The sequence below is a fragment of the Prinia subflava genome, chromosome W (genome assembly GCF_021018805.1).
Source record: "Prinia subflava isolate CZ2003 ecotype Zambia chromosome W, Cam_Psub_1.2, whole genome shotgun sequence".
NCBI classification, from domain to species: Eukaryota; Metazoa; Chordata; class Aves; order Passeriformes; family Cisticolidae; genus Prinia; species Prinia subflava.
In genome coordinates this window covers 6,244,635-7,398,067 of record NC_086282.1, presented here as the reverse complement: position 1 = coordinate 7,398,067, position 1,153,433 = coordinate 6,244,635, and the positions used below count along the sequence as shown (strand labels likewise).

The 1,153,433-nt window shown below is 42.0% G+C and overlaps 3 protein-coding genes and 1 long non-coding RNA gene across 4 annotated transcripts; 2 read left to right on the top strand and 2 right to left on the bottom strand.

The window, feature by feature from the left end:
* Positions 1-185,932: 185,932 nt before the first annotated feature.
* Positions 185,933-1,031,700, top strand: LOC134563452 (glutamate receptor ionotropic, delta-2-like). Its single transcript, XM_063421373.1, has 16 exons — positions 185,933-186,434; positions 258,498-258,653; positions 600,992-601,276; positions 627,894-628,099; positions 707,821-707,874; positions 718,848-719,021; positions 724,199-724,360; positions 732,402-732,521; positions 815,267-815,368; positions 831,454-831,651; positions 840,031-840,343; positions 868,866-869,004; positions 884,175-884,370; positions 919,725-919,891; positions 1,024,209-1,024,449; positions 1,028,546-1,031,700. Exons 1-16 carry the CDS (start codon positions 186,311-186,313, stop codon positions 1,028,966-1,028,968), a joined length of 3,060 nt encoding a protein of 1,019 aa, XP_063277443.1. The 5' UTR covers positions 185,933-186,310; the 3' UTR covers positions 1,028,969-1,031,700.
* LOC134563453 (uncharacterized) lies at positions 617,587-1,085,604 on the bottom strand. The gene is made up of 2 exons (XR_010083381.1): positions 1,085,079-1,085,604; positions 617,587-618,401 (listed from the first exon to the last, which is right to left on the bottom strand). It is a non-coding gene; the product is annotated as an uncharacterized LOC134563453 (long non-coding RNA).
* Positions 747,078-751,279, bottom strand: LOC134563368 (uncharacterized). Its single transcript, XM_063421253.1, has 4 exons — positions 751,209-751,279; positions 748,923-749,388; positions 748,291-748,424; positions 747,078-747,635 (listed from the first exon to the last, which is right to left on the bottom strand). Exons 1-4 carry the CDS (start codon positions 751,277-751,279, stop codon positions 747,602-747,604), a joined length of 705 nt encoding a protein of 234 aa, XP_063277323.1. The 3' UTR covers positions 747,078-747,601.
* Positions 1,063,318-1,065,043, top strand: ATOH1 (atonal bHLH transcription factor 1). The gene has a single exon (XM_063421252.1). It carries the CDS (start codon positions 1,063,318-1,063,320, stop codon positions 1,064,176-1,064,178), a length of 861 nt encoding a protein of 286 aa, XP_063277322.1. The 3' UTR covers positions 1,064,179-1,065,043.
* Positions 1,085,605-1,153,433: the final 67,829 nt, after the last annotated feature.

Below are 1,153,433 nucleotides of genomic sequence, written 5' to 3'. Positions count from 1 at the left end.
AATGTTTCATGCTGACCCAAGGATATGCTTGTGTACAAATAGAATGCAAACACTTCTGTCTAAATAGGTTTCCTTGTGATTTTATAATAGCCTTTCCTTTTGTATAACCCAGATGGGAGTTTTAAAGAACCAAATGTGCCATGTTTTGGGATGGGTTTTTTTTAAATTGATTATGTTTACACATTTGCTACATTCTGTCTATTCCTCTGCAACCACACACAATACTTGACTTGTGCTGCATTTACCTGCATTCATTTCCCTGCTGTTAGTGCTGAAGATGATGTGTGTGTGTTTAGCATTATCAGAGAGCTAATCAGGGTCTACCCTTTGTTGGGTGGCAGCAAGGCTGTAAGTGGGGTAACTCTTGGAAACAGTGATTGGATTTATTTCTAGAGTCAGAAATGGTTTATGATGTTTCCAGTTTGGTGTATCTGCAATGCAGTGTTACCCCTACTCTCTTCTTATTTTCACCTCTCTCTTCAAGTTGCAATTTCTATTTTTTCTGGGAAGCTAAGTGTGATGTTTTAGTATAGTTGTTTTGATTTATAAAGCTCAGCACATGGATATTCTTTATTCATTTTTTAACAAAAATTGAAAATGTGTCCACTTTCCATCCAGTTGGTGGGACACATTAGTCTTGGGGATAGGGAAAAAAAAAAGAGGAAATGGTTTTAACATAATGATTCTTAATTTTTTTGTATCGAAATTACTCTCTGAGTTGCAGAAACATAGCTCCCTAGTTTGCCTATTCTGTCCTTCCATGGAAGTGCTATGAAAGTTGCATGTAGGCTCCTAGGAGGTTTTTTTCATTTTGTTGCAGGGAACATGGACTGAAATGAACTCACTGCTGACGCATGCAACTACTTTTTGCATGGGCAGCATTGTCTATCCATTGGATTAGATTAATCTGAGTCTGAATCAATCTGCCCAACCTCAACATACCTTTTTTTTTTCCAGAGGGTTGAAGAATTAGGGACTCTGATAATGGAGTTGGAGACAGAGCAACGCAGGTCCGACCAATATGGTTATAACATACATTCTCCCCTTTATTCACGAAATGGCTGGTTATATACAGTAAGAATAGTTTACAGTAACAGGTGCATTTCTATTGGCTGTGAGTGTGAACAAAAATGTAAGCTATTACAGTTTAAGGCAGCAACAGTATTTACATCCTAACTATCCCAGCTAAAGCATGTACACACCTTAAGTGACTTTCTAACTGCGCCACAGGTTTATCTACTAGGCAGGCCAAAATCTGAGGCCTAGTTTGGGATAGCTCAACCTTTATTCTATAAGTCATCCTGCTCTTGCTACAAATTGCCCGTTTTTCTTTTGAGCTATCCAAACTGGCCCTGTGGCATGACTGGCTACTTTTGCATACACTGTTACAAGTAAGCACTACTTGATTCACTTAGAAAAACCCCAAGATCCCAGCCATTAAAAGCAAAAAGATAAAAGCACAGTATTCAGTCCTTGCCATTCATTCATACACAGGTTCTGAATATAAAGTCTTAAAATCGTCTGCGGTCTCTTCTTCGCTGCCTGGTGATGTATCACGACTGCAGGCTTCTCTGTCTTTACTGGGATAGTCGATGTTGCTTTCTGTCAACGCAGCTGCAATGATGTGTCTGTGCTGCTCTATGGCATCTTGCATGGCTGCGGTGAATGCTACTGTCTTCTTGTCTTGTTCAGCTCTGGCAGCTTTTACTGGCATCTCATTGACTCCACAGCTTTGAAGAAGGGAAAGCTAAAACAGTCTAGGTATGTGAGTTGGTATTCTCAAAAGCAAGGGAACGAGATCGATGTTCTTGCATACTAATGAAAGTGAAATGTGATTATCAAATCATTTTTGCCATCACCTCAAGAGACTGCAAACTGCTGAAACACTTTCTTTTAGTGAAGATCTTGATACCTTTTCCTGGGCAAGGATACCAGGTTTCACTTCAAAGTTGATTCAGTTGCTATATTAATAGGATCAAATTGCTAAATCAAAATAACTTGCATATTATTTGTTGGAGCAGAAACCTCGGCTTTGTTGGCAAACAACATCCGTCCAAGTTAAAATCAGAGTCTGGCCAGGACTCAAACTTTAAGTTGGAGTGATGCTCTCTAGGATATCTTTTAAATATAACTTCTAATAACAATAAACATAAAATGCCTAAAATACAGCAAACTGTAAAATGAAACTTAAGAAAAAATTCTGAATTGCGCTTACCAATACAACTACATTTTTTAACAACAGCATTTAGGAAATGCTTAAATGGCTAAAAAACAAATAGAAAAATTCAAAATGACAAATGCTTTTTGAAAAACCTTATAAACAAATGACAAAGCATAAAAACTGAACTGTAATATCAACTTACAAGTACTATCAATTTTTTAATATATATTTTCATACTATACAATCAATATATCAATACTTAACGTCAACAAATTGTATTTCAAGACCCTCTTACACTAATGAATTCAAAATGAAACACAAAAGACTAAAACAATTCACAACTAACAATAAAATCAAAGATCTAACAAATTGTATCTTTTCTTCAAATCTTATTTATCAATGTTCTATCATCATAATTTCAAATGAAACTGTTTCATTTTTGAAGAAAAATAACTAAACTGCAAATTAACTAAACATACTTTTTATAAATTGTAGATCACTTTTTAAATCAGCTAACATTTAAATTCAACATAAACAAATCTTAGGAAAAATTTACAACTTACAATTATCTTATTAAATCTATATGCAGCAAATCAATAAAATATAAATTCAGTCCTAATTAAACTTCTTAAAACTTAAATATAAACTTAAATTTATCAGGGCCCAAATTTAAAAATAAACTTTAAAATTATATATTTAACAATATGTAACTCAAACTCAAACTAAACCACACAGAAATTAATCTTAACAACATCAAAATATAAAAACATAACCTTACACAGAATAAACAACTCTGGCTAAAAGCTCATTTTCATTTCATTTTCTATTTTATTTTCTTTCTGATAAAATGTTCCTTTCTCACAGTGTTTCTCACACAATGATTGATTGCTCCACAACAGAGGGACGAATGATTGTATTTTCTTCTTCTGGTCTTTTCTTACAATGTCTACTCGCTGTTCTTTCGCTTTGGGCTTTGAGGATCTTATCAAGCTGAAATATGTCTGCTTTGCTGTATGCTTTCATCATCTCTGCTTAATAATCTTGGAAGTACCTCGGGCATTGGCATAACATAGGGTCGAGTCACAAAGACTTGATTGCTTTCAAAGATGATACTGACAGGTTCTGCACTTATTGAGGGGACACTCATGCTGCCCACCCCCACCACGCGTGTGTAGGCAGACTGTAGAGGCCAATTAGTTGGCCAATGTAGTTGATTTATGGTAGAAGTGTTCACGCCTGTGTCGAAAAGTAGTGATAGGGTGACAAATTGCGTTGATCCAGACTGCAGGGGCGCAGGAGCTTCAGATCGAGCTGGGTCTGAATTCACAAAGGCTGACATGGGCGCAGCCATGTTTGTTTTGATCACATGTGCTGATGATGTCAGCTCTTTTTCTGGTGAGGAGAAATCTAACACCGCTCCACTCTCTGCCCTGAGGTCTGCCTCCTTGCTGCGTCACTTCTGCCCACCCCGCTCCGCCTTCAGCCCCGCCTGCCTCCTCATCTTTCACCACGCCCCCTGAGTCCAGTGACTGAGCTATTTCCTGGTTGCCTTCATTTTCTCCGGGAGCTGGAGAAGGCATTTCCTGTGCTCGGACCATGCGGTACGCTGCATCCACCATTCCACGCAGAGTGGGGCAAAGCGGAGCTGCATTCTCACTTACACAATGCATGGAAGTTATACCAAGAACCTAGCTACCTTAGATGTTTTCTTTTGTTCTTTTATCTCAGAGAGGGAGATTCCTGAGTCATAGGGACCGGGAGTCGTTTTTTCTAAGACTAAGATTGCGGCTTTGCATTTTGCAGCAACTGTTTGCAAGGTATTTATTACTTTTTTCCAAATCACGCCTAATTCTGAGCAAATCTTTGCTTCTTTCCCTTGCAAAACAACAGAGTCCCATAATAATTCACTTATTTCCTTCCATCTTGCTTCACTAAAATGAAGTGATGACTGGTTTAACTTTCTTTTCTTTCGAACCCATAGGCTTAACTGTCCCATATTAGTTTCTTTGATCTTTTTGCCCCTTTTTGAGGCAATAGTTGCTAAAAGTAGCACTGCTGCCCGAAAAACCTTCTCCATGCTTTTAAAATCCTTTGTCTCCTTTGCATCAGTTGCTTACCTCTTTCTTCCACTGCATGTCGCTGTTCCCCTCTGGGTGAAATCAGGCGACAAGCGTTCTCCATCTCCAGCCCTATGAGCTCAGGAAATATAATAGTGGATATATACCATGAAGAAGCAGGACCCCTGCTTTCAGCAAATTACATTACCAGGAAAAGGTAAAAATATTTGTTCTGCTCAATTCTTAAATTGTGGGGATTGCTAAGATTAGTGCTGGTGGAATTTTAGATTACACTTCTGTCCTCCTGGAGTTTTGTAGCCAGTAGTTTAGTATTTGTGTGCATTAAACACCAAAGTGACAGATCCATGGACACGGGCAGATCCATGCACATGGATTCTGTTGTGGGTCTCATACAGGCAATAAACAAGAGATTTTGTATCACCTCATCAACTGTTTATCCCTTACCGGTTTTCATTAGAAGACTCTAAGAGTGCTGTGAAATAAATAGGAACTGGAGAGAGCAATAAAGAAACCATCAAATTTAGTTATGAACTGATTTTCAGTGTGCATTACATATCTACATATATGTAGGACACATGTAAAGTTATAATGGTAATGAATTCTTGGATGCTTCCCTAATAGTAAACATGGAGTTAGAAGCTTTGAGAAAGCCCTGAGAGTCACACATAGGATTTTCAGTGTCAAGTCATGTCACATTACTACCTAGTGTGTCAGACCCTCATAACATCACAAATCATCTGTATTTGCATATGGTCCTGCTGTACTGAATTAATTTAGCAAAAGTGCCTTAAAAATCTGTCTAGTCTAGTAAGAATCTGTCATTGTTTAATAAAACTCCTTGGGGATGTGCTATTGAAGAGTATGTGAAGGCCCATAGAACCATGTAAAAAGTAATATAAAAACACAAATGTGACAAACTAATGTGAACTATTTTTATTACAGTTCTGTTAATTTTAGCTTTATTTTCCATAAGCATTAGCTGATTAGATGAGATGGAAATTATCATGGTAATATTAGAACCTGCAATGATAACTTGCAGTGCTGCTCCTGTCATTTCTTTGTCTTCAAAACAGAATTAAAAATAATCTATAATGTGACTCTACTCAGCAAGTTTATTTTTTGTAGAGGATCAGAAAATCCCTCTTGGAATGTAAAGCTGCCAGAGCAACATGAGAATTACATTATCTATTACTGAGAAAGCCATTGCTTGATTTTCCTGGTCTAGGAAAAAAAAAAAAAAAGACTTCTAAATGAATTTTACTTGTGTTCCCTTTCCCATGTCACATGTTTGAAACATGTTCTGAACATAAGTATTGACAGAATGTGTTGTAGATATTTACTAAAAAAACACATCAGAAGGCAGTGAGAGAGAATTTATTTACTTTTTGTATGTATATTGCATCTCTTCCCTGAAACACTTCATATCCCAAGAGCATTTTCCTCTCCATTATGAATCATTTTCATATCCACTGAACACTGAAACTGCTTTTCAGATTAATAAGAAAAATACATTTTTAAGTCAACAAATCTGGAAAACAAAAGCCTGTGCACAGTACTTACATTACTGAAAGAATTTCTATAACTATGAGGAAAAACCCCACCAAGTCAGGAATAGAAGGCTTATGAAAAGCTTATTTGTTCTTTTGTATTCACACTGATAAAGCAACCGTGAGATTTGAAATGCTGTTGTCCTAAAAGATATTAGTTTGTTGAGGCACTAAAATACACTTCAGGTTGTACTGAATGACTCTGGTAATTAATCTGAAGGCAATATACATCAGTGAAATATAGTTTGAAAATACCTCTAAAGGAATTATTTCATGCTAATACTTTGCTAACTTTTTTAATTTCAAGGAGTTTATGAGCCAGTTTCTTCTCTGAACATTATTATTGCATCCAAGTAAAAGAAATAGAATTTAGAGACACACTAAAAATTACATCTCATTATTCATTATAAGGGCTCAACCTGCTGAAAGTTGATCAGCTTTCAGCATATTTTTGTGCACCATGTAAACAGCAAAGCTACACTAAGCACATTAATCAATGACTTCATGAACATACATAGAGATGGAAAAAAGTTCTGTTGAATCTTAATTCTCAATGTACGCATTAGGTGCCTCCCTCCCTCCCTTTCTTCCTTTTCTTATTCTTCCCTCCCTCGAGGTTATTGAAGTTTGTATCGTAGACTATAGATGTGGTTTTTCCCCTCATCCTCTCCCTGCCCAGCCTTTTCTGCCCTTTCTCAAACACACTTTGCCCAAGGCATAGCCATTCTGACTGAGGGGCTCAGCTGTGCCCTTATAGTGTGTTGGTTGGAGCTTCACTGCCTTCTCCTTTGCTTCCCCCCAGGAAAGTTTCACTTTATTATTAATCTGAAAATAAAGTTAGGTCAAGCCCTGCATGCAGGGATCCAACAAGCCCTTTACACTTCACAGTGGTGCAGCCTTCTTAGCTAGAATAAAATCTGTCGCCTGGTGAAAAGCATAAAACCTGGGAATTGCTGAGTCATAGACAAATGTTCCCTAATTAAATTCCAGAATGCAGTGTAATCTTTACTATTGCTTTTCTAGTAATGCATTATTATAAGACTGAAGATGGAGAATAGTGTGCATTTTGTGAAGTGACCATTTTATTACACAGCGTAACTGAGGCTTCTGTTTCTTCTTGTGAAAGGTTCTGAACAAGATAATTACAGAATACTGATTAGTCATAAGAATTACAATGTTTCTTGTTACTCTTTGACTGTGCAAAATTAAGAAAACAGCAAAATAAATTCCTGTAGGTAATAATCTGTCTTGTTGTTCCCTTGAAAATACAGAGGTTGTTTCAATCTTTCCCCTGGCAAATTTGAACCACAGTGTTGAAGTGGAAATTTGAATTTTGCTTTTCACAGAGCTCTGTGAGCTCCAAGCTGTCATTTTTAAATGAGTTTGGATCCAGATCTGATTTTGGCTCCCACATGATGATAGGTTTGCAGCTTTACTGTTTAAAATAGAGTAAAATCGTATACAAACTCTGTCATTAGAATCCATGTTGTTTTCTTTTGAGGACTATTGACTCTGCTACTGTCCAGTAGCCTTATCAACAGAATGAGACACTTTGCATACCTGCTGAGAAAGAAATGGGCTGAAAATATTCTATGGTGGTTTCAGAAAAGAATCTTATAGTATTATCTGCAATTCAATGTATAGTATAATGCTAACTAAATTAGTATTTCATAAAGCAGTTTAATGACATTTTAATTGCATTTCAAAAAATAAGATGCCATATGGTTTTGCAGCTTGTCACAGGAGTGGTACGTTTATTAGTCTCCATTTTTTCTTTTTCCAATTTTTTTGTTACTATTATCAGCATTTTGTAGTCTGACCAGTTTCAGAGTGAAATTTCTTACATTGAATCCCTTGACAGTTTTAATGCTAATAAATTTATCGTCTTCAAGAGGGAAAAGGGTGAATTTTGATTCTTGTCTGTAAGAGAGCGTGTTGAACACAAGGAACTGGTAATAAACCACAGCAATCCAAACAACTCCCCATCCTGTGTAATGCGGGTGACAAAGAATCTCAGTGGCTAAGATTGGTATTATTCAGACACTGCATAATTGCAGTCCTAGGACAAGCAGCTCTTTTTAGCTTTAACAGAACCTCTGAGGTGGGTAGGTGTCCCTTCCTTGAGAGCACAAACAAGAGTTTTAGCATCTGAAATATCTAGACATGTATAGTTTTAAAGACATAATGATATCCCAACTCCACCTGCATTGCATCCTAAAGATTTAATGTGTTCTTTATGAAACTGTTTGTCCATATAAAACATGGTGAACTGACTGCCATGTGTGGTAAAACTAGAGAACTGTGCCAGTTTTCAGTGAACTGACAATCCCAGATTTGTATTGAGAGTACAATAGATTATTTTCTTCTAAGTTGTATACAGTCTTTTCAAGTTCATTTTCCTGTGATGAAGGAGAAGGAAAAAACAAAGACCATAGAATTACAGCAACACACTGATGTTCTCACCCAAAGAGCAGTGAAATAGAATGAAGTTTTTGCCATTTGTTTCAATGAGGACTGAATTAGCTTGAATCTGAGGAAGCAGCTTCAGGAATAAAGTTAATAAAAATGAAATAGCTTTCTGTTAAAAAATAATTAGCTTCCTTTTCTTTTTTTCTTTATCAAAACAACAGGGGAAAATAGCATAGAATACCCTCTTTGCTTAAATACTCCCTAGTATCTAGTCTTCAGACTGAATTTAAATATTACATCATTACATTTTATTGTGACTTTTCCGAAAACTAATACCGTGCTCTATCTTTCAAACAAGGTCAGACTTAACTGAAATTGCAAAAGGTTCTATATATTTCCTCCAGACATTTTAAAGGATTAGTACAAAACTTTAACAAAGCTCAAACCTCAATCATAAGGCAAATCTTTTGAGGTTTTTCTCCTTTTCTGTATTTAGTTTTAGTGGGGATTTTATTGAAATTCAACCTGGTCTTCTGCTGCATGATAATGGTACATTTTGGCTGGACTACTGCAATTAATTTGAGAGGAGGAATGTTTTGGTTATTTCCATTTGAGCACTCAGTCTTACTTGGGATATATCACTCATGATCAGAGTAGCATTATGAGGTCCTCTTTTAAAATGTCTAATATATTAATATAATATTAGGGAGCTTTCTTTCCAGCAGGGTCCTAATGTACTACCCCTGAACACTAAAACATTCAGAAGAAAATTCCAATTATTAAGGGCCTAATTCAGAGCTCTCTGAAGTTAGTGGGTTAATTTGTAAATTCTTTGGTAAGAAACCCCTGAGTTATATAATTTAAGGGCTGAACTGAAGCCCTTAAGAATTTTATATAAATGTACCTGGGAATATAAATTAGATTCTTTCTACATAATTTTTAAAGTGAATATATGTGGTGTAGTTAGCAGTCCTGGGGAGGAAGGTCAGAAGCTATCCTTTTCAGACAGGAAAGCAATCCTGAATGAATGAGGTGACAGTAAAAGAAGCAGTGAATTTATATGAATCATTAAAAGAAAGGCAGGGGGAGGAAATAAAAAAATACCAAAAAAAAAATTTTAAAAAGTGGAAAAATAAAATGAGCATAAAGAAGACCAGAAATTTGAGGTAGGATTAAAGATGTTTTCAACAAATATGTTCAGACCACTGAGGGAGGTATACACTGACTTCAGAGAGCTTTAATTTAAACCTCAAGCAAGGTTTTCAGAAAACTCATAGCCTAAACTTGTGGCATTAAAATAAATCTGTTGGGTTGTTTTGAAAACACTATGTACAACGGATGTAAGGATATATGCATGGAATACATGCACCTTACGCAGTTGTTCTTAGCCTCAGGAAACCTTTCCACCTCCCACAAACCTTTTGTGCAGAGTTCAGAGACTTGATATAAAAATGAGGAGCAAAGGATTCTTGTATTGTGGCGAATTCTCTATTGCAGTGTCTGAGCTTCCATTATAATGGAGAAAGTGAGAGGTAAAGATGGATTTCCCCTTTGCATCCTTGCTCTAAAAGCTCAAAAACTAGGACTGTGTCCTTAATGGTCTTAAAAATATACTTAAAATACGTCCTTAAAATATACTCTGATTGTGAGTGCTCCCGTGTCACGGTCATTAGAATTTGATCTTACTTTTCTTGTGTTAACTCCTCCTTTGACCCAAACCTTAAAACTCTGCCCCTACAACACCCTATAAAACCCCACGACCTGGCCCCTGTTGGTCTCTGTCTTCCCCTTTGCCTTCTTCCCCCTCCCCAGACCTGGGGGAAATAAATATGCATTCTTGTGCTTAACAAAACAGAGACTTGTCTTGTCTGTTTCCCTGCCAGCGGCTGTACCTCCCTGGACAGGATAGTCACTGTTGCCATTCGATGCAACATCTGATAGCAATATCTGCATCTAAAATCTGATCGTACACATTTCACCATATACATAACAAAGAAGAAAAGCAATTTCTTCCTTCTCAGTTATCTGGTACTCTATCTGTAAAGCCAGGGACAATAAGTACTCACTTGATACTTCTGGGAGTTAGTAGCTCTCATATTTCCAGTTACTAAGAAGATATCAGAAGGGGGAAGAAACCAAAGAACCAGCCAAAAGAGCCTTTAAAGTATATCCCTTAGAGCCCCAAACATTCTGTAAGAGTTATGTTGGTGTATGCTCAGATCCACTGAGCAAGTGCTCTTTGTAAGCAGGTGGCGCAAGTGCATACAAAAGACTTAAATCATAGTGAAGTTCTATTTTCAGCAACAAAATGTTCTGAAGACCTTACAGGGGCTCTGTATGAAAGACAGTTTCACCTGAAAGCCACATTTGTCTTCTGTACAGCTTTATGTTACCATCTGCAGTCATTTGTCTAAATTCAGGATCTCCTCTCAGAAATCTGTAAAGAAAAGAAAGGTTTAATTATGAAAAAGGCTTTGTCTGGGTCATTACATGACTTGGTTATGAGCAGTGTGGATAAGCAAAAACCCTATTACCTTCCCTCTCAGTATAGAAATACCACAGTAATTCAGAGTTGCAAAATTTTTGGGAATGCCTTTTTCAATATATGTAACAGGGCATAGAAGTGATGTTGATTTATTTATCCTATATTGAATAGCATATCTGAGAATAGCAGTAATGCTGATAAATAATAATCTGATAAAGAGTCTGTCACATTTTAAAAATAAGCAAAGGCCTGCCAGACCAGAACAGATGGACTTTGGGTGTTGCAGGATAAGAGTGCATTGAAAATTTCATTATCTCTTCTGTAAGAATAAACTATGAACCGTTTATTTGTTCTGTGTAAAAGCATGTACCTTTTACAAGCAGTGAAATTGTAAGAACCATGTTCTTCCAGACTGGAATCAAGAATGCCTGAGTCAGTCCTGGAGTTGAAAGATTCTTGTCTAAAATTAGAAAATCCTCCTCTCTTTGTCATGTGCCTGTTAGCTGATATTTCATCGTTTTCTTCCTTGACTGTAATCAGAATAATTCTATTAATACTTGTGATTTTATAGTGGAGGACAGTATTTGTATGAGTGGACATATAAAAATGAGGGAAGTGTAAAGGAAAAAGAATTATTTAAGCTGAATTTCTGAAAGATGAAACACTCAAGTACTTTATACCTGGCATCATCCTTCAACTACCACTTCCATAATACGGACAGGAATGTTTTACATCCTCCTATGACCAGTAGGCTTTCACAGCAGCATTTACTCAATCATTTTATTGCCCAAATTTAGTAATAAATTTTTTCTTTACAATTTCTTTTTTAAACCTGTAAAATATACATACATAACACTTTTGCAGATAGTTTTTAAAAAATGTGTGGAGGTTTCACATTCGCTGAACTTTGCTTCTTAAATTTAGTGTAGTGGTTTAAATATTTTCTTATTCTGAAAAGGAGAAAAGGCAAAACAGGCTCAACTTAAAGATAAAATAAAATAGATTTATTAACACGCATCAAAAGAAAGAGGGAAAGAAAAAAAAATTAAAATGAAGGCTTTAAAAGCACTCCTCCCCCCCCCCCCACTAATGGTTTACTTTCTCACATACAACATAAAGAGACAAAACTTGTAATTTTCAGTCAGTTTCACCATTCAAAATAATTCTTTCATCAGTTCTTTTAGGAAAGGAGTCTCTCTTAGAAACTTCTATGGAATTTCTCCACTGACAACATAAAAGTTGTCTTGTGGGTCTCATCTCTCACAAAGACAGCCACCCAGAAACCTGCCTCTGTGAGGTCCTTCTCAAATGCAGCTTTCCTAACACTGCATATGAGCCATGTCTGCTTATTAGGGGTACTGTTTAAGGATGCCTCTTCTAGTATAAAACAAAGATTCTCTTCTGTTATAAATGCCAATACGATATTCCATTTAAAATAATAATTTGGTTTATTAATAAAGATCGAATTACAGAATTTCGATAAACCCAACAACAGCGGAGACACTTGACAGAGTTTTTCCCGGGAAAATGCCAAGGGTGAACCGTGAGATACAGAACCTGGCAGTCTGCTATCTCCCCCAACGGTTCACAAATTTGCCAGGTTCGGGGCTTGGTTTTTATACACTTTATTCTGCCCTCAGCAATATTTCCCCATATTTCCCTTTGTTTCCCGGCTAGCTATTCAAATTCAAGGGTGTCTCCGACCAGGCTGGAAAGAGTTCTTTTCTCAGTTCATATGTTAATGTCCAATTTCTATAGATCCTTATGGCTGATGAATGGTCGAGATATGGATGATAGTGCCTGATGATCTGTGAGGGTGTCAGCCGAGGCGCGGATTGCTTGGCCACCTTATCTTGATGGGTCTCCTCCTGGTACTCAGTTTTCCAGTAAACCTTTTGTCTCTTTCTGAATGGGAGTTTCTAGGGTGGCGCCTGCTTTTTCAACATTTTTAGTTTCACCATCTGCTACAAGGTCTCCTGAAACATATACTTTATACAACACGCATTTATACAGTTTTATAGTTTTTCAATTAACCATAAGAACATGAATAATCATTTCACATTTTTCACATCTTCTTTTTCCAAAATCATCTTCATCTCAAAAGCTAAAAATCCCCTTTTCCTTAGGAGCAAAGAGCTTCATATCACTTTTAACTAGGGCTTTACATCCCCCCCAACAGCATTCATATGTTACAGGAAAAATAGTCCATTATCCATAGTTTACTAGAGATGTCCAGCCAAATTAGGCCACTCCTTCTCCTTTGTTCCAAATAGTCTTTTCACTCACTCTTCACCGACTCTAGTTTCATGCTATGTCTCTTTATAGTTCCATAACTTTGTCTGTTCTCACTTTCGGGAAGGGCCAGTGCTCTGGAAGTTCCATTTGCTGGCAGGAAAGAGTTAAAGCTTGCCCAGGCCTGCGGTGGTCATGTGGTGTCGCTGGGCAGCAGCTGCAAAGATCTCAAAGCCATGCCGGTAGAGGAGGCTGGTGGATGCTTTCTTTTCCACCCCTCGATCTGATCCAAGATAACTCAGCTCGGGGCTGCCATCAGAGTCTGCAAGTTCTCTTTCCTTGCTGCCGGATGCTACCCGGCCTGGCCATGGCCTGTCCCCCTGTGCCGTGGCCTTCAGCACGCAGCCAGCCCTGCTGAGCCAGAGCCTCCCGTCTCCCTCACCGGCAGCCAGGGAGAAAAAGGGCTCAGCTGCTCAGGCCGCTCCCCGCAGCAGCAGCTCCCTGAGACCCGGCCGCCTAAGGCGGAGCGAGCCTAAGCCAGGCCCCGCTGCTGCCCACGATGTTACCTGGTGGCTCACCGGGAGAAAAGAAGGAGGGCTCGAACAAAGCCTCAGTTTTATATGGGTATTACCAAAAGTCGTATTCTGTTTTCTCCGTGGTCAAACCACATGCCAATATCTGGGAATACAGAAAAAAGAGAGTCAAACAGACTTGATAAGCATAGCTAGTTTGATAACCAAGATGCCATGGCAGGAACAAACAGAACTGTGAAAATTACAGGAGATGGGATTACACCTGCTTCCGGGAAGAGAGAAGATTCAATCAACTTCTGCAAGCAAAGAGTTGTTGTAAAATGCATGAGTTTTCTGTGTGATTTTCAACCTGATTATTGTAGTAGAAATCATTAACCTCTTTGAAATAGTATATAAGCTTTTGGGAAACCAGAGTAAAATCGAATTCTGATCACCGAATCAGTCTTCCCGTCTCTCATCAATCGCCAATAATTGGTGCTCCGTGTGACCGGAGAAGAACCAGCTGTCTGCTGGCAATTGGGGACGACCCTGGAACTGAACGTGATGGTGAAAGAACCATGTTTGGGCCCACAATCATCTGTATGCCGGATGTGACAGGTGAGCCAGGGGAACTCAAGGTATGGGACAGGACGTGTCTGACAAGAGAGATGTTAACAAAACCATGCAATGCTTGCTGAGCAAGCATGGATCCCCCATCCTTAAGCAAGACCTTAAGTCGCTCCTACAATGGGTATCACGCATGTTCCCCGATACCACCCCTTCCTCTGTTCTTACTCTCCGCTACTGGGACAAGGTCGGTGTAAAGCTCTACGACCTGGCTACGCTGCCTGGCCACGAGCCAGAGCTACGCCTGCTTCCTGCATGGAGGGCGGTCATGGAAGCAATTAAAAAAGAGGGGGGGAGCGAGGCAGTCTGCGATACCACCGCGGAGACGGCCCCAGAGGCCATGCTAGACCAAAACCTGCCCAGGTCCCACTCCCTGTCCCCCATCTGCACCCCCTCCCCGACAAATGCCAAAGATAAAGCCCAGCTGCCAGCTGCACCCCCACCGGGATCCCACCAGAGACCCCAGAGCTGCCAAACGCTAACCGCGTATGGGGACTCTGACTCTAGCAGTGACGGGGAGCCTTTTGACCCCAGCCCCGAAAATTATCTGGACTTGCTTCAAATATGCATAACAATTGGTTACAGATAAAAAAGAAAGCCCTTAAAAACAGACTTTGCCTTTGTTTCGCGAATCAGTGCCTCTTCAAGTTTCACCAAATGGCCAGCTTTTACAGCAAATGATCTCACAGCATGGGACAGCAATGAGTGTAGACACAAGTCCTGCAGCCAACCCAGCAGCTGACACAGTAACCAGGAGCAACCTTCAGCTTCCAGCCGGCCCAGCCCCCATTCACCGGACCGTCTCTGACCTACGTGCAGCCACCCCAAGAAGTGCAATAACATTGTCTAATTGCTCAGTTTTTGTCTCCCTACAGGAAATCTGTGGACTCTTCCCAGGTCCTCTCAGGAGTGGGTGGAAACAGTCAAAAGCTTTCAAAGCCAACACCTGGTACAGATCACAGGTCCTGAGGGGAAAGTAGCTACTGTCAGTCCTTTTGTGTTGTCTGCACAGCTAGTTTTGTGGGGGGGGGGGATGTTCTATCTCAGTAGGGAATTTTTATGCAGTCAAATTTTGTATAAAGGTCATTAAAGCGCGTGACTTTAAAACTAACCTAAAAAAAAAAAAAAAAGTTTGGTAAATTAATGTCTCTTAAGTTCTTGACAGGAAAGGGGGAGCCGAGGATGGCACCCCTGCTGAGAAGACAGCAGAAAGCTCTTTTACGTTTTCAGTCTTTTTTGTTCTTGATGAACTCTAAACAAATGGTTACAGCCTTTGAGTGAGAACTTAATGCAGAACTGCTTCTGTCCTTCTCTTGTCTAGTTTGTAATCAAACCGAGGTTAAATGCAAATGTCTTGAATGTGAGATACTGTAGTACTGTGCATCTCTTAAAAGACGAGGTATTTGCTGTCAATGTGGTCCATCAAGATGCATCAGAAATAATGCACAAATTCAACTATTAATGTGTGTATATAAGTTTGATCCACCTGAACAATTAGAGCACAGTGGCTTACTGCCACTGAGAATAAGGATATGTGATGATTTCCTGACTATCATGATATTTACTGAGAATTGTTTCTAGTGCTCCAATATAGCCTGTTAAACTTAAATGTTTTTGACAAAGATTGTGAAAACCAGTTTGATATTTAGTTCAAAAGACATCTCCCTGGAAATATTTGGGCTGGCGAATAGGCATGCATTCTATTTCAGCACAACCCTTGCAAATTTCAGCTGAAATCAAAACATTACATGATGCACAAAAATTGCTGGGAACAATAAATTGGGTCCGTCCCTTGCTTGGTATTTCAAATGCAGATTTAGAGCCATTGTTTGCCCTCCTGGGAGGAGAGCCCAACCTCTTATCACCCAGAAGCTTAAACAAAGAAGCACAAGTTGCACTTCAAAAGGTAGCTGATGCTATCTCTCAGAGGCAATCAGCTAGGTGGGCTCCAGAATTGCTGTTGTGGCTAATCATTCTGAATCCTAACAAACAGCCTTATGCCTTAATATTTCAGTGGGACTCAGAAAAACCAGACCTGCTAGTTATCAAATGGGTCTTTTTGCCTAACAATATTCCCAAGACTATTTCCATGCAAGGTGAACTTATGGCCATGTTGATTGCCAAGGCTCGTCAAAGACTGACCTCTTTGGCTGGGAAAGATTTTGATCGTATCTATCTACCTCTCACAATGTTTTATTTGAATTGGTTGCTACAGATGTCTGAAAAATTGCAAATTGCTTTAACAAATTACCCAGGGCAGATATCTATCCATCAGCCTAAACACAAATTATTAAGTTTGTCTTTTAATTTAATCCCCAAGCCAAAGAGAAATGAGACTCCTTTGCAAGCTATGACAATATTCACAGATGGGTCTGGGAAAACCCATAAATCAGTGATTGTATGGAGGGACCCCGAAGCTGGAACTTGGCAATCTGATATTGCTGTTGTTGAAGGGTCTCCACAAATAGTGGAATTAGCTGCTGTGGTCAGAGTGTTTCAGAAATTCAGCACACCTTTTAATTTGATTACTGACTCCCCATATGTTTCAGGTATTGTACAGAGAGCAGAGAATTCTGTTTTGAAAAATATTAAAAATGACATTCTTTTTTCCTGGTTAAAACTGCTGGTCTCCCTGTTAGACCAAAGGACGGCTCCTTACTTTGTGATGCATATCAGGTCACATTCCAATCTACCCGGCTTTCTCACTGAAGGTAATGCCCAGGCAGACTTGTTAACCTTATCAGTGCAGCATGTTTTGCCTAACAAAATAGAGCAAGCTAAACTGAGTCACTCCTTTTTTCACCAAAATGCTGGGGCTTTGGTAAGACTTTTTAAATTAACTCAGCGCAAGCCTCTAATATCATTTCTATATGCCCTGACTGTCAGCGTTGCTCCCTTCCTAATGTGAACACAGGGGTCAACCCAAGAGGTCTACAGAGCCTGCAAATTTGGCAGACAGATGTGACACACATTCCTGAATTTGGCCGCTTGAAATTTGTGCATGCTTCTATTGATACCTTTTCAGGTGCTCTGTTTGTCTCAGCTCACACGGGAGAGACAGGGAAAGACGCCTGCCGTCATTTCGCTGCTGCCTTTGCCACCTTAGGAATTCCGCAACAGATTAAGACAGATAATGGACCCGCATACATTTCCTGTAGAGTTGCAAACTTCTTCTCCTTATGGGGTATCACTCATAAAAGAGGGATACCTCACTCACCCACAGGACAATCAATTATAGAACGTGCCCATGGCGCTCTCAAACGTCTTCTGTTACAACAAAAGGGGGGAGCTGGGGACACTCCTGCTGAAAGATTATGCAAAGCCCTGTATGTTTTTAATTTCTTGAATTGTTCAATGACAGACTTAAATCCCCTCAAATTATTGAACTTGCTACTGTTGTCAGAGCTTTTCAAAAATTTTTCTCTTCCTTTTAATCTAGTAACAGATTCAGTTTATGTTGCAAAATCGTGAAGCCTCAGCCCTAAAAGAAAGTGTAAAACCTGCACACAGATGATAGATTTGAATAGCTGAATAAACTCCTAAGAAGCTAAAGACTCCATAAATAAATTAGAAATTTAGTTAAAATAAGCTTATATGTATTAAACATTATATTATGTACTGTTATAATTATTCCTTATATTTTACAGTGTGTTTAAACTAAAGGTAGAATCTGGATCTTGGCTAGATAACCTGTTTAGTGGCTGGGGTTTGACACCTTGGCTAAAAGATTTTCTTAGGATAGGAATGCATGTAATGATTTTATTAATAATTGTTTTAGTTATGATACCTTGCTTGCTTCAGTGTGTGCAGAGATTAATTAATAAAGCCATCAAGGGGGTGTTCTTGGTTGATACAGGAGGGGGAGATCTGGGAATACACAAGACAGAGAGTCAAACAGACTTGATTAGCATAGCTAGTTTGATAACCAAGATGCCATGGCAGGAACAAACAGAACTGTGAAAATTACAGGAGATGGGATTACACCTGCTTCCGGGAAGAGAGAAGATTCAATCAACTTCTGCAAGCAAAGAGTTGTTGTAAAATGCATGAGTTTTCTGTGTGATTTTCAACCTGATTATTGTAGTAGAAATTAACCTCTTTGAAATAGTATATAAGCTTTTGGGAAACCAGAGTAAAATCGAATTCTGATCACCGAATCATCTTCCCGTCTCTCATCAGTCGCCAATACCAATAGTCAAGAACTGGCTTTTGATAGGTCCTTGGCTTTTCTAAAGAAGTCTAAGGTCCTGACAGGGCAATAGTCCATATTCTTCTTCAACTAAAACACAAACTCTGTTAACCCATAACAAAATGTCATCCTACAGAATAATACATTATGTCTGGTTTTAAACAAATCTGATCTCAGTGGAAGTCAATTGACAGGTAGTGCTTTAGGATGGTGTAGAGCCTATGCAAATCCCATGTAAATGTGTTTATTCGTATACCATTTTTATTAATGATTTACACCCCAGAAAGAATAATGAAGGGCTCTGTATATATTTTAGGCTTTTATTTGTGTTTTGTCATCATTTACTTGAAGACATGATTTTACTATTGTTATAAATATGAGCCAATTTTAATTAATAAAATAATTTTTATTAATTAAAGAATTACAGATCAAAAATTTTGTGCAAACCAGCAATCAAAAGTACAGTGTTGATGACCCGGGATCGGCACTGGGTGAACAGTAGCCACAGCCTCTCTGACCTTCCCCTGTTCACAGAAGGGAAACCCATCCTGGGGTCCCCCTTAAATATACTTTATTTCGCCTGCAGCACCCAAAGTTCTTTGTCTTATTCTCCTGCCCTGTCTTCTGAATAGGCTCTTCGGAGAAAGATGAATAATAACTGGGTTTTCAGTTGGTCCTCCCAGCTGCAAAATAGATTTTCTTGGGGAGAGATGAATAATAATTTTGGTTATTTAGGGTGTCTGAATAGGGAGTCGAATTGATGAATAGAGGTGTGTCTCCGATACTGCTGCTCGGTATCACTTGATGGCTGGGCAGTTAACAGTCCTCTTTGCCCAGAAAGAGTTGCTCCTTCTTCTTTTCTTCTAGTTAATGGCCGTACTTCTCCTTATCAACTCTACCCGGCCATAGCTTTTGTTCTTCTTGAAAAGCAACTTCTACGAGCCTGGGCTTGCTCGGTTTCCCGTTGCAAACCCCAGCTTGTTGGTTATATTTATTTTCTACTTTTACAAATATATTCTTAAAACACGAATTATCTCATGTCATTTATAACACTATGATGATGGTTTTCATTTAACGGCCTAATAGGAACTAAGATAGTTGGATGTTTATGGCTTTCTCCTACTGAAGCAGTGAATATGAAGTTCCTTAACAGCAAAGTCAAGTTAGATGGTACCGTTGGGAAATTCCAGAGTTGGTGACTCACACTGATGTCACATAGAGAAAAGTTCAGGCATTCTTTGTAGAGTATGCTAATCATAGGTGAATTCTGGTTCTTACAAGTTGTCAGGGGAAGACAAGGAAATGAGGTATGAGAATGAAATAATTTGGAGAAAGTTCAACCAGTACTTGCAGCTGCTTCCATGCCTGGACAAACCAGAACTAGGAACAAGTCTCAGAGAGGAATGTGGTAGATCCAATAGTCATAGAGGCTGGATGGAGGTGGCAGTGGCATAGGACTGGAAGTAGGAAGGTTGTAGTTATGAACAGGAAAAACTCTGGCACTGCAGATGGCTGGGATCCTTTATAATGCCCTGTGTCTACAGGAGTCTTGCTTCCCTTCAGGAGTGAAATGAACAGGGCTAATGCCTTTATTAATATTCAGCTCTTTATTAAAGTGATCAGATGGGTGGTAGAGCCCGACGGAGTTTTTCCATGCTGCTGTAGCACTCCAGAGGAACAGGAAGATGCTCCAGTTCACCACTCAGCTGCAGGCAGTAGGTGCCAAGTCCTTGCTCCCATGGGAACAGCTAGAAGCTCTCTCTGATCAACCCTGAGAAGGCAGAATGGTGCAGGTCTGTTGCTGAAGTGCAAAGCAGCAGACGTCAGCTCTTTACCCTCATGGAAAAACCTCAAGAGTTTTCTCTCCCTTTTGCCACTTGAGCTGGCCCAGCCCCATGTCAGTCCGGCTCTTTACAGACCATGGCGAGTTCTCAAACTAGGTCAGGGGGTGCATCCACCTCCTCCTCGGCTAGAGCATCGCCTGGCTCTTTCACTGTGTCCAGTCTTCCATCTTGGGGTGCCCTTCATCTCCAAAGAACTCTCTCCCAGCATTCTGTGTGTTCATCTTATTTGCATATGCGTTCCTCGAGTAGGCGGGGGGGGGGGGGGGGGAGGGCTGGGTGAGCTCCGATTTCAGTAGATACAATCAGGGCAATCAACTAGCTTTTAACATGCTAATTCAGAAATGCAGGACTGGCAAGATAGATGCCCAGCAGGGCACTACAGCCTCCATGAGGACAGCAGCTGTCTTAGTTCCGCCACGGATGGGGATCACCTGTCTCTGAGGCGCCAGGGCACCAGCGCCTCCCATTGCCCCCTCCAGAGCCCCGCAGAACCATGCTCGGCACTCCCCCCTGCCCAGCCAAGGCTCCTGCTGACAGCAACAGGGCTGGGCGGCAGGGCTGTCCCTGCCCAGAGGCGGGGGCTGCCACACCAGCTCAAGTGGCTGCCAAGGCATCCTCCCAGGGCAGGGCCCTGCCTATGGCGGCAGGGGTCTGGCAGCAGTCCCAGGAGTTCTGGAGATAAAACTCCGCCACATCTCAGGCCACGGCAGCCACACAGGGGCAGCCTTTGGAGCACTCACACTCACTGAGAATTTGTTCATAACAAGGAGCAAATGCCACTGGTGCATCACAGCACAAGAGAGGCAGAAGTGCTCTGCAGCTAGCAGCAGAGGTCAGGCAGGAAAGGAGATGGATCTCCACCAAACTTTCTTGCATAACCTACTTTCACTTTCCACATCACTGCCCTCTCATTTAAAAATAAATAAAGTAATTAATTAATTTTAACAAATCTTGGTCTCCTGTGGATGCAGACAATTGGTCTGAATTTAGGCTTCAGGCTCTGCTAGTGTCTGTGTGAAAGGCAAGCGAGCAACTTTCTCATTCTGGGCTGGGAAAATCTAAAGGAGGAATTCAAACAAACCTTGGGAAGTGAGAAACCATATGCAGCAGGTGTTTTTTCCAACATGTTTAGTGGCAAGGTTTTTGACAAAGGGTGTAGACTCTGAATAATCAATCATGTTCTTTGTACTGAACTACTCTATAAAAAGAGAATTTAGAACAATAAAGATTGCTCTCATCTTCACCATCATATCGAGAGTCATGTTGTTATTTCTCTGCCATCCAAAAATCATAACAACAGTCTCCCTCTTTCTCTTCATCTGATTGTTCTGGCTGCTTTTTTTGTGTGACTAAAAAGCATTTGATCAGTGAACTGTTTTGATTGAAAAATAACTTTCCACATAGAGATTTGAAATATGTAGTTTTCATCCACACCAGCTTCCTTATTTAATTCACTGCATAGCCACTGAAACCCTGACACTGGCACAAGGGAATTAGCAGGAATGGCTGCAGAAAGTTAAACAGTAAAGATGGCAAAGGTACAAAACTTAATACAGTGGGGTAAGTTTTGCATATAGAAGGTTCTGCCCCATATTGGCTAGCATAGCAGTGACTGTTTCAGTTGCTATAATTTTAAAAGCCGTGGTTCCCAAGAGGAATATCCTATAGAGAACCCCAAGTCCCTAGGGTAGAAGTTTAATGCTGTGTGGATGCTATACCCTGCTTGAGGTGATTCCCTACTTGGTAGACATCCTGTTACAGCCTCATATTTGAGAACAAAGCAATAACGTCCCCAGTTAAACATAGCAAATACAGCCTGAATAGAGACACAGCTGCTTTATAAATACAGGGTATTTCTGAAACAGGCTTTGGAATTCACTGCATCCGTTGGAATTCACACACAAAGATTTGGCAAGATAGGGACATTAGGGGCTTTTTTTAATACCACGCCCCTATAAATTATTTCACTCTCATACCTCATTTCCTTGTCTTCCCCTGATAATTTGTAAGAACCAGGATTCACCTCTGATTAGCATACTCTGCTAAGAATGCCTAGTTAAAGGCTTTGCTGACAGTTCAAATGGGAAGCTGCATATATTTTTTTATGTATGTTTTTCAGATCAAGCATTTTGCATGCTAAAAAGTCAAGCTGTTGTTGCTTTCTACCAGTAATAGCCATAAATGTTAAGAATAAAGTGAAAATAGCTTAGCAAATTACCATATTTTTTTTCTCAGGAGAAAGAAATAACATATATAAGGTATTGTTTATGGCACTGTAAACTAGTTAGATTTAGTGTGCTTTTTATTTCACATCTACACTGCTATATATATATAAAATATTATATTTCACATAGACACTGGTCAAATTGGTCAAATTCAGTCAGGACATCATTTCAGCATTTCTAGCAACATTATAGAAAATATTACCTGTGCAATGTGACCCGACCTGTTCTTACACTTCTTTTGGGTAAGAAATTAATCATTTTTTTTCACTAAAAGATTTTTTTTCCTTTCTTCATTTTGATATCTATGTGAGTTTTTCCTTCTTTACATTCAGGAGATTTGTTCTAGGCAACATTGTTTGAACACTATTTAATATTAAAAGCTCCAAGAAGGAAGTAAAATATTTTTATTAAGCAGAATCTTAAATAAAAATTGATAATATTTTTTCTGTGTAAATATCTACTAAACATAGTTTACTACTACATACTACATACAAGTTTGTACTGTAGGTATTATTTTGTTGTTGTTCTTCGTGTTAACATACAAGTCTGCTTGATCTTATTTTAAAGTGATTACGTGATATTTAAATTTTATTAAAATAAAGCTTAGTGACTGTTACCAGGTTTAAAACAAAAATTACATGTCCTTATTAGAGCTTTCAGGAGGATGTGTTTTAATACTAATGAAAACTTACAGCTGGTCATTTTGGTTATAGATTTTCATAAGGGTTAGTTGTTGAACTTACTGCATCAGTTTAGATAAATCCACCATTATGATTTCAAAGCAATGGTGCTCTTATCTAGAAATCAAATTTGTTGAATGCTGACTATTTTTCAAATAAATAATTTCTGAAGTGAAGGGAAAACCTACGTTTCTGCTATTTAGAAGCAGTTTCATTTTTGCATTGGCATGGAATGTATTTTTCTTCACCTATAAAGATTTGTATTCACATATACCTTCAAGCATTGCTCTTCAGGTAATAAAAGGAGAGTGCTTTTCTTTCTCCACAGCAACTGCTTATTACTTTATTTTCCTACACATGCTTTTCTGAATTAAAAGGGAAGAAGTCTGAAAAGTTAAGATCCCCATTTCAATTCAAACCCAGTTTGCAAAGGAGTCAGTCTGAGGGGGTTTTTGCAACCCAATTTACTCCATACATCACTGCATCTCATTAAAAGATTTCAAGTGTCTGTGTTTCCCGCATTTCAAGAGGAGATAGTTCATGGAAAAGAAATCATGGTGTCACGTCCTGGGTCAAGCTTTCAGAAAGAGGATGACTCCAGCTTTGATAGCCTGCTCCTCTTCTGGCAGGGTTGTTCAGATTCTTTGGAACTCAGGGCAGGAGCAGCTCTCTGCACTGCAGCCTGCCACTCAGGCACATTCAACATTTTCTGTTGTCATTACTCGACATTGTCACTGTGACTGTTGGGCAGATTGATTTTTGGCACAGAAAGCAACTGCAAGCTGCAAGTTCTTCCTTGTAGCTTTGCATTCAGAAAAATGAGGATATGGAAAAAGAGAAGGACAAGGAAGAGAAAGATGAAACAGGGATGCCTCTTGAACTTGAGTTTTCCCAAAGCAGCAATGTACTGTGCATTAGGGGATAACTGATCGGGGTGGCTGGGCTGTGTTGCAGGTTTGGGATAATCAGGCTTGGTGTAGAGCTTCTGCATTTCATTTCCTTCCCTAGAACTATGCAGGCAGATGTCAGCATGAGAATTTGTCTGCTGAGAAGTGTGTAATTATTCCTACATGGAAAGCTGTGGCGGTGCCTTTAAGAGAACTCAGTCTCTCTGCCTGCCTAGGCTAGCTCAGGCACCGCAACAGGCTAAAGGGTACAGCTAGGCAAGTCACGCAAGCCTGCTGATCCCTGTGAGTTCTTGTCCTGAGAGGCTGTGTGAGGCGGTGGAGAATGCTGACAATGACAGAGAAGAAGAAGGGAGGAGCCAGTCCAGTAAAACGACAGATTTATTTGGGGGTCCCAGGGGACCTTCTTACCACCTGCCAGATCTTCAGACTATGCCCCCTAGGCTCTTCTGACCTGCCGTTTTATACAGCAGTGTCGTGGGGCGTGGTAAGGAGGTTACAACCAATGGGCTTCAACCAAAGAGGTGGTGACATAACCGAAACCAATCAGGGACCACAGGGAGGGGTTTACACAGACCATGAGGAAAGATTGACAAATAACTGAAAAGTTATATGACTTAGGGAATTCCAGGATAATATAAACAGGGAAAAAATGGGGTACAAGGAACATACCATTGTACAATCAACCTGCACAAACCTAACAAACATTATGAACTTAATTCCACACCACCACAGAAAGCCAGGAGTCGGCTGTTACTCTGTTTGGCCTGTGGAGGTGAGCTGTTGAGACTGCTCTGACAGGGTGCCTGCGAGCTGTTTATTGCCTGTAGCAGGTACCAGTTGGTGGGTGTCCTACTGCTTGCCCAACTTCCTGAGGTTACTCAGGTTCTCCATGCAATGCTCAGCCAGTTGGAGGGGAATGTAATCTTGGGACTATCCTGGCAGCCATAAATTATATATATGTTAGGACAAATAGGCTGAGTTGGGTTCCAGTGGGCTCCAGTGCCCCAAAACTTATGATACTTACTTCTGGTTGATAGGAAAATGTTTGCGAATTGCATTTTTCAAACATTCTACTTGAGATTCCTAATAAGACAAGGATGCTTTTCTAGCACACCTAGTAGTATAGTCATCAGCATATTTGTTTTTACTTTAGGACACCCTCCTTAATCAATCTCTCTTTCCACAGCTGAGGAAGGATTTTACTTTGGGACCCAAGCAAAGAACTGTCAAACTAGTGCCTAAGCATCTTCCAGATTACAAGAGAGACTGTGTTGAAGAGACTGAAATGTAGACGACATGCACTAGCTGAATGTCTGGAAGCAGTAGAGTGGGTGTGTGCCCTGAATTAGAGAGTATTCCCTGTTTCCTGCAAGGTTTACAAAAGTGAGGGGAGCAATTTGCCAATGGATGAGAGGCAAAAATCCAGAGATGAGATAGGCAGCTTGTAAGATATCCCCTCCCAAATAATGATCACCTATGCGTGGTAAGCATAGCCTACAGAGCCTGCTTCAGGTTGGAATATTCTGGGAGTTGTTTGTGTGTACTTTATAGGCTTTCAGGAGTTGGTGGATGTCAGTCAAATGTGAGACTATCTTTTATCAATCCTCAGGGTGTGAGTGAGTGTGTGCGCTCACATTGTCCTCCTCCGTGAATTTCAAACATTGCTCTTCTTTTATCTCTCACTGTACAGTTAATTGGAGTATCTGGGATGTTGCCTTAGACAGCTTTGTTGTCTGTGTACAAAGTTTTCTTATCCAGCTTGTAGCTTTTCTGAGTGTAAGCACAGTTCTGGACATATTGGCTACATTTTTAGCTGTATTGGCTAATTTTTTAGCCAGTTTAAGTGTTGTTGGTACCTCTCAACCAGAAGGCAGGTTCATTGCTTGTGCATCACATTAAACTGATCCTTTGTAGGTAAGCAGCCATTTAAAAATGTGCTGTTTTGGCTGGCGAGGGAAAACACTGAAAATATCTGCAACAGTAATAACACTGCAAAATTGATAAATTCAGCTTCAAAGGGATTTCAGTTTGCAGCAGAAAATCTGAAGGTCAGGTCAGAGATCTCTCCTCTAGAGAGTGCTTTGAGAGCTATTTGTTGCTTGAGTGGTTTGACTGCAAACCATGCAGGTTGTGCCACTTAAGCTGGTGAAAGGACTCACTGTTTGGAAAAGTTTGTGTTCCTTACCAGATTTAGCTGTAAAGTCTTCTGGTCTTGTTTTGGACCAAGCACTACTTCAGAGCTTCAGCCCTGGTGACAGTGGTGAGCAAATAGTCTGTTTTTTTCAAGTGAGAAACTGACATTATGGACTGTAAAGAAAAGAAAGTGTAAACTTTTACAGAGAAAGGGCATGCTGTAACAGGCAGTAGGTAAGTGCCTTCCTATGTGCTTTATTACAGAAAGTTGGAGGTATAATATGAAATATAATCTTGCTAACTTTCCCTAGGCTAGACATAGGAATAGAGAAGTAGAAACTAATAGAAGTATTCTAGTATTTTTGCCAAAATTTTGATGTCAGTTCTCCTAGAAGGAAAAAATAAAATTTCAGTGGATGTTTGATTGGTTTTGTTTTCTTTTGTTAATTTTCCCTTGCTAAGTTTGTGTAATTTAGTTTTGAGGAAGGAAATAAGGAGCTTTTATGCTGAATATTTTGAAATAATTGCCTTTTTTATCTTTTTTTTCCTTTTTTTTCCTTTTTTTTTTCTTTTTTTTTCTTTTTTTTTTTTTTTCTTTCTTTCTTTCCTTCTTTTCTCCCGTCATATTTCCAGGAAAGTAAGATAGAAAGGAAAGTTAATTTTCTATGTAACATGATCTTGGTACTGTAGGTTTGGAGTTTATTGAAGTTTTGGGTTCTTTCTCATTTGAAGGCTTTACTGGGTTCCTCATGGTCATACATCCTGTGTAAGCATTTATGTAAGAGCTTTCAAATCATACATCTGACTACTTAAATGGCCAAAACTTTCTCCAGACTGGCTTAGCTCCAAATCCAACCAGCACTTTCTCCAAGAGTTGCATATTCCTAAATGTCTTAGACACTCGTCCCCTCTGCTCTGTAGGGACACTATCTCCGAGCAGCAGTTTTGTCAGCAGCAATATGCCTACTTTTTCTTGTTCAAATACTAATGTAGGCTTTGTCACCAGAATATAACAACATTTCCAATAAGGAGCTGGATAGCATTGTTCTAAAAAGATTTTAGTGGATTAAGAAGAAATAAAATACATTCTTCATAACTTCTAGTCTTCTAAATTATTCTGTAATTCCACCCCCTCCTCTGTATTACCTGATTTCACCAAGAGAAATCTATGGCTCCCACTGCAGAGAAGGGCAAACAAGATGATTTTAACAGCATTTTCTGGCCTTAAAATACATGGAATACATGAAATAGTTTTACCTTGTTAGAGTTCATTTTCCTGGATACTGAGTAGTATGTCTCATAATGAATGCTGTCCTGCACTAGCTGGGTTAAAGAGAGCTGAACTGAATGGATCCTTAGAGAGGGACAGTAAAAATGCTATGAAACTTTTTTCTTCTTTTGTGTAAGCCGCTAGTGTAGGCAGAAAGAGGGTTATTTCATGTACTTATCTGGTGGGTTTTTTTACCTCTGTGAAATTTAGTTTGTCTGAAATTACACAGTAAGGGAAATTTTCTATCACCACCAACTACTGAAAATTTCGAAATGTTAAGGAGATAAGGTTTTGGATATTTTTAGAACATAATGAATTGATGACAGCCAGCATGGTTTCAATAAGGGCAAATTGTGCCTGACAAATCTGGTGGCCTTCTGACAGGGTTGCAGGCGGTTTAGGGAAGAGCAAGTGAGATAATCTACCTGGGCTTGTGCAAAGCATCTCACACTGTCCACATGACATCCTTGTCTCTAAACTGGAGAGACATGGATGTGATGGATGGACCCCTCAGTGGATAAGCAATCAGCTGGGTGGTCACACTGAAAGAGTTGTGGTCAGTGGCTCAGTGTCCAGGTGAGGCTCAGTGACAAGTGGTGACCTCAGGGGTGAGTGTTGGGACCAGCCCTGTTTAACATCACTCTCGGGGACATGGACAGTGGGATTTGAAGAACCCTCAGCAAGTTTGGTGATGACACCAAGCTGTGTGGTGTGGCTACCATGCTGGAGGGGAGGGATGGCACCCAGAGGGACCTGGTCAGGCTGGAGGGGGGAGCCCTTGGGAACCTCAGGAAGTTCAACAAGGCCAAGTGATAGGTGCTGCATGTGGGTCAGGACAATCCCAAGCACAAACACAGGCTGGGCAGAGAATGGATTGAAAGCAGCCCTGCCCAGAAGGACTTGGGGATGCTGGTGGATGAGAGGCTGGACATGACCCAGCATGTGCGCTCCCAGCCCAGAAAGCCAATCGTGTCCTGGATCATGTCCTGCATCCAAAGCAGCATGGACAGCAGGGAGAGGGAGAGGATTCTGCCCCTCTGCTCTGGTGAGACCCCACTTTCAGTGCTGCATCAGCTCTGGGGTCCCCAACATAGGAAGGACATGGATCTCTTGGAGCATGTCCAGAGGAGGGCCACAAAGATGATTAGAGGATTGGAGCACGTCTCCTATGAAGACAGGCTGAGAGAGCTGGGACTGTTCAGCCTAGAGAAGGGAACACTCTGGGGACACCTTACAGCTCATTCCAGTACTTAAAAGGAGCTTAAAAAAAAAGAAGAGTGACTTTCTGCACAGACAGATAGTGACAGGGTGAGGGGGAATGGTTTTAAACCAAAAGAGGAGAGATTTAGACTAGATATTGGGAAGAAATTCTTTACTCAGAGGGTAGTGAGGTACTGGAACAGATGGCCCAGAGAAGCTGTGGATATCCCATCCCTGGAAGTGTTGAGGACCAGGTTGGATAGGGCTTCGAGCAAACTGGTCTACTGGAAGGTGTCTCTGGCCATGGCAGGGGGGTTGGAACAAGGTGATATTTAAGGTCCCTTCCAACCCAAATCATTCTATGGTTCTGTGATTACATCATTCAACTACAAACATTGTTTTGTTAAAGCTATTTCTCTTTCACGTAAATCAGTTGTGTGGAATCCTTATGGAGGTCACATTTCCTTTACAACTACTTATACCTCTTGTCTGGGAGTCCCTTTCCTCTCTCTAACAAGATTTTCTTACTGTAAATATATTTGATACTAACAGATGGAGATTAGAGAACAGAATGTATATGAACCAGTTGTCGCTATTGTTTTAAGGACAGCACGATAATGACTTGACTCCCAGCTTATTTAGCAAGTGGAAAACAATCTTTATTCTTCAAAACCCTCTTTTTATACAGTACTTTGGTACAATGAATATGATTGGTCATTTAGAGCCTACACCTCTTTGCAAATATCTTTGCCAGTAAACAAGTTAGAAAAACACCACCTGCTAATGGTTTTTCACCTCCCAAGGACTGTTTGGTTTCCTCCTTAGGATTTTCCCAGGACAGAATGAGAGAGTTACTCGCTTGTCTTTCACAAACTATAGCTAGCGCCTGAAGCTGTCTTGGGTTATGTAACCCCCAAAAAATGTGTACTGTATTTCATCTGTAGAAAGCAGTTGGGAGATGCTTTCTTTTTTCTTTATCTCCTGTAACTCCAGGGGGGAGGAGGGTGGATGCCTTCTGATAATAGACCAGCTGTTAAAACCAGGTGGGGCAGTGTTTCTTATATCTTTCATCAACTGTCCACCCTCCAGGGGATATCTTCTGTTAATGGGCCATTAAGGCTCACCAATGACATGACACATTACATCATCCCATTGTGAGATGCACCACCCAGTGGGGAGCAGCCAACCTTTCCCTACCCAGATAAAAATGGGGACACAGGGACCCCAGACATCCTCTTTTCCACTGGATTCTCAGAGGAAGACAGGACTCATCTCACCACCACTGAACCTGTCTACAGGATCATCTCTACTCCAACAGAACCACATCTGTCACTCCAGGAGGAATTATTTGGACTGCTTCCAACACCCTGGCCAACAAGGGGTCAGGTCATATTCCTGACTCCGTCAGGGTTTTCTAGGACTTTTGTTTGCTTGGTTGTTTTTTTTTTTGTATTACTGCATTTGTATTTTTAATATTCCTAGTAAAGAACTGTTATTCTTATTCCCATATTATTGCCTGAAAGCTCCTAATTGCAAAATTGTAATAATTTGTAGGGAGGGGGTTTTACATTCTCCATTACAAGGGAAACTCCAGTTTTCCCTGACAAATACTTGTCTTTTCAAACCAAGACAGAAGCCTAAAATCTGACCACCGTCAGTTCCCACAACCAATTCCATGCCAACAAGGCCAAAACAATCTCAGGTCATTGGTTTAACAGAAAAAGGAAAAAAAAAAAAAAAAAAGGTAGAGATATTCCCTATTTCCCTATTCCAAGAGAACCCGATTTGTTCTTTTGCTATTTCTAAGATTGCCAATGACTTAAAAAAGTAGTCTTGGAATGATTCAATCAGCATAAATTTATAACCATCATAGTTATTAAGATCTTTGAAGAAAACACTTTAAGGTAAATTTTTCTATTATGAATGAAGTCTGATTCACTGAGTATTGTCCTATGGTGCAAAGTTCATACAGGTTTTTTTCCTGACTGAATCCTACAGCAGGGAGTCAGTATCTTTCTGGAATAGTAATGCTTCATCCTCTCATAAGAGTCTATTTCTTCATCTTTTTCAACACACGAAACCAAACTAGTTAAGGCTAGGGATTGGTTATAGTTATGTCATAATTTTTTGGTCCAGCCACAAGGAAAGGCTTAAATACAGAAATTTACTTTTGGGATAAAAAAAATCTGACTACTCTATGATATTTCATTCCTAAAACAGGGGCCCTCATATATAGATATTAACATAAAAAGCGTATTTTCCCTTTCCCTTCAAGACTATCTTGATCTCAGTAATCTCATCATAAAAATAAAGACTCAAGACAATTTAAGGGCAATTAGGATTTCTTTCCTCGTCATCAGGATAAAATCTGCCCTTTGTATTAGTCTACTGATTTCTCCTTTGCAGACTGTATATTGACCTGAAAGACAGTGTTGCTGATTAATATGACAGTAGCTGATCATCCTTTGTCAATGTATGCAATTTCCTCCACTTTAGTTATAAGTTCAGCCCTTATGTCCTTCAGCAGTAAGGATGCAAATTTATGGAACTAATTTATGAAAATTTAATAGAAGAATTTTTTATTGTTGTTAAATAATGTAATGAAAAAAGATGAGTGTTGGCTAAGTACAATCCATCTGGGGTTTTGTGTGTTCTTTTATGAAAAAGCAAGCAGTGCTTATTTCAGAAGTCAGACATTCATTAGAAGTCTGGTTTGTGACATTCACTAATTGAAAGCTAGACGAGAAAGTCCTGAACTCAAAGATAAACATATATGATTATATTCTTCACAGAAGGTAAAATATAAAAAATATACAGAGACACAATTTGAGACCCTATAATATGCCCAGCTATTAAAGCAAAAGTCTAACATGGGAAAGTATTAAGATTCTTATCCTAAACATCTGTAAGCATAATATCTAGTTTTACTTTCTTTTCCTAGAAGTATTTTTCAGACATAGAGTAGTATAGGATATAAGCAACTGTACAATGCATAATCTTCTTGAGACTACCACTTCTAAGGCTGCCTTCCTGGTATATTATCTAAGAGAATACATCATCATATGAATTTCATTCTAGATATGAAATTTCTAATACTCTGGGAGATCATGCTAGGTGATATTAGATTAAGAAAATGCATAAGTGTATAACTGGAAACCTAGTAAAGACTAAGCGTGTATGTATTAGTAGTTGTCAAAGGTACTAGCCACCTACAAGTCAGTTTAATTCAGATGATCTACAGGTACAATAATCAGGTTTTGGTGACCACATGTCAGGCCTGAGGCTAGAAATGGACTTCACAGCTTTCAGACAGCTGGGCATCAATAAAATAGGTAAGTCGCAAGGCAGTGATCCTTGAACAACTTATTATGTCTACATGGCACATCAAATGCTGTACAGAAATACTGGCTTGGCTTGCAAAACCAGAGCTCCCTGTCAACATAGCAGTAAATGTCAGCTGAGTAGCACACACTTCAGAAGGGCTAATTAGCACTTGTGCAGTTTCTTGCTTGTAATTCCAGAGCAAACTCCCTTAGTGCTTCCTCAGGACCTTTGTGTCTTACTTCACTGCCCACACTGCACAAACTGTCATCTTTTGAAGTGACCCTTGTGTTCCCATGGATCCACTTCTCCTTTCCTATCAGTTTATTTTGTATCAGTTATGCTAAAGAGGACCTTGACTGTACACACCTATGGCTTTCTATATGACTGTAGCAATAAGCATGGCCTAAGTGGCCCTTATTTCTCTTGGGTTGCACAGAGACAGCGAGACCCAATGTGCAGGGTGAACATAGGGCCCATCCAGTCTCCTGGAATGCAGCTTGGGAGGTCCAAGGGCAAGTTTGACTTGAGCATCCTATTCTAGACTGCTGCCTGTAACCAAAGGTGGAGCCTGTGTATAAAAAGAGCCTAATTGTTGTAGTTTAAATTTGTGGGGGGCTCCCAGGGGTGGTCCCCCGGGAGACCCCCAGGTCCTTGGGGTCGTGGTTGTTCCCGTGCTGGCAGGCAAAGAGACTCAGATGCCGGTGGGATGCTGATGAGGTGAGGGTTTATTCACTGAGGGAGAGGGGAAGGGAAGGGGGGGAAGGGAGGAGAGGGAAAGGGAGCATCAGGAGGCCTCCAGGGGGAGAGGGGCAAAGAGGGCGAGACCCCTTGCCTTAGCATTCTTAACACTGAGGTTCAAAGGGGCGCGGTAAGATTCTCCAGCCAATGAGGTTACAGATACAGGATACTGCAGGGAGGTTACAGGCTTGGGATAAACCATACATTTTCCAGGGGTGAGCTAGAACAAACCATTTCCATAAAATGCAATCCCACACCTAATGAAGAGATTTTCCTCATTGTTGGCTGCAATATGTGTATCTGCCCAAAGAACCTGAGGGGATACAAAATCAGTAAAAAATATGCTAAAGGCTTCTGTAGAAGTAGAGGTGTTATGAGAATTGCTGGAGATAGGGGAGCTAGTATTTGCTTAAGACAGGATGTTTCCGAGATTAGGGATTTAATATCTTTTAAGATCTTTTAAATGTGTGTAAAAGTCCATTGCAACTTTGTTGCCATTTTTTTCTCCAGCTACAATAAAAGAAAAGTTCATTACTTTTCTGTTTTGACTTTCTGATCTTGGGGAATACTTATATGCAGACTGAGAATCATAAGATTTGTTATTTCACATAGAATGTCCTGCTGTTTGGTAGTTCTGTCATTGAGGGATCCACACTATTTAGAGGATTTCATTTTCATAAGTATTTTTAGAGTTATTTAAAATTTTAAACCATAGGGTATAACAAGGTATACTCAGTATCATCTAAATGAATTTTGTAGTATTTTTGAAGAATGGGATTAACAGCTCTAAAGTTCCAATTGTTTTATTTGGAAGGTGTGGCAAACAGCTGTAAAATGCAGACTCTTCTCCTTAACTTTACTAATTAGAAAAATCTTCCACTTAACTCTTGAAATGCAGTATTGAGAATGCAGAGCAGTGATTTACTGTTACTAGAAATCAATGGGAAATTCTTTGCTGTTTTCTTCCTGCTTTATAAAACAGCACTGTCTTTTACACCTTGTTGTCTTAACTGTGAATTATACTCAGATAAATGAAATTTGTCAAGGACAATTCTATGTTGTGAGAAGATGAAGATCTTTTTTAAGCAGTCAGTCTGTTACTTATCACATTGTATCATCACCACCATAAAATTCTTTTAGGACATTAACACCACTAAAGTTAATTTTTATTCAATTTACCTGTTTGTTTAAATAGCCTTATGGCAAAGAGGCAGCATTTTACTATCTCATAATTTTTGCTTTCAGTAAGGAAATGGAAGTGTTTGAAAGGTTGAAAGAAAAATGTTTGCGATTTATGTTGACTGCATTCATTTTATAAAAAGGACAAAAGTAGAGCTGACAAATTGATCAGCAGCTGGTTGTTACCTGTAACCGAATTTCTTAGAGATCGTGGGCATAATGTGCTGTGGAATGAGATTGGAGCTATCCCAAACTGGGCCTCAGATTTGGGCCTGCTAGGCCTCAGCTTTTGGCCTGTGTAGAAGTAGATAAGCTTGTGGCGCAGCTAGAAATTGGGTTAAGGTATGGGTATCAATAGAATAGGGCAATTACTGTAAAGACACGGTAGCTGCCTTAAACTGTGATTGTTTACATATTTGTCCACGCTTCACTGCCAATAGAAATGCACCTGTTACTGTAAACTGTTCTTACTGTATATAGCTGGCCATTTCGTGAATAAAGAGGAGAACGTATGTTATAACCATATTGGTCGGACCTGTGTTGCTCTGTCTTCAACCCCAAGATAGAGTCCCAGCCTTCATTCTGGTGCCTGAACAGGGACCTGTTTTTCTTTTTTATTTTTTGCTTTGATGCAGATACTTGGACGTTTTGATATGGATTTTATTTGATTTTATGTCGCTTTGATGCGGAGCTTAAATACGTAAAGCCCCTGCCGTTTTGGAGTTTGTTTTGTGTATCTGGATTCTGTCTGAACTGAATACATGGACATTCCTCAGCTTACAGGGCTGAGGGTTGGAGAACACTTGCTGCCTCGTTTCACCTGAAGGACGACAGCGACTGGCTGTGGGCAAGGTAAGCAACAAGCTCAGATTGAAACTAAAGGCTCTAAAAAGATGGAAAAAGATTATCGCGCTGCCCTGCAGCTTTTAGCTACAATTGCCTCCAAGAGGGGTGAAAAAATAAAGGACACTGATATAGACCAGTTAACCCTATGGGCTCGGAAAAAAGGAAAGTTGAATCAACCATTGCTTCTCTTTAGTGAAGCAGAATGGAAAGAGATAGGTGAATTATTATGGGACTCTGTTGTTTCACAAGGGAAAGAAGCAAAGATTTGCTCAGAATTAGGCGTGATTTGGAAAAAAGTGATAAATACCTTGCAAACATTCGCTGCAGAACGCAGAGCCGCCCAAGCTGCAATTTTAGCCTTAGAGAGAATGACTCCTTGCCCTTCTGACTTAGGGGTCTCTCTCCCCGAAATAAAAGAACCAAAAAAAACATCCAGGGTAGCCAGATTGTTCAGAATAAGTTCCACACATCCCTTCAAAGGGAACGCAGCTCCCCTTTGTTCGTCCCTCCGTGACGTGGTTGATGTAGCTGACCATGCAGTCCTAGGGCAGGAAATGCTTTTGTTGCTGCCCGGGGAAAGTGAGAGCAAAAAGGAAGTGCCTCGGCCACCAGACTCAAGGGGCAGAGTGAAAGACGAGGAGGCAGGCAGGGCCGAAGGCGGAGCGGGGCAGGCACAAGTGATGCAGCAGAGAGGCGGACCTCAGGGTGGTGCCGAGAGCGGGGCGGTGTTAGATTGCTCCTCGTCGGAAAAGGAGCTGACGCCATCAGCACATGTGATCAAAACAAACATGGCTGCGCTCATGCCGGACCCTGAGAATGCAAATTTGGTTCAATCTGAGACCCCTGCTCCCCCACAACCTGCATCAGCAAGACCTGTCACCCATCCACAAGCATCCCACAGCCCCCTGCCAGAATCCGACTCTGACGGAGAGGCTCTTGAGCCTGACGACTGTCGCACACTTCAACCACCACAAAAGATGCAGAGATCAGATGAATTACAGCAAATAATAGTTAAGCTCGCTGAGCTGTCTAATCGCCAGAGTAAATTAGAGAAACAAACAATCGAAGCATCTAAGATTTCTCCACAAAAAATGCATAACTTGCAAACCCTTTCATCTTTACACAGTAAGCAGGCACTGCCGCCTGCTGCCCAGCAGATGGCGCTGCCTGCCAACCAAACAGACCCAATCCAAAGTCGCTGTTCCGCGGCGAAGAAAAGTGCCATTCTGGACGGGGACTATGCAGCTGCAAATTTAATAGCCTGCCCAGTGTTATTTAAGCAGAACACCGCGAAATGGCAACCGCACGAATGGAAAGTTTTACAATCTGCTAAACAAACTGTAACTGAACACGGAATTAGATCGGAAGCCGCGAAAAATATCATACAATATATTTTTACAGCTGATCTCCTGTGCCCGGCAGATAGCGCCAGCATCGCGACTCTCCTGCTTAGCCCCTCGCAATTTCTTATGCTTGAAAGGGAATGGAGACGCCTTGCGACTGAAGAAGCCAACAAACACCAAACAGTAGGAGATACATTCTATGGAATACAGCCTGACATGCTCACGGGGCATGGAGCCTATGCCACGACAAATGTACAATTAACTTTTCCAATTGAAATCCACCAGCTGTCCCAGGCATTAGCCCACAAAGCCTTGCTACTGGTGCCAGATAAGAAAAAGCCTGCGTCATATGCCAATATTAGGCAAGGAGCGACAGAACCATATGGCCAGTTCATCGATCGTCTATCTACAGCTTTGAAAGATGCCCCAGATCTGCCTGCAGATGTGCAAGAGCATTTATTTTGCTCCCTTGCATTTGAAAATGCCAATGCACGCACCAAAACCATACTAGCCTCCCTTCCCCAAGGTTGTGGAGTTGATGAAATGTTAGTAAGAGCAGCCAGAGCAGAACAGAACAATCAAATGGCAGCTTTCACTGCAGCTATGCAAGATGCAATGCAACAACAAGGACATATTATCGCAGCTGCATTGACAGGAAAAGGCATCAGCTATTCCAATGGCAACAAAAAACCAGCGTCTAGCATCATTTACTTCCGCTGTGGTGATACAGGCCATTTTAAGCGAACTTGTCAAAAGACTGTGTGGTGTCACAAATGTAATGCAGACACCCATGCCACTGAAGCCTGTAGGAAGCAGGGAAACTTCAAAGCCAGCATGCTAAGGCAGCGCGCCAAGACACAAATCAATGCCTTGACCCACAAGATCCCAAAAATGGTTTCTTAAACAAGAACAGGCCTGCTACATGGGGAAGTCTCGGCATAGATATAACAACAGCAGTAGTTACCCTGCAAGACAAAGAAGTAACCCTGATTCCCACCAATGTGTATGGACCAATGTACAGCACAATTTCTCTAGTTGGAGGTTTATTATTAAGAAGATCCTCTACAGGCAAACAAGGTAGAATCATAATTCCAGGAGTCATTGATGCAGATTACACCGGAAAAGTGAAAATAATGGCTTATGCTTTGCAGCCACCTGTGACTATTCCAAAAGGGAGCAGAATTTCCCATTTGAAAACATTCTACCAAATCATCAGCTACCGAAACAGCCAACTGAGCCAGAAAGAGGAAATGGAAACTTTGGATAAACTGGCCACAATGTTTTCCTTACAGTGAGCCTGAAAGAGCGCCCACTAATCACAGTGAAATTACAACGAGGCAATGAGATCATTGATTGATCGCCACTTCTCGACAAAGGCATGGACGTTTCGATAATGAATCAACTACATTGGCCAACTAATTGGCCAATGCAGTCTCCCTACACCCATGTAGTGGGGGTAGGCAGCATGAGCGTCCCTTCAATGAGTGCAGACCCTATTCGTATTATCTTTAATGATAATCAAGTCATTGTAGCTCATTCTTATGTTATGCCAATGCCAGAAAAAATTCCAGGACTGTTGGGCAGAGATGTGCTTTCCCACATAGGGATGGTCCTAACCACTGATCAGCATTTTCCTTGATGGCCACTGCAGAGCAGCCACCCAGTTTAAAAATCACCTGGTTGACTGAAACTCATATATGGGTCGAGCAGTGGCCAATGACAGAAAAGAGGCTGCGAATTACCATGCAATTGGTACAAGAGCAACTAGAAGCAGGTCATATTCGATCCTCGGTGAGTCCATGGAACACACCAATTTTTGTGATCCCCAAAAAATCAGGAAAATGGAGATTATTACATGATCTTCGCAAAGTCAATGAGCAAATGCAAGCAATGGGTGCCTTACATCCAGGCTTGCCAGCACCAACTATGATCCCTCAAGGGTGGAACATTGTGATCATCGATTTAAAAGACTGCTTCTTCACCATCCCACTTCATCCACAGGACACTCAATGCTTTGCCTTCACTGTGCCATCCATCAACAGAGCAGCCCCAGCACAAAGATATGAATGGATTACATTACCCCAGGGGAGTCGGAGCTCACCAACAATGTGCCAGTTGTTTGTTAGTTGGGCTTTGCAACCCATTCGTCAGCATTTTTCTAGTGCAATGATCTATCATTATATCAATGACATTCTTATGGCCACCAAAACGCCATTGACAGAGGCAGAGTTAAACTGGTTGATAGTACAATTGAAACATCGTGGACTGACTGTAGCCCCAGAAAAAATACAGCAATCAGCTCCTTGGAAATACTTAGGTTGGGTGATCACAAGTGCACAGATTGGCCCATAGAAAATGACTTTACATAAAATATTTCCACCTTACATGATGATCAGAAACTCTTTGGGGACTTGCAATGGGTTCATACCATTGTAGGAATCACCAATGATGATTTGCAGCCGTTCCTACTGTGGCTTCATGGAAGTGATGCCAGCAGTCCTTGAATGTGTACCCATGAACAACACAAAGCTTTGAATCAAGGGTCAAAAAAGTTACAATGTGGTTGGAGTGCTCGTCGGATAGAGCACCATCTGCTGTCACTTTTTCTTTCCAACTCTGATGTCTGTCCATTTGCCATCGTTTTTCAATGGCAAAAGGAAAAGGGGGAACACCTGTCTAAGTCAACAGAAAGTAACAGAATGGGTGTTTTTACCTATACAACCAAGGAGTCGTGTCATGACGAGAACAGATGCTCTTGCTGCGCTCATAAAAAAGGGTAGGGACAGAATTATAGAGATAGATGGAAAGGAACCAGCAGATATCCGCGTTCCTGTTAGAAGTGAGGATTTAGAGTGGAAGCTGAGACATTCAGTCGCATTACAAGAAGCATTACTAGGTTTACAGGTGCGGTTCACAACCAGCAGCCAAAAGGCCCGATGTGGACTCTAATTACATGTTATCAATGGCTACAGAGACCTTTGTGCTCCTTGACACCAGTTAAAGGCAGAACAGTGTTTACTGATGCTGGCTGAAAAGTAAAAAGAGCTGTGTGTGAATGGCAACAGCAAGGAGAGTGGATGCAATATTTACTTCAGAGCGAAGTAGGAGACAGCCTGCAAACCCTTTAACTGAGAGCAGTGTGTTGGGCTTTACAGACCTGGAACAAAGAACCTCTCGATGTTGTTTCAGACTCTTTATATGTAGTTGGAGTTGTGCAAAGAATTGAGGATGCACTCATCAAGACTACTCAAAATCAGCGCCTTGGAGAACTGCTTCTGCAGCTGAGAAGCATACTGAGACAGCGTCAGCATGCCTTTTGTGTTATGCACATTCGTAGTCACCAGTGCAACAGTGGTTTAGAAGGCAACGCATGAGCAGACGCTGCAGTTAGTTGCGTTGCCCATATCCCTCCTGAAAACAAATTTGTAAGGGCTTGCGATAGCCATGAGAATTTTCATGAGAATGCTAAGGCCTTGCGTCGTCAATTCCAAATCTCCCTGAATGATGCACAAGGGATTGTGCGTGAATGCCCTCAGTGTAGTCATCGTGGACCTGGCCTTGGTCTAGGCACGAACCCCAGAGGAATGAAAGCTTTAGAATTGTGGCAGATGGATGTAACTCATGTTCTGGAATTTGGAAGATTGAAATATGTCCATGTCACTGTTGATACTTATTCTAAATTCATCTCGGCCACAGCGCAATCAGGAGAAAAAGCTTTGCATGCTGAAAGACACCTGACTGTTTGCTGTGCAGTAATGAGAGTACCTACAGAAATAGACCGACAATGGTCCAGCCTATGTCGGTCAGCGAGTTACTAAATTTATGCAGAAGTGGGGAGTCAAGCATACCACTGGAATTCCTCACTCTCCCACTGGTCAAGCCATCGTAGAAAGGGCTAATCAGACGCTGAAAGAATATCTAGCAAAGCAAAAACAGAGTGATGAAACTGACATAACTAGTCGATTATCCAAGGTACTGTTCACTTTAAACTATTTGTGCCTAGCAGAAGGAAGAGAAGAGCCTGCGGTCGTCATCCACCACCATGCACTGAAAGAAGGAAGACCACAAGCAATTCCAGGGCTTTATGTATATCACAAAAACATGGGAATGGGTGAATGGCAGGGACCCAGTCCTGTGTTATTTAATGGTCGCGGCTATATGTGTGTTTCCACAGGAGAAGCAGGACCTGTTTGGGTGCCGAGCCAATTTACCCGTGCGTGTCCGCAGTCAGAGATACCAACTAGCAGTGGTAACCACGGTGACAGCAGTGAATTACCTGAAGCACCTCAAGAAGACCCAGAGACTGTTGAAAATTAATCGTTATAGCAGAAATAAATAGTTATACTGTTACAGTTGTATGATTAGGGTTGTGATAAGTCATTGTTAAGATTTAAGTTTAGGTAATAGGTAATTGTTATTTGTTTGGTTTTCTATAAGACACAACTAAAACGATGAGCAGAATGTTAGGTGCTGGGATATTTGTTTTAATTAATGTTCTAATAGAGACAGGATCAGGAATGCTTGAAATTGACCCAAGACAAAATATGTGGGTCACTTGGGCCAACCAGAACAAACAAGATTCCTTTTGTTTGTCTTTAGCCACACCATCAAATCCTTTTCGGACTTGCTTGACTGGGGTCCCAGTGGACTCCATGACAGAGTTCAGAACCTGGTCTCAAATTCGAATTGATCCAAAAAGTGTTTTAGGAGCACAAGCTGCTGTCATTGCATGAAATCTTAAAGTTGCTAGTACAGAACCTCAGGAACTTGATCTTGTAGGCTCTGTGCCGGGAAATTACTGTTTAATTTTTGGGCATTTTATGATAAATTCGAGCTTGCTAATTATAGACAAACAACAACTAAAAGATGACAGCATTTTGTTATCTCCCCATTCCCCATTTTACTACAATTACACTTAATATTGTAACAAGTGGACTAAGTCTGTGACAACATTAACAGGTGCTGCTAAGAAGTTGCCACCAGGGATCTTTCTCATTTGTGGAAATAGAGCCTGGTCTGCAATGCCCCAAAAAGGTTTAGGGGGACCGTGTTATTTCGGTAAATTGACATTGTTTGCTCCTAGCATTCATCAAGTTTTAGGATTGTCTCAAAAGACCCAATGAGTCAAACAAAGTAGGTCTCAACTAGGCCCCAACTGTAAAGATCGAGTTGACTTATGGCAACCTGCAGCTGTAATTTCAGCATCATTTTTTGCCCCAGGAGTTGCTTCAGCGCAAGCTCTTATGCAAATAAAACATTTGGCCTGCTGGACAGGAAAACAGATTAATATAACATCCAATTTGCTAAGTGAGCTTGCCAAAGATGTTAATGATATTCGTCATGCCGTGCTTCAAAACAGAGCCGCTGTGGACTTCCTCCTTTTGGCACAAGGGCATGGATTTGAGGAATTTGAGGGCATGTGCTGCATGAATTTATCAGATCATTCACGATCGATTTACAAGCAGTTATCACAGTTAAAAGAGAACATGAAAAATCTTGTAGTTGTAGACACTCTGACAAACTGCTTGGATCATGGGATTTTACTGGGTGGATCAAAGATTTAATTCGTTTTAGCATAATAGTACTTATCATTATCATAGTTATTTTAATTATCGTGCCTTGTTTAATCCAATGCATGCAAATATTAGCCAGCCATGCCTTAGCATCAGTTTGGATAGCTCAAAAAGAAAAAGAGGGCACTGTAACCGAATTTCTTAGAGATCGTGGGCACAATGTGCTGTGGAATGAGATTGGAGCTATCCCAAACTGGGCCTCAGATTTGGGCCTGCTAGGTCTCAGCTTTTGGCCTGTGTAGAAGTAGATAAGCTTGTGGCACAGCTAGAAATTGGGTTAAGGTATGGGTATCAATAGAATAGGGCAATTACTGTAAAGACATGGTAGCTGCCTTAAACTGTGATTGTTTACATATTTGTCCACGCTTCACTGCCAATAGAAATGCACCTGTTACTGTAAACTGTTCTTACTGTATATAGCTGGCCATTTCGTGAATAAAGAGGAGAACGTATGTTATAACCATATTGGTCGGACCTGCGTTGCTCTGTCTTCAACCCCAAGATAGAGTCCCAGCCTTCAGTTACCCATAACCTGTTGATATAAGTCCATGCCTTATTTTGCCATGCTGGACATTATTTCTTTCATTTGCCCCATGTTGCCAGAAGGCAGCATCAGTTGTTCAATAGATGCAGGTTTGGATTGTAAAAGCTGCTCTCTCAGTCCAGGTGCTACTGGAAATCGATAGGAGTGAGTGATTTTTAAGAGACTTGTATGGAGACTTGAATTACTTTCTGCAGCTAAATTACATTTTGTGTTGGATCATCTCTAGGCTGGAAGCTGGTAAGCACAAAAGTGAGGAGGTATAGAAATTAAGCTGACATAGTGACAGATGTGGCATATCAAAGCACTGAGTTAACCTGTGTTTTGGTAAATTAGATCTGCACTTACATAAACTGTCAGAACTGCAAAAGGCATCTGAAGGTGTATAAATTCAAAAGCATCATGAAGAGCTTCATCCTTTCCATCCTTAAAAGAAATATAGAGCTAAAGCACCTTGTTTTGTGTCTGGACTTCTTTATGTTTCTTCATATTTTATGAGTTCTGGGCTAGGCTGCAAATGGAGACAGTTCTGAGGATGGTGCTGCAATCCAGCTGAGACCTGACGAGTGTCGAGGGAGCCATGCTGGGCCATGTAGTAAATATTACATTGGAGAACACATTTTGAATTCCTTGTGTATCAGCAAACACAAAATAATTAAGCAGTAGAAAACATGACGGAATCCAGAAAGTCTTCAGGTTCCTGTCAGAATAGTTGCTCTCTATAGTGAGCTTCCATTAACACCTCTGAAAGTGTAGAATCCTTTGGGGTGGTAAAAACGTGTTCTTGAACTACCCCAATGTTTAGTTGTCAGGGTGCAGCAGGTACACTGATGAGAGCTTGTTTTGTTTGGTTTTATTCTCTGTCTGCTGTCAGAATGATGTATTTAAGAAAGTCACTGTACTTGGAAGAATTACATTATAGGCATCTAAGACTCCCAAATGCCTCTAGGCACAGACATCTTAAAAATCTGCACCCTTTTGGGGTGTTTTTGTAATTCATGTCTTTTCCCATCATTTTTTATTAGTACTTTATCACCAGACAGTCAGAAACAATATTCATTTTCAAATGTCCTGCAGCAGTGTTGTCTTGTTGTTACCTCTTGTCATATTTCACTCATTTGCTTTGAGAATGGAAAGTGAGGAATGGCTGCAGTGTTTTGTTTATAATGTCTCATTCTGGAGCTTTCTATAAAATTAGTACATTTTCATTACTTAACACTGGGTCATTAAAGGAGCTTGGGTTTTTTCCTTAATGTAAGAAAAAGTTATTAGACTTATAATCACAAAAATACACCCTCAAAAATTATGGAAAAAATATTTTAAGTTCCTATTTTGGGTCAATCCTAATTTATTTAGTGCTAGTTTGGAATAATCAAACCTAAAGTATTTTGAACTTTCTCACACTTATGTACCTTAAAACAGAAGTGATCATGATACAAACTGACTAAAATTTTGCAGCCAATCAGATTTTAATAAAATATTTTTTTCCTTTTTGAGAAATAGACTCAAGCATGAAGGCGTGCACTTCTTGTGAGTGTGTTTAATATGATCAGGAAATTCAAATCCAGATGTTTGCTTAAAGGTTAAGAAATATTTGAAACAACAAAGGAGGCCTTTTCTTTCTGCTGCATGTATTTAAAATGAGCTACTTTTGAAAGAAATTTCAGAACCCTTATTTGCATCCTAATTGCAACCCATTTCCTGAGTCCACAGTTAGGCAGACTATAGAGTGGCATTGGGGATTTCTGGGGCAGAGAAATTGTTGGTTCTAGCTGAGCTACTGAAAAATAAAAGGGAAAAAGATGAATGGATTTTTTGTTTCAGCAGTCACCAGCTGGCAGATCGGCTCCTTGGAGCTCCGCCAAGCAGCAGTTTACAGCACCCCTTCAGCTGCTCTAGGCTGGGCTGGAGCATGACTGGCATGAAGCCACCTTCAGCTTTGGACAAGGACTTAGCCTTCGAATTGGCCAACAGATGCGCTGGGATTGTCGCTTTGCTCGCTCATGTCTAATGCTCAGAGAATGCAGTTGGTACCTGAAAGTTCAGCGCTGGAAAATTTGCATTTATCGCTTATAGAAAGATAAGGAGAAATAGGCTAAAAATAAATGTTTAAATTTGTCCAAAGTCGGTTTGGTTTGGGAGTTTTCTGGTATGGCATGTGTAGCTTTTACTTTTGTGCATCCCATCTGGGACATTTTTCCTTAGTTTGAAGAGTTTATGAGGATCCTAAATAACTGTAAAATGGACCAGCAAGAAAATTTGGTTGCACTGCATTCTTTCAAACTAAATTATCTGAAATCATCAAAAGAAAAATTAATTAATTTCAATTCTGTATGCTGCAATTTTTATAAAAATGTAAGAATCATAACAAAAAAGTAACTTCCATGAAAATCAAAGCAGCACTGAACTTTTTAGTTACAATAGTTTGGAGGGAGATTAATGTTATTGGCATGAGGAGAGGGGAGAGGATTTCTTGGTGATTTTGACTCCCATCTGACAGCTGTTCTCTCTTTTCCCAATTAGAAGCTATTCTTCAGTAATATATCATAGATAACAATAGTATTGGGTTTTGGCAGTGTTTCATTAAACTCTCTGCTCATTTGATGTGTAATATGCATTTGATAGAATGAGTCTGTCTTTCCTTGTAAACCATCTTATTACCTTATTGCCTAGGACAGGGCCAAACCAATTTCTTAAAATTCTGATGGCATATTCTGAATTTGTGTGGGTGTTTTAATGTAGGTAGATTAGCTCTTAATTTGTCACCACCTGGTATTTGTTTAATTATTCAATAGGAGGGGAATTTCAGCAAGTTACAGTTTCACAAAACTAAGACCTTCCCTAGCTGCATATATATTATTAAATATTTATTGATACATACAGTCACATTGCCTCCCCCATCAGCCAGCAACCAGAAGCAAATATTTTGTAGACCTACAAACCCAGCATTTATTTTCTAAATTGAAAATATTTCAAGTAATTTATAACATTGCTAAGGAAGAGGAAAGAAACACCCCAGTGCTAGATAGTCATAACGGCATTTCATCAAGTTAAAAAGCAATAGGTGACAATAATCAGCTGAACTTCGATATAATTTTGCATTAAAAATGATAAAACTATTGTGGACAACTAGATGAACACAAATAAACAATTTCATGCTGTTGCTAAATAAAATCACTAACCTCCTACTGGAGTAATTATTAAAAAGCAGATGAAGAAGTCCTTCATAGGATTAATAGTGTTTGTTCTGCTTCATAATGGTGGGGGATTACCTTGAGTACTGTACTCCTGAGCCTTCTACTCCAAGAAAAAAATAGTGGAATTAATGAAGGGGATCTGTGGAGAAGACAAGTGTGAATGACTGAGAGTCTAGCAGATGAGTCCTATGAGAAAAGATCAATCTGGTATTTTTTTTATTCTAGAGAAGAGAGGGTTAAGGGGTTGCTTGACAGAATTCTTTGAAGACATAAACAGGTATTTGAGATCAAACAGCAATTCTTTCTTCATTTTCACAGGAGAGAGAGAAGGAATGGTCTTGAAGCCAGCAAGATACAGTTCAGACATTAGGAAGACCTTTTCTCAAAGTAAAAGTAATATAGTGAAAAAAATTTAGAGGAGAAGGCTGTACAAGTTACATCAATGAAGGTCCTTAACAGATGGTTAAGGACTATAAATGTCCAGAAGGATAAACTGGAGTTAACCAGAAGTTCAGAAGGTCCAACCATGAAGTTCCTCTAAGGTTCTATATCAATCTTTAGGTTTTCAAAGATACAGGGTGGCAATACAGGGTGACATATGGTAACTCCAGAAACATTCCCTTACAATAATTGCTTGGATTTTTGACAGGGCATTAAATTTGACTCCCATCCCAGTAGGAAAATTATATTTACTGACATGGAAATAAATAATTGATAGATAAATAAATAAATAAATAAATAAATGAAAATGTTTGAACTTACAGACAGGTCGTCCCAAGAATGACTACCCTAGGAATTAAATGGAATTTCATTTCAACACCTATGTGCTGTAGGTGTGAAAACTGAAGTAGTTTTCCATAAGTGTTCTGCTGCCATTTATGAATCCGTGTGCAATCAGCACTGAATAGTGGGAAAAAAGGATGTTCCAGTCCTAATAAATTTTTAAATAACATCTCTGATGTCTCAAATGCACTGCAATCCTTATACCCAAACCTGCATATGGCTCTGCATGGACTCATGACCATTTGTCTGCACTAAAAGAAGGATTTAAGCTATGAATACTGACAATATCATTCTTCTGTGCTGCTTAAAATAGAATTGCATGTGAAGTGATACAATTCATTCTGAAGCAATATATCTGAGTTTCCTGTGGAATCATGGTAACACCCTGAAATATTTTACCCAAATAGTGTTGTAAGGCTTGGTAGTATTTTTTATTCTCTCAGTTTTGTTCTGCAACATCAAAGCCCATATGTCAATGTAAATGTCAAGAAGCTGCTCCTATGTCCTTTCAGAGTTCTGTTGCAGAAAACCTGTAAGGAGCCAAATTGGACTTTTGTTTCAAATTAACCAGTTGCTTTAACCATTCCCTGGGAAAGGGTACCATCATGTCCTCCCCTGTCAGGTGTTCTAGGGACAGTACAAAGCATCACACCAGGTACACAATGAAATTCTGCAGTGATCTGATTTGCCATGCATAGATAAATTACCATCATTTCAACAAAATCAGATGCATGCATGCTTGCACAGCATAGGAAGTTGGTAACATGCTGGAATCCTTCTTCCACTGTGTTATAAATACGTAGCAAATCCAATTAATAAAAATGAATTTTATTAATAATTTAGAAAAATAAAATTTGGAAACAAAATTTGCAAAACGAAAAAGCCACAAAGTCAGTGTTGAGCCCGGGATCGGCACTGGGTGAACCTAGCTCTGGCCTCTATCTCACCATAGCTCCTCTGTTCACAATTTCAGTCCCAGCAGGGTTAGTTTATATACAGTTTTTGGCCAGACAGGGCATTTCTTCATACTTCTTTGTCCTTTTCCCACTCTTTCTCCATATTCATGAAATTCTGTCCTCACTGCTGGAAGGTTGATTGGATTTCTGAGAAGAGATGAATACTTGATTTGATTTTGGGGAATCTTGTATTGGGATGCACACCCCTGATGATGAAGTCTAAATTCATATCGAGTGATAATTGTCTGTAGTTGGCGAGTCCATCTCCGGAGTGGGCTTATCTCTTCTCGTAGCCACCCTCCTTTCTGTTGTAAATCATGGTCCTTGCCCAAGTTTCGAGCAAGGGCATTTTTCAATTCTTAATCCTTTTTACTTTATTTTCAAGCCTGGGTGACTGCTACCGTATTCCTCCTAAAACGTGGCCAAAATTATACCACCCATACATCATATTTCATGAACAGGGATGCTTGTACATTTATATTGCATGAACACGAATTACATCATATATTACACACTGTATTTTTTCCAGGCAGCTGAAATAAAATTTGTGCTCTTCTCTAGCATGTATTTGACTTGTAAATACAACAAAATGCCTGGATTCAAGGGACAGTGAAAATTGAGCATGTTCTGACCTTAAATGAGGCATGAAGATATTTACAAAATATGTTTTTTAGATTTTTTTAAGGATTTGAGAGTATTAAGTGTTGAACTCTAAGTGATCAAAATTCTTTGTTTCATTATGTGAAATGCTTTTTAAAGTCTGCTTACAATTCATGGACACTTTTTATCCATTTATTATGTTCTGAAAAATACCCCTCTTTTGATTTAAACTATTTTTTAAGGAAAATGCCCAAATTGTTACCTGTAGTGTTGGGGGTTAGATTTGTTTTTTGCTTATTTTTTCCTTTTCTTATAGAATTTTTTCCCCATAAGTTGCTAGGAGATAAATTACTGAGTCTTTGACTGAAACAAAGAAGTGGCCAAAGGAGATTGTATCACCAGGCCAACCTATTGTTCTTGGGTCTCTGGGAGTTTTCTCTCAGGGGGGCGAGATAACACAATCTTTGGGAAAGGTAAAAGAGCTGGGGGGGGAAGTTTGGCTTTCTTGCTCTCCGCATCAGGGAGGACGGTCAGGCTGCCGCTTGCTGCAGGAAGAGTTCACGGTCATCACTCTGTCTCGTCATGGGAAATTTACCACCATCTGCTTGTGTAGCCAAGAATCCTGAGCTCGCCTTTCTCCCGCCCTGCTGGGCCGGCCCTGCCCCCACCGCAGCTGCTTCTTCAGAGCTTTGAGGCTTTTCTGCTACTCTGTAGCCTTGCACTGACCTGCCCTGCCGGGACATCCCTGCCATTCCATCTACCAGCACAGAGCATCTGATCTCATCCACCAGCCTGGGACTTTCCACCCTTCCAGCTTGGCTTCTCGGAGTCCTGCAGGGGCACCAGATCAAACTGCCCCTGGCTTTTTGTGAAAGAAAGCCCTCGAGGTTCCTGGTTCTGTTTATTATTAATGCTGTAGTTGTTGTTGTTTGTTTGTTTTGTCATATGTACTAGTAAAGAACTGTTATTCCTATCCCCATACCTCTGTCTGAAAGCCCCTTTAATTTTCTAAATTAGAATAATTTGGAGGGAGGGGATTTGAATTCTCCATCTCTAAGGAGGTCCTGCCCCTCCCTAGCAGATACCTGTCTTTCAAACCAAGACGTAGCAAGCATTTTTCAATCCTACTGCTATTAAATGTGAATGAAGTTTTAGAAGTTTTACCATCAAGTGGAGTCATCTGCCATTTTAATCTGCCAGACCCATGTGCTGTTCATGTGTAGTGAGGAGTGGTTTATCTACTCGACACCATTTCTCTGCTGTGTTCTATTACTAATACTTTTTGGTTTGTCTTGTTTTGTTTCCCCAGACTATGTATCCAATCAAAATGGTGAGCCAAAATTTCAGCACAAGGGACAGAAAGTCAGCACATACTCCCACCAAGGACCCTTTTAGACACCCACCTGGCAACCAAGCAGCAGCATGTGAAAGCAAGAGCTGTCAGCTGTCTAATTTGTGTCTGAGCAGCCTCCTGAAGAAGAAGGAGATCGTGGAAGCAATCAAGCATACCCAAGGCGCCTACGAAGCCCTGGCTTCAGAGGTCACCCAGAACAGTTCGGCTGTCACGGCCCCCAGCACAGCAAAGCCAGCATCCAAGGCCGACGGCTTCCCCGTGTTCTCGGGAGCTCCAAAAGACCAGACAGCTGTGCTTCGGCAGCACACCACCTTCACAGGGAGACTGGGACAGCCCAAGAGGGGACCCATCTCTTTACACATGTACAGCAGAAAAAACGTTTTCCTCCACCACAATTTACACACAGCAGAGCTACAGACTTTAGGTCAACAGGATGGCTTAACTAGGTGCTTATTTTCTTGCCATGGAAGGAGAGTTGATTAAAGAGAGATGTAAGCTCACCTAGAGTTTTGTTTTCAGTTCTCATCTGCTGCTACTTTCATGTGAAAAAAAAAATAACATTGTCTGCAGGTTCTATATTTTCCCACCTTGAACTGAGGCAAAAGGATGAACGAGATTGTTGAATAACTAGGCTGATTTGTCATGCAGAAGTCACCATGGGTTTAATAAATGGGACCATTTGGCTGGCACTGCTAGTTCAATATTGGCTAAATATATTTTTTCCCCTCTATAAGTCACTATCATTCCCTGAAGTTCTAGAATATGATCTTAAATAAAACCTGTATGTTTACTAATATTACTGTTAAAGTAGATGTGAGGAATGAATAGATAAGTAATTAGTAAACCCTCTTGAATTTCATAGAGATTAGGGAGTCAGAAATCTTTAATGACCTTATTTTTACACCCTTTTTTAATACAGTGAAATTTGGTCACTTACAGAGTTACCACTTCCTGCTGTATGTGTTTCATGAGTGCCTCATGCTACAAGTGGAGGAAATGATTGTTTTTGCTCTAACAGGTTCATAGAGAGTCGCCAGGTATTTGAGTCAGTAAATTGAGTCCCAAACTGAGGATGTCAGCTTGTTTCCTCAACCTTCCCTTCCCTCTTCACACTTCCATTTAACTACATTTCCTTGAGTGTTTCTGTTCTATGAGGGCATGTCAAGTTGTGGTGATCTTTGTGCTTTACAGGCACCGTAGCACTCATGATGCGATGAGACATTCTGCTGTGTAATTCATCCTATAATTTCATTTCACTTCCCAAACCAAAAATGTGTGAAAGACTAAAGTAAGAGAAGTCATCACCCAGGCCGAACAACCTCCATCAGTTATTTCTGTGGGCTGTGTCATCTGCACTTAAGGACCTGTTGGTTTACACCAGCTCAGTGGGTTTGTTAGTCTTGACGTGTTACAGACAAGTGAGATTAATTTATTGCCTGATCTCACGGGAGTATGAAATTATCTGACCACGCCACGGAACTTGGAGACCCGTCGGTAGCAAAAGAACTGGTTTTCCCCTCTGAGAGGCTTGGAAACCTCTCAGTCCAGTTACTCCAAACATGTGGCATATGTGAAACATGACAGTTTACAACCTCTCTGATGCAAGGTAGTCTGAGTTGTAATGGCACATGCAGTCAGTAGTTTAAAAATAACTTGGCACATTTAAGTAAGATTGAGGCAGATCTGAGACAAGTCACTTCTCTCTTTAACTGGTGATTAATAAGGAAAGACAAGGGGGCAGCACATTCTCACACACAGAAACAAGCCATTGTGACTTAACAGGTAGCATATAATGAAAAATAAAGCTTCTGTAGCCACTAAAAATCTGCGACTTAAAAGTTAAGTCACATTGAGTACATGAAATGAAGACAAAATTTTACCTAGTATTAAATATATCTGCTTCATTACTTAATACTTGGATTAATACAAGAAAATTGTATTAACAAGTCTTGCTTAGACTAAGAAAACAACTATGATTCTGGCAGATATTCTGTAAAGTAAGTTCAGCAGCTTGAAATTTAAGGCTTCTGTTTATTGAGGATTTTATTTTGATTAGAGCAGATTTTATTACATTATCTGATGTTGAAGAGAGCAGGTTTTGTCTGAATATTCTGTAGTGACAGTTTTGTGTATCCAGAGATGGATACATAAGAATCAAGACAAACGTTTGCCAAAATCCTTTGGGTTCATGTGTGCATTGCTACTGCCAAAACAAAATGTGCAAGAATTGCAAACACAGCTTTTCCGAATTAACTGTGGGTATTCAATGCTCCCAGTCCTGCACCGAAACTTCCGTCGGTGTGCTCACAGAGAGCCAACGGGCTCTGTCGCCGCTGGCCCAGACACAGCGACAGGTGTCGTAGGGGAGTCAGTCTGCAAGCTCACAAGCAGTACTGACTCCCGTGGGTTCTTTGCCTGGCAGAGGCTTATGCGAGCGATGGAGATTCGACGGGCAGTGGAAAGAAAGGAGGAAACAATTTCAGACGAAAAGAGGGTTTATTGCAAACACCTCCTCAGCCCGAAACTGTTCGGGGGGCGAGGGGTGCGGGGGGTTTTTGTCCGAAGGATTCGGAGGGGGGGCAAAAGGGGGTGGCCAGCCACTGCCAGCCAACCGGGGCAGGTTGCCAGGGGATACAGGTGTAATAGAACATCACTTGGACTAATCAGGGGAAAAATAGGAGGGATTTACAAAGGCGGGAGAAATGACAGGCAGCTAACCGTGTGCCTCATGACAGGTGCTGGAGTCATGTGAGTTAAACAAAGGAACAATCGAGGGGTGGGGTACAGGGAACCCAACAAGTACAAAAGTATAGAAAGCCTAACCGATTAAATTAGCACACTGCCACATCTCCCCGTTTTCTTTTTACTAAAAGAACAGAAGTGAGGGGGGTCCGGCAGATGCTCAGAGTCCAGGTAACATTTGGCGAATCGAGGTTGTTGAGCTGGCCACTAATCGTCTGCGAGGCTTTCACCGTCACTTTCTTCTTCGAGCTCCTTTTCAAGCTCCTTCAACTCGTCTTCAGGAGCCGTGGCCTTGGCGACCCGAGCAGCAGCCGGAGAGGGGGTAGATGTGGAACTTAAAACTAACTTAATTAACGATCTCCTGATTAGTCCGAAAGCAAGACAAACAATTAAAATAATAAACAAAATCAACAGACATGTTTTTAAAATGGACCCGGCCCATCCAGATAAACCCCAACCTTTAAAAATGTTGCTCATCCAATCACCTGTCTCTCTTTTGATGTCACTGATCATATTTTGCATCTGTGCAATGAGTTTTCGAGTGCTCTCAGCCCGAGTCGACAGATTAAAACAACATAGACCCTCAAACTCCTCATACGTGTGATCGTGGAGAAGTATGATGTAGTCTATGGCTGCCAGATTTTGGAGGGAAGCTTGCCTCATTATTTCCTCGTCTTGCAGGAGGTTGAATAGGGTTTTGGAGGTTAAATTTGCTTGTTTCGCCACCCAACATTTTAAATGTCCCAATTCCCCCACGGCCTTAGCAAAGGAGACCCATGGGGCAAAATTTGTGATTGCGACCTCTTTAGTTTTGTTCCAATGAATAATTTCCGAATCGCAATCCGGGTCTAATTTTCTAAGGTCTCTTTTGGAAACTGCCAATCCATGTGCACCACTTTGTTTCTTTTGTTTTTCTTTCCAATCCGTGATTTGCATCTTGTTGGGTGTGAACAGCCCTACCTTTCCTAGGGTGCACAGACCTCCAGAAAGACGAGAGGGGATACCTGCCCAAGCCCGATCTCTGCAGACCAGAAAGACTCCCTTGGCCAACTTCTTGCACCACGAGTGGGCTCTATCTAGCACTTTAGATTGAAAAGCGTGCTTGGTGCGGTTGTCTAAAGTGTCGGCCGAATTGGTAATACGAATGCAGGCGGGAGCTGTAGTTGCTCCGAGGAGCCGCAGCTCTCGTGGTTCCTCCTTCATATCTGGCAGGGAAAGCACAAAATTCTTCCAGCCAATAAAAGGATTAAATTGGGAGGTCTTACTGATGCAGTGGGCACAATGGAGAAGTCTTTCAGGCATTTCCCACTGTCTAAAGGGAATCCCCATGAGGCATGTGGACATCGGGTCTGAGGCTGATGCTTGATTGAGACAGATGTGATCCTGTCCCATAGATTCCGAGAGCAGAGCCCACACGTTGGCTCGCGACTGTGGGACGGTCCAAGCTTGGGTGAATGTTAGCAGCTTGGTCAGAAAGAGCACGGTCGGGAGGCTTAGCATCTTGGGTCCGGGTCTGAAAAACAAAACTGGGGGGCCAAAAATTATTAATTTGGGTCACAGAAATAGGTAAAGGACAGGTCATGGTCCCATTCCCACAGGATGGGAAGAGAGGGTCTGGAGGAGACTCGCCTTCGACGGCGGAATGTCGCCGAAGCCACCTGCAGGACGCTGTCGTCACGCTCCCTCTTCCTTTTAATGAATGGTTTTACCCATTTGGCAGGTATCCATTTGATCCCGGTAGGCGTGAGGACACAGGCGTACCCACGCCCCCACGTCACCAGGTCAAATGGACCCTCCACCTTCCCTGACTCAGGCGATCTCACCAGCACCGGGGGCTTGGGATCGAACTGCCACTCCTTGTTGCACCCAAAGTGTATGGTAATAGGCGGATTGGGATTTTCAAAGGAACAATTTAGAAAACTGATGACATAAAGGGCTCGGGCCAATCTGATTGCCGGCGGTTCCACCTTTAATACCTGTTGCTGTTGTTTAAGGACCCTCTTGATCTCTTGGTGGGTCCTCTCTACGATTGCTTGGCCTGTGGGGGAGTGGGGGATGCCTGTCTTGTGCTCCACTCCCCATTGCTGCAGGAAGCCAGCAAATTCCTTGGACTTGTAAGCAGGGCCGTTGTCTGTTTTGATCCCCTTGGGGATGCCCATGAATGAGAAGGCCTGAACAAAGTGTTGGATAACATGTTGGGCCCTCTCACCTGCGTGCGCAGAGGCATAGACAGCGCCAGAGAAGGTATCGACGGAGACGTGAACGTACTTCAGTCTCCCAAATGATGGAATGTGGGTGACATCCGTCTGCCAGAGTTCACAGCTCTCCAACCCGCGAGGGTTGACTCCGGCATGCGGGGTAGGCACAGCGTGGGACTGACAGGAAGGACACGAGCCAACAATCGCCTTAGCTTGTTGACGTGTGAGGTTAAAACGTCTAACTAAGCTAGGCACGTTCTGATGGAACAGCTGATGGCTGAGCTTGGCCTGCTCAAAAACGTCAGGCAATGGGGCTATCGCTACAGGGGCAGCAAGAGCGTCAGCCCTCCTGTTACCCTCAGCAATAAACCCAGGCAATTCGGTATGCGACCTGGTATGCATCACATAAAATGGTTGCTCTCGGTGGGAGACAAGTTTGACCAATTTCGAGAGCTGCTCATACAGAGCTGTGTTGGACACCTCTTGTAAAATTGCCTGATCTGCTCTAGATACCACCCCTGCTACGTATGCGGAGTCGGTTACAATACTGAGAGGTCCAGAGAATCTCTCAAGTGCTCTGACGACAGCAGCCAACTCGGCTATTTGAGGTGAACCCTCAACTACTTTAATATCTGCCTCCCACTGCCGAGTTTCAGGGTCCTCCCAAGTCATCACTGACTTGTGAGAACTCCTGGACGCGTCAGTAAAAACTGTCATCGCATCGAGAGGTCTCCTGCTCTGGACACTCTTTAAAGCCAATTTAAATGTTACGTCCGAATTAAATAGTTTGTGGGCCGGCCGATGAATTAAATTTGGCCCGTAAAGGAATCTAGAGCAAATTGAAGTGCTTCATTTTCCTGAAGCAGGTGTTCCAACATGGGTTTGGTCATTTGGCCTGTTGACAATCCAATTGGCATGTGAATACATTCAAAGTCGCACCCTGCCAAATCTTTCATCCGCGTTCTTGCTTTGCGGACGAGCTCAGCCATAAGCTCTTGTGGCTGTGTCATTCTTTTGGGCCGATGGTGGCTGAGAAAGACCCACTCTATAATAATAAGAGGGTCCTTTCTGCCTTGGCCCTTGGTGTTGTGTGCTGATGTTTTTGCACCCGTGTCCCATTGAAAAATGATCCCATGTAGATGTGGCAGCTTACCCAGAATGATGAACCGAAAGGGAAGCTCGGGATCGCATCTGTGTGCCTGTCGCGATGTCATTGCCTGCTGGACCTTCTCCAACGCTGCCCCTGCCTCTGCGGTAAGCACCCTAGGAGAACTGAGCTCCCCTCCACCTTTCAATAAATTGAAAAGAGGGGCTAGATCCTTGGTGGTCAGACCTAGCCAGGGCCTTACCCAATTCAAGGCACCGCAAAGTTGATGGGCGTCCGCAAGGGTACGGACATTTGTCCGAATTTCCAATTTTTGAGGCACAATGGTCCTCTTACCAATCTCCAGGCCCAGGTACTTCCAGGGTGGCATCCTTTGGATCTTATCTTTTTGCAGCTCGAACCCTGCAGCAACTAACGAATTGGTTACAAGGTCAAGCGCTCGCGTAAGTTCATCTTCGGTCGGCGCGCAAACGAGGATGTCATCCATATAGTGGTGGATGACAACCCCCTCCGTGGCTGCGCGCACAGGGGACAGCAAGGAAGAGACGTACTGCTGACACATCACTGGGGAGGCCTTCAGCCCTTGCGGGAGCACTCTCCAGTGGTACCTCTTCCTTGGGGCCGCTCGGTTGATGGAAGGAACCGAGAAGGCGAAACGCGGGGCATCGTTCGGGTGTAGAGGAATTTGGAAAAAGCAATCTTTTATGTCAATTACAGCCAGATTCCAATTTCGTGGCAGCATGGTTGGGGAAGGCATTCCAGGTTGGAGAGACCCCATATCTTCAATTACTTCGTTAATTTGGCGGAGGTCGTGGAGGAGGCGCCATCGTTTTTTGTCACTCTTTCGAATGACAAAAACTGGCGAGTTCCATGGAGAATTGGTCTCCACGATGTGACCTTTAGTTAATTGCTCCTCCACGAGCTCCTCAAGCGCCTGTAATTTCTCTTTTGTTAGCGGCCACTGCTCAACCCAGACTGGTTTATCTGTCGTCCAATTCAGTTTGAGGGTCGGGCGCTTCTCAGCAGCCGCTGCCTGAAAATTTTGCGAGGGGTCGGGAATTTCAATTGTGACCCCCCACTGAGCCATGAGGTCTCTTCCAAGCAGGGGTTCCTTGTAATCTAAAACAAAAGGACGGATGGCAGCCAATTGTCCTTTTGGCCCCGTAACTTTTACCACGTTTTTTGACTGTTTTGCGGATTGGAACCCTCCTACACCTTGGATCTGTCTGTCCACGTCCTCTAGGGCCCAATGCGACGGCCATTCCGCGGTCGGAATAATCGTAACATCTGCCTTTGTGTGAAAGAGAAGATCTTTATCTACCGATTCATCTCCCACAGTGAGCGTACATCGCACCAAGGGCTTACGGGTGGAAATGTGATGTACAGCATTTACAGTAAAGGTAAGATGTTCTGGGTCACCATAAGGAATTGCTTGTGCGATGACCTGGCCCTTGGGTAAAAATGTGGGCGGATGAGTGCAGCGCAGCCAGAGAATGAGGGCCCTGGGGTTGTTGTGAAGTGTCCCCGGGACTACCTCAATCTCCTGTGGAGTTTATTTGCAATCACAGACGACGATGAACTTACATTCACCGGTCATTGGCCACTGATGTAACTTCTTTGGGTCTATGGTCACAAAATGGAAGTCCCTATCCGTCAGGTACAATGGTTTGGTGAGATGCAACCTGTAGGGTTCAAAAAAGGAAGAGGTAGTGAGAATAGGTTTTGCTATATCATGTTCAGGTGTTCTTGAGTCTGGTGTAGAATGTCCATCCAATTGACCCCCTTTGGAGTTCCCTGCCCGGTCCACCCGATTGGGGTCGTCGCGCTGGGTGGACCCGCGCTCCCCTTTCAGATTTTTTGCTGTGCCTGGGAAGGCACCGGTGTTCCTGGAGGTGTATTTTGAGTCCGCTGTAGTGAAGGTTTCTTAGGGCAGTTGGCAGTCCAGTGTCCTTCGTCCTTGCAGAAGAAGCAGCGACCAGGGCAATTGCCGAAGGAGGGTCGCCGCCGAGGCGGACGATGTCGAGGCTGTTGGGATGATTCTGCAGCATGCACAGCCTTGGGCGGAAAGGTTGCCTGGGAGGGTGGTGGTGGGTTCCTCCGGGCAAGGAAGGGCACCTTCATCTGGCACACCTGGAGCATTGACTGGAGAGTGCGGGGCGGATCTAGGGGAAGACTCAAAACTGCCTGTTTACAAAGGTCGTTAGCATTAACGAAAACAAGCTCCCCTATAATACCCTCCTGTGCACTTTCTGTTTGAACTTGAACTTCCACTGCTCTGGTGAGCCGCTCTACAAAGGCAACAAACGATTCAGAAGGTCCCTGCCTAATGGTGGTATAGGGTGGTGATGGTGCGTCTGGCTGCAAACAAAAGAAAGCCTTACAGGCTATATCTTTTATAATTGAAAGGACTGCTGAGGGTATTAGGGCTGCCTGGGACTCAGGGGAAACATAGGAACCTTCACCAGCAAGCAATTCAAGAGAGAGGGGATTGCCCTCTTCATCGATGGCTGGAAAGGGCAACTGAGGCATTGCTTCTCGCAGGGCCTGTTTAAATGCTGCATCCCAGAGCTTAAACTCTGTGCCATTCATCAGGCAAGAGAAAAGCTGCCGGAGGTCTGCTGGAACAACATGGACACCTGCGAGATCAGCAGTGAGGAGGCCACGGAAGCAGGGACTCTCCCTGCCATATTCCTTGTGCGCCTTGCATAAATCCCGAATGATGCTTTGGGAAAAAGCATGCCAATTGGGTTTTGGTGTGTCACCACCACGTGTCCTGCGGTAGGTGACAGGCGCAGCAGAGAGAGTGACCTCCGGCTCACCCTCGCACATTTCTTCCGGCTCCCAACCGTGGGAACCAGAAGAGAGGGCGTGGGAAAATTGCTGGCAAGATGGCGTCCTTCCGGGGCGGGGAGAGGGACTTGGCCGCACCTCAGGGGCATGTCGAGGGGCAGGGCGAGTGGGCGGGACCTTTGGGGAGGCGGGAGGGGTCTGGGGCGGGGCTATGGGAGGGGCGGAGGGAGGAGCTGAGGGAAGGAAGGGGTTGGAGGGAAGAAAGGGGTTCAGGGGATGGGGGAAGGGTGGCGGCCACGTGGAGGAGTGGATGCCATTAGGTGGGTCACTGCTGCCATTTTGTGGCCAGTGTGACGCATTTAAATTAAACTGAACTTTGGGTTTGCAATTCAGGGAAGCAGGGGGAAGGAAAGGTCCTCGGTCAGCTTGGCCAGAGCCTTCCGAGGGGTCCCCAGCAGTCTGTCCCAGGCTACTGGGGCTCGGGGGCCGGGAATTTTTCGGAGAGTCTGGGCTGACAACTCTCTGAGTCGCCGCTTTCCTCAAAATTCCCTTTCTCGGGGCAGAGGGGCTGGGACTGGGTTGAAGGGAAACCGGGGCTAGCTGGGGTTCCTGAGAGCTTTTCTGCACTCCCTTTTTCGTCGCTGCCGTCTTTAATTGCAAAATTAAAAAGGCTAATTTCTGTGTGTTCTTTTCCCCGGCGTTACCTAATTGTAACAGTTTCTTTTCCACCAGCTCCCAAAATCGGGAGCTGTGGACCATCGGCGGGGATGCCGTCGGGTAGTGCAGGAAAAGCCATCGGACCAGCTTTTTTAAACAATCCTTAGAGAACTTTATTAGCTTCTAATAACGCAACACAACTGTAAAACACTCCTTTCTGGGAAGCAGACAGAGAAGCACCCATTCTGCCTGCATAATTTCTGGAGCCAGCAAACGAAAGAAGCAACGAAAAAAGAAATCTCGCCGCCGCGCGCTTTTTAAAACCAATGTTTCACGCGCCCGATCGCTCTGCAAAATGCCGGCGCACGCGGCAAAACCGAAACTGGCTGGCCGGCAAAAACCCGCACCTGCTGGCAGCCGCACCGCGCGAGCCTGAGCTCGCGCACAAAAATAAAAGCCTTAAATCAACCGAGGGAATGGAAAAGCGCCGGGGAGGGGTGAGCCCGGGACAGGGGCCAAAAAACCCAAATCCCGGGGGCCGCGCGACCTCAGCCCGGGGGGTGCTGTCCCCCACAGGCTGCCACAAAGGGGAACGCCGTCCCCACTGACCCGCCCCGCAGTCTAGGGGGGTCTGCTTACTTACGAACTCCTGGCGTGGTGCTCCAAAGCTGCTCCAGAAGATCCACCACCGGAGAAGGACCGTCTTTGGGACGCGGCGGAGACGGCTGCCCTCCTCTTCCCCGGGGAGCGGTCCCTCGCGGAGGGCGCTCCAACCCGGGCCGATGTGACGTCCAGGGATTATTTCAGGTGAGCTCAGCTCCTTGCTGAGACGCACCAATCCTGCCCGCGGCTCCGTAAAGGCGCTGAAAGCTCCTTTCCAGTGCCCCACGTTGGGCGCCACACCTCCGTCGGTGTGCTCACAGAGAGCCAACGGGCTCTGTCGCCGCTGGCCCAGACACAGCGACAGGTGTCGTAGGGGGGTCATTCTGCGAGCAACGCAAGCAGTACTGACTCTTGTGGGTTCTTTGCCTGGCAGAGGCTTATGCGAGCGATGGAGATTCGACAGGCAGTGGAAAGAAAGGAGGAAACAATTTCAGACGAACAGAGGGTTTATTGCAAACACCTCCTCAGCCCAAAACTGTTCGGGGGGAGAGGGGTGTGGGGGGTTTTTGTCCGAAGGATTCGGAGGGGGGGCAAAAGGGGGTGGCCAGCCACTGCCAGCCAACCGGGGCAGGTTGCCAGGGGATACAGGTGTAATAGAACATCACTTGGACTAATCAGGGGAAAAATAGGAGGGATTTACAAAGGCGGGAGAAATGACAGGCAGCTAACTGTGTGCCGCATAACAGGTGCCGGAGTCATGTGAGTTAAACAAAGGAACAATCGAGGGGTGGGGTACAGGGAACCCAACAAGTACAAAAGTATAGAAAGCCTAACTGATTAAATTAACACACTGCCACATATGGAAGCAATGCAGGTAAAGTTATCTTAATGTCAGAAGTGTTGTAAGGCTCAATGCTCTATACAGAAGTACTTTTGTTCTTTGGAAATAGATTTTCTCTTTAGGGAAACCTCAAATCTACTCTCAAATATGCAGTATCAGTACACATATAAATTTAAACTCAAACTCCATATAAATAATTACTTTGAGGTAAATGTACATGGATATTTGCTTATCAACTGTAGGCATATTTTCCTCTTTTTAAACTCTGCTCCACAATTCAATTTTGAAACATGACTTACTTGGAAAGGAAATCCTCCGTACATATGTGAATATATTTTGAGTTTTCTAATTACACAGGGGACACTCACCCAAGTAACTTACCTAGTCTTTTGCGCCCCCCTACTGTCTGTTGTGTACTGTCGTGATAAAAAGATGGTACTGTTATAAATTGCAAGGAAACTTACTTTGCAAAGTCAGTTTTAACATATAGTATACGAAACTATGAGATAGTGTGGACTAGAGATGTCCATCAGAAATCCTCAAGCACTGTGTTTACCAGAAAATTGGAGAGTTGGAGGTCTCCTGTCCGATTGTTTGGTATCAAAAATATTGCTAACCTCATGAGATGTTTTGGAAGCATGCTTCTCTCCCTTATTCGAGGCCAAGTTGCACATTTTGGAAATGTGTGTGGAAGTTCAGTTGCATGAGGATGCTTATGCAGTGTGGCAGTGTGTTAATTTAGTCAGTTATGCTTTGTATAATTTTGTACTCGTTGGGTTCTCTGTACCCCACCCCCGATTGTTCCTTTGTTTAACTCACATGACTCCTGCACCTGTTATGCGGCACACGGTTAGATGTCTGTTATTTCTCCCGCCTTTGTAAAACCCCTCCCACTCTCTCCTGATTAGCCCAAAATATGTTCTCTTACCCCCGGGTCCCTTAGCAACTTGCCCTGGTTGGCTGGCAGCGGCTGACCACCCCCCTTGCCCCCCCTCCGACTCCCTCGGACAAAAACCCCCTGCACCCTCCTCCCCCTGGACAGTCCCGGGCTGGAGAGGTGTTTTTAATAAACCCTCTGTTCGTCTGGAATTGTTTCCTCCTTTTGTTCCACTGCCTGTCGAATTACCATCGCTCACCCAAGCCCCTGATAAGACAAGAACCCACAGGAGTCAGTACTGCTTGCGTGGCTCGCAGGCTGACCCTCGCAAACTCTGTCGCGGCATCTGGGCTGGTTGTAATAGAGCCGTTGGCTCTGAGTGAGCACCCCGGCAATGCAGAATATTATTTTGGTTAAAAATCAAGCATCCAAAAATTTTCCAAGAGCTATTATGCATCGACACTTAGTTTTTATTAATAGTTTTCAACTTTTTTTTTTTTTCCTTCCCACATTATTAACTCTGCCAATGGCACCATTCTCAGGTTTTTCTCTCTAAAGATTTTTTAGACTGACTTCTACCAAGGAGTGGAAATTGTACAAACAGCCAAGAGCAGTGGGGAATGTTACTTGTTGCTAAATACTGACCCTGTTTCTCTGTCTCCCTGGCAATTTCCCACACATAAAGCATTGTTGTCTCTCCTCTAGATGTACTAAAAGGAGCTGAAACAAAGGTTAGTCACTTTGATATTAGGCTGGAGTTCAGGAAGAAATCTGTGTTATAGACTGGCTTACCTTTTAATGGTTACAGCCTGCTGGGAATGCGTCAAGTTGGGGATAGTCTCTTCTACCTGTACTGACTTTTACTGCAAGCTCTTATAAAGACCAACTGAAAATACCATTGATGCTTTCATCTATACTCTTTCATTTTTACTTTTTTTATGTCTTGTTTTGTTTGGGGTTTTTTAACAGTGGTGCACATCTTTGTCTTTTACCTTGTGTCAGTCAGCACTTTTAAAACTGAAGTTGAAAACACAGAACAATTTCAGTCCCACCGGTGTACTCTGCTGTGGTAACTTCAGTCTAACACCTTAAAAAAAATCAGGGGGCTGTTTATAATATGCATGGCTCTAGTATGTAATACAAGCAATCTCTTTCACAGATGTTTTAACTTTTTTTTTTATTATGCCTTACTGTAATTAATCTTAAATCTTACCAAGTGTATTCTTGACCACAAAAAATAAAAAAAAAAAGAAACAAAAAAGAAATCTTACTATATCTGTTGCTTTTATGGACAGGACCATTCACAACAAAAGTAGAAAATTCAAATTAAATCATATGTGAGAGTGGCCTAAGCACATAGTCAGCCTCCCTCAGCTAGAGCATTATTTATAGAAAGTGGGACAGCTCTGTCAGGAGAAGCTCAGGTGCTTGTTTAAATTGCTGTACCAAGGAGTACTGAGCTCCTAGTGCTGCATTTTCACCCTCACTGTGTCAGGCTCTAGTCCTGAGTGTGTGTGAGAGCCTCTGTCCTGCCAGTGATTGGGTTATCTAGGGAAGGCAGATGCTTCAGTTCTGGCCAGGTCCTCACACAGAGAACCACAACCTGAGAGCTCTGAGCAACATTCATCCAGACCTTATTTATATCATAATAATTCAGGTGGTCATCTGGTGTACAGAGACTCAGGTTCCAGCCATTGTGCTGCCTGGTTTTTTGAATTTTTTTCTTTTTTAACAGCAGTGTATCATGGAATATGTTGGTTTTAACTTGACATTTTGCTTTTGTTTGTTTTTTTCTTTCCAGAGAAATTAAATTGATGACAAACCTCCAACTAGCTATTCAAATTTGCACCAGTCTTGGATGAGCCCCTTTCTATTTCTTTGTACACCACTGAAAACTAACATGGGATTCCAAATTCCCATCCGTCTGTTAGTTTAGTGTTACTCCCCATAGGGGTTTATGGAAGTTCCTGCTTTGGTCCTTATCCATGGCCTTGTGTTGTTTTATACATGGGTTTGGATAAAAAAAAGTCATCCAGAGGAATGACATGTTGTGATCTGTCCCCCACATCCCCCTAATAAAAAATGTTTGTAGGATATCATATTGCTGCATAGAAAACTGGTTTTGCCTTCTCTGGATGCTTTTGCGATAAGTCCTTAGAGACTTCTTTTTCTTTCTTTCTTTCTTTAAAGGTGACTTTCCAGCAAATAGGAGAAATCATTCCCTTATTTCTGCTCCCCTGAGTAGACCCAAAATATTCAGTTCTCACTTCATTCTGCTGGAAGTATGATTTTTTTTTTTAATATAGAAATAATTCTCATTTTATACCTAACCTAATAGAAGACAACTAATTAGTCTGAAGTGCTTAATTCATTACTTGCTTTGTTTTAACTCAGTTTAGCCTGTCAAAGTTCACCTTTTGTGACACTGGTAACACATTTAATGACTATATTTAAGCTCAAATCTAAAGTTGATATATTCTTGCAAATTTATTTTCATTTACAAAGGAGGAACTGCTTGACTTCTTTTTGTAATGAGACTACTTCTGCTTCATATTGTGCCTTTGGGTAGTTTCACCCAAAGTTGGGGGTAGAAGAATCTCTCTGACAAGGTGTTTATTAAAGTTGTTTATGCTCTGTCATCTACTTAAGTACTTTTTTCCCCACCACTTGGACATTCAAAAACTAGACATGGAAGTTCCTATGGATTATTGATTTTTCTGCTTAATTTTTTTAAGAACAGAGGTAAAAAAAATGCCGTAGGGAACTGATGGACAAATCATATCCCCTTAAATTCCAGTCCTTGAAACTTGTATTTGTGTGTTCAGCTTTCTGTATATGGGAAAAGTCTCTGATTTGATTGAAACTCTCTGAAGCAGAGAGTCAAGCAGATGTGTTTACCCTCAATTTAGTTGAGACTTCAACTGATTTGAAAGGGAGTTGGGTAACCAAGTCATGATGTTCACATAAGTTTCTGGATACATCCAGAGTTTTAAACCTCTGAGGTGATTTACTGCTTTCTGCTTTGTACCAAGATTCACCTGTCAAAAATGTTTTAAACGAGATTTAATGCAATTATTGTTTCCCACTCACTGGTTCTTCATCTCTCAGTGTGGAATTTGCTTTGCAAGAGTGACAGTTTAGAGTCTGTGACTGCAGCTCATCAATTAACTTGGACAGATCAAGGGCCACAATCTCATTTGCAGGCCACTGTCACCCATCTTTCACTCCTTACACAATCCCACTGCACTTCCCTACAATTACTTGAGGGACAATTTATATTAAAGGGCCAGAACTCCATGGATCTGCATAAATGTCTCACCACGTCCATATATATATGAAAGAGAATAAAGTGGGGAAAAGCACAGAATTTACAGCAGATCTTTAGTGAAGTGGAGCTTACTGAACCTGAATAACTTTTTGATACCCAAGAGAAATATGCAATCAGGCCAGATATTCAGGCCAAATGGTTTGTTGCTTTTCAAGCAAGTAGCTCATGTGTCAGTACAAGTCCATTCAGTCTTCTGCATGTAAGGAGGATCATAAAACATGTAGTTGCTTATCTACAAGAATAATTTATATGCATTTGCACAGTTACTCTACTTGGAGGACTGTCTAACAAGTTAATTAGAAGGTGGGTGGTTTTTATAAGGTGCATAAAGTCCTCAGCTTTTTCTTTCAGACCTTGCTTAGCACTGGGATTATTTTCTTACAGTGGTTCCATTGTAGGCAAGCATTCCGTTTATTGAACACCTCCCCTTTTTCCATAGGCAAATGGCAGTGCTAAATGTTATGGAGCCATTCACTACTGGCAATATCTTATTTTCTGAAGAATAAAGTGAGGCTTTGTTGAGGAAGTGGGGCAGGATCATGGTTATATTCTTAATTCCTGGAAGAAAGATAGTATTAATTACAAATAACACTTAAAAGTCCTACATTATTGTTACTGCTTGACACTTCAAAATAGATCACAGGCTTGAAAGGTAAAGGACAGTGGAACAGGGTACTTTATCATCCTCAGTGGTGAATTTGTCCCCAGTGTTTCACCAAACTGGTAGGTGCTCAGAAACATCTTGCACTTCATTGGTCATCTGCTTATTTTTTGTGATTTAAGCCGATGAAAAAGAGACAGAGGAGTAAACATTAAAGAGGAAAAGAGAAAAGACATTACAGAACATGGAGAACAGTAATAGTTAGCAAGCTTGTGATGTAAATAGATATTGTAGAATTTTTGTCTGTGTAATGGGGATGATGCATGAACATTCATGATCTAGAATCATCCAAAACACATTTTGCAGTCATGCTAATATAAGAATTGTTTCAATTTATCAGCATGACTTCACTAATGTGAACAAAATGTTTAACCTAGTCAAAACAGAATATGCAGTTTTTGCTTTTCAAAATTCACTTGTTAGTAACTAAGCAAATGAAGTAGGCATCAATGTAAAGTAGGTCATAATAGGAAAGTAATTTTACTTTATGTTCCCTTTTTTCCATATACTGTAGGGTTTTATTAGATTTGTATGTTTTCAAAAACCTCTTTGAAATGAAGTCCTTCTGACTGGCTTTCATTGAAATAGTAGCACTTCAGAGCTCTATAGCCTTTCCAGTCCTGTTGGGATGGTTATACAGGGTAAATATTATGTGAAAAGTACTTGCAGAAGCCAGTCTAACTGAGAAAAATAGGTTGTTTATTTTAATTTTAGGTACTGTACAGACGAAGTTGAATTATCTTAAAAATCACCACAAATAATTCATGTTATTTAGGTACTTTTTCCCTTGCCATTTCATCAGATCTAATGGTTATTTCTTAATTTATGACAGAAATTCTGTGGAATAAGGTAAATGTCAACTGTAATGATGCTGTTTGTTATGATGAAAACACAGAGAGAAGGAAATTATGTTTAATGCATCAAAGAAAGAAATTTCAAATAGGTTATTTCAGTTACCTTGATTTTATATGTCTTTTGGGGAGAAGGGAAGGAAGGAAAGGTGAGGGATTAGTATCAAAAGTAACAGTGTGAAAACATGCATCATAAAGAATGGTTAGAGACTTAGATATGGAAACATATTTCTCTCATCTATGAAGGGAGAATTCTTTCAGAGACTAATAGACATAATAATATCCAATATGTGATGACCAAATGATGCCTTCTGGCCTGGAGAATTTTTTGACTCTTCACATAAAGAGTAGTGACTGATACAATTCTCAAATTTATCAGTCATTCTTTTTCTACCTGGGTCTTCATTTGATTCAGTTAATGCTTTATTTGTTGGGAAAACCCAGCACCAGTAATTGTACTGGAGAGTACATCTTAGGCAAGACATGAGATTTATTTTGTACTGAGAATTTTCTTTTTTTTAAAGTCAGCAGACAGGAAGGACTGCACACTATAGTTCAGATCTTGTGTTACAAGAACTTATCAAATGTTTCTGGAATCCTGCTACTAAAAATATGTGTAAGTTTACAGGTAAAAGTAATTTTTTGTCATGTTGCTGCTGCTTCTTGAAAGAGACCAGAGGATGTTCCAATGCACCGGGAGAGAGTGGATAGTTTTGGTAAGAACTTTCCTGTACTGCAAATTCTGCTTCAGATTTTATTACATAGGATGTTGGGAATATGTTTGCCTTTTTTCTTTCTCTTCCTGACTCTAGTTTTCCTCCTGTAATCAGAACGTACTGTATTGTGGTGAGGACTATTTTGCTATGCTTTTTCTGCTATATCTGCCATAATGAAATCTTAGTCTTGCTAGTATTCTCGATATAACAGTAATATAATACTAATGATTATTACTAAAAAAAGATGCAATAGAGAGATACGTAGAGCTTTGCAGGTTTTGGCCTAACTCCAGTGTTAAATAACCAGCAATGTCTGCACTATTTGTCTTTCACAAATAATTGAGTCCAATGCTTGTTAAACCACCAGATTTAACAGGCTTCCTGCTATCTTTTCCAAGCAGGTAAAAGAATCTAGTGTGCCAGGTTTCCCCCTGCTGCATCCATGGGCTCCCAGAGCAACAGTAATTCTGTTTTCCAATACTACGCTTTTCCAATTATCTCTTCCACCACTTGCAGTAGGAAAGACTGAGCTGATTCTGGTCTTGCATTATACAAAGCAAACAGCATGTGGCATTTCTGGTTCAGTGATGACTTCCAACTGGCCTTTCTTTTACTGTTACAGTTAAAAATGCCTCCTCTCTTCTCAGCAGCAGTGAAGGCGTGGAAAGACACCAGTTAAAATGGCTCACTCTTGGTTGGCTCTTTCACTCCATGTAGTACCCAGAATAGTCTGAGTCCTTCAGCCATGTGACACTAAAAGGCTAAATGAAGAGCTACTTGGATTTGAACTGACTTCACTGTGCTCTGCCACCACTCTGCTGTCTGTCATCAAAGCTTTCCTACAGATTTCTCTCTACAGTAAAGTGTTGTGTTCTCAAAGACAGTTTCCCAACCTTCTGACTTCTCTGTCCACACCTTCTCCAGGGACTGATGTGTTTGGCTTGTTGCTTCTCCACTGTGGTGGCCTAGTGCTCTAGCCTGTTCCTAGAACGAGCCTAAAGCCATCAATGGGTGTTGGGAGAGGAGCTAGGAGTAAGATGCAGAGACATGGAACAGAAAACACACCCATATCCTTGGCCAATTGCTAGGACTGCTCTGCACTCTCACTGCCAGTCACACCCTACCCACCCAGGTTCTCAGACCTGTCCAAGCACTTGATGAAAGTCCCTCCACTCCTGCTGTACAAACTGTACCTGTGTCTGCAGCTGTCAGCATATTCCCTGCTTCTCCTGTTTCTCTTGCTTCCCCTACAGGCTTTCTCCTCCATTTGTGACTTGCTTTTCACCCAGCATAAATGTGAGGGGGCTTTGGCAGAGAGTGCCTTGCATGTCTTTCACTCTTCTATAGCTCTGAAAGGAAAGAAAAGAAGGGGAAAAGGGATGATAGCAATGAAAGCCATGACTGTGAAATGTAGGGAATAATAGGAGGAGGAATATTAGAAGGACTGGAATGCCAGCAAGAAAGAAAAGTGAAACTGTATCTTTACTATGTAGAGGTACAGTAAAGCATCTTCAGGAGGAACCAGGAAAGACCTGGAGGACAACTGTGCAAAGTGCTGAATTAACAGGGGCTTTGAGTGAGAATCTGAGAGACTGAGGAGGACGGCTAGCTGGGCAATTACAGACACAGCAAGGATTTTGCATTGGAAAAATCTGGCTTAATATTCACTAGGCAGAAGCAGCAAGAGAAGGGAGAATTTATTCACTGTTTTTCTTTTAACATAGATAAGACTGAAAAGATGTTACATATCCATGTATCTGAGAGCATCACATTTGCTCTGTTACCAATGAAATTAACAACTTGACACCACTTCTGTTTTGCTTTCTCAACCATTTTTTGTGGGGTTTTTTGGGGGTTTTTTTGCATGTGTGTGGCTTTTTTTGTTGTTGTTGTTGTTTTTTTAATGTTCAAACCATGCCCACTAAACCTTATGGCTCTTAGGCCCCATGTCCTCCTCTCTCCAGCAGCCTAATAGTTTCTAAGCAAGGTACATCACAGGATGACTCAGGCAACACAGGCAATCTATAACATGAGTTTAAATGGAGGCAAAATAAATCTACCTCAGCAGCAGTCCCTGCTAAATCACTTCATAACACTGGTTGCTCTAAGGATTGACTTTACCTCATAACCACTTTCTGAGTTTTATGTAGTGAGGCTAAAGGATAAAACACAAGCTCACAAGTAAACTCAATCATATTGCAGTTTTTGAAAAAGCAGAAAGCTTTGAAATCCTTGCTATGTACTGCATTGATACTCTTTTTTTTCCTCAATTCTCCAGCCCAGCAGAATAACTCTCATTTCTGGTTTTGTGATGCATTCCTTTGTGATAAGATATTCAAGGCCACATCATGCACTATCTGTTGAAATGCAGTAAATATTCAATGTTCTGTTTATTTCTATAATGGCCAAATGAAATTACTTTCTATCTGTTTAACCAACCTGCATGTGTACATACACACACACACTCTTGCAGATATGCACACATTCACATATTTAAACTATGCAGAAACTGAGTGAGGGAAATTGGAAAAAGGGTATAATACTTTGCATTTTAAAAAAGTGAATGTATTTAATCCTCAAACTATTCCATTAAGTAAAGGCAAGAATATCCCCTTTATTCAGGACAGATGACAGAGGCCCAAGAGTGTATGCTTCATTCCAAGTGTGACAGGACAGATGGAGTCAATGTCTGAGCCACTACTTAGAATTGGAATGGTCCTATTAACCTGGACCTCTTTCATAATACAGAGAACAACCTAAAAGTTGGCAGTAGGCGAAAGCTTTAAATTAAAGGTTATTTGCCGGTCACTGAAGTAAGTCTATTTCCTAATGGACAGATGTCCTCTAAACTAAAGCCCTCCCAGATGACTTCTTGTTTGAAGCTATGCCAGGTAAAGCAATGACTGAGTGGATGTGTCAACTCAAGTAACCTCTTGCAGTTAGCAGTGTTCCCTGGCAGTCCGGGCACCAGCTCAGTGGCACAGTGCCGAGGCCGTTTCTACGGGTTATAGGTCTTAAAGGTCTAAGAACATTTTAAGGTCGTAAACAGAATTGCTTATTATATGAAAGCATAAGTCTGAAGGTACGAGAGTTCTAAGCGAGCGGTCTTACAATCTCACAATTGGTTATAAACATAAGTCTTAGCAAGCAAAATTCCAGTAAAACAGTAGTCTTAACATGGAATTAAACATAACATTCCAGCCTTAGGATAAAACAACCTTCAACTCCTGACCCCAAACAGGGTTTCTGGCCGTGGGGTCGCAATAACAGAAAGGGATCATGAGATCACAAATCCCAGACAGGGGTCCTGGCCACGGGGATCACAGTGACAGAAAAGGTCCCGAGATTCTGAACCCGCACAGTCCCCAGCCGCAGGGTCGCGATTCAGTGAGGGATCCCGAACCCGGCAGAGTTCCTGGCCATGGGATCGTAGTGACAGGAAGGGGGTCCCAAGGTCTCGAATCCCACGCAGAGTTCCCGGCCGCAGGGATCGCAGGGACAGGATGGGGGTTCCGGGGTCGCAGAGGCAAGAAGGGGTCCCAAACCCTCACAGAGTCCCCAGCAGCCCCGAACAGAGTTCCAGGGCAGACGTCGCAGGGGGAAAGGGAAGGGATGGGACCCCAGGGCCCAGATCCCAGGCAACAAACACTACAATAGATGGTACCTTTAGAATCCCATTCGGCTCCCTGGCAGGGCTCCTTCCTCAGGTTGCAGAAGATGGAGGTTGGATCGATGGATCAAACTGATCAATCAATACCTTCACTTTCAGCCCAGAGGCTTTTTATCCATAAGTTACAAATGCATATTCATATCTTTATCTACACACTACCCAATCTAGGTGCAATTTTCTAAGTCCGTAAAACTACGAAAAACTACGAAAAGCAGCATCAAAAACCTACGCATATAGCATATCTATCAGTGCAAAAACTCTATCTTACTAGCATAAAAGTTCTATCTTATTGTGCGTAAAAATTCTATCTTGTTATGTGAAAAACTCTATCTTAACATACATAAAAAAACTTTATCTTATTTGCACAAAATTCATACCAAAAATTATAAACAGTACTCTATTTTTGTTGTGTCTAAACTCTATCACTAGGCCTGAAGCTCTGTACTTCTACACTAACAACTAGGCACTTAGGGCATGTGAAGCTTAAAACTGAGGCTTAGATTTCTACTTTATGCATATATGGCTTTATATATTCTAATTTTTCTAAAGGTTTTAATTCAATCCCTTCACATTTCTCTCTCTGCAGAGGATCCATGGAAACATGGACTCCAACAGCACAGGAACATTTGTTTGTGGCACATGGTCTCTTGGTAGGTCTGTCAGTCAGCTGCTTTATAACAGCACATTTAGAATGCAAGTATTTTTAAAAAATACAGCACCGTAAGGTAAGGGATATTTGTCAGTTTGCATTTTAAAAATGGGGGGAAACTGTGTTATTTATATTGAAATACTATTGTCAAATGGGACATATTACCCTACATAAATTAGGGGTTGGCGGGCCATCGTTGGTTGTTTTACAGTCAAGAACTATTTATCTGTCCAGCCTTGAGTATACCAAGTTTTAAATTTAGGTAGATCTTCTCAGAGCCTACATCATAATAATTATAAAGAGAGAACTAATAATAATTTTGGGGGTTTTTGCCTCATGTAAATTAGCATATGATCTGGCAATGGTGTCTTTATGGGGAGATCCTGTGTCCATTGAAATGGCTCTCTAGAGGGAACTGCCTGTGCTGATCTAGTTGCTAAGTCTGCTTATCTTTCTAGAGTTGTAGCACTGAAGATGTTACAGGGTTCTGCATTTCATCCATAATGTGACTATTTGATGACAAATCTGCACCTTCAATATCATCTGAAGAGAAATAAAAAGCCATCAAAGAAATGTGGAGATTGGCAGAATTACTGTTTTCTCATCAGAAGTATTAATTTTAAAATGACCTACGAAGATTCCAAAGAAGCAGCAAATACAGTGAAAATGACAACAAATTATATTAAAATTCCATAAATAGAAACCAATCTTAGCAATAGTAGGTGGGTGTTTTTCAGGCCTTTCTCCCATGCATAGATGGCATCAATAACAGTTTGGAGGTGACTGTTGTGAATTTGTGATTAATGATTTTCTCCTGCCACAGATGATCTGTTCTTTTTAATCCCATCTCCTATTGCAATAATGTTGGACTATTTTATGAAAGACAATGAAATCAATAAGAAGTAAGCAAAAGAGATGATGTTTTTCATGGCCAGTTGACGCTGCTGGAATTAACAGAAGGTCACCAAGTTTAATGCTGATGAGCTGGGTTTTTTTCCCTGTTTTGTTTATTTTATTTTTAGGTTAACTCTGTGTTTGTTAGGATTCATACTATGCAGGCTAAGGTGAAAATTCTCCTATTCCCTTTCCCACTCTGAGCAGTGCAGAACAGTCAGATGGGTGCATGCTGGTTGGTTTTATTTTTTTCTCTGAATTAATAACTTATGAGCCTTCATGGAGAAAGGTGTTGGAGCAAATGGGCTGGTGGACTAATCCACAGTGTAACTTGATTTCATCTCATTCAAGATTTTTTTTTAAGTTTAGGCAATACACTTGAGCAGAAAATATCAAATTTTTATGTGCAAAAGATGTATTCATGTGTGAGAAAAGTAATACTTCCTATGGAATTTAGGACTGTAATTGTAAGGCTTAGCTGTTCTGTTTATCTCCCAAAACTGAAGGCTGTGTGTCTGTCTTATCACTATCCGAATGTCTTCAAATACCTGAAGGATCTCCTGGGACTTAGAACTAAAATGGAAAGTTGACCTCTGCATGGTCAGAGCTGCTTGTATGGCCACAGAGACGGGAAAGGAGCATTATATTATCAAAATTAAGGCTTTTGATGACTGAAAAGCAGGCAAAACTTTTGTTTTTATCTCTCTCTCCTCTGTAGACAGAAGCTCAGGTCCCAGGCTGACTTGGTTGAGGTAGCAGTGTGCTATATGTGGGTGTGAGGCAATAAAATTTAGATAGATGCATTTTCCCCCCATTGCCTCTGTTTTACAAGAACATCCTCTCCTTGCTGCTCCTCCAGGGGCTGCATTAATGTGCAGCACTGTAATAGCTGATCAGTGGAAACAAGGTACATCAACCATTAACCACACTGGGGTCAGGTTATTGGAAAGAAGACAACCACTCCCCGTTGTTAGAAACCGTGGCTGGCTGCTGGTGGCACTTCTCCCACAGAGGCCAGTGGTGGAGCTGGAGTGACGTTGATGGAACTGAGGGTGTCTGGGAGGGAAGCTGTAGTGAAGGAAGAGTGGCATGGCTGAAACCTGTGGGACTTCAGCTTCCACAGTGCCCAAGGCAGCTGTCACTGAAGCCCTGAGAATGGTACTTATGGCTTTTTAGGGGCCTGGATGTGCCCATTATTTTTTAGGATATTTTTACAGTACTGGTAACTCCTTCATTCTGAAATTCTTTCTTTTCCCTAGCTTTAACTTTTGGTAAATGTTTTGTATCTGAATAGAAAAGATAACTAATCTTTCTCAGTATTTTTAGGATACCTTGAACTAACCATGTAGCACAAGATTTTTTTTCACTCTGTTTAAATGGGTGACATCAGTTTTTGTTTTTAATGAGTATTAAAGAGAATGGAAGAGAAAATTACTTTATCTCTGGTGGATGTATATTAAGTCAATAATATGTTCATTATTTAAAGTAATTTTATTTGAATTTATTTTAAAAAATTACTTCAGCCTCTTTCGAATTTTCACATGGTATTCTTTACTACTGGAATTATTATTCCAAACTCCACAACAAAATTCTTTTTTTATTAGTTAGAGGGTATTTGTGAACTACAAACTCTTGGCTGTCTCTAATATTCTATGTGTCTACAGACTTTTGCAAAACATTCCATTTAGTGTGGCCAGTTAAGGGTACTAGATGCTTTTAAGAGTCAGTAAGGATACCTGGTTCCTAGATAAGGCCTCAAAATTCTTAGTAATATCTAAACTGAGGATTAAAAAGTTATAATTTTCCAAAGGTTTCCATTACATTTCCTATTCTGCTTACTGTTCATTGTACATTATTAAAGAGTACTGTTCTGACATGCCCCCCAAAGAAGTGAATTAACATTTCTTGTGAACTCTGTTCTTTTGTGAAGGAGTAATAATGACTCAAGCAGCTCCAAAAGTTTCTCAGATAAATTAGAATTTATTAATTGTAAAATTAATGCCTGTTACATTCACTGATACTGTGCATAAGTTGTCATTTGTAGAAAAAAAGCCCGCTCTTTTTAATGTTTGCCCTTATTGATAACAGATCTGTGATTTTTATAGACAATGGGGACAAATGCAGGAGGTGAGTGACATAATTTGTGAGACTTTGGCTTTACACTGCTTATCTATTGTACACTTTATATACCTTTTCTTTTGTCTCTAAAGCAATTTTAGTTGTCCTTTGTTTCAGCTCTTAGATGAGAGAGTCCATTCTAGCCTGTGAAAAGATGAGCCCTGACTTGTGCTTTGGATTTGGCTTGAAGCATTTTGAGCGCTACCATTTGTAGAGAAGTTCTCACCTGCCAAGGTAGACCTAAGCAAAGTCAAAATTGCTGCTGGTGCTTTTTCTTGGTGGTGTTGGTTAATTTTGTTTGGTTTCTTTTTGGTTTTGGGGTTTGTTTGTTTGATTGTTTGTTTTTTGTGGTTTTTTGTTTTTTTTAGTAGAGTCAATTATCTTGCCATTGGTTTAGTTTAGCTTTTCTTGAAAAGCTTATTTCTCCCTCTTGAACTAAATCCTTAAATTTTATAGGCATACAACTGTTTTTGCCAATCAGTCCCACAGCTGAAAGAAGACATGGTATCCCCTGAAAAATGGTTTATTCCCCCAAACCCCATCCATGGTTCAGCCCCCGTGTCTGTCAAACCCAACTGTTATCTCATCCCACGCCCACCCCATGTCCATCATCCCAGACCCACCTCCCAGTTCTGGAATGTTCTCCCCAACTCTGTTCCCCATTTGGCAATATGTTCAAATCACACCTTTGTGTTTTCCCTGATTGGTTCTCCCCCTATGGGGTGATTCCCATACCCCACCCCTGAAAGTTACTGATTGGTTCCTGATTTTTCTACCACCCCTCTTTAAAAAGGCTTGCATTTCTTTGTTCTCTGTCTTGTGGTGCCGGCTTCCTTCGGACAATAAAGGTGCACCAGAACTGCCAACCCTTAAGACCCCGCGTGGTCCTTTACCAGCCCTCTGTCGCCACCCCACTTCTTTTGGACCTTATCACAATCCACTCCACCGAGCTTGCCGGGGTTTAGGAGTCCGGGATTGTGATAAAGACATGCAAGTCAGGAGAAAGAGGAGAAATATACAACTCGGGTATGATGAACTTAGAAGTGTTATAACTAAGAATATGCCTTCAAAAGAGGTTCCTTCTGAAGAAAATGGATTGATCAACCTCTCATTTGTTGACTACCAGGACTTATCAATGGCTTGTGTGAGTTTAGGATATAACTACTATGTTACGAGCAATTCTTTGATTTCTGCTTCCTGTCTCTAGTGGGACTAGAAAAATCAGTCAGAAGAAAGTGTATTAAGACATAAAGTGGGGATTTAGACTGTTTTATAGGAACATACTTAACCTCTCTGTACAATTCTCTGTCTAATGGGGATAATGTATTTAACTACAGCATGAGAAGTCTGAGGATTAATTGGTTAAAGAATTCATAGAACCCTGAGCATGAAAAGTGTGCTTTAAATGTTTCCCGTAGGAATTTCTCCATTACCTAAAGAGAGAGGAAGAAAAAAGCTAATTCATTGCTCTAAAGAGCTGTGCAAATTCCATCAAGAACAAAGATAATTAAAATAATATGAATAGATTTTTAGGTCTTCATTTTCCCATAGAGGCCAGGTGTCCCTGATTTTTTTTTCCTTTTCCCCTTCAAGTAACATCCCTGACTCAGTTGTCAAAGACTGAGAAGCAGAAGTGCCTGTCTAGCTTCAAACTTGATCTCCACGGTGGAGTTACATGGTTAAATAAATGGGGTAGTTTTTTTGTTTGGTTGGTTTTTTGTTTTTTGTTTTTGGGGTTTTTTTAACTGAGCATAACACTTCAAAAAGATTTTCTCTCCTCCCTCCCCCAATGTATTTTTTGGCTGTATGCACTCTTGCCTATGTCTGTTCCTCAGTCCCAGTTGAAGATTTCAAGGGAGACGAGGGCTCTATATTGTTTCTCCCTTGTATTGCAGATAGGGGGAGGAGGTGGTTATTAGAGAGAAGCGCTCTCGCTCGCTCACTCTGTTTCTCCCTCTCTGGCTGATAGCACTTATCTCTCGCTCTCCTTCTCCTAGGTGATCCATTTCTAGGCGACGTGCTGGCTGGTGCTGGAGCTGCCAGCTCTCTCTGCATCCCACCAGCAAAGCAAGCTCCAAAAGCAACCTGTAGACCATCATCTGCTTTCCTCTGCCTCGCTCCGGGTTCTCCTCTCGCTTCTGCCCTGTCCAACCACCACCTTGCGCGACAGAGACAGCACGCTGGGCTCCATTGGAAATTTTTTTTTTCCTCCAGTTGTGGGAAGCGATTTTTCTAAGCGAAGGGTGGGGGAAAAGCTCTGCATTACTATCTGCATTACCTTGAAGTTCACTTTGTTTTTTGGCCTCCGGGGGGGCTTTTCCTGCAGCAATCTGGCTGCTGGGAGCGGGATCGCCTGCTCCCTCGGTCGCCTGCTCCTCCCACCTTGCTGAAGGCGAGCTATTAGCTGCGGGCTCCTGGGGCTTCTCTGGCCGAGAGGGTTTGTGCGTCTGCTTGTGTGTGCGTGTCTGTGTGTGTGTGCGTGTCTGTGTGTGTGAGCGTGTGCGTGGTGTGGGTTGGAAGTTGCTGTGCAGCAGCGGGACCGAGCGGATCCTTGGACCCGGCGGAAAGATGGGGATTGTCTGACCAGCAGAGGTGTCTGCTGCTCGTGGCGGCGCCCGGGCTGGATGGATTTGCTGCCGGCGCTCCCAGCAATTCTGGTGCTGCCCAGGAGCCCCGCGAAGTGACGCGGGGTTTCGCCGAGGAGACGCGCTCGGAGCCCCGGGCTCGCTCCCTGACCAGCCGCGGCTCTGCGCCAGCCATCGGGATTTACACGCTCCTCCGGCTGCACCTCAAACTCTTGGGCTTCCTGCGCTGCAATTGCCTCTGCGGCATCACCGTTTGGGGAAGAGATCTGTTGTTATAAAGCCTGGACCTCCGGAGGAGATGGAACTTTTCTCCCTCATTCTGGTTGTTTCTGTCTGTTGGACTCGAACCTGGAAAGCGGCGATTGCAGATTCTATCATTCACATCGGTAAGGGGGTGCTGCGCCTGCTGGTGCTGCTGGACTCTTTTCTAGCTCTCCTTTGCAACCTTCCCTCTCTTGGAAGGCTTTCCTCCCTCCGCAGCCCCCACTCTCTTTTATCGTTTGTTCGCTTTTTTTTTTTTTTTTTTTTTGGTTGTTGTTGTTGTTTAGTCTCCTCTTATAATTGCTTTCCACCAGGACCTCAGGCGTCCTCTTTTTCCCCTACTGCGCTGTGTAAAGGTTTCTTGGCGGCGGGGTACGTGCGTGCTTTAGACCTTGAGGTTTTGATGAGGCTGATGATGGGGGGCCCAGGGCTCGGGCACTTCCCCGGTTCCTCCCCGCCGCCCCTCAGCTCCAGCCTGCCGTTCGCCTGCCCCGGCTCCCTCTCGGCCGGGGGACACCCCACGCCTCCCCATGTTCCTCACACCACGGTGACAGACACGTAAAGCCCTCACCCCCCACACTTTTCCTTCCTTCCTTCGCACCCCCCATCCCGCCTTCCTCTCCCGCGGCAGAAGAGGTGGTTTGGCAACGTGAGCGCTTCCCCTGCCGCGGGCGGGAAAGGCAGGGGTGGGGGGCTCCGGCCGTCCGGCACCCGTTTCGGGCCGCCTCTCCACGGCCCCGTGTGCGCCTCCCGGAGCCGCGGCTCCCGGGAAGGGCAGCGGCCTTCCCTCCGCCCCGGGGGCAGGGGGCAGCTCGGGTGATGCCGGTGCACGGCGCTACCGCCCGCGCCCCCTCGCTCCCCGTTATCCCGAGCCATCTCCGGCACGGCAGCCCTAGCTCTCAGCGGGCGCATCCCTGGGAAGCGCCGAGCCCGCTGCCGAGCGGCGCTCGGTTCCCGCGACTGGCGAGGGCGGGTAGCCCCCCCTGCGCCAGCCGTGGATGCGCGGAGGGGGAGAGGAGCGGAGATGGGGAGAGGAGGGCGCTTCCCCCGCGGCCGCTCGCCCATCTGCAGGCACCGCACGCAGGCGGAGCAGGGGCGGGCGGGCGGGCGGGCGACCGGCGCCGCGCTGCCCCGGGGAAGATGCATTTTGGGGCAGGGTCCCGCCGGGCTTTTGGGGAGGTTCCTGGGGCGGTGCCGGCCCCGGCTGTGGGGGCAGCTGCTCCTCTCCCCGGGGTTGGCTTTATAAATAGGTCTGCCAGTGCTTGTGGGGATCCGTGGCGGGTTTCTGTGAAAGGGGAAGCGGGGAGAGCGTTTGGAAAGCCCGGCCGTCAGGAGTTTTCCTGCAGGACCGATACTGGGGCAGCGGTGCGCCAGCCCTTCGTGTAGCTGCCCCCGACCCCAGAAGCCACCGCTCCCCTTAGGTACCGCAACTTTATAGGGGTCAGTCCTTTCGGCTGTGTGCGACTGGAGCAGCAAATATTGCACAGGGGAGGTAGCGCTCTATGCCCTCCTTTTAAAGGGAGAAGGACTTTTCCAGTTCTTCCCAGTTGCAGACTGTTAAATCGACACTAGGAGACAGTTACGTCTTAGGGTTTCTTTCTTAAGAGCTTGTATCAAACGATCACATCCTAGGATTTGGGGGGAAATTTTGACTGTGTAGCATATGAGGAGTTTCTTTGCAATCCTCTGTCGCCCATCCTCCTGGCTAAAGCAGTGCTGCTGGGCAAGCTGTGTGCCTTTGCACTACCATCAGGGGAGATGATAGCTATTCTCCCCTACTGGTAATGAAAATTTGTTTTGTTTACTTGTTTTATATGATAAATGCAACACATTTTAACTCTTTTTTTTTTAAATAATGCTGTTAGTGATTAGATACATCAACACAGTAAATGCTCATTGAAAGCAAAAAAATAAAACAAACCCCCTCCCAAACTAGCAGAACCACATCAGTTGCTTCTCACAGTTTGTCTTAAGAGACAATTAGTACAGTTGACAAGGGGATTAGCTCTTTTTATAGACTCGTTTATGCTACCATGAAAATGGCAAACCATATAACTGTTACACAGAGCTTTAAATCTACGAAAATGAATACTCTGAAAATAAATTACCTGAAATCAGAACTGTTTTGACAGTAAACGAGTACGCAGCTAAATATTCCAACTTGTACAGCTCACAGATGAAAATTTGGCCCCAAGTAACACCACTGTATTTTGTGACCTGGTCTTCTGACCCCCTTTTGCCTTCCTTCACTTGTATTAAATAAATTTTTGTAAAAAATATTTAGACATAAGTAATAAACTATATTTATTTGAGTGAGAAAAAGCAGTAGCAGGGTACTCTATGAAGAATTTAACTACAGAACTCACAAAGCCAATGAAAAAAACAAAATTCTCAGTTCAGGGGAAAAGAACGACTACCAGAGGTAGTACTGATGCCTTAGGCAAAATACAGAATAAATGCATTATCTTTTTTTTTTGTTCTGCAGTGCTAAGATATTCAAGTGGAAAATATTTTCCCATGTTTGAGAGGGGCAGATGATCATAAGAAATAACATTACCTGTGCATACATACTTTTTTTTCAGTATAATGCACAAACTCTCTTGCTTGCCTATGTTTTATTTTATGTGTTTCCTGTAAAAGGATGCTTTCTGTCTCAAAGTATTTTATCAGTCATCTCTCATACAGTGCCAAAAAATGTTACAATTTAGTGAGTAGACATTAATGACTTGGTGATGTCAGTGGGAGGCATACAGTGACTAGTTATCTATCTATGATAATGCCTTTTCATTTTCCTGTCTTCTGTGTACAGATTCTGCTTTTGATCTCTAGAGAAGGTCTGTATATATGTAATTGTGCACATTAAAAAAAAAAAAAAAAAAAGGTTTTCCTGTATCATATTTTAAACATTGGTAGAGCTGCTTATAGTCTGTACATTTCTGCTGCTCTGCTATTATAAATAGGAACTGGCACTTCAGAAAGACTACATTAAGCACTCTTGTGAAAATGGTGAAATGAATCGACTCCACTATAATTTTCTTTACCCTTATATAAAAAAGAATGGGGCAGGATTACCATGTCAAAACTGTGCAATCCTGTATTATGCTGCTTCTCTCAGCCCATGCATTGATTGAGTAATTTCATCAGTCCCACATTACTTGATTGCTTAGAAGTTTCCTAATGATCTGTATGCTGTAGGAAGAATCTGAAAGTCATGAGTGGAATGGTAATGATTCTTTGTTTTATGAGGCTATTCAAAAAGTCGCTCTGATTTCTGTAGCTCGAAAGCTCCCAAGTCTTTGAGATTAGCTACGCTGCCTGATATTTCCTTCATACATCAGTTGTCCCACTCTCCTCACTCCCCAAACAGGAGTTTAGAACAGTGTTTTAATTAAGAAGGGATTAGGTGGCATTCCTTGTCAGCCACACAATTTGCATGTGCTTTGTATCTTCTACCGCTGATAGTCTCATGCTTTTATATTTTGTACTTTGTGCTCATTATTTTCCCTTGATATGTACATAGTAATACATCTCTACATGCTTATGGATTTCCTGTTGTGCCTACAGAAACATATAGGCAGATATATGTGTAATAGGTGCTGCAAAATCACCTAGGGTAGCAGGCACATAGTGTGGTACAAAAGTTTTGCTGAAAAAATACAGTATTTTTGAAAGCTAATTAATCTATTTCAGCCTCCCTGGTTACCTCAAGTTGGTTTTTATGTTTATCAGTAACTTCAGTCATACACAGTCAGCTATGTATTGCCCTTGGCTTTTTATTTTTAAAGGAAATGTCATAAATATATATAAGATATAGTTTATGCATTATATATGCTTCTACATATAATGATACATTTGTTTTTAATATATTTATAGATACCCTTTTTTCTTCCTGAGAGAGAAAGTCAGTTCTGCCCTTACCTTACTCCTCTCAGCTTTTAGAATTTGTAGGCCAGGACTGCTGCATTCTTTGTGTTGGACAAGTTCCCAGCATTGCTGGCTTCTGAGTTTTGGCTCATACCTTTAAGCTCTTCTGTACCATGGTTAATAATATCAAGGCAATTCCAACATGAAGTCAATTGCTTGTTTCTTCTCTTGATATTGGTGGTGACTAAAATGTATTTTTTTTTTCTATAAAGGAAAGGGTTTCTTGCTTGGCAGTATTCCTGTCCATGTTTCTTCTTGTAAGTTGATGTGCTACAGTGCAGCTTGGGTTGTGTTGCGAATTGGTAATAGGAATTTAATTTGCTGTGCTATTGGTGAAGCCTCATTAGGAGGTATGTAGTGTATGCCACTAACTGTTCATTACAGTACTCTCACATACATTTGTAAAGCACAGGACAAGCAAGCAAAACAGATTTATTAAAAACAAATAAATCTCTGTGTGCCTATAGTGTCCGCAGGGGAGCACTCAGGTCCCTGTTGTCCCTGCTCTAGGATGTGAGAAGGTTCCTTGCCTATTTTAAACACACCTACGAGTGAGGGCCTGGAAGCCAGTGTGCTGGGGCTGAGCAGCCAGGAGGTTTTATTAGTATGTTCTACTTCAGTGCTCGGCCTGCGTGATAAACTCTCTGCTTCTGTGTGCGTTATTTCTGAAATGCTTTCCCAGATGCTTAGATTTGTGGCAGTGCTTCAATCCCTGTGATGTGTGTTAGTTGCTCTGTAGCTGAAGAGGGATGACTTTGCATGCCATAGATTAGGGCTTGCCATTATCCAAAGGCATGTTTGCCATTAGGTGTCACTGCTTTTCTGGAGTGTTTCTTAGTCATCATCAGGGCCTGATCCAGAGTCTGTCATAATCCAGGTGAGTTGCTCAGTTGACTTCACAAGATTTTAAACTGACCCTGTGGATTGCTGACCGCAGCAGGCAGCTCCTTTTCATGTTCTTAAATAACTCTTAGTGTTATATCAGGTTCTTTGTCCTTGATAAAGGCAGAGTAAAAAAAAAAAAAAAATCAACCATCTGTTTTCAAGTGGTGCTGTAACAAATGTCCAACATGGCAATCACTGCTGCTGCTCTGTGCTTTCACATGACTACTTAGGGATGCACTGAGCCTTTATTCTCACTATGCCATCTTTGAAAAAACACACTGGAGAAAAATCTTTCAAGACTGTAACTACATAAACCTACCAACTAAGGTTCATTTAACTTAATGAACAAAGGCATTAAGTATCGTTCTCTTCCACTCCCCAGCCCTGTAAAGCAAGTGGTATTGGCAAGAGATGACTTCTGTAAGCCATTAGGTTACTCCCTAGATATAGACTTGAATTTACATAATTTTCTTCCATTTGATATATAGCTATCTATAATCTGCCATGACAGCCTGGCTTTGGCTGAAATTTATTGGAGGCTTTTGCCTTTTGAGTTGAGGTTTGTATTTTCACTCTTTGTTACTGCTACTCCACTGCTTGATAATTTTTCAGCACAGTAAAAAATGGTTTTAAAAACAAGTTTATGTGAAAGAGTAGTTCTATTTGGCTATCAGTTTCTAATTAATTTTCTTAATTACCTGGGTTATATATGAGAACATGGTAACACTTTCCATCTACACACTCCTCAAACATATTTCTGTTTGTATCTTCAGTGTTTAAAAACTTAGTAGGCACAGATAATTACCATTGATGTTTGGACTTACACATGACCAATAAGAAAAGGAAATAGTATTCTAGTATTTTGAGCAATTATAGGAAAAGGATCAAACTTTGAAAACATGTTTTGCACATATATTATGATACATGATGGTATATGCCAAAGATTGATTGCAGATGATACATTAGTAATGAGGCTAATTCAGATGCCTTTCTGCATCTGCAAATTCAGTTGTCACTTTTTTTTTTTTCTTTTTTTCAGTTAGATTTGAATCCCAGAATAAGTCAGTTACTAAGTTGGTGAAATTTTGAAGAAAAACTTGATTTCAGATTCAGGCTTGGCTTGTGTGTCAAAACTTGGACAGCTCCACACGTGTGCATCCTACAGTCCTATCACCTATAGTCCTTACAGTCCAGTTCATGGCTCTGCTTGTGTTCACACCCATCTGTGAGAGCCCCAGATAAAGTCTGTGCTACCTAGAAGTGCCAAGAGACAAGTATGACTGTCACAGCCCAAGAGCAAAGCACAACAGGCAGGTTGCTGGCACCCTGACCGAGTGGCTGGGAGCTGCTCATGGCAGCTCATGTTTCCTTGAGGTGTTTTGTACCCCAGGCTTGTGGCGTAGCCACTGGGTTCCTACAGGGCTTCCTGCACACAGATGCACTTCCTCTCCTGTGGTGTTATATTGTCTTCCTGCACTGTGTATTATGTCCTTGAGGAAGTAGTTGCTGTCCTGTTGCTTGCAGCAGTTACCAAAATGAGCTACATTGGCCTTTTTTCATAGTAATGTTGACTGTGGCTTCCTCGCTCACCTAGGCTAGCAGACTGCATTGGGAAAGGTGCAGTGCTGAGGGGGTGCAGTGTGACATGTGGCATGGAATGTGTGGTAAATGCATGTTGGATGAGTTTGGTGGAGTGCTAGTTAATTCATCCTCAACACCAGGTAAGGAAGGCCTGGGCAAAGCCTTCTGGGCACAGCTTTTAGCTGGCTTGTGCACTTGAAGCAGCATATTGAGAAGAGGAAGTGCTGTTGTCACCCACTACAGAGGCAGAATAATAATAGTGTATTCTTGTCATAGTAATTTAAACATCTAGACTGAAATGGAAGCATTTAGAGGAGGAGTGAGTGAGGAAAAGGTGTCTTTCTTGCTGTACCTTTGTGTATTTCCCAAGAGCAGGGCAGTTTGTACAGCTCTTTCTGGATTTCCCCATCAGGGCAGTTTCCTCTGCTATTCTTCTATACAAGTGTCAGGCTTTGGTTTCTGGTTATTGTTGGCCAAGCAGTTGTGAGAGCTGATGTGTGGATGCATGGCTCCCAATGTCACCATTTGTGACATGTTTGATAGGTGTTCTCATAAATGACTCCAACATAAATTTGTTGACTGAGACCCTCATAGGAGATTTTTGCAGCCATGAGGTAAATTATTATGAGAATAGATTGGTGATCAGTTTTACCATAACTGGGAAATGTATGTATGGAATCAATTCATGGATCCCTACACTACCCTTTTATCCAGGTGATCCTCAAGAGACTGAAATTCTTGGAACACTTACTGCTATTTAATGTTTTTATTTTAATGCATCAGCATATGGGTGTCCATTGGGGATAAAGGGTGACAATTGTATAAGGCCTACTTTTGTTACAGGGTCAAATGGATGGAACAATGAATTTTTATGGTGCTCGGAGCTGAGTTAGAATAAAACAACCCCAGCGTCATCGATCTACCCTAGGCAATTACCAGCTGGACTATTTTTAATATGTGGCAATCGCGCCTGGGCTGGGATACCTCCAGCACCTGTTGGTGGGCCATGTACAATTGGACAAATAAGCATGGCAATGCCACACCATCATCCTAATGCCAGTCACCCAAAGGTTAAAATACAATATGGACGAACAAAACGCACAGCCACTGTATCCCTTGGGGAAAACCGTAACAATGAGGTAAAGTTATGGAGTAAATGGCAAGTTGTTTTGTCAGCATTGTTTCTCCCTGGAGCTATTGCTGGCAATGCTTATAACAGTTTAGGAAAGTTAGCTTCTGGGTTGTTAAACAGGCTAATGCTACTATTAATGTTTTATCTTTATTAGCTAAGGACTTATTTAGTGTGCAGCATGTAGTGTTACAGAACTGCACCGCGGTTGACTTCCTGTTATTAGGGCATGGTCATAGTTGTGAAGACTTTGATAGAATGTGTTGCATGGACCTTGAGGATCATTCTGAGTCCATCCACAAGAAAATACAGAACTTACAGCAACATGTTAACAAAATTCAGCAAGATGTAGGATTCTTTGGATTTGAGTCATTATGTGATTGGTTGGACCTTGGTAGGTAGAGAAGGGGATTAGTGAAAACAGGAATTGTTGTGTTATTAGTGGTTGTCTTGGGAATGTGTTTAGTTGTTTGTTGTCATTTGTGCCTAGAGTGTTTGCAAAGGTAACAGAACAGGCATGGATTGTGCAAAAAGAAGATGGGGGAATTGTGTATGCATGGCTGGAAAAGCAGGGACATGTGCACAATCCTGCTTTTAGCCTAAAGGATGAGTAGAAGCTGAAATGTCCTTGAACCGTTCTTTAGATGGGATAAGGATGAAGTAAAGTTTGACGCAATAGCCATAACAGGATGCTAGACAGGATGCGCTGACCATGAGTTGGGGAATGCTCACAGCATCCAGCCACATGGACAGAGCTTCTAAGCCAATTATGTATACTGCAAGGACACGTGAACACTATGGTTTAACCAATGATGTTCAGAGTTAGGTGCATGATATGCTTAGCACAGTATAAATGTAAGCCAAATAGCTGCATAAATGAGCAAGATCTTTAACTCATATTGAGTGCTGTCTTGACTCTGGCTGATCTCCGGCAACACTGATGGAGTAAGGGAAAGATTCTTCTGTTTCTGCAACCACTATAATTAATGAAGGCTTATGTGACTTTGAGAGACATAAATGATCTCCCTAACAGGGAGGACACAGGCTGAAATTGAAGGTTAGTAAATGAAATGTGCTGGTGTTTGGATTACAGTTCTGAAACCTGGCAAGGGAGTCTGTTTATGTTGTGCACTGCTGTAATTTTGTAAGGTTCAGAATTTATGTCCTAGTTTCAGTGATAATATACTTTATTCAGAGAAGGATGTATTTTTTGTTCAGTATTGTACCACAGAGTGCACTTCAGCTGGAGAGACTTCTTCCTGCTTTGGTCTGGGTCTCACCACAAAAGCTCAAGGAAGGGATATTCTGAGAGCTCTAAGTGCTGCATTAAATTAAAAAAAAAAGCCCTCATAAAAAGTGACACTTAATGACAAAGGATAATACAGTAACTACAGCATTTCTGTGTAGCATTAAAGTTATGGTGGAAGAGGTGGTACGGAGACAAATACTCTAGTTTTAGTCAACTGTAAACTGATGGATTTGTAAGAGCAGGGTTAGATTTAACATAGATTTCCATTATACACATTAGTTGTGGAATGATGGGGGAGTAGGGTACAAAAGATGAAAGGGAGAAAGTTTCTTGAAAGTTGTGCTGGGTTTATCTGACAAGCTCTATACTCAAGAGGAAATTGAAAAAGAAAATGAGTAAAAATGAAAGGTGGAGAAAAAAATAAGATATCAAAGGCAAAAGCCACTAGTTCTGTCTGTTTCTATTTCTTTGGGAGCTGTATAATGTTCCTGTAAATGCTATGCTCGATGGAAAAGTCCTGAGCCAGAAAGGGAAAAAATGTGAGGATACAGAATTTATATGTGTATTTTAATGTATTAGATAACACTGTGCTGAAATGCTAATTATTCCTAATTGTTATATTTGCTTTATCCATGAATAAAATATCACATATCTAATAAAATATGCAGTGAAAATAACTGTAAAATTCCTCTTGGAGCCTTTCATGCAGTTTTAAAGGATTTAATACCTTATTTTTTCAGTGCTTTTTAAAATATTAACTTTCTGTAATCAGTTGGATTGATAAGGCAAATATCTAGTGAACCTGACAATAATTGCTTGCTTTGCAGAATAATTTTTTGTTAGTCCAATCATATCTTTCTCAGAGGCTTAAATTGAGCTGGTGATTTCATTATAGTAATTCACTTGTGATAAATCAAAATCAAATAGCACCACTCCAGTGCTGTGGAAAGGAGCTACGGATGAGAGCTCTGGAGAGAGCAGAGGGGGGCAGAACATCAGACCTGGATGCCAGGCCTGGATTTGCTGTGCCTAATTTTAATGTACACAACTATATCAATTTTGCAAATCCATTTTTAAATAAAGAAATGAAACTTTGCACAGGGCAGGCTTCCCTGCCTTGGGATGCCAACTCCAGAGCTGTGTTTGGGACCCAAACCTGGTGACAGATTTGCTTTGGTTTTAGAGCATGCAGAAACTCATCTCAGTCAAGCTCAGGCTCCTGAGCCTTTGGGATGTTTTGAAGATGTCGGTTGTATTTCTCAGGTGCCAAGACACTACTGCAGAGTTATCTCACTGATTACAGTCAGTATTAAAACATGTCTGGCTGGCTGGAAGCACACAGTGGGGGCATTCCAGACCAAACATTATTAAGCAAGGATGTTCCTTTTTGTTTATCCTTTGCCTTTTTGCAGTCTTTATAGTGTTCAACGTAAACATTTGAGAAACATTTTAAAACCATTTCGTGTACTAGAGGGTTGGCAAAGGAAAGAAAACAGTAGAAAAGACACAGTTCTTGTTCAGTGAAGCCACTTTAGAGTAGTGGCAGCGTGTGGCCAGTGTACACTGTGTGTTAAATGCAAGTGAAAGTGATAGCTATTTTATGTCATACTAAAATACATTAATTTCTCCCTTTCACTATTTCTATTAGTTTCTTTCTCTCTCATATTCCAGGCTCATGGCAAGAAATTGTGATGATCACTGTGTTCTATGCTCTTAAATATCTGCTTTTAATGTCCAGGAAGTAAAAAATCAAACATGCCATAGCACAAATAGCTATTATTTGGATAAAACTTTTTTCCCCTGGAATTCCACTTATTTGACCTCTTTTGAGACAAATATACATCAAAAAGCTGGTTATAATTCTTAAAGGTGATCTTCCTTCAGCTCTCTTCTTTGTGAAAAAATATGTTGAATCAGTATCGAAGTATATCCACTAATGTATTAGCTATAAATATCTTTTAAAAATTACATTCTGGAGCTATTCTAGCTCCATGCTACAGGTTGATAGCAAGCACTGGGGTATGTATTAATGTATGAATATACAGTATATAAATACACACTTTATCAGTAATCAGATGGACTATTCTTATTGAAAATATTTGACTGGATTTTTCTTTAATTTGAGATGGCATTAGTTTCCACCCCAAGTAACAACATGAAGATTTGGGAGGCTTTTAGCTTGCAGGCAGGAAGCCATAATGTGAATACAAGCCGTGAAATGGCACCCCACCGTGCTGGAAGCTGTACAAATATGAAACAAAAAGTTTGCTGTCAGGAGATTTGAAGCTGAAGTGAAAGAGAGGACTTGGATCTCTCTGCGACTCAGTTTGTACACCTGGAGACTTGTGTGTCTTTTGAGAGGCAGATTGACTCGTTCATGTTTGTGAGTGATTGCTTTGGATACAAAGGGATGAAAGCAGGTAGAAATGTCTACAGGGATGACCTGTCAGGGCAGATGCTGCATGGCTGATACCAAAAGTTCCTGATCTGGGTCTGTGAGGTGAAAGAGCTGACAAAAAATGAAGGGCAGCAATGTGTTTATTACCTACAGTATGTTATTGCCAGTAACATGGATTAAATTGGCAAAATAGAAGCAATCATTACCTCATCAGCTGACACCATGTTACTCTCTGGGTTCACCTAGTACAGGAAGTAATGCATGATTATGTACATGCCCTCTCTCACTCCCACTTAGACAAATATTTCATAGTACAGTTTTGGAAGACTAGGTAGGAAGAAAACACCCCTTGTTTGGAAAGTGGAACAATATATGTTGCAAAATTCCCTACTTTGTTTAAAAGAGATATTTAAGTATAGTCAGTGATTCTGAAAGTATCTGCAGCCTCCTTTGGTAGTCTCGTGAAGTTTTTGTATTGCTGTGGAAATATTATTGAAACAATCTAGAGAAATTATTTTCTAACTCCTCAAAGTAACTCTCCTGTTCTGGAATTGGATGCATCCTGGAGATACATGAGAAATGCTCATTTACGTGAAAAAGTTCTCCCATTTTTGACAGTGTTGCAAAGAGTACAGGGCCTATGTTAAATAAAATGGCTGAAGGCAGTGGGCAGGAGAAAATAATGTTCTCTGCTACAGAGCTGCTCTGGGAGCAGGTCCGCTGTGGGGAATGTTCTGGTGGTGCCTTCTATGTGGGAGCTTTGGAAAGGGATGGTGTTTAGCAGTGGTGGGAGTTAGCTGGGTGGTGAAGGGGTGCAGGAAGCATTTGGAGGGGTTAGCATGAGTGATGGGCAGTGCAGGATACCTTCAGGGAACAGCAGAAAATGTTATGTGGTTTGGAGACTGGGCTTTATATTTGGGACAGGCCTTGTAGGAGAGGTATATGTCTAAGCATATGAGAAAAGTTGGGAAATCCAGAGGAGCAAGGGACTGGAATGGCACAAATATTACTGAAAAGCTTAATAATATAATGCAACTGGTGCTTTGAGAACAATATAGCTAGAAGAGAATATTAAGTTTTAAAGAAACTAAATTACAGATTAGAAAATGGGATTTTCTCCCTGTCTAGCCTCTATGTTTTGCCATAAAGCATTTGATTTGCATGGTAGATCTTAGGTTTTTGGGGTTTTTTTTCAGCCAATAATTGTACCTGGTTACTTGGCTGAAAAGTGAGATCCATTTTACCTTTGTATTGTTTAATACCATTGTACACAGATGTAAACAATGAATATTGAAGTGCCATCTTCCACTCCTCCCAGGGTAACTCTGAGTGTATTGTACCTTATAGTGCCTTGGCACTATCTTAGCATTTTATTTCACAGGCTGGTCTGTACCATGCCTCCTTTTAAACTCAGCTTCTGTGGCTGGTGAGTAGGAGGAAGGGATGCACACAGCCACAGCTTCTGCTCCATTGACTTTTGATCTAATTTAGGAAGGAAGGAAAGTGTAAATAATGCAGCCTGCTTCTGAATGCAAAGCCTGCTATGACTTTCATGGAATGAGGGGGCGAGTGCTAGCTTTCTCCTCATCTCAAATAGCTGCATAGCTTGCTTTAAAAGTTACACCTTTCTTCAGTGAAGCTCCAGAGTGGTGAGTGTGGATCTCCTTTCACACTTATCTCCTGGCATATGTCCTTGTTTGGTCTGGTTTTCTGTCAACATCAACCTTGTCCAAAACTCATCCAAGGCAGCAAAGGCACAGCCAGTGGCTTGTGTTTCCTATAAATGAGACACATGAAGAATAGGGATAATAGTTTTTTAGAATATTTTTCGGTTTGAGATCAATGATCTCTAATAACAGGGAATGATGTATGGAAGGATGAGGTAAATACTTCCTCAGGGGAAGGTAGATAATGATACCATCTGGAAACTGCTATTGCTGAAAATCATCTTCTCAGGATTTAGTCATTAAAAAAAAAAAAAAAAAAAAAAGTCTGTTCATAAAGTACTGTGGGGTTGGAGTGTTTTCAGCATTTTTTTAATGGGATGCATTCCCCCCCCTTTTTTTTTGTAAGACTGCCAAATGTCCCTGAGCCTAGAATTAATTGGCTCTTTGAGTTCTGTCAAGTAAGGAGTACGAGTGTTTTCAGAAAATACCAGGTTTACAGACTTCCATGGAGAACAAGAAAGGGAGAGAGGGGCTAACTTTCTATAAACAAGGTCCTTGCATAATTTTGTACCACTAACTGGGAGTAACAAATAGAATATTGAAATTGCTGGTGTTGGAGCTTTGGAAGCTGTTGGAAGCATCCTCGGTGCCCTCACCCCTTCATTCTGACTAATCCTCCCTTCAGAACAAGCGTGTGCTGACTTGTTTTGCTCTCAGCTCTGGGCATCTGCAATGAATAAACAAACGTCTGCTCCTCAGAAATAACCAGCATTTGGGTTTTTTGAAAGAGGTTCAGGAGTAGGGGCCATGGAGATGTATTTTGTTGTTGGCATTGCTTTAGTAATACAGCGGAGGTTTCTTGTTGTGGTTCATTTCACAAATTCCCCCTGACCATTTTGGATTTGAAAGTATTTTATCATTTTTTAATACTACTTTTTCAAAGACCACTTCTTAAAATGGGTGGAAGCCAGTGGATGGCAGCAGTCTCAGATGTAAGCTTTGAAAAGGCCCTTTTATGGAGGGGGTTGAGAAGTATGTCTTGGAGCCATTGCATTAAAATTCCAAAGTGTTAACTTAAATGTAATAATGCTCTGACAAAGTGCTACTATCATCTGCTAGTGAGAATTAGTAATATTTTAAAATCTCCATAATTCCCAGAAAGAGCAGAGGAGTCATGGAGTGAAGAAAAGTCCAACTCTAAATTAGTATTTTAGTTCAGGAAGTCGCAAACTCTTTGTGGGGACCACTAACTACTAGAGGTTTTGTGTCACACTCAGCTCGCATAAGGGAGTAAATATTTGTGGTGTATGATTAGAATGGTGCCTCTTTCTAAGTGTTTTGACCTTAGTCCCCAGTTTTGAAGCAGAATGCTTTTTATTTACAACCACTTCTCATTCGCATCACAGCAAAAATTCAGTGGTAACTACAAATACAGTTTGCATGGTAAAATAACAAGGGAGTGTGCTCCCATGGATATATAAAAAGCATAATTGTGGGAAGACATAGTGCTGAAGGCAATCTTGCTGCTGATATATTGCAGCTGTGTTAATTACCAAAGAGTGGGAACAGCCTTGCCCTCCCAGCTATGGGTGTGATAAAAGAGTGAGTTAGCTGCTTGGAGTTAGTTGGGGGTCTGCTGGTTGTGCTGTGAGGAGGGAGGGATTGGAGGTCGTGCAAGGGACAGAAAGAGTATGATGTCATACATGGGACAGACAGGGTTAGGTGGCTGTGCTAGGGACAGGAAGGAGTGAGTTGGAACTGCAGAAGGAAGAGAGAAGAAGGAGAGAAAGAGCCAGAGCTGTGTGGAGCTGCCCATGGGAGGCTACATAGAAAAAGTATGAAAGACTTTTAGACAACAAGGAGCTGATGCTTGAAGCCTTCTGAGATTTTACCAAAGCACTCTGAGTGTCATGGCCGTCTCTACAACCATACATAATTCCTTATAATACAACTTCTGTGGACTGGGAAACAGTTCTTTGTTCAGTGTTCCTATGGGGTTTTGAACACCACCTGAACAATCAGCCCATTCTGCAATGTGGAGGTTGGTCTGCACTGAAGGGTATGATCTATAGATGGAAATGTTCTCGGTACCAGAAGATCTGTCCCTAGACTTCTCTCAGCTGAATATGCAGAAGTAATTCAGCTTCTGGTAAGAAGAGAGTCTGACTGGTTTTGAACCTATTCCAAAAGCCAGTGGAACTCAGTGGTATCTGTTGGGAAATGCTTTTTGTATCAGTAATAAAGCTACTTTACTTTAAATGAGCAAACAGACAGATCTTGCATGTTATAAATGCGTATTATTTGATTGGTTTTTCGCAGATATTAAAATGAATATCCCATGTGTTATGTTGGGAAGTTATGCTGTATTCATATAGTTTCTTTCAGTAATATGATAAATGTAGTTTTTAGGTTATGGCATATTAGTAAAATAGAAACTGTGTTATGTAAAGATGCTTTTGTAATTAGCTCAAGAAATGGAGAAGATAACCAAGGAATTTTTTTTCACAGTATCCTAGCTGGATAAGGGATGGCAGCAACGACTCTAAAAGAGGTTTGAGAAAAGATTTATGGCATCTGTTATCAAGGCCCTGTGACAGTATGGAGCCATGAGAAGGCCAGATTTATAAATGGAAGAGAGAAGGGGGGGAGGTGAGATTAAACAGAAACACCTAAGATTTGAAAGGAATGTTTAAATCATGTATGTAATGCATGAATATTCAACACGCTAGTGTTTTTAAGGGGTGACTTTTGTTAAGTGGCATACCTTCATGGTGAACTCCATGTCAGATACCCAGGCACCTGTAAAAAAAAAAATAGTTTTGTTCTTATTGTCTCCTAATTGTCTATTTGTGGTTTTTTATTAAACTTTTAAATTTTACCAAGTGAACCTCATTTTTCGTATTGCACAATATTTAAAGGTGGGAGTACAAAGAGAAATCTAGTAATGATAAACTACACATAGCTGTTGGATTGTTGAGTTTAGGAAGGATTTTGGAGATCATTGTTAAAGGATGCATTTTATAAATATTACATTTGAGGAGAAAAGGAAAAATGTGGCTAAGTAGAAGCTTTTTTTTTTGTGTCTTTCTCTTCCTCCTCTTAAAAAGGATTCACTGAGTTTGATTTATTGAGAGTCTTGCATGTACTGTAACTAAGTCTTAGCTCGCTCTGCCCATAAGTTGATCATATCTCATAAGCTTTTAGCTGAGATAATCTTTATCAGCATTTCTTGCTGAGGTACAGGTGCTGTGTGTATGTCTATAGGCCTACTGGTACAATGGCCATGTGTTCCATGTAGCTAAGACAGGATAAGTCAAATTCTCCTCAATTATAAACCAGTTCTACCCTGCATTATTATTTTGTATTATTTTTTTTTCTATCCTAGAAGTACAACTGATACTGATTTTGTGTTTGAGGAGTCAAGTCTTTCACTTGTTATTTTGGGTGTAAAAATCTTCACCTCTTCCAAAATGCCCCTCAGAAACCCACACTGCTTGTTATTCATGCAGACAGGCTGATTACCCATGAAGTTACTTGTTTGAGAAAAGCAAGTGTAAATCCAGGATGAATGAAAGATTTCTTGGCTGTCTGTTACTCAATTCAAGCAACTATTGTTGTTTTGTACTATCACTGAGTGGTATTTTGGTTTATCTGATGTGAGAGAGGGAGTACAGAGAGGTACCTTCCATTGTGTTAGCAATCATCTGTGTGAGGCAGAGGGACCAGAGACTGTTGGAACTGTGAGAATGAGGTCTTATCATAATGTATTCTTGTCATGCTCTTGCTTGTTGCTTAGACAGGTTTTTGTTTCCTTTCATATCTCGTGCATACAGAGAAATAAAACCAGATGGATTTTTCACACATTTACAGTGAATAATGGGCTGATGAAATAGAATTGGCCAGTCCACAGTTGTCAGTCGATAAAGCTGCCCCTTGAAGGGATCTCTGTTTATCATGACTGGGTGCAGAGTTATCTCTGCTGGGTCTGTCACATGGTGACCTGCATGAGAACAAAGCCAGATGCATTCCCATATCATTTTCACTGCTTGTCTCCTTGTATGTAAATGTTTATCTTGGCTCTTAAAACTGTTTCAGTACTGACAGATTCAGAGCACATATGAGCAGGAATTGAACTTTATTAAGAAGCAACTCGTGATAGGACTAAGGAGGCCAATCTCTACCTCATAAATCCATTATTTTTGAAAGGACTCAAAGCAATTTCTAGCAGCTCTTTTTACTGATCTCTCTCATTCCCAGCATCTTGATAAACAGTGAAATTGATTTCACCTGGAAGCACTTGTTCTAGCACCAAAGAGTAAGGGGGCAAAGTAGGAGGTGGTTGGTGCTTTGTCGCAGGTCTTCATGAATTCTTGCCTCCATGATTGAGTATAAAAATGGTAGAGTGCTGTGCAAGGCGCATGTTTGTTGTCTGCTTCTTCCTTTAGAATCATTGGAATTTTATTAAAACTGGGCAGAGAGGTATTTTGTGAGATTTAAAATAAAAATTTAGAAGTGCTCTGAAACATAGTCCTTACTGCAAATCCTTCTCAGTAATCTACCTCTATTTATAAATAAACAAGTGTCTTAAAAAGTGTGATGGGCAAAAGGCAGACTAGCCTGGCTAAAAGTGTTTTGGGTCTAAATGGCACAAAACTGAGAGTGAGTTCACACAGGAATATCCTGATACAGTTTGCTGAAGAGTCTCTCATGGCAGCTAAACCAGCTCATAGCTGGGCAGGTGTAAGGTTCTTCTTTCCTTATGTTCTCAACAAAACAGCTTGGATGTGCTCCTGGCCACCCCTGACTATCCTGTTTTGAGTATGCAGCTGCCTGCTTGTCTCATTCCTGTCTTGGGTTATGTAACCAAAGAAATGTGTATTCTATTTCATCTGTAGAAAGCAGTTGGGGGATAGTTTTTTTGTTGTTGTTTTTTTGGGTATTTTTAAAATTTTTTTTTCCCTTGTTATCTCTTGTAACTCCAGGGGGGAGGAGGGTAGATGCCTTCTGATAATAGACCATCTGTTAAAACCAGGTGGGCCAGTGTTTCTTATCTCTTTCATCAACTTTGTCCACCCTCTGGGGGATATCTTCTGGTAATGGGCCATTAAGGCTCACCAATGACGTGACACATTACATCATCCCATTGTGAGATGCACCACCCAGTGGGGAAGAGCCAACCATTCCCTACCCAGATAAAATGGGGACACAGGAACCCCACACATCCTCTTTTCCACTGGATTCTCAGAGGAAGACAGGACTCATCTCACCACCACTGAACCTGTCTACAGGATCATCTCTACTCCAACAGAACCACATCTGTCACTCCAGGAGGACTTATTTGGACTGCTTCCAACACCCCGGCCAACAGGGTATCAGGTCGTATTCCTGACACCATCAGGGTTTTCTAGGACTTTTTTTTGCTTGCTTGCTTTTTTTTTTTGGTTTTTGTTTTTTTGTTGTTTGTTTGTTTGTTTTGTTTTGGTTGTTTTTTGTTTGGTTGGGTTTTTTTGTATTACTGTATTTATGTTTTTTAATATTCCTAGTAAACAACTGCTATTCCTATTCCCATATTTTTGCCTGAAAGCTCCTAATGACAAAATTGTAATAATTTGGAGGGAGGGGGTTTTACATTCTCCATTCCAAGGGAAACTCCAGTTTTCCCTGACAGATACCTGTCTTTCCAAACCAAGACACACAGCCACATGCAACTACATCCTTTTACTATTTTGTTCCCCCAACAATATTCAGAGAGACAAGTTACTTGCACCATTACTGAAAATGGACTACGGCTGCTATTTCAACAAATGATTGAAAATATTTATTTGAAGTTTCATGGTTATAGAACAATGACTGATCAACATACTAATGTAAAAAATGAGGGAAGTTAAATGTAAAAAAACCCCAAATCCCCAAACTTAGTATTTTCTTTTTATTCAAGACAAAGAAATTACATTGGTATAAACTGGTTATTTTTACAGCTTGTAAAGCTTTATAGCTTAATAAAAACTTCTTTGTAGGATTTTTTTTTTTAATTTCATTTTATGCTGTAGTGTTTACCAAGGATGCCTCAAACCAGCCTGACAGTTGAGTACATTGATTATATGGATATCTGCTATCTAAATTGATAATGTTAAGGCTGCTGTTATTGTAGAAGATAAACTATTCCTTTTGATTACTAACGTTTATTTTTCTTGCTTACAAATTTTTTTTCCATCTGTTCCAGTATGCATATATAGCTCTTCTATGAGTAATTCTGTGTATGTTTGTATAATCCTACAGTGTTTTCTGAATAGATTAAGGAATTAATTTGCCTTCTAATTTTCCTTTTCCTTATTCATCATTTGTAATTATGCAGAACAATAATTAAGACAAGAGGGAAGAAGTCCTGTACATTGATTGTTCTTTAATCTATAACGGCTTATTAAAAGAGACATTCAGCTATAAACTCTGTTTATTGGTTAAACAGTTTATTTTTAGAAGGGGTATGTTGGTACACATATGTGATATTAGCAGCTAGGTGGTAATGTCAGTAGGTAATTTGGCCTCCTGTATGTGAATACTGTTGATTTTGTATACCCTACTGACTTTAGAATGTTTTGCTGATATTCTGGAACTAGACCTAAGCAATATCTTTAGGGAGCAAGTAATTTGGTTTCTGAACCACACCAGTTCTCAAAGCTTCCCACAAGCCACTGTGTCAACTTTGCCCATTGACCTTGCTCTAAATGGGGAAAAGGTGGTTTTTTTGCAACGTAAAAGGTAGGGGAAGTACATTCCCTGAATTATGAAGAGGAAGCAAATGAGTTGTCCTAACCTATATATTTTAGCATTTCAAGCCACTCTGGGGTTACATTGTGAGTTGTTAGGTTAGCTGGTCAGAGTTGTGCTGGAGGAAGATAAATTTTAGCTATTAGCACATTAGCAATGTGAAAAAGAGAAAGAAACGCAATCCTGTTAACAGGGCTGATGGGCCAAAGTAGGTGGAAACTCATTAGGTGCTGTATTTCCATCAACGTGTACATCTGTAGCAATTGAAAAACACTTAAGGAGCTAGAGACTTCAGATTATGATGCAGACACTTGTCTTCAGTAGGACATTTGTTTTTGTGCTAGCTGTTCTGCTCAGAAGCATCTCTTAAAATGCTGCAGAGAACTACTCTGCAGTTTTCCTAATCCCCCACACCACTGTGCAACTATCTGATGTCTGTGAAAGGCAAAAGAATTTAAGGATACAAAAAACATAAAAGAGAAATGCAATTTATGAAATTGTTTTCTTGATTTGGATGTTTTACCGTACATGAGATTGGTATGGGAAGTGAATTATGATTACAAGTAATACATTTATTCATTGTGTATTGTCAAAATATGAATATCATTGCATTCTAGTACTTATCTGCAGCAGTGTTTTCTGCTTATGATAGCATCTGTTCTGCTTGCAGTCAAATGTGAGCAAAATAGGCTTTCACAGTATCTAATTCAGACTCCATGGTCCCTCAACTTCCAACTGCTGGTTTGAAAAACTTCTGCCCTAAGTAATTTGTGCCTTTTTGTTTTCTTTTAGGAAAAGTTTTTTTTACTGTCTGGCAAGTGATGGCCTTCAAGAGATTTTTCTGAAGCAGGAACAAAGAAAAGCCATAAGAGCTCTGGTTATTCTCTCCCTCCTATGTATAGCCCACTGCAAAATACCACATTCTTTTTAATCACAGGTGCCAGGGCACTGTTGCCTTTTCACTCTCTTGTGATGTTTTCCAAGGAGAATTCTTGTTGTTGCAGTAAATTGTAGCCATGGACAGAAGGAGCAAGTTATCTCAGTGTGTTCTTAAGCTAAAGAAAGTCTGTAGTTCCTTCAGAATAATTTCTTGGCTCAGTTAGTTCCTTTAAGGAAAACAGCTTTGAGGTAACTTGCTAGAAAATGAGTGAAATTTGAACTTTTTGAAAATCAAGTTAAACTCCTCATGCATATTTCATGAATGCTTCTGTAAAGAAATGGCTTCAGTGTACACAGAAGGTGCCAAATTACAAGCTCTCTTTCTCTTTCTATGTACACGTACAAGCACAGTGAATCATTACCAGATTAGTCACCAAATGGTTACCGTGCTTTAAGAGGAAGACACCTGTCTTGGCTGCTCACTGTCCCATTAGCCTCCAAGTATCTGAGAAACTGGTGTGCCCTATCATCTTGTTTTCGCTTGAAACTCTTAACTACTGACCTTTATGCCAGAAGTTGTGGTGGTACCACTGGCAGATAGGGAAAAGGAATATGTGTTCATTCAGCTTGGATGACCCACTAGACGAGTCCCTCAGTCCAGCAGAGACAGAAGTAAAGACAGCTCTGGTGAATTTAAGTGACATGAAGTCAGTTGAAATACAAATAATAATACCAACTTTCTTGTTAAAAAATAACAGTAGCTATAGTAATCTATTTTCAAACCCAAGAAATTTAGGGGAACCACACAGGAAAGGTCTTGGCTGAATTTACTTGGTGGTGATGAACATTTTTGGTTAGGTTAGTCCTTTTCCACTGCTGTCTTATTGATTGAGCTGATGTTGATCTAATGGCCTAGGAAGTAAGTCAGAAGCTTGAGGCTGATTCTTTGTGATAAAAGAAAAAAATTTCTTTCATTATTCACATAAAAATAATGTGAGTTAATTAAAAGAGAATGAATGTATATTTTTAGTTATCAAAAGTGTCAGGGTTTTTGTTTCTGTTGAGCTGCAATTTTAACTGCAAATATATAGTACATATGTCAGTCTGAGTAAAAAGTGATACACCTCCATCCTGGGGAAGACAAAACATCTAGGTTCCACTTCCTCAAGCTTCTCCTAACAGTATCTTTGCATCATTTCTGATGTTCCTTAGAAAGATTTCCTATCTACGCAGATAGACAAGTCACTACAGAATAGGAAATAGAGAGATCATTCTGTATTTGTTTTTAGACACTAAGTTTTATCAGAGAGTCTCAGAAAGGCTGTGGATTGTCTCTTCTTAAACAGTCCCTTTCTGTGTAATTTTTATCAGTTTAAGAAATATGATCTTTTTGTCTCTCAATGTTCAGCTGTATTGATTTTGGAAGACCAGGGCATGCATACCTGTGCAGAACACTTCTCAGAGAACTTCAAAGATTTTCAATTTGCTGACATGCAAATTGAATTTAGTGTGATTACAAATTTAAACACAAAACTAAATTAAATACCTTTTCTGTAATTATGTATAAGTTTAGATGTTGAAAAGTTCTTTATATGCATCATGTTACTTTCATCTTTAAACTGCAGACTCTACTTTGAGGTGCATTGCAAATGTCATGGATTGATGAACTGGTTGAGAAGAAAGCAAACATTCTGCTGAATTAAACAGGAAATTAAATTTACTATGTATAAAAAGCATAAAGTGTATGAAGGCCATTGACTTTTTCAGTCAGCAAGGCTGTGATTTGCTTTGTTTCTGTACAGTGCTCTTTGTTTCCTGGTGGGAAATACACCCCATCTGAGAGGAGGAAAAGTAGAATGCAGCTGTTTATCATTTTGTGCCACATTTGCTGATGTAAAGTGAAAACTAAATAATCCCAGCAAGCTAAAATTCTTGGCAAAGGAAAGTGTTAGGTGTGAGGAAATGGTATGGAACAAGACAGACAACTTTAAATTGCTTTATGAGAATTTGGCTGGTCAAGGTTTGTATAAGAACTTCTTGCGTGTCTGAAATGATAAACGGCAGTCTGCGAATTTCAGTAAGTGGCTGGTGCAAATGAAGCTTCAGTGGTCACATTTGCTATTGTCACAGTGCTTGCTTAGCCCACAAACATGACCACTTCCCAAAGTGTGATCTCATGCTGTGGATGAAACTATCTCTTAGAGCCTTGAAAGTGCCTGAACTGTACCCTGCCACTTAAAAAGCATGCTGGACCTTACCAGTGCTGCTTAGTGTAAGAAGGACAAGGTTCCCAGTGCTCCCAGTTGCTGTCACACCACTTTTAAGGATTTGTGACTTGGGTTCATGAGTTCTTTAGTGAAAGGACCACATCTTGCACATACACTCACTTGGGATTAACAATAACCTGTAATCAGCAAGGAAGAACTGTATAATACTGAGGAGTAACAAATACTTGACCCTCTGGTCTTGATTGCTGCAGAAAGAAGTGAGTGATCCCAGCAACAGGAGGTGACACTGCTTGTTTGGGTAGTGGGAGCCCTCTGGCACAGCCACGGGCAGGCTCTTCCCATCCTGAAGGGTTGGCAGACAAGCTGGTATTTATAGCTGGATTCTCAGCAGGCAGCGCAGGTCATACCATGAGCTGGTGTTCTTTGTCTCATGAGTGGCAGTTTCTCACAGGGTTCTGTGTTTCAGCTGGTCCTGTCAATGAGAGGATCTTTGAGGATTGCTGAGTTTGGGCAGCATTCAAGGCCAGAGGTGAATGCTCAAGCGTTCACAGGATTCCAAACCAGGGATGAATGCCATGTCGCACTTGTACAGTTTTGCCTTGTTTTTTATTGTATTGCACGTATTTCTCTGTGTAACAACTTGAAAAAGTGTGATTAAAGCTTAAATATTTTGCTGAGTATCCTTTCTCTTTATAAAGGGCTTTTTTGTTCCCACTGGAATACAATAGTAAACTGCTACTTAGAATTCTCTGTGTTAACGAGGAGCTGGTAGAGGGCTAACTACATGTAATCAATTGATAGCTAAGGAAATCAAACACTATTATAAAATTTATTTGGTGCTGCTTAAAACAAGGCTTTCTATAGATTAGGAAGTATAAAGCATATAACTTTCCTGCATGACATGTCGATTTATATCAAACCAGACTAATGCATATTGATTCATATATTCAACTCAGTGTGTGACAGTCCCTCCATTAGCATCTCCTGGTTTGGTAGGATTTTCTTTTAATATTAAATGGTCCACAATAAATCCACTTTAGCTGGTCTCCAAAGCCTAGCAGCAGTGCCCCAGGACTTTGCTATAGGGCAGTTTGCAAAACACAAGGTAATGATGTTTTACTGGGTCATGTTTTGTCCTCTAAGTTGGTGACAGACTTGGGGGACAAGCACATAGTTGCAGATATTTCTAGTATTGGTACCAATACCTTTAGGTATATTGAGAAGCTCTCATGTAAATGTGTAGTTTTATTGTTTCAATTGAATAGAAATAAAATAGTCTATATTTGAACTTCAAAATTGGGAGCCATATGAGCTTGTGCAGAAATTATCAGTTACACATTACCAGAGTCAGAATCTTATGCTTTTTAGTGAGTACTCCTGTAGCATCTGCTTTAAAACATATAATTCAGCTTTATTTTAGAGCTCTAAATTTTGCTTTAATTAGAAGTAACTTGCATGTCAGTGGACAATAAAATGAATAAAGTTGTCTTTAGTAAAAGTGTTTGCAAGAACTAGACACAGTCTCTAGCTTCATCTTAACAAGAAATTTCTCTTATAGGTGCACAATTTTATTATATTCCATCTGACTTGTTTATGACAAAGTTCCCTCCTTTTGAATGGTGCACCTTTGACCTTTATGTTTGAGTTTAAAAGATGCACAAATTAACAGAAATCTTAAATTTTAGTCCTCTTTTGTTTCTTGCTTGATGATTCATTCTATAATGAAAACAAACTTTCTACTTCCCCTTCTGCAATCACTGAGTTAAGTGAACATTGCACAGATGATATCAGTTTACCCTGTTTGGATTTCACCCCCTTCTGGACAAACTCTGCCTGCCTAGCTTTTGTAACATGGATCAGAGAACTGGTATGTCTCTTTTGTTTCATTAACACTTTTACAGAGTAATTTCTTAATGAGATCAGGGACTGGGTAATTCATAATCCTACTGCTGAGGAGGTTACAGTTTGTTGCATTAATAGAGTAAGTATTTGCTGCTGAACCACTAAAATCTGTTTAATAGGTGATCTCATGAGGGAAGAAAGTTTTCCAACCCTATGGAAGAATATATTCAAAACATATTAATTCAAAGTATTGTGATTGTGGGCAGGAACCTGGGGATAGGATGCAATCTAAACACCCTTCTGTGAGCTTAAAGGAGGAGACCTAGTTGAGTTTATTGGTCTGAACTGAGACCAGAGAGGCTGCTACCTTGAGAACTGTGTTGTCTAATGCCTCCAAAGCTTTATAACCTTTATAATTTTTCTGAGCCTTATTTCCCTTCTTTTTTTAACTGTGAATGGCACACATGCTAGCACTAAATCTGACACCTCAAGCCATCAGCAGCTGTTAGGGAGGCTTTCTCTGGCTGTTTGCACAACTTCAGAGACTGGCATGCACAACTCAACCTGAGCAGAAATCATGGTACATGGGGGCATGTTGCAAGGCCTCTTTCTCCAGGCTAAACAGCTCCAACTCTCTCAACCTGTCTTCATAGGAGAGGTCATAAGGAAGTACTCTAGGAAATGACAGGGCTCACCCTTGTCTTGAATTTTGTGTAAGCAATGTATTTACAGTAGCATTTATGGGTGCTGTCAAATATGAAGTTGGGTTTGTTCTGATTTGTAACCCAGACAAATCAATTCTCCTCATGTGTTATCAGGCTATTTCAAGGGTCTCATTTGGCTCTGACTGAAATTAGTAACTGAACTTTCCTGCCGTTATAACGTAGAATGGGAAGACAACTGGATGATATACATTTTCATATTTGATTCTAAATTCTGCTTAGATATTTCTGTTACCAGTACCTTCTAAGTTGCATATTACAAATAAGAATAACATATTCACATTCTATAAAATAGAACTCCGAAATACTTGTTTCTTTCTAGTCACCAGTTGTCTTTGTCAAAGTTTCTGTAAGCTGCTTATATTGTTTAGTGGAAATGGGAGAATTTTTGCATCTCTTTTTGAAAAGTTAATTTCTGCTTGCTTGTTTGAGGTAAACCTAGCTAAAAGTTAGTCTATGAATGAAATGTTTTTCTGAATCACAGAGCCATTTTATAGTACATTGAGAGTAACCCAGATAACAGGCTTTAGGTATTGTTTTTATATAGAATGTATCTAATAATTTACTCTTGTAGTGTTACAAATCTGGGCTAAGTCTACATACCACTATTAAACCAGCAAACAGTTGTAGGTATTCGAATTAGCAATACTGTAGCACTTGGACACTGCTTCTCTTTACCAGAGACACACTGTTGCTACTAAACTGATAAAGATACCTTGATTAAGAAGAAAGATAACTTGAAATTCTAAAGCCCCTACAGTACAGGACAAGACGACAGCTGGATGTAGGTTGCATCCAGACAGATACTGAGATAGTGTGGGACTGGATTAGTCAGCTTTGTAGCCAGTCAGCAGAAACATGACTCTAAGAAGGGAGAGAAGAAGCAGGTCCCTGCTTCTCTCTGCATAAAAAAAAAAAAAAAAACCAAAAAAAACACCCCAAAACCCCAAAAAAAAACCAAACAAAAAAAAAAAAACACCCACAAAAAACCCCACACCAAACCAAAACCCAAGCTAAGATTAGTTGCTAGTATCACCTGAATTATTGGTAACAAAGAATGAGTAAGTAGGAAAGATGATAGCAACACACTGTCTTCTAATCTTACAGAGAAAATGGAAGCATGTGTTTGCCTCCAAAACACCTTGTGACCCTTTATGATCAGTAGTTGTAAATATCAATTCAGCACCACTGATGTGGGCATTGCTTCTTCCCTCTATTGCCCGGATTGTCAAAGGTGAAAGGAATGCCGTGCTGCAGCATGCTCTGAGCAGCCATCGGTGTGAACAGAGCTGTTGGCACATGGAGGACCGAACGCTTGCACTTTGAAAGATGTTTTTCCAACAACTTATCCATTAATGCTCTCAAAAGTAATTTTAAACCTTATGTTAATGCTACTCCTCAAATGAAACTGAAGCAGTTTTACAGTGGTGCTGCGCCCCTGACTTAATTGCTACAGAAGTTTATTGTGCTCTTTGGATCTCCTCCGATATGCCCACCCTCCCAAATCCATCTCCCAAGAGTGTGTACATGTTTGCTTTTTTTTCTCAAGGTAGGTTTTCCTGAATGTCAGCATCAAATAATAAAGAGATTATTTTGACAGAAGCTCAGGGAGGCTGTGACTGGAAGGGGCACATCCTTCACAGTCAAATCATGGAAACTGTATCTTCAAACTGATGTTCTCCTGCAGGCAGGGCAAGAAGAGTGCAGTGCTTTACAAGCAAGTGTGACAAATGAATAAAATAGTAGGGAAGAAGGAATTTAGGAAATAGAAGTTATGTGACTATCCAGATGTGGTTTTTTTTTTTTTTTAGATCTGAATTTACTATTTTAGTTTCTAAACCATTTGCCAGTAAAAATCTGGGAAGTAAATACTATTAAGAGTGTTGGGTTTTTTAAATTTTAATTTGATAAACCTGTATAGGATGGAGTATCTGATTTTAAAGCTTCAATGAGTCTGTTAGCTTAATGCATCTCTTTCTGGGGAAAAAAAAAAAGAAGGATGCTAATATTGCAGTCTGTGTCAATAACCTTCCTGTCAATACAGCTGCTGGAGTTCAAATGAAACACCAGCAAGGTGAATGGAGGGTGAACTTAACCTTCCATTCATGATGACTTTGTGTAGAAAGATTGAGGGACAAGCAAGGGAAGATAGCGGAGGAGTATGTTTTTTTCATGCTTTCTGGTTTGACAGTCCTTGCAGAATCTGTCAGTAAGTAGTGCTGAAGCATTCATTTGGATGTTTTGTCCTACTTGACCAAATCTGACTGCAAGTCCAAGCAAATAAAAAAGCCAGTACAGTAGGATCTTGGAGCACAGTTGCTTCTGTCCAGCAAACTGAAACACTTTTTCCTGATTTAATGCCAGTGGCATTTCCACAGGCATCTGGTTCTCTGCAGTGCATCTGGTATTTGTCAAGGCCAAATCTCCCTAGCCCTGGACAGTTCCCTGAGGCTGATGAGCCTTTCAGACCTTGTCACATGGAGACCCTGGAGTCTGTAAAGTGGAATCCTCAAACTGAATTCTCCTTCCCAGTGGCATTTGGTACCATCTTGACTTCTCTCTATTATCAGCTAGTAGCCTAACACCAATCTACAAGGCAGGATGTTACTGGCTTTGAAAAAGTTCAGAAGTTTAAAGATGAGTAAAGCTGTGTTCATACCTGTTTTAAAAGTCTGGACTATGGTGCCCACTCAGCTCAGTGGATTTCTCAGGGAATTCATATTAGTGTAGGGATACTCCCGCTGATCTATATTTTGCGTGTTCTGGTGCTGTAGAATGAACTTTTCCTTGCTACCAATAAATTTTTGCACTGTTTGGATTTGTGATATGCAAGAAAGGTCTGATTTACTTTTTAATTTTTTCTTTTTTTTTTTTTTTTTTAAATTAAAAATTCCGACCTTGATGTATTGTGGAACTGATTGAATGTGTAACTTTGAGATACCAGTTTTATTTTTGTACTTTAATTACATCCAGCTGTTATCTATAGCATTATCCTTCATAAGCTTTTTTGAGTAAAGGACATTGTTGCATATTTACACTGAAAGTAGTACAATTGGCTAACAAAGCATTGGCATAAAGATGTTGTTCAAGTAATACTTAAATAACTATGAAAAGAATAACATTTTAATCCTTTGAAATTTTTGATATTGTTTAATTAAATCACTAGGTTGAAAAAAACACAAACAATGAAGAAGCTATCTCTGTTATGAATTCACTTCTTTGTCTCCCCTTGGAGGAATAAAGAAGCATTTTGGTCACATCTCTTAAATATCCAGCAAATTAAATCAAATCATAAAGATGTGTGTAATCAGTACCTAAATCTAAGTATCTAAACAAAAACACTTTCTGTTTTAGAATAAATTAGTGTCTCAGGCTGCCTTTGTGGGCAATGAAACAAAAATGTAAGTCATCAATCTCTTTCTTCCTCTTAGTTGTTAGCTATAATTTTCTTCCTTACATTCTGGTTGTCTTCCTCCCCACAAGCTGCTGCTGCAGGTGCAGTTGAGCGATGATTTCTGTTGGAAATGTTATATAGCACTGCTCTACTTCTTTTCCGAAAAAACCAAAAGACTCCACTTGGTTTCAAATGTTTAACTCTGTGATCCTGTCTTAGCAGTGCCCTCAACTGCCACAGTGAGTTTGACACCTAAAAGAAAATATTACCAACTTCAAAGCAATCTATACCAAGGTACTTTCAGTCAGGGCTGATATAAGAGGTAGACTCTGACACCAGAGGGTTCTGGTTTGAACACTGAAGGAACAGGAATTACACGTAGCTCTCTAATCAAAAGAATTGCATGAGGAAGAGGGAAGGTTCTTTAAACTTCTTGCTGATTTATTTTATCCCAACTAAAACTTTCTAGTAGGTGTCTGAGTAAACTGGCCATCTGAACAGGATGACTAGACCTTTGCTTGGATTGTTTTCTTGCCTTTGTCCTCCCACTGACTCTAAAGGAAAATACTAATGGTAAGTTTTTGGGGTCTATGCCCATGAGACATGTTCTGTGGGATACTTGGAAGAGACAGGATGTACCTTAAAAAGCATCTCTGCTAGGAGAGATGGCCTGCCTTGTAAGGAGGGCTTAATTTAAGGCCATGGTCCTGAGCAGCCAGTTCTAAGTGGTCCTGCTCAGGCAGAGGGTTGTCTCCCAACCTCACAACTCCCTGACCTTAATTAGCCTGTATATTAAAATTGCTTCTATTAAAAATTAGCAACTTTTTAAAAACATGACTAAGATGATTAGTTTTTGTAGATCGATGGAGGACAGCTGATAATTGTGGGGTATTTTAGGACTGACTGATGTGTATGCATACAAAATATTTCCGTTCCACAGAAGATAGAGAACAGTCTGAACACCAGGGTTGGAAACTGTTGTGACTTGTTTCTCTGGAGTGCTACAGGCTTTCTAAACCATTTGGTTTCAGGGAGGGGGGGGTTGAGATATGTTGGGTTTTGGGGTTGATTTTTTTCATGTGTGTATTACTCTTATCTCTCTCTCTTTTTTTTTCCCTCTTTTGCATGTACTTCATAATGCTTCAGTATTAGAAAGAAGCTGCAAGGAGATTAAGTAGACAACCTCAGGAAACTACTTTGGTTTTAGCAAAGAGTTGTCCATGTATATGATAACCAAATTTTCTCAGAAGGCATTTAAAGAAATGTGGTAAACCTCTGTATTTTGATGAAGTCAAAATTTGAGAGAAGTGAAAATATGAAAAAATGGTACAGAGACTGAATAGACTGTTTTAGTGTAGGGAAAAAAAAGCAAATAGGCAAAGAGAATAGTGTAGGCAAGCAGGGAAGCATAATGAAGAAATTTAATCTCCACTGTACCATGGAGGGGTCAAATAAGAGCCACATCATCAGAATGAAGAAGGTGGTATCTGTCAGTGCAAGAGTTTGTGTGGAGGCAAATGATTGCTGTCATGGGTTGAAGCTGGCCAAATGCCAGTGCACCCATGAGTGTATATTTTTCCTAATGAACTACTGTGAGATGTGGTCAAGAACAGAGCAGAGCAGGCCTAAAACTTGAAATAGAAAGAAAATTTTATTAACCTACATAATAACAGACAATAGATAAGAAAAGAAAACCCAAACACCCAAAAGCAGAGAGGAAAACCTCCCAGAACACTTCTTCTCCTCCCCCCAATTCCATCCCTCGCATGCTCTAAGAGTTAACACTAGCACATTACCCTCATCTACTTGCTTAAACCTTCCACAACCCTGAGTTCCCAATCCAAGTCATCATCCCTTAAAAAAAAAAAAAATCTTCAATCCATCCAGGGAGAGAGGAGTCTCTCTCGCACCACAGACCCCCCACAGGAAACACAGGTCCATCCTCCCGTGTTCCCATGTCACCCATGGCACCACCCAGAGAATTCTACCAGGGTGACACCCTCCTTTCCATGTCCAGTGCTCTCACCACTGTCCATGGACCAAAACTGCATAAAGGGTTCTTTTAAGGATGTTTGGACAAGTACCAAAAACCAGCCATCTTCTCATATTGGGACAAGCAGTCCCCCCCACATTTACCCCTGGGGCCGAGGGTTCCAAGAACAGGCCACAAAGTCTTCGGTTTTGAGCCAAAATGCATCCACCCAAATACAGTCTTATTTATGCTCAGGAGAGTCCGGGGTCCGTCTATGGCTAACATTACGCAAGAAAAGTCCAGCCCAAAAGGTCACTCTTCTTCATCCCTAGCAATCAAGAGGGGTTCTTTTCATCGTGCTTTATCATCTTGGTTCCAGGCTGTCCTCTCTCTTCTGAAACCACCAGCCATGAGAATCAATGTCTGGGAACAGTCTTCCTCTGCCTCAGAAAGAGTTAAAAGCTTCTATCTCCCGGCAAGGCCACAGGTTCAGGTACTCGCAGGCTCCAGCAGCTCCCACACACAGCTCGCAGCTCGGCACCTTCTCCCGGGGGGGGGAGGGGGAGACGGGACAAGGGGAGGGAGGGGGGGGGATGGGGATGGGGGGAAGGAAGGCAGCTCTGCAGTTCTCCACCCCTCCATCCTGGATGGGGCTGGCTCAGCTCCAGTCCCGTTCTCTCTCTTTCCCCTCCCTTGGGGCCTCAGGCCTACCTCAGCCTGACCACCTGGCCCCCCTCCCCCACCCAGCCTGGTCAGCTGGGCAGGGGAAGGGGGAAAAATGCTCCTCTCCTGAAAGTGGAGCCAGAAAGAGGAAGTCCGTCTGGGAGTCCTTGCTTTTAACCCCTTGTGTCCTCAGAGGCGTGTCCAACTCCTCAGTGGCCACCGAAGGTGCCAACATTCAAACCTGACCACTGATTGGTTTGACCTCACCTTCCTGAAAAACTCACTTCCCCTCAAACCAGGACAATTGCACACAAAAGAATTGTTTTCTTCTTGATAAACAAAGTTAAAAGGAACTTTCTAAAGGCATCATGTAGGAAGCAGCTGGCTTTTAAAATTTCTTTTAAACTCTATCTGCATAATATGTGCCATGAACCTCTGTTCCTCCAAGCAGTAGATCTGCCTTTCCTGAAGGAGCAACAGGATTTGAACCTCAATCTGTCAAATGCAGATAGACCCTTTAGTCATTTGTTTTGTGTGGTGACTCACTAGGTGACCTTTTATGCTCATCGTGTGAAACAAAAGAAGCAAAATGAGACTGAAAGCTACTGACAGGCTTTTTTTTCAATTAAGCCTTAAGGTCTGTCAGCTGACTTCAGTCCTGGCTTTCTGAAGGCAGATTTGTAGATGATAATCTGGAATGTTTCTTCTTCAGTAGCTGTACACCAGAGCTGTAGTAAGCTTTCATGTTGAAAAATTTATGGTTTTTTTGCGTACCTGTTGAAATGCTCTGTAGCTCTGCCACAGAAATTTTTTTAGTTACTGTGCACCACACTTCACTCACTGATAACACTCTTAATTAAAATAGCCACAGTACTGGGATCTCTCTCTAAGGGCAACCTAATGATATGGAGATGCAATGACTGCTGCTTGGTCAGGGTAGAATTAGGCTATGTTCTGCTTAGTGGCACAGCAGCTCCCCGGTGCTCTATTACTGAATGTTGTTTATCAAGTGATAAATAAGTGTGAAATTCCAAATCCTGATTCCTTTTAATGCAGCAGATTAAAATGGAAAGCAAACACATTGTGGTAAATCTTGTTGGTTTTGAAATTCTAATTTGTTTTATCTTGCTTTTCCATCAGGGCTTCCTTCCTTTACCGGGAAAGAAAAAATATTAATTTATTTCTTTTCTGTTCAGTCATGTTCCTTATATGATTGGAGGGATGGCATTAGAACTTTTCAAGCCTTCCTTCGTTGCTTGCTTGTACTTTGAATTTCTTGTGGCGAGTTAAGAAAGTCTTTGGGGACATGGCTAACCATAGCATAAGAGAATGTATTTTGTGTTTCAGCTGTTCTTTCCAGCTCTCAACAGATGGGTTAAAGCTGCAGGTCAGATGCAGATAACTTGATACAGCTGTTTAAATCTACTAAATATGTTTAAAACAGTGGTCCTTTCCCCCACTCCTGTCTGTTGCTATGGTTTTCGGACGGCACAGAAATAACAACATGACTCTCCATGATGGTAAAGATGAGAGCAAACTTTATTCTTCTAAATTCTACTTTTATAGAGTAGTTCGGTACAAAGAACATGATTGGTTATTCAGCGTCTACACTCTTTTGTAAATATTTCTTTCCAGTAAACATGTTGGAAAAACACCACCTGCAGATAGTTTCTCACTTCCCAAGGTTTGTTTGAATTCCTCTTTAAGATTTCTCAGGCTAACATGAGAAAGTTGTTCGCCTGCCTTTCACACAGACAGTAGCAGAGCCTGAAGCCTAAATTCAGACAAATGTCAGGCCCACATCTCCCCCTTTTAGTTTTTGCTGAGGGCGGCGTCTGTGTCTGTGTCCTCTCCTGCAGGGCCCTTGCAAGAGAAAAAAGACAAACATGACACCAGAAGTCCCATTAGTAATCAACCAATTACTAAATAGAACTTCCATTGGGCACCAACTTAAATGGTCAGGGAAGTTCTGTGGCATTTGGTGTTGACCCTTCATAACCATGTCCATGCACCAGCGTCAAGCTTAGCTATTTACTAATTCTAATACAGAAAAAAACAAAACATCATTAGCCTGCTCAAAAATGGCAGTCTAATTTGTCAAGATCCATCACTCTAGGAATCATCCTTTCAGATAACAAGGGCTTTTTCTGCCTTTTAGCAAAGGACAGTGGTCCTTGCATTACACCTGCAACCGCAAACTGATTTAATTTTCCAGTTATTTGGACAACCTGAGTTGACCTTTTTTTTTTTTTTTTTTTTTTTTTAATGCAAAAAATGCATGCGATGTTTAAAAGGGCAGAGACCCATTGCAGGATGTGCAGTATTGGACCATCGTTCACTCAATTGGCCCATGATATCTGTAGGATATCACCTAGAAAGAAAAAAAAGAATAATAAAATTAATAAAAATATCAATAAAAAGATATCTGACTCCAAAAAAAAATCTACATGATCCCAAAGACCAGAAAGGCAAAAACCACAAAGTGAAATAACAGCCCTTAATAACTACAAAACATACACCGAAGGCACGTGAAATATTACCTAAAATACAACTACATCTATGTAGGAAACTTAAATGAAACAACATCTACTATAAAATTAAAACACATGAAAAGAAAAAGTCCATTGAGACAAGATGTTGATCCTTAGCATCACTGGATGTCTTCTTGAAGCCTGGAGCAGGGAGTGACTCGAGGATGATCGATGAAAACAGGACCATGCTGCTGACACAGGACTTCTGTTGTCTCCATAACTTCCAACCACATGGTCATCTTTGCAGTCTATGTGACAGCCACTAAGGCTATGCAATGTCCCTTTTCACTCCTCAAAGGTGATGGGTAACACGACTGCTGAACCTGCTAATGATAAAACACAGGCACATCTTCTCCTTAAGTTAACAAACTTGTCAGGCTCCATTGTCTAAATTCAACATCCAGGTTTCATAATTACTTTTTCTTCAGGTTCATAACATAAATGTTACATTGTTGCATGTTACCTTTTTGATAATAATTTTGATCAGCCCAGGAACTGCAAAAGCTGAAGTGCTTCTTTTCCAGTGACAACCTGTTCATCCTTCCCGGGCAGGAATTCCACGTTCACCTCAAAGATCAATTCAACTATTATATTTAAAGGTCAAATTGTTGAGTCAAATAACTCATGTAATTTCTTGCTAAAACATCTGGGCAAATAGGCAATTCCCATCCAGAGAGAGCCAAGGCATGGCCAGTGCCCAGCTCTAACTGCAGAGGAATCCCTTACACCAATTTTAAAAACAAGCTTCTTAAAAATCTTATAATAAAAAACTAATATAATAATTGACACCTCCTAAATTTGTCAGGGTAGAGATGCTCTGAGCTCAGCAGGCTCCTGAGATGTTCTGTGACCAGGATTAGAACTGCATCCCAAACAGTCAGGACAGAGGAAGCATTCTTACAAACTCAGATAACCTTGTCTGGAAATCTGAAAATATTTAGAAAATCATGAATGCAAAGCTAGCATAGACAGCTAGAAAACAAGGAAAAATTCTTGGGTGACACGTGTCTTACAGGCAGTTATAGACAAATAGCAAAGTACATGAGAAGAAGAAGCAGAAGCAGCAGCAGTAGCAGCCGGCTGTAGAACTGTGATAACTTTATCATATCTGTGAATTCACATCAAATATCTTAAAAACTGAGATAACACTTAAAACATAACTGATGGTTATACTGTAGAATTATTAATAATACTTGTGTTATCTGCGAAAGGCAACAAAGGTTGCTTATTTGTTTTTTGTATTTCTTGCCATTTTTCTTCTATTATGAACAGGCATTTAAAGCTCCAATTCTGTTCACAGAGACGGCTTGAGAAGAAATGTTTTGAGGGAGGGGGGGAGGGAAAAACCCAAACAAAAATCAACTGTCCCTCTAAAAGGAAAAGCTTCTGCTCACCTCAAAGGCAACAAAGCTATTTGGCCCTCCCTGAGTGGGGCTTTGGAGGCTCAAGGGCCCCAGGGCCATCCCGCGGAGCTGGGGGAAATCCAAACAAACGTGGCCCCCATTTTTCTGTAAAGGAAAAAGCTTCTGCTTGCCTTAAAGGCGGCAAAGCTATTTGGCCCTGCCCTGAGTGGGGCTTTGGGGGCTCCAAGGCCCCAGGGCCGCTCTGCAGAGCTGGGGGAAATCCAAACAAACGTGGCCCCCATTTCTATGTTAAAAAAAAAAAATTCAAGCGAAGCAACTCCTACAGCATTATCCGCTGTCTAGAGGAACGGCAAGTTCCTCGTGCCCTATTCGCAGTCAGCCGCTCGGCCCGCAGGGAAGGAGTGGGGGAGCGAACCCCGCCGCTCATGGCGAGGGGAAGGGGGAAAAGGAGCGAGGAGACCGCTCCTCGGTTCCTATGACGACTTGCTGTGCAAATTCACGCAGGAAGGAAATAGAGGGGAAACGGAGAGGGGACAACGGAGCGGTGCTCGGCGGGGCTCAGCCCGCCGCCGCCCTGCCGCCGCCTGTCTCAAGCGGAGAGCCGGTGGCCCCCCTCACCGCCCTGGGGGGAAGGGGGGGGACGAAGAGGCAAAGCTGCTCCAAGCCGCCCGTCTCAGCGGCACCGCGCGGGGAAGGGACCTGCGCGCCCGCCCGACTCGCGCGCCTGTGGGGAGGGGGGGGAAACCGAGTACGGAAAAACGAGAGAGAGAGAGATTTTGCAGCCGCTGCAGCGCCCTGGAGCAGGGCGGGAGAAAAACCGAGCGAGAGAGAGAGAAGGCAGGGAGATCGCATCCGTGCTGCCATGCCTCTGTCTCACCGCACCCCCACCCCCGCGGAAGGAAAAGAACAAAGTTAAAACACAGAGACACAAAGAAAGACAAGCCCTAAACTCACACAGGCAATCATAAAACAAGCACAGGTAACGTTAAAAGCATAAAACACTCAAAGTGAACTTTTCACCCTGAACACACAGAAGGATACAGAGGGATCAAAGGTTTTCGATTCCGGTCCCGTCCGCAGGCCAGATGCTGGGCCACGCCGAGGAGGAAAGGATCGTTGTGTCACACTCCGGGTCGGAATCTGACCAGCTGTATCTTGGACGGGCTAGCATCTTTTAAAGTCACGGTACAGACTAGTAGCAGTGGATGATAGCGCAGGAACCACTGCCAGCCATCCGTGGTATGAAGAAAGGAGAAGGAAAAGCCAAGGAAGCGCCGTCTCTGCCGGCCGGGAGAGGCTTACAGACGCTCGCTTTGATCTCGGCCAGACAGAACCGAAAGAGGTCGGGGGAGTGCTGGGCAAGCTGTCGGCAGCGAAGAATTCCAGCTGCTCTTGTCAGGAAAGGCACAAGCTGTCCTCTCTCAGGAGAGGGGTTCCCCAGGTTTTTCTGGAACCTCTGCCCGGCTGTCTTTTCTAGAAATTAAAGTCCAGCTGTGCTGGGTGCCGTCTGACCTGCTGTCTTTTGGCAGGATTGATCTTTTTCCATGGTCAGCAGGACCAGCATTCTTTAGAAAAAACGTGGAGATACTTCGCTTACCTCTCTGAGGAGGCAGGTAGAATTTTCAAGCTTTGCTGCATGAATCAGTCCCGGCTGCGCTGAACTTCTTCGAAAACGTCAGGTCACCAGATGTTGCTATGGTTTTCGGACGGCACAGAAATAACAACATGACTCTCCATGATGGTAAAGATGAGAGCAAACTTTATTCTTCTAAATTCTACTTTTATAGAGTAGTTCGGTACAAAGAACATGATTGGTTATTCAGCGTCTACACTCTTTTGTAAATATTTCTTTCCAGTAAACATGTTGGAAAAACACCACCTGCAGATAGTTTCTCACTTCCCAAGGTTTGTTTGAATTCCTCTTTAAGATTTCTCAGGCTAACATGAGAAAGTTGTTCGCCTGCTTTTCACACAGACAGTAGCAGAGCCTGAAGCCTAAATTCAGACCAATGTCAGGCCCACACCTGTCCATTCTTATCACCAATCTAAACAAGAAGAAAATCCTAAACATCTTAAAGAATGGGACTTAAGTCTCAAAAATGAGAACATCGATGTTGTATGTGTGTCAGAGCTTCCAGGCTTACTGATCTCTCTGCTTAGCTGTGTGTACATTTAAGACATGCATTGCTAGATGATGCCTGTGATAGACACTAAGATTACTGTATATTTTATTAAATGAAATTCTAAAGTTCTGAAGTAGTATTGATGTTAATTTGGGTCCTGCTCCTGATCAGGAGCCACTGATCACTGCTGCAATGCAAGTAGGAATGTTGTTGGGGAGAACCAGGAAGCACTGAAAAATGTAAATTTTAAAAAGCTTTCAGCTGGAGTTTCTTTCATATGTTATTTGAACTTATTCACACATCCAGAGTGAAATTTTCACAGAGTGAAAATTGCTGCATAGAACATTTCTGTGAGAGCCTTCAGCTTTGTTGTACAGTAAGGAAAAACCCCAAATCATTAAGTGTGGATGACTGCTTTGTTAGGGAATAACACACTTTAAAGTGTTAAAACCTTTTATCTAATAGAAGGAAATTTTGCTTCTTAGAAGTAGCAGGAAGACACTCATGTAGGCCTGATTTTGCCCCTAAGCAGATGCTATATAAGCTTTGAGGAAAATTGCATTTATCCAGATGATCACAGGAGTTCAAATTTGTAGCAAGAGCATGATGTCTTATGGAATGAAGGTTGAGCTATCCCAACTGGGCCTCAGATTTGGGCCTGCAAGGCCTCAGATTTGTGCCCATGTAGTAGTAGATAAACCTGTGGCGCAGTTAGAATTTCAATTAAGGTGTGTGCATGCTTTAGCTAGGACAGTTAGGATAGAAATATGGTAGCTGCCTTAAACTGAAATAGTTTACATATTTGTTCACGCTGAATGCCAAGAGAAATGCACCTGCAACTGTAAACTATCTGACACTGTATAAAACCAGCCATTTCGGGAATAAACAAGGAGAACGTATGATATAACCACATTGGTCGGACCTGCGTTTTGTTCCATCTCCAATCCCAATTAGAGTCCCTGATTTCACAAATTGTTTTCTAAGGTGACTTCAATATGTAAGTAAAAAATTACAATGTTGTACAAATGGCACAACTTACTGCTTTTACAGGAATATTTGATGTAAGGAGCCTGTCAAACAGATTAAAAATTATCCAATAATGTGAAAAACTAATAGGCCTTGACTGTAGCTTGAAAAAATGCTGATCCTGGTAAGGATCTAAATCGTTCATGATTCAGTTGAATCAGCAGTGAATGATTTTGTGCATCTTTGTCTCCATGCCAAATCAAAGGGGTGGATTTTTGAAAGTGAAGGAATTGAATTTACATCTGACTTGTTGTAGTTTAAATTTTTGGGGGGGGACTCCGGGGAGGGTTCCCTGGGAGCCCCCCGGGTCCTAGGGTCGTGGGTGTTCCTGTGCTGGCAGACAAAGAGACTTCAGAGGGCTGCTGAGGTGCTGATGAGATGAAGGTTTATTCAGAGTCCCACTCCAGGCATGGAGCATGGTCCTGTAGGAGAGGGGGAAGGGAAGGGGAGAGGGAAGGGGGGAGAGGGAAGGGGAGCATCCAGAGACCTCCAGGGGGAAGAAGGGCAGAAGAGACTGAGCCTTCTGCCTTTGCATTCTTAACACAGAGGTTCAAGGTGGGCGCGGTAAGATTCTCCGGCCAATGAGGTTACAGATATACGATACTGCAGGGAGGGTACAGACTTGGGATAAACCATACATTTTCCAGGGGTGAGCTAGAGCAAACCATTTCCATAAAATGCAATCCCACACTGACTTACATTCCAACTTATTTTGTATTTGAGCAGTCAGATGGAGATTTCTCCTGAGCTGATACATGTTTGTTTTGCTCAACTCAGGACATTCTGCTTTTTGGGAACACTAAACCTCTGCCTTGTTGGTTTGGGCAGAATTAGTTCCTTCCATCTGACTTTAAGCTGACTTTAATATTTGACTTTGTTCATAAGCTGAGTAAGTTTTTATTTACTGGCAAACTGTCATGAAATGGTGATTGTACCAATATTTTTTTGGAACTAATAGTGTGAACTGACTGTAATACAAAAAGAAAATAAATTTAGCAGTGAAGAAAGTCTAAATTTTATCTGCCCTATGTCCAGAAACTGCATTGAGTAGCCTCAGAAAGAGTGGATATGATGCTGGCCTTGATAGTTAGCTGAACTGACAACAGTGGAAAGAGGAATCAGGTAGTATTAAGCAGAAAAAAAAACCCTCTGGCATTGTTAAAACTATCACTTCATTGTTTTACAGAACCATAATCTTTGTTTACTTACTTCCTTTGAATGTGTATTAGGTTGTAATGGGCCAATGAATACTAACCTTTTTCAAGATATTTGCAAATCTGAAGAAAGCATTTTGTATTGCTACTTTAAGTAGAATTAATAGTGTAATTAAGGCCATGTTGGTGGAAGTCATCCCCAAACCTCCTATTGACTTTCAATGTGTGTGACCCACACTAGTAAGTCTGCAAGACAGGAACTGCAATTTAGGTGTAGCTTGTATGTAGAGGTACCACTTACTCATCTGTGTAAGTGAAATATGTAGATTAACATCAACATGCATAACACCAGCTTCAAAAGTCAGGCATTCACTGTGCTAAACAAATTTTCTCCCAGTGTACCTTTACTAATAGACTATATAATTTTTATTCTTTTGCTTTATACATCTTCTACCTCACAGTGCATTAGATAGACCAGATGGATTCCCTCTATGAGCAGCTCTGATACTTTGCTTTTACCTTGATGTTGCATGTCTGCCTCTATCTTATTTACTGCATGTTATAAATGCCAATACAGTAGTCCAATTAGAAATATAATTTTTGGTTTATTAAAAAGGATCGAATTACAGAATTTCGGCAAAACCTCCCCAGCGGAGTTATATTGATGATTGACCTGGGGAACTGTCAAGGGTAAACTGGGATGCAGTATCTGGCACTGTGCTGTCCCCCCTGTGTTCACCAATTGGCCTTGTTCAGGGCTTAGATTTTATACACTTTATTCCGCCTCTGGCAAAAATTTCCTCATAGTCCTTTTGTTTTTATGCTGGTTATTCGAATTCATAGTCGTCTCCGGCTGAGTTGAAAAGAGTTTCTTCCTCCTTTTTGAATTGTCAATTTTTGGTTTCCCGTGAGTGAATAGACACCAAAGTTTATGAATGGAAAGAATTCATCTCTGGAGATTTTCACGATGATGGTGGTGCTCGGATGCTCTAATGACAGTGTTCCGATGGCTGATGATAATGATCTGATGGCTCTGTGTTCATGGGGGAAGGACTGATAGCTTATCTTAATGTGTCCTTTCTGATGCCAAAGAGAAGGCCAGGGTTTTTCCCGTAAATCCTTTGTCTCCTTTCTAAATGGAAATTCCAGGGTGGTGCCTGCCTCAGTTTCAGTGAATTCCAAGGCAGACTGAAATTTAAGACTATATTCCCATATAATATATATACAGTGGTTTTTATAATTTCTAACATGCCATAACCCATAAGAACACGAATTAACATCCCATATTTTTCACACTGCACTCCATTTAAAACCTTTTCAAGTCATAGTTACTCATGAGCTTCACCGTGGCACTCACTGCCGTAGTATCTGAGCACATCCCAGATAGTAATGAATTTATTCTCACAAAAGTGACTTCTGTTGCCTTCACTCACTGCTGCAAGTGCTTAGCACTTCTGCAAGTCAGACCCCAGGGTCTCCAGGCAGGCGACCAGAAAATGAGAGCATGCACTTTTTGACTATCTGTGAAAGCTCACTGTGTTTTTTTCTCAGATGGGAGTCATAGGTGATTCTGACAGCAGAGTGTTGGCAAGACTGGGGATTCTTTGGTTGCATTCTAGGCTCTGGTGTAGAATATATATTTACTCAAAAAAATCCTGTGTTTGATTCCACTGCTTTCCTTTCCTTCTTCCAGGCTCTTTCTCTTTACCTAATGTTATAAATGTCCAGCCAATTCAACTTCCTGCTGCCAGTTCCCTTCTTTAGTCCCTTTTCTTACCCACCTATGAGTGCCACTCTTTTTGCCCTCCCCTGTTTCCCCTTATTCTCTCATACCCTTCCTTAAGTCTTTCTTGCCTCCCTCTTGTCTTCTTGTCGTGAAGGCCCCTTTGCTGGGCTCCTGTCAGGTCAGGTTTTGCTCTTCCTCAAAACACTTCTGGCACAATCCTGATGGCCTCCACCCCCACTTACAATGAACCACCCAAATCTCTTGACAGCATTCACACTTAAAATGGATATATGGGTTGCAGGGATACCCCGATTCTGAGCAATGAATCGAAGTTCCCTCGGTCATTTGCTGTCTCGGTGGAGCTTCATTTTCAGGTCCCCTGGGGAGGAGGTGATTTTCCACTCTGGTCTTTCCTCTTGGGCTTCTGTCTTCTTGACTCTTGAGGCATGGGTCCACCCCTTCTCAGCTGTCCTTACGGCTGTGTCTGTAGCTAAAAGAACGAGAAATGGACCCTCCCAATGACGGGTTAAGGATACCTCTTCCCATGTTTTGATTAGCACTTTGTCTCCTGGTTGTAATTTGTGAATGGCAAATCCCAGGGGAGTGCTCTGCATTATGATTCCTTTTCTTCTTAGTTCCTCTAAATTCTTGTTAATAGCTATCAAGTAAGGTTGGATCTGGGTATCTTCTAATCTAGGGTGTCCTACAGACATCCCATGCTCATACAGCATCCCATACAATAATTCAAAAGGGGATAGCCCACTCTCTGAGTTGGGCATAGTCCTTATGTTTAGTAATGCTAAAGGCAGACACTTTACCTAGGACATTTTTGTCTCCAACATTAACTTGGATAGCTGGGCTTTAAGGGTTTGGTTCATCCTTTCTACGCTCCCTGAACTTTGTGGGTGCCACGGAGTGTGGTAGTCCCAACAAATCCCTAGGGTGTCGGCTAATTGCTTGATGATTTTTGATGTAAAATCTGTCCCCTGATCCAAGTCTATATGATCTATAGTACCGTAGCAGAGGATGATTTCTTCTAATAAAATCCTCGCTACGGTTTGAGCTGTTGCTTGGGGACTCGGGAAAGCCTCGACCCAATGGGTCAGCTGGTCTACTATTACTAATAAAAACTTACATCTTCCCACCCTAGGGAGTTCAGTGTAGTCTATTTGAACCCTCCCAAATGGGCGGTATGCCAGAGGTCGCCCTCCTAAGGGGTTTTGTCTCGACCTTGCCTTGTTTATCTTTTGGCATACCATACAACCCAGCAACTCCTGTTTAGCTAATTCATAAATTCCCTTGCACCCAAAGAATTTTAAAAAATGTTCGACCAATGCCTGAGCCCCCCAGTGGGTTTGCTGGTGTAGTCTTCTTAGGATTTTCCTTGTATACCCTTTAGATATTAACTCCCTGCCATCTGGCAGTTTCCATTTTCCTTCCTCCCACCTAGCTTCTAGTTTCTTGTAATCCTCTGTCTCCTTAGGTGACAGTCGGGATGGGTATTCCTTGGCATTTTCTTCTCTAGTCTCTGGGGTACTTATTGTTAAGAGGGCCGCCCTTTTCGCTTCTTTGTCTGCGAGATTGTTTCCCTGAGTCCTTAATTGCATCCCCACCTGGTGCCCTTTCATGTGTACAACTGCAATGGCCTCGGGCCCTCTCACAGCCTCTACAATTTGTCTTATTAACTCTTGGTGGATGAGTCCCTTTCCATGGGTGCTGACTAGCCCTCGTTCCTCCCAGATTTTTCCAAAAGTATGAACTACCCCGAAGGCGTACCTGGAGTCTGTAAAACTTGTTTCTGCTTCCCCTTTAATCTCTTCAATGCTTGCAGAACTGCATAAAGCTCACAAGCCTGTGCTGACCAGCAAGCGTTCAATGGCCCTGATTCTATGACTTCCCCTGATTTTCCATCTATCACTGCGTATCCTGTCTTCCTTTTTCCTTCCATGACCCTTGCAGACCCATCTATGAACCATTTTTCACCCTCCCCCAGCTCCTCCTCTTCTAAATCGGGTCTAATTTTTGTTTGCAGTTTCAACACTTCAGAGCAATTATGGCTGCACTCCTCTGATTTTTCCCCAAACAGGAACTGGGCTGGGTTTCGAGCTGCTGCAGTTCGCAGCTCTAACTCGGGGGAATGAATTAGAATGGCTTCATATTTCAGTAGTCTCGAATCCATGAGCCATTTGTCTGCCTTCTGCTGCAGGATACTCCTAACATTATGTGGAGTATATACCACTAGAGGTGCCCCAAAAGTAACCTCTTTGGCTTCTTCAACCATTAAAGCAACTGCTACTATTGCCTGCAAGCACTTTGGCCATCCTTGGCTCACAGGGTCTAAAAGTTCTGTGACGTATCCAACAGGCTTTCTAATCCCTGCCCAGTCCTGGGTTAACACTCCATAATCTGTGTGGTTGCTGAGATCCACAAACAGCTGGAACTGCCGCTTTATGTCTGGGAGACTCAACACCGGGGCAGTTACAAGGGTCCCTTTCAGTTCTTCAAGCCTTTTCTCCTCCTGCTCGGTCCATTTCACTCTATCTGTGGTTAGTTTCTCATATAGAAACTTCACCTTCTCACTATAGCTCTCAATCCATTGTCAGCAGTAACCTAAAAGCCCTAATAGCTGCAGAACTTCCCGCTTGGAGCGTGGGGATGGTAATGCCACAATCCCCGATATCCTATCTGGGTCCAATTTCTTTTTCCCCCTTGTAAGCCAGTGTCCCAAGTACTTTACCTCCTGTTCTGCAAACTGTAGTTTAGATTTAGACACTTTTAATCCCTTCTCCCCCAGGAAATTCAGCATCTCTATGGTGCTAGTTTTCACATCCTCCTCCCTGGGTCCAGCAATTAACAAGTCGTCTACATACTGCAGGAGTTTTGTCCCCTCCATTGGGACAAACTGACTTAACAATTGCCCTAAGGCCTGACCAAACAAATTTGGGGAATCTGTGAAGCCTTGGGGCAGAGACGTCCACCAAAATTGTTGCTTTCTAGAAATGCAAAGAAATCCCGACTATCTTCGGCTAGGGGGCATGTCCAGAAAGAGTCCTTAAGATCTATTACACTGTACCAAATATCTTCAGGGGATATCTGACTCAGGAGGGTGTAAGGGTTGGCCACTACAGGGAAGCTAGTCTTCATTCTGAGATTCACAGTCCTCAAGTCCTGGACTAGCCTGAAACTCCCATCCGGTTTCCTTACTGCCAGGATGGGGGTGTTGTGTCTGGACAGACATGGCTCTAAAATCCCCCATTTCACTAGATCCTCAATTATTGGTTTCAATCCTCTTCTCCCTTCCAGGGAGATAGGGTATTGTTTTACTCTTATTGGTTCCTCGGGCCTTTGGATTTCAATGGAAATAGGACTCATCTCTATCCTCCCTCCTTCCCCGGGCTATGCCATACAGTTGGGTTTACCTTTTTCTCGTCCTCCTCTGTCAGCCTATATAGATTTACTACTATGTCTAGTCCTTTAACTATTAGGTTTATTCCTAAAGGCACTACCAGATCTCTTCCAAGCACATTATAATCCGCCTCCTCTACCAATAACACACTCCCCACACAAACCTTATTTTCTGATTCTATAATCACATTTTTAATAATTGGTACTCTGAAGGGTTCTCCCTTAGCCCCTATCACCATCATAGTGTTGTGGCTTTTAACACAGCCTCCTTTGCTGGGCTCCTGTCCTCATCCAATAAATCTGGGAAAGATACTGGAGAAACGAGCTGTCTGCCCTCTGCTCCAGTTCCTGGGCCTGATCTGCCTGAAGCTGACTAGAGCTGCATCTTCAGGAAGAGTCCTGGTCAGTCTTGGGCTTGAGCTCAACAGTACAGTATAGATAGCGAATTCATATCAGAAAGGACTTTGTAAATCAGAGGTGAGGGTACATTAGAACCTTCTTGTGTCAGAGATCTGTGAAGGTGACTGTGGCACATCACTGAAATGAACCCTGAGGGGACTGGGATACTGGAATGGCAACGTGAGGAACACTGTCTCTTCTTCAACCCTAGTGTTGGGGGTGTTAGATTTGTTTCTTTTTCACTTATAGAATTTTTTTCCCATAAGTTGCTGGGAGACTAATGACTGAGTGCTTGACTAAAACAAAGAAGTGGCCAAAGGAGATGGCAGCACCGGGCTACACCTATTGTTTTTGAGTCTCTGGGAGTTTCCCTCAGAGCGGGGAGATAACTCCAGTTTTGGGGGAGGTAAAGGACAGAGCTGGGGGCAGCTGCTCGCTCTTGCTCTCGGCATTGAAGAGAGGACAGTCAGGCTGCTGCTTGCTGTGGGGAGACTTCACTGTCATCACTCCGTCCTGTCCTGGGAAATCACCATCATCTGCTCATGTGCCCAGGAATTCTGAGTTCGCGTCCTCCTGCCCTGCTGGGCTGGCCGTCCCGCCGTTGCGGCTTCTTTGGCACTGCTTTGAGGCTTTCTGCTAATCTGTAGCCCTGCACTGCCCTGCTCTGCCGGGACATCCCTGCCGTTCCAGCTACCACCGACAGAGCTTCTGATCTCATCCACCAGCTCGGGATTTTCCACTGCTCCAGCTTGGTGCTCTCAGAGTCCCGCAGGGGCCCCGAGATCAAACTGCCCCCAGGCTTTGTGAAAGAAAGCCCTCGAGGTTCCTGGTTCTGTTTATTATTAATGCTGTAGTTGTTTGTTTGTTTTATCATATATGCTAGTAAAGAACTGTTATTCCTATCCCCACACCTCTGTCTGAAAGCCCCTTTAATTTTCTAAATTAGAATAATTTGGAGGGAGGGGATTTGAATTCTCCATCTCTAGGGAGGTCCTGCCCCTCCCTGGCAGATACCTGTCTTTCAAACCAAGACAGCTAGTTTAATTGCCTTTGTTTAGAAAAGATAAATTAGACTTAGACAGATACTCACTAGAGAAAAAAAAAGTGTTCAGGTGGTTATAACAGTGATAAGAATTTAAAATTGTCATATTGGAATACCTTTAGATGAGGAAAAAATTGACACTATTACCTACAGATTCCCTTCTGCCCCCTCCCCCCTTTTTTTTTTTTTTTTTTTTTTTTTTTTTTTTACCAACAGCTAAAGGCAAATGAGATGTATTTGAATCAGGTAATCAACTTTTAGATGAATGCTTTTGTGTCATTGCACTTCAACTTGGCATGTTGTTGTTTTGTATATGGGTAGCCACCCAGCTTCTGTGTGCACAGGGAGTTTTTAATTTGTGCTTACCCATAAAAGTGGGTTCTCAGTGTTTCAGCTGATATAAACTAGTATAAGGAAACGTGAAATGTTCTTTATTCCTTTTCTGTTGAATAGTCACAGCAATTTTATACTGGCTACTGGGAGAGGCAGAATTATTTTAAATATACATTCCATACAGAGAGAATTTTAGGGAAACAGTTTTTTGATGATGTTAGTGAGTATAAAGAAAAGTGGAAAACTAGGACTGGAATGGGCCTCAAGAGGTAATATTCTTGCCCTGAGTAATATTATGTGTATCGTTCCAAGCAGATATCTGTCTTGCCTGTTCTAATTACAGACTTTTCACATCCTTGCCAGGCAATTTGTCACAGTCTGTTACTCTTTTCCCTGTTTGAAAGTTTCCATTATGTTTAATATGCATTGTTCTTGCTGCGAGTGAAATCCATTAATGAACACAGAAAACAGACTATCCCCATCTTCTTTGTTAGCAGCCTTTTATCTACCTGTGGATTACCACCCTGCATTTCCTCTAGCTTATTTTAGCCTGTCTTCAATGCTGCTACACATTATTTTGCTAATCACTGAGATCTCAAATGAGAGAATTTTATTCTTAAGTAGTCTTTGTTGGGGCATATCTGAAATTCTGAAAAGCCAGATACTCTATCCAGGCAGACAGATGGGTATATTGAAAGGGCTGAAAAAAATCCTCCTCCTTGTTTACCTGGAAGAAAATTTCTCTACTATATTTCTTTGAGATCCCTGTGAACTATTTTCACACTCAACTTGTTATCCCTAATAGACTCTTCCTCTTTGTGGAAACATCTCATGTGTGTAGACATCTCACTCTCTTCTAGAGGGTCCACACTGAGGATCACAGTGTGCTTGTCAACATTTATTCCATGTGTTTATTGCATTAATCTGATTATATGATCAGGTGTCTTTTGATTTGTTCTTTTGTTGAGGTTTTGGGTTTTTGGTTGTTTTGTTTTGAGAGTCTATATGTGACCACTTGTGCTATGGGACAAAGCAAATTTGCATAGATTGCTCTTTTTTTTGATGCAAGGCACATGGGAAAAAATGACAACTGAATAGGAACTGAATTAGTCTAGAAAAGTTCTCTGTAGAGAACCAATATTTGCTGAATATGCACAGGGTCACAAAAATTTAATCTTTTCTGCTTGTTCTTTTCTGGCATCCCCACTTGATATACATGGTATCTTACTTGAGGAGTGGTTGTAGCATTATTCGTATCACTGGAAATTTCATAGAGATATAGAGTAGGTTCTAAGATATTGTTTTATTGTTAGCCAGGTAAATTAATTGATTCCTGGACAGTTTTACCTTTAATTGCTTCCCCTCTGTTCTTTGTACGTAATATGGAACCACCTTGTTTTACAGGACAGTTATGAAGCTAGATTAATTACATTTGTTTAAAAGAGGAGCACAGTAAGATAATAGAATAAGAGAACTATTGAAGGCCCATGAAGAAAGTGATAATTCTGTGTTCAGCGCAGAGTTTGGACCGTGTCCAGTAAATACACTGTGGGATTACAGTCTGAGTGGTGATTGGAAATAAGAGAGGAATAATGATCAATTGAGTACTCTCCATGCCCTGCTTTGAACAGAAGAGTTGTCCTGTAGAAATACAGCATTTGAATGTAAATAGAGAATATGCCATATGCATACAAGGATGTCAGGGAGAATTTGTTTAGACAAGCTTATTTCTGGAATCTTCCAACATCTGAGGTTTTGCGTTTGCAAATACTGTATACTTTAGGAGTTTTAGGGGAGTGGCTGTAAATTTCACGATACCTGGATTTTATAGGAAGCCTAGCTTTTATTTAGTCTATTGCTGTAAAAAGCATATGTGGAATTTTCTGTAAGGAAAAGAAGTACTGGGATAATAATGAGGGAATAATGAAAGGGTGGTCATGCATGTGGAGAAATAGTGCTCTATAATAAATGAAATGCACGTCTATAGCAGATAAAGTAACTATGTCACGGAGTAATTAAGAATCTCTATTAAATCTCTAGGCCTAAATTTAGTATAAGTAATAAGGCTATAAGTGCTTGATCAATGAATGGGGCATACCACGATTGGTCAGAGACACTTGTCAAGATACACAAGAGAAATTTGTTATTTCAGCTCACCATGGTTGCACCTCCCATGTCAATTGGGTAATAGCTGTCAAGTCAAACTAAGCTTTTAGACACCATAAATGGCTTTCTACTGAGGAAGCTAATTGGAGAATCAATGGAGGGGCAGTTTATTGACACAGTGTTTTCACTGAAGTACATTCTGTAACCATGTGCTTAAATTCAGCATGCTGTCAGGAACAAGAGAAGTCAGAACCACTACAGAAATACCTAATTCCACAAATGGGGAGTTTCAGAAAAATAAGGAGGCTTGTTAAAAAGAAACTGATAGAGGAAGCTAAAAAGTCATCTTACAGATGACATGGATATTGTTTCAAGCCACTGTATTGGAAGCCAAAAAATAATATTGCATTAAAGCATTGTAGGAAGATCAAGTTTGAAAACCATCATTGTTAAATACTGAGATTAGGGAAATTATCAAATATGCAAATGTTCTTCACAAAATTGAATCCCTATTCAAATCTCAAAAATAAAAAAAGAATGTAGAATCTGCTAGGTTAAATGTAAAAAAACCCAAAACTGTAAGGCAGAGCAAACACGATAGAGGAAGAACTTCTAAAGACTTTTCTCAGACTCCTGAAGTGTGGGGTGTCAGGTCGTCCATAAGGCCTGTAGAAGATCACAGTATAAGAAGATAAAACACAGCATTCATGTACAAATAAGGTTTGCTGCAGTAGCAATGCAAATGCAAAATAAACTGGGAAGATTCCCACATGGTGATTTTTTTTTCCCAGAAGCTGATTAGAGAATGTAACTCAATAGAAGAGATAGCAGACCAAATGGACAAAATAAACAGTAAATATTGGTTAAAAATATCTGAACCCAGTGCCATTTGCCCAAGAGGCCTAGAGGACCATCAAGGGTGAACTACTTAAATTGATTTGTATTTATTGTGTTGCCTAACACTTCCTTGGGACCTAAGAGTTGGAGAAAAATTAATGTAATGCCAAACTAGAGAATGATTTCTTAAGAGTATCCAGGGAACTACTAACCACTGAGCCTGCATTCACCAAATTGATAGAAACTGTGACAAGGAATAGTCGCTGGGCAGATAAATACATAGGATATCTCAGGAAAGACTCAACATGGCTTATTTAGTTGTTCCTCACAGTTAGAATTCACTTGGGGAGGTAGAGTAGTCCTGTCAATAGAGTCTTCTTTGGTTTCCAGAAAGTATTTGAAAAGAATTCTCACCAAAAAACTATAAGAAAAACTATCTAGCTGTGAGATTTTGAGAGGTACTCAATGTGGAGAAGTATCTGTAAAATGAAAAAAAAAATCCACACAAACAAAACACAACAGATCAGAGTAAGGGTTGAGTCATGGGATTTTGCACTGGTATCTGAATTTTATGGAAAAAGACATTTATAGTGGCTAATAATGAAATTCTTGTGAGATTGCCAAGCTAGGCAAGATAAAGAAGGGACAACTTCTAAGTGCAGCAAAAAAGAAGATTATTAAATTCAAAGTAAATGTGAAGAGGTACAAATGAAGGTAGAAAAAAAATCTGAACTGCAATTATACACAATGATGGCAAACCAATGAATTACTACTTTTTAAGAATGAGATGCAAGGGCTGCAATGAATATTTCTAGGCCATTAGAAATTATTGGGAAAAGAGTGGAAAAACCCTAGAACTATTTTTATGGCTTTATATACATTCACAGTATGTCCATGTATTGAAGTATGTGTTGGATGGATATATTAGTATTTGAAAAGTTAAAAAGAAGAAGAATGATAAAGTTTATTAGAAAGTTACTTTATCCTAAGTAGCAGTTGAATAATCAAGGACTCCTCAGATTAGAAAAAGAAGCTATGACCAAAGGATATATGACAGAATTAAGAAATCATTGTTAGGTTGAGGGAGGATGAACAAAGAATTATTATTTATAGTTTATTTCTGTACAAGAACAATGGCACATCAGGGGAAGTTAGCAGAAAGCAGTCTCAAAATGAGGAAGAGAAGATGCTCCTCAGAAGACACAGTTATGATAAGCAAAACTGTGCCATTGGGTATTAAGAATGCTGAGTGTTTTTTTCTGGATCTAAAAAACAAGTGCACAAAAGCAGAGAAAGAGATTTCAGAAGGCTGTTAAACATAAATATATTACCACTGATTGAGAAGGCTCCTGAGCAGCAAGTCCCCAGATGTAAGGAGCTTTAGAATGATGGCAAAAGTATGGAAAAGGAGAGACAAAGCATAGCTTCAGATGTTGAAGAACAGGAAAGTGTGAACACAGTATGTGAGAAAGAGTGAAGACAGAGAGGAAGAGGAGTGAGCAGAGCTGGTAGAAACTGCAGGTGGCTGGAAGATCAAAAAGGGGAATTTGACACCAATGCTGAATAGCACTCATGTCATTTAGGAAAGGAGTGACAAAAAACTCACAAGAGAATGATGAAGGAAGACAGCTGAAAATTGAGATATTTTGTGTGCATAGCTGTATTTCTTTGTTGGATTGCATGCTAGCCTATTTATTTGAAATGTTAGATTGAATACTTTTAGAGTACAGGAATTATATTTGCCATATGTTTGTATGCTATTGTGCTCATAGAAATTAATATAAGAAAGTTCTAGAATCAGAGCTGTGTTGAGATGTAAATTCAAGTAAAATGAAAGTTTCTTTAGTCCATAAATGTTTTCTCACATGTATGATAATAACGTAGGAATTATCAGCTAGGATAGTAGATTTGCAGAGCCCATACAATAACTTTGTTCCTGGTCTTGTCACAGACCTCCCTAAAGTCAGCAGTGTAGATACTATTTTGGTTTTATGTTGTTTTGTTCTCTTATTCATTAGTTCTTTCTGCTGTCAGACCACAGTCAGTTTAGCTTGTTAGCATAGTGAGGGTCAACTGAAACATCAAAATCTTCCAGGTATCTAAGCAAAGGGAAATAGAAATGTATGTCTATGTTCTTCACTGCTGCATGCTCTGTAAAAATAAAACACAAAATCCTCAGTGGATGAAATATTTTAATCTTTCCAAAGAGTTCATTACAGAGATGCTCAGGAAGGGCCACTGAGGTGACTATGTTTTACAGTAGGGTGAGATGTAAAATAAAGGCCAATAAACACAGTGCTTTCAAAGGAGCACTAACATTAAGCTCAGAGACATGGCTAATAAAAGAAACAGGGAAAGAAACATTTTGCTTACTAAATAACTTTTCACCCAAATCACTGGTTAATCCTTAATACAGTTATTTCCAATGTTTAGTCAATTCACACATGCAAAATTCTTCACAATTATGTATTGCATAGTAATCAGCAATTATCCAGTAAAATATCAGTCCCATGAATGCTGCTAATTCACACTGATTGCTTTCCAACATATGCTAGTGAAAGACAAAGATCTTGTGGTAGTTTTGCTAGATCTATTTATCTCTTTTAGATTTAAAAGAGAATTACCTTACCTTTCAAAGCTGATTCCTTTGATTACTAGTATGCATCGTTTAATTTCCAACCTAATACTCTATGCAGAATGCATTGCGTGTGACTCCTGAGTAGTTTTGTTGTTTATTTATGCTGCTGCAGTGGGAGTTGATTCAGAATGAAAATCCTGTATTATCTGTTGGACAGGTATTAAAGACAAAGTGTGAAACCACAAAGCCACAATGTTTACATGATGAGTGGTGCTTTTTTTTTCCCTACTGCAGTTAGCTTAGTCTCAGTCTTACTAATTGGATTACTTGTGAAAATGCAAGTCACCTTGGGGTCTCAAGGTTTGAATGAGGAATAACCATTTTGCAATAGTTTTTCACTCTAAAGGGAGTTCTGTTAGAGACTTACATCTTACCTGTCATTCAAATGGTCTGTGATAGTGATCTTGGGTGAAGCTGAAAATGTTGTCTAGTAGTTGGTAGTTATGTCTTTGTAAGTGCCTGCAGCTTTTCCAGGGCCTGGGGAAGCTCAGAATTTGTTTTCTTTAAGATATGCAAAACCATCTCTATCATCTTTTTTCACTGGTTGTCTGTTCCTTGTTTCACAGCTGGCATGTGATAAGGAGGTGATCTGCTCCTTTTTTTAGGAATAAGATCAGGAGAATTCTCCTGCTGACTTTAAGGTATCTTGGAAGTTGTCAATGAAAGCTTATACTGTGTCACTTGGTTTGCAGGTAAGTAATTTCTGTGTCATACAGAACCTTTCACAAGATCATTGGGGGACTGTTACTTCCTCAGATAGTCCTTCATAATAGTCCCAGGTTTTAGGTCTGGTTTTGTGGCCAGAGTGAGTTATTTGATTTGATTTGATTTGATTTGGGTGTACTTGCAGTGAGCTTATGTCTTGCCTGACTGGGTTTTCTTACATTAAATTTTAAATGCCTTCTGATTCAAAGCAGAATGCTGTTTTTCTACAGATGGAGCCTTTTCTGTCTGTCATATTTATTTGTAGTTTCCCCGTTTTCTGTGTATCTCTACCTCTCATTGTATTCAGAGGTTTTTCACCAGGCTTGCAGTGTTACTTTTGCTATCATTCATTTCTAGAAACCTTTTTATTTATAGTTCTATGAAATGCTCAAAGTATTTATCTGCATCACTTTTATCTGTCTGGCATAGTCTGTCTGTCTAGGAGACTTATAAGTGGTGAAAGAACATTGCCTGTCTATGAGCAGTTATCAGTGATAATGGGACTTTTGCAGAAAAGAAAGGAAAAGTATATTTTACAATACACTGTAGAGATATTCAGGAGTATGTTTGTATTTGTGACTGTGGTCTGATGCAATTTTTATTGAATTAGTGACTTCAGATGGATAGTATTTGATTTTAGTCATAAAGGATTTGTCAGGAAATAGCAAACTGAGTTGCATTTTATTTGGAATTGTAAGATTTCTCAGAGACTGATCTGCCATTTCTAGTACATGCTGAAATGCCATTTAAATCACTCTGAGTCTTGGATGCATGAAGAATAATCTGGTAGCTTCCTCCAAGTTAGACTTTATCTGTTTTATTTTAAGCAATTTGTTCTAGCGAACTGTCAGTGGGTAAAGGTAGAGGCACGTTTTACATCTCCACACCTGTTTGAAGAATGAACACCGTCTGCCCAGGATTGCTGAGAATTGACTAATGCACTGTTTTATTGCTCTGAATAATTGAGAGGAAATTCTACCAGATGTGCTCACAGGCTGCCATCTTTATTCCATGAATACTAACAAAACATTAAAAAGTGCTGATACAGGGAAATGGAGTGATTTATAGGACTCTGGATTAATAGTTTCACTTAAGGAGTAATAAGAAAAAATAGTGTTAACTATATTTCGTAATGTCTTCTGTACCTAACTATGCAGGGTTCTTTCCCCTCACCCCAGGCCCCACAGATCTGAAATGCATTTGGTTTGTCAGGAGAAAGCTCAATGAGCTCAACAAGTCACAAGTTCTTGGAGGGCAATACTATTTTACAGAACAGTTTGAAGTGATGTTACTGTTGAACAGATCTTACTGTTACCAGGTAAGATGAATATTTAATTTGAGCCCTTTAGGTGTGTGTTGAGGGGGACCTCAAAGCAGCCTTTGTTGCTGGTGCAACAAGAAAAATGCCCTTCAAGACCCATTAAGACAAGTGATAACCATATGAATGGTACTGTATGAAATAACAAAAGCAGTGGATTCTTTTATGCTGCCCCAAATTCTACTACTAGATAAGGAACTTTTAACCAGGAGGGACATGATGAGAGCCCAGAGTGATATTTATGTAGATCTGTATTTTACAAAGGAATTTGTTGTTGGGCCTTTTCCTTCTTTTCAGATTTTATGGTTCTTTTTCTTTCAGCTCTAAGTGACACAGAAATAGTTTCTTTTACATCAGTTGATAGATCTTTCTTCAAGTACATCTGATATGTAGAAGCTTCCACTTCCATTTCAGTCCACTTGATTTTTTTTCTTTTCATAAATACAAATATGCATACAAACATACACATTAAAGTGGGGTTTGTGCATGCACGTTCTGGTGTCAAGTGACAGTTTCATGAAGACTTCTGTGAAAATGCTCTTAGCCTAAATATAAGTTCCTAAATGTACCTGCCTTTTATACATGTCAAATGTTAGATTAATAATAAATATAGGTATCATTATTTACATAAGGACGGACAGAGTTTCAACAGTGAAAACAGTATTTTTATACAAGAATGTTAAAGGATGACAAGTTACAAGAAGCATTTCACTTTTAATTCCAGTGGATAGCTCAAGTTATTTGGAGATTGATAGACACCAGGCTAAAAAAAGACTAACAAAACCTAATTGCAGTTGCTTCATAGTTAAACTTTCAGCTGTGCATTGAATAATAAAAGCATTTTTACTGTGTTTTATTCATCACCCCTACTTAAGGAAGACCCAAAATTGAAAAATTCATTGATGTTTTCTATAATGAGATGTGGTTTCAATAAAAATTTGTTTTTACTTGATATAATTACCATTTGCATGTAGTTATTGAAATAAATTTGCTTATGTAAATCAGAATACTTCTTAGCATATAAGCTACTTTTAATAACCATGTAATTTTATGAAGTTCTTTATTCTTTAAACCAGATCTTATTTTCCAATTTGCATATGCCTAACATGCAAATGACTTGTGTTCTCTATATCTTGCTAATGTTTGAATTGCTAAACTTCTTTTCAAGTACTTTGAATAGGAGAGCTACACTGCCTTTCACACTTCTGGAAAACATTATTTTATTTTATTTTATTTTATTTTATTTTATTTTATTTTATTTTATTTTATTTTATTTTATTTTATTTTATTTTATTTTATGAGCCTCTACATGAGAAAGAGACTTCGATTGAGCCATGATTTGAAAAGCAGATTAAATAGCAAACCCCAGACTACTCCTCTTCTTTACTTCTAATGGCATCCATGCTGTAGTCCATGCATCTTCTCATTCTAGTGGCCCTTCAAATTGCACAAAGGAAGATCTTTCAAACAAATAAGTCGCTTTTTTATTTTCAGTGTCTTCCTTAGCCACGTGGCTGTGTGTGTGGCAGGGCACTATAACTGATGCAGTCTAATTCTTGTTGCTTTGTTTTCTTTTTGCTCATGAGTATCTAATGTTACCAACACAGTCACCTAGCACCGTTGTTTGTCGATGAAGTTTGTTGCTTACTGGTGGTGTAGAAAAAGAAACTGGGAGAAGACCTTTGCTGAAGAGGAACTTTGAATATTTCATCATTACCAGTCCTTTGTTATTGCTTTCTTTCTCAATTCAGTTTTTTGTGGTCTTGTTTGATGTTTTTGGCAGCTCTGTTAATTAAGCAGAAGTTATCCCTGATTAATGTACTGTAAGCTGCTTCTGAAGTGCTATAAATAATGTGGTGGTTAATTGCTGTATCCCAACGCAGTCAACCCTTCGCATACTTCACAGATGGATTGTTTTGGTGAAATGATGTCCCATTCTCATATATATTAAAGACATTGATTGCAGCAAAACTTATCACTCAGTTTTCTGTTTTCTTCCAAGTAATTTATGTCTTTTGATCACTAGGACAATCATTATGGAGAAGCAATTTTGAAATTACAATTGTAATATACTTGTGGATTCTGTACAAGATCATGCAATCCAATTGAAAGAGAATAACAGAATATCTGGGTTCTGGAATGTTCAACTTTTTTTCAGCTTTAAGAAAAAAATTTAGTAACCATAAGCAAAAAAAATACACTCCTTGGAGGATAAAGAAAAGATTTTAACCTCAGTTGGCAAAATGACTGTGGTTTTTTCATGTTTTTTTTTTCTTGCAAGTAAGACAGAAATGTGATTTTTGTTTAAAAGTTGGTAATATCCAATTTGTGTCAGAGCAAAGGCTGAGTGTAGTGAACCAAAAATCTTATATTAACATTTCTGAATAATCATCTTTACTTGAGATTGTGATTTTAAACTTACTAACTGAAAGGAAACTAGTAGTGCTAAAATCAGCCAAGCTTTTTAGAATATGTCCCTTTCAGAAAATTCCCTGTACTGTAGCAGCAGAACTCCTCTTTTTGCTTTTCAGATATGCCTAACTATCTGGCTTCTATTAACCTTGATGGAAAGCCAATTGCCTCTTCTCACATCTGTGAATAGAGTATTTGAAATTGTGTATGTTTACATGCATGCATGCAAAAGAAATCTGTGGGAAAGGGGTGATTCTTGGCACTATAGGCACTATAGGCAAAGCCCTGGCTTGAAATCAAAGGTCTAATGGGACAGTTGGATGTTTTCATTCAGAAACCAAATTAGAGCAACAGGGAGGGACAGTTTGATGGTGTCAGCTGTGTATTGGCCATGGAGGCCTGCCTGTCTGCTCCAAAGGCCACTGGATCACACTTTGGTTATGCTTCAAGGACTACAGCAGAGAAACAATGTGCTTCAGGAATTTTGAACTGCTCGTCTGTGTGAGAAAAGGGGTTTGATTAGGTGGGATCTCACCAAAGGGCAAGTCTATGGGTTACTATAGAGGAGGGTGTAGGGATGACTGCTATTTATAGGAAAGTTCTTGTCTCAAATGCTTTGAATATCACCTTGCAATTAATCTTATTTTAAACTTCTCAGCTAGGACTGGGTCATGAGCAGTTTGTAGTAATATATTAAAATCAAACTTGCATTATGACCCCACTCAATAAATCTTTGTTTAGGAATAATTTAGGATTATTGTATTAGTTTATTGTATAAGTGTTAGGATTATCCCATCATTTTAGAGAAGACATTTTTTGACACACTTTATCTCCTAACCTAAATTTCTACCTCAGTTTTTCTAGAAACACAGATGATAAATGTTATAAATGTTAATATGGTAGCCTAATTAAAATTATAATTTTTGGTTTATTAAAAAGGATCGAATTACAGATTTTTGGCAAAACTACCCACAGCAGAGATACATTGACGATTGACTTGGGAATCGTCAACGGTGAACTGGGACGCAGTATCTGGCTAACTGCTGTTTCCCCTGAGTTCACGAATTGGCTTTGTTCGGGACTTAGTTTTTATATACTTTATTCTGTCTCTGGCAAAAATTTCTTTATAGTCTTCTTGTTTTTAAGCTAGTTATTTGAATTCATAGTTGTCTCTGGCTTAGCTGAAAAGTCTCTCTACTGCAAGGTGTTAATTTTTAGTTTTTTGTGAGTGAATGGATACAAAAGTTTTTGAATGGTAAAAGTTCATCTCTGGAGATGTTGATAATGAGGGTTCTTTGATGACGGTGCTTCGACGCTTTTTATGAGGTGCTCTGATAGCTGATGATAGTGTTTTGATGGCTCTGTCATCTTCCGTCGGTGTGCTCACAGAGAGCCAACGGGCTCTGTCACCGCTGGCCCAGACACAGCGACAGAGTGTTAGGGGGTCAGTCTGCAAGCTCGCAAGCAGTACTGACTCCTGTGGGTTCTTCACCTGGCAGAGGCTTATGCGAGCGATGGCGATCCGACGGGCAGTGGGAAGAAAGGAGGAAACAATTTCAGACGAACAGAGGGTTTATTGCAAACACCTCCTCAGCCCGAAACTGCTCCGGGGGGAGAGGGGTGCGGGGGGTTTTTGTCCGAAGGATTTGGAGGGGGGACAAAGGGGGTGGCCAGCCAACCGGGGCAGGTTGCCAGGGGATACAGGTGTAATAGAACATCGCTTGGACTAATCAGGGGAAAAATAGGAGGGGTTTACAAAGGCGGGAGACATGACAGGCAGCTAACCGTGTGCCGCATGGCAGGTGCCGAAGTCATGTGAGTTAGACAAAGGAACAATCGAGGGGTGGGATACAGGGAACCCAACAAGTACAAAAGTATAGAAAGCCTAACCGATTAAATTAACACACTGACACATCTCCCCGTTTTCTTTTTACTAAAAGAACAGAAGTGAGGGGGGTCCGGCAGATGCTCAGAGTCCAGGTAACATTTGGCGAATCGAGGTGGTTGAGCTGGCCACTAATCGTCTGCGAGGCTTTCACCGTCACTTTCTTCTTCAAGCTCCTTTTCAAGCTCCTTCAGCTCGTCTTCAGGAGCCGTGACCTTGGCGAGCCGAGCAGCAGCCGGAGAGGGGGTAGATGTGGAACTTAAAACTAACTTAATTAACAATCTCCTGATTAGTCCGAAAGCAAGACAAATAATTAAAATAATCAACAAAATCAACAGACATGTTTTTAAAATGGACCCGGCCCATCCGGATAAACCCCAACCTTTAAAAATGTAAAGAGCACGGTCAGGAGGCTTAGCATCTTGGGTCCGGGTCTGAAAAACAAAACTGGGGGGTCAAAAATTATTAATTTGGGTCACAGAAATAGGTAAAGGACAGGTCATGGTCCCATTCCCACAGGATGGGAAGAGAGGGTCTGGAGGAGACTCGCCTTCGACGGCGGAATGCCGCCGAAGCCACCTGCGGGACGCTGTCGTCACGCTCCCTCTTCCTTTTAATGAATGGTTTTACCCATTTGGCAGGTATCCATTTGATCCCAGTAGGCGTGAGGACACAGGCGTACCCACGCCCCCACGTCACCAGGTCAAACGGACCCTCCACCTTCCCTGACTCAGGCGATCTCACCAGCACCGGGGGCTTGGGATCGAACTGCCACTCCTTGTTGCACCCAAAGTGTATGGTAATGGGCGGATTGGGATTTTCAAAGGAACAATTTAGAAAATTGATGACATAAAGGGCTCGGGCCAATCTGATTGCCGGCGGTTCCACCTTTAATACCTGTTGCTGTTGTTTAAGGACCCTCTTGATCTCTTGGTGGGTCCTCTCTACGATTGCTTGGCCTGTGGGGGAGTGGGGGATGCCTGTCTTGTGCTCCACTCCCCATTGCTGCAGGAAGCCAGCAAATTCCTTGGATTTGTACGCAGGGCCGTTGTCTGTTTTGATCCCCTTAGGGATGCCCATGAATGAGAAGGCCTGAACAAAGTGTTGGATAACATGTTGGGCCCTCTCACCTGCGTGCGCAGAGGCATAGACAGCGCCAGAGAAGGTATCAACGGAGACGTGAACGTACTTCAGTCTCCCAAATGATGGAATGTGGGTGACATCTGTCTGCCAGAGTTCACAGCTCTCCAACCCACGAGGGTTGACTCCGGCATGCAGGGTAGGCACAGCGTGGGACTGACAGGAAGGACACGAGCCAACAATCGCCTTAGCTTGTTGACGTGTGAGGTTAAAACGTCTAGCCAAGCTGGGCGCGTTCTGATGGAACAGCTGATGGCTGAGCTTGGCCTGCTCAAAAACGTCAGGCAACGGGGCTATCGCTAAAGGGGCAGCAAGAGCGTCAGCCCTCCTGTTACCCTCAGCAATAAACCCAGGCAATTCAGTGTGCGACCTGGTATGCATCACATAAAACGGTTGCTCTCGGTGGGAGACAATTTTGACCAATTTCGAGAGCTGCTCATACAGAGCTGTGTTGGACACCTCTTGTAAAATTGCCTGATCCGCTCTAGATACCACCCCCGCTACGTATGCGGAGTCGGTTACAATATTGAGGGGTCCAGAGAATCTCTCAAGTGCTCTGACGACAGCAGCCAACTCGGCTATTTGACGTGAACCCTCAACTACTTTAATATCTGCCTCCCACTGCCGAGTTTCAGGGTCCTCCCAAGTCATCACTGACTTATGAGAACTCCCGGACGCGTCAGTAAAAACTGTCATCGCATCGAGAGGTCTCCTGCTCTGGACACTCTTTAAAGCCAATTTAAATGTTACGTCCGAATTAAATAGTTTGTGGGCCGGCCGATGAATTAAATTTGGCCCGTAAAGGAATCTAGAGCGAATTGAAGTGCTTCATTTTCCTGAAGCAGGTGTTCCAACATGGGTTTGGTCATTTGGCCTGTTGACAGTCCAATTGGCATGTGAATACATTCGAAGTCGCACCCTGCCAAATCTTTCATCCGCGTTCTTGCTTTGCGGACGAGCTCAGCCATAAGCTCTTGTGGCTGTGTCATTCTTTTGGGCCGATGGTGGCTGAGAAAGACCCACTCTATAATAATAAGAGGGTCCTTTCTGCCTTGGCCCTTGGTGTTGTGTGCTGATGTTTTTGCACCCGTGTCCCATTGAAAAATGATCCCATGTAGATGTGGCAGCTTACCCAGAATGATGAACCGAAAGGGAAGCTCGGGATCGCATCTGTGTGCCTGTCGTGATGTCATTGCCTGCTGGACCTTCTCCAACGCTGCTTTTGCCTCTGCGGTAAGCACCCTAGGAGAACTGAGCTCCCCTCCCCCTTTCAATAAATTGAAAAGAGGGGCTAGATCCTCGGTGGTCAGACCTAGCCAGGGCCTTACCCAATTCAAGGCACCGCAAAGCTGATGGGCGTCCGCAAGGGTACGGACATTTGTCCGAATTTCCAATTTTTGAGGCACAATGGTCCTCTTACCAATCTCCAGGCCCAGGTACTTCCAGGGTGGCACCATTTGGATCTTATCTTTTTGCAGCTCGAACCCTGCAGCAACTAACGAATTGGTTACAAGATCAAGCGCTCGCGTAAGTTCATCTTCGGTCGGCGCGCAAACGAGGATGTCATCCATATAGTGGTAGATGACAACCCCCTCCGTGGCTGCGCGCACAGGGGACAGCAAGGAAGAGACGTACTGCTGACACATCACCGGGGAAGCTTTCAACCCTTGCGGTAGCACCCTCCAGTGGTACCTCTTCCTCGGGGCCGCCCGGTTGGTGGAAGGAACCGAGAATGCGAAACGCGGGGCATCATCCGGGTGTAGAGGAATTTGGAAAAAGCAATCTTTTATGTCAATTACAGCCAGATTCCAATTTCGTGGCAGCATGGTTGGGGAAGGCATCCCAGGCTGGAGAGACCCCATATCTTCAATTACTTCGTTAATTTGGCGGAGGTCGTGGAGGAGGCGCCATCGTTTTTTGTCACTCTTTCGAATGACAAAAACGGGCGAGTTCCATGGAGAATTGGTCTCCACGATGTGACCTTTAGCTAATTGCTCCTCCACGAGCTCCTCAAGCGCCTGTAATTTCTCTTTTGTTAGCGGCCACTGCTCAACCCAGACTGGTTTATCTGTCGTCCAATTCAGTTTGAGGGTCGGGCGCTTCTCAGCAGCCGCTGCCTGAAAATTTTGCGAGGGGTCGGGAATTTCGATTGTGACCCCCCACTGAGCCATGAGGTCTCTTCCAAGCAGGGGTTCCTTGTAATCTAAAACAAAAGGACGGATGGCAGCCAATTGTCCTTTTGGCCCCGTAATTTTTACCACGTTTTTCGACTGTTTTGCGGATTGGAACCCTCCTACACCTTGGATCTGCCCGTCCACGTCCTCCAGGGGCCAGTGCGACGGCCATTCCGCGGACGGAATGAGCGTGACATCTGCCTTCGTGTCAAAAACAAGATCTTTATCTACCGATTCATCTCCCACAGTGAGTGTACATCGCACAAAGGGCTTACGGGTGGAAATGTGATGTACAGAATTTACAGTAAAGGTAAGATGTTCTGGGTCACCATAAGGAATTGCTTGTGCGATGACCTGGCCCTCGGGTAAAAATGTGGGCGGATGAGTGCAGCGCAGCCAGAGAACGAGGGCCCTGGGGTTATTGTGAAGTGTCTCCGGGACTACCTCAATCTCCTGCGGAGTGTATTTGCAATCACCGACGACGATGAACTTACCTTCGCCGGTCATTGGCCACTGGTGTAACTTCTTTGGGTCTATGGTCACAAAATGGAAGTCCCTATCTGTCAGGTACAATGGTTTGGTGAGATGCAACCTGTAGGGTTCAAAAAAGGAAGAGGTGGTGAGAATAGGTTTTGCTATATCATGTTCAGGTGTTCTTGAGTCTGGTGTAGAATGTCCATCCAATTGACCCCCTTTGGAGTTCCCTGCCCGGTCCACCCGATTGGGGTCGTCGCGCTGGGTGGACCCGCGCTCCCCTTTCAGTTTTTTTGCTGTGCCTGGGAAGGCACCAGTGTTCCTGGAGATGTATTTTGAGTCCGCTGTAGTAAAGGTTTCTTAGGGCAGTTGGCAGTCCAGCGTCCTTCCTCATTGCAGAAGAAGCAGCGACCAGGGCAATTGCCGAAGGAGGGTCGCCGCCGAGGCGGACGATGTCGAGGCTGTTGGGATGATTCTGCAGCACGCACAGCCTTGGGCGGAAAGGTTGCCTGGGAGGGTGGTGGTGGGTTCCTCCGGGCAAGGAAGGGCACCTTCATCTGGCACACCTGGAGCATGGACTGGAGAGTGCGGGGCAGATCTGGGGGAAGACTCAAAATTGCCTGTTTACACAGGTCGTTAGCATTAACGAAAACAAGCTCCCCTATAATACCTTCCCGTGCACTTTCTGTTTGAACTTGAACTTCCACTGCTCTGGTGAGCCGCTCTACAAAGGCAACAAACGATTCAGAAGGTCCCTGCCTAATGGTGGTATAGGGTGGTGATGGTGTGTCTGGCTGCAAACAAAGGAAAGCCTTACAGGCTATATCTTTTATAATTGAAAGGACTGCTGAGGGTATTAGGGCTGCCTGGGACTCAGGGGAAACATAGGAACCTTCACCAGCAAGCAGCTCAAGAGAGAGGGGATTGCCCTGTTCATCGATGGCTGGAAAGGGCAACTGAGGCATTGCTTCTCGCAGGGCCTGTTTAAATGCTGCATCCCAGAGCTTAAACTCTGTGCCATTCATCAGGCAAGAGAAAAGCTGCCGGAGGTCTGCTGGAACAACATGGACACCTGCGAGATCAGCAGTGAGGAGGCCACGGAAGTAGGGACTCTCCCTGCCATATTCCTTGTGCGCCTTGCATAAATCCCGAATGATGCTTTGGGAAAAAGCATGCCAATTAGGTTTTGGTGTGTCACCACCACGTGTTCTGCGGTAGGTGACAGGCGCAGCAGAGAGAGTGACCCCCGGCTCACCCTCGCTCATTTCTTCCGGTTCCCAACCGTGGGAACCAGAAGAGAGGGCGTGGGAAAATTGCCGGCAAGATGGCGTCCTTCCGGGGTGGGGAGAGGGACTCGGCCCTTCCTCAGGGGCGTGTCGAGGGGCAGGGTGAGTGGGCAGGACCTTTGGGGAGGCGGGAGGGGTCTGGGGCGGGGCTATGGGAGGGGCGGAGGGAGGAGCTGAGGGAAGGAAGCGGTTGGAGGGAAGAAAGGGGTTCAGGGGATGGGGGAAGGGTGGCGGCCACGTGGAGGAGTGGACGCCATTAGGTGGGTCACTGCCGCCATTTTGTGGCCAGTGTGACGCATTTAAATTAAACTGAACTTTGGGTTTGAAATTCGGGGAAGCGGGGGGAAGGAAAGGTCCTCGGTCAGCTTGGCCAGAGCCTTCCGAGGGGTCCCCAGCAGTCTGTCCCAGGCTACTGGGGCTCAGGGGCCGGGAATTTTTCGGAGAGTCTGGGCGGACAACTCTCTGAGTTGCTGCTTTCCTCAAATTTCCCTTTCTCGGGGCAGAGGGGCTGGGATTGGGTTGAAGGGAAACCGGGGCTAGCTGGGGTTCCTGAGAGCTTTTCTGCACTCCCTTTTTCGTCGCTGCCATCTTTAATTGCAAAATTAAAAAGGCTAATTTCTGTGTGTTCTTTTCCCCGGCATTACCTAATTGTAATAGTTTTTTTTCCGCCAGCTCCCAAAACCGGGAGCTGTGTACCATCGGCGGGGACGCCGTCGGGTAGTGCAGGAAAAGCCATCGGACCAGCTTTTTTAAACAATCCTTAGAGAACTTAACCTTATTAACTTCTAATAACGCAACACAACTGTAAAACACTCCTTTCTTGGAAGCAGACAGAGAAGCACCCATTCTGCCTGCGTGATTTCTGGAGCTAGCAAACGAAAGACGCAACGAAAAAAAACCCGCCGCCCCGCTTTTTAAAACCGCTGTTTCACGCGCCCGTCCGCTCTGCAAAAAGCCAGCGCACGCGGCGAAACCGCAACTGGCTGGCCGGCGAAAACCCGCGCCTGCCGGCAGCCGCGCTGTGCGAGCTCGCGCTTGCGCACAAAAATAAAAGCTTTAAATCAACCGAGGGAACGAAAAACCGCCAGGGGGGGGTGAGCCCAGGACAGGGGCCAAAAAACCCAAATCCCGGGGGCCGCGCGACCTCAGCGAGGGGGGTGCTGTCCCCCACAGGCTGCCAGAAAGGGAAACGCCGTTCCCACTGATCCGCCCCGCGGACTAGGGGGGTCTGCTTACTTACGAACCCCTGGCGTGGTGCTTCAAAGCTGCTCTAGAAGATCCACCGCCGGAGAAGGACCGTCTTCCGGGACGCGGCGGAGACGGCTGCCCTCCTCTTCCCCGGGGAGCGGTCCCTCGCGGAGGGCGCTCAAACCCGGGCCGATGTGACGTCCAGGGATTATTTCAGGTGAGCTCAGCTCCTTGCTGAGACGCACCAATCCTGCCCGTGGGCTCCGTAAAGGCGCTGAAAGCCCCTTTTCAGTGCCCCACGTTGGGCGCCACACCTCCGTCGGTGTGCTCACAGAGAGCCAACGGGCTCTGTCACCGCTGGCCCAGACACAGCGACAGAGTGTTAGGGGGTCAGTCTGCAAGCTCGCAAGCAGTACTGACTCCTGTGGGTTCTTCACCTGGCAGAGGCTTATGCGAGCGATGGAGATCCGACGGGCAGTGGGAAGAAAGGAGGAAACAATTTCAGACGAACAGAGGGTATATTGCAAACACCTCCTCAGCCCAAAACTGCTCCGGGGGGAGAGGGGTGCGGGGGGTTTTTGTCCGAAGGATTTGGAGGGGGGACAAAGGGGGTGGCCAGCCAACCGGGGCAGGTTGCCAGGGGATACAGGTGTAATAGAACATCGCTTGGACTAATCAGGGGAAAAATAGGAGGGGTTTACAAAGGCGGGAGACATGACAGGCAGCTAACCGTGTGCCGCATGACAGGTGCCGAAGTCATGTGAGTTAGACAAAGGAACAATCGAGGGGTGGGATACAGGGAACCCAACAAGTACAAAAGTATAGAAAGCCTAACCGATTAAATTAACACACTGCCACATCATCTAGGGAGGGGAAGACTGGTAGCTTATCTTAATGTGTTCTTTTCTGATGTCAAAGAGAAGGCTAAGGTTTCTTGTAATTTTTTTGTCTTTTTTCTAAATGAAATTCTAGGGTGGTGGCTGCCTCTGTCTCAGCAAAATTTAAGGTAGACTGAAACTATATTTTCATATAACATATATAGAGTGGTTTTCATATTTTTTAACATGTTATAACCCATAAGAACATGAATTAACATCTCATATTTTTCACAATAAATCTAAGCACCATCACTGTTAAGAGCTTTGCTTATTAAGCAAGAAATAATATCATCCCTGGTCCAGACTGGGCTGCTTTATTTCTGCATGGCCTTAATGATGACAGTGGGTTTCTTTGCAGATATGAAGAAATAGCTGACAGTCTCAGCCCACTGCCTTTAAGCATCATGTTTAAGAAGTATAGCTTGTTTTAGCCCATTAATAAAGATATCTTGATTCTAACATAAAAACAGTACTGATCTTTTTCTCTTGCTCTCAAAAAGATCCCAAACAAAAAACAAACCAAAAAACAAACCAAAAAAATCTCCCTCCCCCCCCCCATTTTTATGAAAGTGAAACAATCTAAAAGGATGATTGTCTCTCAGTTTGGAGACTGTCTTCTCAGTCCAAATTTCTACCATAGTCTTCCCTTTCAGTAAGGGAAGAAACAAATATTTCTGTAGTGTCCTAAGTAATTCAAAGAGTAGAGGAAAATGGACTGCTGGCATGTCCTTTTTTATAAGTGGTGATGTTTATTTCCTTACCATATTGGTATTGTTTTTGCACTGATATGCAAAATGCACTGCTTGGAAATGGAGAAGTTACCTCTCCCTGTATTTGCAAACACAAATCAGGGAAACTTAGGAATTCTGAGTTTAATGACTTGTAGATAAATTTAGGTGCTGTGGCATTTGAAATACCTACAATTATTGATACTTCAATTTATCTTAGTCTAATTATGTTAACATGCTTTTTGTTAGACTGAAGGATAGATAAACTGATTCCCATTGAAGTCAGCATGAGCTGGGAAAGATCCCCATCCTGCAAAGACTCACATGTTATGCCTACACTGAAATATGTAAGAAGCTCAGGTATTTACAGAGAAATCTGCACATGTGTAGAAAATAATGCTCATACATGCATCTTTACAGAGTGGGAAATTAGGACAAAGATGTTTTGGATGATGTTTGTGCTGAACTCAACTTTTCACTTCTTTTTGTAGATTTGAGGAAGCATTAGTAGTACTTTTCCAAACGTTCTTCCTCTCATTTGAACAGACTTTAAAACAGATACTGTATATGCATGATTATATTGAGGAAGAATGTAAGAATAATATATTCCATTGAGTATTTCCTGAATTGATACCACCAAAGCACAGCTCTTTGTGCATTTTAGAATTTGCCCCACATTTGAAAGTACTCTCATACAATATTTATTGTACATGTTTATAGTGGACTAAAGTATTTCTGTTTGCAACGTGCAAACAGATAACCCTAAGAATGCTGTGAAGAAAATACCTAAAAAACCCCATGTAATTATTATTATTTATGTATATTTATTTATATGCTTTTGTAAGCCTTAGGGATATCTTCCCATGCTTTTTATATGCACCATTTAGATCAATAATTTATGAAAACGTCTAATAGAGCATACACTCAAACTGCAGACACAGCCTCTAATAAGAGGGGCAGTATATTTGCAAATGGGCATTGTGCTCAACCAACAAATCTTCCCATCTTCACAGATGCCCTGCTCCTTCTGATAGGAATTAAAAATCAGCTTAGTAGGAGTTAAACTGACTAGTATTTTTCCCCAGTCATCTGTTGCTATTGAATGTTTTTCCAATTAGTGCTTTCCTTGTGACCACAGGACAAAATGCCGTGGCTTTGACAGCCTGTGTGAGAAAGCAGAGAAAATCCTAAGTCTTAAGGAGAGTGCTTCCTTTCCTCTCCTCAAAAGAGATCTATTGTCAGATATATCCTAGAAGTGAGCCTTAGAAATTTAAGTCTAAAATGACTTCAGTAATTTTGCAAGCCCTCTGCCTCAAACATAATGTCATATGTTACCAATAGTTTGATAGAACTGAAATGTGAAAAACTTACTAAGAAGATGTCTTTTGGCTGAGGACAAAAGCCATGAGAGCCATTACTAAATTAAGGGTATAAAGTGTCAATTTAGTGGTGTTAAAAATGTCAAGCCAATTCTAATTAATAAAATAGAATTTCATTAATTAAAGAATTACAGAACATAAAATTTGGGCAAGCCAGCAATCTGAAGTTCAGTGTCGAGACCCAGGATCGGCACTGGGTGAACCTCAGCTACGGCCTCTATCGCACCATAACTCCCCTCATTCACGAATTGACCCTTTTTGGGGTCCCCTTTTATACAGTTTATTTGGCTGGCGGCAGAGTATTTCCCCACAGTTCTTTGTCTTTGGGTCTTTTTCTTCATATTCATTTCTGCTGTCCGGTCTGCTGAATAGGGCTTCCGAGGAAAGATGAATGTTTAGTTCGTTCCTCCGCTGTATGAATGGGAGATGGAATCATGAATGGAAGGCGTTCTCCCTAATTTGTATCTCCTTCGATGGCTGGGTGCTTCACAGTTCCACTGCCCCTGGAGGACTGATTCCAATCTTGATTTACCCTTAATTCTGGTGTTAATAGTGTGCTTCCCAATTTCCCGGCAGGGGTATTGTCTTTCCCGGATTCGCGGCCTTGGGTGTTGCCCATCCTAAAATTAGTCGGCTTCATGCCCGACCAGCTTGTGCATTTTATTTTACAAAACATATTTACATTTTATATACACAAAACCACAAATTATTCAACAGTATTTATTACAGTGGGTAGGGAGATAACTGATGAACTATGAAAAATGTCTCAGTGATTTGTAAGACTGTATCAAGGAGAACAGGGCATGTGAGGACTTGCAGTGCAAGTACACTGAAATGTACAAAAAGAAGTTATGTGAATGCAGCTGATAGCTGCTAACTGTGAAATAACATAGGCAAGGCTAAATGTCTGAATTGAGAAAAATACTTCAGAGTGAAATTCTGGCAATCCTTGAAGAAAAGATGTTGGCCCATAATGTGAGCACCATTATGAAATGCACAAAATTACACTACTGCAGGAGGCAGGCTGTGCATAGAAACAAATTTTCTTGTGGATAGTTACACCTTACCAGGAGGCATTGTTTCACTGCGCCTGTACTGGATGTTACAGGTGTTATAAATGCCAGGACAATTTATTACCAAATTCAATAATTAATAATTTGGTTTATTAAAAATTCAAATCACAAAATTTGGAATCAAATTACAGAATTTTAAGCAATAAAAAAAAAAACCTCCACAAACAGCGACACTTACTTGATAGAGTTTCTCCCGGGAAAAAGAGAGCCAAGGGTGACCCATAGACATAGACCTTGGCCGTCTGTGTCTCTAGCTGGGTACACGAATTTGCCATGTTCGAGGCTTGGTTTTTATACTCTTTATTCTGCCTCTGGCAATATTTCCCCATATTTCTCTTTGTTTCTTGGTTAGCTATTCAAACCCAAATCCATCTCCGGTCGGATTGAAAAGAGCTCCCCTCCCAAGTCCATGTGTTAATGTTCAGTTTCTATGGATCCTTATAGTTGATGAATGTTCGAGATATGGGTGATATTGCTTGATGGTCTGTGAAGGTGGCTCCCGAGGTGTGAGTTGCTGATACCGGCTCATCTCAGCAGGTCCCCTCCCAATACTTGAGAAAGCTGCAAAGTCTTTTGTTCCCTTCTGAATGGAGAAACCTCCTAAAACATAGACTTTTACCTGATATAAATTTATACAGCTTTATAATTTTCTAATTTACCATAAGAACATGAATTAATCATCTCACGTTTTTCACACAGGGTAATTAAAAATGTGATATTTTGAGGATGTTCTCTTGGAGCTGCCAGTTGACTTGTGTTCCAAGAGATGTCTGTCAACAAGAAATAGAAGAAGCTGATTTTATTTCATTTTTTTCTTTATTGTTTTTGTGCTTTTGTTTTTGTTGTGTAGGGTTGGTTTGTTTGTTTGTTACATTTGTGGGGATTTTTGTAGTAATTCAGCTAGTATTTGTGGTCTTAGCTTTGCTACTCTATGTTGATGTATACCTTATACTTCTCCTTGCAAGATCAAGGTTAAACTGCTCCTATTGAAGGGACTCAGATCCTTCCCCTTACTGGCATAATTATATGGAATAATTTGTCTTCTGCCATCTTGGGAAGCCAGAATGCAAGTCTACTAAACTTTTTGATTAACTGTTAGAAAAATCTAGTTGTTTTAAGGGAAGTGGGGTACTATATATCACACCATAACATGTACTTTCCTAAAAGCTAAGGTGCATCAAATCTTTCTTTCCCAAGTGTCCTAATTTGTGGTCTCAAATGCAGTGGATATGCTGTCAAATTTTCATATATTTTTTTTAAATAGTCATGTAGGAAGAAGTGTAGTAATCTCACCTTTCTGAAATTTAGAATTCAAGGTTAAATTAATTTGAAAGTATAGTGTGGAAATAAATTTTATTGAAACAGCTTTTATAAAGGTGACACCTTTTACGGTGTCCTTTTTAAACTGAAAGAATGTAAATTACATATTTCTGAGGGAATAAAAGTTATGGCCAAACTGCATTTCCTGGAATAGGGACAAATGGATTCTCTGTCACATGGGAATTTATATTTATATTTTGCAGCACACTGTCTGAGAGTTGTGAAACTTGATACTCAGTTTCAAGTCAAATTTAACACTTTTGTACAGTGGTTTGTACCTATCAGGCATATTGGTAGAGCCTATAGGAAAACCAAAATCCAATGACAATTGCTAATTTCCACAGTCAGCAAAGAAAATAAATATAAAACTGGAATTAAATGAGTGCTTTTAAAAATCTGGTTAGAAGAGGTAAATTCTGTATATTACTTTTACTTCTACTCCCCAAACATTCTCTTGTGTTATAAATGCCAATCCAATTCCAATTAATGAAATAGAATTTTATTAATTAAAGAATTACGGGACAAAAATTTTAGGCAAAACCAATCGGAAGCACAGTGCCAATGCCCACGATTGACACTGGGTGAACCTCAGTTACGGCCTCTATCGCACCATAACCCCCTCGTTCACGAATTGTCTCCTTTCTGGGTCCTCGTTTTATACAGTTTATTTGGCTGGCAGCAGAGGATTTCTCCACAGTTCTTTGTTTTTTGGGGTGGTTTTTTCAAATCTATCTCCGCTGTCCAGTCTGCTAAATGGGGTTTCCCCACAAAAGGATAGGTGTTAATTTCTTTTCTCTGCTGTATGAATGGGAGGCGAAGTCCTGAATGAAAGGCGTCTCCCTGATGGTATCTTCGGTGATGGTTGGGCGTTTCACAGTTCTGCTGCCCCTGGAGGACTGATTTTGATCTTGATTAGCCTTTTATTCTGATGTCAATAGTGGGCTCCCAATTCCTGTCAAGGCATTTTCCTTCTCTGAATAGCAGCCCCTGGGTGTTGCCTGTCCTGAGATTAGTTGGTTTCGTGCCCAACCTGCTTGTATTTTATTTTATAGAACATATTTACATTCTACATACACCAAAACCACGAATTAATATGCTATATTTATTACAATCTCCTCCCTTTCTAATTTTATCATTTAATTTGTGTTTTAATCCTAATTATCTTCCCATCTGGAAGTATTAAAATTTCTTTTGGTTTGTGCTTGAGCCTCGAACCTTGCCAATGCCTGTGCAGCTCTTTTTTCCTGTTTTCTTTTTAAAACTAATAATTTGAAGACTTGTACTCCGTGTGCTATCCAACATAAAGGATCCACACACTTGAGTACTAGCTGCGGGACAGTTAGGATTCTCATTATAGATCCCAGTATAAAGAGTCTGATTAGCCCCCCTTCTTTTCCCTTCTCAAGCATCTACCCTTACCATGTGTTATTTGGGAGTATACTTCTTTGGATTGGTATTCGTTCTTTTTATATTCACTTCTTTCCTCTCCCCCTGTTAGAATATTACTGACTGTGGCTATTTGTTTATTTATGAGGTCCTTGATCTCTGGCTGATTTTTGTCTATCAAGTTTTCTATAGTATAGTTTCCTATTATTTCTATGACTATCCATAGTCTTATGAGCTCTTTATGTATGTCTGTCAGGGACTCACATGTCCCTCTTTCTCTTTTGGCCCAGATGGTGGGATCATAAGAATACAGTGATTCTAATCTGTCATTCACCTGTTTTAAGAACTCTCTTTTACATACCTTATTCTGTGAATTGTCCTTTTATGGAGGGAGCAAATCTGACTGGCGATTTCTAGGCAGTGCCTGTTCGCTTGCTTGGTTCTTAGCTGACTCAAACCTTTGGCCCCGAGTGCTCTTAAAGGGACCACTTACCATTTCCCAAATAGACGGAGCTTGGGTTTTAGGCTTGTCTACGGTGGACAGCCTTAGGCTAAGCCTAGTCTTATTGAGCTGGCCCATTATCAGGCACGTGGCTTGGCTCAGGACCACTAAAATAATCCAAAGATACACCCCTCTGTCTATGCCATCACCCGTTGGGTTGCTGGCAACGGTGTGGTACACCATCTTCCCGACAGCAAGGGTTCTCCACCTGGATCCTCTGCGTGGTCCAAGCCACATATCTTATTTGAAAGCACTCCACCGAGATAGTTTCACCAGCTCCGCTACACAAGGAACCTTATTTGTCTGCTGGCACTCGGTAGCCAGAACCTGTACTTTCGAATTTAGCTTTCCCCTTAACCTGTTTTGGTACAACGAATACCACCCAGAGGAATCTGACTCTAGCAAACCCAGTCGAGTGGCGTTTTCTAAGAATCGCATGATCAGGGCTTGCTCTTCCTCAAAACACTTTTTACGTAACCCCGATGGCCTCCATCTCTATTTACAGTGAACCACCCAGATCTCTAGGCAATATTCATACTTGAAGTGGATATAAGGATTACAGGGACACCCCGATTCTGAGCAATGAATCAAAGCTCCCTCAGTCATCTGCTGCCTCGGTGTAACTTCATCTTCAGGTCCCCTGGGGAGGAGGTAACTCTCCACTCTGGCCTTTTTTCTGGTGTTTCTATCTTCTTGACTCAGGAGGTGTGGGTCCACCCCTTCTCGGATGTCCTCACTGCTCTATCTGTGGTCAGAAGAACAAGAAAAGGACCCTCCCAATGAGAGGTTAAAGATACCTCTTTCCATGTTTTTACCAGCACTTTGTCTCTGGGTTGTATCTTGTGAATGGCAAATCTCAAGGAGGTGCTCTGCATGATGATTCTCTTTTTCCTTAGTTCTTGTAGGTTTTGATTAATTCCTATTAGGTAGGGCTGAATCTGGGTATCCTCTAGTCTAGGGTGCCCCACAGGCATCACATGCTCGTGTGGCATCCCGTACAATAATTCAAAGGGGGATAGTCCACTTTCTGAATTGGGCAAGGTCCTTATGTTCAACTGTCATGGGTTAACACTGGCCAGATGTTAATGCACCCATGAGTGTATGTTTTTCCTAATGAGCTACTGTGAGATGTGGTCAAGAACAGAGCAGAGCAGGCCTAAAACTTGAAAACAGAGAACAAAACTCTATTACATTACATAAGAACAGAAGTAGAAAGGAAAACTCTAAACACACACACAAAGAGAAATGAAACCTTCCGAGAACATTTCTTCTCCTCCCCCAGTTTCCACCCCCTACACGTTACCCTCCATAGACCAAAACCTTGGGTTTTAAATCAATCACCACTCAAAAAACCTAATCTTCAATTCAGCAAGGGAGAGAGGAGCCACTCTCGCACCACAGACTGCTCCTCAGAAAACACGGGTCCACCCCTTATGTGTTTCTATGTCACCCGTGGCACTGGCCGGAGAAGTCTGCCAGGGTGACACCCTCCTTTCCATGTCCAGTGCTCTCACCACTGTCCATGGGCCAAAGCTGCATATAGGGCTCTTTTAAGGATGCTTGCATGCCGGGCTCTCCCCATCTTTCCCCTGGGGCCGAGGGTTTCTAAGAACAGAGATCTTCCCTGAGGGCAGAGGGCGCCACCACACTCTCTCCCTCTCTTCTCTGTTCGCTCCACTCTTAAAGTGCCAGTCACTGTAGCAAAAGCAGAGGCAGCTGTATCCACCCAAATGCAGTTTATGTTAAAAAAAGACTTGAGTTCAGTCTATGGCTAACATTATGCAAGAAAAGTCCAGCTCAGAAGCCACTCCTCTTCAATCTTTGCCCATCTAGGGTTCTTTTCAATCGTACTTTATCATCTCCATCCCAGGCTGTTTCTCTTCTGAAACCACTAGCCATGAGAATCAATGTCTGGGAAAAAAGTTTCCTTCTGCCAAGAAAGGGTTAACAGTTCCTGGCTCCCGGCAGGGTCCTGGACTCAGTACCTCTTTACACAGCCGGGAACTTCTCCTCTCCCTTCCCCCTGCTCTTTCTTCGTTGCTGTCAATGTTCAAAATTCTGAAGCAGCGGTCTCTCTCCTTGCGGGGGTGGGGGGCGGGGGGGGGGGGAGGGGGGGAGAGGGGGGATGGAAGGCACCTCCAAAGTTCTCCACCCCTCCATCCTGGATGGGGCTGGCCCAGCTCCACTCCCGTTCTCTCTCTTTCCCCCCCTGGGGCCCCGTCCTACCTCAGCCCGGCCACGTGGCCCCCCTCCCCCACCCAGCCTGGGTAGGGGAGGAGGGAAAAGGTGCTCCTCTCCTGAAAGAGGAGCCAGAAAGAGAGGAAGTCCCTCTGGGAGGCCTCACTTTTAACCCCTTGTGTCCTAGGACGTGTGTCCAACCCCTCAGTGGCCACTAAAAGTGCCAACATTCAAACCTGACCACTGATTGGTTTGACCACAGCCTCTTGAAAAAACTCACTTCCCCTCAAACCAGGACATCAACAAAGCTAGGGGCAGGCATTTAATCCAGGACATTTTTGTTTCTAGCATTAATTTGGATAATTGGGCTTTGAGGGTCTGCTTCATTCTTTCAACTCTCTCTGAACTTTGAGGGTGTCACGGGGTATGGTAATATCAGCAGATCCTTAGGGTGTCAGCCACTTGTTTTATGATTTTTGATGTGAAATGAGTCTCCTGATCTGAGTCAATGTGATCTATGATACCGTAGTGGGAAATAATTTCTTCTAATAAAATTCTTCCTATGGTTCGGGCTGTTGCTCAGGGAATTGGAGAAGCTTCGACCTAATGGGTTAGCTGGACTATTGTTGCTGTGAGCCTTGCTCAAAAAGACACACGGAGCCAAGAATTTGGGAGAGCAGAAGAGCAGCAGGGGAGAATCCCTGCTTTGTTTATTACTTCCTATTATATACTTTTAGGAAGGTGACCATGGATTGGAGAGTGGTATTCCCACCTCTCAACCACATTGGTCAAAGGGACTGTCACACAGTCATTCCTCTCCAAAGATAAGAATGTAAAACAATGATAATGTTTACAAAACATAACTGCTGTTTCCCTGAAATGAGCGTGAGAAGGTGAAAAACTTCTACTTAATATGAATGCTCAGCAAACTAGGAAATCTCATGGTAACAGTCTATTATTACCAATTAGTACCTGTATGTCTCCACTTTGGGGAGTTTGGTATAGTCTATCTGCTCCCTCTCAAAGGGATGATATGCCAGAGGTCACCCTCCTAAGGGGTTTTGTCTCGACCTTGTTTTGTTTATCTTTTGGCATATCATGCAACCTAGCCCTTTCTGTTTAGCCCACTCGTAAATTCTCTTACACCTAAAGAACTTTAAGAAATGCTCAGCTAATGCCTGAGCCCCCCAGTGGGTTTGTAGGTGTAGTCTCCTGAGGATCTTTCTGGTATATTCCTTAGATATTAATTCTCTCCTGTCTGGAAATTTCCATTTCCCTTCCTCCCACCTAGCTTCCAGCTTTTTGTATTCCTCTATTTTCTGAGGGGACAGCTGGGATGTATACTCCTTGGGGTTTCCCTCTCTTATCTCCGGGGTACTCATGGTTAAGAGGGCTGCCCTTTTTGCTTCTTGGTCTTCGAGATTATGCCCCCGAGTCCTGAATTGCATTCCTACCTGATGCCCTTTCACATGCACAACTGCAATGGCCTCGGGTCCTCTCACAGCTTTCAAGATCTGTTTAACTCCTGGAGAACCAGTCCCTTTCTACGGGTACTGACCAGCCCCCTCTCTTCCCAAATTTTTTTAAAGGTGTGGACTACCCCAAAGGTGTATTTGGAGTCTATGAAGACTGTCCCCTGCTTCCCTTTTAATCTTTTCAATGCTTGCAGAACAGTGTAAAGTTCACAAGCCTGTGCCGATCAGCCATCACTCAGTGGTCCTGATTCTATTACCTTCCCGGATTTTCTATCTATAATAGCATATCCTGTTTTTCTTCTACCTTCTACTACCCTTGCGGACCCATCTACAAACCACTTCTTGCCCTCTCCAAGCTCCTCTTCCCCTAAATCCGGTCTAATTCTAGTTTGTAAGTCTACCACCTCAGAGCAGTTGTGACCACATTCCTCTGATTTGTCTCCGAGCAGAAACTGGACAGGGTTCCAAGCTGCTGCAGTTTGTAATTCCAGCTTGAGGGAATGTATTAGGATTGCCTCATATTTTAACAGCTTAGAGTCTGTGAAACATTTATCAGCTTTTTGTTGTAAAATACTTCTAACATTATGGGGGATATATACTACTAGTGGGGCCCCCAAAGTAACCTTTTTGGCTTCTTCAACCATTAAAGCCACTGCTACTATTGCTTGTAGGCAGGTTGGCCACCCTTGGCTCACGGGGTCTAAAAGCTTAAAGACATATCCCACTGGTTTTCTGATCCCTGCCCAGTCCTGTGTTAATACTCCATATGCTGTGTGGTTGCTGACATCCACAAACAGCTGGAACTGCCGCTTTACATCTGGGAGACTCAACACCGGGGCTGTTACAAGGGTTCCTTTCAGCTCTTCAAACCTCTTCTCTCTTGCTCACTCCATTTCACCCTGTTTGTGGTGAGTTTCTCATAGAGGAACTTCATCTTTTCGCTATAGCCCTCCATCTACTGTCCGCAATACCCAAGAATTCCTAATAATTGCTTGACTTCCTGCTTGGAACGCGGGGGTGGGAGAGCCACAATTCCTGATATTCGATCAGGGTCCAACTTCTTTTTTCCTTTTGTCAGCCAATGTCCCAAGTACTTCACCTCCTCCTCTGCAAACTGCAACTTGGATTTCGACGCCTTTAATCCCTTCTCCCCCAGGAAATTCAACAATCTTATAGTGCTATGTGGAATTGCATTTTATGGAAATGGTTTGCTCTGGCTCACCCCTGGAAAGTGTATGGTTTATCTCAAGTCTGTAACCTCCCTGCAGTATCGTGTATCTGTAACTCTATTGGCTAAAGAATCTTACCACGCCCACTTTGAACCTCTGTGTTAAGGGTGCAAACGGACAAGGCTCGCTCTCTTTTGCCCTGGCAGTCTCTGGACACTGCTCTCTCTCCTTCCCTCTCTCCCCTTCCCTCTCTCTCCTTCCCTCTCTCTCCTTCCCTTCCCCCTCTCCCTCAGTGACCATGCTGCCTTCCCGGGGTAAGACTCCGAATAAACCCTCATCTCATCAGTACCCCACCAGCGTCTAGAGTCTCTTTACCTGCCAGCATGTGAACACCCACGACCTTAGAGCCCGGGGGGCTCCTGGGGAACCTTCCCCATGGACCCCCCTTAAATCTAAATCACAACAGTGCTATTCTTTACTTCATCTTCCCTGGGCCCGGCAAGTAACAAGTCATCTACATATTGCAAAAGCTTTGTTCCCTCCGTTCCCTCTGTTGGGACAAACTGACTAAGGAATTGCCCTAAGGCCTGGCCGAACAAGTTTGGGGAATCCGTGAAACCTTGGGGCAAAGATGTCCACCTAAACTGCTGTTTCCTATTAGTGTCGGGATCCTCCCATTGAAACGCGAAAAAGTCCCTACTATCTTCAGCTAGGGGGACGTCCAGAAAGCGTCCTTTAAATCTATCACACTGTACCATACATCCTCTGGGGAGATTTGATTTTAAAGGGTGTAAGGGTTGGCTACTACAGGAAAGCTGGTTTTTGTCCTCAGATTTACTGCCCTTAGATCCTGGACCAACCTGAAACTCCCATCTGGCTTTTTTACTGCCAGGATCGGGGTGTTGTGCCTGGACAGACATGGCTCTAGGATCCCTTGCCTTACCAAATCCTCAAAAATGGGTTTCAATCCTTTTCTCCCCTCCAGGGAGATGGGATACTGTTTCACCCTAATTGGCTCTTCGGGTCTTTGAATTTCTATGGAAATGGGACTAATTTCTATTTTTCCCTCTTCTCCCGGAGTATGCCTTACGGCTGGGTTAACCCTTTTCTCATCCTCCTCAGTCAATCAGTACAGACTCACTACAATGTCCAGCCCTTTGACAATGAGGTTAATCCCCAAAGCCACTATCATATCCCTTCCGAGCAAATTGTAATCAGCTTCTTCTACCAACAACACATTCCTCACACACACCTTATTTTCTGACTCAATAACTACATTTTTAATAACTGGTACCCAGAACAGCTCTCCCTTAGCCCCTATCACCATCATCGTATCCCTGCTTTTAAAGCAACCTCTAGGCAATTTCTGGACTGTGAAGCGTTCTGCTCCCATGTCCACCAGAAACAACAACTCTGCCTTGTGAGGTCCTATTTTTAATTTTATCTTGGGCTCATTAGATGGACGAGACTCCAGGAAAAAGAGCCTAAGACATCTCTAGTCTTCCTTAAATATGTTTTCATCTTTTATTAGCTTATAACAATCCTTTTTCATATGTCCCTTATTCCCACAGTAATTGCATCTCGGCTGCTCCTTGGGTTTTCCTGAATCTTTTCATCCAGGAGGAGACTGCTCTCTTCTGGTGTTACTCTGTCCAGCATTCCCTTGTTTGGGAGGGGGTTCCCTCCTTTGCATTTCTCTGACGGCAGCCACCAATAATCTAGCCTGTGCCCTTTGCTGTGTCTCCTCTCGCCGCATATACACCTTTTGCGCCTCTCTAAGTAATTTCTGCAGCCTCCTCCCCTGCCAATCCTCTATCTTTTCCAATTTCCTTCTTATGTCCTCCCAGGATTTAGCTACAATATGAGTCTTGAGCAATACTTCTACTGGGGAATTTGAATTCATCCTTGAGTGCATTTCTAGGCTCTTCCTCAGCCTATCCAACCATTCCGAGGGAGTTTCATCTTTCCCCTGACACTCATTCAAGGCCTTACTAATATTCTGGCCCCTGGGTACAGCTTCTCTAATACCTTGGATTACTATGTTTCTCAGATCTATCATGCTTTTTCAACCGTCCTCAGACTGTGGGTTCCATTCCGGGTTTTGGCTGGGCCACTTCACATTTCCCGGCAACCCTTAGGGATTCCTACATTCTCACTCCCTCATCCCCGCCTGCCTGATCAATTCTCTTTCCTCGTGGTTGAATAGACACCTCAAAATTGCCATGATATTATCATAAGTGTAAATGCTAGTTCCTAATAACTCATCAATTCTTTATGCCACTCCAAGCAGACTGTCCATTAACTTTCCCATTTCTCGCTTGAAGGCCCTCACATCTGCGGTGTTAATAGGCACGTTCACGTACCCAATAACACCGGGAGCCGTGGGCACTTCCCGTAAGGGGAGCAAGTTATGACCAACCTCTTTGGCTTCGCTCTCTCCCTCGCTAGCTTTCTTCCCCTTCCGTCTTGTCCTCCTAACCAGGGGCATGGGGGCAGGCTTAGATGCGTCAGCACGGGTGCGCTGACTGGGACCGGGGAGCGGAGCTGCATCCCTCTTGGGAGGTGGTGCTGCTGGGGATGGGAGAGTTTGGGGTGGTGGAGGGGGCATCAGAGTGGTCTGAGCCTCCACTTGAGAAACCTGGCTCTCTAGCGGCGGCACCGATGCCACCACCGGGGGAGCCTGGGCTGGTTGCGGGGACTGAGTTGGGTCTTGTGCAGACCCTGAGGGAGAAGCAGAGGTTTGTGCCAGTGTGGGCACAAGTATCGAGTAAGGAGGAGGGAGGTTATGTAGGGGTTCCTATTCCTCTCCACTTCCTGTTCACACTGAGTATAATCTAAGGTGCAATCTCTCCCACAGCTGTGTATACTTGTATTCATCAAATTCTCTCCTCTCCTTGTTCCTTACGTATGTGCACAAAGCCTTGCAGGTCCATTGTTCGAATGTACCAAACACTGGCCAGACTATGTGCTTCCTGATCTCCTTCCCTCCCCAAACCTCCATACAGAAGTAGATCATCCTTTCCTTAGACCTCCTTCTCCTTGCTGGACAATCCTGCCAGCATTCCAGCAGCCATCCCAAGGGGCTTCTCCATGGGATTTCAGGGACGCCCTCTCCAGAGACTCTTCCTGAGGGGTCTTCCTGAACTCTGCTAAAATACAATCCCATCCTTAGCAAAGAAAAAGTTCCTGGACCGTATCCTATTTGGTGAATCTAATCCCCAAGTCAAGACCTGGTATTGTCAGACTACTAGCCAGCGGGGGACCGTCCCGTGGGGTTTTGTCTGGCGATGGGCTCCCTATTTCCTAAGAAAATTAAACGGACCTTCCCTGGTAGCGGGCTAGAAGGTTTACCAGTTCCTGAACTCAAAAGGACATACCCTTCCCTTTTAGCCCCCTGTGAGAGATTCCTCCCCGATACACCGAGGCTCGGGGAATCACACAAATGGCACCCGCTTCCCCCGCGGCCGACCACGCTCCTCACGGAACAATGGAACTGCGACCTTGGGGTCCCCACTCGCTCCATGGTAATATCACGTCTCACTCACCCACACACTCACACCCAGTCACCCCCACTCAACCATGCAATACTTATAGTCTCCTGTTCTTGCATGGATTCTTCGTGCACGTCGAGTTTTACAAGTGAAAAAAAATTACCGCGGTTCCAGAGACCCCTTCCCTGGGTCTCCACTGAGTTCCCGAGGACCCCTTCCCAAGCTAGCTTTTATGCCTGCCCTTCCGATTGTGGCTTTAAAAATTTTGGTTGGTTCGGAGGCCAGATTGGTTCTGCAAGATCCCTATTCTGCCAAGCCGCGAAATTAGCGGGGCACCTCTCGGACGAAAAAGGGGGACTGCAGACACCCTCAAAACTGGCCCCACGTTGGGTGCCAAAATTGTTATAAATGCCAATCCAATTCCAATTAATGAAATAGAATTTTATTAATTAAAGAATTACGGGACAAAAATTTTAGGCAAAACCAACAATCGGAAGCACAGTGCCAATGCCCACGATTGACACTGGGTGAACCTCAGTTACGGCCTCTATCGCACCATAACCCCCTCGTTCACGAATTGTCTCCTTTCTGGGTCCTCGTTTTATACAGTTTATTTGGCTGGCAGCAGAGGATTTCTCCACAGTTCTTTGTTTTTTGGGGTGGTTTTTTCAAATCTATCTCCGCTGTCCGGTCTGCTTAATGGGGTTTCCCCACAAAAGGATAGGTGTTAATTTCTTTTCTCTGCTGTATGAATGGGAGGCAAGTCCTGAATGAAAGGCGTCTCCCTGATGGTATCTTCGGTGATGGTTGGGCGTTTCACAGTTCTGCTGCCCCTGGAGGACTGATTTTGATCTTGATTAGCCTTTTATTCTGATGTCAATAGTGGGCTCCCAATTCCTGTCAAGGCATTTTCCTTCTCTGAATAGCAGCCCCTGGGTGTTGCCTGTCCTGAGATTAGTTGGTTTCGTGCCCAACCTGCTTGTATTTTATTTTATTTTATAGAACATATTTACATTCTACATACACCAAAACCACGAATTAATATACCATATATACCATATTTTGTACACCTGGTATCTCTAAGAAATGAGGAATCAAATCATAGTCATCTTACTTTAAGTTCTGAGTATCTAACTGGAATCATTGAGCTTTTCCTTTGAAGTAAGTGGGATCATGTGTTTAAAATTAGCCATGTGTTTACGTACTTTGTAATGATCTTCATTTGCAAGAACACTAAAGTCTTCTGACTTCTAAAACCTAAAGTTGATATCATCATATGTCTGTTACATAATCAGGGCAAAATTTGCCACAGCTGCAAACGTGAGGTAACATTTTCTAATTTACATAGGAAATCTTTCATCTGACATCCATTTTCTTTGTGTACGGTCATCACATGGGGCAGCATATGAGGAGAAAAAGGTATCAGCAGTTCTCCTGACTTGAGTATTGCAGTCAATGAGAATTTTCCTTTCTGTACCTGCAGCACATAGCCTTGATGTCCCTGTTCTCTCTGGGGTGGGTTGGATGCTGCCAGATGCCCACTCAGGCAGTGCCTCACTCCCTTTTCTCACCAGAGCGCAGGAAGAGAACAAGATGATAAAGCTCCTGTGTCAAGAAACAGGGAGATTGTTTACCTATTGTGTCATGAACAGAACAGACATGGCCTGGAGAAAAATAATTGTAATGTTCTGCCAATTAAAAACAGAGTAGACAATAAGAAGCAAAACCAAACCCACCTTCTCCTTTCCCCTGCCTCTCCGCGCTTCTTCCTTGGCTCAACTTTACTCCTTCATCCCCAGCTTCTCTTATCAACTCCCTCAGATGAGGCCAGGGAATGGGGAGTGGGGGTTGCAGTCACTGCAAAATAGCTCCTCTCATCTGCTCTCTCCCCCTCTCACTTTTTCCCTGCTCCACTGTGGGTTCTCAGTGGGCTGCAGTCCTTTAGGATAAACCTGCCTCAGCATGGGTATCTGCCCAAGTGCCTGGTGCACTTCCAGTCTCTTCCTCCACTGACCATGGTGTTCACAGGGCTGTTTCTCACACATTTCACTATTCTCTAGCAACTGCTCTACAGTTTTTTTTAAAACCTTTTTTAAATACGCTTTCCCCAAGGCACTGCCACCTTTGCTGGGGGCCAAGCCGTGCCCGGCGGAGTTGGTTTGTGCCAGCTGGAAGTGGCTGTGTCCGGCCTGGGAGTGCCCTCACAGAACCCCCCGGGGCCTGAACCATGGACAGTGCCCAGCTCCTTCTGCCAGGAATTTATCGCCCTTTGGAGGGCTCTCTCAGGGACTTCTTTGTGAAATGTTCCTTTTTTCCAAGGATTCATGTACACTGGAAAACAAAATCAAATCTTTTAGAGCATGATTTGACAACAGTGAAGTGCTTTTCTTATTTTTGGAAGCGAAAGAATAGAATTAGATTGTGTCTCGGGTGTCACTGGCTTGTCAGAATAATGGAAGCTACAGCACAGAGGAGGCATCACCAGTGAATTGACCAAAGCAGTGATAATCATGCATGAGTGTTTGAGGTAACTATTAAGATTTCTGTGTTCAATAGATTAAATAGTTGGTGAAGCTCTACTTTTATTCTAGGGTGATGAAAAAATGGTGAAGTTTTCCTGCAACCCTTCTTGCCTGCTCAGTGCTTTGCCTAGGAAAGACTGAGGTCAGATGTTATGTTAATGTTTATTGACAGAAAAAAACCCAACAGGGCCACCACGACAAAAACTGCTTTATGGCCAGCAGATTATTAGCTGAAGGTCGATGTCAATAAAACACAAATTCTGAAACTAAATGCCTAAATTCCAGAGGCTGTGCTGGTTCTGGGAAAAAAACCTAAAACAACCAACTTTATATTTTGCTAACTTTACCTAGAATTATTAATACAACAAAATTGTTATTATTTTAAGCAACCTAACTCCTAAGTAACCAGCAGCAAATGAATTTTTAATTGTTAGCTATAGAAATTGACCTTTTCCCTTCCTCTTAAAGTACTGGTAGTGCTGACTAAAAACCATTAAGATTCAATATTTTACCTTCAATAACTGCAGTTATCAAACTAATATTATTTCTAGTATCCCAGAGTTATGGCCTGCTATTTTCTCTTTGGGTAGTCCTTAAGATGGATTTGTTAGGAGAGATAGCAAGACTCTCTCCCCAGCTTTGTACAGCTGGACTTAGAATGGACAAAAGTTTCTGTAGGCAGAGTATGGCAAGGTACAGGTCAGGATATTGCTTGAAATCCAAGTCTTAGGTGGGAGGGGCTGAAGGGTAACAGAAACCAAGATGATACTTTTGACCAGATGCACAGGGGACAATGGAAAAGCACATGCAAAAATGTGTTGACAATCCAAAATGCATGTAAAGTTGTTAACACATTTCCCGTCACTATCAGAGACCTCAAGCATGTGTACTCCTAGACAGGAGACAAAATGCTTCTGTTTTAATCCTGAAATTCATGATTCTTTAATTTTGTGTCTGATGGCAAAAAATAAGAACTGACCCCCAACCATATTAATTTGTTTGTGATATTGTGCAGTAGATTAATGCCTCCATTTTTTATACTGTGATATTAGAAAAATAATCAGTATTACTGTGGAAAATAGCCCTACATAACAAACCAGTCTGTTGGTGATCATTATTCTCTTTGATGTAAAACAGAATATAAACAACATAAATTTTATATACATACTTTTATGCACATATTCTATAATCTTTATGCTGATCAGAACTCATCTGCACTGCATGTTTAAACTTAATATGTATACTAAATGCACTTTAGTAATGTATTTATGTATTTCTACCTGTATTTGCAAACATTAGTAGAGGTGGTGACACTTTTGAGAGAATACTATCTGGAGAAGTATGGTTTTTATCAGTATACCTAACTAATATACAGCATTGGCATTTTTTTCTTCATTAACAGAAAAAATAGGTTAATAGAAAAAAATTCAAAACAATTAAAATAGTTTGTAAAAGTTAAAGGATAAATCACTAAAAGCATTTTCTGAAATATCCATGACATGAGGCTGTTTTCATAGCTAAGACTATTTAAAATGTTGGAGGCTATGTTACAATATTTTGTTTCCTATTCTAGTGAACATATAAAGTTTGTGACTGAAACTTCGAATTCTTTCCATGGGTTTCAGTCATGGCTTTCTACTCTACAATGTAGAGAGAAAAATAGGTGCAACACAACATAGCAATTTTTGAAAGTTTTTTTTTTCTCTTGAGGCAGATATTCGGCCAGGTTTTCTAGTACTTGTGACACTACTGCCAGGTAGTGTAGATTGATAAGTACAGGGTTTGCTTAAACAATTAAGGCTGTGGGATGTCTTTGGCTACAGTATCTCTTGTATCAGCAAAAATATTAAAAAAGTGAGTATTTCCCAAGGACACTATTTTCTTTATCAGAATTCAGCTGCAGTTTATAATTTCCATCACTCAGACACATCCACTCGATATATTTAATATCCATGATGTTACATAGGGTTGCCCAACTTTAATGTAGTGTTGTGTGGTTTTGATAGAGAAATGCTTCTTTGTGCCTTCTTCTCATTCACTAGAACTATTTGTATATTTTTTGTTTAAGAACTTTTTTACAAGGCATAATGAGGTAAATATGCATTAGTGGTAGAACATTCTTTGAAATTATTTTTTTTTTCACCTAGTAGAGGTGAAAAAAGAGGCTTTAAAGAAAGGTTTGGTTTTTGGCCTGGACCAAGACAACATTGCACTGTAGGTTTAATCATACTTTACAATGTTTAAACACCAATTTCAGAGGCAAAATTACCTCAGATAATATTACAATATAATTCAATTCAGGAAGCTGATCATCTGGTTAGAAAAAAGTGTTATGACTTGGGAAGGACAGAATGTACTTAGGATGTTGCAATCCTCATAAATAAGCTGTTTCTTGCATGATGCTAGCTTTATACAGAAACTAATAGAATGAGATCTGTGATGATCATGTATTAATAATGAAGATTAAACAGATGTTCCACAAAATAGATTTCATGTGAAATGTTAAATTTGTTTAAGGAAAGAAAACAGGGTTAGATCTTCATATAAATCATAGCTCCATGTAGAACAGTAATATAGATGCTGAAAAATAATTCTGTATCCATGAAGGTAATTTGGGCATACAGCAGAATAGCAGTAGCATTAGGGGATAAAAAGATAACATTATTTAATAGAACTGAATTTATTTTTACATGATGAATTTGTGAAGAAATTTAGTTACATGCCTTTTTATTCTTTTATGCGCAGTTGTCTTTTTTAAGTAATTTGTTTTGGCATGGGTGAAAAGAAGAACCAGGCAAGGTACTTCTGAAGTCAAGGCTATTTGTAATTTTGAAGTAATTGTTCAACATTGGATACTGGCTTGCTTTCTCTTACTTATTCCCTTTTAGAATTTGCCAGACTCTATAGTTCAGATATCTCCAGTTCATGTGGTGTGACCCTTACATATTGTGCTGACAAACCCTTTTCTTCCTGGTACTAAAGACAACTTGAAAGTCTTTGGTATAACCCTAGTTAATGAAAGGTTGAATTTTTTAACAGTAAATTTAGACTGAAAATGTGTATTTCCACCTCTCTTAAGTGCCTTTTGTACTTAGATCTGGAAATGGTTTTAATCTGCATAGCTTAACATCATTACCACTGTATTGTCCTGTAGCTGTATCAACTCTCATTTATTAGTTGTTGGAAACAAATGCAATTCCTGTAATAACTGAATAAAGAAAGACCTACAGCTCCTTCCAGCCTATCTAAGTATAATAATTTTGGCTGAAATACAAGATAAATTAGTGCTGATGGAATTTAATTATCTCTGTAGAAGACCCAGTCTGCAAGGGCAGAATGAATGTGCAGGGGAGCCATAGTATCACCACTGTGCCTGGCTTTATGGGGATATTTTATGAATGGTGTATAAAGCTCCAAGTATACTTAGATTAATGGAGCTGGGCACGACCTAAAATAAACTTCGATTAATTGCATTAGATGGGAAAGTGCAAATTCTGGTAAAAGTACCCCAGTGAGTCAAATCACTGCTTAATTTTTTGCCTGGTGGAATTCTACAGATGCAGAAAGTGGTATTTTTGCTGTGTCCCCACTCTGCAGCTGTATAGGATATGCATGAAATATTTACCTGCCTAGAGTATTAGGAAGATTGCTTCCATTGTATAACAAAATAAAAATACTGCTTTTCATGATAGAATGTGATAGGTTTTGTGCTCATGAAGAGAAATGGTATCACTTCTATACAAATTATTTCAGTACAGTTTATAAACTTATAGACTTTAAACATAGTCATTTAATCATGTTGGTATTACAGCAGAGAATTTTGAATGTAGTCTTCTTAAACTTGGGAGCTGGGGAGCACATAATGCATGCATTGGAGTGCATTCTTCTCTGCTCTTTTCACACAGCCTTGAATTTAGGAGTGGGATGACATTATGGCATTATGCTCTGGATAATTGTAAACATCCCAGGAGCAGAAGCAAAGCAGCAGGTTGCTGTGGTTTTATTATGAAGTACAGTATAAATTAAAACATTATTTAAATAAAGATACTTCAGATTCTGTGTGTTGTCACTGAAGTCCAGATATCCAGAGAGGCTGCCTTCAGTACAGGCACGGACTTGGAACTGGAGGAGGGTTAAAGTAGCAGGTGGAGTGTGTCTGACAGAAGTTGTGGCCAGTTGTGCTGTTTGCGACCCGTGTGCCCCAGTGTTACAAATCATGAGCTGCCTCTAGTGAGCTGCACCCTCTCTCTTGGATCTGCAGTAACATTCCCCTTTCCTGATGGCTGCCTGAGCCCTGGCTGCCCATCCATAGAGGAGTTGTTGTAAGCATCCTGTCCGACTCCGTACAATTAACAGGCAGTGTTAAACCCTTTGGCTCCATAACAGAGAATGCCTATGTCTACACTCCCTTAGCAAAGCCACTGCTAAATAAACCACACTGTCTTGACCTTCAAAATGTTGTGAATTGCCCTGTCTCACGAGTAACTGCATTGTGCCTCCAAACACGCCTTGAGTTCTTCGAAAGTACTGTAATTGGATTAGCAAAATTCAGGCTCGATTAATTAATCATTGTAATCAGGTTACTAAACAATTCACAATGATTTTGATAACTCAGCTCTGAGGAAATGATTAATGGCTTCTTAGGAAGGATTAAAGAACAGCTGACCCAGCTTTGGGCAGGAGATTGGATCAGGTGACCTGCTGAAATCCCTTTGAACTTGAATTATTCTATGATTTTATGAAAAATTATTAGCAGGGCAGATCTTCACATGGCATGGTTGAGAAGACTTCCATCAGAAACAGTAAGGCCAGGTCATTTCACCTATACTCTGAATTTTTTATGCCGCTAATGACTTTTTTTTTTAAACTAGCAAATTTTAATTGTCATACTGCTAAAAATGCCTTTCACTTGGGACTTTAAATTATGCTATAAATATTAGTTGCTTATCAGGATTCTTTGTAATATTGTAAAGTACCATAGACTCCAGTTATAGAATAATCAGTTGCACATCTTGGAAGATAATTCAAGAGTCCTAAACTTAAGGTCCAGCTATAATCAGTTAACTACACTCTCTCAACACCACCCATCATACTGATTTTCTGTGCATCAGGATATGCGTGCTGCTCACTACATTTTGTGTAAATTAACATCTTTGTTCAAAATTAGATGTATATTCATTTAAAAAAGAAAAAACAAAAGTATGTCCCAGACAGAGCAACTATTCCAAATGTGAAAATTACATAACTCTGTCACACACTATGACATTCAGTACTTCATGACATGCAACATTGGCATACATGAAAGCTCTGGGAAAAATATATATGCAGGAGAAGAGCAATGACATATTCCTTACATTCTACTAGTGCTAGTTTTGTACTTTCTGTCTCAAAATTGTCATTGCAGGGCTAAAAATGTTTTGATGTTTAAAACACACAATGTGTCACAAGAACAGCCTAAGGAAGAAGATTCAAAGACAAAGGAAGAAGGATCATTCTTTGTTTGCCCTTTGTATTTATCAGCATCTTTGTCTTGTTCTGTCTGCCAGCAAGTTATGGGTAAAATAGAGTCAAGGTGAAATGAGGTTTTTGTGAGGCCAGCTGTCATCCAAAACCAGGATCATTTTCTTTAAATTACTATGAGATTTAGATAACCTATTGTAATACCTTGTCAGGAGCAGCTGAGTGATCCAAATGTCTTTTATGTTACCTTCCAACAGCTCACAGTTCAACCTTAATTTTTGGCCCTTTGAGTCTAAAAAAGCTAACGTTTACTGACTGTAGGAAATGCAGTAGGGATTTCCTAGTCTGGTAGTAATTTGTTACCTTGATTCTTAATGAAATGCACTTTCATCTGTTACGTTCATCTTTGAATCCACACTATGGCTGACTCCCAGACCAGATGCGGAGTTGCCTTTGTTCTCATCCGTTCTACAGCACAGTGAAAACTGCAAGGGTTTTCCCCATGCACTCTGCACATCCCTTTATCATAATGTTTATTCTCAGACATCTTTGAGTGGGTTTTTTTATTTGGTTTTCTGCAGAGTAACTGACATGTAACAAAGTCTGTTTGTCAGTCCAATAAATTTTTGGTGTTGAAGCAAGAGAGCAACGGCAGGTGTTATGTGCTGTTAAGGTCTGGTTATTAAAATTATTAGAGGTGTCTCTGCCCAAATTAAGGTGAAAACATGACCATATGCTGAAGTCAATAGTATAGATTTTTATTTAACAGCCAATGTGAGAGAGAGGTAGAAAGCAATAGGAAAAGAGAGGAGGAGAGAGAAAGAGAGTGACAGAGAGATTAAGTACAAAAAAATATCACCACTCTGTGGATCCTGATGGCATTCTGTTGGTCCTCTTCTTCTGGTCTTCTCAGTGCTGAGGGCCCCATTCTTATCCAAGTGCTGGTTGCAGTCTGGACCCAGTGGAGGAAGCCGGGAAAACAGAGCCCAGTGGTGTGTTGGAGGTTTTAGCACAAATGGGACGGAGCCGCTGCTAGATGTTCCTCAAACTTTTGTCATGGCATCAGTCTCATAACAGGGTTTTAGACGACTGAAAGATGGCAACAGCTCACGCCTGCCAGCAGCAGCTGAAGATTTTTTTGTTACAGGGCATTTTAAAAACTTTCTAGCCAATAGCATATTGCTAAAGCGTACAGACAATTGTTCTAGCCAATCACTAAAAGCACACGTACACCTGCTTCAAACAATGCTTGCTTGTATGCTTTCTAATAACAATACACAATACTCATATTAAGCTTAAAACCTTCTACTATCTTGCTGGGCAAGATAGCAAGACTTCTGTTCTTTTTTGGTTTCTGGGGCCTGCTTTCACAGCTTTCTGAAAGCCTTCTTATCTTTAATATTTCCCACACAGTGGGTTTCATTTTCACTCAGGTTCAGGTGGGAATGCCCAGGTACCTCCCTGAGGCAGGGAGTTTAACACTGGATGATGTAACACTTGTCATCTGCTGTAGAAGGGCCTCAGTCCCAGCAGCTGAAGTCTCTGGTGGTGGGAGTGTGGCAGCCAGACTGGCTCCTGGATGGTCAGACAGGAGAGTTTCCTTCACACCAGGTGTGTGTGGAGAGGGTCAAATGAGGTGGAACCTTTCTCATCCTGCATGTGGGAAAAAGTGTCTGGAGTAAAACTGCCTGAGAGCAAGGGGGTTGACTTATTTGTAAAAATAGCTTGTGAGTGTGAGTAATCAGACAGAGAGATACTCTGGAGTTCAGGAGAACTCAGATTTTGAGTCATGATTTAAAATCTGAGCTTTATAATAGACTGAAACCCCAATGAGATTCCCAAGCTCAACTAAATGTGTCTTGAAAATTTACATGGGCAAATGTGTAGGAGAGAAATAGGTAGTCTTTTCTACCCAGTGTAAAAAAAATCTAAAAAATCAGGCTCTTTTCTGAAGATGTTAGAGAAAGTAACAGGACATTTTCTTACTTCCATTTTCCTATACAGCACATTATAGAGTAGGAGAAAAAACTAGGGAATAGAAAAAAAAAAATGACAGCACATTTTTCTTCCCATATAAAGCCCGAAGAATATTTTTCTGTCACACCTTATTATATAAAAAGTTAAACATGACCCTTTTTTCCTGATTTGTCCTTAAAAAACCACACACTGCAAATAATGAGATTAGCTTCTATTAAGGGAAACTTAGATTTTAATAGCTTACTTAATACACTGTATTACTCTTTAATATCCTTCTGCTATTTGAAAGAAAATCCAGTGTCCCTAGAAGCATTGCCTTGTGTTTTTCTCACAGCATCTCTAAAAGTACTGTTGCTTTAATCAATTCCATTTCACTAATTTCTTTATAGTATATTGTTGGGTCTTGCTGCTTAGAAACATTTGAGGAGAAAAATAATTTTAAAATAGTAAAAATAATTAATTTGAATGTTTTCCTTACCTCTTGCTTACTAAAGCTAAAAGCCAGGTGAGAATATGTGGCATACTTGAAAGATGCTTTTTTAAAATTTTCCTTTTCTGTTTTGTCTGGTTTTTAGTAGTTAGTACAGCCTATTTAGTAGTAATAGAAAAAGGTCTCACCTTAAAATATATTCTTTTTTAACAATAGTTACACATCTTTTCCTGTAATAACATTTTTCTTAGTCCTAAATATTGTTTCATATATCATATTTGTTGTTATTTAAGTCTTGGAAGGTTAACTTCTACATTTATTTCTGTGGTGAAAGTGCTGATATAAATCTCCTAGATGTTTTCTGGTCTGAGGGGATGGGAAAGAAGAAGTAAAAATGTGGAAAACAATTTACATTGTACATAGAAGTATGCATTTTTTTAAGTGTTTATTTTCCCTTCCTAGGGAATTGATTATGTCTGTTCCATTCAGAACACTTGTCAACTTCAAGCTCTTTAAGTTTTACAATCAAGTAATTAACAAGAGACTTGGATACTGTCATCTATGTTAACAGTTTTCTGATGGGTGTTAGTGTAAAATTACCTTGTGCCATTCCTGCTTGCTTTGTTGCTGCAGGACTTTGCCCACCTTGCAATCAAATACAGGAGCACGGCTTGCTCCTTGAACAGCAGAATAGTATTTGTGATTATGTGGACATTTTTCATAACTGGTAAAATGGCAGCAGCTGGGCTTCGTCTTCCCGGAGGGATGGCAGGTGGAAGAAAGGCCTCTCTGAGAGCATCTCTCTGCTCTAACTTATTTCAGACGCCTCTTCAAGCAGCAAGAGCTCGTTTACAAAGTGGATGCAGCTGTGTGAAGGGGGGTGATGGAGACACCTGGGGTAATTGCCCACACCAGGTTTTCATCAAGGAGGAGGAGTCTTTGGGATAAAGTTTAGGGAGTTATTATGGGGGCCTCTATGTGAGGGCACAGTTTCTGCTGGTGTAGAAGGGAGGAAGGTGTACCGTGGATACTTCTTTGAGTCAGCTTGCTTCTGAGAGCATTGTCACAACTTATTTATGGTGAGTTTTATTCCTAGATGTTTTTTATTTCACTGTCTGAGGGGCAAGTTCTTTGGTGAAGGTTACAGATGGAGGCAAGTCTTGGGGACAAAAAGGAAATAGGTATCTCTAAGCCTTGGTTTAGTATGTAATGCCCTTTTTCCCCTAGTAAAAGACTACACTATGTGCATTGTGTATGTATAAGGAAAGATGGAAGCTGCCACTACCAAAAGTGCTGGCTGTTATGTTAGCATGTGTTGCAGGGCGGATTTGGGGGATTCCCCAGGGGGCCCCCCAGGCTCTATGTTCGCTGGTATTTGCATGCAGACAGGCAAGGAGACTTCAGATGGCTGGTGAGGTGCTGTTTAGATGAGGATTTATTTGGAGTCCGACTCCAGGAAGGCAGCATGGTCACTGAGGGGGAGAGAGGGAAGGGGAGAAGAGCAGAGCCTCCAGAGGCCTCTAGAGCAAAGAGGGAGAGCCCCCTTCCTCTGCACCCTTAACAAGGAGATTCAAAGTGGGCGTGGATTGATTCTCGGGCCAATTGGTTTACAGATACACAATACTGCAGGGGAGGTTACAGACTTGGAATAAACTATACACTTTCGAGGGGTGAGCCAGAGCATACCATTTCAATAAAATGCAATTCCACAAGCACGTATCAAGCAGATGCTTGACACTATTGTATGTGTTTAGGGGAGTTATTTGGTTCAGAGTCCAAAGTGTTTCTCGAAATGCATTATTGACACACAGCTTACTGACCTCTTTGCTGCAAGATGTGAACTTAGTTCTTAGATAGATTTAATGTAGTTTGATCCCTCATTGTATTATTTTTTATGAAGTCCTCGTGGGACAGGGGCTGTTGATTTATGCCAAGGCCCTTTAAAGCACTCCAGCCATTGCTCTGTAATCTGTGTGACTAAAATACTGTGTCAATGGAATCTGAACACTTTGGTAAATGGTGCAAATGATGTTTAAGGAGTAGGGAGGTGCTTTTACAAAAGATAAATTTGCCCTTGGCAATTTTAAATGGTAATTAAGCCAAGCTTTTTTGGTTTTTCCTGCTATTACTTCCCTTGCCTTCTCTGCCTGTGCCAGAAACATTGTTTTGATGCCAGATTTGCCATTTGTGCTCATCCTCTGACTATATAGTTTACTTCAGCCGTATAATTAAAATCACTACCTAAATTACAGCAGAGTTAAGTTCTTACCCAAGGCTCTTTGTGTCTGGATTTTTGTCTTTTTTTTGAATGTGACCTGAAAAGGGACCTCTTCTATTTTGGCCTAGGCACTCCCAGAGTCCACAAATTTTGACTGCATTTTTCCAAAAAATTTTTTAAGATGAGAATGATTTCTTCATTACACTTTATATAAACCACAGTTATCTAAGTGAGCCAGTTTGGCTCTTTTTTCAGTCCAAAGTTAGTTGTCCTATAACTTGTAGGCAAGTAGGGCAATGCTAGGAATGTGCTTTGGAGTTAAAACCAGTGCCCTTTTGGTCTAGCTTTTTTGATTTATTATGTGGTGATGAGCACCTAGTCCACTAGGTGATACTTTTAAATAATCTGTTAAAATGCTTTCTTTTTTCCTGCAGGGTGTTGGAAAAGCTAAGTGTCAAATACCTGTTCCCAGAGCTGTTTAGTCACAGTAATGTTTCAGCTTAATGAAACATTTTGGTTACAAGAATTGTTGATCTAAAATTCAGTTCTGTTTTGCTGCAACCTGTCCTCAGAAAACTCTTTGCTCAAAATTCTTCCTGCATCTGCAGTTTTATATGTGGAATTTGCAAAATAAAGAAATGTGCTAGCGGAGTTCCAGGTGACTTTAGAACAGAGTTAAACTAAATTAATGTGCAGTGAGGTTGATTTTACTTGATGATACCTTAAATATAACATCTGCTATCTTCTAAGAATGAAAAACCCATTCTAACTGGGGCTTTAAAATACCACATTGAAAACTAAATTGTAGTTTCGCCTGTATTTGCTTCAGTCTCTTGGGGTTTTTTGTTAACATGTCTTTATCCTTTTTTTTCTTTTCACTGCTGTGTACAGAAGAAAGTCACAATTACATGTCTATCAGGTTTTTATTAGAATGATTTTTCTGTTTAATGAATGCAATTTTGCTTTTGGTAACAATGCTGAGCTTTTGATTGTCTTTTGATAAAGCTTACTGGAAATTATTTTGCTTCATTACTTGCCCAGCAGAAGACGAGGAAATAAATACTGTGCTTAAAAAAAAAAAAAAAGAAAAAAAAAAAGGGTGGCTCTCACAGTCACTACAAGAGATCTTTGATCTTTGGGGAAAGTTTACACCAAGTAGAGCCCCAGCTTAGAAAGCAAGTGGTCCTAACTAATATATAACCAAGCTCATTGTTCTAGAGTGAAAGTGAGACTTTTGTTCTCATTTTTATGTCTTTGCATCTAATTCAGCAGTGTTTAAGAAACTAATTGTAAGTGCATGAACAGCCCAACTGATTTTTAATCAAAGCCTTAAACTGTAGGGCAATGAGCTTGGCCTTTTATTCCTTTTGTGGAAAGGAGCACTGGTGTTTGGGGCAGAAAAAGAATTATATTTCTCTTCTAAGGAATTCAGAGTATTTCTATTTATTCCAGGAGAACATTGATAAGAATTACATTTGTTGCTTTGAAGCAAGAGTTGTTACCGGAGAGTCATTTCTGGTGTTAGAAATTGCAGCATAGTATGGAAATGATTCAAGAAAGAATGATTGTTAGTATATGATGTCTTGGTTTGAAAGACAGGTATCTGTCAGGGAGGGGCAGGACCTCCCTAGAGATGAAGAATTCAAATCATCTCCCTCCAAATTATTCTAATTTAGAAAATTAAAGGGGCTTTCAGACAGAGGTATGGGGATAGGAATAACAGTTCTTTACTAGTATATATGACAAACAACAACTACAGCATTAATAATAAACAGAACTAGGAACCTCGAGGGCTTTCTTTCACAAAGCCCGGGGCAGTTTCATCTCGGTGCCCCTGCAGGACTCCGAGAGACCAAGCTGGAACAGTGGAAAATCCTGGGCTGGTGGATGAGATCAGAAGCTCTGTCAGTGGTAGCTGGAATGGCAGGGATGTCTGGGCAGGGCAGTGCAGGGCTATAGCATAGCAGAAAGCCTCAAAGCAGCGCTGAAGAGGCTGCAACAGCAGGTCAGGAGGAGGTGAGCTCAGAATTCCTGGGCACATGAGCAGATGATGGTGGATTTCTGAGGATGAGATGGAGTGATGACAGTGAACTCTTCCCACAGCAAGCAGCAGTCTGACCATCTTCCCCAATGCAGAGAGCAAGAGAGAGAAAACTGCCCTCCAGCTGTCATTTACCTCCCCTAAACCTTGCGTTATCTCCCTCCTCTGAGAGAAAACTCCCAGAGACCCAAAAACAATAGGTTAGCCTGGTGATAGAATCTCCTTTGGCCACTTGTTTGTTTTGGTTAGGGACCTAGTAGTTAGTCTCCTAGCAACTTATGGGGGAAAATTCTATAAGTAAAAAAAAAAAAAAACCCAAAAAAAAAAAAAAAAACAAAAAAAAAACAAACAAACAAACCTAACCTCCAACATATGTTTGCTTACTTAATTCCTTTTCACCAAGCAAACTCAATATTGTTGTGACGTCTTTTGGCTACTGCACTTCAGTCTCCTTTTAATGCAAGGTTTATGCCAGGTAAATGCCATCTTTTGATTTCTGATAGGAAGTGTTCAGCAAGTGTCTGAAAGGATGCGTTTGAATTTTAGTTTTCTCTGGAAGTTGTTTTGTTGTAGTTCTGTTTGTTTTGGTGGGTTTTTTTTCCCCTTTGGAATGTGGTGATCCCTTGGATGGTTCCTTGCCAAATGAGATTTCTAGGAGAGCAGGAATAAGGGGTGTATTTCAAGTCAATAATAATATCACAATGTAAGTCAGTACTATTGTGTATTGGTGGAGAGATGTGTTTTGCTGCAGGTAAGCCAGTGTCAGGACCAGGCATTCACTTACAATTCTGTGAACTATACTGTTTTGGTGATAAATTACTGGTTGCATATAGAATATTTTTTCTTTGTTTGTCATTGTGGGAATTAATGTATATCATATATAACTAACCTTAAAGCACTGGAAAAAAGCCCATGCCAAATTATTTGTTATATTTCAGGCATAACTCATGTCAGTGATAATTAAAGTTTGAGAACAACTTTAGTATTTTTGAACTTAAATAATGTGGGTTATGTTATCTTCCTGCAGAATATCCACATATGTGCTCTGGGAAATGCTTGAATATAGCCTTGACTTCTGTGGTATAGCAAGCAGCTCTAGAAAAACCACTGCTGTAGCAGTTGGAGCTAAATGCTTAGGTGAAAAATGGTTTTAGATAAAATGAACATTTCAAAATTTACTTTCTGTCTTGTCATTCCTGTGATCCTTCTTGTGTCCCATAAGAAAGGAATGGCACCATTTGGGGTGAAATAACTCTATGTAAATGATTTTTTTTTCTTTAGATTGCGTTGTTTTATTGGCCTTTCAAGTAGGAGATGTATTGGTGTGTTAGACTGTTTATTTTCTGAGTGACCAAGTTATGGAGCATGTGAGAGTTAGCAGGACGTAACAAGTTATTTAACCTACTGCTTGTATTTGCTAGTGATTCAGATGTTTCTGTTCTTCATACAACATTAATGATGCTTTTTGCTAAATTGCCTCTCCAAACTAAATATTGCTTGAGAAATGATCAACTTTCTTCTCCCAATTTGATGATACCATAGTCAAATATGTTAGTCCTCAAATCAGTTGTTTGGACATTTGAAAAGACAGCTTTATTAGAAGTACAAGGGTTATATAAATCATCACTCAAAGGATTTTCTTGCTGTTCTGCCTAAGGAGTTTCTTTGGATCTCTTTGGGTTTATGAGTTAGAATTGCAGAATCACTCAGGTTGGAAGAGATCTCAGGCAGTATTTAGTCCAGGGTCCTGCTCAAAGCAGAGCCAGCATTAAGACCATTGCTGTCTGGAGCTGTAAAATCTCTGAGGATGGAGATTCCACAACCTCTCTGGATGCTAAAGCTTTGTTATCCTCATAGTGGATCCTTCTATGTCCATGCCCCTTAATCCAGTTGCAACCACCTATTTATGGCAGGGTGGGTGTCTGTCAGCTTTCCACTATGCACCACCACGAATAACCAGGCCCTGTTTACTCAACAGCCTCCCTGTACTACTGGGACTCTGCTGCTAAGCCCCCTGGAGCTTCTTCTTTTCTTCAAGGCTTAACAAATCCTATTTTCTCAAATCCTGTTTTCTCCAGCCCCTGACCATCCTGGCTGCCTTCCAGTGGATTCACTTGAGTTGCCCGCAGTTTTTCTTGTTAAACCCCACTAGTTTATCAGCCTTCATTTATTCCAGAGTCCCATGCTAGCTCATCTTTAGCCAAAAATCTACAAGGGCCCCTCTATCCTTGTCTACAGAGCTCCTAACCAGGAGCTCTAGGCCTAGTGGTACTGGTGGAAAGGGTCAGTCCATGCAGGATTTGATTCATCCCTGTTCAGTTTTGTGAGGTTCTTTGCAGGGGGATATGGCTTACTGAATACCGAATCAATATGATTTCACCAGAAGCTGTTTATTGTTTACATTACAATCCTAGTTATAGATTCTAAAATCTACAGCCCATGTGGGCGCACACTCCTGGTTGGCCAAGTCGCTGGTTCAAGAGGCAGGTACATCTCCTTTAGGACATCTAATTGGTCAAATGTCCATCATCATGTTGCGTCTTCTGTATCTAGGGTTTACATTCTCTGTGGACAGTTTCTCAGGCTCTCTGTTCCTATCTTAATCCTGTTATTTTCCCAATAACCTTGATGAATCCCTGAGAACCCTGAAAACAAGACTGCAGGTGGCTTGATAAGATTTCTCACAGTTTGGCTGGTGCATCAAAATGGCCTGTTACACAGATGCATTGCTACAGTTCTTCATGCTGTATTTATCTCTGTAACAATAGTGCATTGTTTAATTGATTTATACTTTGTGGTACAGTGTTACTGGCAACCCATTTTCACAAAAGAAAAACATCATAGTAAGGTGGACTAGGAGAAGTCTTAAGTTGTTATGCAACTCTTTGCTTGGTACAGGATTAGAATGCTATTGTATGATGATGATGAGACATACTACACATATATTTTCTTTAAATTTCATACAGTATTATGCATTAACTGTAAGAGTGCTCTACATTTTTTTACAATATTAAGTGTATTAAGTATTATCACTATGAGGAGAGAGAAAAATGTCTTAGTTGATAAGACATTCATTTGCAAATTAAGAGACTTGTACCTTGTCAGATTCCTTTATCTACCTTTAAAAAAGATTCTGCTTATGTTCCTCAGTTTTTTCTTTCTTCCTATCAAGATGTTAGGGCATGACATTTCTCCTGCCATCTCTAGTGAACAAATAGTAGAGCTATGGCATCTTCTTGCTTTAAAACTTACCAGAATATAGAGCCTTGATTCCAGATTTAATGTTTATTAAATTAGCTTGCAAGTTGAGGTATTAGGTAACACAGAAAAATAAACAATGGCATTGACTGAGATGAAAGAATACACCTTTATCCAAGTCAAGGCTATAGAAAATAGATAGAAAAGCAATAGAAAGAGATATAGAAAATCAACAGAAAAATGAGCAATTTCTTTTTCTAGTTGGCACTATGGGACACTATTAAGCAACATTTCGAAAATGTAATAGTCACTGGCAATAAAAGCTTCACTTTTTGTAGAGCCTTGTGCTCATAGGTCTTGTGCTCTATGATGAGTCTCTTTAAATCAGGTTCTACAAATTAGTGTTACTCAAATTTCCACTTGACTTCAGTAACCATTAGCATAACCAGTGGGGGTTTTTTTTCCATTTCAAAGAATGTCAGAGGTGCTTTTTAATAGCTATTTTGATGACTATCTCTTGAAGTGCTAGATATTTTTACAGAAACATGGCCAGGTTTCCTTGCACACTTGGAAATCTTAGTGCAGCACAGAGTGTTTAACCACTCTTTGCCTTCTGTTCCTGCTGTCTTTATTAGAGACAGTATAAACATGCAACAATATACTTGTGATGGATTCTGTCCTATTGCTAGACTTCAAGTTGCTGATCTACCTTGAAAATCATGGCCAGTGAGTCTTGTTTAGTCACTTTTTGAAGCCAGGGTCTCTATATGGGGCTGGAACAAAGCAACGTACGATCAAACCAATGTGGTTAAAACATACGTTCTCCTCTTTATTTGCGAAATGGCTGGTTTTATACAGTGTCAGATAGTTTACAGTTGCAGGTGCATTTCTATTGGCATTCAGCATGAGAAAGAATGCAAACAATCTTAGCTTAAGGCAGCGACTGTGTTTCTACCCTAACTGTCCTAGCTACAGCATGCACACACCTTAACTTAATTTCTAACTGCGCCACAGGTTTATCTACTACTACACGGGCCCAAATCTGAGGCCTTGCAGGCCCAAATCTGAGGCCCAGTTTGGGATAGCTCAACCTTCATTCCATAACACATCATGCTCTTGCTACAACTTTTTAGTGGTGGCAAAGGTTATAACAATATCCATTCAGGAATAGTTCAGTTCATGCAGAACTTGATCTGGGCGTTAGCTGCTCTTCAACTACAGGGTTGACCTACTCAGCCAAGAGTTCTGCTGTGGGACAGGAGGAGGATGTTTTGAAAGGAAGATCCATCTGCATGTTTGCTGTCATTCAAAAGGATCAGAGGGAAAAAAGAGAAGGGAGTAAGTGAGGAAAACTGAACTGAGTGGATGTTTTTTAGATGGTAGGGTATAAGTGTTCCACACAAGTGGCCATATCATCATGCCTGCATCTACGCTTGCAGAACTGCTCACTATTAACATGTAGGGCTCTCTGAAGTTGGAAGAGTCACTTAGAAAATGAGTGCAACTCTGGAAGAGAAAAATCCTACCTGTAATGGCTGTAGTGCTTGGTTTCCTTACTGCATCCTGATTCCTGATTATTTGTTCCTGTATGATATGAAATGGTTCGGTTTTTAAATCATTTTATAGGGTATTTTAAAACCCAATTAAGAGGGAAAGAGATGCTTTCAGAGAGAGGCTCAAAGGATTATGGTTTAAATCAATTTTGAGGTCAGGAGTTAATTCAGAAGCCTTAGAAAAATCTCAAAATTGCCATCACCTACCTGTAAGCCAGTATCTCTAAATTGACATTGGTTTACTGGATAGTCTTTTTCTGAGAGCTTTAAGGTGTTGAGTAAGCGAGGAGGCTGTGTTACCCACTTTGCCAACACTGTATCAGTTCAGCAGTATTTCCCTATTTACACAGTGGGCAATTTCAGTTCATTATCTATAACAAGCTTGTGTTTATGCTCTTTCTAGTTAGATATTTTTGTACATATTGGCATCTATAAATTAAAAGCTGTATTTTTGACAGATTGGAAAATGTGTGTAATTTCTCAGCACTTTTGTTCCCTGCTCCTCCTCCTCGGACTCTGCAGAATTTTATTTTTGTTTGTTTTAAAGCAAGTAGTCCTTTTTGTGTTGAAAAGAGAAACAAGTAGTAATATGCATTACAGCAATAAACCAAGTATGGTTGATTTCATTACATGGGGACTTTGGAAGGAAGAAATGGTGTATCTTTGTTCCATTCCAGGGAGGAATTCAATTCTGGGAGGATAAAACAAAAAATACTGGTGCTTGATACATTCTTTTCTGTATTGCATGATTGCCCACCCCCTGTATTCTGGGGATTATCCCTCTCATAGGATATCTAAATTATTGTGCATACCCTTGTATACATGTTATATTTAATTAACCTTATGTGTTGAAGCAATTTCTGGCTTGTAGAAGAATCAGTTGTTTCTGAGACAAAATGGCCAAGCAGTATCACTCTTGACAGTAAAAAAGCCCAAGAGCAGCCACATAAAGCCAGATTTGCCTTTTAAAGTCCAACAAAGTACTTTGTGTCAAAGGTAAAACCTGCTGATGCAGTCTTCAGTTAGCACTCACTGTTTCTCTTTAGATGGAAATGGGAGTGATTGATGAGCATAATGTATTTCCCTACCAAGATGAGAAAGGAATAGCATCTTAATTCTGCTAACATAAGGACCTTAAAATGGGATTTAGTACTTTGGGTACATGTGGAAATATGGGGGGAATTTTAAAAGGTATCCTAAGAAAATGAAGAGCATGCAAAAATTGACAAGCAAAAAAATCAAGCAAGGTTTGTAGACTATTAATCCTGTAGGCATTGATTTTGTTAAATGACTTTTCGAAGGTCTAGTCCAGGTATATGGAAATACAAGGCTGTAAAGAACAGCATCTCAAGTCTTTAAGTTTTTTTCATTATTTCAAAATATCACACACAGAATCATGGTTGGGTTTTGAAGGTGCCTCTGGAGGTCACCTAGTCCAACCTGCTCAGAGCAGGACCAGCTGGAGCTGATTGCTCAGGTTCATGGCCTGTTGTGTTTGAGTATCACCAAGGAAACTTCACTACTTCTCTGGGCAACCTGTCCCCAGAGATTTCAACCACCCTCACAGTGAATAAGTGTTTCCCTCTGTTTAAATAAGGGGGTTTATATTTCAGTTTATGCACATTGCTTGTGGTCCTCTTTCTGAGCAGAGGGGAAGGCTCTTAACTCCCTTGACCTTTTGGCAGTGTTTTGCATAATGCAGCCTAGAGCCCTTTGCTTCAAGGGCACAATGCTGGCTCGTGTTCATCTTCTCGTCCACCAGGACTCCCAAGTCTTTTTCCTTGAATTCCTATGCATTTCATATGCTCTTCTCATGCATTAGTCTTGCAGAGACTCGTATTTGTGAATCAGGCAGAGAGCAGTGCTGCAGGTAAGAGGCCCAGATCCAGACAGGAACTGGGGGTACTCAGCCCTGCAGGATGTACTTGACAATTAGTGTGATTGGGTCCTTAACAAAGGTCTGGCTTACCAAACAAAAATCCCTCAATGGGCTACTGGTAGCGGTTGCTGCCTGATTTTCTTTATTATGTTGTGTTCTGAATTATTTTTAAAATGTTATTTCATTGCATAATCCCTCTTTCAGTATTGCATGTAACTTCCATAAATGTTTCTAAATTCTGCTTACAAAATATCTATAAGTTTCATACTAACAAGGCTGTGTATATACTCTAAGCTGAATATTTTACAGGAAGTGCAGTAGACTATTAAAGCTTTCAAGTATCAGTTAGAGTTTGGGCCAGTCACTACTTTGCAGAATGCAGTTATTTTCAGAATTGGGTCTTGGAAAGAGTAATTAACCTAAATAATTTCCTCTGCACTTTTCCTCTTTTCTCAAATGATTTATGCAAGTATTGGTTAACTTAAAGTAAATTTAATGTGAAGTCAGAATATTTTTTACTCAAAGTAAGTTTGTTTTTCAGTCTAGTTGAATTTTGCTCTGGGTTACTCAAGCACTTCATGTCACAAGATATTAGGGAGTGATGGTGCAAGATGTGTGACTGTTCCAGCTCTTACCCCTGCAGAGGCAGCATTAGGCTCTGTGAGGAGTAAGAAGACACCATTTGTTCAAAGACTACTGCTTTCTGTCTTTAAACTATACTTTATTTAAAAGTTTGCATGTATTTTAGTTCTTGAATCCCAGGTATAACACATTGAGTGTCTGAGTTGATTAAAAAAAAAGGCAAGGAATCTCCTCTCCTGCAATACTATAAGTAAGCTTTCCTTCGTCTTTGGGTTAGTGTTATTTCTGAGACTAATTTTGGCATTTTACCAGAGTTGGATAAAGAGTTGAGGCATCTGACCTGCATCCTTTTAGGACAGCATATGTGATTGTGACAGTGATTGTAACTGCTGAAGTTGAACATTTTAGGGAATTTGGCAATCAGATTAAATATTCTAAACTGAAATTTTGATAAAGCTTCACATACTATGCTGCCTTCCATTCTTTAGTGTTCTCTCATTGTAGCTGGCAAGAGGGAAGAAAGGAAAACAAATGTGTTCTTATTTACGTGGCATTAATTGAAGCATATGATGTCAGAAAGGTGACATCTTGCTGGAAGTTCAGGTTTACTTCTGTAAATGAAAATACTGGTATGAAAAATAACTGTAAAACTAGAACTTCATAAATAGTTCTAGCCAGAAAAAGGGCACAGATAAAAGAGGGCTTCTGACATTCTATTTTAAAAGACTGTGTTCTGACTGTGGATGGTATATTTAGTGTTTTGATAAATGAAATTTCCATTGGTATAGTACAGAAAACACTGCAAGAACATAACACTGCCGAAATAAATCCTCCTTTAACCCCTCTGAGGGTCCAGTGCTAGCTCAGGCCTTAGAAGGCTTTGGAGGAATATTTCATGGACAGGATAAAGGACTCCAAAAGAGGCTCTGACCCCCAGCTGCAGTTCAAGACGTTTATTCCAGGTGGTGTCCGGAGGGAAAAAGGGCGTGTACAGAAGAAGAGGGTCTTTTCTTAGCTCCCGCCAGGGAGGGGCAGTTTGGGACACAGCCAATAGGGTCAGAAAGGGGAGGAAGGGTTAAACTACATGGTTATAAGCTCTAGAGGTCCCTGAGGGGGGAGAGACCATTCCCACAGGGGAATGTAACATCTCCTCCTTTTTTTTTGTTTAAAAATGTAACAAGAAAAACCATCAAGTTCATTTTGACACGGAGGGTGGATTTTCCCACCACTTATGATCGGTAGGGAAATCAGATGGCTTTAGGTTTGCCAACTCTATGTGGTTGACTTCTGAGGTAGAAGGTATGAGGCTATTGATAGCCTTGAAAATCAAACAGCGTAGGATCCCGAATGCTATTGTTACAAGGAAAAGAGTAACAAAAAGTAACAAAATTGTTTTAACTATAGAAGTCCACCACCCAGTGAATCCCCAGCCCTTGAACAGTTCCTTGATCCAATCTTCAGATTCTTGCTTCACTTGTCCGATCATGTTGTTTATGCTTTGGAGGGCAGCATGGATGTTTGGAGCTTTTGAGGACAGATTCATGCAACAGTCCTTCAAATTCCTGGCATTCATGTCCATGTAGTAATAAAAGGAAATCTATCACAGTGGGGTTTTGGATAGCCTGTCTGGTAATCTCCTCGTCTTCTAGGAGAGAGCTGATGGCGATGGATGTTAAGTTTGCCTGTTTGACCACCCAGCACTCTAGATGGCCCAATTCACCTAGAGCTTTGGCTGCTGCTACCCACAGAAGGAACAGGGATATAGCAACCCTTTTTGACTTTGCCCAATGAAAAATGTCTGAATTACAATTTGGGTTCAAATGGTCAGCACTCCTCTTTTGAATTTTGTTTGCCGATTTGTTTTTGTGAGTCCATTTGCCAATTAAAGTTTGGTTGGGTGTCAATACGGACAATCGCCCTATGGTACGTGGCCCTCCTAAAAGCCGGGATGGAATTCCTGCCCATGCCCGATCCCCACAAACCAAGAACAATCCCTTAGGGAGGCTTCTGGGACTCGAGTGAGATGGGTCGTCTGCTGCAATGTGGCTTATGACACCACCTCTTTGCAGTAAACTCTCCCCGGAACTGTCTTATGAGGTGGTGCTCATCAGTGCTAGAAGGTTTTGGGAGGACAGAAAAATGTATGCAGTGTGTTGTAGGGGAGGAACCCAATAGTTCTAACTCTTGGGGTTCCTGAGCTATCTTGGGCAAACTGCACCCATTCCTCTAAGGGGTTCATGGCCACCACAGCTTGCTTTTGGTGATCCTTGTGTAGTTGTGGGGTGTGTGACTCTGGAATTTCATTGGACCTGTATTTTTTCAAACCTGCTGGAAATTCTCCAGCCTGCAAAGGAATTCCTACCAGACAGGTAGACATAGGGTTCTTTGCTGCTGCAGTGGACAAACATATGTTTTCCTGCTGAAGTGTCTGTGCCAGGGTCACCCAGACATTTTGACGTGGCTGAGGGACGATCCATGCAGCTGCCAGACTGTTCAGCATTAGCAGGATGACAACTTGGATGGGGTTCATCACAGGGTTGAGTGGGAGGTAGGTTTTCTCTAGAAGGAAAAAATAAACATTTTTAAAACATGTTAAAAGGTTCCTGTTTCTGCCAGAAGGAATCCACATCTAGGAAGATTCTTTTTCTTCCATCCGGCGGCGTCTTCTCTTCGAAGCATCAGTCACTTGCTTCTCATCCCCTTCTGCTGGAGCTGGATTTTTGGGGACAAAAGGTTTCACCCATTTCTGGGGAATCCACCGAGGGCCTGAGGGAGCAGCCGCACATGCATAGCCACGACCCCAGGTCACAAGCTCATAGGGACCTTTGGTTTCCCAAGTTTCTGGATCCCTAATCAAGACCGGTGGACGCTGAGACAGTTTGAACTGATTGCCACTGTTAAAATGACGTACCACAGGTGGACTTATGTTTCCAAATGAATAGTTCAGAAAATTGATGGTAAACATGGCTTTGCAGAGCTTCTGCTGTGGAGACATCCACGAAGCCGTGGTGTTCTGCCTAGCCAAAACCTGCTTGAGCATCTGGTGTGCACGTTCAATCACAGCTTGACCTGTGGGGGAGTGGGGGATGCCAGTTTTATGTTCCACTCCCCACTGCTGGATAAATTCTAGGAAATTCTTGGACACATACGCTGGGCCGATATCAGTTTTGATTGGTTTTGGAATTCCCAACACTGCAAAAGCTTGCACCAGGTGCTGCTTGGCATGTACAGACTTGTTGCCCTGGTTTTTCTGAGATTTTTTAAAGCCTTCTACTTGCTTGTAAGATAGAGTCAGTTCTTTAGCTACTGTTGCGATATTAAGGGTCAGTCTTTCACTTTCTCACACTTTAGAACATAAACAACCCTTCTTGTTTTTGTTCACTGTCCTTTGCTTACATATTTCCAACCTGAAAATAATGTTAGTTGACAGCTAGTCTAGCCAGTGAGGTGAAGGGGTAGTAACCCCAAGAGCCAATGTGCTCCCAGACCCACAAAATTATAAAAGGAAAGAAATAAACAGGCTGGCCCTCTATTTCTCGGTGGAGAGCAGCTTTCACTGAAGACTCTGCCTCCGTGTTGTTGATTATTGTGTTCCAAGCAACACAGACTTTTCTCCTGTGTGGGCAGAGGCATACACTGCACTTGAATATGTGTCAATGCTCACATGAACATATTTGAGGCGACCAAAACTAGGAATGTGTGTGATGTCTGTCTGCCAGCCACACTTCACAGCTGCCAAGGCCCCTGGGGTAAACCCCCATGCCCATCGATGGCATGGCCTGGAGCTGGCAGTTGGGACAGGTGGCCACAATGGCTTGAGCCTGGCTCCACGTTAGCTGGAATTGTCGGATCAGAGCTGGCACATTTTGGTGGTAGTGTTGGTGACTCAGTTTTGCCTGTTGGAAGACGTCAGGGAGATGTGCTTTTTCAACTGGTGCAGCAAGGGAGTCTGCCTGATGATTCCCCTCTGCGATCTCACCTGGCAAATCAGTGTGTGACCTCACATGCATCACATAAAACGGATGCTCTCGATGAGAAACTAAATAAATTAGCTTTGAAAGCAACCTGAAGAGATGTTCATTCTCTATTTCTTTGAGCACGGCCTGCTCTGCTCTGGACACTACTCCTGCCACGTAGGCAGAGTCAGTTACCAAATTAATTGGTTCCGAGAACTTCTCAAAAGCTCTTACCACTGCGGCCCGTTCAGCCACTTGGGGGGATCCCTCCACAAACTCAACATCAGCTTCCCAATGCTGAGTCCGTGGGTTCCTCCAAGTCATCACCGACTTGTTGGAAGCCCCCGATGCGTCTGTGAAGACTGTGAGAGCTTTGAGTGGTCTCCGACTCCTTTTCTCATGAGGAATGAGGTGGAATTCCTCATTGAAAAATTTGTGGGACGGGACATGGACTGATATTTGTCCCCTGTAGCTGTCCAGAGGTAATTGGAGACTGGCATTGCTCTGGAGCAAATGCTCAAACATCTCTTTGGTCAGTCTCTCAGGAGAGTTCTTTCCCTCCTCTGAAAGTCTGACCGGGAGGTGAATACATGCAAAGTCATAACCCGCCAATTCACACAATCTCACCCTGGCCTTCCGAATCAGCTAAGCCATCAACTCCTGTTGCTCTGTGATGGTCTTGGATCTTTGGTGAGAGAGGAAGACCCACTCTATGATCAAGAGTGAATCCCTCTGCTCCTCGATCCATTGGAAAATCAAACCATGCAGATGTAGCAGCTTTCCTAGAACAATGAAATGGAAAGGCACCTTTGGCTCACACCGGTGAGCCTGTCTCTCTGACAAGGCTTTTTGTACCTTTTCGATTGCTGTCTTTGCCTCTGGGGTCAGCTCCCTGGGAGACATCAGCTCCTTCTCCCCCTTCAATAAATTGAAGAGGGGTTCTAGATCTTGATTTGTGAGGCCTAGCCAGGGTCTTACCCAATTCAAAGACCCACACAGGGAGTGGAGCTCCGCTAGGATTTTTGGATTGCAACCAATTTCTAGGCTCTGCGGAACAACAGTCCTTGCAGTGATTTGCAAACCCAGGTACTTCCGGGGTGGCATCCTTTGAACCTTGTCTTCCTGCAATTGAAATCCAGCAGAGGTTAAAACTTTAACCACTAGGTCAAGCATGTGTTGGAGTATAGAGTCATTGGGGCCACAGAGTAGCACATCATCCATTTAGTGACGGATGATGGCTTCTTTTCTCTTGGCGCGTACCAGAGACAGTAATGAGGTTACATATTGTTGGCATATGAAAGGAGACGGTTTCAGACCCTGTGGAAGGACTCTCCGGTGATAACGCTTCATTGGGGCCTGTCTATTAACAGTGGGAACCGAGAATGCAAACCTTGGGGCATCTTCAGGGTGCAATGGAATTTGGAAGAAACAGTCCTTGATGTCTAAGACTGCCAATTGCCAATCTCGGGGGAGCATTGTTGGAGTGGGCATCCCTGATTGGAGAGGTCCCATGTCTTCTACAATTTTGTGTATTTCTCATAGATCATGGAGCAACCTCCACTTGTCCTTCCCCGGTTTCTTTATTACAAAGACCGGGAAATTCCAGGGGCTTGTTGTCTCTACAATGTGTCCCTGAGCCAATTGCTCTTCCACGAGCTCCTCAAGTGCCTTGAGTTTTTCTTTACTCAAAGGCCACTGTGCTACCCATCTGGGGGTGTTTTCCAACCACTTTAACTTTTGGGTAGGGCGCTCCACAGTGGCTATTTGCAAAAATCCTGGGGTGTTTTAGGAATGACTAATTGGACTCCCCACGGAGACATGGTGTCTCTCCCCCACAGGGGGGGCTTATAATCTGCTATGAAAGGACGGACATTTGCCACTTTTCTGTCAGGCCCCTCAATTTGCACTATGTTTTTTGAAATCCTTGCCAACGTGATCCCTCCTATGCCCTGAAGTTTGCCAGCCACAGGTTGAAATTCCCGATTTGATGGCTGCATGATCTGCGGCAGTATCGTGATATCTACACTAGTGTCTAGAAGTGCCACTAGGAGGCGCTCTTACCCACAGGCTATGTTGCATGCCATAGAGGGTTTATTCTCTCCCACCACTTCTGCCCAGTAGACCTCTGGTGTTTTTCCGTCTGCTGTGATCTCTGCTGGAAAAGGAATGGCTTGGGCAAGGATTTGCCCCTCTACGAGATAAAAGGGTGGGTGCATGCAGAGTGCCAACAACATGAGGCCTATTATTTTTCCCTTAATGGTCATGGGAGCTATCTCAATTTCCAAGGGTGTGTGTGCTGTGTCCCCAATAACAAAATACTCACTGTCCAATCCCATGTGATAAATCGTCAGGTCCTGTGAGATGTTTGACAGGTCCACTGTTATGACCATCCACTCAGTAGATCTGAAATAAAAACCTATGGTCGTCACAAGCCTGAATTGGCTCAGTGGCTGCCAAACCTTGTTAGTCGGACATTTAACATTTACCTTTTTCTTCACCCCCACACCATGTTACCCGCCCTCCCCCTTTTTTTTTAAGAGAGAGCCTTTTGCCAATGTGAGTCCCACTATATTTATGTCTGCGCGTTGTAGTCTCAACAGCGGGTACGCGCTGTAAATTCAGGTTTTTTTGTTTGTTCAATTTCTTTTGCTTCTGATTCTGAGGGCAGGTTCTGGCAAAGTGTCCTGGTTTCTTGCAGCGGAGGCAGATGATGCGCTGCAGCTGGTCTGGTGGCATTGGTTGCATCTTTGGGTTTGGTACTGCAGGTGCTGTAGGCTGTGGGTGTGCAGGTCCTGGAGTCCTTTCAGGTGTGCAGACCATTTCTGCCTTCCTTGAACAAGCCTCTTTCTTCTGGGACAGATTAGGCGGAGGTTCTAGGAGAAGGCTAAGAATAATTCTACGACAGGTCTCATTAGCATTTCTTTGAGCCATCTCCTTAATCAGTTCTGCCTGCACCACGGGATCTGGTACTTGTTGTTCCACCTGTGTCCTCAGACTATCAACAAACTGCAAGAAATTCTCTGTAGCAAATTGTTTAATATTGACATAGCTGCCCTTCCCTTCTATTGTTGGTAGCTGATAAAACATTTTCTCTGCAACAGCATTAATCCTAAGTAAAATTGGCTTGGATAACAGTCGAGTTTGTTTTTGTGGACAATGCCAGACACCTTCACAACACAGGTGTTCAAGTATAATATCATGTCCTTCATTGTCTTTAGCTGCATTAGGGGTTTGATGAATCTCATGTAATAATGTTTTTAAAGCTCTTTTCCACATACCTTTCCAGAGATCATACTCTGAGGGAGATAAGAGACATCTAAATAAGTCTTTGATGTCACTGGGCACCATCTCATTAGAATTAAATGTGGCATGAAACATGCCTTTAAAGATTGCACTAGATCTGCCAAATTCACGTTGTATTTTGCCAAGTTTTTTCTTGTTCTGGTAGGAGAGTGGCTGGTATAGCCTGGTTCCATGCTTCTTACCGACATATGTGACAGGTGCTACAGAGAAAATGTTTTCATCCACATTTGCTAGAGGTCTTAAAATTTCTGCTGGTCTCCCAGTGTCGGAGGACATAGGAGGTACAGTGTTTGCAATCCCTTGGGGGCTGGGGAGCGGAGGCTCTCTCCCGTTGTCCTGGGTCTGTGGCAGAGGCTGCTCCCATCCCCCTGCTGTGAGGCAATCACACCCCCTGCTGTGGCTGTAAGGTGAGGCGGGCCCACCCCCCTCACTGCTGCTGCGGCAGTCAGGAGGGAGGCAGGGGGAGGAGGGGGATGTTGGGGCTGCCGAAGGGACAAAGGGATTGGGGAAAGGGTATGGAGTAGGGGCGGGGATCAGGGAGAAGAAAGGGTTATGGGAAGAAGGAATGAGCACATGGTCAGCGCCATTGTTCTCCAGCACGTGGAGTGTGGGTCCCAGGGGACCTGCAGCATGGCCAGAGCCCTGTGGAGTTATCCCACCCCTGGATGAGTCAGCCCGAGAAAAACCCGGTGTGTTAAAAGGGTACTGGGGGGATGGTACAATATCTAAACCAGGATATAAAGGAGGGTCGGGAGGGTCTGAGAGGGGGTTACATAGGGAGGTTTTCCATGGCTGGCTGTTTTTTTGTAACTCCAGAAGCTTTTTACGAGTTTGCAAAAATATGGGAATAAATAGAGAAGGAACTTTATCATTTTTCTCTGCCTTTTCTGTAAGAACACAACCAATTTCATCCCAAAATGAGACAGTATCTATTTTCTGGGGGTCCTGTTCTGGTAACTCAGTTACTAGCCAGCGCACAATTTTTTTTTTTTTTTTGCAGCTTTTTTCAAATTCTAATGTTAATTAAAAGATCTTGAAGCTGTTTTAATATACTCTTTTGGTGAACAGATAACTGAACGCCCATTTTTCGATATTTCTGAAAGCTATTTGTTCAAAATCCACCCCTCGGATGCAGTAAAGCTGGCTCTACAGTCCGGTGTCCCTGAGTTACAGAGGGTACAGGTGGGGCAAGCCCCAGGACTGGGAGCGCTTTTCATGCTGCTTTTTTCCCAGCTATGGTGGCACTGGGGGGTCCCGCTGCCTTGCCTGGCTTGTGGGGGACCTGCCCATTCTGGGGATTCCCCATAAAACACGGCTCCCTGGGGTGGGGCGGTCCCAGGGCTGACAGGGCTTTTACCGGCAGAAAAAAAAAAACACCGCCGTTTTGGCCGCAGGGTCCTAGAGCCTGTCTACCACAAACCGGATGGTAAGAAATTACTCCCTCCCAGTTAGGAAGTTATACCCAGGATAACAGCCAAACAGAGGGAATTACCGGTCCTGTGAGAATGTGGAACAGTGCCAGGAGCATCTGAGGTTCCTGTCGTACGCCCACTCGTGATTGGGCGCAAAACAGAAGCTACAGGCTTAATCCCTAAACAGTTATAGCTACAGAATGTGGCCAAAAATGCTGTAGGGAAGTTGATCTTCCCAAAAGCTTCTGACACCCTAGTTGGAGGTCTCCAGCTCACACGTGGGTTTCTAATAATTCATAAAAACCTACTTGGGCACCAACTGAAATAAATCCTCCTTTAACTCCTCTGAGGTTCCAATGCTAGCTCAGGCCTTAGAAGGCTTTGGAGGAATATTTCATGGACAGGATAAAGGACTCCAAAAGAGGCTCTGATCCCCAGCTGCAGTTCAAGACGTTTATTCCAGGTGGTGTCCGGAGGGAAAGAGGGCGTGTACAGAAGAAGAGGGTCTTTTCTTAGCTCCCACCAGGGAGGGGCAGTTTGGGACACAGCCAATAGGGTCAGAAAGGGGAGGAAGGGTTAAACTACATGGTTATAAGCTCTAGGGGTCCCTGAGGGGGGAGAAACCATTCCCACAGGGGATTGTAACACACTACCTTGATTATAAATCAAGAAAAGTGTGCGATTAAATGCAAGGGTTTAAAAATTGACATGCAGCTCTTTATTTTTTGACTATTTTATGGTTCTGTATTTGACTGATGATTAGATTATATTACTGTAATGGTAAATATTAAGTGGTTGGGGGAAATTGTCTGTTTGCATAAATCTGCGTAGCTTTTTTTTTTTTCAAACCAACCTGCTATTATTTGTGTATTTCCATTTAATTTTTATTAGTTTTATGGCTATATCTGGCTGTCTCACGCTCTGAGACTGTCCAGCTTATGAATTTTTCCATTTCCCATTTTCCTGCACGTTTATGGTGCTATTGTCAGCTCCCATTATGCTAGTCTCACAAACCACTCTTCCTCCTAAATAGCAAGTCTATAGCTTTAACTTGGGCCATAAATACATACACAGCTGTACACATTTTAGTTCAAGCTTTTGTAAAACACAACCACAGCTGCAGGAAGAGGTAAGAGTTGAAATATATACATGGAGGTAGGGGGATGAAAAAGATATTGGTGAGATTGAAAAGAAGGACTGATGGGTTGAAAGTAAGGTATTCAATGTTTTAGCTATTTCTCTTTTTTATTCCTTTAATTGATGTCTTGGAGGCATGGTGACAATATAGTAAATCAATGCTTTTGTGTAGGAAGCAGTTTTTCTCCTAACATTTTATTTTATGATTTTGTGGATCTAGTAGACTGTTAAGTGGATTTAACAGACTGTTAAGTCTGAGGATAAGAAGATATGTATGTAAATTAGACACAAGTACAAAATGAAGGTTGTTACAAATGTGCTGATGATCATAATTGTAAAATAAAGGCAAGTGACCATGACTTGGACAGTTAAAGGACAAACATAATGCAACACTCCATTTTCAGTATCACCTGTTTGTATTTTTCTTGGGTACATTATTATGCATTTTGGTTTGCTTTATTAGCTTCAGGATGTTCTTCAAAGATCTGGTATAGGTCATGACAGACTGAAAGTGATGAATGAGAGATGGAGAATGAAAGGTTGAGGTAACAGTAAAGTAATTAATGTAGATATCGGCTCAGCATCATATTAATGCAGATGTTTATTTAGAAAGTAAATAAGACCTAAAAATGATGGCAGGTGAATAATTTTTTGTGATATATGTTACTTATCAAATGGTCTTCAAATTATTTCAATAGCTGTTGGCATTTTTTTTTTAATAATTCAATAAACCATTAAGTGATGATTTTAAACCTAATGGCCAAAATAAATAGAAACCTGTAATAATTTTAGGATAATCTTTTCTATATTTATTTGCATTTATCTAATAATGTAAACAATTAAACCTATGAAGCATCAGTCATGCCTATGCTATTGTAGCCCACGGAGATGTGAAGTTCTGCATGTTCAGTTTTAGCAGATTGTTGGAATGTATCATTAGACAGTAATAGATAGTCTGCTTTCAAAGTGCTACTGGTATGTTCTTGCTGACTAACAGGCTAACAGAGTGTGTAATGATTCACTGTGAAAGGATAAACCTACATTTTAATGCAAGAAATTTTGATTTAAAAGAGCTTGCACAAGTTGTCAAAACCCCCACAATGAAGAGTTTACAGTTCCTATTCATCTGCAATGAAGTCTATTCTAAAGACTTCATTAAAGAAGGAAGCTACAGATGGCAAATTTTGGTAACTGTGAAATAAGTTCCCTCAGGGGCACTTGGAAACCTTGTAGTTTTCATTTTTTATCTGTGAAAGTGATGGTCAGTGTCAACAAAATGCAGTTGTTTTTGGTTTTTTTCTCCATGATTTCCTAGGCTTGCTTATGGAATTTTTGGGGGATATGGGCTGTTGTTTGGTGGGTTTTTTTCCCAACTGCTATGTCCAATAAAATTGGATCCTTTCCTTGATAAAATTATTATCATTGTACAGCTGTTAATGTTTCAACAGAAAAGATTTTTCCCAATGGTTTACTGAAGCTTTGCAGATCTAGAACAAAAGAAAAAGGGTTGTATATTAAAGACCTATATTTTTATTAGTTAAGAAGGATTTTGCCATTTATTCTTTCTGGAATTGGAGCACTTTTATTTCCCAAGAGTTTCTTGTTTGAGTCTGGATTTTTACCTGTACAGAAAATGTGGTATGCTAAATTAGAAGTACCGCTTCCTAGTGGAGTAGTAAGTCAACAGGATTGTCTATGGGAATAGGGTATTCAGTTAAATCTTGGAGACCTTTATTGAGACCTTAATCTGTGAATCACACACTCTCTGTATTTAATGCATAAGGCTTTTAAGATCGATCGCTACTGGTTTAACACGAAAGGGATGACTGGCTTGCTGATCTGCTACCCTGGAACAGGTTTTGCTGCTGTGGAGTGACTGTCAGGGTGTGCAACAGCCAGCTGTAAGAACTCGGGATTTGTGGAGCTCTTGCTTGGGGGTGCCTCTGGGTCTTCAGAGCAGCACTCCATATTCATAGTGATAGTGGAGGGTTAAAAAATAATTTTTGTATAAGTTAACCGTGGGTAGTTGAGGGGGGAAGGTAGAAGACGCACAATCTGAACTTGACGCAGCCTGGCCTTGGAACAAACGTCAGCTTCTGCAACCAGCTTCATACTATTGTTTTAATTGAATCAAGTGTGACTCCAGCCCAGGAGATAATTGAGAAGCATTGTTTTAACCAAATCAAGTGTGGATCAGGGTAGAAGCGTAGGTATGATTTAAGATAGTAACTAAGAAATAGGATAACCAGTATCTAGGGGTGGAGGTTAGTTAACATATGTATAATTTGAAACTATAAAAATCACAAATTGACTCTGTATTCTTGGGCACAAGATTTGGGCATTCCATGCCCCTGTGTCCCGCGCGCTCAAATAAAGAACCACATATGATCGCCTTTGTGTGGTTATATGTTTTCCTACGCTAACAATAGTTTAGAATATTTCATGTGTTATTCATACTGCTTCTCTAATTTACTGGATTCTTTCCCTTCTGAGCCCTTCTGAAGGCACTATGCTGCACACAGAAAATATTTGAGAAGGTGTGACAAGAGATCTGACTGGTCCTCCTGTGCTTGATGGAACATGGTACCTTTTCTATTGCAGGGCCTGAAGGCAACAGGACCATCTTTTTGTGATCATGCTAAATATTTCTCTTGGAGGAAAAGTAATTTTCAAATGAAATATTATCTCAAGGTATTTTAGTTCATACTGGTATTTTTCCACTTTGTAGTTATCATTTGATGCTGAAGGATTTCCTAATGTAGATTAGAAAAGGACAACTTCTGGGTTGTGTTTAAAACTTGGATGTTGCAGGAGTGTGAACATAAGTGGGCAAGCAAAGATTGAGAACATCAATGTGTAGAAATTCTTATATCTTGCAGAGCATGATGATTCAGTGACAAATACAAATAGCCCAAAGTCAACAGGACTTCATTAAAAACTTAAATGCACTTAAATGAAGCCTTATAACTCATAAAAGGCTAAACTCAGTGTTGCATCAGCAATGAAGAGATGTTTTAAATGTCTTCATCTCACGTGTTGAAGTTGTGAGGTATTTACTCTGATATTAATACAGACAGGCAACTGGTAAGTATGTGGAGTATAATAATAACAACTTGAAAAAAAGGAAAAAAATTACATTCAGATTATATTTGTATAGACAATTTTGTAATGGAGAAGAAATGAAAAATCTGAAAGGAGTGAAATAATATAATACAAATTCGCATAAGTGAAACTGACAATTTAGAAATTGTCTTCAACACATATTTGCCCTTAATTTAATACTTATTTGGAAGTATGTTGCCATGATTTTTTTTTTTTTTTTTGTTCAGTGTGCAACAGAAACAAGCAAAATTTTGGAGACTACAAGCTATTACGCACTTTGAAATCTTATATAGAAGTATTGTAATATTAGTTGTAATGGAAAGAATATTTGAGAGATTGCTGTAGGTTGCTTGGACCTACAATCCATTATTGTCTTTGGAAGTCTTAAATTTTGGAAAATATCTATATATTTCAGTTATAATTCATTAATTAGTAGGCATTTCATTTCAGTTTTCCCTGTGAATACATTAACTTCTTATAGCTTAAATCACTTCAAATTTCTCACTGCCTGAAAACTTTGTGGATTTTCAAGTCAGCTGGCAAATTACTGAGGAAAGGATTCTTGTAGCTTCTTTAGATGGCCTGTCAGAAGAAAGGGCCAAACATCATGTGGCACTGGATCTTTGTGCAGTTCCTAGAGCAGTCATGGAGTCCAAGTTTAACATCTGACAACCTTGTTTACGTGAATTCTGTGAGGCATTTTCCACAGGTGAAACTAAGATTTCAGTTTAGTTCACTAATGCTATTTAGTGTTTGCACAGTTGGGATTGTGGTATAGCCTTGCCAAAGAACAAGTCTGAAGCCTGAATGAGACTGACGACTTGTTGTTGTTTAAATTTATGGGGGGCTCCCCGGGGAGTGCCCCCCGGAGACCCCCGGGGTCTTTTGGGGTCGTGGTGTTCCCGTGCTAGCAGGCAAGGAGACTTCAGACGCCGGTGGGGTGCTGATGAGGTGAGGGTTTATTCACTGAGGGAGAGGGGAAGGGGGGAGGGGGAAGGGGGGGAGAGGAGAGAGGAGCGTCCGGACGCCTCCAGGGGAAGAGGGGCAAGAGGGGCAGAGCCTTCTGCCTTAGCATTCTTATCACAGAGGTTCAAAGGGGCGCGGTAACATTCTCCAGCCAATGAGGTTACAGATACAGGATACTGCAGGGAGGGTACAGACTGGGGATAAACCATACATTTTCCAGGGGTGAACTAGAGCAAACCATTTCCATAAAATGCAATCCCACAAGTCACCCTTTTTTTCTTTAAAATGTGAGAAGAGAAATATGACATATGACAATTAACAATTTAAAAAATGAAACAGTAATTACAGTTTTGCAGCATGAAACTAAATACAATTGCAGTAAGGATTATGTTATACTGTGAACAGTTGATCTGACCTTGTAATTGCAGTAGACCGGTTATGTGAGTTTATATTGCAAGATTTGAAACAAGTTAACAAATTTGTTTGAGCCTTTCCAGCGTGACTGGCCTAATAGTGTCTAGTCTTTTCCAACTGGCTTTTCAGACCACCACAGCCCCCAGCTTAGGCTGAGGCGCTGACCTCTGCTCCCATTCCAGGGACAGGAAAACACGTGGAGTTCCCCGGGCTCCACACACGGCTTCAGATTCTCCAGGTGGCCTGCTGCAGTTCCCCCATTGGGGCCGGGCAGGGGCAGTGAGGAATTTAAATCAACTCAAGCTGCCATTGATCTGTCACGGAATCCTGTAAGGCTTGAACAGCAAGTCACCGACACTCACAGATCTGAGCCAAACCACTCCTTTCACTTTCCAACTGGTTCAACCGAAAGGACCTACACTCTGCATGCAATTGTTTACATTCGTCCATATGTACCCATTGGGGATTTTTTTCGTCCATACTTGCACCAGAACTGTCAGAGACCTAACAAAAGACCCCCAGTTTTAGGTCATCAAAAGAAAAACAAAAGAAAAAAACTACAAAAACCGTCAAATACTTTCTCAGACACCAATTTAGGTTATCAATCACCCTCAGAACTAACTGAGGACAGCATAAACCCAAAAGCGTTACAGATTCAATAGTCTACACTACTGAATCGCGCCTTACAAGAAGACAATCCAAAAACTGCTTCCCTTGGATCCACACTTGTGACCTGAAAAGGCCTCTGCTTTCTAAATTAGAAAACAGGGGAATCTGCAATATTTACACACACAAAACTAGAAAGGCATAATTGTAAAAACTACTTCATGGGGATGGGAAGGAAATGGAGGGGTTTGGGACACCCTGCTGTTTGGCCAGAACAGCAAGGGACAGGGGCAGAAAAACAGGGAAAGGAAATCGAAGTAGCATTAACAATTATACAAGGCTGCAAAACTGGTATTACAAATTCACTTTAGCTTTGGGGTTTGGTTTCTTAGCGTTTACCTTGTGGGACTTGGAAAGCGGAAGATGGGACTGAGAGCACGTGGCCATGGTGGCCATGCGGTCACAGCGCAGCATGTGGTGTTAGCTGTGCCGTGCCGGGTTTAGCAGGAAAGGGTTAACTCTCGGGGGTTTGTTAAGGGAAAGGGGGGTTAGGGAGAAGGAGCAGCGAGGAGAGGAGGGGGTAAGGGTAAGGAAGGAGGTTACACAATTTACAAAACCGAGTTTTGGAAGGTGCGGGGCTTGGGCACAACTGAAGACTGCTTTTTCCTTCTCTGATGGCCGTCTGGCTGAGTTCCTTTCGCTGCTGTCCAGGGCTGCTTGTCCGCGCGGCTTCTCCCGGTGCTGGGGCCCGCGCGCGCTGCGGCGGGGCCGGGACCACGTGTCGGCTCCGCCGGGACTGCCCCGCGCCGCGGCCGCTGGGCTGGGGCCGCTCCGCCGCCGGGGCCGTGCCGGGCCGGGGCCACTCCGCCGCCGGTTCGCCGCCCGCGCCGCGGCTGCCGCGGGTCAGAGGGTGCCGCGCCGCTGCCGCACAGCCCGCGCCGCCGAGCTGAGGCGGGCCGGGGCCGCGCCGCAGCCACGCGCCGCAGCCACGCGCCGCTGCAGCGGTTCCGCCACGCCGGGGCTCACGCTGGAGCCTCGCCGTGGCGGAGCCGCGCCGCCCGGGCCGCGCCGTCTGGCGGGGCTGCACAGCCCACGCAGCGCCGAGGCGGGCCGGGGCCCCAAAGGGCCGGGACCCGGGCCCGCGCCGGGCTGGTCGGCGGTGGTGGGACGGCCGCGTGGTGGCTCACGAGGTCTCCGCGCGGTGGGGGAGGGGCCGCCCCGGGCCGCGATGGCCCAGAACGGCCGCTCCACCGGAGACGGCACCGAGACGGAGTTACCATGGTCCATCCTGCCCCAGGGTCGTCGATGCCGTTGCCCGACGTTGGTGCGTCATCTGTTGTTGTTTAAATTTATGGGGGGCTCCCCGGGGAGTGCCCCCCGGAGACCCCCGGGGTCTTTTGGGGTCGTGGTGTTCCCGTGCTAGCAGGCAAGGAGACTTCAGACGCCGGTGGGGTGCTGATGAGGTGAGGGTTTATTCACTGAGGGAGAGGGGAAGGGGGGAGGGGGAAGGGGGGGAGAGGAGAGAGGAGCGTCCGGACGCCTCCAGGGGAAGAGGGGCAAGAGGGGCAGAGCCTTCTGCCTTAGCATTCTTATCACAGAGGTTCAAAGGGGCGCGGTAACATTCTCCAGCCAATGAGGTTACAGATACAGGATACTGCAGGGAGGGTACAGACTGGGGATAAACCATACATTTTCCAGGGGTGAACTAGAGCAAACCATTTCCATAAAATGCAATCCCACAACGACTGAGTTGTGGCAGTGCTTCCCTAAGAGTTGCTTTAGGTACATCTTGTATGCGTCGGTATTTCAGAGTTCTATAAACAATGCCAATGGGAAAAATTCCTTTTATTTGCATGTAGAGGATAAAATGATACATTATTTTGATCTCTTAGCTCTTTACTTTTCAAACAGAGCACACAACACTGCTTATTCACGTAGAAAGCTTTCCATGTTTGCTTTGTCTATCAATAGTGTTCGTATTTTGAAGTGACTTTATGGATGTGTCTGTAAAATCCACAGATGGTTGCAGTACATGTGTCTATGTTAAAAGAAAATACCAGTCAAGGGACTGCAGTAACAGTGGTGTGTGGTGCAAAGTGTCATTAGCAAAACTCACATTTACTCATTGTCATTTTGCAGATTTCTATTTAACAAGTAAGCCATAATGGTGGTTCTGTCATGAAAGTAACATAGGATCATTTGGAGTTTAGTGACTCAGAGGACTGACCTTGCTGCTTTCCACTGTTGTGTTTTTAATATAAAATTTATTGATACAATAGCATCAGTGATGGATATGCTTTCCTAAAAGGTATTCTTAGCTAAAGTACAGAGTCCCTTAGCAGTGAGTAACCCTGAAGTCATTCTTAGTCTCTTCAACCATCTGTCCCTGGAGCTTAGAAACAGCTTGAGGTGCTCTTGTTAACCCCATGGTGGGAATTTGTCAGTGTTCATTATTTAGACTTCTTTGGAGTGGGGGAAGGGGTTTTTTTGTCCTTTTCTTTGGTAATAATATTTATTGGGAAAAAAAGTGCTCTCATCAGGAATAGACAATGTTCTGTGACTTGGTTGTTGATGGTGACTGCTTCCCCTGTTCTGCCTGTAGAAAATTCAAGAAGAGTTAACTGTTTAGTCTGTCAGCTCACCAGTTATTTCATAAAGCACACCTCAGTATTACCCATGTTTATATGAAACTACACTTTTATTGGTATGTTAAATGAGTGTAGGAAGAGTAGCTTTTAATAATTTTCAGGTTATTCTTTAGGAAGTGGGCTGGAATACAGCAACTGAAAATTATTTGAAGTTTTTTGTGGATGGCTTCATAAGATGGGTTGACTTTCACATTAAAATTGAATGAGTCTTAATATTTCCTCTTATACATTGAGTGTTTTTGATAATGAATTGAGTTTAAGAAAATCTTTTCAGTTATACCTAGCTATCCTAGTCAAAATCTTTTTTTCTTCCCTTCAAGCTAAGTGGCACTGAATAGAGACCTTGCAAATGTTTTGAATATATCAGAAAATCTTGCTGCTGTTTAGCCAACAGCTCTAATCCATCTTCTTACTTTAGTGGCTCACTTTTGGGGTGGGACACTGGAAATTTTTCTGGTGATGACTCATCCAAAAATCCCATTTGAAAACCTCCAAGGAATTTCACATTCTTCTGCTCTTGGGATGTTTGAACTCTTAAAACTGCGAAAAATAATAAAACAAACCTGTAAAGGAAGCTTTTGAAATGAAGCAGAAGGGAGCAATAGAGGGCTCTTTCCACCTATTCTATGTGTAGGCTGAGGCTGGGGTTCAACATGTGATCCAATTTACTTGTCTTTTCTGCTGCTTCTGTTTGCCACCTCATTATTTTGTGGTTGGGAGTTACAAATGGGTACATCCTGTATGGAGTCAAAGATGTTCTCTTCCAGTAGTGCAAGAAGAAACTATTGTTGGGACATAAAGTTATGATCATAGCTTAAATACATGTCCTTTTTCCACTTTGAAAATCCAGTTTGCAAATTCATTAGAATATTTCCTTCCCTCTGTCAGGAAACAAAAGTTGTGTGGAGATGGGTACTTTGTATTAAAATGCTTTAAATGCTTAGTTAATAAACTTAAATGGATCATACTTAAAATAAATGGAGTAAATTTCTGCTGTTCCTATCTAAAGAACTCATGTAGTTTAATGAAGTTTGAAATACCTATAAGTTAGGGTTTTCATGAATGTGCTTATTGTCCTTTTTTTTTTTTTTTTTAAATATTCCTTCTTTTTTCCTCTGGTTAGTCCTGATCTGAACCTGTGCTTTCTTCACCTGCTAGGCTGCTTTTTCTCTCCAGTGAAGGCCCTTGTTATGCTTGGAAGTCTACAGGGTGACACTGCTCTTCCAATCTTTGGCACTGTGTGGGTGTGGCATTGGCAGGGAGAAAATTTCCATGTTGTTTTCATAGCAAGCACCTGACACCTAGAACTGAATCACACTTTTAAACAGATTCATTTCTTTTCAGAGATAATTCAAATATAAAACCGTGAATCTAGTTTTGTCAATTTTAGGTAGGAAAAAAGAAATCCAATGAGTTTTGAAGCTGTATTTAGTGTAAAAGAAAATTTCTTTTGCTTAAACCTTTCATATTGTAATGCCAGTACATCTATAATATCCAGCCTAAAATGAAACAAAACTCTTCAAGTAAAAGTTTTAGAATGAAATCAATTGTAAGTATAGAGAAGAGACAGCAGTTTTACTTAGTGAAATATAGCATTCATATTTCAGTACACAAAAACCCCCAAAATACATTCAAAATAGATTTTAATAGGAAATCTTTTACTCAGAGACAAAACAAAGCGGTGACATGTTGGGATAGTCTATGAAAAGCACTTTTCTATCAAAGCCGTTGCTAGATTCTTGCTTCAGCCTTGCCAGTGATGGTTAGGAATAGGAGTTCATCCTATAATAAGTAGGAGGATCAGAGAGTCACTGTGAATTATTGGCCTACCCCAGTTTTAAAGGTTTTGCAAGTTGTTTTATGAGAACACCAATGACTTTTCTGGATATGTACATTACTGCAAAACCAACACACTCTCACTAAATGTGTAGTCTGGATAGCTCCTTTTTAAATTTCATGTTCTTTTAAAACCCATCAGATCTCTCAGTTCATGTTTCTCTCAAATGTAAGTTGATGTGTGAGTGAAAACCTTGGCTTCCAATAATCTCCATATTTTAAAAAAATAAAAATCACATAGCAGTCAACTGTAGCTAAAAGAAATGAAGCACCATCAAAAAGAAGTAGAATTATCTATTACTGAGAAACTGAAAATATGGCAGCAGCATCCAACTTCTAGTAGGCAGACACCTGTTAATTCACACATACTATCACAACTCTTGAAGAATTCTGCTTCTCTCAGAAAATCTATATATACAGGTTGTTATTTTTTAACATCCTAAAATGTGTGGTTATATACGAGTCAAGATACTTTTTGGTGAGTTTCTAATAGCATGACCTATTTACTTGCTCCTACTTTGCATCCAATGAAAATGGAATGATTTACTCCTTTTAAAAAATAAAAGCAAACTGAAAAATGCATTTGTTTCCATTCTATGGAGAGCAACAGTGCAATAAAGCTATGTCCTTTTCATGTAAGGCAAAAGTATCAAGGTGATAAAAGGGACTCTGGGGTTGGAGACAGAGCAAAAACGCAGGTCCAACCAATATGGTTAATAACATACGTTCTCCTCTTTATTCGCGAAATGGCTGGTTTTATACAGTGCAGAATAGTTTACAGTTGCAGGTGCATTTTTATTGGCATTCAGCATGAACAAGTATGTACGCTATTTCAGTTTAAGGCAGCGACCGTATCTTCACTCTATTTGTTCCATGCAGTCTGTGCCCACACCTTAACCCAATTTCTAACTGCGCCACAAAGCTTACCTACTTCTAAGCAGGCCAAATCTGAGGCCCAGTTTGGGATAGCTCAAATCTCATTCCACAGCACACTGTGCCCACGATCTCTAAGAAATTCGGTTACAGTTCCCTCTTTTTCTTTTTGAGCTATCCAAACTGACGCTAAGGCATGGTTGGCTAATTTTTGCATACACCGTATCAAGCAAGGCACGATAATTAAAATAACTATAATAACAATGAGTACCACTATACTAAAACGGATCAAGTCCTTGATCCACCCAGTAAAACCCCATGATCCAAGCCATTTGTCAGAGTGTCTACAGCTACAAGATTTTTCATGTTCTCTTTCAACTGTGATAACTGCTTGTAAATTGATTGTGAATGATCTGATAAATTCATGCAGCACATGCCCTCAAATTCTTCAAATCCATGCCCTTGTGCCAAAAGGAGGAAGTCCACAGGGGCTCTGTTTTGAAGCACCGCATGACGAATATCATTAACATCTTTGGCAAGCTCACTTAGTAAATTGGATGTTATATTAATTTGCTTTCCTGTCCAGCAGGCCAAATTTTTCAATTTCGTGAGGGCTTGCGCTGAAGCAACTCCTGGGGCAAATAAATGATGTTGAGATTACAGCAGCAGGTTGTCATAACTCAACTCGATCTCTACAGTTGGGGCCTAGTTGAGACATACTGCGTTTGACTCGTTGGGTCTTTTGAGACAATCCTAAAACCTGATGAATGCTAGGAGCAAACAATGTCAATTTACCAAAATAACATGGTCCCCCTAAACCTTTTTGGGGCATTGCAGACCAGGCGCTATCTCCACAAATGAGAAAGATCCCTGGTGGCAATTTCCTAGCAACACCTGTTAATGGTGTCACGGACTCAGTCCAATTGTTGCAATATTCAGTGTAGTTATAATACAGTGGGGACTGGGGAGATAACCAAGTGTGTCATTTTTCAGCTGCTATTTGTCTATAATTAGCAAACTTGAATTTATCATAAAATGTCCGAAGATTAAACAGTAATTTCCTGGCACAGAGCCTAGAAGATCAAGTTCCTGGGGCTCTGTACTGGCAACTTTAAGATTTTGTGCAATGGCAACAGCTTGTGTTCCTAAAACACTTTTTGGATTAATTTTGATTTGAGACCAGGTTCTGAACTCTGTCATGGAGTCCACTGGGACCCCAATCAAGCAAGTCCGAAAAGGATTAGATGGCGTGGCTAAAGACAAGCAAAAGGAATCTTGTTTGCTCTGATTGGCCCAAGTAACCCACATATTTTGTCTTGGGTCAATCTCAAGCATTCCTGATCCTGTTTCCATTAAAACATTAATTAAAACAAATATCCCAACACCTAACATTCTGCTCATCGTTTTAGTTGTCTTATAGAAAACCAAACACAACACTTGCCTATTACCTAAACTTAAATCTTAACAACGACTTATCACAACCCTAATCATACAACTGTAACAGTATAACTATTTATTTCTGCTGTAACGATTAATTTTCAACAGTCTCTGGGTCTTCTTGAGGTGCTTCAGGTAATTCACTGCTGTCACCGTGGTTACCACTGCTAGTTGGTATCTCTGACTGCGAACACGCACGGGTAAATCGACTCGGCACCCAAACAGGTCCTGCTTCTCCTGTGGAAGCACACATATAGCCGCGACCATTAAATAACACAGGACTCGGTCCCTGCCATTCACCCGTTCGCATATACTTGTGATATACATAAAGCCCTGGAATTGCTTGCGGTCTTCCTTCTTTCAGTGCATGGTGGTGGATGACGACCACAGGCTCTTCTCTTCCTTCTGCTAGGCACAAATAGTTTAAGGTGAACAGTACCTTGGATAATCGACTAGTTACATCAGTTTCATCACTCTGTTTTTGCTTTGCTAGATATTCTTTCAGCGTCCGATTAGCCCTTTCTACGATGGCTTGACCAGTGGGAGAGTGAGGGATTCCGGTGGTATGCTTGACTCCCCACTTCTGCATAAATCTAGCAACTCGCTGACCGACATAGGCTGGACCATTGTCGGTCTTAATTTCTGCAGGCACTTCCATCACTAAAAAACAAACAGTCGGGTGTCTTTCAACAGGCAAAGCTCTTTCGCCTGATTGCGCTGTGGCCCAGATAAATTTAGAATAGGTATCAACAGTGACATGGACATATTTCAATCTTCCAAATTCTGGACCATGAGTTACATCCATCTGCCACAATTCTAAAGTTTTCATTCCCCTTGGGTTCGTGCCCAGGCCAAGGCCAGGTCCACGATGACTACACTGAGGGCAAGCACGCAAAATCCCTTGTGCATCATTCAGGGAGATTTGGAATTGACGACGCAAGGCCCTAGCATTTTGATGAAAATTCTCATGGCTGTCGCGTGCCCTTACAAATTTGTTTTCAGGAGGGATATGGGCAACGCAACTGACTGCAGCATCTGCTCGTGTGTTGCCTTCTCCTAAAACGCTGTTGCACTGATGGCTGCGAATATGCATAACACAAAAGGCATGCTGACGCTGTTTCAGTACATTTCTTAGCTGCAAAAACAGTTCTCCAAGGCGCTGATTTTGAGTGGTCCTGATGAGTGCATCCTCAATTCTTTGCATGACTCCAACCACATATAAAGAGTCTGAAACAACATTGAGTGGTTCTTTGTTCCAGGTCTGTAAAGCCCAACACACTGCTCTCGGTTCAAGGGTTTGCAGACTGTCTCCTACTTTGCTCTGAAGTAAATGTTGCATCCATTCTCCTTGCTGTTGCCATACACACACAGCACTTTTTGCTTTTTGGCCGGCATCAGTAAACACTGTTCTGCCTTTAACTGGTTTCAAGGAGCACAAAGGTCTCTCTAGCCATTGATAACATGTAATTAGAGTCCACATCGGGCCTTTTGGCTGCTGGTTGTGAACCACACCTGTAAAACCCAGCAATGCTTCTTGCAATGCAGCAGAAAGTCTCAGCTTCCACTCTAAATCTTCACTTCTGACAGGAACACTGATGTCTGCTGGTTCCTTTCCATCTCTATAAATCTGTCCCTACCCTTTCTTATCAACGGAGCAAGAGCATCTGTTCTGGTCATGACGCGGCTCTTTGGTTGCACAGGTAAAAACACCCATTCTAACACACTTGCTGTTGACCTAATCTTAGACAGGCGTTCCCCCTTTTTCTTTTGCCATTGAAAAACAATGGCAAATGGACAGGCATCAGCGTTGGAGAGAAAAAGTGACAGTGGAAGATGCTCTATGCGACGAGCACTCCAACCACGTTGTAACTTTTCTGATACCTGACTTAAAGCTCTTTGTTGTTCAGGGGTACACTTTTGAGGACTGCTGGCATCGCTGCCATGAAGCCACGGTAGGAACGGTTGTAAATCATCATTGGTAATTCCTACGATGGTACAAACCCATTGTAAGTCTCCAAAAAGTCTCTGAGCATCATGTAAGGTGGAAATGCTGGTGTGTAAAGTGATTTTCTGTGGGCGAATTTGTGCACTTGTGATCAGCCAACCTAAGTATCTCCAAGGAGCTGATCGCTGTATTTTCTCTGAGACTACAGTCAGTCCACGATGTTTCAATTGTACAATCAGCCAGTTTAAATCTATTTCTGCCAATGGTTGTTTGGTGGCAATAAGAATGTCATTGACATAATGATAGATCATTGCACTAGAAAAATGCTGACGAATGGGTTGCAAAGCCCAACTAACAAATAATTGACACATTGTTGGTGAGTTGCGGCCCCCCTGGGGAAGTACAGTCCATTCATATCTTTGTGCTGGGGCTGCTCTGTTGATGGATGGCACAGTGAAAGCAAAGCATTGAGTGTCCTGTGGATGAAGTGGGATGGTGAAGAAGCAGTCTTTTAAATCGATGATTACGATGTTCCACCCTTGAGGTATCATGGTTGGTGCTGGCAGGCCTGGTTGTAAAGCACCCATTGCTTGCATTTGCTCATTGACTTTGCGGAGATCATGTAATAATCTCCATTTTCCTGATTTTTTAGGGATAACAAAAATTGGCGTGTTCCATGGACTCACCGAGGATCGAATATGACCTGCTTCTAGTTGCTCTTGTACCAATTGCTTAGTAATTTGCAGCCTTTCTTCTGTCATTGGCCACTGCTCGACCCATACAGGAGTTTCAGTCAACCAGGTGATTTTTAAAATGGGTGGCTGCTCTGCAGTGACCATCAAGGAAAATGCTGGTTAGTGGTTAGGACCATCCCTACCTGGGAGAGCACATCTCTGCCTAATAATCCTGGAATTTCTTCAGGCATTGGTATAATATAGGGTTGAGCTACAATGACTTGATTGTCTTCAAAGATAATACGGATGGGGTCCGCGCTCAATAAGGAGACACTCATGCCGCCCACCCCCACAACGTGGGTGTAGGGAGACTGCAGAGGCCAATTAGTTGGCCAGTGCAGTTGATTTATTATGGATATGTCCGTGCCCATGTCAAGAAGCGGTGATCGGGTGACGATTTCATCACCACATTGTAATTTCACTGTGATTCGTGGGCGATCTTTCAGGCTCACTGTAAGGAAAACATTGTGGCCAGTTGATCCAAAGTTTCCATTTCCTCTTTCTGGTTCAGTTGGCTGTTTCGGTAGCTGATGATGTGGTAGAATATTTTCAAACGGGATAATTTGAGCAATTTTGCTCCCTTTTGGGATAGTCACAGGTGGCTGCAAAGAATAAGCCATTTTTTTCCCTTGTCCGGTGAAATCAGGGACCCTGTTTTTGGGGTTGGAGACGGAGCAAAAACGCAGGTCCAACCAATATGATTAATAACATATGTTCTCCTCTTTATTCTCGAAATGGCTGGTTTTATACAGTGCAGAATAGTTTACAGGTGCAGGTGCATTTCTATTGGTATGCAGCGTGAGCAAATATGTAAACTATTTCAGTTTAAGGCAGCGACCGTGTTTCTATCCTAACTGCCCTAGCTAAAGTATGTATACACCTTAAGTGAATTTCTAACTGCGCCACAGGTTTATCTACTACTACACGGGGCCAAATCTGAGGCTTTGCAGGCCCAAATCTGAGACCCAGTTTGGGATAGCTCAACCTTCATTCCATAACACATCCTGCTCTTGCTACAAGTTCACTCTTTTTCCTTTTGAGCTATCCAAACTGGCTCTGTGGCACGGCTCACTACTTTTTGCATACACTGTTACAAGCAAAGCACAACTTAATTCACCCAGAAAAACCCCATGATCCCAGCCATTAAAAGCAAAATATAAAAGCACAGTATTCAGTCCCTGCCATTCATCCATACACAGGTTCTAAATATAAAGTCCCAAAATTGTCTGCGGTCTCTTCTTCTTCACTGCCTGGTGATGTATCATGACTGCAGACTTCTCTGTTGCTGCTGGGATGGTTGATATTGCCTCCTGTCAACGCAGCTGCAATGATGTGTCCTTGTTACTCTATAGCATCTTGCATGGCTGCTGTGAATGCTGCTGTCTCATTGTCTTGTTCACCTCTGGCAGCTTTTACTAACATCTCATCGACTCCACAGCTTTGGGGAAGGGAGGCTAAAACAGTCCTGGCATGTGAGTTGGCATTCTCAAAGGCAAGGGAATGAAATAGATGTTCTTGCACTTCTGCAGATAAATCTGGGGCATCTTTTAAAGCTACAGATAAGGAATCTATGAAGTCGACTTTACAGAAGAACTTGTCAAAAGTTTGAAACATACTAAATTTTCCTCAACATTCAGGATTCTGCTTAAATTTGCACTCAACATGCTTCCCCTCTTCGGCTATATAAAATATGACATGCATATTATATAGCATGACAAAAGACTTCAATTAAAAAAAAATGCTCAACATAAAGAAAAAATTCAGCATACCACTGAAAATGAAATGTGATTATCAAATCATTTTTGCCATCACCTCAGAGACTGCAAACTGTTGAAACACTTTCTTTCAGTGAAGATCCTGATACCTTTTCCCGGGCAAGGACATCAGGTTTCACCTCAAAGTTGATTCAGCTGTTATATTAATAGGATCAAATTGCCAAGTCAAGATAACTTGCTTATTATTTTTTGGAGCAGAAACCTATGGGCTTTGTTGGCAAACATCTGTCCAAGTTAAAATCAGAGTCTGGCCTGGACCTAAACTTAAAATAAACTTTAAAATTATATATTTAACAATATGTAACTCAAACTCGAACCAAACCACACAAAAATTAATTTCAACAACATTAAAACGTGGAAACATAACTCAAACTTACACACAGTGAATAACTCTGACTAAAAGCTCATTTCCATTTCATTTTCTTTTTTATCTTTTTTATGATAGGATGTCCCTTTGTCACATTGTGTTTCCCACACAATGATGGATTGCTCCACAACAAAGGAACGAATGATTCTATTTTCTCCTTCTGGTCTTTTCTTACAATGTCCACCTGCTGTTCTGTTGAAGCACTTGTTGAAGTGCTGTGAGAATTCCTTCATCTCGGCCTTGGAGGATCCTTTCAAGCTGCTTTCTTCAGATGTTTACCTGCACTGATGTGCGATGCTGAGGTGTGTCCGCTGCATGCCTTCATCATCTCTGCCTAACAATCCTGGAAGCTCTTCGGCCATTGGTATAACATAGGGTTGAGTCACAATGACTTGATTGTCTTCAAAAACAATACTGATAGGGTCTGCGCTCCTTGAGGGGACACTCATGCCGCCCACCCCCACAACGTGGGTGCAGGGAGATTGCAGGGGCCAACCAGGCGGCCAATGCAGTTTATTTATAGTAGAAGTGTCCACGCCCAGGTCGAGAAGTAGTGATCAGATGTCGTACTTTGCTGATGCAGGCTGCGGGGGCAAAGGGGATTCAGATCGAATTGGGTCTGAGTTCTCGGAAGCTGGCATGAGCGCTGCCATGTTTGTTTTGATCACATGTGCTGATGACGTCAGCTCCTTTTCCGGCAGGGAGACGGCTGACACCGCCCCGCTCTCGGCACCGCCCCAAACTCTGCTTCCTTGCTGCGTCACTTGTGCCCGCCCCGCCTGCCTCCTCATCTTTCACCACACCCCCTGAGCTGGGCGGCCAAGGCGTTTCCCATTCACTCTCATTCTCCCCGGGAGCTTGAGAAAACACTCCCTGCGCACGGCTCACATGGCTATTTGCTGTATCTACTATTTCACGTAGGGAAGAGCAAAGCGGAGCTGCGTTGCCTCTGATGGGATGCGTGGAATCTATACAGAAAAACCTTGCTACTTTAGATGTTTTTTTCAGCTCTTTTGGCTCAGAGAGAGACACCCCCGAGTTGAAGGGAGGGGCTGCCTTTTGTAAAGCCCAAATGGCGGCTCTGGGCTCCACAGCGAACGTTTGCAAGGTATTTATCACTTTTTTCCAAATCACGCCTAACTCTTAACAAATCTTCACTTCTTTCCCTGGTGAAATAACAAAGTCCCATGATGATTCACTTATTTCCTTCCATTCTGCTTCACAAAAATGAAGCGATGGCTGGTTTAACTTTCCTTTTTTCCGAGCCCATCGGGTTAATTGTCCTATATCAGTTTCTTTTATCTTTTCACCCCTTTTTGAGGCAATTGTTGTTAAGAGTTGCACTGCTGCGCGAAAAACCTTCTCCATGCTTTTAAAATCCTTTGTCTCACTCGCGTCAGCTGCTTACCTCTTTCTTCCACCGCGTGTCGCTCTTCCCCTTTGGGTGAATCAGACAAAACCACACTGTCCAATCCCAGCTCTGTAAGCTCAGTGCTGCTTGTGTCCCGTTCGTTCGAATGTTCAGTCCGAATCTTATACACAAAACAACCCATAAAGGCAGAGATTTTCACCGCGTCAAGGCGAGATCCATATTTAAATGAAAAGCTTAAAAATCAGAATAAAATCCGCATTGAAGCGTAATAAAATCAAAATAAAATCTGCATCTGAGCATCTGCATTTAAGCAAAAATAAAAAGCAAAAGAGAGGTCCCTGTTCAAAGGTGCCAGATGGAATCAGGAACCCTGTTTTTGGGGTTGGAGACAGAACAAACGCAGGTCCAATCAACATGATTAATAACGGTCCGGTGTAATCTGCATCGATGACTCCTGGAACTACGATTACACCTCTTTGCCTGTGGAGGATCTTCCTAATAATAAACCTCCAACTAGAGAAATCGTGCTATACATTGGTCCATATACATGGGTGGGAATCAGGGTTACTTCTTTGTCTTGCAGGGTAACTTCTTCTGCTGTTGTTATATCTATGCTGAGACTTCCCTGAAGCAGGGACTGTAAATGGTATCGGAGACCGAGCAAACGCAGGTCAGACCACTATGATCATATCATACGTTTCTCCCCTTTATTCCCGAGATGTCTGGTTAAATACAGAAAAATAGTTTACAGTGACAGGTGCTTTTCTATTGGCAGAGGAGCGTGAGCAACTATGTAAACATTCACAACTTAAGGCAGCCACGGTATTTTCTGAGTAATTGTTCTATGCTATTAACACCCATACCTTAACACAGTTCCCAGTGCAAAACAAGCTTATCTTTTTCTACGTCAGGCAAACGTTTGAGGCCTAGCAGGCCCAGGTCTAAGGCCTAGTCTGAGGCCCAGTTTGGGATAGCTCTACCTTAGGATATGAGTTATCCTGCTCCTGCTACACTTCCCCATGTAGCATGCCTGTTCTTGTTTAAGAAACCATTATTGGGATCTTGTGGGTCAAGGCATTGATTTGTGTCTTGGCACGCTGCCTTAGCGCGCTGGCCTTGAAGTTTCCTTGCTTTCTGCAAGCTTCACTGGCATGGGTGTCTGCATTACATTTGTGACACCACACAGTCTTTTGAGAGGTTCGCTTGAAATGGCCTGTATCACCACAGCGGAAGCAAATAATGCCGGATGCTGGTTTTTTGTTGCTGCTGGAGTGGCTGATGCTTTTTCCTGTCAATGCAGCTGCGATAATATGTCCCTGTTATTGCATTGCATCTTGCATAGTAGCTATGAATGCTGCCGTTTGATTGTTCTGTTCTGCTCTGGCTGCTCTTACTAACATTTCATCGACCCTACAACCTTGGGGAAGGGAGGCTAACAGTCCTGGTGCGTGCATTGGCATTTTCAAAAGCAAGGGAACGAAATAGATGCTCTTGCACATCTGTGAGTAGATCTGGGGCATCTTTTAGACCTGCAGATAGACGGTCGATGAATGGGCCATATAGTTCAGTAGCTCCTTGCTTAATATTTGCATATGACGCAGGCTCTTTCTTATCTGGCACTAGCAGCAAAGCTTTGTGGGCCAATGCCTGAGACAGCTGGTGGATTTCAATTGGAAAAGTTAGTTGCACATTGGTAGTCACGTAAGCGCCCTGTCCAGTTAACATATCTGGTTATATACCATAAAATGGATCTCCTAGTGTTTGGTGTTTGTTTGCTTCTTCAGTCGCAAGACGTCTCCATTCTCTTTTAAAAAAAAAGAAATTGCGAAGGAGTTAACAGCAAGGTCGCTATACTTGCACAATCTGTGGGGCAGAGAAGATCGGCTCTAAAAATATACTGTATGATATTCTTAGCTGCCTCCGATCTGATCCCGTTGTTGACTACAGTTTGTTTGGCAGATTGTAAAACTTTCCACTCGTGCGGTTGCCATTTGGCTGTGTTCTGCTCAATTAGCACTGGGCAGGCTATTAAATTTGCAGCTCTGTAATCCCCGTCCAAAATTGCACTTTTCTTAACTGCGGACCAGCAGTTTTGAATCGGGTCGGTTTGGCTGGTAGGCAGCGCCATCTGCTGGGCAGCAGGCAGCAATGCCTGCTTACTTTGTAGAGATGAAAAAGCTGGCAGATCATGTGTTTTTGTGGAGAAATCCTGGATGCTTCAATTGTTCATTGCTCCAATTGGCTCTGGCGATTAGAAAGCTCAGCGAGTTTAGCTATTATTTGCTGTAATTCATCTGACCACTGCATCTTTTCTGGTGGTCGAGGTGTGCAACGAACATCAGGCTCAGAAATCTCTCCCTCAGAGTCGGATTGTGGCAGGGGGCACTGAGATGCTTGTGGATGGGTGATGGGTTTTGCTGATGCAGGCTGCGGGGGTGCAGGGGCTTCAGATCGAGCCGGGTCCGCGTTTTCGGAATCCGGCATGGGCGCCGCCATGTTTGTTTTGGTCACATGTGCCGATGATGTCAGCTCCTTTTCCGGTGGGGAGAAGGCTGACACCGCCCCGCTCTCGGCACCGCCCCGAATTCTGCCTCCTTGCTGTGTCACTTGTGCCCGCCCCGCTCCGCCTTTGGCCCCGCCTGCCTCCTCATCTTTCACCACACCCCCTGAGCCTGGTGGCCGAGGCGTTTCCTGTTCGCTAATTCTGTTCCTGTTTCCTAATTCTCTCCAGGCGTTGGTGAAAGCACTTCCTGCGCTCGGTTCACGTGATTATTCACTGTATCTACAACTTACCGTAGGGAAGAGCAAAGCGGAGCTGCATTGCTTCTGATGGGATGCGTGTAATTTATACTGAAAAACCTCGCTACTTTAGATGGTTTTTTCAGCTCTTTTGGCTCAGAGAGGGACACTCCCAGATCAGAGGGAAGGGGAGTTGCTTTTTCCAAAGCCAAAATTGCGGCTTGGGCAGCTCTGCGCTCCGCAGTGAACGTTTGCAAGGTATTTATCACTTTTTTCCAAATCACGCCTAACTCTGAACAAATTTTTGCTTTTTTCCCTTGTGAAATGACAGAGTCCCATAGTAATTCACCTATTTACTTCCATTCTGCTTCACTAAAGAGAAGCAATGGCTGGTTTAACTTTCCTTTTTTCTGAGCCCATAGGGTTAACGTTTCTATATCAGTTTCTTTTATCTTTTTGCCCCTTTTTGAGGCACTTGTTGCTAAGAGTTGCACTGCTGCGCGAAAAACCTTCTCCATGCTTTTAAAATCCTTTGTCTCACTCGCGTCAGCTGCTTACCTCTTTCTTCCACCGCGTGTCGCTCTTCCCCTTTGGGTGAAGCAGGCAAAACACGCTCTCCAACTCCAGCTCTGTAAGCTCAGTGCTGCTTGTGTCCTGTTCGTTCTAATATTCAGTGCAAGTCTTATACACAAGACAACCCAAGCGGCAGAGACTTTCACTGCATCCAAACGAGATCCATATTTAAACAAAAAGCTTAAAAATCAGAATAAAATCTGCATTGAAGCATAATAAAATCAAAATAAGATCTGCATCTAATCATCTGAATTTAAGCAAAAATAAAAAGCAGAAAAGAAATCCCAGTTCCAGGGCGCCACTGATAAAAGGGACTCTCTTTGGGGTTGGAGATGGAGCAAAAGCGCAGGTCCAACCAATATGATTAATAACATACGTTCCCCTCTTTATTCGCGAAATGGCTGGTTTTATACAGTGCAGAATAGTTTACAGTTGCAGGTGCATTTCTATTGGCATTCAGCGTGAACAAGTATGTACACTATTTCAGTTTAAGGCAGCGACCGTATCTTCACTCTATTTGTTCCATGCAGTCTGTGCCCACACCTTAACCCAATTTCTAACTGCGCCACAAAGCTTATCTACTTCTACACAGGCCAAAATCTGAGGCCTAGCAGGCCCAAAACTGAGGCCCAGTTTGGGATAGCTCAAATCTCATTCCACAGCACATTGTGCCCACGATCTCTAAGAAATTCGGTTACATCAAGGAAATTCCTACTCCACTATATGGAACTTATTCTGTATTAGCAGAGTACTTTTTAGTCCAATGCCAAATGGAATTTAAAATAACATCTCAAGGGTAAAACTTCATTAAAATAGGAGGATTAAACCATCATAAGTTCTTCCAAATTATGTAAGCCTCTATGACACTTTGGTTAGCTGGATTAAATTCATGTTAGGGGCTAGCTTCCTTTCCTTCATCCTGTAGGGTATATTAAATTCACAGTGTCATATTATGGAAACATTGCGTCTGTGTCTCATTCCTGTATCTCAGAAAGGATGAACACAACATGAAAATTACTCTTCTTGGCTTTAGCCTTCATTTATTCAAGGCTTTGAAGTTGTGTTTGGACAGTGGGTTGGAGCAGGGTGGCAGAAGACAGTCAATATTACTGGCAATGTACTTGTAGAGAGAGAGGAAATTCCAGGCCTTCAAGTTTTGATGTTAGGGTTTGTTTGGTGTGGTTTTTTTAATTAAAAAAATTAACAAGGTTTGATTGTTACTTATTGGTCACTGTTCTTGGGTATGTTGAGCCATCAGCATTATGGTATGATAAATTTATTCTAAAAAGTTAAACCAACTGGCATATCACTGCTGTGATTATTTACAAAATCACGATGGAGGAGCTCTTATTTTACCAATGAGCTTGTTAGTCTCACTAGGGGAAGTGTAGGTTTATTTTTTGTTTCTTGTGAAAATCATATCAGTGCTATGTGTGCATGAGAGTATTATTGGAATTTTGATATATAGTTCTAAATGTGAGACTACAAAGGTGTAGAAGTCTCTGCTTCTTCCTTTTTTATAATAAACTCCTTGATTTACTTTTTTACAAAAATGTTTCATTTTCAGCTAGCTAAATGCAACAAAATACTTTATCACTTTTTTTTTGTTTGTGAAAATTCATGCTATGCAAATGTGGAGAAAAACTGAGGACCCCCAAGCTATTGTCTGTACAAATGCCTTTGAAAGTACTGCTAAAAACTCACCAAAAAACCACAGAAAAAGCAGATGGCGAAAGCCTGTGTGAAAATTTGGAGTACTAGAGTCTTTGCTTTGAACAGGGATGTTTGCTTCTCTCAGAATAAGGTAACATCAAGGGTGATGATGTGAACAGAGGGCATGTCCTGGTGGTCTGCCTCTGGATTTTGGCAAAAATGCCAGGACAAGTGCAAGACTAGGTTTTCCTGCACTGAGAAAGTGCTTCTTACTCTGCTTCACTACTGATGTAGCCAAAGGAAGCTGCAGAAGAGACTTTTCCAAACTTACATTCCTAGTACCTGAGATAGCTGGTAATGTGTGTGATGGTACACACATTATTAGAGTACTTTAGCAGCTTTGTACATGCGTTTTTCCAGCTGTGTATCCAGGGATTCTGGCTTATGTGCGTGTGCAGTCTCATCTGTAGATATCTCAATGATGTTTATACTTGCAGCATGAGTACAAGGCTGTTCAAATGTTTCACATTATCTACATTTGAAAAAAGGCCAGAGTACCTAGAAGTGATGTAATTATCAGTGCTGAAGAAATATCCTAGGAGATATATATATAGAGAGAGTAAAAGGTTCAGTGATGTTATCAAATATCTGTCCGACCTTTGGGGTTTATGTCATTTCAATAGAACTGAAAGTATGTGGGTAAAGAGAGAAAACATGTTTTTCTGTGTTGATTCCTATCTATATGTATAAAGGAACTTGTATTTATGAACTATCTCTATTAATAGAAGTGGACTATAATAAAATGCTGTTCTAAAAAGGCTAGTCATAAAAAGCTCTCTCTTTAGGCTCTTGACTGCTTCATTTATACGTAGGCAGAGAGAATTCCTCTTTCTTAACTGAAAGTAATGCAGCTGCCTTGTGGTGGTGGTGGGGTTTGGTTGGTTTGGGAGTTTATTTTGGTTTGAAGTTTTTGCTTAGTTCAGAAAAACCTGCATAAATACACATTCCTTGGAATGGCTTCTAAAATTATCTTTCTTTAACCTTGCAGGAGACCAGTTTGCCTTTGCATGCAAACTGTATTCTTTTTCTCCTGTCTGCAACTCTTCCCTCTTTCATGACCCAAAATGAATACCAATGCAACCATGATGACTGACAACCATTCCTCGATGGAGGATGCAGTAGTGTTTCGGTTTTAAATAGGAACTTAAATGTAAATTTTTAAAGACTGTCTGCTATTTCTATGTGTTGTTATTTGTTATTTTAAAAAGTATCTCAAATTATAAATGTAACCAGTGAAATAATGGACTGTAATCTGTGTGAAATTAGGATTAAATAAACCCAGCTGCACAGCTAAAGAAAAAAGTAGGGTTCTGTGAGAAAGTGGTGTGTCAAGGGATCTATTCCTGCTTAAAAGACGAACAATGTAATAAAGATCCAGGTAGAACATAAAAAGATAAGCTGCCAAGATCTGAAATAAAAAGGTGTTAATTTTAATGGAGTTTGGACAGAACTTCAAGTTGAAAAATGTGCTAATAGTTTACAGATGCGCAGAGATTACGGGGATTTAAAAAGCAAGATGAGCTGGTATAAAATCACAGGAAAAGATTCTTGCAAAATAGAAAGTGAGCTACTATGTCTAAGGAATATGAAATTACCATTGTTGTCTTTGTAAATTAAAAGATGCAGCCCGATAGCAAGTGTTATTTGGGAAAGAAATATCTGTATGTATTAGATTAGAGGTCAATTGGGGAAGCTGTGACTTTACTGTGTTAAGGGAAAAGCAGGTGAGTAGAGACCTATTTTTTGCTACATAAAGTGACAAGGTCTTGGTCAATTGTAGTGTCTCTTTTCCTCAAAAAAATAGTACTGGGGCTACTTAGAGAAAAATAAGTATGTGAAATATTTAAGAGAAAAAGACAAGAAAGATACCTATAAAAGGTCAAGATACTGATAATTATTTTTAGAGATGGATAATAAGAAATGTTGCCCTTGTCTAAGGATGAAACCAGGAGATAGAGAACTATTTTGGGGCAATAGTAGATCTTATATTTTCTTCTGGAATTTTGGTTAAATCTCATGAAATCTGAAAGTAAGAGAGCTATAGAATGTTTGTATGCAAAGGTCAGCATACACTTCCTTCCCACCCTCAAATTTGCATGTATTCTCCTCTCTTCTTTCTTTTTTCTGGAGGATACTTAGAGCCTAAACTCACCTAGGAAGAATTCACACATGGATAATGCAAGTGTGCTTGCACCTGCATGTATTGTGTCTGGTGAGATATTGATTGTAAATATGTGGGGGTTGTGTGTGTTTAGGTGTTTCTTGGTTTTTTTGTGGAGGGTTGTTTTTTTTTTTTAACTCGGTCTGTTTGAGTGAGACTCAACGCCTTCATTTGAAATATGGAAGCCACAGTAAAAAATGCAACCACTTCTAAAATCCCTCTTTATGTTGCTGTGGCACCACAGAAAGTGATAGGCCAAAAGAATTTTCAAATTCATGCAGTGCTGCTACACCACCAGTGTAGAAGGGAATACAGGTGACCTCGCCCCTGATAAGTAACAGCTGTGTTAATTACCCAATACAGCCTTGCCCCTGATGAGTGGCAGCTATAGCCAATAAAGACAAGTGTGATAAAAGGGAGTGGGTTAGCTGGTGAGGGGAGATTATGGAGGAGGAATCTTGAGGAAGAGGGAATGAGAGGATCATGAAGAAGAAGGGTTCTGAGGAGAGAGAATCACTGCTGTGAGGTCAGTTTGGGTCTGCAGTTATAGCCTGTTGTTGGAACCTGCAGTCACAGTCTAGCTGGTTAAAAGTCTGTGAACTATTACATGCAGTCATAGTGTAGCAGGAAATAACCAGCAGTCAGAGGCTGCAAGGGAAAACCCACAGTAGGAGCTTGCTGCAGCCAGAGTCAGTGAATGGTTGGAGTCAGGATGGCTGAGCTGTGAAGAAGAGTAAACTAGGACCTTTTTCATGCTGTGATTAACAAGAAGTCTGTCTCTTGGCTCATTTCTACCCTCTAACAAGAGGGCTGCTCCAACACACCAGAGTTCTATTTGGTCATCTCTGTTCAAAGGTTCTCTTTCCGTTTTAGGGTCAGCTGTTGTCATCTAACAATGCTTATGATGCCATTGTCTTTTTCACTAAAACTATATCCTGCTTTAAGGGGGCTGGAGGTGTGCAAAGGGATGCCTAGCCATGTGTATGGGGTCATTGTGTCTTAGGTTTGCATCAGTCTTGATAGCAATCCTCAGGCTGCAATTATGAAAGTGGACTTAGCAAACAAGCTCATGTGGTGCTTTCTGCCAGCCGAGTTTCCTGAGGTAACAATGAACTATTTTTTGAGTAAAAGTTATCCAGGAAAAAATAATTTCATGTTTCTGGTATTTTTTTTTATATTACACATTAAATCCTAAACTGCATTGTCATGCCATCTGTCAGAAGTCTTTGCAATATTGGGTTGTAAGAATAAGCTTTTTCAGTAGGTAATGGTAATTCAGTTCTTCCAGACAGGAAATATAGTTGAATATAAGTTAGAAAACAAGTGGAAAATTTTGCTCCTTGTACCAAACATCCTGACTATACACATTGGAGCTTTTACTGTTTGACTCTGTTATAGTTCTGAGAGAAGGCAACTTAACTTCTGGGGTGTCTGAAACAGACTTAGGAACATAATGATGCTCTTTTTTTGCAAAGGTTACCTTTAAGTGTAGTATTTTTTATATGGTTAAAAACGCATTATTCTGGAACACAAGACTTTTCCAGTCTCCTCAGGTTACTTATTTCTAGTACTGTAGCAAGAATGACTGGCCCCAGCATCAGTGCAACCTAACAAGGAGAGACTATGTGATTATTTTCAATGTACATTTAAAAGAAAAACCAAACAACAAAAAGCTTGGTTTACCTTTTCTGAGAATTGTTTTGGTGAGGAGAAATTGTTGATAAAAGCAGATATCTCTGTTAATATCCCAGTTATGAATAACAGATGTGTTAAGTCCAATTTCTGCATGCATCAGTGAAGTTGCCTCTGGTCATGAATGAAATAAGTGTTTAAATCCTCTCCTATCAGCAAAGGCAGAGAGATGTGGGTGTGTTCAGAGTGAAGAAGAGAAAGCTCTGGGAAGGCTTCCCAGCAGCCTTCCAGTACTTGAAGGGGGTCTATAAGAAAGATGGGAACAAATTTTTTAGCAGAGCCTGTTGTGATGGAACAAGTGGTAATGGTTTTAAACAGAGTCAATTTAGCTTGGATGTAAGAAAAGTTTTTTGCAATGAGGGTGATAAAACACCTGGAGCAGGTTGCTCGGAGAGGAGGTGCATGCCCCATGCCTGGAAAGAGTCAAGGTCAGGTTGGACAGAACTCTGAGCAGCCTGATATAGTTGAATATATTCCTGCTCCTTGCAGGGTGGTTTGACTAGTTGACCTGTAAAGGTCCCTTCCAACCCAAACTATTCTGTGATTCTATGAAATCAAATCAAAGGGAAATTATTTGCTAATATCAGCCACTGTTTTCCACGAATTCTTTATGTACACCAACAATTTCTTACAGACTTTTTCCTAATTTTTTTTCTGCTGCTTCATTTTATTTTCCTTTCCTTCAGAGATCCCTTTCTTTCTCATGTGCTTTCACATAAACTTCATGCTTTGGATCTCTAGGCAATTTCACTTTTGTCTTAAGTTTGTGGTACTGGTTGTCTAGCTCAGCAGAATTGTTAGATTTATTGGAGTCTGAGTAGTTGCTAGAGTTCTAGCATTTCCTCCCATAGTGGGTATTTCTTCATTATTAAGTCAGGTGAAAATTACACTTCTATTGTGTTACACAGTATTAGGCTTTTGGTTCTCTGAACTCTTGCAGTCTTTATTTGTGCTGGATATCTTTCCTGGTGCATTATTTGGGTGGCAGTTCAACTTTATAACTTCAGTTAAGGAATTGGAAATACAGTAGTAAGGAACAGCATTTCCCTTGCATGTTCTTTCTTTCATTCACTGATTTGAATTCTGCTCTAGTTGAAAAGGGTGCATGATGTTAACACACAAAGCTTGAACATCAATGGGTTGCTCCATCTGCACAATGTGCACTTAAGTGTGACAAGAAATGAGTCACTCGTGCAAATATGTAATTGTCCCACGTAGGTGGCAGTGCACAGTTATGCTTGCCTGCTTCCCTCCCCTTAAATGGTGAATTTCCTGGGGAAAAAACCCAAAACATTTTGTTAATTTAATGGTTATACTTACAAACCAACTGTTGTCAGTTTTTATGGAACTGTTTGCAGTGAAGGATTAGGGTATTGTGCTTATAGTTTGTCAGGTACTTAAAAACATGATGGCCACATGCATTGAGGTGTGTAAAGGATACATATATTAGCAGCAAAATGGAGAATGAGGAGTTTCATGTTTGTTGTTTTTATGTAACATGAATTTTGGCAGTAAACATCTACGCAGGATTCCCTGTAGCTGTGGTGCTCTGAGGAATAAATAAAAGCAGCATGAGAAAAATGTCTTCTTCCTCTCCACCTGGCTGTTCCTATTCTGTTTGTTTTGTTGCAGAAACAATGTTTTTTGTCACAAGATCCTAGAAGAGACTGAAATGGGTTGGGATTTTAAACTTCTGAGCTCTCTCTTATATTCTTGTTTGGTGACCCTGGTCTGTGGCAGGAACTGTTACAGCTTATGTTAGTAGAGTTCACCCTCGATACTGACTTGGTCTAAAGGACACTGAAAAATAAATGTCAAGTCAGAATTTTCATTCCTCCACCCTGCTACTACCAGCCATTTCTCTGGCAAAGGCCAAGTGACCTGTGTGATTGTGTGTTTTTTTTGTGTGGGTGGGTTTTTTTGGTGGTTTTTTAAATCAGTTTTTCCTAGAGCATCATTGGTTTATCCATTTAAGAATCTGGACTTACTAATGCTGTTTTATAAAGAAAACCACAGAACAGGGAATCCTGATTTACTGAAGTTTCTCTATAAAATAGACAATGGGATGTGTACAGAGTACAGTCTGAGAATGTATGATGATATATGTTTGTCACCATGAGATTTCCTAGTTTTCTGAGCATTCATATTAAAGTAGAAGTTCTTACTTCTCACGCTCTGCTCATGTAAACAAGAGATTGTTTTTGTAAATACTGTCACTGTTTTTGCATTCTTCTTGAGGAGCGGAGAGTGTTGGTTGACAGTCCTTTTGACCAATGTGATTGAGAGGTGGGAATTCCACCCTCCAATCCACAGTCACCTTTCTAAAAGTATATAATAGGATGAAATAAACAAATCAGGGTTTTCTGCCCCTGCTGGTCTTTCTCTCCAATTTCTGAGTGTCCGTGTGGTCATTTCAGCATGGCAAACAGCAGCATATGTTTTAAGAAATAACTGTAAAAATAGAAAGGTAGGTAGGATGTTGAAGCCTTTTATCTTCATTCAGTAATAACTGGTTGATGCCATGGAAATCATTTAAAACCTATGGGTGAGAGTGAGTTGCAGCCTGTTGGGAAAACACCTCAAAACAGATATATCTGTTATTAGAGGGGCTGCACCCCTCACATTCCTCTTCCTTTTTTTTTTGTTCACCTTTTCATGATGTGGACCCTATGTGTTCAATTCTCTACTAGGGGAGACCCCCAAAAATAAGAAAAAAATATTCCAAGCACACTTCACATGATGCTGTGTTAGTCAAGTGTCAGGTATGACAGTAAAGTTTGTAAAAATGACAAATAATAATAAGAAAACAAATTTTGCATTTGGGAAAAAAAATAACCAAGGATAAATGGGAGTAATTTTTTTGAGTCTTTTTTAAATTCTCAATTAGTTTGAATTATTTCTTTGTCAGTTTTAGACTGTTATTTCTGAGCCCTGCAGACTATAATTTCTAGTATCCTGCTGCATAAGGTTTCTGATATTTTTTTAAATTACTTTGTTTGTACTATAGAACACCTAAAATCACTTTGCTTGTATAAAAAGAGATGAATTCCAATACTGTCTTTCTGTTCCTGAATTTGATCCTACTCTACTGTTTCATAGAACTTTCAGGAGAAGTAAATTGGTTTGAAAGCTTTTTTCCATTGTGGAGGGATCTGGACACATTTATTGCCAAAGTGAAAATACTAAATGTAGCTATTTAATCTGTGGCTTTGTAACCACTGTTTCCTCTTGGATATCTTTCATCAAAGCACAAAGATCTCAAAGCCATTTTCAAGGCAGTGCAATTCCCACAAGACTCAACTTTATCACTGTTATCAATGGGCAGGACCCAAACTGGTTCAAGAGCTTGCTAGAACCCCATCCCCTGGTATTAATAATAGTACAGACAGAAAGGCATATTTACTTATTTTTATGCTGCTGGACTTCAGGAATATTAGCCATGGAGCATAAACGGCACATGGAAGTCCTGGTAAGAAGCCTCGTATTTTTTTTCTTGGCTTTGTACTTCAGACAAAAGGTTAGGAACTGAAAGGGTACATCTACCATTTTACATTAGTGTTTCTTTGCTTTGATGGAAGTGTTGCTGGTGGCATCTTTCCTGTATCATTCATTGGTGCTGGTATGTTCAGCTTCTTTTGAATGCTGGACAGGACTAATGCAAGTGTGTTGCAGTGAAAGCTGAGATCTAGGAAAAGGAAGTATGGAAGCCCGTTGTAGGGAAGAGCCTAGAAGCAGTTTGGTCTCTGAGACATGGCTAAGAAAACAGTAGTGGACCAGAAAGGGCTTGGGGGCTGATTTTCTACTGTAGGATGGATCATTCCATGTGAGAACTGAGGATTTTTCAAGCAGTGAAAAGATAGATTCTGTATATTCAGAGTTATTTAGAATCTCAGAAAGATATCAGTGTACCTTTGGTGTAAAATTGACAGTGTAATGATTGCATCTTATAATGGTAATTCCAGGTAGGAAAATTCCAGGTAGGAATCTTGGAATTTCCTTTGCATATTGCCCACATTGGAGAGGAAGATTGCAGAAAATTAACTCTACCCCAGCCCAAACCAGCACAGTTATAAATGTGGCTCAGCCAGGAGAGTTCTGACAGCCAGCTGAAAAAAGCAACTTGTGTGTTTAAGCCTAAGGGAACTTAAATCTCAGTCTTTCTGTGGATGATCTGGAAGAGCAACAGCAGCAAAACAGCTTGCCATCTTGGCAGTGAGAGAACTTGACACGAGTTGAAAAGCTCCTACTGTAGGAAGAACAGTTAAAGGTTTTTAGACATCAATATTGTACTTGACTCAGTGCTTTAAGGTGTTTTTTAGCAGTAATTGATTGTGTCATTTGCATGTAAAGGATTCCTGGCATGGGAGTCAGTACTTTTCTCACAACCAGAGGGAGGAGAAAGCTGATTTTCCTCAAATTCTAAGGTATTTACCACGAGTGTGTTCAAAGGTATGGTTTAGTCACAATTTTGAAACTTTTTAATAGAAGACTATTTTAAGCCAGCTCTAAATACTCTATTGTGTGACACCTACTAAAAGTGAGTGAAAGTCACTCAGCTTTCAGTCCTCAGGCTAGTCCTAGACCTGTGTTGGGATTTTAATTAATTGTCTAAGTCTGCAGTTATGTGGCCATTGGCTCTCATGCCTTCATTTCTCCACTCAAGTTTCTGTGGTGGAGTTTAAATGTTTATTTCTGATAGTTGTCTTCCAAAGCTGGCCTGTGTTTGATCAGACTTGCCTCTCTGATGTCAAAGTGGCCAGAAGAGGCAAGAAGGAAGTAAAGTGATTTGAAGACTTTCTGCCCAGGTGCTTTTTAGTAAGAAGAGAGTCTAGCTTTGAGCCACAGCTGAGCAAGCACCAATACTGGAGAAGTGCTAAATCTTATCAAACATTTTAATGGTTTCCAGACTGAAAGCTGTGAAAGCAATCTTCTAAGGTAATGAAGAATGCTTTCTACTAGATACGCAGCATAATTTTCTTCTTATCAACCTTCCATTGTGGGACGTGTCAGCCTTTCTCAGTGTTGCATGTAGCCTTGTCAAGCCCACAGTCACAGAACTGTAAAAATTAGGATGATCAATATTTTTATTAATATTTTTCAGCTATAGAATCTCAAGATTGAGTTGAGGTATCCAGCACAGTAAAGGCACTCCCAGAATTTTCTCTAAAGCCTAATCTCAGCAGAAAAAAATGCCATCAGCCCTGTCATCCTTGGTAATTTATTTTCAATAATGCAAGTCCTGCCAGTTTGAGGCAATCCAAAGATGAGCAAAAGGCACTTCCTGCCTATAGAAATTGGGAAGAAGTGACCAAGTAGTTGCTGCACATTAAGTGAATATATGCTAATTCTACCCAGGGGGTGTTGAGATGGCTCTGCCTCATTGCACGCGCCTAGTTTTTCTTTAGGGGCTGGCTTTTGGTGTTCTTGCTAACCTAATTCTCTAACTCTCAAGAAAAAAAATAGGAAAAGAAAGAACCCTCACAAATTTTGAAGTAGATGTTTTGGTGCAGTGCTTGTAGCTGTCACCAAAGCTTTTACGCAGTTAGACTCATTTGGCTTTTTGTTACTGCTGTTTTTCTGTACATTTTTTCATTACATGAAGTGTAAGTTTCACATTGCTTAGATGCCATTAGTTTGCATTGGCAGTGTTCAAGTACATTGCCAAGAACAGTTTATTTTCTCCTTATTTTGTAGAAAAGAAAAATTACATGGTAAATTGGTGGCAAATATTTGCTTGAATAAGCACTGGAGGTCTGTCGACCTATCAAATATAACTGAGTCTGCAATTACGGATGCAACATAGGTACACTTACTTCACAGCCTGTTTGAAGTGGTGTGGTGACAACTAAAAGGATAGGCAGTACCCTGGAATATATTTATTGCACTTGTTACAGTGTAGATCTGCAGTTCTTTAATGCATGCTGCAGAGTCCAAATTTTGGTGGCCTCAAGACTCATTCTAGATATCTGCCTGAATCTAATTCCAGGGGAAGGTGTTTGCTGTGGTTTTCTTGGTGATTCTGCTCTTGGTGTGATATTCTTTACTGTGAAAAACCTCCTATATTCTGTGACAGGAACACAATAGGTTAATTGTCAACGGAATTGGTGTGACTTAGTTTTTAAAATTAATTCTTAGGAAAATAAGAATAGAACAAAGAGGACTTAATTTGCATATTTAATTTTAGTTTTTGTTTTGGTTTCTGAGCACATTTTCTACTTTGTGACTGAAAGAGAATGGGTATATGTGAACATGTGCGCCTTTGTGTATATATCTATATTAATGAGATAAATGTCAACATAAATTGAAATATTTTTATTGCTTGATATATGCCTTTGGGCCAACCCTGCCACCTAAGGGATAGGTAAAAATGTCATTTGAATAGATGATTTGTGCTACTCCCAAGAGCTCAGAAGTGCTAAGTATAGGTGCTGTGTAGGATACCAGTTCAGAAATAATTAGTCCCTTTATCAGATAATAGATCTAATTCTTATCTTTTACTTAAGTGAGATATTTCTATTAATGCATACTGGCATCCAGGCTGTAAAGTGCAGGGAAGAACTATGAGGCTGGTAGTATCTATCTCAAATACAGTTATAGATAAATAGCTAATTCAAGTGATTCAAAGAGTGTTAAAAGGCATTATTTCCCACTAATATTATAGAAAGTAGCAAGCAGTATGGCTACCATCAAAGATCTAGGCACATTTGATATACATACGTGGGAGGCTTTTCTGAAAGTCTCATAAAACACATCATTGCTATTCCTCTTGCAATATTTGAATTCTCCTTTCAATGTGTAGATTGTTAGTAAACTGTGAAGCAATCAAGTAATCAAAGCCCAATTAAATGGCTCATTCCATTCCTGGGCTCAGAGAGGATAGTGGATGTGTGAAAGTCTGGCTGTTAAATAGAGCTTGAACTGCATAGTGAGTGAAATCTCTATGAAGAATACAAGGTAGTGAAAAAGAGAGATGTTAGCTGACCATGAAAAAAGTGCAAGCTCATTTAAGTTTGCATTTTTTATGCAAATGTCATCACAAAACAAACAGTCTGTAGTTTTAGTAGTAGATATAGGACTTTCTATTGTGTGTAAAGAGACCAAAAGAGTAATGAAATTTAGAAATATAGTCATCCATAGTTGATAAGGCTGACTTCTGCCTTGTACTTTTTTATTAGAACTGTGTCTTAGATTTCCTCCTCTGACTTGTAGACCTTTCCAGTCTACATCTGAATGTATTTGAGTATTAATCTGTGTGCTGATTAAAAATCGGGTTGAGAATGCTATGCCTCATGCTAAAAAGGAGAAAGAAATGCTGAAAGAAGTAACCATTAACTCAGGTCTTCGGGTCAAGACTGATTTTTGTACTGTGATTAGGAAGCAGTTTTTCTAAGAATGACAGACCTGAGATGTAGATGGATTGCCTTAGTTTAGGAGAGCAGAAGTGTAGTGCAGTTAGGGTTCCTGAGATCAAGAGATGATTCAAGCACAAACAATGGAAATATATCTACCTGATACCTCTGTATGTAAAAATATGACAGCAGAGCTAAAAATGAAGTAATCACCTCAAAGACTTGACTAAAAATATGAATTCTGGAGCTTAGACCTTGTCCAAGAGAAGGCAAGAGAGTTACTCTTTTATCCATGATCAACTCTCAGTGGAAGGGTTAGACTGAAATAGATAATCTTCGAAAAGAAATTTTCCCAGAACAACTTTTCTGGCATGATGGAAAATTCTATGAAACTATTTAATTTTTTATTCCAAAGAAGGGACTAGCAGTAGTAGTAATCAGTTTATTTTCTTTGATTATATTGAATTTTATATTTCTCTCTAAAGAATTAAAAATAAATCTGTCAAACATTAGCAACTCCACCTAATTTTCCAAGCAACCAGCCTAACCTCCCCTACAATTTCAGTTATTAAACCTCACCAAGTTACGTGAAGAGCTAGAAAGTTAGAAGCCAAAAGATGACTTTAGCATGTATTTGGCTTAGCAGAAGGATGTTAAGATGGTCAGAGGTGAGACATGCCAGACAGTTTTAGCAACTTCTCAGTAGTTTCTCATAATACTGGAAATCCTTTTAGCACCAGTCTGCTTTTTGCCAAGGTAATTTTGAACCTGAGTACTGAAGAGCTTTAGAATATAATTTGTGTCTCATATTAATGCCTGATTTTTTCCCTTTATTTTTTCAGTTTTTATTTTTTCTTGTTTAAGGCACATTCTTTTTATTCTTTTGAGGATAGTACTATACACCAGAAATCATATGTAATTTTTTAATTCCAACTCTTGCATTTAAACAGGATTGAATTTCCTTAACATCCTAAGTAGCCATCTAGTGCAGTTACTTACCTGGAGGACTCTGTGCCCTTCCTGATGTGACTCCTTGTGTTTCTAACTAGTAACCTTGGTGTTATGACCATCCCTGAAGCTGTATCTCTGACATGGTAGTGAATTTCTAATCAGATGATTTTTTTTCATGCACAAGTGCTGTCTCACAGTATGCATAAAACCCAATAATAGCAGCAGGGGAGAAATATTATGCTGAAAAAGAAAATCCTTGATATGAAATTGGCTCCTAGGTGTTCAGTGGTGCTTGGATAGACATCCTGCTCATTTTAAAGAGGTAGTATGAGACATTATGGTTCTGAATGGAGGTTGCTGATAAAAAAGGGCTTGTAGAAGAAGCAATGAAACTATGCAACTATGTCTTAGAATTTTTTGTAGTATGGACCTATGGTCAGTATTTTTCCTGAAATGTTGGTCTTCAAAATAGAAATGACATTACGTTGAGCCAAAGGTGGTAATGACTTCTTAAAGAGTCAACTCCTACTACAGGCTCCTACATGAAATCGCTGCTCAGCTTTTTAAAATAGTTGTCTCTAGAGTGTTTGAGATCCAGATGATACAGGAGTGTCCATCTGTTTGAGAACCTGAAAACTAACATTAGTGGATATTGATTAATCTATTTTCATCAATCATTAACTTTAAAAACAAAGTAAAATGTGGAAAATCTGATTGATCTGATTTTCTTTTTTGTAAGCATTTCATAAATTATTAAAAATCTACCTATTGAGTAATTTTTAACCAAACCGGGAGAGTGTTGGGACACAGTTTTCCAGAATCATCTGGATATGTGTGCTTTAGGCTAGGGTCAAATATGACTTTATAACTTGCTAAAATATTTTATGCCTGAGTTGGCCAATCTCTGTACCTCCTCCCTACGAATTTTTCAGTTGCAGCACATTTAAAAAAAACCTCTCCCCTTTTCACTCCTGGGTACAAGCAGCCTCACCTGAGGGAAAGCTAATCTGGAGCTGGGCAATGCTCTAAGAACTCAGAACCATTAAAGAAAAGCTCAGTGGATGGGTAAAATGGGATGTGTAGGTATTGGTGTAACATTGGAGGGGAGATTAAGGCACCCATTTCCTGAAAGAGGTGGCCAGATGACCCAGGATTTTCTGTGGCTTTGAAGTCAGAAGAGGAAATTACAGCAGTCTTGTCGCGGTGTGTGACTCTCTTCAGTCCCAGGGCACACAGCGGCCAGGGCTGCGACACCTTCCCCCCTGGGGAGCTCTCACCTCCCCACCTAGGGACTCCGATGTTCTCGGCAGTGTCTATTTCGGAAGCAGAGATGGAGTGGAGACGAGACGGGTCTTGGGGTGAACTGAAGAGGTTTATTAAGGAGATGAGCAACTAAAAGACAACACCCCAAGAAGCCCCGAGCAGGGCTCGGGCAGTGGGTTTTATACAACAGGCTTAGGGGAGGGGTAAAGGGAGCGGTAAATTTGAAGCAACCAATTAGGGTCTGTATCTAGGGTGTTGCATCCGCGGGTAAAACTAACAGAAACCAATCCAGGATGTGTGGGATGGGTTTACATAAGGCGGGAAAGATAATAGACAGATAACTGAAAGTCACATAACATAACAGGTGCACGCATAACTTAAAGTAACTGAAGGAGACAAAGGAATACTAATGAGGGGGGTAGGGGTACATAGAACTAAATTAAGGGCACATAAAGAAGGAAAATGGGGTACGCAAAACTGAGTTATTACAACAAATATGAAATCATAATAAACTAAAAATAATGCACCGCCACAGAGTCTGGTCTGTAAAAGAGGTTGTAGTGATTGTTTTGATTAAAAGAGAAGCTGGAGAATACTCTTGCCACAACCTTTTCATATAGTTGAATAGTATTTATATTATTCATCAATGATGGTGTTACAGTTAAACCACAAGGGTGTTTTCTGTACTTCTTTTCTCATAATTAGTAAATAGAATGATATTTGCCTGTCAGTATAAATCATCTCCGCACTAATTAGCACTCTGGTGTGATTTGTTAACTGAAGCTAAAGAAATAGAACTGTGTGTGACTCATCCCAAAATGCAACTCTGCTCAGAAAGCAGGTTTGCATCAGAGTTTAATCTGGTGGCAGAAGAAACAGGTTAGTTCAGAGAGAAAATGGTTTCAGTGGCTAAGACTCCAAATGTTCAGTCTAATCTATTAGAAATCAGAGGCAAAGCTCTACTGATTTTGATTGTGTAATCTTTGAAAAATCAGTGGAGTGCTTGGAAATCTTAACTTAGATTCTAGGAATTTTTTTCTTTTACCAATAATTGACTGTAGTAATGCGGTTCCAGTAGGAGTATCTACTTTGTGTGCATTATGTCAATATTAATGGGATTCCAGAGGCATGAGAAAGAGGACTGGTCTGTTTGTCTTCTGGTTTGAACCGTCCCCGAGGTACAGAAATTTTAGTGTCATTATTTTCAATTCAGTTTACAACAAGCCTGTACTGCTTCTTCTGTTGAAAACTATTTGTAACCCAGGTCTTGCCCTACTCAGAGTTTCTTTCAGAATAAACATTCTTCTTCAGGGATGACTTCTCTGATATTTGAGCTGCACATTGTTATCTTGTTGCATATGCTGCTATGTTATATGTTGCTCTGCTCTCTGGTGAGAGGGCTGAGACTACAGACTTGGTAATGAACCCTTGAAGACAGCAGGGGGAATAGCAGTGGAGATAAATGTCAAAAATTGCACTTAAACTATAAAATTTTCAACTTCTTAATTGCTGAGATCTTAGCCTCTTACCCTTTGGGAACAAGCGCTTTCACTTGTTACCCAATTGTCACAAAATGTTCTGGCTACTGATGTGTCTGAGTGTGCCAGCAAAGCCTGTGAGGCCCAGGTGCCAGACTAAAAGAAGAAGAGAGCAAGGGAGGGAGCCAACTCTCTCTGATTATCTGGTTGTGGGATCTTGTTTTTATATCTCACATCATGATCTGTGCCCATGATAGAACGTTTCCTGCTTCTGCAGAAGACAAGTGTGACTTAAAAATTTGTAAGGAATAGGCATTTCAAAACTAAAAAGCTTCTTAGCACCAACAATTAGGCTTTTTCTGCATAACTAGAAAAGTTCCACCTTGCCCATGGTGTCATAAGGCTACTGACCAGAAAAGAAATTAGTAATTGATGCTGTGTCCTTAAGGAGGGTTCTCAAAATGAGAGGTCTAATGGGATGTTGACTTGAATGTAGCAGAGTGATCAATTTTAGTTATCCTGTAGAAGTGTTGAACCCTTGTTTCTGTTCTTTCACCTAAAGCAAGGTGGGGAGAAGTTTTGCAATGCAAATAGAAAAGGTAGTGCAGCATATTGGGCACAAAGGAGTAGTTGCCTTGAACAGTGTCAAATTGCTCAGTGTACTAATGGAACTGGGTAATAAGTGAATACAAAATTACTTGTGCTGCAAAAAATGCCTTTTTTTTTAACAAAGCAGGAAATAAATTCCTATGAAATGAATTCAGTAAATTGTTCATCCCAAATGTTTTTTTTCTATTTCCATGTTGTTTATTTATGACATAGAGCTATGTGATTTCCAAATTCCATTATTTTATTTAACAAATCTTCTTGCATTTTCTGAAAGCAAAATAAAACATTAACATAAAACAATTGGTTTTGAGTTGTCAAAATGGTCATCTTTAGCTGAATGCTAAATGATTTTTATTTAGCTAACTTTTTCAAAATGGCTACTGAACACTTAAGCCTGTTTTTCTTAACAGACCAATTGGGTTTGAAACCTGGAATTTCAAGATAAGGAAAGTAAAAGCCTTTTGAACTTGTTTAGTGTCCAGGCTGTTTATGGCATCAGTAGGAATTGTCATCTACTTGTCTGAAAGATTGTGTTGAACTCTGCCTTCAAATCAAAATATTTGGGGGAGGAGGAAGAACTCTATTCTGAGGATGGAACAGGAAATTGCTGGATTAACAATATAAGGTCCCAGTGTGTTTCTTCACTTTCATAATTTTGCTCTTGATGGTAGAAGGATAGTAAAAACTAATACAAAAGTTAATACTCATGGAAAGATACCTAAAGGTAAAACAGAACATTTCTGTACAGTATGTAAAACAACATATCAGTTACTATTAGCAACTGTGCTAAAATAATTTCCCTTGTAACTCTCACATTTCACACATCTGCAGTTTTCCTTAATGTTCCCTTTCTAATATAAAATTCTCCAAAGATTTCCTTTTCGGTCATTACTCAAACAAAAGAAAATGTGGGAAATATTTTCTATTTTTTTTTTCTTTTTTCTGACCAAGTTGTTTGGGTTTTATAATAGAAACGTGAGGAAATTATCATTTGACTTGGATTATTACTAAATGAAGTTATTTGGTTTTTCCAGTATAAATCATAGATATGATAATTGGAAACTTTGAATTTAAAATACCTTTTTTCTTTGAAATAGCTTCATGCTACTGAGAACATTATTGCATGACTTTTGTGGGACCTTTTTTATCTTTCGTCAGATCAAATAATGAAATGTTAGTCTTGGATGTTTTAAGGGCTCTCTAAAGCTTTTGTAATTATGCTGTAAGTATTTGGATTGTTTGAATAAATTTATTTCTCATGGTTCTTCCCTGGGAGTGATTTCAGAGTAAGAGAGGCAGGGTACAAATTGCTCTGGTTCTGGAGTACATTGTGGTTATTGTCAGACTTATGCTCCTTGGCCATTCTGCCAGTGCCCAGCAAATGAATGTTTCTGGATCATTCTGTATCTTCAACCCTAAAAAGGTTTTATATAGTAAAATCATAGTTAGTTGGATTGGAAAGGACCTGAGGAGGTCAGGAACTCATCCTCCCTGAATTCTAACACAAAATGTGTTAACATTTTTGTGTTAGGTAGATAAAACAACATGTTAATAAATAAATACAAATGAAAAGATAATGTGAGGGGAATCCAATTTGAATTTTCTTAAAAGCCAGTGAAAAACCCTTAATGTTTTCTTCAGAAATTAGGGAAACCAAAAATGCTTTCCTTCACACAATGGCTGTTTTTCCTTCTCCAAGATTAATCTTCTTTTTAGAGAATCCATGTGCTTCAAGTGTGGTAACAGTACAAGTACAAATTAGGACAGATCTTACGTAAGCTTTATTCACTGTGGTCATGGTGAGAGAACAGTGGGACATCTGTCCCTGTGTCCCTTGCCCTCTTCTATGTGGTTGCAGAGACCCAGCCTATAGACTGTTGGAGAAAAAAAGAGACAGAGGTAGGGGGAAAACACTCATTTCAGTCCTCAAGCCAGGTGTCCATCCCTGGGAGCGATGGACTTGAGCAGTGTGCTAACTGCCACGGTTCAAGGGAAGAATCAGACAGTAAGTAATGTGATAGTGTGGAGGCCATAAGAGTGGCCCACCTTGTATTTCTCTGGCTCGTGAGTGGGAGACCATCTCAGTCTCTTAGCTTTTAGTTAAAAAGAATGTTATTGTAGTAAGTTAGCCAGACCTCTCAATTATCAAACATTAATTTTACCACCACAATGTCTTTCCTTTCAATCTCTCCTCACAGATCAGGTTTTCTAGGTCTTGTTGTCCTCACTGGTGTACTGATTTGCTGTGTGTTTGGGTTTGTTTGTTTTCTTTTTTTTTTCATTTGTTTTTTCCTTTTTTGAGCAGACTCCTGCAGCTTCCTCAAGAGCATCGCACAGATTAAAAGAATCAACTGATGTCTTTTATGGGCTAAACACCACTCTGCACATCCCAGTGTGATGTTTATCTTTCTCTGTTAAAACATAAGTGTTTACTTATGTCAAATTTGTGGCCATTATAATATGTAAATTGTGTTCTACGAGGAAAATATTACCTAACTTGTCATTTTTCATCTTCTGTTATAGAAAATATGCTGCACCCATGGGACAGTAGTATTTAAGGATTCATAAGTTTATAATTATGGTAAACAATTAAGAGCTCATATGGCACTTCTGCTTTCAAGATTAGAGGCTTGTTCTCCTGCGTGTTTTCCTCTTCTTTTATCATAGGAAATTACACTGTAACGGCTTCTATTCCAGACCTCAACATATTTTACAAACATTAATGAGGGAACCTTAGCACTGAATTTTTACACAGAGATTCTAGGTCCTTAGGGGAAATGGTTTCATTATTATGAGTACAAACAGGTCAAACAATTTTCCTGTATGTTGTCTGGCATTAGTCAGGGGTCTATAAAGTTTAGCATGATTTTTATTCCCAGTGAAGCTAATGAGATTAGTCATAGAAAACAGTATTTCTTAGCTGGAATTTTCATACCTCAGTGAGGGCTTCTCTAGCACGTGAAATCCAACTACAAAGGCTTGTGTGATTATCATCTTGGTCCTGTTAATTACATCAGTCATTTGTAATGTCTGGTTTTCAGAAGCCGCCTTCTGATTTTCTTGGATTAGTAAAGAAAACAAGGTATTAGCAATTAAAAAAATCAATTTTCTCAAAAATGGTCTTGGAAGGTCATTTTTTGGATTTTTTTTTTTTTTTTTTTTTTTTTTTTGAGCTCTGTGGAAGGAGTTTTGTTTCCATTATGCTTATTTTGGGTTTGATTTGTTGGGTGTTTTGTTTGCTTATTTTGAGGTGTTTGGTTTGGTTTTGTACTCCTGAAGTTTTTAGTTTTGAAGTATGAAATGCCACTGTGTAACAGCTAATGTACCAAATAACTTCCATAGGTTGGGCTTCATCTGGGAAAATCAAAATATTTTTCTTTCAGATATAAAATTTCTTCTAATCTTTTTCCTCTCTTATGTACTGTAATCTCTCTTAACCCCAAAAATGTTGTGGAATTGAATTGATAGCAGGTCTATTGTGTCCTTATCTGTTATTTGTATCATTAGATTTCATTCACCCAGAACTGAAGTTTCCACTGTTTGAGTAGTGCAAAAAGCAGTAGGTACTGAATTAAACCTGTAGTAATTTTTTTTTGATTGTTTTGTACATTACTTCTAGCCAAAAAAGATGCAAAAGTCTTCATTTGTGTCAGAAGTCTAACTGTAGGCTTTTCTGTAGTCAGTTGAGAATGGTCTATTTGACAGAGAGTTAAGTCTTCTAGATGTCATCTTGGGGGTCACTACTGTATTTCTTCAAATGCATTTTCTTATCAGCATAACAGTGACTTGTGCAGTGAAAGGGAGCAGTGAATTGAAACAATAGATCACATTTTAATAATGCTTGACCCAAAATGTACCAGAGATGTGTTTGTTGCTCAGTGAAGTATGACACTCTCATCACAGTCTTGAATTTAGAGAGCTGGGGCACTGACATGGCAGGACTGTAATTTGAGTACTTGGAATGAAAGTTCTGGTGATGTAAATCCAGCAAAATGTAAGTGGTAGCAAAAGCCTGCCTGTTTAGACTGCTTGCACTTACTTCTAATCAAGTTTTCCCATGAGATGTATTTTAACTTTTTCAGTTTTCTTTATGTAATGTTTAATTCAGGCCTTAATGCTAGTTCATGTTGAAAAGTTTTATTTTATTTTTGTTATTTAATGGCATAAATCCTGCATGTAGTCTGTGTTTTCCTTACACTATATCCAGTTCAAGTATCTGGGGAGGGTAATGCCCTGTGCTATTCACAGTCTAGGTGAGTTCAGGAAAAAAAATGTTGAAGACATGACTGGAAAGAAGATACTGTTCCTTAGTGCCTCAGTCCATGACTGCAGTCATATAATTCTCAAAGTTGCTTATTATTATCCAGTTACAAGGGGTTGATGAAGCAGCTGAGCGGTGAAATGCAATGCTTAGAAATATTTGACAAAGTATTATACGTTTGAATTTTGACAATGCACTTTTACTTGCAGCTCATAATTGTCATGGGTTGACATTTGACAAAATGCCAATGCACCCATGAGGATATATTTTACCTAATGAACTCCTGTGAGATGTGGTCAAGAACAGAGCAGAGCAGGCCTAATACTTGAAACAGACAGACAATTTATTACACTACATAACAATGGACAATAGAAAAGGAAAGAAAAACCCAGCCACCCAAAAGCAGAAGAGAAAACCTCCCAAAACACTGCTTCTCCTCCCCCCCAATTTCCATTCCATACATGCTCACTCAGTTGACTCCAGCACATTACCTTCATCTACTTGCTTAATCCCTCAACAACCCTGGGTTCCTAGTCCAAATCATCATCCTTTAAAATTCAGATAATCCACATTCCATCCAGGACGAGAGGAGTCTCTCTCGCACCACAGACCCCCCCCCACAGGAAACACAGGTCCACCATCCCGTGTTCCCACGTCACCCATGGCACTGCCTCGAAGAGTCTGCCAGGGTGACACCCTCCTTTCCATGTCCAGCACTCTCACTGCCGTCCATGGACCTGCACTGCAACAGGGCTCTTTTTAAGGATGTTTTGGCCAAGTACCAAAAACCAGCCATCTTCTCATTTTGGGACTCAGGTCCCCCCCATTTACCCCTGGGGCCGGGGGCTCCAAGAAGCAGGCCAGAACGTCTCTGGGTTTGAGCCAAAAACATCCACCCAAACACAGTCTTATTTATAGTCAGGAGGGTCCAGGGTCCGTCTATGGCTATCATTATGCAAGAAAAGTCCAGCCTCATAAGCCACTCCTCTTCATTCCGGCAATCGAAGGGGCTTCTTTCCATCTCACATTACCCTCTCGGTCCCAGGCTGTCCTCTCTCTTCTAAAACCACCAACTATGAGAATACAGCGTCCAGGGATAACTCTCTTCTGCCTTAGAAAGAGTTAAAAGCTTTTATCTCCCACCACCAAGGTCAGGCACAGGCGATCGCAGGCACTGCAGGTCTCACAAGCAGCTCCAACTCGGCACCTTCTCTCTGTGGGGGGAGGAGAGAGACGGGACCGGGGGGGGGGGGAAGGGGGGGGAACGGGATGGGACAGGGAGGGGGACGGAAGGCACCTCCAAAGTTCTCCCTCCACCCCTCCATTCTAGATGGAAGCTGGACCAGCTCCACTCCAGCTCCCTCTGTTCCCCACCCCGAGGCCCACCTTGCTCAGCCAGGCCCACCTTGCTCCCCTCCCCCACCCGGCCTAGCCAGGCCTCGGCGGGGGAGAGGAGAAGACGCTCCCTCTCCGAAAGCAGAGCAGGAAAGAGGGAGTCCTGCTGGGAAATCCGGCTTTTAACCCCTCGTGTCCTCAGAGGCGTGTCCCACCTCTTAGTGGCCAACAAAGGTGCCAATACTCAGATCTAAAGACTGATTGGTTTGACCACTACTTCCAAAAAAAACTCACTTCCCTTCAAACCACGACAATAATGCACAGATGAATTCTGAAAGACACAACTCTGTCCACAGTGTAATAAAAAAAGTTTGCTTCTAGTTAATTGCCTTTTTCATATACTACATGCTATGATAAAATTACTCAAATGAGGACTTATTTTTAAATCTAGAATACCAAATATCACAGATTTCCTAGTCTTCAAAATGATTTGAAAATTCCTATAGGATATACAGCCCTGAATCTTCTACAGGAGGTGGAGGTGTGGACTCCCTTACTTATGAAACACAGTGGAATGTGTTTCATAATGGCATAAGGAATAATAATAAATGGGTAAGGAGTACTCCTGATATTTCCTCTTGTATTCTAGGACAATATCAGAGAACTTGTAAAAAGTGCTTAAGATATCTGCTCAGTTTTATTCCTTCTCAGGAGTTTAAGCCATGTCCCATGAAAATGTACCAACATTCTGGTGCTTTGAGTTACTTTCTGAACAGTAAAAACCAGTGTTGTAAATACACCTGCTGCAACGTTTGATACAAAGCCCATGAAAGTGAAGGAGGTGTTATAAATGCCAATACGATATTCCAATTAAAATAATAATTTGGTTTATTAATAAAGATCAAATCACAGAATTTCGATAAACCCACCAACAGCAGAGAAACTTGACAGAGTTTTCCCGGGAAAATGCCAAGGGTGAACCGTGAGATACAGGGCCTGGCAGCCTGCTATCTCCCCCAACGGTTCACAAATTTGCCCGGTTCGGGGCTTGGTTTTTATACACTTTATTCTGCCCTCGGCAATATTTCCCCATATTTCCCATTGTTTCCCGACCAGCTATACAAATTCAGGAGTTTCCCCGACCAAGCAGAAAAGAGTTCTTTTCTTAGTTCAAATGTTAATGTCCAATTTCTATAGGTCCTTATGGTTGATGAATGAGCGAGATAAGGATGATGTTGCTTGATGGTCTGTGAAGGTGGCCACCAAGGTCTGAGTTGCTGGTGCCAGCTTATCTCGGGAGGTCCCCTCCTTATCTCGATAGGTCTCCTCCCGGTACTTGAGAAGGCTGCAGGCTCTCCCTGAAAAGTCTTTTGTTCCTTTCTGAATGGAGGTGCCTGCCTTTCAGGGTTGTTAGTTTCATCATCTGCTGCAAAGTCCGCTAAAACATAGACTTTTACCTGATATAAATTTATACAGTTTCATAATTTTCTAATTTACCATAAGAACATGAATTAATCATTTCACGTTTTTCACAGAGGGATGGGAAGAGAAATGTGGGTAGGATTATGTCTGATGTAAATTTTACCTTATGCTTCAAGAAATCATTTTTTGCCATTCTATTTCTATGATCAAAGAAGAAAAATTATGTTAGCTGTATGTGTGGAAAAAAAAAGAAAGAAAATAGCAAAGTGGAAATGCTAATGTATGAGTGGTGAGATGCTTTGCAAGGCTTATTTTTCTTCAACCTAGAAAAGGAACCGTCAGGACATGTTTCACTGGGATGATTAGAGGCTGAAAGGGTAATACTGGAAGAAAATCCTCTAAGATCCCAAAATCAGGGAAATACGTTTTGGTTGTCCTGTCAAACTGATGAATAATACTTTTTATTTGTAGAATATTAGCTGGTTTTGAGGTTTGAATTTTTTTCTTGAAAATGTGGATTGCTACCTACAATTTGATTTTAGAGCTGCATATGTGAATACAGACTTGCATTACATTTTGTCTGGAGCAGAGGATAGGCAAGAGTAGATCTGGATGTGAATGCCTGCTGTGGTCCCATTTCTTCAACTACTTTTACCCATTATTACAGGTCAATTAAGTGTACATGCTCTCTTGTTATGCAAGATGTACATAATTCTTAAATCCTGGGCAGTGCAGTTTTTTTCTTTCTAAGAAATTTTCTTACGTTAGTTGAACTTTGTTATAAAGAATAAATTATTGTACAGTGATCATCTAGAATGGAAAATCATGACCTCAGTAAAGTTGTACTTGCTTTTAAAAATGAAGGATTAGGAGTCATGCCTGCAGCTGAGATCTAATTCCTAGAAATGCCTTTTCCATTACTATTAAATACAGAATATTTAGATACCCTCTTCTTGCTTGGAAAGAGGCCCGAGAGAGAGATTTAAAAAAGAAATCTTCTAAAAAACAAGTTGTGTTTGGCATAGTCTGCTGATGAATCCCTGTATCAGTGCTTAATTTTACAGGGTTTTTACTAACCTCTGGTTAGGAATTTGAGTACCAGGAGTTATGGGTGCAAAAGCATTTATATTAGGTAAATTTCTGGTGTAGTCTTTTGGAGTAATTTGACAAATTAATTACACGTTCTGACAGATAAAATGTGCCACAATATACTCAAAGTATTCTGTACTAATTGGTAATAATACAGTAGTAACTAATTAAAATGATCCTGTGATAATTAAGCAATAGGATAATGAGATGCAAAACCTGTAGCCAAATTTTAAAGCTTTATGTCATGTGACAGACCTGTAGGCAAAGTCAATGTGAGAAGTTTCTTCATCTTTTCCCAAACCATAAAAGAACTTGATTAAGGCAGAAGTGACTGGAAATTTGAACTAAATATATCTACTGAAGTATTTAAATGCAGAGGAGAGTTTCAATTCTAGGCTTGAATGGAACATGTTCTTCTGCTTTGTAAAATAATTTCCTAATTTGCTTTAATGTTACAGTGACTACTGGGGTTGTCTTCTCAGAGTTGCAGAAGTAGATCATAAGAAATATTTTTTTTCTTAAACTAGTGAGCTGGGAGAATTGCTGATACTTAAAGAGATTACAGGAATAGTAGGAAGGTTTTTCTTCTTTCCTCGGTTTCCCTATTTATTACTTAGGTGCTTATCACTTATGACAGAAAATACGATGCACATTGTTTACAGGTACTGTTCTGCTGACTAGAGGAAAACAAAACCTTGATCTTTATTCCCAGAAAGTTGGTAGCTGGAATTATTTCAGAATATATTAATATTTTGTTAAAGAGAGAACATTATTTTTTTTAGTGGAAGTTTTCTTGTTCTCTTTTTACCACTTCTGTAAATAAATAAGAAAATTTTCTCAAAATGACCTGTTGCCTACAACTGGCTGCTGTCAAAACACTGCTCTCACTTTGGCTGGCTCCTCACAAACTTATATTGATCAGTAGAGATTGTGCAGCAACAAGAAGTAGTTTGATACCGCCACAAGTATACAAGCATTATTTCGGGAGTTTTTTTATTCATGTTCAAGTCTCTAAATTGCATTTTCTTGGGTTTTTTTTTGGTTTTTTTTCTCTGTAGATTTTAATCTTTTTTTCTTTTCCTACTTGAGGGGTTGCATTTTTTTCCTGATTTAAAATAGGTCTTAAAATTTCAAAAAAAGATTTTGCCTGAGTTACACTTTGCCTGTGGCAGACTAAATCAGAATAATCAGTTTTTTATTAGGTTCTTCTAATTTTGACAGGCAACTAATTATGGAATGTCTGAACAAGTCACTCCACATCTGCTTAATATTGCTTAATCTCTAAAATGGGTAAGTAGTTATTCACTTGCTTTTTATAAGTTGTTCTTGACAGGTGATAAGTTAAACCAAATCTTTAGTTTTAGCTCTTATTTAAAAAAAACAAAAAACAACTAATGCCACAGCTAGTTTCTCAAAAGTATTTGTGATCTTGGGGAGATTAGTTTATTCCAGCTGTGGACCTGGAAGCTAACATGTTACTTTAAAAAATTATTTCAGTGCAACATGACAGATATTAGAAAAGAATGACCAAGGCATGTAGCTAAAGTTACTACTTCCAGCTAAGCAAGGTCCAAAGTCTTGCTGTTGCTTTCAGAATTAAAAGTGTGCATACAAATGTTAGTGCTGTGCTTACCTTGATGGACTCGAGCCAACCCAAAAAAAAAGGCAAACTAAATCTCTTTTCCAGTGAAACTTTCAGATAAAGCGGGAGCTATAATAATAGCATACTTACTGTATTTTAATATGAGTATTCCAAGATTATATGTGTTAGGTGATAGAAATAAAAATAGGTACTTTGAATAAATGTTTCAGCTCTCTAAACCAAGCTGGAAGCACATTTATGTATGTTAAATTATTATCATCATAGCCCTTTCTCTAGCAGCTCAACAATGTTAAACCTTTGAGTCATCTCCAGGAAAGATATCTGTACTAACTTTAAGAAGAATATCAGGTGAATTCTCTCTGTCAGGAGCCAAAAAAAAAAAAAAAAAAAACCCAAGGAAATCAGTAAGGAAGGAAAAACAAAATATATAAGTCTGTCACATAAATAACATTACAGAGTCAATGGAAGAAATACCTGTTCTTCATTTTTCAGAGTTTCTGTCTTAAAATCAGAAATTCTGTCTTGATTTAAAAAAAAAGTACACACATTTATAGCACCCTGGGAACTATTCTTTAGCAGAACTTGGGCTTTTAATTGACTTGCAGTGAGACTTTGGGAAATGCAAATTAACAGACATTTCATATGACAGTGTATTTTCAAAGAGCTTTGTATTTCTGAAGAACTGTAGGGTTATTAAAACAAAGGGCGAAGTTAAATTGCAGCAGAGTTGAAGAAATTTAAAGCAGGACTTGTTAGTCATATTCTCATGTGTCTGCTATAGGATGACATTAACCTTTTCTTACTCTCCATTTCTTATTTTGCCTGTTTGAAAATGGAAACATCATTACAATAATTTATTGGGTGAAATGTTTGAAATAAAAATTTTGTCAGTATGTGTGAGACATATTTTCTGAAAATCTATTTTTTATGCACACATGTAAATGATGACTTGAGAAAGTAGAAAATATTCTATCAAACTTGAATAAGAAATATCAAGATGATATGGCACCATCTTCTATAGAAAGCAACAAAGAACTTAAGTATTCAACATCCTCAATCATGAAGGCACTTGGAACCCATAGTCCTGAATATTTACAAAGAAAATTTCAGAGCCACATGGGTTGTCCTTTTGCTAAAATGATGAAAATATATATATATAATCAAGGGGAGTAACACCAGTTCAGCTGGTGTTAATCAATACTGAGAAGTAAATAGGAACCATGTTTGTAGAAACAGGGTATTTTTACCATGCTTTGGAAAGTGGCTATTTCTTGGGGAAGTTTTGGATGTGGTTTTTGTGTTGAAATTGGAAACAGATTGCTGTTACTTTTCATGAAATAAGTGAAAGAAGTTACATATGTTAATTTTCAACTGGAATGTAAGTTGCCCTCTACAAGACAGTCCTGTTCTGTCTTGCAAGAAAATGGACTAATTCATTTGGTTGCTCCCATTTCCATTCTAATACCATGTTTGTGTGTAAATTTGCCGAATGTCTCTCCTCCAGCAGAATAGAAAAGCTATTTAAGAAAAGGATTATTTTCAGAGTCTGCCTTTGCATATTCAGTAGGGCTCATAAAACAGTTTCTCATTACTTCCCTGTGTTATTTAATTCTTAACCATGGCATTCATATCACTGCATAGTGTATCAGATAGATTTTTAAAAGCAATATATTTAAAGGTTATCTGTCTGTACTTCTCTGTGGTACCCAGAGAGGTTGTGCATGCTCCATCATTGGATATATTCAAGGTTGCATTGGATGGGGGTTTTAACAACATGGTCTGGTGAAAACTGTGCCTTTAAAGGTCTTTAAAGGTCCCTTTCAACCCAAATAATTCTGTGAGTCTGTGGCATGATGACTCAGCACCTCTGTCTTATTTTTTTAGAGGGAGTAGGAAGCTGAATTTCTGTTGTGTGGTACTCAAGAAATATTCTCTTATTCCTGTAATACCCTCCCAATTGCAATCTTCAGTGGCAACACCTGTATTTGTGTTGTAAGCCAGGCTTTTGTACTCCATGAAATGATTAAACTGTTTGCAGCAAAAGGCTTGTGAAATTTCGAAGTGAAATATGAAGGGCAAAAACAGGAAAATGCCCTCCAGAAAAATCTCACGCTCCAATCTTTGCACTTTCACGTCTGTGTGTGTGTGTACGCAGGCATATGGTTGTGTTTTAGCAACATCTCCAGCATATTGAGAATTTCATTCTCCACAGAGTTCAGCTGCTACAGGAGTGAGGTGCTGCAGCTGCCTCATGTCATAAAGAAATGGTTTGGCAGCAGTCTTCTCTCCATCTCTACCTCGCAGTCTGCATCATTTGATTAATTAAAGCATTAGTTTGTTTTTCAAAAATCACAAAGCAGAATTGTATACACAGGCAAAGCAACAAGTATGAGAGTGGGAGACAGTAGGCAAGGACCAATGCTAACAACTCTTCAGGAGATTTTTTTTTAGGATGTTGTCATCCTTGTTGATGCTTTGTGAGGTGTTCTTCCATTAACAGGTAGGGGCTAATAAAAATGCTGAAATAGCGCATTGAATCAGTGTTTGCTCTGGTTCCAAACCAGCATTTAAACAAGCTCTGAAAATATGTTATAGTGTTAGCGTAGGAAAACATATAACCACACGAAGGCCATCATATGCGGTTCTTTATTCAAGCACGCAGGACACAGGGGCATACAGTGCTCAAATCTTGTGCCCGAAAAATACAGAGTCGATTTGTGATTTTTATAGTTTCAAATTATACACATGTTAACTAACCTCCACCCCTAGATACTGATTATCCTATTCTTTAGTTACTATCTTAAATCATACCTACGCTTCTACCCTGATCCACACTTGATTTGGTTAAAACAATGTTTCTCAATTATCCCCTGAGTTGCAGTCACACTTGATTCAGTCATTACAATAGCATGGAGCTGGTTGCAGAAGCTGACGCTCGTTCCGAAGCTGAGCTGCGTCAAGTTCCAGTTGTACGTTCTCTACCTTCCCCCCCCACAATACCTCAACTTAACCCCGTGGTTAACGTATACAGAAATTATATTTTTTAACCCTCCACCAACATTCCCCCCTTTGAAAGTATTTTCACTCGAATATACTAAGTGTAAATGCTTTCACTTAATACAGTCTATGAGGCTTCAGAGCTTATACTGGATGTTCATCTTCAAATCTTCTGTTGTCATAGGCTTTGTCCGGGATGTTGTTGCGGATCGAAGGTGCTGGATTCTGTGCCAATGCTTTCATTATGGTCCTGTTCCGAGATGCCTTTTTCTGTATCTCTCTCTTCAGGATTCTGTAAACTAACTAAATTACTAAAAATATAATTAGTAAAATTATCAGATTTTCAAGGATAGACTTTATCTATGAACTCACATTCTATCTTAATCTTTCAAAGATTTTACTTAACAGCTGGTAGCTAAATCTTTTTGTTCCTTTGTGCTTTATGCTCTATTTGTTTTAACTGACTTATGTCATGTTCTAAACCAACATTGCCATTTTGCAAGGTCTTGGTCTTTAACTCACCACTCTATGATTTGTCTCAATTTGCTATTACTAAGAATGCACTCTGACTTTCTCATGGGTTGCATATAGGAATTCTCTGTTATCTTCTAGTATTCTCTGACCACTATCTTTGACTCTGGTACTTGTTTACAGTTAATTGTTTTGTTCTTTCTTATTTCAGGTAATTTTGACGTTATTATTCTCCAGCTTACTGGGTTTTCTGCTGCCTTTGGTATTGGCAGACAGGCTGTTATTCTGCTGGTATTGTGCATTTTGGCAAAGTCTCTGACTAATCTAATCATTACATTCTCAGCTCGAATTTCATTAGAAATTTCTATTACTTGTGTCTTTGCTTGTACCTCTCTCTTCATTCTAGAATGAAGAGTTGTTAGTTGACCTTTCTGTATTTCATATCTCAAAGTAACAGCAATCTCTACTGGTGACATTAGTATCTATGAAATTAACATTACCCACAAGAAGAGCATGAGCACAGCTACTAATACTATTTGAACAGTTACAGACGTTTCAGCTTCAGCTTTGTTGGTCTAAAAGTTTTTACAGCCCACGATTGGATTCCACGAGGGACTTTCTTCACACGCGTGTAGTGTATCCAGGGTTCTACTCTAGCTACTTTGACTGCTGTAAAGGTGGTTAGCAGTACCTGATGGGGATTAGTCTACTTCTCTTTTAGTGGTTCTTCGTTCTAGGTTTTGATGTATACTTCATCTTCTGGTTCGATGTTGTGGACAGGATTCTCCAGGACTAGTGGTCTGTTCTACATGAGAACACTTCGAAGCTGAGCTAGAGTTTTCTCGAGGGACAGAACATAATTATACACATCTTGTTTCCCTGTGACATGAACATTGGGATTGGGGTTAGGAGATTCATATGGTTTCTCATACAATATTTCATAAGGACTAACTGACATCTCACTCTTAGGCTTTATCTGAACCCTCAGCAATGCGATCGGCAAAGCTTGTGGCCACTGCAGTTTGGCTTCCTGGCATATTTTACTGATCTGCCTCTTCAGTGTCTGGTTCATTCTCTCTACTTGCCCACTTGACTGGGGTCTCCATGGTGTGTGGAAGTCTCAAGATATTTCTAATAACTTGCTTACCCCTTGTACTACTGTGGCTATGAAGTGTGGGCCTCTGTCTGATGATATTCCTAGGGGCACCCTAAACCTGGGAATGATCTCCTGTAATAACTACTTAACTGTTTCTTTTGTTTGGTTTGTGCGACAGGGAAGGGCTTCTGACCATCTAGAAAACGTGTCAACTCTTACTAACAGGTATTTGTATCCCCAAGTTCTTGGCAGTTCTGCAAAATCTACTTGCTAATAGTCTCCTGGTTTTATTCTTATCTGAATTTTGCTTAACTGTGCCTGTCGTCTAGCTACTGGATTGTTTTTCAGACAGATTTCACATTTAGACATTACTGACTTGGCTATTGTTTGCATCTGTACTGAGATTAGGTATTGTCTTTACCAATGCCTCTGCACCTCAGTGACACTCATTATGTTTTACCTGTAAAATTTTTCTCATTACCAAAGGAGGTACTACTATTTGCCCTTGTGTGGTTACATACCACCCTTTTGCGTTCTTCTGTGCCTTCAGCAGTTGTGCTAGTCTGTCATCTTTGATTGTATATTTTGGCTTAGGAGGCAAATTAAATTGAGAGATATTAAGTCTTGATGGTATCAACGCCGTTGTTTTCTGCACCTCTCGCGCTACCTGATGGGCTGCCCAATCTGCTCTTCGATTTCTTTCACAAATTTTGGAGTTGCCTGATTGATGTGCCTTGCAGTGCATGATTACTACTTGCTCAGGTTTTTGTACTGCATCTATCAATTGTAGGACTGCATCTTGATGTTTAATATTTGTCCCTTGGGAGGACAGCAGTCCTCTTTCTTTCCATAAAGCTCTGTGTACATGTACTACTCGGAAGGCATATTTGGAGTCAGTCCATGTATTTACTGTCTTCCCCTCACTCAGCTCTAGAGCTCTGGTTAATGCGATTAGTTCTGCCCTTTGTGCAGACGTGTTAGGTGGTAGGGATTTTGCTTCTATTACTACATCAATTGTAGTTACCGCATATCTCGCATATCTGGCTCTGTTCTCCATGAAGCTGCTTCTATCTGTAAAGAGTTCCTACTCTGGTTGCTCTAGGGGGACATCCTTCAGATTTGTTCTTGCTGAATAAGTGTGCTCGATGACTTCTAGACAGTCATGCTCTAATGGACTTTCTTCAGCTGTTGCACTTAGAAATAGAGCTGGATTCAAGAGGTTAGTTGTTTTTAGTGCAACGTCATCTTGCTCAGTCAGGGTTACTTGAAATTTCATCATTTGGCTTGGAGAGAGCCAATGGCCCCCCTTTTGTTCTAGGACTGTAGTTACCATGTGTGGCACATAGACATCTATGTGTCTTCCCATCGTGAGCTTCTTGGCTTCCTGTATCAGCAGCACGGTAGCTGCCACTGCCCGCAGACATGAAAGCCATCTGGCACTTACGCTGTCGAGTTGTTTGGAAAAGTAACCCACTGGCTTTTTCTAGCTTCTCAGTCGTTGGGTCAGGACTCCCAGTGCCAGTCACTGCCTTTCATGCACGTACAGCTGAAAGTCTTTAGACAGATCAGGTAACCCCAAAGCAGGAGCAGTTGTCAGTGCTTCTTTTAACTTCTGGAAGGCCTCTTTCTGTGGTTTGCTCCAGGTGAACGGCTGCGTCTTCTGAGCCTCGTACAAGGGTTTTGCAATCAGTCTATAGTCCATGATCTACAGGCGACACCACCCAGTCATTCCGAGGAAGATCCGCAGCTCGTGTAGATTCTGGGGCTCTGGAATAGCACAGATAGCTTAAATACGATTAGTACTCAGTTTTCTCTGCCCTTGTGAGATTTCACATCCCAGGTAAATCACAGTCTGTTGGGCAATTTGTGCTTTTTCTCTGGATGCCTTATACTCTTCTATTCTTAATGAATTTAAGATCTCAATGGTTACTTTTATGTAGGTTATTTCTTCTTCTGTTGCAATCAAAATGTCATCTACATACTGGAGTAATAGATATGGGTCTCTTGGTACTTGCCCTTCTCTGGTCTAGATTTCTAGTTCTTTTGCTAGTTGACTTCTAAACAAAGTGGGGGAGCCCTTGTACCCCATCGGTAATCGAGTCCAGGTGAGCTGAGTTTTTCTTCCACTTTCTGGATGTTCCCACTCAAAGGCAAATAGTTTCCTACTTTCTTGGTCAAGGGGTATACAGAAGAAAGCATCTTTTAAGTCAATTACAGTAAACCATTTATATATCTCTTTTACGGATGCTAACAACGTATAGGGATTGGCAACCACTGGATGAATGTCTTTTGTTATTTCATTTATACCTCTTAAATTCTGTACAAGTCTATACTTACTATTGGGTTTCTTCACTGGGAAAATTGGGGTGTTGTATTCCGATTTACATTCCTCTAGAATTCGATATTTTAAAAATTTATCAATGGTCTTTGCTATTCCTTGTCGTGCTTCTGGTTTTATAGGGTATTGTTTGATTCGTACAGCCTTTGCTCCTTCTTTTAACTCTACATGTACCTGTTGTGCTAATTTAGATTTTCTAGGTACATCTGTTTCCCAGACAGAGGGAATTACTGCATCTTCTACTTCTTTAGGAATATTAGAAATTGGTTTTTCTTTTATCATCAAAATCTTTCCTGTCTTAGACTCCGGAATTTTCATTACGAGTTCACCATTCTCAAAAGTAATTACTGCCTACAGTGCTGCTAGTAGATCGCGCTCTAAGAGCAGAGTTGGGCAGTCTGGCATGTATAAGAATTCATGGGTCAAGATCTTATCTTCAAAGCTCAATTCTAGGGGTTGCAAGAATGGCCGTACCGCCTCCTTCCCTGTGGCTCTAATGACTGCTGCTGACTTGTTCTCGATTTGCCCCTCAAGGTAATTTAGTACAGAATGTGTGGCCCCCGTGTCAATGAGAAAATCTACGTCTCTTCTTTTTAAATGCAAAGTCACCATGGGCTCCTTTGATCCTGGCTCTCTCTCATGTAAAACCATGACCCTGGCTACACCATCTAGCTGATGCTCACTACTTTGATTAAACATACTGTCTAACTGAGGCTGACTATTCTGGCTAAACCGGTTTGGACACTCCCTTTTCCAGTGTCCCTCTATCTGACAATACGCACACTGATTCAGACCTAATCTACTATGACCAGAACTTCTGCCAAAGCCACCTCTATTAACGCCACGACCTCCTCTACCACGTCCCCGCTCTTGTCTCTGTAAAACTGCCAAAAGGCTTTGCCCCTGTTTCTTGACAATTTCTCTGTCCCTGTTATTATAAACTTTCTAGGCAACTTCTAGGAGTTTATCTAAGTTTCTTAACTCTTTACCTTCCAGTTTCTGTAGCTTTTTCCTAATATCTTCCTGTGCCTGACCTAGAAAAATAAAGGCGAGCTGAGTTCTTCCTTGCTCACTGTCTACCTGAAGATCAGTTTATCTTCTAGCTGCTTCCTTAAGTCTTTCTAGAAAGGCAGTGGGAGATTCTTTCTTTTCCTGTCGAATTTCATACAACTTAGACCAGTTCATACACTTAGGTATTGCCTGTTGAACACCAACTGAAATCCACTCCTGATATCTCTTTAGCATTAACATATCTACTCCAGAGGGGTCATTAGCATCTCACTCTGGGTCTGCAGTGGGAAAATTATACTCTAGTGTCTCTGTCACCAAACTCTTTCGTATGTCTTCTCTAGCTCTTTCTCTCGCTGCTTGAAGAACTATATCTCTCTCTGTCTCATCTATCAGAGTGTCTAATATCACATGAATATCTTCCCAATCAGGGTTCTGAGTTTTCAGTATCATCTTAACCACACGAGCTACCTTATCTGGGTTTTCTCCATACGTTCTAGCTGATTGTTTCTATATAACTAAATCAGCAGGTGAAAAGGGTACCTTTACAAAGACGGGTCTGTTAGTTCCTACCCCCTGCCTTAGTGGTGCAATAATTGTTCTCTTTTGTTTGCCTGATTTTAATATACCTTTTCTTGCCTGAGGCCACTCTGGGGCCAGTTTTCCTCGTGTTTGGTGAGCTACTGGGGCGTCTAGTTCATCTACTTCACTGTCATTACTTTCTATTCTATCTGTCTTCTTCACATTCTCTCTTTGCTTCCGCCTCACAATCACATCCTGGACAGGTGAATCTGGCAAGGGGGGATACAGGGGGGCAGACGGGACAGGAGCTGGTGAAGGAGGTGTAGGTGGGAGCGGAGGGTACCCTTGAGCCGGTGTTGGAGGGGGGATAAATCTTTCAGCGGGCGGGGGAGCAGGATAGCTTTGAGCAGGTGTATGTGGAGAAGCGGGGGTTCTCTGAGCAGGTGGAGCAGGGGCAGGCACTTGAGCAGGCAGAGGGGGGGCAAGTACCCGAGCAGGCGGAGGAGCGGCAGGCATAGGCAGAGGAGGATAATTACCCTCAGCAGACAGAGGTGGGGGGGGGAAACATGTTGTGCTGGCTTGAGCGAGGGAGGTGTAAGAGAATCAGGTGGGGTCAGGGTGAGCGGGGTAGAACTCGGTGTTGAGGGGGCTGTGGTAGGTCCGGGAGCCATGGGGGATACCAATAATTCTGATTCCAGTTCATCTCTTTTTTCCTCTAAAATTTCACTTAAAACTGCATGTTCCATACAATGCTTATTTTGGACGCACGCTAGACACTTATTCTCAAGCTTCATTGCTTTCATTTTGTCAAGCCACAAAACCGGTTTCTCAAGCAAGCACAGAAATAAGTCAAGGTATGGGATTTGTTCTACCATTCCATCTTGTGTACAAAGTGATCTAAGTTGCATAATAACCTTCACATCAAAAGACCCGTTTTTCTGCCACCTCTGATTTTCAGGCAAAGCATATTTTGGCCAGTGAACATTACAATATTCAATCAATTTATCTTTTTGTAATTCCTGACCGAAGTTCCCCTCTTTCCCATGTGCTAACAAACAACCCAAAGGAGAAGAACTTGGTATAGAGGCAATATTGCTGCCCAAAACCTCTTTTAACCCTTTTAGTTTCTCCATATTACAGATACATAAAAACCACAGATGCCGAACCTGCAACGCTTTCGCGATGTCTGACGGACGGCTGCCTAGGCAATACCACCAGGAATTCCTTTTGCCCAACCAAGCGTAGCTTTTGCTGCGTCTTAATGGCAGGCCCCCCAGACCAGAGAATAAAGAACCTTACCTCTCACCAGGGGTCGTTGTGAGTGGCGAGGGTCGCGGCGCCGATGGCTCCCCGAGAAATCACCCGGTGCCGGCTGGAGCGTGATCGGGTCGCGGGGTCCTGGCTGCGCCCACAAGGTCCCATCTGGGTCGCCAAAAATGTTAGTGTAGGAAAACATATAACCACACGAAGGCCATCATATGTGGTTCTTTATTCAAGCGCGCGGGACACAGGGGCATACAGTGCCCAAATCTTGTGCCCGAAAAATACAGAGTCGATTTGTGATTTTTATAGTTTAAATTATACACATGTTAACTAACCTCCACCCCTAGATACTGATTATCCTATTCTTTAGTTACTATCTTAAATCATACCTACGCTTCTACCCTGATCCACACTTGATTTGGTTAAAACAGTGTTTCTCAATTATCCCCTGAGTTGCAGTCACACTTGATTCAGTCATTACAATAGCATGGAGCTGGTTGCAGAAGCCGACGCTCGTTCCGAAGCTGAGCTGCGTCAAGTTCCAGTTGTACGTTCTCTACCTTCCCCCCCCACACGTACCTCAACTTAACCCCGTGGTTAACTTATACAGAAATTATATTTTTTAACCCTCCACCAACAATAGGGTTGTTTTCTAATATTCTTTTTTCAAGAATGTGGATACTATTCAGTAAATTTATGATCATCACGTTAACTTTCTGTATGGGTTATTAATAATATGACAAGTCTATCTACCAAACCGGATGCTTTTCACAGCTAGACTCTAACTTGATAGTTATGTATCTGATAGAAAACATGAAAAGCTTCTCATTATTATCAGCTCATTTGTTACATAATTAATGTGAAGATATTATCACTGTAGATAATCACCACATCAAGTTTAGAGTGGAAAAGTGCATAGAAGAGATCTTCATTCTTATGCTGTGAAAGGTACATTGTGTATAAAATGTATTGTTTATATGATGATAATATAGTGCCGTGCTGCATTTACAAAAGTAGTTAGTGATCCCCAATGCTCCTACAGGTGCTTGTGCAGCATTTTTCAATCTGCAGGAACAAATTCTTTGTGGTTCTGCGATTTGTGCAATACATTAGTTAGCTCTTAAAAAGAAAAACAAGGTGTACGTCAATGGTTATTTCTTTCATATAGTAGTTTTTACACTCCTCTACTTGAGGACCCCTTAAGTTAATGAGAATGTTGAGCAACTGAGAAGAGACTTTATTACTTACCTGGAGGTTTTCTAGGATTGCCTATTAAGATGCCATTGATTATATGTTGCATAGGAAAAAAATGCATCAAAATAGAGGGCTCATGATGTGATTTTGGGGGCTGGCCTGTCCCAGGCCAGAAGTTGAACTTTGATCCTTGTGGATGCCTTCTAATTCATGATATCCTATGAAGTGCATTTCTTGGTAGGACCACAATGTTTTGCCTTCTGTGGGATTGCATTTTATGGAAATGGTTTGCTCTGGCTCACCCTTGGAAAATGTATGGTTTATCCCCAGTCTGTACCCTCCCTGCAGTATCCTGTATCTGTAACCTCATTGGCTGGAGAATGTTACCGCGCCCCTTTGAACCTCTGTGATAAGAATGCTAAGGCAGGAGGCTCTGCCCTCTTGCCCCTCTAGCCCTGGAGGCCTCTGGACGCTCCTCTCTCCTCTCCCCCCCTTCCCCCTCCCCCCTCCCCTTTCCCTCTCCCTCAGTGAATAAACCCTCACCTCATCAGCATCCCACCGGCATCTGAGTCTCCTTGCCTGCCAGCGCGGGAACACCACGACCCCAAAAGACCCCGGGGGTCTCCGGGGGGCACTCCCCGGGGACCCCCCATAAATTTAAACAACAACAGATGACGCACCAACGTCGGGCAACAGCATCAGCGACCCTGAGATAAGATGGACCATGGTAACTCCGTTTCTGTGCCGTCTCCGGTGGAGCGGCCGTTCTGGGCCATCGCGGCCCGGGGCGGCCCCTCCCCCACCGCGCAGAGACCTCGTGAGCCACCACGCGGCCGTCCCACCACCGCCGACCAGCCCGGCGCGGGCCCGGGTCCCGGCTCCTTGGGGCCCCGGCCCGCCTCGGCGCTGCGCGGGCTGCACAGCCCCGCTGGGCGGCGCGGCCCAGGCGGCGCGGCTCCGCCACGGCGAGGCTCCGGCGTGATCCCCGGCGCGGCGGGACCGCTGCAGCGGCGCGTGGCTGCGGCGCGTGGCGGCGGAGCGGCCCCGGCCCGCCTCGGCTCGGCGGCGCGGGCTGCGCGGCAGCGGCGCGGCACCCTCTGGCCCGCAGCAGCCGCGGCGCGGGCGGCGAACCGGCAGTTGAGCGGCCCCGGCCCGGCACGGCCCCGGCGGAAGAGCGGCCCCAGCCCAGCGGCCGCGGCGCGGGGCAGTCCCGGCAGAGCCAACACGTGGTCCCAGCCCCGCCGCAGCGCGCGCGGGCCCCAGCACCGGGACAAGCCGCGCGGACAAGCAGCCCTGGACAGCAGCGAAAGGAACTCAGCCAGACGGTCATCAGAGAAGGAAAAAGCAGTCTTCAGTTGTGCCCAAGCCCCGCACCTTCCAAAACTCGGTTTTGTAAATTGTGTAACCTCCTTCCTTACCCTTACCCCCTCCTCCCCTCGCTGCTCCTTCTCCCTAACCCCCTTTCCCTTAACAAACCCCCGAGAGTTAACCCCTTCCTGCTAAACCCGGCACGGCACAGCTAACACCACGTGCTGCTCTGTGACCGCATGGCCACCATGGCCACGTGCTCTCAGTCCCATCTTCCGCTTTCCAAGTCCCACAAGGTAAACGCTAAGAAACCAAACCCCAAAGCTAAAGTGAATTTGTAATACCAGTTTTACAGCCTTGTATAATTGTTAATGCTACTTCGATTCCCTTTCCCTGTTTTTCTGCCCCTGTCCCTGGCTGTTCTGGCCAAACAGCAGGGTGTCCCAAACCCGTCCATTTCCTTCCCATCCCCATGAAGTAGTTTTACAATTATGCCTTTCTAGCTTTTGTGTGTGTTCATATTGCAGATTCCCCTGTTTTCTAATTTAGAAAGCAGAGGCCTTTTCAGGTCACAAGTGTGGATCCAAGGGAAGCAGTTTTTGGATTGTCTTCTTGTAAGGCGCGATTCAGTAGTGTAGACTATTGAATCTGTAACGCTTTTGGGTTTATGCTGTCCTCAGTTAGTTCTGAGGGTGATTGATAACCTAAATTGGTGTCTGAGAAAGTATTTGACGGTTTTTGTAGTTTTTTTCTTTTGTTTTTCTTTTGATGACCTAAAACTGGGGGTCTTTTGTTTTGGTTGAACCAGTTGGAAAGTGAAAGGAGTAGTTTGGCTCAGATCCGTGAGTGTCGGTGACTTGCTGTTCAAGCCTTACGGGAATTCCGTGACAGATAAATGGCAGCTTGAGTTGATTTAAACTCCTCACTGCCCCTGCCCGGCCCCAATGCGGGAACTGCAGCAGGCCACCTGGAGAATCTGAGGCCGTGTGTGGAGCCCGGGGAACTCCACGTGTTTTCCTGTCCCTGGAATGGGAGCAGAGGTCAGCGCCTCAGCCTGAGCTGGGGGCTGTGGTGGTCTGAAAAGCCAGTTGGAAAAGACTAGACACTATTAGGCCAGTCACGCTGGAAAGGCTCAAACAAATTTGTTAACTTGTTTCAAATCTTGCAATATAAACTCACATAACCCGTCTACTGCAATTACAAGGTCAGATCAACTGTTCACAGTATAACATAATCCTTACAACAATTGTATTTGGTTTCATGCTGCAAAACTGTGTAATTCCTGTTTCATTTTTTAAATTGTTAATTGTCACATGTCATATTTCTCTTCTCACATTTTAAAGAAAAAAAGGGTGACTTGTGGGATTGCATTTTATGGAAATGGTTTGCTCTGGCTCACCCTTGGAAAATGTATGGTTTGTCCTAAGTCTGTACCCTCCCTGCAGTATCCTGTATCTGTAACCTCATTGGCTGGAGAATGTTACCGCGCCCCTTTGAACCTCTGTGATAAGAATGCTAAGGCAGAAGGCTCTGCCCTCTTGCCCCTCTAGCCCTGGAGGCCTCTGGACGCTCCTCTCTCCTCTCCCCCCCTTCCCCCTCCCCCCTCCCCTTCCCCTCTCCCTCAGTGAATAAACCCTCACCTCATCAGCATCCCACCGGCATCTGAGTCTCCTTGCCTGCCAGCGCGGGAACACCACGACCCCAAAAGACCCCGGGGGTCTCCGGGGGGCACTCCCCGGGGACCCCCCATAAATTTAAACAACAACAGCCTTCCTCTCCCTCTGTATTCCTCTTTCTTGTACTTGGTAGCCAACAAAAACACATCAGAAAAAGGGACTGGCAAATGACAGCTTTTTTTTTAAAATGAGATGAACAAGATTCAGCAGATGATTTTGACAAATTGTACCATGTGCTTCATTAAATATAAGTGTAAAATGATGGTTTAGGACTTGAGAACAATTTGAAATATGTCAGGATGAGCTTAAAATAATTCAGTGGTGATTGGAAGGAGTTCGTGCTTGTGCATATGTGCCTGACAGTGTAAATAAGGAGGATAAAATCTTAGAGTCTGCTCTTTCCAAATGTGAACATAATTCTCAATGACACTGATGTGTATCCACAGTGTTGTTGTACAATTAAGCAGAAAAAAATATCCAGTGTGCATTCTGGTATTGCAAACTGTCAGAGCAGCACTTTTCGAAACTTCCTGAGCTCCACAGAACTCTAGCACCTATTGTGTGCAGATGAACTGCCCCCAAACTGCCTCACACCACATTAAAATTAAGGCAGTGAAAAGACAATTGATTCTATATCTTCAAGTTTGTGTCCCACCTTACCTAGAAATTCAGTATCACCTTATAATTTGTAGGTTTGACATACAATACCTGAAGCATTGTCTCTCACTGCATTTAAATCTGTTCAGAAATGCTTAAAAAGTAGTCTTCATTTTATTTGTCAACCTGTCAAGCCACCATTCTTCCAGAGCTTGGTTGGTATACTCCAGAGATAACAAAAAGGAGGTGGTGTAAATACAGTGAATACCCTTCTGAAGTCAAATAATTTAAAACAAATAACAATTTTCAAAGCCAAACAGAACTGTATCAGTTGTTTTACTTGAGATTGGGACATTAAAAAACAACCATGTTTTGTCAGAAGAATGGAGAGACACTTCTGTATTTAGATGATAACTGCACTTTTCTGACTTTCTTTTTATTTCAAACAGACTTTGCCTCTAGCAGTTTGCCAGATTGAGACACCTGTAAAATTCCTTATTAGCCTCTGCTTCAAATATTTCAAGTTAGAAAATGAGAACAATGAAGGGAAAGAGTTGCTTTATCACTTCTGTGGTATTCCAGTCATAGCTTATCTGAGAATGGGTTAAGTGCTTATAAAAGGAACAGAAGTGGACTGTGTCTTTTTATGGTGTAGCTTCCAGAGGGAGCAGAGGTATCTTTTGCAGTGGTTTGGATAAGTGGTGCCACACAAAGTTGGATGCACTGTATAAAACTCAGCAGTCTTGTTTTCTGATGAAACTGGAGAGAGACTATTCATATACCTAAATTTAGGTTTGTACATTCAAAAAGCATTTGCTAAACTTTGGTGTGAACAGGGAAAGCTTTCACTCTCCAGTCCAGCTTTTAATCCCTGATTTAAATGTTGTGTCCAGCCAAAAGGGTAGTTTCTCTTATTAACACCAGTAACATACAATTTATATACTTACACCAGACTGCAGAACTAGATGGCAAGATTCAGAGGGAGGGTGGCTTCCCTAGAAAATAATGTGAAGGGTTTTGTTTTGGAGTGTGTTGGGTTTTTTTGTTGATTGTTTTTTATTTTTTCTCCACATATTCTGATTAGGTGTAGACCTTGTATTTAATAATTTTGCTGCTGCCTTTGGTTTTTTCCTCATTACCTTAAGAATGGACACAGTTGTTATTTAAGGAATGCATTCTGGAGATAGCAGTGATCTGTATACAGGCATACATAATGTGTGGTCACCCAGTGCCACTGATCTCAGGGAAACAGGCATTGCTCATGATCTGGGAAAATATCCACTCTTCTCTATCAGAAGCAGACCTTTACAAAAGTCCATTAAAAAATGACAGTAGGCCTGATGCTTCTCTTAGTTGATCAGTCTTGTGTCAGTGGTAATAAAGAAACTATAGGAAAGTTTATTCTGGTCTCATCCGTGCTGCTAAAAGTAACAAGTAGAACTTCCATACATATATGTAGATTTAGTGTTGGCAAATACATTCTCTTAAGCTGATTGTTTTAATTTTCTTTTATATGTCTGATTATAAATAGTGGAAGGTATGTGCTAATGTTTTGCTCAATATCTTTATTGTGCTTGTTGAAATGAGAGATATATAAAGCAGAAAGACAGTTTGGTGGGCATGGAGACATTACTTTCTCTGCACGACAGGGTGCAGGTGCTCCTCAGCCTACTCTGCTGTCTCTTAACATCATCATGGGAGCTGTGAAAGTCTTGAAAAATTAAAATGAACAAACAAGTGGTGTTTTCAAAAATTTCAGCCTGACCTAGATGCACACTGGTGCTGAGCTCCCTGTGGTGCTGGGTAGGGAGGCTCTGGGGAGGCTGACATTTCCAGAGGCACAGGATTGGCTGTGCCCTGAGCTGAAGCCCCACGCTGGCCCTGGGTGAGGCAGCCGTGGTCCCCACAGACCACGGGGCTCAGCAATCAAGCCCTGTGCTGGGCTTGGCATCCACAGCCTGACGTGAGGTGGCTCAGGACACGTCTGCTGGGAGCTCCCTCCTGATACAGGACATGGAGGAGTTCAACTGCCTTTATTCTGCAATGACAAAATTAAGCTTGCTGTGCTGTTTCTAAAACTTAGTCAACTTAAAAGACAAAGGCAAAGCATGCTGTTTTTCCTTCACTGACAAAATCAAGATGTGATTGCACATACTCAACTGCCTATTGGTCAGTAGAGAAGCTTAATAGCAGCTCTAAATGTGTCACAATGAAATTTAGGGTCCAATTGTATGAGTGCAGGCTGAATACCATGATCATGGGAGCTGCATGCACAAGGTAAGGTTTCTGTGTATGACTTTGTAAATTCCTACATGACTTCAGCCCCTGTCTAAGACTCCTGCAGTCCCTCTTGTTGTTGACAATAATACCATTATAATTGGCCTACTAAAGCTGCGTGCATATATTCAGTAAATCAGACATGACAGTATGCAATATACCCAGGCATTTGCTACTATAGTTAAAAATGAATGGATTTGATACAAATTTTCCCGACCAGACATTCACAAGGCCTGGAAATAACATGAGATTTGGTTCTACAATGTATCTGAGGATCTCAAATACTAATTTTAGGCCTCTAGAAATTAATGTTTCCTAACATTATATGATATTGGGGAGCTGGACCTGTAGCAATGAGTTCATAGATCTGAAGGACATTTCAGATGAGATCTGCCATGAAAAGTCAAAACTCAGCTTCCAGTTCTGAGCATGGCTATCCTTCTCCCAGCAGCAGTGTTAAGATTCTCATTCAGAATGATAATTCAATAGCAGCAGTTGAGAAAACAGTGGAATTTGATTCAGACATGGGAAAAAATTGGCAATATCAGTGGCACAAAGAATTGTCATAGAATCAGGAGCTGCTGAGAACATGAGGTAGTCGTTCCAAATGTTTCTATGTAGACTTTCCCATTATCTTCCTTTTCTTTCCAAACATTCCTGGAATGAACTAGGAAATTACTGGGCAAAGCATACATGGCTTTTATTGGTGAGGGGGCTGTGTGCAGTGTTAGAAGGTGAGAAGCAAACACATGCTGAAATTGAACTGTGACCTCAATTCACAATGGTATTTCATTCATGTGGTCTTTGAAATAAGGTTCTTAATTTTCTGAGGCTAATATGGGGCACTGAGGTCCAGAAATGTCATATTTTCATATGTAATAAAATTATAGCACTTAAGAACACTTCAAGCAGGGGACTTTGTCCTTTCTTAATTGATAGAAAGACGAACAATGGTTTAAATCTCTTCTCGCTTCATCCCTGTAATCGTGATGCATTTCTCTCACACTTTTGTTTTCTGGACTGATTCCACAAGACTGCTCAAATGACTCTAGAAATAGCCGATAATATCTAATTTGGATTTTTTTTTTTTTTTTTTTTTTTTTTGGTGTATATGGGTCAGTAGGACAAGGGATCTTTGAAAAGCTATTCTAATGATGTAATGATGTTATCGGTATCTGAACTTGTTGAGCATTTCTCTGATTTGGTCTATGTTAACTTAAAATGACAAATTTCTGGTGGCATGGCTGAATGCATGACATAGTTAAATGCAAAGAATTCTCTGCTAAACTACACGACATTACTGATGTGCTGAGGGTTTTTAAAAAGCCAGGAGAGAATTATGTTTGTGCTGTCCTCATCCAGATTCTGAAGTAAAGGTGGAAGTAATGAAATGCTAATAAAACAGGAGGGAGAAACTGGTGCAGAGTAGTTGCTGTGTCAGCATGTTGGCTCCTGATGCAATCATGGGAATGCTCCTTGAGCATAGTTGGAAATGATGTGTTTAGTGTGAGGCCATTTCCACCTGAGACAAGCAGTGGGACTGGAAGAGAAATGAACAGCATTACTTTTGTATTATTTTGAAGACTTTCTCCCTTTGTAGACAGTGTTGTTGCATCATTTTTCTAGAGAGAGAGTGCCTTACAATAGCTATAGAAATAATTTTCTTTTCCTCCTCAGCTGTTATTACTTTCTGCAACAATTTTTCTTACGGCCGAAAGAGTTCATTCTAGACATGTACTCAAGTAATTTTGTGGTCATCCCAGTTCTCTCATTTCCAGCTCTACATGAAGAAATTAAAGCATATAGGTCTCACTAGGGAAGTAATTTTCAAGTCTGATACCCTTTATTTGTCCATTTGTGTTGTTTGACTTGATTGAATGACAATATTTTGAAGAATACACATAAAAACCTCAGACTTCAGGCTTTGTCAAGAAAATATCATGCCTCATTCATAAGGTTTAAGTTAACCTTAAGTTAAAGGTTGCATATGGAGCTAGAGGTAAAAATTTGGCTAAACCTCTTTCACATCAGAAAAATTAATCTTGTAAACTAGAGGATAATTGCTGAAATGACAGTGAAAGGAAAATATTCCAGCAATGTTACTGTCCAAACAATCTCTTCCATCTTTTCATTGAAATGGTTTTCTTTTAGAAAACAAGCAAAAATAATCTCTCTTCCACCCCCTTCTGTAATAGAGAGAGAAATATAGACACATAAAAACCAGCTGAAACAGGGACATAAAATTATATATATAAATGGGAATAGTGATAATGTAAAAATGATTCAGGGGTTTTGTGGCTTGGCTTTCTTTTGTTTTTTGGTTTTCAATTTTATATAAAAACTGAAATTAAATTTTGAGAATCAATTATGTAATAAAATTTCTCTTATCACTGTTTGAAAGTGTAATGCATGTGCTGCTGTGCACTTCCATCTCCTGAAAGGAACAGAGCAATCTTTATCTTAAATGGCTTTTTGTATAGAGAAGTTAGATACTCTAGGTATGAATTAGGTCTGAATTTCTAAGAGAAAACAATCTAATTCCTGCTTGGATGCTCAGATAGAAACTATGTTTAGAACTTTTTTTCCAATTCACCTATATATCTATGTGTTTTACTTATGGAGATACTCCTACACTAGAACGTGTGATGTTATTCCTGTGAGGGTAGTTTCTTTGAAATGTCCAATACAGTATTGTTTATAGGAGAAATTTTGAAATTTGCGTCTGAAATATGGAGCCATAAAGCCATAAGCAGTGGTCAGAGCAAAAGTGGAGGCATTCTACTCAAGGGAGAAAAAGCAACATTTGTGAAAACAGGGTGGAGTTTGATCTAACCTAATCCCTTATGCATTTAGGTGCCAGAGGTAGGGTTTGCTTCAGGCTGAGAAAGTGGAGAAAAAGCGTAGGTGTTTATTAGGAATATCTGTGTGTGAAAGAAAGCAAGATTGTAAAGAAGGTTCATCTGTTGAGGACCTGGATGGATTCACCAGTCCAGGCAGCAGCTCTCAGTTGCCCAGTGAAAGGGCAAAAGTGCTGAAGGGGATTTTTATGATACATGCAAAAGAATCCTAGTTACCTGCGACTTTGCTGTATCTCCTACTGAATAAATGACCTGGATTATTTTGGGGACCAAGCCAGGCTTAAGATGGTATTCCCATCTGTTGAATAAGAAGCTGTACTCTGCAGCATTGGCTGGAAGGTCTTTGTTTTGCCATGCTGTTCTGCAACACAGTCAACAGCTACCCTGTGTGTGTGCATGAAATCTGTGTATATTCACTTCTTTACAGTATAGCATTTGAGGCAGAATTATGCTTCAGGGATAGAATTTGGCTAGTTACTGTAATTATTTCCCAATTCTTTTCACCCCCCTTATTTTTACCCTTGTTATTAAGTAGCCTTGTAGAATTGTTCATTCAAATGTTTGCAGGGCTTATGTCCTTATTATCAGTGTAGGTGTAACCCCCAAGTGAAGCCTGTGTGGGTTTGGTTTGAGTTCCATCAAGTAAGAAACATGTTCTAAGATATGTCTTGGACACAGTTTTTTGTGCCCTTAAATGGTACGTGTATCCACAAATAGCTCTTTTGTGAAGACGGGGTTTGTAGCATCTTGCATACCAAGCATGTTGTTGGCCACGTGCAGCTTTGCTTTATGGAGCTAAATAAAAAAAGGGAAAATGAAACAGGGGCAAGGGGAAAAATGAATGTTTTCAACTGAGATTTGCACAGAGATGACAGGTGCATGAGGTGGAGAGGTAAAGAACAGCTGTTCCAGATGGTAGGAGCTTCAGGAGGGAAAATGCTGGAGTCAAAGCAGTCAGATTGTAGGAAGAGATGATGCTCATGAAGGGACGAGTGGTGCTGGCAGGGAGATGAGTGTCGGAGGTCAGTGGGAAAAACATAGCAAACACTGTGTATGAAGTTTATGTACCTTAAAGTAGCCATTTCCTCTAAATGAATCATTTTCAGTTCTTTCCAGCACTGTTTGTGGGTGTTTACCTGCGGTCATCAGTGATCAGCATTTTCTGTCGTCTTTGCCTTGACACATTCACTGCCTTAGCTGAGTTCTGTACCGACAACAGACACACGAGAATGAATAAATAAACAAAGTTTTCAAAAGTCTGGTTTTGAAGCAGCCCTTCTGTCTCTCTAATCTATTGCCTAGAATTGAAAGCTTTAGAGGTGCTTGAAAATCTAATAGCCTTGGTTTTAAGGTTTCAAACAATCTAGCATTTGTCATAGGACTATAACACTAGTTTAAGCCATCTCTGGATAAATAGGTCATGCAAAAAGCAAGTTTTAAATGATAGGAAATTAGCGATGCTAAAAGTGATGCTATGGTGTAAAGAAAAAAGCTTAACCTCTGGATTAGTCCTGGAATTCTTTTTCAATACACCTGAAGAACTAGCTAAATGAGAGTTGGGCACTCTGATTCTGCCAGCTCCTCTTGAGTTTATTGGTTCCCTGTTTACAATGTTGTGCTTAATTGTTTTGAAGAAATAGGCAGAACATTCACTTTCTGTGAGATTTATAAAGGCAGAACTTATTTTAATTAACCATTTAATTTAACTTACTCACTTCAAGAGTCAGACAATTAGCTGAAATTGTTGCTTTGCAAATCCTAGAGGTATTACACCTGAAATAATTTATATTGGCTGCTGACCTGTCTGTTGATTGTGGGTGTCAATTCTACCTCATTTTCCCAGTACTGCTACCTTTTTAGACTTAGTCTCACATTGTTTGAACTTGATATTTTTTAATTGTCAGTAGACATGATGCTAAATGTAGATCCTAGCCCACTGTAGTCATTCAATATATTAAAAAACACCTTTGGAAGAATCTCAATTTTCATTTCATAGCCATGTTCTTATACAGATCATTTGCTTTGTGCCTAACTAGTTTTCCCCGGTATTTCTAGCTAGAATCAATGCTTCCCTTCGCTTTTTGTCTTAGATTATGTCAAAATGTAACAATTATGTATATTGTGAAACGTCTTTGGGGCTCTGTAGAGAAAGAATTACTCTTAAGGAGTGAGGAATGCCTGATGTTCTAGTAAAAATGTCTAAATGTTTATGATGCATTCTTTGGGATGCTGCAGGTGAAAGGCACAATGTGATTTTTTGTTCTTTTTCCTTTTTTCCTCCACAGGGGCGATTTTTGATGAATCTGCCAAAAAAGATGAGGAAGTTTTTCGCATGGCAGTTGCTGATCTCAATCAGAATGATGAAATCTTACAAACAGAGAAAATCACATGTTCAGTGACATTTGTGGATGGCAACAACCCTTTCCAGGCTGTTCAGGAAGGTAGGACAAATGAAGAGATTTCCTGCTGTTGTTCCTGCAGCGACATGCAAAGTATTACCCTGATAGTTTCCTAGCTTTATGGGAATTTTTCATTTTTGTTGGCTTCTTTTTATATGAAATAGCAAAAAATACATTTAGTTTTGGATTTAGCTGCTTTAGATTTTGTTGGTTCTAGTGATTTATAGTTAGAAAGTCAGCTTTTATCCATTTTCTATGTATAGGCTGTTGAAATGTGTTAAAGAAATCAGACACACTTTGCCTACATTTTTCCTCTTTTCCAGGCTGTTTTGAAGTTACTTGTCAAAATGATGACTACATCCTACTACTTTTTGGGTTGCTTTTGTGCAACTAATGGCAATTTGTTGGGAAACATAGGTTGTTGTGTGGATAACCTCTTCAGCCCACACATCTGGAAAAATTACTTATTTTAAAGGAGGGATTATAGAGAACCTGCTGACTCAGAAAGTGGCCTGTGTCCAACATGATTTTGTTCTCAGCCTTTGTGTCATTCCGCAATTACTGGACAAGGGATTGTCTAGTAATTGCGGAATGACACAACGACATTGCTTTGGGCTCTTTTGATAGTGGCAGGGTGATAACAGAAAATAATATTTGAAATCCTTCTGAGCTGGATTACTAAATCACTGGTGTGACTGAGCAGTTACCTGGAAAGACAAAGAGAAGTCTTTAGAAAATATGGATTCAAATTTGAGCTTTAAGCATTTGTTATTTCTTTGCTCTTCTGGCACACTAACTTCTGCCTGAGATGCCAAAGTTATTTATTTTCAGGTATATTAATAAACTTTTCCTAACAACAAAACTAAATTTTGATGATTTCATGTATCATTATTGGCTCTGTATTGACACTTAAGATTTAAGGGAAATATGCAATTAGTTGCTCCACTATTTGTGAAGTTGAAGGTTTGACTTCAATGGTTTATTGACAAGGTAATGCTAATGAAAAAGTCTTTAATGCCTTTTTTTTTTACCAATGACACTTTTAATTTTTGAGAATTTATTAATTTAATAATTATTTTTTAGTTAAATTTTACAGGTGGATAGATCTGTGTAATGATAGGCATCGCAGTCTTTGCTTGATAGGGCTGAAGCGGCAAAAGACGTGATTTTGAAAGTATTCCAATCAGAATCAATTCTATCTGTTTCAATCCGAGGCTAGCATAGAAACTGGAACTACCTGATACTTTTAGAATTGAGGGGGAAATGAGTAAATGAGCTCAATCTTGTTAAGATGCTTTCTATATTGTTGGTATTTAAGCTTTTTTTTTTTCTTTCTTTTTTAAATCCAGGATGGATAATGTTAGCTGATGCTCTGTGTTTAGCATTAATTAACTCTGAAACTCAGCAATTAATTTCCCATATCATTGTGGTGGAGTAGTTTCTACCTATTTCATGAAACTATGTTTTAAGTACCTTAATTGTAATTTAGAGAAACTAGGACTGCCTAGTAAAGTAGAACATTCCAAAGGAGTTAGACACAATATTTCAATATTCAATTATTATTTTAGGCAAAAGTTGTATTTGTTGTTTTTGAAAGTATAGTAAGTATAGTCACTATTTGAAATGTGAATGGAGCAGATTTGACATAAATTTCATTACCATCTGTTGGAGTGGTGGAAGGTCTGTTATGATATTGACGAGTTCAATATTTTCCAGTAAAACCTGTTTCTTTTAAATACATGGTCAAATACAGCTACATGCCTAGCAAATATCATATTCCCTATATTTTAAGGGCCCTGTGTTTTGTTTGGAATAATCCAAGTGAAGAAGAAAGGTTTTAATCTTTTGCATGTATGTATTGCTGACATTTTGCTTGTTAAAATATTTTACCACAGTTAGTCTGTTTTGTTTTAACTGAACACAGGCAGAAGCTGTGTAATAATTTGATTACTTTGCACCAGTTTCTTGCCTTTCTCTGTATCCCTATATCACTCATCCCCTGCTATTGATTGTATTTCTTATAAATGTTACTAGCAGGGAAGGGGACCATTCTAACTTTTGCCACATATTGGCAAAAGTGGCATATTGTCATGGTTTATAACTTGGACAAACGCTTAGCAAAAATGCACTGTACTAAACACCAGGAAAAAAGGGTCATTTAAACATTCAGGCCATTCTGATCTTTTATTTGTAAAAGAAATACTAGAACAAGACTAAATCTCATATTTTTCAATGTGTAAAATGTAGTATCCTCAAATTTGCCTTTTTCATGCAAGCATGACCCTTTTCTTAGAATCATAACACCACTGAGTCTGAGGTCTGTGGCCTTCCTATCAAGCAGAGCCTAAATGTTCAATATACTATTAATTTAATTTACTATTTGCTTATTTTCATTATTTTCATATAAACTGCTTGAAGTTTGCTTTGTTTTAGGCCACAATATCTGGAGTTTAAGGTTTTGACTTTTTTCGTGTTGTATAAACTACAGAAGAGCCTTTAAACCCTCCAACTTTTAATTCTTGGTAAAATGCTTATTTAAAGCATTAAATCCATAATAATAGCTTAAAATTGGTCTAAAAATGGTCTAAATTTGTCTTTCAATTATCCTTTTCAGTCAATAGAGAAGGATAAAGAATTTGCCTAGGACTGAATTTCAAAAAACCAAGAAGTCATGAGCAAAGACCTCATGAAACAAGACATTAAGTACAGAGTTCTTTTTTGTAATGATGCAGTAATGCAGAATTTCTTTTATTCCACTCTATTAGTGAAATTGGCAAGTAACTCCCAAACAATGTAAACAGAAGTACTCAGACACTTCATAATGATTTTGGGATGTAAAGATAAATAATTTGAGAGGTTTGCCAGCCATGCAGTACTGTGCTCTTCCCTCTAAATCTGTTTTTATGAATTATTATGGTGCTCTTAAATGTCTTTCACTTGTACCTTAGGGCATCTCTTTAACAGCTCTGATTGGGGAGATGATACTCTAGAAAAGTTGACTGGTTTTATCCTAGAAGACCTGTGAATGACATGCCCCATCTCATCACTGGAAGTGCCCTCAGGGACTGTTTATAGCCATGTTCTTGTGCACAGAAACAGGAGGTGAAATTCTTTAAGTCAAGAAAATTAGTCTTCCCTTCCGTTGGCCACAGAAAGGGCCAACAGCAAGTGTGTTTGATCCCATGCCCTTGTGGAAGCTGCAGCCCAGTTGCTGAGATTTGTCACAGTGACACCTGTGGAAATGTCCAACATGGCAGATTCCTTCCTCTCTCTTTCTTTCTTCAATACGAAATGCTTCACAATATTTAGAGTACTCTTCTGTGTGGTGCCTCAAAATATTTGTGTGATTGAGAGAGGAAGAATATTGTGGTTGGCTTTTTTATGCTGTGCCCATGTTGGGTACCACAAAAGAAAAGCAGAAACTTAAGTTTTCTTTGTATATAGACATTGAAAGCAGTAGGGATAGTCAGGTATTCATGGTAGCTAGGCAGTGATTTAGCACTATGAAACAAGGAATTATGATCCAGATCCATACTGGTGCTAATAATATATATTAGTATAATCTTTACTTCCTTTCCTGTGAGACTCCAATTTACAGCAGTATTTAAATAGGGGTGGGACAGGCCTTCAAAAGGGTTTGAGTTCTACATAAACTGTAATTATTGTTTTTATAAAAGACATGCTTCTCTATTTCTTTTCAGTGAACTCCTTTTTCTTTCACTGGGAAATTTGGTTGAAGTAAATACAACACTTGTTTTGTTTGTCAGAAAATCGCTCTGTTCTCTTATCTTAGTTTTATTATGCTGGTGCTTACTTCAATACACTAATAATTAAAACTTTAATTTTATGGTTCAGAGCCTGCTGTTTCCTCCAGTCCTTAAATTATCATTTATAGTACAGCCATACAGTAGCTGAATGGCTGATATAAAATGTGTGATGGCCTTTGCATTTTTGTGTCAAATGGAGGGATGGGGTGGCTTTGGTAGCTTGGACTAGAGGTAATACTTTGGCTCGTGCTAATACATGCCCTTGAGCAGCACAGTTTCCTCAGCCCCCATGCTGCCATTTCCACTTGCACACCCAGGGTTATGGAGCAAACTCTGCAGGAGTTTGCAGTGCTTGAGGCATCCACAGTATCTGGAAATCAGTCAGAGCTTGGCCAAAGATATGTGTTGTCCTTGGAGATCCATTGGCTATGTTTTAACCTCATGGCAAACATTTTATTTTCATTTAGTGCTGGTGGGTTTATTTTTTAAATCTTATTCCTTTCTCCTAACTCTTTTTTTTTTCTTCTTTTGCCAATATCACATTTTACTTATCTTGAATAATGATTCTGTAATAATCCAATGTTTTCTTCTATAGGTTACCTATAACACGTGACAAATAGATTTGACTGATGCTTTTTGAAATCAACTTTGTTGGACACATTTTCCTATTGCAATCAGATATATGTGAGGCTTATTCTTTTTTTTTCCCTAACCCAACCTTTTTGTCATTCAGGATAGTCACCAGAGTATGCTTACAGACACCAACTCAAGCCTTCGTAATGGCTTTTGAAAGCTTATTGTGATCAGTGAAGTAAATAAGGCAGTGAGTCATAACTAAATGGGATTCAGCTGTAGAGCATCAGAGGTTTGTAGGGCTGCAATATGTATGAAGGTCACATGCAGGATTTTATTCAAGTAAAGTTTTATGGTCAGAAATTACAACCTGATGGATACATGTGTTTTGGCCTTTGGGACTAGATGAGTGTAATAAGATTGTCCTTTCCTATTTCTCTGATCACTGTAGAAATCTATTTAAATCCACATTTTTCATGGACTGCTAAACTTTCTTTCACTTTGTGTCACTTATTTCTTGGTATTTCTCAGCCTTCCTTGTGCTGTTTATTAACCGGTACATGTTCAGTTTGAGATTAAACCTTTACAGGGTTGAACTTCTTCACTGCCCCTCCATTTCACTTCTGGTTTGCTTTTTTTTTTTTTCCCAGTAAAATGGATTTTGATGCAGAGAGATATACTGAGGAGGAAAAAAAAATGAACTAGAATCTGAACTATAAAATGTCAAGGAAGAAGAGGAGGAGAAACACTTCAATAATGATATAAAAGTCCTTTGTAAAATCAGAAACTGTTGGAAGTGTTTGTAATTGCTAATTGCTTCTATCATGAGCACTTCAGATAATACAACAGGAGATTCTTTACATTACCTGTCCTCTGTGCTTTCTCATAATGTACTAGCAGTTGCAGCACTTTGCTCTGTTCTCAAGGTGCTGGGGTGAGAAGCCTACTCCCTTACACAGGCTTTGTTCTCATTTAAGTCTTGCTGACAACACAAAATCAACCAGATCTCCAATGTGCATAAATGCACCATGAGAGTCCAAGTGTTGACAGCTTAAGAAAACAGATCTTGCTACACTGGTGATAATATCCTGACAGCTGGGAAAGGCAATGGTTGCATGGGAGAAGATCAGGGAGAAGGGAGGAGGGAGCACTGATGGAACTAGAAAAGGGACATATAGTAGAGGCTTAGTTTAGGATGAGCAGGATGCACATTTAACTCATTTTCAGTAACATTTCAAAGCTCTTGTGACCTTTCTTTGCCCAGAAGTAATCTACTCAGAACATACTGGAGGTTGTAAAAGGAGGTCAGATTTATTCTCAAAAAGGCTTTGGAGTGGTACAGCTGATGCAATAATGACAAGACTTCCATCACTCTCCAGCCTTTGGGTTTTGAGCCACAATGTTTTCTAGTTCCTAATTCTTTCTGTAGTAATGTTTTCTTCAACTGGAAGACAGCTTCCATTATCTTTGTTTCCAGTTGGAAAGCAAACTCTTGCAGCTGTAAACTGCACTAGACTTTCAGATACGTGAAGATTAAAATTGTTTATATTTAGCTCAAAAACAAAAAAATCCCCAAATCCACATAAAAAAAATCAGCCTATCAAGAATGACATTTTCAGGATATTTAAACGATGTGCAAAATTAGGCTATAGATATTATGGTGGTTGAAGAGCCTTCTCTGCAGTAGGCTTTCCAAATTGCTCAGCCCAAGAGGGGAGGAAAGAGCCTTACTCCAGTGCAGTGTAGGGCAAGATCCTGGCATCCTTTAGGTGCTGTTATCCACTTTGTCTCCCAGAGCACCTAAACCCCACTGAATGTACACTTCATTAATGTTGCATGTGTTTGTTGTGGTTTAAGGAAAGAATACTAGTGTTTCTATAGAAACCACTTTTCTCCAGGTGGCCAAGAGACCTGGTAACATCCCATTACACTTGGCTGCATTGCAGCATTCAAATGCAATGCTGTGACTTAAGGTGTTTGTGTCGGGCCACACATCAAACCGGGGACTTTAGTGCTTCAGAGTTTGCATTACCTACCACACTAGCTCTCTGGGGTCTTTTTCCCCCTACTCTGCTTTTTCATGACTTGAAGACAGCAGAAATGGTTTTCCTAACACTGATGCCATTTGCCATTTTGGGGTGCCAAAGTTTTGCTTGACTTAATTTTTATGGCAGGAATTTTAATAGACTTGAATGAATTTCTTTCCTAGACTGTTGCTTTGAAAAGCATGTGACTGTGAGACTATTAACCTCTAAACCCTTTTAAAAAGGTGGATCAAATAAATGAATAAATAAATGCTGGACAAGTGTGATGCCTTTTGATGGTGAGGTGCAGAGTGAATTTTATCACATTACTGTAGGAAAAGCTGGACAGGCTGCTATTCTGCAGTACTTACACTTTAAATCTAGATTGGATCATTTCTGATTTTGCAATAGACACATTTCCACTTGCAGTTCACAAGTGTCCAATATGTGTTTTCATACATTAAGCATGGAGCTTCAATCTCCTGAGTTAATGTACTCTGACACACTGCTAGGGGTTTACTTTTAAGAGAGCTATGCAGATTGTGATGTGATTAAATAATATCAGTAGTATGTTTAAACGTTTAAAGCCACTGTGCCTGGAGATTTTTGGGGTATTTTAACAAACAGAAGCATAGAGACAAAGTAAATGAGAGATGCTTCATCTTCCTAGATGCATATTATTTAATTAGCACCCTGAGCTATCAGTCCCCTGAAGTAATCTCCTTAAATAAGTAATGGACACCCTATCTGGATTTCCTTCTCATCTTTTTGTGAAGCAACGTCCACTAAAATCACTAGAGCAGTCAATCCATCACTGTCCAACCAGACATGTATATTCCCAGACAGGCCTCACAACCTGCAAGCTTGCAGCCAGGTTGTGGTTTCTGCCAAGCAATAAACACTGTATTCAGCTGTTTGCTGCTGTACAGAGTCCTCCTGAGTCCTCTCATAATTTTAATTGGAGGTTTTGCTTTTGTTTCTCCTGGCTAAATTCTATGAATTAAATGAGTCACCAGGTCCTTGTTTCACCATACTGTTCAGGTACAAACATGGATCTAACTCTTTACAGACCCATATTTGCTGCCTCTGTCTATTTCAGTGCATGTCTAAAAGTCAATAGAGTTAAATAATTTTAATTAAGGAATTTCTTAATTTAATTCTCCCTTTTGAGTCTTCCTTGCACCTTTTCATTCTCTTCTCAAAAATATTTTGTTTCATTTGCAAGCTGTTTTTGTTGTAACCTGTTAGCTCTTTGGTCACTGTATTCTTAGTAAGTAGACCAGTCTGTATTTGATGCAATTAGATATTTGTGTACTTCAAATAATTTTAAACATACTCTTCTCTCTCTCTGTATAACCAAAGTGTACTTTATATGGAGGACAGTAGTGTTTTAAAATCTAAATTTGGTAATGAGGAAATGAGCTATGACAACTTTGGAGGTGAAGCCTGAAGTGAATTATGAAGGTCAGTCTCTTAGGTGGGGAAATTAATTATATTTTAGCTTGGTTCCCTGTTACTTAGACCCTTTGTATTGTACACTACCAAGTAATTTTCACTAAATATCAATTTATGAACAATTATTTGGGCAAAAGAGTGAAGTTACAAGGACAGATTTTGAAGCTAGGAAGAGTTTTATTAAAACAATAATCATATTGGAAAACCATAACCTTTCGTGTTATCTTTTTGAAAGGATGCCTGCTGTGGGATTTTAACACTCATTCATTTTGACTATTGGTGGACCTTTAGCTCCTGTGATTACAGGCTCTTCTGAAACTGATTTTTCTCCTTAAAATCCAATCTTTTGAAATTCTTCATTATGCAGTCTGAAAGAATATTGAAGTGACCCAAGCCACTCTGAAGGATGCAGCCACTAAGTGCAGCACTTGCAGAGGGCAGATGAAACAGGTAGTGTTGATGGTAGTTAAAAAAACATTTACTCTGAGCCTGGAATAGACACAGGAGTCTCACAGAGCCTTTCATGTTCTGTTGACACACAAGTGGGAGTTTGGGCTTGGGATCTTTATGTAAGGGTATAAAGAATTAATACACGGGGCTTAACTTGATGTGGAAATTAAGCACCTGCTTAAAGGCTTTCCTGAGCAGGGATATACTTAAGCAATCCCAAATCAGTGACTTAATTTTCTTTGGCAGCTGGTATTCATTATTTTGTTTACTTTAAGGGCTTATTTTCTCCAGAAACTTGTAGATCTTTCCAGCATTTTCACATCCTGCATCTCTGCTTGTCCAAATGGTGCCAGGTGACTGTAGCTCCTCTGGTATTGCTGAAAGCAGAAAATATGTCTGCAGGTCATGGCTGTGCTTTGTGACATCTGGAAAAAAGTTGGGCATGACAATGAATCTTCCAGAGTGCCAGGCCACAAAACACAGCTAAATGAGTAAAAGCTTTCGGAGGTTTGTCTTCTGACACTGCATTTCACAACAAGAGGGTTATGATGTACAGGGCTTGGTCATCAGAGTACCAGAGAGCTGTACTCAGAAATTGCAGTTTCATGTTACAGGTAAACAATTTATGTTCCTCCCTTCATGACCTGGTGCAGGAAAGGAAGCCAGCAAGAAGCTACTTTCTTTTTCAGAAATATTATGTGTCTTTAGTAGCAAGCTGTGGCTCAATGGCAAGCCCTGTGATAGCCAGCCCTTACTATAAGAGCACGGGAAGGGAGCGTGAACTCCCTGTTCCAGGTGCAGCCAGATGTTGGAGCAGCTTGCTCTAATGTTGGATGCCAGGAGCTGAAAATAAATGATCATTAGTTGTCAAATACAGAAAAAACCAGCTGCCCTAAGAGGAGAGAGTTTTGTATTTCTGAAATGCGATTTCAGTGGCAAAGGGCATGAAAATTTTGGTTCCTGAACTGAGTTACCAGAAGTTGAAAAAAAAAAATGCCTATGTTGTAACAGTTAACATTCTTTCTAATGGGTGCCATCTGAAGAGTGAAGTGATGTAAAAATAGGGACTTGTCAAGACATTTGTAAAAAGGCTCATTAGTTCTACTTAAAACATGAAATTTGAGTTTCTTCCTACGGTTTTAGCTAATCCTAATTCTCTGATAGAAAGGAAAAGGGGGTAAATTGGTATAGAGGAAGGAAAATGCAACTTTTATTTGGCTAGCTTGCCTTTAAATGTATTTTTCATTCTTAATATGGCACTGGTGGATCAAATGTTGAGCCAAAATCATATATTCTTTTGTGTGCTTAACTGATTGAGTTCCACACATCATGGAGTAGAAACTGGTTATCATGGTGAGAGCAGGAGGGAGCCTAGAGATGCCTATACAACATAGGAGCAAGCAGCACCTAGCTTGGTTGGGTTAGCAAAACACTGTGATCTTGATTTAGAATAGAAATAACTGAGTGTAAAACAAGCCTCTGAAAACTCTAACATAAGAAAATGTTTTTTAAAGTAATGTTCTTTGCTGTCTTAGTTTACATGGCATTTGAAGATGTATTGTTCTACCTTATCTTTATGTTAAAAAAAAAAACCCAAACAAACTACCCCAAGTCAAGAAAAAAATACAGAGAAAAATATTTTGCTTTAATTGAGGAGGCAAGACTTTCCTTTGTACTCTTTTTTAGTTACGACTACTTCTTTCTTAATACAAAAAAATATATATCTTTCAATAGCAGATAACATTATATTGAGAGTTACTAAGAATTCAGCAGTTGGGATGTTTTTTCATTGAATTTTATTATTTGGAGGATTAACATTTTAAAGGTCAGCATCCAGGGAAGCTCCATGCACAATTATTGAGTGGTGATGTGAGTCCCACTCAAGTCATAATTTTTAAAGCATAAAACATACTTATTTTTCAATATTTCTCTATCTACCATGGAGAATTTCTTCAATATTGTTTAGTTTCTTTTTATCTGCGTAGTACTCAACTGTTATTAAAATTTACTGTGAAGATTTGTTGGGTTTTTTTGTCAGAAGGAAGAATAAGTGGTCATAATTTATGCAAAGTACTACTTAAACCTTCTGTCAGCTGAGCCTTTAGATCAGTAAGACTTGTTTGAATTTGGCTCTGAATCTTCACAGACAAAGTTCCATATAAACCAGCTTGACAGATTATGATGTGTTCCATAGCATCAAAATTCTCAAGGATTGGTTTCTGCATGTAAAGAGCAGTATTGGATCTAACAAATTGGGCTTGCTATGGCCTCAGTTACTCCTTCCTTCAATAAACTTAGAAAGGCAATGTGTTTTAACATATTTGTTTTTAGCAAGTTCTGTAATCCTTAGATTCCTTGGAACTTGAGCACAACTAGTTTCAAAACTCCAAAATGTACTTAGTCAATATATTTGGTCATGCCAAGATCACATCTCAAGATTTTCGAAGTTCGACTTTTGTGACAAGTCTTTAAACTAGGTTGATGTGTGTAACATATTTGCCAGTTCACATATTTCTCTTCCCTGCGTGATTTTTTTTTTTTTTTTTTTTTTTTTTTGTGTTCAGACACTCATTTCATGTGCAGTCTAACTTGACGAGAAAGTTAGAAATGTCCGTGTATCAGCAGATGTTCCTTGTGGAAGCTCCAGGGGGTATGGGTAGTGAATATACTGGATCACCTTCTATTTCTAGCCAGAACAGACTCTGGAGGAGCACATATGGTACCTGGAGCCTCCTTTGTGAACTACTGATGCTCAGGCTCTGACATGAACTGTGCCTCACAGAAGAGTTTTGGACTTTATGTAATACAGTGTCAGTTGCTGCTACAGTTGGGATGCCTTTGAAAGACATGATTCCTTGGTCAAACCTATCAACAAGTTCATGTTCTGTGATGTTTGTGAGGAGTGCGCCTTGAAAAACAACACTTTCAAAGTGGATATGGACAGCTGAAATTAGCAGCTTCCAAAAGCATGAGAAAGGTATAGTCCTTTCTACACTCTTATTATTAAGGGCATTCTTAAAACTAGTTACACATCAGTGTATTAGTTTTTAAGCTTCAAGTTATTTTCTGGAGTTTCTACCTAAATAATAAGAAAAAAGTTTTATGGTTTTGCAGTATTTTTTATTACTTTAAAATTGGTAGAGTTTTAAATTACTTTAAAAACTTGTAAGAGTTGGTCCCATGTATCTTTGGTCAGGGAGTTTTAAATTCCAGATTTTTCTTTTGTTTGTTTTTTTTTTGTTACTTGGTGTTTTGAACTCTGTTTTCCTGTGTGTTTGTGCTCTGCACCTTCAGCTTGTGCATTTTGTGCCTTTATAGACCATATTTTGGTACTGCAAAAGGCGTTCCTGAGGAAAAACTTGTTGTGAACAAACTTGGCGTAAAGTTGAACTCACCTCTTGCATTAATGGGAAGGGAATTTAAGGAGAAAGGCTCAACTTTTCTTACCAGCAGTAATAGTGATTTGGAAGTTTGTCCCCTTTTATTTTTCATATCTATTAATGTTTAATGTGGGGACCAACTCATGTACAACCCTCCTCATTGTCTATTCATTGGCTTCAGGAGTTGGATGTGATAATCCTTGTGGATCCCTTCCCACTTGAAATATTCTGCGATTCTTTATCTGAACTGGAGAAGTAATTTATTTTGAAAGATGAAAAAAAAAGTGATTTCAAAAGTATCTGTGGGTGAGTGATTTCCTTTAATAATGAAAAGCAGCATTTTGAGTAGTTTTCCTTCATGGGAATTCTTGTATGCTGAACTATAGTAAATTCCTCCACAAACAGCTTCTAAAGAAATGCTTGAGCTTTTCTTTAAGGGGTGACCTCTTCAATTCTTCTCCCCTTGCTTAGTTTATTCTTGTTGGTTATTTCTGGATGGTCATTGCTTATATCTGGAGGTGCTTGTTGTATCTGGCCATTTTTGATGACATGGTTATATAAGAATTGAGAACAAAAGTACTTGTCTTTATCCAGCTTTATGAATATGAAAAATTCTTCACTCTAAATTACGTCTGAAAATCAGTATGGTTACTAATGCTTGGAAGGATCAGGCTCAGCAAATCTTTCTGATAACTTAAGTGTGATCAGTTGTGAACAATAGCGAGCTGGAAAATACTACATCTAAAATATCCACACAACAGTGTGTCTGTTACAGTGATTTTATTCAAAGTCAAGGCTTTGAAGATGGAAACAAAATAGCATTGATAACACTAGGTTACTTCAGTATTTTCTGTGTTGCAAAATTTCCTTGTTGCTGAGATCGTGGTGGGTGTCACTTCTCAGCAGAATTAATTTCATACTTAAACTCAGATTCTTCACAATGCAAAGGGTGTGCAATGTCAGTAAAGGTAGTTGAAATATGCAAAATGTAAGAAAGGTCTGTCGAAAACCAGCAGAAACAAAGGAAATGAGACAAATGGTTATTGTATGTTTTCAGATAAGATTTCTTTCTCCCAAATTGACAAGCTGAAATCTGCCGCTGATGTGTAGGAAAATAGTGAGAGATGGTAAAAAGTGAAGAATATGGAAACAGCATTTAAAGATTTGTTTATGCATTTCCAAACATGACTGATATGCATGTTGGAATGCAGTGGTGTTAAGACTAGAGATTTTGATCAAGTGTCTAAAGGAAAAATGCAAAAAAGTTCATGATGACTTTTAATGCTTTTTCTGGAGGATGCAGAAGCCAAGTAAACAAAAATGTAGGTATTTATTGTCTGTATCACAGTAAAAATGGCTTGAAGACCACCTTCTTTGCACCCTCCTCAGATTCTGAATGGTACTGGTGATATGGAGCCACTTGGGAAGCAGTACAGGTTTCGTTGCAAGACTCACATTACTTATATCAGAGGACTTCAACATTTTTGAGGAACAAACATCCCAGCATGAAGCAAAAGATCTTTTAATGCAATTTTTCATGAGATGTCTGCATCTCAGGAGATGTCTACTTTTTACTCAGCTGCAGGATTACAGAGTGAATGCAAGTTCTCTTGTCTAGGAAATTATTACTTTCTTCAGCTTTTTAATTACTCTTTTTCTTGAGGTGAATTAGGATGGCTGTTGTGATTTCAAAAGATAAGAGTAAGTCTTTACAATCATAATACTGTTCAAACTTCACAAACTTGGAGAACTTTAGAAGTTTTTGGGGTGACTGTGTGTGGTTACTGGAGGGGTTAACAGACTTTTTGATTAAATAGTTATCTCGGGGAAAGAACTGTGTTCTATAAAGCATACAGAAAAGCTGGAGAAATGAATAAGGGTTTTTTTGTTTGGTGTTGTTTTTTTTGTTTGTTTGTTTTGTGGGGGTTTTTTTGTATGCAAGAATCTTTCTTTTTGGAGTCTGGAGAAGAAAGGCTTGCAGCCTCTGAGTGCCTCACTTGTGACGCACAGAAGAACTTATGCAAAATTAACCACACTGTTTTAACTGTAAATATTTATCAAGCAAGAGTAAATTGTATCATCCCAAGGTCTAAAAATATATTTGTTTATCTGGCTCTTTTGTAAAAGGAAATGAAAAAAACTTGTAGAGAAACATGAAATGCACCTGCTTGTCCTGAGTTGAGAAATTTTTCATCTGATGTGCCTGAATAATTCAGGTTCTCTTTTTTTTTTCTTCTTCTCTCTCAATTTCTACTGAGGACTCTTAAATTCTGTAAAAAGAGTTGAAAAGCTAACTCCCTTGGGGTTGGGTTATACTCCTTTAATTGATGTATAGGTCACAGATAAAGATATGAAGGGTTTAGGCTTAATTCTCTAGGTCCCACTTTCAAAATAGAAATTGAGTAGAAAGCCATGCTTGTAACCTCTGTTGGACTTTGCAGAAAGTCTGAAAAATGATATTTGCAAGAAGGGGACAGGTTTGAATTTTTCACCTAATACAAAGTATCTGAAGATATGTCTCCAAATCGACCGTGTCTATAAATTCCTGATATTTATAACCAGCAGCCCAGTAATAGAAAGGAATGTACCATAGTTAGAAAAAAAAAAAAAAGTAGTTTTGGGTAGAGATGTGTGTGGTTACATACAGAATATTAACTGGTGATAAAATTGCTATTGTTATCAAGTCTACAAGAGACGACATGATGTTATCTTCAAATGCATCAGTAATTTTTTTCTGTTAAAGCTATCATTGTAGCAGCAACTTAAGCATTTGAAATAGACGTTTCCCAAAACTTTACCTGGCATACGAATTGACACGGTGCCTGGGAATCACTTGGCAGATGTATCTGCCATGCAGATTCAGTACATCTGGCAGCTGGAATAGAATAGATTGCAGCTTTGGAAATATCAAACTTTGGAAAAGTAAAATATGATTCTCTGGTTTTATGTTATACTTGGATGACAATGAACTTTGAAATGTTTACCTGCTTCTGGTAGATTGTCTGTAAACTCTTTTAGAGCCCACAGTCTGCAGTCTGATTATTTCAGAAATAGTTTCTTTATCTTCGGGTTCATGTAATTTAATTTTAATAATATAATTTTGTATTTCAACTCGCTATAGAAGTACATGGACCATAAATATTTAAATGGCTTGCTTTTGAGGTTTACCTTTGCTGTTTCTAGGCTGCCTCTTGAAATAGTTGAATCAGTTTTTGTCTTTCTGATGACTGTGTTCTGGACATCACTTAATTTGGAAGGAGTACATGATCCTTGGCTGAGTCCCCTATGGCAGATTCCCTCATTACAGATCTGCAGGACTGTGGTCATATGGACTAATAACAAGGTATTTGCAATGGGCCAAAGGGGGTTAAGGTTACTTTGCACCCAGAGAAATTTGTGTTAAGCTAGGATATGAGTTAAAAGAGAAATATCTATGCCTGATCTAATTTTAAGAATTGCTATTTTGGAACAAATTCTAAGCAGGTAGAGCCGAGGCTGTTCAAATTTCAGGCTACCTGAGATGAAGTTTCACCATAATGTTAGAAGAACACAGAAAAGAATCCTTGAATGTTTAGGACATGATGTTTTCATTTTCTTGTTACTTAGTATTTTCAGGTGTGTAAACTCATGTAGTTTGGAGAAGATGGAAGAAGAGGGTTAGGAGGGAACAGAAGAAAATTTCACCATGTTCATTGACATGGAATTTTCCTTTCTTTTGGTTTAGTGTTTTGCTTGGTTCTCTACCTGTACAACATGAGGTTTTGATCAGCATTTATTTTCTGCAGAATAAGTAACTTAGATTTCATTTCAGACAAGCTGTCTTGTGAGCTTACCTGGCAGCTCTTCTATGCATAGCTGTCATTTCACGCAGTCTTGCCTCTCCAGGCTAATAGCAGTTTATATGAAGACTTATTTTGGAATTTTCCAAAATAGATCATAAAATATGTCTTTCCCCATAAGTGTACCTGCACTTAGCCTTTTACAGTTTTCAGAATCACTGGTACCAGTTATAACCTGTTCCCTGAGTCTATAATTTTTCATTATTCTCTTTATGTGATCGAAACTGCTGTGAGAGTCCTGTAGTTATCAGGTCACCCTCCTTCAGTATTGCAGAAGTAACGCTTCTAGTGTTGCAGAAAAATCACTATTTCAGTCTCTATGAAAAAAAATTAGTACCACATATTAGCAATTATTTCCCTGGCTAACTTTTAGGATTCTTGAGTTATGGACACTTAGTTTTACTGATTGGGAAACATTTGTCCTTGGTCAATGAGATTGTTTCCACAAAATGATAGAAATGTAGTCTGGAGATAGATCCTTTTAGGATTGGTAGTGCTCTTTTTTCCCCCCACTGTCTCCCTTTGTGCTAGCTAGAGCCCAGCCTTCTTCTCTTGACTTACAGCATCAGTGGTGGGGCTGTTCTGAATGGCTGTCCCCATGGTGTGATGAGGATCCCTCAGAAAAAGCAAGGCTGTGATAACAAAATGCAAAACGCACATTTCCAAGTAGAAGAGAGAAATTTTCCCCAGATTGAGTGAATACCACTTGCTGTTGCCAATTTTTGGAAGCTTCTGTGAGTGCCATTTAGATTAATACGTATTTTTGAAGGATTGTAGAATCTAGGGGATAGGGTAGAGGAGAGATTTCAGAGGATAATTGCTGTCACTAGAAGGGAGATTGTACCTAAGCAGCAAGAATTAAACATCCCTGAGCATCATGAATCTGTTTCATTGCATTCACACACTTCCTCTGGCATCATGTTCTGGTTGTTTTCAATAGCTGTATAAACAAATTAGATCTGTTTATTCCAACTAAAACTCTGAATACAGGGTAGCCAAGCCCAAGTTTATTGCCTGATTTACCTTTTGCTCCTTGCTCTGCATTATTGTAAGAGGGCAAGAGAGCTTCATGTTTTATTCAGTTAATACAATCTGTATTTAATTTGCATTTTTATTGTTTTCAAAGGTGAAAGATAACTTCAGCAGTGCTGAACGTGGAAATTTAATTTGCTGTAGGGTACTAACTGGATTCTCGGAAATGGCTTCATAGGGAAATCTTGCAAGGCCTTAAACAAGTATGCCAGTCAGGAGCTCACCTGTGCTGAACTGCTACACACCCAAGAGGTGTGCATGGAGTTACAGCTGTGTTGCCTCTTCATTTAATTTAAAAGGTTGGCAGGAGGAGAAGCAAAACCTAAAGGGATGAATGGATGCTACCAAGGCATACTAAACACTGCTGAATGCTTTCCTTAATTTCTCTGCTGCTGGAAATGGTTGGGGTTATAATTTTCCTTGTGTACCTTATAAATGGAGAAACAAAAAATGGCCTGTATTAAAAGGCAGTGTATAAAGTTTGTGACAGTGAAATTTCTGTCGTAATTTGTCACGGTGCCTCTTGGAATGCAGTCCCGACCTGCCCAGGCTAGCTCAGGCAGCACGGCAAGTGGCAGGTACGGCTGGCAAGCAGCGCAAGCCAAGGCGATCCTGTGGGTCTTGGCGCCGACTAAACGTCAAGGGCACAAGTGGCAAGGGGCAGACGACGGCAGGAGAATGAAGGGAGGAGCCAGTTGAGTAAATCCAAGGGGTTTACTGAGGGGTCAGGAGGAGCCTCCTCACCATCCAAGGACTGCTCAGACCGAGCCGATCTTGGCTTTTGGAGAGCCCCCTTTATTGGGGGGCAGTACAGAGGATGGTGAGAAGGGTACAACCAATTGGGTTCAGTATAGGAAAGGCTAAGAAGGTGACTGATACAAACAAGGACCACACATAAGGGAGAGGAGGGGATCTTCCCTGAACCTAACCTATCCCTCAAAGTCCCTCATAGAACTTTCCAGCTCTGAGGCAGGGCTCCAAGATGACAGGCAGGCTCCAGGGAGGAGAGGGGAAAGGAGTGACACCTAACAGTTACTGGGGGAGTTCTAGGGGCAACTATCAGGAAGGCAAAATAGGGGTACAAGGAACAAACCATCTTACAAAGAACTTATAAAATATAAAGAACTCATTAACACGCCACTACAGTAATTCAATGTCTGCCTGCAGGATCTGGGTTTCTAAGATGGCAGTTTTTACATGTGTGGGTTTTGTGATACAAAAGATACCACTGAAGATGAGACAGGAATACTTTAGGATTTTTGCTGGCTAGTGTACGCCTTTTGCAGCATCATTCCCAACTTAGGGGACATTCTATCAAGCAAATGGATCTGCATCCTGTTGGAGTCCATGTTTCCATGGATCCTCTGCAGAGAGTGAAATATGAAGGGATTGAATTAAAACCTTTAGAAAAATTAGAATATATAAAGCCATATATGCATAAAGTAGAAATCTAAGCCTCAGTTTTAAGCTTCACATGCCCTAAGTGCCTAGTTGTTAGTGTAGAAGTACAGAGCTTCAGGCCTAGTGATAGTTTAGACACAACAAAAATAGAGTACTGTTTATGATTTTTGGTATGAATTTTGTGCAAATAAGATAAAGTTTTTTACGTATGTTAAGATAGAGTTTTTCACATAACAAGATAGAATTTTTATGCACAATAAGATAGAATTTTTACGCTAGTAAGATAGAGTTTTTGCTCTGATAGATATGCTATATGCTTAGGTTTTTGATGCTGCTTTTCGTAGTTTTTCATAGTTTTATGAACTTAGAAAATTGCACCTAGATTGGGTAGTGTGTAGATAAAGATATGAATATGCATTTGTAACTTATGGATAAAAGCCTCTGGGTTGGAAGTGGAGGTATCGATTGATCAATCCGATCTATCGATCCAACCTCCGCCTTCTGCAGCCTGAGGAAGGAGCCCTGCCAGGGAGCCGAATGGGATTCTAAAGGTACCAACTATTGTAGTCTTTGTTGCTCGGATCAGGGCCCTGGGGTCCCGTCCCTTCCCTTTCTCCCTTGCGGCGTTTGCCCCGGATCTCTGTTCGGGGCTGCCGGGGACTCTGCGAGGGTTCGGGACCCTGGGACCCCTTCTTGCCTCTGCGACCCCGGGACCCCCTTCCTGTCCCTGCAATCCCTGCAGCCAGGAACTCTGTGTGAGTTCGGGACCTTGGGACCCCCCTTCCTGTCACTGCGATCCCGCGGTTTGGAACTCTGCCGTGTTCGGGATCCCTCACTGCCATCGCGACCCTGCGGCTGGGGATTCTGTGTGGGTTCAGAATCTCGGGACCTTTTCTGTCGCTGTGATCCCCACGGCCGGGACCCCTGTCAGGGATTTGTGATTTCGTGATCCCTTTCTGTTATTGCGACTACACGGCTGGAAACCCTGTTTGGGGTCAAGAATTGAAGGCTGTTTTACCTAGAGGCTGTGATGTTAAATTTTATGTTTTACTAGAATTTGCTTGCTAAGACTTATGTTTATAACCGATTATGAGATTGTAAGACAGCTCATTTAGGACTCATGCACCTTCAGATACATGCTTTCATATAATAAACCACTCTGTTTAGACCCTAAAATGTTCTTAGACTTTTAAGACCTATAACCTGTGAAACAGCCTCGGCAGCATCCTCCAAATTAGATGCTGAGGTGATAGTACTTTCAACCAGCTAATAAATATGCAAAATTTTCTATCTGAGTGCAAACTCAGAAAGAAACACGTATTTAATCAAATTGAAGTTGGTCCAGAGCGGTTATTTATCTGTAGTGTGTAATTGTACCATTCATGTTTTATTGAGCTATTATTGCCAAAATAGAGTTCACTTAAAAAAACATTCTAGGTACTGTTTTTACAGTGTTTCTTCAATATGTCTCAGTGTTGGGTTTTTTTATGCTACTTTGTGACATTGGTGGTAGATGTAAGACTCTTGTTTTCTTAAGCTGTCAGCAAAGCTGGTGTCCTAGTAATGAACTACACACACACAGGACCTGTACATGCTTTCCTCTTCCAAGCCTGTTTCTACATCTTCATTCCAGTTCATAGTTTGACTAGCACCTAATATACATTTTTTACTGTTTTTTGCTTATCTCTAGAGCTTCTAACTTTTTAAAAAAAATTCTAATGAAGTGTTCCTGAAATGCAAGATTTTCTTGGTGGGAAGCTACAACAAGGATATGAAAGTAGCTAAAGTGTGTAAACCATGATTTTTGACCTGAAGTGAGTTCAGTCTCCTAAGATTCCTCTCCTGCCTGTTCTTACAGTGATACACATTCTTTATTTTTTTTGTCCTTCTGCTGTACTTTTACCTTTTGGAAGCCAGAATTGTGACTATACTCATTATTACTGATCTGGAATTGATGAACATGTTATGTACAATGTGCGGGAGCTTGGCATTTTGTTCATTAACCTTCTCCTTTTTCGATTTAAGTGTCCTTAACTCTGTAATTTTCTTGACATAAGAATCACAAAAAAAGGTGGTTTTGCTGTGACTCATCAGATGAAATATCCTTGCACCTCTTACCTCCCTCTTGTAAGCCAAAATACACACATAGAATTTGCCAGGGGATGATTTCATTGAAAACACTGATTTAAAACTACATCATAATGGTTTCAACAGCATCAAGCTACTGTGTTTGTGATCAGTTCAATCCTGTATGAATTATTATTTAAAGGTTATTAATTACTAGCTGCTGTTCAGGTAATGACAACATGCAAAGAAAGCACTCAGAGGCCTCCCTGTTCACCTGTCTGATGTTGGGAGTTGAATATTTGGCTTTAGAGCAGAAAACTTCAAAGAAATTTTTCAGCCAGGCTTTTAAATTTTTTCAATTATTCTTTCTAGCAATAAAATGCAGATTCTCAGCATCATTTTAAAAGTCAAGATTAAGGTAGAGTGGGAGTGTTAGCATAGGAAAACATATAACCACACGAAGGCGATCATATGCGGTTCTTTATTTGAGCGCTCGGGACACAGGGGCATGAAATGCCCAAATCTTGTGCCCAAGAATACAGAGTCGATTTGTGATTTTTATAGTTTCAAATTATACATATGTCAACTAACTTCCACCCCTAGATACTGGTTATCCTATTTCTTAGTTACTATCTTAAATCATACCTACGCTTTACCCTGGGTTATACTTGATTTGGTTAAAACAATGCTTCTCAGTTATCTCCTGGGCTGGAGTCACACTTGACTCAATTAAAACAATAGTATGAAGCTGGTTGCAGAAGCTGACGTTTGTTCCAAAGCCAGGCTACGTCCAGTTCAGATTGTGCGTCTTCTACCTTCCCCCCCTTCAACTACCCGGGGTTAACTTATACAATTTTTTAACCCTCCACTATCAGGAGGAGATAAAATTGGGAATTCTATTAGGGCTGATGTGTCATCCCACTTCCTAGCAATTGTAAACATCATTACTGTAGGTACATTAGTAACGAACTCCAGTAAAAGCTGTCTCTTGTTCTGGCTGTTTTCTGGAGTCACGGGTCTCTTTTGAAAGTTACTTAATATTTTATTGCCTGTTTAGTTATAATTTCTGCCCATGATTTTTATTTATTTCTTCCAAGAATATTTTTCTTTGCAAGGTGTTACCAGACAGGGTAATATATTTTTTTCTACTAACAAGTTACCAAGACGTGCTGTGAATTGCGTTATTGCAGTCTATGCAGTGCAATTAGCTGTTTGAAAATAGGAAGAGAAAAATCAAGGGAGAGCAAATTTATTTTCATTACTGTTATGTGATTTGAGACTTTTAATTTTTTATGTGATGAACTAGTTCTTTCAGATGAAGAGCAGAGTCTAATTCTTTTGTGTAAATTACAATGCAAGATTCTGAAGGAATAGCAGGATGCTTCACCAAGTAATTTCAAAACACAAGTGATAACATCCTCCAGCAACTCTTGTATAGCAATGGGAACTCCATGGGCTAAATCAGCAAAATAATCAATTGTGGCAATTTTACTCGTGTCGATAGACACAGTGCTGCTGTAAATGTCCTTTTCTTTTATTTTTAATTTTACTGTACAAGAGGCCTGAAGGATACCATGCAGATATAGTTAAACCCTTGAGCAAAGGGGGTTTTGTATTTATACTTAAAGAATAATTCCAGGTCTGAAGCTTTGGTTTATCAAATGGCATTAGTGGATGTCATGATCGTGTTTAAAATAAGCAGCAGAGTCCTACATGGGGTTTTTTGGTAAAGGCAGCCACTGTTAGACTCTTTCCTTAGTGGTATGGGCTTTTTTTCTTGTGGGATTGCACTTTTCAGTTATAACCAAGAAGCTCTATGATAAATTGTCAAGATGAAAATATGGTTTTACAGGAGATTTTATCATTTGGAAACATTTTTATAAGTAAATGCTCTAAGGTCTCAAGCAAGAGCCCTTAATACAAGAAGCTTTTTTAAAAAAACCTGTAACATCTAGAGAGATTGTATCTTTGAAGCCATCCAGATAATCTTGGCATGGAATAATTTCTTGTCTTTTGGTTGCATATTTTATTTATGGGATTTTGTTCAAGATATGAGCATGTGTTTACACTCCATAATGTTTGTAAATAAAATGTGAGATAACAGCCAACAGGAGGTTTAGCAAACACTTTGCAATGTTTGATATGTATAGAAGGACATTATATAGCTATCTATTGTACATGTGTAGTGCTTTAAACCATTTTTCCAGCATTTTACTTTGCCTATGTTAATAGGCCAAATTGGAAAATGGCAATGTTGAGGTGGAGAGGAGAGGAACTGGCATTCAGCTTGTTGGCTTTGATGCATAGCAAGTGACAACAGGTTGGCTTCAAGAGGAGGGAGTTCATGGTTTCTTCCTGTGGTAGTAGGTTTTGCCCCATTGATGCTTGCAGTCCATGACAGTGTGGTTTTGTATCTGGAAAGTTACAGAAATGTCCAAAACTAGGTACATTCAAAACTATTTTGGATTAGTTCAACAAAGATTAGGAGGAATTTCCTTATTTCCATAAGGAATTGTAGGAGATGAGATGAGATCTTCCAATCTGAGGAGTAGTTCTGCTGTGCTTTAGCTGTAGATCCATATCCATATAAATGATAAGCTCCACAGCCCTGGGAAAGAACTGAACCCAAAGCTTGAGATGTATAACAACTTCCTGGGAGTGACTGACATTCAGGATATCATTAAATGTAACTGCAGGCAAATTAGTGTTACCTCACTCTCCCAATCCAACAGTTTAGACTAGAGGGACATATTTTTTGACACCTTCTCACCTCATGCTACTCCTACATGCAAAGACCTGCTGTTTCCTTTCATCTCATCACTTCATTCATTGCCCTATCTGTTGTTCAACTTGGTACACACATACATGGCAGCATATGTTGCTGGAACTTGAAAAAATCCCTAATATTCTCCCTATAGGCAGAGAGAAGGGGGGAGAAAGCCATTATGTAGGTATTTTTGCGGACAAGTGAAAGGAATTGAGAAAGACCTACTGGCATCCAAATGACCTGATTCCAGCAATAGAAGTAAAAGGAGATACAAAATTGTAACCCATAAGAAATTCTTAAGAATACTTGCTGTATTTCCACTTTCAAAATCTACAAGTAGTGTCTTTCCCCCATTAAGTGTCCAATGTCCTGACATTGGTTTATGTCATGCTGCTGCAACTGGCATTACTGGGAAGGATGTAAACTTTTTACACCATCAAACCAATGTGTTACTAAATCAAGAACTGCTTCCAAAGCATTGTGTAGATAGATGTCTGAGCTCTATAGACATTCAGGAGCAGATGTGCACACAGGAGAATTTCCAGGAAACACCCAGATTTGCAGCACATGGCTTCCTGTGCTTGCTTCCCAAGCTTTTCTTCAGGGCCGTTGAGCAGAATATTCAGTAGCAAGTCCCCATGAGCTGCTGCATGGCTCCTCCAAATTCTGTTTTTTATTGCCTGCTCTGGGCTTTTCTTATTTGTTGACTCAGTGAATTCTATTTGACCACTCTACGTTCTCCATTTCTCCCTTCCTGTCTCTTGCTCTGGAATTAAAGAGCGAAAGCCAATTTAGTTTAAAGGATAACCTGAGATCACCTTGTCCAACACCATATGTGATTAGATAGAATAAGAATTGTGCCTCCTGAAGTCTCTAAAGAATTACTGTATATTATCAAAGAGTACTTTTGATTTCATCTACAGGTGGATGGATATAGACTTAAAAAACCTGATCCCAGAGCAGTTTGGAGGGGTTGGTTGGTTGATTTTTTTTTTTCTTTTTTTGTTGTTGTTTGGTTTGGTATTTTTATCATATGAGCTTTAGATTGTGTTTGAGCTCCTGTTTGATAAGAAAAGCGATTCAGAGAAAAGTAGATCATATGGGCTTTACAGATCTATAAAAACCGTTTTCTTGCTTTTTTGCTTGCAGTATAATTATCTCAGGGGAATTTGTTAATGGTTTCAGGAGAATGATACTTCTGGGTTAGTACCAGGGATGTGAAATATTTGCCTGACTTATGGTCAGTTCTCATGTTTCGTCCACTAATATCCTGCTTCACTAATACATATTGGGAAATGCCACAAATATTTTATTAGAAGGATCGTACAATTCTACCCATCCTACCTTGACTTGTCAATGTTGATGTGCACATGCTTATTCTCATTATCTTTTTTTGTTGAGACAGTCATCCTTTTCTCTCATAATCATTATAAATGGAAACAATGAGTCTGTATCTGCACTGATAAGTTTTTGTGCTGATTTTATAAGTCTGCACCTATGCATTTTGGACTGCAGGGATTTCTTAATTAAACACAGGCTTAGGCTTATGTTTTATATTTCTTGTCAGAGACAGTATCAAGCACTGTTACAGGCATGTAGAACAATTGAGGCTTAATTGTGGAATGAAATAAACATGTATAAAATTCAATTTCTGTTGTTATCGATCTTCTGTATATTCCAGTGAGATAATTTATGTTTACATACAGATGAGTAGGTCAACTGGAGAGCAGTTTAAACCTTCTGAGGCATCAGATCTAACTGGAGGAGCTGACAGACTACAGACATAAACCATTCCACAATTTAGGATGGTAATAAGAAGACCTTTGTTAATGGGGGCCTACTGGATTTCTCCTTTATTGGCTATTGTCATCAGTCTGGAAGCATGAATACAGAAAATGCATGATGCCAGACTTCATTTAACCAAGCTTATAGCAGTACTTAAAGTAGAATGGGAAGACTTATTCACTCCCACTTTAGTGTGTGACTTAAAATCCTTTTGTGAAAAGTCTATTTTGTATATTGGGGTGGGGTTTTTTTGTTAGTTTGTCTATTGAAAAGTGGCTGTATTTCTAAAATGTAATGAGCACTCACAGCACTGCTTAAATACCATTCTGGAAGTGTTATATTTGGAGTGAAATAACGTAGGGCACAATGCTCTGATGGATATGGATTTCACAGTTACAGGAATTCTGAAGCCAAAAGCTTTTATTTTTATTCTGCTCTTATACTTGGCAGCTTTTAGCGTTATGCCTGTTAACTTTTATAGAGGTCATACATTTTTATGTTAATGATGCAGCTTTGACTATAGTGAGAGGCTCAACTTGTGCTCATCAAACTAGTGTACAAGCCAAATTATGACACTTCAAAATGGTTAAAAAGCTGCTTTTATTGCTTGATGTCAATTTATTGCTTGCATGTTTTTATGGTAAAAAGAGAAATTTTTCCCTGTGTATCAGGACTTGCAGAACTTCACACCTATTTAGTACAAGGATTTAGACTTCATTTCATTTTTGTAGGTGTTGGCACTGGCAATTTCAATATTGTTGAGGCTCATGCCAGATTCAACAGTGAAGTAGCAGAAAAGCACCTGTGTTTCTATGGAGCTTCTTTACATCACTGGGTAATGGGTACTCTGGCAGTTGAGTGCCTTTGCAAAGTTGCACACCCAAGGGATATAAAGCCTGGCTTTCTGTCACTCTCTACAGCTAGAGGCAAGTTTCAGATTTCATACAAAATCTTTTCTGATTCTTGCTAGGAAAACACCATTTGTAATATAGAGTGATGCATCACAGAAATAATTGAGAGGAAAATCTGTATTAAAAATCTTCCGACACCGTGAAGCAGCCAGTGAAGCATGCAGAGAAAGAATTGTGGAATTGTGGTTGTATTGCTCTTCTGATATGGAGGGGCTAGACACTGTGCTTTGGTTTGGGCAAGTATAGGGATTTTTAGATTTTGCTTGTTTTTTTTTTTCCCAGAGCAATAGATGATACACACAAAATTTGTTTATGATTTCTTGACCTATGTGAAAGTATGTTACCAGTGTTTGCTTCCTTTTCTTCTTTTATTTGATAAATTCCATATCCATTTTAATTGTTATGAAGATATATTTTCCTCAGATTCAGAAAACTACAGAGTGGCATCCAGTGCATTGCAAAATTTGGCTGTAAAATTATTGTAGCATTTTCTTTCAGTTTAATGGTTTGTGAGTACAAAATTACACACTCAGAGAGCCAGTGTTTGTTGTGGACTATTTCCTGATTTACTTTGCCCATTTAACTTCAGATGGAGGCAAAACAGGGAGGAAATAGTCCACCTCTCTTCCTTGTGTGACCTGGGCCCAGTCACAAAAGTGTAATTTCCTTGAGACGGAGAAAGTATAATAGTATCAGTAGAAATAGTTTCTTAGGTTTTACCAACTGTTGGTAATTGATGAATATAGTGAGGTTAATACTTAGAAGCTTATTTTCCTCTTGAATTATACAGTGAACTAATCTGTCAATAGACTGTAGACAAATTACCATTTTTCTTAGCATGTGTGTTTGAATCTGGACTAACTACAAGTTAAGCTTAGACAATTCACTATTATTTTAAATGTTGGCTTCTCATTTGATCACATAGTGTTCCTTTCTTGGAAGAATGGTATACGTTTGCTTTGTTGGGGTTTATGAAGTGTTTTCTTCCCACAAACCAGTGAAACAGTTGCTGTTGCTCCATGGTCCTTTTTTCATCAGTTTATCAAAATATTTTTGGATTTCAAAATAATAATTTACCATCATTTCATACAAACCTTTCATACCATTGTGGAAATATTTCATTTTACGAATTCTGAGTATACAGTAAATAGCAGCATTGTCTGCATGCCAGCTAGAGATGGCCCTATTCCAAGATAAGAGGTTGTGCTCATTTGAGCAGTATGCAAGTTTGGAAATTCAGATTTGTATGGCTCTGCTGTATAACCCAAATTCCAAACAAAAATCTTTTAGATGCCATGTGTGTCTGTGATTATGTGTAACCGAATTTCTTAGAGATCGTGGGCACAATGTGCTGTGGAATGAGATTTGAGCTATCCCAAACTGGGCCTCAGATTTGGGCCTGCTAGGCCTCAGAGTTTGGCCTGCTTAGAAGTAGATAAGCTTTGTGGCGCAGTTAGAAATTGGGTTAAGGTGTGGGCACAGACTGTATGGGGCAAATAGAGTGAAGATACGGTAGATGCCTTAAACTGAAATAGTGTACATACTTGTTCACGCTGAATGCCAATAGAAATGCACCTGCAACTGTAAGCTATCTGACACTGTATAAAGCCAGCCATTTAGAGAATAAAGTGGAGAACCTATGTTATAACCACATTGGTCGGACCTGCGTTTTGTTCCGTCTCCAATCCCAATTAGAGTCCCTGATTTCAATTATGCACTGACCTGCATTACCTACATGTATCTCCACATAACAAAACAAGGAAACATTAGAATTATTTACATGAGATTGCTGGGGCAAGCCAGAATAAAAAGAAATCAGTGACTCTCTGAAACCTTTCAAAGTTCAGTTATTTGCAAAAGCTGGATGGAGAACGTTACTAGATTGAAGAACAGTGTTTTCTTATCCAGTTGGCACAATTTGTGAAGGACCGTAAACAGGTGATAATTGGGAGAAAATCATCCTCTGTTCAGCCAAGGTGGAAATATTGAAGATAAGCACATCTAGTGAAAAAATATCTGCTATATCTGCTCAGTAGGATTTAATTTTTGTCTGAAGTAATTTCTTTCTGTGACTTCCAAAAGGAAAACAGTGATATTGTTATGAACACTGATGGAACATGAGAGACAGGATGTGCACTCTGAGCCCAAAGGCTAAGTCAAAATAATTCAGTAAATTCAGTTTACTTTTGGTAATACGTTCAGTAAAATTTTTGAGTGCAATTAGGCAAAAGCATAATAGAAATGATATATAAAAATGACAGTAGGAATGAACACTGTTTGGTAGAGGTAGACATAACCCTGTACCATAGATGAGAGACTCGAGGTAAAGAGTCTCTCTTTCCAGAGTATATCTGTACTGTATGGGATATGTTGGTCGGTGACTTTATCTTAGTTTTGAACCAAGGCAATGTAATTTATTCCTGGAATTACTGCAGTAATATCGATCTCAATTAAAACTAATCTCTCCTCTTTGGGATGTAATGCAAAAAGTGGCATTTTCAAGAAGGTGCTTTAAAATGTTAAGAATTTTTATATTATCTTTGCTTGACTTTATTTGCTTCTTGCTCATTTTCTTTAAGAAATAATAATGATAAAGAAAAAAATATTATTTTGAACAGGAAAATCCTTAACAGTTTTCAGCCACACTAAGAAAAGTAAGGCCTGCATTCATGATTCAGATACCTGCGTTGTAATGCAGAATATATCTGTTGTACTACAACAAATAGACATTTCCTGAGCTTAATGATAAAGTCTCAGTCCAGTAAGTCATTTAGGTTCCTAACTTCTGTTAATATTCTATGAGCATATTGGAGAGGCCTTTGAAAATCAATGCATAGCTTCTTATGAAATATGTTTGCATAATTTATACATACTCTGTATTGAAAAGAACATTTTTAATGTGATACTGATAGATCAAGAAGATATAGTTTATGTACCGTATAAAAATGGAGAACTTCAGTTTCTTTACTTGTTTTCTGTGATGTCCATATTCTTTTTGTTATAATTTCTATTAACTATGTTGTTTAGGCTGGAAGAATAAGAAAGGTATGGTATTAAAAAAATCATTGAAAGCAGCACAGATTTTGTGTAGACTGTCAGATATATTGCTGTAACATGAGCATGACGTGTTATGGAATGAAGTTTGAGCTATCCCAAACTGGGCCTCAGATTTGGGCCTGCTGGGCCTCAGTCTTAAGCCTGTGTGAAAGTAGATAAGCCTGTGGAGCAGTTAGAATTTAAGTTAAGGTGTGTGCATGCATTAGATAGGACAGTTAGAGTAGAATCACGGTAGCTACCTTAAACTAAGACTGCATTCTTTCTCATGCTCAATGTTAATTAGAAAACATCTGCAACTGTAAACTATCTGAAACTGTATAAAACCAGCCATTTCGAGAATAAAGAGGAGAACATATGTTTTGACCATATTGGTTGTACCGTGCGTTGCTCTGTTCCAGCTTCCATATAGTTAATAGAGACCCTGAGTTCATCTTGCCAACTAAGTTTTCCTAGTGAAGGAATTTACTGAATGGGAAAAGTAAAGGGTCATTAAATCCAGTTAAATGGTAATTTTGCTTTCTTCTTTCTCACTCAAAAAAATCACGGCTTCTTTAAAAGGAAAAAAACTCAATCTGGTGTGAAAGCCAGCAAGGTAAAAGCGCTGTCTTTGTCTGCTCTGTGTCTCATAGATTCTCATTACCTGTCCTGTTTGCCAGTCTGCACATAGACTTAAGATTAGTTTGCTCTGCAACCAGCAAAGCAAAAAAGACCTTTTGCTATCCGATAAATTAGTAAAGTGACTTATTTATCTATCCTGTGTAGTAGGATATTATTTGAATGTTTTTGCCACTAAAAAGATGGAAGAAGCAATTAGAGACTGCTGTAATAGCTGTGGGATGATGACCAAAGAGACAGGCAAGGTCTAAGGCTTCCTATCTGTAGTCTACCCTGTGTACCCTCTGTGTTATCTTTGCAGATGGAGATCTGCACAGCTGATGACAAGAAAAGGTGGGTTGACTGAAGGATGAGGTCCTGTGGAGATAGGATGGTCATGTTTTGGCTTTGATGAACGGCAACAGAACAGAACAGTCATATGACTGGACCTTGAAGGCAACCATGGCCAAAAAAGTAACTGTTGTCTGCTTCAGTGTAATTTATATTAAAGTACACCCTCTATGTGCTAACGAGCTTAATGAAGTACATGGTGTGTATGTATGCGTATAACTGCATTACTCAACTCTCTGCTTTGATCTTGCTATACGTTACATAGGAGGAGAAGGATAAGATTGAGCTGTATATAAGAAGGGTAGAAATTTTATCTCATTAGGAGGAAGACCCAAAAGACCTCAGAGACAGTCGGCAGGCTATTCTTCTCTTCCTCCTCCCAAACAGGGATGCTTTCTTTGTATGCTTCTTCATAGATTACTATTATTACCTTAGTTAACGCAGTGTTATTGTTATTGTTAGAGCTCTATCACAGATGGTGCATTTATCAGTGGCAGTTCCAAAACTCTTTTCCTGTTGCTTCAAGAAATTGCATTAGTCAGTCTGTGATCTCAAGGTTCTTGCTAAACGTGACTGGACCTATAAGGTTGGATTGGTTAATCTCATTGTTTGTGGATCTGTGATCACACAAGTTCTTATTGAATGCAACCAGACCTATAGTGTTGAAATAAAAATCTGCCCTATTTATGAATCTGTGGCCATGGATGCTCCTATTGAACATGACCAGACTTACAGAGCTGAAAAGCTCTCTGAACTCTGGGGACCACTTGAAATTCACAGGGTTTATTTTCTGTGAAATTTCTTAGTCTTAATACATAACAGATATATATCCTGTACATGTATATGTGAATAAGCCACGTTTATATCCCTGTCAAGTATACAATGGATGGAAATCTTAGCTCCAGGTTTTCAGATCAAAAGACAATGGGTACTGACCATTTATTTTTCTTTTTTTTAGTTCCCAGCTCCTGCAGTTCTATGTAAAACTAATCTCTTACTAAAGGGTAAATTTCAAGCTGCCTTTTCCTCCCAGCACCATGCAGCAAAACACCTTTGTTTTTAACAGATATGTTCTTTGTATAATGACCGTTCTGGTTCAAACATGCAGGATACTCTGCACATGCATATAATTGTCAAGGACGAAAGGTACAGCTTGAAGGTAGAGAGGAACTAAGAAATTTTGAATTTGGCTACTGACAGAAACGATCAATGTTAGTTCAGGATTCTTTAGACATTCTCATGCTGAACACTTGAAGATCCCTACAGTACTTTTGATTTTCCTGCAAAAGCAAACTTGACAATCACAATCGCCTGTGTGGAATGCACTTCAAGCCTTCTTTTCCAGTTGGTGAGATTGGTAATGGGGTAGGTGGTTGTGTTTTTGTTTTTGTTTTCTTTCTAAAATTGATTCTTGATTCCACTGATTGAAAACACTTTCTAAATCACTGGAAATATTTTTGTTTTAATGTAGTGTTTAATATTCTGTTTATCTCCACATACACAGGCTTTCTAGCTTCTTTAACACTGCCCAGCTCAAATGTTCCTCACAACATGAGTTGAAGCCCTATTAGGTCTAGCACGAAAACCTGTATGTTTGCAGGAGATTTGTAAATAATGTTTGTATTTGCTGCCTCTGGCATGAGGAGAAGGCAGTCAACTGCAAGCTGGTATTTTTGCATTTGTAGGTATTGAGAAGTTTACTCAGGTTTTTGGACAGAACTTCATGAGCTCTGGTCCCACTCAGTTTCTCTTAGCGCTTTGCCCAGGTTGCATTTTTGTGCATTGGCGCAGACCCTTCCCAGAGTGCAGGGTTTTGTCCTGCTGCCTTGGCACCACAACATGCCTCATTGTCCTGTCCCTCTGTATCTTACATCCTTCAGATGACAGGAGTTGATGCATTTGTTTTCCTCCCTTCTTTTCACCAAGTGGAAGTCTGTTACTCACTATGTAAAGGGCATACTGAGACTGAAAATTTTGAGAATGATGATCAACAAAACTTCTGAGAACTGCCCGGTACTGGGTAATATTGGTCACGGAATTCTGTCCCATCATGGTTATTTGAATTTGTTATGTCAAAGCTAACTGTTCTCAGAGGTTCAGCTTCCTAGTTCCTACATGCCAGTATTAAGACCTTTGACCAATATCTGCTTAAAGAGACTTTAAATAGCTTGTTTGATCAGATGCATTCAGAATGAAGGGAGAAAAATGTAACCTTTGGAAAAACCTACTGACCTGCACTTCAAGCAGAGGGTAATGCTAAGATACTTGCAGATAAGCCCTGCAAGTATGGTTCAAGATATGGTGCTAAGTAAATTAAGCAAGCTACAAGGAGGAAGAAAAAATACTCCCAGAAATGCCTTTCTGTAAGTTCTGTTAACATGAAGGACATGTCAGTCACCAGATTTAGAAACTGACAGAAATATCCTATCTCATGTCTGCTAAGCAGGATATTTCAGAAATCATTTTCTGATGGAATCGTCTTTCCTCTCCTCTGTTGCAATTTGTACAGTTAGCCAGCTTTGTATCAGGGAAGTAAACTGAGGTAGGAGTAATATTTCTACAAAATAAAGTGGATTATGTCCCCATTCATTCCAGTTTTGCACAACTTGTGTGTGGACTGTGGTGTCCACAGTGCTGAAAAATTATCTGCTCTTTGGGCAAATGCTGACTGCATCTGTCAGCAATATGGAAGTGGTGACACAAGGAGAAATGATACAAAGTGCTTGTCCAGATGCCTATCCCAGCATCCAGGCAAGTGGGTGTAAAGGGTCTCTCAGCATACTTTTGTGTGTCAGGTTAGCTTTTGCTCCTAGATAAATTACCTCTTTCACTGTTTTTGCATTTTTTCCACACTTGCATTAACAGGTTGCTTAGGAAAGTGTTTTATGATGTGAGACCCATGTTGAGTTGAGAACAAGAACCATGGACAAAGATGGTAGGCCCATAATTATAAAATAATTTGACTACATCTGGGTTGCTACTGTGTTATCACTGGCAGGAAAGGGATAGGCTGTTGTTCGTCCAATTTTAGAGCAGCAATGAACGCAGCTAATGCTGGATAATAAATCTAAATGTCCTTTGATGTTCCGGCTCCCTTAAATATGCTATTCCTGGGACTGTTGTCCCAACACAGCTAGTAGTATTATTTTGCAGGTGTGAGGAATCAAAATAGTCTTTCTCTTTAGAAAAGAAGTTATATTTTTATTCACTTTTTAGATGGACTCATGGAGAGCTCTCAGTCTAGTAGGTGAAATGGGGGGATACAATACTAATATGTTGCCATGAATTTTGCGAGTAATTCTGCTTTCAAAATTGGCCCTGTGGTGACAGGATTCTGTCAGGAAGACAGGCAACTCACTTTTTGGAATATAGTCTGAAAATTATAAAAAATTTCTGAGCACTTGCATTCTAGATGTGATGTGCCTGAAAATGAGGATGGACTGTCTATAGGAAAGCTTGAAGCAAGCATCTCCTTTTTATTGCAGTCTCTTTTGTTTTTTATTTTGGCCAATTTGTGGCCAATAGCTAGCAGTCTGAAAACAAGACTGTTATCTTAGAAACTTTATTTTACTGTATTTTGTAGTTCATGGCTTATTTCTGTGAACCACAATTCTTGGAACATTTTGGGTAACAGAATCTACAGGAGCATTTCATTTCAGTATCAATAATTACTTCTGGTGACAGATTTGAAGTGGTCCAAAAGAGGATGGGAGTAAGAATTGAGATTACGGTGAAATAGGGGAGTAAATCTGTGCTCTGTCCCCTTCCTAGATCAAGGCCAGTCAATTAACACAGCAGTGCTGAAACCTTTCTGGACAAATGTCAGCAAATCAGGCTACAGGGCTTGTTCTGCTTGTAGTCTAAATGGATAATAACTCCCAAGTGCCTTGAAGACAGACAGCTTTTCAATCCCCAATCTGAATTACTGCTGCAGTTTTAACCTTGTTATGTGAATAAATCATTCTAAAAAAATACAAGAGGATATTGAACAGCCTAAGTATTTATGGCCTGTGGTTACACTGGTCCTGGACACAGGGCAAGAAAAACAATTTCCAGTGGTGGCCTACTTCATACATCACTAGTCGAGTATGCTAAAGTGCTGATGGCTAGGAACACCTAACTATGCATGATTAGACTGAGGTGGCAGGACACATTATTTCTTTTTATGTCCCTTGGCTCAAAATTCAGAGGACACATCACTCTTCAGCTTAAAGGATCAGAGGTCAGGAAGTTTCAGTCTCATCCTTCTCACATCACAACCTTAATTTCATTTTTCTGTCCCAAACACTATTTAGATCTATGATTAGATGCCATGGTGAGAGGCACTAATATGTCTATCTCTTTGGCTTGTCATCTGTCTGTCTCAACAAACTAGATAGAAACGATGAACTAAAAGTGAGAAATAACTAAATAAGCCCCAGACATTGCACGTATGTCCTCTTTTTCTCTGATGGATGTCCAGACCAGGACTAAGGGGAGTGATTCACTAGACTATCCGTGTGTGTGTTATCTTGCAGAGGTGTGATGGTGGTACAGACCAGGAAGTCTTTAAAACATGAAAAATGTTAAAAAGTTGTTAAGATAAGATTACAACTCTATGCCTTAAGCCAGATGCTGTGAAATTGAATCTGTATTGCAATTTGATGCTCTAATGGCATCTTCCCAGGCCTTTTGTTGATGGAAGTTGCATCATTGACCTTAGGCAGATGAGGAAATTCCTCACAGAAAAAGTTTTGCCAAGACTCAACATGGCTTCTTTAATCATGGTGATTAGTTGTTAACCTGTAGGAGTAAGAATTTTAAACTATTTTGAACTGAGCACAGTGCTTAGTTGAGGTTTTTTCTCCTCTTGCAGTATCTAAGAAGGAATAAATGATAGCTTGATTATTAGCAAAGTCATCTAGGTCAGAATTTCTGTGTTCCCCATTTTTAGTATTCAAGCTTTGCAGCTTTGTCATAAAATCTATTGGTTGATTTGTTAAAAAGTTATATGTAATATTATCTTCCAGAATGGAAGAGAGCAGTGTGTTACGTGCCTGTACAGTCATTAAAATTGTGAAGAAGGAATGTAAAATACCCTTAAACTTGGTGGCAGTCGCTTTGTGCAAGTCTAGATAAATGCAGAAACTGCCAGGTAACAAATAACTAAGTCTCGCAGTCTTCATTCCTCAGGTGTATTTGAGGAGGTGATTATTAACTGAGGAAGTGATTTTCAGTTATCTCAGTCAGGCCTGGATGTACTGGGACTGAAATGATGATGTTTAATGTGCAAGAAAGGTTTCAACTTCCTCCTCCCCTCTGTCCTAACCTGGCCTGCTTTGTCTCCCCATGAATCATCTCCATCAATCACTTACTCGCTTGGCAAGCCAGTTGAGTTCACCAGTTTAGAAGAAAACAGACCCAGCCAAAAAGAAGCAAGTCACCTGCTCAGTGGAAACACAACTTGGGACTAGGCCAGGAGACTGGGCTTTGGTAACTTTCTGTTTTCATAAACAGGAGCTTCTTGTGTCAGCTCTCTTGTGAAAAATTATGCTCAGAGCAGTTTCAGGAAGCACAGCTTCAGCACTCCCTGATTAGGGTGCTCAGCAGAGGCCTTCCTGCTGGCAGGAAAGTCTAAGGGTGTATGTTATAAACGCTAGGACAATTTATTTCCAAATTCAATAATTTGGTTTATTAAAAATTCAAATCACAAAATTTGGAATCAAATCACAGAATTTTAAGCAATAAAAAAAACTTACACAAACAGCGATACTTACTTGACAGAGTTTCTCCCGGGAAAAAGAGCCAAGGGTGACCCTTAGACACAGACCCTGGCCGTCTGTGTCTCTAGCTGGGTACACGAATTTGCCATGTTCAAGGCTTGGTTTTTATACTCTTTATTCTGCTTCTGGCAATATTTCCCCATATTTCCCTTTGTTTCTTGGTTAGCTATTCAAACCCAAATTCGTCTCCGGTCGGATTGAAAAGAGCTCCCCTCCCAAATCTATGTGTTAATATTCAGTTTCTATGGATCCTTATAGTTGATGAATGTTCGAGATATGGGTGATATTGCTTGATGGTCTGTGAAGGTGGCTCCCGAGGTGTGAGTTGCTGATACCGGCTTATCTCAACAGGTCCCCTCCCAATACTTGAGAAGGCTGCAAAGTCTTTTGTTCCCTTCTGAATGGAGAAACCTCCTAAAACATAGACTTTTACCTGATATAAATTTATACAGCTTTATAATTTTCCAATTTACCATAAGAACATGAATTAATCATCTCACGTTTTTCAGTGTAGAAAAGCCATTTTTATTAGCTCTTAACTTTTAAAAAATAATTTCAGAAAATCTCCATATTATGCTGAGAGATACTAAGCTCTGCATGTGACTGCGGTCCTATGAAATATTTCTGACACAGGGAATCATATATTTAGTCAGTATTGGTTTCCTGTTTCTTGGGATAGAAAGTTAAGAGGTTTTCCTTGCACATGCATAGGGAATATCTACAGCACAGATGATTCTTAAAAATGCCTTGGACTTTAAGTCTTTATATTTGAAAAAATTAATAGCCTCAATATGTGTGAAGACTTTTTCTATAACTATCGTGGTGTGTGTTTCCCAGGATGCACACGGCGGCATTGGGGTGCGACACATTCCCCCCGGGGAGACTCTTCCTCCACGCTCAGGAACTCCGATGGTCTCAGCAGTTGCTTTTGGGGCGCAGAGATGAAGCAGAGGCGAGACGGGTCTTGGGGTAAACTAAGGAGATTTATTAAAGGTACAACTGAAGAATAAAGCCTAAAAGCTGAACCCCAAGAACCGGGAGCACGCCTCCCACCGTGGGTTTTATAGACAGGGCAATACAAAGCAAACAACCAATGAGAGTGCACTCAGGGAGGAGTCTAAGGCGGGAATACAGAACTAAATCCAATGGGAATAGCAAAAGCAGTGTAATGATACAAAATAGCAAATGATATATCGAGCTAAGGAAGATTGGCAAGGAAGGTTTTAGAAACAAGGCAGGGATACAGAGAATTGACACATAACGATATGCATAATTTAAATCATAACGCACAAATGAAATAGAAAGCTGGCTTGAAAACTCAAAGCAGAAAATCCACACCACAACATATAACAGTATGGGGGTGTACAACAGGATGTGTTACAGAACTTGTGCTTTATTTTCGATAATCTATTAAAGGTTTGGTGAAGACAGAAATTGTCATCATCCATTTAGTAGAATCTTCCTTATTCTCCTGTGCTTTGCAGTAATGGATGTAGGCAAAACAGAACCAGCCTGTAATGCAAGGAGTTATTTTTATATTCAATAATGCAGTTCCACAAACAAAGGAAAAATAAACAAAACCTATCTTTCAGGGTGCATAATAAAGATTAGAAGAAAACAGTTGCCCAGAACAATTGGTGAGATGCTTCCTGGTAGAGCTCACTAAAGCCTCAGTCACTGTCTTACTGGTTTGAGCCATTAGCCTTGTCCAGTCTGTCAAAAGACTCTTGTTTAAGACTTTAAAAATGTGGGTTTTGTATGATTTTTAAGACTCACTTAAAGAAAACCTAATTTGAATGCATTTTCGTGTAATTGTAAATTATTCATTTTAGCAAATTTGTAATCTTTTCTCTGCATGACAGTCACCTTTCTTTTCCCTTTTGGCACACAGCTGATTTATCCTTTTTTTCCCCCTCATCTCTCTTGATTTATTACTGAAAATGTAGGAGGCATAGTGGTGCTTTGCTACTGCCCTCTGAGACCTAGAGCTGTATAATGGAAAACAAGGTCATACCACAAATGAATGAATTCCATTTCAATTTGTTAATATATGTATAAATAAAAGGAATTATTTGAAATTAAATCAAGTTCTGTGAAAGAAGGGTAGAACACAATTTTTCCCAAGCAGAAGATGAATCAAAATCCTGAAGTTATTTTTGCAGTTTATTCAGTAATCCCAGACTAAATAATTATGGAGAAATACAGAGAGGTGGCCACTGGTACAACTGGATAAACATTTTTGGTTTTAGTATTCCTACATAAGAAGTTAAGCAAGCAATTCACATAGTTGTGGGCATAAATGAACTTTGCTGAACAACTTCAGACAAACTCTGTATCCTCTTTTCCTTATTCACCAGTTCTGGCGTGAGACTGCTTGCATATTAGTAGGTTTCTAATGACAGTAATGGTGTGTGAAGAGTGCAACTTTAAATTGCTATGCTTAATTATAACTATTTTTCCCTCTCTGGTCTCCTGCAAAATTATTTCCTTTTTTATTTAATAGCCAGTGATCAAATGATTTAATGAAATGATCTGTGGAGAGTTTCTACTGAAAGCAGATTTGATACCTCTGATAATTCAAGAGGTTTTGGCTCATTTCTTAGGAGAAATAGCTTTAAAGATTCCCTAGGGCTTTAATATTAACTTCTGCCTATAATTTACCTTTTGGATACTGTTTTTAAGAATGCAGTATTTTCAAAATTGCATTAGTTGCTATATAAAGCCTAGTATTCAAATGATCAAATGAAATTACCTCTGAAGGTCCACAGTGGTCTAAAGCAATGTCTCATGATACACTTGAGCTACCCTTAGATTGAGCTATAAAATGTGACATTGGTTACTAGGCTTCAGGAAATGCTGTCTTCATCCATGAGATCTTATTAAAATCTGTGGACCCTTTTAGTGTCTGGATGAGCTGCCACTGCTCTGGGTAAACATATTTGAAAGAAAAAGGATGGAAATGTCTGTTCTCTAAATACCCGTTGGCTGTCTTCTCAGTAAATTGTATATAGAAATTTGAGGTAGAAATGTGTTTTTTCTCCTGCAAACAAACATTTTATTTGACTGAAGGGCACAACATGAAGGCTACTGTCTCGTGCTCTGGGAATGTGTTGCATGATGACAATAGAAGGGGAGTATATTTGTATTCTTTTAAATTCTATCTTCATAGTATTTTAAAATATTAAATGCAGACAAGGGTGGGAAGAGGTTTGGGAAGGAGAGGAACATGGGATAGCAAGGGAATAGGAATTGCCTTGTGTGGGTTAGAATAGAGCAGCTGAAAGGCAAGAACAAAAATTGATCTGCTGATTTGTTCATCCTGTTGCCATATTATGATAGAAATAAGTTATGCAGAAGATAGAAGTGTATGCAGAAGTTATTGTAGTAGGCAACAGCATCTTTCTAGTGCACACACAAGCTTGTGAACTAGCAGAACCTCTCTGAGGGCAGAGATAGTGGCAAAAGATGTGTAAGATGCTCTCTTTATCCTTTCCACTCCATTAGTGCAACAATGTAATGAATTTTAAGTGAGGTAGTTTGTTATGATGGAAACTCAGCCCCACTGCTAACCTATAGCACAGAGAAGGTCATGCTCTGCAGTGTCAAAGGAGATCAGTACTAATGGAATAACCTAATTAAAATTAATTGGGTATGGTTCTGTCTCTTATATGTAAGATTGATGTAGGTTGTTTTCAGCTGCTTCTTTGCTTAAGGTTAAACTCAGTTTACTTAGGATATCCCATGTTTTCTTCTCCTATTCACATAGAAGTTGGAGTACAGTGAAATGGTTCAAAAATTTGGAGAACTCAGGGCTGGGAAAGACGTAGCAGACCATCCTAATCTGTTCTTCTGCTAGACCTCATTAGACTCTATAAATTCCCTCATTCCTCAGCATCTGTGTTAATTGATGTCAGAATAAGAGTTGTGTCTACGAGAGCAAGAAAGAATTGCATGTGACAGGACATGCTGCATGTTGCATGTCATCTGAACAGAAAAATCTGGCCTTTTCTCATTCAGTGACATTTTCAGCACTGCCTCAACTTTGATGTGGTAGCTGCAGACCACGCTGTAGTTTCAATCTCATTCCATGTAACTGGCAGATGTATGTCCATGCAAGATAAAAACAGGTATCCAGTCATGTCTCCTGTACATCAGTAATTTAGGTGCTTGCCTATGTTTTGTACTGTGCTTGGGTAAAGCCTATAGAATGTGCATTTTTTTTGTCTGATACCCTATTTACTATTTTTGCATGTACCAAAAGGTAACATTTAAAAGTGTAAATATTTGTGGATGGAGAAGAAAACGGGAAAGGTAGCAAATACAGTTTTCTATATTCTTGTTGTTGAAAATGGAATATAATTTTGATTCATGTTATCCTATTTTTGCTGTAACGCATTTCGGGGAAGATCAAATTACCTTTCTTCATGTCACTGTCACCACTGCTCTGGAGCAATACCTGTACATACCACAGCCTCATAATATCTAGTTTCATTGCATAGCTGACACTTTCTGAAGCAGAAAAGTAAAAAACAATGATAAAATCGTGGCATGATGCAGGGCATCTCTTGCCTATTCTTGTGCAAAGAACTTGTGCCTTGAAGGACTATAAATTAGATGGCAGAAAATTGTGTGGGTTGCAACTCAAGTTAAATGCCTCCAACTATCAAAAGCATGCCACTGCAATCAAATGTGCATTGCCTCAGAAAAAGAGAATTTAACATCTCCCCCATATGCAAAACATATGCTCAGTGTTGCTTCCCTCCACTATTTAACTAAACACTGGAAAAACTGAACTTGTACATATCTGTTTTCCTACTGCCCCCTTTCTTTCTGCTGATTTCTGGTATGGTTATGGTTTTTGTGAGATTACTGGGGGTATTGAATGAGTTCTTAATTTTTGAGAGACATCAGTGATTAAAATACCTGCTTTTCTGTCTGCATGTGGCCACTCAGGTGCTATAAACATGCTTATTTTTCAGTATGATATTTCCCTTTATAAGATAGACTACTTTTTTTGCCAGCATTTTGCAGAATAAACAAGAACTACTAAATTTTTTCTTAGACAGCTCCTGTAAGCTGCTAGAGATATCCCTTAGATTTCTGCTGAAAGACCAATGAATCATTAGCACCACAGGAGAGAATTGTAATGAGTTTTGATTAATCTGTAATACACCACCACTCCAACATCCTTTGTTAATGGAATTTTTGATTAGATTAATATTTGAATTATCAGAGGTTTCATCAGTTTCTTCTGTAAAAGCTGGACATGAAGTGATATTACCCGTTGGGAAGTACTGAGTTGGCAGAAACTGTAGGGGAGTAGTCCAATCTCAGCATCTCAGTTCAGAGCCTTCTGAAATCTGTCCCTTCTTGTTATGGTTTTCCTCAGATTCTCTTACAAATATATAAATATAGTGACCAGTTGCTACTACAGAGATGTCTTCCCTGCTTAGTCTTTTCACAGATTGGTGCTTGCGTTTTTTTCCTTTTCCGGAAGGTATTTTCAACTGCTTAGCAGGTTGACTGAAAGGGGATTAGATGGGCAGTGAGGGTTTGGACTGGGAACTCTGCAGCATAATTTCAATTTCCCTTCTGGAAGGCAGGCAGAGGTAAAAGGCCAAAGCTTCCTTCAAAAACTGCCATGGATCTGACTGGAAAATGCATGGATGGGTGAATGTGGCCAGCATCTAAATGATGCACTAGCTAATAGTCATGGTTGAAGGGGAGTGAGTTTTCCAGGAAGTTGTGGGCAAACCAATCAGTGGTCAGGTTTTATGCTGGCACCTGGAGTGGCCACTGTGAGGTTTGGACATGCCTCTGAGAACACAAGGAGTTAAAAGCAAGGACTTCAGAGGGATTGTCCCTCTTTTTGTTTCCGGTGGCAAGGTAAGCACACATCTCTCCCCTTCCCCCCCAGCTCACGGGGCTGGGTGGGGGAGAGGAGGAGAAAGGCCATGCAGGGCTTCTTCAAGATAGAAGGGTGGAGGACTGTGGAGGTGCCCTCCGTCTCTGTTCCGCCCCCCTCCCAGGAGAGAGACTGCCGCTTCGGAGCTTTGGAATTGATATTGGCAGTAGCCGGCAGCGAAGAAAGAGGGGGGGGGGGGGGAGGAGAGAGAGAAAAGTTCCCGGCTGTGTAGGGATGTGCTGAGCCCGTAACCCTGCCAGGAGCCAGAAGCTGTTAACTCTTTCTTGGCAGAAGAAAACTTTTGTAGACATTGATTCTCGTGGCTGGTGGTTTGTAAGAAGAGAGAGACAGCCTGGGACTGAGATGACAAAGGAAGATGAAAAGAATCCCAGATGGGAAGAGATGAAGAGGAGTGGCTTTTGGGCTGGACTTTTCTTGCATAATGTTAGCCATAGACTGAACTTGAGTCTCTTTGAACATAAACTGCATTTGGGTGGATGCAGCTGGCTCGACTTTGCTGCAGTGAAGAGTGGAGCGAACAGAGAAGAGAGGAAGAGGGTGGGGTGGCACCTTCTGCCCTCAGGGAAGATCTCTGTTCTTGGAAACCCTTGGCCTCAGGGGAAAGATCCCAGACAGGGGTCCCGGCCGCGGGGATCACAGTGGCAATGGAGGGGTCCCCAACTTGGCAGAGTTCCCGAAAGCAGGGCTGCAGGGACAAAGAAGGGTCCCGGGGTCCCAAACCCTTGCAGTTCCCAGTTGCAGAGACAGAAACCCTCACAGACTCCCCAGCAGCCCCGAACAGAGTCCCAGGGCAAACGCCGCAGGGGAAAAGGGAAAGGACGGGATCGCAGGGGCCAGGGAGGATCCCTGGGGTCCCGAACCCTCGCAGGAGGAAGGGACGGGACCCCAGGGCCCAGATCCCAGGCTACCTTTAGATGATACCTTTAGAATCCCATCTGGCTCCCTGGCAAGGCTCCTTCCTCAGGCTGCAGGAGGTGGAGGTTGGGTCGATAGATCGGATTGATCAATCAATCCCCCGACCAACTGACCCAGAGGCTTTTTATCCCAAATTGCAAAATGCATATTCATATTTTTTATCTACACACTAGCCAATCTAGGTACAATTCTAAAGTTCGTAAAACTACGAAAATCAGCGTCAAAACCTACGCACATAGCATATCTATTAACGTAAAACTCTGTCTTACTAGCATAAGGTTCTACCTTGTTGTACATAAAACTCATACTAAAAATTATAAACAGTACCCTACTCTATTTTTGTTATGTCTGTACTCTATCACTAAGCCTGAAGCTGTGTCCTTCTACACTGAACTAGGACTTAGGGCATGCAAAGCTTAAAGCTAAGGATTAGATTTCTACTTTATGCATTTAAAGCTTTTATATATTCTAATTTTTCTAAAGGTTTTAATTCTATCTCTGTACTTTTCACTCTCTGTGGAGGATCCATGGAAACATGGACTCCGACAGCTTCCCTTCCCAATCCTCCTTCTTCCTTCCCTCTCTTTACTCTTCTTGCATCTCAGCCCCAAGGAAATCCTTGCTTTCCCCAGAAGTGTCACCATGACCCAATGTGCAGAAGCAGGACAAAGCAATAACAAATTCCCCCCTAACATGCATCCTCACTAATGTGCTCTGTTACAGCATGACTTACACAATACACGTGCGCAGTACACAGGAAGAGACAAATGAAAGGTAAAGCAGAGGGTGGTCATTGCAGCAAGACATTGCAGGTTTGCTGAAAAGTATAAATACATTAGGAAATCAGCAGAAATCTAGAAATGCTGGATGTGCTATGAAGCCTGAATAATTTACAGAGGATAAAAAGGTACAGAACTTTTATTCACTAACCGCTGCTTCATGATTATATTAAGGTTGATGGCAAAGCTTTCCCTCATTTCATTAGAACTGGACTTGGCCTTAGTTGCTTTTATTTAAAACAATCCAAGGAATAAAAAGAATAATCAGAGTTGCAGTGGAAAAGGCAGCTCACTGGATGCAAAAGAGAAAATATCAATAAAGTAGAAATGTATTTACCATTATGATATATGGTCTTCTGAATCTCAGGCTTGGTACTATGCATGGTTTTGGCTATTTTGGTAGCCACTTGTTATATTAGCAAGTAGAAAAGCAAGACTACACATTAGCAATGATTACGTCATTGCTGGTAAAAAATAGATTTTATGAAAACAAGTGCAAAAACAAACTTTTAGTTGAGGGATAAATGACTGAGATAACAATTGATTTTTTTTTTCCTTTTTTTTCCTCTACACATATTATTATATACTGTAAAATAATATGAAATATGACTTGTTCTATTCTACTTGCAGGAAAAATCAGAAATTGTAATTCATGGTTGCTGCTGGAGGCAGTAGAGGCTTGAACCGGGTATACGATGAATTTTCTTTCCTCCTAGTTCCTAAACTGCAGAACAGTTTATTGTATAATGCTCAGGTACTCATTCACACGTGACTAGCAAAGAATGATTTTTAAAGATGCCTTCCCTCTGTTTCCTTGATGAAAAGTGGAAAGAAAAATATTCTCACTTCCTTCTGCTGTGTTTTGCTTACCTTCATCTTCATATCAGAGCTATAGTTTTGTATGGCTCTAGTTTTTCTTGGCAGTTTTATGTGTACTGTGCAGTTTCAGAGCTGACATTTGAGGGTTCATACATGTTCATATGTAATTTAGTAATGCTAAAAGAAGCAAAGACAATTTAAAGAATTTATTAAACACAACAACATTACTGTCCCAGGGGATTATTTGCTGGCAGTTGTAGTAGTGGCAGGTGATTAGGAAGAGAATAGATCAGTGCTTTGATTTGTCCTCTCACCTTCCTGCTGCAGCTGTTTCCATATGCTTTGAAGGCCCGAATGGGCTTCCATGTAGTTGACTGATCTGATTTTGGTCACACTTATGCTTCCGTATGTAATCTGAAAATAAACAAACAAACATTTTTAAAATATATATTTAATTTCTAATGTTTTTGTCATCTCATTTTTACTCCAAGGAATTTCCAAGACAGAAAAGCTCACTATTAGATGGAAGTACCAACAACTGCTCTCTACTTATCATGTCTTGTGCAAAAAACCATGTAAATGTACTTCATAATTACACGAAGGAAGAAGGATCAGAAATTCAGCTGTAAGTTTGCATCAAGTTGAAAACATTAGGGATCAGTTTGTAAGTCCACATAGATGTACTTTGGAGTTAAAAGTGAGGTCTTAGGACATGCAGGTGTACTGATTATGGGCTGAGCAGACTGATGTTATTCCAAAGATGTGGATATACAAAACAGATCTTTGGTCTTGTACAAACAGTTTTGTTTTAATTTTTTCTTATTTTGTCTCACATAAAACACAGTTGTGGAAGTGGAATGTTAGTGATACTGTAGATAGCTGCGCTCAGTTAATTAGTGCTATTCTCATATGGTGCCTGGCTTTAAAAATAGCATAGTTCGTGTAAATAATTTTCTTTCATGTATTGTGACATTACTCTTTTATAAGTTTACATGCTTTTAACTTTCAACTTCAGGTTTATTTTGCTCTTTTAATCTTCACTAGCATGGGAAGGGCAGTAAATCTTCACATCACTTTATTAAAACAACAGAGTAATGAAGCTCCTTACATGGATAGCACTGGCAATCAGATCCAATAAGAAAAGCATGGAGAAGAACTAATGGCCGGGCTAGAAATGTAATTGATTCATTCCTCTGGACTTTTAATTAGAAATATATCAGTTTTAGATGTTCAGTCTACCTCACAGAAATGAATCATCTCTCTCAAGTTGACTTTCATATGTTTTTTCTACTCTAATGGGTTGTATCATAGTTATCTTCTGTAATGCAGTCTAATTTTCCATACATTTTTTTCACACCCTGCTCTATATGCAAGGCTGTTGTCCACATTTTTATGTATTTTTGTTTGTTTGTTCCCAAACCTGTAGATGGAACTTTTTCAGGTAGAAATAGACTTCAAGCCTTTGGCTCTGTGGACATAACTTTCCACTCACTGCACCAGTGCTGGTTACCACTGTTCCCAAATGCTCAACCAACAGGATGGAATGTTTCCTGTTTTTCGCCAGTTCAGGAGACTACTGTTTCCAGGGCTCTGTCTCCTCACCAATATGCTCAGGAAAGAAATTGTATTTTGCTGTTTATTGTTTGCAGTGCAGTGTGTGCAACCATTTTACAAAAACTGAAGACCAAAACTCTTGCAAATATGCAAATTGCTTCTGGATTTTGTCATTTAGCTAAGATGGGGCATTTGGTGCTTGTCCAAGTGTCACATCCAGTCACAGACCTATGGCTTTGTCTGGCACGCAGAGACTCTGCTTTCTTTGGTATTTGCCTTAAGGTTGTGTATTGGGTTGTGTCTTAGAGGTTTGTTTTGTCTTTCTCACCATTCTAGTCTAGATTTAATTAGCAATAAATTAAATGAATCTTCCCCAAGTCATGCCTACTGATATGTCTCACAGCAAGAAAAAAAGTTAGTGAATGCTCCAGGATTCTGATGCACACTTTGTGCCCTAAACACTAATTTTGTCCTTTTATTTCCTTTCCCTACTCATCCCAACTCCCAGGTGTAATGGTCTGGGTTAAATCTTGTCTTCCTGACTGTGGAAGTACATTTGAAATGTCTGTAGTTCTGTAAGTTAAATGCCTTTGAATTTATTTCTGGATTATTTGAGTGCTTGAACAAATTAGAATAACGTCCCTCCTCCTTTTTCTGTACTGTGTTAAGTTCTTTTTTTTAGAAGCTGAGTTGCTCATGAAGGTATGTTTTTCAAATACCTTTATGCATTTTACTTTCTAATTACATGACAGAGATGGAGTTATTAATGCTGTAATAAGCTATCTGACTGAGTTTGCTGGAGGGTACTCCATTTTTTCTTAACTTTCAACATTTATCAAACCCTAAACTGCTAAAAATTAAATTGGGCCCTTAGAGATAACACTTCCTTAGCAGTGTTGTGTTGCATCTGACACCAACATCCAGGGGTTATATTGAGTATTACTTGATTGGCATAAGTAAAAATCAAACTAAAAATTACATTGCATTTCTTAAACATGAGATTTTATCTTTGCTTGTAGGTACTGCTTTTGCTTCTCATTACAGATTAAAATTACAGCCAGATGCATCAGTATTCTGTGCAAATGATGCCTAATATTATCAACTGTCAGGTCTAATAGATATTAAAGACAATTCTTGTCCCATGTTGCCTTGACAACACATGTTAGTTTTGGCCTTCTTTGTCAATTCAAATTTTTGACTTCACAGAATTTAATTAAGCTACCTTTTTCTTTTCTTTTTCTGAAAAGAAACCAGAGGATGCCACTGAAATTTGAAATATATTCAAATAAAACTATTAGGAAGTGAATGCAATAACAGGTTTTTTTTATATTACTTGTTGAAAACTGAATTAATCTTACCTTCTTGTCATCTGTTCTGCTTTGAGGTTTCAGCATGCAGAGCTGTAGAGTCATCAAGACCCATTCACTCCAGTTGTTTTTCCCCTGTAACCACCAATCATTTCTCTAGATTCAGTCCTGGAGTTTGTAAGAAGTCATTATTTCCATCTAACCAGGGACCTTTCTTTAAGAAGTTATTTCTTAACTAAAGATCAGTGCTTTTTGGAAAGCACCAAGCTTAATGTTAATTTTTCTAGTGCTGCAGAGCTGATGTCATCCCATGATAAGGTGCTCCAGTGGTTCATTGCCTCCAGTGTTAAAAATAACCTCCTTATTTTCAGACTGTATTAATCTTACTTCAGGTTTTGGCCATTCATTTGTGATTCTTCCATTATCAAATTTTTCTGCTTCATGTGTTTCTTAAAGACTGTAATCAAGTCACTCCTTCATGTTCCTTTAGATCAGCAAAACAGACTGACGCTCATTTTTATGTCATGCTTTCCTGGTTTTTTAGGCTCCCATTTGATGTTGCCTTTTGAATCATCTTCAGTCTTCCACAATTTTTCTGAAGTATGAAGAGCCAGTCAGGACCCACCGGTCCAAAGGCACTTTGATTCCATGGCAGATCAAAGACACTTGGACCCTCTTAAGCCTACTCAGTATTTGCTTATCTATGCACATCCAAGTGCTCTTTTTGACCCTACACCATTGCAATGTGTTGGTCAGGTTCTTCTAAGTAGGTGCTATGACCTATAGATCCTCATCTTCAGATACTGTTCCTTTGGAGAGAGTCACCACTCAGTAAATCTAATCTTTGCTTCACTCCTAGGAATATGAGTGTCATAGTCTACATGGAGATGTAAGAAAAATAGGGGGGGGGAGGCAGATGATTGAGTTCAGAGCTGTCATTACAAAATTTAATTACATCCCAATTTTATAACAGAAGAGGAGAAGAAAAACCTTGGTGTTTGCTTTGGCTCTTATCTATACAGATTATTTTCCTCTAATTTACTTTAAATGCTGGGTTTACTGTCATTCAAAGTCACTATTTATTGGTCTACTGTTCAGTAAAAGGGTAGCAAAAGTGACAACTCATTAATCAAGCTGGAGTATAAGTGATCTTTTAATAGGGTTTTGTTTTCAAAATAGATAGCTATTGAGTGACAAAGCAAATGACTTTTCTATGCAGCAACTTTGTTGCTGTTTATTTCTAGCAATTTCCAAGCCAAGGGAAATTCAGACTTTCTTCTCTGATGCAACTCAGCCCACTTGCTACTATTGTAGCACAGAATTGTATTTGTGACTGCATTTGTGTCTCTAAATAACTTATTTTGATAAATACCTGATAGACCATGTCCCAGTTTCTGGAGAACCTTTTAATATTTAATTTTGCCATTTTCATGAACATACATTTGAGGCGAAGATTTTTATCAAGAAGACATTTCCTCAGTTCTATTCAAAGAGCAAAAGGGAAAGTGTCATGGTGGTGGCATAATCAATTATTCCCACTTAGAATGGGAATGCATGCTCATTTTTGGCTTCAAGAACCTGATATAAAATAGTGAAAAAAATTGTTTCTTTACCTGTGTTCATCTGTGTTTTAAGAAATAAACTAGTTTTGCCATTAACCATTAACTTAAATTCAGCAGGTTGTAAGGTTTTTGTAACCATTTTGATCTGGAAGGAGGAAGGGTTTAGGATTTTTTTTTTGTTAGTTTATTTTGTTTTGGCATTTTTTTGCTTGGTTGTGTTGAGGAGGGTTGTTTTTTCCTTTATTTTGGGGAAAGAGAGGAAGGGAGCTTTTTTCTTTTTTTTTTTTTCCTTTATGTTGGTAGTCAGTATATGCATTCACAATAGTACTGAACGTCCCCAGTCAGAAATGAGCTGTCATGATCTATGCTGTTTAACTGCCTTTGCCTATGATTGGGCCATCTGCCTTATTTTTTAGCACTTTCAAGGAAAAATGCAGTACTTGGGAATAAAAACAAGGAGGAGAAGAGAGAAATGACAAAGTTGAGCATAATAAAATAAGACCATCATTTAAAATCATTTGACAGTTTCAATATGTTACTTATTGTTGTCAATAAATAAATTATATCAGTTTTCTGCAAGTGCCACTCAGCTTGGCCATAATTTCTTAACTAATAGCTGTTATGAATCATAGACAAGATTTATTCCTGAAGAGAGATTTATTGGAGAAAGAGGCAGAGTGCATAGATGAACGAGGAACAGAAATAACAAACCAACCAAACAAGCCAATAACTTGTGTATTATCAAACTGCCTTAGAAAGTTGGTTTAGTTTTTTTCCCCTCTCAGACTGCATCCTTTACTCACTGTGCCAGATTAATTTGGACAACAAGGATGAGACATCTGCCACTGCAAGCTCGTGTGTCAGCATAGGGAAAGCCGCCCTTGGCACAGCAGACAGCAGAGATTCTGCAGGATGGGACGGCTTGTTGCATTTGTGTGCAAAGAACTATTTATGTTCAAGTCTTTGTTTTAGTGCTAAAATTCTCCTTTGAAATTTTAAAAAGCAAATTACAATGAAAAAGTGCACATATCTTAGAAGAGCCTTATGCTTATACTTTAGAAATGTAAGCTTGATAATTCATCTTCTTTCTGTCATATGTATGAATTATATGCATAGCTTGGAAAGTATTGTGACAGTTTTGAAGCCATGTTTAAGATACATTTGTGAAGCACAGATCGTGTCTGAACTCTGAAAGATTTGGAGCAATTTTTGGTTTGCAAGGAATATAATCATATAAAAGCTCTACCAGTGAAATTGGAAACCAGTTCAGTTAGTCCAGTGTAGATTTAAGAGTGAGTTTGAGCTTTGAAACCTACAGGTAACACACTCTTCTGAACTGGGATTCTGAAGAAGTCTTAAAATTATGGCAGATTTTACTTGGTTTTGTATCACAGAAACATCTGGGCCTCAAATCAGCTCAAAAAGCCTGGGTTAGATCTGTGGAAAGATTCCTGTCAGATTCAGTCAAGCCTGTTTTGAATCTCATGATATCTCAAGAGGTTTTAGGCTAAAAGAATTGGTAATAAAGTTTTTCTCACTTTCTGCTCTTGTCCCTTTCTCCAAAGGTAGTATTTGCTTTTGCAGCAAAGGACTCTTCAAGTACTGGAGCTCAGCCTGTGTGTGACAACTTCTTGTTGCTGGTGACAGATTGATGACAGCCAGGTGGCAAAGGGCTAGAAAAAACATTCCAGGGTTAGTTCTTTCTCCTGGTCCTCCTCTACCTTCCAGCAGGTGTTGCACTTTTTTTGAGAGTGCATTAGCAAGTGGTTTTAAAATAATGGAGAAAAGCAGAAAGGGAAAAAGCAGTGGACCCATGCTATCCCCTTAAAGTTAGACTGAGCATATTGTACTGTTGGATTATTTATTGTTTTTAATATCTGTTTTTATAGCTGTGAACTTTTTCTTTTTTGTACTCAAATACTGAGAAAGTATTCTGTATGTCAAAAAGGGTAGCCTTCAGTTTGTGTAAAAGGGTGAAGATCTGTGCCTTTCTGCATAATTGGGATTGTGCCAAAAGTAGGCTGAATATCCTCAGGGGAGACAGCAAAACACTGATAGCACCATTAAGGAAAAATCCTAAGAGTAGTCAGAGTTTACAGCCTTTTCATCAGCAGTGAGTATTTCTGAACATGGTTCTGCATATGCCTTTTTGCTGTGTGTAGCTTGAGTAATAAATATTCACATTTATGCCACTTCTCAAAACATCATATGAGAACTTTTAGCCAAGAAAATTCATAAACAAAAGCAAAGAGGGAGTCTTGATCTGCCAGAATATAAAAAAAGGAGCAGAATATGTTTCAGTGTACATTTCTAAAGAAATGCAGTGAGTGTTATGTCAGAAAGTAAAAGACCATTGTTGCCATGAATTTTCCTGGTTTGCTGAGCGTTCATATTAAAGGAGAAACGTGCAGTTTCTCACGCTGGTGAATTGTAAACACAGGACCATGTTTTGTAAATATTGGCAATGTTATGAATACTTTCTCCAAGACAAGGGGAGGTTGAATGACAGCCTCCTGGACCAATGTGACAGGAGAGGTGGCGATACCCTTCTCCAATCCATGGTCACCTTGCCACAGATATATAATGGAAAAATAAACTAAGGGCAGGGTCTTCTGCCCTGCTGCTTTGGTTGCACCCAGATCTGTGTCCCCAGTCTGTGTTCCTGGTTGGGCCTCCACGGTGATAACTGGCGCCTATACGTGGTCAAGTTGCAAGCTAGTGAGGAAAGAAAAAAGAAGAAAGAAAAAAAAAAATCTGCCTTCTACAGCTGCAAAAAGAAGAAACCCACGATGTTCTCAGAAGAACGATTGATGATGGAACTGCTCCACTCCCTTTTGTTGTCCTGTGACGCTGACTTGACCAGGAAACACGTGAGAGAACTGTTTAGCTGGGGAAAGAAACTTGGAATTTTTTATACTGCTGAAAAGGCACTTTATATTGGCCCATGGAGAACCCTGGGAAAAAACCTTTTCTCTGCCGTCCTTGACGGAAACTCTAAGGCAGGCACTCTTTTACGGGCATGGACAACAGTCTTCCCACTTCTAAAAGAGGCTGGAGAGGACTTTGAAGTTGATTCTGGGCTTTCGACAGGAAGCAGGACTGGCTCCCCTGCGAGCTCCGTCGCTTCTGACGAGGATTGCTCTGATGCAGGGTTGGAGCCGATGCAGGAGACCCCCACCCCCATGTCGGGGGTTGGGCGCGCCCAGCGGGGTTTTTGGAAGGGCGGGGAAGCTTTTTTCGGTCCGCTCCCCGCGCGGTTTGCCGGGCGGGGAGCTGGGGTGCCGAGGGGGCGGAGCGCTCGGCCTCGGGTCCCACGCCGAGCGCGGGGGATCGCCCGCACCGCCCCAGGCCGCCGTGCCGCGGCGACCCCCCCGCTGCCCGCCACCGCTGCGGGGTCCGCCCTGCAGCTGCCGCGCGGAGCCGCGCCGCCTCGGGCCCCCTGCGGGGAGCCGGGGGGGCCGCCGTGCGCGCCACACCCGGCGCTGCCGGCGCCGCCCCCTGCCACCGCCTCCCCGGCCCGCCCCGCCCCGCCGCGACCTGCTCCGCGCAGGATTCGGCAGGCGAGAGCAGTGGGGACGGCCCCTCCTTGCCCCGTCCCCCCGCCGCGCCAAATGCTGTGCGCGGGGTCGCCGCCGCCGGCGGTCCGTGCGGTGCTCGCAGCGGAGCCGCCGCCGCCGCCCGCCGCGCCAAGCCCCGCCCCACGCGTCCGGTGCCGGTCCGGCGCCGCGGGGGGAGGGCTGGGCGCAACGCTGCCCGCTGCTGCGGGGTCACCCGCGATGGACAGCCCCCCCGCGCCGCCGCGCGGCCCCGCCGCATGCCCCCTCCGTTCAGAGGGGACGGGGCCGAGCGCTGGAGCCGCAGAGCTGCTGCCGACTCTGGCCCCGGCCACCGACCCATCGGCTGATGGGGCAGGAGCTGAAGGCTGTGGCCGATCGGCCACGCCCCCCTGCCCAGCGCGACAATTGCCCCCCCCGCTCAGAGAGGAGTCTGAGCGAGTCACTGTCTCCCGCCCACCCCCCCTACGGGGCCGGGTCGGCTGTGGGAGATGATAACGGGGTAAAAGCGTTGTCTGATGTGCACGCTTTTCCTGTCATGAAATCGGATGAGGCTTTTAGTCCGCAGGTGAACCAGGCTGCTGACCTAAGAGAGCTGCTGCCTGAAGATGCAGCTTTGCCCGAGCCAGTTCAGGGAGCTGTGGACGTGGGTCCACAGCATCATAGCCATGATGACCCATCATGGGCAGTCCCGCTTCCCTTATCAAGGGACGTGGCAGAAGATAATATAAGCTTCACTGAGGCAATTCAATGGATCAGTGCAGAATTTGAGAATCTGATCTTTCCTTATGTAATAAGAGGTCTTGCAACAATGATGCTTGAACCTCAACAGGTTTTTACCTTTGAAAGAAATTGGAAATTCCTAGCTGGACAAATGGCTGTCGAAAATAGCCACCTGCCTCGAGATGATCGCTTGTTTGGGGTCGGAGTTGACCTACTTATGGGGAGGAGTCAATATGCTTGCCCTGATGTGCAAGCTGGCCTTTCTTTCATGGTTTTAGATTCGTGCAGATACATAGGGATATCTGCATTGATAAAAACCAAGTTATCCTTCTCCCCAAAGGAAGACTTCTTAGACATAGCACAGAAGCCAGAGGAAGCTTTTAATGAATTTATATCGCGTCTGATGCATTTTTTAAAGACGAGAGTTGAGGATATAACTTTGACAATGATAATTTTGGAGCAATTAGCAAGAAGCCATGCTAATTCTGCTTGCCAGAGGCTCCTGGAAACCATTCCAGAGACTTCTACTGTCCTGGAGATGGTCCAGACCTGTGCAGTTCTAAACACCTGTGATTGTGTGGTGATTACCCCAACAGCTGCTTCACAGCCGGCAGAAAAGAGGCAGAATGATGGACATGAGACACAGGCAGATATTCAGGCTAGTGGAGAACAGGAAAAGGAGGCACAGAAAGTGACTCCCTTGTTTTTCTGCGCACAAGGTGTGGGTTCAGACCATACTGCAGAAACTTGTAAAGCAGTGGGTCATGCTGAGCCCACGCCAAGCCCGAAAACTCGGAGGCGAAGAAAAAGACGAAGACGTCAGGGGGACGAAACAGTTTCCCAAGCTCTAGAACAAGAGCAAAATTCTCTGGCTGGTGTACAGCCATCATCTCAAGTGTAGGAAGTGTTGATGTTGCCACATAGCTATGGTCAGTTTTCCTTGGACCTTGCAGTGGGTTTCTACGTCCACATCCTATGTTGCATGCATTCTTTGAGAAAAAGTCAATTGCTCAATTTGTGTTTTCTAAGTTCTCTATCCTCAGGTTCTGGGATCTTTGCCATGGAGGTGGCCGCTGAAAGTCTGCTGAGCTGCCTCAGGTGCATTGGACTGATCCTGAAACCTTGTGCACCCTGTGCCACCCTAGTGCCACCCATCACAGAAGCCTCTTCGAGATCTGATTAACATGGACACGGACTGGCATCCTCTCTTTTCCTATATGGCCTCCATAGAGACTTTGGATCCTGTGGAGCTGCTGGACAAGGACTGATGGAAGCAGTGTGATGCTGAGAGCCAGCAGACTGTTAATCATGGACTCAGAGGAATTGTTTGCTACGGCTCAGTTTTATGTATGGTAGCCATTGTGACCTCTGTGGGGAAAGTGCACGTTGTTTGGGGGTTGTGGTTTTGGGACAGAACTTTTGGGGTTCAGAATTTTGAATTGAGTGATTAATTTTTCTTGGAATGCTCCTGCCTTTTGCACCGTATATTCCCTTGTATCTTATAAAAATTTAAATATATGAGGGTGTTGGTTGAATTATGTTAGACTATGCTCGAGATATTTTGAGCAGGTTATTGCAAGGGGTTCAGGGTGAAACCCTGGGTAGCAAAGGCAGAATCAGACCAACATGTAGCCCTCACACCGTCACCTAAATGAAGGTCGGTGAACTTTATACAGGTTTTTTTTTCTTTCTTTTTTCCTGTCATAGAATTGTTCATTTTTCTTTTTTTGTTTTCTTTTTAATATACTTAAAAGGGTGAGATGTTGCCATGAATTTTCCTGGTTTGCTGAGCGTTCATATTAAAGGAGAAACGTGCAGTTTCTCACGCTGGTGAATTGTAAACACAGGACCATGTTTTGTAAATATTGGCAATGTTATGAATACTTTCTCCAAGACAAGGGGAGGTTGAATGACAGCCTCCTGGACCAATGTGACAGGAGAGGTGGCGATACCCTTCTCCAATCCATGGTCACCTTGCCACAGATATATAATGGAAAAATAAACTAAGGGCAGGGTCTTCTGCCCTGCTGCTTTGGTTGCACCCAGATCTGTGTCCCCAGTCTGTGTTCCTGGTTGGGCCTCCACGGTGATAGACCATGACACTGCACTCCATATTCACATATGCTAAAGGCAAACTGTGCCTGGTCACACAGGTCCTCACCTGAGGGCTCCTAGCTTTGCCATCAACCTGCACTACTGTTCCAGAGTCAACTTACAGGCTTGTAACAGGTTGGGAAATCCTCAGGGTCTCAATACAGGCTGATGAAAAACAATACTGTACAGGGGCAGTGCTTGCCCCGCCTCTCCACAATGTTTTTTTTCTCTTTCTGTGTAAGGCACCAACTTCTTTTTAGGGTAGGCTTAGTGGAGAGACCCATATTTTTTTGCCATTTTTATAAGGTTAACTACGTTATGAAAATAAGCTAAGTTAATGGAAACATGAATACTCAAGTTACCTACAAGTTTGGTAATTATAACAAGCATTGTTCTTGCAATGAAACAAGGCTTTAGTTTTGATATCCCCACTAAATCCTGGCAAAAATAAAAAAATACAAGTTGTTCTTTTGTGCTGTTTTAATATGAGACCTATTTCAGTAATTATTTTTGTGCTGTAGACTATATTGTAACAGAAAAAACTCCTTTCATTTTTTTCTGAGAACTCAGTCTCTCTCCTAGTATTAAGAAAACAGCCTTGCTCAGTAACTTTTTTGGCATACCAGTAGCGTGTACTTTGTCCTGGTTGGGAAATGCATCAGATTGCTGTGCAAAATCTATTTCAGAGTTTCCCCCCCCATACATAGATTGTGCAGGCTGTATGTCCTGAAGGTATTTGATTTTGCCACATTTTTTTAGCAGGGGAGCAATAACTTGCCAAAATCTTGAATTTATATGAAGTGGAATTTTGAATAATAAGTTACATAAAAAGAGAATAGAATAAATAAATAGAATAAATCTTTGAATTCTTTGAGAATAGAATAAATCTTTGATATCTTTCATGGGTCCTCTAGGTAACAGTAGTAACTGTCCTGTCAGGATGTTTGATTCTTTCTTTAAATTGTTCTGTATATTCTATGCTTCCAGTGCAGTATAATTTAGAAAGTTGCCATTTAAATCCACATATCTTACTGTGATATTAAGTGTATTTAAACCCCATAAAATGCCTTCTAATTTATTATTCATTTAGTCTATTTAATAAAATAGCAATAATGTTCTTTCAAGTGAAGGTTATGGAAGGAAAATTGCTCCTACTTTTAAAATATACTCTGTTGCAGTGCATATTTGGGGGGGTCCCCAGGGAGGGATCCCTGGGGGGCCCCCCAGGCCCTATGTTCACTGGTATTTGCATGCAGACAGCAAGGAGACTTCAGATGGCTGGTGAGGTGCTGTTTAGATGAGGATTTATTTGGAGTCCAACCTCATGAAGGCATCATGGTTACTGAGAGAGAGGGGGGAAGGAAGGGGGGAGAGGGAAGGAGAGGGGGAAGGGGAGAGGAGCAGAGCCTCCAGAGGCCTCCGGAGCAAAGAGGGAGAGCCCTCTCCCTCTGCACCCTTAACAGGGAGTTTCGAAGTGGGGGCAGATTGATCCTCAGGCCAATGGGATTACAGATACACGATACTGCAGGGGAGGTTACAGACTTGGGATAAACCCTAAACTTTCCAGGGGTGACATGGAGCATACCATTTCAATAAAATGCAATTCCACAATGCTCTTCAATTTGCTGTACCGTTTATTGCACTGCAGAAGTCATTTACCCTCTGGAACATTCACTTAGAATAAGATTATTGCCTAATTTTGTTAAAAAACACTGCAGATTGGTCATGTTCTTCATAACTTTAAATGCTGTTTTGTACATTGTTAATGCTTCATGGTTATGCTTAGCAGTAGATCCAAAATTTAATTTATCCTTGGTATTGTTTTCAATTTGCTTTCTGAAAACTTTGTCTTGTTCTGAAGTCTTTGGAGAGGCAATAAAGAATGACAAAACCTATTATAGTGATGATCCGTAAGTTATCTTACAGTGTTTTATGTGCCACTGCTGTTGCTCTCAGGTTTGTTCTTATTACAGGAGAAACCAGTTTTAATATAGCCTGTATTGTTTTTGAAGATGTATGGGGAAGGAAAACTTGTATTGGGGAAGGCACCAGTGCTGCTGGGAGGTCATTAATTTCTATGTTCCCACATATTTTGAAGACACCTAGGAAAAAACATTACAATAGCTTTAAACCTCTTGAATCTGGTCAAAGTCCAAGTATCATTTCTGTGTTGGGAACCTTCTGTTCTCTTTTCTTCTTTCACCTCTGTGTGCAAGCCTTTCCTTCAGTCAGTACTGTATTCAGAGAATGGAAGTCCAAGGCTGAGCACTGGACTTGTACCTATGACATCTTTAGTATTTAATTTCCGTATTTCATTGATTTTCATATAAAATATTCTCAATTGAGAGGTAACAATATGTGTTTTCTAAACTACCAGCCCTAAATATACACCTCTGAGAACTCTAAATCCAGTGGTGCTGCAACTTTAATGATGTTGCTGTGGTTAAATGATATTTTTTCATAGTATATTTGCTCTCCACTTGCACCTATGCAATCCTGCTATTTTCAGTCAATACAAGTATCTGCAACTGCCTGGAACTGCTGATTTGGTACACAAGAGCAGACCTAAAATCATTTTGCCTTTGTTGTCCTGAAAACTATGGCCTTAGTTTATGCATCCTTGTGGAGCAGTTTTGTTGCTGTCTGGTTGAGTGTTACACTTTGCACAGTATTTTACAGATAACCCCAAACAATCCAGCCCTTCCCCACGTTATGGAAAGAGAGACCTCCAAAAGCAGTTCAGTTTAGGGATGCAAGGGAATATGAAAATTACACTTGTTTACCTTTCAGCCTGGGTTTAAGATTTTAGTCTCAGGCCCCTTGCTATTGTCTTTGGTCAGTTCTTTTACTGAATTAGCGAGATTTATGCCTTAGACTTTTTGTTTTTTCAGATATATCAGCTTAGTCTCAAAGACTTGCATCTTGGTCCAGGAAGGTTCAGTGGTATGGAGCTTGAGTGACATCTGCACTCTCAGCTAATTTGGAACTTCTAAAGATTCTATTACAACCAAGAAGTGCCTACCTTCTTTTTCAAAATAGAAAATCAGTCCATTTGTTACACTTTCTAATCTGAAGTAAGGTCTGTTCTTTCACAGGTTTTAAATGCTAAGGATAATAGTAATTTCTATTATTTATTTATGTGTGAAAAGAACATGGCATATGCCTTTATTAATATTCAGCTCTTTATTAAAGTGATCAGCTCATTATTAAAATCATCAGCAGGATTGCAAAGTCCGATCGGAGTTTTCCACACTACTGCAGCCATCTGAAGGAGCAGGTGCTGTCCCAGTGGATGCTGAGTCCTTGTTCCCATAGAAACAGCTGGCAGTTCTCTCTGGTCAACCATCAGAAGGCAGAGCACTGGCAGTCAGCTCTTTGCCCTCAGGGAAAAGTTTCAAGAGTTTCCCATTCTCTGCATCAGTCAGCTCAGCTGGCCGGTTCCCATTCCATTCAGGCTCCTCACAGGTCATGGCCAATCTTCAAACCAGGCCAGGAGGTGCACCCACTCCTCGCTCAGCCAGGGCACTATCCAATTCTCTTCTGACGAATCCAGCTTCCTGTCCTGGGGTGCAGTTTCCCCAAAAAAACCTCCTAGGATCCAGGGGGGCGGCCCTGCCCTATCTGCATATCCAAATGCATATGCATTTGTCCTGGTCATAGCCGAGGTTACTCTTGCTAAATGAGGTAGTTACAAAGGACAATAGGGCTATCTAGGTGTGGGCAGCTTCTTTTCACATTTCAATTAGGTAGGGAAAAGTTGCCAGGCAACTTTCCTTCAGGGCAGCTCTCCCTACTCAGATTGTCTGGGGTGTGGGGGGTGTTACTCTAGCCAGGAGAGGGTCAGTTGTGGGGTGGTTGTTTTGTTGTTTTGTTGTTTTTTTTTTGTTTGTTTTTTTTTTTTTTTTTTCTTTTCTTTTCTTTCGTTCCTAACAAATCCCTCCTCTATTTCTTTGATCGGGCTGTAGCCCGCATCAACTTGCAGCTTCCTACTGTGTATCCTCTCAGTAGACACTGCTCAAAGAAATTTAGGAGTTCTCTAGGGGAATTGCCCAGCGGGAGACTGAGCAGATGTGGGAGGGGTGCCTTTAAACTTGGTTTTTTTATCAGGAATTAAGACACACTCGATAACAATTTAACTAGGGATAGGTCTCTTGGTCTCTCAATTGTTGTCTACGTAGAAGAGGTGGCAGGTGGTCCTGTTGGGTCTGGTTCGGCATCAGGGGCGGTACTGGTCCTGTGACTCCGGTAACGTGGGTCTGACTTCTCTCTGGAGTTCGCACTGCGGTATGTGTGGTGAGCAGCACCTGGAAGAGACTTTCATAATTTTCCTCTTCTTAGTTACAGAATTGCAGAATCACTAGGCTGGAAGAGACTTCTAGGATTAAGTCTAACTCTAATTACACGATGTCACTAAGTGCTACATCTACTCTCTTCTTACACACATCTAGGAATGGTGACTTTACTACTTCTCAAGGCAGAATTATTTTTTTTTTTTTTTTTTTTTTTTTTTTTTTTTTTTTTTTTGGCACCGCTGAAGACTGTGTCTTCTTGTTCTATCAGTTGCTGCTTGAAGAACAAGACTAACTCTCACTTTACTATAACTACCTTTCAGGGAGTTGTAGTGATAATGTGTTGCCCTGGTTTTTCCGAGATTTTTTTAAAGCATTCTACTTATTTGTAAGATGGAGTCAGTTCTGTAGCTACTGTTGCGATATTAAGGTTCAGTCTTTCACTTTCTCACGCTTTGGAACATAAACAACCTTTCTCGTTTTTGTTCACTGTCCTTTGCTTACATATTTCCAGCCTGAAAACAATGTTGGTTGACAGCTGGCATAGCCAGTGGGGTGAAGGGGTAGTAACCCCAAGATCCAATGTTCTTTCAGACCCACAAAATTATAAAAGGAAAGAAATAAACAAGCTGGCCCTCTTTTTCTCGGTGGGGAGCAGCTTTCACTGAAGACCTCTGCCTCTGTGTGGTTGATTATTGCGTTCTGGGCAACAATGTTACTTCTGAATCTCTTTTTCTCTAGGCTAAACAACTTCAGCTCTTCCAGCTAGTATTTATAGGGCTAGTGTTCTAAGCTTCTCACTAGCTTTGTTGCTTTCTTTTGACACGCTCAAGCATCTTAATGTCTTTTTTAAACTGAGGGGCTCAGAACTGGGCACAGTACTCAAGGAGTGGCCTCACCAATGCTATGTGTAAGGAAAGGATGACCTTTCTGCTCCTGCTGGCCACATTATTCTCAATACAGCCTACGATATTGTTAGCTTTGGCCATCAGGGCATACTGCTGGCTCATATTTAGTTGGTTATCAACTAGCACTTTCAGGTCTTTCTCTGCTTGGGTACTGTCTAGCTACACTACCTTCAACTTGTAAGGTTGCAGGGGGTTATTGTGGCTAAAATGCAACACCTGGGATTTGGACTTATTAAACGTTATCTTCTTGGATTTTGCTTATATATCTAATCATTTTAGGTTTCTCTACAGAGTCTTCTTACTCTCTAACAGATGGACACGTGCTCTCAGCTTAGTGTCGTCTGTAAATTTACTAATGAAGGACTCAATACTTTCATCTGTGTTATTAATAAATATAATAAATAGAACTGGCTTCAGCACAGACTTTTGAGGGACACCACTGGTGGCTGGTTGCCTGCTGGATGCAGCACTATTCGTTACTACTCTCTGGGCTTGGGTATCTAGCCAGTTCTTAACTTAGCAAAGAGTGTTCTTGTATAAGCTGTGGGAAACAGTGTCAAAGACTTTGCTGAAGTCTAAATAGACAACATATACAACTTTTCATGTATCCACCAGGCGGGTCACCTGGTCAGAGAAGGAGGCTAGTGGGGTCGAACACTACTTACTTCTCTTAAACTCATGCTGGCTGGGTCTGATACTCTGTTTATCTCATCAGTGCTGCACAATAGCTCTCAGTATAAACTGCTTTATCATCTTACTCGGTACTTTGGTAAGGCTAACTGGCATATAATTACTAGGCTCTTCTCTACTCTTTATGAATGGGAATTACATTGGCTAGCTCTCAGTCATCTAGAACTTCACTAGTGAGTTGAGACTGTTGGTAGATGATACAGTGGCTTTGCAAACTTATCTGTTATCTCTCTTATCTCTTTGGGATGGATTTCATGTGAGTGGGCATTCAAGCAAATTACTACTTCTCTGACTACTTTGTTTTTGATAACAGAAGGACTATTCTGTTCTTTAAAAATATCTACTGACTCAGTATGACCACTGTCTTGAAGACAAGCTGTCTTCTCACTAAAGACAGCAGCAAAACAAAGCATAAAGCACTTCTGCTTTCTCTTTGTCTGCAATTACTAAATTTCTTCTTACTTTGAATCATGTTCTAGATTGGCTAGAGGTTCTCTAGCGAGAAACTGCATAGGGTGATTAATTCTAAGTCACTTGTGTTCATTATTTTAGAGTCAGTCAACTAGTGTTAAGTCTTCTGGCTTAGCAATTTTTCTTTTGCAGGATCAACCTTTTAGACTTCTTTTATTAGGGTAGCTGTTACTGCAACTGTTTGCAGGCAAGTTGGTTATCTCTTAACTACTGGGTCTAGTAGTTTTGAGAGGTAGACCGTAGACTTTGATTCTCACTATCAGGGATCTATAGTCTCTCATGCTTTGCTTTTTTTTTTTCTTGGTCTGAATTTTAGCTGGTGTCTATTAAGGGCATCTTATGGTCTCTTGGGTGTCACAGTCTATTTTTTTTTATTTTTGCTATCTGGACTATCCGGGCTTCCTCTGGAGTGAACAGAACTATTAGAATAGAGTTTAACTCTCTCTAGAAATAACTATTTGGCCTCAGAAGCTGGTCTAGCTGGTTAGACATTCCAATGGGGTCTTCTACTAAACCCTCTCTCTTTCTTAGAGTCTTGGGCTTCAGGGGCTGTCAAAGGTGCATTTATAAATTTTAATCTTTTTAATTAATCTATAGGAACTTTTCTAAGGGGAAAGACCTCCTCTGTTCTTGGTGCTTTGGATTGGGTGTTGTAATCTGTCTCTTCCTCTAAAACACCAGGTAGAGGGAGCAGTAGTGGAGACAGGCCAAGAGAAACACTGGGCACGGGTGGTTCCCACTCGCAAGTGGGGAAGTGAGGGTATCACAATTGGTGAAGGGGAACTGTTGGAGAGGTTAAGGAAGAGACTGGAGGTACAGCTGGGGTAGGAGGGAGAGTTTGCATATTTTCACATTTTCATTACTTATAGTTTTCTAGCCAGCAGGCTGCATAAGATAGTGGTTTTACATCAGGGTCTTCTTGGGCTTAGAGATGTTGGTTTAACTGGTTACACATTTACTGAATTCAGGTCTTACACTATGGCTACTCTCTTTGTAATTTTAATCTCAGCTATATTCTTTTACTATAATATGTCATCTTAACTTTATCTGGACTCTTTGTGGTCTTTTAAGGATATTATTGGTCTGACAATTGTTCTAGGGGGATGTTAGGGAGAATCTTCTTTACTGTCCTTTTGGAAGGGTCTGCTTGTTTACTATAACATCATCTCAGTTTTTAGGCCTTAAAATAAAAGGAAAAACGAAGTACTTTAACAGTGCTTCAATCTAAACTGGAATATTCTGATTGGCAATCTAAACTTTAAGATAACTAAAGGTTGTCTGATCTCTCACAACTAAACATTCTGAATCTCTTTGCTGAACTTTAAAGGGTCAGAATCTAATTTCTTGGCAACCCACTTTTGACACTTTTTCATCTGTCTCTTTTTAAAACTCTCTCTTGGCTATGACACTTACTACTATGAATCACACCCATTGTTTTCTGCTAAGGGTATCTCTCTCTTACTTTTCGACTTAAGTCTGAACTTCTTTCTAGGCTTTCTAGGCTTGGACCCCTGCTGAGTCTTGTTTGAACTCTCTAACTTCACAAGGCTTAGGAGGCTTGAACTCCCTGCCAGGCTGAGGTCGAACGTCCTGCTGAGCCTCACACCTGAACTCCGGCCAAGCCCCCCTTGCCCCCTAGGCTTAGGAGACTCGAACTCCCTGCCGGGGTGAGGTCGAACGTCCTGCCGAGCCTCACACCCGAACTCCGGCCGAGTCCCCTTCGCCTCCCTTTCCTACAAGGCTTAGGAGGCTTGAACTCCCTGCCAGGCTGAGGTCGAACGTCCTGCCGAGCCTCACACCTGAACTCCGGCCAAGCCCCCCTTGCCCCCTAGGCTTAGGAGACTCGAACTCCCTGCCGGGGTGAGGTCGAACGTCCTGCCGAGCCTCACACCCGAACTCCGGCCGAGTCCCCTTCGCCTCCCTTTTTGTTTATCTGGCTGCTCTTTTTGTTTGCCTTTTTTTTGCTCATAAATCTTGCTTTCCTTCTTGCTTGCCTGTCTGCTTTCTTGTCTGTTTCCTCACCTTTATGCCTGCTTTCCTGCTTGCTAATGATATCTTACTTGCTTGCCCAGATATGCTTAAACTCTCTTGGGGACAGCCCACCTGCCTCCTGGGACATCATGCCCTATCCTGCCAGGGGCTTCCCACTTGCCCTATTAGGGATCTTCCTTGCCTGCCTGTCAGGGCATCCTGCCCTGCCCGAGACTTTCTACCTGCCCTGCCAGGGACTTTTTCTCACCTGCCTACTGGGGCATCTTGTTTTGCCATGCCGGGGACATTACCTTGCACCTGCTCTGCCGGGGATCTTTCCTCGTCTGCCTGATGGGGCATCTTGCCGTGCCAGGGATCCTCTTTCAATTCCCTTCTGGAGCAGCCCTGCCAGGGACCTCTCACCTGCCCTGCTGAGGATCTTCTCTCATCTGCCTTCTGGAGTAACCCTGCCAGGGGCCTCTCACTTGCCCTGCTGGGGATCTTCTCTTGCCTGCCTACTGGAGCATCTTGTCTTGTTATGCCAGGGACATTACCTTGCACCTGCTCTGCCGGGGATCATCCCTCGCCTGCCTGATGGGGCATCCTGCTGTGCCAGGGATCTTCTTTCACTTGCCTTCTGGAGCAGCCCTGCCAGAGACCTCTCACCTGCCCTGCTGGGGTCTCCTCTCACCTGCCTTCTGGGGCAGCCCTGCCAGGGACATTACCTTCCCTGTTGGGGATCTCTCATCTGCGTTCTGGGGCAGCCCTGCCAGGGACATTACCTTCCCTGTTGGGGATCTCCTCTCATCTGCCTTCTGGGGCAGCCCTGCCAGGGACCTCTCACTTGCCCTGCTGAGGTCTCCTCTCACCTGCCTTCTGGGGCAGCCCTGCCAGGGACATTACCTTCCCTGTTGGGGATCTCCTCTCATCTGCCTTCTGGGGCAGCCCTGCCAGGGACCTCTCACCTGCCCTGCCGAGGATCTTACCTCACACCTCAAGAGCCTTTGCACGCTCGATGGGGCCCTCCCCCAAGGAGGCGCCTCAGTCACTCTTCTATGCCATTCGCTTCCCGCCCGTTCTCGGCCGGCACCCTCTCGGGAGACCGGAAACGCGATACTAGGGGGTCCACTTTCGCTCTGGGGGTCCGAGCTGCCGGCCCCCATCTCACTCAAGCACTCATTCACTCGCCTCCCATTTCCGCCACGGATTTATCTCACCCATCTGGCGTTCTTCTGCTTTGCTTGGTCTCACGATGATCCCAGGGCCGATCCAGCGCTGATCCCAGGGCCGATCCTGCGTTCTTCTGTGCTGCTTGGTCCCACACTGATGCCAAGGTCCGGGGGTAGCCAGCGATTCCCAAGGATCCCTCGAAGCAGATGATCGTCTTCTTCGGGGGTGGTCCTTTGTGGGCGTGGCTATCCCGGACGAGTCCCCAATTGAAAAGAACATGGCATATGCCTTTATTAATATTCAGCTCTTTATTAAAGTGATCAGCTCATTATTAAAATCATCAGCAGGATTGCAAAGTCCGATCGGAGTTTTCCACACTACTGCAGCCATCTGAAGGAGCAGGTGCTGTCCCAGTGGATGCTGAGTCCTTGTTCCCATAGAAACAGCTGGCAGTTCTCTCTGGTCAACCATCAGAAGGCAGAGCACTGGCAGTCAGCTCTTTGCCCTCAGGGAAAAGTTTCAAGAGTTTCCCATTCTCTGCATCAGTCAGCTCAGCTGGCCGGTTCCCATTCCATTCAGGCTCCTCACAGGTCATGGCCAATCTTCAAACCAGGCCAGGAGGTGCACCCACTCCTCGCTCAGCCAGGGCACTATCCAATTCTCTTCTGACGAATCCAGCTTCCTGTCCTGGGGTGCAGTTTCCCCAAAAAAAACCTCCCAGGATCCACGGGGGCGGCCCTGCCCTATCTGCATATCCAAATGCATATGCATTTGTCCTGGTCATAGCCGAAGTTACTCTTGCTAAATGAGGTAGTTACAAAGGACAATAGGGCTATCTAGGTGTGGGCAGCTTCTTTTCACATTTCAATTAGGTAGGGAAAAGTTGCCAGGCAACTTTCCTTCAGGGCAGCTCTCCCTACTCAGATTGTCTGGGGTGTGGGGGGTGTTACTCTAGCCAGGAGAGGGTCAGTTGTGGGGTGGTTGTTTTGTTGTTTTGTTGTTGTTTTTTTTTTGTTGGTTTTTTTTTTTTTTTTTCCTTTCGTTCCTAACATGTGGATTGAAAGATTCTGTGAGCTTCAGTTAGGAAAGTTATTGATCTTCCTTATAGTTGTCCTATTATTTATCTTGCTTTTAAATTCTCTGCCATTTATTGAGTGGCTTCTAAATATTTTTTTTCAACATAATATCCTGCCAGACATTACAGCGAATAAAACTTGGAAGATACAGATAACTGGTCTAATACTGGAAATCACAATGGCCTTAACAAATTAATTTAGTTGAAATAAAAGTCTGTAAATATTCACACATCCTGCCTGTCATTAAGATGATGTGTGTAGATACTGACAATGGTGTGAATTTTAGGCATCAGGCAGCAGCAGTGTCTGTGTGAGAACATTCACATAATACTTTCACAGAGACCTGAGAAAGTGGCCTGGGAAAAATAAAATAAGAACCATAACAGTCCTTGGGAAGTGAAAAACCATCAGCAGGTGGTGTTTTTCCAACTTGTTTACTGACAAGGATGTTTACAAAGAGGTGTAGGCTCTAAGGACCAATCATATGAATTTTACCTAAGTACTATATAAAAGGAGAACTTGGAAAATAAAGATTGCTCTCATTTTTGCTCTATGCTGAGAGTCAGTGTTGTTACTCATGCCGTCCATACTCAGTAGCGACAGATGCTAATTTTCTTCTTCTGTACATAGCCAGGTGTGTTGATGGAGGTTGTGTGGTTTGTGTATGAGGGAAGGTGGTCCCATGGCCAAATGTAACTGTGAAGATTTTTGGTCAGCCTGGATAAACAAAGAACTTGCATTATTTTTATTATGAAAGGTCTTTGTGAAGTTAAGGGACAAATATCTCGTAAGAAATGGAAAAATACCAGGCCATGCATGAAGTGAAAAGGAAGAAAGAATAACTGGTAGCAAAATATAAACATGGATGAAATAAAAGTCTAGACTCTCATGTGCTGCTTGTGGTTGACCATAAACCTCTCTCTGTGTAAGGAATATTTGAAATGCAGGGCCTTTCTTCCTATTTGTATTCTGATGAAATATTTTATTAAAGTATTTTTTAGAACCCACTTGTGATTTTCAAAGTGTTTCCAAGGAATTGAGCACATTGCGAAAGTTGCTGCTTTAGTGACTCTTTTTCTCTCTGTGAAAGTTACCTTTGAAAATGTCTTTCAGTAGTGATGAAAAAAGAAGGATCCTTTCTCTTTGTGTGGGAAAATAACAGAAGTGTTGTAGCAAATGTATGTCTAATTACCTCTGATGGTAAGACAAATGCCTATATTCAAGTCTTTAGAATGCCTTCTTGCACTTAGGTACAGACAGAAACATCTACAAATCTGTTTTCAGGACAACAGTGTGGCTTCTGCTGTAGTTACTGAAGAATACAGTGGTTTAAATATTTCTTCTACTTTCAAAAATAACATTATTGCACTTTGGCAATACTGCTTATTCTGTTGTTCCTAAATTATTTATGAACTTTCCAAAATACCTTTCACTTTGTTTGTGGTGCCACTACAAGCTTCACAAATGGGTTCAGATTTAATTTAATGAGAATTTCCTGTGTGTACAGAATAGTGTGGGTGTATGTTTAGAGATGCACAAATTTGTGTGGGTTTTAAAGCATGATGATTTGTTCTTTTTGTGTTTGAAAATTAATGCCTAATTCCCAAGCTCCTAACTTTTTTACTAGGCATTAGGAGCACTTTTGGTATATATTGCATGAACATTTGATTTCATATGGCTTGCGAAAAAGCATTTCTTTTAAACTCACATAAAAGGAGTATTAGGCATTATCTGGAGTCAGAACTGTAGATAGATAAGAGTAGAATGGCACTTGCTCACTTCCCCTTGTGAATGTATTAATCCCACCTGTCTATTATTTTTTCCATCTTATCCCTCTCCCTTTCCAGTCCATTGTTACATACAATGGTGTAATCTTCACATATTTCCTGAAAGGAGGGTTGGATTAAGCTAACCTTTGCTTTACTGAACCAAAAGGTATCACAGGAAACATATCCTCTTCTCCTTCCCTCTTTTCCTTTTTTATTTTTTTTTCCTTACTGTTTTGTATAGATGAAGCCCAAAGTGTAAGAAAAACTGTCTGTGGGGATGCTATTTGTTTAATTTATTCAGATGCTAAAATCTGTTATCTAGCTGCCTCAGGTCTCCTGGATTTTAGGAGTGTTTGTGTGACTGTTTGACAAATTGTGTTTATGGTGTTCTCCTCTCAAGTTTGCTTGGATTCAGAGAATTAATGCTATTTTTTCCTGAGGATCAGAGTGGGGCAGTGCTTTTGGAGGCAATGATAACAATCCCTGTGAGTAGCTTCATATCACACAGAGGTAGTCAGTATTCTTGAGTCTCTTATCATGAAACCATGATAAGGATGCTGTATCCTGTTTTCTTCAGCTTGAGAAAGAGCTTGGGGATACTGTGGTGTTTGGAAAACGTGAAGGAAGTGTATCTAAGTTAAAGTAGGTGTGGGTAGGAACTGCTTTGCACACCTCTGGTCTCTGTAAAATAGATTTCAAGAGGAAGCTTGCCCTCCTTTGTCAGTAACAGTCCAGCTTGTGGTATCAGTAGGCTCTATAACAGCTTCCTTCTTTGAAAGGTATTTTTGTAAGAAACAGTTAACACCTTGATAGCAGTGTTGGTTGTTTCTCCTTATCCTTTTTAACAGTGGTGTTATTCTGCAGGAAATGTTTAATTTGCACCTGCCGTTGGTTGTCATTTCAAAGGGGCTAAAGCAGAGCTCTTAATCTCCCCTCCCTTACTGCCAGGTACAGCATTCCTGGTAGCTGTGGGGAGTATCATCTCTTTACTGTTTTTTGGCCTATAACCTTGATCTTATCTCAGTTTTGATTACCTTTTATATCCCAGCATCTGCTTTCTTCCTACATGATTTTGTTTTTACACAAGAGCTCTAACATGCAGCTTTTGTTAGCCACGTGGAAATCTGAAAGTCACCACATTTCACATCCCAATATTCTATTTTCTGTTCTTGGCAGATGACATATTTTTTAATGTCCATCTACTCACATCTGCTGCCCAAATATTTTTCATAACCTGTGTCTTGGAACATTTTGCCTGCTCTCAGCTAACCTCCCTTTCTCTATCACATCAGCATCAAGTGCTCATTTTTTCTGTCAGTGATGCTGGAGCCCTTTCCCAGCCTGTGCATTGTTTGTGTGATATCACAACATTGTGTCCTGTTTGAGACAGGCAGTGACACAAGGGTTTTGTCACTCACATGTTGGCATGTGAATTTTTTATTCTATACTTACTTGTATTAACTTGAGGACCACTTGCATTGACACACAAACCCATTCACTACCTTGCTTTTTATACAGATTCTTCTATAAGAATCTGTATAAAATAAAATTCTTCCTTGTTTCTCTAGGAGAAGCCTGACAGCAGTCAGGTGCCTGTCATCCTGACTACCTGGCTTCTTGCCACTCCTTGTGTCTTGTGCCTTGCATTTGGGCTGAAAGGTCTTTAGGGCAGACACTGTCCTTTTTGTTCTGTGTCTGATAGGGATTCAGGAAAGGCACTCAACTTCTACAATAGGATTTAAAAAAGCTAAAAGTGTATGAATTATGTGTATTGGAAATGATGGGTTTACAAGTTGCTAATTATATAACAGCTACTTTATGGAAGAGTTGGTTACTTGTGAAGAAGGGATAATTTTCCTTTTTGTCTTTTCCCCTTCTCACACACTACCATTGCTTTGAAATTTTTAAATCTGTATCTACTAAGTTAGTGTTTTATTTACATTATTGAAATATACTTCTACAGGCTGAACCTTTTTGTATAAAAGGAAAGAAGAATGAAAAAAAACAACCAACATGTTGTATACATTTTTATAGTTTGAGGTGAACCCAAGGAAGTGAATTCTGAAAGTGAAGGGAAAGAAGATTGCAAAGCTTAGAAATTGCTATAAAGGAATCCTCACATAATTATATTGAAGTACAAAAATCAGGATCATACTTAGATTTCTATCAAATATAACTTAAGAAAGCCATGTTTCTGTTCAAAATTTGTTTGTTTATACAAAAGAAAAATTTTGTGTAAAGCTGACTGTTCAGACTAATTTGATAAAATATTTTACTTGTGCTAATATCCACTCAGAATAGAAGATAACAGGCTATAATTCAGGCAAATTAAATTTGTCTTCCAAATGTAAATATCAACCCAATGGAGCTTCTACAGCTTTTTCCTTTCCAACCTTTCTAAGTGAGACCTCTCCTTGGCAGCCTGCAGTCTCAGGAGCCAGGCTGTGATGATACAGTTCTCTACCTTAGAGGGCTTCATCTATGACCTACTTTTTTAACCTTGCTGAGTCTTCCTGTTTTGCAGTGCTAGTTTTTTCTCATCCTTCCAGTTTTTCAAGTTCCAGTAATTTGCTGCAGCATTGCTGCTTTCCCCTTGTTGGGGGTTAGATTTGCTTCTTTTTCACTTACAGAATTTTTTCCCATAAGTTGCTAGGAAACTTAACGACTGAGTGCTTAACCAAAACAAAAAAGTGGTCGATGGAGATGGCAGCACAAAGCTACACCTATTGTTTTTAGGTCTCTGGGAGTTTCCCTCAGAGAGGGGAGTTAATGTGAGTTTTGGTGGAAGTAAAAGAGGGGTTGGGGGCAGCTTCACTCTCTCTTGCTTTTGGCATGGGGGAGGACAGTGACGCGGCTGTTTGCTGCGGGAAGAGTTCACGGTCATCACTCCATCTCGTCCTGGGAAATCTAAAATCATCTGCTCATGTACCCAGGAATTCTGAGCTCGCCTCCTGCCCTGCTGGGCCAGCCCTGCCCCACCGCTGCTGCTTCCTCAGCGCTTTGAGGCTTTCCTGCTTGCTACTCTGTAGCCCTGCACTGCCCTGCCTTGCCCTGCCGGGACAACCTTGCCACTCAAGATACCACCACAGAGCTTCTGATCTCATCCACCAACCTGAGACTTTCCACCCTTCTGTTATGAACAAGTTTCCCGGTAAAAAAAAAAAAAAAAAGAAAAAAGGCTGGGCTGTCCCTGTCCTAGGGGGTTTTTCCTGTTTAACCCCCCCACACCCCAGCCAGTCTGAGCAGGGAGAGCTGCCCTGAAGGAAAGTTGCCTGGCAACTTTTCCCTACCTAATTGAAATGTGAAAAGAAGCTGCCCACACCTAGATAGCCCTATTGTCCTTTGTAACTACCTCATCAGCAGGAGTAACCTCGGCTATGACCAGGACAAATGCATATGCATGTGTATATGCAAATAAAACCACCCTGGTGGATCCTGGGAGGATTTTTTAGGGAAACTGCACCCCAAACCAAGAAGCTAGAGGCGTCACAGGAGAATTAGATAGTGCCCTGGCCGAGCACGAAGTGGATGCACCCCCTGACCTGGTTTGAAGATTCACCATGACCTATGAGGAGTTTAGATGAAATGGGAACCAGCCAGTTGAAGCAACTTAGCCAAAGAATGGAAAACTCTTGAGGCTTTTCCCTGAGGGCAAGGAGCTGACTGCCACTGTTCTGCCGTCTGATAGTTGACCAGAGAGAACTCCCAGCTGTTGCTATGGGAACAAGGACTCAGCATCCTCTGGGACAGCACCTGCTCCTTTGAATGGCTGCAGTAGCATGGAAAGCTCCGACCAGACTCTACAAGCCTGCTGATGACTTTTATAATGAGCCGATCACTTCAATAAAGAGCTGAATATTATTAAAGGCATATGCCCTGTTTTTTCACTTCCAGCTTGGCCTCTCCGAGTTCCGCAGAGGCACCGAAATCAAACTGCCCCGGGCTTTGTGAAAGAAAGCCCTCAAGGTTCCTGGTTCTGTTTATTATTAATGCTGTAGTTGTTGTTGTATGTTTGTTTTGTCATATGTACTAGTAAAGAACTGTTATTTCTACCCACATACCTCTGCCTGAAAGCCCATTTAATTTTCTAAATTAGAATAATTTATGTTATAAATGTTCAGCCAATTCCAAATTAATAAATACTTTTATTAATTAAAGAATTAACAAGACAAAAATTTAGGACAAGCCAGCAATCGGAAGTTCAGTGTCGAGTCCTGGGGTCAGCACTGGATGAACCTTAGCTACAGCCTCTAGCACACCGTAACCCCCTGTTCACAAATCCAGTCTTTTAGGGATCTCCTTATATACAGTTTATTTTGCTGGGGGCAGAGTATTTCTCCATAGTTCTTTGTCCTCTGTCTTTTTCTTCATATTCATAGGAGTTTCGTTCTGCTGAATGGGTCTTCTGAGGGAAAATGAATATTAATTCAGCTTCTAGGAATCATGAATGGGAAGGTGGAATCGTGAATGGAGAGTCATTTTCCCGATATTGATGCGAGATCCATATCATTCTTGATAGCTGGATCCTTCACAATTCCACCGATCAAGAGGGCCCATCTGTCTCTGGGTCCACCTCCCTTTCTGTTGTTAATTTTGTATTTCCCTGTTCCCGGCAGGGGTGTTGTTCATCCTGAATTCCTGGCAGGGGCAGTTGTTCATCCTAAAATCCGTTTGTCTCAAGCCCGACCTGCTTTCTCATTTTATTATACAGAACATATCTTAAATCACATTTTATATACACAGTAACAAATTATTTCATGTCATTAATTACATTTTAGAGAGAGAACATTTGAATTCTCCATCTCTAGGGAAGTCCTGCCCCTCCCTAGCAGACACCTGAACTACAGTGATATTTACAGCCTATGAAATATAATGTCACTTTTCAGGCCTCTACACTTGGTTTTTGGTTCATGTTTTGGAGTCTGTTGTGGTTGTTTTGGAGTGGGGTTTTTTTTGCTTGTTTTTGGTTTTGTTTGTGTTTTGGTTATTTAGCCTTTTGTTGTTTTTAAATGCTCTTTTTGCTCTTCTCCACTGGAGATGTGACTTGCTCTATAACGTAAAGCAACTGGCGTGTTGTAGATGCGATCCTGCTTGCAACAATGACACTTGATGTATCAGAGGTAAACAGGGCAGGAAAACATACAACTTGTCTTGCTAAAGGTCTGAAGCTATTTCTAGAGGAAGAATTCCTTTGTGACCTCTGTGGCGAAATCCTAACATTCAAGAGTGTGACACTGCCTCTTCACTCCAGCTTTCTTGCTTTAAGTGGGGAAAAAAAAGGTTTTTATTTTTATGCATGTTGCCCATTGCAAACTGATAATACAAAATTTCCTGCAGAAAACTAATTGAAAGGGAAGTAAATCTTTCCTTGGTTTACTCATAAAGCAAATTATAGTATTGTATCTTAGTGATTCATCTTTATACTTCCTATACCAGTGACATAGACATCTTCAACTTACTAAAATGATTGTGCTACTGTGCTTGCAGTATTATTTTTGGTAGTATGAAGTAGTTGAATTTCTATTTCAGGCCTGGTAGCAGCAGTAGATAATATGAAAATCTATCTGTTGTTATCCTTGTAGTAAACAAGTGTGGCTCTGTAATTATACCCTTCTATAATACTTAAGCTTCTCTTCCACTCACACAGAAAAGAGCATTCCAGTATATAATATTTCCATTTAAACTGTGGTTGGAAAAACACATGGAAGATCTACTTACTCCGATGTGTCTTCTAAATTATTTTGCATTTTCACCCCCATTCATTCCTTCCATTACAGAGATAATGATAGTAGTATAAAAAAATTAATTAAATAGGACTTGTTTGTGCTGTTTGCTGGCATCTCTTCTTTAAAGCAACGTGTCCATAGCCATGCTCCAAGTGATGAGTGAGGAACTGCTGTATATTGAGAGCCAAACTTGGCTCACCCTGTGCAATGCAGGGGACATTGCTGTTTTCTCTTTTTCCCTCTCAGTGCTAGGGCTGAGCAGCAGAACAGACTTCACTTGAGAGCTGTGTTTGTGAGACCTAGTGCTGCCACATCACCCACATCACCTTTTTGCATCTTCCTGCTGTCTTCCTGAAATATTTCAAGTTCATATTTTGCTATTGCAGCAGTGAAAGTAAAACTTTAATAGGGAAAAATATGGCTGGCTATTTCTGAAATATTGTGAGCTCTTTATTACTTAGTGAAGGCTCAAGTGGATGTGCATGAAGCTCACTCTCTTTGAAATTTACTTTTTTATGTGTTACAGTGTTTAGGAGTTAAGTTTGAAGGAGAGACTGCAGTTCAGACTCTTTTAGCGTCCCTTTGAATGCATTTAAGAAATAGGAGACAAGGAAGTAACCAGGTTTTCCAGATGATTTGAGACTGCAGAAATGAGGATTTGGTCAAAAGCAGAACTGAGAATCAAAGGTTCTGAACTAGAAGCAAGATGCACTTGTGTATTTACTGATTTGTTCCATCAGTAGAATTTTAGCCCTTTTTGACATAGTCAAAATACTATTCCTAATGTTTCTGGGAAAGTCAATCACTTTGGCCAAGGAAGACTAGGAGAGACTAGGGCATATTTCATGTAGGTGAATACTGTTTGATAAGGCCGAGATCAATTTTGTGGACATCTCTTGACACAAAGTGTCCTTTTAGGGAAAAAAAAAAAAAAAAAAAGGCAGGAACTGTGCTGTTGGTTTTTGCAATTAAGTGCTTCAGTCACAAGCAGCTTCCCCTGTGAGGTGCAATTCTCAGATTCTCTGGGGGGGGCGGGGGGCTAGAATAATACACCCTTCCCCTTCTCTTTAGTCACTGTTAGTCCTACACACCATGTGCTGTATTTATAGCACAAAAACTTTCTTATGTGTTTTGCTGGAACAGAATGGTGGATCAAGCATAGGAGGCTGGATTTTCAGAAGTGTACAAGTAATCTGGAAGCAGGTTCTCGGAAAAATCAATGGGAGTTGTGCTCCCAGGTCATGTAGGTATTTTTTTGTAAATCCCAGTACACCATTGAAGGCTTTGTAAAAAGTAGACAGTCTTAGAGTCACTTAATGAATCTTAAGGAAGGAGGAAACAGAGACACTCTTGGACTATGCAATCTGCTTTTTCTTGCATGCAAGCAATTAGCTTCAATGTGTGACCAAATTCCCCATTACTGAGCTCATGCACTGTTTGATCCTATGATGCAGGCTGCAGTAGTTAGTTTTATCAGAATAAAGGAATGATAAACATGGAATATTCCAGGGTCTAAGACCAGCTATATGCTTTGGTCTTCTGCTCTGTTGATAACAATAAAGCAATCTATTTGTTATGAGAATCATTTAACCTTGTTGACTCTGGAAAGATAGTTGCAAAAAATCTTAATTCTTCCCCACACAGAACTTTCTGGGGATAAAATAGCTGTAAGGACGGCCAAAAACCCTCAAACAAACCACTAAATCAGGAAAAAAAATTAAATCCGATATAAAACTATGCTGTTAATGCGTTAATATTAATTTTATTTGTATCTGGAAAAGAAGGCTCATTGCCTCTGCAAAATAACATACAATTTCATCATGCTTTTTCCTGTGCTTTTGGAGAGTTGGCAAGGGATGGAGAAAGCTGCATGATTTTTAAAAACTGTGATGCAATGCAAAGCTTGACCCAAATTTTCCAGACAGTGGAAGGTTTGAGCAAAATCATGTCAAAGGGGAGAGAGTGTGGATTTGAAAGAACAGTATTGATGGAAAGAGCAAGCAGTTCTTGCTTTTGGTAGAGAAAAGACTGTGGACTTCATATCTTAAAAGAGAAGCATTACACTGACAACTCGTCAGTTTCCACCACATCCCCTGCTATCACTGCTTTCCCTGCTCTGTTCTTACCCTCACACAACCTAAAACTCTTTGAAAGAGAACTCTAAATAAGTTCTCCTCCGTTTATTTCCCTTCACCCCACTCCTGTTTTTTTCCTGTGCCATTAGATTAAAAGCCAAACAAAGAAAGAAACAAAGCAGAGAGGGATTAGAGAAATGAGTAATGAAATCGGAAATTTATAAATTAAAGGAAGCCCTGGTAATGAATAGTGCAATTGCATTTGTGTAAGAGTAAGGAAAAAAAATTCATTTTAAAAAACAATCAAAATTCTAAGGGTTTAATTTTATTTGTCCTGGATTTAACACTGATTAAGAGTTTCCTTGTAGGACCAGTTCTGCTCCTATTCACCCTAGTTATTCTTCTTTTGAGAGGCTCTTGCCATCAGTATTTGCTGTAGCTAGCAGAAACCAAAATGAGGTGGCATGTGTAGCAATCTTTCCGCAGTGCACTAACATCTAATTTGGAGATTTTCTAAATAAATATTAAAAACTGAATAAGATATACTAGTCCTGCTGTAGAAACCTTAATGGCAATTATGGGAAACCAAATACCATGGAGTTTACAGGTAGAAGCAGGATTAGATTCCTTATGGAAGGGATTCATTAATTTATTTTCAAGACTAAGCGATGCCAGATTCCTTTTGATTGGAAATAATGCTTGCAGTTCAAAGATCACCTCTGTGCCCTGGTTATAATATATTAATGACATAAAATCATCCAGATCTAAATCATTTTAGAGATTGCATTTGCTGATCTGTGGTACGCTCTGCTCGTGTCAAGTAATAAGAACATAAATCAGCTGCAGCTTTTCATCCTGCATGCATCTGTGCACAGCACATCCACTTTTTTGACAGACAGCATCAGAGAAGACCTCAGAAGAGTTTTAAATATCAACATAAATCTGATCTGGTTGGCTTTCATAGTTTGCCATTATTTTAAATGAAGGAAAATTAGGTTGTGTCATGAGCATCATATTCACAGCAAAGATCAATACGTACGCTTGGTTTGTGACATTTTGATTTGGGGAAGAGGTTTTCTTTAGCTACTGCACATCAAATCCTAAGGACAGGTATGTGGGTTTGGTGTATCACACCAAGCAGCTGCTTATGCTCTCTAGGAAGAGATGTAAAAGAGGAGCACTGGAGGATTGTAAAGAGTACCTATTAATGAAGTCATACTGTGTAAATGTTTTATAGGCTGAAATCTGGATATAGCTGTCAGTTGTGTGTTTGGCACCTTTTCCAAACAAAGTGGAAAGATGTTTATTCTCTTTATCAGGGATTCTGGGCACAATAGCTGCATCTTCTATTTGTTATGTATCCAGGCTGGTCTTACACGTCACCTTCATCAGTTGCAGCCTATTGTGAACAACCAGGTTAGATCCAGCAGCCTCAGGAAGAATGTGATTATTCATTGCTTTTTAAAATTAGGACCTGAGTGCACTTCAAGGCTGGAGCTGATGGCACACCCCCGTCTGTGTTCATATGAATAGCAGACATGCTAGGAGGATTATGAGATTGTTTCTACCATGTGCTCTCTAATTCTTTAGTATTTATTTAAAACGTGTTAAGCAGTGTTTATTTTATGGTTGAACAGTTCTAGCAGTGCACTGCAAGTTGTGTCTGTTGTTGGCTATTTAACCCCAACTGTCATGGGAAGTAGAGAGTCATACCTGTCAGAAAAGCACAACAGCAAACATGGGACTGAGCACCAAACCTTTTTTATTACTGTTGTTGTTATCAGTAAGCTCTGCGAAGTCAGTGTTGGAGGCCTTGCTTTAATGCAGGGAAAGCGATAAGCTCTTGTGAACTGATGCTGGAAAATTCAGAATAGCCTTCTCTGGCTATTGCTTATTCCACTACAGCACACTTGCTTGCCTGTTGTGTTTTTACATTGCCCATTTTCCACTGACTGATTTTTTAAATGACAGAACATATTTCTTTTATATCATAAAGAGCTTAAATGTGTGCACAGAGATTATGCATTGAAAAGAAGGTTCTCCTGTGAAAACAGTTGAATGTTGTACATGTGTGTTTTTCCCTTTGATTAGGAATCAGTTCTTGAGGAGCTGGTTATGCACATTGTACAATTCTAAGATAGATTCTTTCTCTGCACAGGGATGCTAACGTGTCAGACAGTGTGGTGGTGGGTTTCTTAAGCTGTTTTGAGTTCTATATCTCAGTGGTTTTTCCCTGTTTCCCCCCGCCCGATGGGTCAGGTGCTGTCCAAGCATGGCTCCCCCTTTGTCTCTTTGTCTACCTCTCCTACCCCTGCCCTGTCCCTAGAAGCTTTGGTCAGCTGTCCATCTTTCCCCTGACCCTGCCCTATGTTATGGAAAAACCCCTGTCCATCTGTCCTGAGACCAATCACCTGCTTGTTCCACACCCCCCACCCCTCAGTTTTAAAAGCGGGCACGGGCTTTATCTCCTACTCTTTTTTGTCCCCCCTCTTGGGGAATAAAGGTCTCTGAGAAATTATACAAAAAAGGAGTCTTCTCTAGTCCTTGCTCTGAAGTCTAGACACTGCAACACCTGTTTGCCATAGAAGAACAGCCTTGTTCTGCACCATTACCTGAATCTGATGGCAGATTTGGGAACGGCCCTTGGCACAGCCAGGAATCAGAGCTAGCTGGGGTTCTACCAGCTGTGTCAAGACAGGAGGACAAATAGTGTTTTCTAAGATAAGGTGAGCATTTATCAGCAAAAGCGATAGCTGTGAATTCTTTTCCCTCTGAGTTATTGAAAGTCTTCGTGGTATAAATTTTAATGAAGAATGGATTGCAAAATGGGGAGGAGATAAACAAGGCTGTACTTGTATTATATGGGAATGTGCAATTTCCACATGATCTATTACAAAATAGTGGAAAAAACATGTCTGAAATCTAAAAAAGAAATTACCTGTCTCATGCCATTGGCACAAGAGCCATACCACTGACCATCTTTGTACTAGACTTGATGTGGTTTTCAAAGCCTTAAATACAAAAGCTTATTGTCACCATGTATGTGTTCTTTTGTTATTATATTTTACTTTTCATGTTGTTGATACCAGTAAGACCTTGTTGTCAACTGCTGACCAAGCTACTGCTCCTGCCGGTCAAGAGCGCGCCCTCTGCTTGCTTATATACTTCTCAAACCTTTTGCATTTTCCAGGAAGATTCTCTGATTTCTCTGGTCTCCAGGCTAGACCCACTTTATTGTTTTTGTGATTTGTGCAGTGGGCTTGCTTTGTGTTCATTTGAGATGAGCGATTCATCCAAGATCAGTTCGTTTTCTGTTTAAGTATTTAAGTGTGTTGATAGTTGTTTGTGTCAATCTGAAATGTGAATCTCTTTTTTGCCAGTCAATCAGCCCAGAAAGTATCTAATTCTTGCAGTTCAAATTCCCATGGGCATTTGAAATAAGTTAGGAGAAAAATTAATTTTGCTTCTAAGAACAGGAAGGTTTGCCAAAACAAAGCTCTCTGAGTAATACCTGCAAGTTTTAGTAGTGTTAAGATTTTACATGAGATGTAAAGGCCCAAAAGTATGGACACAGAAAGCCAGAATGTCTATTTCCACTATGCCTGATTCAAACCCTCATTCCAAATATGCCACATTTCTGATTTGTCTTCTTTGAAATCCTCTCATTTGTAAGTGTGCCACGTTTTATTGGTAATTAGCTACTTATTAAGTCTGGTGTTTGAGCCTTGCTGCCCTGTGCTGTAGGTAAATGACATTATTTAACATTTCATTATTTGGGATAATGCCAGGCAGAGGGAAAAAATCCATCCCTGCAGCAATGTTGTTGTTTAAATTTTGGGGGGTCCCCGGGGAGTGCCCCCCGGAGACCCCCGGGGTCCTAGGGTCGTGGGTGTTCCCGTGCTGGCAGGCAAAAAGACTCAGACGCCGGTGGGATGCTGATGAGGTGAGGGTTTATTCACTGAGGGAGAGGGGGAGGGAAGGGAAGGGGGGAAGGGGGGATGAGGGAAGGGGAGCGTCCGGAGGCCTCCAGGGGAAGAAGGGCAAAGAGAGGCCGAACCCCCTTGCGTTAGCATTCTTATCACAGAGGTTCAAAGGGGCGCGGTAACATTCTCCAGCCAATGAGGTTACAGATAACTTGATACTGCAGGGAGGTTACAGACTTGGGATAAACCATACATTTTCCAGACGTGAGCAAGAGCAAACCATTTCCATAAAATGCAATCCCACACAGCAACACAGCACCTAGGCCACTGTCCTCTGCTGAAGGTGTAATTTCAAGTGCAGCCTAAATTGGCTGTTCAGGACCTTGGCTTGGGATTTCCCAGGTGAGCATGGGATGGTGGGTAATTCTCTTTAGTGATATGGCTTCTCTCCTTTCACTTTATTCAAGAAAAAAATCTTCATGTGTGCATGGGAACTTCTACTTGGCTTGTCATTCCAAACTGTTAGGCCTCATTCATCAGCAAAAAGGATTTACACTGAAAAACTGCTTGTCTCTCCATACAAATAGTAATAGTTGCAAAGACGAAGGTTTTGCCGTCAAATAATTCTAAGGAATAAAAAGCCTATATGATAGATGTATCACTTCTTTTATAGATCTGTATAACAGAGGTCTAAAGAAACAATTCATAACACCTCAGGAGTGGAATAGGGAATAAAACCCTTTGTAGATTTCTTGACCCTCTCACAGTGCTTAGTAGAAGGGACATAATTTCCTTTCTGACTTTGTCAGAAAATTCAGCTGCATAGCAGAGTGAGGGATTATTTTAAAAAATCTTTAATTATGTGAACAGTTCTTTGTAGCTCTCCTTTATCTCTCTAGTGCTATTATTAGTAGGAACTGCAAAATGTAATTTTCTGCTTTTAAAGGAAATAGTCTTGAAATATTATGTACAATTTCTTGGAAGAAAGCTAGAAGCCCTTCCTTTTGTTGAGATCAAATGTGCTCAAGGATGGGTGCTCCATTTCATCCCCAATCACATACAGATATACACAGGTGTGTGTATATGTCTTGTTATTAATACTGTCTAAAAAACCCATAGAGCAGCCATCACTTGGATCTAGCTAAATATTACCAGTAACTCAGTGAGTACTGGTGGTCATAGACAGAGGTCCTGAATGATACATCACTTTCCTTGAGCCAAACTGCTACTAAAAATATGGGCAATAGTAATTAGCAGTCATTGAAATCATCTCAGCAGGTTTTAAAATTTATTTTTTGTTGTGTAGGCTGGGCTTTCTCCCTCGCACAAATTGCACAGGAGAACTTGTCACACATGGAAGTGTCACTGAGGTGCAATTTGAAAAAGAAAACTGCTGATTTATATTCTATGGGATGTCAGAAAGCTGCCTCTCATTAAGCAATATTGTAATTTACCTTTCTATATGAAACAAAAGATAAGTTTCTGAAATGAGAAATGTTCTTTCCTTCTTCTGTGCCTCACTGAACTACAAGTATGCAGTCAGAACTGATTAGGGGAACTAAAGAGAATTAAGTAAATATATATACTAGTCAGTATACATTTGCAGAGAAAACAAACCGAAGGGACAAAGAGGTAATGAAAAAAAAGTAGAAGTGAGCGTGAGTTTTTCAATATCATTGGAATATTCATACATGCCATATTTTCTCCAATATTTCACTTTTCATAATTGCAATAGCTATATGGTGCTTTATTTTATTTTTATGTTCCACGTTAAAAATCTTGAACATTCAGAAAAGGGTCATACTTTCTTCCCATACTGAGAATGGAGATTCTGGAAGTGACCCAGTATCAAATGCTCATGCTGCTGTGAAAGCCTAAAATTAAGAATAGTGTGGCTTGATTTGGTTTTCCCAAGGTCACACGGGATCAGTGGAATCAAACAAGTTTTTCATGTTTCAGTCTTGCATGAAGTAGTAAATACGTCACAGCCTGAATCCTCCCATTCATTAAAAGATAATAGGACTCAAGCAAATTTGAATATCAGTTAATTGAAACATTAAAAGGGAAGGAATTATGAAATGTAAATAGCATAGTAAAGAGAAAATTGGAGCATATGTCCTCGGAATTAATAAAACCAAAAATTTTGAGAATTACTCTTTATGTACCAAGTTAAGCCTTTAAATCATATGCATTTTAATTTCTTAGCTTTGCACAAAGATGTACTAATCCCAGTAAAAAATACTCCCCGACATTATTATATTTTTATACACTTCAGCATCATTATAAACCTTTTGCACCACAGAAGGAAAACAAACAGGTAAGTATTTGAGTCACCAATTAAATGAAAGAGGATAAAAGGAATTTCTCTGAGCAACTTGGATTGAAAGAATCCTCTACATTTACTGTAGTGGTGTGTTAATGAGTTCTTTATATTTTATAAGTTTTTCTAAGTTCTTTGTAAGATGGTTTGTTCCTTGTACCCCCCGTTTTGCCTTCCTGTTAGTTGCCCCTGGAACTCTCCCAGTAACTGTTAGGTGTCAATCCTTCCCCCCCCCCTCCTCCCTGGAGCCTGCCTGTCACCTCAGAGCCCTGCCTCAGAGCTAGAAAGTTCTGTGAGGGGCTTCGAGTGATAGGCTAGGTTCGGGGAAAATTCCCTCCTCTCCCTTGTGTGTGGTCCTTGTTTGTGTCAGTCACCTTCCTAGCCCCTTCTGTATTGAACCTAATTGGTTGTACCTTCCTCACCACCCTCTGTACCGCCCCCCCATAAAAGGGGGGGGGGGGGGGGGGTCCCAAAAAGCCAGAAGCGGCTCGGTCAGAGCAAGTTCTTGGCAGGTGGGGGGAGGCTCCGTCTGACCCCTCAAGTAAACCCTCTTGGACTTACTCGGCTGGCTCCTCCCTTTATTCTCCGCCATCGTCTGCCGCTTGCCACCTGTGCCCTCGACGTTTCATCGGAACCAAGACCCACTGGATTGGCTTGGCTTGCGTTGCCTGCCAGCCGTACCTGCTGCTTGCCACGGTGCCTGAGCTAGCCTGGGCAGGGCGGGACCGCGTTCTGAAAGGCACCAGCGAATGCTTGATGCCCACCGCGGAGCCCCTCGAGGCATCGGAGGACACCCCCAGAGAGGACCAGTGAACCGGGGCGCTCCGAGCCCTGGACCTGCACTTCATCCCTGGACGGCAAGCTACGTTGGTTGTAGCAGGCTCCCGCAGGGGGGTGTGCTCCCGACGGCTGTAGGGGCTAGCTTCTTCAGCACCAGAAGTAGTCCCTCTCAGGCGGAGATTCCTCGAGACAGAGCTTTCTCCTTGATGCCGGAGCTTCGGTGAGCTCCTCCTGTTCCCTCCCGGGGACAGGAGCCTCTATTTTTCCCCGAACCGGGAGCACGGTTGTGGAATTGCATTTTATGGAAATGGTATGCTCTGGCTCACCCCTGGAAACTGTATGGTTTATCCCAAGTCTGTAACCTCCCTGCAGTATCGTGTGTCTGTAACCTGATTGGCCGGAGAATCTATCCGTGCCCACTTTGAATCCCTGTTAAGAGTGCAAACGGGGAGGGCTCGCTGTCTTTGCCCGGGAAGTCTGCGGAGGCTCTGCTGCTCCCCCCTTCCCCCTCTCCCCTTCCCTCTCTTCCCTTCCCTTCCCCCTCTCCCTCAGTGACCATGCTGCCTTCCCGAGGTCGAACTCCAAATAAATCGTCATCTCATCGGCACCTCACCAGCCGTCTAGAGTCTCACTGTCTACCAGCACGCGAATACCAATGAACCTAGGACCCGGGGGGCTCCCAGGGAACCCTCCCCGGGGACCCCCCTAAAATCTAAATTACAACACACGATGGTCTCTGAGACAGAGCTACCAAAGCTGCGCAGCCCCAGGGTTGTGGGTGTTGGCCCCCTCCTCGGCTTGTCTCGCTCCGGTGCTTTTAGTTCCTTTGGTGGTTTTTCGCGGTTTTAATTTGCGCAGTTACTTTCACTCCGCGCGGCAGGTACGCGACAGGGGCGGGGCGCGTGCGCGGTGAGCCCGCGGCGCGGCGGCGGCAGCCTCGCGCCGGTCCGTGCAGTGCGGCGGCGGCGGCAGTCTCGTGCCAGTTCGCGCAGCATCGCTGGGGTTTGCACCGCAGCGGCCGCGCGGCGGGCTCATGCTGCAGTCCGCGACCCCCGTGCCCACAGCGGTGCCGTGCGGAGGCCAGCCATTCAAAGTTTGCACAGCTGATAGCCCCCGACGGTGCGGCGCAGCGCAGCGGTTTTACGGTCGTCTTTGTTATCAGCCTAAGTTCCTGTGGCTCCCCGGGGGTCAGAGAGAAGTGCAGCTCCTCCCGGTTTTAAGATAGCAAGCGTTTGGTTTTAAGTTCGGCTTTCCTGATTTATGCTCAGTCTCGTGTGGGTGTGCTGCAGTTTATCATTGTTAAAAATGAGACACTTGACACGGCTAATATATCAAGCAGTAATTCAATTTTAATAATTAATTAATTAGCATGATAAAGTGTGAGCAAAGACAGCGCGCTGGGTACAGTGGTAGGGGTTTTCCTTTCCAACTGCACACCCATTGCTGGACTTTTTGGGATTTTGTTTGCTATATTCATACATATTTATAAGCTTTCTCAGCAGTTTCTGTTTCTAGTTTTAACGTCACAATTCAATACCTAACAGTGATAAATTCATATTTTGTCTTGTACATTTCTATAGGCTATTGTGATCTATTTCGATATTTTAATATTCTAGGATTTACATCCAGGATATGTTTTTCAGATGGTGGGGTCCGGCTTCTAGATGTGGGGGTCCCATTTCTATTTCCCAGGTCCATTAATCTCTAATAGTGATGTCCAGTTTCTTTCTTCAGAAGCTATAAATCAGTGAGCTGAAATCTTGTTTTCATGTCCAGGATGTTTTCCCACCTTCTGTGTAAGGCCTGGGCCCCCTTCTTACTTCCTTCTTTTGTCTAAAAGCCTTTTTACAATCTAAAACTACAGTTAAAATTTCTTTAATACAAAGCAAGCTTCTAAGGTTATAATTATAAGACACTTATTACAGAATAGCTTGAGACTTATAATAGGTAATTGCAAGCAAAAGATTTATTCAAAAACTTTCTTCCATGCTTTCCTCAGTTGTTTATTAGAACTCATCTTTATAACTGTCTCATGATCGTGTTCTACAACTACAATTACACAGATTTTCTTCATTTCCCTGACACGAAACACAACTTTGTATTTCACATCATCGGAGCCACAATGGGTGCAAGCTCTCCGCAGCACAAAAGGGAGTTTTTTATAGTTTAATTGATGTTTTGCATGCTGCCCAAATTAAGCCCCCCAGGGATGATTTGAAAAGGTTTGTCCACTGGCTGTTTCTCCATTTCCCCCAAACATCCCCTGCTTCCATTCACTGCGCCCAGTTTTGGCATACAGTGGAAGACAAAATCCTGAAATTAGGCGAGGCAGGAGGCGAATCACTTCCCAAAGTTGCTTATCTAGCCCTGCAGTTCAAAACTGCTGCTTTTAAAAGGAAAGGGATGGAGAAATCGCTGAGTTGTGGGCGACTCCCCCCAGTTTCTCCTCTTCCCAGTCCCAAACCCTCTCCCTGAAGCAAGGGAATTCTAAGGGGAGCGACAGGCAGCCAGCCTGTCAGCTCAGGCTTCCCGCAGGTTCCCCGACCCACCTGCACGAGCAGTCTTGGCCAGACTGCTCGGGACTTCTTGGGTTACCCCTGCCAGGCAACCCGAGAACCTTGCCCACCCCCACCTTTCCCAGTTAGAAAGCCCAAAGTTCGTTTTAGCTATGCAGAGAGTGAGCCACCTCAAAATGGTGCCTACTCCCTCTGGACACAAAATGGAGGAGACCTCAGGGTACAATCGTCCTCTGTGTCCTTCCCTTCTTCCTATAACCCCTTTCACCCATCCAACCCTTTTCTGTCCCCAACTACTCCCACTTCCCACGAGGTCTTTACCTAACCTTCTCAAAAACCCCACCAACTCACCCTGCCCACTGACATGCCCTGAGGGTGTCATCCACTGGTGCCCAAACCACACCCCCTTCCCAGAAGGTGGGCATTTTGGAGCACCGGTTCCCACGCCCCTTCCATCGGTTCCCACGCCCCCCCTTCCTGTTCACTTGATAGAAACCAGGAAGATGAGGGGCAGGAGCCTGAAACCCAGGATCCAGACCCTATTCCATCACTTGCCCCGGTTACATTTAAATGAGCCAGGAGAGGGCAAGGCGCTCATCCCAACTGGCACTCCTTCTCCCAATCTGTTATCAAGGACCTCTGTAAAGCCTACAAAGAATATGATAGGAAAAGTCCCTACTTTCAGGGACTTCTCACTGCTGATCTTGCAGGTGTGGTGGCAGTCCCAGCTGACATCAAACAGTTGTTCTCCTGCCTCATGGCATCAACAGAGTATAAACTCTGGGAAGAGGCATGGAGGCAGCTGCTCAAGGACGCCCTTCCTGATTTGCTCTTGAACCCAGACACAGCAGTGGATGAACAGGGCTATGCCCTGACCCTAGAAGATCTTTGTGGTGAAGGACAATGGGCCACTGCCCCAGCGCAGGCTGCCGCCATTCCTGTCCCAGCCCTTGAAATCCTGAAACAATTAGCAGGCAAGGCTTTTTTCAGTCTGCAGCCTCATGGTCCCCTTCCACCTTACACGCAGATTCGACAAGGGCCATTGGAATCCTTTGTAGACTTTGCAGAGAGGCTTACACGAGCCATCAAAATTCAAGTCAAAACAGAACATGCCAGGGAGGGAATACTAGAGGAGATTATTAATACAAATGATGCCTGTCGTGCCACAATCCTCAGTCTTCCTGTAGACTCCCCTCAGACCTTGAGAAGTATGTTACAGGTCTGCCAAGTGAAAGTTCCTTTCTTGCCCCCTCCGCCAAGACATCATCCGAGACACATGCCCCAGAATCATCCCCTGAAGGCTGCAGCTGCTGACGCCATCATCACAGATTCATCTGCTCGGCCTGCCAACGTTCCGTTGCCTTGCTGGAGTCGGCATTTTCCAGACAAACCCTGCACGCTATGTGGACAGTCCGGACACTGGATGTCCGATTGTCCACTCAAGAAGGAGTTCGAGGACTTTGAAAATAAAAAACAGGGGGGACAGGGGAAACTTGGGCTGAACCCAAGGGTTCAAAAAAACTAGATGGGGAGTGCGAGTCCACCCTGCGCCAGGACATAAATAGGGTGAACCAGGCATGGAACAATAGGGAGGGGAAACAGTCAATTGAAATAACAGTGCCTTCTCATGTAGAGGGAACCATGACACAGTCCAGTTCTATGGACAATCTGTCGGATGTGACAAAACCTTTTGAATGTGATCTAGCCAGACCGATTCTAACAACAACCTCTTCTTCCGAACCTTACAGGTTGTAGTTGACAAAGCCTTTGCTCCTGAATGATGATGATTGGCGTTTTCTCGCTGCTGACCCTAGCGAGCTGGAGAACTGGCCTCAGATCACATGTGAGTTCCTCATCGTTAGGGATTGCAAATACACTCCGCAGGAGGTTGAGGTTATCCCAGGAAAACTCAGAAATAATCCCGGAGGCCTCTTGCTCTGGCTGAGCTGCTCCCACCCGCCATCGTTCCTCCCAAGAGGTCAGATCATGGCGCATGCCATCCCTACCGTGGACCCCACAGAGGAAGACATCCCCTCGGCCTGCCCAGTCCAGAAGATCACCACCGACAAACCAAAAATAATATGCAAATTTAGGGTGGGAGAGGAGACCCTGGACGCCGAGTGTCTCCTGCATACCGGGGCAGATGTGATGATCATGCCTGAGCGGTATTGGCCGTCACATTGGGCCTTGCAAAACGTGGCCGGAAACATACAGGGTGTAGGAGGCATCCAATTAGCTAAACAATCGAACGATGTGGTCCGAATTGAGTGGCCGAAAGGGCAATTGGCAAGCCTCCGCCCTTTCATTTTAGATTATAAGGAACCTTTGATTGGACAAGACGTCATGGCCAAGTGGGGGGTCACAATTAATATCCCAGACCCCTCAAAGGATTTTTGGGCGGCGGTCACTGAGAAGCGCCCTACCCAGAAGCTGAATTGGTGAACAGACACACCACTGTGGGTGGAGCAGTCTCCGCTCTCGAGAGAAAAATTAAAGGCGCTTCATGAGCTCGTGGAAGAGCAACTGAGAAAAGGTCACATTGGGAAGACCACCGTGGAATTCTCCTGTTTTTGTCATCCATAAGGCTGACAAAAGCAAATGGCGGCTCCTTCACAACCTCAGGCAAATTATTAACGTCATTGAGGGTATGAGGTCACTCCAGACAGGGATGCCTTCCCTGACTTTGCTCCCCCGAGATTGGAAATTGGCAGTCATTGACATCAAGGATTGCTTTTTCCAAATTCCTCTACATCCTGGCCATGCCTCACTGTTTGTGTTCTCGGTTCCCTCCATCAACCAAGAGGCCCCAAGAAAGCGCTACCATTGGCGAGTTCGCCCACAAGGGATGAAGAACAGCCCGGTGATTTGCCAATGGTATGTCACTTCCTTGCTGTCCCCAGTCCGCGCAGCAGCGGAGAAGGTCATTATCCATCATTACATGCATGATATCATCATTTGCACCCCCAACGATGACCTACTAACCTACATGCTTGACCTCACAATCAATGCATTGGTTGTTGCAGGATTCGAGCTGCAGGGGAGGACAAGGTTCAACGGATGCCACCTTGGAGGTACCTAGGGTTGGAGATCGGTAGGCAGACCATTGTGCTGCAAAAATTGGCAATAAAGACTGATATTAGTACCCTTGTGGATGTCCATCAACTGTGTGGGACATTGAACTGGGTGCGGCCCTGGCTGGGTCTGACCACCGAAGACCTGGCCCCCCTTTTCGATTTATTGAAAGGGGGAGAGGAGCTAAGTTCTCCTAGGGTGCTTACCCCAGAGGCACGGAAGGCCCTAGAAAAGGTCCAAGACACTGTGTCTACCCAGCAGGCCAACTGGTGTGACCCAGACCTGCCTTTTAAGTTCATCATTATGGGTAGACTGCCACAGCTCCATGGGGTGATTTTTCAATGGGACAGTGCACGAAAAGTGCCAAGAACATCCAAAAAGGACCAAGGAGGAGGAGATCCTCTCTTAATCCTAGAGTGGGTCTTCCTCAGCCACTAGAGGTCCAAAAGAATGACAAGGCCACAAGAGTTAGTGGCTGAGCTGATTCGGAAGGCAAGGACCCGAATCAAGGAACTGGCCGGATGTGACTTCAAATGCATTCACATTCCAATTGGTTTACAGTCAGGCCAAATTACAAAGCCCATGTTAGAACACCTGCTTCAAGAGAACAAAGCATTGCAATTCGCTCTGGACTCTTTCACAGGCCAAATTTCAATGCATCGACCCGCCCACAAAATTTTCAATTCTGAAGCCCAATTTACATTGGTGCTGTCAAGCATTCGGAGCAGGAAACCCTTAGAAGCCCTGACAGTGTTCACTTACGCGTCTGGAAGATCCCACAAGTCAGTCTTGACTTGGAGGGATCCTCAGACTCAGCGGTGGGAGGCAGATATTGCTGAGGTGGAAGGATCACCTCAGCTCGCTTAGTTGGCTGCTGTCATCCGAGCCTTCGAAAGGTTCCCTGAACAATTCACTTTAGTTACTAACTCCACATATGTTGCAGGAGTAGTGTCCAGAGTGGAACAAGCCATCCTGCAAGAGGTGTCTAACGTGGTGCTTTTTGAGTTGCTCTCAAAACTTTTCAAGCTGGTCTCCTACCGAGAGCAACCATTTCATGTGATGCATACGAGGTCCCATACCGATTTGCCAGGGTTCATGGCTGAGGGAAACAGGAGGGCAGATGCTCTTGCTGCCCCCGCAGCAATGGCCCCTCTGCCGAATATTTTCGAGCAGGCAAAACTCAGCCATCAATTTTTCCATCAAAATGCGCCTAGCTTGGTGCGACGATTCTTCATCTATCAATTAGCCAGGGCCATGTCCCTCGTGTCAGCAACACGCCCATCCCACTTTACATGCAGGCGTAAACCCCAGAGGATTGAACAGCTGTGATCTGTGGCAAATGGATGTTACCCACATTCCAGCATTTGGTAGACAAAAATATGTTCATGTGTCTGTGGACGCCTTTTCCGGTGCAGTCTTTGCCTCTGCCCACACAGGGGAAAAAGCCCAGGATGCTATCAAGCATCTAGTACAGGCTTTCTCCTTCATGGGCATCCCAAAGGCCTTGAAAACCAACAATGGTACTGCGTATCGCTCCAAGGAGCTCCGCAGCTTCCTGCAACAATGGGGAGTGGAGCACAAAATAGGCATCCCCCATTCCCCGACGGGCCAAGCCATGGTAGAAAGGACCCACCGTGAGATCAAGCAGGTCCTTGCTCAACAACAACCAGTTTCAAAGGTGGAACCACCCCTGATCCCATTTGCCAGGGCATTATATACCATCAATTTTTTAAACTGCTCCTTTGAGGTTTTGAACCTGCCAATCATACGTCATTTTGGAGCAAACGGACAGCTGCAGATCAAGGAGAGGCCACCAGTTCTGGTAAAGGTCCCTGAGACCGGACAGACGGAACGGCCTCATGAGTTGGTTACGTGGGGACATGGGTACGCTTGCGTGTCTGCCCCCATTGGCCTGAAATGGATCCCATCCAAGTGGGTGAGGCCCTACGCCCCGAAGGTGTCAGGGAAAAACGACAACCTTCCACAGGTCGCAAAGGCAGTGTTGCAGAGAAAGCGTAAAGACGAGCCCGTGGGAAGAACTTCCCTTTCCCCCTAGTCCCTGTCCAGGTGATTAATTGTGTTTTATTTTAAGTCTTTTCCAGTTACACTGCATCTAGCCCAGACCCGAGCCTCAATCCAAAAGACCACCATGTGGATACCACTGTTCCTGGTTGCCTGCTTTGTCCCGCAAACGCAAGGGTGGATCGTGCAGCAGCCGAAGGCCAATGTGTGGGCCACACTTGCCAGAGCGATGGGCCAAGACCAGATTTGTTTGTCCTTGGCATCAGCAGCCGATCCATTGTCGACCTGTCTTGTGGGGATCCCTTTGAAGCCTGAGGAATTCCCCCCTCTGTTGAAAATTATGGCTGATATTAACAGACTGAAACCACCCCATAGAGTCACTCGGTCCTCCATTTCCCACAAAGTAGATATACCTGTCCATAACCCCTTAGTTTTGTGGAGAGATTATGTTGCCACCATGCCTCAGTTGTCCGAAGTCCCTGTTGAGTTTGAGATCCTTGGTTCCTCCAGCTCCACATGGTGTGTTCAGTTTATGTTTGATGCACCCAAAGGCCCAGAGAAGCTGTTCTGCCCAGTTCTCCAGATAAAGGAAGTATATAAAGCCGGAACGTGGTGCAACAGGATCGCCCATGTAATGATGGCCTCTACTCTAAATTATAAGGCCCTGGCCCTCCCCAAAGGTAGTTTCCTTATTTGTGGTGAACGAGTGTGGGCAGGCATCCCCCCTTGCCTGACAGGAAGTCCATGCACCCTTGGCCATTTGAGCCTGTTTACCCCAAATAAAACCCAAATTTTGAATTGGCAAAAGAAAAATACTACTGTTATTTTGGCCTTTGAAAAGATCTAAAAGAGAGATCTGGCTGATTTGGACCCAGACTGTGACTTGGAAATTTTTCATGGGTCTAGACCTAAAGGTGTTGCCATCACAGTCTTTTAGCCATGGGTCTCGGCGGCAAAAGCACTTGGAGAATTGGGCCATCTAGAGTGCTGGGTGGCTAAACAGGCAAACTTTACCTCCAACACCCTTGCTGACCTCCTGGCAGACAAGATTACAAGGCAGGCGACACTTCAGAACAGAGCCACGATCAATTATCTCTTCCTCCTCCATGGCCATCACTGTGAGGAGTTTGAAGGACTCTGTTGTTTTAATCTAACCTCGAAAGCAGAAAACATCCATAAGACCATTAATCAGATGTGGGACCTGGTACTAGAGATCAAGCAGGAAAAGAACGATTGGTTCAGTGGACTTTTCAAAGGTTTGGGGCTCTTGGGTCGAGCAAGTTCTATTATAAAAACTTGTTTATTGGTTGTGTTTATCCCTGTCATTGTTGCAACTGTCTTTGGAATTATTAACAGGATGATCAGTAAGTTGATTTTTGGGTGCTACCTCTCCCCCTTCCGTTAATCTAGTCATCCTTATGCAGAGAAGCAGCCCCTCCTTCCTTACCCTCCTTATGAGGAATGGGTTGCTGAATCATACCCACAATCAAGTATCTTCCACCACCCTTCTAATTCTCATCATTTTAAAAAGAAAAGGGGGAGATGTAGTGGTGTGTTTATGAGTTCTTTATATTTTATAAGTTTTTCTAAGTTCTTTGCAAGATGGTTTGTTCCTTGTACCCCCCGTTTTGCCTTCCTGATAGCTGCCTCTGGAACTCCCCCAGTAACTGTTAGGTGTCAATCCTTTCCCCTCCTCCTCCCTGGAGCCTGCCTGTCACCTCAGAGCCCTGCCTCAGAGCTACAAAGTTCTGTAAGGGGCTTTGAGTGATAGGCTAGGTTCGGGGAAAATTCCCTCTTCTCCCTTGTGTGTGGTCCTTGTTTGTGTCAGTCACCTTCCTAGCCCCTTCTGTATTGAACCTAATTGGTTGTACCCTCCTCACCACCCTCTGTACTGCCCCCCCATAAAAGGGGGTCCCAAAAAGCCAGAAGCGGTTCGGTCAGAGCAGTCCTTGGCAGGTGGGGAGGCTCCGCCTGACCTCTCAAGTAAACCCCCTTGGACTTACTCAGCCGGCTCCTCCCTTTATTCTCCGCCGTCATCTGCCGCTTGCCACCTGTGCCCTCGACGTTTCATCGGAACCAAGACCCACTGGATTGGCTTGGCTTGCGTTGCCTGCCAGCCGTACCTGCTGCTTGCCACGGTGCCTGAGCTAGCCTGGGCAGGGCGGGACCGCGTTCTGGAAGGCACCAGCGGCAATTTACAGCATAACTTGAAGTTCTCGTTGTGGTGGAATTATTATGCGACATTGTATATTCTAAATTATTTATAGTAAAGAAAAGTTTTTATATTTAATGGGAAAATTCCCATATTAGTTGTTCTTGGTGTTTTTGAAAGTTGAGGTAGTTCTGTATATTGTGTCACACCTAAAAATTCAGCAGATCTTAAGGTTCTAATCTGTTGAATAGAGAAATTTTAGAAGATAATGGCAGGAAAACAAAGGATGTACATGATGGTTTTGCTGAGGAGTCCTAGTGATTGACTCTTTCTGCTTTCCCGCTCTGCCCTGTGCATTGCTCTCCTGTTCTGCTCAGCTCTGGCCGCAACACCTCTTTATCTGCCCCTGTTGGAGCACAGCTCTGCTCGGAGTCACCAGCTCCCCCATCCTGCGCTCCGAGCTGCCCCCAGGCTGTGGGGATGTGGTAAGTACAGCCCTTAACCTGGGCTGGAATACCCACTCTCTTTGGACAGAGAATCTCCTTAGGCTCAGGCACTGGGAACAGCACTCTGGCTGCTTTGGCCAGCTGGGAGTGCACACAAGGGAAACGTTTGCCCGCCTGAAAAATGCTGCTTTTGCATGTGACTGTGTCACATTGATGGGTCACTCTAAATTTGTTCCCTTGTCTTTAGTTTTATACTGAGTGATTGTGGGTTCACTGGTACAGAGCCTGCCTGCACATCATGAACTCTTGCTGAAATTGTTTACAACTTGCATTAAGTGTGTGTGGGAGATATCTTTATTTGATGACTTTTGCAATTCCTAACTCTTGTAATCTGTTGGATTTTTAAACTTAACTGTACTGTTGAAAAATTATCTTATTTCTTGAGAAATATTTTTAAGTGTTGCTAGAAGGTAAATTTTCATAGTATCAGAACAATTTCACAGTATTGTGAGATATTTTAGGTCTAGCCTGAAAAGTATTGCTAAAAATTTCCAGTTTTAACTGGGGTCAGTGGGTAAACTTATTTCTTCTACAATATGTGTCTGGTACTTCACTTGTGCCAAATTTCAGGCATCTAAGAAATTAACTTTGAAACATACGTTCCCTTGATTGTGATCTGCTTGCAGATAAGCCCCATAGTCTTTTTTAGCATGATTATTTTAAACCACCATAATAAATATTTAATCTTTCAATCAGCCCTAAGAGCTATTGTGTGTGTGTTCATCTGCATCTTTCTTTTTGAAAGATTCCTTCAGTTTTCAAATGCCAAGTGAGCAAATCATTGTGGTGATTTGCAACTGTGTCATGGTGTGTTAAAGATGGAACACAGTTTCAAACTCTCTGTATATTGTGTTAGATAATTTGCCTAAGTGTTCTACAATGGGTATTTCAGCAATAAAGTTGTGAAATAAAATAGCAACTAAGTGGAACACTGTGTTAAGTAGTAATTATGTAATATCTTACAAATCTATAATCATATACTGAAGAGGTTGTAAGAGCTGCAGGTTTTGAGGAATTCTGCAGGGTGAACTGGGGAAGTTTAAATAGTCAATATTCACCCTGCTATGTAGTTATCCTGATAGGGAATCAGACTATTACAGTGAGCCAGTGAAGATTTGCTGCCTGATAACCTGATGACATTAAGGCATCACTGAATTTGTGAAGTCCCAGATCACTTCTTGTGACTGCCTGCACTTTTCCTGTGGGTTTTATGAAAAGAAGACAGAGGGATATCTTTTGCTCCAAATCATCTATTTTAACTTTTCTTTCTGGGAGATGGTTTAGGATAGGAATAAAAGAAAAAAAAAACCAACAAAACACATGGTCTTCTGCTTTCATAGTAGAGGCCAAAACCAATGGCCTGAGGTTCTAGTACTGGGAGAAAGGAGGGGCTGCTGAGCTATTTGTAACAGGTGATAACTCCTTTTGAACATCTGGACATTTATTCAGATGATTGTTTTGAAATGTTTAAGTGTTAGATCATTAACACTGAGATCAGTAATATGATCTCTGCCACTCTAGCATGACGTGTATCCCAAATGTTAATGAATGCATCCATGTAGCATGGTAGTAAAAAAAAAAAATCTCCAGTTTGCAGACACAGAATAAATGTTGAATATAACTACATTACCCAATCTGCCAAAGATAGAGAAATTATCTGTGATTCGCTTAAAATTAAAGAAATAGAAAATATTTGACAAGCCTGGGAATTGTACCCACAGCCTGTGGGTTTTGAGGAAGACCTTACCTCTGTCAGCTTCAATTAATCTTGATGATGATGAAAGCATCATGTCATCCCACAGAAGACTTGATGCTTTTCATCTAGAGGTATCAGAGGGTATTTGACATTGCTAATGTGAATTCTAATTCATGTAAATTACTTCAGGAGTGTGGCACATTTCTACCCATACACTTTTTATTTCACTGAGTACTTGGCATTTAGTTAGTCTTTGGAGGATGATGCATACTAAAACATGCCTGACATAATATGAAAACAACAGTATTTTGTGGAAGTGATCCAGGAATAATACATAGATAATAGTACTCTACTGACAGTGATACATAACAGCCACTTGCTTTTCTTCTGGTGAAGTCAGTACATGCTAAATACTTTCATTTTATACTGCTAAAAGCTTAAAAGATCCCATGATTGTTTTAGTCCCTTTTTTCTTGTTTTCCATGTACTTCTAGCTGGTAAATGGTATGTTAACATCATTCAGAGGATTCCCCAGTCCCTATCCAAAAGAGGAAGCAAGGATGTAATCAGCCCCGGCCTCATTAAAATCTTTCTAATGTAATCTGTTGTTCCCAAAAAGCTTAGCCTTAGATCTACCAAATGTATTTTAATTATGTTTTAGATGAATTGGGTCTGGAGCTATGCAGTTGCTGAAGCAAATTAATCCATTACATCAGCCTGTTCAAATTCTTTGTATATTTACAAAAGACTTACAGAGTAGCTGAGGAGATTCAATACAGATTTTTCAACAGTAGTTTCTTATATTTCATCTTTTTGTCCCCAACCTATGCATGGATTCTATTAAAAAAGGAAAAAATACAGTGTATGCTTCAGTATGATGCATGCTTTTTGCTCACAAGAAAGAGATTAAGAATGATACTAGCACAGGTGCACTCAGCAGTGAAGCTATAATAATTTATCTAATTCTATCTAAAATCCTCATCACCTGTACTGGAATTGCTACAATTAGGAATTTATTAGTGAAAGCATGCAATAAACAGTAGATACAGTAGATGATGTTAAATAGAAAAATAAATTTTCAGTTAAAGTATGCTATCCTGAAAAATTTTGTTTTCCATGGCAAATGATCCCGTTCTGTTTAATAAACAAACACTAAGCAACCTGGGAGGTTGGTGTGTTGACTAATTCATTAATCATTTTTTAAATCTTGCTGAATGCAGTTTATTGCCTTCAAAGTACAACGAATTACTTCAATTAACTTTGAAGTGTATCTTTTCTTTCTCTGACTGTGCCAGTAATTTTGAACCCAAGAGGGCTTTCTAGTCTTTAGATGTGTTTATTTCATTTCAAGATAAAATTCAAACCTCTTTAACTGCCTGTATCCTTAAAGGAAATGTGGGGCCTTGTCACAACTTTTCCTTCTCCCTCCATCTTTGGCTGAATGGGAATATGGATGAAGTGGACCTGTTTAAGTTTGGTCAATAAACCAATATGGTTGGGGGTTTTGTCCTGGGGTTATTTGTGAGGAATGATGGTAATCACGTAGATGGAGATTTTTAAAAGGAAATTTATTTAAGTAAATAGGCTGGCACTGAAGAGAGTTGAACATTCTACATTCTATACGTGAAAGTCAATCCTATTATTCTGTCAGCTAAGTATGTGTTTAGGAGCTCATCTATGTGTTTATATAGTAACATTTATAAGTATGTGTTTAGGAGGGTATCTTTTTTTTTTCTTTTTTTTTTTCCTGGAAGTGAGAATATAAAGTTTCCAAGAAGGATGAAATACTGATCTCATTATCTCTTCTTAATCAAATATCATCCTCAAAAGTTGCAATAGAAATGTCATCTAAGAAAACGCAGGGAAAGTTGTATTGGAAAAGGGAGGTGGAAGAGGATAAGAGTCAGAGTAACACTTAGAGAAATGATGAATGGAGGAAACATTTCACATTTTTATCATCTATTTTTTAAATATCTTCATTAAGTCTTTGTTTCTTCTTGTCAGTTTATGGGAGGGCGATGTTTTCCAACAGCGAGGATGCTGTGGGAATCCCAGAATGAAGTGCCAGGACTGCTCAAGATGCTGTTAAGATGCATCTCAGAGGGGCAGCCACCTCACTCTGTGTGTGCTCAAAGATTTCCTTATTAGCTAGCCAAGGAGGTTGGAGGGAAGAGTATCAGTTAGGAGCCCCGGTTTCCTGGGGCACTGCAAATGGGGTTGAAGGCTCAGCAGTATGGCATTCAAATCACTTTGGCTTGTGCTCAGTGCAGCTTAGCACAGTGGCACTGCACAGGCAAGAGCTCAGCTGCAGAAACTGCATCATGCTGCTTTTGTTTTTTCCAGTGTTAAAGTTCCCCCCAGGAGATCCTCTATGTGGGCTAAGCATTTGTTTTCCATGGATTTCATATCCCCGAGGCTTGCGTAGTTCGACCTTTATGTGCTAGCTCAGACCCTTGTCTTGGAGCCTGTGCTTGTGAGAGCTCCCAGTAATACCACATGAGGTGAAAGGTTTCTTGAAAACTGGCATCCTCAGCTGGTGTTTCTTTATACTTAAGCAAACCTAGGTTTCAAAAAATTCTACCTTGTTTGCTCCTTCCTTCCTTGTTCATTCACTTCCTGGTGAAAAAAAACCCGAAAAACCTCTTATTTACAGGATAAATAACTCCAGGTCATTTTTCTCTGATACTACTTTTTTCTTATTTATAAAAAGAGTAAAGAAAATGAATTGTTTTCCTGGTAATGTGTAGGTAACCTTTTTTTTTTTTTAAGTGGGCTTAAGTTTACAAGAGAGACAGAAGTAGAAGAATCTCTTAGCCCCATCCCCAATCATCTGCCCATGCCTAAAGTTATCTACGGTGTAGGCATTTCAGTTCTAGTTATAAAAAATTTTGTTATATTCAAAGCTTTGCTGTGCTGTCAATGACAAAAATTACAGCTATGGCTTGAAAAAATTTAGGAGCAAGATAACTTTTCTGCTCCCAAATACTTGTATGGTCATACTGCTCTTACCCTTACTATTGCTTTGCTATGAGGTGAGAAAAAGAGCAAATACATAAATTATAACAGTTAATAAAATGGTATTCAGTCTGACAAATGTTGCTCAAATTTCATCCTTAAGGTTAATGTTTAAGTTGTATTCATTTACTGCATTGATTCTTTCCAACCCACTCAGCTTTGCTTTGACATTAACATTTGACAACTAAACTCCACTTTAAACTACCAAGTCTTACAAGGTTTGGCATTAAAGGCAAATGTTATTTTCTCTCAGTTATGCTGTATACAACCTTTATATTGCTAAATTAGGGAGAAGTTTAAAGTCTGTGATGAAAAGATGAAATTGGTGTTTAAATTGCTGGTTCTTTCTTAGGTGCATCTTTTCTGATATATAAATCTAGAAGCTTTTTCTGTCACATGTAACTTTGCTGGGCATTATATGACTTGGCTCTGATTTAAAGGGAACACATTTTTCTGATGAGCATTAGCATTGTCCTCAGTGCAATACTATTGCATTGCAAGATAGCAGTTTATTGCAATAAATCAAAATTTATTGGGAGTTAGTGAAATTGTTTGAGCATAAATTTCCCTTATCATTTCTAACATTCTTTCAGCCATTCCTTTTTCTGAAAAATGCTGGAGAAGGCTCACAGGGGACCATGTACTGTGCTTGTCTCTATATTATCAACCTTTTTTTTTTTTTATTCATAATATTTTGCCTTTGGGCTGCTGAATATTTTTGTTGACTAGTTTTGTCAGCTGATGGCTGCACCCTCAATGATAGGAAGATTGATCTCATATCTTCTCAAAAGTAAGAATATAAAACCCAGTAGTTAAGTATTTTCAAATGGAGGGAAAAAACCCCAAACATTCAATATAGGCATCAAAAAAGGTTTACTTATCTGCTATGGAAACATTTTTCCAGTGAGGTCTTCAAACTGAGCTAACATCTGCAAATTCAATAGGTAATTTTAACTATAATCAAGTCTTGAAAAACAGGAATTTTTTTTCTAAACAGAAATATGTCCTATTTTCATTATTATGTTTGAGAAAGCGAACACTTCTACTCCCACCTCCAGGAAAAGAAACTTACTGTTAACACAGCTTCTTAGAATCAGGCCTGAATAGCAAGCTCCTTTCTAATGCTGCCGGTATTGAAAAAAGTCCCCGATTTAATTCTTGGAATGTTATTACAATTTGCTTGTCCTCGTTTTGATTGTGGAGGGAAAATATGAAATATTTGGCCTTTAAACCTAAACCAACATACAGAACACCACCTTCCTCTTGACTTCAGACACAAGTGCACTGCGTGTGGGATCTGTTAACGCCAGTCAGTAGGGCTGCTGGTGCCCTCTGGTTTAAGCCTCTGACTTAGAGGGAAACTTGTTCCTTCAATGTGTTCAGGAACTACAGAAAACTTAAATGATATTGAATGACAAACACGAACGCAACTCTTTATTGGCGCAGTGAAAGGGGGAACTATGGTATGATGCTGTTCTTTTTTGTTTCGTTTTAATACGTGGATGGTGTATCCTCTGGAACCAATAGTTTCAAAACAGTGTATTGCTTTTTTTTTTAATCTTTCAATTTTACAAAGTTTCTGCCTGCTTTTCTAAAGCAATATTGAGAATGGCTTGTCAAAGTCTGGAATTCAAAAGGAAAAAGAAGAAGAGGATGGTAGGCTGATAGGCATTCAGGCACAGGACTTGTTGAAAAAGGATCACCATACAGAATTGCTGTTTTAAAAATAATGACACAGAAGAGTGATACATATCAAAAAGTAAATTAGACTTGCAGAGAAGCTAATATATAGTCTAAATTTGTTTCCAAGAGGGTGAAATAATTCTAGAACTAAATCATTTGACATAATTACTGTGTATAATTTATGCAACTTTCCCTTAAAATAATGCATTTGGTCATTTTTTGTGTTTCCACCATTTTGGAATAGCCACAGAAGTAGTTAATTTTTTTCTTAACTGAGATCATGAAGTTCGCTATCTAAAGTAAAGCTATTCCCAGCAACTTTTCCAGCTAAACATGTCGTGGTGCCTTTAAGAGAACTCAGTCTCTCTGCCTGCCCCGGCTAGCTCAGGCACCACAGCAGGCTAAAGGGTACAGCTAGGCAAGTCACGCAAGCCTGCTGATCCCTGTGAGTTCTTGTCCTGAGAGGCTGTGTGAGGTGGTGGAGAATGCTGACAACGACGGAGAACAAGAAGGGAGGAGCCAGTCCAGTAAAAATGACAGATTTATTTGGGGGTCCCACGGGACCTACTTACCACCTGCTGGATCCTCAAACTGCCCCCAAGGCTCTTCTGACCTGCCGTTTTATACAGCAGTGAAATGGGGTGTGGTAAGGAGGTTACAACCAATGGGTTTCAACTAAAGAGGTGGTACGAACATGGGGTGACATAACCGAAACCAATCAGGGACAACAGGGAGGGGTTTACACAGACTATGAGAAAAGATTGACAAATAACTGAAGAGCTACATGACTTTGGGGAATGCCAGGATAATACCAACAGGGGAAAAATGGGGTACAAGGAACATACCATTGTACAATCAACCTGCACAAACCTAACAAACCTACCATGAACTTAATTCCACACCACCACATCTCCCCCTTTTGTTTTTATTAAAATGATGAGAATTGGTGCAGAGGCAGCAGATATTCCGACTCTGGGTACAGTTCATCGAATCCTGTTTGTGTGGTCAGCCACTGCTCGTAGGGTGGATATTCTTGCCCGTCGACATCTCGGAGGTCCATCATTTCGATCTCCTCCGGATCTTCGGGAAGGCTGACTTGATTCACAGACAGATGGGGGGTAGATGTAGCATTCAAAATCAATCTGCTTAATATGTGTCTAACTAAACCTAAGATAATTAAGGCAACTATAATAATGAATAAAATTAACAGACAAGTTCTTATAATTGACCCAACCCAGCCCGAAAGTCCCCAGCTCTGCGGAAGTCCACTGAACCAGTCAGCAGGACTAGGGAGCTGGCTATGATGGTAAAGGTCAGGAGCTGGACTGGATCCTCACAAACTGAAAAACAGACTTAAAATGAAATACGATTAGATTTAATACAAATAATATGAGAAGGGCAGGGGGTCCTCCCATTCCCACAGAATTGGGAGAGTCAACCGGTTCAATTGCTTTTTCTTGCGGCGAAGTGCCGCTGATGCAACCTGTGGCACCTCATTATTTCTTTCTGACTGTTTCTTAACAAATGGTCTCACCCATTTTGCAGGCACCCACCTCAACCCTGTGGGCGTAGAGACACAGGCGTACCCCCGACCCCACGTCACAAGGTTGTATGGGCCCTCTACCTGGCCTGACTCTGGTGACCTTAGCAAAACCGGCGGCTTTTCCTTGAGGTCGAAATCGGAGTTTGATCCAAAGTGTTTCACGATTGGTGGATTCAAAACCTCAAAGGTGCAATTTAAAAAATTGATGGTATATAAAGTCCTGGCCAGTCTAGTTGAAGGAGGTTCGATCTTTAGAACCTGTTGCTGCTGAGGAAGGACCCTTTTGATCTCCTGGTGGGTCCTTTCTACGAATGCTTGGCCCGTGGGGGAGTGGGGGATGCCAGTTTTATGTTCCATTCCCCATTGCTGCAGAAAGTCGCAGAATTCCTTGGATTTGTATGCTGGGCCATTATCTGTTTTCAGGCTCTTGGGGATGCCCATGAAAGAGAACGCCTGTATGAGGTGTTTGGTTACATCTTGTGCTTTCTCTCCTGTGTGGGTGGAGGCAAAGACTGGACCTGAGAAGGTATCGACAGAGACATGCACGTACTTTTGTCTGCCAAACTGTGGGATATGTGTGACGTCCATTTGCCACACCTCGCAGCTCTTCAGGCCGCGAGGATTGACTGCTGCGTGCAGTGTGGGAACTGTGTGTGATTGGCAAGATGGGCACGAAGCCACAATGGCCCTTGCCTGCTGGTGCGTGAGGTGAAAACGCCGAACAAGGCTTGGCGCATTTTGATGAAACAATTGGTGGCTGAGCTTCGCCTGCTTGAAAATGTTCGGCAGAGGGGCAATTGCTGCAGGAGCAGCGAGAGCATCTGCCCTCCTGTTCCCTTCAGCAATATACCCTGGCAAATGGTGTGCGATCGCGTATGCATCACATAAAAGGGATGCTCTCGGTGAGAGACTAGCTTCACTAGCTTCGAGAGCAACTCAAAAAGAGCTGTGTTGGACACCTCTTGTAGAACAGCCTGATCTGCCCTAGAAACCACCCCCGCAACATATGTGGAGTCGGTGACTAAATTGAATGGTCCAGGGAACCTTTCGAAAGCTCTGACGACTGCGGCCAACTCAGCAATTTGAGGCGATCCCATCACCTCTTCGATATCTGTCTCCCTCTGCTGAGTTTGGGGGTCTTCCCAAGTCAAGACTGACTTGTGAGACCTCCCGGATGCGTCTGTAAAAACTGGCAGAGCCTCTAGAGGTTTTTTACTGCGGACACTTTTCAAGGCCAATGTAAACTCTACATTCGAATTAAACAATTTGTGGGCTGGCCGATGAATTGAAATTTGGCCTGTAAAGGAGTCCAGGGCGAATTGAAGCGCTTCATTCTCCTGAAGCAGGTGCTCCAACATTAGTTTCGTGATTTGGCCCTTTTGCAAGCCAATTGGCATGTGAATGCATGCGAAATCGCATCCGGCCAATGCTTTGATCTGTGTTCTTGCTTTGCGGATTAGCTCAGCCATCATTTCTTGTGGCCGTGTCATTCTCTTGGGCCAGTGGTGACTGAGAAAGACCCACTCTATGATAAGAAGAGGGTCTCCTCTGCCTCGGCCCTTCCTACCTTGTCTCGGTGACTTGTGTGATGTGTCCCCCTGGAAAATCACACCATGCAGGTGTGGCAGCTTTCCCATGATGATAAAATTGAATGGCAGACCAGGGTCACACCTGCTTGCCTGTGGTGTTGACATTGCCTCCTGTACCTTCACCAGGGCTGCCTTGGCCTCCAGGGTAAGTGTCCTAGGAGAACTAAGCTCCTATCCCCTTTTCAATAAATTGACAAGAGGGGCTAGGTCCTCAGTAGTCAGACCTAGCCAAGGCCTTACCCAGTTCAATGCACCACACAATTGATGGACATCCGCAAGAGTCCTGACTTTGGTTTTGATGTCCAATTTTTGAGGTACAATGGACCACCTACCCATTTCCAGGCCCAGGTATTTCCAAGGTGGCATCTTCTGAATCTTGCTGTCCTGCAACTCAAAACCTGCAGCAACCAACGAATTCATTGTGAGGTCAAGCGCGTAGGCCAGCAGATCATCGGTTGGGATGCAAACAAGTATGTCATCCATATAATGATGGATGATCACTCCCTCCGCGGCTGCGCGAACAGGGGACAGCAAAGAAGTGACGTATTGTTGACAAATCACTGGGAAATTTTTCATTCCCTGGGGTAGTACCTTCCAGTGATATCGCTTCCTTGGGGCCGCTCGGTTGCTGGAAGGTACTGAGAAAGCAAAACGAGGGGCATCATGGTTGGGGAAGGCATCCCAGGCTGGAGAGACCCCATATCTTCTATGACGTTGTTAATTTGGCGGAGGTCGTGGAGGAGCCACCACCGAGTCTTGTCAGCCTTGCAGATGAAGAAGGCTGGGGAATTCCAAGGAGAGTTAGTCTCGTCTATGTGTCCTTTTTTCAATTGCTCCTCTACGAGCTCCTGAAGCACCTTCAATTTTTCGGTGGTGAGCGGCCACTGTTCTACCCAGACTGGTGTATCAGTCTTCCAATTCAGCCTTTGGGTAGGGCGCTTCTCAGTGGCCGCAGCCCAAAAAATTTGCGAGGGGTCGGGAATGTCAATTGTGACCCCCCACTGGGCCATGAGGTCTCTTCCAAGCAAAGGTTCCTCATAATCTAAAACAAAAGGACGCAGCCTTGCCAATTGTCCTTTCTGCCCCTTAATGTGCACTACACTCTTGGATTGTTTAGCCAATTGGAGTCCCCCTACACCTCTGACGTGTACAGCCACGTTTTCCAAGGCCCAATGTGATGGCCAGTCGTTGGTGGGAACGATCATCACACCTGCCCCCTTGTCCAAAATGCCTCTGCATCAAAAGATTCATTTCCCACCTTAAATGTACATTTGATCTTTGGCTTGTGAACTATTACTTTTTGAACTGTGTTGACTGATGGAGTGTTTTTCAGAGATGGATTCCCAAAAGGAATTGCCTGTGCTACAATTTGCCCGTTTGGTAAAAATGTTGGTGGGTGGATGCATCGCAGCCAGAGAATGAGGTGCCTGGGATTGTTAGAAAGTCTCCCAGGGAGAACCTCAATCTCTTGTGGAGTAAATTTGCAATCCCCAACGATGAGATATTCACCTTCAATTAGAGGCCAGTTTTCTATCTCATCGGGATTGATGACGACGAAATGCCAATCGCGGTCACTGAGAATCAAAGATTCTGTCACCTACAACCTGTAAGGTTCAAAGGTAGAATGAGTTGTTAAAATCGGTTTTCCCAAGTCATGTTCTAGAGATTGAGTCGCGTCAGGTAATTTTGTGTCACAGTCTGGTTGTTCTCCCCCTTTCTCCCCTGCCTGGTCCACCCCATTGGTGTCATCACACTGGGTGGACCTGCGGTCCCCCTATAGTTTTTTTGGAAACGGCGGTTGGGGCGTGGCGTTCCCTGTGGTGCTATGTGTTGTGAATTCCCCTCCTTGCCCTGAGTCTGCTGTCTGAATGCCTGGAATTGAGCTTTGACTGGACATTCAGTTGCCCAATGACCACCCTCCCTGGACAGAAGACAAGGCTTTGTCGGGGTCTGGCGAAAGGACGGCTTGCGCTGGAAAGGCTTGCGATGTGTAGAATCTGCAGCAGTCGCAGCAACAATGTTGACTTCACGTGAAGTACGATGCGGTTGGGTCAGTCGTGTCAGATGCCTCGGGGTCAGGAATGGAACCTTTATCTGGCAGACTTGTAGCATACTTTGAAGAGTTCTAGGAGGGTCTAGAGGAAGACTTAAAATTGCTGCACGACAAAACTCATTAGCATTCACAAAGGCAATTTCCTCTAAGATCCCTTCCCTAGCTTGCTCATTCTTAACTTGGAGCTCAATAGCTCGTGTTAATTTTTCAAGAAAATCTACAAAAGGTTCAGCTGACCCTTGTTTAATCTGAGTATATGGAGGCAGGGGACCATGAGGCTGCAGACTAAAAAATGCTTTACATGTGAACTCTTTGACAACATCAAGGGCAGGAGCAGGGATGAGGGAAGCCTGAGTGGTGGCAGACATCCACTGTCCCTCACCACAGAGCAACTCAGGGGTGAGAGCATTGCCGTGCTCATCTACTGCTGTGTCTGCTTGCTGTAGGAGATGTGGAAGCGAATCTCTGAGCAACTGTTTCCATGCCCCTTCCCAGAGCTTAAATTCTGTCGTATTCATGAGGCATGCGAACAATTGTCAGAGATCTGCTGGAACAGCAACAATTCCAGAAAGATCAGCAGCAAGGAGAACTCTGAAGTATGGGCTTTCTCTGCCATACTCCTTATGTGCCTTACACAGATCTCTAAGGATGGATTGGGAAAAGGCATGCCAATTAGGATTGGTGTTATTACCTCCCCGAGATCTTCTGTAAATCACTGGAGCATCAGTGAAAGAGGCATGGGGACTTCCAGGTTCCCGGTTGCAGACTTCTGGGTTCCAAGCGTGGGAACCGGAAGTGGGGGCGTGGGAACCAGAAATCCAAGATGGCCGACTTCCGGTGAGGGTTGAGGCTGAGGGAGGAGGGGATTCGGCATCAGGGGTGTGTCTGTGGGCAGGGCAAGTGGGTGGGATCGTTGGGGAAGTGGGAGGAGTTGGAGACCAGAAGGGGTTGGAGGAAAAGAAGGGATTGTGAGAAGAAGAAAGGGACAAAGAGGACCACTATTGCGGCATGTGATCACTGCCATTTTGAGACGACGTCCACATCACGCGATCGCCGCCATTTTGAGACACTGTGACAGCTGCTTGTAGATTGACTGAGAATGGTCTGACAAGTTCATGGAGCACATGCCCTCAAACTCTTCACATCCATGCCCTTGGGCTAAAAGGAGGAAGTCAACTGCGGCTCTGTTTTGAAGAACTGCATGACAGATATCGTTAACGTCCTTGGCAAGCTCACTTAGCATATTAGATGTTATATTAATTTGTTTTCCTGTGCAGCAGGCTAAGTTTTTTAACTGTGTGAGAGCTTGCGCCGAAGCAACTCCTGGGGCAAAGAATGATGCTGATATTACAGCTGCAGGTTTCCATAATTCTACTCGATCTTTACAATTGGGGCTTAGTTGAGACATACTGTGTTTGGCTCTTCAGGTCTTCTGAGACAACACCAAAACTTTATGAATGCTGGGAGCAATGTCAGTTGGCCAAAATAACATGGACCTTCTACAGCTTCTTGGGGGATTGCAGACCAGACTCTATCTCCACAAATGAGAAAGATCCCTGGCAGCAATTTTCTTGAAGCACCTTTCAGAGGTGCTACAGACTTAGTCCAATTGCTACAATATTCAGTGTAATTAAAATACAATGGGGACCTGGGAGACAACGGTATTTTGCCATTTTCCAGTTGCCTTTTGTCCACAACTAACAAACTTGAATTCATAGTAAAGTGTCCAAAGATTAAACAGTAATTCCCTGGTACAGAACCCAAAAGGTCGAGTTCTTGGGGCTCAGTATCAGCAGCTCTAAAATTTTGTGCAATGGCAACAGCCTGTGTTCCCACAACACTCTTTGGATCAATTTTGACTTGGGACCAAGTTCTGAACTCTGTCATGGAGTCTACTGGGACTCCAATCAAACAAGTCCGAAAAGGGTTTGAGGGTGTAATTAAGGACAAACAAAATGAGTCCTGTTTAGTTTGGTTGGCCCAAGTGACCCACATATTTTGTCTTGGGTTGATCTTAAGCAGTCCTGATCCTCGTTCTACTAAAACACCAATTAAAATAAACATTCCAACTCCCAGCATTCTAGTCATGGTTTTGGTTGTCTCTTTTGGTTCTATTACAAAGAAAAAGGAAAAAACAAACACTAACTGGTTATTACTTAACTATAAATATTGAATATAACTTATCACTAAACTTAATCTTATAACTATGACTGTATAACTGTTTTTCTCATCTGAAAGTCAATTTTCAGTAGTCTCAGGTTCGTCACTAGGTGCTCCAGGTAAGTTGATGCTGTCACCGCTATTGTCACAGTTAGCTGGTATTTCTGACTGGGGACATGCACAGGTAAATTGGCTCGGCACCCAAACAGGTCCTGCTTCTCCTGTAGAAATACACGTACAACCACGACCCTTAAACAGCACAGTACTCGGTCCCTGCCATTCACCCGTTCGCATGTTCTTGTGATAAAGTCCTGGAATTGCCTGCGGTCTTCCCTCTTTTACCTCATGATGATGTATCACAACTGCAGGCTCTTCTCTTCCTTCTGCTAAACAAAAATAGTTTAAAGTGAACAAAACCTTGGACAATCGACTAGCTACATCAGTGTCATCATTCTGTTGTTTTGCTAAATATTCTTTCAGGGTACAATTCTCTCTTTCTACAATAGCTTGACCAGTGGTGTTGTAGTTTGGATTTCGGGGGGGGTCCCCGGGGAGGGTTCCCCAGGAGCCCCCTGGGCCCTAGGTTTGTTGGTATTTGCATGCAGGCAGGCAAGGAGACTCCAAACGGCTGGTGAGGTGCTGATGAGATGAGGATTTATTTGGAGTTCGACCCCGGGAAGGCAACATGGTTACTGAGGGAGAGGGGGAAGGAGGGGAAGAGAGAAGGGGAGAGGGAAGGGGAGAGGAGCAGAGCCTCCAGAGGCTTCCAGGGCAAAGAGCACAAGCCCGCTTCCCCCTGCACTCTTAACAGGGAGATTCAAAGTGGGCGCAGATAGATCTTCAGGCCAATGGGGTTACAGACACACAATACTGCAGGGGAGGTTACAGATTTGGGGTAAACCATACACTTCGAGAGGTGAGCCAGAGCATACCATTTCAATAAAATGCAATCCCACACAGTGGGAGAGTGAGGGATTCCAGTGGTATGTTTGACTCCCCACTTCTGCATAAACTTAGGAATTCGCTGACCGACATAGGCTGGACCATTGTCGGTCTTAATTTCCACAGGCACTCCCATCACTGCAAAACAAACGGTCAGGTGTCTTTCAACATGCAAAGCTCTTTCTTCTGATTGTGCTGTGGCCCAAATAAATTTAGAATAGGTATCAACAGTGACATGAACATATTTCAATCTCTCAAATTCTGGAACATGAGTTACATCCATCTGCCACAATTCTAAAGCTTTCATCCCCCTTGGGTTTGTGCCCAGGCCAAGGCCAGGCCCATGATGACTACACTGAGGGCAGGCACACACAATCCTTTGTGCATCATTCAGGGTGATGCCTTGACAGGAAATATGAAATTGTCAGTGCAAGGCCCTAGCATTTTGATGGAATGTTTCGTGACTGTCATGAGCCCTCACAATTTTTTTTTGTGGAGGGACATGGGCCATACAACTGACTGCAGTGTCTGCTCGTGCATTGCCTTCTCCTAAACTGCTGTTGCATAGATGGCTGCAAATGTGAATGACACAGAAAGCATGCTGACGCTGATTCAGCACACTTCTTAATTGCAAAAACAGTTCTCCAAGGTGTTGATTCTGGGTTTTCCTGATGAGCGCATCTTCAATTCTTTGAACAATTCCAACTACATATAGAGTCTGAAACAACGTTTAGTGGTTCTTTGTTCCAGGGCTGCAAAGCCCAACACACTGCTCTTAGTTCAAGGGTTTGCAGACTGTCTCCTGCTTCATTCTTAATTAAATGCTGCATCCATTCTCCTTGCTTTTCCCAAACACACACAGCCTTTTTTGTTTTTCGACCGGCATCAGTAAAAACTGTTCTTCCTTCAACTGGTTTCAAGGAACACAAAGGTCTCTCTAGCCACTGGTAGCACTTGCCTAGAGTCCACATTGGGCCTTTTGGTAGCTGGTTGTGAACCACACCTGTGAAACCAAACAACGCTTCTTGCATTGCAACAGAATGTCTCAGCTTCCACTCTAAATCTTCACTTCTCACAGGAGCACTGATGTCTGCTGGTTCCTTTCCATCTATCTCTACAATTCTGTCTCTGTCCTTTTTTATCAATGCAGCAAGGGCATCTGTTCTGGTCATGACACAGCTCTTTGGTTGCACAGGTAAAAACACCCATTCTAGTAAACTTGCTGTTGAACAAAACTTAGATCAGTGTTCCCCCTTTTTCTTTTGCCATTGAAAAACAGTGGCAAGTGGACAAGCATCGGCGTTGGAAAGGAAGAGTGACAGTGCAAGATGTTCCACACGGCGAGCACTCCAACCGCATTGTAGCTTTTCTGACACCTGACCCAAGGCTCTTTGCTGCTCGGGGGTACACTCTTGAAGGCTGTTGGCATCACCACTCTGAAGCCATGGTAAAAATGGTTGTAAATCATCATTGGTGATTCCTACAATGGTACTGTTGGTGGAGGGTTAAAAATATAATTTCTGGGTTGAGTAATGTGTAGGGGGAGGAAAGTAGAGAACGTACAGCTGGAACTTGACGCAGCTAGCTCGGAAACAAGCGTCAGCTTCTGCAAACAGCTCCATGCTATTGTAATGACCGAATCAAGTGTGACTGCAGCTCAGGGGATAATTGAGAAGCATTGTTTTAACCAAATCAAGTGTGGATCAGGGTAGAAGCGTAGGTATGATTTAAGATAGTAACTAAGGAATAGGATAATCAGTATCTAGGGGTGGGGGTTAGTTAACATGTGTATAATTTAAACTATAAAAATCACGAATCAACTCTGTATCCTTTGGACATCAGATTTGGGTGTATTATCACCCCTGTGTCCCGCGCGCTTGAATAAAGAACCGCATATGATCGCCTTTGTGTGGTTATGTTTTCCTACGCTAACAGTACGAACCCATTGCAGGTCCCTGAAAAGCCTTTGAGCATCATGCAAGGTGGAAATGTTGGTGTGTAAAGTGACCTTCTGTGGGTGAATTTGTGCATCTGTGATCAGCCAACCTAAATACCTCCAAGGAGCTGATCACTGTATTTTTTTGGAGCTACAATCAGTCCATGATGTTTCAATTGTGAAATCAACCAGCCTAAATCTGCTTCTGCCAATGGCTGTTTGATGGCAAAAAGAATGTCATCAACATAATGATAAATCATCGCGTTGGAAAAATGCTGGCGGATTGGTTGCAAGGCCCGATCAACAAACAATTGACACATGGTGGGCAAGTTTCGACCTCCCTGCAGAAGCACGGTCCATTCATATCGTTTTGCTGCGGCTGCTCTGTTGACAGATGGCACGGTGAAGGCGAAGCGTTGAGTGTCTTGTGGATGAAGCGGGCTGTTGAAGAAGCAGTCTTTTAAATCTATGATTACTATGTTCCACCCTTGAGGTATCACAGTTGGTGCTGGCAGGCCTGGCTGCAAAGCACCCATTGCTTGCATTTGTTCACTGACCTTTCGAAGATCGTGTATCAGTCTCCATTTTCCCGATTTCTTTGGGATAACAAAAATTGGCATGTTCCACGGACTCACAGAGGGCCGAATGTGTCCAGCTTCAAGTTGTTCTTGTACTAGTTGTTTAGTAATTTGCAGCCTTTCTTCAGTTGTTGGCCACTGCTTGACCCATACAGGGGTTTCAGTCAACCAGGCAATTTTCAGAATGGGTGGCTGCTCTGCAGTGGCCATCAAGGAAAATGCTGGTCAGTGGTTAAAACCATGCCAAATTGAGAAAGCACATCCCTGCCTAACAGTCCTGAAAGCTTTCTGGGTAAACGCATAAAGTAGGGTTGATTCACGATGACTTGATTGTCCTCGAAGATGATGCTGATAGGATCTATGCTTATCAAGGGGACTCTCATTCCACCCACTCCCAAAACGTGGGTGCGGGGGGATTGCAAAGGCCAATCAGACGGCCAGAACATTTGATTGACGATGGAAATGTCTGCACTGGTGTCAAGCAATACTGTCAGGGTGATGCTGTGGGAACCATGCCGTAATTGTACCGTCCTGGTTGGGCGATCTTTCAGGCTTATCGTAAAAAGGACATCATGGCCCGTTAACCCAAAGCTTCTGTCTCCTCTTTCCCTTTCACCTAGTTCTCGTGGTCATTGATGATGTTTTTAAATGTTTTTAAATGCTACAATTTGAGCAATTCTGCTTCCTCTTGGAATTGTCACAGGTGGCTGCAAAGCATAAGCCATTATTTTCACTTGTCCGGTGTAATCTGCATTGATGACTCCTGGAATCACGATTACACCTTGTCTGCCTGTGGAGGATCTTCCAAGCAACAAACCTCCAACTAAAGAGATTGTGCTGTACATCGGTCAGTATACATTGGTGGGAATCAGGGTCACTTCTTTATCTTATAAAGTAACTTCTTTTGCTCTTGTTACATCCACGCTGAGGCTTCTCCACATGGCAGGCTTGTTCTTATCTAGGAAACCACTCTCGGGGTCTTGTGGGTCGAGGCACTGATTTGTGTCCTAGCGCGCTGCCTTAGCGTGCTGGCTTTGGAGTTTCCCTGCTTCCGACAAACTTCAGAGGCATGAGTGTCTAGATTGCATTTGTGACACCACACAGTCTTTTGACAGACCAGTCTGAAATGGCCTGTATCACCACACCGAAAACAAACAACGCTGGGTGCTGGTCTTCTGATGTTGCTGAGATGGTTTATGTTGCCTCCTGTCAATGCAGCTGCAATGATGTGTCCCTGTTGCTGCATCGTGTTTTGCATGGCCGCTGTGAACGCTGCTGTTTGATTGTTCTGTTCAGCTCTGGTATCTCTTACTAACATTTCATCAACTGCACATCCTTGAGGGAGAGAAGCTAAAATGGTTCTGGTACGTTAGTTCGCATTTTCAAAGGCAAGGGAACGAAACAGATGTTCTTGCACTTCTGCAGGTAAAACTTGGGCAACTTTCAAAGCAGCTGACAGTCTGTCAATAAATTGCCCATATGGCTCTGTCGCTCCTTTCTTAATGTTAGCATATGATGCAGGTTTTTTTCTTGTCTGTGACTAAGAGCAAAGCCTTGTGAGCCAATGCTTGAGACATCTGATGGATCTCAATTGGAAAGGTGAGTTGAGCATTGGTTGTAGCAAACGGTCCTTGCCCTGTCAGCATATCTGGCTGGAGCCCATAAAATGGATCTCCCAGCACTTGATGTCTATTTGCCTCTTCCGTAGCTAAACGTCTCCACTCTCGTTCAAAAATGAGAACCTGTGAGGGTGTTAACAGTAGAGATGCAATGCTGGAACAGTCTGCTGGACAAAGTACATCGGCTGTGAAGATGTACTGAATTATATTTCTGGCCACTTCTGACTGAATTCCATAGGTAGAAACTGTTTGCTTGGCTGAATTTAACACTTTCCATTCTTGGGGCTCCCATCAAGCCTGATTCTGTTCTATAATGACTGAGCAAGCAACAGCATTGGCAACTTGAAAGTCTCCTTCTAATATTGAATCTTTTAAAACGCCTGCCCAGCGCCTCTGAATTGGATTTTGTTGGGTGGCTGGCAGCGCTATCTGCTGTGCAGCAGACGAAAATGACTGGTCAGACTGCAAAGACGACAACACTGAAAGATTTTGAAGTTTTTGTGGAGAAATTTGGGATGCCGTGGCTGCTTGCTTTCAAGTTGGCTTTGGCAATTTGACAGTTTAGCAACCTTAGCTGTTATCTGTTGCAATTCATCTGAACGCTGTAATTTTTCCTGCAGCTGCAGCGCACCGTGGAAATTGGGTTCAGAACTTTTGCCTTTCGAGTCAGATTCAGGCAGGGGATAACGGGCTGCCGTACCTAGCTGTTGATGGGCGGTTGGCTGCACTGTTGCTGGCCGTGACAGCGCAACAGCGTCGGGATGGACCAGCTCTGGTTTTCTGGAAGTGGTGGTGGAAGTCTCCATGTTTGTTTTGATCACATGTGCCTGCGTCATCAGTGTGCCTGGCGCCACCCCGCTCTTGTCACCGCCCTGAACTCCGCCCCTCTGTTGCGTCTCCTGTGCTGGTGCCCCTCCGCCTTCGGCCCTGCCTGTCTCCTCATCTTTCACCACGTCCCCATAGTCTGGCGACTGCCGCACTTCCTGTCTCCGCTCAGTTTCTCCGACCGCTGGCGGGGGATCTTCCGGTTTTCAGCTTGCATGGCTCGTTAATGAGTTTACCACGTCCCGCAGCGCGGAGTAAACTGGGGCCAAGTTCCTTTTCACAGGATGTGTGGAACTACTATCGAAAACCCTTGCAACCCTACATGGTCTTTGCGGATCATTTGGTTCACCAATGGCCACTCCCGGTGCAGACTCGGGTGCCCCTGCCCCTTCCAGCACCTGGATTGCAGCTTGGGCTGCTTTTCGCTCAGCAGCGAACACTTGTAAGGTGTTTCTAACTTTTTTCCAAGCCGTGCCCAGCTCTGTAGCTAGTTTACTTTCTTTTCCTCATGAAATGGCTAGATTCCACAGCACCTCACCTATTTCCTTCCATTCTTCTTCACTAAACAGAAGCGATGGTTGGCTTAACTTTCCTTTCTTTCTGGCCCATAGAGCTAATTGTTCTATGTCAGTTTCTTTTACTTTTTCGCCTCTTTTAGAGACAATACTTGTGAGATGCCGCTTTGCCGTGTGGAATTCCTTCTCCATTTTTTACTTTCATTACCTTTGTTTCACGCCATGGCCGCTTACCTCTCCTTTCCAGTGCGTGCCGCTGTTTCTCTCCAAATGAAAGCAGACGGGTCACACTTCCAGCTCTGTGAGCTCACCACAGCCCCGTGAGCAGTTCTGGAACTCGGTCCAAACTGTGTTCACGGGTTAGAAACAAGCGCAGAGTCTTTTCACCGCATTCAAGCGAAATTCGTATTTAAACAAAAAAATGAAAATTCAAACCTCTGCATTTAAGCAAAAAAAAAAACCAATCCGCATTCACGCGTAATAAAACTGCATTTAAGCAAACAGAAGAGTCCCTGGATCCGGGTGCCACATGAAGCCAGGGTCTCTATTAACTATATGGAAGCTGGACAGAGCAACGCAGAACACAACCAATAGGGTGGAATCATACGTTTTCCTCTTTATTCCTGAAATGGCTGGCTATATACAGTTTCAAATAATTTACAATTGCAGGTGCTTTCTAATTGGCATTCAGTGTGAAAAGGAATGTAAACAATCTCAGTTTAAGGTAGCTACCATAATTCTACTCTAACTATCCTATCTAATCCATACACACACCTTAACTTAAAATTCTCTACTGCACCACAGGCTCATCTACTTCTACACAGGCCTAAAACTGAGGCCCAGCAGGCCCAAACCTGAGGCCCAGTTTGGGATAGTTCAAACTTCATTCCATAACACATCATGCCTATGTTCTCTAAGAAATCCCGTTACACTAGTTTTTTGTGGTTTTTTTAATTTGCTATTTCAGTTTGAATACTTGAAATGTTCACTAGCCTAAAACAATTTCTGACATAACTTGGAATAGTACTTTCTACTAAAACTCTCTTCTCTTGTTTTTTTTTTAAGCTCATCTGTTGCTGGTATTACATTTGATGAATGTTTCAAGAAGTAATAATTTGAAAGTTAGAGATATCCAGAGCTCTGGTCAACCCACCAGCTATAAATTCAGGTTATCATGATAGTTCAATTTCAAAGAGATAATTAGGTAATCCTTAGCTCATATATCTTTAACATATTTGCTGCAAGTCAGTGTGTAAAGAAAGTAAATGATCATTTTGGCTTCAGTAGAAAGATATGAATGTATACAATTTTTCATGATCATAGGATTAGGTTGTCAAGATCTCATGTTGAGAAGATACCGTATTCTTCCTCTGAATTCCTCCCACAGGCTTCAGTTCAGGATTTTCACCTTTACTCTCTCTGTGTTAAGTGGTCAGGCTTATCTTCTTCCTGTGCATCAAATGCATTTTATACTGTCAACTGCAGACACTGTGCCAATGGCTTTGGTTTGCTTTCTGCTCAGTTTACTCATTGATTTACTTTTTACATTGAAATAGACTTTATCATCTCATGGGCTGTGTAAGCTCACTTGACTTGAAATCCATCCTTCCAGCTTATTTTTGTCTGGTCTTGTATTGAAAAATCTCAATACTTTCCGAGGGTTTAGCCTTGCGGAGAAATGGCTTAATAAATAGCGAGACGGCTTCTCTGGACATGCTTTGTAAAAGAAAAGGTTTTAATAACAACAAAAATAATAAACATTATAAAACAAAGAAATACAAGGCGAACACAGTGTAGAAGACTTACACTGGCTAAGGCATTCAAAAAAAGCTCTTAAGTTCTTTTGTGCTCTTTCTTATGTACTGAATGACTTAGGGGGGCTATTTGGCACTTTGCCCAATGAGATTGGCAACAGGCTTTGAGGTAAACTTCCAAAGCCCAATCAGTGCCTCTGTACTGGCACTGAACCAATTATAATGAGCAGGCTATAGAAAATTCTAGTTTAACTTCCTTATATGTTTCAAGGTAAGCTGAAACTCTTTCCCTTATATAGAAACACTTGTTTGTGTGTAAAAATGCACTACTACAGTCTTGTAGCTTGGTGTTTCTACCCCCAAAGTACCCTCTAGCTTCTTAAACCATTGAAGTTTCAGCATTAATGTTTAATAGCTGCGACTTCAGGATTGATTAAATCCAGTTGACTTAACCTTTCTGAATATGGGAGCAGATTTTCGGCTTGTGTAAAATAAAAAATTTCTAACCAGGACCTCATTTTGCTTTGCTCTAACTCTGTTGCCAGAAATGGGAATCAGTTCATATTAAAAAAATCCCTAGATCCATTAAGAGACATACTGATATTTTTCACTTAGTATGGCATTATGGATAAAACTTCATTTTGAAAATAAAGCATGGAGAGGAAACCCATTCTCTATTTTCCTATAGAAGTAGTAGATAGCCTGGAAGCTGGTATGCAGTTCTTTAGTTATCCTGCCTACACAGCCAGTGTAACTTCTCTTTCTCCCCAGGAATGAACAAGCAAACAAAAGAAAAACCTAGCCCTGATCAGACAGGTTCCTAAATGTCAGAACTCAGTGTTGAATTATTCTGTATTCCAAGTAATTGTTTCCAGGTGTCATCTCAGTTCTGTGAGAATTGTCAGTTGTTTGATAGTATTTTGAGAATTTGGCTCTGTCATTCCTATTGAGTTTCTTTCTTTCAGCTGTACCAATTGAAAGATCAGAAGTCTTCCGCTAATATGATAAAAAATATTTTTATTCACTTATTTTTTTCTTTGTTAACAGTGTGCCAGTGATTACGTATAAGATATGTGTGGCCTCAGGACTGTCAGTATATAAAATAAAAAAACTATACTGAAGTAACATACATACTTACCATGTGTTGACATGATTTGAACCTGTAATATTTTCCAGTGCAAAAAACATGTGAATTTTTTTTTAACTCTGAGAAGGATAAGTAACTATTTCCAGAGACTTTTAGAAATAAATGGGGTTAAAAGGGTTACTCAATTCTTTCATTATTGCTCAGAAGAGATCTCCAAAAGGAAAGACAAAGCTTTCTATTGAAATACTTTTAAATAGCAGCTCTCAAGTGGTTTTAAAATACATATAATTTTCAAAGCACTTACTGTGTGTGTTGTATATGAAGACCTGTTTCTGATACCATCTACACTTGTTTTTTTCCTAAAGAAAAAAAAAAAAGAAGGAAAACTTTAGATGTAAATCTTCATGCATTGTTAAAGCCCCACTTGGCTCACAGTGAACACTATAAATTAAATATAATGGTAATCAGCCTCAGCATTTAGCATGTGGTATGGAAATCTGTGATTTCCATTGATTGCAGGGAAATTATACCTATGCCATTTACTCAATATGGGAATAGAGCAAAAGCACTTTTTACCACTGGCGCTGGTATATTTTGCAGTTAGGGTGTATCTTTAATCCCAGATGGGCACAGGGCAGTTCACAACTCCTGGGTCTGGTATAGCAGCAGTAACTAAATGCATGCTTAATTTGAAGCACAGAAACAGTTTCAGTAATTATAATTGAAAGATTGCCCTGGATTTAGTTGTGCTGTAGCAGCTGTATGCAGCTAGTGCTGGATATCTTGTGTGTACCAGTGGGTGTGGGCACCCAACTGCTCTCAGTACTTCTGTTTCTTTGTAAACTGATCAAAGTTAAACACTCTCCTTGAAAACTTCTGTCTCAGAATGAGGATGTTTCAGCAAGTTGTCTTTGATTTTTCATCAGTTGTGTTTCCTCTTGTTAAGCTGAAGAATTGGCTTCATGGCTGTCTTCACCAAGATCTTACTCAACAGTTAATAAAAGAAACACATTTACATTTACAAAGTATGTCTTTTGCTAAATTAATATGAAAGAATGAGGGGAAAATAAGTCTTCTGAGCTCTTCTAAAATAATGAAGTATGTAGAGTTTGGGTTCCTACAGTATTGTTCATTCCTAGAGGAATTACATTCCTTTACAGCAAGTTAAGTAATTGTGCTGCCTTGATGCTCTCAGAAGTATAATTTTTAGACAACATTTTAGTTTAGTTGCAAATCAGTCACTTTAATTCAGGTGTTATTTAATTGCTAATATAAAAGCTTTTCTACTAAACAACGTTTTCCATTTCTTCCAAAATACATTTTCCTCTTACAGGTAATAATAACTGTTAACTCAGCAGGTAGACCACTCTAAGGTCTAAAACACATGCATCTTGAAATAAGGCTAACAAAATTTGAATCTTTAAAATCTTTAAATAAGGCAACAAACTAAATGGAGCTGAGCCTTAGCTGTAGGAAAATGTAAAGGAATGTCACAATAATCAGTGGCTGCAGCCACTTAAAAAAAACCCTAGACAGCTGAAAGGTTAGGGAAGCAAGTGAAAATTAGGAGAAAGTCAAAAAATAAGATACTAAACCCACAAAAGAGCTCTTGTCAAGAGCAAACTACAAAATGTGATAACTTAAATATGCATAGTGTCTTACAACCCCCCCCAAATCCAAACTGCCTTGCAAACTAATGATAACTGCTAAAAAGGCATCTGTATGTGAAAAGTGGCAGCTAAGATACAGTTAGGTAGAAGAAACAAATTTTTTTGTGCAAACCTGAAAACTGAGCGAAATATGATATTTTTCCATTTCCCATATGTGAACTCCACACAGTCCAAACAGTCTGAGTTTGACTTAAATATATAGAGCTGAATGATTTTTCTACTCAAATATTAGTTCATCATAAAAGCATAAAGTGATTAAATGTGTGCTATGGACACATGTAAGCTTGAAATCAAACTAAAAATGAAGTATTGAAATTAAATTGAAAATTTCTTTTCCATGAATTAGTGCTAATTCATTTGACTTTTATAGAAACTTAATTTCCAGTTTTGAATGTTAATGACATGCAATAAAAAGTTAAATACAGGCATGTACCTTGTAGGAAGAAAAATCAGGAAGAAAAGTCATTTAGCTAATTAAAATACTGTGGAAATTTTGAGCAGGTTTAATCTTCATTTTATGCATTTCTTATAATGCTCTTCTTAGTGACATTATGTTATGAAAGGACTCTTAGAAAATCTGTTGAAAGGATAAGGATGGAGTCGCTTCTTGCCTTTTTACTCTTTGCACCTGTCTGATATATTAAAAAAATCAACAGCACAGAGATTATGCTCTTCTGCAAAGGACTGCTGGGTTTTTTTAACACTTGTATTGATGGATCATTATGCTTAAAATTAGGATTAGAAATTGAATTTGGGAATTCAGATACTGGACAGATCTATTGAAGAGCATTGCAAACTTACTGGGATTAGGATGGTGGTTAGCATCTGAAGGATGCTTTGGTTCTCATATTCATCTGCATCATTAGATTTTAATTAAAACAAGGGTTAGGGCTGGTTTGAGAAAACTGTTGCTGAGGACTTCTGGTTATTGGCTTTCTTTAGGATTACAGAGCTAAAATTGTTGTCGAACCCTGGAAAGACTGGGGACTAGAGTAACGTGAGACCAACCAGTATGGTTTCCAGCACGAACTCCGCTTTATTCCGCGAGATGGCCGGTTAAGTACAGACCGAATAGTTTACAGTAGCAGGTGCATTGTGATAGGCGGTGAACATACAGAAGTATGTAAGCAATCTAGGATTAAGGTGGCTACGGAGATCTAGTGCCATTACCTCCATGCTGCGAGTGGCCATACCTTAACACATACCTAGCAGGAGATAAGTTTATCTGCTACTACGTATGCTGAACGTTTTGCGGCCTACTAGGCCCAGGCCTGAGGCCTAGTTTGGCCTAGTTTGGAATAGCTCAAATGGTATCTGTGAGCATATCATGCCCACGATACCTGAGAAACTCGGCCACAGTTCCCCCTTTTTCTTTTTGGGCTATCCAAACTGACGTTAAGGCACGGTCGGCTAATTTGCGCATGCATTGTATCAAGCAAGGCACTATTGTCAAAACTACTATGACAGCAATAAAAATCATTATACCAAAACGAATTAGATCCACAATCCACCCAGTGAGATTCCAAGACTTCAGCCAATTGTCAAACGGAGTGTTCTCAACTACAAGGTGTTTCATGTTGTCCCTCAACTGCGCTAACTGCTGATGTATCGACCGTGAGTGGTCTGATAAATTCATGCAGCACATGCCTTCAAACTCTTCGCATCCATGCCCCTGAGCCAAAAGAAGGAAGTCAATCGCGGCTCGGTTCTGGAGCACTGAATGGCGAATGCCACTAACATCTTCAGCAAGCTCACTCAACAACTTCGTCGTTATGTTAATCTGTTTCCCCGTCCAGCAGGCTAAATGTTTCAGTTGTGTGAGGGCTTGTGCTGAAGCAACTCCTGGGGCAAAAATGGATGCTGAGATCACGGCTGGAGGCTGCCATAACTTAACTTGATCTTTGCAGTTGGGACCTAGTTGAGACATACTGCGCTTGACTCGTTGAGCCTTCCTTGGCAAGCCTAGAACCTGGTGAATACTAGGTGCGAACAGAGTTTACCAAAATAACACGGTCCTCCGACACTGTTTGGAGGTACTGTGGACCATGCTCTATCTCCGCAAACTAAAAAGATTCCTGGTGGCAATCTCTTAGCAGCTGTTGTCAATTGCGTGACAGATCTGACCCAACTATTACAATACTCAGAGTAATTGTAATACAATGGTGAATGAGGGGACAGCCACGTAGCGTGGCCTTTCAATTGCTGCTCATCTATGATTAATAGACTTGAATTCACTGCAAAGCGCCCAAAGACAAGACAATAGTTTCCTGGCACAGAACCTAAAAGATCAAGCTCCTGAGGCTCTGGACCAGCAGCTCTAAGGTTTCGCGCTATGGCAGCAGCTTGTGGCCCTAAAGCACCTTTTGGGTCAATGTTGACAGGGGTTAAAGACTTGAACTCTGCCATGGAGGTCAGTGGAACTCCAATCAAGCAGGTTCTAAAAGGATTGGATGGTGTCGCTAGAGATAAACAAAAGGAATCCTGTTTAGTTTGTTTGGCCCAAGTAACCCACATGTTCTCCCTTGTGTCAATGTTAAACATCCCTGCTCTTGTTTCTACTACCACACTGATCAAAACCAACACCCCCATGCTTAACATTTCACCCATTGTGAAAAGCACACAGTGTAGCACGCAGGCTATCAACCTAAAACCCTAACCAATAACTTATCGTGCCTCTAAGTGTCACACAACAACAGTGCAATGATATAGTATTAAAACAGTCAATTTTCAGCACTCTCCACGTCTTCTTGAGGTGCTTCAGGTAAGTCGTCGCTGTCTCTGTGAGTGTCTCCAGGAGTGTCACCGCCGGTTGGTATCTTTTCCTGTGGACACGCACGGGTAAAGCGACTCGGCACCCAGACAGGTCCTGCTTCTCCTGCAGAAACACACATATAACCGCGACCATTAAACAAGACTGGACTGAGTCCCTGCCATTCACCCGTTCGCATGTCCTTATGATATACGTAAAGTCCTGGAATTGCTTGTGGTCTCCCTTCTTTCACAGCCTGGTGGTGGATGACAACTGCAGGCTCTTCTCGCCCTTCTGCTAGGCATAAGTAATTTAAAGTGAACAGTACTTTAGATAAACGATTGGTCACATCTAGGTCATTGCTTTGCTTCTGTTTTGCGAGATACTCTTTCAGCGTCCGATGAGCCCGTTCCACAATGGCTTGGCCAGTAGGAGAGTGAGGAATCCCGGTAGTATGTTTGACTCCCCACTTTTGCAGAAACCTAGCAACTCGTTGTCCCGCATAAGCTGGACCATTGTCAGTTTTGATTTCTGCAGGCACTCCCATCACTGAAAAGCAAACAGTCAAATGTCTCTCAACGTGCAGAGCTCTTTCCCCAGTTTGTGCTGTGGCCCAAATGAATTTGGAGTAGGTGTCAATAGTGACATGAACATATTTCAACCTTCCAAACTCTGGGATGTGTGTTACATCCATTTGCCACAGTTCCAGGGCTTTCATTCCTTGAGGATTCGTGCCTAGGCCAAGACCTGGCCCGTGATGACTGCATTGAGGGCAGGCACGCACAATCCCCTGTGCATCGTTCATGGATATTTGAAATTGACGACGCAAAGCTCTAGCATTCTGATGGAAGTTCTCGTGGCTGTTGCGAGCTCTGACAAATTTGCTTTCAGGAGGGACATGGGCAACGCAACTGACTGCAGCATCTGCCCGTGCATTGCCTTCTCCCAAACCATTGCTGCACTGATGACTACGAATGTGCATCACGCAAAAGGCATGCTGACGCTGTCTGAGTATACTCCTCAGTCGTAGAAATAGTTCTCCGAGGCGCTGATTCTGAGTGGTCTTAATGAGTGCATCTTCGATTCTTTGTACCACTCCAACCACATACAAAGAATCTGACACCACATTAAGAGGTTCCTTATTCCAGGTTTGCAAAGCCCAACACACTGCTCCCAGTTCCATGGTCTGCAAGCTGTCTCCGGCTTCACTGTGGATTAAATGCTGCTTCCATTCTCCTTGCTGTTTCCACACACACACCGCTCTTTGTGTCTTTCGGCCGGCATCCGTATAAACTGTTCTGCCTTCCACAGGTGTCATGGAACACAAAGGCTTCTCCAGCCACTGATGGCGTGCAATCAGAGTCCACATCGGACCCTTTGGCTGTCGGTTGTGAACCACACCTGTAAAACCCAACAATGCTTCTTGCAGCTCCACAGAATGTCTCAGCTTCCAGTCCAGATCTTCATTTCTGATCGGAACACTGATATCTGCCGGTTCTTCCCCATCAAGCTCTAAAATCCTATCTCTCCCTTTCCTGATGAGCGCGGCAAGGGCTTCTGTTCTTGTCATAACACGACTCTTCGGCTGCACCGGCAAGAACACCCATTCAATCACCCCAGCTGTCGATTTTAACCCAGACTGGTGTTCCCCCTTTTTCTTTTGCCATTGAAAAATGATGGCAAACGGACAGACATCTGCGTTGGAGAGGAACAGTGACAGTGGCAGGTGTTCTATGCGGCGAATGCTCCAACCCCGTTGCAGCTTCTCTGACACCTTGACTAAGGCTCGTTGCTGTTCAGGGGTACATTGTCGAAGGCTACTGGCATCACTACCGTGTAGCCATGGTAGAAACGGTTGCAAGTCCTCATTGGTGATTCCTACAATGGGACGAACCCATTGCAGGTCTCCAAAAAGTCTCTGAGCATCATATAACGTTGAAATGTTGGTATGTAAAGTAATTTTCTGTGGCCGGATTTGTGCACTCGTGATCAGCCATCCTAAGTACTTCCACGGGGCTGATCGTTGTATCTTTTCCGGGGCCACAGTCAGACCACGATGTTTTAACTGCGTGACTAGCCAGTCCAAGTCCTCTGTGGGCAGAGGCTCCTTAGTAGCAACAAGGATGTCATTGACGTAGTGATAAATCATCACATTGAAAAAACGCTGACGAATTGGCTGCAAAGCCCAATTGACGAATATCTGGCACATGGTAGGCGAGGTACGACTTCCCTGAGGAAGAGTTACCCATTCATACCGTTGTGCTGGCGCTGCTCTGTTAATAGATGGCACAGTGAAGGCAAAGCGCTGAGTATCTTGAGGGTGGAGTGGGATCGTGAAAAAACAGTCCTTCAAATCGATGATCACAATGTCCCACCCTTGAGGAATCATGGTCGGTGCTGGCAAGCCTGGTTGCAGAGCACCCATCGCTTGCATCTGCTCATTAACCTTACGAAGGTCATGTAGCAGTCTCCATTTCCCTGATTTTTTAGGGATGACAAAAATCGGTGTGTTCCATGGACTCACTGAGGGTCGAATGTGACCTGCTTCTAATTGTTCCTGCACCAATTGCTTGGTAATTCGCAGCCTCTTCTCTGTCATTGGCCACTGCTCAACCCACACAGGGGTATCAGTTAACCAGGTGATTTTTAAAATGGGTGGCTGCTCTGCAGTGGCCACTAAGGAAAATGCCGGTCAGTAGTCAAAACCATCCCTATTTGGGAAAGCACATCTCTTCCTAGCAGCCCCAGAATCTCTTCATGCATTGGCACAACATATAGATGAGCCACAACCACTTGTCCATCTTCAAAGATGATCCGAATAGGATCTGCACTTATTGAGGGAACAGTCAGGCCTCCTACGCCCACAACGCGGGTATAGGGGGATTTCAAAGGCCAATGAGAAGGCCAATGTAATTTGTTAATTAAAGATATGTCTGCGCCGGTGTCTGGAAGTGGTTCCATGCCAATAATTTCATCGCCTCGTTGCAGTTTCACTGCAATCCGTGGCCGCTCGTGTAAATCCACTGTAAGGAAAACATTGTGTCCCATAGAGCCAAAGCTCCTAGCTCCGCCTTCGGCTTCCGCAGGCTGCTTTTGGGACTGACGACGTGGCAGGATGTTCTCAAAGGGGATGATCTGAGCAATCCTGCTCCCCTTTGGGATTGTCACAGGAGGCTGCAGGGCATAAACCATTACTTTTAACTGTCCAGTGTAATTTGCATTGATGACTCCTGGCACCACTATAATACCCTGTTTGCTCGTGGAGGCTCCTCCTAATATCAAACCTCCAGCTGAGGAAATTGTATTATAGATGGGTTCAGAGACATCAGTTGGGATTAGGGTGACTTCTTTATCTTGCAAGGTGACCTCTTCTGCTGCTGTTATGTCCACACCAACGCTTCTCCACGCAGCAGGTCTGGTCTGTCTCAATGAGTCTTTTTTGGGGTCTGGTGGGCTGAGGCATCAATTTGTGTCTTGGCGCGCTGCCTCGGCGCGCTGGCCGTGAAGTTTCCCTGTTTCCTGCAGACCTCTGTGGCATGAGTGTCCACATTGCAGTGGTGACACCAAACAGGCTTTTGGCAGGTCCGCCTGAAATGACCCATTTCACCACAGCGGATGCACTGGGACTTTGCCGCTGATTTTTTGTTAGTAAAACGGTTGAAGGGCTTTCCCGTCAATGCAGCTGCGATAACATGTCCCTGTTGCTGCATTGCGTTTTGCATTGCCGCTGTGAAAGCTGCTGTTTGGTTCGTCTGTTCTGCTCTCGCTGCTCTCACCAACATTTCGTCCATGCCACAGCCTTGAGGGAGGGAGGCCAGAATGGTTTTCATGCGTGCGTTGGCGTTCTCAAATGCCAGAGAACGAAACAGATGGTCTCACACCTCGTCAGGCAGATCTGGGGCATCCCTCAATGCCGTAGAAAGACGATCAATAAATTGAGCAAACGATTCAGTGGCTCCTTGCTTGATGTTAGCATAGGATGGAGGCTTCTTTTTGTCTGGCACCAACAGCAAAGCTCTGTAGGCTAGTGACTGGGAGAGTTGATGGATTTCGATGGGAAAAGTCAGCTGTACATTTGTCGTGGCATAGGCTCCTTGGCCCGTCAGCATGTCCGACTGAATCCCATAAAATGGATCTCCCACTGTTTGATGCCTATTGGCTTCCTCGGTTGCCAGGCGTCTCCACTCCCTTTCAAAAATGAGAAATTGAGATGGCGTGAGCAGAAGTGCTGCAATGTTAGAACTGTCAGCAGGGCACAAGAGGTCAGCAGTGAAGATGTATTGGATAATACTTTTAGAAGCTTCCGCACGAATTCCATACTGGCTAACTGTCTGCTTTGCAGATTGCAGTACTTTCCATTCATGCGGTTGCCATCTGGCAACGTTCTGCTCAATCACCACAGGACACGCTATAACATTGGCTGCTTCAAAATCCTTATCGAGGATGGCATGTTTTTTAACTTCGGCCCAGCGGTTCAGCAGCGGATCAGATTGTTCGGCAGGCAGCGCCATCTGCTGGGCATTGGATGGCAACGCCTGCTGGCTGTGTATTGACGACAGAGGTTGTATGGTACATGGTTTCTGCGGAAACGTTTTGGATAATTCAAATGTCCTTTGTTCCAGCTGACTTTGCCGGTTAGAGAGCTTAGCAAGCTCTGCTATAATTTGCTGCAGCTCCGTTGACCTCTGCGGCTTTTCCGGCAATTGCGTTGCACAGTTGTTATCAGGTTTCAAAACTTCCTCATCCGAGTCAGATTCTGGCAGAGGACAGTGAGACGCCTGTGGGTGGGTGGCGGGTCCCACTGATGCAGGCTGTGGGGGCGCAGGGATCTCAGGTTGAATCGAACTCGCGTTGTCTGATCCGGCCATGGGCGCCGCCATGTTCTCTGTTTTTGTTTTTGTCATGTGGGCAGCTGACGTCAGCTCCCGTTCCGGTGGGGAGGGGTTTGGCTCCGCTCCGCCGGTGGCACCGCCTCTGAGTCCGCCTCCTTGCTGCGTCACTTGTGCCCGCCCTGCGCCGCTGCCGGTCCCGCCTGCCTCCTCTTTCGCCACGCCCCTCGGGTCTGGCGGCTGGCTCGTCTCCTCCCCCACGCCTTTCTCGCCGAACCGCGGCAAGGACACTTCCGGCTTCTCGCTCGGTCTCTCAACCGCATGGCTGGCTACGTCTACCACATCACGGAGGGAGGAACAGAGAGGGGCCGCGTTCCCTTTCACCGGATGCGTGGAATTAATTCCGAAAAATCTCGCAACCCTGGATACTTTTTTCCGCTCTTCCGCTTGGGAAGGAACGGTCTCCGGTTCAGGAGAGCAAGGGGCCGTTCTCTCCAATGCGGAAATCGCGGCTTGGGCAGCTCTGCGCTCCGCGGCAAAGGTTTGTAGCGTATTTATAATTTTCTTCCACGTGACGCCTAACTCTGAACAGAGTTTTGCGTCTTTCCCCTGTGAAACTACCGAGTCCCACAGTAAATCTCCGATCTCCTTCCATTCTGTCTCGCTGAACAAAAGCGAGGGCTGCTGTAACTTTCCTTTCTTTTTAGCCCATTGGGCCAGCTGATTTATATTAGAATCCCTGATCTTTTCGCCCCGTTTCGAGACAATGGACGCTAACAGCTGCGTGGCAGCTATGTAATCGCGTTCCATGAGTGAATCCATCCGCGCCGCTGCTCTTACCTTCTTTCCACTGACAGTGGGTGGCACTGTCGCCTTCTAATCAAACCAATCAGCCGACGCTCCCCAGCCTGCCTCGGGAATTTGGGACTGTAGTTCGCAAGCGACACACACATGTCCAAAATCAAGCGAGGACTTCCAGCATTTAAGCTAATTAATAAACAGCATTGAAGCTAAATAATCCACAGCATTGAAGCTAAATAATCACACAGCATCGAAGCTAAATATTTCAATAAAATCCAGGGCTCTGACTCTAAGTTTCGGGCACCACTGTTGTCGAACCCTGGAAAGACTGGGGACTAGAGTAACGTGAGACCAACCAGTATGGTTTCCAGCACGAACTCCACTTTATTCCGCGAGATGGCCGGTTAAGTACAGACCGAATAGTTTACAGTAGCAGGTGCATTGTGATAGGCGGTGAACATACAGAAGTATGTAAGCAATCTAGGATTAAGGTGGCTACGGAGATCTAGTGCCATTACCTCCATGCTGCGAGTGGCCATACCTTAACACATACCTAGTAGGAGATAAGTTTATCTGCTACTACGTATGCTGAACGTTTTGCGGCCTACTAGGCCCAGGCCTGAGGCCTAGTTTGGCCTAGTTTGGAATAGCTCAAATGGTATCTGTGAGCATATCATGCCCACGATACCTGAGAAACTCGGCCACATAAAATTATTTTTGATCCCAGGTGAAACAATACTGATGAAACAGTAGTTTCAGTGTGTGCTTTTGTAAAATTATAAGATGCCTTCAGCGATGATGAAAACTAGGATTGGGCTGCAGTTAGGAGTAAGATTCCATAAATCAGGGTATAAGAACTCCATTACTTTTTGTGCTGTGCCAGCGCCCCAGTTTTTGAACAAGTGCTAGTGTGAAGAGGAACAAGAGCTGACTTCTGCTTTCACTATGCAAAGTAGGAGGCATTGCTCTGTTTCAAGTTTACAGTTAATGTAAGGGGTTTGGAAAATATGTAATAAAGGAAGACCTACAGGACTACCTGCTGCTATTTGTATTGACTGGTTAAAGCTATAAGTCAGGTTAGATTTTGGGAAAAGAGGACTGAAAAACTCAGTTTATTAAAGGTTTTTGAATTGCCTCAGGGAATGACAAAAAACACAGTTCTTAATTTTTGTGGGTTTTGTTTCATGTCATTTTGTTAAGCTTGAATCAGGGCTTGATATTTCCTGTATGCCTGTATATATAATTAGCAAAGGTGAAGGAAAAAAAGGCAAAAGTCTAAGCTGAGAATTTTTTTCTTTTAGACCAAATAGTTGGAGGAAAACTCCAGTGTATGAATTCATTCTTTGCAGAGCCTTAGTAGCAAATTTGGCAGGACTTTTTTTTTTCCTCCTCCACTGAAAAATGAAATATGTCAGTATAGTTGCCAAACTTTTGATCACTCTTAACTGTGATAATTTCTGGGCTCATGGAGCTCCTACACAGATGGTAAAATAGACTGATGTAGTATGTCTGAAATGACAACATTTCTCATGCCTACACAGAAGCATAGTGTGCCTTTATGAGGGATATCTGCATGGCTATCACAGGCTTTGGTTAGCAGGGATAGCTTTGGAAGTTTTTTCTTCTTTGGGAGCCGTTGTGCACCTAGGAAGGCAAAACATAGCCTAGCATTAGATGAAGGGAGATGATTTAAACATAGACATTGCAAGTTACAAACATGGCATCTGCCTTTCTTGGCAAGAGAACTGAGAACCTGGAATGAGAATGTTTGGGAATGATGGGGATTCATTTCAGAACAAGGTCAGAAACATAAAAGCAATTTACATGGGCTGGTCTGAGGATTATTTTTCATTAAAAATCAGCCCTCAGGCTTACTGTTAGATGCATTATTATGACCATATGTTAGGACTAAAGCAAAACAAAATGCATTTGGAAGATGCCATTGATCTTTAATGAGTGTGCTGTCTGATTTAATGATGCATACAGCTTGTCCAGTTCATGAAGTGGAAGGGATTTTCATCAGGGACATGTTGGCATGGCAAATGCTTGGTATGTTCTAGCCTTCACATTGTCATTTTTACAGTATGGTTTGCTGCAGCACTGAAGAAGATTTGATCTTCATAATGCAGCAGAAAGACAACTGGAAGTTGAAAAGAATTTCCAGTGAATTGACTCACTATGGCAGCATTATTTGTTTTGATAAAAATTTTAAACTTATCTTAAATCTTTTGGATTTTTTTTTTTGTGAAATTGAGGTTTCACTGCTCATCTTGTGTGTAGCAAAACAGTATAATCTCTCCTTGCTATAAACTTTTGAAAAATAATTACTTGTAGAATGAACAGTGCCAAAATGCATATACAGCCTGGAAGTCAGTATTTCAGGTTTATCAAGTTTCTGGAAGTTTATCAGGTTTTTTGGCTAATGTAGTGCCATTGATTTCAGGAAATTCAATTTCCAGAGTTTCTGGGGGCATCACAAAACTCATTCAGATAAAGAAATATTCATACATAAATGCTGCAGAATCTGATGCTTCGTCTTTGTCTATCATATGGAAATTTTTTAAGTCTCCAAGTGTAGAAGACTACTTGTGCACAACATTTGCCCTTGATATTTCTAAGTCTTTGACTTCCAAAAGTGCTGGGCTGTGCTGAAGGGAGGTATCAGTTTTCTGATATCTTTTCATATCGCAGTCGGTGCACTGAATAAATGGACCTTATGTGTCTTTCTAAATTTTTACTTTGTCTTATGTTTTTAATCTACAGACAGGGAATCTACACTAAAACCGATGTAGAGAGCTAAGATTGCATTCAAGTGCAGAAGTATTAAGCCTTTTTTTTGTTTCACTGGTCCCAGAAATGCCTGAGACCTCCTAGATCTTTGCCAGTATGATGTTTTGAAGAGCTTGATCATATATCTACACACATACACACATGACGTTACTTTTCATGACAGCAATATTCTAATGCTAGGTGGATTTCCCTGTGGGACAGGATTTGTAAACTTATAAATAAAGGGAAGTTTGCACTAGAAAAACTGTATTCCGTTTGACAGGCAGATTTGTCTTTCCCATAACTAAAGTCCTTCCTTTATGAAGAATTTGTTAGGGAGATTTATTTTTCTCTTGGAACAGATCAGATTTGTGTTCACAAATGTATGGCCATACAGCCTACAGACTAATGTGTACCTTTAGGCATGGTGCAGAATGCTGATAGAGAGGTTTTGCTATCAGATTATCTCACTTTCCCAGGTTCAGCATTTTTGTAAACATGTCCAGTGATAAAACACTCCTAGGCTGCAGTAAAGTCCACTGATGTCTCTAGTAAATAGTTCAAAGCAGACTTATTCATACATTTTCTCTAAGAGTAATTCTTTGCCTTGATTGTTAGAGCTTTACGGCCCAGCAAGAAATATGAGATCCTATTCAGAAGAGCATTCAGCCATCAGCAATCTAAATATAGTGGCATGGGGAGAAAGCTTAGGTAAATACTACCAGGAAGTCTGAGACTGAATGCTTTTTTTTTGCATTAACTGATTATCACAAGGTTTTATGCATTCAGCTCACCTTCATTTTAATAGTGTCATGAAATTTTTACTGTTTCTACATCACAGCTTGAAGGTCAATAAAATGATCTGATAAAAGATGACTTTTACGTACCTTTATCTTCAGACAGGTTATGTAAATCTGACATGAAGATGTCTTGACATAAAACATCCAAATATTCAACTCTATTAGTTAATATTCTTTGTGTTGGAAGCTTTCCAGTTTCTTAATTTTGAAATTTCTTTTCTGTGGTGGTCATTCCAACAGCAGACAAAAAAAAAAAAATAAGGCAAAAAATTTATTTCTTTAGAAGCAGGAATGAAAAAGCACTGTTGAAAAGACTGTTAGCAAATCATATAGAAAAATATTTAGTTTCAAGCTCTATAGTCTATATCAGATTTTAGAAAAAGAAATGTTTCAGAATACGAAGAGCAAAGTTGTAATTGAAAACCACTGAAATGAAAAATATACATGTGTATATTACAGACTGTGCAGCAAGGAAAGGAGAAATTTGTAGCTCTCACTCTTGCAAACTTACTAAGGTGAAATAAATCGATCCTATTAGAGACAGAAAAGTATTAAATAACACCACTGGGACCAGAAATTTCCTTATGTGTTGTTTCGCTGGACCTGTACTTTCTTCCCTGCCCTTTCATCCTGCCAGGTTTTGCTCTGTCCCCTGGTAGGTACATTAAGGGATGTGACACATTCAAGAGAAAAACAGTATGTTCATAGATTATCTGTTCTTTGCAGTTGTTTCTTCGTAGGCACTTTCAGTGGCAAAGCACAGGAACCCCGCTTTGGCCATTACTGACATGAGATTAAAGTGTTGCGTGCTCTTCAATTGGCTAATACCCAATTAATCTATCTCAGGCAGATGGAATTTGACATGAATTGCACAGTTCTGAAAGACTTTGCTGCCTTTCTTTATAGCAAGTTGATATTAAAATCCACTTTAATTTTTAAATCAGTTTATTTTTAAAATCTTCTGATATAACTACTGGTCTCTGACTTTCACTTTTCCAGATGCCCCTGCTGCCCCTGGATGCAGTCCAAGGATACCTGCCATTTATTCAGGCAATTTGTATTGCATTAAAATATTTTCTTTTGAAAGAGGGACTTCTAAACTAGACAGCCAAAGAAAAATTCTTACCTTAGTAAAACCAGTGTAAATACTGAGAGAGAGATTCTTTACGGGTATTTTTTTTGGCTTTCATAATTTATTCTATTATTGGGCGAGCTTCAATACTTCTGAGGGTCCAGCCTTGCAGAGAAATGGCTTAATAAATAGTGAGACAGCTTCTCTGGACATGCTTTGTAAAATAAAAGGTTTTAATAACAACAAAAATCATAAACATTATGAAACAAAGAAATACAAGCCGAACACAGTGTACAAAACACTCTTACACTGGCTAAGGCATTCCAAAAAAGCCTCGAGCACCTCTGTGCTGTCCCTTTAGTACTTGATTGTTTAGGTGGGCTATTTGGCACCTTGCCCAATGAACTTGGCAACAGGCTTTGAGATGCACTTCCAAAGCCCAGTCACTGTCTCTGTGCTGATACTGAGCCAGTTACAATGAGCAGGCTATAGAAAATTCTAGTTTAACTTCCTTATATGTTTCAAGGTAAGCTGAAACTCTTTCCCTTTTGTAGAAACACTTGTTTGTGTGTTAAAAATGCACTACTACATCTCACCCTGTAAAATCATATTAAAAAAAAAAAAAAAAAGAAAAATAGTTACTTTGAAAAAATTCTCACTTTTGTTGATAATTATGATTGTGTTAATAACTAATTGTTACTTAATAATTTGGTTCTATAGTTAAAATGTAGTTTTATGGATTAAGTAATTTTAAATTTTGTACCCTCTTTTTTTTAGCCAATATTTCAATTATTAATATTTTTAAATTAATATTTAGTGTCTACTTATGAATCTTATTTTACTTTTTGTTTGGAGAGATTTTTACAAGTGAACTATATTTTCTTTTCTTCTGTATAAGGATTTGGTAATAACTTTTCACATACAGCTTGAAAACAGAAGACCAATATTAACATGAAAATAATAACTTAAAAATTTTTAACAGTGCAACTTTTACAAAAACTTAAGTCTTTGCTTCGAAGGTGTTTTAGTGTCTATACTGCTGGGTTGTGTCAAAGTGTAGAAGTCTTTTTGAAGCTACCATTCGCGGTCACCTAGTGTCTTTGGTGTGTTCTTCAGGTGTGCTCTGCTCCTTTCTTTCTTTTGTAGTTGTGACTCAACTTCTTTTGCAGGAACTTTTTTAGAGTCTGTACTTGTGAAGACAAACAAAACCTCTCTCCCTGCCATAAAGGACAGGCTCTAAAATTTGTCTTCTTTTCAGAATTTTTATGAATATGAGAGATTAAAAAACATACATATAGCTTTGTTCAGACTTGTCATAATAGAAAGCACTCTACACACTCTCCCATTTTTATCTTTCAAAGAGTGTTCTTAGCTATTTGTGTGCTTTTTTTTTAACAATAGATTGGCTTTTGAATGAATTAGTTATAATATGTGGTAAATTTGATATGTTGAAAAACTTGTGTAATTTTAAGAACTGTACATTTAGGAATGAGAAATGTTTACAAGAAATGTTTTAATTGTCTTTTTTGGTCTTTTTCTCTTTTATGTGTTGAGGCAGAACATACTTTAAAAAGTGTATGGTTAGACAAATGAATTTGTTTGAGTTGTTTAAATGGTTGATTTTGCATGCTACTATTTGTTTTTAATTTTGAGGGTTAACTTTTGTTGCTATTGATGGCATAGTTAGTTTTTGGTAGTTTGGGCATGGTTGTACAATTGTCTTAATTTGATTTTGAGATATATGAGACACTTTTTACAAGAGCTGATGTATTTTGATGACATGTATGGTAAAAAGTTTGCTGTTACATTGCTATTTGCTATAAAACTTAGGAATCTAGTGTTTGCTTTAACATGTGATACAATATAGTTGCTGTTGAGAAAAAAGGAAAAATATTAGTATTTTTGTGTAAATTTTACAATTGATTAGAACTTTTTCTTGAGTAGACAAGTCTGCTTTTTCTATTAAACCTGTAACATATAAAAAATTGTTATTATAAAATATGAACTTTGAAAAACATGTAGACAGTTGCTCTTTTTTGGTTTTGAGATATGGTTTTTAGACTTTAAAATCTGATTTTCATTTTTTGGTGTTAAGATTTTACTATATGGTTATGAGATTTTAGATTTTCTTGAGTTATTTGTAAAACAAATTGTTTTTAGGGGTGTATGAATTTTAAAAGGTTTTCAATTTAATTACAGAGATGAATTTAATAATTAGAGATTTTTTTGTAATATTTATAAGGGCAATTTATCAAAACTTTTGAATTTTGAATTAACCATTTCAATTAAAGATATGAGTAAGCAAAATATTTTTCCAGACTCTTTTCCTGTAAAGGAAAAATCATTTAGGAGTTCACATTTATAATTAGTTTGGAATATAAGTTTTTGGGCAAGTTACTACAACTTTACTTAATTGACAAAACAGAAAAGAAAAACTTTTTGTTTTAGAATTATTTGGTGGTCTTTTTGAGATCTTGATGAAAAATTAACTTATCAAGTTCTGGGTTTCTTGTTAAAACTTCAAAATAAAAGAATAGGTTAGGGTTTTAAGTTATTTTGAGCTGCTTCTTTGGTGGATTTTTGTGGTGGTTTTCATGTGTGTCTCTATACCAAACTTGGTATGCATCCTATGTACAAAGTTACAGAATGATATGCTACAGGTTCTTCACAAATGGCCTGCAGCTACCAGGAGGATACTTAGCCTGTTAACCACTGATGCTATCAGTCTTTGATAATAACAATGCTCATGTGAAACTTATATGTTATTGTCTTAGAATGTCAATGCCAGCTTGACAGCATGCACTGTAAATGTTGTAAGTTAGTCAATCTATGTTTGTTCTTACTTTCTGATCCTTGAAGGGGACTGAATGTTGAGTAGGACCATAATTCTGTGTGCTCCCTCTTGGTTACACTGATGGAAATTTTGTTGGAACACACGAGGAAGCAGATAGAAACATCTGCTTTGTAGTGTATTACCTGTGTAACGTGCATGTAGTTCATGCTTGGCACAAATGTAGCATATCCTCTGATGACAATACAAAAATATGCTCAGAAATCTTGGTGCAAACTGGCAAAGCTGCGGCATTGAATATTTCTAGTCTCTAGATGAGCAAGCAGCTTGTATCGATGGAGAAAAGGGCAGAGCACCAGAAAACACACATGAACTTGGGTATCTAATTGCAGTGTGTATCATTTTATTAAAAATTAGCTGTAGGGAGCTGTAATACAGTGAGAAGTTGAAGTGAGATTTGCTAGACTATGCTTGAACCCTACAGGTAAAGATGTTGGAATGATATTTAGCTGGAATGTTTTTGTCCCTTCATAACTCGAGGATTGTTTAGTTATTGAACTTCTGAGAGCTGAAAAACATAATTACCACCATATTTTCCAGAGCTGCTTAAAGTTTCCATCTGGAAAAAAATCCCTGAAACAGTCTTTTTCATTCAGGCTGTACCTTGAATACTGGTAAGTGAGCAAAAATTTGGGGAAAAAGCTATAACATCTGAAAATTAAGTTGATTGACTGATTTAATTTGAGTAGCTCAAAAATAATAGTCAAAAAACGGATGCATTTAGAAGGTATAATCAAAGGTAGCTAGTCAGGGACCTCCTGCATTCTCCATCATTATCAGGAATTGCATAAAAATATCTCCTTAGTGTTCAGGAACCATAAAATGTAGGCAAAATTAAGACAGGAATACAGAAAAATGCTGAAAATAATATAAAGCTGTCACATGTATTATGGGGCTTTTTTTTCTGTTTTTTCATCAGGATGTTCACTTTTTCTGTCTCATGTCATACAAACCTATGTCATGTAGGGTAATCATGTAAAGGACACAGGTTATAGATGGTAGACATCTCTTATTTTTCTCTTAGCAAACATCACAACTTATTGAAAGACATTATTAGGGCTTTCTGCCCTTGACTGCAAACTTTGGGAGACTGAATGCATTAATATTTAGCATCAAAATCCTAATTTTTAAACAGCAAACCTTGCAAGGAAATATCAATTGGATCCAAGAAAACATGGACATTACAAAATTGACAGTCGGTAGTGAACATGAGATACATAAACTCTAACTTGGTCTTTCACTTCAGGTACCATCTCACTTTCAAGTTAACTGAACACTTAAGATGTGAATTTAAGCAGCTTTTTTTCTTTCTCCATTTCCCATAATTTTAATAGTGTAATACTAATTCTTTATCTGTGCTCCTGTCTATTCTTACTTCTGTTAAGGAATTTTAAACATCACAATAAAGATTAAGCAACTTCAGATTGTTCATTATTATAGTTATATATATTAAATAGTCTTGTCAGAGGCAATAGCAGTGACATTTTTATTGGAGTAAGAAGTACTGTTTTCTTCTTCCAGAGCAAGAAATACCCATTTCAAAAGTTTCAGAACTTTAAACCTGCAGTATGCCAGCCACTGGTTTGCAGTTCAGGAAATCATAAACGCTGTGACAGTGCTATATCTTCTGTAAGTCTACCCTTGGGGCAAATTACCGTGATTTCCACACAGCTACCTTAGGAATTAATTGGGTCCATCATATTCAGAACATCAAAAAGATTCAACATCTCTTTGCTCTCTACTAGCTTTGGGAAATGTCCTGTGTTGTGAGAGCCCATGTTTTATTTAGTTTTACCGGTTCCTGAGGGAACTGGCTTTTTTAATTACATTTCTAGCTAAGAGGACACGGACAGGATGGAACAAGATGAATGGTATTTCCTGGAAAATCAATGGGCTAATTAGACAGAAAAAGCAAAACTCCATTTTACTTTTGCTTGAAAGTCAAACCTAACTGCCCTTACAAGATATGACTCTTGCTTATAGATGTGGCTCCTTCCTTCAGTTATGAATGACATTAATCAAGATGCTATGAGACATGGCAAGAGAACACAAAGGTCAGTGAAAGAAGACAGCAGTTCTGATTTTTGACACCACTCGTGGGTTCAGTCATGGTTCTATCGTGAATTCTTTGTGTTTCCTGGATGAGTCAAAATCTTTTTCTAATTTTTCAGAATAACATTAGAATATTCAAATAGGTAAATAATTGTTTTTTGCCAGACTGTAGAAAGCTTTAGGGGTTTTTTTTCCTCCTTTTAAATCAATTTTTAGAAAATTTGGATTCTTTCTTTTTTGTCAGCTAATGCCATTTTAGAAGAAATGTGTATCTGATTGTAGTCCTGAGTTTCTTCTGAGCAAATGTCAATACTGATTATGTATAAAGTTCCCTTTTAATAACATCTAGTTCATGTGATTTATGAGGTGAGAATCACTGAGTATTAAATGTATTTTTATTGGAAGTTTCACGGTAAAGCTCATAATGATTTCCCTAACTCTTCACCAGTTTGCATGGATTTATTAGCTCTTCACTTTCCTGTTTGAAAATTTGCCACTCAGTTAATCCAAAGATGCATGCTAAGTTGCTGAAGCTGGAGTTTTTAAGGACTTTTTTTTTTTTTTTTTTTTTTAATCTAAATTAATAGAAAATAAACTAAAATACAGTATGGAGAAATTCCCAGATCAAATGCTTGGGTTAAACATGTTTGAAGCTGTTGGACATCTTATTTTCACTTCTAATTGTTTCTGTAATGGTCAGTCTTCAGCTTTTTTAGACTTTTACGTGCCAGGTGAACTGTTGTTGGGGTCATTGTGACTGCTGGTAGGACTAAGTGTGAAAAAGGGAGCAGAAGTTTCCTTATTGAGTTCTTCCTCCTGTACCCCACCCCTGCAAGGCCCTCTTGCAACTCTCCTTCTTTGAGAGCAGTATCTTTAATGTATGTTGTGCATCCTCCATAGTTTGTCAATCTCTTACTGAATTGGGACCCTTTAACCCAGAATTAGCTGTGGCAGTGCATTGGGTCTTGGGTTTGTAGTCTAGAATTCCATAGCCACCCTCTCCATGCCTGTTATGTTAAAACATATTACAAGAATTCTGGTGCTCAACAGTGTGTAGGAGGGAAGGAAGCAGTGAATTTGCAAAAAAAAAAAAAGGGAAGTTTGAGGCATCCGCAGCCCAAATCAACACAACAACTGTTTTTTCTGTTTTGGGAGCCATGAACAGATAACAGATTCTTTCTTGTCTAGGTTTCAGTTTTTCTATATTTAAGCTTGTTACTGTAATCTTTTGCAGCAAGCAGAGGAATGTTGTTAAGTTTAATTGAATTTGGAGAACAGCTTTATAATCCTCCTATGACATTCACTAAAGGAACATCTTGTATCGTTGTTTATTTCTTAAGTGTTTTTACCTGGTTAATGTTGGAGAAGGTAAACAAATAACATGTACAAAAAGGGGAAAATGGTCAGAAAATGGGGAAAATGACACAGAAAATGGTGAGAAAGAAATTATTGAAACTTTAAAAAAGGAGATTGAGAGAAAGGCTTACAGAAAAAATGTAAGTATAATGAAGGTAAAAATCTGCCTCTGAGTGTTCTTTTATGTTTCTTTTATGCAGCATTTTGGTCATATCTGTTAATATATTCTTAGTATACGTGTTCTGCTATACTAGAAATACAACTACATTTTGAGCACAACTGCATTATATATATGTTATCTTTTATGTGCCGTATCTGAAGCTCCTGAATAGTAAATGGAAAAATTTATCCTTGCTTTTCTCAAAGTTTGATTTCCTAATTCTGTTACTTTTCCTTGTTTGGAATCATTTTCTTCATTATTCTTTTCAGAAACCCAGGAACATTTTTGTTATCAAGTGTATTTTGTGTTGAGAACTTGCACAATTCATTGCTGAGTTTATTTGAGCAAAGATCGCTTCCATGTATTTTTATTCCTTCTTTCTTTTTTGTTTAGGTGAGTTTTGTGTAATATAATTTGATTTATAAATTCTCATTTTCAACTTCTTAATGGCACAGATGTTAGGAGAGACGATTTGCACTGGTTTTTTTTATATAATTCTGTCAGAAATCTCTCCTAAAAGATTTCTTCTTCTCTGTTGACTTGAGGCTATTATTTTTAACAATAAGCAGTTTGAAAAGTCAGAAATTGGCCACATACTTGTTTCTAATCCCATAGAAGTTTAGTCATAGTTCTGTATCTGAATGCTTTTTGAAACTGCATTAATGAGTGTACAGAGGTGTGACGATCCACAGCATGTGGTTATCTCAAATTCTAGTGCTGTTTGTTTTCAGGCCAGTGGATGGAATAAGTTTTGAGGTTTTGCCCATGGGAATCAATTTGTTTGACTTTATACTTATGGAGGAAAATGTTCTGCTGGTTTTGTAGCTGTTTATTTTCTGATGATCTCACATTTTCTATTCTTTATAAGTCTAAAATACTTTATTCCTAAATTCTAGTTTGGGCTTCTAGACAGGAGAGTTTTTCATAAATAGGATGAAAGTGTGTGGTTTTTAGTGAGCATCTATACTGAAGTTGTGCAATGCTTGGGTTTTGCTGGTCATCCAGGATGTACTAGTCCATCTGTGTGGTTGAGTATGGACTAGATCAGTAAGAGTACTAGATACCTCAGCACATGTTCAAAGACTTCTTTCTAGTCATTAAACTGTTTTAGTATTGCTCAACAGGACACATGCACATAACAGACTGGAAAGGGCATTGGGGAGGGGTGACTGCTACACAAAAAGCAAAAATTTAGCACTGAAATGAGGGTAGTGTAAATACTAAAGAGTTCTTTTCCCAAGAGTTGAAAAAACTTGACAGGCTTAAGTTTTTGATTAAATACTAAATGAAATACTGTGTTGTCAGAGGGAAAAAAAGTTGTGAAGAGAAGGTGCCTAGGTCGTTGTACGGGTATAAAGTCTCTAAAGGTCTTACAACATCTTAGTATCGAAATAGAGTAATTTATTTATACAAAAGCACATATCTGAAGGCATAAGAGTTCTGAGAGCGGCCTTATTCTACAATCAATTATAAACCTAGGCAAACAAAGTCTAAACAAGACAATAACCAAAACATAGAAATCTTAACACACAAAACTCTTAATGAAACAGCAAACAAAGCATAGAATTCCTAACAAGCAAGACTCTAGTAAGACTATAAGCAAAGCACATATCTGACATTACAGCCTCTAGGTAAATCAGCCTCCCATCTGACCCCAAGCAGGATTTTCCAACTGTGGGGTCACAATAACAGAAAGGGAACACAAGATCACAGATCCCAGACAGGGGTCCCAGCCGTGGGGATCACAACAACAGAAAGGGGCCCCAAGATTCAAAACCCATACAGAGTCCCCGATCACAGGGTCATGATGACAGTGAGGGATCCCGAACCGCACAGAGTTCCCGTCCGGGGGGTCGCAGGGACAAGGAGGGGTCCCAGGGGTCCCAAACCCTTGCAGTTCCTGGTTGCAAAGACAGGAAGGAAGTCCTGGGGTCCCGGACCCTCTCAGACTCCCCAGAAGCCCCGAACAGAGTTCCGGGGCAAATGCCACAGGGGGAAAGGGAGGGGACGGGATTGCAGGGGCAAGGAAGGGTCCCTGGGGTCCCGCACCCTCGCAGAGGGAAGGGACGGGACCCCAGGCTACAATAGATGGTACCTTTAGAATCCCATCCGGCTCCCTAGCAAAGCTCCTTCCTCAGGCTGCAGGAGATGGAGGTTGGATCGATAGATCGGATTGATCAATCAATCCCTCCAATCCCTCCAATCCCTCCAATTCCTCCAATTCACTGACCGACTGACACAGAGGCTTTTTATCCCAAATTGCAAAATGCATATTCATATTTTTTATCTACACACTAGCCAATCTAGGTACAATTCTAAAGTTCGTAAAACTACGAAAATCAGCGTCAAAACCTACGCACATAGCATATCTATTAACGTAAAACTCTATCTTACTAGCATAAGGTTCTACCTTGTTGTACATAAAACTCATACTAAAAATTATAAACAATATTCTACTCTATTTTTGTTATGTCTATACTCTATCACTAAGCCTGAAGCTGTGTCCTTCTACACTGAACTAGGACTTAGGGCATGTAAAGCTTAAGGCTCAGGGTTAGATTTCTACTTTTATGTATCTAAAGCTTTTATCTATTCTAATTTTTCTAAGCGTTTTAATTCTGTCTCTGTACTTTTCACTCTCTGTGGAGGATCCATGGAAACATGGACTCCGACAAGAAGGCAGGGAAAGTCTCAGGAAGCAAAAATTATCTAAGTGAACCATGAAGTTGCATTTGCAAAGAGGCCAGGGCATGCAGTAATAGCAGCTACTCTGAAATCTTGACTTTGACCCTTTTAACAAGCATCAGGGGATGTTTAAAGTGTTGGAGGTTTGAAGGTCATGCAATCATGACAAGCATGTCAAAATAGTTGAGAAATCGTGTATAATGTGATAAACACTTTTCCGTAGTGGCTTTTTTCACTGGTCATGGGGGAGAGAACAACTACGGCATGAAATAGAGTGAGCAAGTTCCATCCTAACATGCTAGAGGATGTGTATATAAATACATACCATTCTAGTGATTGGCATGTTATCTGTGCTTTTTGCACCCATGTGAAGAAAGGTCCTACTTCATTAGATGTGCAGTGAGATGTATGGTTGCCATGGGAACTGCTACTCTACGTGTTCTATGTGCTTATTATTAATGTTACACTTGCATTGAGATTTTAACACAGGCTTTTCGTTCTAATTGGAGTGGTTGTATGTACTCCTTCCCTGTTAAAAAAAAAGCTCAGAACAAATGAGTGTTTTCATTATTAGATGTTTATCAGGCCCAGAAACACAAAGCAAATTGCTTTCTATCAAGGTAAGGTGAGAGAGGAGAGCCACCGAGCCTTTCTCTTGCCTTAATTTTACAAGAAAGGAAGGGTAGTTTGTAATTAACACATCAAGATAGTGCTAATTTACTTTGGTAAACCTTACTGGATACTCAATAGGTTAAATTTAAATACAATGCATCCATAGGCTGTCATGAGAAAACATGGAAGTATGATTTTGAGAGCTTAGATAGCATTTATTTTTTGAGCTTATTTTCAGAAGCTTTTAGACAGACCTTAAACAGAAAAATCCACTTGAAGTAAATGGATTGTAATGTTGAATTGTCAGCAAAACCTTAGAAACTTAAATGGAGAATGGTCAAGAGACTGGCAATTTTGTATTAGTGGGATGATATTGACAATTACAAATGAGTTATTCTAAAGGAACAGTCATCTTTTGTAGAAACTGTTCTGGTATGTGTCCAAAATGGAATTTATTTGGCTTACCGGGAACAATCTGAAAGTTAATCATTGTTGTGGGAATGTGTTCTTTAAATTAATACAGTCAAGTTTTTGACTAAACTTATATTGTTTATAAATGATTAAAAACTTCCCTCTGCTTTTTCGAAGGAGCATCTTCCTAACTATTCTATGTGTATTTTAAACTAATTTAGCTGTACACAGGTGCTTCAACCTTGTTAGCTCGCATGGAAGTTCTAGAGGAGGAATAGAACATAATATAATAACTTTGGATAGACAGACACATACATTTTTCAAAATTTGTAAGTAACTGAAAAAATTTTGGAATTCATAGTGAATTTTTATCAGTGTTTCTCAATAATTAAGTAAGGACAATTTTGGGACCTTCTGTAGTAGGTTTTCATGACATTTTGTTCATGTGGTACTTCCTTTTGGATTTCTCTTCTTTATTAGAGATTTACACTCAAAGAAATCCTATTAGCAGAAATGGAGGCAGTTAATTACTCAGAACATAATATTTTCCAGCAGGGAGTAGTTTAGCTATAGATCCAAATTTTCCACTGTTACTTGTTTCAGAAGCACAGACTCTTTTTACTTTTATCATGTTGTTCTTAGTTATGAGCTCTTAAAAAATCTGTTAAAAGAGCTGAGATGAAGGAGAATCACTCAAACTTCTTAGAAAGCCAACTTTTAAAAGTTTTTTTGAAAGTACAGGGCAGTAAGAAGTTCCCACTGTGCTTGAAGTAGCTTTTTAGCCAGCTGTGGCTGAATGCCTTCTAATGATTTCAAAAATGAGATAAGGTGTCATTTAATTCCTGATAACAGGAGAGCAAGAGAACTAGCTCTCTTGAAGTTGATTAGGATACATTTTGATCCCATTTAGCTTGAATTTTCCTCTGCTCAGTGGGTTCCAAGTGAAAATTTCCTTTAGGAGATCTGGTAGGCATTACTGCAAGAAATACTACTTGCGTGAGTCCTGAGTTGTAGTGCCTGAAGAGGAGGAAAGAAAAGCTGTAAAAGGGTGTGGTGATTCACTTTTCAAAATAAAGCGGACATTTTTTTTTCTTCATACCTGTTTAAGCTGGTAGCTCAGGCTTAAAAAGCCTAGGAAGCCTGTTGCCACTGGAACAGGGCTGGGCAGTGTGTCATGTACAAAGGATACATAGATCACTAACTGAAATGACACATGTAAGATGTGAGACTCACAAAATAAGTTTAAAATTATTTTCTGTGAGAGGTTATCTTATTTAGAAAAATAAGTCTCTCTAATCTTAACCTCAAACATACAAGATGTCAACAGAATTACACACCTGGCTGAGCTCAGTGCACTCTGCCATTCCAAGGCTTATTAAATTTTCATTAAGAAAAACTGGTGTGATATGAAGTGATAAAAAAATCAATGAGGCAATGATTTCCCAGTCAGACAGAGTGCTTTGTTTTTAAATTCTTCCTCTCATCTTGATATTCTGCATTTATATGGTGCACTTAAGGTAATTCAGTTGTGTTTGGTTTTTTTTTTTCCAAACAATCAGTATGTTATAAATGCCAATTCAATTTTAATTAATAAAATAGAATTTTATTAATTAAAGAATTACAAGACAAAATTTTAGGCAAAACCAACAATCAGAAGCACCGTGCCGATGCCCGGGATCGACACTGGGTGAACCTCAGCTACAGCCTCTATTGCACCATAACCCCCTCGTTCATGAATTGGCTGCTTTCGGGGTCCTCGTTTTATACAGTTTATTTGGCTGGCGGCAGAGGATTTCTCCACAGTTCTTTTTTTTTTGGGGTGGTTTTTTCAAATTCATCTCTGCAGTCAGGTCTGCTGAATGGGGTTTCCCTGCAAAAAGATGAGTGTTAATTTCTTTTCTCTGCTGTATGAATGTGAGGCGAAGTCCTGAATGAAAGGCATCTCCCTGATGGTATCTTCGGTGATGGTTGGGCGTTTCACAGTTCTGCTGCCCTTGGAGAACTGATTTTGATCTGGATTAGCCTTTTATTCTGATGTCAATAGCGGGCTCCCGATTCCCAGCAAGGCATTGTCCTTCTCTGAATAGCGGCCCCTGGGTGTTGCCCGTCCTGAGATTAGTTGGTTTCGTCCTGAGATTAGTTGGTTTCGTGCCCAACTTGCTTGTATTCTGTTTTACAGAACATATTTACATTTTCCATACACCAAAACCACAAATTAATATACCATATGTTTTACAAGTAGAAATGGGGAATGTGTTCACTATTGAGAGCTTCTGTCTGAATTGTTGGCATTTTTTTCCTGGCAAGATAAAATACAAGACGCAAATGTAAGAACTAAAATAAGAGTTGGGTCTGTTCCCGGAGCCTCTAGTGAGATGGTTAAAACTGCTGAAAAATAGACAAGAATTCCTGGTTTTCCATGTCATTTGTGTGATTTGTTGCCAGCTGTGACACTCATAAAATTATGAACATGTCATTAAAATACCTATACTAAAAAATTCAGAAATGGAACATTGTCAGCACAATTGGCTTTTACAAAACAAGAGAAAACACTGTTAAGGGCTTTGTCATATAAATAATTGTAAGCATGTAAAAATGAAACCTGTTAACATCACCACAGAAAAAAAGGAAAAGCTATTTAAGTCTGAATGACTGTAAAATTTAAAAGAAAAGGTGTTTTTCTTTTCAGTTATGATATCACTAGAAAATATAAAAAACAATCTTTAAAACTGAACTGATGCCTTGGGAGGTAACTGATGTGAAAGTCTAGAATGTCAACTGAAAAGAACAGGGCATATGCCTTTATTAATATTCAGCTCTTTATTAAAGTGATCAGCTCATTATTAAAGTCATCAGCAGGATTGCAGAGTCCGATCGGAGCTTTCCACGCTGCTGCAGCCATCCGAAGGAGCAGGTGCTGTCCCAGTTCATTGTTCCACTGCAAACAGTAGATGCCGAGTCCTTGTTCCCATAGGAACAGCTAGGAGTTCTCTCTGGTCAACCATCAGCAAGCAGGGGGGTGAGCAGTCTGCCACTGGCATGCAAAGTCAGCTCTTTGCTCTCAGGGAAAACCTTCGAGAGTTTCCCGTTCTCTGCCTCAGTCAGCTCACCTGGCCAGTTCCCATTCCATTCAGGCTCCTCATAGGTCATGGTGAATCTTCAAACCAGGCCAGGGGGTACATCCACCCCCCCGCTCGGCCAGGGCACTATCCAATTCTCCTCTGACGAATCCAGCTTCCTGTCCCGGGGTGCAGTTTCCCCAAAAAACTCTCCCAGGATCCACTGGGGCAGCCCTATCTGCATATACAAATGCATATGCATTTGTCCTGGTCGCAGCAGAGGCACTCCTGCTGAAGGAGGTAGTTACAAAGAACAATAACCAGGCAATCAAGGCTGGAGCCGTTCCTTTTCACTTTTTAATGAGGTAGGAAAGTGTTGCCAGGCAACTCCTGTTCAGGGCAGCTTCCCTCCCCACTCAAACTGGCTGGGGTGTGGGGGTTAAACAGGAAAAACCCCCCATTCCTCCAAAAGGCTGGGCGACGGCACAAACCGGGAGGAGGGGGGCCGCACTCCCAGAGCTCTCCCAACATGCCAGTGCGTGCTCTGTGTTCTCCCCCGGGGGGGACGGAGCTGTCCCGCCACGGGGCTAGGACAGGGACAGCCCAGCCTTTTTTTTTTTTTTTACCGAGAAACTTGTTCATAACAAATCCCTCCTCTATTTCTTTGATTGGGCTGAAGTCCGCATCAATTTACAGTCTCTTACTGGGCATTCTCTTAGTAGATACTGCTTTGGTCTTTCCTTGACAGTTAATTTTAGGTCTCCAGGTCTCTCAATTGCTGTCTACGTAGAAGAGCTGGCAGGTGGTCCTGTTGGGTCTGGTCAGGCATCAGGGGGCAGTACTGGTCCTTTAATTCCGGTAACATGGGTCTGACTTCTCTCTGGAGTTCGCACTGCGGTATGTGTGGTGAGCAACACCTGAAAGGGACTTTCATAAAATTTTTTTTTTTTTTTTTAAGTTTCAGAATTACAGAATTAAAGAATTACAGAATTACAGAATTACAGAATCACTAGGCTGGAAGAGACCTCTAGGATCAAGTCTAACTAAACAATGTCACTAAGTGCTACACCCAGTCCCTTCTTACACACATCTAGGGATGGTGACTTTACTACTTCTCTAGGCAGAATTTTTTTTTTTTTTTTTTTTTGCACCACTTAAGACTGTGTCTTCTCATTCTATCAGTTGCTGCTTGAAGAACAAGACTAACTCTCACCTTACCATAACTACCTTTCAGGGAGTTGTAGAGTGATAAGGTTACTTCTGAACCTCTTTTTCTCTAGGCCAAACAACTTCAGCTCTTCCAGCTAGTATTTATAGGGCTAGTGTTCTAAGCTTTTCACTAGCTTTGTTGCTTTCTTTTGAAACACTCAAGCATCTTAACGTCTTTCTTAAACTGAGGGGCTCCGAATTGGACACAATATTTAAGGCGTGGCCTCACCAATGCTATGTGCAAGGAAAGGATGACCTTTCTGCTCCCGCTGGCCACACTATTCTCGATATAGCCTACGATACTGTTGGCTTTGGCCATCAGGGCATACTACTGGCTCATTTAGTTGGTTATCAACTAGCACTTTCAGGTCTCTTTCTGCTTGGGTACTGTCCAGCCACACTACCTTCAGCTTGTAATGTTGCAGGGGGTTATTGTGGCTAAAATGCAACACCTGGGATTTGGACTTATTAAACGTTATCTTATTGGCTTTTGCTTATCTATCTAATCATTTTAGGTTTCTCTACAGTCTTCTTACTCTCTAACAGATGGACATGCTCTCAGCTTAGTGTCATCTGTAAATTTACTAATGAAGGGCTCAATACTTTCATCTATGTTATTAATAAATATATTAAATAGAACTGGCCTCAGCACAGACTTTTGAGGGACACCACTGGTGGCTGGTTGCCTGCTGGATGCAGCACCAACCATTCATTACTACTCTCTGGGCTCGGGTATCTAGCCAGTTCTTAACTCAGCAAAGACTGTTCTTGTATAAGCTGTGGGAAACAGTGTCAAAGACTTTGCTGAAGTCTAAATGGACAACATAAACAACTTTTCTTGTATCTACCAGGCGAGTCACCTGGTCATAAAGGGAGGCTAGTGGGGTCGAACACAACTTACTTCTCTTAAACTCATGCTGGCTGGGTCTGATACTCTGTCTATCTCGTCAGTGCTGCACAATAGCTCTCAGTATAAACTGCTTTATTATCTTACTCAGTACTTTGGTCAGGCTAACTGGCATATAATTACTAGGCTCTTCTCTACTCTTTATGAATGGGAATTACATCGGCTAGCACTCAGTCATCTAGAACTTCACTAGTGAGTTGGGACTATTGGTAGATGATGGAGAGTGGCTTTGCAAACTTATCTGTCAGCTCTCTTATCTCTTTGGGATGGATTTCATGTGAGTGGACATTCAAGCAAATTACTACTTCTCTGACTACTTTGTTTTTGATAACAGAAGGACTATTTCGTTCTTTAACACTATCTACTGATGCAGTATGAAAACTCTTGAAGACAAGCTGTCTTCTCACTAAAGATAGCAGCAAAACAAAGCATAAAGCACTTCTGCTTTCTCATCTGCAGTTACTAAATTTCTTCTTCCTTTGAATCATGTTCTAGATTGGCTAGGGTTTCTCTAGTGAGAAACTGCATAGGGTGATTAATTCTAAGTCACTTGTGTTCATTATTTTAGAGTCAGTCAACTACTGTTAAGCCTTCTGGCTTAGCAATTTTTCTTTTGCAGGATCAACCTTTGGACTTCTTTTATTAGGGTAGCTGTTACTGCAACTGTTTGCAGGCAAGTTGGCCATCTCTTAACTACTGGGTCTAGTAGTTTTGAGAGGTAGACTATAGACTTTGATTCTCACTATCAGGGGTCTATAGTCTCATGCTTTGCTTTCTTTCTTCTTGGTTTGGATTTTAGCTGGTGTCTACTAAGGGCATCTTAAGGTCTTTTAAGGGCCACAGTCTATTTTTATTTATTTATTTATTTATTTATTTATTTATTTATTTATTCCTTATATCTTTATCTTTGTCATCTGGATCATCTGGACTTCTTCTGGAGTGAACAGAATTATTAGAATAGAGTTCAACTCTCTCTAGGAATAACTATTTGGCCTCAGAAGCTGGTCTAGCTGGTTAGATATTCCAACAGGGTCTTCTACTAAATCCTCTATCTCTTTCTTAGAGTCCTGGACTTCAGGGGCTGTCAAAGGTGCATTTATGAACTTAATCTTTTTAGTTAATCTCTAGGAACTTTTCTAAGGGGAAAGACCTTCTCTGTTCTTGGTGCTTTGAATCGGGTGTTGTAATATGGCTCTTCTTCTAAAACACCAGGTAGAGGGAGTAGTAGTGGAGACAGAGGCTAAGAGAAACACTGGGCAGGGATTATTTCTACTCCCAAGTGGGGGAAGTGAGGGTATCACAATTGGTGAAGGGGAACTGTTGGAGAGGTTAAGGAAGAGACTGGAGGTACAACTGGGGTAGGAGGGAGAGTTTGCATATTTTCACATTTTCATTACTTATAGTTTTCTAGCCAGCAGGCTGCATAAAATAGTGATTTTACATCAGGGTCTTTTTGGGCTTAGAGATGTTGGTTTAACTGGTTACACATTTACTGAATTCGGGTCTTACACTATGACTACTGTCTTTGTAATTTTAATCTCAGCTATATTCTTTTAATATATGTCATCTTAACTTTATCTGGACTCCTTGAGGTCTTTTAAGGATCTTATTGGTCTGACAATTGCTCCAGGGGGATGGTAGGGAGAATCTTCTTTACTGTCTTTTTGGAACGGTCTGCTTGTTTACTATAACATCATCTCAGTTTTTAGGCCTTAAAATAAAAGGAAAAACGAAGTACCCTAACAGTGCTTCAATCTGAACTGGAATATTCTGATGGGCAATCTAAACTTTAAGATAACTAAAGCTTGTCTGATCTCTCACAACTAAACCTTCTGAATCTCTCCCCTGAACTTTAAATGGTCAGAATCGAATTTCTTGGGACCCTACTCTTGATGATTTTTCTTCTGTCTCTTTTAAAACTCTCTCTCTTGGCTATGACACTTACTACTATGACTCACACCCATTGTTTTCTGCTAAGGGTATCTCTCTCTTACTTTTCAACTTAAGTCTGAACTGCTTTCTAGGCTTTCTAGGCTTGGACCCCTGCTGAGTCTTGTTTGAACTCTCTAACTTCACAAGGCTTAGGAGGCTTGAACTCCCTGCCAGGCTGAGGTCGAATGTCCTGCCAAGCCTTACACCTGAACTCCGGCCAAGCCCCCTTTGCCCCCTAGGCTTAGGAGACTTGAACTCCCTGCCGGGGTGAGGTAGAACGTCCTGCCGATCCTCACACCCGAACTCCAGCCAAGCCCCCTTTGCCTCCCTTTCCTACAAGACTTAGGACACTTGAACTCCCTGCCAGGCTGAGGTCGAACGTCCTGCCGAGCCTCACACCTGAACTCCGGGCAAGCCCCCTTTGCCTCCCTTTTTGTTTATCTGGCTGCTCTTTTTGCCTGCCTTTTTTGCTCATCAATCTTACTTGCCTTCTTGCTTGCCTGTCTGCTTTTTTGTCTGTTTGCTCACCTTCATGCCTGCTTTCCTGCTTGCTAATGATATCTTACTTGCCTGCTGGAATATGTTTAAACTCTCTCAAGGACAGCCCGCCTGCCTGCTGGGACATCGTGCCCTATCCTGCCCGGGACTTCCCACTTACCCTATCAGGGATCTTCCTTGCCTGCCTGTCGGGACATCCTGCCCTGCCCGGGACTTTCTACCTGCCCTGCTGGGGATCTCCTCTCATCTGCCTCCTGGGGCAGCTCTGCCAGGGACTTCTCACCTGCCCTGCTGGGGATCTCCTCTCACCTGCCTTCTGGGGAAGTGTCCTGGTTTAGGACAAATTAGGGGAAAAAAATCTCCAAAGGAGCCCCTTAAAGGAAACAAACCTCCAAAACTCCTTCCCCCCCCCAACCACTGGGTTCGGGAGGAATTTCCTCGGATAAAAAGTGGAAAAAACTTGTTTATTAAGAAACAACAAAAAGCACTCCCCGACACAAGAAAAACAGCCCGAGATGACAACAAACGTTTTCACCAGTCCAAGAGAGGCCGAATGGCTTGGGCAGTCTGCTGGGGAGGGTGCTGAGCTTCTCTCAGGTGCAGACTCCTGGGGGGGGGTCCTTGACGTTCCCGAATCAAGGTCCAAAGCAGGTCCGATGCCTTCAGGGAAGGGGAGGAAGCAAAGAAGGGGAAAAACCAAAACAGAAAAAATGGCAAAAAACAAGCAAAAAGCAAAAAAGCAAGAGAGCAAAGCTAGCAAAGCGAGCCTAAAGCTAGCAGCAAGCAAGCCAGAGCAAGCTGCCAGGGGAGGGGCGCAGCTATAGACAAAACAAACTGAGAACACGGGAACAGAAACACACGATTGGGATACAAAGCATGAAAATGTCCTGTCACCCCAGGACATTCCACCCCTTATCCCATATCGTGAACATGTTACTGAACACAATGTAAAAACTTTCATCTCACTTGCTCAAACCTTCCACACTTACACATTTCCTTCCATCTTACTTGCTCAGACCTTTGACACTTTCACATTTCCTTCCGTCTCATGTCTGTATGATCTAACATACAGACAATGGTGGTAACATTCAGCAATGATATTCACATATGAATCTCACCCCACAATCAGATCTCCCTGAGGTACACATCGGGTTGTCCCATCTTTCTGCATTATCCACCAGGTATAACCTGGTCCTTGAGCAAAGACAATCCCACGAATGGGTTTGCCTGTACTCAAGGCAGGATTAATCCATACTGTCTTCCCCAACAAACCTCTGACATGGGCCACTGGGACTTTATCTCCATCTACTATATTAAGGGGCTCAGACTGGGCAGGACCTGCTCGGTTGGTGGAACCTCGAGTGTTAACTAACCAGGTGGCCCTTGCTAAATGCTGCTCCCAGTTCTTGAAAGACCCCCCACCCAATGCTTTCAAGGTGGTTTTTAACAATCCATTGTACCTCTCCACTTTACCTGCAGCTGGTGCATGGTAGGGGATGTGGTACACCCACTCAGTGCCATGTTCCCTAGCCCAGGTGTTAATAAGATTATTTTTAAAATGAGTCCCATTGTCTGACTCAATCCTCTCAGGAGTACCATGCTTCCAAAGGACCTGCTTTTCAAGGCCCAGGATGGTGTTGCAGGCTGTAGCATGAGACACGGGGTAGGTTTCCAACCATCCCGTAGTGTCTTCTACCATGGTTAATACATGGCGCTTGCCTTGGCGGGTTTGAGGCAGTGTGATGTAATCAATCTGCCAGGCCTCCCCATATCACCATGGAGGCCTAACCAGGAAAACAGGCTGGAGACACAGATCTGGGTGCAACAACAGCAGCAGGGCAGAAGACCCGGTTTATTTACAAAAACCTACTCTTATACTTTTACTATGAGGCCTGTGGATTGGAGGAAGGAATTCCCACCTCCACATCACATTGGTGAAGGGGACTGTCACACAGTCTTGTTTGTCCTGGCAAGGAATGTAAAAACAATGGCTATGTTTATAGAACATAGCTGATGTTTACATTAAAAGAGCGTGAGAAGGTACGAACTTCTCCTTTAATATGAACGCTCAGCAAAACTGGGAAAAACTCATGGCAACATCCCCATACTTGTACTTGGACCACCGCCCCCCATACCAGAGGGGCTTCACCCGCTTAGCCTGTTTAATGGCAGCACATGTCTCACAGTCATGAATAACCTGAGAAATGCTATCCATGGTTAGATCCACCCCTCGGTCTTGTGCCCACTTATAGGTGGCATCTCTACCCTGGTGGCCTGAGGCATCATGGGCCCATCGTGCTAGGAACAGCTCTCCTTTGTGCTCCCAGTCAAGATCTATCTTCAACTCCCCTATCTTTGCAGCCTGATCTACCTGCTGATTGTTCTGCTGCTCCTCATTAGCTCTGCTTCTAGGGACATGGGCATCTACATGGTGAACCTTCACAGGTAGTTTCTCTAACCCGGTAGCGATGTCTTTCCATTCTTCAGCAGCCCAAATTGGTTTTCCTCTGCGCTGCCAGTTCGCCTCCTTCCATCTCTTCAGCCATCCCCACAGAGCATTGGCTACCATCCAGGAATCAGTATAAAGGTAAAGTTTTGGCCACTTCTCTGCTTCAGCAATGTCCAGGGCCAACTGAACGGCTTTGAGCTCCACGAGTTGACTCGATCTACCTTCTCCTTCGATAGCTTGTGCAACCTGTCGTGTGGGGCTCCATACGGCTGCTTTCCACTTCCGGTTCATCCCCACAAGGCGACAGGAACCATCAGTAAAAAGAGCGTAACGTGTGTCTTCTGCTGGCAGTTGGTTATATGGTGGAGCTTCTTCGGCACAGGTCACTTGCTCTTCTCTCTCTTCACCAGTGAGACTGAAGCTTTCACCCTCAGGCCAATTTGTAATTACCTCCAAAATCCCAGGACGATTTAGTTTCCCAATTTGGGCGCACTGTGTAATGAGGGTAATCCACTTGCTCTATGTAGCACTGGTGTCATGGTGGGTGGAGGGAACCTTTCCTCTAAACATCCACCCCAGCACGGGTAGTCGAGGTGCCAGGAAGAGTTGTACTTTGGTACCAATCACCTCTGAAGCAGCTTGGACTCCTTCATAAGCGGCCAAAATTTCCTTCTCCGTTGGGGTGTAGTTACTTTCAGACCCTCTGTAGCTCTGAGTCCAGAATCCCAGTGGTCGGCCTTGGGTCTCACCAGGCACCTTCTGCCAAAGGCTCCAGGACAGGCCATGGTTCCCAGCTGCAGAATAGAGCATGTTCTTCACATCTGGTCCCGTCCTGACTGGGCCAAGGGCTACTGCATGGGCAATTTCCTGCTTGATCTGTGCAAAAGCTTGTTGCTGCTCAGGGCCCCAATGGAAATCGTTCTTCTTACGGGTAACCAAGTAAAGAGGGCTCACAATCTGACTATACTCAGGAATGTGCATCCTCCAGAAACCTATAGCACCTAAGAAAGCTTGTGTCTCCTTCTTGTTGGTCGGTGGGGACATAGCTGTGATTTTGTTGATGACATCAGTAGGAATCTGGCGCCGTCCATCTTGCCACTTCACTCCCAGGAACTGGATCTCCCGAGCAGGTCCCTTAACTTTTCTTAATGGCAAAGCCAGCTTCCAGGAGAACTTGGATTATTTTCTCTCCTTTCTCAAACACTTCTGCTGCTGTGTTTCTCCACACAATGATATCATCAATGTATTGTAAATGTTCTGGAGCCTCACTCTTTTCTAGCGTAGTCTGGATCAGTCCATGGCAGATGGTGGGACTGTGCTTCCACCCCTGGGGCACTCGGTTCCAGGTGTACTGCATGCCCCTCCAGGTGAAAGCAAACTGAGGCCTGCATTCTGCATCCAGGGGAATGGAGAAAAATGCATTGGCGATATCGATAGTGGTGTACCACTTTGCTGCCTTGGACTCCAGCTCGTACTGGAGTTCCAGCATGTCTGGCACGGCAGTGCTCAGTGGTGGTGTCACTTCATTCAAAGCACGGTAATCCACGGTCAATCTCCATTCTCCTTCAGAGTTACGCACAGGCCAGATGGGACTGTTGAAGGGTGAGTGGGTTTTACTAACCACCCCTTGACTCTCCAGCTCTCGGATCATCTTCTGAATGGGGATCACAGCATCTCGATTCATTTGATACTGCCGGCGATGCACTGTCGAGGTGGCAACAGGTACTTGTTTCTCTTCTACCTTCAGGAGTCCTACTGCAGATGGGTTCTCTGACAGGCCAGTCAAGGTGTTCAATTTCTTAATGCCCTCTGCCTCCACGGCAGCTATTCCAAAAGCCCACCTGAGTCCCTTAGGGTCTTTGTAATAGCCATTCCTGAGATAGTCTATGCCCAGGATACACGGAGCCTCTGGGCCAGTCACAATCGGATTTTTCTGCCACTCCTTCCTGGTCAGACTCACCTCGGCTTCCAACAGAGTCAATTCTTGTGATCCCCCCGTCACCCCGGCAATGGAAATAAGTTCTGTTCCCACATGTCCCAATGGCATTAGGGTACACTGCGAACCAGTATCGACCAAAGCTTTATATTTCTGTGGCTCTGATGTGCCAGGCCATAGAACCCATACTGTCCAAAAGACTCGGTTTTCCCTAACCTCTACCTGGCTAGAGGCAGGGCCCTTCTAAGCCTGGTTATCCTTCTTTCCTGAGACATATGTCTAGGAGGTTCCTTCAAGGGGGTCGGACAAGTCATCATCATTATGCCTGACAGTTCAACTATGGGCAACTGGAGCTGCTTCCCTTTTCTTACCTTCCTTCAATTCACGCACCCATTGTGCCAGAGCAGCAGTAGGCTTCCCATCCCATCTCCTCATGTTTTCTCCAGACTCACATAGGAAGAACCACAACTCAGCTCGTGGGGTGTACCTTCTCTCCCCAACATGGGAACGTCTGCGTTGGATACCAGGGCCTCTAATTTGTACAGCTGAGATTTGGAGGAGGTCCTCCTTAATCTCTTCCCTGAGTTTCTTATGACTTTCCTCTATTTTGTCTTCTAATTTCTGCAGTCGTGTTTCCACAGCTGCAATTCTGGCATGAGTTGGGCCATGTACAGCATCTGCATATGCTCGAAGCTTCTTTGCCATATCGAGCACAGTCTCATATACCTCATCCCACTTCATTATTTATTGGCGATTGATGAGAGACGGGAAGACTGATTCGGTGATCAGAATTCCATTTTACTCAGGTTTCCCAAAAGCTTATATACTATTTCAAACAGGTTAATCATTTCTACTACAATAATCAGGTTAAAAATCACACAGAAAACTCATGCATTTTACAACAATTCTTTGCTTGCACAGGTTGATTGAATCTTCTCTCTTCCCATAAACAGGTGTAATCCCATCTCCTGTAATTTTCACAGTTCTGTTTGTTCCTGCCATGGCATCTTGGTTATCAAACTAGCTATGCTAATCAAGTCTGACTCTCTGTCTTGTGTATTCCCAGATCTCCCCCTTCTGTATTAACCAAGAACACCCCCTTGATGGCTTTATTAATAATCTCTGCACACATTGAAGCAAACAAGGTATCATAACTAATACAATTATTATTAAAATCATTGCATGCATTCCTATCCTAAGAAAATCTTTTAGCCAAGGTGTCAAACCCCAGCCACTAAACAGGTTATCTAGCCAAGATCCAGATTCTACCTTTAGTTTAAACACACTGTCTTTTAGCTACTGGATGCTTTTATGGATAGATTCTGAGTGATCAGAAAGATTCATACAACACATTCCATCGAAATCTTCACATCCATGGCCCTGAGCAAGGAGGATGAAGTCAATGGCAGCACGGTTTTGAAGGGTTGCATGCCTTATACTGTCAACAGCTGTTAATAAATTTGATAAAGCTGAGCTGGTGGCATTCGTCTGCTTTGCCAGCCAGCAGGCTATCTTATTTAATTGACTTAAGGCCTTTTTTGCAGCCAGTCCTGGCAAAAGCAAAGAAGCCAAATTCATCTGGGTCACAGACTACACAGATAAGTCATCATCGCAGTATTCATCAAATGCAGACTGCGCCTTATTCTGCGGGGATATTTGTGCTGTAAAATCATGGACATATTAGGTGTTAGCACAGTCAGTCGTCCCAAACTACAGGGACCTCCCTTTATGTGTGAAGGGATAGCAGCCCAGGCCTGATCCCCACACACCAGAAACATTCCTGATGGCAGCCACAGTGGGGCGTTACTGGATTTAGAAGGGCTGCTAGACGTGTAATTGCACCAAGAGGTCTGATTCTTATATGCAGGATGATAGGGAGAAACATCCCAGGCTTTTGACTGATTTTTTCCTGTGTAGTCAAAATTAATACAAAAATCCGTTTTTACAGAACCCAAGAGTTCTAATTCTTGTGGCTCCAAGGGTGTTATAGGAAGGTAAGGAGTCCACTGATCCCATGTATCAACAGGATTTGAGCTCTGTAGTATGCTTTTGGTAGTTTCTGGTATTGGCCAGCCATCTAATGGCAAACCAACTAAACAGGTTGAAAATGGATTTTCTGGGGATGTGGTGGCCAGGCTTAAGGTATCTTGTTTGGTTGCATTAGCCAGAGTTATTCAAGCATTTGTTTTGGGTTGATCAGCAGGCCAGGCTGTGCTACAGAAGGCAAGCAATGCTAATAAGTATAGCATTCGATTTAACTCCATGGTGCCTTTGTTTGTTGTTTAGAACTATGTTGCGGTAAAAAGAAAAAAACTTTTTTAACTTATCCCCTTTTGGTCCTCGTTATAGGACTATCCTTCTTGGTGGTCAGTTATAACTAAAAATTCAATGGCTTTATACCTCTTTTACATTACGCTTTTGCCAAAAAGGGCTCTGTGATATCACCAATTCCCATACCCTTTACAGAGACATCAAACCCAAAAGTTCGCAGTTTCCTTTCTAGGTAGAACAAAGGATGTCATCAACTGCAGTCTGAGTGGAGTTCCTCCTCCTCTCCCGGGGGCTCGGTGGCTGTGGCGTCCTGGCCTCCGTCAGCTGTAGGTAGAGGTTCTCGGAATGGCTTCACGTTTTTTGCCGGAATCCAGTGAGGTCCTTTTTCTGAGGAGATACAAGCATAGCCCCTCCCCCAGGTGATCAAAGGGTAAGGGCCAAGGATTTTACCAGTTTCTGGGTCACGGATTAGTACTGGTGGTTTCTCCTTGCAGGAAAGCGATGTGGATGATGTAAAATGCCTAATCATAGGGGGATTTAAGTATGTCATTGAACAATTCAAGAAATTAAAAACATACAGGGCTTTGCATAATCTTTCAGCAGGAGTGTCCTCAGCTCCCCCCTTTTGTTGTAACAGAAGACGTTTGAGAGTGCCATGGGCACGTTCTATAATTGATTGTCCTGTGGGTGAGTGAGGAATCCCTCTTTTGTGGGTGATACCCCATAAGGAGAGGAAGTTTGCAACTCTACGGGAAATGTATGCGAGTCCATTATCTGTCTTAATCTGTTGCGGAATTCCTAAGGTGTCAAAGGCAGCAGCGAAATGACGGCAGGCGTCTTTCCCTGTCTCTCCCATGTGAGCTGAGGCAAACAGAGCACCTGAAAAGGTATCAATAGAAGCATGCACAAATTTCAAGCGGCCGAATTCAGGAATGTGTGTCACATCTGTCTGCCAAATTTGCAGGCTCTGTAGACCTCTTGGGTTGACCCCTGTGTTCACATTAGGAAGGGAGCAACGCTGACAGTCAGGGCATATAGAAATGATATTAGAGGCTTGCACTGAGTAAATTTAAAAAGTCTTATCAAAGCCCCAGCCTTTTGGTGAAAAAAGGAGTGACTCAGTTTAGCTTGCTCTATTTTGTTAGGCAAAACATGCTGCACTGATAAGGTTAACAAGTCTGCCTGGGCATTACCTTCAGTGAGAAAGCTGGGTAGATTGGAATGTGACCTGATATGCATCACAAAGTAAGGAGCCATCCTTTGGTCTAACAGGGAGACCAGCAGTTTTAACCAGGAAAAAAGAATGTCATTTTTAACATTTTTCAAAACAGAATTCTCTGCTCTCTGTACAATACCTGAAACATATGGGGAGTCAGTAATCAGATTAAAAGGTGTGCTGAATTTCTGAAACACTCTGACCACAGCAGCTAGTTCCACTATTTGTGGAGACCCTTCAACAACAGCAATATCAGATTGCCAAGTTCCAGCTTCGGGGTCCCTCCATACAATCACTGATTTATGGGTTTTCCCAGACCCATCTGTGAATATTGTCATAGCTTGCAAAGGAGTCTCACTTCTCTTTGGCTTGGGGATTAAATTAAAAGACGAACTTAATAATTTGTGTTTAGGCGGATGGATAGATATCTGACCTGGGTAATTTGTTAAAGCAATTTGCAATTTTTCAGACATCTGTAGCAACCAATTCAAATAAAACATTGTGAGAGGTAGATAGATACGATCAAAATCTTTCCCAGCCAAAGAGGTCAGTCTTTGACGAGCCTTGACAATCAACATGGCCATAAGTTCATCTTGCATGGAAATAGTCTTGGGCATATTGTTAGGCAAAAAGACCCATTCGATAATTAGCAGGTCTGGTTTTTCTGAGTCCCACTGAAATATTAAGGCATAAGGCTGTTTGTTAGGATTCAGAATGATTAGCCACAAAGGCAGTTCTGGAGCCCACCTAGCGGATTGCCTCTGAGAGATAGGATCAGCTACCTTTTGAAGTGCAACTTGTGCTTCTTTGTTTAAGCTTCTGGGTGATAAGAGGTTGGGCTCTCCTCCTAGGAGGGCAAACAATGGCTCTAAATCTGCATTTGAAATCCCAAGCAAGGGACGGACCCAATTTCAATAAATTTTCAATAAATTCCCAGCAATTTTTGAGCATCATGTAAAGTTTTGATTTCAGTTGAAATTTGCAAGGGTTGTGCAGAAATAGAATGCATGCCTATTCGCCAGCCCAAATATTTCCAGGGAGATGTCTTTTGAACCTTTTCAGAAGCAATGGTGAGGCCCGCTGAGGTAACAGCTTGGCAGACAGCCTGCACTGCTTCCTCCACTCAACCCACAGCTTCTGCAGAGATAAGAATATCATCCATATAGTGATACAACAGACCATCAGGCATTTGTTCCCGTATCGGGCTCAGGGTTTTTGCCACGTACCACTGGCACAAAATTGGGCTATTTTGCATTCCTTGGGGAAGTGATAACCAATGATATCGATTTAGTGGTGCCTGCATATTAATGCTCGGCACAGAAAAGCTAAATTTGGGTGCATCATCTGGATGCAGCGAAATGTCAAAAAAACAATCCTTTAAATCAATTACTGTTAGATGCCAATTTCTAGGAATCATAGAAGGGGAAGGGAGGCCTGGTTGTAGGGGCCCCATTCCCTCAATTACCTCATTTATTTTCCTCAAGTCATGCAACAGCCTCCACCCCCCAGACCGCTTTTTAATTACAAACACGGGTGAATTCCAAGGGCTGTTAGATGGGACTATGTGTCCCTTTTCCAGCTGTACCTGTACAAGTTCTTGTAATATGCGCAGTTTTTCTAATGACAGGGGCCATTGGTCTACCCAAAGTGGATCTGAGGATTTCCAAGTCAGTTTGGGGGTGTCGCGTGCCCCAATGACCCTTATACAAAATTTGACTGCATAAAAATTCCCTACTGAGATAGAACATCTCTCCCCCACAAAATCAGCAGCGCAGACAACACATAAGGCCTGACAGTTGCCACCCTCCCCTCAGGCCCTGTGATCTGTACCGGGTGCTGGCTTTGATAGCTTTGACTGTTTCCACCCACCCCTGAGAGGACCTGGGGTCAGGCATTAATGGCCAATCATTAGGCCATTGATTTTGGGAGATAAGACTAATATTGGCACCCGTGTCAATGAGTCCGGTTAGAATTAACTCTTTACATCTCAGAGACACTTTGCATCAGCACGTAGGACGTTCAGGAGTTATGCGCTGCATCCAAAATATTTGTGGTAGCCCTGTTGAACCAAACCCGCCTCCCCTCTGATTAGCTATCGGGGGTGTGGATTAGGGGGCTGCTGGGAAAAGTACAAGCTGGGCGATTTTGGTCCCTGCCGGGACCCCGCAGGGGGGCTGTGGGGTCCAAGCCATGATTTTTATTTCCCCAACCGTGTCAGAATCAATAAGTCCCGGTAAAACAAACAATCCTGTTACTGAGGTCAAAGATCTACCTAAAAGCAAAGCATGGTGACCTGGTAGCAAAGGTCCGTAAATTCCTGTGGGGAGACAAAACACTGAGGAATTGGTCAACGTTACTGTATCACGGGTTGAAATGTCCAGTCCGGTGCTCCCTGGGGTTGCTGGACGTAGGTCGGAGATGGTCCGGCGGGTAGGGCCTGCGCTGGCTGGAAGCTGAAGGTTGGTTCCGGTTGCGACAGCTGCTGGGTTGGCTGTAGGACTTGTGTCTTCACGTGTCTCCATCCCGCACTGTGAGATGAGTTTCCCTGCAAAGGCTGGCCATTTTTGTGAAATTTAGAGCCACAGGAATTAGCAAAGCGAGGACCTTTCTGGCAGCGAGGGCACATGTTCGGTGTTCTTGGGTTTTGTGCCTTTTGACAGTCTTTTTTAATGTGCCCGGGCTCCCCAGAGCTGAAACAGACTGCTTTTTGGGTATTATCTTTAAAGCGGCAAAAGCATCGGCTATGCCTTGTCCCACAGCTTGATAGGTCACTGCTGTAGTGTGCTGCACTGTCCCCAGGCGGTTGCAGGCTTCTATCATTTGAAGCAGTGTGGGCTCAGGTTCTGGGGGCAGGGCTTTCAAGAGGCATTTACAGTCATCGTTAGCATTTTCAATAGCCAGTTTTAGGAGCACAACTTCCTTGGCTTGATCATTATCAATCTGTCTCTCCAGTGCTTGTTTCAATTTGTCCACAAACTGCATATAGGGTTCTTGGGGAGCCTGTTTAATATTTATGAAGGACTGTTGCGGGGTTTTTGCATCAGGGACTTTAAGAAATGCAAAAGGAGCTGCCTCCGTGATCCCTTCCAGGGCTTCTCTCGGCAAGGCAGCCTGGCCATTAGGATCGGTATGCGCTCCCTCCCCTGCTAAGTGGTCAATAGTTAAGGCAACCAGGGCTTGGTTTGCTTGCCCTGCATATGTTACAATTAAGTTCTCAAGTCTCCTTTTCCATTGTGCCATGAATATCGCATATTGCGTTGGGGTGAGCCAAAGGTTTGCTATGGATTTGACATCATGAGGGGTCATGAGGTGAGTAGTGAAAGTTGCTCTCAACAAATTACTGAAGTAAGGGGACCCCAGACCATATTCTGTCGTGGTATGGCGCAGTTCCTTAATTTCTGAGTGGCCCAGGGGCTCCCATTGGGGATTCCCCCCCTCGGGCCGAGTCGCACAAGGGCTACAAATATTTCTGCTGCAGTATCAAAGTCTCTGTCCTTAAGGGCTTTCTTTTTTATCTGTAACCAGTTGTTATGCCTATTTGAAGGGAGTAAGTCCAGATCTTTTTCGGGGCCGGGATCAAAAGACTCCCCGTCACTGCTGAAGTCAGAGTCCCCATAAGCGGTTAGTGTTCGGTGGCTCTGGGGTCACTGGTGGGATCCCAGTGGGGGTGCAGCTGGCAGCTGGGCTTTATCTTTGGCGTTCGTCGGGGAGGGGGTGCGGACGGGGGACGGGGAGCGGGACCTGGGCAGGTTTCGGTCTAGCATGGCCTCCGGGGCCATCTCCGCAGTGGTATCACAGACTGCCTTGCTCCCCCCCTCTTTTTTAATTGCTTCCATGACTGCCCTCCAGGTAGGAAGCAGGCGTAGCTCTGGCTCGTGGCCAGGCAGCGTAGCCAGGTCGTAGAGCTTTACGCTGACCTTGTCCCAGTAGTGGAGAGTAAAAATAGAGGAAGGGGTGGTATCAGGAGACATGCGTGACACCCATCGTAGGAGCGACTTAAGGTCTTGCTTAAGGATGTGGGATCCATGCTTGCTCAGCAAGCGTTGCATGGTTTTGTTAACGTCTCTCTCGTTGGACACAACCTGTCCCATACCTTGCGTTCCCCTGGCTCACCTGTCACGTCCGGCGTACAGATGATTGCGGGCCCAAACACGGTTCTTTCACCATCACTATCAGTTCCAGGGGCGTCGCCAATTGCCAGCAGATAGCTGGTTCTTCTCCGGTCACACGGAGCACCAATTATTGGTGATTGATGAGAGACGGGAAGACTGATTCGGTGATCAGAATTTGATTTTACTCAGGTTTCCCAAAAGCTTATATACTATTTCAAACAGGTTAATAATTTCTACTACAATAATCAGGTTGAAAATCACACAGAAAACTCATGCATTTTACAACAACTCTTTGCTTGCAGAAGTTGATTGAATCTTCTCTCTTCCCGTAAGCAGGTGTATTCCCATCTCCTGTAATTTTCACAGTTCTGTTTGTTCCTGCCATGGCATCTTGGTTATCAAACTAGCTATGCTAATCAAGTCTGTTTGACTCTCTGTCTTGTGTATTCCCAGACTTGTCCATCAGGAAAGATTAGTCTTGCTGGTCTCTGCTGTATTGCAGGACCATGTGCTTGGACACAGATGTCTCTGCTTCTATTAAGGCTAAACAAAGGTGCTGCTGTTTACTTTTTGGCAACTTGCTAGCTCAGGTGAGTTCAAACTTATGTATTCTTGTGCACCTAGCATGCAATCATCTTTCTGATTCAGGCTCTGGTGAGGGTAGCATTAGTGAGTCATCTTCCTGTCTGGCCAAATCTTTCACTAATGGGAAATCTTTTAACAGCCAAAGTTTGCAGGCAGAATCTGGGCAAGGCCCTGAGACTGTTATTTTTATATATTGTTATTTGAGACCAGACACATAATGGCTGAGAGCATCATGCAAAGTACCATGGCCTCTGAGCCATCATTAACAACAGAGTTTGGACTGAATTCAGCACTTCCCAGCTGGCCATAGTCAAGAAGTGGAATTACTAGAGTAACTTACTTAAACAAAAATACCAATTCGTGTTTGCATTTTGCATATATGTAAAATAGTTGCATGAACACAGTTGGAGCCAGAAATGCAAGTTTTGACTACACTGTAGCTGAGCCTGTGTTTCATGTTAAAAGATTAAAAAAGCTTCAGTAAGAAGCCCTGTACTTATGATCAACAGTAGATATTTACTGGAAGGTTTAACTGCATTGCCCATGCCAGTATTTGAATTATTTGAGTTTCTAGTATAGCATAATATAATTTGACAGTGGTAGATCTGGAGACATTTTAAATACATAAATACATATGCATGAAAACCTGCTCAAGTGATTGTTCTATTCACTGCAATGTGCCTTGGGTCATCAGTCATTAATAACAGTAACAAGAGAAGAGGTTATGCCCTTCTTGAATTTCTTGGATTGCAATAGCACCTATGGGATTTTACTATGCACCTCTGAAATGGGTACCAAAATTGATGTTGGCTTTGGAGCTTGTGCTGTTAATATTTACACCATGCTTGCTGCTTCTGGGCCTTTAGATAGTACCTGTGTTGGGTCTGGAAGGATCCTCTTTGACATTCTTTGGGTTTGGACAATGTCCTATCTTTGAAACTATTGGTTAATCCCAATGGCTGGAGGTCACAAAACCAGGAAAGGTTTATTCAAGCAAGTACAAGATGGATTTGGCCTCTAGGCTCATGCCCCTAAAATTGCTTTTGAACAGAACCTGTGTGTGTGTGGTGTGCTTGACAGCTGGGCCAGATGTGGAGGACCACCAGGCCTCCATTTCTATAGCTATCACTTATATTAGGTGTGCCTTCTAGTAGGTCAGTAAATCTTTGTCAGGCACCATCTATACTTGTTTAAATGTGGTTAAGATTTTGTATTCTCTGGTATATACTCCTTTATCCTCAGTCTTTTAAAGACAAAGGCTTTGTGTGACTCAGAAGACAGTGCTGAAGAGCCCAGACTGTATTTCAATATATATTATAGTCCCTACTATAGAGATTGGTAAAAGCGTTGGATGAAAAATCAGGCAAAATAAAGTGGAAGGGAAAGGAATCAGTGATAATGAATATGGAAGGAAGAAAATGATGTAAACTAGGTTAAGTGTAAAGCTAAGTGAGATTAAGTACTTGCAGCTGTATTCATGCATGCACCTTCTTTCTTGTATGAGAAGATACTCAATTTTCAATAGATTGGATGTGAAAATTCGTGGCAGGTACGTTTTTTGTACATCAGAATAATAAGATATATTGAGCTGTTTGCAAAAGATGGGATGAAGTAATAGGTGATTAATTGCCAGCTCAAATTCGGCCTCAGATTTTGATGTAGTCTCCTCATTTGCATATATGGAAATTTTGAAACTTATCCACTTTCCTAGGTAACAAAAGCAGCATTGCAACTGAGCCTTTTGTATTTTTTTCTTCTACTTTGTTGTAAGACAAAATTTGACCGGTTTCACCTTTATAAGTTGGAACAGCTTGTTGTGCAGTATTTTCCTTCCAATCAGGATTTGATCCAAGTCCTTGAAACTGATGCCCTCACTGAAGAGTCAACTAAACTGTCTGTTCACTGTTGTGCTTGCACACAGCTGCTTGCAATGTGGATGCATGATACAGGTTATTTAGCAGAAGTTAGGATGTCATAGAAATAACTGAGGCACTGATGTGACTGGAGGACCACAATGGATGGCTATAACCTGTATTGCAAAGACAGGCAGGAAAAAAGAGGATGCATTTTTGTTGTGCTCTTTGTTAAAGGAGAATCTTGAATGTATGTAAGTGAGCTACTTTTGGAGTCTAGAACATCCCTCTGGCCACCCTGGAGGGTTTGGAGACCGGACAGGGGGGTCTGGGATCTGTACAGGGGGGTCAGTTACACCCACACGGATCCCAGGAGGACACTGACCCTGATTCCTGTCCATGGGAGTGAACACTCACATGCAGGAAGAATCACAAATCCTAAGAATTTGAAATAAGTAGTGGATGGTTTATTATAGAATATAAATATAGAAATTAGAATTCTTAGCATATGGGGCTGAAGAGACAAGATGGAGGAATTGGGGAGTGGCCCCTGTCTTCCTTGTTCTTGCTCTCGTCCCCCATCTTGTGCTGAGTTGGGTTTTAGAGATTGGCTTAGAGTAGAACTGACATGTTAGTATAGGTAATAGGTATTGGTGAAATTTTGTAAATAAAAAATACGTCTCGGACAGTGGTTGGGTCAGGGATACTGTACATAAGGTGCGGGGCTCTCTGATCCGCCCAGTCTGCCGCGTGTCCTGCTCTGCTGGGGATGCCTCACAGAGCTGAGAAAGAACTAAGATAAGGTACCCTGCCATGGAAGTGCCTGGCAGAGCTGAAAAAGGACTGAGATAATGAAGAATAAACAACCTTGGAAATGTGCACCGGTGGACTCAACTTGTCGTCTCTACCTCTGGTGTGTAACACTTAGGGCAAAGAGAAGACTGAAAACCTTATTACCTCTGGGAACAGCAACCCAGAGGAAACCCTCAGGGAACAGCAACCCTGGGGAAAAACCTTATTACCTTGCGGCCAGCAACCCCAAGGAGAATCTCAGGGAAACAATAACCTTGAGAAGCTACGGTATTTCCAGCCCTATGGAATGCCTCTGGGTCAATATCAGAGGGATTGTATCCAAGGGGAATCTTGCAGTATGCTTCTGCTTCTGACTTCTTGTCTTGGTTTGGAAAGACAGGTATCTGTCAGGGAAAACTGGAGTTTCCCTTGGAATGGAGAATGTAAAACCCCTCCCTCCAAATGATTACAATTTTGCAATTAGGAGCTTTCAGGCAAAAATATGGGAATAGGAATAACAGTTATTTACTAGGAATATTAAAAATGCAAATGCAGTAATACAAAAAAAAAAAAACCAAACAAACAAACCCCCCCCCAAAAAAAACAAGCAAGCAAGCAAACAAACAAAAGTCCCAGAAAACCCCGATGGAGTCAGGAGTAGGACCTTGACACCCTGTTGGGCAGGGTGTTGGAAGCAGTCCAAATAAGTCCTCCTGGAGTGACAGATTGTGGAATTGCATTTTATGGAAATGGTATGCTCTGGCTCACTGTCACGATCCACGCAGGAATCGTGATAGGTTCATGTGATCTCAGAGTGCAAAAAGTACTCGAGGGGACAATAGTTTCTTCCCTTTTCTTCCCTGGGTGGGTGGGGAGACCTATCTACCTGGGAGGTTCACCTTCAATTACAATGCAGGATGTCTCCCCCTAACACCAGGTAGTCAGTCCCGACTTTTGCACTCAAAGTTCTTTTGTGAAATTCTGACAACAGAACCCTCAGTCGAGTTTGGGGTGCCGTTACACCTTAGGTGTGTGTAGTGTGCAAGGAATACAGACTACACACAACCTTGCAACCCCTCTGTCTGTCAGAATCCTGTCCGTGACGCCAATTTAATGTCACAATCCAAGCAGGAATCGTGATAGGTTCGTGTGATCTCAGAGTGCAAAAAGTACTCGAGGGGACAATAGTTTAATCATAGAACAAATGCACCTTTATTGAGTGCCAACAACACTTGCGATAGAGGGAATGAGAAAGGAAAAATAGGATACAGAGTGAGGAAAGGGGGGCAGGGGGATATAGCTACCAATGGCAGGGACGTCCTTGTGGCGTGGCGTCCGGCCAATGGGTCCGTCTTCTGTCTGTGGGGAGATCTCAAAGTGTGAGTCACAGGGGGAAGCTTTTATAGTAATTTCAGAAGCGGGAGGGCAACTGGCCAACACAGGCAAAAGCAGGGGGCACCTGGCCAATGCGGGGGGGAGCACCCAAGAGTCATTGTGAGGAGCCCCGTTGCTCTGGGAATCGGGTGCAACCCTTTCAGATCAGGCAGGTCTGGGACAAGCAGGTCTGGGACAAGCAGGTCTGGGCCTGGTTGCTGGTAAGCACAGGCTGTGCAGCCATCCATTGTCTTCGTACAAGTTCCCATGGGAACCAGCTCCGGTTGGGTGGATACACTTGCAGTTCAATGCTTGGTACACACACACTGTGGCCCGAGCCCCTTGCACACAGTCCCTTCCTTGACAGGGGGCCTTGACGAAAATCGTGAGGCAAAACCAGGCACCCTCGAGCCCCGACTCTCACACTCACAGCTGGAAAATGTATGGTTTATCCCAAGTCTGTAACCTCCCTGCAGTATCGTGTGTCTGTAACTCTATTGGCTGAAGAATCTTACCGCGCCCACTTTGAACCTCCCTGTTAAGAGTGCAAACGGAGAGGGCTGGCCCTCTTTGCCCCTCTTTTGCCCAGGAGGTCTCCGGAGGCTCCCCTTCCCTCTCTCCCCTTCCCTTCCCCCTCTCCCTCAGTGACCATGCTGCCTTCCCAGGGTCGAACTCCAAATAAATCCTCATCTCATCAGCACCTCACCAGTTGTCCAGAGTCTCTTTGCCTGCCAGCATGCGAACACCCACAGCCCTAGGACCTGAGGGGCTCCCGGGGAACCCTCCCTGGGGACCCCCCAAAATCTAAATTACTACAACAGATGTGGTTCTGTTGAAGTAGAAATGATCCTGCAGACAGGGTTCAGTGGTAGTGAGATAAGTCTGGTCTTCCTCTGGGAATCTAGTTGAAAACGGGATGCCTGGGGTATCTGGGCCTCCATTTTTATCTAGGTAGGGAATGGTTGGCTCCTCCCCACTGGGTGGTGCATCTCACAATGGATTGATGAAATGTGTCATGTCATTGCTGAGCCTTAATGGCCCATTAACAGAAGATATCCCCCAGAGGGTGGACAAAGTTGATGAAAGAGATAAGAAACACTGCTGCACCTGGTTTTAACAGATGGTCTATTATCAGAAGGCATCCACTCTCCTCCCTCCCTGGAGTTACAAGAGATAAAGAAAAAAGAAACCATCCCCCAACTGCTTTCTACAGATGAAATAGAATACAGTTGTTGTTTTTTTTTTTGGTTACATAACCCAAGACACTTCCAAATCAAGAAAATAAAATCATCAAAGTGATATTTGGATCACTTAGGCAAGCTTTGTGTCAACACAACCTGGTTCTTAGGGGTGACTTAACCCACCAAGACATTTGTTGGAAGAACAGTGAAGCAGCTTACACATCATCCATCAAGTTTCTGGAATGCATAGAAGACTGTTTTCTCACACAAATGTTATATGTGCCAACCAGAAATGAGGCACTGCTGGAGATGTTACTCACAAACCAAGAAAAACTGCTTTGTAATATCTCAGTTAATGATAGCCTTGGCTGCAGTGATCACAATATTGTGGAGTTTGGGATCCTGCTGAGCATACTGACGGCTAGTGCTAAGGAATAGGTTTTAGATTTTTAGAAGCGCAGCCGGGAGGGATTCTATGGTAAGCTTCCATGGAGTATAAAGGAGCTAGTGAGTGCTGGGAATTTTTTCAATAATACTCCCCTGGAAGCACAAAAACATTTTATCTCCTTTAAAGGTAGGGAATTAGGTGGAGCAAGACACACCCTTGGCTTCACTGTGACCTTCCAAGTGTGCTCAAAACCAAAGGAAGTGTACCAGAGATGGAAAAGCAGACAATACCCCTTGAGAACTACAAGGGCACTCCCAGGGCATGCAGAGATGCAGTCAGAAAACCAGAAGCTCAGTTCAAATTGAAATTGGCCAGAGATGTAAAAAACCACATTGGAGGGTACTTCAGGTATGTAAGCACCAAGCAGAAAGAGGAGGGAAATACTGGCCTAGTGTTAAACAGCAGAGGGGAATTAGTCACCAATGAGACTGAAAAGACACAGGTTCTCAACACTTTCTCCAGCTCTGTCTTTACCAGCACTATTAGGCCTCAGGCCATGGGAACAAAACCCCAGGCTGATGCACACACAGACCCTCTGTCAGGGAAGGAAGAGTTTGTATGTGATCTATGACAGCAGCTTGGCCTCCACTGATCAATGAGCCCTGACATTGTCCCTCTGACAGCATTGGGAGGCTATTCTCCATAATCTCTGAGTGGTTGTGGATATCGGGAGATGTCCCAGAAGATGGGAAGAAGGCTAATATCACCCTGTCTTCAGCAAGGGATTAAAGATGCATTCAGGAAATTTTAGGCACATCAGTCGTACTTCCGCCCCCACGAAAATTATGAAACACATCCTCTTGGGGGCCACCATAAGTCAGATGAAGCATGTGATTGGGAAGAGCCAGCATGGATTCACCAAGGGCAAATTGTGCTTGACAGACATGATTGCCCTTTATGACGAAGTAACTTGCTTGGCCGATGTGGTGTGAGTGGTGGACATTGTCTACCTGGATTTCTCCAAGGCTTTTGATATGGCTCTTCAAAGCTCTGTCCTAGAGAAGCCGATGTATTAAGGATCTGGACAAGTGGTCCCTGTGGTGAGTGGGGAACCGACTGACAGGCAGCACCCAGAGAGAGGGTGGTGATGAATAGCTCTTCAAACGGGCAACCTGTCACAGGTGGGGTCCCATGGCGGTTGTCATTGGGCCCAGCACTGTTTAGTATATTCCTAAGTGAGCCTTAGGATGTGGTCAATTGTACCCTGGCAGAGTTTGCTGATAGTGGAAAGCTGAGGGGGAAAGTGGACACTTCAGAAGGGAGAGCCATCCTGTAGAAAGACCTGGACAGGCTAACAAGAAGTTTGACAAGTACATGTGGTCTTGTACCTGGGAAAACATAATCCAGGAAAACAGGAATCTATCCTGCTGGGGAGCAGCTCTGGGGAAAGGGACCTGGTGGTCCTGGTGGATGATGAGCTCAATGAGTGGACAGTGTGCTGCTGCAGCAAAGAAAGCCAACAAGGTGCTGGGTGGCATACACAAGGGCATCACCAGCTGATAAAGAAATCATTATTGTCCCACTCAGCTTGTCATGCTTTGAATACTGTGTTCAGTTTTGGTCCCTGTTATGCAAAAAAGTTGTGGACAGGCTGGAGAAGGTGCAGAGAAGGGACACAGAGATGATCAAAGGACTAGGAAGCTTGCCATATGAAGACTGAAAGAGCTTGATTAGTTCAGCTTTGAGCAAAAGAAGATTTAGGGAAGTTGCAAGGGGACTGCTATGTTCCAGTATTTCAAGGATGGCTACTAAGGAGATGGAGACTCCCTTCTTACAAGGAGTCAGATGGAAAAAATGAGGTGTAATGCATACAGTTTACTCCCAGGGAGATTACAATTGAGCACAAGAGGAAAATTTTTCACAGTTAGAGCAATCAGCCATTGGAATAATCTCCTCAGAGAAATGAGGGATTCTCCAACGTGGACACATTGGATATTCAGCTGGACAGGATCCTGGCCCATTCTATGATTCTGTGTAGCAGGTCTTTACTGCAGCTGTGACGAGACATGTGAAAAGTTTCTGCCTTTTTTCTTTTTGTATTTTTGTAAGTGGGTGGCTGTCATTAAGTTGCTCTAACATGGCTTGAAGTCTCTATTAGGCAATACAGTTTCACTTCAGGATTTGCTTTATGAGGAGCACTACAAGGAGTAATGGTTTGGAAACCTAAGCCTGGAAAGAGCCAGAGGCTGTGAATGGCTCCTACTGCAGTGCAAAAGCTGCTGCTGCAAAGGGGGGATGTCACTGAGGCTGTATTAGTTTAATTTGAAAATGGGCTGAGAAGAAATCAAAATATTGAGCATGATTGAGAAAATCAGTGTACAAAAGAAAAAAATCCTACAATAAAAGCAACAACTGAAAAAAAAACCCCTCTCAAACTGTAATGCCTTAGACTGTCTATTTAGGAATAGCTTCAGCGTGTGATGCAAATGAAAATGCAATTCCATATCAGGACTGTACAGATAGGTACAACTGAACTTGATAGGAAAGTAGCAAATCTATCACAGGAGGACTCTCATTTTTACATCAGTATATTTTAATGAAAACCAAACATCTGAACCTAGGATGCCCAAGTCCTAGGAGGTGATCTTAGCCTTTATCTCACCTCTGGGAGAACAGTTCTCTTTTCCCTAGGTGTTTGTCCTTATTCTGAAAATTTTGCACAGCTTAGTCTTACTCCCTATCACTTCTTAGAAAAAGCTCCTCTCTGCTTTTTCTTGTGTCTTGTCTTTCCTTGACATTGCTTAGATCCTGAAGTATTTCTCAAGATCCAGTTTCTGTTCAACTGAGAACTTTTGAAGTAAGCACATGTATATTTAGAATTTAGAGAAGTTTCTTTGAAGAACTGTTCTCATACTTTGAAAAGCTCTAATGGGTTTCCTTAGTTTGATTTAGAAACATAAAACAACTCAGTGTTATTGTAAAGACTCCAGGTATGTTTCATAATACTTCTTATGGAAATGTCTGATGCTGCAAGAGAAAAAAAAGTCTGGGTTTTGTTTGTTAATAAACTGGCAGGCAAAGAACAAAGTAAGAACAAAAATTGTAGCTACATGCCACCATTTTGTTTGATAGAGTTTAAAGATCTGCACTAATCAGATGCACACAGATATTAGTCTTGGTATAGAAAATCATGCTTGATTTAGCATGACTCAGCACTTTATTAAAAAGGGGATCTATCACTCAATTAATGCAATGAATTAAATGAAACCACTTCTAGAAATGACCTTGGGGAGGAGGAAATCTTGTTTCTGATGATGTTTCTCAGACAAAAATGAAAGGCTTGGAACTGATCCCAAAGGTATGGACACAATAAAGAAAACCTATCTGTCTTTCATCAGGAGTTCCTAGGTATATGTGCTAGGAAGTCGTTGCTCTATTGTCCTTACCTTCCCATTCCACTGTCCATTAGGTCTCCAGAGAGAGTAAAAGCACTTCATACATGCCAGTGGTATCAAGGGCAACATGCCAGAATTGGGTACTGTGGTGCAAATCAAAAAGCATTCTATTAATATCCCTGTTGTTCTCTTGAAAACGAACTGAAGTGATGTACTTTTCAGATAGTGCCTTTAGGAACTTGGCATCATTTAGTGAAGTGCCTGGCTTGGTGTTTGCACATGACTGGATGTACTTTGGAAGTGAACTAAGAATCTGGATGAGAAAAGAAAACTGATTGAGCTGCTGTTTAGTTCCTCTCTAGGCAATTCAGTTGCAAAATGCTGTACCAAACATGTTTTTAGTAAGAGTATTTGTGCTTTATTATGGCCTTGGTTCTTCTGTTTTCAACAACCTCTCCTCCATCTTCATCTGATAAATGTATTAGCAGAAAATATTGACCCTAATTACTGAAATACTTCTGACACTGATCATGAAAATATTAATCAGTTTCTTTGAAAATCGCATGCAATTATTGCTAAATATCAACTGGTTTTTGTAAGTATCTTATCTGAAACTCTCCATAGTCTGAGCATTTGTTGAAAACTATTTTCCATATATTTGTCCCTGTCACATTTTTTTCTTTTGGAAATGGAATTGTGGTAGCTTTTCCTGCTTTGTGGTGCATTTGGACAAGTTAGAGTCCTTTTTTTGCTCTTCTCTCTAGCTGGGGAAGGATAACAAGAGCCAGGCAAATTAGGGGCACTAGTTAGCCTGTGGTTGTGTTCAGCGTAGAATACTCTGAGTTTTTTACCTCGTGTTACAGGTTGACACAGTTTGGTTTTTAGTTAAAGTAAAAATAGTTCCCTGTCAGGACCTTGGAATGTTTTGAGACAGAGACCTATCAGAGTCCGTTTTTTAATATTGACATATTTTTAGACCACTGAGGAAGCTAGATGCAACTTTGAGCAATACCCATATAAATTCTGAGGGAGAGCAAGTCGGCCCTTTCCTCTCGGCCACTTGAACAGGTAACATCAGCTGGCTGTTCTGATAGAATGGCCTAGGCTGGTCGGCCCTGCCGCTCCCTCCCCTCTTGGGGGGGAGGTGGCTCAGGTCAGCAGGGTCTCCAGGCTCAGGCCAGCCAGGCCCTGCCGCTCTCCCTGTCAGGTGGGGGAGGCAGCCAGAGGCCTGGAGCCAGCCGAGCAGAGCTGGGCCCCTGATAACACCTCTTGGCCGAGCTCCCGCGATTGCCAACAAGGGGTGGGCAGAGCCTCCTCTCTCCCTCTCCTCCAGTGACTCCCGGGAAGAGAGGAGAAGGAGGGAGAAGCCCAGCCACTCTGAGGAACGTGGCCAGAGAGGCTGCCCGGCAGATCACATGACCATCTGTCCTGGTTTAGGACAAATTAGGGAAAAAAAATCTCCAAAAGGAGCCCCTTAAAGGAAACAAACCTCCAAAACTCCTTCCCCCCCCCCCCCCCCCCCCCGGGTTCGGGAGGAATTTCCTCGGAAGAAAAAGTGGAAAAAACTTGTTTATTAAGAAATGACAAAAAAACACTCCCCAACACAAGAAAAACAGCCCGAGATGACAACAAACGTTTTCACCAGTCCAAGAGAGGCTGAATGACTTGGGCAGTCTGCTGGGGAGGGTGCTGAGCTTCTCTCAGGTGCAGACTCCTGGGGGGGGGGGTCCTTGACGTTCCCGAATCAAGGTCCAAAGCAGGTCCGATGCCTTCAGGGAAGGGGAGGAAGCAAAGAAGGGGAAAAACCAAAACAGAAAAAATGGCAAAAAACAAGCAAAAAGCAAAAAAGCAAGAGAGCAAAGCTAGCAAAGCGAGCCTAAAGCTAGCAGCAAGCAAGCCAGAGCAAGCTGCCAGGGGAGGGGCGCAGCTATAGACAAAACAAACTGAGAACACGGGAACAGAAACACACGATTGGGATACAAAGCATGAAAATGTCCTGTCACCCCAGGACACCATCGCAAGTCTGGGCAGATTTAACTCTTTCTTAGGAAAATGAAGCTTCAGGACTCCAACCCTTTCCCTGAGAGAGAAGAGAGATAGGCAAAGTGAACATAGAAAAGATACAGCGTGAAGTCAGATGGAGAGAGAGAGTGAAAGACTGATTGGAGGAAGGATAGAAGAGTTGCCTGCTGGCTGGACTTCAATTAGAGCCATGGAATTGAACTCTATATGTAGTTTATCCCTTCAAACCATGAGAAAGATATGCATTTGGGGAGATGATTGCTTATTTGTAGATTTTTGAGCAAAGGTGTTGTCATAGACTGAGTGATATTCATCTTATGAGATACTTGAACAGAGAGAGATGAGAAGCCTTGTGCCAGTGGAAAAGAGAAGAGACATCTCTGTTCCCTGTGATCAAGAATCCTTTGCCTCTGGAGTTGTGAATCTTTAAAAGGTGACACCCCAGTATGCCTGAGTTCACATGACCCATGGGCAGCTTGGGAAACTGCTAATGGGAGGAAGGGTCAGAGTGGTCACAGAAGCAGATTTTTCCCCGGGCGGATGTTTCTGTGACAGTTAAAACCCACATGAAAACTGTTTTGTCAGTGGGATCCATGACTCTAAAAGAGACTCCTCTCCTAAAGAAGTAATGAAAGACTATTTTCCAAATGGTGAAAGTGACTGAAAATCATAGTTTTATCCCTCTATGTTAGTTGTGGGAAAGTGAACAGTTTGTGGGGGAGGGAGAAGAGTTTTGAAGGGTTAAAATTTTTTCTTTTGTTTTTTCTTTTATTGTGTGTTAATAAAACTATCTTTGTAACCTTTAAGTTGGGCCTGTTTTGCCTTTTTTTAGTCCCAAAGTCTATCTTACAGAAAGAAAAGAGAGTAAACACAAAAAACCATAACAAATTTAGTGCTTCAGCCGAGAAAAGTTAAAATTGGCGAACATGAATCTACTACAAAATTTGGTATTTCTGCCTGCTTTCGAATCAAACCAGAACACCTCACTGTACAGATATTTTTTATTCCACTAAGAATCCTTAGAAGAAAAAAGGAGTTATGAGGAGATAATGTGATACACACTAATGTCCCTATTATATACACCTATTTATATGCAAAGTTGTCCTGTGTGGAAAAGCCCCCAAAGTATTACCCACATTATATATTCATGTGTTTTTTAACCTGAGGAGTAATACTGAATTGGGGATGTTAGTCTATAATCATTTAGGTTGGAAAAGACCCTTTAGATCCCTGAGCCCAAATATTAACCTAGCTCTGCCAGGCCCACTACTGAACTGTGTCCCCAAGTGCCACATCTACATCTCTTTTAGATACCTCCAGGGATGGTAACTCCACCACTTCCCCTGGGCAGCCTATTCAAGTGCTTGATAGCCCTTTCAAGTGAAGAAATTTTTCCTAATACCCAATCTGAGCCTCCTCTGGAGAAACTTGAGGGCATTTCTTGTCATCCTGTCGGTTGTTACCTGGAAGAAGAGATCAGCCCCACTGTGGAATTGCATTTTATTGAAATGGTATGCTCTGGCTCACCCCTGGAAAGTGTATGGTTTATCCCAAGTCTGTAACCTCCCCTGCAGTATCGTGTGTCTGTAAACCCATTGGCCTGAGAATCTATCCGCACCCATTTCGAAACTCCCTGATAAAGGTGCAAACGGAGAGGGCTCTCTCTTTTTGCCCTGGAGGCCTCCGGAGGCTCCGCTCCTCTCCCCTTCCTCTCCCCTTCCCCCTCTCCCCCTCCTTCTCCCTCTCCCTCAGTGACCATGCTGCCTTCCTGGAGTCGAACTCCAAATAAATCCTCACCTCACCAACCGTCTAGAGTCTCCTTGCCTGCCTGCATGCAAATACCAACAAACCTAGAGCCCAGGGGGCTCCCGGGGAACCGTCCCTGGGGACCCCCCCAAATCTAAATTACAACACCCCACCTCACTCCAGCCCTCTTTTCAGGTAGTTGCAGAAAGCAATTAGGCCTCCTCTTAGCCTCCCTAGACAAAGTATTTAGAATGTGTTTCAACTGTCTCCTGAAAGATATTTTGCTCTCTATTTTAGTGTCATTATTATTATTGAAACTTTTGAAGTGTGAGGGGTGGAGAGGAGAGAGGTGTCAGGAAAAATCAGGCCGTTTAGATCCAGAGCATGCTGGCATGCTGACCTCAGGGTACCACGCAGCAGGACACTGGGTAAAGGGGAAAACTGTCTTTTTGCTTCCACAAAGAGAACGTTCAGGGGAAGGAGGGAGGGAGGTGTTATCTTCACAGCAAGGTCTAAACTTGCTCTGTTGGTACAGTGTCTGTATAAGGCTCTAAGCAGGCTTGATCACAGCAGGGGGAGGCACTTTAGTGTTTTCTTATTATGGTCAGAGCAGGTTGCCCTGAATTAATTCACCCTGATGATGTACATCTCCAAGCTTGCAGCATTCCTGCTGCCATCTCCTTTGTATGAAAACCTAAGCTAGCAGCTTTCCAGTGCAGGTAAGTCTTTATCTGTCAAATGGGTTCATGCCCCACAGTCTCAGGCTTTCTGTTACATGCTAGCACCCAAAAAGTAGGAATTCACTATTTCTGGTGTCTGATGGAAAAATTCAGGCGTGTGGAACCACCTTAGACTGATCCCAGGGTGACAGGCTCACTGTAATTTCAGGTATGTAGAGATCCTTTCCTGACTATTTCTGGTGAACTGCAACACAGGATTTTGGATGCAATTCCTGACTGTTACAAGATGTGGCCAGCTTGACACCAAACCACAGGCCAGCTTTTTCTCCTGGCATTGACACCACTGAAGTTTGTAATGTGGCCACAGGTGCAAGGCTTTGTGAAACTGCACATTATCCCTCTCCACACAGAGTCACCATGTCACAGACTTCCAGCAAGGTGAGGTCACTCCGCAGATGCTTTGATTGATGCTGCTACTTCTTTGGACAAAGGAGTAATGAAATGTGGAAAAGGGAAGGGAATAATGGTTAACCATAGAGTGACAGTTTGAGAAAGGTGCCACCTGTGGGCCATCTCTTTTCAACCACAAGCCTTTAAATTGTGAACCAGTTTATAAGTTTGTGTTTTGGATCCTGAAGCATTCACAGACATTTTGAGAGAGCTTCTCTGAAGAGGGTAAGACATCTCTGCCCTGTCTGTCTTCAATGAATGAACTTTTATCACACTTAAGACCAAGCTCTGTCCATCACAGTTGCTGTATTAGTTCAGTTGCTCTTGACCCTCTAAACAGAAAGTGCCGTGGTCAGCTCTCTTCATAAGTGTTCAGGTACAAAAATTAACAAAATATTGTATAGGAAATCACTTATGACCGCTTTTCTCAGTTAAACTGCCAGTGGATTGATTTCCCTGCCTTGCCCTTCTGGAATAGATGAGGACAGTCCTAATCAAAGCTTTTGTCAGGTTAGCATCAATAAATTTGATTTCCTTCTTCCCCATCAAGAACAGCAGCATTGTTCTCCTTTCTGCAGAGTCACTAAATAGAAAGAAATTTTCATCCTTCTCTTGACCATGAAAAAGAGAGGTAGGGGAAACCCAGATGCTCTGCAGTAGTAGCAGAAGCTGGACACCAGTTATTTCTCAAAGTAATCAGCAGAGAACTAATTTATCCTTCTTAAATGGAGGCCCATATGCTCATTCATTTTAGCCATACTGTAAAATCTGTTTCTCATGCTCTGTGTTGGGGAGTAAAAAAGACTGGAGTGAATAAAGGTGTTTGGCAATACTAAACCTTTTACTGTATGAGCAGGAAAGCATTTGTGATTGCTGAAGCTGTCAGGATTTACTGCAACAAACTGAAACACTGAGGCAGAATGATCTGTGACCTGAAAATTGTATAGACCTCTTATCAACTAATACAGATGCTCTTTGCAGGTTTAGGGTCAGCATATTTAGATACAGCTGTATTAGGATGCTGCTGAGTCACATAGAGGCATTATTTCCTTCCTTGTTGTTAAATCTTCTGTCAGTCAGTGATGGCTTGAAATTATATATGAAAGCTGAAGGACAAGGCTTAGATAAGTGCATATCCTGGAAATAGCTTATGTTCTTTAATTTTTTTTCCCAGTAATGTGAAAAATTTCTTTAGTGCTTGTATTGGTGTACTTGTAAGAAAATGTACTGTATCTTCACTCTCTAAAAGGATGCTTGTTATTCAGAGATACTGGGTGTCGTTTGAGAAAGTAAGTATTCTAGAAAAGCAAGGATGTATGGATTTTCAAGAAAAGAGACTTTCAGGAAATACTTCAAGATGAAGGGAAATGTGTGGTGGATTCGTGGTTCTATTTTGTTTTTCTCCCGGTAGCTTCAGTCGGTCTCGGCTGCCTTGGTTGTTCCTGGATAGGGGTGCACCTACGTACCCCCCTGCCCAAGCAACTCCGGCAAAGCTCCCAGGCACAGGCAACACTTAGCAAGCTTAATTAAAGTGATATTCAGCTCTTTTGCAGTGATTCTCAGCTCATAAGCTTGCTAAGGTGCCTTGGCAGACGCAGGGAGAGAGAGGAGAAGCGCCGTATGAAGTTCCGCAGATGAATCTTTATTAGCTTCCTCCGTGAAGGGTTTCAGGGACAGCTCTTCTACTGAGCTGGGGGAAAAGTGGGGTTTTTATAGGGTACCGAGGTTTTGAGAAGTGGTCCAATAGTATTAGCTGGGGTAGAAAGTGACCTATTGTCTTACAGGGAGATAAGAGAGGGTCCGAGCGCGGGAGAAGGGTTATTTTGGCCTAGTCACCATGACTAGGCATTTCTGCCCTTAGGCGACTGACCGCCAGAGAGGCCTACCAGGCCTCATGGCTGCAACAGTTCTAAGTGCTATGGAGAATTGCCTCTCCTTCAAAGTATTGGCATTTCAGGACTACAGAATGCTGAATAATAGGAAGATTTCAACTATGTTTGCAAGACTGAAGATTTTTGGGAGGGAAAAAATGTCTTGATGTTTACTTTCTTATTATAGTATCTGTCATAAAAAATTTAACCATTACTTGCCTGTGTTTGTGGAAGCATGAAGAGAATTTTGCAGTATGTTTCAATCAATTATGTTTCTGTTCCACATGTCAGTAATGTCAGCATGTTCATAATTTATGCAGATTCAGGTGTCTGAGGACAAACCTGGTCTTTGTAAACATCTTGGAATTTATTAACTGACATGACTGTCATAAAGCACTATTTGACTCTGTCTTGGTTTCAAAGACCGGTATCTGCTAGGAAGGGGGCAGGACCTCCCTAGAGATGGAGAATTCAAATCCCCTCCCTCCAAATTATTCTAATTTAGAAAATTAAAGGGGCTTTCAGGCAGAGGTATGGGGGTAGGAATAACAGTTCTTTACTAGTATATATGACAAAACGACAAACAAACAACAACTACAGCATCAATAATAAACAGAACCAAGAACCTTGAGGGCTTTTTTTCACAAAAAGCCCAGGGCAGTTTGATCTCGGTGCCCCTGCAGGACTCCGAGAGGCTGAGCTGGAAGGGGGGAAAGTCCCAGGCTGGTGGATGAGATGAGGAGCTCTGCGCTGGTAGCTGGAATGGCAGAGGGTGTCCCGGCAGGGCTTGGCAGTGCAGGGCTACAGAGTAGCAGGAGAGCCTCAAAGCTCTGAAGAAGCAGCGGCGGTGGGGGGAGGGCTGGAGAAAACGAGCTCAGGATTCCCGGGTACACAAGCAGATGACAGTAGATTTCTCAGGACGAGGCAGAGGCAGAGTGATGGCCGTGAACTGTTCCTGCAGCGAGGGGCAGCTTGACTGTCTTCCTCAGTGCTGAGAGCAAGAGTGAGCCCCCCTCCCCCAGCTCTGTCTTTTTACCTTTCCCAAAGCTTGCGTTCTCTCTCCCCTCTGAGGGACACTCCCAGAGACTCAAAAACAATAGATGTAGCCTTGTGCTGCCATGTCCCTCAAGTACTCCTGTTTGTTCTGGCTAAGTACTGTTATTCGGGTTTCTTAGAAACTTATGGGAAAAAATTCTGTAAGTGAAAAAGAGGCAAATCTTACCCCCAACAGACTGGAATGTATTAAACCATTAAAAAATGTTTAATACCTCAGAGGGGACTGTCAAAGGTGAATGCTATTATCTAACCATGCCTAGACTACTCGTCAGGCTAGCAGAGGAATTGTCAAGTCTGCTATTTTTAGTTAGGATTAAAATAAGTGACTTGAACTAGAAACTGAAGTTTATATTATCTAAAAATACCGGGTAATAAGCATATTTCTTATCTTTGAATATGGTCTCTTTTTATCATACTTGGAATTTATTGGAGTTGTGAGCTCTTAGTACTCACTCTACCTTTAAGGAGAGATGCTATGAGAGTGACAGTGCATTACCACTGTGAAGTACTGAATGTTTCAACTATTAGGATATATTCATTAGTAGTTCATTGAATGTCTTCTTGGTGTCCTTTTCTAAATGACTGTGGTAAAGTCACAAAGTTTGCTGAACTCATAATTAGTCTCTCCTTTGATCCCGGTGACCTTTGGATCATGTTGTATTTCATATTTCGATTCTTCTTTCGTGAAGTGCTCTGGGATCTTAAATGTGTCCTTGCTTGAGATGTCCTTTGACTCTCATTCTTTGCTTTGAAAGGGTGTTTATGCATCAAGGCATCACGGAAACCAAATAGATATTTACTAAGTTACTTACTAAAGTAATTGACCTCAGTGAGGGTTTGATGTAAACATCTGTTGCCTATATGATTTTTTTTGTTTTATTGACAAAACAAATATTAAAAATGGCTGATGATTTCTTACACTGAAGTAAATCAGAGTCTTCAAAATTCAGCTATGAAGAACGACTTTGTGCAAACAGCAGTATTACTCCTAATTACTGTTCGTGTCAGGTTTACTGCTTTGAATATGAGAAAAAGTTGAATACTTGTCTATATCTAGCAAGACATCATATTCACTGAAATTTTGTGCTAATTATCACACAATCTACAATAGAGAGATTATGGATTCGCTGCATATTTTTTTTACCAGAAAGTATGTTTCCGTCACTGTTCACTCCAACTGAATCCCACTCTTGTACAGTACTTCAGAGAACTTAGGATGGGGTTGTTAGATTTGTGTTAGCTTTAGTCTTTCTTTTGTCTACGGGACTGTACATTGGGTTTCCAGTGATGTTTCTGTGTCCACTGATAAGGGCAGAAATCTCTACATCATACTGCAGCTTCAAGTGGATTAGGATGTGGCTACCTGAGGCATGGCTTTTGCACAGCCATTTTTCTACAGCTGTTAAAAGCAAGCTTGACCAAGACGGCATATGGGAAATAAGAGTCAGAAAAGCCCTGAGGCTTCTACCTTCCCACTTGGTTTGCAATACCAGCATTTTCAAGCACTTGCCTTCTAAATAATTCTTTTGTATTTAACTCATATTTCTTGTGGTGTCTAGATTTGTGATAGGCAGCTGGAGTGATTGATCTAGTCTCTAATTCAAATAAGATCACTTCAAGCTGCTAAGACAATCCTGCAGCCCATTTCTGCCTTCAGCTTTCAAGAATGCAGTGCATGTTTTATATTGATATTTCTAAGAGTGTGTCTGTCACTGTTCCGGGCATCCCTTGGATGTAAGGTCCAAAACTCTAGAGAAGACAGGTATTAAAGTGTCAATAAGAAGTTAAGATCTACCAAGCTTTGGTAGCACTTACCAAGTTCTGCTTAGCATTCTTTAATACTTTGAGGCACATGTAAATGCTGTATTACTCATTGTCATTATGCACCTTCCCACTAGAGCAGCACTGAATTTTTTCCCATGCCTTTGCCTGCTCTGTGGAATTCTACTGAATTCAGCTGCTGAATTCAGCTAAGAGGTGTGCTTAGGAACTGCAAAACAGACTTTGGCTGCTTGTTTCCAAGCCTGGCATCTGTGTGTTTGACTCCGTTGTCCTCTCTGACCCCTGGTCCAGCCCTGCTGCTCAGAGCTGTGGCAGCTGTGGAACTGTCCAAAGGGACCAACAAAGGGTTAGATGGCTGCAGATGCAACTGTCAGGAGTTTGGCTCCCTGTTTGATGTCTGGGAACATACAGAAAAACAGCAGTCAGATTTTTTTTCTTTTCACAATCTCTCTGCAGACCACACTCTTGTAAAGCTTTTAAAACAGTGCCCATAGGTGTGGCCGAGTTTCTCAGGTATCGTGGGCATGATATGCTCACAGATACCATTTGAGCTATTCCAGACTAGGCCAAACTAGGCCTCAGGCCTGGGCCTAGTAGGCCGCAGAACGTTCAGCATACGTAGTAGCAGATAAACTTATCTCCTGCTAGGTATGTGTTAAGGTATGGCCACTCGCAGCATGGAGGTAATGGCACTAGATCTCCGTAGCCACCTTAATCCTAGATTGCTTACATACTTCTGTATGCTCACCGCCTATCACACATAGGTGTTTTCTTGCAACATAAAAATAAGCTCTCATAGTCTGGCGCCTGAGCCAGTATGTCGTGGTGGTGCTGTTACTTACACTTCATATCTGTGGGTCAGTGACATATGAGGCATTATACTTCAGAACTACTGGGTGTTAGTTAAAGACAGAAAAAAGGCTTTCTTTTTCCTCCAGATAAAAGCATTACATTTGTTTCCTTATTCTTTGGACAAATTAATCGAAGCCAGTAAAATGGTATTTCATCTTATTAACAGAACTGGATCTGCACCAAACCTCAGAGCATAGCAGTCCATAGCCAGATGGGACTTTGCTTGTGTCTTTCCTTGGCACTTTTAAAGGAGTGTTTGCAACCCCTAACCAGCTGTCACCAGGGTTTGCACATCAAGAGTTGATTCCTTTCTGCTCTGGTGTACCAGTGGGTGTCAAATGCTTGCTCTCTGCTGGGCCCTGCAGTTCATGCTCTTCTTCCGTTAAGGTCTGGAGTCTTCTGTGGTGGAAGAAGAGGTTTTTGAGAGATAATTCCTGCAAAATAGCAGTGCAGTGCAGCTCAGGCTGAAGTCTCTCAGTGATATTGTTCCTGCCATATGGGGTTTTAAATTCAGAAATATTAAGGGATGAATTGAGCTGTTCCCTAATGAAATATCTGAGAAGCCTCAGGCAAAATTACAGTCACGTAATGAACCTGAGATCAGGATAGCTTTGATGGTGTGGTGTTTTGTAGTGACTGCTCTGTCTTGTGCTGGCAGCCAGCTTGTGCTGGTTTGAAAGCAAAACCAGTGAGACTCCAAGTCAGAAATACAATTTAATAGAGAGAGAACAAACAACAAGAAAGATAAAAATAAAAAAAATCAAATTAAAATTAAATTAAATTAAAAAAAATAAAAATAAAATAAGATAAATGCAATAGTACAAAGGACCACTGACAGAGTCAGAATGAAAACCTGACACCCTGTGGGTCAGGGTGTTGGAAGCAGCCTGGAGTAAGTCCTCCCAGAGTGACAGTTGTGGCTCTGTTGAAGTAGAGATGATCCTCAAGAAAAGGGTCCAGTCGTCCTCTGGGAATCCAGTAGAAACAGGCTACCTTGGTGTTTGGGATTGCTGGTTTTATCCCAGTGGAAAGGCTTTGGCTCCTCTTACTGGGTGGAGCATCTCACAATGGAATGAGGTAATGTTATCAGTCATGTAAGAGGCCTTAAATGGCCCATTCACAGGTGATGTCCCTCGGAGCAGGGTGGGTGGAGGAAGAGATAAGAAGGCACTGCCTTATCTGGTGTTATCAGTTGTCCCATTAACAGAAGGCACCTGCCCTCTTTCCCCCCATAGAGTTACAAGAGATAAGGAACAATATCTCCCAACCGACTTCAACAGATGAAAATAGAATACACATTTTTGGTTACATTTTTCAACCCAAGACACAGCTCTAGTAGCTATCCCTCATGCCTTAGTGCCAGTTTGCTTTGGTGGCAGGTGATGGTAAATAATGAGTATTACCTGATATCAGGTGCTTCTTTGTGTTGAGTTTTTTACAAATAACTTAAGCCAGCTATTGATACCCCTTCATTGAGTCACATCTCACTTAGAGTGCATTTACACTGCAAATTACAGAGTGATGGATGAGCCATTTGATCTGACACAACACCAGTTAGCTTCCTTCCCAGTAGCAGTGTATCTGTATTGGCTCCAGAACCTGCTGCAGCCTGAAATGTTGCTGAGTGTAAGAGTAGAGGTGTTAGCGTAGGAAAACATATAACCACACGAAGGCGATCATATGCGGTTCTTTATTTGAGCGCGCGGGACACAGGGGCATGCAATGCCCGAATCTTGTGCCCAAGAATACAGAGTCGATTTGTGATTTTTATAGTTTCAAATTATACATATGTCAACTAACCTCCACCCCTAGATACTGGTTATCCTATTTCTTAGTTACTATCTTAAATCATACCTACGCTTTACCCTGAGTTATACTTGATTTGGTTAAAACAATGCTTCTCAGTTATCTCCTGGACTGGAGTCACACTTGACTCAATTAAAACAATAGTATGAAGCTAGTTGCAGAAGCTGACGTTTGTTCCAAAGCCAGGCTACGTCCAGTTCAGATTGTGCGTCTTCTACCTTCCCCCCTCAACTACCCGCGGTTAACTTATACAATTTTTTTAACCTTCCACTATCAGAGGGATCAAAACCCCTGCTGTGCACAGCAGAGCCACTGCAGGAGGGAGCCCGCAGGAGAAGGTGCTCTGTGTTTACTGAGATGTCCGAATTTTCACAGAAGTGGTGAATGTGTTGCACCTCATCAAAAAGTTTCTGTTTAAAAGTAAAACAAACCTGATTTCATGATGGCAATATTATAATAATGTTGACTTTTAATTAAATGAAGTTGACATATTTTAAGTCTGCAGATTAACCATCTGTTGTAGCATTAATGAATATCCTTCATGGCATCAGATCAGGACCCATTTTTTTTATGTTTTGCCTTTTTTTTTTTTTAATTTCCCCAGATAGCTCTCTGCAACATATATTTGTTGATTAAAACATGAAATATTGGCCAGAATAATTTTGGATTAGGCATTTGCCCACTGCTGGGACATGAACTCTGTGCCCAGGATTGGTACTTCTTCTAGGTTAAAATGTTTCAGAGCAAGAATTTTTTTTAATTTTCTTTTGTTCTTCTCTGTGTTTTGTTTCTCATGAGAGGGAACTTAAAATAATGGCAATGGCCAAACTGTGTTTTGTTGAGCATTTTACTCTTAGTTGTGACTGCAGTGATGGAGGGACAAGTCTTCTGTGAACAGCAGGTGAAGCACAAGTGACTTCACTTAGACTCCTAATGTGTGTGAGGAAAGCAGGCCACGTTGAGCACAAGTGAAACAAACAAGTCTGGTACTTTGATTTTGCAGTGTTTTTCCAGCCCTGTTACAGACCTTGTGTTATCCTCAGAACAAATGGTTTGGCCAATTAGAGTTGCGTTGTTTGGTTTTGGTTTTTAATTTTCTCCTAACTTGAGGCAGTGTGGTAGCTGACAGAAGTATGTGGATAGCCTGATACACATCAGGCTATCCTCAGTGGTATATCCTATCCTATCCTCCTTCTGTGAACAAAACAATTCTTTTGTTCACAGAAGGTCTGCAGGTTCTTTTGGGGTCTCAGAAAGTAAGACAATGAGACTCGAGACTGAGTTTATTGCATAAAGAATGGAAATATAAAAGGTAGCAATCTTATCTCTCTTTTGATATCAGAGACATAGTGGGAAAAGTGAGAGTAAATTTAATCCCTTCTAATGCTGGGAACTTTGTCTCCATCAAAGAAATCTCTAAGTTGATCATACTATGCACATCCCATCCATAATGAGGTTTGTCAGCATTGTGGTGTTTGGACATTTTGTTGGAATTTCTGGAAAGTAAACAAACATTCATTTTTTTCTGCTGTCAGGTAGAGGAATGTTGTGTTAGGTGTGCTGCTTAATCTAGTGGAAAGGCAAGATGGGTAGATTGTGTCAGACACCACCTTAGATTACATGTGGACTAGATGGGAACTACATACAGCTTCCTCCATTACAAATTCATCAGCTAAGTTTGCACAGCAGCCACTGAGATGTGCTGAGAGCAGCCCATTCCTGTGTATCGCCACAGGAACTCGTTAGAGGCAAATAAGGCATGTGCTCAGGTTATAAAGCTGTTATTTCTGCTGGCATATGGGTCTCTCTGAGCAAGGCTTGTGGTTATACCCTCCCTAGGCTTTGCCTGAAATTGCCTTCCCCTCATTACAGCATTTTCTGCAGCAGCCCACCACAAATTCCTTGCTGGTTTATGGAATGGTCAGGTATAGCTGTGCTGCCCTGGTGCAGCCATTGGTGTGGCATTGTCTTTGCCAGTGAGAATCTCATGGTCTAGTCCAGGCATTCTCTTACTGCGTGAAGAAGCTGAGGGGTGAGCAGCTTTGATAAATGTCCTGTTTTACCAAAGCCACCTCCTCTGCAGCAAAGGTCACAGTCTGACTCCTAGCACAAGGGACAGAGAGAGGTAGAGCTCTGTGCTGGAACTCCCTTGGGACTGGCCCTGATGTTCAGATCATTTAAAATCCTGAAAAGTCAGATGCTGTCTGAGTCAAGATAGATATCTGGCAAAATAATGAGGAAGAAAAGACAACCCTGTCTTGGGCTTTTAAAGTCAGCAGTGCCATTTAATGTTAATTTTCCATTTTAAAAAGTAGCCTTTGAAAATATCTTCTGTATATCTGCACGGATATGGCATAGTATCTTCCATTAATTAGATTAATTAGAACATTTAATAATGTTCTACTGCAAACAGGACTCACTAGTTAGCTGCTGGTTTTACTCTAACATTTGAAAAAAAAAAGCCCTCTTGAGTGCAGAAAAAAAATTATTAGAGGTTTGGGGTTTTTTTAAGAAGGAGAAAAAACCTTTGCACTTTTGTTAGGATAAACATTGTTAGGGTTTGAAATACACATTTTTCATGCCTAATAACAGTTGGATATCATTCATCAGTATAATTTGAATCACTGTTATCCTGAAGGGAATTGCCTGATAAAAAATATTTATCTCTCAAGAAGATGAAAGAATGCCAACATATAAAAGATTATCAAGTCAAATTTTCTAAATTCAATGCAAAAGCAGAAAGTAAAAGGGTTTCTTTTCCTCTTGCAGCAGCAGAGTGTAAGGAGCTAGCCTCCCCCTCACTGTATTTTCCCTACATTGGAAGGAAGGAGCTTAAGCTACTTGGTGAGCACTTCTAGTTCTTAATATCTTCCCAGTAAACAAGCTGTCAGTACTGATCAATCCAAATGCTAGTTCAGCTGTGAAAGGGCCTATGCCTCAGCTACTATGAACAACTTGATATAGACATTAAATTCATATTCTTCTTGTAGGTTTTTCTTCTCATTGTTGCCACCTGCTCAGACACATTATGGCAATTCCTCTGAAATCAGGCTTCACCCTGTGTCTGTCTGTCACTCTCTCAAATTCCCTCCCTTCAGCTCTTGAACATCGGTTCATTTGCATGGGCTGCCAGCTGTATCAGAGAGCTGGCCTGTAGCTGCTGTCTCTTCAGATGCAGTTTAACCCAAACTGGTGCTGTGTGGTTTGACAACCTGAAGCTGTGGGAAAGATCTGTGAAAATTAGTTGGGCTTCCACCAAGAAGGCAAGCTCTGGCTTCAGAGCCCTGGTGCTTTGGTGCTGGGCTGTGCAGCCTGCTGAAGGTCAGGGCTGTGGCAGTGGTAGCACAAGGGAGCACTGCTCTGTCCCAGCCTCACTGGCTGTGGTGAATCACAGGTGCCAAGGTGAGGGTAGACTACAGCAACCTATGGAGGTTGCCAGGGAAACCTGGGTTCTTGACTCTGAGTGAACACAGAATATGAAATATCTACATAAATATTGTTATGCTTCATTTCCTAAGGATGAAAACTCAGAATAAATAAAAAAAGTTGTCAAGCTTTATTGTTTTTATCTGCTGTGGAAATTCTGCTAATTCTAGCGTGATGAAATCTTGTCAACAGAGCTTATATTCAAGTGTTGTGTACTTTTTGTGCTGCAAACATGGGAGCCTAGAGAGGAGAGTATGAGGTTTATGGTTAAAATCCTAGAATCATATCGGTTGGAAAAGATTTTTAAGATCATAGAGTCCAGCCCAGCACTGCCAATTCCAGCACTGAACCATGTCCATATGCCTTTAAAACATCTCCAGGATTAGTGGAGATATTTTAAATATCTCCACCACTTCCCTGGGCAGCCTGTTCCAATGCTTGATAACCCTTTTGGTGAAGCAAGTTTTTCTTAGCATCCAATCTAAACTCACCCTGGGGCAACTTGAAGCCATTTCCTCCTGTCTTATTCCTTGTTACATGGGAGAAGAGACTGACACACAGATCATTACAGCCTCCTGTCAGGCAGTTGTAGAGTGATAAGGTTCCCCCCAAGCTTCCTTTTCTCCATGCCAAGCTCCTTCAACTGCTCCTCTTCAGACTTGTGCTCCAGACACTTCACCAGCTTTGTTGCCCTTCTCTGGACACGCTCCAGCACCTCAATGTCAACTTGTCTTGTGGGGCCCCAAAAATGAACACAGCACTCGAGGTGTGGCCTCACCAATGCGGAGATCAGAGATCCAATCACTGCCTAGGTCCTCCTGGCCACACTATTCCTGATCCAGGCCAGGATGCCATTGGTCTTCTTGGCCACCTGGGCATATGCTGGCTCATGTTTAGCTGCTGTCAACTAGCACCCCCAGGTCCTTTTTCACCGGGCCGTTTTCCAGCCACTCTGCCCCGGCGTGTGGGTGCTTCTGGGGTGGTTGTGACCCAAGTGCAGGACCCAGAATTTTGCCTTATTGAAGCTTATATGATTTGCCTTGGTTGATCAATCCAGCCTGTCCAGATCCCTCTGCAGAGCTTTCCTACCTTCCAGCAGATCAACACTCCTGTTCCAGAAGTGTGTCAGGACTCCAAAATGGCAATGTTGGGACTCCACAAACAGCACATTTTGTTACCTTCTTTCTAGCTTGTGCTGAGTTCGTAATTTATGATTTGGTAGAAAGAGCGTATTGGAAGGTGATATTTTGTAGTGAAAATTCACTGACTGGAAGAAATGTTTTGGTGAATAAACATAACAAAAGTTGATCCAAAAAGGCTACATTAAAATATGTCCACATAGTATCTGGCACTATGAAGGGGGTCTGGTTTGGCATTGTCTTGCATTTAAAGTGTAGAACATTGCAGCATCCTTGTGAACTGAAAGTAATTTGTTATTGTGTGCCACTTAATTTTTTAAAGTGTCAGGTTTTGTTTTGCTTTAACAAAAAACTTCAAGGTTGTGATAAATGGCATGAGATAATTCGTATTTGTAATACATATGTGATATAAAATGAGTTTACCTTATAAAATAAATGAAAAAGTCATTCAGGCCTGGGGACAAAACAAACTCGGGAATTGGAATTACCTCTGCCAGGAACTCGTGAAAGGCTAGAATTTGCAACAGAAAGGAGGGAGGCTCCAAGGAAGATGGGCCTCCTCCAGAGATGAAGCTGAGAACGACCTAGTGATCAACGCTTGATATGGATCTTGTCCCACCATCCGGGGTGTGCATTTCAATGCACAGTTCCCAGAAATCAATCAGATATTCATCTCTTCTTGGAAGACCTATTCAACCGACCAGCAGTGAGGAAAAAGACTACATGAATATGGAAAAAACTGGAAAGACAAAGAGAGTATGAAGTAATACCCTGTCCCGCTTAAAAACTGTATATAAGCAGAACCCAAAGAGACTGAATTTGTGAACCAAGGGGGCTTCGGTGTGATAGAGGCCGAAGCTGAGGTTCACCCAGTGCCGATTCTGGGCTCGACACTGATCTTTGATTGTTGGCTTACCCGAGATTCTGTTCGTTGATTCTTTTAAAAAAAATAATAAAATAATTTATTAATTTGGAATTGGCTTTACATTTATTACAAAGGTTGAACTGCAAAATTCTAATCTTTCTGGTCAGAAAGCCAAACACTTTAGGGGGAAATAATATGAAGTGCTGCAGAATCCAGTGTACGTAGCTGGATGCAAACTCTGCTTGTACACTTGTATTCTCTGCTTGTCTGGGCTTGTTTTGCCTAGAAGCTCCCTTTTGCCTAGAAGGTCCCTTTTCTAGTGACTGGAGAAAAAGAGTGGTAGGAGTGTATTAGCATGGAGTGAAACCCCAGAAAACAGCCTTTATCCTGAGAAAGCTTCCTTTTCATCTGGGAAAGAACTGTGACTTAAGTAAGGACAATAGTACATGTAAAGACAATTAGTTTGGCCGTGTGCATGTCTGGCCTCAATTTCTTGTATGCCCCATTAATCATTTAGGATGGTAGCTCATCATAAAAGGAGAAAATATCATGGGAAGTTGTTGCTGTAAGATTTTTGACAGCCAGAAGGGATTTAGATAAATCTTTCATGTAGCCAGGTAGAAATACTTAAAGGTAATACAGAACCACATTTCTAAGTGTGGATACCTATGAGGAAAGTTCAGGGTCTTATTTTAAAATGTGGGATTAGAATAAAATTTTAAATGCTAGGTAAATGAAGACAGGCCAGCAGTAGAGAGGGTACAGCTGTAGCAACACTCTGCAAGAGCAAAGCTAATGTACGTGGCTGTAGTGAGGTAGTTTTGCCCTGTTCTCAGTGGTGAATCATAGACATGCATGAAGTGGATCAAAGTCTGTTGTCACAAACGTGAGCATTGAGCTAAAACTAAATATATTTATAGCTTTAAAAACCTCTCCAGTACTAAACCGTGGTGAATAGAGGAGACAAGGAAATGTGTGGCACGGGCAAATAGAGTTGGTAGGTGAGCACAGCACTTCCATTTCTCTCTGTCTAAGGAACACATATAATTTGAAATGCTGCAGATGGAATTGTGAAGCTAGGGCTCTGTTGCCACTTTCACTGTAAGAATATGTAAATCTGGGGAAGTCTTGTTTCCAGTATGTGAAAAACGTGAGATGATTAATTCATGTTCTTATGGTAAATTGGAAAATTATAAAGCTGTATAAATTTATATCAGGTAAAAGTCTATGTTTCAGGAGGTTTCTGCAGCAGATGGTGAAACTGACCACCCTGAAAATCAGGCGTCTCCATTCAGAAGGGAACAAAAGACTTTGCAGCCTTCTCAAGTATTGGGAGGGGACCTGTTGAGATGAGCCGGTATCAGCAACTCACACCTCTACGGCTCAGAGCAGGGACTCTCACCGATCAAATGCTACGTGCCAACAGGATCATCACACACTTCTACGACAGTTAAATTACTCAAAGCAAGGACTAACTCTGGACATTAGCATTTGAATGTGCCAGGGGACCCTTTCGGGATTTAGTATAAACAAAGTTAATGGCCGGTGCTTAGTGAAACAATGGGAGAAAGGTTGCCGAGGGGGAAGTTAAGGGTATTTAAGTTAAGCCTTTAGGTGGGCAAAGTGTGAACCCAGCTAGAGACACCGACTGCCAGGTTCCGTGTCTCTGGGTCACCCTTGGCTCAACTTTTCCCGGGAGAAATTCTGTCAAGTAAGTGTCGCTGTTTGTGGGGTTTCGTATTGTTTTGTTTTTATTACTTAAAATTGTTATAATTTGATTCCAAATTTGTGATTTGAATTTTAATAAACCAAATTATTGAATTTGGCAATAAATTTGTCCTGGCATTTATAACACAGTATATCTATGATTCCCTTTTCTTCCAGAGATAATTGTCTTAACATAACTGACACTAAAGTACAGTACTTGATTTTTATTTTTTAAAATTTTATTGTTCACTTTGGATAGGAAAGGAATCAAAATTCAGGTCTTGACCTTTAATTTTGAAAAGGCTCTAAAATAGCTTTCTTTTACATGGCTTTTGGTCTCTATGTTTGTAGCAAATTAGACATATCAAATGCAAACTCATAATCCCATGTAGTATATATTGTTTGCCTCTTACTGAAGTTCTTCAGAGTGAAATACATCTGTCTGCTTGATGGGGGTTTTTCAGCATTGCCTCTGACAAATATGGCTCTCCATGGTCAGAATGGCAGTCTATCATATTCCCTCTCAGTATGTGACTTCAGCTGAGCACAAGCTGTTCAAAAGGTAGAAGGGCATAATGAGAAATACTTCAAGCCACAGAAATGGAAATTATTTGAATTGAAATTTATATATGCATAAACTGTATTTTAATAGCATTACACAGTGTTTCTTAGCCACATGGGCTTCCTTTCCACAGTGTGTCCAAGCCAAAGGATTTCCTTTTCCACATGACAAAACTTGCTTTGAATTCTTACCCAGAACTCTAAAAGCAATCACTATTCCTAACAATGGCAGATCTTTGATTAGTAGATTAGCTTAATTGGAGCTGAGTTTGATTGATTTTTTTGTATTAATTATGTCAGAAACATGCTTTGGCTAATATAACTAAGATTTAAATTTTGTTTTAGTTTGTTATAATTTACAGTTTATTATTCCAAATGCATCCTTCTAATGCAAAACAAATGAAAACTGGCAGTTCTTCACACATAAGATCTGAAACTGTTGCTTGGTGAAAATCATTATCAGTGGAAATTTAGGTTGTTGAGTTTTTTCATATAAGTTTCTTGATACTATTTAAAATAGCCTGAAAATGTAATTATTTCAACATAAACAGCATAAAACTCTCCATGGTTCTCCTTCTGGAGGAAGTTTTTTACAGAAGCATTCAAAAAATACCTTAGATGACGGACGTGTTTATGGTATTTCTTGCTGCTGATGGCTCATTGACAAATGCTTAACCAACTCTTGCTAATCTGTGTTCATTATTCATTGGTATTTGCCCACTGTCTTGTGGACTCTAAGCCCCTTAACTTTAGCTTATTGTAGGAAAAGGCAAGAGAACACAAAACTCTCTTTATTTTCCTCAGCCTGAGAGTTGTGGTTTTAAAAAAGCATTAATCTGAAACATCCTGAACATGAATCACAGAATGGGAATCAGTGCTTCTTCTGTCTTCTTCCACACTGCTTTGCACTGTTCCTGCAGGTTGGAGCAGCAGGGCAGCTGGTACAGCTTTCTGCCCAGGGAGTGTGCTGAAGGGAAGAAAATCTCTTGGTGGCATCATGCCAGGAGAGCATATTTCACTTTTCTTTGCAGCTTGCAATATGAAATATGTGTCAGATCACACCTTGGGGAGCAAGGAGAGGGGAAAAAAATGTCTAGAGTAAATCCTTAGTCCAGGAGGGCTTTGTTTACTTTGCTGCATTTGAGCACAACTTAGAGCAGCCTTGAGCTGGCATGTATTTGTGATTTGATTATAAAAGGAAAAGGGGAAGGTCAAGGTATAGCCACTAATGCATCAAAAGGATAAGGATAAGGATAAGGATAAGGATAAGGATAAGGATAAGGATAAGGATAAGGATAAGGATAAGGATAAGGATAAGGATAAGGATAAGGATAAGGATAAGGATAAGGATAAGGATAAGGATAAGGATAAGGATAAGGATAAGGATAAGGATAAGGATAAGGATAAGGATAAGGATAAGGATAAGGATAAGGATAAGGATAAGGATAAGGATAAGGATAAGGATAAGGATAAGGATAAGGATAAGCCCTACTGTGAAACATTCATCTTGAATTTATTGATTATTACTGTAGAAAGACAGCATGCACAAACTGTAAAGACAAAAAACCCCCAAACATTGGAGTTCAGTCACAATGTTTAAAAAATAAAATTCCATACCTGTTCCTCAGCCCAAACTGGGGTTGTGGCTAATTTCAGTAATAGTTCTTAAAGAGGACCAGGTGAGAACAGGAAACCAGTGGGGCTTTTACTATCAGAAAGCCTGATTTATGAAGTGTAGAACAGCAATGGACAGAAATTGCCCATAATCTCATAGGAGCCCTGTTGCTGCACTCTTTAGTATATTTTCATTTTCAAAGTAGAAAGATATTGAGAAATTTTGAAAAGCTAGATTTCAAAACAGCTTCAGAAAGAAAGGGTCAAGAGAGGAGCCAGAGGATCTGTTTAAATTTAGTTTCCAAGGTAATTGTTACAAACTTAGGAAATTTGACAGAAATCTTTCTATAATGTATACGGAATCATGTAAGCACAAATTGCGACAAATTGGGTCAAAAAATATGAATGTTAGGATTTCAAAACCCCAAATATTACAAAAATAGCTGATAGCAAAATTAAAATTGCCTTCTATTTGTAGTCCATTGCATTTTTCTACGTAGTTGCGTGGTAAATTAGTTTTTCCTGCAAAGTCACAGATTATTTTCTCAGTGGGTCTTACAAGAGGGAGGAAATTGTTGTACAGTGCATGTATTTGTCCTTTTAATCCTCCCCAATGTATAGGTGAATGTCATATTTAGTGTACTTCATTGCAACTTGTCAGTAAATACTCTTCATCATCACCATCAGTGTTGTAGTGGGAATTTTGTATTAGAGGGTGTTGGGGGTTAGATTTGGTTTTTTTTCTTCTCACAGAATTTTTTCCCATAAGTTTCCAAGAGGCCTTGATGACTACTTAGTCAGAACAAAAAGGAGTACTTGAGGGACATGGCAGCACAAGGCTACACCTATTGTTTTTGAGTCCCTGGGAGTGTCCCTCAGAGGGGAGAGATGATGAGCTTTGAGAAAGGCAAAAAGACAGATCTGGGGGAGGGGAACTCACTCTTGCTCTCAGCGCCGAAGAGGACAGTCAGGTTGCCCCCTGCTACAGGAAGAGTTCGCGGCCCTCACTCTGCCTCTGTCTCGTCCTGGGAAATCTATCGTCATCTGCTCCTGTACCCGGGAATCCTGAGCTCGTTTTCTCCAGCCCTCCCCCCACCGCCACTGCTTCTTCGGAGCTTTGAAGTTCCCCTGCTACTCTGTAGCCCTGCATTGCCCAGCCCTGCCGGGACACCCCCTGCCGCTTCAGCTGCCAGCACAGAGCTCCTCATCTCATCCACCGGCCCGGAACTTTCCTCCCTTCCAGCTCGGCCACTCGGAGTCCTGCAGGGGCGCCGAGATCAAACTGCCTCGGGCTTTCTGTGAAAGCCCTCAAGGTTCTTGGTTCTGTTTATTATTGATGCTGTAGTTGTTGTTTGTTTGTCGTTTTGTCATATATACTAGTAAAAAACTGTTATTCCTATCCCCATACCTCTGTCTGAAAGCTCCTTTAATTTTATTTTAATTAGAATAGTTTAGAGGGAGGGGATTTAAATTCTCCACCTCTAGAGAAGTCCTGCCCCCTTCCTAGCAAATATCTGTCTTTCAAACCAAGACAGAGAGCGATAATCTTGAAGTGCTGCATAAACTTTAATGAATTTATCATAACCATACCCAAAGCAAATTTGCTGCTTTATCTCTTTTTCACAAATACACAATTGACTCTTCAGGAGATTATGACCAAAACTGTAGGAGATTATGACCAAAACTGTCAAGCAAACATTTGTTTGAAGAGGCATGATGTGAATTTTCAGAGGCATCAAGTTTCTGCGGTTGCCTAGAAAGCCTCTTCAGGCAAATACTGTTTGACTTCTTAGTACTTCTGTGAATCTGGCCTCAGGTGTTGCCCACTGAGCATGCAGGAAATGAGAAAGACACAATTAGTAGCCATCTGTGAAATGTTTGCCCAGCATCACTATGGAGCCTGATGGCAGAGATGGTGTTGGAATCCGAATCTCCAGAGTAACATTCAATTGTCTTGCCATTCAAACCCTCATTTCTCTTCTGTGTCCAGCTCCATTTACTAACTCCTTGCAGCATTGGCACAAATGAGGCATGAACAGCAACCTTCACTGCTCAGCCCTGATTCACTTGTGTCATATGGCCCCACACTACACGCTGAATGAAGCACTCATCCCACAGGAGGGGAATAAAAAAGGCCTTTATGAAATTAAAACCTGATAGTGTAGAGAGAACTAGATACAGGCTTTTTGCCTAGGATTTAAGTACTTGGCATTGCATTCTTAATATTCTTTCAGTGCAGGTCTTTTGATTGTGAAATACTTTGGTTTATATATCACAGGTTGTTAATAGTTATGGTGACTTCAAGTATAATATCAGATTTGTTGACCAGGCTGGGGTTTGTCTGGATGAGTTGTTTTATTAGATAGCAGATGGTTTGGAAATTGCTGTGACAGGCCTGAGTAGAATTGGAGTTCTCTGTTCCCAGATCAAAAGCAGCAAGCTAGGGAAAGAGAGCAAAACTCCCATGTTTCCCATTTGAACTGAAAAATGCATATATATGTCTATTATTGAGGGAAATGAGGTTCACTGCACTGATCATGGATCCTTAAGCAACTCTGATTAATCACAGGATGAATTTCCGTAGTACACCCTTAGTGCCAATATTGGCAGAGACCTCTTCTGACCTTCTTTGTAGTTTTTTGAGCTTTTCCGACCTTTTCCACCCTTCTGCTCTTTTCTCTGCTCTTCTTTTACTTCTGCCCATCTCAACTCTTCCTTTTCTCTTTCACTCTTCTTTGCCCATTTTTTCTTCTCTGCTGCCCTCTCCCTTGCTCTGCTCTGCCTTTTTTTTTTACATTATCTGACCTTTCCTGCCCTTCATTGTCCCCTTTCCACTCCTTTTGGTCCCTTGGTTGCTGCCTGCCCATCTCCACACACAGATCTCAGCCTTTTTCTGCCATTTTGTCATTCTTCACCTCCTTCAACCCCTCTACCCTGCTCTCTCCCGTGTGACAAAACTATAACTGTAGGCCAGTCACCCAACTCTTGCCCTTCTCTTCTGCTCTTCTCTGCCTTTCTTTACCCCTCTCCTCACCTTTCTTCCTCTTTTCACCTGCCTGTGGCATCAGGATATCTGGAATTGTCACTGTTTAATTTTAGTGCTATTCTCCAGAATGAATAAATGCATTTTTTTCTTTATGCTTGAAGCTAACTCTTGATGATAGCTGCACATTACATTAAGCAACATCTTAACACACTTGATAGGATCTTTCTGCATTTAAAAGAGGGGTTAAAGGTGAAAATACCATCAGTTTTCATCTGCAACAGAGATCAAAGGAAGGAGCAGAAAATTCTGCTTAAAGATGTAATCACGATCAGTAATATTGAATACCTTACAGGGAAGTCCTCCATACCAAAATCTGGTGAAATATATTTATATATTTATATATTTATATATTTATATATTTATATATTTATATATTTATATATTTATATATTTATATATTTTATATAAATATTTGATCCTAAAACCATAGTTTTATCTTACATTTTTCAGAGTCTATATCTTGCATTTAACTGGAAAAAAAGGGGGAGGAAAACCCTAGAGGTAAGAGATTTTGTGTACATCAAAGTACAAATTGCTGTTCCATGTAATACAAATTGTCTATTGAACTGAAGTGATTTACCTTTTCATCTCATAATTCCTGAAGGCAATCGCCATCTCAAGTGGTAGACAAGTAGAGTAATCGCATAAAGCTCTCTTGGGAAAAAAAAAGTAGTATTGATTCACTCTTGTTTGCAATTAATATAATGATGGGGGGGTTATGTTAAAAAGGTCTGTAGTCAATTAATTAATTGAATCCTCTGTACAAACATGGACATTGAGTTGCTGGTGACCTAGAGAGACCCAGGAGCTGGTGCTGGAGAGTAAAAACAGCAAAAGAACTGCAGCTTGTTTGCTAAATCTTAATACTGCTTCAAACCTTAGAAGCCATGTCACACCAGCAAAATGAGCTGAAGTTTTGATGTTATCGAACCTGAATTAATCTAAGTCAATCAGAGCACTTCTGGGTAGTGTGGTATACAGAATAACAGTATTTACTGCTACTAATCTATGTAATACTTCTGTGGGATTTCACAAACTCAACAAGATGTAGCTGTGACTTTTGGTATCGATGTAGCAGGATGGCTTATATCATAAGGTAGAGCTATCCACAACTGGGCCTAAGACCAGGCCTCAGGCCTGGGCCTAGTAGGCCTCGTACGTCCAACATACATAGTACCAGATAAGGCTATCTGGTATTGGGAATGTGTTAAGGTAGGGGTGCTAATAGCATAGAACAGTTACTGAGAAAACACAGTGGCTGCCTTAAACTGCAATAGCTTACATACTTCTTTACTCTCGCTGCCTATCAGAATGCACCTGTTCTTGTAAACTATTCTGTCTGTATTTAACCCGCCATCTCAAGGAATAAAGCGGAGTACGTGCTTATAACCATAGTGGTCGGACTCACGTTACTCTAGTCCCCGGTCTACCAGGCCTCAGCTTCATATCGACATAGGCACTGGTGGAAATAATGGGAGGCGTTCTCTTCCTATTTCTTTTATACTGTAATAAGGCCTTAAAGTACTGTGCTATTTGTGCTATTGTGTTTATGGTGAAAGGTCAAGCTAAAGAACTGAGCAGACTGGCACTTTTCCAAGAAAGGGTAAATTAAATTTAATGTCTTTGACAAATTCCAGTATGGGAATTTCCTGAAATTTTGATGACTTGTGCAGCACACCTGTGTTCAGATACTTCTTTTAAACTTAATTTGGAATGAAGCTAAGAATCTTTGCGAGGTTATAAAACTACTTTGACAAATCCCAAGAAAAACTGACCTGAATTAATCTTTTACTTTGGAACCAAATAAAAGTAATTTCGTATATGTTTTGAGAGCTGAGGATATTTTTGAGCTTAGATTAATTAAAACAAATAAATCAGTATCAATAAATGCATGCAGTGCTTGGGTAGAAGTTTTTTCTGTAGTCCCCATTACATACCGTTTTGTATGAACACTACTATTTTGTTACAAAGAGTACTTTCATCATTTATCACAGAAGTGACTAATTAATTGTGTTAGAAAGTCACTAGAAAATGGTTTGAAGTTCATGCTTATGGTACAGAAAAAGTAAGAGCTATACATTGGCCAGCTGTAGATGAACAGTGTATTGTATGTTTTCTGTATTTTCTATGACAGATTTATAGGCTAACTGAAATTTTTAGAGGCACACAGGAGCATGAAAAATGCCCATTTTCCATCTTTACTACACTGTCATCTTACAACATTTATTGACTAAGTCTTTAGATACTGAAGAGCCATTTAAAAAAATATGTGTAGGTGATGACCCCATTGTTATTGGACATTAGAGCTCATAATCACCCTCTTGGGAAAATGCCCAAGGAAAAATCCCTTTGACTCTTCCCGCTGTGCAATTACTATATTATGAAATGCTGCAAAACCAGCTATGGAGTCATATCAGTCATTACCACCCACCAGCCTTTAAAACTTGTCTATTATAACTTTAGGTGTCTTTGGGCATGGCTGTACTACACTGATGGGCTTCCCTAGGGATTCTGTTTCTCTGATTAGTGCCTAGCTGTGGGTGAAATTCCAGGAGCACCCACTCTCCAAGGTGTGTGCAGGCAGTTTGGATGGCTCGCACCTCCCAGGGACACACTTGGAATGACCCAATTCTGCCAACATATCTCTAAAGAACATATGGCATTGCCCACACTATCCATCTCCCACTGCTGGGATGATTCCATCCATGGCATGCTGCTTTGGAGGGGTGCTCTGCTCAAAGCCCAGAAGGATCTATGCCTTTGTTTCAATAAAGAATGTGCACATGCAAAGCAGTTTTAGCACAGCTATCCACTGTTATAAATGCCAATACAGTAGTCCAATTAGAAATATAATTTTTGGTTTATTAAAAAGGATCGAATTACAGAATTTCAGCAAAACCTCTCCAGCAGAGTTACATTGACGATTGACCTGGGGAATCGTCAAGGGTGAACTGGGACGCAGTATCTGGCACACTGCCGTCCCCCCTGAGTTCACAGAATTGGCCTTGTTCAGGGCTTAGATTTTATGCACTTTATTCTGCCTCTGGCAAAAATTTCCTCATAGTCCTTTTGTTTTTATGCTGGTTATTCGAATTCATAGTCGTCTCCCGCTGAGCTGAAAAGAGTTTCCTCCTCCTTTTTGAATTGTCAATTTTTGGTTTCCCGTGAGTGAATAGACACCAAAGTTTATGAATGGAAAGAGTTCATCTCTGGAGATTTTCACGATGATGGTGCTCTGATGGTGGTGCTCTGATGCTCTAATGACAGTGTTCCGATGGCTGATGATAATGATCTGATGGCTCTGTGTTCATGGGGGAAGGACTGATAGCTTATCTTAATGTGTCCTTTCTGATGCCAAAGAGAAGGCCAGGGTTTTTCCATAAATCCTTTGTCTCCTTTCTAAATGGAAATTCCAGGGTGGTGCCTGCCTCAGTTTCAGTGAATTCCAAGGCAGACTGAAACTTAAGACTATATTATCATATAATATATATACAGTGGTTTTTATAATTTCTAACATGCCATAACCCATAAGAACATGAATTGACATTACATATTTTTCACCCCACAAAGCCACGTGGAAAGTCAAGGAGATCTATTCTGAAGTAATAACAACATTTCATGGAAGCTGTTCTTTACCGCACACCAAAAAGGTCTTTTGCTGAGAGTACTGTGTTTTTGTAGTCTTGTGTTCCATACCTACATGGGCTACTTTTCAAATCTACTTCTTTACCCAAAAAGATAAGCCCAGGTGAATATAACATGTTTAATATTTACCTAGATTAGAGATGCTAAGTTCCAACAGTTTGCAAGTGTGAATCATTGAAGACTTGCATAGGTGAGGTACAGAATATTTCTAGGATGTTCCAGCTGGAGAATCTGTACAATCTAACCCATTGTCAGTATAATACCTTCACTATACAGCCAAAGTTGATTAAGTAAGTTTTTCAAGATTTGTTTAACTTCCTATGTCAATAGACTTCTTGAAAACTGAATTCTAGTTGGGGAAATAATACAGATTTATTTGGAAAGGATACCTTTACACAGTATTTGCCAGCCTCGATTTTTAGGTTGCAGAATCATTAGTCATATAGTCATCTCTCTTTCCATTGCTTGTATTACAGTCTGGATGAGGAACAAAAAATAAAATGAAACCTTCAAGCACTGACATGTGTTGCAGATTGCCTCTGTCTTCTTATGTAGGATGCTTTGGGATTGCAGAAGAGTTAGGAAGAGATTCCTGAACAATTGACTTCTTGTGTTGCAGACAGAGTCATCACAAATTCAGTGAACTTCTGCTGGCTTTACAGTTTATTTATTGATCCTAAAAGAAGTTTTACATACATGTATGAATGGACATGTTAAATATGGGTGTCTTAGAGGCCCTGCTTTTTATTTTTTCAATGGTCGGAAAGAAAATATAAGCCCTCCCATAACTGAGTGATAGAAAGAAAGGTAAAAGCTATTCAGTAAAGACCGGTGTGTTGGAGACAAAAATTTATAAATTGTCTTTTCTATATCAGATCTATGCATGATGGCTGAATGTGGCAATGTCCTTCTGGTACCTCTTCTTTGATATGCTAGTTATGTTTCTTTTCAAAGTCTAATCAAGAAAAAGTCTTTCTTCATCCTGAGTAACTTGTAGTTATATTTAATTAAAAATTCATTTGATTATTTATAGCATGAATTTATGTGCTTGTAAGTTTATGTATTATATTTTTAAATGTGCTGCACTTTCCACCAGCTATGCTAGCTAAAGAAGTATAAAATGAAGCAAAGGCCTTTGGGATGTGTTGAGATGGAAGTATTTATCATGCCTTTAAAAATATATAACTGCACTTTTTATTATGTTATTATACAAGCAGGGTGAGCTATGGCATATGAAGAAAGGCATGTAGAAGCTCTCAGGAAGATTAACTCGAGCATTATTTGTGAACCAGTGAGTGATATGGCGTTTTATCATCTTAAGGGTTTTTCCTAATACTGTAAAACTGGTTTATGTGGAGTGTCAGAAAAGAGTGGACTCCCAAGTGCTTGTGCTTTTTTTATAGCTTGTGGTGTACAAGGAGAAATTGATGGACTGATAATTTGTACCCTCAGACTTGTAATGATGTGATAATGTTTTATTTACAATTTTTTAATCTTAGCCAATTTCTCCCATGAAATAGGTAGTTCGGACTACTTTTTCCTGACATTTAGTAGCATATAATGTTATCTTACAATTGACTAATAGAACTTTAGCTGTCAAATGTTATGTTTATTACCTCTATATTATTAATTCTGAAGTCTTTATCAAATTATTTATTTTTCATAGGGGAAATATAATGTAGACTCTATAAGTAGAGTTGTTTTCCATATAAAGAGTCGTAGGACATAGATGTTGTGCACTGGAACACAGGTTTGTGTTTCCAGCTCAAGCAGAGACCTGAATCAGTAAGTCTCTACCAGAAAAATAAGTGCTAAAGTGAATACTCCAGCACAGATCAAGAGCTAAAGCCACATTAAGTAAGTAAATTGGCAGCTAGGAAATATTAGTTGTGCACCATGACAATAACAATGCATTTCAGCAACTTGTCAATCTATGTGGGCTCAAAGACTTGCCATGCAATTGTGTTCCTTCGTGCTGCTGGTCTGTACGTCCCTGGCTTTTAAAGATCACTGTTTGTTTTCCTCTCTTGTCTATGAGAGTACTTCTGTCAGTTCTTTAAAAGCTAAGCAAAGGTGTCCTCATATTAGCTGCATCAGACAGACTGAAACTTTTCTACATATCCCCTAGCATGCTCTCTTCTTTCTCTGTCTTATACATTTGAGGTTGATGTTCCTTACATTAGTTCCTTATAGTTACTGTAATTTCTTTTTCCCTTGATATCTCTTTCTACTTGCATCTGATTTTGTGCCTCAGATTTCTGGTTTGTACATCAGCCTCACACTATTATTTTACGCTCTAGTATTTGTAGTCTAGGTTCTAAAATTTTATTAATTAAAGAATTACAGGACAAAAATTTGGGTGAACCAGTAATTGGAAGCACAGTGCTGATGCCCGGGATTGACACTGGGTGAACTTCAGTTACAGCCTCTATCGCACCGTAACTCTTCTTGTTCACGAATTGGCCTTTTACGGGGTCCTTGTTTTATACAGTTTATTTGGCCGATGGCAGAGGATTTCCCTGTTGCCATGAGGTTTTTTCCTGGATTGCCAAGCATTCATATTAAAGGAGAAATGTCCAGTTTCTCGCACTCGTGAATATAAACACAGGACCATGTTTGGTAAACACTGCCCTTGTTATGAATTCCTTCTCAAGGAGAAGGGGAGGTTGAATGACAGCCTCCTTGGCCAATCTGGTGGGGAGGTGGGAATTCCATCCTCCAATCCACAGGCCTCATAGGAAATGTATAAAACTGGGTTTTTGTAAATAAACGTGTCTCTTCCTGCCCTGCATGCTCGATGAACTCAGATCAGTCCCCAAGTCTCATTTCTGGTCAGGCCCCACGGTGATATTTCCCCACAGTTCTTTTGTCTTTGGGTTGGTTTTTTCAAATTCATGTCTGCCGTCCGGTCTGCTGAATGGGGTTTCCTCGCGGAAAGATGAATGTTAAGTTCGTTCTTCTGGTGTATGAATGGGAGGTGAAGTTCTGAATGGGAGGCGAAGTTCTGAATGGGAGGCGTTCTCTCTATTCGCATCTCCCACGATGGCTGGGCACTTCACAGTTCCACTGCCCCCGGATGACTGATTTCAATCTTGATTTATTCTTTATTCTGGTGTCAATGGTGGGCTTCCCGATTCCCGGCAGGGTATTTCCCAGAATCGCAGCATCTGGGTGTTGCCCGTCCTGAAATTAGTCAGTTTCGTGCCCAACCAGCTTTTGCATTTTATTTCACAAAGCATATTCACATTATATATACCAAAAAACATGAATTAATATACAATATTTATTACATTTTCGACTAAGAAAATCCCCCCGCAGTCTGGCTCCTGCTCCCTCATCTCGTCCAGTTTCTCGGCTAGTAAACATCAGGGAAAGCGGTCTCCTTTTCCTGGCTCCTTGAGGGTCTGCCTCTACAGCCTCTGTTCTCAGTCTGGACAAGTCGGGACTTGAACCAACACATGGTACAGGTGTAACCGATCTCAGCCACTGAGCCAAGAGAGGGATCTCTGCAAAGCAACTGCAGCAGCTGTCTCTCTGTGGTATCAGCTGGGACTCAGTAGCCTGTAGGAGTCCCATTCCGTGTTGCGGACCAGTAACCTCACATATTGGGTGCAGCACCTTCCTGCAGGAAAGGCAGTTCTGGTGGCATAATACTGGCCAAGTTGCATGGATAGCTGAGAAACATCTGAGTGGTAAAAGCATTCCCAGAGAAAGATGATCTTGGGTGATCGTTGTTCCTGGAGATCAGGATTGTCTGTACTTCTGGAAAGGAGCAGGCTCCATGAGGGTGCCCTTTTTCCTTGCCACAGAGTGAAAGAAGGGGTGTTTATAATTTACACCTGTGAGAATGCAATGCAGTGGTTTGTTTGCACAATTTCATTCTGTGTTTGCTTATAGTGTGCTCTGGGTGTTTAGTTATCTAATGGGCAGAAATGTGTGCTGGCTCACAACAATGGCTTGCCATTGGCATGTGTAAATATAATAGTTCAGATGAATTTGAAGACAGGAGGAAGGAAAGAAGCACCTCAGTCTGTCATATATGACACTTGCATATAGAATTTGGTTGACCTAAGATTGCTAAGCTGGTTGACAAAAGTGACAGCAGTACTTGTATTTTTTGAGATAAAAATATGGTTCTTTTTCTTGCTTAGTCATTTTTTGTCAGAGCCATTTTCTAGATGAATATTTGCAGCAAACTGATTATGCATTGAAATATTTTGCTCACATATTATGTGAGGTAAAATTTCAAAATATTGCAATATTGTTTTTCCTGTAATTTTAGATGATCAAAAATGTGGTAGTAATTAAAACTGGTTTTCTATCTTATCTGTGGTTTTCAGTGAGAAAAAGAATCTTAGCTAAATTCTAAATGTAGGGATTTCTGTAGCAGAATTTTCCAGCTCATGGAATGGTAGAGCTCTTCATATGCAGTGTGCTTATATCATATACATGAAGTTGATAATCAAGTGAAGTGCTGGTGTTCCAACCTTTCTATTTTCTCCCTTTTTTTTTGGTCTACTCCTCAAATTTGGCCTTTCCCTTGAGTCTTCCACGAAGATATGCTTCTGTAGAAATCAAGTGCTCCCTTTCTTCTCTTCTAAGGCTTCTTCTGCAGCATTCCCTTATATTTACTATTTCAGAGATTTCAGAGCTGACAGAATTGGGTATTCATAGAAAACATACACAGGATTCACTAGGCAAGGAATTTAAATTACACAAGGTGAAATTATAACACTTTTGAAGTTAGTTACAAAACTCACTTCAACTATAGCAAGACCTAGATTTTATCCTCAATTTTTTAGGCCCAAATAAGCACTTCAGTCATGAGATTGCCCACTTTGGATTTCACAGTGAAGAAAAACCTGACAGAGAAATAATGGCTGTTCCAGAAAAAAGAGTACGCAGTTAGATAACATTGAATTAAAATCTGTGTTGTATATTCCTACCTGCTTGTCAAGGTCATAGTATGCTTTCAGCTTCTAGACTGGTAGTGATATATTACAGACCTGTGCAGAGGTATGCCACCTACTTTACGTTGCAAAACATAAAAGGGCAAAAATGGTGCCATCATGTCCTCTATATGTAGTGCTAATGTGGAGTGACCAGATTATTGGAATTAAAATCAGTTTCTGTCCTTCTATAATCAGACAAGCAAGTTTAATGATTCTATGTAAATGTTGAGTAAAGCAGAAATGCAGGTTTTAGTCAGTGACTCAGAGGATGTTCTTTCCTTCTTTTTCTTCCCCCTTCTTCCTCCAAGACTATTAACCAAATGGAACAGACTATCAAGTATTCATGCACATTTCAACCCACCCATGCCAAGTTCTCAAAGCATGGAAGAACAGGCAGAGTTTATTGAAATTTATTCAAGAAATCCCCAGACTAAAAAAAAAAAAAAATAGATAAATATACAGCACTAATTAGACTGTTCTTCTCTCTATTAATATCAGTAGAAGTGTGTGTTTATAGATATGGGAAGACACCTCCTGCTGTGGAATTGCATTTTATTGAAATGGTATGCTCTGGCTCACCCCTGGAAAGTGTATGGTTTATCCCAAGTCTGTAACCTCCCTGCAGTATCGTGTATCTGTAACTCTATTAGCTGAAGAATCTTACCGCACCCATTTTGAAGTTCCCTGTTAAGGGTGCAAGCAGGGAGGGCTCGCTCTCTTTGCCCTGGGGGCCTCTGGAGGCTCTGCTCCTCTCCCCTTCCCTCTCCCCTTCCCTCTCCCCTTCCCCCTCTCCCTCAGTGACCATGTTGCCTTCCTGGGGTCGAACTCCAAATAAATCCTCATCTCATCAGCACCTCACCAGCTGTGTAGAGTCTCCTTGCCTGCCTGCATGCGAATACCAACGAACCTAAGGCCCGGGGGGCTCCCAAGGAACCTTCCCCGGGGACCCCCCCCAAATCTAAACCACAACACCCTGCCACTGCAATAATGATCTGTTTGTATTCAGGACTCAAAATGATGTTTCAGCTGATTAATGTCTTCAGGTTTCCTTTTTGGAGGGCTGAAATATTTGTCAGAATTCTTCAAAGTCTGAATGACTCTGATTTGCAATCCTCATAAAACTTTATTAAATTGAACCTGTCAATATTACTTAGTTCATGCTCTCCTGTTTTCCATTTTAGACATCTCTATGAACTGGAGAAATAATGTGATTTAAAATGAGATTGTGATGTATGATTTAGTGGTGTGGGTCAGTTGATCTCTACCCAGGACAGAGGCAGCAAATAGCATATTTCCCTGCAGGATCCCTCTCAGGTAACTGGGGAAGCTTGTTTGATGACAGGCGTCCTGTGAAGTACTAACCACAACTCAGAGATTCTCCAGCCTTTACTGGTATGCATCATACTGTCCTAGGTCTAAAGGTCAGTATTTCTCCTTCCTTCCCATTATATCCAGATTGCAAATTTTGTGAATGTTCTGGAATCAATCCTACTTTATTTTAAATGAAGAGAAATGCATCCATCTAAACAGAACAGTCATTGGAACACTTATGTGTTTATGAAGAAACATCATCATCCTTTCAGAGGCAGTGTCTGGTCCTGTGACCAATGACAGTAAGCCAAATTTTCACAGGAAAACTTGACATAACTGAATAGCCAGTTCAAATATTTTGGCATGCCTCTGGTTGTGCCCCTAAAGATGCTTGTCCTATGAAATGAAGCACAGGGAAGAAGTAATTTTCCAGGAAGTCAGTGTTGCAGAAATCTCCTAATAATGATAGGAATTTCTACTAGAGCTTGGATTCCCAAGTTTCCTTGTAATTCAGTTGAATTCCAGTTGGACTTAACAACTACATTGTAGCTGCATTCCAATGCTGGACCTGCTATGAGGAAAATTAGGGTTTTGACCATAAACTTGTCAATTGTGACTGTTTGGTGCTGTGAATAAACTTGGTGGTTTTTATAGGAAGGCTTATAGCCTTCTAAAATGCAAAATATGATCTTATTGTCCTTTAGCTTGGAAAGGCAGAAGAACAAATCTTTTTTAAGGCTCCAAAAAATCTTTAAAAAACCCATACACCCCCACCCCCCAACACTCAAAAAAAGTCAATACTCTCTTTCATAAGAGGAAGAGCCATGTAATGTGCCTTGTATCTGTAAGAATGTATCTTCACTGTTTTAATGGGACAATTATTTCAAACCAGGACTTGTTGCAAAAATCATGGATGCTTTTGAGAAAGTAATTCTCCCTGATTTTAGGGGGACAAATAGCTTTCCATTTGGCTAATCCAGAGGTTGGCAGACTCTTTGCCTCTCTCCTCTTTAGTCTGGGTCTAATGCTGGAACTTCTGTTATGCCAATGGGCTTCTCTATGGTAGTGGTCTGCCTCAAATTATGCTAAAGGAGTTGCATGGTCTTTGGCTACGGTTTCTCTTTAGTTTTGGTGATCATTGCATAGATAAAATACAAGAGCAAATTTTGCTATCACATTAGATTAAACTTTCACATTAGATTAAACTATACCTAATAGACATCATGTGCTGAGGTCACAAGATGCATTGCAAATGTGTTCAGTAACTATGGTCAGCTGAAGAAATACGGCAAAAGGGCTGTTTAGTTTTTGATTTGAAGAGTTTAGCCAAGGTTTGTTTAATGAATATTAAGAGATATTGAGGAAGATGTCTGGCATTAGGGTGTCTGCTTCAGGTTTATATCTTAGTTTCAGTTCCTAGGAGAGGGAATGGGTACCTTCCCTTTTTGGTCAGTCACATTCATTCTTTCAGGATTCATCTGTTTTTCTAGGAGTTTTGCCTTACAGATATGGTTTATAGGCTATTTCTGTCTGGTGGAAGTTATAGCAAAATCTGTGCTGTTTCAGAAGGCTTCCTACAAAGACCCTCCTCAACTAGAAATGCTTTTCTGTATGCTAGGAATAGACATGAAAAGATGGAAATAATTATTTAAAAGGAAACAATATAAGAGAGCAGCTATACCAATCTTATTTGTATTTTGCCATTGATTTTTTAACTGTTTGGGGTTTTTTTTAATATTTTCTGTCCTTTTGTTCAAATATCTGTAGTTTTTGTCCCTTTTATTTTGCCAACACATACTGGTTTAGCATTGCTGTGGTCTTGCTCCAGAATTGTGGATTTTGGGATAATAGTGGCAACAGATAATAATGATGCTGAAAATTGGTCCAGATGTTTATCCTGAGGTTAAAATCATATCAACAATGCAACCAGCCATGATTAGTTTTGTCTTCTTCTTCCTAAAGCAATGACATATGACAAGTCAGCATGGTGAGCAAAGGATGTTCTTAGCTACTCTCTTAACCCATTCAGCAGCCTTCTCATCCCTGTAGCGTCATCTTAAAAACTGGGATTATGCTTTGTTTCATAAAGCATCTCATGAATCTGAAATGAAAGCCTTTTCTAGGGAGTCTTCATATCTGAATTCATGAGATGTAGCAGATTTTGGTTTGTTTTTGTTTTGTTTTTTTTCCCTTGAGGTATTGGAAGCATTCATTAGAAAGCTTGTTGCAGAGTTCTATAGCTCATTTCATATACAAATTTTGGGAGTTTAGATGAAGAAAAAAAATCCCTCCAAACTATCATTGCCCATTTACTTAACGCAACTGATTTGAAATGTTTTTCCAGAGACAAATGTGGCTGGCAGCTAGATAAGGCTTAATTTCTTTCCCCGCATGTGGGTGCATGGCTGGAAAAGCAGGGACATGTGCACAGTCCTGCTTTTAGCCTAAAGGATGAGTAGAAGCTGAAATGTCCTTGAACTGTTCTTTAGATGGGATAAGGATGAATTAAAGTTTGGAGCAATAGCCATAACAGGATGCTAGACAGGATGCACTGACCATAAGTTGGAGAAGGCTCACAGCATCCAGCCATGTGGACAGAGCTTCTAAGCCAATTATGTATACTGCAAGGACATGTGAACACTATGGTTTAACCAATGATGTTCAGAGCTAGGTGCATGATATGCTTAGCACAGTATAAATGTAAGCCAAATAGCTGAATAAACTAGCAAGATTTTTAACTCATATTGAGAGCTGTCTTGACTCTGGCTGATCTCCGGCAACACCCGCAATTCACTGGCTGTTTATATTTTGCAAGGAAAATGCCATTCTTCCTTGCATAAACCTTGCATAAGGAGAGCAGAATCAGTCGCAATGTTGCTTTGCTTCTCCACCCCTACCACTGCCCTGGGAAGGTGTTGCTACACTGAAAATCATCTTCCTACTTGCATGAAGATCCCACTCCTCAAAGGTGCTGCTGCCCTCCTGGATGGTGGAGAGTGGTAACAACATCCATTGGACAGCAGTTTGCTGAGGGTTGCTGGCATGATGCAATTCTTGAAGCACTTGATGTCATTGCCTGCAGGAGAGGTCTAAGATGGATGAGGGATGAAATCCTTTCTCTCCAATTTTAGCAGTGGCATTTTTTTTTCTGGTGTTTCTGTTTTGTAGGCTGTAGGTTATGAGAGTGAAAACAAGTGAAGTGTTTAAAGGAGCACCTAGCGGTCAGAACAGTATCTTCCCTACCAAAATATCCTTCCTTTACTCTCATATGTAAATGACAGGTTTAGCAGGCCTCGCACCCGCTAAAAAAGCAGCTTTAAAATTGAAATGAATAAAAATGGTACTCTGTTGAAATATTTATACAGCTTTTTCTGCTTTTCCCCATTATATCTTGTTGTTAAATACTTAGAATGATCTGAAATGTGTTTAAGCTGACAAGAAACAACCACCCTTGCAGTGTTCTGAGAAATACAGGTACTGTAATTTGGTACACAGGAAATGTATTACACACTATGCATCTTGAAGTAAGGACCATTTAAAAACTGCAAACCCACATGTATCATGTTTTTTTCCTGAGGTACACTGTGTCTTGTATTAGTAAAGTACATCCAGTAGCAGGAAACACTTAAAAGCATGTTTTTTCTTTTCATTGGAGGGATTAAATAAAGAAAGGAAAAAGATTGGTAAAGCATTAATGGCTACAGAACTTCCCAGAATTATTTTTGTGTAGAGTGAAATCCTTTAGGTTTTATAAAATCATAGTTTCCAATCCAGGTTTAAAGAAAAGCCCAAATCCCTAACCTCTAGGAAGTTGTTACTATTATTATATGAAGGAGTAGCTCCGAGACGGTAGAGTCGGCGACAAAGTATCTCTATTAGCAAAGTAGCAGGGGTAGCACGTGGTTTATTGTGAGGGCCTTGCTTGTAGCTGTTAGGCACAGCTAAAGCAGGCCAGGAGAGCAGGAACCGAGGAATAGAGGGCGAGGTCCTGAATACCGTACATTAAATATCTTTCCAAGTTGAATAGTCTGTGTTGGACCAACCAATCTAATACAAGATAACAACATTTACATACAGCCAATAGAAATGTCCCATTACCTAAGGCAAGCAGAAGGGGATTGTTTAATCAAGGGAGCTGGCCCTCAGCTGAGCACATCGTTGTTCACAAGCTGATGGCTCTGTACCCTACACCCTAAATTTCAAAGCATGCTTTCATTTCTATCTCGCTTGTTGAACTCAGACTCCCAGAATCTAAACCACCATATTTGCAAGGTCTTTCTACTTCATCCTTCCCAACAGTTATATAGTTCCAATGAAACTGTAGAGCTTTAGCACTGCTATAGACTGGTCAATAATTTTTTTTTTTCAATTGCTTTGGACCTCAAAGGACAGTCTGGTTTACAAGTGACAAATAAGAGGGAGACATGTTAGATGGGTCATAGCTGAATTCACCTGTTGTTAAGACAACAAAAATAAGAAATTCTTTCAAGTCTTGTGAGACAGGTGGATTCTTTGGGACTGGGGTCTTTGTATAGGCATGCTACTTACATTTCACTCACTGAATTTTCTTTGCTGTTTGGTATTCCCTGTGTTAGCTTGAAGATAATCATCTTTTAGGCCTAAAGTATCTGCCACTGTGAAAAAAGCAATTTCTCAAAGAACTAAGTCTAGTTCCCACATGTTCTTATTTCAACTACTGTCAACTATTGCTTGAAGTGTTGTGTCCAGCAGCTGGTTGGTGATCATCAGTTTGGGGTTTAAGGTCCTGTGCCTTCACCTTTCAGACAAATTTGTAGGCAATTGACGTTCATTAAGAAATCTTGGCCCGGATTCTTTTTATGGGTTAACATGTCTCCTGTACTGAAGAGGAGAAAAGATATCAGAATAGAGAACATACCAAACAAGGGGTTTCAGGTAGTGTTCCACACCTTGCTTGTATGGGTTGTTTGTGGAGCTTTTTCACTGGTGTGTAGAGAGCTCAGATTGGCTGTGCTCCCCTGGGGAATGTGGGATTGCTGCAGCAGCAATGGGTCTTGACTGGAGGCTGACCTGTGTCCCTCAAACAGCCACATGCCTCTCTCCCTTACAATACCCTGAATCCCACTGGGACCATGAAGCTTGTGTAGTGCAGGATTGTTTCATCAGGTCTGTATCCCATACAGTAATGCTTTCCCCAAGGCTAAGTTCTATTGGCTTTTTATTCCTGGGCAGGCACAGATACAGAGATAGTGGTGCATGCAGAGCAATATACTGTATTAGAAAGTGCAGTGCTCCAAATGAGTGGAAAACAAGCTCTGGTGCTAGAACTGAGATTTTTTTTGTTTCACCTGCCTATGCTCATAGAGTAAACAAGGATCATTGTGGCCTGAGTAAATATACAGCACAATTGTCATTTCATGATAAACAGTGATGTTATTTTGGATGCATGGAAATCCTTTTCTTAAATATATTCTCTCTGAGGTTTTGGTGTTTTAAAATTTCACAATCAGTTGTAAGCACCTCATTTGATCCAGTCTTGGAAACCGAGACTTCTTGCAGTTTCTCTCAAAAGAAAAATTGATGTGATAAAGGAGTGATCCCTTTGACTTATTTTCAGTTCCTTTTAGCTATCCATGTATTTGCTATTGTCAGGAGAAGTGGAAAGTATCCAGTAGTGCGTGTGTGTGTGTGATTTCCAGATTAGCTTTTGTCCTCACCATAACATCAGTAACCCTGGAGCTGCAGGCTGTATGTCACCGATTCCCCTCCTTTCACAGCTGGCCATATGCAACAGGCATGTTTGTAGGCATGCTTTTCTCTCAGCTGGCTGGGTTCCCTGATGCAGAAAGCAGGACAGGAAAACATCAAGAAGTCACCAAAGCACAAAAGAGTTGGACACCCATGGCCAGCCCTAAGAAGGGAGTTGTGGGCTAAGCACAGGTGGTTTTGGATCTGTGACAAGAAGCTCTTTAATCAGTGGCTCTCCTACATCCTTGGTCAGCATAAGTGGGTATTGGCGATTGATGAGAGACGGGAAGACTGATTCGGTGATCAGAATTCGATTTTACTCAGGTTTCCCAAAAGCTTATATACTATTTCAAACAGGTTAATGATTTCTACTACAATAATCAGGTTAAAAATCACACAGAAAACTCATGCATTTTACAAAAATTCTTTGCTTGCAGAAGTTGATTGAATCTTCTCTCTTCCCGTAAGCAGGTGTAATCCCATCTCCTGTAATTTTCACAGTTCTGTTTGTTCCTGCCATGGCATCTTGGTTATCAAACTAGCTATGCTAATCAAGTCTGTTTGACTCTCTGTCTTGTGTATTCCCATAAGTGGGGTCTGAAAGCTGGATCCTTTGTGTTAGTTCAGACAGACTGCAAACTGGAATGAAGGTGTCAGAAATTTTTTAATATACAATGTTTATTTAAAAAGCCGTTTTCAATTTTAAAAACCCCAATAAGATAAAATATCATATTAATTATAATTTTTATATTGGAAAAATTCACATTTACTAGCAGTTCTAGTAACTGAAATGTATTCAGTTTCAAGTAAGGAGGAATGTGGGATTGCATGTTATGGAAATGGTTTGCTCTAGCTCACCCCTGGAAAATGTATGGTTTATCCCAAGTCTGTACCCTCCCTGCAGTATCCTGTATCTGTAACCTCATTGGCTGGAGAATGTTACCGCGCCCCTTTGAACCTCTGTGATAAGAATGCTAAGGCAGAAAGCTCTGCCCCTCTTGCCCCTCTACCCCTGGAGGCCTCCTGATGCTCCCTTTCCCTCTCCTCCCTTCCCCCCCCCTTCCCTTCCCCTCTCCCTCAGTGAATAAACCCTCACCTCATCAGCATCCCACCGGCATCTGAGTCTCTTTGCCTGACAGCATGGGAACACCACGACCCCAAAAGACCCTGGGGGTCTCCGGGGGGCACTCCCCGGGGACCCCCCATAAATTTAAACTACAACAGATGGTGCCCAACGTGGGGCAACAGCACCAGCGACCCTGAGACAAGATGGACCATGGTAACTCCGTTTTGGTGCCGTCTCCGGTGGAGCGGCCGTTCTGGGCCATCGCGGCCCGGGGTGGCCCCTCCCCCACCGCGCAGAGACCTCGTGAGCCACCACGCGGCTGTCCCACCACCGCCGACCAGCCCGGCGCGGGCCCGGTCCCGGCCCCTTGGGGCCCCGGCCCGCCTCGGAGCTGCGCGGGCTGCGCAGCCCCGCCGGGCGGTGCGGCCCGGGCGGCGCGGCTCCGCCACGGCGAGGCTCCGGCGTGAGCCCCAGGGCGGCGGGACCGCTGCTGCGGCGCGTGGCTGCGGCCCGGCCCCTGCCCGCCTCGGCTCGGCAGTGCGGGCTGTGCGGCAGCCGCGCGGCACCCTCCGGCCCGCGGCAGCCGCGGCGCGGGGCAGTCCCGGCACAAGCAGACACGTGGTCCCGGCCCCGCCTCAGCGCGCGCGGGCCCCAGCACCAGGAGAAGCCGCGAGGAGAACAGGCTCCCCTCCCCCCGCCCGGCAACAGCGGCGAAGCAGCCCTGGACAGCAGCAAAAGGAACTCAGCCAGACAGCCATCAGAGAAGGAAAAAGCAGTCTTTAGTTGTGCCCAAGCCCCGCACCTTCCAAAACTCGGTTTTGTAAATTGTGTAACCTCCTTCCTTACCCTTACCCCCTCCTCCCCTCGCTGCTCCTTCTCCCTAACCCCCTTTCCCTTAACAAACCCACGAGAGTTAACCCCTTCCTGCTAAACCTGGCATGGCACAGCTAACACCACGTGCTGCGCTGTGACCGCATGGCCACCATGGCCACGTGCTCTCAGTCCCATCTTCCGCTTTCCAAGTCCCACAAGGTAAACGCTAAGAAACCAAACCCCAAAGCTAAAGTGAATTTGTAATACCAGTTTTGCAGCCTTGTATAATTGTTAATGCTACTTTGATTCCCTTTCCCTGTTTTTCTGCCCCTGTCCCTTGCTGTTCTGGCCAAACAGCAGGGTGTCCCAAACCCCTCCATTTCCTTCCCATCCCCATGAAGTAGTTTTTACAATTATGCCATTCTAGTTTTGTGTGTGTTCATATTGCAGATTCCCCTGTTTTCTGTTTTAGAAAGCAGAGGCCTTTTCAGGTCACAAGTGTGGATCCAAGGGAAGCAGTTTTTAGATTGTCTTCTTGTAAAGCGCGAATCAGTAGTAGACTACTGAATCGATAATGCTTTTTGGGTTTATACTGTCCTCAGTTAGTTCTGAGGGTGATTGATAACCTGATAGAGTGTCTGAGAAAGTATTTGACGGTTTTTGTAGGTTTTTTTCTTTTGTTTTTCTTTTGATGACCTAAAACTGGGGGTCTTTTGTTAGGTCTCTGACACTTCTGGTGCAAGTATGGACGAAAAAATCCCCAATGGGTACATATGGACGAATGTAAACAATTGCATGCAGAGTGTAGGTCCTTTTGGTTGAACCAGTTGGAAAGTGAAAGGAGTGATTTGGCTCAGATCCGTGGGTGAGAATCTGAGGCTGTGTGTGGAGCCCAGGGAACTCCACGTGTTTTCCTGTCCCTAGAGTGGGAGCAGAGGTCAGCGCCTCAGCCTAAACTGGGGGCTGTGGTGGTCTGAAAAGCCGGTTGGAAAAGACTAGACACTATTAGGCCAGTCACGCTGGAAAGGCTCAAACAAATTTGTTAACTTGTTTCAAATCTTGCAATATAAACTCACATAACCCGTCTACTGCAATTACAAGGTCAGATCAACTGTTCACAGTATAACATAATCCTTACTGCAATTGTATTTGGTTTCATGCTGCAAAACTGTAATTACTGTTTCATTTTTAAATTGTTAATTGTCATATATCATATTTCTCTTCTCACATTTTAAAGAAAAAAAGGGTGACTTGTGGGATTGCATGTTATGGAAATGGTTTGCTCTGGCTCACCCTTGGAAAATGTATGGTTTATCCCAAGTCTGTATCCTCCCTGCAGTATCCTGTATCTGTAACCTCATTGGCTGGAGAATGTTACCGCTCCCCTTTGAACCTCTGTGATAAGAATGCTAAGGCAGAAAGCTCTGCCCCTCTTGCCCCTCTACCCCTGGAGGCCTCCTGATGCTCCCTTTCCCTCTCCTCCCTTCCCCCCCCCTTCCCTTCCCCTCTCCCTCAGTGAATAAACCCTCACCTCATCAGCATCCCACCGGCATCTGAGTCTCTTTGCCTGACAGCACGGGAACACCACGACCCCAAAAGACCCCGGGGGTCTCCGGGGGGCACTCCCCGGGGACCCCCCATAAATTTAAACTACAACAGAGGAATATTTATTTTTTCCTTTTCTTACCTTTTTTCCTCGCTACAGCAATAGGTGCAAAAAAGAACTCCAAACTGACCTAGAATCACACAAATAAAATGCTGTCCTGGTTTAGGACAAATTAGGGGAAAATCTCCAAAGGAGCTCCTTAAAGGAAACAAGCCTCCACAACTCCTCCCCCCCCACCCCCCCACCCCCCCCACCCCCACCGGTTTCGGGAGGAATTTCCTCGGAGGAAAAGTGGAAAAAACTTGTTTATTAAGAAAAAACAAAAAACACTCCCCAACACAAGAAAAACAGCCTGAGATGACAACAAACGTTTTCACCAGTCCAAGAGAGGCCGAGCGGCTTGGACAGTCTGCTGGGGAGGGTGCTGAGCTTCTCTATAATGCAGACTCCGGGGGAGTTCCTTGACGTTCTCAGATCAAGGTCCAAAGCAGGTCCGATGTCTTCAGGGAAGGGGAGGAAGCAAAGAAGGGGAAAAACACAACCAGAAAAATGCCGAAAAGCAAGCAAAAAGCAAGAGAGCAAAGCCAGCAAAGCGAACCTAAAGCTAGCAGCAGCAAGCAAGAGAGCGAGCAGCCAGGGGAGGGGCGCAGCTATAGACAAAACAAACTGAGAGCATGGGAACAGAAACACACGATTGGGATACAAAGCAAGAAAATGTCCTGTCACCCCAGGACAAATGCTTTAAAGTATTTTTCACTTATGCCATCAAAACAAATAAATATATTTGTTCAACTCTAGCTAGTTCCATGTTTCACAATGAGTCCTTGGGTACCTTTGTATAAGCTTTGACTTTTATGCTTCAGTGTTCCCACTGAGAAGAAATAGAACAGTTTGTTGTTTATCACATGGGATGGTTTGGAATCAGTTATGCTGGAAGAGTATTTTAAAGACAAATGAACTGTTCAGCTGGGAAAAGACTGCTTGGAGGAAGACCTTGAGAACATGCTGATTTATCTTCTCCCTTTTGCTCCTTGTGCACTTCCCTTTGTCATAAGGTTATTTCTTTCAATGTTAAGAATAACTATAAATTTTAATCTAATTTTTAAATATAGATATATTTTAAATTGATCTGCAAAGCACAGTGTTGAATGTTGAAGAGCAGGGAGAAGAGGAGCTGAGAGGCTTGTGACTTTTGTCTCTATTCCTTAGGCTTTTTTTGTAATCTGTGGTAAATAGCTTAATCTCAACACTTTTAGCTTCTGAATGTTAAAATGGGGATAACCTTCTCACACTTCATGGGAGGTAACAAATGGAATTTATTTATATGTGTAGAGTGTTTTGAAATTCCTATAAATTAGGTGTTAAAAATACAAAGTATTCTTCCTTGACAGAAATTTAAATATGAAAGTAGCATTAAAATTTAGCTCTCTAACTTTTTCCTTTATAAAGAGTTTTCCCTGCAGACATCTTATTCATCCTTCCTACTCATGCTTTGCACTGGAGCACTTCCAGTTCTGTAAAACATTTCTCATGAGAATGATCTTGGTGAAGCTGTTACCTGGCTTGAGTTGATTGGCATATGATTAGGAATTTAGGTGCTGCTTCACTTAGAGACAGCATAAATGCAGTGAGACCTCCTGTAATATTTCATGTATTTTCTCCTTTCTATTTTGCATCTCAAAGGTCAGCACACCAATTTGGCAGAGTAATTAATTGATGGACAAACAGGTTGTCTTCTTGTGTTTAATTTTACTTTTATTCTTTCAGCTTAAAGAAGTAGTTTGTAGGGAAATAGATGACCTTATATTACAGATGACCTTATATACCTCAAAATTTTGTTGAGTAAATTCATTATTATATATTTACTTATAAAGTGATCTTGGGACATGCAGGGGTTATTCTGGTGTAATGCAGAATTTGAAATCAAGTTTCACTCTGTGAAACTTGTCTGTGATCCTAAGTAATGATATAGCCTTTCTTTAGAGTAGTGTTTTTACTTCATTTTATCACTTTTTTAGGAGACACCAACAGCATACCTTCCAGTTAGGGCAGTCATCCTGTGAAAGTGTGTGACTCTAGCCCAGTAAATAAAGCTCTATCTCCAGAAAGAGGCCAGCTGGTCTCTCGTTGTGTCTGCCCTCCACAGAGATGGGGTGAATGGCATGGACCTTGGGTTCTTCCTTTTCTTCAGGTATCAAGTCCCCTTTTTCCTTCTTTCCGTCCCCTTACACTTTTTTCAGTGTTTCCAAGGCACTTGTTCCACGTCAAGAGAAAATGCACTATGGGACTGGTTTAGACTTTTTACTGACCAATGGTGAATAAACAGATGGTTTGAACTGCTTCTGTTAGGGAAAAATTTAAGCCTGCAATCTTTCACCTGCTACCAGTAGGTCATTATTGCAAAGTTGCATCCTTGTTTTTGTCTTACTGTGTTTGTGCTGCTTGACTTTGCACTTAATTAACTTTTGGGAGCTTGTGTCAGGTGTGTGCTGGGCTATTCATGGGAAGTGTAGTGGCATATAATTTATGAATCCTATAATGCAGTAACAGCACCATCCAGTTCAGGATAGCTAATGTAGAAGTGCCTACAGTCCTGTGCAATAACAAAATGTCTTGTAATATAGTATGAGTTTTGTAATACCTTAGAGCACTTTTAGATACTTCTGGGCAGAAGTTTTCTTATAATACTTTGTGTGAGACTTAGCAAGACAACTGAAATCTGAGTGGATCTTCTGTACATAGATCTTTAGTCATTCTGTATGAGGAAACAGTATGTCTGTATGCTCATGCAAACTGTGGATGCACTCTGAGAAAGCAGCATCACAGGCACCCATCCAAGCATTAGGTTTGTGGCTCCTAAAATCAGCTGCTGAATCTCAAACATAGTTAGCATGAAGAACGTGGCCCTCATAGGGTCTACCACCCTCACAGAAAGTGGCACATGTAAAAAAGTTGAAGCAACAAAGTGAATTTTGATTTAAGGTTGTGGATTGATGGAAGCTCATTTACAGCTCATCAAGAGTTTTTTGTGATCTGTACTAGTCTTTGATTTTGAGTTGAACACTGAATATGATACAGACAAAAATGCCTTTATCCTAACTTAGCCAGGTGTGCCTCATGCAAAATTGCTGCATTTTAAACCATATGGTTAATCTTAAAACACATAATTATAAAAATGCTGGAAATGAAACATTTAAAAATTATTGGAAAATATCACAGTAAAACAGGTTTTAAAACTAAAGATGAGCTTCTTATCCCTTACAGGCTATGATTAAAAGGAAATACTGTGTACTGTTTGAGATCAACTGTTCCATTAAAAATGCTAAAGCCTACTTCATACCATGTGATAAAACATCTCAAACTTTGAACTTGTTAGTAGTATACCTGCTTCAAGCGAAAACAGTTTTATCTGCTGAAAAAATGTGGCAGATATTGTGAAGCGGGGATAGATTTCTATACCTTCTTACTTTGGGCAACTTGTCAAACTGTGAGCTCTGTTTTCCAAGTAACAAAATCCTTTCCTAACCAGTATTTTTGATAGTCTTTTAGCACCTTAGGGCCTTTAAATCTTGCTAGCTCACCTTGACTGAAGCAAGCATGAATGTTTCACAGCTGGATGTGTAAGCATCCGGTCCATCCTCAAGGACTTGGAAAAAAAAACCTTGTGGGACATTGCTTTTTGAGCAGAACACCTTCCTTCAATTGAGTTTGTGAAGAGTCAGCAATGGCAAGCTTTCTTTTTTCAGTCTCAGTCTATCAAAGGAAATAGAAGAGTTTCACTGTGGGAAGGAGATTTCCTGCTGCTGTCTCCTAAAAATGCACTTTCTGACTTCTGTAGCTTCAGTGAAAAACAGCTACAAGAAGGCTGGCAACTGAGTGGTAAATATACTTGCTCCTGAACATGAATTAGAGTCTGAAGAAAGTTTCAGTAAAATCTGAAATATGCTATAGCTGACTGTTTTCCACTTTTTACCCTTCTTATATTTTTATAGAAGGCATTCTCACAATCCTCTTTTCATTAAATGTCTTTATCACCCTTAGTGGTAATTTTGGCCCTAAATCACTTGCCAGTAGGAAACCTTCATCTCCAAAATTATCAGCAAAGGCTGTATAGTAAAAGTATAGAACCCAACATACAGGTTTCCCTTTTATTTTGTAAAAGCATGTATGTTGTTGTGGGCATATGACATCAAGAGAGAGTTTTAACTCGATTCTATGCAAATTTAATTATCAGTCCTTTCTGATGTGATAGATTAATTTTGGTATGGTTCAAGTTGTTTGTATGGCCTTCATTGCCAGTACCTAGTATTCTTGTCTATGTGGGCAGGCAGTATGGGTTGTAATGGGATTAATATGGACTTTCCATTGTAAAATAATTGTTTATTTTCTGTATGGGTGCACAAAACAGAAAGAAACTCAGCCAGGTTAAGTCAACATGCTCGTGTATCAAGCCCTGTGGTCTTCACCTGCCTGACTCTTTCTAGCGTTCATTTACAGAGCAAAATCTGACTTTCACTCACAATCAATTTGAACATTAATTGTACATTAATGCAATCTTCTAATTATTTCTTTTGTGTCTGGAGTGATTAGCTTGTAAGGAATAAATGAAGAGTGATTAGAAAATTAAACAAAATGGGGCATATGCTGGTGGAGGGAAATTGTAAAATAGGTATTTCTCTTGCCAAGCTTCACTCTTCTTTGGTTCATGAGGTTAATGACTATATACTAGAGATTTGCTTTGGCTTACCAAATTACAGGCAAAAGTCTTGAGTGAAGGAAGGGTCAGAAGAGGAATCTTCTTCAAGCAAAAATGCCCTTTTATTTCAGTCAGTGCCAGAGGAGACATCTTTGCTCAGTGGTTGGAATATATTATCCTTTTCAAAAGGCCAGTTGAAAGAGATTCAATAGGTGAGCTAATTTTAAATCAAAAGCTGTGTGATAATAAATTAATATCTCCTTGTCTGACACTATCCACCCAAGAGACAGTAAAATGCAGAGGGTTGGGCTGACCCAATATGAGGAATGTGATCTAACTGCATAAGTTGAAAGGAGGGAGAACACCAGTATGTGCCCGAGGGCAAGATCATCAGGGAGAGCTGTGAAGAAGTTGAACTTTTGAGCCTGTATGAAGTCCCATAAAGCAGTAACAGATGTATTTCAAAGAAAGATGCAGTTAAAAGGAGCACCATGAGTATGCATGCCTTCATATTTCTAAAATCAGCCTTTCTCAGACAGTCCTTTCCTTACAGATTAAAATCAATTTCTTTGTGTCTACTTTTTTCCTCTGGCCCTTGATAAGGCAAAGGGTGTGTACCACGTGAGATGTTCCTGGCCATCCCCATTGTACCATTGGGAATTGGTCTTGAGGGAAAATTGCTTGTTGTTTCTCACTTTTCAGGCAGATCTTATTGACTCACAAAGTTTCAATGTTTATGGACCACAGTATACCCTATTTGCTTTCTCTGGACACAACCTGCACTGTGTGTGTCTCAAACACAACCAGTGTCTGCCAGTAAATAAAACACACTGTGTAAAAGCATTTTGTCTCTCAAAACTGATCAGTCCAGTTGGCTTAAAAGTAAAGAAGCCAAATAAAAACCATGCAGGTCTGCTGAAGTTTCACCTTTGGTTCTCACTTGCTTCACTTGAATCCACAACTCACGGAAGGGATGTAGGAGGTAAAAGGGATGTGAAATATGCTTTATTTTAAAACATATAATATTACCTTCTTGTTTCCTGAAAATAAACTAGATTTTTCTTCTAAATTTTAGCTGAATTTTAGATTACCCATATGAGGAAAGCACTTGTATTTTTTTAATCTTGCCTTTCTAGCATCCAGACTGAGAGATGGGAAGGGCAACTGTGAAAAGGAGGTTAATGCACTGCTGCTGCTCTCAAGGGAAGATCAAGGACATGTTTAGGAAGTGGAAGGAAGATGAATTATGGAATTCAAGGTCGGCTTCATTTTGTTAAGCTACAATTTGTATCTGGCATTGGACACATTGTTTCTCATTCTTTGCCAGTTATTCCTAGGGTGGGAATGAATATGTAGGGACCTCGTCCCTGGAGGTGTCAGGTAAATAGGAAATCTCTTTTGAGACATTTCTTTCTATATTATTTTTTTAATGGCAGCTGTCTTGTTTTTTACCTGTTTTTGATGATTATCTCTGCAGCTCAAGCTCAGGCACATTTAAAAAGCAGAATAGGAATCCCAAATTTAATGCTGGCATTGCGAAACACACAGTGTGTTTGTGGCTCAGTAGTGTTACATCGCAAATCTCCAACACAGCTTTTTTTTCTAAGGACCTGACTTGCCTTTCTATGAAAGATGAAGCAATGAAGCTATTACAGAAATGGATCACCTATGAAACAGTTTCCAGAAAACAACATCTAAGAAAAATTGCTAGCACAAGCAGTGCTTAATGCAATCAACTGGATTGTTTTAACTTTTGAAAACGTATCTCTTATTAATGCCTTTAGCATACTCCATGTTGTTTCTGCATTTACATAGTATCAAAACAAGAAAATCTTTATTCCAAAAAGCAGTCATTAGACTTGTGTTAGTTTGAGCAATAATTAGTACTCATAATCAAATGTTTAATTAAGGCATATACCCAGCTTCTTATTGTCATCTGGCAAGAACTACAATGAAATCCTGTCCAAGGGGCAATACTTTTCTAGAGATATATAGCATGTAAAATGCAGTGCTTTTATATAGCATTAATCAAAAATGTCACCAGTTCCTGAAATGGACTTCTGTCAGGGAGCATATATTGGCGTTCTGGCTGATAATGGCCTCACTAATTTACGACAGACTACCATGTCTTTAATAATAAAAAAATGTTCTCCTTCTGCTCTTTTGATATTTTCCCATTGATGCATGTCATTTTTTGAACAGGATAAAACAGTTCTGTCATAACATAATATCTCTGTTCTGTAAATGCAGAGTATGTTATTATGTAGAAGGAAAATGTTATACTGTGCTGTGTAGGCAAGATAATATAAATAGCTTTGTATGGAGTTTATTCTTGGGTAACGGAATCACTTATCCACTCTTCCCCTCCTTTGTTTTGAAGGAGGCTTTTTGGAGAAACATACATAAGGTGTAGTTCATTTAAAAATGAGTTTGATTTCAGGAGTGCACAAAGTTTAGTTTCAGGTCAATAAACTGATCTATTGCTAAAATCACCTGTCGCAGTGTCTTTAAGAGAACTCAGTCTCTCTGCCTGGCTCGGCTAGCTCAGACACCGCAGCAGGCTAATGGGTACAGCCAGGCGAGTCACACAAGCCGGCTGATCCCTGTGAGTTCTTGTCCTGAGAGGCTGTGTGAGGCGGTGGAGAATGCTGACAACGACGGAGAAGAAGAAGAGAGGAGCCAATCCAGTAAAATGACAGATTTATTTGGGGGTCCCACGGGACCTCCTTACCACCTGTCGGATGCTCAGACTGCTCCCGAGGCTCTTCTGACCTGCCGTTTTATACAGCAGTGAAATGGGGTGTGGTAAGGAGGTTACAACCAATGGGCTTCAACTAAAGAGGTGGTACAAACATGGGGTGACATAACCGAAACCAATCAGGGACAACAGGGAGGGGTTTACACAGACTATGAGAAAAGATTGACAAATAACTGAAGAGCTACATGACTTTGGGGAATTGCAGGATAATACTAACGGGGAAAAATGGGGTACAAGGAACATACCATTGTACAATCAACCTGCACAAACCTAACAAACTTATTATGAACTTAATTCCACACCACCACAATCACCATTTTGCAAATCACAAATAACAGATTACAGTAATGGCTTCTTGGCAGTGAATCTCTCTTAAAAGAATTATTCATTTGAATCTTTTAGGTACCTTGTTCTCAATTTAGAATTACACACTTTGAGAGTGGAGTCTTTCTTATAGGTGAAATAATGCAAGAAACCCTTTGAATTGTCTGTTTCTGGAACTATAATTCATTATGCGTAAGCACAAGGTAATTAATAGATTTTTTTCCTAGTAGGCTCTACTGCTTGTAATATGAGTGCTAGATTTCTCTGTAAGTTTTAAGAAAGAGAGTGTACTAATTTTGCAAAGTGAATAACTAGGTATTGCACAATATATGGAAATTCACATCTATATACTCACACTGTGTATATTTGCAGCATGCAAGTAGAAAAATTTCCATCCCTATTGAACACTGCAAGATGGTTAGTAGAGGTTAAGATATAAACTATTAATGTATTTCATCCATTTTAAAGAGAAGGCAAAGGGTAATCCCTGAGAATTCTTGCCCAAAAAACTTGTGTTGCTTTTGAAGACTGTTTCAGCACTGGGTGGAGCACAGTGGAATACACTGCTGTTGCTTCCTGTGAAAATGTAGACCAGCTCAGAAATTTCAATCTGCTCAAACTCTTTGCTCTCTGCTCTTGTGTTGAAAAAGTCCCTGAAGTACACCAGCCAGTTCTTGCCAACTTCTGGTCTCATTTTAGGATATCAAAAATACTCCTTTTAATACTGAAAAGTGATAGCAAATGTATTTTGATGTTGAATACTCCTGAACACAGATGTGTTGTGCCTCGCTACATAATATATTATGTTACAATGTGTGAAGATAGGGCACAGTGAACTGAAAAGTTTCGCAGTAGGTGAAACATTCAAGGACTCATAACTATTTTGAATAAATAACTCTGAAATATGGGACAATTTTTCTGTCTGCCTACCTCTTTGTTATGTTTCCTACCAGTGTGGTATTACAAAGCTGTTTGAAAGTCATCAGAAATTTTAGGATGCCATCTAATAAACTAACGAGGTCAGGTTTTCTTCAAGTTTTCCTTCTGTTCAGAGCTCTTTAAAGTAATCCTAAATGCTTTGAGAAATTGTCCCTTTGAAATAGCAAATACCAACATTTCTTGTGTACTGTGTTGGACATTAGACACATATCTGGAATTATTACATTGAACCGCTGGCAAGTATCTTTTTTTAATCTAATGGTGCCTTCATTTTTAACTCCAAATTTGGAAAGGACCTTGTCATAGTGGTCCGATAAATCTCATGCCCTGCAGGAAGCGTAGGCTATCTATGGCAGGTGGAAGTCAGTAGAGTATCATGGTCACTTAGCCTGTAATGTCCATTAGTTTATTGGTATCAATAATGCATATTTGAATTCAAGAGTAATTTGTGAATTCTTCAAATTCTAGTGGTACTGCATTGCTTGTTCTTGTGTGATAGAAGTTCTCTTCTGAGCCTGAAAAAAATCTTCTGTGAAATTAAGTCCAACAAAACTAATATATTCATGATGGGGAAGGGGATGGAGGTGTTGTTTTATTGAGCCTTTTCTGCTGTAAAATGACATAGACAAATATTAAACTTCTCTTGTTGCAATTAGAGGTTCTGGTACATTGCTTATGCTAGAGTAAAGGTGGTATTCCTACAGTGCTTCTTGCACCTTTTTAATTCCAAAAGTAGTGTTTACTCCACTCTTAGGTGTTTTGATGATTGCTTTGGGGGAGGTGGGGGGTGTGTGTGTGTATATATATATATATATATATATATATATATAAAATCATCTTTTTTTTCATCTTGATATATAAGGGACAGACACACAAAATTATACATTGTCTTTACTGTATGTTGCCTATGGTCAGCAAGAGATACTGTTTTTTTTAGTCCCTGAAGGTATCAGCGTGAGGAAAAAAAATTTTTCTACAGTAGCTGCAGAAAGTGGTTCATGCTACCATTTCTAATAATACACAGAGACACACATATATTTATGTGTAGTAACAACTTGAGTGAAATTCCACCATAAGGGTGCAGGAAATGTAATGCTGGAAACGTTATTCACATCCAGCTGACAAAGACTCTCCCAAAGCTGGGTAGTTCATGAGACTACTGAGCATTCTCACTGTCCAAATTAAAACTCCCTGATCTCCCGTTATCTTTGTAAGAACTATCCTCACCAGCATTTTTGGTATGAACCAAATTTCAATATGAAAACTTAATCATCTTCTGTAGGAGTACTATGGCCGAAAAGTGCCTGTGCATTTGTAGAATATTCATCTTCTTGAACACGAAAATTCTCATAGATAATGCTATATAAATGGAAGGCTGTTACTGCTCATGAAAGAAAATAGTTTAGAAAACTTGAGTATAAAACCAGCAGAATAATTTTCATTTTTTTTTAATTACAAAGTAGAAAGCATAATGAAACTAATTTGGTGTAAATGCTGCAGATTTCAAAGACAACATTCTTTTCCAGTAAGCTGTTTCTAAAATTTATTTAATAATTCCATCAAATTTTACTGGCAAAAGAAATGGGCATTGAAAAATGTCAGTATTAAGAAGCTCCTGGAAAGTAATCATGGAACTGACTTCACTCAGAGCGACGGAGAAGAGGTTTGGAGGGCTTTAGAGAGACTGGGGAATGGAATGTTACTTCTGGGAAAGGAGCCCTGACACAACTGACCAGTGCTTGATTTTTAGTGCCTAGGGGACTTGACTGCTATTCTGGCTTTGCTTTAGACTTGCCAGGTAATCAGTTGTTGGATGATGGTGCATGTGGGCAGTTCAGGGAAAAGGGATCAGGATGATCTTTCATGTGAGTATTCAATCATGAAATTGCATTCCTTCCTCTACTTTGTAAATCTTGATTTATTTTCACCACGCTGCTGCGCCTTCTAGCTCTTTATTCATTGTGCTGACTGGATCACTTTTTTCCTTGGTAGGTGCACAGTTAACCTCACTTCTACAAAACAGCAAGAATGAACCAAGAGCTTTCCTTTCCTCACTGATTTCCCAACACTCGGCTATTGCTCATGCAGGAGATGGGAGAGCATCACTGCTACCTCTCCCAGACTTTGTATTTCATTATGAAACCATAAGAATGAACATTGCATAGTTTTTGGCAAACAGGGAGTAGGTGGGTGCCTTTCCAGGAGGCTGCTGTGCCTCCTGTGCACATTTGACTGTGCACATTTGAGACTGTGACAATTGTGACTCAAATGGCACAATGACTGTGTCATTTGAGAGTGCCTCACATGATGGTACCTGCAGGGGAACAAAGGTTGACACCATTTTTGGTGTCTTTCTGTTGGTGTTATTTTGGCAGTTATATGGTCAGTCTGGTGACTTCAGACCATTTCTTCCTCAGCTTGAATTGCCAGTCATGAAATCGACTAATTTCCAGGGTAGGGTACCCTGAATGCTGTTTGTGCTCTGTGATGCAGTTTTTGGAAATTTAGATATAAGATGTACACGTCTTTTATAGGATTTGTTCCCTCATTCCCAAAGGAAGCAATGCATAGCCCTGCAGGTTTTTTTGCTTTCTCTTTGCTATATCCTGCAGCTACTGATGAACATTCAGCTCATTGCTGGTTGAAAGACTGTGGAAGAAATTGCCTTAACGCAAAATGCGTTGTTTCACAGTGCAAGAATAAAATGCACAATATGAAAGCACTGAAACTTTGTTTCTCACTTCAAGTAAGGATTATGTACAGGGGGAAGGACTCAGATGAGTTATTAGAAAAAGGAATTAATGGTAAACACAAGTTATATGCGAGCTCTTCAGAAAGGAATAATCAGAGGTTTCACACCAGAAGTGAATTGTGGTGTTTCATCTCTGGGTGAACAGGTGCCCAAAGACAAATGAAGAGACTAAATCCATGGTCACTTTAAAAGAAATGGAAGATGAATGGACTGAAATGAAATGAAATGAAATGAAATGAAATGAAATGAAATTAAATTAAATTAAATTAAATTAAATTAAATTAAATGACTGAGCTGAAATGAAAGGACTTTCAGTCCTTTTACTTTAAAATATTCAAACCCATTTTTTTTAATGAAAAGTGTCAGTGGGAGAAACCAGGAGTACCTTAGCCAAGCCTGTGAAATAGCCAGATGGTTACAGTGGGAGCTACAGCTTCAGCTCCATCCAATCAAAAGGGAAGAACCTGACTTTCTTATTCTGTCCAAGCCCACAAACTCTTGGCGGTGAGAAATAGCACTGACCAATTTCATCTGTGACAGATTTGATACTAAACCTCAAACATTAAAATGGGAATATGCCTTCAGTTGGCAGCTAATTTGAGAAGTGAAGTTTTTTTCAACAAATAACCTAAGTGACAAAAGCCACTCATTTTCACTAAGTTCCACAGTCTTCAGTGAAGGAGAGTAGACCCTCTCAGCTACTGCAGTGTCCCCTCTTGTCCAGGGTATGAAGCTAGGTACTAATCAAACTCTGTAGTGTTATCCCTCGATAATAAAGACTGTGAGAGATCTGCATACTTCACCATTCTTTAAATTTCATTTTGAGGACTTCACTAGGACTTACATACAGAGCTGCAGCTCAGCCATCTTTTTTTAAAGAGCCAGATCTCCTCTGTCTACCCAATTTGAACTGCATTGACATGACTTGTGTGCATTAGATAAGTTTCTCGGATCTTGAGACCTCAGAAGCTTATGTGATGCAACAAAGTTCTGAAAGTCTTTTTAACTGGCATTTTGAGGGTAATATTTTTACCTCTTCCTTGCTCTTAGTTAAGCAGTAGTGATGCAATCCTAGTTATTCTCTAAAAGTATTTTTTTTCTGTAAGCACAAAGAAATGTTGTTAAACCTTGGAAGAATAGAAAATGAGTAATTTCTTCCTCAGCTATGCGTGCCGTGTGCTGGATTGTTTTGAACCTTGTTTTGTTCTTAGTAGATGACTCCGAGACAATGGAGTACCTTCGTGCCAATAAAGATCAGCTGTTGTCTTTTCTGCTTAAGACATATGAAGTTTGGCAGGATCTCTGTATCTGGATCATTAGTGGACTATTAAGAAGATTAAAATATTGTCTAGAAGTGGCAGCAACAGGTTGAGAATTGAAAATCTCTCTTCTTCTCCTGGCTCTGTGGCTGGACAATTTACTTACTGCCTCATTGCCTTATTTCCATTACACTTAAAATGATTTTATTAGTGCTGTTGCAACAAGACTCACTATTAAGGTTATCCCTATGCCTATGCAGTGCAGATAGTAGTCTGCTGTTTAATACCCAGCATTAGAGCAGCCCAGGCAGTGCAGCTTTTTGCCTGTAGTTAAACACATCCAAAACCAGGGGGTGGCATTCTCTGTGTAGAAATAGCTGGTCTGCTCAGGGTAGGGTAGTATATTTCCCTATAGCACTGCGTTGAAAAGAAAATGTTGGATGGGATGTACAGGATGTTAATAAGGATATAAACACATTCTTTCTTCCAGGTCAGTGTATATGGCATTTCATTTCCAGAGAAAGGCACTTGTACTGTTAGTGGGTGCCAGTATGTGTAAAGAAAGCTTAGTGGAGCTCAGGGGATTGACAAACACTGAATATTTTTTTGGCCACATTTTCTTCTGCCTAAACCTAATTAAATGTAAGGCAGTGGTTTGTTTCTTTTTCCTCACTGAATGCTGACTGAAGCTGCAGAACCTATCTCTGATTTTCTTGCTACTGGCCTTTTCTGCCAGCAACTCTTTTCCAGATAAATGCAGACAATTTTTATTGACAGCTTATTTTAACAGATCTTATGATGAAGGATGTTTCTGTTGCAGAAGTAGAGAGCAACTGTGAGATGGGTTATACTGGCTATGATCCAATTTATCTAAGTTATCTGTCTTGCTGTGATTCATCAAGAACTATAAAAAGTAGTTGTGAAATGGACAGGGAAAAAAACCCCAACAAACATATTTCTGAGGTAAAAGGCAGTTTATATCATGGTGTCATGTATTAAAGTAGGCCAAAAGGAGCAGACTCACCCTGACAGTATTGGTTCTCTTCTAGGTCAAGCTGTATGCGGTGAAGTTTCTCTCAAAAACAGCAGATGGATTGCTGCATTGAGCTCAGGTGTGGATTTTGGAAAAGGCTTGTAGTCTTAAAACCAAAGAAATCTTTCAGAGCACTTGTCATATCAAGGCAGTGGTGGGTTCACATGTGTACTGTATCTTCCTGCCCAGAAAATGTCCCAGCACAAGTTTGGGCCAGGTGCCCCATTTTCCACAGGGCCTGAGCATTGCCAGCGGGACTCAGACTCACCAGGCACGTCTGACAGTAGGAGCTGTGCTCTGCTTTCCTGCCCTTTACCTTCCCCTCAGCTGGGTGGCAGGAAAGGGAGATGTTATTTAAAGCCACCCAGAGAAGAAGCATGGATTTCCATGATTCTCCATAGAGAGGGGCAGAAACAGACTATTCTGGAAGCTCCAGCCTTTGTATGTGTGTTTTGAGGGTATTGTAGTGTTACAGGCAAGAATAAACAGGAGAAGAAAAGTGGGGAAGTAACAACAGTTTGACATACAGGTGGGTATGTAAAATTTTATGTAAAAGTATGCTAGTTATATCATGCCTACTTAATTTGTCAGGGATGGTTGAATTCTACATGGGTGGATGCTGCCAGTGTTTATGAACTGTGCATATTGCCTAAGGACTCATTTCTCAGTGAGTTGAAAACCTGTAATTTAGTATTTCCAAAGGATGCAATCCAAGGCCTCTTGGTATCATGAAAGAATATGAACTTATGTGGGCTTTACTGCAACATCTAAAGAGTTAAATCTGGTCTTTGCTTTCTAGCTGGGGAATGTTGCTGTACTGAGGGGAAAATCCCAGATTAATGCTTAAATTAAAGGTGTTTGCAATAGCAGTGGGATGGACTACTTGAAATAACTTATTTCTAATATCTGCAGATTTTTTAATACTTTACAAGTTAGAGCTCCTCTTGTTACTTGACTTTAATATTGTTTTGTTTATCTCCAAGTTTCAGTCCTCTCTTAAATTTTTCAGTAATGCATATTTCATTATTTTAGTCATTTTAGGTGTTTTCTTGTCATACATAATTAGCTATGATTTTGTTTATTTTTAAAATTTATAGAAACTGTTCACCTGAAGATGGTACACTGTTTAAAGGTGCTTTTCTACATTTAATACTTTTCAGTTTGTTATGGGCAAGCTAAAGCAGATAACAATGAATGTACTCAAATTATGAAATCATAGTAAGGAATTCTGATTAGTAACATGTAAGAAATAATATACTGAGGACAGAGAGTGGTAGTAAGAGCCACTTTTATTTGTTGTTGAAAATTATGAAGCTATTTCCTCTTTGGAGGCAGAAATTCTTCATAAGTTGGTAGGTGGGACCTGAGTTAGTGTCCTTGAAAGATTTGTAAACTGGGGAAAGAAGCAATTGCCCTTTTTAAATATTTGGAGAGATGACCCTGGAATTTGCAAGGTTTGTGAAGAAGTTGCTTAAGCATTGCTGTATGACTGATTAATCCTCCAATTAATAACATTCATACTGAAATGGCTTTTTATCTTAGTAATGGCACCAAATGACCTTGACATATTTATGCATAAAGCAATTTACTATATATAGCAGTGAAATTAAGCAGTTTTTGCAATTTGGAATTAAAGAGGCTTTAATCCTTACTGACAATTAAGCATCAGATATTCTAAAGCATATTTTTCCACTTTCAGCAGTTATCCTTAAATTTATGTGTAAAGACAGCTTGTAACATAGAGTAGGCTTTTATTAAAATATTCCTGGAATTCTCTGAGCTAGACTTAATTTAAGGTTTACCATGGGGGGGGGGAAGACGTTTCTAGTTTGTGTTGGGTCTTGAAAAATCATGTATGATATATTGATTTCTGTAATTGTCACTGAGAAAAAGGTGTCATCTGAAAGTTTCCTGTATGTACAGGAAATGCATAGAAAGGTCTTTTTTTAGTGTATGGAAACAAATTTTTTTTATACACCTGTACCTCATGGGAAAAAATTGCAATAAAAAAGATGTCCTTTAAAGCGTATTTTGAAATTTGGTGAGAGTGTAGACAAGTTTTAAAACCTAGTACTGAAAGCATTACTTATATGAACAGTTTTGTTGGCCTGTTTCTGTTGGTGCTGATGTTTGTACCCTATGTGACAAAATGCATATTGTAGGTATTAGCAGCAGAATCTGGAACTAAGCAAGTGGAAAACATTAAGAGAGGAAAAAAACCTTACAAAGTAGCACTTAGTGGAGGGACAAATTGACAGTACTTGTACTCTTTAGTACTTGAATTTTGTTAGAAAGAAAAGTGCAGCTAGAGTGCAGCTAAGTATATCATAAATGGTAACATGTCAGTGTGAAAGCTTTTTTTTTTCCTCTGGAGTGGGGTTTTAAGTCACTCACAATATTCCTTCCACTCGCTTGACTAAGAAATACTGCAATTCTTCAAAATCAGTTCAGCCTGACTCCTGGAAAGAGGACTACACTGCTTATTAAATTATGCTTCAATTCAGGGAGGTTATCCACATGGTTACAGGTTCTGTTTAGCTGCCCTCAGAGGATTCAATTCATAAGCTCAGCTTGCTTGGTTGGAATGACAGAGCTCTGCCATTCTGACTGATGAAACCGCAGCATTTTTTAGCACTCTGAAGTGTTGGTTTACTTTTGTTTCAAATGAAACTTTAATGGAGATGAAGCAGGGAGAAATGAAGATTTCCTCCTGGTGCTGACCATCGTTTTTGAGAACTCAGAGATTCTAATCCATAACAAACTTCCTATTTCAGCATCCATCCCTGAAGTATCTGAAATGAGTTACTTAGTCATCTTCCATTCAGAATATATATTAGACTCTGTGTTCCAGCAAACATGTTCAGAGTTACTCTCATAAGTCTGAGATTTTTTCTTAAATACTACGAAGTACACAGTCTTCTGTGAAGAAGTGAATTCTCCGGGCATGAACAGATTTTTTTTCAGGTTAGGGGATTAAGAATTTACCGGTAGTAGATTTTGTTTGTTTATCTGGTTGTTTAGTTATAGGAGCTTAGACTGTTCAGATAAGCTGCAGTTCCAGCTTTCACATGTGTTGTTATTTAGATTTAGGGGGGGTTCCTGGGGAGGGTTCCCCGGGAGCCCCCCGGGTCCTAGGGTCGTGGGTGTTCGCATGCTGGTAAGCAATGGAGACTCCAGACGGCTGGTGAGGTGCTGATGAGATGAGGGTTTATTTGGAGTTCGACCCCGGGAAGGCAGCATGGTCACTGAGGGAGAGGGGGAAGGGAAGGGAAGGGAAGGGAAGGGAAGGGAAGGGAAGGGAAGGGAAGGGAAGGGAAGGGAAGGGAAGGGAAGGGAAGGGAAGGGAAGGGAAGGGAAGGGAAGGGAAGGGAAGGGAAGGGAAGGGAAGGGAAGGGAAGGGAAGGGAAGGGAAGGGAAGGGAAGGTGCGGGAAGGGAAGGGAAGGGAAGGGAAGGGAAGGGAAGGGAAGGGAAGGTGCGGGAAGGGAAGGGAAGGGAAGGGAAGGTGCGGGAAGGGAAGGGAAGGGAAGGGAAGGGAAGGGAAGGGAAGGGAAGGGAAGGGAAGGGAAGGGAAGGTGCGGGAAGGGAAGGGAAGGGAAGGGAAGGTGCGGGAAGGGAAGGGAAGGTGCGGGAAGGTGCGGGAAGGTGCGGGAAGGTGCGGGAAGGTGCGGGAAGGGAAGGGAAGGGAAGGGAAGGGAAGGGAAGGGAAGGGAAGGGAAGGGAAGGGAAGGGAAGGGAAGGGAAGGGAAGGGAAGGGAAGGGAAGGGAAGGGAAGGGAAGGGAAGGGAAGGGAAGGGAAGGTGCGGGAAGGTGCGGGAAGGTGCGGGAAGGTGCGGGAAGGGAAGGTGCGGGAAGGGAAGGTGCGGGAAGGTGCGGGAAGGTGCGGGAAGGGAAGGTGCGGGAAGGGGAGGTGCGGGAAGGGAAGGTGCGGGAAGGGAAGGTGCGGGAAGGGAAGGTGCGGGAAGGGAAGGTGCGGGAAGGGAAGGGAAGGGAAGGGAAGGGAAGGGAAGGGAAGGGAAGGGAAGGGAAGGGAAGGGAAGGGAAGGGAAGGGAAGGGAAGGGAAGGGAAGGGAAGGGAAGGGAAGGGAAGGGAAGGGAAGGGAAGGGAAGGGAAGGGAAGGGAAGGGAAGGGAAGGGAAGGGAAGGGAAGGGAAGGGAAGGGAAGGGAAGGTGCGGGAAGGGAAGGTGCGGGAAGGGAAGGGAAGGGAAGGTGCGGGAAGGGAAGGGAAGGGAAGGGAAGGGAAGGGAAGGGAAGGGAAGGTGCGGGAAGGGAAGGGAAGGGAAGGGAAGGTGCGGGAAGGTGCGGGAAGGTGCGGGAAGGTGCGGGAAGGGAAGGGAAGGGAAGGTGCGGGAAGGGAAGGGAAGGGAAGGGAAGGGAAGGGAAGGGAAGGGAAGGGAAGGGAAGGGAAGGGAAGGGAAGGGAAGGGAAGGGAAGGGAAGGGAAGGGAAGGGAAGGGAAGGGAAGGGAAGGGAAGGGAAGGGAAGGGAAGGGAAGGGAAGGGAGAGGAGGGGGAAGGGGAGCCTCCGGAGACTTCCCGGGCAAAGAGAGGACGGGCCCACTTCCCCCTGCACTCTTAACAGGGAGTTTCGAAGTGGGCGTGGTAAGATTCTTCAGCCAATGGGGTTACAGATACACGATACTGCAGGGAGGTTGCAGACTTAGGATAAACCATACACTTTCCAGGGGTGAGCCAGAGCATACCATTTCCATAAAATGCAATTCCACACACATGTAAATTTTTAAATTTTTCTTCTCTTAAGTATATTATTTCTTAATCCCCTTTTTCTATTCCATATTCCTCCTGTATCCTTCCATGGTAGTAGAAACCTTATAATATTTTCCTCTATATAGTCTGTATTTACCTTAAAATTTCATTGTATCTTAATGCATAGTTTGGACTGGATTCATAAAAGTGAAAAATAATGCATGGATCATTAATAGAGTCTTTCCCTCTCTCACCATTTTGGGAATGGGTTTTGGGTTTTTTGTTTTGTTTTGATTTTTTTTTTATTAAATGATATGCCCATTCATGGTAAACTTCGAAGGGTATGTGGACAGAATGGAAGTGTTGAATAACACTGCTAATAAGACATGAAATCATAAATGCATATGTCAGTTTGAGGGGGAGGTGAATTTTTCAGGGAGTTGTGGGCAGACCAATCAATGGTCAAGTTTGAATGTTGACATTTTTCCACTGAGGGGTTGGACACGCCTCCGAGGACACAAAGAGTTAAAAGCAAGGACTCTCAGAAGGTCTGCCTCTTTTGCGTTCCGGTTTCAGCAGGGAAACATCTCCTCTCCCCTGCTCAGCTTTAGGCTAGGTGAGGGAGGGGAGTCACGTGGCTGGGCTGAGGAGAACCACGCAGCCGAACTGAAGTAAGCTGGAACCCCGGGGGGGGGGGAAGAGAGTGAACAAGACTGGAGCTGAGCTAGCTCCATCCAAGATAGAGGGGTGGAAAACTGTGGAGGTGCCTTCCATGTCTTCCCCCCCCCCCCCCCCCCCCCCCCCCCCCGCCTCTGGGAGAAGGTGCCCAGACGCGTGGGAGTTGCCGAGCCTGGGAGTGCCTGAGCCTGCAGCCCCTGCCGGGAGCCAAGAACTGTTAACTCTTTCTGAGGCAGAAGGAAACTTTTCCCAGACACTGATTCTCATGGCTAGTAGCTTCAGAAGAGAGAGAGAAACAGCTTGGGACTGAGATGATAAAAAAAGATTAAAAGAATCCCAGATGGGCAGGGATGAAGAAGAGTAGCTTTTTGAGCTGGACTTTTCTTGCATGTTAGCCATAGACTGAACTTGAGTCTCTTTTGAACATATACTGCATTTTAGAGTAGATGTAGCCAGCTCGACTTGCTGCAGTGGAGCAAACAGAGAAGAGAGGAAGAGGGTGTAGTAGTGCCCTCTGCCCTCAGAGAAGAAACCCTTGGCCCCAGGGGAAAAATGGAGAGAGCCCGGCATACAAGCATCCTTAAAAAGAGCCCTATATGCAGCTTTGGCCCATGGACAGTAGTGAGAGCACTAGACATAGAGAAGAGAGTGTCACCACGGCAGCCAGGTGGTGCCATGAGTGACACAAACACACATAAAGGGTAGACCTGTGATTTTCTGAGGAGCAGTCTGTGGTGTGAGAAAGACTCCTCTCTCCCTTGCTGAACTGAAGATTAGTTTTTTAAGTGGTGATTGTTTGATTTAAAACCCAAGGTTTTAGTGCCATGGAGGGTAACGTGTGAGGGGTAGAAATTGGGAAGAGAAGAAATACTCTGGGAAGTTTTCATTTCTGGTTTTTTGTGTGTGTGTGTGTTTAAGGGGTTTTTTTTCTTTCCTATTTCTGTTCTTATGTAATGTAATAAAGTTTTGTCTTCTGTTTTCAAGTTTTGAGCCTGCTCTGCTCTGTTCCTGATCACATCCCACAGTAGTTGCTAAGAAAACATATACTCATGGGTGCATCAACATCTAGCCAGTAGAAACCCATGACAATGCAAATGACAGGTAATCCTTTAAAAAAGACTGCCTGGTAAAAGCAGGTAAAAGTGTTTTGTCAGACCAGGAAAACACATTGCCTGTTTTGTCTTAGACTGCAACTCCTTTCCCCACGTAATTTTTGTTTTCACTTCTGTTTAGTCATTGACATGACTTTTACTCACAGAACAAGGAACACAGTGTCTAATCTGTAAATAAGCAGTTCGCATCCTCCTTTCTCACACTGGGTGAAAAGTTCTGGTTCCTGATAAGGGATTGATTTCCACTTTACTATCCTCCCTTGTCCCTTGTCGGTTCATGGGGATGGACATGACAGTGTGCTGAGTTTTTGCCTCCTTCATTTCCCTAGGAACTAGTTCATAAAAGGCTTTGAAGACCAGCAGAGTGACTCTGGGTTTGGGGGGTTGACTCTCTAGAACATGACTGTGGTGATCAGGTTCAAGCCTGAAAAGGTTGTTTTGCCATTGAGATGCATAAAAATGCAGTTTATATGCAGATGGGTGGGTGGGACAGTTGGGACTGCAGAGAACAGAGCTCCTCTTATATAAAACATCTTGTTTATTTTTATGAAGATATTCTAATCTGATATTCTAATCTAGAGGTTGCTTTAGCTGTGATGAAATGAGGGAAAAAGAAAAGATTTGATTCTTCTGTTGCCGTTGGCCCTTGTTCTGAAAAATGCAAAATGCTTGGCATAATTTTATTTGCCATTGAAACAGTATGTACCTAAGGTTAAGTATGCAATTAGGTCTCCTCTAATAAACGTGCCCTTTGTCAACACATCCTTTTACTCTCTGGAATCTAATATAAGCATGTACTTTCCAAAAAAATGTAATAAATGGCCTTTAAGAGGTCAATAGATGAAATGCTGCTGCCTCCTCTGCTATATTCAAAGCCAACACAGTGTGTTCAGAGAATTGCCAGCTATGTGGCTGTTTAGACCCTCAAAAGCACAACCTGTTACTAGAGATTCGGTGTAGTGGTGTGTTAATGAGTTCTTTATATTTTATAAGTTTTTCTAAGTTCTTTGTAAGATGGTTTGTTCCTTGTACCCCCCGTTTTGCCCTCCTGATAGTTGTCCCTGGTAATCCCCCAGTAACTGTTAGGTGTCAGTCCTTTCCCCCCTCCTCCCTGGAGCCTGCCTGTCACCTCAGAGCCTTGCCTCAGAGCTAGAAAGTTCTGTGAGGGGCTTTGAGTGATAGGCTAGGTTCGGGGAAAATTCCCTCCTCTCCCTTGTGTGTGGTCCTTGTTTGTGTCAGTCACCTTCCTAGCCTCTCCTGTATAGAACCCAATTGGTTGTACCCTCCTCACCACCCTCTGTACCACTCCCCGATAAAAGGGGGTCCCAAAAAGCCAAAAGCAGTCCTTGGCAGGTGGGGAGGCTCTGCCTGACCCCTCAAAAAACCCCCTTGGATTTACTCGAAAAAACAAATCACATTAGAGACTATAAGCCAATTGGTGCAAGAATCAGTTGAAGAAAAAAGAAGCAACCAACTCTTCTCTCAGTACAACACTGTGTAGATAGTTAAATGCAATGTGAGTTTATATACTTTGTTATAAAACATCACCTGTTGGTCACTGCCAGAGGCAACCTGTTGCACTATTTCATCCAACAGATGATCTTTTGTCTCAGATCTGGTTCTCTGAGATCAATAGAAGCTCAGGAAGGCCTTCTCTTTCTGAGTTTTTCATGTTCTGTAACAGAGGACTCATTGAAAAATGTGCATTTTATTCCAGTTAAGGAAACTGAAAATTTAAGAATTGGTCTTTTCTCACCTGTGCAAATGTAAGATGAAAATGCCATCTGATAAAATTTATTTAGGGCTAAAATTCAAAAATGTTCTGATACCTGAAATTTCAGTGCTCTCAGAAAAATTCTGTTCATGAACCCTAGCAAGCTTTGCAACTGCTTACTTCTTCCCATCCCCTTTTATTCCCTTGATTAGTAATCAATTTATAGGAATTTCAATGAAAAGACTACCCAAGGGAAATCAGTCTGTAAAGTCCATTTGAACACTTTAGAGTTCAAATACCCTCTCTACTGAGCAAACAAGAAGAGAGGGTAATGAATATTGAAGTCTGTCCTCATTAAGCATAGCACCTGAGAGTGTGTAACTAATCCGCAAGACATTAGCTTTGTAGGTCTGTTGCTTTTTCTAACATGTAAGTGTCAGGTTGTCGCTGTCGCCACGCTGAAATGACCACAGGACACTTGGAACTTTGAAGAGATCAGAGCAGGGGTCAAAACCCCGATTTGTTTATTTCATTCCATTATATACTTGTAGAAAGGTGACTGTGGATTGGAGGGTGGAATTCCCACCTCTCAAACACATTGGTCAGGAGGACTGTCAACCAACACTCTCTTCTCATCAAGAAGAATGCAAAACAATGACAGTGTTAAAAAAAAAAAAATCTCTTGTTTGCATGAACAGTGTGAGAAGTGAAAACTTCTACTTTAATATGAAAGCTCAGAAAACTAGAAAAACTCATGGCGACATCAGGTCTCCCAGCATGTCAATTATCATTGCTATATACTGTTTCTTCTAGATTTATTTTGATGTAGGATAAATGTTATGGTTTTTCTTTCACATACATTAGCCATAATTTCAAACAAAGGGTCCTCCTAAGTCTTAGTTTTGAAAAGAAAATTTACTATAAAACCACAATTCAGGTCCAGGTGTTAACTAGAGTCTTTCAGTGGTTCGGCATCAATAGTTTATAGTAATATTTTCTCCAGAATAAAATTAACTTATGTCAACTGTCTGTTATTTGTCCCAGTTGCCTGTTCAGAATACTGTGAATAAGAGTCAAGAACTTAGTTCATGTACACAGAAGTACATTTTGCACACAAAACCTAGTTACGTCTTTGCACAAGAAATATTTACGTTCTAAATTTTCTTGTCAAATTATGTAGATACTAAAGTTTATATACATTTAAAAAGAAATCCTAAGGCATTAGACAAAGTCAAGGACAAAACAGTTCCTGAAGGACCAATAACTAGGGGGTGTGAATTCTGGTTTTAATGAACAGTAGTTGAAGGCTGGACAAATGTACTAGCAGCTTGTTTATATTCTACTTATCCTCTGTCCTAGGCTTTGTCTGGATCTCACTCCTGGGTGGTGTATGTTTGAAGTCAGGAAAGAACCATTCCATTTTGTAGAAAAAAAATCAATTTAAATGAGCTGTTTCAGAATGATATCATGCATTATGTAAAATACCAGACATTTGGATATGATTCCTGGTTGTCCTTATATGCTCATGAAACAATAAGGTTCCATTTGTACTCTGAAGGAAAAAAAAATTCATATTTAATGTAAATATTGATAAGTACCTCCTGTGATACAGTCATTGTTTTTAAAAAATAAAACCCCCAAAGCTTCTGTAGTTCATTCACTGACTTCACAGGTAACACTGGGATTTCAAATTTTTAAGTGTGTTGCATGTATTGTATCAGACAAACTGTTGCTTCTTACTGTTTTTAGAAATATAGTGTTCAGTAGTAAAAGGTGAACAAAGCTCTTGAGCTTAGTGCCAGCATTTCTAAAGAATAGTGCTGATAAATTAAGAGCAGTGTAGAGACATGAAGCATCAACATAAATATTTGATAGCACACCACAAATCTTCATAGTTACATTCCATTCATTGTGACCATGAAGCAGATCCTTACAGGATAGCTTTCCTGGCATTGGTTGGGTTTGGGGTTTGGGGTTTTTCCCCCTGTGAATCATGAGTACTGTCACATAAATTACACAATGAATGCTTTCTGTATTTTTATGGACTTTAAGGCTCAGTGTGATTGACACAAATTTAAGTGCATGCTGGCAATTATTGTCAAAGTTGCTTTGAAAAGCGAGCCCTGACCAACAGTATTCTCCACGTGCTCAAGTCTGTGCTAGAACAGAAATATCTCAGCCCCAAAATTTGTTATATTTTGTAAGTCAGTGGTGTACAAACACAGTGGGGAAAAAAAACCTAAAAAACAAACAAACCAACAAACCCAAAAAAACCAAAACCAAAACCAAAACTAAAAACACCAAAGCAAAAAAACCCCAAAAAAAACCAAAAAAAACCAACCCAAAAAAACCAAACCAAAACAAACAAACAAAAAAAACCCCAGAAAAAAAAGCCAAACTTCCCCAGGCTTTTGTAGTTTGATGCACAAACTGATCTATAGTGAAGGTTGAGGCCAGGTGTACAGTTCAGTTGTTAGCATATGGCCAACTAGACCCTTTGACTTTTTTGTGCACATTAAATAATGATGTTCATGACTTAATTTCAAACACATGTGTTTGTAGCATAAAGTGTACAGGACTTGGAAAGCATGGCCATAGAAGTCTGAACTGCCTGTTTCCAATGCTGCAGTGAAAGAGATTGTACTAGTAACTGTAGAAAGCAGGCTGGTTTTGACATAAATTCATTGAAATGTCTTGCAGAGTTTGAAGTCAGAAAACAATTTTGCATTTACTGGCTTCATTAAACATTGTCTCTGACAATGGAATCATGAATATTTTCCTACTCTCTTTGCAATGCAGACTGTCTAGTGTTAAGTCCTTACAGTTTTGAATAAGGAACTTGCCTTAATGCTGATGAATATTTTTTAGGAAATATTTCTAATTTGGAATATGATTAGACTGGTCAATGGAGTTATTAGAATTTTGACAAATTGAACCATGGCAGATACCTGGAACATGATGTTTAGATTGTAATCTGGTTCACCTTTCCTGTGACTGTATAAGTGCTCATCTTTCCGTTTCCTTGCATCTTCAGAGGCTGGTTGCCTGTGCAAAACCCAGTCCCTCAGATGTTTGCACTCATCTGCTCCACATCTCCATGCACAGAAGGGAAAAAAGTGTCATGAGTCACATGTTTCCAGCCTGTTAGATCTAAAGCCATGTGTAGATTTTAAACATACAGGTCATACTGCAGTCCTAGCTGTTTAAAAGATCTTTGCAGTCTTTGCCTTGTCAACTCTGTCCCTCTTTCTACTTTTTTTGCACAGTCTTTCTTCATTTTCTCTTTCTTCTCTTTCCTTTCTTGCTCCCATGTCATTCTTATATAGCTGCATTTTCTGGTTGCAGTTGTACAGATAAGTCAGTATTTGGCATGTGTTCCATCTTTTGACAAGTCCATCAGTTACCCGTGACTAGAAGTTCCATTTTGTGCAAAATTCTCCTCTTTGCCCAAACTTTGTGTGCTGCCAGGGAATCAAAGCAAATAGGTTGGCAGCTTATGATTGCATCAGGTGCAGCATCTTGTCCTCAATTTCCTCACAGCAGAGAATGCCTTTTGCTGCACCAGAACTTCAGCTGGCAGTACCCCAACAAAATCCCCAGCAAGCTTTTTCACTATGTGGTAATCTTCCACCAGCTGGGACTGGAGAACTTGAGGAACTGAGTTATTCACAGGGTGATATTTCTAAGAATATGCTTTACACTGACTTATTATGATAAAATTTCTAGAAGTGGTACATTTTAAAATACCTATATAATAGCTCTGGGTTCTGGCTGTGTGTTGTTATGGATTTCGGACGGCACAGAAATAACATGACTCTCCATGATGGTAAAGATGAGAGCAAACTTTATTCTTCTAAATTCTACTTTTATAGAGTAGTTTGGTACAAAGAACATGATTGGTTATTCAGCGTCTACACCCTTTAGTAAACATTTCTTTCCAGTAAACATGTTGGAAAAACACCACCTGCGGATGGTTTCTCACTTCCCAAGGTTTGTTTGAATTCCTCCTTTAGATTTCTCAGGCTAACATGAGAAAGTTGCTCGCCTGCCTTTCACACAGACACTGGCAGAGCCTGAAGCCTAAGTTCAGACCAATGTCAGGCCCACAGCTGTGCGTCTCAGTGTGTGAGTAAAACTTCAGTTCTCAGAGTTAGGTGATGACTCTTTCTGTTTGCTGAGAAAAAGTCACATCTCTGTTTTAGTGAGAAACCAAGCACACTGAGTCTAATTCATGGCTTTCTCCCTGAGTACTCCATGAGCTTATTTTAAATAAAACACCCATAACTGTTAATAATAAGAGCTGGAAAAAATAACATGTCACATAAGCTGGAAATTGTGATTTATTCAAGCAGTCACATGCTGAATTCAAGTGAGTAATGCAGAAAAGATGGGGCAATACCACTACTCCCTGATCTGGTCTGCTCACCTACTATTGGCAGTCCATATATCCTTCTGTAGGTCAGAACAGACTATTATGGTAGTAATAGAGCATATAAATGTAATATAAAAATGTAATATAAACTAGAAAAGCCCAGAAATTTACTTTGCGTGGCCACTGGAGCTGTGTCCCAGGTGTAACATGGACATTGTATTAATATCCATTCACAACTTAGATGAGCAGAGATGACATGCAGCATGTTCCCTAAGGAGATGGAGGTGAAACACTTCATCTTATTTTCAGTGTTCTTCTAAAATGAAATCTTAGCTACCCTTAACATCTGTGGCTAAAAAAACCATTTGTGGTTTATTGTGGACATTGAAAACGATAGATGCTGTAAAAGCAACAATATGTTGTTGCAAAATCTGAAAGTTGAAATTGGTTTTGAGAGAAAATTTAGCTTTTTTTTTCCTACCATTGAAAGTCAAATGGCAACTAAAAATATTTTTGTCTTGCTTTTGATGTCTTAATAATAACATGAGGTCTTTAATGCCTCAATAACACAATATAGCCATACTATATCAGTATTCCATCTTGTTTAGCCAGTGCTTAGCTAGTGGGAGTCAAGAAAATAGTGCTGCAGCAATTTATAGAGCAAAAACCATGCTTCCTGTAACTGCAGTAAATCTACTCCACATAATGTCTAATTTATTTATTCATGGAAGATCTCATAATTCAGCACAAAAAAAAATGATGCTTCCTTTTGGAGAATTAACAGCTTCCATGACTGATATGACTGCTTAAATGCCTATTCAAAGAAGTGAATTTGATACTTCTAAACCTGGTATTATTACTGTTGGATTGCAATTTTTATTGGAAGAAGAATGAAAGCAAGGATTTTTCTTCTAGTAAAAGCTAGGATTCTTGTTTTAGATTTTATTTTTTTCCCTTTCAGCTGCTGACAACCTCCTCTACTTGAGAGCTGACACAATCTATGCATGCAATACTGTATTTCTCAGGGATTTTCTATATCATAGGCAGAGCTGTTGGGAGAGATATGTCTGTATCAGTGGAGATTTTGACTGATCATAACCCAATAGCCTCATTTCTAGGACTGGGTTATTTTTGAGTTGGTTTCAGGTAATTACCCATAATTCAATAAATATACAAATATGTGTAAAAATTAATGCATCTGGGAGGCTTGAAAAAAAACCCCACAAAACTGTCAAACTTTACCATCCTAGTATAAAAAGCTAAGGTTGCATGACAACCCACACGAATTAATTTTTTCATTTTCAGAAGTCTCTGTGTTTATATATAGATAATTTTCCAAGGTGGAATAATGACTGGATAAATATAGCTCACTTGATGAAGTTTTGGTTCTGTTACTATCTCATTTACTCCAGTTAATTATTTACCTTCTGGGTGAAAATCCCTTCATATCATACAGGTTATGATAACAGTGGGGATAGATTAACTCAATGTTTAGTCTAATCCTAACTTGAGAATTCTGAATGCTGGACGTACCCAATATTAGCCTGAAGGATCTTGCAAGTCAGATTTTTGTGCAACCTGTGGTACTACTGAGCATCAGATGCTTCTATGTCTATCTAATTTAGGTTTCACCTAAAGTAACAGCTTTGGCTTCATACAGCTTTACCCATCTGTTCATAGTCGTTTTAGATGGGTAGAGGTTTGAAGGGATTACTCTCATGTGTTTCTATTCCTGTAGCTTTCTCTCCTTTCTTCTGCACCTTTCTGTTGTGCTTTTATTCATCTCAGTGAAAAGTCCAAGCTCAAAACCTGACTCAAACATTTCAGCAGGGCATCAAAGGCATCATCAACAAATCCTACCCATCTCAAGATAAATTTTTGTATTTCTGTGCATAGTCTTAATATCTGAAATTACTCTGCAGAGAGGGAAGGATCATTCTTTTGCCAAGAGCACTTGCCAGGAATTGATGTTTTCTCAGTAGATTTGTACACTATATGTCTAGCGGGGACAAAGAATCATGGTAGCATAATTAATCTGCAAAAATTAACATCAGCAAGATTTAAAATTTGGGCCCAAAGAAGCCTGAAAGTTAGAGAGGAAATTAACCAGGCCATACTTTTGGGTTCAAAAAGGATAAAGTTTGTAGTATTTTACAAGTGAGACTGCATTATGTTTCTGCATCTGAATGTTCATTATAAAGCTTCTATTATAAAGAAAACTCGTAATGATTAGACTGCTGCGTGTTGGATTCATTAAAGGGATTAGCTTGTCTTTGGGCATATGTGTTTATGTAGCTCTGAGCGTGATATGTGTATATAAATCTATTCCCACACAGAAGACTTTGTTAGCTTTAACTTGAGATTGCTTGACAACATTGTCCAGCAACACAACCTGTAAGGAGGGGGGAAAAGCAAAGCTGTTCTTTCCTGCATTCCTCACTCTATGTTGTATTCATTAATTATGTCTAATTACTATTTCTGTGCCTTATGCAGAAACTCTGCATCTCTTTTCGTTCCTGATGATAGGAAAGCAGTTCAGACATCAACCCAGTTTCTGGAATATATGGTCATGATTTTTTTCTGGTGGTGGCTGAAAGTGTTATAAATTACATGATATGTTCTCCCATGCCTTATTTTTCATAGTTTGCAAACTTACAGGCTTGGTAACTTTGCTTACTTTTATGTGAGACAGGACTGCAGATGGAATTTGTCAAAATCTTGAGTTGTGGTGTTTTGAAAATGTCAGTGTATGGCATTGGTCTTGTCTTGTTCTTAATTTGCCTGTATTTACACCCAATTCCACTCTGCTTTTAATATGTTCTGAGAATATATAATAATTATTTGTGATAATGGTGACATATGGATGGTGGGACAGCTAAGCTTAGAGGGTAGTGCTGATGCTTCACCAGGATAAGTGCTGTGGGCAATTCTGAATGTGACAACAACTAAGGAACCATTCCATCCAAATATAACTCCCCTTTAAGGGTTTTTCCTTCCTGTTATTTCATTTCTACTTGCTTTGCAGAACAAATCCTAACCTGTGATTGGCATTCTCAGAAGCTTATACTTGCCAGAAGAACATGGCTGTAGCAATCAACTGAAGGATTGTTCCCTAGTGGCTTATCTAATAAATAGGCCTTTTTTCTGAAAATGTCACATATATATGTAAGGGCCAAAGATCATTTGGCATCTCTGCCAGACCCCCTCCATCATGCTATGTTTACTGTCACAAGACATTTAGTTTCATAAGAGAGCAGCTGTGCCAAGTATTCCTAACAAAAATTGAGTACCAGTCAAAACTGCTTTGACTGAAAAGCGTGCTACAGGATCATAAAAACCTTGCAAATATGCCTCAGAAGTCAGCAAATGCTACTGTTCCCATTCTGTCTGGAGAATGGGTGGGCTTTTCCTAAGGTTACCAGTGCTTTGCTTCATGTTACTCTTGTGGATTTGCTAGGAGTCGTGTATAGTGGTGCCCTCTGCTACTGGAAATCAGCAAAAGGATTTTGCTATGGCCAAAGACTCATTTTGTAAAACACAGGAAGGCTATGAGGCTGCTACATATATAACACATGGTTTCTACTAATGAATGGAACAATTTCATTTGAGGATATTGGATTTTTATGGAATTACAGAATATGGCAATTTTGGAATTTTGATTTATCATTTCATTTAAACCATGCTGAGGGAATTCATTATATCAATCTAATCTAGTCAGTGTGTTTATATATTGTGTGACACACTGAAGTACAAGGTACCTGGGCTGGGATAGGTAGGTGTGTCACTTCTGGGTCCTTTGTCTTACCTTCCTGCTCATATGCATATTACATGTCAAGATGGAAGAGGAATAATGTGTTCCTTAGTCTGTCCATACATTAGCTCTACCTAATTTCTCTTGCTCTTTCCAGGTCTCAAATTCCTTTCACCCCTTGATTAGTAACCATGGTGCTTGTAACATGCTGCAATTATAGATTGAAATGTACCAGCACAGAGTAATTTATGCAAAAGTAATTACTTAAATGACTCTTCATTATATTGCAATCAAATCCTAGATGCTCTGGTATAGATGTCATTTATGCGATCTCAGCCTGTTACTTAAAGTCTTTTGAGTCCAATTCTGAAACTATGTAAATCAGTTCAGTTCATCTATACAGCTCTAGTGCTTTGAAAAGGGCTGCACAGACCAGTACAACTATAAAAGAAAAGAATTTGAACTTATAAACCAACACAGAAAGGTAGATTTAAGTGAACCTAAAGCACCCTGAGAACAATAGTCTCAACAGTCTAACAATGACAGCAATCAAATTCTTTCTTCTCTCAAATCCCTTCAAAATAATTTTCTGCATTTTTACTTTAGCCACTGAGTTAGCTACAAAATGGTGAGTGAAGCCTTTTTCAATTTAAGCTGTACTGGGGTTTTTGTTGCTTGTGGGGAGACGGGGAGGTTGCTGGCTGAGTGAAGGCCTCAGCAGTGTGGTAGTCCCAGCTTATCTTGTGATCCTGTTTAAGCTTTATAATAGCTAAGTTTCCTTTGATTGTTCTCTTGGCCATTTTAGGCAAATCTGGTAGCAGCTTATTTGGAGAAGTGCATTGCAAGATGTGAAACTGAGGCCTCAGAATATACTAATGAACTTAGCATGTCTGCATGTCTTAAGTTTGGGTATGAGCCCTCTGTTTTTTGATGGTCCAACACTTCATTTCTCTTTGATGCTCCAGTTTAATAAATAGGTCAAGTTTCTGTAAATTATTACTTACATCAGGGAAGGAATTTAACATAGTGTTATTTCTCTTCCTTTATGTCTCTTTCCAAATACTCAAGGAGTCTATGGATTGGTTTTCCTGAAATTCTGTGACCAGTAGTCCTGTTTACTTTAAAGGCATGATGAATGTATACAAGTCTGCAATATTAATAGTCATAGTGATATATTTAGAACAAGTAAATTTGTATTGCTGGTAAAGTGCACAAGTAGTAAGACCTTCCTTATGAAGCAAAGAGCTGAAGATTTGTTTGTGAAGTTTGCCATTTTGGCGTTTTGTCTCTGGTTTAGAATTGTTCTGTTTCTGGACTCTTGGATTTTAGTCTTGGCAAGGAACAAACCATTTCTTCCAGGGTAAGTATACAGTAGTATCTTGTACTGAAGCCTTCAGGAGTTTCTTTTATTTACCTATGGAAAGTGTTTGCCATTAATTTACTTGAGATCACTCTTGACTAACAAAGACAGAGACAGCACACATTTTATTTAGTAAAGCCCAAGAATCTGTGTGGAGGATGGATTGATTTGAAGAAAAACAACAGCGTGAGCTCCTCTGTATCATCTCAGTGGTTGCTTTCAGAGGTCACCATATTGAATTTGAAAGAGCAATGAATATCAAGCCTTTTTGAGAGGTGAAAAGGAGGGGAAAGAAAATCTTTCATGTTATTATGAGTTGTCATTAGTTAGAAAAACTTTCGTGCTAAGAAATGCATGTGTGAGTGATATGATCTGGGTATTATCAACATTGGTGAGAAAGATTATCTGTTATTAAAACTGCATCATTTAATGATTGGATTTAATTAAGGAAAATTTTATCCTGTCTTGGCAACCTGAAAAATGAAGTTCTCCCACATTACTATATTTGTGTTTCTTTACTTCAATTCAGAAACTGGCAAATTGACTATTGACTACAGGAAATGTTTGAATTGATGTAAGGAACAAATTAAATACTACCAGAAATTCCACATTAAATAAAATACATTTGATAAACTTTTAGATTGTAAAACTTAGGCAAAGATTTACATGAATCCATTGATTTTGACAGAGAAAGCACCTAAATTACTTTTTTGGATCTGTTCCCAAAGTTCTTTGCTTTGAAAACTCTTGAGAATTAGCATTTATTTTTATTTCTTACTAATTAAATATCTTATGTGGAAGTGCTGAGGTCTTGAAAAGGTCTCCTGAGATCAAGGTTTGTTTTGTATTCCATAAGTACTAAATTAATCTTGAAGTCTTCAGATTTCAGGTATTATCACAGTAATATATATTTGTCCCAGAGGACCAGTTATGTTCTAATGATCAACTTTAGGTGTCTTTCATAATCTTTGTTTTCTACAGATACAGTGTCTGCTTAGCCTTCTACTACAGCAATGGGAAATCTGCAGAGACAGCAAAAATGGGAAAATATTTGAATGTATTTATCAACACTGACACTAATAACATTAATTGCCGAGTTGTTCTCTGTAGTTCTCAGCTTCACCAGGATTACCAAGATCCGCCTTTTTTCTTTCTTTGGAATGCATGAGAAATGCACAAAGCTCCTGGGGATTGGGAGTTACTCCAGGGATAACAATTATTTCTTGAAACTCTGGTTCTGCTTATTTCATTTTCAAATGCTTCATTTCATGACTGCAGAAAGCATTACTCTAATTTGCTCCATGAAGCTGTGCATCTATCTTCCAGAGCATCAGGAGAAGAACTGGTATTTCCTAGCTGTTCTGTTCTTAAATAATACCATGCTGAAAAAAAAATCATTTTCTGGCAGAAGTTTCAGGGCATAATATTTTCTCTTTTGCTGACAGACAGTTTCTGGGGCTAGGACGAAGACAGGCAGAAAGTGGCAAGGCTGTAGGTAGATCTAGAAGAGCCAAGGAACAGTTGTCTTGACACAAGAAAGAAGCCATTGAAGGGAGAGTAAAAAGGCTGAGGCTCTTTGGTTTGGAGAAGAAAACGTTGTGCTGAGGATGTGACTGAGACAAACAAAATCATAAAGGGCAGGGCTGCATGTGACATAACTATAGGAAACACATTTATAATATTGAAGAGATTTTTTCTTTTTTTCTTCAATGGTGATATTGAACTATTGGAATTTGTTGCCACAGCAGAGAAGGCAGAGAGACAAAAGCAGGAGTTTCGTGAGGTGTTAAGAGAAACACATGGGCAACAGGTTCATAGTAGACATCATGGGGAAGGGGTAGGGAAGCCTTTTTTGTCCCATATTTCTGGGAAAGTGACTGGAGTTGCCTGGGAAGGGGAAGTGGGAATGAATGGACTGCCGATATCAGCTATTACATATCTTTTCCTAGTGCCTAGAGAGACAGGATGAATTGGCAGACACAGTTACCTGTGGGGTAGAGTGATCACTGATCAAAAGCACAGAGCCTGTAGGGTATTTCTTACACTGTTCAGTAAAGCTGCATTTTTAAAAGTGTCCATAACGTGTAGTATGAGTTGCTGAATTTGAAACACATTTTGTTGGGGCTGCTTGCCTGTCTCATGGTTTTCTTTTGCCTTTATCACTTTTAGCATATGCTTGTTTCTTGTACTTAGAGTAAGAGCAGAATCTCCAGAGGACTTCATTCCTTCTCTCACTTCATCCCTATGGTTCCCTTGTGTTTACCCAATTTAAGCCCTGTGATACCCACCCTGTATATATATGCTTTTAAATCCTGGACAGTTCTGAATCACTTCATAATTTTGTAGTAAAAATCTGTGTACTGTTATTCCAGACAAACTGCATACTTAAGAAGTGCTGGCTGTTGCTGATCCAACTGCAGAACACTCTACCAGGCTGTATCTTGTCCATCTCGCTATGAAATGTGTCTAGCTTTTGAGGAAAACCACACCACATCCATTTAATGATGCTTTTCCTTGTTATTGCTGTTACTGGCTTCCAATATGAAATGTAGTCCGCAGTTATAAATTCAAGTTAGTTGGCTATGGTTTGCTGGTGGTATGATTTTGGAAATAAAACCAACAAAAACTACTCTACTCCTACACTCCAGTTTAGTAATCATATCCTGGGAGCAGAGTGCAATTAGTGGGCTCTAGGTAGCTGTAAGTCTCTGTGCAGTTTCTCTTCAAATCTACAGAAGAGTACAGATGAACCAACCTTTGTAGATAAGTAGTAAGATAAAGAATTTGGATTCTTTGTAGGTGCTTTGAGATTTGGGGAACTGTGACTCAAGAAGCATTGTGCAGTTCAGTTTGCATTGACCAGTTGTCGTGGTTGCGGGGGGAGGTCAATTTTTTCCAGGGGGATGTGGGCAGGCCAATCAGTGATCAGCTTTTCTGCTGGCACCTGGATTGGTCACTCGGAGGTTTGGACACGCCTCTGAAGACACAAAGAGTTAAAAGCAGGACTCCAGGGGGGTTCGGTCTCTTTTTGGATTCCGGTTTAAGTGGACAGACGTCTCAGGCCTCCTTCCCCTGCCCAGCCACGAGGCTGGGTGGGGGAGGGGAAACACGTGGTCGGGCTCAGGTAAGCCGGAGCCCCGGGGGAGAGAAGAGAGTGGACAGGACTCTGGAACTGAGCTGCCCCACCCAGGATGGAGGGGTGGAAAACTGTGGAAGTGCCTTCTGTGTGTGCTCACTCCCCTCCCCCCCACAAACTCTGGGAGAAGGTGCCCAGCCACGTGGGGGTTGCTGAGCCTGGGAGTGCCTGAGCCTGCAGCCCTGCCGAGAGCTAGAAGCTCTTAACCCTTGTGTGGCAGAAAGAAACTTTTCTTAGACATTGATTCTCATGACTGGTGGTTTCGGAAGAGAGAGGGAAGTGGCCTAAGACCGAGATGATAAAGCACGATTGGAAGGAACCTGATGGGCAAAGAATGAGTGGAGTAGCTTTCTGAGCTGGACTTTTCTTGCATAATGTTAGCCATGGACTGAACTTAAGTCTCTTTTGAACATAAACTGCATTTTGGGTGGATACAGCTGCCCCTGCTTTTGCTACAGTGACTGGCACTTTAAGAGTGGAGGGAGCAGAGAAGAGAGGGGGAGGGTGTGGTGGCGCCCTCTGCCCTCAGGGGAGACCTGCTCTTGGAACCTCGGCCCCTGGGTAAAAAGGGGGAGAGCTCGGCATGCAAGTATCCTTAAAAGAGCCCTGTATGCAGCTTCAGACTATGGACAGCGGTGAGAGCGCTGGACATAGGAAAAAGAGAGTGTCACCCTGGCAGACTTCTCCAGGCGGTGCCACGAGTGACATGGAAACACATAAGGGGTGGACCCGTGTTTTCTGAGGGACAGTCTGTAGTGCGAGAGAGACTCCTCTCTCCCTTACTGAATTGAAGATTGGTTGTTTTTTTTTTGAGTGGTGATTGTTTGATTTAAAACCCAAAGGTTTAGTCTGTGAAGAGTAATGTGTGGGGGGTGGAAACTGGGATAAGAGAAGAAATGTTCTGAGAAGTTTTTATTTCTGTCTCTGTGTGTGTTTAAGAGTTTTCTGTCTCTGTTCTTATGTAATGTAATAAAGTTTTGGGGTTTTTTTTGTTTTCAAGATTTAAGCCTGCTCTGCTCTGTTCCTGATCACATCCCACAGTAGTTGTTAAGGAAAAAACATATATTCATAGGTGCATGAACATCTGGCCAGTGCTAACCCATGACACCAGTGCTTGTAGAGCATTGATTATCTGTCATATGTATATCCAAATTCATTGTTGGTAAGGGAAAAAGAACTTTAGGATGAAAGGATTAAAAAATATCCTGCTGAAAAATGAATTGTGACACACACATAAAGAAGATAAAATCAATATCAACATTTGCTGGTAATTGTGAAATCTAGATAGATTCCACGTATAGCAGAATGAAGAAGAATAAGCAAATAACTAAAAAAGCTGAATTAAAAACAGGTTTCTTGAACTTGTAATGTAAGTAGCAAACACAATGTAAGTAGTAAAAACCATGATCTTACAAATTATTTAGTAGATACGTCACCAGCTTGCAGCTTTACATTGGATAATCAAGACTGCTTTTGTTTATATAAATTGGTGCTGCCCTTACTCCTGTCTCTGCATTTTTCAGGAGAGCATAATTGTTTCACTGTTGAGCACTTGCTCACTGAAGTTTCCTAATTCAGAACTGATGTGAGAAGCAGGTTTTTGTAGGATATTCTTTGTGGCTGCAGGTGGATACTTGTGTGTTCCTGTTCCCAGGATGCCATGATAGGCAGCTGTTCTCAAAGGATGCTAAATATTTTCCTTCAAAGAGTATTCAGGGATAGGACTATGCTATGCATACTGCAGACACACACAAAGTTTTTTCCAGGAACCTGAAAACATCCCCAAGTTCATAAATGAGCATGGCATTAGTATTCCTCTGTCCACTCTAACTAGGATACTTCATGCATATTGATAATCCATGTAAAAACCAGTTATGCTTGTGGTAAAGAGAAAGAAAAAGATCAATGAGTAGCTGATACTTTTCCCAAATGGGATATTGCTTACTGAGCAGGTCTCCAATTTTCTGTCTGTGAGCTCTAATGCCATCACCCCTGAAATGAAGTAGTCTTCCCATTGTTTCTATATTTTTGTATCTTTGTTCCCCAAATCTCTCTTTATTGAATATAAATATTGTGTGCTGTTAGTGTAACATAGTGATGTAATTACAACTTACAAAGCTTCTCTGGGGATAAGCAGCATTGACCTGGTGTAGGAATTCTGTGAAGCACTCTAATCCAGTTCCTCCCCGAGCCTCTCTAGAGAGATGAAAATATCCCATTACCTTTGCATGCTCCCTTTCATTAGGATTAGAATCCTGTTCCTCTAATGGAAAAGAATGGTGTCATGTCATTCATGTTGATACGAGCAACAATGTGATACCCAAATAAACCAAGTGCTAAATAGTCATCTATAAATGAGCTCCATATAGAAGCTTCTTTCTAAGCAAGTGAAATCCTACTTAAAATGCATTTAGAGGAAATTAAAATCTAATCCAGAGCCCACTAAAATTACTGAAGAGTTTGTGTTTGTTGCAGTTCTCTGTGATAATGAATGCATTCAGAAGACTGTGCTCTGTTCACACATACTTTTATGAGAAATGAATAGCATTTCCTCTGAATTATTTGCTCTTACCCCAGACTGGGAGGTTCCTATGAAACTGTTCATAAAACATTGTGGTAGATCCTAAAGGCAGATTTTAGTGCTATCTTTATGGAGAGGTTTTTTTATTCATAAACATTCCTATAGAGATCAATTCTTGCAGCTTATGGCATTTGCATCTTCACTGACAAGCTAGAAAGCTTTGACAATAGAACTCAAGGGTATAATTGCTGATAAATGGCAAGACATTTCATTTACAAGTCAAAGTGTGCTTTGTACATCAGCCCAATATTTTAACTATGTAGAATTTAATGCAGAATTAAATGCCTCCTGTCAGAATCTAGAGAGTCATAAAAAGAATCTGTAGAAAGTTTATCACAATTTAAGTATTCTGTTCTGGTATGTGCAAAACCTCTTTTGCCTCTCCACAGAGCCCTGCTGTTATAATATAGGACTATTTCATATGGTATTTATGTTATTCATCAGCTAAATTTGATGTTTCTTAATATAATAAAAAATGGACTGCTATCAGTGAAAGCAAGCTATACTAATAAGAACATTTCAAGTACTTTAAAATGTGGGGTTTCAGTTGTTGTTTCTTTTAATAAGCATACATCAGTAAATTTTGGCTGATTTTCTAGGTGACATCACTCATTTTAAAAAATGATTGTGTTTGCCTCACATGTAATTGACTTTGGAGAAGGATATAACGAAAAGATTGTGCCACTGGCAAAACCAAGCTTTTGCTGATGATGATAACTCAGAATTTGTGTTGTATCCTTAAATACAGTGTGTCTCTAATCCATTAAAATAATCCAGTATTCCATTCTACTGGTGTACAAAGCAGTATTAGATTGTTTTAATGCATTAGAGACATTAAAGTCTACGGGTCAAGCAACCTGAGACTCAAAAGTAATAATACATCCCTGTGATAGGAAAAGGAAGAGAAATATAGATTTTAATTCAAGACTATAATTTGTAGATAATCCAGAGTGAACAGAATACTACATGGAAGCAGAAAAAAGAGACAAGTGTTGATATAGTCTTAAAAAGACTGATTATGCTTGTTGTAGTTTAGATTTTAGGGAGGTCCCTGGCGAGGGTTCCCCGGGAGCCCCCCAGGCCTTAGGTTCATTGGTATATGCATGCTGGCAGGCAAGGAGACTCTAGATGGCTGGTGAGGTGCTGATGAGATGAGGATTTATTTGCAGTTTGACCCCAGGAAGGCAGCATGGTCACTGAGAGGGGGAAGGAGGGGGAGAGAGGGAAGGGGAGAGGACCAGAGCCTCCGGAGGCTTCCAGGGCAAACAGGGAGAGCCCTCTCCGTTTGCACCTTTATCAGGAAGTTTCAAAATGGGCACAGATAGATTCTCCAGCCAATGGGTTTAGAGATACACGATACTGCAGGGGAGGTTACAGACTTAGGATAAACCATACACTTTCCAGGGGTGAGCCAGAGCATACCATTTCATTAAAATGCAATTCCACAATGCTTACTTTTAATTTTAAATTATTTTGGCAAAAATTTAAGAAAGAATAAAATTGCATTTAGAGTAGTTTGTGTCTTTCCACTGACCTTATAATGAGAAGGATGTTGCTGAGATTAGGTTGCAGCAGAGACCTCTAATTTTCAGTCTGCAAGATATGAAAGATTAGCCAGATTTGATCTATGAAGCTCAAGGGTGTCTAGAATGAGGAGGTTATAATCAAGGTGTATAAAACCCTGGGAGAGAGGGAACAGGACTGATGGTAATATACTATTATTAGAGATAAGTAATTAAATCACCAAGATGTCTAAGAATTTGGAGAGGAAGAATAAATTATTTCCTAAGAAAGGGAATAATTTTCCTTATGCAGAGAGTAGGCAAAAAACAGACCCAGTGTTCTGAGTCAGCATTGACCAAATTGGTCCAGAAGGGAGCTGAACTTCATTTTGAAAATATTAGTTTATGAACAAATTTGGGCTTGTACAGCTGTGTTTGTTGCTTAAAACTAGAGCTGTTCCCTTTGCACAACTGACAGGAGCATCACTTTGTCTTTACTCTTACTTGGAGATGAAGGGCCTATGCCTACTTACTTTTAAATACCTTTTCTTTCCTAGCTGAGACAACACTGATTTTTGCCCATTTCACAAATGGTGATTTGTGGAATTGAGTGGGAGTGCCTGCATGCTTGAGAGGGTTGCAGCAGTCATTAGTCCATTTGCAGTACCCAGATATGTCTGTGGAAGATGTATTCCTGTCAGTGGAAAAAGAGTAGATCAAAATACAAAAAATTATTTTCTTTTATCGGTAAATATGTGAAGGAGGGACTGACTCTGCCATGTCTTCATGAAGATCACAGTGCCACAAACAGCACTAACTCACAGAGTATTCAACATTACCTTGTGCTATTCCCAGCTGATAAAGACCATAAACGTATAAAGTCTATGGATTCCCAAGGTGCTGTTAGCAGATAATAAAACTGGCAGTAATAGTGTGACTGGAGGTGTTGCTTTGTCAGAAGGAGCTGTTCTCTCAAAAGGAGCTGCACTAGGCTATTCTGCAGATCCTGTGGGTGTTTCATCTCTAATTTGGTTGGCAAAGTAGTGATTGACATGGTAGAGAATGCATTAAGGACTCACCTGCTCCCCTGGACAGCTACCAAAAGATAAAAATGAAATGTCATTGGCTTAGGCATTATTATGCTTATCTGTGCAATCCCTTTCAGCTTTTATCAATTTTATGGCAGCTGCAGGTTTTTTTCTGTTTTTTGTCAGGCCTCATTTATTTGTATTATTTTTTCCATTGGAGAGCTGTTTAATTTTTCCCAAAGCAAAGATATGTGTCTTATAGCACTAACAAAATTCTTGTCCCTTTTCATTGCAACTTGCCTCCAGAGCAGGGCCTTCTGGCATACTCTGCAGCAGAGGAGATAAAATAATCAATAAGCCCGGATCTGAAAATTAAACGCAACATTTGTTTTGTTACTGAGCTCTACATGGCCTAAAACAGATGGGTTTGTGATGCAGTTTTTAGTGAGCTCATGAGGATTTTTGAGATGTGTGTGATTTGTATTTTGAAAATATAAATTGAATGAATGGCTACTAGCACAATGACCTGACATCTATTATCCCCCTTCACAGATCAAGAACTGTAAGTGATGTACAATTAGAGCATTGCTTAATAGAACTCTTGAAATTAAATGGAACTGTAGTATACTGGGTACATAAAGTGCTCTCATTATTTTCTGTTGAAAAATATTTTAGTCTATCTTTGTCATTGCTTGTTTGGCTGCTTGCATATGTTGGTCTGTGCTTCTCAGCTGATCTGGTGCAGATAGTAAATGTATGTGAATCAATATGGTTAGTAAACATTATTTATCTGAGGGTGAAAGGTGTGAGGCAAAATGTGAGTTTTATGTATATTTATTCTTTCTATATTCTTCTAATTATTATTTTCTTGCCAAAATATATTGGAATTCAGTTTCTGTCAGATACAGTGTGGTAGTTTCAAAATAAGAAGAAAGAGCAGCTTCATACTGCTGCATAACCAAGGAGGTGGCGTTTGGCTACATGAAGAGATATCCCTCATCTGCGATGAGATTTGCTCTGTTATTCCTCTGCATTTGGGGAGAGCAGCACTGTCAAGGCAGTCTTTCAGACAATGTCTGTTTTAACGTGGATGAGAGGGATAGCAGAACACTTCAGTGTGTGCTGTTTGTTACTCTCAGTTGGCAAGAAATGGAACCCAGGAAGAGCATCCCTTCCCCAGATCCATGTACAGCTGCAGTCAAGGCCTGATGCCTCTTGGTGAGTTGTAGGGCAGTGCTTTGCTTTGATGCTGTTACATCAACAAGTAGTCGCTCCCCCTTATTAGGACACTGACAGCCACAGGGACAGAAATGTAGTGACCAACAGACATGGCCAAGCAGGTCTGAAGTTCTTTTGCCTGAGAGTTGTCTCAAAAAGTCTTGTAATATCTCCAGTACACTTCAGGAAACAGTAATAACTTCAATGTAAGTGAAGAATCCACACCTTTGAAATCAATGTGCTCTTCTCACAGTTATTACAGCCACATGAAAAAAAACTAGTTTCAGCAATCTTTAAAATTTTTACTATACATAGGATGCAAAGTATTTCAGGTCATGAAAATGTTGCATTAATTAATTCAAAAAAAACCCTGCTGTTCAAGATTTTGGTAAACTGCCAGAAGCAGAGCAACTTTTCAGTTTGACATCTACTTATGGTTACTTCTACAGCTTCATTTTTGTTGAATATAAGTGAAAGAGTTGGTGAAGAAAACTTCATAAAATGTACAGTCTTCTGAAGAATAAAGATATTCCATAAAGCCATGGGTTAACTGGTCAGCCAGTTACCTTCAGGAAGCCATGGATGTGCTCCAGTTCCATCCATTGCCAAGGGTTAAGTTAAAAGTAAAGTTCTAATTGCAAGCTATATGAGATCATGAGTATGCTAGTATTCAGCCAGAAACCAAAGGTGCTACTGATTTAGGATGGACATTCCTTCCAGAAGCACCCAAAAGAGGCAAAAACGCACACTGAAATGGTTGAAAACTCACTTTCTACAAATGCAGTACCCTCAAGACAGTCAGTCAGATCATGTCAGGACTGGGAAGAAGAAGAGAAGAATTTGCATCTGGCTAATCACATTTCAGTATTTAGAATATCTTTTTGATTTATTTTTTAACTTCACCTCAACCCAAACATCAAATCTTGAGTGTAGGCTGGCAGTGCAGATGTTGTGCCTTAAAGGCTTAAAGGAAATAAAACACAAATGCGACTGGGAGAATTTGTAGTCAAAGATGCAAGTGTGTTATTCCCAATTTGTAAAAATGGTCACCTTTTTTGTGTCCTGAAAGAAGACAGTTCTTAATATTGCCTACTATGTCACACAACCAAAGAAACACAGATTTACAGTGAAATTGATTAATTTATGTCAAGGATGGAAAGTAAACACCGAGAATACAAAGGCATCTCTTTGAAACATTTTATATTTGCTTTAAGATTTCATACAAAAATTAGGAAGCTTTTATGGTAACTTTTTCATTGTGAAATTTAATTTGCATTCCCAGTGCACTAAAATTTCTTTGCTAGTGAGAGATTTTGTTTTAACTTTTGCTTCCAAAATATTTCCTAAATATTAACTTTTTGTCATGTTGCTCCTTTATCTCACTTATGTAGAGATGTTTTCTGTTGATAACAATTCATCTTTTATGCACTCCATAGGTTACCATCATTAATTTTTTACTAATAAAAAATTTCACATAGTCCTGGAAGTAGGATGTGTATCTATGGGAAAAGCATTTCCTGTTCAGAACCGTGATTCCTGACTTTACAAATCAATGGACTGTAATCAGTTCTCAAACATAATATCCCAACCACCATAAATCATTATCAGTTACACTTGCAAACAGTCAAATGGTTCTGTTATTTCTGTAACCTCACAAGACCATAGCTTGGGTTTCATAGGAAAACTGGGAGTTAGGCTGATTGATAGACTCAATGAAATAAAACAAATTTTAGGTTCCACTGATATCCACTGGAGCAATGTTGGAAATGCATATCCTTTCTGGAGGCAGTTGAGCTTTGGGAATTCACCTGTGCAAGATGATTTATATTCATAGCTGTGTTCACTTTAAAAGTTTTATCAGGGAAAAAAAAAGAAAGTAGAATTTATCAACAACAGATTTCAGCAGTGCTCTGAATGGGCTAACCTCACCACACTCATTTCTCTGTCCAGCAGAGGCTCTGGACACTTGCACTGGCTGTATGAATACAAGATAGAAAACTTTACTTTCTTTGCAGTAAAAACTTAAAAAAGCATGGCCCTAAATGTAGAATAAGTTAATGATATTTTGATTTAAGATCTAGAAGAATAGAAAGTTTGTTTCTGTTGCTGAAAGAACAGCTCTGACTATTTAGTGGAACTCTACTTATGAATGCAAGATCTCTGCTGATAAAAATTATGGTCTTTATTTAATAGGGCTATAACTTCCACTGGGTACCTTTAAAGGGTCTCCCAACCATTAGAATAGGAGAGATCTTCTTTCATTATCACCTCTGAGGTAAACCCCAGAGGAAATCTCCTTGGGAATGGGAGCTGAAAATGATTTGTAAGTCAAATGCCTCTGCTACTGATGGCTAACTGAGGAATCGAAGTTTTCAGGCTGTGAATCCTCTTACTTTTCATACCACTCAGCTCTGAGTGCTCACCTGACTTGCTGCTTGTCAAGCAGCATTCCTTGGCCAGCATGTTTCCTGAGTGGTTTTTTTTTCTTTTGATTTAATCTCATGTACTAAGACAATTCAAGTATCAATGGAAGTGATTTGTAGTTTTGACTGTGCATGCCATTGTTCATCTGGTGTTACAACAGACGATTGAGCCTTCACAATACTATCCAATCTCTCTGCTGGTCTTTAAGCATCTTAGATAGTCTTTATAGGGTCAGACAAAATAATTTAACTAGGTGTCACAGGTGCTTTTCAGAACGCGGTCCTGCCCTGCCCAGGCTAGCTCAGGCACCACAGCAAGCAGCAGGTACGGCTGGCAGGCAACGCAAGCCAAACCGATCCAGTGGCCTTTTGGTTTCGATGAGACATCAAGGCACAGGTGGCAAGCGGCAGATGATGGCGGAGAATGAAGGGAGGAGCTGGTCGAGTAAGTCCAAGGGGGTTTACTTGAGGGGTCAGGCAGAGCCTCCCCACCTGCCAAGAACTTGCTCTGACCGAGCCACCTTTGGCTTTTTGGGACCCCCTTTTATGGGGGGGCAGTACAGAGGGTGGTGAGGAGGGTACAACCAATTGGGTTCTATACAGGAGAGGCTAGGAAGGTGACTGACACAAACAAGGACCACACACAAGGGAGAGGAGGGAATTTTCCCCGAACCTAGCCTATCACTCAAAGCCCCTCACAGAACTTTCTAGCTCTGAGGCAGGGCTCTGAGGTGACAGGCAGGCTCCAGGGAGGAGGGGGAAAGGATTGACACCTAACAGTTACTGGGGGATTACCAGGGACAACTATCAGGAAGGCAAAACGGGGGGTACAAGGAACAAACCATCTTACAAAGAACTTAGAAAAACTTATAAAATATAAAGAACTCATTAACACACCACTACAACTAGGTTCACCACTTCAAGGAATATTTGGTGTGTCTCAGGAAAGGCAAATTGCAATCCTTAGGTATGGTAGTGGCCATTCTTCTCTGGCATCTCTGTCTCACAGAAATCTTGAGGAGTTATTGGCAAAGATTAAAAAAATTGTTTAGAAGAGTGTACAGCTTCTTTGTGTGCCTTGACTGTCAGATCAGTAAAGGACACCTCTGAGATAATGCCTTTGGAGTTGGTAATCTCTAATGCAACTAAGAGAAAAGAAGTGGTTTCAATTATGTAACAATGAGCAGCCACAGTCTCACCAATGTGGATCAATGTTGTGTACTTGCTGTTAATTCCAACCCTGGGAATTACCCCACTGATACAACGTTATTATGGAGCTCATTTATCAATAACACATCTTCCAAGGGCTATTATTATGTTAGATCTGAAAGAGTTCCTGAAAAGACAAAAAGGAAAAAAAAAATCAATGACAGAAGTCAATTTAGTGGCAGGTTTTTGTTTTTCCCATATAATTACCTAAAATCTTGATTATTGACTTTGCTGCAAAATCTGTCCTTTGCACCTCTCCTCTTCTCTCCTCCTCCTCCCTTAAATCCATTACTGGTTTCATACTTTAACATATGAGATATTTTTTCTAGGATCACTAACTGTGGGTTTAGCTTCTAGTCTAATCATCTTATCAGAGAGATTAATAACCCCCTTCTGGATATTATTTATGACAGAATTGTGGTAGATGATCGGAGAAACTCTCTGCAGCTACAGGAGAACACATTCATTCCTGTCCTTAGCTCATTGAGGCTGAGGTTATAAAAAGTGTCTGCCATGAGTCTACTCTTATGGAATGTCAAAAAGATCTCTGGATAAATGAAGATGAACCTACCATACGTTATCTAACTTTTACTTCAGGCACAATAAAGGCAATGAAGAATGTACAGCTGAGCACCAATCCAGGTTATCTTTTTCATTTACGCTGCTGATGCAGCAAAATGGGGCTAATGCCTTGATACTTAATCTTTTATTGTAGAGGCTATGCAGTTAAAAGGGAAAAAACAAATCCAAAACCAAACCACTAAAAAACTAGCTAGGGACTCATTCTTTGTAACAGTTTAGTTCATTTTGATTCTGGTACCAGAATCTGAATTTTCCCACATAATGACAGACAATTTTTCTGAACCAAACCTGCTCAGAGTTTCATTCTCAACAGTTAAATTGTAAGAGATGCTAATTCATATCTAATTACATACTCTTTTAATTAATTAGCTCTGAATATTTGAAAATCATTGTTTCATAAACACTTACTTTTAAACTATGAGCAAAAGAAACTGTATTATAACTGTAAAGAAAGAGTATAGGTTGGTGTAGAATATTATAAATTAATATTAATCTGCAGAGCCTTTATCAAAATAAATGGAAAGGTTCTGCTTTGAAGACACAGCCTTACTGCCACTATTTTCAGTCCATAAACAGAGGTGATGGTTTTCTCTGGTTCTGCATCAGGACTTGGGCTTATAGTTGTATATTATGCAGAGGGGACAGCTTCTTTTGTGTTTTTCCAAACTTATTATTTAGTATTGGATGAAATTCTGATGGAATACCATTTTGATTATACATTCTACTTGCCATAAGCTAATCACATACCTAAACATTAAAACCATTAAATAACCAGAGACACAAAGAGTTGTCACTACCTCAAAATTGTCTGAAAAGCAACAGAAAAACATTTCTTTTTTTCTAAGGTAACTTATAACCTTAAAAAATGGTGGGTGTCTTTGTGTAAGATTAGATTTATGGCAATGTATTGTTGATTTCATAGTTGCTTCCAAATTTTATCAAGAATACTGGTTTTGAGAAACAGTGAGGAATGGATGAGTAAAAAGGAAACTCTGAATTTGTGGGGATTTCCTTGCAGCATGTGCTTGCTTCTTGGCTGAAGCACTGAAACTGTGTTAATAGCATATAACAACAATGTAAGGTTGGAAATAAAGAATAATACCATGCCTAATGAAAACTGCCAATACAATTTGTGCAGGTAGAATGCAATTACCCAAACTGGAATATAGCCAGACATGATGTCTTGGGTTGAAAAATATAACCAAAAATGTGTATTCTATTTTCATCTGTTGAAACCAGTTGGGAGATATTGTTCTTTATCTCTTGTAACTCTAGGGGGGGTGTAGCAGTGTGTGACTCTCCTCTGTCCCAGGGCACACAGCGGCCAGGGCTGCGACACCTTCCCCCCTGGGGAGCTCTCACCTCCCCACCTAGGGACTCCGATGTTCTCGGCAGTGTCTATTTCGGAAGCAGAGATAGAGTGGAGGCGAGACAGGTCTTGGGGTGAACTGAAGAGGTTTATTAAGGAGATGAGCAACTAAAAGACAACACCCGAAGAAGCCCCGAGCAGGGCTCGGGCAGTGGGTTTTATACAACAGGCTTAGGGGAGGGGTAAAGGGAGCGGTAAATTTGAAGCAACCAATTAGGGTCTGTATCTAGGGTGTTGCATCCGCGGGTAAAACTAACAGAAACCAATCCAGGATGTGTGGGATAGGTTTACATAAGGCGGGAAAGATAATAGACAGATAACTGAAAGTCACATAACAGGTGCACGCATAACTTAAAGCAACTGAAGGAGACAAAGGAATACTAATGAGGGGGGTAGGGGTACATAGAACTAAATTAAGGGCACATAAAGAAGGAAAATGGGGTACGCAAAACTGAGTTATTACAACAAATATGAAATCATAATAAACTAAAAATAATGCACCGCCACATCTCCTCCTTTCTTTTTTCAAAAAGAAGAGTGTGTGGTGTCTAAAATCATATTTACTAAGAAAAAGAATTCAAGGGAACTAACATTCATAGCATCCAGGATCAGTATTTGTCCTTATAAAATACTTTGCACTCTAAAGAGCTTTTCAACTTCAAACTCCAGGCCAATTTAAATGCCAAATTTTCATTTGGTAATTATGGGTTCTTGGATGCTATGCCTTTACAAAGTAAAACTTTTTATCAAAATGACAATAAATCATTTTTATCAACACAATAACACGACAGAAGTACTAGTCTTGCTGCTTGCTTTGCAATCACTTTCTTTGATTCTCTCTTGGGCGGCTGGAGAGCAACAGGGTTGTTTCAGTCTTTGCAGTCTTCACTGTTAGCTGATTGCGAACTCCTAGAAGTTCTGAGCAGGTGCAAATGCAGCAACATGACTTTCTTTCTATAACACAACTTGACAAATAATTTAGAAATAATCAAAAATACAAGGAACATCCTGGATTGGATACAAGGTAGGAAAAATGAAATTAAAATTACGTGGGTTTAAGGTTTAACTCAGCTTGTATTTCAACTTGGGTTACTTATTCTAAAATACAAATTAAAAATACAAATACAATCTAAAATACAAAATACAAAATCTAAAGTAGAGACTTAAAATAATTCAACATATTACCTCTGCAATAATACTATAATCAAGATATTAAACCGAAAATAAGGTCTATTATATAGAAAATCAAATGACTTTAAATAATATAATATTTAAATTAGCTTTCTATCACTAAACTATGAACATTGACCTTCTGCTGGGCCCTTGCAAGAAGACAATGGACAAGGCTTAGTAAATAGATATATTAACTTATATTTAATCTCATTAAATTAAAATATATTAATAAAATTGTTATAATAATAATATTAAACACATATGTAATATACATATGAGTAATAAATATAATAAAATATGATAACTAATGTAGTAAACTAGAATATAAGGATAATAGGAAATCAAAAGGAACATTGGGAAAGGTATGACAAGGAGAATGGATGGGAACTTGTGCAGTTGCTACAAATGAATCATTAAACTTAAAACAATACTGAAGAAATGCACAGCTTATTTTAGCAAAGTAATACAGAATTTCTTTTCGTTGGGATGAAAAAATCTTACAGACCGGACAGGCTTTCTCAGAGGTCGCGAAGGATCAAAACTTTGCGGGATGTCATTCCAAAAACTGAACATCAGTGACTGAACGCAAACTAAACGAGGAAAATGCTTTTCAATAAAAGAAGCAAAAGCATTCGAGTTAATGTGTGGAAAGCTAAAAGAGGCAGAAAGGGAATTAGGGATTGGGCAACTGTCACAAGTGATTTGGGGTTCCCGGTAAAGGGGGCAACCTGGGCGCTGCCATCTTAGGGGGAGGCCAGACAACAACCCCGATCCTGGGTTTCCGGCTCTTCCTCCTCCATCTGAGGAGCAGCGTCCCTCCTTAGAGGAGGGGGCTGTAGGGCCGGAAGAAGGAGTGGGGTTCGCGGTTCGGTGTCCCTTCAAAGGGGCTGACCCCTCCTCTCCCGCCCCCGGAAGACCCCTCGAAAGAGGGGTATCAGGGTGACGACGGAAGGGAGGGCGATTGAAGGAAGGCATGGAACCAGGGACAGATTCAGGGACCGGAAAAGGAGAGGTGCGGGAACGTGGGTTCCAGGCGGCGTGCGCATCGCCATCTTGGAGGGGAGAGCCTGCCTGACCCAAGTTAATGGCGGCTGGCTCAGGGGACAGACAAGGGTTGAGGAAAGTCGGAGGGATTGGGGTTACGGGGGGCTTCACAGAAGCCACAGGAGAGTCTATAGGAGAGGGGCCTGACGCAACCGAATTTCGACGCAGCGCGTGGTGGTAAAGGGCCTCCTTAATTATAATACAAACAGCTTTTAACTCATCTTCTAAAATCCAATTTTCCCAAAAATTCCAAATCTCAATTTTAAAGAAATCATCGATTGGGGTCCCTGGGAAAACCCCAAAAATTAAAATTATTATCCTTTTTAAATCCTTTTTCTCAAATTCTCTCCCATAATTTCTTAAAATAAATTTAAACCTAACATAAACGCCTCGCTGTCCACTCAACACTCTCTGCTCCATTATCTTTTTTCCTTCCACTCTCCCTCCTCCCCCCAAAGATGCGCCGCGCGACTTACTCCCGGTTACAGGGGGTGAGAGTGAAAGGAATGGGTTGGTGAGCCTACTTCCCTACCCAAAGGCTTTCTCTCAGGAAACTCACTGCAGTTCCCCCATTGGGGCAAGGCAGGGGCAGTGAGGACTCGAAACACTCACTCAAGCTGCCGCTTTATCTGCCACAGACATCCCGTAATGCCTGGACAGTAAGCTACCGACAATCCACCCTTTTTTCCTTTGCGAGAAGGATTCCCCACCGGCCTGGCCAGTTCCCAACCGGTAGGGACCTAAAACCTGCGCGCTGCTGGGGCGCGACCCCGGAGCCTTACCCGTACCAGGCGCTTGGTCCTCGCAGCACCTCGGCTCCCCGCAGGCTCAGCTGACGCTAGTCCCCCCAGGCGGACCGCCCTGGCGCTGGATCTAGCGATTCTCGGCTCACCACGCCTCCCGCAGCTGATCGGGTCGCAGGTCTCGATGACACGTGCCGAGGACTCCCTTTCTGTTCTCGGCTCGCCGCCCCCGTGACTGGATCTCTGCGAGTCACTTACGCCAGAGACCCCAGCCACGGCGCGCCTCTGCGCCTTCCCTCCAAGGCACCGTACCTCGCGAGGGCCTTCTAGGCGAGCTTTCTCCTTCGTCCTCGGGTACACGCCCCCACTGGGGGCAGGCACGAAGTAGTCCTGGAACCGCTCCTGCCTTTCGGTTCCTCCCCGGAGTCAAAGAGTCCCGTGCCGCCGATGTTCCTTCCTCCCTTCCTCTTCCTCGGCAAGGCGGGGGCCCTCGAATTTGCCCGTTTGGTTCCTCAGAAGAGGCAGGGAGGCCCCTCGTTGGTCGCCAGGAATGTAGCGGTGTGTGACTCTCTCCAGTCCCAGGGCACACAGCGGCCAGGGCTGCGACACCTTCCCCCTGGGGAGCTCTCACCTCCCCACCTAGGGACTCCGATGTTCTCGGCAGTGTCTATTTCGGAAGCAGAGATGGAGTGGAGGCGAGACGGGTCTTGGGGTGAACTGAAGAGGTTTATTAAGGAGATGAGCAACTAAAAGACAACACCCGAAGAAGCCCCGAGCAGGGCTCGGGCAGTGGGTTTTATACAACAGGCTTAGGGGAGGGGTAAAGGGAGCGGTAAATTTGAAGCAACCAATTAGGGTCTGTATCTAGGGTGTTGCATCCGCGGGTAAAACTAACAGAAACCAATCCAGGATGTGTGGAATGGGTTTACATAAGGCGGGAAAGATAATAGATAACTGAAAATCACATAACAGGTGCACGCATAACTTAAAGCAACTGAAGAAGACAAAGGAATACTAATGAGGAGGGTAGGGGTACATAGAACTAAATTAAGGGCACATAAAGAAGGAAAATGGGGTACGCAAAACTGAGTTATTACAACAAATATGAAATCATAATAAACTAAAAATAATGCACCGCCACAGGGGGGAAGAGGGCAGATGCCTTCTGTTAATGGGACACTTGATAACATCAGATATGGCAGTGCCTTCTTATCTCTTCCTCCACCCACCCTGCTCCGAGGGACATCACCTGTGAATGGGCCATTTAAGCCCTCTCAAATGACTGATAACATTACTTCATTCCATTGTGAGATGCTCCACCCAGTAAGAGGATCCAAAGCCTTTCCACCGGGATAAAACCAGCAATCCCAAACACCAAGATAGCTGGTTTTTCCACTGAATTCTCAGAGGAAGACTGGACCCATCTTGCCAGCACTGGCCCCTTTTTTTTTTCTGCAGGATTCCGTCGGTGTGCTCACAGAGAGCCAACGGGCTCTGTCACCGCTGGCCCAGACACAGCGACAGAGTGGTATGGGGTCAGTCTGCAGGCTCACAAGCAGTACTGACTCCCGTGGGTTCTTTGCCTGGCAGGGGCTTATGTGAGCGATGGAGATCCAACGGGCAGTGGGAAGAAAGGAGGAAACAATTTCAGACGAACAGAGGGTTTATTGCAAACACCTCCTCAGCCCGAAACTGCTCGGGGGGAGAGGGGTGCGGGGGGTTTTTGTCCAAAGGATTTGGAGGGGGGACAAAGGGGGTGGCCAGCCGCTGCCAGCCAACCGGGGCAGGTTGCCAGGGGATACAGGTGTAATAGAACATCGCTTGGACTAATCAGGGGAAAAATAGGAGGGATTTACAAAGGCGGGAGACATGACAGGCAGCTAACCGTGTGCCGCATGGCAGGTGCCGGAGTCATGTGAGTTAAACAAAGGAACAATCGAGGGGTGGGATACAGGGAACCCAACAAGTACAAAAGTATAGAAAGCCTAACCGATTAAATTAACACACTGCCACACAGGATCATCTCTTCTTCACAGAGCAACATCTGTTACTCCAGGAGGACTTATTTGGACTGCTTCAAACACCCTGACAACAGGGTGTCAGGTCATATCTCTGACTCCATCAGGGTTTTCTAGGACTTTTGTTTGTTTGCTTGTTTGTTTTTTGTACTACTGCATTTGTATTCTTTTTTAATATTCCTAGTAAATAACTGTTATTCTTATTCCCATATTTTTGCCTGAAAGCTCCTAATTGAAAAATTGTAATAATTTGGAGGGAGGGGTTTTTACATTCTCTGTTCCAAGAGAAACTCCAGTTTTCCCTGACAGATACCTGTCTTTCCAAACCAAGACAGATTAAAACATCGTACTTTCTGTTTCAGACAATGCAGTGGCTACTTAGGATCTAACAAGCAGGAACTCTTTCAAGGCACTTGCATGTCTGAACTCTAGTACTTTTCAGGCAAATGTAAGAGATTTTTATGTTGTTGCCTCAACCATTGGTGTATTTTTGTGCCTTTGACGTGCTTAAGCAGAAAACATGGGATGCTTTTCTCCATAATCTTTACTAAAAAAAGAAAAAAAACCCCACCCTCAGTTCTTGTGGTTTAATGTTCTAGATGTTTTGTTGCTTGAAGTCTTGGAGGGTTTTATGTAGTTTGGGTGTATTTTAAATACATGGCCTAACAGGTCTGCTTTAAAAAAAAAGTTGCTGTGGGACTATGTTCAGATTAAAAAGAGACTGTTTGCTTCTTACCTCAGTCTTGTTGCATTTTTTTTTCTGAAAAACCCAAACAGTATATAAACAGTGAGTAAATTATTAAAGGATGGTGTTTTTCCAAAAGTTTCTGTATTTTACGAAGAAGATTCTGGTAATACAGTAGTCATTTGAGGCTGTATTTAGATTTCAGATAGAAAGTGATACTGTTCAAGCCTTGGACTAAATATTACAGTGAGTCCTACTTATTCAAAATATCATTTATATGCCCTTGAGCAATAAAAAAAGGAACTAAAATTATGATGAAAGGCAATTTTTAACTCATATTTGATCAATCTATGTGCTTTAGCAATTTCTGCTGGCTAGATTTACTTGGAGTTGGTTTGACTGTAATTGAGAGGTTGATGGTGAAATGGCACTTCACAGAAATACCATCTAAGAATAAATCATTATGAAATAAGCTTAAATTTTCTCCTTAACTGTGGCTCTTTAATCCTATTACAGAAGACTAATTGGTGCTAATGTGTATTTTGGAACTTTTTGAACAGTGGTTTTCCCCTACTCATCATATGCTTAAAAAGTTCCCATTCAACTGGCATAATTTTTAGGTAACTGAAAGCCAATATGTACATTTTGATTTTTCTCATACACTATTCATTATATCATTGGGATGTTGACACTTTCTTTCTGAGACTAATCAAAGTGATGTCATTAGAAATACCCATTTCTGGAAGGAAGAAAAAAAAATTTTTGAAGTTGACATTTGAGCCTTCCTGCATTCTTCTGATTTTTGTCAACATTGTTGTTCTTTCTCAAGTGCTGGTTCCAAAGAGCAGACAAAATGGCCAATAGCTCTGAAGACAGCAGCAGACTGACTGTGTTGCTAGAGCCAAAGGAGACACATTTTGGATGTTTCAATTGTCCAAACCTGTGTGCTGTCTTCAGCTAAGCCTTTGCACTTGCTGATGTGCTTGTGCAGCAACCAATAGCAGCTTTTCCAAGGAAGCCTTAGTCATCTCTTTGCCAATGTCAGCAGGAATAGACAGATCTTTTCATTTCACCTCTAGTACTTTTTGGTCCTCCTCTTTCCCCTTTCTTCCCAATTTATCTGTGCTGCTTGTCTTAGAATAGCCCAAGAGCAGACCTTTACCGCTTCCTTTCTCTTTCCCATGCTAGAAAGACATGGCTGTGTAAAAGATGACTTAACTGGAGAAATAAGAAGCAGGGCAGGCAGAAAGAGTCAATGTAGATAGAGATGTAAAGGACTCTGACACTGTGTCCTTAGGTCCTGAGTCGACTGACATGACTAGTCATCATGTGACCCAGTGAGTTTATTTTGTCTCTAAAAATCAGGGCACTGAATAAAAACACCCATTGCGAATGGCCCCTGGTAACTTCTTAACCCCTGCACAATGCCTGGGAATTGCTACTAATGGGTGTGGTGAGTTTTACATCATAGTGTGGACATAACCTTTGGGAGGAGGAGTAACACAAAGGTGACTGGGGAGAGAGGGAAAGAAGATATCTCATGTAAAGGCACGTGAGAAGGGAAGAATTTGGCAGTGTGAGAACTGAAATACCTGCAGGTAACCAAGACAGCCAAAATCCACAGCTGAAATATAAAGAGCAGATTTACTCCATCCCCACTCTGGCAAAACAGATACACATCCACTGCTAAGCTTATTCCATCTTATCTGGGGCAAAAAGCACAAGCCATTCCCACTTGCCATTAAAGGCCTGGCACAGGTGCAATCCTTCACAAGGCTGTGTTTTACAATCTCTGAACTTCTTATCTCTCCTCTCCCCCACCAGCAGGCCTAAGCCTGGTAAGAATATTTTTTAGGTCTTTTACAGCATTGTGTTACCTTCTAGAAGAATTGCACTTCTCAAAACAGGCAGAAAACAATGTGAAATTTCCCTCACTGAACATTCTTAGCATCTTCAGCTGCCAGGTCATTTTGAGAGAAAATAAGTATTTTTCCCTTCTTGACAAACCTTCCAGCTTTAACCATCTTGTTCCAACAGGCAGGTAGTGAAGTAGTGCCATTTTTTCATTATCCAAACCTTCTCTGAACCAGTCTCTAAGACATTTTAACCCCTGGTGTTGATGATCAATTGAATGATCCACTGAATTCATTAAAGAAGGTATCTTGACCAGCTGAAAATTTTCTCCTGCATAGTTGTGATAACAATTTGTTTGCTTGACTGTAGCTACATAAGGTGTGTTTTAAACTTTTAAATATTTCCCAGAAAAAGATGACTTTTTTCTTCATACTCAAGCCCATTTTATTGCATAACTGCCTAGTTTTCAACTAAATCAAAGGGAATTAGGTATCTGAATTCCTTTGAAGATCTGAAGTTAGATCTAGAAAGATAATTTAAAATGTAGGAGTCTGTGGTACCTCAGTATAGGATACAGCAGAAATCAGATGTTTCTGAAGAAAAAAAAAAGAACTATGTTGGTATATGCTTATGTAGCTGTAAATGGGGTGGTGAGGTTTTGCTGCATGCTTCAAATTGTATTTTTGCTTCATTGTAAATGTATTTTGCAAATATTTAAAATGCCTAGGCTTGATAATTCATTTGCATTAGATGAGCATTTTCAGAAATTAGTGTTTGGCCAAGAAATATCTACTTTCAAATATATATGTAAAACCTTTTCATTTGCTGAATATGCCACTGAATTTTCTTAGATTAGATAATTATCTCTCATTGTCCTTACACTAAACTCAGTTTAGCTTCATTCAGCTTTTTGACTTCTAAGATTTGTAATTAACTTTTCTATCAAATATTAATAGAAGGCAGAAAACCTGAGAGTTTCTTAGCTCCAGAACTTGGAGAGTGACAAATTAACAGAAAGTGCTGAAGAGACTGAAAACTGTACTGACATCCTTAGTTTTATTGATGGAAGTATCAGGGGGGAATTGAGGTCATGACACTGCTAGAGCTCCACATGTATAGCAAGACCAAAAAAATTAAAAATTTTCATCTTCTCTCTCTGGTATCCTTACATTCTTCCAAATAAAATAAGAGTATAATACAATGATATTTCCCCCTCAAAAATTAGTATCTAGAATAAATTTCTAATTATTTTACTTTTGTTCTTTTTTGATGATCTTTTTTTGTGTTTACCATGTTTTCAAAAAGATTATGTAAGGGTTGGAGGGAATTTCTTGGGGAAAGATATTTTTTACAAAAGTAAGTTTAACAATAACTCTTAAAGGAAAGTTTATGGAAGAATAGCAGTAAAGAGCTTTGGGGATTGTGAAAAAACCTTGTGAAATAATATTCTAGTTCTCTGGAGAAAACAATCTAAATAAAAAGTAGAGTTGGCTAGAAATAAAAAGCACAGAAATAATTTGTCCGGGGGTTCGGGTGAAGCTGTTATTGTCAAACTTAACTTCTTTTTCTTCCAAACAGTTTTATTATTCATGGACCTTTTAGTGTATTCTAAAAGGATTCATGACTAGTATGTAGAAAACCCAGAGTCATTTATGAATTAAAACTTGTAGGTAAGCAATTACATGGCAGACCTGTATGAGCCTGGGTCCACTTCTCATTGTCTAAAAACTTCTGGTCTTTTTTGTTCTCTCATATATATTTTTGAAAACCATAACTATGAAATCATCGCCAAACCTTTCCAGTGACAGATATCCCCTCCAACAAATGGTGCTGTATTACTGGGTAATGTTCAGTCTTTAGTTTTCAGAAACCTAAACTGAGGAATACACCACTAGAAGGGATTTGAATCCAGTTCATGCACTTGCCTACCTGTTGAGACAAACAAGATCTTTTAGGGAAACAGTAATACAGTTTATACATTGTGGTTTGGGTTCACAGTGTGGCATGGCACAAGTTTTAATCCTAAAAAAGATAGCAGATTCTCTATTATTCTCTAATCCTTCTGTGCAAAGAATTCTTCTGCCAGGGATTGTTCACCCATTAAGGTAAATCTTTGTAACTGCTTCAAAATATGGTCAATGGGCACTTAGAATGCCACTATTTTATCTTAATGCTTGTGTTATAGGTGTATTAAAGACATTTATTTCAGACATTTATTTTAAAATATTTAATAGTCCTCTGGAGTGGAAACAAAACAGGATTCACAAGGGTTTCTTAATACTGGGTTTTCTTCCTCCTATTTTCTTTCCTAAAGCAGTAATCAGACACTGAAAGAGCTGGAAAGTGTTCCTCTCAAGGCTGATAGACTCACAGTTTGTGGGTTTGTATTGGGTGTCATGAGAATTCCTGCTCCCAGGTCCAAACAGCTTCTCTAAGAAATCATTAAGATTAAATTTTTGCTAATCTTGATAAAGTATAGAAGGTGTTACAGTCTCACAGTTTCTAAGGAATAATTTCTGAACTGATTCACAAAATCATTTGCATACCTTCTTCAAATTAGTGATGCATGCCAAAGGGCAAAGCATGTGCAGAATGGCAAGATTTCCAAGTGTCTTCCTCACTCTTTGTGGCTTTCTCTCTGGCTAATGCATGATGCATGTCAGACTGCCAGTGGTAGTGACAAAACTGGCAAGTCCTGGTACTTCTGTGGTGGGTGAATGTGGGGCAGAAATGGATGATCACTTTTTGTGCAGCCAACATTGTACAGCAGAAACTGCATTTCCAACAGGCCTGTACCTCAGGCACCTCTGTCATAGACTTTTTAGTATAAACCATATCTATCCTGTAGTATAAAAGGTGTATACATCTTTGCTGAGGATGTTTGGGCAAGCCTGCAAACAACCAAAAACATTAATCTTGAGAAAATTCTCCTAGACACAGTTGATTCCAGAAGTCAGTGTCAGCACCAGAGCATATTGAGAAAAACGTGCCAAGAAAGAAAACAGGAAACGTGTACAAAATACAGCCAAGGCTTGGCTATAGTGGGAAGAGATGAGGGGACAATTAACACTAGGAACATCCTGACATGAACATTTCATTTCTCCTCCTCTTCATGGCATTTTCCATATTTGAACAGAGTTCTTGCCTCACATGTAATAAATCCTTTTAATGTAGCTGGTGGTTCCCACTTTAGAAAGCAGCAGTGACTGCTTTTTAACTGTAATACTTCTTTTTTATGGTAGCTATCTTTAATGTTAACTTTTTCTTTTCTCTTGTCCTTCAGACACCTCTTGCTAGGAAAACTAATCCTGTACATAACCTTCACATTCTCCTTTATTTCTTGCACAGATGTTGAGGATTATCTGGTTCAGCTGATCTCTCACATCTCATCACTAATCTCTTTTGTCAGCTTGTCCATTCTTTAGATATTATCTATTGTTTTGAAGTCGATCACTTCTGTCTCTTATATTCACTGAAGGAGCAATGACAAAAGATCCAGTGAAAATAGCACCAGAATTTACATATTTCATCTTTACCTTTAGATTGATGCTAGACATATATGGTTATGGCCTTTTTTGTCCCTTTTACTCAATGTTTCATACCTAGGATTTCTTAAGGCTGTGTTGATCAATTAGAGATAAAATATATAGCTTGTTGGAATTGTCTGTAGTTGAAAATATTAATATTTGACTCTCAATCATGATGGAGGACTCAGTTCCTTTTATATTTTTTCCTTGTTGTTAACTCTTCCACACCAGCTGTCTTCAATACAAAGGCAGGCAGATGTCTGCTGACAGCTGTATTTAGAAATTAGAGTGCTTCCCGGATTTAAATTCAAGATCTAAAATTTTTAGATCAATGCACAGACACTGTGGAGGTGATAACTGTTGTTTTCATCTCAGTTTCATCTTCTACATTGATCTATTGTTCCAATCAGTGTTTCATCATCTTCCTATCCTTGGAAAATAGCAGCAGGCAAAATTGAACTGGTTCACAGAAGCTCAATGAGCTGATATTTATTTTTGAGAAGATGCCATATTTTCAAGAGATACAAAACAAATATATCAGACCAATGATGTAGTAATCCTTAGCTCCGAGGAAATCCACCCAGGAGAAATGTTAAATTGACTTCATGTGTTTTCAGCAATAATTGGCATTCCAGATATATTACAGGGAGTCTGAGCCCTTAGGTTGCACCAACACAGTATCATGTTTCAGAGTTGTGTAAACCCAGTAAAAATTCTAATCATGTGTTTTATTCCTCTACCTCTGGCTCTTGTAGTCAAATATCTATCAAACAGATCAGTCAGAGAAGTTAAACATAATTTTAAAGACCTAAAGTTTTTTTTCTATATGAAATCATGCACCTTGAGGTGTATAATTTTGGAATGGGGAAGAGCTTTTCTATTATCATTATCAACCTGTTGCAATATTTGTGATGCAGCAGCTGGATGTAACAGAGGCTGTTTCTCAGTGTGATTTTGAGGGAGGGATAAGTTGTTCCTGATAGAGAATTTCAAAGTGTATTGTGAGAAAGAGCCCCTTGTTCCTCAGGTGGGTTAGACCCTGCCAGCTGCCTATTTGCTCCCTTCTCCCACTGGACAGAGAGTAAATGGAAAGAAGACTGAAGGATGGAGAGAAAGATGGTTTAGTAAGTGAAACAAAAGTTGTGTGTGAAAGCAAAACAAAATAAGGATTGTATTATTCACTTCCCATTTGCAGACAGTTTTCCAGCTGCTTCCTGGAAAGCAGATCCTGGGAATGAGTTGCTTGGGATGTCATACATGCAAACATCTGGAATTCCTCCACCTATTCTTGAGATTTTATTGGTGACTACATTATACAGCATGGATCATCTCTTTGCTCAATTTTTGTCACCAAAACTCCCTCCCAATTTCTCGCCTATCCCCAGCCTGGAAACAGGGTGACAAAATGGGGAAAAGAGGAAGTCTCAAAGCACTGCTCAGCAATAATCAAAACACTGGGGTTTTATCACTGCTGTTTTAGACAGAAATCTAGAGCACCATTCAGGCTGCTACAAAAAATGTTAATTTCATTCCAACCAGATGCAGTCCGCTTCCTTATCCCATCAGGAAGAGCTGTTACCTCTCTTTTTGGAGTCCAGCAGCAGTAGGCAGTGTTCTTCACCTAAACCATCCTGAAAGTCTGCATTATCCTGGTAGCAAAAGGTCAAATTTAATGAGCATCACTTCAGTTTGACCACTGCCAGTCACCAGTGTCTGACCTCCAAACACTGCACCCATGTCCACTCAGAGCTCTCCTTGATGTGGTGACAAGGCTCTTAGATGCCCTCAAATCTGGCCTTTCCCTTAAAATTCACTGCTCTACCCTGAGTGTGTTATTATTGCACCTTTGTCACAGCTCATTGAGCCACATAATCATTCTGCATGCATCACCACTTCGACCCCTAGTAAAAATGCTTGGCAGCCAGGGATGGCATCGTGGTAAAGGTGCAGTGAGTGCTTCAGTGAGAGCGAAGTTCTCTAATGGCTAAGAAATAGATTAGGAAAAGTTTCAAAAGTGACTGACACATTATATATCTTATAAAATCCTTCTGTGAGGTATTTGAGGTTCTTCTGGGAAAATTAAACACTAAACTCATCATATGTCCATTTTAAAAACAATTTTGGTTTTGATAGCTAATATATTTAAAATTTCATTTAAACAGTTTATGAGGTGCCTGTAAGAAAACAGCTTTATTAATTGGAGAGTTTTCTTCTCTCAAACCTATTAAAATTTCAAGTATCAAGTGTTTCAGGTCCCTGAGTCAAAACTCATAATGCTTTTGATTCATTATTTTACTGAAATAAACAGCCATTGTACCTGATGAATTGATGTTGAATGTGTTATATTAAATTCCTGGATTCCCCAGTTGTTCTATAGGATTCTTCACTTCGTGACATGGCCAGTAGAACCCCAGATAGCTCTGATTCCCAGCTGTGCCAAGGGCCGTTCCCAAATCTGCCAACAGATTTAGGTAGCGGTGAAGATCAGGGCTGTTCTTCTATGGCAAACAGGTGTTGCGGTGTCTAGACTTCGGAGCAAGGACTAGAGAAGACTCTTTTCATATGAATCTCAGAGACGTTTATTCCCCAAGACAGAGGGGATGTAAAGGAGCAGGAGACAAAGCCCGCGTCCACTTTTAAAATCGAGGGGTGGGGGGTGTGAAACAAGCAGGTGATTGGTCCCAGAACAGATGGACAGGTTTTTTTCCATAACATAGGGCAGGGTCAAGGGAAAGATGGACAGCTGAGCGAAGCTTCTAGGGACAGGGCAGGGGTAGGAGAGGGAGACTGTAGCAGGATGGCTTTTATCATAAGGTAGAGCTATCCCAAACTGGGCCTCAGACCAGGCCTCAGGCCTGGGCCTAGTAGGCCTCGTACGTCCAACATACATAGTACCAGATAAGGTTATCTGGTATTGGGAATGTGTTAAGGTATGGACATTTACAGAATAGAAGTAATTGCACTGAGACTCCGTAGCTGCCTTAACTCTAGATTGTTTGCATACTTCTCTACTCTCACTGCCTATCAGAATGCACCTGTTCTTGTAAACTATTCTGCCTGTATTTAACCCGCCATCTCAAGGAATAAAGAGGAGAACCTGCGATATAACCATATTGGTTTGGACCCTCGTTTCTCTAGTCCCCGATCTTTATCTGATCCCAGCTTTCAGGAGACAAAGAGACAAAGGGGGAGGGATGCTTGGACAGCACCTGATCCATCAGGCGGGGGGAAACAGGGAAGAACCATTGAGATACAGAACTCAAAACAGCTTAACAAAAACCCACCACCACAACTTTGCAGAATTGTCTGATTTTACTTCTTGTGCAATGCAGCAAATGATTAATATACTAATTGTTGCTAGAATATTGAATCATCAATTCTTCAGATTCAAAACTGCTACCACTCTGAAGAGCTGCTCCTCCACTTCTCCATTTACTGAAACTAATAAACCCGTGCTTTTCCTTTTCAAAAGTAATTGAAACAATTTAAATGTAAAAGTCTAGATTGTCTCTACACTGTCTTTTCATTTCTCCCACGCTACTTCTTCCCCTCTCCTTGTAGTTGCCAGTAGCTTCATTGTCTTTTGTTTTCAGTATAACAGCCTCTATTTTTTCTAAATTTTATCTTGTCTGAATGCCAGCTCTTTTTCTGATTCTTTCTTCTTGATGTTGCTTTATCGGATTGGTTTTCCAATGCCGTGGTTTCACATGATCAACTCTTCTTCAACCTATACCCTGTATATGTTTTCCTTCATTGTTTTGTAATACAAATATACTTGTTCTCCGAAGAATGTTGGTCTCTCTCTGTGTTCCAGTTCTTTCCTAAATTCTCCGTAAGATCTCTTTTGACCCCACTTTCATGTATGCTTTTTCCTTATTTTCCCACTGCTCATCCTCTACACCATGTCTTTTTTTCCCCCCGCATTTCTTCCTCCCTTGTGGCTTCAGCACATTTTGGTTGGACCTAAAAGAGGATGCTTGCCAAGAGGTAGGTTTGCTACTCCAGTTTCCAATCCCTTTTTCAAATTAAGGAGCTTGATTTTTTTATTTCTGGCCTTGTTCCATATGAAAGTCTGGTTATCAACCAAAGAGTTTTAAATACATTTCTCAGTTTTGCTGAGGCTAATGTTCATACCCCCCCCCCCTTTTTTTTCCTTGGTGCTAATTTTTCACTTTCTTGAAAATTGTGTGGGGATTGCTTAAAAGCAAAATAAAAACCCATCAGATAAGAATTTTCTTGAATCTGATTACAGCAAGCAAGGAATCTTCCTCCAGAGATAGTAATGACATCAATAATATAAATATTTAACTGCTCCAATGCAGTCACAGACTCCATATGTAGAGAGTGTGGTATTAGAATGTTTGTTCTGAAGACCACATAGATGATGTGAGGATACATGCTTGTCATGCTCTGAAATTCTGCCTAAAAGTGGCACTGAAATTCCAGTCACAGCCTGTGACATTTCTACATGAGCAAAACACTGCCTGCATGAAAAAACACACAAGGGAAAAACAAGAGCAACAAATTAATAATTCAGATTAATTCCACAAAAATATTTATTGCAGTCAACAAATAATGGCAGCTACCCATTCCAGTGGCTGAACTTTGTTGTTACTATGATTCTTTAAAAGTCTCTATGTAGAAAACTAATATCATCAGCACTTCCCAAAGAGTTTGCAAGTTTTCCTTTCGGCTGTAAAAACGCTTTCACTCTAAAGAGACAAAGAATTAGTCAAATTGTGTGCACTGCTGTTGTGCAGATTTCAGTTTCCCCTTGGCTTATTTGAAGAAAACAGAAGGCATCATTTACTTACTCTGTCTGCCATCACTCAGCTAAGTGGCTGTTTAGGCAGCTGGACAAAAACATAAGATGCTGGCTTGGCTAGAACAGGGGAAGCAATAGCCCAAATAATAAAGGAGTCCAGGGACACAGAAACGAGGCAGCATTATTAGGCAAGATTAGAAAATTTTCTTATATTAGGAATTAATATCTGTAGCAGGCTTTGCAAGTGATGGCCAGATGGATTAAAGGGAAGTAGACCATGATAGCTGCTCAAATTTTGACTTTTTGAAATCCACCATTAAATTTCATTTGAACAGGCATAATAATGCAGATGACAGAGAAGGCCCTGGTAGAAGGAGTTACAGTAACCTCACTTTATACTGATGAAGGTGTGAACAGACATTTCAGCTGTACAAAAAGCAGGGAAAAAGGTGGGTTCATGGAGGATACTCAGTAGAAGCCTGCAATACTGGCTGTTTCTTCTACTAAATACCCTCCCTTTGCTCCTGCTTTCTATATAGCTAAAATACCGATCCAATCAATCCCCAGTGAAAAGACATCTAAAACAAGAAGAGACTTTGGGAATAAAAGAAAGATCTTATACAAAAAAGACAGCAAATCTTTTGCTGTGCAGTTTATTCTGTTGGTGACTCTTCCAGAAAGAAGCACCAGAGAGATGGACTCCATAGTGTCAATCCTGTACATTAGAACACAGTTGTAGGATGGACACAAGGAGTGTTTTGTATTTTATCCTGCTCTGTTGACATTTAGACATTTGGTTTACTCTCAGCATATGTTCTCAAGATCCTATCTGCAGTTATTATTTTGAATACTCTCATCTTTCACTGTAAAAATGTTATGCTGAGATCTGTGTATGAGCTCAGTCCTAAAGAACTAGACAGTGTTGAAAAGTCTGTGGTAAACAGATCTAGGTGCAAATTTCCTTACACCTTTGATGGCAGTAACAAAGTTGAAGTATAATTATGTAGCTAACTGAGGGCATATTTAGAACACCCACATATCTGTTGAATTGTCCAAACAGTTGGCAAATCTATTTAAATAAATCCTGAACTGTGTTATGCTTTTTAGTAGAACTGAATAGCTTTAAATGCAGACTAGTCTACTGAGGCTGATGGTAATGTGCCTCTGTCATGTTCAACATTTCAAGGATCATATTTCAAAGAGAGTTTATTTTAAAATTGTGTTTCACTCTGCAGTTTAGAAAAAAAAAAATCAGCAAATGGGGCTAAGTAAATGTGATCACTGTTATCCTGTCAGTATTAATTTTCCAAACAATATTTGGGATAATTTCATATTCTGTTTAAATGAAATACTTTCAGTTTTCTTAGTAAAAAGATAGCTCAGCTTTTGAATATACACATTGCCTCCTTTTCTTCTCTGTACTGCTGGTGGCTGCTTGCTTCACAAAGTCATGTCTGAGCATAACGCTGACTATGCCTTTGAGCAGATTTTTACTTTTAGTTCCTCCAGAGTGAGGGCTGGAGAGGCAGTAATAGCTGTGAATACTGCAACTCACTCCTACAAAAAATTTAATTTTGAAAATGGAAATGGAAGTCACGGATGTCTTTGTTACATGCAAGAGAGATGAATATAGGAGCTTGTTCAATGAAATAATTGAATAAATTACATAAATTTCAGTGCCTTGGATTCCTTTGCAAATAAAAGTAATTAGATTATGCATGCTATAATTTCCATAGGTAAAGCTGACATAATTGTGGTCTCAATTCAGGAAATCATCTTCCTTTTATGGTGTTTATAATGTTTAGTTAGTCTGTGCCATGGTGGTGACTGTCATTCTTGGAGATTATTTTATGTTCTTCTGTTGAAAGACTAAAGCGTTCTCCAGGGGTACCTCCGTACCCCAGGGGTGCTTTAGGTGAGGCGGCACTGAACGGGGTGTGACATACCCCCTTACAAGTTCTGCGGGTCCCGGTTATCAATGCTTTTGGCGCAGGGACAGATGGAACAGCAGCACGGGTCTTGGGGGTTGAACAGAGGTGGTTTATTCAATGCATGGTGGATCCAAGATGCTATTGCCCACATGCAGAGGGTTTTTATGCACACAGAGAGCAGAAGGAGTTGGGGGTCAGGGTGATTACCCAATGAAGGCAGAGCATGAGATGGGAATTAGGGGAAACAATGTGGGTATATGCTAATGAATTGGGCAAGGGAAGGATTGTAACACCTGGGTTGGACCAAAAACTGGGGAAAAACACAGGGGTGTGCTGGGTTAAACCATAAAATGAAAATATGCATAAATATGACCTAAAAAGCTTGCTTCAACAAAAGAGGAAACCCATGGAGCTTTTTTAGGTTTTCTGCTTCTTTTTGTGCTACATGAAGGAAAGCTGTTGAAAGAGAAGTAAAACCAGACAAATTTTGTTTCTGTGTTTAATCAATCAATAAATCTGAGGAAGGTGTTTTAACAGAAAAATCACACTTTACTTGTAGGGTCGTGCTTCTCGTGTAGCCAGCACTTTATCAAGTAATGCTATGGCATAACTCCCAAAGGTGCAGTCGTGGGGAAACTTCTCGAGTGTTTCTTCGATCTAGCAGCAAGAGCAGCTCTTATACCCAGTATCTCAGGCTTGTCCAAATCTCATTTAGCATTAAATGGAATTCATGTCTAACAGGGAAGGAGATCTTGTTTCAGAGTATGATAAATTTCTCTAAGACTTGTTTGCCATAAATGTAGAAAAAAACCAATTCAAACATGGTGTTAGGGCACTATAAAATGAATGGCGTTGCCATCCTCTGCAGGCTGGCTACAGGGAAGGATGTTGTTTACATGGAAATATTTATGTGTTGTGTTTTCTTTAGCTGCTGGTAGCATCTTTTGATAATAAATTCATCCTCTTTCTCCTTTCGCTTTTCTATAACTTAGATAGTTTTAAGAGTTGGGTTTCTGTTGTTATGATTTTTGGATGGCACAGAAATAATAACATGACTCTCGACATGATGGTAAAATGAGAGCAAATTTTATTCTTCTAAATTCTACTTTTATAGAGTAGTTCGGTACAAAGAACATGATTGGTTAGTTAGAGTCTACACCCTTTGTCAACAACCTTGCCAGTAAACATGTTGGAAAAACACCACCTGCGGATGGTTTCTCACTTCCCAAGGTTTGTCTGAATCCCTCCTTAAGGTTTTCCCAGGCCGGAATGAGAAAGTTGCTCTCCTGCCTTTCACACAGACACTGGCAGAGCCTGAAGCCTAAATTCAGACCAATTGTCTGCACCCATAGGTTTCTGGTTTTCCACACACTCTATGACCTATACAATATTGAGAAATAGGGTGGTTTATCTGATCTTTACTAGCATGAACATAAACTGAAACATCTGGTTTGTACTAAATTGAACCAAAAATTATCTGTGACTAAGATTGACTGAATTAGTTTTTTTGGATGGATTTAGGTTTTTTTAAAAGCTCAAAGTATTAAAAAGGAGGCAATCAGTAAATACAGAACTGTTTAAAATATAAATATATCTCAAAATACTCTGAGTTTTGTCATCAGTGTGTACCATACAAATCTTGTGTCTATCACAGTAAATGTTAGATTGAAAGTTCCTCATGACAGGTTGATGGTGGTCCACCTGGGATTATGCAAATATTTGTTGGTTGGTTGGTTGTTTTGTTGGTTAGTTTTCGAGGTTTTTTAGTATATTGAAAAAAACCTGCAAAGGTATCACTGAGAATTAATGCCGATACCAATATTTAGGTATTCACTGCAGCTTTTTAAACCTTATTATCAACCAAAAAAATACTTACTCAAGGCACACCCAGGCCTCGTACTGTTGCAGAGAGCATTTCCAAACTCTAATAATTATCCCATGAGTTTGAAATTTTTCATTTCCAGATCATGGCTCAGTTAGGCAGGACTCTGAATGAAATTGGAGCAGAAATTGGACTGCTTGTCATATGAAGTATTTTGATTATTTTTTTGCAAGCAGAATTTAACCAAGTATAAGGGTATATTGCTTAAGGAAAATGGTACTATATTCCTGGGTTCATTTTAAGTCCTTTTAAAATTTGTTTATATGTTATCTATGGAAGTATAAGCCTAAAACTTGTAATCTGAGGTCTGGTCTGTATTTCATGTATTATTGCCTCATGTAAATTTTTATGACTTTTATAGATCAGAAAAGCATCACCATGTAGACAGTAATAAGTGTCTTTCCTCATATATCAAAACTTACTTGAGATGCTGGTGTAATTTATACCAGTAAGATACATGATCTTACTTTACAGGTTCATTAAATGTATGTATTGATAAAGAGATTTTTTTCAGTGAGCATCAGGAGTTAATGAGTCAGAAAGAGTTCTTCTCTCTAGGTACATAAATATATAATACTTGCAGAACTCAATAGGTATCTTCCATTTTTTCTCTTCCATGTCATTCAGGAAAAGTAACAGAAAGCTGTAGTAAGAGTCATAAAATTATACAAATTTTAGGCTCTGCTGAATAAACCCTCCTTTCTTAGCAAATTTCACAGAAAAATATTTACCTAATTGTGAAAAATGTGAAATGATTAATTCATGTTCTTATAGTTAATGAAATATTATTGAAAACTATAAAACGGTATATCTGTGTGTGTTATATGAAAATGTAAGTTTCAGGATACCTTGTAACATTTGGCTAAACCAAATGTTGAAAAAGCAGGCGCCACCCGAGAAACTCACATTCAGAAAGAGACAATAGGCTTACGGGAAACCGGCAGCCTCCTCGAGCACCGGGAGGAGACCCATCAAGACACCCTCACAGATCATCAAGCATCATCATCCATATCTCGACCATTCATCAGCCATAAGAATCTATAGAAACTGGACATTAACATATGAACTGAGAAAAGAACTCTTTCCAGCCTGGTCGGAGACACCCTTGAATTTGAATAGCTAGCCGGGAAACAAAGGGAAATATGGGGAAATATTGCCAAGGGCAGAATAAAGTGTATAAAAACTAAGCCCCGAACCGGGCAAATTTGTGAACCGTAGGAGAGACAGCAGACTGCCAGGTTCTGTATCTCACGGTTCACCCTTGGCATTTTCCCGGGAAAAAGACTGTCAAGTGTCTCTGCTGTTTTTGGGTTTATCAAAATTCTGTAATCTGATCTTTATTAATAAACCAAATTATTATTTTAATTGGAATAGCGTATTGGCATTTATAACAATTTTGTTGCCCTCAGCGCGGCCAGTTTTGGAAAAATCTGTGGACCTCCGTATCTGACTGGGAGTCGCCCTGCTGTAAAAAGCGGCTCGGCAGATCGGGGTAAGTCCAGCAGAACCTACTGGCTAAACGAACCCAAAAACCACAACAGTGGTGGGGTAAAGGCAAGCTAGCTTGGGTGGGCTCGGGAACTCAGCAGGGAAGGGGCCCTGGTAACCGCGGTATTGTTTCACTCGTAAAAATCTACGTGCACGAAGAATCCACACAGGAAAAGGAGACCGTGAGTATTGTGTGGTTGGGTGGGGTGACCTAGAGAATGAGAACGTGTGTGTGTGTGAAAGAGACGTGATATTATCACGAAGCGAGAGCAGACCTCGAATTCGCGTTTCCGTTGTCCCGTGAGGGGCACAGCCGGTTGACAGGGAAGCGGGTGAATTTGTGATATTTGTGTGAGTGTCTCCCGACGGGGAGTTGGTGGTCACCAGGAGTCTTGAAGGAAAGAGGACGTCCCTTCGAGTTCAGGGACTAGTAAGCCTTCTTGACTGCGACCATAGGGTTGGTTAATTTTTTCGGTGGTGGTTGTAGAGCCCGCCGTTAACAGAACCTCCGTGGAACAGTCCTCCGTCGGATTACCAAGTTAACGGCACCGAGTTCGGAAGAACCCGGGATTTAATTTCTGTGTGATAACCCACCAAAACTTCTGCGCCACGGGAAGGATGGGTTCGTATCTCGAGGATTCCTAAAGGGAAACCTCAGCGGGGGCTGCTCTTGAAATCCCCCAGAAAAGTCCACTGGGAGAGCTGTTGCAAGGCTGGCAACAATGCCCAATTAGGAGAAGGGCATCTAAAGATTGGATGATCTATTTATGTATGAATGTTTGGGGAGAAAAGGAGATACGGAAAAATCTTATATGGCCTGTGTTTGGTAGTTTTGACGAATGGGCATGGGAAGCTCTGTGAGACTATGTAGCAAAGAAGAAAAGGAGAGAATTTGAGGAATTGACATATGTTCTGTTGTGGTACTGGGTACGAGTAAAACTGTATTCTGACCAAAGAGAAATACTGGATAAACTGGACTATGGGATAAGCCTCTCTCACGGCTCGGTGGCCAAAGCGCTGTCTGCCCCAACCCCCACCTCTTCCTCCTCGGCCTCCTCGGTGACAGCGTTAGCACTGTCATCCAAGATCCATACGGAACCACGAGCTCTGTGGCTGCCCCCCTCCTCTTGCCCGAGGGGATTCCCGAGAGGGAACCTGGTCCCCGCTTCTGGTCCCAACCCCGAACCCTGGCCACCGACGCTAAACTATAGAGAGAAAGGAAAGAAGGGTAAGAAAAAGGAAGGGAGAATAAATAAATTAAATAATTATATATCACTGCGGGGCCTGACGATAAGAGAGGGACTCACGAGACATTTCTGAGTTGCGAGCAGATCCAGGGCTGGAAGCAGGAAGCCCCAAAGTTTATTTACAAAGGCAGTTTTTATACATTTCTTATAATGTCTATTGACTGGGGGATGGAATCCCCACTTCCCAATCCACACTGGTCAAGCTAACTGTCAATCACCTTTCTCTTCCCAACTAGAAATATGTAAACAATGAAAGACAGTTAGCAAAACATGGCCAGTGTTTACATTAACAAGAGGGAGAGAAGCTGCACATTTCTCTTTCAATATAAGCGCTCGGCAAACCAGGAAAACTTCATGGCAACAATTATACACCGGGTGAAGCCCTAGCTAAAACATGGACCCCTGAGGACGATCTAGGACCTGAGGGAGATTCGGGATGGGACAGTTGGTGCGGCGGCAAGAGCGATCCGGGAGGAAACATGGGAAAAAAAGACAGTTAAGCTGGACAGCAGAGCTAAACAGAAATTACCTAAAGTGAATTGGAATGCATTAGAAAACAACTGGTGGTCCTGGGACGCGTATAAGCCAGAATGGTAAATGTCTCGCCAGCCCGCTAAAAGAGAAAAAGATAGAAAAAGGACTTAAAGGAATTTTGCTTACTCTTTTCTTTGGTGGTGATGGATCTTTCTACTTCAGGCTAGATACATTTTGGAGACTCCCTAGAATTGTGCACTTTGCTTTAAAGAGTTGTTTTTTTTCAAATAAAAGCGGCAGAGTTTCTTAGTTTTTTTTGCTAACATGGGAAAAAGGAACTAAACCCCCGCAGGCAAAGGACCGAATTCAGGTTCCTGGTTGCCGGGAGACAAAGGAAAAGTGGCAAGTTTTTTTGCGGTGGCAGGGCAAGCGGCGCTCTTCTTTCTGTGGCAGCGTAGAGCCGTAATTGACTAAGAGTCTTAAACGCGGTAGCTAGGATGTGTTTTGTAATCGGATAGAATTGATAAGGTGAAGAGAAAGGCCAGGATGGTTTTTTTTTTCCTCCCTTTGATCACCTGAATTTGTAGGTTATAAACAAAAGGGTTAGAACTAATTTGTCTAATATGGTAAAAGGGTGCAGATTAGTTTTTTTGGATAGCTTACTCTCCCTCCTTTCTATTAACTGTTATCAAGAATCAGCCACCAGAAGTCACACCTATATGTCTGTGTGGGAGAATGTATTTATGGGACTCCCAGTTTCCATAGGCTTTTAAGATAACTTTGAAGACTGATGTGTTTTCTGCTAATTAGAACTGTGTTGACGAGGCTCAGTGGGATCACCTTGAAGAGGCGTATGAAAATTAACAATGTAGAAAGTTATATATTTCATGTGTAAAAAGATATAGGTGTAGCTGTTTTTGGATGCCTAAAATAATGAACACGGTAGTTACTTGTTTGTTGCATGTGAGGGTTTTTGTGCAAGCTAAAATTAGTCTTGTTAAACAAATTGAGGAGGAATAGATACCCACACTGAGCTCTCCACACCTTTGCTGCTAGGATTGTGACAAATGTGGCTCATTAATGTTTGAAATAGTTGCTACACTTTTGGGTTAGATTGTTGACTTAAGTATGAAGTGGTAATACAGCGTTTGTGGGGACAGGCAATGTATTGCAAGGATTTTTTTTTCTGCTGCTTAAGTTTTTATATCGAAACATGCGACCAGTAGAGTCCAAATTAAAGCTCATTACAAGAAGTAGTATTTAAGGGGTTGGAAACAAAATCTTTCTGCTAGGATAGTATTAGAATGGTAACTAAATTTAGGGCACTTGCTGAAAACTGGAAGCTGAGGACTGGAAGTTTTTTTGTCAAATATTAACTTCTGCAAGTTGATTGGATGCACGGAGGACACACCATGTTCATAATGTTGTTCAAGTCTTGTTGCACAGAAGTAGCTGTAAAGCCAGGCTAGATAGAGCTAGTAGGGAAGTTTCCCTCCCTATGGTAGGAAGATTGGAATAAAAATAAGCTTTAAGGTCTTTCAAGTCAGAATATGTGCCCAAGTAATTTCCTTAGAAAGAATTATAAGCTGTGATTTCTCTGCGTTAGTAGCTACAAGTTTTTTTTTTTCTTCTTTTCTTTGCAATTCCTATGGACTTTTCTCAAAGGGGAAAAGGATTTTTTTCTTTTTTCTTTTCTATTTACTGATTTCTTAAGGAGGAGATAGTTAGCATTGTCCCTTTGATATTATGTCTGGTTTACTCGCTCATCAATTTAGAAAATATAAATCCTAAAGTTACCCTGATACCTGAATTTCAAAAATAGAAAATAAGTAATTTATGGGAAGTAGCTTTTGTGTCACTTGTATTAAAAATGGTTAATGTTTGCTTGGGGTCCTTCAAACCCCGTATTTAGATTTAATAATACACAAGAATGTGTGGCAAATACAGGAAGTTTGCTTTGGTTTAAGGAAAATAGTCATAAGTTAACTTGAGTTTTGTTTATTAGTAGAACTAAGTTTGTGGAAGTTTTTTTGATGACTGGAGTAAAAAGCAGTAGGGTTAATGTTCTGAAAGTTGCACTAGATAAAGCTGTCTAGTTACTGGGGCCTGAATTTTAAAGTAACTCTTAGCCTTGGAAAACTTTCCAGTATTCTAAGTTTCAAATTTAAGCGATGCATGGTATATTACAGACTATTTTGGTGCATTTTTTTCTCTAGCTTTTGATGGTTTTCATCCAAAACAAATGAGTTAGTCTTGCTACTCTTTTTACCTTTTTATATATAAAAGCTAAGGAGCTCAGACTCTCAACGAGCTATGAGGAGTGTCTGAAGTGATGCCATTATCATGTAATATGTGTGAAGCAAGACATTATATTGCTGCTAGTGTTATGTGTACCTTTTGTTTTTATTGCTTCTGTATGCTTAGTTTATTTTGAGAAATTGAGATATTACATATGTTATAAACAATTAAGATCTGTCATTTGTGGAAACAATTCTTTAGCTTTCCTATGCCTTGTTAAAATATTACCCAAGATGATAGTTGGGATCTTAAATGTTATCTCGTTTAATTACTGATTTTACTTAAGTAGCTCTTCTTCATTACAAGCGTATTACCTAGAGCTAGTCTGTGGGATTAGAGGTTGTCTTAATGCCTATTTACATATTGTGTAACACCCAAGTGTAGATAAGCACTTTTGGATGTATCAGAAATATATACATAAGTTCAGAAATATATACATAAGTGTTGTTAGTCAGCATTATTATTATGAACCTCATTTAATAAGAGGTAAAATTCCCTTTTCTATTAGTACAAAAAGGAGATTCCAGATTGTGTTTTTGTATTTTAGATTGTGTGCTGAATTGTTTTTTGTACGGAAAGGAGATTTTGAGTTGTGTGTGGAATTGTGTGATAGATTATTTTTGTATAGAGATGATGTGTGAATTATGAACTAGAAAAACTCATTCAAATATTCAGATTGTCTGAATAATAGCCATAGCAGGTTTTCTTCCTGTAAAGCATTTCTGAAGATTTTTCAAAAGTACTGTCCAAATTTAAATTTACATTATGCATAGATCCTTAATTGATAAATTTAATTTGAAGCAAGCTACGATAAAATTTCAAGATTTTGACTTATATAATCAGATAAATTCTGGTAAAAGAAGTTACCTCCATATGACAAAGGTGTAGTCTTTTGCTAACCCCTCAGTTGGAGGGTTCCCCTGTTGTGTTCCTTTTTACAACAGGTGCCGGTGCGAAGAAACATTAGGAGAAGTGAACCCGTGCCCCCAAAATTAAGGAGGAGGAACTACATCCCCAGGAGGCCCTGAAGGAAAATCCCGGGTGAAAGGTCGTTTCTTCCCCAGGAGATTTGAGGATCCGTTTACATCAAGGACATAACAGCCTAAAGGAGCACGGGGCTATGACTTAGAGAAGTCCAGAAGGAAAACCTTTGTATCCACCTTAAAGAAAACCCAGAAGGGGGTGGGTAATATTAAGAGAGACATTTTTGACTGTGTGATCGGTGGGGAAAACGGGAATCAATTGGATAACACCTAAAATTCGGCAGGCGGGGGTGGAAAAGCAAAAATGTAGAAACCGAGATTTTGGTCCAAAAGGCTCCTGACCGCAACAGAACAGCTAAAGCCATCTAAGGGAAATCACCTAGTAGATATGAGGCAGAAACCAGAAAGAGGGTCTGGACAACCTTTACCTGCTGTTTGAGAAGAAACAAAAACCTTGCCATTGGATGCAACCCAATGGGCGCTGGCATAAACAGAGGAATTGGTTTGTGGATCACTAATGGTCATAAGCCTGAGCCCAACAGAGGGCTGGCATAATGAAACTGAACTTAGCCCGAGGCTTCCCAAAATAGATGGCCCTGAAGCTAAAATTCGGTCCAAAGGAGCACCCTCAAAAGGGAAATCCGGACCAGGGGATGAAATTGATTAAAAAGGATTTCAACCGACAGACCCTACCTAAAGATCATTGGTCACAAATGCTCTCTTCATCCTCAGAAATCCCACTGAAAGGGACCTCTGAGGGGGGTTTGACATCACGCAGTCCAACCCATATAATGGAAACAGGGATAAAGACCCACGAATTTCTAATTAATATATGGATGGAATTGAAAAAGCCAAAGATAATGATGGAATTTGTGAGAAACAGCACCCGGGAAAACAAAGGAATTGAAATTTGGTCTAAAATTAAAAGTTGGGTAAATATACAATCAGAGAGGGTGGACTGCCTTCTAGAGGGGGAAGGAGAAAATATGCCAGGTATGCGAACATGAATTAAATGGTTAATAAAAGAAAAGAAATGGGGAAATTGTGAAAAATGTGAAATGACTAATTCATGTTCTTATAGTTAATGAAATGTTATTGAAAACTATAAAACGGTATATCTGTGTGTGTTATATGAAAATGTAAGTTTCAGGATACCTTGTAACATTTGGCTAAACCAAATGTTGAAAAGGCAGGCGCCACCCGAGAAACTCACATTCAGAAAGAGACAATAGGCTTACGGGAAACCGGCAGCCTCCTCGAGCACCGGGAGGAGACCCATCAAGACACCCTCACAGATCATCAAGCATCATCATCCATATCTCGACCATTCATCAGCCATAAGAATCTATAGAAACTGGACATTAACATATGAACTGAGAAAAGAACTCTTTCCAGCCTGGTCGGAGACACCCTTGAATTTGAATAGCTAGCCGGGAAACAAAGGGAAATATGGGGAAATATTGCCAAGGGCAGAATAAAGTGTATAAAAACTAAGCCCCGAACCGGGCAAATTTGTGAACCGTAGGGGAGACAGCAGACTGCCAGGTTCTGTGTCTCACAGTTCACCCTTGGCATTTTCCCGGGAAAAAGACTGTCAAGTGTCTCCGCTGTTGGTGGGTTTATTGAAATTCTGTAATTTGATCTTTATTAATATACCAAATTATTATTTTAATTGGAATATCGTATTGGCATTTATAACACTAACCTTAATTACATAACCCCAAGCATTGCTGCTGTTACAATAAAGGGCAAGCACATCAATTATAAACCATGAGAAAAGAGAAACTGTACTGACACAATTTCTACATGGAAAGCTTCCTGTATCAGCTCTTGCTCTGTGGGAGCCATTTCCCTAAGGCAAAGGATGGCTCTCATTTTCATCAAACTGCATGATCATGTGCTTAATTACTCCTGAATCTGGACACATCAACAACAGCTTTGTACAGTATTTTCTTCCAGCAATACTTGCCAAAACCATGTTATGTGGTGTTTACTGGGAACATAAGGTGCTTTGTTATCATATAAATGCTGTTGTTGAGTAGTTCTTAACTACAATTTTTCCTTTTTTTTTTTTTTTTAATGTGGGAAATTGTGTATAGAATACTGCATACAGTACAAAACATGATGTGGATTATACACAGTCAGAAATTATTGTCTGCCATATGCACTGGACTTATTGCATTCACAGGAACCAAAATTTTCATAATTGATCTGTTTAACAAACCGACATACCATTTATCCTGCCTGGAGCTTCAGGGTCACTCCGAAGCCAGCTGCCATAGGTATTCCTGGATAGAGGGGTACTGCTAAGTACCTCCTGTCCAAGTACCTTGGGCAAAGCTCCCAGACACAGGCAATACTTAGCAAGCTCAGCTCTAAGTGATTTCCAGCTCTTTGCAGCTTCAGCTCTTAGTGATTTCAGCTTATGAGCTTGCTAAGTGCCTTCAGCAGATGCAGGGAGAGAGAGGAGAAGCGCTGTATGAGGTTCCACAGATGAGTCTTTATTGGCATCCTCTGCGAAGGATTTCAGTGACAGCTCTTCTGCTGAACTGGGCAGAAGTGGGGTTTTTATAGGGTACCGAGGTTTTGAGAAATGGTCCAATGGTATGAGTCGGGGTAAATGTGACCTATTGTCTTACAGGGAGATAAGAGAGGGTCCGAAGGCAGGAGAGGGGTTACTTGGTCCAGTCACCATGACTAGACATTTCTTTATCTTAGGCAACTGATCACCAGAGAGGCCTCTCAGGCCTCATGGCTGCAAGAATTCCACTTTCTGTATTTAATAAAAAGGCGTTCCCAATAGTTCCTTTAAAGCAATGGACAAGGCATGAGAACATAGCTAATACAATGACAATTATAATGAAAATCCACAGAATTCCTTTAACAAAAATGCAACCCATCCTGTTAGTCCCCATTGACCAAAAAGGTCATTGACCCAGTCTGGGTTCTTTTCTACTTTTAAGTCCTTCACAAGTTCCCTCAGTTTCTGGATGTTTGCGTGGATGGATTCTGAGTGTGATGAGAGATTGAAGCATCACATCCCTTCGAAGTCTTGTCATATGTGTCCATGGGCGAGCAGCAGAAAATAAATCACTGCTCGGTTCTGGAGAGATGCATGTCTTGTGGTTTCCTCATCTTTTAAAACATCACTCAGGGCAGCAGATGTAGCGTTGGCTTGCTTACTAAGCCAGCACCCTAGGTGATTTATTTCACCAAGGGCCTTAGCTGCAGCTGCCCATGGTAAGAATAGGGAGACAGCAATTCTTTTTGGTTTATTCCAATTGTATAATTCGGGATAGCAATTTTCATCAAATTCCATATAGGATCTTTTGTGGCGATTTGCTTCACTTTCTTTTTTTCAATTATGTAACAAGGTAATATTTGGTGTGAGGGTAGAAAGTCTCCCAAGGCTACAGGGACCTCCCTGAAGGTGTGAGGGGGATCCCAGCCCATACTCGGTCACCACAGATGAGAAACATTCCTTTGGGTAGTACTTTGGGATGGAGAGGGGATACAGATATCACGCGAGTGGTGTAATTGCACCAATCTGGATAGTTATAAGCTTTGTTAATGGGTGATATGTCTTTTCTGTATGTGTTTTTTATCTGGTCAGTTTCTGGCCCATTATTCTTTGGACGTCTAAAGAAAAATTTGACACAGTATGTTGCTTTGGTGGACCCCAGCAAGTCCAATTCTTAGGGTTCCTCTGGAGCATTAGGCAATATTTTTGTCCACTCATCCCAAGTTTCTATCGCATTGGGTCTCTTACCCGTGGTGCGGAGGAGCTCTGAATTATAGACGGGCCAGTCATCTGCTACAAAAGGAATCCCTACTAGACATGTGGAAAGTGGGTTATCAAGGTTGCCCATGGATAAGCACATGTTATCCTGTTTCAATGTTTTTGCTAAGGTTATCCAAATATTATGGCTAGGCTGTGGGCTAATCCAGCTGCAGGCATACGGTACGGTGAAGAGCATCCAAACAGAAGTGAGGAGAGCACCAACAGAGATAATTTTCATCTGTGGACAGGGATGGGGCTTCTGATAGGGAATATAAGCAAAATTTGTTATCTTTCATGATGGGAGGTGTCACCCTGGTTTTGAAGACTTTTTAAAGCCTTCTGTTATATTCTTCATATTAGAGTCAGAAATTTCACCTTATCACATTTTCTACTATAAACACTGGCCATGTTTTGCTAACTGTCTTTTATTGTTTGCATATTTCTAGGTAGGAGGAGAAATGTGATTGACAGTTAGCTCGACCAACGTGGATTGAGAGGTGGAATTCCATCCTCCAATCCACGGGCACCATGGGAAATGTATAAAACTGGGTTTTGTAAATAAACTCGCCCTTTTTCCTGCTTCGCTCACCAGCGTGTCCTCGTGTAGTTCTTCCCGTGTCCACTGTGACAGGGAGGGTTAGGGTTTTTTCCTTTATTCCTTTCCTCTGTTCCTTCCCCCTCCCCCCTCCTTTTTATTTTTTTTTTTGTGGGGTTTTTTTGGTTTTTTTATATATATATATATATATAAGCAAGGGATGGGTAAGTGGGTGTGAGGTTAGGGGTTTTTGGTAAGAGTTGAGAAAGGGAATAATAGGGTTTTTTAGGGTAAAAAAAGGGGGTAATAACATGTAATTCAGAGAATAATTTGTGTTCAGGCTATGTCTGGCTTATAGCTTGACTGATGCAGCAGAATGTTGTTCATCTTTTCTGTTTCGTCTGCTGTTGTGTGATGGGACGGTCTTTTCTTCGGTATGTGGACATTCAGCGATGCCTTCGTCTCCAGGCAGAACTTGTCTGGTTTTGAGGCGGTCTTGTATTCGACTCAGAGGAACTCTTGTCAGTGTTTGATTGAGTAGTGTTTGTAGTGCCTAGGTATGGTTTTATGTTTTTTCCTGGGTACCATCTTGGGCCAGATGGTAGTGAAACACACGCATATCCTCTACCCCAAGTAATTAACTGGAAAGGCCCAGAAATTTGATGTGTTTCTGGGTCCTTCACTAGCACAGGTGGTTTCTCAGCAAGCTTTGCTTGGCTGGTATTTGCAAAGTGGCAAAGTACTGGGGGGTCAGGCTCTGATGTTGTACCATTTAGGAAGTTGATGACGTAAAGAGCCTTGCAGAGTCTTTCAACTGGAGATATGATTTTTGTTTGGCTTCGCTGCTGATTGAGGACTCTTTTGAGGGTTTGATGTGTTCTCTCTATGATGGATTGTCCTGTGGGATTTGCAGGTATGCCCTTCTTGTGTTCTATTCCCCACTCACACTCACTGAAGAACTCTTTTAACTTATGAGAGACATCGGCAGGTCCACTATCTGTTTTGATCTTTTTTGGTACTCACAGGGTAGCAAAGGCAAGGAGGAAGTGCTTTATGGCGTGCTGTGTAGTCTCTCCTGGATGAGCTGATGCAAATATTGCTCCAGAAAATGTGTCAACAGATACGTGCACATACTTTGACCTTCCAAAAGGTGGGAAGTGAGTTACATCTGTCTGCCACAGCTGGCAGCTGTTAAGGCCTCTGGGATTGACTCGTCCCCAGAAATGATATCTGGTAGTTTTGGCAGTTTGGACATGTGGCGACAATAGCTTTTGCTTGATCTTTTGAGAGCTTGAACATTCTGATAAAGGCAGGTACATTTTGATGATAAAATGCATGTGACAACTTTGCTTGGGCAAAGATGTCAGGGATGTTAGCAGTTTCTATTGCCACGGCCAATGCATCTGCTTTCCTGTTCCTTTCTGCGATGATACCTGGGAGGTCAGTGTGTGACCTCACATGCATTGCATGGTAAGGTTGCTTTCTGTGGGAGATTAAGCATGTTAATGCAGAAATCAATTGGTGTAACTTTGGATTGGAAACATCTTTGAGAAGGGCTTGTTCTGCCCTCATAGCTATACCTGCAACATATGAAGAGTCTGTAATGAGATTAAAAGGTTCGTCTTTGAATTTCTCAAAGGCTCTGACAACAGCTGCTAACTCTGCAATCTGTGGAGATCCCTCCACTATTTGGACATCAGATTCCCATTTTTGGGTCTTAGGGTCTTTCCATGTCCTTACAGACTTGTGGGATGACCCCGAGCCATCTGTAAAGACTGTTAGAGCTTTGAGAGGTGTTCTACTCTGTACTAATTCTGAGGTCAGATTAAAGGTTGTACTAAAAAGTTTATGTTTTGGGTTATGGATGGAAATTTGGCCTGTATAGCTATCTAGGGCGAACTGGAGATTTTCATTGGTCTGAAGCAAATGCTCCAGGTCTCCGCCGGTTAATGGCAAGTATTTGCATGTGAATTCACACCCTGCGAGAGAACGGAGGCGAGTCCTGGCCTTTTTTATTAGATGTGCCATGATTTCTTGGAAGGTGGTAATTGTCTTTGTAGGTTGGTTGTTTGTGAAGATCCATTCAAGTATCAATAAAGGGTCTCGAAGCTGAGTATCCCATTGGAAAATCAGTCCATGGAACTGGGGTGCTTTTCCTAGAATGGCAAACTGGAAAGGCAGGCTAGTCTCGAAGTGATGGGCTCGGTGTGAAGATAGGGCTTCTTGGACTTTGGTGATGGCATCTCGGGCTTCTGTGGTGAGAGTGCGTGGAGAGTCCAGGTCTCTGTTGCCACGGAGAAGGTTGAACAGGGGAGCGAGGTCCTCTGTTGTAATTCCTAGCAGGGGACGTAACCAACTGATGGATCCACACAGACTGTGTAAGTCTCTCAGGGTTTTTGGGTCGTCTCGGATGATGAGCTGCTGGGGTACGATGGTCCTTTCACGGATCTGGAATCCAAGATAAGTCCATGGGTTGGTGTATTGTATTTTGTCTTCATGGATCTCGAACCCTGCTTTTTCTATGGTTTCAATAGTATTTGTAACTGCTTTGTCTAGGTAAGCCTTGTCTGATGCACAGACCAGGATATCATCCATATAGTGGTAGATGATTGCATCTGGAAATAGGCTCCGAACGGGAGACAAAATGTGAGCAACGTACCACTGGCATATGGATGGAGAGACTTTTAGACCTTGGGGAATAGAACACCACTGACATCTTTTGAGTGGAGCCTCTCTGTTAAGAGAGGGGACAGAAAAAGCAAACCGTGGAGCATCCTGGGGGTGCAGCGGAATGCTGAAGAAGCAGTCTTTAATATCTATGATGGCAAGTGTCCAGTCTCGAGGCAGCATCGATGAAGGGAGTCCAGGCTGAAGGGGGCCCATGTCCTCAATTACCTAATTGATTTTACGCAGGTCATGGAGGTGTGTCCACCTGTCCATTCCAGGCTTTTGCAGTACGAAGACTGGGGAGTTCCAAGGGCTGGTGGTCTCGACGATGTGACCTTTGGCAAGCTGTTCTTCTGTGGGATTGCATTTTATGGAAATGGTTTGCTCCAGCTCACCCCTGGAAAATGTATGGTTTATCCCAAGTCTGTATCCTCCCTGCAGTATCGTGTATCTGTAACCTCATTGGCTGGAGAATGTTACCGCTCCCCTTTGAACCTCTGTGATAAGAATGCTAAGGCAGAAGGCTCTGCCCTCTTTGCCCCTCTCCCCCGGAGGCCTCCTGATGCTCCCTTTCCCTCTCCTCCCTTCCCCCCCCTTTCCTTCCCCTCTCCCTCAGTGAATAAACCCTCACCTCATCAGCACCTCAGCAGCCATCTGAAGTCTCTTTGCCTGCCAGCACGGGAACACCCATGACCTCAAGGACCCCGGGGGTCTCCCGGGGGACCCTCCCCGGGGGCCCCCCATAAATTTAAACTACAACATTCTTCCACAAGGGCTTGTAGTGCGTGCAGTTTTACTTTAGAAAGGGGCCACTGTTCGATCCAGATTGGGTTTTGGCATTTCCAGGTGATCCGAGGGGTATCTGGTAGTGCACGCTCCTCAGTGGCCCCAATTAGAAATCCCGACTGGGAATAGGTAGGGAAGCTCCCCATTGGGATAGAACATCCCTTCCCCAAAGGGTGATGGGGCCCCTTACCACAAATGGGCGGATAGTTGCCAACTTGCCTTCAGGCCCTTCGACAAGGACGTTGTGCTCACTTCGCATAGACACTGTGGCTCCACCGATCCCTGAAATCATACCTGGTACCGGTTGTAGTTCCCAGTTTGCTGGCCATTCTGAGCGGGCAACGATGGTCACGTCTGCACTGGAGTCCAGCGTCCCTAGTCGGTGGATCTTCTCCCCTCTGCAAGATAGGCCACACTCGACGGTAGGCTTATTAGGTCCCAAAACTTGTGCCCACATTGCTATAGGGTTGAGAGGAAGCCGTTCCTTGTGATTTTTTGGGAGTAGAAAGGCTTGTGCAATTGGAGTTCCCTTTAAAAGAAAAAATAGTAAGTCTGTGCAGCACAGCTGGACCAAGATTTCTTGACCCGGGTGCACTGTTTGTACTGCTGGAAAAACAAAGATTTCCTCTGGGCCATGAAAAGTATCACCTATAATTAAGATGTCAAAAGGACCACCTTTTGGCCCATACTTGCCAGTGGGGACATGATAAACATCTCTTTAATAAAGTCAATGGATAAAGCAGTTACCAGCTGGCGCTGGGTTCCCATCTGTATTGCCCCATATGTTGGATCCTCTTCATGTGACCTGGAATCTCGTGGAATGATGCATGGTTGGGTCTGGATGGGTTTTGATTTGTTGTCTTGGCGTGGAGCCTGACCACGCTCCGCTGGTGGTTTCCCGAACGCTGCTGGAAGCGCTGCCGATTCTGGGGTTTTTGGTAGGTGTTACGGGGGATTTGGGTACGTGACCTATCTGGACAGTCCTTTATAAAACGTCCAAAGTCTCCACAGTGAAAGCAGCAGGTCTGGTCTTTGGAAGTCACTACTGCAAACGCACCAGAAACTCCTTCTGCAATACCCTTAGGAACTGCTTGGGCCACTGTGTTTTCAGTGGAGAGGTGACATGCACAGCTTTCCACCATTTGTTCTATGGTAGGTTCTGTATCCAAGGGTAAGGCTCTCAGAATTGTTTTACATTGCTCATTAGCATTGCTCATGGAGGGTTTGCATAACAGTTCTTTTCTTGCCTCTATGCTCTCTATCTGTTTATCTAGAGCATCTTTAATTCTGTCCACAAATTTGATAAAGCTTTCATCTACTCCTTGTTTAATATTAGAGAAGTGTAGGGTAGGGATAGAGTCATCTGGGGTAAGAAGTCAGGAAGTCTTAGCTGCAATAGCCAGGTCTTGTATTGCCGCCTCAGACAAGGTTTTTGCTTGATCTGAGGGTTTCTGTAAATTCCCTTCTCCAGGCAGCTGTTCAGCTGTGTAATTTGGCCCATTAGCATCTTTAGTATATGTGTCTGATAATATTTTTAATTGTCTTTTCTGATGCCTTTCCCATAGCATATATTCTGCCGAGGACAGGAGGCAGTGGGCAATATTCTTAACATCGTGGGGTATCAAAACGTGCTGAGAAGATAGCTTCTAGGAAATTTTTAAAAATATGTGAACTTCTACCATGTTTTTTGGCCAATTTTCAAAGTTCTATGAGCTCTTTGTTTTTGTTAGGTTCCCACGTTATTCTAGTGGAGGCACCACCTCTTCTTCCCCTTATATAAGTTATTGGAAAGGCAGAAGTTTTCTGAGCCAGCTCCTAGTCCCCTGCTTGAGTGGCTTCCATTTTAAATACAGCCCATGGATCAATGTCCTCTGCATCAGAATTGGACACGTTGTCACTACTGTCCTCAGACTAGGAGTGAGAGTGCTTTTTCTGGTGTTTTGGAGCAGGCTTTGCAGGCATTGAGGAGGGGTTTGGGAGCAATGCGGAGGAGGGGGATGGGGGCAGCGCGGAGGGGGGGGGATGGGAGTGGCTCGGATTCTGTGTTCCCCGTCCCCGGAGGGGCTGCTGAAGGTGGCGCGACCATAGGAAGGGGGACCAAGGGGCAAGGGGCTTGCGAGGAGGGCCTGGGGGTGCCAGGGGTTGCGGCGGTCCCGGGGGAGTGGGGCGGGAGCGGCGGGTGCGACGCATTTGCGCCCGACACCACTGAGACGGCCGGCATTTGGAGAGAGAGAGGGAAGACTAGCATTTGAAAAGACAGCGTCTGACAGGAGAGATAAGATCAGAACGCCCTCCGCAGGAGGAGTTTGTGAGCTCTTAATATTTGTTTGTTCCACTGCTTTAGTAATAACATGAAAAACGGGTAAAAATCGTGTAACAGAGAAGTCTTCATTAATTTGGGAGGTGTATATTTTTATCCCCGCTGAGTCCCAAAAAGAATCTAAAGTGATAGAGTGTGTATTAGTATCTGGAAACTGGGAAATAATCCATTTTATAATTTTTTTCAAGTTAGTTTTTGCGAGATTGCCTTTAGAGAAAGAAGGGTTGTTAAGGGATGGGATTTCTAAGATTTGTAAATATAAGTCTCTCTCATTCTGGGATCGTTTTAATTTACTAATTTTTGATCCCATTCTAAGGTGGTTCCCATTCCCCTCCCAGCAGTAAAAAGAGAAAAAAAGAGAAAAAGAAGAAGAAAAAATCCAAAGAGACCCAAGTAAAAAAGCATGCAAAAAAAGCTATCATATAACTTACTTTTTAGCTGAATGTGGGTCAAAAGACTGCTGGTGGGTGGTCTGCCGGTGTCTGACTCCTCAGCTGGTCCTAGGTGTTGATTTAGAGGGTCGTCAGACAGCTTCTGCAGATAGATTCTTCTATAACGGAGAATTTATCTTCAGGCGGGTGTTGCGAACCGAGGCAGTTACTATTTGAGAAGAATGCTGCTCTCCTGGGGTCATGGCCAGTTCGGTGCACCACTTTTATCCTGCCTGGAGCTTCAGGGTCACTCTGAAGCCAGCTGCCATAGGTATTCCTGGATAGAGGGGTACCGCTAAGTACCTCCTGTCCAAGTACCTTGGGCAAAGCTCCCAGACACAGGCAATACTTAGCAAGCTCAGCTCTAAGTGATTTCCAGCTCTTTGCAGCTTCAGCTCTTAGTGATTTCAGCTTATGAGCTTGCTAAGTGCCTTCAGCAGATGCAGGGAGAGAGAGGAGAAGCGCTGTATGAGGTTCCACAGATGAGTCTTTATTGGCATCCTCTGCGAAGGATTTCAGTGACAGCTCTTCTGCTGAACTGGGCAGAAGTGGGGTTTTTATAGGGTACCGAGGTTTTGAGAAATGGTCCAATGGTATGAGTCGGGGTAAATGTGACCTATTGTCTTACAGGGAGATAAGAGAGGGTCCGAAGGCAGGAGAGGGGTTACTTGGTCCAGTCACCATGACTAGACATTTCTTTATCTTAGGCAACTGTTCACCAGAGAGGCCTCTCTGGCCTCATGGCTTCAGCAATATCAAACCCAACAAAACTAGTGTGATATTGCTGTGATATTTATTCAGGATATATATTCTTCTGGTAGATATTGCATAACTTTTCCTGGGCTTTGAAAAGCAACAGGACTGATTGCAGGTTAGTTAAACATGGGTTTTTTCTTTATAGTCTGTGCTGAGCTGAAGGTTTTCATGACTGAAATGGTGCCTAAGCTAGTTTGTTTAAGCCTGATACCTCTGTGTTCTTTTTGGCTTTTTAGTCTTTTTCTCTCTACTAGAGAAGGGATTGAAGGAATAGGACCTCTGGCAAAAAACTTTGTCATACCCAGACTTTGAGACTATTTACAGAGAGAATCTGTTTACTAGTCCTTTAAGGCTCTTATGGAATGGAACATTGTGCTTACCTGCATCAGTATAAGCTAAAAGAATTCTGTGATCCAAAATAGATTGAAAATTGTTTCTTTTCTGATGCTGGAGCTTCAGATATTAAGATACCAGCATAATGTGCTTTAAAGTTTGCTGTGGTCTTGTGAGAAAGAAAGTAGTGGATTTTTGAGAGATGTTGATGTGCATCTCTATTTAGGGAGCAAATCTGCATTTAGGTGTTTATTGTTAAGCAATACTCAACTGCGCATTTTTACAATAAATCATAGTTACAGCTTTATTTATTCTTTTAAATAGGTAATTCATTCCTGTTTTTAAATGATACTGTAGAGAACTCTTACTTGCACTTTGGGTAAGGTTGTTAAATACATGAAAGGATACCCAATGTTCATTTCTGTAAGGAGGGACAGAACACATGAAAAGATAAATGTAAGTGATAGTATACATCTGCTAAATATATGTCAGCTTGCTGGAAGAATTTAAAAGAAAAACAAATGAAGCTTATGCCTGACTCGTTGATGTTTGAGAGGTGTTCATTTCCATGCTAACTAATCAGAAATACTGGTTGTGCAACTCAGGGTAGCAATTGTAGCACTGTAGATGAAGAATACTCAAAAGCTGGAGTCTTCCACTGTGTGATATTCCCCAACTTGCAATTCTGCCATCGCCCAGCCTAGGCAAGAGGAACAGACAAGACAGCATACTAATGACCTCCTTGAGTTATAATTAGGCTGTCTTAATATTTCATTGATACAGCCAACATGCTATTTCATTCTGATGCAGCTCTGCTGTGCTTATGTTTGTGATATCCAAGCAGGCAAAAAATACATGCCAAAACCCAAGAGTGAATGTGGGAATAATTTAAGTAATGCAAGACTTGCACCACTGGAACCACAGAGTAGCTTTTCATGTTTCTCATTACCAAACCCTTCTATTTACATATTTTGATGCCTTTCTGTGATGCTTGTTTTTTCCCCCTGAAATAAATCAAAATGGAGGAATACTCCAATCCCTTTCCCACCAGTACAAAGTGGCATAACTGCTTGCCTTGTTTTACTCTTCCTTCAGTGACTGCGAATGGCCAGTTGGAGACAAGGCTGTGAGGTCTTGTTGGTCTGAACCAATGTAACTGTTATGATCCCGACAGGTGTTACTTTCCGACACTGATAAAATTTGACTTTATTGTGAAGATTTTTCTCAGAAAAGTTGCAACAATATCTGGGGGCTTGACTGTATCAACTCTGTTCCTCCATGTATTTGATATAGTCCTTACTTCCTCAGAGAAAGATGTATGGAGTAATTTCCACATTCCCATTTTTCATGTGTCTAGAAAGTTTACATTCGTGTATCAGGATTCCAGAGGCAGACTGAATTGAGAGGCACTTCCCTGGGCTGGGATAAAGCTCTACATGGGAATGCCATTTTAGTTCAGACGGTGACAAATTGGATATATCCATCACAGGTACGAATAATTTTAGAGCTGATGTCTGGGGAGACCATTTATTGTGCATCATTTCCTGAACAGTCAGTATAATTGTCCAAGGTGAAATTGTATCCTGTGTGTCCAGTTCAATGGTGGTTTTTTATTGTTTACTCTGAGTTAATGAGAAGAGCGCCATCTTAGGTTTATTTTGGTTGAGGAGTTAATGAAAAAGTTTTTCATTGCAGTGTTGTTAGGCTGTTCCTCTGAGCAGGAAAAAAAAAGCTCAGTGGAAAGAATCTATAGGTCAGATAGATCAGGAATTGTTTTCACATAGTGACAGTACAGAAATATTTTGGTGGGTAATACTGACCTCCTAAAAGGTGTTGATGTTTTTTTCTCAGTGTGTGTCTTGATGGTGAAGCAGTCACTGGTTTTATTCTTTGTTATATTAATGTTTATCATGAGCAAACTCCAAACAACTGCAAAAGTAAGTTGAACGTGGTTTTGATTTTGTTTTTCTAGTTTGCTGAAATATGTGAAAGTTTACTGTCTGAAAAAAAAAATTGAGCAGTTCAGGGGAAGGAGGTGTACTGGAGTTCTTCTGTATATTCAGAATTGTTTAGATGGTCAGAGATTTGCCAAGAGTAATCTTGATGAGATGATAATCATCATGATGAGATGTTTTTCTCTAGGAAGTAGATGGCACTGCTTGGTCCAAGTTCCCTCATGAACTTATGTTAATGATGTTATATTGTTGGGGGTTAGATTTGGTTTTTTTTTTTTTTTTCCCTCTTCTCACAGAATTTTTTCCCATAAGTTTCCAAGAAGCTTTAATGACTACTTAGTCAGGACAAAAAGAGTGCTTAAGGGATATGGCAGCACGAAGCTACACCTATTGTTTTTGAGTCCCTGGGAGTGTCCCTCAGACGGGAGAGATGATTAGCTTTGGGGAAAGGCAAAAAGACAGATCTGGGGGAGGGGGAGGCACTCTTGCTCTCAGCGCCGAGGAGGACGGTCAGGCTGCCCTCTGCCTCTGCCTCGTCCTGGGAAATCTATCGTCATCTGCTGTGTACCCGGGAATCCTGAACTCGCTTTCTCCAGCCTCCCCCACCACCGCCGCTGCTTCTTCGGACCTTTGAGGCTCTCCTGCTACTCTGTAGCCCTGCACTGCCCAGCCCTGCCGGGACACCCCTGCTGTTCCAGCTGCCAGCGCAGACCTCATCTCATCCACCAGCCCGGGACTTTTTCCTTCCTTCCAGTTCGGCCTCTCGGAGTCCTGCAGGGGCACCCAGATCAAACTGCTCTGGGCTTTTGTAAAAGAAAGCCCTCAAGGTTCTTGGTTCTGTTTATTATTGATGCTGTAGTTGTTGTTTGTTTGTCGTTTTGTCATATATACTAGTAAAGAACTGTTATTCCTACCCCCATACCTCTGCCTGAAAGCTCCTTTAATTTTCCTTTTCATTGGAATAATTTGGAGGGAGGGGATTTGAATTCTCCATCTCTAGGGAGGTCCTGCCCCTCCCTAGCAGATATCTGTCTTTCAAACCAAGACAGACTATTGGCGCCCACTGTGGGGCTTGAGGGCATTGAGAGGAAAAGGAATAACAGTTCTTAAGTGACCTTGTGCACTGGGTATAGAAACCTCCCTAAATAGCATCATGTGGTCTAGCTTACCTTGGTTTGGGTGGCATGTGGTTGTGGCTGTGTTTCTCCCATTTGCAGGCCCTTATTTAAACATGGGCCCTATAACTAAGGCTACTGTGGCTGTTATCCAGTTTGCACTATGGGTTAATAAGGTGAGGAATTCATGGATTTTTAACTTCCTCTGGAAGGCAGGCACATGGATACATGGCTATCACACTCTAAGTGTTTGTTTGTGGGGTTACTTTAAAAATGGTACCTATTGTGAGGAAATGACACCAGGGGAAATTTTTTCCCAACCCTTTACTCAGCTCTTTGGGTCTATTCCACCAGTTTTTGAAGGGTTTAAATCCTCTCTGAATGCTAATGATATCATACAATGGCTAGTATTGCTCACAGGCCTATTCTATTTAATATTCCGAGATAAGGGGAGATTGGCCTGGATAACCACCCTGATACCTACCCCAGAGAATAAAGATACTACCCTAGAGACTGAGAGTGCTGCCATGGAGCCTGACACTGCCCTAGAGACTGGGGATGCTGCCCCACCACCTGACCCTGACATAAAGCCCACCTCAGGAATGAACCACCCAGATTGGGTGGGAGTTCTGGTGAAGGAGATGGGCAAGATGCTGAAGGAGCACACTTCCCTAGTGGTGGCCTCATTAGCCCCAGCTGCTGGCAAACCCTCCCCCTGCCCTGAAGAGGAAGAGTCTGAAGGTGCAGCAGTGGAACCCACAGACGTTACAACTGTCCAGGTTCCAGCTGAACCACAGGGGCAGTCACAGCCAGCAGCAGTTGCCCCTGTGGAAAGGAAGAAATATAAGGTGAAATCAGAGCACCCAAGTGATAAGGATAAAAAAGGAAGGCCCTCACAACCCACAGGGGAGCCAGAAGTTGAGATCATCACCGAGTCCCTGTCATATGAAAATCTCCGTACTCTGCAAAAAGATGTTGCACGACGGGGACGTGAGCCTTATACAGCCTGGTTACTTAGGGTCTGGGACCTTATGGGTAGAGGTGTGCAACTGGATGGTGGTGAGGCAAGGAATATGGGACCCTTGACCCAAGACTCAGGTGTGAATCAGGTATTTGTAAGGGAGCAAGGACCCCTTCACCTTTGGGACCGGCTTTTAATGAGTGTAAGGGAGAGGTTTGTCCACAGAGACAGAATGCAGGAGCACCACCTTAGCATGCGCTGGAAGACTGTTGAGGAAGGGATCCAACAGCTGAGAGAAGTGGCAATACTGGAGGTGGTTTTTGGGAGGGATGGACAGCATAACAATGACCCCGACAACGTCAGGTGCACAGGGCAAATGTTGTGGAATCTAGCAACTAAAGGGCCATCTGAATATAAAACATTCATGTCAATGATTAATGCTGATACCAGCCGAGTGACTGTAGGTTCTGTAGCCAGCAAGCTTAGAAATTTTGACAGTATGATCAGTGGCCCAATACAGACTCAGGTCTCTGCCGTGGTTAAAGAACTCCAAGAGGAGATAAGGGAGGTGAGGGAGGAGATGAGGAGGAACAGTTCCCATGTGGCACCGGTGCGAGCCACAGGCCCCAGAGTCAGAACCCAACGTCCTTCAGCTAGAGAGAGAGAGTACATCCCAAGAGCTGACCTGTGGTCCTTCCTGCGTGACCATGGGGAAGACATGGGAAGGTGGGATGGGAAACCCACTTCTGCCCTAGCAGCACGGGTGCGTGAGCTCAAAGAGAGAAACACTAACCGAGGGGGTTCCACTAGAATGAAGGTAGCCTCAGCCTCCCATGACCAGGCTGTCAGGTATTACAGAAATGAGGATGCTCTGTCAGACCCCCTTGAAGGAACCTCTACTATGTATACACAGGAAGAGAGTAGTAACCGGTGCTAGAGGGGCCCTGCCTCTAGCCAGGAAGAGGCACGGGAAAACCGAGTCTTTTGGACTGTGTGGGTTCTATGGCCTGGCACATCAGAGCCACAGAAATATAAATCTTTGGTTGACACCGGTTCTCAGTGTACCCTAATGCCGTCAGAACATGAGGGAGCAGAACCTATTTCCATTGCCGGGGTAACAGGGGGATCACAAGAATTGACTCAGTTAGAAGCCGAGGTGAGCCTGACCGGGAAGGAGTGGCAGAAACATCCGGTTGTGACTGGCCCAGAGGCTCCGAGTATTCTGGGCATAGACTATCTCAGGAATGGCTATTACAAAGACCCTAAGGGGTTCAGATGGGCTTTTGGAATAGCTGCTGTGGAGGCAGAGGGCATTAAGAAATTGAACACCTTGCCTGGATTATCAGAGAACCCATCTGCAGTAGGACTCCTGAAGGTAGAAGAGCAACGAGTACCTGTTGCCACCTCGACAGTGCATCGCCGGCAGTATCGGACGAATCGAGATGCTGTGATCCCCATTCACAAGATGATCCGAGAGCTGGAGAGCCAAGGGGTGGTCAGTAAAACCCACTCACCCTTCAACAGCCCCATTTGGCCTGTGCGCAAGTCTGACGGGGAATGGAGACTGACTGTGGACTATCGTGGCTTGAATGAAGTGACTCCACCGCTGAGCGCCGCTGTGCCGGACATGCTGGAACTTCAGTACGAGCTGGAGTCCAAAGCAGCGAAGTGGTACGCCACAATCGACATTGCTAATGCGTTTTTCTCCATTCCTCTGGCTGCAGAATGCAGGCCTCAGTTTGCTTTCACCTGGAGGGGCGTGCAGTACACCTGGAACCGACTGCCCCAGGGGTGGAAGCACAGTCCCACCATCTGCCATGGACTGATCCAGGCTGCACTGGAAAAGGGTGAAGCTCCAGAACACCTACAGTACATTGATGACATCATTGTGTGGGGGAACACGGCAAGGGAAGTGTTTGAGAAAGGAGAGAAGATCATCCAGATTCTCCTGGAAGCTGGTTTTGCCATCAAAAAGAGCAAAGTCAAGGGACCTGCCAAGGAGATCCAGTTCCTGGGAGTAAAGTGGGAAGATGGGCGGCGTCAGATTCCCATTGAGGTCATCAATAAGATCACTGCGATGTCTCCACCGACCAGCAAGAAGGAAACGCAAGCTTTCCTAGGCGCCATAGGCTTTTGGAGAATGCACATTCCCGAGTACAGCCAGATTGTGAGCCCTCTCTACCGGGTAACCCGCAAGAAGAACGATTTCCATTGGGGCCCTGAACAGCAGCAAGCCTTTGCCCAGATCAAGCAGGAGATCGCTCATGCAGTGGCCCTTGGCCCAGTCAGGACAGGACCAGAAGTGAAGAACGTGCTCTACTCTGCAGCCGGGAACCATGGCCTGTCCTGGAGCCTTTGGCAGAAGGTGCCTGGTGAGACTCGGGGTCGACCACTGGGATTCTGGAGTCGGAGCTACAGAGGGTCTGAAGCCAACTACACCCCAACAGAGAAAGAAATCTTGGCTGCCTATGAAGGAGTCCAGGCTGCCTCAGAAGTGATTGGCACAGAAGCCCAACTCCTCCTGGCACCCCGACTACCTGTGCTGGGGTGGATGTTCAAAGGAAAGGTTCCCTCTACCCACCATGCCACCGATGCCACATGGAGCAAATGGACTGCCCTCATCACTCAGCGCGCCCGTATCGGAAACCCAAATCGCCCTGGGATTTTGGAGATAATCACAAACTGGCCACAAAGTGAAAACTTTGATCTCACAGATGGAGAGGAACAAGAGCAAGTGACACGTGCCGAAGAAGCTCCACCGTATAATCAGCTGCCAGCAGAAGAAACGTGCTACGCTCTTTTCACTGACGGTTCCTGTCGCATCGTAGGGATGAACCGCAAGTGGAAAGCAGCCGTATGGAGCCCCACACGACAAGTTGCACAAGCCACTGAAGGAGAAGGTGGATCAAGTCAACTTGCAGAACTCAAGGCTGTTCAGTTGGCCCTGGACATTGCTGAAAGAGAGAAGTGGCCAAAGCTCTACCTCTACACTGATTCATGGATGGTAGCCAATGCTCTGTGGGGTTGGCTGGAAAGGTGGAAAAAGGCCAACTGGCAGCGTGGGGGAAAACCAGTCTGGGCTGCTGATGAGTGGAAAGACATTGCTGCTCGGGTAGTCAAGCTACCTGTAAAAGTCCGCCATGTAGACGCCCACGTCCCCAAGAGTCGGGCTAATGAGGAGCACCGAAACAACGAGCAAGTAGATCAAGCCGCCAAGATAGAAGTGTCAAAGATAGACCTAGATTGGCAACACAAGGGAGAGTTGTTCCTAGCTCGATGGGCCCACGACGCCTCAGGTCATCAGGGCAGAGATGCCACCTATAAGTGGGCACGAGACCGAGGGGTGGATCTAACCATGGACAGCATTTCTCAGGTTATCCATGACTGTGAGACATGTGCTGCAATCAAGCAGGCTAAGCGAGTGAAGCCCCTATGGTATGGCGGGCGGTGGTCCAAATACAGGTATGGGGAAGCCTGGCAGATTGACTACATCACCCTTCCCCAAACCCGCCAAGGCAAGCGCTACGTGCTGACCATGGTGGAAGCCACCACGGGATGGCTGGAAACCTACCCTGTGCCTCACGCTACTGCCAGGAACACCATCCTGGGCCTGGAAAAGCAAGTCCTGTGGAGACATGGCACCCCTGAGAGAATCGAGTCAGACAATGGGACCCATTTCAAGAACAGCCTTATAGCAGCCTGGGCTAGGGAACATGGCGTTGAGTGGGTGTACCATATTCCTTATCATGCACCAGCAGCCGGGAAAGTTGAACGGTGCAATGGCCTGCTTAAAACCACCTTGAAGGCATTGGGTGGGGGGACTTTCAAAAACTGGGAGATTAATTTAGCAAAGGCCACATGGTTAGTGAACACTCGAGGTTCCACCAACCGAGCAGGCCCTGCCCAATCTGAGCCCCTGAGAACAACAGATGGAGATAAGGTTCCAGTAGTACACATGAGAGGTATGCTGGGAAAAACTGTTTGGATTAATTCTGCCTCCAGCAAAGACAATCCCATCCGTGGGGTTGTCTTCGCTCAGGGACCAGGATGCACCTGGTGGGTGATGCAAAGGGATGGAGAGACCCGATGTATACCTCAAGGAGACCTTGTTTTAGGATGAACTACCCACATCATGTGTCTGTACCCATATCTGTATGTATAGATGTATATAATTTAGGACATGCATGTGTATATATATATATATATTTTGAAGGTTTAAATTCAATGTAATAGGTTGGTATGGAAAAAAATTCGGGGTGGATGATGTTGGGGGTTAGATTTGGTTTTGTTTTTTTTTTTTCCCTCTTCTCACAGAATTTTTTCCCATAAGTTTCCAAGAAGCTTTAATGACTACTTAGTCAGGACAAAAAGAGTGCTTAAGGGATATGGCAGCACGAAGCTACACCTATTGTTTTTGAGTCCCTGGGAGTGTCCCTCAGACGGGAGAGATGATTAGCTTTGGGGAAAGGCAAAAAGACAGATCTGGGGGAGGGGGAGGCACTCTTGCTCTCAGCGCCGAGGAGGACGGTCAGGCTGCCCTCTGCCTCTGCCTCGTCCTGGGAAATCTATCGTCATCTGCTGTGTACCCGGGAATCCTGAACTCGCTTTCTCCAGCCTCCCCCACCACCGCCGCTGCTTCTTCGGACCTTTGAGGCTCTCCTGCTACTCTGTAGCCCTGCACTGCCCAGCCCTGCCGGGACACCCCTGCTGTTCCAGCTGCCAGCGCAGACCTCATCTCATCCACCAGCCCGGGACTTTTTCCTTCCTTCCAGTTCGGCCTCTCGGAGTCCTGCAGGGGCACCCAGATCAAACTGCTCTGGGCTTTTGTAAAAGAAAGCCCTCAAGGTTCTTGGTTCTGTTTATTATTGATGCTGTAGTTGTTGTTTGTTTGTCGTTTTGTCATATATACTAGTAAAGAACTGTTATTCCTACCCCCATACCTCTGCCTGAAAGCTCCTTTAATTTTCCTTTTCATTGGAATAATCTGGAGGGAGGGGATTTGAATTCTCCATCTCTAGGGAGGTCCTGCCCCTTCCTAGCAGATATCTGTCTTTCAAACCAAGACATATATAGAGAACTATTATTCTCAGCATGTACTTAAAATTAGTTTTGTTGCTTTGTTAGGCTTCAATTAAGAGTTTTTATGTCTTTTCTGTGTCTACTCAGAAATGCTGCTTCACCTTATTTGTAAGACTTGCCTCACTGAATAATTTTCTGCCTGGATCTGCTGGCTGTTAGGGAGCAAACAGACTCTAATTTTTGTTATTCTCAGTAGTTCAAGTAAATTAGGGCATGGAGGTTCTTTCATTGTCTTACTGAGAAGCAGCTTTCCAAGTTTTCTTATTGTTTCTTATCAGTTTATATTTTGAATCTTTCCAGATAATCAACATCTTCTATGAAATGTGGGCAGTGTAAAAGAGACAGTATTGCAATAATGGCTTTGTTAATATTGTATGCAATTCAAACCCATTTTCCCCGTTCTCAAGAGAGTACTCCTTAATGTTGTCTGGCCTTGCTGTTCTTTGTTTTCTTGTTGTTTCCCTCCTGTACACAGGGGTTTTGTTTTAAAGTAAAAATAAAGCAAACAAGAAAAAACATCTGCCACTAATTGATGGAGAGGTTTTGTTTTCTCCCGGTAGCTTCAGTCCAGTCTCGGCTGCCTTAGGTGTTCCTGGATAGGGAGTACACTTAAGTACCTCCTGCCCAAAGTAACCCAGGCGAAGTTCCCAGGCACAGGCAATACTTAGCAAGCTTAGGTAACAGTGATTTCAGCTTTGCAGTGATAGCTCTTATAGTAATTTCAGCTTAGTGATATTCAGCTCATAAGCTTGCTAAGTGCCTTGGCAGACGCAGGGAGAGAAAGGAGAAGCGCTGTATGAAGTTCCACAGATGAATCTTTATTGGCATCCTCCGTGAAGGGTTTCAGGGACAGCTCTTCTGCTGAGCTGGGGAAAAGTGGGGTTTATATAGGGTACCGAGGTTTTGAGAAATGGTCCAATGGTATGAGTTGGGGTAAATGTGACCTATTGTCTTACAGGGAGATAAGAGTGGGTCCGAGCGCGGGAGAGGGGTTACTTGGTCCAGTCACCATGACTAGGCATTTCTTTGCCTTTAGGCGACTGACCGCCAGAGAGGCCTACTAGGCCTCATGGCTGCAACAGAGTAGCTCTGTTCTGATTGCATGTGAACACTTTCCACCCACACAGCCAACACTTTTTAATAATGATTACTTAGGGCAATGCAAGCCAACCTGGTTTTCTTTCATTTAAATGGAGTAAGAATATTCCCATTGCCTGTAAGCTAGGAAAGCAATAAGTAAGAACAAGAGAATAGTCCTTAACTTTTATGGATAGTTGCTTTTCAATTCAAGTATAAAAGTATTAACTTGGGAAGTGTTGACTAGACAAGGCCTATAATGAAATATTAAGAAATAAGAATAAAATACCAAATTTTAGGATAACTATATGTGTTACCATTGCTTGGTCTGTCCGTTCAGTGAGACTTGCATCTTTTGTGAAAAGACAGCATGTAATCCTGCAGATTGATTTTCTGTTACACTACATGTGCACAAGGAAAGGATGAGTAGCATATTTACTCATGGCTATTCTGTCTGCTTCAGGTAGCGATGTTTTATAAAGTATTTTTTAGGAAGGAGACATGTATGACATTTCTTGTACATAAATATACACTGCTACCTCTGTTTAGCTGCCACAGACTTTTGTTAAAGGAAGACTTAAATCACAAATATTATGCAAGTACTATAAAATATTATTAAAGAGGTGGACAATTTTGGTTCAAAATATTAAATCAAGTTTCAAATAATTAAAAAAACCCAAACCAACACACAAAACCACAAAGCTTTGAGATAAACTTTCTTCTATGCTATTCAAAGATACAGGTAGGTATTAGATCAAAAATTGTTCTATAGATTGAATTGCTAAAAACTGAGAAGTAAACTATAGGAATGCCTAGAAAATTTTCACTTGAGAGGTCATCTGAGAGGTGTTCTGAGAGTGATTTGTATTTTCATAAGCTCTCTGAAAAAATGGATATATACTGGGATGAGCCAGCAGTGTGGCCAAGAAGGCCAACTAGATCCTGGCTTGTGTCAGTGACAGTGTGGCCTTGACAATCAACATGGCCATAAGTTCATCTTGCATGGAAATAGTCTTGGGCATATTGTTAGGCAAAAAGACCCATTCGATAATTAGCAGAGGGTCTGGTTTTTCTGAGTCCCACTGAAATATTAAGGCATAAGGCTGTTTGTTAGGATTCAGAATGATTAGCCACAAAGGCAGTTCTGGAGCCCATCTAGCGGATTGCCTCTGAGAGACAGCATCAGCTACCTTTTGAAGCGCAACTTGTGCTTCTTTGTTTAATCGTCTGGGTGATAAGAGGTTGGGCTCTCCTCCTAGGAGGGCAAACAATGGCTCTAAATCTGCATTTGAAATCCCAAGCAAGGGACGGACCCAATTTCAATAAATTTTCAATAAATTCCCAGCAATTTTTGAGCATCATGTAAAGTTTTGATTTCAGTTGAGATTTGCAAGGGTTGTGCAGAAATAGAATGCATGCCTATTCGCCAGCCCAAATATTTCCAGGGAGATGTCTTTTGAACCTTTTCAGAAGCAATGGTGAGGCCCGCTGAGGTAACAGCTTGGCAGACAGCCTGCACTGCTTCCTCCACTCGATCCACAGTTTCTGCAGAGATAAGAATATCATCCATATAGTGATACAACAGACCATCAGGCATTTGTTCCCGTATCGGGCTCAGGGTTTTTGCCACGTACCACTGGCACAAAATTGGGCTATTTCGCATTCCTTGGGGAAGTGATAACCAATGAGATCGATTTAGTGGTGCCTGCATATTAATGCTCGGCACAGAAAAGCTAAATTTGGGTGCATCATCTGGATGCAGCGGAATGTCAAAAAAAAATCCTTTAAATCAATTACTGTTAGATGCCAATTTCTAGGAATCATAGAAGGGGAAGGGAGGCCTGGCTGTAGGGGCCCCATTCCCTCAATTACCTCGTTTATTTTCCTCAAGTCATGCAACAGCCTCCACCCCCCAGACCGCTTTTTAATTACAAACACGGGTGAATTCCAAGGGCTGTTAGATGGGACTATGTGTCCCTTTTCCAGCTGTACCTGTAAAAGTTCTTGTAATATGCGCAGTTTTTCTAATGACAGGGGCCATTGGTCTACCCAAACTGGATCTGAGGATTTCCAAGTCAGTTTGGGGGTGTCGCGTGCCCCAATGACCCTTATACAAAATTTGACTGCATAAAAATTCCCCATTGAGATAGAACATCTCTCCCCCACAAAATCAGTGGTGCAGACAACACATAAGGCCTGACAGTTGCCACCCTCCCCTCAGGCCCTGTGATCTGTACCGGGTGTTAGCTTTGATAGCTTTGACTGTTTCCACCCACCCCTGAGAGGACCTGGGGGACAGGCATTAATGTCCAATCATTAGGCCATTGATTTCGGGAGATTAATATCGGCTCACTGTCAATTAGTCCGGTTAAAATTAACTCTTTCCCTCTCAGAGACACTTTGCATCGGCACGTAGGACATTCAGGAGTTATGCGCTGCATCCAAAATATTTGTGGTAGCCCTGTTGAACCAAACCTGCCTCCCCTTTGATTAGTTATCGGGGGTGTGGATAAGGGGGCTGCTGGGAAATATACAAGCTGGGCGATTTTGGTCCCTGCCGGGACCCCGCAGGGGGGCTGTGGGGTCCAAGCCATGATTTTTATTTCCCCAACCGTGTCAGAATCAATAAGTCCCGGTAAAACAAACAATCCTGTTACTGAGGTCGAAGATCTACCTAAAAGCAAAGCATGGTGACCTGGTAGCAAAGGTCCGTAAATTCCTGTGGGGAGACAAAACACTGAGGAATTGGTCAACGTTACTGTATCACGGGTTGAAATGTTCAGTCCAGTGCTCCCTGGGGTTGCTGGACGTAGGTCGGAGATGGTCCGGCGGGCAGGGCCTGCGCTGGCTGGAAGCTGAAGGTTGGTTCCGGTTGCGACAGCTGCTGGGTTGGCTGTGGGACTTGTGTCTTCACGTGTCTCCATCCCGCACTGTGAGATGAGTTTCCCTGCAAAGGCTGGCCATTTTTGTGAAATTTAGAGCCACAGGAATTAGCAAAGTGAGGACCTTTCTGGCAGCGAGGGCACATGTTCGGTGTTCTCGGGTTTTGTGCCTTTTGACAGTCTTTTTTAATGTGCCCGGGCTCCCCAGAGCTGAAACAAACAGACTGCTTTTTGGGTATTATCTTTAAAGCGGCAAAAGCATCGGCTATGCCTTGTCCCACAGCTTGATAGGTCACTGCTGTAGTGTGCTGCACTGTCCCCAGGCGGTTGCAGGCTTCTATCATTTGAAGCAGTGTGGGCTCAGGTTCTGGGGGCAGGGATTTCAAGAGGCATTTACAGTCATCGTTAGCATTTTCAATAGCCAGTTTTAGGAGCACAACTTCCTTGGCTTGATCATTATCAATCTGTCTCTCCAGTGCTTGTTTCAATTTGTCCACAAACTGCATATAGGGTTCTTGGGGAGCCTGTTTAATATTTATGAAGGACTGTTGCGGGGTTTTTGCATCAGGGACTTTAAGAAATGCAAAAGGAGCTGCCTCCGTGATCCCTTCCAGGGCTTCTCTCGGCAAGGCAGCCTGGCCATTAGGATCGGTATGCGCTCCCTCCCCCGCTAAATGGTCAATAGTTAAAGCAACCAGGGCTTGGTTTGCTTGCCCTGCATATGTTACTATTAAGTTCTCCAGTCTCCTTTTCCATTGTGCCATGAATATTGCATATTGCGTTGGGGTGAGCCAAAGGTTTGCTATGGATTTGACATCATGAGGGGTCATGAGGTGAGTAGTGAAAGTTGCTCTCAACAAATTACTGAAGTAAGGGGACCCCAGACCATATTCTGCCGTGGTATGGCGCAGTTCCTTAATTTCTGAGTGGCCCAAGGGCTCCCATTGGGGATTCCCCCCCCTCGGGCCGAGTCGCACAGGGGTACAAATATTTCTGCTGCAGTATCAAAGTCTCTGTCCTTAAGGGCTTTCTTTTTTATCTGTAACCAGTTGTTATGCCTATTTGAAGGGAGTAAGTCCAGATCTTTTTCGGGGCCGGGATCAAAAGACTCCCCGTCACTGCTGAAGTCAGAGTCCCCATAAGCGGTTAGTGTTCAGCGGCTCTGGGGTCACTGGTGGGATCCCGGTGGGGGTGCAGCTGGCAGCTGGCCTCTATCTTTGGTGTTCGTCGGGGAGGGGGTGCGGACGAGGGACAGGGAGCGGGACCTGGGCAGGTTTTGGTCTGGCATGACCTCTGGGGCCATCTCTGTGGTAGCCTCGCAGGCTGCCTCGCTCCCCCCCTCTTTTTTAATTGCTTCCATGACCGCCCTCCATGCAGGAAGCAGGCGTAGCTCTGGCTCGTGGCCAGGCAGCGTAGCCAGGTCGTAGAGCTTTACGCCGACCTTGTCCCAGTAGCGGAGAGTAAGAACAGAGGAAGGGGTGGTATCGGGAAACACGCGTGACACCCATCGTAGGAGCGACTTAAGGTCCTGCTTAAGGATGGGGGATCCATGCTTGCTCAGCAAGTGTTGCATGGTTTTGTTAACGTCTCTCCCATTGGACACGACCTGTCCCATACCTTGCGTTCCCCTGGCTCACCTGTCACGTCCGGCGTACAGATGATTGTGGGCCCAAAAGCAGTTCCTTCACCGTCACAATCAGTTCCAGGGGCGTCGCCAATTGCCAGCAGATAGCTGGTTCTTCTCCAGTCACACGGAGCACCAATTATTGGTGATTGATGAGAGACGGGAAGACTGATTCGGTGATCAGAATTTGATTTTACTCGGGTTTCCCAAAAGCTTATATACTATTTCAAACAGGTTAATGATTTCTACTACAATAATCAGGTTAAAAATCACACAGAAAACTCATGCATTTTACAACAATTCTTTGCTTGCAGAAGTTGATTGAATCTTCTCTCTTCCCGTAAGCAGGTGTAATCCCATCTCCTGTAATTTTCACAGTTCTGTTTGTTCCTGCCATGGCATCTTGGTTATCAAACTCGCTATGCTAATCAAGTCTGTTTGACTCTCTGTCTTGTGTAATCCCAGAATCATGTTTTATCATGGTTAATGTTCTAGATATAAAAGTATCATAGGCTGTAAGAGAAGGGCAGAGTGATCTCATTTGTGATTACCAGTTGTCCTGAGATAGGTGGATTTATTTGGTTTTTTTGAATATGTTAATGGAGTTTGGACTTTCCAGCTTCACCCTGTCTGAAAAAAACAGATATGTGTAAAGAGGTTGATGCATTGCTGGTTTTAAATAAAAACTGGAAAAAGAAATGTGTTTTTAACATATTTCACCTGTTTTCCCTTCACCACCACTCTGCTAGAAAACAGGAAACCTGACCATGTCAAGATTTCCTTTATAATTAATGATATTCCGTGCTTCCTTCATTGGAGGATCATACCTAATCAGAGTGTTATCAGTGCCAGGCCAATTCCAATTAATGAAATGAAATTTTATTTAATTTATTATTATTTTATTATTCCTTAATTAATAAAATGAAATTTTATTAATTAAGGAATTACAGGACAAAAATTTGGGCTAACCAGCAAGCAGAAGCACAGTGCCGATGCCATGGATCGGCACTGAGTGAAACTCAGCTATGGCTTCTATTGCACCGTAACTCCCCTTGTTCACAAATTGGCCCTTTTCGGGGTCCCTGTTTTACACAGGTTTTTTTGGGCAGCGGCAGAGGATTTCCCCACAGTTCTTTGTCTTTGGGTTAGTTTCTTCATATTCATCTCTGCTGTCTGGTCTGCTGAATGGGGTTTCCCTATGGAAAGATGAATGTTAAGTTCGTTCCTCCTGTGTGTGAATGAGAGGTGAAGTTCTGAATGGGAGGCGTTCTCCCGATGGTATCTCCCGCGATGGCTGGGCACTTCACAGTTCCACCGCCCCCAAAGGACTGATTCCAATCTTGATTTATTCTTTATTCAGGTGTCAATGGTGGGCTTCCCAATTCCTGGCAGGGTATTGTCCTTCCCAGAATAGCAGCCTCTGGGTGTTGCCTGTCCGGAAATTAGTCGGTTTCGTGCCCGACCTGCTTGTGTATTTCATTTTACAAAACATATTCACATTTTATACATACCCAAACACGAATAAATAGACAGTATTTATTACAATTCCCCCTGATGCCTTGAGGCTGAAACAGAGGCCAGACAGAGTGAAAGGAACAAAGTGAGTGTTTAAGCCCGTGCCCTGGCATCTCCAGAACCACAGAAGTGGCCCGGCCCGGACATTTCCAAGATGGAGACAAAAAGGGCTTGTCCCCAGATCTTATCCCTTTTACAAGTTTCTATTCATTTACATATAACAATCCACTGTCCAATCAATAACCCTAAATCACAGAACACCATCCTCCCTGCTTGCCCTTCCCTTCCACGTTGTTTATGCTGGGTCCTGGAGTTTGGAGACAATGTCCTTGAATTCCCTGCCAGGGCAAGACTGCCCTACCCCCATCACCCCGTGAAGAGATCCCAGCACCACTCAGTGCTATCAAACAAAACAGAAAACCCAGCCCTAAGGCATCACCCCCTTTCTAATTTATCATATAATTCATGTTTTAATCCCAAATACCTTTCCATCTGGAGATATTACTATTTTTTTCTGCTCATGCTTGAGCCTCCAACCTTGCCAATGCTTGTGCAGCTCTATTTTCTTGTTTCCTTTTTAAAACCATTAATTTCAGTACTTGCACTCCGTGTGCTATCCAACATAAAGGACTAACACACTTGAGTACCAGCTGCGGGACAGTTAGGACTCCCACTACAGATCCTAGTACAAAGAGTCAGACCAGCCCCCCTTCTTTTCCTTTTTCAAGTATCCACCCCCATCACGAGTCGTTTGGAAGTATACCTTCCTTTCTGATGGTACTCGTTCCCCTTGACATTCATTTTTTTCTTTTCCCCCTGTTAGAATATAACTGACTGCTGTTAGTTGCTTTTGTATGAGGCCCCCAATTTCTGGCCGATTTTTGTCTGTTAGGATTCCCGTAGTAGAGTTCCCTATTATTTCTATAGCTATCTGCAGTCTTAGGAGCTCTTTATGTATCTCTGCTAGGGATTCGCACTTCCCTCTTTCCTCCCTGGCCCAGACTGCAGGATCATAAGATTGCAATAATTTCAATCTGTCATCTACCTTTTCTAAAAAATCCTTTTAGCATGCCCTATCCCGGGGATTGTCCTTCCGTTGAGGAAACAAACTGGACTGGTGATCCTTAGGCAATGCCTGTTCGCTTGCTTGATTTTTAGCTGACGTAAACCCCAGGCCCCGAGTGCCTTTAAAGGGACAGCTTACTTACCATTTCTTGAATAGACAGAGCTTAGGTTTCGGGTTTGTCCACGGTGGGCAGCCACAGACTAAGCCTGGTCTCATTGAACTGGCCCATTATCAGGCACACAGCTTTGCTCAGGACCACTAGGGTAATCCAAAGGTACACCCCTCTGCCTATGCCATGGCCCATTGTGTTGCTGCCAGTGGCATGGTAGACCATCTTCCAGGCAGCAGGGGTTCTCTTCCCACATCCTTTGTGTGGTCCGAGCCACATATCTCCTTTTAAAAGCGCCCCACTGGCTCTGCTATACAAGGTGCCTTATTAGTCCTCCTGCACTTGGTAGCCAAAACCTGTGCTTTTGAATTCAGTTTTCCCCTTAGCCCGCTTTGGTATAATGAATACCACCCTGACGAATCTGATTCTAGCAGCCCCAGGCGAGTGGCGTTTTCTAAGAATCGCACGGTCAGGACTTGCTCTTCCTCAAAGCACTTTCGACACAATCCCGATGGCCTCCACCCCCACTTACAATGAACCACCCAAATCCCCTGGCAATATTCACACTTGAAATGGATATAAGGATTGCAGGGACACCCCGATTCTGAGCAGCAAATCAAGGTTCCTTCTGTCATCTGCCGCCTCGGTGAAGCTTGATCTTCAGGTCTCCGGGGGAGGAGGTAACTCTCCACTCTGGCCTTTCTTCTGGTACTTCTACCTTCTTGACCCTGGAGGCGAGGGTCCACCCCTTCTTGGATGTCCTCACTGCTGTATCTGTGGTCAGAAGAACAAGAAAAGGACCCTCCCAATGAGGGGTTAACGATACCTCTTTGCACCTATTAACCAGTACTTTGTCTCCAGGTTATATCCTGTGAATGGCAAACCCCAAGAGGGTGCTATGCATGATGATTTCTTTTCTCCTCAATTCCTGTAAATTCTGGTTAATTGCTGATAAATAAATCCTCCTTTAATTCCCTTAAGGGTCTAAGCTAGCTCAGTCCTTCTCAGGCCTAGGAGGAATATATCAAGAGACAGGAAAAGGATTCAAAAGAGGCTCTCATCCTTAGCTGCAGTAAGATGTTTATTTGCAGATGGTGTCCGGGGAAAGAGAGGACGTCCCCAGGGGGACAGGGTCTTTTCTCAGGACTTCTGAGGGTGGGGCAAGCTGGCACACAGCCAATGGGGTCAGAAAGGGAAGGAAGGGTCAGACTACATGACACAAGCTCCAGGGGTCCCTGAGGGGGGAGAAACCATTCCCACAGGGGAATGTAACATCTCCTCCTTTTTTTGTTTAAAAAGATACCAAGAAAAATTCTCAAATTCTGTTTGACACGGAGTGTGGATTTTCCCACCACTTATGGTTGGTAGGGAAACCAGATCGCTTTAGGTTTGCCAACTCTATGTGGTTGACTTCTGAGGTAGAAGATATGAGGCCATTGATAGCCTTGAAAATCAAACAGCGTAGGATTCCGAATGCTATGGTTACAAGGAAAAGAATAACAAAAAGTAACAAAATTGTTTTAACTACAGAAGTCCACCATCCAGTGAATCCCCAGCCCTTGAACAGTTCCTTGATCCAATCTTCAGATTCTTGCTTCATTTGTCCGATCATGTTGTTCATGCTTCGGAGGGCAGCATGGATGTTTGGAGCTTTTGAGGACAGATTCATGCAATAGTCCTTCAAATTCCTGGCATTCATGTCCATGCAATAACAAAAGATAATCAATAGCAGCACGGTTCTGGATGGTGGCCTGTCTGGTAATCTCGTCTTCTAGGAGAGAGCTGATGGCGATGGATGTTAAATTAGCTTGCTTGACCACCCAGCACTCTAGGTGGCCCAATTCACCTAGAGCTTTGGCTGCTGCTACCCATGGAAGAAACAGGGATTCAGCAACCCTTTTTGACTTTGCCCAATGAAAAATTTCTGAATTAAAATTTGGGTCCAAATTGTCAGCACTCCTCTTTTGAATTTTGTCAGCCGATTTGTTTTTGTGAGTCCATTCGCGAATTAAAGTTTGGTTGGGAGTCAATATGGACAATTGCCCTACGGTACATGGCCCTCCTAAAAGCCGGGATAGAATTCCTGCCCATGCCCGATCCCCACAAATCAAGAACAATCCCCTAGGGAGGCTTCTGGGGCTAGAGTGAGATGGATTGTCTGCTGCAATGTGGCTGATATTATGACACCACCTCTTTGCAGTAAACTCTCCCCGGAACTGTCTTTTAAGGTGGTACTCGTCAGTGCTAGAGGGTTTTGGGATGACAGAAAAATTGATGCAGTATGTTGCAGGGGAGGAACCCAATAGTTCTAACTCCTGGGGTTCATGAGCTACCTTGGGCAAACCCCACACCCATTCCCCTAAGGGGTTCATGCCAAACACATCCTGCTTTTGATGATCCTTGTGTAGTTGTGGGGTGTGTGCCTCTGGAATTTCATTGGACTTGTATTTGTCCAAACTTGCTGGAAATTCTCCATCCTGCAAAGGAATTCCTACCAGACAGGTAGACATAGGGTTCTTAGCTGCTGCAGTGGACAAACATATGTTTTCTTGCTGAAGTGTCTGTGCCAGGGTCACCCAGATGTTTTGACGTGGCTGAGGGACGATCCATGCAGCTACCAGACAGTTCAGCATTAGCAGGATGACAACTTGGATGGGGTTCATCATAGGGTTGAGTGGGAGGTAGGTTTTCTCTAGAAGGGAAAAATAAACATTTTTAAAACATGTTAAAAGGTTCCTGTTTCTGCCAGAAGGAATCCACACCTAGGGAGATTCTTTCTCTTCCATCCGGCGGCGTCTTCTCTTTGAAGCATCAGTCACTTGCTTCTCATTCCCTTCTGCTGGAGCTGGATTTTTGGGGACAAAAGGTTTCACCCATTTCTGGGGAATCCACCGAGGGCCTGAGGGAGTAGCCACACATGCATAGCCACGACCCCAGGTCACAAGCTCATAGGGACCTCTGGTGTCCCAAGTTTCAGGATCCCTAATCAAAACTGGTGGACGCTGAGACAATTTAAACTGATTACCACTGTTAAAATGACGTACCACAGGTGGACTCATGTTTTCAAATGAACAGTTTAGAAAATTGATGGTGAACATGGCTTTGCAGAGCTTCTGCTGTGGAGTCATCCACGAAGCCGTGGTGTTCTGCCTAGCCAAAACCTGTTTCAGCGTCTGGTGTGCATGCTCAATCACAGCTTGACCTGTGGGGGAGTGGGGGATGCCAGTTTTATGCTCCACTCCCCACTGCTGGATAAATTCTAGGAACTCATTGGACACATATGCTGGGCCATTATCAGTTTTGATTGTTTTTGGAATTCCCAACACTGCAAAAGCTTGCACTAGGTGCTGCTTGGCATGTATGGATTTTTCTCCTGCGTGGGCAGAGGCATACACTGCACCTGAATATGTGTCAATGCTCACATGAACATATTTGAGGCGACCAAAACTAGGAATGTGTGTGATGTCTGTCTGCCATACCTCACAGCTGCCCAGGCCCCTAGGGTTAACCCCCATGCCCATTGATGGCATGGCCTGGAGCTGGCAGTTTGGAAAGGTACCTACAATGGCTTGAGCCTGGCTCCGTGTTAGCTGGAATTGTCGGATCAGGGCTGGCACATTTTGATGGTAATGTTGGTGACTCAGTTTTGTCTGTTGGAAGACATCAGGGAGATGTGCCTTTTCAACTGGTGCAGCAAGGGAGTCTGCCTGGCGATTACCCTCTGCGATCTCACCTGGCAAATCAGTGTGTGACCTCACATGCATCATGTAAAACGGGTGCTGTCAATGAGAAACTAAATAAATTATCCTTGAAAACAATCTGAAGAGATGCTCATTCTCTATTTCTTTGAGCACAGCCTGCTCCGCTCTGGACACTACTCCCGCCACATAGGCAGAGTCGGTTAACAAATTGATTGGTTCTGAGTACTTCTCAAAAGCTCTTACCACTGCGGCCAGTTCAGCCACTTGGGGGGATCCCTCCACAAACTCAACATCAGCTTCCCAATGCTGAGCCCGTGGGTTCCTCCAAGTCGACACCGACTTGTTGGAAGCCCCCGATGCGTCTGTGAAGACTCTGAGAGCTTTGAGTGGTCTCCGACTCCTTTTCTCATGAGGAATGAGGTGGAATTCCTCACTGAACAACATGTGGGATGGGGCATGGACTGATATTTGTCCCCTGTAGCTGTCCAGAGATAATTGGAGACTGGCATTACTCTGCAGCAAATGCTCAAACATCTCTTTGGTCAGTCTCTCAGGAGAGTTCTTTCCCTCCTCAGAAAGTCTGACTGGGAGGTGAATACATGTAAAGTCACAACCTGCCAATTCACACAATCTTACCCTGGCCTTCCGAATCATCTGAGCTATTAACTCCTGTGGCTCTGTGATGGTCTTGGATCTTTGGTGGGAGAGGAAGACCCACTCTATGATCAAGAGTGAATCTCTCTCTTCCGCAATCCATTGAAAAATCAAACCATGCAGATGTGGCAGTTTTCCTAGAACAATGAACTGGAAAGGCACCTTTGGCTCACACCGGTGAGCCTGTCTCTCTGACAAGGCTTTTTGTACCTTTTCGATTGCTGTCTTTGCCTCTGGGGTCAGCTCCCTGGGAGACATCAGCTCCTTCTCCCCCTTCAATAAATTGAAGAGGGGTTCTAGATCTTGATTTGTGAGGCCTAGCCAGGGTCTTACCCAATTCAAAGACCCACACAGGGAGTGGAGATCTGCTAGAGTTTTTGGATTGCAACCAATTTCTAGGCTCTGTGGAACAACAGTCCTTGCACTGATTTGCAAGCCCAGGTATTTCCAAGGTGGCATCCTTTGAACCTTGTCCTCCTGTAATTGAAATCCAGCAGAGGTTAAAACTTTAACCATTAGGTCAAGCGTGTGTTGGAGTATAGAGTCATTGGGGCCACACACTAGCACATCATCCATGTAGTGAAGGATGATGGCTTGTTTTCTCTGCGCGTACCAGAGACAGTAATGAGGCTACATATTGTTGGCATATGAAAGGACTCGATTTGAGACCCTGGGGAAGGACCCTCCAGTGATAACGCTTCATTGGGGCCTGTCTATTGACAGTGGGAACTGAGAAAGCAAACCTTGGGGCATCTTCAGGGTGCAATGGAATTTGGAAGAAACAGTCCTTGATGTCTAAGACAGCCAATTTCCAATCTCAGGGGAGCATTGTTGGAGTGGGCATTCCTGGTTGGAGGAGTCCCATGTCTTCTACTATTTTATTAATTTCTCGTAGATCATGGAGCAACCTCCACTTGTCCTTCCCCGGTTTCTTTATTACAAAGATTGGGAAGTTCCAGGGGCTTGTTGTCTCTACAATATGTCCCTGAGCCAATTGCTCTTCCACGAGTTTTTCCAGCGCCTTGAGCTTTTCTTTACTCAAAGGCCACTGTGCTACCCATCTGGGAGTGTTTTCCAACCACTTTAACTTCTGGGTAGGGTGCTCCACAGTGGCTACTTGCAAAAATCCTGGGGTGTTTTAGGAATGACCAGTTGGACTCCCCACTGGGACATGGTGTCCCTCCCCCACAGGGGGGCCTTATAATCTGCTACGAAAGGACGGACATTTGCCACCTTTCCATCAGGTCCCTGAATTTGCACGACATTTTTTGAAATCCTTGCCATTGTGATTCCTCCTATGCCCTGAAGTTTGCCAGCCACAGGCTGTAATTCCCATTTCGAAGGCCACATGCTTTGTGAGACTATGGTAATGTCTGCGCCTGTGTCAAGCACCCCTGCCACTAGGCGGCGCTCTGACCCACAGGCTATGTTGCATGCCATAGAGGGTTTATTCTCTCCCACCACTTCTGCCCAGTAGACCTCTGGTGATTTACCGTCTGCTGTGATCTCTGCTGGAACCAGAATGGCTTGGGCAAGAATTTGCCCCTCTACGAGATAAAAGCGTGGTTGCATACAGCGAGCCAACAACATGAGGCCTTTTATTTTTCCCTTAATGGTCATGGGAGCTATCTCAATTTCCAAGGGTGTGTGTGCTGTGTCCCCAATAACAAAATACTCACTGTCCAATCCCATGTGGTAAACCGTCAGGTCCTGTGAGATGTTTGACAGGTGAACTGTAATAACCATCCACTCAGTAGATCTGAAATGAAAACCTTTGGTAGTTACAAGTCTAAAACGGCCTAGTGGCTGCCAGATCTTGTTATTTGAACATTTAACATTTACCTTTTTCTTCACCCCCACACCCTGTGACCTGCCCTCCCCCTTTTTCTTTAAGAGAGAGGCTTTTGCCAATGTGAGTCCCACTATATATATATCTTTGCGCATTGTAGTATTAACCGTGGGCACGGGCTGTAAAGTTAGTTTTTTTATTTGTTGGATTTCGTCTGCTTCTGGGTCTGAGGGCAGGTTCTGGCTAAGTGTCCTGGTTTCCTTCAGCGGAGGCAGATGATGCGCTGCAGCTGGTCTGGTGGCATTGGTTGCCTGCTTGGGTTTGGTCCCGCAGGAGCTGTATGCTGTGGGTGTGTAGGTCCAGGATTTCTTTCAGATGGGCAGAACATTTCTGCCCTTCTGGAACAAGCTTCTATCATCTGAGACAGAGTAGGCAGAGGTTCTAGGGGAAGGCTAAGAATAATTCTACGACAGGTCTCATTAGCATTCCTTTGAGCCATCTCTTTGATCAGCTCTGCCTGCACCACGGGATCTGGTACTTGTTGTTCCACCTGTGTCCTCAGACGATCAACAAACTGTAAGAAATTCTCTGTAGCATATTGTTTAACATTGACATAACTTCCTTTCCCTTCCATTGATGGTAGCTGATAAAACACTTTCTCTGCTACATTGCTAATCCTAAGTAAAATTGGTTAGGATAACACTCGAGTTTGTTTCTCTGGGCAAGTCCAGGCACCTTCACCTCACAGATGTTCAAGTGTAATATCATGACCCTCAGTGTCTTTAGCTGTATTAGGGTTTTGCTGAATCTCCTGTAAAATTGTTCTTAAAGCTCTTTTCCACATATTGTCCCACAGATCATACTTTGAGGGAGATAACAGACATCTGAATAAGTCCTTGATATCACTGGGAACCATTTCATTAGAATCAAATGTGGCTCTAAACATACCTTTAAAGATTGCACTGTGTCTGCCAAACTCACGCTGGACTTTACAGAGGTCTTTCTAATCTTGGTAGGAAAGTGGCTGTTATTGCCTGGATCCTTGCTTTCTACCAACATATGTAGCAGGAGCAACAGAGAAAATGTGTTCATCTGCATTTGCCAAGGGTCTGGAAACTGCTGCTGGTCTCTCAGTGTCTGGGGACACTGGGGTTACAACGTTTGCAGTCCTTTGGGGGTTGGGAAGAGGAGGCATTCTCTCTCCGTGCTGGCTGGGCAGCCCAGGCTGTCCCCCTCCCCCCGCTATGAGGCAATCACACCTCCCGCCGTGGCTGTAAGGGGAGGGGCGCCCGTCCCCCTCTCTGCTGCCGTGGCAGGCGGGAGGGAGGCAGGGGGAGGGGGGGTGGGGCGGGGCTGCCAGAGGCCAGAAAGGGTTGGCACTGGAATAGGGGGCGGGGGCAGGGGGGAGGGGGGAGAAGGGCTTATGGGAAGAAGGTCTGAGCACATGGGAGCTGCCATTATTATTGGCCATGTGGAATGTGACCTCCAGGGGGTCTGCAGCATGGCAGGAGCCCCGGGGCGGCGCTGCACCCCCAAAGGGATCTGTTGGAGAAAAACTTGCTGTGTTAAAGGGGTCCCGGGAGAATGGTAAGCCAGGATATAAAGGTGGGTCAGAGAGAGGATTACATGGGGGAAGTTTTTGCTGCTGGCTAGGTTTGCTTAACTCTAGAAGGTATTTACGAGCTTGCAAAAATATGGAAATAAATATAGAAGCAGCGTGATCATTATTCTGTACTTTTTCTCTAATCACATTACCCACGTGGTCCCAGAAAGATACAGTATCGATCTGTAACAAATCAGCTTCTGTAAATTCATTTTCTAGCCAGTGAACAAATTTTTTCTGCAGCCTTTTGGAAATTTTAACATTAATTAAAAGATCTTGAAGCTGTTTTAATACACTCTTTTGATGAACAGATAGCTGAACGCCCATAATTCGATATTACTGAAAGCTATTTGCTCAAAATCCACCCTCCGGATGCTACAGTCAGCTGTATAACTTATGTTTTTTCCTATATCCAGAGAAAACAGGCAGGGAAAACTCCGGGGCTGCGGTCGCGTATTTGCGCTGTTTCTCCAGCCCCGGTGGCACCGGGGGTGTCCCGCAGCCTTGCTTGGCTGATGGGGTACGTGCCCGGGCCGGAGTTTCCCCGAAAAACACGGCTCCCTGGGCGGAGCGGCTCCAGTGGCCACCGGGCCGCGGCTGTCGGAAACGAAAGAAAAAAAAAGAAAAAAAAATCCTAGCCACTGGGTCCTAGAGTCACCCACCTGCTATACTCCCAAAGGTGAAAATCACTCCCTCCCAGTTTGGAGGTTATTCCCGGGGCAACAGCCAAACGGAGGTATTTACCTGATCCGTGGGAGTATAGTGCTGAGTCAGGAGCAACCGAAGGTCCTGCCTTAAGCTCACTCGTGACAGGGTGAAAAATCACAAGCTACGAGCTTATCCCTACCCACTTATAGAAACAGAATGTGGCCAAAGTGCCTAGGGTAATTGAACGTCTCAAAAAGCTTCTGAGACCCTGTTAGTGGGTCCCCAGCTCCGCATGGGCTGCGAGAAATTATTCCAACCCACTTGAGCACCAACTTATAAATAAATCCTCCTTTAATTCCCTTAAGGGTCTAAGCTAGCTCAGTCCTTCTCAGGCCTAGGAGGAATATATCAAGAGACAGGAAAAGGATTCAAAAGAGGCTCTCATCCTTAGCTGCAGTAAGATGTTTATTTCCAGATGGTGTCCGGGGAAAGAGAGGACGTCCCCAGGGGGACAGGGTCTTTTCTCAGGACTTCTGAGGGTGGGGCAAGCTGGCACACAGCCAATGGGGTCAGAAAGGGAAGGAAGGGTCAGACTACATGACACAAGCTCCAGGGGTCCCTGAGGGGGGAGAAACCATTCCCACAGGGGAATGTAACAAATTGCTATCAGGTTTGGCTGAATATGGGTGTCTTCTAATCTAGGGTTCCCCACAGGCATCCCATGCTTGTATGGCATCCCATATAATAACTGAACGGTGGAGAGCCCACTCTCTGAATTGGGCATGGTCCTTATGTTTAACAAAGCTAGAAGCAGGCACTTTACCCAGGACATTTTAGTTTCTAACATTAATTTAGATAATTGGGCTTTGAGGGTTTGGTTCATCCTCTCAACCCTCCCTGAACTTTGTGGGTGCCACGGGGTATGGTAGTCCCAGCAGATCCCTAGGGTGTTGGCTGATTGTTTGATGATTTTTGATGTGAAATGTGTCCTCTGATCCGAGTCAATGTGATCTATGATACCGTAGCGGGGGATGATCTCTTCTAATAAAATCCTCGCTACGGTTCGAGCTGTTGCTCGGGGACTCGGGAAAGCCTTGACCCAATGGGTCAGCTGGTCTACTATTACTAATAAAAACTTACATCTTCCCACCCTAGGGAGTTCAGTGTAGTCTATTTGAACCCTCCCAAATGGGCGGTATGCCAGAGGTCGCCCTCCTAAGGGGTTTTGTCTCAACTTTGCCTCATTTATCTTTTGGCATACCATACAACCCAGCAACTCCTGCTTAGCCAATTCATAAATTCCCTTACACCCAAAGAACTTTAAGAAATGCTCGGCCAATGCCTGAGCTCCCCAGTGGGTTAGTAGGTGTAGTCTTCTTACGATTTTTCTAGTATTCTCTTTCGATATTAATTCCCTGCCATCTGGCAATTTCCACTTTCCTTCCTCCCACCTAGCTTCCAGCTTTTTGTAATCCTCTATTTCTTGAGGGGACAGTCGGGATGGGTACTCTTTGGGGTTTCCTTCCCTTATATCCGGGGTGCTTATGGTTAAGAGGGCCCCCCTTTTTTCTTCCTGGTCTGTGAGATTGTTTCCCCGAGTCCTGAATTGTATCCCCACCTGATGCCCTTTCACGTGCACAACTGCAATGGCCTCGGGCCCTCTCACAGCTTTTAAAATTTGTTTTATCAACTCCTGGTGAACCAGTCCCTTCCCACGAGTACTGACTAGCCCCCTTTCCTCCCAGATTTTTCCAAAGGTATGGACTAACCCGAAGGCGTATTTGGAGTCTGTGAAGACCGTCCCCTGCTTCCTCTTTAACCTCTTCAGTGCTTGCAGAACGGCATAAAGCTCGCAAGCCTGTGCTGACCAGCAAGCGTTCAATGGCCTTGATTCAATTACTTTCCCTGATTTTCCATCTATGATAGCATATCCTGTTTTCCTTCTTCCTTCTACTACCTTTGCAGACCCATCTACAAACCACTTCTCACCCTCTCCAAGCTTCTCTTCTTCTTAGTCTGGTCTAATTTTAGTTTTTCAGTTCTACCACCTCAGAGCAGTTGTGAATACACTCCTCTGATTTGTCTCCAAACAGTAACTGGGCGGGGTTCCGAGCTGCTGCAGTTCGTAGCTCTAGCTCAGGGGAATGTATTAGAATTGCCTCATATTTTAATAGTCGAGTCCGTGAGCCATTTATCTGCTTTCTCCTGTAGGATACTCCTAGTATTATGGGGTGTATATACCACTAGCGGGGCCCCAAAAGTAACCCTTTTGGCTTCTTCAACTACTAAAGCCACCGCTATTACTGCCTGTAGGCATGTTGGCCACCCTCAGCTCATGGGGTCTAAAAGTTTTGAGGCATATCCCACTGGTTTTCTGATCCCTGCCCAGTCCTGTGTTAATACTCCATACGCTCTGTGGTTACTGACGTCCACAAACAGCTGAAACTGCAACTTTATGTCTGGGAGACTCAACACTGAGGCGGTCACAAAGGTCCCTTTTAACTCTTCAAAACTTTTTTCCTCTTGCTCAGTACATTTTACTCTATCTGTGGTAAGTTTCTCATATAGAAACTTCACTTTCTCAGTATAGCTCTCAGTCCATTGTCGGCAATACCCTAAAAGTCCGAGTAGTTGCCTGACTTCCCGCTTGGATGGTAATGCCCCAATTCTCGATATTCGATCCGGGTCTAGTTTCTTTTTCTTTTTTGTCAGCCAGTGTCCCAAGTACTTCACCTCCTGCTCTGCAAACTGTTATTTAGACTTGGCCACCTTTAATCCCTTCTCCCCCAGGAAATTCAACAATTCTATGGTACTATTCTTCACCTCCTCCTCCCGGGGTCTGGCAATTAACAAGTCATCTACGTATTGCAGGAGTTTTGTTCCCTCCGTTGGGACAAACTGGCTTAGCAATTGCCCTAAGGCCTGACCAAACAAGTTCGGGGAATCCGTGAAGCCTTGGGGCAGAGATGTCCACCTAAATTGCTGTTTCCTATTAGTGTTGGGGTCCTCCCACTGAAACACAAAGAAATCCAGACTATCTTCAGCTAGGGGGCACATCCAGAAAGCGCCCTTCAAATCTATCACACTGTACCATACATCCTCTGGGGAGATCTGATTCAATAGGGTGTAAGGATTGGCCACTACGGGGAAGCTAGTTTTTGTTCTGAGATTTACAGCCCTTAGGTCCTGGACCAGTCTGAAACTCCCGTCTGGCTTTTGTACTGACAGGATGGGGGTGTTGTGCCTGGACAGACATGGTTTTAGGATCCCCCGCCTTACTAAATCCTCCGTTACTCATTTCAGTCCCTTCCTCCCTTCCATGGAGATGGGATACTGTTTTACCCTAATTGGTTCTTTGGGCCTTTGGAATTCTATGGAGATGGGACTCATCTCTATTTTTCCCCCTTTCCCCGGGGTATGCCATACAGCAGGGTTAACCTTTTTGTCATACTCTTCGGTCAATCTGTATAGACTCACTACTATGTTTAGTGTCTTGACTATTAGGTTTATCCCTAAAGCCACTATTAGATCTCTTCCAAGCAAATTATAATCAGCTTCCTCTACCAACATCACACTCCCCACACACAGTTTTTTTTCTGATTCGGTAATCGCATTTTTAGTAACTGGTACTCTGAAAGGCTCTCTCTTAGACCCTATCACCATCATAGTGTCACAGCTTTTAACACAGCCTCTAGGCAATTTCTGGACTGTGGAGCGCTCTGCTCCCGTGTCCACCAGAAAAGACACCTCTTCCTTGTGGGATCCTATTTTTAATTTTATCTTAGGCTCATTATATGGTTGAGACCCCAGGAAAAAGATCCCAAGAAAGCTTTATGCGTCCTCCTTAAATATATTTTCATCTTTAATCCTCTTATAACAATTATTTCTTATATGTCCCTTGTTCCCACAGAAACAGAACTTTATCTGCTCCTTGGGCTTCCCCGAATCCCTTCTTCCTGGAGGAGACTGTCCTCTCTTGGCACTACGCCGTCCAGCTTTCCCCAGTTTGGGAAGTGGTTCACTCCTCTGCATCTCTCTGATGGCAGCCACCAGCAGCCTTGCCTGTGCCTTGTGCTGCATCTCCTCCCTCCACATATAAACCTTCTGCGCTTCTCTGAGCAATTCCTGCAGCCTCCTCCCCTTCCAATCCTCTGTCTTTTCCAATTTCCTTCTGATATCTTCCCATGATTTGGCTACGAATTGCGTCTTGAGCAGTACCTCTCCTACTGGGGAATTTTGGTCCATTCCAGAGTACATTTGTAAGCTCTTCCTCAGCCTGTCCAACCATTCTGAGGGGGTCTCATCTTTTCCCTGTCATTCGTTGAAAGCCTTACTGATATTCTGACCCCTGGGTACAGCTTCCCTGATACCTTGGATTACTATATTTCTGAAATCTCTCATTCTTCTCCAACCATCCTCATACTGAGGCTTCCATTCTGGGTTTTGGCTGGGCCACTTTACATTTCCCAGAGAACCTTGGGGATTCCTGGGTTACCACTCTCTCAACCCCGCCTGCCTAATTAGTTCTTTTTCCTCGTGACTGAACAGTGACCTCAAAATTGCCATTATATCTTCATAGGTATAAATACTAGTTCCTAAGAACTCATCAATCCTTTCCGCCACCCCAAGCGGGTCATCCATTAATTTCCCCATTTTTCATTTTAAAGCCCTCTTGTCCGTTCTGTTAATGGGCACATTCAGGTACCCAATAACACCGGGTGCCGTGGGCACTTCCCTTAAGGGAAACAAGTTACGACTATCCTCCTCGGTTTCGCTCTCCCCCTCGCTAGCCTTCCTCCCCTTTCGTCTTGTCTTCCTGACTGGGGGAGTGGGTGCTGGTTTGGATGCATCAGACCGGGTGTGCTGACTGGGACCAGGCAGAGGAGCCAAATCCCTCTCTGGAGGTGGTTCCTTGGGGGATGGGAGAGTTTGAGGTTGTGGAAGAGGCATCAGCGGAGTTTGAGCTTCCGCTTGGGAAACCTGGCTCTCTAGTGGCAGCGTCAACACCACCACCAGGGGAGCCTGGGCTGGTTGCGGGGACTGAGTCGGGTCTTGTGCCGAACCCGAGGGAGGAGCAGGGGCTTTTGCCAGCGGGGGCACAAGTATCGAGTAGGAAGGAGGGAGGTTATCCAGGGGATCCCATGCTTCTCTCCCCATGGCTCGCAATTGGTATAGTCTGGTACGTGATCTCTCCCACAGCTGCGCATACTGGTACTCATCAAATTCCCTCTTCTCCTTATTCCTTACATGAGTGCGCAAAGCCTGACAAGTCCTCTGCTCAAACGTGCCAAACACTGGCCAAATCATGTGTTTTCTGATCTCCTTCCCTCCCCAAACCTCCATACAGAAATAAATCATTCTTTCCTTAGATATCCTCCTTCTCTCTTGGCAATCCTGCCAACACTCCAACAGCCATCCCAAGGGGCTTCCCCGTGGGATTTCAGGGACACCATCCTCGGAAACTCCTCCTGAGGGGTTTTCCTGAACTTTGCTGAAATACAATCCCATCCTTTAGCAAAAAAATTCCTGGACCATATTCTGTTTGGTAATCTAATTCCCAAGCCAAGACTTGGTATCGTCACACTACTAGCCCAGCGGGGGACCATCCAGTGGGGTTTTGTCTGGCAATGGGCTCCCAATTCCTAAAAATTAAACGGACCTTCCCTGGTCATGGGCTAGAATGTTTACCACTCCCTTAACTCTAATGGACGTACCCTTCCCTTTTAGCCCTCATGACCGATTCCCCCCCCCCCCCCCAATCCACCAAGGTTCGGGGTTTCACACAAACAAATGGCACTCGCTTCCCCCACGGCTGACCACGTCCCTCACAAAACAATGGAACTGTGACCTTGGGGTCCCCACTTACTCCGTGATAATATCACGTCTCACTCACACACTCACTCCCGGTCACCACCACCCAACCACACAATACTTACGGTTCCTATTTTCTTGCATGGATTCTTTGTGCACGGAGAGTTTTACGAGTGAAAAAAATTGCCGCGGTTCTGAAGACCCCTTTCCTGGGTCTTTGTTGAGTTCCTGAGAGCCCCTCTCAAGCTAGCTTTTATGCCTGCCCTTCCGATTGTGGCTTTAAATTTTTAGTTGGTTCGTTGGCCAGATTGGTTCCGCGAGATCTCCAGTTCAGCCGAGCCGCTAAATTAGCAGGGTGCCTCTCGGATGAAAAAGGGGGACTGCAGACACCCCAAAACTGGCCCCACGTTGGGCACCAACATTGTTATAAATGCCAGGCCAATTCCAATTAATAAAATGAAATTTTATTAATTAAAGAATTACAGGACAAAAATTTGGGCGAACCAGCAAGCAGAAGCACAGTGCCGATGCCCAGGATTGACACTGGGTGAACCTCAGTTACTGCCTCTATTGCACCGTAACTCCCCTTGTTCACAAATTGCCCCTTTTCGGGGTCCCTGTTTTATACAGTTTTTTTGGGCAGCGGCAGAGGATTTCCCCACAGTTCTTTTTTTCTTTGGGTTGGTTTCTTCTTATTAATTTCTGCTGTCCAGTCCGCTGAATGGGGTTTCCCTATGGAAAGATGAATGTTAAGTTCGTTCCTCTGGTGTATGAATGGGAGGTGAAGTTCTGAATGAGAGGCGTTCTCCCGATGGTATCTCCCGCGATGGCTGGGCACTTCACAGTTCCACCACCCCCGGAGGACTGATTCCAATCTTGATTTACCCTTTATTCTGGTGTCAGTAGTGGGCTTCCCAATTCCCGGCAGGGTATTGTCCTTCCTAGAATAGCAGCCTCTGGGTGTTGCCCGTCCTGAAACTAGTCGGTTTCGTGCCCAACCAGCTTGTGTATTTTATTTCACAAAACATATTCACATATTATATACACCAAAAAACACAAATTATTATACAATATTTATTACATTTCCTTTCGTAGGATCTTTGTGGAGATATTATAAAGCTATAAGTGTGGCAGTACATTGCAATCATTTAAGGAATCATTATAAAATAATAAAAATGATGGATTTCTGATTCTTTTTGTAAGCTTTTTTTTAGTACATGTGTTTTGACTAGGAACATGCCCAAACCACTTCGAAGCATAAATATTCCTTGTGCCAGAATTTGTTTTGGAAGCAGGAAGAAAAGGTGCAGTTCTGAGGTTCGGTGTCTAGGCTTGCTTTTGATGAAAGAAGGATGACAAAGAACTAAGATGACAAGAAAGTTTTAATTATATGTGACATTTTAAGCATGATCTGAAGGGTTACATCTTACTGAATGACTAAGCAACCTGAAATGGTCTGAGTGTAATAAGTAAGGAGGAAAGCAACCTTGATGTCATTATCCCCTGCTTCCTGAGGGATAACCAGGAGTGATGAAGCCTCTCTGTTAGGATTAGAAGCAGTTTTACCTCCAGCAACCTAATATGATTCTTATGATGTTACACAGTGCTTTACTTAACCTCAAAGTACTGAGCAGTATATCCCAATTGATATAGAACAGTACTATCAGGTAGGTTTACTAGTTCTCTTATCTTTCTAGTTAGTGTAATTGGATAAGGCAGCTTTCCCCCAGGAAAAATGGTACCAAGGAAAAAGAGGGCAAATGAAAGCATAGAGGTTTTTTTAACAATTCCATAGCAGTTTGGAGTTCCATTTGCTTATGCTAGCTTTGAAATTACCCTAGTTTATCCACTTAGAAGAAATTAATTATAGCCAATGGAAATCACACCGGTTTTACATTGTATGTAAAAATGGAGCTATTGTGGATGCTCCAGCAGAGCTTATTTTAAAATACTTATGCAGGCCCACAATGGATTCTTTTTGCCCCAATGTTTCCTGGCAGGCTAACATGTTGAAATGATGTAAAATATGTGGTTTTCTGTTTGTATTTCCTGTTTTGTTTTTTTTTTTTTAGTTTCCCCTCATCTTAGATAAGTGCAGGATTACCCTGGTTCAGTCTTTCATTATTGCAGCATTTTCAGTCTAGAAAAATAAATGCTTACTGATCCTTTTAGCTTTTTTCTTTTTCCCTTGCACTCTTTCAGTAAATATAGAGAAGATTTGAAGGGGTTTTTTTTTGTTTTTAATGTTTTTGACAGCAAATCTTTTAGCTGTATTGGTGTTGTTCAGATGCAAAGCAATAGAAATTACTGAAATCTCAGAAATATAGGTGAGGTAAATTGTGTCCAATGCAGCTCTAAGTTCACTATCTGTTATCTCTGTCTCACTAATAAAGCTGTGTGTGCTCATTTGTGGTCTTCTTAAAAGCATGTCTGTCTCATAAAATGAAGAAGCCAAGAAATTTCAGTTTAGCAAAGGATAAAAGCATAGAAGATTTAGAGGAAATATGGAATGGATTCCTGTAACTACCTAAAATGAGGCTTTTCATTTATATCCTTTTTTTTCTAATTAGTGTGGCATGAGGTGTCCCAAGTTTTTGTAAGAGGTTTTTTGGTGTGGGAAGAAAATCTTTGAAGTGTTTTATTTTGAGATATAACCCTTAAAGTATTGGTGGGGTGGGTGGTGTTTGTCTTGGTGGTTGTGGTGGTTTTTTGGGGGTGGGATGTTTTTTGTTTGGGTTTGGGTTGCATTTTTTTTATTATGTTCAGACATTTTATTATCTTTTTGCATTTCCTGTTTGCCTGGCAGGTTTATATTTGGGTTGATTTTAATTTGTATAACATAAAGTGAGCCCTCTTAGACAACTCCTCATCAGTGTACTCTCTCTGACAATCCAAAAAATGGCCAAATATTGTTTAAACATCAAATGCTGTTGTGTATTTGTTTTGATTTTATGCTGTTACCTACCCTAAATTAAATAAATTAAATAATACACATCTGTCTTTCAAATCTATGTAAAGTATTACCACAGGAATCTCTATACTGCTGGATTTGAAGATTCTCTACCTGTTGTTTTAAGCATGGATTTCAGAGACACACAATTGTGCTTTCTTTCCTTTAAGATGCTTGCTGGTTGTCTTCCATAGATCTTGTCAGCAGTCTACTAAAGACTGCCTGGATAATGTGGAATTTTATACCTATGTGCAATTAGATTTCATGGTTTGCTGACAAGAAGATATTAAAAAAAAAAAAATCCAGTAGACAAGAGGTATCTGCTGTATCCAAAGCATAATGGTTTATCTGAAGTTTTTGTAAGAAACAGCAAGTAAGATGAGAGTTTAGATATGCAGTATTTCTAAGGGAGGATATTTTCTTCTTTTACATGATAGCTGAGTCATTTGTGCACACAGGGTGTATATATAGGAGGCACAAATGCTTTTCTGCCTCAGAGGATTTGAACGTCTGTCTCTCATAATCATAAGGACAATGTGTCTGATGGGAGAAGAGCAGGCTGTTGGACCCCTGAGTTACAGCCCATGTTCCATTATGTGTTTGAATAGCCTATGCAAAGTGAAGTGGTCAGAGAGGCAGACTGGGGCTTCACTACCCAGAATAATCCTCTCTGAGTAGTTACAGAGTCCCTGGGCCTGGGTCACATGAGGTGGTGGTGTTAAGTAAAGAAGAATGCCAGGTTTAAATCCTCCACATCCTGAACAATGGCTTTAATTGCTATGTGTTGATTATGTGTGTAGGGATTTCAAGTGGTAAGTCTCTCCAAGTAAATAGTGCCACAAAAACTGTTTTAATAATTAAGGGAAAAATTTCCTGGTACCGTAGGCCCTCATCAAGTATCTGCTTTTGCTGCAAGGGCTTATCACATAAAGGCACAGCACTATATTCATTTGCTCTACCACTGTGCTAAAGAGAAATGTTTATGGGTCCAGATAGAGGTGAACCAATTTAATTCAGAAATTTGAAGGTATCAGCAGCCCTCTGGATGAAAAGCTGGTGACCTTTGCTTACAGAGACAACTACTGGTAAAAGTTATGTAGAAGTCCTGCCATAAGTCTTTTAAAATACTGTCTAACACGACAGTTAAAATACTACAACAACCTGTCTATTTTTAGTGTTTTACCCATCCTGCCTGGAACAATTCTAGTTATAATGAGGGACTTCCCAAAAAAATGTAATCAAGGCTTTACTTTCAATTACATATTCTCTTATATAGCCTTAAACATATCTGTATTGATTGACCAGAATTGATAAAATTAATATTACAATAGTTATGAGCTGTAAGTCCCTCTTTTAATATTATATTACAGAGAATATAATGGAATACTACGTAAACATCTAACCACAGTATGCCTGCATTGGACTGGTTGGATTTTTGTTCTCTGTAATTTAGACTGCTATGGGTATACACTAGCTTCATTCAATTTCTAACAACTATTCTTTAGTTTGTTTAAATTGCCATAATTTATAGTCTAACTCGCAGGCACCCATTTCTGTCATATCACCTTGGAAAACCAAGTGGAACTGGATTTGGAAGTTGTATGGTGAAGACAATAAAATCCAGAAAGTTGGACTGCCCCTAAGCTAGTGTTTAAAATGAGTGCATAAAGAAACATGGTCTTATGTTACTAATGGAAATTCAAACAAAAAGTGCTCATTGCCAGCCAGCAGTTCCTCCTTCTCCTTCACAGCTGTCTTCTTCCTTAGGGCCATGCTCTCTGTCTTTATGTGAAATTTTCCCTGGTCTAGTTTGTCCAGACTTACCAAACATCATAGGGACATGTTGTTTGAAAATCCCCTCATTTGAAGTAGTCAGGGTTCTGATTTGCAAAACTGCTAATCCTCTTCAGCTGAGGAAAAGTGGGCGCAGCCTGTGTTTTGAAACAGTTGCTCTACTAATTTTATCATTCTTCATGCGACCATGAATACATAAAATGTACTGTTTTGTTATATCTATTTTCATAACAAGAGTACTGGTAACAATTCCCTTTGCAGGAGTATCTATTAAAAATTAAACAGTGGTATCAGTCCACCAAAACAGCATTATGTGCTATAGTCTTCCTTTGTGAAAGGAGAGTAGTTCCTAACTCTGCAGCAGGATATGCGAGTGAGAATCCATGAGCCTGTGCCAGCTCCTATTAACAGCAAAAGACAGTAACCCAAGGCAGTGGGAAGTTTATGTATTTTGCAGTCAGAGGAGTTTCTATTTCTGTTATATTCCTAGGTATAGAGAAAAAATCAGCATGTGAAGAAAGTTGTCCTTTAACTGATAGAAACATGTGAAACAGCAACATCTCAGTGTGTGATTAGAAAGCAGTGGCATATGTTAGATTGGGAACTGTACCTCTAACCACTAACTGTGGTCTGCAAAGCACGCTTGTTTGTTGTTTTTGACAAACAACTGGACTGGGTTCTAGAATAGGTGACAGAAGAGGATGGCTTGAGGTCTGCAGTCCCCTGAAACTTCCTGCACCTCAAAGAGCTTTTATGGTACGTTTCATTGTCGTTCTCCAATGAAATCTTCAAATCTGTCTTTTGGTGGTAGACTTGGAAACTTTCCCAGGAATGTGTATATGGAAATAAAAATGAACTGATCTGCCAGGCTCTTCCATGGAAGTAGATCTAGAAGACTTTACTCCAAATCACGGTGTAGGCAGGGGAATATGGGTATAGGAATATATATCAAGAATGAGGTAAACATGAGTTCCATGGTGAAACTGTGGCTGAAACTTTGTTCCACTGGGGAGGGTGAGTGCCCATGGGTATGAGGCTGAAGCATGTCATACAGGTCTGTTCAAGGCTCTATACCTGCTTCTCCTTTGAAGAAAAAGGATTTCTTGGGGAAGCGAGACCTTTCAAAGAGTTGGGATAAGGTATATTGATGATGTCAATCCTGGGAGGCATTCCCAAGGCATTTAAAGGAATTTTAATCACAATTTTAGCTTGCCAAAACCTTAGATCCTTGCATGTTTCAAGTGCCAGTTGGCAAAAAGCAGTAGAAGAAAAAATTGAGCCGATAGGAAAAAGTGTTTCTCACTGGAAGAAGCTTTTGAGAAAATCTCTTTTATACAGAACTTTTACTGCACTTCTAGGGCTGTCCTTATCTTTCAAATAGACAAATTTTGATAATAGGGATGGGTTGTGTCTTTGTTTTCATTTTGTTTGTAAGTTGTAGGTTTGTTGGGGTTTTTCATGTTTTAAATACTCTGCCAAGTTCCTTCAGTTTGCAAACCTAAGAGATGCATGAAGATACAAGACTTACTCTTTGCCATTGTTTATTTGACATGCCTGGATTTTAACAATGACTAGTTTTGGCTCTAGAAATGACCGTGGTACTGAGAATGAGAGGATTTCCTTTTTCCCCTTCCTGCTCTGTCTCACCTTTTGTTGCTTACCTTGGGAAGTGTGGTATTTTGACAATCCTCATATATGTGCAAATCACCTTATTCCATAGTATTTGACATCGCTCATCTGCCTTCATACAAAATTACAAGGAATGAAAGCATTAATTCAGATGTCAACTTAAGGCTAAAAAAGGCTTTAATTTTCTATTATGGGGATAAAGTCACTGGATTTTTGGTCATCTCTTGCACCAATGCTAAATATTTGCCTGTGTTTCAAAGCACTGACCTTAGACTTTTTCTGTGGTTGGATGTCTTAAAGACTTAGAAGCGCAGGCAGCTTTCATAAATGATAGAAACTATGTTCTTCAAGTTGAAAGATACGTTTTTCTCTTGGTTTTGCATTTGGCCCATCCTGACACAGAATATTTTTGTGCACAAGAAGTTGGAGCCAGTCATGTCATATTTTCTGTGTATATATACATATTTGTGTGCATGGGTGCTGCTGACAGACCAAAAAAGAAAATGCATGCATCCTGCTGCTAGGAAAAAAAAATACTTCCAGTGTATTCACTACATTGCAATTAAAAAATAAGCTGTTATCAAAAGCAGCAAGGGGGAGAGAATGAAAGAAAAATACTGGCTAATTAACAGTACCTTAGTGTATAACAGTCTGAAATTCCCCTGCTCAAAAAGAAGATAATTGACTATATAAAACTCGAGAAATGGAAGAATGTGCTTGGCTCTCTCCTCCCTAATTCATAAGTGAAAATCAGCACAACTCTTGGAAAAGTCAGAAAACTTCACACCTTTCAAAACTGGTGAAATGAGAGCAGGGCTATTTCCTAAGCTTAAGCCTCCTATTTTTTCCAGGTTCTGCAGAAATGGACTTACAGACAAAGTAATAATGTATTCGAATTATGCAAACTCATGTGTTAAAATTAATTTTGAAATTATTTACTCTTGACAGCTAGTCATCTGGAATTAAATTTCTAAGACCTGACCTTCTTTATTTTTTCCTGTGGATCAGCTCTTGCAACAAACTAATGGGAGGCAGTGGGAAAGGTAGGCAGTGTCTGTGCTTTGACCAGCCCAGGCCAATGGCACAAAGACCATGTAGCCATTGCTACAACGTCCTTGGCAGTGCTTATGTGACTTAAGAAAATCCTGTCCTACTCAGTCCTAAGGAAGCCTTCCTGAAACTTCGGTGTTTTTTCTGTTCCACACACAGGATTCAAACAGCAAAGAGGCATCTGGAGTGCCACTTCCTTGTGTAGGGACTGGCATTTTACTAAGCAGAGTAATTTTTTTGTAACTCCAGTTCTTCAGATGTGCTGGCTTTGTTTTTTTCCTATTCTCTTACATCCTTCAGATCTTGTGGTAAAATGGAAATAACCATACTTCCTTGATTTTATGAAGTATTGGATATGCCTGAATGAAAAGAATACTTTTTATGTCAGTTCTTTGGTTTTGCCTCTATACTTTCCTACAAACAATATCTGTTATACTGCAGATTAGATGATGTTATGTGGTACCTGGTTTATTGCCAGTTTCAGGGCATCCCTACAAGCTCTGAAAGCTAAATGCACTGAAAAACAAATCAAAGGGAATGACACTGCAATCCACAACTAGGAGCTCTTTGATATACACAGTAAACCTGGTTCCCCTCTCTTTCACATCCAGTAGTTACGGACCAACTCTGTTGCTACCTGAAAGGTGATGCCAATGCAAAACGAGGAAAGAAGACATCGTCCTCTAGTGGGAGTCAATACTCTTGTTCTGAGGAGTTATTGTGGCAGCATGAAAGAACTGGAGAAAAAACCAATATCAGTAAATACATGAAGTGCTGCACCACAGGAGTGAAGTCTCTGTAGTCGTGCATTTCTGTACCCGAGCAGGTGTTTCTATATAAGGAAGTTAAACTAGAATTTTCTATAGCCTGCTCGTTGCAATTGGCTCAGTACCAACACAGACACAGTGATAGGGCTTTGGAAGTGCATCTCAAAGCCTAGTGTCAATCTCATTGGGCAAAGTGCCAAATAGCTCACCTAGACCATCGAGTATTAAAGAGCCTGCACAAGAGGTGGATGTGGGCTTTTTGGGAATGCCTTAGCCAGTGTAACTGTGCTTGGTACACTGTGCTCGGCTTATCTCTTTTCATTTTGTAATGTTTGTTATTTTTGCTGTTATTAAAACCTTTATTTTACAAAGCATATCCTGAGAAGCCGTCTCGCTATTTTATTAAGCCATTTCTCTGCTGGCTGGACCCTCGGAGGTATTGAGAGAAAACTCAGTAAGTCTCCAGTGAAAGAATAGACTTGCTGGTATCTAAAGCAACACAGTGAGCATTGGGGCTTAGATCCAATAGCAATTAAAAGATTTTAAGAGATCTAGGAATAAAATGGTAATTTCCATTTCAGGGAAAAGCAAGTGAGCAGACTCAGCAGTTCTACTGCTTCACTCCACATGGTGCTCCTGCATGTGGCACTGCTATCTTGTGCTGTATAGCTAGTCAAAACTACTTCTGCTTTGGAAGCTGAGACCTCTTTTTTTTCACTTTCTACGTGGTTTTGTGTTTGTCAGGGAGAGATACAATTTTAAAATGCTACTTTAGAGGCAAAGGAAAGATTTGCCTCTGATTGCAAATAGGATTTGTGTCGATTTCTAATAGTTCATTGGGCATGTTTTTGTTGGACGTCTCTCCAGTGTCAGGAGTGGGTTTTAAATTTCCTTTCAATCCTGTTTTACTATGGTGTGCATGGTTTAGAATCACTGCTGCTTTCAGTTAAGGTTAAGTGTTTAGTGTTACTCAAATGGTCCTTGCTGAAAATGTATATTTTCCATTTTGCAGCTATGCAAATTTCTTTTTCTGTGACATTGGAAAAAGTCAATGGAAAAGAAAATCTGCATTACTTTCTTTTCCTGGCATCTCTTGTAGCCATTACAGTCAATCTCAGTAAAAGGTTGCAACTGGCACTAAAGGAACACTGCACCATTATTCTTCCTGGAGTAAAAGAGCAAAAATAGACTCTCAGACTTAGGCACATTTTGTCTTCTTTCTCCTCTTCACATTCTGAAGCTGCTGTGAAGCCCAGCTGCTGCTTTGTCTCTAACATGCACCAAGTTGATTTTTCCCCAGTGCCCTTTTAGCTGACACGTTTGTCAGTGCATTGGCTATTTGCACTTCAGCAGATACAGTACAGTATCACTGTTCCTGTCCTCCTTGCTGTATCTTCTGCTCTCTTCCATTACTCCCACATTGCAGCAACCTGCATCCTCCTCCTCCCCGATATCTAAATGGATTTATTACTCCCTAGCTGCAAATCTCACTGTCTCATCACTTAAGAACATTTAACATCCTTCTCTATTACCTCAAGGCTGATGTCATCCCTTGTTATATTCCTTTATTGTTGTTACTTGCAAAGTCCTGTGTTCCCGTTTTTGCTCTCCCCATGCCTTTCACTAGTACTATTTTAACATTTCTGAATTCTTATCTTCACTGTGTCAGCATTGCACCCGCAGCTCTTTGTCAGTGTCTTATTCTGGATTTCAAGGTCTTATGTAGTTGTTAGTGAATCTTTGGCTTGTTTGGCATTGTTAGAACCAATCACACTGCACATCAGGTATGCAAGAAACCATACTGAGCATATTTCTAAGTAATATGAGTAGAGATGCTGGAGGCCTCTGATATGAGTATTTATATCTTTTACCAAAACTCATGATCATGAGTGCAGGAGTTGAATTTTCTGTGCATAGTTCCACCTGTCCCCCCTTACCTCAATACCTTACAATTTCCCTTCTGTTGAACACTCATCTGTAATTTTCCTTGCAAAACATTTACTCCTTTATCAAATACTTCTTATAATGCATTCTCCATGTCTGCTGGCATTTTGTGTTATCCATCAATAGTTTATATCGCATCTATAGCTCTGCTTTCCCTTTCCACATTCACTCTCCATTACCTACATGCTCGTGTCTCTATTTTCTCATAATCAACAGTGGTCTTGCTTTGGGGTCCCTGTGGATCTGAAAGTCTTTGTCAATTAATCCTGTTTCATAGGCTGCCTTGCCTGCCTTCAAAATCTTTTATTTTCATAAAGCATTGTTACATTGGGCTCAGAACATAAAACACTTTCGATGACACACTAATGCACAAAACAAACAATGAAAAGCTGCAACAAAGAACTTTATTTTCAGCCTTTGTGCTTGTTTGAGCTTGGCATGGAAAACAATTTTCTTGCCTTGCTTTTTGACCTGGGGCAAGAAACTCCTCTTGGAACATCTGGGATTTTTTATTCTGTGAAATAAAGATGCAGATGCTGAGCATCTTCGCAAAGCACTTTCAGAGCTGCAAAAAAAAAAAAAAAAAGTTAAAGGTACTTGATTTTTTTATTCTTATCATGCTTGTTATTCTGTGTGTCAGTCAGTGAAACAAGCACAATGTCTATTCTTAGCAAATAATAATGGTTATAGTTGTTTTGACTCATCTGAGGTTTTCTTGAGTGGCTAAGTTGCTAATGCAACTGATGTTCTGAACTCCTACAGACTTCTTGGTGTTTTCACAGCCATGTATTTTTTTGCAAGGGATGTACCACCTCCCTTGCTTTCTGCTTGTTCTCATACAAAGTTCTTTATCTTGATGTAGAGTCTGTTTCCCTTTTTTGTGTCAAATGCAAGATCTGGCCTTAGTATTGTTTGCTCTTAAGTTGCTCTGTTTGATTCACTCATCTGGTAGAATTGGCTTTATTTTTTGTATGTTTGTTTGATTGATTGATTTGATTTTTGTTGTTTGGGTTTGGTTTTTTGTTTGTTTGTTTTTTAAAGAAATAAATGTATACCTTTTTCAGCTTAGGAAATACTGTCTACAATGCCACATTAAAAGACAAAAAAAGTTGCTTAGCTGTCCCCATAGCAGAACATTCCCTGAATATTTGCTGTTTGCACTGTAGGAAAGAAAGCTCTCCCAGATAACTGTTCACAGATTTCTATTCGTTTGGGGGATGGTTTTATTTTGAACAGTGTTGTTCAGTAATATCTTTGCTTGGAAGGATGCCAAGGTCATCCAGTGCAGCACAGGCAGCTCTCCCCATTGTAGGGCTTCCAATTAAACTAATACTACCAGCTGTGTGTTCTTTTGTCTGCCCTGGACTAGACTGTGGTATTGTGCTTCCCACTGCATCTCTCCAGCAGAGCCTGTTGTCTCCATATTAATAGTTTGGGCAAGAAAAGGGGGCTATGAAACAATTCAGATAAGAGAGGAAATGTAAAGGAACTTCTGGCACTGTGAGCTATGCTCAGGAATGGACCTTATAACCTTGAAAAGATGGGTGTGGGGAACATAAATATAATCTCTTTTATTTAAATCATGCAAAAGTGTTTTACAAAGATGTCAAAGTATCATAATCACTGAAGCATAAGGGAAATCAGATTACTGATCCCAAATTAGTCATGCAACAAAGTGATGGCAGAGTTGGCCCCAGGATATGACATTTAGACATTTTCAAGCAATTTCGATAATGCATTTTGACTTAGGTATATTTTTAAAAGTCAGGTTTCAGAAACTGGAGGGTCACACCACATATTTTATTTGAACAAGTGACATCAGAGGCAAAAAACTTAAATTTTTGTTGATTTAAAAGCAGGCTTTTGCAAAATCTAACATTAATTTTATTCATATCAATTCTATCAATATCTAGCAATGTATCAACAAAAAACAGTTTTGTCTCAAGCAGTAGCATTTTTACTGGGATATGCAACCAAGATATTGCAGTTCTTGGTACAGGAAAACCTTATCAAGAAAGAAATTCAGCACCTCCCTAAAAATTTAACTTGACAAGCCTTTTATCTTTGTTGGAAATGATGATAAAGGACTGCTTCAAGCACCATAAAAGTTGAATAGCTATTAAGATTGTTTTGAAATGTTCCAAATTGTAAAAACTTTTACCAAGAATTTTGTTGTCCTAATATCAATCATATTTGATTCTTTGCTGAAGAAGGATACTTGCAATTATTAAAAATGTATTATCTTTAACCTGAAGTCCAGAAGCTGAGCTGTGTTCGGAGCATGTAACAGAGGGAACACTTTATCCTAAGCCAAAACACTCTGAAAGCTCTGTGTGGGAACGCTCTCTCTCCCATATTTATCCGCATGAAGGAATTCAGAAGGGCTCACAAGGGACAAAGCCTCAGCAGCATCAGTAGGCCCTGGGAAAACACCCTTGTATGTTCCAGATCTCTGTCTCTTAATGAAAATAGTGCTCTGGCTTTAGGAGAAGGTGATCCTCTGTAGTCATGACATCTGGTGCTGTCCTTTGTCTTCAAAATCAATCTCCATGTGGGCCTGAATATGGAACTCCATTCCTCACACTGTAAATATTCCCACTGAGATCAATAGGTGTGTTTGCAAAGTAAAATGGTACTGTGAGTAAGAGCCATATGATATGAGACAACAGGTCTGGCACTAAAATATGTTTTTAGATTTTTAGGTAAATATATTCTCACATGGGTTTTTTTTGTTTTGGCCTGCACCTGCTGTGTATGCAGAAGTCTTGCAGAAGAAATAATTGTACAGTTTATTATTAGATATTAATATGTAAATACATATTGTTTTTTACCATCCCATTACTCATTTGCATATGTAAATGCAGGTTAACTGCCTGTGTAACTTTACCAGTGAAAATTTGACTATTTCAAAATTTAGCCTTGCGTGTGTTCTGGGGAATTATGCTACAAGTCCATGTTATTTCTTCATTCAAGCTCTCCAGCCTGTTAGAAACACAGTATAACCACTTTGATTCACAGGGTAACCCTTCAAAATTGCAGACCAATGATTATTAATTTCTTTGATATTTATTGATTGCATCAACATTATTCATGATGAACACCATTTTATTAATGTAGATGTCACTGCCATTGTACTTAAGGCTGTATACTGTAACTAATGGGACCATTAGTTAGTTTTAAGGTGTTATATTTTGCACAGTCAACTTTATGTCTTTCTTAAGGAGGTGAGGAAAGTAAACATATAGAAACTGTTAACTGAATTTTGTAAGCATTTTACTATTTATAAGACTAGCTTGTGGGGAAGATTGTCTTCTAAAGAAAAAGAAAAGTTTATGTGAGATTATATATATATATATATATATATACACTGTGTATATATATCTCTTAAATCTCAGAAGAAACTTCATTTTTCCTTGGACAAATTAATGTACATAATGCATTTCAGTTGTCTTCAAAAGTTGACAGCAAGCCTGAGCTGTTATTTCAAGTTTTCCCTGTATAATGCAAAGATACTATTATTCATGGAGCTGTTGTGCTAGACTTTGAAGAGTGCTTATCTCCTTGTGGTCATGTTAATACCGTAGACGAAATCAGTTTTTAGTGTTTTTGAGAAGATCCAGTGTTGGGTATCGTTTCTAAGGGAAAATTCATTTCTGAATAGGGTGGACAGGACAGTCTTCCAGCTTAGACCAAAAGACACCTCAAAGGGTCTAATGAAAAATGTACCCATATTTTCCTTGACTGGACCTTCTGGTTTCAGCTCTCAGTGTGTTTCGACAGCAAAATAGGCCATGTGCTCTGAAATGTTCTCACTCCCGATATCGCTGTGTTTTCTTACAGCCTGTGACCTGATGAACCAAGGCATCCTGGCCCTTGTCAGCTCCATCGGCTGCACGTCAGCAGGATCCCTGCAGTCTCTGGCCGATGCCATGCACATCCCTCACCTCTTCATCCAGCGCTCCATGACAGGAACGCCAAGGAGCGGCTGCGGGCTCACCAGGAGCAACCGCAACGATGACTACACGCTCTCCGTGCGGCCCCCTGTCTACTTAAATGATGTCATCTTGAGAGTGGTCACAGAGTATGCCTGGCAGAAGTTCATTATTTTTTACGATAATGACTATGGTAAGTATTTATTTATGTATTTATTTATTTATATATCAGAGGGATTTTGTCAAATCCATAATCCTGTTGAAAAGTGTCACATTAAAGCTTTATAGTTTTCCAGTAGATTATGTTTTGCTTGTGAACATTTAGGGTTCTGGCAGCATTTCACAGCACCTCAGAGAAATCTATTTCCAAAATCTATCAACACGTAGAGGTTTATTTGATAATGTCTTTGTTAGAGTTAGCTTATAAATGAAGAAAGTATGTGTTTTTCTATGCTACCCATGTTTATGAAGCATAAAAGGTTTTAGCAAGCTCTCTTGATTTTTTGGGCATTAGAAACATAAAATGACAATTCAAGATGCAACATGTAAGATTTCCATTCTGTAGATTTGTTTATTGTGTAGTGAATCTCTTCTGTTTGTTGGTGTCTTAGGGTGCCAAACCTCTGACCTACATTCACCACCCCTTCAGATTCTGACCAGAAAGTATATCTCGGTAGAACCTCCAATAACAAAAGATATTGTCCTGGTTTAGGGCAAATTTGGGAGGAAACCTCTGAATAGGGTCCCTCTGGAAAGCAAACCCAAAAGGCCCCTCCCCCCAGCCGGTCTGGGAAAAGAACTTCTTTGGAGAAAAGTGGAAAAAACCTATTTATTTAACAACAAAATGCCTACAAGCATAAAGAATGAATAATATGAAACAATAAAACCCTTCGCTGCTCCGAACAGAGATGGTAAACCTGAGAAAATCCTTGCCGTGGGTGGCTCAGCTCACTCAGTTCTTTATCAGTCCCAGTCCCTCCGGAGGTCCAGGCCCGGTGGGCCACAGGTGCGAGCCCTCGGTGCTTCTCTGGGGTTTTCAGTCCAGAGCAGATTCAAGGAATCCCAAGAAAAAGGAAAAAACACTCCAGGGAACTTCTCTGCCCTAGCTAGCTAAAACTAACTAAAAAGCAGAAAAAGATCTCTGTCCCAGCCGCCGGTCTGTGCTTCAGACGAACACAGTCCGGAGAGGAATGTGCAGGAGGAGAGCTGTTTTGAAAACAAACTTGGTGCTTCTTCATTCCTTGCTTTGCTTTCAGAGCCAGTCTTAAAGGCACAGAACTCAATATACAGCACAAACAGAACAGATTGTTGGGGATACAAGCATCATAAAGTCACCCTAGGACATTCTACCTCTTATCTCCATATTGTCAACTTAATACTAAAACTAAATAAATTCTAACTTTACACACACATACTTCATACATGCATATATATACACAGTATACAACTATATACAGACAATGGCAGTGACATTCAGCAAATAATGATATTTACACATGGTTCTCACTCAACAATCAGATCTCTCTGAGGTACACATCGTGTTGTTCTATTTTTCTGCATTATCTGTTATGTACAACTTGGGTTTTGAGCTAAGACAATCTTACAGATGGATTTGTCTGTACTTGAGGTAGATCTGATCCAAACTGTCTTTTTTCACAAACCTCTCAAATGTAACTAGGTGGCTTTCGCTAAATGCTGCTCTCAATTTTTGAAAGATTCTTTACTCAATGCTTTCAAGGTAGTCTTTAAAAGTCTATGGTATCTTTTTTACTTTTTTAGCAGCTGGTGCATGGTAGGGAATATGGTACACTCACTTAATACTATGTTTTCTAGCCTAGGTGTTTATAAGGCTGTTTTTGAAATGAGTCTTATTGTCTGACTTAATTTTCTCAGGGGTACTATGTCTCTAAAGAACTTGCTTTTCAAGGTTTAGAATGGTGTTACGGGCCGTAGCGTGAGGTACAGGGTAGGTTTTTAGCTATCTTGTGGTGGCTTCTACTGTTGTGAGCACATAGCACTTACCTTGGCATGTCTGGGGTAGTGTAATATAATCAGTTTGCAAGGTTTCTCTATACTTATACTTGGACTACTGCCCACCATATTATAGGGGCTTTACTCGTTTGGCTTGCTTGATCGCAGCACACGTTTCACAGTCAGGGATAACCTGAGAAATGCCGTCTATGGTTAGATCTACTCTTCGGTTTTGTGCTTACTTATAGGTGTCATTTCTGCCCTGATGACCTGAGGCATCATGGGCCTATTGAGCTAGGAACAACTTTTTTTTTATGTTGTCAATTTAGGTTTATCTTTGACACCTCTATCTTGGCAGTTTGATCTACTTGCTTGTTGTTTCGGTGCTTTAAATATAAAACATGTAGAAAGAAGTTCTGGAAAGTGAAGAAGTTGAGGAGGAGGGCTTGGACAAAAAAACATTCCCTCTGTTTTGAGTTCATTCAGTGTTCCTGAAAGGTGCTGAATTGGTGGTTTTTGTGTGATAGAGTAAGTGTGACACAGATGGCAGTGTCACAAGACTGCACCATCCAGCTCGGTGAATCAGCAAATTTCAGTCCAGATATTTTCTACAGCTGACAAGAGAACTGGAAAGATTTCTGCAGTATGGCTGCATTATCTAACAAATTTAACAATCTTTATTTCTGTGAAAAATTGCTTTGCAACCAGACCTGTTTTCTTCAGATACATCCAATATTCATAAGTAATCATGACTGGCTTGGATGAGCATTTTAAAACTTATGTTCAAAGTTTTAAGTTTAAGTTATAGAAAAATGCTCACTTCAGCAGTTTACTGTGCATAAGATCTGGTTCATTCAGGTCAGGTGTTATTGATTTTTGTTCCCTGCCTACATAATAAATTCTTAAATTAGAAGAATAGAAAGTGATGAATAGGAGAATTCTTCTTCATAACAAAGCAGCACCTAAAAGCACTAGCCATGGGATAAGGAACACACACACAAAAACCCCTACCAAAAATAAACAAACAAAATATCTAAAAATCTTATATCAGAGTATTTTTTTCAGAAATTATGAGCTTGTGTATTTAACTGCCAGGCACCTATGAAGACAACTATAAACCTTTGATTTGAGGTATCTTTTTGCATGTGTTTTTGAGTTTAAAAGACTCAAGCAAATTTTATAATTAATATCTTTGAATAATTATATTCAAAAATACTGGATTTAAATTATTCAAGTTTCATTATTTAATTTAAAAATACGGTTCAGACACCATGATATTTTGTCCTTGATATCTGAGTAAGGGCTTCCTAATGATGTGACCTATGTAACACAGATGCCTGCCTGCCTGCCTGCAAGGAAGTAGTTTCAGAGCAGTAGCCCATTCAGTGACACATCATCCTCAAATGTGACCTGTGGCAAATATTTGGTCTCTGTACCAGCCTCTCTGGCATTCTGAATTCAGTAGTCAACAAGTAATGCCATACTAACCAAGACAGATTGGTAATCTGACTCTAATTAGTGAGCACCATCACAAACATCAGGAAAAGGCACAAAAAGCCCCCAACATTCTGCATTTACTATATACTGAGCAGTCTGCCCCCTTTCGAACCATTTGTGTGCCTTGAGCATTTTAGGGGGAATAGGTCGTTTTTTTGGGGTAAGGGGGGTGTGTGCATAGTTTGGAATTAATATCATGGATAAAATGATTTAAAATGCAACCTGATTTTTAAATTAGCCTGTGACTGAGTAGAGCTCTTAGATGTGCAAAGGTATGTTTCTTTAGACTGTATCAAGCTCAATCCTTGATTTCATCAGGCATCCTAGGGCAGCAAACAATTTTTTGTATTCTTTTGCTTCCTACAGTTTCTTTATAAAATTTTATGTTGCTGATTCCATTGATGGTTTCCCCCTTCATTTTTAATAACAGAGCAGAACTTTCAGATCACCATCCCTAACCTTTGGCCTCTCATTCTTTCCTTTGTTCACTGGCTCTCCATTGCTTCTTCTTGCTCATACTGGAACACCCCTCTAATTCTTTGCTACCCTGTTTCAGGTGAAATCATTAGGTTTGACACTGTGTTTTGTCTGTTCACAATCCTTTTACCCAGTTTTTGATCTATGACAGCAGTTTTTCACAGACACATAGTGACATTTTTTGATTTGTATCCCCTAGAGAGTAATCTTGCCAGATTGTTATAAATATTAACAAATTATATAATTTTCTCTGCTTTTCCTGCTATTTTATTGATAAACTGAGAAACATTTCTCATATGTTAGCAGTTCACATTTTCTCTTCCTGGATTCTCTGTTGATGGAAGAGGAGCTACACAGAGAGAGGGACAAAGAAATTAATGGCATCAAAAGAGGAACTGGAATCATTTTTAAGTGATTACAGAGTGGATAAGTCTGAATTTAGTATTTACCATGCTTTGAGCAGCAGGTTGGACAGTGTGATGTCCTGAAATCCCATCCAACTCTAACTATTCCGTGATTCTGTGATGTTGGAGAAAGCCATTCTTTGGATGGATCTCTAGATGTGAAATGTTTTTACAAAACAAAACTATTCCAGCATCAGTTTGAATTTTTAAAAAGAGAGTTGGCCCAAGAACTGCAGAAGACTGAAAAAGGGAACATTGCCATTAGCTTCTGTGCCTGTTTTAGGAAGAAGTCAGGACTGGGCATGCAGATATGGGGTAGAGGTCCAGGAATAATCCATCCCTTTGGTCAGCATCAGTGCAGATAAGGGTGGTTGCAAGTTCCTCTGGAAGAACCCAGTACTGTACCTCAGCTTGCCTGAGAAGTTCTGCTGCAGTGAGACTTATTTATTTTCTCCAAAAAAAATTCTTGCTAAAAGCTTTGCTCAGTGTAACTGCTTGCAGCAGTTAATATTTGGCATTTTAATAGAAAATTTAGTATTAAACATTAAAGCAGGTGGGAGTTTGATACCTGCATTAGAATTAATTTCATATTAGGAAGAGGTTATTGATATGTTGTGCACAGCGGTCTGCAAAACTGACACCTGTGCAAGCAGCAATTTTTTGCCATGGTGATATTTTTTCATGTGTAGCGATCGTTTCTTCTCAAGGTGTGTATCATAACATGAAGTGGTGTCTCCATAGCAGTAAATGACACTTGACAAATAATGAGAATATAGATTCTGGTATATATTCATCTTTTTTTCTCATTGTTGCCATATTTTTGTAAGTTAGAAAGTGTGAAAGCCCTAACAGATTGACTGATTCCAGCAGCCAGCAGAATTTCAGTACTTTCCTTTTCAATAAATTATTTTTATAGTAATTTGATTTAATTATTTGAAACAAAATACTTTAGTTGTATTACTGAAATTATGTCCAGTAATAATTTTGCTCTGTGGAGGAAAATGGGCCTTTCATATTTAAAATAAATTTTCCTGCAGTAAAATTGGGATCTTATCCAAAGTGGATATTACGCTAAACCAGTTGCCTTGAACCTTTAATATAAGCTGCAAACCTTTATGTGTCAATTTATCAAAATCAAAGTTTTTAAATTCTATCAATAGGATTGCTTTTGGGTTTTATCTTGGAGCCTATCATAGATTCCTTTTCATTATCAGAGAATTTTTTTATAATGGAAAAGTTTTCTGCAGGTCTGAGAATAATTTTCCCTATGTTACCCTCCTTAAAAATCTTAAACTCTTATTTTGAATATAACTAGATGAGTATATTCAATTTTACTGTTTTAACGCTACTGTACTAACATCTAAATCTTAGAAACTTCAAGTCTACTTAAAGGTTCTTTACTGATAAGGAAAGTCTTTGAAGGAAGCAATTCTTTCATTAAGCCATAACCAACTGGATGTTGAAAAAGTGAAGTAGAAATGCATTTCTGAAATAACTGTCATCTAAGTTTTCCAATTATGTTTCTTTTCCAAGACATTTGAAGGTAGGTTGACTATTTTAAGACAAAACAAAGGACACCTTGATAATTGTAAAAAACCCATATTTTCCTGACTTAGTAAAGTTTCTAGAAAAGCCAGTCTTTTGTAAGTGGTAGAGCCTCCCCAGTATCAAATGTAAGGCCCACATGCAATAGGAATTAATGAGTGGAGATGTGAGAAAAAAGAACATTTTTTAAAGTGGGCAGGCTTAGGTGATATTTGCTGTGTTTCGTTTACCACAATTATATCTTCAGTGTATAAATTTAAATGAACTTTTGAAAATCAGAACAAGTTGTCTTTTCCCCAATCCTTGCACTCTGCGAGCATGATCTAGACCAAACTCCCAGTGCAGTCAGTCCCCTTGTATTCAGTGCATTTTGTTCTTTCTGGTAAAACTAGTTAGGGCCTGTCCAGGACATGAAATCTGATTTTGTTTAAGAAAATTTAATACATGGATATTAAAAGCATTCAAGAACAATTCTGCTCTTCTTTAAAGGCCATGAAAGACAGTCTTCTTGCTGAGATAAAGAGTAGGCAGCATGAAATGCAGCAAAATTATTCAGTAGACTGATGCCTTTCTCAAACTGCTATTAAAATTACTATCCACACAGAATGTAGAAGCCAAATGTACTTCATTTAAGCAGACAAATCAGCTCCTACTCGCTTCATTCTTGACTGCTCAGCTCAATGTGTAGGATCACTGTTCAGAGGGTGTTTGTGCATCTCCTCACAAGCAGATGTAGAGACTGGGAAGCTCCTCCTCTGGTCTGAATTCCCTCTTAGAAGCATCAGCACCCTTTCAGTGAAGGCATTTTCAGATTGGACACTGTAAATGTATAACATATCTTTGGAAACTGCAAAGTTTGGATTTGTAAAAAGAACCACTGCCATCTGTAAGCATTTTGAGCAAGTTTGCCAAGTTATTAATCTTTATGGATTCAAGTTCAAAGGGAGCAAAATGCAGTTTGAAACAGCAAATGCTACCTGATCCACAGAATGGCACCTGACAGTGGCCAGTCCCCAAAAAACAACATGAAAGAGACAGACACTTTTCACGGAACAAAATAGTAATTTGAGACCAGAATGTGTGAGCCCAGGCTGTATAAGCAGTGATTGAGCTGCAATCCCAGCATATTGTTGGGTTTTATCTCTGCGGTGTATCAACAAGGGACAAGCTTTTGCAATTCATGTCTTACTCTCAGGCAGTTTACAGCTCACTGTATTTTCCAGGAAAAAAATGTAGATACTTTTCTGTAGTAGTAAATTCTTTATGAAGAAACCAGTCAATCACTGCAAGAACATAGTTGTGAATTTTGTGCAATTTACAGTGTAGGTATTTCTGCATTTCTAAGATGAAAGACATAAAGTCTAGCTGTTTGAAAACATTTATTTTTAATGTTTTGTTGCTGCTAAAGTAGGTAGAAAGATTCTGCAATTTTCCTCTTGAAAGGCTGAGAGAATAAGACTTTTTTCTAGAAAATTAATTTTATCTTAATCCAAATTCTTTTACAGTGATGATAGTAACATTTAAAAACCCTTCTGTATTTTATGTTAAAAGAAAAAAATTCCTAACACCACTTCTCTTTCCCAATTTTTGACCTAACCCTGTGTATTTCACCCCAGCATGCTTTTGATATGCAGCCATCACTGGAGATCTATGAAATATTTACTGATTCCAGAACTAAGATATCTTTCCTTACAGTTTTTTGACCTTCCTACTAATACGGCAAATATTTGGCAATATTGGCAATAGATATTTTCCATTCCCTTAGGTGATAATTCAATTTTAACTTTTTTAAAGAAGAGAAAAAAAAAAAAAGCAAGCATTAAGGCTATGAGGGGATTTGCTTTGTGAGGCTGAAGGAGGCATTCCGATAGGAAACAGAGGTTGAAGAAGAAATTGTCAAGACTTGGCTGGAGCAGAAGGGAGGAAGTTAGCAGTAAGAAAGATTTCAGAGGGCATCTGTCTTGAAAAACTTCTTCATGCATCTCCCTTCTTGCTCCTTTATCATATACAAGGGTTTCCAATTATTTCTGCACAAGGAAAGGATGAAGGCAGTGGTGTGAGGTACCTGGCCAGTAGAAGGTGTCTCAAGCTCAGTCTGAAAAAGGATTTTGGAGAAAGAGACAAAAAAAACTTAGAATCTTAAGGAGAGAGCATCTGTATTACTGAGGAGTTCAGCCTAAGTAAACAGGTCTGTGAAACTATGAAGATAAAAGAGCATTATCCCTATCCCTACCCCAGAAAGGCAGTGGTTTTCAAATGTGTAATTCTACAGAATTGGAGTGCTGTTCTTTAAAGATCCCAGCAAAGCAGGGATTATACCTGGAACCTGAAATGCTGAGCTGCTTGCAGAAAGGCTACCTCCTGTGTTTTAAGAGGGGTGATATTCTGAGATGATGCCCATCTGTATGTATGGGCCTCAAATTCCCAGCATTTCCTTTAAAACCCATATAGAGTAAGTGATCCTGTGGACACCTTCCTGCACACACATTTCCCCGAAATAAATATGATGACCACTGGCATAGATGTGCTTGAAACCATAACATTTTCTAATCATTTAAATATTTAATGCAAGTTTAATAAAGACTCATAAAAAATCATGCTCTCTTTAATCGATTGCAAATGCTTATAATTACCCTGAGGCTGTTTTCAGCTGCTTGATGACTATAATATTCTCAAGTCTTTCTCCAGACATTCTTAAAACTCTTTATTACTCATCTGGCTCTTTGCCAGCTTCCCATACTCATTTGCTTCACTGTGCCTCAATAAACATACAATTAATTCAAGCTTATTACTGAACTTTTTTTTCCCCATCAGTATTTATTACATCATTCAGATAAGGAGCATTAGTTTTCATCTGTGTAACTTCAGTGTGTCAGGTGAGTACTTCTGTCACAACTTGCATTTGCTGATTGATGTTACCACTGCAAATTGAGTCTATAATTTGGGTGACCCTAAAAGGATTCAACTTCTGAATTATTCTATAAAATTTCTCCAGTGGAAAAGTAGGCATGCTTCTACTTTTCAGCCACAGAACACTTGGAGGAATGTATTGCAGGAGCTATAAGTGAATACGTAGCAAGATAAGAGACTGTCACTCCTCCATGTTGCAGTCCTTAGGGAGGGGATGGGTAAAGCGTTCCAAGATTTTGCCTGACAGACCTGTGTTGTGTTAGTAAGCTGGGGCCAAAATAAAACTGTAGGTGTTCGCTCAATGTCTGTGCAGTGGGAAAACTCTGTAAATGAAGTGTTATTTTGAGGTTCTGCAGAGGTACAAGATTTCATTTGTATATGCAGCCTTCGTCAGAAGAAGAGTGATTTATTTAAAGATTATTTGAGTACCTGAAGTTTGTACTGATATCTGCCACTGTTTGCTAAGTATTTTTCAACTCTCACCACATTGTTCTATCTTCTCAGAAGTATTAAGTTTGTAAGTTTATATTTTGGCAGCTAAATAAATGAACAGTAATCAAATGAGGAAACTTTTGAGAAAAGTAATTTTTGCATGTTGACTGGAAGAAATTATATCACCATTGGGGAAAAAAAGTGCATGGTTATCACCGTGGAGGCCCAACCAGGAACACAGACTGGGGACACAGATCTGGGTGCAACAACAGCAGCAGGGCAGAAGACCTGCCCTTAGTTTATTTTTCCATTTTATATCTGTGTCAAGGTGACCATGGATTGGAGAAGGGTATCGCCACCTCTCCTGTCACATTGGTCCAGGAGGCTGTCATTCAGCCTCCCCTTCTCTTGGAGAAAGTATTCATAACATTGCCAATATTTACAAAACATGGTCCTGTGTTTACAATTCACCAGTGTGAGAAACTGCACGTTTCTCCTTTAATATGAACGCTCAGCAAACCAGGAAAATTCATGGCAACATCTCACCCTTTTAAGTATATTAAAAAGAAAACAAAAAAAGAAAAATGAACAATTCTATGACAGGAAAAAAGAAAGAAAAAAAAAACTTGTATAAAGTTCACCGACCTTCATTTAGGTGACGGTGTGAGGGCTACATGTTGGTCTGATTCTGCCTTTGCTACCCAGGGTTTCACCCTGAACCCCTTGCAATAACCTGCTCAAAATATCTCGAGCATAGTCTAACATAATTCAACCAACACCCTCATATTTTTAAATTTTTATAAGATACAAGGGAATATACGGTGCAAAAGGCAGGAGCATTCCAAGAAAAATTTAACCACTCAATTGAAAATTCTGAACCCCAAAAGTTCTGTCCCAAAACCACAACCCCCAAACAACGTGCCCTTTCCCCACAGAGGTCACAATGGCTACCATACATAAAACTGAGCCGTAGCAAACAATTCCTCTGAGTCCATGATTAACAGTCCGCTGGCTCTCAGCATCACACTGCTTCAGTCTGTCCTTGTCCAGCAGCTCCACAGGATCCAAAGTCTCTATGGAGGCCATATAGGAAAAGAGAGGATGCCAGTCCGTGTCCATGTCAATCAGATCTCGAAGAGGCTTCTGTGATGGGTGGCACTAGGGTGGCACAGGGTGCACAAAGTTTCAGGATCAAACAGGATCAGTCCAATGCACCTGAGGCAGCTCAGCAGACTTTCAGCGGCCGCCTTCTTAGCATGGATCACAGAACCTGAGGATAGAGAACTTAGAAAACACAAATTGAGCAATTGACTTTTTCTCAAAGAATGCATGCAACATAGGATGTGGACGTAGAAACCCACTGCAAGGTCCAAGGAAAACTGACCATAGCTATGTGGCAACATCAACACTTCCTACACTTGAGATGATGGCTGTACACCAGCCAGAGAATTTTGCTCTTGTTCTAGAGCTTGGGAAACTGTTTCGTCCCCCTGACGTCTTCGTCTTTTTCTTTGCCTCCGAGTTTTCGGGTTTGGCGTGGGCTCAGCATGACCCACTGCTTTGCAAGTTTCTGCAGTATGGTCTGGACCCACACCTTGTGCGCAGAGAAACAAGGGAGTCACTTTCTGTGCCTCCTTTTCCTGTTCTCCACTAGGCTGAATATCTGCCTGTGTCTCATGTCCAGCATTCTGCCTCTTTTCTGCTGGCTGTGAAGCAGCCGTTGGGGTCATCACCATAGAATCACAGGTGTTTAGAACTGCACAGGTCTGGACCATCTCCAGGACAGTAGAAGTCTCTGGAATGGTTTCCAGGAGCCTCTGGCAAGCAGAATTAGCATGGCTTCTTGCTAATTGCTCCAAAATTATCATTCTTATAGTGCTATCCTGGACTCTCATCTCTAAAAAATCCATCAGACGCACTATAAATTTAGGAAAAGCTTCCTCTGGCTTCTGTGCTATGTCTAAGAAGTCTTCCTTTGGGGAGAAGGATAACTTGGTTTTTATCAATGCAGATATCCCTATGTATCTGCACGAATCTAAAACCATGAAAGAAAGGCCAGCTTGCACATCAGGGCAAGCATATTGACTCCTCCCCATAAGTAGGTCAACTCCGACCCCAAACAAGGGATCATCTCGAGGCAGGTGGCTATTTTTGACAGCCATTTGTCCAGCTAGGAATTTCCAATTTCTTTCAAAGGTAAAAACCTGTTGAGGTTCAAGCATCATTGTTGCAAGACCTCTTATTGCATAAGGAAAGATCAGATTCTCAAATTCTGCACTGATCCATTGAATTGCCTCAGTGAAGCTTGTATTATTTTCTGCCACGTCCCTTGATAAGGGAAACGGGACTGCCCATGATGGGTCATCATGGCTATGATGCTGTGGAACCAAGCCCACAGGTCCCTGAACTGGCTCGGGCAAAGCTGCATCTTCAGGCAGCAGCTCTCTTAGGTCAGCAGCCTGGTTCACCTGGGATGCAGGACTAAAAGCCTCATCCGATTTCACGACAGGAAAAGCGTGCACATCAGACAACGCTTTTTCCCCGTTATCATCTCCCACAGCCGACCCGGCCCCGTAGGGGGGGTGGGCGGGGGACAGTGACTCGCTCAGACTCCTCTCTGAGCGGGGGGGCGATTGTCGCGCTGGGCAGGGGGGCGTGGCCGACGGGCCACAGCTTTCAGCTCCTGTTCCATCGGCCGATGGGTCGGTGGCCGGGGCCAGAGCCGGCAGCAGCTCTGCGGCTCCAGCGCTCGGCCCCGTCCCCTCTGAACGGAGGGGGCATGCGGCGGGGCCGCGCGGCGGCGCGGGGGGGCTGTCCATCGCGGGGGGCCCCGCAGCAGCGGGCAGCGTTGCGCCCAGCCCTCCCCCCGCGGCGCCGGACCGGCACCGGACGCGTGGGGCGGGGCGCGGTGCGGCGGGCGGCGGCGGCGGCTCCGCTGCGGGCACCGCACGGACCGCCGGCGGCGGCGACCCCGCGCACAGCATTTGGCGCGGCGGGGGGACGGGGCAAGGAGGGGCCGTCCCCGCCGCTCTCGCCTGCCGAATCCTGCACGGAGCAGGTCGCGGCGGGGCGGGGCGGGCCGGGGAGGCGGCGGCAGGGGGCGGCGCCGGCAGCGCCGGGGGCGGCGTGCACGGCGGCCCCCCCGGCTCCCCGCAGGGGGCCCGAGGCGGCGCGGCTCCGCGCGGCAGCTGCAGGGCGGACCCCGCAGCGGTGGCGGGCAGCGGGGGGGTCGCCGCGGCACGGCGGCCCGGGGCGGCGCGGGCGATCCCTCGCGCTCGGCGTGGGACCCGAGGCCGAGCGCTCCGCCCCCTCGGCACCCCAGCTCCCCGCCCGGCAAACCGCGCGGGGAGCGGACCGAAAGAAGCTTCCCCGCCCTTCCAAAAACCCCGCTGGGCGCGCCCAACCCCCGACACGGGGGTGGGGGTCTCCTGCATCGGCTCTAACCCTGCATCAGAGCAATCCTCGTCAGAAGCGACGGAGCTCGCAGGGGAGCTTCTGCTCTGTGTCGAAAACCCAGAATCAACTTCAAAGTCCTCCCCAGCCTCTTTTAGAAGTGGGAAGACTGTTCCCCAGGTCCTTAAGAGAGAGCTAGCTCTCATATTTCCGTTCAGAACGGATAAAAAAAGTTTTTCCCCCAAGGTTTTCCATGGGTCGATTGAGAGTGCTTTTTCAGCACTATAAAAAATTCCAAGTTTCTTTCCCCAGCTAAATAGTTCTCTCACGTGTTTCCTGGTCAAGTCAGCGTCACAGGACAACAAAAAGGAGTGGAGCAGTTCCATCATCAATCGCTCCTCTGAGAACATCGTGGGTTTCTTCTTTTTGCAGCTGTAGAAGGCAGATTTTTTTTTTTCTTCTTTTTTCTTTCCTCACTAGCTTGCAACTTGACCACGTATAGGCACCAGTTATCACCGTGGAGGCCCAACCAGGAACACAGACTGGGGACACAGATCTGGGTGCAACAACAGCAGCAGGGCAGAAGACCTGCCCTTAGTTTATTTTTCCATTTTATATCTGTGTCAAGGTGACCATGGATTGGAGAAGGGTATCGCCACCTCTCCTGTCACATTGGTCCAGGAGGCTGTCATTCAGCCTCCCCTTCTCTTGGAGAAAGTATTCATAACATTGCCAATATTTACAAAACATGGTCCTGTGTTTACAATTCACCAGCGTGAGAAACTGCACGTTTCTCCTTTAATATGAACGCTCAGCAAACCAGGAAAATTCATGGCAACACATGAATTTGGCATAACAACATCGTAAATGTCAATTAATATCATAGATTGAAAAGAAATCTTGTCTCTGAGAGTTTTACCCAGTCAAGAAAAAGAGGAATCAGAGACAGGAAAGAGCTATAAAATATTTATAGCAGTATTCCTAAATCTTAGTTTCCCAGTTTTACTTCTGTAAGTTATGTTTTTCACAGCACCAGTTCACTCATAAAATATTCCTGTTTCTATGCTGTAAACTTTTAATCAACTGACAATGTTCTTTAGGAAGAGATTGGTGCAGAGTCAGAGAATAGTTTATCTTAAGGAAGTTAATAACATATGCAATCACAGAATGGCTTGGGTTGGAAGGGGCCTTAAGAACCATTTAGTTCCAATGCCCTGCCACAGGCAGGGACACCTCCACTACACCAGGTTTCTCAGAGCCCCATCCAACTTGACCTTGAACACTCCCAGGGATGGGGCATCCACAGCTTCTCTGGGCAACCTTACTGTGGCAATGCCTTACCACCTTCATAGTTGAGAATTTCTTCCTTATATCTAATCCAAATCATCCCTCTTTCCTTTTGAACTTATTGCTCCTTCTCCTGTCACTGTAGTTCCTGGGGCAGAGTCCCTCTCTGGCTCCCCTGTAGCCCCTCTTCAGGTACTGGAAGGTTCTTATGAGATCTCCACAGAAGCTTCTCTTCTGCAGGTTGAACCCCAACTTTCTCAGCCTGTCAAATATTCACAAATTGTTCATAGCAAGGACACTCTCTGTTGTTCTTTACTCCATCTCCCTGGAAGGGGATGCACAGTTCCTCATGCTTATGAGAACCTACAGGGAGTAGCAGTGACTTACAGGGAGAGCTGGTAAATTGTACATACAGACTTTTATATATATATATATATATATATATATATATATATATATTTGCTATTTAATAAAAACTTTTATCTACACAGAAATATAAAGTTCTGTTTTACAGGATTTACACATAATTTTTTTAAGTTTGCATGATTAGAAGGCACTAGGCAGGGAAAATTCATTTCTCTGCAATAGTTTGTTTCACTCAAAGACAACCCATAGAAGGCCTTTGGAAATCTCTAATGCAAACTGTAGTCAAAAGGGAATTGAATGAAGAGATAGAAAGCAGGTTATACAGTCAAAACTACATGGATTGAATATATTGCCATGTCAGCCTTCACAAGCAAGGCTGGTGATCACAATCTGACTTCTTTTCTATTTTTTGAGAAGTTATAGTAACAGCAGATACTCTGAAGGATTAGTTCTAGTTTCATTCTTATTTATCTTTTTCATTCTTTGCTTTTTTCCCTCTTTCTTTCCAGTAAAAAAAAAAAAAGAAAAAAGAAACTCAAAGGAAGCATCTTGTGTCAACCCTCTGTAAGGTTCAAAACAGAAGTCTTGCAGGATTTGAAAATTTCAAATGTTGATATCTTTCCCCCAACAGTGATTCAGCTGCTCAAGACTATCTGTATTGATTTTGCTTATTTAAAGGATAATTTCTAATAACTGATAGTGTGACACAAAAGTAGCTAATGTAAATGACATTTGAACAAACCTTTAAAATAGGGATTACATAGACATTTTACTAATGCCAAAATAGTTCATATCAAACAACAAAAATTTAAATCACCTGCTTATATTTCAATTTGAAATGGAAATATCTTCAAAAAAGAAAACAGTATACAAGTGTATTTTTTTTTCATTTTTCTCAGTTCATTAATACTAAAAAATTGTAGACTGCCGCAGCTGATCCTGACGATAAGAGAGGAACTCAGGAGACATTTTCTGGGTTGTGAGCAGATCCGGGCAGGAGGCAGGAACTCCTCCTGTTTATTTACAAAAGAAACTTATATACACCTCCTATGATGTCCATCCATTGGAGGATTAAAGTCCCACCTTTCAATCCCACTGGCCCAACTAACTGTCCATTACCTTTCCTCCTCCCATCTAGAAATATGTAAACAAGGAAAGACAGCAAAACATGGCCAATGTTTACATTAACAGGCGTGAGAAAAACTGCACATTCTCTTTCACTATGAGCACTTGACACACAGGAAAAAACTCATGGCAACAGTAGACAATTTTTCGACTTCTTTTTTATATGTAAAATTTTGGAAAATTGCAAACAAGGGGGGGAAAGATCCTAGTAATTTGTACCACTTACAAATGTTCTATTTCTCCCAAGATATATCTCCACTTCTTAGGTTGCAGAAGTTCTGATAATATAAATGAGATTTCGTATGTAATTAAACATTTGGGCTTGAATTTACTTCTCATGAGTTTGAACTACTGCTATATTCTCTGAAGTTAGATCATCCAGCTGAAATTGCTCAGGTAACTGGTCCTTCTTAGTTCCCAAATGATAATATGAAAGAGCTGTGATGATTTTTTATTTTAATTCATTTTAATTTGGAGGTTCAACAATTTACATATAATATGATTATTCAGAGGGAATCCCACTGCTGTGAAAGTAAAATGAAGGACTGTTACTGAATCATCCTGCTAAATTATTGTTTTCCTCAGCCTGGCTCTTAACCATGTTAATAGAGATCAGCATGTGCACAGGAATGCAAACACTTTGCACAAGTTTTTACACAGAGCAGGGGCACCATCAGAGTCCAGCTGAAGCCACACACCTCCCTTGTGTACAGTGCATTACCACAGTTAATAGTTGCTGTCATGTTAGCCAGAGTCGTGGAAGGAAGAATCACTATGGTAGACTTGTAAAGCTGTTCTTGATAAGAACTTGAACAGTGTTATTTGCTATACAATGGCTTTTCTCATCTATCACCGTGGAGGCCCAACCAGGAACACAGACTGGGGACAGAGATCTGGGTGCAACAACAGCAGCAGGGCAGAAGACCTGCCCTTAGTTTATTTTTCCATTATATACCTGTGGCAAGGTGACCATGGATTGGAGAAGGGTATTGCCACCTCTCCTGTCACATTGGTCCAGGAGGCTGTCATTCAGCCTCCCCTTCTCTTGGAGAAAGTATTCATAACATTGCCAATATTTACAAAACATGGTCCTGTGTTTACAATTCACCAGCGTGAGAAACTGCACGTTTCTCCTTTAATATGAACGCTTAGCAAACCAGGAAAATTCATGGCAACATCTCACCCTTTTAAGTATATTAAAAAGAAAACAGAAAAAGAAAAATGAACAATTCTATGACAGGAAAAAAGAAAGAAAAAAAAACCTGTATAAAGTTCACCGACCTTCATTTAGGTGACGGTGTGAGGGCTACATGTTGGTCTGATTCTGCCTTTGCTACCCAGGGTTTCACCCTGAACCCCTTGCAATAACCTGCTCAAAAATATCTCGAGCATAGTCTAACATAATTCAACCAACACCCTCATATTTTTAAATTTTTATAAGATACAAGGGAATATACGGTGCAAAAGGCAGGAGCATTCCAAGAAAAATCTTTCCACTCATTTGAAAATTCTGAACCTCAAAAGTTCTGTCCCAAAACCACAACCCCCAAACAACGTGCACTTTCCCCACAGAGGTCACAATGGCTACCATACATAAAACTGAGCCGTAGCAAACAATTCCTCTGAGTCCATGATTAACAGTCCGCTGGCTCTCAGCATCACACTGCTTCAGTCTGTCCTTGTCCAGCAGCTCCACAGGATCCAAAGTCTCTATGGAGGCCATATAGGAAAAGAGAGGATGCCAGTCCGTGTCCATGTCAATCAGATCTCGAAGAGGCTTCTGTGATGGGTGGCACTAGGGTGGCACAGGATGCACAAGGTTTCAGGATCAGTCCAATGCACCTGAGGCAGCTCAGCAGACTTTCAGCGGCCACCTCCATGGCAAAGATCCCAGAACCTGAGGATAGAGAACTTAAAAAACACAAATTGAGCAATTGACTTTTTCTCAAAGAATGCATGCAACATAGGATGTGGACGTAGAAACCCACTGCAAGGTCCAAGGAAAACTGACCATAGCTATGTGGCAACATCAACACTTCCTACACTTGAGATGATGGCTGTACACCAGCCAGAGAATTTTGCTCTTGTTCTAGAGCTTGGGAAACTGTTTCGTCCCCCTGACGTCTTCGTCTTTTTCTTTGCCTCCGAGTTTTCGGGTTTGGCGTGGGCTCAGCATGACCCACTGCTTTGCAAGTTTCTGCAGTATGGTCTGGACCCACACCTTGTGCGCAGAGAAACAAGGGAGTCACTTTCTGTGCCTCCTTTTCCTGTTCTCCACTAGGCTGAATATCTGCCTGTGTCTCATGTCCAGCATTCTGCCTCTTTTCTGCTGGCTGTGAAGCAGCCGTTGGGGTCATCACCATAGAATCACAGGTGTTTAGAACTGCACAGGTCTGGACCATCTCCAGGACAGTAGAAGTCTCTGGAATGGTTTCCAGGAGCCTCTGGCAAGCAGAATTAGCATGGCTTCTTGCTAATTGCTCCAAAATTATCATTCTTATAGTGCTATCCTGGACTCTCATCTCTAAAAAATCCATCAGACGCACTATAAATTTAGGAAAAGCTTCCTCTGGCTTCTGTGCTATGTCTAAGAAGTCTTCCTTTGGGGAGAAGGATAACTTGGTTTTTATCAATGCAGATATCCCTATGTATCTGCACGAATCTAAAACCCTGAAAGAAAGGCCAGCTTGCACATCAGGGCAAGCATATTGACTCCTCCCCATGAGTAGGTCAGCTCCAACCCCAAACAAGCGATCATCTCGAGGCAGGTGGCTATTTTCGACAGCCATTTGTCCAGCTAGGAATTTCCAATTTCTTTCAAAGGTAAAAACCTGTTGAGGTTCAAGCATCATTGTTGCAAGACCTCTTATTACATAAGGAAAGATCAGATTCTCAAATTCTGCACTGATCCATTGAATTGCCTCAGTGAAGCTTATATTATCTTCTGCCACGTCCCTTGATAAGGGAAGCGGGACTGCCCATGATGGGTCATCATGGCTATGATGCTGTGGAACCACGACCACAGGTCCCTGAACTGGCTCGGGCAAAGTTGCATCTTCAGGCAGCAGCTCTCTTAGGTCAGCAGCCTGGTTCACCTGGGATGCAGAACTAAAAGCCTCATCCGATTTCACGACAGGGAAAGCGTGCACATCAGACAACGCTTTTGCCCCGTTATCATCTCCCACAGCCGACCCGGCCCCGTAGGGGGGGTGGGCGGGGGACAGTGGCTCGCTCAGACTCCTCTCTGAGCGGGGGGGCGATTGTCGCGCTGGGCAGGGAGGCGTGGCCGACCGGCCACAGCCTTCAGCTCCTGTTCCATCAGCCGATGGGTCGGTGGCCGGGGCCAGAGCCGGCAGCAGCTCTGCGGCTCCAGCGCTCGGCCCCGTCCCCTCTGAACGGAGGGGGCATGCGGCGGGGCCGCGCGGCGGCGCGGGGGGGCTGTCCATCGCGGGGGGCCCCGCAGCAGCGGGCAGCGTTGCGCCCAGCCCTCCCCCCGCGGCGCCGGACCGGGGCGGGGCGCGGCGCGGCGGGCGGCGGCGGCGGCTCCGCTGCGGGCACCGCACGGACCGCCGGCGGCGGCGACCCCGCGCACAGCATTTGGCGCGGCGGGGGGACGGGGCAAGGAGGGGCCGTCCCCGCCGCTCTCGCCTGCCGAATCCTTCGCGGAGCAGGTCGCGGCGGGGCGGGGCGGGCCGGGGAGGCGGCGCACGGCGGCCCCCCCGGCTCCCCGCAGGGGGCCCGAGGCGGCGCGGCTCCGCGCGGCAGCTGCAGGGCGGACCCCGCAGCGGTGGCGGGCAGCGGGGGGGTCGTCGCGGCACGGCGGCCCGGGGCGGCGCGGGCGATCCCCCGCGCTCGGCGTGGGACCCGAGGCCGAGCGCTCCGCCCCCTCGGCACCCCAGCTCCCCGCCCGGCAAACCGCGCGGGGAGCGGACCGAAAAAGGCTTCCCCGCCCTTCCAAAAACCCCGCTGGGCGCGCCCAACCCCCGACATGGGGGTGGGGGTCTCCTGCATCGGCTCTAACCCTGCATCAGAACAATCCTCGTCAGAAGCGACGGAGCTCGCAGGGGAGCTTCTGCTCTGTGTCGAAAACCCAGAATCAACTTCAAAGTCCTCTCCAGCCTCTTTTAGAAGTGGGAAGACTGTTCCCCAGATCCCTAGGAGAGCGCTAGCTCTCATATTTCCGTTCAGAACGGATAAAAAAAGTTTTTCCCCCAAGGTTTTCCATGGGTCGATTGAGAGTGCTTTTTCAGCACTATAAAAAATTCCAAGTTTCTTTCCCCAGCTAAATAGTTCTCTCACGTGTTTCCTGGTCAAGTCAGCGTCACAGGACAACAAAAAGGAGTGGAGCAGTTCCATCATCAATCGCTCCTCTGAGAACATCGTGGGTTTCTTCTTTTTGCAGCTGTAGAAGGCAGATTTTTTTTTTTTCTTTTTTCTTTCCTCACTAGCTTGCAACTTGACCACGTATAGGCGCCAGTTATCACCGTGGAGGCCCAACCAGGAACACAGACTGGGGACAGAGATCTGGGTGCAACAACAGCAGCAGGGCAGAAGACCTGCCCTTAGTTTATTTTTCCATTATATACCTGTGGCAAGGTGACCATGGATTGGAGAAGGGTATTGCCACCTCTCCTGTCACATTGGTCCAGGAGGCTGTCATTCAACCTCCCCTTGTCTTGGAGAAAGTATTCATAACATTGCCAATATTTACAAAACATGGTCCTGTGTTTACAATTCACCAGCGTGAGAAACTGCACGTTTCTCCTTTAATATGAACGCTTAGCAAACCAGGAAAATTCATGGCAACACTCATCATCTGTACAAATAAAGTGGTCTTTTGTGCAAATCAGCCAATGAATATTTATGACAGGCACATTCACCTTTACCACTGCAGCTGAATCGTTTGGTATTTATCAGCCAGATACTCTGAGGAGAATGTTCTCAGATCTGAAATGCCATCAGAGGGAGCATGAGCTAATGTCTGTGAGCTAGGCTTGAGATAACCAAAGTGCACAGTGAGTGCCTTATAATTTAGGTGGAACACAATGATACAGGTGGATGGATTAATTTATTACCATTAGTGAATAGTGCCATCTTTCTCATCTCCTGATAATAGTGTGATCTGAAAAATTTTTTATGAACGTTGCATGTACTTGTAGATGTTTCTTCTTAATAAGGATGCAAGAGGTACTTAGCTTATGAGTTATTTATTATTTGCTGTTCATTTTATTCAGCTTATAAAATCTTCTCTGCATATGCATCCTAGTATTCCTGTATGAGATGCCTGAAAACCAGCATATTTTGTTCTAGGATGCCCTGATTATTTGGCTTGCTCCAAGATGGATTAGGGGACTTGCTCCCTCTGTATAAAACACAGATGGCAAAGGAAAGTTATGGGGAGCCAGAGAGAACAAAAAAGTGAGATGAGATCTTCTCCCATTGCTAAAAAAACCTTGTGCAAGAATCATAGAATGTTCTGAGTTAAAAGGGACTCACAGGCTCATTAAAGTCCCAGTCTTTGCCCTGCTCTGAACAGCCCCACAAGTCATACAATGTGCCTGAGCTTTTCCATTAAATGGTTCTTATGGTTTATGTTAGGTGAGGTATGAGTGTTCCTGCCAGACTGGTCATTTAAGATTTAGACTCATAGTCTGTGAAAGGCACTTTTCTCTGAGCATGCTATGTATTTAAGATATTCATGTGTTTCTTGTGCTCTCTTCAGTATCAAGAAGATTGCTCAGTGAGAAGAAGGTGTGTGAGTTTATGCTTCATTTCCTAAATTCTTTCTTAGGTCAGAATCTGACCTAAGACAGGTAGCTGACACAGTAATGACAAGTTTGGTGAAGCTGTCACTTGAATTCAGATCTCAACTGGAGCAGTGTTATACCAAGTACCTGCACTTGAACATATCAGCCAGGTCTGCAGAGCTTCAGAGGCTCTGAGCCTTGAGCTCTCCTCTGCAGGATGCTCTGCATGTGCTGTGGCTGCAGCCAGGCTGCTGTGCCCAGTGTCAGACCTGCTGCGCACCACCAGTGCAGATCATAAGACCTCTCTGTAGACCTTTGCCTTGTGGCATGGTTAGATATGCCAGGGAAGGACATTTCCAACAGAGGCCCTGATAAATTTTGCTTGCTTGCTTGCTTTATTAGCATTTCCAAGCCAACTTCACAGTCTCTTAAATTGAGCACAGTTTTGGTTATTAGGAGAACGTTTGGTAATGCCTCTTTTAAGTTTCCAGCCTGGTTTAACCCTATAGGTGATGCTGACTACAGAGGGGTACTCTGTTCTTGTGCACCCATGTGTAGACTGGAAGTGATGGCTGCCCAGTAAAAAAACAGGAAATGTAATACTAAATAATAGTGGCATTGAGCTGGGAGAGGAGATAGCAACTTTGGCTTTATCATTGATCTGTCTCTACTTGCTAACTTTGGCTTTGATCACTAGGGAGGATAATTAATACTGGTGATAATGGGGAAACTCTTCTGAATTTCTGGCAATGACTGTGACTTATCAGATTTAAATAGAAAGTAGAAATGTGACTTCTGGCTGGGCAACAGGTTGGTTGGCTAACACATTCAGGGCAAGAAACACCTGTGTTCCAGACATGAACAGTCTTGTGTGTCCTCAGCAAAGCCATCTGTGCCACAGGTTGCTTGCCAGATTTTTCTGCAGGAGGAGTTTATTAGAAAGATGATTCCACAGTTCAGTGTGGATATGTGCCACTTTCAGACAATCCACGCAGGAAAGATAATGCTGTCCATTCAGAGGCAGCATCTGTTCTTTGGCATACACTTTGAATATGATCATTGCTAGTGACTTGCTGCTGAAATATTGGAAGTACCATCGTGATTGAAATAGCATTTAAATTTCAGGGTGTTTTTATGTGCTTTCTGCTGTTTCACAGCAGCAGATGAGCACCACCAATACCTCGTCTGCTGCTGGGTAAGCTGAGGTATAACCAGTCTGTATTTATTTCCTGCCCATGTCTCTGTGTAATAAAGATAGAAGTAATAAAGAAGTAATAATCCTGGTTTGATACATTTTCCATTAGAATGGTGGCGTTTTCCTAATAGCATATCACACAGATGCAATACAGTTGACACGATCACCTAATAAATGTAGAGAACAATACTGGATCTCTTTTGTCCCATCATTTAGTGAAGATTCAATATAATTGTTTCATCGTTTATATGCAGATCTTCATGGCAAAGAAAACCATTTGATCCTGTAATCTGGCTTCTGGGTCAACACAGATTATACAGAATATCAGTCAATAACTCCAGTGTTTTTATTAATTCAGGTCAAGTGAAATTATGTTCTTGTTTTAAAAAAGGACCAATGAAACTTTGGTGGTTCCTGCTCACCCTGTTCTGGTGTCAGAAAATACATGGATTTATGGGATAGAATTTAAGTCTTTAAAAAGGCCTTCATAGCCTAAGTAAATTTTCTTCCTGATATTTTGATAGCATATTTAGATCCCATCTACATGTGTTCCTTGTGCTTCAGTGATTTTGACTTCAACTTGTCAGCTTTACCTATTATATGATTTAATTAGTTTGGATCCTGAGTAATCCTCTGAGTGTGTGAGCCTCAGGAACTTTAGAATGAAGGGGTTAAAGTAGAAAAAAGTTATCATTTGCATAAAACTAGACATATTTGTAGCACTTCAAATAATGTTGTTGGTATTTAAAGTGACAGAAATTTCTAACATCTCTGATTAGATTGAATCTAATTTTCTTGATTTAGATATTAAATAGAAGCTGTAATTAGTATCTGATTCTCTTATGGAACTTTATTTTTAGGGCATGCATATATTTTATTCATGGTTAAACTATCCTATAAGTGTTTAGTAATACTGATATTTTGGCAGTGTCTGGAGAGTGAGGTTTTGGTGATGAATGTCTGAAATAGCCTAAATGCCTAAAATACCATTTCTTTCCAGTTCATGGTATTTTGGAGCTCTATACAGGAGACCCAGCTTGCTGATTGTGACGGATTTCCAGGACTAACCCTGTTGAATTATGCCTAGGCTGGGTACGGGTATAAAGTCTCCAAAGATCTTACTACATCTTGATTTCTAAATAAAGTAGTTTATTTATACAAAAGCACATATCTGAAGGCAGAGAGTTCTAAGAGCGGCTTTATTCTACAACTAGTTACAAACTTAGGCAAAGAAAGTCTGAACAAGACAATAACTAAAGCATAGAAATCTTAACACATACAACTCAAATGAGACAGCGAACAAAGCATAAGATTCTTAACAAACAGAGCTCTAATAGAACTATAGACAGAACATATAATTCATAGCCTCAGGGTAAAGCAACTTCTTATTACTGTCTGTATTTTCAATCGCTGGGATCACACTAACAGAGAGGAATCGATCACAAGTTTCAGACAGGAATCTCAGCTACAGGGATCGTAGTAACAAAAGGGACCCCGAAATTCCAAACTCACACAGAGCCCTCGGCCACAGGGACGCGGACGCAACGGGAAATCTCGAACTGCACAGAGCTCCCGTCCGGGGGATCGCGAGGGCAGTGGGGCCCCGGGCCACGCAGGGTTCCCGAGGGCAATGGGGGCCCGAGCCAAACAGGGTTCTCGTCCGGGGGACCGCGAGGGCAGATGGAGGGTCTGAGCCGTGCAGGGTTCCCGTCCGCGGGATCGCGAGGGCAGTGGGGCTCCGGGCCACGCAGGGTTCCCGAGGGCAATGGGGGCCCGAGCCGCGCAAGGTTCCCGTCCGGGGGACCGCGAGGGCAGATGGAGGGTCCGAGCTGCGCAGGGTTCCCGTCCGGGGAATCGCGAGGGCAGTGGGGCCCCGGGATCCCTCCCCACACAGAGTCCCCGACTGTCTCAACCAGCGCACCGGTGGCAAGTGCTGCAGGGGGAAAAGGGGGGACCCCGGGGCCCAGGTCCCTTGGAGCGGGGACCGCGATGTATAATACCTTACAATCCCGTCTTGGCTCCCTGTCAAGGATCGTTCCTCAGGTTGCAGAGAGTGGAGGTTGGATCGATAGATCGAATTGATCAATCAATCAATACTTCTACCTCTAACCCTGAGGCTTTTTATCTAAAATTGCAAAATGCATATTCATATTTTTTATCTACACACTAACTAATCTAGGTACAATTCTAAAGTTCGTAAAACTACGAAAAACAGTATCAGAACCTACGCACATAACATATCTATTAACGCAAAACACTATCTTGCTAGCTTCAAGTTCTATCTTGTTATTGTAAAAAACTTCTATCTTACTAGCATAAGGTTCTACCTTGTTGTACATAAAACTCATACTAAAAATTATAAACAGTACCTTACTCTATTTTTGTTATGTCTGTACTCTATCACTAGGCCTGAAGCTGTGTCCTTCTACACTGAACTAGGACTTAGGGCATGCAAAGCTTAAAGCTAAGGGTTAGATTTCTACTTTGTGCATTTAAAGCTTTTATACATTCTAATTTTTCTAAAGGCTTTAATTCTATCTCTGTACTTTTCACTCTCTGTGGAGGATCCATGGAAACATGGACTCCGACAGAATTATTCTTGTGTGCTGTTTGATTTTAAGCTATTGTATGGCTATTTCTTCATAATTTGAAGCATCTCAGTAAACTGATGCTGGAGGAGGACAGCTGTCTGTAATACTCTCTAGTTAGTTGATCTTTGCTGGTGACGCAGGCAGAACATTTTTTCTTCTGTGCAGACTGAACTTTGTTTTTCAAATACTATTGTTTGTGGCACCCCCTATAAGAAGAACAGGGAGCAGGGGAAGTCAGTAGGTCAGGATGAAAGATCTGAGTAGCCAAGCTGTTGAGAATGTCTAATTGGAAGCTTTCTCAACTATAAGGTGTCTCATGCAGACACATAATAAGCCTGTAGCTCCAGGTCTGACCATTCCCCTGGAAAATGAGTGATTGAGACAAGCAAAGAAGGAACTGCAGTCCCTCAGAGACTGGATCTAAGTCTGTGCATCTAGGAGAGACCAGATTCACTATTCTAATGGGAGAACTACTTTCTGGTGATTTTACCCACAAATGCCCTCCTAAACCTGAGGAACCTTTACTTTTTGAAGAAATGTCTTTTCAGAAATTCCTATGTGGGTGGGGTTACTGATTTCCTTTCTTTTTTCTCTTTTCCCTTTCCCATAGTGTGTGTTTCAGCTAGGGTCTGATGTGTTGACTCTAGGGCTGTTTCTTTTTCCCCTGACTGAGAGCAGTTGGGTGTGTGGGAGGCTTGCATGCCAGTAGGGAAGGAAGGAAGTCTGAGTGTCCTCTGGGACAGCAGGTCAGAGTGACTGCTGGAGGGAAGAGTCATGTTAGGGAACTGGAGGCCTAGCTCCTGAAAACAGATTCAGGATCTGCAGTGGTGACTAGGAGTCAGATAGTGAGGACTCAGTGAGGCTGAAGGGATTTTCCTCAGGTCCAGAAGGCCCTTATCTGACTTGTGAAGTCATTAAATGATTTCAATTTTTATGCATGAAGTTTGGGGTTTTAGTTAAAATCATTCAAAAGAGCAAAGGGAAAGAAAAAGTCAAGCACGCTTGTGGAATTCAGTACTGGAAAAAGCCCCTCCAAAGGCTTGGGCCACAGTCATAACAATGTAAAGAGTACCCAGACATTTCAATTTGGTAGACTATGAATATATTACAAGACAGATAATAAATTCAGACAACATTTTGCTGATCAAGTCTTTCTTTCTAAGTCATTCTTAAAGAAGGGTTTACCCAGAATGAGCCAGAAAGCTTTAAAGGAGCAGTTTGCTGGGGAAAATTTACTAAACTCAGCCAGTGGTATCAGATGAGAGTAGGCAGTATCATTGCAACAACTGTACACCTAGCTTTTGTTTTGTTTTTGAAGCAGATAAATAGTTGTAAAGTTTAGAACAACATCAAGACTTTGTGATGAGTGAACAGCCCAAGCTTCACTTAGGTACATCAAGCTACATAGCATGGATAACATAGTTTTGAGTTTCATGAAAGAAAACAATCTGCTTCCTGCCTTTCTCCTCCTTAGTTGCCCTCTGACAACCCTTGCTTGAAGGAAGAATTGTGTGTGATGGTCACCATGGCCTCACTGCTCTATTTGGATTTTAGTGTGAAAGTCCTTTAAGAAAGATTAGGACAAAGTGTGATGGTTGCATGGCCAAATTATGAAAATTGCTAGAAGTGTTTGTAGGTTTGTTTTCTAATGTCTGTTTTGGACAGTAGTTGTTGTGTGGCCATTCTTTCTCCTATTTTAGTACTTTAAGGAATGCAGTGAGCATAGCTCAGGAAGAGGTTTAGTGAATATTAAGGGAAAGCCTGTAGGGACCTACCTGACAAAATGTTTCTGTCAGATAAATCGAACAGTTACTTGTGTCTTTTTTTCCACTTAGCAATTAACATCTTTTTCGCCTTCTGATTTTTCTAGATATCCGTGGAATACAAGAATTTTTAGACAAAGTATCTCAACAGGGAATGGATGTAGCCTTACAGAAAGTAGAAAACAACATCAGTAAAATGATCACGGGGCTCTTTGCCACTATGAGAATAGAAGAACTGAACCGCTACCGGGATACCCTGAGACGGGCCGTTCTCATAATGAACCCTTCCACAGCCAAATCATTCCTGACAGAGGTATGTATTTTAATGAGAGCTTATCTTCTTGTTTTGCTGACCAAGACAACAGTGGTCTTTCAAAAGATTGAATTTCTTTGACTTCATAAAGGTAATAAAAAAAACCCAGGTAAGCCCCCCCCCAAGTAAAATTTTAAATATTCTCTATTCAAAGATCAGCATGCAAGGGTGTTCATTCATGTTCCTAAATGTGCGTGTACATTTAAATAGAGAACAAGTAAAACCACATCCTGCATGAGCCAAAGCATTTAGGAAATATGCAGAAGAATTACCCCTCAGGCTTGTTTGAAGCTCAAAGGTACTGTATTGCCACTGTGACCCTCACCACTGAAATATTTATGACTGAAACTTTTTTTATTATTATTAAGAGAAATATATATAATATGATATATAATATGTATTTGTGGATAAAATGTGTTTACTTAATTTTTTTTACATAAAATTATGTTGATAATGTTCTCTTATGTGCCACTGAGTAGTAGTAAGGTAATGGAATATATGAAAGATTTGATTTGCAGGAAGAATTTGAGATGATAGAATAAAGTCATGTTTTCAAGCAATATGGACCAGATTTTCCAAAGGTTCTTAGGGATTTAGAGACAGAAGACCTGCGTATTGCATTTGACTATGAGTTGTACAATCTTTGTAAATGAGTGGCATGGTTCTTTTTACATGGCACTGTGCTGTTTCAAATGTGATTTTTCATGCATGTATATTCTTTATCATCAACCAAAGCTTAAAAATCTCTGGTTTGTTTCATAGAAACACACTTTCTCTCTTCAATAATTTCTCTTTGGATCTGTTTCTAACTTGCATTACTTTTCTTCTATATTTTGCTATTACCTTGGTCTTGAGAAATTCAAGCTTAAAACCTACTTCTGCATAAAAACAACTGCATATCCAGTCTCAAGTGAATGCCTTTTAAGAAAATTAGCTAGAATTCAGGTTTCTTGGTTTCTTTTTCAAAATTTTGTCTGCCCTTGGTTTGTTTTGCTGGGTATTTCACTGTCCTCGTTACACATTTCAAGCTTGCTAATTCTGAGTAATGGGGGTCTGCTGCTCTATCTAAATGAATGTAGTGGTTCATAAGGTTTAAACAAATTGTGGGCATGTTTAGGTTGTTCTGCAGTTTTCATCACCCAAGTCACAAGTGTTTTATTTTTTGGTAAGAGGCATTATGAGATATGTCACATTGCAACTTGAAAGAAGCATGGTTGGGGGCTCTACCTACTATAACTCAGCAAAACAAAACTCCTGTATTGGTCTTACAGAGAAATGCTCTTTAAAAAAAAAAAAGATACATTTTATCATTTATTTTTAAACACTTGGGCATAGTAACAAAGTTGTTATAATCTTTTAAAGTTGTCATGTATGTGTTGCCAAGAAAGTAAAAAAATTACTTTAGAGTTCTTACTTTGGCACTGGCCACTCAAGACTCCAAAAATCAAAAGACCCATAAAAAACACAACTAAACCAAATCCTCAATCCCCCTCCCACCAAAAATTTTTATACTAAACACCAAAAAGTTCCTGAAAAACTCCCCAAGTTTCTCCATTTCTGGAATCTGTAAGTCTACCAGGGAAGGTCATTAACTTCTCCTGCTAGTGTGGTTCAGAGAGACTCTTAGATCAGCTCAGTATTGTAGGTTTTTGCCAGGATAGCACCATTCACTTGGAGTATGATATGTGACTGGTAAAACTGACAGCAGGAGCCTCTTAATAGGAAGAGTTACTCAAATAGAAGTGTGATTATTGCCATAGCTTATTTGTGTTGGTGACAGGAAATGAACTAAACAAGTGAGCTCAAACACAAAATATTTGCACAAGAAGAAGTTTGCAGTGGGTACTTAACCAATGGATATTAAAAACATTTATTTTGAGTCAAACAAGCAGCTGTACTGTAGGGGGAAAGAAATTATAAAGCATTATGGACTGCTAACGGGCAAAGATATTCCTAAACTATTTAATGGTCATGCTGATTCCAAAGCCTGTGTCTTGTGCATGATCAGTTTAGCTGGGAAATTCAGCATAATCTAGTGGATTTAGCATGTAAACATTATGAAAATAGTAAGAAAAAACTGCATATGCAGAAAAGCCCTTGGGGTTTTTTCTGCCCATTAGAAGCTTTTGGCTGCCTTGCTGGATTCAGCTGTCTGCTTCTCTCCCCAGACATCACATAATCTCTGCTGCTTGGTCCCTTCTTAGATGACTGCTCTGGCTGAATCCTGTCATTCTTTAGCTGAGAAAAGAGTTCATTCACTTTGCAACAGCTGTAGCAAGCGTGGTCTTGATTACTATGCAAGTAACAACTATTCCAGGGTAAATAGTCAGACACTGGCCTGTGTAAATAAGCCGTCTGTAAACTGGAGTTTGCTTGGGGAGAATTTATCTTTGTTCAGACTCTTTGAAATTCTGAGTTTGAAATATTTTTCTTTCTTTCTTCTTTTTTTTTGTAAAGCAGTATTGCTTTTTTATGTAAGGTGCTTCTTTCTCTTCACCTCTTCTATCTCTAGAGCTTGCAGAGATGAGATCTACTTAATAAACTTAACAAAATGGAGATTAGGAAGTAAATTCATTTGCCCTCCATACAGCATGAAAAGGCAGTGTTATAAATGCCAAGCCAATTCCAATTAATAAAATGAAATTTTATTAATTAAAGAATTACAGGACAAAAATTTGGGTGAACCAGCAAGCAGAAGCACAGTGCCGATGTCCGGGATCAACAATGGGTGAACCTTAGTTGCTGCCTTTATTGCACCGTAACTCCCCTTGTTCATGAATTGGCCCTTTTTGGGGTCCCTGTTTTATACAGTTTTTTTGGGCAGCGGCAGAGGATTTCCCCACAGTTCTTTTGTCTTTGGGTTGGTTTCTTCATATTCATTTCTGCCGTCTGGTCTGCCGAATGGGGTTTTCCCACGGAAAGATGAATTTTAAGTTCATTCCTCCGGTGTATGAATGGGAGGTGAAGTTCTGAATGAGAGGCGTTCTCCTGATCATATCTCCCGCGATGGCTGGGCACTTCACAGTTCCACCACCCCCGGAGGACTGATTCCAATCTTGATTTACCCTTTATTCTGGTGTCAGTAGTGGGCTTCCCAATTCCCGGCAGGGTATTGTCTTTCCCGGAATAGCAGCCTCTGGGTATTGCCTGTCCTGAAACTAGTTGGTTTCGTGCCCAACCAGCTTGTGTATTTTATTTCACAAAACATTTTCACATTATATATACACCAAAAAACATGAATTATTATACAATATTTATTACAATTCCCCTCTTTCTAATTTCATCATAAAATTGGTGTTTTTATTCCCAAAGATATTCCCATCTAGAGGTATTAATACTTCTTTCTGTTCGTGCTTGAGCCTCGAACCTTGCCAATGCTTGTGCAGCTCTATTTTCCTGTTTCCTTTTTAAAACCATTAATTTCAGTCCTTGTACTCCATGTGCTATCCAACATAAAAAACTCACACACTTGAGTACCAGCTGTGGGACAGTTAAGACTCCCATTATAGATCCTAGTACAAAGAGTCAGACCAGCCCCCCTTCTTTTCCTTTTTCAAGTATCCACCCCCACCACGAATCATTTGGAAGTATACCTTCCTTTCGGATTGGTATTTGTTCCCCTTGACATTCATTTTTTTCTTTCCCCTCGGCTAGAATATAACTGACTATTGCTAGTTGTTTCTTTATGAGGTCCCCGATTTCTGGCTGATTTTTGTCTATTAGGATTTCCATACTATAGTTTCCTATTACTTCTATGGCTATCCTCAGTCTTATGAGCTCCTTATGTATGTGTGTCAAGGATTCACACTTCCCTCTTTCCTCCCTGGCCCAGACTGCAGGATCATAAGATTGTAATAATTTCAATCTGTCATCTACCTTTCTTAAGAAATCCTTCTCACACACCTCATCCTGGGAATTGTCCTTCCATGGAGGTAGCAAATCTGACCGGCGATCCTTAGGCAGCACCTGTTCGCTTGCTTGATTTTTAGCTGACGTAAACCCCAGGCCCCGAGTGCCTTTAAAGGGACAGCTTACCTACCATTTCTTGAATAGACAGAGCTTAGGTTTCGGGTTTGTTCACGGTGGCAGGCCTCAGGCTAAGCCTTGTCTCACTGAGCTGGCCCATTATCAGGCACACGGCTTTGCTCAGGACCACTAGGGTAATCCAAAGGTACACCCCTCTGCCTATGCCATGGCCCATTGTGTTGCTGCCAGTGGCATGGTAGACCATCTTCCAGGCAGCAGGGGTTCTCTTCCCACATCCTTTGTGTGGTCCGAGCCACATATCTCCTTTTAAAAGCGCCCCACTGGCTCTGCTATACAAGGCGCCTTATTAGTCCTCCTGCACTTGGTAGCCAAAACCTGTGCTTTTGAATTCAGTTTTCCCCTTAGCCCGCTTTGGTATAATGAATACCACCCTGACGAATCTGATTCTAGCAGCCCCAGGCGAGTGGCGTTTTCTAAGAATCGCACGGTCAGGACTTGCTCTTCCTCAAAGCACTTTCGACACAATCCCGATGGCCTCCACCCCCACTTACAATGAACCACCCAAATCCCCTGGCAATATTCACACTTGAAGTGGATATAAGGATTGCAGGGACACCCCGATTCTGAGCAGCAAATCAAGGTTCCTTCTGTCATCTGCCGCCTCGGTGAAGCTTGATCTTCAGGTCTCCGGGGGAGGAGGTAACTCTCCACTCTGGCCTTTCTTCTGGTACTTCTACCTTCTTGACCCTGGAGGCGAGGGTCCACCCCTTCTTGGATGTCCTCACTGCTGTATCTGTGGTCAGAAGAACAAGAAAAGGACCCTCCCAATGAGGGGTTAACGATACCTCTTTGCACCTATTAACCAGTACTTTGTCTCCAGGTTATATCCTGTGAATGGCAAACCCCAAGAGGGTGCTATGCATGATGATTTCTTTTCTCCTCAATTCCTGTAAATTCTGGTTAATTGCTATCAGGTTTGGCTGAATATGGGTGTCCTCTAATCTAGGGTTCCCCACAGGCATCCCATGCTTGTATGGCATCCCATATAATAACTGAACGGTGGAGAGCCCACTCTCTGAATTGGGCATGGTCCTTATGTTTAACAAAGCTAGAAGCAGGTACTTTACCCAGGACATTTTAGTTTCTAACATTAATTTAGATAATTGGGCTTTGAGGGTTTGGTTCATCCTCTCAACCCTCCCTGAACTTTGTAGGTGCCACGGGGTATGGTAGTCCCAGCAGATCCCTAGGGTGTTGGCTGATTGTTTGATGATTTTTGATGTGAAATGTGTCCTCTGATCCGAGTCAATGTGATCTATGATACCGTAGCGGGGGATGATCTCTTCTAATAAAATCCTCGCTACGGTTCGAGCTGTTGCTCGGGGACTCGGGAAAGCCTTGACCCAATGGGTCAGCTGGTCTACTATTACTAATAAAAACTTACATCTTCCCACCCTAGGGAGTTCAGTGTAGTCTATTTGAACCCTCCCAAATGGGCGGTATGCCAGAGGTCGCCCTCCTAAGGGGTTTTGTCTCAACTTTGCCTCATTTATCTTTTGGCATACCATACAACCCAGCAACTCCTGCTTAGCCAATTCATAAATTCCCTTACACCCAAAGAACTTTAAGAAATGCTCGGCCAATGCCTGAGCTCCCCAGTGGGTTAGTAGGTGTAGTCTTCTTACGATTTTTCTAGTATTCTCTTTCGATATTAATTCCCTGCCATCTGGCAATTTCCACTTTCCTTCCTCCCACCTAGCTTCCAGCTTTTTGTAATCCTCTATTTCTTGAGGGGACAGTCGGGATGGGTACTCTTTGGGGTTTCCTTCCCTTATATCCGGGGTGCTTATGGTTAAGAGGGCCCCCCTTTTTTCTTCCTGGTCTGTGAGATTGTTTCCCCGAGTCCTGAATTGTATCCCCACCTGATGCCCTTTCACGTGCACAACTGCAATGGCCTCGGGCCCTCTCACAGCTTTTAAAATTTGTTTTATTAACTCCTGGTGAACCAGTCCCTTCCCACGAGTACTGACTAGCCCCCTTTCCTCCCAGATTTTTCCAAAGGTATGGACTAACCCGAAGGCGTATTTGGAGTCTGTGAAGACCGTCCCCTGCTTCCTCTTTAACCTCTTCAGTGCTTGCAGAACGGCATAAAGCTCGCAAGCCTGTGCTGACCAGCAAGCGTTCAATGGCCCTGATTCAATTACTTTCCCTGATTTTCCATCTATGATAGCATATCCTGTTTTCCTTCTTCCTTCTACTACCTTTGCAGACCCATCTACAAACCACTTCTCACCCTCTCCAAGCTTCTCTTCTTCTTAGTCTGGTCTAATTTTAGTTTTTCAGTTCTACCACCTCAGAGCAGTTGTGAATACACTCCTCTGATTTGTCTCCAAACAGTAACTGGGCGGGGTTCCGAGCTGCTGCAGTTCGTAGCTCTAGCTCAGGGGAATGTATTAGAATTGCCTCATATTTTAATAGTCGAGTCCGTGAGCCATTTATCTGCTTTCTCCTGTAGGATACTCCTAGTATTATGGGGTGTATATACCACTAGCGGGGCCCCAAAAGTAACCCTTTTGGCTTCTTCAACTACTAAAGCCACCGCTATTACTGCCTGTAGGCATGTTGGCCACCCTCAGCTCATGGGGTCTAAAAGTTTTGAGGCATATCCCACTGGTTTTCTGATCCCTGCCCAGTCCTGTGTTAATACTCCATACGCTCTGTGGTTACTGACGTCCACAAACAGCTGAAACTGCAACTTTATGTCTGGGAGACTCAACACTGAGGCGGTCACAAAGGTCCCTTTTAACTCTTCAAAACTTTTTTCCTCTTGCTCAGTACATTTTACTCTATCTGTGGTAAGTTTCTCATATAGAAACTTCACTTTCTCAGTATAGCTCTCAGTCCATTGTCGGCAATACCCTAAAAGTCCGAGTAGTTGCCTGACTTCCCGCTTGGATGGTAATGCCCCAATTCTCGATATTCGATCCGGGTCTAGTTTCTTTTTCTTTTTTGTCAGCCAGTGTCCCAAGTACTTCACCTCCTGCTCTGCAAACTGTTATTTAGACTTGGCCACCTTTAATCCCTTCTCCCCCAGGAAATTCAACAATTCTATGGTACTATTCTTCACCTCCTCCTCCCGGGGTCTGGCAATTAACAAGTCATCTACGTATTGCAGGAGTTTTGTTCCCTCCGTTGGGACAAACTGGCTTAGCAATTGCCCTAAGGCCTGACCAAACAAGTTCGGGGAATCCGTGAAGCCTTGGGGCAGAGATGTCCACCTAAATTGCTGTTTCCTATTAGTGTTGGGGTCCTCCCACTGAAACACAAAGAAATCCAGACTATCTTCAGCTAGGGGGCACATCCAGAAAGCGCCCTTCAAATCTATCACACTGTACCATACATCCTCTGGGGAGATCTGATTCAATAGGGTGTAAGGATTGGCCACTACGGGGAAGCTAGTTTTTGTTCTGAGATTTACAGCCCTTAGGTCCTGGACCAGTCTGAAACTCCCGTCTGGCTTTTGTACTGACAGGATGGGGGTGTTGTGCCTGGACAGACATGGTTTTAGGATCCCCCGCCTTACTAAATCCTCCGTTACTCATTTCAGTCCCTTCCTCCCTTCCATGGAGATGGGATACTGTTTTACCCTAATTGGTTCTTTGGGCCTTTGGAATTCTATGGAGATGGGACTCATCTCTATTTTTCCCCCTTTCCCCGGGGTATGCCATACAGCAGGGTTAACCTTTTTGTCATACTCTTCGGTCAATCTGTATAGACTCACTACTATGTTTAGTGTCTTGACTATTAGGTTTATCCCTAAAGCCACTATTAGATCTCTTCCAAGCAAATTATAATCAGCTTCCTCTACCAACATCACACTCCCCACACACAGTTTTTTTTCTGATTCGGTAATCGCATTTTTAGTAACTGGTACTCTGAAAGGCTCTCTCTTAGACCCTATCACCATCATAGTGTCACAGCTTTTAACACAGCCTCTAGGCAATTTCTGGACTGTGGAGCGCTCTGCTCCCGTGTCCACCAGAAAAGACACCTCTTCCTTGTGGGATCCTATTTTTAATTTTATCTTAGGCTCATTATATGGTTGAGACCCCAGGAAAAAGATCCCAAGAAAGCTTTATGCGTCCTCCTTAAATATATTTTCATCTTTAATCCTCTTATAACAATTATTTCTTATATGTCCCTTGTTCCCACAGAAACAGAACTTTATCTGCTCCTTGGGCTTCCCCGAATCCCTTCTTCCTGGAGGAGACTGTCCTCTCTTGGCACTACGCCGTCCAGCTTTCCCCAGTTTGGGAAGTGGTTCACTCCTCTGCATCTCTCTGATGGCAGCCACCAGCAGCCTTGCCTGTGCCTTGTGCTGCATCTCCTCCCTCCACATATAAACCTTCTGCGCTTCTCTGAGCAATTCCTGCAGCCTCCTCCCCTTCCAATCCTCTGTCTTTTCCAATTTCCTTCTGATATCTTCCCATGATTTGGCTACGAATTGCGTCTTGAGCAGTACCTCTCCTACTGGGGAATTTTGGTCCATTCCAGAGTACATTTGTAAGCTCTTCCTCAGCCTGTCCAACCATTCTGAGGGGGTCTCATCTTTTCCCTGTCATTCGTTGAAAGCCTTACTGATATTCTGACCCCTGGGTACAGCTTCCCTGATACCTTGGATTACTATATTTCTGAAATCTCTCATTCTTCTCCAACCATCCTCATACTGAGGCTTCCATTCTGGGTTTTGGCTGGGCCACTTTACATTTCCCAGAGAACCTTGGGGATTCCTGGGTTACCACTCTCTCAACCCCGCCTGCCTAATTAGTTCTTTTTCCTCGTGACTGAACAGTGACCTCAAAATTGCCATTATATCTTCATAGGTATAAATACTAGTTCCTAAGAACTCATCAATCCTTTCCGCCACCCCAAGCGGGTCATCCATTAATTTCCCCATTTTTCATTTTAAAGCCCTCTTGTCCGTTCTGTTAATGGGCACATTCAGGTACCCAATAACACCGGGTGCCGTGGGCACTTCCCTTAAGGGAAACAAGTTACGACTATCCTCCTCGGTTTCGCTCTCCCCCTCGCTAGCCTTCCTCCCCTTTTGTCTTGTCCTCCTGACTGGGGCATAAGGTCTGGCTTAGATGTGTCAGCGTGGGTGTGCTGACTGGGACCAGGGAGATGAGCCGAATCCCTCTCTGGAGGTGGTTCCTCGTGGGATGGGAGAGTTTGGGACGGTGCAGGGGGCATCAGCGGAGTTTGAGCTTCCGCTTGGGAAACCTGGCTCTCTAGCGGCAGTGCCGACGCCACCACCGGGGGAGCCTGGGCTGGTTGCGGGGACTGAGTCGGGTCTTGTGCCGACCCCGAGGGAGGAGCAGGGGCTTGTGCTGGCAGGGGCACAAGTATCGAGTAGGAAGGAGGGAGGTTATCCAGGGGATCCCATTCTTCTCCCCTCGCTGTTCGCACCGGGTATAATCTAGTGTGTAATGTCTCCCACAGCTGTGCATATTGGTACTCATCAAATTCCCTTCTCTCCTTGTTCCTTACATAGGTGCACAAAGCCTGACAAGTCCTCTGCTCAAACGTGCCAAACACTGGCCAAATCATGTGTTTTCTGATCCCCTTCCCTCCCCAAACCTCCATACAGAAATAAATCATTCTTTCCTTAGATATCCTCCTTCTCTCTGGGCAATCCTGCCAACACTCCAACAGCCATCCCAAGGGGCTTCCCCGTGGGATTTCAGGGACACCATCCTCGGAAACTCCTCCTGAGGGGTTTTCCTGAACTTTGCTGAAATAAAATCCCATCCTTTAGCAAAAAAAATTCCTGGACCATATTCTGTTTGGTAATCTAATTCCCAAGCCAAGACTTGGTATCGTCATACTACTAGCCCAGCGGGGGACCGTCCAGTGGGGTTTTGTCTGGCAATGGGCTCCCAATTCCTAAAAATTAAACGGACCTTCCCTGGTCATGGGCTAGAATGTTTACCACTCCCTTAACTCTAATGGACGTACCCTTCCCTTTTAGCCCTCATGACCGATTCCCCCCCCGATCCTCCAAGGCTCGGGGAGTCACACAAACAAATGGCACTCGCTTCCCCCGTGGCTGACCACATCCCTCACAAAACAATGGAACTGTGACCTTGGGGTCCCCACTTACTCCGTGATAATATCACGTCTCACTCACACACTCACTCCCGGTCACCACCACCCAACCACACAATACTTACGGTTCCTATTTTCTTGCATGGATTCTTTGTGCACGGAGAGTTTTACGAGTGAAAAAAAATTGTCGCGGTTCTGAAGACCCCTTTCCTGGGTCTTTGTTGAGTTTCTGAGAGCCCCTCTCAAGCTAGCTTTTATGCCTGCCCTTCCGTTTGTGGCTTTAAATTTTTAGTTGGTTTGTTGGCCAGATTGGTTCCTCGAGATCTCCAGTTCCGCCGAGCAGCTAAATTAGAGGGGTGCCTCTCGGATGAAAAAGGGGGACTGCAGATACCCCAAAACTGGCCCCACATTGGGCACCAACATTGTTATAAATGCCAAGCCAATTTCAATTAATAAAATGAAATTTTATTAATGTCATGGGTTAGCACTGGCCAGATGTAATGCACCCATGAGTGTATGTTTTTTTTAATGAGCTACTGTGAGATGTGGTCAAGAACAAAGCAGAGCAGGCCCAAAACTTGAAAACAGAGAACAAAACTTTATTACATTTCCTAAGAACAGAAATAGAAAGGAAAACCAAACACACACAAAAACAGAAATGAAACCTTCCCAGAACATTTCTTCTCCTCCCCCAATTTCCACACCCTGCATGTTACCCTCCAAAGACCAAAAACCTTGGGTTTGAAATCAAACAATCACCACTCAAAAAAACCCCTAATCTTCAATTGAGCAAGGGAGAGAGGAGCCTCTCTCGCACCACAGACTGCTCCTCACAAAACACAGGTCCACCCCTTATGTATTTCCATGTCACCCGTGGCACCACCCGGAGAAGTCTTCCAGGGTGACACCCTCCTTTCCATGTCCAGTGCTCTTACCACTGTCCATGGGCCAAAGCTGCATATAGGGCTCTTTTAAGGATGCTTGCATGCCAAGCTCTCCCCATCTTTCCCCTGGGGTCGAGGGTTACAAGAGCACGTCTTCCCTGAGGGCAGAGGGCCCACCACACCCTCCTTCTCTCTTCTCTGTTCGCTCCACTCTTAAAGTGCCAGTCACTGTAGCAAAAGCAGAGGCAGCTGTATCCACCCAAATGCAGTTTATGTTCAAAGGAGACTCAAGTTCAGTCTATGGCTAACATTATGCAAGAAAAGTCCAGCTCAGAAGCCACTCCTCTTCAATATCTGCCCATCTAGGGTTCTTTTCATCTTCTTTTATCATCTCCATCCCAGGCTGTTTCTCTTTCTCTTCTGAAACCACTAGCCATGAGAATCAATGTCTGGGAAAAAGTTTCCTTCTGCCAAGAAAGGGTTAACAGTTCCTGGCTCCCAGCAGGGTCCCGGACTTGGCACCTCTCACACACAGCCGGGAACTTCTCCTCTCCCCTCCCCCTGCTCTTTCTTCGCTGTTGGCTGCTGCCAATGTTTGAAACTCTGAAGCAGCAGTCTCTCTCCTTGGGGGACGCGGGGGAGGGGGGACAATACGGGACGGGGACGGGAGGCACCTCCAAAGTTCTCCACCCCTCCATCCTGGATGGAGCTGGCCCAGCTCCAGTCCTGTTCTCTCTCTTTCTCTCCCCCCGGGGCCCCGGGCCTACCTCAGCCTGGCCACATGGCCCCCCTCTCCCACCCAGCCTGGGTAGGGGAGGAGGGAAAAGGTGCTCCTTTCCTGAAAGCAGAGCCAGAAAAGACGAAGTCCCTCTGAGAGGCCTCGCTTTTAACTCCTTGTGTCCTCAGAGGCGTGTCCAAACCTCCCAGTGGCTACTCCAAGTGCCAGCATAAAACCTGAGCACTGATTGGTTTGCCCACAACTTCCTGGAAAATTCACCTCCCCCTCAACCACAACAATTAATAAAGAACTACAGGACAAAAATTTTGGCGAACCAGCAAGAAGAAGCACAGTGCCAATTCCCAGGATCAACCCTGGGTGAACCGCAGTTACTGCCTCTATTGCACCGTAACTCCCCTTGTTCACAAATTGGCCCTTTTCGGGGTCCCTGTTTTATACAGTTTTTTTGGGCAGCGGCAGAGTATTTCCCCACAGTTCTTTTGTCTTTGGGTTGGTTTCTTCATATTCATTTCTGCCATCCGGTCTGCCGAATGGGGTTTTCCCACGGAAAGATGAATTTTAAGTTCATTCCTCCGGTGTATGAATGGGAGGTGAAGTTCTGAATGAGAGGCGTTCTCCTGATCATATCTCCCACGATGGCTGGGCACTTCACAGTTCCACCACCCCCGGAGGACTGATTCCAATCTTGATTTACCCTTTATTCTGGTGTCAGTAGTGGGCTTCCCAATTCCCGGCAGGGTATTGTCTTTCCCGGAATAGCAGCCTCTGGGTGTTGCCCGTCCGGAAACTAGTCGGTTTCGTGCCCAACCAGCTTGTGTATTTTATTTCACAAAACATATTCACATATTATATACACCAAAAAACACAAATTATTATACAATATTTATTACAGCAGGAATCTTTGGGAGCAAGTATCACAGCATTTCTCCTTCCTGGCTAAAGGATTAATGTAAAGTGAGAGTGAGCGGCCAGCCAGATTCCCAAATGTCTTTTGTTGCTTTGAGCTGGAAATGGAAGAGCAGAAGGAAGTAAATTCTTCTCAAAGAGTGAAATTTACTGGGGCTAAGGAGTGCAGAGGTATGGAGCTAGCAGAGACTTGCACCACTCCACAGAGGAGTTTATGGCAGCATCTGGGAAAATAGTTTGCCAGGGATGTACTGGTGACTTGTTCAGGTTTTTTTTTTTTTTTTCTGGTGCAATTCTTCTCTACTCTCAAATAGTTGCCCAGGTCCCACAAGTGAAGCAAAGTATTCTTGCTGAAACTTTTGTGATTAGTAAATATTCTACTTTTGTCTTGCACAAAATTTGCTATGCTATCTGAAAGCACTGGTGATGGATGTGAACTGTGTATCACTTTTTTGCTTTATATTTTGAGGTGGGGATTCTTTTTGCACGGTCTTCTGATTCAGAATGATTATGAAAGAGAGGAAAAGCCATATAAGGGCCATATAAAAGCCAATAAGATGTCCTTAGATGAGATGTCCTTGCCAGCTCAGCATGACAACAAAAATCAAGGGTGTCCTGGGGTGACAGGACATTTTCATGCTTTGTATCCCAAATCGTGTGTTTCTGTTCCCATGTTCTCAGTTTGTTTTGTCTATAGCCGAGCCCCTCCCCCGGCTGCTTACTTTTGGCTTGCTTGCTGCTAGCTTAGGCTTGCTTTGCTGGCTTTGTTCTCTTGCTTTCTGCTTTTTTGCTTGCTTTTTGCCATTTTTCTGCTTTTGTTTTTCCCCTTCTTTCCTTCCTCCCCTTCCCTGAAGACATCGGACCTGCTTCGGGCCCTGATTCGGGAACGTCAAGGGAAAACCCCCCGGAGTCTGCACCTGAAAGAAGCTTTGGCACCCTCCCCAGCAGAGACTGCTCACCCTCTCTTGGACTGGTGAAAACATTTGTTGTCATCTCGGACTGTTTTTCTTGTGTTGGGGAGTGTTTTTTTTCGTTGTTTCTTAATAAACAAGTTTTTTCCACTTTTTCCTCTGAGGAAATTCCTCCCGAACCCGGTGGTGGGGGAGGGAGTTGTGGAGATTTTCCCCTAATTTGTCCTAAACCAGGACAAAGGGCTTCAAAAGTCTTGTGTGACGCACCTGGGTAGGAGCAGGATCAGGCCAGGAAAGTCAGGTGGCAACAGAGGTTCTGGGGATAACAAAGCAAGTTTGAGAAGCAAGACTTTGGGAAGTAATACTTTAGGACACAAGCCAGATGTCCTCCACTGGTCCAAAATGCTATCAGTGCATCTCTGCTTTCAGTTTTTTTCTGTTTAGCTAAGGAAGCTACCTTATCCCTTGAGTGCAGAAATGTGAATGTGTACTTCTGTGTCATGACTCCAGGAGCTGATAACAGGACTACAAAGGAGAGACAATGCATCTAATTCATTCATTTACTTATAGAGAAAAACTTCACACACTGAAAATCCACTAAGCCATGTGTGAAAGAGCCCTAGTATCAGCCAGGGATTTTGCTGGAATTTGGACAGGACAGTTCTGGAAGTCCTTGGTGTAGGTGCTGAAGACTGCTGCCTCCAGCCTCCCCTCAAAGGAGGGATTACCAGCCCAGCAATCTCAGCAGATGTTACTTTGTACCTTCCTGCCCCTTGCAAGGTCCCTTCTCATGCTTCTGTTGCAGGGGTTAGTGGCCTCTTACAAAGAGAGGTGTCCACACTTTTTAGCTGTGCCAGCAAGATTCAGCAGTTTATCTAGCAAAATTTTCAGAGCATTGGCAAAGTGTATAAGCCACCAAAGCTTTTTAAAACTTGACAACCTCAAGCCATCAATGCAGTGAGCATTGACACTTCCCAGGTTGGAGAGTACTACTCTTCAACTCACTCTACACTGCATGGTTTGTGTAAATGAAAATATTTGCTATTTATTATTTCAAAGGTTCCACTCTGCAACAAACTTGAAGTCATAGAACTCCATCATGTCCAGACTTCAAGCATGCTGGAGATATTGGAAATGTTTACTGTTAAAAATCTATTAAAAGTTAAACTTATCTGCGTGACAGAACTGGGTTATAATTATTGAAAAGATGTATTCAACAAAACTAGCTGCTGCCAAGTCTGACAGTTGCAGCAAATAAGTTCTGTATGTTGGCCTGTGTGTATGTATTATGTTTATTGCACTAACTTCCATAGGTGCTGTTTTATTTTTCTATATTTATTTTTAAGGAAAATTAAAATCACATAGCTTTCAGCATTAGTATAATCTACTACTCATTATTTTGAAAATAAATTTCCTTTTTTCTATCCCAGGCGTATGTGGGACAGTAATAAAATAAGATTACCTTGGACGAAAAGAAGCTACATGCTACTTTCATGAATAAAAAAACTCTTTATAAATGAAATGGTAAAATATACAGGGAAAATAGAATGAAGCCTATAAATTAAGTACTGAAGGGTTCTTGCCATGTTCTGGGCAAGTGAAAAAAAGAGGAAAGAGTGTTTAAGGAGCAAATATAATTTAAATTGTCTCATGTAATCAAACTTTCAACATGCTTTTACTCATTCTTACTGTGAATAGAATGAGAAGTAACATTTATTTTGTGAAATGAGATTATTCCTGATAGCAAATGGCATGCTTTTTATTATATTTGATTGTTTTTTCCCTGTTGAAAATAACAGTTAATTTTAAATGTAATTATTTGAAAAAATACAGGTTTTTTTCATGTAGTGATGTAGTTATTGTTTTACCAGGTAATAGATCTAATCATGAAGCAAATCGTGAATCATTTAGGTCTAAAGACAGGGATTTGCTTTAGTGTTACATAGTGCTCTAACCAGGCTTATTTCTTTAAGCAACCTATTTACTGAGAATTAGGAAAATTTATTCAACTTTTCCAAAAGGTTGATTCTGCTTTTGTGTGTCCAAAGTTCATGGCAACTTAGTCTTTTCTTTTTTTTTTCTTTTTTTCTTTTTCCTTTCTTTCTTTTTTCCTTTTTTTAATCTTATTTTGTGATGCTTTGCTCTTTTGATTTTACATATATCCTAAAGAAAACTAGGACAAAAATTAGCTGTTTTGTTTTTCTGTTCCTTTTTATTAATAAGGAAAGTGATTCTATCTTTTGTCAAAGGCATGATATACAGATATGAAGTGAATGAAGTTGAAAATAGGAGTTAAGAATTTGATGCACCTACATGCCACTTCCACTGAAACCTGCAGTAAAAATTTAGATGTTTCCAGTGGGAGCAGATGGCAATGATTTTTGTTCAGGTGTGGACAGAAAAGATACATAGCAGGGAGAGACAGAAGACTCCAGACAAGTATCAAGTCCACATAATTCACATAATCTGCTGAGTTTGAAGGGACCCACAAGGATCATCAAGTCCAACTTCTGGTCTGGTGTGGGACACACCAAGTCACACCATGTGGCCAAGCATGTTGTCTATATGCTTCTTGATCTGTCAGGCTGGTGCTGCGATCACTTCCCTGGGGATCCCATTTCAGCGCCCAACCACCCTCTGTGTGATGAACCTTTTCCTGATATCCAACCTAAACCTCCCCTGACACAACTTCAGGCCATTCCCTCGAGTCCTGTCACTGCTACCACAGAGAAAAGATCAGTGCCTGCCGGTCCTCTTCCCCTCATGAGAAGCTGTAGACTGCAGTGAGGTCTCCCCTCCATCTCCTCTTCTCCAGACTTAAAAGACCATGTCACCTCAATCTCTCCTCATACAGCTTCTCCTCAATGCCCTTCATGATCTTCATAGCCCTCCTTTGGATGCTCTCTAATAGGTTAACACATTCTTCTATTTCTCCCTTGCCTGGCTGGCCATGCTGTCCCTGATGTCCCCCAGGACACAAGTGGCCCTCCTGGCTGCCAGGGCACTGCTGCCCTGTGTTCAACTTGCCATGGACCGGAACCCCCAGGTCCCTTTCCACAGTGCTGCCTTCCAGCATCTCATTCCCCAGTCTGTCCATACATCTGGGGTTGTCCCATCCTAGGTGCAGAATTTCCCTTACTGAACTTCACATGGTTGGTGATTCTCCAGTCTTCTAATTCATCAAGGTCTCTCTGCAGGGCCTCCCTGCCTTTGAGGGAGCAAACAGCTCCTGCCAGGTTTGTATTGTCTGTGAACTTACCTAGTATCCCTTCCAATGCTGCATCCAAGTAATTCATGAAGATGTTGAAGAGTCCAGGGCCTGAGACAGAGCCCTGTGGAACCCCTCTGGTGACAGGTCACCAGTCTGATGTCACCCCAGTCACTGTAACCCTTTGTGCCTGACCCATGATCCAGTTGCTCACCCATCCCATGATGTGTTTATCCAGCTGAGTGCTGGACATTTTGTGTAGAAAGATCCTGTGAGAGACAGCATTCAAATCTACTGAAATCCAAAAAAGTTGGTTTGCCTTGGTGTGTGTGCCATAGGCTGCCAGTCCCAAGTATGTTCAGGAATAGGCATCAGATTTGGATTTAGGAAAGCTGAGTTTTCTGCTATGTGTGTGTCTGCATACCTGTGTACAGTGTATATGAGCTAAAAAGTAACATTCCTTTGTGTATATACAAACATTTTCTGCAACCATAAAAGCATATTCATCTGCCACCTAAAACCCACAGTTTTATGTTTTCAAATTAACTCTACTACCCAAACCATTTCTTCTTGTCAAAGTAAAATGGAGGTTGGATGAGCAAGGATTTGCTCAGTTGAATTTGGCAATTGAACTAATCCAATGATGGACTGGAAAAATACCCAGGTCTCATGGGAAGCCTGTTGGAATTCCAGTTAGGCTGAGGAGTGACTTGATGGTTTGTCACATGTATAAGTGCATCACAGTTTTCTCTGCCCTGCTGAATTTGGTAGCTGGTTGGTATTTTCCCATAAAGTAATGAAAAGAGTAATTATTTATCACATTTATTGATGCATGATGCTTTTGATGCATCAGGTATGCAGCATAGTTTAGTTCAGAGATTTTCAGTATTGTCTTTGTCAAAGTTTATTCATGATCACTGGGAATTTTTAAACAATCCTATTTACATACAACACAAGTGTGAAGTCTCTAAAGGCAAGAGTTGTTCAGGCAGCTCTCTTTTAGAGGGTAATGATGAAAGAGAGGAATTGACAGCAGACATAGGAACCTACTGCTATTTTTATCTTCTTTTCCTATAATTTTATCACAAGTGTGTATGTTGATTGGATTTATATAGGAGTAATGGTCTTCAGAGGCTAAAATCAGATTTTTTAGTCAGTGACTGTTCCTTTATTTTTCTTACAAGTAAGCTGAATGCTCTCATCTTTGAGGTCATCTTTCTCACCTTAGTGTTTGAGCTTTTAGACCTGCACTCTCCTGCAGAGCATATTTGCCTTTTTTGAGTCCATTCTCTACACTGTTGTTTGCGGTGGAACAAATGCTATTCAGTGTACTCCGCTGTAATTTGTTGTTGTTGTTAATTACAGAGTTGAAAAATGTATCTTTTTTTTTCTTTTCTTCTTTCTCCGGTATTAAGCACAGAATTCATAGCTGCAGATTGAAATACAGGCTTAAAGGGTTTTTTTATATTTTGTAGGATCTTCCAAATCTCTACTGAAGGGATGTTCAGAAAATATGTTCAGAATGTTGGACCACTTGAACCATCCTTTAAGTGGTCTCCCTGACTTTTTTTAACCTACAGGAAGGGATCTTGGAGGATTTTACATTTTACCTTTCAGTGAAAATCTGAGAAAATTCTTGTTTTACTGTGTAGTCCAATTCCTTTCCTTTTTATGCTCTTGCATCCTTGAATATAGGCCATTCAGCTGATGGCTGAATGACTGCATGAGAAAATGACTGAGTTTTTTACAGTTAATAGATTGATGTTGGTATTAGATTTTATATGCACTCGCTTGCCATAAGGTGAAAGTTCGAGGATAAAACATGTTAGTTACAAAACAATGAAAAAGAAAGGTCTCAGTGGTAAAATAAGTCAGCTTCAAAGGGATTTGTATTATTGGCATCATTACTGAAACTGCAACCTGAAGCAATCCTTTCTGCTTGTGTGTTTTCAGGCATAGTAAAATTGAGTTTTGCAATGTAGCCTTGGGGTTCTTGGGACAGAATGCAGTGCTCGCTGTAGCCAAGGTCATTTATTTTGGTATCTAAGTGAAGGTAAAGCATTTTGGGAAATCTATTCCAACATAGAGGGTCTACACTTAGAAAAACAGGAGCTGGGGGCTGTCTGCAGGTCCTTTACACTGATGTGAAGTATAGAACTAAGGCTGTGCCTTTGTGTTACTGAAAGGTAAGTCTCAGTTTCAGTAGCCTGGAGCTCAGCTGGCATATTTGTGTTGGCTGTGAAGGTGGTTTTTTTGGTTTTTTTTTTTTAATTAAGGTTGCTGATAACAGCAGCTGCAGAGAAGCAGCATACAGATATATTTATCTTTCAATCAGCCATGCCTCACATGTGAAAAGTCAGGTAAAAGCCTGACTGATGTTACAAGTCTGGTGATACCAATATACCTTGTGAATTGTACCATGGTTCTCTAGACTTTTACACCCTCAATGTTAGTGGCATAAGGAGACACTGAAGTGTGTGTGCAAAGCCAATATGTACCACAGCACTTGTGTGGTTTACAGCCTAAGAAAGTCACAGCTTGTCTCTGCATTTTAATTTGTTCATGATTTTCTTCATTCTGGCCATATGGTGTTTAGTGATGTGGCCTGTATTACAGATAGATATTCACATGCTGCTGATTTCTATCCTGTGTCACACTGTAGCACAATTGTGAGATACATGCTAGGTCTACCTCCGTAGTAACAGCAATAGAAGTTGTAGTCTGTAATTTTTTTTAATGAAAAAAACCCTATTTTGTTGATAAAACACACTCACGTGTGTTATAGAGGTGTATGCAGGACAATATGACTATAATTGGTGTCTATCTTGTTGTCAGTACAAATATTTACAGTATCAGAATCTGTGTAGTTACATAATAAATTTTTAATCTTGGAATATAATAAGAAAGAAACCCCACACTGTATGTAAGCTCTGACCAGTATTTTATATTGAAAGCAATAGTTAAACTGCTAGTGTGTTTGAGAGAAAAGAAGGGGTGTTGTTGTTTAAATTTATGGGGGGGTCCCCGGGGAGTGCCCCCCGGAGACCCCCGGGGTCTTTATGGGGTCGTGGTGTTCCCGTGCTGGCAGGCAAAGAGACTCAGATGCCGGTGGGGTGCTGATGAGGTGAGGGTTTATTCACTGAGGGAGAGGGGAAGGAAAGGGGGGGGGAAGGGAGGAGAGGGAAAGGGAGCATCAGGAGGCCTCCAGGGGGAGAGGGGCAAGAGAGGCAGAGCCTTCTGCCTTAGCATTCTTATCACAGAGGTTCAAAGGGGCACGGTAACATTCTCCAGCCAATGAGGTTACAGATACAGGATACTGCAGGGAGGTTACAGACTTGGGATAAACCATACATTTTCCCGGGGTGAGCTAGAGCAAACCATTTCCATAAAATGCAATCCCACAAGTCACCCTTTTTTTCTTTAAAATGTGAGAAGAGAAATATGATATATGACAATTAACAATTTAAAAAATGAAACAGTAATTACACAGTTTTGCAGCATAAAACCAAATACAATTGCAGTGAGGATTATGTTATACTGTGAACTTTTTTCTGACCTTGTAATTGCAGTAGACGGGTTATGTGAGTTTATATTGCAAGATTTGAAACAAGTTAACAAATTTGTTTGAGCCTTTCCAGCGTGACTGGCCTAATAGTGTCTAGTCTTTTCCAACTGGCTTTTCAGACCACCACAGCCCCCAGTTTAGGCTGAGGCGCTGACCTCTGCTCCCACTCTAGGGACAGGAAAACACGTGGAGTTCCCCGGGCTCCACACACGGCCTCAGATTCTCACCCACGGATCTGAGCCAAATCACTCCTTTCACTTTCCAACTGGTTCAACCAAAAGGACCCACACTCTGCATGCAATTGTTTACATTCGTCCATATGTACCCACTGGGGATTTTTTTCATCCATACTTGCACCAGAAGTTTCAGAGACCTAACAAAAGACCCCCAGTTTTAGGTCATCAAAAGAAAAACAAAAGAAAAACAAAAGAAAAAAACTACAAAAACCGTCAAATACTTTCTCAGACACTCTATCAGGTTATCAATCACCCTCAGAATGAACTGAGGACAGTATAAACCCAAAAGCGTTATCGATTCAATAGTCTACCACTGAATCACGCCTTACAAGAAGCCAATCCAAAAACTGCTTCCCTTGGATCCACACTTGTGACCTGAAAAGGCCTCTGCTTTCTAAAACAGAAAACAGGGGAATCTGCAATATGAACACACACAAAAGCTAGAAAGGCATAATTGTAAAAACTACTTCATGGGGATGGGAAGGAAATGGAGGGGTTTGGGACACCCTGCTGTTTGGCCAGAAAAGCAAGGGACAGGGGCAGAAAAACAGGGAAAGGGAATCAAAGTAGCATTAACAATTATACAAGGCTGTAAAACTGGTATTACAAATTCACTTTAGCTTTGGGTTTGGTTTCTTAGCGTTTACCTTGTGGGACTTGGAAAGCGGAAGATGGGAACTGAGGGCACGTGGCCATGGTGGCCATGCGGTCACAGCACACATGGCACTAGCCATGCCGTGCCGGGTTTAGCAGGAAGGGGTTAACTCTCGGAGGTTTGTTAAGGGATATAGGATTAGGGAGAAGTAGCAGCGAGGGGAGGAGGGGGTAAGGGTAAGGAAGGAGGTTACACAATTTACAAAACTGAGTTTTGGAAGGTGCGGGGCTTGGGCACAACTGAAGACTGCTTTTTCCTTCTCTGATGGCCGTCTGGCTGAGTTCCTTTCGCTGCTGTCCAGGGGTGTTGGCTGCTTCGCCGCTGTTGCCGGGCGGGGGGAGGGCCGCTTGTCCGCGTGGCTTCTCCCGGTGCTGGGGCCCGCGCGCGCTGCGGCGGGGCCGGGACCACATGTCGGCTCGCGCCGGGAGTGGCCCGCGCCAAGGCGGGGCCGCACCGGCCGGGGCTGCTCTGTCGCTGGGGCTGCTCCGGGCTGCTGTGCTCCCGCTGCGCCGCCGCTTCGCCGCCCGCACTGCGGCCGCCGCGGGGCCGCTCTGCCACGCCGGCACCTGGGCCCGCGCCGGTCGCGCGGGGCCGGCTCCGCCCCGGCCCCGCGCAGCGGGCACGCGCCGCAGCAACGGTCCCGCCGCGCCAGGACTCACGCCGGAGCCTCGCTGCAGCAGATCCGCGCCGCCCACGCCACGCCGCCCGGCGGGGCTGTGCAACCCGCGCAGCGCCGAGGCGGGCCGGGGCCCCAAGGGGCCGGGACCCGGGCCCGCGCCGGGCTGGTCAGTGGTGGTGGAACAGCGGCGTGGTGACTCACGAGGTCTCTGCGCGGTGGGGGAGGGGCCGCCCCGGGCTGCCATGGCCCAAAACGGCCACTCCACCAGAGACGGCACCGAAACGGTGTTACCATGGTCCATCTTGTCTCAGGGTCGTTGGTGCTGTTGCCCGACGTTGGTGCGTCATCTGTTGTTGTTTAAATTTATGGGGGGGTCCCCGGGGAGTGCCCCCCGGAGACCCCCGGGGTCTTTATGGGGTCGTGGTGTTCCCGTGCTGGCAGGCAAAGAGACTCAGATGCCGGTGGGGTGCTGATGAGGTGAGGGTTTATTCACTGAGGGAGAGGGGAAGGAAAGGGAGGGGGAAGGGAGGAGAGGGAAAGGGAGCATCAGGAGGCCTCCAGGGGGAGAGGGGCAAGAGAGGCAGAGCCTTCTGCCTTAGCATTCTTATCACAGAGGTTCAAAGGGGCACGGTAACATTCTCCAGCCAATGAGGTTACAGATACAGGATACTGCAGGGAGGTTACAGACTTGGGATAAACCATACATTTTCCCGGGGTGAGCTAGAGCAAACCATTTCTATAAAATGCAATCCCACAAAGGGGAGCTTTAGTGATTAAGTACTGAGTAGAAGATGTATTGAGTATTTTATGAGAATCACATAATATTGCTATTGTGCAAACAACTGTTTTATTATGCTTTCCTATAATTGCTTTCCTGTTGCAGCATGCTTTTTAGGTCGTATTTATCCATATTTTCATTTTATGGTTCAACCCAGCACACCCCTGTTGTTTCCCCAGTTTTTTGTCCAACTCAGGTGTTGCAATCCTTCCCTTGCCCAATTCATTACCATATACCCACGTTGTTTCCCCTTATTCCCCTCTCATGCTCTGCCTTCATTGGGTAATTGTTGCCATGAGTTTTTCTCGGTTTTGCTGAGCATTCATATTAAAGGAGAAGTTCGTACCTTCTCACGCTCTCCTAATGTAAACATCAGCTATGTTCTATAAACATAGCCATTGTTTTTACATTCTCTGCTGGGACAAACAAGACTGTGTGACAGTCCCCTTCACCAATGTGATGTGGAGGTGGGAATTCCTTCCTCCAATCCACAAGCCTCATAGTAAAAGTATAAGAGTAGGTTTTTGTAAATAAACCGGGTCTTCTGCCCTGCTGCTGTTGTTGCACCCAGATCTGTGTCTCCAGCCTGTTTTCCTGGTTAGGCCTCCACAGTGATAGGTAATCACCCTGACCCCTTCCACTTTCTGTGTGCATAAAAGCCCTCTCCACGTGGGCAATAGCGTCTTGGATTCCACCATGCATTGAATAAGCCACCTCTGTTCAACCGCCAAGACCCGTGCTGCTGTTCCATCTGTCCCTGGGCCGAAAGCATCAATAACCAGAACCCGCAGAGCTCGTAAGGGGGTATGTCGCACCCCGTTCAGTGCCCCTTCACCTAAAGCACCCCTGGGGTACAGAGGTACCCTGGGAAAACGCTTCACTTTCTATTTCTCTACATGGCTTTCAAAGACTCAGTGACTGACATCCTCTTCTCTGGGATCTTGCTGGGTATGCTGTTTCTGGACTAAAACAAATAACAAAGGGGCTGACCTCCTATGATCTTCAGAGATGTAATAATTCCTTTCTTCTTTAATTTGTTTTGGCTATTTTTTGTTCTGCTTTCTTAAATTGCTGTCATACTTAATTGTGTTCTCCTGTTTTCATCCCAGCGATTTTAATTGGATGTGATATTCTTAGTTACTGCTTATCCTTCCTCCCTGCTTTTATAGCCTCACTATAAACATCTCTGTTGTGTTCCTCTTGAGACAAATGTCTTCCCAAGGAGAGTAAATTGCTTCAACCAGCCAGAGTAAATAAATTAAAGAAAGAAAGAAAGCACAGTAATGTAACAAAGCTATTACATACACATTGGTAGAGACAGTCAATGTATTAAAGTGTGTATTTTCTACGTAACTGAGCGTGGCTGATTCTCTTAGGTCTTATAAAAAGCCCACTCTGAACATCTGCAAAACTAATATGCAGTTGACTGACATGGGATGAGTGTCTCTGAAATAAAATGACAGCTAGAGAGGATTAGCTTATAGTGGAGATAAGATCTGACAAAACTATTTCTAATCCAATTCTTTCTCCAAAGCAATATTGCCTGATTGGCAGAACTGTTTTGCCTCCTTCCTTCTAACCAGAAAATAGAGGTATAGTCAGAGCATTAGTTTACCTCGGTTTCCAGAAAATATAACTGATTTCCTAGCTACCATGAAAATTCAGTGTTGAACGTCTCTAACCCCAAAGCACAAATAATTTTCTCACAATTAATTATTATATAATTTGTTTTCTCCTTCAGTTAAACTGCAATGAAAACTAATAGCCATTATTTCTTCTATTCTAATACTGTTCCCTGTGACACTGAAGAAGCTCTCATTAGTTTGTCTGAAGTTTTAAGTTTATACCCTATCACTCGTTTCACAGAATTTGCTGGGAGTTTTGTTGTGAAATTTTGCTGAGCAACGTCTACCATGTTTTTCTCCTTTTTTCAGTTTGTGTGTGGTAGTTTTATTATGGCTGTAATGCTTTTGTCACATATACTTGTAACCCTTGTGTTAAAATAAATTCTTTCCTTTAACATTTGGTCTACCAGATTGGATAATTATCTGTAAATAGATTAACAGCACATTAATAAAAATTCTTAGTCTGACATTAGAAACAATGGTTACAATGATGGGTACTTGATTCAGGTTGCATTTTTAGACACTTCGTAATCAGTAGTAATATTTTTGAAGAGTGTTTTAAGATAATTTATTCTATTTTGGAAGCAATTAGACAACTGTAGCTGATTTTATGGTTTCTATAGTTTCAACAGGAGTTGGGGACTGCTGATGTCAAGAGCTAATTTTAGATTTACACATTATAAGTTTCTCACCTCCCCACATAATTTTTCCCTAGTTAGGATTTCTGCTATTTAGCTTATTTATAAATACTTTTTAAAGATTCAGGGTTTTTTTTGTACCGGATGTTCTTATTTCAAATGGGATATTAAATAGTGCTGCAATTCATCTCAGAATTTCCATAAATGAAAGTAACAGCTGCTTCTGTTGATTGTGAGAATAGGTGTAAAATGTATCACTCTGAGTTTGTAAAAACATGTTTTCTACTGGTTTCCTGTGTCATCCACAGCAAGGGCCCTCTCTTTCAGTAAAAGCCCTGTGCTTCCTTGGAGGCTTTGCTTATTTTTTCTCTTCTTACAAGTGACTAGGCAGTCATGCTGAGAAGGACTTGGGGGTGCTGAAGGATGAGAGGTTGGACATGACCCATGTGTGACCATGGTCCACATATCCAGCTTTGGACGCCCCATCCTTGGAAGTGTTCAAAGCTAGGCTGGATGGGGCTCTGAGCAGCTTGGTCTAGTGAGAGGTATCTCTGCCCATGGTAGGGGAGTTGGAACTAGATGGTCTTTAAGGTCCCTTCCAACCCAAACCATTCTGTGAATTGCTGAGGAAGAAAATCAACATTTCTTTTCGGATAGATAAATATTTTGATCTTACAGAACTTTCTGTATTTCAGAGCAAATAAAGAATCACAGAATGGATCTGAAAGGAGCCACTAGAGGTTATCTAGCCCAACCTCCCTGGTCAATCAGAGTCCATTAGACCCATTATCCAGGATTGTGCCCAGATGGCTTTTGACTATCTGCAGAGGGAGACTCTGCAACCTCTCAAGGAAACTGATTCCAATGTTCAGACACACTCACAGTAAAAAAATTTCTTTGTCATGTTCAACAAGGAGCAATAGGAGTTTATGCTGTAAGCACAAATTAATTTAAGAAATAGTTGCTACACATGAACACTAGAGGATGAAAAGGAAATTAGCAAGATCATAGTATTGATCTGCTGTGTTAAAGATGAAAGTCATCTGTTTTGTTTGGTCTCTTGTTCTTTATCTAGCTTCTGAGGCAGTATTACTTAGGAGTTGGACAAAAATTCAAAGGAGATAAAATGAAGAGATAGATTTTTTGTCAACCTGCTTTGGGAATTCAGTAGATGAAGTTTCTTTAAAGAGTGCTTTGCGGAAGACGTTCATTTAGTTATAAAGGCACCAAGAGCAAAGGCTCCTTTTAACCCATCTTCAGACAGTAGGAGACAGGGCAGAAGAAGGCCTTCAGGCAGGGCCTTAGCTTTGGGAAGTAGACTGATTCTCATCATGGGACTGGACATTTCTGAATGGGACTTTAAAGTGCAAAAATTTCCATAGGTATTGCATATGTTATTCACCGTTTTTGCATTGAACAAGAAGTGAGGTGTGCTGGGGGGAAAGCAGAGGAAGAAAAAGAGAAGTGAATGATTCAAGTTTTCCCTAGATTCAATTAAGCAATGATGAAAGCAAATTTCCCACAAATTCTAATTTATACAGAGACCAGCAAAAATAACATGCTTGACATTTTTATATGCTTTGAGAAATGAAAGCTTTTCATGTCCAATATCCTTAAAACATTTTAATTTCCTGGAGATGTATGTTGTATGGAAATTTTCCTCTCTCAGGAGAGTGGCTGTTGGGTCTACAGAATACCTGTTTCATATCCCCTGTTTATTCTTTGGTTCACCCTCATGGCAGTGATATAAATGTAGATCTAATTAATGCTTCTTTGATTTTTATTTTTTTTAACATTCTGTCTTAATGGGGGGGGGGAAGATTAGTAGTCTTATAATAAAACCATGTTGTTTTATTTTTATACTATTTCACATATATTTATCTAACATTTCTAAGCCAAAAATCATGCTTGTAGAACAGAAATCAGGCCAGTAGTATGATGCTGTTCGAATCAGTATTTAAATAATAAAGCCTGTGGTTTCTATTCTGTAAATTACTTAAATGTTGGTAAAACTTCATTAACTTTAAGATATCAGATCCTGAATAAAGCAAACTAAGAGTTTTTCCATCAAAACTTTTTCATTTTCTTATGGTCTGTGCTTCTGAGATAGGCAGGAAGATTACCTGAGGGCCTGGACTCTGAAACATGTCACAGAATTTCAAAGCTCTTGCACTTCATTCCAAGTTGGAATAAAACCAGATTTTCAAACATCTACATCCTCTACAGAGTTATGTGACCTTTCTTTTCATTCTGCTTTTCTCCTACCTTTCAAATTTACTTCCAAGCCAAGCTCTTTACATTTCAGCCTGTTGTATTGCAGTCATGGGTCTTCCAGCACAGAGAACATCACTGTCTTTGCTGTGAAGGCATTTAGGTATCCATACTGCCAACTGCTAAGTTTGAACTGAAAGTACTTTTTCATTGTCCATTTAATCAATCTTCATTTAAATCTTGTTTAGAAAGTGGCTTCCAGCCTGCCATTACTGAGGATCCTAATGAGGCTTGCAACAGTGAATCCAAGCAGACTGTCAAACCGGTGTTCAAAGACGACACAGAGAGTTGAGTGCTGTCCTCAAGCTGGATGACAGACTCATGCAGTCTTAAGTGCACATTGAACAAGGGAGGAGGCAGAACAGGGTGAGAGAACTCATAATGTACTGCCATTTCCCCATCACAGCTGTCTGATCACACCTCAAGTGTGTGAAAAGACAAAACCCCTCCAAATGTATTTCCTAGCTTTGCCATTGCTTATGGAGATGAAGATTTGAGGCAGACTTGGTATTAATTTTCAGAAAACAGTATTGAGAAAATATGAAATTAAGTAATTTAATTTATTTTAAGACTAGAATTTAATCTCATATTGCCATGTCTGTTCACTGTCCTGGTTATATCAAGAAGCTAAACCATAGGCTGTACAGTATATTGTCTGTCAGTGCAATGACTTTCCCTGAGGTATAACTGTTACTGTTTGCTCAAGGAATGTTTTGTTGTGTTTGTACAATACTAAAAAGATGCGCATTCTCTTGGGTTTTGATACTTCTAATGTATGTTATAAAAAGTAGGGAAAAGGGTTATATCTCAAGGGCATCATGCACTCACTTGGGATAAGAGGAATAGAGACCTAGAATTCCCCTAGGAGAAAGCACTGGAGCTGCTTTCAGTTCTGACAAATACTTTGTTTGGATTGTGAAATAAATTTCACAGGATTAAATTTGTTGAGTTGAAAAATACCAATATGTAGTGTAGGTTGAGAAATACAATTTTTAGCTTGGTACAAATGTGCATTCCCTCACAGGAATTACAAGTAATATAACTTGATGAGAAATGCTGCTTTTCTGATTAAGCTACTCTGATGCAGAAAGAATTGAGAAAGTGGAAAGAGTCAATGAATACCAAGGAATGATTGTTGAGGATCAAAGAAAGTGAAAAGATTCAGAATAAATGTATTTCCACAGTTTGCTTGCATTTACAACACTTGATGTAGTATATACTTCAGTACAACTCATAGAGTGTTACAGAGGACACGGAAAGAACCACACGAGGACATGCTGGTGAGCGAAGCAGGAAAAAGGGAACGAGTTTATTTACAAAACCTAGTTTTATACATTTCCCATGGTGCCCGTGGATTGGAGGATGGAATTCCACCTCTCAATCCACGTTGGTCGAGCTAACTGTCAATCACATGTCTCCTCCTACTTAGAAATATGTAAACAATAAAAGACAGTTAGCAAAACATGGCCAGTGTTTATAGTAGAAAATGTGATAAGGTGAAATTTCTGACTCCAATATGAAGAATATAACAGAAGGCTTAAAAAAGTCTTCAAAACCAGGGTGACAATAGAGTTTCCATTTAAGAGCATTTTATTCTTTTGTCTGCTCTTTTGTATATATTTACCTCCTTTTTCTTTTAAGGTAAGTGTAGTATACTGATTTTTCCTTTTACCATGATATTTTAAGAAATTCCTTTCATATTTAGCCTGCTAAATCTTCCATTAAGCAAGATTCTAGAGATACGCTGCATATCAATTTTTACTTAAAATTTGGTGTATCATCTCATCCTTCTTGCCTTGTTGTCTTTGTAAGATTGCCATGAGAACATATATATGCTATGGCTATGGTCTTGTTCCTTTTAAAGTTTTTTGTTACCCTCTTAGGACTACAGAGTTTGTAAAGCTCTAGGCAGTTTGTCTTCATCTCTTAACAGTGGCATCGTTTGCAGACTTTCAGTCTTAAATGATTACTGCAGGATTCCCCGATGTTTTGGATAGATCCCTTTCTGTACATCCCTGCCTTCTCTCCACGTGTTGCTGGTGCTCATACGGACCCCAGGCAGCAGCTCGCTCTCTCTGTGGGGGCCATCACATACTGTCAGAGGGAAAATCTGCATGCAACTCCCACTTACTCTGTATCTGACAAAAACATTTTTCCTAAGGACACATTATTGGTTTTCATGGGGTGGCTGAGTCAGATTCTCATCATTTCTAAGTGACCTTGATAGTGGAGAGTTAAAATAATAATTTCTGTATAAGCTAACTGCGGGTGGTGGGGGAAGGTAGAAGACGCACGGCTTGAAGCCTGATGCAGCCTGGCCTTGGAACAAACGTCAGCTTTCCGCAACCAGTCTCATACTATTGTTTTAATTGAATCAAGTGTGACTCCAGCCCAGGAGATAATTGAGAAGCATTGTTTTAACCAAATCAATTATAACTCAGGGTAAAGCATAGTTATGATTTAAGATAGTAACTAAGAAATAGGAGAACCAGTATCTAGGGGTGGGTGTTAGTTAACATATGTATAACTTGAAGCTATAAAATCACAAAACACCTCTGTATTCTTGGGCACAAGATTTGGGCATTCCATGCCCCTGTGTCCCACGCACTCAAATAAAGAACCGCATATGATCGCCTTTGTGTGGTTATATGTTTTCCTATGCTAGCAATCTGGTGTTCACACAAAGTTGCATTTGTAGTTTGGGGTTTTTTAACCTTGCCAGGAGTCAGTGCTTCGATGTCTTACAATGCCCTTCCTCCTTTATTTTAGTTTAGTTTATATTTTTTTTTAATTTTGTATCCAGTTCAGTCAATCTGACTTTGACTGGGCTTAGGTTTTGAAGAGGAGCTCTTTGGCTTCTGTGCACATTTCTTGCTTGCTTGGGGCAGTCACATCTACTGTACTTAGTAATACTAAACTGGAACTTTGACCTTCTGGTTGCTTGAAAATCTTTGGTTTTCTTTGTTCCACCGCTAAAATTTGATGTTTGCTTTCATATTCCCCAAATCAAGACACAGAACCCCATAACCTCCTCACAGCTCATAATTCTATTTCCATTGCAGTCTGCTTGTCCTTTTCCATGCTGACTTAAGCTCATTCTGCAGTTTGCTTCATCTGGCACCTTTTCTTGCTCAAGGGTTTCACTTCTTGTCCTGATGGGATTTGCAATTTTGATTTAACCTTATGATGTACAAAAATGCCAGTTTTGCAGAAAATGCAGCACTTGGTGATAGTTTACTCTGATACAGAAGACACATGATGAAATTAAGACAAATAGGGCATGAGATGTTTTTCACAAGAGCATTTTTCACACCAAGGAATATTTGTACAAATCAACAGCATTTTTCTACTTTTACCCAGTTAGTGGGTTTTTTTTTCCCACTAAAACACTTCACTGTTTCTTTTTGTATGACTTTTAACTGATTTTCCTAGTAGTGCTTATTTTTTCAAGGAGCTTTTATCCATGATAGCTATAGAGTGGATTTGTTTGACACAACCCATTGCTGTTAATATCTTTTTTTCAATGTGTAGCAATTGATTCTTCTGTCACATTTGGGGACATTCTGCACAAAGATTTCATTTTCTCTATATCGGTGATATGTATTATGTTTTGCCATACTGGTAATTCCCATGGATTGAAGTTCTCTGTTTATTAATGGTAACAAAGGTATAAATATATAGTCACATAATTTCCTCCATACAGGATAATTTAGGATGGAAAAGGAAGTTATTTTCTTATTAATATTTTGATGGCAATAGTTACCAGTCAACAAAATTTATCAACATCAGTAAATTCTTGTCTCTGAGAGGTTGTTATGGCAAGTTTATCAATTGAATAGTTCTTACCCAAGCTTTCATCCTATGGATGACTCTCACAGTAGGGATGCTGGTGATTTGCAGTTGGGCATAATTATTTCCTGCTGTCTTCCCTAAGTCTGTAATGGCTGGAAAATTATGTTTGGGAACATAAATTCAGAATCTACTCTGTACTAATGACTGCTGATTGTTCTTTCTGGATTTTTGTGCAACTTAAATGTGCTCCCTGTCTTTTAGACATCTGTTCAATGTCTAATCACATAAACTTAAGCAAGTCTTAACCTTTATCTGTTTAATTATTCTGGCCAAGCTGCTATATTCCCATCCATCCCTTATTGCTCAATTTTCCCTTTTCTCAGGATCTTCACATCTGCCCAGCATTTCAAAATAGCTGATTCTGTTTAGGAATTAACTTTCAGGTGCAGACTTTCTCAGTGAAAGGTGCACAGCTACAATGTGTTGCAATTGCAAAAATCTGTTTCTTTGCTCTTGATAAATACAATCTCACCCAGCTTGAAGGTATTCAAAATACTGATGAAAGGTTGTTTTCTAGCTTGTTGCTCTTCATGTTCTTGAGTCTGCCTTCTTAGTGGTGTAGAACACAAAGCTGTTACTTTTTTTTTTTTAATTTTAAATGGTGTTCAGATGTCAACTCTTGTTTGCTTTGCCCATCTATTATTGTTCACTGCTTTCTTCTGAGCAATCTCGCTTCTGTGATTTTTCCTTGCATGTGGAAAGAACACATTACTAATTCCCACTAAACCAATTCATTATTCTGCTTCTGACCTTTCCTCCAAACTCTTTTGTCACCTCTCCTATGATTAACTTGACAATGTACAGGCAGCTGTTATGCTGAGACAACTGTCTACTGTGATAACTAATATTTCCTTTCATCTTTGTTCCTCTTTCACTTGTCCACCTGTCAGTCTGTCTACTTAACTGATCTGTCCTTTTTTTACACTTCAGATACCAACTTTCAGAAGGCAGGATCTTGCTCATCTTTATCCATGTGCCCAGTGGGTTTTGATCTGTAGGACTTCCTTGTGGCATGTGCAGTGCTGTTGAGGATTTATTTGTGCTGAGGTCCCACATTCTCATAATTTCCTGCCTGCTGTGGTTTCCCCCTTCCTCTGTGTTCCAATTTGCATGTTGTAGCATCTCTATGCCAACTCTTTCACTTGTTCAACTGTTTGCTTAGTTGTGAAATGTTTGCTTTACTGATATGATTCTATGATTCTAACCCCACTTTTCATGTAAGATAGCTACAATATTTCTTTCCATTAACAATTGTCCAATAAATGAAATGCCTTTTTTTACTGCATCTGTATAGCAAATTAAAATTTGAAATATGAAATGTGTTTCTTGAAGTCATAAAGACATGAAATAATATTTAATTTGGCTTTAGTATTAATTGGTCAGTACAAGAAGTTAAAATGTGTGTAAAAGTCACAAACTAAATTATTACTGAAACGCTTATTTATACACTTGATAATCAAAAAACGTATTGGGTGACATAAAATATGACAAATACCATTACAGTTAAAATGCAAGGGAATTCCAATGTAACTAGCAGCTGAAATTATTTTACCATTGTGAAGGAAGAATGAAGTTTCAGTTCCCATAGTTAATTCATTCAGAGGTTTTGTAACTTAAAGTACAACGTCTAGAGGAGCTGAGTAGCTCTGAATGTGTAAGTGCAGTTGTACTGACTGCATCCACAACTTGCATGTTTGGTAATGTACTAAAATTTTATTTCATTGACTCTTATTTCACTGATGTCTGACCTGCTCATATCTTGTCTTCCAAGAGCATACACTGTCAACTTTGTTCCCTCTGGAATTTCAAATGTAGTGTTTGTGGACTAGTCCTCCTGAGTGCCCACTTGTATTAGATACTGTAAAAGCATAGGAGGGATAAAACACCTCTGCTCTGAGACTTAGTTCAATATTTGGTCTAAATCAGGGTTTGCCTTATTTGCACTCATCAGAACATCATATCTGGATTTAAACTGTTACTCAATGTCTGCATATCCTAATTTAATTGCTTGTGCTTTTTTACAGCCATAGTCACTCAGGTGAAAAATTATTGTCCAGATCTTTCTATACATTGTGATTACTGAAATGAAAAAAAAAAGTCCATAAACACTTGTTGGGATTAAATCCTAGGTGTTCTTCATAAACATAGCTAGTGTAGAGTGTTTCTTAAGTCATTGGTAAAAGTAACAACTTCCAATTTTCTGCAGTTTGAGCGCATTGGCTTTTTTCTATTGTTAGTCTCCTGTAGTTGCATACATTTTGATTTATCTAGTGCAACATTACCTCCACAGTTGGCCTTCTGTGTAACACATTCTCTAGAAAAAGAAATTAGCCTTTTGTGCTCTTCCTTTTAACATTCTCCAAAAATGAGTGTGTCCTTCAGTATTTGTATATTCCTCTAAAGAAATAACAGTGTTTCTCTGGCTCTAAGGTTGTGGTTTCTTTTGTCTTTCATCCCAGAGGAATTATATTTGACATTTCCAGTTTTGGTAATGATGGAGCCACAAATCTTTCATTTTTAAAGATCAAATTATCCATAGCAATTAGTTTCTCATAGAATGTCAGGAACACTGTTTTGTGTGACAGATGGATAAATATTTTCCCTTGGTTAACCAAGAACAAATGTTTCTGGTAGTGTGGAATGCTAGGGCATCATTTAATTACAGTCTTTAAATCAAACTCTTCCGAGATATATTTATTTCATCTTTGTTAAACCTGCTATACTGTTTCCATCTAATGAACAGGGTGGAACTGTCATAGCAAGACTGCAGGAAAAAAATTCAGAATTAGTAAGATGTTAAAGGACCTTAGATGTCACTCAAAATGTAGAAAGCATGTATCCTTGTAAAGTTTAGCAGTGCTGAAGTAGACTGATCATCTCAAATACCAAAGTCACTCTGGGAGAGATGAGAGGTGGGCATCAGTATCACAAACCACTGTAAATGACATGCCAAAGCAGAGGACAATTTTCTCTCACACTGCAGTTTCCACTAGTGCAGCAGAATATTTTCCATTTTCATAAACAAATTATTTTCTTATATGCAGACATAATCCCAAAACAGTTTAACAGTAATTATGGAATTATTTTCAAGGAATGTGCCTTTGTTTTCAGAAACAATTAAGTGCTTTCAAGTGATATCAGTCTTGATAGTGTTAAAGCAGTTTATTTTTTTAAGTAGGACAGTACATTGTGAAATTAACATATCAGTTAAAAATGCCAAGACATACGTAACAAAAAAGAGAGAGAACAATGTAAGCCTGTGAAGTTCAGGTAGTATGTGTGGCTTCAAAATAGCCTGGCTCGTTACCAAAAAAATATTTCTCTCAAGGACATGGCGGTGAACTGACTTTGCTAAAGGTGCTCCCACGCTGTTCATTGACAAGAGATCACACAGTTGTTTTGCTGCTGCAAACTTGAAGCTGTGTTAACATATGCCCATTCACACTGAAGAGGTCATTGGTATTTCTGGCACTAGTTTGTGCCTGTTAGCATCTGACACAGGGAGCCCTTAAGCTGAGGAGGTTATTCAGACAGTGGCCATCTCTTGGAGAGAGTTTGGGTCATTTGTCCTGTGACACAATAAAAAACTGGTTTTGTTACCTGTGCAGGTCTAAGCACAAGCTTGACAAAGGTTTTCATTTTACATAGTGATTTCACAATGTCTGTCTCTTTTGAAACAACTGGATGTACAATAAGAAAAGATATATTTTTTACCTAGTGGCAATATTCCATGCCCTTTCATTATTTTTAGTAAAATCACTTTGTATATCCTTGGCTTTTTACATTTTCAAATCACTTCACAAACACTGGTATTTTATTTTAACTAAGAAATGCAGTGTTTTGCATTGCTGCCTTAGCAGCTTTCTTTCTGTATAATGGAAACTGATTTTAGATGTGATGGGGAAAAGAGTAAAAAGAGAGCAAGAAGAAGTGACACAGCTACTTAGAAAATGAGAAATTGATTTTAAAAGCAACAAACATGACATTCACATTTTTTCAAATATGTTAGCTCAGAAGTGTATCAAATTACCTTGTCTTGCTAATTGAACCAGTAAAAAAGACCCCATGATTACAACAGTAAATTGTGCCCATTATCTTGTATTAGACACATATAATCTCTAGGCTGAAGCTGAGACTTTCCAATTTTGTTTTTTAGCTGCCACAGAGTGGATTCAGGGAACAATTAAATGAAATAGTTTTCAGATTTTTTTTTTTTTTAATGAGTCTGGCATAATATCAGAGAGCTTTGCACATAAGTCTGTTTGAAATACTTATGAAGGAGGTTACTCTGGCAGGTCTCAGGCTGTATGTGGTATTTCATAAAGACATTCCTGCAGTTTTCTTTGCTGAAGCACATTGCTCATTGCTTGTCACTAAGTTCCTGCATCTCTTGTTTCTTTTTAATAGTTAGAATACCACATACAAACATATACAATATAAATAGTAAGCAAATGTAAAATGGTGTCTGTTTTGATTAATATAGATTAGAACTATTTCATAAATGAGTTTATTTGCATTCTAATAATTGTACTTTGCCCTTCATATAACTGTTCTGCAACATAATTAAAATTTGCTAAGAGTCAAACATGACACTTAAGTACTGAAGTGTGTGCCCCTGTGTGGATGTATGGCTGGAAAAGCAGGGACATGTGCACAATCCTGCTCTTAGCCTAAGGGATGAGTAGAAGCTGAAACGTCCTTGAACCATTCCTTAGATGAGATAAGGAGGAAGTAAAGTTTGGAGCAATAGCTGTAACAGGATGCTAGACAGGATGCATTGACCATAAGTTGGGGAAGATTTGCAGCATTTAGCCTTGTGGACAGATCTTCTGAACCAATTATATATAATGCAAGGACGTGTGAACACTATGGTTTAACCAATGATGTTCAGAGTTAGGTGCATGATATGCTTAACACAGTATAAATGTAAGCCAAATAGCTGAATAAACGAGCAAGATTTTTAACTCATATTGAGTGTTGTCTTGACTCTGGCTGATTCCCCGGCCAACATTCCTGAGATCAGGTCTACTGCTCTGAGAGATGTCCTGTGGGAGAAGGTCAGAAATATTATGATTGGTTCAAGTTGTATAGCACAAGTATGGAGACTCCAATTTGACATCAAAGTTAATGAACCTATGAGAACGAGACATCAAATTACCACTGAAGTTGGAAATTTACCAGTAAGTGCTTACAAGAATCTGTTCTTCACAGTTGGAAATTATGAAGACCTCTGTCACACATTCATATGATTTTATGTACATTATTTGTAATAAGTTTAGGAAATACTTAGAGCTGTAAGAAGAGACATTATAAAATGTCAGACAATTAATTCAGCAAGCTTTTACTTGGCAATAGGAAAATCAAGACAGATCATGCTTTTAAGTTCAGAATCAAAAAAAGGACAAACTATATTCCTGCATATATTTGACTCAGAGAACAATGCGGTATTTAATATCAGTGTTATCAGTCCTTCAGGTAACTGCTAGTCTACAATGCAGACAAGGAATTAAGCTTTGAATCTAAATTTAGATACCCATGGTTGGCTCCTAAAGTTATGAAATGGAAATACTCCATTAAGCTATTCACACAGATTGGAGTAAATTGTCTACTTTCAGAATCTGAAAGCAAGATTACTTGAGATGCATGCCAACATTCAGTTTAAATTCTTAAGCATATTGAACATTAAAAGTGTTATTAAATCTATATTGATGCCTGAAAATCTATCACTGAGATATAGGGAGGTTAAACATATAAAATTCCCTTTGATTTTTAATCCACATTTTTTCCTGAGGAGAAATTTATATGATGTAGACCTTCTGGAATCCCAGCAGGTGGGTTAATGTTCAAGTGTGTGCTTAGATATTGCTGTAACTACACTCTTAAAAATGTTGGCCTTATGGTACGATATTCTGATGCCCATAAAATATAACACATGCCTTATGTATCTTTCAAATATATTCACTTGTTTTATTTGATGTATGTAATTCTTTTAAATATGCCATACATATATGTTATATTAATGACACAATCGCCATTGAAAATTCATGTAATGTAGGTATGAAATTCAAGGGTTAACAACTCTCAAGTCAGAAAGACAGATGTTCAAAATTCCACTGTTTGAACAGTAGAAGAGATGGCAGAGACTGGAGAGACAAAAGATGCTACTCAAATAATAATAGGCAAGTTCATCTGTCTACATTATAAATTACTCATTCAGAAAATCTGAGAGTTCCACTGCATGTTTAAGTGTATGTAAAGAAGCCAAAATTTTCAACTTTTGCGGTAAAAGTACTTGATCAGAAGAGACAATTCTTGAGACCTCTGAATTTTAATGAGCTGCAGTGAAAAGCCAGAATTTGAAAGTTTCTTTTGGAATGTAAAATTCAGAAAAAAAATTCTTCTGAAGCACTTTCTTCTCAAGATGCTAAAACATAACTGTAAATACAATATAATAATAAGTATAATAATAATGGAAAAAAGCATAAAATCATAAATCCATAAAAACAGCAATATCAAGAAGTTATGATATGGCTGAAATGAGAAAGTAAAATTAAATTTCCTGGTATTTCACTAGAGGGAACATATGACAGCTAGCATATTCTCATAAACCTATGAGTTCACACACATGGACCAATTTTTGCAGTGCAGGTCAAAGGTTTGACTTTGTCTTTGGGATGGGAAGTTGGTAACAGATGAATCTCCAATGAGTTGTGCTTGTGCAATACATTTTCGGCAGACATGAGCCTTCTTTTTCCACAGTTGGAGTGAGTAGGAAACCAGCCAAGTTCAGAGGTTATAATGCTGAACATCACTTAATTATCTCTGCTGACGGGAAGCTTTATATTAATATGGAGTTGTGTTTCTTCTGACTTTCATTCTGGTCTATGCATGGGTGGAGCCAGCTCATATATGTTCATAATATGTTGTGCAGATGCAGAACCTGAAATAAATGAAAGTAGCATTTGGAATTATTGCTAGAGTGCACGTGGCTTTGGGTTACTGGTGTTATGATCAGATTAAATGAATTGTAGAGTAGTTATGCTATTTTCAAGAGAAGTAAAATTTGAACACAGTTCCTCCAGGATTTTAAATCTCTCTTCTAGGTACAAGAAGTATATTTGTAATGGAAATTTCAGTGGCATTTTTCAGGAGTAGAACATTTTATAGGTCTTGATTTTTGTAATACTTATTCATCCATATTTACAGAAAGGATTATAATCTTGGGAGGTAATTTGTTATAAGAGAAAGGACATACATTTCCTCATTTGGTTTCTTTTGTTTTTTATTATTTTTGAATATATTCTAAAGTTTTTCCCAGGAGAATTTTTTTATTGTCTTAAGAGCCATGATCTACTGTCCTCATCTCTGTGTTAGACATACATGCTTTTTCTTTTTTTTTCTTGACTTCTAAGTATTAATATTTTAAAGAGAGACATTTGGAGGTCACAAACTATTCAACGAAGCTTAGGAAAACACCAAATCAGTTTCAAGGCTTCAGAGAACACAAACTATGCACTACAGTTTAAGCCTTTAAAATTATAAAGTAGTTAAATTATATTTTCATGGAAATTTTACAGAAAGGCTCGTATTTCCAAACACCAATATAATGTCTGAATTGAGGTGAAATCCACAGGAGATTTGCGGACATTAAAATTCAGCACTTTCATTTTATGCCAGTGAGGAAAAAAACCTATTTTTTTTAAATTCATATTTCATAAATAGCAGAATGAAATTTTACCCTCTGTTGACTGGCAATACCTTACTTTCACCAAGATGAAGTCATTAGAGATACATTATAGCTTTGCTGCATTTCAGGGTCTGGTGATGTTTCCATTTACAAGACCTGTCTTTCAGACTAACATAAAACCAGAAGTTAAAATTTATTTCCAAGGAAAATTAAAAACTCCTGTTATCATGAAAACAGGGGGTTTTAATAGTGAAATAGAAAAAAGAAACCTTGAAGGTCTTTGATAACTTCTTGCATTTATCATAGGGGTCAGTAATCTAAACTCCTATGCCTGCTAATTACGTGATCTCTAAAGGTGGCCAAGTCTCTTCACTCCTTGCCTCAGCTTCACCTCTTTGAAATTCAAATATTTGGGAAAGGATCCTTTTGCTATGGATTTTAACCACTTAACTTAGTTCAGTCCAGTAAGATGACCTAATAACAGGACTGTTAAGTGTTGTGAAATGCAGGAGCAGGCTTCTGGTTTCAAGGGTAATTGAAGGTGTAGAAGGTAGATTGATCTTAAATGACATTTGCTTGAGTCATTTCAAATTTGGCTGTATCCAAACCCATCAAAGACAAAACCCTCAGCTGCCTCTCCCTCTGAATAAGCTGTGCTGACATAGGTTACTTACCGAATTTTTTGTCATGCAGAAGAAACCACACCAAGATTAATGCCAAACCTGTTTTACATTCCAGCAGTGTCCTTGCCTTACATTTGACTTTCAGGTGTTTGAATAATACAAACAGGAAATATAATTGGTCTCATGATAACTTATCTGACACCTTTTTCTCATGCAGTTTTGAAGATTTGTGCTTCAAATGAGCCAATTTACTGATACACAATCTTTATCACTTCAGATACCTAAACAGTATTTGAAAGTCAGGGAAAAAAAAGTTTAAACTCCATAGACAGAACTTTGTGGTCCAAATGCACCAGTAATTGTTTCTTTTAGCCAGTACAATAATTTGTTGTTTTGAAAGTTACTGAATATCTGCTTCACCAGGTTTAATTCAATGCTGTAATTTAGGAACTTTTCTAGCATATTTTAACAAACTCCCAGAGGAATGTCTCATTAGCCTAGTGTCTGAAATTGATTTTCTAAAGTTTAAAGAGCATTTGAAATATTTACTTGGTGATTCAGGCTGGAATGCTGCAGAAATGAAGGTGTTTTGCTCAGTCTCTAATGTGTTTCTAGTGACTACAGAGTGAGGAAAGAAGTCCAGGACTTCTGTGGAAGGATCCATTCTGATTCTTTCTCTTCCTTTCCTCTTGATTAGCATGGCTCCTACATTACAGAGCAAAAATTGGGAGAAATTTGTCCTTAAGCTCTGTTCTGGCAATTCTGTTGTGTTCCCATTTCTGTTTTTTTACAGGTAGAACTCAGAGCTCATGCTCCTATAAGCAATTGAAAGGTCCTCTCAGAAACAAAAAGTAGAAGATAGAGAGCTGCCTTTTTGGTAAAGGTTTAGTGTTTTAGAGGAAATGAGGGAGTTCAGACCTGAGTGCCTGGCAGTGACAGTGCCAGCAGCTTAACTGTTTTTTTATATATTTCTGTTTCCATCTTAAGAAAATGCTGATGTGCAGTAATGGAAAGTCGAGGTGAAGGAAAGCCCTGCCATGCCTTTGTCTGATAAGTGGGTGCTTACAGTGAAGAGCTAAGCAAGAGGGGGAAGGTCTTCTGGCTCTCCTCTCTATCTGAGTGTACTGAGCACAGTTGGCTACAAGAAATGGTCATGACATGCTCAGACACGGGAGATGAGACATAAGCATGAGCCTGGGATGGGTAGAGGAGTCCCTGCTGTCCTTGCCTAAACAATAGGTGAAGACACTCCCAGTAAGTTATCATCACTTTTGAAGGGTTCTCTTTTCTGTTTATTTGTTGTATGTTGTTTAGAGGAGGGGCATAAGTTGGACTAGGAATTAAAACAGTCCTTGTTTCTTACTGGTATCGAGTGCTGCGGATAAGCTATTAGAATTTCCTCCTGTCTTTTATACTGTCAAAGGAAAGGTCATGCTATTGCCACTGTGCACATTAAAGGGAGAGAAGAAAGAAGTGCAGAGATCCTTCTTTCTTCTTTTATCCAGGCTGTGTTCAAGGAACAGAGGTCTCTGAGCTGAAACAGTCCCTTTAGGATGAGTCCTACACTTGTCTTCTTTCTTCTCTATGTCTTCCGTTTTCCATTCTCTACATTAGTGGGTTGTCTAATGTGGCTGTTCATGGTGGGTAATATCATTAACTATTGTTTTTCTGCTGCTTCTAGCAAGTGTAGTTAAGCAAAAGTAAAAAGCTGGGGAGTTATGCACCTTATTTCTGAGTATAATCAAAATTTCTACCATTATTGATATTATTTGCATGCTAAATACCCTGAACAAATCCTGTAAACTGGCAATGAATGTCATGCAAAGAAGTTTTCATTGATGGTACCTTGGAAAAAACAGAACAGAAATCCAGGAAATTAATCCCCTTTCCAATAGTCACAAAATAAACTTTTGCAAGCTGAAAGCTACTAAGATACTATCAATAAGCGTTTTTAAAAGTAAGATTTCTATATTTCTATAGTACACATTATATTTTACCCCAGAAATAATCCTATAATAAGTATTCAAAAGAAAGAGATTATACTATATAGAATCTATATTGTTGAAATGTCAATATACTGCCAGCTGAAGCAATAGCTTTGCATGGAGTACTGATGTATTGCCATTTTTTCTCACAAACACAGCAGGTGGATTTAGGAGAAGTCAGACATACAGTTGTCTTCCTCTCTGAAGAATACAAGTCAACCATATATTGCAATTACCAAAAACAATGTATTTATCCTTAAAAAAAAAATCTAAAAAAAATAAAAATACAGAAGCAACATATTCTGCCCCAGGAAAGGTTTTCAGCTTGGCTTTATTATGATTTACACTTTAAGCTCAGTTATTGGCAAGTTGGGCAGTGGAGAGGGAATAACTGAACCAGCAACCAGACATCTGGAGGAGACTGACACCACCTTTTACTTTTTCATATTTCATTCAAATAATTTTGGGGACTAAGATGTAAAGAGAAAAATGTAGATGCAAATGACCATTCAAAAAATTGGGATTTCTGTTTTCTTTGAATTAAACTTTTCCCTAGACATTTAAAAAAGATTTATCAGCATTGTTCCACATGTCACAGGGAAAAACTAGTCTTTTGCACAGGTCTGGACATAATGGATTTTTACTGATATCAGAACGTCAGGTTCTACAATTGTGTTTTTGAACTGTTGGTAAGCTGGGAATGATTGTATTACTCTAGAAATTAATTAACAGGTTCTCACAAGGTTTCCTTATTTCAGAAAGGGGCTATTCAGGTGGTACAAACAGCTTTCTGCATTCCCAAACAGATAAAATTGCTCTTCCTCGCTAGTAAGCCAAGTGTTTCTAAATATAATTTGAAAAATATTTGGTTGTCAGATTCTCAAGAGAGAAATGCCAAATTAATGCATCTTTCCCCAAGATCTCTCAAGGCTACACTTGAGACACCAGAGCTAAGCAGTGGTTAAAATTATTACCCATAAATTGGCAATGCTTGACATGAAAATATCAACAGAAATTAAAATTTATATAATAAACACCTCATGAGAGAGTAGACGTGAATCACTTTAAAATACTTGACCAGAGGAATTCGAGTAAGGAAAAGTACCAAGACTGCAAGAGGAGTTCCTGTGTGAAACCATTTGAAATAGCTTGTTCAAAACATTCAGAGCTTAATTAGAAAACCCCCTTAAATAGTGATGCAATGGAGTATTACCTTTAGGAAGTGATCACTTGATTTTACCATGATTCTCAGGCTACCATCCTTGTTATACATGGTTGATTTCTTAGTGTCCCTTTGTAAAATTTATATTGTGATTAGAGTGGGGAGAACAGAGCAGAGTTTGGTGGTTTTGGGGGTTTGGTGGGGTTTTTTGTTTGTTTTGTTGGGGATTTTTTGTTTGTTTTGGTTGGTGGGCTTTGTTTGTCTGGTTGTTTTTTGGTGTTTTGTTTTGTGGCGTGGTTTTGTTGTTGTTTGTTTTTCTCAGAAAAATTCAGGACATGGCTTTGGGGAAAAAACATAAAAGTGCACAAGCAGGAGATCTACTCCAGATCTATATAGTCAGATGTCTATGAGCTGTAAGATGATATTGTGCCTGCTGGAAATAAGATACTGCCCTGGGATATTTTGTTCAGCACACCAGCCCCCATACTCCCCACATCTCACTCTCTCCCTGAACATCAGCTCAGTAAACGCAAGAGCACCTGAAATGCCCTTTTCAACATTCTGAGTTTGCATTTGATTGACAAAGGAATGGTCTGGGATTTGTCAAAAACCTGACAGAAGTTACAACTCTTTCTTGTCTGCTCCTTTTTCCTCTCATCTTTCTTATCTATTTCTATAGGTATAGTTAAAGCTAGGAAATACTTCTGACAGGAATGTTCTGTATTTTTATGTCCTGTCATTGATGTCTGATGCCACTCTGCTTAGTTTTACTTTCATATTCTGTATTTTTACTCAGTTGAGAGTGAAAATGTAAGAAGGGAAGGTAGTGTAATAGTTTAAATGAAAGAAAAATGAGGATTTTTTTTATCTATACTGTTGTTCCAGAAAAGGTATTCCAGAATGATTGCTCTACAATCTACTTTTCCACTTGGAGCAGAATGTTTTATTCTGTTAAGAATTAGTTCTCTTGGAAAGCAAAGATTGCTGATGAACCAAAGATGAAGGCATATCACAGGCTTAACTCTTAGAGCTGTGCTGAGATATAGTATCTGTTGTGATTTTTATAAAAATATAGAACCCATTATTAGTAGAATTTGAGATATAATGGAACTAATTTTTATTTTCCTGAAACTCACTTTTGTTTGTTGTTGGCTATTTCTTTACTTTGAACTGGGTCAACTTATCTTAAACTGGAAGGAACTTAAATTTTAGGTCACTTGAGGACTTTTGCTGTGGAAACAAATTTGAGTCTTAAAACATATAAGAAATTAATGCCTGTACATAAACCAACTTTATCAGTGTAAGTGCACATGAAATTATCTCATCCTATATGGAAGTTTAATGCAATTTCCCTACTTTTCTTAGCATTCTCTTAATACTGCTTTTTAAATTACTGTCTTCCTCTTCTTATCATTTGTGGCTAGTACTTGTGCTGCTAAACTGCTTCTTTCCTTCTGAAACTGGTCTCCTCTCTGAAATCCTGGAGTTTTTTCCACTCATCTTTCTAAGCATTTTATAAAAGTTCTTTGCAGCTTGCTTTCACAGCAAAAGCTAGGATTTAGTGAAATGAACTTCTTGGGAATATGGGAACAGACTTTGACAATTGCTTTAAATTGGCCAGCAAACAGCTTCTGAAGTTCCCTGTCCTTAAGAAAGAGTTTAAACAAACATCACAGGATTAAACAGAATAAACCCTTTGAAAGTTTTTGTTTGCTATTATTTTCTTCAAAATTCTAATATCTTATGGCTTCTGATAATAGAAGGTCTTAGAAATCACTCTAAATCACTCTAAATTCCAACAGCAGACTGTGTGGAAATCGGTCACATATAGGCTTCAAGGCACCTCATTAACTGATGTTACAGCAGCTCTGCCATCATTTATGTTAAACTCTTTCTTTTTAGACACTCTTGTGGACAGAGTCTATGGCTATTCAGAAAAAAAAAAAAGAGTCAAAGAAATCACTGTTGGTACAGAGGATTCCTCCTTGTTTCTTGGAATAATAATTTTTCTTTTTGCTGGCATTTATGATTCAAACAGCATACTAACAAAGAGGTAGGAGAGAATGGGAATTAGGGTGAATTTTCATAAACATACATTGGAAGCAGAAATTTTGCTGGTCCCTTGAAGTTGTATGACCTATTTTTATCCCAATTTCAGTTCTGTTTGTTTTCCAGGTGTCTTAAAACAATTTACCCTTAATACAGATTGTATCAGCAGCCTCATTAGGAAGGTGTCTGCTGAGAGAACGAGGCTACGAGATGTGTGTGATCTCTAAAGACTGTAACAGAAAATGAAAAGAAGTGTTTTAAAATGAATGTTGCAGGTGTGGGGTTAGTTTGGTTTTTGTTGGTTTGTGTGTTTGCTCTTTTTTAACAGAAGAGGTTATTGTTATGGTGAGGCTTTTGACAACAGGTAGTTTTCAACATCCTCTCCCTGTCCTTGTACTTAACTTACTGCCAACTTCAGTTTTTTTCAAAATACAAAGAATGGCATAGTCTCTGCACTGTGACAGCCCTTTAACCTTAAAAATACAAGTAATGTCTAAAGCAAGAGACTGAAATCAGTCACCAAGCGGGCTGTGCTCTGCTGTGGCTCCTGTGTCTGATACTATTAACTCAGTGAAGAGAAAGGAGATGCTCAGCTGCTCAGCTGTCATTTTGCATGATGAATTTGATGCAACATTTGATTCTTGAAAAATACACAGTCCTGAGAGCAGGCAGTTGAGTCAGTAGGTCTTGGTCACTTCATTCCTCCTTGCCCTCTCATGGGAGGACCATGTTTCCAAGAGAGTGTCACAGCCCACAGAGGGACAGAGCCACACACCAGGGATTCTTCATTGGAGGACCAGGAATGGTTCCTTTCTGGCAGGTGAAGAAAAAGAAACCATGGGTTTGAAAGGTGTCACGAGCCAAAGGATGGTCGTGATGGTTCGTTTTGATTTCAGAGTGCAAAAAGAGGCAATGAGAACTTAGTTCAAGTAAAATCAATTGTATCTTTATTGATACACACAATTATGCGATAGAAGAGAAGGGAAAGAGAGAGAGAGAGAGAGAGAAAAGAGGAAAAGGGGGGTCATAGCTACCGACTCACAGATGTGAGTCCTCGTGATGCTGGAAACCAAGACCACCTTCGCAGTCCTCGTGGCGCGCGTCAATAGACCATCTTGTCTGCCAGGGAGATCTCAGAGAGTTTCCTCTCTGGGAGTGATTATTATAGTTCTTTTTCGAGGTGAAAGGCAACATGCCAGGAAGGGGGAGAAGGTCTCGTGGGCATTGCAGGTGTTCTCTTCACAATAGAAGTGGCGGTGTGCCCGATCCTTCACAGCAGGTACGGTCGGTACAGAAAGAGCACACACCCCTCTGCAAACACGGCCCAGGAACCGTAACAGCCCCCCATTGTTCATGCACGGGTCTCTGAGGAGGGCGTTTTGGTCCAACGGGTGCACCTGCAGGGAGAAACTTGGGTCCCACCTCGGTCAGGCCAGAATTCCTGTGCTGCGGCCCAGGGTCCGTGAGGGTCTCAGCTTCTGACAGTCATGAGGCAGATGAGGGGCCTTTTGGACCGACTCTTACAAAAGGAGAGATGGATTAGTGGGGAATTTTGTTCTTTTTCCTCATTACAGTGCTCCTGGCTAGACCTTCAAGAGCAGCATTTTTGGCACTGATATTTGAAGTTGGGGGTGGTGGTGCTAACTCAGACTGCTTAAAGGAATTGATGGTAGATAGCCTGGCACAGAACAGTGTTTCATTCTCAACATGGCAAGCTTGCCTTAAAAGAAAAATTTTAATTCTTCAGACTTAATCCTGATTTATTTACTTAGTTGGGGCTTTCTTATTAAGGAATGACAGATTTGGCACTCTGGCTCTTTTCCCTTCTCTGAGAGGTAGCACTTATTCTGTAATTTTAAGTGTGAAGGGACTTGCCCTCTTGTCTACAGCATGTAAAGCAAGCCAGAAAAACAGAATTGCTGCTCCTCATTAACAGTTTGTCCCTGGTTTGGGGATTTTGTCTTTGTTCACCAGGCAGCAGAGATGCTTCACTAACAGAGATGTCTATGTATTTCAAAGCAGAATAGTAAACAAGTTCCTTGTACTTAGTGAGGCAACATGTTTTGAAGCGAATTTAGGGGCATAACCATTACTTGTAAAAAAACGAAAGGGGGAAAATAATCTGTATCTGAAAAGGTGTCCTTCCTTTGGACTAATAATCACAAAAACCGGTTGTATTCTGTTTCTCGTTTCAGCTCTAAAAGTTGTGGTATAGAGAAATACATGAAGAAACTCTCACTTATTCCAGGTGTACAGACTTGTCTATTGCTGGATTCCTGCTTTTGATTGACTCCCCTTCTCATAATGCTGTGTGTTCATGGAACAATCATGATATGATTTTGCATATGGTGTAGATCTATACAGAGGAATCTGTATATACTGGGCTTGTCTGCTCTTCCATTTACTCCTGATCTCTGCAGTCTCTGCAAGCACCTCTTGTGTAGGGCAATGGTGGAAAAATCCACTGCAATAACAAGGAATGATTGCTTAGAAATTGCACACAAAGAGTTCTGTGACCATTTCAAACTTGCATCAGTTTTCGTGCCTGTTCACCAAAGTAGGATGGGGGAGGCACTGTAGGAGGGTCTTTCTCACAGGTGAACAGGGTCAGTTCATGGGCAGGTGGTGTTACTGTGACAGAGGAGCCAAGTGAGATCCTCCATGATTCTCAATTAGCAGCAGAATGTGTGTGTGTGTGAGGAATGATCAAGAACTTTCCACTGACCACCAGAAATGTCCCATCTTCAGAGAGAGAAAAAAAAAAAGACTTGTTACAGGCGAGTTGGATTGAGTGTCTAAAGCAAAGCACAAGGAATCATTTCTCATAATTATCTAGTCCAGCAAACAAACTTACATTTAAGTATTTGAATTATTTTGATAAAGTTTAGGGCTTTTAAGTAACCTGCTAGTAGCCATTCTATTCTTTCCATGTTTCTTCACTGAATACCAGCTATGTTTGATATAGAACTGGTAATGCAGATTGTACATTAATATGGACTTTGAGCTCTCCAGAATGCATAACAGAATATGGGCATAATTGATTCCTACCCTGAAATGGAGCTATTAATTACCTAAAACAATAAAGCCATAATATTTTCTGTGTGTATATATTTTGGAGGGAAAAAAATTGAAGAGAGATAAAGATACGGTTATTGCCTTGACATTTTGGTAATGAGATTTTATGCTGAGCTGGAGTTCAGGAAAAGCACAGCAAGGGAAACAAATAGAAAATAGTAAGGAAAAGAGCAGAGGTTGGAAGGTACTAAGGGCATCTTTGAGGTGCCACACAATTATGCTCATCTCTGTTGAGCTTCCCCTGCTTGCCTGTCTAACATCAGCTCTGAGGTGGAGGGAGAGCATTGCTGCAGTGATTAAAGGTGTCTAGCAGTTAGAAGTCGTCTCCATAAATAGAAAAGTATGTGTCACTGTGGACTACCTGACAATATTGTTGTTTATTAACAAACATTGCATGGGAGTAGATAGTAAAAGTGGAAGCTGATCCTCCTCCTTTTTAGTTGGTCAGTGTCACAGATGTCTCATATCTTGCTTTCTAATCAGTCGCTGCTTTGTTTCCTCTTTTCTGTGTCTTCATATTTGATTTTGTTTTGGCTAGCTGAGGGAGAAAGGGCTGCTTTTTTTCCCCGTAGCTGAAGAGTTTTCTTCACAAGCATACAGCTATTAAATTAAGATTAAATAGTTATGATTTATCCTGGGAAAGGCCAGTTTCTCTATATTACCTAGAAACATAATACTTTGGTTTGTAAAACAAAACACTTCTTCAAACATAGTTTTGCAGGACCATTGTACATACTGCCTATGAGCAGGTTCAGAAAACATATTCATGTGCTTGTGTCAGCAAACTTAATTATCATTAATATGATCAGTAATATTTAGTTGAGCTATCTTAGGTACTTCTGTAGCCTGATATTTTTGCTCTAATTATTTTATTTTTTTCCATGAATAATGAACACTGCTGATTTTAAAGGGAATGAGTTTTTGAAAAGAATCATAAAGAAACATTTTATTAGAACTGTTGATTGTCTGTTTATTGGATTAATTAGTGTTGTATGAAAGTAGTAACTGAGAAAGAAGTAAATAAAAAAACCCTATTATCCAAAAAGTTAATTATTTCCTCACCAGGACTATGTACAGTGGCTTAGTCTTGGTTACATTTATGTCTATAGCTCATTTTGTACTTCAAATGTAAAATTTCCTCAGTAAGTTATTCATAGCTGAATTTTAGATCTAGTTGTAAAATTCCATGCTTTGTATAAATTAAAAGGAAAAACTGTCTTAATAATGGGAGTGAAATGAGGCTAGCCACTGTAGTTGATGTGCTAATATGCTGGGAAAAAAAAAAGGGAATTAAATTGTCACTATGATAAACTTAATTTGAAAGCAAAACAGATTATACCAGTTCTATAATTAACTGTAAATGCTTCACCCCAAGGACTTTGTTTAGCACAGGAACTGATTGAACAGGAAGGATGGAATAACTTCAAGTAAATCAGGTCTTAAAGCATCTTCTGCCCAAACCTCTCCTCCTTTTGTCTCCCAAGCCATGTTGCATCAGTAATTAACATCCTCAAAAGGAGAAGGTTTAATCTTGATTTATTTTGTAAGACTTGAACTGGTGTATTGATACTGTTCTGGGCTCTGATGTGGGACTTCCCACAACCCGTGAGTCAGGGAGTTTGCTTATTGAATTCAAAGTTCACATCCAGCTTCAGGCCTTATCGAGAAATGGTTCACAGGGAATATCCTATTTGATCTGGGGTGGTAACTTCAGGCTAATTGTGGTCACTGTGAGAAAGCTGCCTTTTTCCCTGTAGCTCCTACAGGTGATCTGATTTACATATAATAATATGTTTTCATGATTTTCACAATTTTTTATAGGAAGGTGGGGAGGGGGGAAGTTATACCACCATTTGTCTCAGTGCATCGTACCACAGGAATTTGGTGCCTTCTACATGAAACTGGATAAAAGCAAAAACCTAATAAAATGAGACAGGGTCACGTGGGGATGTATATGACTGGGACTGTTTATTTATTTATTTATTTAAAATAAGCTCAGTAGAGTCTCACTTTTCTTTGTCAATACATGCTTTACCAGCCTTAGTTACAGAGCTAGAGACACTTTAAGAAATTAATTCCTTGTGGTTGCCTGTCGTTAGTCATCTGCATTATTATTCATCTAGGAAGAAAAGACACACTAACACAAGGAAGGTGTGTTTCTCAGAATGGGAAAATATCACCGTCACCAAAGCAAGGGTAGAAAAGAGGCCTTCACACTGAAACTATTTTTTATAAGATTACTCAAAAAAGTCTTTTCAAGTATCTCTACATCACTATTTCAGAGACACTGTAGCTTCATTCCCATGAGTAAGTTATGCTTCTGCCCTGATAAGTCCTCAAAATCATCCTATTATTCTGGATATTAACTGAGAGCACTGGCAAATAACAGCAGTTGGCTGAAAACAGCTTTCACTGCAGGAAGCGGGGCCAGAGGTCCTGAAGCTGTAGATAAAAGTTTGTTTCTACCTTTAGGATTGAGGAAGCAAATAGAGCTTTAAGGGAAGTATTTTCTTGCATGTAGTTTTGAAAATATTAAATTAAAAAATAATAATAAAAAATCTTAACTCATTTTAACCACATGTATAAAAAGCTAAGGGGTCAAAGACCAATAAGTATAAATTGGCAAAGGGCTGCTAGCTTAGCTCTCTTTGGGGGGAATAGAAGCTCAAATAGGAAAACATGAGTTTATTGGACCTATTTTACAGTACAGTACTGTGATAATGATTAAATGAATATTACACAGCAGTTTTCCAAATTTATTGGCGACTGATTGAGAGACGCGAAGACTGATTCGGTGATCAGAATTCGATTTTACTCAGGTTTCCCAAAAACTTATATACTATTTCAGACAGGTTAATAATTTCTACTACAATAATCAGGTTAAAAATCACACACAGAAAACTCATGCATTTTACAACAATTCTTTGCTTGCAGAAGTTGATTGAATCTTCTCTCTTCCCATAAGCAGGTTTAATCCCATCTTCTGTAATCTTCACAGTTCTGTTTGTTCCTGCCATGGCATCTTGGTTACCAAACTAGCTATGCTAATCAAGTCTGTTTGACTCTCTGTCTTGTGTATTCCCATACAAATTATTTAAGGACAAAAGCTAAATCAGTTTATATTGGCTTCATTATTTCACTAGCCAACATAGATCCTTCACTTCTAAGGTTTGGACACTGTCATAAATAATGTATGTAAGCTCCTTTCACTAGGTTTTTTGGTGCTATCATGGAAACAACATATATTTTTTTAGCATAAATAAAAGCTTTGTAAAATCATAGTTATAAGGGATGTAATTTAGGACCAAATTTACTATGGTCATGTATCCTTTTTCTATTGTACTTATATCATCATTTTGAGCAAAGAGGAAAGCAGAGGTTTGAAAAACAAGGTGCAGACTTAAAAGATTTGTGTTCCCTTAGTGAGACTGAAACACAATGCAAAATAAGCCAAGGAGGTGTAAACTGCAAATTCTTCTCTGAGGTTTTTTGTTGTCTGAGTCTCAGTGCTCTGCAATTCAATATCCACAGAATTTTCCTATAATTTCCTTCCCTTTAGGAGGATGTCATTTTTGCTTCATTTTGTAGGTCACAATTCTAAAAGCAGGTAAATTTTTAATGTGTTATTTTATATCTGCAGTTATTGGCACTTGCTGCAGATACTGAATAACGGCATTTCAATAGTGCTTATACAGAACAGCTCTTGGCTTCATTAGTGTGTCCATTTAATCCAGAGGCATCTTGGTGACTCTGTGGTCATTTTCCTCCTTGTCCTTTTTCTTACGGCTTTCTTCAGGTTTCTTGCATGCTTATACAGCAGAGATGGCAAAATTAGAGCTAATTAACATGCTTGAGATTATAAAGGAAGCTTTTCAGATTGAAGTGAAGAAAAATGTATTACAATTGCATCAAATTGGTCACTTTATTATCTGATTTAGTGCTTTTGTAGGTGCATTCTAAGAACAAAACTTGTTCTGACGTAAACAGGCCTCAGACAGTGTTGTCACCATTAACAAGGTTTGAATGCTGCTTAAGTGCTCACATGCACCCCACCAGCTCAGTTGCATAAATGTTGGACTGAATCGAGGACCAGACGCCCATTGAGGAAAAAACTGCATTCAAAATTATTTTAAATTTTTTCCTGTTACATTATATTCCGTGTAACTGTTGTAGCACATTTCATAATTGTCCCTTTCAATATTACCTGCTCCTGGCAAGGAAGGTAGAGCCATACAACCTCCTTCCTCTTACCCATTTATGGTGTTGACATCTTCCTGTGTTTTCCACTTCTCCCTAGGACCAGAAAAAGAGCATTAAAAAATGTGATCACAATATTTTTACTTGTAGATACTTCAGCTTACAGGTCTGATTGGCATTTCAGTGCCTTCATCTGATGGAATACCTATGCAGTTGCCAGAAAACAAGAAGCACACACCCACAAGTTGAACCTCTAAAGGAGACTTCCATTAGGTGATACCAAAAGTATTAATGCTTTAAAAGCCCTTTGAACAAGTGAAACACAGCTGTGGGGAGCCTTGGTTGTGTGTTTGAGGGAATAGTACAAATGGAACATAATGAAAAGCCTGCTTCCTCCAAAAAGAGATTTTGTGCTTAGAACATGAAATATTCCAAGATGACAACACTTATTTTAATTTCATTAGGTGAAGGACTATGAGTTTTCTTTCTTTTCCATGTATTCCTTCCCACACTGAAACAAAGCAGTAGTTTGTCATTACCCCTCTAATCCTAGCTACTCTCAGATCAAGCTTGGTTTGGGGGTTGGGAGATACTGTACCATGTATTTAATTCCAAGGGGTTTTTGTTGCATTTGTTCTCAAAGTGAAGGCAAAATTATAGTAATTTCTTTAAAATGTCCAAGTATAATCATAAAAATAGTGATAATTTCTTGCTAGAGAAGGTACCCCATTTGGTTCAGCTATTGCTCAGTCATGTGCCAGGATGCCATTGTTAGACATCGTTCAAGTGCAGAACTATAGTGATAAAAATGTCTTATATTGCCATAAATATTTTAAAAAATGTGCCAGCTATTAGATATTGTAACATACATCCAGGAAGATTCATATTTTGACAGCACCGTGGTATTGCTCTACTTTTATCTTCTTTTGCCCAAGGGAGAGTGAAATAGATACACATTAAGCAATTTTGATGGCATCTCTTCCATTTTGGAGACAGGATATCGTATGCAGAGGGTCATGGATCAAAGTTAGAATCTTCTTCAGTAGAATGAATTTTCTGTTTACAAAGAAAATTTTTTCTTTTGCAGGATCCTGTAAAATGCCTGATTTGGGAAATGAATTTAAGGGCTGGATTATAACTCACACAGAGGACATTTTCACATGTACAAAGATCCCTGAACACTCAGGAAAAGCTGACAGTGTATAGGATATGGTAGATCAAACAAATAGGAATAAATTTGTGGTGCATGCATATATGTATACACAAACTGTGTGTTGTGGGACAAGAGGAAAATAAGCTCACTTTGTTTAGTTTTCAGATAGCTGTATTTGTAGCATATGTTGCAAAGCATCAGACACTGCAGTAATGAAGGTTTTTAACATGTTTGCAGGATGCCAGTGCAGAAAATGATCTGAACATGAATTTCTCATGATTCCTTAGACCTCTTATCTCTCATGCTGAGCTTTAATTCATATCTGTCTCTCATGAACATTAACACAAAACTATAGAAGTCCATTCCTTTCCCTTCTCTGAATTTCTAGTTGATTTGAGATGAGATTTTACTTTGGATTTTTTATCTTTTTAAATTTTTTTTCAAATAATTCTCTTGACTCCTCTAGACAAAATTCTTAGTGTGCACATGAGAAGTGCCATGAAAAGATGTGATACTAAGGCACTGCCTAAGTGGCAAGAAGTGGGATAAAATGGATCACAGTATCCCTAACTACTCTTGCTGTGACAGCCAGATGGTCTCTTACTCAAGAAGGGGCCAGTAACCAGCAAGACTGAAAAAAACACAGAAGAAGAATACTCAGGAAAAGCAGTTAAATACCCACCAAGGGCTCTGCTGGTGCATTTCTGCTCTACCTCTGAAATGTTTTCTCCTCATCCTGATGGTGCTTTGAGGATGGAGATCAAAGGAGGCATTGGCAGATAAGAAAACATGGTGACACCAGGCAGAGATCTGGGTTTGACAAGGACATTAAGAGTCCATCCCCAGAGGAGGCAGTGCCATATATGAAACACAGAGGGAGGACAGCGTGGCCCTAAGAGCAGCAGTAGAAATGCAATCAGGTGCAAGTATTTAGCAGTATCTAAGCAGTTGTGTTTAATTGCACAGCAATGTGTAGCAATCAGATTCCCTTCTTGCTCACAGGTGTGAGGTTCCTGGCTGTGGTATGTGGGAAAACCTTTACTCATTCCTGTCCCTGACTTAGCTTTGGAAATGGCTCAGGAAGTCACCTGATATTTGACACATCTCTACTGCACTGTGCCAGCCTGTCTGTCTCAGGTAAACGGATTTAATTTGACTTCAGATGGGCCATAATTATGTTCACACATTCAGAATTTTACTTAGGTCTTCATGACAGATGTACATCTCTCCTACTTGCTGCATAATAGAGAAAAAAAAATACCTTCCTATATTGTTATAACCCTTTTTCTGCCTTTCTTACTTTTTTTTAAATTTTTATTCTTCTGTCTGGATAAGCTTTCTACTTTGTATACATGGGGGCCCACAGAGGACTTCTGATGTACTTGCTTCCAGCTGAAAATACAGCCTTATAGCCAACTTATTTTTTTCCTATCAATCAGTCTGGAGAGAATAGTGCTCTATCTTGTTGATCATCCTTGTGTAAAGCTCATGTATCACTTCAAGGATTGTCTGCGTATTGGTTCTGCCAGTTTGCTTCTACCACCGTCGAAAAGCAAAGACCACGTGCCCATAATATTAATAGCCGGAATAGGTGAGATATATCACTGTTCTGGTTCAGGTTAGTCAAAAAGATGATTGAAAGAATGCTACAAAAATGCAGTGCTTAAAGGTAAAAAGCTGTTTGACAGTACCTGTGTGAAAAAAAGAATGTGTTGCTAGAAAATTTATGACACTGTAATGTGTCTTTCATAATGTACATCAAGGTACCTGTGCCACCAATCTCTTATACATATGACTTATTTTCATCACATAAGTAATTTCATCAGCTGAGTAATCACATAGACATTAAAGGAATTGCTACCATGAGTCAAGTTACTACTGTTTATCTATCTGAACTAAAAAACAAAAGAAGACAATTACAGTTATGGGTTTGTCTTTTTTTCCATTTAAAAAATAAAGTTGTAATATGAGCTTAAATAGAATGGTCTTCAGTACTTCTTTTTATAAAAGTTCAAAAGGCCTTTATTTTTATATATAGCTCATTTTGCTAAGGCTATAGTTGCTTTCACAAATTTAAAATGCAGAACTAATTGCATTTTTAACAAAGTGCATTCTATTTTTCCTTCTCTGGAATGTGCAAATCCTCTTAAAGTTCTTCCAGTCTTTTTACTTTTCTCCATCAAAAATTTCCAATTTATTTTTAAAATATGATAGCAAGGATCTAATTTAAGCCTTTTTGTTCAGAAAGCCAAAAGAAATGGGCAACTGCTCCAGAATGAAAATTTGAGAAACAATTCTTAGCAACTTAATCCTTATAGATTATAAACCTGTATAGAATGGCTCAAATTAACACTGCATGTTAAATGCTTCTGGTTTTCTGTTTTTTTACTGCTGCAACATTTGTCTCTCCTGCAATTCCTCTGTTTTCTTTCTTATAACGAACCAAAAGTAGTTTAGAATAACTGTACTTGATGGCTAGAAAGTTTTACCTTTTTGTGTAATAGAACACATACTGGCTTCTTGTGCTATTCTTTCACTGATAAAGTTATTTTCAATCTGTTAGGATCTGTCTCATTTTAAAGCTGATCCGGTGTCCCAGCTGCAGTTGTGTTTCAGGTGTGCTTGAGCCTGTAATTTTGGCATGTTTGTATCGCCAGTGTCTGTGGGGTAGGTGTTGCTTGGACTCTTTGGATCCAGATGCAATTACTATGTGGAATCAGCTTTTAAACCAGCATCAAACAATGATGAAAAACATAGATTTTCTCTCTTTATAGAGCTGGGATATATTTTAACCTGTATCAGTTTCTGCAGAGTTGCCGTATTTCTGTTAGCTTAACCATTAGCTGCTAGAGAATTGTGGTAATACAGAGTACTTTGTATTCACCTTGAACATTAGTTTTTAATAACCTTTAGTGACATATGAAGGATTTCAGATTGAAGGTCTGCAAACAGATATCTGGCAAAAAGGTTTTTTCAAAAAGATGAATCTGAACTGTGTTGCATGGTTGACGTTAGGACACACATTGCTTATCAAAATATTTAAATTATGGTCTAGGTTCATGTAGTTGACTAGCTGAACTACTTTCAGAAGCTATAGCTAAATTTCCCAAAATGTAGAGATACTTTATTAGGAAAATTTATAGAATTTGAATGAGAAAAGGCTGCTGTTTTGATCCATGCCCTCTGTAAGACTCAGATGAGTCCTTGTGCAGATCTCCTGGGCCTGCAATGCCTTTGGAGCTTTAGTAAGAGTGATCCATGTTGTTCATCTTGTGAAGCACAGAAGCAAAAATGGCCACTGGGCTTTGCAATTTGGTGACCAGAATGTTTTCAATATGTTTAGAACAGATTTTGTCTTTGTATACATGTTTTTGAGAGGATATTTTTCATAGGAAGCTTCAAGCCTGCAGCCAGTTAGAACTCCATTAAACTCCTCCTGATTGTTGAACTCCTATTACCAGAAAAAAATGCTTTCAGCCTGTGTGCTTGGAGAGGAGCTGAATGCTAAGTTTATGTGCAAGTCAGAAATGGGGGCTATCTCACTTGAACCGCTGTCACTGTTGTTCTCTACAGATACATGAAATGACAGGAGAGGTGTAGCAAGAGCAGGATGACTTATGGAATGAAGGTTGAGCTATCCCAAACAAAGCCTCAGATTTGGGCCTGCAAGGCCTCAGATTTGGGCCCATGTAGTAGTAGATAAACCTGTGGCGCAGTTAGAATTTCAATTAAGGTGTGCACATGCTTTAGCTAGGACAGTTAGGATAGAAATACGGTAGCTGCCTTAAGCTAAGATTGTTTGCATTCTTTCTCACGCTGAATGCCAATAGAAATGCACCTGCAACTGTAAACTATCTGAAACTGTATAAAACCAGCCATTTTGGGAATAAACGAGGAGAACGGATGATATAGCCACATTGGCCGGACCTGCGTTTTTGCTCCGTCTCCAACCCCAAATAGAGCCCCTTTTTTCAGTGGCGCCCTGGAACTGGGACTTCTTTTCTGCTTTTTATTTTTGCTTAGCTGCAGATGCTTAGATGCAGATTTTGTTTTGATTTTATTACACTTCAATGCGGATTTTATTCTGATTTTTAAACTTTTCATTTAAATATGGATCTCACTTTGATGCGGTGAAAGTCTCTGCCGCTTGGGTTTGTCTTGTGTATAAGATTCGGACTGAACATTCGACCGAACGGGACATTAGCACCGCTGAGCTTACAGAGCTGGGGTTGGAGAGCGTGTTTTGCCTGCTTCACCCGAAGGGGAAGAGCGACACGTGGTGGAAGAAAGTGGTAAGCAGCTGACGTGAGTGAGACAAAGGATTTTAAAACCACAGAGAAGGATTTTCGTGCAGCAGTGCAACTCTTAGCAACAAGTGCCTCAAAAATGGGCAAAAAGATAAAAGAAACTGATATAGAACAGTTAACTCTATGGGTTCGACAAAAAGGAAAGTTAAACCAGCTATCGCTTCGTTTTAGTGAAGCAGAAAGGAAAGAAATAAGTGAATTATTATGGGACTGTTATTTCACCAGGGAAAGAAGTGAAAATTGGTTCAGAGTTACGCGTGATTTGGAAAAAAGTGATAAATACCTTGCAAACATTCCCTGCGAAACGCAGAACCGCCATTTTGGCTTTAGAAATGGCAGCCCCTCCCTTCGACTCAGGGGTGTCTCTCTCCGAGCCAAAAAAGCTGAAAAAAACATCCAAAGTAGCGAAATTTTTCCGTATAAATTCCACACATCCCGCCAGAGGGAACTCAGCTCCGCTTTGCTCTTCTCTGCGTGAAATAGTAGATACAGCGAATAACCACGTGAACCAAGCGCAAAAAGTGTTTTCACCAGCACACGGGGAGAATGAGAGCGAACAGGAAACATCTCGGCCGCCAGGCTCAGGGGGTGTGGTGAAAGATGAGGAGGCAGGTGGGGCCGAAGGCGGAGCGGGGCGGGCGCAAGTGACGCAGCAAGGAGGCAGAGTTTGGGGCGGTGCCAAGAGTGGGGCGGTGTCAGCCTTCTCCCCACTGGAAAAGGAGCTGACATCATCAGCACATGTTGTCCTAGTTTAGGACAAATTTAGGGGAAAATCCCCACAACTCCCTCCCCCACCACCGGGTTCGGGAGGAATTTCCTCAGAGGAAAAAGTGGAAAAAACTTGTTTATTAAGAAACAATGAAAAAAAACACTCCCCAACACAAGGAAAACAGTCCGAGATGACAACAAATGTTTTCACCAGTCCAAGAGAGGGTGAGCAGTCTCTGCTGGGGAGGGTGCCAAAGCTTCTTTCAGGTGCAGACTCCGGGGGGTTTTCCCTTGATGTTCCCGAATCAGGGCCCGAAGCAGGTCCGATGTCTTCAGGGAAGGGAGGAAGGAAAGAAGGGGAAACACAAAAGCAGAAAAATGGCAAAAAAGCAAGCAAAAAGCAGAAAGCAAGAGAGCAAAGCCAGCAAAGCAGCCTAAAGCTAGCAGCAAGCCCGAAGCAAGCAGCCGGGGGAGGGGCTCAGCTATAGACAAAACAAACTGAGAACATGGGAACAGGAAAAAAAAAACGATTTGGGATACAAAGCATGAAAATGTCCTGTCACCCCAGGACATTCCACCCCTTATCCCATATCGTGAACATGTTACTGAACACAATGAAAAAAAAACTTTCTTCTCACTTGCTCAAACCTTCCACACACACATTTCCTTCCATCTTACTTGCTCAGACCTTTGACACTTTCACGTTTCCTTCTGTCTCATATCTGTATGATCTAACGTACAGATAATGGTGGTAACGCTCAGCGAACAATGATATCATCCCACAATCAGATCTCCCTGAGGTACACAACGGGTTGTCCCATCTTTCTGCATTATCCACCAGGTATAACCTGGTCCTTGAGCAAAGACAATCCCATGAATGGGTTTGCCTGTACTCAAGGCAGGATTAATCCATACTGTCTTCCCCAACAAACCTCTGACATGGGCCACTGGGACTTTATCTCCATCTACTATATTAAGGGGCTCAGACTGGGCAGGACCTGCTCGGTTGGTGGAACCTCGAGTGTTAACTAACCAGGTGGCTCTTGCTAAATGCTGCTCCCAGTTCTTGAAAGACCCCCCACCCAATGCTTTCAAAGTGGTTTTTAACAATCCATTATACCTCTCCACTTTACCTGCAGCTGGTGCATGGTAGGGGATGTGGTACACCCACTCAATGCCATGTTCCCTAGCCCAGGTGTTAATAAGATTATTTTTAAAATGAGTCCCATTGTCTGACTCAATCCTCTCAGGAGTACCATGCCTCCAAAGGACCTGCTTTTCAAGGCCCAGGATGGTGTTGCGGGCTGTAGCATGAGACACGGGGTAGGTTTCCAACCATCCCGTAGTGGCTTCTACCATGGTTAGCACATGGCGCTTGCCTTGGCGGGTTTGAGGCAGCGTGATGTAATCCATCTGCCAGGCCTCCCCATACTTGTACTTGGACCACCGCCCCCCATACCATAGGGGCTTCACCCGCTTAGCCTGTTCAATGGCAGCACATGTCTCACAGTCATGAATAACCTGAGAAATGCTATCCGTGGTTAGATCCACCCCTCGGTCTCATGCCCACTTTTAGGTGGCATCTCTACCCTGGTGGCCTGAGGCATCATGGGCCCATCGAGCTAGGAACAGCTCTCCTTTGTGCTCCCAGTCAAGATCTATCTTCAACTCCCCTATCTTTGCAGCCTGATCTACCTGCTGATTGTTCTGCTGCTCCTCATTAGCTCTGCTTCTAGGGACATGGGCATCTACATGGCGAAGCTTCACAGGTAGTTTCTCTAACCGGGTAGCGATGTCTTTCCATTCTTCAGCAGCCCAAATTGGTTTTCCTCTGCGCTGCCAGTTCACCTCCTTCCATCTCTTCAGCCATCCCCACAGAGCATTGGCTACCATCCAGGAATCAGTGTAAAGGTAAAGTTTTGGCCACTTCTCTGCTTCAGCAATGTCCAGGGCCAAGTGAACGGCTTTGAGCTCCACGAGTTGACTCGATCCACCTTCTCCTTCGATAGCTTGTGCAACTTGTCGTGTGGGGCTCCATACGGCTGCTTTCCACTTCCGGTTCATCCCCACAAGGCGACAGGAACCATCAGTAAAAAGAGCGTAGCGTGTGTCTTCTGCCGGCAGTTGGTTATATGGTGGAGCTTCTTCAGCACGGGTCACTTGCTCTTCTCCCTCTTCACCAGTGAGACTGAAGCTTTCACCCTCAGGCCAATTTGTAATTACCTCCAGAATCCCAGGACGATTTAGTTTCCCAATTTGGGCGCGCTGTGTAATGAGGGCAATCCACTTGCTCCATGTAGCATTGGTGGCATGGTGGGTGGAGGGAACCTTTCCTCTAAACATCCACCCCAGCACGGGTAGTCGAGGTGCCAGGAAGAGTTGTACCTCGGTACCAATCACTTCTGAAGCAGCTTGGACTCCTTCATACGCGGCCAGGATTTCTTTCTCTGTTGGGGTGTAGTTACTTTCAGACCCTCTGTAGCTCCGACTCCAGAATCCCAGTGGTCGGCCTCAGGTCTCACCAGGCACCTTCTGCCAAAGGCTCCAGGACAGGCCATGGTTCCCAGCTGCAGAGTAGAGCACGTTCTTCACCTCTGGTCCTGTCCTGACTGGGCCAAGGGCTACCGCATGAGCGATCTCCTGCTTGATCTGGGCAAACGCTTGCTGCTGTTCAGGGCCCCAATAGAAATCATTCTTCTTATGGGTAACCAAGTAAAAAGGGCTCACAATCTGACTATATTCAGGAATGTGCATCCTCCAGAAACCTATAGCACCTAAGAAAGCTTGTGTTTCCTTCTTGTTGGTCGGTGGGGACATAGCTGTGATTTTGTTGATGACATCAGTAGGAATCTGGCACCGTCCATCTTGCCACTTCACTCCCAGGAACTGGATCTCCCGAGCAGGTCCCTTAACTTTTCTTAATGGCAAAGCCAGCTTCCAGGAGAATTTGGATGATTTTCTCTCCTTTCTCAAACACTGCTGCTGCTGTGTTTCCCCACACAATGATATCATCAATGTATTGTAAATGTTCTGGAGCCTCACTCTTTTCTAGCGTAGTCTGGATCAGTCCATGGCAGATGGTAGGACTGTGCTTCCACCCCTGGGGCAGTCGGTTCCAGGTGTACTGCATGCCCCTCCAGGTGAAAGCAAACTGAGGCCTGCATTCTGCACCCAGAGGAATGGAGAAAAACGCATTAGCGATGTCGATTGTGGCGTACCACTTCGCTGCCTTGGACTCCAGCTCGTACTGGAGTTCCAGCATGTCTGGCACAGCGGCGCTCAGCGGTGGAGTCACTTCATTCAAAGCACGGTAATCCACGGTCAATCTCCATTCTCCTTCAGATTTACGCACAGGCCAGATGGGACTGTTGAAGGGTGAGTGGGTTTTGCTGACCACCCCTTGGCTCTCCAGCTCTCGAATCATCTTGTGAATGGGGATCGCAGCATCTCGATTCGTTCGATACTGCCGGCGATACACTGTCGAGGTGGCAACAGGTACTCGTTGCTCTTCTACCTTCAGGAGTCCTACTGCAGATGGGTTCTCTGACAATCCAGGCAAGGTGTTCAATTTCTTAATGCCCTCTGCCTCCACGGCAGCTATTCCAAAAGCCCATCTGAACCCCTTAGGGTCTTTGTAATAGCCATTCCTGAGATAGTCTATGCCCAGAATACTTGGAGCCTCTGGGCCAGTCACAATCGGATATTTCTGCCACTCCTTCCTGGTCAGGCTCACCTCGGCTTCCAACAGGGTCAATTCTTGTGATCCCCCTGTCACACCGGCAATGGAAATAGGTTCTGTTCCCTCATGTTCCAATGGCATTAGGGTACACTGCGAACCGGTATCAACCAAAGCTTTATATTTCTGTGTCTCTGATGTGCCAGGCCATAGAACCCATACTGTCCAAAAAACTCGGTTTTCCCTAACCTCTACCTGGCTAGAGGCAGGGCCCCTCTAAGCCTGGTTATCCTTCTTTCCTGAGACATATGTCTTGGAGGTTCCTTCAAGGGGATCGGACAAGTCATCATCATCATTATGCCTGACAGTTCGAGTACGGGCAACTGGAGCTGCTTCCCTTTTCCTACCTTCCTTCAATTCACGCACCCGTTGTGCCAGAGCAGCAGTAGGCTTCCCATCCCATCTCCTCATGTTTTCTCCAGACTCACGTAGGAAGAACCACAACTCAGCTCGTGGGGTGTACCTTCTCTCCCCAACAAGGGAACGTCTGCGTTGGATACTAGGGCCTCTAATTTGTACAGCTGAGATTTGGAGGAGGTCCTCCTTAATCTCTTCCCTGAGTTTCTTACGACTTTCCTCTATTTTATCTTCTAATTTCTGCAGTTGTGTTTCCACAGCTGCAATTCTGGCATGAGTCGGGCCATGTACAGCATCTGCATATGCCCGAAGCTTCTTTGCCATATCGAGCACAGTCTCATATACCTCATCCCGCTTCATTATTGCTAGAGCAGAAGCGTATTCAGGTGGCCCAAGGCGCACAAGTTTCCTCCACATTACAGGTGTGCACGGTACGAAGTCTGGATTCCTAGTTGTTATATCATCTGAAAAAATGATCTCTACCACTGCCATCTCCCTCAGGCGTTGGATCCCCTGTTCTATGGTCTTCCACCGTGTCTGCTGAATATAAAGGTCATCTGCACACAGGTATCTTTGTGCTACGCTGTCCAGGACCCGTTCCCAGAGGCTGTGAGGGCTAGCCCTCCTCATCATGCTTTGGTCGATGACAGGATCATGTGACAGGGATCCCAAATGCCTCGCTTCAGTGCCATCCAGAATGGTAGCCTCCCCTGCCGCATCCCAAAGGCGGACTAGCCAACTAATTATAGACTCATCGGGCTGTCGCCTATAATCCTTCCTTAGGCCTCGAAGGTCCTTCAGGGAGAAGGAATCAATATTGGCTCCGGAATCTATGCCACTTGCTGTGGTCTCTGATGTTGGTGATGGTCCTTCTCTTGGTTCATCATCATCCTCCACCCTTCGGTCAGTCTTGCTTTTACACTTTCCACCTTTTGTATTTGCAGCAACAGCCATTGGTTGGGGCTTACTGTCTGGTTTAACTACTGGCCTGGAGCCTGGGATGTTAGCTGCAGCCTGAGTGACTGGGACAGTGACTAATTTATCTCCCTGTTCCCTTTCCTCTATCTGCTGCCCTACAGTGTCTAGCAGGGTGCGATAAGCATGTGCCAGGGCCCAGCTCACTGCAATGATCCTTTCCTCCTTAGTGTTACCATGGCACCTCTCTTTCAGATACTTTACCACCTCAGCTGGGTTTTGAATTTGTTCAGATGGAAAGTCCCAGACTACAGGGTCAGAAAACTCCTTTAAAATTTGGCCCATATCCTCCCATTTCCCACACCACTCAGAATTCTTCACCCTTGGTTTTACTCCTAAATCAGGAGTCTCACCAGCCCCTCTAGAAATCTCAGCCTTCATCTTATATAAACTGCAGACAGTATAAAGAAAGCTTACTAAATTAAATGCCAGAAAGATGGTGTCCTTGGCAGTCAGGGAGGACCAAACATTTTCTAATAGAGATGTAAACAATTCGGAGGAGAAGAAGGAAAGCAAAGGCTGAAAAGCCTCCTCCCCTGCTTCTCCCCTAACGAACTGAGTACACAACCACAACCATGAACCATACATTCCTGGAACCGATAACAACATTTTTATAAACCTCTTACAAATCATCACAATCAAGCCCAGCCCGATAAATATTCTGGTTAGCGTGCCACGGTTACAAAAGCTATGCATCAGGGACAATATTGGAGCTATTGCTGGATAAGAGAATAAACCTAGGGACCACAAAGGTATTAAAACTTCAAAGAACCATAATGACCAGAAATAGAGGCAGGCTTTCACTCCAAACGACATCATACCTTCAAAAAGAGACATACCAATATGCCCACAAAACAACAGAAACCAAAATATTATTAGAATAAAGTTTTTTCCACTTTGTATGATCGTCCCCCCCGTACGGGCCACCAAAAATGTTTGTCCTAGTTTAGGACAAATTAAGGGGAAAATCCCCACAACTCCCTCCCCCACCACCAGGTTCGGGAGGAATTTCCTCAGAGGAAAAAGTAGAAAAAACTTGTTTATTGAGAAACAACGAAAAAAAACACTCCCCAACACAAGGAAAACAGTCCGAGATGACAACAAATGTTTTCACCAGTCCAAGAGAGGGTGAGCAGTCTCTGCTGGGGAGGGTGCCAAAGCTTCTTTCAGGTGCAGACTCCGGGGGGTTTTCCCTTGATGTTCCCGAATCAGGGCCCGAAGCAGGTCTGATGTCTTCAGGGAAGGGAGGAAGGAAAGAAGGGGAAACACAAAAGCAGAAAAATGGCAAAAAAGCAAGCAAAAAGCAGAAAGCAAGAGAGCAAAGCCAGCAAAGCAGCCTAAAGCTAGCAGCAAGCCCGAAGCAAGCAGCCGGGGGAGGGGCTCAGCTATAGACAAAACAAACTGGGAACATGGGAACAGGAAAAAAAAAAAAAACGATTTGGGATACAAAGCATGAAAATGTCCTGTCACCCCAGGACACATGTGATCAAAACAAACATGGCAGCCCACATGCTGGCTTCCGAGAACTCAGACCTGGCTCAATCTGAAGCCCCTGCACCCCCGCAGCCTGCATCAGCGATGTTCGTCACCCGATCACTACTTCTCGACATGGGCGTGGACACTTCCACTATAAATCAACTCCACTGGCCGCCTAATTGGCCCCTGCAATCTCCCTACACCCACGTTGTGGGGGTGGGCGGCATGAGTGTCCCCTCAAGGAGCGCAGACCCTATCTGTATTATCTTTGAAGACAATCAAGTCATGGTGGCTCAGCCCTATGTTATGCCAATGCCTGAAGAGCTTCCAGGATTGTTAGGCAGAGATGGTGAAGGCATGCAGTGAAGTGGACACACCTCAGCACAGCACATCAGTGCAGGTAAACATCTGAAGAAAGCAACTTGAAAGGATCCTCCAAGGCAGGGATGAAGGAATTCTCACAGCACTTCAACAAGTGTTTCAACAGAACAGCATGTGGACATTGTAAGAAAAGACCAGAAGAAGAAAATACAATCATTCGTCCCTTTGTTGTGGAGCAATCCATCATTGTGTGGGAAACACAATGTGAGAAAGGGACATCCTGTCATAAAGAAAATAAAATAGAAAATGACATGGAAATGAGCTTTTAGCCAGAGTCATTCATTGTGTGTATGTTTGAGTTATGTTTCCACATGTTAATGTTGTTGAAATTGATTTTTGTGTGGTTTGGTTCGAGTTTGAGTTACATATTGTTAAATATATAATTTTAAAGTTTATTTCAAGTTTGGGCCCTGATGAGTTTAAGTTTTTATTTAAGTTTCATGAAGTTTAATTAGTAATGAATTTATATTTTATTAATTTGTTGTATATGGATTTTATAAGGTTACTGCAAGTTGTAGATTTTTTTTAAGATGTATTTATGTTGAATTTAAGTGTTGGTTGATTTAAAAGGTGATTTACAATTTATAAAAGGTATGTTTGTTTAATCTGCAAAGTTTAGTTATTTCTCTCCAGAAATGAAACAGTTTCAATTGAAATGATGATGATGGAACATTGATAAATAAGATTTGAGAAGATACAATTTGTTAGATCCTTGATTTTATTGTTAGTTGTGAATTGTTTCAGTCTTTTGTGTTTCATTTTGAATTAACAAGTGTATGAGAGTCTTGAAATACAATTTGTTGACGTTAAGTATTGATATATTGATTATATAGTATGAAAATATATATAAAAATTGATAGTGCCTGTAAGTTGATATTACAGTTAAGTTTTTTGCTTTGTCATTTGTTTATAGGGTTTTTCAAAAGGCATTTGTCATTTTGAATTTTTCTATTTTTTTTTTTTAGCCAGTTAAGCATTTCATAAATGCTGCTGTTAAAAAATGTAGTTGTATTAAGTGTAAGTCAGAATTTTTTCTTAAGTTTCATTTTAAGTATATAGTTTGTCTCTTTTGTAATCAATCTTGTATGTTTTATGCAATGTTTTTGCATGTCCTTTTGAAGTTTCATTTGAAATTTTAACTGTGTTATGCATTTCTCTTGGAATGAGATTTTGGGCTTGTTTTGGTACCTCTTGTGTGAGTAGAGGCACTGCATTTCAGTTTGTTAAGTCTAAGTGTTTTTCAGAAGGTCTTGGAGAGAGATACCTGAAGCATCACTGATGATTTTTCCATCAGCTGTTGATCCTGTGATTGTTCCAGTTGGTACTCAGCTGTTTTCAAGAAAAGTTCCAGAAAAGACGAGTTCCTGAGAGATCTGATCAATTTTTCATCTTAAGTTTTCAGTATTTCTTTTGTGTAAAAATGTTATGACTGTTGTATTTTGGACATTTTATGTTCGTTGTTGTTAGAGGTTTTATTTAAAGGATATACTAAAGAGCATCACTCCAACTTGAAGTTTGAATCCTGGCCAGACTGATTTTAACTTGGACAGATGTAGTTTGCCAACAAAGCCCAGAGGTTTCTGCTCTAAAAAATAATATGCAAGTTATCTTGACTAGGCAATTTGATCCTATTAATATAACAGCTGAATTAACTTTGAGGTGAAACCTGGTATCCTTGCCCAGGAAAGGGTATCAGGATCTTCACTGAAGGAAAGTGTTTCAACAGTTTGCAGTCTCTGAAGTGATGGCAAAAATGATTTGATAATCACGTTTCATTTTCAGTGGTATGCCGAATTTTTTCTTTGTGTTGAGCATTTTCTTTTTTTATTGAAGTCTTTTGTCATGCTATATAATACGCATGTCATGTTTTATATTGCCAAAAAAATTGAAATAACCTTCATGGTTCAAAAGGAGAGGGGAGGCATGTTTAGTGCAAATTTAAGCAGAATCCTGAATGTTGAAGAAAATTTAATCTGTTTTAAACTTTTGACAAGTTCTTTTGTAAACTCCACTTCATCGATTGCTTATCTGTAGCTTTAAAAGATGCCCCAGATTTATCTGCAAAAGTGCAAGAACATTTATTTCATTCCCTTGCCTTTGAGAATGCCAACTCACATACCAGGACTGTTTTAGCTTCCCTTCCCCAAGGCTGTGGGGTCGATGAGATGCTGGTAAAAGCTGCCAGAGCTGAACAAGACAACGAGACAGCACAGCAGCCATGCAAGATGCAATGGAGCTACAGGGACACATCATTGCAGCTGTGTTGACAGGAGGCAACATCAACCATCCCAGTAACAACAGAGAAGCCTGCAGTCATGATACATCACCAGGCAGTGAAGAAGAAGAGACCGCAAACGATTTTGGGACTTTATATTTAAAACCTGTGTATGGATGAATAGCAGGGACTGAGTACTGTGCTTTTATTCTTTTGCTTTTAATGGCTGGGATCATGGGGTTTTTCTGGGTGAATCAAATTGTGCTTTGCTTGTAACAGTATATGCAAAAAGTAGCCAGCCGTGCCACAGAGCAGGATGACTTATGGAATGAAGGTTGAGCTATCCCAAACAAAGCCTCAGATTTGGGCCTGCAAGGCCTCAGATTTGGGCCCATGTAGTAGTAGATAAACCTGTGGCGCAGTTAGAATTTCAATTAAGGTGTGCACATGCTTTAGCTAGGACAGTTAGGATAGAAATACGGTAGCTGCCTTAAGCTAAGATTGTTTGCATTCTTTCTCACGCTGAATGCCAATAGAAATGCACCTGCAACTGTAAACTATCTGAAACTGTATAAAACCAGCCATTTTGGGAATAAACGAGGAGAACGGATGATATAGCCACATTGGCCGGACCTGCGTTTTTGCTCCGTCTCCAACCCCAAATAGAGCCCCTTTTTTCAGAGGCACCACCACGAAGCTGAAGAGCAAAACGAGCTGATGGCTTTAGTGATATTTTGTCACTTGAACGGTGACCTTTGTTAATAATGCCTGTGATAGGAAAATGAAATACTTTCTGTTTCAGTAATGCCAGTCTGCTGCTTGGCAAAAATTGCTTATAAGGCAGACAGCAAAGAAGAAAAAAAGAAAAGCACTGTTATATTCTGTAGTGTATAAAGTTTAATATTTTCCCTGATATGCAGTCAGACTAAATTTTGAGTTTACTAACAGATGCAAAAGGAGTTGAAAACACATTTCCGTATCACTAATAAAATAAACAACACACTGCCAGCATAATCAGGGCTGGATTTTCAAGGCACTCAAGTTGTATTTAAAAACTTGAATGGAATGGGCAAGTTTTCAAAGGCACTCAGCATCCTGCAGCCCCTCTTGAGGAAAATCTGAGTAACTTACAGATGCTGAGCAATTCAGAGGGTCTGGCACTAAAATATTCATGTGCTATTCTTGGAAAAAATAAAGTTGAACTAAGACTTGTGTTTTCAGTTTGAAGACATAAATTCAATCTATATGTTTAATAGTTCTTGAATCTCTTTCAAAACTTTAAAAACAATGGCAACCACACTTAATATCAGAAAAGCAATCAACAAGAATGAGCCAAATTGAGTAGTTTAATCCATTTTTTATTAATTTGGATTGCTGGTACCATGGTTGGACAGGAAGCTTTTTTATGAAAAATGGCTGCTATTAAGGAAACTGTTGTTAGGTCTTTGTTTTTTCTATTTGCTTGCTTTTAAGCAATAGCAGTCTAAAAGTATTTGTTCACACTACCAAATAGCCCTCTGAATCAGGCACCCTGTTCTGCTATTGCTGTTCTCTACTTCAAAACTTCAGGTTCTTCCTCAAAGCCCATACTCTTCACCCTCTTTCTGACTGTGATTTTTTGGACATCCTAATTGCATATTCTTTTAATTTAAACTGGTGTAAAGAGTAACTGTACTACAAGCTATAGAACAACTGAGGTATAAAATTGAGTATAGATGAGAATGGAAAGGTTATTTAAAATACAACCTTTATATGAGTCCTTTATAAGTTTTATTTGAATCAATTTTCATTTTGCTGAGTGCAGTCAACCCATAGTAATATACACTGGGATGGAATTTTGTGCCTCACAAGTGTGTTTTTCTTCAGTCTTAACTGATCACTGCCTTACTAAACTGGTAACTGGTTAATCACAATTCTCAACACTAGGTGTATGTTTAAATAGGAAGTAAATATGAATTTTCATATTTTTATGTGAGCTAACAAAGGAGCATTCTTGAAATTATGACAGATACCATTTTATCATCTGTATTTTTTTTTGTAGCCTCCAAAGCTCTCTTCAGTAGTAGACATGATACTAAGGCAGACATTAAGAAAGATCCATTGTCAAACTGGCATTCCTTTTTTCTCTAAAAGTTAAAGCATCGAATTACTGTCTGTTTGTCTGAACTTCTCATGTCACATTAACAGTTTGAAAGCTTTCTTCATATTAATAAGGTTTGGAATAAATCAGATGCTGCCTATAACGTCTGAAATAGGTTAAATTTAGGAACTGAACTTTTTATTCTGCATAGAAAAATAATTTATATGTGCAGATGGAGTAACTGTAAATCCGTGACAAAGCTTCATTAATCCCTGACTTTCACTGTCATGGAGAGATTCTGGCCTTGGAGAAGGTGATTGCAAAGGCATCAGAATCAGCAAGGCAATTATTTTCTGTCTTTTGGAGGACTTGTCAACTGCCTTCAATCTAGAGTGAGTTCACTAAAAGGGTAACTCCTGAATATGTCTGCATATAGGTCTGATGGTGAGGTGTTTAAAACAAACACCACTGCTGGGAGGAGTCTCTGACTCCAGCTCTTAATCCATAATGACGAGGAAATTTTGATACAGTAGTATAGATTCAGGATTCTTGTGTTTGGTTCTTCAATTTCAAAGGTGATTACAACCATTTTGATTCAAAGCCCCTGTCCAAGCCAAATACTCAAGTTTTCTGCTTCAATTTCCAAATAGAATACAGCTCAAAAAAATTAACAGATAAAGAACAAGAGATCTTCAGTGGTCAATTTAGTACTATCACTATAAACAAAATCTAGTTCTTAAAAAGAAAGGCAGGTACAGGCAACCACTGAACAGTAATGAATCTGAATTTCTGTGTTTCCATGATAACTGGAGTCACTTTTTTACTTTGAAATAAATAGTTTCAAGGTGGAATGTACATTATTGTTCATTAAGAATACCATTATTCTGCTTTCTTGCAACTGTCTTGTAGTGCAGGTAGGAGAATGTGCTCATAGGTTTGAGTTAAAGCCAAGCAGTTTCAGAACATGTGAAAAAAAATCTGTGGTGGTTTGTTTTGGTTTTAGGTTGGTGTTTTTTGGTTTTGTTTTTTCCCAAGTGGATATTACAAACACTTTTCAGAAGGATAATAGGAATATAAATCAAAGCATAAATTTGGAAGTAAGAAAACCAGCTGTAAGAATAAAATAATCCTTAAAAATGAAAGGATACATAAATTGCTTATAGTTATTTTATTTTTAACCTACAGTCTACAGGCTGACCTCAGAAAGATGCATGGGTTTAGACACCTGTAAAATACACATCATTAGCTTTTCTCAATGATTAAGGAAATGAATAATTTTTAAAAGGCCATTTCTACTAGACAGAATGTGTTTGTATTTTGTGTTCTCAGTACAAGCCTGTGGTCAAACTCACTGAAGTATTAATGCTGTCTTTATTTACTTTTATTGAATATTTAATTTTCTTTTATTTAGCATGGGGCTAATTTCTGTACTTTAACAGCCTCCATCTCTTAAAATCTTATGACAAGATAAAAAGTGCTCCCTAAAGCTTGACTCATTTCAGATGTAGTTATGATGGCAAGCCAAGTCAATATAAAACTAATTATTCAGTGGAGTAACCAAATACTTTTAGTTTTAAAGTATCATATTTTGAAATAAATCTGAAAAAGTGAAAAACTAATCAAGTGCTTCAACTATTTATTTTTAAAAAAATGCATTTTCATGAGACAAGCAAATGAAGCCATGTCAGCTGTATCACCCACCCTTACGAGGAGACTTGAAGACAATTTCCACCTGCCTCCCCCAAATGCTGTAGAAGCTTACTTTCTAATCCTTGGTAAATGTCTGTCAGGTTGCACCCAATGGTTGGTGGGGTTTATTTGGTTTTGTTTGTTTGTTTTCTCTTAGAAGGAATGTCAGGGAAAGGAATCCCAAAAAGAGGTGGTTGTCTAGAGGAACAAAAATAAGTATTGCCATGTGTGGTTTGGATTATTCCTCTCAAGAGTAGAAATGGGTAGAGATTAAAATTAGATTACAAAAATATTGCCTTTGGTGAAAAGAGATTTTTATGAGCTTTAGTTTCTGGTGCGTAAGAATCAGCTTTATAAATCAACAACTGATTTCCCTACTGAAAAGCTCAAAGGCTAAGAGTGGAAGCACAGAAAGAACTTGCTGTGGCTCCAGCAGGAAGAAATGGTGCAAACAGCCTGATAAAGTGTTGGTGGTTTGATGAACTAGGAGCTAGAAGGAAGAAAAGTAAAAATAAACAAACAAACCTACCTGAGGATCTCCATGAACAAGTCCTGTGGTGTTCAACATAGTACAACATACGAGATAGTACAACTCCATGCTTTTACCTTTCTAAACTTCAGATCACTTAAGGTAGTCTTCAGTTTATCACTTAACTTTCTTTGCCGTTTTATAGTCTCTAACTTCCATATTTTGCTTTACATACCAGTCCTTGGGGAGACATCTCTACTATCAGAGACTGCTCTGAATGCTCACATTTGTCCAATGATATCTCTTTAGTTTAAGGTCACGTTAATAAATGGCCTCTGACTTCTTCTGTTTGATTAATTGTTGGTTTTTGTTGGGTTGTCCTTTTCTTGGAGGGGGGGGGGAGGGCACAGGGTTGGAGTGGCTTCCTGTCTCACATTTGTGTACTGGAAGCCTGTTTTTTATCCTATCTTAGTGATCTACAAATTGCTATGCCCCTGGGGGAGAAAATCAGGTTAAGACATGTTCACCTGTAAAACAGAAGTGACTCCAAGAGGCTGCTCTATGAAAAGACATGGACAGGAAATCTAGAGGTATTGGATGAAAGCATTTTATCAGTCTTCCAGTTGGAAGAATGCAGTTAAGATTGCAAAACCTCATATACTGGACATATTGTAGGCAGTGTTTGTGAAAGGTTAACAGGAAGTTGGTATCCCAGCTGAACTCTTGGGAAACTTTCTAAATCACTTTCTTACCTATTCCAATATCAGCCATTCCCAGAGCTATGGGCTATGCATGCCATCTGTTGGCTTTTGTGGAAAAAATCAAATGGAAAATGTAGTTTGCTCTGTGGTGGTCCAGCAGAAAGATTCACAGTTAGTACTTGTGAAAAACGTGAGATGATTAATTCATGTTCTTATGATAAACTGGAAAATTATAAAGCTGTATAAATTTATATCAGGTAAAAGTCTATGTTTCAGGAGGTTTCTGCAGCAGATAGTGAAACTGACCACCCTGAAAATCAGGCGTCTCCATTCAGAAGGGAACAAAAGACTTTGCAGCCTTCTCAAGTATTGTGAGGGGACCTGTTGAGATGAGCCAGTATCAGCAACTCACACCTCGGGAGCCACTTTCACAGACCATCAAGCAATATCACCCATATCTCGAACATTCATCAACTATAAGGATCCATAAAAACTGAATATTAACACATGGACTTGGGAGGGGAGCTCTTTTTCAATCCGACCAGAGACGAATTTGGGTTTGAATAACTAACCAAGAAACAAAGGGAAGTATGGGAAAATATTGCCAGAGGCAGAATAAAGAGTATAAAAACCAAGCCTCGAACATGGCAAATTCGTGAACCCAGTTAGAGACACCGACTGCCAGGTTCTGTGTCTCTGGGGTCACCCTTGGCTCAACTTTTCCCGGGAGAAATTCTGTCAAGTAAGTGTCGCTGTTTGTGGGGTTCGTATTGTTTTGTTTTTATTGTTTAAAATTGTTATAATTTGATTCTAAATTTTGTGATTTGAATTTTAATAAACCAAATTATTGAATTTGGCAATAAATTTGTCCTGGCGTTTATAACAGTACTGCAGCTCCTGGTGGAGCAGAAAGTTAACAGGAAGGCAAGCTCTAGTTTGAGACACTTCCCTTCAACATTTTGAGAAAGGAGCCATGGCCTCTGGGTGCCTTGTGACAGATCAGTCCCAGCTGTAGCACAGGTAAAACAGGAGCCCGGGAGCTCTCCTCTGTGTTTCAAACAGGAGATACTTGAGATGGCTTGATCCTGTGAGGATCTTTCCTTATATACAACATTACTGCTCGCCTGGGTGCTTGCAAGGCTTGTCTGACTAGTTGCACATGTGCGGAGCTGAATTTGAGAAAGTCCAGAATGGTTTTCCTGTTTCCTTTGTAAAGGTTATGGTCTGTATCTTGCAGTTTTTGCCCACACTTGTGGGCCCATATTTACAAGAAAGAAGCGAGATAATTTTTTATGTCATTTTCCATTAATTGACTTGTCCTTTTTTGTCAAAAAGCCTCTTTTCTTTCTTGCTTACCACCGCAAATGGAAAAAGCTTTTGCATGCTGGCTCTACAACCACTTTATTTGCTTTAGATTGTCTTCCTTGTAGGCCATTTGAAGGTTTGAGTGTGAACAATAGAAATAGTTATGATAAATTGTTAAGCTTTTCCAAAGATTCAGAAGTTCTGGAGTTACTGCCAATGACAGATGATTTGTCCTTGCTCATCACTTGTCATCTTGGCAGCATTTTTGTGCTCTCTGCTAAATCTCCTTCAGTGTGCAGTTGAATTCTTTAGAAAAAGAAAATTAGTTTCTATTTCATCCATGTTCATGCTCATCAGTTCAATAGCATCCATGTTTCACTAAGTGGGACACCTTCCTCATGAAGCATGAGTTAGATTTATTTTAATAAGGTGTTAGGAGAACTGCTGGAGTTTGACATGAACATATTTCTAAAGTTACAAAAATGTTAAGAATGATCTTTTGTATCTATTGCTATGGATTTCTATGACTGTGTATGAATGACACTGCATACTTGACAGGCTGTATCCTGTGCTGCGGGAGTTGTATAACTAATGACTATTTTCTTCAAATGCTTGAGTGTGAACTCTGTCTGAGAAAAGGCTGAGTGAGTAGATAGTGATTTTCTTTTTCACAATTTCATAATGTCTATTTCCTAAGTGGCCTGCTAACTTGCTGCTTTGAATCTTAGTAATGGAGAAATATGTGATATGGCATGATAAATAATTGAATACCAACAGTCTGTAGATGAAAAAATGCTGAATTCAGAAAAGTAGTTTTCTGAAGGAGTTGGTTAATAGGCTGTCCTCTGCTTGTTCCCTGACACTGATTTACTTCTCTGAGACAGGAAGGGGTCAGTGGCAATGGGCATTAAACTGAAACATCTCCCCTGTTCACCCTGGAGTTCTGCCTACAAATGGAGGTACTCAATGGCATAGCAGAGATGACACCTCAAAAGCACAAAATGCTTTTTTTGGGTCAGGGTTTCTTTCAAATATTTTCCCTTTTAATAAATCAATACAGTCAGAACTGCAGAACAGTCAGTACAGAATTAATAAATTCTGCTTCCTTTAGTTACTGGTAGTCCCATTCATCACAGTTAACAATGCAACTTATATTTAGAAGCTCAAAGGCAGCTGTCTTGGGTTAGACCAAAGACTATTTCAGTGTCTTACCCCCAAAGGTGGCCTGAATGCTTAAAGGAACACTAAGAACAGGGTGGGGGTATATGATGCTTTATCCTAATGCTCTCCTGGCTAGCAGCTCTGCTTAGCTTCAGAGAGCTTTTTGCATTGACCTATAGCTTTGTATGTTTATTAACCCACAGCTGGTACAATTTCCCCTAGAGGATGTGTGAAATGAGAATTTGTCAAATAGGTATGTGTTTTTCTTTGTTTTGGAAAGTGTCAACTTTCCTCCATTTACTATCTGTGTAGAATTTTGGTGTTTAGCCCTCATTATGAATGCACACTCTAGTTTTTCTCAGTTTTAGCTTAAGAGGTGAGCTGCATAAACGATATGTTCACCTGCCTTCTATCTTGTATGGAAATTTCCAACCTGTCCTTTGCCTTTTGGGAGGGAACAGCACTGCTTGCTGCCACAGAGCCAGCAGAACCAATGATGAATCTGAAACTTGCATCGTATTCAAATGCTTGAGGTCTTAAAGCCCCAACCTCCTACACGCCCAAATCAAGTTGTTTTATTGCTTCTAAATTACAGGATTTCAGATTTCTTTTTCATTACTGCCCTTATTCACTTGCAAGCATTATTCTCTACATTCATTTTTCCCTGGCACAAACCACAAGTTTATGCCATCTCACTTGATATGCATGCAGGATTTTAACCAGGAAAAGATCATCACTCAGATAAAAAATACTTGTTTTACAATTCTGATCATATTAGGCATAGAAACCTGCTGCATAACTGCCTTTAATACTTGTGCTGTTTGTGCTTTTTAGGTTATGGTCAATTTTAAGCAAACCCAGCAGTTCTCTTTTTGGTTTTTTTTTCACTTCACTCTTATTTGTTATTATCCCTTCAAAGTGAAAATGCAATGGCTGTTTAAAGTAAAGAGAATGGCAAACGCAGTAGACAGACAAGGGCATTCTGGAACATTGTGTCATGGCTGTAAAGGCCTGCTGTGTGCAAGTAATGACTGGTGTACTGATGAATAATTGGATCTAGGTTGTGTTACTGCTGACTTTAGACAGTTTTGTTTTTTTAAAATCTGATTTATTATAGTCTTCTACTTGTAAATTTGTGCTTAATAGCTACTGATGGAGATAATCTTCTGATGGTAAGGTTGTGCATATGATTACTCAGCATTTGAAGAAAACTTTAGGATTGAGCAACTTTTTTCTTCAAGCATCAAAACTGAATGTGTACATAGTGTTGCATTTATTTATTTCTTGTAAAACAGGGGATGTGCCAGTGCATTCATCTACACTGAAAAACATAAGGAACACAATAATTGAAAAATATGGGAAGGTTATTAATGATGATGGTAACATTATAGTGTCCTGCAGTTCCTACAGACATACTCAAAATGTGCACTGCCAACTTTAAGGTCAGTTAAATGGACACTAAAGGCCATGCTGGCAGAAGAGATGTTAAGAAGGTAGAGACTGAGATGCAGCATCTTGATGCTGCTGAAATGAGCAGATCTTTTGTGAGAGATAAAGCTGAATGACCCAAGGGTGAAAATATGGCCATGAAATCCCAGCCTAATGCTGAGTCCCAGTTCAGATGTAAATCTATCTTAAAAATGTAGCAACTTTCTCAGGGCATTATCAGTCATCTTTTTAAGCAACTGTCAATACCAGAATGAGCTTTGGGTAGATGGGATGAGGAAGATGGAATAAAGCAACTTCTAGCAGACTGAAAGGTAAAGTGAATTTTTAAATCAGGGGCTATTTGCAACCCATCTAAACTTAAAATATGTTCGTTTGAGTGTCTCTGAGTGCGCTTCAAGTTCATCTCAATTTGAGATATGCTTTTTGAAAATGTTTTTAGTTATAAGTAGATTCACAAATGCATAAACTTTAATGGATAAAACATAATCTTTCTGCTGAGGAGTTTCAACTGTAACTAAAAAATGGGTTCATTTCATCTTGTTATTTGCAAATTGTGAATTAATCTGTCACAGGTACCCTGAGCTGTTTGAAATAATGCAAGTGACTTGTGAGACCAGTCAGCCTCTTCCAGTGATGGGCTTAAGTGGTCTGTGACCTTTACATAATAAAACCCATGACACTTAGGACCACATTCAATTGAAAAGACATTCTCTGATTGAAATCTGAGAATCTGGGCAAAGTAGGTACTCCAAACCAAATATTTATTTAGAAACTAAATTAACTGAAAGAAAAATGAGATACATTAAAATCTTATCAGCTGAAGCTTCAGGTACAAAGAAGTTATCCAGCCCACTTGTAACACGTTAATAAAAAGTGAAAAGAAAATATGAATTTTCATTTTGTGGATCCCTTAAATCTGAAGTTTTGGTTGACTGCCATTTGGAATCAGAGAAAATGCTTGGGAGCCTTTTGTGAAACAGTTATTGTGATTTTCCTACCACCACTGGGGGACTTGACTCGGGGGTGTCACTGGAAGATTGCCTTGGAGCCACAGAAACCTTATGAGACCTCATCTTCAGCAGAGCAGTTACAGCAGGGCAGACATTCCCAGAAGGACATCCCAGAGCCAAAAGTTAGAAAGGCCAAGGTTGCTAGGAACCTGACAAGAAATCATAAAACATGCCAACTGTGCTTTTTTTTTCTTTTCTTTTTTTTTTGTATTTAATTCTGCTTGCTTTCAGCAGAACTGTATGTAGATTGACTAGCAGAATTGTTCCTACTTTAGAAAAGCTTTGATTGTTCTGTTTTATGGAAAATTTAAATAACAGCTTATGTTGTAAATGGGATAAACTTTCTATGCTTTGGAAGTTTATATAAGGAGCAAATGCTCCATTGAGAACTTTGTTACTGCTGTGTGCTCTTTTGACCTTTTTTGGTTCTGGGTGTGTTGGTATTCTAACTGGTTTCGCTGTGAGCAATCTGATCAGACCAGCCATGTTCCATTTCGAGCATCCTGGCTCAGTCTGTTGTGCTCCCTCCTATCACAGTTACTCAGTTTCTATCTTATTCTTTTATATGTGCTGTGGGAACGCCCATAGTGGAGAATGCAAGAAAATGTCAAAGCAACACAAAAAATATTATGTTGTTTTTAAGTATGGAGCTCCACATAAATTAAGGACTCTGATTCCTGCTAATGCTTATGAAGTTTTCCAGAACCTCATCAGCAGCTATGGCTTTCAATCTCCCTCACTTCTGCTTGGTGCTGTGAGAGTTTCAAATAAGGAATCAGTCATATACTGCTGCTCTTGCTTTCCCCTCACCCAAATCTCTCCAGATCAGAATTCCCAATCTTGCCTTATCGTTCTGCTAAACAAGCAGCTACCCCAATTCTAACAGCCTTTGAATTAATGAGGGTTATCAGTGTGAGTTTTTTTGATGCTCTTAAGATTTGTGGCCAGTTAAATTGTTCTTCTTTGGACATGGCACGGTATAAATTGCTGACATCCTTGGCAAGTGCTATTTCTGTTGGTTGTCATTAAAAGCCAATGGTCCAAGAGATAAGAGCCCAGCACTAGGCATCTAATTAAAAATTTAAACATTGTCAGTTCCAAGATTTGTTTCTGTTTTTCTTTGGGTTTTTTTCTTTGTGTTTTTAAGGGGGGCATTCAATCCAGTTTTAAGCATACAGTAGTTTTTAGTTGTGAATCGAGATGAGCATGGTAACTATACAAATAAAATGGAATTAATTTGTGTTTAAAACTATTTGCATGTTAATCCTAATTCAAGTTAATGTAGAAAAAAAAATTAAAGGTGTCCAGCTTTTTCCAGAGTTTGTTTCTGGCCTCCCTTTTGTCAATGATTTCTTTCCTACCTAATGAAAGCAGAACAAGTGTATTTTTATCTTCATTTGCACTGTGCAGTTGATTCAAAAGTGACTTGCCACAAAAGTGTAGTGGATTCAAGGAGGGAAAGGACTGAGTGAAACATGAGTTAGGAAGCACATGTTCAGTCCAGCATGAAGGCAGGTCATGGAAAAATTTTCAGCAAAGGAGAAGATGTATGAGAGGAGGATGAGAGGCCTTCTGTGCATGGAACCTGAGATAGGCTACAATTCATCATCCCTGTGACAGCCCTCTTTCTCAGGAGAACCCTTTCTTCCTGCTCTTTGCACTTCCATGAACTCTGGCATTTGTGATGTGGTTGTTTTTTGGTTTGGATTTGTTTTGTTTTTCTTTAATTCAGAGGCTTTCAGGGTAGGTATACTCTGGAAAGGCCTTAGAAGCAGGAAATACAAAAATCTGACAAAAGTTACTTCATATTAATTTTTCGCCTTCCTCTCTGTTGCTTCCTCTCAACACACAGTGCTAAGGCAAAAATGTTGTCATTTTTCTCTTCAGTCAGCTGAAACACATTCTTTCCTCTGATGCTGGCAATGAAATGTACTTTCCAAGTTTAATTGGCAAGTCAAACAATAATACAAATGTTTCTGCAGTATGGTGCTAAAGGTTCTCTATCCTCAGTTCAATAGGAAAAGTTCTAGAGAGCATGTGTGTCACAGTGCCTTTCAGAATGCGGTCCCGACTTGCTTAGGCTAGCTCAGGCACCACGGCAAGCAGCAGGTACGGCTGGTAGGCAGCACAAGCCAAGCCGATCCAGTGGCTTTTTGGTTCCGACGAGATGTCAAGGCACAGGTGGCAAGGGGCAGACGATGGCGGAGAATAAAGGGAGGAGCCGGCTGAGTAAATCCAAGGGGGTTTATTTGAGGGGTCAGGCGGAGCCTCCCCACCTGCCAAGGACTGCTCAGACTGAGCCGATTTTGGCTTTTGAGACCCCCTTTTATCGGGGGGCGGTACAGAGGGTGGTGAGGAGGGTACAACCAATTGGGTTCAATACAGGAGAGGCTAGGAAGGTGACTGACCCAAACGAGGACCACGCATAAGGGAGGGGAGGGGTTTTTCCCTGAACCTAGCCTATCACTTGAAGCCCCTGACAGAACTTTCTAGCTCTGAGGCAGGGCTCTGAGGTGACAGGCAGGCTCCAGGGAGGAGGGGGGAAAGGATTGACACCTAACAGTTACTGGGGGAGTTCCAGGGGCAACTATCAGGAAGGCAAAACAGGGGGTACAAGGAACAAACCATCTTACAAAGAATTTAGAAAAACTTATAAAATATAAAGAGCTCATTAACACACCACTACACATGTGCTTTGGTTTTTGTCATTTGCAGAGAGCATCTATTTCATTTTTTTTTCTGGCTTTCACAAGCAAGCTGACTGATAGCTGGTTTGTTCTCTATTTCAGGTTGTGGAGACTAATTTGGTTGCTTTTGACTGTCACTGGATCATTATAAATGAGGTAACTGTCAAGTGAACATTGTTGTGAACCATGAATCCTGTTGTCAGGCTTACTGCCAATATTCATGCTGATTCTCACTTTACCAACAGGAAGCAGTAGCTATGACAAAGTTCAAGCACACTGAGGGAGTAGATGTTGCTTAATAAAAGTAGAATGACAGGTTCTTGGACTTCTCTGGTTTTTCTTGCCTGTTTTAAATGGAAGTCCCTCTATGAATAAATGGAAAATAAAGTGAGAAAAAACCTCTATTTCCAAATATCTCAAGAGTTCACAATTGACCTGACTGTTTTCAGAGGATTTTTAAGGCCTTTTCTAATATGTAATCTTTTGTAGTGGAGTCCTTGCAATTTGGTTATATTTTAAGTTTTTTTCCTTAATACTCAAAATAATAATACTCAAAATAATAATACTCATACTCATACTCATACTCATACTCATACTCATTATTATTATTATTATTATTATTATTATTATTTCCCTTTCCTTTATGAATTCTCCAAATGTCCCATCATGGTTGATATCCAAACCTGTTGATGTAGTGGGAGGCTCTTTTGTAGACTTCTAGATTAGGTCAAATGTAAATGTTCATAGAGAAAAAAAAAGAAAGTTAAATTGAGATTCTGCTTTTACACTGTGAAATAAGTTTTTCCATGAAAGCTTGTGCGCTAAAATATGCCACGTCAATATGTGAAGTAGTTTTGTATACAAAGTATTGAACACTGCAGTTCAGGTTTGACAGCATTCAGGTTTTTGAAAAATAATTTAGGTCCAAAATAGATGGATTCCCTGAGTAGATGACTATCTCCTAACATGTTAATCATGCAACTCCTGTATATTCTCAGGATAAAAGACTGCATGTAAATTCCATGTTGTACTATCTGGATTTACTGTACACTTCTGTTTTCATACTTAATTATCGGATTTTCATTAGTATGTTGTGCTAAACCAGTGGATTTTTAGCCAGTTTTCTTTGGAGAAAAATGTCTCCAGAGATGCTGTGTAAACAAACTAGGTCCAGCATAACCATTAGTTTGGGCCCTGCCTTGCTCCTGACCAGTACTGTGTGTATTTTCCAGCACTGAACTGAGCTTTGCTAGGAGAGAACCCAGCTTCAGTCTACAGGTGGTCAGGTGAAAAACATACATGTTTTCTTTTTCATGTCTGATTAAACTAGAATTCACTTCAGAGTTAACACTGAGTATTTTAAGAAGAGCATTAACTGAATCTAAAGCCATCCTCTGTAATCAGTAGATTGGACAGCAGTTTCTTAGACAAAGCTCAGATTTTGGCTTACTGTTCAAGTGTCTTGGTTTGAAAGACAGATATCTGCTAGGAAGGGGCAGGACCTCCCTAGAGATGGAGAATTCAAATCCCCTCCCTCCAAATTATTCCAATTAAAAGGAAAATTAAAGGAGCTTTCAGGCAGAGGTATGGGGGTAGGAATAACAGTTCTTTACTAGTATATATGACAAAACGACAAACAAACAACAACTACAGCATCAATAATAAACAGAACCAAGAACCTTGAGGGCTTTCTTTTACAAAAGCCCAGAGCAGTTTGATCTGGGTGCCCCTGCAGGACTCCGAGAGGCCGAACTGGAAGGAAGGAAAAGTCCCGGGCTGGTGGATGAGATGAGGAGCTCTGCGCTGGCCGCTGGAACAGCAGGGGTGTCCCGGCAGGGCTGGGCAGTGCAGGGCTACAGAGTAGCAGGAGAGCCTCAAAGGTCCAAAGAAGCAGCGGCGGTGGTGGGAGAGGCTGGAGAAAGCAAGTTCAGGATTCCCGGGTACACAGCAGATGAGATAGATTTCCCAGGACGAGGCAGAGGCAGAGGGCAGCCTGACCGTCCTCCTCGGCGCTAAGAGCAAGAGTGCCTCCCCCTCCCCCTCTGAGGGACACTCCCAGGGACTCAGAAACAATCGGTGTAGCCTCGTGCTGCCATATCCCTCAAGCACTCTTTTTGTTCTGACTAAGTAGTCATTAAGGCTTCTTGGAAACTTATGGGAAAAAATTCTGTGAGAAGAGGAAAAAAAAAACAAAACCAAATCTAACCCCCAACATCAAGTTAAAGACTGCCATTGATTTTTTGTTTTAAATGTTACATACTTTCCAAAAGATCTAAAGAGGGTGCTTGCTTTTATGCTGCTCTAATATGGTCAATTATGACCAGATCTATTAGAATTAGAATGGAATAAGTGCACAGAAAAGCTGATTTGTGTAAGAAGAGGCTGGAAAGGTTGGAGTGGTTGGCCTATGAAAGCAAAGACTGAAAGAGGATGTGCTCTCTGTTTATAAACACTTAGAGAGTGTGAATAAATGCATCATTGTCAAGAGCCCCAGAGGACAAGGTTGACACAAGAACAAATGAGTTCAATTTGTGCATGAGTAAACTGAGGTCAAAAGTTGGTAAAATGTTTCTAATTATCAGAGGCACCAGAGTCTGGAAAAACTTCTTGATGAAAGAATAAAAAAACCCCTCCTGACTCTTCAAGACCAGTTCATGGGAAAAGGTCCGACAGGTTTGCCCAGAACAGCAGAAGAGAGGACTGGGGGACCTACAGGGTTGTATTCTTTCTGATGAAGACATTTTTGCTACGAGAGGGCTTGTCCTTGGCCCATGTACTCATCTTGTTCATCGTGTTTTAAGCCCAATGCACTCCACCGTGAATAAGTGTAGAGCATAACCATGTTTCAAGCTTAAGCAGTTAGATCAGGTCCTATAATCACAGCTCAGTTCCAGGAGCTCACTTAATTCAACATTTTCATATGGATAATGATGGATAATAGCATTAGAGCTTCACTTGAGCCCTTACATTTTCCACTGGGTTGGTGGGTCTGTGTGAAATGACACCCTCTTTGGAACAGGTGGGCAACCAAGTTGCCAGCTCCTGGCACTAATGAGAGCTAATGCACAGATGAAATGAAACCTGCTTTCTCCAAGATCTTGTATTTTTTTTTTCCTCTGCGAAAGCTAAAAATTAATTTCTCCTTGTCCTGTCAGGTTTTATTCACCCTTTTCTGCAAAGCCTAAAAAACCTAAGGGAGATACAAAGGAGCAAAGGATGATGCAGTTTAAAAATCTCCTTTTGCTTGTCTTGTAGCTTCATCCAGCCATGCCTTTCCCTCAACTTCTCTTTGGAAAGTGCTGAGAAATTCTGGAAGGGCACACCACAAACGTGCTCTGGCATAAGCAGTGGCAGCCCAGAGGTCTTAAGCCACCCTTTCCTCCTCTGCTGACTTTTGGAGAAGGAAGAAACACTTTCCTCTCTGAGTGTCAGGATTTTTTATGATGAAGTCCTGACATGCACTGGAAATAGTGCATATCCACTGCAGGGGGATACGGGCCACTGAATAGCGAACCAATATTATTTCACCAGAAGCCGTTTATTGTTTACAATACAACTCCAATTATAGATTCTAAGTCTCTGGACCACGTGGGCACACATTTCTCAGTTGGCTAAGTCACTTGCTCAAGAGGCAGGTGCATCTCCTTCAGGACATCTCATTGGTCAAATGTCCATCATCACATCGAGCCTTCACTATCTAGGGTTTACATTCTTTGTGGACAGTTTCTCAGGCTCTCTGCTCTCACTTCAATCCTGTTATTTTCCCAGTAACCTTGCTGAATTCCTGAGAACCCTGAAAACAAGACTGCAGGTGGCTTGATAAGATTTCTCACAAATGTCTTGGTTTGGAAAGACAGGTATCTGTCAGGGAAAACTGGAGTTTCCCTTGGAATGGAGAATGTAAAACCCTCTCCCTCCAAATTATTACAATTTTGCAATTAAGATCTTACAGGAAAAAAAATGGGAATAGGAGTAACAGTTCTTTATTAGGAATATTAAAAATGCAAATGCAGTAATACAAAAAAACCAAGCAAGCAAACAAACAAAAGTCCTAGAAAACCCTGATGGAGTCAGGAATACGACCTGACACCCTGCTGGCCAGGGTGTTGGAAGCAGTCTAAATAAGTCCTCCTGGAGCGACAGATGTGTTTCTGTTGGAGTAGAGATGATGACAGATGTGGTTCTGTTGGAGTAGAGATGATCCTGTAGACAGGTTCAATGGTGGTGAGATGAGTCCGGTCTTCCTCTGAGAATCCAGTGGAAAACAGGATGCCTGGGGTCCCTGTGTCCCCATTTTTGTCTGGGTAGGGAATGGTTGGCTCCTCCCCACTGGGTGGAGCATCTCACAATGGGATGATGTAATGTGTCGTGTCATTGGTGAGCCTTAATGGCCCATTAACAGAAGATATCCCCCGGAGTTGATAAAAGAGATAAGAAACACTGCCTCACCTGGTTTTAACAGCTGGTCTATTATCAGAAGGCATCCACCCTCCTCCCCCCTGGAGTTACAAGAGATTAAAAAAAAAACAAAAAACCATCCCCCAACTGCTTTCTACAGATGAAATAGAATACACATTTGTTTTGGTTACATAACCCAAGACAACGAACAGTTTGGCTGGTGCATCAAAATGTCCTGTTATACAGATGCATTTCTACAGTCCACTATATTATAAATACTGGAACCATCTTCTTGGCCCAAAGTTAAGATGTTTCCAGAAGAAAAGGTATTGCTGCCTTTGTTTGGTGCTTAATACAGGAACACGTAAATAAATTCTTTCCCTCCATGTCTGTCATTGCTGGTACAATTGCTCTGTGGTGAATAGTAAGTCTCTACCTGGGCCGCTTATCTTAAAATCATGGGACAAATAGTAGATGTCCAGTATGTAGTCTTGATTCCCACTGGAGTCTTGCCTTATATGTCAAAATGATCCTCTTCAGTTCTTGTTTCCTAATTCATCTGTAAAGAGTTCTTAATTTAAAACCACATTTTTTCCTTATTTATTTGCCTGCTTAGATGAAATGTACATCTAATTTTATCCTTGTTCCATTTGTGATAGGACAGTCTCCCCTTAATTCCAAGTTCAGCCCAGCAAAAGAAAGGCTTGGAACTATATATTGAATTTCTGATGTAAAAAAGGAAAAAAACCCCAACCAACCAAAAAAAAACCCACCCCCAAACCAAACAAAAAAACCCCCAAAAACCCTAAACCAAAAAAACCCACCAACCTCACATAACCTAGCCTAAATTTATTCAGGTGCCAACTCAGTTCAACTTGGCCAACTTTCTAATTTTTTTTTTACATTCAACGCTTGTATAACAGATCATCTGCCACCCTTTTATCATTACACTGTATCCTCCTTTGAAGTGCAAATGAAAATAGTTTCCTCTCATAGAATAGTTGCTTTATATAGTTTTAAGTCAGATCCAAAATTCAAGAATGAGAGATGATATTGGAGAGTCATTATATAAAAGGCTTATCACTCAGTCAATGCCAAGTATTTAAAAAATTACAAAGAAATACATAGCAAATGACTAATGTTGAATTTGGGATTGCATGGTATTGCTTTGTTGTCAATCTAAAATCTGGACTTCTGGTATAATCAGCATTTAAAATAATAGTTGTCATTAATCTATAGATATAGATACCTCCTTGGCCACCACACAAAAATGGCTTTGGTATTAGAATTCTGTCATTATTTCCCAGGTGGTGTATAAAGACATGAGGTAGTAACCTAGAAGTTAAAATGAGGACATGCTATTTAAAATGCACCAAAAAGTGCTGAATACAGAAAATGTAAATACACTTTTATGGCAGGAACGATAAATGTTTGAAGATTTGAAAGTCAAAATCTCTTTTAAAGTAGTATTTGGCAATATTATGTGGCCATGCAGGTATCTGTTTTTACACTATTAGACTGAGTCTAATAATCTTGGTGTTACAGTTTGGGCATGCTGTGTAATGAAACTAGGCAAACTTTTTAAAATCCTCTGAGACAGTATGTCATTTAAAATCAAAATAAGTTTCTTGAGCTCTCCTTTTTGAATCTATTGAAAGTATTATAAAAAAGATATATATTTTGCTAAAACAGCATTATATATGGGGATTTTTACCTCACAGCTAGAGAAATGATATAGGCTAAATGAAAAGACAGCATCTTAAGCTGACATAAGCCATTATCTCTGGTACATTAAGAATTAATTGACCAGAAATGCAAGGTATGACACTGAACACAGCTGATGCTATGTGTTATTTCTCTTTGCAGAAAAGAAATCTATATTTCATAAAGGACATTAATAACAGATGAATACAGAAACTGTGATAATCTGTGTCATGGGTTAGCACTGCCTAGATGTTAATGCACCCATGAATATATGTTTTTTCCCTAACAACTACTGTGGGATGTGATCAGGAACAGAGCAGAGCAGGCTTAAACCTTAAAAACAGAAAAAACCAAAACTTTATTACATTACATAAGAACAGAGATAGAAAACTCTAAACACACACAGAGACAGAAATAAAAACTTCTCAGAACATTTCTTCTCCTCCCCCAGTTTCTACCCTTTACACATTACCCTCTATAGACCAAACTTTGGGTTTTAAATCAAACAATCACTCCTTTAAAAAAAAAATTATTCTTCAATTCAGCAAGGTAGAGAGGAGTCTGTCTTGCACCACAGACTGCTCTTCAGGAAACACAGGTCCACTCTTTGTGTGTTTTCATGTCACCCGTGGCACTGCCCGGAGAAGTCTGCCAGGGGACACTTTCTCTGTCCTATGTCCAGTGCTCTCACCACTGTCCATAGGCTGAAACTGCATACAGGGCTCTTTTAAGGATGCTTTCATGCCGAGCTCTCCCCATCTTTCCCCTGGGGCAGAAGGCTTTTTTTTTTTCCTGAGGGCAGAGGGCACCACCACACCCTCTCCCTTCTCTTCTCTGTTTGCTCCACTCTTAAGTGCCAGTCACTGTAGCAAAGTCGAGCTAGGCTACATCCACCCTAAAATGCAGTTTATGTTCAAAGGAGACTTGAGTTCAGTCTATGGCTAACATTATGCAAGAAAAGTCCAGCTCAGAAGCCACTCTTCTTCAATTCCCTGCCCATCGGGTTCTTTCCAATCGTGCTTTATCATCTCGGTCCCAGGCTGTTTTTCTTTCTCTTCTGAAACCACCAGCCATGAGAATCAATGTCTGAGAAAAAAGTTTCTTTGTGCCTCAGAAAGAGTTAACAGTTTCTAGCTCCCGGCAGGGGGCTGCAGGCTCAGGCACTCTCAGGCTCGGCAACTCCCACACGGCTGGGCACCTTCTCCCGGAGGAGGGGGAGGGCGGTAGGGAGAAGACACAGAAGGCACTTCCACAGTTTTCCACCCCTCTGTCTTAGATGGGGCTAGCTCAGTTCCAGTCCCGTCCACTCTCTTCTCCCCCCGGGGCCCCAGCTTACTTCAGTTCTGCCGCGTGGTTTTCCTGAGCCCAGCCACGTGGCTCCCCTCCCCCACTCAGCCTAAAGCTGAGCAGGGGAGAGGAGATGTTTCCCTGCTGAAACTGGAACCCAAAAGAGACCGAACCTCCCTGGAGTCCTGCTTTTAACCCCTTGTGTCCTCAGAGGCGTGTCCAAACCTCCGAGTGGCCAATCCAAGTCCTAGCACAAAACCTGATCACTGATTGGCCTGCCCACATCCCCCTGGAAAAATTCACCTCCCCCCGCAACCACGACAATCTGTGAAGGCAAATAAAATACTTTTACTGTAGTCAGGAGAGTAGAAGTTATAATTTACATCTCACATATATTTCTTTCAAAATTTAGGGATAATAACTAAATACCAGTATGTCCAAACTAGTTCCTTCGAAAAATAAAAGGATAGTATACTGGAACAGCAGAAAAAGCTAAAATAACTGGGATGGTTGTCATAACATTTAAAGAGCTGTTTTTTCAAAAAGCTTGGCTTCGTTTCCACAAGAAAGATTCCATAATTTGAGATCAAGTCTATCCTGGTTGCCAAGGCTGTTTCTACAGGTTAATAGGTCTTAAAGGTCCAAGAACATTTTAAGGTCTTATACAGAGTTGTTTATTACATGAAAGTATAAGTCTGAAGGTACGAGAGTTCTAAATGAGCAGTCTTACAATCTTACAATCGGTTATGAGTATAAAGTCTTTAGCAAATAAAATACTAGTAAAGCAACAGTCAGAACATAGAATTTAGCATCACAGCCTCCAGGTAAAACAACCTCCAATTTCCAGACCCCGAGCAGGGTTCCCGGGTGCGGGGTCACAATGGCAGGAAAGGGTCCCGGGATCACGAATCCCAGACAGGGTTCCTGGCCGCGGGGTCACAATGGCAGGAAAGGGTCCCGGGATCACGAATCCCAGACAGGGTTCCTGGCCGCGGGGTCACAGTGACAGAAAAGGGTCCCGAGGTTCAGAACCTACACAGAGTCCCCGGCCGCAGGGTCACGATGGCAGTGAGGGGTCCCGGGGTCCCAAACCCATGCAGAGTTCCCGGCGGCCCCAACCAGAGCTCCAGCAGCAAGCGCCACAAGGGGGAAAGGGGGAGGGACCCCAGGGCCCTGATCCCACGCGACAGAGACTACAATAGATGGTACCTTTAAAATCTCGTTTCGGCTCCCTGGCAGGGCTCCTTCCCCAGGCTGCAGAAGGTGGAGGTTGGATCGATAGATCGGATTGATCGATCGATACCTTCACTTCCAACCCAGAGGCTTTTTATCCATAAGTTACAAATGCATATTCATATCTTTATCTACACACTGGCCAATCTAGGTACAATTTTTAAAGTTCGTAAAACTACGAAAAACTACGAAAAGCAGTATCAAAAAGCTACGCATATAGTATATCTATTAGTGCAAAAACTCTATCTTGCGAGCGTAAAAGTTCTATCTTGTTATGTGAAAAATTTTTATCTTAACATACGTGAAAAACTAAAATTTGCGCAAAATTCATACCAAAGACTATAAGCAGTACTCTACTCTATTTTTGTTATGTCTAAACTCTATCACTAGGCCTGAAGCTCTGTACCTCTACACTAACAATTAGGCACTTAGAATATGTAAAGCTTAAAACTGAGGCTTATATTTCTACTTTATATGTGTGTGGCTTTATATATTCTAATTTTTTTAAAGGTTTTTATTCAATTCCTTCACCTTTCACTCTCTGCGGAGGATCCATGGGAACATGGACTCCAACACCTGGTGTCTCCTACATTCTTCAATATGGTTATAGATTAGGAAGCTAAGGTGGAAAAAGATGATGCCATTTCATTACAGATATTAACAATGCAAATGTGCCATATCCTTTGAAAAATGATAAAGCTATAAATACAGAAATGAGAATCAAAAATATTCAATAAACTGTGGCTGTATGCAAGGGAATATTAAATGCAGGCTGCCAATAGGAACCTCTTGATCCACCTCCCTTCCTGGGGGCATGTCCGCAATTTTAAATGTCTGGAATGTTCGGGGCATCAGCCTCTGTAATTAAGACAGATCATGGACAGACAGTTCAACATGATGAGATCCTGGTTAAAAAGACTGTACAAATTTTAGATTATTTCTACTGTTTTACAGGAAAATACAGACACAGAATTATCTTGAAAGCTACCAGCTATTTGAATCACCAGGAAAAAAAAAAATACATGTTTAACTAAAGTTCACGTTCTTATGTGAAGCTTGGACGCAGTTGCTGTTGCTTAGGAGCCCATGTTCCTCTTACTCAACTTCCCTGAGGTGTAGAGGTGCCTAATTTTCGGGATGCTCCTGCCAGGTGGCAACTGGGCTGCAGCAGCTCCCCGGTGAGCTCTGCTGGTCCCAGTTGTCCACGGGTCAACGCAGGGAAAGACAACAGCGAGACGAGACTTGATTGCAAGCTGAGATGTTTATTCAGCAGATGTTGGAGCCCCAAGACCCCAGGCAGAGGCTTCGGGGGAGATTTTATGCTCTCACAGAAAGGGGAGGGGGAAAAGGGTCACAAACTAATGCTTAGAAGTAAGGGACTGGAATAGGGTGGAATGACATGGATATGGGGCCAATAGGAAGGACGGGGGGGGGAAGGGTCATGTGGGCCTGTGGGGCATTGAGAATTAGGGGATTTCCAAGGCAGGGATTAGGTAGAGGTTGGCTCACGGAGGGATATTGATAGGGAAAACTCTGGAAAGTGGGATAGGATTAGGGAGGATTGACAACTGGGAGGTGGAGTCCCAGAGCCTAACAAACCACTGGGTGAAACCATAACTGAGGATGGAGACAGGGGTGTGCCTGGATTATACCAAATATAACAAGCACAATACAGAAATAAATCATAACCTAAAAATGCACCGCAACACTGAGGGACTCACCATTCAACAGTGTAAAACACCATGTTCCCAACCTGCAAGAATTTATGCCCTATAAAAAACTGTTTTTCTCATTTCCCTAACCTGTCTTAATATTTCAAGCTTAATATTGGTGTTTTTACTTACTTATTTTTTTTTAAAAGTATTTGTCTGTAGAGCTGAGTGTTCAGCTGTAAGCTTTAATAGGTACGCTATGGAATAAAAATTTGGTTTTAAATTAGGTCTTGCTATAAACAAGCAGATTTACTCCTGGAATGCTCTTACGCATTTTCTTTGCCCTTTTGGTAAATGATTGCTAACTTGCACATTGTTTATAGTTCTTGATATTCTGTTTCTAGGAAATGAACACTTAGGGCCTAGAAACATTGTCTCTACCTTCATAGCCACTAAGCAATGTTACACTCAGAAATACATCATGCTTTGGCTTCTTACTGATTTACACAATATCTGTCAAGGATGCTGTGAAACACTTTTAAATAAAAGATCAGAAGAGGTAAAAGGAGAGAGAAAGAAAACCCCAAATGAAATAGTTATGAAAATACAAATATGTGGTGAGATTTGAGCACAGTACACTCTGAACTTTTGTGGTTAAGGGTGGGACCTTAATACCACCAGTTATTTTAATGAGCTTGCATATGTTGGTTTTGAGGCTGCAGTGGAGTTTGACAATAGCTATCTGTCAGTCAGAGGCCTCTTGGTCCATTCAGTTTATTTCTTGTTTATAATTTGGTGGTCACATTTCTGTATTTTGACTCTCATGCATATCCCCTCCCTTGCCTTATCTTTCAGGAAATAAATGATGTGGATGTGCAGGAGCTGGTGAGAAGGTCAATTGGAAGGTTAACAATTATTCGACAGACATTTCCAGTCCCCCAAAACATTAGCCAGCACTGTTTCCGTGGCAACCACAGAATATCTTCATCACTGTGTGATCCGAAGGACCCTTTCTCCCAAAGCATGGAGGTAGTTCGTATACCAGTCTATCCCCACCTGGGAACTGTCTTTCTAGATAACTTCTAAGTTTTTTTCCCCTGGGGCTTAATGTAACTTGAAGTTATTTTTCATGTCCTCTCCAACATGTGGTTTAATGACTCGTGGCATGACAAGGAAATTCTTGGAGTTGGGGAGGGTGTGAATGTGTCTGATGGAGAACAATAATTTGCCTGCTCCAGAGCAATAGAGATAAACATCCAAAAAAGCAACCTGGTCTCCAAGTAGCCCTGCTAAATTTTTTGTCATCTCACCCAAAAGAATTTCCTCCCTGTACTAAATGTCTCCTGAGTTGCTGTGCTTCTCTGAGCCTCAAATATGTTGTCAATAAGAAAGTCTTCCTGGGAGCACCCACATCATCTTTCAAGTGCATTGGTGTATACATCTAAACCTACATCTAAGTTCCAAGGAGGCCTTATTTTCAGGGTTGTTAATTATTGGCGATTGATGAGAGATGGGAAGACTGATTCGGTGATCAGAATTCGATTTTACTCAGGTTTCCCAAAAGCTTATATACTATTTCAAACAGGTTAATCATTTCTACTACAATAATCAGGTTAAAAATCACACAGAAAACTCATGCATTTTACAACAACTCTTTGCTTGCAGAAGTTGATTGAATCTTCTCTCTTCCTGTAAGCAGGTGTAATCCCATCTCCTGTAATTTTCACAGTTCTGTTTGTTCCTGCCATGGCATCTTGCTTATCAAACTAGCTATGCTAATCAAGTCTGTTTGACTCTCTGTCTTGTGTATTCCCAGAGTTAATCACAAATTACAATTAAACTATAACAAGTTCCTACCACATGAATTCAGAAAGAGGATCCCTGTCCTCCTGACTTCACATAGTTTTTCCGAGAACAAGTCCTCTGTCTTGCTCATTAGGTTTCATCATGACAAAGCTTAGGCAAATCAGGAGTGTGAAATTGGTTTAATACTTTTTTACTTTTGTTTTTGGATTTATTTTTTTTTTTGGTGAACATTTCTGCAGTTGTAGAAAGATGGCTGCATATTATTATTTTTAGCAGTGAAGGGAGGAGCTTACCTGACCCAGCAGGTACAAGCAGCCACTTTATGATTCTGAAAGAGAAGAGTGAGAGAAAACAATGGGAGGAAAACAGGGAGGTTTTGAAGAGTGTCTGTTTAAAATGAAAATATATAAGGGACAAAGTGTGGGTAGTCTTGTCCTGTTTCAGATTAGTTCTAAGAGCCTTTGTGTCACTAATTTTAGTTCACAAAGCAGCCAGCCAGCAATTATTGATGACATGAAAAACTGGCTGTAGCAGAGTGCACAGTGATCCTGTTAGAGTTCTCAAAGCAAGCAGGGCTGTGTGACGCCCATTAATGCATAGGATATATCTACAGACTGTTTAAGAAGTGCAAAAATCCTTTAGGCTGTGCCATTCTGTCATTGCAGCATGGTACTAGGGGAAACTTTGGTAGTCTAGGGACAGTGTGTTTAAGCTGAGAGTGTGATCACCTGCAGGAGCCAGAGAGTGCAAAGAGCAGTTCCCATGAACAAAGTTACTGACTACAGCAAGGCAGAAAACAAGAGTCATGTGTCAGTGGCATGCTTTATGTTTTGATTTGTCTTTCTCTTCAACTTCACTTTCATTTTCGCTTCAGCAGTTGGCTGAATCCAGGAAAGATAAGTTCTAGAATTCAAAGTTTATTCTCGACAAATTGGCAATTTCCATTTAATTTGTTAGACTGGATCTTATACCTTAACCTGTGCGTCATGAACTACTGATAGCTTGGAGAGCTACAATGTTCCTACTGGAAGCTTTCATAGTGTTTTGATTCAAAGGAATGATGGGAGCTGGACTGGTTTAATTGTTCTGTAAAACTGAGTTGCTTTTATCACACTTTCCCTGAGATGGCTGTACTTCATTATTTTAACAGGGTGAGACAACATTATGAACTGAAAGGAAGGAAAACTCTGACACAATTTCCCCTGTGCCTTCATTCAATGCACAGTTCTTTGAGTAGCTGTGGGGTTTGTTTGCTGCTTCTTTGTTCTACCCAACAATATTATAAATTAGTTTCTAATCCAGTGGGGATTTGGAACAGTTTATAAATTGAAAATACTATTTTTTTAATGATATTGAAGTGTGACTAATCAGAAACATTCTCTGGAAATTTTAAGGGTGAATTTCTTGATTTATTTTTTTCTGAATTACTCCCCCTAAAGTCTGTGTGAATAATTATTTTTTTCAGCATCTTTATTAAAACACTGAAAAATATTCTGGTGAAGATGTCTCACTGTGTCTTTGAAACTGGCCTAACTGAAACAAATTTATAGAATTTGTATCATTTTGAAGGCAGAAAGTTAAAAACTGGATTCACAGAAGAATTTAGTACTGTAACCCTTTTGTCTAAAAACTGTGTGCAATATTATAGGTACACATAAAATAAACACTGATAATCCAGATTAATCATTCATCCTTAATCTGATGTCAAGTACCTTTCTTCCACACTCTGGATAAAATAATCACATCTGAATTTTAAATTGCGTTAACAGGAGGTTATACAGTTAAATACTTCTTGGTAATACAAGTGTCCAGCCCTTAGCCTATCAGATTTAGAATAAAAAAGGGATTCGTAATAAACACCAGGCAATGCATTAAATGCCCCAGTAAATTTATGTGGGAAATTAATAAAGGTGTAAAGTGACTTTAGATAACAACCCCCTTCTGTTCACCAGGACAGATATTAACGAAGCATACTTCTGGTAGTGACGGGGAAGGGGGATTTTGAGAAACAGTAATTAATTGTAGGGTCTTTATCATTGCATTATCAGTGATTGATTGCACTAAATGTTATGCTCAACTATTAGTGAAGGACTAACAATGCTTAATAACTGCTGAAATCTGTCCTCCTGAGCCCTGTTAATACTTGATGAAGGCTCAGCTATATTACTCTTAGATTATTGAGTGCATCCTTCCTCATGAACTGTGACAATTGTCTTCTATTTCCATGATAGTAGGTTACAGAAGTTACCTTGAAAGCAATGTCATTTTGTTGGGAAATGATAACTTGGCATCCACAGCCCTTCATGTACCAATTTAGTCTCATCAGTGACCTTATTCCCTCTGCTCTCCAGAGGTGGTGTGGGTTGTTTTCTTTTTTTTTCCCCTTTGGCAAAGACTTGTATTAAGAAAAAAGCTTGCCTTACAGCACAGTGATAATTCCTCCCCTCTCTGCTCCAACAAAATGTCCCTCTAGTGCTGACTTCATTGGGGAAACACAGTTTTAGCTGAAATGCTTTGAATTCTCTGTAGGTTTACAATATGCAGGCAAATTATCCCAGTTGTTCTAAAAATGCTTGATTAACCCGAGCCCAGATCGTCAATCCATGCTTTTAATCCCGTCATGCACAGTGATGCCTGGCCTGTGCATCTGAAGAAAGTAGACCTTGTTCCTGGGTGAATACCAAAATAGAAATGTTCACAGCCACTGGAGGAGCTCAAGTAAAAAAATAAAGCAGCTCCTTCTTTAGCTGAAAGACACAGGGAAGGATCATTTAAAGAAAAAGGGCACTAAGGATCAGAGGTTCTGTGCTACTAACAGAGCAGTTTGTGGATGACACAAGCAAAGCCAACAAAGACAGGATTTACAAAAGGAAATAAAAACATGAAAAAGATGTTATATGGAAAGGACTAATTAGGCAGGAAGAGAGCTGTTTGGGGTTTTTTTTAACTTTTTTGCCCCCCCTTTTTTTAAGGTGATATAGATTTGCCAATCAGTATGTCAGATCTTCAGCATTATAGTGTTTCCTTGCCTTATACCCCCTCCCTATAGCTGCAGGGCTTTCCCAGTCTTTGGATATATTTAAAAAGCAGAATAGGGCCACTAAATTCCCATACTTTGCTTTTGTAAGCTTCTTTCTTCTTTTAAAACTTTAAGCACACCACCCATATCTGTGTAAAAAACCCTTATGGAGAGCAGCCAACATATTCCACAAATCTGAGGAAATGTCTTTTGGCTTGTCTGTGAGTGATGGAGAAAAATTCCAGCAACCTTGCCTCAAATTGCCACTGGCTAATTTGTTGTCAGGCACTAGGAATGCTCTACAGAGCCCTTTATCTTGCAGCTGAGGAAACTGTGTTTCCCTCAATAACTTCAGATGACCAATAGGTTATCTAAAAAAAATATTCCCAAAAATTCTTTTCATTTCTGAACATAATTTTTCTTCATGAGAACCTCTGTTCCCGACAGCTGAGGTTTCTTTTTATGATACTGTCAGTTACTTAAATGTTCCTGCCATTTGAGGACAGAAAAGACTGATGTAAAACTATACTGTAAATTACTTGTTTCAGGTGTTCATGAGTTCTGAGCTTCTGTTCTTTTACATTTAATTGTATCTTTTACATCTGACTTTGCACTATGTGCATTTAAAAGCATGTACATAGAACTAGAACATGGTTAAGTGGAAGTGGCACTTCTTGAATTCCACTGTTCTGTCTTTGATCCCACACTAGAACTTCCTTAAACTGTATGCAGCTGTGCTCACAGTGAAACATATACACCTTTACTCTGTAAGGGTTTTATCCTGCAAAGAATTAGAAGCCAATGTCAAACACTCTGACAGTAAACACTATTAATAGCAGAATCAACATGCAGTTGACAAAAATTTCATTGAGTCTTATTTCATGCCAGAAAGTGCCAATCAGAATTGACTGCACAAATCAGGAGCAAAAAAACACAATAATATCTATTCCAAATTTTCGGAGTTTCTGCTTTTCAAAAGAACAAAACAGCCTGGAAGATAATTTGATGGTGTCCAAAAATCTGGTGACTGAAAAATTGAGTCTCACAAGCAACTGGTTAAAAATAAAAGGAAGTTTGTTTTCAGTCATAAGTAGAGCTGTAAATCTGGCAAGTGGAGCTGTGCCAGTGATTAGGCTGCCTGTACTTCTGGTGTGTATGTAGTTTGTTGCTGCAAATTGCTTTTAGTGTTACAGCCCCCAGGTGCAGATTTTACCAAAGCCTAAAGATTTGACATTCTGCCTCTCACAGGTTCTTCTTAATACCAAATAAAGTATTTAATTACCAGAGGATTACGGGTGAGGCAAAACAAATTATAAATTCTGGCTGCTGGCAGGAGACTACAAATAGTAATGCTAATGCTTCCCTTTTGATCTCTTTACAGATTTCAAACCTGTATATATATGACACTGTCCTCCTGCTGGCAAATGCCTTTCATAAGAAGCTGGAGGACAGGAAATGGCACAGCATGGCCAGCCTCACCTGCATCAGGAAGAACTCTAAACCCTGGCAAGGAGGGCGATCAATGTTGGAAACCATCAAGAAGGTACTTTTTCCCTGTATTTCCTCATCTTTGGTTTCTAAAATACTCACAGTAGGCAGTATTTCCTCCTGAGGTGCATATTACTCTTATCAGTATAGTTTCTATATATTCACCGTTCCTGAATGGAAGTAGTTTTTGTTTGGTTTGGGTTGTTTGTTGGTTGGTTGGGGTTTTTCCATGTTATAATAATCATATTGAAATAAAACCAATAAGTTTGTTTACCAAAACTACCAAACCAGTGGGATGTTCAAGGAAGAAAAAGTGTCAAAGATGAAAAAGTGTCACGGTTGAAGAAGTTTCACAGGTTAGGAAGTAAAGAAAATAAATTTACTATTTTGTTTGTAAAAGAAAGGAGAAAAAAGTTGCAGTTACACTTGGGTAATGTTCTGCAGAATTCGCCATGGCTGCCTTTGACGTTAATAAAGTGAAATCATAGAAATGGGAGTAAGGAAGCCCCTAAATTATCTAGGCTATATTCTGCCACTGCAAGACTGTCCCTGTAACAGTCTCGATAGAGCTTTATCCAGTGTTGCTCCTTCCCTGTGATTTTTATCTCCTGCCTTAAACATGCTCATTCCCAAGACGGTTTTCCTGTTCTTCAGTCTTTAAAGATAATTTCTCTTAGTTATTTCCTTTTTTCACAATGTATACAGCCTCCACATACTTACAGATAAATATCACAGCCTTCCAGGTCAGTATTTAGTCAATATAAACAGGTTAAAGATTTTGCCCTTCCCTGTAAGTTATTTACTTCATTTTCCTTATGTTCTTGGTGTCTTTTGTAAAACTGCCTCCTTGTTTGCATACACTTCCTGGTAATGTATACTTACATTTAAAGTGCTGGCATTGTAAACACAGAAGAAAAAATGGATGTTAAAAAAGAATTAAAATGGTGTTTTATTTATGGTTTTCACTACAGAACATAAAAATAATTTAAAATATAATGCTATCTTGAGAAGTTGACATTCTACATTAGGTATTTAGCTTTACCAGAAATTATGATGATGCAGGCAAAATGTAAGACTCCTTTGAGCACTGCTTATATTTTACCCAGTCCCAGGTTAATCTGCATTACCTCCAAAATGATAGTGCAAGGATTTCTTTGGTATCTGTTTCCACTTTCCATTCTAACAGTTTGAAGTCATGAGACTGCAAGAATACTCCAGGACACATTTCTTATTTCAGGGGCTGGACAGGTCTTTAAGGGACTCCAAACTGTATTGCTCTTAACCTATCAGAGTAATTTCAAATTCACATTTGGCAGTCTCATGTATTTTGACCTATGTTTCAGGAAAGGCTGGTTCTTTTTTCCCCTTGGATTTTGTAAATACTGTTGCACACTTTTCCATTCAAATGGCCAGGAGAATTATGAAAGCATTCAAGAAGGCAGGAGCAAGTGGAAATTCCAAAGTTGTTGCTAGCTTGCTAAAAAATTAATCAAATGCCAAAGAAACTCCTGATCTGTGCAGCTAACCATGCTTCCATCCTGTCACTTTTGGGTTTCTCTGCTATTTCAATTAGATGGCTTTGATAAGAAACTATTTTATTGGTGTAAATTGAATAATCCAAATACTCCTTACACTGCATTGGGCTGATAGAGATGAATTTCTAGAAGTAATGTGCTAAAATTGAAAGTCAAAATTTAATCAAAATGAAATACAGAAATTTGACTGTGACTGGATGTCAGTAGCATTTCAATTCATAGGCGGAGGGAAGGCCTAAGTCTGCAGCTGAGAGCTGGAATTGCACAAGAACAGGAATTCTGCTTTAGTTTTGTGACCTACTTTCCCTTTTTTTTTCACTAAAGCATTTGTGTAGAAGAACCTTGGGATCACAGCTATGTACTTTTTAATTACAAATTTGGCATTGATGAATGCCTGATGAGGTATCAGAAAAACAATAAAATCCGAAAGTAACGAAGGGGAAAAAGCCCACGCTTAATCTCTCTTCCTGAGAATGCTTCTCTTTTCTGTCTTGCCTTATTCTTTAAACATCTCTCCTGTTGTCCTGGAGAATCCTCTAAAATCATCAAAATCACACCAGTTTCCCTTAATTTTGAAAAAAAACCCAGGAGGAAGTTACCACGTGCTATTTAAATAGCTTCTGATTTAAAAGCTCTGCATTTTCATTTTGAAATCACCACTGTTGCCAGTGGTGATGTATAATGGAATATACATTCCGTACATAAGATATTGATATAATTCAGGGTGAAAATACATTCTGAGATTTCTTAAATAAACCTGGAAAAACAACTTCCATCCTCTGCAACACCTTAATTCTCCCTTCATGATGACCTTATTGCAGAGCTGAAATCATCACCTGGTCTCAGGTTGTCCCTTCTCTCAGTGTGGTTTCACCAGGAGTCAAATTATACTCAAGTATGGTTTTGAAGAGAAAAAGAGTTGAGAATTTTTCTGAAAAGACCCAGAAACAGGAACATCTGGCAGTGTTTTAGTTGCAGAGGGAAATCTTTCTTTGATTTCTGGAGGGGGAAATACGAAGAGAAAAAGCTACTCACTGAAGAAGGTAAGAGAAAGGGATGCTGATGTTTTACCTACAGCAGCAATTGTTAAATTTGTTACCCTGGTGGTAAATAAACTGGTTTCTTTATAGTTAATGAGATAGTTAAGGAGAGCAGGCAATGAGAGGAAATCAGAGTTTCCAACATTTCTTAAAATGGTAAAAAACTGTCTAAATCATTCCTTATTGTCACTTGTTACTTTTCATTGTTGAGCATTTGACTCATGCATCACTATTTCTACAAACAGCTACAGAAGTGTTTTTTTCTTTGTGAATTCAGCTGATTGGACAAAGCCTAAAGAAAACATTTTAAGCTCACCACAATTATTTAAATCTAATATCTGTTTCTGCCAATTCTAGTACTGAATAAACAGTTAAATTCATCTGGAAATACAATACTTCTAATGAATTTGGCCAGCTCCAGCAATTAGTTTAAATTCACTTTTGTAATAAGAACTATCCCTAAACACATGCTCACTTGTTTATTTCTCAGTAAAGCTATTTTACAGTTGGAGGAATAAGTATCACTAGGAAATAATTCTACTTTGGGAAAAATTAATCTTCCTGAGTAGCCTGGGAATAAATGTAAGTAGGATTATAGGGAGGATCAACTCAGCAAGATGGCATCAAGTTTCTGCCTAATACCTTCTCTCACGTCTCAGGGCTCTTCCCAGTCATATTTGTTTAGCTCACTAACAACAAATTTTTAGTGCTAGCAGCAACACAGAGCCTGTCCCTTTCTGGAAAATGAGCTGTACCTCATGCTGTTTCACATGCTGAATCATAGGTGGAACTGTCAAGTAGTTATGGTCTCAGAAATGTCAGTGGCACTCAGTGGCGATGTGCAAAAAAGACGCCAAATTGTTTTTCAGATAGTAGATTGGAAAGTCTGTGCTAGTTGAAAACTCAGCAAATGTTGTCAAGATCAGACTTTTTCAAGAATAAAATGTGAAATATGTATTTACAGTTTATAGTATTTTTACCTGCCTATAGCCACATCTTTTATCCTTAATTGTAAAATAGCTGGTACCGGAAGAAAAAAGAAGAGGAAGTTTGAACAGAAGCTGACAGCAAGTACAATATTTTATAGCTGATGATTGGCAAGCTGACATTCCCAAGTGAGGTCCTGACTGCTAGGTAAATAGTGCTTTCTTCAGGAACTTACAGTATAGTAGTGCCTAAGCATATATAAACTGTAGTTTATCTTGCCAGTCTAGATGGGACTCAAGTAGGCTTTAATTATTTTACCAAGCTTTATAACAGCTCTGCAAAGCCAAGAACAGTGATGAGAATCATAAGTAAAACGTTTTTAGCCTAGCAACTGACATTTCACTCTTCAGTTTTATATGTCAGGAAATTGCATGGTTGCAGCTGAACCTTAGAAGAATTTGAGAAGGTAGATAACAAATATGTCTTCATTTTTCCCCAAATAGCAGTGTTTCTGTAAGCTAAATGGAATGAAAAAACTCTTTTACTCTTGCCCGTTATCATGATTAAAACTAAAATCACTTGGAAAAAATCTCATCAGGAAGTTACTGCATTAGTAATTGTCATACAGATGGTCATTTCCTCTGTGATCTCCTTCCATTATGCATTAGAGATGGATAAAACACATGCTGTGAATCAAGTGTTTCAGGCAGATCCATACTGTGAAAGGCTACTCACAAAAATTGGAGCAGCGTCCTGAAAATCTTCCTAGGCAATATCCTGCTCCACTCTATCAGCCCTAAGCAACTACCAGAGTTGTGTAAGCCTTGTGAAAAGGCTGCGTGGGACAATGAGGAGTAGTAGAGAGCAATAGCAGGATTGCATGGCCTGCAGGTCCAACAAGATCAGTCCCAGACAGGGAGGAGAAACCAAGACCGCCAAGAAATTTCCTATAAATTTCGTATTGTTGGTATTATATGGGTGAGTCTTTGCTGTTTTGTCTTTCTGCCTCTGCCCTTCCCAAGCTGGCAGCGTTCCCATTCTAATCAGAGCTCTTATTACACTATTTTCATATATACACATATGAAAATAGTGTAATAGGATACACGTATAGTCCAGGAGAGGAAGCTCTGTAAGACACTCCTTAATGATAAATTTTCAATGATAGATTGCCAAAATAGATAAATGAGAAATAATGTTGTTGTGGTTAAGATTGGATTCCAGACAAATAAAGCTGACAGACTTAAAGTTTGTATCTTGCCCTAACAATTGCAGCCATTTAAAAATCAAGTTAAACAAACTTACACAAAGTTTCTGGATAGAGATCAAATTCCAAAACATCTTAGGTAATTCTGTTAACCTGTGCTGTATGTAAGGGGACATATATTTCAAAAGAATCCTGCGTTTCCTTAGAAATTCATTGATTGATTACTTCAAGTATAATTGAGGTTAAATGATTCTTTGAATTATTTTTAATTGTATTGGCTCAAATAAGGACAAAGTTATGAAAAATAATTGTAAAAGTTTGTTAACACTTTAAATTGCTATCTCAAGTCTACCTCAGACCCACAGGTTTAATACCCAATGTAAGGGAAAGTTTTAGGAAGCAATATAGGAAATATTAAGTATAATAGAACCAAATCAGTATCTGGTAAGGGGTCCAGATGGAGGCTTTGAGCAATCAGCTGAGCATCCCAACTCTTGCAGGTCTGATCCACATTTTAAGCATTTCTCCATCACATGTTCTGTGAAACTGTACCTTAGGTATTCAAAAAGCCAGATAACCTATGAGAGAAAAGGCATATGGAGCAGGTTTCTGCTTCCTGTCCATGAGTAGGATGAAGTAAAATTTAAGTTAGAGGAAAAGGTTTATATTTATGAAATTTGGTTATTTACCAAAGGATATGTTCAAGTGATTTTGTGGGTAAACACAAGTTCACTCTGTCTTTACTCTGAACCAGCCAGAGCTGTGCTAACCCCAGTCTAAAAGCCACAAAGGTCTGGTTATTGCAGGATGGTAGTCAAGATAAAAATTAATCAGCGTGACTTGCTAACCACATTTGTGGGGTCTGGTTTGCAATTGCCAGAAATTGTCTGGTTTGCAGTTGCCAGAATCTTCCTGCAAAAGTCTGTTGAGATGTACCCTTAATCAGACTACTGGCTTTTTTCCTTTCTTTTTTTTTTAATTTATTTTTGTTCTAGTACAGAATAAAAAAGTAAATACTACAGAAAGAAAATATTATTGAAAATATATATTTTAAAATCATTAAATATGTATATAGACTAAGTATTTTATTGGTTTTAACTCTAAATGGCACTCATTAAATAGTTGTATTATTATAATATTTGTAGTATTATTTTAATATATAATTATTTATGTATTATTCCCTGATAGTACTAGTTTCTAGTAGTCTAGTAAATTCTAAAGGTATCATCTCAATGATCAATGTCATTACTTTTGTTATAATCACAGTAATGTTTTATAAAAGTAGGAGAACATTCTGTTATTTCACAGCAATCTACGATGGAGATGTATCAAGGGTCCCAGGCTCCTGGGGTCAAATCCTGGCTAGCTCTAGACCACAGTGTGTTTCCCCGATAATGGACCAAAAGCAAAAGACAGAGGTGCCCTTCCTCCTCAGGACCACGGTCCCACAGCTTTATTGTAGAACTCATCTCCCAAGCAGCAAAAGGGCCTAGCCACGTGTTTTAGGGGTTTTATGCCCGGGGAAAAGGGGGCAGGAAAAGAGGGAGGAACTATGACCAATGGGAAACGACCCCGGGCAGGGGAGGGGGTGTGGGGAGGAATTGAATAGGGGATACCAAAACCCAGAGGGTGTGTCCGGAACATACCATGTGCAAAATATAACAAAACTACTTTTGTGTGCAAATACAACAGATCACCCAGTGCAATATAAAAAAATGAACTAACAACTTAGTGCACTGCAACAGAGATGCAAATTTTGTATTCTTTCCTGGATTTTGTCCAAACTGAATATACAAGAAAAGAGCTTTTAATATCATGATTCAGCAAGGTTCCTGTGCTTAGCTAGGTAGTTTATATTGCAAGTTTTTCCAGTTTAAATAAAAAAGCTCCTAAGTGAAACAGCAATCACAACTGCAAAGTTCTTGCCTTATGTTTTGGGGAAAAACTATGCATTTCATGGGGTTTTACACCAGAGGCAGATTTTTTTTTCTTTTTTTTTTTTTTTTTTAATACTTAAAATATTTTTTACCTTTTTTTTTTTTTTGAGGGAGAGGGCTAAACATCAAATTTTTATTCAATCTGTAAACTGAAGAAATTTTTGAAGACTAAAGGTTTTCATTATCAGCATTTCACATGGCTCTTGATTTTTTAGTTCAGGTCATCACAGTTCTTATGGAAAGATAAAATGTGTGTCATGTTGAATTAACTCGAGTATATTTTGAGTATGGCTGTGGTGTGTATAGCCCTTTCAACTCTAATTCTTTGTGGGGATTATTCACTCTAGTGTTTCATCCCTAGTATTTTTACCCCTTCCAGCAAAACCGTAAAAACATTAAAGCAAGCTTGAAGAGATACTGCACTGTTGCCCATGTCATGTATTCTTAGTAAAGGATAATTGGGAGGAAAAAGAAAAATCACTGCATTCAGCCAGACCTTGAATGAATCCCTTCTGCATATGTGCAAATCACATATATTGAGCTCCAAAAGCATGTAACTTTGTCTAAACCTCAGCCTGCCTTCATGTGGAAATCTTTCATGGGGGAGAAACATTTGAGGGGAAAAAGAAAAGATCAACAAACATTACTAATTTTTGTGCAATTTCTTTTATGTATTTGTGTTTAGCTTTGCTTCCACTAAACTTGTTTGCAAAACTTATCTGTTTTTATTTGTTGGAGTTTGTGTCAATACATATATGCTTGTTGCTGGAGATCAGCCAGAGTCAAGATAGCACTCAATATGAGTTAGAAATCTTGCTCGTTTATTCAGCTATTTGGCATACATTAGTACTGTGCTAAGCATAACATGCACATAACTGAACATCATTGGTTAAACCATAATTTTCACATGTCCTTGCAGTATACATAATTGGCTTAGAAGTTCTGTCCACACGACTGGATGCTGTGAGTCTTCCCCAACTTATGGTCAGCGCATCCTGTCTTACATCCTGTTATGGCTATTGCTCCAAAGCTTTACTTCATCCTTATCACATCTAGAGAACAGTTCAAGGACGTTTCAGCTTCTACTCATCCTTTAGGCTAAAAGCAGGATTGTGCACATGTCCTTGCTTTACCAGCCATGCATCTACATATGCTGATGGGTCAAAGAACAAAAACTGAAGTGCAAATGTGCTAAGAGTAAGACTATTGCTTGTATTGCATCTGCTGAGCATTGCTGAGTTTAATTCTTCTGTAAAGAACTTCATTAAGATGCAGGAATAATTTAAGCTTCAGAATTTTTAGGGAAACGTGGTCTTTAGAAAACTATCCTAGTTCTAGTATTTACCTATGTATTCTGCATAGTTAGTGCAGGAAGGCCTTTGAGAAACAAAAGCTTATTACAATTATCCACTTGGAAGTTTTCAGTCCATTTTCCTTTTTTTTTTCCCAATAGGGTGGAGTGAATGGCTTGACTGGAGAACTGGAATTTGCAGAAAATGGGGGGAATCCCAATGTGCATTTTGAAATTTTGGGGACAAACTATGGAGAAGATCTTGGCAGAGGTATCCGCAAGGTGAGGCTACATATATTTAAACAAGAGATTACTTTTACTGATTTTTTCAAAACCTTTTTGTGTTCCATGTTAATAGAAAAGCATTTTATGACAGATAACATGGTGTTCTCTTTTATTAAAGGAGTAAGAGATGAGAAAAGCTTTAAACTTTGAGATACTCATCTATTATTTCAAATAGGTCTTGGAGCAGGTTGTGTTGATCAAAATATCATTTGTAACGCAGAATGTGTTAAGCTGCTGATGGACTGTCCCAAAAGACCAGTGAAAGCTGTTGTTTTGTAGCCCTTACAACCCCTGTCCAAAGTAGCAAATTTTACATTGAATTATGTTTAGAGCACCCAGATTGGTCCCTGATACTTGGTCAAAGTGTCATGCTCCACATTCTAGATGGTTAAAACTCATAGCTATGGAAAGAGAAATTCTCTTGTAGAATAGATAAAATTTCTATAGCCTCTTCATGAAATAAAAACATGGTGTTTTAATAGGAGTTAACTTTTACAGAATAAGTTAATGTTATGTATTCAGCTGCCAGACACAGTCCAAAGGCTTGGACTTGAATTGTTAGAGGGAATGGCATATATGTCCAGCAGAATTATTCTTTCTTGGTATTTGAGTTTTCCCAGTCTAAAACTAAAGTCCTTGTATCAAATGGTGGAAACATGCCTCTATTTGCAATAAATATCCTTAACTTTGAACAACTGCTCCTCTGGTATGGCAAAAAATCATATGGCACTTCACAGGTAAACAAAATACTAATAGGTTTTTCCAGGAGCAACTCTCCTTCAAAGACAGAGTTCCTCAAAAATACCAAGATCTCTTCATTTAGTGCATCACATCATACTGGGTTTTGTATAGGAGGAACATGAAGTGATTGAAAGGAAATGAGAGTTTTCTTAATATATGCAAACTGGTTCCATGTGTCAGTGTCACTTTATGATGAAGTGCAGCATTTGTCTGCATACCTTCTGGAGCAACAGATAAGTACTCTGAAGGAAGGAAGAGATAAATAAGAAGTCTAAAGTGTCTAAAAACTGAACTTTCTCCTCCACTATTCATCAGAATTGTTATACTGTTTGTGCTGTTTCACCTCTTGTCAATACCCTAATGTATACATGGGCCTATAGTTATGTCACCTTGAGCAGAGGTCCTGACAGATGCTTCAGAAACTAGACAGAAGTGGATCTGTTTGATATTTGGAGTTACCTCACAAAGTCTTTGGAGACCAGAATGTTGGATAAGTCCTTATTCCCTTACATTTAAGTTCTGTCTGTTTCAACATATTTTGATTTGTTTTCTATGCTCTGCACTGAGTAGCTATTTATTCTTTAGAGATACCTTCCTAAGACAAATCTGTATCTCTTCATTTAATTTATGTAGTTGACTTTGATTGGGCTCTTTTTGACTTAAGGCCTGTCTGGGTGAATGCCTGAGTGAAGCACTAAATTGTGTTCTTTCATTCACAAAATGATAGAAAAGATAGACTCTTTCTTGGAAAGACAGAAAGATCTTGGAAATATAGAAGTACAAAATGACTTCCTGGCAATTCTAACTCTTTTTTGATGGTCTAATTTAGAATTGTGCTGTTAATTTAAGCTATGGTAGCGTTTGATTTTAAAACAGATATTAATGACTGTGGGCACACCTAACTTGTGTAAAACAGTGGAGTAATACAAACAGGCTTTTTGAACCTTCCTTGTTTATTCTTTATGATAGTTCAAGAACAAAGAGACCTTCACTGTCTTTGGGAGGAAATGGATTTGAAGTTGGTCAAAGAGAATAATGTTTTGCTCAGAATATAATTAGATTATGAAGCTCAGCATCATACAATCCTATTGAGGAGAAAGGCAAAGTTTAAAATTAAGATACTAAAAGTATGTGGGTTTTTTTTACATTTGCCAAGATGAGCATTTAAAATTAAATATAGACATTATAAGAATTTTTTTTCTGTTGAAAAAGATAGTCAGTAAATGCCTCTCTGTAGAGTTGTGTGATGCACTGCAGCTGGTAGAAAAGAAGAAAGGGTCCAGAGCAGAACAGATTAAAATTGCTTCCTTTTTTTTTTCCTAAACAGCACTCAATAATCCAGAGAAACCTTTAGAAAGAGGTGTACAGAAAGAAATTCTCTATAGAAAGAAAGTTCTGTATATATTGTGAGGATAATTGTTCTCAGAAGTTTCTTTTTTAAAAAATCCAATGAATTATTTCGAATTTTTGCAATAAATTGAATAAGAAAATAATTTAAAATTACAGTGGTATTCCTAATCAATGTCACAGAGGTGATAGGTAGGTAGGTTCCTTAAAACAATCGCTTCAGAGACAGAGAAGAAAAATTTTAGTAGGTTTTAATATTTGATTAAAATTCACATCTTTGATTTGGATTTACTTTACGGAGTATGAGCTACTAGTGTTGGAAGCAAATCATAATAATTACAGGAGTCAGACAGATTTTTGTTAACTACACTAATTAAAGTACACTTCAGATTTTCATGTATTTAGTGATCTGACTGTAGAACTACCTAAGCATTTTTATTTCTCAGCTCCAGTAGAAACAGGTGCAATTAGCAGACTGACTGACATTTCTAAGCTAATGCATCTTCCCTAATCAACATATTTTCAAGTACTTTTATAGGAGATAATGAAGGGTAGAATCATTACAAAAGGCCCATTGAAGTCATTGGGACCAGAGATTCCCATCAAGTGAATTGTGTAAAGAATTGCTATTTTGTTTTCCTGAGGAACAGTCAATTGATTTTAATAAAGCAAATAAGATTTTAAACCACACTTGAATTTCTCAAGAGTTCAAATTCTGCTTGAAATTTGTTCTGCTTGGGTTCTGGAGTCATTTATACTTCTTCAAAGATCAGTTATATTCATAGGTGATTATTCCCAGGACTCAAAAAAGCAAATAGTTTAGGATACACCAAGAATTAATGTTTATGTTTGTTTTATTTGGACAAATTAGGCCATGTATGTAGGAAAAACTGTCTTCATGTCCCCTCCTTCAGCTTTCATGGGCAACTGTCATACCTGGAAAGCAGTGGGAGAAGCCATGTGAAAGATGATTGTATTTGGCTCTGTCATTTAGTGACGAGTTAGCAAACCCCAGAGTGGGATTTGCCTGAAACAGCAATTTTGTACCTTTATGACTGTAAAAGTTATCCATCATCTTGCAGACCACGGATCACTTAGCCTGCACTTTTTGCCAGAGCCAGCTACTTGGAGTAATACACTCAGATTGCTGCCAGGTAGTGATTTTATTGACATCAGTGGTATTACAACCCCAAAGGAACTAAAGAAAAACTCTCTCTTTTACACATCATACTGTGGCTTGCATTTGTGCAGATGTAGTTATATTCAGTGTGAGACATGGGTGTATCTCTGACATTTCTCTGTTGGCATTTGTCTGTTGGTATTTGACATTTGAGTACGTATTCTTTGACATTTAAATTTCAGTGCAATACTTTTATCTATACTGCTGAAATAAAAGCTGCCATTCCTGTGAATAACCGTCCAACAAAAAAACGGGAGTTGATAGCTCTGAGTACTGTCCTACATCTTAGTGTTGTAGAAAGCAGAACCACAGAAATAAAGTGGTTTTCATGTTTCTTACAGTGCTCCTTGTAATTCAGAATGGGCTCCTCTTCAAAGGCTCTGTTCTACATCCTTTGAAGTTTAGAGGACTTTCTTTCTGTTCCCTTGCTGGTTTTCTTACCACATGTGGGCATTTGAAGATGGTGGTGTGTTTTGCTCTACCTCCCTATCCATATTAGCATACACTCACCTGTATGTTTCTCTTCTCTTCTGAAGATGTTTTAGGTTATTTCCTCCCAGTGAGGGAGTAAGATGATGTACCAGGCTCTTGCATCAATTCCTGTCTTCATCAAGATGTCCATGTCAAGGTTTCCTTTGCATTCAGGACAGCTAGAGATGCCTTGGAGGAAGGATAGAGCTGTGAGCAAGCAGGAAAACAGGTAGCCTTGGTGGGGCACCAGGGTAACCTAGCATGCTTTGAGCCATGTGCATTTGTCCATTGGGATTGTAGGGTTCAGTCCTAAATAATTTTGATTTGATTGTCTAAAGGAGGAAATGTTCTCTCTTTTGATCCAAGGGAGATCTGTGATGTCAAGCCTCTCTCGTGTGAAAGGGATTGAAACCTGTCTAACAGATAGATTTTTCCTCTTCGCTTCTGCCAGCACAAGTGGCAAGACCTTCCCTGCAGAGTCAATGCATGCAGGTTTTTATTCCACAGACTACTAAGGATTAACACTCCATAGTTGTGCTATTTGTTCAGGGATGGGAAAGCTGGTTTGCATTTTTTCATTCTATTAAAATAATTGTTATTTCCACTTCATCTGAAAACACTTGTTGATCACAGTATTTGGCATTTCTTTCTAATACACTATATTTTTTTCTTACACTTGTGTCACACAGCAATGTTCCAAGTATATATTTTGATCTTCAGGAAGTTGATTACTGTTCTTATAAAGTTAAAACCTATTTCCTGCATCCATTATCTTGTATTCCCTTTTGTGCCACTAGGTAAAAAGAGAATTTATACAGCTTTGCCAACACTTATTTACTAACTCCATTTAATAACCAAGAGCCTATGAAGTATTTCTTTCTTGGTAAGCTACTTGAGGTAAATAATGGGTTCACCTGTTCTCTTTGTGAGCATGATAAGGGTAGAGCTGTGTAATGTGACTTTAAAAATATATTTGAATCAGCACCTGGTACTTTAGGCTGTGACCTGTGAAGATGTTTCTAAAGGTTGACATGCAATTTATGATGTGACTGAAAGATACCCTTGCAATTTAGAAAGACATTACTGACAGTTTATTTTCTAGTGAGTTGAAATAAAAGTTGCTATGTCTGACTGCTTTGCCTCTAGTATTGATGAAGAAGGTGGACCTAGCACAATACTACCATGACAGTCTTTCTAAAGTGACTTTAAATACTTAATCATCCTTCTAGAAATGAAATAAACTACTTAATACTAAAGATAAAGAGGTAATTAAATACCTTCGAGAACCAAGACCTGCTGTTTCAGTTCAGCACAGTACTTAAATTTTGCTGTAAGCCTGCTGGAGAGTAGCATCTCCTCCCTTCATTTAATGCTATGCAATAAATAGATTAAGACACAGTAACGAATTCTTTGCTTTCTGGTAGCTTCTGCAAATCTTTTGTCTAATCTCAGTGAAATTTAATTTGGCTGCAAAGTGTTTGCGATTTGATTGCCATCACAATGAAACTAAAGTTAATAGAGAACTGTGTTTTACTTGGAAGTGTACTTTTACTTATCCTTAAAGCCAAACTAAATGCATATTTGAGCATAACAGAAAAAAGAAATTAAAGTATGTATCCATAATTGTATTTTTGAATTCAAAAAAAATTTAAAAGTTCCTTTCTGCATTTGAATGGAGCATTTTCTTTTAAAAACTGAGGATTCAGAAAGAGAGGCAGACTGACTCAAAGTTATCAGTAGTGTATCATTTGGAGAATTTCTCAGCTTTTGGACTCTCTTATTCAGATGGGGGGAGTGAAATCTAATTTTTGGTACTGCATTGTCCAGCTGTCTGCCCTGACCCGGGCTCTTTGGATGAGTATTTCATTGCTTGTACTAAGTGCAAAGTAAAGAAGCCAGAGATGCATTTGGTGGCTTGATGGATGCTGCCCCAGGAACACAGAAGATAAAGGTTCAAGTCATCCTTCTGATAAATGCAGAGCAGAGTTGCTACAACTCCACCCATTCCACATGAATTATTCACCTGTGGAGCAAAGAATGCATCAGGATTCCATAAGAGCCAGGATCAGGTGTATGAGCAAAATGACCCAGAAGTGAAACTCCTAACTAGTACCCACAAACCCAGTGTAAGCACAATGCACTATGGAGGTGTTATCTCACCTGTTTCTTCTTAGCAGAACAGTCGGCCATGTCTGCTGAGCTCCAGTGTGTTTAGTGTGTTGTACAAAAGAGAAATTATTTTAGGCTGTATTGCCAATGTGTGTCCAGATTCCCTGGTCTAGAACAATAAGGATAAGTGCTCTGTGAAAATTCAACTCAAATAATTAAGATCTGGGTTTATCCAGTTTCCAGCTCACAGGTTGGATGGCCCTTAACAGCTAGAGATGATGTCTTGAGTTGAAAAATGTAACCAAAAATGTATATTCTATTTTCATCTGTTGAAACAAGTTAAGAGATATTGTTCTTTATCTCTTGTAACTCTAGGGGGGGGAAGATGGCAGATGCCTTCTGTTAATGGGACAACTGATAACACCAGATAAGGCAGTGCCTTCTTATCTCTTCCTCCACCCATCCTCCTCCGAGGGACATCACCTGTGAATGGGCCATTTAAGCCCTCTAACATGACTGATAACGTTACTTCATTTCATTGTGAGATGCTTCACCAAGTGAGAAGAGCCAAAGCCTTTCCACGGAGATAAAAACAGCCATCCCAAACACCAAGATAGCCGGTTTTCCCCTGAATTTTCAGAGAAAGATCAGACCCATCTCATCAGCACTGGACCCTTTTTTTCCTACAAGATCATCTCTACTTCACAGAACATCATCTGTTACTCCAGGAAGACTTATTTGGACTGCTTCAAACACCCTGACAACAGGGTGTCAGGTCGTATCTCTGACTCCATCAGGGTTTTCTCTGACTTTTGTTTGTTTGCTTGTTTGTTTTGGTACTACTGCATTTGAATTTTTTTTAAATATTCCTAGTAAACAACTGTTATTCTTATTCCCATATTTTTGCCTGAATGCTCCTAACTGCAAAATTGTAATAATTTAGAGGGAGGGGTTTTTACATTCTCCATTCCAAGGAAAACTCCAGTTTTCCCTGTCAAATACCTGTCTCTCTAAACCAAGACAGAATTTGGTGCCCAACGTGAGGCACAAGGGCACTGAGGGAAAGGAATAACAGTTTTTAGGTGACTTGTGTGCTAGATATAGAGGCCTCGTTGGACAGCATCATGTGGTCTAGCTTACCTTGGTTTGGGTGGCATGTGTTTGTGGCTGTGTTTCTCCCATTTGCAGGCCCTTATCTAAACATGGGCCCTATAACTAAGGCTACTGTGGCTGTTATCCATTTTTTATAGGTTAATAAGGTGAAGAATTAATAGATTTTTAACTTCCTCTGAAAGGCAGGCACATAGATTCAGAGCTATCACAACCTAACTGTGTGTTTTGAGGGTTACTTTAACAATGGTACCTATTGTGAAGAAATGACACCAGGGGAAATTTTTTCCCAACCCTTCACTCAGCTCTTTGGGTCTACCCCACCAGTTTTTGAAGGGTTTAAATCTTCTCTGAATGCTAATGATATCATACAATGGCTGGTATTGCTTACAAGCCTAATCTATTTAACATTCAGAGATAAGGGGAGATTGACCTAGATAAGCACATTTTGCTTAAAATTTTCCAACAATTCAGACAAATTGGTTGACTTTTTTTTTTTTTTTTTTTTTTTTACAAAAGCATGCAATCTTGATGGGGCAGAGACCCATTGCAGGATGTGCAGGATTGGACCATCGTTCATTCAATTGGCCCATGATACCTGTAGGATGAAACCTAGGAAGAAGGAATAATAAGATTAATAAAATTAATAAAAATATCAATAAAAATATATCTGACTCAAAAAAAACCCGCAGTGATCATAATCACCACAAGGCAAAACCACAAAGTGAAACAACAACCCTTAATAACTACAAAACATACACCGAAGGCACGTGAAATATTACCTAAAATACAACTACATCTATGTAGGAATATTAAATGAAACAACATCTATTGGCGATTAATGAGAGATGGGAAGACTGATTCGGTGATCAGAATTCCATTTTATTCAGGTTTCCCAAAAGCTTATATACTATTTCAAACAGGTTAATCATTTCTACTACAATAATCAGGTTAAAAATCACACAGAAAACTCATGCATTTTACAACAATTCTTTGCTTGCAGAAGTTGATTGAATCTTCTCTCTTCCTGTAAGCAGGTGTAATCCCATCTCCTGTAATTCTCCCAGTTCTGTTTGTTCCTGCCATGGCATCTTGCTTATCAAACTGGCTATGCTAATCAAGTCTGACTCTCTGTCTTGTGTAATCCCAGATCTCCTCCTCCTGTATCAACCAAGAACACCCCCTTGATGTCTTAATTAATCTCTGCACACACTAAAGCAAGCAAGGTATCATAACTAATACAATTATTATTAAAATCATTACATGCATTCCTATCCTAAGAAAATCCTTTAGCCAAGGTGTCAAACCCCAGCCACTAAAAAGGTTATCTAGCCAAGATCCAGATTCTACCTTTAGTTTAAACACACTGTAAAATATAAGGAATAATTATAACAATACATAATATAATGTCTAATACATATAAGCTTATTTTAACTAAATTTCTAATTTATTTATGGAGTCTTTAGCTTCTTAGGAGTTTATTCAGCTATTCAAATCTATCATCTGTGCAGGTTTTACACTTTCTTTTAGGGCTGAGGCTGCACGATTTTGCAACATAAACTGAATCTGTTACTAGATTAAAAGGAAGAGAAAAATTTTGAAAAGCTCTGACAACAGTAGCAAGTTCAGTAATTTGAGGGGATTTAAGTCTGTCATTGAACAATTCAAGAAATTAAAAACATACAGGGCTTTGCATAATCTTTCAGCAGGAGTGTCCTCAGCTCCCCCCTTTTGTTGTAACAGAAGACATTTGAGAGAGCCATGGGCTCCTTCTATAATTGATTGTCCAGTGGGTGAGTGAGGTATCCCTCTTTTGTGGGTGATACCTCATAAGGAGAAGAAGTTTGCAACTCTACAGGAAATGTATGCGGGTCCATTATCTGTCTTAATCTGTTGTGGAATTCCTAAGGTGGCAAAGGCAGCAGCGAAATGACAGCAGGCGTCTTTCCCTGTCTCTCCCGTGTGAGCTGAGGCAAACAGAGCACCTGAAAAGGTATCAATAGAAGCATGCACAAATTTCAAGCGGCCGAATTCAGGAATGTGTGTCACATCTGTCTGCCAAATTTGCAGGCTCTGTAGACCTCTTGGGTTGACCCCTGTGTTCACATTAGGAAGGGAGCAACGCTGACAGTCAGGGCATATAGAAATGATATTAGAGGCTTGTGCTGGAGTTAATCCGAAGTCTTACCAAAGCCCCAGCATTTTGGTGAAAAAAGGAGTGACTCAGTTTAGCTTGCTCTATTTTGTTAGGCAAAACATGCTGCACTGATAAGGTTAACAAGTCTGCCTGGTCATTTCCTTCAGTGAGAAAGCTGGGTAGATTGGAATGTGACCTGATATGCATCACAAAGTAAGGAGCCGTCCTTTGGTCTAACAGGGAGACCAGCAGTTTTAACTAGGAAAAAAGAATGTCATTTTTAACATTTTTCAAAACAGAATTCTCTGCTCTCTGTACAATACTTGAAACATATGGGGAGTCAGTAATCAGATTAAAAGGTGTGCTGAATTTCTGAAACACTCTGACCACAGCAGCTAGTTCCACTATTTGTGGAGACCCCTCAACAAGAGCAATATCAGATTGCCAAGTTCCAGTTTCAGGGTCCCTCCATACAATCACTGATTTATGGGTTTTCCCAGACCCATCTGTGAATATTGTCATAGCTTGCAAAGGAGTCTCACTTCTCTTTGGCTTGGGGATTAAATTAAAAGACAAACTTAATAATTTGTGTTTAGGCGGATGGATAGATATCTGCCCTGGGTAATTTGTTAAAGCAATTTGCAATTTTTCAGACATCTGTAGCAACCAATTCAAATAAAACATTGTGAGAGGTAGATAGATACGATCAAAATCTTTCCCAGCCAAAGAGGTCAGTCTTTGACGAGCCTTGACAATCAACATGGCCATAAGTTCATCTTGCATGGAAATAGTCTTGGGCATATTGTTAGACAAAAAGACCCATTCGATAATTAGCAGAAGGTCTGTTTTTTCTGAGTCCCACTGAAATATTAAGGCATAAGGCTGTTTGTTAGGGTTCAGAATAATAAGCCACAAAGGCAGTTCTGGTGCCCATCTAGCTGATTGCCTCTGAGAGATAGCATCAGCTACCTTTTGAAGAGCAACTTGTGCATCTTTGTTTAAGCGTCTGGGTGATAAGAGGTTGGGCTCTTCTCCTAGGAGGGCAAACAATGGCTCTAAATCTGCATTTGAAATCCCAAGCAAGGGAGGGACCCAATTTATTGTTCCCAGCAATTTTTGAGCATCATGTAAAGTTTTGATTTCAGTTGAAATTTGCAAGGGTTGTGCAGAAATAGAATGCATGCCTATTCGCCAGCCCAAATATTTCCAGGGAGATGTCTTTTGAACTAAAAATCAAACTGGTTATCACAATCTTTGTCAAAAGCATGTAAGTTGTCAAAAGCATCTAAGTTTAACAGGCTATATCTGAGCACTGGAAACAATTCTCAGTAAATATGATAGTCAGGAAATCATCATATATCCTAACTCTCAGTGGCAGTAAGCCACTCTAATTCTTCAGGTGGATCAAACTTATATACACACATTAATCGTTGAATTTGTGCATTATTTCTGATGCATCTTGATGGATCACATTGACAGCAAATACCTCGTCTTTTAAGAGATGCACAGTACTACAGTATCTCACATTCAAGACATTTGCATTTAACCTAGGTTTGATGACAAACTAGACAAGAGAAGGAAGAAGCAGTTCTGCATTAAGTTCTCACTCAAAGGCTGTAGCCATTTGTTTAGAGTTCATCAAGAACAAAAAAGACTGAAAACATAAGAGCTTTCTGCAGTCTTCTCAGCAGGGGTGCCATCCTTGGCTCCCCCTTTCCTGTTAAGAACTTAAGAGACATTAATTTACCAAACTTTTTTTTTTTTTTTTTTTTTAGGTTAGTTTTAAAGTCAAGCACTTTAATGACCTTTATACAAAATTTGACTGCATAAAAATTCCCTACTGAGATAGAACATCCCCCCCCACAAAACTAGTGGCGCAGACAACACATAAGGCCTGACAGTTGCCACCCTCCCCTCAGGCCCTGTGATCTGTACCAGGTGCTGGCTTTGATAGCTTTGACTGTTTCCACCCACCCCTGAGAGGACCTGGGAAGAGTCCATACATTTCCTGTAGGGAGACGAAAACTGAGCAATTAGACAATGTTATTGCACTTCTTGGGGTAACTGCACGTAGGTCAGAGACGGTCCGGTGGATGGGGCCTGGGCCGGCTGGAAGCTGAAGGTTGCTCCTGGTTACTGCGTCAGCTGCTGGGTTGGCTGTGGGACTTGTGTCTGCACTCTTTGCTGTCCCGTGCTGTGAGATGATTTGCTGTAAAAGCTGGGCATTTGGTGAAACTTGAAGAGGCATTGATTCGCGAAAATAAATGCAAAGTCTCTGTCTTTAAGGGCTTTCTTTTTTATCCTTAACCAGTTGTTATGCATATTTGAAGGGAGTAAGTCCAGATCTTTTTTGGGGCCGGGATCAAAAGGCTCCCCGTCACTGCTAAAGTCAGAGTCCCCATAAGCGGTTAGCGTTCGGCGGCTCTGGGGTCACTGGTGGGATTCCGGTGGGGGTGAAGCTGGTGGCTGGGCTTTATCCCTGGTGTTCGTCGGGGACGGGGAGCGGACGGGGGACAGGGAGCGGGACCTGGGCAGGTTTTGGTCTAGCACGACCTCCGGGGCCGTCTCCGCGGTGGTATCACAGGCTGCCTCGCTACCCCCCTCTTTTTTAATTGCTTCCATGACCGCCCTCCATGCAGGAAGCAGGCGTAGCTCTGGCTCGTGGCCAGGCAGCGTAGCCAGGTCATAGAGCTTTACGCCGACCTTGTCCCAGTAGCGGAGAGTAAGAACAGAGGAAGGGGTAGTATCGGGAAACATGCGTGACACCCATCGTAGCAGCGACTTAAGGTCCTGCTTATGGATGGGGGCTCCATGCTTGCTTAGCAAGCGTTGCATGGTTTTGTTAACGTCTCTCCTGTCGGACACGACCTGTCCCATACTTTGAGTTCCCCTGGCTCACTTGTCACATCCGGCGTACAGATGATTGTGGGCCCAAACACGGTTCTTTCACCGTCACAATCAGTTCCAGGGGCGTCGCCAATTGCCGGCGGATAGCCGGTTCTTCTCCGGTCACACGGAGCACCAATTATTGGCAATTGATGAGAGACGGGAAGACTGATTCGGTGATCAGAATTCCATTTTACTCAGGTTTCCCAAAAGCTTATATACTATTTCAAACAGGTTAATCATTTCTACTACAATAATCAGGTTAAAAATCACACAGAAAACTCATGCATTTTACAGCAATTCTTTGCTTGCAGAGGTTGATTGAATCTTCTCTCTTCCTGTAAGCAGGTGTAATCCCATCTCCTGTAATTTTCACAGTTCTGTTTGTTCCTGCCATGGCATCTTGCTTATCAAACTGGCTATGCTAATCAAGTCTGTTTGAGTCTCTGTCTTGTGTAATCCCAGAAACATCTACTATAAAATTAAAACCCATGAAAGGAAAAGTCCATTGCGCCAAGACGTTGATCCTTGGCATCACTGGATGTCTTCTTGAAGTCTGGAGCAGGGAATGAGATGAAGAAGATCGATGAAAACAGGACCATGCTGCTGACACAGGACTTTTGTTGTCTCCATAATTTCCAACCACATGGTCATCTCCTTTGCAGTCTATGTGACAGCCACTAAGGCTATGCAATGTCCCTTTTCAGTCCTCAAAGGTGATGGGTAACACGACTGCTGAACCTGCTAATGATAAAACACAGGCACATCTTCTCCTTAAGTTAACAAACTTGTAAGACTCCACCGCCCTAAACTGATAAACTTGTGAGACTCCACTGTCTAACAAATCAACATCCAGGGTTCATAATTATTATTTTCTCCAGATTCGTAACATAAATGTTACATTGTTGCACTTTATGTTTTGATAATAAATTTGATCAGCCCAGAAACTGCAAAAGGTGAAGTGCTTCTTTTCCAGTGACAACCTGTTCATCCTTCCCGGGCAGGAGTTCCAGGTTCACTCCAAAGATCAATTCAGCTATTATATTTAAAGGTCAAATTGCTGAGTCAAATAACTCATATGTAATTTTTGGCTAAAACATCTGGGCCCACAGGCACTTCCCATCCAGCCAGAGCCCAGGCATGGCCAGTACCAAAAGCTCTGACTGTACAGGAATTCCTTACACCAGTTTTAAAAACAAGATTCTTTAAAATCACATGATAAGGCTAATATAATAATTCACACCTCCTATATTTGTCAGGGTAGAGATGCTCTGAGCTCGGCAGGCTCTTGAGATGGTCTGTGACCAGGATTGGAACTGCATCCCAAACCGTCAGGACAAAGGAGGCATTCTTACAAACTCAGATAACCTTATCTAGAAATCTGAAAATATTTTAAAAATCATGAATGCAAAGCTAGCATAGACAGCTAGAAAACAAGGAAAAATCTTTGGGTAACATGTCCTATAGGCAATTATAGACAAATAGCAAAGTACATAAGAAGAAGAAGAAGCAGAAGCAGCTGGCTATAGAACTGTGATAATAACTTTATCACATCAGTGAATTCACATTATATAATCAAAATATCATCAATAAATATCTTAAAACCTGAGATAACACTTAAAACTCATAACTGATAGTTATAATATAGAATTATTAATAATACTTGTGTTATCTGCAAAATGCAACAAAGGTTGCTCATTTGTTTTTTGTTTTTCTTTTCATTTTTCTTCTATTATGAGCAGGCATTTAAAGCTCCAATTCTATTCACTGGAGACGCCTTGAGAAGAAAATTTTTGAGGGAGGGTAGGAGGGAAAAACCAAAACAAAAAATCAACTCGTCCCTCTGAAAAGAATATCTTTCGCCCACCCCAAAGGCGGTGGAGGCTGTTTGGCCCTGCCCTGAGTGGGTCTTTGGGGCTTCAGGGGCCCCAGGGCCCCCCCACATTGAGGTTCCCTCCCTACCCTCTTTGGTTCTGTCTCTCGGCCCCCCTTTCCGAGGTGGTGCCAAGGGCTGGGAACGCTGGCTATCTCCCCCTGCCTTGCTGGCTATCTCCCCCTGCCTTCCCCGCCCCTCGGGGCAGTGAAGGAGGCGGTGGCAAGGACGCTGTCCATTGCTGCTGAGGCCCGCCTTCATCTTTCTTCACTGAACGGGGCCCGGCCTGAGTCACGCCTCTCCCCGCCCCCCTTTGCGGCAGAGACTGAGGCGACGGCGGGGAAAGGGACACATTCCGGCCCGAGCCTGCGCCCGCGCCCGCTGCAAGCGTGGCTGGGACCGGTCCCGCCCGCATGGCGGGTACAATTAGATCTATCTCTGCCTCCTCTTGACTTTTATATGTGCTGCTGAAAGTTGGCTTTTTCTTTTCATCTTTTAAGACCAATATATTTTCTTTCTTATTATCTAGGCTCTGTTCACAGGCTAATACCATAAAAAGCTGAACAGACTCCAACTCCTCAAAATATCTGTCCCCGTGTAGGTGGTGGGATATTAAACTTGATATCAATCTTCGGTCAAAACTCCTGAATTTAGGCCATATTTCTCCCTTATGTTATAAATGCCAATACGATATTCCAATTAAAATAATAATTTGGTTTATTAATAAAGATTGAATCACAGAATTTCGATAAACCCAAAAACAGCGGAGACACTTGACAGTCTTTTTCCCGGGAAAATGCCAAGGGTGAACTGTGAGACACAGAACCTGGCAGTCTGCTGTCTCCCCTACGGTTCACAAATTTGCCCGGTTCGGGGCTTAGTTTTTATACACTTTATTCTGCCCTTGGCAATATTTCCCCATATTTCCCTTTGTTTCCCGGCTAGCTATTCAAATTCAAGGGTGTCTCCGACCAGGCTGAAAAGAGTTCTTTTCTCAGTTCATATGTTAATGTCCAATTTCTATAGATCCTTATGACTGATGAATGGTTGAGATATGGATGATAGTGCCTGATGATCTTCGAGGGTGTCAACTGAGGTGTGGATCGCTTGGCCACCTTATCTTGATGGGTCTCCTCCTGGTACTCGGTTTTCCAGTAAACCTTTTGTTTCTTTCTGAATGGGAGTTCCTAGGGTGGCACCTCCTTTTTTCAACATTTTTAGTTTCACCATCTGCTACAAGGTCTCCTGAAACATATACTTTATACAACACGCATTTATACAGTTTTATAGTTTTTCAATTAACCATAAGAACATGAATTAATCATTTCACATTTTTCACACTTATCTAATTCATAAGTTGGCCACATTCTGTCTGAGAGCCTAATAAGTCTAGGTTTTAAAAGCATAGACTTTTTCCCAAATAAATTCACCCAGTTTTTTAATATTAACTAAATTCACCCAGTTTTTCAGTATTAACCCCAGAGGGCTATCTCTTGGAATAATATTATTATCACCTTCTCTGGAGAATGCACAACCCATTCTGATATCCAAAAGTAAAGAGCAAAAAACCACAAACAAACAAATACGACTCAGGATTAAAACTCAAGACCTTCAAAGCCACAGCACAGACACTAATCCCCTCCGCCACACCTTGGCTGTAACAACATATGCAGCACAGCTGCTCCAGGAGCCTCAAAGGTCCCCAAGCAAGACAAACAGCTCCTACTGCAGGCGAGGCATCCCACAGGACAACGCAACCTCTCCTGCAATCCCTCTGCTCTCACCCACGGATAAAGAGCAAGACAGCCCTGCCTAGAACCCTGGGGTTCCCCAAACAAAATTACAATTTACAAATATCTACTAGCACCTGACCCAGATGCTAAACAGAATACCCCTTTATTCACTCACGTGCCTCTGTTCCAAGGGTTCTTGGCTCTGATACCTCTGGACCTCTGCTGGCAGGATAAGGGGGCTTCGGTCCAAAGAGGATTTTCCAGATGCCTCACCCATACCACCAGAGTCGCCAGAAACTGATGCCTTAAGAAGCTGAAACAGAGGGTAGGCAGAATTAAAGGAATAAAGTGAGTATTTATTTAAGTGCCTTCAAGGCCACACCCTGGCAACACCAGAGCCACAGTAGTGACTTTGCCGGGATAGCTCCAAGATGGAAGCAAAAGGACGGCCTCGTCACGAGGTCTCCTACTTTTATAAGTTCCAGTCCATTTGCATATAGCCGTCACCTGTCCAATCAATAATTCTAAATCACCAAGCTTCATCTTCCTGGCTTGCCTCCTTTCCACGTTGTTTATGCTCCAGGCCTGGAGTTTGAAGAGAGTGTCCTTGAGTCCCCTGCTGGGACAAAAATTGCCCTACCCCCATCATCCTGTGAAAAGATCCCAGCACCACTTAATATGAAAGTGAAAGCTACCCACCAAAGTAAAAACAGAAAACCCCAAACCTAAGGCATCAGCATGGCTGCAGCTCTGCGGGGGAGGGGGAAATCAAGAAAACGAGGCCTCCATTTTTCTGTAAAAAAACCTATACCTTAAATTTCAAGCGAAGCACCTCCCACAGCGTAAAAGCTGTCTCAAAGTGGCGAATGCCGCCCCATTTGCCCTTTTGCAGTGCCGCTTGGCCCCACGGGAAGGAGGGGAGGAAGCGAATGAGCAGTTCCTGCCGCTCATGGCAGGGGTGGGGGGGCGGCAAGCCAAGAAAGACCGCTCTTTGCCCTGTCGTGCAGGGCAGGGGAAGGGGAAAAGGAGTGAGAAGATCGCCCCAGCCATTCCTTTTGACGGCTTCCTGCGTAAATTCACGCGGGAGGGAAATGAAAACAGCGGAGGCTGTCGCGAAGTGTGTGCTGGGGGAGGGGGGGGACACTGCCCCTGCTCTCACTGCCACTGCACACGGCGGGGGAAACGGGAAAGGGGCAACCAGGCGGGCTTGACGGCCTCGGCCCGCCCCTGCCGCTGGCCCGCCACTGCCTCTTTCGAGCGGAGAGCCGGCGGCCCCCCTTCACCACCTATGGCGGGGGGAACCGAGTACGGAAAAAAAGAGAGAGAGAGAGATTGCAGCCACTGCCGTGGAAGGCGGCAGTGCCCCGGAGCAAGGTGGGGGGAAAACTGAGCACAGGGAGACCGAGAGAGAAAAACCGTGGGCCGCCGGCGCTGGAGGCAGTGGCGCCACCGGCCCGGCGTGCCTCCCACCGGGTGGAAAGCTGGAGAGGAAGGCGGGAGCTGGGCTGCCGGCAGCACCAGCTGCCGGCCTCCCTCTGGGGCACAGGTCTCCCCTCTCCCACCACGCCCGTGAAACCACAGGGGCGGGGAGAGAATTGCATGTAAGGAAAACAGAAAAGGGGGGGGGGAATGGTCTGACCCTGTCCTACCGCCACCGCGAGGAGAAAGAGGGGGCTGGGCACAGTAAGAGACAGAGAGAGAAGGCAGAGATCGAATCGGTGCTGCCACAGCCTCTGTCGCACTGCACCCCCCACCCCCACGAAAGGAAAAAACAAAGTTAAAACACAGAAAACAATGAAAAAACAAGCCCTAAACTCACACAGATGTTATAAATGCCAATACGATATTCCAATTAAAATAATAATTTGGTTTATTAATAAAGATTGAATCACAGAATTTCGATAAACCCACCAACAGCGGAGATACTTGACAGTTTTCCCGGGAAAATGCCAAGGGTGAACCGTGAGATACAGAACCTAGCAGTCTGCTATCTCCTCCAACGGTTCACAAATTTGCCCGGTTCGGGGCTTGGTTTTTATACACTTTATTCTGCCCTCGGCAATATTTCCCCATATTTCTCTTTGTTTCCCGGCTAGCTATACAAATTCAAGGGTTTCTCTGACCAGGCTTGAAAGAGTTCTTTTCTCAGTTCATATGTTAATGTCCAGTTTCTATAGATCCTTATGGCTGATGAAGGGTTGAGATATGTATGATGACCGGAGACGGTCTCGCTGGGTCTCCTGCTGGTGCTCGAGGAGGCTGTCCGTTTCCCGTAAGCCTATTGTCTCTTTTCTGAATGGAGGCGCCTGCCTTTTCAGGGTTGTTAGTTTCACCATCTGCTGCAAGGTCTTCTAAAACATAGACTTTTACCCAATACACATTTATACAATTTTATAGTTTTCCAATTTACCATAAGAACATGAATTAATCATTTCACTTTTTCACACAGGCAATCACAAAAACAAGCACAGGTAAAGTTAAAAGCATAAAACACTCATAAGGTGAACTTTCCACCCTAAACTCACACAAGGGTACTAAGGAAATTAAAAGTTTTGATCCCGGTCCCCACCAACCACAGGCCAGGTGTTGAGCTATGCAGAGGAGGAAAGAATCGTTGTGTCACACTCAGGGTCTGGGAATCCGACCAGCTGTATCTGGGATGGGCTGGCATCTTTTAAAGTTACAGTACAGACCAGTCACGGTGGCTGATAAAGCAGGAAGCGCTGCGCAGCCATCCGTGATGCGAAGAAAGGAGAAGGAAAAAGCCAAGGAAGCGCCGTCTCTGCCAGCCAGGAGAGGTGGCTTGGAGACGCTTTGATCTTGCCCAGATAGAAATGGAAGGAGTCGGGCAGGCGAGAGAAGCTGTCGGCAGTGAAGAATTCCAGCTGCTCTTGTCAGGAAAGGTACAAACTGTCCTCTCGCAGGAGAGGTTGGTTCCCCAAGTTTTTCTGGAACCTCTGCTCAGCTGTCTGTTCTAGGAGTCAAAGTCCAGCTTTGCCAGGTGCCATCTGACATGCTGTTTTTTGGCAGGATTGATCTTTTTCTGTGGTCAGCAGGACCAGCCTTCTTTAGAAAAGCATGGGAATTTTTCACTTACCTCTCTGAGGAAGCAGGTAGCAATTTTTCAAGCTTTGCTACAGCGATCAGTCTCGGCTGCATTGACTTCATCTGAACTTCAGGGTCCCACCATATGTTGTTATGATTTTCGGACGGCACAGAAATAACAACAAGACTCTCGATATGATGATGGAAATGTGAGCAAACTTTATTCTTCTAAATTCTACTTTTATAGAGTAGTTCGGTACAAAGAACATAATTGGTCATTAGAGTCTACACCCTTTTGTAAACATCTTTTTCCAGTAAACATGTTGGAAAAACACCACCTGTGGATGGTTTCTCACTTCCCAAGGTTTGTTTGAATTCCTGCTTAAAATTTTCCCAGGGCAGAATGAGAAAGTTGCTCGCCTGCCTTTCGCACAGACACTGGCAGAGCCTGAAGCCTAAATTCAGACCAATTGTCAGTACCACAGTTCTGAATCTCAGGTTTTTTCCAGGTAGGAAGGGCTTGCTCCTCCCACTGGGTGGAGCATCTCACAATGGAATGATTTAATTTCATCAGTCATGTGGTGAGCCTTAATGGCTCATTAACAGCAGATATCCCCCTGGAGGGAGGATGGGTCTTGGAAGAGATCAAGAATATTGCTCCCCTGGTTTTAACAGCTGGCCCATTAACAGAAGGCATCCACCCCCTCCCCCCTGGAGTTACAAGAGATAAAGGATGTCCCTGGTGCCTTTCAGAATGGGGTCCCACCCTGCCCAGGCTAGCTCAGGCACCACGACAAGCAGCAGGTACGGCTGGCAAGCAGCGCAAACCAAGCCAATCCAGTGGGTCTTGGTTCCTACAAAACGTCGAGGGCACAGGTGGCAAGCGGCAGATGACAGCAGAGAATGAAGGGAGGAGCCGGCCAAGTAAATCCAAGGGGGTTTATTTGAGGGGTCAGGAGGAGCCTCCCCCCACCTGCCAAGAACTTGCTCTGACCAATCCGCTTTTGGCTTTTTGGGACCCCTTTTTAAGGGGGAGGGGGATACAGAGGGCAGTGAGGAGCGTGCAATCGAGTTCAATACAGAAGGGGCTAGGAAGGTGACTGACACAAGCAAGGACCACACATAAGGGAGGGGATGGGTTTTTCCCCGAACCTAGCCAATCATTCGAAGCTCCTCACAGAACTTTCTAGCTCTGAGGCAGGGCTCTGAGGTGACAGGCAGGCTCCAGGGAGGAGGGGGGAAAGGATTGACACCTAACAGTTACTGGGGGAGTTCCAGGGGCAACTATCAGGAAGGCAAAACAGGGGGTACAAGGAACAAACCATCTTGCAAAGAACTTAGAAAAACTTATAAAATATAAAGAACTCAACACACCACTACAAAAGGAAAAAAAAAAAATCTCCCCAACTGGTTTCAACAGATGAAATAGAATACACATTTTTTTGTTACATAACCCAAGACATTATCCACCCCTTATTCTATTACCATCTGTATCATCATAAAAAAATCTGATTTAAAGTATGCATTCTAATGGAGTGCCTTAATAATGATCCATAAGTGTTTTATATGAGTATTTTAATGCAACGTTCAGTTTCTCTGCATTTCTACTGATTTTGCATTATAACTTGATTGCATTTGAATATAACACATTTTATTTTAAAGCCTTGATGCTGGTTTTGCATCAGTTTGGCTCTAGAAGGTTTCAGTGTTCTAAACATTAGTATTCTGAATTAAAGCTCAGGTACTCTTAGCTCTCCAAATTTATTAACTACTGATAAAATGTGTGATTTCCCCACTGAATGTGCATATCTGAGATCCCATTAGTCAGTTTATTTTAAGCTGTCTATTATATTACTTTAGAAAAAAATAATTGTCCTAAATATAAAGTAAGAAAATAATTATTTTAATTAAGATCTAGTTAAATGGCATAAATTCATTCTTAAACCACTCCTACCATTCACTGGAACAGTGCCAATTAATGCGATAAGTATATGCCAAGGCCCAGCTTATTGCAATGAACTTTTTCTTCTTAGAATCATCATGGCACTTCTCTTCCAGATATTTCTCCATCTCATTTGGGTTTTGAATGTGTTCACGTGAAAATTCCTAGGCTAGGGGATCAGAAAATTCTTTTAGGGTCCGGCCCATTCTCTCTCATTCTTTACACTACTCAAGATTTTCCCTGCCTGGGTCTACTTCTGGGTCAGGGCTCTCATCAGCTCCTCTGGACATACCAGCCCTCACTCTAGACATGCTGCAGACCATATAGAGGAACTTACCAGATAAAATGCCAGGAAAGCGGTCTCTTTAACATTCAGGGGAAACTGAACATTCTCAAAAAGTGATGTAACAGAATCAAAAGAGAAAAAGGCAAGGCAAGGCTGAAAAGCCTCATCCCCTGCTCCTCCTCTAACAAACTGGGTGCAAATTATTAATAAACCCCCAAAACAAGCTACTGGATGCAAGGTAGGACAAAGAAACCATACACCATATATATCTTGAAGAGACTTCAGTACCTTTGCAAACTCCCTGTAAATCATTATCACCGAGCCCAGCAAAATAGCTATTCTAATCTATGTCTTTCTACTATAAAAACTGCGTGTTAGGGACAATACTGGAACTATCTTGGGATAAAAAAAAATAAGCCTAGGGACCAGAAGGGTATTATAACCTCAAAGAAGAGACACAGGAAGGCCTCCATCCAGAAAGACATTATGAATTCAAGCAGCATGGCTACTGACTGCTTTATCCCAATACAGAGTATCTACAACCAAAATGCAATCAGTACAGGTTTTTTCTACTTTCTCAAGCCCCACATTAGGTGCCAAAAATGTATTTGTCCTGGTTTAGGGCAAATTTGGGAGGAAACTTCCAAAGGGGTCTTTTTAGAAAGCAGATTCAAGCAGCCCTTCTCCCAGCTGGTTTGGGAAAAGATTTCTTTGAAGAAAAGTGGACAAAACCTGTTTATTTAACAAGCAGAGTATTCACAAGCATAAAAAAAAAAAAATAATAATATTAAACAATGGAACCTCTCACTGTTCTGAAGAGATGGCAAATCCAGAAAGTCCTTGTTGGGGGGTGTAGTTTGGCTTGCTCAGTCTCTTACCAGTCCCTCCAGTGCTGGAATGCAGCATCCTGGGCCCCAGTGGGCCACAGGTGTGAGCTCCTGGTGTTTCTCTGAGTTTTCAGCCCAGAGCAGGGACAATCAGTTCCAAGAAAAAGAAAAGTTACAGTCAGGGGAACTTCTCTGCCTTAGCTAGCTAAAAAAAAAATTAACTAAAAAGCATAGGAGAGCTCTCTCCCGCTGTCAGTGCTGCAACTAACACAGTCCAGGAGCAGAATGGGGAGGAGTGAGTGCAGTTTCTGAAAACAAACTGCACACTTCTTCTCCCCACCTTTGCTCTCGGAACCAGTCTTAAATGTGCAGAACTTAATATCCAGCATAAACAGAACATACAATTAGGGATACAGGCATCATAAAGTCACTCTAGGACACTGACTTGTATGCTTTGCTGCGGGGATGTAGGCAATGCCTTAAAAAGGATGAAAAGTTCATTTTCACGACAGAAAACCTGCTGAGAGAAAGTTAGAGGAGAGGTTGTCTAAGCTTTGAATTAGAGAGAGGTTCCAGCCTTAATATCAGAGCAGTTCTGTTCACAGAGAGATGGTAGCTAGTGTTGGGGGTCAGTGGGTATGATTCCATGAAATTTATTACAGAATGAGGCTACAATTTGGAAAACCAAGGTGAATGGATTTTTATGTTATCTCTGTGACAGTCTTTTATCAAGGGACAGATAAGATGAACTATTTTTTCTATGATGGTAACGATATATAGAAATAGTTTACCCAAATCTCAGTCTACAGAACTTTGATTGCCAACATGTTTAGTTGCTAGCAGAAAGATTTTGAAGTACAGCCCTTTGGTCAGTACAGACTAAGGTAAATTGTATTTCCACAGTATCTATATGGTCACAAATTACCTTTCCAAATATGTTTGAAGGACTGGAATAATTCACAGTTTGTTTGGTCTCCAGTAAAGTCTCACTGAGTGTCTTGATACACTTAATTCTGGATAGTTGAATTGATTTCTCTGTTTGGCCTTGGGGCTTCCTGTACGCAGAACAATATGTGAAAGTTATTGTCCTCTCTAGTTAACCTTACTACTGAAGACCTTACACCCTGCTTGCTTTTAGCTTTGCTATTTATTGTGTCTGCAGGAAAGCAAGAATGACAAGCCCAACTAAGTGATGGATATCTTCCCACATGAGAATATAATCTTTATGTGCTCTGTGACTGCAGGGCACCAACAGATTGCCTTAAAGAAGGACTGGTGCACTGAATACAAATGCTTTTGGCATCTGTACATACTGAAGCTTTTCTGTTCAGTCTGAAGGGGAGTGAATTTAACACCAAGCTGATTTTGTGGTGGATATTTTTGTGCTGCTTTTACAATAGGGGTGTCAGGGTGTGGGTGTATGTGGTGTGATGACAGACATGATAGGAAGTGTAAATAAGAAATCCTAGTGAACTTTTTCTGACAGTGGACCTCATCCCCCTTTCTCTAATGTGCTTGGTATGTAATGTGATACTCCATATTTATTACAAATCAATACCTCCATTTTTTTTTAATTTGGTTCCCATTGTATATTCCTTCTAAGCTCTTTTCTAACGGGTTTGTAACATCTAAATTGTCAGTCATTCAATTAGTCATTAGAAGCTGCTTTCTAGTTTGTTGTGACACTAGCATATCGAGACAAATAATTTCTGCAAGACAAAATTAAAACATCAATAAAGAAAATATCAATAAGAGAATGTTATGATACATTGTTAAAGAAATGTTTGTCCTCATCATTATTTTATTTTGTGTGTTCTTATTCATTCCATTTGCCTTAGAAATTGAGAAAAAGCCCATATAAAGGCATCTGGTTTAGTTAAATTCACTTTCAGAAAGGGGTTCCAACTGCCTAAAACTCCAATGACTATAGATAAAAGGAAGTGTATATTTCTCTCCCTCTTTTTCTGTCTCTTTGCTCTTCTGTCCATACCTTTTGAAAGATGCCTTGAAAATTGCAAAGAAAATCATACTTAACCATGTGCCAGACTGGACAGGTTTTGTGTGTGATCTCTCTTAAATTCTGTTGAACATAAACCCCAAAGTCTTTCTTTAGAATACAAAACATTTTCCTCTGGACTACCTCTATCCACTGAAAGGCTGTGAAAAAGAGAAAGGTGCTGGCTTTTTGCCAGCTGTACTGTATTTTTTGAACTTTGGGGATAACAGTAGCTGTGCAAGAGGTCATGAACTTGAAGATGTTGCAGTCCTTTGGAGACCAAAAATAAGACTTAGGACATATTTTAGTTACAGGGTTTGGAGTAGGACAATTTAGGCTTCACAAGCAAAGAGTCTTGAGATAACCTTGGGCAAAAAAATGAGTATACTAACTTCCTTTAAAAAAAATCAATCATCCTGAACAGCATAGTACAGCTGCTTACCTGTAAGATCTTTAAGACTTGGGAAAAAAACCAAAAAGGCCTTTAACTTGCCATTTTTGGGTTTGAGAGAATAGAAAGTATGGGATAGAGCTAAGTCCTCACATTCTGGAGAAGTCAATTGAAGATGAAAATAAAGCTTACACACTGCTGTATGAATGTGGTTCATAGTAGAAGGCAAGTATTTCTTAATATTCTTCTTTGGAAAACCTGTTTGAAAAAGAAAAAAAATCTTATTTCTTAAGGACTCACAGTTTTATCCACAATCTCTTTCGTTTTTCTCCAAACACTGCAGTACACTTACTCAAGGGTGGGAAGATGTTAATTAAAAAAATACAGCATCAGTTAAATGCTCCACAGAATTTAAAATTAAATGTCTGCTGAGATTATTTACTATCATGCTTGCTATAAAGGTATATGGCTCTTGTATGGAATCTTCTGATAATTTGAGATATGTCACTGCCCTCTCTTGGTGAGAGTTAAAACTGACCTCTTTTTCACAAACCTTAACTAATGAACAAAAAGGGTTTTTTCTTTGTTTTGAGTGGGTTTTTTGCCAGGAAATCATAGCATGTTGGATATTGTGGATTAATAGTTATCCATGAAGTTGTGATGGCTCTGCTATTTATTTCAGCCTGTTTGTGAGTGAGCTTACTGATTTGTTCTATGATGTGTGCTCATATGTGTTTAGGAACATTTATTTAAGTATTCAGCCTTATAAAAACATCATGACAATATATTTGTTTCCATAATTGCATACGAATTTTCAAAAATATTGGTTAAAAATAATTAAATGATGTCTGTGTCTTGTGAGCAGTGACAAAGGTAATGACATTCTAATTTCTTGCTGGAATAATTACCTAGTCGCTATTTTATTAAAACCTATCAGTTTAGGCAGCTAATTCAGGGTCCTGTGTTAACAAGTAATCTTCATCTAACACATGCAGATTGGAGGTACTGCCCTCAAAAGCAGTTCCAAATTGCAGAAGGCATCTGGAGATATTTGTTAGCTAATTTCAACTGTTTTCTGTCAAAGGTTATAAAAACTTTCCTCCTCTGTGAAAAGAAGATCTAGATTTGCAAGCTGTCTGAGTTACCCCTTAATTGATCCCTTATATTTGGGAGAACTGAGAAGTCATACATGGAGCCATAAATCATGATTGATTTTTTAACTGTGTGCTATTATGAACAGTTTTGTGAAACACATCACAAAAACATGAGGTTTGATTTCCCTGCCATGATTAAATCTGATTAGGTTAAATCAGGGAGTGTATTTAAACTTCAGTTAATCCTGTGTTTTACTTCAAAGTAATCAAATTCTTCAATGATAGCATTATTGGTTTGGGAAGGCTGAGGGTTTATACTGCAGGAGGAACTGTAATTTAGAAATTACACATTTTGTGTATATAACTTGCAACTCCCAAAGGGATCTTTTTGATGAGTTTCACTGTGTATTTCAGGATGTCTTTATTATGGCAATATTTACAAAGGAGTGAATGGGAAAAAATAAACCAATAAGTCTTGTCTTTTGACAACGTTTCTTCAAGCCAAAGAAATGAAAACAGAAATGTGGTACACGTCCAGAGCCACACAAGCAGTTCAGCATCCATTGTGTTTTCAAAGCACAGAGATGTTTCTTTGTATTGAGAAATACTTAAAACAAGAATGGCTGTTATTGGTAGAATTACAAAGTTAATCCGTGTTAGATGTATTTATACAGAGCAATGACTTTTTCTGCACCAAATGCAAATTTGGCAAGTGGCCCTAGTTTGAAAGGATGGAGGATTAGATGTGTCAGTGGTTAAAAGTCTGAGCTATGCCAAGAGCACAGCAACTTTCAAGAAAAAGTCTGAAAGGGAGGTAAATTATGATGGATAGGCAAGGAGAGCCTCCTGAAGCTCACAAAGGGAAGGGATCTGCACGTTTACTGCCTGAAGTCACTATCCCCCTCCAAGCAGCTCTTTGTTACTATGCAGGATGTCTTCCAAGAAAAGATTGCCTTTTTCCTTTCCTGTCTTCCACTCAGTAGGCAGTACCATGACCTGAGTTTTCACTCAAGGGCTTTCAGGAACTCTGCAGATCATCTAGCCTCTTGTTTGCTGTCCTGCTTGTGATCTGCATCCATCAGTGGCCCTCTCTGAGAAATGTGTGGGGAATAGTTGAACTTTTCTGGCATGCGGCATCAGCAGGTCTGACTTTATAATGAACAAAGGTCGTTCTCTCTATGAATTCTCTCAGCTTCCCAGCAGTTTAGCCAATCAATCTGTAAGGAGCCTCTGCAAATGTCACCTTGCAAACTGACTACATACTTTGGCAGGAAATTAGAAGGAGCAAAAACAGTTCAAGAACCAGGTTGAGACAGTTATTAAATTTTTTGCCTGTGTCTTTACTGAAAGGGGAAACAATCATATCTCTGGGAATACACAAGACAGAGAGTCAAACAGACTTGATTAGCATAGCTAGTTTGATAACCAAGATGCCATGGCAGGAACAAACAGAACTGTGAAAATTACAGGAGATGGGATTACACCTGCTTACAGGAAGAGAGAAGATACAATCAACTTCTGCAAGCAAAGAATTGTTGTAAAATGCATGAGTTTTCTGTGTGATTTTAAACCTGATTATTGTAGTAGAAATTATTAACCTGTTTGAAATAGTATATAAGCTTTTGGGAAACCTGAGTAAAATGGAATTCTGATCACCGAATCAGTCTTCCCGTCTCTCATCAATCGCCAATACATATCTCTTTCAACATAGCAAAAAAAAGGAATCGTGACACGTTTTAAAAATGCAATGTATTTGATGCAGCAATCTTGGCATACAGTTGTTGTGAAGTGCCTCGAGGCTGCCACACAGTTCCCTGCCTTCTTTCTTGTGTAGCTGTTATTTCAAGTCCGTCTTGTGGGACACGTCCCATTCCTACTGCATTTTTGAAGGAGACAGGCTCACAACTAGCTGCAATTCTCTACTGAGAATTTCTGTATTAGTAAAAAGGCCAGGTTTAAACTTAAAAGTACAAACCTGGCTGGCATTTCTCCATGTCTCCATTTCTCTGTGTCTGGGATTTGACTAGTCTGGGCAGTCACCCCTTGGAGGTGAGTTTTAGACTGACCCCTGGTGCAAACTAGAGACATGAGTGTGGGGCAAGCATACAGGAGCTCAAGGTGAGTGGTAGGAAGAAGCCCTTCAATAATGTTGTGGAACAACAATACATCTTTTCCTCTTCATTTTTAGTTTCTGATATCACTGGTAATACAACAGTAAGGATGTTCATTTTCATGTATCGTCATTAATGTGGAAACAGAAAAGTTTAGAACACAAAATGTTGTTTTGGGAGAAGTCTGGGCAGGGAATGAATATAGCTACTTCCTATGCTGGCTTTCTGTGTTGTCCATCCATTGGTTTTGCTGTTCAAGCGTTCCAAGTTCATGTGGTTGTGAGAAATGCTAAAAGCTGGATACAGATATCTGCTCTGCTCCTCTTTACAGTTACAGTTTACTGTCCAGTTTTTCCTACTGACTTCCTAAGAAGTTGGAAAACTAATTGGAAAGAAAAAAATATTTTTAGCTTTTTGTCACTGCGCCCAGATTTCTCCCTGTAATTCAACAAATGAAAAGAATTCCCAATGCAGTGCCCACTTGTAATTTTTAACTATGTGCATATTTTATTTTTGTAGAAATAGCTATAGTGCCTTTAAATTGCACCCCTGTCTTAAAGCACAGAGCACTAGGAAGACCTGGGCTAACTGAGAAAATGTTTTGGCTGAGCTCAGTTTTGAGTTCATAGTGAAGCTCATTAATATATATGTGCATATACATAGATACATATAGGTGCATGCACACATAGCTGCTGGCCTACAGTTTTCCTATAAAGCCCTAGACCACAGAGCTCTCTGTGGGAGAATAGATTGAATTGCCTCAAATACAGGATGTTCAGATATCCTGAATTCCCCAAAGGTGAGATGGACTTCTGACTCCAGTTCTTTCTACCTGTTTCTAAAGCCCTAGAGCTTTTCCTTCCTGAAGATCATATATCTTTTGGAAATCTGTTTCAAAGGGTGCCCAAGATCCTAGAAGGGATTGTTTGCTTCAGGCCTGCAAGATTCATGGGTTGCTTGTGGAAAGTAGCACATATTATTGCCCTTTCTATGTTTTTATTCCTATCCTTGTCATTGAGCCCTCTTTGAATCGAGAGTCACGCCAGCTCCTCTCTTCCCAAGTGCCCATGGTAAATGCAGAGCATCGCCATCAACAGTATTTATAGCAATAATGAATCCATTATGCTGAGACAGTCGTAGGAAATTGTGCTTGTGGTTTAACTTCTGAGATTAATGGCTTCACAGGGAGCCATTTTACCTCTAAGTTCTTCTTTTCTTCTTAACCTCCAGCATGTTTTTCCTTACATTCTTAACTCTTAATATTCTTGTCATCAGTTTTTTTCTTGTTTTCATCCCTCCCTAACATGATGATAGATGGACTCTGGGAACTATCAAATTGTATTTTCTTTTTCATCTGATAAATGAATGAATCACTCACCAGACTTTTATCACTCTAATATAAGTGTTTAATGAACCAAGAGACTTGGATGGGAAATGAGAAGAGGGTAACTTGCCTTTTTCTTTTTGTTGTTTTAGGCTTTGATGGAGCAGTTAATTAGAAATACCATGAATCCTTACAACAGATGAGGAGAAGGCAACTTTTTTTTTTTGCTCTTAAGTCATGGTCTGGTCCCTGGTCATGACTGGGTATCACTTATGGTCATTTTAATCTTGCTTTGTATTTTTTTTAACCATGTAGTATTTCTTAATCTTTGCACTTCTAACTTTATTCCTGATATTTAAGCACTAGTGAATCTTTTAGACTGCATGCTTTATCTGTAGCATATTGGATTGATTTTTCTATTGGTTGGAGTTATTCTTTGTGATAGATTCTCTTCACTGTAAACTGTTTGTATCTTCATGTAGGCTAGGAATAATTCTTCACACACACAAATACATGCATGCATGCATATATATATTTAATATGTATACTTTTTTCTGAAATGCTTAATTTCATTTTTTTTAAATTGCAACAAGACTAAAGTATCTGCAGAAAATTCAAAAAAGCTGCTTGAAGTCCTTATATATGTTAGACCCCTTTTAGGTGTAAATTTTCATGGATGGCTCTTTAGGGTACTTTAGAAATGGTCTTGTGGATTTGACACTAAATAATAAAGCCCACATAGACAAAGTTCCCATTCTTTGTTGTGTAAGATATTTATCTAATTGACACATCATTAATTTAAAAAAAAGGTATGTTAATCATTAAAATGTAAGATTGTAAGATAAAGCAGTGCACTCCAAAAGTAATTTTTAAGTGTGTAATGTGAATAAATACATGTATGTTAATTTTATTTATATAATTGTTCCTCAGAGACGGAAATATCATTCCAAACTAAAAGTATACTTGGTGAAAACACTAGAAGCATAGAAAGTTGTTTTTCCTTAGTAGGGGTGAGATATCAAAATTCACAAAGTTATTGGGAGCTGAGAGTCTTAAGCATATCAGATGATGAAAGTGCTTAGATTTATATGGACAATTTTTATAAATGCCAATCCAATTTTCCAATTGAAAATATGATTTGGTTTATTAAAAATCAAATTACAGAGTTTCGGTAAAACCAACAAGTGGAGTTACAGTGACGATAACCCGGGATCGTCAAAGGGTGAACCCGAAAGCATCCTCTATCGCACTGCAGTCCCCCAGTGTTCACAAATTGTCCAGGTTTTATACATTTTATTTTGCCCCTGGCATAAGATTTCCCCACAGTTTGTTTCCTTGGAATAGTTATTCGACTGCATCGCCGTCGCCTTCGTTGGTCTGCTGAATGGGGTCTCCTATGGGAGGGAGAAGTGTCAATTTCGGTCCTCCGAGTGAATGGAAGCTGAAACTTTTGAATGGACAGGCGTTCTCCTCTGGAGATCAGGTGTGATGATGAAGCTCTGATGGCTCTGCTGCTCATGGGAGGAGAACTGATTGCTTATCTTAATGTGTCTTCCTTTCTGATGCCAATCTCATCATCTCCAGTTCCCGACATTTCATTGTGTTCTCCTAAATGGTGGTTTCTGGGTGGTGCCTGCCTCGGAATTCCTCAATTCTGTGGCTGGCTGGAATTTAGTTACACTCTACATAACGTATTACATTCACCAAATCATGATTTTACCATATTATAATCCATAAAAACATGAATTAACCCACTATATTTATCACACAATTAAAGACTTAGGTTTCTAAATTTAGGTGCAGAAGTAATAACATCTAAGATATATTTACAACTTTACAGGTATTTATTCCATTTAACAAAATGCATAGAAATGTATGCTCAATTAAGCTCTGAGGGTGATTTATCCATGTGAATTTTAAGCACTATATATTAATTTGTGATTTTTTGGTTATTTGTCTGGTTTTGTTTGGATTTAAAAAATAGTACCTGCTTTAAAGGAAATATGGGGTTTTTTGGTAGCAGCACAATTTCCTGTCAAACTGTCTCACTTACTATCATCTGACATTTTCAGATGCCTCACCAGATGAAAGCTGGTGTAGTATGTTGGAAAAACCAATGGGAAACTGTAGCCCCGAGTCTCAAAGGTCACACAGAGTGAGTTTTAGTCCTTGAGGTAATAATTAACTTTGCTCTCTCCCTGCATATTTCCTTCAGTGAACATCCATGGTGTGCAGAGAACAGGCTCAGTGTTGTTCTAGAAAGCTATCAGCTCATTCCAGCTGCTTCGGGCATCGTGCCGCTCTTTGCACAACTCTTCACAGTATAAGGGCCTGGGCTCAACAAATTGATTTGAACCATTACACTGCAGGTGTCTGAAGTGGTCTCAGAGCTGCCCCTCCTGACTCCTGTCCCTCCTCACACTTGCTCAGGCAAGGGGACAAGAGACAGGGTCAGTTAATGGCCGTGAGTGTCCCTCACAAGGGCTGGTGCAAGCCCTCTCGTCTCCTCCCCATCTGTTCCTTGGTCCAGAAGTAGAGCTTCCTGCCAACTGCGTGCCTAGATTTGAAATTTCAGTGAAATAGCTTTAAGAAATCGTTTTCAGACAGAAGTGTGGTTGTTAGGGGTGCAGTATGCTTCCCTTTTTCCTTTCAATTACAATTCCAATAACTCTAGACACCGTGTTGAAATAAATGAGTGAATGTTGTAAAAACTACTACCCTCCTACTGTTCCTTGGTGAACAGGGCCCACGTGATTACAGATGAGCATCTAAGACTGGGGGATGGCAGGTAAATATGTGCCTTCCTATTGTAACTTCTCTTTCTAAAAAAGCTACTGCAAAACTTCATGGCTCTGAAAGTGGGTTTTTGAAGTTCCCAAGACAATCCAGGGGAACTTTACAACTTCTGTTCAAAGTATGCATCATCTGCAGCTCATGAGGCTGATGTTTGCTAGTGGCTCACCACAATGGTGCCACTGTGCTGTCAATGAGTGATTGTGCCCTTATAAAGCAAAACCCAGAATACCTTTCCGAATTGCACAGCCTACTTAACAGCAACAATCATTTGAACTGCTCTAATTATCAGATGAACTCCTCACTCCCATAGACGCTGTGAAGAGAGAAACTGTGAACTCACTGCTGGGCAGCAGCTTGATTGCACTTCCTTTCTCAAGGGCCATCATCAGACTGTCATTACTGATTTGCATTGTGCTTACCAGAGATTCCCAGCATCATCCATGAACCTATCATAGCTTCTAATCAATTCTATTCTTGCCTGTTATAAACGCCAGGACAAATTTATTGCCAAATTCAATAGTTTGGTTTATTAACATTCAAATTACAAAATTTAGAATCAAATTATAACAATTTCAAACAATAAAAACAAAACAATACGAACCCCACGAACAGCGAAACTTACTTGACAGAAGTTCTCCCGGGAAAAGTTGAGCCAAGGGTGACCCCAGAGACACAGGACCTGGCAGCCGGTGTCTCTAGCTGGGTTCACCCTTTGCTCATCTAAAGGCCCAACTTAAATACCCTCAACTTCCCCCTCGGCAACCTTCCTCCCATTGTTTCTCTAATCATCGGCCATTAACTTTGTTTACATTAAATCCCGAAAGGGTCCCCGGGCACATTCAAATGCTAATGTCCAGAGTTAGTCCTTGCTTTGAGTAGGTGTGTGATGACCGTTTTAAGTCCTTGCTGGCACGTAGCGTTTGATCGTTGCAAGTCCTGATGAGTTTAGCTGCATGTAGGCAGGGGTAAGTCATCAGCGCCTCGTGTTCTCACCTTCTATTCTTGGAACCCAGAACATCAGGGAGGTGCTTTACAGAAGTTTGTGAAACGTGCGGGTTGAGCAGACACACACATACCTTTATACAATATATATTACAGTTCCCAATCTACAATCATCTATAGAACATGAATTAAATAACCATATTTCCCACATTGCCCTTCTAGTGTGCTTCAATTTCTGTGCAGCTTAACACCTCAATAGAAATTGTCTCTTTTTCTTACTCTTTTTAAGGAACTGAGCTGATTGCCTGAAATTATCTTGCCTGGTAATTAGCTGTTACCTGTTAAGTCTGTTGTACATATAGTAAAACCTTGAATGACTGGCAATGGCCCTCTATACAACTAAGGCATTCATGGGTTGTAAAGACAGGCCAAGACAACTGCTGTATATGGAGAGAAAAATAGAAAAAATTGTAAGTCCCACTAGTGTGTCTGTAGCTGCACAGCAGTATTAGAGGTGAGGAGGCATCAGATGGTGTAAGCAATATCCTCAGCATCAAGTTCAGGTAGTACAGCAGCCTGGAAAGAAGATATTTCCTTTTTGTACTTTCAAAAAATTGGAGCTTGGAAATGGGAGCTTGGACATTCCTTAGGTAGTGTAGATTTCATGCTTCCCATAATTCACAATATGAACTTTTATGCACCAGATCTGTGCACATATCATGTTCATTGATGTCTGCAACCAATTTTATATATATACATACACAAAAATAGACAATCCTACCTCTTCACATTTCTTAGCCTTAGTGTTTATAGCTGTTGATGTTTATTTACCATTATTTATTTTTATTCTGAGCGAAGAAAGAAATTGCCTCTGTTTTAGTGTAATGCGTCATTCCTAAATCCTAACATTGCACCTCTCTTTTTAACATTCCTGATTCTGACTTCATTTCTCACACTGCTAGACTGTTACTAAACACAGAACTGCTTTTAAATGCATAATTGGTATCTCATTACCACTGGGGCTCTGATGTGTAATTACAATGGCAGCAGGAAATGGGCTACCAAATAGGTAACTCTAAACAGATGGGCAAAACAAGGTAAAGGGAGGAGCTTCACCTGGGCCATGACACATTGTTCCCCATGAGATGTGTAGCTTCCTCAGAAAAGTGGCTTCCTCAAGCTCCTTTTGATTTTCTGTCTACAGAATGTGAGTAGTTTTATTAGACTAACTTTAGGGTGCTTTATTGTCTTGTCCCTTCTTGAAATACAGCCCCTCCACCCCCAACATCAGCAACTGGGAATACCATGGATTAAAGGAGCCTCTGGTTTGAAGGTTGTCCAAACAGTCTCAGGTGAAAAAATCGGCACATTTTATACAGTCAAACATGCCTTGTAAGGCATTTTCAGTTTAATTTTCAACACATGTGGTACTTGGATATATAAAGTTTCTGCCTGAAAATTTACTACCTTGGACATCTACATTAAAAGACAGAGAGATATAATCTAGAAATTACAAAGTGGATTTAATACAATTCAAGTATTATAGAGTGTGGTGCTGCTTTTGGGTAGGAAAGTTTTGTTTATATTTTGTAAAATAAGACAAATTATATAAATCTAAACCATTTTGGGTTCTAAATTTTCTATTAGTTTTATGCACACTAACATAATAGCTCAAGAGGAACCACTATTAAGTTAGTTTCTTTTTTGTTTTCTGGGATGAAGATGTTATCATCATGTTTACAGTGTAGTCCTGTAGACAAATATAAACTCCTTCTGAACTGAAAAATATCCGAGTGCAGTGAAACCCAAACTACATAAACTCCATTCTTAGTGGAAGTCCTGGAGAAGGCATGAGCCAAGCAGGTGTTGTACTTTACATATTTAGAGATTTGACAAAACCAAATAAAACTACTGACAATTAAGTGCTGTGTGTTCCTGTAGGATGACACTTAAATGGTAGAACATCCTTTAATTTTGTTGAGTGTAATACATACAGTGAAAATGCTCCAGTGGGTTTCTAGCAGGGGCAAATAACTGGACACGCTGTTTATAAAATTCATATAACAATAAATGGTAAGCTTGCACCATACAAGTGAAGCAGGTATATAGATTTAATATACTTGCATAATTTGGGTCACCCAGTACAGTCACAGTATTGACTGGAGCTCTCAGGTTAGGTCCAGATTTCATATCTAGCTGTTCATTTTTATGTTGCTGCTCACCATTGAAAACCTCATAGCCAGAAGATATTAGTAAGTCCTGTTGAGGGGAAAAAAATTGTGCAACTTCATGAAAGTTTTTCTGCATTCTACTTGTAGAAATTGTCTGCTGTGCAGTCTTTTTCTTCCAGTTAAAAGCCTGATCTCAAGTCTTCTCCTTCCTTTGATTCTGAAAAGCCTTTTAGTGAAATTTTAACTATCTGTTTGAATCCACAAGTGAAATTTTGACCTCAGTGAAGTTATTCCCACAGGATGCCATTTTTCCAGGTGGTATTTTTCCAAAAGTAATTTCTGACTTTTTGACTTTTTCTTTATATGTAGAGCTAGACTAATCTAGTAGAACCATTTTTTTTTTCCAAAGAAACCTTTCCAAAATGTGAAGCTTCTGTCTGGGTATGGGAAGGGAAGCAGTATTTAGGAGAAATAAATAGAGTTGTATTAATAGGAGGAGGGGAAAGCATGAGCATTTGAACATACTGTTTTAGTATTTTGCAGTGTAATATTATCACAGAAAGGTAATGACAGTATTTAATAACAAATAAGAAAAGTCTGATTTTGACAGCAACAAATCTATTTCAGACAGTATAAGAAGGTGTTGAGAGGGTCCTCTAGTCCAGTATACTTTGATGAAGACTGATAGGAAATGCCAAAGTAAGAAAAGAAAAATGTTTTAGTCCTATATACCATCACACCTTCCAGCAGTGCAGGTTTTAAAGGCTTCTTAGAATAGGATAGTGCCTTTGTTTTTAACAAACCTGGATTAATGGATTTTTCTTTATGCTTTTTGAAGCCTTTTAAGGTTTTGATGTTAATGGAAATCTAGGACACCATCCTGCCCTCCTTTTTTTTTTTTTTTTTTTTTGTCCTGTTACAGTTAGAATAGTTTTTTTCCAATGTACATTACTTCACATTTATCAACATTGAACATCACCTGCTATTGTACCACAGTTGCTCAGTACTGTGAGATCTGTCTGGATTCTTTGTTGTCCATTTTCATGTTTACTCAATTGAATTATTTAGCACAATACACAAACTTTGCCATTCTGCTCTTCATCAACTTTCCTTGACTCTGTATGAATATGTCAAAAAGCAGAGCTCAGGAGATTAGTGCAGATACCAGGATATTATTAATATCCTGCTAATATGAAGCTGTTTCTTCTTATAATTTTTGTCCTTTAACATTGGTTATCTAGGAAAGATTTTCCCTTACATGACACCTCCTGCTATTTGTGACTTTAATCTAGAAGAGGCATGTTGTTTCCCCCTGTAATTATGTATTTATTAGCACAGCTGATAATTCTGTTTAATTCTGTTTAATTCAGTTTCCTCAAGGTTGTGGATTTTCTGTCCATGAACAGTGCATGTTTTTTACCCCAACTCTTGGAAGGAAGAAAGGAAACCTTAACCATAAATCCTGACCACTCAATAATCAGTCACTTGCAGAGTTGGGGTTGTCATATCAAATGCAGATTTTTTGGAAATGCTGCTTGAGATTCCTACATAATTTCAATTTTCCACTTTTTAAATCCAGAAGTTTGCCTGGAGCATGAATTCTACAATATAGCACTTTCTGTATGTGCATAAATATCTTCAAATTCCTAATTCTTTTGTTAAATGGAGTACCTTACAATAAAAATATTGTAAATAAGAAGTAATGTGTTTTCCAGTTGTGCAAAGGCTCTGAATTCATACAATATTAATGAAGGTTTTGATTAATATTTCCACATAAAACTAAAGGAGACAAAGTAAAGCCTTTTTTAGTAGGTCCCTCACCCCTGTTTCTGAATATTAATGTAAAGTTTTTTAATATTTAAAATACATTTAAAGCCTCAAGTGTGTAGGAAAACTATGTAGTTAAAAAAAAGATAGGGGATTTTATTCGGCAGAGCTATTTGAAAAAAAGGATGAATGTCAGCTTAATAATGCCATTGACAAACTCTGCAACTTGAAACATAATTGAAGATCTAAAAATGTATTTTGTAACTGTATCCTGTATAAGAGGAACAAAGTCAGCAGCCAAATTATTTTTCTCATGCTTAGACATTGCAGACAAATCACTGCTGATTTATTCACAAATAGTTTATTTAATAGTATATCTTTTGTTAAATATTGTAACATGACATTTGTGGGCTAGTGATGTGCCATGGGACTATAATAAATCAGGTAATGTGTTCCTGTTAACTGAATGAAGTGTTTTAATATGGAAGCCTAATTCATGTGGACATTAGAGTTCATCTGATTTGAATGTTGTACTGTATAAGAAGGAACTGTGCCCAATACGGTTTTGATTGGGAATTTTCTAATGGATTAAATCATAGGAGGAAAAGTGCACAGCCGGTACAATTTGTCACTTAGTGAGAAAAGTCCCTGGAAACAAACAGCCAGGTAGAAAAAACCCAAAGAATACTTTTTCTTCCTACTCAGTGTATCTGGGCACTGAATGCTCCAAACTTGCTTGATTTGGATTTAAATTAGATATGTCTACTTTTAACAGCCAAAAGCCAACCCCTTCATTCAGTGAGGTCGCAGAGAGCTTTAAAATAAAATGCATCATGATGTAATCTGGTGGCAAATTGTAGTTTGCTTAGCAAGGGAATATGATGATTTGATACATTTCTATGAGCCAAAAGTCCATCTTTAAAGTTGGGATAGCTACAGTTACATTTACCTTATAAAACTGGTCAACTTAGGTGGCCTTCGAGTTCCTTCTTCAGTTGTTTCTTCTTTACCTCCATCAATTCTTAGGCAGGGAATAATCTTTCTTTCTGCTGGTTACTGACAACTTGGCCTCTTCCTTTTCCCTAAATTCTGGATGTGAGTTCTGCCTAATTGACATGGGTGGAAGAAAGGTAGGGGAAATTTGTCTCTGTGGATACCATATTTCCAAGTTCACTTGACCTCTGCACTGTCTTGCTTGTTCCATGCTTATTCTAGATAAAATTAGAACTACAAATGTGTGGACACAGAGTTTTTCAGGGTTTTTTTACAGGTCAAAAAACTCAGTGTTGTGTCCCCTGGATTTAAAGTGACTGACTTGTTTTACCCAGTAAGAACTGATCTAATGAGGCATTGATTTCAGTTGATTTTGTCTCTTCATGGAACTTCTACAAAAATCAGACCTTGATTGTGGAAATTTGAGTAGAGTGGAAATGCATGTACTTGAAATCTGTGGCCTTGTTTGTAAGCTCAGGTCTTTGACTCGCTCATGTTCGTCAAACGTGTATTAATATATCTATATGTGTATATATATCTATATGTGTATATATATCTATATGTATCTATAGATATTAATATATCTATATGGGCATGCGCATTCATGTAAGATTCCATTAAAATTATTTTGAGATATTGAGAGGAGGTTTGTGCCTAGTTCTTAATTTTAATACTCCATTGTGATGTACCACATCAGAAGTGCTCAAGTATGGTGAGAAGGGGGTGTTTGAGTGTAATTCCTTTTACATATCCTCATGCATTTATCTTCATTTATTCCAGTGGCTGAAATCAGTGAAACTACTCGCATAAATAATAAGTGTAATATTTGGCTGCAAGATTTAGCAACATATCTATGAATGACTGAGGTCAAGCACTTTAAACCACAGCCTTCAAAACTTGACATTGCTACAAGGTGGAATAGTTATCATCTGTATCACTTTACTTTCTTAAAGAGCTTTGTGACTCTATATCTGATAGGTTGCAAAATTTGATGTTCCACAAGCTTAATTTCTTTCTATATGGTCTTCACTTTCTTTCCCTCATTGCTGCACCCGCATTTGTGGTCAGCAATGATTTTCCTACCAGCAATAAGAACAGAATTTATTTCTGAGCACTGATAATCGCTGGTGAACTGTGTGAAAAGAACAATTACTGTGGAACAGTTTCTACTAATAAGTTATTCAGAAGATAGTCTCTGTACTTTGTTGATTTCTCCAGTTTGTGTACAGCAAAGCTGTAGTAAAGGCAGAGTGAAAGAGAGCACCAGCTAGCTCGTAAATACTTGCAAGATCTACCATATGCATACTTCACTGCTGCCACTCCCAGAAAAGGATCACTGGCAGCAGTGTAGCAGTGACTAGTTAAGAGTCTGAGGAATGCAGTAGGTGCAACTATAGCTCTGTTATTAATTCTTGGACTGACATCTAAACCCAGATAATATAAACTGAAAAAACCCAGGTGCCTGGCAGTTGTGCTAGAGTTGGATTAAGATCCTCCTTGGCAAGAGAGGGATGTTACACCTCAGCACTGGAGAAGTGTGGCAATCCAAGCTTTATAATGCTGCAGCCAAGGCTGCCTGCTAGCTCTTCAGGTTATTGGGGGATGAAAAGCAGTGGAGTGGTCCCATTCTTTTACAGTGTTTTTGATGGTTCCCATCAGTTTCTGACAGGGTGGAGTGGAGCAGCCCTCCCTGCTTCTTAAAGCTTTTGCTGTGATTTCTTCCTTGTCTTAAGGCATCCGGGTGTTTTGCAGGCTAATTCATTGTTTTGTCTTGAGGTCAAACTGCAATCTACATTTCTTTTTCTTTTTTTCTTCTAACTGCATGCCTGATTCTTTACTTTTACAGTATCTTTTCCTGTTTTCACTGTGCTCTGAATTATTTTGTGTTTCATTTTGACTCATCTTTTTTTTTTTTTTTTTTTTTTTTTTTAAGGAAACTCTCTGTGTTGGATGGCATTTATGAGAAATCATGAAATTGCAGTGTTTCTGTCTCCATTAAAGTTAAAAGTGTTGGGTTTATAGCCTCTTTTGTTGTTAAATATCTTATGTTGCCTGTTTACTGTAAATGCACTTTTATTTGTCTGACTGTAGATGAAGAATTGTTTATATTTTCCTTAAATAGTTTTGGATGAAAATGCTTCACAGTGAGACAGAACTGCAATTGTGTAAATTTAGTTTTATTGGTACTATTAATTTAAAATCTGTCCTTTCACAGTGCTTAGAGAATTTCCTCCTACAGACTTCACAAACTTTTACACTGACTAAATAGGAGGCAGCCTGAGTCCAAGAAATACACTTGGACATTTTCCTTGTGCATGGGGTTTTTCATTAGAGACAGAATATCAGCTGCCGAGGTCGTTTTACGGGTTAAAAGTCTTTATAGGTCTTACAGCATTTTAGTATCTAAGCAAAGTGGTTTATTATATAAAAGCACGTATCTGAAGGTGCAAGAGTCCTAAGAGTGGTCTTACAATACAATCAATTATAAACATAAACAAGTGAAGTCCAAGTAAAACACTAAGCAAAGCATAGAAATCTTAACACACAAAGTTCTAATGAAACAGCAAGCAAAGCATAGAATTCCTAACAAGCAAAACTCTAGTAAGACTATAAGCAAGCATAAATCTGACATTACAGCCTCTAGGTAAATCAGCCTCCCATCTCCTGACCCCAAGCAGGATTTTCCAACCGTGGGGTCACAGTAACAGAAAGGGATCACAAGATCACAGATCCCAGACAGGGGTCCCGGCTGTGGGGATCACAACAGAAAGGGGCCCCGAGATTCCAAACCCATGCAGAGCCCTCGTTCACAGGGTCACGATGACAGTGAGGGGTCCCGAACCGCACAGAGTTCCCGTCTGGGGGGTCGCAGGAGCAAGGAGGGGTCCCTGGGGTCCCGAACCCTCGCAGGGGGAAGGGACGGGACCCCAGGGCCCAGATTCCAGGTAACAATAGATGGTACCTTTAGAATCCCATTCGGCTCCCTGGCAAGGCTCCTTCCTCAGGCTGCAGGAGGTGGAGGTTGGATCAATAGATCGGATTGATCAATCGACCGCCCGACCGACTGACACAGAGGCTTTTTATCCCAAATTACAAAATGCATATTCATATTTTTTATCTACACACTAACCAACCTAGGTACAATTCTAAAGTTCGTAAAACTACGAAAAACAGTATCAAAACCTACTGTCGTGGTTGCTGGGGGAGGTGAATTTTTCCAGGGGGATGTGGGCAGTCCAATCAGTAATCAGCTTTTCTGCTGGCACCTAGATTGGTCACTCGGAGGTTTGGACACGCCTCTGAGGACACAAAGAGTTAAAAGCAGGACCCCAAGGGGGTTCGGCCTCTTTTTGGATCCCGGTTTCAGCAGAGAGACGTCTCCGGCCTCCTTCCCCTGCCCAGCCACGAGGCTGGGTGGGGGAGGGGAAAACACGTGGTCGGGCTCAGGTAAGCCGGAGCCCCGGGGGAAGAGAAGAGAGTGGACAGGACTGGAACTGAACTGCCCCGTCCAGGATGGAGGGGTGGAAAACTGTGGAAGTGCCTTCTGTGTGTGCTCACCCCCTCTTCCCCCCCCAAACTCCGGGAGAAGGTGCCCAGCTACGTGGGAGCTGCCGAGCCTGGGAGTGCCTGTGTCTGCACCCTGCTGGGAGATAGAAGCTGTTAACCCTTGCTTGGCAGAAAGAAACTTTTCTTAGACATTGATTCTCATGACTGGTGGTTTCGGAGAGAGGGAAGCGGCCTGGGACCGAGATGATAAAGCACGATTGGAAGGAACCCGATGGAAGAATGAGAGGAGTAGCCTTCTGAGCTGGACTTCTCTTGCATAATGTCAGCCATAGACTGAACTTAAGTCTCTTTTGAACATAAACTGCATTTTGGGTGGATGCAGCTGCCCTGCTTTTGCTACAGTGACTGGCACTTGAAGAGTGGAGCGAGCAGAGAAAAGAGGGGGAGGGTGAGGTGGCGCCCTCTGCCCTCAGGGCAGACCTGCTCTCGGAACCCCGGCCCCTGGGTAAAAAGGGGGAGAGCTCGGCATGCAAGTATCCTTAAAAAGCCCTGTATGTAGTTTTGGCCTATGAGACAGCAGTGAGAGCGCTGGACATAGGAAAAAAGAGAGAGTCACCCTGGCAGATTTCTCCGGGCGGTGCCAGGGGTGACATGGGAACACATAAGGGGTGGACCCGTGTGTTCTGGAGAACAGTCTGTGGTGCCAGAGAGACTCCTCTCTCCCTTGCTGAATTGAAGATTAGTTTGTTTTTGAGTGGTGATTGTTTGATCTAAAACCCAAAGGTTGGTCTGTGAAGAGTGATGGGTGGGGAGGTAGAAACTGGGAGAAGAAATGTTCTAAGAAGTTTTTATTTCTGTCTCTGTGTGTGTTTAAGAGTATTTCTGTCCCTGTTCTTATGTAATTAATAAAGTTTTGGTGGGTTTTTTTTGTTTTCAAGATTTAAGCCTGCTCTGCTCTGTTCCTGATCACATCCCACAGGAGTTGTTAGAGAAAAAACATGTATTCATGGGTGCATTAACATCTGGCCAGTGCCAACCCATGACACCTACGCACATAGCATATCTATTAACGTAAAACTCTGTCTTACTAGCATAAAGTTCTACCTTATTGTACATAAAATTCATACTAAAAATTATAAACAGTACTCTATTTTTGTTGTGTCTATGCTCTATCACTAGGCCTAAAGCTCTGTCCTTGTACACTAACAACTAGGACTTAGGGCATGTAAAACTTAAGGCTGAGGGTTAGATTTCTACTTTATGCATTTAAAGCTTTATATATTCTAATTTTTCTAAAGGTTTTAACTCTATCTCTGTACTTCTCACTCTCTGCGGAGGATCCATGGAAACATGGACTCCAACAGCAATGAGCTTTTCTTTCAGCCTATGGTTAAATCCCAGCTCAGGCCCTACTGCAGAAATTACAACCATTTGATGGGTTTCTAGGAGCTTGTGCAAAAGAGGTTGATGCTCTCCACCCACCTAAAACAGGAAAAATAAGTCTTTTTTTTTCAAATATTACTGCCTTATCTTTTTGCAGACAACTGATTCCAGGAAGGGTGTTAGACACAGAAGCTGTCTCTTCGTTCGAGTGAGCCTAATGCACAGGTGTACTGTGAGACGAGCTTGTACCCACTCTAGCAAAGATCTGGAGATGAGATTTTTCACTCCTACCTGTAACCCCCTTGCTGTGTTTAGGTCATTCTTCTACATATTGTTCACAAAAATGTCAACTCCTACTTGCAAAGGAAGAAAAAAAAGAATCTTGCTCATATGCTGAAGCAATCTGTGTTCAAAAGTAAAGTGCAAAACTCAGTCAAATAGTATCTCAACAAAGTAAAAGCCAGCGTAATGCAGTTACTGGACAGTGCTGTTTAAACTATGGTAACACAAATGTGGTGCTGGAAGTTATACTTTTAACTCTTTCCAGACAGTAGCATTTGAGGGCTGACCCTCTGGTTTTCTGATGCAGTTTGTGATTTGTTTGTGTATCCCCCAAGCGAGCTCAGAACTGCCTGGCATTATTCAGATCAGGAGAGCTCCTGGTCTCTTAATGCCTGCCAGAAGAAACACAAGCAAACAGCTAAACTAATGACCAAGTTACCTGTCATCACAATTTTAGTGTTATAAGCCTGTTTGATTAGGTCATTTATTGGGAAATTCCAGGTTGTCTGCTTCTGGGTAAAATTACAGGTCTACTTTTCCAGAAACAGGGCTGTGTCACCTCGAGAGAAAGGTCAGTGTTTACTTAAGAAGAAAGATAAATTAGTGGAGTGAACTGAAAAATTGTGCACCTAAAGAAATTTAGGTAAACTAACTTTGAGAGGAGGGAGAAAAGGAGATTGCAGTGCTGAAGTTTAGTCTTCCAAAAAAAAATATATATATATAGTATCAGATATCTACTTCAGTCTCTTATCAGAAATCAAATTAAATATGTAAAAACTACATTTCACTATCTGCAGTCAGACTGGGTAATATTTGACTTTATGCTATTTTTTTAGATAAGGAAAGAGACACCCATATAAAAGTAATAATGCTTAGTCTCTATTAGCCACTTCCATACCCATCAACAAACACAGACGTCAGTCACTGCCTTGTAAAAGTACCAGAAGTATAAACTTCAGCACTGTCATTAAAATGTATCTCTATTTCTTTTCTTGTTTTTTTGTGTCATGATTTTGGGCTCCACTTCCTTACATGATGATCAAATAGCATTATGTTGGTAAAATTTATGATATAAACCAAGGAATTTTTTTCTCTTTATTCTTTTTCTTCCATCTGAGTTATACTTATCAGAGAATGCAATAACTGAATTGCCTGATAACCTGGCAGAGCAGGCAAGGTATATAATCTTTTTCATTCACTGGAAAATTTAGTAAGATAAGAGTTTTTCTAAAGTGTATCTTAGACCAACAAATGTTGCCATGAGGTTTTTTCCTGGTTTGCTGAGCGTTCATATTAAAGGAGAAATGTGCAGTTTCTCACGCTCGTTAATGTAAACACAGGACCATGTTTTGTAAACACTGCCCTTGTTATGAATTCCTTCTCAAGGAGAAGGGGAGGTTGAATGACAGCCTCCTTGGACAATGTGGTGGGAGGTGGGAATTCCATCCTCCAATCCACAGGCCTCATAGGAAATGTATAAAGGTAGGTTTTTGTAAATAAAGTCCTCTTCCTGCCCTGCTCTGCCCGATGAACCCAAATCTATCCCAGAGTCTCACTTCTGGTCAGGCCCCGCAGTGATAAACAAATATATTTTTTTCAAGTCTTTTTAGAAGTGTTGGATTTTTCATTTTTATTTCCAAGTTAGTTGATGCTGAAACATTAGTGTCAAGGGAACATGTGTTTTGGAAACATCAAGGGCACCTTTATCTGTGTTCTGTGAAAATTTTGTCATGGAAAATGTGAATGCTGCTTTTGGTATATTTTCTGTCTCTATTCTTTTTGATTAAAAAAAAAAAAAAAGGTGTCTTGCCTCAAAAAAATTCTGAGACAATAACAGGAATAATAAATTGTACGGAGATCTGAAAGCTTGCAAATTGTGACTATAAAATATATGTTGTGTGTGCCTATGGTCTGTATTTACACAGAAGACCACAAACTTTGTGTGTGCTGCTTGCTAAGATAGCATTATAATAAGTCCTTTAAGAAATAAAAGTTAATTTAATGAACAAGAAATTTAGAACAAAAAAAATAGCTTTAGGCAAAGACCTACAAAGTTCAGGTTCTACATCCTTATGTTTTTGCATAGTCATGGCTTGTGGAAGTTCTAGCTACATCCTCCTTCATAAGATATCCATGTTCCCATACTTTTTAAACAGCTATTAACGTTTTCCCTGTCAAAGTGTGGCTCATAAATCCCTATTACAAGTTCTGCAATCCCATGGATGCATATATAAAAGCAGTCTACCAGAGAGATATGCAGCAAACTGGAGGAAATAATTGCTGCTTATTTATTTCTGGAGTTAAGGGAAGGAGTTTTCCCCCTCAGGTTTTTCAGTGAAAGGAAAGTGAGGCAACTCACCTTTATCAGTGAGATGAAAGAATAGTTTGGGGAGGGAGGTTATTTGTTTAAAACTGTATTTGGGCTTCTGAGCTTGATTTAGCAGTGAGGTAGACAACTAATGTTGGAGTATATGTTTAATGTTTTATAGTTCCTGAAAGCACAGGGCTGTTTATGGGGAATTTAAGTTTCAAGTATGGATGTTGGAAGTAATTGTGTACAGGACCTGATTCAGACAAAGAGTTAAGGCCAAGTTTAAATTCATCCTTACTAAAAATAATAGTAGAACAATGGAACATGTTTAGTAGTTTAAAATGTGTTGAAGTTGAAATAGATTAATCAGGTGTGTGTGGTATCTGCTATCCTGCATAAAGATGGTTTCCTGAATAAGATTGGTAGATGAGGCTTGGACATCAGTGATGCTCTGGCAGTGCACTATCATGTGGCATGTGGGTCTTTTGCTTTTGTAGGATAAGAACTGCTGTATGAAGTCAGACTAAAAACCATCCCAGCTCTATAGCCTGTGTCTGACCACGTGGTTACTGACCACTGCAGTATTTGGTGGCAAGGAAGAAGTATTAGGAAAAAGTAGAAATATCTGCCTGTGCTCCAGCTTTGTGCTCTGTAGATATTTCGAGCAACAGTATGGGGCTGGCATATGCTTATTTACCTGTCTTCGTGTTGGCAAATGACCTTGTAAATACTAAAGTGACACTAAGAATACGAAAAAAAGAAATTTTTCTGGGAGATACTGGTTGTCCATTTTTAATATTGTTGGTATGGTACAAGTTGGGCCTTTTCCATCCTAAGCCAACTAATGTACTCTTTTGTTTTTACTTATGCCTATTGACTTTGAGTTCAAATGAATGTTGTTACTGCTGTGATTCCTAGGTTACCATCTTCTAATTATCCCAGTCTGAAAAGCACTTGAGTCTTTTGACACTCCCTTATTTTTAAGTGGAGGCTAAAATTCCAGTGACATCTATGGCATTTTGGTAAATAGGAGCCAAGCCCAGCTGTTTCCTTTTATTATGTTCCTGAATAACAGCCATTGCTTTCTGCAGGAGTGGAGAGATTAAGTCTAGCAGCAGAAATAAAGACAGGCAAGGTGTCTTGGTTTGAAAGATGGGTATCTGCTAGGAAGGGGGCAGGACCTCCCTAGAGATGAAGAATTCAAATCCCCTCCCTCCAAATTATTCTAATTTAGAAAATTAAAGGGGCTTTCAGGCAGAGGTATGGGGGTAGGAATAACAGTTCTTTACTAGTATATATGACAAAACAACAAACAAACAACAACTACAGCATTAATAATAAACAGAACCAAGAACCTTGAGGGCTTTCTTTCACAAAAGGCAGTTTGATCTCGGTGCCCCTGCAGGGCTCCAAGAGGCTGAGCTGGAACGGTGGAAAGTCCCAGGCTGGTGGATGAGATGAGGAGCTCTGCGCTGGTAGCTGGAATGGCAGGGAGTGTCCCGGCAGGGCTGGGCAGTGCAGGGCTACAGAGTAGCAGGAAAGCCTCAAAGCTCCAAAGAAACAGCGGCGGTGGGGAGAGAGCTGGAGAAAACGAGCTCAGGATTCCTGGGTACACGAGCAGATGACGGTAGATTTCTCAGGACGAGGCAGAGTAATGGCCGTGAACTCTTCCTGCAGCGAGGGGGCAGCTTGACTGTCTTCCTCGATGCTGATAGCAAGAGTGAGCCCCTGCCCTGCCCCCCCTCCAGCTCTGTCTTTTTACCTTTCCCAAAGCTCACGTTCTCTCTCCCCTCTGAGGGACACTCCCAGAGACTCAAAAACAATAGGTGTAGCCTTGTGCTGCCATGTCCTTCAACTACTCCCTTTGTTCTGGCTAAGTACTGTTGTTAAGGTTTCTTAGAAACTTATGGGAAAAAATTCTGTAAGTGAAAAAGAGGCAAATCTAACCCCCAACACAAGGCTAAAGGATATAAAAAATTAATAGAGTTATAGCCCCAAGGAGGACATAAGTAATATTGTCAGGGTAGTGGGAATTAGGGATAAACAAAACAAAGCTAAGCCAAAGAAGACTGTGTTAAGTTAAATAATTCACCAATTAAAATCATGCCTCAAACGCAGAGGTTTAGAATAACGGTTAGAACAGATGCTTCTAAGCTTTATATTGAGATCAGTTCTAGGTAATTTAAACTAATATCACAGGATGCATATATAACACAAAAGATGCATTATTTTTATTAAAGACTATTACAAAATTATTTGAAAATTAGAAAATGTTATCAGGAGTCTCGCAACATATATGTTACACTCTGGATAAATCTGTTTGTTAGTCAACTGAAAAACTGTAAATCAGTGTTATGAGGTCAGAAGAAAATGAAAACAAAATAAATTCAGAAGTTTCTAGGAGCAGGTGAAGTGAAAATGAATTATGCTCTTGATCATTTTCTGCACCTTATTCTCTTGCTAGTTCTTAGGTGAAATGATTTAAGTCAGTGTTGTGTCTGAGAAAAGACTTTAAATGTGTCCTTTTTGAAAAATATGTTTATAGCCTGCATTATGGTCTTATGACACTTTGAAATAGATGGAGCACTCTCACTTTTAAAGATGCTTTAAGGCTCTTTTCAAATCCTTACAAGTCAATTCTCCAGATTCAGGCCAGTGCTACCAAGAGTGGGAATAAATCAGAGAATCTGTATTTATGTCTCAAACTTTTAGGAGGGGAAATTCTCCCAAGAAGCTCTTCATGTGACAAGTTTTAGCTCCATAATGTTTTCTACATCCTGGCATAAATCCCTTTGTAATGAAGAGAAGAAAAGGCAGCAGAAGTTTTAATATCATATTTTCAATATAAAGGAGTATTTTTAATCTACACCCATATCTAGTTGCAAAAGATACTACTCCATAAAAATCCATGGAAAAGCTGCCTTTTAATAGATGTCCTAGAATTTCATTTAGCTCTCAGCATCACTCATTATGTTGAAAGAGACCAGAAAACATATCAAAGAAATTAAATGAAGAAAAGCATCTTATGTGTCCAGCTGTTCATCTAGTCCCACCACCATAATGAAATTACTGCTGCAAGTAAGAGTTGGTGGGATGAAGTCTATTATTATTCTAGAATAGAGATTGCTCAGTCTTTCTGAAATTAGCATCCATATTGACAAATTATACAGAAGTAGCAAGCTGCATCTCATTTACATATAAACTGTCTACTTTTTCAAGCAAAATAAATACTTCTAGGGTCAGACACTCGTGCTAGAAATTGTCATAGCTCCAATTCCATTTTACATCACAGAGGACTTGCTCCCCTGCCAACAATGGAGTTAAGTAAATGAATGAATTTAACTCTTATTTGAGTTCATTTAATAATAGCATGTCTACAGTTCAGAAACTAATCCTTCACCTCCAGGATAGCCATGAGCACTGTTGCAGACTATATTTTCAGCCTCTCCACTGCAAGACTTGCTTTAAAATTTTGCAGTTGAAAATACTTTCACTTCTCTTGACAACCTGTCTATTCATTTTATTATTGTCATTTCTTTCCCTCAGGCTCTGCCAAGAAGCTTGCACTTGCAGTTTGATCAAATTACATACTTTTCCTTGATGTGAACATGTAAAACATCACTGCACTTTGCTCAGGAAATGATAAAAGATAACAGAATATCTCATGTTTACATCACTGATTTGAATCCTGTCCAAGCCACTAGTGACTGTCATCCTTAAATAACCCTTATGAAACTGGAGAGTCTTAATTATTTTAATTTTATAAATGAAATATTTTCTGAATGTGAATGACAAAAATTGAAAAATTCACATCATTGAATATAGTATAGTTGAGCTGCAGCTGAGCTTGAGTGGAAAGGAAAATATTTCCAGCATATGAACTGTAAGGCAGCACTTGATTGACAGTGACATCTCAAAATGGTTGAGGAACAGACATTTCTCCTTCTTGTATTTTAATTCACCAAATGAAAGCCTTAGTTCTTCTCCCAGTCACCATTATGATGATAATATTAGCACTCATTAGGTATCTAAACACAACATAGATAATCATAATAATGCTACTACGTAATAAATAGCAGAGGTAGTAATTTACTGAAGCAGGATGGCTTATATCATAAAGTAGAGCTATCCCAACTGGGCCTTGGACTAGGCCTTAGACCAGGGCCTTCTAGGCCTCGGACATTTGCCCTACGTAGAAATAGATAAGCTTGTTTTGCACTGGGAATTGTGTTAAGGTATGGGTGTTAATAGCATAGAACAGTTACTGAGAAAACACGGTGGCTGCCTTAAACTGTAATAGCTTACATACTTCTTTACTCTCACTGCCTATCAGAATGCACCTGTTCTTGTAAACTATTCTGTCTGTATTTAACCCGCCATCTCAAGGAATAAAGGGGAGAACCTGCGATATAACCATATTGGTTTGGACCCTCGTTTCTCTAGTCCCCGATCTTTATCTGCCCCCAACTATAATTTACATTAAAAGTGCTAATATCAATTGCCTCTAATAATGAAAGTGTCTCAATAAACATGCCAATAATACTCTTTTCCACCCCCTTTTAGATGCTCCAAAGAGAAATAAACCCAGTATATCCTAGTTGCTTTTACATCAGGCTTTGAAGTAAGATCATCAACTCTAAGCACACAAAGCAGTTGTGACAAAAATGCAGTAAAGAAATCATTTGAGGTCTTGTTTGAATGATTTAGTGTGTTCATATTAAAACAAAAACAAAAAACAAAAACAAAACAAAAAAACACCCAAAAAATCACTAAAACAACAACAACAACAAAAAAAATCAACCTTTTTACAACTTGTGTTTCATTCCTATGATTCTACATTTCCATGGTATCTGGTCTCAACATTTTTGCATGACTACTCATTTGATGCTGAGTCATGATTTTCTTCAGTTTTATGAATATTGATCTCTGGTTTTTTTCTCCATCAATATTATTATTTTTAGGGTGTGGAGGACAGAGTTTAGTCAATATCACTGTGTTCAAATAGAAGCACTGTCAAAAATTCTTCAGATTTATTTGGTTTCACATTCAAATGAATCAACTTGATATGATTAATAATCTTTGATAATCACATAGAATTCTCCCAGGTAATTCAGTATGTAAATTATATTTTTCATATTGGATCATTATTTCTGAGAGTGCATATTATTTGGGATTTCATATATGATAATGGATCATGATTCTGCTAAGAAAGGTATATGACTTCTTGCCAAAATTCCCACTGTCCTTGGGAACTTTCAGAAATTTTCATGGTCTCCAGAGCAATTGATGACATTCATTTTGAAATACAGATGTAATAGATATCATCTTGTGTAGATGAGGTATTTATACATTAAGCACATCTACATCACGTTTTAGTTTGAGTCACTGAACTGAAATTTCTATCCAAACTTTGATTTACCCTTTGTTATAAATGCCAATACAGTAGTCCAATTAGAAATATAATTTTGGTTTATTAAAAAGGATCAAATTACAGAATTTCGGCAAAACCCCCCCTAGCGGAGTAACATTGACGATTGACCCAGGGAATCATCAAGGGTGAACTGGAACGCAGTATCTGGCACACTGCCGTTCCCCCAAAGTTCACAAATTTGCCTTGTTCGAGGCTTAGATTTTATACACTTTATTCCGCCTCTGGCACAAGATTTCCTCATAGTCCCTTTGTTTCCAGGGTTGGTTATTCGAATTCATAGTTGTATCCGCCAGCTGAAAAGAGTTTCTCCCGATGTCGCAAGGTGTCAATTTCTGGTTTCTAGTGAGTGAATGCACATTAAAGTTTATGAATGGAGGGGTGTTCTTCTCCGGGGATCTGGGTGATGATGGTGCTCTGATGGTTCTGCGGCCCATGGGAGGAGAACTGATTTCTTATCTTAATGTGTCCTTCTTTCAGATGCCAATCTCCTCATCTCCAGTTCCCGACACCTTATTGTCCCCCTGAATAATAGTTACTGGGTGGAGCTGCCTAGGAACTCTAATTCCACGGCTGGCCGGAATTTAAGTTACAATTTATTTTATATTTTACCAAACCATGATTTTATTATGTTGTTATTCCCAAGAAACTCGAATTAACTCACTACATTTATTACACCCTTTTAAAAATATTATTGTGTTGTTTAATATAACACTTAGACTAGTCTCTTATTACAGTTAGCATAGAATCATAGATTATCCTGACATGGAGGGTTCCCACCAAGATCATCGAGTCCAACTCCTGGCCCAGCACAGAGCACCCCAAGAGTCACACCATGTGCCTGAGAGCATTGTCCAAACGCTTCTTGAGCTCTGCCAGGCTTGGTGCTGTAACCACGTCTCTGGGGAGTCTGTTGCAGTGCCCAAATGCCCTCTGTGTGAAGAACCTTTTCCGGATATCCAACCAAAACCTCTCCTGACACAGCCTCAGGCCATTCCCTTGGATCCTGTCCCTGGTCACTCACCACAGAGAAAAAATCAGTTCCTGCCCCTCCTCTTCCCCTTGTGAGGAAGCTGTACCTGCAGTGAGGTCTCCCCTCAGTCTCTTGTAATAAACCATGTAATTTAAAGAACCAAAAGGTTGAAAACAACCTAAGAAAGGATGTTAGATGTTGTCATGAGTGCTGTATATTGTGGTGGTGGGTTTTGGTTAAGCTGTTTGGAGTTCTGTATTTCAATGGTTCCTCCCTGTTTCCCCCCTGCTCCAAGGGTTGGGTGCTGCCCAGGCATGTCCCCCTCTTTGTCTACCTTTCCTACCCCTGCCCTGTCCCTAGAAGCTTTAGTTAGCTGTCCATCTCTCCCCTGATCCTGCCCTATGTTATGGAAAGCCCCTGTCCATCTGTCCTGGGACCAATCACCTGCTTGTTCCACACTCCCCCACCCCTCGGGTTTAAAAGCGGGAGTGGGCTTTGTTCCTTGCTCATTTTCGTACCCCCGTCTTGGGGAATAAAGGTCTCTGAGAAATTGTACAAAAAGGAGTCTTGTCTAGTTGTTGCTCTGAAGCCTAGGCACCTGTTGTAACACCTGTTGCCATAGAGTGCCTTGTTCTGCACCATTACCTGAACCTGCTGGCAGACTGAGGAACAGCTCTTGGCACAGCTGGGAGACAGAGCTAGTGGGAACTTTTCCGGCCGTGTCAGTATATGGTTGATGTGAACAGTGTTTTTGTGAATGTTTGCTTGAGTCAGATTAACAGGAGATAGTTTTTAATGGGAGGTAGTGAGGACAGTATTTCATTTGTCAATATATAGGGGAAGAAAAGGGATGCTCAGGCTCCCTAAGATTCATCTCCGGACAGATTTTGTGGCAAAGGGAGTGCTGGAATGTCACAAACTTCTAAAAAGGTGGAAAATTTTGGTATAAAGGGGAATTCTTGATGGTCCTTCTATTCCACTTTTAACTTGGACCTGTAGTTATGTCTCAAATACTTGTGTCTTTCTGCTATTTGTAAAAAATTATTTCTTTCAAATGGTGATTATGTATTTATAAAACTATGCTCCTAGCATCCTTATGAGGTAAGGTAGCTAATGTATCCCAATTGAGAGAATGAGAACTCAGGCACTAAGTTCGAGGCTCGCTCAAATTGTGGAATCCCTTGGTAAGACAGACCAAGATGATACAGTAGCTGGGAAATGGGGACATGCAGTAGAGATCACTCAGTTCATCTTCAGAAATGAGATCTTTATGTGTTGGACAGCATTAAGAGAAGAAATTTTTTTAAGAATCCTTTTCTTATCATTTTTCTTTCTGTTTGAACCTTATCGCTACTGATGTGTTCCTACTGAATTGTGTCTGAAGATCACTTGGAGTGGTAAGAAGCCCTATGGAAGAATTCTTGAAACTTTGTATTGTACTGCAGTTCTCACCAGCATCAACCATGTCTATTTGAATTGATGTTTTTATATGAACACTGCATCAAGGAAAAAAGTCTCATATATATATGTATAGCTTGAAAAGCACAACTTTTAGATAAAGGGAAATTCGTTCTCATCACAGTTCTCAACATTTTACCTTTGACTATATACATAAAGGGTAAGGGGTTTGTTGTATTCCTATGGTTTCAAACGTAAGAATATGAGGTGGAGAGGAAACAGTGATTCTTTAATGTGATGCTGGTGGTAACCTACCTGTTGTTGTTTAAATTTTGGGGGGCTCCCGGGGGGGGTCCTCCAGGAGACCCCCGGGTCCTTGGGTCATGGGTGTTCCCGTGCTGGCAGGCAAAGAGACTTCAGACGCCGGTGGGGTGCTGATGAGGTGAGGGTTTATTCACTGAGGGAGAGGGGAAGGGAAGGGGGGATGAGGGAAGGGGAGCGTCCGGAGGCCTCCAGGGGAAGAGGGGCAAAGAGGCAGAGCCTTCTGCCTTTGCATTCTTAACACCGAGGTTCAAAGGGGTGCAGTAACATTCTCCAGCCAATGAGGTTACAGACAACTTGATACTGCAGGGAGGGCACAGACTTGGAATAAACCATTCATTTTCCAGGGGTGAACAAGAGCAAACCATTTCCATAAAATGCAATCCCACACCTACCCTTTATGGTTTATGACAATGGGTCATATAAGCAGGTGGTGATCAAAGGATATAATGAAGACTTTTGTCAGGATGTGGAATTTTCAAAGAGTTAGTTGGATCCAGAACTAATTGGCCAGGATGTTCATCTATTTTTACTGTTTTTTCTTAAGGGTTTTTTTGTATATTTTCAGGTTTTTAAGAATATGTCCTTATGTTTGATTCTGATCATTTGGGCAAGATGTTGAAATTTTGCATCACCTTAAGTTTCTCTCTCGTATCCCACTTGGGACTGTGGGCATTGCAAGTCCAGAATCTTCTGTTCTGTCAAAGGAGTTTGATGTTCATCTTATCTGTGTTTTGGAGAAAGATGACAGTAGCTTCAGTACAGGAAAATTCTAACCCCACTTCTAACTTATGCTTTATGAGCCCAGTTCCCTTGTGCTTATAGGTTTTGCAGTATTTGCGTAATCGCAACAAGTCAAGAAAAAATTGTAAATTGCATTAACTTCATCTCTTATCTATAAATAGGAAGTAGGTAACTGATATGGCAGCAGTAAGCTTTATGAGAGGTCTGTGAGAACTAGCAAATTTACATGCTGTGCATCCTGACTCTGAGCCAGAAGAGTTAGTTTGGGGATTTTTTTCTTTGTTTCCCTCTGCAAATTCCCTACACTTGCAGATGAACTCGGATTATACTGATTTCTGCAGCTGCAATGAATTTTATTATTTTATGAAACATAGTACCTTTTCTGTAATTTCCTGGGTTTGTTGGGATTTGGGTTTTTGTGTTGTTGTTATCATTGTGCTGATTCACTGTTGCAGAGGAAGTGACAGCAAATCAATACCAAATGGATCTGCTTGGCATAAGAGCAAAAGCAAATCCAAGAAGACTGATATTTATTAAACTCTACATTTTAGAATTGCAAATCTTCAGCTTTAATAATTAGAGGGTTTACAGAGTTGTTAACACAAAAAATTCAGGAGAAAGCATTTCCATATTTCAACTAATCCCATCCATTTTGGTCCCTCTGCACACCCATTGTTTCTTATGGGATTCCTCTCTCACTGCTATTAACTCATTTTCGGAATTCTAACAATATGTTGAATGTCTTATGTATTTTGTCTAGGAATGCTAGGGCTAAGAGGTGCATGGCTTAAAACCAAAAAATTACTACAAAGATAATTGTTATAAATATAAGCAATTTTTAATTAATAAAATAATTTTATTAATTAAAGAAATTGCAGAACAAAATTTAGGCAAACCAGCAATCGAAAGTGCAGTGCCAATAACCTGGGATCGGCACTGGGGGAACCTTTGGACATAGCCTCTAGCTCACTGAGTCCCTCCCCTGTCCACAAAAATCAGCCCATTCCGGGGTCTCCTTAAATACACTTTATTTTGCCTGCGGCCCTCAAAGTTCTTTGTTCTATTCTGCCACCCCGTCTTCTGAATAGGCTTTCCAGGGAAAGATGAAAAATAATTTTGGGTTTTCTTTCGGCCATCCTGTCTGCAGAATAGATTTTCCGGGGAGAGATGAATAATAATTTTGATTATTCAGTGTCTGAATAGGGAGTCGAGGGGGTGAATAGAGGTGGGTCCGCTCAGATATTGCTGTTGAGATTGCTGCCGAGATTGGTATCTTTCTTGATCATTAGGCATTTGACAGTTCCCTTGCCTAGAAAGAATCAGTCCACCCTCTTTTCTTGTGGTTAATAGTGGTGCTTCTCCCTTCTACAGCTCCACCTTGAATTTCCTGGCCGCAGCTTTTGTTCATCCTGAAATGTAATTGCTACAAGCCCGGGCTTACTGGTTTCATTGCAACAAGCCTGGGCTTGTTCTGTTACATTTATTTTTATATACCTGTAACCTTATAACACAAAAAATCCCCATTGATAAATAAACCTCCTTTATTCCCTTTAAGGGTTTAAGCTAGCTCAGTCCTTCTCAGGCCTAGGAGGATTATATCAAAGAGACAGGAAAAGGATTCAAAAGAGGCTCTCACCCTTAGCTGCAGTGATGTTTATTTCCAGGTGGTGTCCAAGGAGAGAGCGAGATCCCAGGGGGACAGGGTCTTTTCTCAGGACTTCTGAGGGAGGGGCAAGCTGGCACACAGCCAATGGGGTCAGAAAGGGAAGGAAGGGTCAGACTACATGACAGGAGTTCCAGGGGTCCCTGGGTGGGGAAGAAACCATTTCCCCAGGGGAATGTAACATCTCCTTTTTTTGTTTAAAAAGATACAGAGAAAAATGCTCAAATTCTGTTTGACACGGAGTGTGGGTTTTCCCACCACTTATGGTTGGTAGGGAAACCAGATTGCTTTAGATTTGCCAACTCTATATGGTTGACTTCTGAGGTAGAAGATATGAGGCCGTTAATAGCCTTGAAAATCAAACAGCGTAGGATCCCGAATGCTATGGTTACAAGGAAAAGGATAACAAAAAGTAACAAAATTGTTTTAACTACAGAAGTCCACCACCCAGTGAATCCCCAGCCCTTGAACAGTTCCTTGATCCAATCTTCAGATTCTTGCTTCACTTGTCCGATCATGTTGTTCATGCTTCGGAGGGCAGCATGGATGTTTGGAGCCTTTGAGGACAGATTCATGCAACAGAGTCCTTCAAATTCCTGGCATTCATGTCCATGCAATAGCAAAAGATAAACAATAGCAGCACGGTTCTGGATGGTGGCCTGTCTGGTAATCTCCTCATCTTCTAGGAGAGAGCTGATGGCGATGGATGTTAAATTAGCCTGCTTGACCACCCAGCACTCTAGGTGGCCCAATTCACCTAGAGCTTTGGCTGCTGCTACCCACAGAAGGAACAGGGATACAGCAACTCTTTTTGACTTTGCCCAATGAAAAATGTCTGAATTACAATTTGGGTCCAAATTGTCAGCACTCCTTTTTTGAATTTTGTCAGCCGATTTGTTTTTGTGAGTCCATTCACGAATTAAAGTTTGGTTGGGTGTCAATACGGACAATCGCCCTATGGTACTTGGCCCTCCTAAAAGCCGGGATGGAATTCCTGCCCATGCCCGATCCCCACAAACCAAGAACAATCCTCTAGGGAGGCTTCTGGGGCTAGAGTGAGATGGTTGTCTGCTACAATGTGGCTTATATTATGACACCACCTCTTTGCAGTAAATTCTCCCCGGAACTGTCTTATAAAGTGGTACTCGTCAGTGCTAGAGGGTTTTGGGATGACAGAAAAATGGATGCAGTCTGTTGCAGGGGAGGAACCCAATAGTTCTAACTCCTGGGGTTCCTGAGCTACCTTGGGCAAACTCCACACCCATTCCCCTAAGGGGTTCATGGCCACCACAGCTTGCTTTTGGTGATCCTTGTGTGGTCGGGGGAGGTGTGTGACTCTGGGATTTAGTTGGACCTATATTTGTTCAAACCTGCTGGAAATTCTCCAGCCTGCAAAGGAATTCCTACCAGACAGCAGGACATAGGGTTCTTAGCTGCTGCAGTGGACAAACATATGTTTTCTTGCTGAAGTGTCTGTGCCAGGGTCACCCAGACGTTCTGACGTGGCTGAGGGACGATCCATGCAGCTGCCAGACTGTTCAGCATTAGCAGGATGACAACTTGGATGGGGTTCATCATGGGGTTGAGTGGGAGGTAGGTTTTCTCTAGAAGGGAAAAATAAACATTTTTAAAACATGTTAAAAGGTTCCTGTTTCTGCCAGAAGGAATCCACATCTAGGGAGGTTCTTTCTCTTCCATCCGGCGGCGTCTTCTCTTCGAAGCATCAGTCACTTGCTTCTCATCCCCTTCTGCTGGAGCTGGATTTTTGGGGACAAAAGGTTTCACCCATTTCTGGGGAATCCACCGAGGGCCTGAGGGAGTAGCCACACATGTATAGCCACGACCCCAGGTCACCAGCTCATAGGGACCTCTGGTTTCCCAAGTTTCAGGATCCCTAATCAAAACTGGTGGACGCTGAGACAATTTAAACTGATTATCACTGTTAAAATGACGTACCACAGGTGGACTCATGTTTTCAAATGAACAGTTCAGAAAATTGATGGTAAACATGGCTTTGCAGAGCTTCTGCTGTGGAGTCATCCACGAAGCCGCGGAGTTCTGCCTAGCCAGAACCTGTTTGAGCGTCAGGTGTGCACGCTCAATCACAGCTTGACCTGTGGGGGAGTGAGGGATGCCAGTTTTATGCTCCACTCCCCACTGCTGGATAAATTCTAGGAACTCCTTGGACACATACGCTGGGCCATTATCAGTTTTGATTGTTTTTGGAATTCCCAACACTGCAAAGGCTTGCACTAGGTGCTGCTTGGCATGTATGGATTTTTCTCCTGCGTGGGCAGAGGCATACACTGCACCTGAATATGTGTCAATGCTCACATGAACATATTTGAGGCGACCAAAACTAGGAATGTGTGTGATGTCTGTCTGCCATACCTCACAGCTGCCCAGGCCCCTGGGGTTAACCCCCATGCCCATCGATGGCATGACCTGGAGCTGGCAGTTCGGACAGGTACCCACAATGGCTCGAGCCTGGCTCCGTGTTAGCTGGAATTGTCGGATCAGGGCTGGCACATTTTGATGGTAATGTTGGTGACTCAGTTTTGCCTGTTGGAAGACATCAGGGAGATGTGCCTTTTCAACTGGTGCAGCAAGGGAGTCTGCCTGGCGATTCCCCTCTGCGATCTCACCTGGCAAATCAGTGTGTGACCTCACATGCATCACGTAAAACGGGTGCTGTCGATGAGAAACCAAATAGATTAGCTTTGAAAGCAACCTGAAGAGATGTTCATTCTCTCTTTCTTTGAGCACAGCCTGCTCCGCTCTGGACACTACTCCCGCCACATAGGCAGAGTCGGTTAACAAATTGATTGGTTCTGAGTACTTCTCAAAAGCTCTTACCACTGCCGCCAGTTCAGCCACTTGGGGGGAATCCCTCCACAAACTCAACATCAGCTTCCCAATGCTGAGCCCGTGGGTTCCTCCAAGTCATCACCGACTTGTCGGAAGCCCCCGATGCGTCTGTGAAGACTCTGAGAGCTTTGAGTGGTCTCCGACTCCTTTTCTCATGAGGAATGAGGTGGAATTCCTCACTGAACAACTTGTGGGACGGGGCATGGACTGATATTTGTCCCCTGTAGCTGTCCAGTGATAACTGGAGACTGGCATTGCTCTGCAGCAAATGCTCAAACATCTCTTTGGTCAATCTCTCAGGAGAGTTCTTTCCCTCCTCTGAAAATCTGACCGGGAGGTGAATACATGCAAAGTCACAACCCGCCAATTCACACAATCTTACCCTGGCCTTCCGAATCATCTGAGCTATTAACTCCTGTGGCTCTGTGATGGTCTTGGATCTTTGGTGGGAGAGGAAGACCCACTCTATGATCAAGAGTGAATCTCTCTCTTCCTCAATTCATTGAAAAATCAAACCATGCAGATGTGGCAGTTTTCCTAGAACAATGAACTGGAAAGGCACCTTTGGCTCACACCGGTGAGCCTGTCTCTCTGACAAGGCTTTTTGTACCTTTTCGATTGCTGTCTTTGCCTCTGGGGTCAGCTCCCTGGGAGACATCAGCTCCTTCTCCCCCTTCAATAAATTGAAGAGGGGTTCTAGATCTTGATTTGTGAGGCCTAGCCAGGGTCTTACCCAATTCAAAGACCCACACAGGGAGTGGAGATCTGCTAGAGTTTTTGGATTGCAACCAATTTCTAGGCTCTGTGGAACAACAGTCCTTGCACTGATTTGCAAGCCCAGGTATTTCCAAGGTGGCATCCTTTGAACCTTGTCCTCCTGTAATTGAAATCCAGCAGAGGTTAAAACTTTAACCACTAGGTCAAGCATGTGTTGGAGTATAGAGTCATTGGGGCCACACACTAGCACATCATCCATGTAGTGAAGGATGATGGCTTCTTTTCTCTGTGCGCGTATTGGAGACAGTAATGAGGCTACATATTGTTGGCATATGAAAGGACTCGATTTGAGACCCTGGGGAAGGACCCTCCAGTGATAACGCTTCATTGGGGCCTGTCTATTGACGGTGGGAACTGAGAAGGCAAACCTTGGGGCATCCTCAGGGTGCAATGGAATTTGGAAGAAACAGTCCTTGATGTCTAAGACAGCCAATTTCCAATCTCGGGGGAGCATTGTTGGAGTGGGCATTCCTGGTTGGAGGGGTCCCATGTCTTCTACTATTTTATTAATTTCCTGTAGATCATGGAGCAACCTCCACTTGTCCTTCCCCGGTTTCTTTATTACAAAGACCGGGAAATTCCAGGGGCTTGTTGTCTCCACAATATGTCCCTGAGCCAATTGCTCTTCCACGAGTTTTTCCAGCGCCTTGAGCTTTTCTTTGCTCAAAGGCCACTGTGCTACCCATCTGGGGGTGTTTTCCAACCACTTTAACTTCTGGGTAGGGCGCTCCACAGTGGCTACTATCAAAAATCCTGGGGTGTTTTAGGAATGACCAATTGGACTCCCCACTGGGACATGGTGTCCCTCCCCCACAGTGGGGCCTTATAATCTGCTATGAAAGGACGGACATTCGCCACCTTTCCATCAGGTCCCTCAATTTGCACCACGTTTTTCGAAATCCTTGCCATTGTGATTCCTCCTATGCCCTGAAGTTTGCCAGCCACAAGCTGTAATTCCCAGTTCGAAGGCCACATGCTTTGTGGGACTATCGTAATGTCAGCGCCCGTGTCGAGCACTCCTGCCACTAGGAGGCGCTCTGACCCACAAGTGATGTTGCACGCCATAGAGGGTTTAGGTTCTCCCACCACTTCTGCCCAGTAGACCTCTGGTGATTTACCGTCTGCTGTGATCTCTGCTGGAACCGGAATGGCTTGGGCAAGAATTTGCCCCGCTACCAGATAAAAGGGTGGTTGCATACAGCGAGCCAACAACATGAGGCCTATTATTTTTCCCTTAATGGTCATGGGAGCTATCTCAATTTCCAAGGGTGTGTGTGCTGTGTCCCCAATAACAAAATACTCACTGTCCAATTCCATGTTGTAAACCGTCAGGTCCTGTGAGATGTTAGACAGGTCAACTGTTATAACCATCCACTCAGTAGATCTGAAATCAAAACCTTTGGTAGTTACAAGTCTAAAACAACTAAGTGGCTGCCAAACCTTGTTAGTTGAGCATTTAACATTTACATTTTTCTGCACCCCCACACCCCGTGACCTGCCCTCCCCCTTTTTCTTTAAGAGAGAGGCTTTTGCCAATGTGAGTCCCCCTATATTTATATCTTTGCGCATTGTAGTATTAACAGCGGGCACGCGCTGTAAATTGAGTTTTTTTGTTTGTGGGATTTCTTCTGCTTCTGGGTCTGAGGGCAGGATCTGGCGAAGTGTCCTGGTTTCCTGCAGCGGAGGCAGGTGATGCGCTGCAGCTTATCTGGCGGCATCGGTTGCCTGCTTGGGTTTGGTCCCGCAGGAGCTGTATGCTGTGGGTGTGTTGGTCCAGGATGTCTTTCAGATGTGCAAAACATTTCTGCCCTTCTGGAACGAGCTTCTATCATCTGGGACAGAGTAGGTGGAGGCTCTAAGGGAAGGCTAAGAATAATTCTACGACAGGTCTCATTAGCATTTCTTTGAGCCGTCTCTTTGATCAGCTCTGCCTGCACCACGGGATCTGGTACTTGGATTTCCACCTGTGTCCTCAGACGGTCAACAAACTGCAAGAAATTCTCTGTAGCAAATTGTTTAACATTGATATAGCTTCCTTTCCCTTCCATTGATGGTAGCTGATAAAACATTTTCTCTGCTACATTGCTAATCCTAAGTAAAATTTGTTTGGATAACACTCGAGTTTGTTTTTCGGGGCAAGTCCAGATACCTTCACCACACAGATGGTCAAATGTAATATCATTATTCTCAGTGTCCTTAGCCATATTAGGGTTTGCTGAATCTCCTGTAAAATTGTTCTTAAAGCTCTTTTCCACATATTGTCCCACAGATCATACTCTGAGGGAGATAACAGACATCTGAATAAGTCCTTAATATCACTAAGAACCATTTCATTAGAATCAAATGTGGCTCTAAACATCCCTTTAAAGATGGGAGTGTCCCTCCCAAACTCACGCTGTACTTTGCATAGCTCTTTCTTATCTTGGTAGGAGAGTGGCTGGTATTGCCTGGATCCTTGCCTTCTACCAACATATGTAGCAGGAGCAACAGAGAAAATGTGTTCATCTGCATTTGCCAAGGGTCTGGAAACTGCTGCCGGTCTCTCAGTGCCTGGGGACACTGGAGTTACAGCGTTTGCAGTCCCTTGGGGGTTGGGAAGAGGAGGCATTCTCTCTCCGTGCTGGCTCGGCAGCCCAGGCTGTCCCCCTCCCCCCGCTGTGAGGCAATCATACCCCCCGCCGTGGCTGTAGGGGGAGGGGGGCCCGTCCCCCTCCGTGCTGCCGGGGCAGCCGGGAGGGAGGCAGGGGGAGGAGGGGTGGGGTGGGGCTGCTGGAGGCCAGAAGGGGTTGGCACAGGGGTGGGGGGAGGGGGCGGGGGCAGAGGGAGGGGGTAGGGGGGAGAAGGGGTTGTGGGAGGAAGGTCGGAGCACATGGGAGCCGCCATTAGTATCAGCCTCGTGGAAGGGTACCCCCAGGGGCTCTGCAGCCTGGCAGAAGCCCCGGACCGGCGCTGCACTCCCACCGAGATCAGTCGGAGAGAAACTGGCTGTGTTAGAGGGATCCCGGGACGATGGTAAACCCGGATATAAAGGTGGATCAGAGAGAGGAGGACTTGGGGGAAGTTTTTGCTGCTGGCTAGGTTTGCTTAACTCTAGAAGATGTTTACGAGCTTGCAAAAATATGGGAATAAATATAGAAGCAGCGTGATCATTATTTTGTACTTTGTCTGTAATCACAGTACCCATGTTGTCCCAAAAAGAAACAGTATCAATCTGTAACAAATCAGCTTCAGTAAATTCATGTTCTAGCCAGCGAACAAATTTTTTCTGCAGCCTTTTGGAAATTTTAACGTTAATTAAAAGGTCTTGGAGTTGTTTTAATACACTCTTTTGATGAACAGATAGCTGAATGCCCATAATTCGATATTACTGAAAGCTATTTGCTCAAAATCCAGCCTCCAGCTGCTACAGTCAGCTGTATATAACTCCTGTTTCTCCTATGTCCAGAGAAAACAGGCAGGGAAAACTCCGGGGCGGCGGTCGCGTATTCGCGCCGTTTCTCCAGCCCCGGTGGCACCGGGGAGGTCCCGCAACCTTGCTTGGCCGATGGGGTACCTGCCCAGGCCGGGGTTTCCCCGAAAAACACAGCTCCCTGGGCGGAGCGGCTCCAGGGGACGGCGGGCCGCGGCAATCGGTAACAAAAGAAAAAAAAAAGGAAAAAAAATCCTAGCTGCTGGGTCCTAAAGTCCACCCGCTTGCTATACTCCCAAAGGTAAAATTAACTCCCTCCCAGTTTGTGGTACCAGCCAAACGGAGGTCTTTACCTGGTCCGTGGGAGCACAGTGCTGAGTCAGGAGCAACTGAAGGTCCTGTCTTTAGCTCACTCGTGACTGGGCAAAAATCACAAGCTACGAGCTTATCCCTACCCACCTATAGCAACAAAATGTGGCCAAAGGGGCTAGGGTAATTGAACTTCTCAAAAAGCTTCTGAGACCCTGTTAACGTCCCCAGCTCCGCATGGGTTTCTACAAATTATTGATCCCCACTTGAGTGCCAGTTGATAAATAAACCTCCTTTATTCCCTTTAAGGGTCTAAGCTAGCTCAGTCCTTCTCAGGCCTAGGAGGATTATATCAAAGAGACAGGAAAAGGATTCAAAAGAGGCTCTCACCCTTAGCTGCAGTGATGTTTATTTCCAGGTGGTGTCCGAGGAGAGAGAGCGAGATCCCAGGGGGACAGGGTCTTTTCTCAGGACTTCTGAGGGAGGGGCAAGCTGGCACACAGCCAATGGGGTCAGAAAGGGAAGGAAAGGTCAGACTACATGACAGGAGTTCCAGGGGTCCCTGGGTGGGGAAGAAACCATTTCTCCAGGGGAATGTAACACCCCTTTTATAACTTTATAACACGAATTATCTCATGGCATTTATTACAATAATATTTTCAGATATTAGTTTAATTTCAAGTAGTGTTGTAGCCTACAGAGGCTGCTGGAAATGCTGCAAATGTTGTTGCCAAGCTCATGGCACAGCCCAGAGCTGGGGGATGGCTTCAAGTCATCCATCATAGCTCACCTTTTCTCTTTGGCCAGGAATTCTTTGGTAAATACTTGTGTCAAGAATGTGCCACAGAGTGTTTTCTTATCAGAGCGTCCAATAAAGAGCTTCTGACATTCAGTCAAAGCAGGGAAGTGCTGAAGTGAGGGTCTGAGGCTCTGCCATATTCTGTGTTTTATTAATTCTGTCAATACCTAATAGTGAAAAGAACAGGGCTTATGTCTTTATTAATATTCAGCACTTTATTAAAGTCGTCAGCTGGATGGTAGGGTCCGACAGGAGTTTTTCATGCTACTGTGGCAATCCGCAGGAGCAGGTGCTGTCGCAGGTCATCACCCCACTGCGAACAGTAGGTGCCGAGTCCTTCTTCCCACGGGAACAGCTACAAGCTCTCTCTGGTCAACCATCAGAAAGCAGAGTGCTGGAGGTCTGTCACTGAAGTGCAAAGCAGCAGATGTCAGCTCTTTACCCTCATGGAAAAGCCTCGACAATTTCTTGCTCTGTGTCTCTGTCCCTCGAGTTGGCCTGGTCCCCACACCCATCAGACTCTTAAGAGATCATGGCGAGTTCTCAAACCAGATCAGGGGGTGCATCCACCTCCTCCTCGGCGAGAGCATCACCTAGATCTTTTCACCGTGTCCAGTCTTCCATTTTGGGGTGCCTTTCATCCCCAAAGAACTCTCTCCCAGCGTGCTGTGTATTCATCTTATTTGCATATGCTCTCCTCAAGTAGGCAGCATGGGGGGGGAACTAGGTGAGCTCAGATTACATTAGGCACAGCTAGAACAATCAACTTGCTTTTTTAACATGCTAATGCAGGAATGCAGGACCGGCAGGATGGCTGCCCAGCCCTGCCAGGGACGGGGGTCGCCTGTCTCTGAGGCGCCGGGGCACCGACGCCTCCCATTGCCCCCTCCAGAGCTCCACAGAACCACACTCGGAACTCCCCCGCTTCCCGGGGGGGGCAGGGGCTGCGACATCAGCCACGGCTCCTGGCTGGCGGGTGGGGCCGCCGCTTCCAGGGGGCAGGGGCTGCGACACCAGCAGCTGCAGTGGCTCCAGGCGGCCGCCAAGGCATCTCCCCAGGGCAGGGCCCCGCCTATAGCGGCGGGGGTCCGGCAGCGGATCTGTCAGGACTGGGGGTGGTGGCAGCCATCTCAGGAGTTCTGGAGACATAACCCCGCCACATCTCGGGCTACGGCAGCTACACAGGGGCAGCCTTTGGAGAATCCACACTCACTGAGAATTCGTTCATAACAATAGCTGTGAACAAATCACAAGGAACTGGGGCAGCTCATTCCATGAGGTAATTCATTTACAGAGAATTTTTCAGCCACGTGTTGCAGTGTGTGTTTCCCAGGGTGCGTTGGCCACAAAAGGGTGCAACACCTTCCCCCGGGGAGCTCTCTCCTCCCTGCCCAGGGACTCCAATGCTCTCAGCGATCGTTTCTGGGGCGCAGAGATGAGACGGGTCTTGGGGTAAACTGAGGAGATTTATTAAAGGTACAACTGAAAAATAAAGCCTAAAGCTGAACTCCAAGAACCGGGAGCACGCCTCTGGCCATGGGTTTTATAGAAAGGGCGACACAAAGCAAACAACCAATAAGGGTACACTCAGGGAGGAGTCTAAGGCGGGGAATACAGAACTAAATCCAATGGGAATAGCAAAAGGAGTGGAACGATATAAAATAGCAAATGATATATCAAGCTAGGGGAAATTAGCAAGGAAGGTTTTAGAAACAGGGGCAGGGATACAGGAGATTGACAACTGGGAAAGGAGCAGATTAGGGAAGGGATAAAGGTTTGAGGACCAATGGGGAAACCTCTAGGGAGTGGCCAGCTGACAAGTAAAAGAATTGACATATAACGGTATGCATAATTTAAATCATAACACAAATGAAATAGAAAGCTGGCCTGGAAACTCAAAGCAAAAACCCACACTACAACAGCCACGTTCCTTTAGAATTTGAGAAGAGTAAAATAATTGGGCTGAGCATCTAACCCAGAGAACTCTGATGCAAAGATGCCTGAAGTCAGTAGACTTTCATCAGTCCCATGTCTGATTTGGGACCTGACTGCAAGGCAGCTGTTTGCAAAATTCCTTTTTAATATGATTTCTGTACTAGCTAAAGAATAGAAAAGATATTATTTCTACAATGTCAAAATTTGCTAAATCCTTTTTCCTCTACATTTAAGGAAGAGGCTGTTGTTTTTTTAAGATATTAATTCAAATTATGAAGTGTAGCCATGATTGATTTCAAAGAGGAAGAGTTTGAGTTAGAATAAAATAGCCTGCCTGAAGCCTTGAGAAATTATAAATCACTGAGACAAGTCTGCCAAGGCCGTTTCTACAGGTTAATAGATCTTAAAGGTCCAAGAACATTTTAAAGTCTTATACAAAGTTGTTTATTACATGAAAGCATATATCTGAAGATGTGAGAGTTCTAAATGAGCGGTCTTACAATTGGTTATGAGTATAAAGTCTTTAAAAAATGAAATACCAGTAACGTAACAGTCAGAACATAGAGTTTAACACAGCATCACAGCCTCCGGGTAAAACAACCTCCAATTTCCAGATGCAAGCAAGGTTCCTGGCTGCAGGGATTGCAGTGACAGAAAAGGGTCTCGAGATCACGAATTCCAGACAGGGTTCCCGGCTGCGGGGTCATGAGGGCAGGAACGGGGGTCCCAGGGTCCCGAACCCATGCAGAGTCCCCGGCAGCCCCAAACAGAGCTCCGGTGGCAAGCGCCGCAAGGGGGAAAGGGAAAGGGACCCCAGGGCCCTGATCCCGAGCGACAAAGACTACAATAGATGGTACCTTTAAAATCCCGTTTTGGCTCCCTGGCAGGGCTCCTTCCCCAGGCTGCAGAAGGTGGAGGTTGGATTGATAGATCGGATTGATCGATCGATACCTCTACCTTCAACCCAGAGCCTTTTTATCTATAAGTTACAAATGCATATTCATATCTTTATCTACACACTGGCCAATCTAGGTACAATTTTTAAAGTTTGTAAAACTACGAAAAACTATGAAAAACTACGAAAAGCAGTATCAAAAACCTACGCATATATCTATTTGTGCAAAAACTCTATCTTGCTAGCGTAAAAGTTCTATCTTGTTATGTGAAAAATTTTTATCTTAACATACGTGAAAAACTTTATCTTATTTGCTCAAAATTTATACCAAAATCTATAAACAGTACTCTATTTTTGTTGTCTAAACTCTATCACTAGGCCTGAAGCTCTGTACTTCTACACTAACAATTAGGCACAGCTTAAAACTGAGGCTTAAATTTCTACTTAAGTGTGTGTGGCTTTATATATTTTAATTTTTCTAAAAGTTTTAATTCAACCCCTTCACCTTTCACTCTCTGCGGAGGATCCATGGGAACATGGACTCCAACACAAGTCTACCTCAGGAAAGGCAATTTTATCCTAGTCAGAGACATTTTTCCTTAGGTACTTGTCTTGGTTTGACGGGGAGGTGAGTTTTCCAGGAAGTTGTGGTCAAACCAATCAGTGGTCAGGTTTGAATGTTGGCACCTGGAGTGGCCACTGAGGGGTTGGACACGCCTCTGAGAACGCAAGGGGTTAAAAGCAAGGACTTCCAGAGGGACTTCCTCTTTCTGTTCTGCTTTCAGGAGAGAAGCATCTTCTCCTCCTTCCCTGTCCAGCTTTCAAGGCTGGGTGGGGGAGGGGGATGGAAACCATGCGGCCAGGCAGCCAGGTTGAGGTAGGCCGGTGCCCCGGGGGGAGAAGAGAGTGGATGGGACTGGAGCTGAGCCAGCCTCATCGAGGATGGAGGGGTGGAGAACTGTGGAGGTGCCTCCCCCCCCCCCCCTCCCCCCGGGGAGAAGGTGTCCAGTGTGTGGGAGTGCCCGAGCCTGCGAGTGCCTGAGCCTGTGGCCCTGCCGGGAGCTTTTAACTCTTTCTGAAGCAGAAGAAAACTTTTCCCAGACATTGATTCTCATGGCTGGTGGTTTCAGAAGAGAGAGAGACAGCCTGGGACTGAGATGAATGGAAGATAAGATGAAAAGAACCTCAGATGGGCAGAGATGAAGAGGGTGGCTTTTTGAGCTGGACTTTTCTTGCATAATGTTAGCCATAGACTAAACCTGAATTTTCCTGAATATAAGACTGTATTTGGCTGGATGCATTTGGCTCAAACCAAAGACTTTGTGGCAGTGATTGCCACTGTGGAAGTGGAGCGAACAGAGGAGAGAGGAAGAGGGTGTGGTGGCGCCCTCTGTCTTGAGGGATGAAGATCTCTGTTCTTGGAAACCCTCGGCCCCAGGGGTAAATGTGGGGGGGACTGCTTGTCCCAATATGAGAAGATGGCTGGTTTTTGGTACTTGGCCAAACATCCTTAAAAGAGCCCTATATGCGGTTTTGGTTCATGGACAGTGGTGAGAGCACTGGACATGGAAAGGAGGGTGTCACCCTGGCAGACTGCTCCGGGCAGTGCCATGGGTGACATGGGAACACGGGAGGGTGGACCTGTGTTTCCTGTGGGGAATCTATGGTGCGAGAGAGACTCCTCTCTCCCTGGATGAATGGAAGATTGGTTCTTTTTGAGTGATGATAACTTTGATTGGGAACCCAGGGTTTTTGGTTTAAGCAAGTAAGATGGAAGGTTATGTGTAAGTGTTAACAGTTCGAGCGTGTAAGGGGTCGAAATTGGGGGAGGAGAAGAAATGTTCTGGGAGGTTTTCATTTCTGGTTTTTTTGTGTGTTTAGGTTTTCTTTTCTTTTCTATTTTTCTGTTCTTATGTAGTTTAATAAAGTTTCCTGTCTATTTCAAGTTTTGGGCCTGCTCTGCTCTGTTCTTGACCACATCTCACAGTAGTTTATTAGGAAAAACATACACTCATAGGTGCACTGGCATCTGGCCAGCGCCAACCCATGACAGTACTTTACATGAGAACCCTGTGCTCTGCTAAAAAAAAAAAAAAAGAAAGAGTTCTTTGCTTTAAAGAACAAACAGCCATTCTTGAAGCTCAAAGAATTGCTTTGTCAAAGAAGAAAAAGAAAAAACCAAACCCATAAAACAATGTTGTGAGTTGTTTTGGTTTTGGTGTTTTTTTATGACTGATTAGTAGCAAGCCATTATTGGCGCTGTCAGGAACAGCTTCATGTAGTCCACAGGAAATTGCAGGGTTTTAGTGCTAGTGCTAATTCTCTTTAAAGTGCTTTTTGTGGTACAATTGAAAACAATCTCTAAAAAGCCTGCTACATTTTAAATCTCTAAGTCTAGTATGCTGAGCTATGAATTAGTACATCTGTCCTCTTCTGTCAAGAAAAGACACATTAATAAGTTTTTTAAAAATGGCAAAAGCAGATACTACCAAGATCACCTTCCACCGGAGTTGTAGGACAATAAAAAGTGGAGCTGTTTGCCTATCTCAGAAGTGGTTAAGCTACCACATGCAAACTTTTCAGTTTGTTTCCTCGCTGAATTGAGCTTCCTGTCTTAAACAGCATTAAAAGTGGGTCATGACACCTTTAGATCTTTTTTTAATTTTGGGATTATTTTTTTTCCTGCAGTCTTTCTTTTGCAGAGTTGGAAAATTTTGCCCTAGTTTAAAAAAAAAGTAAATTAAATGCCAGTCAATAACAAAAGCTGGAACTTTTCCAGGTAGAAAGTGTGAAACAAGTCAAAAAATAGTAGGAGGGGAACTTGGTAAAAGTTATGCTAAAACACTTCCTACTGTATTACCACTTAAAAAAAAAAGGATTTAAAAACATTTCCGAGATTAAATATGACCCATAAATTAGAAAATTACCAATTTATTTAAACACCATCTTTTGTAATTCAAATGATATGTTTGTACGATTTATGATAGCTTATTGTATTCTGAACTGACATCTGGTGTGGAAAATTTCAGCCTATATAGTTCAAATTGCCAAATCTAGCAAAGAAATGATGCTTCACAGCACAAATGATAGGGTGACCTTAATGATGACTGATTAAAACCCAATGTATTATGTCTGTCTAAGAATACATCAATTTATGCTATGATTGTGTATTACAGTTGCTGCTAATTCTGAGGTGTATTTATATTCAAGAAAATCAGCTTGTTATCCTTTTAAATATTTATAGCAATCTTCAAGAAACTAGACAACCATTTTTTCTTAGGGGCTTTTTTGTGTATTTTCAGTTTTTATAAGAATATGTCCTTATGTCTGATTTTATTCATTTGGGCAAGATGATAATAATAATAAATAAAACTTGCAGATAACTACAGGAGGAGTTGTCTACTATACTTGTCTACTATAAAAGTTGTCTACTATAAAAAGCAGTCTGGATTAATTGATAAAATAGGACTTATGGGAAAAGAGGATGGATAATACAGATAGAAATTGCTTTGATGAAGGAGAGGCTTTAAACTTTCTACCATTTTTTCTCACTTTGTTTATACAAGTTTGCTTTTCCCTTTCAAAGGCATCAACAGCCTGTACAGCACAGGATGTCCTGTCTTGATCCCCAGAGAGCATCACCTTCAGATGGAAAGGGCTTCATCATCCCTCAAGGAACTGAGGTTGCACTGACCAGTCTTTGCTTCACTGGATCCTCTTGCTTGTGCTTTTTGAAGACGGATGTGATGTCTGCCCTTTTCCAGCCACTAAGACTTTTCAAACATCAGCGTTTTGTAGCTCCCTCAGCCATATCAGCTATATCCTGTACAATTCCATGGACTCATTTTCTTATTTAAGCACATCCTCATTGATTTCCTTGTGTCCTGTGTAGTACTTCATTCCTCCAGATGCTGATACGAGGTGCAGGAGCTGGAAAGCCTGAGGACAGACCCTGACAGTAAAGATCCACTCAAAGAAAGCATGTTCCTCATCGGTTTCTGTGCTTGTTGTCTCTGGGTCCTCCATCCATTAAGCAGCATGCCTGTACTTTCCATAGCCTTCCACAGATGTGCATGGAGAGCCCTTCTTTCAGTGCCTTCATATCCTTACTCCTCCTAGATGCACAGACCACCACTTGTGCAATATCCAGTTTCCTGCCTGCTTCCTGCAGATAGCTGACAGTGTGTCCATTAGCAACTCCCCTGGGCACACTCCCCAAAAAACAGATCCCTGTGTTTTGGTCTAGAGGTCAGAAGTCTTGGTGAGAAATCCTATCATGATGTTGAAGTTGAAGAGACCATCCTCAGGACTGTCAGGCAGACTGTTTTATGTAATGAGTTGCAATTTGTCTGTGCCATGGTTTTGCCTTCCTGTGTTTTTTTCTTTCTGGTCTGTTGTTCTACAACTCCTTTTTGACCTATCTCCATCCTAAGTAATCTATTATAACCAAGGACAGTCAGGCCTACAGGGAAAGGGTTATATCTTTTATAAGACCAAATAATACATCTGGAAGAAAAACAAGAAAGATTTTTGTCTCAGAGGACTTTCATTAGATTTCTGAGCTCAAAGCTCCTTCTCTCCCCTGACTATATTTCTTGGTCTAATAAAAGATATTACTTCTCTTTACAAGCCTAGCAGGTTCATAGAATTACACCAGCAGATCTACAATGACACTTCTGTATGAGCAAGGAGACAGAAGCCTATACAATTCAAAATAATAAATGTTATATATGTTAAGATTATCTATTCAATGTAGTCATTCTGAGCATAGTGATAATTAGCACAGAAATAGGCTGGGCTGATTAGAGAATGTTTTTCAAAAGAGATATGAGCCTAATAGAGGTTTCTGGAGATGGGAAGAGAAAATGCCAGTCTACTAATGGTGGGAATAGACCTGATGGAGTGACTTATACCTTGTTTTCAACAGTGAAATGGCATATAAGAAGTAATAGAAAGAAATATTGGGGAAATTCTCTTAGCTACTGAAGTGAAATAATTATAAATCCCATTAGCGGGGGAGAAGGAAATGGGGGAATATTTTCTAGTTTAGTACATTTTTAATAGTATTCTGAGTTTTCAAATATATCTGGAAATAACAAACCCACAAGACAGGTTTGGGTGTCAGGGATTTGAACTTAGAACAGCTTGTTTGTGAAAGGACTTAGTTCTGCTTGTTCAAGGAATTTAAATTTGCTGAACAATGATGATTCCTGAGAGCAGGACTGTCATGTGCTGTGTGATGCTGGCACTAAGTTACTGTCAATGCTTTCTTGGAAGGGATGTGGTCTGTATTTTCACGGGTTGCAAAATTGATAAAGATTGAACTGATAAATGCAGATGTTCACGCCAGGAACCAGACAGCCCAATCATGGGAAAAAGATATCCTGTAAGGACAATGTGCCCAGGCAAACAAACCAGCATAGCTTTCTGATTGTTGAATGCTTTGGAGAAACTGCCTGTAATCTCCATAAAGGAGCTATTACATGATATTATTCCATGAATAAATTTGTATATGAAAAATAGATAAATTATTCACTTAGTGCATCTTGCATAGAGGCAATTTATGTTTCCTATAGCAGTACAAATTCTCATTTTAATGAGTGTTTTAATGCAATGAAAAGTGAGCTGAGCATAGCTCCCAGGTGTTGTACTAAAAATGGAGACACATTCAGGATCTATTCTAAGAAGAAATATAGTTGCATTTGCAGATGTAGGGATAGGATTGGATTCTCATATAGGCTAGTGAGGCTTATTTTCACTAGAATTCTCTGGCTTACACCAACCCAGATTCCAGCCTAAACTGCCCTATATTCGGGTTCATGTTTGCAAAACCTGATTAGGAGTGGAATGAAGTGCAGGTTAAATGAGTAATTTATAGCTATGCCAACACAGTTAATGAAAGTGGCTAGAGTAAAGTGTTTAAATCAGAACAAATGCTGACAGACTAATAGCGTTCAGCTCTGCTTTAGACAATGGATAGATGCCATTGAGCCTAGTGTACTCCAAATTTGCTCTCAACCATGTATGTTGTGTAGTATGCACAAGTGTAACATAGATATTTTAAGCATGTTATGTATAGCTGTAGTAGCTCTACAGTGCTGCCCCCAGGACAAGCCACCACACAATTAGAATTGCACTTTTCCAGCTGGAAAAGTGATGATGCCTCTGAAGTGTCACTCGACGCATCATCAATAGGCCATAGGAGTGAGTACAGGTCTGGTTTAGGGACAGCCTTTCTGCTACGCAATGATGAAGCATATGCCCTCTGGCATATAGAAAGGAATGAAATTGAATGTATTGACTGTGCTGAAGGTGAGTTTATAGTGTTGGTAGAGATTTGCTTTTGACCATTATCAGTATAACATTTGGTTATCAGCTCAGCAGTTTGTGGCCTTTAGACCAAGATGATTTCAGTAACAGTCTATTGATGCTAAAGAGGCCTTTGCTTTGCAATTAAGGCTAGACCATGTGCAGGCCAAAATTTTAGAATTATCTGGACCCCATAGAGAGAGAGATCCCAGGTATGAACCAGACCACATTACTCAAAGATTTCCCAGTGCTCAATGCTCCTGGTACCTGTGCTGATCTTTAGGACTCTAGGTGAGTACACCTGCTCTCATTGCAGTTGAATTTAGTGGGAACAAGTTACTTCTTGTAATTCAGGTTGTTGGCCATGACCATCTTTTCGTATTCACTCTTGACCTTTCTGTTCTCCACTGCCCCAAGTGTCAGGGTCAAAAGAGAGCCTTCAGAAGAAGGTACTGTTTCTTCTCAGCTGGGTCCTGGTTCTGATAACTAACTCTGCTTGGTCACTGCTGTGGTAATTTTTTTTATTTCTTTAGTAGTTGTTCTGATTCCTAAGAAAGCTTCTCTGTGCTGAAGGAGTGGAAAAAACCACCCCACAATCTTATTCTCTTCACTACCAAACTCTCAAAAATATGTGATCCAGTAAATCACTTGTAATATCTGGTCCATAATGCACTCAAAGCTGGTGACTCTGTAGCCTTATACTCTGTGAGCATGGGTTATACTGGAGTAATATTTTCTAACACAGCAGTGGAAAAATGCAGCTTTGAATTACTAGCCAGTATCAAGCTGATAGGTCTGTGACATATCCGACTTAGCAGACCTCTTTTTTTCTGCTAACGCTAAGAATAAATCCTGAATTTTAGAAACAGAGTACTGATCTATGTGTAAGCAAAGACACTTTCTATTTGTGTTCCTCATTTAAGCATCCCAGGAATCTGAAGAAGCAATGGAAAGCAGTTTGTAATCTAATGCTACTCTTGCTTCATTGCCATGTTAGGTCTTCTGTAGTGAGAAACTTAAAGGCAATATTTGAGTAAAAGCTTGTTTTGGTTTCTCACTTTTTACCTAAGCTCTCCACTCTTTAGGCACTCTCCGGAGTGCCTTCACAAATGCACATTCAAAATGGAAATAAGCCAAATTGCCCTTTCATGCAAATTTCTCATGCTCCATCAATTTTTTTGTTTCTTTTTCTCTCTCTTTCAGTATTTAATTTTTGGTGTTTGTTGTATTTCTCTGGGGGATGGTTTTTCCCTTCCTTGAGACCTCTGGAGTTTTTAACCATGTAGTTTAACCCTTCCTCCATTTTCTGACCTTATTGGCTGAGGTCTAACTATTTCTTCCACAGCAGGAGCCTAGATAAGGCCCTGTTCTTCCTTGTTCGTCCTCTTTCCCCCCTGGAAACCATAGAGAATAAATGTCTTGGACTACATCTGGGGGTTAGAGCCTCTTTTGGAATCTTTTGCCTTGTCCCTGAAATATTCCTCCAAAGCCCTCTAAGATCTGAGCTAGCCTAGGAACTCCGGGGGGCTGCAGTGGGAAAATTTCAGGTGTTGATGCTTTGTGAGCAGCTGTTTCCTAGCCCCTGTGCTTGGGAAGCATGTTGCACTAGCATGTATGAAAAGGAGACGCTCTTGTCAGATCTTTCTTTGTACTACATTTAAGAAAGAGCTGGCAAACTCTGCTGTGCTGAGCAGCAGAAAGTGTAAGATACTTTGATGTTGTGTAAGTTTGAACAGCTTCTTGACAGGTACAAATATGCTTAACGATATAAAAATTGTCTGTGCTGAACACTGGTGTATGTTCTCACAATACCTACGTGCTAATTCCTTTGCTTTTCATGTTGGTGATGAGAGGCTGAACATGTCTGAGGAGACAGGAACCCAGTCTTTGAGATAAAAATAGTAATCTTATCCCAGCTGCCTCTCTTTGGCTTTGTATCTGGTATTTGGAGAGTGTTTTCATGTCAGTACATCAGTGCCTCGACTAAGGAAAGGAGGTGTTTTTCTGTGTCCTTTTCTTATCTGGCATTTCATGAAGTTGAGAATTGTGCAGCAATGACAAAGATGCTAAGTATAAGTATGATATGAAATGAGGCTGTTCTATTTCCAAGGTTTTCAAGACATGTATTTCCATGATATCTGCATCCTAGGAACATCCTCCGCCCTTCACCCAAGTCCAGTGAACTCGTTTTTCATGTGTGAGGAAAAGAACCACAGCAGTACTGCCCAGTGAGCATTCAGTAGTTGAATAAATAAATAAATATACTTTTGAGTAAATAGTGCTGAGGTATTGCTTCATTTGAAATCTTTTAGCCTGCCAAAGAAAAATGGAATTTCCCATATGCTATGCCTGAAAAAAGTATACTTCATAACATTGTATTCATGTGAAAAGATAACCAGATGTAGAGTTCCTTGATGCATTCCTGTGAAAGCAGTGTGTGATAATTCTGCTTACACTTCAAAAAAAAAGCTAAAGAGGTGCCACTGAGATTAGTCCAGATGTTCTGTAGCCTCATTGGGCCTCATGTATACTTAAACATGCATTCCTTGTCAGCTGCCTTTAAAATGAGCACAGGTCTGTACTACTGCTCTGCTACTGCCATTCCTGGGCTGGAACTACACAGGAGCATTTCTTTTTCTTCCCAGCTTGGAGAGTGATGAATCTAATATACAATTCTCCATGTGGATTTACTTCCAGAGCTGACTCCCAGACTACTAATTCAGTAATTATATTGAGGATTATATTTTCTTCATTGCAGAAAAAAACAAAGCCAAGGTGCTTCTCAGCATCCGTGCTCACCGAGCTGACTGCAATGCAGTGTGGAGGTGCCCAAGTAGCTCAGCACTGGCAGCACTCTGCTGCAGAAGCAAGGCATTCACCATAGGCCACTTTACTCTGAAGGATTTACTTATGTGGTTTTCTGGACTGGGTTCATTCAGAATGCTTCTCTGTAAACCCACTTCCCTCCAAATGAAATAGTGGTGGGTTTGCTCTGCGCTATTAGTATTTGGATTTCTTACTGGAATGCTGCCCCTGGAATTCTTGAGCCCTGCAACAGCAAACAGGTTTTCTTGATATTCTAGTTTGACAAGCATTTCTGAAAATTCAGATCCCAAAAATCTAAGCTGAGAGGAAAGCTTGGAGTCTGCTGAAGGATGTTTGAATACTGCCAGGAAACTGATGAGAACCTGAAATGTGCTCTGTGTGTTTTCTTGTTACCTGTAGAGAGGGAGCTTGATCCAACCAAGTGGAAAATAGTCCTTTTCATTGGTTTTCACTGAATAGGTTTGATCAAAGGTTTTATGATGGTATCAAAAGCTTATATATTGTGATTTAATACAAGCTGGAGTAGTAACCTTGAATAATTTTCTCTGATTTCATAAAGATACAGTGGTGGACAAAACAGACCAAGTTCAGTTATAAAACCTGATTTCAAGGTTTTTGGTTTTCTTCCAGGCCTTACATGATTTAGATAAAAGACATCCTTTTTAACTCTTAATATGCTTAATGAGAAAGGAGACAAGCATTTGCAGTTAAAAATCAAAGTGACTGTATTTAAACTGCACACAAACCTGAACTTCCTTGGTATTATCAATTACCCTGGAATAATTCAGACATCAGTGAGAAAGCTTCCAGTGTAAAATGAAAGTTATATTCATGGGTTTTACTCTGGCAGTATGAAGAAATTTGTTAGCAAAGGGGTGAAGTCGGTATTGGGTCAAAGAACAGTGTTTTCTGAGTATTTGACTTTAATTGAAATATGGAGGCAATGGGAAAAGAGATCAACATCTGACTCATTATTATCCTTGTCTGACTCTTTTCTTCAGAGTTGTGTAAGGTTTTTAGGGGATGGGAGTAAAAAAGAAATAGCAGGAAAGATGAAAGCAAAGGAAACAGGGCTATACAGTGATTTATTTTGTTTAGTCCCATCTCCCTCATAACACAAAAGGAGAAGGAAGAGTTGGGGAGAAGTTTCCTGAGAGGACTGACTGAGAGAAAAGGAGATCCAAGGGCAAAGAGAAAGGGGAAAGGACACAAAGAAATTTGAAAAATGAGTCAAAGCTGGATGTAGTGAAAAGTGATGTCCCTTGACCAACCCAAACCCTAAAAAAAAAAAAACCAAAAAAAACCATACAAACAAAAGACATGAAAAAGTCATAGGAAATGGAAAGGGAAGATCAAGGGAGAGAAAAGCAGAGAGGAGAGAAAGAACACTGAAAGTACACAGAGAAATGGGTAGCAAGAGGTATTGCAGTGTAGGAAAGAGGAAGATAACCACAGATTAGGGAGCTGCTGAGAGTACTGAATTCACAGTAAAAAAAGGACTAAAGAAGGGAAAACAGGGTATTTCCCAAAGATAAGAGATGACAGAAGGGAAAAATCATAGATTAAGACCACATTTCAAATGAAAGGGAAAGAAGAAATAGAGAAAGTAAACCAGAGATAGAGATGTTGGGGGGAGAAGTCAGGGATCATTAGAATGACACCACTGTCTTGGAGAGATGGTTCATTTTCTTTGAGATGTGGTGAATTACTATACATTTGAAAAATTATACCATTAGATTCTAGAAGCTTGGCCTAAGCGCTAAGCATCAGCTTTGTGAGTAGAGCATGCAGTGGGAGAATACCTATGAAGTCTATGTTGTTTCCCCCATAAATTCAACATTTATCAGTGGTCTAAAATACCCAATTATAACTTCTGGCAGCAATCTGGGTCACTGAGAAAACATTGTGTCAGGAGCTAGTAGGCAAATGAACAGCAGGTTACCAGCTGGTAACTTTCCATTAGCTTCTTTATTTCAGTTCAGTATAAAAAGGAAATTTGGGAAGTTCCCAAAGCAAAATATTTTATTAACTCTGTTCAGTGTTATTATGCCTTGTGCATTAGCTTTGAGGAAAGAAATTCCTACTGAGGTCACTTGCACTTGTCTCTATGATCAGTTAACAAAACAAATAGCCCACCTCAACTGCTGCAATTATAATCCTCAGCACACTGGATATAAAACTAGAGTATTCACATTCTCCTAACAGCTTGAAAATAACAGAGCAAGTCTAGGGGCTGGCCATTCCTTCTAGGCTGGGGACAAATTAAGGCAATAAAACACACTGTACAAAATAATTAACTGAATGCACAGAACTATATAGATTTCACCACACAGAATGTAGGAGAAACAAGTGCTGCTATACATTATCCAGTTGTTGAGCACAGTATTTTTTATTGATTTTAACAACTTACTATTTGTTGACTATTACCTAAGCTTTGGTGAGGGCAGCAGTTAAACACAGAAAATTTTCCTGCTAACCAATCCTTGTAGGAAATTGCTGTGAAGAACAAAACTGATCCTTACTTCTTTAATCAAGCCCAGGGGTACAAAAGCCCTCAGTTAACCCCTGGCCACCAGAGTTTTTGCCGATTTGGTTGATCGGTTGTTGGTTGCTGGCTAAAGAGCTGAACTGAAAGGACTCTCTAACCAGGTAACAGAGCCTCTGACTACATGTTACATAACTGACAGTAACATATTGACAACCAAAAGATATCTGTTATGGTGTTTCTTCTGTGAGACATAGTCTTTAAGCAATAGGATTTAGTGTCTGATTTCCCAGTTGCTGTTGGACATATTAAACAACAGCTGACAAGAGGCATCAGGAATACTCTGTGCAAAACAATTTCTGTGTTGTCCTGCTTGAATTTTGCCTAAACTGGTGTCCTAGAAAACTTTGCAAATGCTGAATCCACATATCACCAAAGAAACTCCATCTTTTTCTTCATTATCTTTTGTTATGCACCCCATTTCAAGTCTGCCCGGCACTCCTGGGAGTTTGAATCTTCCATCTGAGTGTCATTTAGTGACAGCTTCATGGGGTCTTTTCCATTTCTGTGAATTTAGTATGCTCTGGAATGGAAAGGGGGATTATTAACGCACATTTCTTCAGTTGAAGTCGGATCTTGTAAGAATTCAGTTCCTAAAGCAGGTTGGACCTGGGTGAAAATTAAGGAGGGAGTTTCTGAAGCACCTGTGGGTACTTCAGGCAGGGAGGCTGCTGTTTCTGTGGCTCACCAGCTCTCCATGAACTGCTCTGTTGTAGGCATTTCTACTGGAAATGTTTTGTCAGGCCATCCATACTAAAACCGTTGGAATTTTTTTCTTTAAGTGATAGAGAAATAAATGAAAGAGGAGTCAGTGATCCCAATGTCCTTATCTATTTGGGTTGCAGATGTAGTGCAGTTTTATCTTTCAGATTTCCACTGCACCTCCTCTAGAGTGTTTTCTGCTCTTGACCCTTAACAGTGTTGTGGTAATGCAGTCTGAATTCCCAGCTGGTTGCATTGAATAAACCAGTTCCTGTATATTTTCTATGTTTATGGAAGTAACAGAACACACTAAACTTTGATGTAGTGACAAGCACTTAAGTAATTCATCTGTATCAGTATTCTGGTTTTATTCATTTTCTCTGATGATCCTCTGTGACCATACCAGGCCAATGTATTTTTCTTGATTAATTGACACAATCTGCATTTTACTCTGCCAGAAAAAGAAGTGAAAGCTCTCAGATATTCAGCAGAGTTCACTGGTTGCATAGGAAGCAGGGGAGGAAAATTGGCTGTAAGCTCTGTCATAAAGACTTTAGTATTCCAAGTTCCTTATAAATAATGAAATTGTAAATACACACGAAATAGATTTTGCCTACTTTAACATTGATATACAAATTAAAGACCTTCCATAATGCATTGTTCATATAGTCAAAAATTTCTGATGAAGAAAGGAAGTAAATTTTTGGCTTTGCCAGCAAAACAGGAGAACAAAGCCCATTTTTACAATGATTATACTGAGGATAACAAGCTGGGATGTGGGATGAACAGAAAGAGATTGGAAATTTGATATCAAAGGAAGGAGAAGACTGACAACTTTTCCATCTTCATCATATTATATCAAACCTAGCAGAGTGAAAGCTGTCATTAGAATGCATAAAAGAAACTGAAACAGAAGTTCAAAGCACTATAAATGATAAATTTCATGTAGTATGAAGATGACAAGCACTGTGCTCAGTAAGAGAGTTCCCATCACCCATCTGGCCAAATCCACCAGAATTCATGTGAGATTCTGTTATTGTCTGATCTATTCTCTCATATCAACCATCAGGGAGAGAACAAAAGAAAAAGGAAGTAACTGCAGAAGCAGCAAATGTTTTGCAGAAGCAGTTAAATGAGACAAAGCTGAAGAGGGAGCTTCATACCACCTCCATCTTTATGTTTCAGCAGTAGTTACATTTGCTCCTTGCTGCAATGACAACTTTAAATTGTCATCAATAAATGTTGATTTGTTTTTTCCTAATAAGAGTAAGCAGCTCCCACTCAAAATCAATTTCAACTTTGTTGGCAAGACACTGCACATTTTTCTTCACCATGACTGAGCTGCATAAACGAGCAATTGAATTGAAAATTAAATGAACAATAATTGAAAATAAAAAGTGCCTTTTAAAAGGAAAATTAGGGCTATGCTGAATTTCCAGAAATGTTATGTTGATGGGGAAGTTTTGCCTTAAAAAGGTAGGATTGGGCTAAAAACTTAATTATATAAATATGTGCACATTAATGTACATAATTAAAAATAGACTTTAACCTCAAAAGGATAAAAAGGCTCTTCAGCAACTTCCTAGGCTTTTAGTTCTGGCAAAAGCAGCAGAGTTTCTTCAGTAATTATACATCCAACACATTTGGATATGCTAATTGGATCTAAGTTCTAATTAGGTTTTTTGTGTGACTAAGAATGACAATCACTGTATTAATTTAATGCAGTTTTGTTCTGAACTTAGTACTATTTTCATTATTTTCCCTACAGGAAATGTAGCACATGAAATGCTTTGCTTTATAGGTTGTCAGTTGTTTGTCGCGGACAAAGTACAGTGCAAGTACATTTGCTGCGTTTCACTGTACTGTTATGGGTGATGTGCTTCAGCATTTAGGTTATTCACCTCAAAGTGTTTCAGGGCTTTGCCAGGGGAGTGGTGAGGACCTGGAAGGTGTCAGTAGTCCATCCATGACTAGAGAACAACTAGATAGCACTGCTGAGGACCAGCAGAAGCTGAGAAGGCTGCTATGGTCTCTCACTGGTCTTTGTGATCAGATGGGAACACGAAGAGGGGAAACGAAACGGGATAATTTGTGCTTTTATTTAGAGACAGCCATAGGAAAGATGAGCGATTTCAAGAGATTAATAGGACACCTCCTGATCTTGTTTCTCCTTGTATCTTGTTGCTGCTTTCAGTTTTTCTGGGGTTCTGGATCTAGTAGATCCTTGATTAAGTCATTACTTGTGATTACAAGTATGCTCAGCATTACCCTTGCTCATTCCCTGACTGTAGGATAACCTTGACTTCAGAAGGGCAAGAATTAGCTGTGAGTACTTCTGAAAGCAGCAGAGAGAAGTGACTACATTGTTTTAAGGCCATCTTTCTTTGGGAAACATAGAATCATGGGATCATTTAGTTTGGAAAAGACCTGTGTGACCTTTGAGACAAACCTAACTTCTATATGATTGCAGAAAGTTTTTATTTTTACTATTTGAGACACTCATTTCTTAAGGAGGCATCTTAAAAGAACTGATGTAAATATATTGAAATTGAAAAATTTAGAAGTTGCTCTAGTCTAATAGGTGTAATGAAGAAAAATATTTGAGATTACCCACTTCTAAAATTGTTAAATATTTTTACTTGAAGTTCATTCTTTGTTTTCTGTTTCACTTTGAAAGATCTATGAAACACATAGGCAAAGCCTTTTCACATGAAAGACCGAAAATAATGATTTCTGTAAATTCCTGTTCAAGTACAGTCAGCAAAGCTCCCTTCTTTACAAAGCCTTTCAGATGGTTTGAGGCAACCTGCCATTTCTGTGACTCTGTGTGAAATTACAGTAATATTTTCCATGTTTTACAGTTTATGTTTCTCTAAGATCATGGTGTTGAATTCTCCAAGAGATTAGTCTTAGTAGAGGCCACTGGACCCAACAATACCCTATTGATGTTAATCTTGGTTTGCCAGAGGGAGCAAGACCTTTCGTTCCCTTAAATAGGAGTCAGAAGATGAGCATCCCTGGAAATGATTCACTCACAGTCCATGGAGAAGGCCATTCAGAGCAAGAACTGGTAGCTGCAGGTGCCTGTCTCTTTGGCTGTGTAATGACTTCACATAGGCAATTGGTTTACCTGCCTTAATTGAGACTCTGACTCCTTTGAAGTCATTGTCCTACTGTTGGGTTTTGGATTTAACGCTGGTAATTGTGCTGGCCAGCTGAGTGTGGTAATGAATTTCAAAAATGAAACTGGTTATCTTGGTATATGGTGATAAGGGATATGTGGTTGATTGATTTGTTTCTCTGTGCTCAAAAAAAAAAGCATCTACCATCATACAAAAAAACAGTCAAGTTTTATTTTCAGAGAAGCTGAATTACAAGTCAGTATCTACTAACCTCAGATTGAAAGGTAGATAATCCTAGAGACATTCCTGAGCAAAAGCTTCATCCACAGAAGCTCAAGAAATTCGATAGCACCAATGCAAAGAACTTCTTTTGCTGCATTATCTATTGCAGTACTCTCTCAATACTGTCATGTGCCTATCCAATGGTCTTTTCCTCAGTCATCTTTAAATGTGATTTTTAACCTGGCTTTAAACCACTGTTGTTTCATTACCAATTAGTAGTATAAGCTTTAATTAAAGCTGGTGTAATTCCTTTTGTTAGAGTTCCACTAGGAAGGATGGGCTGGAGCAGAGAGCATGCTAAACTTATGGTAGCTATCATTTCTCCAATTAGTGTATTACTGAAAGTAAGGTAGAAATATTGTTACAGCTACAGTACTTTTTAAATGTTTTTCAGTAATATTAAAATCCTCTCTGACCTCTTTTAAAGCAATGCTTATAACCCCAAATCCTGGATGTTGTCATCCATTGCACACTGGTATTTAAAATCAAAACCTGGTATCCTTAATTGCTTCATTTTCAATTTCAAGATGAATCTGTGCACAAGCCATTCCCTGAGTTTCCATCCCATTGATTCCAGAAGATATTCTGTCTATTTCATACATCCCTGCTTAAAGCCACCTAGGAGGAATGACTAGCAAAGGTTTATGGGCAATGAGAAAATTATTTTTGTTTTCTCTTTTAGCTTGGCCGCTGGAATCCCGTAACTGGTCTGAATGGGTCACTAACAGACAGAAAGCTGGAGAACAACATGCGAGGAGTGGTTCTGCGTGTGGTGACCGTGCTGGTAAGCAGATGCTCATCCTTCTGCCATAGCAGGAATGCATTTTCTTCCTTTTGCCTCATCTTTTTATTAAGTGCACCGTTTTACTAAGAAAGTAGTTGGTGTTAAAGGGTCTGATTTAAGCTAGTCAAAAAACCCTAGAAAGATGGATAATTTTCCACAAAATAAAATTATTTATCGGTACAGCGCATTTCAGACTGAATCAAACACATTAGAACCTGTTTCTTGCACAGGCACATTGTAAATTAGGTAACACAGGCATGTGAGCTGATAAAGGGCAGCTTCAAGTGCCCTGTTAGCTAAAGTTACCTAGCTGAAGCTCTAAATGATTCAATTCCAATCACCTTGGCAAATTGCGTGCAGTCTAACACAAATTGTCGCACTCAGAAAATATTCAAGGTCATCTTAGGTCAAGTAATGTTAATTTGGTAAAACTACTGTCCCATCCTAGCTTTTCGTCAGCCAGGTCCTTCCCCTGTGTGGATGTCTTATGTCAAGAAAACTTCTTGGTTTAAAGCTGAACAGACAATGTCTACCAGAATAGGAATCCGTGTATTTGAGGCCAGTGTATTCCCTGCCATAAACTCAGCTTGAGGAGAAGTTTTTAAGCATGGAAAAAAAAAAAGAAATAAAGAAAAAGAAAATAAAATGAGACATATAGCCCTCTTTGGACCAATTCCCAAATACAAAATTGTTCCAGGGCTGCAGAACTGTCAGTGCTAGATCGAGCTACTTCCATCTTGCTACTCACTACTTGTGTTTGAGTTCAGTGTCTGAGGGCCCAGCACTTTTTTGTCAAGAACAAGACAAGGAGTTTTCAGGGTTTCCATTGCTGACAGTGCACGATGAAGGAAGAGGCTCCATCAGGGGTGGAAAGTAAAATCACCAGGGCATGTCAGTGCCACAGACAGAGCCGTTTCATACCCCTCCAGTTATTTTATGGGTATTTAAACACCTTTATCTGTCAGGGTGAACATTCTGTTCCAGCTCTTAGTTGATTAGAGAACATCCTGTGGTAGTATCTACAAGCCAAAACAAACAACCCCAAAACAACAACCAAAATCCCCACAAACCTAAAAAAGAACCAAAACCCAAACAACAGCAAAAGCCAGACAAGGAAGGATGAATGCACGGGGGGGAGGGGGGAAGTAGTAACAGAGAGGAAGATTATACTTTAATTGCATGTTCATCAAAATAGCATCATGGTGGCAGTGGCTGGTCTCTGTTTTGCCTGATACTCCTATTAATTGCTTCAGTATAATTATCTGTTGACAAAAATGGTCTGTGGATTTTGCCTAGAAAAATAAATTGGAATTAGAATATTAGCACTGTTTTTAGTAATACTTCTTTCCTGTCTCCCCACTGTTCCCGCTTTATCCCCAGTTATTTTTGTTACCTTGACAGAGAGCTTCTTTCACGTTATTATAGCATGATTATTTATCAACTTGCAAAGATACACAAAAATAATTATCTATGCTGGTAGGATTCTACAGTAGTTATAAAAGCAAAGACAGACATTTAAAGTTCAACATAGAGCACAGGGCATTTCAGTCCCCTCACTAGTTTTATATCTTCTGGGTAGGACAAAACTGGAGTTTTGAATTTAACTGTGTGATGAAAATGTGTGATTCTTATTTTGGATGTGACAGCAGGAGGGATTTCATCAATTAACTTTATTTTAGTGATGATATTTATTATATTTTCTCTTCCATCTTACTCCCCATTTTTCAATAAAGTCAATATATTTCTGTTAAAAGTAAAGGATCTATATAGACTGTGAATGATTAGTTATTAATTCTGCTGTTTTCTAACAGAATGATCTTGATCCAGGGAAACAAGTGTTAAAATTAAATAGTAATACCTTTTAATACTAATAGGTTTCTTTTTCATTGACTTGAGAAGTTTACATTAATATATAAAATTGCTTTTTTAACAGTTCAAATCTCTCATGTCTCTTTAGATAGCACCCCTTCTCCTCTTCCAATTTTGTTTTGTCTTCAGGTTGAAAAGGACTTTTTTATTAAAATACAGCAGAATTTGAGAGGATAGCAAATTGCAACACCTGGGTTTATATTGCATTATACTAATGAAATGAAACCTCCTGGAGTCTGAAAATCATAAATGATTGTGACTTATTTCCTCAGTCTTTCAATAAGCAAATGCCGAACAATTCCCATCATCCACATCCATCTACTAATTCCTTTCCCTTAGTAAATTTCATAATTATGAGCTACGTATCTGCAGACCTTAACCAAAATCTTTTTATGAATATGGCAGAATACAGTATAGCCCCAAACTGGAAATCATCTGGTTTCACTTGGCAGAGAATCCTGGCTCTTCTGCAGTAAATGTGAATGCTCTCCTTTGCATAAAAAGCAATAAGAAATAGTCCTTTGTGGTTTATTCTGAAGAGAACTATGGTCATGTTTGTGTAGACATAATTGAATGTTTTAATCTGAATTGGATTAGTACCACACTTTCTACTTTTAGAAAAGGTTTATTTTGTCTAACTTAAATATCAGATGTCTCTGTCTTGGACTGCTTACACACATGAAGCTGAAGTCTGAACTTTGTGTTTGAGAAGTTGCTTTTAAGTTCAAGTCACTTGCTGGTGAATTTCTGGAATGTATTCTGAGTTTCTGAAATGTAGCTCAGTCAAAGGTCAGCATAGCTGTTCCAAACAGAGTGTCTTGAATGAACAATTGCTCAAGAACAAATTTAGCTATATATCCATTTTGGCTGCCTCAGTTTATTCTCTTTTTCAGTTGTTCAGTTTTATTGAAAAAGACCGAAAATACATGATATTATCATAATATCATTTTATTAGCCACAGCAATTACTGAATTATTCATATGAATATTAAAACACTGGTAATGGAATGAGATTTGGTCCATTTGAAAATTATTTGGCCAGCAGGTATTTGTAAAATCATATTTCCTAAAAAGCACCTGTTGTTCAAAAAAGGAAAAAGTTTGAATTTCCCTGTTTTAAAGCATTAAAACGTTGACTGAAAAGTACAGAGCCTTTCCTGAAAGTGCATAAGTTATAACGTCCTAATGGTGCAAAAGGTACATGTGACTCCACGTGAAAATTCCAAACGGCTCCCAAACAGGAATGTATTTTCATATCTGGGGGGTCCTGAGAAGGCAGGCAGGATAAAGGAAAGACAGACAACAGCAAGCCATGCTGAATTATGCTTTGCCATACACCCCTATGCGCAGTATCTCAAGAGTTACTACCTAGGTTACTTGCACAGAGCTGCAGGTTGGTCACCCTTGGCTGCAGGTGGGCACTGTGGGACGTGATGTAGTGAAAGGACTGGCAAAAGGGTAGATAAGCACAGAAAGAAAAAATAACTAAGAAATATCATTTGCACCATGGAAAATGTTATCATAGATAAACTAGATTAATTCTCAGTGGTTGGTATTAAATTCATGAGCATTTGTTGCCCAGATTAGAAAAGAAAGAAATTTGAAAGCAGACAGTGTCTTCAGGGACATTGAGCTGGCAGGAGGTCTGCATCTTCAGTCTCTTTTTCTATTGAATTTACCACTCTGACAGAAGATGAAAAGTAAGATATGAAGCTAAGACCTGGTTTTAAAAGCTGAAACTGTCTTTGGGATTTGAATTGCAATAGCAGCTTAAAGAAAGTAAAAAAAAAAAGATCTTTCCAAAGCTGGAATAACTTTCAGAGTGACTGGGGAAAGGACAGGCATAAGAAAGATGAAATAAGACAGTGTTTAAGCATATGCAGAGGAACAAAGAGCAGTGATACAGGATTAAAAATGTCAGGACAAAAACATCAGTGAATGACTGTACAATAAAGATCAACCTCAGGAAAGATTATATGCAGGATACCTGTTTTGGTTTGAAAGACAGGTGTCTGCTAGGGAGGGGCAGGACCCCCCTTGGGATGGAGAATTCAAATCCCCTCCCTCCAAATTATTATAATTTAGAAAATTAAAGGGGCTTTCAGGCAGAGGTATGCAGATAGCAATAACAGTTCTTTACTAGTATGTCTAACAAGGAAAACAAACAATAACAACTACAGCACTAATAATAAACAGAACCAAGAACCTCGAGGGGCTTTGGTTTCACAAAGCCCGGGGCAGTCTGATCTCTTGGGACTCTGAGAGGACCAATCTGGAGCAGTGGAAAAATCCTGGGCTGCTGGATGAGATGTATCAGAAGCTCTGTCAGTGGTAGCTGGAGTGGCAGGGATGTCCTGGCAGGGCAGTGCAGTGCAGGGCCACAGAGTAGCAGAAAGTCTCAAAGCAGCGCCGAAGAAACAGTGGCAGCAGGACAGGGCCAGCCCGGCAGGGCAGGAGGAGGTGAGCTCAGGGTTTTGGCACGCACAAGCAGATGGTGGTCAATTTTCCAAGACCGGACGGGGGGATAACAGCGAACTCCTGCAGCAAGCAGCAGCCTGGCCGTTCTCTCTCTGATGCCCATAGCAAGAGAGCAAAAATGCCCCCAGCCCTGTCCTTTACCTGCCCCCAAACCTTGCATTATCTCCCCCCCACCTAGAGAAACTCCCAAAGAAGTGTAGCCAGGTGCTATAACTCCTCCCCTCTGGCCCCTTTGTTCTACTTAAGTAGCAACAAGTACCCAGTAGTTAGTTTCCTTGCAAGTTATGGGAAAAATTCTATAAGTAAAAAAAAAGAAACAAATCTGACCCCCAACAATACCTCAGTAAATATTGAATAAATATTTTATGATATTGTGCAATAGTCTCATAGATAATGCTTCTTATACTTTCTCCCAGTATTTTTGCTGATCACATTTCTCATGCAGTCCTGATCTCATTCCCCATTTTCATACCTGAATGCTGTGGACTTCTGTAAATTATCTTCATTCTGTTATAAATGCATATTATATGATTGGCTTTTCACAGATATTAAAATGAATATCCCATGTGTTATGTTGGGAAGTTATGCTGTATTCATATAGTTTCTTTCAGTAATATGGTAAATGTAGTTTTTAGGTTATGGCATAATAGTAAAATAGAAACTATGTTATGTAAAGATGCTTTTGTAATTAGCTTGAGAAACAGAGAAGATAACCAAAGAATTTTTTCACAGTATCTGTCAAGGGTTAGCACTGGCCAGATGTTAGTGCACCCATAAGTGTATGTTTTTCTTAATGAGCTACTGTGAGATGTGGTCAAGAACAGAGCAGAGCAGGCCCGAAACTTGAAAACAGAGAACAAAACTTTATTACATTACATAAGAACAGAAATAGAAAGAAAAACTCTAAACACACACAAAAACAGAAATGAAACCTTCCCAGAACATTTCTTCTCCTCCCCCAATTTCCACCCCCTACATGTTACCCTCCATAGACCAAAACCCTTGGGTTTTAAATCAATCACCACCCAAAAAAACTAATCTTCAATTCAGCAAGGGAGAGAGGAGTCTCTCCCACACCACAGACTGCTCCTCAGAAAACACAGGTCCACCCGTTATGGGTTTCCATGTCACCCATGGCACTGGCCAGAGAAGTCTGCCGTGGTTACACTCTCTTCTCCATGTCCAGTGCTCTCACCACTGTCCTTGGGCCAAAGCTGCATATAGGGCTCTTTTAAGGATGCTTGCATGCCGAGCTCTCCCCATTTTTTCCGTGGGGCCGAGGGTTCCAAGAGCACGTCTTCCCTGAGGGCAGAGGGCGCCACCACACCCTCCCCCTCTCTTCTCTGTTCGCTCCACTCTTAAAGTGCCAGTCACTGTAGCAAAAACAGAGGCAGCTGTATCCACCCAAATGCAGTTTATGTTCAAAGGAGACTCAAGTTCAGTCTATGGCTAACATTATGCAAGAAAAGTCTAGCTCAAAAGCCACTCCTCTTCAATATCTGCCCATCTAGGGTTCTTTTCATCTTCTTTTATCATCTCGGTCCCTGGCTGTTTTTCTTTCTCTTCTGAAACCACTAGCCATGAGAATCAATGTCTGGGAAGTTTCCTTCTGCCAAGAAAGGGTTAACAGTTCCTGGCTCTCAGCAGGGTCCCGGACTTGGCACCTCTCACACACAGCCGGGAACTTCTCCTCTCCCCTCCCCCTGCTCTTTCTTCGCTGCTGGCTGCTGCCAATGTTTGAAACTCTGAAGCAGCAGTCTCTCTCCTTGGGGGACGGGGAGGATGGGGGACGAGGGACGGGGGGGGGATGGGAGGCACCTCCAAAGTTCTCCACCCCTCCATCCTGGATGGGGCTGGCCCAGCTCCAGTCCCGTTCTCTCTCTTTCCTCCCCCCGCCCCCGGGGCCCCAGGCCTACCTCAGCCCGGCCACATGGCCCCCCTCTCCTGCCCAGCCTGGGTAGGGGAGGAGGGAAAAGGTGCTCCTCTCCTGAAAGCGGAGCCAGAAAGAGGAAGTCCCTCTGGGAGGCCTTGCTTTTAACCCCTTGTGTCCTCGGAGGCGTGTCCAACCCCTCAGTGGCTACTAAAGGTGTTAACATTCAAACCTGACCACTGATTGGTTTGACCACAGCCTCTTGAAAAACTCACTTCCCCTCAAACCAAGACAGTATCCAACTAGATAAGAGACAGCAGCAACAACTCTAAAAAGGCTCTGAGAAAAGATTTATGGCATAGCCCTGCGACAGTATGGAGCCATGAGAAGGCCAGATTTATAAATGGAAGAGAGAAGGGGGGGAGTTGAGATTAAACAGAAACACCTAAAATTTGAAAGGAATGTTTGAATCATGTATGTGTAATAAATGCCAAGCCAATTCCAAATTAATAAATGATTTTATTAATTTTAGAAAAATAATTCGACAGAATTTCGGGTAAGCCAACAATCAAAGAATCAGTGTCAAGTCCCAGGATCGGCACTGGGTGAACCTTAGCTGCAGCCTCTATCACGCCATGGCCTCCCCCCGGTTCACGCTTTTGGTTCCGTGAACCCAGTTTTTATACCGTTTCTTTAGCAGGGCAGAGCATTACTTCATGCTTTCTTTGTCCCTTCAGTTTTCCTTCATATTCATGGGGCTTCATCCTTGCCGCTTGGTTGGTTGAATCAGCTTTCCTTCATATTCATGGAGATTCATCTTTGCCGTTTGGTCCGATGAATAGTCCTTCCATGGGGAGATGAACATTAGGTATGACTTCTGGGACTAGAGTATTGAAATGCGTGCCCCTGGTGGCGGAGCATGGCCCATCTCGGTGGTAATGGTTGGGTCGTTCACAATCCCATCTCTGGCGCAGAGCAGGCTCAAAACTTGAAAACAGAAGACAAAACTTTATTACATTACATAAGAACAGAAATAGAAAAAAAGGAAAAAAAAAACCCAACACCTTAAACACACACACACACACACACAAAACCCCAAAAAAACCAAAAAAACCCCACCAAAAAACCAAAAACCAGAAATGAAAACTTCCCAGAGCATTTCTTCTCCTCCTCCCAATTTCCACCCCTCACATGTTACCCTCCATGGCACCAAAACCTTGGGTTTTAAATCAAACAGTCACCACTCAAAAAACTAATCTTCAATTCAGCAAGGGAGAGAGGAGTCTTTCTCACACCACAGACTGCTCCTCAGAAAAACACAGGTCCACCCTTTATGTGTGTTTGTATCACTCGTGGCACCACCTGGCTGCCGTGGTGACACTCTCTTCTCCATGTCCAGTGCTCTCACCACTGTCCATGGGCCAAAGCTGCATATAGGGCTCTTTTTAAGGATGCTTGCATGCCGGGCTCTCCCCATTTTTCCCCTGGGGCCGAGGGTTTCTTCTCTGAGGGCAGAGGGCACCACTACACCCTCTTCCTCTCTTCTCTGTTTGCTCCACTGCAGCAAGTTGAGCCGGCTACATCCACCCCAAAATGCAGTTTATGTTCAAAAGAGACTCAAGTTCAGTCTATGGCTAACATTATGCAAGAAAAGTCCAGCCCAAAAAGCTACTCTTCTTCATCCCTGCCCATCTGGGATTCTTTTCATCTTTTTTTATCATCTCAGTCCCAAGCTGTTTCTCTCTCTCTTCTGAAGCCACTAGCCATGAGAATCAATGTCTGGGAAAAAGTTTCTTTCTGCCTCAGAAAGAGTTAACAGTTCCTGGCTCCCGGCAGGGGGCTGCAGGCTCAGGCACTCTCAGGCTTGGCAACTCTCACACGCAGCTGGGCATCTTCTACGGGAAGGGGGGGGGGGGGGGTGGAGGAAGGCACCTCCACAGTTTTCCACCCCTCCATCCTGGATGGGGCCAGCTCAGCTACAGTCTTGTTCACTCTTTTCCCCCCCGGGGCTCCAGCTTAGCTCAGCCGTGTGGTTTTCCTCAGCCCAGCCACATGGTTCCCCTCCCCCACTCAGCCTCCCAAGCTGAGCAGGGGAGAGGATGTTTCTCTGCTGAAACTGGAACCCAAAAAGAGGAGGTCCCTCTGGGAGTCCCTGCTTTTAACCCCTTGTGTCCTCGGAGGTGTGTCCAACACCTCAGTGGCCACTGAAAGTGCCAACATTCAAACCTGACCATTGATTGGTTTGCTCACAACTCCCTGAAAAATTCACCTCCCCCTCAAACCAAGACACTGACCCTTACCCATCTGCTCTGTGGGCATATTTGCATTCCAGAGCAATTCACACAGTTCACGGGAATTTGACTTTGAAACAGAAAGGGGCCCTGACTGTAATTATCCTTCCAAACTATGCAAGATAGAAGAGGATGTGAGCTGCATGACACTCCTTACAAACAGGAGCCCTTGTAAGGCTGCTGGAAGTAGTCCAGTGTAGTTCCCAGCAGGTTTATGTACCCATACCACACTTTAGCTAATTCAGGTGTCTGAACTATTTTCATTAAAGCCACCATTGTACTCTTTAGACATACCCTAAAACACTCCAATCAATTTCAATCTCAATCCATATTCCTATCATGTGGTTCAGAAGGAGCTGTTACCTGCATTAAGTTATTGTGAATTAAAAGCAATACACAAAGCTTGGCAGCATCCTAACAGGCCATTGCCATAGATCACTTTGAAACAAGTCTTAGTCCTGTTGCTGAGAAATGGGAGGAACTGGGAAGAGGGGCTAAGAGTCTTTGCTAATTTCTTGTAAATAGCACTAAACTAAAGACCATAATAAATCCAGAAGCTACCATTTCATTCAGGAGGGGAAAATACTCTTTAAAGTACTGTAACTGAAAGAACAAACTTCATGTGTAATTGAAGATGTCAATAAAAATATCAAAATAGTGGCAGATTACACACATGGATAAGAATAGGCCAAATGTAAAATACACTTAATATTGTACTCAGTTTCTGGGAGATGAATAAGCTTCTTGCTGTAGAAAAGGTGACTTTTCTATTAGTGCAACTGACTTTCTAATCAATCTGTTTGAAAAGCATAGGATCAGAGAATGGTGGGTTTGGGTGCCAATACAGTTACACAGCCCATTGGCACAGTATTTAGTTATCCAAGATCTTGTAGATTTGAATCCTTCATCTATGTTTTAGTTTTATTAAGGGGTGGGAGCTGTGTTATGTTTTGCAGCAATTTTATAACTGTTAATAGTGGGAGAATTTCTGTAATAAAAGAATGAAATGTTTCAATTAAAATTTGGTCATTGATTCTTACATGAATTAATATACATTGTTGTTCATTTAAAAATAACAAGCTGCTGTGCTGTTCCTGTCCAAATAAAATCCCCAAAACAGCAGTCAATAAAGCACTTGAGGAAATTAAGTATTTGGGGCTGCATATTTCACCAAAATCTTTTGGGGAAGGAAATGCAAAATTACTAACATATAAAAGGGGGCCAATTTTTTTTTTTTTTTTTTTTTTTTTTTTTGAGTCAAGAAAAAAGTGATTTTGCCTAGCAACAACACAATAGCATCTTGTGCTTGAAAATACTTTGGTTGTATTTTATCAGACTTAGTGTTTCTTGTTGGTTATAATGGCTGTGCTTGGTCATCCAGCAGCCATCGGAAGGGAGTTGAGAAATCTAGTAACAAGTTTGAATTTCAGTTTGGGGAGCAGTTTCTTAACATTTGCAGGGAATGGGAGTTTTTAAAGTGTCACAGTGAATATTTACTTCATGAGACAGCCAAGGCTCAACCTGGGCTATGGGAATCATTTACTGTGCCTGTCCACCGGTTCTAGAGTCAGTGTCAAGCACAGATTGACAGTTTTGCCCACAACTGAGGTTCATTTCTCACTTTCTTTTTTTCTTTTCTTTCTTTTTCACTCACTACTTTTAGTAGAGAAAGAGGGAAAATTTAATGAATTTAGAGTCCTATTGAATGGAGTGTTGCTATTTCAGTGTGTTCAGAAATTTTTGATGAGTAGACACAGAGGTCATTTTCATATGCTTTATGAATTTTAACCACCCATATAATTACCTAATTTCAAACATCTCTTCATAGAATCATTTAGTTGGGAAAAGACCTTTAAGATCATCAAGTCCAACCATTAACCCAGCTCTGCCAAGCCCACCACTAAACCATGTCCCAAAGTGCCACATCTACGTGTCTCTAACATCTACAAATGTCTCCAGGGATGGTGATTTCAGCACTCCCCTGGGCAGCCTGCACCAAAGCTTGACAACCCTTTCAGTGAAGAAATTTTTCCTAATATCCAAAGTAATTTGCCCCGGCACAACTTGAGGCCATTTCCTCTTCTTCTATAGTTTGTTTCTTGGGAGAAGAGGCCAATTACCACCTTGCCATAACCTCCCTTCACGTACTTATAGAGAGCAATTATGTCCCCCTGAGCCTCATTTTCTCCAGGCTAAACCCCTCAAATTCCCATAGAGCTTCAATTTGTGTTGTAAATGTCAGTAGTGATTAGTTTCTCTAACCTCAAAAGCCATTTTTTTACCCAATATTTTCTGTATAGTGCCCTGGCTAGGAAGTTTCTGTCCATGCTAAGGGGTAAAGAGGATTTAGCTGATCAGGAAAATAATCCAAAGCATTCTGTTTTGCTTTTGCTTTTTCATTTGTAAAGTACATCCTTCTGGGAATACACAAGACAGAGAGTCAAACAGACTTGATTAGCATATCTGGTTTGATAACCAAGATGCCATGGCAGGAACAAACAGAACTGTGAAAATTACAGGAGATGGGATTACACCTGCTTACGGGAAGAGAGAAGATTCAATCAACTTCTGCAAGCAAAGAGTTGTTGTAAAATGCATGAGTTTTCTGTGTGATTTTTAACCTGATTATTGTAGTAGAAATGATTAACCTGTCTGAAATAGTATATAAGCTTTTGGAAAACCTGAGTAAAATCGAATTCTGATCACCGAATCAGTCTTCCCGTCTCTCATCAATCGCCAATACATCCTAGCTTTTTAGCATTTTTATATTTAGAACAAGTAAAAGATCTTCACAAATAAATGCAGCAGAGTAGTGTATCATAGCTTCATATAATTTCTGTCCTGAAGTAAGTCTCAAAGCCACAGAATCCACACTTTTAATTGGAGAGAAAATCTATCTTATTGCCCAGTGATTTCCTAATGAGGTGTTTGGCACAGGTAAAATCATGAACAGCTGAGCTAAGACCACCACTTCCTTGTAAACAGCTCACTGAACACAACTTTTTTCTTCCTCTCATATATTTAATTAGAGTGCTGTGTTTAAGATCTGAATGAAACTTTTCTGTTGTTTCAATAAAATTTTCTGTAATTTGTCCAAAAAGAGAGCTTCGGTACAAAAATACTGGATGTTTAAAACTCAATTTTCATTGAGGAACTAAAAGATTACTATCAAAGCTTAGAATTAAAAGTCACTATTCTACTGGCTAAAAATCATACCAAACAGAGACTCTGGGTTTAGGGAACTGAACTTTTGAAAAGCAATCATTCTCTTGTTCTCTCTCCCTGCCTCCTCTAAGGCTGACATTTATTGCTTGACTTTATCATTCACATCTGTAGCACAGCTACAAACAGATGTTTCTCTTTGATTGTCTAATTAATTAACACAACCAAGTTAAACTCAGCCTAATTGTTCTTTTCTGCTATTTAGCTTGAGTATTGCTCCTGTTTTCAAGCATGAAGGTCTTCTGTGCCCAACCGCTTTTCTCTCCTTTCCTATTTTTAACTTTATTAGAGAGTATAGTAAAAAACATAAAAAGATTACTTCAAACCAGATATTTTATACAAATTATTGGTATGTCTGAGAATTTCATCAGAGTAAATAAGAACTGTATTTTGTACTTTCAAGTCTTAGACTTTTGAAGCATTTAGCAAATTGTCCTGGTTCTGGCCAGGACATGGTTAATTTTTGCAGTAGCCAGGAGGGGACATGACTAGGACCCACAGGTTGTGCTATGCCATCTCACATGAGTTTTCAGGGATGCTGGGAATGTTTAATTATATCAGTCTTAACATGTAGGCTATTGTTAACCTCTATCAGTCTTAGTTTGTGGCTTCTTTGAAATGTGTAATAATAGGGAAATGAATGGAGACAAACATTTTCTTAAACTACTTCCCCAAAGTACTTGTACTATCATGTCATCTTCGCAATGCTTTCGCTTTTTTATGCCATGTTGCCTTAATCTTGGGTTCAACTTTATCCTTCCTAAGCTGTGCCAGTCTAGCATTTTGTGGCTTCTCTTGCTTGGGGGGCATAATCACCTCTGAAGCCAGGCTTTGTCTTCCTACAGCCGTAAAAAGCAATATGCACAGCTTCACCCAAGATAACCTTTATGTGTTTGCTGCTGACTCATTTTGCTGCAGGTGGTTTTGGCTGTGTGGTGTTTAGCTGTCCACCATGGTTAACCCACAATCCTGTGTAAAATCCACCAAGTCTTAAAACCATCCTCCTTTGGGTCAGGGCACCACAGCTCTGATCCCAAGAAGAAACCAGGCAGTGATAACTGTGGAGCTGTTTTGAGAAGAAGCCCTTATCACAGGCCTAGTAGTGCTGCATTCAGTTGACAAGGGGGCATGTTGAAGGTAAAGTTGAATGAAAATAGACTCTCTCTTAAAGGATCTCCATTGAGGTTGGATGAAAAACTCTCCCCTAAATATACTGGATGTCTATTTGATTCAGTGAGGCACATCATCAGCCTTGCAAAAACAAGAAGTTAAGGGTGTGCAACCCATTCATTTTATTTTATTTTTCTCCTCAGTCATCACTGTTGTGACTTGTTTGCTTTTCTGGACCTCCCTGGCTTTACAGGCTGTGAAGTCTGCCCTTGCCCCATAGAGGCTCTTAAGTCCCCTAGAGAGGTGTCTCCAAGAGGAAGAAAAGGACAAGCAGGAGCAATGGCATTCCTTGGATCACTTCACTGTATTCTGGAACAATTTAGGTTTGAACCGATCCTTGGGTGGCAGCTGCGTGAGCAGGGTAAATATTAGAGCAGGTTATTGGAATGGTGTTCAGGGGAATTTTGAGCATCTCCAAGGCTGACAATTGTATGGGTTCTCTGACGAAAACCTTCTTATATAGTCTGAATTAACACTCACTTTGGAAAGAAAGTGTATCAGGATTTTGCTGAATTTGTTGGGGTCGAATAGAACCTTCATCATCCGGATGAATTTTTCTACCTCCAGAATCATCAGTTAGCTTGTCACATTTTCACACCTACTTTCTACAAGCTCATCATTATCCTCATTGTTTTGCAGTGTTTATTTTCTTTCTGAAAGTTCAACTTTCTTAAGGATGGAGACATTCATTTTAACATCCACATTATAGGAATGTATGCACCTTTCCATAGCTCCCATAGCACCCTTCCAGTGCAAAAAAAGACAACTGGCATAGTTTCAGGCTGCAGCATTTATGAGGGGAAAATATCAAGACAAATATTTTTGTCCTCTTTCAATGCATTCTCAGAAATGTAAACAATTGCACAAAAAATATCATGGTGGTAGATTGGTTTTGTTTTGTTTGGATTGTGAAATGTTAGTTGTTTTGCATAAAGCTGATCGACTATATTTCATTACATGTGTACAGGACACTGGACATCGGGGTTTTTTCAACAGCAAACAATATTACATTGCTTAATAAAGGACTATTAAATCCTAATAAAGATATTAGTTGTGACGAACTGCATTTTAAATAGTATATTAAATCAGTACAATGAGCAACTAGATAGAAAATCAGTTTATGAGCAACTATTTTCTAAATAATTTAGTGATGAAAAGTATTCCTTTCTAATATAAAAATTATCAACTTCTAAAATATCCTTTGTAGACATAAATCTTTAGAATTTTGTTCTAAAATAGTGTTTTTAGATAGATAAACTACCATTTTTTGTTTGTTGCAGAAACATTTCTTTCCAGTAATTTTGAGTCTATATTTCTGCAATCTATCATTCAGGTGATCAGCAAAGCTGAATTCATTTTGTGCTCTCATTTAAGAGAGGCTTTCATCAACTTAGTCTCAATTTCTTCAATGTTCTTGGAACCTGGGCACTGGAAAACTACTTTAAAAATTCCTTTTTCTTTCTCTCCTCCATTTTTAGTCAATTTCACTGTTCTTGGATAATACGGAAGAAATTCTTTCTGACAACTAGAAATAATAACTTGAGAGAGTCTACCCTTAACTTTCTTTTTTTCTTTTTTTCTTTTTTTCTTTTTTTTTTTTTTTTTTTTTTTTTGGTCAGGGGTGGGGTTGTTTGGTTCATTGTCTATTTGTTTCGAGTTTGAGGTTGGTTTTTTTTCCTGGATTTCCTGTAGTCAGAAAAGAACATCCTGCCAGTGCAGTCTAGTTACAGCCTTTCTTCTTTGGTAGCATCCTCAGCATGTGGCTGTCCTTGAGAATATTTACTCAAGCATTTACAAATGATGCTTTCTTACTTCAAGAACATCCTGCCTGTAATTCAGTGACACCTGTTCATATCAAAGGACATTCTAGCAAGCTAAAAATATTAGTGAGGTATAGGATTAGTGAAAAATGGTAAAAATACTCAGGCTTCAAAGTAAATTACAGATATAAGTACTAGAATAATAAAGAAATATTTTAAACACCAACAAAGATGCTACTGTAGGTACAATTAAAGTATGGGCCATAAACACTGCAGAAAATCAATTCTGTTTTATTCTATCTGCTAGTCAGTTTTGCAGACCAGAACTAAGTGGTCAGGGAGTGGTTTCATGGGTTTGTCCTGGCCAAGCCATGACAAGTCAGAAACAACTTTTTTGCACCCCAGAAAAGATGTTTCTGTTAACCTTATACAAAATTACAGCACTACGTTATGAATTAAAAGAAAGACATGTAGCATATTTTAAAAACTATCTATGTGTTACAGCACCTTAATGTTTTTGGAGATAGTTTAATATTTTGCTGTACTTAGATCAGACAGGTGTTTTCAGAGAAAATAAAGAACAAGCCTAAGTGAAATCCATCTATGGAAAATATATATGTTTTGTCCTTAGAAATATGATCTGGTTTTGTTGTATCCTTTTTTAAAAAAAGTGAAAGGAAGTGTCTAAAAATTAATTGTGCAACAAGAAGAATAACAGAATAACAAAATAGAGAAAACTATTACAAGTCTTTGGAAAAGTAATAAAAGCATGTTGTTTGGAAATCTGACCTTTCAGTATCAGTTTTTGGTATCTATTTGTATCCTTTATGATGGCCATCTTTTAGATGAATTTTCACCAATCATTCTTATAGACAGCCTTAAGTCCTATAATTGATTGTCCCTAATCTCATCAAATGGAGTTCCTTTGGACAGAACTATTTAAATTTAACTGGCCTATATTCAGGTTTCAGTAGAAGGACAAGAGCAATACGTTTCAGTTTTGCCATGTTTTTCTTTTCTTACAACATGAATTAGTGGCTGCATTAGGTACAGCATTTGCCCAGCTAGTGGAAAATGGCAGTGCTGTAGAATCCTCCATGTTTATGGCCAGACATTGAGTGTATGTCTGTCCTGCTGACCATAAGTGATGTCAGCAGGCAATACTAAAAAGCATTTCAGTTGAAATGTTACAGCAGATGATCAACTCCTGAAATACATAATAGAGAATAAAATTTCTCAGTTGAAGAAAATGCAAAATAAAGTAGCATTTTGCAGAATGTTAGGGGCACTGCTAACAATGTATTTTAGGAAAGTGTTGTATAAATAATATTTGAATAGTTCCTCCTTTCATTTAAAAAAACCCCAGCACCCAAACATGGCATATAATTGCTTTATTAACAGATTCCTCCTTTGTTTTTTTGTTTAGGAAGAGCCTTTTGTTATGGTGTCTGAAAATGTTCTGGGAAAACCAAAGAAGTATCAGGGTTTCTCAATAGATGTGTTGGAAGCCTTGGCCACTTACCTCGGCTTTAAATATGAAATCTATGTAGCACCAGATCACAAATATGGGAGTCCTCAGGATGATGGGTCGTGGAACGGCCTGATAGGAGAACTGGTGTTTAAGGTAAGGTCATTAATAATTTACTAATTAATAATGTGTGATAAATATGTGATAAAGTTAAGAAATATGTTCAGTTTGCATTAGCCAGTAACCTTTTTTATGGGTAATTGATAACCCTTTGCTTACTGCACTTTCCCAGCAGTTGAACAGTGTGCATTGGATACCACCAAAAAAGCTGGAAATTATACTTGTTAGTAACTGTTTAAGAAGCAGGGCAATCTCTTGTTTTTTCAACCAAAGTAAAATATAAATGTAGTCTAATAATGGGGTGCACAGCATCCTAATTAGTTTGGCAAGACAAGACCTGACACAAATGAGTTGAAGAGGCTGTTCAAAAGAGGAAAAATTGGTGTTGCAGTAATTAGTGATACGTTACATAAATAATGTATAGCACTTAGAAAAATGTTGGTGTGATGAAAACATGAAGTATATAATAAATGTTTTATTGATATGAAATAACACATTATGTAGATGTATGAATATATTATCTATTCTGTAATCAATAAACCATTCAGTCTACTTAATTTGACATTAATTGTTCAATATTATATCATAAATAAATTGAACCAAATGCAGATGCAATGTTTTCCTTTTCTCTTTTTGCCCATTCCTTACATCTTATCTGTTTGGAGTTTCTCCCATTGAGAGAGAAAAGACTAGGCAGACTCTATTCTGCTGGCACCTCATTTGTACTGTGAATATATATATATATATACTGTGAATATATGTATTTTATTTGCTCTTGAGTAACATGTGGGGGCAGCTTTTACAGCTATGGAGTCCTACATTTGTTGTGCTTCCTTAAAGAACTGCAGTAGATATTAATGTAAATAACTTAGACATTGGCTATAGAAGTGTTTTTCCAAACGTGCAGGTGAAATTTAATTTATAAGCACAGATAACAGTAAGGAGTATCATGGTCAGGTACAGGACCTAAGTCTTTCAATAAAGGAAAGGAAAATAATTTAAAAAAATATTCTCCATGGGTAAAAAAATTATTGATAGGTTTAACCTATTCTGCCTTCCTGAGCAGCAGGAAGCCTGTTGGAATGGAAAAACCCAGCTACTCATTCTGTACCCATATCACCTTTCATACACCTATGCTGTAATAATAAACTGCCTTTGCCATCTCCCTATGTCCTTATGAAGCTGGAAGGTGGAATTGTGTGTTCACAATTGGTAAGCTGGACATAGCTAGAAAAGTAGATTTTCCATCACCTTCTAAACCTTGACAACTAAAAATCTCTCATCTAATTTTGAGATGTTACACCACAATGGCCCATTGCTTTATTTTTAACCCTTCTTTCTGCCTCTAAATCTGATGTTATGCTATACCCTACTCTCTACAGTACTCATCAGGCCACTGCATAACACAGACTGGAGGGGTCTTAATTCTAGATGGTCTGGAAATGGAAGTGGACCTGGAATGTTTTTTATTATTTGCAACAGATGATTGGTAAGGCAGAACTCATAACAACTCAAATGGCTCCAAGGAAAGACATGTACGGCATTTCTTGTCCCTTGGTAGGCAGGGATTCAAAAAAATAGCTCATTGAAGGTGGTAACCACCCAGGTCTGTAAATCCATGTCTCAAGTGCAGCAGATTTACCAGTCAGTTATGATTTTGCTGTAAATGAGTCTTCATGGATGTGAAATCTTCCTGCACATCTACAGTGTATGAAGAGTTAATGGAACTGCATTTGGAATTCAAAACCCATGTCTTCCCTATACTATGGCAGTGTATAATTTTTCATCTTCCTTACCCTTATATAATTAATTAGCTGTAAAGGTTTGCTGTCTGCTTCTCTCCCATTCTCTGTCCCTCTTAAGGCAAAAGAACCTCTGGGCGAGCAGCCAGTGTCTATCTACCCCTCACCAAGTGCAAACTGTTCTTGAAAGGCTACTTTCTTATTTACTGCAAACTGAGTTCTGCTCCCAGAACTCAAATTTCCATCCACTTGGCAACTTCATAAGGGAAATTAAAGGAGCAGAGAATATTTTTAAATTAAAGGCCTAACCTGTTTGAAACACAGCATTTCCTTGTTTTCCCAACCAAGTTTTACATGATAGTCTGGCCAACAAGTGGAGGAATTCCAGAAACAGTGGGAGTACTCTTTGCCTGTTAGTGTGTCAGCCAGAAATGAGCTCGGCAAGAGACAAGTCTCACTCAAAGGTAATGGAAAATAGCTGCGTTCTCTTTTTGAGTGCACAGAATCATACAACCATTTAGCTTGGAAAAGACCTTTAAGATCATCAAGTCCAACTCCTATCCAGCACTGCCAAGTCAATCACTAAACCATATCCTGAAGTGCCGCGTCTACTTGTCTTTTCAAGACCTCCAGGGAGGATGACTCAACCACTTCTCTGGGCTGCCTGTTCCAATCCTTGACCACCTTTTCAGTGAATGAAGTTTTTGTAGCATCTCCTGCCACAATTTGATGCCATTTCCTCTTGTCCTATTTCTTGTTAGTGGGGAGATCAATCCCCACCTTATTACAGGCTGGAGGTAGTTGTAGAGATCACCTCGTTGAGAAGGGTGTCTTTGCCTGCTCCAGAAGATGTGCCATATGAAATAGCAGTTGCTGTAGCAACCACATAATTTCTGTGCTCAAGATCAATATTCACTTTTTGCATTAACCATCTTCAGTGTGCAGCAGTCTCTGGTGTGGGTCCTGGTATCAGGGAGAGCAGTGCCAGGCTGATCTCGTTTGCAGCAGCCCTGCTGCAGTGGGATGGCAGGGCAGGAGCCCAGCTGTGCCAAGTACATGCCTTGGGCCCACAGCTGGCTTCACAGACATGACATTGCGCCAAGTTCATTCTGTTCCAGCTTTGAAGACAAAGTTTCTGTTGGCTGCTAAAATAGGAGCTGGAATCAGCAGAACATAGTAAGTGGTCTTTAATTTGAACTTGGAAACTGATTCAAACTCCCCTCCTTTGATTGTCAGGACTTATATTAGGTACACACTTGGTCCATGCATCTTTTCTAGTCAAAATAATCTGAGTGTAACGTTACTATACAAAGGTTTCTGTTTGCTAAACAGCTGAACCAGCTGGTCTTCAGAGAATAAATGCTCTTTGAGAGAAGCACTTGGCACTCTTGTCCCTCTCCTGTCAAATGACCAGGGCCCTCATTGCATCTTGCAGAGCTTCATCTCACAAACAGGCTTAGTTCAGAGAGCAGCATCCTCTGTGGAGAGGCTAAAACCATCTCAAGGGAGCAGTGCTTTACCACAAATCTTGTTCTTACTGTTAATTATCTGTCTTCTCACAGTGATTCCTTTAATTGCCCTCTATCCAGATTGCCTGAGGGATAAGCCTGTGTGTCAGGCAAGAGAAAGTGGCTAATGCCACTTCTGGGAGAGCACACTAGGCTCTCCAGCATGACTCTGGGCTTTCTGGTGATATGCACATCCATCAACCATTGCTTTTCATATCTCACCATGCTACCTTGATTGTCACATTTTTTTTCCTGTGAGGAGCCATGAGGAAACAAACAGCGTAGGGAAGACAGCCTGATTGCACTTAGGTCCATCAGAAAAGGAAAAATACATGCTTAATCATTTCTAAGAGAACTGCAAATCAAGTAGAAGCCTCTTATGAGACTCTTTTTCTATTAGTAGTATAAGAAGGGAGAACCCATACAGGGAGGACAAAGTGAGAAGAGAAAATAATAGCTGAGCAAAAGGAGAATTATTTAATCTATGTGTGTTAACTTGAATCAAAATGTCTCTCTGATTGGTTTTTGCCTGTCCATGTTAATAACTGCATAATGTGGGGCTGTGTTTTATTGCTTCTAGCATTTGCTGAAACTTGATTTGACATTGAAAATGGATGAAATTAAGGCCTTCACAGGACTGCTTCAGAACAGATGCATTTATTTTCCCTGTCCTTGCTCATGAACCACAGAAATTGTCAGAAGATTGCTTTTCATGTGTATGAGATGTGCTTGCTACAGCAGTAGCTTAGGGACATTTCAGGGATTTCTAGGTTTCGCTGATAAGCTGGTTCTGTGACACCAGTAGCAATGCGATCAGACCCATTTGGTCATTTCTTTTGGATTTTCTCATTCTGGTTGTTTTCAGTTTTGCAATTTCTCATTGCTCTACAATGGCCTCAGGAGAACTGCTGCTAAGGAAGATAAATATAAAATTCTATGCAGGTCACACAGAGCAAAATAATCCCCTCTGCTGGTTTTTTTTTCCAATCTGTTTCAGATGTCAGTTTCATTCATGAGAAACGTGTAAGACATATGATGGTTGTTTGATTTTGGCACTGCAAAAACTTAGTGGAGCACTATGCATGTTTATAATTCAGACTGGAAGCTATATATCTAACTATTGACATAATTGTGTGGCCGAGTTTCTCAGGTATCGTGGGCATGATATGCTCACAGATACCATTTGAGCTATTCCAAACTGGGCCAAACTAGGCCTCAGGCCTGGGTCTAGTAGGCCGCAAAACGTTCAGCATACGTAGTAGCAGATAAACTTATCTGCTACTAGGAATGTGTTAAGGTATGGACGCTCGCAGCATAGAGGTAATGGCACTAAATCTCCGTAGCTACCTTAACCCTAGATTGCTTACATACTTTTGTATGTTCACCGCCTATCACAGTGCACCTGCTAACTGTAAACTATTCGTTCTGTACTTAACCGGCCATCTCGCGGAATAAAGCGGAGTTCGTGCTGGAAACCATACTGGTTGGTCTCACGTTACTCTAGTCCCCGGTCTTACCAGAGCTCGGCTACATAATTGCATGCATTTGCCTTTCTATCTCAAAAGCACTAAGTGAACCTTTACTTCTTCAAAATGATGTCTTCTCTGATCCAATCTGACATGTTAATGACAAGCATTAAATTTTTTTCATCTTCCAGTTTTGAAACAAGATGACAGAATTTATATGTAATCAAGGATACTCACCATCAGTAAATCAAGTATTAAGGGAAGCTTAACCTTGCTTTTGTGCTAAAATTGTAGTTTTCTGGGAAATCGGTGTTTATGATCAAATTTAGTAAGTTAAGAATATGAGTTACTATATTTCACTCTACCCTTTTTTTGTTTTGTGGGGGGGTGTGTTTTTGTTGTTGGGTTTTGTTTGTTTGTTGAGGGGGGGTGTTGTTGTTGTTTTGGTTTGGTTTGTTTGGGGTTTTTTGGGTTTTTTTTTAACAGCTAAACACCAGAGTGCTAAAGAAGTCAGGATTTACCTCTCTCCTTTCTGTTTTTCACTTGACTGCCTCTCAAGAAATAAAGACAGAATCACAGAATGGCTTAAAGATCACCTAGTTCCAACCCCGCTGCCATGGGCAGGACATCCTTCACTAGATCAGGTTGCTCAGAGCCCTTCCTTGACCACTTCCAGGGATGGGGCATCCACTGCTTCTCTGGGCAACCTGTTCCAGTGTCTCACCACCTTCACAGTAAAGAATTTCTTTCTAATACCTAACTAAACCTACTCCCTTTCAGTTTGAAAACATTGCCCTCCATCCTGTGACTCCAGGCCATTGAAAAAAGTCTCTCTCCATCTTTCTTGTAGGCTCCCTTCAGGTACTGGAAGGCTGCAATTAGGTCACCTCGAAGCCTTAATTATATATGAAGCATATAAAGTAGCAGGACATTATATCACAATTGTTGCTGCAGTACAAGAAAGGAAATGCAACCTTTCCATTAGCACAATATTGTTCCACTGTCATAGTTGGTTGATAACTGGACTGGAACTATAATTCTGGGGAATGTGGAGAGACTGCTTCCCAGAGAGGCAAATCAGTAGTAGTATTTCCATAGATACCATGGTGTCTCATTTTTTCTTTCTCTTCAATGTATTTAATGTAAAAAAAGTGTTTTCCTGTAAAAAGGAGGGGGAAAGCAGAAAAAAATTCTGTTAGTCATACAGTTAACTATTATTTGGTAAAAGTATTATTACTGGTGTATGTTGCTTTTTAGTAGAGAATTTTTAAGCATCTTACAACAATGCAATTTGAATGAGAAACTCCATGATCTAGTATGGTAGCAAAGTATTTTAGTAATATGCTGATAATTAATAACCCAGCTAACTTAATAAGCAGAGGTTGAGTCTAGTCTCTTTTTTTTTTCAACATGTCCTCCTTTACCCCTAAATTCCTATTCTGATTTTTGATATACATTCAGGGAAAAAGCCCCAAATCTAGGCTATTCATTAAATGCAATCATAATTTCCTGTTTGACAACTATTTGACTTCTATATTTGTAAATTGTTTTAAAAACATATTTATGTTCACAATTGTGAAAGAGTTCAAATGCTGACTGGTTTGCATCTTGCTCATGGCAGCTGGGACTTGACTGTCAGCAGGTGCTGTGAATCACTTGAGTCACTCGTTGAGCAGAAGGTTTGTAATGAGAGGATGGGGAGCCTCAGATAACCTGAATGTTTCCATGGATAATTCTAGTTACTGACTGAGTTTGCTGCTGCCCATGGGCAAAGGGCAGTTGAATCATCACTCACGAAAATTTGTTAGGAAGGGACCTGAAGTGAATTCATGAAGCCATGCTTTCAGCTGTGCTCGTCAGCAGAACTTCACTTATGATACCAGAGAATTTAATACACAAATTAAAGCTGAAGCTCTAATTCATAGCTTTTAAGAAAATCAATATTTTCAAACCCTTTTTTGTCCAAATTATCAGGCTTCCAGCTAGGCTCTGCCACTTTCTCCTGCCAGTGAACAATCAATATAAAATGACATCATTTAAACTGAAGTGTTGTTGTTTAAATTTTGGGGGGCTCCCGGGGGGGGGTCCTCCAGGAGACCCCCGGGGTCCTAGGGTTGTGGGTGTTCCAGTGCTGGCAGGCAAAGAGACTTCAGACGCCGGTGGGGTGCTGATGAGGTGAGGGTTTATTCACTGAGGGAGAGGGGAAGGGAAGGGGGGAAGGGAGGAGAGGGAAAGGGAGCATCCGGAGGCCTCCAGGGGGAGAGGGGCAAAGAGGGCGAGACCCCTTGCCTTAGCATTCTTATCACAGAGGTTCAAAGGGGCGCGGTAACATTCTCCAGCCAATCAGGTTACAGATACAGGATACTGCAGGGAGGTTACAGACTTGGGATAAACCATACATTTTCCAGGAGTGAGCCAGAGCAAACCATTTCCGTAAAATGCAATCCCACACTGAAGTCTTAAGAGCACTGTGATTAGGTGTATGTTTGTGCCATAGGCTTCAGAGTGCTTTGCACATCACATTAAAAGAGCCCAGTTGATTTACAAAATTTTCTAGTCAGTTTCAGCTGCCATACCTTCCCACTCAATTGTTCAAATCACATATCTAAGGAACTAGGTAGGAATTCCCGCCTTCTTTGGGCAAGAAGAAAGAAATTAAAGAGTTTATAAAATTTGACTCAGTACTTTCAAATTTTTGTGCTGTCCTCACCCCCTTCCAAAGGATCACACACTGCTTTAGGCAGAACAAAAATGGATTAAATCAAGGTAGTAGAAGTTTAAATATTTTAAGTACTCCTTTGTCATATTAAAACATCAAGAATTCACAGTCTTATTGATCAGTATTTGGGCTTTTAAAAATGGTATTCATATGTCTGATTTAAATAACCTTTCTTGTTTTCAGTGAAGCTTTAATTGTTCCTGTAAAAAGTAAAATAGCACCTGCTGTACTTGTGGCTGTTGTCCCTGGATACCTAATACATACTGTGAAATACAATGATTAGATCAAGAAATGTTACTCATTCTCTTTTCACGTGAAATGTGTTCTTTAAATTACAACAAAAAATGGAAATGGCACAAAGCAAGTCCAGGCTAGCTGCAGGACAGGTTGGCATTGCTGGAGGAATTGCTTATCAGGAGGATACAGAGGAATTAATCGTAAAGGAACTGTGTGCAGAATCTGCTCTTCTGCACATCAGATTTTGCAGATAAAATTGATGTTTTATGGAATTTCAGGTGCTCCTAGGGTAGTAGGCCTTTGTCATGATCATCAAATCATAAAAATATTTTATAAATTTGGCTCTATCAGGCAACTAGTTTCCTATGATTGGATCTGCTATGCACAAAGTCTGATTTGTGCCACAATGGCAGGGATGGCTTTAGTAAGCCAGGGTGACAAAAATGACCAAAAGTAGATCTCCTCCAGGTATTATCTGTGTTTGTAATATTTTGATTTCTTGGAAAATAACAACAAGGAGAGCTGATGTGCCAAAATCCACCAAGTGAGATTTGCTTGCAGAAACTAAGGCACATGGTTGATATACCCTGCTCAAGCCTTAGTGATCTTTCTGTCCTCACATGCTGAAGACTTTGGTCTTGGCATCTGATTCTCCTTCAATTTAGCTGCTATAAATCACAGAAGAACAAAGATCTTTTTTGTAGCTCTTATTTAGGCACGTTGTTTTTTCTTCCTCTCCTCAGAAAGCTGACATCGGGATCTCTGCCCTGACCATCACCCCCGACAGGGAGAATGTGGTAGACTTCACGACACGCTACATGGACTACTCGGTGGGCGTGCTGCTGCAGAAGGCAGAGAAGACAGTGGACATGTTTGCCTGCCTGGCCCCGTTTGACCTCTCCCTGTGGGCCTGCATTGCTGGCACGGTGCTCTTAGTAGGGCTCCTTGTCTACCTCTTGAACTGGCTCAACCCCTCACACCTTCAGATGGGATCCATGATATCTACAACTCTCTACAACTCCATGTGGTTTGTCTACGGATCCTTTATGCATCAAGGTAAGAGACAGAGGGGGGCTCTGCCTCTGAGAGAAAACCTGTATGTCCTTTCCATTGCTGTAGAGACCTTCCTCTACCCTGCCTCCCTCCCACAGCCCACAAGGAACTGGGAGCACTGGAAAGCCTTGTGCTAAAAGATTTCCAAGATATTTGGCTGCCCTGTATGGGAACCCCGAGAAGTTCAGAGCACTATGTGCTAGCTTATGATTTGTTTTGTTATTATAGAAAGATGATTTTCCTCTGAGGAAAAAAAAGTATTGCTCATCAGTTACTAGAGAATTATTCAATATTATCAAGTGCTATGTTCTTACCCGGTCACAGAGAATGCTGGGATTTGGATTTTGAATTAAGTGTAGAGTAGTGAGCAATGCTAAACAATCTTACTGTGTCTGATATTCTTTCCTCCCTCTTCTGATTTATTTCAAATTCCCACTATAATGTTTAGATTCAAGCTTCTATATCCTTTCTGATTGCTTTCTCAATCCCACCTAGCATCTGGTATAGCCCAGGCTGGTCCCCAGTTCTGCTTATATTCCTAAGTCCTTCGCAGTCTAACTCTTCCGGCAGGGTTTTAACCATGCATCCTAAAGACATCAGGGCCTGCAGACCTTGGCTGGGTATATACTGCTTAGAATTCTGGTCTGCAAGTTGAGGTTGTAATGCAAAGTGGAAAAAGAAAACACAGTTTAATATAAGAGCAAAGAGGGGTTATATAATAACACTCGATGACAGAACAGAATGAACACCTTCTTGCTTATCCATGTAATTGTTCCTCAGTCACTGCTGGCACTGCAGGTACACCTGTTTTAATTTCACAGAGCATCTGCTCTACAAAGAGCCATGGCCACTACAGCCCCAAACTCGCAGACAGTTCTTTGTATTTTAACCTGAATTTGGATGGAACACTGGCAACATGTGATTTGGCATTACATAAAAGCTAAAGGTGTCCATGAAAATCAAGTATGAAACTCCTAGAATAGAAAAATAAAACAATGTCACTATCCCAAAAAAGAAGAAAAGCTTAAGCTGAGACTTTCCACAAGAGGAGTGATTTTAACCACATAAGCATAGAGACATTACTTTTAAAATTATCATTTGCATTGAGCAGCGATGGTCAGCTGAGGAGAGCTGAAGAGATAGTTTCAGGGGTTTTGTGATTTCTTTTTATAAATAAACCAAAGACTTCAGAGTAGCTGAGACCTATGGAAGTTTTTTGAATGTTTATGGGTGGGTTTATAAAGCTCTCTTTCTGTCCAAATATCCCCAGTGAAAGTGTTTAGCGAATCCAGCTGTGGGAGAGTAGTTGGTCTGTTACAGAATGAGACTCATTACATCTGTCTTCCTGTTAGGTTAGAACTAGTGAGTTAGTTTCTTTAGTGCATGAATGTGAGTCACTCCACATAAGTTTATTGGCCTGAGCATCCCTGCTGTACTCCCAACAGGAGTCCCTAAAGCTTTCTAGGAGACTGCTCAGCTGAGGTTCAGAGGAGGCACAACTGGTTTAACACACCTCAGTCTGAACGATTGTTACCTGAATTGTCTGCCTCATGTTTATCCAAGGAAGCCTGTGTTGCCTGGTTTCCTGAAATTTCCTAACTCACAGGTCCTGAGTAGTAGCCCACAAGGGAGCCCTTGGATAGATGCTTAGTTAGCTTGAGAAGAAAAGGACTTTTTGACCAATCAATAAAAATTAATGCTTAAGGAGGGCTTAGAGAGAAGCCTTGAATTCAATGTAAAATTGAGGAAGAAATTATATGGAAAGAAGAGGGACCAGGTGGCAAAAAAAAAAAAAAAAGCAGAATTCAATAGGAAAAAGAAAGAAAGAAAGAAAGAAAGAAAGAAAGAAAGAAAGAAAGAAAGAAAGAAAGAAAGAAAGAAAGAAAGAAAGAAAGAAAGAAAGAAAGAAAGAAAGAAAGAAAGAAAGAAAGAAAGAAAGAAAGAAAGAAAGAAAGAAAGAAAGAAAGAAAGAAAGAAAGAAAGAAAGAAAGAAAGAAAGAAAAGGAATTTATTTGAGCGGATCTGCATCCACTCCCTGTGGTAAGAGGTGTCACACATGATGGACAACTCAGTAAAACCTGCTGGTGGTACAAAGCATCTGGGGGCACCAAAACTGTTGTGCAACTTCAGAAAAAGAAATTCACAGAACTGGGAAGGTGGGAGGAATTATTTACAGAGAGAGACAGACAACCTTACTACTCTACCATGTGGATTTTCAACACAACTCTACAGAATTCGCCAAAATAATGTAAAATACTCACTTGGCTCCTACTGAGTGAGAGAAAGCTGTAGACATGTATCTATAGCTTTGTTCTCCTTTAAGCAACAAGCAGAACTGTCCTGAATTAGCTAGAAGGAAAAACGAAACACATTGAAAAGAATTTATACCAAAATACATGACACTTACTGACTGATAGAAACATAAAGACTCAGAACTCAGAAACTCACTGCAAACAAGAGATCCATTTATAATGTCAGCCTGTATTTCACATTCAATTTGAATATAACAAAAACTACATTAGATGAAGCATTATTGTTTACTAATCCTTGTGAGTACAGACAAATGCAAATAATTTCCATTGAAAGGGTAACTGGCTATTGTGGTGATTTAACCTCTGTTTTCTTTCATCAGCTCTTCATTCATCTGAAAAACTGCAGCTTTTATTTGTTTTTGAATAGTAAATCTGTTGCTATTAATTCTGATTGGCAAATCTTAAGTGTAGCGGCATGAGGCATTTCAAATACTGTCGCATTCACTTAAGAAACCTTTCAGCAGCGATTTAAAGCATGACAAGGTACTCATTTCTGTTATCAAAACATAGAGCCAAAGATGCTTTTATGCCCTGTGCTGACAGAAACAAAGCAGCGTGAACCAAGGGTTGCTTGTGCTTTGATAGTTCTGGATTCTTTGTTTGGGGCTAGCAAGTGATTTGTGGCATCATCTTCTTTTTCTTTCCTCTAGACAGAGGAAAAATTTGCAAGCATGCAGACTAGCTTCAGACCTGTCATGGCTCTGAAGACAAAAGAGCCCTCTGCGGCTGAAATACAAGTCATTCTTTAAGGAAACTCATAACCTATTATGATTGAAACAAAGAGCTCATTTCTTCTGAAATAGTTAAAAACTTGGCCGATTTTAGCAAGTAGCTTTAGTTCACTGTGTCCCTTTTTATTTTTGTTCAGCCTTGACTCTGATGTCTTGTTCAAATGCTATTAACAAGTTTTACCCTTTCTCAATTTTTGAAACACCAAAGAAAAATACTGTCATTGTCTATAGACAAAAGTCAACACAGATCAATCCAATGGTTTTTAAGGAAGGTCTATAATTACTGTCATACTCAGTTACAAAATTTAAGTATTTTTATTTGCTTCCTTAAAGGTAGACGGAAACTTAATGTGACTGCTACTTGTATCACTTAAACTTAGGTCTTGAACTTGGCTTTCAATTTATTCCCTCCATATTTCAGTGACCACTCTAGGCACTGTTTTGAGACTGGTAATATGGAAATGTATTTTAAGTTTCCCTTTTTATATGAGTTTCATTCATTATTGAGATCAGTCAAAATAATTTACATTATTTTTTTAAGATATATGAGGATAAAGCTGCAATATAACTCAATTAATATAAAAGTGTATAAAATGCAAAGGGAGTTTTTTATTCTGTACTCAAGCCCTTCATTATAAAAAGAAAAGAAAAGAAAATGGGTAGGCAGTGTGCTGAAATGCTTTGGCTTCCTACCCAACATACCCACTGAATCTGCAATATACTGTGACCACTAAGAGGGCAGAGACTTTTAGGTGATCTTAGCCATGCTGCTGTGGATTATATTAAAAACAAACGCTTCTGACTCTGAAGTCAAAAATCAGGCATGAGTATTTAATATAATCTGTTGTCTTTGAGTTGTCTGTTCATCTAAAGATGAAGCAAATTCATCAGTTCAGACTGCGGAGGATTGCAATTGTGTTGGAAATTAGTGCCACGGCTTCTGAATTTGTTCTTTTCCTTTTGCTCATCCTAGAAAACTAAGTGGCTAAAGCTCTGCATTTTGCTTCTTTTGAATATTACCTTTGACAATTGGACAGAAATCTGGCTCTAGACAGCCCTGCTTTAGCATGGTGTGTTTGGACAGGGTCCCTTTCTACTTCAGAGAGTCTGAGGGATATATTAATAATGATACATTATGTAGTCTTTGCTCAGCTTTTGTGCTACTCTGAGTTTTCCTTCTCTTGAGCCATGGTTTTGTTGCTACTCCCTCAAATTTTGCCCTTATTAGAATTTGCCAGTATAGGGAACCTGCCATATGAACTCTCAGAGAAGAAATTTGGGGGTTCTAAAAACTTTACTAAAATCTTCATCTAGATCAACCGAATCAAGTTGCTGCAATAGTCTGATGGCTTTTGTACTTGCTGAGAACCTAGTTTAATCTCCTGAAGGTTTTCTATTAGCTTCCTATTAGAGGCTCTTGTTACAAAACACTCTAGGGAGCACTCTGCTCTCACCAGTACTGGAGAAAATCATTGATTTAAGAAACAGAAGTTCAAGATTAGAGTTACTACCAACTCTTTTTGTATAATAGATCATTTTTTGAGACAGGGAAAATGCTGCATAATTTTTTACCAAGGACTGTCAGAAGAATGTTTTTGAGGATTTTGTTTTGAAGGCAGCCTCTCAAATTTTGCTTCAGAATTTTAGTGATGAGCTAACTTAGTATAATAGATTTCAACTGAACATTGACAAAATAATCAAGTTAGAGAAAACTGCAGTGTTTTGTATTTGATGTGAAAGACACCATAAAATACTTTGTCTCTATCTTATCACACTTGGCTCATTTTGCTTTGCATTTTTCTGTAAGAGAAGGTATTTCTGAATTGGCCTGGCAGGATTTTAGATTATGCAGGTAAAGATGCAAGGCTCTGTTTTGTTTGGGTTTGGTTGTTTTGTTTTGGGGTTTTTTTTGCCATAATAGAAAGTATTTTTTAAATGGCTGAATCATTCAAGATTTAATCACTTCTTAGTGATTGCAACAAAACAAACATTCATTATAGTTTTATAAATAGAATTTGGCCATAGGATAATGAGCACTTGAAGTATTAGCTGCAAAAATATAATTTTCTTCAGAGATCTTAATACACTTGCTTAACCTAGAAAAGTTGTGAAATGGATGAAGTTAAAACACCACTGGTGGGCCATTTTTTATCCCCTTATATTTTTTTAAAATGCTGGTCACAACTGGAGGTTTTGATTGGTCATCAGTGGTGTCAGTAATGGCCAATTATGCTGATAATACCTGGTAAATGAGCAAATCTTACTGTTTACCTTGTGTAAATTACATTTCATAGAAGCAATAAAACAGCCTCCAAGATTCAGCACTTCAAAGTCATTATAATACTTCTCAGATGGTTAAAGCTGCTCAGAATTCTCAGTCTTCTTCCTTGTATTACCACCCACGGTGTGATATAATCCTCCTGAAATGCACTGCCTGGAGTCTGCTGTTGCTTAATAAATTACTTCATCTTGCTTATCTCACTCTTGGCATATCCCTATCAGCAGGAAACCATTATGCTGTTGCAACATCCTTTCTTAGTGACATTTTTCTCTTAATTAAGTGTACAACAATCAAATATTTAATATTCAGAGGAAGACTCTAGAATCATTCTGGAAAAATTCTGTTAGAAATTAATTATATCTTCACATATGATATTTAATGGTGAAACCTGATTTATTTGGGGGGGTATGTTTAGAAATACAAAAAAGATCCAGTATAAAGACTTTAGGACTGGGACCTAGTTCCTAATTTGGTTTCTGCACCTGATCTGCTGGCTGACCACAGAAACATTATTTAATATCTTAGGTATTAGCCCTTAGTTTTAAAACTGAGATATTACCCATCTTCCTTCATAAAAACATGTTTTATATCTTCTGATAGAAGGCAAAACTTAAATGCCAGTCTCATTAATTAAAAATTTTAATTGCTCTTCAAACTAATGCCAGTCTTGACATATTCATATAGCAAGGGGAACAGACTTGCTGAGCCTAAAATGCATAGCACTAAACTAGGAAAAGGAAAAGTCAGATACCAAACGTGTTAGGAAACAAACTACACACACCAGCAGATTTATTTGTGGCATGATAGTTCCACCTTAAAGTATGAGCCCCCAAATTCTGATGTTATTTTGATTAAATCTAGACTAGTATATCAGTAAATATATTTACCTTCATAAAATCATCTCTCTGAAATGGGGACTGCAGCCCTGTGGTACCCAAGCTCCTTTTGCATGTCTCAGTGGTTTGGCCAGCCCTCTTTACAGCATCCAAAAATGAGTACATATTGGTAATTGTGTCCTGTATCTCAAATGTATTTGGAAACCACAAATGATCACTGGAACTGACAGCATGTACTGAGAGTTGTTGTCGTGTATGCAGTACACTTTTGTAAGCCTTGGATGTAGCTTTATGTCCTTTCAGAGGTTTATTTGATTGTCTCTTTTTGAAACTGTAACTTCATGGAATAATCATGCTCCAAGTAAAATATTCGGTAGTGTGAGCATTTGTTTGCAGCAGTGTGCTATCACTAGTGTGAAACTACCAGGAGATATGCTTGGATTTTCCCCTAATTTGAAGTTAAGATTCAGGTAGTTGTCAGAGGCATCTTAAATAATGCATTTCTACATCTTCTCTGTACATGGGGTCTTGAGTAATAGCACTGGGTATATGAGGCAGTATATTTAGAAATTTTGTGTCTGATACACTGTCTGTGAGGAGGTGGAGAATGAATGGCAGTGTGAAAGCCCAAAAACTACCTTAATTGCCTAGGTCTAGCTCTGATTGACTGTGAAAAGGCAATGTCTGTCTGGCTATAGTGTAAACCCTGATCAAGACCAAGTCAGGCAAAAGGAAAGTAGAATTGGATGTCATGGCATCTGTCCATCATTTTGTGTTCTTTCAAAAACATCCTAAGGTGAATATTTTACTCAGAACAGTTTCTTTGTTATAATATCTAATATGACTATATGCTGTAATTGGGTAAAGAATGGGTAAATTAGGTTTGGATTAGGTAATCAATTTTGACTTTTCAGGGTTCATCTGTGTATAATATACATTTTATTGAGGAAACAAGGAAGAACCATTTAGTCAGGAACTGAGTGTTTCTTGCATGGACAAACAATGTAATCCCCATTTTTATCTTCAAAGATGTTTAGAAGCTGAACAGGCAAGCCTTACTTGTCCTGCTATTTGATATTTCTGCACAGGAGTTTACACTTGAATTGATAACTTCAGCTGTTTAAAGTAGGAAGGAAGTGAAAAATGAGTTTTAGCTTTATTAAAAATATTCCCCCTCTGCTTGGGATGACAGCCGTTTCATCTGCAAATTGATCAGCCTTTTTCAGCTGAGGACGTCCAAGGCACCAGATAAACATGGGTTTTACAGGGAACCCGTAATAGCTTTCTGTTGCTTTTCTGCCCTGTGAGGAGTCCCTCCCCTGCAACAGCTGTGCCGTTGCTGCATTCACCCAAGCAGATCCACTTCACAACATCAACTGGTGGGTAGGTGCCAGAAAAATTGCCTGAAAGCTGTAAAGACAGGAGTAGCAGAGGTTTTCAAGCTGCTGGCAGGAAAGTCTCCCCTCTTCAGCAGCTGAGGGTTTTTTTCCTCAGACCTCTTATAATATTAAAGTGTTTATAAAAGGAGTAGACCAAAATTAGAAAGGAAACAAAAAATGCTATCAAATGATTTTTTTAACTAACCTGTTCCTTTCCCTGATTGTTGATATGAAGGACCAGTTTCAGCATATATGGTAAAATGAGGGCTGTTGGGGGGTTTTGTTTGTATTTTTTTAATTTAGTCAGCTTCCCAGCATGCAAATTAAGGGGATTACCATCATTATAAAAGTATCCTGTTGTAGGAATCTCCTGCTGCTTGATTTTTTTTCCTTTCACTGTCAGTAGTGGAAGGAGATATCTTAAAGTAGGACTTCACCTTTTCAGCATTTTTGAAGTTAGTGAGATGGGGCTGGGTTAAAAATGTGCGATAGCTCGCCTACCAGGCAAAAGGGAGGTGAAGGAACACGGGTAGGTTTGACTGAAGCCTTGTCTTCCCCCACACTAGGACAGAGTAAAGGTAGGAATGAAGGGGAAGAAAGTCATCTGCAAACAGGCTGTTAAGGAACACTGATAATAAATCTGATGAGTGGGGTGTTTGTTGTTCGTGCCCAGATATACTTGCTAATAGAACATTTTTAGCCATAAGCATGTTCCTCATTCTTACAATGACTTCTTTTATTTCTGTATCCCCAAAGAGGAAAATCCTCACTATCCTGTAAAGTCAGCTTTGAAGTCGCTTTTCACTTCTGAAAAACCCGAGTTGTGATCTTAAGCAGGGTGATAGCTGATTTGCAGTGAAAACCAGGTTATTCGACTTTCAAACATAAACATTCGTATTAGTGATTTTCATCAATAAATGACATTATAGCATTTTTCTCTGTGAAACTTAAAAGGATTAGGATTTAATTCTGTCCTCTGTTCATTGTCATAGTACTACATTAGGTCATCTGAGTTTTAGAGATCGCTGATAACAACATTGCAGGATGTAACCAAGGTAGAATTTTAGTCTAAATTTTAAAATGTGTTATTTCGGAACATAATTAGAGCTCCTGCACTGGTGAGGATTGAATTCTATAAGGTCAGGAGTACATTGCAGAGAACCATTCTGAAAATAAAAGGATAACTAGAATTAGTGACATGAAAACTGAACTAAGGTATCCGAGATGCCTATGATTCACTTGCCTCTGAAGTAGTCAGGGGTAACTCTGTACTGGTGGATGCTTGGAAAACTTGGAAGAACAGATTTATAAAACAGTTCATAATTCTTTTAAAATTCAAGCAAAACAATATTTTTTAGTGTCTAATTCTTTTTTAAATCCCCTTCACCCCCTAAAATGTTGAGTCACAGAATTATGTAAAAATATTATGGGGAAAACTACTTGTCAAAGATGTAGGGGCTTTACTGGAATAAGTGTTTCTCCTTATGGTTACACTGCATTGTTTTGTATTTTGCTTGGTTCACAGTTGCTTAGTTTCAGTCAAAGGTGACTCTCTCCCTCATATTCATAATGTCCTCTCTGACAGGCTCTTAGCTAAAGCCACACTTTAATACCTCATTAATGACATTGTAAACAATGTTAATTTTACATACAGATGGTCTTTTTTCAGTCCACTGTGCACAGTTCTTTCTGCTGTCCCTGAAGGTGCTACGTACAACCCCGTCAGCAGCGCATGGAAAGCCCATGCTAAACAAACTGTATGTGACAGTAACACACACATTATCTCCTTAGCCACTTACGAATATGTACCAGAGATGATAATTGTGGCTGATTGCTTAAGGCTTCACAGTGTTTGAATCCAGCCATTAGTAATTGAGAGATTTGGTCTCAGCATCTCTTGAAATCTGATCTAACCATTGCCAGTGTGCAAGGTTATTTGTTAAGATCCAGTGCCAATATCCTCTAAAATAATAGCAAGCCTATATCACTTTGATGCGTTCCCAGTGGCTGCAAATAGCACCTTTACATGGGCATGCAGTCAAGAGCCATCTTAAAAGCACACATCAGATACGACTGCTCCTGAAGAGCATCCCAGAGGCTCCCTGTGTTTGTTGAAAATGCACACTGAGCTCTAATCTGTGTTTTTCTCCGTGTGTGTATATTAATAATTATATTCTATAAAATTATTGTCCTATGTTCTGAAAGTGGCAGCAAAGAATTATATGATCAGAGTTTTTTCTTTTTTTTTAGCAAAGAGCTTTTGGTAAAATTGCTAGGCTTATTGCAGTTATTTATGATTATGTAACTGAATGGTCCTATATTGGGTAACCCCAAAATTAAATTTGAAACCATGCTAAGCCTTCTAATAAACTAATGCATTTCAGCAGCATTAATACAGTATATTTTGGCCAATGGATTCATGAGAGGTGGACAGCAAGCCTCAGTTCCAATGTGGTCACAGTTGCAGATATCAAAAGATGCATTTTCAAATACCAAGGTGTATAGTATAAGACTAGTAATTATTCATCTAAGGGTTCCCAGTAACTTCAGCAAATACTAGTAGATGCCTCCATTTTCATTTTAGCTGCAGTCATTGCTCCTCTTTTGTGAAATAAATCCCCCTGTAGCCCCTCCAATGTTCCAATGCTAGCTCAGACCTTAGAGGGCTTTGGAGGAATATTTCATGGACAGGACAAAGGATTCCAAAAGAGGCTCTGACCTCCAGCTGTAGTTCAAGACGTTTATTCCAGGTGGTGACCAGAGGGGAAAGAGGATGAGTGCGGAAGAAGAGGGTCTTATCTAGCTTCTGCCAGGGAGGGATAGTTGGGACACAGCCAATAGGGTCAGAAAGGGTAGGAAGGGTTAAACTACATAGTTACAGGCTCTAGGGGTCTCTGAGGGGGGAGAAACAATTCCCCAGGGGAATGTAACACTTTTGTAATGGCAGCAGAAGAGAAAAACAAAATATACTTTCTGATACATTTTCCAGAACTTTTAGAAGCACTGTAAAGGCAACTCATCCCCTCTCTCTCTCATTATGTTGCACAAGTCACTAGAATGTATTGGCACTATATTAATGCACACTAATGTTCGTAACATTTTCTTATTACTCTTGTGAACTTTGATTTTCAATTGAAAACCTATTTTGCTAATTTCACAGAAAGACAGAATGTGACCAGTGCAAAATGGTTAATATCTGAAATAAGTCATTAAGATTGTGGGTCTAGGCCTAAAAGCCAGGAATTGATTCCTATATGTCTTGAAGATTCATTCTGTAAATACTACCTGATAAATAACCCTCCTTATTCCCCTCAAGGGTCTAAGCTAGCTCAGTCCTTCTCAGGCCTAGGAGGATTATATCAAGAGAGACAGGAAAAGGATTCAAAAGAGGCTCTCACCCTTTCTTTGCTGCAGCGATCTTTATTCCAGGTTGGTGTCCCAGGAGAGAGACCGATCCCGGGGGACAGGGGTCTTTTCTCAGGATTTCTGAGGGAGGGGCAAGCTGGCACACAGCCAATGGGGTCAGAAGGGGAAGGAAGGGTCAGACTACATGACAGGAGTTCCAGGGGTCCCTGAGGGAGAAGAAACCATTTCCCCAGGGGAATGTAACATCTCCTCCTTTTTTTGTTTAAAAAGATACAGAGTGAAATTCTCAAATTCTGTTTGACACGGAGTGTGGGTTTTCCCACCACTTATGGTTGGTAGGGAGACCAGATTGCTTTAAATTTGCCAACTCTATATGGTTGACTTCTGAGGTAGAAGATATGAGGCCATTGATAGCCTTGAAAATCAAACAGCGTAGGATCCCGAATGCTATGGTTACAAGGAAAAGGATAACAAAAAGTAACAAAATTGTTTTGACTACAGAAGTCCACCACCCAGTGAATCCCCAGCCCTTGAACAGTTCCTTGATCCAATCTTCTGATTCTTGCTTCACTTGTCCGATCATGTTGTTCATGCTTCGGAGGGCAGCATGGATGTTTGGAGCCTTTGAGGACAGATTGATGCAACAGAGTCCTTCAAATTCCTGGCATTCATGTCCATGCAATAGCAAAAGATAATCGATAGCAGCACGGTTCTGGATGGTGGCCTGTCTGGTAATCTCCTCGTCTTCTAGGAGGGAGCTGATGGCGATGGATGTTAAATTAGCTTGCTTGACCACCCAGCACTCTAGGTGGCCCAATTCACCTAGAGCTTTGGCTGCTGCTACCCACGGAAGAAACAGGGATACAGCAACTCTTTTTGACTTTGCCCAATGAAAAATGTCTGAATTACAATTTGGGTCCAAATTGTCAGCACTCCTTTTTTGAATTTTGTCAGCCGATTTGTTTTTGTGAGTCCATTCACGAATTAAAGTTTGGTTGGGTGTCAACACGGACAATCGCCCTATGGTACATGGCCCTCCGAAAAGCCGGGATGGAATTCCTGCCCATGCCCGATCCCCACAAACCAAGAACAATCCTCTAGGGAGGCTTCTGGGTTTGGAGTGAGATGGGTTGTCTGGTGCAATGTGGCTTATATTATGACACCACCTCTTTGCAGTAAATTCTCCCCGGAACTGCCTTATAAGGTGGTACTCGTCAGTGTTAGTAGGTTTTGGGATGATAGAGAACTGGATGCAGTATGTGGCAGGGGAGGAACCCAATAGTTCTAACTCCTGGGGTTCATGAGCTACCCTGGGCAAACCCTGAACCCATTCCGCTAAGGGGTTCATGGCGAACACACCTTTCTTTTGATGATCTTTGTTTGGTTGTGGGGTGTGTGCCTCTGGAATTTCGTTGGACTTGTATTTGTCCAAGCCTGCTGGAAATTCTCCAGCCTGCAAAGGAATTCCTACCAGACAGGTAGACATAGGATTCTTAGCTGCTGCAGTGGACAAACATATGTTTTCTTGCTGAAGTGTCTGTGCCAGGGTCACCCAGACGTTCTGACGTGGTTGAGGGATGATCCATGCAGCTGCCAGACTGTTCAGCATTAGCAGGATGACAACTTGGATGGGGTTCATCATAGGGTTGAGTGGGAGGTAGGTTTTCTCTAGAAGGGAAAAATAAACATTTTTAAAACATGTTAAAAGGTTCCTGTTTCTGCCAGAAGGAATCCACCTCTAGGGAGGTTCTTTTTCTTCCATCCGGCGGCGTCTTCTCTTCGAAGCATCAGTCACTTGCTTCTCATCCCCTTCTGCTGGAGCTGGATTTTTGGGGACAAAAGGTTTCACCCACTTCTGGGGAATCCACCGAGGGCCTGAGGGAGTAGCCACACATGCATAGCCACGACCCCAGGTCACCAGCTCATAGGGACCTCTGGTTTCCCAAGTTTCAGGATCCCTAATCAAAACCGGTGGACGCTGAGACAATTTAAACTGATTACCACTGTTAAAATGACGTACCACAGGTGGACTCATGTTTTCAAATGAACAGTTCAGAAAATTGATGGTGAACATGGCTTTGCAGAGCTTCTGCTGTGGTGTCATCCATGAAGCCGAGGAGTTCTGCCTAGCCAGAACCTGTTTGAGCGTCTGGTGTGCACGCTCGATCACAGCTTGACCTGTGGGGGAGTGAGGGATGCCAGTTTTATGCTCCACTCCCCACTGCTGGACAAATTCTAGGAACTCCTTGGACACATACGCTGGGCCGTTATCAGTTTTGATTGTTTTTGGAATTCCCAGCACTGCAAAGGCTTGCACTAGGTGCTGCTTGGCATGTATGGATTTTTCTCCTGCGTGGGCAGAGGCATACACTGCACCTGAATATGTGTCAATGCTCACATGAACATATTTGAGGCGACCAAAACTAGGAATGTGTGTGATGTCTGTTTGCCATACCTCACAGCTGCCCAGGCCCCTGGGGTTAACCCCCATGCCCATCGATGGCATGACCTGGAGCTGGCAGTTCAGACAGGTACCTACAATGGCTCGAGCCTGGCTCCGTGTTAGCTGGAATTGTCGGATCAGGGCTGGCACATTTTGATGGTAATGTTGGTGACTCAGTTTTGCCTGTTGGAAGACATCAGGGAGATGTGCCTTTTCAACTGGTGCAGCAAGGGAGTCTGCCTGGCGATTCCCCTCTGCGATCTCACCTGGCAAATCAGTGTGTGACCTCACATGCATCACGTAAAACGGGTGCTGTCGATGAGAAACCAAATAGATTAGCTTTGAAAGCAACCTGAAGAGATGTTCATTCTCTATTTCTTTGAGCACAGCCTGCTCCGCTCTGGACACTACTCCCGCCACATAGGCAGAGTCAGTTACCAAATTGATTGGTTCTGAGAACTTCTCAAAAGCTCTTACCACTGCGGCCCGTTCAGCCACTTGGGGGGATCCCTCCACAAACTCGACATCAGCTTCCCAATGCTGAGTCCGTGGGTTCCTCCAAGTCATCACCGACTTGTTGGAAGCCCCCGATGCGTCTGTGAAGACTGTGAGAGCTTTGAGTGGTCTCCGACTCCTTTTCTCATGAGGAATGAGGTGGAATTCCTCATTGAACAACTTGTGGGACGGGGCATGGACTGATATTTGTCCCCTGTAGCTGTCCAGAGATAATTGGAGACTGGCATTACTCTGCAGCAAATGCTCAAACATCTCTTTGGTCAATCTCTCAGGAGAGTTCTTTCCCTCCTCTGAAAGTCTGACCGGGAGGTGAATGCATGCAAAGTCACAACCTGCCAATTCACACAATCTTACCCTGGCCTTCCGAATCAGCTGCGCTATCAGCTCCTGTGGCTCTGTGATGGTCTTGGATCTTTGGTGGGAGAGGAAAACCCACTCTATTATCAAGAGTGAATCTCTCTCTTCCTCGATCCATTGAAAGATCAAACCATGCAGGTGTGGCAGTTTTCCTAGAACAATGAACTGGAAAGGCACCTTTGGCTCACACCGGTGAGCCTGTCTCTCTGACAAGGCTTTTTGTACCTTTTCGATTGCTGTCTTCGCCTCTGGGGTCAGCTCCCTGGGAGACGTCAGCTCCTTCTCCCCCTTCAATAAATTGAAGAGGGGTTCTAGATCTTGATTTATGAGGCCTAGCCAGGGTCTTACCCAATTCAAAGACCCACACAGGGAGTGGAGATTTGCTAGAGTTTTTGGATTGCAACCAATTTCTAAGCTCTGTGGAACAACAGTCCTTGCACTGATTTGCAAGCTCAGGTATTTCCAAGGTGGCATCCTTTGAACCTTGTCCTCCTGTAATTGAAATCCAGCAGAGGTTAAAACTTTAACCACTAGGTCAAGCGTGTGTTGGAGTATAGAGTCATTGGGGCCACACACTAGCACATCATCCATGTAGTGAAGGATGATGGCTTCTTTTCTCTGTGTGCGTATTGGAGACAGTAATGAGGCTACATATTGTTGGCATATGAAAGGACTCGATTTGAGACCCTGGGGAAGGACTCTCCAGTGATAACACTTCATTGGGGCCTGTCTATTGACCGTGGGAACTGAGAAGGCAAACCTTGGGGCATCTTCAGGGTGCAATGGAATTTGGAAGAAACAGTCCTTGATGTCTAAGACAGCCAATTTCCAATCTCGGGGGAGCATTGTTGGAGTGGGCATCCCTGGTTGGAGGGGTCCCATGTCTTCTACTATTTTATTAATTTCTCGTAGATCATGAAGCAACCTCCACTTGTTTTTTCCCGGTTTCTTTATCACAAAGATCGGGAAATTCCAGGGGCTTGTTGTCTCCACAATATGTCCCTGAGCCAATTGCTCTTCCACGAGTTTTTCCAGCGCCTTGAGCTTTTCTTTGCTCAAAGGCCACTGTGCTACCCATCTGGGGGTGTTTTCCAACCACTTTAACTTCTGGGTAGGGCGCTCCACAGTGGCTACTATCAAAAATCCTGGGGTGTTTTAGGAATGACCAATTGGACTCCCCACTGAGACATGGTGTCCCTCCCCCACAGTGGGGCCTTATAATCTGCTATGAAAGGACGGACATTCGCCACCTTTCCATCAGGTCCCTCAATTTGCACCACGTTTTTTGAAATCCTTGCCATTGTGATTCCTCCTATGCCCTGAAGTTTGCCAGCCACAAGCTGTAATTCCCAGTTCGAAGGCCACATGCTTTGTGGGACTATCGTAATGTCAGCGCCCGTGTCAAGGACTCCTACCACTAGGAGGCACTCCGACCCATACGTAATGTTGCACGCCATAGAGGGTTTAGGTTCCCCCACCACCTCTGTCCAGTAGACCTCTGGTGATTTACCGTCTGCTGTGATCTCTGCTGGAACCGGTATGGCTTGGGCAAGAATTTGCCCCGCTACCAGATAAAAGGGTGGGTGCATACAACGAGCCAACAACATGAGGCCTATTATTTTTCCCTTTATGGTCATGGGAGCTATCTCAATTTCCAAGGGTGTGTGTGCCGTGTCCCCAATAACAAAATACTCACTGTCCAATCCCATGTGGTAAACCGTCAGGTCCTGTGAGATGTTAGACAGGTCAACTGTTATAACCATCCACTCAGTATATCTGAAATGGAAACTTTTGGTAGTTACAAGTCTAAAACGGCCAAGTGGTTGCCAAACTTTGTTAGTTGAGCATTTAGCATTTATATTTTTCTGCACCTCCACACCCCGTGACCTGCCCTCCCCCCCCTTTTTCTTTAAGAGAGAAGCTTTTGCCAATGTGAGTCCCGCTATATTTATATCTTTGCGCGTTGTAGTGTCAACAGCGGGCACACGCTGTAAATTCAGTTTTTTTGTTTGTGGGATTTCTTCTGCTTCTGGGTCTGAGGGCAGGATCTGGCGAAGTGTCCTGGTTTCCTGCAGCGGAGGCAGATGATGCGCTGCAGCTGGTCTGGTGGCATCGGTTGCCTGCTTGGGTGTGGTCCTGCAGGGGCTGTATGCTGTGGGTGTGTTGGTCCAGGATGTCTTTCAGATGTGCAGAACATTTCTGCCCTTCTGGAACAAGCTTCTATCATCTGGGACAGAGTAGGTGGAGGGTCCAAGGGGAGACTGAGAATAATTCTACGACAGGTCTCATTAGCATTTCTTTGAGCCATCTCTTTGATCAGCTCTACCTGCACCACGGGATCTGGTATTTGGTGTTCCACCTGTGTCCTCAGACGATCAACAAACTGTAAGAAATTCTCCGTAGCAAACTGTTTAACATTGACATAACTTCCTTTCCCTTCCCTTGATGGTAGCTGATAAAACATTTTCTCTGCAACATTGCTAATCCTAAGTAAAATTGGTTTGGATAACACTCGAGTTTGTTTTTCGGGGCAAGTCCAGATACCTTCACCACACAGATGTTCAAATGTAATATCATTATTCTGAGTGTCCTTAGCCATATTAGGGTTTTGCTGAATCTCCTGTAAAATTGTTCTTAAAGCTCTTTTCCACATATTGTCCCACAGATCATACTCTGAGGGAGATAACAGACATCTGAATAAGTCCTTAATATCACTAGGAACCATTTCATTAGAATCAAATGTGGCTCTAAACATCCCTTTAAAGATGGGAGTGTCCCTCCCAAACTCACGCTGTACCTTGCACAGCTCTTTCTTGTCTTGGTAGGAGAGTGGCTGGTATTGCCTAGAACCTTGCCTTCTACCTACATATGTAACAGGAGCAACAGAGAAAATGTGTTCATCTGCATTTGCGAAGGGTCTGAGAACTGCTGCTGGTATCCCTGTGCCTGGGGACACTGAAGTTACAGCGTTTGCAGTCCCTTGGGGTTTGGGAAGGGGGGGGGGCATGCTCTGTCCGTGCTGGCTGGGCAACCCAGGCTGTCCCCCTCCCCCCGCCGTGTGGCAATCAAACCCCCTGCCGTGGCTGTGCGGGGAGGGGGGGCCGGCCCCCTCCGTGCTGCCGCAGAAGCCGGGAGGGAGGCAGGGGGAGGAGGGGTGGGGCGGGGCTGCCGGAGGCCAGCAGGGGTTGGCACAGGGATAGAGGGCAGGGGCGGGGGAGGGGGTAGGGGGGAGAAGGGGTTTTGGGAGGAAGCTCGGAGCACATGGCAGCCGCCATTGTTATCAGCCACGTGGAGAGGGACCCCCAGGGGCTCTGCAGCCTGGCAGGAGCCCCGGGCCGCTGCTGCCCTCCCACCGAGATCAGTCGGAGAGAAACTGTCTCTGTTGGAAAGATCCCGGGACAAAGGTAAACCCGGATATAAAGGTGGATCAGAGAGAGGAGGACTTGGGGGAAGTTTTAGCTCCTGGCTAGGTTTGCTTAATTCTAGAAGATGTTTACGAGCTTGCAAAAATATTGGGCTAAATACCGAAGCAGCGTGATCATTATTTTGGACTTTATCTGTGATCGCAGTACCCACGTGGTCCCAAAAAGAAACAGTATCCATCTGTAACAAATCAGCTTCAGTAAATTCATGTTCTAACCAGCAAACAAATTTTTTTTGCAGCCTTTTGGAAATTTTAACGTTATTTAAAAGGTCTTGAAGTTGTTTTAATACACTCTTTTGAGGAGCAGATAGCTGTATGCCCATGATTCGATATTACTGAAAGCTATTTGCTCAAATCCAGCCTCCAGTTGCTTCAGTCAGCTGTATGTGACTCCTGTGTCTGCTATAACCAGAGAGAACAGGCGGGGAAAGCTCCGGGGCTGCGGTCACGTGTCCGCGTCGTTTCTCCAGCCCCGGTGGCACCGGGGGTGTCCCGCAGCCTTTCTTGGCTGATGGGATACGTGGCCGGGCCGGGGTTTCCCCAAAAACTCGGGCTCCTTGTGCGGAGCCGCGGCAATCGGAAACGAAAGAAAAAAAAAGAAAAAAAAATCCCAGCCGCTGGGTCCTAAAGTCACCCGCTGCTACTTGCAAAGGTAAAATTACGCCCTCCCAGTTTGCGGTACCAATCAAACGGAGGTCTTTACCTGGTCCGTGGTAGCATATGCTGAGTCAGGAGCAACTGAAAGTCCTGTCTTTAGCTCACTCGTGACTGGGCAAAATCACAAGCTACGAGCTTATCCCTACCCACCTATAGCAACAAAAGGTGGCCAAAGTGGCTAGGGTAATTGATCTTCCCAAAAAGCTTCTAAGACCCTGAAAGGTCTCCAGCTCCACATGGGTTTCTATATTTAAACCCAGGTTGGGGGCCAATTGATAAATAACCCTCCTTATTCCCCTCAAGGGTCTAAGCTAGCTCAGTCCTTCTTAGGCCTAGGAGGATTATATCAAGAGAGACAGGAAAAGGATTCAAAAGAGGCTCTCACCCTTTCTTTGCTGCAGCGATCTTTATTCCAGGTTGGTGTCCCAGGAGAGAGACCGATCCCGGGGGACAGGGGTCTTTTCTCAGGATTTCTGAGGGAGGGGCAAGCTGGCACACAGCCAATGGGGTCAGAAGGGGAAGGAAGGGTCAGACTACATGACAGGAGTTCCAGGGGTCCCTGAGGGAGAAGAAACCATTTCCCCAGGGGAATGTAACAACTACCTAATAGGAATGAAAATCTGACTAATGTATGTAAATAAAGCATCACAGACATCAGGAGAAGCTAGGGCACAGCCATTTGCTAAATGGTGATACAAAACATTTCCTTTCCCAGCTCTTGCATCATTGCCACCATTTAAGCAAGATGGGTGGAAAGAGACGATTTATTGTGGAATTGCATTTTATTGAAATGGTATGCTCTGGCTCACCCCTGGAAAGTGTATGGTTTATCCCAAGTCTGTAACCTCCCTGCAGTATCGTGTCTCTGTAACCCCATTGGCCAGAGAATCTATCCGCGCCCACTTTGAATCTCTCTGTTAAGGGTGCAGAGGAAGAGGGCTCTCGCTCTCTTTGCCCTGGAGGCCTCCGGAGGCTCCGCTCCTCTCCCCTTCCCTCTCTCTCCCCCTTCTTCCCCATCTCCCTCAATGACCATGCTGCCTTCCTGGGGTCGAACTCCAAATAAATCCTCATCTCATCAGCACCTCACCAGCCATCTAGAGTCTCCTTGCCTGCCTGCGTGCGAATACCAACAAACCTAAGGCCGGGGGGGCCTCCGGGGAACCCTCCCCAGGGACCCCCCCCTAAATCCAAACCGCAACAATTTACTGTTGTGAAGGGAATTATAAATATATTATAACTAATATGTTATGCTAACATCACTTTAATCAGGTAATTATCAAAGGACTGTTTGGCCTTTAAGTACATTGATTTAATGGAAATTAATTTAATGATTGAACACTGTTTGTGTAACATTATCATTGCTAGTGATGCAGAAAATTGGAATCTCACCTCAGCTGTAAAGAGCTTAGACTTTTTATTATCACATTAGATACTATTCTACTGGAATGTAGTTGTTAGACCTTTTTTTATACTTCCAAAATACATTTAAATGTTTGGGATTTATCTAAAAATTTCTGAATAGAAAAAGTAAGTTGAATTTTTTTTCATTGTACTGCTCTCCTTTTTGATAGAGGCTTGAATTTCTGCTTAAAATAGCCTTTTAGAAAGTTCATTAGATTTGGGGTTTGACTTGCTATTGCTTCTCCCATAAAATTTTTTTTCTCTGCTTTCTTCTCTGCAAACCTGGTGATGTTTTTTAGGAGCAATAGAGTTTGGCTGATGGAAAAGTTTTGCAACTTTAAAGACACAGCAGCTTTTTAAAGTAGCAGCAGAGCACAGTTCTGTCTAGATTATTCTGAGGCTGAATCCTGCACTGTGTAGTCACAGCTTAGTGGAAATGGTGAACATTAGAAAAGAAGTGTGTTCAGTACCTGAGGGTTAAGACAAAGTTAAAGCTGACCTTTATAGTTACAACTCCCACTTTTCTAAAGGTATGTTGTATCTGGATGCCTTCCTTGGTTTGCCCTTAGGAGTGCTATTTTCACAAATTATTTTTCATCTTCCTAGTGCCTCTAACTACTGTTGTATATAAATTAGACCCAGAGAGAAAAGGGGAGCATGTAGTGAAGTGGTGCATCTCACAGACTGCTGCAAATAGATTAATTTTCAAACAAAATTTTACTCCAGGATGTCTGACAGTTCCTGCTGTATCCTGGCAGAATTTTCCAAGGGAGCCTGGTTTCCAGATGATCAGCCCTGTCACTAGAATGAAGCTTTTACAGTAGACACAGCAAGTTAGGCAGGCTGGTATTTGAAGACTGATAGAAAAATAATTTGGTAATAGACATAGCAGAGACTTAAACTTACAAACACAGTAGGTTACTAATCCAGTGGTGAGCAATGCTGTAGTAGGCTGAAATGCTTTGCATGGGGTAGTACTGACCCTTTCCTTGATGCTAGAGGATTTCCTATCTTCAGAGAGGATATTTTCAAGGAACATGATTGAAGAACCTATATTTAAGCAAAATAGTTTGTGAGCAGGCATTTTGCCAATCTTTTGAATATTTTGGATATTCTATTTGTCCATCAGGTTGTATGTCAAGGCCCTCTGACCAGATTTATGAGATGGATTCTCTGGGCTATAGCTTGATGAGGGTTTTTGTGGAGCTGCCACTGGTCCTTGATTAGTCCTGGCATTTGAAATCTCAGCATGGGTAATCTTTTCCTATTAATGAGAAAACAGAGCTGAACAATGAGCCTTGGTATGTGAGTCAAGTGCCAAAGGCACATCCAAAGAGATACACAGCAGTAGCAAATGGAGGATTTTCAGAGGGAGTTTTCAAGATATGAAATGTAGTTTGGAGGTGACTGCTGGCCAGCAGTAACAGAGGGTGACAAGGTAGCATGGTAATCTCCCTCTCAGATTGGAACTGGCTTGTGCCTGGCCTCCTTGGTAGGAGGTTAGGGGAAGCCTACATCTGCCTCTGCAAGGTTGTGCAGATACCCTCAGGTTAGCTGGCTTCCAGAGCTGCTGAAAAAGATCTTTAGCATGTATAAGATGCAGCTTCTCAAACTCCTTCACAGATTTCAGATAACTAGGAGTGATTGGAAATAAGCCTGAAGGAGAGGAATGATCATTTCGGATTTTCTCCCTGTCACATAAAGGGGAGAAGTAAATGAGGAGAGCTTTTTTTTGTGCATCATTGCTTTCCTTCTGGGAGTGCAATGAGGGCAGTGCTTCCCACCCAGCTGAAAGAAAATCTTCCAGGGAGAAAATGTAATGAGGTTAGTCAGGGGATCATTACACTAAAAACAACAAATGGCAAGAGTAAGTGATTGTTTAGTTCAGAAATAAAACATTAAGGGACAAAAAAATTAATCAGAGCACCAAAAGACAAAGTGAACACATTCTTTAATTGCTTATAGACCAGTAGGAGAAATCTGAATAATAAATAAGAACAGTTAGAAATACAGAATTGATCTTCATGGTGTTTCTGAAATCTAGTAGAAACACTTGGAAATACTCAAAGTCAGATGGGCAAGGTGGGCAAAAGGGGGAAGAAGGTGACCCTATGTCAAAATGGCATTAGGTATTTCAGAGGTTGAGAACTGGGAAAGAACTGATCTTGGTTTCTTTCTGTGACAGCGTGCTAATGGCTGGAGCACAAAATGAGGTGGGAGGCAGTGTCTGCTGCAGGCCATGGAATCACACTGGAGTGGAGCATGGTTGGCTCCTATAGAGCATCTCTGTAATGCATAAGGGAAAATGTGAGGTGTAAGAGGGGCAGTCAGGCTGAGTGCTGTGTTTCAAGCCTCCAGCTGCCCATGCTGAAGTATCTGGAATGCACATGTAGAGCATACTGAAAAGGAACACCAACTGCACCGAAAGTGTTGAATGCTACAAACTTCAGAGAAAAAATGCCATGGGGAGAAAGTGTACACAGAGGTGAGGCAGAGCTGAGAACAACGGGAGGGAGGGTGCTGAAAAATTTATTAGGAGATATAGAAACCTTAATGATATTGGTGCATTAGGTGAAGGTGATACTACTCAAAATCATTATGCCAGCAAGACATAGATATTTCTCCTCTGTGCTTGTGAAAAAAGCAAATTAAATACTTTCTGTGTAGTGGAGGTTAAATGGTAGCTACTACCATGACAGTTTCAAATCAGCAAATTTCAACAAATTTCAACCAAGCATTTATGAGAGTTTGCTGTGTAGCTTCCAAGATTTCTGTTTGCTGACTTGAGTCTTAGAACATTGGGCAGGTTTTAGAAAGATGACAAAAAAATATTATTGTAAACCTAAAGACCAAACTGAACCTTCAATTCAAGTTTTTCTTCCCTCTTAATATGCGGACATAACAAGATGAAAGACGTAACAAATATAAACAGACGCCTAAAAATTTCAAAAGATATAGCCATTAAAAAAGTCTACACATGACTTTTACTCTTTTATTTTAAAAAAGAAAACTTTATCTTTGGGATTTGATGGAAACTTTTATAATCATTTTGGTAAATAAAAAAAAAAGGGGTCCCTTCCAATCCTACTACTTCTAATGAACTCAGAACAGTTCCTAATAAATTTGGATTATTTTCACAGTATAGTAATAATACATAGATGCAGTGCTCTCTCTTCAGGAAGTAAAGACCTGAAGAAATGTTTCATGTGTGAAGCAAGATATCTGAATGTCTCTTTTCATATGTATTTTTTTTAAATCACTACATTTTGATACAAACCAAATGCTACAGGAAGAACGGGTGGTGTGGTGAGTAAAAACTATAACTTTCTCTCGAACTTCTCCACACCTTATAAGACCTGGCTGCCAGCCCTGCCTCATGATCAGTTCCTTCTCCACTCCCAAACCCCTGCAATCTGCCACTATGTGCAAGGATAGGGAATTCAGCCACTGATTTACAAGCTTACTTGGAAGGCATTACCAATTCAAGGAGTTGTATTCTCCTGTAGAATAATTCGTTGTGCCTGCTGTGGTCAATGGGTGTTAACTTCAGCACAAAATGGAATATTACAAACTCAGGTTATGGCATGCCAGTTTAAATGTTATGGACAAATACATGCAAAGTTCAAGGAAGAATGGAGAAGGATAGATGAAAAAACTGAAAATAAGGGAAGAAAATTCATGAGAAATTTCCTGACAACTTCCAAGCTGCATTTACTTCACAGCTGGTAGAAATAGGTATAGGCTTCATTGACTGTAAAATATTTTTTTGTCCTATACTTAATTGAACATTTCCAATTGAAAGTGGGAGAGATTTTATATTATCAAGAAAGTTTTTAACAGAACAATAGCAATAGCTAATGCTCTGAAAGGTTCTGCCTTTGAAGAGCTCTGCTTTGCAGAGTTTTGCAGAGATCACAGAGCTCAGTCAAACTAGGTTTTGTTTCTTGTGGCAAAAAAAAAAAGGCAGAAATATAAAATGCATTTTCCTCTTTGTTAATGCAGACTACTTCCCTTACACGCACTCTCAATGTCCCTTTCACAAAGAAAACAGAAGACATACATTGATCTAAACTGTTTGCAACAGGCATCGGCACTTCTTTATTTATGGAAATTGCAGATGCACGGCTTAATTGATGTGACTGTTCTAGCAGGCTAAAGGCTAAATTGCAGCCAACTTCCAAGTCCTTTGTGCTTTTCGACCAATAATTCATTGAATGTGGACAGAATTTTTAAGAAAAAACAGAATCAAAATCTGTCCTGAGATAACCCACCATATCATTACTTCACCTTCCTTTTCCAAGCACACTTGAGATTCTTGCTTTTAGTTTTGATAGCGTTACAGTTCCTCAACAAAACAGTTACCATTAACATATTTTTCATGGTTCTTTAAATTATCTGGAAAACTCCTTACACAGGAATTCAGCTCACTGCAGTTTTTCTTCAGGCAAACAATTTACAAATCCCTGAGAACAAGATGTTTGAAAAAAGAGCCTATGCATTTTGAATTCTTCAATTTTAGTCCAGAACTATAAAATACCAAGATCTTACCAGGCTGTGATCCTGAATTTCCCTATTTTGCCCATTTGTCCTGTGTTTTCATTCCTCCTTCTTGCCTGTACTTCTCTCGTGATTTTTGACGTGAAGAAAACTTTAAACTGAATGCTAGAGAGGGAAAATAATTTTTAAAGTAAAAATGTATATGGTAATTGTATAGTTTCACATTTTATCTTCTAAGTTGGGTTTTATCCTGATGTTTAAGTCTGTCATAAATATGCATTATATTGTTTGCATTGTCACAACAATGCATTATTTCTCCTGCCTTCTATTGAGCTTGAAGCACTTGGAAAGAAACAGGAATAAACAGAAATTTGTAAGTTGCAGTCTAAGCCTGTCATCTGAAGTAGGCCAACATTAAAATGATCTAAGATTGATGAAGGAGAGCTGCATTAGATGAGAGTGGGAGGACTAAAAGTAATTTCTTTCACTGTGGCTTCTACAGTAATTCAGCTTTTTCAGAAAACTCCCAATAAGATTGATTTTTCTAGTTCAGCTTACTCGGGAAAATATCTTTCCCTTCCTGCACATGCAATCTGAAAATTTTAAAGGCAGATTAGATTTTTCTAAGTGATCTTAGCACCCATCACATGTCAGATGAATTATACTGGGAGCTGTAGCCATAGTATAGGTGATATACAGGTAGTGGAATTTTGTGCTGCATTATAACCTACTGTGGATGTATTGGAAAGGCCACAATAAATGATAACAGCCTCTGTATTCCTTTGGAATCTGTCTCTTAAGGTGACAAAGCAACTCCAGGACTGCTGTCTTCTCTGATTTCCATTTGTTTCATGAGTGGGGCTCAGTACTTTTAAGCACTGCTCATCATGCCCCAACATCACTGTTTTCACTGTAACCACAACTGTGCTGACCTCCACTGATGAATCTTGCTATAGGAATGAGGTGTCAAATTTTTCTCTGGTCATCAACATGTCTCTGCATTGCACAGGTGGCCCCCTTTGCTATTAGGGGTTATTAAGATTTGATGCTATGATGTCTAAGACTGCAGCAGGCAAAGATTTGTTCCATGGTCTTGGCTCCCTCCTGCTTTGTGCTGTGTGTCCTGTGTGTAACCTCTTGTAATGAGAACATGGCGTGATCCATAAAGATGTCAGTGCACCTGAAACTCATCCTAGATCTTGGAAAGCGGAAGCTCAGGGAGGTTTGCATGTCTGTCCCTCCTGCACACTCATTTAAAGTTGAGAATAGTATATTTTAGGTCTGTAGCTCTCTGTCATGGTAATGTTAATGGAGAAGCAGTGATTGTTGCTCTCCTGAGTGACTTGGCACTCTTCTGCACTGAGAAAATGTGGATTGGGACTGAAAGAAAACTTTAGAAAGTTTTATCCCCAGAAAAAAAAAAATTGGGGAGAACTAAGAGGTTTCTTAAGGTGAACTGTCATGGTACAGGAAGTGTTTTAGCAAAGAGTACAATGGAACAAGACTGTATCACATTAAGTCTCCTAATAGATGCCAAAGAAATTATACCATGGCAGTAAAATATCACCTTTGGTTTTTGTTTCTTTTCTTCTTTTACTGGGAAAGGTGGAGTACCCTGCCTGTACTGCTTAAAAAAAAGTCATGCACCTATGCAGTTGTGGAGTCAGCCCTACTTTAGAAATGATGGTTTAAGAAGCCTCACTGCAAGAATTGTTAGAGGAGTGAGGAATTATTTTGATATGTGTTTATTGTACATGTACTTCAATACAAGCTTTGTCCTCAAGCTTAATTTATTGACTGCTGGTATACAAGGTACAACTGTGAATTAGGAACAAGACTTCACAAACACCTGGATGAAATAAAAGCACTTGGGCTAACCAGCATTCATGGGTTTTAAAGTCTATTTTTAACATGGGAGGAAAAAGGAAAAAGGAAAAAGTAACAGTGAATAGTGGGGACAACCTTACTGAAGTATGGGAAAGCTGTATGGACAGTAGGGAATGCTGTGGCTTTCATGTTCACTTGATGCACAGCATCCTCTCTTGAACCACAAGGCAGGTGTGTGAGTTTCAACGGTACTCTCTCTTCTGACATTTAATTTCAATTTAAACTGTGAGGATTTAAGAGTTTTACTCATTAAGCTGAAAAATGAAAATGCAAGGATATCCAAAATATCACTGGCTTCTTCTCAATCACAGTAGCCATTTCAATTAAGCGTGAAGATTATCTGCAGGGATTGACACCTGAAAGTTAAAAGGACAAACAGCCTTTTCTGATAAATTAATATATTTGCTCTTTTCATTTTATTAAAAAATAATTTTAAAATTATTTCAAAGTAATTGCAAAAACTCTTGTAAAGTATAAATACTCTATTAAAAGTAATTTAAAATTTATGCAGCAGAGAAACCCAAATCTTCAGGTATTGAAGTTAGTGTTCATCTTCGATAATCCTTAGACTGAAATAATATCTCCCAATCTGATCAGTAGATTCTTATTTCAGAGAATTACATGGCATCCTGGAAATAAAAGAAAACTTGTTTCCAGCTGTATAGGTCTAACAGATTTTGTCTGTCAGTTCTGGAATTCTCAAAAGGCAAAGGATTTCAGTGTTTATATACCAAAAGTATAAATGAATGGAGTCAATTATTATTTCACACATGGTAGAATTCCATGTCACTGATGCAGGAAAAAAATTTCAAATTTGTATGGCAATGTGGAGTTCCCAGTGTTTTGTATAGGTAAGAAAAATTCTGACTAAAGCAGTAAGAGGATCCTTAATAGACAACACTGATTAAACATCCAGTTTCTGTATATAAGTGAAAATTATTTGTTCTTGGAATGGGAATAATTGTAATTTGTATTCCCTTAAACCTACTTGCTGTGGAAACATTAAGGAGTTATTACATAAGTACAAAACAAACTACTTACAGATGTTTGAATTGGTAACAAATTGCTTTTGCAAATCCCAAGCACTGTACCATCATAAGATTTTGCATAGGAGAAAGCTACCTCAAAAATAAAATCAGCTTCTCAAATTGCTGAGTGTAGAGGGAGAGGAAAAGGGTGAACATCTTGAGCAGTTGACTGTGGGTGTTTGCTGCATTCACCTATTCCCCCTTAGTTACTTGTAGCTGTGACAAAACATACTGCAGACAAAAGAGGGATTTAAAAAATCAGCATTTTCCTTCATGTAAAATCTGAGATTATTATATTTTTTTAAGCAGAAAGAGCTCTTGCAAATACTCCAAACTAGTGTGTTTTGGGGCAGCTATTTGAATAAAAACTTGCTTTTTCATGGCTTGCATTACTAGGCTCTTGTCACACAATAGTTAGTTTGCAGCTCATCCTGGGAGGCTTAATTGCTGCTCAAGTTCTGTTTAAATGGCAGTTGGATTTTAAAGGAAAGCAACTCTAGGAATACAAAACAATGTTTGCTTTCTTCTTAGATATGTATGATTTTTTTCCTTCATGTCCTGAAGCCAGGGTCTCTATATGGGGCTGGAACAGAGGAACGCAGATACAGCCAATGTGGTTAAAACATACGTTCTCTCCTTTATTCCCGAAATGGCTGGTTTTATACAGTGTCAGATAGTTTACAGTTGCAGGTGCATTTCTATTGGCATTCAGCGTGAGAAAGAATGCAATCTTAGCTTAAGGCAGCCACCGTGTTTCTATTCTAACTGTTCTAGCTAAAGCATGCACACACCTTAACTTAAATTCTAACTGCGCCACAGGTTTATCTACTTCCACATGGGCCCAAATCTGAGGCCTAGCAGGCCCAAATCTGAGGCCCAGTTTGGGATAGCTCAACCTTCATTCCATAACACATCCTGCTCTTGCTACAATGTCCAAGTTCACTTGCAGCAAGTTGTACACATATGGTTCTCACCAGCATCTGCCTGCCCTACAGAACTGTGAAAAGGAATTGTGTTTTGATGGGATTTTTTGACTTTATGTTCCCCAGAATGAAAGAAAAACTTAATTAAGATTTGTAGTTAATATCTCTAAGGAAAAAACATTGTAAGACTTTACTTTGGCTGCTTTTGTTCTGAGATCTAGAAGTCCATTTCCATTACTGGACAAGACTGGCAGATGAACTGCAATTAAAGGCACACTAGCAAAAGAGATTAAACGCAGGAATGACAACTGACAGTGTGGGCTTCCTTCAGTGCTTTTTGTTGCATACAATGTGCAGCTCTAAATCCTGCTCAGTTCACGTTTTAATGAACAGCTTTATGCTGTTAACCTTGGGATCTATTATCCTGAGCAATACACAAGCATTCCTCTGCCAAATGAAAACTTTTTCTTTTCCTTCTTCCCCACAGGAGGAGAGGTTCCATACACAACCCTGGCAACCCGACTGATGATGGGAGTCTGGTGGCTTTTTGCTTTGATTGTCATCTCCTCCTACACGGCCAACCTAGCAGCTTTCCTCACCATCACACACATTGAGAACTCCATCCAGTAAGTTTATAAAGAATGATTCAAGGTGTTATAAATGCCAATCCAATAGTCCAATTAAAATATAATTTGGTTTATTAAAAGATCAAATTACAGAATTTTGGTAAAAACCCCCAGCGGAGATACATTGACGATGACCCGGGTAAATCGTCAAAGGGTGAATTGGGACGCAGTATCTGGCAGACTGCCGTCCCCCCAAAGTTCACAAATTTGCCTTGTTCAGGGCTCGGGTTTATACACTTTATTTTGCCCCTGGCACAAGATTTCCCCACAGTCTCTTTGTTCACAGGACCGGTTATTCGAATTTATGGTCGTCTCCAGTCGGCTGAAAAGATTTTTCTCTGGTAGTGTGAGGTGTCAATTTCAGGCTTCCCGTGGGTCCGGGGATCCAGGCGATGATGGTGCTCTTGTTAGCGTAGGAAAAACATATAACCACGCGAAGGCGATCATATGCGGTTCTTTATTCAAGCGCGCAGGACACAGAGGTGATGATACACCCAAATCTGGTGTCCAAGGAATACAGAGTAGATTTGTGATTTTTATAGTTTAAATTATACACATGTTAACTAACCCCCACCCCTAGATACTGATTATCCTATTCCTTAGTTACTATCTTAAATCATACCTACGCTTCTACCCTGATCCACACTTGATTTGGTTAAAACAATGCTTCTCAATTATCCCCTGAGTTGCAGTCACACTTGATTCAGTCATTACAATAGCATGGAGCTGATTGCAGAAGCTGACGCTCGTTCCAAAGCTGAGTTGCGTCAAGTTCTAGTTGTACGTTCCCTACCTTCCCCCCCCCCACACATACCTCAACTTAACCCCGTGGTTAATTTATACAGAAATTATATTTTTTAACCCTCCACCAACACTCTGATGGCTTTGCTGCCCACGGGAGGAGAACTGATTTCTTATCTTAATGTGTCCTTCTTTCAGATACCAATCTCCTCATCTCCAGTTCCTAGCACCTTATTGTATCCCCCTGAATAGTAGTTACTGGGTGGTGCCGCCTAGGAATTCTAATTCCATGGCTGGCTGGAATTTAAGTTACAATTCATTTTATATTTTACCAAACCATAATTTTATTATGTTATTATCCCCAAAAAACACAAAGTAACCCGCTACATTTATTACACAAGGCAAAGGAGGGTGAACATAAATATACATGTAGAGGGGTATAAATGTTCTACTTAAATGTGAGAACAGGCATAAATTTTTATCCTCCTGAGAAGTAGTTGGAAAGTTAGAAAAATAACAATATACCATGGACTGTCAGTCTCCCTGGAGACATTTTGTTTTTAGGATTGAAATTTTTGGCCTCTAGCAGATGCTTTTCCCTGTGGCAGACATACATATGTATGTTTGCACACATACCTATTTCAGAAGAAGCAATTGAGTTTGAGATGACCACACAGTATCAGTGTTGGAAAAAGGAAAATATAAATTGCTGCTGTGTTCTCCAGCTCTGCTTTCCATTCAGATGTATTCCACAATACTTGCGTTCTGACACTTTGGTTAGGAGGACCCCAATGCTTCTTCAGTGTATGGGGAGCTCAAAGCTGGCTTCACCTATTCTTGCCAAGGCAGAGATGTGTTAACAGCAACAAACAGTAACAAACTCACTTGTAGTCATTTTTGCTCCTTCTCCTCCCAGGAGCTGTCTTGCTGCATAAGCAGATCATGTAGTGTCACCATGAGATTTTCCTAGTTTGATGAGCATTCATATTAAAGTAGAAGTGTGCACCTTCTCACGCTCTTCTCATGCAAATAGGAGATTGTGAAGTGTAAACATTATCATTGTTTTCACATTCCTCTCCAAGGAGAGGAATAGTTGTGTGACAGTCCCTTTGACCAATGTGGTTGAGAGGTGGGAATACCACCCTCCAATCCATGGTCACCTTGCTAAAAGTATATAATAGGAAGTAATAAACAAAGCAGAGATTCTCCTCTGCTGATTGCTGCTCTCCCAAAATCCTGACTCTGCATTTTACTTTAGCAAGGCTAACAGCGATAATATAGTTCTCCTTTTTCCATCTATTTCTTTAGTTGCTTCATGCCTCCCAAAAAATGAATGGCCTGGTCTTCTCCTGTCCCTTTTATGGTGAATTTTCCATCACACCTTCCAGTCTTTTTCCAAAGATCATGTCATCCTTCCATACCACAGGAACCTTTCTAGGTCTCATACCCTCTCTCTCTGCCCTTTTGTACTCCAGTATCCTGTCCTGCAGCTAGCTGCATGCTGACTTATCCTCGGTCCCATTGCTCCAGTGACACCCTTCACCTTCAAATTCTCACTTGTGAGTCAAAGCAGAGACTAGAAGTGAAGCATTAGCTAGCCAAGCACTGTGAGGGACAGCTGGCCGTTTATTCATAGCGGGTTAATCTTGAGCCTACAAGTCTGTGAAAGTATGTGAGAGTGATAAAATTACCCTTTCCTATATATCCTTCTTTGTGAAAATCACAGAGAGACTTTAAAAAAGAGGAACATTTCACTGTATTTCTTCCTTCAGAAAGGTAAGAACTTGACCTTCAAGTCAGGCTCAACGCTGACCTTAGGGAAAATTCTGTTTTCCCAGTCCAGTCATTAAGTCCTTGACTTGTGTGTATCATCACCTAAAGTCTTTCTGCCTCTAGTTCAGCTGCTTTCAAAATCTCTCTGAAATTCCCCTTGAGACAGTGAGCCACTCTCACAGACTGAGCAGGGAGAGCCTTGGCCTCCTGTGAATTCACAGTTCAGGATCAAGCATCACTGCGTGACAGCAGTCACTGTGCTTGCACAAAGATACTTCTCCTCTAGGTGAGGATTTTCTATGTGCTAAAACCAATCCAGGCTTTCACATAGGTTGGTAAACATCTGCAATAGCAGACAAGTTTCATTTGCAATTGAAGCCCAAGTTGGACCCAAGAGCAGATGTCACAGGTGCCTTTCAGAACGTGGTCCCGCCCTGCCCAGGCTAGCTCAGGCACCACAGCAAGCAGCAGGTATGGCTGGCAAGCAGTGCAAGCCAAGCCAATCCAGTGGGTTTTTGGTTCTGATGAGACATTGAGGCCCAGGTGGCAAGGGGCAGATGACAGCGGAGAATGAAGGGAGGAGCCGGCTGAGTAAGTCCAAGGGAGTTTATTTGAGGGGCCAGGCGGAGCCTCCCCACCTGCCAAGGACTTGCTCTGACCAAGCCGATTTTGGCTTTTTCAGACCCCCTTTTATGGGGGGGGGGGGGGGGGGGGGGCAGTACAGAGGGCGGTGAGGAGGGTACAACCAATTGGGTTCAACACAGGAGACGCTAGGAAGGTGCCTGACACAAACGAGGACCACACACAAGGGAGAGGAGGGAATTTTCCCTGAACCTAGCCTATCACTTGAAGCCCCTCAGAACTTTCTAGCTCTGAGGCATGGCCCTGGGGTGACAGGCAGGCTCCAGGGAGGAGGGGGGAAAGGACTGACACCTAACAGTTACTGGGAGAGTTCCAGGGGCAACTATCAGGAAGGCAAAACAGGGGGTACAAGGAACAAACCATCTTACAAAGAGTTTAGAAAAACTTAAAAAATATAAAGAGCTCATTAACACACCACTACAAGCAGAAGCAGTACTTAACTTTGAGTGCATGGTTCTGTCCTGACTCTTGGGTGATGGAGGTGGAGAGAGAAGTTGGTATTCCATGGACCAAACTGCCCAAATTGCCCAGGTTTTACCAGTCCTTACATTCCAAATTGGAATTTTTCTATGGTTATTATCCTTTCTTGTTGCTGGAGATCAGCCAGAGTCAAGACAGCACTCAATATGAGTTAGAAATCTTGCTCGTTTATTCAGCTATTTGACATACATTTATACTGTGCTAAGCATATCATGCACCTAACTCTGAACATCATTGGTTAAACCATAGTGTTCACGCGTCCTTGCAGTATACATAATTGGCTTAGAAGCTCTGTTCACGAGGCTAAATGCTGCAAATTTTCCCCAACTTATGGTCAATGCATCCTGTCTAGCATCCTGTTATGGCTATCGCTCCAAACTTTACTTCATCCTTATCCGATCTAAAAAACAGTTCAAGGACGTTTCAGCTTCTACTCATCCTTTAGGCTAAGAGCAGGATTGTGCACATGTCCCTGCTTTTCCAGCCATACATCCACACTTTCTTTCTGAGGTAAGAACCTCACCACTTTCATCTATTAGAGGGCTCTATGCTCTAAGACAGAGATGTATAAAACAGACTAAAGTCATGAGGAAATGAGAAAATTACTCCCCTGATACAGTTGTATTACCAGTTAAATCAAGTTACCATTTTCTTTTGTGTTCTCAATAATAGATTTTGAGATGATGCAATGCTGCTGGGGTATTTTGACACAACTCAACCATTTGACTCTGTATTCTGAATTATAATCCCTTCAAAATTTGTATGGGAGTAAAGTGATATTCTGTGTCAGTGTTTGTCAACACTGATCTTGATATTTTGAGGGAAGTTGATTTAATTATTTTTTAAAGTTTTAAAACATTTCAATTTGACTAAGGCCTGTGAAGAAACAGCATAGAATTTATACATGCAAAATAAATTATAATGATATATTCACTCATTCAGTTTGTCCTTACAAGAATGAAATATGCTTCTTGCATTCTGCTTTGAAATCATATCCCTTCAAGTTTTGAAGTAGTCCAGAAAAATGTTACTTTGACAAATGTCTGTATTTTCTTATGATGTTTAAAAAAGAATAAAATATACCTAAACTGTAATTTAATACATCTTCAGCTTTTTCTTCCAGTTTATTATTATGTCACTAGAAAAGCCTCAGTGGAATTTTGAAGTTATTATGTACAGTTGGGACTACATTGGTCTTCGTGCTGTATTATTTATGGGCAGAGTCACTGCAAATGTTTTATTCAGTAGAAAATGTTGCAGCTGGAAAGCTCTTGGAATGAAAGAACAGACTTTTTTCAACAGCACTTCTAGCTCAAAAATAGAGTAATTAGATGTGTTTAGTATCCATTCGGTAATGAAGTTATTCTAACTATGGTATGAGTATAAAACTTTAGTTTACAAAACTGCCAAAATTGGAACTTAAGCCAACACATAAGAGAGATGATGTTTGTTTATCATGCTGAATTACTGCAAAGTGGAAAACATGAATAAGCAATAAAGAAAAAAGCTGATGCTTCTTTTTTCTGATGCTTTTTTTTTTCTTTTTTCTTTTTTTTTTTAACAGTTCAAATTGTACCTTGGTGAGCCTTCAAGGCCAGAATGGAAATGAGTATAAGCATTTAAAAAAATAATCCAGATTCTGCTAGTAGTGCTTGTCAGCTTTAGATAAGCCAGAAAAAAAGGAAAGAAATTGAAGTCAGTTGGTTTGCACAGATATAAAAAGTAGTTAATAGTTTTTCATTTCAGATTTCCAGCTAGCATCAGATATTACAGTATGTTGTTGTAGGTATGGTCTTTGTGATATCTTTTACAAAAGATAGGAGGATTCAAGCGGCCCACAGCACATTTCATTTCCATTAAACATTTGGTAGTTGCTGCATTTCAGCTTTTGGATATGAAGCTAGTTTGTGTTCAGAGCTCTTTCAGCTTCCCTTGCTCAGTTGGTGTGAAGTCTGGGCCATTCTTCCTAGTCAGTGCCTCATGGTATCCAGACCTCTATTTTGAGTAGTAAAGCATGAAAAATTTTATTAATCCATCCACTAAGGAGGACCCTTAGAGAAATGTGTTCCTTTCTCTATAGAGTTTCAAAGTAGATCTTTGCTGTATAACTTCACTTGATGGCATTTGTGTTCTGCCTAAATGTTCAATTTGAATCAAATTTTTTTCAGTTTTTAAATTAATTTAGAGAAAATAGAAGAAAAAGAATGAGTGTTAAATCTGCTTTTCCAGAGAAATGGCTACTCTTAATATTTTAGGAGCTCAACTTTTCACCCTCTGCCAACACACAATATCAAGAGCAGAGGCACTCAAGTTCTAAAGTAGTTCCTGGATGCATCTTTTGTTCACACTTGACCCACATTGCAGATGACATTTAAATCAAGACAGTCAGCCTTTCAAATGCCAAAACACTGTGGCAGCAAAGCATAATTTCTATGCATTTTAAATCTTTAGATCGCTTTCTCAAATGCAACATAATAGTAATTAGGAGTGGCTTTTCTTGGTAAATGCCAAATAAATGTGGAGGTCCTGAGCTATTTCTAGGAGGTGCTCATGTTCTGGATTTCATCACTGAGCCAGTGTTGACATCATTATGTATTATGATTCCTTTAGGACCAAATTAGAGTCCATTGGCAGAGATTGATTTTATTCAAATCACTGCACTGTTTTTCTGGATTAAGAGAGGGTGTCACCACCTTCTTATGGGCACTGACATTTTGCAGGCAGGTTGTGGGAGTGGGGTGAACAAAGAGGTTAAAGGATTTGCCATTTGAAAGCCTGGTGTTAGGTGGTTTCAACTTTAATCCACTTCTAAAATGTCAAAGTGGAAGAGTTTAGATTGTACATGTTGTGGGGGAAAGATGTACATGTGTGCATCTTTTGTCTGCTGTAAAATCAGTTCACATTATGTTCTTCATCTTATAACAAGTGTGTTTTGTTTGATAGGTGAGACCTCTGCCTCCAAAAATGGAGACATAGTGGGAAAACAGGTCTTTCTTTCTTAGCTATTCTTTTCACAACATTTCACTAAACCATGATTCACTTGAAGCTAAGAAGTCCTTTAGGCTGTATACAGCTCAGTGCAACTGACTACAGGATTTCTACAAGGGGGTTGCACAGAACACAGTAATTAGATATTGCCCGATGCATGTCGATTAATCTTTTCTTTAGCATGGTTCAGCATGCAGGGTTTTATTTAAATATTACAGATTTTTGCCACAGCTCACCCTGACAACAGTCAAACCCCCTGGCTTAATGTGCCTTGTTGCCCAACCCTAAATCTGCTTGTGAATTAATCCTTATTATCCTAGGAAAAAAACCCCAACCAACCAGACAAATGAACAAAATACCCCACAAAAGCACTGGAAAGCTTTATCTGAATTAGTCATAAATAAAGACTTCAGTGTAGGCCATGACATTGGTTGTTTTCTGATGAAAATTTAGTAACTAGTTGTTACAGTACAACTCTATGCAGCACTCAAGTCTAGCACAGCTAGGCTGAATTGATCTATAACCCAGGTTTACAAAGATATATTGATGCCCAAGTATCGAGATTTCTCTCGATAACTCCGAGGGTCCAGCCAGCGGAGTAATGGCTTAATAAAATAGCGAGACGGCTTCCCAGGATATGCTTTGTAAAATAAAGGTTTTAATAACAGCAAAAATAATAAACATTAAAAAATTAAAAGAGATAAGCCGAGCACAGTGTACCAAGCACAGTTACACAGGCTAAGGCATTCCCAAAAAGCCTCGTGCACCCCCTATGCAGGCCCTTTAGTACTCGATGGTCTAGGTGGGATTATTTGGCACTTTGCCCAATGAGATGGACACTGGGCTTTGAAGTGCACTTCCAAAGCCCTATCACTGTGTCTGTGCTGGTACTGAGCCAATTGCAGCGAGCAGGCTATAGAAAATTCTAGCTTAACTTCCTTATATGGAAACACCTGCTCGGGTACAGAAATGCACCCAAGTTTCTGACCTCACTGGTATTTTATCACCAGAAAGGAATTCAGTTACTTCTTTATGAAGCTGACTTTTTGCTTTTCGACATTTTTCTGTGTACTTTTTTAACACTTTTGGCTGACATGTTACCCATTCAGAGTCTAGGATTTGAATTCATAGAAAAGGGTATGCTTTGGAGAAAGAAACATATCCAAATCCTACTATGTTTTGCTTCTAGCTGGAGGCAGAGATAACTTTTTAAATTGCAAAGTAACTGATTTGTACTAAGCCATAAAATGAAAGTTACCTGACAACTGCTGCCTGATAAAGGTGTAGAATACTAAACAAAATCAACAAACACTGAAAAATACATCTATCTGTAAATAATTCTTCTTCAAATGACTCAATTCCTCCTCAGAATAGCCCTGTTGGCCTAGTTAATTTAGGATAATATTGATGCTGGGATAATATTGGTATTATCCCAGTAATTGAAATGAGAAAAAAACTTACCATAAAGGCCACACATATTTTTCCCCACAATGATGCATAAGTGATAGAAAAAACTAAGCTGAAAGACCTGACTGTGTGGTCACTTCCCCAGTAGATTTTTTCTGTATGCAAACTCAGTTAAAGGTATCTTATTTTTTAACAGTTTTTTCAACTACATCTGCTTTTTTTATATTTTTAAACAAATTTTATCATTCATTACCTTATTGCTTCAAAACTAGAAATTCAAAGCCAAAAAAAATTTAAAATGTGAAATTATCATTTGCTTACTCATGCTAATGAGTGCTTTTCTTTGCAGATAGTCCATCTGAGAACTATCGAAAAATTACATTTCAGTGTGGGTAATGGAATCAGGATTTGGGCATGAAAAGGTCCCTTGTAGTAATTAATTAGCTTGACAAATGCTTTTTCCTTATTTTGAGATCTGGTGTGGCAGCTGTGTGGTGAAACTGGGGGACTGGAAAAGAGTGAGGCTGAGGATTTACGTGTCCACTAAATGCATTTGTCTGAAAAGAGAATGAGTTGTTTAATCCAGGAACAGAGGTACACCAACCAATGTATAACCTATAAACCAGGCTGGAGGCAAAGCAATTTTAAGACTTCTTTCTTCTGTAAAGGAACCTCAGTGGTTTAATAATTCTAGTAGTTCTCTCAAAGTTTGTCATCTCTTTGTGTTGCTGTACTTTGTATTGTTGTAGCTTCTAGGTTGTGTGTCTCAGCAATATTCTGCAGAGTTGTGGGTTATTAAACAAACATCTTCTGTAGGAGGTCATATATATTATGATCCCATTTTACATGTTTGTGTGAGGGGAGGGAGTCACTGACGTGTGATAGATCTTTGCTGTATTTGCAGCTTGTCCGTGCAGCCGTATATACACATGGAAACCTCCAAAGCTCCCAAACTTCTTTCTTGCTCCTCAGCATACGGTCAGGTGAACCAGAACTTTGGGTTTACTGCCAACAACAGCATTTAGCACATCCATAGAGTTTACACTTACATTTGTCTTGCTTTTGTCCTCTTGTCATCATTTTCTCAGCATGGAACCTCACCTGCGACTGTGAAAAGGTGCAAGTAGGGCAGCTGAGAGGCATCCTGCATTTTAGGATAGCACATCTAAGAGTGAGGCACTGCAGACTCTTGTCAATGCCAGACATGGCAACTACAACATGCCTTCCTGAAGGCATTGACATAATTCTTCCCCTTGTTATTTCCCTGCTGGTGGTGCCTCTGTGTGTGATAGCACACTTGCTTCTCAGCCTGTTTGCTTCCCGTACCTGACTGTAGTACACTTCAAGACTAATAGCTCATATCTTGTGCTGGTTTGCCCTTCTGAAAATAACAAAGTTGCTTTTATTACCACAAGATATACACAGGAGCTCTTTTTGTTTTACTGATTTGTGGCAGCAGCTACACCTGTCAATTGTATCCTGCTTAGCTAGAACATATCCAAAAAGTGCTTTTTGGCTTGTTATATTAGAAATTATATGGCTATACAGAGTCTTGTAAAGTAATGGTTGCAATTTTACTGTGTTGTCACTAGAAATTGGAGACTGAATAAATACTTTTTGTACACTTTTCTGGTATGACAAATAATTACAGGACATTGCAGTATGCATCTTGTGACAGCTCACTGCACTGCTGGGTGCTGCCAGTTGATTACAGGAATGTACTGGTGCCAGCAGCAGTAACAGAATGGATGAATACAGTATGCTATATTTATCTAGTGCCTTTCATCAGTGATGCTTTTGACAGATAGACTGTCAGCACTTTGCACAACAATTTGCCTAATGGTAAAATAAGAAGCTCTCAGCAAGGCCCACTGCTGCCTAGCAGGGTGCCTTTCTGCCGAGCTGTGCTCAGCCTGGTTGTTAGAGGGTTTTATTCATCCCCAGGTACAGAACTTTGTCCTTGCTGAATTTCACTGCCCATTCCTCCAGCCTTTCTAGGCCCATCTGAACTTCAGCCTGTCCTTGAGCAGGTGGCCGGTCCCTCCATATCATGTCATCTGCAAACTTGGCTGGAGGGTGCTTGCTTACCTCCCCCAAGTCATCAGTAAAGAAATGTCCCAGGTTAGACCTCTGGGGTACCTGTTAGCAGCCCGCAGGTGAGATACACCGTGAGCATGACAATCCAATAGGGAATTTATCACATCTGCTTTCCCACACAGCTTTACCCTGTGACCTCCTTGGGATACAAGAATATTGTGGGAGGCAGATAGGCAGGCTGCCTTGCCAAAGTTAAGGTAAACTATGTCAGTATCTCTAGTCTTGTCCATAAATGAAGTAATTTTAGTGTAGAAGGCAACCAAATTGGTCGAGATGACCTACTTTTGATAAGTCAGTGTTGGGTGCTGCCAGTCAGCTGCTTCTCCTTATTGCAGGAGATCAAGAATGGGACATCACGCCATGATCAATATGATCAAGTGAAGCCATTTATTGCCTAGTTCTATTCATCTTTATACTTCTTTAAGGTATTAATCACGCGTTACATGCTGCTCTACAATTGGTCAAGCCCTAAAAGCATGTGCCTCTCTGCTTGCAGTGATTGGTTTAACATTTACTGCTCACACAGTGATTTTGCAAATTTCTATATGCTACTTTTTATCCAGTTCTGCATCTGGGAGTTGTTTTCTCATTGCTTCTTCCTTTCTCATGGCCTTTCAAGTTCTTGGTTCAACTGCTTACTCCTCCAAGTATGCTGATTTCTCATGGAAGCTTAGATTGTTCACATCTCCAAATACATTGAATCTTTCACGTAGGCTGGAGTTGGATTGCTCACGTTCACATGCCGTTGTTCTTGCAGAAAACTCTCCTCTACATCTCCTTCATGTGCTCAGAAGTGTGCTGAGGGGACTCACTCCATGAGGTTGGACAACCAGCAGTAATTCCATGAATCATCTTTTTTCGCTTTTTCAATATAGTCTGGATATTTTCTTTCTCTTGTAGCAAGGGCTCTCCCTTAGCCTCCTTCACCCTGCAAAAATTAAAGCAGGTGGCCTTGCAAGGACATGGGCCAGCTTTCTGAGCACACTCTGACTTCTACAGATGTAGTGATCCCAATTAATCCCTGCCTTGTCTGTCTGGGATTTAGCTGACCACTTACTGCTCATTGTTCATTGACTTCTTGAACTCTGCCTGTAGTCACAAAGGCTTGGGAGACCTTGGTGAGGAAGAGTGAGGAATGCAGGCATTGAGCACCTCAGCAATAGCTGTGATTGCTGTCCCCATCCACAGGGTCACACTCTTCTTGTTCAGCCTTTCAGTTCTGCAAAAGCTGTTCTTGTTACCATTGAAATCCCTCGAGAGCATCACTCTGACTGAATATTTCTAATGCTACCCAGAGTTGCTTGGAAATGTTTCTAAACTCCGCCTTTGAAGATCGTTCATGCTTCCACCATCTGTATGTTGTTTGGTGAGAGGAAGTTCTTTTTTAAATTCTTGGGGGTTTTTTCAGCAATTTAGAAGTGTAATAGATGACTGACTTGCTTTCCCTTGAGAAACCTACATGGTGGCTGTGTCTAGACTTCAGGACTGACCTTTAAAATAGTATTAATCCTTATTTCATTATGTTTATAAAACTTAAGCACATGACCTAAGTAGCTTACTTTTGTAATTCCCCTGACTGCTCTGGGAATACACAAGACAGAGAGTCAAACAGACTTGATTAGCATAGCTAGTTTGATAACCAAGATGCCATGGCAGGAACAAACAGAACTGTGAAAATTACAGGAGATGGGATTACACCTGCTTACGGGAAGAGAGAAGATTCAATCAACCTCTGCAAGCAAAGAATTGTTGTAAAATGCATGAGTTTTCTGTGTGTGATTTTTAACCTGATTATTGTACTAGAAATTATTAACCTGTCTGAAATAGTATATAAGCTTTTGGGAAACCTGAGTAAAATGGAATTCTGATCACCGAATCAGTCTTTCCGTCTCTCATCAATCGCCAATAGACTGCCACTTTTTAAAATATTTACTGCTTTCCTTTTGCTCACTGGCTGTAAGGAGGTTTCACATTTTTGCTGACAGCTCAGCCATTTTGTATTTAATCTTTCAGAACTCATATGTGTTTATCTGGACTTGATTTTTTTTTTTTTTTTTTTTTTTTTTTTTACTCTTCAGTTGCAAACTAACCACAGTACTTATTGTCCTGATGCCTTAGTCTACCAGGGTCTCATATTTTTCCTCAAAGAACAGGGCATGTCTTGGTCCTCTGGTAGAAGACAAATACACTTGGTTTCAGGAAATGTTACATGTGGCATCTAACCCTCACTTTGAGGGTTTTTAATACCATAGGTTATTTATTCCTCACAATTACATTTATCTTTTCCTTATAATTACTATGTTATCTGACTAGAATTTATCTCCTGGTCAATGTTTTTCTAAGCCCATATGTCTAAATTTCAAATGATTTCTTTTTTACTTACCTAACATCTAAACCGTTGCCACTGATCTGTATTGTTTTCTTCTTTTCCTGCTTTTTTTTTTGTTCATGGCATACATATCCTGTGAGATGTCATTATGTTTTCTTCAATGCCATCCCCACATTTTTCGAACCCCCACCCCATAGAGCCATTTTCACTAGCCTTCATATTTACATTTTTTAGAAAAACAGCTTAGAATTTGATGACTTTCCTACGTTGCTGTTTGCATTTTCTGTGTCTGCAATAAGCTTTTACAATTTGCTATTGCTTTCTTTAAGACAGCATTGATCTCCTTGATTGTCCTTATGTGTCATCCACTAGATTTGTGCAGTTTATACACAGTTAATTTGTGCTGGGGAAGCTGTAATGGGTTTTAAGCAGTAGACATATTGCAGTAGTTACTTGGAAATTTTAATTAGTGCCATTAAAGAATCAAAAGTATGGGAGAGCAATTCTACAGGAAAGGAAAATAAAGGCCAAGAGGTAAGGAAACTTTAAATGGTTCTAATATACTAATATATAGTTTTTAAGTTCAAAGCAAGTTTGGTTGACCAAACCCCATTTGGGATGCATTAGAAACTTCTAAAATGGTTCATTTATTTTGGTTTATAGAGAAGGGTAAGACTAGATAACATGTAAAGCAGAACAAATTTATTAGACTAAATAACATGAACTGTGATAACATGAAAATATGATGAAAAAGCAGTTCATGAAACTACATCAGAAATATTCTTATTGCTGAAAATAATAGAGGATGTAACCTATGAGATGGATGCACAGTTCAGTGCAGGAACACCCCCACCAAGCTGCCCTGCTGTCTCGGTTTGAGGGGGAGGTGAATTTTTCAGGGAGTTGTGGGCAAACCAATCAATGGTCAGGTTTGAATGTTGGCACTTTCAGTGTCCACTGAGGTGTTGGACACGCCTCCGAGGACACAAGGGGTTAAAAGCAGGGACTCCCGGACGGACCTCCTCTTTTTGGGTTCCAGTTTCAGCAGGGAAACATCTCCTCTCCTTGCTCAGCTTTAGGCTGAGTGGGGGAGGGGAACCATGTGGCTGGGCTGAGGAGAACAACGTGGCCAAGCTGAAGTAAGCTGGGGCCCGGAGGGGGGGGGGGGGGGGAAGAGAATGGACAGGACTGTAGCTGAGCTGGCCCCATCCAGGATGGAGGGGTGGAAAACTGTGGAGGTGCCTTCCGTGTGTCTCCCCCCCCCACCCCCCTCCGGGAGAAGATGCCCAGCTGCATGTGAGAGTTGCTGACCCTGGGAGTGCCTGAGCCTGCACCCTGCCGGGAGCCAGAAACTGTTAACCCTTTCTTGGCAGAAGGAAACTTTTCCCAAACATTGATTCTCATAGCTAGTAGCTTCAGAAGAGAGAGAGAAACAGCTTGGGACTGAGATGATAAAAAAAGATGAAAAGAATCCCAGATGGGCAGGGATGAAGAAGAGTAGCTTTTTGGGCTGGACTTTTCTTGCATAATGTTAGCCATAGACTGAACTTGAGTCTCTTTTGAACATAAACTGCATTTTGGGGTGGATATGGCCAGCTTGACTTGCTGCAGTGGAGCGAACAGAGAAGAGAGGAAGAGGGTGTAGTGGTGCCCTCTGCCCTCAGAGAAGAAACCCTCAGCCCCAGGGGAAAAATGGGGAGAGCCCGGCATGCAAGCATTCTTAAAAAGAGCCCTATATGCAGCTTTGGCCCATGGACAGTGGTGAGAGCACTGGACATGGAGAAGAGAGTGTCACCATGGCAGCCAGGTGCTGAGGAGCAGTCTGTGGTGTGAGAAAGACTCCTCTCTCCCTGGCTGAATTGAAGATTAGTTTTTTGAGTGGTGATTGTTTGATTTAAAACCCAAGGTTTTAGTGCCATGGAAGGTAACGTGTGAGGGGTGGAAATTGGGAGGAGGAGAAGAAATGCTCTGGGAAGTTTTCATTTCTGGTTTTTGGTTTTTTTGGGGTTTTTTGGGGGGTTTTTTTGGGGTTTTTGTGTGTGTGTGTGTGTTTAAGGTGTTGGGGTTTTTTTTTCCTTTTTTCCTATTTCTGTTCTTATGTAATGTAATAAAGTTTTGTCTTCTGTTTTCAAGTTTTGAGCCTGCTCTGTTCTGTTCCTGATCACATCCCACAGTAGTTGCTAGGAAAAACATATGCTCATGGGTGCATCAACATCTGCCCAGTAGAAACCCTTGACACCTGCACAGTGTAAGCCAGGAGCACACAGAGGTGCTCAGCCCAGGTGCTCTGGGCTGGATTTCATGAGTTCTGGTGCTGCCACCAGCTCCCCACAGCAGGGTGTGTGTTTGCACTGTAGGTGGGTACCCAGCTTCTGTAGGATTCCAACCCTCCTTGCTTCTCCCTTGCCCCTGCTCAAAGGGGCTTGGCATTTCCCAGCATCCTCTTTTCTTTTATTCTTTTTTCATCCATTTTCACTTTTTCCACCCCTTCTTTTCTCTTAATTTTCTTCTTTGTATCTTAAATAATAAAAACAAATTTTCAGTCTTGCTTTATCTTTTAAGAAAAAAGAAAAAAAAAAGAAAAAAAAACAACAGAAGAAAATGTCATGACAACTGTCTTCCTCTGTGTTGCCCTTTGTTTGCCTGCAGCTGCTTCCTCTTGAAAATGTGGATTAAAGTCTCCCATGTCTCTTTCTCTTCCCCCACAACTCAGGACTCTCCAGGATCTCTCAAAGCAGACGGACATTCCGTACGGCACTGTCCAGGACTCGGCCATGTACGAGTACGTGCGGGTGAAAGGGATGAACCCCTTCGAGAGGGACAGCATGTACTCCCAGATGTGGCGCATGATCAACAGGAGCAACGGCTCCGAGAACAACGTCCTTGAGTCTGCATCAGGCATTCAGAAGGTACTGGCATGCTCCCTTTATGCTTCCCACTGGAGATGCTCTGTGTTACTCCACGTTTGCTTAGCTGTTGCTTCTAGCTCAAAGGGGTAGATTTGCACCCAGGCAGTGATCATGCCTGAGACCAACTCCTGAAAGCCCATTGCACTGGCATGGGGGATTGGGACTTCTCAGGTTTGTGGCATTGAATAGCATTTTAATATGTAAGTACCTAGACTGTTTGCTCCAAAAAGTATTTACCGGTGTTTTTATAGGAGATGGCTGCATTTGTAAGGGCGCAAAATGGGAATAGGAACACTGGACTCAGAACCCCAGAATACAAGACATTGTTTATCTTTTTTTTTTTTGTAGTCTCCTGACACTGAAAATCCTGAGTTTCTGTTGTAGCTCTGGGGCATGTTTGTTTTGAGAGAGGAAGGCAGGAATGGATGATTTGACTTGAAAAAGAGTCTCACAAACACCTTCTGTAGTAGGCTTAGCAGTGGAAAAACACTTTGAGAGCTCTTTGTAGGCACATTTGTGAATGCAATAGTTCCCTCCCAAATTCTGGCTGACAGCTGCAGCTTTTATAGAAACACCAGTCCATGAAAGAATTCAGTATAAGAGTCAATATAGGTTAATGAGTGACTGTATACAAGCTTTTCCTCTACCATTGTATCTTTATATTCAGACTTCAAATCAGTTTCATATTTTGCTGACTTTATTTTAAACTTCAGTATGTGACTATTTCTTACAGAAAATATCCATGAATTGTGTGTTCACATTCTTATAATCTTGATTTAGAGACTTCTAAAAATCCAGATGAACTCTGCTTTTTTGTCTCCACCAAAATCCATTGGCCAGGAAAATCTGACATTTCTGATGTTCTCACTCTGGGTAGTAACAAGAGAAAAGAGTATGCTAAGAAGAATGATTAAATCACTGGTGAGCTCTTGATAATAAAATAACTAAAAAATAACAATGATTATTTGGATTTTTTAAAATCCCCAATCCAATCTCTGGATAACCAAGATCATATTTTCTCCTCTGAAGGACTAAACAGCATAAAAGAAGAGGCAGGAGAGGTCCTGGGGAACTGCACTTTGGAAACCCTTTTAGATAAAGTCATAAGCTGAAAGAGCAAGAAAAAAAGGTCTGAAGATTTATTGGCTAGAGGAAATTGCTTTTTTTGAGAGGACATATTTTAGCTCAGTTTGTAAGTGGCTGATAAAGCTGGGATTTGCCTTTTGTATATATAAAAAAACCCCAAAACCAAGAACCTTCCTTCCTTCTGGTTTCCCTTCCCAAGTTATAAAATGAGTTTCAGAAGGATCAAAAAACCAGAGTACATCAAACACAACTGTGCTCACTAACAGCTTTTAGCTTGAAAAACCAAACAAATAGTATATCCTGCTGGCAAGTAATTCCAGATTACAGTCACTGAGTTTTCATTCCTGGAAACATGGCAGTTGCTGTCCTAAAACCTACAAAACCAGAAACATCCAAGTTCTTAATTTCCCATGCTTTTGCTTCCTAGGAATAGGCAAATGATCATGTCGAAAAACTAAGTTGTGTCAAGTGAGCAAGCCAACCACCCTTCAGTTTTAGAAAATCAGAGGTCTTAGGCCTGATGCTAATGAACATACACATTTACCTGTGGGTGCGGTTTCTCCCCTTCCTTCAATTTACAGGAAGGAATGACACAGATAAAGATTATTTGCCAGCTGCTGTTCACTAGAAGCTTTTGGGAAGTTGTAGTTGGCCTAGTTGGGAAGAAAGCTGCATGAAGAAAGTTATGTTAAAAGCTAATCTTGGGCAAGGAAAACTAATATTTTAAAAGATATCTGATAAAAGGCAGAGATTATAGTCTCTGTAACACATTTCCAAAAATGAAAATATTTCAGAAAGAATTCATGGGTCCCCTTGGCCTATTTATATGCTTCATAATGCTCTTCAGGGTCTTTAATGAATTTAACTGGCCACATCAGAGCTATTAACTTGATTATAACCCTGGGCAAGATACAGCAACTGGTCTTCCTCTGCGCCTCATTTTGTTTCCCCCATTCATCAGCACTAAAGTGTGACTGAAGAGTAGTTTGTCCAGGCTCTGCGAGAGCATCACCTCAGCAAACCTTCTTGGAGTGCCAAGTGAGACAGCAGAGACTTAGGGAGTGCTTCAAACAGGTATAGGGAAAGGGACTTCCACTCAGCTGAGTAATGACCATGAAGGGATTGGGATAGGAGGGACCACCATGGGAGAGAGGTGTGCAGGGATGCAGTGGGCACTCCCATCTTTAACAGCACCCCTTGCTGCACCACCCCAGAGGTTAAATGATGGTTGCAAGGAACTTTTCTTCACAGAAGACGCTTCCCAAAATATTTCTGTAAAATCCTAGAAGTTCTTTAGTTTTGTCCTGCTTTTATTCTGACAGTTCCAGTGGAGCTGGCACTATTTTATTGTGAGGAAAGTAGCAGTCTAATGCTAATGTATATGTAAACAGGGGGAAGAGGAGAGGGGCCAACCACTGATACACAGTGCCTCACCCCTCTCACTCAGCAGGACTGCCTGCTTGCTGTATTAGTGTCTTTGTGTGGAGTGGCACCTGTGAGAGTGCAAATACAATACAGCCAAATGACAGTGATTGCACAGTCACACTTTAAATCAGGCATTCTGCTGCTTTGACCCGCTTTTCCTGGCAGGAGGGCAGGGCAGGCAAGAGAAATAAGATGGGAAGATCATGCCATTGTAAGTTTTCAGGTTTTGATATTTATTGGTCCTGTTCCCGTCATAAATCAGGCACATACATTGTTGCATTGTGGGTTTGGGGGGGGCCCCGGGGAGGGTTCCCCGGGAGGCCCCCCAAGCCCTATGTTCTTTGGTATTTGCATGCAGGCAAGCAAAGAGACTTCTGATGGCTGGTGAGGTGCTGATGAGATGAGGATTTATTTGGAGGGAGGCAGCATGGTCACTGAGGGAGAGGGGGAAGGAGGGGGAGAGAGGGAAGGGAAGAGAGGGAAGGGGAGAGGGAAGGGGAGAGGAGCAGAGCCTCCAGAGGCCTCCGGGGCAAAAAAAGCGAGCCCGCTTCCTCTGCACCCTTAACAGGGAGTTTCGAAATGGGCGCGGATTGATTCTCTGGTCAGTGGGGTTACAGAGACACAATACTGCAGGGGAGGTTACAGACTTGGGATAAACCATACACTTTCCAGGGGTGAGCCAGAGCATACCATTTCAATAAAATGCAATTCTACAATCCCTATCACCGTGTGTCCTCCTGTTCCATCCATAGCGAACAGCTATAAATACCACAGGTCCGGCTAGAGAGCAGCTGGATAGATTCACCCTGAAGAGAGATCAATTTTAAATGCCTCAAACAGGAGACAGCCTGAAAAGCACAGGCACTTTAGATATTTTCTTCCACTTATTGTCTCTTCTTTTCTCAAAAGGCAGCAAAAAGCTGTTGAAGGTCTGAATTTAAGGTAGGGAAGCACTCAGTTGTTTGCCTTCCTGCACAGGCAAATCAAAATGGATGGGGAGGTAGCTGTATTTTTATATAAGCCTGGATTAATCTGGAGAATATTCACGTTTATCTTCTCTTTTTCTTTATTATTCGTAAGTGTTTCATGTGTCTCAAATTGATTTTCCTTTTTTTGCATAGGTTTTGAAATATGCATCTCATTCTGTCCTAAGAATTTCTGGTTTTGTGGAAGTTATTTATTCAGAGAGGATTTACAGAGGCCCAAGTCATGCCTGCTTAAACATTCATTGAGGACTCCAAGAAAAAACATCTAGGCTTAAAGATACCACATTACATAACTCTTTATGTCTTCTTAAAAAGCACATTACCCTGCTTAATCCTTTACAAGCACCACAGGCTCTCCTATCCTTGGAACAATTCCCATTTAAAATATAATGAAACACTTCTATTGTGGCCCTGTCTGCTCTTTCTCCCCTGGAGTATAATAGTGCCTAATGCCCTATCCTAACCACCTTGTTCCTCTGAACATGATACCATAGCCTACAGCGTCTTCATTTCTCTCAGTAGTACAGAGTGGAAAATTCCTTTCCCAGGCAGAATCTGAATGCATTTGAAACCTCTTCTGTCTATTTAACTCTATCTGCAAAATATTTAGCTGCTAGGAAATTTGTGAATTATTGTCAGGTGAAATAATGCTTCTGGATGGTGCATTAAGAGAAACTCTTTGTAGGCTCATAGTACTTCCTTTTCAACTTGCTTACAGTATCAAAAGGAATTTGGTCATGAGATTTGGATTTTCCTGTGACCCTAATTGCAATGCCACTGGAAGCATGCGAGCCCGTTGGTTTTCCCTGGACACTGTGAATGGCACTTTTACCCTCCTGAAGATACTGTAATAGTAAAAGTATTTATGAATAGATTATGGCAAAGCTCTGCTATGGTTATTTGTATAGGGAAGAAAGGGATAATAACAATTTGCAATTCTGTGCTAGAAAAAATTGTTAATGACTGACCATGGATATGCTTAATTTGTTTACAGCAGTAGCAACATCACGAAGACTTATCTTGATGGGCCAAAACCCCTTCTTATCACCGCGGAGCCTGACCAGAGAGTGAGACTCGGGACACAGTTCTGGGTTCAGAGCATGCAGGGCAGGAAGACAACTTTATTTACAAAAACCCACTCTTATACCTTTCCTATGAGGCCCGTGGAATGGAGGATGGAATTCCACCTCTCAATCCACATTTGTCAAGCCAACTGTCAATCACCTTTCTCCTCCCACCTAGAAATATGTAAACAAGGAAAGACAGCAAAACATGGCCAGTGTTTACATTAACGAGCGCGAGAAACTGCACGTTTCTCCTTCAACATGAACGCTCGGCAAACCAGGAAAAAACCTCATGGCAACACCTTCTGAATTAATTATCTTGATATACTTACAGATTTGCCATTGGAATTGCCATTCTTGTGGCAGATTCACTGATTGCACCACAAAAAATCTAGTTAATGTATAGTAGTCCACATATCTTTGTTGTGAACATTTCTGACCATGGAGTAGCTCAATAAAAAGACACTGAAAACAAAAGAGAACCAAGACAGACTTTTGGGATAGTGGATGTGCACCATGATTCAGCAGTTTGGCAGTGGCTAAGGATAGGAAACAGAAGAAGTGAGAGCATATAAAAATTCTAGGACAGTTTTCCAGTATATCTCAATTCACAACCAGGAGATCAGCTGTGCTGTGCAGCTCTTGGTTAGAAGGCCAGTTATCAACCCAGGCACTGGTTCCCTGATTCCCCTCTGCCTCTGGAGCTGATGCTTCTTGGTCAGATGAGATGTTCTGTGTCTGTTCTATGAGTAATAAGATTGACAAGTACCCTTAAGACCTTGATGTGTTCAGTCCCACAGCTGAAGGTGCAGTTTGTCTATTTTGTAATTACTACCTCCTGCACAGTCCATGATTTGGATCTGACAGGTGTCTTGCAGTACCAAAGGCACTGACTGCCCTTAATTTGTATTATCATGGATGGTCTGGCTATTTTTTTTCCTATAATTCTGTGTATCTTTACTGCCATATGTGTGCCTTTTAAAAACTTACAGCAGTGATAAAAATTAGAATCCTGACCAGAAAGCACTCCAAACAGAGTGTGGCATTACTTTCAGGAATTATCAAAAGGCTAATAGTTATCTGGGTTAGCTCAGGAGCTCAGTGTGTTTGGGAAGTACAATAACTGGTCTGTGGCAGTTAACAGAGCATGAAGCAGATTCTGTGCATAGCTTTAAAAACTAAATGCAAAACTTTTCCTACCACCTTATTTTCTCAGAATTCAAGATACGTTTAACAAAAGGCTTGCTCTCCCTCACCAACACTTCTGAGTGTATTATAAAGTCTGATGTAACTTTGACTTTCTAGAGAGTTTTCACAGGTTTTATCAAGAGTAGAACACCTGTAAAAGTTATTTTCTGCAGAGTTGGGCTTTATTCAAAAGAATGGGTAAGTCAAAATTTGAGTTAGCCTACATATCAAGAAATGGATCTACATGGACATGTGGTCATGCAGCAACTAAGCAAGCCAACTATTGGTGTATTCCTTTGTCTCCTAAGTTTTCTGGAAGGTTTATCTGAGTTCATCTTCTCCTGTTTCATCTTACACGCTACTGAATGTACCTCACCCTTTTTGCTCTCCCTGAAATGCCACCCAAGTTACTCCTGACTTCTGTTCAAAGGTTAGTCTGCTTACGCCTGAGTCAATTTAACAACCTCAGATGTCACTGACTGCTGTCCTGCTGTGGTGCTGTGCCATTCTACCTCCCATGTGGAAGGAAGGTAGAATGTCTTTGCTTGCTCTCTCTCTCTCATCTCTCAGTTTTTTTTGGAGAACTTTCCAGAGCTGTTCTGAAATCTTTGTGGGCCATCCTACATCCAGAACCATAGTCTTTTCTATCTATAGCTTATCCCTGTCTCTTAAGTCCAAACAAATTGTCTCCACAGAGACAACTTGAAGTTTCCCTTCTCTTGAACTGAGCTGAGCTTCTTTCATCTGAAATAAAATTTGTGTTTTCCTCTGCTGTCTGTTCATGTCTAACCACTTAGTTCGACCGAAAGTCTACAGAAGCTGACTTTATCATCTTAAATTTTCGTTTTATTTCTGGCATGTCTAGTTAAGTCTTGCCAATTTACTTTCCATACCCTATCTCTGATTTACCCATACAACCTCCAGCCTGTCACTTCAGTAGTTTCCATTGTTATTTTGTTGGGTCTCTATAAAGAATTATTTTTGCATTTCATTCAATTGAAAATGCTCCTGGGTAAAAAAAAAAAAAAAAATTGCTTTGACTTCCAAGGCCTTTCATGGTGAAATCTGACTGTCCCTGCAGCTTTCTCATTTCTAAACTGGAAATCATTTGTGTGAGCTTCCAGCGCAACTCCTGTTTCAAGCAAAGTATCTTTATGCTTTCTCTAAGGACCCTTCTGTAAGGTATGTTTTCCCTCAAGACAGTAGTCATGTCTTTCCTTCAAACTCCTTAACGCTCCCCTTTGTTATTACACCAACAAAAACCTTGACAACCAGGTCTCTGGTGTGCTGTGATTGCTACCCATCAGCTGAGCAGCTCTGTTTTGTTGCTTCTTTATCCTCTTTCCCTGCCTTTTGTTTATTTTATAGCTGCCAAATCAGAGGGGAGATGGGAACACACATGATAATCATCTAAATACTGGCATAGATGGGATGTGGGGGAAACCAAAGAACTGCTGTACCTCAGAATGAACTATATTAATGAACACCACCATTATCAGATGACTAGTATTTCTCAAAAAACAGCCTCTCTGTGCCTGACCTTTCAGCCTTCATCCTCAAAGGAGAGCTGCAGCCGAACTTCAAAAGATGAGCATGGGAACTAAAAGTTCTTAATAATCTGATACAATATAAAAAAAATATACAGGGAAAATAAGATTTTATTGGACAATTGCTCCTTGTTATTTCTCAGTTTCTCTAGATTCAATGGTGCCAGCTACATATTTCTTTTGAATGTTCTCACTGATTAACAACAACATCATTGCATTAATCTCAGACGCAGTTTTCTAATCTTGAAGTTTTCTGCTTGTTTTTAGATGCTTGTTTGCCTGAAAACTCGGTTATTTAGGACTTTCCCCACATATATATCCCATCTTCTGTTCAAAGATAATTCTCTCTTGAAAGCTTGCTTCACCTTGATCTGTCAATGGCTATAAATATACCCTCATCATATGTAACTTGAGGTGTCTAATTTAGGCGTCCAAGTTTCTTTCTTTCCTGTTGTAGACAGGCAATTTTCTTCTCTGGAGAGTGTTCAGGAGGGCCTAAGATGGCAACTTATTTTTCTTGGTGGCCTATTTTGTACAGTACCTGCCAAACTAAGATTGTATCCCATGACTAGAAATGGCAATAAAAACAAGAAACAGCAAAATATACTCTGAGGAACAAATTTTGCTTCAGTACTGTAGAACTGCATTTTGCAGAGAGCTGAGTCCAGACTTTTCAGCTGGGGAAAGGATAGATGACAGCCCTTTGAGGAGTGAGCATGGGATAAGGGAGTGGGCCCCATCCTTCATCCTTCTGGCCAAATGCAAAGCTCAGTACTTCACACCTTAGCCTGTGCCTAACCCTCTAGTCATCTTTTTATAGGGCAAAATAGTCCAGAGAGGAAAACTGATTCCTTTGTGAGTGCAGATTTCACTTGATGTTTTTCTTATGTAGAACTGAACTAATTAAGATGGACTCATGAGCAAAACGTCCAGAGTGCATCCCTGCCCTGATGGCAGGATCACAGATCTGAAGGAGAGTAGGGGCAGATGCCACTGTCAGGCCCAGGGTTCACTGCCAGCCTTTTGGTCTAAAATAATCCTCAGGCATGTGCAAAAAGTAGAACTTTTTTGTGTGTTAGTAGGACTAATTGTGTGTGAAATAGCCCCCAGTCTCCAGCTGTTGAGATAACAAGAGTTTGGTTTTTTGTTTTGTTGTTTGTTGGTTGGGTTTTTTGTTATTTCTGGAGAACTTTGGATGTGTTTGATAGGTAGGGAAGGTGGGAACACTACACTGATGGTGAGTGTACCTCGACCACCACATGTGGAGTAACTGCTTGTGGCTTCCTGTGCCAAGTATCTTTCTATCTTTTGGTGCCTTTTTCTGGTGCTGAGCACTTTGGGAATTGCTGCCAGACTGATATGTATCCTCGTTTGTTTCCATGGCCCTATCACATCTAAATAACATAATTCCAAGCATTATGTATGGCAGACTTTAAATTTCTGAATAACTAAGCATCATGAATGCTGCTTTCATTTGCACTGGCAGGTGATTAATTGTAGAAATTCTGAGTTCTGTCCTGAAGCTGGGATTTTTATGGGATTGAAAAATTTGGAAGGTATCAGGGAGTAAGAAAACTGACAATTAGGAAATAATTTTAAAAAAAGGTTGAATTTTCAGTCAGTGGTTGTAAAAAGCTGAGCATGAGCCTGTCAGGATAATGCTCACAGGAATTATTTTGCTAGTATTATTTGTTGCCTAATTTTTCTGAGCTGGTCACCCTCTGTTAGGGAGGGACCTGTTAGAAAGGATGGTATAAATACAAAAGGATGTTGAACCCACCCCTACAAATGAGTAGCTTAGTTTGTGCATTGTGGACCTGACATTGGTCTGCATTTAGGCTTCAGGCTCTGCTAGTGTCTGTGTGAAAGGCAAGCGAGCAACTTTCTCATATTAGCCTGAGAAATCTAAAGGAGGAATTCAAACAAACCTTGGGAAGTGAGAAACTATCTGCAGGTGGTGTTTTTCCAACATGTTTACTGGAAAGAAACGTTTACTAAAGGGTGTAGACGCTGAATAACCAATCATGTTCTTTGTACCGAACTACTCTATAAAAGTAGAATTTAGAAGAATAAAGTTTGCTCTCATCTTTACCATCATAGAGAGTCATGCTGTTATTTCTGTGCATTAGCATGGGAGAGGTCTGAAAGAGAAACAGCTCTCCTGGGTGCTGTTACAAACCATCTGAGTAACACACAGGATTTATTAAAGTACGTGACTGGAAATGTCTTCACAGATATATTTGTAGCAAAATGGAAGTTCTGCTGCATGTTGCTCTCTCAATTAAAACCAAAGTTTATCTGCTGCAGGTGTCAGGAAGGGTTTGAGGGATGCAGATTCTTTGGAGCAGAAAGATACTGAGGTGTCAGTTTTGTGAGGTCTCAGTTGTCATTTGGGCCCTGCTGCTAGAGTGATATTGGTTCTGGTGTGGCATCTTACAGTGAAAACATGCTGGATACATATAATGGAAAAGCAATGCAAGGAGACTTTTGCTGGATAATAAATGTTTGTCACTTTTTCCAACTCATAAATCTACCTCTAATGCTGTTGCTAAAATTTTATATGCTACCTTTCCAGGCTCTTCAATCTGTGGCATTGCTTCAGCAAAAAAGGTTATGACCAACAGCTTTAAATGACCAAAAACTGTATGATGAGGGATGAGCAAGCTGTGCTGAGGTGCCTCAGTGCAGTGAACCTCCTCCTGTGTGAGCAGCTTGTGGAGGGATATTCCCTTCTTTAGATTTTTGAGTAGCATGTACGTTGTTTTTTTATTAAAACAGAGGGACTCTTGATGGAAGTCACAAATTCCCAGGCATGTTTTCCTAGTCTGGTCACATCAGATATGGGTCGTGTCTGTGCAACTTGTAGGGAAGCAAAGCTTGGGATGAGCAAAATGCCCTACTTGAAGTTATTCTTTTACTTCTTCAGGTCACTTTTTGCAGGCATTTTCCTATGGGAGGGTGATAAAAGATTTGAATTTGTGCAGTTTAGCAGTCACACATTTTCTTTTGTGCCTAAATCTAGTTCCAGATCCCTTTTAAAAAAGCATCAGTGGAAAATTTCTGTCAAAAATTGCTACATCATTTTGCATTCTTGTTATCTTAAGAAAGAAAAATTCTACAAAATGCCTGACAAAGAAGAGTCATTTGGCATTTGGAGCACTCTTGTTTGGCTACAGGGGACACACAAGTTATCAGACATCTGTTATTCTGGTCCTGTGAGCTCTTATTTCTCCATCTTATCTCCATTAACTTAGTGCTTTTCCTGCAGAGGTTCTGTAACATTTCTAGGTTCATGAAAATTAATAACACCACCCTCCCGAGAGTGTCTGAGGACTACACAGACTCTCACACAACTCCAGCAACCTCTGCTTGTTCTTTTCCTTCTGAATTCTTACTTCACTTTGTTTCCTCCCTCTTACTTTTTCATTTGTCTGCTTTTTGACCCTCTGTTCCTTCTGTTTGGATAACAGCTACTCCAACTTTTCCCCACTCTCTTAATTACTTTCTTCTTTCCAGCCTTCACCTTTCCACAGTGTTGCACATCCCCTTTGTTATCTCCATGGGCTTACAATGTTTCACTGTTGATCTGAGCAACCATTTCTATTTGCAATCAGATGAAGCGTTACCAAACTCCGACTGTCACTTTGAAGCCCAGTTGCAGGCTCCTAGTGTGGTGGGCTGCTCTGGGGATGTATCACACACAGACAAGGGAAATGCAGGCTCTGTCTCATGATCAATGGATGGAGGCAGGAGAGCACACTCTTGCTCCAGGCACAGAACTTGGTAGTGTATTTGCTTTCTTGCTTAAATGTTTCCAGCTATCATTTTTGTGTATTAACACATTTTAATACTACCCAGATACTTTGTGATGCATTAACAAATGCAAATGATGGGATTGAATGTCAGGTTGTTTAAAAGATATATGCAACAGAAAAGAGAGATAGAAATAATGAGAGTGCATTTTATACATCCCCTGTGTTCCAGCCTTAAAAGCATGACTTTGTGAGGCTGCAAGTCTAAAATCATGAGAGAAGCATAAGAGGTAGCAGAGGGATCTTGTCTCATGTTTTTGGAGCTGCTATACCAATCATTCATGAAACAGTTTTGATAGCTTTAGGTAATTTCTGTTCAGCAACTTGTTACTAAACAAATGAAATGTCTGTTCCAGGTACCAGGAAATGCAATTGCAGTGAGTAGATCTGTAGGAAGTCTCCACTGTAAGACACTTGGTAGTTCCTCATTAAATGATTCAGAATTTTTTCCTTCTAATACTTATAGCTGGAAGTCATAGAAAAGAAAAAATAGATAGATGAGGACAGCCTGCATCTGCTCCAACAGCAATTTTTTTCATCATCCATGAATAGTCAATACATTAATAAACATATTGGTAGGCAATGACATGCTAGTGAAGTAATAAGAATGGCACAGGAAAATTAAATTGCAAACTAAAAAGCACTAGCAGAATACTTGGGAAAATCAACCTTTCTAATCTCTAACATGTATAAGTTTTAAGCCTCTAAGTATCAGAAGATATAATTAAAACAGATGATTGCCCTTAAAGTCACTCTAGTCTCAAAACAGGAGAGTTTAATATACCATGGAGAGAAATAAAACACAAAAAAGTGTAATTTTTCAAATAGAAAAGAGGAACTCTATGCATCCCTAAAATGGTGGTTGTTTTACAAACTCCAGGTCTGTGCTTCTAAATACCTGTATGCATTTGATTGGACATAGAGGTTTTACAGCCAGAAAGATCTCTAATATCTAATCTGAAAACAAGTCTGGTCTGGGAGACAAGAGACCAAGCAGATTTTTGCTGCTGGCTGCTTTTTGATGATCATTTCAATATATATAGTGGGAAATATTCGAGTAAGACTACATTTTGTTGGAACATATTATTTTACTGATTTATTTCAATCAATTCAACTTACTCATTTATTCACAGTGTTAGGAGAAAAAAATATGTTGTGTTTAAGGAGGGAGAGAGGAGAGAGGACCAGTTTGCAGCAGAACAAGTGGTTCAAACTGGACAGTTGTTATACAAAAGTAATTGTTCAGAGGCATACCAGAACCTATGATTACCTTTTGTGGGATTAAACCATACCCATGCCAACAAAATCCTGAGGTTGGGAAGTAGAGGGTTATTTGTTCAAAGGATAATAACAGTAAGCAGAAAGTCTCCTCTGCACAGGTTGTCAGGCTGCACCACTGTCTGGTGTCACGATGTGCTCAGAGGCTCTTGGGGATGCTTTGCTTTGCCATCCTTATTGCCAGGTAGGCACATGGGCTTTCCTGAAGTGTGTCAATTAAAAATAAAGCTGAACTTCTGTTAAATAAGCAGAATGTTTCCTTAGGCTGAGGAATAGTTATAATTGTTTTTTTCCCACCATTTATGCTCTTTAGTTAAATTGCCATCAAGCAGTTTATGTCTTCTTGCATTTGAATTCGGAGGCAGAGTTGTCCAGTTTGAAAATGTGACTACAATAAATGAGTTTCTTTTCAAGAACCAAGCTATGGGAAGAGAGGATTAAAGTGACACGTGGAGTATTTTAAGAAGCATTTTAACCAGGCTGTAATCACATATCATTCTTCTATTCTTTTGCATGAAATAACTGCTCTTAATAGGCTCCAGAACTCCCTTCCTGAATTACAATGGCAGGAGAGAGTTGTTTACTATCCCCAACTCTAAAGCTTTCCTGCTGCATGAGGGCTGATTGGTGTTTATGGCTGTTTGCAGAAGGGCTATTTAATCAAATAAAACAGACCCCATTCCCCACTGAATGTAAGAGAGGGAGAGATATCAATCCCAGGGGCTGTATCAAGATGAGTGTAAAACACAATGCATCTGTAATGAAAAACCCAGTAGATAAGCAGCTGTATTATAAAATTCTGTAAGTGTTCTGGTCATAGCATCAATCAAAGGGTAGAAGATTGTGTTGTTTTATCTCTCTGACCTCAGACCAGGATTTCCTTGTAATGCAGACATGGTTTAACCCCAGCCAGCATCACAGCCCCACAGAGCCACTCTGTCACTTCCCCTCATTTCAGGATAGGGGAGAGAATCAGCAGAGTGAAAGTGAGAAAACTCATGGCTTGAGATGAAGACAGTTTAATAAGTAAAGAGGAAGCCACCCAAGCAATCAAAGCAAAACATGGAATCCATTCACCACTTCCCGCAGGGTGGCAGGTGTCCAGCCATCCCCAGGAATGCAGGGTTCACGTGTAATAGGTACTTGGGAAGGCAAATGCCATCACTCTGAATGTTCCCCCCTCCTTCCCCCGGCTCTATATGCCCAGCATGATGTCACATGGTGTGGGCTATCCTTGGGCTAGCTGTACCAGCTGTGCCCCCTCCCAACTCGTCACACACCCCCAGCCTCCTCGCTGGTGGGGTGGTGGGAGGAGCAGAAAAAAAAATCTTGACACTGAGTAAGCTCTGTTCAGCAATAATGAAAATATCCCTGTGCTATTGGCACTGTTTGCAGCACAAATCCAAAACATACCCCACTCTAGCTACTGTGAAGAAAATTAACCATCCCAGTCAAAATAAAGACAAATACTTTTCTAGCGATTTTCACCCTGTAAGCAAACAAATCTAGGACATGGCACCTTCCCATTAGTGAGTCTTGTCCCTGATTCTCTCTTATACAAATTCCCAGGGAACCTCTAAGTTTCTTTTCAATATTCCATTCAGTCCTGGATGCAGTTCTTTAATACTCTTATACTTTTATAAAATATTGATGGCCAGGACATGTCTTGTGATTGATCCAAGGTACTGCAACATAACTTGGTCCAAAATGGTCTGAATTTGTTACCTGTGGAAGACACTGAAAACCATACTTTGTGTCCCCCAGCCTGGAGAAATGGCATGGCCTGGCTTTCTAAACTGCATATGGTCAGAAAAATGTGACAAACTCAAGTTTGAAAACCTTTACATTTTGTTTCACACCTGACAGGAGTTCTGAGCATGGTTGTTTTTTATGTGGCATTCAAGTATGCACTTGAAAGCTGCTGGACTGGGCCTCTCAGTGGGCACAAGCACCCTGTCACCTCATTCCTGGGTTTTCACTGAGAATTGGTACGAGAGGACACCAGTCTGCTCATCCCTCAGAGAGGGGAGGCCCACAGCTACTGCATGCTCAAAAGCAGAATTTGGCATGAAAAATATTAGGTGGTTATCAGCAGCAGTATCTTCAGGATTAAAATTTTGGCCTCAAGTGCTAAAATTTTTCTCAAGTCATTTCTTTACTCTCAAGTTGTATGAATCTCTTGGAGTCCAAATGTTGTGTTTCACAGCATAGTCAGGAGGCAACACTCAACAATGTAGGTGCACATTGGGCAGGTGTAAACAGCAAAAGCAGGAATGTTTCCTTGCAAAAGGAGAACGTGAACATTGGTTAATGAATGTTTGCAAAGTGCTTCCAGTCCTTCAGATTATGCTGTTATTAAACTGAATATCTTTGATTATGCTATGGCTGTGCTGAAAGCTAAATGAAGGAGCTGGTTTTCTTTAAAAAGTATCTTATTCGTGATTAGAGTTATCATTAAATTGTTTCAGATATAACAAAGTGAGCAGCAGATGGAACACAGCAAAGCAGAAAAATACAAGATTTCAGAAGAGAATCAAACTAGGCAAATCCAGAAGTAATTCAAAAGTGCTCATACCAAAATTCTGCCTAATATAATGACATATAGCATATGTTTGTGAATTACAACAGTTGTGGAAAATACTCCGAGTAGTATTTTGTCTTCTGATAGATGCCTATAGCAATCTTGAGTTAGAGAATTGTACTTCTGAATACATCCTCTCATGTCCGGTGTTGAGCATCTTTACCCTTTTTTAGACACTTTAGTGATTCTGAAAAATTTAAATGAAGTTTAGTGTAGTGGAAATATCAGCCAAGCATGCAGCTGAAGAACACATAAATTTGTTGTATCTGATGGATTTTGCTTCGCTTCTTGCAGTACCTCTCTCTTCCCAAACTAGTGTCCTGCTTTTCAAGATCTTGAATTTCCCAATTCAGCCTCTAATCAGCTGGCTTCTCCACCTTCCTTAAACATCCCATTAAATGTTTTCTCTCTCTTTCTACCACACCCTTTCTCATACCTTCAAAGTTAATTTCTCCCTACATCCAACATGAAAAATCTTTAGCTCAAATTTGGCATCCATTGAAAACAGTCAGTGGTAGACTTCAACTCAATTTGTATTTCCATCCACCGACTGGAAGCTGACTGGGCTGCTGCAAACCTTGTGAACAGAGTTGCAAAGGTGAAATCTCATGACAGCAAGAATTATTTAACATAACATTATATCACATCCAGATCCATTCCTAGCTGAAGGAAGACAAATCACAACCAAATAACAGAGAAGCTTACAGAAGGTTTGTTTTGAATTTCTTTGTAATAGTAATCCACGGTATGGTGGAATTTATTCTGTCCCCATAGAGTTTCACATGGTAGACTTTAGGACTGATACTGCATCAAATTGTACTATATCCTTTCAGGACTTATATATGCACTCCTATACAGCTTTCAGTATATTTTAGTTATTACTACTCCATAAAATTTTTAAACTATGAGGAATTTCTAGCACTCCATGACAAGTCTTGCATAAATTGCAGTTTTGATCTCACCTTTATCATGTTGTTCTCAATCGGTAGATTTATTTTTTTTATTATTATTATTGTGCTGTTGTCATATTTTTACAGTCTGTGATTTATATCATTCATTCAGCTCATACATTGCTAGAGCTAAGTTCTGGTGTGTGTACCGTGTAGGTACATAGTAAGCCCATTGAACTGACTATTAGTTACTCACTAGCTGCCAAATGTAGATGCCTGTATTGGGCCTCAGATTCCCATTGTACTTGCATTATTCAACTCTAAATAATTTGAAATATGACAAAAAGGAATAAATGCAACTCAAAAGAAATTTTAAAAGAGACGAGAAAATATTATTGTGGTTTTATCTTCTTCAGCTACAATATAATATGCTCTTCATAGATATGTCATCCATAAAATAAAGGGAATATATTTTTCTGGCATTGTATTTACTCTGCTTTCTTATCTACATCTTGCAAATTAGTTTTTCCTAAAATTTAACATGAGTGATGTAGCAACAAGGATACAATATTGGACGTGACATAGATGTCGATTTGTAGGGATTGTGTTTTCCTTTTGTGTCTGAAGGGATATTTTCAGAAGAAGAGCCCACATGTGTGCAGTGCAATATTTTAATAGAGCTGCACACAGAAAGGAGCTGTATCTGCACACAGAGCACTGCACAGCTGCAAGGCTGGTTGTACAGATGCAGACATGCAGCTGCTTTTCCTGAAAACTTGGTCAGGCACTTACCACCAGTGTGTCAGAAGCTTTGTAGCATCCTTTAGTATGCCTTAACTAGTGAAGAAAAAAATTGTGTTCATCATTTTCCATTTAAAAATCCATGCTGAAGGAACAAGGAGCACACCAATAGTATAGAACTGGGCAAGTAAATTAATGTTTTTCTGCTTTAGCAGTCTTTAAGGCCTTTCTCCACACTTGCCACTGTTCTGGCAGCTCACGTGTCCCTGTGCAATGCAGTATCTAATTTTTTGAAAGCCAGAGAAAAACTGCAGTTCTTCCCTGCATTTAGTATATATGTGTCCAACACACTGTCTTTCTCATGGGAGAGTCCTGTAAGAGAAGTTATTTTTTAGTTAGGTTGTGATATAAATGTAACTAGCAAGCAACAGCAGTATAGATATTCCCACGGCATGCACAAATACCTGATTTGCAAGTGCATTGTTCAACAAAGAAAATCTCAGTTGATGTTTCTAATTCTAGCTGAAATGCCCACTTTAAAATGGCAAATAAGCTCTGATTACATTGTATCTCCATGATGAAATATTTTTCTCCTTCAAAAGTACTTTACTTTTCTCATCACTCATCTCAAAAATACCTTGGCTGGCATTTTTATTAATGTTGTAGGACTAGAGCAAGTAGTTGATTTTAACCCAATTGTATTCTATTTGTATACTCAGTGACATAGGATATACACATCAAATTCAAATTAAGAAAATAAGTAAGACTGGGTGACTAATTGTAATGCATGTTTACCAAAAAACTATCCTTGTTTATGATATAATCAGATTTCTCAGCATATTTTGTCCAAGTTTGAATCTGACAGGCTTAGGCAACACATAAAGAGACATAAGTTTCCATGATTTATTATACTTGCAGGAAATCAAGAATGGAACAGGAAACACAATTGCTTGTTGTTTATATTTATACATATTTAGATTTTTATCAGATGTCTAAAAACATGGCTCCAGTAAACCAGAGTGAATTATCATTAGGGATTTGTTCACTGGAATATAATCATAATTGAAACTGAAACTGTAAGGAAGGAGGTATTTTTATAAAATATTGTGTAGCTCCAAAAGCACTAAAATTGTCAACATGTCATCATAGGGTATTTTCATATTCAGCTATGACCTCTTTTTGATCAAATTTTTTTTTATTTTGAAATGTTAATCCATTGCAGGGATTGAAGTCAACATTTTGGAATAAATTATTCTCCAGTTGGATTTTTTTTTACTGCTTTTGGTCCCAAATTTTGTGATATTTTTCCTTAATTAAAAATCTTGAAATTCCTTGTGCAGGAAAATAACTAATTTCTGTCCAGCTCAACCTGTCACTTCCACCAAGCAAAAGTTCTGTGTTTAACGTTTCATCTCTGAATTTGTTTCAAATGTCCCACGTAGGAATTTCTGTTGATTCCTGTTTCTGGAGAAAGAAAGGGTTAAAAATCTTTCATGAAACTGGTCCTGAATGACTCCTCAAGCACAAGTGATTGTTTTTCAGTAATTTATTTATTTTTAGTTGATATTTGGCAGCTGTTTCTCAGTTCTGTCATCTGTAACTGATTTCTGGCACCTGAGCTATGGTGTGGGCAGGTCAGGTTGAATTAGAAGCAAATATAAGGGAAGTGTGTGACTTGCACTGCATTTATGATTTACAAAAGTGTGCCAAATGAATGTTACAGCATTGGATAAGTGGAAATGTCTGTGGCCAGAGATGAACTGCTCTGTGTACATTTGAAGGCAAAGGCTGTAAGTATTTCCCTCTGTAAAGATGCAAAAGCCCAGCTATCACCTGAAATTAGAGTAGCAGTAAAAATTAAATCCCTGGATGGCTATGGAGAGTGCTCAGGAGCTGTTGCACTGTTTTGGGTGCTTTCTGAACTTGAAACTCCTTCTGGACACTGTTTACATCTTTATTTACCTCTGCACATACAGAACTTGGGTGCCTGCTCCTTTACCTGGCCTTGCTCTGCCTGGCAGCCCTGGCTGTGCATTGTGAGTGACTCTAGCAGCATTCTTTGTATTCACTGTTTTGTGTGAGGGGTTTGACTTCCTAGTTTGTGACTGCAGGTGTGGGCTGTAGGCTGGCTGCAGGCAGGGCAGTAGACAGGAGCTAGCTTCAAGACTCACAGGGACTTTATGTGACAAGTTGTTGTGTTGTGTCGTGTCATCTTTTCAGTTCTCTGCATGGTGATAGCAAGAAGGCAGCCTGAACTGAGTAAAAAATCTGACTGCACTGGTCTTCTTCCCCCTACTACAGCTCCTGATGTCTTCCATGGGTCCTAAACTGCAAAAGAAAAATAAAACTTTCATAGCTCAAATCTGTAATGTTTTCCTTTCCTTGTGGGTTCAAAACACCTTCTTGCAAGAATCAAAATGCATTCAGCAGTGGGGTCTCTAAAGACCTGACCAAGCCAGTGACCAGGGATGGTGTGGTGGCATTAAGAACCAACCTGTGCTGCAGCCTGAACTTACAGTCTTCTGAAAGAAATGCTTAGACACCCTATGGCAGCCTTTATTGAGCTCTCAGAGAAAGGGAATGCCAGGTGTTGCTGAAAGGTAGAAACCTGAAGGGGTGGGGACAAATCTCAGTTTCCTTCTTTCCATGGCCAGATGATCTGCTGCACTTAGGTGGAAGATTCACTGCCAGAGAAGTGGTTTCATGCAGGTTTTCCAGAGGAAGAGGAGGCTTTTGAGGCAACCAAAGTCTGTATGCAAGCAAACTGATGTGGAAGCACTGAGCTTCATGATGCAAACCTGTTCCTGCACGCTCAAGCTTGTGCAGGTTGCAAGCAGTTAGTGCTTCCTGTCTCCTGCAGGTTAACAGAATGAGGGAAAACATGCAAAATTGCTGTGCAGTGGAATTTCAGAGAGGGAGAAAAGAGGGGCTGGGGAGCTTTTCTTTTGAAGCTTCAAGATACTGTGTCTCAACCAAGAAGGCTCCTTCCATATCTGGGCAGGAGATGCTTATCAAAAACAGAAGAATACAATGGTTCTGAAGAAGGTAGTTAAATTCTTTTGTGTGAGTAGTGGGACATATTGAATCCTATTACCACTAGAAAAGTGGTCAGGGCTCATGTACAAGGAATATAAAACACTGAAAGATAAGTCAGTTTGACACAGTTGGACACGAAAGAACCACACGACTCCCAGATGTCCCAGCAGGAAAGAAGGGGCAGAACTTTACTTTCTTTCATATTTATACATTTTTTGGCACCAGTTGTGAATTGGAGGATAGGATCATGACCCCTCCAACCACACTGGTCAAACAGACAGTCAATCAATTTTTCTCCTCCTCCAAAAAGGAATGTAAACAAGAAACAACCGTTAGGTAAACAGAGCTATTTTTACATTAAGAAACTGTTAGAAGTAAGAGAATCTGACTCCAATAAAATAATCACTCAGAAGGCTAAGAAAATTAACAAAAAACAGGGTGACATCAGTTTTTTAAAAATAAGTTTCTAAAATGAAAGTACTATTTCAAATTAGTTTTTACTGAAGAATTTTTCAGTATCGCTGATAGTTTTGCAAAGATTTTTCTTGTGGTTAAAGTTCCTTTTCAACTCATGAATAGTTTTGATGAGTAGTTTTTGTACTTTTAATGATTTTTCTCTCCTTGCAGTTGGTATTCAGTAAGTATGTCTTTGAAAAAGGAATCTGCCCAAGAATTCCAGTTAGGCTTCTATTCTAAAGCAGAGGGACAAGAACCCTTCAGTGAGCATCATACTGGATTGATTTAATATAAAAAGGAATATTGCTTTTCTATATTCACCTCTGTTTAACTTCTTCATAGTACTTTAATCCACAAATTATTTTTTTACCTAAATGAAGAGTATTGACCCATTTCCTCATTTAAATGTTCTTTTATTGGGAATTAACTGTCACAAAAATATTAATTTATCAGAAGAGGGGAATCATTTTAGCAACATTTGGTTTAAATTTGCCTCATTATTGAGACTGCCACTTGGTTACCACAGATCAAATTTTCTGAAGTGCTTTCATATGATTTCTGTATATGACCTTCACTAGTGATGCTCCTAAAATAATATGCATTGCTATCTGCAGCACTTAGTTGTCAAAAAATAAGTGAGAAGCTGGCATAATAAAAAAAGATATTGCTTCTTTAACTTTCAAAGGCCTGCTTTGCTGAGTTTTATTTTTTTTCTTCTGTGTCTCTTCCATCTGAAATTAAGGTTTGCTCTAGCAAACCTGTGGTTCAGCTGCATGTCAGTGATCAGCATGATCTGCTGGTTTTTTAATGCTTTGCTGTGATCACCTGAAGAAGCAGCTGCCTCTGTACTCCCATCACCCTCAGAAATGAACCTTCAATTGGCTTCCACTGTTTTGCTCTGCTTGTTTGTCTTGGTTTGAAAGACAGGTGTCTGCTAGGGAGGGGCAGGACCCCCCTTGGGATGGAGAATTCAAATCCCCTCTCTCCAAATTATTATAATTTAGAAAACTAAAGGGGCTTTCAGGCAGAGGTTTGGGGGTAGGAATAACGGTCCTTTATTAGTGTGTCTAACAAGGCAAATAAACAATAACAACTAAGCATTAATAATAAACAGAACCAAGAACCTCGAGGGGCTTTGGTTTCACAAAGCCCGGGGCAGTCTGATGTCTTGGGACTCTGAGAGCACTGTTATAAATGCCAATACGATATTCCAATTAAAATAATAATTTGGTTTATTAATAAAGATCGAATTACAGAATTTCGATAAACCCACCAACAGCGGAAACACTTGACAGTCTTTTTCCCGGGAAAATGCCAAGGGTGAACCGTGAGATACAGAACCTGGCAGTCTGCTATCTCCCCCAACGGTTTACAAATTTGCCCGGTTCGGGGCTTGGTTTTTATACACTTTATTCTGCCCTCGGCAATATTTCCCCATATTTCCCTTTGTTTCCCGACTAGCTTTACAAATTCAAGAGTTTCCCTGACCAGGATGAAAAGAGTTCTTTTCTCAGTTCATATGTTAATGTCCAATTTCTCTAGATCCTTATGGTTGATGAATGATCGAGATATGGATGATAGTTCTTGATGGTCTGTGAAGGTGTCAACTAAGGTGTGGATCGCTGGGCCACCTTATCTTGATGAGTCTCCTCAAGGTACTCGAGAAGGCTGCAGGTTTTCCCGTAAATCCTTTGTTCCTTTCTGAATGGTGGCGCCTGCTTTTTCAGGGTTGTTAGTTTCACCATCTGCTACAAGGTCTCCTAAAACATATACTTTACCCAATACACATTTATACAATTTTATAGTTTTTCATTTTACCATAAGAACATGAATTAATCATTTCACATTTTCACAGCACCAAGCTGGAGAGGTAGAAAAATCCCGGGCTGGTGGATGAGATCAGAAGCTCTGTTGGTGGTAGCTGGAATGGCAGGGATGTACTGGCAGGGCAGTGCAGGGCTACAGAGTAGTGGAAAGCCTCAAAGCAGTGCCGAAGGAACAGCGGCGGTGGTGGGACAGGGCCGGCCCAGCCGGGCAGGAGGAGGCGAGCTCAGGGTTCCGGTGTACACGAGCAGACGGTGGTCAATTTTCCAAGACCAGATGGGGGGTGTTATAAACGCCAGGACAAATTTATTGCCAAATTCAATAATTTGGTTTATTAAAATTCAAATCACAAAATTTGGAATCAAATTATAACAATTTTAAACAATAAAAACAAAACAATATGAACCACACAATCAGCGACACTTACTTGACAGAATTTCTCCCGGGAAAAGTTGAGCCAAGGGTGACCCCAGAGACACAGGACCTGGCAGCCGGTGTCTAGCTGGGTTCACGAATTTGCCATGTTCGAGGCTTGGTTTTTATACTCTTTATTCTGCTTCTGGCAATATTTCCCCATACTTCCCTTTGTTTCTTGGTTAGTTATTCAAACCCAAATTCATCTCTGGTCGGATTGAAAAAGAGCTCCCCTCCCAAGTCCACGTGTTAATATTCAGTTTTTATGGATCCTTATAGTTGATGAATGTTTGAGATATGGGTGATATTGCTTGATGGTCTGTGAAAGTGGCTCCCGAGGTGTGAGTTGCTGATCCGGCTCATCTCAACAGGTCCCCTCCCAATACTTGAGAAGGCTGCAAAGTCTTTTGTTCCCTTCTGAATGGAGACGCCTGATTTTCAGGGTGGTCAGTTTCACCATCTGCTGCAGAAACCTCCTGAAACATAGACTTTTACCTGATATAAATTTATACAGCTTTATAATTTTCCAGTTTATCATAAGAACATGAATTAATCATCTCACGTTTTTCACAATTCCCCCATTTCTTTTCTTTTGTTAACCATTTAATTCATGTTCGCATCGTCATCATTTTAGATTTTTCTTTAAATCTACTTAAAATTCCTCTCTTGAGTTTCTCATTCCTTGGAGAAACACCTGACCAGCGATTCCTGAACCATGTTTGCCTTTTCTGCTTTTCTTCTCTTTCCAATTCCCATGTCCCTGACTGCCTTTGAGTGCCAGCCAGTTACTTGTGTCTTAACAGGGGTAACTTTTTGGAGGAGCCATATGTCACAGGGCTGGCCCTTCACCGAGCGCACAGCCTGGTTCACACTCCCTAGAGTGATCCGCAGGAGCTTCCCTCTGTCTGGCCCAGTGTCTGTCGGGTTGCAACCGAACAACGGAGAAGTTTTTCTCTTCACGACAGCAGGGGCTCTCTGCTCGGACCCTCGGGGTGGTTCGGACGGCATATCTCCTTTTACAAGCTCCCCACCAAGATAACTTTACCGGCTCTGCCACACACGGCACTCAGTGGCTAACACTTGGGCCTTTAGATCCAATTTTCCCTTTAACCCCTTTTTTCGTATATTGAATACCACCCGGGATAATCTGGTTCTATCAATCCCAAACGTGTGGTACAGTCTAAGAATTGCATAGTCAGAGTCTGTTCTTCCTCAGAACACCTGTGGCATAACCCCAGCGGCCTCCACCCCCACTTGCAGTGCACCACCCAAATTTCAAGACAATAATTGCATTTGAAATGGATATATGGATTGCAGGGGCATCCAGGTTCAGAGCAGCGAATGGATATTTCTTCTGCCATTTGTATCTGATATCCTGGGGGTGGAGTTCCTTCTCTTTAAATTTCTGGAGCTCCGGATTCACCCTTCCTGATGTTCTTCCGTACTAACACCTGTTAAAAACAAAACAGGGGAACCCTCCAAAACTGAGGGGTTAGCACAGACTACACCTTTGTCACATGAAAAAACCCCCTCTTTTTCCAGAATCTATCTGATTTTATAAATTAACATCTTGAAGCTCTCTCACAGCTGGCTTCAAATTAAATTTATCAATTCAGATCTAGGTATAATGCAAGTTTAATTTTAACCGTACTTTTTGAAAAATCTCCGGAAATACCTTACAGGAAGAAAACATGCTACGACTATTATTCAGACAATCTGAATATTTGAATGAGTTTTCTAGCTCATAATTCACTCATCCCCTTTATACAGAATAATTTACAATTCTTCATACGACTCAAAATCTTCTTTTCACACAAGAATGATTTAATTCCTTATCTAGAATTTAAAGAACTCAATACAAAATTCAAAAAAAATCCTCTTTTTTTTGTACTGTTACAGGGAAAAATTAAAATTAACAGAAAGAGAATTTTACTTCTTATTAAACGAGGTTTATACTGAAACATACAAACAATTCTTTTTACATTCTACCAATACTTCTGACAATGTCCACTGGATATATAGCGAGTAAACAATAAACACTAAGACTACTCCAAATCCCATAGCATTAACACAGGTTTTAGCTTTTTAAAGAAAAAATCAGTTTAAAAAAATCATAGACAAGCACAAACAATTTGGGCTTATTTCAAGAACCAAACTCAGCACATTCAGAGTGATTTGGTATACAGACAAACATTCATAAAACCCCGTATCCTGCAACGTTTTTAGACACCAGCAGTTTAAGGTTACACACATCTTCCCTCAGTTTCTGCAGTCTCAGTGCAATGAGTCTGCACTACTGCTAATTAACTGAACTACAAATTTATATTTCAGACCCCTACCCAGCGCGGCAAGATACAATCTGCAGTAATAGCTGAAGTGACCACTTCGACAGGGAGCCAATTCAAACAATCAGTGAGCAGGACAACTTAATGAGGGATAACCTTTAAGCAACATTTGTACCTAATACAAATTAAAAGAAAAACTTAAGACCTCACCCATAATCCTGGGGGAGTATTTTAACAAGACATAGAAAAAACAAGGCACACTAAATAGAAGAAAATGATATTACAAATAGCAGAACTTATTCCTTTACCACTTATAGAATATTCTAGACATATACAGATGCTATAAGAACAATACTGGCAGCAATATAAAAATGGCATCGCCTCAGGCACTTCTAACTTATTGCGGGTCTGAGCTTTCTTCAGTTTTTATCAAAAGAAGTGAATAAAGTAGCAAGACTAACTCATCTGTTTTAGATGGAAGGCATCAAAAGCTATGGTTAAAATGCATCAAAATACTCTGTAATAAACCATGCATTACTTAAATTCGGAACTTAAGACTCAGAAAAGTTTTCCAAAGCCAGGAGTCACTGTAAACTTCAGGCCCCGGTAATCAGACAGCTTTATCTAGTGCAATTGTCAGAACATTAACACTACTGCTTTTTACCTCAGTCCAAAAAAAACTTCACAAACTTAGCCTCTTTTAACAAGCAACTCGAGTTAACTTATGTCTAATTCCCAAAGCAAAGCTCCTGTATTTGCTATCCATTCTTGCGTATTATTAAACCTAAATACATGGCTCGAAGGACCACAAGCAAACACCGACCAAACTTAACACTGGTGACAAAATGCTGCCTCATACATCACTTACTCTCCACCCCTGAAAACACAGGCACCAGGGCAACCTCAAGGTTCACATCCTCCAAACTGAGGAGCAAGTAAGAAGACATAATATCAAAGGGACAACACAAACCATCTCCTTCTAAGGAGTCAGTAATTAAAATTAAGAATCCCGGTTCCCAATTAGATAAAATACATACAGAATAGGAACTGCAAAGAATAAAGAAAAATCCTGTAACTACCAACACAGAGAATTATACCACTTTCCCAACTTAATACTAGAATCCTGACTCCAATTACCATTCTAACACTATCTCGACAGAAAGATTTAGTTTCCTGCCTCTCAACAGCCGCTTTAATTTGGACTCCACCGGCCACATGCTTCAACCTTTTGAAAGAAAAACTTAAACACACAAAACCCTTGCAATACACTGTCTGCCAACACAAATGCCATATTCCTGCTCAAGCTAACAGTCCGAATTCAAAATGTAGCAATTGTTTCAAACATAGACGAACTACATCCACCATACTATCAACATTTTTATTTGCACAAAATCCTCATATGCAGTAGACAGGCAACCAAAAGGAAGATATATTTTCAGCTTTTCAAGAACAAACACCTAGGTATTTCCCACGCATAAGTATAGCTCTCATTCTTGGTCTCTTCTCTCAATACTTTTATCCATTTTTGCTTCCTATTTCGCCTTACAGGGCGGTTTTCTGCCCCGGGCAGCCTCGTCTAGTCACTTTAAAACTGCCGCTTTCCTTCGTCTCCCGGCAACCATGGACTGACTCGCCCTGCCGCTTGCGGGGGGGGGGAAGGGAGCGGGTTTCGTTCCTTTCCCTAAAAAAACTCCGCCGATCTCGTCCAGGAGAAAAAAAACCCTTTAAAGCAAAATACACAACTCTAGGGAGCCTCCAAAATGTATTCAGCCTGAAGTAAAAGATCTACCACTACCAAGGAAAAGAGTAAGCAAGATTCCTTTTAATTCCTTTTTCTATCTTTTTTCCTTTTGCAGACTTGCGTGAATTCTCGCATTTCTAATTTGCACGCTTCCCAACACCACTAGTTATTCTCTAATGCATTCCAATTCACCTTTGGTAATTTCTGTTTTGCTCTACTGTCTAGCTTAAATTTCTTACGGGAATGCTTCTTTTTCCCCATTTTTCCTCCCGGGCCGTTCTTGCTCTCACACCAACTGTCCCACCCTGAATCCCTCCCGGGTTCTTCAAGATCTCCTTCGGGGGTCCTGGTTTTAGCCAGGGCTCTAACTGGTGTATACCTGTCTGGTTTATTCTTCCGCCCTTCGTTTTTCTTACCCTTCTTCTCTTTTTCTCTATAGTTTAGCGTCGGTGGCCGAGGTGCGGGGTCAGGACCAGAAACGGGGGCAGGATTCCCTCTCGGGAATCTCCTTGAGCGGGAGGGAGGTTTCTGGAGTGGCCGCTGAGCTCGGGGCTCCACATGGGTCTCGGATGGCAGTGCTAACACTGCCCCTGAGAAGGCCGGGGAGGAGGAAGGGGTAGGGGTAGGGGCTGACAGGATGTGGGCCACCGAGCCGTGAGAGAAGTTTATCCCGTAGTCCAGTTCATTCCGTGTTTCCCTTTCCTCAGAATACAGCTTTACTCGTACCCCATACCATAACAGAACATATGCCAGTTCCTCAAATTCTCTCCTTTTCTTCTTCGCTACATGTTCCCACAGAGCTTCCCACGCCCATTCGTCAAAAGTACCAAACACAGGCCATATAAGATTAGGTCCTATCTCCTTTCCTCCCCAAACATTCATACACAAATAAATCATCCGATCTTTAGATGCTCCTCTCCTAATTGGGCATTCTTGCCAACCTTGCAACAACTTTCCTAATGGACTTTTCCGAGGGATTTCAAGAGCAGCCCCCGCTGAGGTTTCCCTTAAGGAATCCTCCCGATCTCTACTGAGATCCGATCCCATACTCCCCGTGGCACAGAAGTTATGGGATACTAAAAAATTAAATCCCGAGTTTCCAAACTCGGTGCCGTTAACTTAATGATCCAACGGATGACCGTTCCGTGGATGTTTGGTTAACCGCGGGGCTCTGTAACCGCCACCGAAAAAATTGACGGACCCTACTCGGTCGCGGTCAAGAAGGCTTACTCGTCCCCGATCTCAAAAAGGGACGTCCTCTTTCCTCCAGGACCCCTGGTGACCCCCACACCCCGTCGGGTAACACTCACACACGAAGCGAAATATCATGCGTTCCAATCGCTTCCCCGTCGGTCGGCCATGTCCCTCGCGGGAGCAGCGGAAACGCGACCTTAAGGTCCGCTCTCGCTTCGTGATAAATCACGTCTCATTCACACACACTCACACGCACATACACGTTCTCAAGCACTTGGTCACCCCACTCAACCACGCTATACTTACGGTCCTTTTCCTGCGTGGATTCTTCGTGCACTTCCATTTTTACGAGTGAAACAATACTGCGGTTCCAGGGGAAAACCCCTGCTGAGTTCCCGAGCCCCCCCCCCCAAGCTAGCTTGTCCTAATGCCTAATACCTTCGCTGTTGTGGGTTCTGGGTTCGTAAAGCCAGTTCGTTCTTTCGGACTTACCCGCTCTGCCAGGCCGCTTTTTACGGCGGGGTGCCCCCCGGTCAGAAGCAGGGATCCGTAGAATATTCAAAACTGGCCCCGCTGTTGGGCGTCAAAATTGTTATAAACGCCAGGACAAATTTATTGCCAAATTCAATAATTTGGTTTATTAAAATTCAAATCACAAAATTTGGAATCAAATTATAACAATTTTAAACAATAAAAACAAAACAATATGAACCACACAATCAGCGACACTTACTTGACAGAATTTCTCCCGGGAAAAGTTGAGCCAAGGGTGACCCCAGAGACACAGGACCTGGCAGCCGGTGTCTAGCTGGGTTCACGAATTTGCCATGTTCGAGGCTTGGTTTTTATACTCTTTATTCTGCTTCTGGCAATATTTCCCCATACTTCCCTTTGTTTCTTGGTTAGTTATTCAAACCCAAATTCGTCTCTGGTCGGATTGAAAAAGAGCTCCCCTCCCAAGTCCACGTGTTAATATTCAGTTTTTATGGATCCTTATAGTTGATGAATGTTTGAGATATGGGTGATATTGCTTGATGGTCTGTGAAAGTGGCTCCCGAGGTGTGAGTTGCTGATCCGGCTCATCTCAACAGGTCCCCTCCCAATACTTGAGAAGGCTGCAAAGTCTTTTGTTCCCTTCTGAATGGAGACGCCTGATTTTCAGGGTGGTCAGTTTCACCATCTGCTGCAGAAACCTCCTGAAACATAGACTTTTACCTGATATAAATTTATACAGCTTTATAATTTTCCAGTTTATCATAAGAACATGAATTAATCATCTCACGTTTTTCACAGGGGGGTAACAGTGAACTCCTGCAGCAAGTAGCAGCCTGGCCATTCTCTCTCCAATGCCCAGAGCAAGAGAGCGAAGCTGCCCCCAACCCTGTCCTTTACTTCTCTCAAAACTCGAGTTCCCCTCTCTGAGGGAAACTCCCAGAGACCCAAAAACAATAGGTGTAGCCCGGTGCTGCCATCTCCTTTGGACACTTCTTTTGTTTTAGACAAGTACCCAGTATTTAGTCTCTTAGCAACTTATGGGAAAAAAAATCTCTAAGTGAAAAAGAAACAAATCTAACCCCCAACATTGTTATTTTCTTTCTTGTTAACTTACAAGATACCTTTAATTATAGTGACAAAATGTGAAGGCACTGAGCACTGGGAAAGTTCTGATACTGTGGTGCCCCCTCATTACAGAGCTCTCATACCTGAGTAATTCTTATTCTGGATGAATTATAAAGTCTACCCAGTGGAACAAGTGAGCATGTGATCATGAGGCTTTTCTCAAGAAATTGATGGCAAGTTGCATATGAGGAATTAATGCTTTTCCTGATTAAGTTTTACATGTAACAAATAGACATACCATTCAAGCTGATAATGGCACTGTAATGAAAGATAAACTTCATTCTGAAGAGGAGGTGAGGCTGGGATATCTAACCTCTTCTTTCTTTCCCTAAGCTTCCAGGTGTTTCATTTTCCTGCTCCTCTTTGCTTCTGGGCTCAATGATGCTTTTAGAAACTATTCCACAGTTTTCTGTTTGAATAAGTACAAAGAATACATTTCAATGTTTTTCAAATAGCGGCCCTTGAATTTAAATAACTTTCTATAGACCCTGTAAAATCACATATTAAAGGTGGTGGTAGTAGTAGTAGTAGTAGTAGTAGCTGGTTGCGTTGATGACTGAATAGAGTTTCATATGTATACATATATATACATATGAATTTTTATTCTGTGCTAAAATACCACCATAAGAATCCAGCTCCTGTCTTGCACTGCAGAGAGCTGTCAGTCAGATTCAGATTCCCTGATTGCATGACTGCATTTCAGTCTTAAGTTATGCAGATCAGCCACACATGCTGTCTTGCAAGTGTGGGGCAGGAAGTGCCAAAATTGTACTTTGGATGTACGGAAAGATTTACATTTGTAAATCAGTGGGGTCTATTCAACAAAGCTGAAATGTAAAGTTTTATTTCACTGGGATCCAAGTAGAAGTCAGGTAGATTTGTGCCCTTTGTGAACCAAACCAAGACTTGAAACCATGGTCCCCGGAGGAAAACAAATTAGCAAATAAGAATTTCTATGAAGGCAGATCACAGACTGCTGCTGCAGTCTGATGAGCAGCAACTTCATTGGCCTCTTGCAACAGGATTATGGAAAGTGTTTTTATTCCCTTCTGCTGAAAAAAAATTCCTCTCTTGTGAATGCCATCTAGCTGTTTGCCAACATCTGACAATCTGAAAATCTAGATTTAGGCTTCTACCTCAGATTTCATCTTTTCCTTTCCCCATTTTGGAGTACAATATTGACATTACCTATACCAGCTCTCGCTCATCTATTTGCAAATGTTCATTCAATTTTCTCCCCTCTCCTTCATTCCTTGTGTAATAGCAGCCTTGGCAAGTCTGTTTTGTAGAGAGGAGCACAGCACTCTGCAGGCTGTAGCTGCTGCACACTTGTTGAACAAGGCAAGAGTGTATCAAATATTTGATTTATGTATTTATATATGCCAAAGTCTCAGCTCCACACTGATGGGCATAGGTCTAGCTAGCAGCATTGGATGGTGGTTTTTTTCCTCTCCGTAGTCACTGCAGTGGAATGGCCTGTTTTGGAGAACAGGACCCTCAAAGTGCTGTAAAGAGCAGGTAATTAATCAGCATCCTTGATTGGGTTTAGGTCAGAGCTGGAGCTGCTGCTGCTATGCTGCAGAGAAGTCTGCTTCTGTTTTTGGCTAAAATACAACAAATACTACAGCTGACAACTTCATAGGCAGGGAAAGGTGTTCGGCAGTTGGCACCTGACTGATAATGGAAAGGAGTAGAAAAAGCACCACCACTGTGTCTCAGGAATGTAGGCACAGGGTGTTCAGAAAATGGGCTTCATCGGCATTATCTAATAATTTTCAGATGTTCTTCTAAAAAATTAATATTGTTTTAATCAGTTGAAACTTAAAATTCCTTGGCCTTATGAGTTCCATTGTTTTTATAGCAGTTAACACACTTTATGTACGATGAAATATTTAAAAGAGGTCTGCAGGAAAAAAACCTGCCAGTTCTTTTTAACCTGCAATCTATTGTGTATTATTTTTCTTTCATGAGGATTCTTTGTATTTCTCTATTTTTATAGAGGAATTCAAAATACAGAAAAGATATTATCCAAGAATACAAGTATGAAAAATTGCAGCAAATGGTTGTTGTCTACTTAGAATTATTTTTTTCCTGAAATTTAACATTTGCTAGACCTAGAAATGTGCTTTTAGAATGCCAGAGTTGTACACAAATACATTATTCAACTTATTCTGCATGAGTGGATTAGCTGTAACAAGAAATACTATCCACATCCCTCTTGGCATAAAATATGGGCATGTGCAACAGTGTAATGGCTTTAAATGTTTTCTTCTTATAACTCAACGGGTTTTTGATGAAATCATCCAGGATAAATTTTAGCTAATATCTACAGCCAGAGCTTCAGCAAAGAAAAATTTTGTAAGTGTTCAGTGATAGAAAGTAGAAATATAACAGCCCTATAGAAATAATTTTAACATCTATGTGCTGATGGCTCCTGTTCTGTGTAAGAACCCTTTTCACAGTAACTCCTTCAGAATTGCTCACAGGACCATGAAGTCAAGTCTAACATTTCTGTATGGTACCACACCTCTCAGTTTTACTTAATGATCCCTGTAGTACATGAGTTCAAAACACCCTGATGAACAACTACCAGTTTCAATTTTGCCTGGTTTTGTTGTTGGTTGGGGTTTTTTTCCCCCTCTGACAATAGATATCAGATACTCGAAAAGTCCTTTCAGCCTCTGCCATAATGACAGGTGGGAGGCCACAGGAAAGGAGAGTGAAATGTCAGTTCTCTGTGCCCCGGTGGACTGGAGAGCTGGGGTTGCTGCAGAATGATAATGTGCTGCCCTCCTACAAACACCTCCCTGGTGATCCAGGGCTGCGTGGCCATGTGTGAACAGCATCCAGATCTACCACCATCCTGAAATGTTGTTCTCTCTACACAAAAGGCCAATATAATGATGAAATGCAGAGTTGGGGATGAAGTTCTTCTGTCAGTAGCGAGTTACATGTGTTGTAAGGATCCATTTGTTTTCCCAAGGAGTTTCTCCTTTCATTTAGCTCCCATAATTGGCTGAATGTAAAATCCTTAACTTTTTCTCATAATACTGAGCTGGAATTTTTGTTGTTGATTTTGGGACCCAAAGTAGAAGTCTTCTGCATAGCTACTGAAGAGCTGCAAAATATGTGCTTCCCATGGTAAGAGGGAGAGAGAGAGAAGGATAAAAGTTTTTAATTGACATTTTGTTCTGAAATTCCCTTGTCCTTTTACAGAGAGCATCATCTCCTCTTTCCATAGTGTAGACGCAAATCTGTGAAATACCTGCAGTGTTCATGTTATGCTATACTCTAGCAAAATTTTATTCTTAGTCCTCTAAGCTAAAACCAGTCTTGGGCTGTGTGAAAGATCCCTGGGCAAGGAGTTTAGACTGATTCTCAGAAGAAGAGTATGCTAAAAAGGAAATCCTATAGCTCCTGAGCTGGCAGATAACTGATTCTCTCTTAGTGAAGCAGGTGTTTCTCCCATGCAAAAAATTAAGAATTGAAGACAGTTCAAAAGTAGTGTCACTGCTAATGGGAGGGCCAAAGTGATAGATTTGTAAGGAGAGATTAAAGAAAGCTATATCCAGCTCAGCTAAGTAACAGAAAGATCCATCAGTAATTGAAAGGTGTCAGCCTCAAAGTGTGAGTATTTAGAACTGCAGAGCAAAAATACCTAGGAATGACATAAGAAATTTATATATTTAAAAAAATAGCTAGTAAGAATAAATACAGTGAATAGTAATGAAAAATGTCAGACCAAGAAGTAGTTCTCTAAAGAGAGGGATTGCAAGCATGACAATTACAACTTAGGTTTGCTCCATGGTTTTGAATTCCTCAGATTTGTAAGTGAATAAGGCAAAAATGCTAAAACAGATGTATTTTAATGCATGGAGCAGTCCTGCTGAAGGTAGATGATGGGAATGATCCCTTCTGGCTCTTCAATCACTTTTGTGCCCCATGCACTTTAACTGAGGCTCACTGAGATCTTATCTATAAAAAGTAATATCTTCATGGGAACCTGAACTGTGATGATATTAGCTCTGCTCTGAGGATGTTATATATACCACTTCATCACAGATATTATTGACAGTAAGTGCTTTTACCACTTTTATATATTCACTTTGTTAGTTGTTTTACAGCAAGGCAGCTAAATGAAGAGAATTTTTCCTGATCAGCTGAGCAGCTGATAAGTCTCCTTACAAGCACTTAGGTGAATTCAGTGCACTAGGATGATAAAAAGGTGTGTTAGGGCAAAATCGAGTGTCAAAACATAACCCTCTGCTCTTTCCATTACCTAAAAGGTCATGTCCCACATGTAAAATTACTTGGGTTTTGAACCTCACTTTTCCTTAATTCTTTTGTTCAGAAAGTCCATCTGATCCTTTTCAGGATTCATTTGCCCACTTCTGATCCTCTGCTTTTGTCTCCTATTTCCCTCCCTTATTCTCTGCACATCATGATCCTTTATCAGTCTGAGTCATTATCCTGTTAAATTCTCCTAGAAAGGGCTTTTTTCTCAGTCATGCTATTTCTTACTCAAGTGGTGCCTGTAGGAAGATCAGAACAACCCAACACAAGTTGTATTGTTTGTTAATTGCAAATTCACTTCTGTCCTTTATTCTCTGCCTGTTTAGATAGACCTAAATCTCCAACCTCTACTGGGAGGAGAGAAAAAACATTTTTGACAATTTCCAGAGCCTGAAGATTAAAACTGGCCCAGTCCTGCTCTGGTGTGTGTGTGTTTGTGTGCACTTTGCAAAGAATTTTCTTTATCCTACGAGTCCTGTGGAGTCCACAGAAAATATGGCCCCCTTTCTGTTACAAAATCTGCACAAATCCTCCCCCTGCCATGCCTACAGATGGAAATAGGAAATATTCCCTTGCCAGGCCTGCAGTAAAAAGGAATGTGTCCCAAATGCAATAGTTCCTTGTGCACTACATCTTGTGAGAAAGCTGACAGTGTGGCTTGCTTCAGTAACTTTTATATGTAAACAGTCTTTAAAAACATAATCTACATTGTCAAAACCTAATCTAAATGATGTACTGACATTGCTTACTTTGATATGCTGACTTGGTTTTGAATTCTCTCTGGATTGCCTGGTCCCACATGGCCATTTTGTGTTTTGTTTACTTTTCACTTGGCTGTCACGTATTTATTCCTATTAGATGTACAAAGTCAATGGTTTCAGCCTAGTTTTACAGCTTAGTTGCCTAATACAGCACAGGGAAAAAGCTAAATGAAGCCAAGCAGAGGGGCAGGAAAAAAGCAGAGGGATTCTTCAGGTCTCACACAGAGACCAAAGAAACAGAAAACCAGCAAAAGATCTGGGTCTGGTAGAGCACCTAGAGTTTACTGTTTTTTCAGAAAAACATGATACATCTGGAAAGCAGAAATTGATTGATTTGTATGGACTGAGTTTCTGTTTTTAAAGGCTTGCTTCTGAATAAATGCTTAAATTTTGTATACATCACATATATTTAACTTTTAAAAAAATCTGGATTTGTTTCAAATGTGAATGAATGGGGAAATGTTACTTCAAAAGCTTTTTCTGTGTAATGAGCTGGTTGGACTTAGTCAAACAGTTAAAATGGCTTACATGATCTTGTTCTGTGAGTCTTTGAAGATATGTGAAAATGCCTCATGCTGAGAAAAGTAATCCTGAAAAATCTATTTGGTGTGATCTTACCCACAGAACCCATAAGACAAACGAGTGTTTGTGAAGTCTGTGACAACTTGAAGCATGGTTGAAATGTGGACCATTCTGAACGGTGGTCTTCCCTCTGGATAGCCATGCCTACCCTGCCATGCTTCTCCTCATGGGAATACCTACCCTCCCTCCAAATGGTCATTTTTACAGCTCAAAGAAGACAGTGGGGGATTTCATGTGGAATTTAGTGTTGAGGAAGGGACTGTGGTGTTTCCTTTGTTCCCTGAAAAGGGACAGTCCATATTTCCTCCATGGCACTGTGTCACTGATGGCACATTGTTTTCAGGTCGCGTTTCTTCAGTTTCAGCCGAGGTGTTCAGCCCAAGCCCTTGACGGCACCAGTGTCTGGGCATCTTTGGTGCTGGCACCAGTTGGGCACCCAAACTTCCCTTCCTTTAAAGAGCAGACTGTGCTGAAACTGCCCCATTTCCAGGTGCACTGACCTTCCGGACTTGGCAGTCTGTAGTCTGAGTTTTTCCTCTGTTTGCTGCAGGTGAAATATGGGAACTACGCCTTTGTGTGGGACGCGGCAGTGCTGGAGTACGTGGCCATCAACGACGCTGAGTGCTCCTTCTACACGGTCAGGAACACTGTCACGGACAGAGGATACGGGATCGCCCTGCAGCATGGAAGCCCCTACCGAGACATCTTCTCACAAAGGTAAGCCTTTGGAGTAGGAGGAGCAGGTGCTAAGGGAAGGTTTCTCTCAGCTGTGGACCCTTCTTTTAATTTAATTTTCGGCAAAGGAAAAACATCTCGTATTTGCAATCCGCTTCATTTCTTGCGTACGCATTCATTTTCTCCAAGACATTGAATTATTCACTTTTCTACAAACTGCATTAAAAACACTTTGTGTTGCTCTTATTTAAACTGTTCTTGTTTCTTTTGAAAGACATTTATGAGATAAACTCAACTTCATTAGCGGGAAAATGAGGAAAGAGTTTCTTCATTTGTTATAGAGAGTTAGCATAACTCAGCCCTTTCTATTACAGAAGCTGTTTCTTAAAGACAAAGTTAATTTGGACACTGATTTGGGAAAACTAAAGGGGGTGAACAAGAGCATTTGATGTTTTGGTGGAAAGACCCCTCTTAGTATGCAAAAGCATAGATGCTTATCCCTGTACTAATCAATCTCTTGGGCTACAAAACTGGCATCTCTAGAGATGCTGCTGGTACTGTTTCTATTAGGATCAGAAATACTAAATTAATTGTATGTAATGTGCCTTTGCAGTATTTGTGCTTCATTCCAGTATTGATTCCTAAATCAGGATGTGTGTGAAATGTAAAAAAAACCTACTAAACTTTTAAAAAGTGTAATATCTGCAGTTGGTGCTTAGGAGAAGATGTGAACTAGTCTCATGATCCTTTTTTTCATTATGAATCTGGTCTCTCAACCTGGTTGCTGTGTACGAAGCAAAATTTTGCAGTTGCTGCAATGGGATTTCTGTTGTGTGGCTGCCAGGTAAACATACAAAATCTGCTTAATTTGGGCTGTTGCCTTTGCCTTTGTCCAAAGACTGTGGTGGGGGAGAAAGTAGCCAGTAAGTAACACTGTGCAGATCCAGAGGAATCATTCTCTGCTCACACCTACTGCATGAATAGAGAAGACTTGGATTCTTTGAATCTGTTCCACTTTGGGAGTGATATTTCTGAGTTTTGTGCTAATGTAGCAGCAACATAATAAAAAAATTCACAGGATCAGCAAAAAAATTAATTTTAATGAAATATGTATATGCTTTGTATGTTACAAAGAGTATTAGAGGAAAATATTTACCAAATACTGGAATACTCTCATCTTCCAACTATGAACAGGCTGGCTCTGCTTAAAATCTCTGGCACTCTACTGTTTGGGGTCTCTATGCAAAACAAAAGAGTAGAATTCTTTCCTTTAATCTTTCGAAGAAATTCTTCCACCTGTTAAGAGTTCTCAGGAGCTTGTCAAGGTGTTAAGTCATCCTCTCCTTATGAGCCTTATCTATGTGAACTTGAGTACAAAATTTGGGAGACCTTAGGGAATTTGACAGTCTGTGTCTTTTTAAATAAACACAGTGAAAACGCCAAGCGACATGGCACAGCTCACACCTGCATTCTTCATGCCTGCCACTGCTGCTCTGCAAGTCAAGGTGGATGCATCCAAGTGCCCTCAGAGACTGTTTGTGACAGGGCTTATGTACTAGATATAGCTCTTGGCATAGGGAGAAAGTGGTTATGGCTGATTCTGGTAAGAGTTTCTTCTTGGTCGTAGTATTCAGCACATGGAAAGGCTGGGTTACAGCTTCTTCTGATACACTGCCTTCAGCGACTCCTGGATCATTGGCCTGTGCAGGCCTGACATTGCCAAGTACAATTTTATTTCATAAAATTTTGGCTTTTCAGTGTATTATTATATCTTGGAGCTATAGAAAAGCAGAAGGAAGCATAAAAATTTGCACATATATAGGTATTTTTATCTGAAGATCTTTGAAGCCATACTTAAATATTAACATCTCAGGAAAGCAAATGCTATTTCCACTTAATGCTTAGGGAATCTATAGCATCAGGAGACTTAAATGAAATCCCAAGCTCATATGTTGTCCCATGGTGGAATCGGGGATCATAGGTATTGACGATGATTGAGAGATGGGAAGACTGATTCGGTGATTCGAATTTGATTTTACTCAAGTTTCTCAAAAACTTATATACTATTTCAGACAGGTTAATAATTTCTACTACAATAATCAGGTTAAAAATCACACAGAAAACTCATGCATTTTACAACAATTCTTTGCTTGCAGAAGTTGATTGAATCTTCTCTCTTCCCGTAAGCAGGTGTAATCCCATCTCCTGTAATTTTCACAGTTCTGTTTGTTCCTGCCATGGCATCTTGGTTATCAAACCAGCTATGCTAATCAAGTCTGACTCTCTGTCTTGTGTATTCCCATACATAGGCACCCATTTTTGATTTCCTGATAAAGTTGTCAGAGTTCAGGTACATGACGAAAGGGATTATTTGTCAGATATTGGGCCACAGGAAGATCTGGATGGATACACAGAACTTAGCACTGGTGAGAAAATAACTCATTACATTAGCAGGAATAATGGCTGAACAGAGAACTTGGAATTTGCTTGGAGTGATAGTACCTCCTGCAGAATTTAGAGAGCCTGAGATATATATTCTGAAAATGTCTGTGCTGCTGTGCTTATATTCTTATTTCTGTATTATGAGAGCATATTATATAGCATTTTTAATTATGCCCATAAATATAAATTGACAGTTTAAAGTAGTGAAAGACCATATAAGAACAAACATATGAAAAAGAAGTCATTCTTACAAGGTAGCTTACAAGGTCTTTTTCTTAACACCCTTCTGCACGGTTCCTTAAGTTTACATCCATGTGGTTTTCACACATCATCCTTATATTTCTTCCTAATGAAAAGGCTCAACAACCTTCAGCAGCTGCAGCCTGCATGCTGAATAAATTCATTGTATAGGATTAGCAAATGTTCACATGAATATTTCACATTTTAAATGCAGCAGGGAACTGGTTTAAAATATATTCGCACTTCCTGATCTTTCCCAAAAGAAATACTTTTACGTGAAAATACAGGCCTTTTCTTTTAAGAAATCTCATATAAAGCCATAAGCTGCACAGTGTTAAATCCCTAGGGTGCAGCTGTAAAAGGTCTAGCAAGCTTACAGGAGATTTTGTTCTCTTTGCAGGAAGCACAAGCACATGTTTAAAGGTTTTCAGTACTTTTACCGAACATTCAGGTGATCCGCAGAGAAAGGAAAAGAGACAGAGGTATAAACACCCCTTCTCTCTGAAGCTATGCAGTGTGAGCTGCAGTCAAGGTAACACTGTGGTAAAGTTTGCCAACAGGAAGCAGTGTAAAAAAGGGGTCTTTGAGACTCTTCTTTTTCACAAGGGAAAAAAGTCCTTTCTAGGCCAAAACAAGGATGTGAGCAGCATTGAGTGGCCTGACTGCGGTACGAGATTGGCTTTTTGCTGCACGGGGATGGCAAAGCAGCCAGCTGGGGTCCCACACAGCATCTGTGACCAGGCCCTGCCTAATGCTTTCTCTGAAAACAGATGCTTTGGGTATATCCTGAAAATAGATATGTGGCTGTAACACAAATAATACAGAAAACAAGCTGGGTAATATTTGAAAGATGGACCTGTCGTAGCCATCCTGATTACTTCATTCATGTTGCAGATGTTAACAAACACAACTGGCCATGCCACTAGGCAGCCAGGTGATGTGCTCAGGTAGATTGCTGTCCTCTTTCCCTTGCCACTAAGATTTAACCTTCTGAGCACCAGCAGCCTCCAGGCAGCATGTCAGTTTTCCCTCTCTATATATTTTTCTTTCAAGGTAATGACAGGGGCTGTAATAATAGGAACTGGCAAATTTCCTCGGAGAGCTTGAAAACGATGTGTCTTTTGGTTCATGAGGAGCTGTGTGGTGACACTGAATTTGGTACCTGTTAAGAATTCTTTTCAGACTTAAACTTTAAAACTTCCATTGCTCCCCAAGGAGGTACAAATACAATTGCAGATGCTTTTCAGAGTATTTCATAGGATGTCTGTGCTTCCTACAGTGCTGCAGCTATGGCTCAGGCGCTGCACTGGTGGCTGGCTTTTGGTGGGGGTCAAGGAAGGGTGCCAGCAAAGTGCTGGAATATCCTGTTCATGTCCCCACTTTCTCTGCTGTTTCTCCCTCTTCTCCTGCACTACAGTCCCGGCTGCACAGCATGCTAGATGCAAAGGGAGAGGAAGCACTAATTCCATGCTCAGCAGAGGCCAGCAGCCAGCTTTTTGCATAAGTAACTGGAACCTGTCAACACCCAAAACCACTGAAAAATCAAGCCGTAGTTGTTCTGTATCACTCATATTCCAAAAACCATCCATGTATGTTCTGCTCCTCTAGGTAAAAGGAAACATTGACAATAGGGAGAATAAAAAAGAAAAGGCAAGCTTGCTTTTAGAGCCCACAGTGTGGGACTCTTTCTTGTTCATCAGCTGTGTTTCCACAATTGCCCCAGCCAAGCACAAGTTCATGGACACCTAAAGTTGTCTGTGTGCCCAAAAGGAGCAGCAACACTTCCATAATTCCTGGTGGTTATCTGTGGGAAGGGGGTATGTGAGGGCAAAATGTATGGAAGGTACAACTACCATATAGCTTCTGCAGAAAGCCCTGTCTGAATTTGATATTATTCACAAAAAGTCATAGCAAATTTAAGCTGTTGCTAGAGAAGTCAATCACATCTTTTTGTCCTAAGGGGGGAAAAGAAATGGACACTTAAAATTATTTCCTCGTGGCAAGCCCAATGACACCTCCCTAGCAGCAAGTGGTGCACTTTGAGATATCCAAAACTATGGAAGGAAAGAAGAGAGCCATCGTATGGCATTTCAGATTGCCCCTTAGCAAATCATTAGCCAGCTGCTTTAAATAAATGGTATGGATATTCTCCTGCCATTTTTAAATCTCATCAGCAAAATCCTGAGTCTTAGAAAGTTCCTGCCCTGAGACATAAATATGTGTTCTTCCTGTCTCCTCACCATTTATTCTCTCTCCTTAAATTTTCATTCTGTGTCTTGGAGGTCATTTATGTCCAAAGACTCCAGTGCAAGGAAAATTACTTTATTCCTAAGTTCCTTGATTTATTTTTCTCTGCTCTTGGGACTATGTACCCCTTTCTTTGAGAAGCTCCCCCTATTTTTTAATATTCTTTTAATGAAAGCCCAAGAAACTGTCACTTACTCTCTAACTTATCTTTTACCAGCTATATGAAAAACAAGAGTTTTGGATTATATTCCAACCCTGCAGAGGACTAACAATAATTACGTCATTGGATTTTTCATTATTCAATACTTTGATCATCTGCAGAATAGTGGATACCTTAGTAAGAGATCAACTTTGCTTTGTCTCAGTAATTTGCTAAGACTTGACTATGCTGAGGTCCATATATAACATTCTGAAGTGTTGCGCGTATAGCGCGCAAACTAGTAAAATCTACCTAAATCCACTCAAAGCATTTTTTTTTTCTGATAATTCCAGAAAATCAGGAAACACTACAAATTAGCAGAATTACTTGACTTCAAGCAAACTCCTGAATTTAAATAGAAGAGTTTAATTTTGAGTCTGATCATGTCACAAGTTCATATAACTGAAATTACATTAGTAAGAGAAAAAAATCAAAATTAATTCCAGGTTTCTGAGCAATCTGACATGAGAATCCAGTCAATTTATTCAGATAACATCGCTGCATGTTAGAAAAAAAAAGGTACCATGAAAAAGGCAGCTTCATTCTTTTTCTTTTTCCTAATTAATGCTCACTTTCAGAAAGGCCCCTGCATTCAAAGTTTCCCAAAGGCAAGCCAGGTAAGGGTATGCTTTTGCATATTAATTCCCCATCATTACCCATGAACCACCCCAAAGAAAACAGTCTAATTGTGATGTGCTAAATTACCAGTAGAGAGCACTTTGCAAGCTATTTCTTACTACTTTCTATCCATTTCTCTAGCCTTAGGCACCTCAGACTTGGCGTGTAAAATGGCCAGATTTTACAGTGAGGTGTGCAGTACAGTTGGTGGAAACAGTGTTGCTCAACCAACTATATGGAATCGACATTTATTGTAAGCTGAGTTGTTCATGTGTTTTAAAGTTTTATGGAGTGAGTAAATGCATAGCTGCAGAATTTGAAACTGCTTGGTTGTAAATCTGATGATAGTAAAGCTAAAAGAAGTCTCAGTGAGTGCCTTCCCTCCAAGAACTTGCTTTTTATGAATTCCTGAAGCAGAGATTAGGTTTACCATCAGTGCACACTGTCCTGTAGTACAGTTTTTTCTTTTTTGGCTGCCTTCTCTAACATGTGCATCAGTCTTGAGAGGAACAGGTGTAACTACTCCGGCTCAGCTGAGCAGCAGCATTGCCTTTAAGTGGGGTGGAAAACAAGTGCAGAGCTTTCTCTGGAAATAGGAAGGATTCAATCATGCAGCTGCCTTGATGATAGAACCATAATAACCACAAGTAAGGGTTTAGCCCACCTACCCCACATCAGCACTACCTGCCAAAGGTTCCCTGCTCTTGGCCTCAGTTCTCAAAACACTGGTCAACCTATTTCAGTTAAAATGATTAAGAGTAGCAAAAAAGCAAAGAGTAATAAATCTTTGCTAACCCATTTTGTTGCCTTAAAAACTAATTAACCTTTAGCTGGACCATAAAGCTCATTTTCAGCTAGTCCTGTTTTCAAGATAAAAATAAAAGGCCTGAAAATAAAGTTTGTTTTCAAAACTGAAATGAACTTGATGGAATGACAGCTGGAAGGATTTATCCATATCTGAACTAAGAGTTTTGCTTCCACCAGTAGAACTGCTGCAACAGAGGCTACCTCAGCCTGCAGAGATTTGCCCTGCTGTAAAACACCAATCTGCTATTTGTCACTCATCCTTGAATCATCAGTGAGTGAAGAAGGTGCTAGCCTTGGTTTATGACTTCAGCCAAGTTCAGGGGTAGGGAAAGGGGAAAAGAGAATGTGGAAAGTCTCCAGAATGTAGAGCCAAGGAAGAGTGGTAGCAAATTTCCTAGCAGAGTTGTCTTCCCTTGCTGAAATAGGATATGAGGAAGAAGAAACCTTGTTGCCAGAACAGGGGGAGTGACAGGAGAGGCAGTGAGGATGAGGAGGAGCTGAGTGCTCCACAGTGATTATAGGGCAAATAAATGAAGCCTTCCTTATTGGTCAGCTCCATGTAGGAGGAGATTAGCAAAGTGAGAAATCTAAAACAACTATCCGGAGAAGTCTTCTGCTGTGTCTCAGAGCGATCCCATGGAGTAGGTTGCTCTAGGCTGCTCCCCAAGGAAATGAGGAAACTGGGACGAAAAGCCAGACAGTTTGCCCAGCAGGGTCACCAATACATCAGAGTGCAGTGGATAGAGAAGTTTGGATTAATTTGAAGATGAAGATGGGGTGGGGAAGCCTTTACTCTGACTCCTCTGTAGTCTTGAGGAAAAAATGTTCTGGTGATGAGCTATGACAAAATTGGAAAGACCTCTGCCCAAATCCCAAAGATGACTTGGTGGTGGCAGAGAGGCTTTGCAGGGTCAAAACAGATGGAAGCGTTTGCTGACATGAACCAGCTGGGTAATGCTGGAGACTCTTGCTTGCACAATGTGCAACAATGTGGTTTATATTCTTCTTTAGTGCCAGTTGTGTTAGGTTAGCCCAAAGTAAAGCAGAGCCCTGATCCCAGCCATCATAGTTTTGATGACTGTCCTAAAAACCAAATGCCTTTCCAGACCCAAGTTTTCCACTTAAATATGGTGTGCAAGCAGACAGAAATGATGATATGGCCAAGGAAAAACTGTGTTTGCTGTTTTATTCATAAAACACTTTTGCAAAGTGCATTTAGTAATTTGCCATTGTAACCACCTGCATGGAGAACTTTCAGGGCAGAGCTCTGACACGGTATTTTGTTCATACTTTGACTGCTCAGCTAAAACTTCCATTTCTATGCATTTATTCTGCTTCACACATTATGTTATCAGTCACTTTCAATATTTCAAAGTCACAGCAGTCCTTTTCTGACATGCATTTTCCAGAATGAACTGCCTTGACTGCTGTTATTACAGACTGCAATTCCTGACTAAGGGAAAAGTCTTATATAGAACCAAAATATTGAAGTTTCTAAGAAAGAACAATAGATAAAACAGAATAAAATCGGAGTCAATGAACAGAAATAGATTCTTTAAATGACCAACTTTTTTTTTTTTAAAGAAAAGAATGGGAAGGCAGGATTTATAACCCAATATAAAAGAATTAATAAGAAAAAGTTTGCTCTTTCAAGTTTATATGCAAGGTATTGATAATGGCACTCTTCAGTTGTCTGGTAGTAAATCAGGAAAGTACATCATACTTAGACTTCCTCTCAATCAAATGCTTAATCATATTTCTCTCATGATCACCCTTAATAGAGGGATTTTAAAGAGAAGCCTGTTATAGTCAAAGAAAAACATCACAAGGGGTTTTGGCCTATCAGGAACATGTGCTTACACTCCTGATTAAGCCCTAGTGGCAATAATTTGTCATGACACACGAGCACATCTCCCTCTTGCATGTGCTTAATAGCACACTCAGGCTTTGCCAGTTCACTTTGAAAGCCCTCACAGTTAAGGGCTGAGCCAGGGGAAGTACACTTGTTTGGAAAGGTTATGATCTTTTCATCCTTATTGCAATTTAATTTTTTTTCCTTCTATTTGCTACTTTTGTCTTCAGCTGAAAGAATAGCCTGACAGCTTGTCCTAGTTTAGGACAAAATTCCACAACTCCCTCCCCCACCACCGGGTTCGGGAGGAATTTCCTCAGAGGAGAAAGTGGAAAAAACTTGTTTATTGAGAAACAACGAAAAAAACCACTCCCCAACACAAGAACAACAGTCCGAGATGACAAGAAATGTTTTCACCAGTCCAAGAGAGGGTGAGCAGTCTCTGCTGGGGAGGGTGCCAAAGCTTCTTTCAGGTGCAGACTCTGAGGGGTGTTCCCTTGATGTTCCCGAAATCAGGGCCCGAAGCAGGTCCGATGTCTTCAGGGAAGGGAGGAAGGAAAGAAGGGGAAACACAAAAGCAGAAAAAATGGCAAAAAAGCAAGCAAAAAGCAGAAAGCAAGAGAGCAAAGCCAGCAAAGCAGCCTAAAGCTAGCAGCAAGCCAGAAGCAAGCAGCCGGGGGAGGGGCTCAGCCACAGACAAAACAAACTGAGAACACAGGAACAGGAAAAAAAAACAAACAAAAAAACAAACAAAAAACAAAAAACAAACAAAAAAACCCCAAAAACACACCACGATTTGGGATACAAAGCATGAAAATGTCCTGTCACCCCAGGACATTCCACCCCTTATCCCATATCGTGAACATGTTACTGAACACAATGAAAAAAAAACTTTCTTCTCACTTGCTCAAACCTTCCACACTTACACATTTCCTTCCATCTTACTTGCTCAGACCTTTGACACTTTCACGTTTCCTTCTGTCTCATATCTGTATGATCTAACGTACAGACAATGGTGGTAACGCTCAGCGAACAATGATATCATCCCACAATCAGATCTCCCTGAGGTACACAACGGGTTGTCCCATCTTTCTGCATTATCCACCAGGTATAACCTGGTCCTTGAGCAAAGACAATCCCACGAATGGGTTTGCCTGTACTCAAGGCAGAATTAATCCATACTGTCTTCCCCAACAAACCTCTGACATGGGCCACTGGGACTTTATCTCCATCTACTATATTAAGGGGCTCAGACTGGGCAGGACCTGCTCGGTTGGTGGAACCTCGAGTGTTAACTAACCAGGTGGCTCTTGCTAAATGCTGCTCCCAGTTCTTGAAAGACCCCCCACCCAGTGCTTTCAAAGTGGTTTTTAACAATCCATTGTACCTCTCCACTTTACCTGCAGCTGGTGCATGGTAGGGGATGTGGTACACCCACTCAATGCCATGTTCCCTAGCCCAGTTGTTAATAAGATTATTTTTAAAATGAGTCCCATTGTCTGACTCAATCCTCTCAGGAGTACCATGCCTCCAAAGGACCTGCTTTTCAAGGCCCAGGATGGTGTTGCGGGCTGTAGCATGAGACACGGGGTAGGTTTCCAACCATCCCGTAGTGGCTTCTACCATGGTTAGTACGTGGCGCTTGCCTTGGCGGGTTTGAGGCAGTGTGATGTAATCAATCTGCCAGGCCTCCCCATACTTGTACTTGGACCACCACCCCCCATACCAGAGGGGCTTCACCTGCTTAGCCTGTTTAATGGCAGCACATGTCTCACAGTCATGAATAACCTGAGAAATGCTGTCCATGGTTAGATCCACCCCTCGGTCTCGTGCCCACTTATAGGTGGCATCTCTACCCTGGTGGCCTGAGGCATCATGGGCCCATCGTGCTAGGAACAGCTCTCCTTTGTGCTCCCAGTCAAGATTTATCTTCAACTCCCCTATCTTTGCAGCCTGATCTACCTGCTGATTGTTTTGCTGCTCCTCATTAGCTCTGCTTCTAGGGACATGGGCATCTACATGGCAAACCTTCACAGGTAGTTTCTCTAACCGGGTAGCGATGTCTTTCCATTCTTCAGCAGCCCAAATTGGTTTTCCTCTGCGCTGCCAGTTCGCCTCCTTCCATCTCTTCAGCCATCCCCCACAGAGCATTGGCTACCATCCAGGAATCAGTATAAAGGTAAAGTTTTGGCCACTTCTCTGCTTCAGCAATGTCCAGGGCCAACTGAACAGCTTTGAGCTCCACGAGTTGACTCGATCTACCTTCTCCTTCGATAGCTTGTGTGACCTGTCGTGTGGGGCTCCATACGGCTGCTTTCCACTTCCGGTTCACCCCCACAAGGCGACAGGAACCTTCAGTAAAAAGAGCGTAGCGTGTGTCTTCTGCCGGCAGTTGGTTTATATGGTGGAGCTTCTTCAGCACGGGTCACTTGCTCTTCTCCCTCTTCACCAGTGAGACTGAAGCTTTCACCTTCAGGCCAATTGGTAATTACCTCCAGAATCCCAGGACGATTTAGTTTCCCAATTTGGGCGCGCTGTGTAATGAGGGCAATCCACTTGCTCCATGTAGCATTGGTGGCATGGTGGGTGGAGGGAACCTTTCCTCTAAACATCCACCCCAGCACGGGTAGTCGAGGTGCCAGGAAGAGTTGTACCTCGGTACCAATCACTTCTGAAGCAGCTTGGACTCCTTCATACGCGGCCAGGATTTCTTTCTCTGTTGGGGTGTAGTTGGCTTCAGACCCTCTGTAGCTCCGACTCCAGAATCCCAGTGGTCGACCCCGAGTCTCACCAGGCACCTTCTGCCAAAGGCTCCAGGACAGGCCATGGTTCCCGGCTGCAGAGTAGAGCACGTTCTTCACCTCTGGTCCTGTCCTGACGGGGCCAAGGGCTACCGCATGAGCGATCTCCTGCTTGATCTGGGCAAAGGCTTGCTGCTGTTCAGGGCCCCAATAGAAATCATTCTTCTTACGGGTAACCAAGTAAAGAGGGCTCACAATCTGACTATATTCAGGAATGTGCATCCTCCAGAAACCTATAGCACCTAAGAAAGCTTGTGTTTCCTTCTTGTTGGTTGGTGGGGACATAGCTGTGATTTTGTTGATGACATCAGTAGGAATCTGGCGCCGTCCATCTTGCCACTTCACTCCCAGGAACTAGATCTCCCGAGCAGGTCCCTTAACTTTTCTTAATGGCAAAGCCAGCTTCCAGGAGAATTTGGATGATTTTCTCTCCTTTCTCAAACACTTCTGCTGCTGTGTTTCCCCACACAGTGATATCATCAATGTATTGTAAATGTTCTGGAGCCTCACCCTTTTCTAGCGTAGTCTGGATCAGTCCATGACAGATGGTAGGACTGTGCTTCCACCCCTGGGGTAGTCGGTTCCAGGTGTACTGCACGCCCCTCCAGGTGAAAGCAAACTGAGGCCTGCATTCTGCACCCAGAGGAATGGAGAAAAACGCATTAGCGATGTCAATTGTGGCATACCACTTCGCTGCCTTGGACTCCAGCTCGTACTGGAGTTCCAGCATGTCCGGCACAGCGGCGCTCAGTGGTGGAGTCACTTCATTCAAAGCACGGTAATCCACGGTCAATCTCCATTCTCCTTCAGATTTACGCACAGGCCAGATGGGACTGTTGAAGGGTGAGTGGGTTTTGCTGACCACCCCTTGGCTCTCCAGCTCTCGGATCATCTTCTGAATGGGGATCACAGCATCTCGATTTGTTCGATACTGCCAGCGATGCACTGTCGAGGTGGCAACAGGTACTCGTTCTCTTCTACCTTCAGGAGTCCTACTGCAGATGGGTTCTCTGACAGTCCAGGCAAGGTGTTCAATTTCTTAATGCCCTCTGCCTCCACGGCAGCTATTCCAAAAGCCCATCTGAACCCATTAGGGTCTTTGTAATAGCCATTCCTGAGATAGTCTATGCCCAGAATACTCGGAGCCTCTGGGCCAGTCACAATCTGATGTTCCTGCCACTCCTTCCCGGTCAGGCTCACCTTGGCTTCCAACAGGGTCAATTCTTGTGATCCCCCTGTCACCCCGGCAATAGAAATAGGTTCTGTTCCCTCATGTTCTGATGGCATTAAGGTACACTGCGAACCGGTGTCAACCAAAGCTTTATATTTCTGTGGCTCTGATGTGCCAGGCCATAGAACCCACACAGTCCAAAAGACTCGGTTTTCCCGTGCCTCTTCCTGGCTAGAGGCAGGGCCCCTCTAAGCCTGGTTATCCTTCTTTCCTGAGACATATGTCTTGGAGGTTCCTTCAAGGGGATCGGACAAGTCATCATCATCATTATGCCTGACAGTTCGAGTACGGGCAACTGGAGCTGCTTCCCTTTTCCTACCTTCCTTCAATTCACGCACCCGTTGTGCCAGAGCAGCAGTAGGCTTCCCATCCCATCTCCTCATGTTTTCTCCAGACTCACGTAGGAAGAACCACAACTCAGCTCGTGGGGTGTACCTTTACTCCCCAACAAGGGAACGTCTGCGTTGGATACTAGGGCCTCTAATTTGTACAGCTGAGATTTGGAGGAGGTCCTCCTTAATCTCTTCCCTGAGTTTCTTACGACTTTCCTCTATTTTATCTTCTAATTTCTGCAGTTGTGTTTCCACAGCTGCAATTCTGGCATGAGTCGGGCCATGTACAGCATCTGCATATGCCCGAAGCTTCTTTGCCATATCGAGCACAGTCTCATATACCTCATCCCGCTTCATTATTGCTAGAGCAGAAGCGTATTCAGGTGGCCCAAGGCGCACAAGTTTCCTCCACATTACAGGTGTGCACGGTACGAAGTCTGGATTCCTAGTTGTTATATCATCTGAAAAAATGATCTCTACCACTGCCATCTCCCTGTTCCCTTTCCTCTATCTGCTGCCCTACAGTATCTAGCAGGGTGCGATAAGCATGTGCCAGGGCCCAGCTCACTGCAATGATCCTTTCCTCCTTAGTGTTACCATGGCACTTCTCTTTCAGATACTTTACCACCTCAGCTGGGTTCTGAATTTGCTCAGATGGAAAGTCCCAGACTACAGGATCAGAAAACTCCTTTAAAATTTGGCCCATATCCTCCCATTTCCCACGCCACTCAGAATTCTTCATCCTTGGTTTTACTCCTAAATCAGGAGTCTCACCAGCCCCTCTAGAAATCTCAGCCTTCATCTTATATAAACTGCAGACAGTATAAAGAAAGCTTACTAAATTAAATGCCAGAAAGATGGTGTCCTTGGGAGTCAGGGAAGACCAAACATTTTCTAATAGAGATGTAAACAATTCGGAGGAGAAGAAGGAAAGCAAAGGCTGAAAAGCCTCCTCCCCTGCTTCTCCCCTAACGAACTGAGTACACAACCATAACCATGAATCATACATTCCTGGAACCGATAACAACATTTTTATAAACCTCTTACAAATCATCACAACCAAGCCCAGCCCGATAAATATTCTGGTTAGCGCCCCATGGTTACAAAAGCTACGCATTAGGGACAATACCGGAGCTATTGCTGGATAAGAGAATAAACCTAACGACCAAAAAGGTATTAAAACTTCAAAGAACCCTAATGACCAGAAATAAAGGCAGGCTTTCACTCCAAATGACATTATACCTTCAAAAAGAGACATACCAATATGCCCACAAAACAACAGAAACCAAAATATTATTAGAATAAAATTTTTTCCACTTTGTATGATCGTCCCCCCGTATGGGCCACCAAATATGTTTGTCCTAGTTTAGGACAAAATTCCACAACTCCCTCCCCCACCACCGGGTTCGGGAGGAATTTCCTCAGAGGAGAAAGTGGAAAAAACTTGTTTATTGAGAAACAACGAAAAAAACCACTCCCCAACACAAGAACAACAGTCCGAGATGACAAGAAATGTTTTCACCAGTCCAAGAGACGGTGAGCAGTCTCTGCTGGGGAGGGTGCCAAAGCTTCTTTCAGGTGCAGACTCCGGGGGGTGTTCCCTTGATGTTCCCGAAATCAGGGCCCGAAGCAGGTCCGATGTCTTCAGGGAAGGGAGGAAGGAAAGAAGGGGAAACACAAAAGCAGAAAAAATGGCAAAAAAGCAAGCAAAAAGCAGAAAGCAAGAGAGCAAAGCCAGCAAAGCAGCCTAAAGCTAGCAGCAAGCCAGAAGCAAGCAGCCAGGGGAGGGGCTCAGCCACAGACAAAACAAACTGAGAACACAGGAACAGGGGAAAAAAAACCCAAAAAAACCCCCCAAAAAAACCAACCACGATTTGGGATACAAAGCATGAAAATGTCCTGTCACCCCAGGACACAGCTGAATTTCCAAAGCAGTGAAGAAAAGCTGCCACCTAATTACCTGGCTTTGTAGATTAGTATGTGCTCCAGCTGCTCCCACCAATGCAGAAAGGTTTCAGCTGGTGACAAGCATTAAAAGGAAAAATAACTGTATTGGCTGCAGTTTCATAGGTAGGATGCCTCTACAGGACCAATGAGATCATCAGTATCTCAAAGACATCAGATTCCTACAGAAAGCTTATAAGGCAGATAAGCTATGTTAGGATTTGTTTGTTTATTAAATCAAAAATTCAATTATGTTTTTAATTTAAAAAGAACAAACTCCATTACAGCAATATTTGGAGAGAAAAGCAGCAGTCATTAGCACTGTTTTTCAGCCTTGAGAGCAGAGATTAGAAGTTCCTGACCCAGGACTGTTTTTTTTATTTTTTGGCTTTGTCTGGGATATTCCTATAGCAGCACATGGGAGAAACCATGAAGAAGTGAGCCTTGAGGTAACTGAGAAACAGATACTTTATTTTTAATATTGTTTGGCTGTATTAATTTCCTTGGGTTTAGGGGGATTTAGTTAACTAGCAGTGGATCTTCAGATCATGGAATTACTCCAGATTTATACTGGTTTAGCTGACAGGAGAATTTAATCCTGTAATATGCCTTTGGCATAATTTAGATGTAAGGTTTAAGATTAAGGTCCCAACGAAACAGGGAATTTATGTTCATTTCTTTTTTCTTACACTGTGAAGTGCTATGCAAAGCTACAGAAACGTGTCAGCTCTGACAGTCACACCCAGGCAGCAATCAGGGCTTTCAAAAAGCCATTGGGCTTCACCCGCAGCATCAGATTTCTGTGTCCTTCCATTTTATATCAGTCTGGAGGAAACTGTAAAATCCATAGAAGAAAAGCAATTGGAAAAGAAGCATGGTTAAAGCCCTGAGGAAGTGAAAGTTTCTTGATCTTCTTCATGTCCCTCAAGTTAAAAACACCTACAACACTCATTTTTAATTTTTTTAAGAGTAGCAATCTTGCACCAGATTAAACCTACAAGGCCTCTTGAAAATACAAGGTTTCAGAAAGAACCACTGACAGGTGTTTAACACAAGAAAAAATATATTCGTGGTTGTACATGTAAGTAAGTATATGTGAGCTGTTCTGGCAGCAGTGGCTATGTTTTATTCTCAGCCCCAAAATGAAATACTTGTGTGTGTGCCTGGGCTGGTAGCAGAGAGCAGAGCAGTGTGCAGCGATACCCTCTCCTTCTGTTTGGCTTTGCAAGTGAAGGGTCTGTCACTCCAACTTGCTACAAGGCTCAGGGGGGATGAACAACGCGTCCAAGCTGACCCCACAAATCACTTGGATGCCGAGCAAAGCCCTTGCTTCTCCCATGAGCTGTTTTCTTCCTATTTTCTTAGCTTTTACCAGTGGGTTTACTGCTTTCTTGCTCTGAGGCCTTCTTCAATAGAAGAAATCCGGGATGGCTTTGGTGTTGGAGTGTTTTTAAAGGCTGAGTTTAGGAGAAGTAGACTCTCTGCTTTCATGGAGAGCTGCAATAGCTGAGATGAAGGGAAGGCAGCAGGGCTGCAGAGCTGGCACAGCTGCAAGCTGTGCACAGGCACAGCTTCCTTCCTCTCACTCCTGCCTGCTTTATTTCAAATTACCTGATGCCTTGGCACCACTGCCTGTTTCCTTTTTTCTGCCCAAAGTGTTTTCCTACTGCTGCTTCACTTAACACAGACCCTTTTGGCTGCTTCAGTGTTGTGCAGCAGCCTGTTGTTCCTGGCCCTGCCAAACAGGGGTCGTGGGCTGTGGGGGCACCCTGTGGGATGAAGCCCTGGGTGGGTGCAGGGGAGTGACCCACAGGGTGGCTGGGCACACTCTGGGGCCGGGAGGTGCCTGTCCTCCTGGGGCAGTGGTCTCCAAACCTCCTCAGAAACAAAACTGCTGTTTGGGCTCAGTACCATTGCTTGTTGCGAAAAAGTGAGGATTTTGTATTTCCTTGTTTTTCCCGTTTCTCAGAGGTGTAAGTGGTTTGTCCGTTCATGGGGCTGAACTGTCATCATCTTTTTGCTTGTGTTGAAAATAAAGCCTGTGTAAAGACTCTCACCAGGAGACTTCTGTCCTAGGCTGGCAGGACTGGGAGCAGACCATGCTGTGTGCCTTTCAGCTTATTGTAATTTGATTCCCACAGTGCTGCATTTCAGGTTCAGTTTGGAAGATTTTCTTGCTCACAGAGAAGCTTTCTCATCCCACACAGGCATTGCATACCCACTAGTATCTTTTTCCGAATTGAGGAAAAAGTAGAGATGTGTCTGGATTTGGCAAGACAGGTATCTGTCAGGGAAAGTTGAAGCTCTCCTTGGAATGGAGAGTGTAAACCCCCTCTCTCCAAATTATTATAATTTTGAAATTAGGGGCTTTCAAGCTAAAATATGGGAATAGGAATAACAGTTCTTTACTAGGAATATTAAAAATACAAATGCAGTAGTACAAAAAAACAAACAAGAAAACAAACAGAAGTCCTAGAAAACCCTGATGGAGTCAGAGATATGACCTGACACCCTGTTGTCAGGGTGCTGGAAGCAGTCCAAATAAGTCTTCCTGGAGTAACAGATGTGGTTCTGTGGAGTAGAGATGATCCTGTAGAAAAAGGCTCCAGTGCTGGTGAGATGGGTCCGGTCTTCCTCTGAGAATCCAGTGGAAAACAGGCTGTCTGGGGTCCCTGTGTCCCCATTTTTATCTGGGTAGGGAATGGTTGGCTCCTCCCCACTTGGTGGTGTATCTCACAATAGGATGATGTAATGTGTCATGTCATTGGTGGGCTTTAATGGCCCATTAACAGAAGATATCCCCTGGAGGGTGGACAGTAGTGGAAGAGATAGGAAACACTGCCCTACCTGGTTTTAACAGATGGTCTATTATCAGAAGGCATCCACCCTCTTCCGCCCTGGAGTTACAAGAGATAAAGAAAAAAGAAACCATATCCCAACTGCTTTCTACAGATGAAATAGAATACACATTTTTTTTTGTTATGTAACCCAAGACAAGATGCCAGTCCATCATCTTGCCTGGGCAATGATAAGCTCCTTGCTAAAATTTTCAAACATTACATCCCTCTAGATCACGAATATAGCCTATCCCATACAGCTGGAATTATCACAGGGCTGAATCTTAATAGTAATGGTGCAGGTTTTCTCTGTGTAAATAGCACCAGATCTTTATTCAGCAGGTGAAATGCTGCAGGCCTGCACTGATGTATTGATCTGGATAAACAAGATAGTTTGTTCCTATCTGGAGGTGCCTCCTTAAAGTTCAGTTTCTGATGCTTGCAGGTAAAACTGATGAGTTAATGTTCCTGGGTATGGTGAAATACCTTGTGTGCTACCTACAAACCAAAGGATTTTTCTCCTGATGCTGGACTTCCTGAGCCTCTTGCTGTACTGCCAGCACTAATACAAACATTGCATCTGGGTAAAAAGGGTCCTTATTTCTGTTTGCTTTCTCTCTGGCTGTCTGCATCACTTCCATTTGGGCTTAGTTAGTGGTGCTTGCCTTGAGTCACTGTGCTCTGACATCAGGGCTGCAGGAAGATTTCTTGGCAACATTTGTTTTTCTAGGGAATTGTTTCCTAGCTGAGGATTTATTGCCTGCTCTGAATTTGAGTTTTCTCAAACCAATTTCAGCTCTGTTTCCAGGCTTGGTTTTAACCAAATGGAGTCATTTATGGTTGAAGGGGGGAATTGTATGATATCAAGGGATTATTTTCTGGCTTAAAATAGGTAACAAATTTTTAAAATATGAGCAGATAGCATAAAGGACTTGTCAAGCAGAACTACTCCTTTTAGCACACCACTTCTGAGCTAGCCTGTCTGCTCCATGCTAACACAGTGGTTAGCTAAATTAGCTAGAGTCAGCTGGATACTTGAATGTCATTAGAAACTGAAATCTTTGTCAGAGTTGAAAGTGAAAACTTATTATTTAATAGAAAGAAATAAGAAAGAATGCTTATAATAATTCTAGAATCAGTCATCATAAAATGATGAAAGTCTGAATTAAAGTTCCACATCAAAGAAACCTGAAGGGATGCAGTTAATTCAGTCAAGCAACTCCAAATCAGCCTTATAATGATGCCATGCAGTTAACCTATGCTTATAATTAAGACATTTCCTTAGTTGTTAGAACTTGAGTAGATAAATACAAGTGTGCTTTTTCCTTTTCAACTTTGTTGGAACTTGTTAGATTTTTGTCTTCAGATCATAGGAAGTCTGGTAAGCTGAAAACTTAGGAAGTTGAAAATGCACAGGAGGAGGTGCCTACTCCTTATTTATGTTCTGAAAATTTTCTTCTGGCTTTTCCTATGCCAGTGTGACATTCTTTGTAGGCCAGGCTAAGTATTATAATGACCTTTCCAGCCCTACTGTCTGCAAATCTCCTCACTTCATTTTAAACCACCCTTCTCTGACATCAGCCTGCTGCCTTTCTCCTCCAAGCTTATAATTTGCTCCTTTGCAGCATCTCTCCATCCCATCCAGGGCACTAAGGTCACCCTCAGCAGCATATGTGAATACTCCAGGCTGGGACTTGGATAGCTGTGGGACACTCGAGGGATCCTCCAGATTGCTCACTCTTCATACCATGAAACCACAACTAACTTCCTGTGATGTGTTTGACTTCATTATGCTGCTTATTGAATTTTGGTGGTTGTATTGCCTTTTGTCTTCTTGGGACCAGCATCAGTTGTCATGGCAATTACTGTCAGATGGTTGCAGCGTGTGTGCTTAGGAAAAGCACATCAGCATAGGAAAGCTGATGGCCAAAAGAAGTCACAGTTCAAAGAAACACAAAATGTCAGTTACTAATACTGCTTAGTGACCAAAATTTGGGGGGCTGCAGCAGTTGGTAGATAGTTTGATTTCAGTCAATATCCTGTGTGTCTTTCAGTTTAGCTCCTAAATGAATGTTATTGGTTTAGTTTTTAATTATCACAATGACATTTGAAATGACTGATGAAAGAAATGGGTCATTCTCTAGGAAGTAATTCTTAAGGTTGCTGTAGTATTCATACATCAGCCCAACTTGCATGGAGTTTGGCCATTTTATACAAGGAAATAGTTTGCAAAGGAGCCCCAAGACATGTTTGGAAAAACAGGGCATCTTTTTAATGTCCCTTAGCCTTTGTTCCGAAGCCTGGGCTTAGCCCCAACACCCCTGGTGCTCTGGGAAAGAAAGGTGGCAGAAGTGGAGGGTAAGTGGACATCTCCTGTCATCTGTGTTACACTGTGGGAAGTGCCCATGGGCAGGAATTTCCATCTCAGTGCTTTTGGACTTTGAGCCTGCCTGTTGACACTTCTAACATGGATTGCTTGAGTTGATTTATTAACTTAGTCTGAAAACTTCTTTGAATAGGCTTGCAGATGATCCATGTGTGGTAAGTATGGATATTTTGTCTGTGTTGACTGAGGAAGTTGAAGTCCTTGTAAACAGACATAAATTGATAGACAAAATGCAAGACAAAGGAAATTATGTAAACACGCCAGGTGCTCATAAGAGTAATCTATCAGTGCTCTTTTCTGTAAAACAATAATAGAGATAATTAGCAGAGTGAGGCCTTGGAGTAGTATTGCATTATATACCAATCCAAATATGCTCTCTCAGGACCTTTTCTTAAAATGACTAAAATCCCCTTCCGTGCAAAACAAGTCTGGAAAGAAGAAGTGTGTATTAAATTTGCTCAATTTATAGCTTCATGGATGGGTTCAAATTAATTTCTTACAAAATTTGGAGAAAATGTTTTGCAGCCCTTTCAAGATGGGTATTTCCAAATGGGAAAAACTGTGTCTCTGGCACATCATGCTATGAATTTATCATCTTGCTGAGCAACTTGACACAAGTAGAGATGTTTTGAAATATTCCAGACTACTTGATGGTCGGTTTGTGTTTAGACACAGAGGAGTAGAAGGATCTTTAGATGGTTGATTGGCAAAAGTGTGGACAAGCATCGTCTACTTCTGAATTGGGAGGGCAAAGCAGAGACTTTGCACACATGATTATCACAAATGGATCGGTTGTGCAGCAAGGAGGCTCTGTCACATCCTGCTGAAGTCATACAGCCACTTTCCCAGCCCCTTTCTCAACCACAGACTTTGGAAAGCCACAAAGGTTTTTGCCATATGTTGGGTAGTGTTTTAAAGCATCTTAACAGGTGATGTATCAAAATTGATCTTGTGCTAGAGACTGCATTTCTTGATGATTCACTATTTTGTACCAGACCCCTTTAGAGGAGAAAATGGGCTAATAATACCCATTTCACCAGGGTCTCAGGGGAATGGAAGCAGGTTTTTTGTCACGCTTGAGCTGACAGTTTTCTGATTGATGGCATTTATGGGAAGTTGAAAGATTAAAGTCTCATGATACTGGTTTATTTCAGGAACATGATATATTCAATATGATAATAAAGTGGGAATTTTTCTTCTGTGGCTTTTATGGGCTCAGGGTTGTTTAGGATGAAATAATGGATAAAGCCGTAGCTGAAGTCGGCAGTGTGTGTTTCCAAGGCCATCACGTGCAAGGTGACAAGAGCCATTATAAAACCCTTATTGGTGATTGATGAGAGATGGGAAGACTGATTCAGTGATCAGAATTTGATTTTACTCAGGTTTCCCAAAAGCTTATATACTATTTCAAACAGGTTAATGATTTCTACTGCAATAATCAGGTTAAAAATCACACAGAAAACTCATGCATTTTACAACAATTCTTTGCTTGCAGAGGTTGATTGAATCTTCTCTCTTCCGGTAAGCAGGTGTAATCCCATCTCCTGTAATTTTCACAGTTCTGTTTGTTCCTGCCATGGCATCTTGGTTATCAAACCAACTATGCTAATCAAGTCTGTTTGACTCTCTGTCTTGTGTATTCCCAGATCTCCCCCTTCTGTAATAACCAAGAACACCCCCTTGATGGCTTTATTAATTAATCTCTGCACACACTAAAGCAAGCAAGGTATCATAACTAATACAATTATTATTAAAATCATTACATGCATTCCTATCCTAAGAAAATCTTTTAGCCAAAGTGTCAAACCCCAGCCACTAAACAGGTTATCTAGCCAAGATCCAGATTCTACTTTTAGTTTGAACACACTGTCTTTTAGCTGCTGAATGTTTTTATGGATAGATTCTGAGTGATCAGAAAGATTCATACAACACATTCCATCGAAATCTTCACATCCATGGCCCTGAGCAAGGAGGATGAAGTCAGTGGCAGCACGGTTTTGAAGGGTTGCATGCCTTATACTGTCAACATCTGTTAATAAATTTGATAAAGCTGAGCTGGTGGCATTCGTCTGCTTTGCCAGCCAGCAGGCTATCTTATTTAATTGACTTAAGGCCTTTTTTGCAGCCAGTCCTGGCAAAAGCGAAGAAGCCCAATTCATCTGGGTCACAGACCACAAAGACAAGTCATCGTCGCAGTATTCATCAAATGCAGACAACGCCTTATTCTGCGGGGATATTTGTGCTGTAAAATCATGGACATATTAGGTGTTAGCACAGTCAGTCGTCCCAAACTACAGGGACCTCCCTTTATGTGTGAAGGGATAGCAGCCCAGGCCCAATCCCCACAAACCACAAACATTCCTGAGGGCAGCCACAGTGGGGCGTTACTGGATTTAGAAGGGCTGCTAGACGTGTAATTGCACCAAGAGGTCTGATTCTTATATGCAGGATGATAGGGAGAAACATCCAGGCTTTTGACTGATTTTTTCCTGTGTAATCAAAATTAGCACAAAAATCCATTTTTACAGAACCCAGGAGTTCTAATTCTTGTGGCTCCAAGGGTGTTATAGGAAGGTAGGGAGTCCACTGATCCCATGTATCAACAGGATTTGAGCTCTGTAGTATGCTTTTGGTAGTTTCTGGTATTGGCCAGCCATCTAATGGCAAACCGACTAAACAGGTTGAAAATGGATTTTCTGGGGATGCGGTGGCCAGGCTTAAGGTATCTTGTTTGGTTGCATTAGCCAGAGTTATCCAAGCATTTGTTTTGGGTTGATCAACAGGCCAGGCTGTGCTACAGAAGGCAAGCAATGCTAATAAGTATAGCATTCGATTTAACTCCATGGTGCCTTTGTTTGTTTGTTTAGAACTGTGTTGTGGTAAAAAAAAAAAACCTTTTTTAGCTTATCCCCTTTTGGTCCTCGTTCAAGGACTATCCTTTTTGGTGGTCAGTTATAACTAAAAATTCAATGGCTTTATACCTGTTTTACATTACGCTTTTGCCAAAAAGGGCTCTGTGATATCACCAATTCCCACGCCCTTTACACTGACACCAAACCCAAAGTTCACAGTTTCCTTTCTAGGCAGAACAAAGGATGTCATCAACGGCAGTCCGAGTGGGGTTCCTCCTCCTCCTCCTCTCCCGGGGGCTTGGTGGCGGTGGCGTCCTGGCCTCCGTCAGCTGTCGGTAGAGGTTCCCGGAATGGCTTCACGTTTTTTGCCGGAATCCAGCGGGGTCCTTTTTCTGAGGAGATACAAGCATAGCCCCTCCCCCAGGTGATCAAAGGGTAAGGGCCAAGGATTTTACCAGTTCTTGGGTCACGGATTAGTACTGGTGGTTTCTCCTTGCGGGAAAGCGATGTGGATAATGTAAAATGCCTAATCATAGGGGGATTTAAGTTTGTCATCGAACAATTCAAGAAATTAAAAACATACAGGGCTTTGCATAATCTTTCAGCAGGAGTGTCCTCAGCTCCCCCCTTTTGTTGTAACAGAGGACCTTTGAAAGAGCCATGGGCACGTTCTATAATTGATTGTCCTATGGGTGAGTGAGGTATCCCTCTTTTGTGGGTGATACCCCATAAGGAGAGGAAGTTTACAACTCTACGGGAAATGTATGTGGGTCCATTATCTGTCTTAATCTGTTGTGGAATTCCTAAGGTGGCAAAGGCAGCAGCGAAATGACAGCAGGCGTCTTTCCCTGTCTCTCCTGTGTGAGCTGAGGCAAACAGAGCACCTGAAAAGGTATCAATAGAAGCATGCACAAATTTCAAGTGGCCGAATTCAGGAATGTGTGTCACATCTGTCTGCCAAATTTGCAGGCTCTGTAGACCTCTTGGGTTGACCCCTGTGTTCACATTAGGAAGGGAGCAACGCTGACAGTCAGGGCATATAGAAATGATATTAGAGGCTTGTGCTGGAGTTAATCCGAAGTCTTACCAAAGCCCCAGCATTTTGGTGAAAAAAGGAGTGACTCAGTTTAGCTTGCTCTATTTTGTTAGGCAAAACATGCTGCACTGATAAGGTTAACAAGTCTGCCTGGTCATTACCTTCAGTGAGAAAGCTGGGTAGATTGGAATGTGACCTGATATGCATCACAAAGTAAGGAGCCGTCCTTTGGTCTAACAGGGAGACCAGCAGTTTTAACCTGGAAAAAAGAATGCCATTTTTAACATTTTTCAAAACAGAATTCTCTGCTCTCTGTACAATACCTGAAACATATGCGGAATCAGTAATCAAATAAAAAGGTGTGCTGAATTTCTGAAACACTCTGACCATGGCAGCTAGTTCCACTATTTGTGGAGACCCTTCAACAACAGCAATATCAGATTGCCAAGTTCCAGTTTCAGGGTCCCTCCATACAATCACTGATTTATGGGTTTTCCCAGACCCATCTGTGAATATTGTCATAGCTTGCAAAGGAGTCTCACTTCTCTTTGGCTTGGGGATTAAATTAAAAGACGAACTTAATAATTTGTGATTAGGCGGATGGATAGATATCTGCCCTGGGTAATTTGTTAAAGCAATTTGCAATTTTTCAGACATCTGAAGAAACCAATTCAAATAAAACATTGTGAGAAGTAGATAGATACGATCAAAATCTTTCCCAGCCAAAGAGGTCAGTCTTTGACGAGCCTTGACAATCAACATGGCCATAAGTTCATCTTGCATGGAAATAGTCTTGGGCATATTGTTAGGCAAAAAGACCCATTCGATAATTAGCAGAGGGTCTGGTTTTTCTGAGTCCCACTGAAATATTAAGGGGTGAGAAGAGGTTGAGCTCTCCTCCCAGGAGGGCAAACAATGGCTCTAAATCTGCATTTGAAATCCCAACCAAGGGAGGGACCCAATTTATTGTTCCCAGCAATTTTTGAGCATCATGTAAAGTTTTGATTTCAGTTGAAATTTGCAAGGGTTGTGCAGAAATAGAATGCATGCCTATTCTCCAGCCCAAATATTTCCAGGGAGATGTCTTTTGAACCTTTTCAGAAGCAATGGTGAGGCCCGCTGAGGTAACAGCTTGGTAGACAGCCTGCACTGCTTCCTCCACTCGACCCACAGTTTCTGCAGAGATAAGAATATCATCCATATAATGATACAAAAGAACATCAGGCATTTGTTCTCGTATCAGGCTCAGTGTTTTTTGCCACGTACCACTGGCACAAAATTTGGCTATTTCGCATTCCTTGGGGAAGTGATAACCAATGATATCGATTTAGTGGTGCCTGCATATTAATGCTCGGCACAGAAAAGCTAAATTTGGGTGCATCATCTGGATGCAGCGGAATGTCAAAAAAACAATCCTTTAAATCAATTACTGTTAGATGCCAATTTCTAGGAATCATAGAAGGGGAAGGGAGGCCTGGCTGTAGGGGCCCCATTCCCTCAATTACCTCGTTTATTTTCCTCAAGTCATGCAACAGCCTCCACCCCCCAGACCGCTTTTTAATTACAAACACGGGTGAATTCCAAGGGCTGTTAGATGGGACTATGTGTCCCTTTTCCAGCTGTACCTGTACAAGTTCTTGTAATATGTGCAGTTTTTCTAATGACAGGGGCCATTGGTCTACCCAAACTGGATCTGAGGATTTCCAAGTCAGTTTGGGGGTGTCGCGCGCCCCAATGACCCTTATACAAAATTTGACTGCATAAAAATTCCCCATTGAGATAGAACATCTCTCCCCCACAAAATCAGCGGCGCAGACAACACATAAGGCCTGACAGTTGCCACCCTCCCCTCAGGCCCTGTGATCTGTACCGGGTGTTGGCTTTTGTGATAAATGCCAATCACTCGCTTTTTGAAATTTATGAAAATTTAATAAAGAATAAAAATTGGTTACAAAAATATTAATACAATAATAAAAGTTTAAAAAGTTTTCAGAGACAGGACAAATAATGAGGCAATAAGAGCAAAGAAAGGTAGCCCGGGGTCTACCGTCCCCTCTCCTCTCAGATAAAGGCTGCGAAAGAGAAGGGCTCCGTTAGAGAGAAGCATCTCTATTTTTGAGGACAAACTTTAATGATTATGCATACTTTGTCTAAGAAAAGCCCGTTTGCCAAGAGCCTTTTGCAAAACCCCTGGCGTCCTGGAGTCTGGCTTAACCAGGTAGCTTTGTGGATTCAAGGAGATATGCATGGTCTGGCTTGACCAGGGTGGATTCAAGGAGATATGCATGGTCTGGCTTGGCCAGGGTGGTTTCAAGGAGATATGCATCTTTCCCTCTGAAACATCCAAGAGGGGTTTTTAGTCTGGCTTGTTGTAATTGTTCTCTCTGTGTAGAAACCTCTGGGTTATCTTCTCTTTGCTCTTGAGCTAAGGACAATACCTTACACACAATTCTTACTTAGATTCAATGTTAAAAACTACATTTACTATATTATTTAAAATGTTAATATTGCATAACTTTTCTACCTAGCATATTACATATAGTAAATATCTGCGTAGAGCCACGCACACAATATGCCTTTTTCACAATCTCTTTCTTTTTATAATAAAATTGGCTCGAGCGATATTTACTGCTCTCTTGCATCCCTTCTATGTTCATTTTCTTCATAAATCAGTCTGGCTTCCTGGAGGGGGTCTTCTACTCTGTTTTGTTTCCTTAATACCATAATCTTTTGTACCGTTTTTGTTGTATCCATCTTTTGATCCAAGGTCACTAATTGCATACCTTGAACTACACTAGTGATTAATCTGATAAAACAAGGGATCAAACAAGGGGGAAATATTTATAAACTGGTATCCCTAAGTGATCCCCTTCAGGTCTAGGCAAAAAGGAAAAAATCCTAGCTGTATGATTCTTAGAGTACAGCTCTCTTTCCACTGAGAGGGAAGTTTTGGATATGCCTTTTTCCCACATATCCAGAACAAACCGTCTGGAGCTTTCCAATAGTCCAATTTTTGCTCATCCATATTCTCCCAAAATTTAGAAATCTCTGGGATGCCAACATAAGGATTTTTTCCTGTATCATTACATTGAAAAAGCCTGATTTTATTATTATATTCACAATTTCCTTTTTTTTTTCTTTTTTTCTGGGTCCAGTACATGGTAGGTTCTTCTGGGATCCACCATACAGAGGTCCCATTACTAACCTTGTATCTTTTACAGGGAGTTTTTCCTACTTCATAGAGGAACTTTTTTCCTTCACGCCAAAGACATTCTTCCCCTATGACTACTGAACTTAAAATCCATCCCCCTGGTCGATTTTCTCCCTTTATACTTGTTTGGTTCCACTTAAGGAGCTCAATTGGGCCTAAGCTGCTGCCTTTCCATGGCCATTCTTCTGACATCAAAGCCCCTCCACAGACCCAACAATTGGTTACGTTAAGTTTCTTACTTATTCTTTCTCCCAATTCCACAAACAGATTTTTACCCATGCGTGAAATATCTATTTCTTTCTCTAGTTGTTGTTCCAATTTCTTATACAAACCATCCAGCGAGATTGGTACAGGCTTTGGTGGTGGTGCAGGCCTAGCTTTTTTGCTTATCAATTCCTCCTTTACCAAATCCTTTGTTTTACTCCCAGTAATGTGGGTGAAACACATCCATTTCTCCCCTTTTGCACATTCACTTCCCCTTACATTTTCCTCCATCCAGTACTTTTTCCCATTGTGTATGCAGTTTCCCAATTTGGAAGGGTTATAACAGTGACTGTTGATATGAGTGTGAGAAACAAAGAAGGAGCCTCGGTGTCTTTCCATATACAGTTTTTGGTAACACCTGTAGCATGGCCTGGTCGGCATCCCAAAAGGGAAGAGCCAGAAAATGAGTGACAGAACCAGCAGAGGTCCAGTATGGCTTATACTCCCACCTCCCATGCCTATGGGGTTGCAAACCCACAGCAGGTGTATGTGATCTCGGTGGTGATCATAGAGGCCAATCTGGTCTTGCCCTCTCCTCTATTGTCACTTTCTCTTAGCTAATTTCCAGGCAAATCGTTTTTGACACTTCTTGACCATGGTCTCCCACTCTTCCTCAGCTATCTCCCATTCAACAGGCACTAATAATTCCCAACCACACAACCAAGTTATTATTTCAGTAGCTCCAAGTTCTGCTTGGATAGGGGGCTCAGGTGACACTCTACACTTCATGCAACGAGAGCGTCGTTTGTGTGGACTACAGTACCAATTTTTCCCACAGCTCAAACACTTACATTTACACCAACCAGCATGTCCAGTATTTGGGTGAATCAAACAGGGTATTTGGCTTGGCAATGTATGAGGTTGTAATTCCCCCTCCTCTTTATATAAATCACAGGCTAAGGCAAAAACACAGGGGTTTTCTGTCCGAAACAATCCCGATCCTCCTGTCTGTAGTGGAAGTATTCCTCCCCAGGGAGGGTACCGGAGGTGTCTCAAAATTTTCCCAGGTGGTATTTGAAACCACTGGTGCAAACTCGGTCTAGCTTCCCAGTCTGGTGTGATCCTGTGTATGTTTCCTGGATCATGCGGATCTCCCCAGTTCATCACCTCTCATTCCCGTTTTAGGGTTAATTTCGTATCACCCGGTTCCGATGATATTGTCCACTCCTTAGGCTTTTCCACAGGTCCTTTGATTCTGCTGGCGTGGATCCACCCTCATTCCCTGGTCCGGATCGCAGCCTCAATCGTCAGCAATACCTGAAAAGGACCGATGTTGCTATGGTTTTCGGACGGCACAGAAATAACAACATGACTCTCCATGATGGTAAAGATGAGAGCAAACTTTATTCTTCTAAATTCTACTTTTATAGAGTAGTTCGGTACAAAGAACATGATTGGTTATTCAGCGTCTACACTCTTTTGTAAATATTTCTTTCCAGTAAACATGTTGGAAAAACACCACCTGCAGATAGTTTCTCACTTCCCAAGGTTTGTTTGAATTCCTCTTTAAGATTTCTCAGGCTAACATGAGAAAGTTGCTTGCTTGCCTTTCACACAGACAGTGGCAGAGCCTGAAGCCTAACTTCAGACCAATGTCAGGCCCACATCTCCCCCTTTTAGTTTTTGCTGAGGGCGGCGTCTGTGTCTGTGTCCTCTCCTGCAGGGCCCTTGCAAGAGAAAAAAAGACAAACATGACACCAGAAGTCCCATTAGTAATCAACCAATTACTAAACAGAACTTTCATTGGGCACCAACTTAAATGGTCAGGGAAGTTCTGTGGCATTTGGTGTTGACCCTTCATAACCATGTCCATGCACCAGCGTCAAGCTTAGCTATTTACTAATTCTAATACAGAAAAAAACAAAACATCATTAGCCTGCTCAAAAATGGCAGTCTAATTTGTCAAGATCTATCACTCTAGGAATCATCCTTTCAGATAACAAGGGCTTTTTCTGCCTTTTAGCAAAGGACAGTGGTCCTTGCATTACACCTGCAACCGCAAACTGATTTAATTTTCCAATTATTTGGACAACCTGAGTTGACCCTTTTTTTTTTTTTTTTTTTTTTTTTTTTTTTTTTTTTAATGCAAAAATGCATGTGATGTTTGAAAGGGCAGAGACCCATTGCAGGATGTGCAGTATTGGACCATCGTTCACTCAGTTGGCCCATGATATCTGTAGGATGTCACCTAGAAAGAAAAAAAAAGAATAACAAAATTAATAAAAATATCAATAAAAAGATATCTGACTCCAAAAAAAAACTACATGATCCCAAAGACCAGAAAGGCAAAAACCACAAAGTGAAATAACAGCCCTTAATAACTACAAAACATACACCGAAGGCACGTGAAATATTACCTAAAATACAACTACATCTATGTAGGAAACTTAAATGAAACAACATCTACTATAAAATTAAAACACATGAAAAGAAAAAGTCCATTGAGACAAGATGTTGATCCTTAGCATCACTGGATGTCTTCTTGAAGCCTGGAGCAGGGAGTGACTCGAGGATGATCGATGAAAACAGGACCATGCTGCTGACACAGGACTTCTGTTGTCTCCATAACTTCCAACCACATGGTCATCTTTGCAGTCTATGTGACAGCCACTAAGGCTATGCAGTGTCCCTTTTCACGCCTCAGAGGTGATGGGTAAAACGACTGCTGAACCTGCTAATGATAAAACACAGGCACATCTTCTCCTTAAGTTAACAAGCTTGTCAGGCTCCATTGTCTAAATTCAACATCCAGGTTTCATAATTACTCTTTCTTCAGGTTCATAACATAAATGTTACATTGTTGCCTGTTATCTTTTTGATAATAATTTTGATCAGCCCAGGAACTGCAAAAGCTGAAGTGCTTCTTTACCAGTGAGATCCTGTTCATCCTTCCTGGGCAGGAATTCCAGGTTCACCTCAAAGATCAATTCAGCTATTATATTTAAAGGTCAAATTGTTGAGTCAAATAACTCATATGTAATTTTTACTAAAACATCTGGGCAAATAGGCAATTCCCATCCAGAGAGAGCCAAGGCATGGCCAGTGCCCAGCTCTAACTGCAGAGGAATCCCTTACACCAATTTTAAAAACAAACTTCTTATAAATCTTATAATAAGAAACTAATATGGTAATTGACACCTCCTAAATTTGTCAGGGTAGAGATGCTCTGAGCTCAGCAGGCTCTTGAGATGGTCTGTGACCAGGATTGGAACTGCATCCCAAACCGTCAGGACAGAGGAGGCATTCTTACAAACTCAGATAACCTTGTCTGGAAATCTGAAAATATTTAGAAAATCATGAATGCAAAGCTAGCATAGACAGCTAGAAAACAAGGAAAAATTCTTGGGTGACACGTGTCTTACAGGCAATTATAGACAAATAGCAAAGTACATGAGAAAAAGAAGCAGAAGCAGCAGCAGTAGCAGCCGGCTATAGAACTGTAATAACTTTATCATATCAGTGAATTCACATCAAATATCTTAAAAACTGAGATAACACTTAAAACTCATAACCGATGGTTATACTGTAGAATTATTAATAATACTTGTGTTATCTGCAAAAGGCAACAAAGGTTGCTTATTTGTTTTTTGTATTTCTTGTCATTTTTCTTCTATTATGAACAGGCATTTAAGGCTCCAATTCTGTTCACAGAGACGCCTTGAGAAGAAATGTTTTGAGGGAGGGGGGGAGGGAAAAACCCAAACAAAAATCAACTGTCCCTCTAAAAGGAAAAGCTTCTGCTCACCTCAAAGGCGACGAAGCTATTTGGCCCTCCCTGAGTGGGGCTTTGGGAGCTCAAGAGCCCCAGGGCCTTCCCGCGGAGCTGGGGGAAATCCAAACAAACGTGGCCCCCATTTCTATGTAAAAAAAAAAAATTCAAGCGAAGCAACTCCTACAGCATTATCCGCTGTCTAGAGGAACGGCAAGTTCCTCGTGCCCTATTCGCAGTCAGCCGCTCGGCCCGCAGGGAAGGAGTGGGGGAGCGAACCCCGCCGCTCGTGGCGGGGGGAAAGGGGAAAAGGGAGCGAGGAGACCGCTCCTCGGTTCCTATGACGACTTGCTGTGCAAATTCACGCAGGAAGGAAATAGGGGGGAAACGGAGAGGGGACAACGGAGCGGGGCTCGGCGGGGCTCAGCCTGCCGCCGCCCTGCCGCCGCCTGTCTCAAGCGGAGAGCCAGCGTCCCCCCGTCCCCGCCCTGGGGGGAAGGGGGGGGACGAAGAGGCAAAGCTGCTCCAAGCCGCCCGTCTCAGCGGCACCACGTGGGGAAGGGACCTGCGTGCCCCTCTCGACCCGCGCGCCTGTGGGGAGTGGGGGGAAACCGAGTACGGAAAAACGAGAGAGGTTGCAGCCACCGCCGCGTCAGGCGCAGCGCCCTGGGGCAGGCCGGGAGGAAACCCGAGGGAGAGAGGGAGAAAACAGGGAGGGCGAGAGAGAGAAATCGTGTGCCGCCGGCGCCGCCGGCCCGGAGTGCCTGCCGCCCGCCAGAAAGCTGGAAAGGGAGGCGGGGGACGGCAACTCCCTCCAGGGCACGGGTCTCCCTTCTCCCATCGCGCCCGCGAAACCATGGGTGTGGGGAGAGAACTGCCCATAGGGAAAACAGAAAAGGTGTGTGTGTGGGGGGGGAGAATGGTCTGATACCGTTCCACTGCAGGGAGAAGGAGGGACTAGGAACGGCAAGAGACAGAGAGAGAGAGAAGGCAGAGAGATCGCATCCGTGCTGCCATGCCTCTGTCTCACCGCACCCCCACCCCTGCGGAAGGAAAAGAACAAAGTTAAAACAGAGAGAAACAAAGAAAGACAAGCCCTAAACTCACACAGGCAATCATAAAAACAAGCACAGGTAACGTTAAAAGCATAAAACACTCATAAAGTGAACTTTTCGCCCTGAACACACAGAAGGATACAGAGGGATCAAAGGTTTTCGATCCCGGTCCCGTCCGCAGGCCAGATGCTGGGCCACGCCGAGGAGGAAAGGATCGTTGTGTCACACTCCAGGTCGGAATCTGACCAGCTGTATCTTGGACGGGCTAGCATCTTTTAAAGTCAGGGTACAGACTAGTCGCAGTGGATGATAGCGCAGGAACCACTGCCAGCCATCCGTGGTATGAAGAAAGGAGAAGGAAAAGCCAAGGAAGCGCCGTCTCTGCCGGCCGGGAGAGGCTTACAGACGCTCGCTTTGATCTCGGCCAGACAGAACCGAAAGAGGTCGGGGGAGCGCTGGGCAAGCTGTCGGCAGCGAAGAATTCCAGCTGCTCTTGTCAGGAAAGGCACAAGCTGTCCTCTCTCAGGAGAGGGGTTCCCCAGGTTTTTCTGGAACCTCTGCCCGGCTGTCTTTTCTAGAAATTAAAGTCCAGCTGTGCTGGGTGCCGTCCGACCTGCTGTCTTTTGGCAGGATTGATCTTTTTCCATGGTCAGCAGGACCAGCATTCTTTAGAAAAAACGTGGAGATACTTCGCTTACCTCTCTGAGGAGGCAGGTAGAATTTTCAAGCTTTGCTGCATGAATCAGTCCCGGCTGCGCTGAACTTCTTCGAAAACGTCAGGTCACCAGATGTTGCTATGGTTTTCGGACGGCACAGAAATAACAACATGACTCTCCATGATGGTAAAGATGAGAGCAAACTTTCTTCTTCTAAATTCTACTTTTATAGAGTAGTTCGGTACAAAGAACATGATTGGTTATTCAGCGTCTACACTCTTTTGTAAATATTTCTTTCCAGTAAACATGTTGGAAAAACACCACCTGCAGATAGTTTCTCACTTCCCAAGGTTTGTTTGAATTCCTCTTTAAGATTTCTCAGGCTAACATGAGAAAGTTGCTCGCTTGCCTTTCACACAGACAGTGGCAGAGCCTGAAGCCTAACTTCAGACCAATGTCAGGCCCACAGACCTTCCCATTGTGGAGTTAAAGATTGTTCTTTCCATGTTTTTACTAATACCCACTCCCCTGGATGAATATTATGGATTTTAAAGTCTAAAGGGGTGGTTTGAGGGATTATTCCTTTTAGTCTTAAATTCTCAAGAGTTTTTGCAATTGTGTTAATATATCCCTTAACACTCCTTTCCCCTACTTCATAAGTAGCATTTTCATGTTTAGTGGTCAGAAAAGGTAACCCAAACATCATTTCATATGGTGACACTCCCAGATCTGATCTGGGTTGTGTTCGAATTCTCAGTAATGCTAAAGGCAAGCATTGTACCCATGACATTCGGGTTTCAACTATTAATTTGGTTAAAGTTCTTCTTTAAAGTTTGGTTCATCCTCTCTACTCGGCCCGAACTTTGTGGGTGCCATGGGGTGTGTAATTCCCATTTTATCCCCAAGGCTTGAATTAATTGTTGTAACACTTTTGATGTAAAGTGTGTTCCTCTGTCTGAATCTATTCTATTAACCATCCCATATCTTGGAATAATTTGTTCCAAAAGGGTTTTACTTACCACATTAGCAGTAGCCTTGGCAGTGGGAACTGCCTCCACCCAATGAGTTAAATGGTCTGTTATTACTAATATATATTTCCATCGTTGAACTTGAGGAAGTTCTGTAAAATCTACTTGGATACTTTGAAATGGTCTAAGGGCTAATTCCCGACCTCCCCGGGTGGTTTTCCTCATTACTTTCTTATTTATCCTTTGACAAGTTATACATTTTTCAGTTACCCTTTTTGCTACCCCATAAATCCCAATGCACCCATAGTTTCTTAAGAAATGATCACACAAAGCCTGGGTACCCCAGTGAGTTTTCTGATGCATGTCTTCTAATATCCTTCTAGTAAGTATTTTATTGAGTAATTGCCTTCCATCAGGAAGTTTCCATTTCCCTGATTCATCTTGTTCACCTCCTATCTCCTTTAATTCTTTTTCCTCAGTTTCACTAAATTTTGGAATTTCCAATTTCTCCTCGTTTGTAGTTAATATTAACATTACTCTTTCCACTCCATTCTCTGCTGCGTCCTTTGCTTCTTGATCTGCCAAATTATTTCCCCTTACTTCTGGAGTTACTCCCTTTTGGTGACCTCTAATATGTACTACAGCTATCTCTTCAGGTAATTTTAATGCTTCTAAGACCTCTAGAATGAGCCCTTCATGTACTAATCCTTTTCCTCTTGAATTAAGCAATCCTCTTTCTTCCCAAATTTCTCCAAAGGTATGTACTACTCCGAAGCAATACATGCTGTCAGTGTAAACTGTACCCTTTTTATGTGCTAAGTGTTCTAGTGCCCTTTTTAGAGCATATAATTCACAGGTTTGAGCTGACCAGTTTGAGGGTAATTTCCCTTTTTCAATAGTTTGCATGTTCTTCCCATCAACTACTGCATATCCGGACATTCTTTTTCCTTGTAGGCATCTGGAAGAACCATCCACATAAATTATTTCCCCTTCTAAAAGGGCTTGGTCCTCAAGGTCTTCTCGAATCTTAGTCTGGTATTGGATAATTTCTAGACAAACATGTATTAAGTTATCTGTTGGTTCCCCATATAAAAATTGAGCTGGGTTTAAACTCTTATTTACTTCCAGTGTCAAATCGTTACTGTCTATCAAGATTGCCTCATATTTTAACATCCTAGAGTCTGTCAACCATTTTTCAGCCTTTTGGTTTAACACATTTCGAACTGCATGAGGTGTGCACACAATTAGTTTACCTCCAAAAGTCAGTTTACGGCTTTCTTCAACTAGGATTGCAGTAGCTGCTATAGCTTGAATACACACTGGCCAGCCATGGCTCACTGGATCCAAGATTTTTGATAGATAAGCCACTGGTTTCTTTACTCCTCCCCACTCCTGAGCTAGAACTCCATGAGCCACTCCCTTTTCTGTATTCACATATAAATAGAAGGGTTTTGCTAGTGAGGGTAAACTTAACGCTGGGATTGAAGCCAGTTTTGACTTCAGTTTTCCTAATTTATCCTCATCTTCCTTGTTCCATCTTATATCATCTCCCTCTGTCAATTTTTTGTATAAAAATTTTACTGCCTGTGTGTATCCTTCAATCCATAATCTACAATATCCCAATAAGCCGAGTAGTTTTCTGATTTCCCTTTTGGAAGAGGGAGAGGGAAGGGATAATATTCCTGCAATCCTTTCTGGGCTGAGCTTCCGATTGCCCTTACTTATTAAGTGTCCAAGATATTTTACCTCTGGTTCCACAAATTGCAATTTCCCTTTTGATACTCTCAATCCTTTTTCTCCAAGAAAATTTAAAAGCTTTATAGTAGCCTCTCTGACTTCAGCTTCTACTTCTCCTGATAGCAAGAGATCATCTACATATTGGATGACTTGTATCCCAGAGGGAGTGGGGAAAGTTTGTAATATGGTTTCTAAAGCTTGTCCAAATAAGTTTGGAGATTCAGTAAAACCCTGCGGCAATTTTGTCCATCTTAATTGCTGCTTTCTCCCGGTTTGTGGGTTCTCCCATTCAAAGGCAAAGATATCTCGGCTCTCCTTGGCTAATGGGCAAGCCCAAAAGGCATCTTTAAGATCCACTACACTAAACCACTGATGCTGGGGAGGGACCTTACTTAGGAGAGTATACGGGTTGGGAACTACTGGATATCTGGTCCGAGTTCTCTTGTTCACCTCCCTTAAGTCTTGTACCAGTCTGTAACTCCCATCAGGTTTCTTTACTGGGAGAATGGGGGTATTATGAGGAGACATACAAGGTTCTAATGTCCCATCCCTTATCAGTCCTTCTATTACTGGCTTCAACCCTTCCCGTCCCTCTAATGAGATAGGATACTGACGCACCCGTATGGGACAATCTTCTCTCTCAATTGTAACTATTATGGGGTCAATATTCAACCCTCCTCTATTTCCTTCAGCAGCCCATACCTCCTTTTTAATTTTCTTTTCATCCTCCTGTTCTAGTTTCAGTATTTTAGCTGTCATCTTCCCATTTTCTGGTATAACTCCTATTCCTAATTTTATTTGGAAGTCTCGTCCCAATAAATTACTGCCTGCCCCCGGGACCAGCAAAACATCTCCTACCCAAAATCTAGTTTCTCCCTCTATTAATACATTTTTGATGACTGGAGCAGAAAAACTTTCTCCTTTTGCACCTACTACCTTTACAGTCTCTTTACTTACTTTACAACCTTTGGGAATATCTATGAGACAAGTTTTTTCTGCACCTGTGTCTGCTACAAATTTCACTTCCTCTCCTTGGGGACCCACTTTTAGGGTTATCACAGGCTCTAGATGGTATTTGTCCCCTAAAAAATAGAGCCTGAGACTTCCCTAGTCACTTTCTGTATTCATCTCTGAAGATTTTCAGATCTTTTGCCCGTTTAGGGCAGTCCCTTCTATAATGCCCTTCACCTTGACAGAAAAAACAGACATTTTTGGAATGCCTCTGTGGCTTTGTTTGTGTTGGGTTTTGATTTTTTTCCATTCTCTTGTCTCTATGACCATCATATTTAGAAGCAGTGCCTGTGTATCTCTGATTTTTCTGGAAATTGCTTCCCCTCATAGTAACTGCCATAATTTTTGCCTGTAGCTTAGTTTGTTCTTCATCCCTTCGAACATAGACTTTTTGAGCTTCCTTCAATAAATCATCTAAGGGTTTTCCATGCCAATCCTCAATCTTCTCTAATTTTTTTCTAATATCTGGCCAAGCATTTGTAACAAAATTTACTCTCAATAAAGCTTTTCCCACTTCAGTTTCAGGATCTATTCCAGAATATTGTTTTATATTTCTCCTAAGTCGATCTAACCATTCAGTTGGGGTTTCTTCTTTTCCCTGTTGTATTTCAAAAGCCTTTTTAGCATTTATTCCTCGAGGGGCTGCCTCTTTTATCCCCTTGATTATGGTATTGCGATAATCATTCATACATTTCCTCCCTTCCTCATTATTCTGACCCCATTCTGGAGGTTCTGTCGGCATTATGTCTTCTCCAGAGGGTCCCTGGGGATGCTCTCTATTCCATATTTTTACCCCTGCTGCTCTAATCATCTCCCTTTCCTCATGAGAGAATAATATCTTAATTATGGATTGCAATTCCTCCCAAGTATAGATATTTGGTCCCAGGAACTGGTCAAGCTGTTCAGCTGTGCCTATGGGGTCTTCCAGAATCCCTCTTATTTCCTTTTTAAAACTCCTGACCTCAGAGGAGGTCAGGGGAGCATTCACGAAACCCGTTCCTCCCCCTCCCATGGGTACCTCTCTTAGGGGAAATAGCCCAATTTCTTTTTCCCATTCCTTTTCTTTAGTTTTGTTTTCATGTGGTGAGTAATAATCAGGAGAAAGTTGCTTCCTAACTGCATTTCTAGTATTTTTGTAAGGGGCATCTGGCAGAGACAAAGAACTCTTTTTAACCGTAGCGGCAGCGGTTTCCATAGAGACGGTTCCCCTAACAGGAAGTGGAATTCCTGGAGGACTCATCATAGATTTTTGGTCCTCCCAAGTAACTACAGAGGTTGAGTCCTCCAAAGGAGGGGCATGGGCGGGGTCTGCCACCGGAATTTCCAAAGGGGAAGTCATTTCCTGTCTCCTCCATGTGGCCGTGCTGCCCACGCGGCCCATGGCGGCCGGGCCTGCTGTCTCCGGCACAAACGGGGCCGCGGCAGCAGCGCCCGGCATCGCCGGGGCCGGGGTCGCCGCCACGGTCCTCGGAGACGGGACCGGCGGAGACCCGCCACACGCTGGCAGCGAGGGACTCACCGCCCCAGGAGGGCCAGGAGCCGCAGCTGCCTGTGGCGCCATCACCGCGGTGGACGGGAGGGCTGGCGATCTCAGCCACAGGAGAGGCGTGCAAGGGTCGAGCCGCCGCTGCCGCCGTTTCTGGCGATACTATTCCCGCGGCTGGCGGAAAAGCTTGGGGACCTGGGGTTGCGGGGGAAAGGGGCAAGAAACGGGCGGCCTCCGCAAGCGGGAGGGAGTCCGCCGCAATTACTGGCGGAGAAAGGGAAGGGAAAACCTCCCTCGCCGCCGCCGCCGCGGCCGGCGAACCCGCCGCCACCACCGGTGGAGAAAGGGAGGGGAGACCTCCCGCCGCCGCCACTGCGGCGGGCGAAAAGGCGTGCGGACCTACAACTATGGAGGAAGGGGTCAGAAAGCCCGCTCCTGCCGTCCCAGGCAGACAGGGAGCCGCTACTGGGGGCGGGGGGGGAAGGGGGCCCGGTACCACCGGGGCTGCCGCCCCAAGCGGACCCACGCCCGGGACGGGAACCGGGGCGAGACCACACGACAAGCCGGGACCCGCGGTGTACGCGGGGCCAGGGACGAACTCCGACATTGGGGCCGAGGGAGACCTCCCGCTGGGTCCTGACTCTGGCAGTGCAGGCGTGCTTTGAAAAGGAGGGGGTAGAAACTGCAGAGGGTCCCATTCCTTTTCTCTCTTTTTCTCCTGTTCCCCTTTTTCCTGTTCCCCTTCCTTCCCTTTCCCTGTTTTCCTCCCTTGCTTTGTTCCAGGGGTTTCTGCTACTTTAAAAATCTTTATTCTCCTATAATCTCCAGTCCAACAGGCCGCATAATTTCTTTCTTCTAAATCACTCTGTTCCTTATAAATTCATTTAAAGCCTGACAAATCCATTTTTCAAAGGAACCATATCTAGGCCAATAAACGTGATCAGATCTTATTTTCTCTCTTGGCCATTCTAGCATACAAAATTGTATCATCTTTACTTTATCCTTTGCCTAGGCTGGGTACGGGTATAAAGTCTCTAAAGATCTTACCACATCTTGATTTCTAAATAGAGTAATTTATTTATACAAAAGCACATATCTGAAGGCAGAGAGTTCTAAGAGCGGCCTTATTCTACAACCAATTACAAACCTAGGCAAAGAAAGTCTAAACAAGACAATAACTAAAGCATAGAAATCTTAACACACAGAGTTCTAATGAAACAGCAAATAAAGCACTGAATTCCTAACAAACAAAGCTCTAATAAAACTATAGACAGAGCATATAATTCACAGCCTCAGGGTAAAGCAACCTCTTATTACTGTCTGCATTTTCAATCGCTGGGATCACACTAACAGAGAGGAATCGATCACAAATTTCAGACAGGAATCTCAGCCACAGGGATCGTAGTAACAAAAGGGACCCCGAAATTCCAAACCCACACAGAGCCCTCGGCCACAGGGACGTGGACGCAACGGGAAATCCCGAACCACACAGAGCTCCCGTCCGGGGGATCACGAGGGCAATGGGGGCCCGAGCTGCGCAGGGTTCCCGTCCGCGGGATCGCGAGGGCAGTGGGGCCCCGAGCCAAACAGGGTTCCCGTCCGGGGGACCGCGAGGGCAGATGGAGGGTCCGAGCCGCGCAGGGTTCCCGTCCGCGGGATCGCGAGGGCAGATGGAGGGTCCGAGCCGCGCAGGGTTTCCGTCCGCAGGATCGCGAGGGCAGTGGGGCCCCGGGGTCCCTCCCCACACAGAGTCCCCGACTGTCCCAACCAGCGCACCGGTAGCAAGTGCTGCAGGGGAAAAGGGGGGACCCCGGGGCCCAGGTCCCTTAGAGTGGGGACCGCGATGTATAATACCTTAAAATCCCATCTCGGCTCCCTGTCAAGGATCGTTCCTCAGGTTGCAGAAAGTGGAGGTTGGATCGATGGATCGAATTGATCAATCAATCGATGCCTCCACCTCCAACCCTGAGGCTTTTTATCCCAAATTGCAAAATGCATATTCATATTTCTTATCTACACACTAACCAATCTAGGTACAATTCTAAAGTTCGTAAAACTACGAAAAACAGTATCAGAACCTACGCACTTAACATATCTATTAACGCAAAACACTATCTTGCTAGCCTCAAGTTCTATCTTGTTATTGTAAAAAACCTCTATTCTATCATATATGAAAAACTCTATCTTCTCTGCATAAAGTCTATACGAGTTACAAACAGCAGTCTACCCTATTTTTGTTATGTCTTTAAGTTTATACGAGTTACAAGCAACAATCTACCCTATTTTTGTTATGTCTTTACTCTATCACTAGGCCTGAAGCTGTGTCCTTCTACACTGAACTAGGACTTAGGGCATGTAAAGCTTAAAGCTAAGGGTTAGATTTCTACTTTATGCATTTAAAGCTTTTATATATTCTAATTTTTCTAAAGGCTTTAATTCTATCTCTGTACTTTTCACTCTCTGTGGAGGATCCATGAAAACATGGACTCCGACACTTGTACAAGGGTTTTTTTCCCAATTATTTAACATGATTCCCAGTGGACTGTCTGGAGGAATTTCTGTGGATGGTTTTTTACTTTTTCTTTTCTTCCCTATCTTCTCTTTACTGGATTTCTGTCCCATTTTTCAATATTCTCTCTACTCCAACCCCCCTTGTCTCTGTTCAACTTCCCTTTACCCCCACAAAAGCTACTTTTCTTCTTTCTCTCACACTATTTCTTAATACAATTTACTTTCTCTGAGGAACTATAATAAAGCTTAAAATAAAATAAAAATCTACACTTTCTATACTTTCATTCGTCCACATTCACTCCACCCTATTTTCCACTTATTCTCACACACAACCAACAATAACAACAAGGTACCTTTTTTTTTTTTTTCACACAACTTTTACACTCTTTAAGAGTCCCTGGCCAGATAATGTATTTCACAAACCTTCAATCTGGCAAGGTTGGGATTTCTCTTCCCAACCCCAGATGTCTTGGGTTTATTTCATAGATTCTGCAGAATTTAACATAAACCTGGATGTCTTGGAATACCCTTAACCCAGCTAAACCCCTGGGTGTTCTGTGGATATTATTCAGTCCAGCTGGTTATTAAATGATTCTGGGTGCTCTCAGAATTTTCCTCAACCCAGCTAAAATTCTGGGTGTTCTTGGAATATTTCTTCAACCCAGCCGATTATTAAAATAACCTGGGTGTTCTTGGAATAATTTTCCTCAACCCAGCAAAAGCTTTTAGGGTCCCCTTTTCACACACTTCTTCCCGGGGGGGGTTCTTTCACTCCTTTTTACCATTCACTTTCGTCCTCGGACTGGCCGTTTCCCTCTCGGGAGAATGAAAACGCAGCATAGAGGACTCCGCTTTCGCTTGGAAGGTCCGGGTTTTACCCCAGCCCGCCTCTCAGACACACACTTTCAGCCCCCGTTTCGCGCCAAACACTGCCCCCCCCAATCCCAGCAATTCTTACCACTCCGTTGTCCTTGGGTCTTTATTCTTCGTGCACACTTTGATGTTAGGAGCTGGTTACCGCGATTTTTAGGGAATTCTTTCCCTTCTCTTTGCCTTATTGTCTCCTTTTGTCCTTGGATCTTACCCCTTTCTGGGGTACTCTGCGAGGACCAGAGCTGAGGCCGCCTAATGCAGGCGGGACGCGTCTTCCTGGTCTCTAATCCTCTCACAGCACCCGCAGCGGGGGTATTTTAAACCGTACTCTGCTACCAAATTGTGATAAATGCCAATCACTCGCTTTTTGAAATTTATGAAAATTTAATAAAGAATAAAAATTGGTTACAAAAATATTAATACAATAATAAAAGTTTAAAAAGTTTTCAGAGACAGGACAAATAATGAGGCAATAAGAGCAAAGAAAGGTAGCCCGGGGTCTACCGTCCCCTCTCCTCTCAGATAAAGGCTGCGAAAGAGAAGGGCTCCGTTAGAGAGAAGCATCTCTATTTTTGAGGACAAACTTTAATGATTATGCATACTTTGTCTAAGAAAAGCCCGTTTGCCAAGAGCCTTTTGCAAAACCCCTGGCGTCCTGGAGTCTGGCTTAACCAGGTAGCTTTGTGGATTCAAGGAGATATGCATGGTCTGGCTTGACCAGGGTGGATTCAAGGAGATATGCATGGTCTGGCTTGGCCAGGGTGGTTTCAAGGAGATATGCATCTTTCCCTCTGAAACATCCAAGAGGGGTTTTTAGTCTGGCTTGTTGTAATTGTTCTCTCTGTGTAGAAACCTCTGGGTTATCTTCCCTTTGCTCTTGAGCTAAGGACAATACCTTACACACAATTCTTACTTAGATTCAATGTTAAAAACTACATTTACTATATTATTTAAAATGTTAATATTGCATAACTTTTCTACCTAGCATATTACATATAGTAAATATCTGCGTAGAGCCACACACACAATATGCCTTTTTCACAGCTTTGATAGCTTTGACTGTTTCCACCCACCCCTGAGAGGACCTGGGGGACAGGCATTAATGTCCAGTCATTAGGCCATTGATTTCGGGAGATAAGACTAATATTGGCACCCGTGTCAATGAGTCCGGTTAGAATTAACTCTTTACATCTCAGAGACACTTTGCATCGGCACGTAGGACGTTCAGGAGTTATGCGCTGCGTCCAAAAAAATTGTGGTACCCCGTTGAACCAAACCCGCCTCCCCTTTGATTAGTTATCGGGAGTGTGGATAAGGGGGCTGCTGGGAAAAGTACAAGCTGGGCGATTTTGGTCCCTGCCAGGACCACACAGGGGGGCTGTGGGGTCCAAGCCATGATTTTTATTTCCCCAACCGTGTCAGAATCAAGAACTCCTGGTAAAACAAACAATCCTCTTACTGAGGTCGAAGATCTACCTAAAAGCAAAGCATGGTGACCTGGTAGCAAAGGTCCGTAAATTCCTGTGGAGAGACAAAACACTGAGGAATTGGTCAACGTTACCGTATCACGGGTTGAAATGTTCAGTCCGGCGCTCCCTGGGGTTGCTGGACGTAGGTCGGAGATGGTCTGGCAGGCAGGGCTGATTCCTTGAGGCTGAAACAGAGGCTAGACAGAGTGAAAGGAACAAAAAGAGTGTTTATTCAAGCCCATGCCCTTGCGTCTCCAGATCCACAGAAGTGGCCCAGCCCGAATATTTCCAAGATGGAGACGAAAAGGGGCTTGTCCCCAGATCTTACCCCTTTTACAAGTTTCCATTCATTTGCATATAGCAATGCACCGTCCAATCAATAACCCCGAATCACCGAACACCATCCTCTCGGCTTGCACTTCTCTTCCAGGTTGTTTGTGCTCGGGCCTGGAGCTTGGAGACAATGTGCTTGAACAAGACTTCCCTACCCCCATCACCCCGTGAAGATCCTAGCACCACTCAGTGCTATCAGACAAAACAGAAAAACCCAGCCCTAAGGCATCAGGGCCTGCGCTGGCTGGAAGCTGAAGGTTGGTTCCGGTTGCGACAGCTGCTGGGTTGGCTGTGGGACTTGTGTCTTCACGCGTCACCATCCCGCGCTGTGAGATGAGTTTCCCTGCAAAGGCTGGCCATTTTTGTGAAATTTAGAGCCACAGGAATTAGCAAAGTGAGGACCTTTCTGGCAGCGAGGGCACATGTTCGGTGTTCTGAGGTTTTGTGCCTTTCGACAGTCTTTTTTAATGTGCCCGGGCTCCCCACAGTTGAAACAAACAGACTGCTTTTTGGGTATTATCTTTAAAGCAGCAAAAGCATCGGCTATGTCTTGTCCCACAGCTTGATAGGTCACTGCTGTAGTGTGCTGCACTGTCCCCAGGCGGTTGCAGGCTTCTATCATTTGAAGCAGTGTGGGCTCAGGTTCTGGGGGCAGGGATTTCAAGAGGCATTTACAGTCATCGTTAGCATTTTCAATAGCCAGTTTTAGGAGCATAACTTCCTTGGCTTGATCATTATCAATCTGTCTCTCCAGTGCTTGTTTCAATTTGTCCACAAACTGCATATAGGGTTCTTGGGGAGCCTGTTTAATATTTATGAAGGACTGTTGCGGGGTTTTGGCATTAGGGACTTTAAGAAATGCAAAACGAGCTGCTTCCGTGATCCCTTCCAGGGCTTCTCTCAGCAAGGCAGCCTGGCCATTAGGATCGGTATGCTCTCCCTCCCCCGCTAAGTGGTCAATAGTTAAGGCAGCCAGGGCTTGGTTTGCTTGCCCTGCATATGTTACAATTAAGTTCTCCAGTCTCCTTTTCCATTGTGCCATGAATATTGCATATTGCGTTGGGGTGAGCAAAAGGTTTGCTAAGGATTTAACATCATGAGGGGTCATGAGGTGAGTAGTGAAAGTTGCTCTCAACAAATTACTGAAGTAAGGGGACCCCAGACCATATTCTGCTGCGGTACGGCACAGTTCCTTAATTTCTGAGTGGCCCAGGGGCTCCCATTGGGGATTCCCCCCCTCGGGCCGAGTCGCACAGGGGCTACAAATATTTCTGCTGCAGTATCAAAGTCTCTGTCCTTAAGGGCTTTCTTTTTTATCCTTTATCACTGCGAGCCTAGCTAGATAAGGACACACTCAGGAGACAGAGGTCTGGGTTCAACAGCAGCAGGGCAGGAGAGACAGAGAGCCCGAGAGCCCGTTTATTTACAAAACTCAGTTTTATACATTTCCTATGGGGCCTGTGGATTGGAGGATGGAATTCCACCTCTCAATACACATTGGTCAAGCCAACTGTCAATCACCTTTCTCCTCCTACCTAGAAATATGTAAACAATGAAAGACAGTTAGCAAAACATGGCCAGTGTTTATAGTAAAGAGCGTGAGAAGCTGCACACTTCTGCTTTAGTATAGAACACTCAGGAAACTGGGAAGAATCATGACAACCATCCTTAACCCGTTGTTATGCCTATTTGAAGGGAGTAAGTCCAGATCTTTTTCGGGACCGGGATCAAAAGACTCCCTGTCACTGCTAAAGTCAGAGTCCCCATAAGCGGTTAGCGTTCGGCAGCTCTGGGGTCGCTGGTGGGATCCCGGTGGGGCTGTAGCTGGCGGCTGGGCTTTATCTTTGGCGTTCGTCAGGGAGGGGGTGCAGACGGGGGACGGGGAGCGGGACCTGGGCAGGTTTAGGTCTAGCACTGCCTCCAGGGCCATCTCCGCAGTGGTATCGCAGGCTGCCTCGCTCCCCCCCTCTTTTTTAATCGCTTCCATGACCGCCCTCCATGCAGGAAGCAGGCGTAGCTCTGGCTCGTGGCCAGGCAGCGTAGCCAGGTCTGGTTTTGTTAACATCACTCTCGTCAGACACAACCTGTCCCATACCTTGAGTTCCCCTGGCTCACCTGTCATGTCCGGCGTACAGATGATTGTGGGCCCAAACACAGTTCTTTCACCGTCACAATCAGTTCCAGGGGCGTCGCCAATTGCCAGCAGATAGCCGGTTCTTCTCCGGTCACACGGAGCACCAATTATTGGTGATTGATGAGAGATGGGAAGACTGATTCGGTGATCAGAATTTGATTTTACTCAGGTTTCCCAAAAGCTTATATACTATTTCAAAGAGGTTAATCATTTCTACTACAATAATCAGGTTAAAAATCACACAGAAAACTCATGCATTTTACAACAATTCTTTGCTTGCAGAAGTTGATTGAATCTTCTCTCTTCCCGTAAGGAGGTGTAATCCCATCTCCTGTAATTTTCACAGTTCTGTTTGTTCCTGCCATGGCATCTTGGTTATCAAACTAGCTATGCTAATCAAGTCTGTTTGACTCTCTGTCTTGTGTATTCCCAGAAACCTTCAGCAGTTTTTTGCTATGGAGAACTTGACAGCAAAGCCAAAAGAAAACTTCATACTCTAATGATTCATTCCATGTGAGAGGCCAGAACTTTTAACAGCATTGCAAGTCATTTTCCCGTAACATGCTTTAATTTCATATTTGTGCTGACATGGTATATCAAGGATTATTATCACTAAAAGGCACTAAAGACTGGTTTGAAATTATAAGTATTTAGAAGGCTGGTGAAGTGAGAGTTAATCTTCTATTCCTTTGTGGACAAATGAGTCTATGTAAGGGGAATGAAAGAGGAATCTTCTATCCTTTGTGGACATATGAGAGTAATGAGTGAAAGGAAAGAAATTGCTGCCCAGTATCACAAATTAGCACAGTAAAGAATGTAAAATCTTTACAGAAAGGAGAGGTGAACCATTCATCCATAAAACACTTGAATTCTACCTTCAAGCTCATTAGTGTATGTGTTTTACCCACTAATTATATCGCCAGAGTAATAGTGTTATAAGTCCTCTGTACTTAAAGTAGGTTTCTGTAAATAAATCTCTGTTGGATCAATGTATTTTTACTAAGGAAACCTTAAATTTTGAGTAGAGTCTTCAGGGTCTCACCCGAGTGAAGTTATCATTAATAATATCCCCTGTGGATGTCTGAAATATCTTGGCATTTACTTATTGATTTATATGCTCATTTATGATAATATTTAAGCAAGCTTGGTTGGCATTAATAAAGTTATGGTTCATTAATATTACATGGACATTTTTATTTAGAAAAACCACTTACTCTAGGCCATTGAAAGTTAAACTGCTTTCAAAAGGCAGCTGTGTACTGCACAAGGATCTCCAGAGCTAACTTTGCCTTAGGTGCTCACGATTGCCTCTGATGTGGTATTTGGGCAGAGATCCCTTTGGCATCTTGGCTGTTCAGGGAGCGAGGCTTGGGGTTTGCCCCATATCAGGTTTCCCAGGCAGGCCCAGGGAGGAGGAGCAGCAAGGGGCACTGGCAGGAGGAGGACAGAGCAGAGACAGGGTGGGGAGAGGGCAAGGAGATGAGATGTCTGGTGTCCTTTATACACCACACATCTCCGGCAGCACTGGGCAATACCAGTGGGGCATGCCAAAACCTACGGCTGTTGCACTGAAGTGCATGTTTCAGATCTGCAGTCCAAGATCCTCATGTGTCTGATAGATGACCCAAGTGACAAAGCTACAGACAATTTGCTGTATTGCTCTTATATGACCATAAGAATCAGAGGGGTCTGCTAGGTCACCGAATCCATTATCCTGCTATGATAGGCAAGCACACCACATGGCTCCTTTCATAACTTCATCAAGAGCCATCTCAATACCAGGCTGAGTCATTTTCGTTCACTTGAGTGTTTTCCCCTGGGAGGTCTGTTGTTTTTCTCATGCTGTTCCTGCTGGGAAGCATTTCCTTCTCCCTATTACTTCCAGGGACATTCTTTATAGTCTAGATTTCTTCATAGCCGGTGTGTAACTGTCAGCTTGTGTTAATATTGGCATTTCCCTCATATTATTCTTCTCTGTTTCTGCCTTCTCTCACTCTCAGTTCTCCTTTTCCATGCGTCTCAGCAAGGCTTTTTTCCTCCTAAGAGCTCTGTTCTCCTGTTCATCGCTGTGTCTTATCTGCACTGGTTCTGGTTTCATGAAGGTGGGTAAGGCCAGTTGTGCACAGTGTGTTGGATGAGATTGCACATGTACTTGCCAGAATATGAATCAGAAATGTTGGAGTCCATGTTTCCATGGATCCTCCGCAGAGAGTGAAAGGTGAAGGAATTGAATTAAAACTTTTAGAAAAATTAGAATATATAAAGCCATACACACATAAAGTAGAAATCTAACCCTCAGTTTTAAGCTTCATATGCCCTAAGTGCCTAGTTGTTAGTGTAGAAGTACAGAGCTTCAGGCCTAGTGATAGAGTTTAGACATAACAAAAATAGAGTACTGTTTATAATTTTTGGTATGAATTTTGTGCAAATAAGATAGTTTTTTACGTATGTTAAGATAGAGATTTTCACATAACAAGATAGAATTTTTACGCACAATAAAGATAGAACTTTTACGCTAGCAAGATAGAGTTTTTGCTCTGATAGATATGTTACATGCGTAGGTTTTTTGATGCTGCTTTTCGTAGTTTTTCGTAGTTGTAGGAACTTAGAGAATTGCACCTAGATTGGGTAGTGTGTAGATAAAGATATGAATATGCATTTGTAACTTATAGATAAAAAGCCTCTGGGTTGGAAGTGGAGGTATCGATTGATCAATCCGATCTATCGATCCAACCTCCACCTTCTGCAGCCTGAGGAACGAGCCCTGCCAGGGAGCTGAATGTGATTCTAAAGGTACCATCTATTGTAGCTTTTGTTGCGTGGGATCAGGGCCCCGGGGTCCTGTCCCTTCCCTTTCCCCCCTGCGGCACTTGCCCCAGATCTCTGTTCGGGGCTGCCAGGAACTCTGCGAGGGTTCGGGATCCCGGGACCCCCTTTCTGCCATTGTGACCCTGCGGCCGGGAACTCTGCCTGGTTCGGGACCTCGGGACCCCCTTCCTGTCCCTGTGATCCCTGCGGCTGGGAACTCTGTGTGGGTTAAGGACCTCGGGACCCCCTTTCTGTCACTGCAATCCCCACAGCTGGGAATCCTGCTTGGGGTCAGGAGTTGGAGGTTGTTTTATCCTAAGGCTGGAATGTTATGTTTAATTCCATGTTAAGACTACTGTTTATTCTGGTATTTTATTTCTAAGACTTTATACTCATAACCAGTTGTGAGACTGTAAGACCGCTCATTTAGGACTCTCGCACCTTCAGATACATGCTTTCATGTAATAAACAACTTTGTATAAGACCTTAAAATGTTCTTAGACCTTTAAGACCTATAACCTGTAGAAACGGCCTCGGCAGAGGAGTTTCTCAGTTTGTTCCTTTGCAAAAGTGACTGTCTCCCATCCAGAAATTTCCAGAAGAAATCTCCTGCCTTTTCTCTTGGAGAGAGAACAGATCCCATATTTCATTATGTGCATCAGAGTTGTCTTTTAATCTTTTTAATATAAAATTGAATCGATATGTAATAGATTTTAGTTCTATATCCTGTCTCTATTCAAAAACTGTGATTAAAAACACACAAAAGTACTATAATAGACAACAGCCACTTAAAAAAAGACACGAGTGGACGAGGTTTTTAAATGCAGTATTTATCTAATATTTTTCGCTTTGCCATGAAGCATGTGTTTGCATAATTAACTTTTCTGATGTGAATAATTTCTTAACACCAGCAGAGTTACTAAAGAAGCCTCTTCTCCTGCATTAGGGCGTTATAAGTGCTCACATTTCCACCAATTATACCGCGATGGTTCCTCTCTAAGCATTTCATTTCCATCAGGCTCAGGACCTGAGCATGGGCACAATCCCTGCCCTGATGAGACGTGCTTGGGAAGGGTTTTGCAAAATCCAGAGCTCGAGACAATCCCGAAGCAGCACTGCCCTTCACATTGCCTTTGATGGCCCATCAGTCAGCTGCAGCCCCCGAGGAGCACAGAGCAAACAGGCAGGACAGTGCAGTGCCAGGAGGGAAGCCAGGTTAGTGTACTTACACAGGCAGGAATAAACACAGGGAGCTTTCAAGTGTAGTCCAAATAACAACAGTCTCTAGGCAACGAGGCACCCAGGCACTAGAGCTGCCAGCGTCCTCCATGAGGGCCTGGGGAGTTTCCCCTGGAGTTGGGAAAATCCCTAGCAACAGATGTAAGCATGCTTTCAAAAATAATAATTTCTTTTAATTGTTGTTGCTGCTGTTTTAAGATGATTTTGCAGTATCTATTTGTGGTAGACAGTTGTTGGCTTGTTCGTTGTTTAAAATATGCAAACTAATAAACTTTTTCTCTCTGTTAATAAATAATATAAAGTATATGGGAAACTGGCACTGGATGCAGCAGCAGTACCTCGCCAATATCAGGTGACTCTAACATCAGATTCTGCTCATTTTCATACAGAGGGAAAAATCAACAGCACTTGAACTGTTCTTGCATAGGTAATGCCAGTGTGATCCATTTGAGGCATCTTCTCTGACAGAGAGTGAAAAGGTGCCTCATAAATCACAGGTAATTTGTCATGGCATGACCAGACTTTCTATTCCTTGATTTACATTTATTTACATTTTTTTTGAAAGGAGATGAGATGAGATGAGACTCTGACTGTTAACTTTCTCCTCAGATTTGTTTCTTTGGGGCCTCATCCCAGCCCTGCACCATCTCTCCTTTCCAACCCAAATACAGAACTATGGAGGTGAGACACTTCCAATGGGATAGGGGTTCCCAAGAGAAATATACTATGTTATTAGAGATACCTCTGCTTTTTTACTGACAATGGTATTCCCACCTGAGAACATAAAGGTAACTTGGGTGGTCTACAATTACCGTTGTTTTTATGAACCTTTAAGAGCATTCCAGTTTTTTCTCCCTGTGGTTTTTATCTCCTGTGGATAGTCTGCAAATTTATAGGCAGGTAGCATCTAAGAGTCCAAGCTTTTGGCCAAGCAGTAATTTTCTTTCTCATAAACTGTCTCTTACAGACCAACCTCCATAAAAGATGTACAGGTCTGGGAGTCCTGGGGATTTTAGTTCATTAGAAGATGGGTTTCATTTCTGATGTGGCATTAAAAATTACCTCAGAAGATAAAAGTGATTAAGAGATGGCTGTTTATTTATGTTATTATAATTTACCAGTGCTAGGATGTAAAGCTCAATGTGAAAACTTGGAACTAGAATATGTAAGTGAGGAAACTGCCCCAGAACTGGAGAAGTCTGAGAGTTGAACAAAGCCAAGGTATATTGCAGATTTCTCTGATTTAGGCTTTCTCCACAAGTTTGCACTGAAATGCAAACAAAATGGCCTCAAACTTTTATCATTAAGAGGTGATAGCTCCAGGAATAGTGTTATATCACAGAGCTGCCAAAACATGCCTTACTCCCTTTTATTAAGTACTTTGCCAATAACCACGCAGGTAGTTTGGTACCTGCCCCATCTCAGCTATTGTGAGAGCAAATTCATAGAAAAATGCCTTCAGGACCACCCATTTATTGCCACACATTGCCAGGGGTCCCTCTGAGCCAGCAGGAGGAACACACTGGCTTTCACACCTCTCCTTCATTTTCCCCATTTTCCTCTGCAGCAGTTCAGAGGCAGCAAATGAGCTGAGCATGGCTCCCTTGAGCCATGCCTGGCTCTGTAACCGGATTTCTTAGAGATCGTGGGCATGATGTGCTGTGGAATGAGATTTGAGCTATCCCAAACTGGGCCTCAGATTTGGGCCCATGTAGAAGTAGATAAGCTTGTGGCACAGTTAGAAATTAGGTTAAGGTGTGTGTATAGACTGGATGGGACAGTTAGAGTAGAATCATGGTAGCTGCCTTAAACTGAGATAGTTTACATATTTGTTCACGCTGAATGCCAATAAAAATGCACCTGCAACTGTAAATTATTTCACACTGTATAAAACCAGCCATTTCGAGAATAAAGAGAACGTATGTTCTGACCATATTGGTTGTATTGTGCGTTGCTCTGTTCCAGCTTCCATATAATTGAGACCCTGAGTTCATCTGGCTCCACTTCAATTTTTCTGGTCTGGAAAGGTCTAAAACCTTCTCTGAAGGTGGGAAATGCCCATTCCTCATTTCCCAACCAGAAGATAATGACAAACAGTAATGAAGTTTGTGTGTTGGAGGAGGCAGTGCGGGCACACATTTCCCTTTTCAGGGTGTGGAAGCTTTCCCCATGGGTGTTGTGTCCAGGTTAGCACACTGCTATAGAGATGTCCTGTTCCAGAGGGGAAGTTTTCACTTGCAGGTTTTTTTAGCCAGCCTCTAGAACTTTTTTTTTTAATTGATGATTGTTATAAAAATGATGTCATAAAATTGATGATTTATAATTAAAACCGATATTTTTTAAAATTTAATTTTTTATTTTAACAACCCCAAACCTATGTTCTTGCTCTCTTTCAATCTGCAGAATCAGAGCTGATTTTGCTTGCATTGCTTCTAGTATTGGTTTAAAAAACTAAAAGTATCAGAAACCTGGGTTTACTATACTCATTCATTTCCTTTCAATAGCTTTGGTGCTGGTCTTTCTGTCATATGCATACAGTGTATTTCACTCATGCTGTTTTTCTGCAGAGCTTTAATAAATGGTTTAGGAGGAAGAACCGTGTCATGCTCTTTAAGCAAATGTGACTTTAGGACTGCCGTGCATTCCTCCAGTGAGCTATAATCATCCTGACTGTGTCCCAAAGCCTGTCTGATTGGGACTGAGGGGCTCAGTAATGAATCTTGAATTTTCTTTATTTTTGAATGAGTCCAGATGTTTTGTTAGATACCAGTTTTGTTCTCCTTCCTTTCTCTTTTTTTTTTATTCTTCTTTTTTTAATGTCAGAATGAATTGATCCCAGGCAGCTGCTCCTCTGTACTCTGACACTCCCAAATATGGAAGTGTCACTGTAAAATGAACTGTAGCAAATTGTTAATAAACTACCTTCAGAGAGAGCTATCATTTTTGATATTTAGTTCTAGATTTATCCCTTGTGCAGGAAGCCTCATTCATTTCATGCATGCTAACCATGGTGGGGAAAAGGCATTATTAAGTATTTTTCATACTTTGGTCTATTGAACAGCCACATCACATGCAGTGCCAGGCTCGAGCAGGAAATGGAAGGAAGGACAGAAGAAATGTCAACACTGTATGAGACCTATGGGCCAAAATCCTTTCAAAGGATAGTTTTAGGGTGTCTGTCCCACCATACTGGTTTGGTATCAGTGCTGCATATTCAGGAGTCTGTCAGTTATCAGGGCTTATTGATTCAGGTTAGAACATGGCTCTGCACTGAATTCCATGAACCCAGCCCTGATAGCAGCTATTTCTGCTGATAACAAATAATAACTGCTACATATTTTTTTAAAAATGTTTTCGTGTTATGTATTTGAATATAATGCTGAGATACTAAAATTCTGCTTATAAACCCTCAATATTCTAGTAACTGAGATAAATGCCTGGAAACAATACCACTATGTTCACCCATTCTGTTTTTATAGTGATACTGGGCACAGCAACTTTGAATTGATGCTTTGGACCTGACCAGGAAAAAAAAAACAAACAAAAAAAAAAACAACCAACCAAACAAACAAAAAAACCCCCCTACTTATTATTTACTTATTATTTTGTTCCCTTTGATACTTCTAACACTAAATATGTCATTGTAAGTAAAACCCATCTGGAAGCGGAAAGAGCTGCTCCTTGTCCAAGGAGCATGACTGGAAAAACATATGACTATTTTCTCCCAGTAAGAAGCTTACAAATGTGTTCAGAAGATGCACTGCCCAGTCTATTGTTAGCTGTGCTCACTTTTTGTTCTTAGCAGTGAGCAAATCTCACCTAGAAAATTGCAAAATCTCTCTTCCAACTTATGATTAAAGGAATGGCAGTGACTTCAGATAATGATTTTTTTTTTTTTTTTTGATATCAACTCTCTTCTCCAAAGATATATTCTACTCTGGGTTTTCAAAATCAGGTGTAGTAGGGTATTTGCAAAAGTGGTACCAAGGCTTATATGAAGCAATGCACGGGTAGGGTAAAATAATAACCCTGCAAAATGAGGGAGAGATCCAAAGCACACCAAAGTCAATTATTCCTTCCCAGGAATTTAGCAGACATTGGCTTAGTCCCCCATTACCTAAATCTTCTTTGTTAGTATTTTTTTCCCCTTTAGGAGAAAAACAAAGGTGTCCTTGCAAATAAAGGGAGAGCAGCATTCTTGCCTGCTTAGGGCTGACCTCCCTTTTCAGGTCTGGTTTCCCAAAGGAAAACTACCACCAGTGCAATTCTAGGTCTTGACCCCCATATAGGCACAATGGACAACATCATGACATGCAGAGAGACTGATTTTGGGATGCAGTCAGATCCCTGGGTGTTGCGGTGTGCGTTTCCCAGGACGCACAAGGCAGCATTGGGGTGCAACACAATCCCCCCGGGGAGACTCTTTCTCCCCGCTCAGGAACTTCGATGGTCTCAGCGGTTGCTTTTGGGGTGCAGAGATGAAGCAGAGGCGAGATGGGTCTTGGGGTAAACTGAGGAGATTTATTAAAGGTGCAACTGAAGAATAAAAACTAAAAGCTGAACCCCAAGGACCGGGAGCACGTGTCCTGCGTGGATTTTATACACAGGCAATACAAAGCAAACAACCAATGGGAATGCACTCAGGGAGGAGTCTAAGGCGGGTGATACAGAACTAAATCCAATGGGAATAGCAGAAGCAGTGTAATGATATAAAGCAGCAAGTGATATATCGAGTGAGGGAAGATTGGCAAGGAAGGTTCTAGAAACAGAGGCAGGGATACAGAGAATTGACACTTAATGGTATGCATAATTTAAATCATAACACACAAATTAAATAAAAAGCTAGCCTGAAAACTCAAAGCAAAAACCCACACCACCACACCTGGGTGTCCATTCAACACCTCCTATGTTTACATGAAGGTACCTTCCCTACAGGAGCAAGCCTGGTGCCAAACACCTGCCAGGAATGGCCTCAGCATCAGACTTTGAAAATCTAACTATAAAAGTTAAGCAGAGCTGTTATTCGTCCCCCCAGATAAAGATAATGTGCCAAAATACAAGACTGAGTTGAATTTTAAAAAAGGAAAAAACCTCCTAATTGCATAATTAGTCTTGCAGGAGATAAAAGGGCAATGCCAAGCCAAGCATAGCTAAGTAAAAAAAACCAAAAAAAATTGATGAAGTGCTTGTCTACCTGAGAAATAAGATTGAAGGATCAGTGTGTTGCAGGGAAATAGAAGTTTATTAGTATTAATAAAGACATAAACATTAATGTCATTGAGTTAGGAAAAAATAAAGTGTTGTCACCATCAGACCATGCTGCTTTCTAGGTTTCTGTTGGCACCCTGGCATTAATTCCTCATTTTTTCCTGTGAGTTAATTTTAGAAATTCTAAGTGACAATTTGGAGTGGTTATAGTAATTTTCAAGTAGATACTAATTTTACTGACCTTTTGGGAAATTCAATCCAATTTCGACTAAAATCAGTTGCTAGGTATTTATCAACTTCAGCCACAGCAGCTTCTCACCAGACATGATCCTGATCACTGCTTGTGTGTATTTATCATACCCTAAATGAGGTTATTAAATAAATAGAGATGCACTTAAGATAATACTTGTCCTACATCTCACAGGAGTGTAGGTTAGAGCAAAACTCATTAGTATAAGAGAAAGAGCTCTGCCAAGCTCCAGTGAACATTGCAGATGGATAGTGAAGCTGTCTGGGGCCTGGACAGATCAGGAAAAGTCTCAGCAGAGATTTAGGGCTGGATTCTTTGAAGAGGTTAAAAAATCCATTAGAAAATCAATTCATCTGAGTCTCTAGACTTTAATGCTACAGAAGTAGTGTTCCAATGGGGTTACACTTCACCTGGGGTTTAGGATATGTAAGTATACGTATGCGTTTTGGCACAAGAAAAACACTTATGTTTTGCACAAAATAGGGTGTTTTTTTCATTTAAGGATTGTAGTTAAGGCTGCTTCCTTGTTGTAACTACAATTCTTAAGGGTATGTTTGGTCCTGATACAAGGGTGTGTTTGTCAAGCCTTGCAGATTTTCCACCCCTCTTTTACAAGGTCAGCTTCTTATCCTACTCTGCCTTTGTTACACAAGTGGCTGGTAACCAGATCTTCTGAGTGTCCCCAGTGGTGTCCTGAACAGCCTGAATGACTTGTGAAAAGGTGCTGTTTCTCCACAGATTTCTCCCGGGGTGATGGGTGGCAGTGCAGGGTGTGTGTCTGTGTATTCAGGCCACGTGCTGTGTATTAGAAAAGTGAGAGTGCTCAGCTCCAGGGCACTCAGTCAAAATACAAAGTGGTGATTTGGGGCTCTAAAGGCGAGGAGGGGAAGGAGGAAGAGAGGTCAGGCAGTCCTTCTTTCTGAGGACTTTTGTTCTTGCTGTCTCATTTTTATTTACGTCTTGTTTAAAAACATTCAGGTATTAAAGTCATACATATTCAGGGCCAGAGAGCCCCAAGTCTGGGGACTCCAGTAATGCAAAGAAAACCCAAGCTTTTCAAACCAAGAAAACTCAGCTTTTCAACTGTCAGGTAACAGTTGTGTTTTATTTAAAAATTATAACAAAAACCTAAATGCTTTATCCAAGGCATTCGTTAAAAAAGCTGTGTGTTTCCAGATAGGGAGATTGGATGCTCACTGAAGTTGCTTTCCCTACCAGCCTGTGCAGAATAATGTCTTTCCCTCCTTAAAAGGCCTAATTCTGCCATAGGCAGCCACCTTGTTCTGTTCAGTCTTGTATTCTGACACATTACCATTAGAAGCAGAAAGAACTAATTAAATATACTTAATGACTATTTTCTCATTCATTTATTCTCTGTCCAATCTCATTGTGTATTCTCTTTTAGTCAGAGGATAGATAGAGGAAGGCAGGCCCTTTTTTTTGCATTGGTTCTCAGGGGTTTAGGCTGCCATTAGGACTGCTGAAGTTACATATAGGTTATTTTTCAGTTCCTTCTACATTCTCAGATTGAAATTCACTCCCTTGGTATGTACTGTCTTCTGCATAAAGGCATCAGAGGAAGACTAAATGTAATCCTGCTTAACTCCTACTTTGTTTCAACACATCAAAATGTAAGGTGTAAAAGAGCACTGAAATACTTTAATAGACACATTGGTCAACCCAGCCTCAGCAGCCTGTCCCTGGTGCCAGTCATGCTTGCAGTTTACCAAACATGTTAAAACCCAGTGGCTGATGCTTTGTGGATTTGTACTGCTTTTAAGTGGGAAGAAAAGGAGTTATAGACAGCAGCAGACATCCCTTTTCCCTTGCATCCTGTTTCTCTCCTTAGCCCAGGGAGGGAGAATGAACGTCAGCCTGTGAAAGGAGAGACCCTTTGGCAAGGAGAATGCTTCCATGAGCTCTCTCATGGGCATTCCCGTTCTGCCTCATGTCTGAGCAAAGGGCAGATCATATTATTTTAAGCCTCCCTTGGGATGTCAGGAGTAGAAGGTAGATGATACCCATCAAGACATTAGGACACAGGGCTCCATGCTCTGTCTAAAACACAGTTCTGAAAGCTATATAATTTATCAGGCAGATGTAATTCTATCAAGGGGTTCTGGTGATGGTGCAAACCACATCATCCAATTATAGCCTGGAAATTCAGTTACTTGCCTGCAGGAGCAAATACTGCCCTTATATTCTATGGTTTGAATCTGCAAATCTTGTTTGAGGGGAAGCAGTGCTGCCCTCCTCCCCCTTAGTGCTGTTCCAGGTGTATTTGTGGATTGCATTTTGGTGGAATACAAGCCGTATTAAAAATGCTACTGGTTTATGCCACAAAGGGCTAAGGTGAATGGAGTGCAATTTTTCCCTCGTGAGCTCTTCACTAAAATTTCATTGTCATGGGTTTAGTGCTCAGTTCAGAGCAATCCAAGCAACACAGCCAGAAAAGCAGAAGGGTTGATTAGGTACGATATGCTGGCTTTAGTACAAAATAAACAGAGCTTGACTAGTTTAAGTAAGCATTTGTGTTTGATTAGAGTCTGCATGTCCTAATAGAGACTGTGTTGTAATAGAAAAGATGATAAATATTGAATTTATGTATTTTTAATAGGAATGAGAAGTGTGGAATTATCCTAACATTATCCTACCCTATCTGTGTGTGAGATGAGAGTTTGTTTTAGATTTGTTTTATAGTGTACTGTGAAGGGGGTTGCTGGATTTGCTGTTAATGTACTATTCCAAAGGAAATATTAATGCTCTAAGGAACAAGTTCTAAACCTCTAATATGCAATAACAACTCCCAAAGTACTCATTTGGCATTCCCCAAGAGTCATACCTAATCTCTAGAGCATATGGTATTTTGTTAAGATTGCACATATTGACAAATGCTATCAAACCTGTAAAATCTGAATTTATTTTGTAAGCAATATACTTATTTTTATATCATTGAAATAATCAACATCTGCCTGTATAGTCTGAGAAAATGCTGTGTCTGGCTTTTTAATAGTAAAATTCCTTTGCTTTGGTCATAAACCTGTCAGTCCTGATAGCTGAACTGAAGGCAGTTTAACTGAGTTTTATAATATCTGCATCTTCCTGTGAGCTGTCTCCACTCTGCTCAGGACATTTGCGGTCCTTTAGTATTTGCCTTAAGTCCAGGAAACAGTCTAGATGTCAAAACCAAGTTTTCCCCTTATCTTGGAAGATGGATGCTCTTCAGAAACCCCTACCATTCTGATTTTTATAGATATCCCAGAGTGCTTCTAGATGTATGCCCTTGTAGGAAAAGAACAATAACAGCCTGGTTGCCATCTGTGGTACTAAACCACAACACTTGGCCCCACACAACTTTCTTACCCTGCCGCTACCTTTAGCTACATGAGATAAATAACATGGATGAGGTTTAGTTATAATTTGCTTTTGTGTAGCTTTTCAGATGTCAGACTTTGCACTCCCCTACTGAGCTTTTACAGTTGTATGTTGAGTTTGTAGGAGAAAATAGTAACTTTTTTTCCCTGAACTTCTGCATGTTTCTATTGAAAATATTTGAGCAAGGCAATGAAGGTTTGGTCTCAGCTGAGAACATAGAAAACATAGAAATGTTCCTGGTTGAAGTAATTTTAGAACTTTACAGGACTCTGTAATAAATGTAAAGCCAATTCCAAATTAATAAATGATTTTATTAATTAAAAAAAAATCAATGAACAGAATTTCGGGTAAGCCAACAATCAAAGAATCAGTGTCGAGTCCTGGAATCGACAGTGGGTGAACCTTAGCTGCGGCCTCTATCGCACCGTAGCTCCCCCTGTTCACACCTTTGGTTCTGTGAGTCCTGTTTATATACAGATTTTTAGCGGGACAGAGCATTACTTCATTCATCCTTTGTCCCTTCAGTTTTTCTTCATATTCATGTAGATTCATCCTCGCCGTCCAGTCACTTCAATAGTTCTTCTGTGAGCAGTTGAATATTTGTCGGTGGTGCCTTTTAGAACACGGTCCCACCCTGCCCAGGCTAGCTCAGGCACCACGGCAAGCAGCAGGTACGGCTGGCAAGCAGCGCAAGCCAAGCCGATCCAGTGGGTCTTGGTTCCGACAACACGTTGAGGGCACAGGTGGCAAGGGGCAGACGGCGACGGAGAATAAAGGGAGGGGCCAGTCGAGTAAGTCCAAGGGGGTTTGTTTGAGGGGTCAGGCAGAGCCTCCCCACCTGCTGAGGACTGCTCTGACCGAGCCACTTTTGGCTTTTTGGGACCCCCTTTTATGGGGGGGCGGTACAGAGGGCAGTGAGAAGGGTACAACCAATTTGATTCAATACAGAAGGGGCTAGGAAGGTGACTGACACAAACGAGGAACACACACAAGGGAGAGGAGGGAATTTTCCCCGAACCTAGCCCATCACTCAAAGCCCCTCACAGAAGTTTCTAGCTCTGAGGCAGGACTCTAAGGTGACAGGCAGGCTCCAGGGAGGAGGGGGGAAAGGATTGACACCTAACAGTTACTGGGGGATTACCAGGGACAACTAGCAGGAAGGCAAAACGGGCGGTACAAGGAACAAACCATCTTACAAAGAACTTAGAAAAACTTATAAAATATAAAGAACTCATTAACACACCACTACAAATATTAAATACGACTTTGGGAATAGTGCATTGAGATGCATGTCTCCGATGGCGGAGCAAGATCCATTTCAGTGGTAGTGGTTGGGTTGTTTGCAGTCCCATGTCTGGAGAAGACCCATCTTCCTCGGACCTTCTCTCCTTTCTCTTGTAAATTCGGTCGTTCCCCAGTTCCCGGCAGAGTTGTTTTTCGATTCCCAAATCTGTCCACCCCACTCTTGAATAATTTTTACCATTTATTTTAAAGGGCACAACTTGATTTATATTATACATACATTATAAACATGAATTATCCCACAACATTTATCAAAACCCCCCCCCCCTTATAATTTTAACATATAATTTGTGTTTCTCTTTTGTCACTGTTTGCCACGCTGAAAAGACCACACGGACACTTGGAACTGAGAGAGAGGCAGCAGGGCAGAAAAATCCTGCCCTTTGTTTATTACATCCTATTATATACTTTCAGAAAGGTGACCATGGATTGGAGGGTGGCATTCCCACCCCCATCCACACTTGGCCAAAAGGACTGCCATTCAACCCTCTCCTCTTCAGAAAAGAATGAGAAAACAATGGCAGTATTTACAAAAAACAATCTCCTGTTTACATGACAGAGCATGAGAAAAGTGAGAACTTCTACTTTAATATGAATGCTCAGAAAACTAGGAAATATCATGGCGACACTCTTTCCCTTCTGATTTCTTATTGCTAATATCCTTGACGAAGGTTACCCCTATAGTTATCCCTTTCTGTTCTTGCCCGTGCCTCAAAGTTAGCCAATGCTGTTACTGCGCTGCTCCCTTTTCTCCCCTTTAAATTCATTATTTTCAGTACTTGCATGCCTTGTATTATCAAATATATTGAATGGACGAGGCCAGGTCTTATGCAAGGCAAGACTATTATTCCAGCTATAGGGCATAGTATAAAGAGTCCTACTTTCTCCCACCATGTTCTTTCCCTGAATAGCTGATCCCACCATGAGGTTTGAAGCCTTGAGTCCCCTTTTTGTATGGGTACTTGTGCCACCTTTTTAATTTCTGCGGCTTGGTCCCTTACAGTTTCCCCGTAACCGTCAATCTCTGCCTGATATTTAATGCCTTTTAATTTTCTAGAGGCTCCTTCTTCAGCCAACAAGTGATCTAATGCTGCCCGGTGTTGATATATAAAAACCCCTATTTGAGGATGCTGTTTAGCCAGTAACTCAAGGACATCCAATGTAAGATTTGAAATGATTTCTACTACTGCCTGCAACCTTAGGAGTCTATCTTGCAGATGGATCGGGGTTTCATATTTTCTGTTTCCATCTTGAGCCCAGGTTGCAGGTAACATCTTTTATGTTGGCCAATCTTTACCACCCCAGTGTTGATTTCTATCCACTTGTTGGGCTCCCCCTTTTTATTCCTTGTTATCTGATAAGCCGAAGGTTTCTTTTAAGCACATTCGTTCATTATTGTCTCTCAAGGGGTTCACATTGTCTCTTTGTTTCAATAGCAAGTCTGACCGCTCATTCTTAGGTATTGCCTTTGGGCCTTGGTCAGCTATTTGCCCACCTGATGTAAACATTTTGTGTCGAGTGCCGTTAAAGGTATAGTACCCATATCCCTTGTCCTTTTGGCAGCTATCCGGGGCTTGGTATGCGGTAGTTTCCACAGCTTTTTTGCTCCTTCTGGATGCTAAGCTGAACTCCCCGAGGCTGACCCTCTATCAGGCACATGACTAGGCTCAGGACCACTAGGATCCCCCATAGGTGTATCCCTCTGCCTACATCACTGCCCACTGGGTTGCCACCAGCAGCGAGGTAATCCGTCTTCTTGGCAGCAGGGAAATTCTTCTGGGGTTCCATAATTTGGCCGAGCTGCATACCTCCTCTTAAACGCACCCCACCTGGATAGCTTTACTGTCTCTGCACTGCAGGGTACTTTATTAGTCCTTTGGCACTCGATTGCTAGGACCTAGGTTCTTAAATCCAATTTTCCCCCTATCTCTTTCTGGAATATGCAAAACCACTCAACAGAATCTAATTCCAGTACCCCCAAATTCGTGGCAAGCTCTAAGATCAAGATGGTCAGTTCTTGATCCATTTCTAGGCACTTATCACACAAGCCACTAGGTCTATATCCCCCTATACAATGCACAACCCAAATCTCCTGACAATAACCACACTCAAAATGAATAAATGGGTAGCATGGACATCCCGGTTTAAACACCTTATTGTGTCCTCTTTGGTCATTTATCGCATCGGTGAAGCTTTATCTTCAGGTCTCCGGGGGAGGAGGTGACTTCACTCAGGCTTCTCTTCTTGTCTTTCAATTTTCTTCACCTGAGAAGCGTGTGTCCAACCTTTCTTAGCTGTCCTCACGGCAGTGTCTGTGGTTAAGAGAACAAGAATCGGGCCCTCCCACTGTGGTGCTAGGGAAACTTCTTTCCAGACTTTTATTAGAACTTCATCTCCTGGTTTTATTTTATGTATCGCGAACCCTAGGCAGGTGCTTTGCATAACTATTCCTTTTTTTCTCAGCTCTTGCAGGTTCTTATTTATTGCTATTAAATAAGGCTGGATTTATCCGTCCTCCAGCCTTGGATGTACGACTGGAATTCCATGTTTGTATGGCATTCTGTACAACATCTCAAAGGGTGATAAACCACTCTCAGAGTGGAGCACAGTCCTCACATTTAGCAAGGCTAAAGGGAGACATTTAACTCAGGACATTTTGGTTTCTAACATCAGCTTTGATAACTGCGCTTTCAATGTCTGGTTCATTCTTTCTACCCACCCTGAGCTCTGAGGGTGTCAAGGAGTGTGATGATCCCATCTAATCCTAAGGTGTCTGCTAATTGTCCTATAATTTTTGAGGTGAAATGGGTCCCTTGGTCGGAGTCAATATGATCTATTATACCATAGCGAGGGATAATTTCCTCTAATAAATTCTCGCTGCTGTTCGAGCTGTTGCCCTAGCACTAGGGAGGGCTTCTACCCAGTGTGTTAACTGATCTACTATTACTAGTAGAAACCTATATCTCCCTACCTTGGGCAATGCAGTAAAATCTATATGAATTCTCCCAAATGGTAAATATGCCAGGGGCCAACCCCCTAAGGGAGTCTGCCGTGATCTCGTTTGATTTATTCTCTGGCATATCATACACCCCAGCACTTCCTGTTTTGCTAGTTCATAAATCCCCTTGCATCCAAAAAAGTTCAAAAACTTTTCTGCCAATGCCTGTGCTCCCCAGTGTGTCTGCTGATGAAGCCTATTCAGAACCTTCCTTGTGTACTCCCTTGATAAGAATTCTCTCCCATCTGGCAATTTCCACTTTCCTTCCTCCCACTGGCTCCCTAATTTCTTGTACCCTTCAATCTCTTTTGGGGACAAACGGGAGGGGTACTCTTGGGTATTTTCTTCTCTGATTTCCGGGGTACTCACTACTAGGAGGGCTGCCCTTTTTGCTTCCTTATCTGCCAAATTGTTTCCCCAAGTTCTGAATTGTATACCCACTTGGTGCCCTTTTACATGTACAATAGCAATGGCCTCAGGCCCCCTTATTGCCTCTAAAATCTGTTTTATTAATTCTTGGTGGACCAACCCTTTCCCTCAGGTGTTAACCAACCCTCGCTCTTCCCAGATCTTTCCAAATGTGTGGACCAGTGGCAAACCTTGACTCAGTGTAAATTGTCCCTTGCTTCCCTTTCAACTGCCTAAGCGCTTGCAAAACAGTGTACAATTCACAAGCCTGCGCCGACTAGCTCGCGCTTAAGGGCCCTGACTCTATGACTGCTCCTGATTTCCCATCCACTATTGCAGACCCCGACTTTATTCTCCCTTCTACAACCCTCGCGGACCCATCTACAAACCATTTCTCGCCATCCCTTAATTCCTCCTCTTCCAAGTCTGGTCTTATTTTTGTTTGTAATTCTACTACCTCTGCACAATCATGATTACATTCCTCTGATGTCTCACCAAATCGGTGAGCCACTTATCCGCCTTCTGTTGCAAGATACTTCTAACATTGTGTGGGGTGTACACCACCAACGGTGCCTGGAAAGTGGCCTTCTTAGCCTCTTCTACTGTTAGTGCCACTGAAACTATAGCTTGCAAGCAAGTGGGCCAGCCTTGCCTCACGGGATCTAAAAGTTTTGATACATACCCCACCGGCTTCCTGATTCCTGCCCAATCCTATGTTAACACTCCGTATGCCATGTGGTTGCTAAAATGCACGAACAGCTGAAACTGCTTCTTTAAATTGGGACGACTCAACACTGGAGCTGTAACCAGGGTTCCCTTTAACTCTTCATATTGTGTCTCGTCCTGCTCTGTCCATTTTATTCTATCTGTAGTCAACTTCTCATATAAAAATTTCACCTTCTCACTATATCCCTCAATCCATTGCCTGCAGTACCCTAGGAGTCCCAACAGCTGCCTCACTTCCCCCTTTGTCCGCAGAAGAGGTAAAGCAATAATTCCTGCGATCCTGTCAGGATCCAATTTCTTTTTTCCTTTTGTGAGCCAATGTCCTAAGTACTTTACCTCCTGTCCGGTGAACTGTAGCTTTGATTTTGACACCTTTAATCCTTTTTGTCCCAGAAAACTTAACAGTGCTATCGTGCTTTCCCTCACATCCTCCTCCCTAGGACTGGCGATCAATAGATCATCCACATACTGCAACAGCTTTGTTCCCTTCGTCGGAGCAAACTGGCTCAACTGCCCTAGTGCTTGCCCGAACAGGTTGGGGGAATCGGGGAACCCCTGGGGCAGGGATGTCCATCAGAACTGTTGCTTCCTATTTGTCTCTGGGTCTTCCCACTGGAAAGCAAAATAGTCCCAGCTATCCTCAGCTAGGGGGCAAGTCCAAAAGGTGTCTTTGAGGTCTATTACGCTGTACCACATGTCCTCAGGGGAGATCTGATTCAGGAGGGTATAGGGGTTAGCAACTACGGGGAAGCTGGTTTTTGTCCTCCGATTCACTGCCCTCAAATCCTGAACCAACCTAAAACTTCCATCAGCTTTTCTTACTGCCAAAATCGGGGTGTTATGCCTGGACAGGCACGGTTCTAAAATTCCCCGTTTCACTAGGTCATCAATTATGGCTTTCAGTCCTTTTCTTCCCTCCATGGAAATGGGGTATTGTTTTATTCTGATGGGTTCCTCCGGTCTCTGGATTTCAATAGAAATCGGTTCCATTTCTAGTTTCCCCCCTTCTCCTTGGGTATGCCAGACTATTGTGTCTACCTTATTTTCATCTTCCTCTGTTAACTGGTATAAGCTTACCACCAAGTTTGGTCCCTGGACAATTAAGTTTATTCCGAGGACCACAATTAAATCTCTTCCTAACAGATTGTAGTCTGCCTCTTCTACCAGTAACAAATTCCCCCAAAAAATCTTAGTTTCCAATTCTATTTCTACATTTTTAATCACCAGAACTTTGAAGGGTTCCCCTTTAGCCCCTATCGCCATCATGGTATCCCGGCTTTTTGTGCATCCCTTTGGTAATTTCTGAACGGTGGAACTCTTGGCTCTTGTGTCCACCAGGAAGGATATTTCCTCCCTATGGGGTCCTATTTTTAACTTTATCAAGGGCTCCATAGATGTTCTAGACTCTAGAATGAAGAGCCCTGTTGCAGCCCGGATTTGGGGGGGTCCCTGGGGGGGGATCCCTGGGGGGCCCCCCAGGCTCTATGTTTGCTGGTATTTGCATGCAGACAGGCAAGGAGACTTCAGACGGCTGGTGAGGTGCTGTTTAAATGAGTATTTATTTGGAGTCCGAGCCCAGGAAGGCAGCATGGTCACTGAGGGAGAGGGGGGAAGGAAGGGGACACAGGGAAGGGGAGAGGGAAGGGGAGAGGAGCAGAGCCTCCAGAAGCCTCCGGGGCAAGAGGGAGAGCCCCCTCCCTCTGCATCCTTAACAGGGAGACTCGAAGTGGGCACGGGTTGATTCTCGGGCCAATGGGATTACAGATACATGATACTGCAGGGGAGGTTACAGACTTGGAATAAACCATATACTTCGAGGGGTGAGCCAGAGCATACCATTTCAATAAAATGCAATTCCACAGAGCCCCAGACACCTCTAGGCATCCTCCTGAAACATCTTTTCATCTTTGATCGTTCTCTGACAATTCTTTTTAATGTGCACCCTGTTCCCACAATAATAACACTTAGGGTTTTCTCTCATTTTTCCCGAGTCCCTTCTCGGCGGAGGTGACTGTCCCCTCTTAGTACCATTCCTCCCTGTCCTCCAGAACTCATGAGGCTGCTCCTGCTTCTGCATTTCTCTGACAGCCGCTACTAGCACCCTTGTTTGTGCTTTTTGCTGTGCCTCCTCTCTCCTCATATAAACCTTCTGAGCTTCCCTAAGCAGTTCCTGCAACCCTTTTTCTTGCCAATACTCTGTCTTTTCCAATTTCCTTCATATGTCTTCCCATGATGTTGCTACGAATTGTATCTTTAACTACACTTCTCTCACAGGGGAATTGGGGTCTATCCCTGAGTATACCTGCAGGCTCTTCCTTAATCTGTCCAGCCATTCCAAAGGTGCTTTGTCCCTTCCTTGACACTCACTGAACACCTTGCTAATATTTTGTCCCCTTGGTACAGCTTCCCTTATACCTCGTATTACCATATTCCTCAGATCCCTCATATTTCGTCAACCGTCGTCGGTCTGGGCATCCCACACGGGTTCTGACTTGGCCATTTTAAACTCCCTGGTGAGGATTGGGGGTTTCGGCATTCCCACTCTCGTATCCCTTTTTGACTGATCATTTCCCTCTCTTCATGATTAAATAATGACCGTAATATTGCCATTATATCATCATACGAGTAAATGCTTGTGCCTAGAAACTCATCAAGCCTATCAGAGACCCATAGAGGATCATCCATCAGTCTCCCCTGTGGCCGAGTTTCTCAGGTATCGTGGGCATGATATGCTCACAGATACCATTTGAGCTATTCCAGACTAGGCCAAACTAGGCCTCAGGCCTGGGCCTAGTAGGCCGCGGAACGTTCCGAGTACGTAGTAGCAGATAACCTTATCTCCTACTAGGTATGTGTTAAGGTATGGCCACTCGCAGCATGGAGGTAATGGCACTAGATCTCCGTAGCCACCTTAATCCTAGATTGCTTACATACTTCTGTATGCTCACTGCCTATCACAATGCACCTGCTGCTGTAAACTATCTGCTCTGTACTTAACCGGCCATCTCGCGGAATAAAGCGGAGTTCGTGCTGGAAACCATACTGGTTTGGTCTCACGTTACTCTAGTCCCCAGTCTTTCCAGGGTTCGACAACAGTGGCGCCCGAAACTTAGAGACAGAGCCCTGGATTTTAATGAAATATAGAGCTTCGATGCTGTGTATTAATTAGCTTCAATGCTGTGGATTATTTAGCTTCAATGCTGTTAATTAATTAGCTTAAATGCTGGAAGCCCTCGCTTGATTTTGGACGTGTGTGTGTCGCTTGCGAACTACACTCCGGAATTCCGAGGCAGGCTGGGGAGCGTCGGCTGATTGGATTGAATAGAAGGCGACAGTGCCACCTGCTGTCAGTGGAAAGAAGGTAAGAGCAGCGGCGCGGATGGATTCACTCACGGAACGCGACTATATAGCTGCCACGCAGCTATTAGCGTCCATTGTCTCGAAACGGGGCGAAAAGATCAGAGATTCTGATATAAATCAGCTGGCCCAATGGGCTAAAAAGAAGGGACAGTTACAGCAGCCCTCGCTTTTGTTTAGCGAGACAGAATGGAAGGAGATCGGAGATTTACTGTGGGACTCGGTAGTTTCACAGGGAAAAGACGCAAAACTCTGTTCGGAGTTAGGCGTCACGTGGAAGAAAATTATAAATACGCTACAAACCTTTGCCGCGGAGCGCAGAGCTGCCCAAGCCGCGATTTCCGCATTGGAGAGAACGGCCCCTTGCTCTCCTGAACCGGAGACCGTTCCTTCCCAAGCGGAAGAGCGGAAAAAAGTATCCAGGGTTGCGAGATTTTTTGGAATTAATTCCACGCATCCGGTGAAAGGGAATGCGGCCCCCTTCTGTTCCTCCCTCCGTGACGTGGTAGACATAGCCAGCCATGCGGTTGAGAGACCGAGCGAGAGGCCGGAAGTGTCCTTGCCGCGGTTCGGCGAGAATGGCGTGGGGGAGGAGACGAGCCAGCCGCCAGACCCGAGGGGCGTGGAGAAAGAGGAGGCAGGTGGGACCGGCAGCGGCGCAGGGCGGGCACAAGTGACGCAGCCAGGAGGCGGACTCGGAGGCGGTGCCACCGGCGGAGCGGAGCCAAACCCCTCCCCACCGGAACGGGAGCTGACGTCAGCTGCCCACATGACGAAAACAGAAACAGAGAACATGGCGGCGCCCATGACCGGATCGGACAACGCGAATTCGATTCAACCTGAGATCCCTGCGCCCCCACAGCCTGCATCAGTGGGACCCGCCACCCATCCACGAGCGTCTCACTGTCCTCTGCCAGAATCTGACTCGGAGGAGGAAGCTTTGGAATCGGATAACAGCTGTGCGACGCAAACGCCGGAAAAGCCGCAGAGGTCAACGGAGCTGCAGCAAATTATAGCAGAGCTTGCTAAGCTCTCTAACCGGCAAAGTCAGCTGGAACAAAGGACATTTGAATTATCCAAAACTTTCCCGCAGAAACCATGTACCATACAACCTCTGTCATCATTACAGAGCCAGCAGGCGTTGCCATCCAATGCCCAGCAGATGGCGCTGCCTGCCAACCAAACTGATCCGCTGCTGAACCGCTGGGCTGAAGTTAAAAAACATGCCATCCTCGATAAGGACTTTGACGCAGCCAATGTTATAGCGTGCCCTGTGGTGATTGAGCAGAACGTTGCCAGATGGCAACCGCATGAATGGAAAGTACTGCAATCTGCAAAGCAGACAGTTAGTCAGTATGGAATTCGTGCGGAAGCTTCCAAAAGTATTATACAATACATCTTCACTGCTGACCTCTTGTGCCCTGCTGACAGTTCTAACATTGCAGCACTTCTGCTCACGCCATCTCAGTTTCTCATTTTTGAAAGAGAGTGGAGACGCCTGGCAACCGAGGAAGCCAACAGGCATCAAATAGTGGGAGATCCATTTTATGGGATTCAGCCAGACATGCTGACGGGCCAAGGAGCCTATGCCACGACGAATGTACAGCTGACTTTTCCCATCGAAATCCATCAACTCTCCCAATCACTAGCCTACAGAGCTTTGCTGTTGGTGCCAGACAAAAAGAAGCCTCCATCCTATGCCAACGTCAAACAGGGAGCCACCGAATCGTTTGCTCAATTTATAGATCGTCTTTCTACGGCATTGAGGGATGCCCCAGATCTGCCTGACGAGGTGCGAGACCACCTGTTTCGTTCTCTGGCATTTGAGAACGCCAGCGCACGCATGAAAACCATTCTGGCCTCCCTCCCTCAAGGCTGTGGCGTGGACGAAATGTTGGTGAGAGCAGCGAGAGCAGAACAGTCCAACCAAACAGCAGCTTTCACAGCGGCAATGCAGAATGCAATGCAGCAACAGGGACATGTTATCGCAGCTGCATTGACGGGAAAGTGTGTTTCTGCAGGAGAAGCAGGACCTGTCTGGGTGCCGAGTCGCTTTACCCGTGCGTGTCCACAAGAAAAGATACCAACCGGCGGTGACACTCACGGAGACAGCGACGACTCACCTGAAGCACCTCAAGAAGACGCGGAGAGTGCTGAAAATTAACTGTTTTAATACTATATCATTGCACTGTTGTTGTGTGACACTTAGAGGCACGATAAGTTATTGGTTAGGGTTTTAGGTTGATAGCCTGTGTGCTACACTGTGTGCTTGTCACAATGGGTGAAATGTTAAGCATGAGGGTGTTGGTTTTAATCAGTGTGGTAGTAAAAATAAGAGCAGGGATGTTTGACATTGACACAAGGGAGAACATGTGGGTTACTTGGGCCAAACAAACTAAACAGGATTCCTTTTGTCTATCTCTAGCGACGCCATCCAGTCCTTTTAGAACCTGCTTGATTGGAGTTCCACTGACCTCCATGGCAGAGTTCAAGTCTTTAACCCCTGTCAGGATTGACCCAAAAGGTGATTTAGGGCCACAAGCTGCTGCCATAGTGCGAAACCTTCGAACTGCTGGTCCAGAACCTCAGGAGCTTGATCTCTTAGGTTCTGTGCCAGGAAACTATTGTCTTGTCTTTGGGCGCTTTGCAGTGAATTCTAGTCTATTAATCATAGATGAGCAGCAATTGAAAGGCCACGCTACGTGGCTGTCCCCTCATTCACCATTGTATTACAATTACTCTGAGTATTGTAATAGTTGGGTCAGATCTGTCACGCAATTGACAACAGCTGCTAAGAGATTGCCACCAGGAATCTTTTTAGTTTGCGGAGATAGAGCATGGTCCACAGTACCTCCAAACAGTGTCGGAGGACCGTGTTATTTTGGCAAACTAACTCTGTTCGCACCTAGCATTCACCAGGTTCTAGGCTTGCCAAGGAAGGCTCAACGAGTCAAGCGCAGTATGTCTCAACTAGGTCCCAACTGCAAAGATCAGGTTACCCTATGGCAGCCTCCAGCCGTGATCTCAGCATCCATTTTTGCCCCAGGAGTTGCTTCAGCACAAGCCCTCACACAACTGAAACATTTAGCCTGCTGGACAGGAAAACAGATTAACATAACGACGAAGTTGTTGAGTGAGCTTGCTGAAGATGTTAGTGGCATTCGCCATTCAGTGCTCCAGAACCGAGCCGCGATTGACTTCCTTCTTTTGGCTCAGGGGCATGGATGCGAAGAGTTTGAAGGCATGTGCTGCATGAATTTATCAGACCACTCACGGTCGATACATCAGCAGTTAGCGCAGTTGAGGGACAACATGAAACATCTTGTAGTTGAGAACACTCCGTTTGACACTTGGCTGAAGTCTTGGAATCTCACTGGGTGGATTGTGGATTTAATTCGTTTTGGTATAATGATCTTTATTGCTGTCATAGTAGTTTTGACAATAGTGCCTTGCTTGATACAATGCATGCGCAAATTAGCTGACCGTGCCTTAACGTCAGTTTGGATAGCCCAAAAAGAAAAAGGGGGAACTGTGGCCGAGTTTCTCAGGTATCGTGGGCATGATATGCTCACAGATACCATTTGAGCTATTCCAGACTAGGCCAAACTAGGCCTCAGGCCTGGGCCTAGTAGGCCGCGGAACGTTCCGAGTACGTAGTAGCAGATAACCTTATCTCCTACTAGGTATGTGTTAAGGTATGGCCACTCGCAGCATGGAGGTAATGGCACTAGATCTCCGTAGCCACCTTAATCCTAGATTGCTTACATACTTCTGTATGCTCACTGCCTATCACAATGCACCTGCTGCTGTAAACTATCTGCTCTGTACTTAACCGGCCATCTCGCGGAATAAAGCGGAGTTCGTGCTGGAAACCATACTGGTTTGGTCTCACGTTACTCTAGTCCCCAGTCTTTCCAGGGTTCGACAACACTCCCCATCTCTTTCTTAAATGTTCTCATGTCTGCAGTATTAATAGGCAAATTCACATATCCAATAATACCGGGGCGGTCGGCACTTCCCTTAAGAGGAGTAAGTTGTGCCTATCTTCTTCACTTTCACTGTCTCCCTTGCTTACTTTTTTCCCTTTCTGTTGCGTCCTCCTAACTGGGGGGGTGGCGGCTGGTCTAGGCAAGTCAACGCATGTGCAGGGGCTAGGACTGGGAAGGGATACTGAATCCCTCCCGGGAGGTGGCTTTTTCGAGGGCGGGAGATCTTGGGGTGGAGGAGGGGGCATGAGCGGGGGTTGGAAACCTGCCTGCAGAGGGTGGCATTGAAGCGGCGGTGCCAAGGCTGCCACTGGAGGAGCTTGAGCTATCTGCAAGGGTCAAGGTGGGTCTCCTGCAGATACCTGGGGAGGGGCTGGGGCTGGTGCGGGCTGGGGCGTAAGTATCGAGTATGGTGGAGGGAGGTTATCTAAGGGATCCCATGCATCCCCTCGAGTTTCTACGGGGTTGTTAGTTCTTATTGGGTATAGCCTGATATTCGCTCTTCCCCATATCTGAGCATTCTCATATTCCTCGTACTCCTGTGTCTCCTTGTTTGCCACATAAGCTCACAAGGCCTGACAAGTCCACTGCTCAAATGTGCCAAATATAGGCCAAGTTACATGCTTCCTTATGTCCTTCCCCCCCCCCCCGAGATTTCCATGCAGAAATGAACCATCTTCTCCTTAGACTTTCTCTTTCTTATAGGACACTTCTCCCAACATTCCAACAGCTACCCCAGTGGGCTTCTCCATGGGATTTCAGGAATGCCTCCCTCAGCAGTTTCTTCCACGGCTTTTCCCTGAACCTCACTCTGGTACAATCCCAATTCGCCCAGACTACCGTGAAATGGCTTGCCCTTGTCCTAGATAACCCAGAGTTTAGTCAATATCCTATCAAGTTGCAACTTTGGTATCGCCAGATTACTAGCCCAGGAGTGGACCGACCAGTGGGGTTTCGTCTGGCAATGGGCTCTCAATTCCCTTGTTTTTCCTGGACCTTACCTGGTCGCAGGCTAAAAGGTTTACCAGTCCCGAACTCCTAAGGATGTACCCTCCCTTTTAGCCTCCCTATGACCGATTTTCCGACCTACCAAGGTTTGGTGTTTCACACAAACATGCAACAGTAGCTTCCCCTTCGACCGACCACTTCCCTCGTGGGACAGTGGAACTGCGATCTCAGGGTCCTCACTCGCTTTGTGATAATATCACATCTCATTCACACCCGGTCACTCCCCACTTAACCGCACAGTACTTATGGTTCCACTTTCCTGCGTGGATTCTTCGTGCAACCTCGAGTTTTATAAGTGAAAATTTACTGCGGTTCCTGAAGATCCCTTCCCTGGATCTTCCCTGAGTTCCCGAGAGCCCCCAAGCTAGCTTTTTATCCTAACTCCTTTGACTGTGGCTTCTATTTGATTGGTTCGTTGGCCAGTTGGTTCTACGAAATCTCCCTGTTCCGCCAAGCCACTGAATCAGCGGGGTGCCTCCCGAACAGAAAAAGGGTGACCGCAGACCCCAAAACTGGCCCCACGTTAGGAACCAAAATTGTAATAAATGTAAAGCCAATTCCAAATTAATAAATGATTTTATTAATTAAAAAAAAATCAATGAACAGAATTTTGGGTAAGCCAACAATCAAAGAATCAGTGTCGAGTCCTGGAATCGACAGTGGGTGAACCTTAGCTGCGGCCTCTATCGCACCGTAGCTCCCCCTGTTCACACCTTCGGTTCTGTGAGTCCTGTTTATATACAGATTTTTAGCGGGACAGAGAATTACTTAATACTCCCTTTGACCCTTCAGTTTTTCTTCATATTCATGGAGATTCATCCTCGTCAGTTGGATCGGTTGAATAGTTCTTCTGCGGAGATGAATATTAAATACGACTTCTGGGAACAGCGCATTGAGATGCGTATCCCCAATGGTGGAGCAAGATCCATTTCGGTGGTAATGGTTGGGTTGTTTGCAGTCCCATCTCCGAGAAGACCCATCTTCCTCAGACCTTCTCTCCTTTCTCTTGTAAATTCGGTCGTTCCCCAGTTCCCGGCAGAGTTGTTTTTCGATTCCTGAATCTGTCTACCCCACTCTTGAATAATTTTTACCATTTATTTTAAAAGGCACAACTTGATTTATATTATACATACATTATAAACATGAATTATCCCACATCATTTATCACAACTCCAAATCCAGTTTAAGGGCAGAGAGACTGCTTCTTTTGGAAAGTTATCCTGGGTGCTAAATGCCCTGTTAAAATACGGAGCTCCTCCCAAACAAAAGATTTAATAAAAGATTATTTTTCTTTTATGGTATTTTTTACAACCACTGCAGTGTATGGCACCCTCAGTGGTTTTACAGTGCCCTTGTCATTGCCTTGAGTTTACTGGCCATGGTGATATTTATGGACAGTGCAGACGTGCTCTGAACAGAGTCTGCTCACCAGCATCAAGGATGATTCACAGGAACCATTTCTTTATGTGATGAGATTTTATAGTCAGACAGGACTTATTGTTTATTAGTCACAATTTTTCACACTCTGAACCATTCCCGTAAGCCTTCTTTATGTCTCCAAAACTATTCAGAATGATTTTTCCTTGTTGGTGTTTCAGCTGTCCTGGTATTTTGAAGTAGAGATTTTGGTGCATTTTTGCCTTCTGCAAGGGTGTTTCTCTCTCTGTAGCAGATTTAGTTCTCCCATCCCATCCTCCCATGGGAAAGTCTCCTCTGAAGGTCTAAGATTAGGATGTGGGGAGAGGGAAGAAGACAAAAGAGTTTTATATGGTAAGGCAAATAATTTAATAAACATTAGCATGGAGCGTAGCTGCCCTTCCTGTGCAATTTCAGACGGTCTGCTCACTCAGATGGAGTTGGCAGGATGGATAGAAAGAAGTGTGCAGGAAGAGAGAAGAGCTGTTGTACCGGGGGTATATCCCAAAGGACAGAAAGGAAGAGGGCCCCTCAGCAGTCTCCAAGTGCTGCAGTCCCATGCTCAGCATTTTACTCCTTGAAATTCTGCCCTGGTTAGCTTGTCCACCTCCGTCTTCCCTGGCATCTCTCTGTCTTTCCCCTCCTTAGCAGCCTGCATTAGTGACAAGGTGCAATTTCAGTTAGAAAAGTGGAAGCAGCTTGCAAGAAAAGATGAAATCTTTTTTTTTTCCTTTAATGCTTCTGGTGCAGGGACACAAAATTTCACTTAGGCCCTGCCACATCCCAGCCTTTGCTCACCTATTAGGCTTATATTTTAGTCTCATTGCCATGTGGAGAGTATAATGACTTCTTGCAGGAGATTGAAGGAAACTCCACGGGTCAGGAACAACTCCACTTCTGCATGTTTTATTTCTGTGTATGGTTATTGCTTCTGGCCTGTATGGAAAAACCCACTGTATGTCAGAAACCAGGTTTGGGCTTTGTCCAAAAACACTTCAGATGTTGTTTAATTTCACTTTCACACTGATAAAATGGTGGAAACTCTTTCTATCCTTCCCTCCCACATCAACCATCCCTCTGTCTTAGTCAAAACCTAATCACAAGTGAAGATGTCCCCCACAGAGGACCTCTTTATAACGATTGGAACTCCATCAGCAGCTCATGGTCACATTGCAGAGCTGCTTGTTGGGAAGGATGGGTTTTCTTGCTCACAGGAGCACCTGCAAGTGTATTTTACTTTTCTGTAATGAAAGCAGGACAAAAGCACATTCGAGGTTCATGATTGCTGTTTCTTGGACATGTGATGACTTTTAAAAACAGACAGACTGGAAGAATGGTCAGAATAATGTGAATGAGTGGGGAAATGCAATTTCCAAACACAGCAGTTACATTGCAAAAGCAGCTGATGATTCATGAGCATTAGCGAAGAGTTTTGACCATCTTTTCAAATTACATTAATATTGTTATTGGTCTTGCAGTGGCTGAGAACCTTTTATTGCATTCATTACCCTTTTAAAAAGTAATACTAAGGCTGTTTTGTGGGATAGCAACCATGTGTATCACAGCTGTGGTTCTGACAATAAATAGTTCAGTGAGATGTGTTGGCTTATTCCAGCGTTGACTGCTGTGTATTAGCTCTCTGAAAATTAACTATAAAATGACACCCCTGGGTCCAGAGTTCATAGTTCTTAAAATTTTCAAATCAGTGGCACTCACATTTCTTACAGGTCTATTTCTTTGCTTCCCTAGCTGCCAGATGCTGCAGCTCAGTGCTAACTCAGCATCACAATTAATAAACTTGCTCCAAACTACACCTTGCCTTGAGTGACCCGGTGCACTCTCCTTCTCTTTTGGCATTACTGGGGCCCTGCTTTCAGGTTGCTACAAGCCACCTCCATCTAAACAACTGTGTGTGTCAAGATTATTTCTCAAAATGTTTTGTGTTCTTTCTCGACTTGGTTCACTCTGAAGTGGAGTAAAGTGCATAGAAGAAATTAGACCTTTGTAGTCACTGTCGCAATTTTGCAGTTTTCCTCAAACCAAAATTTACTCTCATAGAAATTGTTGAGATGATTTCAGGAAGGAAAAGAAGACAAAAAAAGCTGGGATGGTGACAAACTTTTTCGCTCAGAAACTGGGCCAGGAAAGGAATGATAAATATTTACATAAAATTTTCAATAACAATTTTTTCTATTCAAAATTAATTCTAAACATAGTTGGTTTTTATTTCACCTTAAAAACCAAAAGTCCTTTAGTGCTTAAATCTGTAAGAAAGCATTTTGCTCTAGGCCAGATTAAATATTTTGTTAGAAATTAGATTTTCTTTTTCTATTACAAACAGGCCCTAAAATTAATTATTTGTAGAGTCATGAGAAATAACAGAAATTCAATACACAAGTTTGATGCTACGGTGGAGGAAAAAAAGGACTTTTTTTTTCTGTATGCAACACTGGTGGTATTTTTATTGGTCATTAATACTAAGTTCATTTCTGCTACAGATACATCATAAAAATTCAGAGCTACATAAGCAGTCTGGAATCTGAGAAACATGATTATCATGAATGATGCTAGAACCTTAAAGTCCAGGACATCCCTCTGGCCACCCTGGAGGGTTTGGAGACCTGACAGGGGGGTCTGGGATCTGTACAAGGGGCTCAGCCAGCCTCACACAGAGCCCAGGAGGACACTGCTTCTGATCTCTGTCCACGGGAGTGAATGCCCACATTGTATGAAGAATCACAAGCTAAAAGAATTCAAAATAAGTAGTAGCTAGTTTATCACAGAGTGTAAATGTAGAATCTAGGATTTTTAGTATATGGGCTTGAAGAGGCAAGATGGAGGAATTGGGGAGTATTCCCGTCCTCCTTGTTCTTGTTCTTTCCCCCCATTTTCTACTGAGTTGTATCACAAGGATTGGTTTAGAGTAGAAATGACATGTTAACATAAGTAGTAAGTATTGGTAAGATTCTGTAAATAAAAAGTACGTTGTGGACGGTGGTTGGACCAGAGAAATGGTACAAAGGGTCCGGGACCCTCTGATCTGCCCAGTCCGCCGCATGTCCTGCTCTGGTGGGGATGCCTTGCAGAGCTGAGAAAGAACTGAGAGATAATGAAGAATAAACAACCTTGGAAACATGCATGAGCAGACTCAGCTTGTCTTATCTGGTTCCGGCATGAGACCTTTTGGGCAAGAGAAGCTCAAAAGCCTTATTACCTTGGGGAACAGCAACCTCGAGGACAGTCTCAGGGAACAGCAACCCTGAGAGAGAGAGTCCTGAAAACCTTATTACCTCGGGGAACAGCAACCCCAAGGAGAATCTCAGGGAACAGAAACCCTGAGAGAACCTCAAGCTATTCAGCTTATCAAAATGAGAGAGAAATGAGTGAGTTTAGGTTATTCTAGAACAGAAAGAAAGTAAGTAATTTATGTCAACTTTATACAGACTTAATTTTAATTTCTATGACTAGAAACCAGCTTTCTAGAATGGAGTGTCAGGTTTTGCAGTTTGCCTTAGACCAAAGTTTCCTGCAGAAGCACTTTCCATAATGATCTTTATGGATCAAGACAGGAGAGTAGATATAGCCCATGTGGTTGTTCATTGTATCTGAATGAGGATATAGGAACTCTGAAAGGAATTCATTTTTTGTAGTGGAAATGCATTTTTCCCTGGCAGCACAGAATAAAAGATCGATTTGTTGCTTTGCATTATTTTGTCTCCAACAAGGTTGCAAATCAGGCTCTCCATATGAGGGTGGCTGTTCCCTGGCAAAAGAACTGAATCTGTATTGGTTGGTTATGACCTTAGAATCTTTAACATGAAGACATCTCTTCTACAGATGGTAATGCTCAAAAATAATACAACTATCCCTAGAAAAAAATGTTGCAAAAAGTCATGACTGGAAGTGCATGAATAAAAATGTAATTGCAGGTATGAACAACTCTATTTGAATGAAAAAAGCAATTAAAAGTCTGAGCATTCTCATTTAAGTGATGTTCTACAAGCCACCCTGAGGAATATGGCATTGCATTAAAATTATCGAAAATTCAGCCAAACTCCCTTCTTGGAAATGGGCAATTATATAAGCTGGGTGCTGAAAATAAAATTGGTATATTTGAACTTTTTTTTTTACCATTGCAAGACTTAACTTTCAAGTATTTTTTAAAAGTTCAGCTTGCATAGCTCAAATTTGGACACATTTGAGTGTAATTTCTCTGCATAAAGTAGATCAGCTACTGGTAGCACTTGAATTGATGGTGGTTTGTGTATTTGGACCATGAGCAGTAAATCATTGTCCCAGTTGACACTCTGCCTTGTGTAGGATCACAATATTTAGAGTGTCTTGATATTTGCGTGGAATATTTAGATTTTCTACTTATTTTGCACTACGTGCATATATGGCTTTCATCAAAAAGAATCTTGAACAGATGTTGAGCAGGTTATTTAATAAGGTTTTTTTACACAGATAAATTTCAAGAGAATTGCAACTAGTTTCCCAAGTAGTGCTTAAGATCAAAAATAATTCCTGTTATGGTTCGTCCATATCAATAATGGGTCCATGGTGGGTGATGCATTCTTGACAGAAAAGGAAGCGTCTTTGTCATAAGTTGTTTTGTGAACTCGAAGTAGACCACTGAGAGAAAAACCTAATTAATGAAAATTGACTGGAAAAGAGCCTTTGGGCCTAACTTTTCTTGTTGGGTTCAGGAAGTGCACTTTTTCAACACTTCTCCAAATTGTGTCTATGCCTGGTGAAGGTGGAAATCCCATTTCTGTTCTCTCTGAGTGCCTGCCAGAGATGAGTGACCTGAGATTCTGGTATGAGATCTCTGCCCATGACAGTGCCATGCTCATGCCTTTCATGTGTTTCTGTTGATACTTTTCCAAGCTAGGTGACCCTGCCTCGGATCTTCCACAAGTCTGAAAGCTTCCAGGATGTTCCCAAAAGTCCCAGTGTTCTTTCTTGACAATAGCTTCTGGCACCAATGTTGGGATGATCCATCCAGCATTCTCCCACCAGCATAGCCCCAGAACATCAGATCTGGGCTTCAGCCCTCACTTCATTTTGACAGAGTTTTTGGGAGCTCTTGGGGCAAATAAATACTTCCCAGGTGCAAGGAGGAATGACCTCCTCCAACTTCCTGAGATAATCCTGGGAAGTTGTGGGTCTGTACTTTGATACTGGTGTTCCTTTCTGTCCCATCTACATCCAAGCAAGTAGATGGAACTTGTTCTGTGCCAGCTAAAGTTTGCTGAAAGCTGAGAGCTTTTTGCTGATGTTGATTACCAGACCAAACTGGTGGCAACAGAATAGCTTTTCCAACCTGTGAAGTGCTAGAAATCTTCAAGTAGCTTCCTATTTTTAAGTCATTTCAGTTTTCTTCAGGAATTTTCATAGCTGTCATGTCTCATTCTAATCACGAATGTGAGTTTTCTCACCCCTGACTGACAAGGGTTCCTCAAAGTTGTGGTTGTGCACTCCAGTCTTTATAAAAGAAACTGCTCTTGTACCTTTCAAGAGCACCTCCTGTGTAAAGACTTCAATTTAAGGCTTGCATGAATCTTCCATCCTGTATCTCCTCTATAAGCTTTATGAGATGGCCTGAAGTCTCAGAATGAATCTGATGCTCTCCAAGTCTTGACTCCCACCCAGAGGAAGCCAATTTCATGAAAAACATGAAAAGGACAGGTTCTTCTTCTTCTAAAAGGATAACCCTGATAGACAATTTGAATATTTGTAACACTGCAGGAAAAAAAAAATATGTACCAGACAAATGCTTTTAATGCTGTTTCTGTTAAGATATGTGCTGTGTAAAATAGGACTATATCTTCAGAATCTGCTGCAGATCTTCTTGGCCAGAGACACTTCAGCATCCAGCATGTTAGGATGCCCTTAATGGATTTCTGAACGTGCAAAGCAACAGCTTTGTTCTAAGTTCTGTGACTTCAGCTGATGTGATTTTTCAGAATTAACATCCCGATCGGTTGTCAACAGGAGAGTGCAGTGCAGTACCTGGTATTGGCAAAGGGAAGGTTACCTACACTAAGGGTTTTTTTTATTTCCTGTTTTGCTGGAGGCAAAAAGACAAAAGAGCCATCACAGAAAAAAAAAGGTAATTTTCCAAAACCTCCTTTCCAGCAGTCTCTTGTGGAACAGGCACCCACAGTAATTCAGTGCATTCAGCTTTACCTTGGAGATGGACAGAATAATAAGGGATGGGACAGAGTAATGAGAGAGCAATGCTATAGCAAAAAACCACAAACAACTAACCAAACTACAACCCCACAAACCCACTGAGTAAAATATCACTTCTGTTGATTTATTTTTGTGGAATATCATGGAATGTTTAGTTCCAGAATAGGGGAGAATGGCAAAATGGATCTGCAGTTCCAGTTGTGGGGGGGAAATGGAGGGGGGAGAGGGGGTGGTTTTTATCCACTAGTACAATTCTGAAATGCAGTAAATACAAGTTGTGAGGGGTTAGAAGTTCACTCCAGTGTGCAAACCATAGTCCTATTTAAAGTGCATCCTCTATTAGAGCAATACTGTCTTGTGGAAAAACTACCTTCCCTGTGGAGGACAAAGCTGTGGTATAATTAAGACAATTATTTTTTTCAATTGATGTCTTTTTTTTTTTTTTCTAGCTAGTTGTGGGCTTTTTAACTTGGGAAATCTTTTAGAGGTTGCTAATAAGAAAAAACTGAGCAACTGTTGGCTGCTGAAATGAATCAGCTGGGGGGTGTTTTTGCTTAACTTGGCCCAGCAGGAATAGATAATAATCTAGCGTATAAGAAAGACTTCATTTTTAAAGGCTGTGGTCTCCATTCTTAAGGAAGTGTCTGTGCTGAAGACCTTTTCTGAACCAGGCTTTTATCAGATACAAACCATAAAGGCACCAGCTAGGCAAGGTAGCTATGGCTGCACTACTTTTTATCTCTGCACAGTGAGTCGTGTGTTGGAGGAAAATCTGATGCTGTCAGTACAGCTTCACATGGCTGCTCTTCCCACCTGCCCCTTGTAACCAGGAGGGAGCTATGGAGTCATTCTGTATTTTCTGTCAGGATCAGTAATGTCCTGGAGCTCATGTTGTATGAGCACCACGAGACAGGGACCTCTCTCAGGGCCTCTCAAAAGCTTCACGTGTGTTAAATTCTTCCTCTAAACCATGGCAGCCTAATTTTGAGCTTTTAGTGCCTTATCATATCTGATGGCTCCTGAGGTGAAGGCTTCACATCTCATAGCATTTCAGTGGGGTAGGGTGTGGACAGGGGCAGCGCTGTGCAGGTTAAGAAGTGATGTTGTAAGTAATTACAAGGAGGAAAACTGCTTGGCTGCCATGTGTGTCATTGCATGCTCCATAAAGATGATGGGATTTGCCTGCTGCTCTGTTTTGACAGGGCTCTGTGCCTGTGTCTGGTGCTCTCAGTGCTGAGGTCTTGTACCAGAGCAAAAAGCTCTTGTGCAGGAAATGTTCACCTCTCTTTAAACATCACCTTCTCATGAAGAAATGTTGTAGCACATGCTCCTTGTGGTCACATTTTCCTCCAAAGGGTCAAAACTCCCTTTGAGGTGCTTATGATCCCCAAACCTGCTGCTACTCCACTGGGATATTGCTGCAAAAAAAAAAAAAAAAAAAAGTACAAAATAGTCAGGGATTCAGTGACAGGCAGCACTTGTTCTGTTGTGGTTAGGGATGGATTAGGTGCACCTTATAATGTGTCAATAAAGGTAAAATTGCCCAAACCTATGGTGTATTTTTGCAAAATCTTGAGATGCTCGTATTATTTAGCTGCTTTGGAAAACGTTGCCTGAAATTCTCATCTTGGGAGATAATGTACTGTTGTTACATACTCTGTGTCAGTATGAAAAGAAATTAACTACATTTTAAGGCCCAGTGACTAGCAAGATTTGTGCCATTTTTATGTGTCTCTACAGAGCACATGAGCACCTGTCTATCCAGTGCCACTTACCAGGTAACTCTGATTTTTTTATCAGACTGTCAGAAAAGCCCTGGGATCCCATCTGGGATTTACTGTGATAGGAGGCAAGGAGACTAAAATTAGTGCATTTGCTTCCCTCAGCCACTTATCCATGTTGCCCCTGCTCCCTCTCCAGTCAAATGAGGTCAATCAGCTTTACAGCCCCATCCCCCCCACTAAACCTTCAGTTGAGGAGAGCAACTCCAGCAAGGCACAGAAGGTCAAAATCTTGACAGAGAATTAGGCACTACATGTCCTTGGGGCCCTGTGCCCTAGTTAGAGAAAGATTTGCTGTTGACTCTGCCAGCACCATGTCTTAGTGCACCCACCAACCCAGGGACATCTCCCTCAGCTAAGGGAGACTTTTCCTCCATGTTCTGGGTTTAACATCCTGTCTCATCTAAGCCACCCTATTATCTCTACCAGCCTGATCACATCACAATGGCTGCACTGCTTTGTCAGGGATTTCGATTTCCCATGTCCATTCATGTCCCATCTCTGCCTAGCTTCTCTCAGTGTATGATTGCTCATCTTGGCCTCAGTTCAAAGCCCTTTATCTCCTAATTTTTCTTGCCTTTGTGTGTGATCTATTTTGCCTCCTCTTGAACTTGTGATCTATAAAGCAGAAGTCAACTGGTATTATGAGGTAAACAGGAGTGTACTACATCCCCATGTTTGCAGGCTGAAGAGAAACAGTGATGGTCTAAAGCACTGCACAACCCAAAGTTCTGAATCAGAGCCCCCAGAACAAGAGATTAGCTTTTCAAAAGGGATACATTTAAAGAAAAGGAAATGCATCTTTCATTTTCCTCTCTGATTTTCAAGCATCTCACAGTTACACTCTGGGGTTCTACCCCACAGCAATGCACACTGTAAACAATGAAGAGAACAGCTAAAAAAATGCAAACCTAAAATTTTCATTGGCCTTCCTCAGCACATGCTTTAGGAAAAGGCTTCATTAGGAGAGGTGGAAATGTTGCCAATGCAAAAGATCAGCATGTCCAAGGAGCATGGAGTTTTCTCCATGCGTTTTCTGGACATCAGACCTAAAGCAACTGTGTGACCTTAATCTCTGTCTTGAAAGCAGAGCCCTCCTCCTTGCTTAAAAATCTAAGCAGGTAAACAAAGCTTAGGTATCCCAGAAGCCACTGTAATGTGGCCACTTTCCCAGTAAAGTCCAGGAGCATGCACAGGACTGAGAAGACAGGTAACAGAGTAAACATAAAACGGGTTCTGAACCCAGGGTCTCTATTCACTATTTGGAAGCTGGACAGAGCAACGCAGAACACGACCAATATGGTGAAATCCGACGTTCTCCTCTTTATTCCTGAAATGGCCGGTTATATACAGTTTTAGAGAGTTTACAGTTGCAGGTGTTTTCTAATTGGTATTCAGCATGAAAAAAATGCAAGCAATCTCAGTTTAAGGTAGCTACCATGATTCTACTCTAACTATCCTATCTAATGCATGCACACACCTTAACCTAAATTCTAACTGTGCCACAAGCTTATCTACTTTTACCCAGGCCCAGAACTGAGGCCCAGCAGGCCCAAACCTTAGGCCTAGTTAGGGATAGCTCAAACTTCATTCCATAACACGTCATGCCCATTTTCTCTAAGAAATCCCGTTACAGGGTTCATGTCCTCTGAAGGAAAATTACAAAAGAGGAATCTTAAAAGTGTCCTAAAAATTATTTTAAAATTAAATGTGAATTTCTATTTCTACTGAACCCCCTCCAGCAGCTCATGAGTCTTCATATGACATTTATTCTGCTCTTTGTTTATTTAAGAAAAAGATTTTAAAAGGAAGCAGTAATTTTGAACTTCATTCTTAACTCTAAAGGGTTTCACTTAAAGCCTGGTTAGATTCAATGCTTGCACTAAAAATAAGCTTGGAAAAATCAAGTTTACAATGTTAAATATTAATTCAATTTGCAAATATGTGCACAGTGTTAAGGAGCTTATCTATCATGGACAAGACATAAAACCTGACCTCTTGTAGATGTGAAAAAAACCAACAGTTTTGTCAGAATTACTGCTCTAAAGCAAAACAAGTATAAGAAAAAAATGAGCCAGTGTAAGTTACCTTTTGGCTATTGGCGATTGATAAGAGATGGGAAGACTGATTCGGTGATCAGAATTCGATTTTACTCAGGTTTCCCAAAAGCTTATATACTATTTCAAACAGGTTAATGATTTCTACTACAATAATCAGGTTAAAAATCACACAGAAAACTCATGCATTTTACAACAATTCTTTGCTTGCAGAGGTTGATTGAATCTTCTCTCTTCCTGTAAGCAGGTGTAATCCCATCTCCTGTAATTTTCACAGTTCTGTTTGTTCCTGCCATGGCATCTTGGTTATCAAACTAGCTATGCTAATCAAGTCTGTTTGACTCTCTGTCTTGTGTATTCCCAGATCTCCCCCTTCTGTATTAACCAAGAACACCCCCTTGATGGCTTTATTTATAAATCTCTGCACACTCTGAAGCAAGCAAGGTATCATAACTAAAACAATTATTATTAAAATCATTACATGCATTCCTATCCTAAGAAAATCCTTTAGCCAAGGTGTCAAACCCCAGCCACTAAAAAGGTTATCTAGCCAAGATCCAGATTCTACCTTTAGTTTAAACACACTGTAAAATATAAGGAATAATTATAACAATACATAATATAATGCTTAATACATATAAGATTATTTTAACTACATTTCTAATTTATTTATGGAGTCTTTAGCTTCTTAGGAGTTTATTCAGCTATTCAAATCTATCATCTGTTTGCAGGTTTTACACTTTCTTTTAGGGCTGAGGCTTCATGATTTTGCAACATAAACTGAATCTGTTACTAGATTAAAAGGAAGAGAAAAATTTTGAAAAGCTCTGACAACAGTAGCAAGTTCAATAATTTGAGGGGATTTAAGTCTGTCATTGAACAATTCAAGAAATTAAAAACATACAGGGCTTTGCATAATCTTTCAGCAGGGGTGTCCCCGGCTCCCCCCTTTTGTTGTAACAGAAGACATTTGAGAGAGCCATGGGCGCGTTCAATAATTGATTGTCCAGTGGGTGAGTGAGGAATCCCTCTTTTGTGGGTGATACCCCATAAGGAGAAGTTTGCAACTCTATGGGAAATGTATGCGGGTCCATTATCTGTCAATCTGTTGCGGAATTCCTAAGGTGGCAAAGGCAGCAGCGAAATGACAGCAGGTGTCTTTCCCTGTCTCTCCTGTGTGAGCTGAGGCAAACAGAGCACCTGAAAAGGTATCAATAGAAGCATGCACAAATTTCAAGCGGCCAAATTCAGGAATGTGTGTCACATCTGTCTGCCAAATTTGCAGGCTCTGTAGACCTCTTGGGTTGACCCCTGTGTTCACATTAGGAAGGGAGCAACGCTGACAGTCAGGGCATATAGAAATGATATTAGAGGCTTGTGCTGGAGTTAATCCGAAGTCTTACCAAAGCCCCAGCATTTTGGTGAAAAAAGGAGTGACTCAGTTTAGCTTGCTCTATTTTGTTAGGCAAAACATGCTGCACTGATAAGGTTAACAAGTCTGCCTGGTCATTACCTTCAGTGAGAAAGCTGGGTAGATTGGAATGTGACCTGATATGCATCACAAAGTAAGGAGCCGTCCTTTGGTCTAACAGGGAGACCAGCAGTTTTAACCTGGAAAAAAGAATGCCATTTTTAACATTTTTCAAAACAGAATTCTCTGCTCTCTGTACAATACCTGAAACATATGCGGAATCAGTAATCAAATAAAAAGGTGTGCTGAATTTCTGAAACACTCTGACCACAGCAGCTAGTTCCACTATTTGTGGAGACCCTTCAACAACAGCAATATCAGATTGCCAAGTTCCAGTTTCAGGGTCCCTCCATACAATCACTGATTTATGGGTTTTCCCAGACCCATCTGTGAATATTGTCATAGCTTGCAAAGGAGTCTCACTTCTCTTTGGCTTGGGGATTAAATTAAAAGACAAACTTAATAATTTGTGTTTAGGCGGATGGATAGATATCTGCCCTGGGTAATTTGTTAAAGCAATTTGCAATTTTTCAGACATCTGTAGCAACCAATTCAAATAAAACATTGTGAGAAGTAGATAGATACGATCAAAATCTTTCCCAGCCAAAGAGGTCAGTCTTTGACGAGCCTTGACAATCAACATGGCCATAAGTTCATCTTGCATGGAAATAGTCTTGGGCATATTGTTAGGCAAAAAGACCCATTCGATAATTAGCAGAGGGTCTGGTTTTTCTGAGTCCCACTGAAATATTAAGGGGTGAGAAGAGGTTGAGCTCTCCTCCCAGGAGGGCAAACAATGGCTCTAAATCTGCATTTGAAATCCCAACCAAGGGAGGGACCCAATTTATTGTTCCCAGCAATTTTTGAGCATCATGTAAAGTTTTGATTTCAGGTGAAATTTGCAAGGGTTGTGCAGAAATAGAATGCATGCCTATTCACCAGCCCAAATATTTCCAGGGAGATGTCTTTTGAACTAAAAATCAAACTGGTTATCACAATCTTTTTTAAAAGCATGTAAGTTGTCAAAAGCATGTGAGTTTAACAGGCTATATCTGAGCACTGGAAACAATTCTTAGTAAATATCATGATAGTCAGGAAATCATCATATATCCTTATTCTCAGTGGCAGTAAGCCACTGTGCATTAATTCTTCAGGTGGATCAAACTTATATACACACATTAATCGTTGAATTTGTGCATTATTTCTGATGCATCTTGATGGATCACATTGAGAGCAAATACTTCGTCCTTTAAGAGATGCACACTACTAGAGTATCCCACATATAACACATTTCCATTCAACCTCGGTTTGATGACTGTTATAAATGCCAGGACAATTTATTACCAAATTCAATAATTTGGTTTATTAAAAATTCAAATCACAAAATTTGGAATCAAATTACAGAATTTTAAGCAATAAAAAAAACCCCTTACAAACAGCCACACTTACTTGACAGAGTTTCTCCCGGGAAAAAGAGAGCCAAGGGTGACCCATAGGCATAGACCCTGGCAGTCTGAGTCTCTAGCTGGGTACACGAATTTGCCATGTTCGAGGCTTGGTTTTTATACTCTTTATTCTGCCTCTGGCAATATTTCCCCTTATTTCCCTTTGTTTCTTGGTTAGCTATTCAAACCCAAATCCATCTCTGGTCGGATTGAAAAGAGCTCCCCTCCCAAGTCCATGTGTTAATGTTCAGTTTCTATGGATCCTTATAGTTGATGAATGTTCGAGATATGGGTGATATTGCTTGATGATCTGTGAAGGTGGCTCCCGAGGTGTGAGTTGCTGATACCGGCTCATCTCAACAGGTCCCCTCCCAATACTTGAGAAGGCTGCAAAGTCTTTTGTTCCCTTCTGAATGGAGAAACCTCCTAAAACATAGACTTTTACCTGATATAAATTTATACAGCTTTATAATTTTCCAATTTACCATAAGAACATGAATTAATCATCTCACCTTTTTCACAATGACAAACTAAACAAGAGAAGGAGAGAAGCAGTTCTGCATTAAGTTCTCACTCAAAGGCTGTAACCATTTGTTTAGAGTTCATCAAGAACAAAAAAGACTGAAAACGTAAAAGAGCTTTCTGCAGTCTTCTCAGCGGGGGTGCCATCCTCAGCTCCCTCTTTCCTGTTAAGAACTTAAGAGACATTAATTTACCAAACATTTTTTTTTCTTTTAAGGTTAAAGTCGCGCACTTTAATGACCTTTATACAAAATTTGACTGCATAAAAATTCCCTACTGAGATAGAATATTCCTCCCCCCACAAAACTAGTGGTGCAGACAACACATAAGGCCTGACAGTTGCCACCCTCCCCTCAGGCCCTATGATCTGTACCAGGTGTTGGCTTTGATAGCTTTGACTGTTTCCACCCACCCCTGAGAGGACCTGGGAAGAGTCCATAGATTTCCTGTAGGGAGACAAAAATTGAGCAATTAGACAATGTTATTGCACTTCTTGGGGTGGCTGCACGTAGGTTGGAGACGGTCCGGTGGATGGGAGCTGGGCCGGCTGGAAGCTGAAGGTTGCTCCTGGTTACTGCATCAGCTGCTGCATCTGCTGTGGGACTTGTGTCTGTACTCGTTGCTGTCCCGTGCTGTGAGATGATTCGCTGTAAAAGCTGGCCATTTGGTGAAACTTGAAGAGGCATTGATTAGTGAAATAAAGGCAAATTCTCTGTCTTTAAGCGCTTTCTTTTTTACCTGTAACCAACTGTTACGCATATTTGAAGTGAGTAAGTCCGGATCATTTTCGGGGCCGGGTCGAATGGCTTTCTGTCACTGTTAAAGTCAGATTCCGCATAAGCGATCAGTGTTCCGTGGCTCTGGGGTCCCTGGTGGGATCCCGGTGGGGGTGCAGCTGGCAGCTGGGCTTTATCCCTGGCGTTCGTCGGGGACGGGGAGTGGACGGGGGATGGGGAGCGGGACCTGGGCAGGTTTCAGTCTAGCATGGCCTCCAAGGCCGTCTCCACGGTGGTATCACAGGCTGCCTCGCTCCCCCCCCTCTTTTTTAATCACTTCCATGACCGCCCTCCATGCAGGAAGCAGGCGTAGCTCTGGCTCGTGGCCAGGCAGCGTAGCCAGGTCGTAGAACTTTAAGCCGACCTTGTCCCAGTAGCGGAGAGTAAGAACAGAGGAAGGGGTGGTATCGGGGAAAATGTGTGACACCCGTTGTAGGAGCGACTTAAGGTCCTGCTTAAGGATGGGGGATCCATGCTTGCTCAGCAAGCGTTGCATGGTTTTGTTAACGTCTCTCCCATTGGACACGACCTGTCCCATACCTTGAGTTCCCCTGGCTCACCTGTCACGTCCAGTGTACAGATGATTGTGGGCCTAAACGCGGTTTCTTCACCGTCATGATCAGTTCCAGGGGCGTCGCCAATTGCCAGCAGATAGCCGGTTCTTTTCCGGTCATACGGAGCACCAGTTATTGGTGATTGATGAGAGACAGGAAGACTGATTTGGTGATCAGAATTTGATTTTACTCAGGTTTCCCAAAAGCTTATATACTATTTCAAACAGGTTAATAATTTCTACTACAATAGTCAGGTTGAAAATCACACAGAAAATTCATGCATTTTACAACAATTCTTTGCTTGCAGAAGTTTATTGAATCTTCTCTCTTCCCGTAAGGAGGTGTAATCCCATCTCCTGTATTTTCACAGTTCTGTTTGTTCCTGCTGAAAAGAACAGGGCATATGCCTTTATTAATATTCAGCTCTTTATTAAAGTGATCAGCTCATTATTAAAGTCATCAGCAGGATTGCAGAGTCCGGTCAGAGTTTTCCACACTGCTGCAGCCATCTGAAGGAGCAGGTGCTGTCCCAGTGGATGCTGAGTCCTTGTTCTCATAGAAACAGCTGGCAGCTCCCTCTGGTCAACCATCAGAAGGCAGAGCAGTGGCAGTCAGCTCTTTGCCTTCAGGGAAAAGTTTCAAGAGTTACCCATTCTCTACCTGAGTTGCTTCAGCTGGCTGGTTCCCATTCCATCCGAACTCATCATAGGTTATGGTGAATCTTCAAACCAGGTCAGGGGGTGCATCCACTTTGTGCTCGGCCAGGGCATGATCTAATTCTCCTCTGACGCCTCTAGCTTCTTGTCTTGGGGTGCGGTTTCCCCAAAAAAATCCTCCCAGGATCCACCAGGGTGGTTTTATTTGCATATACACATGCATATGCATTTGTCCTGGTCGTAGCCGAGGTTACTCCTGCTTCTGAATGAGGTAGTTACAAAGGACAATAGGGCTATCTAGGTGTGGGCAGCTTCTTTTCACATTTCAATTAGGTAGGGAAAAGTTGCCAGGCAACTTTCCTTCAGGGCAGCTCTCCCTACTCAGATTGGCTGGGGTGTGGGGGGGTTACTCTAGCCAGGAGAGGGTCAGTTGTGGAGTGGTTTTTGGTTTTTTTGGTGGTTTGTTTTTTTTTTTTTTTTTTTTCCTTTCCTAACACTGCCATGGCATCTTGGTTATCAAACCAGCTATGCTAATTAAGTCTGTTTGACTCTCTGTCTTGTGTATTCCCAGATTTGGCCTGCAAAACATCCTGTGCTGGGCTGCCTGGCCTGGCTTCCCTCTGCCAGCAGTGGCAATAAAACAAAACACGCCTCCCATCTCTTTTACAGGAGTGGCTGCCCTGGGTTTCCAGCAAGGGGGAAAACTCTACTCCCCTGTTCTGCAGCTGGCTCCATTTCCTTTGGTGCCATTCACCTGTAATTGGAAGCACACAGTCAGAAGTTCCAGGCCCTGGTTAGAGGCTCCTTGGGAGTGGGGTCACTGCCACAGTGTGAGCATGGCCTTGTGCTCAGTATGGGGCTGGTTGGGATGTCTCTGCTGCAGCGCTCTGTTCATCTGGAGGGATGGCAATGGAGAGAAGGTGAGTGTCAGAGGGCTTGCTCTGACTTCTGCAAAAGCAGGCAGTGCTGCTGCTGGCCCTCCACAATCTTTTAACTGGTAGAAAGATCTTTTCTTGAGCAGGCAGTGTGGATGAGGTTTGACTTTTCGCATCCACCTTTGCCAGAGAGGGTGATGAGTGGCTGATGCAAGCTCTGGTCCAACAGCACTACAGCTGAAGGTGCCCCTCTCCAACAGAGAAGTGCTGTGCTGGGGATTTAATTCCAGTTTTTCAAAGAGCTGGCTGGAAAACAAACATTCTGTTTCAAAGGGGGAAAAAATAAGAAGCCTAAGCTTCAGTATCTGATTTTTTCCAGAGGTTTGCAGCTTTCCTTAATGCAGGCAGATTCCTATATCTGATTTTCCTGCCCCCTGCAGTAGCTTCCTAAAATAAAGATTTACTTGCAGGGGCAAAAGACTCTTATTTCTGTGTCTGGCATGACTTTTCTACCTGATAACCTCTTATAAAGGAGATCTCACTTTCAGTCCTTACTTTGAACTGGGCAAGAGGGATAGGAGCCCAGTCTGCCTACATCCTGTATGTGCATCTTGCTCTCTGAAAAATTTGGTCAGAATATCCAGTTTGATCTGAAACCCAGCCAAAAAGAGAAGATTGGAAGGAAAAAAAAATCACCAATCTTCTTAGTTTATCATTAAATCAGAATTAGAATCTAGTCTTTAAAAAAAAAAAGTAAAAGAACCAAACAAACCTCACTGGAATCTGCCCAACCTTAAATATCCACAGAACAGTCTCTATGTAAAGCTCCTTCTACCATCACAACCTCCACAATCAATCTCAGCCATATCTTTATATCTGAATGTTCCTAGTGTCTTTGTTTGTTTGTTTATTTGTTTTTAACAGATTGTCAGAGTTTTAATACACCTTTATCAAAAAAAGGTATTTACAGAACTGGAAAAAACCCGTGCTCCTACTTTTTTGCCAAGCAGGAGAGGAATGAATCTGACATTACCTGAGGATTTTATCTATTTAGCCCCATCTGCAGGCTGTGTCCATGAGGTGTGCATTACATATCCTTGATGTCTCTCTTCAGTCAAGTGCTCCCAGGGAGAGAGGTATCCCCTGGAGCTCATCTGACCCAAATTATGTGGAGAAATTGCAGTTAAGGACAGCTATGTGACCGAGGTGTGAATGTTGCAGAGCTCAAGGTGCCAAGTGGTGCTGTAAAGGGCTGGGAAATGCTGCAGCTTTGCTGGCAATGTAGAGAAGGATCTCAGTTCTTTTTTCCACCACCCCCTTATGTTCCTGGCTGCTGGTGCTGCTCTAATCCCTTCGGAGCTGGGGAGGGGCTGTGGTACTGCCCAGCTGCCATGGGGGCCATGTCCCTTCCAGTCCCCTACGGATCATTGCTTTGGAGTTCCCCTCCAGGCCAGTCCTGCCCCAGAGCTTGGTCTTGCTGGTAACCCCAAGGTTGTGTCTGTGTTTGGGAAATGCTTGTGGCCAACAAGAGAGAGGCTGTGCTGCAGCACAAGCCTTCAAAGCTGTCAGTGATGTAGAGACTGAGCAATAGAGTCAGCCAGCTGCTTGCTCAGGAAGTCATGGCTAATACCCTTCCACGTCTTCAGCCTTTTCCACCTGTCATATACTCTGCCAAACTGCTCTTTTCCCTTGCCTTCTCTTTCCTCCACACTTCTCTCAGGAAAACAAACAAATATACCAACTGCAAAAAGGAACAGAGAGACCAGGAACTGGGTTCAGCCACTGCTTTCACTACCTACCTGAGGTTTGATCTTTCCATTCTTGCTTCATGGCCTCTGACTAAGCTTTCTGCTCTGTACAAGCAGAGTGGTAATACTTGATGGTAATGAAAATGCTTTTAAGACTAGATAATTTTAGAGTATTAACATAGGGCATTCCTGAAATTTGTCAAAAGTTATGACAACTTCATATAGGAATTCTCCTGTGGAAGAAAATAGGCAAATGTTTTGAGAGGCTTACAAGCTAACATTATGATAAATGCCAGGATCTTATTTTCCAGACTGTTCAGGTTTGCCTTCTCTCTGTTCACTACCTGGGGGCTGCATTACAGCTTTGCTCCCAGCAGTTGCAGGAAGCTGCTGTTTGCAGGGGGGAGCTCCTGTGGCATTATTTATGGCAGCTCTTAGTGAGAGGACATTGATTTATTGTGTGCCATCTTCTGCAGCTGTGAATTTGCACCACGGCGACAGGGACATTCAGTGGAATCCTGATTTTCAGTCTGACACAGAGGTAGAGAAAGGTGAACTGGCTGGGAAAAATGAAAGCCTATTAGTATTCTCCTTTTCCCTCCCACAAATAAACTTTTACTTTCTGGAATTGGGAAATTAGGGTTGCAAATACCCTGGCATTCATGCTTCCATCTCTCCTGCCAGACAACTTTCTCAAGAGAAGTCAGGATGGTCTTGATTCTTCCTCTAAAACTGTGTGACCTTTTTTTATATAGGTCCCCCTCCTTTGCCTCTCCTCCAAACCGTACATCTGACTGCATCTACTCTACATCTGACTCCCCTTACTGGGGAGACTGATGAATTTGTCACCAAACTTGCTCTGTGCTCTGAGCTGCACAACATGCAGGGTGGCATCTCAGGTCTGCCTCTGCCTGCAAAAAGGAGCTCACTTCTCTATGCTACCAAAACAGAGCTGTAGAATTTGACTTCATGCCCTTGATCTTGAAAAAAGATGCACAGATTAACTGAGCAGGCTCATGGGCTTATCCAAATTGAATCTCAGTGCCAAGTCTCTTGGTTTTGACCTATGTTATAAAAGTGTTAAATTTCCTGCAAAGCCACTGGCATTCTGCACAGGGAAAAGGATAGCATAACACCTGGGAATGCCTTGCATTTTATTTCTGGGGTTATATCTTTCAAACACAGTTTATCTGGCACAATGCACAGGAAAATGATGGGATGTGTTTTGTAACATTACACAGGAAATCCTGGTATTGTCTTCTCTCAGTAGCAGTGAATCATGCCAGTCAGCTGTGGCATGGTGTCACGGGACAATGAGAAAGCCCAGCTTAGTGGCCCCTGTGAGAAGCTGCATGGGAAGCTGCTTCATGAGCTGTGTCTACTGGAGAGGGAGTAAAGGGAGAAGGAGGGAAAGGTTTATTTATTTGCTCCCAAGATTCCTCCTCTGAGGTCTGCATGGTAGAAATTGCAAAACTGCAAGTGGGATTAATAATTCCATAGAAGACATGACTGTAGGTACAATAAGGGAGGGCAAGTGAGCCCATTATCTTGTCTGGCTGACTATGAAAGATTTTTGCTCCAAGGCATCTGCTGTAATTGAAGATTTGGTTGGTTAAGCTATAGAATACTTTAGGATACAAGTGATGTGTGCTGTCATTGCTATGCACGCTTATGTTTCCTTTCTCCTATTCTCCTGAGCTGAATAGAATATAACCTTCAGATCAGTAATCAATGTGTGAATAATATGGGCCTACATTTCAAGGGAAAAATGGTATGAGTTGAAATGCAAAACTTCAGATCTTCCTGCTAGTTCCTTTCTGCTCTGCTTCCTCCAGCAACAAAAGTAATGGTAGGTCTTGATTGTTTGGAATTGCTCCAAAGCACTAAAATCCAGAAGAAAAAAAAAATAAAACCAACCAACCAAACATTACACACATCATCAGGTACAGCCCTTGCTTATTGAAATGCAGAGGGGACCAGGGGACTTGATTAGGCAAATTTTGTGAGACAAGTATGTCACCCTGGTTTTGAAGACTTTTCTAAGCCTTCTGTAATGTTCTTCATATTGGAGTCAGAAATTTTACCTTATCACACTTTCTACTATAAACACTGGCCATGTTTTGCTAACTCTTTCTTTGTTTACATATTTCTAGGTGGGAGGAGAAAGGTGATTGACAGTTGGCTTGACCAATGTGTATTGAGAGGTGGAATTCCATCCTCCAATCCACAGGCCCCATAGGAAATGTATAAAACTGAGTTTTGTAAATAAACTGGTCCCTTTTTCCTGCTTCGCTCACCAGCGTGTCCTCGTGTGGTTCTTTCTGTGTCCACTGTGACACAAGTATACAGCCAAGCTCCTGAAAAGCTGCAACATTATCAGGAAGATGCCTTTATTAACAGAATAAACACTCAGTCCTCCTGCAGATTGTTATCCAGATTGAATGGCACTTCATTCTTATCAAGATACTTCTTCATAACATGGGAATCTCAGGTAGTGTGATCCTTCATGCAAACACCATGCAGCTTAAAGCCTGATTCCTATAATGCAAAGTAGCCTGCAGCCGTTCTGGACACACACCGCAGTGAAAGGTGGGCAATAAACCATCAGTTCTTTCCTAAACACCAGCAGCTAGTAGGGTTTCTGTGACAAGCTTTTTCACCTCTCCACATTGCTGGTAGCCCTGGGAGAGCATGGAAAAGGTTTTTGATCACTAGGAAGTTCTCCCATTGGCAGAAAACCTGCAGACACAGAGGTGGCAGCCTGGCATGCTGATGCCTTCCTGAAAGTAATCACTCAGTCTGGTGAAGAAGAGCAACTTCCTACTTTATCTCCCCATCCATAAGAGCAGCAAGGTTGCAAAAGGCAGCAGCAGCACAGCACATGGGTTTGTGTGCACAGATTGAGCAGAGCACTGCGCTCAGACAGCTTCTTGCTTGCAAAGTTGTACTACTTCATCTTTCATAATCTTTTAGGAGAGGTTAAAAACTATCCATTTAGCATTAAGGAGATGTAAAAGATCTGAATGCTCATGGAGGTAGAGACATTTATGATCTCATGTCTTTGAGGAAGTCTTACTTGATGCAGGTTGGAAGGGAAAGCAGTCACAAAGCAAGCCCCAAACCAGCCAAGGTGTCCTAAGCAATATTTCCAGGGTGTCCATCTCAGGCAGATCTGTTTGCAACCTGGGCCAGGCTTATGTCAAAAGTGTGATTTGATACACATTTAGCTTTAACAGCAGAAGTAGAATTCCTCAAACCTCAAGGTGCAGAATAAAAAATACCACTTTTTTTTAAGTATCGTCCAATCCACTCTTCAGTGCCTCTGGTAAATTCGGCAGGGACTCTTACAATTTCTAGGCAGAATTGTGGCTTTTCCTTAGGCTTCCCTGGATAGCCTCTATACTGCTGTGTGTATTTGAAGAGTATTCATTGGTATGATCTGAGAAAGGCTTTAAAGAAGGAATGTATTTCAGGGTATCTCTAGAAATGGTTCCTCTATGAAATGCTTTTGCTTGAGAGAACAAATCAAAGTAATGAAATAAATTTTGGAGTAATAATATATCCTATACAGTAATATTAAACATCTTTACTTTCATTGTCCAAAGGATTGTCTGGAGACGGTTATCCTCAGTATGTCCAAATGTATAGGTTGGTTATTGCAGTGTTCATATATAGAAGTAGTGGTTTCAAACTTCAGTGTGTTTAAAACCCTGTATGGGAATGAATCTAGGAAGCTTTCACCACTGTAACCAAGTAACAAGAAGATAAAAGGATTTGAGGTATTTTTAAATGTCAGATTTCAGACACAAAGTGTATTACTGTGATTTGATCTTCAGACTGCCTAGCCTCTCCTGTTCTATCGACAACTCCATTCACCTTGGAGATAGCTATAAGCTATTGATTCAGGGTCTCTCAAATCCAAATTATGACATTTAAGTCTAGGTATGTAAATCATTCATTTAAACACTATCAAAAATGAAATTTTGAAGATTTTTTTAATTTTAAGGGCTAAAAAAAAAAGCACTGTACAAGCAGTTTAAAACATGACAGAATCATCAGCCAAATATTTTTTTCATATTTGCTTAGGTAAATAGCAGATAAATGTCAAATGTGCAAGGGCCACCTAGATCTCTTACATTTAAAAAGAGCTGTTCTAGATTGTCACTTCAAGGGACTTAGCGTAGCTGATGTGTCTTCTGTTTCTCAAAATATAGATGCAGGTAGTTTGGATAAGAATGAGGCTTTGTGCTGTCTGAAGCATGACTCCAAGCAAACATGATCATTTCCAGGTTCTTACACTGACATGAAAGATCTTTTCCTGCACCCAATAACCCAAATATCACAGTGTGCTTAAGGATGCTGCTGACATTTTCAAAGACCACCCAAAGTGTTGCCTTTCTGATTGCAGATATGCTCTGGGTCTCTATGGGACTCCCTGTATTTTCCTTTCCAGCTCTCTTGCATCTCTTCCACTTGTTTTCATTCTGCCTCTTGTCAAGTCATTGGAGTCCAGTTTTGTTATTAGCAAATACCATATTGTCATAGCTGGAATAAGTGCTTGACTTTTAAAGGTAGCCTAAACATATACAATATTTAAAATTTGAAGTTCACTTGTCACCACAATTATTAAGATCTTAAAATGTTAATAATTTGATTTTTAATGTAATTGCCTCTTAGCTGAAGACAAGGCTTGTGTGTTCATCCAGTGCTAGGTCAGGTTCAGTGAACTAGTTTATTTTATCCTGCTCACAGCACATCAGCAGAGGGTTTAAACAGATTAGTTAAAGCCATTCCTTATGATCTAATTAAAAAATAATTTCTTAAAAGAAAAGACAAATATTTTAATATTTCATTTTGATGTTTTCTTAATGCAAACTTTTGGTGTTTGACTTACTTCTTTGTGTCCAAAAAGTCTGAAAATGCACTTTGAAATAGTAATTGAGCCTAATAACTGTTTTCATCTCAGTCTTGGAAAAAAACCAAAGTCAAACTAAAGTGTTTGTTTCAATTGTTTTCTTTCTCCTGCTAAGCAGGAGAACAGTTATTTACATGGCTTGTTAACCAGAGGGCTTCTCAAGCAAGGGTCAACTGACAAGTGACACTGGAGGAACTGTTCAGTGAGGTGAGAGTTGAGGGAGAAGACATCTAAGAAGTATGCAGTGGTTGAAAGGGCATATTCTAAGCTTTCCATTTTTGGTTAATCGAGGTATCCTGTACTGATTCAGAAAAATGCCACTTTTGTCACAGCTTATCCAGAAGGGCTGGGGCTTCCAGGTGTGCTCTATGTTGGGCTCTGCTGTCTGAAAGTTAATGATGAAACTACTGCTGATTTTGGACATTGGGGTTTCCTGATTTTGTGTGAAATTATTGGTTAATTTCAGATAAGAGAGGAGCTCCTGATTTACTTACATACTGCTTGGGACCTGCAACTCAAGTCCTCGAGTGGTATGCATTTAATCATAAATTCTGCTCATAAAGCCACAATATCACTTCTGAGTGCTGCCAGTGTTGTAGGCGACAGTGTGAAGAAAAGTGTACATTTAGGAAGGAATACTGTCTCTCCATCCTATGGCAGTCCTGTGCATCACAGCTGATCTGTGGATCTTGGAGGAAACTTTGGAAGCACAGGCAGTCAGAAAGACACATTTCCCAGGGCAAATGGAGGATGGGGAGTGCAGAGCTGTCCCAGTGGAGGGGAGCACATCAAAGCCTGCTCAGTTCTTCTGCAGACTCCACAAGCTGTTCCTGCTCTTTCTTTTGGCTTATAGTAATGAAAGCAAGAGGGAAATTAAGTCCAGGGTGTTCATGTGGCCATGAAGTACTGAATTTATTATAAAGCTTAGTAACTGTCATTTTTCGAGTAATTTTCTAAAAGATGGCTGGAATGTAGGTAGTGCACAGGAACCAATGTACCTTGAAAGTACATTTCTTTGTTTTAATAAGGCTGGCAGTGTACCGTGACTCACCATAATGAATTAATTTGGTGTTTACCATAACAGCAGTGAGCTTAATTAACTCATCATATTTATGCAACTGTCTGTAGATGTTCTCTTGTCATTTGGGATTTATAAATAGGTACTAATACTTTTATCACCGTTTTCTCCTGAGCAGGAAAGTTCTTCACAGTGAAAGGCCATTAAAGTTCACTTCTATTTTTCTATATAAAAAGTAATCAGATCTTTAATAACTTGATTTTTATCTTTATGTAGGTTTCTGAGTTGTTGGTATGTACTCAGCAAAGCTGTTCAGCTTGAACAAAACTATTGTAGAGTCATCCTTACCAAATTCCACCAGTCATATAATAAATACAGTTAATATCTCATTTTACTGCAGATGCCGTTTCATTTAAGGTTAGCCTTCTGCATTTTAAAGAGTATCCATGTAAGTTCAACAGATTTAAGTAAAAAGAAGTTCTCTAAATTGAACAAAGTGATAATAATTTATGGGATCCAAGTGATGGCTGCTACATCTTTGGAAGGTAATGGTTTGTCACTGAACAAAACAGAAGGTCAGCTGCTTCCTCTCTTTTAATAGTTTGATATGCAAATCCTTAATGCTGAACAGCAGCTCTGGTTTACTACTGCTTCTTCTGTCATCTCTAGAAGGCAAGATGCTTATCCTTGTTTCTGTGCACTGTCTTCCTACTGACAGCAGTGTGGTGCTGAGCACTGCTGAAGGGCATAGCAGAAGGTGACCAGCTGCGTGCCCCTGTGGGCCTCCAGTTAGCTGGGCTTAAATCTGCTTGGAGTCCCTACCATAAAACAGGGTGTGCAGCTGGACCCACGGGCACTCTTTTGCTGGGTTAAGTGGTGGAAATGGGTGCAAAGGGAGCACTGCTTCATCTAATCTGGCAGCATTTGGCTGGAACACAAAATTTCCTCTCATGGAACCCATGATTGGCAGCTTATTAAAAAGCTGGCTTTAAAAAAAAATCCACATGGAGAAACAGAAAAAAGTCGCTTCAGAACCAAAAATTCTCACAGATATAAAGATCTGTAGTCTAAGGAAGGGCTGGTATATCTATATATGTAGATCTAATGATCTCTACTTCCAGGTGCTTTGCTCATTTTGCAAGCTCTCCCAACATTACTTCATCCACTCAGGACCAGGCACTGGTAGTGCTCCCCTCTTTCTTCCACCTCAGAGCAATGACTCCTTCCCTACACCTTCCTACATGTCCTTTTTATGGCTGAAATATGATGCTATAAATCTTATAAATATGATTTATGGCATCAAAGTCAAGGTTTTGAGTATCTGTTGGTGATACGAACAGAACGGGATGGAGCTAGCCTGGGCTTGCCCGAAATCCAGCGGCTGAGCCAGAGAGCGGCAGCTGTGGTAGTTTCCACAGAGATGCTTTTAGCTAGCCAGATGCTACAGGCGGCAGAGCTGGGCATGTGGCGACAAGCCCAGACTTGTCCAGAGCCCCGGCGGAAGCAAGTTGAAGCCGCCTTTTGCAGAGGGTCCACTCTTCCTCAGGTATCCCTCTGCCAGAGAGGCTTTTAGATAAATGGTGAAGGAAGGAGAAGGTTTTGTTGGGGGGTTTCAATCCAGAGCTTTATTGGAGCCCACAGGGCCTCCGAATACAGCAACAGCCCCACCAGAACTCCCCGGGCTACGTGGTCCCTGTAGGTTTTATCGGGAAGAGGGGAGATGGGAAGGGGCAGGAAACTCACCAACCAGGCAGGGGAGGGGGGATCTCAAGGGAAGAAGGACACCTGGATAGCCCAATACCCTCCAGAGGGAGGGGGGGACGGGACTCACTCGACACCCCTTTTGGAATTCCCCCAGGATAAGGGGAAGGTCCTTTTTGGTAACAGACAGGGCTCTGGAGACTGACAGGGGTCTGGGTGGGAAGAGGAGGAAAGATTGACACAGTTGGGAGGAGAAACCCAGGGGAAGAACCAGGGGTTCAGGAATAAACCATAAAAACACACTGCAACAAGTATCAATGTGTGTTTCCTGACAGACCTCAAGGATGAGGGCAAAATATGAAAACTCACCAGGTCTCAGTGAAACAGTGAGGTACCACTGGTGGGAGAGGAGATGAAAAGGACTCCAAGTCTCCTACTTGCCTCTCTCCATTCTTATTTCCTGCTTCCTTCCCCATGAGGAAGCAAGCCAGGCTAAGCAGCAGCCATCCCTCTCTGGCACCACAGCCCCGAGCCAGCCTTCCAGGTGGCACCAGTGAAAGCTGCTCTGCTGCCGAGAGAGGAGCCTGCTTTGCCAAAACTTAGAGCTTGCTCAGGGAGATGCAACAGGAGCTAGCATCACTCCAGTTATTGCCGTGAATAAGAAAGATTTAGGCAGTTGCTTCACTGAAATTAAAAAAACACAAACACTCTTTGTGGGTCCCTACCTGTCTACTTTGATAATTGAAGGCTGCTTACAAATCAGCTTAGTTTTATATCTTGCTTTAAGAGGAGAACGAAATTCTGCCGACTTTGTACTAGACTTTTGATAGAAAAGTTCCAGTGAGAAGGTTTTGCCTGAGGAATGATTTTTGGCTCGCCCCTGCAGAAGTTACCAGAGGTCTTGTCACTGCCTGATCCCATCTGCAAGCACTGAGTGCTCCCAAAGGCGACCCATGTGAGCCCCCTGGGAGCCAGCACAAGGGCTGGGACCTTGGCTCAGGCTCCTGAGGCAGAGCCCACCAAGGTACACAACTATAGCATTTTTATCTTTATTATTTACATTTTTTCCCTCCCTTCAACAGTGGGCATTCATTACATTGGCTCTGCAAATCTGCTCTCTGCAGCAGTCTGATCTGCTGACAAGAGCCAAGCACCTCATCACATCCTTTTCCTTATCAGTGCCAGTGGGGGAGTTATCCCTCTGGACAACATGTTCTTGGTGCAGGAAGCTGATATTCAGTGACCTTTGACATCCCAGAACATGCATTGGCATTTCCAATATTGTTGTAAATGGCCTCATATCTTCTGCTCACTACTGATAGCTGAGAATGAAATTAGATCAAAAAAGGTGTTGTCACAGAGGTCTCAATTTCAGAGCATTTGTGACACCTTGCTATCATATTAAGTTGAGGGGGGTTATCCGTGGGTATTTTGGAGGAGTAATTCCATTTCACTGCCAGCAGCAAAGTATGTAGTTACCAAGTGGAATCCAGCCCTATTCCCATTGATTCATTAGGATTTTTTCACATCCCTGTTAGACTTGGAAACCACAGGCAGCTTAGTTTTCTGTGTTTATATCCACAAGACATCACTTGGCACTGTGAATTCAGAGCCAAATCAGTTAAAATGCACACAGCCATTTTGTTTTGTGCAGCTCAATAAATTTATGTCATTGCTTTGAAAAATGTAACTCTAACACTGCTTACTAAAGAAAAATATATTTAAGACCTGCACTCTATCCATAAGCAAGTTTTAGAGGTCATGTTTTTTGGACAAATCAGATTATTTCAATATATAGGCTTCTTTTGTGAGCTTTTAAAGTCTATGGTATTTCAAAACATCAGGAACTCATGCACCCTGCTTAATAATTTCCACTGCCTTATGTCTCACAGTACTATTCTGTACTAATAAGCACGTTCAAAAGAGCCAAGGCCATTGAGGAAAAAGTTCAGTTGTAGAAATCTGGGACTAGGAAGGAGAGGCACTTGCTGGAATTATAGCATTAGAACATCATTATCGTTCAGAGCATTTAGTTAATTCCTTATTACTTTAGTCATTTATTACATTTTAAAATCAAATAAGCTGATTGTAGTGTCTGCCACCCAACAGGTACATCTGATTAGCGTATCTGGGAATCCACCAGGAACTGAGGCAAATCCATGTATTTTTTGTGGAAAGAGTGCCATCGTGTGGGGGCCTCCTTGCAGCACACAGGGATAGCAGTGCCCGTGTGGCGGCGCGCCTGCTTGCAAGGAACCTCCCTTCCTCCTTTGTTTTTTCCTGGAATTTCCATTAAAGCCCAATTTTCGTTTCTGAAAATGAGCTACAAAGATAGGAACTTTCATGTCTGGGAACAGGTTAGAAGTGTTAAATCTCCTTAATATGTTAACTATTATTTTGATTCCACAAACAGGTGAATTCTGAAATGAAGTGTTTCTGAAGCCTAACAGAATCAGGATCTCCCTCTTTCTCTGTGTGCCATTAATATAATTGGATATTAGTGCTCTCATCATTTCTCTCAATATATATTTTATCCCTCAACATCTGTTTGCAGCTCCAGTTTTACAAGGCTTCATTATAAGCTTTCCACTTCTTGAGCTCTCCCATGTAATGACACCATTACTATCCCAAATTTTTTCTCCCATATTTTATGTTTTCCTTTAAAGAATTGAACTTATATGTTACATCCATAAAGAAAATTGCCAATAATTACCAAGGGTACAATTAGGAATAAGTCTCCATTAAGGAACAAGCCAAAGCTCAGTGTCTATGCAAATGCATTTTGTTAAAAAGATGTCTTGTGTAATCAGGAATTATGCTGACAAGTGAAGAATCATTTAATTAACGAGAACAGAGCAATCATTTGGATGGTTCATTCTATTCCTGACTGAATAAAAGAGAGAAAATAGCCCTGGTCAGGGATTAGAGCCACTGCTGGAAGAAATAAACCCTATGGGTGTTGTTCTGTTACTGCCTTGGGTAAATAGTACAGTAATTCCTAAATATAAAACCACATATGTTTGGATTAGGTGGTGAAAATTAATTGACTATTACTCCAGAAGAATTTATACAAAAGGGTTCTGTTTATGCTGGCTGTTTGCTCCTGCTAACCTCTCAGAATGGAATATTTGGGCCAAAATACTCACCTAAATCCTAGTACAGGATTCCATGGCAGTGAAAACCAGAATTATGGTGAGTTCTTTCCATAAGGACTGTATACCATGATCACGGGTAGTGTATGGACCCTGTTTGCAGTTGCAGAGTAATCTGGTCTCCAGTTCAGCCATTTGTTTAGAGCAGGTCAATTTGCTCTGGGTCTTTCTCACTGGGTCTTTGAATTTCACTGGGGGTGGTGATGCCATAAATTCTCTGTTCCATTGTTTGACCTCTCCGATTCTCCTCATATTTGGTTGGAATTTCTTATCTACCAGTTTATCCCAGTTGCATCTCCTCCTGTCACTGGGTCTAACCTGAGCTTCTCTGCACAATCCCAGCAGGCAGCTGCAGGCAGCAATGGCAGCAGTCCTGCCTGTGTTCCAGTCCCTGCAAAGCTCATCTGAACATGGGTGGCTCATAACAGCTATTCAGTCTCTTGCAACAAAACAGAGAATACTCCCATCCTTGAGATATCCCTGCTCCATCAGAAAGCTTCAGGATGAGCCTTCCCTAAGTTGTCTCTAGGTTTGGGAGAAGTCAAAATGTAGTCCAGGCAACTCTGACCTTGAATACCTTTCTCCAGGGTGGGACCTTGAGCAATGTACTGTCAGCAGGCACTGCACAGAATTTGTCCCATTTCTTACAAATGCAAAGCTACGATAACAAAGTGATTCTGGCATCTCTAAGGACACATGTATCACTTTTGATCTGTTCCTTTAGAGCACTGTTCCCTCTGGAACAGCGCAGGGGTGAACAAACTGTTCTCCTCTGAACAGGTCATGATCCCAGCTACCAGACATACCACTAGGTGGGAACTGGGACCTCCCTCCAGACCTGTGCTGGGATTTCAGCCACTGGTGGCTGTGTCAAGACTCCAATTCCTGGCAAAACCACAGCACAAATATGTGGTCATTTGGATATGCCATAGCAAATTAAGTGGCCTTGTGGACACAACTACCTGTTGAAACAGCATCAGAGACTGTCACCTCTGTACAGAGCAGCTGCCCTGTGGTCCCCAGGTGCATTCCAGCTCCCTTTAGAGGCTGATGTAGACCACTGCACTGAGCTGTTGTGGTAGCCCTGAGACAGTGGGACAGCTTTCCTTCCTCCTACAGTGCACTACAGTCTCTCTAGTAGCAACATCCCAGATCTCTGCTGGTTTGTGTGCACTTGGACTATTTTGCATGCTGTGTCAAATGATTGCAGTAGTAATTGTTTCACTTCCAACACTGAAATGAAAAATAAATTTATTACATGAAGGAAAACTTTTCTGTTGTTTTATTCTTTTTAGGTGTAATCATTGAAATTTTTATCTTGGATAAGCAGAGGCACCCAGCTGTTACTTTAGTCATTTCTGGATGCTTAAAAAAAACCAAAAAAAAACCCCAAAAAACCCCACTCTCCTCAGAAATAAATGGAGTAAATATGAAAATATTCTTCCAAACAAAATTCTCATTTCTCAAACATTTCTTCCCACAAGAAGTCTAGTTAAATAGATTGTCCTTGCAAGCTGCCCAGTAAATATTTGGTCGTGGGCTGGGTATGTAGGTCCAAGGAAAAGTGAATTCCACAGCAAGGAACCTTCCTATGGGATCATTTATCATCAGGTTGCATTCTGACATTAAGCAAGACTGGTTTAGTTCATCAATGACTGCAGCAAGATGGCTTTCTCTCTCTCCAAAGCAGCAAATGTAGGTAACCTGATAAAGATCAGTTTACAACAATGTTGTGTGTAATGTGCTAAATCTGAAATGTATATTCCTTATGATTTTTTTAATTGAAATGTCCCTTCTCCAATGATTAGAATGCAAAATGTTGACAGATATCTAATGGACTATGAAAATCAGTTGACTTAGACTGGTAAAAGCTGATTGAGACAATACAGTATATGAAACAAAGCATTTTCACTGAGGTTGTTAAAAGAAGGAAAGAGAGATTTGTGTGTGCTTTGCTGTATCTGGAGTGAAACGTAGATATCCATATGCTCAGTCTAACAGGCAAGCCCATACCCAAACTTTCTTTTCTGGCTAAATCAGTCTGAGCAGGTTCATCTGCTGTTTGGCTTTCCAAGACATGTGGGAAGGTTGCAGGCAGTCAGATTTACACCCTCACGCCCTCAGGTGCCGCTACCCCACTGTAACCTCTGACTCTGTGCTTTCTCCCCAAGGATTCTAGAGCTGCAGCAGAATGGCGACATGGACGTACTGAAGCATAAGTGGTGGCCGAAGAACAGTCAGTGTGATCTTTACTCATCTGTGGATACCAAACAGAAAGGAGGTGCCCTGGACATAAAAAGTTTTTCAGGTGTTTTCTGCATCCTCGCTGCAGGGATTGTCCTATCCTGTTTCATTGCAATGTTGGAAATGTGGTGGAATAAAAGGAAAGGCTCCCAAGTTCCATCAAAAGAGGTATTAGATCCTCCATTTCTCCTGGGGAATTTTCATGCACCCTAAAGATTGCTGCCTTGACTTTATAGCACTAGAGAGGGTGGGGAATCAAATTCAAAGATACTTCATTAGCTTCCTGATTTTTTAAGGTAAATGATGTTCCTCAAAATCTTTCTAGCTATTCTTTCTAGAAAAGCTTGAATAAAAATAAATATATATTGATGATGTATAAATATGCAACTATTCTTAGTAAAACACAATTGTTACTTGTAGAATAGTACATTATTAATACATCAATATTTAGTTCATTTTTCCCATTGGTGACAGCTAATTCTCACTAGGTGTCTTGGCTTCTTCTTGAAAATACATCCCCTAAGATCAGTGGCTGAGTCTTTTAAAATACATTTGCAAAATTAACCCTTTTAATCAGCTGTTAGCTTCTTGAATAAGCTTGTCCCCATTTTCAGAAACATTAAGCTCCTGAGACTTCCATGAGCTTCAGTTCTTATTTCACCTGAAGTCCAGGGAAGCAAGACTACATTAGATTTTTTTCAGGTTCAGGCCAGACTTATTTCTGAAACCTGCTACAGGCTTGTTTCAGAAAATCTTGTACAGATGCCACAGAGAAATATGTTATTTTACACCTGAGATGAGTTTGCTTCTATGCCTGCATGTGTAATGCTTTCCTTCCTATCGTAATCTACCTGTCCCTCTATCAGCCATCTGAGCCTTGTGCAACTTTACACGAAATTTCTTATATTCATAATTAAGTTCTTACCTCTAGAAAATGTTAAAAAGAAATTAGGGACAAAATGATTTATTAAAATATCTTTGGAAGCAACACCCAAAGCTGAGCCTAAATATGAGCTTTAATGTAGCACTATCAAATATAGCTTTTCTGTCTGTGTAGCTTAGGCACATCTGTGTAGCTTGTGGGGTATTGCTGTTAATTTGTGTGCAGCGGTCTTGACTTCTCTGCACTTTCTCCATTGTGTTTATTCCTGCTAATCTAATGCTGTCTAATCAGGCAGGATTTATTACACCACCTAATTAGACAACATTGGCACTGATGTTAAAATACATTTAATCTTTTCTTGCCTGTTTTAATTCCCAAGGTTTTTTTTTCTTTTTTTTTTTCTTTTTTTCTTTTTTCTCTTTCTTTTTTGTTCAAGATCTGGACCAGACCATTATTAAAAGGAAAAAAAAAAGGAATCTCTAGTCTTTAAACTGGGTTTCTCAGGAATGGAAACCATGTAGTTTCACCTGGTAAATTATTTTAAAACCCTAAAATTTACTTGATTGTTGTTTACCCAAAGTTTCAGAACTTCATACTTTATATTTATCTGGTGAAAAACATGAAAATCAATAACAAAGGAAAAGAAAAAAACACCAACAGATATTTTACACAAGTATGAAATTTTCTATTTCCGTTTTCAAATGCTGAAAAATTCAAGTGTGTACTTTCCACAAATGGTATAATTTGGCCTCCTTGATATTTATTATACGGTCATTAGCTTAGCACTTAAACGCTTATCTCAATGTTAAATTGAAAAGCTTGGCTCAAAACTGAATTTAACGTGGACGTATGTGCTGAATGTCCCCATTATCCTGGATGTGGGGGTCATTCAGCAAAGAAATACATCTTAACTAACTTTCTTAAAGTTCATTTTAGCTTCCGTGAAATCCATTGGCTCTTCCAGGCCACTAGTCCAGAATCGGGGGTCAGATTGGGCGAGTTTGTGGTCAGCAAGCCAACCCTTTTTCCTGGTGGCTGCCATCTTGTGCTCCAGAATGCAAGCATTTATACTGAAACAAAAATTGTCTAATGGTTGCGAAGATAACATTTCAATTGTGTGCCAGAAGTAATCCATTCACTGATGTCTGAGTCTGCAGACAGCCTTAAACAGTAGCTCTGAGAGAAGTATGAACCACCCCAGTAATCTCAATGGGATGTTGACTCTGAAGCCTGATGATAATTTAAATGTGAAAACTGCTGAATATTTCACTACTGATCACACAAGAGAGAAGAGGAAAGATCATATTATGGAGATATGCACAATCTTACTGTGAGTGGGTCTCATTTTGGTATATCAGTTGGGTGGAGATTGGGTTGTGGGCTAAGCATGGGAGATGATCACCACATATATTTTCACTGGTCTGACCCTAGCCCCAAATGCATCTCTGTAAAAGAAAGAGGACTATTTTGAGTTACTCTTAGAGGCTCAGAAACTATGAAATTCCAATCTTTTCCCGACTGGCATTTTAAATTACAAAGTATTTCTATGTTTGTGGGGGTTTTTTTTAAATTAAAAACAAACAAACAAAAACAAACCAGAAAAAAGGAAAAAAGGGGAAAATATTTAGGACTATCCCTCGGAGACATAGTCATGACTTGCACACGCTAATCAAGCCTCTGTATATTTCTTTAGCTTCTGATGTGACCCCAGTTCTCCTGCATCCATATGCAGCTCCAAATTTTTTTAGGAGATAGAGTTTGGTGAATGCGTTTGGATTTGATGTCACCTGTGTGGTTGTTATGTGCATCCATGTCTATGTCCACCTGTGAATGAATGATAGAAAGCTGAGTCCAAGAAATGAGCACTCCATTTTTTCCTTCCCATGATGAGCTCAAACCAAAGCCCTTGTGGTCAGTGATCATCCAGTCCTTGGGAGATCCCTGATGCTCTGTTCCTTTCCCCTTTTTCCCTGGTTTGTGTCCCTGTGCCTGCCCTCGGAGGGTGCAGTCCTGGAGGGAAGCTGTCCTCTCAGTCTCCTTCCATTCGGGCTCTGTGTTCGGCACAGTGCCAGGGCAAATGTTCAGTGATCTATTCTGCTAAATAGATGAACTCCTGCAGTTTATTCTAGGTGTGGACTTTTTCAGAGTGCTTGACTTCATTCCTAGAGAAAAGAGGGATCTCAAGCCCATTCGATATACTAGGAGTTTGCCATTGATTCAGGGAACTCTGGATCAAGCCAGTCAATGAATTTCAGTAATCAAGGCTGGAAGTCATCAGTGCACATCTATTGGCTGCCTAATTATCCTCTGTGAGGTCCTAGAGTGTGAGATATTTCTAGTGGCCTGGAAGTCAGTAAATTTCACAGACATTAAGGTAAATTTTAAGGTTAGTTGAAATTGATTTTTTGTTCTGAATGAGCTGCCCTACTTAGACTGAGGGAATATCTCTATACATGTGTACTTAATGCTGCTTTTAATTAAGTGTTGCAGTTCAGCAGAAATATATATGTACAACACAGGTTATTTATTGGGTCACCTAGGGCTTTCTCCTCTTTTTTAACTTCTATGCATTTAAATTCTCAATTGTAACCAACAAACCTGTTTAATTGCATTCTCTGGGAAGAGAGATTTAAGAAGGAAAAGGGACAGAGGTAAGAGAAGTGATGATATAATAAATACATCAGGCTGCCTTCTCTTCTCACCCACAAAAGTATAATTCCATCAGAATAGATGGAATTGCTTCTTTGTAGGTAAGGAGATAATTAATCCCTCTGTTGGCATTGTAATTTAAAATTGCCTGGTGTACTCCTTTCTGTGCGATGTCAATGAGTCACCAGTGCTTGGGGTTTTTTCTCTGTATGTTCAGCTTTTCTATATCACAATTTACATTATAAAGGCAAAAAGGAACCTGAGAAGTTTCTAGCCCTTCCTGAAACCCTGAAAGGATGACAAAGATGGCAACCTGATCCCTCAGAGCCTCCCATGTTGACATCCAAATTTAGTTCTCATTGTGGAATTGAAGAACTGGCATCATTCCAGGCATTTGAGATTATGCAGTTTACTTTTATTCAGCTGTTGCTAGTCTAACTCACCTAGCTCTGAGCCTTTCCTGAAAATCTACCAGTGGTGCTTTGAGTTTTGTTGTTTGTATCCAGGGTCTGAAGGTAGCTGTGGTGTAACGGTCTGCTTCAGTTTGGCTTTGCCCACCTGGCTTCAGGCGGTGGGGGAGTTCGCTGGTGACATTCAGGACATGGTCAGCTAAGAGCCAGCTCTACTTAATTGTGCCTTGTGCTCCCTGAGCAGTGATGATCACCTTGAGAAACTTCAGCCCAGCACAAATGGCGATGGTGAGTGGTGCCTCTTGTTTTTCTCATTCCCCAGGACGACAAGGAGATCGACCTGGAGCACCTCCACAGGCGCGTGAACAGCCTCTGCACAGATGAGGACAGTCCCCATAAACAGTTCTCCACCTCATCGATTGACTTGACCCCGCTGGACATTGACACTTTACCCACACGTCAGGCACTGGAGCAAATCAGTGACTTCAGGAACACTCACATCACCACAACCACTTTCATACCAGAGCAGATCCAGACTCTAAGCCGCAGGCTGTCTGCTAAAGCCACCTCGGGATTCTCCTTTGGCAGCATGCCCGATCACCGAACTGGCCCTTTCAGGCACAGGGCACCCAACGGGGGCTTTTTCAGAAGCCCCATCAAAACAGTGTCATCTATCCCTTACCAACCAACTCCTACCCTGGGCCTGAATATTGGTAGTGACCCAGACCAAGGCACTTCCATATGAGCATCAGAACAAGTTTCTTCACTGTTTCTTATTTAAGACTCCCTTTACAAGGAGCAGCTGTAATACTGTGGGACTAACATGGATGTAACCTTTCTTCTTTTCCTTAGTTTTTGGTTTTGAGGGTTGGGTTTTAATTCATTTGGGGGTTATTTTCTGTTCAGGGGTTGTTTTGGGGGTTTTCTCTTTATTTTATTTAAGAATCAGAATTATTAATAGCAACTCTTCCTCCTCCTCTTCTCTGCTTTCTCAATCTGGTCTCTTCTGCCTCCCCTTATTCTCTGTACTACTTGAATCACTTATTCTTTGGCTTATCACCGTGTTAGGTTTTGGTTACTTCAAGCTTTTCATATACTTTAAATATAGGAAACTGTTGCTATGGTTTTCGGACGGCACAGAAATAACAACATGACTCTCCATGATGGTAAAGATGAGAGCAAACTTTATTCTTCTAAATTCTACTTTTATAGAGTAGTTCGGTACAAAGAACCTGATTGGTTATTCAGCGTCTACACTCTTTTGTAAATATTTCTTTCCAGTAAACATGTTGGAAAAACACCACCTGCAGATAGTTTCTCACTTCCCAAGGTTTGTTTGAATTCCTCTTTAAGATTTCTCACCCTAACATGAGAAAGTTGTTCGCCTGCCTTTCACACAGACAGTAGCACAGCCTGAAGCCTAAATTCAGACCAATGTCAGGCCCACAGGAAACGAGCAGCAATTCATGCATAGGAAAACCCTGAGGATTACTTTACAGAAGGGCATTCGCTCCTCCTCCCCCACCACCTTTTTCTATTATAATTGCAATAACTGAAGTATTTTTCATGTACTCTGCTGCATCCAGTCAGTGCTCCACTGCTGTGTCCTTTTAACTGTGGACCAAAGGCAAACCCTGCAGTTTAAAAAACTGAAAATTAAAAAAAAGGCAAAAAGACAAAAAAACAGAAATAAAAGGAAAACAAATGAAGTTCAAAGATCATTCAGGCCCCATAATATAAGAATGCAATTTTGTAAGATTACAAAAAGCCATTACTGTGCCAGTAAAGACTACAGTTAAATCTACTTTTGCACTGCAACAGTGCATATGACCTTTATGTAATTGTATAGTATTAAAAGTTTTTCTTATGTACAGTAAACTGTGTCATGTGGCAGAAGCCTCTGTTGTGTTAAATAAATTAGTATCTCATACATATATATATATATATACACACATATACGCACAGGTATGTGTACATATATATACATGTATATATAGCTATAAAATGGCTGCTGTTGCTATTGTAATTCATTTAATAAAGCTTTAGTAAAAATGTGTTGTATACAGGAGTGATGTACAGTGCAGGGTGTCTTTTCATTTAGAAAAGACAGGTTGCTTTAACATTATTCTGACTTGCATCGTTTGCCAACAAAGCATATTTTATACTTTTCCATTAGAGCATCTAAGGCAATTTAACATTTGTACCTAGATGTAACTCCTTTGGTTAGGTTTTGCATTGGCTTTTGAGCATTCTATAAGGCTAATCTTGATAATTGTCCTTTTAATTAATTAAACAAATGGAACTCTCTCTTAGATATACCATGTTCATGAACAACTCATATAGATCTAGAGCAGTTAAACATGGATCAAAGGTCAATAAATCCTTTTCCAAGTCAGCATAGTTGATCAATACAATAATGGCATTAGTGGAGGAAAAAAAAAAGCCCTTATGATACACAGATGTGGCCTTAATTGTAATCATATATTGTTCTAAGGGAAAAAATATAAACTGGCACTCAGTTTAATCCTTTCTAAGTTAAGTTAGATTTAGAGGAGCTATATATTTTTTACATTAGTGCCAACTATATAAAGCAAGAAAAAAACCAGCAGTGAGAGCAAAAACCGGTGCCCACTTTAGCACCAGCTTTTTCAAGTAACACTGTTACCTGTTAGAAATGTAGGAAGAGCTTTCAATTTGTAATCCCTAAACTAAAAATGCGGTTAAGTAGAAAGCAAGCGGTTTCTCCTGTGAGTTTTTTTGTTTGGTTTTCTTTTTAATGCAACCATATATACACTTATTTTAATCTAACTCATTCTTTGGCTAAGATTAATAGGAATCAGCCTATGTGATTCGCTTTCGGATAAATTAAAAGTTATATTCTTCAGATCTATTCTATTTTGATGCTAATTCTGTTCTGGGGAAGCATCTTGTACTGTCACTATTTTTTGTACTAAATCTTCAAATACTGTCTACTGTGTAAGGCAGAACAAATTCTTATTGTGCAAAAGGCCATTTTGTTTCCAGGGTAGCAAGTGTCTGAAAGCATGCACAGCTTGCTTCCCCCTTGTAACATTCATGAACTCATCCACACTTCTGAGTAAAAGAAAAAAAAAAAGGAAAAAAAAATTCTTTCCAACAAGCTACATAGGGACATACCAGATGTTGCAGTGATTTTAGCTATTAAAAACCTGTTAACCATGTACAATATTTAAAATAGACCTATTTTGATGTGTTGCCTATTATACAGATACACAAAACACTTCTGGGAGCCCTCAGTTACAATTGGCAGAGCTTTCTGTGTATAATTTGTCTAAATAATTTGTCTAATAAAATTGTTTTCTAAACTTGCGTTTCTGTCGCGGTGCCTTTAAGAGAACTCAGTCTCTCTGCCTGCCCAGGCTAGCTGAGGCACCACAGCAGGCTAAAGGGTACAGCTAGGCAAGTCACACAAGCCTGCTGATCCCTGTGAGTTCTTGTCCTGAGAGGCTGTGTGAGGAGGCGGAGAATGCTGACAGCGACTGAGAAGAAGAAGGGAGAAGCCAGTCCAGTAAAATGACAGATTTATTTGGGGGTCACACGGGACCTCCTTACCACCTGCCGGATCCTCAAACTGCGCCCCCGAGGCTCTTCTGACCTGCCGTTTTATACAGCAGTGAAATGGGGTGTGGTAAGGAGGTTACAACCAATGGGCTTCAACCAAAGAGGTGGTACGAACATGGGGTGACATAACCGAAACCAATCAGGGACAACAGGGAGGGGTTTACACAGACCATGAGAAAAGATTGACAAATAACTGAAGAGTTATATGACTTGGGGAATGCCAGGATAATACCAGCAGGGGAAAATGGGGTACAAGGAACATACCATTGTACAATCAACCTGCACAAACCCAACAAACCTACCATGAACTTAATTCCACACCACCACATCTCCCCCTTTTGTTTTTATTAAAATGATGAGAATTGGTGCGGACACGGCAGATATTCCGACTCCGGGTAAAGTTCATCGAATCCTCTCTGTGTGGTCAGCCATTGCTCGTAGGGTGGATATTCTTGCCCGTCGACATCTCGGAGGTCCATCATTTCGATCTCCTCCGGATCTTCGGGGAGGCTGACTTGATTCACAGACGGATGGGGGGTAGATGTAGCATTCAAAATAAATCTGCTTAACATGTGTCTAACTAAACCTAATGTAATTAAGGCAACTATAATAATGAATAAAATTAACAGAAAAATTTTTATAATTGACCCAACCCAGCCCGAAAGTCCCCAGCTCTGCAGAAGTTCATTGAACCAATCAGCCATCTCCTTTTTAATTTCGCCAACCATGTCCCACATCTTTGTGATGGTTTTGTGCACATCCTCAGCCTTTGATGTTAGATTGAAGCAGCATAGCCCCTCAAACTCCTCACATGTGTGACCATGCCAGAGCAAAAGGTAGTCTATGGCTGCTCTGTTCTTCAAAGTGTCCTGTCTTGTAATCTCCTCGTCCTGTAGGAGGTCAGCCAGGGCGTTGGAAGTCAAATTCTCCTGTTTCGCCACCCAACATTCAACCTGAGCCAATTCGCCCATCGCCTTAGCGATAGAAACCCAGGGCAAAAACACAGTGACTGCGACTCCTTTAAGTTTACTCCAATGAATAATTTCTGAGTCACAGTCAGGATCTAATTCTTTCAGATCTCGTTTTTGGATTGCCGAATTGTGTGTGCTATTTTTTCTTTTCCAATCCCTGATTTGGGTTCTGTTGGGGGTGAAAAGGCCCAACCTGCCAAGGGTGCACGGACTTCCTACAAGGCGAGAGGGGATTCCTGGCCATGCTCGATCCCCACAAATTAAAAAACTTCCCTTAGGAAGCAACAAGGGCCTATAAAGCAAGGTGGAAGCCATTCGCACTTGGGCGACCCGCTCACACCACGGATTGGAATTATATGCTTTGTTTGATTGGAGAACATTAGTAAAGGATTTTAATTGCTCTTGAGGGGGAACAAATGTAAACTGAAAACCAAAAGGGCACTTTTGAAGAACCAAGGAGTTCTATCTCCAAAGGTTCTTCTTGAAGGTTTTCTAATTTGGCAGTAAAACTGCGCCATCTGACAAACAGATTTACATCAGGAACGGTTCCCTAATCCATAACTACCAATGAGTGTGAACCATTGGGAACCCGTGATTTACTTATCCTGATAGAGTTTTGCAGCATGGCTTCCGGGAATTCTAAATGTTGGAAAGGGATCCCCATGAGACAGGTTGACAGAGGATTGGTGGCTGAGGCTTGGCTAAGGCATATGTGGTCTTGGCCAAGGGACTTCGCCAAGGTGGTCCACACATTGGCCTTAGGCTGCGGGACGATCCAGGCTTGGTGTTGAGCCAGGAGGTCGGCAATCAGGATCAACGTGACCAGAAGGATGGACATGATGTACAGAGTCCAGGGCTGGATCAGGTTCTTGACAACTGAAAAACAGACTTAAAACAAATATGATTAGCTTTAACGATACAGGTAGTAGGAGAAAGGTAGGGGATCCTCCCATTCCCACAGAACCGGGAGAGTCAACTGAAACAATGTCTTTCTATTTCGGCGAAACGCCGCCCTGGCAACTTGTGACACCTCGCTGTCTCTTTCTGATTGTTTCTTCACAAATGGTCTTACCCATTTGGCAGGGACCCATCGCAAGCCCATGGGTGTAGAGACGCAGGCGTACCCACGCCCCCATGTGACGAGCTCGTATGGGCCCTCTACCTGACCTCACTCTGGTGACCTTAGCAAAACTGGCGGCTTTTCCTTGAGGTCGAACTCGGAATTTGATCCAAAGTGTCTCACGATTGGTGGGTTCAAAACCTCAAAGGTACAATTTAAAAAATTGATGGTATATAAAGCCCTAGCCAGTCTAACTGAAGGAGGTTCGATCTTTAGAACCTGTTGCTGCTGAGCAAGGACCCTTTTGATCTCCCGATGGGTCCTTTCTACAACTGCTTGGCCTGTGGGGAGTGGGGCGTGCCAGTTTTATGTTCCACTCCCCACTGCTGCAGAAAGTCGCAGAATTCCTTGGATTTGTACGCTGGGCCATTATCCATTTTCAGGCTCTTGGGGATGCCCATGAAAGAGAATGCCTGTATCAGGTGTTTGATTACATCTTGTGCTTTCTCTCCTGTGTGGGCAGAGGCAAAGACTGCACCTGAGAAGGTATCGACAGAGACATGCGCGTACTTTTGTCTGCCAAACTGTGGGATATGTGTGACGTCCATTTGCCAAACCTAACAGCTCTTCAGGCTGCGAGGATTGACTCCTGCGTGCAGTATGGGAACTGTGTGTGATTGGCAGGATGGGCATGAAGCCACAATGGCCCTTGCCTGTTGGCGCGTGAGCTGAAAACGCCAAATGAGGCTTTGTCACAGTGGACATAGAAAGAACTAAACGAGGTCACGCTGGTGAGCGAAGCAGGAAAAAGGGACCAGTTTATTTACAAAACTCAGTTTTATACATTTCCTATGGGGCCTGTGGATTGGAGGATGGAATTCCACCTCTCAATACACATTGGTCAAGCCACCTGTTAATCAGCTTTCTCCTCCCATCTAGAAATATGTAAACAATGAAAGACAGTTAGCAAAACATGGCCATTGTTTACAGTAGAAGGTGTGATAAGGTAAAATTTCTGACTCCAATATGAAGAACATTACAGAAGGTTTAGAAAAGTCTTCAAAACCAGGGTGACAAGGTTTGGCGCATTTTGATGAAACAATTGGTGGCTGAGCTTCACCTGCTCGAAAATGTTTGGCAGTGGGGCAATTGCTGCAGGAGCAGTGAGAGCATCTGCCCTCCTGTTCCCTTCAGCAATATACCCTGGCAAATCGGTGTGCGATTGTGTATGCATCACATAAAATGGATGCTCTCGGTGGGAAACTAGCTTCACTAGCTTCGAGAGCAACTCAAAAAGAGCTGTGTTGGACACCTCTTTTAGAACAGCCTGATCTGCCCTAGAAACCACCCCTGCAAAATACGCGGAGTCGGTGACTAAATTGAGTGGTCCAGGGAACCTTTCGAAAGCTCTGACGAATGTGGCCAACTCAGCAATTTGAGGCAATCCCATCACCTCTTCGATATCTGTCTCCCACTGCTGAGTTTGGGGATCTTCCCAAGTCAAGACTGACTTGTGCGACCTCCCGGATGCATCTGTAAAAACTGTCAGAGCCTCTAGAGGTTTTTTACTGTGGATGCTTTTCAAGGCCAATGTAAACTCTACATTCGAATTAAACAATTTGTGGGCTGGCCGATGAATTGAAATTTGGCCCGTAAAGGAGTCCAGGGTGAATTGAAGCGCTTCATTCTCCTGAAGCAGGTGCTCCAACACTGGTTTCGTGATTTGGCCTGTTTGCAAGCCAATTGGCATGTGAATGCATGCAAAATTGCATCCGACCAATTCTTTGATCTGTGTTCTCGCTTTGCGGATTAGCTCAGCCATCAATTCTTGTGGCCGTGTCTTAGGGTTGCTGTTCCCTGAGATTCTCCTCGGGGTTGCTGTTCCCCGAGGTAATAAGGTTTTCTCCCAAGGTTGCTGTTTCCTGGGAGTCTCCTCAGGGTTGCTGTTCCCCGAGGTAATAAGGTTTTCTCCCAAGGTTGCTGTTCCCTGGGAGTCTCCTCGGGGTTGCTGTTCCCTGAGGTAATAAGGTTTTTCGTCTTCTCTTTGCCCTAAGTGTTTCACACCGGAGCAAGAGACGACAAGCTGAGTCCGCTAGTGCATGTTTCCAAGGTTGTTTATTCTTCATTATCTTAGTTCTTTCTTAGCTCTGCCAGGCCTCCCTGGCAGGGTACATTATCTTAGTTCTTTCTCAGCTCTGCAAGGCATCCCCAGCAGAGCAGGACACGCGGCAGACTGGGCGGATCAGAGAGCTTCGCACCTTATGTACGGTACCCTTGACCAAACCACTGTCCAAAACGTACTTTTTATTTACAAAATTTTACCAATGCCTACTACATATGTTAACATGTCGTCTCTACTCTAAATCAATCTCTAAAATCCAACTCAGCAAAAGATGGGGGATGAGAGCAAGAACAAGGAGCACAGGGGCCACTCCCCAATTCCTCCATCTTGTCTCTTCAACCCCATATACTAAAAATCCTAGATTCTACATTTACATTCTATGATAAACTAAATACTACTTATTTTGAATTCTCTCAACTTGTGATTCTTCATACAATGTGGGCATTCACTCCCATGGCCAGGGATCAGAGGCAGTGTCCTCCTGGGCTCTGTGTGACGCTGGTTGACCCCCTTGTACAGATCCCAGACCCCCCTGTCAGGTCTCCAAACCCTCCAGGGTGGTAGAGGGATGTTCTAGACTCCGACAGCCGTGTCATTCTCTTGGGCCGGTGGTGACTGAGAAAGACCCACTCTATGATAAGAAGAGGGTCTCCTCTGCCTTGGCCCTTCCCACCTTGTTTCGGTGACTTGTGTGATGAATCCCACTGGAAAATCACACCATGCAGGTGTGGCAGCTTTCCCATGATGATAAAATTGAATGGCAGACCAGGGTCACACCTGCTTGCCTGTCGTGTTGACATTGCCTCCTGTACCTTCACCAGGGCTGCCTTTGCCTCTGGGGTAAGTGCCCTGGGAGAACAAAGCTCCTCTTCCCCTTTCAATAAATTGACAAGAGGGGCTAGGTCCTCGGTGGTCAGACCTAGCCAAGGTCTTACCCAGTTCAAGGCACCACACAGCTGATGGACATCCGCAAGAGTCCAGACTTTGGTTTTGATGTCCAATTTTTGGGGTACAATGGACCACCTACCCATTTCCAGGCCCAGGTATTTCCAAGGTGGCATCTTCGGAATCTTGCTGTCCTACAACTCAAAACCTGCAGCAACCAACGACTTCGTTGTGAGCTCAAGCGCGTAGGCCAGCAGATCATCAGTTGGGGCGCAAACGAGTATGTCATCCATATAATGATGGACGATCACTCCCTCCGCGGCTGCGCTAACAGGGGACAGCAAAGAAGCGACGTGTTGTTGACAAATCACTTGGGAATTTTTCATTCCCTGGGGTAGTACCTTCCAGTGATATCACTTTCTTGGGGCCTTTCAGTTGATGGAAGGTACCGAGAAAGCAAAACGAGGGACATCGTCAGGGTGCAAAGGAATTTGAAAAAAGCAATCCTTAATGTCTATTACAGCCAATTGCCAATTTCGTGGGAGCTTGGTTGGGGAAGGCATCCCAGGCTGGAGAGACCCCATATCTTCTATGACGTTAATTTGGCAGAGGTCGGGGAGGAGCCGCCACCGAGTCTTGTCAGCCTTGTGGATGACAAAGACTGGGGAATTCCAAGGAGAGTTAGTCTCCTCTATGTGTCCTTTTTTCAATTGCTCCTCTACGAGCTCCTGAAGCGCCTTCAATTTTTCGGTGGTGAGCGGCCACTGCTCTACCCAGACTGGTGTATCAGTCTTCCAATTCAGCCTTTGGGTAGGGCGCTTCTCAGTGGCCGCAGCCCAAAAATTTTGCAAGGGGTCAGGAATGTCAATTGTGATCCCCCACTGGGCCATGAGGTCTCTTCCAAGCGAGGGTTCCTCATAATCTAAAATGAAAGGACGCAGACTTGCCAATTGTCCTTTCGGCCCCTTAATTTGCACCACGCTCTTGGATTGTTTCGCCAATTGGAGTCCCCCTACACCTCTGACGTGTCCAGCCACGTTTTCCAAGGCCCAATGTGATGGTCAGTCCTTGGTGGGCACGATAGTCACCTCTTCCCCCGTGTCCAAAAGTGTCTCTGAGTCAAAAGATTGATTTCCCACCGTAAATGTACATTTGATCTTTGGCTTGTGAACTGTTACGTTCTGAACTGTGTTGACTGATGGAATGTTTTTCAGAGATGGATTCCCAAAAGGAATTGCTTGTGCGATAATTTGTCCTTTAGGTAGGAAAGTTGGCAGGTGGGAACATCGCAGCCAGAAAATGAGGTGCCTGGGATTGTTGGAAAGTCTCCCAGGGAGAACCTCAATCTCTTGTGGAGTAAATTTGCAATCCCCAACAATGAGATAATCACCTTCAATTAGAGGCCAGTTCTCTATCTCGCCGGGACTGATGATGACGAAATGCCAATCGCGGTCAGTGAGGATCAAAGATTCCATCAGCCACAACCTGTAATGTTCAAAAGTAGAATGAGTTGTTAGAATCGGTTTTCCCTAGTCATGTTCTAGAGATTGAGTCGTGTCAGGTAATTTTGTGTCACGGTCCGGTTGTTCTCCCCCTTTCTTCCCTGCCCGGTCCACCCCATTGGTGTCATCTCGCTGGGTGGACCCGCGCTCCCCCTTTAGTTTTTTTGGAAACGGCGGTTGGGGCGACGTTCCCTGTGGTGCTACGTGTTGTGAATTCCCCTCCTTGCCCTGAGTCTGCTGTCTGAATGCCTGGAATTGAGCTTTGACTGGACATTCAGTTGCCCAATGACCACCCTCCCCGCACAGAAGACAAGGCTTTGTTGGGGTCTGGCAAAAGGACGGCTTGCGCTGCAAAGGCTTGCGATGTGAAGAGTCTGCAGCAGTCGCACCAATAACGTTGACTTTATGCAAAGTACGATGCGGTTGGGTCAGTCGTGTCGGATGCCTCGGGGTCAGGAATGGAACCTTTATCTGGCAGACTTGTCGCATACTTTGAAGAGTTCTAGGGGGATCTAGAGGAAGACTTAAAATTGCTGCACGACAAAACTCATTAGCATTCACAAAGGCAATTTCCTCTAAGATCCCTTCCCTAGCTTGCTCATTCTTAACTTGAAGCTCAATAGCTCATGTCAGTTTTTCAACAAAGTCTACGAAAGGTTCAGCTGACCCTTGCTTAATCTGAGTATATGGAGGCAGGGGACCATGAGGCTGCAGACTAAAAAATGCTTTACATGCAAGCTCTTTGACAACATCAAGGGCAGGAGCAGGGATTAGGGAAGCCTCAGTGGTGGCAGACATCCACTGTCCCTCACCACAGAGCAACTCAGGGGTGAGAGCATTGCCTTGCTCATCAACTGCCGTGTCTGGTTGCTGAAGGAGATGTGGAAGCGAATCTCTGAGCAACTGTTTCCATGCCCCTTCCCAGAGCTTAAATTCTGTTGTGTTCATGAGGCATGCAAACAGTTGTCGGGGATCTGCTGGAACAGCAACAATTCCTGAAAGATCAGCAGCAAGGGGACCTCTGAAGTATGGGCTTTCTCTGCCATACTCCTTATGTGCCTTACACAGATCTCTAAGGATGGATTGGGAAAAGGCATGCCAATTAGGACTGGTATTATTACCTCCCCGAGATCTTCTGTAAATCACTGGAGCATCAGTGAAAGAGGCATGGGGACTTCCAGGTTCCCGGTTGCAGACTTCCGGGTTCCAAGCGTGGGAACCGGAAGTGGGGGCATGGGAACCAAAATTCCAAGATGGCCGACTTCCGGTGAGGGGTGAGACTGAGGGAGGCAGGGATTCAGTGTCAGGGGTGTGTCTGTGGGCAGGGCGGGTGGGTGGGATCTTTGGGGAAGTGGGAGGAGTTGGGGACCGGAAGGGGTTGGAGGGACAGAAGGGATTGTGGGAAGAAGAAAGGGACAAAGAGGACGACGACTGCGCCACGTGGTTGCCGCCATTTTGAGACGATTGTGGCACAGCAAAATTAAAACGAACTTTAGGTTTTTCAACTCGGAAAGTCTGGAGAGGGCATGATCCTCGGACTGCCTGGCCAGGGTTTTCAGAGGAATCCCAGGCAGTCTGGCCTTGACTGCTCGGGCGGGGGGATCGAGGGACCTGTGGGGAGCCTGAGCTGACAGACCTCGGGGTTGTCGCTCCCTTTAGAATCCCTTTTCTCTGGAAAGAGGGGTTGGGACTGGGGTGAGGAGAAACTGGGGAAGGTTGTCCTGAAGCTGGCTTTTCCTCCATTTCCCTGTTTTTCAGTGTGGCTGCCTTAAGCTGCAGGACCAGGAATGAGTAATTTTGAGCTGTTTTGTCCCCTGCATTAGCCAATTCTAAAATTTTATTCTCCACAGTGCACCAAAACCAGGCACTGTGGACTTGTGCTGGGGATACTTGAGGGAAATGTAGAAAAATCCATCGGACACACCTCTTCAAAGAACTATTAGAGAATTTAACTTTCTCTAAGTTCAAAACGTAAACTAAAACATAAAACACCCCTTTCTGAGCTGTGGAGAGACCCACACCCATTCTGCTCTTGATGTTAAGTACAGCTCACACGCACACAGGATCAAGACTAAATAAGGCTAGCAACTGAAATTAGAAACCACAGCGCGCTTCAAAATCGAGTATTCAAAAACCCATGCACTCATGAAAAACCAGACTGAGGCACTGCGCTTAACTTGAACTGGCTGACAGCAATCCACTCCTGTTGGAGCTGACAGCCACTCGAGTCACTCTGCACAAACTAAAAGCACGAAAAAACCACTAAAAGAACTAAAGCTGCCGGGGAGTCAAAACCAGGGAGAGGGGCCAAAACCCACACCCCAGGGGCTGCGCAGCCGACGATTCGGGTGACACACCACACGAATCGCCCACGGAGGGAGAGAAACCCGATCCCTAACACACACACACCTGTGTCCTCACAGAGGAACGGAGGGTACTCACCACTACCCGGCTTGAGTGCAACGCTTGATCCTGGGGTCTCCGTCTGAGAAAGACCTCTCTCGAGTGCCTGAAGAGGCTGCCTTCCTTGTCCACCGGGAGCGCACCCCGATTATAGAGGCTGCTACAATCGGTGGTAGCATGACGTCCAAGGAAGATCTTTGCAAGCCCAGAGCTTCACACTGTGGCTTGCCAGTCCTCTCCGTGGGGTCCGTCGAGCTTCTCAGGCTCCCATGTTGGACGCCAGTGCTGTCGCGGTGCCTTTAAGAGAACTCAGTCTCTCTGCCTGCCCAGGCTAGCTGAGGCACCACAGCAGGCTAATGGGTACAGCCAGGCAAGTCACACAAGCCTGCTGATCCCTGTGAGTTCTTGTCCTGAGAGGCTGTGTGAGGCGGTGGAGAATGCTGACAATGACGGAGAAGAAGAAGGGAGGAGCCAGTCCAGTAAAAACGACAGATTTATTTGGGGGTCACACGGGACCTCCTTACCACCTGCCGGATCCTCAAACTGCGCCCCCTAGGCTCTTCTGACCTGCCATTTTATACAGCAGTGAAATGGGGTGTGGTAAGGAGGTTACAACCAATGGGCTTCAACCAAAGAGGTGGTACGAACATGGGGTGACATTACAGAAACCAATCAGGGACAACAGGGAGGGGTTTACACAGACCATGAGAAAAGATTGACAAATAACTGAAGAGTTATATGACTTGGGGAATGCCAGGATAATACCAACAGGGGAAAATGGGGTACAAGGAACATACCATTGTACAATCAACTTGCACAAACCCAACAAACCTACCATGAACTTAATTCCACACCACCACACGTTTCCTCCTGTTCAGTTGCTGAGTGCTGTGGGATTTTCAGCCTATGGCAAGGTAATGTACTCATGGATTTGCTGCACTGCTACTGAAAGGTTTAAGCCCATGGAGATGGGATGAGCTCGTCAGGCTTCTGTGAGTCAGCTCAGTGAAGAGCATCTATGGAAAACACCAAGGTTTACCATGTTTATCAATGCCAGGCTTAGATTTCAGAGAGCATTTACAAACAGCATTTTGGAGAATAAGTTTAGAGTTCCTTAGCACTGACATGTATGGGACATTATTTTTAGAAATACTGCATTCCACCTTCATCTGTTTTAGTATAATGTGGGAATTTTCTTGGAGCGTGGCCTTTATTTTTCTAGAATCACTTTTTGCCATCTTTATTTGCACAGAGGTTAATTTTCTCTGATAGTGGACATACATTGCCTAAAACAAAAGTTTTAGTGTGAGAGAAGGTAGCCCATATTTCATTCATGATACCCTTCTCAATCTTTAAGTTTCATTAACCTTTAAAACTAATGACCTAGTCATTAGCAAGCTGTGCTGCAATAACACCAGCCATGACAATCTAATTTGCAGCATCCAAAGTTTGTCTCCTGGCTTTTTACATTCAGAGCATTTTATTTACTTAAATAATATTCCTGACCTGTTACAATTTTCTATTAAGCTTAGGAGGCATTCAGGGGATCATTCATCACCTAAATAGAGGCACTGTGTCCCTGTCACACTCAGACACACCTCTCTAGAGCCAGGTAGTTTTACAGATATGACAGATCTACTCTCTGTAACGGGCTATATCATGGTGAACCCTACATGACATGTCCCTTTCTTTACAACAAATTCCAGGGAAGTGTTGAAGACTGTCAGGTGTTTCTGCTACAGTAGTTCCACTGGAGTTACAAGCCAGATGTTTATAAAGATGAGTTGTTTGCATTGTATCTGCAGTTATATGACCTTTTTGAGGTACCAGATACAAACAAATAGTGAGCAGGGGAAGAAAACACATTTATCTGATTTCAAAGAATCACCTAGAAAGACATTTCTATTGACCAGCAGTGAATACCTGGAGATCAAGAGTTCTGCTGAGCCAAGCAAGCAAATGATTGCAGCCCTGAGGGACACAGCTGCAGCATGATCAGTGCCAAAGTCCCGTGTCTCTCTCTTGACTTCACAAAAAAAAGTGCTAGGATTGTTTGCCTGAAAAAAATCTGATTTTTCAGAGTATCTTTTTCTTTCCTACTTAAGTAGGATGCTATGAAGTGATGAGAACACCCTTTCTGTGAACACTTGCTGGGTCATTGCAGCTTACTGGAGGTTAATGCCCTCAAAAAGTTTAATTTCTTAACTCTGCTCAAAGCTAATGACGTGAAAAGTAAACCAGCTTCCTTTGCATGCTCATGGCTGTAGCAAACAAAAAAATAGTCTCCAAACCAACAAAGGTATCACACCAACACAGCCCTGCTTTAATCATTTTTCTCTCAGTACTAATTAATATTTCCTTTTCACTCTTCTGAGCTGTTTTGAAATGAAGGTCAAAACCAAGTCTCTCCTCCTTCATCTTAGCTACAGACAAAATTTTTAGTAAACACTGGGACATGAACGCATGCATCCACATGTCACATCAACAGCAGTGGGCAGCTCTGAAGATATCACAATCTATCAGCTTGTTACATCTCACCCAAGGCATCATTCATGAGGTTAGAAATAGAAGCCTCCAAAATAAGGTCAGAGCACAGGAAGTGATTCATAGCTTAACAAATTCCTAAACATTAAAATTTTATGTATGCCTCAAAATTGCAGGAACTAAGAGCTTAATTTAGAAAGAAAATACTTTTCAAGAGGTGTAGTTATAAAATTAAATATACTACCTGTCAAGACTTACAAAACCTGTGCCCCCCAATCCCATTCATCACAGTGGTGTAATACTTTGTGTGTACTACAGAATCTGTTTCTGCAACATTTGTCAAAAGTAAAAAAACCTAAACTATCAAGTCATTGACTACTGTACTCTGGGTCATACAGGAAACTTGAGGCAGAAGGAAGAATTCAGCATCTCAGAACCAGTTCACTGCTGTAAGGGGAAAAACAAATATTTCTAGGATCAATAACTGCCATACCAGTGGGAAAAGACAGCTACCTGCAGTCCAGCAAGCACAGGACACTCCTCCACTGTGACATCACAGCTCAGTGCTTCTGTAGCTAATTATTCCTACCAGCACTACTAAGGCAAACATTTCTTTCAGTACGTGATAATTTTTCCCCTTTCTTAAAAAAAAAGTAAACCCTTGTGTGCCATTCTTTGTTCTAAGGGGGTGATGCACCAACACAAGATGGGATAAGGGAGTGCTGAACAGTGCCAAAACAAAAGTTAACAACAGCTTTATTTGCAAATCCAGCTATCGTCCATTAAAAGACTGACTCCAAATCAAAATAAAGAGTTAAAAGGCAACCCCATTAATTAATGAAAGGTTTTGGGGGTGCATGAGACAGTCATCAAGCTCATGAAGTAACCACCCAGCTGCAGGTGCTTCCCTAGGTTGCTCTCCTGGCCCCTGGAGCATCTGGTGTGGCAGTAATGAGAACTGCTTGGGGTTTGTGTGGCCCAATTTTGGCAGTGGGAGGAGCTACAAGGATGGCTTCTGTGAGAAGCTGCCCAAAGCTTCCTCCCTGTCTGAAAGACCCCATGACAGCAAGTTCCAGGAGGGACCTGCCACTGCACAAGACAACTAATGGAGTTAGTGCCTCAGGGATAAGAGTTAATAAGGGAAAAATGTTACTGCCCAGGAGCAGTTGCCACTGGGAGAGAGGGTGAGAGAAACAGCCCTGCAGACCCCCCCAGTCAGGCAGAAAAAGTGAGAGGAGCTACTCAGCCACTGGAGCAGAGATTGCCCTGCAGCAGGTGGTGAAGCCCATGGTGAGGGAAGCTGTGCCCCTGCAGCCCATGGAGGTCCAAGGTGGAGCAGAGATCCACCAGCAACCCCTTGGAGAACAGCACAGCAGAGCAGATGAATGCCCAAAGGAATGCTATGGGAAGCACATGCTGGAGCAGACTCCTGGCAGGTTCTGTCAGGAGAAAGGAGCCCATGGAGAGAGGAACCCACACTGGAGTGGGTTTGCTGGCAGGATTTGTGACATTGTGGAGAGCTCATGATGGAACAGTCTGTTCCTAGGGGACTGCACGCTGTGGAAGGGACACATGCTGGAGGAGTTCATGAAGAGCTGTCCCTCGTGGGAGGGACCCTACACTGGAGTACGGGAAGAGTGTGAGGAGTCCCCCCCTGAGGAGCAAGACGTAGCAGAGACAGTGTGTCATGAACTGACCCCAGCCTCTATTACTGGTCCCTCTGGGCTACTGAGGGGCAGAAAGGTAGAGAAAATCAGGAGTAAAGTTATGCCCAGTGTCCTAGGGTGACGTTATGATGTTTGTATCCCCAATTGTCTGTTGGGTTTGTGCCAGATATTACATTCTGTACCTTTACAATTGGGTCCGGGAGCAAAGGGGGGGGGGGGGGGGAGAGAAGCGCTCAGTTTCTTTCAGAGACTGAACTCCCTCCTCTACATCCTGGCCTGGAGTGTTGTCTGCAACACGTACAGCGACGGCGGGCATGGAGAGATTTTTTTTTCTTTCCTTCTTCATTAGTTAGTTTAGCTAGCTGAGGCAGAAAAGCTTCGCTGGCCTGTTTTTCTCTGCTTTTCCTGGACCTTCTCAAACCTGCTCTGGACTGAGGACTCAGGCAGAGAAATGGCTTAATAAATAGCGAGACGGCTTCACTGGACATGCTTTGTAAAAGAAAAGGTTTTAATAACAACAAAAATAATAAACATTATAAAACAAAGAAATACAAGGCGAACACAGTGTAGAAGACACTCTTACACTGGCTAAGGCATTCCAAAAAAGCTCCTAAGTTCTTTTGTGCTCTTTCTTAAGTACTGAATGACTTAGGTGGGCTATTTGGCACTTTGCCCAATGAGATTGGCAACAGGCTTTGAGGTACACTTCCAAAGCCCAATCAGTGCCTCTGTGCTGGCACTGAGCCAATTACAATGAGAAGGCTATAGAAAATTCTAGTTTAACTTCTTTATATGTTTCAAGGTAAGCTGAAACTCTTTCCCCTTATATAGAAACACTTGTTTGGGTGTAAAAATGCACTACTACACGGGGGAGCGCCAGGGGCTTGCACCTGGGACCCACCGGGGCCTACCCCGCACAGCAGCTTTTCCCAGCGCCAGAGGGACTGAGAACAGAGTGACCACCTACAGGAAAGACCTTTTCTGAATTTGTCATCTGGTATTGTTCAATTTATTGTTCTGGGGAGTGCTCTGCCTATCAATAAACAGGTTTTTTCCCTTTTCTGTCAGAGGAAGTCTTTCCTGAACCAGTTGGGGGAGGGGCCATGTGGATTTGCTTTCCGGGGTGGGGAGAGAGGGCCCCTTTGGAGGTTTTCTCCCAAATTTGCCCTAAATCAGGACACCCAGGAATAAAGGAGGGGTGGAGGGAAGACATTTTAAGATCTGGGTTGACTTCTTATTACCCTGCTTTGATCTAATTGGACATAAATTATATTTATCCCGAGTCAAGTCTGTTTTTCCAACAATGGTAATGGGTGAGTGATTTGCCCTTTTTTTATCCCAACCCCTGAGCCTTTCATTATATTTTATCGCTCCTGTCCAGCTGAGTAAGGGGAGGGATGGAGCAGCTTTGGTGGGCACCTGGGACCCAGACAGGTACAGTCTCTGCGAGGTGTAGCAGGCAGGTTTGCTTACACTGCCCCACAAATGCCTCGTGTTTCAGCCCCCCGGTGAGCTCTCAGTGCCGGGCTCAGCCACTGCTTTCTGCTTCAGCTGTTTGTGTGCACCCCGCTCCACCTCCACTGGGACCCCAGCACCAGAGCCCTGGTGGGCTATGGAAAACAGGAGGAGAAAGAAAACAAGGATTTATTTCTGGGCAAAAATCTCTCAAGACACACACGCCTGATTTGAGGGTTCACACCTGGTTGCCAGCTCGGTCAGCTGAGCTTTGCCTGACTTTTCCCTCCTTGTGGGGCTGCAGCAGCAGCTTTGATACACAGGGTGTGGTATCCTGGTCCACCACACTGGTACTACTGGACTGGAAATAGCATGCCCTCCTTCTATGTCGCTACTGAGTATGGATGGCATGGGAATAACAACATGACTCTCAGCTTACAGCACATGAGAGCAATCTTTAGTCTTCTAAATCTTCCTTTTATACAGTACTTTGGTACAATGAATAGGATTGGTCATTCAGAGCCTACACCTCTTTGCAAACATCCTTGCCAGTAAACACATCAGAAAAACACCACCTGCTGATGGTTTTCACTTCCCAAGGATTGTTTGGATTCCTCCTTAAGATTTTCCCAGGCCAGAATGAGAGAGTTGCTCGCTTGTCTTTCACACAGACTCTAGCAGTGCCTGAAGCCTAAAATCTGACCACTGTCAGTACCCACACTTCTACATATAGGAAAATGCTCCACATGAATCTAACTTTTGTTGCTACTCAAAGGAAGACTCAGGGGTGTCACTTACTCCCTTAGATTGCAGAGGGACCCTCTTTTCCCTCTCGGCAAAGCCACAAGCAGCCAGAAGATCCTGACACAAGCATTTTTAGTGTGAGTGAGAAGGTGGTAAACATTATACAACTGCTAGAAATTGAAAAGCATGGCTGGGAAAAAAATTTAAAAAAACAACACTTTTTTTGTGGCTTGTGTGTTACATTTGCTGCACACAGCCAGTCTTGCTCATGTCCCTGTCAAATGCCAGGGAAAAAAAAAAGAGGAGCGGGCAGCTCCCTGAGTGCATTGTAGCCCTGCCACCGCTGGTAAGCTTGCCTTTCTCCCCCACTGGCCAGGGATGATGGTGGAGGGTTAAAAAATATAATTTCTGTATAAGTTAACCACGGGGTTAAGTTAAGGTATGTATGGGGGGAGGAAGGTAGAGAACGTACAGCTGGAACTTGACGCAGCTCGGCTTTGGAACAAGCGTCAGCTTCTGCAACCAGCTCCATGCCATTGTAATGACCGAATCAAGTGTGACTGCAACTCAGGGGATAATTGAGAAGCATTGTTTTAACCAAATCAAGTGTGGATCAGGGTAGAAGCGTAGGTATGATTTAAGATAGTAACTAAGGAATAGGATAATCAGTATCTAGGGGTGGAGGTTAGTTAACATGTGTATAATTTAAACTATAAAAATCACAAATTGACTCTGTATTTTTGGGCACAAGATTTGGGCGTATCATCGCCCCTGTGTCCCCGCGCGCAAATAAAGAACCGCATATGATCGCCTTCGTGTGGTTATATGTTTTCCTACGCTAACAGGGACATGCTTCTTCACACACACAGTGGGGAGGTCTTGTTTGGTTTTCAGTATTCCCTGGATATGAATATCCACTGTGGACCACAGTAATAGTAATCACAGCTGACCCATGTTGTTACTAATGAATTCTTTTGCTTACACATGGGGGAACGGGAGAAAGAAAGCAAACACTGTGAACAAAGCTAATAATGTGGTTACTTGCTACTCCTTCTATCTGACACGTTTTTAAGGAATGGTCTCTGCGTCATTTTCTTGGTTTGAAAGACAGATATCTGCTAGGAAAGGGCAGGACCTCCCTAGAGATGGAGAATTCAAATCCCCTCCCTCCAAATTATTCCAGTTAAAAAAAAAAATTAAAGGAGCTTTCAGACAGAGGTATGGGGGTAGGAATAACAGTTCTTTACTAGTATATATGACAAAACGACAAACAAACAACAACTATAGCATCAATAATAAACAGAACCAAGAACCTTGAGGGCTTTCTTTTACAAAAGCCCAGAGCAGTTTGATCTTGGCGCCCCTGCAGGACTCCGAGAGGCCGAACTGGAAGGGAGGAAAGTCCCAGACCAGTGGAAGATGATGAGGAGCTCTGCGCTGGCAGCTGGAGCAGCAGGGGTGTCCCGGCAGGGCTGGGCAGTGCAGGGCTACAGAGTAGCAGGGGAACCTCAAAGCTCCAAAGAAGCAGCGGCGGTGGGGGGAGGCTGGAGAAAACGAGCTCAGGATTCCCGGGTACACAGCAGATGACGATAGATTTCCCAGGACGAGACAGAGGCAGAGGGCAGCCTGACTGTCCTCCTCGGCGCTGAGAGCAAGAGTGAGTTCTCCTCCCCCAGATCTGTCTTTTTGCCTTTCCCAAAGCTCATCATCTCTCCCCTCTGAGGGACACTCCCAGGGACTCATAAACAATAGGTGTAGCCTCGTGCTGCCATATCCCTCAAGCACTCCTTTTGTTCTGACTAAGTAGTCATTAAGGCTTCTTGGAAACTTATGGGAAAAAATTCTGTGAGAAGAAAAAAAACCCAAATCTAACCCCCAACATCATCCACCCTGAATTTTTTCCCATACCAACCTATTACATTGAATTTAAACCTTTAAAATATATATGTATATATACACACATGCATGACCTAAATTATATACATCTATACATACAGATATGGGTACAGACACATGATGTGGGTAGTTCATCCTAAAACAAGGTCTCCTTGAGGTATGCATCGGGTCTCTCCATCCCTTTGCATCACCCACCAGGTGCATCCTGGTCCCTGAGCGAAGACAATCCCACGGATGGGATTGTCTTTGCTGGAGGCAGAATTAATCCAAACAGTTTTTCCCAGCATACCTCTCATGTGTACTACTGGAACCTTATCTCCATCTGTTGTTCTCAGGGGCTCAGATTGGGCAGGGCCTGCTCGGTTGGTGGAACCTCGAGTGTTCACTAACCATGTGGCCTTTGCTAAATTAATCTCCCAGTTCTTGAAAGTCCCCCCACCCAGTGCCTTCAAGGTGGTTTTAAGCAGGCCATTGCACCGTTCAACTTTCCCGGCTGCTGGTGCATGATAAGGAATATGGTACACCCACTCAACACCATGTTCCCTAGCCGAGGCTGCTATGAGGCTGTTCTTGAAATGGTTCCATTGTCTGACTCGATTCTCTCAGGGGTGCCATGTCTCCACAGGACTTGCTTTTCCAGGCCCAGGATGGTGTTCCAGGCAGTAGCGTGAGGCACAGGGTAGGTTTCCAGCAATCCAGTGGTGGCTTCCACCATGGTCAGCACGTAGCGCTTGCCTTGGCGGGTTTGGGGAAGGGTGATGTAGTCAATCTGCCAGGCTTCCCCATACCTGTATTTGGACCACCGCCCGCCATACCATAGGGGCTTCACTTGCTTAGCCTGCTTGATTGCAGCACACGTTTCGCAGTCATGGATAACCTGAGAAATGCTGTCCATGGTTAGATCCACCCCTCGGTCTCATGCCCACTTATAGGTGGCATCTCTGCCCTGATGACCTGAGGCGTCGTGGGCCCATCGAGCTAGGAACAGCTCTCCCTTGTGTTGCCAATCTAGGTCTATCTTTGACACTTCTATCTTGGCGGCTTGATCTATTTGCTCGTTGTTTCGGTGCTCCTCATTAGCCCGACTCTTGGGGACATGGGCATCTACATGGCGGACTTTTACAGGTAGCTTGACTACCCGAGCAGCAATGTCTTTCCACTCATCAGCAGCCCAGATTGGTTTCCCCCCATGCTGCCAGTTGGCCTTTTTCCACCTTTCCAGCCAACCCCACAGAGCATTGGCCACCATCCATGAATCAGTGTAGAGGTAGAGCTTTGGCCACTTCTCTCTTTCAGCAATGTCCAGGGCCAATTGAACAGCCTTGAGTTCTGCAAGTTGACTTGATCCACCTTCTCCTTCAGTGGCTTGTGCAACCTGTTGTGTGAGGCTCCATACAGCTGCTTTCCACTTGCGGTTCATCCCTACGATGCGACAGGAACCATCAGTGAAAAGAGTGTAGCGTGTTTCTTCTGCTGGCAGCTGATGATACGGCGGAGCTTCTTCGGCACGTGTCACTTGCTCTTGTTCCTATTCATCTGTGAGATCAAAGTTTTCACTTTGTGGCCAGTTTGTGATTATCTCCAAAATCCCAGGGCGATTTGGGTTTCCAATACGGGCACGCTGAGTGATGAGGGCAGTCCATTTGCTCCATGTGGCATCGGTGGCATGGTGGGTAGAGGGAACCTTTCCTTTGAACATCCACCCCAACACTGGTAGTCGGGGTGCCAGGAGGAGTTGGGCTTCTGTGCCAATCACTTCTGAAGCAGCTTGGACTCCTTCATACGCGGCCAGGATTTCTTTCTCTGTTGGGGTGTAGTTGGCTTCAGACCCTCTGTAGCTCCGACTCCAGAATCCCAGTGGTCGACCCCGAGTCTCACCAGGCCCCTTCTGCCAAAGGCTCCAGGACAGGCCATGGTTCCCGGCTGCAGAGCAGAGCACGTTCTTCACCTCTGGTCCTGTCCTGACTGGGCCAAGGGCTACTGCATGAGCGATCTGCTTGATCTGGGCAAAGGCTTGTTGCTGTTCAGGGCCCCAGTGGAAATCGTTCTTCTTGCGAGTGACCCGGTAGAGAGGGCTCACAATCTGGCTGTACTCAGGAATGTGCATTCTCCAAAAGCCTATGGCACCTAGGAAAGCTTGCGTTTCCTTCTTGCTGGTCGGTGGAGACATCGCAGTGATCTTATTGATGACCTCAATGGGAATCTGATGCCGCCCATCTTCCCACTTTACTCCCAGGAACTGGATCTCCTTAGCAGGTCCCTTGACTTTGCTCTTTTTGATGGCAAAACCAGCTTCCAGGAGAATCTGGATGATCTTCTCTTCTTTCTCGAATACTTCCCTTGCTGTGTTCCCCCACACAATGATGTCATCAATGTACTGTAGGTGTTCTGGAGCTTCACCCTTTTCCAGTGCAGCCTGGATCAGTCCATGGCAGATGGTGGGACTGTGCTTCCACCCCTGGGGCAGTCGGTTCCAGGTGTACTGCACGCCCCTCCAGGTGAAAGCAAACTGAGGCCTGCATTCTGCAGCCAGAGGAATGGAGAAAAACGCATTAGCGATGTCGATTGTGGCATACCACTTTGCTGCCTTGGACTCCAGCTCGTACTGGAGTTCCAGCACGTCCGGCACAGTGGCGCTCAGTGGTGGAGTCACTTCATTCAAGCCATGATAGTCCACAGTCAGTCTCCATTCTCCGTCAGACTTGCGCACAGGCCAAATGGGGCTGTTGAAGGGTGAGTGGGTTTTGCTGACCACCCCTTGGCTCTCCAGCTCTTGGATCATCTTGTGGATGGGGATCACAGCATCTCGATTCGTTCGATACTGCCGGCAATGCACTGTCGAGGTGGCAACAGGTACTCGTTGCTCTTCTACCTTCAGGAGTCCTACTGCAGATGGGTTCTCTGATAATCTAGGCAAGGTGTTCAATTTCTTAATGCCCTCTGCCTCCACAGCAGCTATTCCAAAAGCCCATCTGAACCCCTTAGGGTCTTTGTAATAGCCATTCCTGAGATAGTCTATACCCAGAATACTTGGAGCCTCTGGGCCAGTCACAATCGGATGTTTCTGCCACTCCTTCCCGGTCAGGCTCACCTTGGCTTCTAACTGAGTCAATTCTTGTGATCCCCCCGTCACACCAGCAATGGAAATAGGTTCTGCTCCCTCATGTTCTGACGGCATTAGGGTACACTGAGAACCAGTATCAACCAAAGCTTTATATTTCTGTGGCTCTGATGTGCCAGGCCATAGAACCCACACAGTCCAAAAGACTCGGTTTTCCCGTGCCTCTTCCTGGCTAGAGGCAGGGCCCCTCTAGCACCGGTTACTACTCTCTTCCTGTGTATACATAGTAGAGGTTCCTTCAAGGGGGTCTGACAGAGCATCCTCATTTCTGTAATACCTGACAGCCTGGTCATGGGAGGCTGAGGCTACCTTCATTCTAGTGGAACCCCCTTGGTTAGTGTTTCTCTCTTTGAGCTCACGCACCCGTGCTGCTAGGGCAGAAGTGGGTTTCTCATCCCACCTTCCCATGTCTTCCCCATGGTCACGCAGGAAGGACCACAGGTCAGCTCGTGGGATGTACCCTCTCTCTCTAGCTAAGGGACGTTGGGTTCTGACTCTGGGGCCTGTGACTCGCACCGGTGCCACATGGGAACTGTTCCTCCTCATCTCCTCCCTTACATCCCTTATCTCCTCTTGGAGTTCTTTAACCACGGCAGAGACCTGAGTCTGCATTGGGCCACTGATCATACTGTCAAAATTTCTAAGCTTCCTGGCTACAGAACCTACAGTCACTCGGCTGGTATCAGCATTAATCATTGACATGAATGTTTTGTATTCAGATGGCCCTTTAGTTGCTAGATTCCACAACATTTGCCCTGTGCACCTGACGTTGTCGGGGTCATTGTTATGCTGTCCATCCCTCCCAAAAACTACCTCCAGTATTGCCACTTCTCTCAGCTGTTGGATCCCTTCCTCAACAGTCTTCCAGCGCATGCTGAGGTGGTGCTCCTGCATTCTGTCTCTGTGGACAAACCTCTCCCTTACACTCATTAAAAGCCGCTCCCAAAGGTGAAGGGGTCCTTGCTCTTTTACAAATACCTGATTCACACCTGAGTCTTGGGTCAAGGGTCCCATATTCCTTGCCTCACCACCATCCAGTTGCACACCTCTACCCATAAGGTCCCAGACCCTAAGTAACCAGGTTGTATAAGGCTCACGTCCCCGTCGTGCAACATCTTTTTGCAGAGTACGGAGATTTTCATATGACAAGGACTCAGTGATGATCTCAACTTCTGGCTCCCCTGTGGGTTGTGAGGGCCTTCCTTTTTTATCCTTATCACTTGGGTGCTCTGATTTCACCTTATATTTCTTCCTTTCCACAGGGGCAACTGCTGCTGGCTGTGACTGCCCCTGTGGTTCAGCTGGAACCTGGACAGTTGTAACGTCTGTGGGTTCCACTGCTGCACCTTCAGACTCTCCCTCTTCAGGGCAGGGGGAGGGTTTGCCACCAGCTGGGGCTAATGAGGCCAATGAGGCCACCACTGGGGAAAGGTGCTCCTTCAGCACCTGGCTTATCTCTTTCACTAGAAGTCCCACACAATCTGGGTGGTTCATTTCTGAGGTGGGCTTTATGTCAGGGTCAGGTGGTGGGGCAGCATCCTTAGTCTGTGGGGCAGTGTCAGGCTCCATGGCAGCACCCTCAGTCTCTAGGACAGTATCCTTATTCTCTGGGGTAGGTATCAGGGTGGTTATCCAGGCCAATCTCCCCTTATCTCGGAATATTAAATAGGATAGGCCCGTGAGCAATACTAGCCATTGTATGATATCATTTGCATTCAGAGAGGATTTAAACCCTTCAAAAACTGGTGGAATAGACCCAAAGAGCTGAGTAAAGGGTTGGGAAAAAATTTCCCCTGGTGTCATTTCCTCACAATAGGTACCATTGTTAAAGTAACCCCACAAACAAACACTTAGAGTGTGATAGCCATGTATCCATGTGCCTGCCTTCCAGAGGAAGTTAAAAATCCATGAATTCCTCACCTTATTAACCCATAGTGCAAACTGGATAACAGCCACAGTAGCCTTAGTTATAGGGCCCATGTTTAAATAAGGGCCTGCAAATGGGAGAAACACAGCCACAACCACATGCCACCCAAACCAAGGTAAGCTAGACCACATGATGCTATTTAGGGAGGTTTCTATACCCAGTGCACAAGGTCACTTAAGAACTGTTATTCCTTTTCCTCTCAATGCCCTCAAGCCCCACAGTGGGCACCAATAATCTTTCTTGGTTTGAAAGACAGATATCTGCTAGGAAAGGGCAGGACCTCCCTAGAGATGGAGAATTCAAATCCCCTCCCTCCAAATTATTCCAGTTAAAAAAAAAAATTAAAGGAGCTTTCAGACAGAGGTATGGGGGTAGGAATAACAGTTCTTTACTAGTATATATGACAAAACGACAAACAAACAACAACTATAGCATCAATAATAAACAGAACCAAGAACCTTGAGGGCTTTCTTTTACAAAAGCCCAGAGCAGTTTGATCTCGGCACCCCTGCAGGACTCCGAGAAGCCGAACTGGAAGGGAGGAAAGTCCCAGACCAGTGGAAGAGATGAGGAGCTCTGCGCTGGCAGCTGGAGCAGCAGGGGTGTCCCGGCAGGGCTGGGCAGTGCAGGGCTACAGAGTAGCAGGGGAACCTCAAAGCTCCAAAGAAGCAGCGGCGGTGGGGGGAGGCTGGAGAAAACGAGCTCAGGATTCCCAGGTACACAGCAGATGACGATAGATTTCCCAGGACGAGACAGAGGCAGAGGGCAGCCTGACCGTCCTCCTCGGCGCTGAGAGCAAGAGTGCCTCCCCCTCCCCCAGATCTGTCTTTTTTGCCTTTCCCAAAGCTCATCATCTCTCCCCTCTGAGGGACACTCCCAGGGGCTCATAAACAATAGGTGTAGCCTCGTGCTGCCATATCCCTCAAGCACTCCTTTTGTTCTGACTAAGTAGTCATCAAGGCTTCTTGGAAACTTATGGGAAAAAATTCTGTGAGAAGAAAAAAACAACAAATCTCACCCCCAACAGTCATGACAGCAAACACAGCAAGAAATTGATGTATGTTACTTTATGAAATAGTGCTCAGGCACCAGTGGAATGATTTGTGTTCCTCTAACTTTTACAGACCTTTCTGAATCATATCTATTGCTTGGATTGGTTTTATGTCGCCCCAGGTTTAGAAGACTGCAGATGAAGTTTCCTTACCTCCTCCCTGCCAACAAAACAGAATTCCATAAACCTTTTTATATGATTGAAAAATTATACTGTCAGCCCATCTACATAATACAGAAAGTAGAGCTGATATGGGACACAGGGAGCTTTGTTTTTCTTACATTAAGATAAAGGATAGGTAGAAGTAGAAGGGATACACCTGGAAATCAGACTTTTGAAAGAGACAGTATATTGTCTTCAATAAAGATCACTGTGATCTTCACTTTTTAAGACTTTCTACATCATCTGACAAATGTGGGTCTATCCATATGTGTATTAAGTCTGCTGTGTCTTACATGAGTTGTTTGAAAAGAGAAAACATATCCATAAAGATTCCTAAACATTTATTCCATAAGTATTGACACATAGAAGCAGCTTTTCATTCTAAAACTTTACAGCCAGGGAATTATTACTCAGGGCATTACAGATAGAGGGTTTATTATCCACGGCATACAATAATTTTCTGGAGTGTATAAATAGGAGTTAACCCGGAGCAGAGACACGAATTTCTGTTTCACTGGGTGAAGCCACGTACGAAAGTGGCAGGTGTGGTGCATTTACGTGCAGATCTCCATTCATTACCACGCACTTCATCTTCCCGAGTTAAAGGTGGGCACTTGCAAAAACAAAAACAAAACCAGCAAAAAGCAACAACAAAAACTCCCACACAAACAAACAAGAAAAGAAGGCAAATTCGGGGGTAAAACTGTTGTCACTGGTTAGAAGAGCAGAGGAGCGGCACTGAAGGAGCGGCGGTGCCGGGCGGGTTGAGCGGCGGGCCCGGCCCGGACCTGCCCTGCCCTACACCGCCGGGTCGGTGGCGCTGCGGCACCGCCTCCGGCTCCCTCACGGCAGCGGTGGCCGGGCCGCGCTTGGTGCCGCTGGTGCCCCGACGGGACGGGCGGCTCTTGTTCCCGAAAAGTGCTGCGAGGGCGCCGACAGTGGCCTTGCGGGTCCCCCTTGGCAGGCGCTCGCCATCCCCCCTCACGGGGCTGCCGTTCTGGGCCAGGGGAGGGGGGAGCACGGAGCTGTGTGCGGCCGCGGTGGTCCCGCGGCGGCCGGGGAGCGCCATTTCCCGGGAAACGGGGCAGGCCACGCCGCTATGCCGCCAGGATAATGGCAGGGGCCAGCTCCCTGTCACCTCTTGAGTGCGCTTTCCAAAGAGGAGCCCGAGCTTGGCGAATGGGACACAGACCGCCATTGTGCCGGCGACACTTTAATCGCCCACACCTACAATATTCAACCTGGTGCCGGCAGCGGGGCAGCCCTGGGGTGCACACCCCACCCGAGGGGACCGGGTGGTGGCCTCACCGCCGTCTCACCAGGGCCAGGCTTTCGGGCACACCCTCAGTGCCGTGGTGTGGGCTCGGCCACCCCGGCTGGCCAGCGGTGCCCACCGAGCACCACCAGAGCAGGAGCCCTGAGCCTGCGGGACTTGCCTCGCTGGGAGAGGTAGGAGAGAAACACCTGCATGTCTATCCCAGGCGGCTGTGTCAGGGCACTCAAGTATCCGTGGAGGCACCAGGGTTTTGTTCAGCAAAGCAGCTTTGGCTGGACATTGCTTGTGTGCTTCTTTCCCATGGACGTCACCTCGTGCTCTCACCGGGGTGTGAAGGCTCAGAGGCCTACGGCACAGATAATTCCTCCTAGCGTGGGTGCAACACCTGTGCTGAAGCAAGAGGTGAGGGTTTCTGCTTCATGACCCAGGCAGGGTGGGATGCTGGTTACTCCTGCCATCCCTCCCTCCAAAACTGAGTCACTTGGGTTCTCACTGAGCTCATCCGTGACCCCTGTGACATGAGTGCCATACACCTGGGTACTGCAAACTGCAGGTTCCCAATGAAAGCTGTCAAGTGCCTGACCTCAGCAGGCCATCAGCTGTGTCCAGCTTTACCTTCTGTCTCCAGAGAACTCTTGCTCACTGCAGATGAACACTAGGCTTCACCCTTTGGGAATTTCTAAAACTTTTATGGAGGTCAAATCATCCTGCATGTCTGCAAAATAGAAATGCTTGTAAGTCTCCCACCCTCTGCAGACCAATCAGCTCTGCAGCTCAGGGCTGTGCCAGAGGTACAGGTCTTGCTGCAGTCAGAGTTTTGCAAGCCTACTGCCACAGGAGAACTGCTTCCCAAGAGCCACAGGACTGCAGCTGAGCATTGCTGCTTGAACAAAACCCATGAGGACACTGTCACAGGCACTGCAGGCAACACTCTGGTGAAGCTGTCTGATGTCTAATAGACTGGGAAGAGTCTTCTGCATGGCTTGGAATTTTGAGGTGCCCCTAAAAAAATCCTCTTTAATGCTTAATTTTTGTGTATGTCTTTCTGTCTTAACCCCATTAAGGGGGGGGGAGAAAGAAATGGTTCTCTGCTTTTTTAGCAAATAGAAATTCTTAAGACATCCTAATTTACAAGGTAGTGGACCAGCTGAAGATGTCTTCAGAGAGGTTTCTTTTCACAGCCATTCACAGGGGTAGTTCCTGAAAGCTCTATTGGTGCTGTGTTGTGTTGTAAATGGATGGTTCCTAGAAGCCCTGTGCTCTTTGCTCACAGGGATTAAATGAGAGGATTTCCCATGAATGACAAGGTAGTATTTTTTCTTGGCTGACAAGGGTTTCTTGGGAAAATACTCAGCTCTTAGGGATCAATGTGAGTTGCTGATCAGCACAAAATTGCGTCCATTCACTTAATTTTCTCCCCTTAGAAGGACCACTGTTCTCCACATTGTTTTGGCTTCTGTGACTGTAAATATTTACTCTTCACATTTTGGAGACCTTCCCTCCTCAGGAGACCCGCAAAGGTTCAGATTCCAGGCTGGCATTTCCACAGCTAAGAAAGCTTCAGGGACTGGGCTGCCTGATTGCCAAGAGCTTTGTGGGTGATGGATGTGAGAACAGCAGATCAAAGGCCCAGTACAATTGAAACAGCCCCCTATGCTCCCAGGTTACTGCTCAAGTAATGCTGATGTTGGGTGACGAGGCAGACTGTTTCAGATGTTGATTTTTTTCTTTTTTTCTCTTGCTTGCATATCAACTGTTATTTTTTCTCTCTCTTATTCACCTATATGTTACTACTAGGCCACAGTGAGCCTGCAAGCTAAATTTTTTGTTTATACCTCCAGCTATGACTAGAATTTTTTCCCAGAGCAAACCTCTATAACTGTACTTTGTGCAGTGGCTAAAGTGACAGTGAAAAAGGGAATGCTGAGGCGATCAGTTAAAAAAAATCTAGTGCCAGCAAATCTGGAGTACTTGCACTCTATGGGCTCTTGTCCAAGAGACCTTGAGACCAAGAAGAAATGATCAGATATGATTTGAGGGAAATATATTGTTTCTGTAGATGGATTGATGTTAATTCTGATCTTAAACTAAATAAAGTATTGATCAAATACTGTAAAACTGTTGATCACAGTGGTAATTTTATTGCTTAAGTGATTTATACTAGTAAAACATACCAACTAGCAGCCTAATGAAAGCATGTTAGAAAGCACTTGTTGATAAAGCAGGGATGGTCATTAGTGTGCTCATTTCTAGCGTAACTAAAACGACGGACCTGTGGGTGGTGCCTGTGAGCACGCACAGGCCCTGCAGAATTGTTCCTGCTGCCAAGGGTGAACAAGCTACACCTGGAATAACATCATTGTTCAAGGTGTCCCATAGCTGAGAAGTGCCTTAGCTGTCCAAGACTTGGGTGGGACTGAAGGCAGTTAGCAATTTTAGTGGAACCTCCTTGCCAAGCTGAGTGCAAAACAAAAAAGCGTTTAAAACAAAATGAGCAAAGGAAAATTATTATGAGTGATGCCTCCTTGAATATGAAGCTTTTTAAATAAATTTAAATAAATGGGCAAAATGTTTGTAGGTAAAAATTCCATAGATAAAATTTTCAACTGTATCACCAGGCTGAATTCATTATGCCTGACAATGGCCCCAGGAGGTAGGCAAGTATTGTTATACCAATGCTTTGCATTTCTCTTGGAAGCAGTGGAGGTACTTGCATTAGAATTAACTGTACACAACTGCAAGTGTTCACAGGGTTAGCCCCAGAGCATAGATATTTATGGAGGTAAATGTCACCAAGAAATGGGAATTAGTTTTACAAACCCTCCAAGAGCTGAAGCAAATGGCACTGGGTAAGTGTAACGATTTGCCCAGGAAGATTGCTCTGCAGAAATGAGGGCACATTTGCTTCGGTAGCAGCATGGTTGTCCTGAGCGGAAAAGGGCAGGGTTCAGAAACGTGATTTCCCAGGTACCTGGGCTTTTGCTTTCCTTGCAGTCATCACTTCTAATGTATATTTTAAACACATTAAACAGTAAAGCATAAGACACTGGTCATAGGAGGAGCCTAGGAAACATTTCCTGCTGGATCCTTTTCTGCTTTAAGCAATCTTACTCTGAATAATGTAAGTATGAACACTATATTTGGGTGAATATTCTGATGATGTAGTCCATGAGACTGAAAATAATTCAGCTGTACATTGTATTTTTGTGTTTGTAGTAGCTCCTAGATGGGGTTTGCTGTCCCAGGGAGCAGGCCAGCTGCTGGGAGGGCAGAAATCCTCCTTCCCTCCTCCTTCAGGAGGCTTGGGCAGGTTGCAGTTGAGATTCAGCGAGGATTACCTGATCTAAGTGAGCAAGACACACACCTTGGTCTCTATCCACACTTGTGGGTTTTACTGCCTGAAGACCAGGAGAGGTACAAAGGGGGCTGTGTGTCCCCCCACATACTTTTCAAAAGGAAAGGAGGAAACAGGAGAACATGTGGGGAAAGTGGGGAAAGGGAAGAGATGGAATAAAATACTTTCTGACCAGTGGTGATGCCTGCAGAGAAGCTGGCTGATCTTGAAATGGGACTGAATGAGCAATTAGACTGAGTACAAACTGAGGAGTGACCCATGTCCTTTGTGTGCTTTCAAAATGTCTCTGGCTGTAATGATACTGGAGGCTTTTTGCAAGTCTGCTGTCCCCCCTTTTTGTAACCCATTTTTCTGTAACACTAGTACATTCCTGCCCCCGAGTTGCTGCTTTAACCAGGCTGGGGGCGGGGGGGGAGGGGGCCAGGGAGGAAAGGAGGACTGGGGGGAAAATATGCATAAAGATATGGGGATAAGTTCAGTTTGTTTCCCTCTGAAAGCTTTGACACTTTAGAGCAGATTCATTTTCAAGGCTTCCTACATTCCTGCTATTGTACAGTGTTTCAGACTGGTGTGCCTGTGTTTCCGACTCCCATGAAGTCCCCTTTGCAGCAGGGCGTGCCTCAAACCGCTTCAAAAGAACCAACGTCTAAAAAAAAAAAAAAAAAAGAAACTCAAATAGCTCAAGTAGGCTTGAACATACAAAGAGAGGGAGAAAGGAAAGTGAAAAGGTGAAAAGGGCCGGGCAGTGTTGAATACAAAATTACTTCAGCCAGCCCCAGTTCTTCATCACTTACATTTATCTTATTCTGGGAGAGCAGGGCTAAACCCAGTGCTGACATAAACCACCCTTTGCCTTTGACTCTAAGTGTGTGCATGCACAGCACAGCAGATACAGGCATACAGAGACCATTGGATTACAGTGAAACTTTTTCCCCCTCTGAGCAGTGGTGTTGGTGGGGAAAATGGCTTTTTGTGTGTGTCCTTTCAAAGGCAAACTGTGGAGTGAATCTCAGTTGCCTCCAGTTTCAAAGCGTGCATGCACTGACAAAACACATGCTTGAAAAATAAGCAGCTGTTAGTGTGTCCCAGCTGGGAAGTTTTCCCTTCCCAGGAGCATGCTGAGGTGTTTGGCCCATCTCCCCAGTGCTCCATACAGTTGCTGAGGTACTGCTAAGGGAAGTACCCAGCACCTGACAGCAGCCCTGGGGTATCCAGAGACCAGGGTCCTTCTGGGGCATCAGCCATCTTGCATCCACATGAGAGGCTAATGGGATGTTGCTTCCCTCTGTACCCAGAGTCCAGTGGATGGTTCGTAGGATGGAGGATTGGGCTTGCTGTCAAGGAGGCCCAACAGCCACACAGCCCACCAGCCTGGAGGGAGGTGTTTAAGACTTCAACACTGCACTAGCTTGGCTCTCCCCATGCTGGGAGCTTGCTAGGCTTCTGAAAACGGGTGTCAGTGGCTACTGCTTAGAAAGCTCCTGCTCATTTCCAAGGTTTGCCCCGCAGTCTTTGCATGAAACAGCTCACAGCCACAGCACCTGGTGCCCAAACGAGGAACACACAGGCTTAACGCTGGGGAGGAGAGCACAGCAGGGCTGCTGGCAAAGCACACCTGTGCCACAGGCAGCCCGGAGGGGAGCACGTGGTGCTTGCAGACTGAAAGAGAAACTGAGGGGCTGGGAATTTAGCCAGCAAACAGCACCATACAGCACAGTGCTGAGGACTTGTTCTCCTGTAATGATAGAAGAATTTACTGAAGGGGGGGGGGGGGGGCAGAGGTAGACAATAGGAGAGTATAAAAGTTTTTGCTAGATACAAATAGATGGTCTGACAACTTTATGGAAACTATACAGAAACGAGGTATTGACTTCTGCTTCTTACCATCTTTCTTACCGAGTAAATACTTCCGTTTTGGTCAGAAAAAAAAAAGAAAAAAAAGAAAAAAAGAAAAAAAGAAAAAAAGAAAAAAAGAAAAAAAGAAAAAAAAAGAATAAAAGAGTAGCAAAGGTTTGCCTCTGTTTTTAAAGAGAGCAAACCATCAGCATCGCACTTTCTCAATACCATCCAGTTGTTTGTGGAAGGTGGGCCCCAGGCGCCTGCCATGCGCCAAATGTGCCCAGCCAACTTCCTAAACTAGTGAGGCTGCTCATTCCATGTCACTGCCGCTCGGCTTTGAGCTGCTGGGCTCCCTCGCTCCCTCCCTGGCTTGCGAATTATTCACTTTTGAAAAAACATATCTACCTCATACTGTGCCCATCACTTTGTTCTCCACACGCCTATTCACACGGGCAAACCTCCACTTCTCTCCAGGCAGGCGGCGGTGGCGGGAGGGGAGGCAGCGCGGAAGGGAAGATGCGTGCACGGAGCTATTTCCCTCTCCACTGCCTTTGGGCAGCTATTGTCGGCCCAACAAAAGGACTCGCTCGCGGGGGATCGGGACCCTGCCGAAAACGTGGCAGCTCTGGGGGCAATGTGCTGTCCCGGCTGCAAACGCCACCGCTTCTCACCTACCGGGTCCCGCGTGGGCTTCCCGCGTGTCCCCAGGATTACCGCTCTAAAACCGAGGGCATTCCCTCGGCGGCTTCGCGGCCGAACCTCCGCACGGCAGCGCCGCGCTGCTGCACCGCCGCCTGCACCGTCCCGGGCGGGCAGCGCTCCGCGCCGACACCTGCGGCAGGGTCGCTGCGGCCGCAGCGAGAGCCGGACGGACCGACGGCTACTCCCGCCAGTAGGCGTGGGGAGACCACGGCGGACATTTACCGGAGCCTGCGAAATTTGGCCAGTGGCGGCTATAAGAAAAAGGATGTTTCCCCAGGCGGGCGCGAAGGAGCGTCCCCAGAGAATGCAGCGGCGGGAAAGGCCCGGCGCCAGCGGGTGTCGGTTCCCTCTATCGGTAGAGCCGCCCGCCGCTGCCCGGCGCGGGGCTCTCCCCGGCACCCCTCGTTGGGCCGGGCCGCTGCCCGGTGCGGGGCGGACGCGCCGTTGGGACGCTCCCCGGCACCCCCATCCCGTTCCAGCCCCGCCGCGCGCGGGGAGGCCGCCCGGCGCGCGCCTGCCCGGGGCGGGGCGGGACAGCGCGTATCGGCGGCCCTGGCTCACCGCCCCCGCCCTCCCCTCCCGCCGCCGGCCGCGGCCTCCGCTTTCCCCGCACGCCATTGGCTCCCCGCACGTGCCGGCCCCGCGCGCGCGCCATTGGCCGCGCCGACACGCGACCGGCGCGAGTGGAGGGCGTGCGGCGGGAGGGGTGGGGCGCGAGGGAGAGGAGGGGAGGGAGGAGCGGGGGAGGGGGGGACCCCGGCGCGTGCCGCTCCTTAAAGGGGGGCGCGGGCCCGGCCGACACCGGAGCCGTCGGGGTGCCACGCGCGAGGCGGGGGCTGTGCGCGGCCCCATGGGCGCGCGGTGATAGAGCCATGAGCCTCCCCTGGGCAGAGCGCGCCCGGGAGCCGCAGGGGCTGCCGGAGCCGCCACCGGACCCAGAGCAGAGCGGGTGCGGCGGCTTCGCGCCGGGCTCGTGGCTTGGTGTGTGCTGCGCCGCCCGCCTGGCCGCCGCCGCCTCGCCGGGCTACCTGCTGCCCGGCGAGGACGAGGAGGCGGCGGTGAAAGAGGACGGCGCGGCGCGGGGTGGCGGGAGCAGCCCCGGCGGGGCGCGGGGAGGCGGGCGGCCGCGGGGCGGCGGCGGCGGCGGTCTCGGGCTGCGGGCGCAGGTGAGCGGCGTGCAGAAGCAGCGGCGGCTGGCGGCCAACGCGCGGGAGCGGCGGCGGATGCACGGGCTGAACCACGCCTTCGACCAGTTGCGCAATGTCATCCCCTCCTTCAACAACGACAAGAAGCTCTCCAAGTACGAGACGCTGCAGATGGCGCAGATCTACATCAGCGCCTTGGCCGAGCTGCTGCACGGCCCCGACGCCCCTCCCGACGCCCCCGGCAAGGCCGAACACCGCGGGTCCCCCTTCGAGCCGCCCTGTGCCGCCGCCGGGGCCGGAGCTCCGCCGGCGCCGCCGCCGGGGCCGCCCAGACCGTCGCCGCCCGGGCACGGCAGGACTCGCTTCTCCCCGCCGCCGGCCGCGGGGGGCTACTCGGTGCAGCTCGACCCGCTGCACTTCTTTGCGGAGGGCGCCCTGATGGGACAGAGAGCCCCTTCCCCCGCCTTCCTCATGCCGCAGCCCGGGCAGCCGCCGCAGGAGAGGAGCAAGACGTCGCCCCGGTCCCACAGGAGCGACGGGGAGTTCTCGCCCCGCTCGCACTACAGCGATTCGGATGAGGCCAGCTAAGGCAGGGTGTCGTCCCCGGCACCCCCGCAAGGCCGCCCCTTGAAGCCCCTCACCGTGGGGTGAGCAGCCGGACGCGGTGCCGCCACGGATGGCATCGGCTCCCCTCGGTCGCTTTGAAATCCGTCCCCTCGTCTCCCACCCCCGGCAGCCCCTGGTCTGTCCAGGGGGGATGGCTGTTAGCGAGTGACTGTACCCGCCCTGTCTGTCAGGGTCGCTTGGTTTGTTTTCATTTTTAGTTTGCACTTCGAAAGTTTCTTTCGCCTAGAAGTCGTTGCCGTTCCCTCCTGCCAACACGCCAGCTCGCAGCGCGGAGCCTGGCTCGCCCGGTCGGCGAGCAGGCGATACGCAGGGAGAAAGCCTGGTCCCGCTGCCCGAGGTGCCGCCGGGGCCATCCATCCCCACCCGGCCGTGAACCCGCCCTGACACCCGTCTTCCAGGACACCGATCCTGCCGTGGATCGCATTGCTGTGGAAACACACACACGCACTCACACACACACAAAGTCGATAACGCACGGTCTTAACCTGTAAATAGCGGAGAAAATTTGGATTTTCCTTAGAGCACCATGTCGGCATCTTTTTGGGGGAAACTTGGCGCAAGCACTATATCAGCGGCTGGAGACGCAGTTTCAAGAGGAAAGCTACTAACTGCCAATTGGAGACCAATATTTAGTTAAGACACTTAATCCTAACACTGTCTTATTAACGAAAACGGTTTTGTGGTGTCAAAATTTATGTCAGTTTTATTTTCCTTTTGTGGTAATAGGAAACGTATTTATTACGCAGTGTTTGCAAATATTTCTGCCTCTCTCTTTTTTTTAAAAAAAAACTTTTCTACGACGAAAATCGTTTGTTTTGATTTTAGCAACGCCAGCTGCCATTGTTTATGCATTTTAATTTTAAAATTGTTTTGAGATCAAATAAACGTGAGGAAAAAAAGCAAACCAACCAAAACAAAATCAGCCTCAAAGCGTGGTCGGGTTCAACTTCTCCCTTCACCCTCCCCTCGCCGGGATGGTGTCAAACCCCGTGGCGGGGGTGAGAGGTACAGAGCCGGGGGCGATTCTCCGGGGAGCCGACGGGGCGCCCCGGCTGCCTGCAGAGGGACAGGCGGACCCCGAGGCTGGGGCGGGCTCTGCCCCGCGTGGAGCAACACTACCTCCGCTCCCTGCTCCGCCGGGACCGTGTCCCGTTTCCGTCCCGCAGTTCCCAGCAGAACCGGGGTAATTGCAACAAGTGCAGGGTTAGGAGCTTGTCGCTGCTCTGCAGCGCCTGTCCCCGCACCGCCACTCGAGTCACATCACTCCCTTCTTCCCCACTCCTCCCCTTCTCGGCGACACGAGAGGATCTCCCAACGGAGCCTTCTCGGTATAAGCCGAGCGGAAAGGGCCGGGAGCGGGCGGGGAAGCCGGCGGGGTTTTGGGGACACGCGAGCAGCTCGACGGGTCGCCGGGGGATCAGGATGTGGCCCCTGGGCTCGGGTTAACCCCGGACGGGAGTGGAGGATTGGCTGATGCTTAGTCCAGCCTGCCCATGACACCTGACCCGGGGCTAAACCGGAGCCGTGTCGGTGCCGGGGTCCCGCTGGGTTCAGCAGGTGACACTGGGAGGGGGGTGTCGGAGAGATGATCAGTTAACCAGGCGCGGCCGGGGGAGCGGCCCCCGCGGGAGCGAAGCCCGTCAGGGTGTCGCTTTCCCCTGCAGAAACAGGGCACCTGGCCCTCCGGTAACCCTGCGCTGTCTCACTGCCCTGCCCGCCGCCAGCACCCGCGGCCGCCGCCCGTACCTGCCGAAGCGGGGTACGGTCCCGCAGGGTGGAAAGTTAATGGGGAGGGACATTTCCCTTCTTAATAAAACGCCTGTTTTGTCGGCGTAGGTCAGCTTTGGTTACCAGCACTGATTTCTGTGCTGTGGAAGCCGGTCTAGCATCTTAGGGGGCACGCGAGGGGTCCCATCACGGGAGTGATGCGGCAGAGCAAAAAACCACTAACTTTGGGGTTGTTGTTTTGTTTATTTCGTTTCGTTTGGAGATATACCCGGCGCGAGGGAAGCGGCGGCCGCAGCCGTGACTGAGGAGCGGCACTCGCGGAGGGGTCCCGGCGATGCCGGCCGTGGGTTGAAGGGGTGCATGCAGCCTCTTTCCTCCCCACCGTCCCGGGCACTGCTTCTGCGGCTGCCAACACGCGAGGTGGTGGAAAAGAGCGCGTCAAAATCCTCCCCGCTCCCTCGGTCGGGTCCCTTCCCCCGACAGACGAGCGCAGCCCATCGCGCGGCTGCTCCTCGCAGCCGCAGCGCAGCACTCCCCGTCTGAGGGGCTTTTTTTATTTAATGCTTCTTTGAAAGAGATACCCACCCGCATTCCCATTTTAAGGTTCAGCTATAGAGTTTGCATAACAACCGCTTGGCAGCCTCCCTATCTTTCACTCCGTTAACAAGCTGTAACGTATAGCTGCAGGTTGCTATAATCTCATTAATATTTTGGAGACTTGAATATTGAGTATTTCAGACCGCTCATTCCCCATATGCCAGGCCACTCCCGCTATGCTGGCTGGTTCCTTTCTCTCCATTATTAGCAATTAGCTCCTACCTTCCAAAGTCAGATCCAAGTATCCAAGATACTAGCAAAGGAACCAACTGTGAGTTGCAAGCTAAGCATGCTTAATATCTCCCAAACAGAGACAACATTTCTTTAAGTAATGCAGATGGATAAATCGCTTTATTGAGCTTGCGACAGTGTTTGTTTTGTATAGACTACCTCAAAGTTTTTTAACAAGAGCGGGGACGCGCACCAGCCCCTGGAAGCAGTCTCGCCCTGTTTGCTTCGTGGGGTTTTATCATCCTAAACGGGCTTTTATTTGAAAAGGGCGAGTCAGAAGCGCACTATCCGAGTGTAAAATTTTGGCTGAACGCTGACTGTCCTCCGGGGAGTGCGAAACGACCGCGGAGGCTGGGGTGGCTTGGGGAGGCGGTCGCCTTTGTGCGAGGCGCACGGCGACTCCGTTGACATTTGAGCTCGGGTCGCCGGATGAAGCGCGGCCGGGACACCGGTGCGAGGCTCTGCCCGGCCGTCCTGGCGGCGGGGATTTCGGGGGGACGGAGAGGGGCGAGGCGCGGCGGCCGAGGCGCATCTCTGCGCTGCAGCTCTCTGGCTGCTGTTTGCTCAACCTCTGGCCTCGGGGAGGGAGGAGGAACGGAAGCGGGAGAAAGGGTTAAACCCAGCGAGAGGAGACCAGAAAAGCTCAGGGACCATGGATGGGGGGGGGAGGGGGCGGGGGAGGGGGGGAGGGAGGGGCTTAGAAGGGGAGTTGGCCGTGGGGCCAGTGTTTCTTAATTAGAGCGGGGCAGACAATGCTTTGGGGCGGGCAATGGGGGGAACAGGGGGGCTGGAGGGCGGAGGGGGATCTGGCCTCGCTCCCGGCCGCGGTGCTCCGTGTCTGGAGCGGAGCACGCGTTGTCAGCTGGTGAGCGCAGCGGCCTTTCAGGCTGCTCCCCAGGGAGCTGCGCGCCCGCGGTGAGCTCCATCGTCACCCCCTCCCCTCCATCATCATCATCATCGGCCTCCTCCTCCTCGGCGGCCCTCCACCCCAGCCGAGCACAACAGCCAGTATTCAAGCCCCCTTCCCCCCCTCCCTTCGCACAACAGCAGCGCAGTGGCAGCCACGCCACCTCCCAGCAACCAGCAGCACGCGAGGGCACCGCCGGGGCACCTGAAAGAGTCAAAGCCAAAGAAAGGGAGACAAAGGAGAAAAAGATACGCAGGAACGGCCCAGCGTGTCTGCTCCGACAGTGCGGAGAGGCAGGCGCCCACAGAGGGATGGGCGAGCCCACGCGGAGGCCGGCACGCACGGGCGTGCACACGGGTGGCCGCATGCACACACGTGCACTCGCTCGCAGGGGTCCGAGCCGCTGCAGCGCCGACAGAGACACGCAGAGATCCCCCGCTCAGTGGAGGAGCAGAGGGAAGCTCCCCGACAACTTTGCGCCCCATAGCCCCGTCCCCGGGAGGAGCACATCCCGGCTTGTGTTTCTCTGTGTGCCCGACTCCCATGGCCTCACCTCTGACACTGCCACCCACGGGCACCGATGCCGGTACGCAGCAGGAGCCGACCTTGTGTCTGGTCACCCACCGTCGCGTGTGCCCGTGACGTGCCTGTCCGGGAGACAAAAATGAAGGGAAAGTGGTGAGGGATCGGCTTGTGTGTGGGTGAGGCGGGGACCCTACCGGCCCTGCGTGGGGAGCATCCTCTCCGCGGGCAAGCCAGGCTGGAGCGAGGAGCTGCAGGCGCACCCTGGGGGACAAGTTTTCCTCCCCTGGCCAAGTCATTGCAACGCGGAAGGGGCTTTGCTTGGGGCTATGTGTCCGCCGGGATCGGGGCTGGGGCGCACGACCGGGTGCCCTCCCGAAGCGGGATTGGGGCCTCGGAAAGCCACATGCTGCCCTGCCGCCACCCTATGTTAACTTCAGGCGCACTCTCTCTAAGGACGTTTTCCAGAGCTACTGCACCCCCAGGAGTGGATGGGAGCGCGGCTCCGCGGGCTGCGCTGCACTTGTGCGATGGGTGCGCTGCTCGTGTGCGGTGGGTGCGCTGCCACTGCCGCCACTGACCATTTCTAGGCTGCCCAGAGCGGGGCAGATGGAAAGGCCTTTTCTGAAGTGCTATCGAATGGCTCGGGACGCCTTCGGGAGCCCAGACAAGGCGTGTCAAAGGCGGTTTGAGCGGTGAAGCTTTCAAACGCTACAGTGGGTGACTTTCTGGCGTGTGCTTTTTCTCTCTCCCTGCTTAGGCCCGGGAGGAGAGAGCAGACCTTTTTATTGAGCTCCTTCGGGGGTGAATGCGAAACGCCCAGCCCGCCAGCCCGGTGCCTCAGCCGGGCTCTTCTCCGCGGGGCGCCAGCGGAGTAGCGGCCGCCTCTGCCCCGTCGAGCAGCGGGAAGAGCTCAGGTCCTCTGCGGTTCCCCGCAGCTTTTCGCTCCCATCTCGGTTTAACCGAGGCTGCTCGGGGAGGGGAGGTGCCGGCCCGTTGCACCCGTTGCAGCACAGAGTGCAGCTGGGACTTGAGACGGGAGCTTGTGCAGCGCGGGGAAGGGCTCTCAGTAGTGGGGAGCAAATGGGAAAGCAAATCCCCTCCGTTTCTGAAGAGATTCCTTTTTGTATTTCATCCCGGTTTTTCCTCTGGTTTTGTTGTTGTTGTTGGTGGTGGTGGTTTCTTCCTTCCCCCTCTTTCCCTGCTCTCCCCTCTCTGATCTCATCTTTCTTTCCCGGTGTCTTCCGGCGCCCACCCCTTTTCCCCTGCTCAACACCGAAGCGCGCCACCGCCGCCGGGGTGTCCCGGAGAGAGGCGGGCGACGGCGCGCACCCGCCGCGGGCAAGCGGGGCTGCAGCACTTTTGTAGGGCGGTTAATCAATGGCACATCAGCGAGACAGCGCATCAGCCCATCTGCTTGATATATATTCAGAACGGCTCCAGCCCTTTTGAAGTCTAATTTCTTCCCCGAGAGAATGCGCCGGATAATTTACCATCATTTCCCAGGCAGGGCGGCCAGCGGGTTAACCCTTTCCCCAAGCACTGCCTCCGCGGATTTTTCTCCCGAGCGAGCAGCTTTGAATGCCTCAGCGCCTCGCCACAAACTTGTAAAAGTGCCTCTTTAATGGTACATGACTCGCTGAAACAGGACACCTGGCCTGTTAGCGTAGGAAGAACATATAACCACACAAAGGCAATCATATGCCAGTTCTTTATTAGAGCGCGTGGGACACAGGGGCGATGGAACGCCCAAATCTTGTGCCCGCGAGTACAAAATTGCTTTGTGGTTTTATATCTTCATGTTATACATATGTTAACACCCACCCCTAGCTACTGACTCCCCTGATCCTTAGTTACTATCTCAAATCATACCTATACTTTTACCCTAAGTTATACTTGATTTGGTTAAGACAATTCTTCCCCAATTATCTCCTGGGCTCGAGTCACACCTGATTCAGTTAAAACAATAGTATCGAGTCACACCTGATTCAGTTAAAACAATAGTATGACACTAGTTACAGTAAGCTGACATCCTGTTCCAAGGCCTGGCTGCATCAGGTTTACAGGCCGTGCATCTTCTAGCACCCCCACCACCTGCAGTTAGCCGCTTGCCATGCAGAAATCATCTTTAACCCTTCACTATCATTCCCCCCTTTGAAAGTATTTCACTCTAATATACTAAGTGTAAATGCTTTCACTTAATACAGTCCATTTGGCTTCAAAGTTTATACTGGATGTTCATCTTCAAATCTTCTGTTGTCATGGGCTTTGTCATGGATGTTGTTGCGGATCGAAAGCGCTGGATATGGATTGCATGCCAATGCCTTCATTATGGTTCTGTTCCAAGATGCCTTTTTCTGTATCTCTCTCTTCAGGATTCTGTAAACTAAGCAAATTGCTAGAAATATAATTAGTAAAATTATCAAACTTTCAAGGACAGACTTTACCCATGAACTCACATTCCATCCTAATCCTGTGAAGATTTTATCTAACCAGCTGGTAGCTAAATCTTTTTGTTCTTCTTGTGCCTCATGCTCTATTTGTTTCAACTGGCTGATATCATGTTCTACATCTGCAGTTACATTTGGGATGTGGATGCAGCAATGGTCAATTTGCTCTTTTAAATATCCACACACTCTGTGTTCTTTCAGGAGTAACATATCTAAAGCAAATCAATTTTGTAAAGTCATTTTGGTGGTGGCTTGTAATTGCATGTTGAGTTCTTTAAATCCTTCTTGTGTGATTCTTGCTAATCTGTCTACTTGACTTGTGAGTCTATATAGCATTTCTCTATTTTGATAATTTGCAACAGGACCAAACAAAGACTCTAGGGATCACCCAATTTTTACTCCACTAGAGGGTTCTTGCCAAGCGTCATGTGGACTCTTGTCCTCTGGGGCATCTCGTTTTGCTCTTATCTGCAAGGGCTCATGGCTCCTGTTAAATGGGGACCTCTTCCAAATTGGACATGAAGTGGGAAGGCCTGGGGTGATTTCTTTTACTTCCTCATCTACAGGCAAGTGTGTTGTCCATGTGCCATCACTTATTGCCTATACAAATGGCCTCGGACTTCGAATTGTACTCCTGCTACATCCTACTATAATCTTGGAATCTATCTTGCCTTGTTTGTGTCTAATCTTCCTGCAAGCACAACCGATTCGTAAGCCTACTACCAATGGTGACCACTGTTTTATCTCCAGATCATCAGAAGTGCAATCATAAATTTTATTACATACCCACCAACCTACTTTATTTGCCTCTTTCCTACTACTAGTATCAGTACTCATTACTGTGGGGTCTGTGTCATTTTCAGAGCCTTTCCATTTAATGCACCAACGAGTGGTTGCCATATATTGGAATCTCTGGAGTATTCTCATAGACCATGCACTGTCCCAGGGTTCCATTCCTTTCCAATCCTTTTCTTCACACTTCTACACCACAATGCTCTCTGTAGCGTTTTCCCTGATCTTTTGATAACGTGGCAACCAACATTCTCATTTTGCAAGGTCTTGGTCTTTAACCCACTACTCTATGATTTCTCCTAATTTGCCATTACTGAGAGTGTAGTCTGATTTTCTCATGGGTTGAATATAGGCTCTCTGTTATCTTCCAGTACTCTTTGACCACCACCCTTGACTCTAGTACCTGTTTACATTTAACTGTTTTGTTCCCTTCTATATCAGGTAATTTTAATGTTATGATTCCCCAGCTTATTGGGTCCCCTGCCACCTTTGGTATTGGCAGACAGGCTGTTATTCTACTGGTATTTTGCATTCTGGCAAAGTCTCTGACCAATCCAGTCATTACATTTTCAGCCCGAATTGCATTAGAGATTTCTATTACTTGTGTCTTTGCTTGTACCTCTCTCTTCATTCTAGAATGAAGAGTTGTTAGTTGACCCTTCTGTATTCCATATCCCAAAGTAACAGCAATCCCTACTGGTGACATTAGTATCCACAAAAGTAACATTACCCAAAGAGGAGCATGAGCCTGATTACTGATACCATTTGAACAGTTACAGATGTTTTAGCCTCAGCTTCATCGGTCCTATTGTTTCTACAGCCCAAGACTGGGCTTCACGAAGGACCTTCTTCACGCGCGTGTAGTGTATCCAGGGTTCCACTCCAGCCACTTGGACTGCTGTAAAGGTGGTTAGCAGTACCTGATGGGGACCAGTCCACCTCTCTTTCAGTGGTTCTTCATTCCAGGTTCTGATGTATACTTCATCTCCTGGTCCGATATTGTGGACAGGATTCTCCAGGGCCAGTGGTCTATTCCACAAGAGGACACTTCAAAGCGAAGCTAGAGTTTTCCCGAGGGACAGAACATAATTATACACATCTTATTTTCCTGTGACATGGACATTTGGATCGGGGTTGGGAGATTCTTATGGTTTCCCATACAATATATCATAAGGACTGACATTCCACTCCTAGGCTTCATCCGAATTCTCAGTGATGCTATTGGTAAAACCTGTGGCCCCTGCAGTTTGGCTTCCTGGCATATTTTACTGATCTGCCCCTTCAGTGTCTGGTTCATTCTCTCTACTTGCCCACTTGACAGGGGTCTCCATGGTGTGTGGAGGTCCCAAGATATTCCCAATAACCTACTCACCCCTTGTACCACTGTGGCTATGAAATGTGGGCTCTCTATCTGATGATATCCCTGGGGGCACCCCAAACCTGAGAATGATCTCCTGTAATAACCATTTAACTGTTTCTTTTGCCTGGTTTGTGCAACAGGGAAGGGCTTCTGGCCATCCAGAAAATGTGTCAACCCCTACTAACAGGTATTTGTATCCCCAAGTTCTTGGTAGTTCTGCAAAATATACCTGCCAGTAGTTTCCTGGTTCTATTCGCACTCGAATTCTGCCTAACTGTGCCTGTCGTCTAGCTATCAGGTTGTTTTTCAGGCAGATTCCACATTTAGACATTACTGACTTGGCCATTGTTTGCATCTATACTGAGATTAGGTGTTGTCTCAACCACTTTACCAATGCCTCTGCACCCCAGTGACACTCATTATGTTTCACCTGTAAAATTTCTCTCATTACCAAAGGAGGTACAACTATTTGCCCTTGTGCGGTTACATATTGAAGTTGAGCCACAACATATCACACTTCTGTGTTCTTCTGTTCCTTCAGCAGTTGTGCTAGTTTGTCATCTTCTATTGTATATTTTGGCTTAGGAGGCAAATTAAATTGAGAGATATTAAGTCTTGATGGTATCAATGCCATTGTTTTCTGCACCTCTTACGCTACCTGGTGGGCTGCCCAATCTGCTCTTCGATTTCCTTCACAAATTTTGGAGTTGCCTGATTAATGTGTTTTGCAGTGCATGATTGCTACTTGTTCAGGTTTTTGTACTGCATCTATCAGTAGCAGGACTGCATCTTGATATTTAATATGTGTACCTTGGGAGGACAGCAGTCCTCTTTCTTTCCATAGAGCTCCATGTACATACACTACTCCAAAGGCATATTTCGAGTCAGTCCATGTATTTACTGTCTTCCTCTCACTCAGCTCTAGTGCCCTGGTTAATGCAACTAGTCCTGCCCTCTGGGCAGATGTATTAGGTGGTAGTGCTTTTGCCTCTACTACTACATCAATTGTGGTTACCGCATATCCTGCCTATCTGGTTCCGTTCTCCATGAAGCTGCTTCCATCTGTAAAGAGTTCCCACTCTGGTTGCTCTAGGGGGACATCCTTCAGATTTGTTCTTGCTGAATAGGTGTGCTCGATTACTTCTACACAGTCATGCTCTAATGGACCTTCCTCAGCTGTCGCACCTAAAAATAGAGCTGGATTCAAGAGGTTAGTTGTTTTTAGTGCAACGTCATCCTGCTCAGTCAGGGTTACCTGGAATTTCATCATCCAGCTTGGAGAGAGCCAATGGCCCCCCTTTTGTTCCAAGACTGCAGTTACCATGTGTGGCACATAGACATCTATGTGTCTTCCCACCATGAGCTTCCTGGCTTCTTGTATCAACAGCATGGTAGCTGCCACTGCCTGCAGACATGAAGGCTACCTGGCACTTACATTGTCGAGTTGTTTGGAAAAATAGCTCACTGTCCTTTTCCAGCTTCCAAACTGTTGGGCAATTTGTGCTTTTTCTCTGGACACCTTATATCCTCTAATTTCTAATGAATTTAAAATCTCAATAGTTACCCCTATGCAGGTTGCTTCTTCCTTGGCTGCAATCAAAATGTCATCTACGTACTGGAGTAATAGATATTGGTCTCTCAGTACTTGCTCTTCTCTGGTCCAGATTTCCAGTTCCTTTGCCAGTTGACTCCTGAATAGGGTCAGAGAGTTCTTGTACCCCATCTGTTATCAGGTCCAGGTGAGCTGGGTCTTTCCTCCATTTTCTGGATGTTCCCACTCAAAGGCAAATAGTTTCCTACTTTCTTGGTCAAGGGGTATACAGAAGAAGGCATCCTTTAAGTCAATTACAGTAAACCATTTATATATCTCCTTTATGGATGCTAACAATGTATAAGGATTGGCAAGCACTGGATGAATGTCTTTGGTTATTTCATTTATGCCTCTTAAATCCTGTATGAGTTTATACTCACCATTGGGTTTCTTTACTGGGAATATTGGGGTATTGTATTCTGACTCAAATTCCTCTAGAATTTGATATTTTAAAAATTTATCAATGGTCTTCGCTATTCCCTGTCATGCTTCTGGTTTTATAGGGTACTGTTTGATTTGTACAGCTTTTGCCCCTTCTTTTAACTCTACATGTACCGGTTGTGCTAACTTAGATTTTCCAGGTACATCTGCTTCCCACACGGAGGGAATTACTGCATCTTCTACTTCTTTAGGAATATTAGAAATTGGTTTTTCTTTTATCATCAAAATCTGTCCTGTGTTAGACTCAGGTATTCTCATTACAAGTTCACCATTCTCAAAAGTAATTACTGCCTCCAGTTTTGCTAATAGATCATGTCCTAAAAGCGGAGTTAGACATTCGGACATATATAAGAATTCATGGGTTAAGACTTTCTCTTCAAAGCTCAAATCTAGGGGTTGCAGGAATAGCCGTATTTCCTCCTTCCCTGTGGCTTCGATGACTGCTGCTCACCTGTTCCCAACTGTTCCCCTCAAGATAATTTAATACAGAATGTGTTGCTCCTGTGTCAATGAGAAAAATCTATGTCTTTCCCTTCTAAATGCAAAGTCGCCATGGGCTCTTTCGATCCTGGCTCTCTCTCATGTAAAACCATGACCCTGGCTACACCATCCATCTGGGGCTGACCACTCTGGCTAAACATGCTGTCTAACTGAGGCTGACCATTCTGGCTAAACGGGTTTGGACACTCCTTTTTCCCATGTCCCTCTATTTTACAAAACATCGATTTATTCCTAGCCCTCTACGACCAGGACCTCTGCCAAAACCACTTCTATTACTGCCCTGACTGGTTCTACCATGTCTTCGCCCCTGTCTCTGTAAAAATGCAAAAAGACTTTGCTCTTGTTTCCTGATTATTACCTGGGACAGGAGCAACAGGCAAATCTGGCAGAGGAGGGTACAGGGGGGGCAGAGGGGATGGAAGCCAGCGGAGAAGGTGTAGGTGGGAGAGGAGGGTACTCTTATGTGGAGAAGGGGGGTTTCCATGAACAGGCAGGGGAGAGGCATATCTAGGCAAAGGAGGGTAGTTTCCTTCAGCAGGCAAACGTGAGGGAGAAATATATTGGGCAGGCGTAAGCGAGGGAGGGGTAAGAGAATTAGGTGGGGTCAGGGTGAGCGGGGTAGAACTGGGTGTTGAGGGGGCTGTAGGTGCCACTAACAAATCCGGGTCCAGTCCATCTCCTCTTCCCCCCAAAGCTGCACTTAAAATCACATGTTGCATACAATGTTTATCTTGGATGCAAGCCAGGCACTTATTATTTTCAAGCCTCACTACTTTCAGACTGCACTGTACTAACAAAACCGGTTTGTCCCGCAGGTAGTTCGACCACTGTACATTACAATAATCAATCAGTTTTATCCTTTTGTAATTCTTGACCAAAATTCACTTCTTTCCAATGTGCCAATAAGCAACCCAAAGGAGAAGTTCTTGGGATGGGGGCATTGCTGCCCACTCCTTTTAACCCTTTTAGCTTCCCCATATTACAGATACATTTCAACCACTGATGCCAATCCTGCAATGCTTTTGCGATGACTGACGGACAGCTGCCAAGGCAAAACCAGGAATTCCTTAGCCCAACCAAGCGCATCTTTCGCTGCGTCTTAATGGCAGGCACCCAGACCAGACCAGAAAATAAAGAACCTTACCTCTCACCAGGGATCATTTTGAGTGGCGAGGGTCACGGCGCCAATGGGCTCCCCAAGAAATCACCCAGTGCCGGCTGGAGCATGATTGGGTCGCAGGGTCCTAGCTGCGCCTACAAGGTCCCATCTGAGTCGCCAAAATGTTAGCATAGGAAGAACATATAACCACACAGAGGCGATCATATGGCAGTTCTTTACTAGAGCGCGCAGGACACAGGGACGATGGAATGCCCAAATCTTGTGCCCGTGAGTACAAAATTGCTTTGTGGTTTTATACCTTCATGTGTCGCTGTTAGCCTCGCTCAAATAACACGCAGAGTCAGGAATTTTGGGAGAGCAGAAAAGCAGCAGAGGAGAATCTCCGCTTTGTTTATTACTTCCTATTATATACTTTTAGCAAGGTGACCATGGATTGGAGGGTGGTATTCCCACCTCTCAACCACATTGGTCAAAGGGACTGTCACAATCATTCTTCTCCTTGGAGAAGAATGTGAAAACAATGGTAACGTTTATAAAACATAACTGCTGTTTACATGAAAGAGCATGAGAAGGTGCAAACCTTCTACTTTAATATGAACGCTCAGCAAACTAGGAAAATCTCATGGTGACATTCATGTTATACATATGTTAACTAACACCCACCCCTAGCTACTGACTCCCCTGATCCTTAGTTACTGTCTCAAATCATACCTATACTTTTACCCTAAGTTATACTTGATTTGGTTAAGACAATTCTTCCCCAATTATCTCCCGGGCTCGAGTCACACCTGATTCAGTTAAAACAATAGTATGACACTAGTTACAGTAAGCTGATGTCCTGTTCCAAGGCCTGGCTGCATCAGGTTTGCAGGCCGTGCATCTTCTAGCTCCCCTACCACCCGCAGTTAGCCGCTTGCCATGCAGAAATCATCTTTAACCCTTCACTATCAGGCCCACTGGCACGGTAAACCCCTCTCTGGCTTGTCAGATTGGTGTTTAAAAGACCTGTTTGGAACAAGCAAATCCCTCATCCCTCTACCCTACCAGGTCAGCTCGTATCATTTCAGCCCCAACCACCCACTGATATTTTTGTTTCAACAATCTTTGGCCTTGGGAGTTTGTTTTGTTTTGGGTTTTTTTGGTTTTTTTTTTTGTTCCCATCCAGTGCTCAGAAACGCAGTTTTATCCAGAGGCAGGAGGCAGGATGGGGAGCGAGCAGTGCATCGTGTATGGGCTTTGGTGCAACACTGCGCTGCAAAATCCTCTGGCTCTGAGTGTTGTGGAGCCTGGCAGGAGCAGGGGGATGGAATGGAACCCACGTCACCCCCCAGCCTGCGGGACCCAGTCGCCGCTGCCGGGGCGGGACACACCGGGAGGTGGCCCATCCCTCTACCCCATCTGGGGCCGGTGAGCTCGGGTAAGATGCTGGGCCCATACCCAGGACCCCGACACATCTGGGATGTGCCCCACTGTTAGCGTAGGAAAACATATAACCACACAGAGGCGATCATATGCGGTTCTTTATTCCAGCGCGCGGGACACCGGGGTGATAATACACCCAAATCTGATGTCCAAAGCATACAGAGTCGATTCGTGATTTTTATAGTTTAAATTATACACATGTTAACTAACCCCCACCCCTAGATACTGATTATCCTATTCCTTAGTTACTATCTTAAATCATACTTACGCTTCTACCCTGATCCACACTTGATTTGGTTAAAACAATAGCATGGAGCTGTTTACCGAAACTGACGCTTGTTCCCAGCTAGCTGCGTCAAGTTCCAGTTGTACGTTCTCTACTTTCCTCCCCCTATACATTACTCAATCTAGAAATTATATTTTTTTAACCCTCCACCAACATTCCCCCCTTTGAAAGTATTTTCACTCTAATATACTAAGTGTAAATGCTTTCACTTAATACAGTCCATTAGGCTTCAGAGTTCATACTGGATGTTCATCTTCAAATCCTCTGTTGTCATAGGCTTTGTCCGGGATGTTGTTGCGGATTGAAGGTGCTGGGTTCCGTGCCAATGCCTTCATTATGGTCCTGTTCTAAGATGCCTTTTTCTGTATCTCTCTCTTCAGGATTCTGTAAACTAACTAAATTACTAAAAATATAATCAGTAAAATTATCAGATTTTCAAGGATAGACTTTATCCATGAACTCACATTCTATCCTAATCTTTCAAAGATTTTACCCAACCAGCTAGTAGCTAAATCCTTTTGTTCCTTTTGTGCCTCATGCTCTATTTGTTTTAACTGACTGATGTCATGTTCTACATCTGCAGTTACATTTGGGATGTGGATGCAGCAATGGTCGATTTGTCCCTTTAAATATCCACACACTCCGTGTTCTTTCAAAAGTAACATATCTAAAGCCAAACGATTTTGCAGGGTCATTTTGGTGGTGGCCTGTAATTGCACATTGAGTTCCCTAAATCTCTCTCGTGTGATTCTTGCTAATCTGTCTACCTGACCTGTGAGTCTATATAGCATTTCTCTATTTCGATAATTTGCAATGGGACCAAACAAGGATTCTAGGGCCCACCCAATCTTTACTCCACTAGAGGGTTCCTTCTAAGTGTCATCTGGGTTCTCGTCTTCTGAGACGTCTCGCTTTGCTTTTATTTGCAAGGCTTCACTGCTCCTGTTAAATGGGGATTTCTTCCAAATTGGACATAAAGTGGGAAGGCCCAGGGTGATTTCTCTTACCTCCCCGTCCATAGGCAAGTGTGTTGTCCATGTGCCATCACTCATTGCCCATACAAATGGTCCTGGACTTCGAATTGTACTCCTGCTACATCCTACTATAATCTTAGAATCTATTTTGCCTTGTTTGTGTTTAATTTTCCTGCAGGCACAACCAATTCGTAAGGCTATTGCCAATGGTGACCACTGTTTCATTTCTAGATTGTCAGAGGTGCAATCATAAATTTTCTTACATACCCACCAACTTACCTTATTTGCCTCTTTCTGACTGCTAGTATCAGTATTTGCCACTGTGGGATCTGTCTCATTTTCAGAGCTTTTCCATTTAATGCACCAGGGTGTGCTTTCCATATATTGGAATTTCTGGAGGATGCTCACAGACCATGCACTGTCCCAAGGTTCCAGTCCTTTCCAATCCTTCTCTTCACATTTCTACACCACAACACTTTCTGTAGCGTTGTCCTTGATCTTTTGATAGCGTAGAAACCAACATTGCCATTTTGCAAGGTCTTGGTCTTTAACCCACCACTCTATGATTTGTCCCAATTTGCCATTACTAAGAATGCACTCTGACTTTCTCATGGGTTGCATATAGGAATCTTCTGTTATCTTCCAGTATTCTCTGACCACCACCCTTGACTCTGGTACTTGTTTACAGTTAATTGTTTTGTTCCTTCTTATTTCAGGTAATTTTGATGTTATTATTCCCTAGCTTACTGGGTCCCCTGCTGCCTTTGGTATTGGCAGGCAGGCCGTTATTCTGCTGGTATTATGCATTTTGGCAAAGTCTCTGACTAATCCAATCATTACATTCTCAGCCCGAATTTCATTAGAAATTTCTATTACTTGTGTTTTTGCCTGTATCTCTCTCTTCATTCTAGAATGAAGAGTTGTTAGTTGACCCTTCTGTATCCCATATCCCAAAGTAACAGCAATCCCTACTGGTGACATTAGTATCCATGAAATTAACATTACCCACAGGAAGAGCATGAGCACAGTTACTAATACCATTTGAACAGTTACAGACGTTTCAGCCTCAGCTTTGTTGGTCCAAAAGTTTCTACAGCCCACGACTGGACTCCACGAGGGACTTTCTTCACACGCGTGTAGTGTATCCAGGGTTCTACTCTAGCCACTTTGACTGCTGTAAAGGTGGTTAGCAGTACCTGATGGGGACTAGTCTACTTCTCTTTTAGTGGTTCTTCGTTCCAGGTTTTGATGTATACCTCATCTCTTGGTTTGATATTGTGGACTGGATTCTCCAGGGCCAGTGGTCTGTTCCACACGAGAACACTTCGGAGCCGAGCTAGAGTTTTCCCGAGGGACAGAACATAATTATACACATCTTGTTTCCCTGTGACATGAACATTTGGATTGGGGTTAGGAGATTCATATGGTTTCCCATACAATATTTCATAAGGACTAACTGACATCCTACTCCTAGGCTTTATCCGAACCCTCAGCAATGCGATCGGCAAAGCCTGTGGCCACTGCAGTTTGGCTTCCTGGCATATTTTACTGATCTGCCTCTTCAGTGTCTGGTTTATTCTTTCTACTTGCCCACTTGACTGGGGTCTCCACGGTGTGTGGAGGTCCCAAGATATTTTCAATAACTTGCTTACCTCTTGTACCACCGTGGCTATGAAGTGTGGGCCTCTGTCTGATGATATCTCTAGGGGCACCCCAAACCTGGGAATGATCTCCTGTAATAACCACTTAACTGTTTCCTTTGCTTGGTTTGTGCGACAGGGAAGGGCTTCTGGCCATCTAGAAAACGTGTCAACCCCTACTAACAGGTATTTGTATCCCCGAGTTTTTGGCAGTTCTGCAAAATCCACTTGCCAATAGTCTCCTGGTTCTATTCCTATCCGAATTCTGCTTAACTGTGCCTGTCGTCTAGCTACGGGATTGTTTTTCGGACAGATTTCACATTTAGACATTACTGACTTGGCCATTGTTTGCATCCGTACTGAGATTAGGTATTGTCTTAACCACTTTACCAACGCCTCTGCACCCCAGTGACACTCATTATGTTTTACCTGTAAAATTTCTCTCATTACCAAAGGAGGTACCACTATTTGCCCTTGTGCGGTTACATACCACCCTTCTGCGTTCTTCTGTGCCTTCAGCAGTTGTGCTAGTCTGTCATCTTCGATTGTATAGTTTGGCTTCGGAGGCAAATTAAATTGAGAGATATTAAGTCTTGATGGTATCAATGCCATTGTTTTCTGCACCTCTCGCGCTACCTGACGGGCTGCCCAATCTGCTTTTCGATTTCTTTCACAAATTTTGGAGTTGCCTGATTGATGTGCCTTGCAGTGCATGATTGCTACTTGTTCAGGTTTTTGTACTGCATCTATCAATTGTAGGACTGCATCTTGATGTTTAATATTCGTCCCTTGGGAGGACAGCAGTCCTCTTTCTTTCCATAAAGCTCCGTGTACATGCACTACTCCAAAGGCATATTTGGAATCAGTCCAAATATTCACTGTCTTCCCTTCACTCAGCTCGAGTGCTCTGGTTAATGCGATTAGTTCTGCCCTTTGTGCAGACGTGTTAGGTGGTAGTGATTTTGCCTCTATTACTACATCAATTGTAGTTACCGCATATCCCGCGTATCTGGCTCCGTTCTCCATGAAGCTGCTTCCATCTGTAAAGAGTTCTCACTCTGGTTGCTCCAGGGGGACATCCTTCAGATCTGTTCTTGCTGAATAAGTGTGCTCGATGACTTCTAGACAGTCATGCTCTAATGGACCTTCCTCAACTGTGGCACCTAGAAATAGAGCTGGATTCAAGAGGTTAGTTGTTTTTAGTGCAACATCATCCTGCTCAGTCAGGATTACTTGAAACTTCATCATCCGGCTTGGAGAGAGCCAATGGCCCCCCTTTTGTTCCAGGACTGTAGTTACCATGTGTGGCACATAGACATCTATGTGTCTTCCCATTGTGAGCTTCCTGGCTTCCTGTATCAGCAGCACGGTAGCTGCCACTGCCCGCAGACATGAAGGCCATCCGGCACTTACGTTGTCGAGTTGTTTGGAAAAGTAACCCACCGGCCTTTTCCAGCTTCCCAGTCGTTGGGTCAGGACTCCCAGTGCCAGTCGCTGCCTTTCATGCACGTACAGCTGAAAGTCTTTAGACAGATCAGGTAACCCCAAAGCAGGAGCAGTTGTCAGTGCTTCCTTTAACTTCTGGAAGGCCTCTTTCTGTGGTTTGCCCCAGGTGAACGGCTGCGTCTTCTGAGCTTCGTACAAGGGTTTTGCAATCAGTCCATAGTCCATGATCCACAGGCGACACCACCCTGTCATTCCGAGGAAGATCCGCAGCTCGTGTAGATTCTGAGGCTCTGGAATAGCACAGATAGCTTGAATACGATTAGTACCCAGTTTTCTCTGCCCTTGTGAGATTTCACATCCCAGGTAAATCACAGTCTGTTGGGCAATTTGTGCTTTTTCTCTGGATACCTTATACCCTCCCATTCCTAGTGAATTTAAGATCTCAATGGTTACCTTTATGCAGGTCATTTCTTCCTCTGTTGCAATCAAAATGTCATCTACATACTGGAGTAATAAATATTGGTCTCTTGGTACTTGCCCTTCTCTGGTCCAGATTTCCAGTTCTTTTGCCAGTTGACTTCCAAAGAGAGTGGGCGACCCCTTGTACCCCATCGGTAATCGAGTCCAGGTGAGCTGAGTTTTTCTTCTACTTTCTGGATGTTCCAACTCAAAGGCAAATAGTTTCCTACTTTCTTGGTCAAGGGGTATACAGAAGAAAGCATCTTTTAAGTCAATTACAGTAAACCATTTATATATCTCTTTTACGGATGCTAACAATGTATAGGGATTGGCAACCACTGGATGAATGTCTTTTGTTATTTCATTTATACTTCTTAAATCCTGTACAAGTCTATACTCACCATTGGGTTTCTTCACTGGGAAAATTGGGGTGTTGTATTCCGATTTACATTCCTCTAGAATTCGATATTTTAAAAATTTATCAATGGTCTTTGCTATTCCCTGTCGTGCTTCTGGTTTTATAGGGTATTGTTTGATTCGTACAGCCTTTGCTCCTTCTTTTAACTCTACATGTACCGGTTGTGCCAATTTAGATTTTCCAGGTACATCTGTTTCCCAGACAGAGGGAATTACTGCATCTTCTACTTCTTTAGGAATATTAGAAATTGGTTTTTCTTTTATCATCAAAATCTTTCCTGTCTTAGACTCCGGAATTTTCATTACGAGTTCACCATTCTCAAAAGTAATTACTGCCTTCAGTGCTGCCAGTAGATCGCGCCCTAAGAGCGGAGTTGGGCAGTCTGGCATGTATAAGAATTCATGGGTCAAGATCTTATCTTCAAAGCTCAATTCTAGGGGTTGCAAGAATGGCCGTACTTCCTCCTTCCCTGTGGCTCCAATGACTGCTGCTGACTTGTTCCCGATTTGCCCCTCAAGATAATTTAGTACAGAATGTGTGGCCCCCGTGTCAATGAGAAAATTTACGTCTTTTCCTTCTAAATGCAAAGTCACCATGGGCTCTCTTGATCCTGGCTCCCTCTCATGTAAAACCATGACCCTGGCTACACCCTCCAGCTGATGCTCACCACTTTGATTAAACATACTGTCTAACTGAGGCTGACTATTCTGGCTAAACCGGTTTGGACACTCCCTTTTCCAGTGTCCCTCCATCCGACAATATGCACACTGATTCAAACCTAATCTACCATGACCAGAACCTCTGCCAAAGCCACCTCTATTAACGCCACGACCACCTCTACCACGTCCCCGCCCCTGTCTCTGTAAGACTGCCAAAAGGCTTTGCCCCTGTTTCTTGATAATTTCTCTGTCCCTGTTATTATAAACTTTCCAGGCAACCTCTAGGAGTTTATCCAAGTTTCTTAACTCTTCACCTTCCAGTTTCTGTAGCTTTTTCCTAATATCTTCCTGTGCCTGACCCAGAAAAATAAAGGCAAGCTGAGTTCTTCCTTGCTCACTGTCTACTTGAAGATCAGTATATTTTCTTTCAGCGGGTGTGGGCGGGGGAGCAGGATAGCTTTGAGCAGGTGTATGTGGAGAAGGGGGGGTTCTCTGAGCAGGCAGAGGAGGGGCAAGCGGAGGAGCGGCTGGCACAGGCAGAGGAGGATAATTACCTTTAGCAGACAAAGGTGGGGGTGAAACATATTGTGCTGGCGCGAGCGAGGGGGGTGTAAGAGAATCAGGTGGGGTCAGGGTGAGCGGGGTAGAACTTGGTGTTGAGGGGGCCGTGGTGGTTCCGGGAGCCATGGGAGATACTAATAATTCCGATTCCAGTTCATCTCTTTTTCCCCCTAAAATTTCACTTAAACCTGCATGTTCCATACAATGCTTATTTTGGACGCAAGCCAGACACTTATTATTCTCAAGCTTCATTGCTTTCATTTTGTCAAGCTACAAAACCGGTTTCTCAAGCAAGCACAGAAATAAGTCAATATATGGTAATTGTTCTACCCTTCCATCTTGTGTACAAAGCGATCTAAGTTGCATAATAACCTTCACATCAAAAGACCCGTTTTTCGGCCACCTCTGATTTTCAGGCAAAGCGTATTTTGGCCAGTGAACATTACAATATTCAATCAACTTATCTTTTCGTAATTCCTGACCGAAGTTCCCCTCTTTCCAATGTGCCAACAAACAACCCAACGGAGAAGAACTTGGTATAGAGGCATTATTGTTGCCCAAAACCTCTTTTAACCCTTTTAGTTTCTCCATATTACAGATACATAAAAACCACAGATGCCGAACCTGCAACGCTTTCGCGATGTCTGACGGACGGCTGCCTAGGCAATACCACCAGGAATTCCTTTTGCCCAACCAAGCGTAGCTTTCGCTGCGTCTTAATGGCAGGCCCCCAGACCAGAGAATAAAGAACCTTACCTCTCACCAGGGGTCGTTGTGAGCGGCGAGGGTCGCGGCGCCGATGGGCTCCCCGAGAAATCACCCGGTGCCGGCTGGAGCGTGATCGGGTCGCGGGGTCCTGGCTGCGCCCACAAGGTCCCATCTGGGTCGCCAAAAATGTTAGCGTAGGAAAACATATAACCACACAGAGGCGATCATATGCGGTTCTTTATTCCAGCGCGCGGGACACCGGGGTGATAATACACCCAAATCTGATGTCCAAAGCATACAGAGTCGATTCGTGATTTTTATAGTTTAAATTATACACATGTTAACTAACCCCCACCCCTAGATACTGATTATCCTATTCCTTAGTTACTATCTTAAATCATACTTACGCTTCTACCCTGATCCACACTTGATTTGGTTAAAACAATAGCATGGAGCTGTTTACCGAAACTGACGCTTGTTCCCAGCTAGCTGCGTCAAGTTCCAGTTGTACGTTCTCTACTTTCCTCCCCCTATACATTACTCAATCTAGAAATTATATTTTTTTAACCCTCCACCAACACCACAACGAGCCAGCAGAGCTTTCGGAGTTCCGTCCCTGTGTAGGGGAAAGAGTTTGACTCTGCAAGTTTCTGAGCTTTTATTTGTTTTCTCTGCTCCCTTCCTCCTGCAAGGGCTCTGCCAAGACAGGAGATGCCCGGATGGCTGACATGCACTGACTGCACTCTGGTTCAGGGGACAGACTGAACTCTGGTTGAATAAGCCAAGACCGTTGAGTGGCAGCACCTGCTTCCTATAAACCCCAAAAGCAAACCTTGGGGACCGGCTGGAGCCACCGCAGTACCCTCAGTTCCCACCTGCACCTCGCTTATCTACAGTCAACATTTTTATCCTGCCCCAGAAAGGTTCCTGCTCGCTCCCGGCTCCAGGGCAGCATCCGTGACCAGCAGCTACACCCCGGCCCCTCGCTGCTCCCCCGGCAGTCGGCAGACGCTGGCCCCTCCTTTCCCCCAAGCTGGGGCTGCCCCCACTTCTCCTGGGAGCAGTGCGAGGAGATCAGCTTTTTAATTTGTTTATTCATTTATTAAACCCACCAGCCCAGCTTCTGAAAGAGCCGTGCATGACAATGTCTCCTGCAACATCTCTTCCCTGAAGTCTGCTTCAAAAAAGGAGGAGGGTGGTGCATTTATTTATTGAGGTTTTTTTATCACAGAAAAGATAGTTCTTCTGCCTAAACATTTTGTGGCTGGAGAGGCTGGGAGAAGCCTTGCTGTTTGTTTCCACTGGAGTGGTAATGGGCTGTACACAGGGCCAGAGCAAAGCAGGGAGGCAGGGGAAGCAGGCATCCCTGTCAGAGTGGGCAGTTGGCTCCTCCGTACTACATTTTGGAAGGCAATGGAAAGGGGGCTAAGTACTTCCATACAGCTTGTCTGTTTTGGATTTCAGTTGCTGTGGGCAAAAGTATTACTTTAGTATTTGCTTTGTATTAGTCACAGATTATATTATTTTTCTCATTCCAGCACTAATGCTGAACTTAGGGCCAGTGTTACATGAAGGTCCCCAAAAATGCCAACTGTCAACAAGCTGTGATGATTTGTGGTGGGACTGTACAACCATCCTACAGAAATGGTACAGCTGAGAGCTTGGCTAAGGCTCATATAGAAACTACTTATACTGATCTTCTCCTCTGGCCTAGGCAGAATTATCCTGTCTATGTAGAGGGATGTGAGGCCCAGAAATGTTAAATGACTTGCTATGAACAACAGGAGCCCAGGGCAAAAGGTGAGGATGTAGGATGTGTGATGGATTGTGTGCCACTGCTTTCTAACATAAAACACTATTCCAGTTGCTTCAAAAGTATTTCCAGTTATACGACTTTGCTCAAAGCAAAGGACATTGGGCCGGGGGCTGGTTTTACACCTCCAGACATGTTTCACCATGGGTTTTCATAGGGTCATCCTTTCCCCATGCCCCAGGAAGCAGGTGCAGGGCAGTTTGTGTTGCCCCAGATGTAGCCTGTTATCTAGGGTGGGTCAAGAGGAAGGGAGAGGTGAAATTTTCTGATACAGGATAAAGCTGAGCAATATTTTGGGAAGGATGGTGACTGGATGCAGGCTTCCACAAGCAAAATGATTCTCCTGATTCATGGGTTGTTCCCTCATTAAGCTTGAATCTGCGTAATTTGTTCCTGCTGGAGGTTCCCCACTGGGATAGGTGAGAACATGGCTCTGAGGTAGTGTTCCAGGGTATGTGAGACTCTAAGGCACAGTCTGATGTGCAAAACATGCAGTACCTATCAGCCTCAGTCACCTTTCAGGTAGGAAGAATATTTTTTCTTTTTCCTGAAATTAGCAGTGATGCAATGTTTGTAGTGAAGATATGATAAATACAGCCTGAATTGCATTTTTATGTTTCATTGCTTACCAGAATGTTTTGCAAAAATACTCTCACAGCAAATTTTTGTGTGGTTCATCTCTGGTCATGGCAAGATTTCTTGTTTAAATTAACTGTGCTGCTATTACTTGGCTATCAAGACATTCAATTAACCCTCTTCCCTGCTCTACAGTTTGGTGGCTTCCTCTTTGCATTGCAGAACATCCTGAAAGTTTTTTCTTTAAAAGGGCTTGAAAAGCAGAAGGCTGCTTCTGTGAGGATGGCAGCTGGGAAAGAAAGGCTCTGAATTGCTGTTGGATTCCTAGGGTTTTCCTGTTGGGAAAGAGAGTGAAAGCTTGGGAGAATTGCTGGCTGTAATTTTGGGGTTAGAAAGTAATGGGGTTGCTTCACTTGGATGCTGCTGTTGCCTGTGATTGCTGACCCCAACCCTGACACCCTCAGGGGAACTGCAGTGAGTATTCAAAGATGAGGGTGAAGGAGTAAGGCACCTTTTGAGGAAAGGCAGTTGTATTTGATATCATTAGCTAATTCTGCAAAGGCTACAAGGTATCTTTGCAATGAAACCCCTTTTCAGCTGGGCTATTCTAGGGCTGTGAAGACTCTGTGCTGTGGTTTTACTAGAAGTTTCTCAACCTTGGGCTGCCCCACTAGGGACTGGGGCATGGTCCAGTGTAGCTAAAGCAGCTGTGAAGTTCTTGCCGTGTGCTGGAAGTTCCTTGTACTGCCATGCACCTGCCTGAGGCTGCTATGGTGCTTGGTGATGCCCCCATGACAGGCATTCCCTGTGATTCCAGCTCCTCTGGAACCTAAGCTCTAGAGCACAACGTGTCTCAGGCACTCCAGTGCTGAAGGGTCCCTGTCTGTGTGTGGCTATTCAACTATAGAGGTGTGTGTAAGGGACATAAACCTTTGTATATCTCAGGCTAAACAAGAATTTACCAAGTAATTAATAACTCTTCCACTGGTATTCCCACCCCCTGAGAAAGTGACATCTGGAAAGGATATTTCTGTATTTGATTTTCCTTTTGTTTTTCTAAATAACTGGGAAGTGTAAATAGAAGAGTATCTTCCAACAGAAAAGAGTGGGTCTAAATTTACCTTAGAGATCCTGTAGTCATAGTTTCAAGTATTCTTAAACCAGGAACAAGAAAAAAAAAATCCCTAAAATCAAAATAAGGGAAATGAAAGATGAGCATTCAAAGCCAGGGTTTTGGTCCTCCTGCTGAGTATTACGAGGTTTTCAGCTGTTTCTGTGGCAGGTGGGTGCTTAGCAGAGAAGGAAAACTCAGACTCTTATTGGAATACCAAAGTGATATCTGTGGGTGCAATTGGCAGTTGTACTTATTATCCTTGCACACCTTGACAATATTTGTGGAGCTGATGTAGGGAACTGACCTGCAGATTCCTGAAATAAATGGTGGTGCAGGATCAGGGCCTCCACAGAGGGTCAGCAGGCCAAACTGAATAAGGCTCTCCAAAGTCTGCAGGAAACATTGGGAACAAATAGCTTGGGGTCTTCTTTTGGCAGACTCCTAATTTGTTTATTCAAATAAAACCCCAACAGATTATCAAAGATAAGAGCTTTTATTTTTTTTTCCTTCGCGAATTGATCTATTTTGATGGTTCTTCTTAATTTTCAATACCTCAAATCTGAGAAATGTAAAAACAAAGTTTCAAGATATTAACTCTACCTTTGCAGCTTTTTGAAAAATTGTTGGAAGTGCAGTGTTAGGTGTTAGATTTCAGCTTTTCTATTGCCTGAAAAAAATTAAGAATATATCCTAATTTATTTTTTTCCTTCCATTTCTCTTAAAAAAAAATCAAACCACTGCTTGACAGTCTCTCCTGTTTGTCCTGATATCCAGTCTGTAGATAGCACACTTGCTGTGTTTACTGCTATGTCGTGGTTGCAAGGGAGGTGAATTTTTTTTCCAGGGGGATGTGGGCAGTCCAATCAGTAATCAGCTTTTCTGCTGGCACCTAGATTGGTCACTCGGAGGTTTGGACACGCCTCTGAGGACACAAAGAGTTAAAAGCAGGAGTCTAGGGGGTTCGGCCTCTTTTCAGATCCCGGTTTCAGCAGAGAGACGTGTCAGGCCTCTTTCCCCTGCCCAGCCACGAGGCTGGGTGGGGGAGGGGAAATACGTGGTCGGCTCAGGTAAGCCGGAGCCCCCGGGGGGGAGAAGAGAGGGGACAGGACTGGAACTGAACTGCCCCGTCCAGGATGGAGGGGTGGAAAACTGTGGAAGTGCCTTCTGTGTGTGCTCACCCTCCTCCACCCCCAAACTCCGGGAGAAGGTGCCGAGCCACGTGGGAGTTGCCGAGCCTGGGAGTGCCTGTGTCTGCACCCTGCTGGGAGATAGAAGCTGTTAACCCTTGCTTGGCAGAAATAAACTTTTCTTAGACATTGATTCTCATGACTGGTGGTTTCGGAGAGAGGGAAGCGGCCTGAGACTGAGATGATAAAGCATGATTGGAAGGAACCCGATGGAAGAATGAGAGGAGTAGCCTTCTGAGCTGGACTTCTCTTGCATAATGTCAGCCATAGACTGAACTTAAGTCTCTTTTGAACATAAACTGCATTTTTGGGTGGATGCAGCTGCCCTTGCTTTTGCTACAGTGACTGGCACTTGAAGAGTGGAGCGAGCAGAGAAAAGAGGGGGAGGGTGAGGTGGCGCCCTCTGCCCTCAGGGCAGACCTGCTCCTGGAACCCCAGCCCCTGGGTAAAAAAGGGGAGAGCTCGGCATGCAGCATCCTTAAAAAGCCTTGTATGTAGTTTTGGCCTATGAGACAGCGGTGAGAGCGCTGGACATAGGAAAAAGAGAGAGTCACCCTGGCAGACTTCTCTGGGCGGTGCCACGGGTGACATGGGAACACATAAGGAGTAGACCTGTGTGTTCTGGAGAACAGTCTGTGGTGCCAGAGAGACTCCTCTCTCCCTTGCTGAATTGAAGATTAGTTTTTTTGAGTGGTGATTGATCTAAAACCCAAAGGTTGGTCTGTGAAAAGTGATGGGTGGGGAGGTAGAAACTGGGAGAAGAAATGTTCTAAGAAGTTTTTATTTCTGTCTCTGTGTGTGTTTAAGAGTATTTCTGTCCCTGTTCTTATGTAATTAATAAAGTTTTGGTGGGTTTTTTTTTGTTTTCAAGATTTAAGCCTGCTCTGCTCTGTTCCTGATCACATCCCACAGGAGTTGTTAGAGAAAAAACATATATTCATGGGTGCATTAACATCTGGCCAGTGCCAACCCATGACATGCTATCACATAAAATTCATGCTCTATGAATGGCTCTAGATCAGTGACTGGTCTCTGGTGGAGCCCAGGGCATTTTCTTTAGGAATCTCTGCAACTCTTGGAGGACTGGGCCATCAGCCTTTGGAAAGTATGGATTTCATGAGGGAGAAATTTCCCTGCTGGTTTAGTTTTCTTTTTTCTCATGTAAAGTTCATATTTTATAATTATGCCTAGAGGAAAAAAAGGAAGCCAGCAAAATCAGTGCATTCAAACAGTTCTGTGATTCTACCCCAGTACCAACACTGATATATTTAATCAGCTAAAATCAATAAATGTAATAGAAAATATAGCATTAGAAGTTTTCCTAATTTTTGCTATTTTCATCTAACTATTCCCTTTAACAATTCTTGCATTATACTTTTTGTTTTCCCCTTCATGCATTTTAAGTTTTGGAAACAAATGGCTGAATTATTTTATGAGTTCTAATACCCTCACTAGAAGAGAATATCTTAAAGTTCTCATCAAATGTTACTGGAAATTACTGCAGGCCTCTGATTTTTAAAAATTTTTAAATTTTTTTTTTTTTACTGCAATGAATAAGGGGGTTTGAGTGGCAATATAATGTTAACCTTTTAGAACATAGTACTGGATAGGAGAGAAGTGTGACAGATTTCCATCAGCATGAACCTTCTCTGCCTTCAGGAAGGTCTCACCTCTTTGGAGAAGTACTGTGGTATGAAGAGAAACGTGATCTAAGTTGGATGATGGAAACAGTTTAAGTAAAATAACAGACCACAGGAAAGCTGATTGGAGGTTTCCCAAATGGAAAAGATGAGAGAAACAACAAAGCCAGGAGATAGTTAATTACCATATTGTGTATTTATTTGGGGCTATATTCATGCACAGAACTGGACAGGTTGCTTGGGAGAAACAGCTTCTGTCTTTGTCTTTGGAAAGACCAGGAAATCTGATGAGACATCAAAAGAAATGTGAGAGCATTGCTTAAATCTGCCTGTGCTGGCCATTACACACATTTCGTGGTTATGGAGTAAATGATGAAGAGATGTGTTAACAGCAAATGTCATGATCTGCTTTGCAGGGGCTGCCCCTCTGAATACATACAGGCCCCCTTGTGCCGGAGTTCTTCCTGTCTTATCTGGTAATAGCTGGCAAACCATCGAATCACAGGACGGTTTGGGTGGGAAGGGACCTTAAAGATCATCTAGCTCCAACTCCCCTCACACAGGCAGGGACACCAATGCTCATTTTGTGGGCAGATCCAAATGCTTTTTTTCACACTGTCCCTCTGTGCTCAGCACTGGTGAGGCCCCACCTGGAGGGCTGTGTCCAGTTCTGGGCCCCTCACTACAAGAAGACATTGAGGTGCTGGAGCATGTCCAGAGAAGGGGAATGGAGCTGGGGAAGGGTCTGGAGAGTAAATCTGTGGTTATTGCCAGCAGCTGCTGCTCTTGTGGGATACTTTTGTGATGCCACAGATTTTGCTGGTAAACCCTGTCTTTTAATACATGTACAATGGAGTTCTGTCAACTTGCACTTATGTGGACAAGTATTTGTGCATGTGAAAACAAGCAAATAATTATTAAAAAGGTATATCCAAAGCTGAAATTTACCTTTCTCACCTCCTCTTTTCCATTATTTTAGGTAGCTTTTCAGCAGCCATCACCATGAATAGTTTCCTGGTTATTAGCCCAGAAGCAATGACACATTTCTGTCATCCCAGCCACAATGTGCATTTTTGTACAACCATACCACCATACATACTTTTGCCTTAAGAAACAGTGAACCTTGAGTAATATGTTACATTCCAGAGCATGGATATGCTTTTTCAAAGAGCACAGCTGTTGTGAAGCCCTCTCAGTACTCAGCCGGCCCCAAGCAGAGCTTGGAGGACCACAAAATTGGGAATGTATATATTCAATATTCAATTCAATACTGTCACCAAGATAACATGATTTAGAACACTATTTTTAATTTTTCATGGAAAAACCAGTGTTTCTATAAAACTCTCATTTAGCCACAATATCATATTCAACCAGTTGTATTTTCAGGGCATTTTATAAGCATTACAAACGCCACAGAATGCTGAAGAAAGGGAGTAGCATTATCAAAAGTTCTGACAGCATTAGCAATGTATTCTTGATATTCAAACACCAACAAATGAATTCACATCATTAATTAGGCAGATTCTCAGGAAATATAAAAAAAGTCTATTGAAACTCTACCTAAGATAAATAGATAGATGGTATCTCAGATATTATCTAGATAATAATAGGGATAATATCTCATTATCTAGCTGTCCTGGTTTAGGGCAAATTTGTGAGGAAACCTCTGAATAGGGTCCCTCTGGAAAGCAAACCCAAAAGGCCCCTCCCCCCAGCCGGTCCAGAGAAAGAACTTCTTTGGAGAAAAGTGGAAAAAACCTATTTATTTAACAAACAAAATGCCCACAAGCATAAAGAATGAATATGAAACAGTAAAACCTCTCGCTGCTCCGAAGAGAGATGGCAAACTTGAAAAAAATCCTTGCTGTGGGTAGCTCAGCTCACTCAGTTTTTATCAGTCCCAGTCCCTCTGGAGGTTCCAGCCCTTGGTGCTTCTCTGGGGTTTTCAGTCCGGAGCAGATATAAAAAGTCCCAAGAAAAAGGGAAAAAAAAAAAAACCCAAAAAAACAGTCCAGGGAGCTTTTCTGCCCCAGCTAGCTAAAACTAACTAAAAAGCAAAAAAAGATCTCTATCCCAGCTGCCAGTCTGTGCTTCAGACAAACCACTGTCTGGTGAGGAATGTGCAGGAATGAGAGCTGTTTTCAAAACAAACTTGGCGTTTCTTGGTTTTCTGCTTTGCTCTCAGAGCCAGTCATAAAGGCACAGAACTCAATATACAGGACAGACAGAACAGATGATTGGGGATACAAGCATCATAGTCCCCCTAGGACACCAGTGAAATACATTCAGAATTTTTTATTCTATGAAGGATGTAAATAGTGTCATGAAATAACATCCTCGGCAGTGCACTTGGTGTCAAGCGTGTACAGTAAGCACAAGTTTATGACAACTGAATATATTGTTTTTTCTTTTGAATTTTGGTTGCTTTTTTACTGAAGTTGGGCTTTTAGCTCAAATTAGGGAATTGGGATATTTTCTATCAGCTCTCTAAACTTTTTTCTAAGTTTCTTCTCTCCTCTCAAACACTTAACCCCTCTCAAACACTTAATGTGGGGTCGCATCCTTCTCCCTGTACGTACTGCAGTGTGTCCAAATTCAGATTTCCCTGTAGCATCACATTATCTAGGAAAAATAGGTGTTACTGATAACTGTCCTTCAGGAGTAATGGACTACAAAATCCATAATAGGCAGTTCCTGTGCTGAGTATACTGTATACCTGAAAGGAAAATCCATCAGGGTTCATATTTCTCCTTCTGCAGGAAGAACAATTTGTCTAAAACAAAAGGTATTTTGCCACAAAGCTTTTCTGTTGTACATAGAAGGACGCTGTTACATTTTTAAAAAATAGCCTTTGAAGTTGCCTATGAGCTGCTGTCTCGACTAATTTAAAATTTTAGGTTCACATGCCCTGCAATAAACGCTTTTATTAACTTTTTATTGCAACCGAACTTCACAGCTTGATGCTCGGAGGCAGGTGTTCCGAAGGATGTCCTGAATCAACCCAGGGAAGCCCAACCTAAGCCAGACACCGCCATAAAACCGCGTGAGGCGGAGCCCATAAACCCGTGTCTGAGCCCCTCCTGGCTCCAGGGGCCTGGCTGGAGCTCCTGCACAGAGGATGCCGCCATGTGGGGCGGCTCCTCTGCTGCGGACAGGGCCAACCAGGTGGCGGGCTCTTTCCATGGTAGCCGCGGCCTCCCGGGCAGCTCCCACCTCTGCTATAGACCTCGTGAGCTTGTGGTTGCTTTCTTTTTTTTTTTTTTTTTTTTTTTTTCCCCTCTGTGAAAAATGCATATTATATGGCTCTTCGCAGATATTTATTATATGTATTATGCTAGGTTGAAGATTTATACTGTATTAACATTTTAATAATATAGTAAATGTAGTTTTGTAATTAACATTAAGCTTTAGTAGTTAAAATAGAAGCTATGTGTGTGAGGTATTCTTTTTATTAGCTCGGGAAAAGGAGAAGATAATCAGGGGGTTCTTCGCACAGAGATAACAATTACAGAAACCCCTAAATTTTCCAGAGGAGAAGGATTTATGGCGTTCCTTATCAACAGAAACGAACCTATTCAAGCCTGACTTAGACTCAAAGGTGCCTGGGGATTAACAGAAAATTTTTGACAAGTACCAGATGGATTTCTTATTTTAAATAAAATATATGCATAATCATTAAGTGTTTTGTATATGCAATAGATTACTCCTCTTAAGGAGTGAATTTTCTCTTAACGGGGTCCTTTTCCTGGCTCACTTTTGTCCAGGAAGAGGTACCCAGCCCGGGCTGTAACTCTTTGCTGTTATTGTCTCACTAATTGTCCTAACTCTAATTGTTTAACCTTTATTACTATATTTGTATTATTATTTTTATAACCATTTCATTTTTATTAAACTTTTATAAATTTCTAAAACAAGTGATTGGCGTTTATTACACCCTCGTATTTTTTTCGTTTTTCTACTCTCCTCCTCTTCCCCTTCCTTAGTTTAGTCCCTTCCTGGCAATACAGACTCTTAAAAAAAAAAACAAACCAAAACCACTAGCCCCATCAAACAACTCAGTACAAACCTTTTCACCCCATCCTGTTTAATGCAGTGTGTGTTTTTAATATATCATCCTTAGCTAAAAGTCATCAGTGGTATATGAAGCATAGAAGCTTGGCTGGTTACACAGGTGATACAGTGGTAATTTCTTCTGGGGTCTACAGATTTTTGTTATGGCATAAGTGAAAACAGGCAATATTGTTCCAGTCTGTATTTCAGTTTATGAGGTTTAATATGAAAAAGAAATATTAAAAATTTTTCTCAGAATGAAATATAAGTAGTTCTTGCAAAAGCTGTGCTAAGAATGAATCTAAAGTCATACAGACATAGAATCATTAAGTTTGAAAAAGACCTCCAAGGTCCCCAAGTCCAGCTGTCAACCCAACCCCACCACCATGTTCACCACTAAACCATGCTCTCAAGTGTTATATCCATGTATTTGTTTAACACTTCCAGGGATGGTGTCTTCATCATGTCCCTGCGCAGTCTATACACTTGGCAGCTATTTCTGTAATTGTCATGGGTTAGCACTGGCTAGATGTTAATGCACCCATGAGTGTATGTTTTTCTTAATGAGCTACTGTGAGATGTGGTCAAGAACAGAGCAGAGCAAGCCTAAAACTTGAACACAGAGAACAAAACTTTATTACATTACATAGGAACAGAAATAGAAAGGAAAACTCTAAACACACACACAAAACAGAAATGAAACCTTCCCAGAACATTTCTTCTCTTCCCCCAATTTCTACCCCCTACACGTTACCTTCCATTGACCAAACCCTTGGGTTTTATATCAAACAATCACTACTCAAAAAAACTAATCTTCAATTCAGCAAGGGAGAGAGGAGCCTCTCTCACACCACAGACTGCTCTTCAGAAAACACGGGTCTACCCCTTATGTGTTTCCATGTCACCCATGGCACCGCTCGGAGAAGTTGCCGTGGTGACACCCTCCTTTCCATGTCCAGTGCTCTCACCACTGTCCATGGGCCAAAGCTGCATATAGGGCTTTTTTAAGGATGCTTGCATGCCGAGCTCTCTCCATTTTTCTCCTGGGGCCGAGGGTTCCAAGAGCAGGTCTCCCCTGAGGGCAGAGGGCGCCACCACACCCTCCCCTTCTCTTCTCTGCTTGCTTTACTCCTAAAGTGCCAGTCACTGTAGCAAAAGCAGAGGCAGCTGCATCCACCTAAATGCAGTTTATGTTAAAAATAGACTTGAGTTCAGTCTATGGCTAACATTATGCAAGAAAAGTCCAGCTCAGAAAGCCACTCTTCTCATTCTTTGCCCATCCAGGATTCTTTTCATCTTCTAACTTTATCATCTCGGTCCCAGGCTGTTTCTCTTTCTCTTCTGAAAGCACTAGCTATGAGAATCAATGTCTGGGAAAAAAGTTTCTTTCTGCCAAGAAAGGGTTAACAGTTCCTGGCTCCCGGCAGGGTGCAGGCTTAGGCACTCCCAGGCTCGATAACTCACATGCAGCTGGGCACCTTCTCCTGGAGGGGGGTGGGGGGGAACACACGGAAGGCACTTCCACAGTTTTCCACCCCTCCGTCCTGGATGGGGCCAGCTCAGCTCCAGTCCTGTCCACTGTCTTCCCCCCCCCCCTCCCCCAGGACCCCAGCTTACTTCAGTTCGGCCGCATGGTTCTCCTCAGCCCAGCCACGTGGCTCCCCTCCCCCACTCAGCCTAAAGCTGAGCAGGGGAGAAGAGATGTTTCCCTGCTAAAACCGGAACCCAAAAAGGCGACAGACCTTCTGGGAGTCCGTGCTTTTAACCCCTTGTGTTCTCAGAGGCGTGTCCAACCCCTCAGTGGCTACTAAAGGTGTCAACATTCAAACCTGACCACTGATTATTTTGACCACAGCCTCTTGAAAAAACTCACTTCCCCTCAAACCAGGACAGTATTTTTTTTCCTTAATATCTAATCTAAAACTCCTCTGATGTAACTTGAGGTCATTTCCCCTCATCACTTGTTACTGACCCCAGTCTTACTGCAACCTCCTTTCTGTAGAGAGCAATAAGGTCTCCCCTCTCTCTCTCCTTTTCTCCAGGCTAAACACCTCCAGCTCCCTCATACGATTTAACTCAGACCCTTCCCCAGCTCTGTTGCCCTTCTCTGGACACCGTCCAGCAACTCAGTCTTTCTTGCGGTGAAAGGCTCAGAACTGTCTGACGTGAACCAGCAGCTCTCTGCTGTAAGCTAACATCAGTTTGGGGACATTGGCAGGTGGCACGTGTTGGGCACAGACATCTCCAGTGTCTCCCTCTCTGCTGGCACGACAGTGTAGCCTGTTGCACTAACAGGGGTAAGCTGTGGCATTATAGGCAAGGCCTTTGCACTCTTCCTTCTTTCTTTAAAAGAATTTTATTACTGTCAGTATAAAAAAAATGATGCATTTGGCTGATTCAAAGTAACTTTTTTTTTTCCAGAATATCACCCATAAATTTTTCATAATCTGATCCTTCTTTAAAGCTTTCAACATTAGAGATCTTGGTCTTTTAAAAACTTGTTTATTAGCTTAGTTTATCACAAGGAAGCAATCTCTCTCTGGAGCTCACCGTCTCTGGTCCTTCTCTGTGTTTACACAGCCCAATTGGATTTATACTGGCAGGAGCCTCTCCTGGAAATGCCTCTGTGTAGGGAGAATCCAAGTAGTATGTGACTGGCAGGGAAAGATCCGTTTCCTTCTGAGCTGGCTCTACCCCCAGGTTGTTCATCTGTCCTCTGCTGCAGCAGGGCCTCCATCCCAAAGAGACAAGAAGCAAACAGGATAAACATCTTCACAGGCCAGGTGTACATTCTGTAGAGAAAAATAAAAAAAGTGGGACAGAAACATGGAGGCCTATCATTGGTGGGAATAGACAAACCCAATTCCTGCATCCCTATAATCCATTTGAATTTGCAGTTATATTCCAAAGCAGCATGTTGATAAAGTTAGGTTGTTTTGCATAAGAGTTTAGTTTTGATATAATGATAGAAAGAAATACTTGTAGTGTGAAAAAAATCCCAGCCAACAACAACCATAACAAACAGAAAACCCAGCAAAAAACCCCAAACAAAACCCAGAAGTATGGCATTTGAAAGCAGGTGTTTCATTTCCATGAAAGAAAAAATAGCAGAAGTGTGAGTCTTGAATCCACAGTGAAACAAGAACATTTCATCTTTCTGAGAACTGTAGTTCAAGTTTTCTTCTCTTGCCTCAAACCACTACAGGAATTGGAAGTTGTGGGAGGATTCTTGTTTATCCTTTCCTGCTTTTCTCAGGCATGGCTCAAAATGGAATCTGAGTATATTTTTTTCATTGTTTGTATGATAAGATCCTCAGTGAGCAGGTGAGTGCTGGAATGACAAGGGTGTAGATCTTTATTGCTGTAAGTCATCTTTTTGCTCATAAATAAGCCTTTAGAATTAGATGGGATTGCTCAACTGTGCAAGAGTGCACAGGATGTGCCCATAAACCAAACTAAAACAGGCCATCCAATGTAATTTAAACAAGGATCCCTTGCATGAAGCAAAAGCCCTCGTTGTTGATATTATAAAGCAGTATTAAAGCACTTTTGGTGTGTTCTGTACTGGTGCTTGATGTTTTGCTGTATAATTCCAGCTTTGGTGGTTTCAAATGGACATCTTTAGGGCCTGGAAAGCCTTTCTCACACAAACACAGCTGGAGGCCCACGGGTGTCTCATTTAGGAGTCTGTGATCACTCGGATGAGGGTGGTAAGCCCTGGCTTTGAATTTCTGGTAATCATTTGTGCACTCCATGTATTAATGTATCCCGAGGCAGTTGGAGCAGGTGAAACCGATGGGATCAATGCCTCAAGGTTCTCTTTCACACCGCACAAAAGCCAACTCGTGATGTGTTTTGGCAGAACCTTGTAGAAGTTAATCTTTGCCATTTAGGTTTTGAAAACTGGGTGATCCTCTAAGTCATCAAACACATGATGAAATAGATCCCTTGCCAGGTACTTACCTAAGTATCAGAGTACATATTTCCAAGAGCACTTCTGTTGTTTGGATCATGTGGAACAGATCCCTGCTTAAAAAAAAAGATAGGAAAAATCACCTCCTTCCCTTAGAAATGTATTTAATTCCTATTTCTGTAGCAGACCCAACTGCTAAATGGCCAGCACAGCAATTTCTTCTGTCATGGGAACTGCCCACTGAGAGGGCTACTACTCCAACTCTGTGTGAAACTCCTACTAGAGGGCCCCAAAACAATGGTGTTTGTAGTGGGTGTCTGCCCTCTCCTACACAGCCAGAAGGGCTGTTTCAAAAGCCTCCTACATGAATGGATACCTATTCACTTAGCAGATGGGGATGCAGGAGGGCAGGCAGAGCTTGGCATGTGGTACTGAGCCCAGCCCATTCCTGGGCCCGTTTTGAAAATTCAGGTAGCTGCGCGCGTGTGTGTGTGTGTGTGCGCTGTTTTCCATTCTGAAAAGATGCAGTAAGTAGTTCCTATAAGAAGGTTTTAAATTGGATAACTGGAGAGCTGCTTCATGTGGTATTAAGAGATTTGAAAGGTTTAGTCACGCTTGTAACAGGAGAGTGGAGTGTGGAAATGCAAAAGTCAGTGAAACAGCCAAATATTTTTCTACTATGGTGGGTTGGCATTCAGATTCTTTTGCATTTCGGCTCTAATTTTATCCAGGCTGGGGTTTTCTTGGCGTGAGTCCTGTTCCCTTTCAAAATGTTGAAAACAAGTCTGAGTGGGCAATAAAAGCTGAGTACGCGCCACAGGGTGTGTTCTCGACTGCCTTACCAATGTGTCTTGGCCAGGAGGCATAAAGCCATGTGAGCACAGCATAAATGTGTCTTGTTGCATTTCAGTGCTACTATAAAGTGTATTTTATGGCTGGAATAAAACACACAGGAAGAATTTCCTTTTGAACCTTTGTGCATATTTTTTGTCACAGAAAGAGAAGATAAAAAATACTTCATTCCTTGCTAGGTTCCTTTCGTTTCTCAGATACTTTGGCAATAGTGTGACAACAACAACAAAAAAAAGTGCCCCAAATTCTGCATAAAACACAAAGGTGGATATAATTTTTCAAAATGTCTTTGTATGTTTCTGGTCTTGTTAGTGGAAATTATTTAACTGCTGAGTTGAGGCATCCTTTTATAAAAGCCTCTCTTGAGGATTAGAGTATTAGATTTCTTAGAAGGTGTTTTGTAAGTATTTAGGTTTTTTAATGCTAAGAATATAAATTTTTAGCTCTTGGATTTAATTGGAGAGGAGGGAGCCATGTGTTTTCTTAGTACAAGATCTTCCTACAGAAATACTTTGATTCTTTGATAGTTAAAGAAATGTATTACTCTTTGATTTAAGATATAGCCATGATGATACCATAACTCTTTTCTTTTTCCCCAGTGCTTATGTCTCTCCTGATTCTCCACATTTTTCTTGAGCATCTGGACTAGACCAGAGAAGTAGTGCTTGGACTAGACTGGAACAGTGTTGCTTATTCTGAAATCTTTCTCAAAGCTTTCTTCTCTGCCCTTCATTTCATATAGCAGTTTTGTAGTTACCTCATTCCAACTATCTGTTACATCCTTGCACTTCATCCTAAGGTTTCATGTGTCTCTTGGTACCTTCCATACAAAAATGTTCAGACTCTCTTCACCTGCTGTACACCTATGCCACCTTTCATTTATCTGTGACTGCAGGAAGCTTTCTACCTTCTTCCTGCTCTTTCCTTTTAACAGTCCCATCAAACTGCTTTGGACTTCACTTGTATTTCACAGCACTTGTCATCCTAAAAACTACAAGTCCTGTTATGTGCTTGGATAGATAATGCCTAAGCATCCTGCTGAGCTATGTTTGGAATTAATATCTCTGCTTTAGATGTGGAAGATCTGATTCAGAGCTGCTTTTCTAAGCTCTGTGATACTGTCAGGAATAAGCCAACATCTCCTGGCTCTTAGCTGAACATCCAACCACTGCATGCTGGTTTCTGAAAGCAGAAATTATCAGAAGTTGATATTCCCTCCTAATGAGACACCAGCAATGGTATTTTGGCTGGTGATAGCCTGAACATAGTGCCAATTGTTCATGTCCCACTGACTACTCTCTTAGCTTCTACCATCCTGCCCTATTAAGTAAGCTCTTCAAGTGCCCCTCTGTCTAATATCTTATTTTAGGCAAGTAAACTCTTCAGAATTTTCTAATCAAATAACTTGGTGGGGAAAAAAATGTTGCTTTGCTGTGTGTTCTGCAGAAAACCTCTCAGGTTCAAGTAACATTTCTTGAGATGTAGATAGGTTGTCTCTCTGTCACAGGTTCTGAGGCTCGAAGGTCTTCTGCCCTTCAGAATTCAGCTGTGAGAAAGACTCGGACCTCCCAGTGTGAATGGCTCTGGGGGATGCCACTAATGCCAGGATCATCATTAACCTGGGGGAGTGAAAGGCCCTGATATCCCCTAGGGAGGGTCTGGGGTTCTTGGATTATCTTGAGGGAGCCTGAATGAAAAGTGATTTGAAGCAGTGGCAGTGTCTGGACCCAGCATGATGTGCTGAGAGCCTGGGACTTTGCAGGCAGCTGCTGTCAGAAACTCATTTCTCTCATTGCACAGGCATCCTGCAAAATAGATTTCATTTCAGAAATCTGGAAGTGGCATGTTGAAAACCATGTCCCTCTCTGAATTTCCAGTGAACGGATGCTGGAACAAAATCAAGTCTCAAAGCAATGATCTTCCAGCCAACTTGACTAATTTCCATCTCTCAAAAGGCAGAGGATTTACCATCAATTTATTGTGTTGATAAAAGTGCTGCTAATGCCCAGAAATCTGATTCTGCCCTCTGCTAAAGCCATCACAGATGATCAGGCCCCAAATTAATTGGAATAATTTAATTGGAATCCTTTTTTATTTTTTAGCAGGCATCAATTTGACTTTACCATGAAAAACTGTAAACTCTGAATTACCAGATTTACAATTTATGTGCATTTTAATAAATCTTAGCTTTGCTTTTTGCATTTAATTGATTTTATCATCACGTTCTTTTTGTCAGTAAGTTTACAGTATGCGATGCATTTTATTATATACATGTTAACAATTTTAACAGGCTTTGTAGTTGTTTGCAGGAAATGTATAATTGGGAGAACTGTAAAGGTGCATTGTCTTAACTTTTTGACCCACCAACAAAACCAATGATGCTTTTCTCTTCTGGTTCATAAACTCCCAGCTGAATGGGTGTTGTGTGTGAAAAATATGAAGCTTATCAGCACTACTCTGTAACAAAAGCCCCCTTCAGCAGGTTTAAACTAGACTGGTGCGCACGCATTGCTAGCACAGGTATCTGAATACTGGTGACAAAGTTTGGCTGCCTCTGATGGCATAAGAAATACATGCAATTTCAGCTTGAAAAGGAAAAACAGATACCAAATATTTGAGTTTCATGGCCTGCCTAGTCCAGATCACATGTACTTTTTATTATTATTATTTATTTTAGTTGTATTGTTCACCTGCAATTTGGACAGCTTCAACTTCCTTGTGCAGGTGTTGAGGGACACATCTGGGCCAGCTGAGCACGTGAACCATGATGCCCATGTGTGACTAGCAAAATGCTGCTAGAGCAAAGTAATGGAAGCAAGAAGACAGGTCTCAGTTTAGATACTGATTTGGAAAATCAAATTAAAAATGAGTCTTCCGAAGTCAGGACCATCACAGGAAAGTCAAATGGAGCATCTCCTCACCCAGCTTTTGTCGCTGTGCAGGGAAGCGGAAGCTCATCCCCACATGGAGGGCTGTGTGTGCCCATGAGATTGCTCTGCTTCACAGACTTTGTGAGTTGTCACTCGCTGCTTGGGGCAAAGATCACGTTTTGACGTTTGTGCATTGACTGACAAAATATGATGATACAAGTGATAAGTGGATGTGAGCGTTTTGCTGAGCCATGAGAGCTGGAGAATTTAAATGGCATTGGTGGATGCTGGGAAGATTCACTGAGGGACAAGAGTGATGTAGGCTGGTGCTGGAAAATGGGAGAAGTGCTTCAGAAGGTGGGCAAGGCATTTGCAGTGATTTTCTTGCTGCTCTAGAAAGGCTATGCATTTTTTTATTTACTTCACAAAATAAGTCTAGATATATTTCATTTTGCTGTATAATGACTGCTACAAAAATTACCTACAAGTAGGTAAGTATTGCAGCTCAGGTTAACATGAACGTTCACCTTGTTACACTTTTATTTGCTCCCATTTCTCTTCTTCAAACATGTAAGTGATATCAAGTTCTGTAAACCAAGCTGCTGGAATAAACTAGAAAATGTTGTAGACCAAGCAGGAGAAATAGGGTGGGAGGGATTTGGCTGCAGGTTATCACCCATTAATTATTCATTTTGTAAACAATGAGGGTGTGTAAAAGCAGCCAGGGCAGGTAGGGAGGCAATTATGTTATAAGATAACAGAGGTGGGGGGAAAATAAGGAAAAAATCCTCAGCAAACAAAACTGAATATTATTCATAACTGTCATAAGCCTTCCTATATCATAAAAGAAAAAAACCAGTGAATTATTAATCGCTTCCATTAACATAATTGTGCCAGTGTTTGACGACTGAGTAGGATCTGATGAATATGACTTCAAAAGTCAGAGTTTTTCAAAATACCAGTAGAAAAGATGTAACTTAGCAAAATAGTTGCAAGCATTTTTTTATCCTCAAGTTTGAGTAAAAGCATGTCACAAACCACAAAAGAGGAGGCTAAGACAAAACATGCTTAGTATTTTTCTTTTCTTCTTTTTAATGTCTGAGCTTGGCAAAATGAGGAAGTAGTGAGTTGAAAGACAGATGTGGTCATATGAGTTTTTATCCTTGTGTTTTCCCTCCAGTGTGTCTGAAACTACTTACAGTAGCTTGTGTTGGCAGCAGCCTTTTGTGGCATCCTATCAGTGAGTACTCATGCAGAAATTATTATGTTGGATTTTGCTTGAAAAGAAGGAATGGGAAAAGCAAGAAACACTAGAAATAATATTATATCTGCACAATCTATTCTTAGCCTAAAACCTCTTATCTAAACTCTCCAAGCAAGTGTGCAATTATACCTTAATCCAAGTGCTCTTTAATAAAAGCAAAGGTCTGTTTTTGCAGGGGAAATTAATTGCTATAAATGACATGGAGCAACACTTGTTGCCTATATGCACAAGTGAGGTGCTTTCCAGGAATCTGCTTTCTCGTGCACAATTTAACCATTAGGGAGATTGCATTTGGAGTGCCTTTTAGGGCTGGTGTTGCACGTGGCGTCCAGGCTTGGCTGAAGCACTGCCAAGGGCTGTCCAGCCTGGCAGTGCTGCTGCCTTCCTGGAAGGCAGGGGAGCTTTCGGGCTCCAGCCCCAGTTGGGCACCCACATTTGCGACCTAAGAGAAAGGTTTAGGGCAAGGGAGGCTATACTGCTTATCCTGCTGTGAAGTTGGGCTATGCTGCATGGAGCATGCTGAGGTCCTGTGTTTTATATAGTTATGGAAATCCACTGATTGCTGTGTGCCCAGTCCTCTTTCCTCTGAATTCTGCTTTCCCCAAGCATCATGCAGCTGCAAACAATTTTTCCTGGGTCCCTCCTGTCTGCTATGTCAACCTCTGCAAGGAACTAGTGTGGAATGAATGAAGTGTCCCTTCCACCCTAGCTCCCACCATCCTATGGAGAAGGCTCTGCTCAGCATCTCTCCTGATAGCAAATGTGAGGTTTTGTCACAGCAGCAGCCAGCGCATAAAATGCCTTGAAGGCTTACCTTGTTCTCCCAAGAGGGCTTGGTTTTCTGGGCTGCAAGCACATACTGCTGGGTCATGTCCAGCCTCTCAACCAGCAGCACCCCTAATTCCTTCTGGGCAGGGCTGCTCTTGAGCTGTTCACCCCTCAGCCTGTGCTGATATTTGGGGTTGCTCTGACCAAGGTGCAGCACCTTGATCTTGGTCTTGTTAAATCTCATGATATTCCCAGGGACCCACTTCTCGAGCGAGACCAGGTCCCTCTGGATGTCATCCCATCCTTCAAGTGTGGCAACTGCACCATGCGTCGGTGTGCTCACAGAGAGCCAACGGGCTCTGTCACCGCTGGCCCAGACACAGCGACACGGTGTTATGGGGTCAGTCTGCAAGCTCGCAAGCAGTGCTGACTCCCGTGGGTTCTTTGCCTGGTAGAGGCTTATGCGAGCGATGGAAATCCGACGGCAGTGGAAGAAAGGAGGAAACAATTTCAGACGAACAGAGGGTTTATTGCAAACACCTCCTCAGCCCGAAACTGCTCGGGGGGCGAGGGGTGCCGGGGGTTTTTGTCCAAAGGATTTGGAGGGGGGACAAAGGGGGTGGCCAGCCAACCGGGGCAGGTTGCCAGGGGATACAGGTGTAACCGAACATCGCTTGGACTAATCAGGGGAAAAATAGGAGGGATTTACAAAGGCGGGAGAATTGACAGACAGCTAACCGTATGTGTCGCATGGCAGGTGCTGGAGTCATGTGAGTTAACAAAGGAACCATCGAGGGGTGGGATACAGGGGACAAGTACAAAAGTATAGAAAGCCTAACCGATTAAATTAACACACTGCCACAGCACCACTCAGCTTGGGGTCATCTGGAAATTAGCTGATGGTGCACTGGACCCCTCTGTCTATGTCATTAATGAAGACAGTAAATAACACTTGTCCTGATATGGACCCCTAAGAGACACCACTTGTCCCTGATGTCCATCAGGATCCTGAGCCATTGACCACTACCCTCGGGATGAAACTGTCCAGCCAATTTCTTATCCATCTAACAGTCCACTCATTAACCCCATCACTCTCCAATTTAGAGAAGGATGTTGTGAGGGACCCTGTCAAAGGCTTTACAGAAGTCCAAATAAATGACATCTGTAGCCCTCGTCCACTGATGCAGTCACTCCATGTGGGACATCCATGGGTTTGGTCAGGCAAGACTTGACCTTGGTGAAGCTGTGCTGGCTGTCTTAAATCACCTCCCTGTTCTCCATGTGCCTCAGCATACTCCTAGGAGGATGTCTTCCATGATATCCCCAGCACAGAGGTGAGGCTGATAGGGTGGTAGCTCCCAGACTCTATCCTGTTTTAAGATGGGTACAATGTTTCCCTTTTCCCAGTTACCAGTGACTTCACCTGACTGTCACGACTTTCCAAACATCATGAGGAGAGTGGCTTAGCAAGTGCACCAGCCAAATCCCTCAGGGCTCTGGGATGCATCCCACTGAGTCCCATAGACGTATGTACATTCAGGTTCCTCAAGTGGTCATGAACCTGGTCTTTACATACATGGGGAGAGACTTTGCTCCCCACATCCCCATCCTGCTGTCCATCCACTCAAGAGGTGTGGGAAGAGAAGTTGTCATTGAAGACAGGCAAAAAACATTGTTGAGTATCTCGGCCTTCCCCTCATGCACTGTTACCAGTTTTCCAGCATTGCGTATCAGAGGTTTATGCCTTCTTTGACTTTCCTTTTCTGGTTAAATCTGGTTGTATCCCTACGCAGCCTCTCTCTGGTTGATCCACATCACTCTTATTGATGCTTTTCCACACAAATCCTCAAGTACAGAGGCAAGAAGCAAGGGTCTTGAGGGGTGACAGGGAAGGCTGCTCCCCACCTCCCTGAGCCCAGTCTCTTAATGAACTGAGCCATGTGCTGTGTTTTTATTGCTTCCATGGCCCATCTCTGGGGGTTTGGGTGTTGGAAAGCAGGGACAAGCTTGCACACTGACCCTCAGTAATTGCTGGGAGTGTGTGTCCCCTCACACCTGCCAGGCAAGAACATATAGAAGAAGGTTGGGCCAAATTACAAAGCTGATTTGTACCAGGCCGTTCTGCTTTCCACTGTTTTCCCTGATCTCTTAAAGCAAATAACATCTTTAATAGTCACCAAATTTACCTCTGAAATAGTTTTACAAATTAAGTGGCATGCTAGCACTCATAAATGACATCTAATGTGAGACGACAACAATTTAACTACTGGGAAAGGCACATATTACTTCCACACCCTAATCTTTTTTATCAGCTTAGCAGTTTTCAGTGTCCACTTCTCCTATGTGTGTCTATAAATCAATTTTCTGTGTTCTTTTATTGCTCCTTAATTTTCACACTGTATTAGTTTTACTGCTAAAATTAAAGGTGGAAAGAGGACTGAATTTAATGTTTCTTTTTGCATCTGTATTCCTGTACAAGGTTGTTACAGGCACGTTTTCTGTCTCTCAGTGGCAGTAGCTCAGTGCTGGCAAAAAGGGAGGGTGGATAATGTGACACGCATTTTACTTTCAGCAAGCTTGTTATACCAGCTCTCAATTTTTCATGAAGGCTTCAGTAACCTGTAGCCAAAGCTCGGGGGGTTTTCCACCACAAAGAGGTGGATTGGCTTAGCTCTCACTTCCCATCTGGCACAGGGTGACAGGGACAGTCAGGGGCTGAAGGAAACCTGAAGAAGAAAAAAGTTCATGTGGGACATCCATTGTGATGCATAAAAAGTTATGTGCCTCTTGTAAGGACACAGCTTTGAAACACTTATCTCTGGCTTCAGATGATATTTAGTCAGGGTGTTTTACTTCAGTCACCAGCACAGCTGTCCTGTCTGTAAATAATACTACAGATAGATTCCCTCAAACCTTTATTTTGCCAAGGCTGCACTTTCAGCATCTCTCGACAGCTTGTGCCACAAATTCTGTTCCTGCTGCCTGGCTAAAGTGAGGTTTGAGTCAGTCGCACAAAAAAATTATCTATTTATTGACTTGGGATTTTTTAAATAATAAAAAGTAAAACCTATCCCAATGGCAGTGATTTTTTTTTAATTTGCTTTTTAGTTAAAAGAAACCCCAAAGGGGTCTCTTTAGATATAAACTGTTGTCTATAAACACGCAGGAAAATAAAGCCTCAGCAGTTCTGCAGTCTTCTAGCAGTTGGTTCCAAGAAGCAATAAAACTCCCATGTGTATGGGAGCTGAGCTGGTGCACCCCTCTGAAGGGCATTCTGCACTCAATTATGTACAAAAAACCTAACCATCTATGAAGTATTTTTTAAAAATATAAAAGTTGAAAAGAAAAAGATTTCAGAAGTAACAGGGTGGAAGATTAACTTTTGTCATGAAAACACATTTCCTAAGATTTTACTGGTTTTAAATGCTTGAGGTGTGTGTATATGTATATATATATATTTAATTACATGACCATGGGGTGCAATTCTTCTGCACAAGATGCTATTAGATCAATTTCTGGGTAACTTCTGTTGTACTGACCTACTGAACGCATGGTTCAGTTGGCCCCTTGATGTATGCAGTGTATATTTTACTCTGTACACAAAGCAATTATTTAATTTGTGGGGTTCTTTTTCCTACAATGCTTGCCTTATTTTTTTTTTTCACTGTCTCAAGGCCTTCCCAGATACCAGTTTAGCTCCAAGACTACTCTTTGGCATAAGGCAGTGGGGTGTGTGTGGAGTTGGGGTTTTTTTGGGAGGTGGAGGCAGGAAGAGAAATAATCAGGTATTCCTGAAGTCTGGACTAGTTTGGGATGTTCAGTCCAAGATGTTTATGCTCCTGTAACAGGCAGATACAGGCATCTACTGACGTGGAACCCTGGAAAGACTGGGGACTAGAATAACGTGCGTCCACACCAATATGGTTCTAAGCACGTAATCCGCTTTATTCTGTGAGATGGCCGGTTAAGTACAGAGCGAATAGTTTACAGTAGCAGGTGCATTGTGATAGGCAGTGAACATACAGAAGTATGTAAGCTATTGCAGTTTAAGGTAGCCACCGTGTCATCCCAGTAACTGTTCTATGTTAGTGACACTACCACCTTAAGACATCCTTAGTAGTAGATAAGTTTATCTGTCAGTACGTATGCTGAACGTACTGAGGCCTGCTAGACCAGGCCTGAGGCCTGGTCTGAGGCCTAGTTTGAGGCCCAGGTGTGGATAGCTCTACCTTATGATACAAGCTATCCTCCTACACATCCCCCCTTTTTTCTTTAGAGCTATCCAAACTGGGTCTGTGACACGGTTGGCTGCTTCTACATATACTGTTATGAGCAAAGCACTATTTGAGTTACCTAAGAAAAACTCAAAGATCTTAGCTGCTAAAAGCAAAAAGATGAGAGCACACTATATTCAGTCCTTGCTCTTCATTCATACGCAGGTTCTAGATTAAAGTTTCAAATCATCTGCTGTCTCCTCTTCTTCTGCACTGCTTGATGATGTTTCACAGCTGAAGACTTCTCTGCTGTCACTGAGCAGCCAGGGTTACTTCTGTCAATGCAGCTGCAATGCTGTGTCTGTGTTGCTGTCTTCTCATCTGGTTCAGCTTTTGTTAGTATCTCATCGAGTCTACAGCTTGCAGAAAAGAAACTAAAACAGACCTGGTATGTGAGTTAGCATTCTCAGAGACAAGGAAATAGAATAGGAATTTTGCTTACTAATGAAAGTGATAAGCGATTATCAAACTATTTCTGCTATCACCCCAGAGACTGCAAACTGCTGAAACGCTTTTCTTTAGTGAACCTTGACATCTTCCCCCGGGTAAAGATGGCAATCTTCACTCCAAGCTGATTCAGCTGTCATTCTGATCGGATCAAATTGTCAAGTTAAGATAACTTGCATATTATTTTTTGGAGCAGAAACCTCTGGGCTTCGTTAACAAACACCATCCGTCCAAGTTAGAGTTAGAGTTTGGCCAGAACTCAAACTCCAAAATGGAGTGATGTCTTTAGCATAGCTTTTAAAGACAATTTCTAACAACAATAAACATAAAATGCCTAAGATACAACGAACTGTCATAATATCATTACATAAAAGAGACATTTAAAAGTTAAGATAAAAAATTGTTCTGATCACTCGGGAACTCGTCTTTTCTGGAACTCTTCTTGAAAACAGTTGAGTACCAATTGGAGCAATCACGGGATCAACACCTGATAGAAAAATCATCAATGATGCTTCAGGTATCTCTCTCTCCAAGACCTTCTGAAAAATACTTAAGGATTTAGCAGACTGAAATGCAATGTCTTGACTCACACAAGAGGTACCAAAACAAGCCTAAAATCTCATTTCAAGCGAAATGCGTAACACAGTTAAAAGAATCAAATGAAGCTTCAAAAGGACATGCTAAAACATTGCATAAAACATACAAGATTGATTACAAAAGAGACAAACTATATACTTAACATGACACTTAAGAAAAAATTCTGACTTGCACCTAATAATACAACCATATCTGTTAACAACATTCATGAAATATTTAGATGGCTAAAAAGATAAATAGAATAATTTAAAATGACAAGTACTTGTTAGAAAACCCTATCGACAAATAACACAACATAAAAACTTGAACATCAACTTACTAATGCTACTAATTTATATACTTAACATGTCATCGAATTATATTTTAAAACTCTTATCTTTTAAAACTCTCATACACTAAGACAACTCACAACTAACAATACAATTAAGGATCTAACAATTTGCATCATTTTAAATCTTCTTTATCAATGTTCTGTTATTATCATTTCAGTTAAACCTGTTTCTTCCCTCTTTCTCGCTTTTTTTTTTTTTTTTTTTTTTTTTTTTTTTTTTTTTTTTTTTTTTTTTGGTTCTAAGCACAGTTATAACGTCAAACTTGTTTTCACTGGGCAAAACTGTTTATTTATTCATTGCCCTAAGACCTTTCTCAAAAATTTCTTGACTCCACTGCTACCGCTGGCAGGATTATCAGTGAATTTCTGCTGCCCTGGCATCCTCCTGCCCAGGAAGATTGCTGGCTCTGCTAACTGCCTCTTGAATGTCAGGTAGTTCAAAATGTTGTGAATCATGTTTCCAAACGCTCTTATGTGGCTGACAAACGACAAACGTGGACTTTACAAGTACAATTTCAGCCTGTAGATTACTTAGCTGTTTCAGGAAACATTATTCTCAACTCACTGGCTGTGGTCGAAGCTGGGAAGATTTGCTATTTGGAGAACCTGGGAGAAGGTCACTCAGCTTGAGAGAATTTGTGCCACATGACTTTGCTCAGCAGAAGGCTGGGCTGTCATGGCCCTGAATTCAAATTACCTCTATTATAACTTATCTTGATCCTCTCAAAATTCACACTGACTGAAAAGTCTCACTGGCTAAAGTCCCTTACCCTTGTCCCATTCTGTCAGGCATGGGGACATCACGGCTCTCAGCTCTCTCACTAGTGCCATCACTGAACAAAACACACCACCACAGTCCTCAGGCTCTGAATCTCATCCCCTGAGGCACACTACTGTGCGTCCCCATCGCTGCAGCACAGGACATGCTCGCCTGGGACTAAGCCAGCACAAACTCCCTGAAAAATGACCCGCTGGTCACCGCCTCAACCCGCCAAGGAGGGGTCATAAAAACAGATTCTCTCAGGCCATTCACTCCCCAGCCTCAGGAGTGACAAAGCACTAAAAGCTAATGTGTAAGACAGCCTTCTCTCATCTCTCTCCCTAGCACAGAAGACCAAACTCAAGAGCAGTAGCACAGCCTCTCTGCCCAAACAGATGTGCCAGGGGCTGGCTTCAGCCAGCTGCACCCACCTCTCTAGGCAGGACAACAACGCTGAGAGTTCTGAGATGAGACTTTGTTCAGCTCTGAGAATCATTCTCAAAAGCAACTACTAGAAGACCTAGCAGTGAAGCAGGGGACCACTCCAGCTGGAGATGTCAGCTAGAGCCCTCTCAGCACCACTTACTCAAATGCAGCTAGCATGGCACTAATAACTATTTTCATGTAATTTTAAATCTAGTTTCTTTTTTTTTCTTTTTTTTTTTTTTTTTTTTTTTTTTTTTTGTTCTAACTAAACTTTACAAATTAAACAACTATACCTTTTACAAATTATAAAACACTCTTTAAATCAACTAACTCTTAAATCTAACATAAGTACGTCTCAACAAAAATCTACAACCTTCATTAACTTTATAAACTCTATATGTGTGGTAACTCACTAAAAAATCATTACTAATTAAACTCCTTAACATTTAAGTATAGACTCAAACTTAACTTAAACTTATCAGGGCCCAAATCCTAAAAACAAGCTTTAAAACTATATGTTTAACAATAATTAACTCAAATTCAAATTAATTCACACAAAAATTAATTTTAACAACATCAAAATGTAGAAACAACTCATCCTTACACAGAGTTAATAACTCTAGCTAAGAACTCATTTCTATTTCATTTTTTGCTTTGTCTTTTTCATGATAGGATGTATCTTTTTCACATTGTATTTCTCACACAGTGATGGATTCTTTCACAACAGAGGGACAGATGACTATTTTCCCTTCTTTTTCTGGTGTTTTTCTTGCAATGTCCACTTGTTGCATGTTTTCACTGTCTCTGTTTAACAATCTTGAAAGCTTCCTGGGTAATAGCACGACACAGGGTCGAGTTACGATGCTTGCTTATCTTCAAAGACGACACTGACATGCCTCTGCACTCAGCGAAAGGGGGGGGGGGGGGGTAAGAAGATTTCAGAGCCCAGTCCGTCGGCTAGTGCAGTTGATTGGCAGACTGCGGGGGCATAGGAGCCTCTAATTGAGCTGACGGTGTGCTGGCATTCTCATTAGTAGACATCTTGTTTATTATGTTTTTGAGCGGGACAGAGAAAGAAAAAAAAAAAAAAAAACACGGCTCAGCCAGGAACATTGCCGGTCGCTCCGCTGCTGCTGCCGCCCTGAGATCCGCCTCCTTGCTGCATCACTTGTGCCCTCCTTGTTCCGCCTTCGGCCCCTCTTGCCTTCTCATCTTTCGCACCGCCTCCCGGGTCTGGCAGCTGAGTAACTTCTTGTTTGTTTTCATTCGGCCCGAGAGGTGCAGGGAGCATTTCCTGCCTTTTCCCTGCACGGACAGCCAGAGACGAACAAAGGGAGGGCCAAAGCGAAGCTGCATTCTCACTCTCGAAATGCGTGGAATGCATGGAATCTCCACTGAAGCGTCTGGCTACCTTAGATTTTTCCTGTTGTTCCTTTTTCTTGGAGAGGGAAGCAGAGGGACAGGGAATCTGTTTTTCTCCGGCTAAAATTACGGTTTTGCTCTTTTCTGTGAATGTTTGCAAGGTATTTATTGCTTTTTCCCAAATTACACTTAACTCTGAACGTCTCTTTGCTCTTTTTCCGGGTAAAACTACAACGTCCCATAGCAATCTGCCTTTCTCTTTCCGTCCTGCTTCTCTGCAAAGAGATGCTGGCCGCTTTCGCTTTTGTTCTTTCTGAATCCATAGGATTACGTGATTTCTATCAGAGTCTTTGATATTTTCGCCTCTTTTCGAGACAATGGACGCTACAAGCTGCATGGCAGCCAAAAGGTAGCGGTCCATAATTGAATCCCTCCGCGTCTGCCGCTCTTACCTTCTCTCTGCTGACAGTAGGTGGTACTGTCGCCTTTCTGACCAATCCAATCGACAGACGCTCCCCAGCCTGCCTCGGGAATTCTGGACTGTAGTTCGCAGGCGACACACACACGTCCAAAATCAAGCGAGGACTTCCAGCATTTAAGCTAATTAATTAACAGCATTGAAGCTAAATAATCCACAGCATTGAAGCTAAATTATCCACAGCATTTAAGCTAAATAATCACACAGCATCGAAGCTTTATATTTCATTAAAATCCAGGGCTCTGTCCCTGTTCGGGCGCCACATGACGTGGAACCCTGGAAAGACTGGGGACTAGAATAACGTGCGTCCACACCAATATGGTTCTAAGCACGTAATCCGCTTTATTCTGTGAGATGGCCGGTTAAGTACAGAGCGAATAGTTTACAGTAGCAGGTGCATTGTGATAGGCGGTGAACATACAGAAGTATGTAAGCTATTGCAGTTTAAGGTAGCCACCGTGTCATCCCAGTAACTGTTCTATGTTAGTGACACTACCACCTTAAGACATCCTTAGTAGTAGATAAGTTTATCTGTCAGTACGTATGCTGAACGTACTGAGGCCTGCTAGACCAGGCCTGAGGCCTGGTCTGAGGCCTAGTTTGAGGCCCAGGTGTGGATAGCTCTACCTTATGATACAAGCTATCCTCCTACAATCTACCACTACTTCAGCTCCAGCTGTTGCCACTGAGCTTTTCAGAAGTAGGATTTTCTAGGAGGGAGAAAAATGTCATCTCAACTTGTGAAGAATTTGGCCATGTTCCTTGCCCATGAGTGTTAGGCCCAGATTTAACAGTGTCTTGGTTTGAAAGACAGGTATCTGCTAGGAAGGGGGCAGGACCTCCCTAGAGATGGAGAACTCAAATCCCCTCACTCCAAATTATTCTAATTTAGAAAATTAAAGGGGCTTTCAGGTAGAGGTATGGAGATAGGAATAATAGTTCTTTACTAATATATATGACAAAACAAACAAACAAGCAACAACTACAGCATTAATAATAAACAGAACCAGGAACCTTGAGTGTCGCGGTGCCTTTAAGAGAACTCAGTCTCTCTGCCTACCTCGGCTAGCTCAGGCACCGCAGCAGGCTAAAGGGTACAGCTAGGCAAGTCATGCAAGCCTGCTGATCCCTGTGAGTTCTTGTCCTGAGAGGCTGTGTGAGGCGGTGGAGAATGCTGACAATGACGGAGACAAAGAAGGGAGGAGCCAGTCCAGTAAAAACGACAGATTTATTTGTGGGTCCCACAGGACCTCCTTACCACCTGCCGGATCCTCAAACTGCGCCCCCGAGGCTCTTCTGACCTGCCGTTTTATACAGCAGTGAAATGGGGTGTGGTAAGGAGGTTACAACCAATGGACTTCAACCAAAGAGGTGGTACGAACATGGGGTGACATTACAGAAACCAATCAGGGACAACAGGGAGGGGTTTACACAGACCATGAGAAAAGACTGACAAATAACTGAAGAGTTATATGACTTAGGGAATGCCAGGATAATACCAACAGGGGAAAATGGGGTACAAGGAACATACCATTGTACAATCAACCTGCACAAACCCAAAAAACTTATTATGAACTTAATTCCACACCACCACACTTGAGGGCTTTCTTTCCCAAAAGCCTGAGGCAGTTTGATCTCGGTGCCCCTGCAGGACTCCAAGAGGCCAAGCTGGAAGGGTGGAAAGTCCCAGGCTGGTGGATGAGATGAGGAGCTCTGCGCTGGTAGCTGGAGCGGCAGGGGGTGTCCCAGCAGGGCTGGGCAGTGCAGGGCTACAGAGTAGCAGGAGAGCCTCAAAGCTCCAAAGAAGCAGCGGCGGTGGGGAGAGGGCCGGAGAAAGTGAGCTCAGGATTCCTGGGTACACGAGCAGATGACGGTAGATTTCCCAGGATGAGGCAGAGTGATGGCCGTGAACTCTTCCTGCAGCGAGGGGCAGCCTGACTGTCCTCCTTGATGCTGAGAGCAAGAGTGAGCACCTGCCCCCCCCCCCTCCCTCCCAGATCTGTCTTTTACCTTTCCCAAAGCTCGAGTTATCTCTCCCCTCTGAGGGAAACTCCTGGACACTCAAAAACAATAGGTGTAGCCTCGTGCTGCCATCTCCTTTGACTACTCCCTTTGTTTCTGGTTAAGTCCTGTGGTTAAGGTTTCTTAGCAAATTATGGGAAAAAATTCTGTAAGTGAAAAAGAGGCAAATCTAACCCCCAATACAGGGGATGCATTGTTTACAATCTAGGAAGAAAATTATGTGATGCGTAATACTAAAATAGACTCTAGGTGAAATCCTTGTATTTTTTTCATTTATAACACAAGGAGAAAGCTCTCCCCAAAGACATTTAACAGGTTGGCTTATATTAGTTTCAGACATGCAATTTATTTAACGGTTGCCTGTCATTGCAGATACTTCGCTTTCTTAGTGAAATTAGTTTGCTTAATGCTGGGTTTAATTTCTGTTTGTGCTGTTGAGAGAGGAATAGCAAGTACATTGACTAGCTCTTCTGTCTGTCAGCTTCATGTGGTGATGTGCAGAAACCTCTGGTAGAAATGTGGGTAAGACCCTCTTTGGTCTGACATGGATCAGCCTCACCTGTGGGAGATGGTGGGCATCCAGGCCCTTCCCAGGAAGCATCCATCCTTCCCTTCCAGTGTTTAGGTTTGGTTAAACAGAGAGCTGCTCTCCTGCAGTTCTGTTTCTCACTGCATGGTGGGGAGAGTAGCTCCCTGGGTAGCCTCTCTGAGCTGGGAGAGCAGGGGCAGTTCCAGGCACACTGGGGAGCTGATGGCATGGCAGGAGTGTGAGCACAGGGCTGATATTCCTGCAAGGGGGAGACAGCCGTGCTTCCAACACACTTATGGTGTGAGTGTGTAAGCACATACCAACAAGGTGTTATCCAGTATCAGGGGCAAACAACCTCCTGCCAGATAACAGACCTTATTAAAAGTATCAGTCAATCCTCAGATGTCAAGGCACGGGCTTCCCAAGAAGCCTTACCTAGCAGATAAATGTGTTTGTACTCAGATTGCAAGCTGCTTGTAGCTGTTTAGGTGGCAAGCTTAAGATAGGTGCTTAACATGGAAACCCAAAGCTGCTAGAGGGAAAGGGTCTTTTTGTCCCAAATAGATTTTCTATCTGCCTCACACTGTCTCCTCTTTCTCTTCCACTTGCCAAACTGTACTGTCAAAACCACCACAAACGTTACACTCATTTCATGTGACTGGAAGCTTTTTTGAACATATGTGATAAGGAAATCCCTTTTTTTTGTTGTTTTTTTCCTTCTCTAGTAAGATGCTTCTGTCTGTATTTGATCATGGGAAATAACACAGCAAGCACCACAAAAAAAAAAGAAAAAAACAACCATAATTTTAAAGTCCAACCCAAACCTGAAAGCCCAGACTTAAAAATGCCCCAAGTTAAATTTTTTTTTGTTTTGTTTTGTTTTGTTTTGAGCTGCATTTGTCAATAAGATATTAAATAATCTGTGTCAGGTTCAGCTTTTGTCTCTAGGGGTCAGTGGATGTAACCTGCTCCCCGTAAATTCAGTTTATGAGGCAGCGGTGATCTCTGCACAAGTGGGTGATGACTTCTGAACTCATGCAGCCTCAGACAGGAGGAACATTACCCTTTATGAGCATGTTTAGGGGCTGCTAAGGCTGTTTAGAGGCTGAAAAGTCTTCCCTCATAAATAATGGAGCTGGCTTAAAGGAGACAACTCTCTTTATCTTTAGAAAAACAAACCCGCCTTGCAAACACACCCCCTGTATCTATTCCTTCTGGAGAAAAATAACAAGTGCAGTCGTAAATGTTATTTCCTTTGCCCCTTTCTTCAGGGAATTCATATAGCGTTGGTGAGGAGAATGATAGCAATCTACACTAATGTTTTTCCTTTCGATGTTGCTCTGTAGTTCTAAATGAGAAATAACCCATAAAGGGGAAAGGAAATGCAAAGTACTTGAGATCAGAGAGTTTACAGCTTGCCCATGCTGACTGTGTGCATTTCCTCCTGTAAGACCTGGGAGATTCTTTCCCCAAGGGCTGTGAGGGGTTGCTATGCAAAGAGGATGCCCTGTGCTAAACGGCTTCTCTTTACTCTTTTCCAATCCTGCACAGGCCCAGGCAGCCCAAGACATTTCTTGCAAAAAAGGCAAAGAATGGTGTTCTTGTTGGCTGGAGGAGAAGACAGCTTGGGTCAGTAAAATCAGTGCTGTTTTCCCCTTGCCATTCTACCAAAGCAGCTCACCTGTCTTGTCTGCTCTGGTTTTTATCTGTATTTCATCTCTTGTTCAAGACTCTCAGAGCATGGGGAAGGTTATATCAGGTTAGGGAAAAGCAGACTCACAACTTCATCTCCTTTCAAATGCAGAGAGAAGCAGAAGAGTGAAGATGTTCCACCTATTTTACATTATTTAGGGGGTGAGGGGGAAAGTTGCACTATGTCCATTGACATTTTCTGTGTAAGGGTGACTGCTGCAGGAAAAGAGAGTCAGAATTCTGAGTCCAATTCTGACTGACTACAGCATCCTCCCTTCCCAGTTTCTTGAGTCTGTGCCTGAGCCTGGCTGTCAGGAGCAGGCTCTGAGCAAGCAAGTGCAACATCATTTAATCCCACATGTGTGCTATGGGTTAGCTTTCTGAACAGCTGTTTTTTCTCTTTGAACTTTCTTCCTTAATTCTTTACAGACAACCATGTTCATATTTAGGGGTATTTTGGACTCTTTCTGTTAAAACAAGCCAAGCTTTGAATCCTGTTGTGTGCATTTGCTAATTGGAAAATGAAATGACAGAAAATTTAACAGTTTTCTCCTCAGCTCAAAATCAGCAGCTAAGTACAGGGTGAAGGAGTTCAAATGGGATTACTACAACTACCACCACAACCACCAAAGCCAGCTGAACAGGCAGCCTTACATAACCATAGTTAAGTTAGTCTTTCTCTACACTGTTGTTAGCAGTCATGTACATATTTATTGGGTTTTCATTATATCCTATAAATGCTGGCATTACAATACTTTCCCCAGGGCATTCTCTGAGTAAAAAGAAAGGAGAAAATGATGAATGCATTTAGCACATGCACCCACAATTTCATGATAAAAGCCAGCATTTCCCCATACAACACCTGTTGTTGTAGCTGGGTTAATTACTTTTCATTGTAATCAACTGCCTGAAATATTTATCACAGTGCCCGTAATTTCCCAAATCTGAAAGCGACACCCATAAAAACACAACTTTGACTCTAATATTTCAGGTATGATGTTCAGTGGGTTCAGCTTATTTTATTTTTTTGTTTGGATTCCTTGCAGGGTATAGTCCTTAATTATCATCTTCCATTAATTCAAAGCATTTTGTTTAGTAAATGTGAATCTTCTCTGATTTTACATCAAAATACTGCTCCTTACAGTAGTGTGTCTACAGCATTCTGGTTACTGAATGTAGATTAGCATAATGCTCCCTTCTTTCTCAGTTCCATCTTTAGTCCCCTCTCTGTTCACTGTCTTCTTCTAAATTACAGGATCCATAAGCTATACAGACCTGTGGTGTGGTCATGATGAATAATGTAGACTATTTTGTCTATGAGTGGGGTTTTTTTGTTTGTTTGGGTTTTTTTTCCCCCTCTTGGAAACGGTTTGTAGAAAGGGAAGAGGTGTGACTGGAGGAGCCCTGTGGCTAAGCTCTTGGAGGCAGTATGTGGAAACCTGTCCTGCAAGCCACCTGACTGTATCTGCTTCTGTTGTAGGTGATGGAACCTGGTTTTTGTTGCCTTGCACAGAAGCAGGAATGGGTCTGGTAACATCAAAGAGCAGCCAGTACTTTTCAACTTTTAGCACTTTATACTGCAAAAACTAAAGTAACATAACACCTATTGCCCTCAAATACAGTTTCTTAGCAGTTTCAAAGTAATCTCAAAGTGTGTATTGAATCAAAACTTCAGAGAATACCCAGTCATCGTACTCCAGATTTTGACCAAGGGCAGTGATGTCCTCGAACTCAGCAAGTTCTGCAGTGCAAGGAGGTGGATGGTTTAACTTCAGCCTTCCCTTAAACCCAAATTCTTTATTCTTCAGAGAGCCCAAGGACATTGATTCTTTTTATATAAGGAGTGTTGTTTTATACTGAGGAGTGTTGCCTTTGCCCTATACCCAGAGGAGTCCCATTAACACAGAAGTAACCAGTTACCTTTGCAAAGCTGGCAGAATTGGGAGCAAAGCAAATCAGCAAGCCATGTTCTGCTATCCAAAGCTTTCCCTTTCCATGGCTTTGAAGCATGGGCTGCAGTTAGAGCTAAGGGAGTATGTGTGTGTAGTCGTGCATTTCTGTACCCGAGCAGGTGTTTCCATATAAGGAAGTTAAGCTAGAATTTTCTATAGCCTGCTCGCTGCAATTGGCTCAGTCCCAGCACAGACACAGTGATAGGGCTTTGGAAGTGCACCTCAAAGTCTAGTGTCCATCTCATTGGGCAAAGAGCCAAATAATCCCACCTAGACCATCGAGTACTAAAGGGCCTGCACAGAGGGTACACGAGGCTTTTTGGGAATGCCTTAGCCTGTGTAACTGTGCTTGGTACACTGTGCTCGGCTTATCTCTTTTCATTTTGTAATGTTTATTATTTTTGCTGTTATTAAAACCTTTATTTTACAAAGCATATCCTGGGAAGCAGTCTCGCTATTTTCTTAAGCCATTACTCCGCTGGCTGGACCCTCGGAGTTATCAAGAGAAATCTCGATAAATGGCGCCTTCGAACTCGGACCTTACATTAAGATACCGAATCGGAGTTTGCTGATAGAGCCCTCACCGTCAGCTAGGCCATTTTGCTCTTGGCTTTCGTTTTTTTAAAAGTGAGCTCGTGGTGGTTTTTTTGGTCGTGAAAATAAAACCACATTTTTGGGTCAAAAAGGCTGAGAGGGAGCCTTTTGACTGAACCCCTATTGTAGCCGAGCTCTGGTAAGACCGGGGACTAGAGTAACGTGAGACCAACCAGTATGGTTTCCAGCACGAACTCCGCTTTATTCCGCGAGATGGCCGGTTAAGTACAGAACGAATAGTTTACAGTTAGCAGGTGCACTGTGATAGGCGGTGAACATACAAAAGTATGTAAGCAATCTAGGGTTAAGGTAACTACGGAGATCTAGTGCCATTACCTCTATGCTGCGAGTGGCCATACCTTAACACATACCTAGTAGGAGATAAGTTTATCTGCTACTACGTATGCTGAACGTTTTGCGGCCTACTAGACCCAGGCCTGAGGCCTAGTTTGGCCTAGTTTGGAATAGCTCAAATGGTATCTGTGAGCATATCATGCCCACGATACCTGAGAAACTCGGCCACAGTTCCCCCTTTTTCTTTTTGGGCTATCCAAACTGACGTTAAGGCACGGTCGGCTAATTTGCGCATGCATTGTATCAAGCAAGGCACTATTGTCAAAACTACTATGACAGCAATAAAGATCATTATACCAAAACGAATTAAATCCACAATCCACCCGGTGAGATTCCAAGACTTCAGCCAATTGTCAAACGGAGTGTTTTCAACTACAAGGTGTTTCATGTTGTCCCTCAACTGCGCTAACTGCTGATGTATCGACCGTGAGTGGTCTGATAAATTCATGCAGCACATGCCTTCAAACTCTTCGCATCCATGCCCCTGAGCCAAAAGAAGGAAGTCAATCGCGGCTCGGTTCTGGAGCACTGAATGGCGAATGCCACTAACATCTTCAGCAAGCTCACTCAACAACTTCGTCGTTATGTTAATCTGTTTCCCTGTCCAGCAGGCTAAATGTTTCAGTTGTGTGAGGGCTTGTGCTGAAGCAACTCCTGGGGCAAAAGCGGATGCTGAGATCACGGCTGCAGGCTGCCATAACTTGATCTCTGCAGTTGGGACCTAGTTGAGACATACTGCGCTTGACTCGTTGAGCCTTTCTTGGCAAGCCTAGAACCTGGTGAATACTAGGTGCGAACAGAGTTAGTTTACCAAAATAACACGGTCCTCCGACACTGTTTGGAGGTACTGTGGACCATGCTCTATCTCCACAAACTAAAAAGATTCCTGGTGGCAATCTCTTAGCAGCTGTTGTCAATTGCATGACAGATCTGACCCAACTATTACAATACTCAGAGTAATTGTAATACAATGGTGAATGAGGGGATAGCCACGTAGCGTGGCCTTTCAATTGCTGCTCATCTATGATTAATAGACTTGAATTCACTGCAAAGCGCCCAAAGACAAGACAATAGTTTCCTGGCACAGAACCTAAAAGATCAAGCTCCTGAGGCTCTGGACCAGCAGTTCTAAGGTTTCGCGCTATGGCAGCAGCTTGTGGTCCTAAAGCACCTTTTGGGTCAATGCTGACAGGGGTTAAAGACTTGAACTCTGCCATGGAGGTCAGTGGAACTCCAATCAAGCAGGTTCTAAAAGGATTGGATGGCGTCGCTAGAGATAAACAAAAGGAATCCTGTTTAGTTTGTTTGGCCCAAGTAACCCACATGTTCTCCCTTGTGTCAATGTTAAACATCCCTGCTCTTATTTCTACTACCACACTGATCAAAACCAACACCCTCATGCTTAACATTTCACCCATTGTGAAAAGCACACAGTGTAGCACGCAGGCTATTAACCTTAACCAATAACTTATCGTGTCTCTAGGTGTCAAGCTAGTGCAATGATAGATTATTATTAAAACAGTCAATTTTCAGCACTCTCCGCGTTTTCTTGAGGTGCTTCAGGTAAGTCGTCGCTGTCTTTGTGAGTGTCTCTAGGAGTGTCACCGCCGGTTGGTATCTTTTCTTGTGGACACGCACGGGTAAAGCGACTCGGCACCCAGACAGGTCCTGCTTCTCCTGCAGAAACACACATATAACCGCGACCATTAAACAAGACTGGACTGGGTCCCTGCCATTCACCCGTTCGCATGTCCCTATGATATACATAAAGTCCTGGAATTGCTTGTGGTCTCCCTTCTTTCACAGCCTGGTGGTGGATGACAACTGCAGGCTCTTCTCGCCCTTCTGCTAGGCATAAGTAATTTAAAGTGAACAGTACTTTAGATAAACGATTGGTCACATCTAGGTCATTGCTTTGCTTCTGTTTTGTGAGATACTCTTTCAGCGTCCGATGAGCCCGTTCCACAATGGCTTGGCCAGTAGGAGAGTGAGGAATCCCGGTAGTATGTTTGACTCCCCACTTTTGCAGAAACCTAGCAACTCGTTGTCCCGCATAAGCTGGACCATTGTCAGTTTTGATTTCTGCAGGCACTCCCATCACTGAAAAGCAAACAGTCAAATGTCTCTCAACATGCAGAGCTCTTTCCCCAGTTTGTGCTGTGGCCCAAATGAATTTGGAGTAGGTGTCAATAGTGACATGAACATATTTCAACCTTCCAAACTCTGGGATGTGTGTTACATCCACTTGCCACAGTTCCAGGGCTTTCATTCCTCGAGGATTCGTGCCTAGGCCAAGACCTGGCCCGTGATGACTGCATTGAGGGCAGGCACGCACAATCCCCTGTGCATCGTTCATAGATATTTGAAATTGACGACGCAAGGCTCTAGCATTCTGATGGAAATTCTCGTGGCTGTTGCGAGCTCTTACAAATTTGCTTTCAGGAGGGACATGGGCAACGCAACTGACTGCAGCATCTGCCCGTGCATTGCCTTCTCCCAAACCATTGCTGCACTGATGACTACGAATGTGCATCATGCAAAAGGCATGCTGACGCTGTCTGAGTATACTCCTCAGTCGTAGAAATAGTTCTCCGAGGCGCTGATTCTGAGTGGTCTTAATGAGTGCATCTTCGATTCTTTGTACCACTCCAACCACATACAAAGAATCTGACACCACATTAAGAGGTTCCTTATTCCAGGTTTGCAAAGCCCAACACACTGCTCCCAGTTCCAGGGTCTGCAAGCTGTCTCCGGCTTCACTGTGGATTAAATGCTGCTTCCATTCTCCTTGCTGTTTCCACACACACACAGCTCTTTGTGTCTTTCGGCCAGCATCTGTATAAACTGTTCTGCCTTCCACAGGTGTCATGGAACACAGAGGCTTCTCCAGCCACTGATGGCGTACAATCAGAGTCCACATCGGACCCTTTGGCTGTCGGTTGTGAACCACACCTGTAAAACCTAACAATGCTTCTTGCAGCTCCACAGAATGTCTCAGCTTCCAGTCCAGATCTTCATTTCTGATCGGAACGCTGATATCTGCCGGTTCTTCCCCATCGATCTCTAAAATCCTATCTCTCCCTTTCCTGATGAGCATGGCAAGGGCTTCTGTTCTTGTCATAACACGACTCTTTGGCTGCACCGGCAAGAACACCCATTCAATCACACCAGCTGTCGACTGTAACCTAGACTGGTGTTCCCCCTTTTTCTTTTGCCATTGAAAGATAATGGCAAACGGACAGGCATCTGCGTTGGAGAGGAACAGTGACAGTGGGAGGTGTTCTATACGGCGAATGCTCCAACCACGTTGTAGCTTTTCTGACACCTTTATTAAGGCTCGTCGTTGTTCAGGGGTGCATTGTCGAGGGCTACTGGCATCATTACCGTGTAGCCATGGCAGAAGCGGTTGCAAGTCATCATTGGTGATTCCTACAATGGTGCGAACCCATTGCAGGTCTCCAAAAAGTCTCTGAGCATCATATAATGTAGAAATGTTGGTATGTAAAGTAATTTTCTGTGGCCGGATCTGTGCGCTTGTGATCAACCATCCTAAGTATTTCCACGGAGCTGATCGTTGTATTTTTTCCGGGGCCACAGTCAGACCACGGTGTTTTAATTGTGTGATCAGCCAGGTTAATTCCTCTGTGAGCAGAGGCTCTTTAGTAGCAATGAGGATATCATCAACATAATGATAAATTATTGCATTGGAAAAACGCTGACGAATTGGCTGCAAAGCCCAATTGACGAAAATCTGGCACATGGTAGGTGAGGTACGACTTCCCTGAGGAAGAGTCACCCATTCATACCGTTGTGCTGGAGCTGCTCTGTTAATAGATGGTACAGTGAAGGCAAAGCGCTGAGTATCTTGAGGATGGAGTGGGATCGTGAAAAAACAGTCCTTCAAATCGACGATCACAATGTCCCACCCTTGAGGAATCATGGTCGGTGCTGGCAAGCCTGGTTGCAGAGCACCCATTGCTTGCATCTGCTCGTTGACCTTGCGAAGGTCATGCAATAGTCTCCATTTCCCTGATTTTTTAGGAATGACAAAAATCGGTGTGTTCCATGGACTCACTGAGGGTCGAATGTGACCTGCTTCTAGTTGTTCCTGCACCAATTGCTTGGTAATTCGCAGCCTCTTCTCTGTCATTGGCCACTGCTCAACCCACACAGGGGTATCAGTTAACCAGGTGATTTTTAAAATGGGTGGCTGCTCTGCAGTGGCCACTAAGGAAAATGCCGGTCAGTAGTCAAAACCATCCCTATTTGGGAAAGCACATCTCTTCCTAGCAGCCCCAGAATCTCTTCATGCATTGGCACAACATATAGATGAGCCACAACCACTTGTCCATCTTCAAAGATGATCCGAATAGGATCTGCACTTATTGAGGGAACAGTCAGGCCTCCTACGCCCACAACGCGGGTATAGGGGGATTTCAAAGGCCAATGAGAAGGCCAATGTAATTTATTAATTAAAGATATGTCTGCGCCGGTGTCTGGAAGTGGTTCCATGCCAGTAATTTCATCGCCTCGTTGCAGTTTCACTGCAATCCGTGGCCGCTCGTGTAAATCCACTGTAAGGAAAACATTGTGTCCCATAGATCCAAAGCTCCCAGCTCCGCCTTCGGTTTCCGCAGGCTGCTTTTGGGACTGACGACGTGGCAGGATGTTCTCAAAGGGGATGATCTGAGCAATCCTGCTCCCCTTTGGGATTGTCACAGGAGGCTGCAGGGCATAAACCATTACTTTTAACTGTCCAGTGTAATCTGCATTGATGACTCCTGGCACCACCATAATACCCTGTTTGCTCGTGGAGGCTCCTCCTAATATCAAACCTCCAGCTGAAGAAATTGTATTATAGATGGGTTCAGAGACATCAGTGGGGATTAAGGTTACTTCCTTATCTTGCAAAGTGACTTCTGCTGCTGCTGTTATGTCTATACCAACACTTCTCCACACAGCAGGTCTGTTTTGGTTCAAGGAGTTGTTTTTGGAGTCTGGTGGGCTGAGGCATCGACTTGTGTCTTGGTGCGGTGCCTCGACGCGCTGGCCGTGAAGTTTCCCTGTTTTCTGCAGACCTCTGTAGCATGAGTGTCCACATTGCATCTGTGACACCAAACAGGCTTCCGGCAGGTCCGCTTAACATGACCTGGTTCACCGCAGCGGTGGCAAGGGAAGTTCGTTGGTGGTTTTTTGCCGTTAGTAGAACGATTAAAGGGCTTCCCTGTCAATGCAGCTGCGATAACGTGCCCCTGTTGCTGCACTGCATTCTGCATTGCTGCTGTGAAAGCTGCTGTCTGGTTAGTCTGCTCTGCTCTCGCTGCTCTAACCAGCATTTCGTCCACGCCACAGCCTTGGGGAAGGGAGGCTAATATAGTTTTCGTGCGCGCATTTGCATTCTCAAACGCAAGGGAGCGGAACATATGGTCTCGCACCTCATCAGGTAAATCTGGAGCATCTCTCAAAGCGGTGGAAAGACAATCAATGAACTGTGCAAATGATTCTGTGGCTCCTTGCTTGATGTTAGCATAGGATGGAGGCTTCTTTTTGTCTGGCACCAACAGCAAAGCTCTGTAGGCCAGTGACTGGGACAGCTGATGAATTTCAATAGGAAAAGTCAGCTGTACATTTGTCGTAGCATAAGCTCCTTGGCCCGTGAGCATATCGGGCTGAATCCCGTAAAGTGGATCTCCCACTGTTTGATGCCTGTTAGCTTCCTCAGTTGCCAGCCGTCTCCACTCTCTTTCGAAGATGAGAAATTGGGATGGCGTGAGCAGAAGTGCTGCAATATTAGAACTGTCAGCAGGGCACAAGAGGTCAGCAGTGAAGATGTATTGGATAATACTTTTAGAAGCTTCCGCACGAAATCCATACTGGCTAACTGTCTGCTTTGCAGATTGCAGTACTTTCCATTCATGCGGTTGCCATTTGGCAACGTTCTGCTCAATCACCACAGGGCAAGCTATAACATTGGCTGCTTCAAAGTCCTTATCTAGGATGGCATGCTTTTTTACGTCTGCCCAGCGGTGAAGAAGTGGATCAGGCTGGTTGACAGGCAGCGCCATCTGCTGGGCATTGGATGGCAGTGTCTGCTTGCTATGTATAGTTGACAAAGGTTGCACGTTATATGTTTTCTGTGGGAATGCTTGAGACAGCTCCATCGTCCTTTGTTCCAGTTGATTTTGCCGGTTGGAGAGCTTAGCAAGCTCGGCTATAATTTGCTGCAGCTCCGTCGATCTCTGCGGCTTTTCCGCCGATTGTGCCGCACAACGGCCGTCCGGTTCCAAAACTTCTTCATCCGAATCAGATTCTGGCAGAGGACATCGGGACGCCTGTGGGTGGGTGGCGGGTCCCGCCGATGCAGGCTGCGAGACCGCAGGGGTCTCGGACTGAATTGAACTCGCGTTGTCTGATCCGGACATGGGCGCCGCCATGTTCTCTGTTTTTGTTTTGGTCAGGTGGGCAGCTGACGTCAGCTCCGGTTCCGGCAGGGGGGGGTTTGGCTCCGCTCCGCCGGTGGCACCGCCTCGAAGTCCGCCTCCTTGCTGCGTCACTTGTGCCTGCCCTGCGCCGCTGCCGGCTCCGCCTATCTCCTCCTCTTTCTCCACGCCCCTGGGGTCTGGCGGCTGGCTCGTCCCCTCCCCCGCGCCACTCTCTCCGGACCGCGGCAAGGGCATTTCCGGCTTTTCGCCCGGTCTCTCAACCGCATGGCTGGCCACATCTACCACGTCACGGAGGGAGGAACAGAGAGGGGCCGCGTTCCCTTTCACCGGCTGCGTGGAATTGATCCCGAAAAATCTCGCTACCCTGGATACTTTTCTTTGCTCCTTCGCTTGGGGGGAGGCGGCTCCCGGATCAGGAGAGCAAAGAGTCGTTCTTTCCAAAGCGGAAATCGCGGCTTTGGCAGCTCTGCGCTCCGCGGCAAAGGTTTGCAACGTGGTTATAATTTTTTTCCACGTTACGCCTAACTCCGAGCAGAGTTTCGCGTCTTTCCCTTGTGAGACCACCGAATCCCACAGTAAGTCTCCGATTTCCTTCCACTCTGCCTCGCTAAACAAAAGTGAGGGCTGATGTAATTTCCCTTTCTTTTTAGCCCATTGGGCCAGCTGAGTAATATCAGAGTCTCTAAGTTTTTCGCCCCGTTTCGAGACAATGGACGCTAAAAGCTGCGTAGCAGCCATAAAGTCGCGTTCCATTGATGAATCCATCCGCGTGGCTGCTCTTACCTTCTCTCCGCCGACAGCAGGTGGCACTGTCGCCTTCTGATCAATCCAATCAGCCGACGCTCCCCGGCCTGCCCCGCAAATTCAGAGCAGTAGTCCGCAAGCGGTACACACACGTTCTAAATCAAATCAAGCAGGGTCTTTTCCGCGTTTAAGCCTTAAAATCCAGCATTGAAGCCTTATATCTGACAGCATTGAAGCCTTATATCTGACAGCATTGAAGCCTTATATTTCACTATTCATCCAGTGCTCAGTCCCTGTTCGGGCGCGAGGTGTAGCCGAGCTCTGGTAAGACCGGGGACTAGAGTAACGTGAGACCAACCAGTATGGTTTCCAGCACGAACTCCGCTTTATTCCGCGAGATGGCCGGTTAAGTACAGAACGAATAGTTTACAGTTAGCAGGTGCACTGTGATAGGCGGTGAACATACAAAAGTATGTAAGCAATCTAGGGTTAAGGTAGCTACGGAGTTCTAGTGCCATTACCTCTATGCTGCGAGTGGTCATACCTTAACACATACCTAGTAGGAGATAAGTTTATCTGCTACTACGTATGCTGAATGTTTTGCGGCCTACTAGACCCAGGCTTGAGGCCTAGTTTGGCCTAGTTTGGAATAGCTCAAATGGTATCTGTGAGCATATCATGCCCACGATACCTGAGAAACTCGGCCACACCCTATACTGGTGAGAAGGGGTCTTTGCCGGACACTGATTCTGGTACCAGGTGGATTACTCTTCAAAAGAGAGAAGCTGCAGTCTAGCAGAGCTGGAGACAGAACAGCTAATCACCGAGTGACCTGAGAGAGTCGGGGACAAACCAAGAGCACTGGGTGATCACAAGAGCCATTCCGGTGAGTGATAATGGGGACCCGGCAATCCGTAGAACAGCGAGACACCTTTTGTTATTTTAATTATAAACTGACTATTCAAGACTATAGGTTTGAGAGGAAAGAACTTAAAAAACTTGTGAAATGGGTCTATAAAATTTTCCGGACACTAATACAGCTGAAACAGTAACAGTAGAATTTTGGGACAAAATAGGATTGAAGTTGTATAATTCAAAGAAAAAATCTGCGTTAAAATTAAGACCCATCTTTAAAACTGTGTTAGACTTTGTAACAGAAGAAGGTGAAAGGCTCAGCAGTGAAAAAACACCTGAAACTGCAGAAAGAGAAACCTGGGGAAAAGCTTCTAAAAGCAACCATAAAAAAGGAGCCCAGAAAATAAAATGCAAAAAGGCTCCTGCTCACCTTAGACATGAAGATAAAAATCCAAGTTCTGATCCCCCAAGTCCCAGAAAAAAACGGTTTGATTTACTCCCGAGGAGTAGGCACGGGGCGGCTCAAAGCCCTCCCCCGAGCCCTCCTCAGTCCCCCGGAGTGGGACCTGTTCCAGCACTGGCCACGCGGGCTAAGGTTCCATTCCGAACGGCTTTCCCACCCCCTCAGTCTTCTGGTACAAGATTCGGGCGATCCCGGTCCGTTAATTTTGAGCGCGCGAGTTTTGAACAAAGCCCTGAAAACGCGGGCTCACAGAACAAAGAAAAACGTGGAACTCTTCCCATCTCTGAGGCAGAGGCTGAAGTTCCACGTGGGCGGGCTCAGTACAGCCCGACCCTGCGGCACGCCCAGTCCGATGTGTCACTCAGCTCCTCCCACTCCAGCACAGGAAGCTCCCCCTCCATGGGCAGTCCCAAGCCTCAGGCACCGCCCCGGGTTGCCACCCACAGCCTGGGCAGCCACGCCCTGGCTGTGACGAGCGTGAGAACCGGATGTGACATCCCGGAACTCGCCAACCCCAAGATGGCGGCGCCCATGCCGGAGAAATGTAAACAAACTCCGATGAAAAATCAGAAGGTTTCCCACACGTCCTGCAGTTTCTCTGATGATTCAGAGGATTCATCAGCCAGCATAGATCCCTGGCACAAGATAAGGAAGGAAGCAGCACAAGACGGGGAGTGGGATATCCTTTCAAAACTCAAAGTTTTCCCAGTCCGATATAATAGAGCAGGGTTAAATCCCCAGTGGGAACAAATAAGTTTCTCTGAAATTAAAGAACTTTGCAAAACTGCAAAGTTATATGGGAGAGACTCTACCTTTTTTAGAGGTTTATTGCAAGCCACCTTTGCTGCCAATGTACTAACACCTCATGATCTAAGACAAATAATGACATCTCTCCTACTGAATATTCTTTATGGGAATTGGCATGGAAGCGTGCTTTAAATCAGCTTTTAAGAGACTATGCCATAAATCCAGCCACTGCAGCCTTAACACTTGAGCAGCTTGTAGGGGAAGGAGTGAATGTAGATCCACAAAGACAAGTGCAAACCCTCACAAGGCCAGTTCTAAATATCAAAGAAATGGCCAAGACAGCATTGTTACAGGTACCTGATGGTAATAAGCCTGACTTAGATTTTTCTGAAGTAAAGGAAGGTCCTGATGAACCCTATATCAAGTTCCTAGATCGCTTGAAATTAGCTCTGGACAAACAAGTAGCTTTAGAGCGGGCACGAGAAGAACTATTAAAACACTTAGCAATTTCTAATGCAAATGCAAGCTGCAAAAAAATACTACGTGCTCTTCCCCAAGATCCGGAGCCCACAATAGCCCAGCTAGTTGAAGCATGTAACCGCTTAAATACCCCTGAACATGCAGCAGCACTGCAAGCTGAAGTTCTAGCCAATGCTATCACCACAGCACAAGAAAACACCCTAAAACAACAAAAAAAGGTTGCAGAGCTTCAAGCACAGACTCTAGCAGAAGCCCTTGCTGCATTTAAAGGAGTTGTAGATAATCAGCAGAGTCAAAAAGGGGTTTGCCACTTTTGTGGGAGAAAAGGACACTTCAGAAACAGTTGCCCACAGCTTCAGAGGAAGCCACCCTTAAAACACTGTAATTGTAAGGATCATTTGCAAAATGCTAACAGTTCTCGTCCAGCACAGGATTTCAAATGGCAGAGTTCGGGAAACGGGCAGAGGAGCGCGAGACAGTGGAGCGCTCAGACACAAGAAACCCTGTCCAGCATGCCAGAAAACACCTCAGACCGCCAGGTCCACAGCTTCAGCAACTCATATCCGAGTTACCAGCCACAATGCCACCAGGTACCCGACTGGAGCTGTGCACAGCCCACCCAGTAATGCTAACAAACTGTATTCACCATACAATTTCTACAGGACAGTTAGGACCTCTACCACAATCCTGTGAATTTTTAATAATGGGAGTAAGTAAAAATAATGCTGAAGGTTTTTATGTATTACCAACCGTACTGTCTGTAACATCCTCACAAGAAATCACTGTTTTAGTTATCTGTCCTGACCCCCCATGTTTCTTACCTAAAGGACTGATCATAGCGCAAGCTTTTCTCCTACCAGAATCTCTCAGCAACACATCCCTCATTGCTTGGACGAGAGAGATCAGCCACGGGCGGCCCTATCTCAGCTGCACCCTCAAGCACCTCGGGAAGACCATCACCCTCACAGGTCTGATCGACACGGGCGCGGATGTTTCGCTGAATTCGAGAGACCTCTGGCCGCAAGACTGGGCCATTGTACCTACGCTGGATCAGCTGGCAGATCCGTCGGTGTGCTCACAGAGAGCCAACGGGCTCTGTCGCCGCTGGCCCAGACACAGCGACAGGTGTCGTAGGGGGGGTCAGCCTGCTAGCAACGCAAGCAGTACTGACTCCTGTGGGTTCTTTGCCTGGCAGAGGCTTATGCGAGCGATGGAGATTCGACAGGCAGTGGAAAGAAAGGAGGAAACAATTTCAGACGAACAGAGGGTTTATTGCAAACACCTCCTCAGCCCGAAACTGTTCGGGGGGAGAGGGGTGCGGGGGGTTTTTGTCCGAAGGATTCAGAGGGGGGACAAAGGGGGTGGCCAGCCACTGCCAGCCAACCGGGGCAGGTTGCCAGGGGATACAGGTGTAATAGAACATCACTTGGACCAATCAGGGGAAAATAGGAGGGATTTACAAAGGCGGGAGAAATGACAGGCAGCTAACCGTGTGTCGCATGACAGGTGCCGGAGTCATGTGAGTTAAACAAAGGAACAATCGAGGGGTGGGGTACAGGGAACCCAACAAGTACAAAAGTATAGAAAGCCTAACCGATTAAATTAACACACTGCCACATCTCCCTGTTTTCTTTTTACTAAAAAGAACAGAAGTGAGGGGGGTCCGGCAGATGCTCAGAGTCCAGGTAACATTTGGCGAATTGAGGTTGTTGAGCTGGCCACTAATCGTCTGCGAGGCTTTCACCGTCACTTTCTTCTTCAAGCTCCTTTTCAAGCTCCTTCAACTCGTCTTCAGGAGCCGTGGCCTTGGCGACCCGAGCAGCAGCCGGAGAGGGGGTAGATGTGGAACTTAAAACTAACTTAATTAACGATCTCCTGATTAGTCTGAAAGCAAGACAAACAATTAAAATAATAAACAAAATCAACAGACATGTTTTTAAAATGGACCCGGCCCCTCCAGATAAACCTCAACCTTTAAAAATGTTGCTCATCCAAACACCTGTCTCTCTTTTGATGTCACTGATCATATTTTGCATCTGTACAATGAGTTTTCGAGTGCTCTCAGCCCGAGTCGACAGATTAAAACAACATAGACCCTCAAGCTCCTCATACGTGTGATCGTGGAGAAGTATGATGTAGTCTATGGCTGCCAGATTTTGGAGGGAAGCTTGCCTCATTATTCCCTCGTCCTCCAGGAGGTTGAATAGGGTTTTGGAGGTTAAATTTGCTTGTTTCACCACCCAACATTTTAAATGTCCCAATTCCCCCACGGCCTTAGCAAAGGAGACCCATGGGGCAAAATTTGTGATTGCGACCTCTTTAGTTTTGTTCCAATGAATAATTTCCGAATCGCAATCCGGGTCTAATTTTCTAAGGTCTCTTTTGGAAACTGCCAATCCATGTGCACCACTTTGTTTCTTTTGCTTTTCTTTCCAATCCGTAATTTGCATCTTGTTGGGTGTGAACAGCCCTACCTTTCCTAGGGTGCACGGACCTCCAGAAAGACGAGAGGGGATACCTGCCCAAGCCCGATCTCTGCAGATCAGAAAGACTCCCTCGGGTAACTTTTTGGGGTGGTTGTGAATTTGAGGGGGAAGAACTCCCTTGGCCAACTTCTTGCACCACGAGTGGGCTCTGTCTAGCACTTTAGATTGAAAAGCGTGCTTGGTGCGGTTGTCTAAAGTGTCGGCCGAATTGGTAATACGAATGCAGGCGGGAGCTGTAGTTGCTCCGAGGAGCCGCAGCTCTCGGGGTTCCTCTTTCATATCTGGCAGGGAAAGCACAAAATTCTTCCAGCCAATAAAAGGATTAAATTGGGAGGTCTTACTGATGCAGTGGGCACAATGGAGAAGTCTTTCAGGCATTTCCCACTGTCTAAAGGGAATCCCCATGAGGCATGTGGACATCGGGTCTGAGGCTGATGCTTGATTGAGACAGATGTGATCCTGTCCCACAGATTCCGCGAGCAGAGCCCACATGTTGGCTCGCGACTGTGGGACGGTCCAAGCTTGGGTGAATGTTAGCAGCTTGGTCAGAAAGAGCACGGTCGGGAGGCTTAGCATCTTGGGTCCGGGTCTGAAAAACAAAACTGGGGGGCCAAAAATTATTAATTTGGGTCACAGAAATAGGTAAAGGACAGGTCATGGTCCCATTCCCACAGGATGGGAAGAGAGGGTCTGGAGGAGACTCGCCTTCGACGGCGGAATGCCGCCGAAGCCACCTGCGGGACGCTGTCGTCACGCTCCCTCTTCCTTTTAATGAATGGTTTTACCCACTTGGCAGGTATCCATTTGATCCCGGTAGGCGTGAGGACACAGGCGTACCCACGCCCCCACGTCACCAGGTCAAATGGACCCTCCACCTTCCCTGACTCAGGCGATCTCACCAGCACTGGGGGCTTAGGATCGAACTGCCACTCCTTGTTGCACCCAAAGTGTATGGTAATGGGCGAATTGGGATTTTCAAAGGAACAATTTAGAAAATTAATGACATAAAGGGCTCGGGCCAATCTGATTGCCGGCGGTTCAACCTTTAACACCTGTTGCTGTTGTTTAAGGACCCTCTTGATCTCTTGGTGGGTCCTCTCTACGATTGCTTGGCCTGTGGGGGAGTGGGGGATGCCTGTCTTGTGCTCCACTCCCCATTGCTGCAGGAAGCCAGCAAATTCCTTGGACTTGTACGCAGGGCCGTTGTCTGTTTTGATCCCCTTGGGGATGCCCATGAATGAGAAGGCCTGAACAAAGTGTTGGATAACATGTTGGGCCCTCTCACCTGCGTGCACAGAGGCATAGACAGTGCCAGAGAAGGTATCGATGGAGACGTGAACGTACTTCAGTCTCCCAAATGATGGAATGTGGGTGACATCTGTCTGCCAGAGTTCACAGCTCTCCAACCCACGAGGGTTGATCCCGGCATGCAGGGTAGGCACAGCGTGGGACTGACAGGAAGGACACGAGCCAACAATCGCCTTAGCTTGTTGACGTGTGAGGTTAAAACGTCTAGCTAAGCTAGGTGCGTTCTGATGGAACAGCTGATGGCTGAGCTTGGCCTGCTCAAAAACGTCAGGCAATGGGGCTATCGCTACAGGGGCAGCAAGAGCGTCAGCCCTCCTGTTACCCTCAGCAATAAACCCAGGCAATTCGGTATGCGACCTGGTATGCATCACATAAAACGGTTGCTCTCGGTGGGAGACAAGTTTGACCAATTTCGAGAGCTGCTCATACAGAGCTGTGTTGGACACCTCTTGTAAAATTGCCTGATCTGCTCTAGATACCACCCCTGCTACGTATGAGGAATCGGTTACAATATTGAGAGGTCCAGAGAATCTCTCAAGTGCTCTGACGACAGCGGCCAACTCGGCTATTTGAGGTGAACCCTCAACCACTTTAATATCTGCCTCCCACTGCCGAGTTTCAGGGTCCTCCCAAGTCATCACTGACTTGTGAGAACTCCCGGACGCGTCAGTAAAAACTGTCATCGCATTGAGAGGTCTCCTGCTCTGGACACTCTTTAAAGCCAATTTAAATGTTACATCCGAATTAAATAGTTTGTGGGCCGGCCGATGAATTAAATTTGGCCCGTAAAGGAATCTAGAGCGAATTGAAGTGCTTCATTTTCCTGAAGCAGGTGTTCCAACATGGGTTTGGTCATTTGGCCTGTTGACAGTCCAATTGGCATGTGAATACATTCAAAGTCACACCCTGCCAAATCTTTCATCCGCGTTCTTGCTTTGCGGACGAGCTCAGCCATAAGCTCTTGTGGCTGTGTCATTCTTTTGGGCCGATGGTGGCTGAGAAAGACCCACTCTATAATAAGAAGAGGGTCCTTTCTGCCTTGGCCCTTGGTGTTGTGTGCTGATGTTTTTGCACCTGTGTCCCATTGAAAAATGATCCCATGTAGATGTGGCAGCTTACCCAGAATGATGAACCGAAAGGGAAGCTCGGGATCGCATCTGTGTGCCTGTCGCGATGTCATTGCCTGCTGGACCTTCTCCAACGCTGCCCCTGCCTCTGTGGTAAGCACCCTAGGAGAACTGAGCTCCCCTCCCCCTTTCAATAAATTGAAAAGAGGGGCTAGATCCTCGGTGGTCAGACCTAGCCAGGGCCTTACCCAATTCAAGGCACCACAAAGCTGATGGGCGTCCGCAAGGGTACGGACATTTGTCCGAATTTCCAATTTTTGAGGCACAATGGTCCTCTTACCAATCTCCAGGCCCAGGTACTTCCAGGGTGGCATCCTTTGGATCTTATCTTTTTGCAGCTCGAACCCTGCAGCAACTAACGAATTGGTTACAAGGTCAAGCGCTCGCGTAAGTTCATCTTTGGTCGGCGCGCAAACGAGGATGTCATCCATATAGTGGTGGATGACAACCCCCTCCGTGGCTGCGCGCACAGGGGACAGCAAGGAAGAGACGTACTGCTGACACATCACTGGGGAGGCCTTCAGCCCTTGCGGGAGAACTCTCCAGTGGTACCTCTTCCTTGGGGCCGCTCGGTTGATGGAAGGAACCGAGAAGGCGAAACGCGGGGCATCATCCGGGTGTAGAGGAATTTGGAAAAAGCAATCTTTTATGTCAATTACAGCCAGATTCCAATTTCGTGGCAGCATGGTTGGGGAAGGCATTCCAGGTTGGAGAGACCCCATATCTTCAATTACTTCGTTAATTTGGCGGAGGTCGTGGAGGAGGCGCCATCGTTTTTTGTCACTCTTTCGAATGACAAAAACGGGCGAGTTCCATGGAGAACTGGTCTCCACGATGTGACCTTTAGTTAATTGCTCCTCCACGAGCTCCTCAAGCGCCTGTAATTTCTCTTTTGTTAGCGGCCACTGCTCAAGCCAGACTGGTTTATCTCTCGTCTAATTCAGTTTGAGGGTCGGGCGCTTCTCAGCAGCCGCTGCCTGAAAATTTTGCGAGGGGTCGGGAATTTCAATTGTGACCCCCCACTGAGCCATGAGGTCTCTTCCAAGCAGGGGTTCCTTGTAATCTAAAACAAAAGGACGGATGGCAGCCAATTGTCCTTTTGGCCCCGTAATTTTTACCACGTTTTTCGACTGTTTTGCGGATTGGAACCCTCCTACACCTTGGATCTGTCCGTCCACGTCCTCTAGGGGCCAGTGCGACGGCCATTCCGCGGTCGGAATAATCGTCACATCTGCCTCTGTGTGGAAAATAAGATCTTTATCTATCGATTCATCTCTCACAGTGAGCGTACATCGCACCAAGGGCTTACGGGTGGAAATGTGATGTACAGCATTTACAGTAAAGGTAAGATGTTCTGGGTCACCATAAGGAATTGCTTGTGCGATGACCTGGCCCTCGGGTAAAAATGTGGGCGGATGAGTGCAGCGCAGCCAGAGAATGAGGGCCCTGGGGTTGTTGTGAAGTGTCCCCGGGACTACCTCAGTCTCCTGCGGAGTGTATTTGCAATCACTGACGACGATGAACTTACCTTCGCCGGTCATTGGCCACTGATGTAACTTCTTTGGGTCTATGGTCACAAAATGGAAGTCCCTATCCGTCAGGTACAATGGTCTGGTGAGATGCAACCTGTAGGGTTCAAAAAAGGAAGAGGTAGTGAGAATAGGTTTTGCTATATCATGTTCAGGTGTTCTTGAGTCTGGTGTAGAATGTCCATCCAATTGACCCCCTTTGGAGTTCCCTGCCCGGTCCACCCGATTGGGGTCGTCGCGCTGGGTGGACCTGCGCTCCCCTTTCAGTTTTTTTGTTGTGCCTGGGAAGGCACCGGTGTTCCTGGAGATGTATTTTGAGTCCGCTGTAGTAAAGGTTTCTTAGGGCAGTTGGCAGTCCAGTGTCCTTCCTCCTTGCAGAAGAAGCAGCGACCAGGGCAATTGCCGAAGGAGGGTCGCCGCCGAGGCGGACGATGTCGAAGCTGTTGGGATGATTCAGCAGCACGCACAGCCTTGGGCGGAAAGGTTGCCTGGGAGGGTGGTGGTGGGTTCCTCCGGGCAAGGAAGGGCACCGTCATCTGGCACACCTGGAGCATTGACTGGAGAGTGCGGGGCGGATCTAGGGGAAGACTCAAAATTGCCTGTTTACACAGGTCGTTAGCATTAACGAAAACAAGCTCCCCTATAATACCTTCCCGTGCACTTTCTGTTTTAACTTGAACTTCCACTGCTCTGGTGAGCCGCTCTACAAAGGCAACAAATGATTCAGAAGGTCCCTGCCTAATGGTGGTATAGGGTGGTGATGGTGCGTCTGGCTGCAAACAAAAGAAAGCCTTGCAGGCTATATTTTTTATAATTGAAAGGACTGCTGAGGGTATTAGGGCTGCCTGGGACTCAGGGGAAACATAGGAACCTTCACCAGCAAGCAACTCAAGAGAGAGGGGATTGCCCTCTTCATCGATGGCTGGAAAGAGCAACTGAGGCATTGCTTCTCGCAGGGCCTGTTTAAATGCTGCGTCCCAGAGCTTAAACTCTGTGCCATTCATCAGGCAAGAGAAAAGCTGCCGGAGGTCTGCTGGAACAACATGGACACCTGCGAGATCAGCAGTGAGGAGGCCACGGAAGTAGGGACTCTCCCTGCCATATTCCTTGTGCGCCTTGCATAAATCCCGAATGATGCTTTGGGAAAAAGCATGCCAATTGGGTTTTGGTGTGTCACCACCACGTGTTCTGCGGTAGGTGACAGGCGCAGCAGAGAGAGTGACCTCCGGCTCACCCTCGCTCATTTCTTCCGGCTCCCAACCGTGGGAACCGGAAATGAGGGCGTGGGAAAATTGCTGGCAAGATGGCGTCCTTCCGGGGCGGGGAGAGGGACTCCGCCATGCCTCAGGGGCGTGTCGAGGGGCAGGGTGCGTGGGCGGGACCTTTGGGGAGGAGGGAGGGGTCCGGGAAGGGGCTACGGGAGGGGCGGAGGGAGGAGCTGAGGGAAGGAAGGGGTTGGAGGGAAGAAAGGGGTTCAGGGGATGGGGGAAGGGTGGCGGCCACGTGGAGGAGTGGATGCCATTAGATGGGTCACTGCCGCCATTTTGTTGCCAGTGTGACGCATTTAAATTAAACTGAACCTTGGGTTTGCAATTCGGGGAAGAAGGGGGAAGGAAAGGTCCTCGGTCAGCTTGGCCAGAGCCTTCCGAGGGGTCCCCAGCAGTCTGTCCCAGGCTACTGGGGCTCGGGGACCGGGAATTTTTCGGAGAGCCTGGGCTAGTAACTTCCTGAGTCGCCGCTTTCCTCAAAATTCCCTTTCTCGGGGAAGAGGGGCTGGGATTGGGTTGAAGGGAAACCGGGGCTAGCTGGGGTTCCTGAGAGCTTTTCTGCACTCCCTTTTTCGTCGCTGCCGTCTTTAATTGCAAAATTAAAAAGGCTAATTTCTGTGTGTTCTTTTCCCCGGCGTTACCTAATTGTAACAGTTTCTTTTCCGCCAGCTCCCAAAACCGGGAGGTGTGTACCATCGGCGGGGACGCCGTCGGGTAGTGCAGGAAAAGCCATCGGACCAGCTTTTTTAAACAATCCTTAGAGAACTTAACTTTATTAGCTTCTAATAACGCAACACAACTGTAAAACACTCCCTTCTGGGAAGCAGACAGAGAAGCACCCATTCTGCCTGCGTAATCTCTGGAGCCAGCAAACGAAAGACGCAACGAAAAAAAATCTCGCCGCCGCGCGCTTTTTAAAACTGATGTTTCACGCGCCTGACTGCCTCTGCAAAATGCCGGCGCACGCGGCGAAAGCGAAACTGGCTGGCCGGCGAAAACCCGCGCCTGCCGGCAGCCGCGCCGTGCGAGCTCGCGCTCGCGCACAAAAATAAAAGCCTTAAATCAACCGAGGGAACGGAAAAGCGCCAGGGAGGGGTGAACCCAGGACAGGGGCCAAAAAACCCAAATCCCGGGGGCCGCGCGACCTCAGCGAGGGGGGGCTGTCCTTCACAGGCTGCCACAAAGGGGAACGCCTTCCCCACTAACCCGCCCCACGGTCTAGGGGGGTCTGCTTACTTATGAACCCCTGGCGTGGTGCTCCAAAGCTGCTCCAGAAGATCCACCACCAGAAAAGGACCGTCTTCGGGACGCGGCGGAGACGGCTGCCCTCCTCTTTCCCGGGGAGCGGTCCCTCGCGGAGGGCGCTCAAACCCGGGCCGATGTGACGTCCAGGGATTATTTCAGGTGAGCTCAGCTCCTTGCTGAGACGCACCAGTCCTGCCCGCGGCTCCGTAAAGGCGCTGAAAGCCCCTTTCCAATGCCGGACGGTGGGCGCCACACCTCCGTCGGTGTGCTCACAGAGAGCCAACGGGCTCTGTCGCCGCTGGCCCAGACACAGCGACAGGTGTCGTAGGGGGGGGTCAGCCTGCGAGCAACGCAAGCAGTGCTGACTCCTGTGGGTTCTTTGCCTGGCAGAGGCTTATGCGAGCGATGGAGATTCGACAGGCAGTGGAAAGAAAGGAGGAAACAATTTCAGACGAACAGAGGGTTTATTGCAAACACCTCCTCAGCCCGAAACTGTTCGGGGGGAGAGGGATGCGGGGGGTTTTTGTCCGAAGGATTCGGAGGGGGGACAAAGGGGGTGGCCAGCCACTGCCAGCCAACCGGGGCAGGTTGTCAGGGGATACAGGTGTAATAGAACATCACTTGGACCAATCAGGGGAAAATAGGAGGGATTTACAAAGGCGGGAGAAATGACAGGCAGCTAACCGTGTGTCGCATGACAGGTGCCGGAGTCATGTGAGTTAAACAAAGGAACAATTGAGGGGTGGGGTACAGGGAACCCAACAAGTACAAAAGTATAGAAAACTTAACCGATTAAATTAACACACTGCCACAGGCAGATATTGGAGGTCACTGTGACAGCTTTCGCAGCTTGCTCCCAGTGACATTTGAGGGCCCCGAGGGTCACATTGCAACCACCAAACCATTCATTGTAAGAGCAGATATAGTGCTGTGGGGAAGAGACATCCTGTCACAATGGGTTCTGAGGATAGAGACAAATTTCTAAAACGGGCTGTAGATGAAAAAGACACTTTAAAACTAACATGGACTTCTGACACACCTATCTGGGAAAACCAATGGCCTTTGCCAGCAAACAAACTTGCAGTTCTAGAACAGTTAGTACAAGAACAATTAGAAAAAGGACACCTAGTCCCAACTACTAGCCCATGGAACACCCCCGTTTTTGTAATCAGAAAGCCAAACAGTGAAAATTGGAGGTTGTTACACGATCTTTGAAAGATTAACGAAATTATTGTTGAAATGGGGTCGTTGCAACCAGGTTTACCATCACCTGTCATGATCCCTAAGGACTGGACTTTAACTATTATTGATTTAAAAGACCGTTTTTTTAGTATTCGTTTGCATCCTGATGACGCACAACGGTTTGCTTTCTCCGTTCCATCTATCAATCAACAAGCTCCGTTAAAAAGATATCATTGGGGAGTCTTGCCGCAAGGAATGCGGAACTCACCCAGCATATGTCAATGGTTTGTTGCAAAAATACTCTCTCCAGTTCTTGAACAACATCCACATTCCCTCATACTGCACTACATGGATGACATTTTGATAGCAGCTGAAGAAGAAACATCTATGAAAGAAACATCAGATCATGTCATCTCGGCAGTGCAGAAAGCAGGATTTACTATAGTCCAAGAAAAAATACAACAACTCCCTCCATGGAGGTATTTAGGTTACAGAATTACAGAACAGACCATTACACCACAAAGACTCCAGCTACTTTGCAATCCAAAAACTCTTAATGAGATGCAATAACTCATAGGGACTATCAACTGGATCAGACCTCTGTTAGGTATCACAAATCGAGACTTAATCCCTTTATTTGATTTATTAAAAGGAGACACAGCATTAAACTCCCCACGGGAACTCACCAAAGAAGCTCAGAATGCTTTAGAAAAAGTGTTTGAGGCCATTCAGTCGCGTCAAGCACACCGTTATAATCCTAACCTCTCTTTTTTATTTGCAGTTTTAGGAGAAAGCCCCCAACTTCATGGATTAATGTTCCAATGGGATTTGGCAAAGAAAGACCACCTGGTAATACTAGAATGGGTCTTTTTGTCCCGACAGATGAGTAAAACCATAACAACATGCCCTGAAATTGTCTCAACTCATAATGAAAGCCCGATCTCAAATGTTTTCTCTTTCAGGCAAAGATTTTTCAGAAATATTTTTGCCAGTCAAATCCATATACTTAGAATGGTTGATTCAAAACTCAGAAGTCTTGCAAATTGCGCTTGCAGACTTTGCAGGAAAAATTTCGAGTCACTGCCCAAAACACAAACTATTGAACTCACCTTTAAAATTAATTGAAAAACCTCTAAGGAGTTATACACCCTTAGAGGCAATCACCTTTTTTACAGATGGCTCAGGGAAATCCCAAAAATCTGTAATTACCTGGCAAGATCCTAACACCAAAGAATGGGAATCGGACATTGAGAAAATAGAAGGCTCCACCCAGATAGTGGAGCTAGCAGCTGTTGTGCGTGTGTTTTCTAAGTTTAGGTTTCCATTTAACTTAGTAACTGACTCTTTCTATGTTGCAGATGTGGTAGAAAGAGCAGAGGGATCTCTGCTCAAAGAAGTTCCAAATGATCAGTTATACTGTTTACTTAAACTAATCTTTCTTCTCTCATCCCGACAGCAGCCATATTTTATCACACGTATTAGGTCACACACTATCCTCCCAGGTTTTATGGCAGAAGGTAATGCAGTCGCAGACCATCTAGCAATGACAATACAGAACACATTGCCTAATGTTATTGAACAAGCCCAAATAAGCCACGCGTTCTTTCATCAGAACGCATCCGCACTGACAAAGATGTTTGGTATCTCACAAAACCAAGCAAAAGCAATTGTTCAGACATGTTCAGACTGTCAAAAATTAGAAATCCCAGCCATAGCAACAGGAGTAAATCCCAGAGGCTTGAATAGCCTCCAACTATGGCAAACTGATGTAACACAAGATCAGTCTTTTGGCAAATTCAAACATATACATTTATCCATAGACACCTTTTCCGGAGCAATTTATGCTTCAGCACATAATGGTGAAAAGACCAGAGATGCAATCAAACACTTTCTTCAAGCATTTGCAACACTAGGCATCCCACAAGAAATTAAGACAGATAATGGACCAGCATATATATCCCAGAAACTACACCAGTTTCTCAACATTTGGGGAGTCAAACATACTAGAGGAATACCTCACTCATCAACAGGTCAGTCTATAGTAGAAAGAGCACACAGGTCACTGAAAACACTTTTAGAAAAACAGAGGGGAGGAGTAGAAGTGCTCTCTACTGTAGAAAGGCTAAATAAAGCTGTATATGTATCACCGTGGAGCCTAACCAGGAAAAACAGACTGGAGACACAGATCTGGGTGCAACAACAGCAGCAGGGCAGAAGCCCCGGTTTATTTACCAAAACCTACTTTTATACTTTTACTATGAGGCCTGTGGATTGGAGGAAGGAATTCCCACCTCAACACCACATTGGTGAAGGGGACTGTCACACAGTCTTGTTTGTCCCGGCAAGGAATGTAAAAACAATGGCTATGTTTATAGAACATAGCTGATGTTTACATTAAAAGAGCGTGAGAAGGTACGAACTTCTCCTTTAATATGAGCACTCAGCAAAACCGGGAAAAACTCATGGCAACATATATGTATTTAATTTTTTAAGTAACTCATTTATGGAACAGATGCCCCCAATTTTCAGACACTTTAGTAACACTACACAAGCAAAACTTAAGGAGCGGCCACCAGTGTTCATCAAAGACCCTGAAACGGGAAACGTTTCAGGACCTCATCCCCTCATAACTTGGGGGAGAGGCTTTGCGTGTGTTTCCACAGATACTGGCCCCAAATGGATCCCTGCAAAGAATGTGAAGCCACAATTGCAGCAGATAAAAGAGCAGCAGAGCACACCTGAAGAAGAGCACACCAAAGACGCTAGATGACCGCGGATGGTGTCTTCAAAAAGACTTCTGCATTCTGACACAGCCCAGCACTATAGACACTGAAATACATTTGAAGCAGAGACTTAAGTTTTATAAAAGTTGCACTGTTAAATTTTTGAAGTTATTATTGTCATGTCAAAATTGTTCGTTGTTGTATGTTAAAAGTTATTATCAAATCCTTATGCAGAAGAAAAAGAAAATATAGTTCACTTGAAAAAATCTCCCCAAACAAAAAAGTAAAATAAGATTCATATGTAATTTGAGACTAAATATTAATTTTAAAATATTGGCTAACAAAAAGAAAGTACCAAATTTAAAATTTTGTAATCCATAAAACTACAGCTTAACTATAAATCAAATTGTTAAATAACAATAAGTTATTGACACAATCACAATTATCAACAAAAGTGAGAATTTTTTTCAAAGTAACTATTTCTCTTTTTTTTTTTCTTTTTTTAATATGATTTTACAGGGTGAGATGTAGTCGTGCATTTCTGTACCCAAGCAGGTGTTTCCATATAAGGAAGTTAAGCTAGAATTTTCTATAGCCTGCTCGCTGCAATTGGCTCAGTCCCAGCACAGACACAGTGATAGGGCTTTGGAAGTGCACCTCAAAGTCTAGTGTCCATCTCATTGGGCAAAGAGCCAAATAATCCCACCTAGACCATCGAGTACTAAAGGGCCTGCACAGAGGGTACACGAGGCTTTTTGGGAATGCCTTAGCCTGTGTAACTGTGCTTGGTACACTGTGCTCGGCTTATCTCTTTTCATTTTGTAATGTTTATTATTTTTGCTGTTATTAAAACCTTTATTTTACAAAGCATATCCTGGGAAGCCGTCTCGCTGTTTTCTTAAGCCATTACTCCGCTGGCTGGACCCTCGGAGTTATTGAGAGAAATCTCAATATGTGTGAGAGAGTCAGCACAAGAACAGAAGGCAAAACTACACTGCAGCCTCTCGGGAGATGTTGGGGGTTAGATTTGTTTTTTTTTTTTTTTTTTTCTTTCTTACAGAATTTTTCCCCATAAGTTGCTAGGAGACTAAGTACTGGGTGCTTGTGGGTGCTATAGCAAAACAAAGAAGTGGCCAAAGGAGAGGGTTGCACCTGGATATACCTATTGCTTTTGGGTCTCTAAGAGTTTCTCTCAGAGGGGGGAGATAATTCGAGTTTTGGGGGGAGGTAAAGGACAGAGCTGGGGGCAGATGGGCTCTCTTGCTCTCGGCATCGGGGAAGATGGTCAGGCTGCTGTTTGCTGCAGGAAGAGTTCTCGGTCATCATTCCATCCCATCCTGGGAAATCTACCATCATCTGTTTGTGTGCCCAGGAATTCTAAACTCACCTCCTCCTGCCCTGCTGGGCCGGCCGTCCTGCTGTTGCGGCTTTTTCAGCACTGCTTTGAGGCTTTCTGCTACTCTGTAGCCCTGCACTGCTCCTGCTCTGCGGAGACATCCCTGCCGTTCCAGCTACCACCGACAGAGCTTCTGATCTTATCCACCAGCCCGGGATTTTTCATCATTCCAGGATGGTCTCTCAGAGCCCCGCAGGGGCACCGAGATCAAACTGCCCCAGGCTTTGTGAAAGAAAGCCCTCGAGGTTCCTGGTTCTGTTTATTCATAATGCTGTAGTAGTTGTTGTTTGTTTGTTTTGTCATACATACCAGTAAAGGACTGTTATTCCTACCCCCATACCTCTGCCTCAAAGCCCCTTTTAATTTTCTAAATTAGAATAATTTGGAGGGAGGGGATTTGAATTCTCCATCTCTAGTGAGGTCTTGCCCCTCCCTGACAGATACCTGTCCTTCAAACCAAGGCAGGTGATAATCCACTTCCTAATCCCAGTGCACCTGAAGGAAACCCTCAGTGCATCAAAGGAAGCTGTGAGGATTAATGGTCTTAGCACATGTAAATGATATTGATGCAAGTGTCTCATAGGGTGCTTTAATAAGTGCTACTGCGTTATTCAACATCTGACACGTTGGATCTTTCTTCCATAGTGTGTCTTTTGAGAATTATTCTCCTTGGAATCCTGTTGGCCAGGGCATGAGTTAAACCCAGCAGTGCTGAAAACCTCCATAGGTGCCAGCAGCAAGGTGTTCTGCTCACCTCTGGTCTTTAGTGCTCTTCTCCAAAGCCCTTTCAGTGCTCTAAATGGCAGCAATAGACTTCTCTCTTCTGTTGCATTTGCCTACATCTGGTGCATGGGAGAGGGAAGGATCTTTTGGGTGGGCACGAGCAGCCAGGAGGTGGGTGAGTTTTGGGGAACTGTGGTGTGAACAGATTCTGCTGCACAAACCCCTGTCATTCTGCACTTCTACAAGGCTTTGCTTTTCTGGAGCTTCTAAAGGAACATGATAAGCCTGAATGATTGCTAACTAGTTATCTCAAGCTTTTCTAGTTAGAATGAGCACTTGAATGTTAAAGACAGAAACAGATAAGCTTTTCTGGTGCCCTTCTGTCACCATGAGATCTTCCTAGTTTGCTGAGCGTTCATACTAAGTAGAAGGATTGCACCTTCACACGCTCCTTTCATGTAAACACCAGCTATGTTCTATAAACATAGCCATTGTTTTCACATTCCATGCTGGGACAAAAAAGACTGTGTGACAGTCCCCCTGACCAATGTGGTGAGAGGTGGGAATGCCCACTCTCCAATCCATGGTCACCTTGCAAGAAGTATAAAATAGGAAGTAACAAACAAGGCGGGGATTTTCTCCCCTGCTGCTCTGATCTCCCCAAACTCCGGGCTCCAGTGTGTCTTTCTGGCAAGGCTCACAGTAACATCTGGCGCCCACTGGTCAAATTGCAAGCTGTGAGACAAGAAAAAAAGAAGAAAAAACCCCTGTCTTCCACGGCTGCAATCAGAAACCCACGATGTTCTCGGAAGATCGCTTCCTAATGGAACTTCTCTGATCATTCCTGATGTCCCGTGAAGCCCAGCTAACCAGTGAACACGTAAGAGAACTGTACACTTGGGAAAAGACACTTGGAATTTTTTATAGTGCTGAAAAAGCACATTCAGTCACCCCATGGAAAACCCTAGGGAAAAGCCTTTTTTCATCCGTCCTTGACGGAGATCCCAATGCGGGCATGCTTTTAGGATCACGGGGGACAGTTTTTTTGCTTTTAAAACAGACTGTGCAGGATTGGGAAACGGATCCTGAGTTTTTGACAGACAGTAGAGTTGGTTCCCCTGCCAGCTCCGTCGCTTTCGACGATGATAGCTTTGAAGCAGGGTTCGAGCCACCGTGAGAGATCCCCACCCCCATGTCGGGGGTTGAGAGTGGCCAGGGCGAATTTTGGGAGGGCTGCGAGGCTTTTTTGGGTCTTTTTGCTGGGTCAGAGCGCGCAGGGGCCGCCGGTGGGCCGTGGGAGCAGGGCATCCCGGCCCCTGGATCGGCACTGCCTCCTGCGCAGGTGCTGGGTGCAGAGGCACCCCTCCCCATCGGCCATGGAGCGGGGACGGAGGAGCCCTCTGCGCCTGCGCCGCTGGCGGCCGTGCAGGGGGGGATCCTGCAGCGGCAGAACCCCCCCACCCTGCCCCGCGCATGAGGTGCCGGGACGGCCCCGCGGCCCACCCCTCCCCAGCCCGGCCCGCCCGCGGCCGCCCGGCGGTCGAGCGCGGTCCCGGGCTCCCCGCGCCGCTGGTTCGCCGGGCCCGCAGAGAGCGGGCTGGGCGCCGTGCCGCCACCCCCGCTCCCTCCCGTGCGGCCCGTCCCCATGCTGCGTCGGCCCCCCCGCACGGAGCGGGCAGGGGCTGGCTGCTGAACTGGCGGAGCAGCTGACTGAATGTGCAGCAGTGCCCCAGCCGGTCCTGAGAGCTGTGGGCGTGGTCTCACAGCCTCACGGCCACGCTGCCCTGTCCTGGGCAGATCTGTCTCCCTTCCGAAGGGACGTGGCAAAAAGTGATGTCGGTTTGTTAGGAACGAAAGGGAAAAAAAACCCAAAAAACAAAAAACAAAACAAAACCCAAAAAACACAAAAAAACACCAAACTAAAAACAACCCACCCCACAACTGACCCTCTCCTGGCTAGAGTAACCCCCCCACACCCCAGCCAATCTGAGTAGGGAGAGCTGCCCTGAAGGAAAGTTGCCTGGCAACTTTTCCCTACCTAATTGAAATGTGAAAAGAAGCTGCCCACACCTAGATAGCCCTATTGTCCTTTGTAACTAACTCATTCAGAAGCAGGAGTAACCTCGGCTACGACCAGGACAAATGCATATGCATGTGTATATGCAAATAAAACCACCCTGGTGGATCCTGGGAGGATTTTTTTGGGGAAACCGCACCCCAAGACAAGAAGCTAGAGGTGTCAGAGGAGAATTAGATCATGCCCTGGCCGAGCATGAAGTGGATGCGCCCCCTGACCTGGTTTGAAGATTCACCATAACCTATGATGAGTTCGGATGGAATGGGAACCAGCCAGCTGAAGCAACTTAATCAGAGAAGGGGAAACTCTCGAAGTTTCTTCCTGAGGGCAAGGAGCTGACCTCTCCCACTCCTGCAGCAGAGTGCTCATCCACCCTGCCTCCTGATGGTGGACTAGAGAGAGCTTCTAGCTGTTCCTGTGGAGACAAGGACCTGGCATCTACTGCAGGTAGCTGAGTGAAGACCTGCAGCAGCACCTGCTCCTCCGGATCACCACAGCAGCGTAAAGGACTTTGATCGGACTCTGCGATCCTGCTGATGACTTTAATAAAGAAATTATCACTTTAATAAAGAGCTGAATAGTAATAAAGGCATATGCCCTGTTCTTTTCAGGTTTTTCTGATGTCATACAATGGATCAGTGTTGAATTTGCGGATCTGATCCTTCCATATGAAATTAGACGCCTGGCTTTGGCGTTATTTGGACCTGTTCAGGTTTCTAGCTTTGAAGACAGTTGGGAGCGACTGGCCACAGAAGTGGCTGTCCAGAATAGTCAATTGTCTCAAGAAGATCCCTTGTTTGGGGTTGGAGCTAAGTTGCTTACCTGGAGGAGCGAATATGCTTATCCTGATGTGCAATTTGGCCTTTCTCAGACTGTTCTGAATCTGTGCAGACACATAGGTATATCTGCACTGATAAAAACTATGTTATCCTCGTCTCTAAAGCAAGACTTCTTGGATATAGTACAGAAGCCAGACGAAACCTTTGTTCAATTTGTAAGGCGTCTGATGCATTCTTTAGAGAAGCAAGTTGAGGACAGCACTTTGAAAATAATATTGCTAGAACAATTTGCAAGGAGCAATGCTAATTCTGCTTGCCAGAGGCTCCTTGGAAGCCTTCTTGAGACTTCTAATGTCCTGGAAATGGTCCAGGCCTGTGCAGTTCTGGACACCTCGGATTTTATGGTGTCTGCCCCGGCTGCTGCCCCACAGCCGTCTGATAAGGGGCTGAAAAGTGAACATAAGACACAGGCGAATGTTCAGGCCAGTGGAAAACAGGGAAAGGATGCACAGAAAGTGACCCCCTTGTTTTTCTGCGCACGGTGTGGCGGGCCAGAACATACTGCAGACGTATGCAAAGCAGTGGTTCATGTTGATGCTGAGCCCTTGCCAAGCCTGGAAAGTCGGAAGCGGAGAAAGCACTGAAGACGTCTGGGGAACGAAACAGTTTTCCAAGCTCTGGAGCAAGAGAAAATTTGTTTGGCTGGTTTGCAGCCAGCACCTGCAGTTCAAGGAGGTGTTGATGTCACCACAGTAGCAACGGTCATTTAGGACTCTTGTGAAGTGCACACTTGTGCAATGGTTCCCACGCCCACCTCCCATGTCGCATTCTTTGAGAAAATTCAAATTGCTCAACTTGTGTTTTTTACGTTTTCTGTCCTCAGGTTGGAGGATCGGTGTCGTGAAGGCAGCTACTAAAAGTCTGCTGAGCTGCCTCAAGTGCACTGGACTGTGATCCTGTCTGATCCTGAAACCTTGTGTACTCTGTGCCACCCTGGTGCCACCCCATCAGAGATGCCTCTTTGAGATCTGATTGACATGGACACGGATTTGGCCATCCTCTCCTTTGCTGCATGGCCTCCATAATGGTTTTGGATCCTATGGAACTGCCTGTTGCAGGATGGGGTGGAGCAGCGTGACGCTGTGTGAGCCAGCAGGTTGTGTTAATTGTGGACTCAGAGGAACTGTTTGTGATGGTTCAGTTTTATGTTGCTGTAGCCATTGTGACCTTTGTGGGGAATGTGCACATGGTTTGGGGTTGCGGTTTGGGACAGAATTTTGATTTGAGTGATTTTTTTCTTGGAATGCTCCTGCCTTTGCATCATATTGCCTTTGCATCATATAGAAATTTGGAAAATGAGGGTTGTCTGGTCAAATCATTGTAGAATATGCTCGAGGTATGTTGAAAAGGTTACTGCAAAGGGATTCAGGGTAAAACCCTGCACGGCAAAGGCAGAATCAGGCCAACAAGAAACCCTCACACCATGACCAAAATGAAGGTCGGTGAACTTTGTACTGGTTTTTTCCTCTTTTTTTTCCCCATTGTACAATTGTTCATTTTTCTTTTTTTGTTTTCTTTTTTTTAATAGTTAAAAGGGTGAGATGTCACCATGAGATCTTCCTAGTTTGCTGAACATTCATACTAAGTAGGTTTGCACCTTCTCACGCTCCTTTCATGTAAACACCAGCTATGTTCTATAAACATAGCCATTGTTTTCACATTCCATGCTGGGACAAACAAGACTGTGTGACAGCCCCTTGATCAATGTGGTGAGAGGTGGGAATGCCCACTCTCCAATCCATGGTTACCTTGCAAGAAGTATAAAATAGGAAGTAATAAACAAGGCGGGGATTTTCTCCCCTGCTGCTCTGATCTCCCCAAACTCCGGGCTCCAGTGTGTCTTTCTGGCGAGGCTCACAGCGACACCCTTCTGGCAGCAGAATGAACAAAATGGCACAAAATGTATTCTGTTTGGAAGCTGGGATGATTGGCTTGAACAAGCATATCCTCTCTAATTTATCCTGATGAAGGAATCTTTTTTTCCCCCTTTCTATCACAGTCATTTCTGGTGTTCCTATTTGATAAAAGGTAGGAGTGGCAGAGTTCTTTGGAAGTCATACTCTATGGAAGTACTCTAGATAATTTTCAACCAAAATGACTAGGGTTTCAATACCTGATGGGATAAATAACCTGGTCTGATTTCCCAGCCAACCCTGATCTGAGTAGGAGGTCGGATTAGACACCTTTTGCACTTCCTTTCAACCCAAATTACCCTGTGACCTGAAGTCAAGGCATTTGTCTGTAACCACACACTCAGCTGTTGTGTGGTAGAAATGCAATGTGAAACAATGGCATTAGCTCCTTACTACACCTTTTGTGATAAAGAAGGTGTGAGGTCTCCTAAAGAGTCACTGGAACAAGCTGGTGGGAGTTGCAGTGGCTCCCAGATGATGCTGATTTTTGTCACTAGCTCAATTGGTTTAGATATCAGCTATTTTTTAATTTGTGTTTTACTGTTTGTTTCACTTGCTTCCTCCCCCCCTCTCCCCCCTCCCCCCCCCCCGCCCCCCCCACCTGGTAGCTGCTAAATGTCATGTGCTGAAAATCTCCCAGTTTAAATATCAGCCCCCTTAGGGAGTAGGGGGGGGAAGCTCTACCAAATCATCTGCTGCTTTCTTGCACATTTTCTCTTTCCCCTACTTTTCAGGTGTAGCCTCAGGCACTTACAACTCTCCATCTTGCTTGTTTGCTTTGGGAAAATTAGTGTCTGTGTGGCTATTAATTGCATTTTTTCAAGTATAGCTCTCAGGTTAGAGGGAAGTGTGGGTGGTTGGATGTTCAAGGCTTTAAACTCTGGGCAGTTTAAAGAAAGAGTTGTGGCAGAGGAGCTGTCCATCAATGAGATGGTTATTCGCAGGTCTAATGTCATATGCATGTATAACAAGATAGTAATTGACAGGAAAATTTGATTTGGAAGGCGCAAAGGTCAGTGTTTTGCTGACAGCTTAACTATGGAAATATTGCATCACCAAGATATTTTATGGAGTGATACATACATCTACAGAAATGTAACAAATGATGGTGGAACACTGGTGCAAGATGAAGCTCTGAGCTACGATGAAGTTTTAGAACACTTATAAAAATAAGTTATCTGTTCTTTATCTATCTTTTTGAGGAATAAACTCCAAGTATTGTTGGAGTCCATGTTTCCATGGATCCTCCACAGAGAGTGAAATGTGAAGGAACTGAATTAAAACCTTTAGAAAAATTAGAATATATAAAGCTATATATGCATGAAGTAGAAATCTAAGCCTCAGTTTTAAGCTTCACATGCCCTAAGTGCCTAGTTGTTAGTGTAGAAGTACAGAGCTTCAGGCCTAGTGATAGAGTTTAGACACAACAAAAATAGAGTACTGTTTATAATTTTTGGTATGAATTTTGCGCAAATAAGATAAAGTTTTTTACGTATGTTAAGATAGAGTTTTTCACATAACAAGATAGAATTTTACGCACAATAAGAGAACTTTTACGCTAGTAAGATAGAGTTTTTGCACTGATAGATATGCTATATGCATAGGTTTTTGATGCTGCTTTTCGTAGTTTTTCGTAGTTTTACGGACTTAGAAAATTGCACCTAGATTGGGTAGTGTGTAGATAAAGATATGAATATGCATTTGTAACTTATGGATAAAAAGCCTCTGGGCTGAAAGCGAAGGTATTGATTGATCAATTCGATCCATTGATCCAACCTCCATCTTCTGCAACCTGAGGAATGATCCTTGACAGGAAGCCGAAATGGGATTTTAAGATACTATCTATCGCGGTCCTTGTTGCCTGGGATCTGGGCCCGGGGGTCCCCCCCTTCTCCCCCTTGCGGCGCTTGCCGCCGGTGCGCTGGTCAGGACCGCCGGGGACTCTGCATGTAGCGGGACCCCGGGACCCCACATTGCCATCACGTCCCTGTGGCCGGGAATTCTGTCGGGTTCGGGACCCCTATTGCCATCGCGTCCCCACGGCTGGGAACTCTGTCTGCTTCGGGATCCCTCACTGCCATCGTGACCCTGCAGCCGGGGACTCTGTGCGGGTTCTGAATCTCGGGGCTTTTTCTGTTACTGTGATCCCCGCAGCCGGGACCCCTGTCTGGGATTTGTGATTTTGTGATTGATTCCTCTCTGTTATTGCTACCCCATGGCTGGAAACGCTGCTTGGGGTCAGGAGACTGGAGGTTGATTTACCTGGAGGCTGTGATGTCAAATTCTATGCTTTGCTTATTGTTTTACTAGAATTTTGCTTGTTAAGATTTCTATGCTTTGGTTATTGTTTTACTGGGATTTTGCTTGCTAAGACTTATGTTTATAACTGATTATGAAATTGTAAGACCGCTCGTTTAGAACTCTCATACCTTCAGACTTATGCATTCATATAATAAACCACTCTGTTTAGACCCTAAAATGTTCTTAGACTTTTAAGACCTATAAACCGTAAAACGGCCTCGGCAAAGTATCTGTGGCCATGGCTAGTGCAATGAATTTGACCCACATCACATGGAAGAGACTTGACTGCAGAGCACTGTGGTTGAGTGGGCAAGATGTTAATTGACTTTGTCAGTGACTTCCTTGGGGGATCTTGAACAAATGATTGCACCTGTGCATGACTTTCCCCTCCATTTAAAGGGGAGAAAGCATTTTTTCTGTCTTGAGTTTTAGGCATGAAAACTCCCTAAGCTCTCTTGTGAGACACTGATTTTGAAGATTTTAGAAAAGCTAAGGTTATAGTTAACAACAGATGTTGCTGATTTAGCTGAAATGAATAGATAAGCTTTGCTGAAATCAGTTAAAAGTTAGAGGATGGTTAAAAGAAAACAGATTTAAGATAAGCTACCCCGGATCTAGTAACTCATTGCTTGTCAACTTCATGTTTGTGTGTTATGAAAAACAGAGAAACTAATCAATAGAACGCAAGA

Coding starts and splice junctions, on each gene's coding strand:
- LOC134563368 (XM_063421253.1), bottom strand. CDS start 751,279: ATGAAGTCAATGCAGCCGAGACTGATCGCTGTAGCAAAGCTTGAAAAA. Junction 749,389..751,208: donor CTACCTGCTTCCTCAGAGAG/GTAAGTGAAAAA, acceptor TAGGTGGTGAAG/GGGGGCCGCCGGCTCTCCGC. Junction 747,636..748,290: donor CAAGAACCCTTGGAACAGAG/GCACGTGAGTGA, acceptor TGTTGTATAAAG/TATATGTTTCAGGAGACCTT.
- ATOH1 (XM_063421252.1), top strand. CDS start 1,063,318: ATGAGCCTCCCCTGGGCAGAGCGCGCCCGGGAGCCGCAGGGGCTGCCG.
- LOC134563452 (XM_063421373.1), top strand. CDS start 186,311: ATGAGCACATGGTCAGCGCCATTGTTCTCCAGCACGTGGAGTGTGGGT. Junction 732,522..815,266: donor TTGGCAGAGGTATCCGCAAG/GTGAGGCTACAT, acceptor TTTCTCTTTTAG/CTTGGCCGCTGGAATCCCGT. Junction 919,892..1,024,208: donor CGAGACATCTTCTCACAAAG/GTAAGCCTTTGG, acceptor TTTCTCCCCAAG/GATTCTAGAGCTGCAGCAGA.